General features: G+C 38.4%; 3 protein-coding genes across 5 annotated transcripts; 1 reads left to right on the top strand and 2 right to left on the bottom strand.

Annotated features, from left to right (window-relative positions):
* Positions 1-234854: 234854 nt before the first annotated feature.
* On the bottom strand, positions 234855-237249 carry LOC124153197. Its single transcript, XM_046526297.1, has 2 exons — positions 235773-237249; positions 234855-234955 (listed from the first exon to the last, which is right to left on the bottom strand). The coding sequence occupies exons 1-2, from the start codon at positions 237247-237249 to the stop codon at positions 234855-234857; spliced, it is 1578 nt and encodes a 525-aa protein (XP_046382253.1).
* A 184575-nt stretch (positions 237250-421824) lies between these two features.
* LOC124154081 (connectin) lies at positions 421825-1148448 on the top strand. 3 transcript variants are annotated; one of them, XM_046527590.1, is made up of 6 exons: positions 421825-421920; positions 660645-660686; positions 689352-689418; positions 937360-938464; positions 1140574-1141019; positions 1145137-1148448. In XM_046527590.1, exons 4-6 carry the CDS (start codon positions 937393-937395, stop codon positions 1145338-1145340), a joined length of 1722 nt encoding a protein of 573 aa, XP_046383546.1. In that variant the 5' UTR covers positions 421825-421920; positions 660645-660686; positions 689352-689418; positions 937360-937392; the 3' UTR covers positions 1145341-1148448. The 3 variants fall into 3 exon arrangements, with proteins under 3 accessions (XP_046383546.1, XP_046383545.1, XP_046383544.1); XM_046527589.1 differs by lacking the exon at positions 660645-660686; XM_046527588.1 differs by lacking the exons at positions 421825-421920; positions 660645-660686 and adding an exon at positions 470236-471517.
* On the bottom strand, positions 737850-738809 carry LOC124153196. The gene has a single exon (XM_046526296.1). It carries the CDS (start codon positions 738807-738809, stop codon positions 737850-737852), a length of 960 nt encoding a protein of 319 aa, XP_046382252.1.
* Positions 1148449-1153433: the final 4985 nt, after the last annotated feature.

Below are 1153433 nucleotides of genomic sequence, written 5' to 3'. Positions count from 1 at the left end.
GGGGTGCTGTGTACCATTGTTTTTGATAGATGTACAACCGGGATAAATTATCGGATTACCCTAGATAAGGCGAAGTATATGGCTAAAAGGCATCTAAATTGCTCTATTGGAGTTAGAATGGAGACAAGGAAACTGTATGTGAGGACATTCATATGGGTATTCTTGACTTGGAAAATCGGAAAAGAATTCGAGATCTCATGCTGGTGGCTATTGCTGAAGATTAAATGGACGGATAGGGTAAGAAACGGAGAAAAACGCAGGAAAAGAAAGGGGACTGTGAAGAGCCAGAGAAGAACCCCGTGGATAGGTATTGTCATAAGACAAAGAAATAAGGCGAGGAATTTAAGGAAATGTCCCAAGAGGAGGAACGAAAGGTACATAATATTGACGGACGAAGGAGGACACACGTACAAAAGAGCATTACGAAGAAATGAGGGCTGCAGTATGCCAATCTTAGATTTGTAGTATGTATGTCTAGTAGAGAGATAATCTCTGTACAATAAAATCCACTTCCAACCACTGATAGACTGACTTACTCATACATATGTTTGGGGCGAACCACACGAAATACGGCAAAAAAATAGAATAGACCCCCTTAAAAATCGTCTGAATCCCTGGGAATAATTGGCGATATGTTAAATTTTCTATCCACAATAATTCTGCCAATTGTCACTATACTTTTTGAAGGCATTTGGGGGGTTAAAACAAAAATGTCTTTTTTCAAAAATGTCTCTTTTTGAATCTAGAGCACGCGAGAAACCCCTCTTCAGACTTATCAGAGCAGAGTTAGCATTGATAAAATCGAGCTTTTTCGCTATTTTGTGAATTACTATCTCATCAATGGTTAAAGGTTCAACAAAAATTGTAGGACCTGGCAGAGTGATCAGAAAAGACCACGTGCCATTTCCGGGAAATAAAGCCCCATCAGAGAGAGAAAACGAGTTTGAGTAATAGCTGTAGTGCACTCCTTTTTGTAGTAATAGATGTAGTGCACCTCTTGCAGATTGAGACAGGGTTGTAGTACATCTCTTGCACTCCTTTTGAAATCCATTTCTTCGGCCCCTTTCGGCCGTCTTCGTGTTTCTGTCCCTCTTTCGGCAGTCCATCGCTCCTCTCCAGCCTCTCCACCCCCTCCTGCGTCCACTTAACTTACTCTCCCCACCCTCCCCCTAAATAATGCCTCATCCATGACCAACCCTCCTTCCCTCTCCAGCTGTAAATTCAGTGGGCTGACAAAAATTAAAAGTGGAAGATGAGGGCTGGAAGGAGGGTCATCTGAATCAACAATCAGCCACGCACGCGTAATGCAAATCAATCGAATTTCACACCACTTTAGCGCGGTCGCGGCTCCTGCCGAAATTATAAAAAAAATGCGGTGAAAAAAATTCGTCGCGGAGTTTCTCGCCCACTGATTGCTCCATATCCGATGGTTCCCGAACACAAGCGGTTTAATTCAATTTAAAAAATTCGAAAACCGATTTGCGTTGAATGTATCACATAATCGATGCACATAACGCCCATATCTTTTCATAATGGTATTTACGGGAATTGGATATTTGGGGGTTGTAATAATCGTAAATTACTACGGTATTGCGCCAAACGCTAGTGCAGAAAGAAGTTAACTTTCTCAATATAAGTTTATTGTCGAAATGTGTTGATGACTTTAAATAGCAAAATATATTTTGAAAGATTTTGAGTATAGACATTGCTTTCTTGGCTATTTTTCCCGGGAATTGCATAAAACAAGTATATGGTACATTGATTAAGTACTGACCTTATTTTTAACGCTTTTGATCTGGTTATTAACTTGTTTCTGTCTTTCTAAAACTGATATCTATTTCATCTGTCATCGATTTTTCCTTATTATTTAACAGTGTTCTTCCATAAAATGCGCCAAGACACACATAGCGCACACAATTTCTGAAAGGTAATACGATAAACGACTAATTTTAGGTGCTAGATAATGGCCTGGGTTGATACCCTAAAAAAAGACATTTTTGTTAAGCATTAGGAAATATTTTAATGACTGATATTTAATAGGCATCACAGGAAAGCTATAATCAAAGACCATTGTTTGACTTGGGCAGGGATTAAATCAAACGGCATATATTTTCTCTGAAAGTATATTTATCTTACTTGTTTTTATTGAAAACATAGGCACCAAATACAAACACCATTTTGTATAGTCCTTTTATATAAAGTTTATTAGCATAATAATGTAATGAATGAAAATTTCTAATAAATCATATATTACTTAGATAATCAAATGACTGGAAAAATAGGAAGAAACAACATTTTTATGCCTAAAAGTAAAAGAAGTACCTAACCCTTGAATTACATTGAAATTAGTTATAATATATTTGATATAATAAAACTGTCTTAGTAGCATATTTAGGATTATAGCTATTGTTTAATCATGAAAACCCAGAGATTTCTCAATTTTTTCCCTGCGTAAAAACTAAGGGAATACACTTTGAGCTATACGCACCCTGGTAATTTTACGATAAGCAGCTTGGAGTATATTAAATGATAACAGTTTCCCAGAAGGCCGATGCCACGTCCAAAGTGCTACAGCGAAGTGCTTAGCGTAACCCTCTGAATGAAAAGGCGGCACGAGTCCCCTCTGTCTGCATGAAGTCTCCACTCTTCAAGTGAGAGAGCAGCACCCCACGGCCCACCGTTGTCTCCCACCCGCCGCGAATAAGTCTATTCCTCTTCACTCGGTCTTATTTATCGCTTATATTGATTCATTGGTTCACTCTGTTGCACGTGCCAAGCCCATCTTCCCCTTCCATCCATCCTCTCAACCAACAACGAGCTCGCTCGTACGTTATAAAAACAGACGTCTTTGAAGGATGGCCGGATCTCCCTTCCATCATATTTTCTCGCCCTCTCTTCTCTGAATTTACTTACCTACCCCCACTTCCGTACCCTAATCCCTGTGCCTTACGGATCCTCGCTATATGGGACCAATATATCGAAATATAATATTTTAAATCGAAAGTTTTATTATCCCTTTGGCTGCTCAAAGCTTCACATTGAAGTGCTCAAACTATTTCTAAGTACTCAAAGTAACTCGGAGTAAAGAGTATTTCGGAGGCGTACCCAAGAGAATAAAACAGTAAGTGTTGAAATTGGTCGAGTGAAATGGACGTTGTGTGGAAAATTAGTGACAAGGGTTTTTATTTTAAATTTAAAAAATATTTCTAATGGCCGTAATGCTTTTCAATTACCGCTGTAGCAAGGGATAAGGTATGGAAAATGTTTAAATATTTTACCTTTTCAACGTAGGTACTTCATAACCTGTCCTTGGTACGTTCTCTCCGCCAAAGCATTGTGAGTCGTCATTACACTCACCAATAGTTACCAAAAGTTAATTAATTCCGCTTAGTCGAGTCGGCAACATTTGAATACATCTCGAAGGTTGGTTTGCATAATGTTTGAGCGCTGGTATTGAGGAATAAGTTTATGTGTTTGAATTCCGCACATTCTGCTCTGGGAGCAGGTTCCTGTTCCTAAAAGCAACCCAGCCACTGCGATATTTTTTTTAGGGTGTCAATGAGCTTCATCCAGGTTTGGACATGGGCCGTTTGGCACGTGGAAAAATTCTCTTCAAACTTTGCCACCAATCGCTTCATTTTCAGTTAGTAACTAGGCTTAAAAACTCTTCTCTCTAGAGTGGTGCCGTGTCTACAGGATTTTAAATGCTGGCTAAATGACTTGTGCACTCAGCAGCTAGCTAATGTATTTCGTTTTCGTCATTGGTATTATGTCCTCGAAATAGTTCATAAGTAAACTATTATACGTATATCTAGCAATAGGGTATTAATTTTTCTTTCAGTTGTTGCCTCTAATTATATATATTTGATGGTGTGTGAATATGTCCACGTGCCTAGAAATACCTTGCATATCATTTACGTAAACAGTGCTGTTTGTCTAAGTTTGGTTGAGATCATTCTCTTATTTTTCAACGGAAAGATATTAGAATTGAATTTGCTTGACGCTATTGAAAACGCTATTTTGTTCCGATTGCTGAATCGAATATAATATTATACCTCCTATTGTTTATCATATGTTTAGGTAAAGATAATTCAATTTGCTGTTTATTTTTTTCTTTTCGTTTATTAGATTTTTAGATATAATCGATCCTGTAATAGGTATTATTATTTATTAATCTTTTATTATATCAAATGCGTAATTTTAATGGGTATTTTTTTGGCATTATCAGGGCTAGAACATCCTTAATTTTGCTGTTTGGCTCCAAAATCGAGGAACTCTAGTTACTCTATGTGTTACAGCAGTCTCCCATCTCTTATTCAGGCGCCTGGTGACATTTTACCCTCTACCCTTGTGCGAGTAGACTCCAATTCTAACTCGTGGACGATCCGTCTCGAGGATTCGCTCCAGCGGAATGATCACTTCCATTTTTTTTTCGATTAAACGCGAGTCCATGGTGACGGGAGGATGAGAGTCGAAACCTCATAGGTGCGAGCAAAAGAGAGAAATGAATAGATAGGAGGAGAGGCGCGAAGGTGTAGGTGGGAGTGTGGTTATGATTTTAATTGGTGTCACTTTGCATTCTCATGATTTTTCCGCAGCTTATTTATTCGGTAAACATTTATTTTCGGCATTTTTCAATATCAGTCTGTTGTTTTATCATTTTTTCACTTTTGAATATGGCTTATGAAAGCTGCGTGAATTGGCACCTCTTTCTGGTATGATAATGTCCTCTGGGGGTGAAATTTTCCGGTTTAATGAGTACACCATTGCGTATTTGCATTGTTATTTTATAAATTAGCATATAACCACGGATTACTTTTTCTGAATTTTTGAAAAATATAAAGTTTTTTTTCTGATTCGCTTTGTTTATGCAAAACATAATTATTTTGATCATCACTTCCTAATTAAAATTCAGAGAAACAAAATTCACATAATAATCATTAATTTCTAATTAAATCTCACATTTTTTTAGTGTGCTGAAACAATTGTTACAAAAGTACCTTCAGCAGTACTACTCGATGAATTACACTAAAATGCTTCTGAGCCTTAAATTTTGTTGTGTGCTATCGGTATTGCTAACGTTTATCAGGCATCATTCATGATAGCTTTCTTAACCTTTTGCTTCACCTCAATCAAAAATTGGTTTGTTCTGACATAGTATTATATTTATTAAGCATGTACAAGGGTAGTTAGATGTTTATACCGTGTTCAGAATTTTGGATTAGAATAAATGCCTCACATGAATAACTGTCACACACACACACCATACTTAATATCTACACAAATGACCTTTAACATGCTGCTATTGTAATGGGGTATCGAAATCTGCTCTCCTTATTGAAGTCTATACATTTCTCTCCGTGAGGCCCAGAGAGCTGTTTTTCATGTTGTAGGAACAGAATGGCTTCTTCTTCCCTTAATTTCTTCTTTCCTAGTATGGCAACTTGAAAGGAGAGATAGTGCTGATTCGTGTTGGCGTCTGTTTCTGCTTTCTGAAAGGGAGAAGTTGAATTTCTATGAGACAGCGGAATACAAATTATAATTTCTTTGGCGTTGAAAGTAATAAATAAGTTAGGGCCTAGTAAAGTATCCAGGAGATCAACCATTTATCAAGTATTTATCCCGTCCTCAGTTGTGACATCAAATGACTTGAGGAATTTGGTTTTCATCAATGTGAATTAAGGGGTTTACTTATAACTTCGGTTCGATGTGCGGCTTACATTTTGGGTTGTGTCATCACCTGTATATCTTCCCGAAGCCAAAAACTTATTTATTTCATTCTTAACTGTGGTGATAGTGGTAGAAATTAAAGTTTGGGAAAATATCAGCTAGGCAAACGTAAATTTTGATGATAAAATTTTAATATCTAGCACTCATTTAATTGCTCTCCGCATTTAAACGGAGGAGAAGCACTGTGCAGAAAAAGTTTCTCAAGTATCAAAAAATGATTGCTTCCCCTCATTGCATAAATTCAGACGCACTGATGTAATTAAAAATAAAAACCTTTGTAATTCAAAATTATTTCATTAATATATTACCTAGATGCTGACGTGGCAGGTCATCATGCGGTGACGTAGAAAACTAGGTCGTACATTAATGTTATGTGGAATTACAATTTTTTTTACTTTTCATTAAGTTGGGGCGATTCCATTGAGTCACAACCCAGACGAAGAATTATGCTGCACTGATATACATATAATATGTTGTGAAGAACTGATAAATATATGTATTTCTTTTAAGGTACTTGGGAGAAGAAGAACAATAAAAATGAAAAATATTGAGAATTATAATTTTTCACTTTCCGAAATGTATTCACCTTATGACGGCTATTTACACTTTCTCACTGATGTTATAGATAGTATATTTTTTACCTGCATCTTGATCATTCTTCACGTTCTCATATTTTTGTCTTATCAAATTTTAGTCACTCCTCCCGCTAATCCTCTCCAACATGTCCCCATCGAGCTTTTCCTTTTCCCCAAAAATCCCTTTATATTCACACGTAGGCGTTGCCTGAATTCCACACTGCAGCTCGTGTGGTGCTGCGTCTGCCCGTTTAAAATGGTCCATTCGCCGCGCCCTCTCATGCGAGCCGCTCCCACCCCATTCAGACACCCTCTGCACCCCGCCCCTTCATTTTCACCCGATGAACCGTCAATGGTGCGAAATTGATTACTTTCAGTTCCCTCTCCCCTCCCACCTTTCCATTTAACTTAACTAACAGTACGTACTTGGAGATACATTTTACTACCGCCCATACTCCCTTTCATTACACTCTTTTTGCTCTCACAAGTCCTCTTCACAAAGTGTCGGCTTTAGTGTGCAGTAAGTACATTCATGAAAACGATTGTTCTCTCTTGACTGGGTTTTGTCGTCATGGCAGCCTTTGTCCTTATTCGTGATTTTGGAGCTTAGCTGTGTTATTAAATTTAACACAAGTTGAGTTATTTTTTCACTTGGCTATACTTTTATGCCTTTCATGTTTTCTTTTTAACATTTTAGCTTCAAGGTAGTTGAATGAAGTGTTGGAATGAGTATGCTCATGAACTGCATATTACGTTTGATTATTAGCTCTAAACGATCGATATGTTGTCATGCTTTGTTTTTTCAAAAGAGTAAGGATTAAAATAATAAGGAGAAAGGTAAAAAACCTAAAAGTCTGAAAGGATGAAATAGTTGAAAAGTTTAAAAAACTTGAAGATAAGCTGATTGCATTGCTATTCTTGAGATTGGGATCGAGGTGAAAGCTTTAGGATGTGGTATCAGGAGGCTATGTAAATATGTTTATCAGCATATATTTTATATATTTCTTTCCAACCTTTCCCATTTACCATAATTATATTGGTGTTGAGGGTTTCAATGCTGGCCTCGGTTCACGGTTACTGTACCTACGGGTCCCATTGGGATTCCATTTTTATATTTACTCTGAGATCTGAAGATATTCCCATTTGGCTATACCGAAATGCCTATGGAGCTCACCATCTTATACGTATTGACCCCCAGCCTCAAATTCTGCGCAGGTATTCCACCAGCCATTCCACGAGGGTCCATCATACTCAGTTGACGGGCATCTCAGCATCCATATCCCAATGGCACCTTCTTAGCACGAGGGGCGGACAGGCTAGGGCTAAATTTTGGGAGTCCCTGCCGAAGCCCCCCAGCCCTCTGAGGACCCAGGCCCTGCACTTGTGTAATACGTTTGTGCTGACCATCCGATGCACCCAATTATCTTGTAACCGAGTGTTTTATAAGGTCATAATACACAATTCTGTTTTTAACAGGCCTCAGTTTCAAGAAAATTTTGAGATTTTTTAAAGTACTAAGTAAGACTAAGCTTTCAATACGCAAAATTAAAAAAAAAATTCTCATTAAAACCTAACATTCAGTATAGTAATTTAAAACATTTCTAAACAAAAATAAAATTTTGCCCATTGTACATGTACAGGGATTAGGAGAATTTTGAATCTGCCTCTTTTGATAAAATCTTGATGAGCATAATGGAGTTTCTCATCAAAGCGTTCACAATAAACAGCCTTACCTGGTGCCAAATTCAAGAAGATTTTATCAATAAAATTTTTGCTGGGAAAGCCTACGATCTTTTTTTGCTGCCTATTTTGTTCAATACATTCAAAAAATGCCAATGTTAATGTTTCATCTCGCTTTCTTTAAGGGAGGGTTTTCCTTTTGGAGGCATACATCGCCGCTGGGACCCTTGGATAACCATTTTGCCCCTGCTTAGCGCTTCAAATCAATATTTGTGGACAATTCGTGTTCCCAGGACGGTCACATTTTTAGTCAAAATGTCCACTTCCTCGTGCCAACCCATCCGGTAGCAGCGCACACCACCGAGCATGAACTGACTCCCTGAAAGACTCGCCTCGCACAGACCATACACGTGCGAGTCATTTTGGAGGTGGGGTAGAAGAGAGAGAGAGCTTTCAGAGGACAACTATTGTGGGGGGACGCTGTGTACCAGCCGCAGAATATACAAATGGGGGAAGGGGTCCAGAGTTTGGACCCCTTTCTAGCCTCCCATTGTACGATTCGACTGGGCGGGTCGGAGTGGGGTGAATGCTAGGATCTTAGGGAGCTCTCCTCTCGAAGGGCTTGCGTAACCCTCAAACCATCGACCCTGAAAAACCAAGTATTGAACTCCCTAACACGGTGCTGAAACCGCATTTCCATTCTCTTCGAATTTTAAAGGAAGCGAAAGAGAAAGATTAACATGAACTCTAGGTGCTTTATTGATTCATGCGACCCTTGGCCTTGCTAAAATGCAATGAATCCCAGTAATCCGCCCGTAATTCATTACATGCAGTACTTTATTGTATTTCTTTGTTGCTATTCTGGGTTTCATTCCTGCTCCCAATAAGACCTAGTAATCGTCGACCAATCAAGGCCTCTCGCCCTAAAGTTTGCGTTTACATCGTAAATTTTTAATATCTAGGAAGTGAAATAAATATTTTTCGGGGCCTACTGCTTGTTTACATGCCATTTCCGAGCAATCTTGGTGACATGAGCTTTGTATTTCGTTTTTGCGAAAAATGAAGCAATCCATGGTACAATAGCAATATCCTGAAAAGATCCTGAAAATACGTAACTCACTATCAGCCTATGATATTCCCATGGCCAAGGATCGTATGATTTAGGATTGACGCCAGAGGAAATATAATAAAGATGGCTGGAGGCTGCGTAGTAATTAAAAGCCGGGGACAGCATATAATTTCCAACTAGCCTATTATCAAAGGGCATGGAAATAGTTGGATAGTGGAATTTAGACAAAATTATGACTGACCTATCATGGTCTTCGGGGTAAAAACGCTTCGAGTTATAAATATTCAAAATATTTTCGGAGGCGATGCAGCACTCTACCTTCTGGGCACATCAAACGATCAATTGAGGAGAGGTGATTTTCACTCCTATAATCAGGTGCTCTTCAGTAAACCGCTTGATGTGCCCAGAATATGGAATGCTACTTTGCCTCCAAAACGTCGGCCAGGTTTGTGAAAATTGATAACTCTAAAGTGGTTTCACCCCGAAGACCAGAATGGGGCAGTGATAAACTTCAACCGCGGAAGCCTCCCTGTTAGATATATACAAAATATTAATATTTTATTCCTAATTCCTTCCCTTCTCCGTACGTTTTAAATTGAGAGGAACTAACCTCTACAGATCTAAGAATGTGTTTTCCGAAGAAAACTAATTTTACTCATTTTTTGTCAGAAATAGAACTGAAAAATATGAATCCGCAAATTGCTGAGAATGTTCAAGCGCAGAATTTATGGGATACCTACCATTCAAGCGCCGCTCAGCGCTAGCTAGAATTGGAGTTTAGAAATAAACAACATGAAAATATTGCAACGTTAGTTCCTCTCGCGATTATTGGTTCTCGCCTTTTCAATTATAACCAAGCGGCAGAAGCCGTTGTGTATATAGGTATTTCCTCTGATGGCTCAACCCTAAAAACCACCGGTGCCAAAAACCCAGCTACAAACCCCCAAACAAGACGCTCGGACCACATTTCTCGTCCCTTTGAATGGGAGCCGAAGATGAGGTGCCCACGTGGAGCGGTGGTGTAAGTAAATACCACTCGGCGTCGTCGTTGTCGACTGCGGGGTTTGATTCGGCCGACGTCCCCGAGGGTGCCGGGGGAGCTCGGGGGGGCGTAATGGGCTGAGGGGAGTCATCATGCAGGGCGAAATCCCCGGCCGCCCGCCGCGAAATCCGTTCCCACAATAAATTTGGCCATTGAGTCAAACGTGTCCAGTTGGATGACGAAGTGGTGAATATTGCTCAACGACCTCACCCTCGCTCTTATACTCGTCCTGAAGCAAAAAGCGTTCGTTTCCCGGTTCTCCCTCACGCCGTATTTTTTGTTGTTGTTGACTGAAAATTCTTTTAGATTAAGAGGGAAGTTACTTTTGATTTCAATTAGGAATTTATAGTAGATAGAAAACTCTTGGGGAAAACTGTATAGTGGTTAAAAATTTGACGAGGACAAGTTTTGAAGCACTCGTCAATGAAAACGCTGGATATCACATGAAATTGTGGCAGCCAAATTTCATGCAATCTAATTTAGCAATTGCATATATCACCAAAGAGGCCACTGAAGCAAGAAATTAACATTTAAGATGTATTACTGGAAATTTTCAACTTATTTGAGGATATACGTCTAACGACAAGTTTGGAAAAAAACTTTGTATTGATAGAAGGAGAAATTCAATATTGAAGTGGACTAGGAGACGATTTTTAAGGTTATCCAATTACTAGTTTTAATTGAACACTTTGATTGTTTCCGTTACATCGCGAAGAATTGGATGGTTGTCATTAATTATTGGAAGATAAAATTTCAAACTCGCGCAAAATATAAGTAAACAAAATTTCGAAACGGTCATTGACCAAAATGTAAAATATTAAGTTTATTTTCAAGTAAATTGAGTGGAATGAAATCAATATACCTTGTAGGCACCTCTTTTATTCGTATGTTAATATGTAAATGTAAAATGTAATGAAATCATTCATAAAGACGAGTCGAGGGTTGGCGTAGGCTAAAGAAAAATATGTAAAATGCCTTTTCTCTCCAAATTTTCAACAAGCAGTCATTCACAGAACTGAGCGTGGTGAAACCGTGAAAATAGAGGGTAAGGTTCTCAAAAAATCACGCAAATCAACCATGAAACATGAAGCTTTTTTGTTGCTGCGATTGTGTTATTTTCCAATTTTGTTCATCTGAAAAACAATATTTGAGGACGTCACGACTATTTTCGAACCTCATATCAGTCAGTTTCCCTGGGTTTCAAATATTTTTCGCCATGATTCGGGGTCCAATACTCCATTGTAAATAAATTCGAAAATTTGAATGTAAATTCCCACAGTAAATATGGCCATTGAGTCAAAGCGCTCAGCCGGGCAATGGAGTGGTCAACATTGCTCAGCGACCTCAACACCATGGTCTTCGCCGGGCAAAAACTATTCGAAGCCCCATCCTCCCACACGCCATGCTTTTCGCTTTTGTTGGTATATATTTTTTCCTTACCAAACACATTCGGATTGGAGGCCTTGAGGGCATCGGCGTCAAAGAGAGTGAGGGATTATGGACCGGATTCGGACCTGAATAGGCGGCGGCAGTTAATCTTCGGCGACTCCCTTTCCGTATCAATCGCTCGAATTCCAAATCTGCTTTATCGCTCCCGCTTTTGTCAACGCTAAAAGCAAAGGGATGTATCAATAATTGAATATCCCTAATATCCGCGCCAAAATGTCAGGTTTTCAGCTTTAATCATCATAAATGATTTTCAGCATTCAAAAGTATATGTGAAATAGGACTAAAAAACAAAATGTTTTTACCGATTAAGTGGAAAGTTAATAATCCTATTCTTCTATGAGTTAATGCAGGGTTGAGTTTGTTCAGGATAATTAATAATGATAATAATTATTAAAAATGTGGTTAGATAAATTTCTTATAGGTTTTCAAAAAATGTTGTATCGTAAGGAATATCACACGCGGAGGAAAAAAATGTCAATGCCTCCGCCACGCACAGGAAACCATATCGATGAATAAAACAATGATCATTACGGAGTAAATCAAAGGAGAGAATGAAAAAAGCTACGAAATTACTACCCACCAAATAGGTAACCACTTTAAGCGGCCACTTCGTTAGACCAATTTTTTACGCTTGGGCAGAACTATATACGTGTACGAAAAGACAAACCGCCAGAAGGATTACGATTTATAGGAAAATAGGGCTCTTTTTAATTTGGCTCACTCATAGTATCATAGGCCCTTTACGCAAAATTAGTGATGGTGTAGGGTTGGATTTTTTCAGTCATTTATCTATTGGTGTTTTTCTTTTATCATTAAGTATTTCTTATCACATTACTATTCCAAGTAACGTCAAAAATGCGCATATTTTCATCTCTATTCAGAAAAAATTTAAACGACGTGATATTTTGTGTTGTAAATTAATGGCGAAATTCGTAGCTGCCACAATAATAATGATTGTGTAGAAATTTTTTTCACATTTTTAAAATGATAAGTTTTGAAATATAATATCTCCTAGAAGCAGCTGTGGGCTAGAAAGGGTTGAAATTCTGTTAAAATGCTCTAGAGTAGAAATAATGCATGCTATCCCACACAAACAATTCTAATTTGAAGGTTCATTTAATCAGCCCTTGAATTCGCCATTCAAATTCATACACGCCCACGATTGCGTGTCCCTTCTAACTTACTCAAACCGAAATTTATTAGATTGGCTTCGTGCAAAGAATGAAATTTATGGACAAAATCGTCTCCCGGGAATCTGTGCTCTTTTCTTCTCTCCTCTTCTGAAACCCTGGGGCATTGCGCAGCGGCCACGTGTCTTTAACCAAACCATTCATGTGGCGACAATATAAACGGTGAGAAACTAAGAAAGCTTATGTACTGCTTCCTTGGGCCCTGTATACTTGATCAACAGCCACTTCTTCATGAAACGTAAACTCCCGTTATTCAATCCGTTCCAAAAAATGGGGGTGGGTATCACTTTCCCACGCGGGGATAGCTTAAAGAAGTTTGGGGGGGCGTGCGCAAACAGCGGAAGATGTGATTAAAGCGTTAATATTAAATGATGCCCCGCTCCAGCGGAATGGGCCACGTGTCGTTGGGCCAACTCGACGCTACGCGACTGCTCTCCTCGAGCAATCTCCCCCCGTGAAGTGGGCCCAAAACAAACAAAGCGAGAAAGAAATATGTATTCAGCTATCGGCGAAACGTAATGAACTGCCGGAGATGACTAACCTCGGTGAAATTTATCGAGCAATCTTTTTGCTTCCTTCTCGTCCGAAGCGATCCTCTTCGTTGGCCGGGGTCCGGATCTGTGGTCGCCTTCGCGACCTACCCCCGCTAACACTTTGGGGGAGAGGAGTCGTTCCGATAACTTGCTCGTATCACACGATTTTTTTTTCGAGGTCAGGGCCTTCCATGGGAGACCAACCCTCCGCCTCCGTTGCGACGAGCGATCGTCTTTTGTCCACTAGGGGGGGGGGGGTCGCTGCACGCGCTACCTCACCCCAGCCAACCCTGCTTAACCCCGCGGGATGATGAAAAGGGTTTCTATTACGAGGGTAGGGTAGGCGACCGCGGGTCGGCTGTGGTTTTTGCTACTTATGTGTGCTCCGCAGCCGTTTGCCGGATTCGGAAATGTCAATGGAGGTGCGTGCTTATGCTGCAGGAAGTTGGCAGCCAGGAGGGAAAAAAATAAACGAGCACTTTCCGTTTCCTCCCTAACTTCACCCCTCTGTCCCCTGAATCTACTAGTGAGGTTTGTTCGACGCTTCCGCTTGCTTCAAACCGACGTTGGTGGTTTCGTCTTTCGATGAAAGAAGCAGTGGATGCGTTGATAAGGTTAAATATCGGTCTCCGCATCACAGAGTTTCCATCATCCTTTCCCTGGACCAGCCTCGTCTTTAACAGTCAAGATTTCTCTGGTCTCAGACCGAGTACGATCCTCTTCATCTCCTTCCCACGTTTTTATCTGTAACTAGCCCATCGCCCTCAGGGTTTCAGGAATCCAATGGATTAGGATTCCTGATCCCTGAATACTTTAGATTCCTGAATCCCTGAAGACGATGGCCGAGTTGCACATCGAAACGTCGGAAGTAGATATGGAGGACCCTACCCGATTTGAGACACGAGAAATCTTCACTGTCATTGTTCTTCGGGAAAAAAAATCATCAATGCCCTTCCTTTTTTTACGCTCCCAGTTAAGTCTGGAGCAATTTTCATCCTTCCGTTTCCGTTGACGCTTATTAATATCTCAACGTGGCTCCCAAGTTGGGATACCAGCTCCACCCCAACCCAACTCATTTGCCCGCACTACCCTCACTATCTAATCTCAGAATATATTAAAGCGTAACTTCGGATGGATTTGATTTTGTTGTAGAGAAAGAAAAGCAATCTAAATCCATATGAAAAGACAATGTAAGATCTGAAACTATATTCATTCAATATTGTTTTGCATTTATCACATTTTTTATTATTTCTAACCACTTTTTCAGCACAATATCATTACCTTGATGTATCTTATAATGAAAGAAGCTTGGACGTACTAGATAACATTAATTTCCCCCATAGTCGATTCTGTGAAGTAATTAAGGATAGTTTAAATTCTCCGTCTTTTATTTAGAAAATGTCTGAGGGACGGCAGGAAACTAATTACTCCAAAGTCATATAAAATGGAGTTTTAACCAGGTTTCGCATACTTCCAAAAGACTTTTCGTCGACATCAGCTGTAAATAATTTAATAACTTAACTCCAAAATCAGGACAGCCTCCCATCATCTAGTATCCTCTTGCGACTATACTAGACCTTGAGTAACGCGGTAGGTCAGCTTTTAAGACGAAAAAACACAATATGGAGAAACGTAAGGCAGAGGAAAATTATAAAGTGGTTTGGACGTTCGAGATAACATTTCCACGATGTAATGCCGGGAAATTTAAATTCTGGCTCGGTAACTGAAAATTCGTCAGGGGACAGCAAGACACTGATCATTTTCATGTCATGTGACATGGGGTTTCACAAAATTCCCCCTGCTTCCATCAAGGCTAATCGTAGACATCTGTTAGAAATCAGCCGTGGCTGACCAAAACTTTAACAACAATGTAGTGTTTATGATCTTGGAGTATAGGTCATGATTTAAATTAAATACACATTTGGCCAACGTTTCTGAGATTTATTCTCCTTCCTCAGGGCTCTGTGATAGAAAATTTTCGTTACTTACTTGTTGTAATAATAAGGAAGGTCAGGAGAAGAAACTGTATTCAAAACTTTAACTCCAAAATTAACGTACACATTCCTCAATTCATATCCTATCCCTCTACTATTCCTCGCAAAGATGTCACTCCACCACCCTCTTTACTTCCTGATTCATTGCCGGATAATATTGATCCGTTTTTTTCTGCCCTTAAACTCAATTGTCAATTTCGCCATGTTGTATTCCCTGGCGAATCAAAACACCTCTTTCTCTACCTCCACGTGTCCTGTATTTGTACTCTTTACCATTTTTAGCCTGTAGTCTTTTTTTGATTGCTTACTTTTATATTTCATTTAAATATCTGATACTACGTCACTGTAAATGAAATGGTTAAACGGGAGAAATGCTTCATTTGATCAAACACAAAAATGATTAAAGAAAGATTTAGTGCTTTCTCGGCGAATAGACTTCGTAAAATGCTCTCGGGATCATCACTTGGTCCGGAACTGCATAATTGCCGACGTTTCAGTGTCCAACTCGGCCATCGTCCTCAGGGCTGTTAGTGATTCACAGCCCATACTCAGACTCACTCACAGCCCTCAGGATGATGGCAGAGCCGGCCATCGAAACGTCGGTTATGTTGTCGTCAGTTATCGGTCGTCAGTCATGCAATTCTTGACCCGGAGGCGATCCCGAGATTTTAGATTTCACGAAAACTAAAATAATTAAATAAAAGTCAGGAAATTCAGGCTGGCTTTTTTTCTTGCGGCAGATACAGGAACAGGAGAACTTTATCATGACGGATATAAGATTGAAACAAACTAGGGCAGTGCTGCAATATCGCTGCTCCAGAAAAAAGTAGACCGAGCACCCGACTCATACGCGCATTATTCCGCGTTTACCATCTTCATAGCTGGGTGCTTGCAGGGCTGAACGCGTCATTGACGCATCGCTGTCGCTTATCCGAGGCAGAAAATAATTAAACCCTAGTGCTCGTATCAACAGGGAGTCAAGGAAGGGGGCGGAGGGGGTTGTAGTCTTGGGTGGGGTTGATGTTTCTTGTTTACCCTTTTCCGAAAGCAAGGGGAGTGGTTGTTTTCCCGTTGGATTGGCGGGTGGTTAGGATCCTTGGGAGGGCGTGGGAGGAACGAGATGGGGTTCGTGTTAGGGCACAAAGCGAGGCAAGATCGGGGTTCAAGGAGTCAAGGTTAGGGATGTAGGAAGGGTATTTTCAGGGGATAAGGGTCTGCAGGTCTCCCTGGGGCATTTAGTCATCTTGGGAATACAATCTGGTGAAGAGGGTATCCTAAGAGTTGAGCTCCTTTCCCTCACAAAAATTTTTACGGCAAATTTCTCTCAAGAGTTTGCGAATGGGAGGCTTGAGTGTATGCTGTTACCGTTAAAATTACTCCCATGTTTGCCTAGAGGTTATTATTCGTTGGTATAATATTTAGATAAAATATGGAGAAAGGCTATGAACGGGATAACGCTGGCATTTTATTTTGTGTGTTCCTCTGGTTATGTTTCATGATTTTTACTTGGTCAGAAAAAATATGGAAGAACTGCAATTAAAAAGAAAAAAATAATTTTATGCATATTCTTGTTTTTAACATTTCATATTTTATTATCAGAATATTTTTTTCAATGTGCACCCAACATTCTCCAATTTTCATTAATGGTTTTATTTGACGTAAAGCGTCATGTTTTTAGCGTTGACTGTTAACTCTAGTTTCTGTGTTCTTTGGAAAATCTCTAAAAGTTTACTAACAACCTTATCAAGTAAAGGTTCAGGAAATCTGTGCTTAATATTTTTTCATAAGACTCACAAGACGGCTTTATTTTCTGTTGCTATCTCTGAGTAGATTATTAAGTTAAAAAGATACTGAATTATTAGAATTTATAAAGTTGATTTGTAAATTTAAAATGCTTTTCGATATGTCAATTATATTTTTTCAATTTTTCTTGAAGTATTTTCCTCACAAAATTATCGAAATTCATGGTTTTAGCTTTGATAATTTTTTTTTCTGTGAACCTCATTAGATCAAATATACGTCCGGACAATCTGTATTACTCGTTGCGGTTAGAGTTATTAAGATTGCATTCCATGTGTGTGAAACATCGTTGAATTGTAAAAAGTATCAACTGAGGTAACCTTGTCCATATTTAAGGATAGTGATTAATAAAATAAGTTGTTACATAAAATAATAAATAAATAACTCTACTATAGCAGGTAAAAATATATATTGTTTCCTTGGAGTAGAGTTTTAGTAAGAGTATTATGTTTATAATCTTCTTACTATTAAAATTTACTCAAATTTACGCTGCAGAGATATCAGTGGTAAATAAAGTAAACTTATCAATCAATGTTAGAGAGCTATTACAAACTGTCTAAAAATATATTAAAATTAATGTTGTATGCTCACACGAAGTAAAGCTTGAAGTTGTTAGATACACCCATTTTTCCTAGTATGCCATTCCCGTTCATAATTTTTCGAATATGCCTCTCTGAGCTGAGCGGTATGGGTGCTCAAACCAATCTTCTGCCTCGAGCTGCCATTTCCCGAAATTTCGCGTTAAACTTAAATCGAGCAGTTAAAGTACGTGCGAAAGGAATGCCAAAATGGCCCATGAAGGGACGAATACGAGCTTTTCCCGCATTCGCAGGCTTTCTAATGCATGAAAGTCATGAATGACTCCATCTCGTGCCCTCGAGAGCGTGTCAAGGATGTATTTTAGAGCTGCGCCGTCGCAATATGGACCCTTTTAAGGACGTTCTTCAACTGGGCCATATTACCCTTCGATATAAACGAAGAACTCGAATAAATTAGCCACTCCATTCTGCGGCTCCTTCAAAATAGCTCGTTTATTCACGTAATGGCTGAAAATGGACAGTGAAGTGACAAAATGTTTACGAGTTACCTCTCGCTTTAAGTGCCTCTGCGTTAACGTGAGTTCAAATTGTTTTTTGCCGTAGATGCAGCACAGTTGCTACTGTAGAGGTAACGGCTGGATTTTAATACTTATTTGATAATTTTATGGGCATAGGATACTCTAGACATGTATACACAACATTTTTTTCTTTTGCAGTAGCTTAATTTCATTGGATAAAATTATATACTATGCGAGAATAATAATTTGTACTGAGGAATTGCATCTAAGTTCAAACTGAGAATTAATCAATAGATATTGCGCAAAAAATATGATGGACTTGCGTCTCAGGTCCACATCACTTGCATGTTTTATACTCTTCTATATCATCGAGGGAGAAGCCATATTTGGTCCAGATCGTGGTCGTCTATTCAGATTAAGAATCTTATTCTCCCGATAACTTTATTGGGAAATTCTTTGTTGAACTGCGATACATAAGTTCAACTTGATGCCTATTTTTTTAATAATGGCTCAGAGAATGGATTGTGAATACGGTGAGAAAATTACTTTCTTATAATATGCATGCGTAACGGTGTTATCCTCCATAGAAAGTGTAAATAAAATTGCTCATAATATGAACCATGCAGTATTGAAGCATCTTCTTGTTTTTAGATCAACGGATTTGTCGATTTATTCCTCCAAGTACCAGGATTCTCTCAAACCTGGTAACGACGACGACGATCCTCAATTTTCACGGGCTTTTATACCCTTGATTCGTCCAACCTCCGGTGCGTATATATACCACCTCTCCGGCTGTGGTGAATTTACGCAAGTGCGTAAAAAGGGAATTTTGACTCAACAAGTGTATAGGGACCAGTGTAACCTTTCCAGTGTAAGTGAAGGAGAATTAGAAAGACAGGCTTCTAGTGAGCGCGTGCAAAAGCACTCTAAAAATTAAAAAGACTACAAACTAACGGCATCGGAAGCCGGGAACGGCCCTTAATGGCCCCAAAATGACATTACAATTTTTACAATAATTATTTTTGAGCTTTTGTTATTTTTACCATTTTTTTTGTCGCATACAATGCGTGTTTGCTCATTTTATATTTTTTTTTGGTTCATTTTATCAGTTTTAATATTTTTTTTGTCTGATTTTTAGCATTTTTATATTTTTTTTTGTTTAAGTTTTCCATTTTCTTTTCAAACCACAATATAATTATTACCATAACAATGATTAAATTTTTGAAAGAAAAGACATAGGATAGAATTCGTTATCAGCGAAATAATATTTCTTTTGGAAGTCTGTAGCTTTTGAAGCGTTTTGAATGTACAGGGTAATCCCATAGTGTTTTTGTAAGCGTGTTACGTGGAAGGGAGTTCTGTAGTCTCACAGCTTGTGACTTGATGAACTCGTGTATTTTGGGTACTTTGTGAGCGCGTCTTATTTCAGTCATTGGCATGAGTCTACGTTGGTTTGTGATGTAGCGCAGAGTACGATTCTGGAATGTTTCTAAGTGTTTGATATTCGTGAGGGAAGTGTTGCCGAACACTTCGCACCCGTAAAGCAGCCGAGGACGAATATAAGATTTGTACAGCGTCACCTTGTCCTGTCTAGAGATCCTAGATCTGTTGTTAAGCATGCAGCTAAGAGAGATTTTAGCTGCAATGGCAGATTTCAAGGCTTGCTTTACGTGCGCGGACCAGAGCAATTTGTTATCAAAATGTAACCCTAAGAATTTGTGTGATGAAACCATTGGTACTTTACAGGAATTGAAGGTAAGGGATTGGGAGATAGGTTTTTTTCGCCGTTGAAAGACGACAAGGCTGCTTTTGGCAGCGTTGATTGTCATCTTCGACGAAACAGTCCACTTTTCAAGAAGAGAAAGATGGGTTTGGATTTTACGCAAAGCGTAAATGCCGCTCCAGGATTGAGCCGCTATTGCGGTATCATCGGCAAACATGAAAGTTTGAGTTTGTGGAGAAGAAGGAAGGTCATTGACATATAGGTTGAAAATGGTAGGTGACAAAATGGCGCCCTGGGGAACGCCACAGTTCGTTTCTCTCGCTTGCGACAATTCACCGCCTTCGGCAATCTGGAATTTCCTCTTGTATAGGAAGCTCTGAATGAGTTTCGAAAGAGAGGGCGGAATGTTTGCCCTGCAAAGCTTGAGGATTAGGCCCTTGTGCCACACTTGGTCGAATGCCTTGGCGACGTCGAGGAAAACCGCTGCCGTATACCTACGGCGTTGAAAACCTTGGGCAACAAATTCGGCTAGTCTTAGGACTTGGTGCAAAGTTGAGATTCCTTGGCGGAATCCCATTTGCTCCGGGCGGAGTACGTCATTTGTCCGTAAGTAAATGTCGAGACGTTTTTTGATGACTTTTTCGAACATTTTTGAGATGTTCGAAAGCAAGGAAATAGGACGGCGGTTGAGGGGAATGGTAGGATCTTTGCCAGGTTTAGGAATTAGGACTATTCGCGCTGCTTTCCATGCAGATGGAAAATAACTGGCGGCCATGCAGTTATTAAACAGCGCTAGGAGGTGGAGAATGACAGGTCTAGGTGCATTCATCAATTGTCTGTTCGACACCTCGTCGAGTCCAGACGCTTTTCTAGGATTGAGATACTTGACGAGTAATCTCAATTCCGTCTCAGTCACAGGAATAAATGGAGGAGTTGGAGTATTCGCAAGTGCGGTATACTCTATTTCTGCTTCTTGGTCGTCGTCAGTCACCGACCAATCAGCTTTCATCGTCATTGTGGCCTGAAAGGCGTCAGCTAATATCTCTGCTTTGTCTTTAGCGTCATGGATGAACATGTCGTTTTGTCGTAAGGGAACCTGAGAAGGCCCTTTCTTTGATAGGTAACGCGCCAACTTCCAAATGGAGTTGTCGCTAACGGAAAGAGAATTAATTTTGTTCATCCATAATTCCCTACGATGTCGTCCAATTTCTTGCTTCACACGAGCGGCAAGAAAATTGTAAAGTCTTCTGTCAGTGACGTCATGTCTCCGAATCCAACGTCTACGCACTCGGTTTCGTTCCTTCATGAGTTCTAGGATATGATCGGGAAGGATATTTGGATCGGCCGGTGGCCGGAAATATGGAAGGGAAGAAAGGGCATGGGCGTCAAGGAGTTTTGATGTTATTAACTCGACATGCGCGTCAATTGCATCAGGAGTGGCTGAGTTTGGGATAGGAATTTGGGAAAAGGAATCGTTGGAATGATTGACAAAGAATTGCCAATTCGTTTTCGCTGAAGGCGAAGGAATGAACTCTTCCGGCGAACACCAAATATGCATTTGGATTGGAAAGTGGTCGCTTGAAAGATCGTCAATTACTTTGGGAGTGGAAAGTCGGTGGATATTTTTAGTCACACAGAGATCGAGAATATCCATGTTGCCGAAGGTATCAACATGCGTCGCCGAGAGCGGCACTTCGACATTACACTCGCCATCAGAGACAAAACTCTTAAGAATCATCCCACGCGAGTTAGTGCGTTGACAGCCCCAATCAACATGCTTTGCATTCCAGTCGCCGGCAGCGATGATTATATGGTCGGCGGATAATAAAAAACGAACTTCGTCACTCAGGAGAGGTTTGGCCGCGGATTGGTACACAGAATACATATATAAATCGCCCGTTGGAGTAGGAATACAAATACCAATGGTTTCTAGTGTGCTAAAGGCATTCGAAGGCAGTGCTTTATGTTTGATGGAAGATTTTACTGCGATCAGCACTCCACCTCCACGGATGGAGCGATCACGCCGATAGAGTTTGAAATTAGGAATGTGGATATGCTGTGAGGGAATTAGATGCGTCTCCTGAAGGGCGATCACATCAAAAGTGCCAGAGTTAATAAAATTTAAGAATTCCTGTTGTCGGCGTCGGATACCGTTGCAATTCCAACAGAAAAAGTTAATACCGCTGAGACGATTAATTGTCATTCTCGAGCAGAGCGCACATCTGCCTGAGAAGAAACAATTTCTTCTCATTGGTTGTCTTAAGGAGACTCAATTCAGAACTGATGGTCAAGAAGAAGGTGAAAAGGTTGTCGGAGGAAGTATTTTCGGGTTGCTGGGTCGGGCAAGATTGAGTGCCGGCGGATGTCGGCTGAGGTACAGTGGGAGTGGGTCTTGGGCGAGGCTGGGCTAGAGAAGGAAAGCCACTTTGGTCCGTTGCGGGACCTCGTGACCAAGCATTGAAGGAAGGAGCAGGAGCAGGAGTAAAAGATTTCCCTTGGGCTGATCCTTGGGCTTTATCGCGAGCCAATTTCTGCTGTTGCGCAAACTTTAACGCCTTGCAACCGCGGTAATTGGCAGTATGGTCACCTCCGCAATTAACACACTTCGGTGGTGTGGAGCGGCCAACTCTCAAACATTCGGCTGTTTCATGCGACCCGGCGCACTTAACACAACGTGGCCGAATATTACAGTAATTTTTAGAATGCCCGAAACCCTGGCACTTGTGGCACTGTAAAATACCTTTAGGCTTTTGATAGTGAGTGACCTTGACGCGCATGCCAAGCAAATAAAAAGGTTGATCTAAATTGATTTTGGTAGATTCTTTAGTAAAGATTACGTGGTACACGGGCGTGAGGCGCTTCGCGACCGAGTTATGTCCTAGTTCTCTGTCTCTCTGAGTGGGCCTTGTGGTTGTCAGTTGGACAACTGACTTCGGGAGAAAGCCTTTTTTCTCCAAGGCCTCCTTCACTGCTTCAGCCGGGGTGTTCCGCTGGATGTCACGGAAACAGTACTCGGTCAGCTTATCCTCTGCAGCTTGGTAAGAGTGAAATTCCAGCTTCCTTCCCGTCAGCACGTTCCTGGCCTCGTGGTAGTCTCGCGGGGATGACGTAGAGATGACCACCGTGTTAGGGCCCCTCAAAGAGCACCTTGGCGGCACCACTAGTTTTGCCTCCAGTTCAGCATACAACGGGACCCACTCAGAGACTCCGTACACAGTGATATTAGGCATCTTAGGGGACCTAGTTTGCTCAGTAGTCCCAATTGGGGACTCAACAACATTATTGTAATTTAACACTTCAAATGAATTGGCCGTGGGGACGGGCGCAACCGGATCTACTCGGTTACGCTTTCTAGCGGCATTTTTCCCTTGGACGACAGTGAAGCCGTCGTCCCCTTGGACATGCGCGGTTTGCGTAGTGTCGTGCGGCATTGGTTGTGCAATAGGGGGGGCAGTACTCACCGCCGAAGAGATGGCTTTGGCCCGTCTTGGATCATTGGCTGCCTGCCTGGCGTATTTTGCGGCTGCAGCGGCAGCTGGCGATGGCGGCATCAGGGGAGTGGTGACCGGCGTTGCCGTAGTGGTTGTCCCAGCATCAGGAAGGCCAGGGGATGCATCAGGGGCGGCAGCAGGCGCTGCTTGCTCGTCCGGCAGGACTGGTGCGTTGGCCAGTTGGCATGGAAGAGGACCAATCAGCGTTGTGATGGAGGCAGCTGCAGGTGATTGTGCAGTAATTGCCAGTTGGCACTGTTGTCTCGCCTTGTCCATGATCCACAACACCTCAGGAGTCACCGGTGGCTGGCTAGGCATGATTTCGGCGCCAAAGGCGCATAGTCCGGGAGGTGGACCGCAGTCCGTATATAATAAAATGAATTTCCGTCGGAAATTTTACGTAACGGTCTCCGAAACGGTACGATACCGCAGAGTGCCTTGGAATCGCTATTCGTGAGGTGGTGTCCCCCAAGGCTCCATTCTTTCGCCGCTGCTATTCAACATCTTCACGGCTGACTTTCCGAGCGATTTCGGCCCGAACGTGACGGCGGCGCTGTATGCGGACGACGCTGCTCTACTCGCCAGATCGTCGCAGCAATACAAAGCTGTGGAGTATCTTCAAAGGGCGACCGACGATCTGGTGGAGTGGTATGAGCGTTGGCGTATGGCAGTGAACGAGGCAAAGACTCAGGCGATCGTCTTTTCCAGAGCGCGTAAAGAGCCCGGCGAACTCCTCGTCGGCGCTTCTGAAGTGCTGTGGAAAGACGTCGTCGAATATCTCGGCGTCTTTCTCGATAGACGCCTCACCATGCTGCCACACGCTCGCCGCAAAGCCGCCGTCATGCTCTCGCGAAGAAATCAAATCTCTTCGCTGCTCGGAAATGTCAGCCTGCCGATTCAACGCCGGATTATGCTGCACAAGACAATTCTTCGGCCGATTATCTCCTACGCCGCCCCAGCGTGGATTGGACTTGCCTCGAAGACTGCTCAGCGGATGCTTCAAGTCGCGGACCGGAAGTGCCTCAGAACAGCTTTGCGCCTTGGATGGATGCCGCCAAACGAAGCGCTTTGGGAGATCGCGAAGATGCCGCCGCTCGAAGAACTTTTCCAGTCTCGCGCGCAAGCCTTCTTCGAACAACTGAAAGATTCATCCCACGGCGAAATTCGTCATATTGATGAATTTCTCGTCATGCCGTGGGATAAATTTCGCCGGGAATGGGAACGGGGAAAGAAAATTCGTTGAGAAATTCTTTTCATCGACAAAGCGCAACTTCCAAAGTTGGCGCTCGAACGCGTCATGCGTTTCGCAAAGCTGTTTTGAGGCATCAGCGACTGAAGAGCCCGCGTGAGCTGAGCAGTCAAGGAAGGCGGCAAGAAAATTTATTCTTGCCGTCAGTAACAGAGCGTCGGTGGTCTCCAAAATGGTACGATATCAAAAATACACTCGGACCGCTCTCCGTGAGCGGTCTCCGAAATGGTCCGATACCCTAGATAGGGTCTCGGAAGAAAATTTTTGAAAATTTTTGCAGGTTTACGGAAACGGATTAAGCGTTTAGATCCTTTCAAACCTGGTAATATCCATTTGCGATGGAAAGAAAAAGGTAATCGAATGATTTGGGTACAAATGTAAACGGAATCAAAATAATCAATGATCATAAAAATTAAATGTTTACTGTTAATATTCTTCTTTATGGAAAAAATATGGGACTCAAATTCTTTTAAGGTTTTTTTTTATGATTCACTGAATAATTTGACTCATATGAGCAAGGAGACTAATTGAGCATACGAAGCCATTAAAAAATATTTTTTTTATTCAGACTGGTTAGCTAAGTTTGATAAACTGTTTACAGCTCAAACAGAGATATTGGATCTAGACTAGAGACCAATTTTCTGTTAACGATGTCTGGCATACATGCACTTTTTAATATCTTACAAAAGACCGAGAAGGGTTGACCGGCGGTGAAGTTTTTCATTTAATACCATTATTATTTATAGCGCTGGATTGAATGCACGTGGAAACTTTTAAACCGATACGAATATTTTTAGCGAGTGCAGCTTCATCGGGAAAAAAATTACGAGGACCTGTGTAATCCTCCGTTAATATTCCTTTAGTATAGGTCGGATTGGAATCACGCATTATTACTTTTCATCGGGGTGGCCTTTTTGATCGAATATTGGGATGAACTTTTCGTGAATTTGAATGTTCAGTCATTATTCATGATGCACGCAATTGCGTGCATAAAGAGCGGGAGCTCCAATTAGGGTCACCGAAACGATATGAATGCTTTCATCTTTGCGGAGCATTGGTGGAACTAATTTAAAAGCAGCATGCACCATGTAACTGCACATATTTTTTATTCAATTTTTTTTTTCGTTTGTCGCAAGTTTGAATCCAAATTGCAGAAGCTCCCTCGCTAATATGATGAAATCTCCCTCGCTTAAATTTTGGATGACTATTAAATGAAGATTGGGAGTCACGTTATGGTATTATACTAGCGTTATTACACCAAAAAGGATGATCGCTCTACGAAAGTTGTTAGACTGTTTAGGGGAGATAGCTTATAATCATTGAAATTATAGGAGCATGTAAAATTACATTTCGATTGATTTTTAGTTTAAAAACATCCTGATTACGAATTTTATACGTAATAATTGTATATTTGCTCTCGATCAATTGATGCTGACGGATAGGTATGCATTTCTTTGGGAACTTCGCATCAAAATTTGTTCTCAAATGTTGCTTCGTGAATGGAAATGTAATATTGGACTAGTATGCTCTAATTATCTAACTGTATTCACTATTTACCTCTCATTTCCCTTTGATTCTCTCATTTCAACCATTATATGGTTTCTCAGTTGAAAGAAAACGAAGTAAAGCCGTGAATATATTAAAAAATTTATATTTTAATGTAAGGATGTAATGTGATGAAATGTTTGGTTAAAAATAGTCTAATTTATTAATTACTGTAATAATTAGTATGAAATGGTTTGCTATCACGTTTCTTTTATGTCAAAAGGAAGAGTGTACTGGTCTCCATAGTACGAAATACTGATGAGTGAAATCCATTTTAAAAAATGTCCTCGATGCAAAATTCGCTATTATTTTTCACATTTTGTTTAATGAACCGTTGAAAATGTTTCGAACAATGCGTAGAGTTTGAATGGTGAGTAACCATAGCTTTGTATGACTACGTAATGAATAGTTTCACCAATCAGAAGAAAATAAATTCATGAATATGCATTCAAAAAGTTGTTCCTTTCATTAGGTAATATTTCTACATTTCGTCTTTTATTCTTGCTCAAATGGTGTAGACCATCTGCTCACTAAATGTTTCCGGTTGGTTGTTACATAATTTTATATTGTATTGCACGTCTCATGCCTAGTTCAGGCATACGTGCTAAAAGGTCGCATTCTCCGGTCCTCCATTTACCTATGCCTAATCTTCATCAATCGGATAAACCTTTTTGGTAACGCCAAAGAAATGAAATGGTGCAAAGAAGCAAACATTTGACTGGTTTTTACAGCAATAGCTTGATGAGAAATTGCTGGAAAAAATAATGATAAAAAACTATATATTTTAAAACTGTAGACTCTTATTGTTAGTATGCATTTTGATTGGAGAATGAAGTGAATTAAAAATATTTTCCTCCGTTTTATTTCCATCTCTATGAATTTCAACCATCGCATCCGAAGGTGATAAATGTAGCGATTCATAGCGTTCGGGGAGAGACCGAGAAACCGATTATTTCTTGTGAATCCTGTGCCTAATTGAAAACCGTGAGAAGGTTCTTTTCCGGGATAGGTTTATTTTTTTGTTGTTCATCTTTTCCATTGCATGGAGTCGATGACGGAAGGAATATGTGAAGGAGCAGAGATAAACGAGGAGGTGGAGGCGAAAATGAATTCGCGAGTTGTAGTTATGGAAGGTCGAGTTAGAGGGAGGGAAGGTCGGAGGACGCGAGTGGGTGGGGAAGATGAGAGAGGGAGGGGGCGGGGTTGAAAATGAAAGGACCGCTTTTGATTGATTCTCTTCGGGCCCTTTTGTCACCGAAATCCGCGCCAGCATGAAAACTAATTGCGCCCGCGCGAAAGCAAAAACCGGATGATAAATGAATCCCGAGTTTTCCTCCTCCTTCCCTTTTCGAGGGATCCAATATTTTGGTGGTGGAGAAATGAGATTCATTGATCTCGTCTCCTTTTTTTTTAGGTTCAGCGCTTTCTTTTTATATCCAATGTTTGGAGGATTACGATGTTTTCAGGATATAGAGCAAAACAATCGTGCGAAAGATCCACAGAGAAAAAAATCATTCGCTTTGACCGGGATCCGGGTTCGAATCCCGGTCAAGGCGAATGATTTTTTCTCTGTGGATCTTTCGCACAATTGTGCATTGCGGGTGACTCCCGTAAAAAGTTATCACCGCGGCTAGTCCCGGTATACTTTAAACTAGCAAAACAATCGTAAAATCTTGGTGAACTATATTGAAATTTTTATTTTTTAATTGTCGAGCGGACCCGTTTTGAGTGCACTGCCGAGCTCGGTGGTGGCAGGATAAAGTCCTCGCCTGCTAATCCAAGGGTCACGGGTTTGAATCCCGTCTGGGTGGATTTTCCCCTATCCAGGGCCTAGATCTACGTGCGCGTCTATCAACTAAGTTGCAAGACAGGACTGCATAGTCCTAAATTCAGCATATAAAAAAGACATTATAATTATTACCATTTTCAATTCCGTATCTGGAGAGGGGGCGGATTAATCGAATGATTTAAAAGATAAGCATATTGAAGGTTGCTCTCCAGTGGAAGTTTTTACTTATTTCAGCAGCTTCAAATAAACAGAAAAGTAATCGATTAATATTTGAAAACCTTATGGATATACATATCAGACCTCAGACGAATTATCGCTCAGAGATATTGCATAACACCTAGTCACCGTGGATAGAGATAAAATTTCCCATCCCCCAATTTAATCACCCCCCCCAAAAAATCATCTGCCCTTGACCATTATCTTTGAGTCTATGTGATTTCAGTGGATTAGAAGCAAGACGGGTCAATAAATAATGAATATATATTTTAAATATAGTATACATTCTTCACCTGCAGATGATGGAGCTCTACCATTTCATCGACGTTATTCATCATCATCATCATCACTGGTCAACAATCCTAGGATTGGTTTGACGCAGCTTTCCACTCAGTTCTCCTATAAGTTAATATTTGCACACCTAAGTATTTCTTCTCTTTCACATCCTTCTTTACTTGTTCCCTGTATTTTGTTCGAGGTCTTCCTTTTCCGTTCTTGCCTTCCACTTGTCCCTCGACGATTGCCCTCATCAGGCCATTATGTCTCAATATGTGGCCTATAAGGTTGTTCCGTCTTCTTGTTAAAGTATTCATGAGGCTTCTCTTCTCTCTTACCCTTCTTAGGACTTCCTCGTTACTAACTCGGTCGATCCATTTCATCTTCATCATTCTTCTGTAGCAACACATTTCGAAGGCCTCTATCCTTACTTTCTCCGCTGCGGTCATTGTCCATGCCTCACTTCCGGAAAGGAACATACTCCAAGTGTAGGTTCTTATAGTTTATTTACTTCCATAATGAAAATAAAACAACCGTGGTGGCTCAATCGTATTTCTCGGTTATTTTCGCATTCGTCATATGATAGTGGTATAAATTAGCGGATAACTTATAGACATATATTTGAGCCGGGAGTGTTTAAATAGGATCTGGCTTACAACTTCCTCGGGTTACCTTCCTTACTAAATGATGTAACTTCGAGGTAACTTCCTCGTTTGCCAACCGAAAAGGTCAAGGATTCGAATATAACCTAAATGGAATTTTCAACCACCCAGGGTGTGGGCGTGTGAATTATTTTCAATTTTAGAAATTAATTGTTTGAGAGGATCTGATTGGTGTAAATGCACTAACGAAATTAAGACGACTCTATTGTTAACATTATTTTTTATTATTCTATCTCTTGTGTTAACAAGGTATTTCAATAACGATACGGGCGAAGTCTGGTTTATCTGTATTCGTATATCATTTTTATATGGAAAGAAACCCTGTTATGTAAGGTGTTTAGGATTATGAATATTTGTAATTTTGTCCGAGCCCTTTCACGACTGGCATTATTGTTGTTTTGCAAATATATTCCAGCAATTTTTGCTTTTGTAAGGAATATTTTCACACTCTGAGTCCTACCGCACAAGCGGCTCGTCTAATGACCAAAGGGCCTGAGAAAATATTTTCCTGGACTTTTTTTTTCTAATTTCGGGAAAACACAAGCTTAACAGCTACATTCCATTTCCAATTGGCGAGACAAACAACGCCTTTTGCGCGTTTTACAGCGGAGAAGTCGACTTGCCCGGCTATTAACACCTTTCTAGGCTCGAAACAAGGGATCTCTCAACGGTTTTATTTTTCCCGCGGCGGTGGCTCTCAAACATCGGGACATCCCCGTGTCAAGTTCCGAGTGGCCATCCCGTATGTCCTCCCCTTCTTTTTACGCGCGCGCTGTCAAAACACGGAAACGCCATTCTGGCCTCGACGGTGTTCCGAGGAATTCGGGCCCAAGGGAACGGACGAATTCCCGCGTCACACCTGCGAGTCCCTCGCGTCATAAAAGGACCGAATGGTAATGATGTTCCCCCCAGAGAAACTATTTTCACGGCGAATTGTTTTTCTTTACGAACCCCCGTGGCGGGTCCGTATGTATTTTATGCGAATATTTTCCCACGTCGCTCAGATGGCACCACTTTCCTTGTGGACGCTGCTTGGCGTTGGGAGATCTATTGTTTCGAAAAGTGGAATATTTGACTGGACTTTGTGCTGTTCCAATCGAATTAACTCTGGTATTTAAGCATACGATTTGCAATATAAGCAGCATTTATTATTATTATAATCAGTCTTGCCTAAAATCTGTATTTTTCTTTGTACCACAAGTCAGTCTACTCCAGTCAAAGTAGCTCTGATGTTTAACCCTACGATGTATATAATATGCAGCTAGTAGCGCTGGTATTTCTATAGGCAATTCTTGGTACTTGTTTATTTTCCGGCTATTGTCTTATTATTGTTATAATTATAATTATATCCAGTGGCATTGGCGCATCGAGAGGGGTTTTGGGGGATAAAACACCCGCCCCCCCCCCCCGAGCTCATAGAATTTTTTAAGTTAAATAAATGCATTATAATAAATTGGATTAAAATTACTTATAGGATAATGAAAGGATTGATAATACATCCCTCAGAAAGCCGTTAAACTCATCATTTTCAACCATTTGTCTTAAAAATATTCTAGGGGAGGGCGGCCGCTCCTCCCTCATACCCTGGCGGGTATTCCATACCCCATAGACCCCCAGTATTAGGTGCACTGAAAACCCACCCTAGCCTTAATTCCTAGCTGTGTCCAGTGGTGGGTCAAGAGAGGGGGCGGATTTATGGAACAATTGAAAAGATGACCATCTTTCAATTAAGAGATGATCTTCAGGGGAAGTTTTTATTTCAGAAACTTTAAAAGCATAGTAATAATAATTGATAAATGCATAAAAGCCTCTAGCCTACGCATATCAGACTTCACATTTGAGATCAGACATGGTGGCACTGCTACATGATATGCATCAAATATTAATACTACAATAAGCCTTGCTATTAAGCTGTTTTTTTTCTGTACCACCAGTCAGTCTACTCCAGTCAAAGTAGCGCTGGTATTTAACCTTACTATTTGTGTAATATACAGCAAATATTATCACTGTAATCAACCTTGCTAAAATTATATTTTTTCTTTGAACTATTGCCTATCATTAAATAGTTGCTCTTACCTTTTATTCTCCCCTTAGCAATGTCCCCCAGAGAAACTATTTTCGTTGCAAATTGTTTTTCTTTACGCACCCCAAGGTCTGCATGAATTTTATGCGAATATTTCCCCACGTCTTTCGAAAGGGACCCCTTCCCTAACCGTTTCTCCCTGTGGGCTCTGTTCGACGTCGAGAGATCTATTGTTTTTGAAAAGGGGAATTTATGGCTGGAATTTGTGCTAATCCAGTCAAAATATCTGTGGTATTTACCCCTGGGATTTGTATAATACGCAACATGTATTATTACTAAAATCAGGTTTGCTCAAAATCTGATTTTTACCTTGTACTACAAGTCATTCTTCTCCAGCCTAAGTAGCGCCGTTATTTCCCCCAGCGATTTGCATAATACGCACAAAATATTATTACTGTAATCAAACTAACTAAAAAAACTTTTTTCAGTACTAAATGTCAGTGTACTCCAGTGAAAGTAGCTCTGGTATTTATCCCTACGATTTCTATATTATTGATTTTATCTACTCTCGCGTATTTATGCTAGAATTTTCCAGCATTTGAATAAAAATTGTTGTGAAGTAATTTGTGTGGAATGGAATTATGCTTGTGACAGTTTTTCACAAAAGCAGTTCCCACAGAAAATGGGATGGGGACTTTCTCTGACTTGATGCATTGAGGTCTTTTTTTGTCAGGCTTGCAAGGATCTATTTTGCTTATAAAAGGGAAAGGAAAAATATCACTTCCTTTAATTAGAACCCCTCGTATGGCTTAGTTTGAGGAAGTGTTCAGGAAATCAATATGTCACTCCTTTTCCTTGTTTCGAATTGGATACTCTCATTTAATAATATGCTAATTGGTTACAATTTTATTTTTATTAGCACATTATTTTTATGACAAGATAAAATTTTATCTCACTCTCTGCTTGCATGAATATTGGTCTTCCGTTATTATTGCGATCATATTTACATTTTGATTTAAAACATTTCTTAGTCTTGCAAACTCAACGAAATCACCATATTTAATGGAACTTGTGTGCATTGAAATTGTGGTTAAAACATCATTTCATGATGGAGAAAACACTGATTTGTACTCATTTGAGATTACCTAGCTCATTCACCAAAATTAATTTGCAACTTGTATCATCGAGCCTACAGTATTCAGTGTTTTACATATATGTACAAGCACGGATAATACTGTCACTTCTCCGCCAGATAATTATTGGTAACGTGCGACTCATACTCAGTAGCCTTTACTGTACCAATTTTATTTACGGTACAACATTCCATTAATTTTTCAATGCAGTTGAGGTTTGAGGACAAAAAGCTAAGCTAACGAAGTACGTTTACTCGTGTTCCAAGAATAACATGAGTAATAGAAGGAAGTTGGGTTTTGGTTGAGAGGAAGCCTCTGATCGTTGAGGTCAGAGGTCAGGCATGAGAGAAAAAGTGAGTTGGAATCTGTTATAATGCCACGCCAGGGTGGAGCCGTGAGAATTCCTGGGCAGAGAGAAGAAAATAGAAAAAAAACAATTTATGCGTGGAAGAAAGTGCTGGAGCGGACAGCTTAGAAACGCCGCCGGACATTTCAGAAGCCTTGCTCGAGGGAATAGGAGGGACAGAATATGACCGGCGAATGGAATTAAGTGAGAATTTCTGAGCGAAGTGAGTGGGTAGAAGGGCGAGTGAAAAATTTAACGGGCGAAAAGGACTCGAAAGAAGGAAGAGAAATAGAGATAAAGAAGGAGAATTTTGTATAAATAGTACGAGTATTATTTTACCTGAAACATTTTCAGTCTATATGGTTAAAACAGTTACTTCAAGCAAGCTAAATGGAACCACAGGAGAACGAAAACCTGGACTATGAGAGTGAAGATTTGTTTCCTAAGCTATCTAGAATCCCCGAAAACACACTCATATTTTGTTATAAATATAATACTTTGCGTTAAAATAAATGTATTTAAGGGAAATGCGTGAAAATAATAGTATTAGTTGAAAATTAGGTTGTTTCCATAAAAAAAATTTTATTGCAATATTTGCTGCGCACTATTTCAATCTGGATACTGACAATGAATGTAGAAGCGTAATACAATTGCTTGGCCTAGCAATTGATACCATTGTAGCATATTTTCACCATGATATGAAAGATTCACTCATTACACTAGGCATTATAACTCATACTTTATCTGAAACATTCGAAAATGGTTGTATGTAATTTAAATAGAATTGGAAACGTTATCATAAAAATTACGACATTCTCAAGATAACGTAAACAACGATTTCGTAAGGATATTATTCTGAATTATTTTCAAAAGCCTCTTTCGGCATACCTACAAATGTCATTTATAAAATTAAGCCTTTATAGATCATTATTCCGAGGTAAAAGAACTTTCTTCGTGTAGGAATAGGACCTCTTTAACATCGTGGGAGGAATCCCTTGCCAGAGAAAGAGAAAAAGGGATAATTTCTAAGGGAATCTAAAAAAGGAGCAGAATTCTGACAGAGATATGCGGGATGACATTGCTTACGGTCGTATTGAAATTCTCGTGGCTCTAGGCATGATGACTATGACGGTGGACCCACCTTTTCCTTAAAACTTTAGATCTCCGCCGGAAGACAGTTTCTAGCTTCCACGGCTATTGGAGGACACACGCATGCATGAGGATAGGGTTATTTAAGGGTAAAAACCATTTTGCCAATGCGAAGTAATAAGAAAGCAGTACGTTAGGTAGTAGGTACACAAGCGCATGGGCGGATCCAGGATTTTTTTCTGGTGGGGACAAAGGCCTGAGAGGCAAACGATCATCTCAGGCTTGAGATTAAAAACAAGATATCACAATTACTGTGCGAAATATTCTCTTTATTTCATTATTAAGGTTGTTAATATGAAATTAAATGATTGAGGCTCCGTAATACACAAAACAAAACGAACCAAATGATAACCGCATAACAAATTTCTTCGGGGGGATGGGCACGTGCCCCCGGCTCCTCCTAAATTACCCTATGCATAAGAGCAAATGTAATTGGATATTAAGGTAAGCTATTATGGTTTTCTTCTTCTTGATGGTACTTTGATCTCTTGTTAAAACTTCGGAACTCGAATACAAAATTTGTTGTTCTGAGAAATACTCTCTTTTGTGACCTCAATTTCATCCTATTTGGAAGAAATTTCGCAAAAAAAATAAAAACAACTATTGTAGTTAGATCGTTAAAATTGGTCTGACGAGGGATACGGAATGGAAGAAAGAGAATATATGCCCAGAGAAGTACCTCTTCAGGTACAAAACATGACACCTCTGATTATTTTTTTGCCACCCACATAAACGACTCTAATCCGAGCTTTGTTTTGTTGAAGTTAATCTAATACACACCACACTACAGGTGAGGTATTGACGACGACAGTGTAAGAGGGAAGACAACGAGGTCATGGATGACGATGGGAGAAAAGAAAGATGAAAAGCCTGAAAGCTGAAAAGCTCGACCAGCGGCAGCGGAGAAAAGGTTGCTTGCCATGAGTGTTGGTTTTTGAAATCCCCGGGAATCTTTGTTGTTATTTTTTTTCTCTCCCTTCCGCGAGGGGATGAAGGGATAAGAAGGAATAAGGAGGGTTTTTCTGTCGTTGGAGAGTGGAGGGTGAGTGTTTCTATGCTTCTAAGGAGCAAGGCACTCCCTGGAGGCAAGGGAGGGAATTCGCGGCATAGCCCGCGCGACTTCGGCATCCAGGGGTGGAGTAGGGACGAGGAGGGATCGGCCCGCGGCGATGGAACAACCAACAGAGCGCGTCTTGTTCTTTCCGGTGTGCTTCGGAATCCGCGGCGCTGCAGTCGGCGGCTTAACGTGGATCTGGTGAGACGGTGGGAACCTTGAAGGGGGAAAACGTAGGAAAGTGGTGTTCGCACGTATTTTGGTTGGTGTCTTTGAGTTTCGAGGCCGGCGAATAGAAAATATCAGCAATATTTATGAATTAGGATTCATCACATCATCACTAGTAAATAATCGTAAACAGGGATGGCAATAGAGACTAAACGAAAGTCAAAAGGAGTGAAATTTCAATAGTTTCATTTCCAGGAGCAAATTATAGAAGACAAAAAAAATTAAACCCGAATTTAAACCCGAGGAGCTGAACTCAGGGTAAAAACAAAATCGGGGTCAAAACTACTCCTGGTTGAAACTAAAGCCAAACTCTGGGACGAAACGAAACGCAAGTAATGTTTCGCACCGGATGGACCACGTCCTTCACCTTCAAACGGATTAGTTTCGACCTGTAAAACGAGTGCGAAGTATGGATGAATGTGGTAGAGGCTCGGCCTATCGCCATTGGATGCTTGGGAAATTCAAACCGCCATTAGAAACTTGGGAAAATTTTTTTTTACCACTAACCGGGGAACGGTGAGCGCAAACTGGCCATTCAAATTTTAAGCTCAATACTTTAACCTCTCTGCACGAATGCCAAACGTAATGGGTCGAAACTATTCCCTCTTATCCCCCTCTACTCAAATTTTGGGATCAAAACCTAACTATGAGCAGCAGAGTTTCGATTAATTTAGTTTCGTTCCCGGGAGTTAAGTTTCGTCCCGGGTCGATACTTAACTTCTTGGTGAGATTAATTTCGTGCGGGAACGAAACAAAACCTAGGCCTCGTACTTTCGTTTCCCTCCGGATCGAAACGAAACATTTTCTTTTCGTTTCAATTGCTATTCCTGATCCTAAAGGCCGTTTTACATGGGGCACGGAATTGCGCTTGGTTAGAACTGCATTCATATCTCTTTAATGCCGTGGAACTGCGCGAATGTCCGCAATAAATTAAAACAGGGGCTACTTTTTCAACTCATTCCCGCGCATTCCCGCATGTGTTCTTGAAACTCAACGGTGTACACGACGCAATAATGACTGCGCCTTCGTACACACGTCATAGTGCGTAAGTACGTACCCAGTGTAAAACAGCCTGAAGATTGGTTTGGTACTCCATTCCTCTCTCCTATCCGCTAGCCTTTAAATATCGACGTATTTCTTCTCTTGTATATCCTTTATAACATGTCTTATATAATTCATTCGGGGCCGTCACTTTGCCCTTTTTCCCTTCCACCTATCGTCCTATAGAATTTTTTTTACCAGGCAACGAAGAAAATTATCTTAACAGCTTCGGGGCCCTTATAGAAAAAAATTGCGCGGATTAGACGTCATCTAACTGTATTCTGCCAAACTACGATGACTGTCGAAAAAGTAACAGAAGTTTTGAACTAAAAAAAAGTGAAAATATAAATATTTTTATTGCATAAACTTTGAATTTTTAATCTTTGGCTATTTTTATCCATAATTGCCATTGAAATTTAGGCATTTATCACGACGTGGTGCAAGCTTTGCAATACCCTCTCTGAAGACGTCGGCCACCAGCGAGTTCAGCGGGTTTAGGTAAACCGCCATGCAGTTCATTGTCAGTGTCAAATCGTTGCACAGCGAGCCACGTCTTCATAGGTGGAAACAGGTGGTGCGATCATCCCTCATCGCTAAATCCGGGATGTACGTTGGGTTTATTTATTTATTTCATCACCAAAAATGGCACAAAGGCTTTTACATTGGCTGTTCCTTAAATGAATAATACCTAAAAGATAACAAAAAATAGCACAATAAATAAAAACTAACAGAAAACAAAATTTTAAACATAAGAAGGGGTACTATTGATTACACAATGGTGAATTCTTCAGATGGCATTTTTAGGTGGCTTTGTAGCTAGTGGCTGAGGAAAATAGGTCCAGAGAAGGGATTTTTGATTTGGAGTTAAACAAGGAGGGGATTCGGTGGAACAGAGAGGATTCGGTAGATTATTGAAAACTTCCCATCCCAAACCATCCAAGAGCTCTCGGGTTCGAATTGCCATGTGTGTATGAGCGTTGCCGTGGAAAAACAAATACTTTCTTCCTGCGTTTTCCCCGATGCTTGTTTTCTGTACCGCACAATAACGGTAAATTATTGCATAAAAGGTGTTGAAGTTGAGTTATTCTACTGTCGAAACGATGCCTTTTTTGGAGTTTACCTCTCAATTCCATATCATATCCGCGTGATTTTAATTTCCAAGGTGTCTTCTTCTACGATCCACAGTTAGAACAAACAAAAAATCGAATGCAAAGCGCATGAAAAATACGACGACACAATGCACTCGAAAAGTTTTCCCTTTTAACACATGATAACCCAATGTTGCTTCTATGCAACATCAAAAATGTGTAAATTTTCTTCTCCATGTGTTTTTTAGTGCTGTGAAGTTTAATGGCGAGATGTATAGCTGCCACTATAACTACGATCGAGTACAAAATTTTCACTTATTAAAATGATAAATAATCTTTCGATTTAGGCAATTAAAAAAATAGGAAACCACCCTATTGCGTGATATTACGCGCCTATTTTTTCTATGATTTTTTGCGCTATTGACGTATTGGTACTGTTATCTCACACTAATAGGGTGGTTTCCTATTATTTTTTTATTGCCTTAATCGAAAGATTATTACTCCTGGAGTACGTATTTCACGCTTTTAGATTTTTAATGACGATGTCTAGTTTTCGCGATTAAATGAAACGCGAAAATCTTCAAGCGCGCGAAAACGCGACGGCTAAGTATGAATGCTGGGAAAACACCGTGTGACGTCATTCTGGTTCCCGCTGCCGCAAGTGAGGTGACCTTGGGGCGAGGCTTTGAGAGCTGATACGACACAGGATGCTTGCAGGTAGCGCTTGGCTTAAATGAGGATTATTAATGCCTTATCAAGCGCAGGAAACTTTCCGACCACAGGCAGTGTTAATAGGTGATTATTAAGAGACGTTTCCCTGAGCTCTGTGCCGCATGAATGCATTGGTAATCTCGGACGATGTAAAACTCCTATCTACTCGTAGAGAAACTAGGTCCCTGTGATGTCACGTAGAGTGGCATCGCATGGGCGTCAGTCTGGCCTTTTTCAAATGCAGTTAAAATTGACCATTGCCATTCGTCTAAACAGGGATTTGTAAAACCAAATAATTTGTATATTATGAATACACTAATGGCGGGTAAGGAATCGCAATCAATGACTTTCGTCTTCTTTGATGAAGGAAACTACCCTATTGCTCCGTATGGACAATTTATCGTTGATAAATTCTATAAGCCGGATCGTGGAGTGGGGTTTACGTTATCGTGCGATGGGAAGCAAGTACAGCGGACAAACATTTTACTTCGTAAAAGATCCTCCATCCGTTCTCCCACTCGTAAAATCTCATAAATTATCTAACTAAACGCATTATTTTTTGACGAAACACATTTTTAACATAGCAGCATTTACATACGCTGACATTCTTCAAATTTATTCCTTATCCGAGAATAATGCCGATTCAAGATACGTTGGAGTACGTTTTTAGATCCGTCCTATGGTACTGATAAACAACTTGAGGCGAGGGAGGTTCGTTTGTGTATTATTTCATTATTTTGCGAGTATATTTTGACATAAATCCCTGTTCCGAACTTGGATTTCGATGGAATTGACGTCCTAAGGTAATATTTTCCGCTGGAGTTAACGATTCTGCGTCCACATCGGTGGTATCCAAGGCAAGAATCGTTATTTTTACTTGAATTTTGAACATAAGGAGTTAATTAGAGCAATAGCAATATTAATAATTGAGTTAAAATCTTGTTGCAAAATAAATTTTTGAAGAAACATGGCCTTATTTTCTCCTATGAATGCTACGGTGCTGATTCGTAAAGGAGGACGGATCTTAAGGCGTATTTGAAAGTATCTTGATTCGGCATTATTTCCGGTCGAGGAATAAATATGCAGATTTTCAGCGCATATAAGTGCTGCTATGTTAAAAATGCATTTCGTTGATGAAAAAGGCGCATAAATACTTAATTTATGGTATATGGCACCGACGCCGCGTCGGTGGACAGGTCTAGTTTCAGATCACAAGATGTGGTCATTCCGGGTCATTGAGATTTAGAACACGTAAGAAAAGGGGGTAAACTATGATTTGAATGGTACAATTCGAGATCTCTTAATGGCCCCGATTGGCTGGCTACGACGATAGCGTTTGTTTTTTTTTGTGTTTGCACGCTTATTTTTATACTGTTTATTGTAATTCCATAAAGTTATGTGAAATATATAAAATTATATCACACAAAAAATTCATAGGGTAGAAAAAAAGGGATAGGAACATATGGTTGAAAAAGGATGTGAACAACGGTGCTGTTGTAGATGGAAAAAGCCAGAAATCAGGGGGGTAAAAAAGCTGCCTGACTAAATATATATGAAGAATCAATTCATTTTCCCTTTATAATGTATAGAAGGACAATATTATAGGTAACATCTTGAGACTTTATTTCCTAATTAAGACAATCGGTGAGGAACAAGTAAATTGCAGGAACGGAAAAGGAAGACTTCGAACAAAATATATAGAATATGTAAAGAAGGATATCAAAGACAAGAAGTACGTTGGTGTGAAAAGATAAGCTGATAGGAGAGTTGAGTGGAGAGCTACGTCAAACCAATCTTAGGATTTTTTTAACCAGTGATGATGAATATAGAGTCGAGTAGGACTTATCTACATTCTTTGAGACCGCTTCATTGAAATTTCAAGCGGAAAAGTTAAAATTCCTCCTCTGTAGATGCCACTCCATTATCCTTCCTGCAACATAATTCTGTAGCCTGACCCAACGTGGGGGGGAGGGGAGGATTAGGGAAAGGCAAAGAACGGTTAAAAACCTCTGTGTAAGCCCTGAATCTGGATGAATAAATCATCCTCGATAGGCAGCCGTGTGCTGGAAAAATAATCGCAAATAACAAAGACGGGATAAGCGTTAGGGGTAAGTCCATCTTCAAATTCTGATTTCCGAGGAAATCTCCCGTGTAAAAGAATGAGGCCCAGGCTGCGAACATACCTTTGGTGGGCGTGGGTGGATATGTGGGTTATTGTGTATTCATTTCGAGTGGCGCGGTACATAAGGGTGTGTTGGTGGGTGGCTGAGGCAGGAGTTCTTTGAGGGGGTGGTGGCGGCCCACTTGTTTCGTGGCCAAAGACCCCCTTTCGACACGACTGGAGAGAGAGGCACGGGCGTTTTGTTCGGCGCTGACTTTGCATAACACGAGAGATGAGGCAGGTAATGATTCGGAAAGCGCTGAGTTGGGAGAGTGCGGGGGGAGGGGTATATATTCGCATGGGTAATGGTGTGGGGGTGGTAGGTGTACGTGGGTTTGGATTCTCACGGGAGGAATTGTGCGCTGCTCTTTCCAGTAACAAGGTTCTTCATCTGAGGTCATGAATCTTATTTTTATTTAGATGATTTTCTTGGTCATTGATTTTATAGCGGGAGGAGAAATATACAACATTTTAGGTTACCATTTCTTAGGTGTGGATATTTTTACTGTTTTTATATTTTGCTTACGGCGCTTGAATCAAAGTTTCACTAACATAAATTGTTAAATATGACAAATATGTACTTAGGACTCATTTTTTGTGCGTAATAATTCCAATTTTTCACAATACCGTACGTCATGAGATATTTTAATTTTTTATTGCCCCTCTCCTCATAAAGTATTATTATTTTCAATGAAATATAATTTCTCAATATGTTATCAGTGTGTGTAAGATATTTATCAAACACAATTTATGATGTTATCTTGCCTAAATTTTTTTTACTTATAAATATTGAATATTTCGATTGTAGGTTGGGGATGTTCGAACTCACAAAGTTGGGTGGTTCCCTAAAGGGCGAATGCCACCCTTTAAGATACATAAGACCCTTATATTCACAAGAAGCGGCAAGGTTTGTCGTTTTAGCCTTTTCATTTGTCCAAATATTTTTTGACATTTCCTTTTTAATGGAGAATGTTATCATTTCCTCTAATGAGGATGATTTTTTGTGCGCAGTCTTGACTTTCCCAAGATAAGGAAACCATGTCTTCAAGATTTACTATATCTTGATCTTAAATCTATATCTTAAAATCCTGTAATCATGAACTCATGATGTTTTGCAAAGCTCCGTAGTCAATGTGCAATTTCATGTGAGTATGTATATAAATTTGCGATTCATTTCAATTTAGAAATTTGACTTAGTTTTGCTTTTTTTAAATAATTATGAACAAGAAACGTTTTTAAATTGTTAAACCTCTAATTATTTCAAAAGAAATACTTCCGGTAAAAATGCCTGTCTGTGATCTTTCCTGGGGAAAATTTGGCGCATGAATAGGTAAAGTAGAAGTATGTCAATGGTTTTTACGATTAAATAGACGGATAGATGTCCCTTTATCCATGTCAAAGCAAGAAATATGTCCATCACTCAATAATTATATGAGAATAATTTAGAATAATTTTTGTATTCACTGCATAAATCGTGGTAGTCTGAATATTTTCATGTGCCAACCACGCTAGTATAAATCGCGCACCTTTTCTTTCATTAAAACGGAATTATTAAAGTAATAATATCTAAAAGATATCGACTCAAGGAAACGTGTATTATGAGCGTGGCGGCAACCTTGAGGCAACACCACCGTAGGGAAATATTAAAGGTACGAAGTAATTTCTCGGCCGGGACTTGCTTAAATCAATGGTTGGCGAGATTACTTGGTGGAATCTGGACATGATAGATAAAAATAAACTTTTTTAAAAAGTTTGTCTTAAAAAGTTTAATTTTTGTCTATTGGAACTTTTTGATTGCAGTACCATTGTGTTTATTATCGGTATCATTTCAAATGAAAAAACTCGGGTTACCCGCACATTCTCGTATATACAACGCGCATCCCATTTGTGACGCCGTAAAAAAGGAACAGCAAGTGCGCTTGTTACATGAGTAAATTTGGAAACATATTAAAAATTGGTATAATAACAGTAATACCGTAGTCAGTGATTTTCGTGTTGTCGGCAGCATATCCTCTATAGGGACCGTGGGTATTGGACAGAGAAAGGGAAGTCGGTAGTATGTGTGTCACAATCGATTCATGTGGTCGACCTCACTCGAGCTCTCTGCACGGAGGGGGTTTTCAGAAGTTTTTTGATCACCCAGGTGGAACTATCGACTTGTTTACCAGTTCTCCCTTTTTCCCTCCTTCCATTGCTCCATTCATTCTGTCTGACGTCACTATTATGGTCGTTTTACCCTTATCCGATCACTTCGAAACCAATTCATTTGTCAATTACTCCGTATTTTTCACTTCTCCACCCTTGCCATTTGCACTTCATAGTCTCATTTCAATGATACAGCAAGTTTAAGAAATTTCATCCAAAATATTGCATATAAACCAAATAATCATCAGCACCTGGAAATATTATTTGTATTTAATATTGCTGTTGGGTAGATCTGGCAGAGGCCTGGGGCGGCAGTTTTTTTCGGTTGTCGTAGCCCTTAGGTTAGAATAGATAGGTATTTTATTACTCTAAGCTTTACAGTTATATAGGAATCCCTTAGGAATAACTTAACGTAGCCATGAATGAAGTCGTCTGTTGAGTCGGTACGAACTGCCAGTCGCTTATAAAAGGTATTACTTAATTGCATTATTTACTATAAAATATTTGGTGAACACATGACATTATTTTAATTTTAACCAATGCCAGTGTTAAAGAAACTCAAGGCGATATAATGTGTGGCATATTACTTTCTTAAACTGTATTTTTAACAATGGATAATTGTTGGTCAAAACTCCATTTTAAATTTTGTTTCAATGAAATTGATGCAGTAACCAATTGCCTTTAATTTCACTGAAATGATCGTTTAAAATTAGTGCTATCACATTGAAAATTTCATGCTAGATAGAATTTCCTAAAATCTATTTTTTAATTGTAATTGAATATAGAAAAATTATTAACGCAACCACTTAGCAAAACATTGAAAACGAAAATCGGCTGTCTGCGATTTGTAGCAATAATATGTTATGAATAATATAGTAATCAATCGCATTAAACTTAAACAGATTTAATCATAGGAAAGTTGACGTCCTCGGGACTTTTTCTTGAGATGAATGAATTCATTTCTAAATCAAAAATAAATCATTAAAAATCCTAGCCTAAAATTCGTCCTATCCTAAGAATATTTTAAAACATGCATTGAGGAAAATGCTTGGGTAAAATATTAAAATGTGAAATAAATATGTTAAAAGGCGTGTTCTGTGCTCTTTTGTAAGCTAATATTTGATTACATTCGTTTTTAAGGAGCTATGCGTCACCAAAATGTCACCTGCGAGGATCAGTCGGTTCACCGGCGTTCCGATCACTCTAGTCACGATTCCCACTTCCCCCTCTTTGCCTCCAACCCCTTGTTTTCGCCACCTGGTGCATTGCGGGACGGATAGGGCGTCACAGCACTGTGCGGCTACGGGGCGCGTGCCTGGGCAGACGAACAACTCGCGCCGCCCCGCTTTGCATTCTCGCGGTGGACAGAATCTCTGCCCGCGGCGCGCCGATAGATTCAAGAGACCCGTCATTCTGCTTGTGTTTGCGAAGTAATTCGAGGTCGAAGCGCGGCAATTTCGGACAAAGGCCGCTTGAATCGCTTTTCGTTCCTTTATTTTTCTTCTCTCCGTCGGATTGAAAGGGCGGCGTTTTGCAGATACGATCGCGAGGAGTGTGCGCAACCCATTCACGTTTTGTTTAAGTCGTTGTAAAGGCCGCGCCCGTCACGGGCTAAGCCTAAAATTTTCGGAATATAAATCAGGTTACCTACCTTTAATGCCCTTAGTTTGCCTGATTATTAAGCAGAAAAGTTTTCCTGATCTTTAGATGGAAGAGCCAACATTTTACTGTAAGTGATACAAGTTGATTTATGCATGAAAAAAGTAATCACAACTGTCTCTATATGCTCTGTCATTCATGACATTGCCAATTCAATCCACACTGCATTGTTTAACTTGCCTAATAATTTCTCTAATCCGAGTTTTAAAAACTTTTCATAAACCTAAAACCTTTTTTTACATTTTTTGACAGATCTCTTCTGATTTATTTTTAATTTTGAAATTCATTTATTGAGCTCAATAAAAATATCCCTAAGTCATACAATTTCCTACGATTAAAGCAGTTAATTTTTAATGCTATTTAAGCCTATATGATTAATAATATATTAACGCTAATAATTTTAGATAGTCGGTTTTGATTTTCAATATTTCGCTAAGTGGTTGCGCAAATAATTTTTATCTCTTCACTCTAAATTAAAAGGTAATATTTGATGCATTTAAAGTTGATTGTGCCTTTTAGGGGTGTCAACGTGAAGGGACTAATTTTTGTGAGAATAAATTTTCCAGTACGTTTTAACTGCTCATGAACTTTTCCATATCCGTGCAAATTATGCAGGGATTTGGTAGTATTTGGGTCACAGAATAAAAAAAATCAAATGTGTCAAAAAATGCCGACAAAGGTGTTTCATAAATTCTAAAAATTATTGACGGATTACTTACTGGGTAACTTACTGCCGTTGTGAGATAAAAAGTTTTACTTTTTACTTAAAATCCATCACATTTAGGATTTTGATTGGCCATAGTCCTATATTCTATTCAATATAATTATAAATGAGAGAAATTAAAACTTTACGCATCGCAATGTTCCGTCAGTCATTAGGATCAGTGGGAGATCTGATGACCAGAATTCTGCAGCATTATGCTCAAGTCTGCATCGCCTTTGGCATCTTCAGTGCGAGAATAGTTAATCCCAGATTCCGGGAAATACTGAATCAGAAGAAAACCATAGCAATAAAGTAGCCGTGTGTTGCAGAAACTATTGGCTTCTGTGTGTATGAGAAATAATGAAGTCCGGATTTATAATTATTTTACCACTCTTAACAGTGAAGGTTTTTGTGTTCTCATGACAAAGAACATATTTAATCTTTCTATTTTTTGACCAGATTAATTTTTTTTGTAATTGTAAATACATAATAATTTGGATATACATTTTAAATATTTTCTATCGCACTGCACCTATTTTAACTGCAATTAGCACAAAGTTTTTACCAAAATATTCATTTTGGATGCATATCCCAAAAAAGTAATTTTCATTAAGAATTTTCACAATTTTTAGAATTGGAATGCTGAAACAAGACTCATGAATAGCCTTTAGTTCACAGTAAAACAATATGCACTATGAATTACTTCCACGTAAATTCTAGGATTTATTGTAATTAATTGTCATTATTTAAATAAATAAATAATAAACAATTCGTTAATTCTGAGAGTCGAGCAAAAATTGTAGGAGAAAAATTTGTAGGTAAGTAGTTCCAATACCATGTGTGAGAAGCAACTCGCAGAAAATTTTCTTGAGCACGCAAATGGCACCGAAGTTAAATTGGTGCGTATGGCCCTTGTCTCTTCTTCGAGAGGGAATATATTGCTGGGATTAAGGCTGGAACAGAAGGAATGATGAGAAAGGGAGAAAAACCCTGGCGAAAAAAGGATGCATCGGAGCGTAAAAGCCGCGAAGAGGGGAAGGGGTGCCACATGAAGAGAGGTGGGGGACAGGTGAAAGAAGGGCCTGAGGGAGGGGGGGGGGAGTTTGGGGAGAAAAAAAGGAGATAGTGGGAGAATGACGTGGAGAGGGAAAGTCAGATAAGGTTGACATAAAGCGCGGAAGGCGTAAAAATGAATTCAAGAATGGTGCAGTGGAAGTGGCGGGTAGAATTTGGCTCCACTAGTGAAGAGAGAGAAAGGGGGAAAGAAAAATATTGGTGAAGGGACGCTGAAATATAGAAATAGAAGTACGAGTTTGAATATTTTTAGAAAAATAAAATTTTAATGATTTAAAAAGAATTTAGTCGCCACCATTCTTTACATAATCCATTATAACTACAGACATTGTCATGAATTATTGATGGATCTTAAACAATAATTCGTTTATTAATGTAACGTTGGTTATTAAGTTTTTTAAAAGATTCCCTTTGTATTATTAATTTAAAAAATGAGAAACAAAAGAATGACGGATTTATTAAAATAGATAACGATGGGCATTAAATGAAATGAGATAGGATAACCCGGTGATGGTTTTAAGTTTTTTTTAACTTTTATGAAAAGAATGGTTTAGTTCGGAGCTAAATGTAATCAATACCTATAGTATGTGTAACTTAAATTTTAAACGTTGAATTCAAAATTATGCTAATTGAGCCATACGTTTTAGTAATGAGTGGTAATTTTTTCTGGTACTGACTACGGTTTCTCATTGCTCATAGTTAGAAAAAATGTTTTTCCTCTCAAATTTTACGGCTTCTTGAAATAGTAGCTAGTAAATTATTTGAAAATATTCACGACTTTATTTATCCATTCCATCCAATTTTGTCTCTCAGTCAATATCTTAAGGCCAAAGAAAAACCCTTACAAAGAATATTAGTCAAAAGATAGTAAATTCATGAAGAGGAAATATATAATTAATGAAAACTAGCATCGTCCAAGTTTAATAAACATCGATTCACGCATCCATCCCTTGATTGCTCTTATTTCTTCGTCTTTTTCTATTTAAATATACTCATCAGCCTTTTATTTCTCATGTTTTATACATGAATAAATAACAAAAGGATTTTCTATCACATACTTACTGTCGCCAATCTCAAGAAGACCAAGGTCATGCTAGCCTCAAGATAAAAGTACGTGGCGAAAGCCTTGAGTTGTTGAGCAATTCAACTACTTAAGCAGCACATTAGAGGAAAAAGGATACAGTAGCAACGATATCAGGAAGAGAATTGCTTTACCAGAGGCTTTCATGAACAGGCAGAAGCTTACGAGAGGATCGTTATGTGAGAGTTTAAATAAAAGATAAGTGATGAGTCTGATCTGGAGTGTAGCTCTTTACGGTGTGGAAACGTGGACACTTAGGAAGGAGGACGAGAGAAGACTGGAGGCATTCGAGATGTGGGTGTGGCGAAGAATGGAGATGGTGAAGTGGACGGAGAGGAGGAGGAATGGCGAAGTGCTGGGCATGGTGAGTGAGGTGGGGCAGCTTTTAGACAAGATACGGAGGAGACAGAAGGTATGGATGGAGCGAGTACTTAGTGGGGTGGGGATGTTGAAAACAGTGTTAGAGGGTAGAATGTTAGGTAAACGAGGGAGGGGAAGGAAAATAATAGGTTTTTTTGGTTAGAATGAAAGGGGATAGGCCTTATTGTGAACCAAAGCCTTATAGTGAAATAGGAAGGAAAGTCGGCCAGAATGCTTCTAAAGTACCAACTCCATGGAAACCTACCTTGATCGGAAAAATACTCTTAAATAATAACTGCCGCCGCAATTCCACCAAGAAAAGTGTTAAAGGTTTTAAAAAAGTATTAACATATTTTATCACCTAATTTCAACATTTTTAAAAATATTTAATAGCTTAAAATTTTTTTATCTCCTCAAAAAGTGTTCATAATTCACGCTTAAATTTTTTAGATTTTATTTTTTGACTGCAAAATCAGTTCATCTTTGCACGATATGAGAAAAATTGTGAAACAATACGCTGAGATCAGGCTATATCGATATATTATTGTGAGGCATTTTTCTGAGGAATTACCTCTCGCGTATCTTGGGAAAAATTTCGGCGTCACTCTGGCGGGAATGTTATTTTTTCGTTTGAACGGGGGAATAGGTCATATTTGTACTGCTGTTGGTCTCAGGTGGGAACGGCAAGAATGCTTTGGCGGAGAAATGCCAAGGGATTCAGACGCGATGCTCTAGTGCGGAACTAGATATTTCGCTGTATATCTTCTTAGGCCATCATAGCGTGTCGGAATGGGGGCCTTAGGAAAGGTGACAGTGAGCTGTACAGGTATTTTCGATGATCTGATACATATAGAAAAATATTTGCGGCTGTTACTTGTCACCTAAAAACGCTATGCACATATATGACAGCAAAAGTTATTGCTAGGAAATGTTTCGGTGGCCCGTGGTGCAATAAATCTTCTCATGTCGATCTCACTGGTTCAAATTCTTTCCCTTAATTATTGAATTTCCTTTGTGTAACTAGTTTACTTCTTTATGTTACTAGTTGAACATACCAAGTCATTTTTGGAATCGAAATTTTTTTCTACCGAGGTTACTCGCCTAATATAAAATGGATAGTTATATTTTAATGTAATCACCTAGAGAATATAGAATTTAATTGAGCAGAAAATTCTAACTACTGTTGTTTCGTAAGTTTAGCACCATACCTTTTCATTAGATGACCCTTAACCCTGACTTTAGTGAAAAAATAACCAATTTCTTTCTGTAAGATGACTGTTAAATAAATAAGTATCATTCGATTTATCAACTCGGTGATACTATATTGGTCTTGTACATTTTCCCTATCACTCATTATCATTACCATCAGAAAATTCAATTTAAAAAAAGGTGGCACCATTGTGTATTTATGGGTCAGTTGAATGTTATCTCCATTTCTTCAGCTCTCGATTGAAATAGGTCATATGATAAATATATGCGCCTAACCTTAAGATAAATTGAAAGGGGATGACGCCATTCAATAAGAAAAAAATATGCAAACATGAATATAATCATAGCTAGAATGCACTGTCCTACAAACTGCATCTCATTCTTCCACTGTGTCAGTCTATCGATTGATAAACCTTTCTTTTATGCAAAATATCGATCAGGATGTGAACCCTTTCACGCTGTTTTTTTTCCTTTTCGAGCCCAATTTCCTCTCCAGTCCTATTGCCTATTCCGTCACTCGAATTCCTCCCGATGAATAATAGCATTTTTAAATTTATTTGGCCGATCCATTGCGTCGAAGCGTCCCCACGGATGGAGCCGCTGCAGTTTTTATATTTCCAACATCCGTCTCCCCACCTTCCATTGTTTCCCGGTTGATGCTAGATTTTCCAAGCGCTCCGCATGCATTCTGCTCCGTTTAACATTGACAGATCATTTTCATCCCCCGTCCCTTGAGCTGTGAATCGTTTACTTTTCGGTGAAGGGTTCATTTGACTCTTACTCTTGCGCGAAGTCAATATTCTCGGTGGATTTGCCACGAGCAAAGAAGCCGACCTAGAGTACAAATGTTCCGTAGGATGGCGATACGAATGGCGATGACGTCTTGTGCCTTTCTTTGGAAGTTTGCCAACGTCTGTGCGTTCTCGCAGAGGAGCATCGATTATTACGTTCCGATCATGCATTTATCGTGCTCGGTGAAATTGCGTTTCTTGCGGGTGAAATTTAACTTCGTTTTAGAAGGATATCATTCGATTCGATTGTGATGCCCCGAGAAATGTTTAAGTGGTCGCGTCGATCCACGTCAACTTTTCAAATTTTGGAGTCACATGTCACCTAAGGCTGCGAATGTTCCGACTTTATGTCGCCATCATTAAATTCTCGGAGGCTACTGAAAATAAACTTGATCAGCATAGGAAAAGCCGTTAAGTGTTTCCAGCGTAACACCTTTACAATGTTACGCTGTAATGAAACCATGGTCGATCTCAATAAATTATCATCTGGAAATAGCAAAGTTATTATTCCTCCTTTTCCTACGAATATGGATTTACACCAAGTTACGCACGCTACCATTAATAATAATTTTATTCTTTTTATTTATAATAGTTTGTACTTTTTAAAGCTGCAGATTTTAAGTATTATATGTAAAGGCCATTTCGACTAATTTTAAATAATTAAATGAATGAAAAACATAAATAAAAATAATCGTTATAAGTAAATAAAATATGGTCTTATTCAATATCTTATAAAAAATAAGAAAATTTTATCTTTCATCTTCCCTTTCTCGCTAAATTCGCACGTTGATAACAATATTTCATCCATGTTATATAGACAGATAAAGTTGTTACTCTTTAATCAGTGATTTTGAATACGAATTCCACATTCTATTCGCGTCGAATATTTAATGGAAAATTCAGTGGAACTGAGGCGCGTGCATAAGCTGGTGTAATTTGAATTCTCACCGAAAGAAGCAGGCTGTGGAATTGACTATTCATCCCTGTCGAAGCAATTTGGTCGCTTGTTACACATGTATGTGGATTGCTGCTAACTAAGGCCAAGCGATAAGAGGCACGATGTCGGATGACATTTGGCGATGTTTTAAACCCCAGAATGAAGAGCACTGATTCATTATTCCGTCTATGGTCCTCATTTCTCCTGTGTGCACTCATTAGCGTATTTTGAATGAGGCTATCGTTTTGAAATTCTGAAACTCTCTCCTATCTGCTCGTTATTGTCTCATATCTAACAAACTGATGAATGCTGTGCTCAATATGAAAATAACGAGTTCGTGTAGCCTTACGGTTTTACTTCCATGAATTCCTTTTGTATGATTTGTACCATAAACTAATTTTTAGTTGTATTGATGAGCTGCCAGAGAAGTCGTTTTCGTATTTGTAGGTTTTCCCTTGAATCAATATGCGGAAAAAATACTTCATTTTATCTCAGTTTGCTTCCAAAAGTTTTTTCAAAACTGTGTATCCACATTAAATAAGGTTTTCGGTATTTCATATCTTGAATGAATATTTCATATGAATTGATGTAAGTGATGATGACAAGTCAGTGGTGGCAGATCTCGTTGCCGTTATTATTTTCTCTATAATAAAGTTAGTGGTATCATTTAATTTTTTAGGCGACCAAGTTGATCTTCTGTTTCCACTAATAATCAATCGAAGAAAGTGACGGCACCATTCCGATATCAATAAGGTGGATGCCTTAAATATAGATTCAATTCTATTTATAATCTATGAATATAGTCTGTAAGAGATGGTTTTGACGATGCCGCATGGGATAACTTGGTAATTTTCCATCATAGGATGTTATCATGATATCTGACCTGGGGCCGTATTCTGTATTTCGTCGGTGCCGCACCGGTCGGTTTCCCTTTCAAGCCCACCGACTGGACATCAAACCGTACCGACAACGGATTCCGCACCGACGACGACACTTTCAGCGATTCTGTAAGGTCGTCGGTTTCAAACCAGTCGGTACGGTTCCCCTTCCTTCCCAAACAGGGAAAATCCGAATATATCCGAAGTTTCACGTGTCTCCACCAATGAAAGAAGGGTAAAAACAAGTGAAGACTCATTGGCACAGTTTGTTGTCGTCATTCTCAATCTTTTTATTTGCGGAAATTACGACTTATTGCTAGATTAAGATAAACGATATTGGATAAGTTGTTGACAATGCTTATATAATGTGTGGTAGTAATGCTGTACCTACAGAATCGAAGGAAACAATATTACAGCATCACAATAAAGTTTGTATGTGATGGAGATTGTTGTTGCTGGAATGAATTATTGAAACTATCCTTGAGATCGTAGTTTCTTTTTTTAAATATTGGTTCCGTATAATGCTATTTATTCATGATTTGGTAATATAGTTGTCATTAAGTAAGTTCCGTATAAATGTTATCAACGGAAGGTTATGCCATTGGCACCGTAGCAGACGAAAATAGCATACCATGGAACGTGAACGTAGGATTCAAATGCAAATGTAATATTAGAGGAACAAGTTAGGAAATTGTTATAAAAATATGGAGCTGGGTGCAATTAAAAGAAGTGTAATGACGAGGAAGTAAATAAATTGTGATTGGGTGAAATACATATGTATAAGTTGCGCATTCCAAGTGAGAGAAAATGATAATATTGCGGCAAACCTCATACTTATTAACAAATATCTTCTTTTATCGTCAAGGGAATCAATGGCTGATGATGAAATGAAATATAGTTGCCCGTTACAAATGAAAGAAACTGATACCGTTGTGGCAAACTTCATACTTAAATAAAAAGATCTTATTTCTATGCCGAGAGAAACGCCAAATTGATGATTGAGTGAAATAACAGTCGCCTATTCAGAGTGATATAAAGTGATAACATTGCGGCAAAACTCATATATAATCAAAAATATCTTTTTTATGTCAAAGGAGCAAAGAAATGATGATAGAGAGAAATAAAGCCTATTACAAGCGAGTGAAAGTGCGGTAACATAAATGAGAGAAAGTCATTATATGTTAGCAAACCTCATTTTTATTAACCATTATCTTATATTTCTGTCAAGGTAATTAATATAGATGATGACAGTGAATTATAGAGGCGTATTTGAAGGGGCAGAAAAAGATAACATTGGAGAAAACCTCATTATTTACTCGGTGATGAGGTAAAAACAAAATAAAACGTACAATGCGCACCGGGGAATTCATGAAACCCACTAGTCGGTGGCCGTACCGACACCTCTTTGCTGTCGGTACGGCTACCGACGATCTCCCGTCCTCTCGTCGGTGCCGCACCGACCGGGTTCGTACAGAATCGCACGACTTCTTACCGGGAGTCGGTGTGACGTCGCACCCGACGAATCGGTGCCGCACCGATCGGTTTGGAGTTACAGAATACGGCCCCTGGGCACGAATTCATTTCTTTTTATAATTTCATTTAATGATAGAGCTAATTATGAAGAATATAGATTTTTTGGGACTGCTTATGAACAGATAATTCGCAAAAGATTATGAATGTTATCGAAGGCAGTGGTCGAATTAGATAGTATTTGGCTGATGTGCATGACTGAACCGTTTATTAATGAGGTAAAGGTTTGGAAGAGGTCTCGATTGGTAATAAGTTTGCTGGTTTGATGTGACTGGTGTTACTTACCTACTCCAGATTAGCAATTTTGAGGTACAGGAGACAAATACATGTAAATGCTTCAAAGGTAATTTTCATTTGATATGACCTGGATTGGGACGCTGATTTGTCAAATTTCCGTCTTGATTCCTTCTTTCTTGTTCCGTGATACTAGCTACACCACCTCTCCCCACTCATTTATGACGGAAAATCAAATAAAATGGGAATGTTTCTCCTGCTAATTACTTTGAAAATTTAAAGTGAACGGAGGTGGACTAAGTTTTTGTAGGTAATGAATAATAATAGAGTTAAACAACTATTTATATTGGTAAGAATTCAAAACTCGACTGGATTCTTACATATTTATAATATTTTACGTTAGCAATTAGTTGAAAAGAAATCGGTCATCTTAGCTAAATAAAAGAAAGAGAATATAAGAAAAGTGAAAGATTGGTTAATAAGTGATATTGTAAACTTGAAATTTATTTATTTTAATCTGAAATGTGCAAATATATTAAACTATCATAGTTTTGTTTAAAAGCCCCTAAAGTTGTAGTTGAAACTTGTAATATAAATGCTATGCTCTCAATGTACCACATGTTGTATCAAATAACTGGAACCTTCTGACAAGCCATATGGCTTAGATGGACCAAGTTTGTATAAGCAAATAAAGGCAATTATTATTATAAATAAAACATAATGAAACACTGACTTGCAATTTTCCTCAGTCAGTCCAATTTTTGTGGAAAATTGCAAGTTAGTGTTTCATTATGAATCAATTCCACTCCATCTCGCTTGATTCCTCGAATTTTATATATAAAGAAATCCCTCTCTTGTATCGTTACCGGGTTACTGCCCAGATATTATGCAATTTTTTTAACTTGTCTCTACACTTGATTTATTGAGAGCATTTCATGGTATGGTATGGTGTTGTATTTGAATGAGGCAACCTACAGGTAAGGTCATTTTCGCTATGTAGGTCGAAAAGTAGGTAAGGAAGGGTGGAGAGAGACTTGGCGTCGGCATTGGACTACTCTTGTCGAAAGACCCCAAGGAGACCTCAGCCTAAAGTCCTATCTGTCCCACGGAGGCTTGAAGTGTCACTCTTGAAGTCATGTAACGCTTTAAGTATCCTCCACTCAACATTCAAGCATGGATCGGCAAACCACTGAGAATTCTCAAACTTTCATCATCTAACTTATGCTGACAGTCGCTGATGTTCAGAAATGAGTGGTGTTTACTATTAGAGCGTACCATGAGGAAATTGTTTCATAAATTACTACATAACGACATGTACGTAATGAGGTCATGCCAAGGAAGAAACCCATGCCAAATTAGTTCACTTTATGGGTAGGTATTCATGCCCACATGGTTACTCATAAGGTATCCCAGATATTGATGTTAAAAAACAAATAACTTTTTTTAAGACCTCTTTAGTTTTTCATGTAAGTCACGCTTTAAAAAGCTACTTTATTTTGTGTTATAAATAGTCTCCATTAAAAACAAAGAAATTGAGAAAAAAGAAAATGTAATGTTGATTTTTTAACGAGACATCCGAACACTCTTAGAGCTGAAAAAAATTATGCTGGTGAAGCGCACGTAAAAACGTGCAGGGCCTCCATAGGTGCCAGTGCGGACAATGGCATCCTTCCTTGCGCAGAGGGCTCCCTCTTTTATTTGGAGAGAGAGAGAGAGCAGAGAGAAAATGTAATTGAGGGCACGGCGCACTGGTAGTGGTGAGAACCGCAGAAACTAGAGTTGCCCTGGGACGACACGCGCGGAGGGAGTGTTCTTTTTTTTAATGCCGTTTTTCGATGAATATGCACCGCTGTATGAGGTGATTACGTCGTCCGTCCACATTTGCATCCAGAAGTCCGAGCGAGAGCAGTCTTTTTCTACGTCATCATGGGGAAGTTCAGATGCACCCCCTCATCCACTCTTGGCCCCAGGGTTGGGGGTCGAAGGGGGATTTAATGAGTGGCGGACGGCAGAGTGACTCCAGGGTGGCTTCAGATACAACGTGTGCGCCTCTCTCAAAAGAGATGTGACGTGTTAATTGCACGGCGCACCGTAGCGCAAAGGATGAGTGCGGTGCGGTGCTAAAGCGTGATCTCGGTGATGCGGGCGTGTTCGCGGTGAGTAGGAATCGTGATGAGCATGGTCTGGTGGCAAAAAGGCATAAGGTATCCTCACGAGTCACTTTTGCGCCAACTTCTACCGGATCGTGCCCTTCTTCTACGCCAGCGAATATTGGTATTGTTATTTGGAGGAGGTGACTGACATACTTTGCCATTTATATCTTAGGACTTTCATGTTAATGCAGAGTTCACGAAGTTCAGTAATTCGGGTGATTTATTAAAAATTGCGGATACCAGAGACAAATTTAGGTCCGATATAGTCAGGGTCTAATAATATGGTATGGGAATGTCAAATATGATTTTTATTAACTGCCAAACGATTTCATTTGGCGACAAGATTAACTTAACAACGCTAAAATCCTAATTAAATAGATTAATTTGTGAAATTTTCACTGTCTGGCTGTAATTTACTCTGTAAAGTTGACGAGACTAAAAAGAAAATGCATGGAGTTATGAAATGAAATAACAATATTTCCAATTTGCTATTCATTTAGAATTACAATTTTAATTGAATCACAGAATATAAATAAGGGTGAACGTGAAAGTATTCCTGTTTTTGTAAATTTATTTTGCTGGCGTAATTAATTAAAATAGATTTTACATGAAATTCTATGAAAACATTGTGTTTTAGAGAGGGCATTAATTAGGGAGAATGTTGGATCTTTACTTGTTGACAACGTGTGAATACCTTAATTGAATCAATACTCCATGCGCGTAAGTAATTTTGCGTCGGAGTTTGACTGAGGAGGAAAGTTAATTGGATCAGCCAGCGGGAATGTTGGTAGGAACATTTCATCGTGTGGTTCCCTTCCAAGGTCGAGTCCTATCAGTGCCCAATGCTCTTGTGTATTTTTAACAACTGCTCTTCCCTACTTCATCTGTGAATCCCTCAGATGCTCCCGTTATAACTCCGGAAATAGATATGCGTTATCCCAATCGCGTATCCCGAGAAAACACGGGGGCAATATATATCCACGTCATGTTTTCGGAATAGGAAAAAAAAGTATCGAGTATCGCGTGCTCTCCATTCGCACCCTCCGCCGTTCCTTCATCTCCTCCCGCCGAAAATTCTCATATCGCTCCCACTCTGAAAAACAAAAAAAATCGGCGTATGTTTTGGCGGCTTATCAAAAATTTCTTCCTTCCCCGTGTAGAGGTAGGCAGGTATATATGCTCACCTGCGGACACAATCCTGTGCCTATAACCTCAGGGTGTGCACGTAAGCAGGAGAAGTTTGAAAGAGGCGAGTTGAAGGTTTTGGCGGGAGAAAAAACAAGTGGGATGCGAACGGCAGGAGAGGATAGTTTCTGTGAAATGGGAAAGAGTGTCATCAGTATAATGGGGCCGCCTCCGCCAGCACCACTAGCGCCGCCACACGTACACCGTACGTAGGTATACCCGCTTTCCTGTATCGCAAAGACCGAAATTGTTTTCCTATTCATCCGCTTTCGCGTTTCTCCCTTCCCGTTCCACCATTCCTCATTTTCTCTTCCTCTACATCCCTTATTTTTTTTTGAATTGTCTCTTTCCCTCATCCTCGCACGCGCCGATACGCACACACACGGGCAAAATAAACTCTCTTTCGGAAAACCGTCGCCGGATTGTTTTTGCGTTGGTGGTTTTTTTCGATGGAAGTCGGGGAAGTTCTTTTTTTTCTCCTAAAGTTCCTGTCATGAAAAATCAATATGCCTCCCTCTCTCTTTTTCCTTTCTCTCTGTCTGTCTCACTTTCATCCAACCCTTTCTCATGCGCACATCCTCTGATGTATTGTATACGTTCCCAGGCGACTTGATGTTTGCATTATTCCCCCGACAGAAAGAGGAGCATCTACCTACATCCAATCGGAAATGGCGTTGCCATTTCGTTTAAAATATGATACGCATCGTCCGAGCTCAAAGGAGAAGAATTGCTTCCATGGTTCAGATATTTTTGGGGGCTCTCTTTGTATTCCCCCAGTTTAAAGGTTTGAATGTTACATTACTTGAGTTTAGGGAGAAAATTTTGCCATCGAATAAAATCAATTTTAAAGGGACGTCATACGTTGTTTGCATGCTGCCAGATTAGCCCTGTTTATGCTTATGTCGTTGGGCTCGTAATTTTTTTTTTTTAATTAATTAACTTTTCCTTGGATGGTAAAATACACATTATATTCTTTCGCTGGCCAATGCTAGAAAATGAGATTTTATCTCTTCTGAAAAGGTGTTGACGTACTGGATCGAGCCCAGATAAAGATTTTTGACATTTGCTCAAGTGAGAATTCGCTCTTTAGTATACTTAATGGAAATTTCAGCTGCTGAGATCAGTAATTTGTTTTTTTTAAGAGATTCCTTTTATTAATTTCCTATTCCCTTAATACCATATCTCCATAAACAGCACTTAATTGGCCTTTAAATTGGGATGCAAAATATTCTAACACTTAAACGTGAACGTATATTCGAGCTCTGGATAAATGAAACCGACATCGGCGGGACCAGAACCCGTGGTTTTTGGTGAAGCCCACCTTAACATCGTGGAGGATTTTGCAGTGTACCTTCCGAAATTCAGCATTAGTTAAGTGAATATTCTATCTATGACCTTAGGAAAACCGGTATAGCCATCGTTTCACTGATGTGGTATTAGAAAAAACCTAACTATGGGAAACTTATCTTGCTTTATCAAACTCCAGTGCAGAAAACTTTTCATAATGGAAATTTTGTTTCTTTTACCTCCTAAGCCCAATTGTCTTCAGGTATTCGTTGATAGTTGAGTTATTGCATGCCGATTGGCAATCGGTTAAAAATCTTTAGGCTTTTATGTCCCTTCCAAACTTTGAATTTACCGAATTTCTGCGTCTAAAGTCATTGTTTACTAGAGATACTATTCTTAACCATTTAGGATGAGCTGTAAAAGCTGAATATCAAATGAACTTCCGTCTATATTTAGAATAATCGATTTATAGCATGTAGTCCACCCTTTTTCCCTAATTTTGTTTTTACGGGATAATAAAATTCTTAGTAATTCTTAATGGAATAGTTATGCAGAGCGCTTGTAAAAGGACAAAGATGATGAACTGCTGAGAATTTGATTATCTTTTAGATCCAAATGTTACTAGTATCATGAATGTCTATGTGTGAAGAGATCACTAATATAATCGACAATATCATTATTATTAGACCTGAACCTAAATAATATAAAAAGCTGCTTTTTTGGTGAAACGTTGCCGTAAAATTTCTCTGCGAGATTGCTTTCCGGAAAAGGTGTAGTGTGACCAGCGTGGATATGTATTCTTAACTATTTTTTTCTTTTCGTTTCCGGCACGAATTCGCTCTCACTCTCTCATCTTGGAGGATGAATCTCTTTCTACCTCTATTAGTTAACCTGAGAAAGACGTCTTTGTGTAGTTCCTTTCAGCTCATCACTTGCTATGAGCTTTGAAGTCAACTTTGCCCCTTAGGCGTACACAATGTACAAATACACTGTCTAAAATCTGCTGAATGTACGATTTAAGCACTAATATAATTACTAATTTAATTTAATGGTGAAGAAACTGCTAACTTACTTAAGAGATGTTATAATTCAGTGACGTTAAAATTTTTATACTAACATGTTGATTGAAAAACGACTTGAGATATTAGTGGTTTTTTTTCGAGACGGTGATATTTTATTCATTCATCGGTTAGCGAAAATTTGGCACACCTTGACGGAATCTTAGCGCAGTTGTCCGGGTTCCACCCATTCTCGACTGCCTTTACGGAAGTCATAGCATGATTTCCTGTCATTCCCGCTCAAAAAAATTAGTTCATCGTCGTCTCTACGTGCAGCAACCTCTCTCTTTAAAGCCTGCGAGGGGGTTAGATCATTTCCTGTCCCTCCTGTGTGAGAGGTAAGCTGCAAAAGCTTTTGTGATTGTCAAATTCCTTTAGCTCTCCCTCTCTTACACCCCCAACGCCTTTGCTCCGCTGCTGAAATTCGACTTTGTCTCGCGTGCGTGCGCAACAGCTCCAAAGTTCGTTCTGTCGACCGGTTCATTCCGAGTGGAGCAGTGTCGCGTTGGTTGTCAACCCCCCTACGTATCCTCCTCCCCTCCCAAGCCCCTGGTTCTTCTTCCTTTTATCACCTTCACCCCTTCTCCTTCGATTCTTTGAGCCTTTCACGCGTCTTTCGCCATTGTTCGCTCATCGAGGGGAGGAATCTTTCTGGACGGTTTCCTCCACCGAAGGCGTCACTCTCGCTTTTCACCCCGCAACTTCCTCACCCATCCCCCTCGCCACCCTCCCCACCATACCATACCCCCTTTAAGTTCCAGCACTCCATCGTCTCTTGTCCTCTTTCCCGAAAACCCTTTTCTCTTCCCTATACTTCAGTGATCGTAGCTGTGCCTTTCATATAACTATAATGGCTAAGGGAAAATGAAAGTCGTTTTGTTTGTTCCATTCTGTTTATATATATTGTCGACGCTTTCGTCATTATGGAGGTACAATTAAAAACTATTCACCTTGACCATTACGTATGTGTGGAAAAAATGATTGGTAATAAGTTTCCCGTGTAATGTAATGTATGAATTTTATTTTCCCATGTCGTGGATCCACAAAGTTGAGCTGGAGACTTTAAGCAGTGTAAAAGAGCAGACCAATTTTCGTCAAAACTCATTTTCGTGCCGAGAGGTCATTGAACGGTAACCATTCCTGCATGGTGCATCAGGGCCTTTTCTGGATTGCTTCATTGATAATCAAGTAATTAGGGGAGGCGGGTGAAGTATATAAATAGGAGACCTATCAAATATATACGTTTGACCGAATAAAATTGTTCGTTTACAGAACTTTTTTCACTTTTCCATTCTTGCTCACTTGTTTATAAGTGAAGTTATGCCAATTGTTCTACGTTCACTCAGTAATGTTTCTTTATTACTGAAAGCTGTGTCTTAAAAAATGGTCCTGTTGCCTATGGGATGGCAAACTTTCATAATATTAAAGTTTTCCAATGAATTGTGTTTTACTGGGGCTGATCTGAAATAATAATTCGTCACTCACTTTTCATTATATGATATTATATTTTAGCCAAGAATTACCGTGGTTTTAAGTGCTCCATGCAAAACACCCTAGATGTGGCTCGCATATGTAAATCGTAGCAAATTTTAGAAAAATATAATTACTTCCAATATTTGATGATTACTTATGAAATGCAATTAGTTTTTGTGGGCATCGGTTAACGGTAATGAGAATAAAAATATGCGAACATTTGTTGTTTAATTTATTAATTACTCAATGCATATGTAATTACTATAAAATTTCATTTGTACATAGGTCATGCATAATGTATTTTTTCGCGCTGATTAATGGTAATGAGCATAAATGTATGCCAACGACGATGTTTTTTATTCATAAACTTCTAAATAATGATAAAATTTCATCCACCTAATCAGCTTGGTTTCCTGCTCGTGTCTTTAAGCTTGTCAGGACTACATTTCTGACTTGTAGCTAAGAATAAAATATGTTCGCTTACAGAACGTTTTTCACTTAATCAGTGTCCTTTTCTAGCTCACTTGTTTATCATTATACAAGAAAATTATGCCAATTGTTCCATGTTCACTCTGTCATGCGCGTTGATTACTGAAATCTGTGCCTTAAAAATGGTCTTGTTGCAGATGGGAATGCAAACTTTCATAATATAAAAGTTTTCCAATGAAATGTGTTTTACTAGTGTAGGTTCTAAAATAATAACATAATTACTTGCTTTTTATTGCATGGTGTTATATTTTAGCGAAGAATCGCTGTGGCGTTGAGTACTCCCTACCAAACACCCTAGAGGTGCCTCGCAAGGTGCTATTTAGTTGTTAATGCTCTCCCTATCCCGCCCATCCCACTATCACCTTTAATGTTACAGCACCTTCACGCCGCGTATTTTATCGTACCGAGCTTTTCCTTCCCTAATTTCTCCATCCACTCTCTCTCTCTCTGGTTTACCCCTTTCACAGTATAGAGCTATCTCAGCTGTATAGATGCATCTCAGCTTGAAGATCTAGAGCTTTCTGGAGTATACTGTCGGTGAAGGCTGCTTTGTTAAAATACTTAGACTGTTTCTACCGTGACAATTTTTCCATGTTGACAATGTTTTAATGACCATATCTTAAAAATAAATAAGGGTTTTTTTCTATTTTTAACTTGTGCTCAGAAGAGGTGCACAGTCAGTCATAAACCGTTAGCATCGTAGAATTTTTATTAAGTTCTTGCTCTAAGGCGTAGGTAAATCGTAGAAAATTTGAGAATAATACAATTACTTCCAATTTTTGATGATTTTTCATGAAAAAAAATTAGTTTTTGCTTCTTTTCTAATTTATACCGTGTTTACAGAAGAGATCCAGAGTCATAAACCATTTCCGTTGCGCAATTTCCAGTAAATTCTAGCTCTGAGGCATAGGAAAATAATTGGAGTAAATAATAAGTTTTGAGGAATTTATAATTAAGCCTATCGATTAAAAGATTGTACCTTAGGTATTATCTTTTAATGAGCATAATATCTTTAAATTAAATTTGGTATCATACTATCGTCACAGGTTATGCAGAATATATTTATGTAGGCGTTGGTTTACGGTAATGAGAATAGAAAAATGAGAACATATGATGTTTTACTAAAAGCATATTTCACCCAAAGCACATTTAATGACTATAAAAATTTCATTTGTAAATAGTTCCTACATAATATATTTTTTCGCGCTAAATAATGGTAATTAGCATGGCTATACGCTAAAAACAATGTTTTTTTATTTATAAACATCCACCTAAACAGATTGGCTTCCTACTCGTATCTTGTTTAACAAGATTACATTTCTGGCTTTTTAGTTTCACTACTAAGACCTTTTGCCCTTCGCTACCAAGATAATAATTCCAATTAATCGAAGAAGAATTTTTGGGAAAACATTTTTCCGAAAGGTTAATTCTTGCGTTAGTCAAGAGGTGTTGACGCATCAGTCAATAAATTAAGGGTTATCACTCGCTGAAGTGTGGGAATGGCTAATAAAGCCTCGCGCCCATCAAACACACTCTTAATTAGCGGAGATGGAGATGGCATTCGGAGAGGGGTACCCTTGCGGAAAGTTTTGCATTCGCCGAAACTCGGAAATCGCTATTATCCATCATCCATCTTCTCCACCGAAACCGCAGATGTGCCACTCTTTGATCAACCGGTGTTTCTTTTTCACTCGTATTTCGCTATACCTCATACGTAAGTTATAAACTTTTTCCTTCACTCTGATCGTTATTCTTTCCCCCTGAATTTAGTGAAATATACAATATCATATCAATAATATTGACAATTTTCAGGATAGGGTCTTGGAAAACCCTACATAATCAGCGTTTTTTAATACAGCTGCAAGATAATTAATGGAAAAAAAATCAAAGGAATATTTCGCTTACGGTTTTGAATTATCTTCGTGGTAATGATGTGTTATTTAAGTTTGTTATAACTGTTCAAGCAACATCCCCCGAAAAATATCTCTCCAACATATGAACCCAATGAAATTTTGAAAATAAGTGATTTATAAACTCATTGGAGATATAATTGATAGCTTGACTTAATCATTTTAATTTATTATTTATAAATATTTGTGAAATATTTTGTGGAATTGAGAATAAAATGGACCAAGATGTATCTTATGAGAAAAATGTCCATGAAGCATTCTATTTTAAATAACGTAGAGAAGAATCTCACTTTGAAAATGCCACATATGGAGGACTTAATGCTCAATTCCTTTGATATTTACTTCAAATGCAATCAAGTTGGCTCCCGCCTCCAGGTTTATTAATTGTTCGTAATTATGAGTCATAAATACCTACTTAGATATTTATGAAAAACCTGGTATTAATCAGCATATATGATTGAACTTGGCATTTATTTGTGTAAATATTCGCGCTATTCATTTTCCATGTTCTATAAATATCCTGGTATTTAAGATCACTGCCAGAGAATACTGGTTTATTTTTGATATGCCTCTCCTCGAGGTTCTGTGCGTGGGTCATCCGAAAATAAGAGGCTTATTTGACGAGACGAATAAGGGATGGAGATAGTATGGCAAACGACATGGGCGTGTAGCCGGGGGAGGGAAGTAGGGTGGAAGAGGGAAGGTACGAGGAGGAGAAGGTGACCTCTAAGGGAGAAGGAAACGTGTCAGATGAAGCGTGCGAATCGTTTCCAATTTCCGAACGGTCCGATGGGCGATAGCATCTGCTTCTCCTCATTACACCAACCTCAAGGATGCCGCCCTATCTATACTCATCCCTCCCTTAGATCCTTTGACACTCTCCGCCAACTCTTCCTCTCATCCCCCGCTTGTACCCTACCCAGTCGAGCCTTCCTTCGTCCAAAACTCCTTGTCTTCAGTCTCCACGCGTCACCACCTGACACGCTTTCTGGCCTTACACTGCCCCTCTTATCACTTCTTTGACTTTTTTTTAACCCATCACTTTGCGTCTTTTGATCTTCCACTCATTTCCTCCAGGGGATGAAAAGGGAATCTTTGGTATCAAAGTCAGTAGTAAGTAATAATTGATTTTTCCTCTCATGCTGTGCTTACTATTATTAGCATTTTGTGTTATCATCAGAAACTTATGTTCCCTAATTAACATGCAGTGTGGGTATATCTTCTGATCTTAATTCTTCGGGGAATGTGTTAGAGGAAAACGATAATATTAGCAAAGTTATTTGGAAAAAGAGAAAACGCGTGCAAAGGAATTACTGGATGAGATGACAATCTTGTAAAGCAGGGATTGCTAACCAAAGTGATCTTGCGACCACTTTGGAAATGCATCATAAATCCGCGAGCTGTATATATAAACATCTGTTTACATATAATATTTAGACAACACTTATGAAAGAATGCACAAATTATCCATTTAAAAATATATTTTCTACTTTGGCCATTATAAAATAATTTTATATTGCGTCAAATAATGACATTCGAGAGTGATGAATCTCGTGGACCGGAAAAATATTCAACGCGGGCTGCTAGTTGGCCACCCCTGGTGGAAAAGCATTAAGAAGAGAGAGTTATTGAGAGGGAACGTTACCTGGAATATGAAGGAAGCGGAAGGCATTAAGGATGAGTGTTTGAAATGAGAAATTCAATTCTCCAAATCTAAATAGTGATAATTTTTAAATGTACAGGGTGCTTCAGGAGGAATTAGCAATACTTCAGGGTATGGTAGAGGATGCATATATTTGTCATAAACATGGGGTCACAACTCCTCAGTTCTTGGACTATGGCATGAGCAGAAACATTTTATTTGAACGCTTTTTGCAGTTACCATGAAAACAGTTTTTCTTGTGCATCCCGCCTTTTTTACATTTTATTCAATGTTCTGTTTTGTAGGATATTAAATAATTTAGGTTGGAAGAAAATGTAAGATTAGAATTTTCTGAAACAATGAATCTTTGGGATCAATGAAACAAGATCTTTAAGAGAGTATCAAAAATACGTTCAAATGAAAGACGGTTACACTATTCCACAATGATTTAACTTATGCGAAGCGTTTCGGCTCACAGGGAACTGACACTCCGCCTTACTTCAATTCTCCAATCTCTCAAACAAACATAAGACTAGTTGTCTTGTGTCGTGCGCACGCGACATGAATTGACGGATCACTTCATGACGCCGCACAGTTAAGGGATCTTGCCAGGTTGTCAGCTGACCAAAGATTAAGAATATCTCAATCAAGTTTTAAAATAAGTTTTATTGCACACCCAAGTAGTGGAATAAGGCGGGGAGTGCAAATATTCTCGAAACAGAGAGAGAGCCGACTGTCTTTAAGTGGGGCTTCCTATGGATTACGGCTTACCGTGAGTTTCTTCTCAGGGTGGCGAAACTAACCAGCAATAACTAACACCGAAACTTCATGAGGATGAACTACCTCAGCGATAACCAGCAATGAATCCCTATGATGATGAACTACTGATGACGAACTCTCGTGACGTATTCCCGTGACGAACTCCCCTTGTCCTTCTGTGCACTTCCCTTTTATTCTACATCGGCCCAAGCTGGAAGGAGAGGGTTTCCGTTAGGCGTCCACGCCTCTAAGATTAGAACCGAAAGTAGAACAAATATGAAATTGCACATCATGACTGAAGGTAATGGAATCCCACGGGACTGCGGGGAAAAGCAAAATAGAAATAGTTTTACTACGAATTTGGAAACGAGGTTAAGGTGTGAAAATAGGTAATGCTCTCTCTCTGTCTCTTTCCGGTAAACGGTATTCATATATACCGTACCTTGTGCTCACAACAATTGTACCAGATAAATGGGGTAGCCAGGAATTTTGTTCGGGGGGGGGGGGGGAGCTCCAAATTGATGGCGGAGAATGTTTGAAAACAGGGTACTGAGTAGATGATTTTTAACTAATTTCACCACTTTTCATAATCGAAAAAACTTCATTTTTCAAATTAATCTTTTTTTAGATTCATAAATTTTTTTATTATTTTGTTTTCTTTTACTAAGCAAAGTAATTTATATTTAGAGGGGTCGAAAATTTATTTAATATATAAAATAATTTTTTTATATTTCGAGGTCCGGGGGGTCCGGCCCGAAAAGCGTCGTACGAATTAAATCATTGTGGAAAAATGCAGCCGCCTTTCAGTTGAACATGTCGAACTTCCACTATGTAACGCCCGAATCAGTTGAACTTATCAGCAATACTATTAGGCAATTTCACTCATTCCTCCTGAAAAACCCTGTGCGATAATTTAAAGAAAGATTGTAATTTAGAGGAGGTTTGTTTCAAACACGATTTTTACACGTTTTTCACAGCATCAGCTCCTCCGATAAAAAAGTCTCCGAAATCGGTGGAGCAATCTCTAAGAAGTGGTCTATCGAAGAGCGTCACCGTCGGGTCCAGTCCTCTCCAGGCCCTTCACAATTTAAGCAGCACTGCTCATGATATTCCTTCTCAAGTCATTCCATTTCACCAAATATTTGCACTTCCCCATTCTTTTTCTCTCGAAAATTCCTAGAAGACGCCAGTAAGGAAGTTGCCCAATACGAGCCTGAAGAGGGGTACTTGTCCCAACTCATCGAGCGACAGCTGCAGTCTTCCTCTTGCCATGGGAGACCGCCCGAGTAGAACGGGACTTCTTTCTCCCTTCTTTTTACTCACGAGGAAGAGGAAGACATAGGTCATCTCACCATACAATAAATTCTCACAAGACTTAAAAGAAGAATGTTTCTCACTTTGTTCGAAAAAGCTATCATTTAGATTTTTTAAACCAAGTATAATATTTAATCTAAACTAAATCCAGATCCAGACCGTTTTTTAAATCGGTTTTATGATTAATTTTCCTTCTATGATGCCGAAATATTGCTGTTGTTTTTACTTTTCAAATTGATACCACGAATAGTTTGTATATTTGTCTTGATATTTGTTAGGAACAGCATGATTTGTAATATTTTCGGGATTTGCACACGGTTTTAAATGATTAATAAATACGCTCACACTCACATCACTCTACATAGAGCTTATGCACTCGAGTAAGTTTTTTGTAAAATTAAGAGGGATTTATAATACATTCATGTTATAAGCTTTTCTATTTTCCTTAAAATTTGTTAAATGTAAATTTCTGCTCTATAGCATCTGTTATTGTCATGAAACTTCAGTGGATGTCCCCACCAAATCAATAGAGATCCTTTTGTCTCATTAAAAAAATTTAATCAATTATCTTCCTCAAATCCACATACATGGTACATTAAAGATGCATCCTTTAGTATATAAATGCTCCATCCACACCCTCTTTCTCCTCTTTATGTAATTCAGCTGCGTTCTCTCCTCACCTACCATGTTTAGCATTATTATCACTTTTGCCTCTTGAGTCTTGAAATATGCCAGGGGCATAGCTATTCACAGCCTCATTATTATGTGTTGGTATCAATAAAGGCTTAAAATATTATTTGAAATTACGTAAAATAAGGAGAAATAATTTTCAATTGCTTTTAGCTATATCCCCTTACTTTTCATCGCCACGTTATTATTTACGTAGCTGATTTTTGACATTAAACTAAGAATTTTATTTCTCTTTGCTAGTAATTCGTCATCAATTTTATTGATGCAAATTATTTGGATTTTTTTTCCATGAGAAAATTCAGTGTTGATACTTAGTAGGCAGCCCACGTCGACTGAGGATGGATCAACGCCCCACGCATTCCCCCAAGTATGGATCTGTAGTACCTACTTATCAAGAGAATGAGGCTTAATTGAGAATCTCGTGGAAGGGGTAAAGGATGAAGCCTGCAAGGGTTAGTTCATGGCCATGAGGAGATGAAAATGAGAATAGGAGCTTTCGAGATGGCTGTCGACAGTTAATTGAGATATCCTTGGAGCAGCTATACATAGAGGAGTAAGATTTCGCGCATTTTCGGCGAATTGCAGAAGTAAAGACTCCTTGGGAGAGTGGTTTTAATGTTTATAATGTTTCGTGAAGTGGCTTGTTACCCATCCTTGTATTTGCCTTTAGGATGGGTAAAAAGTTGCAACCTGAAACGTCGGTAGCATTGAAGTCATTCACCCCGTGTAGAGCCCGAGATTGGTTAATAACCACATGACCTTCCGAATTCTCCTAATGCTGTAAAGTTGCATTGACTTGCAAACTACAACTTCAATTGAACTTATGCGCAAGTAGATAAGAAGGACAACTCTATCCTTTATAATTTATCAAGTATCTGAAGTAGCTTACATTAACGCAATTAAACCTACGGTGTTACCACGGAAAAAGTAATCGTTGTATACCTTCTTCTTCGACTTTCAAAACTATTATCTTTCTACCCTCTTGTGACTTTTGAATGTGAAAAAAAACTTAGTTTCTCTTTCTTGAGGATTAGTGCAAAGGTTCCCGTAGCGAATAAGCCGCACACCATAGCCAATGAAGGGGTATACGACAATTCTGTCCAAAATTGTCAAAGTTCGTTGAAATTACTCGTACATTCGGAAAGTTATGAGTATCGGATGCTTTATAACTTTGACTCAAAATGCCAATTTATTTCAATAATATGTTAAAAATTGGCGTATTTAATTTTTTACACATGGAAGACTTTAAGAATGCCTCCAGTAATCGATATATTTTCCTAGATATAGGAGATTACGTTTCTATGTCAAATTTTATTTGATAAAAACCACGCTACAAAGCTATCTTAATTACGGACGGTTACATTTTTTGAGAAACAATAGTTTTTGTTCCGATGAGAAAAAAAGATGACACCCTATTATTGTGGCTAGGAAGAAGATTGAATATGCTATGTACAGCATATATCGGTAATTACTTAATTTGATTCTTGAATTTTACCGTTTATCAACGTAGGTTGGGTCACAGATTCGAGTATTTAATTTTTTGGGTCATGCTAATACTGAAGGTGCAATCTTGAGGTTGTGCAATTAAAATCTCACAAGTCATCTTTTATAATAATCGAAGAAGTAAATATGAAATTTGAAAGACGAATGCCTATCAAAATCTCAGTGAAAATAGCTTCGTTTCTCCAATGTAGGCTACGCAAATATGTTGGATAACGGTGACGGGTTGAATTGTAATGTCAACCTTAGCTATTTGCCATTCTTATAATTAATGCTACTTGCCTAACTTCTCTAGAACTTGAAGCAGTAGGCTTGCAGAGATGAGGCCTCGTGAAAGTTTAATTCTTCCCACTCGTGGCGGGAAGGATTGAAGGCAGATTGAGGTCGTTATTTCGGGGAGCGGGAATTAGGGATAAGGAGAGATGGTCGAAGAGAGGCATAAGCACCGAGGAGCGGTGGATGAGAGAGAGAGTCTTGGAGGCAATGCAAAACTCTTGAGGAAAGCGTTGTTTTTATTATATAACTCGGCGGAGGCGAAGTTCCTCCACAAGAGGCTTTCTGAGTTACGAGTTAATTCCGTTGCGGCTTTTGAAAAGGGTCGAGGGTGGGATCCTCCGTGAATGTGTGCAGGGGGTAGGTCACGGTGGGGATTGCAATTTCGGGATTTCACGTTCCGGAATCTCTTCGCGAAAATGTCTGTCCCGCATTAGACGTAAGTCCCGAGGTTTCGGGAGAGATTCGTCAGTTTTAATCAAGTACCTCATGAAGTGTCAAGCACATTGGATAAATTGTCTCAAAATTAGGTAAATGATTTCTCACTTTTTATCGGCAGTTCAGTCGCGGTCGATATTACCCATTCACAAATTATGCAAATAAAATGGCGACTTAAAGGAAAAACTAATGTTTTTATCTGAATTATTGTGATTTAGTTGAAGCTTTAATATTCCTTGGTGACATTTCTTATTGTTTATGAGTTACCCGAAATCAAAAGAATTAGCGTGGAATTCTTACGTAAACTGTGATGCCTACAAGCAACGGTTGTGAATTGTGATTTCGGGATTTCCTATTTCGGAAGCCTGGCCAGATATGTTTATTTTATTTGATAATAGAACCGAAATTTTAGGAGAGAAATTTCAATTTCCTTAGTAACGGAGTGCTTGTTGTTTTGATGGGCCATTTTTGAATCCTGGATTTAAGTGTTCCTATTTTCCGAAGTGTTTTCTGTATTTTATTCTTAGTGGCTGGTTAGAAAAAGTTTAGGATAAGAAGCAGTGCATTAGAAATTTAAATTCCTATGCGAATAAAAATTAAGTTAAAAAGAGATACAAAAAAAGAAATGCCTAAGTATATGCATCTTTAATGATTAATTGTTCAGCGGAGTATTTGATTTATCAAAATGTAAGTAGACGAAACATTACATATGATCCAAAATCCCTCGATGAGTGTTCAGCAAAATTCACCATCTCAATCGTGATCATAAACACCATGACCCTTTCAAATCTTATAATTTATTGAAACGTATGTTTATGATGCATTTACAAACGACTTTGGGTAGCAATTCTTTAATTCAAATCTGTAAAAGTCTTCACCTGGGATATCATATGTTGTTCAGCTAATACGGAGGTTATTATTAAAAATTTTGTACATCAGACATTTCGGAAAATTTCCTCACTTTCGGCATAATGCCGATCAACCATTTGATGAAGGTCTTAGTCTAAGTATTGTTCGGAGGAATGATAAGTCGGTTGTACTGTAGCCAGCAATACAAGCTCTGCGCTTCCATTGGGGACAGCTAAACGTTTCAGAAGAAAAGAGAATATACCAATCCACAACATCGAGCAATTGGGGATTGTTATAAATACATGGGAGTTGTGGACCTACACGGTAATGCAAATGCAAATTACCTCATTAGAATTAGGGGAGAAAATGGTAGTGGCTCTTGTTTTTCACCTAACTTGACAGCATTTGACAACGAATATCAAAAATATATTCCGCGACATAAATCTAGTCCCTGTTAAGTTTTTTTTATGATACACTGTCCATCTTCCCGGAATCGTGGGATCTTACCATCCCAATTTCTCGGGATCGAATAATTCTGTCGGGTCTAAGGTTGGTGGGTGAGGCTGGTGAAAGAGCATGCCCTCCTGTCTCCAACTCTAAGATTTTTTATTTCGACGTACTATCCTCATGAGTGGTTTTGCGGGTGGCTTTGGGATGAATAGGAAGACAGTGAGACAAAAGGGAAGGAGTGGTGTGGGAAGAATTGCGAGGAGACATACTTCATGGGGGGAAAGATCTCCTTTTCGAGAACTTTGCGAGGTTTATATACATTTATTTTTTTGTAGAATTCCCCACCCTACTCTAAATCCTCCCCCACACCTCATGCCTTCATGCATAAATTCGTTTTTGTATTGAGTAATTGTATTAGGTGCTTATATGCCGGGGAAGAGGGAAAAAATATCTCGCGTCTTTGCGAGAGGGAGCCGTAAGGAATACAAAACTAAGCAATATTCATCCTTAGCTCGCTTCGCCGGAGCCCTTGTCTTATATGAGTGGGCGACCTGGATAGCACAAGGGGAGGCAATTTGGGCCTATGGTCTCCCTTCCCTGAATGAGCTTCAGATATACCCTTCCGGGCTTTAATCTCCCGCGCGAGAAGCTCTCCGGGTTTTAAGAAGAAAGAGTGGGGATGATAATTCGTATCCCTGCATTTCCCCAGCGTGAGATTAACAATGGATGCCACAATTTCATATTCGGGTCCAATTCTTTCATTCAGCTCAGCGTTTCAGGCATCAAATTATTCCAGGAAACAATCAGCTTCAGTTTTTCAACCATAATTATTCCTGATTTGCTCAAATGTCTGCATTTTGTCCCATTATTAAATTTCGATTCGGAAGAAATGTTGACATTCCCTCATACGTTCAGGCATCAAAATAGCGAGGAAAAAAACAATCAGTTTCTGTATGATTCCAGTTTTTTATCTATAATCATTCCTAACTCACTGGTATCTTTCAATTGTATCCCATTATAAAATTGTGCTGCGTGCCTTTTTTTCTCATCCCGAGGGGAAACGTAATGTAAACAAGCCGATTAAAATTCAAGGAGTGAAGCTTATTTGATTGCCTGCTTCGCTGGTGCTTTTCGAGAGAGGAATATTGAAAACGGCTCCAAATTGTCTTCGAGACGAAAATGTAAATTAATCTTTCGGCATCTTATCCCGCATTTTGCGTTAGATCTTAGTATCCCCTTGGCTAAACTTCTGTCAACATTTGGCGCCATGGAGAATATTATCGGGTGATTTATGGGTGCTCAAGTTTCTGTGATTAATGGCACGAGAGATCCGAGGGGGCATGAACCAAACAGTTATCTACTCTGCAAATCGCCGGCAAGAAATAGCGGCGGTGGCCCGAGTGTGGAATTAGCGATCTGATTAACCACGCGATATAGGTCAGGGTAATAGTGTGCGCACGGTCGAATGAATCCGTTGCCGTTCGTTCTGATGTTCTGGCCCGCGAGGATGCGTCGAATGGGGCCGTGGAAGCAGCGACGGAACGCGAGCTGCATTCGTTTGCGCGGGGAAAAAAATCCTCATTATCCACAGTTTTCCTCGTCCATGGTTCAATTTTTCAGGGCACGCAGTGGGGAAGACACAATTTTCTTTACCAATTCTCGAATTCTCGACTTTATGGATGAGCCACCGTTTTAATGCTTTTGGATATTGTGGTGTGCTGCATAGTGTTTATGAATTCAGAAAAGCTTGTTAGCAGTTGTGGAAAAATTGGCCGTAGAAATGTAAAATAAATCAACAGGCAGGATAAATATAAATATTGAAAAATCTGAGTAACTGCAGGAATAGGGAACCAATTCCAACGATTGATAATGGACACCATCATGAAGTATGGCTCTTGAGGTATGTTGGGATATATTTCATACTGCTACTATTTGTTGTTTTGATGAGTGAATCGTTTTCAGCTACAACATTCTTTATAACGAACCTTTATCAACATTGCATTGCAATTTTCCTATTTCCAGGTGATAAAGGCCCTCATTACTCTTCCTTAGAAATGGATGGAAGCGTATTATTTATGGAAATATAAATTCATTCGAAGTATTTTTAGCGCAGGAAATAAAATGATTACTACTCATTGGGGTGAAAACTGGTAGGAATATTCTTCGAAATGGAAACTTTCATATTCCAAATGACAGCCATTGTTAGAGTTTATTTATATTTTGCCAATGGTGATAAATGAAAGACTGTGCCAGTGAATGCAAAATTGCCTCCTTTGTTCCGCAAACTACTAGTAGGATTTACTACTTATTTCAGATTGTTTGCCTCCACATTAGCTCATAGCAAGTTTTTCCATAAAGATTGATTGTACTGTACTGAAGCTGAAAAAAAATCAAAAGGCTTTCGATAGATGGAGAATACGTTAATCATATCGGTAACTAAAGGGTGAATATGATAAAAAAATAAAGAAATACAATCCAAGAAGAAAATGTATACTTTTTGTTCAACTTGCCTGTTGTGGCATAAAATTGGTCACCTACGTATTAATGCCTGGCTTTTCATCACTTATTACCTTGCGTAATTTTACTCCAAAATCTGATCAATATAAGAATGTTGAATGCATTTAAGGACTGATGGAAAATTCCTTGATTCAGATACAAACATCGTCATGCCTTCTGTTGTCTCACAGGTAAGCGCATTAACTTTTCGACACGGCGTATTAAACTGGAAAATTACATACGAAGCACTGAAACAATTGTCCTCCATGTCCATTATAGCGTAAAACTGACCAGTGTAGTAATTGACCTCATTAATTTGCAGGCTTGTTATTACTTATTAATTGGCTTTATTTTACTTCAAAATCTGATAAGTTTTCATATTCATAAATCTAAATACCTTTATTGATCAAACCTGGTCAAAAATATGACAACTCTTTATTGCGATGCTGAAACAGTTTCATTTCAATAAGTCTGAGTATTTTTTTTGAAAATTACAATGCAGCCATTTTTCCTTCCAATTAAGATCGTTTCATAATAGATTTTCCACCAATTATATGTTAAATCTAGGTAGTTCGATGGTGGGATTTAAGCTGGCACTAGATAATGGCTTGGGGAAAATCCTCTAAGGCTGAAATCGTTAGGTAGGTACTACTGAAAAAAAGAGAGGTTTCCGATGGGTGGGTGGTTAAAGCCAGTGGAAACCTAATGACGGATGATGGAGATGTAGAAAATGCTGCTCACCGTTAGCTTCAGTGGCTGAGTTTCCATGTTGGACAAAGGATGCTGGAAGACAATGGGATTATAGAAGTGCGATTGGAAATTAATGCATCTGAGTGCATTTTACGACTGTTCAAACTTCAGCTGAATTGCAATTTGAGTAAACGGAGAGTGTGGTGGGGATTTTTCCTACCTAAACGTGATGGTGATAATTCGTTCAATCAATTACTTTCACATGAAAATGGGAGCAAATTGCTTCGTAAAAAGTAGTAATAGATTTATTTTTCTCAATTGAAAGTAAGTTGGACACACAAACTGCATATGAAATTAGTGTTCAAAAGATTATTCATCTAAGAAATGAGTTTAGCACGCTGGAAATCGCAAGCATACTGATATAATACATACTATGGATGCAGTGATACAATTTACAATGATGTAATGCACACAATGATATGAGCACCGACGAATGTTACCGATTATTCCCAAAACGATAATTTCCTTGATCAATGAAAACGATTGCTCATGAGTTATGGCTACCCATTCAGTAAATTAGGAAATGTTGCCTTGTAACTCTGATTGATGCAAGGTCAATAAACTATGCTCATCTTTTGATGAAAATGTTCTCAAAATATTGAAAAATATTATTATTGAAAATAATTTTTTACGCATTCAAAGAGGCTTTGCTGGCCACCGTTTGGTACCGTTTATGATGCTTGCGACATAGCTTTCTGCCAATCCTCACAACGAGGGTAGTCCTCGACTTAGATTAAAATTAAACCTAGCTTTCATGCAACACTTTTTTTTAGGCTATTGGCTTTTAAAGTACTAGTTGATTCAGTGTTTTTCATGCTATTTTCCACTTTGATATGACATATTGAAAAGTTAATGCGCACAACTTGGAGGAAAGAGAGCGTGTTTACTTGAACATTTACTTACAAATGCCTCATCTCTATGCTTGCATCGTAAAATTGGTGCTAAAAAAATCCTCGGTTGCGTGACTACGAATTTCAATTTGTTTTCACGTTAATACCCTCATTGAGTTGTTGGAAAACGCTTGGTATTATTCACAGGCTTGGGTTTCCAATACAATTCGCGTTTCAAAACATCACCAGCGCAGAGATAATAAGCTTGTAGTGGATGATATAACGTTTCTTCACCTTTCCGTGTTAAAAGCGAAGTGAAAACCTCAATCCCAGTTTCAATAAGTCTTTTGATCTCACCATGGCTTCATATATGTACCTACATCATGTATTTTTTCTCTAGGGTTATGCTTGTATGTATACTCTCTATCTTGTAAACTTAATTTTAATATTGTTTCATAAAAAAGTTGTAGACAAATTTTGTTGCCAATTTGTAAATGTATGAAGGCTGGAAATTTCATTTTTCATTTTAATTTTGAGATTGCATGAACATTGATGCTGCACTTCCTTTTGAATTTCTGCATTATCTGTCTTACCTTTATCAAGTTGAGAGTATGGGTAGTCACCCAAGGACTAAAATATGTTTTAAATGTTTGAGACTCTGGACTGTTTTGCACACGGCGACTTCTCGTGTCCCATTAAAAGCTTCTTAATTTCATATTTGGCATCGGATATTAATAACATAGTCCATTTAATTGATTGATTGATATTTGGAGTGATTCCTACAATTTTTTTACCTGGTCAAAAATTGCAGGCTTACCGAAGTTAAGGTGGCCAAATGGTAATCCGTCTTAATTAAGGGTGCTTATTTATTTGTTATCAAAAGTGATCCTTTTCACGGTTAGCCTTAGGGATGATGCGCCTGTCATGTTTCATAAATCATAAACTTGCCCACTATTAGGACTTAACCTTGTGGAAAACCGAAGAGGAATCTCTTTACATTGTTCCGAAGGAAACCACCAGATCATACGTGATTTCAAAATTATTTCAGAGTTGAATTTTTGATGAAATGAATTTAAAATAGTATGATACGAGCGTGATGCGCCCGCTCCCAGCGGGCTTCCCCCGCTCTTTTCAATGCAGGTCCACAGAGGGATAGGCGCGTTTCCAATTTTAAAATGTAGAAAAAAAAGGCAGGGTCTTATGTACAAATTCAATTGGAATGTTCATGTACAAATTGAGGTCAGAGGACCTTTTTAAAAACAACATTGGAAGTAATTACACTGTCCTCTGTTAAACGCACATGATGACTCATACTTACGTATCAACAGGAGACTTGAATGTGGAATCAGCCGCATTTTGATAAAAGTTACTTAAAGAGTGCGAGATATTGTTGCAAATGAACAAATGGATCAGTTTGTGCGCCGTTAACGTCAGGAATATTTACCATTGTGTTTTTTTTTGTTTTTTTTTAAATTATTTAATAACCAATTTTTGGAAACAATAGTTGTATTTAGGAAGTAATTTAAACCGTCGCATGTTCTCTGATAAATTCTGTGCATTTTTGCACCTCATTTGTAGAGTTTGGTTGCGTATAAGTTGAGAAAAAGGTATCTATACAGTAGAAATAATATAGAAGGTTGCTTTCAGTATGCACGTTTATTATTTGCACTTTGTTATTCAGCTGCCTTACTTTCTATTGATATTCTATGAATCACGTGTTTAGGAAATTTTGTGCCATACATCCCTAGATTCTGTTGAAGATCCATGTCACAAATACCATGCACTCAGATTTGATATTTTTCTTCTAGGTACGCAAATATGTGTAATCATCTGGTGTTTGAACGCTGTGGATAAGTAATTAGAATTCCATCACTTGGTAAGTCATATAATCTGTTGTGAAGTCAACAATCACAGCTACAATACTTACCGGATTTGGGGAATTTTTGTAACTAGGTATTAAGTCATCACCCCTTAGATAACTCAAATCATTGATTTTTATCGAGGGCTGTTTTAATACGGTTGTACATATGTAAAATGAATTTTGTTTCACAAGAAATTTTACTGGTGACAATACCGATGTATTCATAGGAACTACTAATTGTGTTCCAAAAACAAATTTTTGGTTCATCTGTCACGTTGATTTTCCCACGTAGTGAAATAAATGTATTCTCAATTATTTGCAAATTAATAGAGTTACCTTCTTTGGCGCTATTAGAAAGCTTCGAATTGGCTACTTTTTGCATAAAAATAGGAAGTATTGAGTAAAGTAATGTGATCAGTGGCTAAGGGGGGTAAAGCCCCCCTTTGGTAATTCTATTTACGCTAGATATAATGGGAATTTTATTCGGACCCCCACTACTGCTGGAAGGTTACCCCCTTGTAGCCCTTTTCCCTATCTTGGATCCGCCACAGGATGTGTTCATAGTTTATCGGAATTCTGTTTAAGCTATTGAGGAAAGGCTGTAAGCAAATGGTATTGGCGGGTAAGGAATTAAACTACAATAGCGAAATATTGGAGGAATTGCCCCCACCTTAATTTTACCCTGTGTATTTTGCAAGCAGTATTCATTAATTTTTAACAGGGCGAGGAAACCTCTCACTTGGTACACGATCCTCGAAATGGGAGGTGATGAAATTTATTTGAATGCATATCAATGCTAAACGAAGAGCGTGCGCAATTACTTTACATTGTCTGTTTTTCTGAAGAGTTTTACGTTAAATTAACATACACTCTCGCGTATCTTCATCGATTTAACAGGAAGGCGTCGGAGATGGTGATTACGGAGAGGGAAAATCGGCATGGGATTTTAGGAATTCTCTTCAGAAAACAAAGCAAGACTTTGTGTAAACTCACGAGTCTTAAGCTAAGTAATGAGAAAAAAATAAGGCTCTCACTAGAACATGGAACACAATGAGGGCTCAGATTTCTCGGAATTTTTATAGTTATAAATTTGCATGCCATATTTTTGGTGTACCGATAAAGGAATACTGTTGTGTATTCTTTATCTCAAATCAATCTTGAATGTTCGGGATGGAACTACCATTTACTGCTTCTTCGGTACAATATTCCAATCTAAGGATACCTGTACCTAAGTTATACCCATACTACTAGTATGATTTATAGCTACTATAAGTTATACCTAACCTCATTGTAAGATTGGCAAGCGTGACCTTTTCACGAATTCCGTGTAAGGAGAGAATATTTGTTGTGAGTGCCCTAAATGGTCCCCAGTGATTTGAATCTGAGATTTTTGGCATTAGTTGACGTAACGAGTAAAGGGACCATGATCTTTATCATTGAAAAAGTATTCTTGGATTTTTGCGTGTGATGCAGGCTAGGTCCGATCACTAATCAAGCAGTTTTATTTTGTCTTGATACCCCGAAACATTGTCGTGGAGCCCTGGGGCATCACTTTTTAAGACCAACGTGCGTCCTCTTGGAACTTTTAGAATGTAAGTAGAAGTTACACTTGATAGTATTAAAGAAACTTTTTTACCACAGTGCTATAATGATGTATTATTCGGGCGCGTTTCCCCTCCCAACTTTGAATACCCTCTTAATCGAACAATAAGGCAAACTCCCTTTCATTGCATCAATAAATTCCTTTGTCTTCCTTCCTCTCCCACGCTTACCTAGAACTATCCCCTCAAAAAATGTTTTTAGCATCCTTTCCCTACTAAGCAATCGCTCCATTCAAACTTCTGCCTCCTCCGTATCTCATATGGAAGCTTTCTTCCCTCACCCACATTGGTTGCATTTGTTCGTTCCTACTCCAATCTTTCCACTTCAACCTCTCAATTATTCTCATATACTCACATCTCAATTGTCTACAGTCTCTTTTCTGGCCCTCATTCCCAAGTGTATATGTTTCCGTACCGTAACGTGCAACAATCTAGATCAGGCTCATCGGAAGCCTTTTTTTGAAACTATTACAAAACGATCTTCTCATCAGCTCTTACCTATTCAAGAATGCCTTTTTTTACAGTGATTTCCCGCTTTTAAACTTTTTTCAATAAAGTAAATTATATGATTAATTTAACAATACCGGGACTAGACACGGTGATATCTTAACGGAGTCACCCGCAATGCACAAAGTAAATTGGTGCTGTCAATTGAACCCTCTTGCCTTGCTTGCCTGCTCTGGAAACTTAAAAATTTAAAGACGTTTGCGTAAAGTTTGAACAGGTGCCACTCCAGAAGATCAAGACAAAATACGACCGCAGTCTCTAAATATCAGAAAACTCATCTTTTCCCCTCCTTGAAAGTCATCCGTATCTTCGATTGGTAGGGAGATGAATGAGGACATCTCTCTTTATGGGGCTTCGCATCTTCCCCTCCCTGACCGTTGCTCTGTAGACAGGGCGAGTGATTCTTCTCCTCCCCTGCCTGCGTGCTGACGCTACGGGTAACCCAAGTGCAGGGGTTGGAGGAGTCGGTTGAGGCATGGGATAAATCCACATCGCCAGCCGGAGCGGAAAATTTTGCACATCGAGGCGCGGAATTTATGGCCCTCTGGTCCTCTCCTCCTTAATCACCTCCCTCCCTTTACAATTTTCTCCTCCCTCTCCAAATAACCTCGCCCTCTCTTCTGGGAATCACGCTATTGCGGTGGAACGTGTAACGCTTGTAACAGCGATAGTTCTACCATTTTTGTGTGAAAAACTAATACATCTATGCACTAAAAACTTAATCATATAAATGTAATGATGTCCATGATAAAATGTAAACTACAAATGGTCATTTCCACACTTTAATGTGAAACTCCGCGATTAACCATGGTTTCGACGTTCTATGTCATTTCCTTTACCCTCTTAGTGCTACCGAAATTTGGTGGTATTAGCAAAAAGTGCCAACCAAAATTTAAGAATTTTGTAGCACTTTATGAAAAAACAGAATATGAAGTTACTTTTTTAGATATCACTGTAATGTTTTTTATTTTACTTAAAAGGAATTATTTGTTGATTATAATATGCTAATACATTGGATAAAAGATAAATTTAATTATTACAACAATATTTGTTTGAATACGGTCTACGCTCGGTCTGATATATCGGCTCGTGGCAGCTTTCGCCCGTGGAGCAAAAGCCGATTCTTATATCGGCCCTTGGCATTAAGAGGGTTCAATATAAATTTATTGAAAATGGTCGCGAGTGGAATCTTCTATTAAAATGTGGAATTTACCATTTTTACATAGATATATCACATTTCCACGAAGTCAAGCCTGAAACGATTTCATATGAAATATAATCATCTTTCATACCTAATATAATATAAAATGTGCAAAAAACAAATATCCGGAGGCATTTTGAACAGCACAGCTTTTTACCCATAAGTGAATTAATGTATGCCATTTATATCAGAGGATATAGGACCAACATTTGTAATTATTACCTGATATCGTCACTTTTGAGGGGAAGAACTTATGAATATGTGTCACGTGGATTTGAGGAAAAAGACTAGTTTTATGTCTACTCTTTCCTCAACTTCAAAGGTAAAATTAATTATCACAAATCACAAATTCTTCATTACCTTACAATATTTTCTGAAACCATCAATTGCTTCGGCTAAGGTTAAGTAGCGAAATGGGAAATTCTGGCGGTCCACAGTGACACTTTTCGCCGAGGTACGTGGTGAGCCCCCGTAATTTTGTCCTCGTCATCTTCCTTCTTCTTGTCTTCCTGCCGTCTCACTCTATTCTTCCATCGTGCTGGTGAAGGGCTCGGATGTCAGGAGTGTCCTTCAGGAAGGGAGTTTTTCTTTCTCCAAATGGATGACGGGAAGATTTTGCCGTCAAAGGGGATTTCGTCTCTTTCGTCTGGGCACCGGGGAGAAATGAGTGAGTGCATGAGGGAAGAGATTTTTAGGAGAATGGATTTGACGGTCCATATTTTTGCAAATTTTGTTAGAAAATGGGGAACCTTGAGCTTTCATTTTGAAGGATAAAATTTTGGATCAAAAATTTACAATTTAAAGCTTCCGAGCTGGATTATAATTATCTTCCATGTAGGCACATAATAATTAAGGTTTCTTGGTTTGTTAGCTATCACTTAAACCACTACGTTGGCTATCACTTAAACCTATAAATTTTTAGGTATATATCTTGCTATTGTCACCTAACCAAGAAACCTAATAATAGAATACCACATAGTGAATAATGAGTAAGTGAATTTTGTACATGATAATTATTTTGTGTTGCGATATTGAGGTTGGTATATGAATAGATATTCTATAATGAAAAAGTGGGATATCATATCTTCAAACTTATTAATATAATGTACTGTCACTTGCAGCTGATATCTAGGTGCAGCTACGAAATATTTTGACTGATAATAAACATTCCAACGCTCAAAGGAGAACTCCATTCTGTCATATTTTTTCTTTTAACTGTGTAAATTTAATTAGAGACGTATGGAAAAGATAACGCAAATTGTCACATTTGAGCATAAAGATTAATTTAACCATCTAAGCTTATCGGTTTATTCAAGTTAAGACGGATATGTGGATATGGAAACATTGACGTACGGCAGAACTCTGTAGTTCATTCTGAAGAATAAGGACAATTTTACCGCACAATATTACCCTACATAGTATGTAATACCTCATTCAATCCATGATATTCATGTGAAAAGCATTTTAATGCTGATTCCTGCTTTTAATCTAAGCTTCGAATGTTAGGATTCTTCTCTAATTGGGCTGGATTAGACTCTCTGCATATTCCGGTGAATGCGAAATCAGATTCAGTATGTTTGTCCTATTTTGCGTTGGTTTGCCAATTATTAAGCATTAAAATATTAAAGCCTTATAGATTGTGTTGTTGTTATAGTTGCTGTGAATTTTGAAGAACTTACAAGAAATGAATTCGTAAATGCCATGCAAATAAATAAGCATAAAAGAATCCCCGACCAGGATTTTATGCTTCTCCGATGAATATTATTGAAAGTAGAGAATGCTTGATTTTCCAGTTTATCCATCTTTGCTCATTCTCTGTTATCGACGGTTTAAGTGTTCCGTGCCGAGTCCAGCTTAGAATCTCGGATCACTTCAATCCTCACGTATGCCGTTTCCTTCGAGGTCCATATTGTTCCCGTATCAGCGCCATTTCCACTGCCTCTCGCTAAGTCGCGATTAAGGCGATGTCTGTTGAATCGATACGCACAACGAACTTCCATGAACTATCAGTAGAGAATATACCTCTTACCTGTCCTTATATTCGTCCCCATTGACCTCCCGGCTGTTTATGGAGTCAGAGGCAGGTGTTTTCTCTATCAATCTATTAATGTACGGTTCCACTTTAGACACAGTTGTGATTGATCATCATAGCTCTTAATTTAGAAGTTATGGTCGAAAAATCAAGTTACTTACAAAAGGGAGCCAACCCAGTAGCCATTCATTAAAATGTGGAGGCAATGCCTATTTCAGAAACTATTTTAAAGGAATGACTTAGTATAATTCACGCAAAACAATCGACTCACTTTTCCTATTCACGTGAGCATGTTTTTTTTGTTATTGAAAACAATATAACACATACGTTAAATTTGAAGGCTCGTACAGTTATTGCTCACAAATGTTTACATATTAATCATAATATCACTTTATTATAATGGATATGCATTCTTAGCAAGCTTACATGAATGTAAAATTTAATATAAAATTAAATGGTGTTGATTCAATGGTGCAAGTGGGTTCTTGTATTTTCTAATAAATCTTTCATGCAGTTACTTTTCCTTCTTAAACAATTTTAGCTTCTGGATAAGTTATTTATATCCCTTATAGATCTATCCTATCCATTTTTATAAGGTAAAGAGCATTGAAATTGTACTATACATATATGTGTAAAATATTCCCTTCGTAAATATATACGGGTTTTTATGGAGCTCTGTATCATGTTTCCTGTTGTCACCTTGATTATATTCCGGAGTGAAAGACTCCTTAAATATTTTATTTGCTACTACAATTGTGCATCTTTTGGAGAAGAGTATCTCATTTCATGTTTCATTTCATTATGTTTCCAATTGCCACATTGATTATATTCCTAAGTGAAAGATTCCTCAAGTACTTGCTGCGCTGCGACATCTGCCCATCTTTTGGAGAGGAGTATCTCGTTTTCACTTCAACGTCGGCTCCGCGCGGTCCTCGTGATTTTGTTTTCGTTAAAGCACCGCGTAAATCTCTTCGGGCCGAGAAATAAGACTACAGGACACGGAGAGCCGATATGCGGCTCCCGGAATGCCTTTTGTGTGCACGGGATTGGGTCTATTCCGCAGGCGTCTCTTCCGAGCCATAAACACCGAATAAATACGGGTGTGTTAGGTCTGGGCGATCTGGGAAAACGATGTGTTTATAGGTTAAAGGGGGTTTTGCGGACGGAGTTGAGAAATTAGGAGTCGCGTTAGAGCCACCGCTGCGCTGGTGTGACCTTCCTTCCAGGGAGGATGTTGGCTCTCGCCTGTGATTACCTTGCTCCTTTACCAGTATTATCTTCCCTATTGTCCTCCGGATACACATCATCATGGTAACCCGTATAGCATCATTGAGATGCATGACGACATGTTTTATAAAAATTTATTATTTACCAACTACTTCTTCACAACTAAATGTTGACCTTTTTTGAGTGTTGGAAAATCGTTATTTAATTGGTAAATCTTTAAATATTGTTGAATAGGAATTGATTTTTGCCGTAAAAGGAAACTACGCTACACGGAGTGAAGCAGTCATTTGTGGAATGGCTATTGGTGAACAGTAAACGGTGTGGGACACAAATGTAATATACATTATAATTCGATGATAGAAATATTATTCACCTTGTCTAGTTTTCGAAACAAAATCCTCTGAATCTACGCCTTGTGCTTTAACCAAAAGTCGAAGATCTGGTAAAAAAATATTATATTACTGCGACGTAAAGATGAGAAGAAAAGCTCGTATCATCTATAGCACCTTAAATATTTTCAAAATTCACTTCCGCATTCCGCATTTTTCCGCATTTTTTAGCCCCAGCTAATAAAAAGAGGACTTAGTCTAAATTAAAAACTGCATCGATCTGTTATTTATTGCCATTCAAACGAATATTAAAAATTAGGATCCTCAAGTCGACCTCTAAATGTGCTGTCATCCACCCCGCAATGAAATGGGCTTATAAAAGTCACCATTCGCGTCGCTGATGGACAAAGTGATCCGAATTTCACGCGGAAAATAGGTTTCGCTAGGGGTGTTACCGAATTTATATACACGATGATGTGCTTTATGAATTTCGTAACTCTTCAATGCCATTCCTCGCCAAGGGCGCAGCCAGAAATTAAGGCTGGGGGGGTTAAGGTGCAACTAATACTGGGGTGTGTGGGAGTATGGAATACCCACCAGGATAAGAGGTAAAATGAATTAAACTTAAGCATTTCTCTGAGCTCTGGGGGGGGGGGGTTTAACCCCCAAAACCCCCCCTTGCTGCGTCACTGTTCCTCGCAATTACAAACATTTTACTGCGAAATATTGGAAAAACTTGGATCGCATTGCACTCATCACCGCGCCGTGGACATTTTTGCAAACTGATTAAATTTCGGCCTCCTCTATGCAGTCCCCTTGGCCATCCTCGTAGTATAGTTTTCTCCTTCCTTTCCCTCTCAACATTTCCCTTCCTCAAAGTGTCCGTGTCATAGTAGTGGATTCTCCCACTTCCTCGTCTATTCCGAAATAGATGGGGGATTAATGCTCCTGGACTGTTTCCAGATGCAGGAGCGGTTTCTCGGCGTCGGGTTACGACCACCCTCGACTCCTTTGCTCCTTCATTTGTTAGGGATCGGACAGCGACCACGATTTATCGTGTTTTCCCGCCTTAATTGAAAACGCGGATGTGTGTCGTCGGCCCCATCCAAGGACTCTAATCCCCGCTGCGGGAAGGTGGTCGCCGGCTGGCTCATCGCCGCCGATGCGGAAGCCATTTACATGCGCTGTGTTGATAACTCTCTCGCAATATTTTTGAATGATTGTCTTCTATGAAAATGTCTCATCCGCTGTACCAGTAGAGAAAATAATATGCAATACTGCAAGAGCTCTTGTGGCCTTCTGTTTATGGGGCCAAGATTGAAATAGCAAGATACGATATCACGTGATGGATATGATGAGTCAAATTGGCCAGCTAAAACAATTTTGTTGGTTTTCGCATCGTTGTTTACATCCATTTGTTTTTTTCCATCCAACTTATACACGCACAGGAGCGAGCATTATAGCTACATGATAATCATAAGACGAGGCTGACGCTGAAACTGCATACTTCCAAATCGCTATGGGAAATGACATTAAAAAAAACTTATTAAATGTAAGATGTTCCTCCACATTCGTGGATATTAAACATAGTGGAAATAAATTTTTAATCCAAATTACCTATGGTATTACTTTGTGTATGCATTTGCATTGGAATGAAAATTTATTTAAATTATATTTTATGCCCACGAAAAAGGAGTATTATCAGAAATTTAATGATTTATGTGCACGTATACTTGGTTTTTTAAAAATAGCTTCCGTTTCCCATAGTAGCTTGTGATTATCACGCAGCTATCCCTCTCGCTCATGTGTGCGTATGTAAATATGTGACTTCTCAGACTGAACCTACTCGCATAAATATAATGAGAAAATGAGACTCTCGTCTCGGTTACAATTTTGGGCTTAATTGGCTTTCTCCATTTACTTTCTCCATAATCAACTAAGATTAAATGTGCTAAATATTTTTGCGTTACATGGTAATTGATTGAAATCGTGATACGCTGGAAGGTAGAATAACTTTTTTCAGCAATTTTAATTGTTAATACCTGGTAAATAATGAGAAACTCTCAAATAGCAATAATGACATCAAAGGTATCCTACCGGAAAATATGGTCTTTATGTAAAATTTCAGGAGTGACTCAGTCGTGTCCCCCTTCCCCATTGAAACTCCGTTTTAAAATTCGAATTGAGACATGCTACCTTTCATTCTATCCATGAGCCCATTACTTTGCCCTTTCACTCTATATTAGCGTCTTACCCGTTAAAACGTTTTTCAGTAGATATCCGCGATCCGCTTCCATCCAAAAATGTGGAGGTAAAACGGACGATAGTGAGTCATGGTCACTCAGGCTGCTACGAATTACCTATATGCGCACGAAACGAGACAATCTGGTCCCTTTTAAAAATTTCGGCGTGGAAAAATTTTATAATGAGAGTGAAAAATTCTCAGAATTGTTCACTATTCCAAATCGATACTTTTAGTAATACTTTGATGCTATTCAATTCGCATTAAAATATTAGATTCAAAATATGATATTAAAAGAATACTTAAATAATTGGCCTAAAATGAAGTCATGTTTGCGGAATTGTCGTGAGTTTTGCTGATAGTATATAGTAAATTCTTTCGGGGACCCGAAAATACAGTCTTTTTTTACCACAATTTTCTTTCATGGCAATGGACGAAATGATGGTTAGTTCTCATTTGAATACTCTTCCTTTAGTTTTGTACAGCCTTTATGACGTAAACGTATTGGAAAAATTACAAGGCCAAAACCTAAATCGTTTAGCTATCTTTTCAGGCAATGAAAACTTATGTAGAGATATGTTTTCTGCGAGATGATTTTCTCGACTGTTATTCACCCTTACGTGATGTTTGGGGGAAGGGCGAATGAGTGCGGCAGATGGCGGTTGAAGCCTTTAAAAATGGTTGTATTACTATCGTACTAAGAAGAAATTGAATTTTAGCTTCAGGTGAAAAACAAATTTTCCCAAATTTCCAGCTCTGTTCGGGACTAAATTTTTATAGAAAAATTCAGTGTGTCGAAGAAAAGCATGCTCTTTTGCCATACTTTTAATAGGTCCATGTCTCCATTTTGTCTTAAGATGGCCCGCAGATATTCTGGTTCTAAACCAGGCGAACGTCTTATCTTCTGGTAATTTTTAGATATCAGCGTATGAGGTTCACTCTTCTCTACCATGAAAACTTACATCCATAGGGTAGTGCTAAAGTTCTGCATTCTTGGCCAGCTTAGTTAATAGTATTCGATAACCCTTCAAATTTCATATTATCCTACATGCCCTTCTCTAAAAGTCCCTAATGTGTATGATGCTGCCTGAAAATATGCTGAAAACGAAATTTACAAAAGGAAAATGCTTTATTTGAAGTATTAAGTGGAGATAATGCCAGAAAGAAAATCCAATATGGCTAAACAGTGAGGACGTGAAGTGCAGGCGATCTACTGTTTTTAGTACCTTTTAACATGCCCCAAAATAGCGCCTGTATCTATAGTAACTTTGGAAATTAATACCTGCATGTATATTTAGACCATAGTCCTAAGATCTTGAAACTAATTTTACTTGTCATTTTCTTCTTTTACCGTTTTTTTAAATCTGTCACATTTATAGGCTATTTATTCCGGTTTAATTCGCATGGACCATTTTCAGTTCAGGCTTTTGAATTTAATTTTCTCCGTATGGTGCATAATCTTCCACCCTCATAAATGTTTCGGACTCATCATCAAACTGCAATGACGCTGCAGGTAAATAAGAGGCTTTTGGCGAACAAAAATAGCTCACTGTCGCCGTCCGATTTCGTCCTTTTTGGCCGCGAATGGAGTGCCATTTTCGTCGGATTTATCTGCTCCTTTGAGGGATAATCCTTTGTGAATCCAAACACCCTTCCCCTCTCTCCACCGACGCTCCCTTTGAGCTCTCTCTGTGGGAGGGCGGGGAGACTCGTTTTGGTCTGTACGATGGGGCGGGGAACACAGAGGGGACTTGGACCGGCGACCGACCGTCCTCCACCCGCCGGACCATCACTGACCGGGCGGAGCCGAAGAGAGGGAGAGAGAGGGTCGAAATGAAACAATTTCCCAACTTGGCCTTTATATCGCGGGGGTGCTGTCCCGCAGGACGGGGTCCAGGTGGCGAAACAAAAGCCGCCGACGACGTCTCCTCTGCCACGCCCCCGTTCCCTTTTTGAATCTTCCCATCCTCCTCGCCTCTCACAACCCCTTCTTCTAAATAATGGAGAGTGGACGATAGCACGGGCTATCGTGGGCGCACCCCCTCGAAGCACCGGAGACTGGAGCCGTTTGTGTTTCTGCTCATCGCGCGGGCAAGGAAGGATGTGAAGAAAGTGATTTCATTCCCCCTTTTTATTGTCGTTATAGAAGGGCTACCTCTCCTCCTCTTTCCCGATCGTTTTCATCAAAATTTACGCCGTTTCTCATCTGTTTTCTTAGCGTTCTCTTCATAGGGAAAATTTTGGAGACCGAATCCACTCGTCCTTAAGTTTTAAAGAGAGATTTTCGGTCCTTAAGATAAAAAATACAGGAAATTAAAAAAATAGCTGGATTTCCAACTCATTGTAGTGCCGAGTATGTGCCGAGTCGGAGGTACCCCCCTTCCAGGACCGGATACTCGATGCTTTTGCTCGTGGCGTGGGCAAGGAAGTATGTGAAGAAAGTGATTTCATTCCGTTTTCATTGTATTTATTGAATAGCTCTACTCCTTTCCCGATCGTTTTCTTCATATTTTACGCTATTATCTCGTGTGAGACTAAGTTCACTCGTCTTTAAATTTTAAAGTGAGGTAAACGGTCTGTAAGCGCGCGTTTGTGGTAAAAAAAGCTGTATTGTCTACTTCTAGGATCCCGTATTATTTTTAATTTGTAAACAAGCTACATATTTTCTCTTATTTTCCGATCGTTTCCTTAAAACATTATGCTGTTTTCCATGTGTTTCATTAGTATTTTCTCCAATCTATATGTTTGATCTGTTAGCTAAAGCGCGTTCATAGTAAAAAAAAAAACTAGCTTTATTTCCAACTCGGCATATCACGGACTATTCCGAATCGAGGGAGCCTCTTCCTTTTGCTTGTTACGCGGACAAAGAAGGATACGAAGAAAGTGATTTCATTCCCCTGTTTTGTGGCCGCTAAGGAAGAGCAACCCCTACTCTTCTTTCCCGACCGTTTTATTCATCATTTACGCTGTTATCTCCCATTGTGATTTCGTGAACCCTAGCTTTCCCTTCATCGTGAAAACTTTTAAGACGGAGTTCACTCATCTTTTAATTTGTAAGTGAGATTATTGGTCTCTAAGCTAAAACGCGTTTATGATAGAAATAATTGCCGTGACTATTTCTAGGACCCCGTTTTATGGTTGTAATAGAAATGCTACAGCTTCCTTTCTTTTCAGATCGTTTGCTTCAATCGTTACGCTATTTTCCATCTGTTTTCTTTATCCTGGCTTTCTCTCCATCGAGAAAATTTTGGAGATCGAGTCCACTTGTCCTTAAATTTTAAAGGGAGATGTTCGGTCTATATGCCGAAGCGCGTTTATGGTAAAATAGCTGCCTCAATAACTTTTAGGATATTTATTTCTATTTCGAGATCTAAATTTCCAAAGAATATGACTTAACATGCGTGCGGGAATATTATGTTTCCCTTTGTTTTCCACGAATCTGTTCTGACTGTCTTTCGACTATGCTATTTGTAGGACGTTGTCTAAGCTACTAAACTGTGCAGTAGTTATTTGTGCAGATTTCAGTAAGGTAGCTAAAATTACGTCGTCAAAGGTTATTTTTATTATTTTGTTGCATATTTAACTTTTGCGTTTATGAAAAGAATTACTCAAAGGACATATAAACATTTTTGGTGAAAAAAGAATTAAAACTTCTAACTAAAAAAATTTCCAGCTGTTGATTATAAATTTTGACAAAACATTTAACGCTCAGTTGGCTAATTCGTGAGAAAAAGATATTTCTGTGTTCCCAAAGAATGGATAACAGGACAAAATAGGGTTTTCATGATTCTGAGGTGCATAATAAATTGTACTCCCAGCTTTCCGCTAGACAACCGCGTATACCAAACGGTCGGAGAGAATTGACTACCTATTACTGCTCTTCGAACGTTCAGAATTAGTGGATTAGAACAAATATAATTTGCTTGAAAATAGTCAGACCAGAAAAATAAACTGAAAATGGTAAAAACGCGAGAGAAATTCTATCGTTAAAGGTGGAGGAAGTAAAGTATGGGGCTAAGTTTAAATTCTGTGCAGTTGGAAAGGGATAATTGAACCTGCGGGGAACGTGGAACGAGACTTGGGTGCAGGATGTTTCATGGTTTTTGCCGGATATTTCACTTTCACCTAAAAGTGGGGTAGAATTGAAAGAAGAGTTACAATACGTTTGGACGTAGTGGACTACGGATGGTGAGGAGCAGTCGAGAAAAAAAGGAAACAGGAGGACTGAAAAAATGTGAGAATTCGCAGGACACGCTGGGTGTCGGGTGGACAGCGCGGCTGGGTTGGAGACTTGCAGGTCGGGAAATGGTGGGAAGGGTATGTGTAGCGGGGAAGGCATTGACGCCGTCGCTGGGGGCGCCACAATCTCACTCTCTTTGGATCCATGTGGTCGCGCGGAAACGTATGCTTCCGAGAGTGATATTGGTGCGAAATACTTTACCAGTGAATAGGGTAGTTTCCTTGATCAAAGAAAACGAAAGGCATTGATTGCGATTCCTTACCCACCATCAGTTTATTCATAATATGCAAATTATTTGGTTTTAGAAATCACACCTTAGACGAATGGCAATGGTCAATCTTAACCGCATTTGAAAAAGTCCAGATTGGCGCCCATGCGATGCCACTCCACGTGACGTCACAGGGACCTATTTTCTATACCAGTAGATAGGAGTTTTACATCGTCCGAGATTACCAATGCATGCCTGAGTCACGGAGCTCAGGGAAACATGTCTTAATAATCACCTATTACAACTGCCTATTGTCCTAAAGTTTTCTTCGTTTGATAGGGTAATAATAATACTTATTTAAGCCAAGCGCTACCTGCTAGCAGCCTGCATCGTATCAGCGCTCAAAGCCTCGCCCCAAGGTCACCCACAATGCGGCAGCGGGAACCAGAATGACGTCACACGGTTTTTTTCCCAGCATTCATGCTTAACCATCGCGTTTTCGCGCGCTTGAAAATTTTCACTTTTCATTTAATCACGAAAAGTAGATATCGTCATTAAAAAATCTAATAGCGTGAAATGCGTACTTCAGGAGTAATAATCTTTCGATTTAGGCAATAAAAAATAATAGGACACCACCCTATTCGTGAAAGTGTTTTTCTATCATGTTGCCGCGAGCCTATGCAATGGCATGATCTAATTTCGCGGTATATACGTACCAAGTATCGGCTAAAGCGCAAAGTGATTATAAAACAGCATATCAAAAGAATTTGCCATCGCCGAAAGATGAAAGGATAGTAAACTGTAATTTTAACACGATGATATGTGTTATTTTTACATTTATTTCTTTTCGAAAAGATAATTTTAATTTCAAGTACCATATTCGTTGCTGAATAAAATCGTCGAAACGTGTCTTAAAAGTTTCGAAATTAACATTCGAGAAAGAAATATTTACAATGAAAAGCAGAGAGTTGAATTACAAAGGTGCCCAAGGAGAAATATATTTTATGTATAGAATGAGGATGGATGCAATTGGCACAGAAACGATTGAGAAACTTTTTTATTATCCACTTATTGAAATCCTTTAAGAATTTGACAAAACTAAAAATTTTTCACTATAATAAAATCATCACCAACCGTCACTGCCAGTCTTTAAAAATCAAAATTACTATAGTTCTCCGTCTTCATGTAATTTTGATGAAATAAAACCACCCTTCTAAGAGGGAAAAAATATTTTGAGTTCTTATAAAGCTAGCTGATTATTCATTGATAAAGTTTATTTATTACAACAGCAAATCATTATCTAAAAATTAGACTACATTTAGTTACCTAATTTAGCTAAGAAATGTCAATAAAAAGTATTTATTTACCTTACGATACAATATTTCACTCATTGGTAACATAAATACGAGATAAATTTCTTTTGTAATGTGTTCTTACAAATCACCATCGTAGATTTGAACGCATATGCCAGCGCTTATAAGTTGTTCGAGGCTAAAGAAATGCTTAAGCAAATGTGGAAGGAAGGGACAGGAGAAAATTGTTACGAACATCGATATACGAGTAATTTTCGTTCCGAGTCATGTTTGCAAGGAGGATTCATAGCTTTTATATAAGTATGACGAAATGTAATAATGTCTAAGTATGTGTAATGTGTCTCGTAGTATGCCAATGTACAGACATTATTATATTTCGCTTTGCAACTTCACAAGTTTAAAGGTCAAAGATCAAATCACTCTGTGAAGACATAATTCAGCATTTCTAGTTCTAGTGGACTGCACCGCCTGCCTAATATGTGGCGTTGGAGAGGAAACATTGTTTTCTTAATTCCCGGTAAAATCACAGTGAGGCAGCAAAAAACTCGTTGCAAACACATTGACTCTGCATTTATAGCAAATGAGGCATGAATAATCAAGATGAAATAGGGCATTTTAGTAATTGAATTAATATTTAAAATAAATACCTATGAGCTTTGTACAAACAGAGGAAACCTTGAAATATTGATTATTATAAATATATAATTTTAAATAAAAATACTTAAAGATGTTCCTCGATGAGGTTATAACAGGAAAATATCCCAGGTTGGTTACATGCGTTACAAGACTCACGTGACTAAATTTTCGGTGGCACCTTCACCCTTCCTCGGAGTTAGGAATAAGACTCATACTAATAACATATAATAATGCAAATCTTAATATCACCATCCAAAATATTATCAGATGTGTCACCATTATTTAACGACGATAACGATCAAATTTCCACTTCATAAACAGCATATCAAGTGAAAGTTCTTAACAAAAATGAAAACTACCATATCAAAAGGATATCACAAAAAGAATTTAAAACTAGAAGCCAATAGCATATTCTTCAATAGAAGCAATTCTTACAATCCTTTCTTTTCTTACAATTCTTACAAATACACCTTCTCATTTAATTTTGGGAGAAGTTAAAAAAATTCGGACGTTTATGTCTCTTGGACCTTAAAATGGTTAAGAATGAGGATAGGAAAGTATATACGGATGGATTGCACTGCACCGCGTGGTTTGGAACCTTCCAGGATAAATTTCAATGCGAGTCGTGGAGTATATAGAAATAAGGCGTAAAGATGGAATGCCAGGAACCCCCTAGGGTATCTCCAAGCATACCTACGCTTTTGACGGCGAGGAGTGTGAAGTGGTCGAGGGAAATAATGGAGAAGAGGTGAAATGAACCGGAAGAAAGGGATTCAGGAGGATGATGCATGGGAGACTCTCATATAGAAGAAAATGTGCGAACGAGTGTAGGCTTTTAAAGGGGTATTTCTCGAAAAGAGTGGACTTAAAGGGATATAGTGAAGAACTGCTGTATATGAAACCAAAACGATGGTAGACAGTTGCGGGAAAAAGGTTATTGATGACTCTTGGCTTAACTAAAAAAAAACGAAATAATATTAAAGGCGAAAATATCATTCAACGTTATACGTTAAATCATAGCTGATAAGGACTTAACTATATAGATTAGACTTCACCAGTCAGTGAAATAGAATGAACTTAATAAAAGTAAAGATCTATGCTATTTATCTCCGAAATTCCGTAACTTGTGAATAAGATAAAATACTAATGGTAAATAAGTTCGGTCATTCTTCACGACCTTCCACATTTTTCAACACATTGGCTTGCCTGTTTTCGAGACTTATCTTAGATGTATTAAAAATATTATAGTATTTCATAAATAATGGTACCGATTTGAAAAGAATCCTCATTTTTCATTCTTACTAATGCTCCTATAAGAGCTCCTATTATCTAATTCCTGTTTAAAGTAATATTTTTCTACATGACGCATAATGTATGAGTTCGTTATCGCCTTAGCTTGGCTTGTGATGGAATTAGTTTCATACGAGACTATCCGAAATGAACAATTGATGCTCGTATCCTTTTATTTCAAATATTTTTGTAGTTTATCTGATATATATTTAATTATCTTTCATAATTCGTTGTACTATGCTGGCTTTAGAATCATATGCCTAGCTTTTATATGGAATAGCTCTCTTTCCCTGTGTTGAGGTTTACTCGTGATGGGCTCTCGATTTATTTTGTACCATCATTACTTTCCCTGATGGCACTTCCAAAATTTATGGTGTGATTGTGCGCTATGAGTAGGTGGAAGAACTTCTTGAAAGTTGAGGGACGGATCGGTGAGGTGGCTAGAGTGTCGCCTACACATCCATGGGCCCGGGTTCATGTCCTGGAAGAGGTAAATTTTTTTCAGAAGTCAATCGACCCTTGTTGGAGTGTAATCGGTTGCTATATCAAAATACCTAACCCACTATTATTTTTCTTCGTTTTGCAATACAACACCAATGCTTGTAATTACAATAATAATCAGGGGCGGACCTCGTAATACCTCGTAATACAAAACAAATGCAATGATAATGGGCCCGTATTAAAAAAATCCCGCATATCTTTCAAGGGACGTGCTTCCTCGCCCCCCCTAGATTCCCCATGATAATAATATTAATTTTTTTATAATAATAATAATATTAATAAAACATTTATTACTCTAAATTTCTTGAACGTACAGCTTTAGAAACGGAAAAAGAAATAGCTTTGAGTAGCTTTAGTGGTACTAAGCACTAGTTTTTTAAGTATGATATTATGTATGTTTACCATTTAAGTATGCTATGATACTTTTTTCAGCATGTGTGCTAAGTCAGTATGGCAAAACGAAATTACGCTAAATCATTATGTTTGAAAAAAGACTAAGATCTTTCATTCTCAGCATTTCGCTCCTCAATTTCTCTGCGGTGGTTTTCCTCAATATTGTAGAGTCATATCACATTTGTAATAGATTTTTCTAATTCCAAGCTAAATTTTTTTTGGAGCGGGAATGTAAGCAAAAGTGCTAGGAGTAATGACGCTGGAAGAATCATTTTCGGAATTTTCTGCAGCTCTACCATGATCAACCCAGTATTCGATCACGGTCATCGGTCAACCGACATTCTTCTGCATGAAAAATCTGAATTATTCCCAAATACAGCGTAGATCAGATGAAAAATCAGCGAAAATATTTCTTCCCCTTTGGGATTCATGGGCTGGGCTACCTCGCGGAAGCCAATCCAAACAGTTGCTTGTTGACAAGCATCGTACATCAGCTCATTATCCTCCCTTATGCCCTGTGTTGATGTCCGTCCCCTTTCCTACATTAATGACCGCTGCTTTTGAAGTCGAACTCCATATTTGCGCATCATCAATGCTGGAGTAGGACGAGCCCGTAGATTTGCACACTTTCAAATCTCGGACTGGATGCAAAAGCCAGATGGAATGAAAACTTACTGTACCCTCTTGATTTTAGAATCTTTTTAAAACTATCAAGAGAAATAGAAGATATAGAAGAGCCTTATTTTTAATAGATGTGAAATCATTGTTTAATATTTAAATTGAGGTGAGAGAAGTACATTTTGATCATTGCCGGAATTGTATTTTCTGTTATTTTTTTGCTTTATTCCCACCCGTAAAATGCTAAGAATCGTACATTTCCCAAATCTTACCACATTATGTTTCATATATGACCTAAGTCTGGTTCTCCGTCAAATAAATATACAAATTTCTTTGGACATGTGTTTTATTTATAAATTTCGTTATGTTGGTACTCTCGTATTGGTGCCTATTAACCCATGTACATTTATGCATTACCATCTACAATAACCACATCAAGTTACAACGGTAGTAAATATTTTTGGGACAACCAAAAAAACCTCAGACAGCATGGTTTACATTATGGCAAAATATTTCCCTCGGATTTTCATTAGAAAATCATTTAGTGAGTTTATTTATTTCTGCTATGGTGTAATTTTATGGTGATAAACATTTTTGCGACGACCAAAATAACCTCAAACCGCGTGGATCACATATTGATCAAAGTTTTCTCTTGGATTTCAATTAGGAAATAATTTTGTGAGTCTCTTCATGTTCTGCTACGGTATATTTGGGTGGATAGCTTCGAACGAATTATTTCGACGTTCTCTAGATGATGATGACGGTCGTAATCGTTAGGTGTCGGCTCGCAATTATCTTCGTAAATGAAGTTGAAGGGGAAACCGATCCCGATGTTATATTGCCCATCCATGTTCCCAACATTTCTCGGAATCAGAACTTGGGCTTTGCGCTTCCGGCCCAGAGATTCCCTGTTGGCCTTAATATCAGCGGCAAAAATTGACTCTCTCTCTCTCATCGAGTCGATTCTCAACTTTTTCGGCTCCTCTCCTTTTCTCTCCCGGCCTAATCATGCCTCTCGCATAACGCGGTGCCCTCCCTTTCGTTATTTTTCCCTCAGCCCGCTCCTCTTTCTGTTCGGTTCCGCCGCCGGGGATCTTGTTCTCATTACCGAGTCTGTATGCTCGGCGGAAAGCTACCTTCCGTTTCGCGCATCCGAAAAAGGGGGCGTGGTGGGTGGGATGGAAGTGGGTGGAAGGGGGGAGGGAGGAGTAGAAAGGGAAGGAACCCCTTGATCCCTCACTCTTCTATCTATAGTCGCATCTTTCTCTGCCTCAGGCCCCTGGCTTGTTCTACTACAAATCCAGGGAAGAAAAAAATGGAAACGCCTAACTCCGAATTCGATGTGAAAAAATATTTATCTATTTATTTATTTTTTAAAATTTTTAATCCTCAAACCATCGAATACAGCTCCTTGGCCATTTTACATCGGGGTATTCAACAAATTTTAACAAGTAAACGTACACGAACAACCATGCCCTGGACAAGGGAAAACTACTCAGGCGGGACTCGATCCCGCGACCTCTTGTTTGGCAGGTGAGGAAGTTACCCCGCCGCCACCGATCACTTAAAGACACACTGTAAATAGGTAAAGAGCCAGGTGGCAAGTAGTTAGCTGCTAAAAAGTAAAACCTATACTATGATTACGTTATCAGGCAAACGAAAATAAATACGAAAAATAAAACGAGCTGTTTATGCAAATCAGCAAGTGAAGGAACTACTTCATCGCTCACTCGTCTCTCTTTGATCGTGTGTTTCTCTGCCCCTGAGCCGCTTGACTTGTTTTCCAACGAATATAGGAAAGAGAATCGAACACGCCCAACTCTGTATTCGATGTAAAAAATATGTATTTACTTTTAATCGAGGTAATCGCAGTCCTTGGTTGGTAAAAATAGTAAAGTTCATGGTGAAACAAAAACCAAGTACTATTCCTCAAACTTTTTTTAAAATTTTTTTATTTGCTTTCAACTAGTAACTAGTTTCAACGTCTATACCGTTATTATCAAGACAAACAGAACCATTTTCTGTCTCGATAATGACGGTGTAGGCGTTGAAACTAGTTACCAGTTGACAGCAAATAAATAAAAGTTCGTGGAATAGTGCTTGTTTTTTGTTTCACCATGAACATTTCATCGTTCCACCAGGTTGCGCCCAAATCAGTTGATTTTATTAAAAATAGTAAAATTTTTCGGGTCTTACCGCGTGGTTCAGGTTTTATCCTGACGTTTATCGTCGTCGACGTGACGTCGTTATCGCGACCCCTACTGGTCGCTTCTTCATTGTTGATTGCGCTTCCTTCGGTGTGGGTTGAACTATACTGCCCGAAGTTCAACTCTATGACCTTTGACCCCCATTGTGACCCTCGGAGATCAAAAAACCAACAACACGGATCTATGAACTGCCTAACCGACTTTGGCACCCTTCAAAACCTATGGTTTGACACGTTGGTTGTCATGAAGGCCCGACGTTTAACTCTATGACCTTTGACCCCCATTGTGACCCTCGTAGGTCAAAAAACTAACAATACTGATCTATGAACTGCCTAACCGACTTTGGGACCCTTCAAAACCTATGGTTTGACACGTTAGTTGCCACGATGGCCCGACGTTTAACGCTATGACCTTTGACCCCCATTGTGACCCTCGTAGGTCAATTAGTGAATAATACGGGTATTTGGACAATACCAATGACTTGGGCACCCTATTAAACCCATAGATCGACACCTTTGTCGGTATGCTATTCTTTTTGCCACCCTTATGACCTTGACGGTGACCTTACTGGGTCAACGGTTGAATTTTCGTAAATAAAATTGTTATTTTCAGGTTTCTCGGGTCCGAAACCATAAGAATTGACACCTTGGTCAATGAAATTCAGACATTTTTCTATCTCGATTTTTTTAACATTGAAACCCCATAAGGCAAAATCAAATTTTTGGTTTGGACCCAAATTGTGAGGTCAAATGGTCAAAATTTTAAAATTTTGCTTACACTCAACAAAACTTACGACCTTTTCCCATACGTGTGCCAATTTTCATGAACATAGCTCTACGGAAAGTTACTAAAATTACAGGTCAAAAATGACACACGACACTTGGGACAGTCTGTATATTCCTCAAGTTGATGGGTTGAGTGTGGTGGGGGGAATGCGGCAGGAAGGAGAGGATGAGTAGGATACTATGTTCAAAACAGGCATCCAGGAGTTGCTCAATTGGAGGCCGCCATCCCTGTTGAATTCGTGAATTCTTAATGATTCCTAAACAGAAATTTAATGGTTGCGGAACAGAAATTTAATGGTGGCGAAACAGAAATACATTGGTCGCGTAACGTCGATATAAAACCGGAAACACGCGGAAAGAACCAAAAAGTTTTTATTTTTTTTCAAATATTAATTTATTTATTTTACGGAAAAATCCAAGTAGGCCAATGGCCGGGTGGCAAGTAGTTAGCAACTAAAATATAAAACCTGATCTATTATTTCATTACCGGGCAAACAAAAAGAGAAAATAATATAAAATATTATTAAGAAATTCATTGCAAACTGCGGAAATCTTCGTTCTCACGAGGATGAAATTAACTATGAAAAAATCCACCTCAGTCCAAGCAATGGAAAAATCAGTTTCCCTTCAAGTTCATTTTCACTCATAACTGTAAGCAGACTTCTAGGAAATACATCTATCATCATCATCCCCTAAAATTCTGAGCGTGTCATAATAATTGGAAGCTATCGATCCATATAATCTGGGTGCAATTTTAAGCCTTAGAAAAAGAGGAAGAATTCAGTAAATTCTTTCCTAATAAATTTCCGCAATAAAACCGTGTTTTTCACTGATCGAAATTCATGAATACGTAAGTATGGTTGCCTTGAATTTGAGAGGAATTCTGACATGACGTAATTTATCTCTAAAACGCACGTCCAAAGCAATTTTGATAATGTTTCTTACCCACCATTCAAAAATGGGATCTGCTCTTTGACGGACGTGTTACAGAATAATCTTCCCCTAAGGAGACTTGAAGCCCGGATAAGTCAAATTATTTGTTCGCGGTGAATATCAATTTTGCAGTAAATAACTATCTTCGCGGGACTGGGTGAATGAAGTACTTGTTACAAGCTGTAATAAGCTGCAAACCCTGGATATATTTCTTTGGAGTAGGCATTGTACGCGTCGATTCAAATCTCTATGCGTTTGCACGCATATTATGCGTTCATATATTCCGAGAGTTTTCATTTCGAGGGTTATAATTTAGGATTGATTTTTATCACTAAATGCATCATAAAAGGTCGTATATACTACTTATTTAATCCTTCCCTGGACGATTTAAATGATGCAATACGCTGGTATTTGAGTGTCAGTCCTTTTGCTGGAATGAAAACTTTCCGTATTTACTGGAGGAAGATGACTTTTAAAACACTGACTTGGTCATTATGGGCTATGAACTGATTAAATAAAGATCTGAGTGCATCTCCATTCTACAATGGAGGGAAAATAACGGAAGGATGAATGTATTAAAGTGTGATCAAATCTATTCTCGGCTATCATCTCAAGCTTTCATAGCTTAAACAATGAGACAGATAGGTGAAAATTATCGTACTTATTGAAGCCTAATGAAGGATATTCCCTGTGAAAGTAAACATCAGAATATGTGGCAAAGATGAAAATATTTTCTTGTGTCATCATTAAAAACAACGAGAAAATGGTAGTTTAAGAATATAATGCAGGCGTCGAATTGTGACAGATACCGTTCCCTTTTCAGATGAAATAGCGTTGCTACTTCCTTGTTACATGTCTATCATTCAATAAGCGATGATTTTGCAACATATGCACCCAATACGCACAAATTTTGGTCTTTTCTCACGAATAGTGATTCAATATTGGTACGTTTGCAGATGTATATCCTTGAACTTCTCGCAAATTTCATCAATTATATTTGGCCCGACCGATAAAGACTGAAGCCTCGCTGTAGACATGAACGTGGATATCATGGCTTTTTCTCCTGGCCACTCGTGGATCGGCAACCAGGCCGATCTAATCATCCAAAATCGTCAGACTCGTGCTCCGAACGTTACAATGGGAAAGGGCGCAGTGCACCGCACATCCAGCCGTGTTCCCATAATTGCCATTCCGGGAAATGTAATTTTCCTTTCCGGTACGGGGAGAGTCAAATTAAATTGAGCTAATGTTTTCATTGCATGTAATTCCCTGCTAAGTAAACACGTGATCATTCCAATCGGAACGCATGGATGGATAAATGGTATTTATTTACTTAAAAAAATAAGCGTGCGCCAAGGTGAGGTCAGAAAAGTTAAGGTCTATTTTTTCTTTCTTATTTAGCTAATAATGGTAGGATTTCGTGGCTAAGTAATTTTTTTTCAATAGTATAAATCATCTGAAGCAGTGGTAGTTTTATTTTATTACTAGCGCCTAATCTTGGATTAGTCCGCAGGGCCAAATATAAGGCTTTCAATTTTGCTTAAAGAAAAATCGGCACAATGTGCACTTTAAAATATTAAGTCTTTCTTTGTTGCCGATGGTTCTCCTGTCCTGTAGTTCTGACCATATTTCACTCTTAAAACCATAAAAATGAAGAAGAGACTTTCAACAATCTATTATGATTGTACGTCTTCATTTCTGTGAAAAACTAAAAGTCTCTTAACTGTAGCAACTATAAAAATTTTCCTCTGTTTCTAAAAAATAACCCTATGTCATAAACCAAAAGTTCGAGTATTATTTATCGGAATGGTGTGCTATTCCATCTAATCAAAATCAGCGCTCCCCTCCCCCACAGCCAAGTCGCAGACACGTCACTGTTTTAATCAATAGAATTCTATGAGGTGTTTATTATTTGTTCCGCACCACTCTACAGGCTCTCAATCCCTCACACAATCACGGGAGAACGCAGCTTCGATGACGTGCGTCACCCGTTCAATTAAAATCTCTCCTCTTCTCGCATCTGTCGCCGTGGAGCGTGTGCCCTCCCGCCACAGCTCCACCGGCTGCTGCGCCGAAATATAGGCGAGCCTTTAGAGAACTTAAGGCCTTTGTCGTAGCTCACACGTTTGTCTGCCACTCCGTGCCAGTAGATCGTGATTAGAATCGCCCAGCACCGTCGCGTCACGCGAATTACTGCGGCTTAGTACTAAATCCGTGAGTTAGGACAAGAATCCTCGCTCGAAATGACGCTGTTATTACATGAATTTAATTGATGTGCGTATTTTTGATGATTTTAAGCATTACCAATATTTCTAATTACAGGTAGTTCTAAGGGGAGTGGTTTAAGAAAATAGGCTTAACAAAAAATAGAATACCAAATTTAACACTATTTGTAGATGAGGAACATTGTTTGTGGAAAAGACCTAGCGCGAACTACAAAATATATGATGCAACGCACGTCTTTCAAAAGAATGGGCGATATTACAATATTACGGGAGAGGAAGTGCGCAGAAAGTTGAAAAATCTCAAAACAATATTTTCAAATAAAACGAGAAAGTGATGAGAAAATTGGGTTTGGGTGACAAGTAAAAATATATGGACTTGCATTTCAGCTCTTACCTTTGTTTTTAAGATGAACAGCTATCCCGAAGCCTTGGAAAGTCTATCAAGTTTGAGTGAGATAAAGTTTAGTGCAAAATACACTGTAATTTTAAATATAATTGATGTAAATTAGTTTAGACTAGAATTCAACAAATATACTTGTTCCTCCTCTTGCCTTTGATTAGTTACATATACATAGGATTGATTGACCTTACATAGTATTTACTACATATCTTAATTCCTTCAAGTTCTTCTTTAGTATTTTAATATAATGAGTCTACGAGATTTACGTGTTTGAAACCACAGTCAATAAGAGTTGACTTGCGATTTTATAGACGTCATATTTCTCACTACACGCAATTATGTACCTAGATGTATCAACATTTTATTTAAAAAAATTATCCTCGGAAAAATTTGTAAATCAGTTTATTGTTCTAAGAAGTATTGTAAACGTGTAAAATTGAATAACAAGCGTTTAACTCTCTGTTGTTCGCGTGGCTTCTACCAGACGCCTAGCCGTTTTCTTTTCCTTAACCACATCGTGTTTTCAAGGTTAGGAAACTGTCCTTCCTTGAATCTTATTATTTAATGCTTCTGAATTAGTCACCAAAATTATTTTATGTTTCGTCGTATTTCTGGAATTAATACGAATATTTTGTTGTTACGTTTTGGTAGACGCCACGCGATAACTTGAGGCAAAATAATTTATATGCTAATTCCTTTGCGATATTCATCGCAAAGTTTTTAAATGATTTTAATAATAAAAAAAACATTATTAACAACTATTCTAAGCATTGAATTTGGAGTTAGCGACTCTTTGCTACACATTTATGATTTTAATCAATATATCACATGAATGAAACTATTATTGCAGAAAAAAATATGTATTAAGCATTTTATTTAATATGAATATCTCCATCATTATTATACATATATTTGATGCCCTCACGTGAAATTAAATATCATATGAATGACTTTTTGGCATTTAAAAGGGTCATTCCTACTTTCAATTTCTATGTCATTTTTTTTAACCATTACTGAATGGCGTCTGTGGGACGCAGCTTGACAAATTGTGTTTCAAAATGTAACGCAACTGACGGAGGGTTAAGCAGTATTCCCTTTGGTGCCGTCGTGTTATGGAGATGGCTAATGCCGAAGCCGGGTTTCTCTCCACCCTTCCTTACAGAACCTTTTCAAATGGAATAAATGATCTTACTTGTCTATTGCCTCCTCGAAATACATTATTATCAGCATATATATAAGAAGTACATGGTTTGTGTTTTCGTGGCACGAGGAAAGCTTGCCTGAAACGAAATTGAAAATAATTCGCAACCCCTCATTTCCTACTATTTCGATTGCACTTCGAGTTGGAATGGTATATTCTGCGTGGGATAAATAGTCGCCTGGGATTCCGCTGGTCGCACAGATGTCAGCACACAGCACGTGTCCATTACGCGACAAAATGAATATGTTGCGTCGTATGTGCGGGATTCGATGCGTTTGTGGTTGGTGGGGTGGAAAAAAACTGCCCAATGTCCCCAATAATAATCACCATCCGTTCCCATTATCGTCCACACCCACAACCCCTCCGATAACCACTGGATTTCCCCATTTTCGCCCGCTACGACCCCACAGTACCTCGCCCAATTCGGAGTAAAGGCACATTTGCGGAAACCATTGCCAGCACAAAGCATCAGCGCGCGGGGATGGCTGTCGTGAGAACCCAGGAGGGGAAACGTATGGAGAAAGTTGTGCCATTTGGTGCTTATTTGGTTGACATAAATAAAATACATTAATATACATATATATATTATATTATTAATTTTATTTTAAAATTTTTTCCCGCTCAAATTAGTTTCATTCGTTCCGGAGGACTGTTGTGCTAATGCATGTCATTATTTTCTCCCCTTTATGATTTCTCGTGGATAAAATCATCCTTTTTAATCTACGCATGAAAGATCGGAATTTTCGCAACCGGTTGCTTAGAAGAGTGATATTGGATGGCACGGAAAATATTTTCAGGAAAAATAATCACATTTTGTCAAGTTGACTTTTTTTAGTGTCCTTTAGTTATTTTTTATTTCAAAATTTGGAGAGGTTTTACACACTTGAGGTAGACATTATCAGCCTTAATTTATAAGCGTTTTCAGACCAGTTTATACCCTGGCAGCTAGAGGTAGACAGCCGATAGGAAGACGGGAAGGGGGGAGGAAGTTTAAGTATCTTACTTTTGGCAAAGTCAATAGTTTATGTACTCTAATGTTAACAGTTCTTAAAAAGAATAAATGAAGAATTTAAGGATCAGGGAATAAATGGATATTCGCGTTACAACAGTGCGGTGAAATAAAATAAAGACGTAACCAATGAAGTGTGCGGGCACTTGCAGCGATTCGGAAATGGACTCCCGTAATTAATGCTGCAGTGGAAAATATTGCGAAGACGAAGGAGAGGCAGGCCAAAGGGTGGCTAACATGATGGGAAAAAGAAATAAATGGCTGAAAGGGGGATTAGGCGTGGATCTGTTGAAGGATTTGGAAGCATAGAGACTGTGAATCGGAAGAAATCGAAGTCATAAAGCTATAGACATATTTATGCACATTATCAGCGTAATTCTGTTAGTTTCCTATACATATAATTTAGACTGTAAGTTCGCGGCATTTATAACAGCGTAAATCCGTAAAATTCATTATTTTCATCTGTAGCGGTGAATGAATCTCAATCTACAAGCAATCTACAGCGAACGAGATCATATCAAGCTTTATTCTTGAGTGAGTAGCTTTTAGGACGAGGTTAGGAGGTAGGCTTTGGGGAAGAATGCACCATCATTATTTAGGGTGGTGACTCCTGGTCCCCTGGCAGCCATTGCAGCGTGGCTGCATAGTGTGTGCATAGTGGTCTGAGGGGTCCACACGAGGGGTTGATGGAGGTGGGCGTGGCGCGGGTAGTTTTCGTCGGGGTGGAATGCGAAGGAGGGGTGGTTGGTTGTCATTAGGGGTCCAAAAAAGGAAGAGACGCACACGCTTCGGTCGAGCAGTCACACGCACAGTCGCCGGCCGCGTTGATAACGCCCATATCGCTTAGCCTGCACGCCGCCCGTCGTATGCCCCTCATCATAGCGCCCGTCAAAAGCCGACTTCCTGGTGCACGCGAGCCTCGGCGGGAGTCACGTCACGTCATGTGCACCGCGTGGCGTTTTGGTGACAGTATTTTGGGCGGGTGGGGAGGGAAGGCCTGAATTTTAGTCTCTAGGGCGCTTGGAATTTAATGCGTGGATATGGAGATGAGGCATTCCTGATGATCACCGGTCTTATAAACTAGTCAAGTCTCGTATAGGTGATCACTGATTGCGAATAATACAGATGGTAATTCGTTTTGGCATTGATAGAAAATTGTTGCTTTTTTGTGGTTTCTAATTTCAAGTACAATGCATCTTGGTAATTAATGACATGATCATAATCAGGCGCTTCATTTCCAGTAGAAACCTTGAGAGTAAAGGAATAAAAGAGCACTCGATTTTTTAGCTACTAAAGAATAAGGGCGATAAGGAAACTTAAACTTCATTGTATGACTGGGAAATGGAATAAGTAAGCATGTTGAATTCTTAAACAAACATTATATTGAAATGGCAATCATTAGATCATTAATTTTGTCAATCGACATAAATAGCATGGAAACGAGCTTTATCGTCGCGTATGTCGGCTAAACTCTTCTTTTACACCAGTCACGTGACCTCGGATTTTCCAAATATAATCTTGGTCATTGCGGAATAGACTATTGTCCCTCTTGTTCATGTATAATGTGAGGTAGAAACTTGTTGCGGAGGAGCCTATTTGTACTGGAATTTGTAGTTTTGGAACGGATGTATTTTATAAGATGAAGGTTTGATGATGTTTCTACTAAGGGCTGAAATTCATCATCTTCAAATGGTGAGAAACAATCGTTTCCGCAAGGTTACTGCCAAGTTTTAAAATTCAGAAATTTAAAGCTAAGTTAAATATCGTAGCTGCTGGAAAACTCATTCAATTCTACTGGAGTATTAGGCTGATTTAGAATATTAACCCCTCAACATACTTTTAATTTCAGACGGGGAAGAAAATATTAACGAATGACGTGAGGTGGTGACGGGATTGAAGGGATTGGATAAAAGTGACAAAGCATCATTCCAAAAGTAAGGGTTTATCTGTGAATCACGATTAGCTTTATCGGCTACATTAATATTTATTTTACTTTAGTTTAGAAACATCAAATAACATAATGAAGCCATTAGTTACTGATAGGATCAGATACATGTCTTTGTTTCACCCTCACTTTCTTTATTTAATTGATTACTTTAAAAGTCTCAATTTTATGTTGAGGGGTTTCCTTAAAAGAAAAAAGGCTGATAATCCCGTCCCGGAAGGGAGATAATTCAAGCGTCGTCAAGTGTCACGAAGAGGAGGATGGATTTATGAGCTGCACTGAAAATTAATGTACTCTATTTGGAGGCAGGAGTTCCTTAGACGTTTGTATGAAGTCGGTTGTCATCAAATTTCGGTTCATGGGCGAAGTTGTAAATTGTGAAAGAAAATTTAATGGTTTAATCAAAATTTTAATGTAGAAAACAAGCCATTTTTCTGTATTGAACTTAAATCCGGAAAAGTTATTCCGCTTGAATTTATTCAGAAGAACGTAGATATAACATGCATTGGAGGGAAAAAATCATGTTGTATTTTAGAGGAGGTAATGTGAGACTGGTTGAAAACGAGTCGAAATAGTACTGCCTCAAATACTGGTTATAAATATATTTTATCTGGAGAAATGTAGGAAACACTCACTGGGAAATAATACAGATTAAATTTGGAGAACTGATAAAAGTGGTTGGTGAGAGAAATTAAGGAGGCTATCAAGCTGGAGATTTGGATTTATTTTATTGATTCAGTATCGTACTTTTCCAAATAAATGGTTTCCTTATTATCATTACAATTTATTCCTTCAGGAGTTACGATCTAAAAATTTGGTTTGTGTTCTTAAAATAGGCATTTAGCTCTACGGAGCTATATTTTGAGTTATTCGGTGGTATCATTTGAGTATGGGGTGCTGTTAGATGCTAAATTTATGTTCACCGGTCCGATGTTTTTAGAATAGAAATTACCTAACACTTTTAGCGAATATTCGCTCACCATCCTAGACCAAAATCACATATATGGAGATTTAGAGGAGGCAATGTGAGACTGGTTGAAAACGAGTCGAAATAGCATTGCCTCAAGTACTGGTTATAAATATATTTTATCTGGAGAAATGTAGGAAACACTAACTGGGAAATAATACAGATTAAATGGGAGAACTGAGAAATGTTGTTGGTGATAATTAAGAGATGAATATAAAAGAACAAATATGGAAATATTGTTTAAAAATTCAATTTCATTCTTTTACTGTTTTATTCTTTAATTTCTTATTACATTTTGGTTCGGGTTTATTATTCGCGGTTTATGGAGAGGAGGCGATGTTCATTCTTTTTCTTTTAGCACTTGCAACCGCTGCATCGAAGGTGCGCGGGAAGGCTCGCGACGAGTGTGAAGGGTTTTGGGCGGCATGGTTGAACGCGCTGCAATATATATCCGCTCTCACGCGCACGAATCCGAGCTCACGCCTCCACGTGCGGTGAAAGGGGTCGGTCTGTCTGCTGCCCCGAGAGAGGAATGGGTGGCACGCAGGGCCCGGAAGAAAAAAAAGGCCCTCGAATCCGCGTTGGAGGGACATTAGGGCGCGCAAAATTACACACGGCTGGGCTCGAAAAAAATGATTTATCCCCCCCGCCCTCCAAACGTATAATGCGCGAGGGTGGTCGGAAGAACGGGAGTGATAGAATGAATTACGGAAGTCTGGAGCAAGTGGGCGTGATTGAGGGGGTTTTGCGCCTCTTTTTCCTAGATTTTCGTGAAAATATCTGACCTCGAGAACAATTGCCCAACGTTTTCGAGAAAAATATACGGTAGGTGAGGGAAATTTAGGGGGGGCTTAAGCTTGAGGTTTGGATTGTGTTTTTTTATCGATTCAATAACGTGAACTTCATAAGTAAAATGTCTCATTTTTATCATTACATTGTATTCAGTTTTGATCGACGATGTTAAAATTCGAGTTTTCCTCTTAAAATTGAAATGTAGCCATTCGGAGCTATAATTTAAGTTTATTTCAGTTGCCTTTCTGAATTTACCAAGAATCACCCTGCTAAAAGCGAAACTTTGTAGTATGATTTTGCTTTGACAAGGATAATCGCATCATATACATCAACGTCATTTCCATTATTAAAATGAGCAATTTTACGTTTTAAATTAGAAACAAGAAGATAAATGGATAAATTCATGTAATATAAATTTATGATCAACTGGGTTTTAAATTATTAAATATTATTTTGTTAAATATTATTTTCGAAATCTAATCTTGTAATAGGCGCACTATTCATATTCCAATTATATTTTTGACGTCATTTTCAGGTGATAATTAATATCAAACATAAGTGACTTTTTACATTTTTAAACAAGAGTACCATAGTTTGAAATTTCAAAATGATCAAGACAGTCGGACTGAGTTGAGAAGTTGAACACGTTCAGGCATTGCTAGAATTTACTTTTTCAAATTTCGGGAAATAAACCCCTAGCCTCTAATTTGAGTCCTTCAGCTCGTGACTCGCGCAAGTCTACTTTTTCGTGCTTTGGCCGTGAACAGACGGGTGGCCGAATGTTTGCGCAAGCTAGAGTGTCCCTAGGTCCTGCTGAAAAAAAACAACTCAGACCTTCAGACCCGCGATCTACGGAGTTTTTTTTCGTCGTTAATATCGCTATTGCAGTTGGGTTTTGCTCGCACCCTTTCCAACTCAGGCATGAGTAAGTGAAAGAGGAGAGAGAGGCAGATTTATCCCTCAATGACCGGTCGGCCTGCATTTTTTCTTCCTCTTCCACCTTATTCATTTTCTTTTCCCTTCCACGCCCCATTTTTAAGTTCACGAGCGCGGCAGCTGTTTTTATTTTCCCCTTTTCCTCATAATGTGAGCTTGCCAGCGACCATCACGGCTTTTATTGCCTCCCGACCCTTCTTCAGGCCCTGCCTGTTGAGAGCCATGGGTTCACATTCATTCTGGAAGCCATATGCCTTCTTTGGGGTGAGGAATTCTACTGGTAAATAAAAGAGAAAGATGTGGAAAGATGAGAATGGGTGAGGAGAGAGTCTTGCTGATAAGATTTTACTGATGGCGGTTCAACTAAAACCGTTCATAAGCCAGATTTACAAGTAGAAGTTGACTGTTATTGAGGTGGCTGAAGAACGACTTCTCTCCACTTTTAGCTACACAGAGACTAAACTACAACCATGATGAACTACAACTACAAAACTACCTCTAAGTTCGACTTAAACCGTGATTAACTAGGTTTACAAGCCGAAGTAAACTGATATAGCACTTGATCAAGAAATACCTCAATGTACTATTTGTTACAAAGAGGTGTTCAAAGAGGTCGAATACGCCTCGTGATTCCCCAGGCGTAAAAACAAGGGAAGAGGCAATGTAGGCTCTTAGTTATCCGTGAGGTTCTGGACTTTTTGATTTTTCCATCTATCCGGTTTTCGCCGCGTTGGTTGTAGGGGGTTGACGAAAGTTTCACCGGAATCCCACCAAGCGTCTTCACGGTGAACGGCCGATACCGGCATTTTGGCTGCGTTTATATTATTATTATTATAGTATTCTACCGAATAAGGTAGGTTTTTCATGGAGTATTCAAGAAGTGATCTGGGAGCCTCCCTTTCCTTCCAGCACTGCCTTCTTTAAATCTCTGTAAGGCCTACTCCCCTTCAATCTATCTAAAAATCCTATTCTATTCCTTTCCCTCCCTCGTTTCCCTAACATTATACCCTCTAACACCATTTTCAACATCCCCTCCCCGCTAAGCAGTAACTCCATCCATACCTTCTGTCTCCTCCGTATCTCATCTAAAAGCTGCCTCTCCTCACCCACCATGTCCAGCACTTCATCGTTCCTTTTCCTCTCCGCCAATTTCACCCTCTCCATTCTTCTCCATACCCACATCTCGATATTAGATAGGCTAATAATTGAGTCAATATAAATCACCAAAACCCCAAGGTACTTCAACAGTGAAGACGGATACCATCTGAATTACGTTTGGAAGAGAATGCTCCAGAAACCGGCCATTCACAGGTTAGCAGCGAGAGAGCGAGGGCTATGCAATACAGCAATGCCATAGCATAGTATTCCTTTCATAGATAGCCTTAGCTTCCGACATAAAAGGTATGTTTTCAATTGTGTACGAGTTTTTTTGACTTCTGTTTTCACTTTGTCATTTGATATCACCATTCTTTTTAAAAATTCCATTGGCACAAAGAAACTGAGAATCATGTAAGTATTTCACGGTGAATAGTGTCATCGGCGAGGTATGGTGCAAAGCATAGTTATTGCGTAGTTCAGTGCTTACGCTGAAAGAGCCAAATGGTATCACTTTTTATGTAGTTGGAATGCGTTTTCCTTTTATGGATATCGGGAATCTGCAGTTTGGAACACGACATCGCACAGAATAACACTTCAAAAAGACGAAAAAAATTATCGTCTTAACGTCTGTAAGCGTACAAGTTTTTAGACTTAATTTTCTAGTTTGTGATTGATCCGTTGAATCCGTAATTATTTGCTTAAATATCATTGTTTAGAAATAATTAATTTTAACGGAAAACTGGGATAGCTAAATTTGAGGGTCTTTAATATTTTTATCCTTTATATTCCAATTAAAGTTATTTTGACTAATGACCGACTTTTATTGAATTTATAATGGACAGGAAAAAATAGGGTTGAGTATTAGAATAAGAAAAATAAAGGTAGAATAAGCATGGAGTATGAAAATGAGCTAAAAACGTTAGCTTTAATCATTAATAGAAAGAAATGTAAATTTAGAACATGAATCAAGAGAAAACATAAATTTTAAGTATGAATAAACAGAATATACCAAAGTCAAGGCTCATATTCTCTTATACTATTCACCATCATACTTTTGTCGCGTCAAACAGCCCTTTTCTACATTCCAACGCTTTTACGTTAAACTCTTCCAATTATACATGGTTGAAGTACGTGTTGCTGGTTCAACGTTTGGGGAACTGCCATTAAATGCACAATCTCACATAACTGCTGAGTGCGTGAGATTTTGTCATTTTTTTAAATAAATCCTTCCATGTTTACATGAGGCGCGGGTGTTTCTGCATGGAAGGTGAGTCGCGGTTTATCACTGCAGGATAAGGGGAAGTTGCAGGTAGCCGGGCGGCAATGGTCGTGTTGGGTGGGTACGGGTTTTCTTAAGCGATTATTCAGCGGCAACGAGTTGAGATGAGCGGTGAGAGCTGAAATCGCTCGTTAACAGCGGAGGAAGCAGGCAAGCGCACACGTTCCCCGGACAGTTAGGCGACCCTCTTGGAAGCTTTCGGTGTTCGCCCTTCTCATGAAGCATCTCCATCCGCGGGAGAAGGAGATGTTGTGGTGGTAGTGAGGTTTGCAGTGGTCGTGGGGTTCGTGGTGGTAGTGGTTTCTGTAGTGCGCGGACGGTAGTGCCAATGGCTTGACTTCTCTCTACGCGGAAGAATTGAAAAATTTACACAAACTGCTCTCGTAATTGTTTTGTAAGTGTTTTCGCTCATTTGGACGTACTTAAATGGGTCGAAAAAAATGTTAGAGGGTAGAATTTTGGTAAACGAGAGAGAGGAAGGAAAAGAACAGGGTTTTTGGATAGAATGAAAGGGGGTAGGCCTTATTTTGAATCGAAGAGGGAAGTCCTTGATGGAAAGGGAGGTTCCCAGAATTCTTCTCAAGTACTCCATGGAAACTTACCTTAAATCCAAAAATCCATTTAAAAACCTGTGAGGACAATGACGAGGGCGAGTAAACTAGGAAATATTAAAAGGAGAATGGAGAAAGGAAGGAATCATAGGATTATGGGAGGTGAGGTGAAAGGGCGGTGGTGACTATTGAAGTGATGGGTACAGAGTTATATACAGATAAGATGGGTAAGGGTATGGTAAGTATAGATCAGGTAAGGGATGGAATTGTGGTAAAAATTGAGGCACGACCCATCAACCGTGTGGTGGCTCAAGTTTATATGCCCACTAACAATCATAAGGAAGAAGAAGTAAACGAGTTGTACCTATGAACAGCTCGAGGAAATGGAAGTAAAAGTGGGAGAAATGATGTCCAAATTAGTGAAGTTCGCGGATGATCAGGCGTTGATAAGCAGCCAGCGAGGGGTTTCCGGCTCTAGTGGATGTATTTGCAGTGCATGCAATGGACGAGTGAGAGGAGGGAAAAGAATAGGGTTTTTGGATAGAATGAAAGGGTTTAGGCCATATTGCGAATTGAAGAGGGAAGTGCTTGATGAAAAGGAAGGTTCCCAGAATTCTTCTTAAGCACTTCATGGAAACCTACCTTATTCGGTAAAATACTTTAATAATAATAACAGACAAATGATAAGTGACGTCTGGCTTCCAGAAATTTCTAGAATAAAAAATCGTCTGGAATATTCAAAATCCATATCCGTGAAATATATCGTCCGCCAAACACCATCATCACTGGTCAACAATCCTAGGATTGGTTTGACGCAGCTCTCCACTCAGTTCTCCTATCAGATAATCTCTTCACACCTACGTATTTCTTCTCTTTCACATCCCTCTTTATTTGTTCCATATGTTTTGTTCTAGGTCTTCCTTTTCCGTTCTTGCCTTCCACTTGTCCCTCGACGATTGTCTTCATCAGGCCATCATGTCTCAAGATGTGGCCTATAAGGTTGTTCCGTCTTCTTGTTAAGGTTTTCACGAGGCTTCTCTTCTCTCCCACTCTTCTTAGGACTTCCTCGTTACTAACTTGGTCGATCCATTTCATCATCATGCATCAAAAATAATTGAGATCATTAGCCCTGACGAGGTCTCCATCTGTGAAAAGAAACGTTTGCCATTTTTTACCATTTACGAGGGGAAACCAGAAAATAACTCTTATAAACGTAGAATTATCTTCTCCTCTATCGATCATAGTTAAAGTGGCCTTCATTTATCTGTTGTTTGATGGAAAAAATATTGTTCGCGTCCACTCTCCACCGGAGTTGCACCGAAATCCGTGACATCAAATTTTACTGCACTTCCGCTTTCATGGATTTAGCTTCACGACGCTCTCCCTCGATTTTATTTCGATTTAATTATTTATCATAACACGGGAGAAGGGTATATTTAAGCTTTCACGTTTGCGGTTAGTGGTTTCGGATAAACACGTAGGTATACAGATGTTGTAACATGGATTACTCACTTAATGTACAACTTTTAAGATCACGATTAAGAAATGCACCATTTTTTGTCTATTGTTTATCTACACCTTTTTGAATATAAGATTTATTTCTAATATTTAATATTTTAATGATAAGTTTAAAAATATTGATGGTGTATTTAGTATATTACTTTTCTACCATGTTTAAAAGTCATTTTCTACGTACTGATGAATTTGAATAATTTTTTTGCTGCAAATTTTAAGTTATGCTGTGCATTACTTTGCTTCTTTGAGAACCACTCCCTCTAATGTTTTGGACTGAAATAACTTGTTTAGCTCTTTAAGATTGGCCTGTTGAGTTCTGTATCACAGGAAAACTTGAAATTCTATTGCACTAATTTTGAGGAAATAGGTGTGCATTCAATATTTTCGAACCTTACAGATTTTCTATAAGTTTTCAATATGAGCTGTCTCAAAAAACCCTGAGAAATGCCTGACAGCTATTTACCTAGTGAATAAAAATGAAATGATTTCACGAGTTTATTTTTGGTAATATACATTAAGTCTAATTTTTGTTTGAAGAAATTCGCAGCTTCTTTTGTCTATCTTGTGATTTCCTTTCGGGAAATGCTGAGCGAAAAATTTTTTCAACGCAGCATTTCTCGAAAGGAACTCACAACACGTATCAATCCTATTAGTAGTACAGATAAACTAGAGAATATTAGCATATATTTGGTACAGTAATTTATTGAGAAGTAGGGTGAATAAATAAGTCACTTGAGTCAAACACGAATGGAGTACCTCAAAGTATTATAGTAATTATTTCGCAAGTTATTTGAAACTAAGCCTCTGGAGACATTTATTTAATTTAATACAAGAAATATTCTCAATTTATTCGTGTTTATCATACTCCCTGATGATATAACTTTATACATATTGCTTCGGGCAATTAAGAGGAAGTGCGCCATTCAATTCGCATCATTTGATGGAATTTGTTTTACATTTGATTCTTGCCTGCTATTATTTTGAGCATTATCAGGATTAAAATGATTTCAGTGATGAACCGTCCACCTTTATGATATTTATTAGCAAAAGTCTGTCAATTATGATAGTGCGATGTGTAAAAATAATTCATCCTCTCCATCTTCAGTGAATGAGGGAAATAACGAATTTGCCTTGATGACGGATTGGTAGGTACGAGTTGACGCCTTTTACCCCTTTGAAAAACAGGCTTGGTGAATGAATATGCCCACGGCATTACGCAACTGGGTGGGATTAATTACACAAATGGAAACGAATGAGGTCGACTGCGCGATGTGCATGCCTTTCCCCTTTGAAAATTTTGAATATTTTATTCTTTGAAAGGCGGCGTTTTTTTCCGTCGCATGATTAAGCGAAATATTGCGGACCTAAGTAGCTTAATGGGTCCAACGCTGGTAAAAATGACGCTTGGAATAATTCATGACGCTTCATAGAACCTTCATGACCGACTGTTAAAAAAAATTACCTCCCCATTAGCGACCACATTTATCCACTGCAAATTCTACGTTTTTACAAAGCTTGAAATTTTTTCGCTCATTCATTTAAGTACTGGAGTCAAATTTCCTCTATATAATTCGCAGTAGAAAATCTCGAATGATTAATCTAAAATTATGGAGCACATTTTTTTGAGCAGAGAATGTATAAATATCAATTCCATACCTGTATGAAGTGACAGATATTCATGGTAAATGATTTGAACGCAAATATATATACGTTGAAGACACACACATTTCTCGCATTACACACTAACCACAGGAAAAATTATCCATAAATTGGCTAAAATGCATAAAAAATGCTTCCCTCCTGGCCTAAGATATAGGTTTATCTAGCTTGATGATATCATTTCGATCAACATCCAATTATGAGCCCTTCGTGTATTTTTTTAGCTCTAGTTATAAAAAATATTTAAGAGTATCAAAAAAATGATCGATTGATTGATTTTAAAATTATTAAATGATATGCAGATGAATAATCTAGCCGTTCAAGTGTATTCTTCAATTTATTTGAGTCATCGGAACTAATAGAGCTCAATAATAGGACGGTAATTTACCCGTCATCGTTCATGTCTTTCCTCGTCATGTGCACATGTGAGCTGAGTCATTTCCTCAATGGCATTTGCCGCTCTTCGTAAACAGACCTCTCTTCTGCATTATGAGGATCCGTCGGCTGCTGCTCCTAGGAATTCATCCTTCTATTCACAAGGAGAACCACTTCAAGATTGAGGAAGGAAAGTGGGAAATAGAGAATGCATGATGAGCCACAGCAAATGGGAAGGGAGGTCCCGCCATAAATCAATTAATTAACTGTGATGCCCGCAGCCACCGTGCATGTTATTAACCGCCCGGAGGCGATGAGGCTAACCCCCTTGGCCCACGGACATACTCAATTGCATTCCATTCATGGACGCTCTCACGGGCTCTCTGACATTCTACAGGCTATTGTCGTAAATACGTCACGCATCAGAAATGAAGAACACTTTCTATTGTGCAAAAGTATACGAGCTGTGTTCATTCAAATAGATTCTATGAATGATAGTGGTGGATCTAGGCATAAATAGGTCGACCCTTTACTCAATTCTCGTCCTTTTCTACTTGTGGGTAGTATATGCATGAAATGAGGGGCAAATTCACAAGCCATATAATTTAGAAATTTCGACATTTACTGACCAAATGGCTTTTAACATAATGCTGGTATCCAAGTAGTAATTTATGTTGAATGTGTTAGGGAAAAGTTTTTTCGTGTCCTCAGTCTCAGATAGTGTTAGCTGAAATGTTTATCGTTTCACCGTATTCCCATGAAGTATCGGTCGAAGTGTTAGTTGCAACAGTTAAAAGGGATATGTAAAACACCTTTTTGAGTCCAATGACAAGAAAACTCGCATTGTACGGTACGTGGAGTACTAGAAGGTGGCAACCTGATCCCCCTATTTGATAAATGATATGATATTTTGTTATGGGGTATTATAGGGGTAACTAAATGAGTGCCAACGTCAGATGGACTTTTATATTTACTTTTTACCTGAGGGTTACGTCCATACTTAAGTCCCGCAATAGAGTTTAAAATTATTAACCAGTCACTTGGAATATTTAGAAGGAAGCGAGACTTTAAAGTCATACTACCTCGTTGTAAGACCATATTTACTCTTCTTTTCCTTCCAAAAACTATTGTTGTGATCCTCCTAAAAATGTATGAATTGTTTACCAATCAGTGGTTGTTACCACTTGGGCAAAGGATATTAGAGCTATTTCCAGCAAATAACTGGACCTGCTTCATTTTTAAATCTAAAACTTTCCGAATTTTTAAGCACGTACTACCGACAAGAAATGATATGTATCGGTTTAAAATTTTTGATGCTTCGAAAATATACCTTCAAATTTATACTTATTGTTAGTAGTAGCAATTTTGATCTGTTACAAGCTTTTTAATTCTAAATATGTTCTTCTTATGAATTTAAATAATACATTTTAGAAATCTACTAAAGAGAAGTAATTTCCTTATCTCATATCCAGCAGAATTTTTCTTCCTGCTGGTTCTACTCGCTAAGATGATTTTAAAAGAATAATTATTGTATCAGATTATCAATATAACTCCAACGCTCGTTTTTCATTTAAAAAAATGAGGAAAATATAACATTAATCTCCTCACTTTCTGGTTATACAATGAATTATTTTTAGAATTAGCCCCAGAGGTGTTATCAAATCTCTGAAATAGCATTGCAAGGTGGGTACTAAGGTTAAAATTGTTGCCCAAAAAATATCACGCCAAGTCAAAATATTTCTGTAATTTTATAGTCACTAGTCCCAGTCATATGACTGTCCCCAACGAGTGTTAGTCATCTTCATTCAAGGAAAAAAAATCACGCTTTGGCAAATTGATGGCAGGATAGTGAAGTTAGGAGAGTAAATGTGGTTTGGAAGGAGTGTATGCATGATTTTAGGCTTTATGCTTACCTGCTAGGTTTGGTACACAGTCCTGTGCTTTGATAAGGGTTTGTTTTCTGGTATTTGTGGAGGATTTATGAAATTCGAAACGCATCACCTGAGTTTGCTGAACAATTGCTGTGAAAGAATCTTCTAAAAGGAATGTCGATTGTATTTTCCCTATCTTTTTTTTCCTACAAAATCACAGGTAGCGTTGCGACTCGAACTTGCTCCTCGTTCGTTGGATTAGGCCATGCATCGGATTGCGTCGCATTACAGACTAATCTGACCTGATCCCTTTGTCACACGCGGCCAGTTGTTTATGGCCATCGCACGGGAGAGCATAATGAACTCCCACGAGTATAAATCCCGAGTCAGTCCTCTGTTATAGTAAAGTGGTTTTTGAGAAGGGACGGGAGGGGGTGATGGAGCAAGCGGGTTGCACTGCGTGAGAAAGGAGGATTATGCGCTACGCGACCAAGCGGGTGGAAAAGAACACGCTACACAGAGACCGCGACGTGGATAATAGGCAGTGGGGGAGGCTAGTGCCATTGCCAGAGCAGTTGCCGAGGTCCTATGGTGCTATGGTGAGAGTGATATTGATTTCCACGAAATCAGTGTCACTGGAAAAGCAGTGACAGCCGTGTCAACTTCGATAATAGGGCACGAAATGATCTTTAGAGAAAACTATGCTATAGGGTATTTCGATACAATTGTAAAATACAAATAAATGTTTAACTTCTAACTAAGCATGATCAAAAAACATTTATGAAAGTGATTTTCATATGCAGAAAAAAAATAATTTTCGAAATACCTTCTAAGAGTGCCCAAAGTTAACATGTGACGGAATTACTGCCTGTTCAACGACCTAAGTGTAATGATAACAAACATCTTCCAAAATCTGAGAATCAAAGTATATAATTTGAAAACATTTAATAAGGCTCTGAATAATGTTTCAAATACTCATTTCATAAAATGAAGTCATTTAGCTTTAGCTTTATCAAGATAAAGTATTTCCAGCCTAATTTTTAATTTGAGGGAAAAAGTTGACATTTTCTTGGAAATGTTTAATAGTTTTAAAATATTTCTGGTTAAAAATATTTTTTTCATTATTTTTTGATTTTTTAAAACTTTACTATAATTTTTATTCCTTTTATGAAATCAAAGGCGTAACTACAGTAATATGCCTGCATAAGCCAAACTATGTAATATGCGTGGCAAGTTTTATTTCCAATACAACAGTTATTTTAAAACTGAAATAATAGGGAAACTGCAAACATTTTTTTAATAAACATGTAAATAAATGTATCTGAATATGGGCGGGAAATTTATCCGAAGAATACCAAAATGTAATTCTGCTACGGAAGACTAGTGGCGAAGACCGACCTGACGCTACGAAACAATGTTGTTGAGTAGGTAGAGTTCTGCAGCTTAGGTAGCCGAGTGATCATCATTGAACGAAGCAAAAAGAAAATTGTAGAAGAACCCAACCATAAAAAGTTCTTTTCAGATAGAGCAATATAATCATTGCTGAGAATGGAAAAGATAAAGTAATGATGCAATTTACCGAGAGTGAATTTGAAGCATGCATCTTCATGGTAGTGAGACGTGGAATAAGAATATGTTCGCCTGAGTATGATGATCTACCGTAAAAACCGATATTTTTCTCGTAAATAAGTGTTGAACGGTATAAGTCACTTTCAACTCATCAATGTAGAAATGAAAATATATAGGCGACATCGATATCTGTACAAATATTAGTCGATTAACGTTATTTTGTTTCATAATAACTATGAATACTTTACAGTGATAATTTGATAATTCCGCCGTATATTTTTTCAGACACTCGATATCTTTGGGCGCCCAACTCCTTTTTATTGAAAGAAAACAAGAAAGTGCGAAATATGGAAGAAGTTCATAATTGGGAACTCATAGCCTTCTAAAGCTTTAACTTTTCTGTTGAAAATATATCACTAGGAGTGTCAAGCCAGTCGAAAACCCGGAGGTTAAAAATGATTTTTTTCCAATGAATTGGTTGGAGACACCCAGTCTTTTAAACCGTATGGACCCACCCATTAAGGGTTAACCACATAGACACAGCCAGCAGGGCGTGAAGTAAAATATTTATCGATATATTCGGCCTTTGAAAATTTTGCACCCCCCTAAATTTACCTCAGTGTCCGAATGGACTGCATGCGAAACAAATCCATGGGAATCACCATCAGTTGTGTTTTGTTTTTAAAATACGAGTTGTACTCTCGTGTTCTTTGAACAGAACCCCTCTTTTTAATTGTTTCCACGCATGACGCTTCGGCAAAAGCTATATCGCCCCCTATACGTTTCATTAGCTCTCCAAACGGGGGTCCAGCAAAAACCGTGCCCCACGGTGCATCACGGGATATGCGAAATTGGGAAGAGGGCGGGGTTGTACGCTGTGTGTGTGTGTTAAATTTATTGGGATCCGCCGCCGCCAAATTGGCCTCCCCGCGCAGTCCAGCCGGACCACTGCAAAAGCAAACGTGTTCATCGCGACGTCATATACGGGAGGCATATGAGTCCCCGTACTGACACCCCTACCTCGCGGTTGACGCGGTATGCTAAAGGAGGTAGTTTGAGTGGGTATGAGTAACAAGCAACAGCCGTTGGAGCGAATCAATCACTCCACCCGTGTCGTATTCACCAATGCCACTATGCTATTATCAGCGTCTGGGAATGGTGGCCGAACATGTATTAGAGGAAGGCAAACAATCACGCTTTGAGGTAGTCAGGAGATTAGTTCGGAGTGAGATGGTGGATTTGGTTGGGATTTGGAAAGGGCATTGTGTTTGATGTCCTGTTTGCGACAACAGCATTTCGCAATTGTTTTTCTAGCTTTAGAATCAAAGGAAAATTGTATAATATCTAGTACGATGCTTTCATCTCCACTGATACGCGGTTTTTCATACAGCAGTCGATTTATTTCAGATATTCCATTTGACCTGCACACCTGCACTCTATTAAGTTCCTCGAAGAGTTAATGCATTAAAAACGGCCCGAATAAATTACAGCTGAAAAAAAATCCCAAATATTTTTTCAGCTGTAGCTTAAATTGTTTCAAATCCGTCTGAAAAATTGTAATAACTAGCGACTACTTCTGTACTAACTAGCTAGTACTGTAATTTAACAACATTAATTTCCTTGGGAATTGATTTTTTTTAACTTTTCGTTGAAAACTTCGTGATCATATTTACATTGAGGACCGTATCGTTTTCATTATTTTCACATATCCTCTGCAATTTACAAGAATTTTCAGGGGTCACAAAAGTTATTTTTTGTTAGCGACCTTAATTTTGATTACAGCCTGAAATTAGCCCTGCGTTATCCTCTTCATGCATTGAAGCGTGCAAGTCACTGCTTTATTTTCAGATTTTTAAGTATATATTGTTCCCATGGTTCATTTAGTCCAGGAAATGAAGCTCATAAAAGTGAAAAACCTTGCAATTTTTTCAAACTGAATCGATTTGCACCAAAATTTGGGATTAGACTAATTTTACCCCCTACTTCAAAATCTATATTATGCCGAAGGGCGCTTTTTATTTTTTAGGGGTGAAAACTACCCCTAAAACCTGGAAGTTAAAAAATTATTTTTTAAAGCTAAATACGTGTAAAATTTAGTTTAAATTATATGTACAATTATTTTTTTGTTTGGAAAATAATTTTAAGGTGTTTCAACCCATAATAATTAACCCTTATTGGGGGATTATGTAAAAAAGAATTTTCAAACTGAATCGATTTGCATAAAAATTTGTGTTTATACTAATCATACCTCCTTCAAAAATTTTTTCAAACCGAATCGATTTGCATAAATATTTGGGATTAGACTAATCATACCCTCTTCTTCAAAATCTATATTATTCGGAAGGGCGCCTTTTATTTTTTAGGGGTGAAAACTACCCCTTAAAGCTGAAACTTAAAAAATTATTTTTTAAAGCTAAATACGAGTAAAATTTAGTTTAAATTATTTGTATAATTATTTTTTTGTTTGGAAAATAATTTTAAGGCGTTTCAACCCATAATAATCAACCCTTATTGGGGGTTAATGCAAAAAAAATTATTTACCCTAAAAATAAATATTATTTATCACATTGTATCTTCTTATTCACTTTCTTACTCCTTTTATTATGCATTCACTTTTTTCTCTCATGATTTTAATTACAGCACAGAAAAGATATAACAATTGGATAAACAGAACAAACTTCGCCATGGTGACATAAAAAAATAAATGCACATTTATGTAGACATTACATGAAACACAATCAAACGGAGACTGTATGGCTTCCAGTCTTCCCCCCACATGCATGCTCACAGGTCACTGTGAGCGAGAGCACACATACTCACATATGTGTATCTATACATACATCTTATGGGTATGTGTGTTTATTTTGTAGCAAATTTGAGTGTATCGTTAGCTTCTAACGTAAAGTACACAAAGTATATGCTGATTATGAGGAATATTATGCTCTGAATTGTGGATTTCGAATTTTTCGAAAATAAATTTGATTGGTATTTCAAACATAGCTCCTTTATTTTTTATGATAGAAAGTTCATTTAAATTGTATTTTGTAGAGTTTTTACTGACTACAAGTTCATGTGAATTAATTTTTTTTTGAGTCATTAATTTTGAAAGGGGAGGGATTTAAGGGTTTAAATAAGGTGGAGCTCCCTTGGAAATAGAGGTTTTAACTATCAATATCTCACCAAATATTTATTGTATAGAAAATTAAAACACACCAAAATATTTAAAAATAAAAAAGCTACAATTTATTACTCTTGCATTTTTTTCATATCTCTAGTTTTTTTGGAGTTATTTTGAAAAAAAGAGCATTTTTAACGAAATTGTAGAAAATGACTTTTCACTTTTTCCTCCATTTTTTCAAAATTTAGCGTTGTAAATTAAAATAACTTCTAGGATCAATTAAAAATACTTAAATAAAGAGAAATACTGAAGGGCATTGATCAATTTTGTCTAGTGTGGTAATACGGTGTTGTTTTCAGTGATTTTTTCGTACAAAAAAGTAGGGACTGATCTTATTTTTAATCATAACTTGCTCAAATTTCATGATAAAAAATATTTTTTCTCATTATAAGAAAGTTTTTTAAAAACACTTTTAAACAGATTACATAATTTTTCCCCGAAAATTACATTTTTTCCGCTATTTGGTATTGAATGTTTCAAATTTAGCGTATGAAAACAATAGATAACCATCAACAAGTTGTAGCTCGGTCGGAATTGGCCAAAAAGGAAATATAAAACAAGATTTGTATTTAATTTTGTACAAGCTACAGTTTTGTAATTCACAATTTCCTAATAAAATTAATACTTTTCAAGTTATTTGCCTATAATCGATTAAAATCGTTGATTTTTCCGTCAAAAAACTGTTACTTTCATTCGCAAATAACTCGAAAAATATTAATTTTACGCAAAAAATGGTAGGAACATTTTATTCTTAGAATTTATTTTTCTATCGATTCCTGTGGTCAAAATATAATTAAAATTTTCCACCCCCGAGATGGGGTGGAAACCACCCCCAGGGTAAAAGCGCCCGTCGGCATGATATAGATTTTGATTCTTGGTACATGCCCTACTTATTGTGAAAATTTCAAGAAAATCGATTCAGTTTGAAAAAATTGCAAGCCAAAACGCTTCATTTCCTGGACTAATTGTTAATTTTTATTTTGTTAAATATTTTTGTAGGTTTTGAGTTTCAACAGGGACGTGAAGATGAGTTTTCTATCGAGCCAAAAAAACTTTCGTGGTATTTATGCTTTTTATGGATTGCATCATATTTCCCTGATTTGCTCTTTTTCAATGCATTTGTTTAGTTTAGCGTGGTTCCATTTCATTGTGAATAAGCCAATGAATGCTACTTTAGCCAATGAATAGTAAGTATAAAACAACTTAATTATCTATGAGCTTTTTAAGTAATTATTAAGAAACTGTTGTTCAAGTTAGCATGCCATTAGTAAATGTCTAGAAAATAATAGATAATATGTCCTTATTCTACAGCTGCGTGTAAAGTATTGTGGTAATCCACTTTACTTGGGAAAGTCACTGAAAAATAAATGAATTCTTCATTTGCCCATACCCGAAACGCAAATGGGATAGCATAACGGAAACAGGCATTCTTCATGTATCGATTCCCACATAAATCCTTCTAAACTGAGATCATAGTCTCGCCTGAGCTATTATCCTGGTCCATCATGGTAGGGCTCATAATGCTGGCTCGCTACGGGGGCATATGATGAAGGTCCAGTCTTGTCCTTGCATAAGTGACCCAAGTGCATAAATTGTCGATTCCCTAGGATCAAAGTAAATGGCACGTTTGCCCCGGTTCGTATCACGCGATTAACAGTAGCTATTCATCGCATCAACAAAGCGGCTGACAGCCAGCCGTCCGGCAAGGCGCAACATGCGGGTCGGCCTAAACCCCTTCAACATCCAAATCTCGAAACATTCTCAGCGGTGGCTGTTTACGCGGAAGGGGAAGGAGGTATTCCAACCATGAGATGCCCGCATGGTAAAAATATATATAATGAAATTCCCCAAACGAGGAGGTATCCTCCCTCTTTTTTGTGTACATATCAGGCTGCGAAAGGCGAATAAATAAGGAGAAAGGGGAGAAAAAGTACGGTCTCTTTCATTCCTGCCACTCTTGGAAGTCTTTCTCATTCTTTTTCCATTCCGGACAAAGGGGACGGTTCTTTTTAGTTCGGCCTTAACTTTTTCTATTCCCCTCATTTTTGGACGTTTCCGTCCCGTCGCAGGACATCCAGATTATCTCCTTTCTTTTGGGAGACTGAAAAATGCGATTGAAATTCGTTTCTTCTTTTGAGGGGAAATTGCACCCGCATGGTTGCCGGCGTGTCGCGACTGGTTTGAGGAAGTTGATGTATAAGGGAAGGGAAAAATGCGTATCTTTTGCGCGTGGTGGGAGAATATCATTATTATTATACATTGCTGCAAGTAAGCTATTGCCTGGTGGCAGCATTAGATGTACATGAATAACAATGGTGTACATACCAAGTTTCTATCTATCTAATACAAAGTTTAGAGTCAAAATTGATATCAATGGTAAAAATAATACACTTATTCTAATCTCATACAACTAAGAATTTAACATTGTCCCAATAAAAGAATTTCAAACAATCCATTAAATACATTAATTCTATTATAACTACAACTAAAAAATGAACATTGACCCAACTTCACACTCTCCCTTTTAAACCACTATGTAATTAATCGATAAGTGATGCACACTTCTTTCTAAAATTTTGGCATTTGCAGGGAAGATTTTAAAAATCACTTCAGGTAGGTCATTCCACTCCGTTATTCCTCGATGTAGGAAGTATTTACTCAGAATGTCTGTTTTCTGTTTTTTTTAAGTTAATTTTAAATTTATGGTCTTTCCTTCCTATGTAGCAGGGTGAGTCCAGCTTCAGACCTAATTCTTACCAACCTTGCTCATTTGTAAATGCTTTGTATACCCCGCATAGCCTATTTATGGTTCTTCTCACTTTTAGAGGTTTCCATCCTAAGCTCCCTAGCATAGCTGATACACTTTCCCCGTATACGTAATATGACGTTCGCTATTTGGGCTAGAATGATATTTGTCACTTGCCCCTAAAACTCATGCCACGCAGTGATGGGAAAACTTTCATAAGAAAGGGCCAAAGGAAAGAAAAAAAACTTGGCATGAGTCAAAAAAATTTACCAAAAGCCAAAAATGTTATATTTCATATCACAAAATTCTTGTGTCATCTGTGATACCGAATCGTATCGAGAACTGAAAAATTGTAAAAGAATCTGATGAATGAAACGGTGGGTGCATTCTTAAAAGTTTCTCATGATTTGGATGCAATTAGGGTCCACTTACTTTTAGAATAGTGGTTCAATCCTCATCATTAAACTGGTTTCTTAGGCAACTCTTTCAAAGTTTCCGGTTTTAATTATTGTCACAAAGTTGCCAGAGACCAGTGGATCTCACTATCGACACAATGTGGCAATAATTAGTTCAAAGCATGTGTATGCCCTTCCTTGTATAAAACAAAAGAATAATAATAGGAATTTATTTATTTTGATGATATCCTGTTTTCATTTTTATTTGTCTGAATAGCAATAGTGATGTTTTGGCCGAATAGAACATTTCAGGGGGTCATATCGGGACCGAGAGTCTTAGTTTGCTCATTACTAGTAAAATGAATATCGACTAAAAGCCGTAGAGGCAGTAGAGAACTTAAGGCGTGTTATTAATTGAGGAATCTCATGGGCGTGGTACATGAGATTTCTTTAATTACTGATTTATTAAGTGTGTTATCCGTAAATAAAAATAGTAGTATACGTACCTAGATAATTAGATAAAAATAGTCATCGCCAATCTTATATCAAAACCTCATCCCTTTCAATAGTGTCTCTTTGAAAAAGGTCGCATGTTTTTTTTTTCTTTTTCAACTCGTCGTCATTATAAACTCTCTTTGAAACCGTTTCTTCAACCCGTCACTCATTACCTACGAATGCCCTTCACCCTTATTTCGTACCTCCCCTTTCTTGGTTGACCTTGTCCTTCTATAAGGTGACGAGAGGTGCTGTTTAATGAATACCGTACTCCGGGCACCTTCTCTCTCAATTATCCACTGAACATGAATGAGAACCACCTGTTAAAAGAGTGAGAGGCACTAATGTTATTCTTGGATTGTTTCCCATCCGTCGCTATCCCATCTTTTGTCATCGTCTCCTTCTGTCGCTGGGGAGGGGGGAAATATGCTTCGCGGAGCATGAGTAAACTCGTGACTCACCGAGCCGAGCCTTTTTGTCATCCCCATGAGTCACCGGGGCAGATTTGCATCATTCTGATAACTACCACCTTTAATTTAAAAATTTCCCGTCATTCCCTCTTAGCAGTTTTCAAAACCAAAGGAAGTCTTAAAGTATGCTCATTGTCTTTGATTTATGGGCCATTGCGATGAAACAAAAATGCATTCAAACGAAGTTTTCTTTTATTGTTGTTATTTTCAAAGAACACTTGTGTAATATTTCGAATCCTGCCGCGTGAACGGCGGTGAAATATACAAGAATTGCCATGAGAAAATATTCCCCTGGACCGGGAATCGATCCACGGGCCTTTGGTTTTCCGGGCCACTGTGCAGACTACTACTCTATCCAAGTTCTTTAATTTACATAGCAATTATGCTGAGGCTCATGGTACTGGGTGTTTGTACTATATTTAGCGTTACAGTAATTCGGAGTTCAACACTCGAATCCTGGTCAAGATTAAATTATATATCCGCAGGAAGTTTCATCTCGTAATCTTTATATATTTACAACCGAGCACGTACTTGCTTAAAACCACTTGTTTGTGCATTATCTCAAGCTGGTGTGTTTCTCCACTGCTTTGTATTTTGCCGAGAAATTACCTACGCCTGGTGGAAGAGGAGTCATAAACTGGTAGCTCTCTGTACTCAGCCATGTGATTATATACCCTCGCCCGCCAAGTAGGGTAAACTCTCAAGTTCCAAGGGAAAACAGAAATCTCTCCATTATCCACAGAGTATGATGTTACGCCCGTATTTATTTTGATGAGCTCATAAATCATCTTCCTCCTTAGCTTTTGCGGGTGGGTGTCCCTTCAATTTGAAGAATAAACTTTATGGCTCGAAAAGTAAACGTTTTGGGAATGAAGTTATTGTGTTTGCATTCAGTCCATCCTACCGATTCTTTTTTTATATAACTTCCACTCCCCTTTCCATTCTTGTTTGCCATTTGACGGCGTTATTCTGTCTCCCTTCTCCATCTTCTTGTGTGCTCACGGCAATCCCACGTGGCCTTATTCTACCCCTCCTTCTCACAGGGCATCCGTGTATTCAAACCAGCACCCATCGGTACACAAAACGCATCGCCTCTCCACTCTTTGGATTCAGCATCCCAGCATTGCGCTGTGACTAAACGTACACACATTTCCACAAGTTTTACACCTTCTTCACGCGTTTTTTTTACTTTATCTTTCTTTTACTTGGTCGAAGGAAAATCCACCTTTTTTTAAAAAATGCAACGGTTTAAAGTTATGAAGACGAATCACTTCCGCTAGATCGGTCTCATTTCGTGACGTATCAGTTACTTGTTTACAATATCTATCATCTTGAAATGTTTAGGGTATTTATTTATCCCTGTACCAACGAAAGCAGCACCATTGGCCTTTACGCATTTTAATGTTAAAAAAATTGTACTTCATTGAGTTGGGACTCTTGAAATGTTCTTGACGGTGACTGACAGTATTTCACGATACCTATATCTAATTTTTTTTCGAGGCAGATACGCAATGTCATTTGTGCTATCTCTCTGCAATATCACCTTAATTCTACATACTGTTATTTATCCATTTCGCTTGACCCAGTTTTTATAATTCCTATAATTTATTTTTTTTAAATTTCCTCATCAGTCTAAAGTCTTATCATGTCACGTAAATTTTTTTCGTGCTTCTGGTAACTTACGTTTGCTTACTGGCACACTTTGAAAGATTAATGCCCTGGCGGCGAGTGGTTGCACATATGCACATCAATATTCATCTAATATGATAATATTAAATTTCATTTTCATGCGTGTTTGTCCGCTATAAATAACTTTACTTTGTATCTGATTATGCTTAATTTCCTTAATAGGAAAAATGTCCGTGCCATGAGGGAAATTGAAAATCCCTCTAGTATTGCCAAAACTTCCATGAAACTCCGAAGGGTTGAATGTATTTATCTATTTTTAGAATAATACGGATCGATATAGTGGCCTCGTTACGCTTTTTATTTTAATTTCTTTCGTATTCCGCACCAGGTCAGAATTGTAAGGCCACTATATCTTATGCTTGCTGTCCTTCAATATATAATGTGCTTACCGTCAAGGGAAAAATTGATGTAGTGAGGCATGCACTATGAGAATAGCGGAGAAACTGAGGGTAAAGGCCTTCAAAATGTGGTACTGCCGAAGAATGATGAGGATGAAATGGATTGATCGAGATTGTAATGAAGAAGTCTTGAGAAGGGTAGGAGAGAAGAGAAGCCTCATGAAAACCTTAATAAGAAGGCGGAACAACCTTATAGGCCACATCTACATCTACATAATACCCTGCGAGCCACCTCTAGGGTGTTTGGCAGGGGGTGATCAATCACCAGCATGCAGCATGCATTTGGACTCCCACATGCATGCTGCCATCATGCCACATCTTGTGACATGATGTTCTGATGAAGACAATCGTCGAGGGACAAGAAGACGGCTAAATGGAAAAGGAAGACCTAGAACAAAATATATGGAACAGGTGAAGAAAGATGTGAAAGAGAAGAAATACGTAGGTGTGAAGAGATTATCTGATAGGAGAACTGAGTGGAGAGCTGCGTCAAACCAATCCTAGGATTGTTGACCAGTGATGACGAAGGGATAAATGGTCATAATATCTTCCTAACTCTTTTCATCCCTCGCTTTATCATGTACGAGATAGTCAGGTTTAATAATCCCAGTAAATGAAACCAGGCAGAGTCTCAATTTTGGATTCATTTCATCCGAGTAGGATCATGGAAAATATCATAATCAAAAGCATAAATTGATTCATCACATGCCACCGCGAAGTATTCATCCCATTTTATTGTTGTCGCTCAATGATTTTAAATATTGAATAAACTTTTCATGCCCTTTGCGAACACTACATCAGTTTATCCCATTGATACTCTCATAAATAGGAATTGTTTGAAATAAATGAGGTGATCCTCCCAGACCTCATCATTATCTCGAAAATAATTGAGCAAATGTTTTGATTTTTTGCCACTCTAATTGGATTTGGATTACGCCAACGTGTGCTCTTTATGTCATGCGCATTATATTTTGTTTTACCATTTATCTGCTATTGTGGATATGTTCACGTCTGTCCACCTGCCACTATTTTTGTTTCAAAATCCTGATTGAAAAATTTGATGAGGAACAAAGAACGCGAGCCTCTTTTTCCGTTGCAGTTAATACTCAGTAAGCAATGAACTTTAATCCGTGAATGTAATGCCTCGTGACACATTTATTGTTTTCCGGACTCATTAGTTACTTAGCAATCATAAAAATAAAGTTTAATATCATACAATGTTGGTGAAATAAAATTAAATTTGTTTCAGCTGAATAATTATTTGAACGTATGACATCGAGGGTTTTCACGTCCGAAACGAAAGAATTTGAAATCATTAAATCCCGTTAGAGCCGGGATTCATTTAAGCCCTCATTTTGAACTTCATTTCATCTTCTTAAAGCATTTTATAGGGATGAAAATGCTGATTTTTTGGGAGCTTGACTGTCTCCTTTATTTTTTTAAATTTATATAGTACCCATATTTAAAATGAAATTTCTTAATACCTTGTAGGTATAATTAATTACTGCATAATTTTTTGGAAAGATATAAAAAATAAATTACTTTGATGGAAAAAATGTGAATCTCGCGTTGGCACAGTTCTTGGATTCATTTTATTTAGTATTCGCCACCTTAGGTTGACTTTATCCCTTTGTTGTTCGAGAATTATATTCTCTGGAGTTGATTGGTGAAGGTTATCCTTAAGAAAGTTGATTCATGCTAATGACAGATATAAGTTTTCCTTGGCTTTACGTCCTGAGTAAGAAATATCTCTAGACGTCACCTATAATGATCTCTGCAAATATTGAATTCATAGTATCATGTATGGAGAGCGTGGTAGCTTAGAGAGTAGAGCATTTGGCTATTAATTCAAGAGTTATGTGTGCCAAACTCGATTAAAGTCTTTGGATAGCCCAAATCAAAATCTTCAAAAAGTGGTGGGGCCCTAGAGGAAGAACCAGCCATTAATTCTCATACCTATGGCGCGTATCAGCTATGCCCTTACGTATCCCACCCTGCCTTCAGGTTTAATTTGATGAGATAGAGAGAATGCCTGCCTCTCTTTCTGCTGCGGTTAATACCATGTAAGTAACGAAATTTAGCCCGTAAATATAACGCTTCTCTAAACATTTATCGTTGTCTGGACTCATTAGTTATTTAGCATTCATTAGATAAGGTTTTATGCCATGATATTGAGACGAAAAAATTTTAAAAAATTTTCAGCTAAAAAAATTAGTTGAATGCATGAAAGTGAAGGATTTTACCTCCTTAGCGGGGAAGCTTGTAACCAATTAAAACCAAGCAGAGCCTGGATTCATAAAATCTCTTATGCTGAACTCATTTCACCTTCTTTAAGCATTTTATATCATTTTTGTGCTGATTTTTGTGCTTACTTCCTCACATTTGCGTTTTTGGTTTCAGTGATAATTCAGCAAGATTTTGTTTTGTTTTTGTGGTGAATACTTATAAGCATAAAATGTACAAACCTTTTCCTAACGTCTTCTAGTTTTAGTTTCCGTTGATTCAACGAAGTACGTCGGAGCTTTCAAGTTCCATCAAATGAGCGTCGTGAATCGTACGCAAAGTTGGTTTGTTCACACTTTCGTCATTAAATTTAATTCACTTTTAACCAGCCAACGCAACAAACTTCGAACTACCTTCGAGCTGATTTCTTGTATCTTCTCGAGGAAACGTGCCATTATTTAAACCAACCCGTTTCTAATTGTCCCAAATCTGGCAAATTTGAGGAAGTCTTCGGTTAATTTCTCTTGTTCTCGGTTCTACTTTAATCCTCTCCGGGAATTTGCATTTCCGCCGGCCTGCTACGAGGTAGCACACTCAGCGAAAGCCGGAGGAAAGCGTGGAAGAAAGCGGATGGAGAGAAGAGGGTGGAAGAGGAAAGGAAAACAGAGGAAGGTAAACACGACGACTTGCTGAGTCGGCAACGCGCTCTGCTGTGCCGCAGGCTGAATCGCCGTCGACGGTTGATAACGTGGGTGCTAACGAGTGAGTGAGGGATCATGGGAAGGGAGGAAGCGAGGGGTGGGGGAAGGAGGAAGGAGAGAGGGAGGGAAAGAAGATGTGACCCCCAGGTGGCGTCTCCCCGGACAATGGGAGTAACTCTTTGGAGTTGGCCACGGAGGGATAAGGCTTGAAGCGAGATAGGGGTTGTTTGAGGGGAAGGAGTATCAGTCCACTGAAGGGTCCACTGAGGCAACTGAAGGGAGGTATTTTTTAAAATTTTTTTGCACTTACTCTAGCGCACCATGCCCCAAGCACCACGCACATAGTTAAAAATATCTAAATAATTCAATTAATAATAGTAATACTTTTATTGTAGCCTATAGCACATCACAGTGTGTGAACACAATTCCGCTTCAAAGTTTTTATTCCAATTTAATCACGATTATTTCAGTTTTTGCGGAGATGATTCTTTTCATAGTTGTGTACAATGCTTGCCAGGATATTTACTAGCCATTGACCCCGTGGATCGTGTTCCAAAATCGTAAATTAAGTATACTTTTGATAGACAATAAAAAATTAAGTCAAATCGTCATTTTTTTAAACCTGGGATTGATGGCTTCTAATTTCTAAACTGGTACGGGCAGGAGGTGTACCAATGAAGGTAAGGAATTCTACTAATTAACACCAATGACATGTTTGCATTAAAACTTCTTTGCAGTATGCTTAGACAGCTGTAAAAATTACGTAGTTTATCTTAAAGTTGTCCAAATTACGATTTGAATTATAAAATGTAATTGCAGTGTGCGCCCGCTTGTCCCATATTTCTGGCTCATCCTCCATCCCAGAAAGTCAGAAAATGATCGTGGCAATTTATACAACATATTTCTAATTCATAAGTTCTTATTTTTGGTAACGCTTTCTCAAAATGTCCTCTGCTTTATCCAGCATCATCATCTCTGGTCAACTATCCTAATTGTGGCTGATATTTAAATAAGCAAGACCCGGGTTTCATAACTTAGTTACATCGCCAGGTGACTGCTCATGCTTACATCCACGTATATAGCAAAATCAGGCGCTGATAGTGGAGGTTGAAAGTAGTGTGCTGGGTTGGAAATGGGTAAGTAAGATCGTTAGGCCACTTGCACACTCACCGATTTTGTACTGCATGTATAATACCAGCCGATATTTTACCAGCGATGCGCGGCTTGCACACACGCCGAATTTTTAACCGGTCAAACGATAAGTTGCTCTTCTGTTATGCTGGCGCGGTTGATCCACAGTGTCAATAGCCGGCAGCTAACCGGTATTTTACCGGTGCCGGTGCGTGGTCGGTCTACGTGCAAACTCCAATACCCTCCCATTTTTCACCCTTGGAATGTGGACGGCCGATATTTGTCCAAAATCGGTGTATGTGCAAGGGGCCTTAGGCTGAGGATTTTCGTGGGTTTTTGGGTTTCCTCCACCCTCATCTGATTTTGTTATATTTTTCCAAGTAGGCTTCCGCGAAGATTATGACGGTAGGCAGCGATTCTCCGGGTTTCCTTCCGCGTTCACCCATTTTACTGGACAATGTTTCGCCAACGTTCCTGTTGGCTTCACTGAAGTGTCGATGCAGAAATTTGGTCCTCTTTATATGCATCCTGTTTGGCACCTATTAAGTCTAACAGGCGTCTAAGACGATCAGGGTACAGGTCCATAAAATAGGCGCCAAGCAGAGTGTTTATAAAGACGAACAAATTTCTGCATTGACTCTTCAGTGGACCTGATGAAGCTAACTGGAACGTTGGCGAAATATTGTCCAGTAAAATTGATAAACAATGCAGGAAACCCGGAAGATTCGCTGACTGCCGATTTTGGTATATATTTGGATGTAACCATGATCAGTCACCAGCAGACGAAACTAATTGGATTAGCGAAAAATGAGTATAGGTCGCAACGTCCCGAACATGGCTGACCTCACTTCTGAGGTCACGCTAAGCCCCATCATCTTTGAATGGCTGTAAAAACTGTGATATAGGCGTGAAGGGATGGTAGGGGCGTGTGAGGAAGGAGATTCATTCACGTTTCGACGCCCCAAAATGTCAATAAACACACGCCCCAAGAGATTTTTCTTGATGCACGTGCACGCGTGGGCGACTCCCGAGCAAGAATTGCTTACTCTCTTACCTCGAAGGGAGTTGTCGGCCGTTGTCGTGGAGATGAAACTTCCTGGAAGCAGTCCCGGTCGAATATAACATTTCCTTCCGTAGTCATCCCAGTAATGCTGGAAAATATTGTCGAATTTGTATCTCCTGTCAATTCACGTGAGTATTACAGGAAAGACTCGAGTTTGAATGCTTATGAAAACCATACCCTTTAAGCTATTTTTTTGATAATGTTACCATAATTTTTTTGCGTTGATTAATAGGGTTGAAATTTTTTACCTTAATAGGTAAGTGTAGATATTAGTGCATGAACTAAAAAAGTGCCGGTTTTAAGCCTTTGTAAGTAGTCTTCAATTTTACACATTGGCCAAAGTTGAACGCGCATTATTAACTTTATTAGTTTTAAGTATGTCATGTAGTAAGGCTCTTTTGATATTAATATTAAGTTTCATACGTCTTCCGCAAGTGGAAAAACTTTTATTGTATTTTTTAAGAGCCAATGTTTTTTAATCACCAGTTGCCCTTAAGAAGTTAATTTTGACACTGCAATTGGCTAACCTTTGGTATCTGTGCACATGCGTTATCAATTGTTTACATGTATGCGTTGGTTTTGTAATGGAGAGTAAATGTGTTGTCATATATCGCACTTTTGTATCGGTTCACAAACCTCACCACTCCTATCGCTGACGTCACAGCGATCCGAATTAAAAGGGGAATTTGCAAATATAATGGGGCTGATAACTCATATCTATATTCAATACGATTTGAAAACTATAAGTCTTCGGATCTATTCCGCACGATTATCAATACTAAATGGAAAATATTTAGAACAAATGGATCGGTCTAACTCCATCGCTCTGCAGCGATATATTTAAAAAAAAATTTATAGCGCAACAGAAAAGGCAGCAAGCTTATACGGAAAGGGCTTGTGGATCACCTATTCTTTGGAATTCAAGATTAGCTATCATATTTATTTCCCGTCATTCCAATTTATTTTGAGTTGGGGACATGGGTGTGATTCCTCCTGTTAGAATTATTTTTTCTCATTTCCTTCAGCCTGTTGCTGTGCTCAGTTATTCATTTCATGCCTCTTCATTTTATCACCACGTTTCCTTAGTTTTGCATTGATAACTATTTGTATTTTTATATTTATATTTGTTGGGTAATTTCTTTGCGTGATGTATCCGGTGTGGCAGAGCTTTTTAATTTGGCTTGATATACCTTTGTTTCGGCCATTCTTCCACAAACTATATTTTATTCATTACTCACATAAAATAATTTCCACTATATGAAATATTGCGGTGATAGGCAAGTGGGGTAATTTCCAACATTTAGGGATTTGCAACCTGTTGCAAAAGCTGCAAGTGTTCCTGATGCCGTTGATGGCCACAATTCCCTGAAATTTACTCTACCGTTTAATAATCCGCGCGTTTCCATTCAAGTAAAGCGTGGTGTTGTTTGAATGGGCGTGAGTTTTTCTTGCACGAATTGTACCACCTTAATACATTGAGTGGTATTTCGTTTTTACTTTATAAAGGACTGTTAGATACAGCACAACATTTTCTTCTCAACTGTCTTTCGATTACACTTTTTTTTTTCAATTTTTCCACTCTTCCGAATTCATCTTTTTCTCCCTCCATGCCCTGAAATTTACTCTGCCATACCAATGCTCTGTTATCTACTAGCATCCTTTTAAGTAAAGCGTAATGTTGTGCGACCAGGCATGAGTTGTTACTTGTGAAAATATTACCCCCTTACCACATTATTGCAAGGTGGTACTTGCTTTTTCCTTTTTATGTGATTGCCATAGAGTTCACGCCCAAGTACCTATTTGGAACTGTGTACTTAGTGAAAGCATTGGTGACACTTTGAAGTGCCCGTCATGTGCTTAGTCGTCTTGCTCACTGAGGCTTGAGACGAGGTATATTGCCATTTTATTCTCAACTACCTTTCGTTTACACTCTTTCTTACTTATCTCCACTCCACGTAACTCATCTCTTTCTCCCACCATTCCCTGAGATTTACTCTACCATGCCATAATCCGCCTGTAACCTACTAGAATCCATTTTAAAAGATCGTAGTGCTGTTTACTTGTACGATTGTGCCGCCTTTCTATATTCCTTTCAAGATGGTATATGCTATTTAAATTATATGGAAGTACTAAAGGGCGCACTCCCAAGTACCTACATGCGACTGTGTACTTACTGAAAGTATTGGTGGAACTTTAAAATGCCCGTCACGTACCCACTCGTCTTGGTCACAGAGGCTTGAGGCGAGGTATATTGCCATTTTATTCTCAACTGTCTTTCGATTACACCTTTTTTTAATTTCTCGACTCCTCTGAACTCATCTCTGTCTCTGTGTACCACGAATATGCAGAAGGACTTTCACGAGGCACCGACGCGACGGCGAGTGTCGCCGCACAGAAATGCGAACCAATGAGGGACGGAAACCGCGGAATCGTGACCCTTTCCGTTTTTCCTAGAAGTCTAGAGCAATTCCGGCGGATTTCCTCTGGCGCCGCAGGCTGCCTATACTACTCATCGTCGTCTTTCTTTATTATCGTATTTTTTTTAACGTGAATTGGATATATAAGACACTGTCTCCGGCATAACTTAGTGGAACTGCTTAATCATAAAATAAAAATAATTTGTTCTATTCTACAATTTATTTTTAAATAGTACGACCCGGGTTTCTACATATCATGCTATCATCAGACCTGGAATTTTACACTATAGGACTATACACTATATTTACCTCGAATAGAACAAAGTTTTTTATTTTATGGTGAATTGGATAGCTTGTAGTTCACATGTAGGGGCTGTGTTTAGTAAATAACGGATATTTTTAAAGTTGAAGGATTTGGAGAGTCCGACTATCAAAATTGTCGAGATCCCGTTTTTCCGCTTTTGTATTATGCTGGTATACATGCCCCTGAAGTGTGATAAAGTTTTCTGCTGTATTCATTGTTTAATTTGTTTGTGGCAGCCGCTAAGATAAGACGTGAGAAAGAAGAAATACGTTTATATGAGCCTAGCGATTTTCGTTTGTTTAATGAAATGGTTTAAGAATGATCGCAAAGGAAATAATGATCAGAAAACGAAGTTAAGCAAAGTTTTTGATATGTTAACAAAGGTCTTTGGTGAGTCTGCTATGAGTTAAACAAGAATTTAAATGTGTTATAAGCAGTAACGGATACAGAAAAATCTCAAGGTTGGCGCAAAAGATATTTAGAGCTAACTATACTTAACGTAATGAAAAATAATCAAGTTGCATGCAAAGTTTAAGAAAGTTTTATTAAAACTGATCATAAGCATATACAATACAATGCTATCATATGATATTAAAAAGTTAAAATTGTGGTTCTGCAATGCTCGGACATGCGGACAGCGCCGCAAGGGGGGTGCGCGCGCCCTCAGCACCCCCCATATACATATATCCGCCACTGGCTATAAAGCGTTTCCAGGATGACTGTGAAGGAGTAGAAGATGGCGGAAGTCTCAGTACATCAACAACTTACGATAACGAGGAAAAAGTGAAAGAAATGGTTACGAACGTATACTAATATAATAGAAATCTAAATGAGACTATTTTAAAAGAGACAGTATTAATACTGAGGATCAAATAAACCATGCATGTTAAAAAATTAAAATCGCCTCGTCATTATTTTAAGAGATTTAGGTGATAGCGTTGAGGCCCAGTGGGTAAAGCATTGGCCTACTTGCGAAGGGGTCCCGGGATCAAAGCCCGGAGTAAACCTTCAAATGAATAGTGCAAGTGCGAGATGGTCCATGGAATGGAACTGACCGTCCTAACTTGAATATGTGAAAATATAACTCGCCTAAGTAGGAGATAAGATATACCCTCACATAACAAACTAACCTTCGGCTTAAACCATTGAATGAATGAACGAGGGTGATCTTTAGTTATAAGCAGTTGTTTTCAAAAGAGTCAACTGGAACCATGCGCAAAAAACGGCGTTTAAATACCCTAGATTATTTTCCTAGATTCCTACTATACTTACGCCATGAAAACTGTCTCATAGAAAAAAGTATCATATTATTTCTAATTTCTCCACCTTTCTGTGGAACATTTTAGAGAGTAGTCCTTAAATGATTATCTTGTAAGCCGTTGACGCGGTGGATATTATTATGAATTTTGAGTAATATGTACCTGGGAAAATATCCATGGTATCCTGATTTATAAAAGCGCGTTATTCTACGTCACTTATCTTACTTCTCCCTTATTCACTGGCCATTTTTTCTCTCTCAAACTCTTAGATTTTCCATCTTGAGAGCACGTGCAGAACATCTCAAGACTTTAAAACCCAATCGTCCGCGAGTAATCGAAAGAATGAAATTGCATGGCGGAGCCTTCGCTGTGGAAAAAGGAAGACTTCTCTCTCCTATTTCCTTCGGACATCCTACCGTTGAAGATCCAGCATTGCGAAATCATAAATCATGAATAAGGGTCGCAAATCATAGGATCATAAATCTTTTTTTTTTCTCGATCCCACTTTCGGATCCCGCTATTTCTTGCTTCTTTTTAATAAAGAAGACGGATCGCGATACGAAAGGGTTCGTGAAAGTTTCATTACAAGATTGATACCGTCTGCTATTCGATAAAAGTTCAAGTTGAGAATTTATTTCCTTCAGTTTTACCTCCTCTTGAAAGATGGTAGATCATTTCAATAAGCACAGTTTAGCTCCTCAGATGGAAAGATCATCTCTCACTGTGAGTGTTATCGCGCCTTTCTTTCTCAGGGGAATAAATTTCACCTTTATCGTGCAGTTTTTGTAAAAATTCAAGTAATCAGATAAATTTGTTTAACTTCACTAAATATACTATGATTTAACCGATCGTGATTTCGACTAATAATAGTCAAATTAAGGTGCTAATACTACTCATGCGAGTACCATATACATGACTGTCATCAGTCAAAACCATTTTATGGTACGCAATAAATATTCAAGTGGAGTGAAATGTTTCATTTTTATTTATGACGCAATGGAATTCACCAAAACAAGGCTGTATCCTTTTTTATTCTTTTTAAAATTCATTTCCTAACAATGGAAATTTTTATGCCATTTTATAGCATTTTTACCGTATAGTATAGACGGTTTCTTCCGTTTTCAGTAATTCACTTGCGTCAGTTGAATATTACAGTGTCCACCTTAATCAGTTTGGCATCGAGATTTTTTTTAATTATATAGTTGGACCCATTAAAAATAACGGTGAGGGTGAAATAAGCTGAAGATCAGTGGGCAAAGTTGTTATTGATTCCACTAAGTCTATTTTCCGGTCAAGCTACATTTTCACCACTGATTTCTCTAATGCAAGTAACTATCGCGGATTTGCCAGTGGTGCATTTAAAGTTTGAAAATATAATAGAGGAAAATCAACTTGAAATCAAATGATATTTCCTCTCTGGACTTTTCGCCATTTACCTGTTATTTATCTTATTCTATCTCCACCGTTATCCTAAACTACGCGTCGTATGATCTAGGCAGTTCTTTCCTTTCTTCTCCTTTATTTTATAGTGTGGTGTGGATGGGAGGATGATTCAAAGTTTATTTTTTTTAGCTTGAAACGAAGATTTGATTATATGCCCAGTGATATTTGCAAAAATTCTCCATGAAATCAATTTTTTCCGTCATATACGAACCCATAAATTTGAATACCAAGAATGTGCCTCTATCCATTTGAATTTTAGTTCTATATGGATGGGAAGCATCGCGTTACGCTCATTAGATTCGCGGGAACGGTGGCTGCCATTCACGACTTCATCCCGTGCATTCAAATTTCTCCGCGCGGGCGAAAGAAGGAGAAGTCTCACTATTTCTCGCCGAGCACATCCCTCTCGGAAGGTACGAGAAAAAGCCTCCGCTTTAAAAGGATAGCATTAAGGTGTGCGACGCGTCTTACAGCACGTCGAGTACGCCGACCACATCCGCGGCACCATTACGCTTAAGCACGTTTGCGCATGCGCCACGGCGGGGCCAGAATCCCCGGGCATTAAGGTTTCCGTAATCCGAGGAAAAAGGGCGGTTGATGCGTCCGCGTCACAGTTCTTTTTAGCACAAATCTTCGGCAGCGGGTCTCCTCTTACTGCCGTGGAAGCGTCTCCCGCGCTCAGGCCCGGAACTGAAGGCACTGTGATGGGGTACGTGCCCAGGGCGACACTGTTCATGGGAAGGAAATGTTTGACAAGTTAATTTTTTAAGTATTTTAATTTTTATAATTAAAATATTTAACGATATTTATTAAGTTATAAATTAATAATCAATAATAATAGGGCAATTCCATTTGTGACGGAATCACCTTTAGGTACAACTATGCAATAGGATATTTCGATAATTCTGTAAAATACAAAATAATTGAAAAACTTCTATCTGTGCATGATCAAAAAACATTTATGAATTTGATGTTCATGTACAGGCACAGAAGTACCGAAATACCTTCTAAATGTGCCCAAAATTAACATTTGACGGAATTACTGCGAGGTCAACCTCGTAAGTGTGATGATTATGAGTATCTTAAAAACTCTGTGAATCGAAGTATATGATTTGAAAACTTTTAATAAGGCTCTGAATAATATGACTTCATAAAATTAAATCATTTACCTGTTGATTTATCGAGATGAAATATTTACAGCCTGCACTTTAATTTTAGAGAAAAGGTTGACATTTTCATGGAAATGCCCAATAGTAAAACTTCTTAATAGCAAACATACGGTACGTAATTTCAAATACCGCATTAAAAAAATAGTTTACGGATGTATTATATTTTAGTGGTGGGGGGAGGGAGCGAGGAAGGAATATGAGAGGAGGGGCGATGAATTTATCTTTGTCCCCTTGACCAAACTCCTAGTTCCGGCCCTGCCCATGCAATTTGGCGTGCGGAGTTAGTCTCGCGAATCCTCATTAAACCTTATTCCTAACGCCATATTTGAATTATCTTACTAACAAGGGGAGACCACGAAAGTTGCTCCGCCTTTTTCAATGCCGCATTTTTTATGGCCTTCGGAATGGTGAACACATCCCTGAACTAGTAGTGGTTCCGTTGCATGGGCCTTAGTTTGGCTGTAATTAATTAATTTTCATGCGGTACTTTTCACAAGCCACGTATAGTTTCATGATATCGCTCCTATTATCAGGAGGGTCAGGTGGGGTAGTGGTTAGCGTTTACGGCTACCATCCGGGGGACCAGGGTTCAAGGATCCGTCATGGTTTAATATTTCCTAGTCTCCATTGTGATCATTCGGCGTCAACTTTTTTATTAATTTTAATTGCGACAAGCATAGATGTGAGACTATTTTTTTTTATCACCATAATGACGTTTAGGTATTTAAGCAGTGTCATTTTCAACGCGGAGAAGTGAAGGCTCCACTTTCTACTCGAAAACATAACGAAAGATTAACGGGGGGCTAAAACAGTGGCTTTTTTTTTTGGAAGAAATGACATTTGTTGGTGCATATCTTGTTATTATATTGGAAGGGCTACGGAAGATTTTGGGAAGCGGCGAGCACAAGACACATTTGGTGTAATTGTTGCTTTTAACCCTCTAGCGGGCGCGACTGTTATTTCCTCACAACCGGGCGAATGGCTTACTTTGCCCATGTTATGTGCATATATGATAACACTCGATTTTTGTTAAAATTAATCTTTATTTGTAGAAATTAGTAAAATCTTGTACATTAATAGGTGATACAGATATAAAGGTACAGAGGTGGTATACGGCCGGTCGCCCGGCGTAATTTATACGCCACGTGTGACGGGTTCCTCTTGCTGATCTAAAAAAAATTAGCTACAATACCTCGAACTTTGAAAATTCGCAATATAGACTGTCAAAGTACATTGTAGGAATACACGAGACCATTCTAGCCCAGAATGTACGTACGATGTTGAAATCCTTGGCTTTCGAAGGTTGACGTATTTTATACGCCACCACGTCCGGTCCAGGGTCATAAACTTTTATTTCATCCTATTTATTAATGGAAAATATATTTCGGAATGGTTCTTTTAGCACATAGGTACTGTGTAAGTAAACTCCCTTTGGAGTAAAGTGAATTACAAGTGTTCGAGAAATATGGCATTTTATAATCGTTTTTTGTTCTTATTAATTATGTCTGTACGCATGTTGTTGGTCGCCGCGAGCCTGTAATGGCATGTGCTCTAGCAAGAGTGGTTTCCATTTTAAATGTGCAAGTTGATCAGTATAAGCAATGAAAAAATTAACAATTTGGTGCACACCAACCCTTGCTAGTGTAGTCGTCGTATCTCCGTGTTTGAAATGACACTGCTTAAATACCTAACGCCATTATGGTGATAAAAAATAGTCTCATGTCTATGCTTGTCGCAATTAAAATTAATAAAAAAGTTGACGCCGTATGGTCACAATGGAGACTAGAAAATATAAAACCAAAAAACTCTGAAAAATCTCTGCCAACGCAGGGATTTGAACACAAGCCCACTGAGTGAGAGACCTCAACGCTAATCGCCACACCGATCCGAACTCCTGAGTAGGTATGCAGGGTGGAGAAAATGAGAATCACTGAGAAAATGCGTAAAAGCAACTTTAAAGAGTAAAAAAATATCGGGAAAAATGACACAAAACGACCAGAGTAGAGAGGAAGTGATGTGCCCCCTTAAGATTTCCGGCATCCGTGGTAAAGGATAGCTGATTGGTCCCATCACACTTCCTTTCAGCACAGATCTTCGACAGCATTTCTCTGGAAGCATTTTCAATGCATTTCGGCGCGCAGAGGTGGTCTTAAGGGCCATAAGTAGGTCAGTGGGTACCTTCAGAGGCAACGGGAGGAATCAAGCCATCTCTGCGGACGTGCATTTGAAAAGATTTTCATTCGACGCCGCGGAAAGAGAGAATTGCGGATTCGTTTTTGAAGCCCGTTGACGGCAATGGAATCATTCCTTTTCGGCGCGCCTTTACGTCAGTTCTATGAATGCTCAAAATATCTCATTTACGCCGCGTTGCGTTCGCTGTTAGTTTGGCGTTCTCCTCGCGGCTTAATGTCGTCGCAGTCGGATGCCGTCCGCTTACAAGGATCAAGGCTTAAAAAGCACGTAATGGAACAGAGGGCAAAGATTGTATTGCCTATATAGAACGAAGAATGTTGAATTTATCTCCATTCCATCTTAGTTACTGCAGATAGTTCTTAGAATACTAGAACAAAGAATAGCATGCCTTCCACGCGTCAAAGGACAAGCTAACATTTACAGAAACGATAAAATGAGAGAGGTATTTGCCGAATGAATAAGTATATGAAATTCATTTTCCCCGAGCTATAAAGGACTTGCGTAAAGGTCAGATCGAACTGCGTATTTATATATGAGGGTGGTTTTAAAAGTTCTCGGAATGGAATAGAAAAAATGTTCTTACATCACTGAAACTTATTTTATTTTTCAGTATAGTCTCCTTGTAGATTACTACATTTGGTCCAACGATATTCTAGTGCCTTGATCCCATCTAGAAAATGAGATTTCTCTAGGCCTGCAAAATAGTTGTTAAATCCGGCTATCAGTGCTTTATTTGAAGTAAATCATTTTATCCACCAGGTTCACCCTCAAGAAATTTCAATTTTAGGAAGAGATGGAAGTCTGACGGAGGCATATCAGGTAAATAAAGCGGAGGTGGCAACAGTTAATACTCTAGTTCGTGCTATTTTGCCATGGTGACAGCACATGTGTACAGGCGCGCATTGTATTGATGAAAGATGACATTCTCGTATCTCCAATGGACATTTCTTTTCCTTGTTTACGGCAGGTGTGAAATCCCCTCCGTCAGACTCTTACTGGGACTCCTATTGATCAAATCATATTCCTACGTAGACAGCTTGCGAGGTAGTATAAAAATGTAGAAACCCCAGATATTACGGAAGTACGACATGAATTCCTCAAACCTGGAAAGTAAATGCGAGACATCGTTATGTAAAACAAAGATTGAAATCGGGAGGCATGTTCTCACCTCCATGCCGGGCATAAAAGGAGATGTACGTGGGTGAAGCTGGCCGAACAATAAAAACGAGAGATAAAGAGCATAGATCCGCTAGACGTTTAGGTCACTATGACAACACCTGCAAACCTAAATACGAGAGTGCTTCAGACCTCCTCCGAAACTAGTTACTCAGGGCTATCTGGGCTATCTCCTAGGTGAGTGAGCGTGTGCGTGTTTTTGCAGCGTTAATTTAGGACTGCTGTTTCATAGTATGAGGTTCTTTAGATTCTTTACCCCTCATTGTCTGAGTAGGAGATCTGATTGAAAGACACTTTTTTTGGAAAAATATTAGTAATTATCAAACAAATTCTCAAAACATTTTCTTCCGTACATTGCTGGAATATCATTCATTATAAAATATGGGTTATATGGTCTTCGATCGTAATACATACCTACCCATTGAACGTAGTGTTTGTAAAATTACCGGAGCCGTTCAACCACTTCCTTGCGTTTTCTTTGAATATTTTTAAAACAATTGATAAACTATATTTAGTGCCTACTTAAGTAATGATAGCTGATGCCTCCTCCCAATTAAATTAAATTAAAATGCCATAAATGTATTCTATGAAGTTAATCGCCATTTTTCTTCCCATAGTCTGAAGATCTGAAAAATACGCCAGGACTGAGAGCAGGAGTATTACAAATCTTTTTCTGGCCTTGTATTGTGTTTGTGAATAATATTGATAGCGAAAAAATTATATTTATTTAATCATAGCACGATTTAAATGCAGTAGGTATCTTTTATATAAGAATGGTATCCTTTTAGATGATGACTCGATAGGTTCATGAAGGTATTGCACGAGTATTTATCCCTTTTTCTGATGGAGTATTATATTTTTTAACATTTTTTAATGTCGCAAAACCCTTACTGAGGCAAGATAAGATAATCTAATCAATGACGGGTTATAGGTAGAGAGGCTTTTACTCCCGATAATATCCTTTCTTTTGATGCAGATGACCTCAAAGCTGAAGCTTTTACTGTGAGACGAAGTAGCTGTCACGCCAAAGTACATACAACGCTGCGCCGTTCAAAACCCAGGTGAAGACAAAGCCGCTCGCGTAATTGCGTAAAAGGCTTTTAGTTGACTCGTGAGTCAGTACGACGGAGTATGCAGTTTGAAAGGAACAGGTAGAAATCCCAGTAACGAGCAAGAACAACCTCTTCCAGAGTACATTTTTCACATATCGGATGAAGGCCTTTCATTCATTGTTTGACATTTTGTTCGAAAATGAAATATCTTAATTCTTGAGAGTACCTCGACGTCAAGTCTCGGAGAAATTTTTATTCCTTCCTCAGATGAATACGCGCCGTGCCGAGGTATTACATAGGGTGCACGAAAATGTGTTTCAATTCGGTTATTTTTAACCCTCCGTCAGTCATGTCACATTTTGGAACGCTATTTGTCGCTTGGCGTCTCACAGACACCATTTTGGAGTGGTTAAAAAATGCATGAAAGTAGAAATAACTGTTTAACAACAATAAATAGTCGTTGAATACTTAATTTCATGAATGGACAACAAATTTAAGCATGAGATATGAAGTGAAACACTTTGCACTTTCCACATAAAAAATTTATTACACTAGAGTCGACATGTTTCGCTGCACTGCAGCATTATCAAGACTAACTCAAGAAATTAACCATACCAATATATATACACAAATTGCACACTCGCAACATTTGAGAAATGGGGGTGGAAGGTGGGGTGTAAAGGAGGGTCGGGAATTTTAAACTGACCGTTGGTCTGGGGTGAGGTAGGGGAGGGGAGGAAGGGGACTGTTTTCAGGTGCTCGGAGGGTTTTTTCCCCGATTAGCTGAAGGAGGTCAAGGATCGGAGAATGGAAGGGAAAAACATGGTCAAATTTTTTATGTGGAAAGTGCAAAGTGTTTCACTTCATATCTCATAATGGATCTCCACAAAGTATCTGCCTCATCCATCCAATTCATCAAATTTAAGCATAATAATGATGGGATATTTGTATTAATTAAAGATTAAATAATACTTATTTTGACGTTTGTAACAGTTTACCTTTCATCGAAATTATATCAACCTGCTTAATTTGAACAGTAAATGCAAACATATTTTTCACAGTTTCACTGTACGGATTTTGCTAATAACCTAACAAATATTTTGACTACATTTGAGGTATAATTGGTTTTGGAGACAATTTATATTGATGCCCAAAATGCAATGGTTTAAATAGTTGTTGGTTTAAATTATAAACGTATTTAAAAACTTTGCGATGAATATCGAGAAGCTATTAGCGTGTAACTTATTGTAACTCAAGTTGTCGCGTGACGTCTACAATAATCCAAAAATATCAAAATTAATTCAATAAACGTGACAACATATGTAATCACATTGGTGATTATTTTAGAATCATAAAATAATAAGATACAAGGAATATGAGTTAACTAACTACGAAAACACGATTTGGGCAAAGAAAAAAATGGCCTGGCGTCTGATAGACGCCACGCGGCCAACTATACTTGGATTCCATCGGTGGTTGACGGCGACTTATGTTGAATCTTAGTATCTCATTGGGTATAATATACTGCTCATCAGTAGGAGCACAAAGTTTATTTTTATTTAGAAAAATTGGGATTTGCGTGTAGTGCTTTTTGATCTCGAGTCGAGTATCGAGTTGAGTTGAAAATTACTCGCGAGTATCGAGTCGAGTCGAGTTTGGACATTTCTGGATCTGGCAATATGATAGTGTATGCACCAACTTATTCCCAATTTTCCAATGCCCTTGAGGATTTTCTATCCGGAATGCTTAGTTTGATTTAAATAGGAAAAGATACTGAGGAATGTTGATGATAATTAAGTCAGAATTAAGAGATGAATGAAAGTTAATGTGTCTTAAACAGTTCCATTAATACAATTGCAATGAACTTACCTCTTTTAATACATTGTCAATTTAATTTATACATGTATCCAAACTGCTTGAAACAGCCCTGAATAAAAGCAGTTGCACCATTGATATAAATAATAAATACGTAAATGAATCATGTAATATTTGATTATTTCAAATTCTCATGCATAAAAGTCAATTGTTCTACGTGATTAGGGAGCACGTTTTTATGTCTCCATGTTATAGTATTACTGCCTGCAGAAAATTGAAGAAATTAAGCTTGAAAAGATTTATGTTTAAGTTTTGGAAAGTATACGTAATTGAATACTCAACAAATGCTTTAGTACTTATTATAATTTTTATTTTTAATCTATTTTATTCAAAAACCATCAATTACAGCTCATATTGGCCATTTTATATCGGGATTTTCAACATATTTAACAATTAAACGTACACGCACAACCATTTCCTGGATAGGGGAAACCTATCTAGGCGGAACTCGAACCCACGACCTCTTGTTTAGCAGGCGAGAACTTCACCCCGCCGCCACCGATGCCAACTAATAACGCTCCATCTAATGGCGAATACGACTAGTTTGCATATGAATACTTACCACCCTTTTATATCCCATTTGTCTGAGTATCACTCTTTCTTCTAACATGTCAATTTTGACGATATGAAATGGCCTTAGTAGAGAGCTTTGAAATGCATTAAATTAAATGCAACGCTAATTCCTTTAAATGCTTATTAACTGAATAAATAGGAATATTTGTCTAGTTTCTTAAATATAAAGACACGATTTTGCGCAAGATTATGACATCACCAATAATTAAAGTATAAGAACTATTTACCGCCACCTTATATTTCTCTGGGTTGACTAAAGGTTGCTTCACAGGCTTACTTGGCAATCCTCTCACTTATGATTCAAAGACCTTGCCACCATAATTAAATTTAGGTAATGATATTTACATATTTTATCGGAATATTTTCCATATGATGAGTGTGTTAAACTATAAAAATTCTCAATGATCCATTTAAACCATCAAATATGCATGAGAATTGTTCAATACCTCTGTTTTACTTATTAATTACTTACTATTAGCGTTTGTTAACCACAAATACACTTCAGCACGAAAATTTCGCAATTAATATTTTGAAATTAGGTATTTGTTGAACAATTAGGTACCAATTACGACAGATTAGAACGAGTGGATTAGATATTTACGAATTTTTACAATAAGGAAGCCTGTAACTCAGTGATAGAATTAATAGCCCACCTCATTACAAGTCCGAGGGCTCTCTTCAATATAGTAATGAGTGGCGTAAGCGGAAACATGAGACCACTCTATTCCCTTCGCCATAAAACGGATAAAATGTTTTTCTTTGCCCTCACTAATTGGATTATTGCTGGGAATTTTGTATGGAATGCAAATGATGAGGATTTCTGCAATTGCTGTATAATTGCTTTGTTTTTATCTTTCGAATTCCATCTGCCGGATTTATCAAAGTGACCCTTCTGAATGCCCGAATTCCTCGTTTCAAACCAGTTTGTATATCACCCTGCTTACTAAAAACTCTATAATATAATTAACAGCATTCCTAATAAATGTGAATTTATTCAATATTTTTTATTCTGTTGCTGATACGTTAATCAGTCCTTCAGTTTTCAAGGGGATTCTTAAAATAAATCTTTGGCGAATTGCGTTTACAAATTGCATACGTTGTTGCTGGAACGCGGTTTTAACGAAGCCTAATTAATATTTATTTAAATTAAATAACCCTATACCTTTCTGATCATTTGAACATTTTTTTATAATTTAATTTACTCAGCATTTTAAATGCGGTTTTAGGAATTCATTATCGATTCTGCCGATTATTGAATTTCATATTGGCTTTTCCTACTTCCATTTTCATTATGCAAAACTTCAATCTTCCTGGCAGTCTTGTTCCCCAAATTTTTGTTCCAAGTACTTTTGGAGCTAAGTTTATTTTTCCATTCCCACATTTCATCCCGTATAACAATACTCTTTTGCATAAAATGTTTTCTATCACGTTAGAAATCGCCGTCACTCTGTTAATGTTTTAGCAACTGTTAATATTAATTTTTGTCTATAGGTGTCAGCTTAAGGGAATGATGAAATTTTTAATATTTTGTTTTGATAAATCTTCTATCTTCTCGTTTGATAGGTATATCAGAGCTATGGATGATTAATGAACTTTTAAATGGATTTATTATTGGATTTTCTTTAATAACTTTTGTGCAACCAGCAACCCTTAACTATCAGTTGCTATCTTTAACGAGATTCCGCCTTGCCTTACCATTAGAGTTTGAAGACAATGCAAAAAAAGCCACATTTCTTTGGCTGTTAGTGCCTTTTTCAGCCTCAGACCATCTATACTTTACTCTGATTCCCTTTCATCCATTACATCCCACATGTGTCTTTATCCTTGAGACTCTTCTTACGTATCTATTACCACCATTCGTTTCGAAGTTTGAAAAACTGGCACTTACATGCCACTGGCAGCTGCATGTTAATGGTGCGTTTATGCCTTTACTTTCATGATGATAAGATATCATTTTTCCGATTCTTCCGTCTACGTTCATCAGGGACCTCGACGTTACTTTTTATTGTTCTTCTCGATGAATGGATCATTTCCATCATCAGTGGATAGATCAATCTTTCTTTCAGAGAAAGTGACTAAAAAAGGTCGCAATAAGCCAGATTTATCTTGATAAAAGAATAAATACCTGACCCAATATAAAATAACCCTATCACGTATGGGATATCACCTTTTTCTCCCCTTACCGTCTCGCGGCCGCATGCGTAAAATCAGAGCAACGGAAACGAAGAGAAAAATGAAAGTATATGGATTGATTTTTGTTTAGGAAGCAAATGGAAAGCAGCGACTGTCTATATTGAATCATTAAGTTATTGACAAGTGCCGGCAATACAAAGAAACGAGAGAACAGTGACGGCATCCCGGACTAATAACCGCAGCATAGGGTACTACTCATAAGGATCCCGGATATCATTGTTGTCCCCTCAGTGGTCTGATAATACAGAATTCCTTGGTTTAAATCCCCAGCTGAGGTTAAACAATGCAATGCAGACTCAATGCAGCCAATCCTCAATGCAAACAATCCTCAATGCAGCCAATCATGCATAAATACTGCCTGTAGGATCATAATAAGGCCTCTCCTATTAACTTGCCTGTTGCCGATACTTAAGATGCAAGGGATTGGTACGGTGCGAAGTACGGAGAGGTGTTGTCTTTTTCTTCGAGGGTTTGAAAGGGAGCAGATGGGGTTGGTGAGAGGAGTGAGAATGGACTGCGGAGTTGCCTAGAAAAATGCTTGACTCGCGGCGCGGCATTTCACCTTTTTTCCTTTGAAGTTTTGCTGAAATTGCTGGCGTCGCCGCTTCAATGGAGCGAGAATCGGGTATCTCGATGCTTCGAGTGAAGGCGAAAGAGAGGGACCGGAAAGGAAGGTGTTCAAGAGAGAAGAAGGTGGATGTGTCGAGGAGAAAGGGTTCAGCATTCTCAGAATCATTATGGGTGAAAAACTAGGTTGAGCTCCTATTCTATCCCCTCCTCAGTGATATGACGTCCAATCCACATCTGTAATGCGTGAGGAGTTGAAAGGAATTATCATTTCTCCATCGGTCGTATTTTATCTATTTTTTCTAAGTACTATTTTTTAAATTTACGGCATCATTTCGAAATTATCACGGTAAAAATTTCTTTTGACAAATTTTATCTGTACCTCAAGCGAGGACCCTAGAGACCAAGAAGTACAAGTGTTATATTTACAATGTTGGACGTAGGTGGAGACAGTGGTTGGTGGGGTTCACAATATTATTGTAACAAAGGATACTAGTTAATAACTAAATCTGTATGCAGCTTATCAGTGATTCACTTCTATCGCTTTGCCACAACAACACAGTGGTTGGTGGGGTATACGATTTTGATGTGAGAGAGGATAATAGTGAATCACTAAATCTGTATGCAGTTTATCATTGATTCACTTTTATCCCTTTGCCACAACAATGTTGCGTACCCCTCCAACCATTATCTGCATTCATCGCAAAAATAATAAAATTTTCACTTACACCCCTTCACTTCTAGGGTCCTTAAATCTGAAGATTTTACCATATTCCGCTGCATTTTGTCGCTGTTCACTCATTCTTACATTGTTAGATACACTCCTAGGCGCCGCGCCGGTACCAAAATTTTCTGAGACATGCATTCAATGCCGCCTCTGGGGCGTAATATAGCCAGTAGTGGCGATAAAGCTTTTGTTTAAACAATAGAGCAATTATAGTTATTTTTAAAAGAACTTTTTTAGTTATTCTATTTGCAATGTTTTCATTTTCTGAATAAAAATATCCTATTCAAACTACAAATTAGGGGTTGAGAAGCCAAGGGGGAAAAGTGATTTCTTCTAAACAGAGTTATGTAAGATAATTAATTGTTAGAAGAAATATACAAAAACTTGGTTGCCAAGGGATACGAGTGAGTCTCTGTTCTGTGCTGACATTGAGTGGAGAATCAAATGCACAACTAAATATGTAGTCGATCTCGTTTGTCTTCTTTACCTAATTTCTCTACCTAACACACTTCATAGAAAAAAGAAATCACTCGCACCCTTTGGTTTCTGACCCACTCAAATGTAATCGGTAAAATCATTACTCAAAAAGTTTTTTTCGAGAACCAAGAGGATGGAAGTGCACCTCTCTTGCATTATTTTCTCGGCGCCCACCGTATCATTTTCTATTGGACTCAGGAGCTGGAAATAGCAATTTTATACCAGTAGACAATGCAACAGTATCACCACGTCGGGACAATCACCTAAAGAGAAGGCACCACTGCGTTTTCACCGATCTTTTTTTGTACTATCTTTATCTTATCTAAAACGTGTGCCTTCATCTTGAGTTTTCAGCGTTCTTGAACAAAAAAAACCTGAATGAACCTTTTTTTCCCATTTGGAATTGAAATACTTTCTTAAGTTTAAAAAAATTATTCGAGATTCAGGTAAATGGTGAAAATAGTCTGGCATTGTACTCTGCAAATTTCAAGATGATTTATATCAGTTTTTACTGCTGTGGAATCACCCTGTGCCCAACACCCTGGTGGTAGCTTGTACGGTACATCGTTGATGTTTTAATCGAGTAATTGGTTGCAAACAATTGTAAAAATACGTTCGGTGGAAAGACAACGTTGCGCACGCTTAAGAAAATGTTTTTAAAAAATGGAGAGCCTGAATCACTATTCTATCTCCCTATAGGCTTCGTAGGATGTGGGTCTTCTTTGTTTTAAATGAGTACCATTTTCCATGGGTTTAATCGCAAGATCGAAGGGAGTCTATTAATGCAGCGACGAGATATTAGATGACTATGCGGTATAATCGGTGTGATTGAAGTGCATGTGATGGAGTTGGATTTTCCTGGGTGATCCCCTACGGTGAGTGTCTCTACAATGATCGGGCACATGAGGAAAACGTGATTCCATTGGGAAAACAGCCTGGCGAGAGCCTCCGACAGACTAATTAACGCAATGGAGCAATTACTCAATTAAAGCCTTTGTAATAATGAAACAGGGGATTCTGTTTGTTGTGGTGGCTATATTGATAGCCTCCCACCCCGTGGGTCCTGGTTCAAATCCCAGCGATGGCGGAGATTTTTCAGAGACTGTCTGATCCCTACTTGAGTGCATTTTGGAGGGCACTGCAAGTACAGTACAACATCCGTCGGATGGGACGTTAAGCTGCGGTTCCCTTGGCAGTTTTCGTAAAGAAAGGGCTACTGCCGACGCCAGGTTTCCCTCCACCCATCCGTTCCTACCCGTCCTTATGGCAAAAATGACCTTTGCTGTCGGTCGCCTCCTCTATGTACTACCTTACTACAATGAAATTCAGTGATAATACCAATGAATATGATGTTGTTTACCAATAAAATGCTTATAATTTTACTTTTTTAAGGTATGCCGATTAAGGTTGGCTTGCATGAAGCATTTAACGAACTACGCGCCAGTCCCCTCTACGTTAAAGGGGACTACTCAATTTAATTTACTCTCTCACCCTTTTGCATGTATTCTGACCATAAATTCTACGCTCTTCATCGCCTTTTCCCTCATATCTATTGCTCCTCCATCTCACATGGTTTTTAACACCTAATCCCTGCTATTCACTCGCTTCATCCAAACCTTCAGTCTCCAGTGCATACCACCTAGAAAATTCCTCTCCACCATATCCAGCATTTCTTTCTGTCCAATTGAATTTCTCCATTCTCTCCTTACCCAAATATATAAAGTCTCCAGTATTTCCTCGTCCAATTTTACAAAACGATCTTCTCATTAGCTCCTTTCTATTCAGAATGCCTCCTTTGCTGATGCAATTCATTTCCTAATATCCATATTTCTAAGTGCGTTTCCCTCTAATTTGCTAATCAAAGAGTTGATCTGCTCCACCTGCTCTAGTGGACGTCTACTTTTATGGATAGATATCTTTATTGGTGCTAAAACACATTGCTTGTAAATGAATAGCCTAGATACACTGATTACTGATTTGATTGATCGACGATTAAAATGCTTGGAGTGGGGAAACTGGCCTCATCGTCATATTCGAGAATAAGAAAAAAAACAGTGCGGCAATTCCTGTATTTTTTAGCTATGGCCATCAAATACCCGTAAAGATTTGCTTTGAAAAGCTTTCACCCACCATATTTTCATACGGTATTTTACATGATTAAAGCAACCTTCCATGTAATCTAGTTGAAGTTCACTGCCGTTTTTTCTCTCGCAACTTTATATGTGGAGTATTAGGTGACCTATATCTGGGTGGTAGCAAACGGTGTCAGAGCATTGATAGCTACCCTCTCAAAGTCTCCGTTTTGTTTGCAGGTCAAAAAAGTATGATGGATGTCGCCTCCATTGTGGATGACCGGTTGGTGATTAATTGTAATTAATCGCCTATGTTTACCCAAACTGAAGTTTTACTTCGTTTTTTTAGACATTGATTCATGAAGTGGACGAGCTAGGCCTCGGTACCGGTGAGGATTTACTCCAAAATATCTGGAGTTTTTAAAGCGAGCACCGAGCCGGATTTACTTTGAATTGGATGACCAAATATTTGTCTCGCATCTTGAGCAGGCGTTAATTTTTCACCCGTGACGTTTTGTGTGCTCCTCCGATGTTTCGAAAGGTGTTTGGCGCAGGGAATCGGACTTCAGAGCCTTTCGCTCGAGTCCAAATATTAGTTCAGTCAAGCAAACGCACCGGATTCAGAGCTCGAGGGAGTTCGTTCCGCGCTCATAAACCGCGCCGCCCTAGCCATACTTCTTTTGTTTTTTTTGTTGTTGTTGTACATCGTCGAGAGCAGGTGCACGTGAATGGTCCTGATATTTGCCCGTTGAATCGTTGATTTTCCTTCAATACCAGGCTCTTTGGCGCCAATGGGTCGTGAAAAATAATTGAAAAATGTTTTTTTTTTTTTAACTTTCCCATTGGGGAAACCTCCAAACGAACCAAAAACGGTAGCCGTACGGAATGAATGTATGCATGCTTGTTTCACACGCGCAAATATTCGAGCTCTTTTGCTCCGAGTAGCGATTCCAAAAATAAGGATTTGCTAGCTGAGGTCTTATTTACGCTTCCCGGCTTTCAGAATCCGCCTCTATGGATTTATGTTCGGTCGGCTAAGAATGTGAGAAGAAGCTTATTAATTTAACGTTTCCATGGATAAGCGGAGTGTTTACCCTGGTGGTGAATAGATTTAAGTTGGTGCATATATCCCCCAGCGGTTCTACTGGTTTAAATTAAACGCGACTCAATTTTGCGGAAAGTAGTTTGCTTTTCTTGTGCATTAGGCACTAGCTCGATGGGATAAAAATCGTTCAAAAAGTAACAGCAGTGATTGGTGCTGAATTTGCTATTGATAATGCATAATAAAATTTGTATCTAAATACAATATGCAGTATATCGCATAAGTTTTTCCGATAACGCCGTCGGAATAAAAGTAAAAATTTTCAAAATATCCGATGGGGCTTTGAATAGCATATAGGTTATTATTCATAAATGAAATGACGCATAGTGTTTGCATTCAATATAAAAAGAGAAATATATTAAGCTACTATGAGGCACTTTTATTGTTAGAATTATGTAATCTGTTGAATAACTAGGCATAAATTTTGATTTGAGTTTATATTTCTTCAATGACAAAACAAAGATTGTACAATATGCATGTCTTGGAACGATGGCAAAAATTCATCCATGACTTAGAATGGGCTGTAATACTAAGTTGCATCATTACCTAAATGAATCCATCAAATATCAGGTAAAATAAGGTCGTTATTATAGATATTTTAAATCTTGAAAAAGCGACCAGCATTGGCCGGGAAATTTTGGGGCCACTCGAGCATTGACGCGACGAAATAGTACAATATGATTTTTAATTTTCATGACGGGTATCCGCGAAAGTTTAAACGAAGAATTAAGATTATTTTCCTCTTATTTTTATGCAGAAGGAGGTAAACGAATTGAAAACCATCATAATAATTGGGAAGCAATATGAAAATATGCTCCTGAGAACTTGAAAAATTGGTCCTGGAACCAAGAGGCAATATCCTGCCATATCCTTTCCTTTCGTATTCCCTGGGACAGCCTAACTCCTGCCATGCGTCACGGAACGTCCGATTCCACACCACAACCTGCTCCGGGCACAAACCCTCCTCACTATCCCCTAACCATCCATTCTACGCCCGTTCCTTCATACCGGAGCCATCCCCTGCAGCCCACACCAGACATCCATCCCTCCATCACCTCCTCCTCCGTTTTATAAAAAAAATAAGAACCTCACCCTCTTCTATATCGCGCAAACTGATTTCCGTCGAGGGACCCTGGGAGTTTCAGGGGTCCACTGCGACCCATTAATTTGGGATCAAGGGGGGGAGACCAGGGGTACGCGCGATGTCCAGGGAGCACACGTGTGGGTCCGGGGGGGGGGGGGGGGTACAAGGGGTGAGAGTTTTATCACGTGGGGTTGGAGACGGGGAGGAAGCGTTGGGCGTGGCCGTATCCTAGCACCCTTACGCTATTGCGTGCGTGTAAGGGGAAGAGTGAGGGGCTGAGATGGACAGTGTCCGGCTCTCAGGGTGGACAGAAGGGTAGCTAGGGATGGCCGTAGGGGAGGTTTGACTTTTGGATTAGGCTCGGATGTGCAGTGGGGTTAGATTGGTGAATAATGGGTGGGAGTGAAAAGCCACCCTAAGGGAAGGAGGCCCAAAGGTTTTTAACGGGGAATTTTCTTGACAAGAGGGTGGTCGGAGAGAATGAGGGGTTGGTCGCTATGTGTGCTGGGAAAAGAATCAATTGCGACTCCAACGACTTCATGAGTGAATGAAAACCTAATGAGTGTGAATCAAAAGGAAATTAATGGCTAACGTGTCGGAGACGGGATAAAATTTTATTGAAAAGACCTCTTTCATCATCTCTGGTCAATTATACTAAGATTGGTATGACGCAGATAATCTTTTCACACCTAGGTATTTCTTCTCTTTCACGTCTTTATTTTTCTGTACCAAACATTTTATTCCAGGTCTTACTTTTCATCTACTTGTCAATCGACGATTGTCTTCATTGTCAGGCCATTATAATAGAGCCGAATATTTTTTCCCTCTTCTGAAATACTTCTCCATCCAATGATAATTATGAGTTGAGGTATTAAAAGGAATAAGGAACATACTGATGTGTATCTACAAACACGTTTTCAATACGCAAATGGCTAGGGATAGCCGTGGGGGAGGGTAAGTTTTGGATTGGGACTGCCGGATAATATTTTACCTCTTGCAAAATTATTAGGCCATATACTTATTAATAGTTATTAAACCAGCTTGGTGAGTTAATTTAAGCATTTGGAAAGTCTACGGCTATCGATAAATGCTAATGCTAATGAGGTAGAAAAAAAGGGCTTACTAAGCTCGTTAAATTGCTTCCTCCGTTTAGATTAGCATGCGATTGTGCGTTGGATATACGTCTGTAACGAGAGGGATCGTTTATGGCTATCCGCGATGAATTAAAACGCTTGCTTGCTTTTATTGTTATCAACTGAGACATGAGAGTAATCAATTGTCTCTCATCTTGTTCAAGCAAAAGCTTTAATCTTATATTTTGCCGTAAGTTATTTTGGCAGACGCAAGTGTGTTTCCAATTTTCAAGCCTTTCTGAATTTATAAAGACTACTACAAGTAGTGTCGTGAAGGGATATTGACTTGGAGAAAAAAATGTCCGTCGCCGGATCCATCGAATTTAACATTCGTTGCATCCCTCATTTCTTGATTTACTGTAGATTCCTTTCCAATGCGAATTTAGTTTCGGACAAATTTGTTTAAAACCTCTCGTAACAGTGAATAGAGTGATCTCGGAAGTACTTAATGAGACTTTTAAGTTTGACAGTGGTGGAAATTTGGACTGTGATGCTCTACGCAAATAATCTCCGCCGTTGGAAGCAATTGATGAAAAATAAATTGGAAATAAATATTTGCGTTAGTTTTATCAATTTAATGAACCCGAAATCAACAGCTCTACCTGATGCCAAAGTCGAGAACGTGTTAAAAAAATACGTGCCGTAACAAGCGGCTTTGATAGGCTCTCCAGAATTTCCCTGCAAATGCTGTGCGTTTTTCATCAAAACCAATGGACATGATGCCACTGCGATTTGCAGAATTGAGTATTGATTTATGCTCATTAATTTTCATGTGAAATTAGTTATATTTCGGGGATTAGGTAGGTGTGGTGGATAGAGTGTTGGCTTCACACCCAGTGGGCTCGGGTTCAAATTCCGGCGGTGGCAGAGATTTTTCAGAGACTGCCCGATCCCTGATCTTGAATGCTATGTGGAGAACATTTCAGGCGCAACACTCCGTCCGTCGGATGGGACGTTAAGCCGTGATCCCCAGGGCGCCTTTCGTCAAGAGCAGGTTAATGCCGATGCCGGATTTCTCTCCACCCTTTCTTACCTACCCTTCCCTCATGGCGTAAATGAGTTAAGCTGATGGTCGCCTCCTCCAAATACCATACCATTGATACTTCCTTTTATAATGCTAATTTAGGAAGAACTTGTATTGGAATTCATGATAAAAATAAATATTCTGGCTAAATCTGAGATAACAGAAATTGTACCTCGTACTTGGCACCTCGTCAATTTCAATGGTGATACTATGTGAAACAATAGTTTGCACTTTCGTGACATCATATTTACATTTAATAAATTCTTTTTTCGAAACCATCCTTGCATTATTACCTAATTAGAATGTTTACCTTTATACCTCTCAATCAGATCTGATCCCACCCCTTCTTTCGGAGTTATTTCTGGGGTCACCTCACTATTGTTCGTAATGCGAAAATGACGTGGTTTTTTCTCAAGGGTGTGGTATCTTTTTGTACCCAAAATTTTTGGAATAAGGGAGCCATCTTATTATGCTTGGAACTCGAGGAGTTCCTGTTTAAAGAGTGTTTTGATGCATGAGGAGGAAGTGAGTATACGGGAAGAAATGGGGTCAGGGTGGGATGGGGTGATCTTAAGAAGGGGGAGAGAAAGCCTTGGATACGATAAAAGAGAAGACGGGTATGCACGAGCGTTGGGCTGGGGCAAGGGACCAGGGGGGCAGCGGAGGGTTGGTAAGGAATTCCGGCCGAGGAACTCCTCCCTCTAATTCTCCGTCAGGTAGAGAAGTTGAGATTATCTCGTTACGGAAGCCTCCCTTTTCTCGACTTCCTCCTCTCCTTCCCTCGAACGGAAATCCAATTAGTGAATGTCCACGGCTGTGCCTGTGTACGAACATATGTTACCTTAGAATATCTATTTAAAATGTGCTCACTAAGTTGGCCAAAGATAGATTGATGTGTATCCGTTTCCTAGCTATATACAACACTGTATATTATGATCCTGCGTCTCAAGCTTGGAGAAGGTAAATTTTATCCTGCCTTTTTATCAACCCAATTTTTCTTGCTATTTTGAGTTAGTAGAATGAGCCCTGGGGTAAAATGTTTTCATCGTAAGTTTATATAGAAGTTACGTACACTTTGAGAGAGTAAGACTTTATCTGACGTTTGCCATGGAAACGAGCACCAGGTAGAATTTTACAGATATGAACTCAAGGAAATTTAAACGCTACATTATCATTCTCAAGGAAAAACTTGCTCTTCCACTGACGCCAGTAATTAACCGAAGAGATGCGAATTTAATGCCTAATATCGTGCTATATTATCGTTATTTTTTCGTGATTTATTATCACTCCAGTTGATTCTACGGAAGTGTGAAATGTTACTAAACATTTTGCGATTTTTTGTTTTTTTTTCATCAACACTGTAATGAGTTATAAGTGCCGAGTTTCTAGTTCAAACTCCTATGAAAAACGCGAGATAACTCGAGTCTATCTATATTTGATGTTTTTACATCAATTTGTATGACGACTTAGAAATATGTTTCGTTGGTTGTAAATTTTCATTCAGTTAACTTTTCTCCATGAAGTGTGGTTGAGTTTGTTCTTATCATGGAATGTATATTTTTCTCAACCCCATGTCCCTTCATTTTAATTCAGAGACTTTGGCTTCTTAAAAGTTCGTACAAATTAACTTATTTTTAACTTACCCATTCAGGTGTGATAAAGTGGAAGTTCGACACATTACATCTGAGATATAGGTATATGTTGATAAAAAAATCAATATGCTAATTGTGGAAAAGTGCAATTTCCTTTCATTTCAATAATTTATTTTTAATAATACACATTTAATGGATCGTTGAAAAATAGATAATGGCCATCATTTTGCATACTTTGGAAGAAACGGCGTTTATAGCCTTCCCGGTTATTTACACTTGAGTGCGTTGATCGATGAGGTATCAGTTGGTTCAAGGGCTTCCAGGGATTCCAGGTTTGCTATATTGGAGTTGCGGAATGATTCGGTGAATACGATACCGTAAACCTCAGACCAAGTTGGCTCCCTGAAACATATCCATGTAATCGGCCGTGGCAAGGGAATGAGAGCCAGTTTGCCATTAGGAAGGAATTTTCAGTGCTGGCATGCGTTGGGCTAATTCACTTGACATAGAAAGCAACTGTACAGTTATTGCTTCGTTCCTTAGTGCGTTTGTCTCCGAGTCAGAGTTATCCTAATCACATTTCTGAAATGTCGTGGCTCTCAGTGGTATTCTTTCATAAATGTCGTGTTGCCTCACATCTTTGAATTTCATGTTACTTCCTGTTGAAATAGGATGGATAGTTGTCGTATTGTGATGGCAAAAACTGAATCTATTTTCAATTAGTCTACATAAATAACACGTAAAATACGAAATATTTTAAACCGTTGGTATTCACAGAGGAAAGTAATTTTTGTGATTAAAATGAAGAATATTTAACCTAGAAAATGCATCGTTGATATCGACTCTGGTAGTATATTAACGGATATTGTATTAAATTTCGCACTGGAAAACACATATAGTAGTTGGACTTATATTTTTAATGAATATTATGGATATGTGGAGCAAAATGTGGTTATAAAATCCAATAGAGCATATTGCATCTTAATGTGCAAAGATACTTAGCTGTACATAAAATTATCAATTTCGTAAGTTACTAACGCATTCAAATGCAAACCTTATTGTGGTTTGATGCATCCCTTTAAGGAGACAAATTACTTCCTCTCAGCCAATATATTTCATGTCCATTTACTCATTTCAAACATTCGTAATAATTTTAAATTTTCAGAGTTTATAGAGTACACCCTTTTTAATATTTTCCTGTGCCTAAAAGTTGAATATTTCTCTTGACCATTTCAAACAAATGCAAAATATTTATTACTGCAAAGTTGGCTGATTTTAATAACAGTCCACTCTTTATTCCCTGTAACTTTAAAAAAAGACAGACCACGATCGGTCGAGAGGTAGTGACACAATTCTGACAACACGTCCACTGCAAATTGCACGTGACACTCGAAGGTTTGTGAAAAGAAAGGAACGAACCTGATTCCGTTTTTGTGCCGCATGAAATGCTTAAGGCCCTGCCTGCGAATACCTTGGGGCTATCTCCTCACGCGGAATCCCTCTTATGCAACCCTTGCACTTACGGTCGTTCCCTTCAAAGTGAGCGAATCCATCGTCTCCAGTTTCCCGGAGGCGTGGACCGACTCTATATGTATACCGCCCTCGGAGAGACGGATGCACCGGCTCCGTCTTTCGCTAGTCCCTTCTCATCTCATGCTTGCTCGGCGGAACGCGGAGATATACGTTGGAAAATCACGTTCGCCTCTTGAGCGCTGACGGAACACTGCAAGTGATTCGCGAGCAAGGGCTTCGCTGGGTGATCGTCTTGCATCACTGGGCAGCGGCTTGGATTGCCTTTTGAGCCCACAGGGTGTTTCTCATTCCGGTCGTGTGCCTACGATCTTTCTCCACGGCGGCAGAATTGCATGACGTAGTCCATTGAAGCGGGATATTTTCTGGATATAACCTTGTCCCATTTCAAGATGAATATGTTAATGCTAGCATATATTTTTTGCGTGATTATTCTTAAGGAGACGCGCGATCTTTTCCCTTTGTGTATTATATTTTTGTTTGGTAGTCGAAAGTCTTAAAAGATTAACGGCGTTCAGAATGGAGATTCTCCTACATTTGACGGAATCTCAAGTATGAAAAAGGAATGACTATTACGTTGCAGCACTGGGCAGCGGCTTAGTTTTCCTTTTGACCCCAGAAGGTGTTTCTCATTCCGTTTGTGAGCCTATTATCTTTCTCCTCGGCATAATTGCATGACATAGTTCGTTGAAACGGGATTTATGATAGCTCGGGACGAAATCTTGTGCCATTTCACGATGAATATATTAATGTTAATATCTTTTTCCAGCGTGATTTTTCTTGTGAAGACAATTCGACATTTTCATTGCGCCATTTTGTTCCATTGTTTTTGCCTTTTTAAGGATGACACGCTCTTTTTAAATTAATTCTTTACCTTGAAATATTAAGGTTAATATAATTGATATTTGTCAACATTTTACCAAATCTCAAGTATGAAAAAGGAATGATTTTAAATTTGAATCAAATTTTTCGACGCTTTATGTAACCTGAAAACAACGATAGAATATAAGTTTAAACGTTTAATTGTTCGTGAAAAAAGAAGTTCAAGCGGGAGAGATACGTCCTTTTAAAGAAATCCAGGCAGTGACTGTTGTGGATTCCCATAATTTTTAATCGAAAGAGTTTCCTTTCATAATGTCCTCAAAGGCAGGTTATTTATAGCGACATATATAGGATATGGTATCGATAAAATAAAAAAAACAATGCTCAGCAATTACTTAGGTACATAATGATTTTTAGGTAATGATTCCTTCACCATTTCTCATCTTTTCGCTGAGTGACCTATGAATTGCAACAAAAACATTATTTACAACCCGTTAAGGTAATGAGAGAGCCATTATTTGTTATTGAAACACGTCAAGTATTTGTTTTCACGTAACATTCTATCCTTTTATTATTTAACACCGAAACAGTTCATTGAAACAATAATATCTGTTCTGATTCAATGTGTGGTGAATAAGCCAACAAAAATTAATATTTGCAGCTCATGGAATTACGTTTAATCGCTGATAGTTTTTTTGTTGCTATAAATATTTGACTAAATACCTGTAAAATATTTTCCTTCGCCGTATTAATTCATTTATTTATCTCAGAATTAATTTAATAACTAATTTGTTTATCATTATTGATGGTATCTATTTCTTTAGAATTTTAATTTACTTGAAATACCAGCTTTATTCCCTTCATTTTTTTACGCAAGTATTCGAAATATTTTGACGAAAGTTTTCGGAGTATTTAAGCATCGCAAAGGGATATATTTTGGCGGCGCTAAAAACTTTTATGCATTTATTTAATATAATCAAGTTATCGGAGGATTGCGTTTATAAAAAAACGCCCGTTACCTCGGATACGGATCCATTGAATTTATTATTTTTTTTACAGAAATATTTGGCTTTCGCTGTGTTACATTCTGAACATAAGTATGTTTAAGGTCATCATTGCGATTTATATATGATGCTTTCAAAAGAGTAGGGCTGATAAAGTAAGTGGTCTGAGCTTTCTTTTCTCCCTACACAGGTGATTATCTCAGTTGGGTCCCTGTTTTCAAAGCAACAGTCTCCACTTCATATATTTTGCAGAGCGAGAGAAAAACAAACTTCCGTTCACTTTTTCATCTCTCGTGCGTCTCGCAATTAACCCACTTTGTCCCTTCTTTGAAACAAAGATGACCTGATTCTTATTTATCTAGGAAAGTCCGTGCTTTGATTACGTCAAACTTTTTCGTGTCCTTCCTGCTATGCGGGGAATCGGGTTGGTGTGGTGGCTTCCTACCCCGTAGGCTCGGGTTCAAATCCCGGCTCAATCCAGAGAATTTTCAGAGAATGCTCGATCCCTGCTTGAATCTTGTGTGGAGGTCATTTCAATCGCAATATTATGTCCGTCGAATGAGACCCTAAGCTGTGGTCCCCTTGGCGCATTTCGTTGTAAGCAGGCTAAGGCCGACTCCTGGTGTCTCTCCATCTTTTCTTCCATACTCTTCCCTCATAGCGCAAATGGTCTTACTTGTCGGTCGCCACCTCCAAATGCCATACCGTCACTGCTAAGCGAGGGGAGGCGTACTCATTGTTACAACCCAAATGTAAGTGTCATGTGTAAGGATAGCTATCGTCCCGCGCTATGTCATTGGCATTTAAATACCACACGAGATCGGTAGAGATGGGCTATCGCATCAATCACGCTCCATCGCACTTTTTTTTCGTGATATTTACAAATCATCGAATGTATTGAAATTTTATCGGCGCATAAAGTACACCCTTATATATGTACATTTTCCTTCCTCGAATTTGAAAATTTTGTGACACGAATTTTCTCAAATGCAAAAACTTTGAGGCATCGACACGCATTTGAGATACAGGATAGTGTAGGGAATATTCTACAGTAAGCATATGTCTCTGGTACATGACACAAACATTTTAAGATGATAGTCGAGATTTCAAACTAGTGATTCGTCGCATAAATTGCAAAAAAGGACTGGTTGAGGGAGGAGTGATTAGTCCTCTTAGTGTAGAGGTATGGGTGGATTAACCATTTTATTTATTACTCAGTCATCGGAAATTTCTCACCAAATCCTTAATCGAAAAGTTTCCGAGTGATGATTTTAGCTGGTATTTATTCGCACTACTACCCAGGTTGTGGCCAAAGCATTTGCCCACTAGGCCATAGCACCAATAATAATTATGTCTCCTTAACCCCTCCGTGATTGTGCCTAGAAAACTTACGCGAACGAATGCGAGGGGTAATTTTGGTACCCCATTTATAATTCATAATTATGTGTTGTATTTTAAGGCCGTTTCACACTAGCGGCGCTGCGGCCGTGACCGCGACTGCGACTGGCCCGTCGACCAATCAGAGCGAGGCAGTCGACGCTGCGACTGCGACTCCGAAGAATAGCCGATCGGCTATTCTTCTGAGTCGCAGTCGCAGTCGCAGCCAATCAGAGAGCTCCATTTCAATCTCTCGCGCTTGCGGCAGACGTGTTTGTTTGTTTTGGTTACCGTAGCGAGGGAAGTTCATGAAGGTTATAAGATAACGCTGAGATAATTTCGGATTTTTAAAGTGAAGATGGAAGCCCAGTATATTGGATATTGCACCCGCGTACACAGGTGAATGAAAATGAAGTACGTTATAACATATTTTAGGAACAATTTTAACAATTGCTGCTCTATATCCATTCTTTGGGCTTTCGTAAACAAACATGCCACAAGCAGAAACGTTCATACGTGCGCATGCGCGATCGTGGCGTCGGGCGCAATGTGTAGGCCGTATCACACTAGCGACTGCGACCGCCGCTGCGACCGCGACTGCGGCTGCGGCTGCGACTACACCCCATCACACATTGCGGCCGACGCCACGATCGCGCATGCGCACGTATGAACGTTTCTGCTTGTGGCTTGTTTGTTTACGAAAGCCCAAAGAATAGATAGAGAGCAGCAATTGTTGAAAATGTGCCTAAAATATGTTAAAACGTACTTCATTTTCATTCACCTGTGTACTCGGGTGCAATATCCAATATACTGGGCTTCCATCTTCACTTTAAAAATCCGAAATTATCTCAGCGTTATCTTATAACCTTCTTGAACTTCCCTCGCTACGGTAACCAAAACAAACAAACACGTCTGCCGCCAGCGCGCGAGATTGAAATGGAGCTCTCTGATTGGCTGCGACTGCGACTGCGACTCTGAAGAATAGCCGGTCGGCTATTCTTCGGAGTCGCAGTCGCAGCGTCGACTGCCTCGCTCTGATTGGTCGACGGGCCAGTCGCAGCCGCGGTCGCAGCCGCAGCGCCGGCCGCAGTCGCTAGTGTGATACGGCCTACAGATGGGGTGCAGTCGCAGCCGCAGCCGAAATCGCGGTCGCAGCGGCGGCCGCAGTCGCTAGTGTGATACGGCCTTTAGTCTTACCTGTAATTCAATGCCATGGTTCTTTTTCTAATCATATGATATCTTGTTTTGTATAATTTATTAATACATTGTAGGCTAGATTTAGGTTTTTACATTGATTTTGTACGAAATGGCAGGAATCTTTCATATTTTGCTATTGTTACTGCACCTCGACTAACATACTATGATAAAACAAGCACAAAAGTTGCTATTATGTAGAGTATTGGCGATATTGAAGATATAATATGATAAAATTTATTGCATTCAACTTTTATCCCTGCATTCATATGAAAGTTTTTTTTCTTCCCGCCAAGAGCTGAGCGGGGTAACTCAGTTAACCCACCGATAAAAAATGAAGTTTTAAAATAAAATTTAAATGTAAAAAAATCGTTCTTAGCCTAAATAACGAGATATTGGTTGAGCTCAAACTCAAAAGGACAAAATAAAAAAATAAAACAAATATACAAAATTAACATAATTTGGGGTAACTGAGTTACTCCGCACAGTCACGGTAGGGTTTAAAAAGGGAAGACCATAATCTTGTTCCTAATCGATAACTGTCCAGGTTCGTAATGTTTTCATAAAACTAGTAAGAGTTAGCACTGAATAAAACTAAATCGGGTTGAAAATAAGAAAATGGATTACCGACAGAGTATTATGTTGGTGAGTTTGGAGCTGGGAAAAATATTTAGTAAATGTGATGCAAAAATTTAGGATAAACTATATCGGATTAAAAAAAGAGAAACGGTTGGTAACTGACAGTGGATAACGCAGTTGATTTTGGGACTGGGCTATTAAGATAGCCTTAAATTAAGTTGATTCAAATTCAAAAGGATGCGCTAGGACCTAACCATGTTTGTGATTGAGTTTCTCAGGAAATGTATTCTGTGCACTGTCACCGTATTTCAACATTGGGTAGAGAGAGAGAAAAAAAACACTGCGATCCCACGCATACAATTTTCAATGGACCCAGATTTAGAGAAAAAAAACTTATTTCAATGGAATCGCAGATTTGTCATTTATACCTCTATGATGGATAAATTCTGCCGAGTAACATCGAGAACTGTTACCATTATTCAAATTCACCCTATTCATGAGATCGGGGTTTTAGTCAAAGCATTTTATTTTCAATGCCACCTTCTGGTTTTCCTAATAAATTGATCCCTGGAATTTTTACAGCGTTCGAGTGCATCTTTATTCTAGTGATACATATGCGTGCATATTCGATGAGGCAACTGGTGATGGCGATTGGTTCGTTTTTTTTTTTCGTTACCTCCTTTAACCCTTCGCCGAGTTAATTGAGACCCATGAATTACGAGCGCCCTCCGGTGTTCACGGCATGATGGATTCTCCGCTCAAGCAAACGGAATTGGGGAGCCAATTGAATCGCCACGGGATAGCTGCGTGCAATCGGGAGCGTACAGGGAAATGGAACGATGAGGAATTGAACGTAATTCAGGGTATCCAGTGAAATATTTAGATTAAAAGTAAATGGAGGGCAGTCACCTGTAGGGGAATGGGGTGGAAAAGTATGGGCCCAAGCCTTGTACGTAAAGAATCGGTTTAGGTCCAGGTCCTCTGCCATTAATGTAAAATTTATGGATAAAAGTTGTAGTGTGACCATCGAGGGTGGGTGAGTTGTGTATTTAGGAGAACGTATCTTTTCTTTTCGACGGGTATTTTTTCACGCCGAATCGCTCGTTTAATATTTACACTCTTATATTGAACATTTCAGAGTATGTAGAGTAAACCCTTGACTGCATCTGATTGTATCTCAAATTAAAAACATTCCCTCAGTATTATATTACGTATAAAATTATAATATTTTATACAGAGGAAAAATTTTACTGAGTAATGTACCTTGAAAATTTCAAGAATAAGCTAAGTTTGAAACTAGTAGTGCATCGTAGAAAATGACAAAATCCGACAAAGGCACGAGAGGAAGACATGTGTCATCGCGCATCATATTGTCAAAATAGTTTTTCGATTGAGTGTTTTGTGATACTGTAATAATTGTGATAATGTAATTAACTATTCATCTGATGCAACATTGTCCCACTTACAATGATATTGTTTTTGTTAATAATCTTTCATTTCGAGGGCAGCGGTCATTTTAAAGGCAATTTTTCTGCCTACCTCCCCCCCCCTCCATAGTAGATTTGTTTTCTAGTTGCGTCATTGGGGAAAGGGACGCTGATTTTGCTTCATATAGTTCAAATCCGTATTGGTCGTATTAGTGATAGAATAAAACACTTCAGGTACGCTAGAGTTATGGTATATTTTGGTGAATGGAGGCATTAAGTTGCAGAAGGCTTGTGTTTCACGTAGGCCCGCGCTATTAGAATTTCTATTGACATAGTTTATGGAGGCGGAAAGGAGCAGGACAGAGAAAGGCGGAGGTTGGAGAGATTAAAAAGAAGATATCTCAATGGGCGTGAGAAAGGAATGGGTTGGTATTGGTATAGGGGGATTACCTGCATGTTGTATGTTTTAAAGGGGTAGGGCTGAACTGACGAGGGTTCACACTGAACGTCTAAAAGGAGGAAAACAGGCTTGAAAAAGCCTGATGAGCAGGTGGTCGGGTGCTGGGTGGCAATCTCAGAATCTATCGTCGGTCAGGGCAGGTCTCCTTTTTATTTGCTGCGGAGTCAGAGGTGGATTGCTTTGCTAAGGTAATTTTAATCAAGTGTGGGTCCTATAGTGGTTCAATAGAGTAGATATTTATGCTTTCATTACGTAATGAACTTCGGTATGTACCACTTCGAGTTTAAAAGTGTCTAGCTATTGGAGTCAAATTTGAATACTGATTTAAACAACCGGCCACTAAATTCAGGTTCTACGTCTTAAATTTTTTTAATGTTACATCTATTGGAAACTTCTATCCACACAAGTTAATTTACAACCAATCATAGTTTTAATGCCGTGTGATATCATTAATGAGAAAATCATATTTCATTGAATTTGAATATATATGTACGATATTAACATTATGTGGCCGCGGCCATGAGTGAGAATAGAGCGATAGTTGTGGTGTTACAATGGTATTTCGTTAACGCCAGTCAGAAAATTTTTTTTTCATTCTTACGAAGCGTGGATGAAAATCGATATAGATAACGGGAGGTTATTTGTGACAGGCTTCTCCTAATTACCACCAAATAACGAGTTACGCTGTATTTCTATTTTATCCCAAGTGTAGCCCCAGGCCTTCAATATCCTTTGTAGAATATTTTTGGTAAAGAGCCTTACATATTTTTTAATAGCTGGTCCTTCGTTTGACATATCTAGGGTATGGATAATCCTAAAGCCAATTAAACTGCTATGGTATCATTTCCTTTATCGAGTCCCGTTCGAGGGAAGTTTATTTTTTTGGTTCAAGCTCTCTATTCCGCGGGCGTATCACAAAAATATAGGAGGGGATATTGTTAGCCTTTTCCGATGAGTCTTTCGTTAACGGCGGAGAATATTTAAGGCTTAGTTGTTATGCTAAAATAACTCGAACCTATTTTAAGTTATGTCTGGTGAAGTTCAAAGGTCTGTTTACTTGGCCGTGATGCCTGGGTGGTGGTAGATATGTGGGGGATATGCACTTGAAAATAAAAGGGGAAAAAAGAAACATCAGCTAGTAAGGCTGACATAAGGGATCAATGGGATGGAGGTGGAAATTCTCGTGAATATTAAATATTGTGTGCTATATTAGAGGCTGTCTGATCATTTTGTTCTATGATAAACAATAGGGTAGTTTCCTTTATTAAAGAAAACAAAAGGCATTGATTGTGATTCATTACCCACAATTTGTGTATTCATAATACACAAATTATTTGGCTTGGAAATCCCAGTTTAGACGTTTAGTAATAGCAATGGTCAATTTTATCCTCATTTGAAAAAGGCAAGATATGCGCCTATGCGATGCCACTCCACGTGACGTCACAGGGACCTAGTTTCTATACGAGTAGATAGGAGTTTTACATCGTCTGAGGTTACCAATGCATGCATGAGGCACAGAGCTCAGGGAAACATGTCTTAATAATCACCAATTTAAACTGCCTAAGGTCGGAAAGTTTCCTTCGTTTGATTAGGTAGTAACAATCCACATTTAAGCCAAGCGCTACGTGCTAGCAGGGTACTCAGCTACCTTCTAGCATCCTGCGTCGTATCAGCGCTCAAGCCTCGCCTCAAGGTCACCTAACTTGCGTCAGCGGGAACCAGAACGACGTCACACGGAGTTTTCCCAGCATTCATACTTAGCCGTCGCGTTTTCGCGCGTTTGAAAATTTTCACCTTTCAGTTGACCGCGAAAAATAGATATCGTCATTTAAAAATCTAAAAGCGTGAAATACGTACTCCAGGAGTAATAACCTTTCGATTTAGGCAATAAAAAAATAAAAGGAAACCACCCTATTTATTACAAGGCTTGGGGAAAAGTTAATTCACCTACCTCTGAACGTTGACTCATAAACATGGTCTAAGATAGTTGCGCATGATATAGATTTGATTAGGGAACAAAATGAGAATTTACTCTTGTTTTTTTAAATTCAGTAGGCCATGTGTAGTTATTATGAAATCAGTAAATAGGCTTAAGGAAGATCTTGGCTAGCATGTATTCGTATAGTGATCAACGAAGATATCGTATTACCCACAAATGGTTTTAAAACAGCTTACTAAACGTGCTTCCATTGTAACACAATCATAATCTGGTACTTGCCAATCATCATCAGGTAATAGATAAAGTAGGTGACTATCCGTATTCTCCCTGATAACTGTATGAAAATAGAAATACATGAAATAAGTAGTTATAATAAAATGTTTGCCCAATATATATCGTTGATTTTTAGACATGTAGTTCCACGACATCTATTCGCAAAACCTGACTTCATGTGTTCGTATATTTGTCATCATCACTGGTCAATAATCCTAGGATTGGTTTAACGCAGCTCTTCACTCAATTATCCTATAAGGTTATCTTTTCATACCTATGTATTTATTCTTTTTCACATCCTTCTTCATCTGTTCCACGTATTTTATTCGAGCTTCTCCTTTTCATTTCTTTCCTTCCACTTATCCCTCGTCTGTATATGGGTATAATACCATCTTTAAATTCATTTTACCCCCTTCCATGTAAATCTATTTATACTCTTTCAATTCACATTGGGACACGGTCAAAATTGATGGTCCAGGGGTAGATGGAGGGAAATTTTGGCCTCAATTTATGCTGTGGGAAAAGTACGTGACTATCCTTATTATTCTGATTTGTAAACGAAAGACTGCGAATGTTATTTATGACAGGATTGTTAGTTATTTCTTGTGAGATATTTTAGGTGACATTGTTCATGACTATTTTTATCCGTAGTATTCCGAAGGAGTTTTGTACGATTGCTCTACTTTTCGTGAAAAAGTCTCTTGTACCTGCTTTTAAGTTGATTAAGTTTTAGAAAGCTCTAACTCTTTCAAAAGAAAATAAGTCTGCTTTTAGGCGTAGTTTAATGTGCTTGCCCTACGCACCCAAAAATCGAGATTTACTTATTAAGACTCTTATGAATGCTCATCAAGTTTATTCGTTTGGGTGAATATAAACCTCATCGTCCGATGTGGCTTACGATCAATCAGAATATTTGGCTTGAATTAAAGTCACGTGATTTATTAAATAATAATCAAATGTGAATTGGGGATAGGAAGCTATCGAAAAAATAATTGTTATCCTCCTTTGTCTTTTTCTTGAGAGTCTCAAATTTAGCAGTAAAATTATAATTTTCAACTGTGCAAAAAACTTTCTGCTACGAATCAGTGCTCTGTGTTTTTCCCTTTAACAGAAATTTGCGAAGATTGGGTATGTCACGTGACCAAGAGGCTCTAAATCTGAGTCTTACGATAAGGAAGATCACATCCACTACTCCTATATATTCTTAATGGTCAATGCATCTCGCTGTACCTACTGAAGTAAAATCAACCAACGTCAAAGTTAATTAAACTTTTAATAAGTTGTCTCTATTAATAAATTCAATAGACTAAAGGAAGAACTTGGAGATCATGTATTTGTATATTCATCATCATCACTGGTGAACAATCATAAGATTGGATCGACGCAGCTCTCCACTCAATTCGCTTATAGTATAATATTTTTACACCTGCATTTACTTTTACACTGTTTAGAGTATTTTCGGTTTTGTTTGGCTCTATAGGTAGATAAATATTTATTTAAAATCGATACATAGATGGTTTCCAAAGTCAATAGGCCGTTGTTTTGGGCAGAGTAAAAAGGTTGGGGTATAGTGCAGATGGGACGGAGGTAAATCGTTCAATAGATTTAATTCCTATCTGGACTGGAGGGGAAGTCGATGAGAAGGAGAGATTTGTCTTTTTCGCCTCGAAGGACACGAAAGGTATACGTAGGAAGAGAGTGGAGATAACTCCTCGTTTCTGTTCCTCTCCTTATATCATTCCACCTGTCTCTCCCTTTCTCACGCTTCTATGCTCAGTATCTCATTGTATTTTCTTCCACATCTCAATTTATCTTTTCCTTTCCCGAAAATTTATCTACCGTGGTTCTGGCATTGACACTCTGAATGATATTTTCCTCCACTACCTTGACGCACACTTGGTTTATAGATTTTTTTCGTGTATTCCAACTTCGGACCTCACTGTTTTAATTTTGCCGGGTTATGATATTTCTTCCTCTCTTGTTTATTTATTCCTGTCAATGTGGGAGGTTAAGATCGTGTGAAATGTTTATATGAAATATTTGTGCGTGGTGACTAAAGTAATGGTCTTCCACCCCGTGGGCCTTGGTTCAAATCATGGCGGTACCGGACACCGACAGTTATGAGATACTATAAAAATAATTGAGGCTTTCTTGGCGTATTGTGTCAAGAAATACTTCTCATGTTTGTGATTTGGCAACATTTTCCATCTCTGCCGACGTATCCATCGTCATCAGGATATGTTTGCCGATACCATCCTCAGTACTGTATTATGGGTACTTCAAGTCCAGCGTCCGTCGGATGGAACGTTACACTGTGGTCCCCTTGGTATCTTTCGTAAAGAACAAGCCGAAGTTTTCTCTACCCTTTCCTGATGCAACAAATGACATAAGCTGGTGGTTTTCTATTAAAAATCATTCCTCGAAAGCATTCTTTCTTTAGGGCTTCTTACACGAATTGATGGATTGTTGCCATTTCAATGATGCATATTTAGTTTTTCCTCTATAGCATTCAGCATACTCTGACGATGATGTCATCTGTGCATAAACTTATTGCCCAAATTTCTTCTTCTCAGATGATTTTGGCGTGAATCGTTAAATTACTATCTCATTTTTGTAATTTTTTCTCAAGCAACCGATATTTTTAAATGCCTTAAACACGTGTATATAAAATAAGGAGAGCGTTAGATCTCTTATCTGATTTTTGAAAACTACGAAGAGAATAATTTTATTCACAAAGTTTTTTTCAATACCCTCTTTTTGCAGCTGAAACTGTGAATTGATAAATATATTTTAACTATCTGGGAAAAAGATCTCACTATCCATATTCACCTTTTCAGAGACCTTTTCTTTTATGCAAGGTTTTATGAGTATCAAATTAATTTTGCCTTTTCTGGGCCAGAGAGATAAGCTATTGTCAGAGATTTTATACTTTGAATCGTCCTTCTTAGGAAAGCTCTGAATATTCATCTAGAAACATTTCAAAAAGGCTTTTCGTTCCGCTTTTTATGTTTTCCTTAGGCATAGGAGAAATTTTATAAGAGATAGGAAATGTACTTTCTCTTCCGGAAAATAAGTTTTTGTCAATAACCCCCCTGGTCCTTGTCTTTTCTTAATCTTTAAACGTAATAGCTTCAAAGCGCATTTCATTGGGCCGTGGAATTATCTTTCTCTGATCAAGAATTTGATTTCATGTCCATGGATTTGCTCGTTGTGAAGTGTTTTATTTAATTGAGTCTTTCATTTCAGTTTCGTGGTAAATGGTCTTTTGGCTGTTAAAAATGGGAAACGTAATTAGAAAATGATTTTAAATTCTAATTTTAAAGTAACATGCATCTTGCAGTTGATTTTTTTTGTTTAGCATGACTCATTTTTTTTTACAGATACTGAATAAAGGCTGAAATAAAAAAAAGGTTTAGCATCCGCAGCCTCGCATGGAATTCGCTCCAAATCGGTTTCACCATTTGTTAGGCGATGCAAATGTATGGAGATCTCTGTCGATTCCTTCACAAGAAAGCATTATTCAATAAACACAAAAGTATAAGAACGACTTTGACTAGATATAAATTATCCTTTAGTCGATAACGTCTATTAAAAAAAGTTATTTTGCATAGCTAAAGTGTATGCCATATTTTTTTCAAATGTCCGTCGTGACATTTAATCCGTGCATGTTGTTTGAGACCCTCTTGGGCCTTCGAGCAATATTTCTATCAAATTATAGAAGCTTTTTCGTCAGTATCACTATTCAAAAGCCACTTGCCAACCATTATGAGTTGATGATGTAACTACCTTTGAAGACTAGGAGTTCAATATTTATGGCTTGACTGAAATCTGTGGGGAGCTTGGATTGCCTTTTGATGGAAATTTATGGGAATCAATTTGGTATTTTTTTTATCAATGAGATGCTGAATGGTATGGTCTAACAGAAAATACGATTTTAAACTTGAATGTATATTGATTAACTATTTTTTATCCACAGGTGAGTGCCAGTGTGTCATCTGTGGTGAATGCATGTGAGCGTGAGTTTCAGCACTGGGCGAGACCTATGAGATTCCAATTGCATCAAACGGTAGGATAACGTTTTAGGTTTTCACTCTCTTTTTAATCCTTCATCAGTCGCGGTACATTTAGAAACGCTATTTGTCGCGAGGCGTCTCACAGACACCGTTTTGGAATGGTTACACAATATCCACGCAAGTAGAAATAACTGTTTTAACTACAATAAATCATTCATTGAATACTTAATTTCCTGAATGAATAACAAATGTATGCATACTAACGATGGAGATATTAATACTAATAAAATACTGCATACTACTTATTGTGACGTTTCTTACAGTGTTCCTTTCATCGAAATTATATCAACATGTTTAATAGACAGAAATGGACAGTAAATGCGATCATTTTATTCAAAGTTTCACAGTACTGATTTTGCTAACAACCTAAAAAATAATTTTGAGTGCAGGGGGAATTATTGATTTGGGAGACATTATATATTAATAGCGCGTTCAGTTGAACTTTAACCAAAATTTCTCCTATGAGATTGGAAAGTTATTATTCAATGTAACCACAAAATTGTTTTGTGCGTGCTACGGTTCATGTTATGCATCAACATCAATGCAATAAGCCACCATGAACGTATGTAGCAGAGGAGAAAACGGTGTATTATACGCCAAAGTTCACTCAAATAATGTGAGAACCATAGTAAATTCTTCGCATTCATAGTTTTATTCAGAATTCGGAGCGATAAGACGCACATCAAAAATTTAATGCTTTGAATATTTGTTAGTTTAAATCATAAAAGTATTTAAAAAACTTTTCGATGAATATAACGAAGCTATTAGCATGTAAAATATTGTAACACAAGTTGTCACGTAGCGTCTACCAGACTCCAAAAACAGAAAAATATAAAAATTTATCCCATAAATGTGAAAAAACATAAAACCATAATGGTGATTATTTTAAAATCATGTAATAATAAGATACAAGGAATATGAATTTCCTAACTATGAAAATACAATGTGGATAAATAAATGAAGGCCTGGCGTCTGGTAGGCGCCACGCGACCAACGGACAGTTAAGCTGCTGCACGACTTAGAAAAATCAACGACAGGAGAAAACATAGGGTCAACATTTCTTATAAATGCACTCTTTCCACGCAGACAACCTTACCATTTTCTTTATTATAAGTACATTGTAATCCACTCGAAGTTTATGTGCGTTCAAGCAATTGAGTTCATATCAAACTTTTTCTTTTCATATTTTGGGTGGTGGAGAAATGTACCTGCAACATCAATTCCCTTTAATTATTGCAAATAACGGTGAGTTCCTCGTAGCAATAGGACTTTAAAAAATCGCCAAAATTTTCATAGGATTAATTTTTTTTCCAGCAAGATATTCCAGTAGAGTTTTGTTATTAAATTTAATATGCAAAGTGTCTAAGTGATTGATATTCATAAAATTCTGACGACTATTTAATTGATCGTCAATTGGAAAGATTTGTCATCGCAGCACCGCTATCTAAAATAGATCTTAGCCCATGCGGTGAAATTTACTATGAGGAATTAAATTGATGATAAAATGTTTGCGAGTGCATAATTGCCAGCGCTAACGTATTTTACTTTAGTGAGATGGAAATATTTATATATACTTGAACCGTTTATCACGTTTAGGAGTGAGTAGTATCAATCATGAATAAGTCTGAAATTTGGGATTCAGTCGTCGCTAGAAAATGCTGACCGTGGAATCCAGCATGGAAGTCAGTTGGCTGATTGGTCTGGGAATATATCACGTACTTCCTGCGCATTAGTGCGTAAAATAAACACAAGAGGGCACCCAAAACCGTATACATCCTCGCCGTACCCGCGTTTACCATTAGATTCCTTGCATTCCGGTGGCAATGCATCTTGGGCGTAGCGCTCAATTACCTCTAGAAATCAATCACGCATGAGCCTCGGAACATTTTCCTCACGGGCGGTGGTGCCTGCACTTTCAATTAAACAGGACCAAACCGATTAGGTACCCGAAACCCAAGCCGTTCCATATTCAATGGATATAACATCAAAATGATGTAGCGGCGCGGGGTAATTACTGATGTCTGCCATTAAATTACAAGCGATGCGAGCTGCAGTGGTCTCAGCTGTATAGCCGTGTCGTGATTTGCATGCTAACTTTTTAAAAACGTGTGAGGTGAGGTAAGCACCTTTATCCATTGAAATATTCTCAAGGTGTACATATTTTTCCTCTGCGCCCGTGTTTTACTAAAGGGTGTAATCCATATTATTATGCATGCAATTCGCAGAACGGCTTAAAACGGTAGAAAGTACAAAGGAGACTCGTGTTTCCAAGTCGTTTTGTTATGAGGGGTGACGACTGTTTCGCAAATGATCCATTTGTAGTCCTTGCATTAATAATCGGGTAGCATTTATTTTCTTTCAGCGGAGGCCTTAAAAAGTTTTACCTCCTCCTATAATTTATAATACACGCGGGCGATGACCGTCATTTCGACGCCAACGGAAACATTACGAGATAACTTTTTTATTCATACCCTTCATTTTTCAACTTGCATACAAGAATAACAGAACGTGACGAGGATTGTTTTGTTTTCATTTTTTTAACGATGCAAAGCTAGCGGCGCGCGGAGATAATGTATGCACGCAGAGAAAGCAGCAGAAGTGAAGCTTAAAAAAAAGCAGGAATGGAAAAATTTATAACAGATAAAAAAGGAGGGATTTACAGATGTATGAATGTCATGTGAGTTTTTGAGCGTGGGTTCGGGCGATAGGACTTCAAGATAAGGAGTTTTTCCTTTATTTCACCACTTAATTTTCATCACTGAAATCCCTTCAAGAGGGCGCGAATCAGTAAGGACAGGAGGGACTGACTGACCAGAAAAAAAGCCAATCCTCCTAGAATGCCTGTGATATTTGATCAAAATCTCACGTGCGTGTTTTGAACGATACTTTCGTGACAATAGAGTGAGCTGCAGAATGTGTCTTCTATTTGCCTGGAATTTTATCCTGGGCATGAATGTGGATATGACATGATGTTTAAAGAAGGCTAAAATTCATAAAGCATGACAAAACTAGGTGGTGCTAACGTAAAACTTTAAGTAAAAGGAAGCAAAATCGTAGTTACTCCACGTGAACTACGTTTTTGATCGGTTTCGATTCATTAGCTCATTCTAAGGTACGGCTCACGAAGAATTCTCTCAAATAATAAGATATTGCCACAAAAAGTGGGAAGCTATCGGTTTTCTCGCCCCACTTTTTTACCTGTATATTTATGATAATTCTTCTGAGTTGTGACTGTGTATGACCTAATAAGTCACCCCGTTGCAAATAAGCTTTATAGGGAAATTTTACTTATCACCACTAATGTGATAAAAAAGCATATTGGTACGGTAGTATTACCATATTCATCAGATGCTACATATGGAGTATGTTTCTCTATGGACGCGAAGCTGGGAAGCTGACAGCAGCAGAGAGGTCAAGGGTGGAAGCATTAGAAATGTGGTGCTACCGAAGACTGATGAAGATAAAATTGATCGACCGTGTAAGTAACGAGGAAGTGCTAAGAAGAGTTGGAGGAAAGAGAAGTATCCTAAAAGCGGAAGACGGTACAAATTAGTTGGCCACATTATGAGACATAATGACCAGATGAAAATAATCGTTGAAGGACAGGTGGAAGGAAAGAAGGGCAAGGGACGTCCCCGTATGAGTTACACGGGACACGTTATAAAGGATGTAAAAGGGGAGAAATTCGTAGCTATGAAAAGGCTAAAGTATAGGAGATAGGAATTAAGAGCTGCGTGAAACCAATCTAAGGATTGCTGACTTATGATGATGAGTTTTGCGGTATGCAGAGGAGGAATATGGAAATAAATCCAATTAAATATATGTATGCTGTGCACTAAATGCATACTTTATTAAAACAAATGTACTTCTTAAGATCATTAGGGATATTTTAAATCTACAAGTGCTGGGTAAAGTGGGTGAGGAAAGGTATTATGGGATACGTAGGAAACATAGTAAGTAGATTTTGTTTGGAGTATAGAGAGGGGCGGGGATATTAAAAACAGAGTTGGAGGGGAGAATGGTAAGAGGCGAGGAAGTGGAAGCAAAAGTAAAATATTTTTTAGATAGAATGAAAGGAAGTGAACATTTTTATGAATTGAAGAGCGAATTTTAAGTTTTTATGGGAGATATTCCGGGGTTATCCGAAAAAATTTCATGTAAACCTACTCTGTAGAATATTTGGATAATAACTACGATTAGAGAGGTTCGGGCTATTATACCTTAATTGAATTTTTTTACTCTGAACTTAGTAAGAAGAACCTACGACTACATAAATATATGCTCATGTTTTTTTCTTGGCGTTAAAATGACCTCGAGAAAGATATTTTGTGTAATATTTCACTATGGTTCGGTTTTTAAATGCCTCGCTGGTGTTAAAATGAACATAATAAAGCCATAAGATTTTTTTAGCGAAAATGTGAAAGTTTTTGTAAAGCCAAGTGGTTTACTTAAACGATTAGGTAAACTGGTGACCTTGAATGGAATAATTCATTGATTCCGATTGATATGTTTGCCAAAATTTCAACATGGAAACATAGCAGCGGCACTAGATGTCGCCTTGGATTTTCGTTTCGATCCTACATATGCCGTTGCAAAAAAATCTAGGGGATCGAGCGATCTCTAGTCAAAAGGGTTTGGGTTTAGGATCAAATGGGAAAGGAGTGCGTGAGGGTGCAGGAAGGAAGGCTTTTAAAGGGGCGTGTTGAGTTGGAGAACACGAAACATTGAAAGGGAGGGCAGATGAGGCGGGTAGGGAACGAAAAAGAGACGTTTTGTGCAGTGAAAAAAAGAAACAGACAGGGAAGAGGGATTGATGATATGGGGTGAGTGGGAGGTAGCCATAGGAAATCAAGGTGTGTCAGTCGAGGGTCGAGTCAGGAGTCGGAAGCAAGGGTAAGGGGTTTGATTTCAAAGGGGACGACAGGTGGGAAAAAAAGGGTGGTAGTAAAAGTGCTCTGGTGGAAGCGGCGAAGGCTTGTGATTTTTCTTTTTCACAAATTACACCTCAGGGTTGAATGTGAATGCTTGAGAATTCTGGGATTAGATCGATGGTTAGAGTTGAAGCTCTTGGAAGACGATTGGCGTAAGGTAATTGTGAAGTGACTTCTTACGATGGAAATCATTGCCGGTGACTCTTATGGTCATAATGGAAATAGTAAATAAAAAACAAATGACCTGAACTATGAACCTGTGATGATTTCTTACTATAGGGTGAGTTATACTTCGTGTTGAATGCTATTAATTGAATGATTGCTCCAAAGTTGTGTGGTAAATTTAGCTTGGGCCAAGAAAGATTTGGCGTTTTCCAAGCAAATGGGCTGCGTGAAGAGTTCTCGGAATGGCCACGGGATCAGGAACTGCATTACTGCCGGCGTTTCGATGTCCGTCTCGCAAATGCATCGAAGGAGATAAGTCGAAATGAAGTAAGGAATTAAAAACGACCTGATCTAGTACAGATCTATAGATATATACATAGTCTAGATCTATGATCAGTACACCCATGCTAGTGATATTCAAGTGCCTTGTAATTAATTATGGGGTTGCCGCGTTTCTAGCAATCCAAACTTTTTCAATTCTAGGTGTTTCTAGTCTAGGTATTTTTTAGATCTCGGTGATTCTTTCACTGTTATAGTAGTAAAAATGGTTAACGAAAGAATCCTGATTTCTTAAATAGACGAATTATTTCCTTCGGTATTATTTTATTCGAGCCACAACTTCTTCAGATCTGATGCGTGCTGTCCTGAACAAAAAAATCTTATCACACAGGTCAGAGCGTCGAGTATGTATTTGTCAGGGTGAGGCAGTGGAAAGGAAATAACTCCTTATAGAATTGAGGATTAAAAAGGTCGACTCCTCTAGTGTGTGGAAAACTTTTTTCTCAATAGTTTTTCTGTAGTTTTAAGATGTAATATCCGAGATGCATCTGGGAATACTTCCGTCAACCTTACGATTTTATATCTCTGTCGATCCAAAATGATTTCATCTGGAAGAAAAAATTTATTTTTGTCAGAAGCATTTGGTGTATTTTTTCTCTTTTCCATGAATTGAAACGAGTTCACGTTCTAATTGAAATTCCTTATTCATGACATTATTTATAGACTTCCATGAATCTTCGTGGCATTTGAGTTTTCTTTTCCAAATATATGAATGACGAATTACTTTTTCATTTCATTGCTGAGAATCTTGCGTTTATCTCATATTTTTTTCTGCATTGGGATCAAAATTTTAATATAAAGAAATAGACTGCTCTCTTCTCCCAAGAAAAAATAGTAATTTATTTATTTTTTAAGGTACAGTTTTCTATGGTCTCAAATAAAAATACTTCCTTTCTAACGGAAATGAAATTTTGATTAATATGGTATGGTTTCACAGAAGGCATTTCTAAGAAATAACGTATTTCTTATTTCCTCTTTCTGGTTACACTATAAATTATGGGGATACTATCGGTTTTGAGCGCTCGCCTTGGCAGTTGCGAAAGTTGTAATCCATGGTTGAATGTCACTATAATCAGACGTCATAGCGACACGTTATTTATTTCTCCGTTCGTGGCAAAAAGAAGGTTAGGAATATACAGCTTTGTGAGCATTTGGAACGCTATGATGGCGTTATGATGAAAAACTTACCAAAAAAAAACGGGGCAGTCGTGTGACTGGCCGACAGAAGTGAAAACTGAAATAATTATTATCCATTTATTTTTTATATAGATTTAATATTATTAAAGAACTAATAATTCCAGTAATATTCATTTTTCACCAAAAATTGAAATTATTTTTTTCAGCAAACTGTTTATTATTAAATATATATATTAAAAATACGATGTGTATGAATAGAAAGTAGCATAATTTATATATAAAAATATAATAAGCTTTTATCTCTTTTATTTAATATGCTTTAAACCTATAATTTTTCACTATGGACATAAAATAAACTGCCTTAAATTGTACTGACCTGTATTTTTATAGCGTGTACACTAGGGCGGATCGCAAAAATCGATTTTTTCAAATCCATCTGGCCCAATGAAAAAAAGTTGTGGGACCGATCAAAAATAAGGCCTGAAAAATTTGAGACCTGTACGTGAACCCCTGACCCTCGCTCAAATGCAATTTAGGGGGGGAGGGTCAAAATTCGAAAAATACAATATTTTATGGCCATTCCCTATAGATTTTGCCGAGTTACTGCCCTATTAGGACAAAAATTTCGTGCATTTTGACGTATCTGCCACCGTTTAGCCACAAAATGCCTAATTTGAGTCCGCGTCCGCGAAGAAAATATTCCAACGCCCACGCAGCGTCGCGGATACCAGTGCCGCAGGCCGATCCCTTCCCCTCCACGCTCGCTTCTCCCCCTCCCACGCCTCTAATACAGCAAAATTCATCCCGCGCATGCTGCTAGGAGGTCGTTTATCTTTGATAATATAAATAAGAAGATGGTAGAAGGTAAAAAGCGATGCGTAGTGAGACGACTTGTCCCTTATTTGGCGCCTCTTCGGCGTTAAACAAATCGATGTTACCAACTTTTAGAGAAGCTATGAAATAATTTTAGACCTGCGCACGCAGTAAAGGAGACTACGGTCTTGAAGACGTCTCTCGAGTGGCTATGAAGGTTTGGGAACTTAGGTTATGCATTTCTATTCCGGTATTGTCCGACAGCTGTGACTAAATTGATGAATAAGGGTGAAGGCCGCCGGCGTACCCTCCCCGCTCTAGAAGTAAAAAGCGATGCGTAGTGAGACGACTTGTCCCTTATTTGGCGCCTCGTCGGCGTTAAACAAATCGATGTTACCAACTTTTAGACATGTGATGAAATAATTTTAGACCTGCGCACGCAGGAAAGGAGACTACGGTCTATGAAGAAGCCTCTCGAGTGGCTATGAAGGTGTGCGAACTACGGTGACGCGCTTCTCTTCCATTATGAATGTGACTAAATGGATTTAGCGGTACCACAGGAAGTACTAAAACTTACGGAAAATCGTAATAGGCCAAAAGTGGGTTTTATTGAAGTATAAGACTCAAACAATTTTAAAGGAACATTTTAAATTATGCGATATTTTTGCGTGTAATTGCATGGAGGAGCATAAGGTTCCCCCAATGAGAAGTATTTTGAGAGACAATCTGACGAAAAGAAAGATGATGGCTGCTGGATTGAACCCTAAAGAAACTCGGTAACTGAGGAAATAAGGGAATCAAAGGAGAGTGTTGAGTCGACATCGTCAATTCTTGTTCGGGAAAATAGTATCAAAAATTTTCTTCATCAATTCATCCGAAGAAAATTAAACTGGCGAGAAATTAGCCGATTTGTATCTCTACTTTCCTCATGAAATAAACATTAAGGACAATAACCTCAAATTGGAACTTCTTCGGGGAAAATGCGTCTGCCAACTGAGATAGAGGTATATGCAAGAACCAAGCAACAGCAATGCTCGTTCCCGCAACTTCAGCTAACGCAAAAGTCATAACTTCGTAAGATACATCAAAGCCAGTGTACCAGAATTACTTACGTATACAGAAAAAGATGCTAATTCCTGTAAATAAGAAAAGAGGGGCGTCATCGAAGGGCTCCATTTAATTGGAATGAAAGACTATACTCTTGTCTGATGAAAAAAGGAAAGATGACTTATCAATACAAGTTTAGAGGGGAATGTGTGGTGTTAGTTGAAGAAACAGGGTCCCACTTTTGGAGGTTTGCCTCCCCCGTCGGAGGATTAGCAAAAGTTATAAAATCTGCGATTATCGATTCCTTTCCGAGTGAAAATCAGATACACAGAATTAAAAAGGATTTGATTATGATGGTACCAAGCGAATACCGCCCAAAAAGGAGGCATCATCCCTTTGCTATAAGCATAATTCCAGCATCTCTTGCAGTGTGGGTAAACTCTTCTCGGGATTCCCACCGGGTTAATTTTTCCATAATGGCCAACATTTCAAGCTCCGACTGGGGGCTCATCCTAAGGGATAAATTTTGTTGAACCCCGAAAAGAGTTTACCCACATCATTCGCCGGGAAAGCATCAAATCGTATTTCATCCCTTACAGTGGTCTTTTTGCTAATTGCACTATGTTGACTTGGATTTGCGACATGAACGTTGGGAGGGTAATCTAGGGACCGAATTTGCGTTTCTGCAAGGATGCGTTTGGCGACCAATCCGAGATTTTTTTAATTGCTGGATTTTAATATCGACATAAAGGCTGATGATATATTGGAGAGAGACTCCGGTTCCTTCAGCTATATCTGAGCTTAGCGCTGTGGAATTTAAAAATCTATTGATGAAAGTTCAAATTTAAATTTCAATATTCCTTTTATTATACATACGGACGAGAGATTCGCGAAAGAATTTACCAAAACTTTGTTGACAGCAGCAAAAGACGAGGAATGACACTAACATAAGAAATACAGACTGGAAAGCAGGTAATTGAGTAATTCCTTCGTGATTGTTCCTCACTGGACGATGCTGATACATCAAATATTAGTAAGACTAACGAAGAAAGACGCACTTGGTCTGAATTTTGTTGCATCTGGGGCGTTCGAGAGGAGCGGAGAGGGTACGCCGGCGGCCTTCACCCATATTCATCAATTTAGTCACAGCTGTCGGACAATACCGGAATAAAAATGCATAACCTAAGTTCCCAAACCTTCATAGCCACTCGAGAGGCGTCTTCAAGACCGTAGTCTCCTTTCCTGCGTGCGCAGGTCTAAAATTATTTCATAACTTCTCTAAAAGTTGGTAACATCGATTTGTTTAACGCTAACGTCCTAGCAGCATGCGCGGGATGAATTTTGCTGTATTAGAGGCGTGGGAGGGGGAGAAGCGAGCGTGGAGGGGAAGGGATCGGCCTGCGGCACTGGTATCCGCGACGCTGCGTGGGCGTTGGAATATTTTCTTCGCGGACGCGGACTCAAATTAGGCATTTTGTGGCTAAACGGTGGCAGATACGTCAAAATGCACGAAATGTTTGCCCTAATAGGGCAGTAACTCGGCAAAATCTATAGGGAATGGCCATAAAATATTGTATTTTTCGAATTTTGACCCTCCCCCCCTAAATTGCATTTGAGCGAGGGTCAGGGGTTCACGTACAGGTCTCAAATTTTTCAGGCCTTATTTTTGATCGGTCCCACAAATTTTTTTCATTGGGCCAGATGGATTTGAAAAAAATCGATTTTTGCGATCCGCCCTAGTGTACACTCTTCTGCACGTTCATGCACGAGCTCTTTATATTTAATGAACTTATACAATATACACTATAGATTTTTATTTTCAATTTTAATATTTTTAAAACAAAAAGACTTTAACAGTCTATACATTAACAATATATTCATCATCACCACTGTTCAACAATCCTAGGATTGGTTTGACGCAGCTCTCCACTCAGTTCTCCTATCAGCTAATCTTTTCACACCTACGTATTTCTTCTCTTTCACATCTCTCTTTACTTGTTCCATATATTTTGTTCGAGGTCTTACTTTTCCATTCTTGCCTTCCACTTGTCCTTCAACGATTGTCTTCATCAGGCCATCATGTCTCAAGATGTGGCCTATAAGGCTGTTCCGTCTTCTTATTAAGGTTTTCATGAGGCTTCTCTTCTCTCCTACCCTTCTTAGGACTTCCTCGTTACTAACTCGGTCGATCCATTTGATTTTCATCATTCTTCTGTAGCACCACATTTCAAAGGCCTCTATCCTTGCTTTCTCCGCTGCGGTCATTGTCCATGCTTCACTTCCGTAAAGGAGCATACTCCAGATGTAAGTTCTTATAAATTGTTTCTTTACTTCCATATTTAAGTTTCCCGCTGTAAGCAGGTCTCTCTTTTGGTGGAATGCTTTGGTCAATGTACAGTTACGATAGCAAAATATGAAATATTCCTACCATTTCGCACAAAATCAATGTAAAAACCTAAATTTAGCCTACAATTTATTTATAAATTATACAATATAAGGTTGTATATAATTAAAAAAGAGCCATGTTGTTGAACTTCATGAAAGACTGAAATGCAGCATAATTTATCCATTACAAAATGGGTACCTAAGATGCCCTACACAGTCGTTCGCGTACGTTTTTTAGGCACAGTCACGAAAGGGTAAAAATCACTGTTTCTTTTAGTGCCTATCTCCGGGCCCACAGGTTGAGGGACAAGCTTTGGAGGAGGCGGCAAACAGCTAAGATATAATTTGGGCCATAGGGAAGGAGGATTGAACAGAAATCCTAAGTCATTATCAGCCTATTTTAACGAAAGGCACCAAGGTGAACACGTGTACCTAAAATGCCCTCTTCAGAGCTCTCCAGTAGAGTTCTGGATAGGATAAGTCTCAGTCACCGCTGGGAATTGAACCAGACCCGCGGGGTGGAAAGCTAGCTTACCAGTCACCATATCAATCCGTGCCCCTCCGTACTACCACTTTATGTTAAATCACTGAGTGAGTGCCATGGAAATCCGACGCTTGTTTATTACCAAAAAAAGTTGTTGTTGTATAAGAAATTAGCTCGTCATTCAGTTAATTCTGTATGCACCTTATACTCCAAATCACCATGCTATTCACCAATCTATGTACCAATTTTTTCAGCAAAAATATGTCTTACCAATCATGTCCACTACTGTGTGATGATACATTATATCCGTATACTTCCTGAAAATGAGATAAATATAAGGTTAAATTCTCACTAAAGAATTTTTCTCCCACCGCTATACATGCCAACTCCTTGTCTAGTAGCGTGGGAATGACAAAATAAAAATGGCGCATGACTTCTGATTCAGGGAACCGGGGAAATGAATAGTTAAGTGAGATAATAAGTGCCATTGTAATGAGGCGTTTTGTTAATAGCTAGAAAAGCATGGTTCTTCTATGAGGAATTAACTCGAATTCAGTTCCTCCTCCAAACTCTCCAGATATATATCCCGACTCCTTGTCTAGTAGCCTTGGAATGACAAAATAAAAATGGCGCAAGACTTCTGATTCAGGGGAGCGGTGAAATGAATAGATGAGTGTAATGGGAGATCAGGAATGCTCACCTGATGCTCCCCACCGCGGAGACAAACGGGCTGTCCTCCTCTTCATCCCATGCTTTTTATTCGCTTTCACTTTCCTGAGTCTCTTCTTCCTTCCCCGTTGGAGTGGACGTTGACGCGGCGTCGGCAGCAGTGGGTCTGGGAAATGAGGAAAGGTGTGCGCGCTAGCGTGGAAGGAGAGAGACATATGGCCTCCGGGGATGCGGCCGTGTTTTATTCTCTCCCGCGGCGCAGTGAGCGGCAATGCCCGTAGGAGAATGAAGGGAGGGAGAGGGGGTCGGGGTGACCCTGGGGAGATGGGAAGCTGGAGTGGAAAATGAGTGTAACGAATTGTCGAGTCGAAGGAGCTGTGCCTCCCTCACTCAACATGAGAGGTGAAAAAAACTTCTGTTATTTGGAGGATATTTCCGTCGAAAAGGATTCGCCCAATGCATATATTATGGTATAATACATATATATGGTTACATATATTGAAATATATTTTTTTATGACTATTAGTTTTATTTTTATTTCCTAAAACCATACTAGTTTAGCTTATCAAAAAATGCATGGGCCAACGTGCCCCAGCCGCTGGGCCAACTTACCCCGATGTAGGGGCAGATTGGCCCACCTGTCGTATGCCCAGTATTTATTTATTTTTTAAAATTTATAACTCCTATATTCAAGTTTAATTATTGCCATCCAGATTCAGAAAGACTGTTCTACAATTTGGAAATAATTTCAATAAGTTGAATATGCATAAATAAATAATATTTAAAAGTTATAAAATCGGGTTAACGTTGCCCGGTCTCCCTACTATGGTATTCTTTATTGAGGCTTTCGCGGTTCATGTTTGATAAAAATAATTATTATTTTCGGGTCTTAACGCGTGGTTCAGGTTTTACCCCGACGTTTCGCGACTCCTGCTGGTCGCTTCTTCAGAGGTGATTGGGCTGCTCTCAGTGTGGGCTGAAATACGTAGTCTTCCAGTTGGTGGGTTGGGTATGGTGTGGGGAATGGGGGAAGGGGGAGAGGTTGAGGAGGAAAGTCCGTTCAAAACTGGCATCCAGGCGTTGCTAAATTAGATATTCAATGAGATATGAATGATCGCATGCCAAATTTTATTACGAATATGATATATAGCTTGAAAAATAGAGCCTTAAAGAATTATTTATTCGTGTGAATGAAGATGTCAAAATTCCTCAATATGATGCCGCCATTCCTTTCTGGGACTCACTTATCTAAGGTTATTGACGTCGTTAGCGTTCTGGTTCATCTCTACGTTCAGAGAGACCCGCTTGTTACATAGCTTGAAAAATAGAGACTTTCATAATTTTTCGTTTTTCGAGCTGTCGCCTACTTCTCGAACTCTTCGTGGCGAAAATTCGAAGAGCATAACCCTTCCGCAAGTAATTGTTGACGTCACTGACTCTTGGCTAGAGGCTCACCGCTTCTTCGCTACTCCTCATATCTATGCATCGGTCACATGTAGTTCGTTGTTGTTTATAGTCTTGTGAGCCATTTTTTTCCTCAAGCTAGTCTCCGTGAACGAATAGATGGACCAAAAATCTGATGACGTCACCAACTTTAGGGGAGTGATTATGGGAAAGGATTGAGAACATCATCCGTGGATTAAAAAAAAATCTTTATTCTCACAAAATTGATACCTTTAGTCACTTTCACAGTTGTTTATTTTCCAACCTAGGTTTCGATAAATTTAGATTGCAGTTGTCAAGTTTAATAATATCTGACAAAGCTAACTTTTTCGAAATATGCGTCCAAAATATATGAGAAATACACAAGGGAATGACTAAACGAGGAGATCGTTTCTGTGTTGTGGCTTAACTTTTCCTCCCACCCCGAGTGACCCACCCCGTTGAACTGTTATTATGACCCTGGGGTAAAAATTTCCAATTATCTATAGGAATAATGGAATTTTTTCGATTATCTTTATAGTAATGGAATTATTCATGCCGTTAATGACCATTCCGTATTTATTAGCCTTGAAGAAAGTTTTATTTCCATTATTTTTATTCAAAATGATCGCCAAAGCTTTTCTGCAAACACATGTACGATTGATCATGTTTATTACTATGCTATGAGATATATTTATCCCAGAAAATGAGGTAAAAGTAAGGTTTAATTATCATGAAATAAATTTCTCCCACCGCTACAAAAATTAGAGTAATGTAGTTTTCGTTTCACAATTCAAAATATTCTTGGAGATACACGCTTTTTAATTAACACAAGAACATTTAATTAATACGCCCAAGACCCTTTTGCTCGATGCCCCTATTTGTAAATCCATGGCATGAATGTCATAGCCATGGTCCTTATGTACATTCGCATGCATTCGATATTAAAATAAGAAAATCCTCATGTTAAACTGAATGAGCATTGTAAATTGTGCCTCTAATTTTGTACTGTGGTTTCTCTATTTTACCAACAATGGGTTTAGTGGATTTCCTGTAGGAGGAAGTAGTGGGGAAGGTTGAGGGTTGAATTCAAATTGAAAGCTATCGTCAAATATGGTTTATTCATAAAATCATCTTCATCAAATTTTTAAAGATAAATACATACTTAACATATAATGTGAGATCCAATTTAACAGAACGGTAAAGCATTCGCTATGGATTACTATGTATTGAAGGACCATGGTCATAGATTTAGAATTGGACTTCTCAGCTTATCAAAATCTGTCAAGCTTAAGCTGTTCATCGCAATGCCTTATTTTACTTACAGTTGGTAGTGGTAAAAATACATTGTTGATAAGTGAAACAAAAAACCGCGAAGGAAATTTAAGTAATTTAGCTTGACTCCAACCGTAGACGGAAACTGTTTTCCTTCAGAAGTGAAACGAATGCATTGTAGAAAAGGATTAAGAAGCATTATAATCACTATGTTTTTGGCAACCAAGCCACCTTCATATCCTTTGAAGTTTGTTTCTCCGGGGAAACACAGCTGTGGCCATCCGGCCTGTCGAGTTCCCGGGTTGGTAGGTCGACCCAAGTGCGAGCTCAGCTTTAATTGAGTTGGGGCGTAATCTTAAGTGTGCCAGTGTGTGAGTGGCTTAACCGAGTACCGGTCTCCATTTCCCGGACATGCGGTTTCTCTCCCACTCTGGGGGATCGCCTCTGAATCAGCAGGACATTATTAAGGACTGAGTAACGCGTAAACTGATGACATGGAATATTAATGGATGAATTACTGGATAAAGATTATTAACATTTCCAAATGGCGACTTTAAATAAATAAAAGTAAAATTCTTCCAATGGTGTCAAAGAATACAATAATTAAGATATCCACAATTTGGTTTCAGTGAACACTTCCGAAGATAAGAAAATCCTGATGTCTATAAAAGTTGGGAAAACTTAATATGCCCGAAATCGAGTTTCCCCTTGAAATTGAGCTACTGAGAGAAGCATTCATATAAACCAACCATAGGCTAATAGCACTACTACCCTAGCAATTGGCGGGTGAATATCTTCTTTCCCATCAGAAAATTATTGCCGAGTCAACAGAGAAACCGGTGTTTTTATTAAAGTATTTAAACGATTGAAGTAGGTTCATGAAGTAGAAGTACTACTTAAGAAGTATTCATTTTGATCATAGGGATAAAACCTTGCCCAGGGTATACGCTACGAGCAAATTGAAAATTTTCTGGATAACCTCTTTGTTTTGGCTGGAACAGCTGTGAATTCCTCTTAGGTAATGGTAAATTATGATTTCATCATTTAACCTATTAATTATGAAATCATAATTTACCATTACCTATTAATCTTTTGTGTGTAGACGGCAATTTAGGAACAGAGATAGGTATATTCCAAGAAGATATTTATCTCGTATAATTTTAATTATGGCAAATTAAGGGTTGAATCACTAATCGCATGTTTTTTTGCTTGGCCTAATGAGAATTCATAGAAGATGATTGATTTTTATTGTCTCTTACGGCGCTCTGTAATTGGTTTTCAAAAATGCCCTTAGCGGGGCAGCAGTGCAAGGTGATCAATTTATTTTCAATTTTTGCAGCAACATGCATGCATTCGCGAGAAGCAGCATAAAAAATTACAAATTTGTTATATTTTACCCTTATTAATATTAATTTAGGTTGACAACCCTAATTATAGTTTATTTCTCCGTGAAATTCGGATCGCTCTCCCGTCAGCGACGCGAGAGGCTATTTTGATAAACTCATTTAAACGTGAAGAGGGTGACGATTCATCTAGCGGTAGACTAGAGGATTCTCTATTTATATTTTTTTGGCTTGACCCTTTGGAGATAACAGTGTGCGCAGTTCTCGGAAATGACAAATACTCTTTAGTATCCATGCCATATCCCTTGACTGCCTCCACATTTTGGGCCAGGTAGAGAGTAAGAAAATTCACAAGTTGAGATTAACAGAGCAAAACGTCGCAGCAAAATAACTCACGTTAATGGACTGAAGTAAATTCCCAGACGGGGACCATTGTCCTGGAGTTCTCTAATGTGTTAAGGCTGAATGTTGGAGTTTTGGGGAAGCGGAGAAAGCCTTTTTCCCGTCTTCATTGCGTAATGGACTTGAGGTCAGTGAATATAAGTTAGGTGATGAGCAGTAATTAGTGCGATACATTTTCATGAAAATGAAAAGTTTTTCAAGGAGTTAAGGACTCCAGGAGCTCAAGATTTAAACGTACCCAGCGTGGATTCAAGCAGGAAAGGGTATGTTATGCAGCGTGTGGGTCGTGAACATATTACCTCTTCACTCTCAAAATTGTTCTTATTACATCAAGCTTTTTTAATATTTTCATAATAATAACTATTATTTATAAATATGCGTAATAATAGTTGGAAATATCTTCTCTGTGTATTATAACTAGTTATTCGCCTGTAGTAGTACGTGCTGGCTACTGACTGACTCTTATTTTTACGGTGAAATATTATTTTGCCTTCGAAACGTAGTCGCAATCAAAGTGACTGAAAAATTTTACTCCCCAGCAAAATTGAACTTTTATCATTGAAAATGTGGAAATCAGAGAGAAGTAACAGTGATTACCATGTGAAAATGTAAGAATTGGAATCTAATTTTGAAGTGACTTTAAAAGTATTTGCTAGCTTGAATTGTTGAGTTCTCCCTAGTAAATAGAACTCTTAGTAACTAGTATTCGAGTTTGTATTTATTCATCACTCGGCAATGCTAAAAAGCTTACGTGCGGCTAAACTCATTTTTTTTTTGCTTGATTTAAACACTCTGTAGCTAGAATAAATTTTGATATCCTTAAATAATTTTGATGAAGGTATATCAATTGAGCTCATGTAATTTAGCATAGAAAGATAAAATACCAATTAAAGCGAAGAAATTGAAAGAATTCCCCCCTCGCAAATATTTTATCTCTAACCTGCCTGACTCTATTTAATATTTTAACTAGTTTATTCTATTATGTGCATTCAGTAAAGTAAAAAAAATTATAAATAGTTGTCGTTTATTTATTGAAATGAAAAACACTACTTTTTGATGAGGGCAACGAGTTATTTGAGTGTGAGAATAGTAGAATTTCAAATTAATTTAAATTAAATATATGATTATTTAATTCCAAAGAATGCTGACTTGATCAAGGTATAATCTAGCAAGTAATTTAGAGAAGTGGGAAAAACTCGATACTTTTCGTACTCAAATCCTATTCTCGATATGAACTTTCCTCCAACCTCAGCTCAGATTGGCAAGTAAGTTCGTCTTGCATTATGCTTTCCAGAGAATTTTGAAGTATTTGTTTTTTTTACCCATTTTCTCAGAGCATTGGATCCAGGCTTAACAGAAAAGGTAAGAAGTCTTCCTCGGATTTTGAACTTGAGTTTAAGACTTCTCCTTGCTTGTGATTTGTTGCTCACAAAAGTTTCTAGAAATCTGCAATTGAAATACTGCCCTCACTAGCATCGTAAAGTCTTGCTGCCTTCGACTGAGGAAAGGACCGAAAGACGAATGACGAAACGATCCACTTCACTTTTATTCTTGCCGGAGATACTCAGTAACATCTTGAGGGATCGACATTTTAACTTCCCAGATTAGTCGAGCCACCCCAATGCGTTTTAGGTGTCTCTTTGCATCTTTTTCATTACTCTGGAGCGAAGTAGTTCGTGAAAACGGATGTTGAGGGGCAAAGAAAGTTTGCAGAGGAATTTGCAATTGCGAGTAGACATTTAAATGAAAATAACTTGGATGGATGACTGCATGGATTCGACATAATTTATCATGCTGGTGGCGTAAAATAAATTGTTGATCATTTATTCATTATGTGATTTCTACGCATTTATTTCTTTTGTATCTTATTAATATTGAAATTTGTATCTTATGAATTTTAAAAAGAAAATTATTTCTCTATCCAGGTCAGTGTTCTAGCGACGGATGCTCACGTCTTTCGTACGTGTAACTAGAATTGGACTGTGGACTGTAAACTTTTGAAAATTGAAACGTTTTTAGAGTCTCTCCTGATAATGTATCTAAAATCCTTATCTACTTAAATGTGATATAAGCTCTGTGCTTACTATCTCGTGATTTCGTTTAGTTGGATTAATATTGTCTGAAATAATTCTATCCTGTTTTCATCTGGAAATCAATGCATTATTGGAGTAATTAACGTACATAATACTGATGTAGATATTATTTGTCACGTTAACCATGCTATAGCTATAAAGATTAAAATGAAGTGAAATATCCTGTCATTCTGATGTGGATGAAGGTGTTACTTGACATACTTACTATGTGTAGACATTATCACTAGTAACGAAATTGACGAAACATATGATTTTATTCCATCCACAATGGCGGGAGCCGCATTAGTTGAGTAATAACGAGGTATATTAAAATAAATCTGTGAAGTAGATGGAAAAAATGTCTTCATTCTGACCTAATTTTCCTCTATTAGCCTAATAAACGGCATTCACAATCCCTCCATGAGCAGAAATTGTAAATACATAATCTGTAATGGAGAAATCATTTTGCTGTGCTGCGCTATTATCGTGATATGGCTATTTCTCGTCTCCTAATTCATTTCTCCCCCTTTGGCAGTTAAGCGCACGGACCAATTTTGACATTTATGAGGCGATATATTTTTCTCGGAATAACCAAGCATCTTTTAGTGCCGCCTTCAGTTAAAAGCATCGCAGACGGGTGAAAATTTCACCTCCCGCCGTTCTGGGAAAGGCAGCAGGTTGCTTACTCCGTGTTGGAAGCGTGATCGTTTTCAAAATGTCCCATATCGATTACGGCCCACCTGTTTTTAAAGCGATTTTAATAGCTGCTCAGTTCCTCAGAGGGTTATAAAATGGGCGCCATTTTTTTAATGGATTATTTTTAGGTGCAGGAACCCGTATACTCGTCGTTAACCGTGAGTATATCCCCTCATCTGTTATTGGTCGGATACGAGCGTAATCTTTAATCCGATGTCATTATGCTCCAGTTTTTTTTTTGCGTCATATTTTCTCACTCACGTTGATTCATTGAGGGCCCAGACATTATAAATGTATGACAGTCTCTGGTAAGCATGGTACAAGGAGCACAAAGGGTCTACGTGACAATCAATCACTGCCCTTAAAATAAGATGTTTGTCTTCCCTGCAAGTAACAATGGGGAGACGTTGATACCCATAAAATGTTCAAAATAGTGCGTAAAATATTTATGTCACTCAAACTTCTATAGTTAAGTATTTTTATTACTCTCTGACTTGGGTTTTTGTCCAATTTAGCTCAATTTTTGGATTTTTATTAAAATTTCTTGCAAAATCTGCAAATTGCATTCTAAATTTTTGAAAATAATAATTTTTGGCATCATTCTCTTTCGATGGAAACGCATTATAAATAAATATAATTTTAGCTTTCTATGATGTGCTACTCTTTTGGTATACTATTATATTATATTTTACGATAAAATTGAAAACGTTGGCAAATTCATAATAAATAAACATATTTAAAACAAAGCCCTGCAGGAGCAGTAACTTCGTCGTCGCAGACCAGCGATAAAATAAGGATTTTTCCCTCCGACAGTGGCTTAGTAAGCACGACCCTCGCCACATGTGACACAGTGAGGACTTGTGACGTCAACATCTTGTTCGGTAAACCTATCCCGAAGTTCGCTTAGAGAAAATGGCTTGGTGGTGTAATTGGCTAACACACCTGACCGACCATCGGGAGATCCGGGCTCGAATCCCGGCTAAACCAAATATTTTTTCATGGCGAACTTCATCCGTTGGTGTATTTAATATTGAAAACAATTTTTATCACACTCTGTACACTATATACTAGGTCGTGAAAAGGTCGTCGATGATTTGGATGAAAATATTTACAAACATTTCATTGTTGTTAGCCGATTGTTTACGTATGTATACTAACTTTTCATTTCGTATCGCCTCATATAATAATGCCTGTATTTTCTGAGTACCTATTTTACGTTCTTACACTGTATTCTTTGAACATTGACTTCACTTTTCCCACAAGGGTTAAGATCGACACCCGAGACGCTTGTAACACTTCCGTGATTCAGTGGCGGATGACCTATGGGGGGAGGGGTAGGCCAAAGGGATCTATTGCCCCCCTTGGGCATCCAATTTACACTAAATAGAATTCTAATTTTGTTCGGACCCCCACTACTGCTGGGAGGGCACCACCCACTATGCCTCCTTGTCCCTATCTTGCATCCGCCACTCCATGACTGTGCCTAGAAAACTTACTCGAACGACTGTGTGGGGTATCTCAGGTATCCCATTTATAATTCATAAATATGCGTTGTATTTCCACCTTTCCTGTAATTCAACACCATGGCTCTTTGATGTAATGGCTGCAATGCCGTTACCAGGGCGGCCCTCACTTTGTGGGTCTACCTTTGGTATGAAAACAATTTACATACCGTATTTTTGCACGAAAGGGGTGAGGATATGAAAAAATTACTCTGTCAACTGAGTCAACAATGTATCTGCTTTGGTGACCCAAATAATTACTTATTATACTCAAAAAGTTCAAAATACCAGGGAAAATACGGAGCTAAAAAAAAAAAAACAATATTCCTGGCCAGCTAAATCATTTTTAATAAACTATTTTCATGCTTACCCCAGTCTTCTGCACTAGAAATACGCAGTAGTAAAGGTTTTTTCCAGCTTCATTGTTCACTGTTAGTGACCTGAGGGTATCTTCGACAAACCTATTGAATTCCTGTCACTTAGAGTGTTAACCCTTCCGTGACTGTGCCTAGAAAACTTACGCAAACCACTGTGTGGGGTATATCAGGAACTGCATCTATAATTCATTAAATGTATGTAATATTTTAGTCTTTCCTGTAATGCAACACTATGGCTTTTAATTCAATGATATTATATCTTGTGTTGTATAATTTATAAATGTATTGTGGGCTGCATTTCGGTTTTTGCATTGATTTTGTGCGAAATGGAAGGAATCTGTCATATATTGCTGTTGTTAGTGTAAATAGATAACATGCTATCAAATAACACGTACAAAAGGTGCTATCATGTAGATTATTGGAGTAATTGAAGTTATAACATAAAAAAGTTATCGCATTAAACTTTTCTCCCTACACTCATATAATCAAATTTTTTTTTCTTCCCGCCAACAGCTTTTCGGGGTAACTCAGTAACCCCTCAATAAAAACTGAAGTTTTCAAAAACAATTTAAATGTAAAAAGAAATCGTTCATTACCTGAATAACGACAAAGTGGTTGAGCTCAAATACAAAAATTATCAAAGGGACAAAAAGAAAATATACAAAATTAGCATAATTTGGGGTGACTGAGTTGCCCCGCAGAGCCCCAGAAAGGTTAAGGAAGTGCGATCTTTGGATATGGCTGTGGAAAGGGGGCGGGGTTTGTCGTTTTCCTCGCCGCCTGCGGGGAAAGAATTTCCTCGGATGATTCCGTATTTTTCTCCACACGTGCCTTTTCTGCCGAACGCGCGTCAGTCATTCCCCCTCAGGTCTCCTAGGAGAAGTTTCCATCACCATGGCGCCTCCGGTGTCTTCATTTTTTTCCTCTCGGGATGCGTATGATATCTTCTATTCATCGTTTTATTTTCCCTAAGTGTATCCCATCGGGAAGAGAAATTACATTACTTTCCCGAAAATTTCAAAATAAACCTTCACATTTTGCCCCATATTCTTTTATTCACAAATGATGGTCTTTCTAGGTAATATTTCCCGCGAATTACAAATAAGTTTAGGAAATTTTTTATGTTTCTCAGCCTTAAGTTCCGCATTCCTTGCCAGTGAATTGAAGAGATGGGGATTAAAATCAGGATTTAAGTAAATGTTTAACGGAAAACTCGAATGTGGTGCACCAAAGCGTGGCAGGCATTGTGAAAATTAAGTGTAGGCAGATAATATCCCTTCTTTTTGAGTTATTAGCGAATTAATTCTTTACTTCTATTCAAAATATTCAATTAAGAGAGAATGGTGCTGCAGTGGGCTAATGCTGCCATCAATATTTCATTTGAAACTATGTAAATCGTAATGTATTCACTTTACTCTCAAATCTTCTACAAATGCTAAACATTTTATTTAAAAATATATGCGGAAAATTTACAAAAAGTCCTATATTTGAATCTTGAGGCTTGGTCTGATCATACTTGAATGACGACCTCAGATAACGAAGATTTAAGCTATGTTTGAGTTCCTTAAAAAAACTATAGTTCGTATGCATTCGATACTAAAATTAGAAGAATACTCATGTTTAACTAAGTGGGCATTGTAAATTGTGCCTCCAATTTTGTACTGTGGTTTCTCTAATTTGCCAACAATGGACTTATTGTTAGCGGATTTCCTGTAGGAGGAAGAAGTGAGGAAGGTTGTGGGTTGAATTCAAATTGAAAGTTATCGTCAAAATGGTTTATTCATAAAATCATCTTCATCAAATTTTTAACGTTAAATGCATACTTAACATATAATAAGAGATCCGATTTAATAGAACGGGAATTCATTTGCTGTTTATTACTACGCATGTAAAGCACCCATGAAGAAATTCTCGTAAGGCAACATGCTGGGGAAATAAGCGGTTGCTTATACTATGTGTGAAATTACGCGTTCTTAAGAATGGTCTACTTCTCTATTTTTAACCGTTACAGAGTTTACACCTGTTAATATTGCTGTGGAACTAAAAAGTTTAAATTTAAAATAAACGTTCCAAGTTTAGATTATGCCTATTTTTACGATTTTTTGTGGAAATATTTTATGCCTCATGATCAGCTCTTGATTGAAATATTCTTGAGGTAGTTAATTGATATCGCGGCAGCGGGTAATCGTAATGAAATAATAGGTAATTAAGTATCGTACGTTCAACGTGACTGATATTGAATGTCCATTTTTATTGTGAATCAATTATTATCTTGAAAAGCCATTGGATACTATTTTTCTCCGCAAGTGATTTTTAGTTCATTAATTAACCGAGGCCAAATTTTGACCCAATTAATTCGTAGCCAATCTGTGTTGTGCACTAATAATTGAAATCTAATTTCAAAAATCGATAATTTTGGATCGGATTGAATTGCGTAAAAATTTGAACGAACGCCCGATACATTCACGCTGTTCTGCCCAACAAGCCGTTTTATTAACTGTAGAAGAAGAAATCAACAAATCGTTAAATAATTAATCAAAAATATATCACTCTATGTCGCGGAAATTGGAATTCCATTAAGCCTTCCAAACTGCCTGCTCAACTGGTTTTCAATATGCATAACCACGATGCTCCTTGTTCTTATTTAAGCTAAACTTCCTCTTGATTGATATTAAATGCCTCATGTCTTTCAATAAAGTTTCTGCTCAGTCTGACGATGAAGTCAAAGTTTTTTGATTTACATACCTCTCTGAGCGTCACTTGTTGGTATAACATAAATATCTGAACTAATAGCCCTACATTTTGAACATGTCGCTCCAAGGGTTGGCAGGAAGTGATTAATGATCTGCCGGTAAGTAGAGCACGCCGCTTTGGGCAATTATCTAGGGTGGGAAGATAATTACAGTGGCTCAACGCGGAAGAGGATTAGGCTGTAATTTCTAATCATTACTCACATTTTTTACGTCGTGCTTCATTACCGCAGATAAATTTGGTGGTGGAATTATTCAAATAAAAAAACGCCGATCGAATAATGAAGCATCATTATATTGTATAGAATTTTCTTGCTTACGAGTAAGATATTTCCCTGGTATCACGTTTTTTTCGTCGTTGAAATTACCTAATTTAAATTTTATAAGCTAAAAATTATTTAATTCATTGCCTATGAATTTTCTAATATCTTGAGTTATAGTGGAAACGTAAGTCTGTTAATAAAAAAAATACAAGCAGTCTTCGGATTTTTATCTGTTAAGGTTTATTACCTTGCAAATGATAGTTGAGTGAGTGTTTTCTTTTACCTTATGCTGGAATTCCGCGTTAGGCAGCAAGAAGTTTTGGCTGTCAGCCATATTGAATTATCCATATTTTTCATTTAAATAATCTGAAATGAATGCTTGATTTTACATTCTAATGAATTTGAGATATCATGTAATGCTTCTGAAATTCTCGATTTAAACGTTTTCTTCATCTTGTAATTACGTATGTAGACACCTTAAGTGTAATTTCGCCTAACTATGCATATTGCTTATTAATCATGTCAGTTACATGGTTAACATTAAGAAGGAAACACTTGTTGACCACCATATACAGGGTGTTTCAAGAGGATTATGCATTAAAAATAATTTCTCTTTGAGATTAATTAAACGAGAGCTTGGAGCGAGTATCAACAATGCGATTTCGAAATTTCACCCATTTTGAGATTAATTGTTTCAGACAGCTATAATCGCTCATTTTTGTTCAATCCAAAACTATTTGATTTCTTTAAAAATCCAGAGTATTAAATAAAATATCGAAAATGCTGAATGCCCAAGAAAAATTGTTTTTATGGTAACTGCAATGTGCATCCAAAAAATGACTGCGTTGCCATAGCTCTCTACGTAAGGAATTGCGATCCCACGTTCATGGGAAAATATGCTGAAAATGGCCTAATACCACGTCCTGAAGTGTTGCAGATTCCTCATAAAGTAACCTTTATTTAAACTAATTTACAACACCTTCTTGTGTCAAGTTGGTTAGGCAGCATCAAGGTGCATTTCCTACTTTTTCGCTACGAAGTTAATTCTGTGGTCTTGGGGCTGCGGTGAAATCGCCAAGCCCGCGGTATTAAAGCGCATCGCCAGCAAGCGGTAGACCCGAAGGGAAGGCAACCCTCACGTATTGGCGCTCCGTACCTTTTAAATGGGTTCCACTCTCCGCCGCCGGATGCTTATCACCGTGCGTATTACCTCCTGAAGGGGATAAGGGTGGAATGGGGGGTATCTAGGCGGCTGGAGTCACGGGGATACTGCCATCAGAGCGGACGTGATTCCCTCGATGGAATTGGGTCGGCGTCGCGACAACGGTTTCCTTCACCCCGCCTTCCTCCACCCCCCCGGGGAATTTTTCCAGGTGTGGGGGTTGATTAAAAAAATCACCAAATGTTACGAAAACTGAAATATGTCGGTAACGAGAACGTGTTGTGAACATTTGCGGAGCAGATTTGTCTAGCAAAAATCGCCATATGAAGGCTATTCGGGTACTCCACCGGGTAATCTCCTTCATAGCTGCCGACGTTTCGGGGTACGAGTCGTACTCCATACTCAGGGCTAAATGTCGTTTCTCAGAAAGTGTTCGTCTTATATAGCGGTTCCGGGATCTCAGGTTTCCTCTGATTGGTCCTTATTAGCCATATTAGGTATTAGCCAATCGGATTCTATGCAATACGGGTTTCCAGACGTAACTGAGGTAGTAACCGCCATCTCTATAAGTTCTTGTCCGTTAGTCGGATCTCTATGGCCTCCTTTTTAATCCTTTCCCAATATTTCTTCTCTCGAGAGATGATATTCACATCTTCTCAATCATTGGAATGAAAAGCATCAGATCTTTTTTCAAAAATCGTCCAAAAGCGAAATTCAAAATATTGATTCCGAGAAAAATATTACCATAAAAGTTCGTGAACCTATGCATTCTCCGATACAACATCACCTTTTGGATAAATATCGCGATAAATAATCCAATATGCATCGGTTATTGCAACGTTAATGGAATGAAAAACTTTGTTGTGTTCCACCAATTTATTTTAAGGTGCGACTAGTTTCATCATAGTGCATCGGCGTCATCCTGAGGTACAAAGAGTCAAACCAAAGGCATTGTTCCACCCGGATCGCCCGCACTCATCACCAAATTACATCCTTCCAAATTCCACCCCTTCCACCAACCTTATTTCTCCCCCCTAACCTGGATGAAATGTAAGAACCATATGTTTTTTTGTCTCTTAGTATCTGTGGATGATGCAGCTGCGTCCGTCGTACCTAAAAATAATTGGTGGAATACAATAAGGTTTTTTATCATATTAATATTTATTATTAATTATTATCAAAAATAAACAAAATTAACTATCGAAATACCTTCTAAATGTGCCCAAAAGTAACATGAGGACGGAAGTACTACATCTTACCTGTAATGATTTCAAACGCCTTCAAAACTCTTTTAGTCTAAGCATAATTTGAAAACTTTTAAAAAGGCTCTGAATAATGTTTCAAATACTGATTTCATAAAATTCAATCATTAACTGTTCAAACAGTTGATTTGTCAAGATAAAATATTGCCAGCCAAAATTTTAATTTGGGAAAAAAGTTGACATTTTCTTGGAAACACCCATGTACAGCCGTGAGGAAATTTTGTTATTAGGTGATAAATTGCGATTTTCAATAAGGCAATAGCCATCATTTCAATGTTAGCAATCGCAATCGCCAATTATCGAAAATTATAGTATTCCGAAGTTAAATTTTCAATATCCCTTAGGTCCAAGACGATATGAGACGATAGGAATCGTTTCAATAGTAGTTATCGTGATCGCCAATTTACGAAAATAATGCCATTCCAAAGTTGAGTTTTCAGTATCCATGAAGCCTAAATCCGGGTCCAATTGTCGTCGACATAGCCCTCTCGTACCCTGCCTGCGGGCGACTCCGCTCTTGCTGTATCCGACATTTTCGCCCCACCAGCGCTCACACAAACCGGCCGAATTCACAAATGCTATCACGCGGAAACTCTCTTGTTTCTAGGGCGACCGTACCGCGATGCGTTTACCCCCACCGAAACGTCCTAAATGAAATCCGCTGGTGCAATGGCACGGTGCAACCCGATATTGCGAAGGTGTTGCGCGCTAAAGTGCGGAAGTCGGCAGTTGAGTTGAGATTCCCCGCTCGCGAACCTCGGAAGGCAGTCGCGTTTGGGATATTTCCTGCTATAGGAAGGCATTGGATTGGATTATAGGGAACAACTACTCCAGAGACGATTTTTGTATTTCGCTTTTGTCTATCAACATTTTATCATGCACGTGCAGGCACGTTGCCTCTCAAAACTTAAGCCTCTCAAAACGTAAGCCTCTCAGTCTAGCTTGGTGAGCCGGATAATTAGCAAAACTTTTGTTAAATATTAATTTTCGGTGAGTGATTTAGTGAATTATATGTACTTATTCTTACAAGAATTGTCTTATCGGGACATTCACCGAGGAAGGTATAGTCACGGCCTTGTTCACTCACAATCAGACCTGATATCGCAGTTCGTTACTATAATTCGATACCTGGAAGATAAGTTGGACGAAAAACGTTTTCCCATACCAGCCATTATCCAGCAATTTTGAAACAAAAGAGCGCAAACACTGCAACGTATTTCGGAAGAGTTGGTGACGTCATTAGAGGTCCGGTTCATTGAGTTGCTCAGGGCGAAACTTTAATTGAGGAAAATATGGCACACAGGGGTTAAAACAACAATGAACCACCCGAGGCCGTAGAGTAGAGGAGAAGCGGTGTCGGGCATGAGTTCTCGGCATGAGTTCGTGACGTCAACAACTAATTTTCGAGAGTGTCAATGGCTACGATTGTTGTCGAAATTTTCTCGAGAAGTAGGCGACGGGTCAAGAAACGGAAAAAGTCTCTTTAATTTTCAATCTCTGTTGCAAATGCCAAAGAAAAAAAAGGTGCCCATGGAGAGATGGATAAAGAAGCCCATTCCGATGTGGGAATCCCAGAAAGTAAAATTCATCCATCTCGTACCAAGTGCTGTCATTAATAGGTACCTACTTGTTCAAGTGCTGCAAAAGGAAAGTGATATTTCCCTTCGGTTTTTATGTAACATAGAATATTTGCAACATAAATGGATTGCGTCTTTCTATGTAGAAGTTCACTATAGGAAAGCTCTTTAGGATATATTGATATTTGTAGGTTCTCAGTTTTTTTTAATGCACCAATTCTCTTAAATAAATCTTAAATTAGCTGCTGCACCGTAATTATGATGTCAAAATATGAATTTATGGCTTACTAATTCAACGATTCCTATTTATGATGTTTTATCTTAAATATACCTGAATCAATTCCAAACGCAGTTGGTCTAGAAATAATTTCTTTCGAGTCCTTCCAAAAAGGATTTATTTTATTGCCATTGATTTCAGTGAAACACGCTTGTTTACTGCCAGTGAATATTCATTTGGGCTCGTTCAGATGGCACCCAAATAATATATTGCTGCCAAAACTAACCACAAAATGTCATGGTTTATGGTAAATCAAATGGGTCAACTTGACACTTTTTTTCAGTTATCTATCTTATTATACAATACATAAATGTTCCTGAGTTATAAAGCCATTCAGTTTGCCACCATGAATAGCTAAAGAAAATAGAGATGATTAATATATATCTTGGATTCACAGTTTTGAAATTCCATATTTTATGGTACAAACTGATCCATACGCCGAAAACGCTTTAGATGATCTAGTGAGGAACTTGATACCATATCGATTATAACTGTATTGTGCTTGTTTACCTTAGAGTTCTCTTTCTGTCCCTTAAGGTACTTGTTTTTCTTAATAATTAAATTCTCTAACTTTAAATTGACTAAAATACCTGCTGAGTCAAGTTGATCAGGAGTGGCTGTGTGATTAAAATTTATTTATTTTGTGCCGCTTATGCATAAAATTATCTTGAGGGAATTTATTTCATTGCTTACTATTGTCAAATTGATGAGAATTTAAGAGGGGAATTATAAAGCTTATACAGTCAAAAAATATTCCACATTTATGAATGAAGATATATGCGAGCGAAAACATATATAATTTTTCCCTTCACTAATCTTATCACTTTTCTGGATCGAATTTTTTGTGAAAGGTAATAAACTTCCCCAAGTCCCTTGCGGAGGTGTCACGCAATTGTTTCCGTTAGAATTATTCTATCGCTCCATCTTAAAAATGAATTCTTTACCTTAAGTAATGGCGGTGAAATGTTTCTAATGCATTGTAATCGAGGATTGTTGGCTTCCGATTGTGTCTTTTTTGTTAAACTTGTTTCTATTTTTGCGATCCTGTGTGTATTATTTCGGCTTTTCTTTCCGAAAACTATACGTTCTCTATATTCAAGATGAAATAGGTGTTAGATTTCCGTCATCAAACCGTTGTACTCCACGCTTTTATTTCAAATCCACTCCCAAACTGCCATATATTTTCTGTTTCTAAAATCGTGGTAGAAAAAAACTCTTTCTGGGATTAGGGGATTGTGGATGCAAATTTCAGTCCAGCCTACAAATAATTTCAATTTTAACTATTCAGGATTCAAACATAGCATCAAACATAGAATTCAAACATAACGTCTTCCTTCAAAATACATTTCACTATGGGTCTCCTGAATGAGTTTCAGTCTGAAGCCAACGTGATGGATGAACACCAGAATATTGCTTGAGGAGCCATTTCAAGGAAATTAATCTAACCTTTTCGTTTATGAAGGACGTTATTTCATGATTTAGCATATGATTCGATTAAATGGCTCCGATTAAAAACATGTGAACAAGTGAAAAGATACCCCTACGCTTGAAATTCGCGTTAAAGTAACCATTTTAATTGGTTGGAATTCGTTACCGTGCCTCCATTTTTCCATACAAGTAGTATATTAATAGCCGTATTGTAAAATTAAAAGTACACAGGAATAGTATTTGAGAGACTAGGACTCGGAATGTCTTTCATGTAACATAAATTTGGGCGACAAAGTTCGTAATTTGGTGCATGTATGTTCTCTTGCAACAATACGCTCGGAAGCGTTCATATACACGCATACTTGGGAGCAATTGCGAGTGGAAATTTTATTCCCTCAGATACGGTTTTAATTTCGGGAGAAACGTGATATGCAGTGTCTTGCGTCTGCCTGGGGGCCACGCGTCATTCACAGTATGCTCCCTCCCTCTTTGCAGCAGTCATAACCGGCTTTTCTCGTCGCCATCAAGTCGGCGGACAGCCGCTCGGAAGGTAGACCTCGCGTGACACAATACCACACGGCTGCCTCGCCACATGCTATATAATTCTCGTTATGTAATATAACCGCTCATAAGTAATTGTGCGTGCGGATGTGCAATAAAATAATATTCGGAAACCCTCACCAACGCAACGCGTTTGAACTCGGCTACTCACGTAAATGAGGGTGGGTTGGGAAAGGGATATGGGAGCGATGGTGCTGATGGATAAGACTTGAAGTCTAAATGTCTGCGTCGAGGAAGGAATGCTTGGTGACGGGTGGGGAGGGGAGGGGTTGACGTACAGGGTAGGTGCCCTGCAGACGATTAAAATATGAAATAATGAAAGTGGGCACAGCGCCGCTGGGGCCAGCTCAGTCGGTGTGGCAGCTTTCGAGGTGTTTACTGTGGAGTAGAGCTGCTGTCCAACTGGTCCGTCGTGCACGAACGATCTTGACTATGTTCACCTTCTCAGAAAGCCGTAAAAATACCGCATTTTCGATATTAGTTCCTCTATTTATTTCTCATTTCCTCGTCAATGCGAAATAATAAGGGATCCGTGGACAGTTGAAAGGCGAGTTTGGTAACAATGAAAACAAAAACTCACTCTTAGCTTTAGTGTTCAGAAGGTAAACACCCATAACCAAGGTCCTCATCTCAGAAGTCGTAAAATCCAGCATTTTGATGGAAAGTCTCAATACTTTCCGTATTTTCGCACAAACAAGAACTTATGCGGGATCCAGGAAATTAATCAGAAATGAAGAATTATGAAAGCACGTAATTTTACGTTTTTATTTATGGGAAATCTGAGAAAGTGATAGCGATCGAGACTTTTGATCAAATCGAAGAAAATGATTGCACCGCTTTCAAAAGGTGGAAAATGGTACAAAATAATGAATTTTGTGTAACTTTTGAATGTCGTGTGGTGCTCAATGAAATCAGTTATGCTCGTGTAAAATATTTTTATTTGATTTTTGGTATTCATGTTTTGTTGAGTTTTTTTTTACAAGGAAGGACATTTTTTGTTTCTTTGTACGGATTAAAATGAAATAAATGATTTAAAGGAATGAAGACTGACGTAGGATTGCTTTACGGAAAATAGTTATTTTAATGCAGCGCTTATGGATGAAAATTTCCGAAAAATCATCATATCATTACGTGCTAAAAGCTGGAAGGGGGGAGAAAAAGACTAAGATTTATGCATGCTATGCAAATTAATAGACCTTATCATGAATTGCAGAAGTTCACAGAGGAATGGGATGTAGGCATGAGGGATTTGTTAAAGTTCCCTTTACTAACCTGCTACGGATTACTAGTAGTTTTTTTTATTTTTGTAGACTCGTTCAAAAATCTAATTGGTATATCAATGGAAAATATACGTTACTTTTTCACCGTGAATACGTGCATCCACCTACGTATTTGTATGCATTTACGATGCCCAGATCGCACTATAAAGTCTACTTAGGTCCTCTGTAATTATTTCTACTTATATGTAGAATTTTCTCTCTCAAAGAAGTAGCTTTATTTTTGATCAGATATCGGAAAACAATAAAAATTTTTATCAGGAGACGAATTCATTTTACTGTTGCGGATTAGAGGAATCGATGAATTTGATTACAGGAATCAATGTTACCACCATCATTGGTGTGACCTTAGAGGTAGCACTTTTAAAAAGAGAGAGCCATTCACATAACCATATCTCACTCATGTGACTCATTCTGCGTGCGCATGACAACGGCAGTTGATGAATTCACATCTCCCGAGGGCGGGCGAGCGAGAAATCCGAGCGTAAAGATTAGTGGAAGACGGTTTGAAATGTAAATTGGTGCGAGGCGGTCGTCATTTTTTTCTATTCTCACGTGATCAGTCCAAGGGACTCGTGTGCTTTTTTTGGGGGGCGTTCGGTCAGAGGAAACCCGTCAGTCAGACAGAAAAACCCTTGGTCACATTCGTCCAGATTTCTTATCGAGATACCGAAAACGTGACGCGATAAGGAATTTTATTTTATTCCCTCGAGGTCGGATATGGATATGAAACGTCTTTTTAAAAAATAATAATTTTCGGAGCGATATGGAGAGAGAGGTGAGGATAAAGCATTTGAAGAGCCCAACCATCGAGATATGGCCCACTCTGAGGTCGAAATAAGGGGGTAGAGTGAGGTTAGAAGCATAACAATGACAAACATAACTACGTATAAATAATGGTGTTTTGGTGGAGTGTGTATAACTAAGGGTAGGGTGACGAAGCGGTAGTTGTGAGGTTATCTTTTCACCCTCCTTTAACCACTCACCGGCCGAGCTTAATTAAGAGGCGGAATATATCGTTGGATGTTGTGCTTATATTCTTTTTTGGAGATCAACGGGAAACCGTTGATATTGCAATATTTAATCTAAATCTTTGCCGCCCTTTTTTTATGAAAGAAGAGGCCCTGAATATTCAAAGCACGCTGAAAGAAAAATATCAATATTTGCTGGAAAGGCAGCCAAAAAACGAGTGCCTCTTCGATCGTCCGTGCTGACCTTCTGTAGAAAAAAAGAAGATATACCTCGCAGAGGTGATTTTTTTATCCCTGGATATTAAGCGTGCCTTATTACGCCATTTATTATTTTGGTTAAACAACTTTGCCAGAGACAATATTTATTTCGGCCTTATTTTTTTGTTAAAGACTTCGACACTGTCCGGTGTATTTTTTCCTCGACAAAAGTTTGTGATCAAAAAGATTTTAGTCTGCGATAGTGGTCTGATATTTCTGCATGTTCATAGAAATGAGCCTTAGAGACTTTCTTTGTAGTGAAGTCTCTCTTTTATGACTTTGTATTTGATGTATTCTAGGAAGAGAGCATAAAATAAGACCGCTAAACTAAAAATGTATTTCATGAAGTCCGTGAACATGAAATTCTTTATCTTTCATTGTAAAATGACGCACTCCAGGTTTTTTAGTTTGATAGGCCACATATTTCCTATTAATGATAGTGAATAATTCCAAGGTGACGAAATGCAACTGTAATTTATGTGACGGAATAGTTGAGGAAAAAGTGCATATTAATTACATACTCGAATGTTGAATTTAAAGTTATATGCAGCATAAGGAATCGCTTATTATGCTAAAATTTTCCACTGATAGATTATTTTAGAATCAAAATTTGCCCGTCTTGGTTAAGAATACATTTTATTATAACCCTTCGTTATGCCAAGAATTCTTTTTTACAAAAGTGTATACGGTAATAACCGAATAATAGTGAAATACTTATACCACTTGTTTCCTAAGAATTTTCGGTTGAAACTTTACTGTTGCTCGTAACTTTGACAAATGCTTACCCACGCCAAGATAAACTTTCGTTGTATATTAATTTTAAGTGTAATTGGAAATTAGCTGAAAACCTAAAAATTACCGTGAAAGTATTGTGCTTTGTAAATGAACTTCTGTCATGTAATTCTAAAGGAGTAAATCCATATCGTCCTAAGTAGTGCTGAGATATGCATTTACGTGAATTACTTCAAATATTTCACTTAGATATGATGTGTGTGGTGAATACAATGTTATAATGATTGCAAGGCGTTTGCATAACTTCTGTTGCATTTTTCAACGAAATTGAAGCTGTTGATAATAAAAAAATTATTAGGTTCCTAAGCTCCAGTAAGTAAGATTTGGTCCCTAAAAATTAAAACTCGCATTCAGAGTCAACTTTGGAGAAATTTTTTCGCGGAAAGGTGCCAGCTCAGTTTCAAAATAAGCTTATTACCGCAGCCTAGTAACTAGAAACTCTTTGCTAGAGCTAGTTTTCACCACCAGGGTTTGTTATCTTTGTAGGGGGTAAGTGTGACAGGCTGTATTGGACCTCTCTCGGCACTATGTCGTACGTCAACCTCGTTTCCGAAAGCCACCTGTGGTTATCCCGATTAATCTGGTGCCTATAAAATCACGCAGCTTGTGCTTAGCTGAGCTAACCAGTGACACCGCTTGCATTTGAAGTGGAGACCAAAGGCGGAGTTCGGTAGCCAAATGTTTCCGTCTCGTATCCGCTTAAGCTGGAAAATACACATGGCATGTTCAGGGTCTGTTGGCCGTAGATCAAGCGACTCTTGCGTGATGATGTTGCAACCCAAATTTTCGTAGCAATGGAATGAAAATTGCAAGTGAATGTCATCGTCAAAATATTTGAATAGTTTAAAATGTAAAAATACTATGTTCAAATAGAATTGTCACTTTGTTATGTTAGATAATGGTATACTCTATGCTATATTTTTGAAAATCTTAATTTAATTTTGCATTAAATAATGGATAGATGTAAAATTTTCTTATTCAAACATTTTTCTTGTGCGTTCATTAGTGTTTTCATTACCTTATTATTGAAGTTAAAACATGCAAAATATAATGTGTCTTTTTCTGAACCTTGCACCAATTGCTGAATTTGTGAATCTCGTCAGGAAAATCTTTCCATTTCATGCTTTTCTCATGGGCTGATTGAATGAAAATACAATGTTTCGTTGGGTGAAAATTGTTCTTTAATTTTGCAGTTCCATTTTAATTCGAGATCGATGCCCAAGATCGGCCTCAGATTACTGAATTCAAAAATAAAGATTGTTTAAGAAATTATTCGTACCATTTTGAATGCTCTAATTTTATGAGTGAAATTTGTTGGAAGTTGCGCTTCTCCTCTTTTACTTATAAGAATTAATTAATTATTTTTTGACTCCATCTAACTTTTAATATGTGCTAATAATATGTATAATTTCGAGTAGAATTTCATCCCACCAAGTCACTGGTGACAGAGAAATACTCATTTTAAACTGTGATCCCTGACAACTGCTGCTATTTCTACGCAAGAAGTTTAAATTATCTAAATCTTTACCAAAGGTTTTGCGCAAGACCATGGAAATATTTGGCCAACGCTCTAGTCAGAAAATAACGTATTTTCACATTTCTTTGGGCATAAGTTTTATTATATTGCTTCGTCACATCGCAGGAAATGTAAAGCTCCTAGCAACCCTTCAGAACTCTAGTGAATTCCGCCGAAAAAAATGTATGCTATTATTAATTATTATTATATAATATTGAACGTAGTTGTTGATGATTTGCGCATTAAAGAGAAAAAATTTTCCAAAGATAGCAGTGCTTTTTTCTTGATACCCCAGAAAAATTACATATTTATAAATAACGTGATACCTTGAAATTTTAAGAGCGAGTTCATGATTAAATGTTTAATTTAATATTGCTATATTATACCTGATTAAAGTGCATGAGTTTTTGAACCTTTTTAATATCAACATGTTCCTCAAATATGAAAACTACACCTCTGTACAAGGACGGATTCTGTTCCTCTTAAGAAAGAAATTATGAAATAATTTGCCTGAAACCGACGGATTGCTCTTCAGGGAAGTAGAGTGATTTTTTAAATTATTTATAGACCATTATCTTTTGCTTGGAGTTCATTCTCATATTTTAATCACATCAAAATGCGGTAAACCTATGGCAAACAGCTTATTAACAATCAGGACCTTCAAAGTTATAACTCATTCCAACCAGTCCTGCTCGTCATCTCCACGTGCGTTTCTCTAGCGTCATGGTTTCTTGCGCTAAACTAGGCCAAACCATAAGCTGCAAAACATCTGGAGAGCATGGGAAGTTGCACTGGAAAAGACGCTCCCCGCTTTGTAGAGGGATCGCGAGTGGGACGATAGATTTTCGCTCCTCTGGCTAATTAACTCCGCGGCACTCCCGGGTGGCGACCACGACGCGTCACAGCTTCCGATCTGTTGCGATCTGTCTCTTGACAACGTCTTCCACCTGCTTCCTTCTTGATGAACTTCCTCGAATGTTCCGCGGCGAGGAGAGGTTGGCAAAGGCATCGGACTCACATTAGTATTAGTATGCCTGCGAGCGACGGTGCGACACTTTGGTGTATGCACCTCACTTTTGTAGGAAACATGGTAGAAAGTTCAATTTCAGTAACATTTTCATTGTTTATTTTGATTGATATATCAGGAGCCTTGAGCAGCAAAAATTGGAAACGATCACCAAAAAGATTCATATATCCGTAGGACTTCCAACTACGATGTGTTACATTTGTGGTAAAAACAGATACTTATGCAATTAGGTACCTACGTACTTACCTACTAGGAAAAATCATAGCATCCCAACAGCTGCGGTATGATGTATATTGTCCTTCACATGCATTGCATATAGACATCTAGAAGAGATGGCTTTTCCTAATGGTACTATACTTTTGGTAAACGGCCCTAATTCCAGCACATTTTCCGGTGAAATTCAGATCGCTCCGCCGTCAGTGTGTGTTAGTTTTGTGTTTTTTCCTTCTTTTTCGGCGTGAAATTATGTTCCATAAAGACACTGGTTATAGGTGTAAATGAATAACAAGACTTCTACGGGGATGGAATAAAACTTCATTTTTAAAAGGATTTAATACCTTCAAGAACATCTCATAAGGAAGTACTGTCGCCGAGTATATAAATAAAACTATTGGTCATCAACTAAAATATCAGCGATAAAGAAATAAACATGTGAGAACACAACTGAAATCACAAATGTCAACAACGGTTGGTGACGTTAGTATACACATTTAAATGCGCGGTGAGTGATAATAGCATGCATGAGGGCTAGAGGACAAGGGGTACAGGTGATTTTTTTTTCTTACCAGAATTAAATTCAGATATTTATAGAAGAAATATGCAAAAACTTGGTGGCCAAGGGAGAAGAGTAAGTCTCTGTTCTGTGCTGACATCGACATGAAAATCAAATGCACTACTAAATATCTAGTTGGTCTCGTTGGTTTTCTTTACCTAATTATTTTACCTATTCTGTTTGGAAAAAATCACTTGAACCCCTTTCCTTCTCACCCACTCATATAGTGGTCGACTGGATAATTTTACATTGTCGTGTTCTTGAGTGTGAGACTGAGAATAAATTTGGAAGGCTTTTCAAGGGGTCTGAAGGAATAGGAGGGGGACTGTTAGGGGGTGGAGTGAATTTTTTTAGGATCGGGGATTATGGTGGGAGATCGTTTGAGAGGAAGAAAACTGGAGTGGATGTGAAGGGGAGTTTACTCGAAAAAAGTAAAAGTCTTCTTTCCCGTCTTCAATTCTCGAACAAGTTCGGAGAGGCAACGGTCGCACTATCAGTTTAAGATGGGACTTTTTGGAAAGGGGGACCTTTTTTGGCAACTGGGTGCCCAATGGTCTCCATCCCCTTCTAAACGGGTGGTGTCTCCTGGTGATGTTGGAGCCATTCGTTTGCAGCGCAGTCAACAATCTAAGGAAGGGTCCCTTCGGAAAGAGGGTAGGGAATAGATTTTATCAAATTGATGTCTTATTTTATTGTAATAGACGCGGGATCTTCCAGTAAGTATCACAATACTCTCCAGGCTCATTTTATGTTGTTTCCTTCCGATTGTCTTCTCAGATGACTTCAAATAAGTTTCTTTTTATCGTAGATTTTTGCCATTTCGTGTCATTTGTATATTCCTAAGGCTTGTTTTAGCACTCGGTGACTAATTATGGGTGTTGACTTTCTCTTAGCGCGTTGAGACTTTCGAATTTACGTTCAGGTCATTACGTTCAGGCTGCTGGGAAGGAGTATATCCAAATCTGAAACAATAATTAAAAAGATAAAGGAATATCATAAGAATTTAAAAAGCTGACCTTTTTAGGGATTACTTATATGAGAATATGGCAATATAACTAATATTATTAGTTTTGGCTGCACGTTTTCAAAGAATTAATTATTTAGAACGCAGTGGTAACCATACACGTTTATAGTTTTAAGAGTATTATTATAAGTCTTTATTTTTAAAGTGAAGTATTTGTTGCCTTTGTGGCTTTAACACCTCACTCAAGGTTTAAATGTTAAGGGTGAATTTTGAGGTTAGCTCACGGGTCAAACTTACCTTGACGTAGCCTCTCGCGTGAAGACTACCAGTGCCACCTAGAGTTTTGCATGGGGATGTACTTCACCTAGTATTCCTCCAGTAAGGAGTCCATCGTTCTACTCTGTTGTAGTGGTGCTTCCGCGGCAAGAATAGTCGTCTCTTTTAAAGATTCATCATTTATAGGAAAATATGATATTAATAATGATGGAAACAAGAAAACATGCAATTATAATCATTGGAAAAATTTCTCCTCAGAAGCTGCCGTAATATCCAAAGCATTTATTTTGCCATAAAAGTATATTTTTCCATAGAATCAAAAAGCATTATTTGCGGTTTTACGGCTATGGGTAAATGTTGTCGAGAAGTGAAAGTGAAAGAATACCATGTCCAACTTTCTATGTTTATGAAACGTCTTTATTACGCATTCATTATTAAACGTTTTCGGAATAGAGCTCAGCCATTGGCGACTTAAATGTCATGCTTATATTCCTAAGGCATGTTTTTGCACTCAATGACTAATTATGGATGTCAACTCTACCTTAGCACGTTGAAAGTTTCGCTTTTTCAGTTCAGGTCGTCACCGGGGGAAGGAGTGTATCCAAATGTCAGCCGGTGATTGAAAGGGTAAATGAAATAATTTGAACAGCTGACCTTTTTAGTGAGTAATTAAATCATAATGTGTGGATATGAAACAAATATTACGAGTTTTGTCTGCAGGTTTTCAAAGAATAAACTATTCAGAAGGTAGTGGAAATCGTACACTGTTATAGTGCCAGGAGGAGTATTGGATATCTTCATTCTTAAAGTGCTTGTTACCTTCGTACTTTTGAAAACTCACTCAAGACTTGAATTTTAAAGTTGGGTTGAATTTTGAGGTTGCTAAAGGGTCGAGCTCACCCCAATCTAAGCCACTAGCGTCAGCACATCCCGAGTAATGGGACCAGTTCCTTTTCCTGTACCATCTGGAGTTTTGTATGGGGATGTACTTAGGCGTCATACAGGGTTCCTATGATCTGAAGCCCATCGTTATATCCTCTTGTCTACCGCTCTCTTCATTTAGCTTGGTAATATTCCCACGCTGAGAATATTTGCTGCTGCTGTGGATTCATCAGGTAGTGAAAAATATTGTTTAATTAACATCATAGGGAATATTCCTATTTAGATGGTGTTTATTTTGGCATAATATGCATAGTATTACTTGTTGTTACACTGCTCAGGCTCTATCTTTTGAGAGGTGGGATAAAAAGGATGTAATGTACACCCTTTTAAGTTGATGAAGCTTTCGCTTCCATTATCAAACGTTTCCGGAATAGAGCACACCATTTGATGATTTAAATGTCATGTTTATATTCCTCTGGCATGTTCTTGCTCTAGGTAACTAATTATTTGTGTAAACTTTACCTTAAAGCGTTGGAACTTTCGCTTTTACGTTCGCCGTGGGGAAGGAATTTATCTAAATGTGTAGGCGAGGGAGTAGGGTGTATGAAGAGGAAGTAAGATTGACTACTTGACTATGTATTCAAAGGAAACCAACTAAAAGACACTTAAGACACAAATAGGCTAGGAATAAATGCAAGACGATTTGAATCCATTCATTCGAAAGTTTTGGAACTCCAGTAAATATATATTTATGAGAAAATATGGAGGATATGAGTACCCCGTCAAATATTTGAGGGCTTTTTATCAATTACCGCAGTGTCGATTGATTGAGAAATTTAGACCGGTTTATTTAGCTTGGAAATTATTAGGGGTTTAGTTTGAGTTAATAAATTCAGCATTTAATCAATTGGAGCAGAAGGGATTGAAGTGGCTGGTAAAACTCACTTAAAAGGCGTAACAGAAACTTTTAAACCCCTTTCAGAGCAAAACCTGCAGTTTAAAGTGAATGGAGATATTGAGTTTCTGGGGGTTCATTGATGTGAATTTAGAGAAAAAGGGGGGGTTTAATATATTTCCAAGAAAATATTATAATTGCAGCCGGGGTAGGTTTCTTCAGTGTTGATTGAAAAATATTTTGCAAATCAAAGCAATGTGTAACAAAATTTAAAATAGTGAGATATAGATTTCTATCTGAGAAATATTTGGAGAAAAATTTAACTTAAACCTAGGTCTCATGTCCTCCAGTGTACACGATTCTTCTTCATCAAAGTAACAGTGGTTGTTGAGTGTGATGTCCTTGCAGACATTGCGATCTTCAAATAATATATTAAATTATCTTATTCCATATTAACTTAATGCAACTAACCCCTATTAGTGTATCAAAAGAAATTTTAACTTTGTGGGATATCTCAGGTTACTATGGTGAATCAACAAGACAACTTCATGTAAGTTATGGTATCCTGGTTCATCAGTAAAATTTTGGTCTCACTTTTGAAAACTTCTAGGAAAATTATTATTTATTTTTTGGTCCTAATTCTTCGTCCTAGTTATTATGGTGGGCTAAAAAGACAAATTCATGCAAGTTATGGTAGCCCGGTTCATCGGTAACACTTAATTCCATTTTTGAGAACTTGGAAGAAAATTCTTTTTCCGATTGTTTCGTCCTAATTCCTCCTTTTAGGTTATTATGATGAGTCAACAAGACAATGTCATGCAAGTTATGGTAGCCTGGTTCATTAGTAACATTTGGAACCATATTCGAGAGCTTCGAGGAAAATAATTTTTTTCGTCCTAATTCAGCCATTTGCCCCTCTATTCGGAAGGGGAGAGGTGACGAGGCGGTGGGTGCGAAATGGGGATGAGCAAAAATTACGTAGGAGGAAGAAAAACAAGTGAAGGGGAGTGGTCGCATCATGAAGAAAAAAAAGAGGGAGAGGGGAGCGTGACGTCATCGTATGGGGGCCGTGGTGGCGTCATGTGGGGAAGGGCTGCGGGCACTTTTAAAAATCATCCCTCTTACCACCTCATCCCATTCGACCGTCCATCGGAGCCGGCGTCCCCAACCCCTCGGAACACGCAGAGCATGCATATAAACTCGCGCACACTCCGTTTTGCAAAATTCGTCCGTCGACAAAGACGCGGGTGAAAAAACAAACGGGCCGCGAAAGACCCTTTGTTGCCCTTCGCTTTTTCCCTTCGGGCGCTTACACACCCTCTCCCCGTTCCCTTTTGACGTAAAAAAAATATATATATATATAAATAAATCGATCTCTGAGTGTACAATTCTTTTGAAGTTTTCCCGGCCATAAATATTCGATTATCCTCACCCCAAGAGTTATTTTATTTTCTCCCCCTACGTGGTGAATATGTCCAAGCACTCCACAAAGGTGGTTGATTAGAACAGGATCGACAATAATGTATGAGAAGTCTTTATTTAAAAATAACCCTTTAGATTGATTTGAAACGAGCTCCGACTGAAATTAAATATACACCCCTTTGCGTGCCCAATCAAGGGGTTTTGATGCGTTTCAGTTCACTATTTTAAAAACAAACATGAAAAAAATGTGTACCTGTATCCGAAGGTATCAAAGGCTGATATACCTAAGAGACATGTTATCCTCAGAGTCGTGAAAAAATTTCGGAGCTTGATAGAAGCTGTTAATCTATTATACAGGGTTTCCCAGGAGGTATCTACAATGCTTCAAGAGGTGGTCAGGGATACCATTTTAAGCATTTTTTGCCCATAAAGGCCTGGTTACACGATACATCAACACGTCCAAGTTAATGTCTAAATGTATGACCGCGTGAATGAACACGAAAATGCACCGTGTAACCACCCAACTTGTGCAAACGCATGAACGGAAAATAGAACCTGTTTTCATTTGGTTCATACATTCGTACATGTTCCCTTCCGGTCCACAAAAGTCATTCATGCAAGCAGACATTAACTAGTGCATGTTAATGTACCGTCTAACCAAGCCTTAAGAATTACCACCCTTAAGTAGTTACTGAGCTATAATAGCGTAAGAATTTTTTCGGTTGCAATTTGCAATTGCCATAAAATCGGTTTTTCTTGGTTATCCAGCCTTCCCGACATTTTATTTTATGCTCTGAATATTTAAGGACATTAAATAATTTACACTGAACGAAAATATAGGATCATAATTGTATGATTGTCTGGAATAATCAATCCCAAAAATGTGTGAGGCTGCGCGATCGTATTGAAATACTTGATCAAAGCTCTTGTTTAAATAAACTCAAAGATCATTCTATTTTAGACTTTGAGATTATTTTTTATTTTAATTAGTGCTTTTCGAGTAAATTAAGTATTGGAAACGTCACATTTGTCTCATATAGAATTTTAGTGGGCAATATAAAATACTTGAGATTTCAGCTGTACGGTATCTAAGTCACTCTTCAAATTTATAGCGTGAATTTAAAATTTAAATATAATTACATACCATACAGCTACGGCGGTAAAATTTTATCAATTTTTGATGCTAATGTACGAAGTTTACAGGATATATTTCATTATTTCATTCATTCTAGTTCACAAAGATTTCTTAGCCTCTGAGAGTATCCTATTAGTGTGATGATGGTGCAAAATGGGATAAGTCGATCGCCAGAATCTTTCGGAACGAAGCTAACCAACTGCTATCTCTCTCAATGAATGTTAGAATCAGTGCAGCTTTAAAATAAATTATCAAGACTTGGTACAAAAAATGAAGTTGTAGAGTAACACAGCTGTCGATCTTCGTTATTTTCAGACGCTGAGCCATCCAATTTTCGGATCAATTAATTTATAAATCTAGTTGTAGGAATACAAGGAATAATAAATTTGCTACTTCCACATGGTAGCCACATACCACATTCCCACATTTCCACATACCATGTGAAAATAGCAAAGTTATTATTCCTTCTATTCCCACGGTTATGGATTTCCACCAAGTACATCTGCTACTATTAATTATATTAATCGACTATTTGATATCGTATTAGATTCAATCTAGAAGTTTAAAAGACCTATTGGAACCGAAATAGAGACATTTTTAACACATAATTTTGACAAAAATGGTATCCACTGAAATTAATGTCCTTGTACAAAAAATATGTAACTTATTTCTAAAATAAGTGCTATTAAGTACGTAACACAGATTTTACGACGCGCTTCAGGTCCATCCAAATCTGATATTTTTTAATTTTGAGCCAAAAAGAATGTTTATCTATTATATGCATAAAATCATGTCACTAAATCAATGAGTGCCCTACTTATTTTGGTCCAGGTTTAGTTAGGGCATCTTGTTAAAGTTGGGGTGGCAAGTAACGGCTTGAGGGGATAGGTCAGTAGAAAAGAGGTTGAAACTCCGAAGGCGTCCTCTTCCCTTTTGAGAAAATTTGTCGTTTGTCCCTTTGAAAAATGCAATGGGATCGGACGTGTTGAAGGAACTTCAGGCCTATCCAAATCTGATAAAGTTTTAATTTTGAGCCAAATAGATTGTATGTTTATCATATATTTAATATCATGTCACTATATCAATGAGTATGCCCTACTTATCCCGGTCCAAGATTAGTTTGGGCAATCCTGTTAACTTTAGGGTGGCAAGTAACTGCTTCAGGGGATAGGTCAGTAGATAAGAGGTTGAAACTCCGTAGGCGTCCTCTTCCCTTTTGAGCTAATGCGTCGTATGTCCTCCCTATTGAAAAATGCAGTTTGATCGGACGTGTTTAAGGAACATCCCGGAGCAAGTTCGTCATTCAAAGCGAGTGAGTGAATGCATCGATGGGTTTATCCTCGATGCGGTAGGAGGACGCGACGCTCCTGAGGTCGACTTCCTTCCTTTCTTGTTTACGACCACCGCGGAAAAACCCTCATGTTTTTAGGGGATGCACGTTAGTCCACTAAGAGGGTCACTCCTCCTGGGGACGCCATATGGGTCAGCTTCGATCAAGGAGAAAAAAATAAACGTGAATGAAATAATAGTGCGATCAGGGAGGGGTCGATTGGGCCGGGGTTATATATACATATATAGAGGTAGGTATATAGGTAAAGAGGTTTTGGTAGAGTAATAGATCAGGCATAGGTGGAGAGTAAGTGGCTGAGGGCATCAGGTCAGTTAAGAGGGATGGTCAGAGGCAACTAAGTAGGTCGGAAGGGTGGTCGTCGGGTATTGGAGCTACCGTATCGTTGGGTGGAGGAGGAATAAAGAAGAAAATTTAAGTGGACGCATACCTCCTGTTCGGTATTTTTGGCGACCTATTTTTGCTTAAAAAATGTGCTATGATTTTGAAATTTTCATGGTGTTCGATACTACGCAAGACGCTCTTTTTTTGTCTTGGTTGTGGGAGCATGCGGTGAGTGGAGCAACTATCGCCCTCCCCTCCATCCCCTCTCACCACGAAGCGAAGCAGCGACCGGTCGAGCCAAGGGGCTCCTGTCGCCGTCAACGGAGCACCTCTCTCTCACTGCCTCTGTCTCTCCTGCCGATCAACTCGGAGGAGCCACTCCAACGCTTCTTGCTGCGGTGACAGGAATGGACAACGGCTGCTCTCGTCTATCATCGCGGGTACTTCGACGCCGCATTAACTACTGTAGTATTATTATTTTAATTGTAATAAATGTTCACCTTTCTTTTCTTTCTTACTTTTTGATTACTGAAACTTTCGGCAGAAGTAGCGACAGAATTCAACCTTTTATGGGCTGGAATGAGCTTTATCCTGTCCCCTTCGTTGTTGCTTCGGATACGTGAGCGTAGAGATCATCCCGAACTAAGCCGCAGGAAATTTCGACGCCGCATTAACTACTGTATTATTATTATTTTCATTGCATTAAATTCAATTATTTTATTTTATTCTCAAACCACCGAATATAACTCTTATAGGCGATTTAATACGGGGGTATTCAACAAATGTAACAAGTAAATGAACACGAACAACCATGCCCTGGACCGTTCGAATCCTACCCAGGCGGGACACGAACCCGCAACCACTTGTTTGGCAGGGGAGAACGTTACCCCGCCGCCACCGAGGCCGGCTTGTGGCTTATGTTTGAAAATGTGGTGTATTTCCGCCACACATGGTTTACAATAAAGTAGACAGCTGTCAATATTTTCCTGTATCCAAATTTTGCTTATGTTTTATTTTACCTTTTTATTACATCCTCATAATTATTTTTTTGGGTACGGGCAAGTGTTGATCCGAATCTATTTTACAAATCCTAAAAATTTCAAGGAGTTTGCATAATGATTCAGTCGTCTCTGGCAGTGGTGCTTGTTCCAATCTTGCTCCAATCTCCAATCACCAATGCTTTTTGAAACTTTCCACGGAGTGAGGTTTCACGGGAGATGTGTGTTACATTCCCGATGACGTGATCTATCAATGTCAAACTTTTCAATGCTCTTCCTCGCCATTGCAAATACTATACTGCAAAATATTGGGAAAAGATGGAACGGGCACCACCTATCGTCGCCCTGCGGACATTTTTGAAACCGATTGAAAAGCGGCCGAAGTAGCGACATTTTTGAACCTTTAATGGGCTGGAATGTGCTTTATCCTGTCCCCTTAGTTGTTGCTTCGGATAAGTGAGCGTAGAGCTCACCCCGGACTAAGCCGCGGGCAACTGAATGCCACATACTCTGGGTAAGTGTTCCTTCCCATGTGCCACGTCACACTTCGATATTTTTGATTCGGGGTGCCCGAGGACTTCAAGGAAATTGAAACCCTCGATCGGCGCTCTAGCCACTGGACCACCACGTTCCCTCACAATCCCTCCCTGAACGCACGCTGACAAAATATCATTTTTGAGAATGCCAAAATATCAAAAAGAATATAAAAACCTATATTTATCAACTTGCCATCATATTTTCCTGCCACGACTCAAATGATTATAGCGTGCTAAGGATTTCCTATATGTTTTTAATTATTTCCCTTGAAGATGCTTCGCTGAACTCAGTCAAATTTATTTCAACGAGTATGTTATTCATTTTCATTGCTTTTTTAATTCAAACTTTATACTTCACGACCACCTAATTATATGTATATATTTTTTATATCAAGAGATGTGGGTCAAAAACATCTCGTGATATAAAAAATATATATATTGCTTTTTAACTCACGGTGTCCTAATAACTACAATCAAGTGATTGGAGTTGCGAGGTGGGGTAAAATAAGGATGTTACCCCATTTAATTCCAACAGAATACATTTCGGATGTAACCAGGGAGATCGAAATTGATACATCGGAGTTTGGTTTTCATAGCTATTATTGAATGGTAAAAGTTTTAAATTTACAATGGACTCGTTCATGAATTTAAAGCTGTTGATTGTGTTGACGCTTGAAAGCAAACCAAGGGAGACGTATTACGGGTACTCCTCAGTTATTTCCGATGGCTTTACTTGGGCTTTGAACCCAGAATCCTTCAGTCAGTAGCCATTATCTGGACCTATATCCTTCCATTATCTCAATAAATGGACGTTCTGGGTCTTTATTTGAATTATTTTATCTTTAAACCGCCAGGGTGAGGTATGCCATCGATAGTAACGTAATTATGTCGCCGACGATCTTATTATAGTTGAAACCACAAAAAAATCCTCTTGACTTCTTTTCAGTCTATCGAAACCTGATAAATGTTTATTTTTGAGATAGAACTTGATTTTAATTTCTATAGAAAACCATATCGATAAATCAATGACTGGCCTACATATCTACGGCTTGGATCAGTGACGGCTATGGCGACCGGACACACGCAGAGCATAAATTTCCAAACTTCCATGATTGCCCTATATTTGGAGATCAATCAATTCTGAGTCATTTTTTCCACACATTTCTTAGATCTTGTAGTCTGGGAAAGGGTAAAGGTTGGTTATACCTTGATATACTGTTGTAAGGATCATCTTTGCGTGTTATGGCTTTCCAATTACCAAGAAAACTCATTTACTAGGCAATTTAAAAAAATAATCGAAGCCCTTGGTAAATTGGTGATTGTTTTCTATCATAAAATGGTCCAAAGCTAGATTTATTACACATTAGTAATAAAAAAAATGAGGTGGTCGATTCAAATCCGTCACGGTGAAACAAACTGAAAATTTAAAAAATGCGAAACTGGAAGGAAATAAACTTGACTTTCTGAAAAATCAATTTACGTCGCTATTCCCGGAATTGCTAACAGCGCAGCGTTTGCTTTGTTGAAATGTTAAGTCTTCACGTAGTCTCAACTCCAGTTTTATTTATTTCTGGGTTCGGATTTTCTGCCAATTTTACCCATATCCGTATTGATTTTTAAGAATAACAACATGAACAGATTGAGAAAATTATATTTTTTATAGTTTGTGGGAAAAAAAATGTTGCGTTTAATTAAAAGCTATATCTGACGTGGTTAGGGGTCCATTCATCTTTTGCTCTTCCATTGGAAACAGTTTTTATTTTTAGCACTTCACTAGCATGTTTTTTTTATACTTAACAGAAAAAGATGTGATGGGGTTATCGTAATTTCTATCATTGATACAGTGTTGGACGACATCCAGATAAACTGCATCAAAAATATTTTCTTCAATAAGTTCATCAAAGTATTACACTTTGCAGATCCTCTCTTCCGATAAACTGAATCAAAGAGAGTCGTTTATCATTCTAAACTGGATACAAAATTCATTGAAATAGACGTAAATGTGGGAAATTGGAAATAATTGTTATTTCAAGAGGATTTTGTCCGTGTGTTAACCGTAGTAGGTGCTCACATATACCCTGTCTAAATTGATCCGTTCCCTGCCGCTGATCAAATTTCAAGCGGAAACTTAAATCCAATTTTTGGACCTGTTCGAAATAAACCATCAGAGTGCAACTCCTACTCTCCCATTTGATGCCTCGTGAAACTCTAGTATTTCCGAGGGCTTTCTGTCGGACTGAATTAGAAATAAATGCCCACAGGGACATATCCTGTTCTGTCCTACTTATAATCCACCAAAAAAACTCACTGAGACTCTTCTTGGAAATGGATCAGCAACAAGACTTCACCCTAAGTTAAAAATGAACTTCCACTGCGGAATATGCTCCACATTAGGGACTGGAGACCGTTAAACCGTAATTTTCCCGGGCACTTTGATATTATCACTCCCTAAAACCCAGCCTGTGCCCTCCACCGGCGCGGAGGAAATAAAAATAAGACGAGAAAAAAAGGATCAGGATGAGAAGAGAGGGTGAACATTGGTAGTGTGACCACTGGGGAGTGAAAGTTGCGACTAAAACGGGAAAAAATTCTAGAATATGGAACGGCGAGGGAGACGGAGAGGGTGTTGCGAAGACTCCGAGGGTGTATATGTGCGAATGCCCTGGGGTGGTTTCAAGCCATCCGACACCCTATGTGGTGTCGAGAGAGGGAGGCATTCTCGTCTCATGTCGTGAAAATCTCGAAAACCGTCATTCCTTTATCTACTCACATGAAACATGAATCATATCGATTGCATACGAGTTCATTTAGAGGAAATCCATTGTAATAAGCTACAAACAGTTTTAGTACTAAGGTAACACTCTAGCACATTGGGTCAAGATTAGGACTAAAGGCATTTCTCAAGGCAGGATTCTAATGTACGAAATACCTCGGTATTGTCGCTGTTGTTGTGGATATCCTAGTGGAGAAACGGTTTCTTTTTCGCTTACTGTGTTTTTAGAAAATGGACAAAGTTGAATAGTTTTTGTAATGCTTACACCAGTGGCGTGTCTATGGGGGGATGAGGGGATAGATCCCCCCCACAGCCTCAGAGAAGTAAAAAAAAATATTCAAAACTATTTTCTAGTTGTAGCATATAATAGTAGCAGTTGCCTTAAGTTAAATATTTAGCGCCAAAATGATGTAAAATGTATTTCAGGGATGTCATTTTTCAAAAATTTTCCCAGACCTTCAGTTGCCTGGTGGGGTCGCTGACCCAGGCCATCCCATCCCCCCAAAGGATATTCCTAGTTACACCACTGGTTTACACTAACTCCGGATATTTACTAGCAAAATGCTTTGAATATATAAATATTAGGTATCCATTAAAGCATCCCGCGATTCTGTTTGTGATTGTTGATACGAAACGGCTAGGTGTTGTTTTTGCTATCGTGGACACGCTCGTGGAGCAAAGTTCTCTCTCGCCACACATCACAACATTCGGTGTAAAGCAGCCTGGGGTCGTGTAGGGTAAGGATCGCATGTGCGGGGGTGGGTGGGGTTGGCGATGAGGGTGATCAGTGCCCCTCTTCACATCACGAGTGGAGCGACCAGCCGGTCCCTCAATTCTTTATTTATCTCCTCCCCCACACACAGTGCGCGCTCCTCTTTATCTCGCTCAAGGGAATTCCTCGGACGCGGACTCCGAAAACCCCACTGGCGTTTTCCAAGCCATTCTCTCTCTGTGTGTCCCTCCCAAAAATCCCCGAACCCTCCTCCCCCCCCTGGATCTCTTTGCTGTCCCCGTCGCGTCGTGGCCTTAACATTCCCTTCCGGAATCATTCGTCCCTCCCGGAGAGAGAGAGAAAAAAAATAATTCGAGGACGCCGAGTCCCTTGCACAAGTCGTTAGAAGTGGGTGTATATGCTCTCACGGTCAATTTGTTTCCTTTTTCTCTCACAAGCAGGGGTTGAAGCGAGGAGTTGGACGGGGTTGATGCCGTCGGAGAGGGCCCCTCAGGGTGTCTCAACGGGGGTGGGAAAGGAGAGCGAAAGGAAGAGGGAGACACATTAGGGTTGGTAAAGGGGGTTGGGTCGAGCAGAGTTAGGGTATAAAGCCCCGCTCACAATGGCGTTACTTGGCTTTACTAGGCTTATTATGACCCTGACCATAGAAGCGAAATATTTTGCCAATTACAGCTCACAATGTACTCCAGTAATGAAAGTAGACCTGGATGATTTTCATTGGGTCACACAGTACATCAGTTGTGAAATAAAATTTTCAGGATTTTCGATAGTTTCTAGAGCTTTCAATAGTGATTCCTATCTCCTAAGCTATCCCTAGAATTATGAGTTTAGGTCACCTTAACTCTTGATTGCATGAAGTCAAGAGCTAAGTCGATTCACTACGTGGATAATAGAATATAGAGGATTTTTTTAGTTTACAGACTTTCAATAGTGTCCGTCATCTACCTAGCAATCCTAAGAATTATGAGAAGTTTTAGGCCATCTAAAAACTCGATCACATAAAGTCAAGGGCTACGCATATTTGATTTGTGAAATAGCACATAATTTTCTGAAATTCTCATTCGTAAGTTACGCCAAGTTAAGTTGCCATTTTCAAAGCTAAGACGTGAGGAAACTCCTCGGTGTCAAAGGAGGAGATGGGGAGAGAGAGAGAGAGAGATAGAGAGTTGTTCGCTCTTTTTCAACAAAGGAAAAAATTCTTGAGATCACAATGCGCGATCAAATATTGGTATTTGGCATTCCTTAAAACTTCGGACATAATTTTACAGTTGAGCTGATGCACTATAAATTTTTCACCCAATAAAACCAGGGTTTCTCATCATTATTTTCCATTCAATACTAATCCATTACTACTACTTATATTGCTACGTTAAAGATGCCTCATACTTTGAAGCAGCAAACTGAAGTTCTAAATCAGAATGACCTCAACTGTAAATATCGTTCTCTTTAATGAAATTGCAAGAAAAACCATTTCTTACTCTTGTCATTTCTGCCTTTACTGAATAGGACCTTAAATAATTATAAGCCTTTTTCTAAGTAGGATTTTATTGCTTTCCAAAGTCGGTAAATTGGCATGTGAGAACGGAATAGTTGATGACGAGATTTTTTTTTATTCAATCATTCCGAATGGCAACATATTTATAATTATTAGCTGTAATTCAAATTTATGTGTCACTGATTAATTTCTCTGAGGATGTTATGCATTTTACGAGAAAATCAATTGATTTATTCTTTTTGGTATTAATGTAACCATATCTAGTTTCCAATTTCAGTTTTTAAAGAAGCAAGAATTATAAATGAAATTGTAAAGCAATAAAATTATTACAGTGATGTCTAGTTAGCATTGTTGTGAGTAATATTTTTTATTAAAATATATTTTGTTTGTCGACAAGTTGGCTTCGGCCTTGTTACACCGCAGAGTTTTAATTATATGCCGTATTCTCTGTAGGCATTTCGGCGGAAGTTTAATGATGCAAATTGAATTTTTTAAATCATCAAAAACGCAGAGGAAAAGGAAAAATCTAACTGGGAATAGCAGTGTCAACTATGGAAACTCTATGCAATTATCGTCCAGTAATTGGCCGATGGAAATATAACCTGATGGGTTAAATACCAATATATTCGAGACATTTCATTCCGAAATGCTTTTAGCATGCATCATATGAAAACATTAATCTTTCGTCTACTAATTTTTTTTTTTAGGTAGTTAACTACTTATATACATTCAGCAAATACATTTATTCACCATACTATCACTTACTATAACGTGTTTTTGTACCAATTTCAACTGCATTCATATGTAGATGATTCATGTTTTGTTTCATCGAGTAAATTTGGGATTTTACATATTTTACCGGAACATCATATTTTCCGAATATCACTCTATATTCCTAACTTCTTAAGCATTCATATTTTCTCCTTGATGTAAGCCTATAACAATAAATTAAAGTTAAGGAAATGTTTTCAGTTTTTGAAATGTAGGTTATTTCCTTTCTTTTATTATTACTTTCCAAATTAATCCGGTGCGAACAGTAGGTTTTTATATAAAAATAATAGATAAAATTGGGTAATTGGTTTAAAATACATTTCTATCGTTAATGTTAAATTTGTTGTTGTAATGTTTGAACTCTTTCAAATTAGAGAATGGCTATATTATGAGTTAATCCCAAATGAATATCGTGCGGTACAAGTGATATTGAATTCCTGCTCCAAAGAAGTTTCTTCTCCTTTTGGAGGCAGTATCTTTTGTTGGTAGAAATACGTGCTCAAAGTAATTAAAGAAATTGCATGTGAGAAAAGTTTAATGGCATCAATGGACTAAGAATAGGTATTATGTACTACGTATAATTTTTACAGCTCATACCATATACCAAATAACTGAGAATCTAATGGATTTTTCATGCTGGTGAAATCTCGTAAATATTTCTCAGAGTTTTCGGTTTCCACGGAGAAGAATTAGGTGGGACCGTAAAACGGAGTGAAAGGACTCTGTCCCACTCACGGGTATCTGGTCCTCTTGGTTTACGGCATCCAATTTCTATCCACTGAAGTACGGCTATCAATACACGGCGAATCGCTGATGTCCATCCCCTCCGGGACAACAACGATGACCCAAACGCTAACCTCCTTGACTAGGCGCCAAACTCTTGAACGTCTACCCTCACTGGTACATCCCTCGACCTCCAGTACCCCACCAACTCTAGCAGGCGGCCCTTTACGGATCTTGGTTTAATATTCCGGTCCAATAATAGTTTACGGAGTCGGCCAGGTCAAGGAGGGAGATGGAGGTCCGGGCAAGGGTCATTTTGTCGCTGCAGAGTGGGGTCAGTGTTGCGAGGGAGGTCGGGCAGGTAGCAGGTGACCCTGGAGCTGAAAACGATGGAGCCATTAATGGGAGAGTGGGAACCCTTCTCCGAATGGGTTCATCGCTCACGAGTCTAGGCTAGTGGACCCATCTCTCTCTCTCTAGGCCGCTTTCTATTCCCTAGCACCCACTCTCTAGAGCAAAATAGATGCCCCCGACGGAACTAGGGAGCTCTATCCACAGGTTACTTCAATATCTCTCCCACACAGAGAGGATACCTGCGTTTAGTATTTTAATGCGAAGGCATTAATGATCATTTTTTTTTGCGAAATCCTTCACGATGTTGTGTAAGAAGATCATCCCTTGAGTATTTCTCGGACAGCTTGAATCGTGTAATGAACCCTGAGTACTAATAGCCGGGGTTATACATGTAATTGATGCTATTCCGGAAAATCAATTAACTTGGCTGAAATTGGATCGTGTGCGCTGCACCTGGTGGCCTGGCTAGGGGTACTCTAGTACTGAGACGTAATGGACGCTTTTAATGAACTTGGGATTAAGATACTCAAGCGCTTTACTATTTAAAGTTTTTCTTTTCTTAAACTCTTTGCGATTCCTTCTGACTAGGGGTGATATTTCTTAGAATGAAAATTTTCTGCTAAGGAGATATGGAATATAATTTGACTGAGTTATTTTGTTTTATTGACGTAAGAAGAGTGACTACTTAAATTGTAGCAGTGTTTACCAATGAAATTGGATGATGAGTAAATCCTATGTGGCCAAGATATATTTTAACTCGATATCATTTTCCACAAATACATCATATTCAGGGGCATTGCGTAAATTGACTTGCGTATTTATTATGTACAAAATTTTTACCTATTTATTACATTTTCTGTTGTAAAAGTGTTAGATATTAGTTAAAATGTGCCCAAAAGTAATCATGTAGTATTGTTGATTAAAGATGACATTCCTATTTGTCATTTTAAATAACTCTTGTAATTAATTTATTCGAAAAATATTCCTTAGGAGCATTTGACAGAAAACCAAAAACAAATGTACACTGTCGTTGATAGAATAGGGAAATTAATTAACTCTTTAAATATTCAACTGTAACTTACATATCTATTAACAACATCTGTGGTTACTTATCGCCTCTTGGCGACCAGTGTATGATATTTTCCAGTATGAAACGAATAATAAACGTGAAAATTTCCGCGCTCTGATAATTCATCGAATAATTATGGAGGAAATATGCAATACTTGCGTTTATGTTTTAATAATTACCCTACACATCGTCAATAGTCAATAATCTCATAGGCATCGTCTAACAGTTTTTGAGAGAATAAATCTTCGGCATAGCTGGTGAAGGTTTTTGAAGTTTAATCGATACATAATTTCAATAAATCATACAACTTTTCGCTGAAGAAAGATTTGATGCTTTCCCGGCGAATGATGTGAGTAAACTTCTCTCGGGTTTCCCACCGGGTTAAAGGCTTCATAATGGCCGACGTTTCGAGCTCCGACTCGGCGCTCATCATCAGGGCTACTGGATGCTGTGATGCAAGTTCAAGTTCAAGTTCAAAAATCGTTTATTCCACGAGAAAACAATAATAACAAATACATAAACTGTAACAACAAAAACAACATCTCGTGGAGCTGGTTTAGGCTTGCGCCTCTTCAGCATTACTGGGTATTTGTCACTGGTACGGGAGTGGTGTCGGCCCGGCATTCGCCCTAAGGAGGTGGGAAACCCGTAAAACCACCGTCAGACCACCACGGTTCACAATAAAATATATAATAATAAATTCAACAAGATTGTCACCCACGATCCAAGTAGATTACGTTGGTGACATAACAATACATATACTCTGAATAAATAAAATAAATAAATGGACAACACACAATAAATAAATAAATTAACATATATATCACTGGATTGGGTCTGATACCCTTCACTGGAGATCACTGGCACTTAAACTGGAGTCTGTGCTGTCTTTTAGTTCTATTCTCTATCTGCCGCCCTTAAGGGACGCACTTGGGGACACATGGGGGGGTCACTGGTATCTTCGGTGATTGTTGGCGTCCTCTTCCTTTTCCTTGTCTTCCTCTTCCGCACGAGTGGGAGTCCAGGGGTGATGGTCAGAGTCTCTGGAGCTGGTATGGCCGGTCGATTCGTCGGGGTGTGCGGTATTACGACGTCGCGGTGGTAGAGGTGCATGTGGTCGTTGATGAACCTGGGGGCAGAGTAGAGCTTCTTCCTTTTCCTTTTGATGATGACCCCCTTAGATGTAAGCATGATGTCCTCGAAGAGCCTTGGGTTGTGTACGGAGATCCGCTGGGCCGCGTTGGTCCTTAGTCTGCATAGTCTGTGGAGGAGAGGTTCAGTATTAGTGGATTCGTATACCCTTCGAGCCTTCGTTCGAGGGTGCAACAGGAAAATCTGACGTAAAACTCGTCTTTCAAGTGTGGCGTATTTTCTTAGGGCATTACTAGTCGGGAGGACAGCCAGTGCGGCGTACTCCATGACAGGTCTAATGAAAGCCTTGTATAGGAGCAGGCCGCACTGTTCTGAGACCCCGCGCCCTCTGGCTCTTACTGCGCGGATTAGGTTACTTCGTCTGTTGCACCTCGACCATACGTTGTGGACATGCTTCCTGAAATTAAGGTTTTGGTCGATTAAGGTCCCCAGATACGTTGCGGTGTCGGCCCGATGAATTTCTTGTCCCCAGAGGGTGACACTGTGGTTGTCAAAGTGCCTCTTCGTCGCGGGTTTGGTGACTATCAGTTGCGTCTTCTTCGGGTTGGGCCGGATTCTCCAGTCCTTGAACCACCTCTCTAGCCGGAAGAGCATGGTTTGGACTTTCTTCACTGCCTTGTCGGCCTGCGGGGATATACTCCATAGGGCAGTGTCGTCAGCATATTGGATAACTTCCACTCTTGCGGTCCTGCGTTGGCAGTTGTGAGTGGGAATGTCGTGGCAGTACAGCGAGAAGAGTAGGGGGGATAGCACAGTGCCCTGAGGGACACCTGCTCGTAGTGGGAATGCGGTAGAGAGCTGCGATGCGACTCGTACCTTCGCATTTCTGTTTCTCAGGAAACAGTTAATGAGCCTCAGGATGTCCGGCTCCATCCCGGGCAGCTTCTCTAGCTTGTACATGAGTCCGTCGTGCCACACGCTGTCGAATGCCCTCTCTATGTCTAGGAATAGTGCGGCCGTGTATTGGTTCCTGTTGCTGGCTTCTGCGGCGGTGCTGGTCAGGAGTGTCAGCGGGTCTGTGGTGCATCTGTGAGGACGGAACCCATACTGGAGCTGTGGTAGTCCTCCATTACTCTCCAGGAGATCCGTCAGTCTCCGGACTACGATCCTCTCGAACCATTTTCCCACGGTGCTGGTCAGACTGATGGGCCGGTAGTTTTCTGCCTTGGCTTTGTCCTTTCCGGGCTTGGGGATCATCACCATCGTCATTTTCTTCCAAGCCCGGGGGTAGTATCCGAGGGCGAGGGAGGCGTTGAAGATTTTGTTCAGGAGTGGAAGGCACGCTGGGGCTTTCTGTAGGTGGAGTGTCCGGATGCCATCGTCGCCCGGTGCTTTGTTCTTCCTGGGCCTAGTGTCTTCCATTTCCTCTTCTGATATGTGCTTGAGTAGTCCTGTGTCCGGCTGGACTGCATCCATCGTCTGCTTGGGTTGCAGGTAGCCCCTTTTCCTTACTGCGTGCCTGGTGCAGATCGCAAACTTCTTTTCACTGAAGAGGGGGTCGCGCATCGGTGAGTATACATCCTTAAGTACTCGCCGGAATTCCTCTGCTTTTCCTGCCGCGTCTGCTATTGGTTTGTCATCGGGACCTTTTAGGGAGACAGGCGTGTTCGTCATCTGGCCTGTGAGTATTTTAAATTTCCGCCAAAATGCCCCTCCGTCCCGGTAGTCCAGTTTCTTGCAGGCGGCGGCCCATGCCTTCTCTTTCGTCTGGATGACGTTCTGCCTGATGATGGCGTTTTGCCGGTTCCACTCCTGTTTCACAGCTGGGTCTTTGGTTTTAATCCATTCCCTGTAGAGCGCCCGTTTTTCTTTTATCCTGCGGACGATATGCGGAGCCAGGGGAGGGCATGCGGTGTCGATCTTCCTCATTGGTATGGCTGCGACTGCTTCGTGGAAGGCTGCTTCCATTGTTGCTATTGCCTCGTCCACTTCTGCAACTGTGTGGATTTCTTCTGCAGGTGTAGTTTTTTGTCGTACCGTCCCGTTGAAGGCTTGCCAGTCCACTTTCTTCCAGTCCGGGGTTTCAAAGACGTAGTTCCCACGATGCTTGACCCACCTGAAAGGGAAAGAAAAAGGGAGGTGATCAGATGTCAGGCAGTCGTCGACGGTGACGTCTCCCACGTAGGGCGAGAGGTCACTCGTTATGAGGGCGTGGTCCGGGTAAGTTGCCCCTTTCCCGATACAGGTAGGAGAGGGGATGTCCATCCGCACTACGGGACTACGGAGGAGGAAGGATAGAAGTTGTCGTCCTTTTGCGGTTGTGGTATGGTCCCTGAAGGCGTGATGGCGGGCGTTGAAGTCTCCAAGGATGATGGTGGGCTTCTTGCTATCCACGATGAAGTCCAGGAGCTTCATCGGGAGCGGCGCTTTCGGTCTGCAGTAGAGGACGCAGATCTGTATATCTCTACGTCCCAGTCGCACGCTGGCCATCACTGCGTCGTTCCCCTCTGGTATGCAATCCTCCGGGATGTCTGTTGATGATGCCGCAAGGTCTGAACGGATCAGAAGGGCGACCCCGCCGGATCGTGGTCGGGCCCTCGGCACGGAGAATTCCTGGAAGCCAGAGATCTTTACTTTAGCGGAGGGTTTGAGGAAGGTCTCCACCAGTCCCATGATGGCGACCTTCCTGCTCCGTAGGTGTTCTCGGAGCAGTGCCCGTTTCTGAGTCACTGCCCCGTTGATGTTCAGGAACGACACTCTTGGTTCGGACTTATCCATTGCGGGTTAAAACGTTGGCGTAGCTTGCGGCGTCGTTGCCCCATCCGAAGACCTCTCTGGCTGCCGTGCGGATGATGGCTGCCAGGGCTCCCCCGTCTCTTGATGGCGACGTCTCCTTGACCACCCTGGTGAAGAACCGTACTACGTCGTTCGTCGTTGCCGGTCTGGACGTGTCGGTTTCTGGAACCTGTAAAAGGTCATAGAAAGGGTCGGGGAGATTAGGTGTTACTTCACGCTCCGCCGTCGGACGCTGGGGGCACGTCGGCGTCGGGGCGTGTGAAGGGGCGGCCATTGGCGACGGGGGCCGCCGTTGGTCGCGGTAGGGGCGTCTCTCCTCTCCGTTGAACTCCCTGGAGACTGGGCGGGGTGGCTCGCACCGATACCAGCGATTGCCCAGCCAAAGCCCAGTCCTGCACATTTTGTCGCAGACGTCCTGTGCCGACTGCGTATCTCTGAAGAGGACCCGGACGTATCTGGTCCTCCGGTACCGGTAGTCAGTGATCCTCCATGCCTCTACGAACCGGATGCCCATCCTCTCCAGCTTCCGGCCGATCGCTTCCACCCTGGTGGAGAAGGGAACTCCGCACACAACAAAGCATGTGCGGGCAGAATCATTAGTAGTCGAATCGGGGTCACGTTGTTTCCTGCTGTCGGGGGGGAAATGCCATCGGAGCGGCTCCCCCAGGCGGTGGTCTAGGAGGCGGTATCCGCGCCTGAGGAATTCCATCTCCTTGGCCGTTACATGTACCACAGCCGTGCCCCTGTCAGTATCTACTACTCCGGAGACTTGGCTGAGTCCCGGGAAAACCGCGCGCCAGGCTTGGGAAAACCCGCGCTGACTGCAGTTCCTAGGGAGGCCCGAAATTTGGAGGGGAGAGGTCCGTTGTGGTTGCTGGGTAGGTTGGGGTGAGTTGAGGGTTGGTCTCTCGGGGGGGCAGGTGGTAGCAGGTGGGGGGCGTGCTGGGTCCCCGGATGGAGGCCTTGTCGCATTAAGGCGGGCGGTATTGCTCGGGTTTATGGAAGAGGGTTTAGCTGGAGTGGCGCGTACCAGAGTAAGCACCGAGGATGGGGTTGAGGTAGCCGCAGGTTGGATCGGGACAAAGGCGGACTTAGGGGAGGTGAGCAACCTCATGGATGTGTCCTTAAATGGCGAAAGGGAGGACATTGCAGCGCGGGGGGGAGTGTTGTCCTGCGCAGAGGGCGAGGCAGCATCATCTAGGGGTGCATCCCGACTCACTCGTGCTGACGGCACGCTTGAGCCCGGGGAGTCTGGTGAATCCTGCAGTGGCGAGGCAGACGGCTCCGCCACCTTGGAAGCACCTTTGCCATCCGGGGGCACGCTGGGCGACTTAACTGTCGAGAGGAATGGCGGTGGTCCGAGAGATCTTAGGGCGTAACTCCGCAGGGAGCATAGGGAGCTTGGGCGGCGGATGCGGGAGTTTGGGCGCGGGAGCCGGTCCATCCCTAGGCTTGCCCAGGCCCGTTGTCGGTGCCTGGTCCCCGGGAGGCGGGGCAGTCCAAGGAAAGTGGCCGATAGGCGGTTCTTTAGATAGCGGTTGTCGTGACGCGGCTAGTAGATACAGTTGCTACTTTAAAAGAGGTCACGATATGAACAAGCTAAGTTACATGCTAGTTGCTGTGGTACGGAGACAAGTTGGTTTTCTTAAGCAATAAGTCGCGAAGTGCGTTGCTAAGTGAGAGTTAAGTAAAAGCAATGATGGAACGGTTCGAGTATAACAGTAAGACTTAGGCTGTATAAGCTGGGTACTGAAGCTAATGCACTAAGAGTGAGTGAGCAGGTGAAATGAAGGTCGAATAAGATGGGGTTGAAAACAAGTAGGGGACTGAAGCTAATGCACTAAGATTGAGTTACTTGTGAGGTGAGAGGTGAGGCTAAGTTGTGGTGATAGGAAAAGGGCTCTTATACCCCTTTCGCCCTAACCAGTTTGGGGAACGCTGCGGGCTCTTATGCCCGGTACACTTAACCTTGAAAGGCTCTTATACCTTTCGGTGTTAACCTTGCGGTATACTCAGTTCGCTAGTAGAGTGTAGAAGTTAAAAATTGACTAAGTCCGGAGATAAGAAGATAAACTAAGTCCAAGTGAAGTTAGAAATTGACTAAGTCCGGGGAGAAGAAAATAAACTGAGTCCAAGTGAAGTTAAAAATTGACTAAGTCCGGGGAGAAGAAATTAAACTAAGTCCAAGTGAAGTTAGAAATTGACTAAGTCCGGGGAGAAGAAAATAAACTGAGTCCAAGTGAAGTTAAAATTGACTAAGTCCGGGGAGAAGAAAATAAACTAAGTCCAAGTGATGTTAAAATTGACTAAGTCCGGGGAGAGGAAAATAGACTAAGTCCAAGTGAAGTTAAAATTGACTAAGTCCGGAGAGAAGAGAATAAACTAAGTCCAAGTGAAGTTAAAATTGACTAAGTCCGGGGAGAAGAAAATAAGCTAAGTCCAAGTGAAGTTAAAATTGACTAAGTTGTGGTGAAAGGAAAGGGGCTCTTATACCTTGCGGTATACTCAGTTCGCTAGTAGAGTGTAGAAGTTAAAAATTGACTAAGTCCGGAGATAAGAAGATAAACTAAGTCCAAGTGAAGTTAGAAATTGACTAAGTCCGGGGAGAAGAAAATAAACTGAGTCCAAGTGAAGTTAAAATTGACCAAGTCCGGGGAGAAGCAAATAAACTAAGTCCAAGTGATGTTAAAATTGACTAAGTTCGGAGAGAAGAAAATAAACTAAGTCCAAGTGGAGTTAAAAATTGACTAAGTCCGGGGAGAGGAAAATAGACTAAGTCCGGAGAGAAGAAAATAAACTAAGTCCAAGTGAAGTTAAGAAATTGACTAAGTCCGGAGATAAGAAAGTAAACTAAGGCCAAGTGAGGTTGGAAATTGACTAAGTACGGAGGGGAAAAGATGGGCTAAGTGCCCAAGCTCGAAATTGACTAAGTCCGGAGATAGGAAAATAAACTAAGTCCAAGTGAAGTTAAAAATTGACTAAGTCCGGAGAGAAGAAAGAAACTAAGTCCAAGTGAAGTTAAAAATTGACGAAGTCCGGAGATAAGAAAATAAACTAAGTCCAAGTGAAGTTAAAAATTGACTAAGTCCGGGGAGAAGAAAATAAACTAAGTCCAGGTGAAGTTAAAATTGACTAAGTCCGGGGAGAAGGAATAGACTAAGTCCAAGCGAAGTTAAAATTTACTAAGTCCGAAGATAAGAAAATAAACTAAGTCCAAGTGAAGTTAAGAAATTGACTAAGTCCGGAGATAAGAAAATAAACTAAGTCCAAGTGAAGTTAAGAAATTGACTAAGTCCGGAGATAAGAAAATAAACTAAGTCCAAGTGAAGTTAAGAAATTGACTAAGTCCGGAGATAAGAAAATAAACTAAGTCCAAGGGAAGTGAAAATTGACTAAGTCCGGGGAGAAGAAAATAAACTAAGTCCAAGTGAAGTGAAAAATTTGACTAAGTCCGGGGAGAGGAAATAAACTAAGTCCAAGTGAAGTTAAAAATTGACTAAGTCCGGAGATAAGAAAATAAACTAAGTCCAAGTGAAGTTAAGAAATTGACTAAGTCCGGAGATAAGAAAATAAACTAAGTCCAAGTGAAGTTAAGAAATTGACTAAGTCCGGAGATAAGAAAATAAACTAAGTCCAAGGGAAGTGAAAATTGACTAAGTCCGGGGAGAAGAAAATAAACTAAGTCCAAGTGAAGTGAAAAATTTGACTAAGTCCGGGGAGAGGAAATAAACTAAGTCCAAGTGAAGTTAAAAATTGACTAAGTCCGGAGGTGAAAAATGGGCTAAGTGCCCAAGCTCGAAACTGACTAAGTCCGGAGATAAGAAGATAAACTAAGTCCAAGTGAAGTTAAGAAATTGACTAAGTCCGGAGATAAGGAAATAAACTAAGTCCAAGTGAAGTTAAGAAATTGACTAAGTCCCGAGATAAGAAAATAAACTAAGTCCAAGGGAAGTGAAAATTGACTAAGTCCGGGGAGAAGAAAATAAACTAAGTCCAAGTGAAGTGAAAAATTGACTAAGTCCGGGGAGAGGAAATAAACTAAGTCCAAGTGAAGTGAAAAATTTGACTAAGTCCGGAGAGAGGAAATAAACTAAGTCCAAGTGAAGTTAAAAATTGACTAAGTCCGGAGGTGAAAAAAATGGGCTAAGTGCCCAAGCTCGAAACTGACTGAGTCCGGAGAGAGGAAATAAACTAAGTCCAAGTGAAGTTAAAAATTGACTAAGTCCGGAGAGAAAATAAAGTAGGTCCAAGTGAAGTTAAAATTGACTAAGTCCGGAGGTGAAAAATGGGCTAAGTGCCCAAGCTCGAAACTGACTAAGTCCGGAGAGAGGAAAATAAACTAAGTCCGAGTGAAGTTAAAATTGACTAAGTCCGGAAGAAAAAGAAACTAAGTGCGAACCAACCGCGGACTTACTGCTGGAGAGAGGCTCTTATGCCAACTCCCACACGATGGTCCTCTTCTGAGAGCGCGCTTAGATTCGAAGAGTGTAAGCCCGTAAAAGGCCCTCTTTGGGTCCTTTTTCGGTTTGGGTGGCTGAAGGCCCTGGTGTCAGGTCCCCCCCTGACGGGGGAGGGCCGCCTAGCGCTGTGTTGTCCCCCCTACCCCAGTGTGCCTATTGGACTACTTGCCCGCAGACAAGCAGAGAAGCCCCGACGATGAGCTGCCCCACGGCTGGAGAACCCACTGCACGTTACGTGGGCGCCGTATGTGTTTGTGATGGGGAGTTTCCTTCGGCTGCCAACGAGTGCGTTAGCGTGCAATGCCTCGGGAGTCAGGGACTCTCACTCTATGGCCGACGAGTGCGTCGGGGTAGATCGGATGAGAGGTTTTGCGTGTACCAGCCGGCGATTGGAGGACCGAACCCTCTCCACTAGCAGACTTCACTTGGGCAGATACTTGTTCCCCCGGGCGGGGGAATGCCCCTACTGTCGCAAGGGTGCTAACTTTGGGTTACCCGTAGGGCCCGCAGAGAGTTCCTTACACAGGCCTAGAGGAGAAGGGAAAAGAAAAATATGCCGCGGCCCTCCGGTCCCTCTTCCTGGGTCCTGGTCAGTCGGGGTGGCGGCGCCGGTGACTGCTCGGCAGCGCGGGCGCTGCCCACGGAAGTCCTGGCGGCGTTGTCTCCCCGGCGGCGGCGGCTGCTGGTATGCCTGTAAGAGAAACGGCCCTTAAAAGGGCTAATGTGCTAAGCAATGGATATAACCAAGAGGCAAGTCCTGGGTAGGACTGCCTTCGCGGCTGCCTTCTTCTCCTGTAAAAGAAACGGCCCTTAAAAGGGCTAATACGCTAAGCAATGGAGATAACCAAAAGGCAAGTCCTGGGTAGGACTGTGCCTTCGCGGCTGCCTACAGCAGCGCAAGCGCTGCTCGCGGATGTCCTCGCGGTGCTGTCCCCTCACTCGGCGTCGGCGGCTTCTACGTTGTCCTTAGAAGGACACGGGCGAAGCCCGGAGAGATCCCTGGCGGTGCCTAGGCGGGTGCCTCGGTAGCGCAAGCGCTTCCTCTGGTGTCCTCCTTGGCGTGTCGGTGTCCTCTCGGCGTCGGCGTCTGCTCCTAGTCGGCTGCTCCTCGCTGTCCTCGAAGTCCCTCGATGAGCTCAATCACTCACTCTGAACTTCTTGCTGTGATGCGGGAATGGGCCTGCTTATATGCTGCCCTCCTCCGGTCAGGTTCCTCGGGATTGGCTGGTAGTTTCCCGCCTGGTGGGGTTGACTCCGGATTGGTCTGTCCGTCGTATCGTCCTTTCCCTGTATTCGGTCAGTTTTTTTCAGAACGGGTTTCCAAGTGCTGCTAAGGGAATACCCTGAATCGCGATTAAAGTTCTTCCTCTCCAGTTTAATTTCGATGGCTTCTTTGGTGAGACGGTCCCAAAAACTTTTGGCATGACAAAGTATCTCTGTTTTTTCAAATTGAATTTTATGGGCGTGTTCGACGCTATGCTCAGCAATGGCAGATTTTTCTAGCTGACCAAGCCTCAGATGCCGCTTATGTTCTTTAAGCCTGGTTTCAATGGTGCGGCCAGTTTCTCCAATGTATGCCTCACCGCACTCGCAGGGGACACGGTAGACACCAGGAATCTTGAGACCGGCTGGGTCCTTCGCTCGTACCAGCTGTTCCTTCAATTTCATGGGAGGCTTGTGGATGGTCTCGATGTTGTGCCTCCTGAGTATCCTCGAAATCTTCCCCGAAACTGATGAGACATAAGGCAGGCACGCTCTTGCAACCGGCTTTTCCTTGTCCTCTTTATGGCACTTATCCCGTGGTTCGGAGGTCCTTTTAAGGGCCGTGGAAATTTGGTGTCCATTGTAACCATTTTGTGCAAAGGTTTTCTTCAGATGTGCCAACTCCGAGGGTAAACTGTTTTGGTCAGAGATGGACATGGCTCTATGAAACAGGGTTGTCAGTACAGCTGAGCGCTGCGAAGGATGATGGTGACTGCCTCCATTCAAGTACAAGTTGGTGCTTGTCGGTTTCCGATAAACGCTGTGGCCAAGAGTTCCATCGCTCTTCCGTTGGATGAGAATATCCAGGAACGGTAGCCGGCCATCCTTCTCTAGTTCCATGGTGAAGGTGATGTTGGGATGCCGGCTGTTCATGTGCTCCAAGAACTGGTCAAGGTTGTCCCTCCCGTGTGGCCACACTATGAAGGTATCGTCAACGTACCGGTAGAAATACTTCGGGCGTAGCGGAGCTGAGTTTAAGGCCTTCTCTTCGAAATCCTCCATGAAGAAATTGGCGACGGCGGGGGATAGAGGGGACCCCATGGCAACTCCCTCAGCCTGCTCAAAGAACTCACCGTTGAATTGGAAGTAGGTGGAAGTTAAAACGTGGTGAAATAATTTCACTGTGTCGGGTTCAAACTTGCGTTCCAAGAGACATAGAGTGTCAGTCAAAGGAACACGGGTAAAAAGTGACACTACGTCTAGGCTAACTAGTAGGTCTGTTTTTTCCACATGGATTTCACTTAGTGTTTGCACAAACTCCGCGGAGTTCTTGATATGATGTTCACATAGTCCCACGTATGGAGAGAGGATGCCGACGAGATGTCTCGCTAGGTCATAGGTGGGTGATACAATGGCACTTACAATAGGCCTCAAAGGTGCTCCGTGTTTATGGATTTTCGGCAATCCATAGAGCCTCGGAGGAGCCGGTGCTTGTGGCCTCAGGTTCTTGACGGTTTCGATCGGCAGAGCCGATCCTTTGAGGAGCGTAATTGTCTTCCTCGTTATGCTGTCAGTGGGGTCCCGGGGAAGCTTCACGTAGGCCTTGTCCTGAAGTAATTCCGCTATCTTCTGTTGGTATAAGGTGGTCTCCATGAGGACAGTGGCATTGCCCTTGTCCGCTGGCAAGATAGTGATCGTTTTATTTTGTTTTAAGGCGCGGAGTGCGTCACGTTCTTCCTTTGAGATGTTGGGTTTCGGCGGAACGGCCCTTTTCAGGACCATGGAGACCTCACTTCTCACCTCCTCCGGACCTCTCACCTTCTCGCCATTATGAAGCCTTTAACCCGGTGGGAAACCCGAGAGAAGTTTACTCACAACTTTTCGCTGATTAATTTGTGGAAACGAACTCATTTCCATAATGCCGCATTACCACGTATTATCTTCTTTATGCAAGTAATAACCGACTGGGTAGCCAAATAATATACATTTGTTTAAAGATTAATCACCCGTTGCTGATATTTACGAGAGGTTCTATTTGTGCGAACCAAAATGATGAATAAAATACAAATATAAATTGCCTTGAGGTACGCTAATTCATTAGTTTTTTATTATTACTTGAAAATCATATGCTTAAATAGTTTATGAAACCCTTATCTTATGGACTGAAAGAAATATTTTCCGGATTTATATAATCTGGCAACTCATTGAAAAAGAACTCTTACTTGCTTACTGGCCTGTATCTCAGTTTGAAAATTTTATCCCAGCATTTTCTCAGGTATATTTTTTTTATCACTTGAAAGACAGGCAAATTCTAAGCAAGTACCATTCTATGCAATCAAGTTGATGGACCAGACTTGAGCGAGTATTATGTCACCAAAAGTTTAAAAAAATACTCCCGGTCGAACAGGAATGATACGTTTTCTTAACCTCTTAACCCACAGAACTGCTCTGACTATATCACTGTAGACGTTAAGAATTCTCACAGATAGTTTATTAACGCTGCCGGTCCAAGAAAAAAATACCAAATTAAGTGCTGCGATTAAACGCAAACAGTTGGGTGTAAAGAGAGAGAGAGAGAGAAATAAAGAATGGGTCACGTTCCGACCTTTACGGAGCGTAAGAGGTGGACGGCGTCATCCAGTCCTTATGCGACGCTCTAGGAAGTCTTCAATACATTATGAGCACTAAGCGAGCGCTCCTTGGCGGGGCTTAGGGGTTGGTTGGACGCCGTTGGGAGGGGGCGGGGGCGAGGGTCTCCGCGAACAATGGACAGTCGAGAAGAGGGGTCAAGTAGACGGAGATGGCCTAGTCGAAAGAATCAGTTAATGGCGCTCTTTCGTGGATCCAGGTGAGCGGACTAGGAGTGGGTTAAAAAAAAATGACTCCCCTGTGATACGATACGTCCAGAAGTTTATACCTTCCTTCGTGCTAAGTGAAAAGGAACGGAAAAAATTAGCTGTAGAAACTATCGCAAGTCGGAAAGTATTCTCTGCCCGATGCAACCTTGGGTATTTATGTTTATCTTCAATTAACACTGTTATTGATTTGAGTTTTATGTTGAAATTGAAGTTTTGTGTTGTGAAGAGGGATTGAAAGTTGCCAAGGAGTTATTGTGGAATGATAGGGGTATTTTTGTGAGAGGAGCCGTTTAGAGAAGAACTTGAAGGAAGGAAAGGAGAGAAATTGTATTTTTTATAGATGAATAAAAAGGTTTTCGAAGGAGAAATTGTCCGATGTTACATAGTCTGACGCAAGAGGGCTGCATTCAGGCGGCCCAATTCCATCTCATAGAAGGCTGATTTCTTTTGCCACTTCGGTCGCATTTTAATCAGTTTTCAAAAATGTCCGCGGCGCAGTGATGAGTACAATTCGATCCACTTTCTCCAATATTTTACTTACAATATTTGTAATTTGGAGTGATGGTACAGAAAAGTTATGGATTTGTCACGATCATCATGTGTATACATTTCGGTTAACACCTCTAATTATACCTCATATCGCCGTGAAAATCGGATTAGTTTGTCCGTCAGCGACGTGAGCGGCGACTTTCATAAACCCATTTAAATGCTTGGTGTTTGAAACCACATTTAAAGGCCGACTTGAAGGTCCTCTTTTGTTATATTCGTGGGACGAGGATTGGGTAAAATAAGATGACTGTCTCTTGCGTCATGCGTCTGAAAGTATATATCTCCCATCGTGCAAGGTGGAAATGAAAGGTAAAAAAAGTAGTCCCAACTGTCGCAAGTAGGAATGTATTCATTGCCAGACAGCCCAGAGTTGAGCTTCGTATTGCGACTTTTCCAACGGCTTTACACCTGCATTACCCTTTTAAGTAATGGTCTTTCCTTGAGTTAGGCACGTCATATCTACTTCAGTTTGTCGTTTCGTGGGTCACCATGTGGTTGATAATAGTTTATTATGGATTTAAAATGTAGATGATGTGGGTTAAATCACGTGCACTGTAATTATAAAATGTGATGTTACTCTTTCCGCCTTTATAATAGTCTTCGATGGAATCATATTGTTAGAATTTGGGACTTTATTGAACTCAAAGTAATTCCCTTATTCGCAATCCGTTGTATAAAAAATAGAAAACACCGCAATCGTTTAAGACTCTAATATTGCTTTATATGGTCAATCTATTTAATCCTTCATGGAAATTCATTCATAATTTAAAAGTTGTTCGACAATTTTTGTTACATGTTGTTGGTAAAATATGGTCTTTGATTTTAAGAGCCCGTAAGAGTATATGGGAACTACAATTCCTACCCTTTCCAATAAACAAAAACTGAAACGAACATTAAATACATAAACAAATAAAGCACTTCAAGTAAGACAGCAGCGCTAGTGACTTAATCTAAGTACATTCACTTCTGCCGAGTTATAAGATGGGATACCGAAATTTTTGAAATTTGTTCTTTGGTTATGGCTTATGATTTTTTTACTTCAGACACATGAATGTTTTGCTACATTTGATTGTTATGTTGATAGGAAGCTACATAAAGACATTATTTTATTTTATTTGTCCAACTCCTGTTTGAATTTCCATGATGGATATTTCTTTGACCCATATTACTCGTCAATCAAATATCCCTAATCGTCTAAAATTCTAATTGAGCTATAATTGATTAGTGGCTAATTAACCTTAAATACATCACCTTGTTCTTCCTTTTCAGTACCAAACTTCATTTGTGATTCAAAGCTTGGTATTACTTCCTAGACCAAAATGGGTGATCGCTAAGCTAGTTTTAAAGGGAATAAAATGACGTGACATGAGCTTAGTTCGCCAGTTTTCCGAGAAAAAAAGGTTCAGGATTGGAAGCGTCTGGCAATAACGGAATCTATCAATATCCATTGGAATCCCTTGCGGGCTAATTAAAGCTCGGTCTACATCTCTTAATTTCCCGTGAATTCCCTTCAATTGGCTTTAAATCAGAAGGATCATGATCCCCAAAAGGTAATAAATCCATTTGTATATGCCAATATCGTCCATAAGCCGCCAACTGGACTTTTATTCCAGTTTCCGTGTGCGGATATATTTTTTTTATCCCTCAGTCGAAAGCCTTGAATGCGAGGAATTTGAAAACCGGTCTTGATTGCAGTAATCAATCTTTGAAGTTCACGAGATATGAGAATTGCTCCGAAAAGCGACTTAAATGAATATTCATTGCACGGATTAAAAGGGAATTTTCCTTTTATGTTAATCCTTCTGCCAGGTTTCGTATAGTATGACGCAGAGAGAGAGAGAGAGAGAATAAAAAAAGGAAAGACTTCCATTCTCATCGTTTTTGTGGTTTATATTCATGCTTCTCTCCCGTGGAAATATCTCTCTCCGTACCACGATGCCGTTCCCTTTTTTCCTTGCTTTCTTTATCCTTCTACCCGCAAAGTACCGTCACAAATGCACGAAATTCTCATCGTCATGCGTGTGAGTTATAGTAACATATACAGCTCTCGACAATTCACTACAGGCAAATCATTCAAACCTCCTCTCCAATTTCCCGTCCGTATTATTGCGCCTGTGGATATTGTTTCGGCCCGAAAAAACAAACCGTACGGAAAAAAATGAAGACAGGGCTCGGATCTCATTTGATTATATCCGGCCGGATCCTCGAACAATATTATTCCCCTTTTTCTTCCTCCTATTGTTGTCACTTGAAATTAATTTTTTTATTATTTCCAGAATTAAAAATGGCATCGTGATCGCTTTTTTTTTAAAAAAGGGCAGTGAATGCTATTCTAGTATTTGATATCGATTCAATTTCGTAATTTTAATTGTACCTTTATTCCCCAAGGTGCCACTAAATCATTTTTATATGTATGAATTTTCTGAGTTTATTTTCATGGTCAGGAGATTTTCAGTTTTTTTCTTTATTAAACCATTTTGATTTGGGCACGTTTTTCTCCATTCTAGAAGCATCAACTTATTTCTAAAAACTTGGAATCGTGTTTTTTAATGCATCATTCCTGAGATTTTTGTTCTAAATCAACAATTACCCACCATGTATATACCTACAATAAGAAAATATTCCTCCTTATTCAGGTCCCAAAATTTAATATCTGAGTTAATATCAAAGGTATTTATCCTTGCATTGGTAACATTAACAAGGTATTTATCCTTGCATTGGTTGGTCTCCTTTCGAGTGTTTCTTTGGAAAGGTTTCTTCACCTTTAGCATTGGTAACCCAATAAACTGCTTTCTATAGCCAAATGTATCTCATCACGGCTCATAAAATCTTGATCGAGGAATAATTTTCTTTGAGAATCGTCATTTGGTGATGGCGAAGTTAGATCCTTGCCTGCGAAACCAAATTTCAAAGGGCCTAGTCCCACTTTTTAGGTTACTCTTTTAAAGGGCATGAGGGCTTGTTGTTGTACATAGTTAATTGGTAAAAATCTTACAATATAATGATTATGATATCCTCTTTCCGATAATGTAGGAAATAAATAAATCGCTTTTCATTAACTTTTCATCTCTTCTGTGCTTCGTATTACTTACTCCTGCTGCTTCATATTTTTTCCTATTCAGCTACTGCGTGAAGTTTTACTGTACTTGTATACATCCAAGTTTACATTAGCTTTTTATGAGTAGACGTGGGTTTTTCCCGACCCCCTTTTTGTAAGGGCGTTTACCGGGAGTGGTTTTTTTTCAATAAGGACGAAAGTCAATACCCTTAGGTTTTCCTTACGTTAGTTCACACATTTTTATGGTTGCTTAATACAACATTGTCCACTTTGCATTTCTTGTTGTTGTTTTTAAGCATAATTATACGTATCTATTGTTACAATGTGACCGCATCCAATTTCAAGAGTAACTTGATAATGTTTTCCTCTGCAAATAATCAATGTATGACGTGGGTTAGATGGCGTATGGGACTTTCCAATCCTAATCTCGCCCAATATGGACGAATTATTATTGTATTACGTAGAAAAAACTATGTTTAATATTCATATCAAGTTGTGATTGTCGCCCACCCAACTCCGATATGAATTGCGCAAATAAAAAAATGGGGTATATCTGCGTATGTTTTGTAGATACAATCGAGTGTAAGATTCCAGGTATTGGGGAGACTGTTTCCACCCCTTCACTTTCTATTCCTTGTAACGTCAGCTCGTCCATTTATCACCACTCGTCATGATTTCTCTCTCTCACTCCAGGGTCCTCCAGATTGTCGTTAGACTTGGTGAGGGGGTAGTGTTGGTAATGGCCACCTAGTGGACTCTTGCCTCCATTCTTGTCTGACACTCCATCAAATTGGAAGGGACATAAGTGGTGTCAAGGTATAACTCATCCTCTTCATTTCAGAAAGCTTTTTGCACATTTATCCTATCTACTCTTTCCGTGACTTCCATTGCTGCGGGATTATTGTCCTGCGTAATTTTTTATCGAAGTTTCCTCCCTCATCATATCAAAGCCATGATGTTTTCGGAAACGTGGTGCGAATGCCGAGTATGCATCTGTTTTTCTGATGGCCAATTGGGGAAGTCATCAAGCATGCAGTTGTTTCACGAGATTATAGCCGTTAGTGAAATGATATTTTTCTCTGGAAAAAGGTTGAGTAAGTAGATAGGTTATTAGCATTGCTAATTACGTAAGCTATTGTAGCGAAATTTGTTTTTATTATGTGCCCAGATTTTGATTCAGATATTGAAGGCAACGTTTACCATTGCTGCTTTGCTTGAATATTTGTTGGAGCGTAATTACATAATCCATATCCGGTTTTCCCTGAATAAATATGCCTAGTGTAAAATCTGAAAACATAAAAGGATTCGTAAAACTTGGCCCAGCTTGAAGATGTGGTGAAATATTCGGAAAAGATATTCCACCAGCATTCATCTAGACGCATATCATTGTATCCGTTTGGATGTGACTTTTTACCCCGATTTGAGTGTTTGACAGTCAATTTCAGTTGTTAAAGGCGTCACCGTGCAGCCGACAGAGACGCCTCGTCAATTCACATCCTCTTCATCCTGTTTTCACCCTCTCCCCATCATTATTTTCTCGTCTGACATTACGCATTCCCGGAGGAAATCACATTTCTGCCAACCCTTTCTGCTCCCTTACGTCACGTAGTTTGCGGCGTGCCAAAACACTGAATGGCGGCAAATATGCCAATGGCGAAAATGGACCGCCATGTGCGGGAAAGCAAATTTTCGCATTAAATACATCATTATCTACCTTCAATAATAACTTAGTGCTCTAACCAGCCAATATATGGATGGGTTAGGATAAAGCTCATCTCTCACTAGAGAGACCAAGGTCGGTCAATTTACCGTTCGCGTTTTTCTTTCGGACACCATTTAGTTATTTTCCGATCAATGACGCTCAGATTTTCTGACTATTAATATTTTGGAAAAATTATGTGATAATGAAGTTTGTTTGGGGGGGAAAAATTCATATCAAGAGAAATGATAGCTTTTATCTACAATGACCGCGAGCGGTAAATTGGACGTTTTTTGTATTTAATACCGTAATTTAGCTCTCTTTGTCGAATTTTGGTAAAATGTTCATCAAATATCATAGCGTGCACTTTACCACACATAAATACTACTCAAGTTTGACTCTCTTGTCTTAAAAACAGTTTTTAAGTACGATTTTACTGTTTATGTGAAGGACAGACACATATGCAAAATTAAGGTTTTTTGCGTCGTAAAGAGTCGCTACTAAGCCTCCAAAGTTTTCTATGGGCAGTGATGAACATTCATTTAGCTGGAATAATTCATTGTTGCGTTTGTGCGTCGCTCCTGCCAGCCAAGCGAGCGGCCGCCGCACCCCCGCTTCTCCTGCGCGCCGTATAGCCTGCGGGGCTGCCCGTGAGCGCCAGGGGAATAACCTTTGCGGGAAGTGTTATAACTTGCATGCCGGTCACTGTCTCTTCATAGACGCTGCAGTCACCCATTCCCTTAGTTCGGTCAACACTGTGGTCATCCGGTTCACCAAAACTGGTGATGTTCTCCTATATCCTCCAATGTAAACAAATTGGAACAAATCTTTTGAGCAAATTTGGTAAAAACTTTTTTGTGTTCAGGTCATTCGAGGAATGAATTATTTTTCGAATGCAGCAAAGCATAAAATTTTTTCTAGATTATTACGGTTGAAATTTTCACCGGCTTAGGCACAAAGGTACGTGTTGTTTTTTCTATCCCGAAATTGATGCGGTCTGTCGCACAGAGGCATATCTGGCGATCGCTACAAGTATCATGTAAACGATCATGGACGTTTCCAACCACCTCCCCGTCAACTTGTTTGCTTACTCGCAGTCTCGCTTTCCTGTGATCGTCGCTTCATCCGAGTGTCCTTCAATATTCCTTTCTGTGTGTTCCAGAGATCGCTTATTGAACGTGTTTGAACATATCTGTGGATTGATCGGCACCCTCTGTCAGTCTCACTGTCGCTCTTGATCTCTAGAAGACTACTTACTAAGACGCTCAATTTCAAGTCCAGACTCAGAGGATTGATAGAATCGCATACTCAACGACAGATTCCGAAAGCGTACTTTTCTATCTCCTTGAGATTTAAATACGCGTCTCATTCCAAAATTTCGGTCGCTTTATCAAAGCGCTGTCTCTTTTGTTGTCTACCGTGGCGTTCTTGATTCGTTGATTTCTCCATCTTCCGGATTTTCACCACGTTGTTTATCATGAAGTGACGACAGTCTTCAGGTCGAAGTTCCGATTGCAGCTTTTACATCTCCTTTGCATCACGGTTTCTGTCCCAGAAAATTAATCATTTGCTTTTTTTATTTAAATGGGCAAAAACTAATGTTTTTCGATGTTCCAGGAAAATTATTTCATTTTTACACTGATGTGTTAACATAATCAGAAAATTTGCAAAACGTGCTCAAGAAAGTAAAGAACAAAAATATACTGAGTCCGAGATTGTAGTGCTTCTTAGTAATGCTGTCTTCTCTGGTTCTTTTTTTCTGATATATGTTTTTAACCAATAAAAAAATAAAAAAAGTAACGTTTCAAATGCTACTTGTGTGTTAAAACACATGACGCATTTTTTATTATTATATGCAAGTGTGACACATTTTTATTTTACAATACTTTTTTTGGTATAATTAAAATTTTTTGTAGTGTTTAACTTTTTCCTAGTACTACGCCTAACCGTAACACATAATCAGAACACTTCTACACTAGTTAAGTAAAAATGTAGAGGAAAAACGAACGAAAGAACGCAAGAAAAGGGCGACAGGTCAATTGACCGCTGGCGGTCATTATTGGAATGCGGCTTACCTCGGTCATTCTAGTGTTAAAGAGAATGGCTCCTTTCCTAATAATGAACCAATTTCAATGGATTGCTAACCGATGCCATAATTCTCTTACCCGCTAATTTTTCGATAGGTTAGGACACAGCTCATCTCTTAGCAAAGAGGCTAGCTCTAATTATAATCTTTTGGTAATTTCTATAAATATTTGAAAACTCTATGAGTAAAACATATTAGATGTAATAGACAAAAGCTCTTTTTCTACCATTTACCTAATTTTTATCTACCAATTACGTTGAAGTAATAAAACACGGTGAGTTGTGGATTTTTACGATAGAGCTCATCTAAACGCATAGAAGCTAGCTATTTTCCTGAGTGCACATACGATTTCGTTATAACAGTTAGAAAACTCACAACAAGAATACTTATATAATGATAGAATATGAAAATTTAATTAATTAAAAAATCATCTTTAAAATCGGGTTTAATTACGTATAATTTTCAATATTCTAAAATGTATTGATTGATTGTGGTTCTCAAAAATTTTCCCCATATTTCGATGAGGGCTTAAGAATAATGAAGTATGTAGGACTTATTCTTGCTTATTACTCATGAAAGAGAGATTTAATGAATAAATCGGTGCAATTTTTCGATAGCCTCCGCTAGACGCTATTAATTAATAGACGTGTGTAATTACAGTTTTGCATTCACACAGAGTGTAATTATACCAAATAAAGGAATTTCTTAATAAATTGTAAATATTTTATTTTAGAACTAAATATAAGACTGCTTGTACTTAGCATATTTGATATGTAGTTGTGTCTGAGCAAGATGTAATTTTCTTTTATCTAAAATTCTTGCATCCAGTTGAATTTGGTGAAAAAGAAAAGGGATTAAATCTGCATACTATTAATTAGCACTTCGCACAATGCTTCAAGAATTAGCATACTGATATAATCAAATTTTCATGCGGTAATGAAGGCTAACCTAGAACTCCCAGGTCAGGTTTTTGTTGATTAAAATAAGCCAATGCAAAATAGAGGCAGAAAACAAGAATGAAAAAGTTCATTGAAATGTTTGATACTACAGTAAAGAACGTTTTTCATATTTATCGACAAAATGTTAAGGCTATTTTTTAAGAGCCGAGATGAAGTGTGTAATCAGAGCGTAAACACTGTTATTTACAAATTTAATTTCGCTATTTGCTGTTTATCACTAGCTTTTTCAAAGAAAAGTTGATGAGGAAATTATGAAGATACGTCTCTTTCGGGTAATACACCGCGTGGGTCCATTGTTCTCGGACGACAGTTTCGCCGGCGTTCACTGCAGAAGAGCTCTGTAATCAGGACCCTATTCCACCGAGCCCTAACTATTTGTGACGACAATTCCCTAGATAAGGAGAAAAAACACCTGAGGAAAGTAATGGAGAAAAATGGATACCACCGAAACATCATCCGGAGGGAAGAAAGGAAAGCGAATATGGCCCTTTTAAAGACCGGTGACCAACCTGCAGAAGAAAAATCGAAACCTGCCGCTTTCGCAATGATCCCCTATGTTGCAGGAACCACAGAGAGGATTTCACGCTTTCTCGGCAAACGCAATGTAATCACAAGGTTCAATTGCGTCTCCAAGACCAGAAGCCTTCTCGTCAAAGTAAAAGACCGAGTTCCTACGCAGTCGAAGAGCGGAGTGTATGAAGTCAAGTGCAGCTGTGGGAGTAGCTACATAGGCCAGACCTCCAGAACCCTCAAGTGCCGCCTAATGGAGCATCAAAGGGCAACTAAAAACAGACAATTTCGACTTTCTGCCATAGCAGAGCACATATGGACAGGCCCTACCCATAACATCAATTTTGACGAAGCGAAGCTTATTTCCGAAGAAAGGAGATATTTTCCACGCCTGATACGGGAAGCCATCGAAATAAGCAAGACTCAAGATAATTTCAATAGGGAAGACGGCTATCCCCTTCCGCATGCCTGGAAACGAGTTTTGCGTGGAAAAAGACACAGCAGCGACAGCCAATCACAGATGACCTAGCCTCTACGGACAGATATATAAGGCGGCCAATTCACTGCATCATTACTTCACTGACCTGAAGAAGCCGACTGTAACGCCGGCGAAACTGTCGTCCGAGAACAATGGACCCACGCGGTGTATTACCCGAAAGAGACGTATCTTCATGCTCATCGACCCGCGGAAGCCTGCATAAGGATGAGGAAATTAATTTGCTGGCATATAATATTGCAGCTTCCAAATATTGATAAAGCCAAGTGATGTATTTACATTGTGACTATTTAAATAATAACGCTAATTTTTCTGACTAACTTTGTAGAGCACTTTACTTTGTGACAGTTATTAATATGACATTAACTTTATGCACGGAATAACGGGGATTTTTAAGTTTTTTAACCAACTTCGTAGAGCACATTACAGTTTAAAAATGAAATTAATTTTATTATGGAACAATGGGGCATTTTAATTAAAGCATTATGGCAGATAAATGAGTGGTTTTTGAATTTTTTTCGAAGACAGAGTGAATGAAACACCCACATACATTCTTTGGCGTATCTCCCTCATGTTTATTACTTACAATATAATCAGTGGGATAGACGGAATGTATTAAAAATCGTGTGTAATATCCATTAAATTGAAAGTCACGTGTAATAATTATAAATACTCAAGTAATTCAAGAGAATATTGCATGAAATTATATCTAAAACACATTTACGCATGTGAACTACGCTTTCCGATATTCTCTTATCTTTCCCTATTAGAGGTATTCTGGTCATCATTATGACTGTACTGAAAATTTTATTTTGGTTTCCTCGGCAACCTAGGATAACTTTAACCCCCGTCTCCTTTTCATCATCCCCATCTCCTTTACAGAATCCCCGGCAAGAAGAATGATTTTTATTCTCAGTTAAATTTTTGCATACGCTATATGCATGTCTAAAAACTAAAAAATACTATTTAAATATCCATTGTACACAGTGCCAATTTAAGTAGTAATCAAAGTACGCGGCCGAGTAGGGCGCCAAGCTATAAGGGGGCGCCTGAGTGCTCAGTCCAATGTTCAGTATCAATCAAACAAGGAGATTAAAGGTTGAGGGTGGATGTGCTCCACAAAATTAGTGTAGAAGTAAGGACTTGTATTTTAAAGAGGATGGCCATACCCCCAGTACTCAGGTTATCATAGTTTCCAAATGAACTCGTCAAGTCGTCCGTCGCTTCGTCACCTACTGGCTCATTCGTAACAGTACTCTGAATTTTTTACATAATTGGTTTCTAAGCTCTAAAAATATTGCATGAAAAATATAAGGGCAAGCCTGCTATAAGTCCACACTGATATTTTATTCTTCACCCTTATTCCTAAAGTATTGTATTTATTTTTAAATGTATCTAGAGGAAACTCCTACTCTCAGATTATTCTATTAAGGGGGAAGGGCAGAATTTTGTTCGCTTACGCTACAAAAATGTCTAGACCTGGCCCTAATTGTTCACCGGCAGCATTGGAAGTAAACCTTTTTGATGAGAACTGAACATCCCGGCATCAACGCCCTGTGGACGATTGCGAAGCCATAGCCATTGGAACGCTGGGGGGAGAAGAGCATACCCGGTTGGAAACCCGAGAAGAATTAATCTCATGTTACATTTGACGGCTATTTACATAGAAGTATTTCGCCTGCGAATTAATGGAGGAAAGTGTTGCTGGGTGCAGGGGCGGATCCAGGATTTCTTTCTGGGGGGATACCTCGTAATGGAACGTAATGATAATGGGACGATATTAAAAATGTTGCATATTTTTAAGGGCCTGGAGGAGCACGTGCCTCCGTACACCCCCTCCCTAGATCTGCCTATGGTTGGGTGAATGCAATACGACCCGGAAAAATGTTAGCTTCATTTCTTCTCCAGAAGGGGTCAAGAGAAAGGCACAGATGTCCCATGAAAAAAGAGCATTTGTAATGCATTTCATTGTAAATCTGATAAACAGGTCTAGTTGAAAAGATGGCTTCGTCCACGTTTACGATGATAATGCTTAGCCATGCCTACTTTTGCTGGCACGGCTCGCTAATAGGAGGTAGTTACGAACTGGAGTTAAGTTCTGTATCTATAGAAAGTACTGCTGAAGTTTGTTGGGCTTCGTGGTGAAAATTCTTATTTTAAATGATTAAATTTTTCCAGTACCTATAAATCTGGATATTGGAATGCTAATTTCCACTATCCTGCTTTGCGGTTGAATTAATTCCTCTCGCTCTCACATTGAGGCCAATGTTTCTTTTTTCTCCTCAAAGAATGTTTAATTACTTACCTGGAATCTGTACGTATGTCATTAGCATGAATATACGTTCCATGCCATTAGATCTCAGTTAGAATCGGAAATGAATGGAGGGACTAGTTTTGGTCTTTTGTGTCGAATTAAGAGAGCTGCAGAGGAGCAAGCGCTCGTGACCCAGTTGCCTCAGTAGTACCCACTGTAGCCGTAAAGACGCATTAGCGGTGTGGTTAAAAATTCTCCTTAATTGCCGAACTTTGGGTGAGTCGAGGGAATGGAACTCAACCAAGCTGCCCGTGTGGAACAAGCGTCGCTCGGTTGCTCTGGTCAAAGTCTGGAATTCCTCGCTCGAGTCGCCAGTTATGCGATATAATAGCTCGCATTTCGGTGAATGCAAAAGTTTCTTTCTGCGAATTCCAGATTCATGGATTACGCGATTAGCATTTTACTTATTTGCATATCATATTCTTCTTCTATCCCCCACTAGTTAGTTGTCTCTAACAATGCAGTGCGTTAAGGCAATCGTAAAAGTTGGACTCACGGACTTCATTGTAATCCCTATTCGGAGTATTGAATTATTTTTGGGCATAACTTTTCAGATTCAAGTGTTGCTTGTTGTTGATTTTTATTTTATCGATACATAAGCTGTGAAATAAACGCACTGATTCAGAGTATCTCGTAGCTTAGAGAAGGTAAATTTGAAAAGTTATTAAAATAATCTTTTTATGATTTCCGTGGCTATTGTTGTTTGTTGTCTGTGTTTCTACCCTTATGTCGACTTTTCTCCTTTTTGGTTGGCTGTACTTTCCTCATTCAGATGACTTATTTTTTCAATGAACTTTCCGCATTGCATGGAAGTGGTTATTTTTAGCTTACGTAAAAAATTATTAAAATTTTATACTTCGACAGCCGATTCAGCCATAGAGATCGAATGCAATTTAATTTTCAATAAACTTTGTTGGGTTGAAGTGAAGGCGCCTGATTTAGAAATATTTTAAGCACTGGTCTCTTTCAACAGAAGAAGAACCAGTAAATGTGCAATCAGATACGTTTTAAACCTCAAAGTTATTATTTTTTCGTAAGTAAAATAAGAAAGGAAACGAAGGAAACATCAGAATAATCTTGTAATTTTGAGAAATTCACTAGTCTAGGAGATAATCGTTGTTTTTCTATAAATGTTCTATCATTAAATTTTAATTGCCGTGTGAAATATTTACTTCGTCGATAGATCTCAATTTACAGCGTATTAAAGTTTATCATATTACATAAGTACCATATTCAGAATATAGTATAAGACACGGTGGTGTAACTTGCACTGGAATTGAAATGTATCGTAGATTAATGGATAAAGATGTATACGATACTTACGTCATCACAGCGGAAGAGGATATGCTCTTATTTTGATTTTTATTTCCTGTTCAATATGGGAAAGGTGGTCAGAGGAACTAATCCCTTGTCTAACATACTAGAATAAGCCTGTTCCAAATCATATTTGAAGCATAAAATTCTAATAATTTAGCTCCAAACTACCTAAAACTACCTGTATTTACAATATATCACTGGGGACTTCATACATTATCTTATTTCACTTTCTCTACCAAGGATGCTCAACCAAGCTTGAGTTGCGTGGGGTTAAGGAAGCTGGGTGACTCTTGACCATTGGATTGATTCAGTGCTGAAGCCAATCTTATTTGATGCCATCAATAGTCCATAAAATTGCAATTGTGCGGATTTTTGAATAATCGCCGTCATAATAATTCCTCTTTTATGGTATCTTGGCCCTAATCTTGTATCGGATCGGTCGAAAGGGGATGGATGATATCTCCGGCTAAGCGGAATTGCAAAGGGATGGATGCTATTGGATAGAAATAAAAGCAATGTATCCTAGCAACCCAGAGATCTCCTTTATTTCACCTTTGCCTCCTCCCCCTCGTCAATTTCAGGCTCCAAAAGAACCCAAAGCAATATCCACGGCTATCGAGAGGGGAGAAGGCATGGATATATTTATCCTCTTTTCCAACCAAGTATCGACCCATTTGATTGTTTTTGTCTTAAATAATCCCAGGGCTGGATCTTTTTTCCCCGGTGCGTTGTACGGTTTCAGTGGAAATGGCTGTTTCGTATCCACCCAAGGGAAATTTTTACCTGCTTCCTTACCCGAGTACGTAATATATGAAAGAGCACTATTTTCTCTTTATCCTACGCTGTTGTATTTACCAATCCAAGGATTTTTTCGCAGACATTTTTGTTTTTATTTACCTCATTAATTATCAACTACTTCTTTTACTAGAATCAGAATTTTATTATTTATGTTGAAATATTGAGTTTTCAATGCATAGTTTATTTCTAGGATACGTCCCGATATTGGCATGTCAAATTCATGAGTAAAGGTTCAATGCTTAGAAGGAAAATAGTAATGAATACAATAGCAAGAGGTGAGTTTTTATTTTCGTCTGAATGCGAAAGTCACGCATAAAAACTTTTCACTTTCGCATCTATCAAAAGCACGTTTAAAGCTAAGAACTTAAATTACAGAAGCATCGTTTAATACCTGCATTGTGTTTTTATGAGCAAAGCGTTCAGTGAAGTGTGTTCGTTTGCGTCTCTCGCCCACGTTAGAGATTTATTCCTTCCGCTTATGGATGCATCAGCCAATTGCATTCATTCAGGAGTATGCAGGGATAAATAAAAAAACTTTCTTGTTTTTTGTTCGATTTACATCCCTTCTCATTCCAAGCAGCACTTTCACAGCAATTTTTTTCTCAGAAGTTTTGCATTTCCTTGATTTTTTCTTGCGGCTTGTGTACATATTATCATGCAAATTGAGAGAGATAAGATGGTGGATGATAGACTAATGGATATTTGGAAAATAATCGAATAAATTGAATAGGTGAAAACTATTGGGGTGTATCATTTATCATTATCAAATTAAATGACTCGCTAACGATTTCTTAAGCTATATTGTTCGTTTAAACGATTTTAGATTTAGATAGAAATACTGCATTCATTCAGGAGTATGCAGGGATAAATAAAAAAACTTTCTTGTTTTTTGTTCGATTTACATCCCTTCTCATTCCAAGCAGCACTTTCACAGCAATTTTTTTCTCAGAAGTTTTGCATTTCCTTGATTTTTTCTTGCGGCTTGTGTATATATTATCATACAAATTGAGAGAGATAAGATGGTGGATGATAGACTAATGGATATTTGGAAAATAATCGAATAAATTGAATAGGTGAAAACTATTGGGGTGTATCATTTATCATTATCAAATTAAATGACTCGCTAACGATTTCTTAAGCTATATTGTTCGTTTAAACGATTTAATACGTATATTTCCATGCTATGGCTTATTGAAAATTAATTAAAGCGCCAAAACTGTCTTTCAAGGTAACTTTTTATTAGATTTAAAAAAAATTAGAATTATTCATTTCTTCTGAGGTGGAAAAATTTTCTATCATATAATATTGATGAATACAATCGCAAGAGTTTTTATATTCGTCGGTATGTGAAAGACGCGCATGAAAACTTTTCACTCTCGCATCTATCATAAGCACGTTTAAAGCTAGGAGCTTAAATTACAGCAGCATCGTTTAATACCTGCGTTGTTTTTTTGTGTGTGACAGTTTGACTCTTAAGTTTCATTTTAAAGCCATCATTACAGGTCAATATCGACTTTTGAAAATAAGATACCAAATGCAAAGGCAAGAAATCAAGAAGTGCTTCTTTGTTGATAAACTTTGTGTGGCAATAAAAGAGGAAAGCAAACCTACTTACTTTAGCGTAGAAAAAATAGATAGGGAGCCTCAAAGTTTAGTGTTGTAATTCCATGAGTAAATGTTTCTCGAAAGAGAACGCAAGTAATTTAACAGACAAAGAAAAGAATTACGTGTGTGAATGACAGGTTTTTTAAATCTTTTAATCCACCAGTGGCCTCATAGATAATGCGATATTAATGCCATAAGGATTCGATGATAATATTTTGTCAATAAATATGAATCAAAATGAATTTTATCATTATGTAGAAATATTTATGTAATTAATAAAAGGGTAACGCGACCAACTATATTGAGATCATCATTTAATGATCATTTGGTTTTTATATCACATTATATGTCTGAACATAACTTAAATAAAATTTGCGTTACCTTCGGGATATGATGAGGGTTTTATTTTTACATGTTTACGCAACTGCATTCTTTTACAGGCTCCAACCTCTTTCCTAATTTCCGAATCAGTTGCAATGGAAAAAATAAAATGTATCATTATAGGCTTTCTGGATCATGTTACTTTAACTTTAGGCGTAGTCATGGTGATTACTTCATCAGTGTTTCCTCATCAAACAATGTGTATAGCGTATATTTCCTAACTTCATCCTCAGGCAAACAACGGAAATGATTTGGTTAATGAATTTATGGCCGTTATTATCGTCAAAATTTCAATGGCTCCGTTCCTTAATCCCTAGATAGAAATAATTCATGGATTTTTAATTAATATGCAATCGATAACTGGTTTGCATTCAGCTCCTCCATCCGCGCGATCCCTCCTCCGGGGCATGGCGTGTTCGTGCGCTTCGGTGGCCGGGAAGAAATCGGGGCCGCAGCTGCGCAAGCAAGACCCCAGTCAATCCAGTGCAGACGGCCAGATTGATTATATAAGGAATAATTAGGGGCCGTTATTGCTCATGAGGCTGCACCCGCTTTATTCTCAAATCACAGGCTGGTGAGCACGGCTGACGATGCGTAAGGGAATGTAAATTACGCTCGGGTTAATGTAATCGTGAATCCGTAGGGGAACGCAAAAATATAAAATTAGGAGATTCAATGTATAGTTTCATTATTTATCGATTATATTTTGGTGCTGTTTTTGTTGGTACGTTTATTTTTTAGGCGTTACCATTCGGAGTTGTTGAGTAAAGGAAGAAAAAATGGGCCAATTTATGTAAATTCTCTCGAGTTCGAATATTGATATTTATTTATTTTTATTTTTCCTGTGTTTTCAGTGGATCGTGGGCTATTTTTCTTCCAATCAGTCTGCCTAGTTTTTCTATGAGTTGATAAAAATGTATTAAGCACCCCATTTTTTCAAAATGAAGGTACTTCACGTTCGCGCTCGCTTATCATCTATATTTTCAGGATTACAACGTTTAAACATCCTTTATATTTCCTGTAGGATTCCATAAAAAAGTTCTTATCACCAAAATATGCCGGATTTAATCACGTATTTACGATTATTCTAGCATATTATTCGTATTTTTATCCACAATACGTTGAAAGTTTTTTATGCTTCCTACAGATTCCCATTTTTATGCTTCCTTCCGTTTTTAAATGCTTTAAGCTGACTATATAAGGGATAAAAGTATATTGTTTTCCCTTATGTTCTTAGTTCAATTAGTATAACTACAATAATCACGAGATGTATCAATCAATATTTGTGTTACAAACTCGATTCACTGCTGCATTTGTGATTGTTTAATATGTGTTAATATTTTGCTTTCAGTTAATACCTTCCGTGTATTTACTATCCATTATCAAAATTTTATTTAGAATTTTCTTAATTCTAGTAAAAATAACATATCCTCAGCATAGAAATCCAATCTAACAGAAATTTAGATGCAGCAAAATGGTATCCTCCATGATACCATTACAATTATTTTTCCCTATCATTTCTTCAACACCAAGAACTCGTTGTGGTGGAATTGGTAAGCGTTACTTTTTGTCTGCTCTGTGACTTAGTAAACGTTCCGCCAACGTTTGACTGAGTATCGCGATTACATCAACTCATTTCAAAGAAGTTTCTTGCATACATTTCTTTGCTTTGCTCCGTGAGAGGGTCTTCTGCGCAGTATCTCCTTCTACCATGTGTTTCGATCGATCCCTTTTTCCTAAAAACTCTTTAAATGACGCGTTACTTCCTTTTAACCGGTCATATTCTGTCCTTTTCTCGAAGGATTACTCGCTTAAATAGTAGGTTATATTTTTAAATTCCCAAGTTGCATAGATTATACCATGGCTAATATTGACCTTTATGAAAAATTCAATTTAAGGAAAAACTGAGGTAAAATTTCGTATTTGAGATATCGACGACGGCTAAAAATGGTCTACGGTTTACCTTATGTATAATGAATATTATTTCACAGTCTTAGCATAACTTATTTGAGAGTAACATTTCACGGAAAAGATGTTGAAGCTGCAGTGATGACTGTTACTCTAAAAAAGGCTTACTATTGTGTCATATACCCTCACATCAGGCCATCGTAAAAACCTATTTCCAAGCCTTTAAGTAGTTATTTTATTTTTCAACATAGTATTTTAAGCCTGAAACACCATTGACATAGGATTGATTGAAGTATCTTATGATCAAGTGTTTGCATGAAAAAAAACCTGAATCATTGATTTCATACTAAGTGGCCCAGCAGCCGTTGACTTGTGTAGGATTAAGGATCATGGGATTCTGGCCTAAGAACAAACCTGTCTGATTAGACCGAGACAGTTTTCATTTTAATACTGATGGTATACTTTCAACTAACACATATTTTGAGTTTTCCATCATGCTCTTTGGCTCCCACTGACCTCAATAAGGAATATACCACGCGATAGCTACAAAGATTGGTCCTTAGTCTTGGTACAAAAACACTGATCATTTCGGGATGTACATTGGAGAGATAGAGGGTGACATGTTTCGTGTATACAATCGCATCTCGGTGTCAGTAGGGTAAAGTCCTATCCGACAAATCCGAAGATCGCAGGTCCGAGTCCCGCCTAGCGAGGCTGCTTTTATCCAGGGCATGAGTTTACGGGTACGTATAATTTTTAAATGTCATGAAAAACCCCGATATAAAGGTAAAGCGCTGTTTTTGGTTTCGTAGCAATAAATAAATAAATACCTGGGATAGTATTGATAATTTGCATTAGCGTGAGTGACCGAAGCATGCGTTCCCTTGCTCGTAGTAAATTCCTCATGATTGTGGTATTTCATTCTTCGCTTTTGTATTTTTCATACATTTATTTTAGCTGCCATTACTTTTGGAGCAATAATTTTTCCGCCAAAATAGGAGTCACCCTTTAAAGAGCGAGCGTCCTTTTTCCTCTCTGAATCCGATCTCTTTTCTTTCTCTCGGTCTCCTTCGCAGCAAACTCTCCTGGCTCTCCCTTCCACCCTTATCTGAGCAAGCAAAGGCCGTCCCTTTTGCGATAAGCCTCATCCCTCCCTCCATTTCTCCCCATTCCTTTCTCAAGTAGTGGAACCTGCTGCCCATGAGGGCGTGAAGGGAGGATTTGAAAACTTCTCTCAACCATGACGAATTTTATTTTCCTGCGAAGACCTTTTCCTCTTCGGCCTCATGCATTGTGGCATGGAACAATTCCAATCGCGATCGGGGAGCACTTAAATAGATCGCTTGCAACTACCTGCAGTTGTCTTAATTTTTGTATTTCATTACTCATATGAGAAAATACTGAAGTACAATTGCCGTATTTGAGGTTCAGGCAAATTTTGACTGGTGTCTACATTATATGTCCTGAATATTTTCCGGTTATATAAATTTCATCGTTTGTAAATCTGTATTATTTATAATTTTCACAGTTATCTAGGTTATATCTTTAAATTCTAAAGTTATTTAATTAAAAACGTTAAGTGTAATTTAGTTCCCCTAGGTCGTATTTAAATTGAAAGGAGTTGATCCCTTTTCTTCCCATTCACAAAGGACACAACAATAATATACACTTAAGTACAAGTACCTCTGTTAAAAAATTGAACATTCACCTACCTTTAGTTCAAGTTAGCCAAGATTTAGTATATTTTATTCTTTCCTCACTCCTACGCTGGTTCTTTCATTTCCGAATAGGGAGCTTTGTCAGTTGTAGCGTAGGACTATATGAATTGCAACCGAATATAATCTAAAATATGGATGGATCACAAGCAATGGATCGCATTATTACCTGAAAATAACTATCTTTAATATCAACCATATGTCCTAACTCTTGAAAACACCATTTTTTAAAAGTTATATTATCAGAGGTATTCAGTGCAATATCAAGTCCCCAAAACAATTTTTAACCATTTAAATGCTGATTTGCAAAAAAATCCGCTATTTTCATGGCAATTAACACATATTTTCATTTTATCGACATTATATATAATTTTTATTATAAAATAAGAATTATACACAAAATGTAATAATATGAAGCGATATTAAAAGTTCAACATGAATCGTTACATGTATTTAAAATACCTCTAAATATTATCCATAGCTCTTGTAACACCAGAATAGATCCACGGTTCATTGATGGGAAATATTACTCCGAGAATATATCAAGGTTTTTTGTAAATTGTAATTGAAATAACTCATTTATTTCTCTTTTCAATGTAAATAATAATAACATACGTACCTCAAAAAATCGTAATTATATCCAGAAATATGAACCTTCTCGATATCGATTAGATAGGCCTATGTCGCAATTCCAGTTATTTCATCTGCTGCTCTGAATTAATAATGAGATTGGCATTGGATCCTATTAGAGCCGTAAATTAGACTTCCTATCTCCCAAGGGAATAATTATTCGAACTCTCTCCTAAACAAGAGACTATCATTTCATCTTTCTACTAATACCTCATACCTCTGATTATAAATATTATTACGAAAATTATTACTATCAATACACTTGCCATCTATAGTAAACTATTTGAAAAAAATAGCTAATTGTCATAGATACGTGTGACAAGCGCTGGTAAAAATTGCTGAAAGACCGCATGCGGATTCTTAAATGCCACCACATGCAATTTAGTATTCATAATCGGTTTAATTCTAGCATGATGATCACCTGAACGAATGCTTTATTTGATTTTTTCGGCATTATAATTCGTATTTATGTGAATATTGCCTTACATAGCTGTCACTTATGAAACACATTTTGAACAGTAGAAGAGTGATCTTTAGTTCAAATTCATTCTCCATAGATGCATAATATTCTTATGAAGATTGCCACGGATTGATGAAAATTATTTTTTGAAAAGCTCTGAGACGAAGTAATAGAATGAAGAAGTAGCATGAGTAAAGCATCTGCCTGCATTAGCTTACCCTTAATGAATTAAGATGGTTGAAAAGTCATTCTAAGGGAAATAAAGTATGAATAGGTACATAATCATTAGCATACACCTAATTCGATTATTTAAAGCCAAAATCCTTATCCTTCTCCCTTGACTGAAACTGAAAACAGTAAACGCATTATAAAAATGTAGCTACCTAATGGAAAATAACGTTGGTTAAATGGAAAATGGTTGGTGATTCGATGTGCACATTTGACACATGTAAATACTAATTTTTATTGTTTTATTTCCAGTTCAGAGGTGATTCTCCGACGATTTATCGCCATTTGAGAGCATGCAAAATGAATATTGCCGAGCCTTCTTCCCTGTATTTGGTCATAATTCTATCCCTTCCTGCTCATCATTTTCATTGCTCAAAGCTATTATACCCTAAAATTTACTTTTACCATATTTCCCATTCTTGGATTGTTTTTTTTTTGCCATTGAAATTGGCCTAATGTTAACTAATATCATGAAAGTGAGCATGAGCCAATAAAGTCAGCATTTTGATGGAAAAAAATTCTATGCAACATAAACACATTCACATTTTTCACTGTGAAAGAATCATCTTTAGTTCAAAATCGTTCAACTTGGATGCATGATATTCTTACAATGCTCTTAGTAATGTGATGCATCATTATATTCTCCGGACCGATACGGATGGGTATGTTAATTGGAAAATTAGGTGTGGGTTAAGTTAAATATTTTACTCTTAGAATTGTAACCAAAGCGCACTCAAACACTTTTTCACTCATACTTCTTTAGTTAAGTTTCATTATCCCGTTCATTTTATAAAAAAAACAGTATATTCCTTCAGCATCATTTAAAACAGCAGCGCTGCAGTAAACTAGTACAGTAGACACCAGTTGTTCTAGCGGGGATAAAATATGAAATTGCAGGCAAAAAACAGAAAAGGAGAATTTAAAATGAATACATTCCTGCATCTGCCTATCGTTAGGCAGTTGATTACTTAAGATAATATCACATTATAATTGCTTCGAAACTAAGATAAGATTTTTCTTAATGATAATGATTTAGACGAAGGGGTGGTACAAAGTTAAAAAGGTATCCAATAAATCTAAATAGTTCCAGTTCTACTTTAATGGCAATGGTTGCAATGAACGCAGTAGACTGTGAATCGTTTATTGATTGAAAAATGACTTTCTTTAGTTACGCAAGGCGTGGCATTTTGAAAGTATAATGGGTATAAACAAGCCACAAATAGTAGTATTATTTTTTTCGACATGACTTGGAGGACTTCCATTAAAATTAAGATTCCAGATAAAATCTAGAAATCCTTCCATTGAAAATGATTGAAATAAGTTTTGTGGTTTCTGTGGAACTCCTAGGGATCATGTGATAACATTTTCATCAAATTTAGTATTTGAAAATCAATGCCCTACTCGATTATTCGCTCATAATATCGGATACTCTCGTATGTGAACAAAAGAATGACATCCGAGAAGGAACTGTGCATCGCTCTTAATGTGTTGCTCAAATTAACGACAGCAGGTGCATAAATAGATCGGCAAGCTTTTGCCAAGATAATCTTCTTCAGTCGCAGCTGGAAACATCGTCGGCGGCGTAGGCGGGTTGCCTGCAACCTCCAGTCACAATATCATCCCATCTTACCATCGCTTGTCACTCCCCTTGCTCCCTCCCCGTAATTCTCTTCTTCCTCCCAACCACTACCCGTCCTTTGAGCATCCCCCGAATATTAAAGAGTCATTCCCCTGCCGCTTCGACCTCCAACCGAATAACCTCCTCCCGATTTCCAACGCAAATTGTATTTGCATATCCATTCCGGCACCCACTCCCTCCGCTCGGAAACCACGTTTTTATTTTTTCGATCTCGCCCTAGATATTCTAACCAGCTCGAACCGGGTGGTGATTTAAAAGCTATTTCTATCTTAATAAAATTTTCGAGGGAAAGATGTGAAAAAAATGGAACTCAATTATATTAAATCTTGTTATCTTACTCAGCCATTACTCTCCCACTCTGTTCCTCTCGTATCTGTGCGAGTGCGCATTTCGTACAGCCGGTATAATATTTTGTTCGTGAATCAAGCATGCAATTAAACAAAGAGATGAGCCTGTTTGCGAAGCCTTACACTCTTCATTATTTCTACAGTTACCGTATTTTTTTTTGGGAGGTCGTAGTGACGTAGCAATTATGATGCCTAGATGTTATTGTTGCCGAATCACTGGGAAAAGAATGCAGCGCGCTGAATTGTATTTCAAGATCCGGGGGGACAAGGAAGTAACTATGAAATTGCGTTTACGTTTCGGGTATTCTGAATTTACTCAATAGCTCTCTATAAAAGTTTTACATTTATTCGCAGCCACTTAAAGTTTTCCCAGCCAAGCTATTTTTCAAGTTTTTCTGCGAACGACTTTCTTTAACTACTAAGAAACCTCGTTGGTGGCTGCCACATTTTCCTCAATTTTAGGGGGAAATTTTACTGGAAAGTGGAAAAAAATCGGTCATTCTATCCTTTTTTACTTTTTTGTATTAAGGAAATCTCGCAAGCTAAACGAATATAAGCTTTCTATGTGACTTAACACAAAAATCTAAAACATGTGATGGTTTAGGAGGTGCAAATTTTCTGCGTCGGAAAGCAAATTTCTCCCCTTAATTACGCACAATATAAGTGTGGTGACTCATATCCCCATAGTATGAAGGCGTGAGTTTTATTTCATTATTATTCCCTATTTCTTTTTTCGATTCCGTTGTATGGCTCCATAAAACTGTAAAAACCTGATGAAAACTTTTTCTCCCTACAAACTGTTTACAGTTCTGCAAGCATTGCCATCAAAGAAGTACTGAATTAGTAGTACATAAAAGTAGATTAGTTAAAGTAGTACTGGACTGGACAGTCCATTAAAAATTATTGGATACCTTTTCAATTTTGTACCAGAGAAGGATTTGAAGAAGACGTTGACAAACATGGAAAGGACAATGGCCAGATATCAGCTGAAAATCAACAAAAAGAAGACTAAGATATTAGTTTGCAGCAAAAGAGAGGAGGCTAAAACAAACATCAACCTAGGACAGCATAAGCTTGAAGAGGTGAACGAGTTCTCTTACCTGGGAAGCCGAATTACCAGCGATGGACGGAGCAAGAAAGAAATACACAGTAGAATAGCGCAGGCGAAGAGGGCTTTCTACAAAAAGAAGAATCTTCTTACAGCTGAAAATACCAGCATAGAAGTAAGGAAACAATTCATCAGATGCTACATATGGAGTATGTTTCTCTATGGAAGCGAGGCTTGGACGTTGACAGCAGCAGAGAAGTCAAGAGTGGAAGCATTCGAAATGTGGTGCTACCGAAGAATGATGAAGATAAAATGGATTGACCGTGTGAGTAACCAGGAAGTGCTAAGGAGAGTGGGAGAAAAGAGAAGCCTCCTAAAAACATTAAGCAGAAGAAGGGACACCTTAGTTGGCCACATTTTGAGGCACGATGGTCTGATGAAGACAATCGTTGAAGGACAAGTGGAAGGGAAAAAGGGCAAGGGACGGCCCCGAATGAGTTATATAGGACAGCGGATAGGAGAGAGAAATGGAGAGCTGCGTCAAACCAATCTTAGCATTGTTGACTAATGATGATGACTTCGTCAAAATCATCATCATTAAGAAAAATCTTTTCTTAGTTTCGAAGCAATTATAATATAATATCATCTTCAGTAATCAGCTACCTAACGATAGGCAAGTGCAGGAATGAATTCATTTTCAATTCTCTTTGTCTGTTTTTTGCCTGCAATTTTATATTTTATCCCCGTTGGAACAACTTATGTTACTTGCTTTATTTCTATTTTGATGAATCAAATTTTGAAGTGTGATAGTGCTGAAAATAATTTGGTAAAAGGAGAAATGCAAGGCTGCGGTACACTGATCGCAGGATTACAGAACAATGAAGAAGTACATAATGTCACGATAATAAAAGATTCTTTTCGGTGCACAATCTTATATTTATTTCTAAAAGGCCAGTAGAGAATTACAGCAAGTTTTGATTCATGGAGCTCAATTAGATCGCTCCCAATCTTGTGATAACTGTAAATACGTTTCCTAGTGTTCAATTCCCTTTTCGAAGCCTGTTTCTCTTGGATTAGATGGAGGTGCGACTTCATATCGACTCCTCCCCAGTAGCGTCTCTCTTGACGACACACAGTTTCCCCCAACCAGTCAGTATGTTTTCCCTTCTGCGCTTGGTTCTCTTTCATGTATTCTCTTGCCATCTTCTTCATCCCCTTATGTCTTACACCACCCACATCCCCCGCATTAGCGCTGCCCTGCTGAATATTTTAACCATGCACATCATGCAGTCATCCTCTTATCCAGCTTTCGCTCTCGATTTGCTTTTCCGTCTTCTCTCTTAAACGCTTTTGGAGCAAAATCGTCGGATATTTGGCGTTAGTGGGTCTCGACTTGGCTTGTGATACATGAAATCCATTTTATGGATGACAGTTTATTGTGTCACTGCATGGTGTATGAATATTTTACGTTTTACGATGGTTTAAGAGATTATAGTCTGGTGTAATCTTTCTTCGTGGTGCCAATTATCTCAGGTAAAATATTTATATAAAATATGTGACTTATAATATGGGTTGTAATTCGCGGAATGCTCTTCAGCTAGCTTGTTCATAAAGTGCGAAAACCCCGCAGATAATAAAATTTACCTTGAAGGTGATCCCGGTTAAGATAAAACATTTTTCCCTTTATATTTAATGAACTACACTACCAATTCTGCATGTTATTACCTTTTTGACGCATACATATTGTTTCCTGCAATTTTATTATTTATGCATTAGCATAACTGGTGTACCTTGGATTATTTTCTCTCGACTCTGAAATTTTTGTGAACTAAAGTATTTTTGTCCAAATAAACGCTGTTGGGGGTAGTATACAGATGTTGATGAAAAAAAATGTGTGAGGTCAAATGCAGGTAAAGATGAGAATTACGACTGTTGGAGACCATATAGAACTCAGCAAAGCTTTTAAATATTGCAAATCAATAAATAAAGTGGATTCGGTATCAAATTAAATACGGTCCGGATTGCACTAAAGAATGTATTTTAGATATCAAACATATTTCCTTACCAGCATCCGCCGGCTCCACGCGGATCAATTTCTCATTCTATTTTTTTTAACTCGTCCTTTCCTTTCTATTTTTCCCAATGCAGGTTAACCCTTCGCATTCCCCTCTTCTAGGCGCTCTCTTCGCTCGACAATGCTTCCGAATTGCTGAAACGGGAGGAAGCGAGAAGCGGAACGGGACAATAGCATTCCATACATCTCTCGGTCCCTCCTGGATTCACTCGCTATAACTCCATATTTTCGGGTCAAAAGGACTCGATTTCTGCCTCATATTTTCACCAGTCCAAATAGTTAACTTACACCTATGTTTATTCACCTTCGGTTTGAGTAATTCGTTGTTTCGGGAATGACTTCATGGAATCGTCATAATCTGGAACTGATCGATGCAAACGTACCAGATTATGTGATTATGTGCAACGTCGAAACCAAGGTGTTACAGCACTGAATATATGTGGAACGATAACCGGTTATGCATTTCATCATGCTCCGTTAACGTGATTTAAATTAAAAGATACAGTGTCCGGCGTGATACGGTGGAAATCTTTGGTATTCAGCTTATTAAAACCACTTGTCTGTTTCCACACACTTTTATTTACCCCGACCATGGTTTCGGCAACTTGTGCCATTACCATGGTCGGTGTAAATAAAAGTGTGTGGAAACAGACAAGTGGTTTTAATAAGCTGATTTAAATTCAACGAAACCACCTTCATTCAATCACCTTTCATTTTTTGCTAAACTTTTTGAGCTTTGCTATGAACCAATATTTGTGTAAAAACCAATGTTTACGGAGAAACCTTATCGCTTAGACCTTTACCGATAAAATGCGCTTAATATTGGTGGCGATAATTATCAGAGCGAACAGAGAGCATTGCATGGATTTTACGCGAATCAGAGTGAGAGCCACTGGTGACCTGTATGATAGGTGCGAGGCTTACATTACTCGAGCTAATAAGAACAGATATCTGTCAGAGCGATAAGGAGATCATCATCTTGGAAGGTCAACATATTTCTAGGTCTGGCAGAAAAGTTAAAATAAGAGAGATTTTTTTCCCGAGCGGGTACGTATAGGAATTCGTTTTTCCCCCTATCAATAAAGGATATATATTAGTTATTTTACAGTGCTCTACCTTATTAATTTATCACTTTCCGGGTTCATCTTTCACCTGAGTATTTCTATATCATCTATATATGCTATCTGGAGCTCATTAGTGAAATATCTCCAATTGACCCTGTTTTAAATTTAAAAACATTTTTTTAAATTTTGTTTTTGTAATGGATGGTGCTCCAACCACCTCCATCTCAAGCCTGTTGAAGCAGCTTTAGGGTTAGTATGTAGATGTAGATGAGGAAAATATTTGCAAAGTTATATATAGATCAGGGTAAGGATTACAATTGACGGTTCGAGTCCAGGGTACTGGGGACCATATGGAACTATTTTAAACATTTTAATGTCTCAGCAAACCAAATTTAATATAAAGTGGATCAAGTATCAAATTATATTGGGCGCAAAAACCAATCATTTTTCCCATTCAATTGTTTGAAAAAATTCAAATAAATTCATTCCACAATTATTATTTCCTCTCGGAACGCGTTTCAATAATAATCTGCTGACCGCAATTGCCCAAATGCGTTTAAATCGGCAAAAAAGTATCTCTAAAATACCGCAGGCGATAATTGATTATGCGCTTTGGAAAACAAAAACAATCAAGGGGCATAGAATATGAACTCCTAATTGAATCTCTGGGGCATTTGCCTTCTTTCGGAAGAGATTGAGGTAATGCAGTGCATATAGTTTGCTTTGTTGGCATATAAATAAGTGATATGAAACGCTCAACGTAGAAAAAAATCACTTGATTATTCAACATTTTTATTTTAATAACTTGAATTAACCAAAATAATTCGAAAAAGATATCTGATTTCACTTCCGGCAATTTTTTCACGCAAATTAGGTATGTGCGCATTGGGAAAAATGAGTGATAAGAAAGAATGCGATTTTTTCCAGAAATTACAAAGAACTTTGCAACTGAATAATTCTTGCCCAAAGAGGGTTCACAGAGGCAAATTCATGGAGTTAATCGGTGCAAATGTAGATTAAACGAAGAATAAAATATATATATATATATATATATAAAGGAATTACTCCAATAGATATCTCACGGCCATGATCAAATTTCGCTGATTTTTCGGTTCACTTATCTGTAAATGTAATTCATACTAGCAGTGACTATAGCAATCCAAGGAATTAATTCATCTTGATGATTGACTGGACTCAAGAAGAGGTATTTATGTATTTATCGAGGTACGACTATCTGAGGGCTATCCGTTTTTTATCAATCCTGGAAATGAAAGCCCAGTAAGGAGACCATGCACGCTGAATTGAAAACCGACACAACACGAAAAAAAAACACACATGCTAGCTACGGATAATTTGGTAGTCGAACGTTAAGCTTTGTAGAAATGTCATAATATATCGTTTCAATTATGTCTAAAAAGCGCTTTAATCCTATTTCAATAAAAAGTAAGAGCAAGCATGGGGACGAATAAAATAGGTATATATTTATACAGCACTGTTCGGCCTTCACATCGGGGTTGATAACATTTAACAATCGAGCGTTCACAAACATCCATGCTCCCGACAAGGGTAACTAACTCAGGCGGGACTCGAACCCGCGACCTTCGGTTTGTCAGGCGAGGACATTTTATACTGCGAATAGCACCATGCTAATTCGACACAATTCATTTTTCAGTACTCAATTTTCAATGATAGGCTATCTGTTATATTTGTAATCATATCAAATAAACGCATTTTTAAAGTTGTCAAACATATGTTTTCAGGGGAAAAGAATTGGCTCAAAATGAAAGAATTTTGACCGAAGAACGATGGATATAAAATGGGCAGATCGCGTGAGTAATGCGTACGTTCTAAGAAGAGTAGGAGAGAAGCCTTTTAAAAACCTTTGGTAGGAAACGGTAAATTTTTATTAATTTATTTATTTCACACACCACCGAAAACAGCACTTTTCGGCCTTTACATTGGGGTTGATAACATTTAGCAATCAAGCGTTCACTAACATCCATGCCCCGGACAAGGTTAACTTACCCAGGCGGACTCGAACTCAAGACTTTTGGTTTGGCAGGCGAGAGCTTTACCTCGTCGCCAATCGGTGCAAATATAGATAAAAAAGAATTAATATAGGTATAACAGAAATACTGCAATAGATATCTCACGGTGTTGCGGATTTTTCGAATCATTTGTTTGTTAATGTAGTTCATACTATCAGTGACTGCAACAAGGAATAAATTCATCTCGATGATTGACTGGATACAAGGAGAAGTTTTTCTGTATTTATCGAGATACGAATATCTAAAGCTATCCGTTTTTAGCAATCATAGACATGGGAACCCAATAAAGAGACCGTGGTAAATTTTGTTTGGCCCCATCATGAGACTCGAGAGAATTATGAAATTATCGTTGAAGGAGAGGTGGAAGTGAAGATTGGCAGAGCTAACCCACGGATCAGATGCATAGAGCAGGTGAGGAAAGATATGAAGCGGAATTATTATCTAGGTATTAAAAGCGGGGATGGCAAGTGAAACGGAATGAAAATGTTTCGTTTCGACCCGGAGGGGAACGAAAATACGAGGCCCAGGTTTAGTTTCGTTCCTACACGAAATTAAAATCACCAAGGAGTTCAGTTTTGACCCGGGACGAAACTTTACTCCCAGGAACGAAACTAAATTAATCGAAACTCCGCTGCTCATAGATTGGTTTCGATCCCAATTGTTGAGTGGAGGGGGATTAGGGGGAATAGTTTCGACCAATTATGTGTGATACACGAGTAGAGAGGTTAAAAAATTGAGCTTAAAAATCGAATGGCCAGTTAGTGTTCACCGTTCTCCTGTTGGTGGTAAAAATGTGATTGGTCCATGCATCCGATGGCGGTAGGCCGAACCTCTACTTCATTCAACCATACTTCGTACTCGGTGTGTGGGTCGAAACTAAACTGTTCGAAGGTGAAGCACGTGGTTCCTTCGGTGCGAATATTATCTGCGTTTCGCTTCGTCCCAGAGTTTGAATTTAGTTTCGACCGGAAGTAGTTATGACTGCGATTTCGTTTCGACGTTGAGTTTAGCTCCCCGTGTTTAAATCCGTTTCGTTTGTAAATTTTGCTCCTGGGAACGAAAGTATTGAAATTTTACTGGTTTTGACTTTTGTTTATTTTCTATTGCCATCCCTGATTGAAAGATTAGCCGATAGAAAAATTGAGTGAAGGACGGCGAAAAACAAATTTAAGGATTGAAGGACATAGACAATTTTTGTGGTGGGGGGTGCACAGGGGAACGTCCCCTCCTCAGACGCTTAAATACAGACAAAACTTTTTAACACGTTAATCATTAAGTTCTTTCTGTTTTGTGTAGCACGGAGAATTTGTCATTTAATTTCATATTCATAACTTTCATATTGAAATGAAGAAAGTATTTCGTTCAGTGATTGCTGTATCTTTTTTTTAATCTATTGTAGGAGTAGATCGTTTTCCTGCCGGACTCTTGCACCCCCTTTCAGAAAAAAATTCTGGATTCACCTTTGGTGAAGACTATAGATAATGATGAGTCCATTGGTTATGTTTTCTTAAAAAAACTGGAGTTAACCGATTTTTCACATTCGTTGTAAAGCAGAAAGAATAAAGAAAGGAAATTTTTAAAGGAACAAATGCAGTTTGAATTTTTCCTTTGTAAATACAGTGCATAATTAAATGAATACTCAATTAATAACTGGGATCATTCAAGTGAATAGCTTTGGTATTCTTCTGAGTTAACTTAAAATCTTCCACTATCATGTGGTCAACAGGTCACAAACTCAAAGGTGTGTCCTCGTAACCGTATTGTCGTACCAGTTGCCTGTGGCTTTGATTCAAAGGAAAATACTCTGTTATCGACATTTGGACCGAACCATTCTAGGCTAATACGTAAGGTCTTGCATAACAGCAGTAAAATTATTTCATACCTAAAATTCAAAGATTTTTGGGCCTCATTAATTTAAGCCGTGATGCTAGTTTACTTTATTGAAATATTTAGTGCTTTCCCTGCGAATAGACTTCGTGAAATGCATAACTTCGCGTCAGGAACTGCTTAACTGTCGACATTTCAATGTCCGACTCGGCCATCAAAACGTCGGCAGTTGTACAGTTTCTGACCCCGTGATGTTCCGTAGAACATTTAACGAAGTTTACTTACTGATTGAAAATTCCGGAATCCAAAATTTTTTTGCATAATTGAAGTACCTACCACATTTTGGCCCATATTTGCATTCCATATTATCAAATTTTGTTTACTTTTAGATTGAAATCTTTCTCATAAACATGATAACTGTTCTTCCTCTTTCCCTTTTCCTGTTTCTTTATCACCTCCTCTTTACATTATGTTCTTCAAAATTTTCCGTTGGAATGAGAAGGAAGCTGACCGATGATAGTGTTTTGTAATATGTGTCTTGTGTATAGTATCATATTAATCTTCCCTGACAGAGACACCTTTGAACAGAATTTCACTACTTATCCATCGAATGTTAGAGCAAAGCTAAGTCGAAAACGTATGCCCCAAAAACAAAAAAAAATTACAAAGCGCTGTTAATACTGTAGACGGTTGTTTTTAATCAATATATTTAAATTACTTTTCATCATAACCAATGTGGTACGTACTACACATACATTTTATATTACACTTATATTCGCACATGTTTTATCATATTATTATCTCTTAATACATTTAAACAATTCACACATGCATAAAATGTTGGTCGCATCTACTTTAAACACAAATATCTATATCCACCAATTTTAAAAAATCTGAAAAAATTAGGAATATACTTTGATGCATGGGGTAACAGCGTTTATTTTTTCGGCGAGTCTATTGTTTCCTAATGTTTTTAATTTTGAAAATTTCAAACCTACGTAGAATTATAGCTAGCAATAGTAAAAAATCAGGTTGGTAGAGCGTAATAGCATATACTATTTAAAATCAAGAAAAAGTTTTTTCAAAAAAAAAATACTGGAAATATGGTTACAAACTAAAAACCATGCTTCAATTTTCTTTGGTTGATTGCGCTTGTTGATGTCTGAAACTTTGGGAAAACACATAATTTTGTTGCGGTTTAAGTGCAGTTCAACGATCCATTTTGATAGTTGAAAGGAGCATGCTGTCTCCATGTTCCTGGGTTTCACCGCGTGGATTTTCTTTGTGACGACAGTTGAAAGGAGCAGTATAGTCGGATTGCATTGATTGTATTCGATGGGAATTTTCCTTCGCAATAAGTTAACAGTCTTTTCTCTAAACGTCAGCATAACGATTAAAAAGTCTATAGGGTAGTAAGCTTGAGAAATTGCCTTAACTGTCGGTGGCCTTCCCTAAATATCATGCCATATTATACCAAAACTTCCGTGTGATTCGCCGAGGAAGCGTGAAATGAAACTCGAGGCTTTGTGATATTCGTAGCCTTTCATTATTATTCCCTCCCAAATATCTGTCCCTATTGAGATATTTCTTTTGCACTCCCAATATCGTTTAATTCTTCTGGAGTGCATCTTCTCCTTTCTTCCGGTTACATTTCACGAACCTTTAGCTGCAGAAATCTGCTTGTACGCTAAGCGTAGCCAGCTCCCCCCGTTTCTATGCATTCAGCGAGGGATATCCCTGACATTGGCGTAAATTTCTCGCTGTTTCGCTATCAGAATAAAAGCAGCAATAGACCTTTTCCCATTGCTGCGTTTGGAATACCCTCCCGAGCGTAGTCTTTGTGTATTTTGAACTTAAAAAGCCAAGGAACGACGTTGGAGGAGTACAAACCAAATTCAAAGAGATAAACATGGAGTGAGTGGAATAGGTTCAACATGGTTAGGAATCAGAATGGGTCATCTAATGTGATTGATAAGATGCCTTAGAAGTATATGCAAATGTTTAATCAATAATAAAACCGACCTTTTGTTAATGGCATTGATTCAAGATATGTAAAGATGCTATGAAAAGAGAAATAAAGGAATAAAATTGAGTATGTTTTTTAATTTTTTTTTGGCATCGTAATGAATTAATATGGGCACGGGGAAGACTATTTAGTAAGTAGGATAGTCCTTAGTCTTTAGAGTTGGTCTAATTTGAATAGCTGTATTTTGGGAAATACTTTTCATTTACTCTCGTTTGAGTGGTCGTGAGTTCAAATCGTGAGTGAAGCTTTGGATTATAGATCATAATCATCGTAGTGCGAGCCAGGGAAAGGAACTGATATCCCTACCCTGTGTGTGAAATGCACACGCCAGTGGTTAAGACCGTGTTGAGCTCTATTTTCACCCATCCGAACCAACTTTGGGGTTGTATTAACGTGTGAGTTAGTGATGCATTAATATTTATTCGATGATAAATTAAATTTTGCATGGACAAGAATTAAAATACGCGTTTTTGGCTTTTTCGTCGTATACGTCAACTCTAGTTGATATGTGCAGAGGCAAAAATTAGTTTTCAATATCGCTCAGTTGTTAATTTAAAATTTTTATGCAAGCTTTGGCATAGTAACGTCTTTAGCTTCCCCTTTTCAAAATATTTTATTAAGTTTGTAACCTTTTTTTACATTTATTATAATCACATAAATATTATATATATTTTGTGCTGTTCGGTCACCGAATCATTGAATATAACATAATATAATCTGTAACAGTTTTCCATCAATGCTCGCTACTTTTCACGTCTACACTATAGGTATTGTCTTGGTCTTCAACTTTTATCGAAATTAGTTTCATTCTCCTCTGCCTCACTCCTTTCTTTCTTCTTCTCCCAAGATTGCTGACGCCAACGATACCAGTAACCCTCATCTATCTCTTCATTATCTTGGGCATCCAGAATTTTTGCTGAGCTATCCTGCATCGAGATTATGCATTTGATTTCTCTCGAATTCTGAGTGGAGGAACGTAAACGTGAGCTCAGTTATTCAGGATGAAGCATCATCTTCTCGCAATGGGTATTCATTATAGGACGAAATTTGCAGCAGCGATGGATGATACGGATTCCTTTCGCGCGCTCATTATCCTGACTCCAGAATGTTCTAAACTCAGGCAAACGTTCATCCGCAAATTATTTAGATATTTCAGGTAGTTAAGACACGGAGATACAGCCCCATTTTCCTCAGCAGGCGCTAAGTTTTGCCAAGCCTTTGTTCGATTCTTGATATCGTCGGGCTTTCACGAAGTGTAAGAATGCGTAGAATTTAATCACAACGAAACAAGCAAAATAGTACTCAGCGTTCGGACTATTCCAATTTTGAATAGCTGTGTTTTGGAGAATTTACCCTCCCATTGTCCATCATTAAAGTCCCAAATAATGCTGTAGTAAAGAAAAAGGAAGTATGTATTGTACATACATACCTTTCTCCCCTGCTTCCGGAAAGAGTTAATTCCCATTGATAGAAATTCGTAAATGGACAAATCATCCTCTTCTCCGTAATACAAAGAGAAGACAAATGAGGTTCTATCATTGTTGAATTCTTGAAAATTATGCGCAAATAAAATCGTATACGCATGCTACAGATAAACCTTAGTCTTGAAAAGTTTCGGAAATTACATCTGCCTCTTATTTCCCAGAAGACTAACAAGCATTGCTCTCTGCAGCTTAAGCGGCTACGCAGCATTTTAGCGTCACTTGATAAAACTCATATCAACGTTCTCATTAAATCAGTTTCTTTTATTAAAGACCGCCATTGTAGTAGAAATGTTAATCAACCTGAATTCTCCCTTCCTGCTGAGCCAAGATTTCTACATCGCCTCTAATTTGGAGATCTTATTTGTGATTTTTTACGGGCGCACATGGAGTGGGAAACGCATTTCCCATTTGCTATTAAATACTGAGATGAAAGAGTACTCGGAGAGCTTCTACCAGCCAGAATTGTGCTCTCAGTAAATTAGCAGGGCTGTTTTTGATAAATATTGGCTGACAAAATAAATTTAATTTGAATGACCTAAGGTAACCTCATCATGTGACACGAGTTCTCTACAAAATTTCCTTGATTGACGTAAATGTTAACCGTAGAGCTAAGTAATTCACAATAGTTTAGATGAATTTTTTCTACGTTCTTAAAGATATGAAAGGATAAAGTAACAGCACAGCTCAACTATTACGCACTGCAGATATTCAGTCATGTTTGTGAAAATAATACTTTCGTTCTTAGTCATTCACGCCCTTTTTCAACCTGAATTTATCCTCCTGTATAGGTGATATATCTGTAGGTACCTAATCCTATATTTGATCTTTTCTTAGACCGCTACAGACTATGGTATTTTACCGTTCAGGATGGAATATTGGGGTCATTTTCCTTATGCTTGTGTTATCGTAGCGGAAAATTGCACATCGAGGATTTTGATCTGTAGTGTTTAAAGGTTTTTTCCGGTATTCATTCACTATGGACCTTTAGATCACCAGCCATGCGTTCCTAACGCTTCATTATCCAAGTTAATATGCATGCAAGTGAAGGGAAACTCGAAATGTGCCCGTAATTTATTCTAAATACACACCTATTACCTCCTACTTCCTCATACAGTATAATCGATTATGAGCTAATTACAATTTCTCGGTAATTTTATAAAACTGTAAAAATCATTGCCTACTCAAGGACTTTTTAAATTCTAGGGTCATGTTGCGAAAGTTTATATTATGATGCTTGCCTAAAAAGACTATTATACATAAAGTCATGACCAACATTTAATATATTCGCCTAATTTATAAACATGATTGCCCTCTATAGGATAGGTACTTTAAATTCTAGGGTCACATTATGGAAATTCATATTATGATGCTTGGCTAAAAAACTATTATAAAAAAACATGATCAATATCCAAGAATGCGCCTAATTTATTAATATCATTTACTTAATTTTCCATTCTCAACTGAATTTTAAACATTTGTTCGTATTGTTTATTACTATCCTTATAAAGGCATTAGAAGTAGGTATATACGATGCGTATGCCTACAAATTTATTTCTGAATCAATCTGAAGATTTGTATGGGAATAAGATTCCTTGACTGCAGCCTAAGTGAGGATTATTCGCACTATTCATTCATTAAAAATCGCATTATTCAGCGAAATGCTCATCAGCCATAACGCTTTTGAAAATTTTATTTCGCTGAGATATCCACGCTTCACACGGCCGGTTACTTTGGAAATAAGATCTCGGAGACCCCTTCAAGATGATTCGTGAAAAATGTATTAAGGATTGCTTCTTTGACCGGGATTGCTTCATGGATTTTCATCTTCCTTTTGTTTTCCTTTCCTGTTTGCCCCTCCCACCACTGCATTGGATATATAGAAGTGGGAAATAATAAAGCCTTCGCCGATTGAACGTCCAACAATTCGAGCCGAAAGTTGGCTAATTAGTCGAGGGAGAAACTGGAGAGGAAGTTAATGAATATGGAAGATTGGCCGAAATGAGATGGGCCCCGGATGGAGGTGGAGAGAAATGAGCCGGGCCAATGAAGGGAAGGCAACCGTAGACTTTAGGGTTGAAGGGAAACGAGTGGGAAGGGTTACTGTGGCGTACATGGAGAATAATAACGCTTGAATTTTGCTTACAGCACTCATACAGTGTCTCCAAATCAGTGAAATGTAAGAATTAAGTGCGCTGGTATTAAACCATGCAGGGTTGAAACTTTACCGTGGTACAGTAACGTGTGTAAATTACCAAATCACTCCTAATAAGCCTTTACTAAAGAACGGGGTTGGAAAGAAATCGGTCTGAAGCTGTGATCACCCTGCTACATAGTAAGGAAAGATCATAATTTCAAAATTAAGTTTAAAAAAAACAGAAAAAAGTCATTTGAAAAAATCCTTCCAACATAAAGGAATAAAGGAGTGGAACGACCTACCTGAAGTTATTTCAAGACCTTCTCCGCAAATACGAAAGTTTTTAGGAATAAGTGTTCATTATTTATATGTTAATTACATAGCGGTATATTAGGGAGAGTTTGAAATTGGGTTAATTGGGTCAATTTTCAATTGTTAGTAGTATGGTATTAGAATTAATGATTTATTTATTTACTATAGGTGTCTTTTCTATTTCCTACTTGGTTATTAGATATGTACATTATTTATTCATGTGTGTGAATTTAATGCTGCCACCAGACAATAGGCTACTTGCAGCAATATGTAATAATAATATTAGTAATGATAAAATTCTAACAGTCATGACTTAGTAATGCAAAGATTCCGCATACGAAGTAGCTACTTATAAACACTGGCACTTCAATGTTTGACCCTGCTCTTGTGTGGAAGAGGATGCTCTATGTAGGATGGAAAATATTAACATATTGCTTTTACTTTATCACACTTAATATTTAAAATAGACCAATCCGCGAAATGTGAAGTACGTAGTCGTTGAATAAAGTCATCAATACCTGGTGATTTTTCCGGGTATTCTTCCGCGTTTATCCATTTTGTAGGACAATATTTCGCCAACGTTCCAGTTGGCTTCTTCAGGTCCATCGCGGAGATTATGATGATATCACTAGATATCATCATAATCTCCGCGGAAGCCTACCGTGGTACTACTGGTTACTACTGAGTGTGTAAATTACCAAATCATACTTGATACTGCGATAACATAGTTATGGAAGATATAGTTATTTATACAGAGCACTACACTGTTGGATTCAAGTCTAGTTCTTTCGGAGTCCGTCAAGAAAAGAAACTTAGTTTTTCTAAGAGTGGTAAAAGTAGTAGTACTAGCAGTTTTTCTACGGGTAGTGCTTCGTTCCAGGAATTAGTCATTTGACATATTTCATAGTTCAAAAATATAGTTATGGAAGTCAATGTTTATTGTGCTAGATTATCGTTTCCATCTTTCAATATTATAATGGTATGAATTTCCTGTAACTCCTTTACTAGTTTAAATAGAAAGATTTCGCTTAATTAAAGGAATTATTTACTAGTATTTGAGGTACTCAATTATTATCAATCAAAGGTAGTTGGTATTCTGGAATTTACAACAGTTACAACTAACAATAAGTAACGGGAATGTATGAAATGGCTTCGTTGAGTTTACTCCTATGATTATGATCAAACGAGCGTGTTATTACCAAGAACTCCTATTGCAGTCATGTTTTAAGTCCTTTTCTACAATCATTCTTGCTAACTGTAGTATGTTGTCAAACTCCTTAATATTACCTCATATTAAATCCACACAGGAGCGCTCCATGCGGCTGCGCAGAAACCAAAAGCTTTGGCTTAAATTGAAATCTCAGCTTCAGCATGATTATGGCAATGATTATCGCATGATCATGGCAACTGAAAAATAAGATAAAAATATACTTATTACTAGATTTCATAGAAACCGTAATTTTAAGCCTTATTGGGAACATTTAACTTAATAGAGATAAAATTTCAATAAAAAGTTATGATAAAAAGCGCCGACGCCGTAGTCAGCCGATTAGGCGCATCACTTGATGTTGCATTTTAGTATTTTAGACCAAATTCTATTTTCACTCGCAAAACTTCGCGATTGTGTTTGTTTTCTCTGAGGATACAACATGACTCGACGAAAAATATTCAAATATCGGCAACAAAAATAAAATTCAGTAAAGGAGTTAATACCAACACTTGGCAGTCACATTGTGGAGGTGTGAGGTGGGAAGGAACTGGGGTGAGATTCATTGTCGCAAGGAGTAAGCCAGTAAGTAAACGAAAGGATGTTTGCAGTGCGGTGGGCCGTGAAAGAATGGGAAAGTCAAAATGAAAGTCAAAGAAAACGTGTTGAGGGGTCACGTTAGTCGTGCTAAGAAATGGGGCGAAAGGGTTGATCAAGGTGTGAAAATGGGGAAGAGAGACTTCAAAGAGAAAGAGAAAGAGCTCAAGGAGACGGAAAGTCAAAGCGGAAAATGAGTGCGAAGGAAGTGAGTCGTGTTAAAGGCGGAGGAGGAAGCGCGTGCGAAGAGAGGATGATGGGGAAAGGGAGGGAGGGACGACTTCTCACGAGTTGCCCGGCCCAATGATCAAAGTCTGTGTCGCTCACCACACCGATGCTTTCGCTCGCTCATCGCACAGGGGTGATTTTCCTCCATCTACAATAATCATTTAAAGTGAAACGATAACTCCGTTCAAGCGAAATTATTGGTGATTTCAGATCGGAAGGGTGCGTGCTCATTTCATCTACATTTACATCTACAAACTGTCCCGCAAGCACCAGTTAGGACACCAGCCGTCTACATATAAAAAGCATATACTCAAACAAAATTACGACTAGCATTTATTAAAGTCCTTTATGTGACGGGGGAAAACGAGTTCCTATATCCGTCCGTTCCGCAAAATATCTCTCTTAATTTATCGCTTCTGTCGGACGTGGAAATATAGTGGCGCTCTAAGATCATGTTCTCCGTGTCGCATCTAAAGATATCTATTCTCAATTGTACAAACAATCTAAGCCTTGAGAGCAGCCTCCGAGTCTCCAGCGGCTCCTAGCTTAATTCGCTCTATACCTGGGTAACGCTGTCTGTACGCCCGTAGCATTTTTTCACCTCACACAGATGGCTGAAATGTCAAAAAGTTGGCGAAAAATTGAAATTGAATTCCGGCAAGTTATACTATCAAATATTGGAAAGGATTCCTTCTTTCATCAATTATTCAACTAATGCAGATAAAATAAAACATCGATGCCCAAAAACCCGTGGGTAAACTTCAAAGATTTACAATGACCCTGTTAAATGAAACGTAAATAATCCTGTTCTGCGAAATTGCTCATCATATAATAATGATGATAGAGTGGGTGGTTTTAAGGTCTTCAGCATCTTTATTGTCTAAAATTTTGTTTACAAAATACCTAATGGCCCTAATGAAAAGCAATTAGCACATGAAGTAGATAATTTTATTTGCTGTCAGATAGCCTGTCATCCTCTTGGGAATATTGGGTCGTGCCCTTTTTTTTAGGCAGTATTAGGTTTCTATTGGCTTTTGAGAGAAGATACCCTTTTAGCTGCGAATAGGGGAGCAAAACGAAGCGAATAATGATATAAAATGGAGGACCTACAATGATTGATGCATTAAATAATGATTTAAAATAATGCTAAGTGCTAGATAGGCCAGTGAGTTAGGGGGATAGACAAAAATTTAAAGGAAATTTGAAATGAGTGAGTAAGCGAATAAATAGGTGATTAATTAGGAAACCAAATAGAAACAGTCGTAGTAATTTTCCACATTTATTTATTTCAACCAGGCATAGGTCATTTTCAAGACCTATCTCTTATTATTGGCAAACGATGCGTGGTATAACAGCAATATTCTAAATAACTTCAATGAGTAGGAAAAATATTGCGAGACAGTGACAAAAATGAGGGACAGACGAGTGTGTAAACAATGAAACCGGAGTGGAGATTAATAAATAAGTGTGGAAAAATTTCTACTACTGTTTCTATATTTTATCCATGAATTATCACGAAACAAAATCGTCGAAAATCCATCGATGATTAATTAGGGTCTACGAAAATTAATAACTTTTGTGCCTTTGCGTAATGTAAGAATAAGGAATGTTTAGATATGAGTATTTATGATCAAAACGCGATTAATTCAGGGCTGTAAAAGTTGAATGTCGTATTGTACTAATTTTCGTAACTGTTTTATTAATACACACATTTATTCTGTCCACTGAAGTTTCTTTTTTAACGCATTGATGTTATCCATTGTAACGTTTGCCAGTCACCAGGTTTTTTTGTTTTTCTTTCGTATTTCACCCTGCGTAATACCACCCTGCTGATGCAATATGCCCTCTTTGCGTCTACCTCCGTGGCCTCGCGCGCTTCGTGAGCGGAAAGATAAGCCAACGCCTTTCCTCTAATGAACCCTCGCATCGTTTTTCTTCAAAAGGCTAAAAAGATAGGAAGCAGGCTCATTAAGGCCTACGTCCCGGGCCGTTGAGCTCAGCTATTTTCGTAAAAGGCGGTTGGAGAGGAACTAGCTTTCTTTGCAATTTTCTAATTTCCATGAATATGAAGTACAACGTGATTAAAAGGTGGTCATCACCGTCGGTACGTTTCTAATATTCTTTCCTTACTTCAAGTTAATTTATTCATAGTTTACATAAGCTGTGCTATGGAAATGATATGAATTCACATTGTTCCTCTTTTATCACATATTTCAATGTTTCAATAACTCTCGAGTTATTTTATCTGAACTAACTTGATTCATGTCCTCTCTCATTGAAAAATTATCTGTAGTTACCTACAAGGTTTAAGAACAAGGCATCGTTTGCTCAGGAATTATTTTTCATTATCTTGGCCAAAAATATGGATTTTCATTGGCTCGTAAAATAACTACTGACTATTTTTATTCCAGCATCTTGCGTTATTTCAATTTAAATTAAGTATAAGAGATTAAAAATTGCATTGCCGTTTGCTTTAACGACATTTAAGAATGTTTGCTGCCTTTCATTCAATTGAGAATATGATTGTATTTTTTTTTATTTTCAGGTAAGTCTACCTTGTGCTCAGGAGTATCTAGAAATCACCTGCCCTTGGAAGAGTCTACTTCGGTAAGCATTGAAATTAGTTATTCCTTCAATTTGCAGATTGAGGTGTGTTTTGCTGCGATAAACAAGTTTGTATTCAATAATAATTAAAATAAATAGAAAATGCTGATACATTAAGAGTGAAAACATTCGTTTATGGTAATTGAATGACACAATTTAGCACACCGAGTAAGTGATGTGTTATGATTTTCTCGACTATGCCTGTGAACAGGCAACCAATGTTGTAAAAAAATATGTGTAAAACAGCGATCAATACTTTGCTCTACTTATAGTCCAACTTTTAGGATCTGAGCGAACATCAGTGCCATTAATGAATCTCTAACTGCAGAAATGCATCATGTCGAAGTTGGACGATTTTTCTTTTTTCTTCATTGCGTTGTTGCTAGGTGCAAGAGTCAACGTTTCCCACTAATAGGAAATATGTCCGCTCAGTTTTATTAACATGACATGTGCCATTTTAGTAGGAAACATTTAGTCTTGCACCTAGCAACAATTCAAAGAAAAAAAGAAAAATCGTCCAATTTGGACGCGATGACTTTCTGCATTTAGCGATTCATATTATTACTCGCGAGCGTATCTTTGAAGTCTTGAGAATATTTTCGGATGAATCGTTCACAGTCGTACTTAAAAGTTAATACCATGTATTCATAGTCTAATTATCCAAAATAAAACCTCGAATATCATCAAATCGTCAGGGAATTATGCTCAATGCGTCCATTGTACTTAACATGGGAGTATTGAACCTGGGGGGTAGTGGAAAAACATCAAGAGCGAGCAAGAGTAAAGCTCTTTTTGAATTTAAACTTGAAACCTTTGAATAGGATTTCGTCAAGCACTTTGGTAAGCTCTGGCGAAGATTTTACTCTCCCATTGCGATGTGATTTTTCATTTTAGCTTAATTGTCCCTATTTAGTCTTTATTCTGGCGGCGCCCGATAGAAGAGCGCTGATAAATAAATCAACTTTAAGTAGGTATTGACCGAATTCTATGATCTCCGTATTCCACCAGTGCTTTGCTTTATTCACTTCTCGAGAGGTGATCCGAGTTAAATGTAGGTGAGAACATTTACGCATGTATTTAGGCAAGGTATTAGTGCCACATTTTATAAGTTTTCTTTTGATAAATAGCGAATGGCATGCCAAATCTCTTGATCCTTTTCAATGCAACTACGTGATGAGAATAATCCCTTTACTTAACGATATATTTCTCCTCTCGGAGCTGTTGGTAGTTCTATTTTCCACACTTAACCTTTATAAGGCTAGACGTAAAATTCAATATTGATTTGTCTAACCCATACAGAGACTTCGCCTACTGTATTTTTTTCCGAGTGCTTTTCAGCGATATTAATTGGTGGAGAGTTCCAGCTATCAATCAGGTTTTTAATCAGTTTTATGCAATTAGACGCCTTTAAGTTTCAATTCCCTCTCATAATTATCAAAGCAATCGTTACTTTGAATACTTCCTATGAATAACTTCGATCGTGATCCAAAGGTGCTTCATTAGTATTGGTAAATTTACAATGTAAGTGGCCACAATTTGAAGAAAACTAATACTTATTGTTACTTGATGAACGCATTCATTGAAAATCTAGTTCCTGAAAATTTCGAGACATTTTTCAAATAAAATGGTTAGCACAGCCAGAAAAAGGCCCTGTTCAGCTGTCTCAATAATATTTACTCAAGAAACTTTCATGTCCAGGTCATCTCACATTAAGCTTTGCTATTTTTTTTTACATCTCTGTTTTTTCCTAAAATTTCATGATGCTGAGTAAGTAACGTAAAATTCCATCGCAATTAATTGATAAATAGATAAATAGCTTGGTTTACTTTTTAATTTGAAGATGTATTTTACATACAAAATATCTATTTAATATTCCGCTGCTTTAAAAGATGCATCCTTCAATGGTCAAATCATGTTTGCTGTTGATCATACTTTCTGAAGCATTTGAAGTTTTCCGAAAGAAAATATTCTCACTTTTTTAAATCTTCATCCTCCCTGCCGACTGGGCACAACACCTCTCCACCTGTTTCCTTCTGCACACGTAACATCACTCCGGTGGGAAGATGATTCTTACTCTTTCATGCTATTGATGGAAGTCCTCGCGTTCCCGACCGTACGTGTGGAAGCGCCGCTGTGCTTCATGAAAGTTGACATCCTCCTTCATCCGCGAGCCGTCGCTACAGTATGGGGGAGATGTGCCAGCCTGGTCAGCTCCGGACCGACCACCACCTAGACTCGCTAGCTGGACACTTCACTCACTCCGCGGATTGGGGCCAGACGTGTTTACTCTCCTCTCCCAATCCGCCCAATCTCAATCCCCGTTGGCCGTACTTTGGCGGGAAATAGGAAGGATACAAAAAGTCTAGCGAGAAAAATCCGCCGCGAAAAAAAAGTACTAAACTTTTTCGCGCACACGTCGAACGTCGCATAGAAGAGGAGGGAAAAAGAGATTTTTCTACGGCCACCTCCGCGCTGCTTCAACAGAGAATGATTTCCACGGAAATTCCTCATTTCCCAGGAGGATGGAGTACTTTCTTTTGCAGTTTCCCTAGTTTTTTCTTTCTCTCTGTCTTCAGCGATTCCTTCCTTTCCCTCTGCAAATGTCTATCGAGTTATTTGGAAAGTGTCCAAACTCAGTGAGCCGAAGTAATGCCTCGATCACAGGCTCTTCGGAAAGTGTCCATTGGTTTCCAAACCTGTTTTTTTATTTCTTGTGTATCCTGGGAAATTCTCGTCCAGGTTTCATTTCAACTTCTCCTGCTACTTTTTTTCACGGGCAAAACACTGAGAAATAAATTGCTGGAATTGATGATAGCCTTTCCAGCTTATTTACCTGATCGAATGGAATTAATCTAGGATATTTTTTGGGGCAAAAACTTACCATTTGGAAGTTAAAAAAGTGCAATGGATTCGATTTTTCACAGTTTTATTTCAATGAATCCAATTTTAATCTCAAATCGAAGTTTTCGATGCTGCATAAACCGCTTTAAGGAGCTGCCGCTCGTCCAACGTGAATTCACAACGCTCCCCGTCCATGTCCGTCCAATTTTCTCTTTTAATGTTGCTTATTGGGTCGAGTGTAGCGGAGGTACACAAGGGATATTCAACCGAGGTAATCAACACGGGTTAATTAGCAGAGACAGTGGAAATAGACCGTCATTTGCGGCAGCTTAAATCTTTGACTGCTTATTTTTCGCGGCATAAATTTGCGTCCTTACTTCGGTTCTAACCTCATTTCTCTCATTTATCTCTGCTATCTCAGGTTCAACTTTGTGAAAGTTCATTTCATCGTTAATGAAATGTAAAAACTTTGTCGTATTCCACCTATTTATTTTTAGGGTTAAACTAGTTTCGACGCAACGGCGTTATCCTCAGGTAACTTGGGGTCCAGGGCATCCAGAGGATGACGCCGCTGCGTCGAAACTAGTCGTACCTAGATTTGACGCAGCAATAGAATAAGACAAATGTTTTCATTTTATTGAATCGTTTCTCTTCTTATGCGGTACTTTTTGTTTTTAAATCTCGATATATCATTAAAATCCGATGTATTTACGTCATAAATTATTGCTGTATAACACAACAATGAGTTTTTACATGGTGCATTTGAGGAGCTTCCTGGATGAAATAAAAAGACTCCTTGATATTCCTATAGTTACCATATTTATGGTTTCTCACGTAATATCTTCAATTCGCCCCAGGCTTATAGCTGAAAACAACGTTATGAACTTGGCTGCATCGCATAGTAGTGGGACGATCATTCAACCAGAGGACCCATTGAAGAGGACCCAAAGGTAACAGCTTTGATTTTCCGAAAGTGCTTCCATCATTTAGACAATAAATACATCAATTGTGATAACAAAAAAGGAAAACAAATTAGTTATTAATGGCGCGTATGTGGTCCTAAATTAAAAAGGATGTGATGCATTCATATGATGCTTTCAAAGCTGCATTAATGAAATAGATATAATGGTAATAATATATAATAGTTATCGCTTCATATATCGTGCCTCAGCAGAACGATGGCTAATGATAATTGTAAATGCATAAAATATCAACTTACTCCGATTTAAATAATTTATTTCACTCACCTAAGTCTTTTATGAAAGGAAGGCAGGATTTTGAGTCACCGTCACTGTTGGCAGAAATCACAATTAAGATGAAGTGTCAATTTATATTTTTAACATATTTATATTTTATAGATAGTAAATATATTTGGTTAGTTCAAAGGTTTGACCAAATGACTCTAAAGAGACGTTCAATTTTCAGCAGCGTAATTTACCCCATATCCTAACTTAATATAAGTGTGTTGCTAACGTAACCATTATGTATTGATTTATTACACTTCTTCCGGATAAATTGAGGTAATATGAACTACGTGTAGGATAGATAAAACAACACGTCATGGTTAAAAAAGCAGTTCATTGAAGGAACAGTGTGCTTTAAGAGACAAAGGAAGATGACCCTATCATCATCTCACTTTTTGAGAGTGAGAGTTGGAAGACTTTTTCAAGAGGGTACAATTGCGTCAAGAATCGGTAAGCTTCCCATTTTGCTCACTTGGAACTCGCCCAGGTCGGTTAGCGGGCGCTTATCTGTCGGGCCATGGGAAAGATTACACCCACATGTTGCACTAATATACCTGCTTGCCTTTTCCCTTTTTAGGATTTTTTTCTTGTATGTATTTTCACGAAATTGTGGCATTTGAGGGATAAAGATGAATGTGGCTATCGAAAAACCTTTAATCAGCCTGAAGCATGGATTTTGACCTTTACAAAATTTTATTACCGAAGTAATGATGAAAGCTACAAGATATATCAATGCAAAAACTGTGTTCAAAAATTATTTTGAAATGTAAGCACAGTTTTTGGGACCTTTCTTTAACTTACTAAGTTGACTTTCGTTCATATGCAACTAACAGTAAGCCTTAAGAGCTGAACCTAAGAGAAAAAATGTTGGAAATAGAGAATCTGTGTTCCGCTAGTATTCTATGGAATAATTTGAATCTGTTGGAAATTTAGTGAAACGGTAAGGATATCTAAATAGATATTTTTTAAAAATTTATTACTGCTCGAAAATAAGGCGCCATGATTTGGAAGCTGGGTTCCAAGTATCAAAAAACGGCTTCTTAAAGCAGGAAAATATTTTCGTATCCGTCATTATTCATTACTGCACTTAACTTTTTGCGGAATTCGCTATGGTCTGGGAATTTTTAGCTTATGGAGAATTGGTTCAGTGATGTGAAAATTAATCAATGCAATAATTAGTTACCCTTATCCCAGGCGGATATGCCTACCTTAGATTAAATGCCGACTCTTAGGGGAAAACCTCGCCTTCACTAGAAATTATCATAAAATCCTAGAAATTATCGGTGTACATATAGTTGGTTATTTTCTTTCATCGTGGATTTCTCCTTTTAGAAAGAACAATTTTCTTAGTCATCGAATACTTCACTCTGTAATGTCTTCACTCTCTCTGAACATTCATGTTGGGCGTTCAATTTTTGCTTCCCAATGTGCATGAATATTATATATTTGAGTATCCTATAGTATGCCATGAGACTGCGAGGGACACCTGATCATGATGAAATGTTTCAGATTCGTCCTTCGATGTCATTTATTTCGTTGAAGTTTTTTTGCAATATCGTGTATATATACATTTCAAATTGCGGGTCAGTAACTTTTGAAAGCTAAGTTTAAAGCTCATAATACCTTACTTCTGTTGAACGTAATGCTAAATGCACGAAAAAGATATTTAAGCGAATAAGGCACAATGGAATCTGAAGTCTTTGCAGATTTTCCGCCTTGATTAGGCCCAACATTTAACCTGAATTGAGTGAGCATTTTACTTCTCACAGGGAAAAACATCTGATTTTTTTCCCGCTATTAGCTGCTTTCCTCTTGCGTGCTTAATTCATGCACGGCAAGGTGTGGAGACGGTTGGGGCTTTGGTGCAGCAAGGAGGGGTAATCATAAGCTGTGGAGAGAAACTTGGGGAATCCATAGGTGCTCTACATGCATAGGTAGGTATTCGTTTTTCATGCTATAATCAGCCACGTATTTCCGTGCTTTTTGCTTGGGCACGACTTTTGGTACCGTTTTGAACCAGTTTCAAAAGTCGCTGAACACAAAAAGCATGCAACTTTAGTACTTTTGAAATGGAGACACGAACGCGTGTCCAACGAAAATCTAGGTAACTTTTCGGACGAGCACTGAATGGAATTTCAGCGATTTATCGGAAATACCTATCTACCTTTTCGCAAATAACCCTAAAATTACCGTCGCGGAAGATTACTCGCTGCATACCTCTGATACGGTGGTAGAACAATTTAACCTTAATCTAAAGAGTGGGTTCGAACTAGGCCAAAGCGTATCACCACGGTGTTGTAGGCAAAATGAGGATGTAAGTAGCTGCACTAAAAGTGTATAATTTTCTTCAGGAGCAAAGGAGGGAATGTTCAGTATTTCCAAGTCAAAGGAGGTTTTTTCTGACAATTGGAATTTTGTACTTTATCTCCACCATTGACTAAATTATATTTTTACTTTTTTAAAGGGTGATGCAAAAAAATTCATCCTAAAGAAGAGAAGAAATGAAAAATCTTTTGAGCCTTCAATAATATGGATTTTACTTTATGTTAGCTGTGTTCTTAGCTTTTACGGTCGTCAGCGCGGTGTATTAATATGATTCAACAGTAATTAAATTCGCACAGTACATCTTTAATTCATTAATGAAGAAATATAATTTTTGACGGGAGGTATGCTATATAATCCTAAAAGAGAGAAGGAATAAAATATTATTTTAGCGTTAACAATCTCGATTTTACTTTATGTTGGCTGTGTACATAGCTTTTACGGTCATTAGCTCGGTCTGCTAAAAGGATTCACCAGTAATTCCACGCTTCATTAAATAAGTCTATCAAGTGAACCAAGCTCAATTCTATTTCATTGCTGAAACTAGATCAAAGCTAGTAAACTCTAAAACTTGATGAAAGATTTTGTATCCCCTACAGCTCTTTTTTGTCGATTTTTATTGTCTTTAATCTCACATCTACCCATCGTCTACTTATTGAGATTAATTGTTTGACAGCGCAATAAATATTTACTTCTAGTAATACCCATACTCCGTATAATTTACCTCCTTTCACGCTATACTAAGGTGAAGTGGATGTGTTGGCTTCTGACCCTTGGGGTTCATATCTCGTCAGTGGCGGGGATTTTTCAGACACTTCCCGATCCCCAATCGAGTTCTTTATGGAGGCCATTTCAAGGACAGCACTCCTTCCGTCGGATGGGAAGTTAAGCCGTGGTCCCCTTGGCGCTTTGAGTTTAAATCGAGCTGAATCCGACGCAGGTACTCCCACCACTCTTCCTCCCTTACCCTTTCCTCATGGCACATACATCCTCTGCAGTCGGTCGCCTCCTTCAAATACCATACCAAATGTCACCTTCACATTACGCTGCTTCGTTCTTTGGTTTAAGCATTTTATGCACCGATGATTTACATTCCTTGAAGTCATTTGCTCTCCTCACCCTATCAGGCGCTTTCCCTTCGGCCGGAAGGTAGGTTATTTGCTCCGTTGCCTCGATGAATGAATTGATGAATAAGAGAGAGAAGTGAAAAATTCCTCCATCTCTCCCTCATAATCCCTTCTTCCTTGTTCACCCACGTTCTCATCCTCGCTCCTTGGTCCGCCCTCTCTCTCTCACTCTCTCTCTCTCTCTCCCTCTCTCTCTCTCCCTCTCTCTCTCTCCTCCCCTCATTGAATTGTCGTCGACGTTCCTCTCATCCCTCTTGGAAACTTTTCCTTTCAAACGTTTTACTCTCCTGGCTCTATCTCTTAACCCATTTTGTGCCGATTTTCTCATCTGGAGGAGCGATATTAATTCGGGTACAGCTAAATAGGGGTGGGATTTCTATTGAACTCCATGCAGCACTCTGTGATTTAGCTAAAGCTTTACGCGTTTATCAATATAAATTTCGCTCGCATTAGAGTATCGTTACAAACCTGCCGCTTAAAATGCTTATTATTTGGAGATCATTCCCATGTTTTTTTTTTACTCGCATTAAAGATAGGCGTGACTAAGTGGGAGTTGTTTATCTTCATGAATTAATACAGTAGTAAACTGCACACCTAATTATGTTCTGTGTTACTGTAGTTATCTGCACCTAATTATGAAAGTCTTTCTTGCTTTTCTCTCTTATGCTTTAAACTTAAGAAAAACCTCAATTATTCTGTGGAGAATTGAGTATTGGTCCTGGAATAAGGTAGTTGTCGGGACCAACCAACTTTTTAGTAAACCAGTCCATTGTTTTTATGAAAATAATTTGTTAATTATTCATATTTAAACGATTTCAAGTCGCAATAATTTTATGATTGGATTGTGGAAATAGTAAGTCCTGATGATGGCGAATGAATTTGTCAAAGCGTTGGTGTCGCTCACAAATAATTCTTATTCCTGGGCCAAAATTCTGTGAGATACCAAAGCATTATCAAAGAAAGTTGTTGATATTAATTTTATAACTACTTTAACGAAAATTCTAAGTTTTCAGTTACATTTCACCTATTTTACAGCATTCTTCTACAACTCATTTTTGCATGGCAATCATTCGAACGCGTGAAACAAATAAATTTTCTTTTCGAATTTTGGAATTTGTGGAATAACAATATAAGTTATTTTATTATTTTGTATTTATACCTACGTTTATATGAAAACTTGGAAGGGAGAAGAGTTTCGCCCAAAACCCTTATAGCTATGACACTATTGCCCATAGTTAATGTGTCGTACTTATGGAGAGGAAAGATGAGGGTAGAGACCTTCACCCCCCAGAACCCTCTCGGAAATCTTGTCTCTTCTATTCATTATGATATTTTGCCTTCATTTTAGTCATGAAGAAAACTAAAAGTATTCATGAAAAAATATTAAATTTGGCCATATTTTTATAAAATATAATCAAAATATTAGTTAATAAGCGAAATTTCGCGCATGAGTACCCTGTTTATTTTTCAATTTAATCTGATCCATCCCCCTAAGCCAAGTCAGTTTAACGCTATTTAACATGGCCATGTCTTTCTAAAAAATATTCATATTATTGAGCATAATTTTGTATATTACTACCTGGTGTGTATTTACATTTAATTTGATCCAACCACCTCACAGCTAAGTCATCGTTATGCCACTGAACCGATGCACAGCTTCTAATAGCCGTTTTCAACCTCTTTTGCCTAATCCAACTTCCTTTACCTATCTTGAAAGCATCACTTGCGTACTGTTATCTCACCTTTCTACTCCTGAGATCAACCGAAATTTCCAGCAGCTCGGGTTACGCACCGCTTTCCTCCACACGCACCCCTTGCCTTTTCAATTCCACCCCTTTGCACCCCTACCTCCTCTCCCGTATCACACTTAAGCCCACCCCTGCCCTCTCAATTTGACTCGTCTCTAACCTCAGTTTGCTCGCGAGGAGAAGCGCTAAATTTTGGCGGGGCGTAATGTTACCTCGGCCGGGTGTAAGGCAGGGAGAGATCATTCTGGGGAGGGAAATTCTTGTTATGAGAAAACAAAGTGAAATGTAACCCTTTACCGTTCACCACTTGTGGCAATATGAGGCTTGAGCCAAACCTCATAAATTCTATCTTATTGAATGTACTTGATAACTGAATCCGGTACGACATAGCTCTGCATGTTAGTGATGAACTATATTATTAGTATTAAATTACGCATAGCAATCTCATTATGGGATAATTGGTTTTAGATGTGAGTTTTATTAGAACCTTTTATATAAATTTGGTACTACTACTGGTGTGGGATATTTACGAATGTAAATGGTACGGTAAAAAAAACGTAAGTTATTCCAACTCCCAAATACACGTTGGCTACTAAGTATTGCCGCCAATTTTACACTGTTTATTAATGCCTAAAAATATGTGAATATTAATCATGAATGGTAAATTGGAAATTCAATATTTTCTCTAATAAGTTGCTTTGTAGGAACTTATTCCACATCTTTTTCTTAATTTTACTTACAATTCGTTTTATCCCGTAATACTATAATCCGGTAATAACATTGGACGGCAAAAAATAATTTTTTCTCGAGCCCTGATACCATTCCTACTGATTCATATGTAAAATGACCTCCTGAATCCGAATTGGACATCCGTTTTCCTTTATCACCCACCATTGTCTGGGGGAAGCCCCCCTCTAATTTTCATCACTTTTGCAATAATTTGGAGGAATGAAAAAAATTATATTAACATTTATATTTCTTATTAGGTTTTTGAGAGGTGAAAATTTCTAAAACATGATAATTAATGGTAAGGATGCAGATTTGGGGGGATTAGTTTCCGTTACTGATTAAAAAAACACATTAAAAATTAGCAACCTTTTCTTTTTTCGCTATTTTTTCACTTATTTTCTCCATATTTCAGCTCCCATTTCATCTTTCCCTACCCGAAATATCCCAGAATAATGGAAAAATATATCAACACTTTATATAGGCAATAATAAAAATATTTAAGAACGCGGCATAGAAAAAATAATGAAAATGTGTGTCAACAGTTCAGAAGGTACGCTACCACGCTGGCGCTCTCAATACCACCCGCGCATCAAGAAAGAGAAAAATAACTACTGTGAAGAACGATGAATAACATAAATAATTTGGTATTTGATTTCCCTTTATACATTAAGGTAGAAATTTCTCATATAGAAACCAGCAGCAGGCCTAATATACACACCAATTTGCCCGCATTCAACTTACCTGAAAATCTCCTCTCAAATTTGGTGTTATCTTCATGGAACCGACCCCAATGTTAAGAGAGAAATTTTTATGACCATGAGTGAAGCTTTCGCGCAGAGGCCAGTTCCGTAAGATGAAATGTTTTTCTCGGGCGCGGCTGCTGAATTCACAAAGGAAGCAGCAGTATTTCGTGAAGCCATATTGCAGTCCCGTGAGTAGAGCGACAACGTTCGGATCAGCGCAAACTTACCAATTATAATCACGGTAATTAATATTTTCAAGGATTCGGCTGATATTTCCGTACGTATCCTTCATATCGGCAGAGTTTGTAGATAGGACAGAAGGTAACTCATTGCCATTAGCCAACAGGACACCGAAAGAGTTGACTCTGGGATCGCTAGAGGTAAACCGAGGGTAGATGACGACAACTTCAGTATTTCATTTGAGACGCTGATACTTTGTGGAACTTCATGATTAAGGAGAAAGAATACTTTTTAACTCCAATGACAATATAAGAACCTCAATCTTATATTTTTCATGGAATTAGAAAGTATTACTTTTCCTTTTTTAACTGCGAAAGCAAGAGAATTGCCGTCCAAGCCTGAGCGGGAGAGGTACTGCGAGGGCCATCGTAGTAAAGTGAATCTTCCGAGCTATTAATTATTGTTGCTATGCTTTGCAACAAAATATTTTTATTGTTACTGCTGTTTCCTGTTGTCGTATATTTTAATCATTCGGGGGAGGATGATGTGAAATGAAAGCTGGAAGTTTTTAAAAATACGTGAAAATTCGCGAATAAATGACGAAATTGATCATTTTAAATGCGTTTTTACACAACTTACGGAGACCAATTCCCCACAAAACTACCTCTTTACCATAAATATTAATTTTTTAGAATTTTGCACCCCTCAAAACCCCTAGAAAATTTTTAAATGATAAAATAATCCTTTTAATTCCTCCAAATGACCGAAAAGACATAAAAAGTTGGAGGGGGGAGCTCCCCCGAAAATGGTGGGTGATGGGGAATAACGGAGTTCATATTTGGATTTAGGAGGTCATTTTACGAAAGAATCAGCAGGAATGGTGCCAGGGCCGATTTTCATGCCGTCCAGTGCTATCCAAACACGTCAATTCATTACATTAACTTTTTCGATTGCAGTAGTGTGAGCTGACACCACAATTTCTGTCGGCGTACAAATATTTAATTTATTATTCATGCAGAGCATATCCAAATATTTAACTGTGATCATGAAAATACACAGTAAATGAAAATAAAATTTTATCCATGATAATAATTGATTCATTGAATACTCAGAGGTGTCAGAATTGACTTTAACTGTATACACATTTTTGACAAAATGAACTTCACTACAATTGACCTTGTAGTCATACTTATTTTGCAGAAAAATTGCGTTAACTCACAGTAATTGCTTTCAAAAGCGCTGCAGTGCACATGCAATATTTCCCAGTGCTTTATTTCTTGTAAATTCTTACTATGAGAACATTACATTCACCATTTTCATGGCTGAAGAAGTTGGGTATGATGTGTATTAATGCGAGTTCATTAAAATTTCTCAAAGACATTTGAGATGTTCTACAGGTTTGAAAGTAATGGTTACCTTGATCAAATCCTTACTTTACATCGCATGCGCATCTCGTGTTTAGTCTCCCACATCATTGAAAATCACTATCCTGGAATGAAGCGGCTGGTATCCGATATTTCCTCATTAATCCTGTCATTATACTTTGAAAATTTCTCAACTTTGCAAAGTTTCCTTATTTGCCTTTCCTCGGCAGTAGAGAGAGGCCCGTTGTGGATAGAATTTGGGTAGAAAAATTTCAATTGATTTAACTTTTTTAAGGTATCAGAAAAAGGAGAGTTCCAGGATAAAATATATTTAGGGAAAAAGAGGAACAGTTAATGAACGTACGAAATTCAATTAATTCATCCGTTCATTAATTTTCCTTTTTTGCCCTAAGTATATTTTCTAATAGGACTTTTCCTTCCAACCATGGTAGACCGTAGTCATATGGCTGCAAGCTACCAAGCTTGGCAAATAAGTCTCTTGATGAAAATCTGTGCCATAATTTGTTTTCAACTTGTAAAAATATGCTGCTTAATCTTATGTTAACCTAATCCGTCAATAATTTAATTTTGAATCTGGTTTAAAGAATCCCACTTGCTGAACGAGACAGGTGCATTCAGAATTTCAATATGGATTTCTACTGTCTGTAAATAAGATAAAAAGTAAAATAGAAGTAAAAGTATAAGGTAATGGAAAAGACGATTTTAAACTTCTTTCGTCCATCTGGTTTATCTGGTTTCGTCAATCTGGTTTAAAGAATCCCACTTGCTGAACGAGACAGGTGCATTCAGAATTTCAATATGGATTTCTACTGTCTGTAAATAAGATAAAAAGTAAAATAGAAGTAAAAGTATAAGGTAATGGAAAAGACGATTTTAACCTTCTTTCGTCCATCACTTTGCTTTCCCTTAAGATTCAATCCTTTTTATGCTGGTAGATAATATATTACATTAGCATTTTACACGTTACCACCTATTGTAGCCGTGTGCCCAAGGTAATTATGAGAAAACTGTTTATTGAATACATCAGCAAAATATATAAAAGGTATAATTATGACTATAATAGGAGTAAAATACTTAAATATCTTCAGAATCGCAGGCAGAAAGTTTTCTGTACGGAAATGGGTCAAGATTTGTTTCCATGGAGTACTTAAGAAACGTTCTGGGCCTCTCCTTTCATGCACATCCCTTTTTTATTCACAGTATGGCCTACCACCTTCAAATTCATTTAAAAATCCTATTCTCTGTCTTCCTCTCCCTCGTTTACCTAAAATTCTACCCTCTAAAGTAACACTGCATATTACATCCCCTCCCCGCAAAGTACTCCCTCCATCCATTCTTTCTGTCTTCTTGATAAGCTTAAAAAAATGGATGAATTGAAATTTTTCTACTTCTATCCACATCAGGCCTCTTCAGTGCTGTGGAGATGCAAATACGGACATGCATTACCTCCGCTCATCCTCTCAGGGAAACTTCTCGCGTGAAAAAATCGGGGACGGGTGGTAGTTATTTCTTTTACCGCGGACGGCACACTCGAGGCCGTAGGCGGAGCTGCGCCGTATGCGCTGGCTCTCAGCAGATGTTGCATCGGCGAGTTGTGTGTTTCCGTATTGCTCCGGGAAGTTTTGGCACGGAAAATTTGCGACCCATAAGGCCACCGGCGCGCAGGCTGGGCTTATCTCCCATTTTCTGCAGCTTAAAAAAAGTGAAAGCTGTAGAGAATATGTGTATTTTTCATTAATTTAGCAGGTTCTTGAGAACCTACAATATTGAATCGTGCCTTATTTTACTGCAATTGATGGTAGCTGGATGATGGGCTTTCAATTTCTATTCTGCATTAATACCGATTTTTTATTCAATACTAGAAAGGGATTAAGGTTTTACCTGAAAACCTTATAACTATGCCACTGTTGGCTGTAATTCATTGTGCCGTAATTATAGGGGGAAGAATGGTAGCTGGATTGCATATCTCGATTTCGCTTAAATTATCCATGCAGAATAGCATGCTTATCCCCTATCTTAAATATACACTAGGGTGGTGCGAAAAAACTCAAGTTCCAAATTTCGTGTCGTAATAGTGCGGAAAAGTTGCGATACGTTAGTACAAGAAAAACAAAAAAAGAATTATTAAAATCGGACGTCATCTTCCGATCCCGCAAAGCACCTGAAAAAATGACAAAAATGAAAAATATTGGTTTTTTTTTCGTTGTAAAAAAATAAATTAAATTAATATCTTTTAACGATGTAGCAAAAAATGATTACAAATAGCACAGGTTATTATTTATATATGCATATTTATGGTTTTTAACTGTTATTACCGATCGCACAAGATCATTAAATATGTATAAATTTTGCAATTTAGCCGGTTTTTCAGAGTTTTGTAATAATTACTTGAGGATAATTTTTGAGAAGTTTTAATTAGCTCTTTAGATCAAAAATGACAATAAAACTGACCACTATAATTGAAAGGCAAAAATGCACTTTAAAAAGGCAGCATGTTAACCCTATTGAAACCGAAAGTGAAGATGTTGAGGTTTTAAATGACGCAACGCAAAGTTCAACAATCAAGGAGAAATTTGTTGACTAGGAAGATTACATGCCTAGTACATCCAAAAAAATATAAATTGCCATGGCAAATGAGGGTAAAATTCCAAAGTACAGCTTTTCATTGTGATCAATACGGGGTCTCTCACCGTACAGCTGCTGCTATAGCATCAAGTGTACTAGTAGACATTGGGGTTATAACTGAAGAATATACTTCTAAGTTCATTGACCGATGTAGAATTAAAAGGGAAAAGAAAAATATTATAAGCGATTTACAGCAAATCCATCTTGATTTAGGTGAGCTACACGGTTATACTTTGACGGAAGGGTAGACAAAACCATAGTAATAGAAATTATTGAATATTATACACTAACCTAGTGCTTAACTTCTTGGTAATCCAAAATTTCACGATTTTCGCCTTGCCATTTTATAGAAATAGGTACCGCCTGTGAAATAATACTTACCTATATTTATGTTTTGCATATAAATAAATGGTGGTGGAATATTAGGGTTATGTACCAATTTTCGGCATCCCACCTTAGTGGCGATAATTTTGAAAAAGCCAATAAATACCCTTTCAAAATATTACAAATGATCAAAATATTTTTATTAATAAAGTAAATGAATCAATAACTATTTAAATTTAAAAATTCTTTGAAAATTTTCAATGGTGGCTTAAATACTTTTTGTACATTTGTTGTCCATAAGTTTAAGGAATGCATTGGACAGTATTAAGTTTTCAGTTGATCGCCTACTAATACAAAATTATCAATGGCTATAGCTTTTAAGGGAATTAGATTCTTGAGTTTTTGAGAATTTAAGGCCGCATGGGCGTTGCTATTTGTAAATTTCTCTTCTGAGCAAATATTTCCTTAGCTGCCTCTTGATCCGATAATGTGGATTAAAATGCTGAGGCGTGTATTACGAAGGCCAACGGCCTCCATAGATACAATCTTTTATTTCTCTGTTCACGATAATAACAAAGGTTGTGAAAATATCAATCTCCTTCATCAAACTAGACAGCACAAATATGTTCAGAAGCTGCCGTAAATTACTATTGCCGTTATCTTCAGAGTCACCTTTTATTATCGAATAAAATACCGTTCACTCTAGTAGTACACTTGACTGATTCTTTTTTAACAATGCATCAATAATCAATTCACATTTTTCATGCAATAGGAGTTATCGATATTCCTCCATTCTTGCTATCACTTCAAAGTATCCATATCCAAGTTTCGGAAAAGCTTTCTTCAAAGGAAAGTATTAATAATTAGTTCAACTACTCATGAGATATGGATTTTCCAACAAGTTGTTATTGAGGTTGTCCAAAAACCAGCAGCAGTATTTTTTTAATGCTTAAAATAATGTTAATTAACTCAAATGCATGCTATAGTTTTGAATTAGAAAGTTTCATTCAGTTTTGCTGTCAATATTATCACTGTCAATATTATCACATTATTTTGCAAACAAAAATATAAAAAGCGTGCTGAAAATACAGTGTGCATTTTATGAGTTGCAGGACATATTAGATTTAGGTTTCACTACTTTGTATGCACTTTTAGCGGCAAATTATAAACGAGTTTAGTTAATACATTTGAATGGATATGAATCACAATTTTTCACCTCATGGTATTGATACTGATTGAGAATTAAATGGCATACTGTTGTAAGTAACTAAAGACGATACTAAGAATATGAGTGGAACATTATAGTTTCATTCTAATGAAACTGGTGTTGTGTAATTTTTTCAGAGCATTTTTTGGTTGATGCTAGGCACAAAGTACAAAACAGAGTGAAAAGGAAAAATGGATGGCTCGAGAAAATATCGTGTGTCAGGTTGTGTTCTAAAAAAAAACTCGCACTTCAAGTAGTCTAACAAGAACAGACACAGGAGCTATTAGTGGATTAAGGGAAGCTTTTACCCACGGATGCAATTTCGCGGGATGCATGCTTCTTTTTCTCCGAGATATGTGCGAGGTGCTGTCAAGGACGGGACGAGTTGCAAGAAATCCTGCCCCAATTGCTAGGCCGCTGGAAGCCAAAAAAACAGCATTCCGGACGTAGATCTTTCCCATTCTCATCCCGACTCAAAAGCGCCTTGGTTGATGTCGAGGGTGTTTGTGTGATTCTCAGAGCGACATTTGTGACAGTGGTATGAGTACTTAGGTACAATGGCAGTGTAGTACAATGGTAGTTCAAATTTGTGTGAAGACAATTCTACAAGAATGATTCTTCCAAAATTATTTATTCACAAGCGTTGGTATCGAAAAAAAATGAATCACATTAACGTCCATAATTTCTCAAAGGAAACAATTTCTTCCATTATTACAGTAATACTTGGTCGTTCTCGGTTATTATTTTCTTTGGAAAATGCTAATTAAATTTATAGATATTTTTTAATCTAAATAGGCACCATTTAGTGTTTACGTTAAAGCAATTCTACCTATTCCTAAGCTGAAATTATATTAGTGGGGCATTGAAAGGCCAAATTATATCCTTAGTTGGTTACAACCCGCAGTTATGTTGGAAATGTTATGGAAAACTAGTTAAGGAAATGCTTTTTCTTTGCAGTTTTAAAACGGAATGTATTAAAGCTTAGCCTTTTTCGTAATTGGATGTATAATAATTGGTATTTCATATTATATTTTTCGCATTTTGTTTATCTAGATACCATGTATTTCCTATGCGTAAAGTTCGTTTTTCCCTTAGACTATGTGTGCAGGCTTTGATGCATCCAGTTTTCGTTTTTAACGCGCATTATGACGTCTTATAACCATTTCATCGTTGCAAACTATTTGAAGATAGTATATGAGTTCCACCATCCATGAGAACCGTTCTCCTTGATTTTTCAGCCTATGATATCTAAATAGCTGTTTTAAAATTGTTACGTTCTCAACTACCCTTTGTCGTAGTGTATATCATAATTTATATAAGTAACTCGGCGCTATTTCATCCCTTCTGTATTATAGAGGTATAGGCTAGTTTTGGATATCTATCCATTATTTTTATGGAAAATCAGGGCTATAGCTGGACGTTCCGTGCTCTCTGCGATTTCAGCTCGTATGCATTGGGAATTCCTCTGACATTAATTGAAGATACTGAATGAAACTGGTCCCAACGGAATTTCTCTATGAAAGCCGATTATCAGCTTGAAAGGAATTTAGCCCATAAACTGTTGTATATTCGTGGGTGTTGCAATCAAAGCTGCTGTTTTGTCCCAATTTCTAAGATTAGTCCATTTCAAAAGTTATTGCATTCCGTTCCTTCTGAAACTCTTCAGTTATCAAAGATTCCATTGATGCATTGCATTAATCTCTGCAAGTCATAATAAAGGTTTTTTATTTATCAGAATGCTTTCCTGGTAGTTAGCCAATGTATTTATGTGTTGAAAAACACTTTCAAATGATGTCAGTTTTAGATAATCTTACATACATATTTTCGTTCATAACATCAAGTTGCTGCTCCAAATGAAGCATTTATGATGTCATTTTTTCATGGATTTAGCATGATTTTATTGGAAATTATATTTTGGCGTCCTTTCCAGCAAAACTAGTTACCATGCTAACACCTGCCTGTTTTCATGGGTGATACGCTGATTTCATACGAAACATCACAAAATATTTGTAGAGATTGATGTTAGTGAATTAATTATCTCCATGAAACTCCAGAACAACGCAACATCTACCCGAATATTATCGATATTATAATCAATGGTGGATATACGCCCTCGTCATTTCACTTTGTATCATTTTATTATTGGGGCTCAACGGAAGAAGTAATAGTTTTCACATTAATAAAAGTCAACCTATTATTCACGTTTTTGTCATGTGCATTTTCTGAGTAATATGATTGATAATTTAGGTGAATATGCACAAATAGCATGCTTTCATGAGAATAAGTGAGAGAGCACAAAAGGTGATTTCGTCGCCGTGCTCTTAGTGTGGCAACCAATATTTTCTAAGGATCCACACGTTTCTCGAGAGGTTTATATTCTTTCTTACATCCCGTACCCATTACGTAATTCCGAGGTAATACTCCTCCCTGGCAATTCTTCGAAATGACAACTATCCAAATAGGAGTGGACAAATCTTACACATCTCTTCCCTTACACTTCTCTTCCTTACACATCGTAAGTTTCTGATATTTTAGGCACACTAATCCTCAAATTTGAACGCGCAATAGCGGCACACGTTTTGTGTTGCACACTATAGGGAGAAGGAAGGCTTTACCTTTGCCCCGCGCTCTCGTTCGAGGATGTGGCATAGCTAAAAAAAAAAAACACGAAGGGCTTCGTGTGCAAAAAAAAAGATGGGCGGTCATCTAAACAGCCTCAAATAGAGATGTCGGAACATGTTAGACCCTTATCCTCCCCTCTCCTCACCAACGCTTCCAACCCTTTTTTTTTGCCCATATGCCACAGGGTATTCCTTCGCTCCTAAAGGGTATGTTCTTTGTTGAGGATGTTAATGGTACAAAAAAACACGGTCCTGTGATGGATAGTAGCGCGTGAATAACTAGGAGAAGTGTATAGGAGAGGGTTTAACTGTGAGCGGTGCCTTAGTATACCCTATAATCAGTCTTCTTTCGTAAGGAAGCAAAAAAAATATGGGCGTTGATTGTATTCTGCTCCCTTCCAAGTTTTCAAACGTCATTGCAATGGGAGATTGTTTGTCATTTTCACAAATTACCGATCAAATGATGACATGCACTATTATTTTCATCGATGCTCCTTGTTAACCCAATTTTAGCTGATTGGTATTGTTGATTTCTTTTTTTATAGCTCCTAGCACCGTATCCTTTAGATTTCCAACTAGTTTTATAGTGCTAGTTTTTTCCTACTTGATTAACACTTAAATTATGGAGCGTTGTAGGTAATAATAAGCTGTATGAATCTTGTAGACGAAAGGTTGATGCACACCTGTCGGCGGGAATTTAAAATTGCATTGTATTTTATGCATGTTTGCTGACGGGCGGCTCCAGATCTAGAGAGGTAGGAATTTTCCGTTAAATCTTTATAATGTGTGTACTACGGCGATATATATTTTGTTGAAATTTTACATTTGGAACCGAGCTACGAAGCTATGATGGGCATCGGGTGATGGAATGAAAAAGAATTCTTGGATGAAAGCTTCTCGGGTTTCCAACCGGGTCAGGGTCTGCCGACGGCCGACTGTAGGCCGACGTTTCGTTAGGAGACTTTCCCAACATCCTCAGGGCTGATGATGCGGATGTTGCTGTGTTTTGATATATATACCCTCCTCCTTCACCTAGGTGGTCTCTGATTGGTCCAGGACATTTCCTCCTTTCTCGTCCTATTTATTGCCAGGTTCCAAGAAAAAGAATTCGTCTGAAGTCCTACTTTGAAAAAAGCTAGGGAAAAGGCATTCGCTTATAAACTACGTTTTTATTTCCAACTCATCATCCATAGAAATACGTTTTAGATTACATAAATTTGCACTGTTATTTTCTTTATTGTATTCATATTCTTCAATTATAATGGCAATCTTAACTTAATGGTATTAAAAACCATTGAGGTATAATCAAGGCCAAGGACTATTTTCCTCGGGTAAATGTTATATTTCAAAATAAACTTATAGCAATAATACCTAGCGATGAAGCACAGCATAAAAGCATTAAAAACAATATTTCGTACTTAAGAAACAGAGTATCGTTTTATTTCAGAAAAGCTACTTTCATGAGAATTCCATAAAAAATAATTAGTCCGTGCTTCAAGTAATTGATCGATTTAATGAACATTACTAGACATCACCACCGCGGAATCACACTCATAACCTTAATTATGTATATTTTTCACCATGCTATGCTGGTAATCAAGCAAGTATACTTTTGTTTTTGCCTCCTCTCTTGATAGGCCGTATTTTGAAGGACGGTCTATACAGTTCTTATCGGCACATCCTCATATCGACTTATCTGCTATGGTATTCGAAGGAATGCAAACTTCATTGCTAGGAATTTTCGTTGAATCTACCCATAAAACGTCACTTATGCACATTTATCGTATGGAAAGCGCTGACGGTCAACCTCTTTATGGGACCAAATGCCGCCTAAGGCTGCGATAATGGGAATTTGGCGTGAATAGGACGAGAGGAATGGGTGTGAGGGCCTTAGCGGCTGGGATCGACACGAGGCTGGAGGCGGCTACTGATGCCTACGAAAGGCCCCCGGGGGCATTGGTGCAGTAACGGGGGGGGGGACTGGGAGGAAGAGGGCTAGGAGGCCTGCTGCATTCAATGGCGAGGTTAAGTAGGGTTACTGTCGGAGTGGGATGTGTATAAGGGGTATTTTCCTAGTGTGCGTGAGGGAAGTGGATGCTGGATGAAAAGGTGGGTGGCAGGGGGTGAATTGGATGTTGCTGCGGTGGCGGAATGGCAGATGGAAGGATTTTGGATGATGGCTCCACGAGAGGTGGGGGTGCATGGAGCGCTTCACTGCCGGAGGGTTTTTTTCAAGAGGAAGGTTGAAAAGATCATGCAGGGAGTGGACGGACGGCAAATACTTAAGAGCGATGCGAAGCTGCAGAATGAGAAACTAGGAGAGAGTGTAGGCCATAACTCGTGAAAGTAGGCCACTCTTATGTATAGTGCCTAATGGCAGTACCTTGGTAGCCTTGTGGACATTTCATTTTGCAAAGTATCTTTAATTGTAGACCTAAATGATCTTTATTCTTAAAGTGAGGTAGTTCGTTTCTCGTCGCTAATGATTTGAAATCCGCCATTACTTTATGTTTACGGTATTTCATCTTTTTTTTGTGTTTTAAAATTTTCTAATGCGGCGGTTCCCAATCTTTTTTTCATCATGTACCCCTCTTTATGTATATAATTAATATTGTAACCCCAAAAATTTTACGTGCACATTTTATTACATACTATTCCACGGAATTATATGAATGATTGAATGTATCAACTGTTCAGGCTTCACTTGGTGGAACCACATATCTGTAGTGCGAAGTAATTTACTTTGCAGTGTCTCGCCAAACTTTATTATTCTGGCCCTAGGATTCAAGTATTGTAGATAGGTATTATCTAGTTAATCACTATCAATGTAATCAAGACTATCTAGGAGTTGAAACGCAGGGTCAGAATAATAAAGTTATGTGGAAGGTGAGTTATTTCGCACTATAAATATATAATATCAAGGAAATAGATGCTACTACAATCTGAAGGTTAGTGTTCTACCGAATTCAACAAATAACACGATTTCCCTGCTCTGTAAGATAAATGCGAAATGACACTCCTGAAATGAATTTTATTGCTTGAAACACTATTTCCGTGCTTTGTAAGAAAAATGCGAAATGACACTCCGAAAGTGAATTTTATTGCTAGAAACACGATTACCGTGCAAAGTAAGAAAAATGCGATCAGGCGTTCTGAAGATCGAGTAAATAGATAAGTCGTACTTGAGAGCGATGCGAAGCTGCAGGAGGAGAATGCAGGTGATATTTAGTAGCCTAAAACGAGAAAGTAGGTCACTATTATGTACCACACTGTTCCTCCGTACTCTTATGTACAGTAGGGTGGGCCGAAAAAAGGTTTTTTTTCCTGATCAAATTTGCCCTATGCGGGAAAGTTGCGAAATGATATAAGGATCTCGCACACAAATTTTTTTTCAAATCGAATAATATTAACCACTGCCGCCCGAGCTCTAAAGTTTAAAATTTTGCGAAAAATCAGGCTGATTTCTGAATCAAACGGCTATGAAGACGAATTTTATGAAAATATGGGATAATGGATAACATCAAAGAGTGGATACATGTTTATAAATTATGAAAATGAAATTTGAAGTTTTTTTGACAAAATCTATGGTTGAAAAAATGTCTATGAATTAACAACAAAATTGGAGTATAGACCACCCGCACAACACAACTCATTTTTGCCTACATTTCTAAAATTCCATTTTGGGGACTAAATTGCAGGTAAAATAATATTTATTTCGATTGAATTTCATTTCTTATCAAATAAGTCATCATATGGTAGTAAATAATCCCACAAAAAGTAATAATGAGGTAAATTATTTGAAATTAACATCAATCATAATGACGAATAACGTACCTGTGGAGCTATTTTCAACAAGAAATTCAGCCAAGGCTGAGAAAAAACATAACCTGAACACCAAGCATTTCACTAAGAAGCTCTCTGCTAGTTTCGTAAAGAAACTACCCAGAACTCACCACGAGGAAGAGGCTACCATCGAGTTCCACCCGTGTCCCCCCAGCCAACCTTCCGAAGGACACGGTTGTGAAAGCACATCAATTACTCTGACAAAATTATTTTGTGATTTTTTTCGAATTTCGGCTGAATTTCTCTGTCTCTTATGCACGATAATGCCCATCCATTCCTGCGTTCTATACTGCACACGGATTTTGATGCTAACATTATCATTTGTACCATCCTTTCAACTGCTTGTGTATGGCAAGGAAAAGGTACTTCTAATACAGATCTTTCCGTAGCAAGGTCTTCAAAGTTTTTGTTTGTCATCCCAGCTACTATTGGTGGTTGATTTACCTCAATTGGTTCCCAGTCAACCGAGTCAATATAATTTTGAGCATCGAAGGTTAGAAAGATTTTGTGCTTTCCCGGCGAATGGGCTGAGTGAAGATTTCTCGGGATCGCCACGGGGTCAGGAACTCCATATCTGCCGTCGTTTCGATGACCGAGTCGGGCTTCGAAACGTCGGCAGGTATGGAGTTCCTGACCCGGTGGCGATCCCTAGAACTCTTCACTCCATCGAAGGCTAGCTTTGGAAAATTCGAATTTCCTCAATTCCTCCTGCTGAGTTTCTCTTGATTTCATTGTATTTGTGATCACCATTGCACGGGTTTGTCTGCGTTCATCGGCTAACATTGCAAGCAGAATATTCTCTGCGTGAGCAAAATTACATTTCCCTGAATCATAGGGTAGCGGCGTTATTTGATGTCTCTATCTATATGTTTCATTAGAAGAATCATGTTCATAATATGCTTCGGGCCTTCTGTTCAATATTGTCTCAATTTTATTGAAAACCGCATTGGAGCGCAAACTTCGATAAAAAATTTTGCAGGGTCATCAGTTCTGTTGACGGTGCTGAACGATAGTTCATTGCAATGAAGCAGGCAAACAAACCAATGCAAAGGTCTTCTTATGGCCATTTCCATTCTCCTGATTACTCCGGCATGGCTTCCGGTGTTAACCTCAGTTCCATCGCACACAATTGCTTGGAGTCCATCGATAATGATCATTTCCTCCCCTAGAAAATTCGTTATGGAATCTTAGAGGCCAAAGCTTTGCTGACACATGGGATGACATACCATAAGTAGCGTAAACCGGGCTCTTGAACGAGAGTTACATGCTCCTCACCTATTGTTTTTCACTTTGATTGACTATAAACGAAAGCAGAGTCTATCCTCTCGTCGAAGTAAAGCGCTTGCAGTTTAACAGTTTCCACATTCCTCCGAAGAGACGTGCGCAATCTTTCTCTTTTCCTTCTAACTTTGTTCTTGTCAACAAAAAGTACATTGACTCCTTGAGTAACCAACCCGATATCTATTAGGTGCGCAGATGCAAGTGCTGCAGAGGAATGGTTTGATATGCAGAATTATTCACAGGATGATGCAAATCTTGGCACTTTCAAATTACTTACACTAACCTTTTTCCATGAAATCCTCTCCTTCACTTGCATTACATAACACTCCGTTCAATGTCATTCATCACCTGAGTCTTCCGAACAGAAGTGTTATGACAAAAAATAGGGTGGAATATTCGGGTGTTCCTTTTTTCCTTCCAACCTGCAAAGCCTCGTCTTCCTATTATTAGTCTCCTGCACATCGATGGCACCTATTATCTTTTCCCTACCACTCCTCTGTCCTTAGGGAATTCCCATTCTAAACTAGGCATTTTCGAAAGAATGTCACAAGCAAAATCAGTCTCACTAAAGCAATTTACATGCCGTTACATCAAAAAGCTGACGTGCGTGACGAAGAAAGTCTTGCTTCAGATCAATGAAAGCATTCTTTTTGACAGAACGAATAATATTGCGATTATTTCCATGATATTGAATAATTTGTCAAACAATTTGCCTATATCCAACAACTGGGATAGAGGATCTATGCCAAATGCCTTCAATGGCTTAAGTCACTGTCTCCGCGATTCCCGGTAGAGAAATAATGGTATTTTAACTTTCTTCTTCAATGTACCGAGAGTACAAAAACATTTTCATCATCTCTTCATAGGTGGGCAAATCATTACCCATGAAATTATCGGGTGCAACAAATATCACGCACTCCACTCCACGGTATGCTTTCCCCCTATTCTAACTATTGCGTCAATCCTCCCGTAATCCTTCGGAAGGTTGGCTGGGGGGACACGGGTGGAACTCGATGGTAGCCTCTTCCTCGTGGTGAGTTCTGGGTAGTTTCTTTACGAAACTAGCAGAGAGCTTCTTAGTGAAATGCTTGGTGTTCAGGTTATGTTTTTTCTCAGCCTTGGCTGAATTTCTTGTTGAAAATAGCTCCACAGGTACGTTATTCGTCATTATGATTGATGTTAATTTCAAATAATTTACCTCATTATTACTTTTTGTGGGATTATTTACTACCATATGATGACTTATTTGATAAGAAATGAAATTCAATCGAAATAAATATTATTTTACCTGCAATTTAGTCCCCAAAATGGAATTTTAGAAATGTAGGCAAAAATGAGTTGTGTTGTGCGGGTGGTCTATACTCCAATTTTGTTGTTAATTCATAGACATTTTTTCAACCATAGATTTTGTCAAAAAAACTTCAAATTTCATTTTCATAATTTATAAACATGTATCCACTCTTTGATGTTATCCATTATCCCATATTTTCATAAAATTCGTCTTCATAGCCGTTTGATTCAGAAATCAGCCTGATTTTTCGCAAAATTTTAAACTTTAGAGCTCGGGCGGCAGTGGTTAATATTATTCGATTTGAAAAAAAATTTGTGTGCGAGATCCTTATATCATTTCGCAACTTTCCCGCATAGGGCAAATTTGATCAGGAAAAAAAACCTTTTTTCGACCCACCCTAATGTACAGTGCCACCCCATTCCTCCGAATTTAGGAATGTTTGACGATAATTAATTCATTAAATTCACGACTGGCCTAAGAAATCCAGTTGGGATTTGTTTGATTTTATTTAAAAGTTTTAGCGTAAACTTTAATGCATTTCAAAAGTTCAGCCAATTCTTCCCGCATGGGTCAATTAACCAATGAAGATAAAGATGAATGTTTGGCATGGAACCCGAAGCCTTGAGGATCCTAAGCATTTGCCCTTTATCTTTCATTGAATTCTTCATTTTTCAATTATCAGTTAATATTTATTGGAAAATATACGTTTCTATTCTTCATTTTTTTGCTGGAAAATAACATTTAGCAGGATTTTACATGAAAAAAAGCACGAAGCGAAAGATTTAATTGGTGTAAATCCTTTTGAGTGGTATCGTCGATAAATTAATGGCATTTATCGCAATAATTGTTTCAAAAGCCTTCAATTGACTCGCGTGGACGATGTATTTTTCCCTAAGTATCGATTCAATTCCGCAAATTAACTGTCCCGTGTTGGTTGAAACATTTTTTTCTGAATAACTTTGAGGGTCTTAGATATTCCGATAAGACTCAGTTTTCAAGGCAGAAGTAAACACTTTGAGTACCGTGACTGGTGAAGACTATTCTCTGGGCGAAGCATCGGTGCTAGATGGAAGATTAGCGCGGCAAGTAGGCATGGCTTCCCTTGGCAATTTCCCAGATCGAGGTAACCCCCGGCTTGCTCGATCTCTCGCATTCAGTGAGTGGGAAGGGAATAATAATGGAGGAGTAATAATGATATTGGGTCAGTGAAAGAATCGCTACAATACCATTTTGCGATGGCTTTTTAGTTTAAGCCTAAATGCTCTTTAGATTTGAAAGGAGGTAATTCGCTGGTCGTTACTAATGATTAGGAATCCTTTTTGGCTTGATTTTATCACATTTTACCTCTTATTTCGAGTATTGCATTTTTTTAATAGAACAACTTAATATTTAACGTTTCCTCTCTAACACTATCATTGCATAAATAATTTCATCTTCCTTTTACAAGCCCTAGTTCCGCATACCAAAGATACCACCGACCGCATAGTAGCACTTGTTCGCCACTTAGCAATCCACCCATATTACTAGGATCAAATATTGACTGTTTATGACAACAATGGACTAATAAGATCGAATAGGAACTTGCTTCCGTATTTGGTAGCCGTCGATAATTGGCAAAACTTTGAAGAAGCAAAAGAAATATTGATATTAATCTGAAACCACTAATATTACAAAGCCTTCATTTCAGAGCCAGAATTTTTAATAACGACCTCTATAGCTAAGAAATAAAAAAACATGGTAATTCCACAAAATAAAAAAATTAAATGTATTAATCACGATATGAAGATGCTGTAATGAGCTGCACTCGGATCGTATCAAACTTTGTAATATTGGCAAGGTTTTCATTTATAAGTAATTTTGATGCTACTTTTCCAAACGACAACGCATGAACCTTCTGAATTTGGCAGCACACCAATCTTATTATTGCATAGCTATGAATGGAATAGATAAGTAGCGGGTAAAATAGGGAATGGAGATGTTCGGAGATGAAGTAAGATGCCATTCCAGGGATGAGCTTGAGTAGCGGACAATCTGGAGATCGGGGGTACTGGGGAAGCAATCTGGGTTTCCAGAGGGAACAGAAAAGTGCAAGTGCATAAAGAAAAGAGGGTTAGTTTTATGGGCGCCCGTCATGGGGATTGAGCGTGGGGCGTTCCTCGTGGGGGTGGAGTCGTATCCTTTTGAGGCTGGGCGCATGTGATGTGGCTGTGGGAAAGCTTGTGATAATGGCCGAAGGCTGAATTCTCGTATTGCATCTTTTTGTTGTACTGCAAAAAAGGCTTATTAGAGTACTTTTAAAAAAGAGCCGTCTTGAAAGTTCCTTTCCTTTATTTTGTAGTATAGGTGTGCTTCCGTGGGGACATTTTTTTATTTACAAGGTTATACGTCGATTTTTCATGAGAAGTGGAAATAAGTGCCTTCCTTTACCCTACGCATATCACGTTTTACTTTTCCAAGACCTAACCTTACGCTGTACAAACGTTGTTTCTTGTTTATAGGCTCAAAAGTGTATAACTTATTACCTGATTCATGTCTGAAAGCAAAAAAATAACGCAATTATGAAAAATATACAGTCTTGGTTGTTTATAATGAAAAGTATGGAGGATATTTTTCTTTGATGTAATACCATGTACGTAATTACTTCAATTCAAATTCTGTGCCTAAAATGTTTCTATGTCATCATGACCCTATGTAAATGATGGTAGCCATAAAACAGGTTGTCCTTAATGGCTACCCAAAGTTACTCCTTTTTATGTAATTAATTCTATTCTGTACTTTTTATTTTTTTTAGTAATGAAACAATTTATTTATTATATTTATTATTTACTTATAATTATTTCGACTGAATAGTCGCTTATAAGTGTGGCCTGGGTTGCAATTTATTTTTTCAATGTTTTGAAAGTTTTTGATTCCCTCGTGATGCTAATATTAAGTTCCAGTATGATAACGTCTGATTTTTTGATTCGGCAATATATCAATATTTGGCTCTCTGTGCTATCAAGGAAACAGATAGTAACGCGATCCTAAGGTTAGTTTACTACTAACTAAAAAAATAGGTCTTTTGGAGGTCGAGGAAATAGTTGAGGCGTTCGGTGATGCTGCGTTTGCTAAATATCTCCATATTAAGTAGGCTGTAATAAATGAGACCTGGGTCGTAATTGTGTTTGTCTTAGTTTGTTGTATTACCAAGTTTTATTTATGATTCTCAGTGATAGTGATGTTACATTTCTATACGATATCTACTGGATATTTTTATCTTGGCAGTATACAGATATTAGGTTCGCAGTCATACCATGGAAATTGATACCGCAGTTCATATATTTAAAAAAGTTTTTGGAATTGTCAAGTTTTTTTTAATTTTCTTGTTATGCTGATATGACGTTTATGCACGATTAGACCTGAATACTGCCTTTTAGCCCTGCTTACCTAGGATGTCCAACCGAATCTAATAAATTCAGGCGATTTTTGGAATATCTATGCAATAGATAAGTGGTAGATACCAATTGAAGGGCAATGTATATCGAAGGGATAAGCTAGAGCAGCGAACGATCTGGGGATTGAGTATGGGCGTCACCGCAGCGAGAACAGGAAAGTGCAAGTGGAGGGTGTTGCTGGGATTGAGTGGAGTATTACGGTCACTCCAGGGGGGTGGAGAGGCGCACAAGGAGTTCAGTGGAGTGGGCTCGATTGGCGTCTCTTTTGAGTCGAACGTAAAGTGGTCGTGGGAAGACATTGGATGACGGCCGATGGCTGCATTCACATAAACGTCTTCAATGAGTATTGGCTGTAGTACGCGAGATCTGCAGTCCAGTTTTCTCGGGTTTCGCACCGGGTCAAAAATCGAGAAAACTTGCTGCAATTGTTCGTTGGGGGAAAAAAAGCAAAAATTATATCACCGAGATCTGGGTCGTAATATATTTTTTAGTTGTGATACTTCCAGTTTTTTAATTTCCTGGTGATGGTGATGTCACGTTTCAACAAGAATTCAACTGAATATTTTTAATTCGGCAACATGAAGCTATTAGGCTCGTAGTCCTACCCTACGAAACAGATATCGCAATTGAAATTATATTTTTTGAAATTATTAAGTTTTTTTAATTTTCTTGTGATACTGACACGACGTTTAAGCACGATAACAACTGAAACGGCAAAAACGGTATTTTTAGCCCTGCGATCCAATGAATTTTTCCCATCGAATACAATAAATTCAGGTGTTTTTGGATATCTAGTCAATAGATAAGTCTTATGTAGAAATAGGACAATGTAAATCGGAGGGAAAAGTTAGAGTGGCGGACAGTCTGTGGGCGTCACACGGAGAACAGGAAAGTGCAAGTGGAGGGCGTTGCTAGGATTGAGTGGGGTTTTATGGTCGCCCTGGAGGGGTGGAGATGCGCCCAAGGAGCTCAGTGGAGTGGGCTCGATTGGAGTCTCCTTTTGAGTCGAACTTGAAGTGGTCGTGGGAAGGTATTGGATGATGGCCGATGGCTGCTCTCGAGGTGCTCCCGCAATGGTTTTTTCCCACTCTCTCCATCATATGCGAGCACTTCCAGTGAATGGACTGCATTTCATTTGTACCCCTTGCGATGATACGTCCACTTCACTCCCGATCTCCCCTGTGGCGTCCGACCGCCACAGTCAAAAAGGGGTCATTTTTATACTCCCTTCGTGAGCCCAGGGGAAGCAGGCTAGATGATTCACCCTTAGTCTGACATCGCTCTCCTTTCTGCTAGAATTTTGATTAAGGTTGATCAACCCGCATGTGCCTTGAATATTTCCCAGCTAACCAGATACTTCACACTTTTACTTTTCATTTTATAGTTTCTAAAGTTGTGATTAATAACGCATAGCAATGCGTTTCTATAAGACACGGTCTCTGGCGTTACTTTGTGGAACTGCTTCATCATAAAATAAAATAAAAATGCTTTGCTCTATTTCACACTTTATTTTAAATAGGCTAGGATGATAGCATGATATGCAGAAACCCGGGTCGTACTTTTTAAAATAAAGTGTGGAATAGGACAAAGTATTTTTATTTTATTTTATAATACATTTTCTGTTCATTCCTATATTAAAAAATAAACTTTAAATTTGGGACACAGGTATAATTTCAAATAAGACTCGCGGAGTAATGAAGTAATTCCAGAGTGGCCCTCAGGACCATTTTCGGTGGCCATCCCTATTCTAGACCAGAGGATCCCAGTTGCTATTGACTTATCACTCGTGATCTATTGTGGTGGTTCATGGCCCGATGTTCAGCAGAAAAATTTTACATATAGGTTAGTTTATTATACAATCTGATTCCATTGTCGCAGCTAGAAGTCAAATGCAGTTATACCTAAGCCCGAAAACAGGAAAATCCTGATGCAATTTAAAGTCGAATACTTTCATTTAAGGTGGCAATTATTACTTGGATTAGAATGTATTGTAAAATGTTTATTTTGATCTTTAAAAATAGTCCAATCTTCATTTTTTGTTTTATTTTTGTGAGTAAAGTTTAACTAAGGCAACAAGCCGGTTAATTAAAGAAACAATATTTTGTTGCTCTAGCTGTATCGATTATTATCCTGGATACATTCTCAGGTATCAGGTGGCAACGCTTTGATCTCAACCCTACAATGTCGATTCCCTCCAAGATATAAGATTTCCTCTCAGCTCGCTAACGATGCCTGTTTGGTTTTACGAATCGTATTGTTAACCACAAGTCCCTGATATAACTAGACTAGGGAACTATGTAGAGAAGGCCAGAAGTTCCTACCATAATAGCTTGATTAATGTTGCTATTTTGGGTGCATCTTAATCGGGTTTCAAAAATATCCTCAGCATGGTGATGAGCGATCCATTGGTTACCAATAATTTTAATGAAAGAGGATATTAATTAACAACGAATAACATTGAACAGGAATCTATTTGATTGTTTATGTCATCAAAAAAGTATATATTTTGGTTAAAATCCCTAATTATAGCTTATTTCCCTTTGAAATTCGTTTTGATTGACTGTCAGCGACGCAAGTTGCGACTTCTCTAAACCCGTTTTAATACACTGTGGATGACAGTACATTTGGTGACCGACTGGGGAATCCTCTATTGTAATACTTGTTCCTCTGGTATTCAATAATTCTTGCCGCTAGCATTGCTTCATGAAGTGGGACAACAAAGATAGTACGTGTGTTTGCTATTGGGTTCCGTATTGGTGTATTCGCTTCCGCATCTTTGTCCAAATGCACCCCTCTCACGCACTACCTACCCCATGTCTCCCTTCACCCTCCCCTTCCTATACATCGTCTACCCTCTCTCGTATACGAAACTCCTCATATGGGATCCAATCCAGAACCTTGACACTCTTATTATCTACCACACATTCTGGGACTTTGTGCCTCAGAGACTGATGCAGTGTATTGATCGACTCTTGGACATGGGAAATGGCACTGAGTGCTTCGCTTGCATACAAATGTACGAAAGTCTCCTTGAACTGTTCCAATACCTGGTGGTGCAAATGGAGTCAATGTATTTAAGTAGGTATATCTAGCTGTTTAACATGCTTAATCGTTAAGGAATCGGCGTTGAATAAGACTCATAATGATGACGATAATAAGCCTGGTAGCTTAATGGGCAGAAAGCTTGGCTGCTAATTGAAGAATTTTTGATAAAAATTCCGGATATGAGTCTCGGTTACCGGCCGTTCCTCCGCGTTGAGTTGATCATAGGTGACGAAAGTTTCTCCAGCCATTCTGCTGGTTTCTTCAGGTCAGAAGTAGCGATGCATGAATTTGGCCGTCTTATACATGTGTACTTTGGGGATCGGAGGTCGGTTCCCATTTTGTCATGATTTATTCATCGTCACTTCTCCCTGAAGACGCCATCAAATGGCTGCAAAAACTGTTGCGCGACAACATGACGCGGAGGAACGCCCGAAAGCCCTGGCTCATACGGATATATGTAGTGAAAACCTTGGATCAAACTTGAAAATTCCGGATGCAATCGTCAGAAATTCCCAAACAAAACAAAATCTCGAAGTACGAGGCAGTCTAGAGAAGGGCACCAGCCTCCCTACACTGATTGTGTTAATATTTTACGCCTGTAGCTCAATTATATTTTAGGACTACCCTCATCCATTTAAACTAACGCTCCGGTTGAATCGCTGAGTGAATGGAGGTGTAAAACTTCCTCCAAGTTGCAAAATTTCATTCATCTTATTTTGAAATGAGTAAAGTTAGGAACACGTGGGAGATGTAAAAATACGTGAAATCCACCTTGTTTGTCGTTTGAAGTTAAATCCTCAAATTTGAATCATCACAAACTTTTCTAAGTTTATTTTTAAGTTATCATTAAATATCCAAAATTTTTATGATACACATTAAATTTTTATGGTGTGTTTTAACCGTCAGCTATTCACTATTAAATCCACCGTAAGAACTGGAAAAGGGTACGGTAGCTTAATGAATCCACTGTCTTCATTTATAGCTTCAAATTTTATTGGAGTACTTCATGGAGAATTTAATTGTAGAACACGTTCCTTTCAAGTACGGTTAAATCTCGTAGCTGAGCCAGGCTCCTTTTTAAATATTTCATTAAAGTCTATTATCCTGGCTTTAGATTTGGCCATATCTCTTTTCATTTAGGGAATTATCCCCGCAGTTCAAAGATCGAGGGTAATTGTGGCTGCGGTCGGTGGCTTTCCTTAATCCAAATTAACTAGCTTTGCGCAGGTACTTTCGGTGTATCCTGAAGTCCAATAATGACTCCATGCATTAGAAGTGGAGTAAAAGTTTTTCTGCACGTAATTTTTGGGAGACTTGCGTTAAGCTTGCACCAAGTAAGTGAAGAATAATTATAATAAATAATTATTTACTGTAGACCACGGTGGCTACTTAATCTCACGTCTAAAGTGGCGGATTAATGCTCAGCAAACAGTTAGTTCAGTATTTGATGCATTAGTGGGAAATTCTCTCTCCGTGTCTTGAGTGGAAACGTAGAATGTCAAGAAGAAAACTTTGGATTTTCGAAATTTTATGTGTCCCCATGAGGAAATGTTTTCCTTCCGTTGTGTCTCTAATTCATCGTTTATAAATGATTTTCAACATTTTTCTCACGATTTTTCGCCGTTTAATGCGTTTAATGTTGGATACTTTCGGTTATACAATGCAACTATTATTTTCTGTGAGATATCACCAATCCTACTGCTAGCTTTTCCATCTTGGTCTGCTGGATAATGCTCCTTTTGACATTTGCAACAATGGAAATCGTTGACTTATTTGCTATTCAAATGTTTTATTTTACTCGCTATTCCTTTACACGAGTGTGGATGTATTTATTCACCATCTGTTCTAAGGCATCAAGTCCTTTAACGTATTTTATCTCTCCATTTGACAATCATTGTATGTATGTGCTGTATTTTAACCGTATGATCTGCGTCTTCTCTGAATATATGCGTGTACCATGGGCATTTTAGCATCCATCTCTATGTTTTAATGAGTTTGTAGAAGGGTGATTCCATGAAAATGTCAACTTTTTCTGTCGAATTAAAATTTAGGCTGGAAATATTTTAGCTTGATTAATCAACAGCTAAATGATTGAATTTTATGAAATAAGTATTTGAAACATTATTCAGAGTCTTATGAAAAGATTTCAACTTATTCTTCGATTCACAGACCTTTGAAGATGTTTGAAAACATTACGCTTAGGAGGTTGACCTGGAAGTAATTCCGTCACATGTTAATTTTGGGCATATTTAGAAGTTATTTCGATAATTAATTTTGTTTCTGTATACAAGCACCACCTTCATAAAAGTTTTTTTGATCATGTACAGTTAGAAGTTTTGCAATTGTTATGTATTTTAAAATTTTATCGAAATATCTTATTGTATAGTTTTCTCTAAAGGTAATTCCGTCACTAATGGAATTGCCCAGAATGTAACTGTTTAGCATAACCAAAATTGGCAAAGTCCGAGAACACTCTTTAGTTTTAATCCTTAGACTAGTGTAGATGCCTTTTGAAAGTCAAAAAAATGCATATCTTTTACCAGGAAACTCCCCTGTTTGGCTACGTGAAATGTCACAGCAGCAGGAAAAAGTGTCTCTGGGGCCAACATTGTCCGTTTTTCATCATTAAAAAAACGGACTGCCTAAGGGGTTAATTTAAATTAATTAATCCGGACTTATGGAAATTTTCTTCCATGATGATCGAAAGTGGAAATTCAAATTTGGGCAACATATTTTTCTTTTTTTTTTGTCGGCTGTATTCACACACGTGCCATGCTTACGTAAATACGTTACAGGCCTCTCAGCGGGAAAACAAAATTCACGAATTAATGTGACCCAAATGGAAGAGAAAATAAGCAAACTCGGTGCCACTTCGCAGAGAATCGATCTAAACTGGATATCGTAATTATGTAGTTTGGAATTCCATTAGGTCCTCTGCCTGCTCCGTTGATTTTGAGGCATTCGAATTTTCGCGCAGCCCATAAATGACGCCGAGTCCTCCCTGTTCGATTATTCAGGCATACCCCCCCTCCCCCTAAAGTTAAAAAAGAGTAAAAAATACCAATTCAATTGAAAAGCGTTCTCCGGAGTGTGTACTTGCATAGCAAAACAGATAGGTATTTGGAATTTCACGCGCGAGTTCTTATCGTGGATTGTCGCGAGGCTTGAGGGCTCGTACCTATATGCGTGTGGGGGACATTGTATTTTGCCGGAAGCATTCAAACAAGTGACGATGAGCTGTTGCTCAAAACTGAAGGAAATGCTGTTTTAAAGGATAAAGCGTTGTTTAGGATGGCGAAAAGATGGCAAGGCGTATATAGAAATAAATTATCAAATCGAAAAATAATACGTATTATATTCATTTATTGCTTGAGTAATTTACAACAAGTATGTTATTATTATTATTACATTTGTTTATTTATATGCATAATTAATAGATTATTTTAATATGTAACCTGTAGCTCTAATGCATCTCATGGTTCTCTTAATGAGTGAAGTCAAAGTAACTGCACTTACTTAGGCTTCACCCATAAAAACTGCACTTTTTCTTCACTAAGCACAAATTTTAGGGAAAATATTGGCCGTAAATAAGGTGTTCAAAAGGACGCATATCTTTCTCTCGACTGGTCGCATTTAGTATTTTTTGTAGGAAATGAGTTAATCAAACCTAAATGTTTTTTCCCTGAAAATTTGAAGATGACACCATATATGAAGACAGGACAACATTTGTGACGATAATTGAGCAATAAGTCAGCCACATTTTGAGGCATGATTACTTAATAATTTATAAAGTATTCGACCAATTAAGGTAAGTTTTCATGGAGCTTCACGAAGCCTTCCGGCAGTCTCCTCTCACCTCATGGAATTCCATCTGGAATTCAGATAAGGCTTCCTTTCATTCCATCTAGAAATCCTATTCTCTTCCATCGTCTCCCTCGTTTACCCAACATTCAACCCTCTAACACTGACTTCAACATCGCCACGCCCCTAGGTACTCGCTCCATCCATAGCTTCTGTCTCCTCCTGTAGTGATTTGGAAATGGGAGATTGCCATTTCTAGAATATGTATTAATATGTTGTTTGTGTGACGTCTCATAATAGCTATCGATGTCAAACTATGCCTCGGGATTTGTACCTTTCACTTTCAATAATAGCTAAACCTCCCTCTTTCTATTCCTTTTTGTCGAAAACATCCGTGTTTCACTTTCCTTATAATATGGCACGGTGGATATCCTATTGGCACTCACGTATCCATACTGAGTCAGTGGTCACTCGTCTCTTGTCAGTAGTCAGTCACAATGAAGCCAGGGGTGCCGAGTGATAAGAAATATGGGGGGGCTGGCCCCCGGTAAATTTGATAAATAGTGAGTTTTTAAGTTTTTAAAGCATTTAAGATGAGTCATATGATCATCATTACAACCCTGAAAACTCGGCTCTAGATAACTGGACATTTTGGGGAAAATCGACAAATCTGACACATGTTTTCTTTATCCCCATTACGAACTTTTGAGGGGGCTCGGGCCCCCTCAGGTTCCATGGAGTCGGCGCCGCTGAATGTAGCCGTCAGTTGGAGTCGAAGAGCGGGTCGTTTAGCCCGTGCGACCTAAGCGCCTCGCTATCCACCCGTGCCATCACCAGCAGCTTCTCTCCTTCCCGAAACATTGGTAATATCTTAACTTTTGGCTATTCTAGACGCAAAAGTTCATTATTAATTGATGTTTGTTCATTTAATGGTTAATTGGGTAGTTAAAGTGAAATAAAATTTGGTAAAAACTTCTTCCTTCCCGACACCAAGGGCAAGAACCTACACTTAAAAACGTGTGACCCACGACTTAGGTCCCGGGCGGGTTCGTTACACTCCTTTATCTCATCTAGAAGATACTTTTCCTCACCCACCATTCCAAGCACTCTGTCGTTCCTTCTCTTATCCGTTCATTTCCCCCTATCCACTCTTCTCCACCCCCACATCTCGAACGCCTCCAGCAACCAGGCATAACTGAAGAAGTATGCCGCTATGGTAAGGGTAGTAGAAGGGAGAGCGGAATGAAGGGCTGCGTCTAATCACTCTTAAGACTGTTAACTTAAGATTACAATGAACATGAGTTTTAGGGGAATAATATTACTTCACCAAAGAAATGTCAAGTGCGAGGGATGCTTATAGTAAAATGTCATGTCATCGAACGGCGGTTTCAGCTCATGCATTGCAAGATCCCGATGGCATGTGTTTTGTGATCAGGTGTGTGTGGTAGCTAGAGTGCTGGCTTCCCACCCTGTTGAATCGTGTTCAAATCCCGGCTATGGCAGAGATTTTTCTGAGGCTGCCCGATCCCTGATTGAATGCCGTGTGCAGGGCATTTCAAGCACAACACTCCGTCCGTCGGATGGCACGTTAAGCCGTGGTCCCCATGGCGCCTTTCGTTTAAAGTAGGCTTGTTCCGGCGCCTATTTTATCTACACCCTTCCTTAAATACCATTCTCTCATGGTACAAATGACCTTAGCTGTCGGTCATATCATCCAAATACCCCACCACAATGAAGTTCAGCGGTAATATCTTCAAGTGTACCTATTACTCCGTCCGTCGGATGGGACGTTAAGCCGTGGTCCCCTTGGTGCCTTTAGTGAAGAGTAGGCCAATGTCGGCGCTGGGTTTCTCTCCTACCCTTCTTCTTCACTCTTCCTTCATGACGCAAATTACTTCAGCTGTCGGTCACTTCCTCCAAACACAATACCATATAATATATATTGTCACTACATGTCGCGCAATAAAAATAACATCATCGTTCATGCTACGATAGGCGGTAAACGACGTGAACTTTTCCTGATGAACAATATTCAAGTTTTCCTCTGTGAAATCGTATTTTGAGACATTAACACACTTGAGAATGGAAAACAAGTCGTTTTCCGAAACGTCAGCCAATGCGACTGCATTAACCTTGTGTAGAGCCAGAGAGTAATACCAGAAAGGGTGGTACAGTGTAACCTCTGTTTACGGATAACTATGACTTAAGGACAGTATTCAATTTCGCGGCAGAAGGATACGCATTTGTATAAGGATAGAACGTCTAGTATACGTACCCTTCCACTTACGAAACGGACACTTTTTAGACGCAATTTTACCCTTCAACGGATACGATCGCCATGCTTTTTTTGACCGTTCCCTCACAAATTGAGAGTTTTTTAAACAAAAGGATGTTATTCAGCTAGCTTAAATTCCTACCCACTAAAGTACATGCGGGGAAGTATTAAGCGTAAAGATGACGTTTTCTTCGGGTCACCTTCGACTTACGGACACCTCTCCCTTACGGACATATTTTCGAGGGCCGTCAGTGTCCGTAAATGAGAGATTTCACCGTAATTTTTCACGGACCCGAGAGCGTCGTCGTCGAAATAATTCCGCGGTTCAATTTTTTCCCGTTTTTTCCGTCTAAATGTGTAATTGATGATTTATTTACCCTCAAGCGTGCGCTGAACTTCCTCCAGTTCCCCCTCCACAGTACCCACTCACTCCGTCTCTGTCTCTCTTTTCTGCCACGCGGGCGTGAATATTAACGATCGAATTTCCTACCTCGCACCCACGTATAGCCCAGCTCCATCCGCCTTTTGGTCCGTCCCTGTCTCATCTCGTTTGGAAATGCTACATCCGCTGAGATCACCTCCGAAAGCACACTCCCGTATTGTAAGTCGAGGGTCATAAAAAATTGACGCTACATGAACGCGAACAAAACCGATGACCACTGAATGCTGAATTTGAGGAAAACCACTCCATTCGTTCATTGTTAAATAAGATTTTTTTGGTGAACATTCCACGCGTTGAATAATTTATTTCCCACAGAAACCTGTGCTGTCAGGGAGCGTTCAAATAATGAATACGTTTCTCATTTTTGATAAAGATACAAGGTCAGTGAAATACTGAGGTGATAATTCCAATGTTCGAACATTCATTAAATTGTAGTGAATTTATATTATTGCTGACACATTACAATATTTGCATACTCATTTCAAAAATCCGTATGTTTTAGTAATGCATAATCATCTCTCGTCATTGAGTAAAATGCAAAGGCGTATCTCATTTACCGAATTCTCAACGTGCTTTCAATTCAAGTTTGGGTTATGCTATTATTAGATTACTGGTGACATTAATGTAACCTTTTTGGCTCTATTTTTGTTTATTCTTCTCTCTATCGCGATGCATGTGCTTCATTAGCCCTTAAACGAATTTACTTCCGGAATAGTCCCGTCCGCTACATTTCAGAATTGCAAATATTGATAGGTTATATGGGTAATAATTGCAGATATCTATTGGCTTAACGATATTGAAATCGGTAGAAAAACAAAGTCTTTCCTTGTACTGAAGGAGTTGACTGAGATGCGGAGGTTTTTAGGGTTATTATCCCCAAGAATATCATTGGTTAAGTCGACGCATCTCACCCACTCGGCCATTTTATTTTTCGCGTTGCACTTCTCGTTTACAACTTTAGCAATCAGCTCTAAATGTTGGGAATATGCAAAGAAAAACGTATTCAAATGTTGTGTGTTTCAGATTTAGAAATTTTATCCAGTACTTTCTCTGAAGTGCAATTATATACACAATTACGAATTGAAAACGATATCCTAATTTCTTTTGCGCGAAATTATTCCTAAATTATATTTTTCTGCAAAAAATGTGCGTTTTATTATTTTTTCACAAAAACCTCTGTCTTGTTAACGAGTAGTCAAATAATGAATACGTTTCTCATATTTTCATAGGTCAGTAAAAGAGAGAGCTGATAATTGAATTTCTTTCCAAGCAAGTTTATTAAATGGAAGTGAATTTATGTCATTGCTGTCAGATAACTATTTCTTCATAATCATTTCCAACATACCTTAGTCCAAGCCAGGTATCATCGGCTCTGTCCAGCGAGAGAAACAGAGTTGAGAGTGATGTGTTTTCTTACTTACAATTACTATTGGATCTTAAGCTCAGCAAACTCTGACTTAACCCTAATCAGGCCTCTGATACTTTTCACTGACGGTTTTATGCATTCGATAATGCTGCAAAATGGACGCGTTTATTCTGGATTAGGCATCAAGGGATTTTCTTTTTTTTCGCTCATCATTTTCACGGGGTGCTATCGGTGGACACGGTCCGTGACGGAAGTATCAGCTATTGGTTTTCGTTTCCTCGTCTCCCACCCTCTCCCTCAGCGGAAGACTCAATGCGGGTGCTTTGAATGACGGTCGGTAGCTTCCATTAAAGCACACAGAGCGCGAGCACATTATACACAGAGGAGAATGAACGCACTCGCTTGTGGCGGCTGGGGGCCTTAGCATATTGAAAACTGAAATACGAGCGCCGAGAGATATACGAGTGACCGCTGGAAAGTTCTCCTATCTTCTCCGCCTTGGCGCGTATTCTATAAAGCCTCAGAGGAAGAGAGGATGTGTGGGATGCAATGGTTAATGATTCATGAAGCCAGCGGAAGGAGGGTTTATTTTTCCGGATCAGTGCTACAGTTTCCCACTCCACCGCTTGGTGCGCCACCGTGAGGCTCCCTGCAGTGGCAAAAGGCTCTTTCATTGATGAATGCGTAAACGGTATCCTTTTGGAAGCGGAGATATTTGCCGACTAGACTTCTTCTCCCCATGACTGGATCCAATGCCCAGACTGCTAGACTGCTCAGCTAAAGACAGCGAGGGTCATACTATATCAGAAGGACTTCGAAACACAGCGATTAGTTCTTTGGGAAAGATGAGCTAAGAATGAGACCCCTACTTATCGAATTTACTACCATTTTGCTATATCATAATAAGTGCTGTTAAGTTTTGAATGAATTAATTTTATTTCAGGATAACTATTATTTTGATTCAAAATATTTTATCGAATAAGCACGTTTAAATGTTTAAAAAAAATATTTTTATCTTCTCGAGAAGCAGTAATAAACTTTAGTAGCAATAATCTGAATTAGACTACATAGGTAATGCTATATTTAGTGCATAAGATAAATGTGTATTTGAGGTGTAATACATTTGTACTGAGGGATGCATTCTTTAAGAAAACTCTAAATTTATTCTTTTTTGATCTTGAGTAAATGTGATCTTTTGAGTTCTGTCAATATCTTATTTTTTCGTAGGGGCTAATGGAAATCAATGATGTGAAAACTTTTCAGGTCTTCCAAGATTTTTTAAATGACTTTTTTATAAGCCCCGGCGACCTCAATAGGATAACTCTTACTTTAAAAGTATGCTGCACAAGATAACGCGGGATAAAGCTGAATCTGTAGAAATGTACACTTTTGTACAAATTAAGGTAACATATGTACGAGGACCGTTTTTTCAAACTCCGACAGCTCAGAAAAAAACATCAAACAAGCCACTGATGGGTAATGCGCGGAGAGGGAAACTGCACGTCCTCCGCACCACACGCTCAAGTCATTTCTGACCGTAAGTTGTTATTTTAAGGTTAGTGGCAATCTCATTAACTACACTGCCTCAAGTGATTCTCCCGCCAAGTGTGCACTGCGGAACGACAGCCAGAAAACTCGTCGAATGACTTCAGCATTGACATGTGCCTTCACCTTTATGCCAATAAAAGAGATTTTTTTTAATGCACTGTGGCTAGAGTGTGAAACAATACGTCTATTCCTATTCAAAGCAAAAGAAGAAGAAAAAAAGAGGAGAAATGCTAACTTCTGGAAGTGCTCTGACTCATGACAACGACCGTCATCTCAGTACTGATGCAGCCCAACTGCTCTTTGAGCAATTTCAACGGGACATTTTCAATCACCTACCGTGCAATACAGACCTAGTGCCGTGTGAATTCCACCTTTATGCTGATATGAAGATGTGGCTTGGAGGGAAGCGTTTTCAAACGGGCGATTAACTCAGGACAAAGGCAAAATTCATTGTCATAGGCGGCAGCATTCTATGAAGAAGGTATAGTAAAGCTTGTCCACAACCACGACCAATTCCTCGATCGCCGAGGCAATTATGTCAAAAGGACACCACCAGTGAACTTAAGATTTACCTATGAAATAATTTTTAATCAATCTTTTCGTCTTCTGTTCATGGCCCATCAGAGCTTGAAAAAAAACGGCCCTCGTAATTGGTGATTGCACCAGCACCAAAATAATTGTTTTCAGAAAACAGATAGCAAATGCTTTAAATAATTTTATTGTGATATTCAAAGACAGTATTTGACGAGTTCTCATCCGCCTTCATTAAGTGAATTTAGTATTTTAAAAAATGAGTTCATTATGAAAACAATTTGGGGCCAGAATGATCCAGGGAATCCTTAGTATAGTGAATATTATCTTAGAAGAGGTGTGGCAATTTTCTCAGTGTTAATTTATTAGACTTTATGCATGCAGTAATAGTTCGGAGAGTTGGAATCGTTGCATTGAATGAATTTGATGTAAATCGCTGCTTAGAAAAAAAAGTTCAACTCCTTTAAATTTTTTTAGAGGTGTAAATTCATGTATTTCCTTAAATGTATGCCTGAGCATGCGTGATTTGTTCACAATGGCGGTGCCAAAAGATGATTTCTTACTTTATAAAACGGAAAACGCCTCAGATAAATTTTGTAGCGATTATATTTGAATAATATTTTCTTTTCGTTCGTAATTTAATAGGAGTACCACGCGGAGGCGACATTTGACAATTTCCCCAGTGCAGCAGCGTTGATGCAAACTCATATTACATATTAGGCATAAGTTCACAAACAAGGTAAAATAAAGATATCTATTAGTCAACTAAACTACCTATTTTGTCCTATAATTTCCAGGACTAGTAAGTATTATAAGAATGGATTTTATTTCAAACGAATCATATGAGACTTTATATTTAACTTACTGACGCCGCACGTTTAATTATTCTTTTAAATTTTTTCTATCGGGCATCAATTAGAGAATACTTCAATAGCATTAATCGTTATAGTGAGTAGAGAAGTTCTTAGTATTCAAGCTAAATATTTTTTCAAGTGTTTTTCCTATAACAAAACATATTTATGCCCAGAGAAAAAAATGTGAAAAAAGAAACATTGAAAAAATACGTGGGTGTGATTGATTGGATATTTTCAAGTGCAGTTAAGATTAGCTTCACAAAAAGTAGCCGTTACTCAGAGAGCTGATCATAAAAAAAATGGTAAAATCATATAATCGGTGCAATCAGAAGAATATGTCTATTTGACAGTCTTGATGTTAAAATGAATGCTTCATGGAAACAATTGTCTGGGAAGTTTTAATGCGAAATAATATAACCAGCAATTTTATCTTTGCCGAGCAATTTTTTTTCAAACTATCTCATTAGTGTAACCAAAAATTTGATGAATTTTTCTCCACTATTTCACGAATGAGACACACTGATGATTTATTTTATTCAGCCTACACGGAAAAAATGAAGATAACTAAAGATGTAATTGAATAAACTATTACAGTATTTAGCAATATTTCTCATACAATCACTTCGCGAAGGGTACAAAACAGTATCCAACGGCTTACCAATTTTGCGAGATGGATAACCAGTCAATTCCATCTTTGCGAAGCAATTTTGCTTTACTAGCTCACGAGGACATTCGAGACACAGTGATGAATTTTGTTTATTTAGCCTACATGGACTCGAATCAACGACAAAGGATATGGGGAGGATGAAGGAGATAGTGGAGCAGTAGGTCGAGGTATTGTCGGGAAGGTATAGGGTGGATCCCGGTAGCAAATCAGTTTTCCCCAACCTCCCTTCTATGCTCCCCAGCGCGCTCCGGCAGCCAGCGGCTTAAATAAGAACCACACATGCATACATTCATCTCGGGCGAGCATTGCGGCATAGCTTTGCCTTCCAATATCCACCTCCACACAGTTTACACCGTTTACCCCCGTCTGTCTGTGTGTGCGAATGGAGTTATGTTACTCGCGTGCAGTATACATGCGCCACCCGAATAGTTATGCGACCATATCGGCCGTGGAAAATTCAATAAAATCAATTCGGGGTGGGAACGGAGGGATGGGGTGGAAGAGTAAAGGCTGCATTCTCCCCCTCAGGCGACGCCACATTTTATTCGCAGTCTCGCGAAACACACTGCTAAACCTCACCGTGCGATAACGCCGTGCCCTGGAAATTCGCCAGATTATATTCACTCACACCCCAGCCGATTTCGAACCCATAGAGAATTTTTAAAAATTTCTCGTCACGTCTTCCTCGCCTATGCATGAAATGCAGCGACACAGTTGTTTGTCCTTCTAGACGACTCTGAATTACGAATTCTTATTTTTACTCGTATTAGTTTTTGAATTTCCGGGATGCTTGCGTCGATATCAAAAACGCTTGTACATATTTTGCGAAAAAGTTGGAAAATTCATTTAAGTCCATAAATACCTCTCGTCGAGTAAAAATACGAACAAATTTTTTAAATGACGTCGTACATCTACGCCAGAAATCACGATTCATTATAAGTATCCGCTGGAATCCAGGGAAAGATGAGTTAATATAAAAATATATATTTCTCATTTAGCCTTTCTCTCATAATCCAAAAATAATAAATGAGCGATAGTTGCCGCCCGATTTGCATGAGTAGGTGACGTAATTAAGAGTTTCTGCTCATTAGCCTTTCAGAAATAATCACTTATCGAAGGAAGGAGTGCCTAACGAGAGAATTAGCAGCAATAGTAGTTGAGGTCCAGACCAGTGCGGCAGGTGTTGGTGGCGTCATCAACTTATCTACGAAAGGGTTACAGCCACCAATATTTCGGCGCAAATAGATGGAGAAATATACGACGGATCGCCACCTAAATATTTGTAGGCCTCTTTTTTTTATTCATACTCTATCGCAAAATGAAAATTAAAAAATGGTGAGCAAGCCCATAGTCAACTGAATTTATCATTTTATATCCTATCATCGAGATAGGGAGTAACTGAGAGAAAGAAGCTGAGTTACCGGTAACAATTACATTTCAGTCACTTCTTACTTTTAACCGCTATCTTTTTAAAATACTTTACAAGCAATGTGCTCATTGATTTCTGAAAGTAACCGTTACTTTCCCAATAAGGCTGTAGCAACTGGCGTATGCCAAGGACCTTGTTTGTACGCACGTATTTCTACGTGCGTAACTCTGCCACAGCACGAAAGTGAGCGCTCTATTTTCAGGTCAAACCCGTGATGGAAGTTAGAAACTCGAAGTCCCCAAGATATTTCAGATCCCAGCACGTTTCGTTCACTTCGACGAAGAGCTTTTCCGTTGTTGATCGGTGTGTTCATGTTTCGAAGTCTGCGGTGATCCGTACATCTTTCCGAATCCAACTGAATCGTAATCCTTGGGTAACCTAAAGTGGCTGGAAGCCTTCTTTCCGTTCCCTTTCGGGTATTAGGTACCACAATTTGATTACCATTTTTATGAAACCATATTATTTATAGAGCAATATTTTTCAATATTAATTAAAAACATATGATTACGTCTGAGGTAAACGTGGGGCAAAACATCCTCTGAATCTATGTTAAGTTACCCAGTCTCTAAAATAAATTTCATTTTTGGTTTTTATGAAATGGAATTTGTTGAAATAGTGTTTTTTAAGGAAATCTTTCATAGATCATTTAATATGAATTTCGTTGGCAGTTTTCAAATAGTTATGCGAAAGTAAACTGTGGCCATATTTGTAACTAGCTTTTTGGAATCATAACTAGTACTTGTAACTGATTATAATTTTTATAAATTAACAGCATCTAAGCTCAGTTACTTCTCTTTGGTGTTCCACCCATCTCTGTCTATCACTCAGTGGTGAGCTAAGACACGGCCACATTTGCTGAAGACGCTATTCTTAGCAGTGTCCACCTCGTCATGTTGTCGTAGGATGCAGCCAGATTTCGGCCGAAGTACTTTAGTGACTATTAATATTCTTTCCGCTCAATGTCCTCGTCACTCAGTCCCTATGATTCCAAACCATTCCGTAAATCATCCCTGCCGCGTTTATGCGGGCGCATAAGTGAATTCAATCCCACGAGCAATCAATTGCGTTAAGTGCATCCCTTTACTCCGTCCATTTCATTTTCGAGACACCCATTCCATAACTGCGCGTGGTTTACTGCCACGTTCCCCATTCTTGCAAGCCACCGTTCTCATGTGATCGTAGGCGTAGTTTATCTTACTTAGTTTAACGACAGGATCGCCGCCATTTCGTTGGACTCTCTGAAAAGATCCGCTTGCAAGTACACGATATGGTGAACCCATGCAAGAAGTTGGAATTATTTGTTGAAGACGTTCATCTCCAATAGTTGTCTGGGTCGAGTGTAAATACAATTCCGTGATATAACTTTTCACCTTTTCCAATATCTAACTATGGTTTGGGATGGTTAAGTTAATTTTGTTAATTAAAGTGATGAGATTAGCCCAATGGCTATAAATCAACCTTTCAGCCTCCAGCTGCCAAGCCTCTGCCGAATGAATGTTGTTGGGTACGTAGAAGATAAGAAAGCTCTATTTCAATATTTGGCAAAAAAATTCCTTAAAATGATTCTGATAAAATTTTCAATAGCAATTATTTAGCAATAAAAAACTTTTGGTGTATGCAGAGATAAATTAGTTTAATAAAAAATGAAATTGCTCATTTTATGTTTATCAATATTTGCGGCTTCGCTTTTTTCTCAATCCTTGATTTTAAATTCTTATATCCGTCTTCTCAATAGCTGTGAATAAATTATCTTATTGAGATGGTCAATGAAGGCTTGAAGAAAGAAGTAGATTCCAGATGGGTAAATGTTGGGGAATAAACTAATATGTAACAAATGTTTTCAATATTAGTAGGATGTACACTTTTTTGGTGCAATAGTAAATTAAATTAAACATAATAATACTATCGTTGAAATAGCTATGGTGGTTAAAATAGTCATTACCAGTCGGAAGACAATTCGTGATAGCAAGGCAGCTATGACAAAAAGGTGCATATTCAGTCCACTGAAAGATTACTAGTGTGTTTTTTTTGGATTCTATGCACATGAATATACATACTTCTATAAAATTAACTTTTCTTTTGTTTCAGGTAAGCCATTCATCGAGAAATCCACCTGGTCTCAGACAGCTGTGAGGTAAATTCAAGTTTCGCATCCTTTTCAGATAATTACGAGTATACGATTATTTTTATCGCATTATTTGTTTTGCTTTTAGGTACGCAGAAATCGTGGTATTGTAAACTTTTCTATGTTTTGATTGATATTATCCAAGAACATCATTAATAACGAAGAATTATGTCCATGCAAATTTCTTATTCCTTAACTCCGTCGGTTGTAATTCTACAATCCTTAGATAGATTTAGGGTAATGACTAGATTGTTGGCTTCACATCCCAGTGTCCTAGGGTCAATTCACTTTATTTACGGAGAGTGTCTTTGCTGGAGCAAGTAAAAGCCAAAGCCGAGTTCCCTTCTTTCTTCTTTCCCTACGACGCGACGCAAATGACCTGAGCTATTTGATGTCCACACCAAACACCATATTTCTTTATAATCACCGCTTTATTCCTTGCACCACCCTGTCGTTCCTATATCATTCGCTTCCCTTCCAGTCAACCTTTCGTACCTGAAAACCTTTGTTTTTCTTCTCACCGTCACGGAGATAGGGATTTAATCTCCAATGCCCTTTACTCTCGTATTTCAGCTCCTTTAGATAAGAATCACAAAACCTTCCCTTTCACTCTTGACCGAATTCGCCGCCAGCAGCAGCACCATCGCGGGCTTTTTTCTCTTCTTTCCACGTAATAATGCACACCATCGCCACGCACAACTGCACACGGCCTCGTTCAAACAACCGAATCGATAACGCTAGCTTTTTCAATACATATGATTGCGTACCGGAATAAATATGAGCGATAGTGCTTTTCGGCTTTTCCGCATGGAACCAAGATTCAAATGGCAAAATCAAAGATTACTTAATTTGAATGACAGGCTGACTACGGCGACATCGTTTGTTAAGATGCTTTTTTTATTTTTCGATTGGAACTTTTTGTTGTTTATTTCGATTTGAAATTTTTATTTCAAACAAACGTACTCATCATGAAGAAGGAGAAGTATCCGGCTTTCATGAAATATATTCATAAGCATTCCATTACAATTTTCCGGTACCAAAAAATAAATGTACTTAAGTAAAAGCTTAAGTATTGGTCTCCACTTTTGGTTAATGTGCATCCACTTTAAGCGATTTTTTATATTTTGTATTTTATCTGAGCTATCTCCCCGCTTCACCGCCATTGCTTTCCATTTATGCCCAGGGTTCCAACGTTGGCCTTCGCTCACTTTTCCTATTTTTCCAATTCGTCATGTTTTTATCCTTTATTCACTACTCCTAAGACAACTTTTTATTGAACCCTAGAAAACTTTCTTCGAAAATTCTCCGAGAAAACCTTTATTTCATTCGTTCAATTCGCCATATTTTATCCTTATTTTCTCTCAGCTTGGCCATTTGCCTTAGCTTACGGTTCGCAAGGAAATCGTCGTTTGTCATCTTTTTCTAACTTTGGCCACCCATCATCCGTCCATGGTTTTCCCTTTTCAATCTTATTTCTTCTTTTTTTCGATGTAGATGGCTTTCTTCGCTCATCCTACACATTTATCGGATTTATAGTTTTATATTAATCTCGGTTTGCCTTTTTAACGCTCAGGGCGGCCCTTTCCCACTCATTCGATGCTACAATTTTAGAAAAATCTGCATATTTGTTCGCTAGCAGCGTCGATATATGTGCACAAATGAACACAAAAATAGGAAGATGGCGGCATCATCAGGGCAAGACGGCAGTAGCAAAACATCTGGGAGAAATATGGTGGTTTCCGGTGATACTTTGTGGCGTTTGCTGAACATTTTGAATGAATAACGTTAACTTTGTTTTCCACAGAAGTTTTTATTAAATCACGACCATGGATCGACGGTTTTAGGACATCTTCTGGTCATGATTCAGTTGATAACGTAAGTCGACACTATAGTCGTGATGTAATAAAAATTCTGTGGACAGCAAAGTTAACCCGTCAGCGCCCAAAGTTTTATTTCAAAATCACATATCTTTCACTTTTATAAAATATGATGCATATGAGCTCAACACAATGAACTCAATTCAAACTGACTGAATGATAGAGGAAATCTTCTACTAAGTATGTGCACCGAAATGCACAGAAAAATTCACATATTAAATGCATTGCAGAAGAATTGGCTCTGCACTGCACAGGGTGTCATATGGCACCCGAAGGCGTTGACGGGTTAAATTATTCATTAAAAAAACCTGGGAGAAGTAGTGAAGGCGACTTATTGCTATGGCGAGTGAACTTTTCAGCTTGAAACTCTATGTTGCTCCCAGAGCGTAAGTTACGTAGCCAATATTGGCCCTTGTCACTATGCTTCTCCATTTGTATCGACATTCTGCCTCTATGTCCTAATATTTTCCATTACCTTCCGTATTTGAGCCATATGGGTCAGGAGCGGTATTCCTTAATTCTCCTCACCCTTTAATTCTCAGACAATTCCGCCTTCAGCAGGCATCCAAACTAATTTTTTAAGAATAATTTCCAACCATTGTATTATATTTCTTAGGGTTTGATGGTGAAGGAAATTGCGATGGTGGTTGGCGTAACATGGTGGAACTCCTTCATGATGCACAAAGGTTAAGAAAAAGACTTCGCTGTTCCACAAAATAAAATATATTTGCGACCGGTTTCGATACAGCGTATCATCATCTGGCAATTACAAGTATCAGTACATATAAACCATTACGGATGCCACTCACCACTCCATAACACCCCTCCCCGTATTTCGTCATCATACACCAACCCTCGGCTACCCCGTGCAGTGACCCGTCAGCGATGTACTTCCCAAACCTACCTTCCCTTCTCTTACCCCCTTCCCCCTCCCCCCCTTTCCCCATCTCCATTCCACCGCCCCTCTAACGCCTTCAAGGGTATAAATATATGTACTGGTACTTGTAATTGCCAGGTGATGATACGCTGTATCGAAACCGGTCGCAAATATATTTTATTTTGTGGAACAGCGAAGTCTTTTTCTTAACCTTTGTGCATCGCGAAGGAAATTGTTTAAGCGAAGAAATAAAAAATAAAAAACAGATACTATTTATGCAGTAATAATGAGGCTTGAGGCATGTATATTTCCTAGCTGTAAATATCATTGAGTCACTCTTTCAATTATATGGAACGCATATTATCTATAAGTAGATAATGATAAAAGAAGATATCGTATTGTACACAATTTCCTAACTGAGTACTACACGTGTTTCGATTGTTATACAATCATTCTCAGGTATTAATAGAAACTAACTGTTAATGTCAGTCTCTATGTTGTGTTTATATGTGCTTAAAAATTAGTAGTATCTATTAGTGTCTGAGGATGGTTGCATAACAACCGAAACACGTGTAGTACTCAGTTAATAAATTGTGGACAATACGATACCTTGGTTTGTCATTATCATAAGTTATGTTCCACGACACCTCTCCTAAGAAATTTGACTTATCTATAGAGATTTAGGCGCAACTGTATGTAATCTAATATTAAGGTTGATTTTAGATGCTGAATGATGAATAAAACCAAATAAACGATGTATTCATTGCTTGGAACGAAGTCCGGAGGAGGAACACAAACTATTTCTTTTAAATTACGCTGAACAAACTTATTTTTTTAGTATTTTTCTTACACGAACTTCGATATTTTAGGATTTTGAAAGTGGCTTGCAGAGTTTTATTCACCTGGCTGTGGCATCAAATACTCAAAACATTGCTGAGCCGGGATGGTGAGCAGATCGTTTTATTGATGAGCATTTAAGCAAAAAATCTTAGCTTGTGAAACTGAGGGCCTTGATTACGTTCCCTTTCAGTCATCGCTTAAAAGGCTGCATTCGTAAAAGTACGATTGGACACAAAGTAAACAGAGGGACATAGAACGATAGGGGTAAACAGCCACTTCCCATGACTAATTTGCGGACGACTTTCCTGAATAAATATTGGGATTTACTTACGCGCGCAGGTGGGCGTATGAGCGAAGAACCGACAGTATTTACCTGGGCACATCCACTCGTAATCGGTAAACCACGTCCGCTCGCAAAAGCCGGCAAGTCTTGTCCTTTATGTGTCCGCAGGGAGCTTCACGCCAGTGGTTTACGAGCCGAGGGACGTGGGCCGCGTCTTCTGTGATCTGAGGGTAGTAGCACTGCTCAGGAGGAAGATGGTGCCGCCAAATTTGAATGGCAGTATGGAGAGATTGGTGGAAAATTTATTTCCTGCGATGAAGGTGTGCTCTATGCGGAAATGATGATTTTTCCAAATAATATAACTAAATAGGATTCTTAGAATAAAAATTCTTAAAATGGTTTGAAATAGCCAGTCCATAGAGAACTACGCCTTGGTGTATGTACAGGGGCTAATTTCTTTACGCATACGTTTTTCTGTCAATCTCTAAATGCTATCGATGTCTACCATCCCAACTCAGTTCATTTAGTTTACTGAGGTTCATCATTCTCGTGTTTTTCCTCGAGGATAATGGTCGATGGTTTTTTTTAATGAAAAAATAGTCATTGATGAAAAACCTTACCTTATATAGACATTGGTCCGTGTACCTATATTGGTATAAATTGACTTTTTTCCTTATCCTTCTTCCTCCATTCCTTGCTAGCAGCCTTTTATAGACTATTGTTTCAATACTGCCTTTTGGCTTGATTCTTTTTCAAATTTTGCTTTAATACCTTGTTCTCTGTGATGATTGAAGGTTCAGCGCGGAAAAGTAACGTTGTGATCTCAATATTTTTATAACTCTTTCGATATGATTTACCATCATCGCAAGACTCCGTTTTAGAGCATGCATGAAATAATGTTCGAAAGAAACGCCTATGTTCCAATTAATTATTTATGTGACCGGTATTATACTCTCTAGAAAGGAACAAGACCCATCTATGTGAATTAATTAATGTTTAAATTAAGATGTATTTATAATCGCCGGCCTCAGTAGCGGAAGGGTAAAATCCTCGCCTGCCAAACTGAAGGTCTTGAGATCGAGTCCTGTGTGGGTAGGTGGTCCCTATGTAGGGGATGGGTGTTTGTGCTGCACCTTGTTAATGTGAGAATCCCCGTTATAAGGGCTGTTATATGCTGTTTACGGGAGAATGATATACACAGAAGAAGTAAATAAATTATTAATGCAATAAGAATCTTTCATCGCATTTTTCTTTGAATTAAGGCTTCAAGTATTGGTGCTTTTATTTCAGTTCTCTTCTCTCAATGCAGCAATTTCAGTTGTTCGTGGGAGAGGTGTCGGGCTGGGATGTTTGCGATAGCTTGTGGTCTGGAGCGCGTCACTCGGCGGTCGCCAAGGCGATAGGAATGTGGTGTCCGCCATATTGGGTGGAAGAGGGGGGATGAATTGGAAGGGGATGGGAGAGCAAACACTCGCAGGGTTCCGAACTGAGAACTCCTGCTGACTCAGGCCCCATTACGCCCTCAACGCTGCTCGCCCGCCTCACCTTCCAGCCTCTCCTTGTCCTTTCTCACCATTCCATCCAACACGGGGTGGTTCGCTCGCTCGCAATTACGGTTCAATAAAGAATTGGTAGCTGGAAGGGAACGGTAAACTGTTAGGAAAAATGAAGCCCCGTTCACAGCAAGTAACTGGACCAAACTTGACTTATTTTGAATGACAAAAAATAAACAATTAATTTCGTAATCCTTCAATCACAGCTAAAAACCCGCGTCAATCGTGCAATCGATAACGTAGTATCAACGATATTTTTTATGCCTCTCGATGTATTAAACTATAATTCTTGACACATGTTAATTGTAATACAATAAATTTGAACTTCAATGAAATTATCACCACTAAGATAGAAATAGTCGTAGTATTCTTCCACTCTTTTCAACTAAACCGGTTTAAACATTCAAACCATTTTGAAGAACTGACTTAGACAGACAGCTCTTGATAATAAACTATAAATGTTAAAACCGGTTGAGTTGATAAGTGTGGTAAATTACTACGGCTTTTTCAAGCTTAGTATCATGAATTTTCATAAAGTAAGCTCGTAGAAAATCGACCTAACTTATGACTAGCCTAAGTCGAGTTAGGCTATTTTAAATGTTGTGAACCAATGTCCTGATATTAAAGCTTTGTTATGCTTTTTTGCCTATTTTAAATTAAATAACATTTTTGGTTTATTTATTTCGTGTTTAAGGGGACCTGATAACATCTTAATGATTGAATGTGACTGAACCATCGACAGCGATTTTATTCGAGGTGATATTTTCCATGCTATTATATCATTTTCTTTACCTTTGATTTTCAATGCATACCAATATCTGAGTATTATTTTCTCCTATGAGAATGAAAAACTGATGCTTACCTACTACCGTTATTTTCTACCCAGAGATTTAATTCATTCCTCTGCATTTTCTCAAATTAAGAAAGTAACTGGTGAGCATTTTATTTCTGTATTGTTATTTGGAAATTTGTATTAAATTTTACTTGTAGCCTGGCAAGCACAAGCGCAAAAATATTTGTGTTATGAAGGCAAATCCTAAAAAATTCGTTTCACATTATTTTCTACCCAGTGCGAGCACCCAATGCCCTTGCATTCCTTTATTCTCCAAAGGAAAGGTCCATCTGTTTTCAGAAACTAATAATAACTGTCTTGCAATATGAGACATTCCTTTACTACGTTCTGAAAAATAGAATCGTATTCGTGGAATATTGTAGGATGCGGAACTTGCACGTTGTATATCATGCGCTTCTGCGTTTTTTCTACCTTTGGTCTTGCTACCAGACAGTGCGACCTGTTTACGTGATGCTGAAAAATTTAATTTTTCCGCCCAGCCATGGCAAAGAATTTGTGGAAAGAAGTGTAATTCTACGTGAAGTCCTCCGTTCATTACCCGCGTTAACGAAAAAATGCGACTTCCAGTAGGTTCTTAAGTCATATTCAATGTGGAGAGGGTTAAATCCCTTTTGTAAAGTTATATATTTCAGAGGAAATTTGGAAAACTATTTATCCTCTCATTTCCATGCATGGATTAGTGTCCTAAGGTTAAAAAGTAATACTTATACCTATCGTATGCATGGGTATTTAAAAATTAATATTGAATGCACGATTGAAAATCCACAATTAATCTTTTAATCTCCAATACCACTTATTTAGTGAAAATGTTGACATATAGGGCGAGAAAAGTCTGCAGATGTAGGAGATATAGGTGGAGAGAAAATGAAGACGGTGAAGTTGACGGATGGGAAGGAAATGACTAATTGATGGATATGAAATGTAAAGAGAACATACTTCTGCAGGAAAGAAACGGAGTGGGCAAAAAAGTTTGTATTGATCGCCTACTAAATGAAATTGGAATGCTGAAAATAGAGTAAGCGCTGTCGGAAGAGAATGGAATTTATAGATCGAATGAAAAGGAGTAGGCCTTTTTTACGAATTGAAGAAAGACAGTACGATTTGGCACGGTAGCCTGGACTTGGTAATTCTTTAAATTCTCTACGTAATCCTTCCGAAAAGCGATATTTATAGTTGGTAGTAATTTTATTTTCTGATCTATGCATTGAAACTAGAAAAATACAATATTTATATCAATAATATAAACAATGGTATAAAATTTATTCCATAATTATGTAACATAATACAACACATTACTCAGGATAGTATAAGGAATTAGGTACCCAAAAGTTTTATGTTTTGGGGTCATCACCCAACATCTCATCTCAACTCTGGTCAACAATCCCAAGATTGGTTTGATACAGCTCTCCAACAATTTTCCTATCAGCCAATCTTTTCACACCCACGTATTTCTTCTCTTTCACATATTTCTTTACCTGCTCCATATATTTTGCTCGAGGTCTTCCTTACCTGTTCTTGCCATCCACTTTTCTCTCGACGATTGCCTTCATCAGGCCATCATGTCACAAGATGTGGCCTATAAGGTTGTTCCGTCTTCCTTACTAAGGTTTTCATGAGGCTTCTCCTCTCTCCTACTCTTCTTAGGACCTCCTCATTGCTAACTCGGTCGACCCATTTGATCCTCATCATTCTTCCAAAGCACGTCATCATCTTAAAAGAGTAAAAATGTAGACGTTCATTACATGCAAACAAATTTTCACTTCCAAATCATTCTCGAAAAATTTACAATCGAGCTTAAATTAAGAATGAGAGATCGGGATTGAGTTAGAATTTTCATACTTTTACGGAGGTCTCACGTGCCCATTTAACTTATTTCCGAGATGGCCATCAGGCCAAATTTCCATCACGAGATTTTAATCGGATATTCTCATAATGCCCTCTCTGATGTCCTTACTGTGTGCCTCCGGTTTGAGTGAAAGACATTATTGCGTACGAGCATTATGAGATCAGTGGCAACGGTAACCAAGAGAGGGAAGGGCGCGGAGACCGATGGTGTGACGCGGAAAGAGAAGTGCTACTTCGAAGAGGGACGGACGGAAATCATAGTGATGTCATTCGTCGCACGGCGGGACCGCGGAAATAATTGGGCAGAGCCATCACGTGATGCGTGGCCGCGTGACGTGCGAGAGATAACGGGCTGCTGACGAGGATCGGAGGTGTTTTCGGGGATGAATGGATGCGCGAACGAGCGACCAGATGGCAGCACTGTCAAATTGAGGGGGTGAGGGTTTGGAGAGGATGGGTTATGATTAGGGGCAGGCCTCCCAGATCCAACGAGAGATACGTGGTGGCAGATTTGCAATCTTGACAGCCGCCCATTAAAGGATACATTGGGCCAATGAGTCCCCATTTGCATTCAGGAGACGGGGGTAAGGGTAGCGGCTTCTTGCTCTCACCCCCTATCTCTTTCTCTCTCTCAACCTTTAAATGATGCACTCTGACCCCGGACGAAACGTTCACCTGCGCTCACTCCACTCTCAGTTGCATTTCACGTTTGTTTTGATTGCTAATTACTCCTCGTTTTAAGTGACGATTCTGATTAAGATCCATCACTGATTCCGATGAGACATGATTCTGTTTGTGCATTTAGCCCCTCGTGTTTTTCTTGGCCACATTCTCGTTAACTGCTCTCGAAAGAGATTTTATTTTCCGTAAGTTTCAAGTGAAATTGACGCATTTTCCCACCTGTTCCCTAAAAAGTAATATTTCTAGGCAATGATTGAGACAGACGCTGAGATTGATAAAGAAATGGATGCTTTGATTTAATGAGCATCGATATTACCACATTCTGACCTAGCAGTCACTCATTATCACAAGAACGCTAACAAGTTAGTGTTAATATTTGCGTTAAAATTAAACCAAAAATCTACTTTTTTCAGCGCAAAATAATGAATGTAAATTGTGCGTCTATATAAAAATAGTCTATGCTATTTTGAAATTGCTTACGTGCTTCCGATATGTTATCTCACTAATAAATATTGTAGTTCTGCAGCGGTCAACCATTTGTGAGAGGATGGAATTTATACGGTGGCCCTCGCCCCCGCCTCCTCCCAACGGCGTCCAACCTACCCCTAAGCCCCGCCGAGGAGCGCTTGCTTAGGGCTCGTGTGGTATGGTGTGGTATTTGGAGGTGACGACCGACAGCTGAGGTCATTTGCCCATGAGGGAAGGGTATGGAAGGAAGGGTGGAGAGAAACCTGGCGTCGGCATTAGCCTGCTCTTTACGAAAGGCGCCAAGGGGACCACGGCTTAACGTCCCATCCGACGGACGGAGTGTTGCGCTTGAATCGTCTTCCACACAACATTCAAGCAGGGATCGGGCAGTCTCTGAAAATTCTCTGCCACTGCCGGGATTTAGGGCTCGTTATGTATTAATTATAGAAAAATCTATCTTCATCATTATATGTGCCTTTGCATTGCGCTCTAACGTTAGCCAGGAGGAGAATAGGAATCAGAGAAAGGGGTGCTAAAATGTTGATTTATCGATTGCTGTGAATATAGGGTAGGGAGAAATAAAGGAGTGAAGGTCACTGTTACGGTTGGAGAGGGAGGAAATGGGCAAAAAAGAAGGTGGAGAACTATGGGGATGAAAAGGCACTCTAGTTTCATTTTCATCGCTATATTCTGCCTCCTATCCTTGCAACCCAATTTTTTCCTACGAGTCATCCTAAGGCTCTATGCTGCGTAGAGCTGGGCTTCCGTTTTTTTTAGAAATGGCTCTAGACAGACTATACCCAAAAACCCTCCAGTCATCTAATTTAGTGCTCAAGTCTCCGTACTCGTGGACCAACTTTGAATTGTTATTATTTTTGTATGTCTTTGATGCATACAGGTCTGATCTTAATAAATGGTTTCCAAACAAATGATAAAAGCGGATTAATTGGAATATCATCAAAACCCATTTTGCTCCCAAGGATTACGGTAATCACCTGAGGGAATATTTCTAATACTACTCGAGATATCTAAACGGTTTTATAATATCAATTTGTAATACGGTTTCAGTAGCCTAACCAGAACCTAGAAAGTTAACCGTAAGTCCTTATGCAGGATTGAAATGACCGCCAAATATTATTTCATGTTTTTACTGAACCATTTTTATCCATATCCATTAGTTTGATTATTTTATAAAACATTATATTGTCACTCACATTCAATCTTTCTATGAATTTCACGGTGGAAGAGACGAAGCGTCGAGAGAATTCAAAGATATTCTCTGGAGAGAAAAAGACAAGAAAATGTATATTAGTGAAAAAAATTGAATGTTTGGCAAGCTTTGAAACAAAAACCTTTTTCACTTTTCCTACTATTTTCATTTTCTCTCCGCTTTTCCGATAACCTAGATCGCTAGCAACCTCGTTAATTTTTCAGCTCTCCCTCTTTTCTAGCCTCTGTAACCGTCCTCTCCATGTCCTTTTGGCCCTAATATTTATCCTCTGGAGAGCTCCACCCCGCCCTCTCCAGGCCCACTCTGATTGACGACAAAGGCCTCTTTCAGTCGTTTCGGCTCGGACGAGTGGCTTCCGACGAAGCTCTTTCCCGGAGCATAATGAACGTTCCGAATCGCTGCGAATTATTATCAACGTTTTTAATTCCTATTGTGCTGCGGATTGATCATTGAATGTCTATAAATTTTCAGCTCTCACACTCGCTCCTATGAAAATAAAAGTAAAACCAGGCATCTAATCGAAATTAGTTTTCCCCCCTTTCAATTTTCATGCATGAAATTCCTCTGAATGTTTTCCTAACTTTATATTTTCAACAGTGAGTTCATTGGAACTGAATAATTCCCATTTTAATCCCCAGTACCTACTTGACTTCTACGATTTTCATGCGTACAGATTGGTAATCCCTTGAGTGGTTAAGTGGGCATTAAATTGCGTAGGACTAAATATTATTGCAGAAGGATCTAATAAATTTCCGTGAAATGTTTCATCAAAATACGATTTGAAATATCGAGTACTTCATCCACTCACGCCGCTTATGATTTATATTTGTGGAATCTGGATTGATTCAATTATATTTTTGATATCGATAATAAATTTTTTTAACCGATATGAACTAGAATGAACATTTAAATATTTAAAAGCAGTAAGATATGGTTAAGAATCAAGGAACATTAAAATAGAAAATACTTGAAAATATAGTGTTTCAGTGTAGGTAAATAAAAATATTGCTATAACTGGAGAAGTTTTGCTCGCTGGAGTCTCTTGCAGTCGCCATATCAAGGGTAAAATATGCCGGTACCTAGGCTAATTAATGTTCTCATGCGTCTTACTACATGCTCATCCGGGAAGCCTACATCAATATGGAAACTAACAGCCTTATTACGCGCTGTTATTTATTACTTTTTGCATCATCGGCATGGTTCATACTCATGATTAGATCGTTAGCGTACTGAGTTTATTTTTGCTACTTACTCGTATTTTGTTTCCTTCTTTTGTCCCCGCTGATGAATAACTAGCATGAAATATCTAGTTTCGGCTGTTAGTTAGCTACATAGAAGTAACTTTGCCTTTGCGCATGACTTCTTCATCAGATTTTTCTGGTAGTTTCTTTGCGATCAACACAGGCATCAAGCTTTCATGACTGTTTCAGCTTGCTGTTTTTACCTCTTATGTCGGCTAAAATGACGCAAATTTTCCGAATAAATTGGGAGGAAAAGACGAATACAGTTATGGTTTTGAAGCCTGGCGCAGCGTGATGAGTAATACCTTGGCGGCTCTATCATTTTGTTCGTGTTGCATCATAAAAATCGAAAGTTTTAATAAATTCGCCGCGTATTTTTATCCTCCAATGAAGGATTGTGATGCATCAAAGTATATTAAGTTTAGAGTTCGTATTCATGTCATGAAGGTACAGTGTTTTGTATCTAAAGGCTGTGTTTGCTCTAACTCATATCGTCATTTGACATAATTGTACGCATTCATTCAACAACCATTGAAAAAAAATCATTAAGAAGCGTAAAAATTGGTGATTTTTTTGCAAGTTTCCTTCAACTCGCCTTTATGTTGTTATATTATTAGGTTTACCAAAGATTTCTCACTTGACTTAAATGATTATTTTGTCTTCGCTAATTTCCAAACTGATTACAATTAGCGAATGTTTATTCACGAAGAATATAAAAACTAAGAAAAACTTCGGTCGGCTTAAAATGTTGGTTATTAGTTATATTTTACTTTGATTGAAAATTCTGTCAAATTTCAGCATTATAAGCGTACACGGCCAATGGTCGGCATACAAGATATGTGAAGAAGATGAAGTTTTTATGTTCCGCTAGGCGTGCTTCCCAAGATAATAAGAAAAGTTGGCTTATTTATTCCGTCACAGTATATTTATAGAGTTAAAAAGAACTAGGGAGAAGTATTGCTTAGCTTTTATATTCTTTGCGAATAAACTTTCGCTAATTGCCAATAATTTGGAAACTAGCGAAGTCAAAATAATCATGTAAGTCAAGTGAATGATAAAAGTTCAAAGCCCTGTTCTTTGTCTGTGTACAGGAGTTTTCTATTCATTTACATGGTCCCAGAATCCATCTCTTAAATTGAATAGTCGAAAATAATTTATTTTATAACAAGTCGTATTTGTTCCATGGAGTTTGGTAGACCTTGTAGTCACATTGTCTTTTAAAGTACTCATGTGGTTTTCCCTTTATATCAATGGCTATTTATCTGATAGCGGAGGTGGTTTGAAAAACAGAGAAAGCTTTTGATGCCTTTGTGCGCAATATTGAAAACGGCACTTGTTATTTCGTAGCGATTGGGGACAAGGGTATTTGAGCAGGAAATGGCGAAGGGATTAAAGATGGCAGAAAAAGCTTTTCTACGTTTTATTTTCGGTCATTCACTCTAATAAAATTTTTAAAGCTATATTTGCATTTGCTTCCGTTAATATCCTGGGGGTACGAATTGTTTAGGACCTCGTTCGCCAAGAGAGGGCCATTCTCCTTTGAGATGAAAGAACCGATTTTTTCATATGAGCTGACTTTTAAGCAAAACTACGCCAGGTCTCAGGTAGAGATTAATGTTTTCAAAGGAATGAATCATCGTCCCTGAATTCAGCCCAGCTGTCATCTAGATGCCAACTCAAATGTTGCCAATCAAGCAAGTTGTAACTTTCCCAACAAGTTTCCCATGGGTTCGGGTAGTTACTGTTGGTTGGCTGGGTAGTGAAATTTTTTCCTCGCATGCTAAGATACATTTTCCTAGCCTCGAAAGGTAAACCTCCTAAAGAATTAAGGTTTCAACTTCCCTAATTTTGGGTAGATATATAATGATTGGCTGTTAACTTTTTAATGTATGAGGTATAAGGTATCATAAATAGCTTTAAAAGCTTATATTTATCAGTTAGCTCTATGTGATTAATTGAAAACTCATTTTTCTTTTCATTAATTCATAGCAGTACAAATATTCAAAGGAACGTACTTAAAAAATACGTTACCAAATATACAAAGGAATTTATCTCGCAAAAATTGGTGAAAAAACCCTTATGGATAGGATGATACTGTATTTTACCGTAGATAAATGCTATTAGCAATATTTTTACAAGTAAATAATATTGAGTGCCGAATAGCCAAACAACGACCTGGCACTGTTAAAACGTCAATACCATTACCAGTAGTTATTTTAAAATTTTAATTTATTTTGGAGTATGTTTATTCATGGAAGCGAGGCTTGGACGTTGACAGCAGCAAAGAAGTCAAGAGTGGAAGCATTAAGACCTGTTTTCACTATGCATTAACTCGTACGAATTAATGTCTGTTTGCATGAATGATTTTTGTGGCCCGAAACGGAACATGTACGAATGCATCAACCAAATTATAACAGGTTCTATTTTCTGTGAATGAATTCGCACAAGTTGGGCGGTTACACGGTGCATTTTGGCGTTCATTGTTGCGTTCATACATTTAGACATTAAGCCGTAAGTGTTAATGTACCGTGTAAACAGGCCTTTAGAAATGTGGTGCTACCGAAGAATGATGAAGTTAAATGGATTGACCGTGTAAGTAACGAGGAAGAGCTAAGAAGAGTGGGAGAAAAGAGAAGCCTCCTAAAAACTCTAAGCAAAAGACGGGACAACTCAGTTGGCCACATTATGAGGCATGATGGCCTGATGAAGACAATCGTTGAAGGACAAGTGGAAGGGAAGAAGGGCAAGGGACGGCCCCGAATGAGTTACAAGGGGCAGGTTATGAAGGATGTAAAAAGAGAAGAAATACGTCGCTATAAAAAGGTTAGCGGATAGGAGGGAGAAATGAAAAGCTGCGTCAAACCAATCTTAGGATTGTTGACTAATGATGATGATGATGAACTTATTTTGGTAGCAAACTATATAAATATTTTATTTTTTCCGTACAACAGAATTATTAAATTGGGAAAATATTCATTTTCAATATTGGAGCTACTTTCCTGCATACTGTTGATTATCTCTATATTGAAGCGTATTCTTTGTTTTTATGCAATAATGATGTTAATCACCGTGGGTATTTAGGTAAGGCCTAATTTTAGAAAGCAATTATTACTTTTAAAATGAAAGTTTCCGGTTAATTTTGGTGTAATTTTTATTTCCATTTTCTCCTATTTTGCAATGAAAAATTATTACAAGGTGATGTAGTGCTATTTCACTGCATGGATATTTTATCTCATTAATTCTTGCGTTGAACACATTTCTGTTTAATCATCTACAGTACACTGAAATAAAAATAGGGTTACAATAAGGCTTAAACTGCTTTTCCAAGCTCAAGGGGAATAAAAGTCATTACAAATCCCTATTCTATTAACCACCAAGCATGCGCAAATTGGTTTTGGCTGACTTAAATCGAATTGGACTCCCGTGCGACATCATGGAAGAAGATAGTGCACCACAGTGTGTCGACGTGTTTACGTTCCTATTTTCCCAGCATTGCTATTGGGAGCTATATAACTTCGAGGCTAAATCTAAGGAAATTCTGTATCATGCGTCATTTAAAACTCAATCCCCTGTTTATTTACGCTTATAAAATGATTTATATTTTTTTCGTTTGCGTCTCGCGTTTTCATTCTTCGATGTTTTTTTATACACGGGAATTGGATAATGAACTTCCAGCCGGTTTTTATTACGTGGAAGGCTGAAACGCGTGGATAAAATGAAGTGTGAGTGTGAATGAGTGGAATTGTTTTGGGACCGGGAGAGACAGGGAAAGAATATGGGCTGAAGACAATGAATTTTGCGAAATTGACTCTGGTCGTTGGAATTGTTAGGAGAGAAAATATGATGCCGGATGGGATTGGACATGGCTGAGTGAGGTGAGTACGTACTTTCAGTGTTATTCATCTCCGAACGAATGCCAGAGACGACCCTCCATAAAATCCAATGTTGTTTTTTTTGTCCGTTATCGAAAGTTGCGTGGATGAAGAAAATCTGTATAACTAACTACCAATCGGCCCTTTTCATAAAAAATAAATAGTATATATTAATCGAGCGCTCAAAGTTGATCCAATACATTTTTCTTTGGCGCAAAATTTTGTGTTGTGTACATTCAGATTTTTTGGTATTAGTTTGGAAATTAGTGCTAATAAGTACAGTTTCTCCTTCGCAGTTAATCACGATCTTTAATTTCATGTATAAATTCCTTTAACAGTAAAGTGGAGTTGTAAGTTAAAGTTTGGCTCTATATTTTCAACTTGTTGTAGAAAGTAATCGCATTTGCTAAACAAAGAATTCCATTAGAAGCAGAAGTTTTTTACTCAGTTATTTTTTCTAGTTTCGATATCCGTACTTTATGAAAGAAGAAAGGCTATACCTATTTATGAAGATGTTAATTTATTATCTTCATTTATATTAAATCATTGCTTGATTATCTTCATTTTTTATAAATCTCTGATACAGTTCCTCAAGCAGTTGATAACATATCGTGATCAATAGGAAGATGAAATTTATGTATTTATTTATAAAAAGACCGCACCATCATTTAATTTATTAGCTCTTTTGAATAGGAACGGTTCCAGATGACACAAATTCAAAAAGAAAGCTATCCTTTCCGTTTGAATTCAAATATTCTTTGCAGAGACCAATGGAGTGCCTACTTAAGTTTTATCTGGCAAAGTTTTGTGTATTCTTATCGAGTTGCAATTTGAATTTATTGCTTCTTAGATAAACTTGAAAGGCTGAAGATGATAGAGATCGAAGTATCCGGTAGTAAATCAAGGCGTACACTTCTCATCCCGAGCTAACAATCCACTGTCAGCTAGTCAAAGGACGGACTCCCTACTTATTGCCGTGCAGTATGCTGTCGCGTCTGATTCCGTGGTTTTCTCCCTCGCATTGAGGTGATAATATACTCCTCGGCGTGTCGGAGAGCCTCCAGGTGATAAACCCGTCAGCCTGAGGTCGGAAGCGCCCGGGGGGAAAGCACTAGGAAGGGTGATGTCTGCTGGAGGGTGTGGTCGGTGTGAAATAGACGATCCCTCTCGCGCCAAGGAACTGCACCTTAAAATACACCACCGCTTATGGATGTGATTACGTGTCAGTTGCGGTGGCAATGCTGAACGAATGCTAAGAAGGTGAGACTTGAACGGAAATTGTCTACATCTTCATGTGTTCTTTTCACTTAATTTGACGGACCTAAAGATATTTTTATGAGTGAATATTTCTATTGCTTATTGATATAAATTGGCTTGATCTGAGAAAATAATGATATAGACCTATATTTTATGTTAAAGAATTTTCAGTGCCTAAAATTGGTCGAAGTATCATATAAAATAACCGTAGAAAGAGGCTGTGCCGTGTAGAGAAACAGATGTTGTTTACTTTAATAATGTCGTAATTTTTATGGAAGTGCGTAGGTTATTACTATCACGGTATGAAGCTGATTATAACTAAATAATGAAATAATATTCCATACCACTCGGCACGACCCAGCTGACCTTTTGAAATCTAATTAAATACATTACCAACTTGTTATTCTAGGCCGAATCGTTATCTTATTGAAAACCTATCCGATGAATGGAGAGATCATGTTTAAAGTTATGACAACAGAAAACTAGAAAAGAATGTATGGCCCTCACAAGTCCTCATGATGCTTCAGTGCAGTGAACCATGTTGACGCACTTGTAAATAAACATGTATGTGGGGAAGTACACAGTATCTTTACTTCCTATCTTGCAACGACCTTCCTCAAAGTATCAGTCTCCACCATTCATTTCATCATAACATTAAGACCTAGTATTTGCATGAGGAGGGAAGACCCTCACGGAAGACGCAGGTATTAGCACTTAGAACCGAGATATAGGGACCAAAGGAAGATGAACATCGGAGATCTATGGAGACCACCTTGAGAATAGGGAAATAGTGGTCTTCAGAATACCAGGCCTTAGGATTCTACATCTACGAGGTACTGGTCAAGCCACCACCCCAGTGTGTGGCCGCGGTGATTCTACACCAAGCATGCAGCAACCATCCTAGCATTAATCATACATGGGCTCGCTTGCCGGGCACCGGCCAAGCACATAAGCTAAGCACGGCGAGATGCAGTCAAACCAGAAACGGGCAGAGTGTTAAGGACGCGAACACAATACCAATTTAAATAAAAATATTATTTAATTATTACAAATGATACGGTTGCACTAGTATGAATGAATATTGAGAAAAATTCTACGCAGGAACATTGTTTATTTTACGTTTAGGATGGCTGTGAGCATGTTAGAGAAGCAGATAGGATTGCTTAAGAGGGGGAAAGTAAGATTACGCCATCGCAATCTCTCAATATCCCCTGCGGCGTCACCTCTTTTCCCCCTCTCTCTCTCTCTCTCCACCCTTCCATTCTTACTCTTCCGTCATGGCGCAAATGACCTCGGCTATCATTCGCCTCCTCCAAATACCACTTAATAAAAGAATGAAGCTCTACACCAGCCCAATTTCCGTCTGGCAGTATCTCATGGATCCCTCTTTTTCCGCCTACCTTAAAGTTTCAATTCAATCTCAAATACTTCTTCCTCTCTTGACACCTTTGACTCCCGCTCCAATTTGAATAACCAAGTGAAAAGTCTATCTTATTGACACCGACCTTTTGTGTGTATTGTATACGTTGAAAATGGTTGTTATTCATAATATTATTTTTTACATGTTTATTAATTATATTTACATATTTTATTTTGCTTATAAACCCAATGTAAAGGCCTTAGTGTTGTTTTTGGTGTGATATAAATAAATAAATTCATAAAGAGAAATGTGTAACTCCATGTGCTGGTGAAGGATACAGTTGATAGGACATGTCATAAGGCCTAGCAATGGCATGAGGAAAGAAAGGATCTTTTTCCGAGGAGAGAATTAAAGGTTCTTCAAGGAAGTTCCGCGGATAGGTGCTTGGAGCAGAGATTGAGGGACCAAAGGAAGAAGAGCATAGGGGATTTATAGATTCTCATGACAAAGGGAGAATTGGTGGGCTGCAGACAGGGATTGCAATGGAAGCGAAACGAAAGCCAAAACCAGTAAAATTTCATTAGTTTCGTTCCCGGTAGCGAAATGTAGAACAAAACGAAATGGATCTAAACTCGGGGAGCTAAAGTCTGGTTCGAAACGAAATCGGAGTCAAAATTACTTCGGTTTGATACTAAACTAAAATCCTGGGACGAAACGAAACGCAGATAATGTTTCGCACTGGAGGGTCCACGTGCTTCACCCTCGAACAGTTTAGTTTTGACCCACACACCGAGTACGAGATATGGTTGAATGAAATAGACCTTCAGCCTTGCGCCATTAGACGCGTGGAGCACTCATATATTTACCACTAACAGGAGAGCGGTGAACGCAAACTGGCCACTCGATTTTTAAGCTCAATGTCTTAACCTCTCTACACGTATGTCATACGAAATGGGTCGAAACTATTCCCTCTTATCCCCCTCCACTCAACTTCTGGGACCGAAACTTAACTATGATCAGCAGTTTCGATTTATTCAGTTTCGTTCCCGGGAGTAAAGTTTCTTCCTGAGTCGAAACTAACCTCCTTGGTGATTTTTATTACCTGTGGAAAGGAAAATAAACCTATTCCTCGTATTTTCGTTTCCCTCCGGGTCGAAATGAAACATTTTCTTTTCGTTTCACTTGCCATCCCTGGCTGCAGAATACCAATCTTAGGATTGCAGTGGAATAAATGAACCCTGAGATAAAACCTGCGTATGTATTGGCGCCGACTCCATGGAGCCTGGGGGGGGGGGGGGGGGGGGGGGCGAGCCCCCTCAAAAATTCGTTATGGGTGTGAGGAAAAAATGTGTCAGGATTGTCGATTTTCTTCGACGGTGTGTCGAAGGTCCGACAGGTATGTCGAAAAAATGTGTCAGGATTGTGGAGTGTCCAGATATCGAGATTCGAGTTATCAGAGTTCTAATGTTGACCATATGACTCTTCTAAAATGCTTAAAAAACTTAAAACTCGCTGCTTATAAATACACCGACGGATAAAGTTCGCCATGAAAAAATATTTGACTTAGCCGGGACTCGAACCCGGATCTCCCGATTGCCGGTCAGGTGTGTCAGCCAGTTACACCACCAAGTCATTATCTTAGAGCGAACTTTCTCATAAGTTATAAAATGTCCGGGGGCATGATCCCCGGTTTGGAACCCCCAATATTTTTTGTATGTCGGCACCCCTGTCAGCGTATGAGTATTGTACATTCTATGTTTAGGATTGCTGTGGGCCCGCAAGGAAAGCAGGTACGATGCTTTAGAAGGTGAAAGTAAGATTACGCCATCGTAATTTCTCAATATCCCGAACTGCGTCACCCCTTTTACCACCACCTTGTCACTCCCTCCATCACATGCATGCCTTCTGTTTATCGTTTCCTTCGGGCGAGGGCCTCTTCGCCATCATCCAACACTCTCACCCGTTCCCAACGACACATCTCTTGCGCCCCACCACCACCAGTCCCGAAGCGTAATGCATGAATCGCGCCGCAAATTCCCTGCATTATGCATTTATGCTAATGAATCTCTCACGCACGTACGCGCATATATATGGGTCTATGCTGGAACACCTCTTTAGCGGCGCCTGCCTCAACCCTTCCGTTATTTCTTCTCTTTTTTTTTTAAAGCGACCCATTCCGGCCACTATTTCACCACCCTCGACTGCGTTTATCTCTCTCTCTGTGCGTCTCTCATCCCTCCTCCCCTATTTCGGCAAACGCGGTTTCGCTATCTGCCATTTTGAGGGCAGTGCGTCAACTACGCTGCTGATTTTGCCGTTTTTTGATGCATAGGTGATTTATATTCAGGGACAGCAGCGTAGTAAGAGAGACTTGGTTGGTAAATCCAACAGAGATATGGGTTTTTTTATTCATCTTATTCAAATTTAGCTTTTTGAGAAAAAGTTAATGTTCTCTTGAAGAATGTCTGCTTAAAATGATTAGATCAATATTAAATTCACGTTAAGAATTTGAAATAATATTTTATTATTTCAAAAATATTTCCGGGATGACTACGATCGCTCATGACTTTTTTTCTCTTTCATCGAACTCAGCGTTTTTTAAGCAGTTTAAACAAATTGAAGTATATTGTGTATTAGTTAATAGTATTAATTTTTATTACTTTTGTATTATTTATATAATGGTTTTAGTGTATATAATTTCAGTATAATGGGACAAAAAACTTACAATACGATGTGGGATACCATGATCTGATGGCTCTGATCTGATTGGTTGATAGCCCGGGCAGAGATTCTGAGTATTGTACAGTTTTGTTAAATACCTTCCAATTGAATTGAAGCGGACACTGCTTTATGATCATTCGTAAGGTCCCTTTCATTGATACATAACAAATACCCACCGCTGAGCATTATTTTAATTAAATTAAGGCGTAGGGATATGTCTGGGGTTAAAAAACTTTAAAGAAATCAGCTGGTGGTGCTTAACAAATCAGACTCTTGTTAATAAGGTTGTAAAATATTTGTTCCCATTTGAGATGTGACTTAGACCTACTATGACCGAATATGATTAGATTTCTCTTCAGAGTGTCAAGATCTACTGCTGTACATTTAATATTACTTCATTTTTATCGCGCAAAAGTTACTCAGCTCAGTTAATTCGTTATTCTCCAATGATTTGAACAACCTTAAATTTATAAGATTTGTTGTCACTTCCACTGTTCGTGTAAAAAGATGAACCTGTAAAGTGATTTGAAATAGTATTTCAATTGAAAAAAAGATCAACATAAAGCGCGACCTTAGTGAAAAATGAAGCCAAACAGACAAATCAACCTTTAATTTATTTAAAAACTGACAGCGACGGACTCCTGGTTAAAAATATGGGCTAGACAAGGACATGGAAAAATATTTCTATCTCCCGGGCTGTTGTCTACACGCTTGTTTCTAAGTTTTCTAGATCCCTAAATATCTGTAATTTGATATGTACTCGAGATAAAAACACCTAATAAATTGCCTACATTCGTATTGCACATGTCACTTTAACCAGTCACGTGACGTGTGCTTAGCCCTTAAGTACAGTAGCTAGACTGCGTAGGGAAAAATGAGTAAATTGGTGAGTGTGTAGGCGAGGAAGTGAGATTAACGCAAATTAGTGTGATGATGAAATTACGGAATTAGCTGATGAGGAATTTATGACTCAAGGGTTGAAGTGCGCAATCATTAGCGAGAGACGTGCACGGCACGATTTATACACTAGCCACTTAACCGATCGTAAGAGGTCTCAGATCTACGATTCCAGCTTCCAATCAGGTGATACATACGACAGACACACACTCGACTGAGGAAGCTGGTGATGGGAATAGGAAGGAAAATAGCTAATCAGCCGTCGATGGACTTAGATGGAGTTGGGTGCGCCGGGTTGAAGACCTGTGTACCCCCGGCGACACGCCAGGCGACTCCCAGACTCTTCCGCCTTCTTACTAGGAATGCATAATCATAGACTGTGAGCCAGGTTACGCATTACATGCGAGCGAGTTAATGTCTGAGTGTGTGAACGCGATAATGAATGCAAAAATGTACATTGCAATCATGAAATCGCACAAATGCATGAACTGAAAGTTGAATACGTTTTAATTTGGTTCATGCATCTGGGCATGTTCCGCTACGGTCCACTAAAATCGTTACTACTAAAACCACAGCAACTATTACGGGCTAATTTAACGTGTAACTAGATCTTAACTAGCATAAAGGAAGTCGCCATGAGGACCACGGATTAATGTCCTATCCTACGGACGTAGTGTTGCGCTTGTAATGTCCTCCACACAAAATTCAAGCAGGGATCGGGCAGTCTCTGAAAATTCTCTGCCACCACCGGGATTTGAACCTGAGCTCACTGGGTGGGAAGCCAAAACTCCCGCCACCACACCAATACGATCCCCGAATAGTCCTTAAGAGCCTGTCCGGGGGATTGAACGAGGATATACCCTTTTTATTTGTGTACCAAACTAACTATATATCGTTTTTTCTGCAACGCACACCGGCGTAATATATTTTGTCTGTATATATGGGATTTTCTATCAATATCACAGGTGTTTTGGCAGTATTGCTGCAACTTCACCACACCAGTCACTTCTTTTTTCACTAAACCACCTTTCTTACTTGTCCCTCTAATTACGGCCTACCGATACCGCTGTTTCCCCATTTTTGTGCATTAGTATTTATATACAATTATGAGAATTTATCTTCTGATTAACGTTGAAATTGACATTCAAAGATGACATAATGAGTAGAAAACGGTCCCAAATACATTTTATTGGGGACAAAAAAGTTATTTCTTTCATTCATCAAAAGATATGGTGGAGACGTTCTTCAAAATTTCCGAGATAATTCACTATAGCTGTATAAGATGCGTGTGTGGTTGTCGTTGCATGTAAGAGTCCCCGTAAAACCCTAAAGATCATACTCAATAGGCGTTCCAGCGACATTTTGTGAAGGAATCGGATGACTGTATTGCAAAAGTAAACTTTGATCTCATAAGGTTTCATATGCGTCCACTAAATTCTCGAGGCAGTGAGCCATATGACCTCGTTTTCCATTGTAAGGTCACTCCACTTCTCTCAATCGATACTGTCATTGCTTAAGATTTTATGTTTGAATACTCCTCGCCGATCCACAAAAAGTACTTTTTACAGTTATTCTTGTCACTGAGTAAGGTACGAGGGAAATTGTTTTAAGTCGCTTACTTCAATGTGCCCTATATACATACATAGGAATGAATGGCTAGATTCTTCTTCCCTTGCACCTATCTCTTTGTAATGCCCTAAAAGCCCCCTCTGACTAATCATATAGCCTGAATCACAGTATCACGTTTTCTATCCTTTCCCAGGAACAGCTCCAGCGATCGCTTCAATGATGGTGGAAAAAATGACCGTTTGACGTAATTATTTTCCACGATGGCTCGAGGGATGGAAATCGCATCCCTTTTTCCATCGCTGAAACAGTCGCTATTACCGTCCTTAAACCAATCAGAACGCACGGCCGGTAACAGCGATTGGAACGCCAGGCTTAGGTTTTAAGTTGAATGACAGTTGTAAAAACGGAAAGTGACGGAAAAAGCGATGGAAAAAGGGACGGTGGGAATGAGCGTGTGATCCATAAAATAATGGGTCGAGCGAGCATTCCTTTGGTCCTTAAAAAGCTATCACTTGAGCTATTGTTCTTAAGGACGGAAAAAATGATCGTGTTATTCAGGCTTAGGGCCGTATTCTTAGTCGACCCTGTAGGGCCAACCGACCCTGGATACGTCATCAGCCCCTACATAAACCGATCTCGCCCTACATACGCCACATCAAGCCCTACATATGGCCGTTTTTGTAACTAAACGGGCCCTACTTGATGTAGGGTAGCTGAACCAGTCCTACACCCTACCAAACAATATGCTCGGTCATAAATTTTCGGTCGTCTTTTCTTAGCTTCATAGTTAGTTCCATTACACCACCAGAGTGTAAAATTAGCACTGCGCCATCATCTACGTCATCTCAGAGAACTTGACGACGGAATTACCCCCCACCACTTATGTAGGGTCGACTGAGAAACGCATGTAGGGGCCTTTTGTTATGTAGGGACGGATATGTAGGGTCAACTAAGAATACGGCCCTCAAGCTTACAGTAGGGAATACGCTTCATACGCATTTCATGGTTTTCGACAAACACCGGCAATGCGTGTATAATAACATGCGTAGTGTGATAGCTCCCACCATGCATGTAACGCATTAATACAGCACGCACGTGGTTTTATAGAAAGCAAAAGTTCTTTAATCTTTTGTGTTCATCGATTCAAGGTTATCTTGTATGAAATGCTGTAAGATGTGGTTTATATTAGTTAAATAAAACATTGTAATATTTCCACAGATTTAATTGGAACACGACGGGCTTCGTTGTTACTAATACTGCTGTAACATCGAAAAGCATCGTCTTCGAATAAATGGTGCGGAAAAATTGCAATGTTTCATTTAACTAATATTGCAAGGTTAATATTACACTGAAGGATAAATAGAGGCTACGTGATTTTCCTGCAGAATGACGTCTCTCTCCGTTTCTTTGCTGACATTTTTACAAAATGCGTTTTCAAAATACAGCACGAATGCAATCGTAAGAAAGCTGAAATTATTTATGTGTTAGAAGTACAAATATGCTTCTCGTTACGAAGTTTGTGTATAAGAAAAGAATTGCTATAAATATCGACAGTTTCCTTCCGAATGACATCTCTTTCCGTTTTTTTTTTGGCGGTATTTTTACGAAACGCATTCACACAACGTATATGATATATGCATAAACCAATGCATAACATATATACACCGACATATAACGCTGAACACTAGTTAACGGCTAGTAATACATTATTTAACATTGCGAGGTTAGTATAAAAATGAGGAATTAGTGTAAGTTTCGTCATTTTCTTTCTTAATGACACCACTCCCTGTTTCTTTTGCGGTAGGTATTTTTACGAAATGCATTCACACAATATGTACGTTATAAACTTAAAGAAATACATAAACTTGCATGCATTGACAGAGAAAGCTGGCACTACTTAGCGGCTAGTAATACAAATATGTTTATAATTGCGAGGTTAGTATAAGAAAAAGGAATTGGTATAAGTAACGTCATTTTCTTTCTGAATGACGTCACTCCCTGTTTATTTTGCGGTAGGTATTTTTACGAAATGTATTCACACAGTATGTATGATATAAACAGAAAACAATACATAAACTTGCATGCATTGTCATATAAAGCTAGTACTAATTATCGGCTAGTATTACAAATATGTTTATCATTGCGAGGTTAGTATAAAAAGGGGAATTAGGATAAGTGACGTCATTTTCTTTCTGAATGACGTCACTCTCCGACTCTTTGGCGCCATTTTTTAAACGATGCTTTCAGCGCCTTCTATATTCCTCGTGCGTGCATCCTCACTTTTTACCGCAATGCTTTCGCATCCACGCCAAGGGATCCCCTACATCGCCTATCACCCGCACGTGCGGGGCAGTGCGTCCATCGTCTCCTCTCCTCTTTAGCATAAACCTCCCCCGAGCGTCCACTTTTATCGGCCGCGGAGATCCGGGAGTGGCATTAGTCACGACGCGACGCCCCGTGTGTGTTGGGAAACTGACTGGCCTTTTATCTGACTGCCGTTCCCCACCGCAGTTCTTTGGGACGAGGGATGGACGCCGGGCATAAATCGCCTTCTTTTCTCTACCCTTCGCCGGAGTTTTGCATCTCGCCCTCCTCACGGGTGTGTCGGCGCGAGTTGTGGCGATAGGCCGTCGCAAAGCGGCGTGACCTGCGGCCAACTCCTACGGGTTGAGACCGGTAAGCGCGGGACTGGACAAGAAATACGGACGCGACGTTCCTCGCCTAGAGAGTGTCGGGCCTAAATGCAGGGAAAAACAAACCCTCTCGCAACTCACAAATTTTCCCAAGTGTCCAGACTGACATCTTTCTATTGTATTCTAACGTGAACATTGAGGAAGGAGAGCGAGAGAAGATCGTCATCATAAGTTAATCAATACTAAGATTGATTTGAATCAGCCCTCCTTTCCGCTCCCCTAATCTGCTAGTCCTTGCATAGCTTCGTACTTTTCTATCATACATTCTTGCTTGAGGCGTTCGAGATGTGGGTGTGGCGAAGAATGGAGAAGGTGAAGTGGGCGTAGAGGAGCAGAAATGACAAAGTGCTGGACGTGTGGTGAAGAAAGGCAGATTTTAGATGATATACGGAAGAGACAAGGCATGGATGGAGCGAGTACTAAGTAGGGAGGGGGTGTTAGTGTTAGAAGGTAGAATGATAGGTGAACAAGGGAGAGGAAGAATAAATAATTGGTTATTGGTGTTTTAGTTTGATCGAAAGGGGGTAGGTCTAACTGAGAATTGAAGACAGAAGTACTTAAAGTAAGGAGAGGTTGCCAGAAAGGTTCTTATGTATTCTTTTACAATTCTAAGCTTTGTACTCTGCAGCCCTTCACTTCTCCCTTATTCTAGAGAGTTCCTTCAGTTCCCACATGTTCTTCTCTCATGTCATCATCATCATAAGTCAACAATCCTATGATTGGTTTGACGCAGTTCTCCATTCCGCTCTCCAGTTCGCTAGCCTTTTTATTGCGACGTATTTCTTCTCTTTTACATCCTTTATAACTTGTCCTATGTAACCCATTCGGGACCGTCCCTTGCCCTTCTCCCCTGTTCTTCTGTTCCTCTACGATTGCTTTCATCAAGCCATTATGCCTCATAATATGGCCATCTAAGTTGTCCCGTCTTCTGCTTAAAGTTTTAGGCGGCTTCTCTTTTCTTCCGCTCATATTAGCACTTCCTCGTTACTTACACGGTCAATCCATTTTATCATCATCATTCTTCAGTAGCACCAGAATTCGAATGCTTCCACTCCTGACTTCTCTGCTACTGTAAACGTCAAAGCCTCACTTCCTTGGAGAATCATACTCCATGTGTAGCATATGATTAATTGTTTCCTTACTCCTATGCTTGTATTCTCAGCCTTCTCCCTTTTATCCTTCTTTATCTGTCCAAAGTACTTTTCTCTTGGTCTTCTTTCGGGGACCTCTCCTTCATTCTCTACTCCATTATATTCATCATGTAACTGGGTCCCTCTCTGGCCTATAGTGTTCCACAAATCTCCATCTCCTCCTATCCATCGTATTAACCCCTCATATCTCATCATATCAGACCGTTTGGTCTTCAACACCCGTAGCCAGCCCCGGGTCTCGGAATCTTTAAGTTATTTCTAGTCAGTTTGCAGTCGTATTTCTATTAAATTTTCTGATGGAAAGAGTTTTATTGCCCACGGGTCTTCACACAAAGTTCCATTAATTCTATTCGCTTAATTTACAAACCAAAAGAATAATAACGTTGGAAATGCTGCGTTCTTAAAATCCGATGGAGTGACTGGGAAGCTAAAATTTAGCCTGCAATGAAAAAAAAGGAAGCAAACCATCAGCAAACCTTAGAAAGCCTCCAAAAAAGTGATGATTACTTATGATTGGTCACGGATATCATTCATGAGTGACACCGGCCTGAGTAAACGGGTTAAAGAATGTTAGAGAAAGTTGTGTAGTCGTTTGAACAAATTTAACTTAGAAATAAGGAGCGTGAGGAAATCAAAAAATGACGTCGTAGGGTGTTTTTTTTCTCATATTTTTTTTTAAATTTCGATTTGGCTGTTGGCAGCTTGTGTATTAGATTCAAGGGAATACATAATTTTGGAAAATAATGGGGGTTTTTGGAATGCGGAAAGCGATGCTCCACCACAGAATAATGAAACATTCCAATGTTACTAAGGTAAATACTGATATGACAGTGCGCTATAACCGATGCTGGGATGAAAAATATTAAATACCTTATCGAAATTACACTGCAAAGAGATTTAAGGACTGAAGGTTATATGAAAATATCTTAATAACTTGGGTGCATCGTTTGAAAATATAAAATTATTTTTTTGATCAAGGATCAACAAAGACTTCCCAACTTTAATGAATTTAATATGCTTCATTGAGAAAATATGATACCACAATTCATTCAAACATGCATGTTCTTTTTTTTGAAAGACTTGGAAGTAATTATATCCAAAATGCATGCAGTTTTCCATAACCTAAATTTGTGTCCTCAATATGCTGGGAATGAATTTTTGCCTAAAATCGATACCAAATTCCGGAGTTAGGCTTTTAATCAAATAGGCTCTTTTATAGATCATTTAAATGGCCGTATTTTATATATTCCTATTTCTTTAAAAAGCAAATGAGGTATACAGGTTAACGCTTTGTCTTCATATAGGTCTTCAAGGTAGATCTTTTTTGTGACAGTTGGTATTTCCACGATATTTCCATTGTTTTTGCCGTACATGGAGAGTGGTAAAAATTGAATGTATGTATCTTCGGAGGCAAGTGTTTCTGGTTTAAATTTTTTCTGTAAGATTACCAGAGTGACCGACTCCTATCATAACCTCAGAATCTCTTAACTTATTAAAACGTGTTCATTACTTTGCGGAAATCGAGGTCAATATGACAATTTTGTTATAATTGAGATATATAAAAATTAATTTAATAATTCAAGTTTAGTTTTCATATGCACTATCACTACAGGTATTTATGAGTACATTTTGAAATATATTTATCATTACATTTTGAGGAGCAGCAGGACATACATTTGTACACAACTATTGAAAGATTGGAAGGATATTGAACGCTTTTAAAGGATATGCATGCTTGTAGAAAATCTATCTGTTCGTACTTAATTTTAAATTTTGAATTAAATATACGGTTCCCAAAATCATCCCCTTCCTTCATTGCTATGAAAAAGTGTATGCTGCCTGAGCTGGATGTGACTGAATTATTGTATCACCAATCAATAATACTTTTCGGTTCTACGTGATTTTTTGCGAAAGGGTAGTACTTCAAAGAAGGTATTTTGGTAGAGATAAAAAGCAAGGTTTAAGTAAAAAGGTAATTATATCTTAGCTCTGGTTTGCCTCCAATGTTTCCACTTGTAAGCGGGAAAGTTGTCTCCGCCATTTACTTTGCTGATCCATTAAAAAATGATGAATCAGTATTTGGAACTTTCGTTTTTAGACAATTGTGCATTTAAAGGTATTTTATTGATTATTTAAATGCTTTATTAAACTTGTCTTGCTTGTGGATCTCTGTTGAGGCAAGATATTAGTAAGTAAAATATTGCATATCAATTAAATTTTTAGTTTTAGTGGTACACGATTAAATTTCCGAGGATTTTGATCCCTCCACACAAGAAATATTTCCACACGAGAACTTTCTTTCTCTATTGCTTTCAGTCGTACTATCCGAATATGGTGCGCTCTCGTTTCTTGCTCCTTTGTTCTCTGACTCTATGTGAGTAAAAATAATGATGTGCTGTGATCACGGTGGACGGTGGTACCTCTAAATATTGATCCATGAATCAGAAACCTAACTTTTACCTTGACACACATCTCGTGAAAAAAATACAGCGTTGGAAATAAAAGGTAAATTAAAATGGACGTTTTAATTTTTTTTTGAGAAACCGTCATGTTCTAGTTTAGTTATCCTGCAGAGATATTCAGTCATTTTTTGAGATGAATTCTTAAAAATTATATTTATTTTTGTCTTTCCAAGCACTCGCTGTGTTTATTTATATCGAACGTGTATAAAAGTGTATTTCAATTCGTAACCGTAAAGCCATCTGCAACGTGAAGGTAACCGGATAGAGTAGTTTCTACGTAGTTCATTTCAATCTGGCTATGTCATACCAAGGACGATATAGGTATTATTATAATTAAATGTAAATGTATATACCAAACATAAATGAAGAATATGGAGAATATATTGACCAAAAATAAGTATTCAGGTAGGGTTTTTTCTAGGATAAAAGAGATTGCAATTTTCTTGGAAATAACATTGTCCGTGCATACCGCTGACTGACACAAAAAATATTTTTTTCAGGAGATATATTAAAACTCGTAATCGCCCATGGTATCTAATACATAGTTTGGCATGCATAGAAAAATTTCAAACGCAATGCTAAATGAAAGGCTGGAAAAAGTGACGCATTGAACTAATGGAGGATACGCTTAAGCGCAACAGTTTGCGAAGACTTCAACATACCACATCCAGAATCATTACAAAATCTATAAATTTATCCAAACATTTTTCTGTTTTCAAAATTAATTTATTAAAACGTTGTTCAGCATTTGTATCTTCCTCGAAATTGAAAATTACACCATACTATTTTCCCAGATGTTATTATTTTTACATGCATACCAATATTAACGATATTATACTACATAGGCATGCCCAGAAAATTAGAAAATGTCTACCAAAGTTTTATTCAAGCCGTTCGTCGCGAAAAAAGACAAAATGTGACCAGTTGAGAAGGATAGATTCCTCACCTCTATACTTTCTTTCATGATTAGGTCCGATGTAAAAGCAGCAGTTTCCTAACAGCAGATGTGCGGTTGGATTTAAGTATTTATGTGGAATATTTCAGTCCTTGTAAAACTTTGATGGTCTAAAATGGTTATGGCCACGTTGGGCCTGGAACTTTCCGCTCTAAAAGAGTATTTCCTAGCTTGCCACCGCATGCTTTAGCCTTCTTTGTTTTCATTTTCTGTCTGCATTGAAGAACATAAGAAGATTTGACGATTGATTTCCTTTGCATTTAAATGTGATCTGAGTTTAAAATAATGGCTAAGTCTGCAAATACCCAAGACTTTTTAACCTTATGAGAAACAGTTAATACCGCCGCATGTCCCTAAAGTTCTAGTTACTTTAATATTTAAATGGCAAGGCAAAGATTTCCCTCGAAAACTTACCCGGGGAATTTAAAACCAAAGTAACTTCATGCAAAATGAGAAAAATTTGAATGAATGCATAAAATAATGGTGGCCTCGCATATGACCATGCTCGAAGCCATACATTGGAAAGAACGTTTTTGCAGTGCATGAGGCCAAAAGACGCTAGAAATGCTAAAAATTAAATCCAAAATTCGCTAAGTTACTTTTTTACATTAAAGTTCTACCACCCACATAACTAATGATAATCTTCCATTTGCAGGAAATAATGCACTCTTAGATAATCATAATCTTATCTTTGAGTAGAACTGTAAAACGAAGCTGAATAAAATTAAAATTGAATAATTTTAAAGTAAGTTCGAAATAATTAAAAGAAATTATGAATAAATTCATCTGCAAAGGGTCTTTTTCAGTGTAGGTAATCGATAATTTCCAATCCAGTTGAGAATAAAGCATACTATTTTGAATGTCTTAACCTGAAAATCAATATCGGAGTATCTGACGTGAACGAAATACCTTATTTTCTCCCATGACTCCTGCATAATATGGTCTTAATGCGCCCCAAAACGATAATCCATCAGGATGAGTTAAAAATCTTGGACTGAAGCATCCGTGAAACCTTAAAGTTAAGTTGCATGACGTAGGATCCACGTGCCGTTTCAAAGATTGATTCTATCCCATCTTCTTATCGATATATTTTTTCATGCTATCCTTTAAACTTTTCTTTTGACAAAAAAACTTAATACACTAGAGCGTTATATATACATTTTCCGTCGAATTCTCTATAAATTCTTGAAATGCATTGGCTACAGATTGTTTGCTGCAGCGCCAATTGCGGTAAGACGATCAAATTATGCGTCTTTTTATAACTTCCGTCTAGTTTCACGGCGATTAAGCCGTTACACTGAAATACTGCCAGTCTTTTTCCATCCTTTGGCGTGAACGATTCAAAGTCCTTTTTTTTCTTGGGTTCAATAGATTTCTTGAGGGAATAACGGAAGCTATACGCTTCTTCCTCCGCCTCTTGGCATCATTCCGCGAATAGTAATATTTTGGGTATTAAATCATTCGATCGCCATAGCAAAAGATTCGGTCCCGAAGTCACGTACGGCGAAGGAAAGTAATATCTGTTACAGACGCTGGAGAGTGGATTATTATTTGACCCCGCCCGAGGCAATTCCTTCTCTCATCTTACCCCACTGCTTCCCATCCTAGCGAGCGACGCATTCCCTGGGGGAATTCTTAGCGGGTGGAATACTGGTTGAGTGCGTGCCAGAACAGATGCACGGAGGCGGAAGGTGACCTCAGCGGCGGGGTAATGGGGGTTCGCGTGCACGGACGTGACGCCAGAAGTGTTTCGAGTTGAGGAGTTAAAAGGGGTTGCACTGCCTCGGTGGAAAACGTCGCTACAGTCCGTCGCATTTTCCCTTTCTATTGAATGACGTCGGTGTTGGTTCTCTTAAATTTTTCAGTAAAGTCGAAGTTAAGTATGGATCTGAGCTGTCGTCACCTTTTATTGTTCATTATAAGTTTTAATAAACTTTCTTTGTTGTTTGCCGTCTTGTCCGAGTCAAATCTTGCCACTCAATTCAAGGGCGTACCCAGGATCAAAACTAGAGGGGGGCAAGTCGTGGTCGTTCAAGTTGTAACGCAGAAAAGGTTATGAAACCTAAATGTAAAGAAAATTATATCCGCACTTTATTGTTTTTTTTGTTATTTTATCGGATAAAATATTATTTTAATTACATGTTTTATACTTCTATCACTTTTCTAGGCTTTAAAGACAATTTGTTCAAAAATTTCGTTTTGAAATAAATTTAATATTGCTTCTAGAGGAGGGCAGCTGCCCCCTCCTGCCCCCCGCTGAGTATGCCCATGGCTCAATTTAATCCTTAGGGTGCGGGAACATTTTTATACTTTTTGCACGATGATTGCGGCATTGACCCAAAATTTTCATTAATACCTGGATATCTTGCACTTGGGCGCTTTCCCTTAGCATAATGATCGCTAAGGGGCTTAACTCTACTAGACTAGCCATCGTGGCAGGGGGTGCCTCTTGCACAGGTCTCTTCTGCACTGGCTGGCAGCTGAAGTCTTGAGCTCCCGCAGCCCAAGGGTTAAACCAACTTTGCAATCAGCTATCAAGCTGAAATTTTCTGGACAACTCATAATTAGATGACAATGAAATATTCTAGCACTCTTATAGTAATCGGAACCGTATCTCGATTTTTATTCATAAACTAAAGTTAAATATCAAGATCAGTTTAAAAAATTGGCTGCCGGATTTTTACTCGCGCGGAAACCCGAGAACATTTTTTTCATGTTTGAGAGTCATTTTTTAAAATTTCTATTGTTATGATGGAGTGGAGTTGTTGCTTTTGAGTGCAAATGCGCACATTAGCATTGGGGGGGGGGGGGGTTTGTGTTGATTTTTTTAGGTTTATTATGACGACAGGACATTCAAGTTGCTCAATTTTAATAGTACTTAATCAGAAATAAAATAGAAAACGTCCTTCTTATAGGAAAACATCAATCAAAAACTTCAACAATACGTTAAAATAAAAGTTAAACACAACGGAATAACAAAAATAAATAAACAAAATACAAACGATTACATTGCACTTAATGTATGAGAAATTGCTCTGTACAACGGTTTGGCACCCTTGGTTACGTTCCTGATTTAATATTCGTATACATGCTCCTTAATTTAATATTTCTATTTCTCTTTTATCTAAATTAAATTTATCATAGTATTTTTATGTTTAGATAGGGGACTCATTTCTTTTATTACCTTTAGATCGCTTCGTTTTCAATTTTAGGGGACGGAAAAAGGGTTAGGGAGCCGCCTGCATCATCTGGGCCCCTGTTTGGTAGCCACCCCTCTTTCATGTTGAAAGGTGAAAAGGGAACGAAGTCCTCTCGGTGGTGTAGTGGGTGTTATATGTATTGCCTGAAAGCTAAAACGCCAGAGACCACGTATGGATGCATCATATAAAAGTAATGTAGTAAGCCCCTCTTTTTCGTCGTCTCACGTGCCGAGGTTAGAGAGCGAGCTGGTGGGGGGGATTCAGAGACAGTTATAGCCTAACCCATGACAAAAAAATGCAATGGAGATATTACGTAAGTGCATGCATTGCACCTTAATCTCACTGCTAATCCGAGACCAAAGATCCCTGGACGGGTAAATTATCCTGTTTTTCCCCACACTAACCCTGCAATTTCGGGTCGACGCTACAAATTACATTTCTTGGTAATTGCAATAATATCTCATAGAAATTTATCAAATATAACATACTAATTTATTCTTAACTACAGGATAATTTCGAATAGATTAAATTATTATAAATCACGTGTATGCACGCACATGGCGAGACATATGTTAAAGGGAGATGCCCCGATGTGTTTTTAATTTTTAGATCGATCAAGTTTAAAGACTACTCTCAGAAGCTATGTTAGTTGCCCGAATGAGAAAAAGAGAAAATCCTCGAAACGTCATATCAGAAACAGGGTTTCACTTTCATATAATCCATAAAACACTTTTTCAGTAACTTTAATTTTTTACGAACTGGCTGTTAAGTGATGGTATTTACGTCCAGTAAATGAAAACCTGATATCATTAATAATAATCTTTAGATTTCTGATATATATATATTTTTTTTATATCTCGTGATATAAAATATATATATATATATATATATATATATATATATATATACACACGTTTGAAAAAAACTCACACGAGCATTTTAAATAATGTAAAACTTCTTCTTGCCCTGGGGTGGGCACACAAAAAAACTTAGAAATTGACAGAAAAACGAAAAATAAAATAAAAGAGAGGAACTTACGGGGAAAGGTTGTTTTTACAAATTTTCGATGGGACGCAGCCCATCTTTCTCAAGTGAGAAGAGGAGGGAAAGTGAGGAAAGGGCATAAGGAAGGGTGCAAGGCAGAGGGCAAAGATGGAGGGAGGAAAAACGGTGGACGGGGATTGGTTGTTCTTTCTAATGGGCGCGGTTGATTCCTGGACCAGAAAACGCACGGAAAGCCCATATGCATGCCTGTTCCAAGTCCTTCAGCTCTAGGGGGGTGGTAGACGGGGGGAGGGAGGCTAATATTCCCACTTTGTAGCATTGGTCAAACAGAGCTTTGTGGGAGGAAGCATGAACGGCGACTGGAAGGGAAGCAGAAACAGAAGAAACGCTATTGCATGAAGAGCGATGCCCGTTCATTCGGATGCAAAGGGGAGTGGTGGATAAGCCGATATAAAAAGCGGGGCATTTCTGGCACAACAGTATATACACAATGTTTTTTGTTGTGCAAGAAATGTCCGACACAGAGGGGAGAGGGAAGGCAAGGAATTGATCGGGAAGGGGTTCGGTGATGAGGATGTGACAAGTTTTGCATCTTGCACGGTTGCAGGGCGAGGGCTGTGGTTTAATATAGATACTTTGTTTGGGCAGTGGTTTGGTTGTTTTTAAGATGCTGGCCAGATTTGGTGGTCTTCTAAAAACGAGTGAAGGGCATCGCGGGAAAAATCTGGAAGTGGTCGTGTTATCTGAGAGGATGGGGAAAAGGTCTTTTAGGGTCCTACGCAGTACGTCCACGCCCGGAAAAAAGGTCGTACAGAGAGAAAGAAACTGCGACGAATTGTCCCCGCCTAGTTTTTTCGGGACATATGATTTTTTTCGGATCTTATTCCGGAGGAGGGGTTCCGGGTAACCCCTTCTCCTGAGAGCATGGTGTAAATTTGAAAGGAATCTATTAAGGGAGTCTAGATTATTACATATTCTGTGACCACGGATGGAAAGAGAAAAAGGGAGGGAGCGTTTTGTATGTGTCGGATGACAGCTATTGTAGTGTAGATATTGCTGTTTGTTTGTGTTTTTAATGTGTACAGATGTGTGAAATTTATTTTTTGTGAGAAAGATGTCCACATCAAGGAATGTGACATGAGTGGAGGAGGAATATGAAGTAAAATTTACAGATGAAAATGAATTGAGGCAGGAGATGAAAGTGATTAGGGATTCCATGCCATGTGGCCACAAAAGAAAGATATCATCTATATATCGGACCCAAAGGGTGGGTGTGAGTGGGTATTGGGAGAGAAAAGACTGTTCTAGGCGGCCAAGAAAAAGGTTTGCATAGGACGGACTGAACCGGCTCCCCATAGCGCACCCCCTAGACTGCGTATATATATATATATATATATATATAATATATAGAGTTCTAAGATATAGATCAATAGGCTCACTTCTGTCGATGAAGTTTATTCCATACATAGATGCTGATCAGATATATTTCAAGGGCACCTTCCTTTATGCATGCATAATTTCTTCGATTCTAGAGCAAAAAATATGATAAATATTTCAATTTATATGTGAGAGTTGCGGAATGCATGAGCCGCGAATATATTTCATAGCTCCCTAACGAGCTCATCATGTGTTCTCTGTCATTTTTCATGAATTCCCCAGTAAAAGTCAGGCAGCAGGGGAACACAAATTATATAGGTCGTTGCATTTTCCATTAACGTCACCACATCCACACCGTTACAGCTAGCGGAGCATTAAATATTAGCGTATTACCCGTCCCATGACACCTCACCCTAGCAACGAATCGTAAGCCAATAACAAACATTGCGCACGAATACCTCCAGAATGGAATACGGCGAAGTTTTTTTTTTCATATCCCTTGCTCTCCCTCGCCTAGAAGACTAATTAGAATCTCTTGACGAATATCTGCGATTAATTTATCCGAGACTTGTTGTTTTCCCTTACCCGCACAGTGTTCCGCCGGCGTTAATTCTATACGAACCCCCGCTAAATGATTCATCTGGCACGCTCTCATATCCAGCAGGAAGAGAATTCCCTTCCTCTGCTACAGCACGTGGAGGGGTGCATAAGTAAGGTCGAAACACGCCGTAATTAGCCGCAAAATCATTACTCTTTCGGCAAATAATGGTTTCCAAATGAACACTGGGGAAACAGCTGCATTAGAACTCCGGGGTTATCGTGGGATAGCCGAGGCCCTCATACGCATATGCTGCGCTGTGTTTTTTTTTCATATTTATTCAGGTTACGAGATCGCTGGCATTTTGTGCGGAATTCGGGAGAAACTCAAAACGGATACTAATTTCGCTCCATAACTTCATTTTGCATGGCGGTAAGGTGAGGGAAAGGCTACCATACCAGAATAGAAAGTTTTGAAAGTCAGAAAATATAAAATATTTTGAATGAGAGGACATTTTCATGGAAAGAATGGTGTGAAATAAATTTTTTTTGGAAATAATCATGGAATAGTTAGTATTAGGTATTTAGAATGTCATCCGCAAGTGATCCTGATGAGTATAAGTCCAAAATTATCCACCTTAACCGAATTTTTCTCCGTTGAAACGAGCAGTTTTTTGCGTGGAGTCGTGAAATTGTTTCATAATGGTTTCAGTAAATTTTACAATTTTAGACGAAATGAAAACTTAAGTGCACCTTTTTTATGCCGACAGTATCAGCCATACCCTCATTTTCTTGGAATATTCGCCTACTTTCCCGATTTAACCCCTGAATGATTGACCACTACTGTGAGCTAATCAGGATTCATTTTTATACATTCCTGAGCGATGTACGTGGAGTAGTTTTCCGTGAACTGTTCGGGTTCTGCATTAGGAAGCTCAAAACTTGATCACCAGAATCAAGTATGCTTAGATGTACTGAACAGGTTTTCCTTGTATGCATAGGCACCGATTGAAATCTTAAGTAAATATGCTATTACTGTAAAGAGCATAGCATCCGTTTTAACTCCACCGCCCTCATAGTTCAAAGCCTGAATTTGCTCTGTAAAGACGAACGTACCTTGCCTAATTCCAATATCCAGCGATGTATTCAGATTGCCTATTTTTTTGCTCTTGGCCAGTATATTGCTTCTTTGGTAAATTTGGTGTTCATTAAAAGAATTGTTGCATCAACTCCGCCCAGAATATTTACATTAATTAGGATTTAGAAATTAGGGTGAACTTCTTTTGATTTTTAGAAGAGTTATTAATTATGTAGAGATCTTCTAGTAACCATGTTTCTTATGTAAATATAGTTTTTATGATATGAATGGAAAAAATACTTAAAATTTGTGGAAGAGGAGTGCTTTGTGAAACATAATTTTAGGTTAGCACTAAACGAAGCTGTTGTAATCCTTTCTATTGTTAGTTCCCTTCTTTGAATCCTTAGATTTAGGAATATCTGAGTAATAGTTTTGAATTTTCATGATTTTAGCTTTTGAGGGACTTGATGGATTAGAATGTGAGCGTATGGCAGCTGAACCATAGGCTCAAATACGCAAGTGAGGAATGGACCGCAGTGGAGTAGTGGGTAGAGGTTTTGGCTGCTAACTGGGGGATTCCGTGTTAAAATGCCCGGTGAAAACGTTGGACACCCTCATAGGCATTCCCATGATTATTGTGTATGTCTGGGGTGAGCACTACTCTGCTAGTCCAACTAACCCTCGGGTTGAATCACAGAGAAAATGACGGAAAATGAACTTCACCATAAATTCTTAACGTGTGTAAGTTTATTGCGCTGTGGTGAGGATAGAAAATAAAATCTTCTAGCAAAGACCAAAATATTTCATTAACAGAATTATTCGGCACGCCAACCAAGTAGGAGGGAAGCTAAGAGAGAGGAAGGGATTATAGCGTCAAAATACCTGGTGAGCAGCATATGTGACACTAACTTCACATATTCCAACCAATATTTTGATTTTAGGATCGAAGTGCTCAGCGAGTGATTTTGAACAGGCTACACTATTTTAGAATCCATTTCTCTTCATCGTAGGCTTTGTTTCGCTCTCGGTATTAGGATAAAAAATCTTTCTTCCATTAAATTTTTGGTCGGTGAGCGGTGCTTTTTTTTCGGAATGGCATCGGTGGTCATACATTTGCCCTTTGTCCACCCCTTTTCCTGACCTCTGCCTCTCCCCTCCCTTCCCCTGCTATATCCGGCGGCCATCTCGGAACAAGACACATCATTCGTATAATTCCATCTCATTTACTTTTATTACTTATGTGCGACGCTAACGAGAGTCTATAAAATCGCAGACACGGCTGGGGAGGGCGTGAGTATGACCATTGAGCCGTTATGCAAATGTGCCACCATTTCCCGGTTCGTTTTCTGATTTATTGTATTTTTTTCTTCCTCCATCCTCGAGATAGGGGGCTGAATTTCGAGAATGGTGTCGCGTCCCGTGCCACTGCAGACGGAGATGCTGTGGGAATCCGTACGCGTTGAAACTGGACTCACGCGACCATTATGATATTGAAACACAATGCTGTCGCTACATGCATCACCACCATACTTTCCGTGGAGTTTGTAACGTTCTGCTGTTTTCTAAAGCCATGAAATTGGATTTTGCTGAAAAATCTATACCAAAATTAAGTTACTGCGCAAACTTAAAATGTGGAGGTAGAGAGGACAAAAATTGAAAATATTACATTTTTCAACAGTTTCTATGCTTTTGAGGTACTAAGAGGCCGATCAGTTTTGGCAACACAAGTTCGGAGCCAGGATTTTATTCATTTTTAGTATTAAAAATTATTTTGTCTGTAGAGGACGCCGTTCGTAATTTTTTATTTCTTTATAGGATTAAGATACGATGTATAGCAGGTTTATTAGACTTAATAGAAGGTCTTCTTCAGAGTTTTTGACATTCTGTCTTTACCTTAATTTCAAGGCCGCATGACTGTGAGTGTTTACATTCTTGGTAAATTTTTAGTGTTAAAAAATAGCAATTTTTTAGAAACGAGATACAAAAGCAGTTGTAGGGTGTGGTAAAAACGATAAAAATTAGTTGCAATTGACAGTTTTTGTTACCAAAAAGGCGAGGGAAAGAAAGATGACCACACTCCAAGTCTGTATCCAGCGGCACCCCTGTGACTTAATTGACGGTGGAACACTCTAAGGCACCCAACTAGGTTAGAAATCGGGTCCTTTGCTCAATGCACACAGTCTCCGATAAGATAGCATAGTTAGCTGTCGAAACATCGGCTTGGTGCCATGTTTAGCCCTGTTGTAAGCCAAAGAAAATTTGACCCAACTTTCTCACCGAGAAAACCTGAAGTCTTTAATTAGCTCACTGGTGCTACCCTTTCAACTACGATGACCAGTTTTTTTAGGAAATCGACAGTTTGAGGCTAAAAATCATCCACTGCGCTCAACCATAAGCTTTTGCTTGGTCTCCACAGTCCTCTCATGACATTACTTTTTCTCTCCCTTTCCCAAATTTCACCGCCCCATAAAGGTTTCAGTACTTTTGGGCGCTGGGGCGAGAGGTGTTGGAGGTCGGGGTGGTCAGCACTCGTCCAATAGCAGTCGCCGCCGCCGCGGGGGAGAAGCGTTCAATTGCTCGTGGCGGGCATTTGTGTGCCGTGGGGTTCTTTGTGCGGGTTCCGGCGAGAGCTCTTATCTCTCCCCTTCCATCTCTTAACGCTGACACCCTCCTCTGGATGGATTGCCCAGGAAACTGCCCCAAGTTACGCTCTTAACCGACGCTGAAACCCCTCGGCCATCCAAAATCCCTTTGCTTCCCTCTCTCCGCCTCTTGACCATTTCACAAATCTCTCCCCCCCCCCTCAGAAAAATATCGACATTGGATCGGGAGGGGAGGGGGAAAAAAAAGACTATCGCCGCATCGCGTCTCTCGCGTGAATCTTTCGAAGGGGTTTAACGCCGGACGCAAATGGATTAAGACTGCTTTATGGGGTGCACGTTGTATTGGTCGCGATTTTATCGAAATTGAGGGCTACTTGTCTAAATGAAAGTGGAGAAGGATTCCCCCATTTTTCGTCCACCCATTCAGGCAAACGCTCTGAGTGTCAATAAACTAGCGCTCTACAAGAGAACAATTTTTCTTGAAATACATAAAGTGGGCGCTCCGCAATACATTTATTAGATGCACCACAATATAAGTAATTAAAGTAAATTGGTTATTCAAAGAAGATAGAGATCTCTGACGACATATGATATTAGCGATCAGCTAATGATAGGGGAACTAGAGGGTAAAATCTCGCTTTCATTACTGAAAGAAACTAATATTTTTCACATTTTTAAAATACGATATTTTCCTTTTTATTCCCCAGTATAGCATGGAAATCATCTCAACTTATGGAGATAATCACTGTTAGAGATGCCAAGTTTCATCTTATCACGGTATTTTACAGTCGTTTAGTTTTAAGTCGCAGAAATATTTCTCCTTGATGTCCAAAGCTACTAAATATTACTATACTAACTCTAAATCACACAAATCCTTGTAAATCGTATTAGAAGTAAATATAAATATTTTAATTCGGCCTTGATGATGATGTAGGTGTCGAAAGTCGAAACGTTGGCTGTGATAAAAGAAGTCACCGCGTGGAGAAATCGGAGAATTTTACTCCAATGGGTGGAATTTGACTAATCTACTCGTGAAAAAGGAGTACGAGATATATTGGATTTCACAGATTTCTTTAAGATCTCGCTCCTGTGCCCTACTTCTCCTCTTCTCCATTTGCATGTGCCAACGACCTCAGCCTCCGATTCCTTCCCACAATAATCGAGGTGTACTTCCTGTCACTGCATTTGTTCGTCGGCGTGATGCCAATTTAACGGAGTTGGTGAGCATGCCCTCCCCACCACCACGTCTTCAACGAGCATTCTCTCGTCTTCCTCCGGCCGATTCCCGAGATAGCTGGGTTGGCAATAACACCGAGTTAGAAAAGGGGATCTCATTCAGAGCTGCTTCAAAAATCGTGCCAATGGCGAGCTCAAGACCCTCTTTACGTACATCTTTCTAATTTCACCTCGTTTAAATACATATTACCTCGTAGGTAACTATAGTTTCATTGTGGATTTATTTTAGGTAGACTGAATTAAATAATTGATTAATACATTTTCATTGAGGTTTTTATAGAGGAAATGTTTATTTGAAAAAGCATCTAGTGCAAATAATACGTGGTATTTTATTATTTTATGAAACGTTCAATATATATCGAAACGTTTTATGTTAAATAATAGTTAAAGATTAAACAAGCCTTATATGTCTCTAATATTTTACAGTTAGACGATAGCAATATTGTAGAATAGTTTTATTACGAATACCTACTTTAAATAAGGGCATCGAATTTCCATTGAAACCATAAATATCTGATACTGAAATAAAAATTACTATAAAAATTTACAAAGCATCATAGCGCTAAGGTATGTCGGAAATTTTAATTTCATTTTGAATGAGATGGACTAAAATGCTTGAAAATCCGCAAGAGAGATTGAGGCTATAACCGATACTCAGGTTATTACTTTGTCATTATTTGAGGTAGTACATGCTGCCCGAGACTAGAATTCACAAATGTTGCGGGGAAAAGCAGATACTGAGCGTGTTTTTACGATTTTGTATCCGTAGTTTCATAATAAATGCTATAAAAGAGTTATCAATGGAATTTTATATTGTTAACCCGATATGAAATTATTTTAGATTCATTGGTAAATTCCTTAGCGCTTGCAGAAATGGGTAAATGTAACCTACTCACAACGGAACGTATGGAGAAGGAAAATTAATATCGAAAATATGTTTACTCTGCCGAAGAAATGTGTTACTCTGGCGTAATATGATTTGGTAATTTTATTGCATCCAGTTTCATTTTATTAGCCCTCGCCACTCTTTAGAAACTTTAGGATAATTTCATCAGAGAATTCAATTCTGTCGAATTCCATCAAGCGTTGACAATATTACTCAATGCCTGCGGTATTTCATTTTGAAATACCAATATTCCAGAGAGATCGTCATGTATAATTTCACTTTAACGGCGTCGAGAAAAAAATGGGGATAGACAAATTACACACGGTATTTTCAGTTTTAATGATATGGTGAATATGAAAGGTTTTTGTAATGCTTGATGGCATGTGTACCGTGAGTTGTGATGTGCGTTGGTCCTGGTGCTGCTATATTGCGGCGAGTCAGAATGCAGTTAGTTGTACTGTTTAAAATGTTACTAAAAGTTATCAGCTTGAATGCGCTAAAGCTTTCGAATCGTAATAATAAAAATGACAGACACATTAACATTTTGGTCCAACGCCGACATGAAATTTTGGAAAGAAAATCTTTCTTGAAAAGACACATCTTACGTATTAATATAGACGTCTTTTTTTCTTCTCCCTGCCAATTAAGGTTTATTAAAATTAAGCGTAGCAATAATAATGATTTTTCGTTCATGTTTATTTTTTACTTACCCCCATGACGAGGACCTTGGTGAAACACGCATGTTTGCATTTTTTATTTGGTACTTATCAAAATTCTTGCTAATACCCAGTTAAAACTGAGCAATCTACCTGCATGCCTACTAATTTTAAACAATGATCCATTGATTAATTAGATTTAACCTTTCAGGATATCGCTTAAATGTTTATCATGAAGTGTGAGGTTAGATTACAATACAATTTTCGGTAATTATGTCGTGATAATTTATTCTAATGAAAAAGTTTGAAGTTTTCGCAGAAATTGGTTCATTGCTCTTAGTTTCATTGCAGAATTGCACCTACCTGAGAATTTTTCACGACAAAGAAACTTTCTGCCGTAAACTAATGTGAAAGCTACGAAGTTTTTCATTCATAAATTAAATTAATTACGGTACGGCAATTACGGTATTCTCCCAGTATCACTTAGCGTGGATCCATCTATGAAGTTTTATGGCTATTATTTTAAGTTACTTCCATAAAAATGTTCATTGCGATTCCTTTTTTGACGTAGGAAGTAAGAGGTCAAACCAAATATAAGAAAATTGATGTCTTTAGAGTCCTCTGAAAGTACGATGATTAGAGCCCTGTTCTAGCTCGTATATCTTCTTCTTGCTTCATATTTTTTTTCTGCTGACATAATTAGGTCTTTTGTACGCAACTATGGCTAAGAGGTCATTTGGAAGTTAAAAGTACTGCTTCGTGGATCTCGAACTTCACACGCACTAAGCAAAAACTGTTATCACCAGAAGATATTAAGTAGCTTTTCCTTCGCTTGCATTGCCTTTAAATATTTCCCTAAGATCCAGAAATGTTGCTTCAAGTGGTTAATTTACCTTCTTCTTGAGCGTAAAATATTCAAGAATCCTTAAATAGATGATTATTATTCATGACGAAGGTATAATAGGGTGCTTCACTTTGAGATTATAATTATGGCCGTCTGGTGCACTTTGAGTGCTTGTAAGAGTCTATTTATAATGTTAGGTACTTAGTATTCAAACGCCTAATTTCTTGCTGGATGCTGAATTTAAACTGTAGTGACTGCATTGTCTTTCGATAAGCATTTCAAAAAGCCTCGTAGTTTTCATTGAATGTTGTTGAACCAGATCGGTGTAATCCCAGGCTCATCAAAGAATTGTGTTCAAAATTGGTTTTATTCGCCTCAATAACTCGTATTAAACTTACTCTCAATATTTATTACCTTCTAAAGTATGGTTTGATGGGACTTTATATTCATATTACAAGATGGTTCGTAAGTAGGATGAGTGAAATGATAATGGGAAGGGGTATCTTTTGGTTAAATCATTTGGACCAAAAACATCCTAATAAAATGTGAATGATTGATTTAGTTGCTTTATTTATATCTACTCCACCTAATTTAGAACTGATCATTTTTATTTGATATTTTATTCCTTTCTGGTATTAATTTATTAATATGTCTCGAATACAATGGTATCCATTTAACTTCATAGTCGTATAAAAAAAACGAAGTTAGGGCACTTCAATCCTGTGTCAGGGATGTGATTCAAGTATCGGGAAGCATGGTTGGGCAGTAAGGAGTCATTGAGTGACCTAAAATGCATCACGTGTTTATGGAACATTCCCTGTTGACTGAAGGAATATTTATTTAACCAAATACTATGCATAAACGGGAATCTTAACAGCTTCGTACACTCTTGCGAACAAGTTGCCTTTAGCAGCACCTGCATCATAGCGAGACGTGTTCCCTGCTGCTGGTCATGTGGTGAAATTTTCATGCCACCGACAAGGCTCTTCCATCTCCTTTGACTCTCGGCAGCATCTTCGCCAACTCTGAGTTAGCTGCGAGTGGAGTCCAGTCCAGGGAGTTTGAAAGGCTATTCGTAATGCATGAGGTAGGAAGGACTGGGCACCCTTCTTTTTGGCGACTTCTTTTTTATGAAATTTGACTGCAGGTTGTCAAACTTTTCCCAAAATATCGTGCGAAAATGTTTCTATGAATCAAAAACCAGATAAAAAGAAAGGATAAAAAAATTGGAAAACTTCAAAAAATTGTTTAATTCTTGCATTGAGAGTACATATTTAATATCCTACTGAGATCACAAAATACCTAGATAATATAATGTGGATAACATTATATTTGTCTAAATCGTATTTCATCTTTCTTACGCTTTTGATTTGCGACGTATCTGTAGACGCCAAGCTTGATATTCAGAGCTTTAACTTATTATTAGGCTTATACTTGTATCCAATTTCTCACTCTAAAAAGTACTCAAAGAGAGGATAAGTTTGCTAAAGTTTTGTGGCAAATAAATATGGAAAATAAATATCTCATTACTAATAATGACGAGAGAAATTACGAGATACATTACGAGCAATGAGATATTTATTTTCCATATTTATCAATCACAAAACTTAAGCAAACTTATTCTCTTTTAGAGTGGGAAATTGGATACAAGTATAAGCCTAATAATAAGTTAAAGCTCTGAATATCAAGCTTGGCGTCTACAGATACGATGCAAAGCAAAAGCGTAAGAAAGATGAACTACGATTCAGGCAAATATATTGTTATCCACATTATATTATGTAAGTTTTTTGTGCTCTCATTAGAATCTTAAATTTTATCCATCTGCTATCGATAAGAAATCGAAAATATGGACTAGTCAAAGAAAAATAAGAAAGGCATATGTTAATTTTAAAACTTGTAGAAATACTGTGTGAAGATAGCTGTCAAGGTAAATGATTTTTATACTTGTCGGTAAAGTTAATATTACATTCATTTGTCGTGAAAATAATAACATTGCATTGAAATTATAATCTCTTGATGTTGTTTAAATTCAAGCCGTTCCTCTTTTTTATTCAAATGACTCCTTTTAAAAAAATTTCATGTAACTTATTAAATCTTACCTTTTCGTTCTTAAGATGCAAACTCGATTTTAATGGATTTGTTTTGATAACCTCAAGGAATGCTCCGAAATTTAACGAATTCTTACATCAAGTTATCCACTGCATCAAATAGCATGCTGTGCTTCCGCAAAATATCATCCGCTGATAATGCTCATTGCATGGGAAGGAAAATTTGTAAACTTTCCTGAGAATCTTTCATTGCTGTCAACCCTCAACAGAACGGTAATGCGACGAGGCATGATAACTGTTATGATTGTTTTTCATTCAGAAGCTCTTCACTTTAAAAACGCTAGGTTCAAAATTCACACGAGAAACATTTATCGATGTATCCATTAGAATGGTCTAAAGTTAAATAAAAAACCAAAGCTCCATATAGTAATTGATTGAGTTTATAATTTTAAATGAAAATAAATGGAAAATTAGCGTATAGTGTAAGTGAAAAAAGACAATATTTTTGTAGCTCCTACATCGGTATCAATTTTTACGTGGCGACATGGTTTTCTTACCTTGTTTTCCTATGGATCTTAGTAATTTATCCGACAACTCAGGGGAAGCATTTTATTACAGGATTCTCATTTAGTAAGCACCTGGTCGACAAACTTTTCGTTAAACTTCTCCTTGTTGGCTCGTGATATTTTTAGTGCCTAGCCGTGAGCAATGCTCCCTCTGTTGTCCATGCGGCAGCATACCCACGAGAATAGAGTACGTTCTACAAACTTTAATGCCTTCTTTCTCTCCGTACTGGACTCAATCGCCTTGGGGATAGGTCTCCTTTGCTTCTACAGCAGAATCTCTGCCGCCTGCATTACCCGTGGCAACGGGAGAGAGACGAGGGGGATAACTTGATAAAATGCATATGAGGAATACTTAATAGTGAATGATACTCGGCCTGTTGAGATGTTTTTATTTTGTTTATTTTTTACGATTAATACCGTTACATAATAAGTGCGAACGCTCGTTAATTTATTACTGCTCGGCTCAGTGGCTAAAAATGGCGGCTCGATTTAGCCTTAAATTTTATAGGTAATAAGCAAAATATTGTATTTACCTTCTAATTAGGCATAAACTTTGCGTTAGGAATATATGAAGGAAAAAATTGGAAGAAAGTTTCTCGGGGAAAAACTAGAGCACATGGACGGATGGAGGACTCAAGGAAATAAAGTCAAAGAACTTAAGAAGCTAGGCTGGGAAAGGGAGAAATGGTGTGCTGCAATATACTAACCTTAGTATTGAAGTAATGTGAATGGATGAAGAAGCAAGAGCTTTCCATGAGCTAAGATTCAAAATAAAATCAAAATAATGAAATAATGATGAGGGAAATTCAGTATAGTTTGGGAAGGAGGCGGTAGAGAAGCATATAGCAGCTTGCCTAACGCGCACCCCATTCCACCCCTTGAGGCGGACATCCCGTCTCGCGCAAACTTATCCATCCCCTGCCCCCAGAACACGTAGTATACAGAGAGTGTGGGGTTTGCTTAACTTTGCAACCCCCTCCGGCTGCGTTGCTGTATCGCCCGGAAGTTGCCCGTGTCGCTGACGGACCTCGCCCCCGTTCTTCTCAGTCCACGCGCGGCCAAGTTGCAAACTTGTCTCTCTTTCTCGGGAAAACTCCTCGCCTCCCTTCCCGGCGTGCTCCACGGTCATATACAGGGGGTGGGGTGGGGAAAGATGGCGCTCCGGTTGCAGAAATTCGCAAACAATCTGCGGTATCCTCCCGAAGTCACTCGAGAGAAATCACTTTCCACGGGGTAGTGCTGATCGAAGGAAAGAAAGAGGTTCTTACGTCAACTTCGGAACCGTAGGATGAATATATCGAACAGCTCATGTAGAAAGAGGCCAGGATTTTATTTTACTTTGAAGGTATTGATGGTGCGAGTACTTAGCGGGGAGGGGACGTTGAATACAGTGTTATTGGGTAGAATTGTAGGTAATTGAGGGAGAGGAAGGAAGAGAATAGGACTTTTAGATTGGGTGAAAGAGAGCAGGCCTTATTGAGAGTTGAAGAATGAAGTACATCACGGAAGAAAGACTGCCAGAATGCTTATGAAGCACTAATTGGAAAACTACGTTAATCGGTAGAATACTTGAATAATATTAATAATTCCTAAAAAAATGTTTGCGACCGGTTTCAACATATTCGGTCATCTTCAGGCACAACTCGAGAATATTTCTCAAATGTACAGGCACGCAGAGAGAGGGTGGCTAAGGGTTGGGAAAGGGCATTCTGTCGGTGGGTCATAATGGGAGGAGTCAGTGGGTAACATGGTTAAGCGGGTGAGGGACTGGTGTGGTGAAGGTACTGACCGTGGAAGAGATTATCCAGCCCAGTGTTAAAGGTCCTGCGTTGAGATACTTTATGATGGAAGAGTGGAAGGTTTAGGAATGGGAGGAGTACATAAATTCGTGAACGCCATTTTCAAAAAAACCATTTAAAAATTCTAACTGATATAATCCACCAATCGATCCAGTTAGTAACGACCAAGTCCTAAGAAGAGCAGGAGAGAAGACAAGCCTCATGAAAACTTTGATAAGAAGACGGAACAACCTTATGGGCCACATCTTGAGATGAAGACAATCGCGGAGGGACAAATGAATGGAAAAGGAAGGCCTCAAAAATACATGGAACCGGTAAATAAAGATACGAAAGAGAAGAAATACATAGGTGTGAAAAGATTAACTGATGGAAGGATTGAGAAGAGAGCTGCGTCAAATCAATCTTGGGAATGAGGGTAAACTCTTTTCGGGTCTTCCTCCGGATTAATTTATCCGTGACCACCAAAGTTTCAAGCTCCGACTCGGGGGTCATTCTCAGGGCTAAATATTGTTTTATTTATTTGTTGTTGCTAAGTATCATTGTTACAATAAACTTAGCTAATTAAAATATATATGTATATATAAAAAATAAAAAGTATGATGCCAGTTATTTTTCGCAATTGGAATTAGAAAGGAATGTTGACCAGTGATGATAATGACGATGAGAATGTAGTCGAGGAAAGATACGTGAAAAAAGGCCATAATAAAGAAATTTTTGCGTCCTGGACGGATCGGAATGCGGTTTTTTGCATTCGCTTGCAAAAATTATTTGTAAAAAAGTTACCATACTTTCATTTGGGAGAAACCTTTAGTTGCATTGTTGCAGGCCAAAATGCACTCGGAAAATGCAATTTCTGAGACGCCCTTTGGAAAACGTAATAACTTTGTAGAAAAGAGTCAGAACTGGCCCGGAACGGGTACTCGGGGGTTTTTGAGGTCGCTGATCACGATTATGATGTTCAAATTGACACCCGGAGTATTTTTGCGTATCTTTCCTCGACTAATGGGAACTCTAGGAAAGTCGAAGCGGGAACTCTGATTGAAAGTCAAAATTGGTTGTTGATTGTTTTTAGGACATGATTGGCAAAAAGAAATGTAGGGTCTTTAATGCTACCGTACACCTTTCATTTTGCACCCTTATCTTGGAATTAAGAGTTACGTACTACACTGCACATCAATTACTCTGAACTTATATACCCCACCTATTTCATTTATGGGAATTATATCTTTGATACGCAATAGCATGTTACGGAGGTTATGTCCACTTCGGAAGGAAATTTTCATTATTTTTCTGGGAACTTCGTGCATTCTGGTTTGGGGTGCCGTTTGATTATGTGGGCCAACTGGAATAGCAAGTATTTTACAGTTGAGATCACGTTAAGAAAAATGTGAACCCAACAAAGTCAAAATGAAGAACAGCTTTTGATATTGCAGGCACGGGAAGTTGGGAAGAGTAGAATGTTCGCAATTCCTTATCATGTTACACCTCTCACTGCAAGTAATTTCTGGGGATTTCGTAAGACTTCACTATAGGTCAATAACATATGGTTCTACCCAAACGGCCAGCATTTTTCCCTTTTCCCCTCTAGCTAATTGTTATCTTAATGATTTGGCGCATTTTTTATTTTAATGGCCTTCATAGAGAGTATGTGTATGAATTTTTCATGTATGCATTGGTGTTTATCAATCCTCTTGATGACCAGTGCATTCACTAAATAGTGCGCATAGTAATGTAGCCCAGAAACCTCTCGTTATTTCATTATCTCAGACTTAAACTAATAATTAAATATGTAGAAGAAGGACTAATCGTGAGCTCCAGAGCTATTTCACGCGAAAATTCCCAAAACATGACGATGGTAAGCTCCCCTGTGCTCCCCAGAGCTCCTATGTTATGAATTGGGGAATAACGTTAATATAATAATTGCCGATGCTTCAAAAGATTGTCTGGCTTTATTTCTGAAAAAAATATATTTCAGCTATTATATCGTCTCTATCAACATCGAATCGTTAATCTTCATTAGATTTGCTCCAAAACCCTATCTTTCCTGCAAGCCATCCCTTGTAACTCTCAAATTATGGTTGTGCATCGGACCATCTGGTATCAAAATGTATTGTTAATAATTTGCCTGATGTCAATGATTTGAAGCAGGGATATGCTTTCAAGATTAAAGTTGAACCAAAATATTAAGTTAAAATGCCAAATTTTTATCAATTTCCGTTTGTTTTTACAGGTTAAAGTGAATGTGGCAAGTGTACGTGAAGCACAAAAACTTTAAAGGAGAAAATTAAATTGGATTTCTCTTGACTCGATCCATTATTCCACGAATTTGCGAGAATATTTTGGAAGCTAACTTGGTTAAACCAAATCAACGCGTAGTCCGGGATTCCGGTATCCGATTTTAGGGCTAGAAAAATGATTTTTCACGATGAACTATTCTTTCATACCGTAGCCAATGAATTAAATATCATCTTCTATCTGTTTTTACTTCAATTGAGTTAAATTTGATTAAAAGCAGGTCTGGATACGGGAAAATGAATTCTCACATATTCACTCTGCTCGTACACAGTGGTGTAGGTATAATCCGACGCTCCCTTGTTCTCTTCATCACCCTACGCTTAACAGCCCACGCGAGCGCTTGATTGACGTCCCCCGCGGATATTAGCGGAGTCGTTCAACTGGTGAGAGGAATCGCAGTGAAAGGGAGATTCGTTCTAAACATCCCTCAAGCGCCCTAGCGCGCTTTTCACTGAGTTTTATGTATCCCAAAGGCCTCATGAGACTAGTTATTCTTTTGCCTCCGTAGCCTGTTTACGGCATAACTGCAAATAGTTCAGGATAGCGTTTTGAAAAGAAGTCGTAATAGGAGTAAAAAGTACGCATTTTATTGAATTGACATGATTTAGGGGTAAATACAAGTAGATAAGCGTATTAAACCGCGATTTATTGTACCTGATAACCCATAATTAAAAAAATAGAAAACGATATCTTATGGAGGAAGGCGATTATATGTTCTTTAGAGTCAAGCTTCCTTCGTAAAAAAGCATTGTGCACAATTCGTCTTCAATTACATCGCTGCCAAAGTAACGTCCTAACATATTATTTATGTACTTATTCTTGTTATAATTAATTGACTTTGAAGTCAACCAGAGAATAGAGAAAATTAAAGTATATTTGCAAATATATTTATCACCTGATCATTATTGCAATATGAAAGTTAAAAGTGTGTAATTCCGCCATTTTTATCGTTGAAATGCAAATTTCAACTCTATCCTCATAGTGTACTCCTATAAAAAGTCTTTGAACAAGCATTTAGGCATTTCATATTTCAATGAAACCTAATGAGAATTAATGCCCTGCGTGGGAGATATCAAAGTTTTGGAATAGAATGGACCAACTCGGATCCACTCAAAAAGTTATGGTCTTTTCCACGGAGAGGCCACTTCTGCTCGTTTATTCCTTGTACCGCGTCGTCTTCCCTGGGGCGTTGGATGAGGTTTTGAGGAGTGAACGGAGCTTGCGCTAATTTACTTTGGAATACGGTTGACAAATGAAGTTACAGCGGCGCACCAGAAGACAGGATGCGAGCCATGCAAATTTGGGAAATACTTTACTTTTGCACTTATTTTAGGCTTATCCATCCCTCAAATTTAGGTGACATTAACTTCACAATCAAGTCAGTTGTGCGTGGCTGAAGTTGTATTTTCGGCTCAGGCTTTATAGTGTATTCCACTACGAAACAGAGAACGCTGCATTTGTTTCGCTTACCCGATGTATCCTTACCCACAGTCTAAGCTCTGAAGTCAGTGTGCGTAAACGCGAAGAAACGTAATTCTGTGCTATCTCTTACTCTTATTAATTACCAATGTGTTTTCTTCATTTACCAGATTTTAAAGCTTTTCTGTAAACATAATCCCGCACACGATTTGAAAGAAAACATTCACCCAATGTGTCTAAAATTGGCTGAAGTTTGAATGATTACTATGCATAACATCACATTTGAAGAATACTGCGTTTTTTGTGCTAATATCCACTAAGTTTCGCATAAAATAAGTGTTTAAATTAGTAAAATTTAATCAATTATTATATTACCCGTGATTTTGTACTTCATTCTAACCTCTGGTGAAAGATAACTACCTAATTTACTAAAACGTTTCATTAATCTGAAGAAAATAGTCATCTGTTGACTAACACTCCTAATAGTTCCAGATGGATAGAAAAGTGTTTGATGCTATATCATAATATTGTTTTTTCATATGTTTAATCACAAAATGGAGACAAAGAAGTGCTGGAAATGGCGGGTAGAAGTGGCAGCCACTAGATGAGATACGGAGGAGACAGAAGGTATCGATAGAGCGAGTGGATGTTGAAGAAGGGGAAGTTGAAAACAGAGTTTGAGGGTAGTGGGTAGAAGTAAACGAGGGAGAGTAAGGGAGTGTATAGGATATTTTTTTAGAAAAAATGAAAGGAAAATGACCATATTTTGAATGGAAGTTCATGGATAGAGGGGACTACCTGAATACTTCTTTTTAAAAATTCATACAAAACCACTTGAAGTGGTAGAATACTTTAATATTAGTAACTGAGGCAAGCGAGATATTGTAGAATGACATCCTGATTAAATGAGAAAGAGTGAAGTCAATTTTTCCTCTCTTTTATTCAATAATGTTCAACACGTTTTTACCGTCAATTCATTCCCAAGTACTATATTTTAAGTAGATACAATATCCTAAGAGCAATGTATTTGAGAATAACCTGATAGTCGAAACCCATCGTACAATATTAAATACATTTGTGGAAAGAGTTTTATCTTTTTCATTAAATTGCTTTAATTATTAATCATCTCTAAAAATAATTATAATGCGCCTAATATCTAGCTTCCCATTTGATCTGACCGATGTTTTTTTTGTATGTCATGGTACAGCTCCTTCTATCTACGAAATAAATTCCACTATCATGGTCCCTGAGGAAGGGCGAGTAGTAAAATGGCACCATTTTGGGTCACAATCGGGAAATATTTGGCGCCACATTCCCGCATATGAACAACCCAATATCTATAATCTCTAGAAGATCGCGAGCACGCCTACGGAACGTGACGCGGAGCCGGAAGGTTTGCGTGAAATTCATTTTCGTACACCCCGAATGCCAATGCCATTTCGAATGGAACCAGGTCGAAAAGCATTGCACACTGCACAATGGCGGGAAATAACGAAAATAACGAAATCGGAAGCCCTCATTCCCCCGACCACCGACCACCTCTGTGATATATCGATTGTTGTCCGTCGTGAGCACGTCGAAAACTCACTAATTGAATTCAATTAATTCCGTGGGCTGTAGTGTGGTCGGATAATTTCCTCGTTCATGCCCGTTAGGAAATCTACACTCCAGGAGTGAAAATAGCGGATCAGATTAATCATTAATAACCTCTTACCCCCCTTGCTTATCGTGATTACTCCATATCCTCTCGCTGCATTATGATGGAACCTGCGTCATCCCATCGCAAGCGATAAGAATTCCAGATTGAGGTTCCACGGTTAATGAAATGGCACCCAACTGTTTGGCAACTGTAATCGAACAGGAGTACCTACAGCCGAATTTTGAATCGAATGTGCTCGATGATTCTACATTTTTGAACGTGAATTCACGGTTTTTCTCAAATATACGCCTCTAAATTTGATTAAAACTTCATGAATTACATCTCCATTTTGAAAATTAAACTAAGCTATATATTGGTAGATGAAAGATAAAAAAAGAAATGGGATTACTAAATTTATACCTCTCATATTTTAGGTTAATCCATAAAATATTAAATTAAATTTTTACTAGACACGAGAGAATTTTTACTTAGTTAAATATATACTATTTAGTTTAATCTCTGATGTCTCTTCAAAATATATTTGGTACAAAATTTGCCTCTACATCCTTATAGATGAATACTGTAAGTGATTTAACTTTTCATACAAAACCAAGATTCACCTGGTATTAGAATCAGATAAATACGGAATTTTAATAACAGTGAATTTCTTGAAGTAAATATAAAATTTTTCAGGTATGAGAAGGGAAGATAAAAGGTTTAATAACATTTTTGGAAGGGTAAAATCTTAGTTAGCTGTACCCTTTGCACAGAAATTTGATAGAGAAATCAATGGCACATTCGTTTTTCTAACGAGTCTCTTAGGATAGGTTTTCATAGTAACACTGAGTTTTGTTTCATATTTATTGTGGAAGAGGTGGTGAGACGCCCCAATCTTCTATATAAGCGGTTCATGAAATTGCTCCTCGATATAAGTTGTTTTAATGATTATTACTGTCGTGATCACTACTTACCATTTTATTTGCATTCGTAAGGAATTCAGGCGATTAATATAAATCCTAGTATCAGCAAATAATTTCAAAATTAATTTCCTATTCCATCATTTATTTTCTACAAGTATTTAAAAATGCTAGCCGATTAGCCGATAATTCGTAGGTAATCATTTTTTTTCCTTTTTTTGCGTCGTGGATTGTTTAATTTTCCTTGGTGTAGTTAATTTCTTAAATAAAATTTGTGAAAATACCAGTTAACCAAATTAAATAGTAGCAGTTACGTATTTTATTGGCTAGATATATTATCATGAAACCGATTACTCTCTGATTATAATTGTAAATCACATTTAAATTTCCTTACCAAAACTTTTCAATGCATTCGAAGGCTGCGGTACTCTTTCTCTATGATAGCCAAATTGGTGGACATAAAAACACAGTTAGTATGCATTGATTGATTGTATCTATTTGCTTCCTATTCCATCGGCGGATTCCGATGTTTGCAATGGCGAGGCGCAATGAATTACGCTGAGGCTTGCGGAGTTCCGGGCAGTTGTTAAAATTATTCCAGAGTTAAACAATCGCCCCGATGAAACCGAGTATTTTGATGGCGTAAATAATTGAAGAGCGCGAGTTATGAGCGTTTGACCGATACCCCGGAGCCGTACCAGCGCCTGATAGAGCACGTCGGGTAATGTTATTCCTCTAGTTGCGCCCCGAAATGAGAGTGATTTATCTTGCCGCTATCGCCAAACGCACAAACACCAAGGTTTTCTCTTCCGGCGGTCGCAATCCAGGTTTCCTTCCCATTCTGCTTGAACAAATGGATGGGAATCAATTAGATCAAATTGGGTCCAACGTTTTGCGTACATAGCCCTCGCTAACGCGTGGGCAGTTGAGGGGAATTCGCTCTTGTTTTGTTGCTGATTATATTTTTTTTCAATTTTTTTCGTTTTCATTTCCAAGCTCCGCGGACTTCATGTAACTCCGTGCACATGCTGAAGTTGGGGAGAGGGTCGTCGACATACGAGGCTCTCTCATTCCGCGAGTGAGACCGAATTCACCCGCTTCCCTCCCTCTCTCTCTAGAGTTGTGCCTGTTAATTAAAGGGACGCGAACGTGCATGCTTTGTAAAACAGTGCGCTGGAAATAACCTTGTTTGCGTGCCGCGATGGGCCCCTCATCTTAACAGGGCTATCGCGACCAAGGAGTTCTGCAATAATATCTAGCCCTAATGGCCGCGAAGTGGAATCATGGGGCGGAGATAGTGTTATCCTACACTGACTGAACTGAGCGTTCAAATCTGGGCTCTAGTTTCGCCGAGGCTGCTTGAAAACCATCTTATTAATTATATAAATACCGTTAATTGATAATCGTTGATTACGATACAGACTTGCGAGACAAAATTTGCTGTTTAATCATCGTTTACAGCAAGGGTCTTCAACCAACCTGTGGTCCCCCAGGCCACATGCGGCCCGTCGGCTAATTGCTTGCGGCCCCTAGATGCTAAAGAAAATATTTACACCTACAAAAATAAAACCAAATATCGACACACTCGTCGAAAAGAAACAATGTCAAAAATCGTATTGATTGATTGAAATTTTTAACCAATAAAGATGGAACTTTGAAATTATATGTTTTTTTATTTATTTTATTGGTATGAAGGTAAAGTGACATGGAGCATTGAGGCCCTCCGGACGATGTGAAATTAATTTTTCGCCCTTGCATTGAACAAGGTTGAAGACCCATTGCATATAGCAACGTCAAACGAAATCTTTGTTTAAAGTTGCTTGGAAATGATAATTATAAAAATATGTTGTCAACGAGTAAATAGAATAGGAACGGTGGGGTGCCGATGGTATTTTCCTACTCTGAACTCCGAAAGTTTATATCGGAATTCGCCGATGTCATTTGAAAACCATTTTCCTAATTATACAAATGCCGTTAATAGAAAGTAATTGATTACGTTACGGACTTGCGATGCAAATTTGCAGATTGATCATCGTATTACTGCAATGTGCAATCAAAATTTTCTTAAAGCTGCTTGTAAATGATAACTATAAAAATGACAGAAACTAGTTAATATCCTTGTTAATTTATGGTTATATTTCTGCAATAATATCTAGCCCTATTAGGCACGGAGAGAAACCGTGGAGCGGCGATGGTGTTATCCTACCGTGAACTCGTTGTTCAAATCGGAACTCTAGATTCACCTGAACTGCTTGAAAACCATTTTAATACTTACAGAAATGCCGTCAATTAATAGCTGTACAATGCTCTATACAATGAACTATCGTGAAATGAATGTGGAATTCTTCATCATTAGATTTTCCAAACCGCAAATATATTTTATTTTTTAGCTCGAAAGTAGTTCTTTTAATACATCAGTGAATGGAATGTAATTAGATTGTGTCTAAATTATGATTTTTCCGAATAATACAGGACTGAAATTTAATTAATTACGGAAGTGTAACTCAACTAATGCACTTTGCTGAGTTTCCATGAACGATGCACATGGGAACACATGTGATGCATATGGGAAAATAATAATTAACGATGCATTCGCTAGGAAGAACGGGTTTTGGGGATGGAAATTGCTAAACATTTTATCAACATTGAAAAATAATGCTTTATTTTGATTGAGAAAATTTATTGAATTATATACGGCCTAGCATTTGATGCCATTTTTCATCAGACCTAATTGCGTCGCAAGTATATTGCCCCATGGCTTACGATCGTATCCAAAAGACTCCAAGACATAAATGCAGGAATTTTAGTGTGCATTGCACTATATTAGATATTATATGGAGTGGAGTGATTGTAAAATACTTTACGTAGTAAAATAACTGCACGTGACCGTACTTACCTAAAAATGTAAATGCATTAAATTTTTGATTATTGCACTGTATTATTTAATATATGGTAATTGCTTATGGTAATTAATAATATTAATGTAGTAATTGCGGAGTTGTGTAGGAAATGTGGAATGCGGAAATAATTTAATATTAAATTTTCCGTGTTGCAAAATTCTTTCAGTTTTCACTCTATCCTGATACGATATTCGACACGAGGAAAGATGCGATGACAGTCTGAAAATACGTACACTAGTACCGCATGACTGGCTCGAAGTGTTTAAATCACTCATACATTGAGAGATATCTCGTACAATTCAGGATTTTCCTTGTGCATTTGATTGCTCATCGTTTTACTCCTCGTTGAGTTCCGATTTCCTCCTCGGACTCTTTGTACGAGAGATATTCCCCCAGCATCTTCCACGCTGCCTCATCTCCTTCATCGCTTTCCTGACGATTCCTCCTCGTTGACTCCTCCCTTGACCTTTGGGGAATGAAAACACTTCAATTATCTCCCTCCCTCTCTCTGAACAGAACTCATTGAATGGATAGCGCACACGCATACACTTGGATCGACTCTTTCGCGGAACGTCCTGCTTGACCTTGGGTCCGACGCGGACTCGGATTGAGTGCTAGTTGCCACTCCCACTGCTTTCCAGTCGGGCACGTCGTCTTTCTGAATTGCTTCTGTGCATGACGCGAGATGAACGAGTATTATTTAATCCTCTAGTGATTGCAGAGTGGCCGGCAGATTAATGGAAGGCACTCGTAAAACGGTTCAATCCCGGAAGAAGTGGACAGTGTCAATGCCACATCTGTGAAATAATGCGGAATGAGGGGGATACAAACGTATAAGCATCCCAACTCGACCCGAAATGCCTTGGTGGTTGAGTCATGCATTCTTTTCAACGTCGATTTAAAGAATCGCGTGTACCAGCGCTATCGATTGGGTGCAAGCTAACCAAAAAAATCTCCGTTCTCAAATTGTCGGATTGAATGTGAGTCAAAGGATGTGTAAATATAACCAACTGCTTCTGCGGATGGGCGGGGCTCATCATCTTCGTGAATTACATCAGTGCATGAAATGAGAGGATTATTGCTTATTTAATCATCTGCTGACGGCCAATTGGTAGACTCTCGAAAAGGAGTTGATTCCCGGATGAAAAACGGTTAAATAAACTCGTAAAACGGTTCAACCTCGGAAGAAAAGGACAACGCCAATGCTACATACGTTAAATGACGTGACTAAAAACGTATAAGCATCCCAACGTGACCCTGAATGCCTCAATGGTTGAGTCATGCATTCTTTTCAACGCTGCTTTAAAGAATCGCGGGTACCAGGGACTATTTTCAATGGAATTGTTTAATATTCGACTCGAATAGGACTAAACTGACCAAAAATGTCTACGTAGTCAAATACAACGCGATCGAATATTTCAAGAATGAAATACTAACATTGAGAAAATGGTGCTCTAATGTTAATTGGATTTTTTTACTGATTACGATAGCTATTTTATAACTATGTGTCCAAACTTTAATCATGTGATTGTATTTATTATAAAATAGATAAATCAGCCATTTATAATCAAAAAACATTAATTTTTCCATCTTATAATTTAGAAATATTTCAACATGTTTCATTGCACTGCAACATCATCAGGGCTTACAAATAAAAATTTATGTGGAAAAGTGAAAACTATCTTTAATTCTTATCCTACAATGGACGTCTACAAAGTACCAGCCTCCACCATTCATTTCACACTTATAATTCCTTGAATGTAGGCTTCAAAACAAGGAACTTTTATATCAATGAACTAGCGTAGTATATCCTCTCAGACTAAGCTGATAAAATTTTGAATTTTGATGCTGGGTAACGTCATCATCTTGTACTTCTTTGAAATTACCATAGTGAGCAATGGTTTATTAAAATTGATCTCTCCCTATGCAAATTAGTTGGGACCGATTACTCAAATGTCTTGATCAGACATGACCTCGGATTGACTGTGAGTCAAAGGATGGGTGTGCAAATGTGACTAACCACTGCCTCAGCTGATGGGCGGGGCTCGTCGTCTTCGTGGATTGCTTCAGTGCATGACATGAGAAGAGCTCGGCTTATTTAATCACCTACTGTCGCCTGATTAGAAGGCTCTCGAAAAGGAGTTGATTCCCTATTGAAACAGGGAGCAACATTGCTCTCTTTTCTCAGAAAACTTTGGGAAAGAAAGTTCCATAGAAGAAGCATTTTTTCAATGCATTTCCGAAAGCCAGAGTCGAAAGCAAAAATGTTTTCTTGATAGGTATATAGATTCACATCCGTAAATGAGCGACCTATTTCTTTATGAAATCCTAATACTGAGTAGGCAATAGGTTAATTCACAAATATTATAGTCATAATCAAAAGTAAAGGAATAAATTTATGATAATTACATAATTAAAATGACAAAAAAGAATTTTTCTCATGTGTACCCATGTGCGGAATCTGTACGGGCTAAGACGATAACATTCCGATTGTAAATAATTTCCTGAATCCCGCCCGGTTTGAGAATGTGGATTTAACATATAAATTATTTAAAATACTTAGCTATAATTTCCCCTATATTCAACCTAAAAACCAGTGAATTCTGTTTCCGCAAAACATCGTCATCGGTCATTTTATTTAAACGAAATATTGGTGGCAATGTTTACAATAGATCGGATTTTAACCAGTCATTCTAATACACTGATCGGACACAAGGTAAGATTGGTAGGAAGGTGAAGGGTGAACCGATTGAACTAGCTACTCCCAACGCTTTTTAGTCGGGCACGTGAAATAAAAAGAGCACGGTTTATTTTATCTCGTGATGACGGCCGAGAGCTCGGCAGATAGATAGGCACTCGTAAAACGGCTGAATCCCGGAATAAATGAGCAACGTCAATGCTATCTCTGTACAGAAAGCCTTGAGGCGGAATACCACTGCGACTGAGTCATTCCATCTTTTCGATGGCGATTTAATGAATTGCGGGAAGTTATGGTATTTGGCCGTAAACTATACGAATCGATTAGGACCGTACTCGATCTGTATATACCACAATACCTTTTTAGGATTGGAATGTGCAGATTGGATAACTGGAATAAATTGGAAAAATGATATGTCTAGATTATTACACTATGTACAGTCACAATTATGTTTACATAGTATCATAATGTGTATAGTGTATGTGCAGATAATAGAACAATTACATCTCTACAATTTATAACTCCCAAAATCATGCATAGTGGTTTTGTTGTTGTCGCAGTAAGAACAGATAATTGTGCAAGATATATCTTTAAAAAAACGAAGTACAATTACTCCATTATGCAAGTCATGACTAGAATCAAAAAAAGTATGTAAGACATTAAAAATGTAAAGAAGTTACTGTTAACAATTAACAACTACAAGATGTAGCTAATGATAAATGCTCTTTTATGCACGCCTTAAAAGCATATCATATTGTAGTAAATTTATTTTGCACAAATTGCTTATTCTACATTTTATCTCCTTAAATTTTAACTTAAATGTATTCAACAAGAAAAACTATTTATAAATATATTTCCCTTGACCTTATGTCTCATTATATAGTATCATTAGCTGCTAAATATTCCTATTAATTTAGAAATATAAATTAGGAATTAAGCCATTCACGCTTCCCCAACTTCTCAGATCTTCCCTTTTTGCCAGGCAAAAGGCAAATTAAGAGGCCTTACGGTCTTAGGAAATTCAATTCTTTCCACTTGACTAAAACTTTCAGGTGTTTATAAATGAAACCTTTGTAAACGTATTTGATCATTAAAATTCCTCTGATATGGACTATCTCTAGCCTTGGTCCAGTGGTGTCATGGAGCTGGAACGCTGTTCCGGCAAAGGTTAAAAAAAAGACATAAATGTCAAATTGCACTTTAATGAATTTTGGTGCCCCAAAATTTCTATTCAATATATGCATTCTTAACCATGAAAAAAAATAAAATTTAAGTATGCAGACGTAACTCTTAGTAAAGAGCACAGCGATATTTCACTTGAAAAAAGTTAAGGAAAGTGCGTTCATATGACTGCAGTCAAAATAAAAATTCGACGGAAATATTCTTTGCGAATATGTGAGGGTGTGGCCAATATGAAGTTTATTCGTATGAGGCGTGTAAGCTTTTATGAAACTCCTCACGATTTTTACGCTATAACAGTCTTAGAATCGAACCTTATTGTGTAGTGTAGAAGTAATATACAGGTATAACCATCCTAAAAAGTGTTTATTAAGGCTCATTTCTTAGTTTTTCCTCAAGTGTTCTAGTTTTGGCTAAGTAGGTTGGGTACACTAGCTACCCTGTTTTATGTATCTGTTGAAGTACTTCGTGAATTTATAATAACTTAATTCTCGTACTTATCGATCGATAATTCTGTTGTGTTAAAAAATTTTGTCTTTTGCATTTCAGTGTTTTATAGTCCTTACAATTAGTCTTTGGCCATACCTCAAACGCTTATGGACACATGAAACAAATTCAGCCTGAATTTTAATCTTCTTTCGCCTATACATTTTGAATTTTATTTACATCTGGCTAAATAAATCTGTGATGAATATAATCTGTCCGACAGTTCTTTGGAAAAATTATGCATTTTAGGTGACATCAAATTACGACATGACACCACTTCCTTGGTCATATTCCATAATTCCACTACGATTCCTTTCTATCCATCTGCTCCCAGAAGTGTGTTTGACCGATCGTGATCAAAATCCACTGCACCGCGCCCCCGTTTCCTTGGCTCGAAGGAGGAAGGTAACAGATCATTTTTCAACCGATGTGTACCCGACTGAATTACCCCGAAATCAGGCCAATGCACGGCGGACCGAGGAACGTATAGACTCTCACGGAAATCCGTTTCGGCTCTCTCGACCCCCCCTACTTCTCCAACAAAGTTGCAACTGGCCCCGAAGGGTATTGAGGAGGAGGGAAAGACCCCCACAGCCCTTGTGTACTCCACCGTTAGCGCAATTGCAGAAATGCTAACCAGCCGTCCGCGGCCGGGGGTGAGGTATCCGCGCTTGCTAAAAAGGCCCCGGGAGCTCAAACACTTGGTCAGCGGTAGTGCTCATTGGATTTCGGCGTCCTCCTCTGTTCGTGATGGGCACCCGCGGCTGCCTCGCGCCGTTTGGGCCGATCCATTCTCTTGCCCCCGTTCCACACGATTGGAAGGAGAGGTGGAGCCGTGTGCAGTTGGATGGGTTGGAGTGCACCCATCTACTTGTGCAACTCTCGTTTGATGCCATGCGTGTGCTGTGCGGAGTTAGGAATTTGCCTTTGAATTAGGGATGTTGTCAGGATGAAGAATATGGAATATTTTTAGGGTATTTACCAACAAGGCAGTTGCTGGAAATATTTAGCAGATTTGTTTTGAGGTGCTCCACTGATAATGGCTCCCCAAAATCCTTCTGAGTAGGGGCATAGTGACTCTTTGCCCTACTTCTCAGGGCTTTCATTATAAATGAACTAAAATCATGTTGCTAATAAATAATTATTCATGATTTATAAGCTTCATCGCATACGTGTATGCATATTTTATGGTGTAGGTGATGCATCCATTGGAAATGACCATTAAGTACATTAGGTATCGCATTGGAAATGACTTCTATCCTATATTTTGGTTTTAAAAATCATTCCCCTTCTCCAATGTGACCCAAATTGATATGCCTCGTGCCCCTTGCCTCATTCAAAAGTGCTATCGAATACTAGTTTTATTTCTGTGTGCATTGATCTGGATTGATTCGTGACAGAAAATATTTTCAATGAAAAATCTTACTTTATATTTTATTAAGGATTGAGTGTGCGTTTTTGAAAGCAATGATATCAACCAGCTCGGCTCCTTAATGTATCGATTACAATTATTACATTTGTACGGTATTATTAGTCCGCCGCGAAACATGTTTAAATGTTGGGCGAACGTAAAATTCAATAAAAAGCTTATAATTTTATAATCCACGAACCCTCTGCTCTTAGAAATATGGGATTTATGATTAAATGCCATGGTACTTAACGTGGCTATTTGAATTCAAATTGAATCTTCTATCATATATTAGTTGAATTTTTTAATTCGAATTTTTCTAATATTGTCTCTTATGTTTTGCTGTTGTTTATACTTTAAACTCCTTACTTAAATCTTTTATTGTAATATTACTTATTCACTGTAAATTGGCAGAAATTCTGTATGTTGTCATTATAAAGTAATAAATGAATCGATTCTTCTAATTATTTTTTCGATTGTAAATGTGCATTGAATCCGTTCTATTCGATGGGAAAGTTTTGGCGTCATCAGCATCAGAACCTTCCTCGTATCTACGCATTGTTTCCGAGAACACGCGTGCATTCAGTCAAACATTGCTTCCAAAGCACGCCGTGCATTCCCATCGAGGGATGGCGCCCAATCCCGCCTCTCGCCGCCGCGGGCAAACACCCTCCCTCTCCATTCTTCATGCAGTCATCACTCCCGCTCTCCTCTGGCTGCCTTGCCTTTCCGCGATCAATTCCCCTGCGACGCCACTCACCGCAGACCACGGGGTGGCCGCTCTCCTGGAATACCTGGAAAACAGAGAATTTCATGGTTTCCGAAAATGAATATAATATTCGTGGGGAGAACAATCGTAGGGGGGGACTTTTAAAAATCGTTTTACAATTAGAGCAGCAGTGCATTAGCAGTCTTATGAGACTCTTAGACTTAGAATAAATTAGACGTAAGCTATCAGCGGTGGATTTGATGAGATGTATTATTAACACCTTTAATTGACCGCATAGACGCAATATTTATGTGCTTATTTTTCGTTTATTCAATGGAAATGAACAGCTTTCTTAGCCATCAACAGCTTAATTTGTTTGATAAAAGAAAGAATGCCATATTCGACAGAATTACATTCGCTTGAATAGATGACAGCTTTTTTGTTTTGCCATTATTTTCAGAATTATAACTGGCAAATAAGAATTCAAGATTAATCGGCTATTAAGTGCTTCGGTGGCTTGAGATAGAGGTATGGAACCTATTTTAGGCACGAACTAATGTTTCTGGAAGGCAGAATATCCAAAAGGTATAAGGTAAAGGTAAGCTAAATCACACCATAAATATGATTGTATTCTTTAAATAAAATAGCAGAGGAATGCGCATAATGGCATCAGGTAATCAAGACTTTCTGCTAAAAATGGTAATTTTATTGATATCTTTCGTTCCCCCAATTAATTTTTATTGGCACCAATTACTAGCAGCTCTCATTACTGTTGGTCATCTCATTCAGGTCGTATTAGATGTGAAGTACAAATTAAATTCAATCTAAATTGACTTGTCCGTAATTTTTAGCGAAGTTCCATTTAATGGCATAAGCTGCAGCTGAGCATCATATGTTTTTAGAGTTTAATTATGTTTATAATGACCGATTGGTAGATGTATCTGCCTCAATTATGAAATATTTGTCAAAAAAAAGAATGGTGTATGTAGGCATTCACTTTCAAAAATTGGCGAATGACAGGCATTAACCATTTAATGCAGTGATGTTTGTCTAGAAAATCATAACTACTTTCTCGAAATATCCGGAATGATTGATGTGTGATTTGCTCGACACATGTTTAATTCTTACGAAATTTTTTTTAATTATTATTTATTGACGTTGAGAAGGATCATTTATGGCATAGAGTATTCAATGGATACAATGAGTTGTAAGTTGTCATTGAATTTGAATTATGAATGAGCGCCAGAAACGGTGGGGCTGTAGTGAATTTAACATTCACGGTATGTTATCTGGAGGCGGCAGCTTTGCACCATAGGAAGGATTGGGAAGGAAGGAGAGAAACCCGGCGTAATCATTATCCTGCTTATGATGAAAGGTGCAAAGAGGACCACGGTTTAACGTCCAATACTAATTATAGACCTCAGGTTTTTAATTCGGCCTCGGTATGGCTGGGTAAAATCCGTGCCTGCTAATCAAGGGTCACGGATCCGCATCCCGCCGTGGTGGATTTTCACTCCCTTCTTCCGGGCCATGGATGTATTTGCGTGCCCATCAACTCAATTGTAAGGAAATTGTATAGTATTAAATTCGGTGAATAAATGAGCACGGTACTATTATTAATAATGACGAAGTGCTGTACTGGAAGTGTCCTCTAGAAAGCACTAAATAGAGATTGGGCAATCTGACAAATAAATGTCACCGCCGGGATTTAAACCAAGGCCTTCGGCGTGGAAAATATACAATGTAGCCACCAAACCAAAGTTGATCCCCATGGTTTGAATAAGGCTATACATTAAGTTTAAGTAGTAACTTTTTTGTTTTAAATAAGAGTCATTTGAGTGTTTCAAAATCTTTGTATTGGTGCTGGAATTCTCTGGTGTTTTTTCGACCGAAGCTCTCTGCGTCGCCATATTCTATCCCTTTAGGTCAGAGGTCTATCGCTTCTGGTTGTAACTCTTCGGTAGCTTCCCCGATGAGCATAACAACTTTACCCTAGGGGCGATGCAAAGCTATGACCTCCGGCTCCACATCCGAGGGCATTACCCTTCCGAGTGAGTCTCTGTCCGAAGACGTAGTTTATGCTTGCTTACTTGAAGTCCTGTGCTTGTGAATATATCGTATAGAATGCTATATATTCGGCGTAAATCTAGTGCGTCATGCATTCATCCTTTGTGCTTTGGGGAAGATCCCATCCGAAAGGAATGAAATGAAATTTATTTACGAAATAAGACATCATGCCATTTTACCTTATTCCAATAAGCACACATACATTTAGTACTCGTTTCCAGTCTCACATATTCCTGCAATAACCACTGGAAAATATTGTTCAAGAAAAGTATTTATCGACTCATCCCGGTCAAACAAAATGTTAGTGCCGCGTTGTGCTGTTTTCTCTGGCATAAATGTATCTACTATCTTCTAATGGAAAAATGTGGCTCCTGCCTGTTGTGATCTACAGTCTTTCATTCCACGTGAGATTTATGAATAGAACTTGAAAATTTGTGACTTCTAGCAATATGAGAAGAGAAAAAATTGGGGAAATAATTAATTTTATGGGCATTCGTCGTAAATGGATACAATGCTCATAGAAAGACTAAGAAGTGTAAATAAAGTGGTTTCCCCATGGATTCAAATTAATGAATGAAAGTATTAGGTATCTTCATATGTGAGTTTTCTTAAATGCATGTATTGTATAGGAGTATTATAATTAAACTGCAGGTTCATTAATTAAGCATAAACATTGCTGCAGTCCTATCGTATTCATGGAAAAGGTGTTCATTTAATATTATGAACAATGAATAAAATTTTAACCACAATGGTAATTCTTTAAAAGCGAAGGATTTTTTCAATGGAAGCGGTAGTTTTGAAATAATATGCTAGTAGTGATTTTCCTTCTTAGTGAAAAATCTACTTTTACTACTACTAAAACTTTTAAGGCTATAAAATCTCTTGAACTGATTGATAATGTTAAACAGTGAAATGTAATCGTCAATTTAAAAACATTGCAGAAACTTCTATAGTCATCATTCACTTTTTTATGAGAAGTAACAGTGTCTGGATTAACAATGCAAATAGCTCTGTATCAAGAAAATTAAGATTTTCTGAATTGCTGCATCGTTCTTACAGTGATGGATGTCTGTTCTACGATTTAAAATTGCTATTCATGTACATCACAATTTTTTACTCCCGTTATCAAAAATACATCATAAGTTGAATAGTTTATCTTTATTCTTGGATCTAGATGTTTTATATCATATCTAGGAAAGATTTATCGTCTTCGCATCAATTAAGGTGGAATAAAAATCTAACATTCCTAACATCGAGGCCACTTGTAAACTTAAATCTTCTTCCCTCTTATCATCAACGTATTTAGTCTGCTTTTTGCATGAATCACACGAGGATTGTCCCTGTGCCATTGGCCTGACCACGAGGGAGAGGTTGGCATTTGCACATTTTTAAGGATACATTTTTCGTATGATTTTGTCATATTTTCAGCAAGGTTTTCATCTTAGAGTTCATCATTTCATTGATGACCAGGATAGAAAAAAAGGTGGAGATTCACTTTTATTCAGCGTTTTAACTCCATATCGGCATGCCTGATCAAAGTATCTAATACTCATGGGCCGAATATTTATTTTTCATCTTCGCGTGAGCCGCTATAGAGTGTGCTAGTTCAATTCCTTGGTTTCCCTCCGTTGTCCTCTTTTTTACCAAGTATTTCCTATTTTTTCCTGTTTATCCTCTTTTATTTCATCGGTCCATTATGATAATTCTTTAGATAGAATTCTGGACAAGTTAATTATTTATAGCGTATTTGACATGATTCCATATGCATAGCATTGAACGCGCACGACTAATCATTCCTATTTCTCACATAAAAAAAACTCGCAATCGGGGCTGCAATTGAGCAGCACGGCCTTGTAGTGTTCCGAGTCCTTGGCATTGACCCTCACTGAAGCTAAAAATAATGTATATTTCCTTCCGCACTGGTCTGAAAGGCCAACGACGTAAATTCACCGCGAGCGGTTCTGAGAGGCCAATGAGGGTGATCTTTTTTTTATTCGCACTGTCATTGATCGTGTCGTCGCGGATATATATTCCGCCGTGGCCACATGCAGCTGTGGAGGGCGAGGCGCGGAGGACATTGGCCCGTCGGTCGTCGCTTTGCGGGAGCGGCGGAAGGCAATGGAGAGAGGAAGAGAGGCCTCTCACTGTCTCTCGCATGAGCATTCATTTCTCTTTTTTCTCTTTTTCCTAATTGACGTCCTCTGACGTGGCGGAGGATCATGTATGGGACTGCGGACGCCGCCGGCGAATAGAAGGAACGCGAAATCGAAAGTGCTGTCGAAGACTCTTGAGGAGTATTGATGGTGGTGGGAATGTGATGTAACTCGGAAGAGAAGCAATATCAAATCGATTATACTACCGTGGGAGTGGTGTATGTTTATGGATATGAAGGAATAATATACTGCTCAATTTGGTGAACTAAGTATTCCGATTATGTTCACAACAGAACAGTATCTAAAAGTAATTCTTGAGATATTGAAATAAACATTAGCAATTTTTACCATTATAAATTTATATTCCGACACAGGGTTCGATGTTACTACATCACCCTTCAAGGTACAAAATGTTCCTAAAGTGGGACTATTTTTACCTTGAAGATGATGGTGTGGCTTTGAAACCTAGTTCGGAATAAAAGTTTATAATTGTGGAGATTTTCAAGTTTTATTTCAATAAGGAAAAATTCAGCAATCACGCTTGATTCATCTGATTTAATTCTCGAGAGACCATCTGAGCATTAAATCTTCATTTTTTACACTATCTTTAGAGATAATTGGACGCCACATACAAGGGAAGCATTATCATACTACTTATCGCCACAGAGCTAAGTATCGTGGATGTGATATTGAAGGCTTAATGTCTTTTACAGCATAAAGTATGGTGAAAAAGGTATCCCAAAAAGTGTCATCGACCACTGTTGGCCAACGAGAACATCAGTTTCCTAATAGAAAGGGTCTATAATTATTAAGGACCTACTGGATAAATTCCTACGCGTCACTAGTGGTGCCTGCAATTCCTTTATCCCTTCCTCCTAATTTAGAAGCTTTGCTAAAAAGTTTTTCCTGCAAAGTTTCGAAAAAATAAGCCACAACTTGCAGTTGCTTGAAATACAACCAGAACTTTCATTTCGGTTACGTTTTGGTGTCAAAATGCCAAAGAATTAATTCGCAATTTTACTCAAGCCACTCGTAGATGAATATATTTTATATCTACTAAGGATAAACTTTACCAACCCTAAAAATTCTGCCTGCGTACATACTCGCGCCAATTAGGATTCATTTCTAATTACTACGACTACATTGAACTCCGTCTAAATTAGTAAGACCTTTTGTGGCGATGCAAGCATCCCTCTTGCTATTTTCCTGCCAGTGGTGCCTGCATTTCCTTTTTCCCTTCTTCATAATTGACGTCCTCGGACGTGGAGGTGGGATTATGTGACTGCAGTCGCCGCCGGCGGATGGAGTTGAAGCGAAAGGGAATGCCGCCTATGAGGGCAGGAAGAGGTAAGCTGGCGTGGTCGGGAAATTCCAGGGACAAGGCGAGGATGTCCGCCATTACCGGTAGGGAGGAACAATGGCTGCATATCATCTGCGCTCGCTCATTGTTGTACGCCAGCTCATATTTTGCGTGCACGCATGCTCTTGGCCAGTGAATGCTGAGTTTCATTCACTCCGATGCCACTGGCTAGAGTGTGTGTGTGCAATAACATAAGTGTATGCAAGGAATGTTTAAACTATACATTCGGATGTATCTATTCTTATATACATTTTATGGATTTAGTGGACACATTAGCGTCCTTCTGGCCGGCCTTATTTTTCCTTTCTCACGGAGAAGGACTCGTGTAAAACTTAAGTTTCTATATTGATAATTTAGGGTTTATATGGAAGAGAACTCTTTAGACATTTTCCTGCTTGTCAAATACAAAAATTGTACTTATGATAGAATACTGAGATACATTTATATGTTTTAGAAACGGGAAAATACTATTAGGAATCTACACTAAACACTCTTGGAATTTTATAGTGCCGCTATAAATTTGAAACGAATAATTCGTAGTATAAAAAGAATAGTCGAGAGATGGTGCGTCTTTTTGCACTGTGAACTAGGAGACTTGGAAATGGTGGGGAGTAATTCTAAGTTTAATTAATACGAACTCTTCTAACATGCCAATGGCATTTCAAACGAAAGGTATTCTCAAGAACTATAACATATAATGTAAAGATTGTTCGTGACCAACTTTCTTAAATGTCATATTTAGTCCAAAATTTATCTTTTAATACAGTCGTGAATTGAAATTGTTGCATCTCAAACTACAAGACTAGGCTGAATTATCTTTGTATTTAATGAGAATTTATTTTACACTTCAATCAAAGCATTACGCAACCACTCATATACGTGTAAGCCATAACTTCCTTTTTGACACGTAATTGATTCCATAGCCAGCCTTAATAAGTGACAAGTCTTACAGAATATGTCATTGCTCATCAATATTATATGATATCGGAAAGCTGGTATACACTAGGACATTATGTAAACTTCCATCTCATTTCTCTTTAAGCGATGCTGGCGGATCCGCATGAGTGTGACAAGATGTGAACAATTTGATATCGGTGTTCGTTTTGGTCGTGGCAACCCCTTTTATTGGCGTGGGCGCAAATTCAATCACGTCGTCGGAACCAATGCGCGGGGACGTCTCGTGAGCAAGAGAGTGAAAGGCATGGACTTTCTTGGCCATGGAAATGCTTTGTGATCGACCGACATGACTGCTCGTGAGCATCTTGTCCCACGGTCGAAGAGGAAAGGCGCTCTCATCTTTCATGTCCATCTGTGGCCGTCAGTGCCATCGTCGATAAACGTTGATTCGATACATCGATAGCGACAGGATTATCTTTTGACCCTCTCAGTTTTACAGTACTAGCCCACTTCATTGTTAGTGCAGACTGGGGCATTAATTCAAATATTTCGATCAATTCAGCATCATTCATGTGCTGAGAAAGTTGTAATAATTTCTTAAAAAAATATTTACACCTTGAATCTTGACCGAGAGGATGGAATAAGTGACTCGATGTAAAATTTTGAAATACCAAAACTCATCATTATAGTTTTCTTTAGAGATTGAACAACGTAGGACAGTTATCAATCTAGACAAATTATTGAGTGGTTAAATCACTCCCGCAAATTTTATCGCAGTAGTCCCAAGGCACGTTCTCAGATAACTAAAATAATTAGTGAGATATAAGTGGCAGAAAACCTCGTAAAAATTTATTTTTAAATCTGTTCTTTAAGGACTCTTTCATAAATTCGAGGGATAGATATGTTCTAAATTAAGATTGTGAAACCTTATTTTGGTGCAGTAGAGAGATTAATAACTGAAAGTTAATTTCAGCATAAGTGCTAACTTTTTCTGAGGATTTTACTGCAGTTATTTACCCTGAGAGCTAATCTAAAGTTAAGCCATCACTCGATGAAGTATCACGACTATATACAATCCATATGAGAGATTAAATGATGCAGGACAGATTGAAATCATCCCTATAAAATTTTATCGAAAAAGCCTCGCGGGACGTACTAAGAACTGTAAATAAATTACTCAGATATAAATGGCAATAATCCCTTGAAATTTCTTTGGATTACAACCAGTGCTTTGAGAAGTCTTTAATAAATTTGAGGGATAGATATCTTCTTAATTAATAATGTGAAACTTAATTTTAGTGGAGCAGAAAGTTACATAAATAATTGAAGATTGATTTGAGCGCGAGTGACCACTTTTTTTCTGAGGATCTTCTCCTGTTATTAAAGCTGATAGTTATGTTTGGCTAGGTTAGCACTCAATCAGGCATGACTCCTGTGAATCACCTAAACTGTAACACTTGCATTAGCCCTGGATATTTGTAGTGATCGTTTTTGTTAATTTGATCGAAATAGTCCCGAGGGTAATGGGCTCTTTATAAAGGGATGTTGACCTTTGCGTTTTATGAAGGAATCTTCAATTAAAATTTCATTTATCATCTAAAAGTCATTTGTGATATTTTAAACCGATTTTTAACGGGATTTTATATGGGATAAAACGACATCGCGTAGTATCCATAGTTTTATCATCCCATTGAGTTCGGCCTTGCGCTTCGGTTAGGCCTCAGAGATATTACCCCATCCAGATCACGTACCTACCTATGGACATATGGCACAGGTTTTCATTGCATATCGGTCAGCGCCATAGTTAACATTGGATGTGACTACTTACAGTCCGTCGGTAAGTATCGTCCCAGAGGTCGCCACGGGAGGATTCTGTTGAGTTTGGATAATCGAAGCTTTGAACAAGCTCCGTTGCCTCGGAAATGATATTAATGGAGGGCAAACAAATAATAGTCGAACTTTGGAGGAATGTTCTCCGCCGCGCGATGCGTTTGCCGTATTTGCGTCCATAACTGGGCGATAAACTCCGTCTCGGCGATATGTTTGGATGCCAGCCGTGACTCGTGTTTGCTCGCAGACTTTAGGAAGTCGGAGGTCGAGGTAAATAAGTGTCTCTCCTCTCTGTGCGACTAATCTGACTGAATAGGTGGCTGCGTGGGATCGCAATTCATTACCTGTCCGAAAGATGAAATGGTAGAACGAGAAGAATAAAGGATACATCCTCCTTTTGGAAGTGGACATTGCTACGTGCGATAGCACATTCTCTCTTCTTTGATACTATAAGCCTCCGGATAAATCTTTCGACAAATATTCTCAGAATTAATAATCCAGAGATAAAAAATTTTTAGAAATAAGGAAAATTTTTTGTTCTGAAAATGGAAATTAATCATTCGTATTGAAATAAAAAAATCCACTGAATCTCCAATGAAAATTGTATAGTCCGTTGAAAACGTCTACATTTTTTCCTGAATATCCTTATTTCTGCGTTTTCATCGTACTGTCATAATTATGTTTTTTATTTAATTTGCTCACAACATACAGCTTCATTAATTTTCTAAGCAAATGATACCGATTGTTGTGCAGAAAGTGTGGATATTTTGAGTGAATAATTTTTGATAAAGCTTCAGTATCTGATCATTATTATTTTAACGCGATGAGTAGAGTGATAATGGAAGAATCTGTACTTATTGTTTCCATTCACCCTTAAATTTCAGCAGGAAACTGGGATACTTGAATCTTGTGACCCATTACTTCGAGAAAAAAAATATCCTTTTTGAGCGAATCTGTCAGTTATACATGTGGGCAGATGTAAAAAGTCTGAAGAAAAGTGTAAAAGGCCGCGCTCACAGTACAGGCTTTCCTGGGTCACCACTCTTTCAATAAAACTGAAAAAAATGGAATTCCAACGCTTTGGAAGTCATGAGATGTCTGGAAAAATGACAAATAATAATTCTGGAACAAACATTTGTGCAAAAAATCAAATGGCATATCTCCTGTTCCTTTTGCCCTGGGTATTTATCTTCAATATTCGATCATACCATCTCCAACAAAAAATCAGTTCGTGGTCGCTGCTTAACTCCTTTTATCGTTTCAAAGTAATATTTTTGCTTTTATTCGATTTAAGAGTAAAATTTACCAGCACACACAATCGCATTTTCAGTTCTTGCAAAGGTGAACGTTCCGTAAAATACCCAGTATCAAAAAGTTTGGAAAACTTTAGAGAGTTAAAAAAATTTAGGGTAATTTAATATGATATGAGCGTCCGTCCTTTCATACCTTTTCCCCCTAAAAAAAACTCTCTGAATATGTTGGCCTAAGTTCACAAAATAAAAATATTGGTAATACTCCCTTTTCACAAAAAGACACGGTTTCCAACATAAATCGGTTGAAGGTTGATTCATTATTCAAGGTTGAAAATGGCATTATATGCCGAAACCTGATTCGGTTGGAATGAAAGAATAAGTATGGAAATTGGCAAATACTTTTCATTATGTTAAATACTCCCTTCTAAGTTGCCTGAAGTGCTGGTACATCATTTTTCCGGAAATTATTTCGTTTGAATTTTCAATTATCACTGCTTGGGAAAGCTATTGAAATAGTTACTTGAAAGGCGCCAATTGACACGCTGCCCGTTGTTGTGTGGAAAAACACCCGCTCTCTCTCTCTCTGTCTCTCTCTGCCTCCGGCCCCTGCTTTTGAAGGCATAGCCTTTCCCGTTCCTCTCATTCCCCATCGGCCGATGCCCTCTCCTCGTAATATCCTCGCCGCACTCTCCCCCCATTCTTATCCGCCAGCCGTGGACTCCACCCTCCCTCGCCGCGGGGGTCAATCGTCTGCCGGAGAGTACGCGCCTCCCATGCGCTTCACGCATCATCCCTCCCCTACACATTTCCTCTCTCTCCCTTGGTTTTAATACGTCGAGGGCTTCAAAAGCCATAGGAATTGTTGTTCTTACTTGTTAGTGATGGAAAATGACGATCAACATCGATTTTTAATCGAAATGAAAATCTCGACTAAAAAAAATCGCAATTTCATCCTAAAGGTCGATTAGTTGAAAAAAAATCAACGCCATTTTGTCAAAAAAATACAGTATGTCCTAAAAAATATTATGAATCTGCATAGAATGCATCCCTGAATATTTTTCAGTAAAAAAATTGGGGATGCACGGATTGGGGATCACCGCATAGAACCAACCAGCTTCACTAACATTTTCACGATATAATCAACAATAGGAGATATTTCCTTGATGATCGAGAGCGTTTCTTCGATTTTCGAATCGATTTTTAATCGAAATAAAAAGCTCGCGTTTTCAGCAAAAATTGAAATTTCAACCGAAAGATCGATTACTCGGCGATACATTTAATTTCATACACCCGCCCCAAAATTGGCAAGTTACCACATCACCTCACTTCCAACGCGTTATTTGGAAAAAAATACATAAAATCCACGCCTTTCATCCAGCAACGATCCAGTTTACTCTTCGTCAAACCGGCAGCAGCCGCTATCCCTTTTATGTGTGCTTAGAGTCTTAAAGGAGTCGTGCGGCCAAAAGAGGTATCTTCCAACGCCCTAACTCTTTCGACGTCCGTGCGTGGGTGACACGCCGCCGACTTCAATCCTTCCCTCCACCCACACGCCGGAGGGACCCTCACCGCGTCCCCAGCTAGGCTGGCTCACGCGGCCGTCCACTTCCGCCTCGCTGCGTTTTTGTGTCGAACGGAGCGAAGAAGACGAATGGCCGATCTGCCGACCGGTGATGACGTCTCTCGCTGCGAGTCTCTCCATTTGGGAGGCCTAGTGACTCCATCGCAGCCTCAGCCCTTAAATCTCTCTCTCTCTCTCCCTCCACTCTTCTCCATCTTCCTCGGCCGCCTTCCTCTTTTGACTCCGGGGAAATGAAGATGCTCTGCCCCCGTTGTGCGTGTGGTGGAATCACGAGCCATGACAGGACAGGAGAGGGGCGTGCTCCCATTATTTATTCCTCTCTCGACGTGATTCTCTATTCTCTCGCAACATTTATCAGGGTCACGGGCGGCGGTGGAAAAATTGTCTGAAAAATCCTTAATGCGCCGTAAAAATGAATACGACTTTTGTATCGAATCCAGTAGTAAATGGCAACGGAACAATAAAATCATGCTTTATATCACGTCAAACTAACAATATAAATACACTTACACTTCAAACAGTCAAAATTGTAAACAGTTCTGGTACCAGAAAATATTCCACATTCGAGTGTATTTCAATAGATAATTTAAATAGAATTTAATCGTATAACTTTGTCTTTGGTAAGAATACTGCCAAGCACATAATCATTAGCATACCATTAAATATTCTCCATCGTAGCTCACTGTAGAGTCATGAGATACACCTAATTTCATACATCAATTGCAAGCAATATTTAGTACTGTCCCAAGGGCGATTTGTTTCCAGCTGTGGCGATGAAGCTTTTGTACCATAAAATACTCGTGGAATTAAAAAAATACTTTTTTATATTTTTATTTTACCTCATTTGTATTTTTTTCTTTCCTACGCAAACAGTTCCCATTTAAATTTACTAATGTAGTCGGTAAAACTATTTCCCAAAAATTTACGCAAGAGATTAGGATTACCTGATTCTTTGCAAAGAGTAAGAGTAATTATTTTAAACACAGTGATTTCTGTGGATAAATTGGTGGTCTAATATTTTGAGCGCTTTGCTGTTGGCTGTAAAACCACGTGTTTACATCCCCAGTGGAGAAATTGGTCACACAAAAAATCCCTCAAAGGGTGTGGTAGGTAGCCGAGGGAAGTAAACTAGACCCTCTTTGGGCTGAATTTGTCAGTCCTGGGTGAGATACACCCGATTTTATTCGAGTCAACCTCATTGGTTTTTGCATTATTCTGAGGTTCTGCAAAACCTTCATGCCTAGCGGCATACCCGTGGACATTACAACTATTCTAAACCTGCAGAACGTAAAATAAAATATATATTTCAATGCGTAACCAATCTGTATAGGAGGGAAGTCGAATCGATAAAAGTCTAATTACTTTCAGTTTTAATTACGCTTTTGCTTATTAATGCTGTTTCATTTAGTTATATTTGTGTTATCACTCCGGTCTTTGAGACGATAAGTCTTTATTATAGAGTATTTTTGGGTCTTCCCGATGTTCTCATAAATCTTATTATGACTTCACCGAAGAGAGTATTACACGAGAGGTTGAAGGAGTAGTTAGAACTTCTTCTATTTGCATACAATTCAGATATTTACTGCTAACCCTTTGGCCACTACCCACGGACATACATTTCTTGATGACTTTTTTGTTAGCGGACTTATTGTACTCTTGGTGCTTTAATATTGAGCAACACTCTCAGAGTTCGTTTAAGTGCTAGTGAAGTTGAATAAGTGTACCAATTGCGGGTTTGAAAATCAGAAATTACATTTCGAATCGAACCGAATCCGGTCTCTTTTACTATGAATGGATTTCTTTTTGTAAAATTCCCGATATCTTTCAAGCAGAATTTCAGAAATTGCAGAGTCCCAGATGAGAGGAGGTTCAGTGTGATTGAAATGATTATCCTTAATTAGACTCCAATTTAAGTAACGATTAGAGCCTAAATAAATTCAAAACTCCAATGGGTTAAAAAGTCGTTGCTATAAGTATGTTTATGAATTAAAAATTTGATTGTTTGATGCTTACTCATTGCTTGGTTATAGATCCATTGGAAATAAATATCCCTTGTAGGATTATCTTAAACTTAAAGTGCGAGTGATTATCATTTGATTATTATATGCAGCGAATCTGCTGCTGATATGCCTGCAGCCATGTGATACGTATGAATATGTAGCTGTAGCTCGTAAAACTTAAAACTTAATAATATGGCATAATTTTTTTCCGGATATTTAAAAGTACCGTGGTACCTATTATTATTTGTTTTTATCATAACTTGAGAAGCATTGTCTTTACGCTATTTTACGGCAGACTGCGATGTGCATACCCTATTTATTACCTGCCTACCTTCTTCTGTACCCGCCTAACTTCCTCAAATGGATCTCTCTTTTCCATCTTTCCGAATAGCTCCACGGTCCATTTTCTCCATTCTCTCTCGTCCAATCTGGGACGTTGTTTCATCATACGTGATGTCACAGGGAAACCATTGGGGTCTGCGACTAGAGACCTTCCATTCAGGCACTGGTAACAAGCTAGTTATCCCATCTTCCTTCATTTCCGTCGACAGGGCTTTCCAAAATTCCATTAATCATTTCCTGTCGTATCTTCAATTCCCCACGGACCCTCCAAGTTTCGTGTTTCGGCTAAAATATTTTTATTTTTCTAATTAGCTTTCATTTTCCTTATAAGAGTCCAGGACAATGGCTTAGTAGTTATCTTTCTCAAAGCATTAGGGACCAATGCTGATCATGTAATATAGTCTATTATGCGTGCGCATTATAAATATGAAATGGTTAGCTCAAGTTTTATTTCACTTCATCCCAAAAAGAAGAAAGTGGGAACGAAATGGTAGTGAAGAATTAAGTTTTTCGAGATACCGACCGGTAAATTTTAGCAATGTAACGCTCTGTGTACTTACCCCAAAACTTTGTAAACGATTTCTTAAGTTTTCAAAAAGTAATAAGTCGCGAAAGGACATCGGTCAAACGAAAGTGGTGCTTTCTCTGATGGTGGTGCAATTACGGCCGGGAAATTTATGGCTAATACTTAATGTCAACTACTAGCGACTGTTCTGAAAAAAAGCAATGCCTCTACGTGTGACTTTTACGAAATGAAATTGCAAACTTAGGCTTCGTAAGCGTTTAAAAAAAATTTACTCCGATATCTAGAACTAAACTTTTATGCCTCAGTAAATAGTGTGGTTAAATTTTTATTTTGAGACCAGTTAAAATTTTGATGAGGTCAGCTCTAAACACCATGAAAATTTTAATGTAATCGCTTAAGTTTTAAACAAGTATATGTACACACGAAAATAGTTTAAATACAACCAGTTGTGCGGGATTGATACGTTTCCTCAAGAGAATTCATTCTTCCTGCTCGACCGGCCTCTTATGGTGGCATATTATTCGCTGAAAACATAAAATATTATTTTAAAATTTCAATGACATGTAAAGCAAAGAATTGTTTACATTTTCCTGTGTCTCAAATTGTTATATTTTGCGTAATTTTTTCTCAGATTTCAAGCAACTCGACCATCGTCTTCAGGGATAGGATTCCTGAATCCCTGAAGACGATGGGCTTGTTGCTTGACGGAACGTCGGAAGTAGATATGGAGGACCTTACCCGGTGCAAGACCCGAGAAATCTTCATTGATATTTCCTTTTTCATTAAATTTGGACCAGACTACTTAAAATTAAATCATAAAACGATTCAAAAATTGGGCCGTAAAAATTTAATCATAAAACATTAAACAAGCAAAAATACGACACAATAATTGATAGACAAAAATCCATATGAAAGAGACCAAATACGACCAGTCGAGAGTTAAGTGGTGCGTCCTCTTAAATGCTTGCAGACCTCCCCACCCATTTCACTTCTTGCGGTCAGACCATGTCCCCCGGCTCGCTGCTCCTAGACGCGCCGCGCCGTGATGTATCGCCCGAATCAAAGACGAGCATGACAACAACAACAGCAGCAGCAAGGAGGTTGGAGGAGGCGGTGTAGTGGCGCGGAGGTCATATACTGGGAGTGGGGGTAGGTTAGACCCCCCTTCGGTGTCCCTATGGAGTGGCCCAGTCTCCGGGATGACCGCGCATCATTACTCATAGAGGAGGAGAGCCCGCCCGCCTCCTTCAGACCCAGTCAAGGTCTTCGTCGGCCCATCTCGCACGCGGCTGGATGCTTAAAGATCGTACTGTTGCTCATGCTCCATGGAAATTCCTTCCTCCCGGTTGAAGTTAACAAGGAAGCGATCTCGGAGGACCGTTTCGAACTACAAAGTTAGCGGTCGTCTCGGGTGCATTTGTCTTCATTTGAAACGAAAGGGAAGTGAAGGTGAGGAGAAAAAAAAGAAGTCGAATTGAGCGTGTTGAACTTTTGGGGCTCTGCCCATAGTTCGTGAGAGTAGCATAGGATGCTCGTGAGGTCTATGTGGCACTTTAATGTAGCACCAACTTTATTATCTTCAGTGACGAGTCTACCAAATTTTAATTCTGTGAACATTTATAAAGGTTGTTAATCTTCATTCGGCATGATATTTTACTAAGTGTAAGCTGAATTGATCGATAAGATTCATCTTGAGTATCAAAAAAAATATTTTTCGCCATTTATATTTATTTTTAATTTTTTGATAGTAATCAAACTGAATGCAATGTAATTTTTTCTTGCATTAATTTTCATTAATTTATAATTAAAGATACAAGGGTTGAGTAAAAATGTAGCGGGTATTAAAAAAAGCGATGTAGTGGGTTCTACATGTCGTAGCTATAACGAGCTCAAATTATGGCCTGGCAAAATACTGAGGCCAAGTCATTTAAGGATATATCATCTATGTTCACGCTATAGATCTGTTGAACTGTGCGAATTGAAAACTAAAACGCATCACTTCTTAATATTCTACTTGTTATCTACCACATTATGTTTATTTTATTTGTGGATAGCAGTTCATTGGAGCCTTTGGCGACTTGTTGTATACGCATACGTACATACGTGAATTTAACGTGAATGTGATGTACTTCCTCCTCCTTTTATGGTGTTTATTATTTACTTCCTCCTTATTTACATATTTAAATCAAAAAAAGGTTAAGTAGAAGATGATTGCCCTATTTCTTCTGTGATTATGAGTGCCTCTCATCCAGTTGTTTGATGAAATGGGATAACCCAATGCCACCTATTTGCGGCTTGGATTGTATCCAGCTCTGTCTCAACTGTTTCACGTGTGTCCTTGTGCTTGCCCACTCCTCTGGAGTCTCCGGCATTAAAATGCCGCCGCCCTTGAAGTGTGGGATAGCTTCTGTAAGTAGCAAGACCGCGTATCCCACGCGCAACCTTTAGACGGGTCCGATGTTTTCGCTTGCCTCTTTAGGAGGGACTCCTGTGTATACTCGTCCTTTCCCTATCTCATCACCAGCATTCACGTCGCTATTTGCACGCGAAATCCACACCCTCCCGCCCCAAGATCTCTTTGGAATTTACCCTTGCTCCTTATCATCCCCTGTCACCCTAATATCCTGTAAAGGTCGGTCTAGGTGGCGGCGGATAAAGTCCTCGGTTATTAAAGCGAAGGTCGCGGGTTCGCGTCCCATCGGGGTAGGTTGCTCCTATCCAGGGCATGGACGTTCGAGTACGTTTGATTGTTATTTGTTGTGAAAACCCCGATGTAAAGGTCAAATTGCACTCTTTATAATAGTGTAGCAATCAATAAAACCTGTCACACACTCTCTGATGGATCCTTGGCTTGGATAGTTTGTAACTAATAATAGGAAACTGTTAAAATTCTTCGAATATTGGAAATAAACGGTGAAAAATGTGTAATTTCCTTAAACATTATACGATTTACATAAACGGTGAAGTAATAATAATAGATAATTATGTGAAAATTCATGTATTTCAAAAACTTATCATATAATGTGTCGGCAAATCAGGATACATAATCAAGGTGTCCTACATACCGAGAAATCTATCCATTGACATTAAACATAGCAGTGACCATTTGAAAACATTTACCACTTCATTTACTACAATATAGTTGCATTTTTCACGCAAGGCTGTACGCTACCATTGCAATAAATTCAATAGTTAGAGTACCAGCGTTAGGTTTATAACAATCGAGTATTTTGGGAAAAAATATTAAATAATAATATGTACGTATTTATTTTTAATAATATTATTAATATTTATATTCTCGTTGGGAAGTTAACATTGGTAAGTGTCTCCGTATAGTAAAACGTAGGCATAGAACGTTGAAAAAGATGAAAACCACGGATTATGATTTGTCTGTTCACATTTTTATCACCATTCTGAATTTTACACAGATATCTGGACATTTAATTCTCATCCAGACACCATCAGTTTTCGTCCTTTTTTGCCAATTTTTCACAAGGTCACACGTATCATATTTTAAGCACGTATTTTTACTGAAAAAAATATTTCTATTAATCCAATCCTATTGTGTATTTCCTGTCATTGCTGCTAACTTACTTCTCCTATCATCGACCTAAGGTTGCGTAAACTTTGAACTGGTGAACGGGACAGGGATTTATCCTCTTGATCCATCTATCCCTTCTAAATCTTTCACTCTCTCAGGGTAAACACGAGAGATTCAATTCCCGTCCACTTCGATGGAAGACGGAGATATCAGGAGATAGGTCGCTCGGACGTTTTTCAGTTCTTCATTTCCTGTGTCTTGCTATCTCATCATGAATGTACACATAGAAATCTGCCGCTAGTCCTTTCGTCCATGATATTGTAGGGTGTCAGCGGATAATAAAAATCAACCATGGAACGTGAAAAAAGAAGAAATCCACGACTTTTGGTTTTCCGGATGGCATTTTGTCGGCATCATGAATGTAGACGGGGTATCTGGTTTTTGTGGACAGCCATTCATCCATATTTCATGCCTAAATCTTTGTCATAGTTAGCATACTTTTTTATTATCTAGAGCCTGAATACATTAGGCATGTTGCTTTTCATCATCTGATTACTTATAATGCACAAAGGTTTTTATAGTATCTTATTTTGTGGAACAGCGAAGTCTTTTTCTTAACCTTTGTGCATCATGAAGGAGTTCCACCATGTTACGCCAACCACCATCGCATTTATTACTTATAAAAATCTTAATTCAACTGGTTGATATATTAGGCAGTTGCGCAATTTCTATGGGAAAACTAGGCAATGAAACTGCCGTAAATTCGGTGTATATGTGTTAGTACTGGAGTTATCGTTATTTATATGGTCAACTTTAAACGCAAATGGAACCGAAATTCAGCCACAAAGTTTTTTCTAAGGTTTTTAGGCACTATATTTTTGGAATATTTGATATTTCTAATAAAAAATAATTGCCTTAAGAAAATTACTTGGAACATAACAGCGTTTTGCAATAAGGTACGTCAATTCAAATATTTAGGGCTGATTTGTTATTTTTAACGATCCTTAAACTTTAAGAGAATATAATTCCAGTTATTTTCCTGATAAATATTCCACGCATTTCATTTTAGACTATCGGAATATATTTTCATTCTGAGAGTCTTAATTAAAACATTTGATATTTGGTTTTTATGGACGGCCATTCATCTTTTCCATATTTAGCTTTTTTAACATAAAGAGCCTGAATACACATAATTTGTTGCTTTCTATCATCTGATTATAAAAAAAATTGAATTAAACTGGTTGATGTATTGAGCAGTTGGGCAATTTCTATGTAAAAACTAGGCAATGAAACTGCCCTGAACGCGATATATATGTGTTAGTACCGGATTTATTATTACTACTATGGTCTGCTTTGAGCGCTAATTGGACCGAAATTCTGGCAAAAAGTTTGCATAAGGTTGTTAGGCAATAAATCATTGATAGAGATTTCAATATATCAAGAGATTAGATATTTCTGATGCAAAATAATAGCCTCCAGCTAAATACCAGGAACTAACAGTGTTTTGCAATATGGTAGTTCAATTATAGCATGTATTTTTGGTGACTCTTAAACTTTTCGTGAAAAGGGATGGAAATCCATAAATTTACATGATATATGCTCCGTGTAATTCATTTTAGGCTATCGGGATATTTTTTTCATTTTGAGATTATGAATTACTATTTACTGAATGAACATTTTTTCTATTTACCGTGCCTTTGTACATATTTAAAAAATTAAGTACTTGAACCAGCCAGAAAAATATTAATACGACTATTTGAAGCTAACATTCCAACTACATACTAAAGTTTTATTGCATATTTTCTCATTTGACGGATGTGATTTTTAATACATTTAAATCAACTTAAATGACCCCGCTGTGGTATGTGTGTGCAATTTGTACTAAATTCAGTATTGTCTGCAATGTTTTTGATGCCATTTGAAAGCGGAAAGAATTTCCCCGTTATATGACGATACGGTATGATAAATTTAAGCATTAATATCTACAAAAACGAGCTGAAATAGATAAACTTAAGATCAATTAAAATTAGAAAATAGAAAATATTTAAATGGGACCTGTCGTTATTGTATGCAAAGCTATACAGTGATTCATGTAACACATCAATGGTATTTTTTATTTGGTCGATACAAAGATGGCGATTAATATACTATGGAGGAATCAATTACGGATGAAAATGGCAACTTGCCGGAGCGATGTGGAAGCGATAGTGGAATGGAAACATAAGTTACTGGTATTCTGATATCCATAGAACGAGTTTTGATGCATATCTTTGGAATAATCTTTGGCGGTGTGTTTCCTCTAAAGTTGATGAGATTCAAATTACCTACGTCCACGCCGAGAAATCGGAAAACTTGTGTAAACACCTGTCATAAAACAACATCCCTTGGCTTGTTATGCAAAGGGATTTGTTGAGATCATATCTAATGGTTATCTCCCCACATTATACATTCATTTTCTGTAACTTTGTCTGGTTCTGATTACTCATGAGTATTCTTGCTTTGTCAGAATTTTTGGCTCCAGGGTAGGTATCTAACAAATCTATGGTATTTACTTAGCTAAGACAATTTTTCATGCAAATCGCTAAATTTTGCGACCGATTTAATGTTTTAAAATTTCGGGAGGCTGGGTAACTCTCTTTTCTTGACACCAAAATACTAGATATTATTCTCGCCGATACCTTATAATACGAGTGTTTCACCAGATAAATAGAATTTAGATCCCATTTATCAATGTATCTTTAAACCATGTTTACAGGAAGCACCTTTTCCCTTGAAGCGAGATTTTGAAACCTTCTGGCCACATACCAGTTTTGCAGATAAGATTTAATATCACAGATCTAAATCGTTTTGTAGTGGAATGATGAACAGGACACTCCTTTTCATCGGAATGGGTGTTGACTACTTCACCTGGACAAAGACGACTTTTTGGCATCACGTTAGACGGCTCATCCGCATCCATTTTCATTTTGGGAGGGAAGTTTCTTAGTCGCCATCTTCAAATTACATCCGTAGTTATGCCAATCTCCAGAAAGTAGTGCTGGGCCAGTACATCCGTCGCGTTTGAATAGAAATTTTATCTTGTTAGAAATCCATTAGGTAATTGCCGTATCCCTTTTGATGAAACATTCCCTTGACATGAGCACCATTCTAACTAGACATACTCTCACAAATAGGTTCGTCTTGCAACCGTGAAATATTGTATTCATTTCATTTGCCAAAAAAAATTGGGCCACATATATCCTTCTCTAATTTTTCCACGATTTATACTAAAAGTTAACATTATGTTTCCGTTTATTATTACCTATCCACTCTTTTCGTCAGAAATTCTTGAAATTATTACCTAAGTGAATAGTTGCAGTGTTCAATGCCTTAAATTCTAGTGGTTTTATCCTATTCAAAATGCATAAATGAGCTCAAATAATTTGTTAAATCGTAAATTATCGGTGGTGCCCTCATTTGAAGAAGAGATGTATGTGAGGTTAAGAAATATTTCTAAAATATGGCAGCGTAGAAAAATGGTAAAAATGTGAGCAATACCATCAATACCTTTGATAATATGTATCAGAGTCACATGATGTACTAGAGTATACCTGTAATGATAATATTCCATTATGCTTTAAGTATAAAATCACGGTAAATTTAACGGGATCCGTTCACGGAGTGACCCTCCAGTACACATTCGGTGTACTGGAGGGTTCAGGTTCGAAATTCTTCCCACGTTACCTTATTTTCTCCTCCATAGAATATTGTTGTCTCATATTATCGTTTCAAATATTAATTAGTTATTGCGTATTTACCCTGGGTCTAGAGGTAGATCCAAAGAGGGGAAGCTGTAGCCCCCCCCCCTACCCCCCGAGGTATTCAATTTACTCTAGATAAAACGATGAGTTTGTTCAGTTGTTGAATACATATATAAAAGACAGAAGAGACACCTAGCCCACACTTGTCCTAATCCAGGATCCGTCACTGCCTAGGTCTTAATTTGTTGTTTACATCACTTGTGCTTGCGTATAGCAGGACCTCTGGTCCTCAGCCAGCCTCCACTACCCTTTTTTTAGCCACCCACACATGTTCCTCTCTGGTGGAGAGCGACCTAAGGTTAATTCATCACGGGCTCGTGAGCAAATTGTGTAACACACTCATTCACCAAAGCCCACTCCCTTCCTTTTGGATGTCGCGTGTGTCTCGAAAGTAGTGGTGAGCTCAGTCACTGGCAGTCTTCCTGCTTCCCACTCAACGTCAATCCTTAGCTCGCGCCTCCTGGCACCCACACATTTCTTCCTTACGCACTCGTATTTCGGGACAGACACTTCGCAGCTATTCACGCGATGATTCAAGCGGTGCACAGCTAACCTCTTATTTACAAATTTCAACGCCTGGTGATAGTGCCCGAGAGTTAGTATGGATAGGTTAGGATGGAGCTCACCCTGGACTAACCCACAGAAATGCCAATATTAAATATCCAGGTTGGAAGGGCCTGTTAATTTCCATGGCCACTTTGCTTTTCGACGATTTTATTTGAGGGTGTGGGAAGGTTTCACCTGAGATTTAAACCCAATGCCCTTTGATCAGCGGTGAAGTTCTCCATCCAACGGAGCAGTTTCTCATTGCGGATACAAACTTGAGAGCTCGTATTAACCAAAAGCTGTGGCCAGTTTGAAAAGGCAGAGTCAGTATTATGATGGAAAAATGGAAGAGGTAGCGAATGAAACACTTATGGATTGATTTGATTTAAACTCTGTTGACCGCTCATTTTTGTATATTAAATTTAAAAGAACTGAAATATCCAATCGAAATAATTATTATGGAAAAAAATTCTATCGTCGTAGCCAGCCAGTTAGATTGTCTCGCGTTGCCATTCAGAAACCAAAAACTCGCACTTGTTCATGCTTACTCTACGTAGGAGACTTAAGCCTGAGTACCCTGTGCAGCTATTTTTGCAGTGCTTCTAACGGTACATACACAACTTCCTCTCTATCCATGCCGAGGTGGCGCGATGTGCCTGTTTTGAGCGAACTTTTCGACGGTCGTTGGAAAGTGGGTTGATGATCTCGAAAATACGTCTCAGTAAATACGTTCTAGAGCGTTCAAGGTGGCTGCGTAGTGACTAAATGGCCAACATGAGAATGCTTCGGTCTCCTGCGGGAGTGTTATTATTTATTCCATCGTAGAATCGATGATTGCATGAGATGGGAATTGATATTTGCATCTCATAATCGTTTCCCTCTTTATTCCCGGTTGCGTGTTGAGCGGAGTATTTGCTACTGGTTCCCAAGTCACCTACGCGCCAGTTGCATTATTCTTGCTCCTATTTTACTGCATTGATCCATTACGGATGACCGATCGTAAAGCGAATTCCATCATATGTTGAATCGGAATTATTCACGGAATTACGAAATTATTTACATTATTAGTTTAGCGTATATAATTTGTTATACGTCAATAGATATATTGCGTCAACAAATAAGACGTAGAGTTATGTAATTGATGACATGTTGAGCGAATGGAAACCAAATCGTCCAAATTTTAAGCGATAGACAACGTGCGCAGAATCAGCTAAGATTATATGCCGAATTTATCGTAAGTCGAACTTATCGCATAGTGAGGATCTTATGTATTTACTTGTTACTACCGGTATCCGGTATTTTTGTCCATCCCCACTCTCTCGGCCCCCTCTCCTCCCGGTCTCCCAAGGGTGACTCACTCCTTGGCTTCCCCCGTCGGGGGGCGCCACATGCAGTGGGCGACTGTCAGCGCCACGCCCACCTCACTCAAGATAATGCCTCCCTTCCCCTCTCTCCTTATTTTCTTCCCTGGCTATCTTTGGCCGCCCACTACGATCGCCTTAACTGCGTTCTGGTGTTGAAATTTAGCCGGTTAGATCGCGGAACAAGTCACTCGGAGCCAAGATTCGACCTCTCAGTGAACATAAGTGAGGTGTAATTTTCCGATTGTGCGCATGGGATCAAAGTTGGAATCGAAAAATCTGGGATTACATGAAGGATTAGAAGGACATGGCAAAATATTTTTTTCGCTATTTTATTGGGACTTTGAATATTAGTTAATTTTAGCCTCTCAAAGAACGAGAAGTATCAGAATGTTAATCAAATCAATTTATAAGTATTTCATATGCTTTCTTCTACTCTCTTCTGGGTGTCTACGTTGACTTCGTATTTTGGCTACTTCACGATGACCCTTAGAAATCTGGTGTACGTATATTTACTTTTAGCGATATTGCAGTGGTTCTATTTTTTTTTAATTTTACGTCGCATTTTAGGAAAATCTCCAAGCACATCAGCGAAGATGAAGAACCCTATATTTGCTGGCCAAGTTTCTCAAGTATAGTAAGATTTCTCTGAATTAGAATCAACCAGCTTCTGGGCGACCGACAGCTGAGGTCATTTGCGCCAAGAGGGAAGGGTAGGGATGGAAGAGTGGACCTAGCGTAGGCATTAGCTCTTGCCGAAAGCGCCAAGTAACACGACTCAACGCCAGATCCGGCGGACGAAGTGCTATGTGTCTTCTTGTGATTTTAAATTGCCCTTCACAAAGTGCTCAAGCAGGGATCGGGAATAGTGAAAAATCTCCTCCACTGCCGGGATATGAACCCTGACCCACAGGTTGGGGAACCATCACCTCCTGGACTTGCAACCCGAAGTGATGAATATTTTATAACATTGAAAATAGAGGTTTCATTTGTCGAAAGCCAATAGGCACCCAAGATAGACCAGATGGAAGATCAGTATATGGAATATTCCATGCCGTTGACACCGAAACAGCGGAATAGATGAAAAGGTTATTTACCTCCACCGAGCATTCCAGAGAGAGCATATCCAGAGATCTTATACTTAACTTTTGATACGTTTTCGCGCCTTATTTTCTTATATGCATTCATGCTATTTTGATAACCAACCGAGATGACAAAGATGACAATGATCGAGATGACAAACATATTGTATCTCACACAAAAAGACGGTTTATCTTAAGTTTCCATAATTATGATCGCCTTAAATCTTTCATCTTCGTAGATTCTTGAAGTACCCCAGCTGTAGAAAATGTAGCATACTTATTGCCTCTTCGTAACGCCATACTTGTTGAAGTAAAAATCAATAATCTACGCACTTTATACTGAGGCAAAAAGAATTACCTTGCTTCTTTCCACGTACCAATGTCAAATGGATGAAATAGGTTTACGGCAGAGAAAGACTATGAGTCTACAGGACTGGCGTTATTAACAACCTCACCATTTCTGTACATTGATTTTTGCCTATTCCGATTGAAAATCTTATTTTTTATGCGTAAGAATTGCTTCAAATGGCTATTTTATCTTGATAAGCACTATTAAAATTAAAAAGAAGAACTTTGTGCTTTCACATCACAGAATTCTTCTTTGTGAAAGCACAAAGTTCTTATTTTTAATTTTAATAATGAATCCCTTTCACCAAGTTACGCCTCAAGCATTCAATTTTATCAATAATCACCCCAATCAAATCAAATCAATAATAAAAAATGACCCCATGTGGAGTCGGAGGGTTAAGGAGAGAGTCTGCTACGTATTAGAATCGTAAGAAATCAGAAATAAACATTTTAGCACATTTTTATTTCTTTTACTCGTTATTCAAATTTACTTTCAGTAAGCAGCTACGGTAATAATTGATTTAAACCACTGAAAACTGTATTATTATATTTTTTAATCTCATGAACTGATATGGTTCTAAAATATATATTTAAGAAAAGTATTTTTGAACATGCCGATAGGATGAACGTAAGAGAGAAGGGACATAGAGATGAAAATGAAACGGAGTTTTGGAATTTGATTAGGTCGTATGGATGGAGGGCACATATAGTGCCCCGCTCGGAAACGCCTAATTGGCTCCGAATTAAAGGAACTCAGCCGCATAATAAGGGCAGGAGGGCATGGAAAGGGTTGGCAGGGAAGGGGGTCGGTCCAGAATGGGCGGGCGATATGGCTTATGTGATGGAAGGAGGGAGGGGGAAAATCGTGGATTGAACGCAGAAATGGAGACATCGTCGTAGAGCATCCTAAAAGGGTCTTTTGTGGAGGTGAATGTAGAGTGTCTCATTCCTCCGAAAAGATTCCAAACATAACGAATGTTATAGGTGATGTTTTTTCGGGTGTGTTCCGCGTACTTATTCGGTTTGTACCCGACGTTTTGTAGTCTTTTCTAGTCAATTTTTCTTACGGAATTCTTAATAAAAGATTTCTTGATTTCCTAAAAAAAGTGACCAGCAACGGCCATGATACGTCGAGCAACAAACCGTATAAGTACGCGCGACAACAGAAAAAGAACATCACTAACAGCTGTAATGACCCGCAAAAGCTTCAGCGAAGAAATATATGGAATACTAATTTCTCTAGTTGTACTGCGGATACAGATATGCTTCGATACGTATTCACGACGTCAATGTTGGCTTCGTAATTGTTAATACATGCTCTTATTTTATTAATAATTTGAATGCAGCAAGTATGCTGTACGTGTACAACTGAAAATGAGGAATAACTTATGAAGGCGTCGCTATCGAAGTGATACTGAAAGTGACGACCAATCGCTTTATCTTAGGGAAAAAATGGCAGAAGTATGTTTATGTTAGTGCATTCGTAATCGATCCAGCTTCTATTCTCAATGTAAACATTTCGGTGCCCCTCTCATGGCTATCTTAGTTGTAACCATCTTGATAAACCGGCATTAAGTGAATGGTATAGGCTCACTTTGCAAACATAAGTTAGCTATAAATGTTTTGAATGAATATTACAGAGTTAATGACCTGATTTATATGAATGATCTTATGACGATGGAACATATTCTTGGATATATTCATCAGATAAAACGAAATCAGGAAAGATAGGAGTTTCATGGAAATAGAATGAAGTTTTAAGTATGTCATGCATTAAATAGTCAGATAGAAATTTAAATTGCTAAAATAGAAAATAGAAAAAAAATTCTAAAAATCACCTTTTTTGCTAAAATATAAATATAAATTTTTTACATAACTAAAAATCAACAAAGTCTCAAATTGCAATGAAACTAAGGCTACTATTCTTTCCAAAGAGATGTTTTTGATTAAACTCTCCAGTTACAAATATACGAAGGAAGTAATACGTAGCTCCAAAGGTATTTTTACTTCAAACGCTCCCCAAGGTTCAACGGTTCAAGAGAAGGAAGAAGGCTTCAATTTCATGAAACAGCAAAAGAAAGAGTAAATGAAATACTTCTCCGTAAGTCTCGTGCTAATTTTGATAATTGAAGCAACTGAGGAAGTAAAATAGGGATAAGATAGGGATAAAAGGACGTGAGCGCAAGATTCAAGTAATTAAAGCTTTCAGGATAATTAAGCCTTGGTTTAGGGATGCTTGGAGTGTTGATAGTAAGTTGAGGAATCTAATATTATGTACATTGACTGAGCAAACTCGTGGACTCCCTTACTAGCCGGGGAACTGGAAAATATTTTTAAAAATTTTAATGAAATTCAACTTCAGGATTTTCATCCTATGCCCTAAATTTATTTTGTTCAGGTATAAAAAATGCAAAAACTACTAAATAAATAGATTTTATTGTGTATTTAGTTTGAAACTATTTATTCCATTATCATTCGCAATTTTGTGAACCTCAGATTCATACATGCACCTTGCCCTTTGTATCTTCCTTCACACAAATGTATCACTTATCTTTGTTTGTGTTTCCAAAAATGGACTTCTATGTATCTCGAAGGCGTGTGTATATTTATCGCCGAAACATCCATAAAATAGATCTGTGAACCATATTAGTAATGAGCCAAACCAAAGAAGATACTGCATCACACCCTGCGTTCAAACCACTTAGCTAAATGTCAGATCTTAGATTAGATTTTATACAAAATTTTGTATTAGATTAGCTTTTAGCTTACATTAAAGCTAAGAAGAGCAGAACGCGTCAGAGACAATCAGGCTACACCTGACAACCTGACCCAAAGGCCTATATACATATACACCACACTAATTTGAGAGATGGCATTCAGAATATCCCCTGAGGATGAAGAGCAAGTCGTTCTTCGAAACTTCGGGAGACATGGAGCCAATTACCCGGTGGAAAACCCGATAATTCTTTATGCGCTAGACGGTAGATATCTAATATACTAATGAAATCAATTCAAATATTGGCATGACTTGGTTGAATAATGAGATATTCATGGTGAAGCAAAAATCCAGTACTGTTCCTCTGACCTTATTTGTCTTGAGAATGACGTCATAGCCATCGAAACTAGTCGGCGGCAAATAAAAGTTTGTGGAGCTCTACTGTGTTTTTGCTTCACCATAAATGTAATAACCTCTTTTGAGTTCACCATTTCCTTAAGAAAATCGAATTATAGCATATCTGAAGCATCCTTTCTTTGCTGAATTTACATAAATAGAAGGCCTCAAAAATAATTTGGCATTCCTCTATTCCTTCCGTTAGTGCTTTCAGGAATCCATTACGTGTGTAGGTGAGGGATATTGTTACAAGCGTTGTGGGGCTATGGAAAATGATCATGGAATGGAAACATCTCACAAAATGGGAACCAAGGCTTTTCCTGCGCGAGTAAAAATGGAAACTGCATTTCTCGGTAAAGCAAAGCGCAACATGCCGCAAGAACGATAAAAATTCTTACCTGCAGTAATGTGATGCGTAGAGTGATGGGTTAAAATCACTTCATTCCGCCGTAGCAGCTGCTCAGTGCGTTATTTTTTTGTTTGCCCTGTGATAGGCACTGAAGCATGCTTGCGTTAAAAATTTATTACTCTGCGCTTTATGGAAGAAGATGTATCTCTTGAATTGCAGTTACTTGAACTTGCACCTCACCCATACATCTCTCAATTCAATCTGCCAATCTAAACAGTTGAAGCTTACGTCGCGTCGTAGTTAAAATGGTAGCCGTCAAAATGTTTTTGGGAAATCTCCCGAATCAGAAATTGGATCACTAAAACTTAGCCATTAAAAATCCCACTAGCCACACCAGCATCGTGACAAAGTATGCAGCATAATATTTTTCTATTATAAGTTTTTCTATCGCAGCATTTCTCTTTTAATTTTATTCATCTCTGTATTTGATAAAATAAGATGACACAATTCATTTTACCTTTGTATTTCATGTTATTTTCCGCGTTCTGAATTAACTTCCTCTCTAGGGTATTTAATTGATCGAATTAAGCGCCTTATTCCTACGTGTTTAAGTGGTATATTGTGGTTCCGCCATGGTTATATTTTATAATTCGGTAGCTCTGTATAGTCAACTGCCTATTAACCGGTGGTAGCAGATAGTTGCGGAAAAATTTGAAAACAAAAGACTAACCCTAATTACCTTGAGTTCGTACTTAGATAACATGCCGTATTATAATTACTTGCCGGTACAGACTTGTCGTTAGGTTTATAGTCTTTTGTAAAAATTATACTCCTCCGCCCTCGTATTGGTTTGGCGAATCATTCCTGTCCATCTGCATGTTAAATTATCATCAAAAACTTTTGTTTTCTTCCCTTTTACATGTTTCATTTGGTATTCCATAAATTTCACCAAATTTTGTCAACAAAGGTGGAAAAATGTCGTCATGACCGCAAAGACGGGAAGAAATTTTGATTTCGGTAGAGGTAACTGCTTTCTAATCGTCTTTAAGAGGTGTTTCACCACGAAATAGGGGGAATCCCAAAATAATCAAATATGACTAAAAATTCAACGTGACCACCAAGATCGAAAATCAGAAATTCGGAGGTTTGGTGGAGATAAGTGCCTCTCAATTGACGGTAAGGGACACTTTGGGGAGGAAAGAGAGGGAATCGCAGAAGAAAAACCCTCATAACGAGCTCTCACTCCGGAAAAGGACTTAAAGGTGTTATTTCCCGTCCTGGCTATCTTCTTCTCCTTTTTTTATTTAGCAGGAAACCGAGTCACAGCTCAAAGAGAGAGAGACAGGAGACCTTGGTGAGGATGCGTTGAGAACTCCAGAGTGGGACTTATTTTTTTTTTACTAAAGAGGATATCTGAGATCTCTCAGTCGCGCCTATGGGCCGAGCAAGAGAGAGAGAGTGAGTGAGTAGCTCTCGTATTGCGAACGAACAAATGATGAGTGGATTGCGCTCGTTCGTTTTTTCCTTCCTTCCGAAGTAGTGTGAGGCTTCGCGCGCGCGCGCCTCGAGTTAAAAAGGGTCAAAGAGAGCGACAAAGTGGAAGTACTCGTCCTTTTCAAAGGGGTAGAAAAAAAAAGGAAGAGAAAATTTTCATGGGTTTCGAATAACGACACTCGCCTTTGATACTACTCTTTGAGGCTTTCTCCCTTCTTTACTCTGCCGAGTGGTAGGTACGTACTTTCCTTTCGCGCACCTGAATATTTTTTTAGCGTCCACGAGGGGGTATGGAGGATTTATACTACTTTGCACGGAGCATCAACTGCATCGGCATTAGCTTCGTTATTGTTGCTTGCGATGTTGATAAGGGGATTAATTAGAATATTTTTTCTCCACAGCTAGTTTTGGAAAACAGTAAAGCGAAAAAATGAATATTCGATATAAGAAATATTCCCATTACAGGATTGGCATGCATACTTTTTCATTCGTCAACTGTTAATGACGGCTTCAAATAATTCAAATGCTAAGACTTTAGTTCATTCACCTTCATCTTATGACATTATGTCTCACAAAAAGTTTGAGGTGATACAAAATATTTAATCCAATGAATGCAATCTTCATTAAAACCCTTAGTAAGTTTTAAAGTAAAATTTAATGGAACACTTAAATAACGTTTCTATTATTTCATAAAACCTGGTCATTTTAGTTGAAAAAACATGCATTTTTCAAAAACTAGTACCTACATTTAAAGCTAAAAATTTTTTCATAAGTGAAATTTGGTGAATAATTAACTGAAATACTTCTCTAACTTTAACTTTAATCGTATTTCTCTTTCGAATGGAATTGAAGAAATAAAAACTTGGCTACTTCCACATGGTGATAATAAAAAAATGAATATTTGATATAAGAGCCATTCTCAGGAAGCGGGTGCCACGTGGAAAAATCAAAGTTTTTTTTTCAATTCTTGCGATAAAGGGTTTTCACAAAGTTACGACCGAACCATAAATTCTCTTTAGTAATGTTTTTGTAGGCCTAAGATTAAGGCTTTTTAAAATTATTCCACCCTTGCCTTTTTCAGCTTTACAGCATTAATCTTCTAAGTCTCTGCATAATATGTCATACCCCATTTTTGAAAAAACAACGTAAATGGCGTGATTTCAAATAAATTTATGATTTTGACCATTTATATTGAGAATTTTTAATTCTTACGGAATATTCGGTTAAATTCAGCAAGTGATGTTATAAACGAGTATCGTTTCGCACAATGACTCGATTAAAAATGTATTATTGTTTTATTTTGCAGGTGGAAGGATACTTTCACTCGGAAGTCTGGTGTGAGTCAATTTCATATCTGAGGGCGCACTTCCTTTCTCAGCCCAAGGAAACAGAAAACAATTGGTGAGTCAATACAAAGCTATATGATTTTTGCAGGCACGCAAAATGTGATCCCTAAAAACCATGATTGTTCCAATGAAATTCTCCTCTTTCCTCGATTATTAAAACTGTTAACATATTTGTCTATTTTTTAGGCCCTAACATGTCCAACAAATATAATTTTGTCAGTTAATTGAGGAACTGCTCAAAGGTATATCCAGTTTTTGCTTCCTCCATTTATAAACTACCTGTATAGTATTCCTAGATAATATATTCTCCTACGTATAATGATTTATTGTTTCAAATATGACACGTTATGCGATTCCTTTTGCAACATTTGAGAGAGAAAAACTGTACCGGAACCCGGAATTAAACTGCGGACCCTTCAGATCAACTGCGCGGATTAGCATGCTCTCTGGCTCCACAGCAAATTTCAAGGCCCAATTCCTGAATATTGTGTCACATAGCTGTGCTTTTTGGAGTTCATATATGCATTTGACGGTATTTTCAAAGTTATCATAATATTTGTTCCCTTATATTTTAAGTAAACTTTTGTAAATCTCTATTTTATTAATATTTCAATCAATGGAAGCACCTCTCTTTAAGTAGGTTGGCTGCATATCATTATTTATCATAGCTCCTAATGACTACTTTTTAAGCGTAATAATATGCGCACTCGCCAGGTATCAGCGTTTTATTTTGGTTTCCTTTAAAAGTTTTCGTAGAACAGATGTAGATTGTCCCCAAGATTCTCACTGATTAACTCTGAATGAACTCAGAGCAATATATGTGCGTCATATCTCATTGGAAATTGTCGAAATAAATGGTTGACGTAAAAAAACGGAATAGTATCATGGAATTGTTTTATTTTCTTACTTTGCATTTAGAAATATTTAGTGTTATTGCTTATTTGTAAGTTGTAGAGGACTGAGAGCAGTACTTATTATGCCAAACAATTTTTTTTCGACAGTCTTAACTTTTTTCATGAAATTTCTAAGATAAAAAATTAAATGTTTACAACATTCCTTTCGTTACTTCATCGCGCACACTAATAGGCAATTCAGTGAGACGTCTAATTATAAATTCTTTCATGCGTGAGTAATTGCTGTTACATCATATTTGACGAAATCACTCTGGATTGTACGAGGCTGTTTAATAAACGTTATCGCGGTAAGCCTTTGTCACATCGAACTGATTTAATTATAAAGTGGAATTTGCATGTTCAAAATTAATAAAAGGCGATAAGTTTGAAAACATGAGTGACAAGAAAATAAGCTGGTGATGACATGCCGGAAATGACGTTCTCCATTATCAATAAATTCCATCAATATGGGAGACTTGGGGGCAAATTGCCATTGCTCGGTACTTTTTGAGTGTCACCATTTAAGCTATCAGCGTCGCGCTGTAGGCTGCAGGCGTTTTTTTATTTTGGGATGATTCCCCTCAGTATTGAACGTTTATTCATTATTTTGAGGCAATCAACGCTCGTGACAAAATCAGGTCAAAGATTTTAAGTACTATAAAAAAATTAACCCATGATCAATTTATTCTTTTTAATTCCATCATTAAATTGGAGTTGATGGCGCCTGATAGTTTTAAACCGCGGCGTGTCAGTATGAATTAATGGAAGCTAGACCTTCGAAAAACAGGCTCCCAGTGTAAGTGACCGAGACGATTCTCTGCTTAACTCAATCTAGATAAAATTTAGGTTTCCTCTCATGCTTTCCGAAGCGTTCATTTTTCCTGTGGGTGTTCATGATTTTTTCAATGGATATTCCGTTTATTCTCTATCGTCTTAACTTTGTTTATCTATCGCCGCAAATTTTCTGCCAAGGGTAATTTCACGATACATTTAATCCTTTAAAATTTTAACATTACATTAATTTGAAGTCATAGACTGTACTCATATTATTGTACACAATGCAAGGTTGATGGTGGCTGTTATTTTCGCAAAATGGAAACCATGATACGAGAGTTCGCAAATACACTTTAGCTGAAAATAATATCTCTAAATAGTTTATTGTAATGCTCATATATTTACTTAAAATGACTTTTTATTGGAATATTTTTTGCTATATTTCGTCAGTTTTCTGGAGATTATTGAGAATTATCGCACTTATAAAATAGTTGTTGCGTAAATGGTCGATTATTTCGTCAGAAGCACTGCATATGATGCCTACAGACAGACGCGCAGCTAGGAATTAAGGCTAGGGGGGGGGGGGGGGGGGTTTAGGAGCAACTAATAGGGAAGTGCACTAATTTTTTTTTATTGCTGATTTTGAAAGTTTAGCCTAAAAAAGAAACATTGGTATAGTCACTTTTATTTTCTGCATCTGGGGTATGCACTTTAAAACGTTTTGAAAGTCGGAAAATTTCATGTTGCGCTGAAACACAGTGCCTCCATCTTGATTGAGATGTGACGTCACAAGGCAGTAGTCACCAGTGGAGTATCGCTGTATTCCGTCGCCTTCTTTAGCGCGGCGAAAGTTTCCGGGAATCGGTGGAGTTTGCTTCCTAAAAATGTCGTCTAGTACCGAAAACATGAATTCAAAATAGAATTATAAATGATTTTTTGTTCCAAATTTCATCTCGACGTCGAAACAAAAGCCTGGAGAAGATATTCATTCCCGTGCCTTAAGCACAAGCTATACGGAATAAATGGTTCAAGGCTGCTCCTGACTCTTACCTATCGATGATATTCTGTTTTGAAGATCATTTGAAGGTATTGTAAGATCAAATTGATATTTATATTATAATAATTTACTTAGTAGGTACCTCAGTCACATCAGAAAGTGTGTCGAGTCAAAATATAGCATCTTCCGCGTAGACCTATGTAATGTATAAACTGAAAGTAGTTTGGTTAAAGAATTATGGCGCGACCGTTATTTTACACGACCGGGCAAATTGCGTACTTTGCCCATGATATGTGCATATATGATAACAAACGATTTTTGTTAAACTTAATCTTTATTTGTTGAAACTAGTACATTTATAGGTGATACAGATATAAAAGTACACGGCAGGTCGCGCGGCGTAATTTGTACTCCACTGGTGACGGGTTCATCTTGCTGATCCAAAAAATTAGCTACAATACCTCGAACTTTGAAAACTCGCTATATAGGCAGTCAAAGTACATTGTAAGAATACACGAGACCATTATTGCCCAGAATGTACGTACAATCGAAATCCTTGGTTTTCAAAGATTGACGTATTTTATACGCCAGCGCGCCCGGTCCAGGGTTATCAACTTTTATTTCATCCTATTTGTTAATTGAAATTATATTTCAGAATGGTTCTTTTAGCACTGCTACTGAGGTAAACTGGTAGGTACTGAGTACTAGGCACTGAGGTATGTACTGAGTAAGTAAACTCCCTTTGGAGTAATGTGAATTACAAGTGTTCGAGATATATGGCATTTTATATTCGCTTTGTGTTCTTATTAATTATGACTGTACGCATATTGTTGCTTGCCGCGAGCCTTTAATGGTATGTGCTCTTGCAAGAGTGGTTTTCATTTTTAATGTGGAAGTTGGTCAGTATAAGCAAAGAAAAAATTAACATTTTAGCGCACACCAACCCTTGTAGTCATCGTATCTCTGCGTTTGTAATGACACTGCTAAAATACCTAAACGCCATAATGATGATAAAAAAATTGTCTCATGCCAATGATTGCTGCAATTATAATTAATGATAAACTTGATGCCGTATGATCACAATGAAGACAACAAAAAATTATGCCATGACGTAGTCTTGAACCATGGTCCTTTGGGTGAGATCTATCCTTAACGCTACCACTACCCTAAGCGACCAATTATGAAATTGCGGATATTTTGAATTTATATATATAACTTGTAAAAAGTAACGCATGAAAATTAATTAATTACAGCCTAACTAACGCCCTAATTGAAAAAGATGCAGCAAGGTACGCGGTCTCCCCTTGTTAGCCTTAACGTCTCGCATTTCTATGGAGCGTTGAACCTGTCCTCCTTATTCAAAAATTCAGTAACCATAAATGCATCAAAGTTTGGTATACCATTTATAAATCGTTGGGATTTTCCTTCTCCCAACCAAGATTATCTTTTCTTGAACCCATCCTGGACAGCGAACCATTGCAACAACCAGCCAGCTCGGAAATAAGGCTAACATCCCATGATTCTAGTTGCGAAGGACGAACGTTCCGGCCGGCGTGAATACATACGCAACGAATAAGTCTTGCAGCAAGCGTCTGAAATAGGTTTATTAGTTTGACTCGGTTCTTACAAAAACGTTTTGGCATGATAAACGGCATTGTGCCAAAATATACCCAGCGAAAAATAAATGCCATCATGCATTTATTAAAGATTCAATGTGCTATTCGTACTACTCTTTCCAAACTGAAGTTGACACGTAAATGAATATTAATATATTACGCAATGATGAAGTCGTTTACTCAAAACAGAAGCAGCCACATATATATTCTGAAGATATTTTATGACAGCAAAAAACGGATACCCTCAAATTCTGTAATTTTTCTATGCAATAATAGTGGTAGAACTTAACGGCATAGAAGCTGCCTTCTGCTACTGCCTTGTGACGTCACGGCCAATATTCAACATGGACACCCGTTTTAGCGGCCTTTGAATTTTTCCATATTTCAGACGGTCATCTCGAATCAAGTATTCACTATTAGGATTTAAACCGTGGTTTTACGACATAATGTTATTCTGAACTCTAATTTTAAAAATGTGTTTGGTGCATTTGAAACACTAGTGCACTTCCCTATTCAGGGGGTATGGAATACGGGAGGTGCGGGTATCCTCTCCCAGAAAACATTTAGAGAAATGCGTCAAAATGGTGAGTTTTACGGCTTTCTGGGAGGTATTTTATTAATCCTTACATTATTCTATAAGCAATATTTATCCAATTATATAAAATGGATTAAACTTTAGAATTTCTCTGAGTTCTGGGGGTGGGGGTTATCCCCCAAACCCTCCCCTCGCTGTGCCACTGCCTACAGATATGTATATCTAATGCTTTGCCCTGAATATTTTCTCCTTCTGCATGATATTTTCTCCATCACCGGCAGAAAAAATACCTTACGCCATAAAATGGTGCAAACATTTACAGAAATCAAAGATAGCAAAGAAGGATTGAGTATCGTGAGGTTTTGGGGTCAATATCGCAATAAAATTGACATAAAATAACGTTATGACATCTTTGCAAACACTTAATGTACTGAGAATTGCGATGCGATAAATTTTCCGCTCGTGACTTCTCATGATCATGCATTCCATGAGTTTTTTATTTTCCTGAGCGAGGTTTTGGAATTATTTTCGAGCCGTGAAAGGAATTTTTTCCCTAACGGATGTAGATTTCTTGGCAAAATAAATGATGCCCCTACTGCATTTTTCTTGTGAAGAAATTTTACGTGAATATTGTTCTAATTGGAAGAGATGTAGGAGTTATAACATACTAACGAGAAAAATACTGACGCAAATTGAAGATTCCACTGACAAGGGTTCCAATAGTTAAGATATATCTACCTAATTGCTTTTTAGGTTGCTCTGAACGATATATTTACTGCTATTTTAGTGATTAAAGTAACCGAATTCCAAACTTTTTTGGAAAATAGTAAATATTTAATTAACGCGGCATGCTTAATGAGGGATTTAATATATGCTTATCTTATTTAACCTGCATTACCTGCAATAAGAGCATCAATTCTTAAATTGCTCGTAATACTCATCATAGTTGTCGGGACTTTTGACGCAATGTTATCAAGGGAAACATAATGGATTTTTGACAACTATGTACCAGAGCATGGTTCTGAGATTTTATCATTTTTGAGGCATATGTATGCCGTCTGTGTACTTATTCATCAGAGTACCTATTCTGGAAAACTACCGTTTCGACAGGTAATTATATTATTATCTAATTGTAAGATAAAGATTAGGAACTTGGATCTAATTTGTATCACTTCTGCAAGGATAACAAATTACCATTCATTGTTTTCACCAACACGTACGAATAGAATTATACTAAACGCGGCTATCTTTCGCTGTCACCTTGAAAAAGAGTCAGAACTGATGCAATAATAATGGCTGAGGATAACAGCGGCCATTTGGCCGATTGTAACCTATCATTTCCGGTTCATGTTTTAAAATAATAACAAACGAAAACACTCGTGCCCTGACTTCACGCCCCTTAATTTGGGCTCTGCAAACCGCTGCAGGCAAGAATGATGAAGTGTTTCTGGTGGATCAGTGCGCTTGTGGGTTGTGTAGGCGATCTTCTCACGAATTGAGGCGTAGTAATCACACTCAAAAGTTCCTCTAAATGGAGCGAGTAGTGGGAAGTGCTGGTGGGAAAGTTATGTCGACATTCGAATTCGCTCGTCGAGAGGTGGAAATTTTTTCTCTTCACGGAAGAGTGAGCTTGCTGCCTCGTGGGTCGGTGGAATCGTTGCGATGGTCAGAGTTGGACGATGACCGATACTTAACTCTTCCGATTTCATGGCGATTCCCGTTTTATAAAACTGATCGAATGGAGAGACGACACCTGCGCTCTATTTTTAAAATAAGACAATGTTTGGATAATGGAGCGGTGTACACGATTAGTCAGGTAACAGCAGCCAAAGAGGTAGTGCGGAAAATAGCTAAGAAGTATTTTGATGAACTGGAAGAAAAAGTCAACGAAGCTATTCCAGATATACTATCATAAAGAGACACCTTGAGAGATAAATTTCGAAGACCTGAGCAAATCTTAAACATATAAACAATTAAATAAAAACAAATGACGAACGCAAGGGCGTTATACTAATACGTCAGGGATGAAAAGAAGGCAGAAGACTTCAGTATCCGTTGAAACGAAGACCAAACGCAATTTCCGTTTTCGCTCTTACAAAGCTCAAGTCCGAACAAGGAACGCGTCACGCGTTTGGAATAAGAGATAAATTCCTTTGAGTTTAACGATGGTGAGCGTGTACCTATATTTTTTTATAAATTAATTTACAAAAATTTGGTTTTACTTTTATATGAAATATAATAAACAATTAATTAGAATCATAACCATTTACATTGGCATGGCATTGAGATTTTTAAGGCGAGCCCGCGAGACCTCAAGATTTTTAATGCAAAAACCGAAAGTCGGTATATCATCATCTTGAGCGTCTAAAAGCCTGGTTACACGGTACATTAACGCGTACAAGTTAATGTACGTTTGCGTGAATGATTTTGGTGGACCGAAACGGAACATGTACAAATGCATGAACCAAATTACAACAGGTTCTATTTTCTGTGCATGCATTCACACAAGTTGGGTGGTTACACGGTGCATTTTGGTGTTAATTCTCGCGTTCATACATTAAGACATTAACCCGTACGTGTTAATGTATCGTGTAACCAGGCCTTAAGAGTTGGTACGATTGAGGAAGTACACCTGTGGCCTAATTGTCAAAATTCCCTTCATTATCTTTAAGCCCTGAGGATGGTACTTTTATGTCCGAATCGTAAGGTACGAACACTAACTTCATTAAAGGATTAAAACTCGCCATCCGGAATATTATACTAAATATGACGGTGTATGATTTGGATCAAATGGACCGATCGAGTAACTAACGAAGAAGTCCTAAGAAGAGTGATACTTCATGAAAAATTGGACAAAAAGACGGAACAACCTTTTGGACCATATCTTGAGACATGATGGAGGTACAAGAAAAATGCAATAACAGAAAAGGAAGACCTCGAATGAAATTTATGAAACAGGTAAAGAAGAATTTGAAAGAGAAGAAACACGTAGGTGTGAAAAGATTAGCTGATAGGAGAATTGAGTAGAGAGCTGTGTAAAACCTTAATCTTAAGATTGTTTACCAGTGGTGAAGATGAAACATAATCACTGATGCACATAATATTGTATGTTCCTAAAACATTTATTAATCTGACCCAAGTTTCGACACTGTACACAATGTCATTCTTAAAGGTTTGACAGTGACATCTTTTTGAATGACATAGTGTACAGTGTTAACATCTGGGTCAGACTAATAAAACATTTTTGTAACATACAATAGTAGTCTCTGCGATTAGATATGTTTCATGCTACACATTTCCACCAAATATCGCCATTCACCCTTAAGTTGGTCAGTGATGATGATGATGATGAAGAGGTTCATAACAAAACGGACTATCTTTATAGACAATAATTAAAAAATTAAGAGCGAGCCCGTTGTAAGTTAGGAATATGTTGAATTATCAAAGCTCCATTATCAATCCCCACTTCTCCAAACCAGGGGCGCAGCTAGGAATTGAGGCTGGGGGGGGGGGTTTGGTGCAACGAATACCAGGTTGTGTGGGGGTATGACATACCCACCAGGATAAGAGGTATGAGCGAGATTAATAAATTACGGAATTTTAAGATAAATGGTTCAAAATGGTGAGTTGTACGGATTTCTGATAGATATTTTATTAATTCTTAAACTATTATATTAGCGACATCAATCCAATTTAGTAAAATGGATTAATGTTAAAAAATTTCTGAGCTCCTGGGGGGGGTTTTATCCCCCCAAACCCCCCCTCGCTGCGCCACTGCTCCAAACCCTTTCAGCCTTTCCCCTTTGCTACCCATTGGGGGAGGGAAAGGGTTGGTTTTGGAGCGGGCCGGTGGAAATGGATCAACTGTCTCCGTTGAACTCTGACCTTTCTCTTCCCAACACCCTCTCCTACCTGCCCATGCTCTCTGCTTTCCCGCAGGAGGAGTTGCTGGGCAAGCCCCTCGGCCCGTGCCTACTCACGGCTCAGCGCCCGGCGAGAAAGCGCTTCAAGGAAGTGTACGGACGGTGTTGACTCTGCGTTCACGAATGCGTTAGCCACAGTCACAAGGGGCTAAGTGCTCTCCACAAATTCCCCCGGGTATTGTTCTCGTGTTGGGAGAGCACGAATAGAGGTCCCCACAGACCATACACCCTCCGGATTAGAGTGGAGTTATCGGTGTGCAAAGTACTCATCGCACGTTAGTGCCAACAAAACATAGGTCTGGCAGCCGACGCGACGGTCCAAGCAGGTAAAATTTATGTATAAATTTCGAGGATTCAGGAGTGATCGAGGGGAAGTTTTCCGTATTGAAATAAGCACTTGCAAAATCCCACGATTATGAAATTTATTCAAACCTAGGTTCCGATATTATTAAATACCTTTGAGGCACAAAACATTCCATTTTTGGTTCCAAAACCATTTTGTACCTTGAAGATGATATAGTAACATCGAGAACTAGGTCGGAATAGATTTTATAATCGTGAGAAATTGCGAGTGTTTATTTCAAAATGTATGTTTTTATATTAAAAAAAATAATCTCAGCCCTGTGATCTTATGATGTTAAAATGCTGAGTGTTTTTCTATATGGTGGGGAAGGACCACGAGTTTGGAGTCTTACGGCAAACATACCTTCTGGATTTGAAAGGAAATATATTGGTATGCGAGGTACACAACATTGCTGGTGTTAAATAGAGCCAGACGAGGACAAATTTTCTAATTGTTTTATATAATTTAAGAAAGGGGTGTGATAACATAGAGTTTATCGATTCAGTGTGGAGCATTGCTTATTTATAAACAAAAATATCTCGTGAAAATATGATTATGCGTGATACTGAGCGTGACCGATTTATAAATGTGGTCTGAAAGAAAAAAAAATCCAGCCTCTTATTTTTCAAAACGCGTCATTCTATGTTCGCAGTAGTTTGCAAGAAAACATCAAAAATATGTGAAGCAAAATTTCACATTTAAGATATAGGTATAAGTCAAATTAGGCCTGCCCAATATCTCCTGATAATTACGAGATGAAAGAGTAAATTTTAATCATCTACCTCTGCATGATATCCCGCAAGCCACCTCGATAGGCGACTGGCGTGGAAATTTAGAGCACTAGCTTTGTATTTCATTGTTATCTAGGTGATAATAGACTACTATATCCAGTCTAGAATTTAGTAATGCCCTTTATTGCTCTAGACAATAACGAATCCTTCACCTATCCATTCAGTTACGTTACTCATATTTTTGTTTCTATTGGACCAAGGAACGAAGAGAGTATACAAGATGAAATTTTGTATCAAGAAGATATAAAGCGTTCCGGTAGAAGATCGGTCGATAGGGATTTGCGTATCTTCGTTAAAAAAACGCTTGCATCGCTCTTGATCAGTCATTTTTGGTGATGTCCTACTCTCTTACAACACACATGCCACCACTTGAAATTTCAGGGTAAGAAGAGCAGACCCTGTTAAACAGTTTCCTGTGTTTTTTTCTATTCCACAGCCTCTATATTTATTATTTAATTTGAATGTTGGAGCGTAGATAAAAAAAATTGAAATGCAAGTTCTACCGAGGCTTGGGATTATTTTTAAACCATCATCAGGACATAAAATGTAAATGAGTGTATACTTTTGACATATAAAGGTAATAAAGGGCCATAGAAATATGTTTTACACTAGTTTAATATAAATAAACGCTGAGCAAGAAGCATGCGTCCTCTTTTAAGTTAAGTTGTCTAAAAAGTTATAATTCCTTACTTCCCTTCCTTCCTGTGTATGGAGTGTGTACCGAGAAGGGTATGGATGACGAAATCTGCTTTGGAGGGTTGAATGTTGGATGGGCGAGGGAGAGGATTGAGATTCAGGGAAGAGAGCAGGATTATTAGATAGAATAGAAGGGAGTATTATGAATTAAGAGGGTAGTCCATGAAGGTAGGGGAGACTGCCAGAATACTTCTTAAATACTTTTTATGAATTAATCATAATCGGTAGAATTATTTTATACTTTAATAATAATTTAATAATAATAATGACAGTAGGAATAATAATTTGCTGGTCGTCATGCTAAGGTGGTGCAAGCAACTGAATAATGAGCAATACATTCCCGAATATTTTACTTCTACGGCAAAGCATGTCTACATTGTTTAGGGTTAGGGTTTTAGATGGAACGAGTATTGGTCGGAGAAGCTTCTGATAGCTATGTTAAAGAGAAGAATTTTGGGTTGGCCCCGAAGGGGATATGGATAACAGGATTTATAAACTGAATAGAAGGGAGGAAACCGTATTGTGATTTGATAGGGTAAGTCTAAGATGAAGATGGATACAGCAAAAATAATTCTCAAATTCTCCGTGAGACCCTACTTAAAGTGGTAGAATACTTTCCAACCTTCCTTCTACTCTCATCTCCCAACCCAATTCGATCGATCCGTTGTTAACTATCTTGCTGCTCTCCATGGTGGTGGCCCCGAATCCCTGCCCCCTTGAACAGCACTTCCCCTCCCTGTGGGACACGCAGCCAACCACGTCCCTCCTATCCCCTTTATGACTCCCGCCTGTTGCTTCACTCGCTTCCTTCCCGGAGCCCTATTGCCACCCACCCCTCTGCTGAAGTGCGACGACGCGTTCTTTTTCAAAATATGCCCAGCAGAATGTCTTAACTTCAAATGCCTATTGCAGCCTTGTACAATATGCGTGACTTGGGTGATCATAATTGAAATGAAATACTATAAAATTAGTGTGATGGTAAATTTTCAACTCCGTTTTTGCTTTCCCTCTGTTCTCCGCCGAAGTTGGACGCGTGATGAACATTTTTCCATTTATAATTAATTTTTAAAATATAATACATTGTTTCATCGTTAATTACATGAATCGGTGTATCATCGTCATGTTATTGTCATCAGTACCGTCATCAGCATTGATGTATTGTCACAAAATCTAGCATAATGGTGTGATTAGTTGTTACGGAGAATTGGCATTCGCTTTAAAGAAAATCAATTGCCTTGATGGCTTCGAGCTACTTACTCACCCATATTAATGCGCAGTTCTTTCATAAAGTTTTTTCGCTCTCACTGTGACCCTTAAAATTTGGAAAGAGTGGGTAGGGTAGTTTCATCAATTCGAGTTAGATTTTCAGAATACGATATGAGTTCATTTTCCCGTTCTATACATTTGTTATATGAATATACATGCAGATTTATTTTTCATCTCACCAGATACTCGATCAAGAAGGTGTAGTGATGACGAAAATTCGGTATTTGGATTGAAGAAAAGATGATTGCAATGATATTTTCCATCCGGGTATTTACATACTAATTGTCGAGGTATCATTTACCTAGCTTTAATCAAATGAGATATTGAAATACTTCCAAGATTGAGCCCATATTGCACGAATTTAAATCAAGAACTAAACCTAGGATAATTAATTTTTACTATAACCGCTCATCATTACTGAATACGGTATATCTGGATTACAAGTATACCATGCTGTAACCGAAATAACCGCACAGAAAACTTGAATTTATTATAATAATATCTCCATAAGTATGCAAAAGCTTCATTTCTTAGAACATACTGCGAAATGATTTTATTTTCATATTATCACGGTTCTTTCTGGTTTAGGTCTACTACCAAAAAACTCTCAGCCATTTAATTCTTACGAAAAATTTTAATTAATTATTTTGCTTCTCTTACGTCAAATGCGTGTGATGAATTGGCTTCAATAACTTGACGAAATTGTTCTATCGATATCAAAAGCCTGCTAGGCTTTCTCCGATTGCATTTGCTGCCCAATTGATTTTGCGTGATTCGTAACCTCTTGGCAAGAGTTTAACTTCATTCTCGATGCCAGCATTTTGCGTAAGGATCTCTCACGCCTTAGTCAATCATGCATCGGAATACCCTATAATCATGCGCACGAAGGAAAGTGCGAATCTGGGAAAGCTTCTTTAGGTTTCCAATGAAGTGAAAATTACGTATTTTCCGTACAGGGAGATTTTATTTGGCGACGAAGAAATGTGGTAACGATCATTTGGCTTTAAAAAGATATTTATTTTGTCATTGACTTGAGCTTCAGGTAAAAACTGTTATGGTGGCAACACTTTCACCTTTCTTAACCTTTTGATTTCTAAAACCTATTTCCAAATTTCGAATCTGTCAAGCTATCATAATATAATCTGGTATTAAATCTGATTAGTTGTTAAGGATTTTTATCCAAGATTTGAGAGCAACAAATTCAAATACTGAACTGCCTTATCTTACTCTTTATCGATTGAATTCGTGGTTGATCGAAATATCATATTTTAATTAATACCTAAATACATATTTCTATCTTCTTAGAATCAATAATTAAAATTTCAAATTGAGCCTGGCACAAAATTTTACTTCAAAGACAATCCATGCCATTGATTTGAAGGAATTTAGCAAACGGAGGAGAAATTTAGTGGAGAAACAAGTATCCAAGAACACATAGTCACTGTATTGACATACACTGGCACGTGGATGGGAAATTTTTCCCTACCCGTATGCAAATAATAATTTTGCTATTCTCTAATTAGCGGAGAAATTTCTTTCGTGGGTTTTCTCTATTTATCTCTCTCGAACTCATAGATGATGAGGCGTCAACGCGAGAGAGATAACATTACTTTATAATATTAACAACAGGTATGAAAATAATTTATTTCATCAAAAGTCGCATCCTAGGTGCTTCAAATGGGAATATTTCTGTTTTTGACACCTTAGAGATGTTTTAAATTTCGAAATTGATAATTCTCTGACGAGAGGCGTTAAGGCGAGGATGCATAAAGCCAGTGTGCTCTTAATTAGCATTGGGGAAAATGGTGGGAACCAAATATGTAAGTCCAACCTCTCAGTTTGAACTCGATTGAGCCCAACGCGGAAGAAGATTCACAGAAGTTCGCGAAGATAAGAGCGTTAAAGCTGGTCGACGTTGAATCGTGGAACTGTGAAGAGAGGTCATTGCCGCGAGGAAGCTGTAATTGCTAATTGAGGCATTCATATCGTCAGCGCAATTGTTTCTTTTAACAAGGCGGCTTTTCGTGCGTCACTCTTCTAAAGTGCAGAAGTGTTTCTCAAATAAACTCAGAAATTATATCTTTCCGACTTGTACTTATGAAATTGGCGCCTTCAAGTCCTATAATTAACTTTTTGTAATCTATCCCGGCCGCTATGTGAATTGGGTTTTATCTCGAGGCCTTTGGGTTGGGAGGGTACGTCAATGGGGATGGATGCAAGAGAATTCCGTCAACAGCCGTTGCATTGCTTGCCTTCTTTTTTTTAACTTCTCAGTTGTTGCGACCTTGACCACCCAGGAAGTTATTTCGAGATTCTTGGAAAATCTTACTCTGTTATCTCGTCGGATGTAGACCTTGATAACATTTTTGACTCCATTTCGATCGGAAAAAGTCATCTCTTGAAAATCGTCATATTGTAGTATTGTTATAGTAAATCATGTTTCTAATAGATAGGTTACACCATGACAGAGAAGGTAATCGTTATGAACAAATCTTAGGTTAGCCTTGGTGTAATCACTTTCGAATAATCCAAATTACTTATAGTCAATAAGTATTTCCTGATGATATTCTTCTCTTCTCTTCATCCGTGACAAGTAATAGAATTATATCTTTAAAATCATAGCGTAGTAGACTAGTAATTAATCTATTACATAATATTATCAGCTATGAGTTCAAGTCTGGTTTAATCTGCTGGAGAATTTTCTCTATAATCCGCAATATTAAATCTCCCAATCTTCATGACTTCATGATTGAAATATGTAAAATTGTAATAGGGAAGGGATTGGCCTCTTGATCTTTGTACGAGACTCAAAAAAAATTATCTCAAATTAAATAATAACGACAATTGGCATTTTGTGAAATTATACAATAGCTGATGTATTATGTCAGTAATTAGATTACGGCAATTTTTTATCAGCTACTTTATCTTAATCCACATTAAATAAGATAAATATTTCTTATAAAATGTGGTTATATATATTTAAAACACTTGGAATTTCAATGACACTATTACTAATTGAAAAAATCTGCCTCCAGGTTGCTTTTAATGTTGGTTTGAATAGTTTTGACAGAATCATGCAATTTACTACTTATACTATACTACTTATTAAATATTTTCATATTTTTGGATATTTGACAATACTTTCTTGTTTCTTAACAAATCTTCTCTCTCAATCATATGAATACAACCATTCGTTGTTTGTAATGTTATTATGATGTTAAATATTGTTTTGTTCATCATTGTCTTTGTTTTTTTACTGTTTTTCAATTTTTTTAGCATACTGAGCCCTTGGTAATTGGCTTTTTGCTGTTTAGCATTACATAAAATAAATAAATGCATACTGAGCCCTTGGTAATTGGCTTTTTGCTGTTTAGCATTACATAAAATAAATAAATATATCATTGAAGAGCTAATGGTTGTCCATGTAGTATGGCTGTGTTGAAATTCAATAATTTCAAATCTGTATTTTCTAACTTCACACATTTTTTTTTTGATCTCCTAGGTCGGCCATCATTAGCATTACCAAATTCTGTTCAACCGCGAGTTGCATACCTTGGAAAATGGCGAAAAGTGTTGCTGAGTTCCGTTACATGAGCGAAATAAATTTATTTATTTTTTTGCGAAGTCGATGAATGCGTTGGAAAGATACTTTTTATGTCAAAATGTGGAATTGTAAACGAGAGGTAATTGAATTTTCGTGTGACATACGCTCAGGTGCATAAATGATGAATGCAATGGAAGGAAATATTGGAAAATACATGATAACTCACTCTTGTTAAAACTCCATTGAGCTCCGAATTTCGTTCCTCATTTGGGCAATTTTATAATTCGGTCTATTTTACAAAAAAAATAGTCTAGTCCTCATTTTTCCTTGTCTCTGCATTATTTAACGAACAGAAACCAGATTTATTTAATTAGCATCTACAATAATTCCTACTTGATCATATTTAGATCATCCTGACATCGGTACAGTGAATTGAAGGTTTTATGAAGTTGATGGCAGGTGAATTAACTTTGTGGAAGTTATTCATGATAAAATAATATAAAAACACTTTGTACTTTCCACACAATTATAATATTTAGCGACCGTTTTCGACGTGTTAAACGTCATTTTCAAGCTAAACTGCTAGTCAGTCTAGAGTGTAAAGGACGAAGAACACGTCGAAACCGGTCGCTATATATAAACATCGTGTTGAAAATACAAAGTGAAGGTTTTAGGATAGATTTAATTGGGTCACATTCATTTAAAGGTGAGTTTTCACTCCTTTGGCCTAAAGTGTGCTTGTTAGTTTTTAGGTTGTAGTCGTGGAAACATCAATTTCCGCCGATATTGTCCAAGAAATTTGAAGGAAATAAATTATTGAAGAATACCGTCATGCAGTGTTTTTACTTAGTTATTAGTGCCTTAATAGGTATATTTTGCGTCGAATGTACCTTTATATTTTGAAATAACTACTTTCTTTTGTGGCTAAAGTCTTTGGATTTTATACTATCGTTTATAATTCAAGTCCAGATTAAATTCATATGAATTAGCCACTACTCCTTTCCCTCTACTTCTTTGTCTTAATGTAACATCCAATAAATGCCACTGAGAACATAAATGGAGGTTATTGAGTTGATATACTATTCATTGTTAAGGAGCAATAATTTAACCAGCAAATAACTTTTTAAGTCAGTCTATAGTATGTTATAATCCTCATAAAGATGCAATTAAAATTCTATTTATTTTATCATTAATGCGTATAGTATGCGTAAGGTAAAAGTTTGTGTTTAAAGTTTTTTTCTTTCTGCTGATGGGAGCATTTGTAGGCGATGTAATATTTGAGTTGTATTTGCCCGCACAGAGAGACAAGGGCAAAATCTCATAAGTCATATGTAGAATAGTATTTTGTTTCCCATAATAATTAGGATAGGTAGTTAGTTCTACATATTACGTATGCTCTATTAAAATCTGTACGAGTTTACTCAGGTCTTAAGTAGTTTTAAAATACATCATCAACTGCCGGAGACTTCAACAGGTGTCACTGCTCTTAATGCATTCAAAACCTTAGGTGATTATTTTTACAGGCTGTTGCCCCAAAAGGAGGCATTGTCGGGTATTTTGAGTCTAATTTAAAAATTATGTTTTTCTAATATCATAAAAATTGATTGTTTGAGGCGTAACTTGGTGAAAGCGATTCATTATTAAAATTAAAAAGAAGCAAAATTTAAATTAAAAAGCACAAACTTCTTCTTTTTAATTTTACTAATATTATAAAGAAATTGAAACATACGTGCAAGAAAAATGGTTTCAACATCTGTTCTACTGAAATCATAATTGCACACATAAATGCAAAACTTATATTAATTTTGCTTGTGTTTTTAGTCCTAGAATTTATAGGCTCCCATTCCTTACTATTCGGTGTGATCCATTTATTGCCAAGGTGTAAAAAATGGTATTGTATTGAAAATCACAGGGAATAGCAGTGAAAGTTTTAAATACTTAGTTTCCAACTGAATAATTCTTTAATGTAATAATTATAATCCTGTAACATTCTTAGTTACTCCCATTGCTCTTGCTTGCTTTCGAATAGATAAAGATATTCCATTTTGGCTCTTTGTGCGTAATTTTCTTCGGTCAAAGCATATAGGGCGCGCACGGGCCTATGCGGTCAAGCTGAAGGGAAGGTACCCATTTGATTCACGGGAGACTAAATGCAATCGCTCATTCATATCCGAGGAACGAGAGATGACGAAGGCACGCAAATCGAATGCTCCCTGTATTCGAACTTCAGGTTTCATTGAAAATTCGTGGTGGTTTCCACAGCCGACAATTCTTTTCCACTCCAAGGGTTAAAAAGAATGCATGAGTGTTGCAGGACCGAGCCGGACGTATGGAAATTCTCCGGCCGCTTGCGGGCTGGCAGCTGGAATTTGTTTGCATCCTTTGCATTTAAAGAGCCCTTGTGTCTTTGAGTAGTTTGATACGTCCTGCAATTTCCATCGCATATATCTTTTGCTCTTCCAATCCATCATCCGATGGGATTGATATAAATTCCATCACAGGCCAGCTTTTTCTACGTAATGAGGTTGACGAAAATAGCACCGACAATAATTGGGTGGTTCTTTAAGACGAAAAATCGCAATTTATTTAAATAATTCGTAAGACAAAAGGGGAAGAGTAAGTTACGAGTAAAGATCAAGCCAAGGCGAAATAACAGCCTTCAACATTTAGCCATTTTTTCGTGAAATTAAAATGAAAAGGAAATCAAAGTTCCCGCCCCGTTTTTATGAGTTGGTGACGTCACTTGAATTTGGTTAATTTATTTGTTCAGAGAAAACCGCATATTGCGAGAAAGAGTCGGTGTTATAAACGCAGTCAAGAAGCTCTTTGCAGTGTTTATAAGACCGGACCACTTGAGACAACAAGGGATACACGAAGTCAACATTTTTGTATAAAGCACATCTACCTGTATTGCGTATACATTGTCTACCACTTCAGATCGGAGAAAACCCCTTATAGTACTACATTGTATTCAACGCAATCATCCAGTGCGTTACATGACTGCCTCTGCTTAGGTAATTTCAGAATGCAGTTAGACAGCTGAAGTTGAATAAATGGATTGTCACTACTAGTTGGCTCCATCCGACACTGGGTTCACTTTAAGTCCCCCGCTAGTGATAGATTTATCGGAAATTAACAGTTCCTATACCCGGCAGGGCAAGTTTGCGAGCGCCACATTCTTGAGACACTGTTCTGGGAAGGCCTTAAAATTATTGGCGTCTGGTGTCTTTCCCTTCTGCATAGTGCCACAGCGGTTTAATAAATGAAAATTATTAATTGTCTCAAGAACAAAACAAATATGCACATTTCTTTAGCTATACAAATAGAAAAATCAACAATTTGAAACTAACAAAGTGAAAAATAAATGAATATAAAGTGATATCATACTAACAATTTAAAAGGACGAATATGAAGTATTTAGGAACTCGTTGAACATGATTCATCTGCATACTTTTTTAAAGTCTACAATAAAATATGATATGATGGTAATATATGATATAATGAATAAAAGAACTGCCCAAATAAAACCATAAATAAATATGATGTAGAATATAATGGCAACTGGTACAAGCAAAATAAAAGCAACATTTGGTGGATAGAAAGTTGGTTGGTGCCCAAAATTCATCCGCTTCCCTTATCGTCGTTCCCATAAGTGGAAGGTCGACAAGCTTTACTCCATGTCTTATCAGTGGCAACTAGATGAGCCTAGGCGAGACACATCTCTGGGTCAAATCCAGAATAATAAAGAACACACGTCACTCACCCCAGTCTGAACGGGAAGAGAGATCACTACGCCTCGTAAAAAAAGTAATACCAATAAAAATAGTAACAATAACGATAGCTTTATCTTAAAATACATTTAATATTGATTTTCACCTAAATACAGATTTGGAACGTAATCAAAACAGAATGAATAATACTGAAGAGTCCGATATTAACAAGAAAACATGATAAAAACATTTCTGGTTATTACATGAAGAAAAAAGTCTATGGATTTGGCCCTGCCAAATTTCATTGGTTTTTCGGCAGGTTCCATCAAAACTGCTCCATCGGTAGAGGCTCCATATATTAGCGAATTTACTTTTTTATGTTACCGGATCATAAAAATACATATGTAAAAGTGCATAAAAATACGTATAAGAAATATAAAGGTATGGGTGAAATGATGTTACAATAAATAAATATCATAAATCTTAGAATAATAATAATATCGATGACTTGGTGTGACACACTCGACAGCTAGTCTACACGGCTTCCATCCATTCAGAGGTTTTTTACTTGAGTCACTCGAGATGGAATGCGAATCGTGGTGAACTAATAAAAATTGAATAAGCCAGTGCGAGGAAACGCGTTCGTTCACCTCTGTTCGCGAAAATTAATCCGAGAGTCGAGTCTCCCGGAGCGAGATACGAAAACCACTTGCGTGGTCCGCCGTCGAAAGAAAATAAAACTCGAGAAAGGAAAGGGCCTCGGACCACGGTGGAAGTTGGAAGAGGAAATCAATGTGCACGAAATGTATATTTTAAAATTTTCCATCATCTCGATGTGGGCTCGTAAGGCGACCTCATATGGATTGATTCCTTCATGCCATTTGGCTGACGTTCGCTTTCGAAAAAATATAAAGGTATTTGCAGACAACTCAAATTCATACGAACTTCTTGACAGCAGCCAATGCAATGAAGGGAAATTAGTGCAAAGCTTAAATATTGATATAGCTTGAAGATTGCCATTCATTCGTTCTAAATACTTATGAACAAAAAAGGAAAATGGTCGAGAGAGGACTGGGATAGTACTGAACGTGATGATAATATTCACGTTTAAATGCTATTGTGCATTACAAGATCTCATTTGACACTAAATCCGTAAAAAAAACTAAACAAATCTTGCCACAAGTAAAATACTATGATAAAATTAGTATTTGCAATCCCAGGCACACCCAAGGGCCGTGAAGTTAAACGTCATCTGGGTAAAATCCTTTGCATAAGCTACTTTATAACTCTGGAAGATCATTGTGATAATTTAGATCCCTACTTTCAGTTGGGTAAGGAGGTAAATATGGATAATCTTCATGGCCCATGCCATCATCAGGATATGGTTGATACTCTGATGGAAGAAGGCCATACTTTTTGGCAGCATCCTCACGTTCCTCTGCAGTTTTTGGTTGTGGACAACAGGCTTCCAATCTTTATTCCAGTGATTTCTCACGGACTGAGCAGCTTACATGGGACATAATCTTTTCAGTTGTTGAGATATTTGGGAATTCACTATGTACACCATATTTCCTCTTCCTCATAAGCATTCTAAACATTATTTATATCATTCATAAGGATGTATTTTAAGCATTTTATTTTTCAGTAGCCCACTTTTTTCCGATATCCTGATTTGAGGTTTTATTTTAACATTGTTGTTTTCAATATTTTAAGATAAAATATGAGATTATATGAACAAAAATCTCATACTTTAATTTTATGTGCCATGTTTGCAACACACGTACCTATTCAGGGTTAACTTATCCTTAAAAAATCAAACACTGAATCAAATTATGCGAAGATATTAATTTGGAAGCCTAATAGAATGTAATTGAATGTTTCTTTACGCACTGAGAATCACCCTTGGAGCAAAAAAAAACAATTACAAAGAAACAATTGGCTCAACAAAAAGAGCAATGTGTAAATGTAAATGGAAAGATAGTTACAGGCATAGTGATCAAATCAAATAATGCAATTATTCAAGCAAAAATAGGGTTACAAATTAACAAGATTTAATTTTTAAAATATTCGTTATTTTTAGGTTGTTATTTATTGAGCACAAACAATATTATTTTTCTCAATTAGCACTTAGGTATGTCACTTACATTTCAGAATTATTTGCCCTGAATTTTCTAGTATTAATATAAAGTTCGAAAGAAAACGTTGATGTCTATTGTGCGTTCTCTCGTTCATCCATATTCTTGCTCCCATTATTTGGTGTCCTTCGTCCAAATGGACTCGTTTGCGACCAGTTTTTTCCACCGTCACCTTTAACGATTTGCCCACTGAGAGAGAAAAAGAGAAAAAAAAATTGAAATTCGTCCCCAAAATGGGAGTTTATGGTAATGTTTATCGCTGTAACCTAATCTTGGCCTGATGCAGCGGAGATAAAAGGACTGAGACTGAAGGCCGCGCGTGATTCCAGAAACGCCCGATGCTAATCCCAGCGTCACCCGTCAACCGAGTGACATTCTTAACCCGAGGTATACGGTATTTGATTGCTTCTGAATTTTTCGCTGCGCAATATGCTTTGGTGCTGAAAAATATGACAGATTTTTTGTATACATTTTGTTTTCACCGTCACCATTTCGATCCGCCGAACAGATGTATTTATTATTTCCCTTTTTTATTATTATTATTATTAAATTATTTCAAGTAGGCCATTGGCCTGGTGGTAACGTGTACATATGATGCAAAAACAATAGAAAACATTATAAAAAGCCCTTGGTCCCTACTTCTTCGACCGCTTTTTAAAACTATGTAAATTTTTCGGGAAGGGCTCAGATAGTTTTGCTGGTAGGTCGTTCCAGTCCCTTATGGTCCCATTCACGAAGGAGAACTGCTTTGCATTTGTCTTTAGATTAGGTATAGAGCGTGGGGTAGCGAATCTTCCTGGAATATTTATTAAAATTATGTTCTAAATTTGCGTGCCAATTTATGTATTTAAATTAAACTTTCATTTTGCATGTATTAGTTTACGTCTTCTTAAATTAGAGATTCCATCATCGATTTTTCAAACTTTTCACGTTAGTTACGTCTGCAACCGATTATTTCGAATTTAGTGCAAATATTGGTTTAATCAGCCTCCAAGCATAAAGTGAGAAAGAACCTCATCGCTTTGGCTTGTATAAGAACCTTATACCGCATTCAGTTTATGTTACGTAAGTAGGCTGATTGTTGCTAATATTAATTCTACCATTTAAACAAATTTCATCTAATTTCTTATCTATTTACTAATTTTTATCCCCAGAACGTCGATTTGATCTTTACGCAAATTATTTCATTTATCCACCTCTACTTCTCATTTCTACCATAATATCACATTTAAAGCTAGGGTTGCACGATGGTATCTATAAATTCTTTCGTTTAAGAATTTTATGCAATGATTTATTAATTATTTACATGTTGTATTCAAATTTAAGACCCCTTCTGATTGGGATTGTCCAGATAGAAGACTTATCCCCCACTCTGAAAAAAGTATAATGCCGTCTAAAACTATTATTGAAATTTCTCTCTAGCTATGTCATTCTCGCCAAATTTTGCCATGGCATACTTTTTTCCCTGCCTTTAAACGATAAGGTCTTTAAATATCGATCCCATCTTGTAACGGACTAGTCCGATATATTTGATTTCTTGAGCGACAGATATTTCATTGATTTATGTTCTTTGGAATATCCCGGGGAGGCTCACAACAGGGGAATGTCGTAATAGATTACATAGACCTGTTTAATTTAGGTAGTAATCTGGGAGAATGAGGTGAGGTCCATGCCTACCTGAAATGGATTAATCCCTTCGGCATTAACTCATCGCATCTGTGTCATTTCGTGGGAAGAATAGATTAGGTGTGATGAACGCGGGTCTTTTGTGAATACGTCAAAATTCGGCCGAACTTTAGAGACAATTAAGGTGGATGAATGTAAGCATGGAGCAACAGACGCCAGCCTTTGGCATATCAAGCGTCATATATCGGGCAAAATTGGAGCTAATATCATTGGAGAAGCTTCGTTGAAAGGTCATACCGTGAATGTCTCTTCTGCTAACGTCGCAGATACAATTAAAAATACTCTTTAAAGCAAAAAAATCTTCTATTGGCGAAGTTAATTAATTAGTATTTATCAAGTGATTTTGGCTTAAATTATCAAAAAAGGCATTTACTATTAGCCTTTACACTTTTTAAAATATAGTTATATTCAAAACTTTGCCATGGTCTAGTTCGGCGTAAAGATGACGGAACCGTAGGAACTACTAAGTACCGGAAGCCAACACATATAGATCTCAACCTATATGGATGTGACCACCATCGCCAATCCCAGCGGTGAGCAGTGTTATCGACCCTTATTCATCGCACACGATTCATAGTGGGCGAAGAAAACTTGGCTATGGAACTTAAATAACTCTAGCAAAGCTTCCGTCAAAACGCATGCAACGAGAGAGACAATAACTCGATCTTATTAAGAACTTTCGAAAAGAATTATCAAGACAATGTCTTGGAGAAAACCATTTGCTCCCCGAAAATCTTAATCAGGAAAAGAAGAACCGGTTATAAGAGTTAACAGATTTTATCTCATATATTGCCATTATATCCGGAAAATTGTACAGAGAACTACGGAAATACAGGATAGATACTATTCACAAACGGCCACCGAAGCTAAGGAATCATCTTATTCGCGTGAAGGACAAGGTTGAGCTCAAAACTCCGTGAGTATATCCAAATACGTGTGAATACGGGAAATCTTACATAGGATAGACCGACCTAAGTCACTCTGTTTATATTTTTACATGCGGAGCCCATTGTTGGCATTGAATTGGACCAGCTGTTTTGAACTGAGCATAAGCAGAGCGACTTGTGAAGCGTGTGATGCTAGTGGTCAGGGGAACCTCATGAAACATTTTTGATGATTAAACCTATAATATTCCCTTTAAAAGTATCCACTGTTTCCAACGTCAGAGTTATTTTGTATATTCACCGAGCATTAAATTCAGATCAACGAAGTCACTGAATTAGTGAAGGAAGTGAATTTGTGACTTTCTTTTCGCTTATAAATGGAAACCTTCATTTTGACACTTTTGAACATCTTCTGGTTCCACCATTTAGGTGTGTAAAACTATTTTTTTCTCCTCTCCAGAATAACATAGTACTAACAAATATAGATGGGACTCCATTTTTTATTGTTTTTGCTGTGATCCCTTGAGATGCACTATCTCCGGCAAGGTATCTCTCTGTTCCGCTCACGGTGTCATAACGACGGAGACGCGCCGCGGAGTCTGGGGATTTTATTCCAAAGATTCAGCGTTGGCTTTAGGCTCAAGGGAATAGTACAGCACTGTAGTCATAAAGAGTGGGAAAGGTTTTGTTATAACCTCAAAATTTATTTTCTTTTTTGGAGAAAAAATATTTTAGGAATAGTCTTATTCTGGAATTGAATTAAATATGAAGTGGTCGTTTTCCGATGGAAACCATCAAATAATAATTCGTTGTCTCACGCGTGACTTCAAAGAATCGACTTAACGGAATGAATTGTAAAACAATTGTGATTACACATAAATTTAATACTGTACGACCCAGGGTTCAACGTGGCACGTCATCAACTGGTACATTTTCATCGTATAAAATGATTTTTTTTCGATAAGCTTTTTTGTTGTCTCATGCATTTATGTCGCCAATCTTGCGTGTGAACGACCTGACTCGGCCGTCGAAAAATACCACCGCAAATGTCGTTTCTACTTTGCCCATGGGAGTGACTGCGAGTTCCAGCTACCTCCATTCATCGTGGACAGGTACTCGAGTGAGGAATCGCTGAACAACCATTTTCCTCGCCTCGCCTTTCTCCTTATTATTTTTTCCTTATCCTTTTTCCGTCCTATTTATGCGATTTAAATTTTACCCTCCGATCTGGTGGCGCACGAGGGTGCTGCTTTTTATATTGGGGACCTGAGGAAGAACCCGTGGAGAGATGAAGGCGCGTATAGAGGGTTGAAAAATGAGAAGGGCGGAGGTTGGAGAATATGTGGGTGGGAAAGGAGAAGATGAAGGTGGTCGCGCTTGTTGAGATATTGCACGCAGGGAAAATTTAAGAGGTGAAAATGGTGTGGAAGGAACGAGTGGAAGTAAAGCATCGTTCTCAGCTGCTGTACCTTTACTTGGAGCAACTTGATTTAGTCTTGTTTTCACAAAAAAAAGATGATCCTCGCCTTCCTTGCATGTAGAATGGTAATTTATCTCATCGTGCGTCCTAACAAATAAATAAAATAATTTCGAAGCACAGATGAAAACTAAATGTTACATTTAGTTCCATAGACTCCGTTAGAAACTTAAATGGATATTTTGGTTCCATATGGTGCATTAAAATTCTATCGTACAGTTTTGTCTTACCAATATCGCTCTCGAGTCGAATTATTTTGAAAGACTGTACAAGCTTACATGTACTTTCACCCTCATCTCAGCCTAGATATGTCACAAAACCTACAATCCTTTTCAGAGGATTATGTTGGGGGATTTCTCATACAGACTCTTCCTCACATGCTTCCGGTTCGCGCGATTCTAAGTTGACATTTCTTCAACTAATAGCGACGCTCAATTATTTTTTTACGCTTTGAAACAACTTGTGTACCTTAAGTAAGTGTAAGCTTGTAAAGTTTTTTAAAATAGTTCAACCCGAGAGTGATATTATATTGGGCAAAACTTATCGAGAAATCTTTAATGCATCATGAGAAATTAAAATATTCATTTAAGTTTCTTTCAGAGCCTATTGAATTAAATGTAACATTTACCTTCCATCTGTGCTTTAAAATTGTGTTACTTCTCTCTTAGGACTCACATTGGGAGAAATTACTACTATTCAGTCAAAGAAACCGAGAATGTAGTGGGTTTCCCTTGGGTATCAGTTTTGCACGCTTTTTTTAACTTGCTTGGTCTGTTTGTTTGTTTCGCCGATGGATTCTTGCAATTTATAAAATTTCATTTTATAAACTTAAATAATATTAACACAGCATCAATATGCAGCACAAATTACGTATTTCTGTTATGATAAGTTGCTCTTATTTAAAATGCCGTTTAACATGGTCTGGGTGAAGCCTGTATTGTAAAGGAAGGAAAAGATGAACACTGTAATATGGAAAAATAATATGCTAGAGATGAAGGGGAAGGTAGAAAGCCGGAGTAGCTAATTTATGAAATGTAAGTGAATAGGCCTCAAGTTGATTTGAAGAGGCATTTTCAATTTCAAAAGGGCTTTAGGCAGAATTTATTTATAAAATGCTTCATTTAAATCTTCCTCAACCGGTATATTATCAAAGGTAATAATTTTTATACATATTAAATTATTCATTTTTTAAATTATTTTAATTTTATTCAATTTTAAGTGAGTTGTCTTTCGCTTGGATTTTGCACCGCAGTGTAGACCAGTATTGAGCGGGTTAACTTGAGTCACGCCATAGAATAAGTATATACTTACTCTATGGCAACGCCGAGACACCTTGTTGTACACAAGGCCGAAGGAAGCCGCAGATATATGCGTGAGACTAGAGAAAATATGGGGAAGAGGTAATTATTTAAATTCATATTAAATTATTAATATTTCAAATTTTTTTGAATTATTTACAATATTAAGTTAGCCGGCTATTTTTTTGGATCTGGTACCGTCCAGTATTCAATAAGTTAAGTTATATATATATGCCGATATACCGCGTTGTAAACAAGGCCGAAGGTTGAAGCCAGAGATGTAAGATTGAGGGTGGAAGAAATGTAGGTAGAAGGTGGGAGTGAGGAGTCGAAAGTTAAGGTGTATGGGGAGAGGGAAAGGGGCAGAGAAGGGTTTGGGAATAAGGGATTCGTTGAAAAGATCGAGAGAGAAAGAGGGAGAGTTGGGCTGAGTTTTATTATTTCTCCTTTTTCCCTTCTCCCGAGACGTGCTTCGCGAACTCGGGTAGAGGTTCCTGCAGAGGCGATAATTTAGTGTGAAGCTTGCTCAGGGTGCGGAAGGGTTAGAGGGGGGAGGGATGTTAGGGGGTGGGGGCATACTTCGGAAGGGGGGAGGGGGAGGGACAGGGGAAAGTATGGTGAGGGTGGGTGGTGCTACGTGTAAAGAGAGAAGTAAGGGTAGAGCATGTATGCAACCAACGGTGTGAGGCGAGGTTTTCATTGAAAATACGTCAAGGATGTGGTATATACGTAAATTAAAGTGGACATATTCTACATTCGTTTCGTTTTTATTGGGGCTTAGATGTTTAAGTGGAGGTTTTAGAGGGAATGTGAGTTATGAACTGCATTCAACATGCACGGGATGCGAGAATAGAGTTGGTTTCACTTGAGTATCATTTTTTAATTTCATTTTCCATAGTTAAAAAATGTGAACACAAGAATGTGAGTTGCTGTGAGTGAGTTTGTTGTAAGTGAGCAGAAATATAAAAGCATGACTAGTAAACCCTTGTAGAGAATAAAATGCCGGTGATATTTAATATATGATATTCATGTCCAAGGCAAAGTAATTGTTTGATAACTCATGAGGAAAAGTGAAAAGGTGGCAGTTTCACAAGTAAAAGAGAGGTTTGGGAGTTGAAAATTCAACTTAATATTGTATTTCCTCAAATACCATGTGCTTTATAAATACGTAATGATGGGAATATGTTCCCAACAATCGTTGCCTTGGATCTCATTTCTGGTAAATACATATTTTATATGAGGGTTTTATCTCGGGCTCGAATGAAGCTGAAGATAAATTTTTAACTATTATCTTTTTTGGGCTCAATTTTCTCTAAGATCAGTCATGAGCAAAGCTTAGCCACATTGATACCCCGGTTTCATGTAGAGCACTGATGTTAGTTGATGTCGGGTCAGGATTGAAGTTGGATGGGTGAACAGCCATGCCTAAACCTTAATTATCTTTTTACGCATGGGAAGCAGGTTGGGAAAGGGTTGGCCCATTTGATAAAGAAAGGTCCAATTATGTCCAGTACTGTTAGAACACCTGACATACACCCCGCAATCATGTTATCTATCCTTTACAATTTCAAGTTGAATGACATGTTTTACCTTTCCGTCGTGAAAAATATGGAAAAGGTAAGTAAGGATATCTGATAAGATAAAAATATGAGTGTATTTCTCTTATAGAGAATAAAACGCCGATGGTATTCAAACTATGGCATTCATTTTCAAGGTAAGACTTTTATCGGGCTCACTCCATAGATATGGCATGAAATGTGACACCTATACTTGAAAGACGGATAGAATTATGCGTTGAACATGAAAACCTTCTCCCGCCGTTAAGATCGCAATCAAAAAATTAAATGTCATCAATATTTATTATTCGCTGATTAATTGTTGAAATCAATACACTACTTTCACTGCTTCAGTGTACGGGAGAGAATGCATATGGATGCTTAGGCGATGAAAAAAAACATCAATTTTATGAAATATGGAACGGTGGCTGTTTGACGAACTGATTTAATGTTACCCTTCTTCTCTTGGCTCTTCTATTACTTACTTTTCGGTCTTACACTGGGTCAAATGACCTACACACCTCCTATCCACATCCACTAAAGGAAATATTAGTGGATGAAGGGTAAAGGTTAAAAAAAATTGATCACGTCTTTTCAACCGAGTATGAGAGTATTATGTTTACGTCTTACATTACGGGGAACGTCACGTTTCTCGTCTTCAAGGAATATCTGTTTTTCAAATGAGGCTTATTTAATGTACATACCGTTTCATATGGATACTATACCTCGTTTTATGAATGTTGATTGTTAAAAGACGATGCTGATTGATATGCCAGCTGAGGTCATTTGAGCCATGAGGGAAAGGTAGGTAAGGAAGGGTGAAGGAAAGGAAACCCGGATGGAGGAAGGAAACCCGGCGTCGGAATAAGCCTCCTCCCTACGAAAGACGCCAATGAGACCACGGTTTAACGTCCCATCCGACGGATGGAGTGTTGCGCTTTAAATGTCCTCCACACAACATTCAAGCAGGGATCGGGCGTCTCTGAAAACTCTCTGCCACCGCCGGGGTTTGAACCCGAGCCCACGGGGTGGGAAGCCAACACTCTAGCCACCACACCAACCCGATCCCCAATATGCCCATTAATTTGCAATTTTGCTATTATAACTCTCAGGTTACGCATTCCATGTAAAATTCAGCAGCAGGAGCAACTGAAATCAAAATGAAATCAGTTAGAAGCAGGCAGTGCATGCAAAGCTTTATTTTTTGGGGTTTCTGAGAATCAATGGGCATAATAGACTTTCTCACCCGGCTGAAAACCCGAAAGAACCTCTACCCATTAATTTTCCCATGGAAAGCACCATATTATTCGTTGAAACTAAGATTTGAGCTCAGAACTTTAAGATTTGTGAGTTGAATTAAAGTTCAAATTGTTTTTCCTCGCGTGCTTCGAGAGAAATGAGGGATAAAGAAAACCTCGAACATGGGAAATAGAACCCAGCGGTCATTTCCTAGGCATTTATTGCTGCGTAATTTTTCCTCCCGTGTTTTATTTTCTCCACCTTTTCCGCTCGCTCCTTTCTTTTTCGACGATCGCCAGCGGTCTGCGAGAAAAAAAATCCAATTCCGTATGCTGGGAACGGTTTCGGTTGTGGTGGACGGGGTCAGCATTCTTCGACCCCGGCAGTTGGAGCGTAATGAAGTCTGGCTCGTTGATTTGGAAATTAGCGGCTATTCGGCGTGGTGTTCTTGAGGCACCCGAGCCCTCCAAAGGCATGAGCGCGTATTCAGCGGGTAATGAAATCTTTCCTCAAACTTTGCGGTTGATTTTTGGTGGATTTAATGCTTGGCTAGCTGTTATTCAGATTATCCACTATCAATATATGGTGTTCGAGTAATGAGAAGGTGAATAAATTAAATGGACCGTAGTTTGGTTATTTATTTGATAATACATCTTCTAATATCTATTTTACCTCTCTCTTGCAACACTACTGAATGATGTGCTTCACTAAAATCCATTTCAATCTGGCAAATATTCGTGCACGTAATTTTTTATCCTACGATTTTACGATTTCTAAAATTGATATCTTTATAAATGTCTAGAGAAGAAACCTTTTCTGCCAAATTACAACTATGTACATGAATATTTACGCTCTTCTTTTCACAGCATCCATTAAAATTTGACATTTTGCGACAAAAAATGTGTCAAAACCTTCTCCAACAAACAAAGACAAAAAGTTTTCGTGCAATAACGACGACTATAAAAGGAATGATGTTATTCTAATGAGATTAATGATTTACATAATATTTAAAGCTTACAGCATTTTTTTCTTTGAAAGGGAGACTACATCACGTTTTTCAATTCCTCTGAGAGTCTTGATGCAGTATTCTGGAAGCTTAGATTCTGAATGATACTCTAAAAACAAGGTAATGTTGCTGATAATTCTACGGTTACGAATTTCATGTCAAATGTAATGTCAAGAGTATCTGAGATCAAAAAGAAAGCAGTTAGAAGGAGGTAAGTGCGTGGCTTTATTTTTCGTAATTCTGAGAAAATCATATCCAAAAGGTTTTCTAGAAATGAGGGAAAGAAATATCTCTGAGCGAATCTGCCCTCGTAACCTCAGCCGTCTTTGGACCCTACGTGTTGCCCAGACCCTTTCCAAGAATTTCCGGTGACTCTAGGGGTAGTCGTAAGTCGGATCAGAAAGTCTTCCCTCTGCCAAAAATGGAGAAGCCATTGAAGGTCAGCCAATCTCTAATCCTGATGAGGGGAAGAATTGAATCGATAAAGAATTGTAAACAACCCAGCCACCAATATTTCGCAGGACTGCCACTGAAATACCGATGAAAAATGAACCACCACAGAATATTTACAAGCATAATAGGGTAGTTTCCTTCATCAAAGAAAACGAATGGCATTGATGACGATTAGTTTCCCACCATTATTGTATTCATAATATATAAATTATTTGGTTTTAGAAGTATCATTTCTATCCGGCCGGCCTCGGTGGCGCCGAGGTAAAGTTCCCGACTGCTAACCTGGAGGTCGCGGGTTCGAATCCCGCCTGGGTGCTTTGACCACCATCCAGGGCATGGATGTATATGATAGTCAAACAAGTCCAAAGTAAGAGAGGACTAGTTAGTCCTAAATTCGCTTGTGAATTAAAGTCGACATTATTTTTATTATTATTATTATTATTATCAGTTTAGACGAATGTTAATGGCCAATTTTAACCTCATTTGAAAAAGGCCAGATTGGCGCCCATACGATGCCACTCCACGTGACGTCACAGGGATCTAGATTCTATACGAGTAGATAGGAGTTTTACATCATCTGAGATTTACAATGCATGCATGAGGCACAGAGCTCAGAGAAACATCTCTTAATAATCACCTATTAAAATTGCCTAAGGTCGGAAAGTTTCCTTCGTTTGATAGGGTATGAATAATCCTTATTTAAGCCAAGCGCTACCTGCTAGCAGGGTACTCTGCTACCTGCGAGCAGCTTGCATCGTAGCGGCGCCCATAGCCTCACACATCGGCATATGGAACCAGAATGACGTCACACGGGCTTTTCCCAGTATTCATACATAGCCTTCGCGTTTTCGCGCGCTTGAAGATTATCACGTTTCATTTAATGGCGAAAAATGTATATCGTCATTTAAAAATCTAATAGCGTGAAATACGTACTCCAGGAGTAATAATTTTTCGATTTGGGCAATAAAAAAATAGGAAACCACCCTATTGCAAATTCATACTTAAGGATCTTCTCTCTTTTGTTTTATCTGACGATTTAAGGGCAGTTATACGATGCTATGCTAGTGAATTATGAAGAAACCACTTGTGTGAATAATTATTGTGCATTATGTGATACTTTAAATGCTCCTGTAAGTAATCTAGGTACACTATAACGCTAAATCAACCATCTCCCAAAATACGTATTCTTTCTTTTGCATTTCATCCGTGTGCCATTCCCAGCGTAATAGTTATCATAAAACTATTATTAATTACTGTCCGTAGTATACCATTCAAATATTTGACTATACAGTAGCCAAATATCGCCTATTATTTGGGTTGATTTAAGATTAGGTTGAATTAATGAGGCATATGCAGCAGTTCACCTAGCATGTAATCGCACAAAACTAAATAAATATCATTCCCGAAAATTATTCTCTCGCCATTTGAACTCCTTGGTTTTGAGTCTGATAAGATAGATGTATGACTTTAAAACTCTTATAATCTGGTTGATGTGGCAGATTTCAATCAAATCTTTTCCACTAGCCGTCTCGATTAGTAAATTAATATTCTTTCCTCTGAAAATTTACCCTTAAATTAAAGTCCGTCTCTCCAACCTTATAAGGATTTCTAAGGAAGTTTGTTAATGTCCATCTGTTATGAATTGTATCCCATCCGTTCAGTCTCTCGAATGAGCAACCCATCTCATGCGGACTTACTGTTTGCGGCACGGTAAAATATCGGTGGCTGCGATTTCGGAACCGTGATACATTTTACCCCCGGGTTTATTTATCACCCCTTCTTTAAAGTGGCCTTCGGAGGCGTGTAAACCTCTTTTTCCCTTCTCCCCTGATATCGATCAACACTCCCTGCGCCCAGTTCTCTCCTCACCCGCACCACTTCCAACCTCTTTCTGGATCTCTCTCTCCTTGAAGCGAGAGGGTGGCTGGCTGGCTCCGACTGGCCGCTGCATCTCTTGCATTGACCGCAGGGGGACTACAAAAGGACCATTTTCAGTTCCTCTCGTGGGAGTCGTGACCGCAAAAAAGTTTCCTTCCTCCCCTCTGAACTCCCCTTCCCCACTCAAAAAGAAACCCTGTGAGGAAGGGCTTAGATCATGTACGACTTAAACAGATACGCCCTGTCGTATATTTTGCTTTAGTCGTATATTTTATCAAACAGTCGGTACATTTGAGGGGTTGCGCAGAAGACGATTTTGGGCTAGGAAGAGTCTAAAAATAAAAAATGTTTTCGTGCTTGGATCTCAGAGTATAGATAAACAATAAAGATTTCCGGCTCTTCCGATCGTGACCGAGGTTGAAAATACTTCATTTTTGGATTCCATTTCTGTCTCTGCATTACTGCTCCATTATTTTCAATTTATCTTCATCAGGTATGAAATACCCTTATTGTATCTATTTACACTGCTCAAATGAAACCTCCAGCAGTTCCTTGGAGACGATACCATCCCAGGTAAACCTTTGTCACTAATGTTCCGCGAAAAAAAATGTTCACAAATCGATGAAACATGAGAAACTCATGAATGTATCTGACTTTTTGAGAAAAACACACCGGAAGGACAAGAAAAAGATAAAGATGATCGCCGTGGGTGTGTTAATTGTGTATTTGCAGTTAGCCATTTGATCTCTTATTCTTCCTCCCATCGATCCTCGATTTTATTTCGATATATCTATTCATTCGACCCAATGCCTTATTATACGGTCTGACTACATGGGTCAGTTTTATTATCATTATTATTATTCGGAAGTAAGTTGCAATTGGGAACATTGTCCGCTGGTAATAGGCATAATTTTGTAGAAACATTAAAACAAGGCACCCGTCTCCGTCCTTAATATTCTCTAAGTCTCACACGGAACTTAACTAGCCTTACTCATCATCATCTTCTAATTACTGTAGAAACAAGCTGAGACCCAATAAGGAATAGGGTGGGGAAAAGGAGAAAAAGGCAGGGGTCGTCGAGGAGATGGAGGTAGAGAAAGAAACTGGTGTAAGGAGCTGTTAGAGTTCCTGTTTTTCCGCATACGGTGGCTGCGGAGGTGAACGGGTGGAGTGGAATGAAAGGAAATGGAAACAATGGAGGCGCTGGTGATGGCGTGCGTGGTGGATGGGGAATGGCAGGGGATGCGGTGAGCATTTTTTAAATTATTTTTTTGCGTTTTTTACTTTATTTGAGGTGAGTGGTGGTTTCACGGCGGAGTCAAGTTGTGGGATCAAGTCTGAAAGCTTAGTCACACAATACGAGCGAGTGAGGTTGAATCTGAGTTCTCAGAAGCCGCGAGCGATCAAGGGATGGTCATGCTATTTAGTTTCATAATTTGATTATGCTAATGATATCGAACTTTTCCATTGTCTACTGATTTATCAAATTTCCACTTTTTACATATTTTATTAGGTTTCAATGCCAATTCATAGTTTTCAACTCGGAAAGGGTAGATCCTATCTTCTCATCACTCAGTAAACAAAAGTGACACATTTAAATTGTATTCATCAGTAAAGATATCTAGGTAGAGTTTGATCAACCAACCTTTCTATTTATATTTTGCTAAAGCAGGAGCTGGAAAAAGAGAATGAAAAGGCGAAACGATTTCATGGATAAATTGAATTGCTTGATATCTTTCTGAAAATAAGAATATACTCACACTAAAGTTTACCGACAAATATTGGCGTTGTGAGATATTCTGACGGTTAATTCCCTGAATGTAATGTGAAAAGGAATGGAAAAAGTCTGTGTACTATAGCTGTGAAGAGGACTCATGACGGTGCAGGTACAGATAAAAATTAATATTATTGAGGATAGGGCAGGTATCGGCTCTAGTAAAATGTTGGAGTTTGAAGAGGGGTAAGATTGAAAAAAGAAAACTTATTCCTTTTAAATAAAACATGGTGATTATCAAAGATCTTTTCAATGGAGACTTAAAGCTTCTTTAAGTCAAGGGAAATTTTTCTGCGTTTAATAGCATTGTAATATTACCTTGTAAGCTCCGTAAACCTAAACAGAAATAGCGACTGAACTTCAATTTTACCATGACGATAACTCTCAAAGCATACGACCGATCATAAATGCAGAAAATCAGACCTTTTTATTTTTTTATCTATCAAAATTGGATGACAAAATATATGGTAAGCAATTATGCAATGTTTCATTTTTTTAAGGAAAAAAGGGTGATGTTACAAAAATATGCAGTTAAACTATCTACACTTTGTTCCTTCGTTTCCGATGCCCAACATCGTAGAAATATAAATTACTCAAAACTTTCCGTTCAAATAAATTTCCGTTTCAGCGATGATATATCACTCATGAAATCGATTATTTCGAGCTCCTCCGTGCATTTCTGGGGTGCTTCGCATGCAGCTCACGGCGAGATCACGAAATACATGGCATTCGGATGTAGAAAATCGCTTTCTCTCGCATCACCACGCAATGCATAGGGAGACATAGTGTAGATAAGACGAGAGCTATCGTCGAAATCGATGGAGCAAGTAAGTTCTCGCGTCCGAAGTCCGAAACACAGCAGCGGCCTTTCGCAAACACGCCTCTCAGAATACTGGGAGAGACTTCCTCCTGGACAGAATAAGGGATGCTTTCTTTTTCCTTTTTCCTCTCCTCGCAGGGAACACGGAGGGTTTGAAACAATGGGCGGAGTCAAGAGATACGGGCCTCAGGGCAGAAAGAGATAAGAAACCCAGGCTATATCGAGGTTTCCAACGCAATAGAGACAGAAGGGCTATGCGAATCAAGGGTTTCGTGTAAAGAAGGGAGCGGACAAAAAAAGCGCGGTTTCCTCTTTTAAGGGTGAGAGAGAAGGAATGATAGTATTGGGATAAGTAAGGGATAGTTGGAACGGTTTAGGAGTAACACTTAACTCTTTTTTACCTCCTTCTTAGCAAGCGAGAAAAATGAAGGTAAGGTGCATCCATGCACGTAGGTTCTTTTTTAAGGTGTTCAATCTATAAAGAATGCAACGATGGAAGCTTTTCCGAGTTCCTTCTATCCTCTTATCTTCACTGAAGTCATACGTACCCGTAACTCACCTGGGTTTCTATAGCTTCTCTGGTACAACCGTAGGAATTCTTATATTTGGGTGATGAAGATAAATATAAGAGAAAGCATGCAAAGGAATTCGCAGAAATTAGATGAGAAGTTTCTAGAAATTATTTTTAAAGACAGAAAAAGTTAATTTAATAATTACTCCCTAATACGGTCCAAATATTTCAAATCCCCATGAGAGAATTCTATTTTACTTGAAACTCACGTGAATTTCCTGCCTTCCTAAATGGATTTGGTGGATTTTTCAATTAATGGATGAGAGCTTTTTATATGCTCTCATTTTGAAGGAGTGTTCATAATTCGGCTTTGCATAATTTGTCTACACAAAGGTAAACACAGGTCTTGTCTTAATGAAAAACCCTAGCATTTGAAACCATAAACTGTGAAGTTGCTTTGATGCCTTTTGCGGATCAGCCTATCGGCTAGAGGTTATTATTGATGATCACAGTGTAGGGTGAAAATATGAAAAAAATTACCCATGAATCACAGCCTTCGTGATTTGATGATTAAGTGGTTGATAATCAGGGGCATGAAATACAATTTGCAGTCCGCTGTCAGAGATCGTGTACTTTAATATTTTGCCAAGCTTTTAGTAAACTGAAATAGGTACTGATGTCGATTTATCAAGTACCAAAACCAAATTTTGCTTGATCTTGCTCGTAATGGTTGAACATAGCAGGGATCGCATTTGATTTAAAAAGTATCTATAAATCATTACAGAGATTTAATACCTGATTCTTTCCCAGCGAACAATAGCAGTTGAAATTTCAAGAACATTGTACCGATTACGGTCCTCCATTCCTCCTTACTCGGAGCAAGACTCGAGAATTATTCATTGCTATTCATTACAGGGATTTTGCTTTGCTGAAAAGTCATCCTTAGGCGCAGCAACTATACACACATACAACCTTTTCACATGAATACTGCATTCTAATTACTATAACAGTGATCCTCCACGTATGACTCTGGAAATGATAGGATGGGATTGAATCAGAATACTTAATTTGCAATGTAGCCCATTTTGAAATGCAGCTAAGTAAAGTTTCATCCCCAAACCTTTCCGTTCTCCTCAATCTCTGGAGATTATATCTCCAATTAACTCCTCGAGGTTGATATGGAACCGAAAAGGGGGACCGCGAAGGACAGAATTAATGGCCTACGAGAGGATTCGAGCAGGTGAACCGGGGAAGGGTTTGCTAGGAGACTCCGGGAAGAGAGAGATTGATGACGTTTCTTTGGTCGCGACTTGGAACTCGGAAGATGGGATGCCATTACGCAACCGAGACAATCTAGCATTCGTGCCCAAACGGAGAAGTGCACCATTACTCCCCTAATATTTTCATGATTTTTTTAATGGATGGAAAATTACATTCGCCTTTTCATGCTATATATGCTACTAAGGTCATGTTAAATGAAGTTTGGTTGAGCTTTAGTGCAATCTGTAAATTTGACACACCAATCTGTACAAAATGATATAGCGAAGCCTTCTTTTTTTCCTCCAGTATGTGCTTTAACACCTTCCGAATTTTGGGACGCATTGTATGGAAACACTTTTGTGAGCAATTGATTAAAATCAATAAAGGTTTATTTTTATTTGTCCCTGGCCACCGGTTTCGATAGTGTTTGTAAGGAAAAAAAAGTGAAGTGAGTATTTATTCGTTGAAATGAGTCTGTAGAAGACTTTAATCAGTTTGTGGTCTTTAATCAGTTTTTCTTGTGCATAATTTATACTTCCATTAGACAACTGGTAACGAATATTTGAAAATATTGATTTGATATATTTAATCATTTTAAGGTTAGCTTTCTATTCCAATAAGCAAAGGTTTTCTCTTAGAATTTAAACAATGTTGTGTTTTAGTCTAGGAGGTTTCATTACTATTATTAATATGAAAATATTAGTGTCAAATAATAGTTTTTGACACCACGAAAAATCAATAACGACGGCTTACCTGGAACAGCAGTTGTCTTTATCTGGAGAAAAACTAAGTCTTCGCTTCTAAAAATTGTTATTCAAATGGAATTTTTCTTAAAACCCTAGTTGATGAGCTCAATTATTTCTTCTCAGTATAGCTATAGAATAGCTTAAATTCGTAAAGAATTGAATGTGAAAATAGATATCACCCTTTAAACAACGGTTGCCATGCTAAAAATAGAATACTCTTAAGATGGATCAGAGACGAAGAATTTTTCAATGCGCCAATTGTTTTTTGTAGAGAACATTTTAAACATAATATGAATGGTAAAATAGTGCATGAGAGAACTATGGACTATTTTTGAAGCGTCGATTACAAAATTACGGGCTTCCAAAATCTTGAGCGATGAATCTTTTTCCAGTTGAAATTGCGAGTCAAATCGAAATATAATTTAAAGGAGTCGGCTCTACTCGGATTTTGAATAATGCAAGGAGGTAATATTTGTTAAAATGATTTCCAACCTTAACAATGGGGGCATTACTTTGGACCAGAAATTGCAATTCATTAAAGAATATATAGAAGGGAAAGATTAGTTACTATGAAATGAGTTTATAAAAAATTCAGCCATTCTCTCTTAATTGATAAAAACTGCGAAAGTTGACGACCAATTTTCACGAATTGATGACATCATTAGTGTGCTGGTAAGCCGCTCATTGACGGAAGGAATTACTTACAATACTGTAAACAACAACAAACCACGAGACATCGACTTGCGAAGTCAGCGAGTATTGGGAATCAGATACCCGCACGGCATGATTCTGTGACATCATCAATTTATCTGCCACATGAGGCCTTTGATATTTTGTAAGCAACAGTTCGGTAAGTTGACGACGGGTCGAAAAAAGGCAACAGACTGTTTTCTTTATTTCAAAGCTCTGTCATACTCTACAGTAAAATAAAATTTAAACCATAGACGCGGGCGCGGCTTGGTGAAAATCCTTTATCGTAGGAATTTGAGGAATAAAAACTTTGCTTTATCCACATGGCAATTTATTTTTTCCGACCATAGTTTCGTAACGTTAGGTACGTTTTCGTTGAAAAGTTTTCATTCATTCAACTCCTAAATTAATATTGTTGAACTAACCCACAGTACCTGAAATGTGTATGCAATGCATATGATATCCGATACCTGAACATTTAAAAATGCTTCCAGCACCAGCACGAATCCGATTTTCCAACAAAACGGTTCTCATCCCACAGTGTTCTTATCCGTAATATTCTGCATTCTTCTGCGGTGACATATCGCGGTGGAAGTGCTTTCCTCCTTCCAAAAATGAAATCTAAAAACAACGGCTCCGGAGCTTCCATTCCTCCAGCTCTTCACTTAGGCGCCCAATTTTCTCACAATGCGCGGCATGCATTTCTTCTCTTTTTCAAAAAAATATATAATGGTCTGACGAGATGGAGCCCATGGAAGAAGAACTTCATCCCAACTTTCGCGACTACCATGATGCACTTTCAAGACATTCCTTGTTTCACGTTACACACTTTATTCCATTTTTTTATCAAACCAATAAAGTTCTCTCAGGTCCTCTTTTCCAGTGGTGGAATGTATTCCGGTTTAGGTATTGAAGTGCCAACTCTAAATAAAAATAACCATCATTTTAATGGATAAATATTTCTGTTTCATTTTCTGATCAACGTTTTATCAGAGAGGAGAATCTCGGTATTTTCTTCCAAGTAAGTGATTTAAAGTTAAAACTAAGCCGTGTGAACGTTTATTTTCCATAAAAAGTACAGTGTGATGTTTTGGATAGCTTTTGATTCGCTTAAACTTAAATTTTCAATTATTTCATCTTGGCGGGTACAGAGACTAAAATATAGCATGGAAGACACATCAAAGTTACCAATGGAAAAGGTAACTTAATAGTATCGTCTCCATAATGTATTTTGTTTTTGTGGCAAGGCATTTTTCATGAAAATAAGTGGCTAGAAAGAGAATAAAAGAGTTTTTCATTCCTAATTAGTCCATTAATAGCCAGTTCATTCATCACACATATTCCGCAGACTTTCGTTCTTACCTTCGTTTCTTTGATTAGCACATTGATAATTCAGATTATTTTACGTGATAGCATTTTGCTTATTTTGGAATTTCCTCAAGGGAGAAAAGTTGATAAAATTCAGGAATAAAAGTTATTTTAATAGTGATAAAATTATGATTTCTCGTTTCATATTTGTGTGCATGCAGCCCACCAATTCTTCATCTTCATACTTTTATATTGATAAGCCCACGCAGGTAGTAAGTTATATGCATTGAAATATCTGATACAAACTGTCCTTTTTTGTGAAGAAAATTCAAAGTTTTAGGTTCACTTAGAGTTGAAATTTCATTATAGAGATAGAGTTAAAAAATTATGTGCCTCGATTTTTTAACATATTTCTTGTAAGCAGGACTCCATCAGAGTAAAATATACTCTTTCAGATTTTGTTGGAGTAGGACACCTTTGTTTGGTACCGATACTGATTACGGCAAAATAAACCCTTATCCGTTTTTTTTTCTTTTATCCATTTTTAACTAATATACCTCGTACGTCATGATTATTTAGGCACATATCAAATACCTGACGTGGTTGGTAGTTAGAAACGAATACAGTTAGCTGATATGAAGCCTTTTTCTCCTTAATGTATTTAGACTCGTAAAAGAAGCGTTGAAAGTCATGTTTAGCTGAACAGAGCCTCTTTTGAATTCCTATAATTTCAGTATTTTCTAAATGAGGTGATTTGAATGCAATTATAAAATAAAAATACTAAAATTTTGTCTACTTAGTTATATGAACTGAAAAATTATCGGTGATTCAGCCTTTGATTTCGTTATATCCTTTTCCTTTGGAAAATGTTTAGTTTCATTATATCCTGCAAACTTCAACCCAGATTAACAAAGGGTCGCATCATTGGCGTAAATTCTACTGAAGCTCTCTCTTAAATCGGATAACTTTAAGAAATTTCATTTGAAGAACTGAGGTCCTTTTATAATGAATGAGAGAAAATTTATTACGGAAATTCTATATTTGAAGTGAGTCATTATTTAATGTATATCAACGGATTTAACGGATTACTTGTGCTCTATTAGAGGTTTTCATCCCTAAACCAGCTCCTATAATATTGTTAATTTTTCTTGAGTGCACGATTAGGCTCTTTATGTGAATTAATACTAACTCCATGCTTACGGTATGGAGGAACGCAGTATTATCGAGAGATTTTATCCATGGATAGGCGTTGGAAGGATGTTTTCATGGAATCTGCATTTGAGCTGACTGCAAAGACTCCAAAGAAGACGAGTCTGAAATGCGCAATTCCAATAATTAGGTATTTAAGCGGTTTCTCGGTCAGATTGTACGAATTTCATATCGAAAAAAATTTAACAAGGAGTGTCAATCATTGGCGGTATTTTTATGGGGGGCGCAGGGGGCGTGCGCCCCTTTGCCGGGCCGCCTTCATTGCCGAACATTGCAGAACCACAATTGTAACTTTTTTATATCATCAAATGGCATTGTCTTGTATATGTGTATAATTAGTTTGAATAAAACTTTTAAAACTTTGCATGTTACTTGATTATTTTTCATTACGATAAAAGTATAGGTGACTCAAAATATCTTTTTCGCCCCCCCCCCCTTGAGTGATTTCTGTATACGCTTCTGGTGTCAATCACCATTTGTGAATAATATAACATGATGAAAACCATGAATAATAAGCATATACTATATTTTGACTCTGAAGTAAACTCATCCCATGGGAACCTGGTGTACGTGGCCAAGTTGTATTGAGCATCGGTGGCTTTGGGGTAATATTTTTTGACGACTATCAAAAAAGAAAGAATTCGATGAAAGAGCACCACCACCAGTCATCAAGAATCAAGTCACGAGAATTCCACTCGACCGTCCGGGAAGGTACAGATAACGGCCGGTCTTCGGAACTTTGCGCTAGGAAAGGTTTGTGGTCTAGGGAGGAAAGGCACGATGACATGTTGGACAGACGGAACGGGGAAATATTAGACGGAAGGTATGATGGATGATGGGGCGATGAAAGTGGGAAAGTCCATAAGGGCTGAGAGTTGGAATTGGCAATGGTGGTTGTGGTGAACCCGGTGTGGGTGATAGGCCTAGAGCTCTTGAAATATACCGAATGAAGGGAGGCTGCAGCTCTTGGAAGACGAAGTGGAAAGCGTTCCCTGATTCTCTCTTATCTACTAGGTATACGGCTATCCGCCACGAATGCTGGAGGAATTTTCGTTTGCAGTCATGAGGAATGATTGATTAAAATGACGCTGACGCTGATTCGGAGGATTCGTGATCGAGTGAACTTTTTAGAGGTTTATTCTTTCTTCCCTCTGTATTTTCACATTACTTGTACTTCTGGATGACTCCATTAAGTTTTAGTGTCAATTGCTACTCCATATTTGTTGCGTAGATGCCTCAGAGAGCAAACACTTCATATGCTCACGTTTAATCTTGAAGTTTGGCTCTGTGATGACATTCACGTAAACTAATAAGTTTACGTATTAATACGCTTTGTGTTGTGGCATATTATGTTTTTCAGCTTGCTGAATGCCGTTCTCTAAGGATAATAAAATTCACCTAAGATTAATGAGCAACGTAAATTGATGCAAAACGGCATGACTTGATTTGAGACTATCATTATCCTCTGTGGCATCATTTTTCAAGACATTGAGAATTACTTTGTCCAACCTACAAAAGCTCATAAGATCAGATGTGCAGTTGGCGATGGTCGTTGTGGTGAGACCAGTGTACGTGATATGGCTAGAGCTCGCCAGCTAGATGACGGAAGACTGTAGGACTTCGAAGACGAAGTGGAGATCGTACCCTGGTTCGTCCTTACCTTTTCACTAGAATGCGATCTGCCACGAATAGTGGAGGAAAGTTTGCATTCAGCTATGAGGGATGATTGTCTAAAGCACTCAGCGCGAATTGAGATCGATTTCCTGCAGGTGAATGATTCTTCCTTCTCTGGAATTACGATATTTTTTGTATGTCCTTCCGGGTGGCTTCATTGGAAGAAGCTAATTTTTCCTCTACTTGCTAATCCATTGTTGTTTCCTCAACAGCACAAAGAGTGACACTTCATGTGTTCATTATTCTATTTTAGTCTTCGGATTATGATTAAAAGCAAACACGTGTAAGTTAATAACAATATTGGCTTTCACCACCCGCTGTCTAACGACGACACAAAGTTACGCGAAAGGAAGACGCCTTCGTAGCTTAATTTATACAGGAATTGGTGCAAATTTGCATATTTTGGTTAGAGTCTAAATCGATGATTTTTTAATCTTTGGAAAATTCATTATCTACCAATTTTTGTGTTTTATGAAGCTTCTCCGTAGGCTCATAATAGGCCGTTTCCTAAGTCACGATGAACGATAACTCGGTAAGTAGTGCACAGATTACTTGAGGGTATATACTGAACTTCGCTTTGATGGGACACATTATGTTGAAGCGCTACAGTAGAACATAGCATAATGTGGCTATACTTGGCGTGGGTTTGAAGCTGAAGGCTCTTAGAGAGCATGTTATAGTTCACAATAATCTAATGTGACGACATAGGTTTGAGTCATGTGCAAATCGACGCTCTACGTTCTTGCTTTCTATGAATACTGGGGGACAGCTGATTCTAGTAAAAGCTTCGGAAAAGTCAGATGTGGACCTTAACATAGTTACATGCAAGTGCGACAGAGTGCGAAATTCTGCGAAGGAAAAATATTTCTTTGATCTGTTCTCGAACGTGAGCACACACCCCAAATTTTTTTTGCCAAAAAGGTCAATACACAGAATGATTTGGTTGAAGAAAGTTAGTGTGAATTTGGCATGCTCTGTTTCCATCAAAGGCCAGGGAACATGATTTTTTTTCTTCTGTGATATACCGCCCAACAATAGGGCTGTTTCCGAAAGAAACGTTTCGCACAGGTATCACATATTACTCGAAAGTTCATGTCGTAAAGACGAGTACTGAAAATGGTTATTCTAATCTTTATTTTTTTAAGCTTTTCCTCAATTCTTAAGTTATTTCATGCGGAACTTTTAGTCTGTTCTCCCATTTTTATCGCTTTTATCAGTTCAGGAAAGGTGCGTGTGTATTTATGATATCCTCCTCACCACTGTGTGCATCACGCTATATTATTTTTTCCGTTAAATGCTAGCTGATAGCTTAGGAAAGTTCTAGTGAGTAAAGATAGTGAACCTGAACCCGTGCGATTTGATTTTATCAAGCGACTCGAGCTTAGCGTATAATCGTCGATTCTCTCCCCCCGTGGTTTTGTTGGTTTGGAGTAGGTAATGGAGGAAACCACTCCTTTCCTGAAACAGGAGAAGGTGGGAGATCTATCCGCCTCACTGGGCACGCTTTCGGCGCCGATCCGAGTCAAGCAGGGCACACGCTAGAAGCGGTGACGGCATAGTGGGCCACTAGAGAATAACTAGGGGGGAAACAGGGGTATGGCATGGGGTGGATGGGACGTCACTGCCTCTCGGTCGCGACACTAGAGGGAACCACTTTCCCGCCCAGCCCATTGCCCTATTGCGATATGTGACAGGGGAGAGACGGGTGTGAAATGGAGGATGTGAAGCTCGTAAGTGGGTTTATATGTGTGTTCAAGCTCTTAGCGGGAGTCGCCAGCGTGGATAGGAGGGACGTCAAGTGGTAGGGATGGCATATGCGCATATTGAATGGCGTAAAGAGGATTGGCTCAAAATATTTGCGCCCAATATTGAGAAATAGAATGGAAAGGTTGTGTTACATTGGATTCTAGATTACTCCATGAGGCCCGAATTCTGACTCAGATAGTTACAAGATATTTTATAGGCTATAAAATCGTTACTTGTGAGGTTTAGTGAGGGATTCGTAGGTAAAGTAACCTTTTTGCCCTCACTGGCTGACTGTGTGATTTTTCTCGAAGGTTGGTTTGGGTAGGTTAGGGAATTCCCACCCCAGACATAGCTGCATACATGTACATTTCACTTATTCATGGTAGGGTTCCTCTCCTTAGGTTACCTCGCATGCCAAGGATTTCTATTGGTTCTTGATTAGCAGTCAGGCGTTTTACCTTCTACGCTACTATTCTCCACCTATTTGTATGATGAGACGATAAAATTTGGCTCCTTTACTGTGAGTCAACAATTGCTGTCACTTTTTTTCTTTCCCTTCTATTCGGAGTAAATTCTTCCCGTTCTTAGGAACCTATTTGCGCAGGATCAGCTTGAAAATATAATTATGCAAGTGGATATTACGATAATACCGTCTTGAGCCGGCGGATATAGGATTAATTAGCCACGGAAGGCCGAACTAAGTCTTGTTCGTCGAAGAACATTTTTTCAGGGTTGATTCCTGGATTGAATTATTACAGTTGAACGCTTTGCTACTGAATGAATTCGCTGATAGTCATGATAAATTGAGGTTATCCTTACCTCATCACGGAATTAGCAAATTATTTTCTATGAGGTTATCCATTCAATTGCAGGAAGATGTTAATATTTAGTGTTTACCGAGAAAATCGAAGAAACGAAGATAAAAATTTGGATCGAGTCGAAGAAGAAAAATTAAGAAACCGAATGCAAATATTTTTTAAGCGTAGAGTAAACTTAAATGAGATGAAAATACGAAAAACACATGCAAAATTTGCGGTTACATTCAATAGCTGCTCTTCTTCAACTCTCAGAATACGTTGTGAAGGACTTTATTATGCCCGCATTACGATGGAATGCCTACTGGCATTTTATCGTATCAAGTTCAAGTATGTTGTAGCGCTCTTCATCTCTTCTTCAGAGGACGCAGTTCAGCTGGAATTATTTTTCAATGTATTATTTGTAACTTGCGAACTTAAGCCATCATCTTGCAAACTTGTGGATAAGTAAAGGATGGCAACAATTTTCTGCACCTCCAATTTTTTCCTCTATTTTTTCGTGCATAATTCTTTTAAAATTCAAACCACTACCGGTCTTTGTTGGTTTCAGTTTAAAAGCTATAGTCATTACACCGCACGTCGCGTTCCGACACTTTCACGCCATTTTCATATGAGCTCGAGTTCTTTTCTTTCCGTCCATTTATTTGTTTTTGGAGGGGGACCCTAGGATTAGGGTAGGTGGAGGATTTCTTGGCCGTGACGGTCCCTCCCCTGTTGCGCTTGCACATGAGGTCTCAGCAGTGGCGGTCTGGCCAGGTCGGCTGCTCGGCAATCGACGAGGGCCCCTAACTCAGGGGGCCCCCATAACCCTCGCGTCTCTCAGGAAGCGTACGTGAAAGGTGTAATAGAAAAGTCTTAGGTAGGTACACTTAAACCAAATATTTTTTTTTCAATTAGAAAATGTTGCGTTTTTAATTGGCTGTTTTATTTACAACATACTCTAAATGTAATATATAACACGAAAAATAAACGAAATACAGTTGTCAGACGGTAATAGAGAATCTGATGCATTTTGGGAAGGGTTATACGAAAAGGTTATTTTATAGGTTTTTTTAGATTGCATTGTAGTTTCAAGGAAAAAGTTCACTACATAGATAATAAAACCATAGTACGTTATTAAATTTTACATGTATAAGCTGTGAAATTCTCAGTCTTAGTAGTATTTTTTTCTTACCTTATTGATATTTTTAATTAACTTTTATTTAGTTTTTAAGAGCCAGAATAGCGGCAAAATACATTTCCGTACATGCAATTTCCTTAACTTTTCCGGAGGAGGACCCTCCAACCCCCGGTAAAGAAGGTCCCCATCATGATCCCCAGCCGAAGGCCCCAAACCGCCCCTGGGTCTCAGTATTTCTCTTATCTTGAAGCTCTAGTTCATTCTCCTGGTATCATCTGCCCTCCTTCTCCTTCTCTTCTTAGCACTTCCTCATTACTTACAAAATCGAGGAGAAAAAAATTAATTGCAGAGAGCAAACTATACAAACACATTGAGTATTAGCTCTACAACACCCAGTTGAGGTGACAAACAAGAAGCTGTTCTTTACCAAATTCCAATATCATTTACCATATAGTAAAAAAAGATTTTAATCAGTCATAAATGATAAGTTTACCTGAAATGGTCTAGCTCTAGAGCGTACTTGAACATGAGGCGATAAAATGCCAGTAGGCATTACATCATAATGCGGACATGATAGTCTTTAGCAACCTATTCTGAGAGCTCAAGAAAATTAGCTACTGAATATAATCGTAGATTTCGCACAAGTTTTTCGCATTTTCAGCTCATTTAACTTTACGCTCTACTTAAGGCACTCTAGTTCTAAAAAAAACTACCAGTAGCCTTTGTATTTATAATCAGAATTGTTCTTATTCTCACGTTTTGAGAAAGTATCAACAGTGGGATGAAATGTAAACCATGGCACTCTTGAATGATCTCCTTCGCCATTTTTTCCTAAGAATCATTTTTAAGTTTGAAAACTTGTGGCCAATATAATTTTCGTTTTTCAACCCCTTTCCTATCCGTTGGCGATGAAAAATCGGCGATCTTAAACCTTTCTCCGATAAGTTGATGACGTCATGAACTCATGTCGAGAGGGTTAACGCGCCTCAGCCACTCCTCGGTCTCATACAGGGGCCTTTTGTGGATCGCTGTCGTTAACACTCTGACGTGCGATTCTTTCCTTCGATGAAAGATTCCTCTGAAAAAGCGAATGAACTAGAACTTAAATGGCGTCACCTACTCATGAAGAATGAGCGGGAAAATTCACGCTTTGTTATTTTAAACTCTAAAGAAAATGGCTGAGAGGGAAGAAATTTATTTAATATTCGTGACTTGTTTTTCTATTCTATCAAACGAAATATTTTTATTAATTACGATTTAGGGTCTGACTGTACGAGCCCATTGTGACAGGTTGGTGGTGGATTGAGGGAAATTTTGACCTTGCCATCCGGATCTACCTTAGTGAGCAAATAAACGAGAACATCAATGACGTCACCAACTCATAGAAAATGGGCGGTAAATTTTTCGTTCCTGCATTTCCAACTTAACTGAGCGGGGAAGAATTTCATTTAATAGTCTTAACTTATCTTTCCCTCCTATGTCCCGGAATGTTTTAATAAATAAGGATTTAGGGCCTTAGATTTCGGTCATATTGCGACAGGTTGGTGGTACATTACCTCTATCATTAGTTTTCACCTCGCCATTCGATACTCCCTGAACGAGCAAATAAACCAGAGCTTAAATGACGTCATCAACTCATGAAAAATGGGCGGCAAATTACGTTTTTTATTATTTTCAACTTTAAAGGAAATGGCTTAGGGGGGAAGAATTCTATTTAATAGCCGTAACTTATCATTCCCTTCTATCTACTGAACTTTAATAACTTCTTAATTAATAACGATTTAGAACCTGACTGTTCGGTCCCATTGCGACAGGTTGGTGGTGGATTGAAGGAAATTTTGACCTCGCCATCCGAACCGGTGCGGCTGTTGGTTGAATGCTGCGCCGTCGAGGGGGCGTTGTGTTTGCCGGGAGAGGGGAGGGGTGGAGAGAGGCGGGGCCGGTTGGAGGGGCAGAGCGGGGAGCAGGCTGTAGGTTCGCTCTTGCCTTCCAGTCCAACGCCGGAGGCCTTGCCGATGAGAAGTGGTGTGCGCGCGAGGAGCCTGCTGTAGCCGCGGTGATACGCAACGGAGAGAATATTATCATTCGAGGGTGCGGAAGGCGAAGCTATTCGCGCGGTGTTGTGCTCAAGTCTGGGGGAAGGTGCCGGGATATTAAGAAAAATTAGATCGCCTAGGTCTTAGAAAAGCTGGCATAGGTTCGAGTTAATTTTTTTGTGGGATTCCTTACGAAAGGGTTTGCATTCCCGCGAATTCTCGCCTAATTTTCTGTGGGTATAAAAGTGAAAGGACAACTTAACCCACCAACCTATTCCAGGACCATTTTACCTGCCAACCTACTCCCGATTCGGGCCAAATTCTCACCTAGAATCGGTCACTCCGTTTGCTTTCTCTCTCGTTACCCTCAATAGTCACCTTCCCAGTGTCTCGCTGTTTTGTTTCTCGGGAAGATTCTGCGAAACTCCTCACCTTACCCGATCCAACTTCACTACCCCTCCTTCAACGGACCTTACCCCCCTCCCCCTCTTCGTCCCCTCCTCTTGTCTTCCCCCACCCCCTCCCTTCAAAATCCACCCACACACGACGCGACCGCAGCACCCCCTGTTGGTGAAGAGGTGCGGCAGGAGTTGGGAACGTTTGTTGAGGCGCGGGCACGAGAAATTGAATCCGTTGTCGCGACGCGTTTTGGAGCTTCGGTCGTCGTCTGATTCTTCGGTTCGGCGCGGAGTTACGAGTGAACTTGTTTTTGCGGTGAGCGGAGAGAACCAGATTGATACACCGAAATATAGAGGTGAAAAAAAATAAAAATCACCCTCAGAAGTGTGAAAAAATAAGTTCGGAGAGTGCTGTGTGAATTGTTTAAAGTAGGACAAAACGAGAGGATAATCACCCTAAGAGAGAAAATTCATTTTTTCGTCGTTTTCGCGCAATAATCAGTGGTGGATTCTATAAAGTGCTTGCAAGTACTTTGCATACCAACTGAGCCTTTTTGTTCTCGTCGTTGTCCTTTTTAAGGAACGCAGAGAACGTGGAATTGATTTGAGTGAGTGTTTCCCGTCTTCGTTGTGTGCGGTGATTGTGGTCCTCGCTTCGGCGTCCCGTCTCCGACCGCCTCCCCGCTCAACTCCCGGATATCTCGCCCCGCTCCTCCGCAGACGGTCGTAACACCAGAGTCCGTCAGTCTCTTTCTCTCACTTGGGAAATTTCGCGGGTGGCTGAAGACTTTTACGTCGACGATAAGTGGCGGGAAGTGACCAGCTCTCTCTCCCTCAAAGTAAAGGTATGTCCTCGAGTTATCATAATAGATACTTGTTTCGTTTAATTTCGTTAAAGTTACCAGTGCTCATGAAGGATATTACGAACCTTAGACGATCGCTCTTTGAGCAAGTACCCAAATCAGTGGTGGATAGAATTTACGAAACCGTGGATATGAAAAATTGTTTATTTTATCAAGTTGTACTTCCAGCGTATCAAAATAGCAGTGAATGATATTTTCGTGAAATAGTAAAAACTTTTTTCAACTTATAAATTCAGGTATCCGTTGTGCATTGAGTAGTAGTTTACTAGAAATAGAAGTGATACGGTGCTTTGAGTGTTATATTTTAGAAAAAAGTAAAGATTACTAGTACCCTAAGGAATATTAGATGCAAATTGGGTTTTTATCAATTCGTATGTATGATATTCAGCTGCTAAGGTTTAACATAATGTTTTCTGCGAAAAAAAGAAAAAGCTCTTTAATTATGAGGGAAAAAGTAATCTAGAATGGGGTATTGTAATCCATTAGGTTAAATCGAGGCGAAAAATCGTTATACTTTTCTTAAAAAAAAATTCGTCGATAATGGAAGTTGCGTTTTTACAAATTTCGACGAAATGATAAGACAAATTACTGCCTCTCAAATGATCGTATTTCGCCTTTCCCTGGTTTTCGCTACCCAACTCGCACTTGATACTACTATCTTGATACTTCAGGATATATAGAAAAGACTCCACTTTTTCTACATTTTCTTGTACTAGCAGTATTCCAATGCTGTTTGTAAGATATAAGTAGCGACATGAATTATACAATATAATTCAAAAATCTTATAGTGCCTTATTTCAGTTAGCTAGTTTGCGTTAGGCTGGTAATCCATCGATTCGGCAGCGGCATCGTCATCTTTTCATCCAGGAGGTTCGGGGTTCTATTCTCGGCGGATAGAAAGGTAAATCAGTGGTAAGGCGAACTCGGGTGCTGTGTGGAGTGCAATTCAGGTACACTCTCCGTCCGTTGGATGAGACGTTCCAGTCCTCGTCCTCTTGGTCTCATTGGCTGGGAGTAGGGTGATGCCGCCGCCGGGTTTGTGTTCAGTGTCCACCCTTCCTTGCCTACACTTCCGTATGGGCCTAAGATATTACCTCATCGCTTTCTCCAAATAATAATATAATAGTTCGTGTCGTGAACTTTGATTGTAAAAGTTCAATAAAATAAATTCTAGCTGTGCTAGGTTGCGACATTGTAGTACTTACCATGTTATGTCGTCCCGGTATATTCATCCTGGCCGAAGAACAGGGCTTTGATTGAGAAGGGTTCCGTGAATATTTAGACGACTTTCTCGATTTGATCTTTTTTGAATTTTTTTCTCTCCAAATTATTCTTTTTAAACTTAAGTTACCATCTCGAAGTTTTCAGGCTACGTATCTTAATGAAATATTTTAATGAAGAAAAGGCTATAGTTTACACTTCCTAGGTTCTCAGCTATTAAAAATTTACTTCTGAGGAAAATGCAGGGGCAAAGTTTCAAATTAGTTACGTGCTCTTAATCTATAATTTGCCCGTAAGTCGAACAAAATAATTACATCTGGGAAAACAAAGAGAATAAGTTGAGGTTTTCAAGTTTAAAATAATTATAGATAAATGTTTACTAGTGTTAGTTATCTAAATACTTGAAAATTTAAAGATGATACAGCTAGTTTTAAACTCACTGCGAAAAAAATGCTACATGAGGATGAGTGGTGGGTCCTTATATTCGGAGGTAACATACAGTGCGACACCCAACAGTGCAACTTCTACACTCTCTCTATTCGATGTGTTAAGTATCATATTTTTCCATGTTATTTTTATATTTCTATTTTTATTTAGACTTTATTAAACGCAATTTACCCCCGTTCTTGTCCAAGTGGGCATGTTTCATGTTTATTTGTATCAGTGACTCGATACCTCATCCATGGTATTTATTTTTTCTTTTTCGACCGTATCAAGAGAGACTTGACGCTGGCCGAGATACTATTGAGCACTCTTGTAAATGGTAGCAGCGCGTAGGCGGCTAAAAGCATCCTTTCTCAACGGGTGACTAGTTCTTTGCTATTGTTGCCTAAAGCTATTTTCTACGGAATCATCCGATGTTTGTTCACAGACTATTCTTGGAATATCGTCGGCTATTTGGTTTTCGTAAATGAAGAAAGTTAGTGACTTATTCTATCAAAAATTAGCCTAGACGTTTTATCTTGCTTTTTTAATTAACTCTCGTGCGTAGAGAGTAGTGTTTTCCTTTGCATTTTATCTAAGCGTTCATTTGCTAAGTTGATACCGAATTCAGCATATTATTTCATAGAACGATCAGTGAATTGTTGTTCCTGCCTCTGGCTCGGAGTGTGACTTTTTTATAGAAAAGCTGAAGTATTTATTGATTTTGAAATCTTACTCAGCATAATGCGATTCTCCTGCGTGAAAATCATTAACCTGGATTATTTTCGGAGTAGAGAATTTAATCTTTAGGTGTTTTGCTACGTACTTAACTTTTAAATTCGTCGTGGCTTGTTAGGTAAATTGTATTTGTCTATGGAACTAATGTTTTGGTAAGAGGAATTTCTAGTTTATAGTATCAGGATGTACTCTCAGGATTAAGTACTAAATATGGATTAGAGATCTAAGAGGCCTCTCTCCCATTCGACCGGACATTTTTCGTGTCGGATTACTTTTTTAAATAAAGATAGAGTATCGAAATTACATGATGCATAGTGTAGACCCTTCCCAAAATTTGCCTGTGTCCCAAATTCGAAATTTCAACCTCACCATTTTATAGGATGTAATGTATGTAAAAATATATGTAGAAGACTTTTAATCGAGAAAATAGCGAACTTACCGATTCTATTTTCCGTGAAATTTTCAAAATAATAGGTCATAGTTTTATAAGAGTGATCCATCGGGGAAAACAAGAAAATACGACGTGTGGAGCCAAAGCAATTCATTTTTTAAACTTCTACAATGAACGTTCCATTTTTTACCATTTTTTCTGAACATCATTTCAGACGTCAATGAAATCAGTCGAAGAAGCAAGTCAAAATTACGTAAGAACTGTGAAAAGTGTAGTCCTCCCGATGGAATATTCATAGTTAGATACACTATTTTCCCGTACTTTTTAGCGTTTTCAAAATTTTCTCTTGCGATTGTTTTAATGCATTATTCGAAGAAAAATATTTATTTTAGAAATGGTATTATTTTTCAGTGCAGTAATGGTGGCTACGCTTTCAGAAATTAAGTCTTCTCGGCAAAGTCAATACTTTGAAATCCTCCCTTCCGTAGAAAACTAACAACAAGATTTAGAGTCTTGCTCGAGAAGTGTCTTGAATTCATAGTGCGGTACTAGTTTATTTATCATTATTCCTTTATATTAAAACATCATCACTTTTTATTTAAATGCCTTACCTTTGTATTTATTTTGAATAATAGAAGAAACCATTGCCTAGGTGTAAGGAAAAAGACAAATGAGCGGTTTTTCATAGGCAAGTATTTGATTTCAAGCAATTCTAGCAAAAGTTATCACTGAAATACTACATATTTATTAATCAGTAAATATATGTGAGTATAGGCTGATTTTTTTCTACAAGTAAAATGGATTAATTAATAACTAACGAGCCTTCTTTTTTTAATTCTATCCTAATTTTTGTATAATGGATGTTGTTTTCTGATAAATTGCTGATTTTATTAGTGTTGTGAAAAATTCCGGCAATTTGTTTTGCATTAATTTACCATTAAGCAGAATTAAATATACATTTTATATTGATGCCAAATGTGATATTCTTCTTTTCGTAAATTTTGTGGTTTTTGAATTGATTAAAAAGTGGAAAAAATACTCAACCGCTCTAAAACTCAAATTAATGGGATATAAAAAAATACGTTCATATATTCATGAAATCAAAAGAACATTTAAATTTGTGATAGCGAATATTTATATATATAAAAGTTTAAGCGAAACCACAGCGTTGCCATGTGCCTTTATTTCCTAGTACTTATCGATTCCATTGAGTCACGATAGAAGCCATCAGCTTTCAATCACTCCCGATGACTCCTACCATCGGAGAAAGAATCTCTTTGGTTATCGCGCCGTATTGAATTAATGAGTGGAGGGAGGAAAAAAAGCATTATCTTTTCGAAAGAAAAAGGTTTCGGGCTCGATACGTTTTCGCCTTTTGTTTACCCAGCGAGAAAGAAGATCCCACCCGCTGAAAGTTTGTGTGCGCAACTTGGCCGTGCAGGCGCATAGGCGTGAGAGGGAGGGTAGGCTTAGCGTGGGGCGATGGCACGAGGGATTTCAATTCCTCTTCGGGAAGAGCCCTCTAGGCATCAGAGTCGTTTTCACCCCCTCGCTGCATGAGGAACAGCCGCATCCTCCCATCTCTTTTCTTTCCTATCGCTTCTTTCTCTTCGCCCTTCTTACTCGCACCCTCTCCCACGATTATAACAATAGAGCATTCGCAGTCGGCCACTTGGGTCATTACATTGTGTGTTAACATTCTAGGTTCTTTCATGTCTGTTTAATTAACAGCTCAATTTGTTTTTTCATTATATTATAAATTATAGCATAAAAATGGGCTAAAATAATGTACATATGTGGAATAATCCATTTTTTCTTTTTTTAAAATTTGCGATTCTTACACTGTAGGATTCTCCAGTCGGTCACTTGGGTCATAGCAATATATGCGTGTACATTCTAGTTTCTTTTTTGTTAGTTAACAACAGCATTTAGTTCTTTTTATTACACCATAAATAATAGTATAAAAGGGCTATGACAATATCCATATGGGGAAATCATAGTCTCTTCTTTTTTGTTAAAGTTCGATCATTACAATGGAGGAATCTCCAGTCGGTCACTAGGTATACTGTCGAACACCGAGCATTTATATGGGTCTCTAGAAGTCGCAGCTGGCGCCGCTCACGTCTGAAATTTCCGAATTACGCAGAAAAATAAGCTGTGATTAGGGATATTTATGGAAAATCACATTATTAAAAATGAAATGATTTGTGTTCTTTTCTTGACCTCTACATTTGACGTTATCTATATCAGTAAGTTGGATTGTACGTCTCGATAAAATCACATCCCAATAAATATAAATGATGAACTTTTGGCTGTCAAATCACTGCGCAGATCACTACGCTGACCGGGTATCTTGAATCTCATGGTAATATTTTTATTCCACGGAAATTATCTTGAATTTCTTCGCCGCTCACGCTTCAGGTTTGAAATATATATCATAATTACGACCATATTTTAATGTAGTGATGATATTTTTCTATCTCAAAATCCTTAATCTTATTCCCCCAATGGCTCCTAATAAGTTCAACCAATTCAGGCGTGATGTAGCGCAAGTTTGACGTCATCATTAGTCAACAATCCTAAGATAGGTTTGACGAAGATCTCCATTCCTCTCTCCTGTCCGCTAGCCTTTTTATTGCTACGTATTTCTTCTCTTTTATCTCCTTTACAACCTGTCCGATGTAACTCATTCTCAGCCGTCTCTTACCCTTCTTCCCTTACACCTGCCCTTCTACCATAGTTACGTTTGACACATTGAAATGAAAGGTAATTGCTCTTTTCTACAAATATTGATTGTCTGCGACGCGTTTCAGCACACTGCGCCATCATCTGGTACAAAATATTGGAGGAACATTGTAATTTTTCTCGTTTCAACTACCTTTCAGTTCAACATCGATGACTCCTACTGTTATTCCTCCCATGCCGGTGTTCCCCGTGATAATTCTAAGCGCCCGAGCCCTTCCATACCTCTAAGGCTGCCCCTGCCCGTAGCAGGCGGTGCCTTCTAGAGGTTTTGGCTCGCACTGGACGGGAGGAAGATGCGGAAGGGTTGTGAGCGCGAGGAATGCGATGAAGTTCTTAATGAAAAAAGTCTCATCTTCCCGGTAAACTCCGCTCACCCCGCTAAGATCGAAGTTTCCAGTTTGTACGATGGAAATTAATAGTCCTAAAGAGTGGGAAAAGAAAAAAAATATCGTTCCGAATACGAGCGCAAATTTATAGCTCCCGCTTATGAAGGTTGCAATATCTCCCGCCCTAATGGATGCGTTGGGAAGGAAGTTCTCGTATTTTTTTTCGTAATCACCGTGTTTTTCGAGTTGGGACCCATCGTTTGAAATGGTGATGTTTTTGCTTTTATATCACCCTCCGTACCTCGGAGGTTTAAGCGAAAGTCGTGGTGGAAAAAAGTACGTGGATATCCCTCCCTCTCTCTCTCTGTGGGTGGAATTGATGGTTTGATTCAAATGGGGCGCATAAGAGGTCAGTTTGCCGTGGCAAAAATTCGGCAACTCCCGAGCTCAAATTATAACTTTCCACTTTTAGCCCCATTCGATGACTCTCATGATTGAGGTCATCGGCGAATCAATACGAGTACAGGTGGGTGGTCAATCGAAGGCTGCACTATTATGCCCCGGCCCTCGCTCTCTCTTTTATTTTTTGATATTACATGTCACGGGAGAGGGGAGTTAATGCGACATTGGTCACGAGTCACGATTTCTCTCGAAATTTTGACAGCCTGGCCACTAATTACCGTTCGGACGCAGAGACTGGGAAAATATCGATCTTACGATGGCGAAAAAATGATTCATCCTCCGCAATAATAATAATATTATAAATGGTGATGAATAAAAATTCAAATATTTAAATATGATAGATACAAAACCAATTTCGGAGCTTTGGGTGACCCTAGAGGCTATCGCATGTTGGAGGGATCACCTTCCTAAATACAATCGTATTATTGAACATGTTGTTGCATAGCAAAAAATTCCTTCCAGATGAATTGTTTGTAATTAATATACAGAAAAAATGCACTAAAAAAGAAAAATGTAATTGAAATCAATTTAACAAAATTAAAAAGGAAAATAGAATGGTTTTGAAAATACTTCTGTGAGATATACTTTGTAATAGTTTTGTTGATATATTGGTAGTTTCACATGCTTCACATATGTTGTTACTTCCTTTGATTGTGTTTGGCAAACTGTTGTAAATTTTTGGTCCCAGTAAAAGAAAGCTGTTGCATTAACATCTCTTTCTCGTAACTTGTATAATAATGGTTGATTGGATAGTGGCATTGCCGGATAGAATACCTCGTCCGGCCTGGAAATTTGCTCACCCTTCGAGATAGGAGTTGACATCGGGTGACATGAAATAGAAAATGAATTGGAATTTCGAGTGCACAGGGTCGTAGATCATTCATTTTAATGAAAAAGGCGCATTGACATTCGCCGCTGCAGATTTGCTTCATTTTTTCCGTATGGCATTATCATGCACATTGCCCTTGTTCATGGCGGGGAATATATATAGGCGAGGTTTTCAGTGGACATGAGTTGCGAATATGTCCGTTGAGGTTAAAAATGCGTATCTAGTTAATTCATAATTAAGATAAGAAAATAAATGAAATTTACTTAAAAAATTATTGACTGCGATCTAGTTTATGCATCCGAACAATTTACAAATAATCGAATACAATGGTATGCCTTCCCGGTGTACTAATCCGTCCGACTCATCTACCCTAACCCTCGAACCAATCATCGAAATGGCGTCTGTGGAAATCCTGACCCGGTGTAGAACCCGAGAAGAATTCCTTCTTCCTACCAAATGATATCTTACATTTAAAACAAGTGGAAAGAATGGAGAAGTTGTATTTGACGGAGGAGAGGAGGAACGATGAAGTGCTGGACATCGTAGGTGAGGAGAGGTGACTTCTAGATGAGATACGGAGGAGACAAAAGGTATGGATTGAGTGAGTACTTCGCGCTGAGGGGATTTTGAACAGTGTCAGAGGGTATAATGTTGGTTAAATGAGGAAGGATGGGCTTCCAAATTGCTTCGTATGTACTCAATGAAAAACTACCTTAATGGGTGTAATACTTTGATAATTCTGTTTTTCTCCACGATGACCTGCCAGTCGAGTGAGAGTGGTACTTCCAAGATATTCGTTTACTTCTCAGTGCACCATCTAATACACCGAATGAGACAAACAACTGACAGGCGGTCATGGTACATATTTGCTGTGTGGTGCACGCTTGAGCTTATAGCATGGGAACGTCATCTCTTTGGGATTGTTCCGCCCTCGGAAGAGCCTTACCCAGTTTCGGTATTCAAACCGTAAAATTCTAATCTGTCCAGTATTTTTTCTCGTCCAAATCATTGTTTTATTACAAAAGCCACTCTTTTGAAATGATTGCGGCAGTGGTCTGGTCGAAATTCGTTTGAAAAATAAAAATCAGGCTTCGCTTCCTTTGTTTAATGTAAAAATGTATTCCTCCGCTCTTATGGTGAATATGAAACTCCTTTTAATTAGGGAATTTCCCGAATATTGAGAGCTTTATAAGGTCATTAAGTTTCGCATCGTCGTCAAAAGAGTCGCTAATTTTAATTAATTCGTCAGTTTTAATGAGTTAATTATAGCAAATCTTTTATCGTGATGTGAAAGGCATTTTTTTATTATTCGTGGGATAAATGGGAAATATTATAATTTTATTGAAAAACTGTTGGAATTGGAAGGCTACTTTGAGCCCATTCGTTTGTTCAGCGGTATTCCTTGGAATGAGGGCACATTTCATTGCATCCTTTTAAAGAGGATGCATTAGTTGTCACTAGCTCCCTCTTTTATTGTGAATACGAATCATACAGGAGATTTTGTTAATATTTTCTTGGAAAGGTGTTATTTTGATGATTTTCTTGTTTCAAAATTATTCTATTCCTGTATCCAGCGAGATATAGAATTTTAACTTCTATTGTTGAGGATGAAAATCAGTAATTATAAATTAGGCAATTTCTGACAACAGATATCAAACTGCTTCGGAAGCCATGCAAGTTTTTGTAACCAAATGCTTTAGGAAGCATCTATTTGGGTTGAGGAGCGTGAAAATTAATCTTCAGCTCTCTACACTAATTTAAAGAGAGAAAGCAGATCATATTTTTCTTTAATAATTGATTACTTAATGGAAGTAATGAAAAATATTTTCCCATCTGGGAGTCTTCTATAGTTGGAATGCAGATTCCTTTTGTACTTTATTTTATGGTGTAGCTAGAACATGATTTGAAATTAGTTACATTAAACATAGTTTTGAATTAAAGTATAATAACCTGAAATGTGTGCTTTCCATCTTTGTGATTATTCTTTATTTTTACCTGTAAACGCACGGAGAAGTATTGAAGTGTAACTTGGCACCAAACCAATTGGTATTCAAAGGTAAATGTACAGAAAACTACTTGCTTCGTCCCTCATGCTTTTTAACTCGTCGAAAATAAATTAGTGTTGAAATGGTGAAGACTGTGGTAAAATTGTAATGATTTGATCCACACAAATTAAATCTTTCAGAAGAGTCTGTGCCCAAATGTCACGATAAATAATTATTGTAAATATTTTATTATTTCAATAACTTCTCCTTCAAACTCTCTTACCAACATACTTACATTGTGTTGCGTGTGCTTTGGTTTTATAGAATAAACTAATAACCGGAACAAAAACCAGGCTTCAGGGACATGAAAGTGATTGCTACCATTCTCCTGGGGGCCAGAGAAAAATTCCAATTCGACGCAGGAATCTGTGGCTTTCGCCTTGCCAAAAATTCCGGCGGATTACATTCTTCTCGCGAGAAATTAATTCTCGCATATTCAAATGCGCGTCCGCTTCCGCGAATACCCAGTGTGTGCGCGCGGCCGAAAATGAGAGAGAGAGAGAGGGTTCTCTTTTTCGCGGCGTGATTTATTTCCCGGGGCGAGACAACGGAGCGATGACGGAACAAGGGCGACCGATGTCCGGCGAGGGTTAATGCGATCCGGGCGGCCTTGTCTCCCTCGGCCGCCCCTCGTCCACAAGGCGTATGGGTAAAGGGCCAGCGCGGCAATGATTTAAAGAAAAAAATAAAAGCATGCCGGCTCGCGGAAAAGCAAACAATCGCGGAAAAAAATAAATACATGCGAGAAGGAATTGTGGTCGATGCTGTGGACTTCAGTGTACGTTGCCTGCGTTGTTTTCGTTGTTGGAGCCGTAAGGGTTTGATAGGCCGAAAGTGGAATTGTTTAGTGTTCATCGATTTTGCGGTACGAGATGTGTATTATTTCTGATTTTCACTTCTTCTCACTACTATGTGATGCCAGCCATATGGTGGTTTGGATTTTTGAGGGTGGAGTTCACCCTGGACTAAGACGCAAGCTTTAGAAATTTATACTTATGTCCAATTCATGGGTCACCAATCACTTCGAGGATTTTTTAATGTAACTATGTAAATATATATTACTGCGTTGAAGGTGACAAATTGGTTGGTTGGTTGATCCACACCTTCCTAAGGAAATCCGGATCTGTAGTATTCGCCATTGCACGATACTTGGTGAATATGAAACTTCCTTACTCGAATTTCTGCCACCTATGTCCTACCCTTATATCTATTCCAGTGAAAAAGAAGGCTCTTGAGTGATCGAAAAAGCATATTTCCTTTTATAAACATGTAAAATTCAAGGCAATGGTAGCTATTATAATACCCATACGAAATATTCGTTGCATATTAATCACTGCCGGGATCCCGGTCAAGGCGAATGATTTTTTCTCTGTGAATCTTTCACACGATTGTGCATTGCGGGTGACTCCCGTAAAAGTTATCACCGCGGCTAGTCCCGGTATACTTAGAACTATGCTTAAGTTGTTTTATGGTGATGCCATAATAACCTTCTGTATTCCCACTGTATAATTGTATTTGTCCGTTACATCACTTCAAATATATTTCCTCGTATTTTTAGCGGACAATAAAATAACCAGACAAGATAAGAGAAGCCACAGAGCTGTGTGGAAGACCTCTAGTTCTATAGCACCGCATTTCAAATATCGGAATTTTGTGCATCTGATTTCTTTGAATGGAAAATATCCTCTTAGCTTTGTATTCATGTGGAAACGGAACACGAGTAATAACCATAGATACTACGCTTATCAGGACTTATGTACAATATATCATCAATATGATGCTTGTTTTCGCGCATAAATCGTCGCTATCAGCGGAAATAAGGGAGGGAGGGGAGAAATTGTGTCGGGCGTGAAGTTATCAATGGGAGGGCCGAAATAAAATCCCGCGGCTAGTATGAAAATTCTTGGACATTTTTGGGAACAATTTGGTGGAATACTCTTATGAATAGGGGGAAGAAGACTTGAAGTTATATTAATGCGTATTATCACAAGAAAAAACTGCCTTAGATCGGGAATCGAAGGAAGGATGTTTGGATATCCGGGCCACTTTGCAGACCGCTAAGCTGTCGAGGCTCCTTATTTTCACGAGCAATTTTAAGGAACCTGGATAGCCTAGTAATCTTCGCAGTGGTCCTGACAGTCAATTATTTGTTTGTGTTGTGTGAGTAATATATCATTTAAGTTAGCAGAAACTTATGCATTAACATTGAGAACTTTTATCATAAAAATATTCATGACAATATGTTGTTTTCCATTTAAATAAATATCATTTTTGTTCATTGCAAGTAGGATGTTAACTTGATAAGGCAGTATGTACGTTGTTGGAATTCAAATGCTACGGTCGCAGTCAGCCTATTAAATCCATCACGTGATCTCAGGCATTGTAAATATTGGTCACATGTGAAGAAGTTTGAACTCATTCTTGTTTTTATTTACTCCATGGAGTAGACGTCTCCGACACCATTCTTCGCGGGATAGCATCAGTTCATTCACCGTCCCAGCCCATTTACTCAAGTTTCAATTGTTCCACACGTCCCGCCGAAGAGTACAGCTCAGCACTCGCGTCAAATCTTGAATATCCCACGTCCGCGGGGTCGAAAAACACGGGCCCCAAGCGCGGCAGGACGTTTCACTGTCCTCCACGCCCTTGTGTTCGGTATTAAAGCGTGCAAGCGAGTCGAGGATGATCCTCGCTCTCCCTTATGTGTGTTGGCTGTTGGGAGGGTGGTGGCTGTGAGCGCGAGCAGAGGAGTGTAATGTAAGAGAGGAGGAGGAGGAGTGGTAGGAATGGAGGAAGTGAGGAATTATGTGCGCGTCGCGGGCGAGAATGTGTGTGCAGCGAGTGTGGTGGGAGAGGGACGAGTAATCGAGGGCGACTCCACGTTATAATCCTCGGCCGCCAGCCCGTCTCCCTCGCACACCCACTCGCGTCATCTTGCTCGCGTCGCTCTTCGGGAGATGTCATAGATAGGGTGAGACCAAGGGACTGCATGAAGGAGGCCCTATTCTATCCCATATAAGGCCGATTTCTGCTGCATTCGGTCGAATTTTTATCTGTTTTCAAAAATGTCCGCAGCACGGTGATGAGTGCAATGAGATCCATTTTTTCCCAATATTTTGCATTTTAATGTTTTTAACCGCGGGAAATAATATTGGATAGTTATGAATTTGATTTATCACGTTACCATGATCACCACGAATGTATATTACGGTGAACAGCCCTAATTATACATTATTTCCCCTGAAACTCAGATCAATTTGTCCGTCAGTGACGCGCTTCCTCAATGGTAACATGGGGTTCTCTTACAAAAAATCACTAAGGAATCATTATTATATCTTTTTTGGTTCTTAATTTTGGGAAGGCAATGATTTTTAGATCTCTAGCAACCGTGCGCTATATTCCCATTATTATTCCTGTGGCGCATAATTTACCGAATATTCTAAAGCAATAGCCTTTAATAATATAAACTTCGTTGAAACACAAGTAAATAGCCTTTGAGTTAGTTTTTAACATGAAAACTTGCTAGCGATGATCAGAACCTATCTCATTATTACAATGGTCCATGTAATTATACGTTTCTTTCAATTTTTGAGGCCTGAAGTCATATCTGAGGTGATATTTAATGAGTTACGGCCATATCTACCGATGCAATTTTTAGCTACAGTCGATTAAAGAATCATTGGTTATACCGCGCATGCGTAAGTCACAGGCTTACATGACAAGTGCACCATCAATGATTTAGCTTTAAAATTCAGTCCCTTCGCTATACCGAAACGCGTCAGCGGTAGAACTCAAATAGGTCATCCGTGAAGGCCAAAATGTTCGCTAAGCTGCTTCGTAATCGGTTACAACTCAGTGCGCAATGAAATGCTTCGCACAGTTGCAATTCAAACACCACTGAGCTACAGGTGTTAGGCAAATTGATTATAATTCTTTGCTTTTTTTATCTTGGTAATGCCTCATAATCAAGAAATACCTTTGAAGAATTGGATTTCCCATACATTCTTTCTCATAGGGTAATTCCTAATATATTTTATCTCATCAATATGTAATCAATCAGGCAGTGTAGAATCAGCAAACGCAATGATTGATTTTTTTGATTCATCATGCTTCTTGTATTTTACCTGCAAAGGTGGCTCTACCTTAGGAGGTTATCTGGAAGACTGGCTAAATTGAATAATTTCCTTCAAGGAAAGAAACCCGAAGATATTTATGGAACTTTGCCCTTGATCAATATTTATGGTCAAAGATGCTATCTGAATTTCGTTTATGGGTAAGTAAGGATACGAATAAATTTTTGGGGAAAATAAGTTATTCGGCACGGCACCATCCTGTGATGGCGTTGTGTCCATGGATATTATAGTTACTCGAACAGCAGTTGTTAAGAAGATGCATAGCTTCATGTTGATGAAAGGAAAATTTCACGTATGGTAGAATGTAGCGTGTTCATTATCATCGTCGTGAATAAGTAAGTTTTTTCCCGGTGCCAGAGTGAATCTTATATAATCTATACACTGTAAGTATATGATATATGTATGTAGGAGTTAATGGTTTGCGTCACGTGCGGTCACTTTTTCCTTAAATATAGTCCCAGAAATTTACGAATCTCATTGAAATTCAGAATTAACATCAAATATGTTTAACAGAACGGAATTTAATACCTTAAATATTTGTTTTACTTAACTCATTTCAACTTAAAGCAAAAATAAAACACGGATTCGTACTGTTTTGCGCACTAAATCGAGGGATTTATGAGGCACAAAATTTCAATTTTTGCAATCTTTTATCCTGAACTTCTAGTTATGGTTCAAATTCGGAGAATATTTGGGAGGGGTAAGTCTATTCCCTGCACGGCGATTTGACCCGAGTGCTGGCCGAAATCGCCAAGATAAAGAAGGGGTGGGCAACACCGAGGCCATAAAATGGAACGTTAAAACTGGAACGTGCCAAGTGAAAACGGAAAATTTGTTTTATGTGATGGGTTCCCAGAATTAGATATTTTTACTTTAAAGGTGCTCGAGAACAATCGTTCGACCTGGATGGAGAAAAAGGAAAAAGAGGGTAGGCGAGTGACGTGAAGGCATGCGTCATTGGTTTTTTTGGAGGTAAATCACTCCGACCCACACAGCGAAGCGTGGCAAACTCCTAGCGATCCTTCTGCCTTTTCTCAAGTGCGTCTGCTGGAAGAAAACCTTTACTTCAACTTAGATTGTGCCCCATCAGTTTTTTAGATTAATGACTGGCTTGGATAGGTGAAGTAGAGCATTATGAGCGCGGGAACTGCATTAAGGAGGCCCTCTTTCATCCCATAGAAGGCTGATTTCAATTGCCACTTCGGCCGCATTTAAATCGGTTTTCAAAAATGTCCGCGGCGCGGTGATGAGTGCAATGATATCCACTTTTTTCCAATATTTTGAATTTTAATGTTCGTAATTGAGAGAAATAGCATTGAAAAGCTATGAATTTGATAAAACATATCACTATAAATGTAAATTTCGGTTGACATCCCGAATTGTACCTTATTTCCCCGTGAAACTCGGATCAATTTGTCCGTCAGCGACGCGAGTGGCGATTTTTGTAAACCAATTTATATGCGCGTTGGATGGCAACACATTTAGAGGTAGACTTGAGGATCCTCTGGTAATATTCGTGATTACGAGCTTCAATTTTAAGATTAATCTTTTAGGCTTATTTTACTATCCAGGGTGATTGAGAGAGAATCTTCAATACTTCAGAAGGTGGCAGGGGAGAGAATTTTTAGCATTTTTTGTCCATAAAGATGAAATCGAAACTCCTTGATTACTGAGTGATGATAACGCAAACACTTTATTAGGTGCACTTAGCAGTTACCATGAAAACGGTTTTTCTTGAGTATCCAGCCTTTCCCATATTTTATTTAACACTCTGGATTATTAAATTCATATAATAATAAATAAGATTGGACGTAAGTGTGATATTATAATGATCTTAAGCAATCTTTTTCCCTTAATTAAAATAAAACTTTCAGCGAGTATCAACGAAGAGATTGCGCTATCTCACGCAGTTGTAGATGTTTTAGATAATTATAATTGCACATTTTCGTCCAAACTCAATAATTCAATGTTCTAAAATATCCTGTATACTGTACTGAGAGTGAATTTTCCATTAATCTCCTGCGTACTAAATTCTGACATCTTGTCGTTTTTGCTCGTAGATCATAAATTTTAAGAAGTTTTAGTCCGGCAAACCTTGTTATGTTATTATATTAGAAAAGTTCAATCTTATCTAATAGGATATTACTGCTTTGAAAAGAAAAATACGGAGTATGTGGATTTTGCAAAATAGTTTTCACCTGTCAATTTTTAAAATACTGCAAATTTTTTTCAGTCGATCTAATGGTATTGGAAATCTTGTATCTATTTCGAGAAATAGGCTATTATTGTAAAAAAAAACTTGAATTGAATGGCCTATTATTAAAGGGATCCTTTTCAGTATATTTCATTCATTGATAACTTGAGCTTATTTATAATAATATTTCTAATCTTTACAAACTAGAAAGCCTTTCGTATTTCCATCTTATTTAGCCACAATACTAGTATATCTCTCATTTTCCAGGCAGGCCTCTCTAGTCGATCAGAACCGAAGCTACTTTGGAAAATCTCTTCGCGTTTCTTTTCAAATTCTTGTTTACTCTTTATTTAGTATTTACTCCCGTAAAGTGACTTCATAGAAGTCCAGGTCAACTAAGAAGGCTGTAAAGACATGCGTTGAAAGAAGCCTGAATGCGACTTTGCCCTTACCTGGAACGTGCCATGAATATTTAATGAGTACATTCATTTCTTCGGAGCAAAGCTTATTTGGTTATGCGTGAGTGCAAAGACGTAATGCTTTCGTGGTTTTACAACTTGGCAAGTGCCCTTGAATGGATGTTTTTAGTTCCGCTAGAGTTCAGTGTGTGCATGTCTCTACTGAATGGAATTTCCACGCTCAAAATATGTTCTTCTGCACACCCGACTGCAGTTGAGTGTGTGCACGACCAAGATTTATCGCAATATCGCCGATTTTTTTCCTTTTCTTTCTAATCCTCTGATTCATGTGGGGAAATGCCGCTCGCACGAGAAATCGCCCTCATTCGTAATAATCGGACGCAACCTACCAACAATTATGGCCATAATTTATGACCCGTGTGATTTGTAGGATGATGAAAGAAAGCATTATTTTTTTTAAAGGCCATTTCCCTTCCAAATATATTGCTTCTATCAAAGATAGAAGAGGGAAGAACTAGGGAGAGAGAGAGAGAGAGAAAAAAAAAGAAATGTAGGAATGGTGGTCGGGTTAGAGTATGTGTGCGCGCTAGGAGTGGGATTATAGTTGCGTGAGGGTCCACGAGATGGTGTTGATGTAAGAGGAGGGTGAGGGAGTTTGCCGGTATCATTCGACCCATCTTTTCTCTCCCTCTCCCAGCTGCTTTGGATTTACGAGCCGAAAAAGAACTCACCACGCGCATCTCCTCTCCTCCCCCAAAAAAGGTGGGTGGGCGACTTCGGAAATTGGTGCGGGGGAGGCAATGGTTCATCTACAATGTAGCATGTAGATGTTGATACCACATTCTGCAAACCACCTCAGCAGGCATATGGCGGGGAGTGTGAAGACAAAAGTAGAAACCTGCCAAAAATGAGAGAGTATGGAGCGATTTGGAGATAATTGACTACTCTGTGTCCTCAGCATTTTTAACTGCGCGAAAAATGAACGCGTATACAAATACATTCGGAAAAATATCTATAGTTTCATCGTTTCTCTCGGACATGGAAATATTGAAAGGTTCCAAGATGTTGTTCAACCTCGCTACTCTGTAATATATTTATTCTCAAGCCCTGCGCAAGACACCCAAGTTTATTTCCTAGCCTCCTAGTCTCTAGCGGCTCCCAGCCTAATTTTTTTAAGACCTATGTAACGTCTTTTTTTTGCCCCCAGAAGGTTTTCGTGGGTAGCACAGATTTCCTTTACAGATCATTAATTTCACGGATTAAATCCTTCTGCTCCTAATCACGCATATTAGCCGCCTACACAAGTTGCGGTGCAGCGAGGAGTTTGCAAGTGCGAAATAGCACCTCTCTTTCATTTTTTCATCTGAAAACCTTCAAGTAACACACTTGACGAATCCTTCTTTAGGGTTTTGGCGCAAATATTTGTCACATACGTTCCTCACGATGGGTTTAAGGAGATGGATGTGTTTAAAACAGAGATGTGATTCCATACGAAGAAACACTTTAAATTATGAAATCCAAATAGACCGCATTCACTTTAAGGTACGAATCCGAAAAGAATAGAATAATAGAATTTTATTCCACTCATATTCAATATATTACAACGAGAAAAATAAACCCTGTAATAATTGTGGAATATATAGGTACCCCTTTGTGGAAAGGTTTTGGGGCTACCATCATACACTATTGAGAGCATGACTGGTGCTAACATACATACAAAATACAGTTATTTCGTTTAATTGAGTGATTTGTTTTCTCGACAATTGCATTCGATTGTGAATCTACGGTAATTTACACATGGATAACTTTTCTTAACACATGCTATCATAACACACTTTCTCTCATAACGCATAAGAAAAAGGTACAAAATGGGTGGGTACAATGCCAAACACGACTAAGAAATGGCACTTTAAGGGAAAAACTGCCGATACGAAAAAGGTAAGATAGTTTCGTGCAGTAATGTGAATATAGTTTCGGATCTTACATTCTTCTCGTATGTATATCGGCTGTTTTCTTAATGTGGGAATGAAATCAAATAATAAAAATGGGAATTATATCCAAAGATTTTTAAGAGTGGGGAGTGGAATATTTCAGTATTGAAATATTTGCAATTTTCCATGATTATCAAATTTATTGTGACCTAAGTTGCAATATTACAACATCATCTTCAAGGTATAAATGGATTTTGCACTTTGGCCCATTTGTGCCTTTGTCCAAGGTACAAATAGACCATTTTAACCATGAAGGTGTCACAATAACATCGAAACCCGGATCTAAAAGATATTATTTCAATATAATCAAACTTTGAACTCATAAGTCCCCGAGTCTCTAGCGGATCCTAGTCCCTTAGGTTGGGCCGGAGCACGAAAGGTGGGAGAAGTGAGCTGGGGATTTTTTGGGTGGGGGTGAGGCTTTAGAGTGTGCTTCTTGAGGGAGGCCCGAGATTTGGAGGAGAGGGGAACAATAGCATGGCGTGAGGAGAGGAGGGGCCAGCCGATGCTCATTTCATGGTCAGATGTGCACGACAAGTTTCGCTTGTCCTCCACTCACCTTTTCGTGGCATTTGGCGTTCGGAAGGGCTTACAACTCTTCCAAGGGCAGAGGTAGCATAGTCATAGGATTATGTAAGAGTTATAACAGATTCTTCTTTACTTATTCTCATAAATTGTAAATGTTGTATAGAATGTGTTTTGATTGATTCACTTAATGTCATAATAGCAGTACGTATATGTATTTAGCAGTACGATTGGGCAAAAGGTCAAGTGGCTTTGAAAGGCTACGTCCAAAAATACGTGTGGCGAAATTCAATAAAAATCAGAAGTAATCATAAACATCGCGGTGGTAAAAAGATAAAGGTAGATGTTAATATCACCCATAAAGTTTGTTCATCATTGTTTAAATGATGCCTATGTAGGTCTCAGTCTATTCTGAAAATGCTACAAGTTTCAATTCATCTTGGTTGAAATTGATAGGAAGCTCCTCGACATTCAGTAGCTTTCATTTTCAGTTGGATTACTTTTCGTTATTTTTGGTTAAATATTTTGCATTGATATGAAACTATATCGGGGAGCGTAGTTCGCACTTAGCCGGCATGTTTGTCTGTGACGAACTGACGATACGTGTTTAACTTCTGGTGACGTTTTCCTGTCGGAGATGGAGTACTTCTCTTTTATTTAAATTTTATGCTTTGATATGAAATTATCTAGGAGTCGTGCATGATCACCATTTCCAACAGTGCCAAACTGGCGATAAGTGCTCAACTTCTGGTGACGTATTCGGATAAAATTTGCGTATCACCCCTTGGCACATCTGTGACCACTCCGAGATTCCACTTGAGTTGGAGATTTCGGCACGACTCATGTCATCCCTCGTGTTGGAGTACCTTTTGGCCCATGAATTCCAGATAGATCCACGTAATTTCGTCCCAAATGACGGCGTCCGTAGCGGTCGCAGGCTGGACTATGCGCCGTGCCGGGCCCGTTTCCTGTTGCGATCCCCTCGAAGCGGGTTGGCTGGGTAGATAACCTAAATTATAGGTTGGTGAATGTCTTCATTTTGCCGAGCACGCGAGGGGTCGCGGATGACCCTCATATATCGCGCTTCCCCAAAAAATAGATGTGCCTCCCATGATGAAGTAATGCAGGAAACTTGAGCGTCACTTTAGATGGAAATACTTTAGCCAGAAATCTGGTAGTAAAGTTAAAAAGGCTGCAATACCTACTCTAAAGCTTTCAGAAATCCAGTGGTGAACTTAAAAAAATGCGTAATTGCTTACTTAAATTTGATTTGGCAACGAAAATAAGTGGACAAATTAGGAAAAAGGAAATACTTTTATTAATTACTGTAACCAGAAAAGAGGCGGCATCCTGGAAAGTTGCACGCATGGTATAAAAAATATTTTTAATTTCCCGTTAATGACGAGGATATGCATGATTCGAGATGATTTAGAGATATCTAGGCAAAATATCCGCGAAGCAAAGTAAATTTCAATATACACGCTATAAATGTGTGCATTAGTTTTCCGATGTTAGTGCAATACTAAAAACACATGAAGTAAAGTAACTATAGTATAAGGTAATAAACTTGAGAGACATTGTGCGAAAACGGTGCTGTGCACCGTGGCTAGTCCCGGTATTCTTAAATTGAGAGGCTTTATAAAAACATTAATTGTAAATACCTAGGTTTGTACGAATTCACAAATGAAGTTTCAAGAAATGCGCTCATCGTGTAGTTACCAGTGTTGAAAATAATTGAAATTTAGTGCGAAATACTTGTACTTAGTACTAGTATTAGTACTAGTAATAGTACTTGAATAAATTGAAATTTAACTTCGTTGATGGAAATCGCATCCTATTTCATATTCTATTAAATATTTCTGACGAAATCTCTGTCCGCCACTTTATTGTAGTATTTTTCATCAAAATTTTCCGAGTTTGTAGCAGCCTGATTAAGGCGGAGGGAATATTTCGAGAACGTAACTGAGTAATTTTTCCTCGGCCAACTTGAACTCCAAAACCAACGGAAAACTATGTTATATGGCTGGAAAAAAAGTATCATCGGCCATAAATTCAAACTTTCTTAACAGCTACCACTGGAAGCTCTATTCATTATCACCAGGACTAAGTCGTAGCAGATCTAGCGAAGTCTGTGCGAATCCTCCATGTGAACACTTAGCCTAGATTGGGTAAACTTCCTAAATCTGGATTTATACAACTTCTAGGACTACATCCCTAGTAGTTGTTTCCATGCATACAAGTTAAATCCGAAATTTCTTTCTTTTTCGTGCGGAACTCGAGGGTTGAAATGGAACAAAAACATTCGCTTCTTCATAGCTCTCTAGTGTCCAACAGCGTGCGTTTGTGATGTTATTCTTTTTGGATTAGGGCTTGACCTGCTCCTAAGCAATCATTGGAATGGCTCTGCATCGATTTAAACAATTTTCAGTTAGACGTATCAATACTATCTAGGATAAAAATGACATTCACTGTAAACATTTTTGTCTTGTCGCAATTTGTAATAAACGCAAACTAACTGCGTTCCAATTGCTCCAGCTAGTAGGATTATATAGAATCTATTTACTTTACGAGACGTGGAGGCTATTTCATTAAATTGATAGTACAACAGTATAATTCTCAATTTGGAGCAGCTGAAAAATTCATGGTTGGAATGCACTGCATAACCTCCATTTGGTTATCGTTGGAAAGTGTTGCGTGGACCCGTTCAGGTACGAAAAGTTTACTGTCCTCCATGAAAAGTAATCTGGTCCTTGGGAAAGCGGATTCTTTCCTTAAAGATTGACCGAGTTACATCATTATGGAAGATCGGAACTTTTTTTAAATATGTACATAATGAAGTATTGTTAAATAAGCCTTTTTAATTAGGCTCCCAATTTAAGAATTGGCCTAATAGTTATGAGAAAAAACGCTTCCAAAGATCCAATTACCAACTGATATTCCAACCATACATTTCCCGAACCACTAAAATTTATGTAATTTTCTGATTCCAAACAGAATGACATATTTCTAAATAAGCCCGTTCAATTATGCTTCCAATTTAAGAACTGGCGAAATATTTAGAAAACAAAATACGTCTCAAGCACCGATTACGAAATGATATTCCAACCAAAAATGTTTCGCCCACCAGTAAAATCGAGTACTCCACCCAACTATTTACTCGTTCACACCAGTATGAATTTTATGGAAGGACATAAAATGACGAGGGTTGAATGAATGTAATGTCTGAGACGGGGTTGGTGACCGTTGGCGGCAGTGGTGGGGGTGGAGGGTGACTCGACTGCACCAAGGAAGGGGGGTGGTCCCAACGCCACGAGCGTGTCACCCTCTCGGAGAAGGGAGGAGTGGTTGTCAAGGGTGTGGCCTCACGGAGATTATTTGCATGCGTCCGTGCCGACGCCTTGCTGCGTTTGCGGCCTCTGCCTCGCCGCCTACCTTGCGATGGCAGACGGCCAGTTGCCGATTAAACCACGTTCGGGAAACGATAAAGACTCCGATTAAAAAACTCTTCAGTGTTCGGAAAACAATGAATAGTTTTTTAATCGGAGATTTTTATGACCTCATCGAGTCGGCGGTCACGATTTTCTTCGTCTCGTTCGAGGGATATTCTCGTGAGAAATATTCTTCCCAGTGAATCACTTGCCAAGTATATAAAACGTTCGGCACGGCCAGGTGAAATCATGTGAATTTCGGATAAACAGAGCGGAATAAATATATTCATAGAATTAGGCAGTGTTCTGGTGGGAAGCCATGTGGAATTCGATAGAAAAGAAGAAAACTAGGCAATGGACTCATAGAGTCGTCTAAATATCGAAGCAGAGACTACCGATAGGAAAACCTGAAGATGAGAATCTCTCGGTTTCTCTATGAGTTGGTCCCATAAGCCGATGCGGAATTGTCCCCGAAAGGCGCCCATATAATTTTCTTAGCCCTTACCATTCTGCTAGCTGAAATTGTTTTGGAAGAACTTTATGATATTGCATTGGTGAAGCTTGTACTTGTAGCTTATTTTGTTGTGTTGAATGTAATTTGGGTACTCTTTTAATTGCTCTGGTTGTTCCATGAATCCACTAGGTTTTCTCTATAAGTGAAACCAATAGGTATAAAAGTTATGGTTTTAATAGTCTTTAAAAAACCATTTGCGGGACAGAGCCGTATTCTTAGTTTTGTTTAACGACATATGTAATTCAATTAATTCATTCCCTTTCCGACGAAAATAGCACAAAATTTGCCTTTACTTCGGGGTTTACTACCGTGTTAACAATGAAATGTACACAAAAATCCATGGCCTGTATTGGGACAATCTAGAGGGGACTTGAACCCGTGACCTGCGTTACAGCAGCTCAGAACTTAACCCCACCATCTACCAGGCTAGCACATTATTTCATAGCATTTCAAAATCATAATGCAGATATAACTTACGACCCTGGCCACTAGGGCAACGATGATATTTTTTAAAGCTTATTTCATGCGGCAAAATAAACCCAGCAGCGCTTCGTCATGAATAGGTAGAGAATTGACGTATTATTGTGTAAGAAACGATATTAAGTCATGATATTAGATTTTCATGAGATTACGTTGCTCTTAGCAGGGGAGTGCGAGGATTTTTTTTTAATCGGGGTGACTTCTAAAAAAAAATATGTTATTACCAGTGGTCACGCCAACATGCATAAAATGTTTTTATTTTGAAGCAGCATTTAGTTCCGCTTATTAAAATAAAACGGACGAAGAATAGTTGGTTTTGGTCATGAAGATGGAATGAGGTTTTTACTGCAGCGGTAACGAATGTTGATTGGTCTTTAGTACTGAAAGCAAAGCAAACTGTTGCACGTTTACCAAGATTAAAAAAAAGAACAGTGCATGTTTTCCGACCAGGTACGCCATTGTCTGTAAGTAATTTATCTTTACTGAAAGGCGTTTGGAATTTTTCTTTTGGATTGAACTAGTGGATTAATGGACTAGTGGATTAGTGGCATTTTATAAATTTGCTTCTCTCAGTGCTGCGTTTCTTGATCCAGGTAATAGAGCACATCACTTCTTTTACTGGTCAAATTTTGTCATTTATTTGTGACGAGCTACTTGTTTAAATCAGACGTTGCTACCTAGCAACTTTTCAAGGCATGTAGACTTGAAAATGTTTCTGAATCAACAGTTTAAAAATTATGCATAATAGAATATTTTGTGGTGCAATTTTCAAGTTTTTATATTCATGCAAATGCTAAGAATAGTCTTTTCAATTTTCGCTGAAAATTTTAAGATGATGGCCTAAGTTTCAAATGAATAATTTTTCGTGAAATAAGACCGGAAAAGCGGAAAAGATACGTTATCTTAGCAGTAAGCACAATATGGAGGATGTGGTCGAAAACACCTGAAATTTGAAGGAAAAATAAAGTTTTTCTTTTGTTTGTCAGCTCTCTCTTATACTTCTATTTCATAGGAGAGGCAATGTGTGAATTTTTTCACTTTCATTCTATGTGAGTTGGCCGCCAATATTTTTCTCTCATCTTCCGCTGCGCGTTACATTGCGCGTATCCGCTGGGCATCTAACCGCTGGCGCTGGTCCATCATCGGCCACTCACTGTCACGAGGTGACCGCCGACGGCGGGTCGCCGTCCGCTCAATTGACCCCTCCAAACCCCTCCTCCTCTCCCACGGCCAGTGTCCACGAAGCGCCGAGGAAGTGCTGCTATGTGTTCTCCCGATATGAGTCTCTCGTGTTGTTACACAAATATCCCATCCATAAAGATTTCTCGCATCGTAAATTTCTCCAAATCCCTTGATTTTTTTACTCAAATGAAGCCTGTTTTCCATGTTAACGCCATTAGCTTTCATGATATATTTTTCAAAACAGTAGTTGTTCTCTCCTCCATGAAATCAAAACCCAGTCGATAAATTCCTTGGATTATTGGCAAGTATTGATTTTCGGAGAACGACTATTCTAAATTTAGAGAACACCAGTCTCCCACTCGATAGTTCATATTTTGTGTTTTTTCTTATAACTTCAGAATCGTTTAAAACATTTCCTCTTATCATGGTAAATAGTCTAATCTTTTTTGGAGAAATTATATTTCTGGCTTTGAAAGGAGTTTCACTGGAATTCGATTTTTATAAAACTAAAGGGTATGCTGAATCGGCAAAATTCATAAATTAAACATAAAATTTCAGTGATTCGAGGCCAAGAATAGGAGGAGTTAAGTCCAATTTATTTAACGTAGCAAGATTATTTATGCATGAAATACTTATTGTTACTGTTATTGTTACTCAAAAAATATCAATGATCAATGATTAAATATAAAACACCATTATCAATTCCCACGCTTTTTTACACAATTCCACCATCAACCACGGTTTAGACACTTTTATGCCATTATCAAATATGAAAACTTCTTTGAGAATTACTCTAAAAGTGTCGATACCATGGTTGGTAGTGGAGTTGTGCATCAAAGTGTGGAAATTACCATATTCCGTATTTACACCATGTCAATCCTGAAAAGATTCCATAGAGACATATCAAATTATTTAAATATAAATGAGCTACCTCACTCTGTCTCTTTTCGAAATTTTTTTCGCGTTCCTACCCTTGGCGGGGTTAGAATTAGTTTGAAGTGCTTAGGGAAAATTATTCGTTGCAATTTTGGTTTTAGTTTTCTCAGCTTTAGGGTGCAATGTACACGCTCACTAGCAGCCTTTAATTCCACTTCTCCTTATCTTACAGTGGAAATTTGTACACTGGTTCCTTACACTCTTGCAAATTCAATTGTCCCCAATGCTTAAAAGAAAGAATTTCATTCTCCAATGCTGATTTCGTGCCATGATCACATTCATGCATGCTTAAGTTGTGGTATAGATACGCACTGAAGCAGCAACGCAAATTAAGGGCTAAAAATTCCAATCATAGACGGATCTTTCCGAGTTTTTACGCATGTGAGCTATTGGTCCTTGCCTTTGGCGACAGTTTACCAGCATTGAAACACTCTGCCATTTATTATATTCATTATTCTCTTACTCGAGTGGTTTCCAACGAATATCCACCAAGTGAAATCCATCGGGTAGATACTATTGAAGGGTACCAATTCTGAACAATCTATGGCCTCAGTCATTCAATTCCTCTTTGGATCTCGGGCGTCAATTGAGCATGAATGTCAATGTCAGCCCGACGAGCTAATCCCACGTCCATCATCGACGTTCGGAATTGTGGCTAAAGACTGTGAAGGTACGCACAATTGTGGGTCAGGGAGGGTAAAACGGCGAATGGAAATGAGTTCGTCGGTCAGGTAATATTTGGAGCCGCTTGTTGACCATGGGCAAAAAGTCATTGTTCCGAGTGCGGAGATGTCGAGGTTCATGAGATCGCTGGACAGTAGCATTCAATCACTGGTCCGAGAGAACACCACCTGCGGTTTGGTGAAGTCCGAATCAATCGCCATCAACAGTGGCTCTCTTCCTCTCTGCACATAACTGGCTCTTCCTTTGACTCGTTCTTTCACTCGCTGTCATAACAATCTGCATCCTAAATTTGATCCCCTCAGTTTGGTCGTACACTCCCTGGAACTCCATCCCTAATATTGGTACCTCACCTCCCTAATAATGGTACAAATGAAGGTTCATCCAATGATCATATTCGGGTATTAATTATGTAAGTTATTTTCTGCTTTGACTCGTTGGTACATTGATTACATTTAGCATCCCAAATTACCTCTCTCTTGAGACTTTATAAAACCTCCTCATTAAACGAACAATAAAAATATACAAAGAACTTCATCACCAATTATGATTATACATTATAAATATGAAATGCAGACTAATATAAGAAGATTAATATCATTTATGAATTATTTGAGTTTTTTATTGTTGAATGTGGCATTTTTATGAGCAACGTGTTGAACAAGTATATAATCCGATATAAGAATGATACTAAAACCACCAAGTACTGAAAAAGAATTCCTCAACAGATAAACAGAGCGAAAATATAAGATGAACTGCATAATAAACTAGATGTAGAGAAAACTATGGTGAAACAATACTATGAATCATATTAATTCACTTTTTTTGTCAACTGCCTAGATCTAATGATGAAGGGGAAAGATTGATGAAGCTATCATTATAAGGATTTAATGCGAATGTCACTCCATCTCCGTGGATTTATTATAAAACATTTATCCTTAGTTAAATTTATCATCCCGTATTTTCACTTTCTGCATTCTTGAAATGCAATTTTTGCATGAGATTTATGTTGAACGTTTCATTATTTCCGAATAATATTAATTTGACCGGATATAGAATGAACTTTAACCTAAAAATTGAACTTAAAGAATTCAAGCATGCGTCTTTAATTCGAAAAATAATATTTGAAACAATATCTGAATTATTTTAAAAACTATGGATGAGCGCTGTCGAAATTAGGGATTTGTATGTATTTTTAAGATTTGTTTATTTTTAAAGATAGAATTGTGATTAACATGGATGTAAAATTAGGCATAAAAGTACTGAAATCCTCACTCGATAAAGAAAATTCATCTTTAACTTTTTTTACGATGGAGATTAATTCCAAAGTCTTATCAGGTAAGTAGCCTCAAAAGTTTTGATGAAGAATTTATCGCAAAAATTTTCACCCAGATATTTTACGAGGCTGAAAGCGCTGATGAATTTTCGCACATCACTGGGCCAAGAGGCTTAACTCCATCCACTGGGACGTTGTGCTCGTTAGCATACTTATCAAAATGATATATTAAAACAGCGGTTATCAAACGGGGATTTCAAGAGCAAGGAAGTATTATTCAATTTGTCACGAAATTGTCGAGCTGTTGTCATAAATGTCAACAAAGTATCCTATAATTGCTCACGATGTTCAATCTGAACATAACGAATTGCGCAGTGTCTAAAATGTATCAATGCTTGTAACTTAGTGCACTGTATATATTTGTGGCTCGCATTTATCGTATGCCCCTAAACTGCTTAGATGCATGAGGCCTATGTGGGGGTAATAATAATAAAATTTGAGCATTTATCAAGACATATACTCAGCCTCATGCTTTTAATTATAAGGCATGTGACTGCCCGAGAGGTAAAAATTCTTCATGCCATAAGTGCTTACATACATGCCTCGCAAAGTAGTTTTGCATGAAACTTTCATCATTAAATCTTGTGATCATAAATCATGAAGAACGCTAAACTGGTAGATAGATTCATTAAAATCATAAGCATGACCTGCTGGTTGTGTTGTGTTTCACTTTTAATATAATTTAGGATCCAATAAAGTTTGATATGCTACGGGATAATTCTTCGCATTAATAATAATATTCCTGCCAAAATTGACATTATTATCAATATAAAAAGAATCGGTAATCTTGTATTTACCCTGAAATTCGATGAAGAAATATATTTTTAGGTTATACAGATGTTATAAGACGGAATAGGTTACACAAAAAAATATATGCAGTATAATAAGTTACAAGGATTGATTCATTTTTAATATAATAATAATAATAATAATATATTTATTAACTCCGTCGGGATACAATTATCCATGGGTTTCGTCAAGATACAGAGAGACATAAAAGAATCACAAAACACAGCTTACAAAATATCAAAAAATTCTTGAACACTAATAACATTTATAAAATATCATTAAAAAATTCTTGGACACTATAATAACCTTTGTTACATAGCAAGTTTCTCAATCTATTCTTAAAAACCTTTTTTGAGGAAAGGGATTTCATATCAGAGGGAAGCCTATTGTAGATTGCAGCAATAGAGTGATATGGTCCCTTCTGGCATTGTCTAAATGAATACAGATAACTGTGAATGTCACTTTTTGATCTAGTGTTGTGACTGTGAAAATCAGAGTTAACACGGAAGTAATACGGATAGCACTTCACAAACATGGCACATGAGAGAATGTAAACACATGGAAGTGTGAGGATCTTGAGGGACACAAACAGTGGCCGACCACTTGTTCGTATTGGAACTTTACAGATGGCCTTAATGGCTTGTTTCTGTAAAGAGAAGGCTTTAGCTGCAGTAGGGGAGTTACCCCAAAACATGATACCATATGACAATAGTGAGTGTACTTTGGCAAAGTACACAGCTTTTAGTACATATATAGAAACAAGAGGAGAGAGTTTCCTTATCATATAAATACCTACTGAAAGTTTCTTACTAATTTCAAAAACATGAGTTGACCAGTCAAGAGTGTCATCAAGCTGTAGACCTAATAATTTCACGGTGGACGAGGTGGAGAAATCCGAATGAGGAGGCAAAGTAGGAATCTCATGAGAGAACTTGTTGCGAAAGAGAATACAAGTGGTTTTAGCCTCATTCAGAACCATTCTGTTAAGGTGGCACCACTGCAACATCTCATCTTTTGTAGTCGAGGCCAAATGATCCAAGAGAGGTAAAGTACTAGCGGATAAGAGATTAGAAGTATCGTCAGCATACATAACAGTGGAGCAATATGAGAAGTGTTTAGGAAGATCATTAATGAAGAGGAGAAACAGTAGAGGACCAAGGATAGAACCTTGAGGTACTCCAACCGGTACTTTCAAGGGACTGGATTTAATTTCCACCACTCCTGCAAGTGATTGATGAGTGTAACTCACAAACTGCGATGGTCCACTAATTCTGCTATTTTCGAGTTCCTAAATAATGTTATTCTTGGACTGAACAATAAACATCACATTTTAGGCATCTCTTTTGACTTCAAAAACGCTTTTAACAGTGTGGATCATGAAGTTCTCAAGTCCAAACTTCAGTGCTTGGGAATCACTAATAACTCTTATAATTGGATATCATCATTCCTTAGTGACAGATTTTTAACACTGCGTAATGCATTAAATTCAGATTCAACGTCGTCTTCAATTTATGTATACTTTGTTGACATTAACAACAACAGCTTTTACCTTTAAAATGATAATTTTTTACGTGATTACAGTTTTTATGGCAAATATGAAAATAAGTGTTACCAGGAGAAACAAAATCAATTCGGTGGTAAACCATGTAATACTGTGGTAAAAACTGCGTGAAGTATATCTACCTCTGCCATGTATCTCTCAGATACAGTACTTTTTGGTAGTTGCTTATTTACCTGCCCAGAATATCGCTTATGATTACATTGCCATATTTTCACATGGATGGATACGGCTGATTATCATTCCCCAACTTAACTCGTAATTTACAAGCACAACGCTAACTTTTTCCTAGGAGATTGAATGGATATTCTCAACTTCTTTCTTGAAACATGAAGATTTAGTGTATGAGCTGAGAAAATTATAAATAGGAATACGAGGAAATTAGCTCTGTTCAAAGTTTTCGTTGTATACGCTCATCTTTTCCAAAAGATCAAGGTGTTAGCAAGGTGCTAAAACTCGGGAAAACATTCCTATCGTGAAAACAAGTTTTGACAGGTAAATGTTTCCATAAGTTATCTGTGTTATATCGTCCCAGTAAGGTGATAATTGTTTATGCAATCACCGTAAAAAATGGTGTGAAACATTGCAGGGAAATGAATAGCCTTGGAAACAGGAATGAAGACCATCGAAGTTCGGTAGACTGGAGCATCTTTTAAGCGCGCGTATTTCATTGACTAAATTTACATAAGCTTTTTTTTTAATAATACAAGAATTTATTTATACAAGAATACAATGTACATTAAAAATTTAAATACTTATACAAGAATACAATGTACATCAAAAAGTTAAATACTTATACAAGAATACAATGTACATTAAAAAGTTTAATATTACTTCATCCACCTAGGTCCCACTAAGCCACTTAGATTTGTCAGTGGGTTCCATACAAATTTTCGAGTGGTACTTACAAAAGTATTCATATTTAAAGGATATTAGCAAAGAATACATTGATATATAGTAATTTAGATTAACATATTCCAACCAAAATAGATCTTAGTTTTACATAGTTTGATATAGTATGCACAAGAGAGCTGCAAACAATCACTCTTACTTAATTTAGAAATGTTCGAAAATGTCACGGGTTCGAATACCGAATGAAGCCTTCGGACACCCCCAAACAAAATCGTCGAAGTGGAAGGTGACGCAATTATGGAATTGGCCCTCTGCTCTGAATGTGTGATATTCTCACGCCTGTGCCTTAGCCTGGAGTGAGCTCTAACCCCACCTATCCAAACTAACCTTCGGGCTGAATCACTGAGTGAGGGAATAATACCTCACATCTTCGACAGCGTATCACTAGCAAGAGGTCTTCTCTTACTACTTGACTTAATCTAACGACCATCTCCACGATATATGTTAACGAAGTGTTATATCATCGCTGTTTCCGGTGACAAAGAGGTGTCTCGTGACAACGCGTGACGTAATTCTCTGGGTGTGATGTGGTCACATTTCTTCTCAGCTAAATGTGACGCAGCGGCAGAGCTTAGAATTCATTGAAAAAAATAAACCTATGGTGGCGTCCACTGTATTTAAAGGTTTCCACTAACTATTAGCGAAATTTCAATGGGTGCTAGTATCATCAAGGGAGTCTAAAATTGCGTGCAATGTCTCATCTTATGTACTTCATTGTATTGGTAATGTTTCACTGCTTATAATTTACAATCTTATCTCAATTTAAGTCATGGTTACACTTTATCCACTGGTTATCACTTATTTGAGTTTTTTATATATAGGTAATCAAGTTGAATTACACACTTGTATAAATGTGGTAGATAAGCAATGGTAGAAATTGATTTTGTCTTTTTCTTCCCGTTATCAGGCCAGCGAGTGTAAAAAATAGAACCATTCATTTTCTCTAGCCCTTGCTCTGGTTCTCTTCGTGATCACAGAACTCTATTCAGGTGCCACAAGTACATTTCTATGAGACAGAATGCACGCAAATACCTATTTTGATGTTGAAGTTTTAGGTTCATAAGTCTCTGGAGATGGAATTTTGCCAGAAATATAGGTTTCTCTCTCGTCGGTAGAATTCACGTAGATATTCATCGTTACTTTTCCTGAAGTGTTTGTTTCCGTCCTGATGCACGCCATGAGCTCACCCACTACTTTTAGGTGTGAGCTAGGCCACGAGCTTTTGTGAGCATGTAATTTATATTTAGGCAGCAAACGGGGTTGTCTTTTATACGCTGATGCATAACGGAAAATTATTTCGCCTGGAGAAATAATCAAACCGTAATTTATGAATGAGCTTTATGCAGCATTCGCTCGCAGATTATGCCTCATCTTAAAACATATGTAATATTTGTATGCATAATGCATAGAATCTGTGTAAAAAAATAGTCAATGGTTCATTTGAATTTCATATACACGTAATCTAGTGACCTAAATTTTCTATAATCGTAATTTTATCATCTTAAATTCTACGGAAACTAATCGTGGAGGTAATTAGTTTGGTAATGATGTGAGAGAAATATTAATTTTTAATGGGAGGTATTTTACAACTGTGGATGTAACTTTAATGGATGTGAATTTTTTGTGCAAATGGCAAACAACGGGATCAGAGTTATTTCCAAAGTGGTTTTATATAATCCGTTCACAGCATGCTAGAGTTAGTAAAATCATTTAACCCAATGAAAGACTTTCAGGATACCGATATTTATATTCCACTGAGTAACATGTAGACTATCTTGCGGCTAGATATCTAAATTGGTGATCGATTTCTTGCAATGCAGCATTCACCCGCAGATTATGCCTCATCTTAAAACCTATGTGGTTTTTTTATGCATCATGCATAGAATCTGTGTAAAAAAATCCTGGGGTTATGGTTTTGTAAACTTTTTATTTATGCTGAGAATTTGGAAAAACATGCCAAGGGTAGAATTTGGTACTGTATGAAATACTTCCATTGACAGTTTATTTTTTTTTTAAGAATAAAAGCCATCAGCTACTTCATACGTCTCATCCCTATATATCCACGCGTCCATACATCCTTTGACGCGCGCGTCCCCTGAAGGCAGGTGTCATCACTGTGTAAACGTCTTTGTCTTCCGCCCCTTACTCAATGGATATTCTGTTGCACCTCGTCCTGCTTAGTTTTCTCAATCCAAACCCCATAGTTTCCAACTTTTGCGCACCTTCTTTCTCCCCGCACCCCCATCCATTGTTGGGAAGGGGAGGGAAAGGGGTTGGTGTTCCTTTGTAAGGGTTGGTTGGCTATATTCGCGCCCTCGCACGGAAGTGAACTCACGCCTCGTCCTTTCGCCAAAAGCTCAGTCGCATCACGAACCTACCTACCCTCCCTCCACTTCGTGCGAGCAAAAATACTCTTTTGTGATTGTGTGTGCCTCCGTTCCCTCGTTCAAACCTTTGGTGGGTGTGGGATGCCTTCAGTTTCTCGGCTCACCCGCATTCTGTTCGGAGGGCGCTGCGGTGCGGCGGCGGCGTAGGCGAAGAGTCTCTATGACTCTGCCAACTCCGGCGACCTTTCGGCTCCCTTTTCGAAACTTTTCGATTTCGCCCCCAGGCCTTGCCCTCCTTCGCTTTTGTGCTAGATTACCGTGCTAGTCTCACCAACCTCCCTTTTTCCCTTACTATCTTCGCAGGTTTTTCACACCCCATTTATTGAGTGGGGTTTTTCCTAAATTGATTTTTTTTCATAAAGGGATATTCTATACAAAATCCCTCGCTTTTTCCCACTGAAGTACGTATACTTTCACTATTAATATAGCTATGTTGTGCAGTTTCAGCTGATTTTTGTCTTTTATTGGTTCTCGTAATATTTCATTCAATTAATCTTTTTATAATAGTCTTTACTTCATATTTTTCGTGCATAATTTTAATTGACCATGAAATTCTTTGTGAATATTTATTGTTCGTTCAATGACGAGGTTTTAGAAAAGAGTTTAGTTTTCCAGTTTTTTTTTAATTTTCTGGCCTCAATTTTACCTCAATGAAGGCGTTTTATTATTTTTTACAACATATTTGATGCTATTGCCTTTTTTCTGCTGCCAGTAGGTGTATACTCTTGACCTATATACATCTCAACATTCCTATGCGTGAAATTCATGCTATTGCACCTGAAGACATCAGTGCAGGATGCAAAGATTATTTGTTATAATAAAAAGAATTAGCAATTACAAAGCTTCTCTAGTTGATAATTGTTTACCCTTGTGATTACGTTAGCAGTTGAATCAGGCGAATTGAAGAGATACCCTATTTTCGTGAAATAGGGATAACACACTACTTAACATAAAAATACTTATATAGGTAACTTTTAAATGGAATAAAAGGCATGTCTGCAGTTATTTATTTTTTTCTACCTTTACAGTATTAAAACTAGAAAGAAAAATGCTGAGCAGAACAATGTAGAAACTTTATTACACAGTCTTTATACATGCATCTAAGTTTTTATTACAACATTATGGAAATACTCATCGTCTGAACGGAACTGTGCGTTATTACAATTCACGAGAATTCGGTGCTTCTTGCCATTGGGGCATCACGGGGTACCTGAAAGCCGTCTTTGCGACGGGATGCAAAACCCCCCAGAGGTTGGCGGGCGAGCATCAGCGCACAAAGGCTGCATGCAAGGGAAAAGGCCCTTGAGCGCCCAAGACGCCCCTGAGATCAGGTTTGCCTTTTGGAGGCGGGATTAGACCGAAACTCAAAACAGCCAGAAGCCAAGCCTCCCTGACTCGGCCTCCCTCGAACCGGGATCTTCAGCCCAGCCTTTAGTGTGCTCGCTTTAAGCGAAAGATGAAATACTGGAGGTGTGGCGAATAGACTTTCTTTTGTCGAGGCAATGCATTCTCCCTTTGAGGTCGAGGTATGGAGATAGTTTAATCTGGTAAGTACTATTAATATGAAATATCTTCGAGCTACTTCGGTATAAGATAAAATCATTGGTATTTCCTGTGTTTTATTGTTAACGATACATGCAATACCATATGAACTAAAACACTTTGCACTTTCCACATAAAAATTTATTAAACTACAGTCGACATGTTTCGCTGCACTGCAGCATTATCAAGACTAAACCAAGAAATTAACCATACCAATATGTATAAAAAAAAATGCACACTCGCAAAAATTTGAGAAATTGGGGGTGGACGATAGGGTGAAGGAGGGTTGGGAAATTAAAACTGACCGTTGGTCTGGGATGAGGTAGGGGGATGGTGACTATTTTCAGTCATTCTCTCTTTTCTCATAATCGATCTCCACAAGGTATCTGAATCATACATCCAATTCATGCAATACCATGTTTCACTCTTTGATGTTCATGATATTCATGGATTCATCATACAATTTCATGTTTCGCTACTTGATGTTAATAAATTTCGTTCATTCAAAGTGAGGCAAGGAATTATATACATCGATAAATCATATTTATCGCATAAATATCATTAGTATTTCCTGTACTTTGTCGTTATCGATGCATTTAATTCCATGTTTCACTTTTTAATGTTTATGAAATTCATGAATTTTAGAATTCATCCTTGTTTTGCCATTTCACAGACTTCTCGTTGAAGAAGAAAAATAAATCAGGACGTAAATTGTATCGATCCCTGTTTAGGGATAAAAGTATATTTATTTTCATAAACTAGAATGAGATTAGTATATGCAAATTTGCAAACAGCTGAACTGATATTCTTATTGGAATCCAAATAGTCTTGGTATTTAATTGGTGTCATCTTAGGAGCATCATTAAATAGTAGTTATTTAATTTTTGGCGATAGTACGTACAATTTAAATTAGCGTTTTTAAAGGTTTTTGGCCACGAAGTGATATATCTTTTCTTGCATACATGTATAAGGTAACTGGAATACGCTACGAGTATTTTTTCCGTTGAGACAGTCATAAATTTGTTGCTACTTTGAACACCTGATCATATAATCGCTGAGCCAATACTTTTATAACGCATTATCATCTCGTAATTGAAATATTGAGGTGATATGACGGTACGCAAAGAGTGGTTCAGTTTTTCTAATGGGACCATGCGTGACCACACCGAAAATAAGCCGCCGAAATGAGGCAGAGATTGGTTGCAATAAAAAAAACTTCAGCTCTGCGTTGTCCCTTTTGGAGAACCAGAGGAAAGGCAAGCGTTCAAAGAGCATTCAGTGTTTGCACGCTCGTAGCGATCCAACCCCACTTGCGTCGCGTGATAACCAAAGTGTGGAGGAGAATAAAAAGGGCCATCTCCGTCGCGTCGGTCACCGCGCGACCGGGAACGAGGTTCTGTTTTCAAAGCGATTTCCACGTGTCAGCGGGTTAACCGGGTCTCGCTTTTTCTCCGTCATCCGCGCCGAGCGGAGGCGGTAACGTTGGAGGAGTAGCTGGGCGTGTTTTGTTGAAGGAAGAAGAGATGGTCGCCAGCCGCTGACCTCGTCGTATAGGCCACTGGTGGAGGGAGGAGGAACTGTGTAGTAGGACGAATATCTTCCTATCAACTGGTTACGTCTTTTGTCTTCTTTTTATGGAGGATTACACACTGAAAATTAACGTTTGAATTTTTTTAGATTGGGTATATTTATTCTCTTCTAAAATTTAAATTCGTCACCGCGTAAACAGCACAAACAGGTTCATACATCGGGAGGCGGAATAGTAAAGCTGTCATGTACAACTACATAATATTCCGCAAATAATCTTGAAAATTTAAGATTGGGTATATTTATCAAGTTTTTCAAATTTACATTCATCACTCCGAACACAGCTAAATTATGCCATTTCAAGGGGGCTGCAAACTTAGACTATCGTCTTGAAAATTTAGTATTGGTTAGGTTCATTAATTTTCTCAATTTTACATTCATTGCTCCCGAAACAGCGCGATTTCGCCTTTCTATCGGAAAAGTTGGCAAGAAATAATAATGGAAAATCATAAACATCCACACCCAAATTAGGGGCCATTTACCCAGACGGGACTCGAACCCGCGGCCTACGATTTGGCAGGTAGGTATGTAATAGACCTTCGACAACATTTACCTTTTTCTCAAGCATTCAAATTTTATTCATCTGAGATAATGTTGAGGTAAAATTTTTGAATATGTGATACGAGAAATGTTAACCTGGTTCTACTCTATAGGCCCTTAAATTATAAGGTGATAGCATTAGTCCGTACTGCATTAGGTAGCTGTCCGTTGCCAAAAACAATACGTTCGAGCGATTGGTACTTGTCACCTCGAGAGTAATCCTCGTCACGAGACGATCCCTTATCGATGATTTACGGCTTTGTAGCAACCAATCGCATCCACGACGACCGAGTTGATGCAGAGTGATAAATATCCAGATAGAACTGCGGCGTAATACTTACCTTAGCCCTTACGATGCTAGAAATTAACTCCAGCTAAACGTCGGCCAACATGGACCATCTGAATTCGAGTAATATCCGAGAAGAATTCATCCAAGTCATTCGCTGGGAACACCTGAAATCATTCATCGAAACGGGTTGGCTTGCAAAAATTTCACAAAAGATTCATGATGCCTCGTGTTATTCGCTCATTAGTATTTTAGTGATTGATGCAAGTACAAAATGTTTTCGTTTTCATTTTCCGATGCATAAGTAGGAATGGTTGTGTGAGGGAGTTGTCTCGTCTGGTGAGTGCAAGAGGAGGTCCTACACGCCTCCGCGCAAAGCCCCTGTCTTATTTTTCGGCGTGGGCACAACTAGTGAGGCCAGTGACCCGGCGCCGAATACGCGAAATTCTCGCGCACGTCATTTGTCACGCAGTAATGTTGGCAGCCTCCTCCTTGTTGATCTCAGTGACCCCTCGTAAGGGGGCGTCAACCCTCTAGGAAACACCCCAATAAGTTGCCATCCATCTAATCCAGCTCCTGGGTCAGTGGTCTGGTCCTTCAGTATAAAGGAGATTTGTATTCGTTTCTAAACTTTAAAGCTTTTGTAGCAGAGCGGATTTAGTCCACTGAATGGGTTGTGAAAGAATTGATATTTATAATCATAGGTAGGGTTTTCCTTTCTTCAGATTTAAAAAAATGCTGATTTTTAATGCATATTTTCGCAAAGGTGAAATAAACGATAAAATTTAAGCCTATGACATGAGTAATTTGCCGTGATTTTTTTCGTATTTTGCCTCTTATTTTCACTCTTTCCAACGTTTTATCGCTAGTTAGGGTAGCTAAGGTTATTTTTTACCGTTAATGTTTAAAATTATATACAAAAAATGCACACGGACTTCTAAAACACTTTCTCGATTCAAATATTTAAAATGAAACTAAGTAATATATAGCGTGCGTAATAGGCCTCTTATTTAAGAGATTAAGGATTTTTAACTTTTCTTATTATAAAAAGTTGAAACAGAAATGAAGCAACTGCATACTTTCCATATTCACTACACACGTCCTATACCTTTAGTCCATCCAACAGTCCAGAAGTATTTATTTATAAGCTATATTACCTGCTCAGTTGAATTTATCTCGCTTTCGCCACAGTTTTTTTTGGATGACCAAAAAACATCCCCTTGAGACTTGGAGAGCATTTCTTGGCTGAAAAATATTTTCTATTATACTTCTGTCCTCTCACTGGAAAAATACTGGGAGAACTTTGGCTGTCATGGTATCACACGGAAAGAAATATGGCGCTGTTTGAAATTCCCGTAAACGTTGTCACACGGAGGGCTCCGTACTTTTTTGAACGAAATGCGTTATTGCCCTTGGGATAAGAAGATTAAAAGACGCGACTCGAGTAGTTAAAAACTGGGTCGATGCCTTCTGTGTCGATTGTAATATATGACTGGAGGCTGGAATCCTGCCAAAACTTCACTTCAGTTTCTTATAGCGCTATAAATTGTGTGCCGTACCATTCAACATTTGCAAGTAAGCACATTGAAGAATGTTTTGTCTCTTGTGAGCAAGCACGCATTCAAAGTAAAGCCACCTGCGTAAATTCCTGGGCGTGATTTCTTTTTGTGCGACGAAGATGAAGTAGTCGTAATAATTCAACTACAGACGTGCATGAAACGTCTCATACTTCATTGCAGTTGACAAAGTTTCTGATTCATTGTTCGAGTATTAAACTGATGTAGTTTTTACGGTTTTATTTGTTTTGAGAAATCTGTTTAAAGAAATATATTTTGTGAATTGGTCATAGTGATAAATTGTCCCGATAGAGAAAAGTTACTTCAAATTTTTTTGTGTGGCTTCTTGGAATCCTCGGTAATCAAAACTTTTAGAATTCGTCCGTTTCATTCTCATTGCCTCGCCCATAATTTTTATGATGAATTTGCTTTAATCTCTTAAAATAACTTATTGCTTCATAGTTGGCAGTTTCAAACTTACTTCGCAAGTAAACATTCTTTTTTTCCCTATTTAAGTATTTATAATGAGTGTCTACTGTTCAAATTGCTATCAGATAGTTAAAAATATTATTTTTTAAGATTTACATAAGAGAATCGAAGGGGTACAAGTGATTTTTTTCTCAGCAGAGTTAGCTAAAGTTAATTGTTAGAAGAAATGCTACAAAACATGGTTGCCAAGGGATACGAATGAGTCTCTGTTATGTGCTGACATCGAGTGGAAAATCAAATACACCACTAAATATCTAATTGATCTAATTTGTTTACTATACCTAATCTCCGCACCTAACTCTGTGTATAAAAAAGAAACCATCTAATTTGTTTACTATAACTAATCTCTGCACCTAACTCTGGATATAAAAAAGATATTACTTATACCCCCTGGCTTCTCAGCCATTCATAAAACCATTTAAAGAATAAACAGTTTAATTCTATCAATAGATTTCACTTCACAAATCTCTGCATACGAGCCAACACCATTCGAAATTCAACTGATTCCTCCATTCCGACATTTGAACTGAGGACACTCACATTTACCGTGCTGCGCTCGTTGCTTTAAAGATTATGAATGGGCATTTAGAATCCGTAGCACTGGGCGTGAGCCTGTTTCATGGCGAGACCTTCGCGATACGAGAGCGCACGAATGACGTAAGGCGAGGGATCTGTTGTCGGTTTGTCACAACCGGCGTAACGAGCCGGGAAATTTCATCATATCCTCCCCTTCAGTGACGGTCGGTGAAGAGAGCTTTTAAAAATAAATCGAGCATTCTCAGTGCAGCTCTGGGGTTGCAAGCACCCAGAATATCCCCTTTAATATGCCCTTACATCAGCAAACAAAAATGCACCCTCTGCTTTTCCTATGAGAGTTGTTTGCAGATTTGACGAGAGGGATGCGCCTTAAGGCTCAGAGAATTGATGGTTCAAAAACATTTTTTATGATGTACTTTCTCTTAAAATTTTTTGTCAGCATTAAGTTACCTTGCAAGAATACGTTAAATCCTGGTAAACGTACATTTACCTTTTCTGCTTTGTGTTTTGAGCATTAACTATAAATTTTGGAGACTAAACTAACCGGATGTTGAGAGAGTTTGTACTCAAGTCACTCTTCAGTGTTTGCTAATTTTTCTTTAAATCATTTTACTTTTTCAAACTGCTATTATACATATAATTTAATCTATCCATGTAGTAGACAACGTATCTACTCTCTTAAGGTATTCAATTATCTTAGTATGCCGCTGAAAAAATAGTGTTCTTATTACATGAACATAATCTCTCAATGATTCCACCCGAAGGAGTACATCAACGTGTGTATCACCGAAACGTGTATTTCATTTTCTTTCCGCAATCTTTATTATGTCGGACAATTGATCTTTCAAATACCTTTTTCTAGCTAAGGCCAGCGTTACACCGTTAGTCATTTGAACGCTTTATATTAATTATCGTTATTAAGTTCGCCGAACCTTCTCATTCAGTTTCTGTGTGTCATCAAATGGAATATTTTTTCATTAAATATTCTCTGATGCCCAGTTTGTGTCATGATTTTTTCCAAGGTCAGTCGTTTGCATTCTATTAAAACTTTGAAAAGCCGAAAAAATTGACTATGCGCTGACTCTTGTCTTTGGAATAACGTCGATAACGAGCAAAGTTGGCCGAAAGACAAGTTTGAGAACTGCGGTGAAAATGAAGGAATATCATTGACGGAAACAAAAGAGTATGAAAAGTGAAAGTGGGATTCCTTTGTTTGCTTATAAATGATTGGTTAAACGGTTCATCGTTAGTTAGAGTTAATTTTTTGTATGACTGAAGGATTTTAGTGAACCAAAACGCAACACGTACGAAAGCATGAATCAAATTAGAACAGGCTATATTTTCTGTTCATGCATTCGTAAAATTTGGTGGTTAAACTGTGCATATGTTATCCGTTCACGTGCCAATACATTTAACATTAACACCTACGAATTAATGATCCTTGTAAACGGGCCCTAAATGGTGATGTCTTGAAATTTGTGCCAAATTGCTCCTTTCTTTTGTAGAAAACATGCAAGTACAATAAAATTGTTTCAGTGATCCAAAGAATACTCTGTATAAGCCTTGTTTTATTCGATTCTGAATAACTATTCACCTAATGCTAATATTTTATTCTTTTAATGACATATTTCATCACAGTAAGTTTCCAAATCCGTTTGAGAATCCAGAGGTTCGTTGAAACAATTTAATCATTCCAAGCAAGTGTTTTTTATTTAATTTAAGAAATTGATTATATTCTAGTTTTCTGCGAAAATTAATACTTTTTTCCTTGGCAAGATCTATGGAAGCCTATCGATTACGTCAGTGACTGCAGAGCGGTGGAAAGAAACATTTTTGAGGAAATAAATGCGGGGGATTTTAGGCATGGTCGTAGGTAAGAAAGAGAGGGGAAAGAATGAAACAGGGAAGTTTTAGGGTGGAGACAGGGAGTTTGTGCGCTGGGACTCTGGTTCAAGTCAACATCGGGACTTTCCGGGAGTCGAGGTAGGCGGGTTAAAAGGAACCTAATTAGCAGTGGAAACCTTGTAATTTTCGACCAAGGTTTTTCTCTCCAGTGAGGGCAGTTGGTGGAGAAGGGCAAGGGTGGTGAAATAAAGGTACAGGCACGTAGCCAGGGGGGCGGCGTCAGGGGCTTCGGCCATTCCCCTTTTCCCTTGTGGCGACTACCCGCGATACCTTATCAAGGAGACCACTGACCCAAGGAAACCCGTCCTCGGAAACTATTTTTTTATTAAAAAGTTGCATTTAATAATAGCCACCTCTAAAATATAGGGTGTATATAAATGAATATCGCTGTTTTAACGCTTTATAATAATTATTACATTAGACTTACGGTTATAAATTATATATCAAATGAAAGAGCAGCTCAAAAAGTTTTTTTTATTTAGCAGCATTGCACATGTGCGTGAAATGATTCCGCCGCGATCCGCTAGAAAGCGGTAGTTGCAAAGATGGCGACTAGTGAACAGAAAGCGTTTTGTGTTTTACAATTTGCAAAGACTGAATCTGTAGTTACTGTGCAGCTAACCCCGGATACGAAAATCATGAGTGTTTACATGTCCACTGAGGTGACAGGTCGATTCATCACTGGAGACAACATGATCCAGAAAATCATCATCGTCATGAAACAACATTTCCATGGTGAAGTTGGCAGGTAATCCGTGGTCGCTACTACCGCTTTCTAGCGGATCGCATCAGAAACATTTCACGTACACGCGCATTGGTGCTAAATTACAAAACTTTTTGAGTTGCTCTTTCATTTGACGTATAATTAATAACTGTAAGTATGATGTAATTAATATTAAAAAGCGTTAAAACCCCGATATTCATTTATAAACACCCGGTATAATGAATTTGAACGTAAGCATTATATAATTGTAACATATAGCTGAAATAAAATTATGGTTTTCCAATGCGTGCGAATTAAAAACACAATATCAGTGTAGGCAAACCGCATACCAAATATCTCTCCCCGATAGAAATTTCAGGCTACGTACGTGTAAAGTTAGCGTTGATGGAGATGGAAATTGCCGAGATGAATAACTTGCAGTGGAAGCTGAAATCGAAATGGGTTGAATACCATCCCATATGGTGGATCCATTTCAATCCCGGTCTTCCCTTTAAACCATTGTTCCATATGCTTTCCATAATTTAAATTTAGTATATACTAAATCAGCTAATGAACCATTTATTGAGGATTTTTGCGTTTGGAACTGGAAAACCTGTTGTAAGTTTGCTTTTCTCACATCTGTATTTCTAAGGGGAAATTTGGTGCTGGGAAATATATTATTGACTAAGCGTTATGAAAGACTTAAGGTTATCCCAGTGAGGAGGTTGAATTGCAATTTCTGTTTGTAAATGTGTACGTACACATAGTGATATATTTTCACGCATAGGACAAAGTTATTGGATATGGTTTTTTTTATTTTCTGTTATGCTAATCATAAATTGCCTGTTAATTTGAGCACCTGATACGTTGAGGCACCGATGTCAGGTAGGAATGGAAACTAATAAGATGATACGCGAGTCAGTAAGAAGTGTTTTATTTTCATGTACGCATTTGCACAATATCCATGGATCACGGTTTTAAATTATCGGATGAAACACCCTCCGGGTTCCAACGGTGTTAGACTTGGCTCCATGCCTGACCCGGTTGGAAGTCGTCAAGAAATCGTAAAAATAATGAATTTTTATGTGAAAAAAATAACCAATCAGGTGGTACCTCCTTCGCAAACCTGAGTAAAATTTCTCCGGGAAAAGTTCTTTCAAGCACTCATTGGCAGTCCCAGAAAACGACTGCGGAGTGAGCCGTTGAAGCGCGTATTGGCTTAGCGTTTGGGCATTTCAATGCGGAAGTATTCATGGTAAAATCGATGACTACACCTCTGATTTAAAATTGCTGTGATATCAGTGCGGAGCAATACACGTACATAATCACCAGGGATGATAAAAGAGAAATGGAGACGGAGAGCGCGGAAGCTGCGCATGCCATTGTGAGGATTCGCGGAAGGCAGTCGGTGAACGAGCGGATACCGCTGCTCCTTTGTCTTCGGATCCGGGTGACGTCAACGAGCCGCGAAAACAGTGTGTGTTGCGATGATCCCTCCCCCGTAACTCCTCCCACCCACTCTCAATCCTCCCCCCACTCCACCTCCCTATCCTCACTACCCTTTCCCCCAACTCTTTTGGTCGGAATAACTTTCCGAGAGTATATAAAGTTGGTGACTGCGGGGACAGCTGTCCGTGGATAAGGGGGATTTAGTCGACTCTGAGCGTGCATGTCACCGTGGTGGTGAAGCAAACGAGGATGACAAATCAATTATTAGCGGTTCAATTTACGGTCGCTTACGGGGAGGATTATAAAAATTATGGGAGAAAATTTTGAGGCCACGTCGCCTGGTTGAATTTATTAGGTGACGTATCGGACCGTAATGGAGAATGCCGGTGGAAATGTAAGGGAATGATTCGCTTTGTTGGAAGGAAGGAAAAAGTATTATTTCCAAATTTTTTCTATTTCCAGGATAATAAATAAATAAATATGATTGATTTAATGCCTTTGTTTCGTTCAAATATACCATTTTAATTCTATAATCTATATTTTCTTTTTAGTAATCATGCATATTAGTTCAATAAAGTTTGCAATTTGTATGGTATAGTTTTGGAGGTGAATCACGGTAAATATTTTTTAACTGTGGTTTTATTTGGATTTGAAATAAATATTCATATAAATTTCTTTTTTCACCAAATTCCCCCATGTTGATTGTAACTGCTATGCATTCTTTCTAGTTTTTTTAAAATATTCCTTAAATATAGTTTAGATATTATATGACATTGTTTGGGAATAAAATCTCCATGAATATTTTAAATCATTTTGAAACATTAATTTTATTTGGAATTGAAGTAATTATTCACACAATTTATTTTACAAAATGAACGAAGAGAAATTATTACGATAAATAACCATATTAATGAACTCTAGTTACAGTAGCTTTGTGAAATTTTAATGTATTAAAATTCATAATTAAATAATGAGTTGCTCCGCTGCATTACACTTGAATTTATTCTACTACAGAAAAAATGCTAAGTACTTAGTTGTGAATGAGTCGTTAATACGTTTAATGTAAGGCTACGTGAAGTTCCGGCGAAAAATATTACAATTTGATAGAAATATTCCTATTGAGGTATATGATGGATTTTATAAGGGAGACAGGTGATCAACTGATCTATACCTTTAAATGAATGGTTTGGAATTGGAATCTGTAAAATCTGTGACAGGGGATTAATTTTATAATATCAGCCCTTTCCTACCATTTAATAATTAGTACATAATTTAGTTGCTCATGCACGGTTCTCTGTGAAACGCCAAAAAGCTCGTTTTAATGGGGTTTTCGCCACCTGGTCAAAAATTGAAATGCATACGATTTCGGAATAGAGAAAGAAGTAATTTCAACATTTTTCTTTAGAATTAGAGTTTCATTTATTTAAAGGTTAGCTTTAATGATAAAAAATTATTTTATAATGAAGCCTGATTCCTATCATATAAGAAGAATACTTACATCACCTATCTGCTCATGCATGCTTCTCTGTAAAACTCCAAACGTCTCCTAGCAGTTGCTTTTAGACAAGTAGCCATGTTATGAATGGGATACCTATAAAAGATATCGCGCTAGGCAGGGGAATAAATTAGAACGTGCTTCACTAAGAGTACCTTGTTTTTCTCCATTCTTTTCTACATCCTTCTACACTATTTATTTCCATTAGATAATTATTTCACTTTTTTTAAAATTCCCATCTCGAATAGTACTTTCCTTTTCACCCAAAATACCTGCTCGACGGGAGACTAAAGACTCCATTCTGGTGGCAGAGGAAAGGAAGATCAAATGTGGCGTAAGCGTGGGTGTATTCCCTCGAGTAGTCTCGGGCGATGATTAGAGCCTCTGTCCGCAAAAGAGTCGAGTGTCGCCACGACCGGCCACGGGGCGAGTGAAATAATGCGACAAAAGAGTTAGCCGGAGGACTTTGGACCCTCGGTGCGACGGAGCGGAAAGTTCACTTTCGTTTGCGAACGCTGCCTGCCCTTCGTCCCTTCTTTGTGTTTTTCACCGACACTGTTCTTCCTTCCTTCTCTTTCATCCTCTTCGTCCTTCGTCCCTCAGCCGTCACCCCCGCGCGGCGCTGCCGTCGCGCTGTCACTGTTGACAAACGTGATTTCCAGGGTAAACCCGTCTGTGTCTCATGATATTTCCTGGTGAATGGAGATCCCCTTGTCTGTCTCTCTCTTATGCGTTTACCTCCCTGATTTCATGGAAACTGAGGAGGATTGAAAATGTTTGGAGATTCGACTCGGGTATTATTTGATTCGTAAGTGTATAGGTGTAACAGATGTACATACTCCGTAACTATTCGCCACTAAGATCTAATAGAAGATATAATATACTAATTGCTGCTCAGTCCTAATGACAGATCTTCATATTTTTACCCCTTACTAGTCTGCATGCAATGAATACTTGTGGCAATTTTCTTTCCAAATTTTTAGTCATACGAAAAGGAATGATTAGGCTAACATTTCGTGACTACGGGTGTAAAAGGTGATCACCGATAGTTCATAAATATTAGCGTCATTTTTCTTTTGCATATGACTGGAAATTCGGAAAAGAATTTTCACAAGTAAATATTCATTACACGCAGACAAATGAGAGGCATAAAAGTAAAGATCTGCCATTAGGTTTATGTTAGAGGAATTACTTAGGCACAATAGCATTGGAAATTCGGTACTTCTACATTCAGTATGTGATTCATCCCAAAAATTGGTTTGGCTAGCCCACTGCATCCAATGCGAGGTAAATTATGATAAAAAACTTTGATTAATATAAATGAAAATGAAATATCCGTTTTTCATCTTTTGTTTATGAATTCGAATATTGTAACCAAAAAATGAAATTAAAAATGATTTGATACACTCATAAATAAACGTATCATTTGATAGAATTTGAAGATAATTCGCCACTTGAAAGAGTTATAAAATTATATACTTTTTTGATTGATAATTAACGTCAGTTAATTAAATGAATTTATTCACCTCAATATCAGCAGAATTGATGCCGGCTAAAATTTATTTTTTAAATATAAAAAATATTTTTTCGCAAAACTGTTTTCGAATTATCATTTTGCAATACCATATTTGAAATGGTAATTTATTTCACAGTTGAACATAATATATCGTAGCAGTCAGTCATTTAAATTATGTCGATGGATGAATTTTTCATTGTAAAGGTATACTATTGACAGCAAAAGAACGAATATTTTAGTCCCCGTTTTGGTTTTTAAGTGTCGGCATAAAAAAATGTAACCTTTTAGGTTCCCTGACCTTCTATATCTCAGTGTCATATTGCGAAGGGATAAGGCCCGTCAAATAGTATTTTATTTTATGGTCTAGTCCGTGGACAATGAAATATATCAGTCCTTTCCATCTTCTTCATGTCCCCGTCAAATCCCTTTCCAAGCTCTCCGGAACCTGAAAACCGTGACTTTAGGATCAGAGCTGCAACACGCAAAGCTGTGGCAGTCATAACACAATAAAAATACAAAGAATTCGAATCTCTTCGACGAATAGGAGCTATTAAAAAAATGGCATAATAAACGCCGTCAAAATTCTGATTTATCGCAGACATTCGCCAGCATTTTCATTCTCAGAAGCAGAAAGACATGCTAAAATGCGTGTAGGATTCGGGTGTTCGTTCGTTGCAAAGTCGAGCAAAATAAAAACTTCAAGTCTCCGAAGGGAGTGCTTACGGTCGTAAAACTTTCTTTCCATTTGCTAGAGACTCGTAGCTGTAGCCTAGGGGTATGAAAAAAGTGTGAATTATGTTAATGCTGAATAATCATAGATCTCCCAGCTCTGAATTTTACCTCCTAATAATGGTGATGGAATCGTTGAGTTCTCCTAAGAAGACAAACTATTCATGAAACATAAAAGAAGAAAAGAAATAATTTGATGAATGGCCTCAGTTGTATATTTTTTTCAATTTTTTCACTGGTTAAATAAAATTTCGTATTTAGATACAATTATTGGTAATTGGAACCGGTATACGAACTCTTTTCTAGTCCTTAAACAATAATCCAAAATGTCCCAAATTTTGTCTAATGGTTACGTGTTGGATTTCATCTAGCCAACATTTGTGAAAATGGTATCACATATTTTCATCGATTCACCTTGGTTATAATAAAAAATATTTATTTCCTCGAGAAATAATATTTTTTTATTGGTAGCTCGCTAATATATATCCCAAAGAAAAGTTATTTACTTCGGCGTCATTTTAATCTTTCACAACATTATAATAACCTGGGAAATACTTTTTGAAAATGAAATACAAGGGAGAAAAATTTATAATTTATCAGAAAAAATTGTTGCTTGATTTTTGTCGATCTCTTCAGGGAGATGGAATAAGATCGTAAGCTTTCCCATCGACCATGTTGAAGGAATTCTTTCAGGTTTCTCCACCAGTTGAGATTCCCCATGGCCGACGTTTCAATTATCGACTCGGTTATCTTACTCAGGGCAAATGAGTGTCAAGGTAAGTCTACAATCTTATACAAGCTATAGCCATAGAAATCCGATTGGATGATAGATTTTTTTCTCACGGCTGCGCTTTAAGCCACCGAGTGCGTTCACCAGTTTGCAGATGATTGGTCGACCTCTAGATATAGAGGCAAGCTGCAGCACAGGCGTGTTTACCAGTTGACGCACTCGGACACACTCGGTGGCTTAAAGCTCAACAGCGAAAAACATTTCCAAGGAGACTGCAAAGAGGAGACCAAATTTCAGCCCATAGAATGTCTGTTGTCACTTCGGCCGTATTTTAATAGGTTTTCAAAAATGTCCTCGGCGCAGTATTGAGAGCAATGCGACCCTTTTATTAATATTGTGCAGTATTTTTGTAATTTCGAGAAATAACACTGAAAGGTTATGAATTTGATCTTTTATCATCATGCATATAAATTTCGGTTAAATCCCCTGATAATTTCTTATTTCACCGTGAAATTCGGATCACTATGTCCGTCAGCGAGGCGGGTGTCGACTTTGGTAAACCTATAAAAAATACGCAGTGGATGATTTGATGATCCTCCTTTATAAAATTTTGCAAATTTCTATGGCTATAGATGGTATTGGGTAGTGGCCGCGGGTCGACACTCTTGAATTAAATACAAAGGAAGGCTGCGCGGTTCGTCAAAAACTGCTACGGGCGTACAGACAGCGTTACCCAGGTGTTAAACGTATTAGGCTGGGAGCCGCTGGAGACTCGGAGGCTGCGCGCTAGGCTTAGATTGCTTGAACAATTGAGAATGGATAACTTTAAGAGCGACAAAGAGAACATAATATTAGAGCCCCACTGTATTTACAGGTCCGAAAGAAGCGATAAATTAAGAGAGGTGTTTTGCCGTACGGATAGATATTGGGAATTCGTTTTTCCCCCGAATCATAAAGGACTCTAATAAGAGCTAGCCCTAACTTCTTTAGAGCACTTCATTTTTATGTGTAAACGGCTGGTGTCCTAAAGCCCCCTGCCACACGCCTTTTAAGCGGCTTGCAGGGTACTATGTAGATCAGTGGCGCAGCGAGGAGGGGGGTTTAGGGGTTAAAACCCCCCCCAGATCCCAGAGAAATTTTTAAGTTTAAGCCATTTTACTTAATTGCATTGATATTACTAATTGAATAGAAGAGGGTAAGGATTAATAAAACATCCCTCAGAAAGCCGTAAAACTCACCATTTTGAACCGTTTATCTTAAAATTCCGCAATTTATTAATCTCGCACCTATCGCTTATCCTGGTGGGTATTCCACACCACCACACACCACGGTATTAGTTCACCTAAACCCCCCCTAGCCTTAATTCCTGGCTGCGCCCCTGATGTAGATGTAGATGCCCCGTGGAAGATCCCAGAGCCGAGCATTGAGACGTCGGCCGTGGATAATCTCAACCGTTGGAGTAGCAGGGGTGAATTCGGTCATCTTTACGGAGGTGATGACGCTTGAAAATTTTAAACCACTTCTCATTATGGTATGCAGGCATAATATTTGCCACCCGCCGTCGAGCGTACGAAAGGAATTAAAAGCACTTCAGGGACCCAAGGCCAATGCGCTACGTTTCAGCCATTATCTGTCTCGATTCTCTTTTTTTCCCTCGTGTCTGCGCTAGGCAGTCGTGTTTTTTTTTTCGCGAGCCAAGCCGCGCCTAGAGAGATTTTGTTTTCGCGGCTTTCAAGGAAAGTTTCAAGTTGGACGGAAAAGAAACGAGCGAGCGCTTAATCTCTCTTCTCTTTTTTCTCTCTACAGTCCCTTTTTTCGTACGCCTCCGGGCACTGAAGGCGCAGTTTCCCTAATTTCCCAGTGGCGGCGCGGCGGTCGGGCCGCCGAAGCATGGGAGTCCCCCTTGTGCGGGAAAAAAATTTCATTCTCTCTCCTTTCTCCTTTCGTCCGTTTCGTGTCAGAGACCATTAAAAAAGGGGAAATAAGGAGAATTATTTCTCCTAGCCAGGAACCCTCGAGAGATTAAGTCGTTTAGAAAATGTATAATTAAGATACTCACGTGTTATTGAAATTTATGCGAGAAAGCACTTTGTTTTTGACGTGTGGCTGTGCTTATGCTCGGAGAAAGTCTCATTAGCTTGTGGCCATAAGTGGTTACCTCGGGAATACGGACATTTTTTTCGGAATTATGCTGAAAATAGGTGCGAGCAGCGGATATTCTAAAATAAGGCATGACGGAGCAGGCTTTTGCAGCGAAATAATCATACTATCGGAACGATTGTTTGATAACTAATGCATCGAATGTGAATTCATTGAATTGATAGGTATATATTTCAATGAGAAGAAATGCATTTTACGTAAACTTATGGTAACTCTCAGCCTCCAAAGTTAGTTCCATCCAACGTATTCCATTGTGCAGGGAAGAATTCAACATTATACATTCCATTACTCTGTGGAATAAAATTTAAACGTTTTCTATTTAGGAAATTCCTTATTTTGTCTGGTTTAAAAACAGCTGCATTCCATGAATTTAAAAATGTATCATTTATTTTTATCGTTTCCGGAATCTAAAAACTTTTTAGTTGTTAATTAATATGAATGGTTTGAAATAAAACTTAAATTTACGAGGATTTAATTCATAATTTATGATCAACCAGCTGAGCAATATTAAATTTTATCAAGGGTAATTCTAAAAATTAGCTCTGAATTTTTGTAGTGTTTATTTCAGCCCTTCAGTTTTTTAAATTATTTTTTGTGGTGGTGAAATTGTGTGATGATAATTTCCTCTCACACGATATTAGTTTTACAAACACCAAATGACAGGGTTATTTTAATGTTATTTAGGTGATTTTAATACATTAGATAAATAGAATCCTCATTAAACTTTTTTAAGTGCCTACGTATCAGTCTATTCTGTTACTACCACTCGCAGTAGAAATCGACGAATGAACTCATCAAATTTTACGAGCTGTAAGATGCATTAATTTTATCAAGTCAATATTTCTTTTTTTCCTTCGCCTTATGAAGAAGTTATTTCCTTTTTTTAGTATTAGAGAGAATCGGCTAAAATACTTCAAGTGCTTCCAGTTTGCATGGAATTCCTTCGAGCATGCTGAACAGTAACATTGCTCTCAATTCAACTCATTTGCTGCTCTTTTCCGCCTCCATAGTGTTTGGAGAGCAATCTGATCAAGTCCAATGTTCTTTCTTTGTCATCCAAATGGCCAATGGTCATAAAATTTACTAAGTTTAGGAGCATGTCAAGTGCAGCGGAAAATATTTTTGAGGTAGTATGTAAGGAAATTCCAATGCTACAGCAGCAACGACCATAGTTCAAAAATGGTTTTGAATAGTAGGTTTTTATTTAACTAATACTCATCATGTATCCACTTCGATAGTGAAAGATATAATAAGTAAATAATTTGGGTGGTGTCGATGCATCATTGGTATAAATCTAAGCCTAAAGCCGATATGCTCCAAAATTATTAGTGTATCTATTCATATAGTCTATGCAAAGAAGGTTTTGTTCGCTCCCATCCCGTTTTGAAATATGCTTTCTTATATTTGGAAAAATTGTCCACCGGCCTATAGTGATTTTGAGGCTCATAATGAAAATAATGTTGTCTCCAAAACTTACGAGAGGGCAGAGGAGTACAAACCTTTTCCAGCCACCGAGGGAAGTGGTCATTTTCGTTTTACTTTTACCCGTACAAGATAACGATGATTTATGGTGGAAAGACAGGGGTATTTTGGTAGAACGGGGGACCTGTGGGGGAATAATTTAACTCTCTCGGCGATGAAACGAATTATATTTTTTTTTCACTAAAAGAGCCGTAACAGTCCCATGTTAAGAACGTCCAGAATGAGGGCAGACGCAAAAAAAAGTTACATAACTACTTCCACCTCGTCATATTAGCAAAAAAAAATGAAAGCCTTAACGTTCAAAACTCTTAATTACTATTTCTCATGGTTAAAGACTTGGAAATCTAGATTCAGACTACAGTGCTTCGTAAATAAGGGGTTTCCGTAGGAGGCCAGTCAGTCTCTTACGAGCTTAATTCAAGCTGCCACTATTGTGATACCCACAATGCCGCGATGAGCGCAGGGTGTATGGTGAAATTATTCTATTCAATCCATGTATTCCTCGATTTTCGCCTAAAAGTGTTTGCAATCGCGAATAGTTGGCAACGAAAAGCAATGAAATCGGAATAGTGTATCTCTTCGAGTATTGATTATTTGTATCCGGCCTAATTATAACTAATTTTAGGTTGGCCATAAATGTTTTAGCGTAGACATGTAAATCTCAGTACCGGAGGTGGGTGATTCACAGTGATGTCAGAAAATCTTTAATCTTACTCGATGGAGATGGGTTTGTAAAATAAAAACTAAGATTATATTTTATTATTATCGTTTTATTTTTTATGCTTCTTTGACAAACTAAACCCTAAAAATAAACTCTAATTTCCGTATTTTGTATTACCTTCTGTTTTCAAATTATTGTGAGAAATAATTCCTATAATTTTTTCACGAAACTGGGACATTGTGGAGAATTATTTTTGGAAACCGACGCCGCACAGTGGTTCAAAATCGAAAAAAGGTGGTCGAAATTATTACCGCTCTTATTCGTAGTCACTGTTGTATTATGAAGAAGCTATTTTGAAGAATTTTGTCCGCTGAATACGAATTTGAAGTTATTTTTGTTGTATCTCTGATATTATTGTTTTTAAATGGCCTATTATTTAAACAATTAAATATTAAAAATAGATATTGTATTCAATTATTCATTCAAGGTGAAGATTGATACGCATCAAATAAATCGAGGTATTTTTTCATATCTGTGACTGTTATTTGTTAAATTTAATATTATTTATAAATTATATAAACAATTAAAGTTGACCGTTTTTAAAGCAACGGTAATTTGTGTTCGTATACAATTTTTATCTGTTCAACCTAAGTTAAATTTTTTATGCATAATCTACGATACTTTAATTTTTTTAATGAATTTGCTTAACAATTCAAAATAAATACAATATGGTCAATGCCCTCAAGGCAAGGCGTAGATGAAAGTCGCATCAGTGACCTTCAAGTTGTTTGGTGAGGTATGTACAAGGATTGAAAGCAAATATTTAGGCATTCTAACTTTTTCTCTTAATATTTTTTTTCCAGTTTAATTAAATTACTGAATATTGTGACTAAGGCTATGGGATATCACATAAATAAGGATATTTATGTTCGTCCCTTTTATCCCTTCCATCGATCACGTAGTTCGACTAATTTCCGACTGAACTCAATATTACTCAAAGCGAAAAATTCACGAAGGATATCTCTAAATAACTCGCACACACTCAAACTTTGTCCTCACTCATGAATTTGTGACTATAGCAAATGCGTTGTTAACGCCTTAGGCGTGACTTTAAATGCCCGTGGTCCTTCTCTCAGCGAATGCGATGCACCGTCTGAGTCCTCTGAATGCCATGCCTCGAGCGTGCGCGGGCGAGACATATCTGCCTGCTTTCTTTCTGTGCTTCTTAATTGCCCTCGTTTGTATGCTCGTATTTTTCGAATATTTTTCCAGCTGATGCCAGGATGCTTGCTCTGAGCAGCGTCTGACGGACGCTCATGGAAGATATTCTTCCACTCACGCCCCGATTTATGTACTTTCTTAGCGATTGTGCGTTCTGTGTGGGGGGCGCTGAATGCTTTTCTCTGTGCATCATTATCATCTGCTTTTCTGGCTCATCGTTTCCTTTCTCTTTCATCGTGGCAATGATAGAGAAAACATGGACCGTCCAGGCATTGCCACTCATTGGTTCTCGGAACCTCGAAGACCTGCCAGGATCTTATATCTTAATTACGAGGTTTGACTCTTAGGGTTAGGATTTTTTCACGCCTACGTTCCTTTGGTGGTTTTATTTTTTTCGGCCTTGGGTCCCTTCCGTATCTTAATTCCTCCTTAGTTGACCATTCCATATTGGTAGATGGCGTGCGGCGACATTGAGTAGTCTGAGAGAAAAATATTCCTAGCACACTTTAAACACTTTAGCTTCCACTTTAGCAAACTTAAAGGACAAAGATGAGATCAGGTAAACCTCGTTGAAGAGCAAGAAAACTGCGGCGCTACCCTTTTATTTTTGGCAATAATAATCATTATCGACCGTGCGGCGGCTTCCAGTGAATTAGCGTGCTATGAAATACGTTGAAGAGTCCCCTTCCCCAACGGGTGACGACGAAAGGGTATTCTGGATATTGTGAAAGTTAAAAATCCATAAATTCTTGAAACATATGTTGCACAGGCCATAAGTTCGATTATATTCGTCACTATTGCTGTTCTAAAGATTATTTCTGATGAATGTCGAGCCTCACTAAATATCATACGCTGGGGCTACTGGAAAGCCCTAAACGCACTAAAGGAATGAAAAATCTATTATAAATAGATCCCGTATTGCAAACCAAGTAGCACTATAACATGAAATAAACCTGGCACCTTTCCTCGGAAAACTTCTCGTGCTAGCAATATCGCCACCGGGCGGCGCGCCGCCCGGTCGGCCTGGCGGCTGTCGCCGAAGCGCATTGCACCGTTCAACATAAAACCATCTTGAGGCCAAAGTAGCAAATAGTAGCAAGATTTTTCTTTTGATATAGAATCTATAGACTATATACTTTCAATTCGCGTCAAAATTTCCGGGGGGCTCGGAGGTGCCCAAAACGATTTTGCTATTTATATTTAAAAATTCAAGTAAAAATAGCATAAAGTTTAAAAATTTTTATTTCCAACTATAAAACTATGGAAATATAAGAAATCACTAGTAGTTGTACACGAAGGTACCAATTTATGCTCTGTATTTTTTTTTAAGTTCATAAATTGTCTGAAACCTTCTTTATATGAAGGTGAACTTCTCTAAAAATGAGTGATTTTACGCGTCAGGCGTTTTTATCCCGGATGACTCATGTTTGACCATTTATACAAACTACAATGAGCCACAAAATAGTCGTAGTACTAGCCAGTATCATAGATCAGATAGTGTAGAATACGAATAGTACCTTCAAAAATTCCTCCAAAAAAGTTGAAAAAATGACTTTCGACCAGCTTTTTCCGATTTTGAACCACTGTGCGCCGCTCTCTCAAATCGAGACTGTCCCGGCCAAACCAAGACGTATGGCTACTTCAACTAATATCCATGTGAAACGCCAACAATTTAAAAATTTTCAAATGGTCTTCCTGGGAACAGGTATATTTCCAACATATACCGGTTCTTCAACTATACATAAATTGGATCGCAATAAATATTGAGGCAAAATTTTCTAATTTGAGGATCAAAATTATTAAATAAGTTCTACCCTATATGCCCTAAAAGTTTCATGCTAAGAATATAAATTTTAATTAAAAACATGTGAACAAAATAAGTCGTCAAGGAGGAAACGCGTCCTCTTAATTCATTATTCCGTCTGGCTCGGCACCTCAACGACTTAAGACTTGATAATATATAGTCTGACCGCAACTGGCCCCAGCATAAACGGAAAAGAAAGTTGGAACGAGGTAGGTAGGTGTAAATCGGTTTTTGTGGAGAAATGAGCACGCGTTCCTTTCGTAAAATTGTGCACGTTGGGAGGGAGTAGGCGGCGAGGATGTTGCATGGGTTGGGTTGAAGTGGAGGGTGGCACGTGAGTTAGCCAGGGTCGTGTGTCGGGACACGCAACCGCTTCCGTCCCCTTACTCAGCCGCAAGGTTTGTAAGTAGATGGTCAGTCCTGCCAACCCATCCGTCCTAGCCGGCTATCTGACTGCCTCATCGCGTCCTTCGCTGTCGCCAGAACGTTTAACTATTATTAAGCGCCGGCATCTGTGACACATCTGTCCCTGAAAAGCCCTGACAACTGCCGCTCTTGATTTGATTGGTTTCCTCCGGTAGCAGCTGACCTGATATTGTCTGTTTAGTGTGTCTAGTGTTTAATGATTGGTCGCATGTCGGTAATAATCGTCTTTCCTAGTAAAAATTGAGTTTAATTAGCATAGAGCAAGGAGAAACGTAAAAACTGTGCTATAGGATTGTGACGGAAGGGAGAGAAATAATGCCTATTGTTATAATCTAAAAGAATATTTTATTATGAATTTTTTTATTTTAATCGTTATAATTTGAAGCTCCCAATAATAATCATAAGAAAGAAAAAATGCTGTTATTATTCGTGAACTAATTGAATGAAAAATTAATTCACCGTGATCAGAATTCGAACCACAGAATTTGTCCATTCCCTGATGTACTAAACAAAGCCTGATTCCACCATGAACTTAAAATAATCCAGGCTATATTTTGGCAATCACAGATGCAATTTTCGATGCTGAGAGCATTTAAAATTGCTTGGAAACACCAAATATTCGGAAAATTTATTTCATATTTGGTGAAGAATCTTACTAAGTTTATTGCAATTGTGAAATACTTGTAAAACTTCAAGTTGACATGTAAGGTTTCTTAAATTAGTAGAATTGGCCGTTGGCCATTTATGTGTTCAGAAGGACAAATCGTAAAGCGAATTTCATCGTAGGTAGAATCGTCATTTCCGGACGAAGAATAAGTTTAAAGAGCATCATTGCATGTACCTATATGCGGCTATGTTAAAAACGTTTTTTGTTGACAAATAAGGAATAGAATTACACAACCAATGGCATATTGTGCGAGTTTAAGATATCCGAAAAAATTTTAAAATCTCGCGCAAAATCAGCTCAGATTATAAGTATTATCCTTCTTAAATCTTCTTGAATGTCAAAGGGAATAATTGGCGATGGGGAATAGGCAGATTCCACAAAGGCATCATCACCGTCTAGCGATGCCGAACCAAATGCGGGATCCCTTTCCCTTATTGTCATAGCCACCCCTTACCACCTCCTGCCACTCACCTCCTACTCCCTGTAGCGACACACCCAAGCCTCATTCCGGGCGTACGCACCCCCGCGGTTCCATTCTCCCTTCCGCCTTGGCTTCCGCAGGCCTGCGGCCGGCAAATGCCCGATAAGCGGCCATCACCTATTTATGCGACTCTCACCCAATCGTCAACCGTTCGCTTCGCACGCCCTCCTCCGACACCTCTGTCTCCCTAACACCTCCAACCAACAATTGTGCCAACACACATATATATACACATACATTGCCTCCGGGATTTTGATGGCGACCAATTGTTGGTCTTCCTCCATTTCCCTGTCCCTGAGTGGGGGTAACTCCGTCGTTCTCACGCCGAATGTCCCCCCTTTCTCCCCTTCTGAAAACGACTTGCACTCTACAGTAAAGCAGAAAATGCTCCCGAGTAGCATAGTGGGTTCTATCACCATTGTTATTTAATTTTAGAATGTAATGGGGTGGATAATATACTGGGGCAGGCATTTTTAGTTTTTCGATCCGCATCTCTCTTGTACGACAAAAAATTCATCAATTTGCAGGCAAGTTGATGACGTCACGAAATCAAACCGAGTAGGTCAACCTTTCGCCGCTACTCTTTGACCTTACGTATTGGCCATGTGTGGTTCGTTATTTTTATTTATATTTTACTTAGATAGAAATTTCTTCCGAAAATGTAAAGTTATCCGTGAACGAGTAAATGAACCAGAACTATGATGACATCACCGGCTCAGGAAACTTCAGCGTTTTCTTATAAAAAAAACTACGCGAGCATGGCTGAATTGGGAAGTTATTTTTTCGTCATTATTCATCTTTCCTTTCTATCTACCGAATTATTTTCTTGGATTGTTATTTCGCCTGATAGTTAACGACACCTTTTACGGCCGCAGGGTGTGGTTTTTCACGACACCTTAGCTGGCGCCTCCTTATAGTTATGCACTGTACGTATTGATGGGAAGAAAAATGAACTGACTAGATTGGATTTCATAACTTTCCTTCAAACCCAAATGAATGATTAAGTTTTAAATTTTTCTTTTGAATGATTTATATGCGTAAATTCTTTAACCCTATTCTCTACAAACTTGTATACTGTATACCATTCATAGAATTCAATTTATTTCTACCGTACAGAAAAGTATAATTCGATACATTTTCATGGTATATAAAGCCATTGAAAATGATGACCGTAAATTTAGGATGAATTTCACACTTTAAAGGTTGCCCCTTCTTAATTCCAAAACCTTTTAATAAGACTAGAAACACGAAGATTTCTTCATTGATAATTTGAATGTGCCTTATGTCTAGGTCATTTTTGCGATTAATATAGCTAGGGCTGCTGACTTGATACGTTTGCTATAGGTATGTAATTACTGAGAAACGATTTTTGGGTTTCATTTGCAGGAGTGTAATTTATTCCCGGATTATATTTATATGCCATCGCTGCATTGCCATAATTTATCAGTGCAATACTTATCTCAATACAATACATGCACATTAGTATAAACTTAATTAATTTATTAAAGTACTTATCGTTAAAGGCTGTAATTAGAGGATAAAAAGAGGAAAAATCTTTCTGTCTAAACACATAATCACAAGAATAATCAGCTTTCCCTTCAAAATGTAATGGAAAAATCTGCAAATATCTAACTTAAACTATCTTTATAAATATTAAAGATTATTCCTGCATAATATGGACCACATTTTACCATCAAGGTCTCCTGACTTGCATTTTTTGTTTTATTTTGAGGAAGATATTCATATATTAGTATTAATACTTTTAGTTTGTGTACCTTATTGTCCGAAAGGCATTTTCATCTCACATTTAGGGATCATGCGTAGAAGTTCTCCAGAAGTGCAATACCCTTTTGTTTTTGAGTAGATAACTGAATATTAATCTTGATTTCTCTCGTTAAATATGAAAAGAATCTTTCTCTACGAGAGGTGTTTAGATCTTGAGTTGAGTGAATTAATGCCTGAAATTTATTTATTATTATTAAATATTTTATTCAGTTAAAATCATTCCCATACTCCAGCTAAAATTCATATGTTTCATATTTTTGCGGGATAATTTTTATTCGTATACAAGCTACCCTTTTCTCTGGAAGCATATATCCTCTCTTTAGTTTATTCATACAAATTTATTTACTTCCACAGCAAATGAGGTTACGACCCTGAAATTAAATTTTTGTTGAAAATATTCTTCGGGTCATTGAAATAAAATAAATTTGCCTCGGAGGAGAGAGACTCGCTGAAATCAAGCAGAATCTGCATTCAACTCGACTGTGGCCACCTCACGTCCCAATACCTGTCCCGTGAAACCCCAACTAATTAAAATCCGCGCGGATGAGCGATGCGAGGATGGAAGATGCCTTGTTTGGAGTAGGCGCATGCATATTCGGCACAGGAAGCCGTGCTCAGCCGGCTTAATTAACGAGGGCATGAATTTAGAACTAAACGACGCCCTTTAGTTATTTACTTATCCATCCACGGCCCTGTCGTCCCGAAGCTATTTGTCACGGAATTGAGACGGGAGCCCAGCGAAGGCCTTTTACATCAGATAGATATACAACTACGCGGGCATTTCCCGCTCTAAGCCCCGCGATAACGCGTCCAAATATTTTATTTCCGAATCCCGGTTTTGCCCCACGCGGCGCCTCGAGGGTAGTGGTGGTGATCGGGGAATATGGCCGCCGCGCGCAGCGACGATATTTAAAATTTCACCGAATCCGCTGTGCCCGCGCTGATGAAGAAATGCATGCGGGAGTGGTCATATATCGTTTACCCTGGCTGCTGCAGTGTTTTCTCCGCGGTGATGCAAAATTAGCATATCCCTCCGCATGCCACATGCGCCTTTTCGGAATATGGGTCAACAATTACGGATGGTCGGCGATTTTTTATAAAAACGCTTTTCGAGGGGAATGAAACGGCCGCCATCTTTCTATGTCCGCCATAAGCAGTCGCAGGGTGATCCAATTTTTTTAATTTGAAAATTATTTAAGATAGGTGGCGAAGTGTAGAGGAGCGATGGCGGGTTGCGGTGTATCGTAGTTATTTTTGTGGTTTCATTAAAGAACGGAGTGGATAAAAAGATTTATGAAATGCAAATTCAGTTCGCAGCATGCTAACGTTTCATGGTCGTTTCGTCCTTATCCATATTGCTGTACGGCTTCGCAAGCATCAAATGCATGGCTGGGCTTCGAAAATACGTAATGGCATGGCGACTGCATTACGGGGAGTTATTGGGTGTATTAGCTATTTCATGCCTAAAGCCAAATTATCCACATCATTGCAAATTCTATCGGGAGGTTAAAAGCCATTAGGGCTATCGATAGCATATTGGTAATCCCATCATGTGTTAGCTACGAAGTTTAAATTAGGGAAAATCGATTTTTGTGGGTCATAGCGAAAATATCTTTCGTATACCCTAAAGATACATCATAGATGGCCTTGAAACCTTTTCGAGGAACCTAAATCGATAATAAACCATCCAAAATTGATATCTTGGAGAAAATTCATGTGTATATGATGAATAAATAATAACCCATTGCACAAGATTCGGCTGGCGGTTGGGCAAAATGAATGTATGGTGAAACGCACACTGCCCTGCAACTTAGCGTTAATAAATTACTGACCACCATGTGAAAGATACAGTTCATTATTTCTAACCTTAGGTTGTATATGCAGCTTACAGTATGGATCAACCGTATTTCAGCATGAAAAATTATAAATTTAAAGGCAGTGGCGGTTTGCCCATAAGGACTCTCGGACGCCGCCCCTCCCAAATATTTGAAAAAGTAAAAAAAATAAATATCCATTAATTTATAATTATACATCTGATTAATCAAAGCGTTTTTTCAGTCACATACATCGAAAGTGTTGGAAAAACACGAAAAGAAATAGCGCGAGAAGTTCGTATTTGTAGCCGTGGGGCGCTGGCCAGAACGTCCCAATCCATCCCCATGCAGTTATATGGAGAGTGGTAGTGGTGGGGGCCGCTGGTGCTATGACGCGTCTAACGTTGTGTCTTATGGAAGTCTTGGGACGTCGTCCGAAAATGCGCAGAGCGACGAGTGAGTTGACATCGCTGTGCAGGCCGGCGGGCGTATAATCTGGCGTCTACTTGGTGCTGCCACAGAAAAGGGACCTACGGAATCAGAATGGTCACTGTACTGGGTGTAGTTATACGATTTTAATTTTTAATTACTGGTAGGTATTGCTACAGTAAATAAATTATCCCATTATGCTTGCGTTTTTTGGTGTTTGAATTCCGGAACACATAAAATCCAACCAGTTAAAGGCCGTATTGACGAAGGAAAACTATTCTCGAGTATTTGACACAGTTCTGTTATGATTACGAATTTCAAGAACCTTGGGGAAACTAATATTATAATATTTAGGCCTTAACAATGTATTCATATCTTCCCGGTGATTAGAAATGCGGTACCTATTTTTCAGATAAATTTATCAAAAGACCTGCAGTATTAGGAAAAATCAGTTAACATTCCCCACTGATTTATAATTTAAGAAATAGTTGCGTGCGTGATAGGGTGAAGAATTAAATATGATTTAAATTGTTAAGCGCGACTTTAAACAGAGTCATTCAATTAATGTCATGAAGTGCCGCGTACAATGCACCTTTTGTGTGTAGGTTCATCATTTTTCTAGCCGTCCTTGTTGTATTAGTTCATGTTCACCTAATTCCTCAGCGGCAGAGTGGTAGCTGTCTGACGGAAAATGCCCACTTGGGTCTGATTTAAGTGGCCTTGAAGAGTTCATATCAGTGCGGAAATCCTTACAGCTCCCATCTGTGGCTCAGTCAAGTCGTGTTCTTTTACGATCTAGAACTTATTTTCTATTATATCATGGCAATGATTTCGAAGACACGGTTATTCCAAATGCGACCCGTTGGCGTCTCGTGAGTTTACCACATATGAATCTTAGACTCAAGGAGATGGTCCGTGACGTCCTTTGTTTGCTTGAATGCTTTTGCTGACCTTAAATTCGTCCCTCAGCTGAATCAGCATTAGTGGACCACGACTTCTATCTCAGTTGAGTCGTCCTTATAGTAACGGCAAGACTCTCGGAAAGAACGGAGTGAAATGAGTTCAGATATCATTTTCGAGGAGTTAATTGTGCGTAATTGCCGATTAAGAAGTTTCTTAGTGCTGTGTGTACATTCAAGAAGACAATTTTGAATTAATCAACAGTGCTCGTTTTTTTTAAGGGAAATATTGGGAAAAATTGTCCCAATTCTGTGTCCAGGCACCTTGTTCTTTTTGGTCGTATTTTTCGTCGGCCTATTTTGTGTCGTCCCTTGTTTATTTATAGACTAGTGCCCTTGCCATGTGTTCAGTCAGAAAGAAATTGTTGTCCAGCGCTGATTTCAACGAACGTGTAATTGATCACTTTGCTGGACAAAATGAAAGAAGGATGGACTTTTGCAATATAACTAAAGGCCTGTGAGTATTTCATATTTTGTTAAAAATGTGTGAGAAATGTTTAATTGTTGATTTTAAATCATACTGTATTCAAGAAGCAAGGCGAACACCGCCATCAAAGTTTACATCTGCAATAGCAAACCGCGCGCATTCTAGTAGTGTTTGTTGCCTAGTGGAAGTCAGATACACTCTCCTCCCTCCTCAGGTGTTACAAGTGTCATTGCTACCTAAATCATTGCCAATGTTGTATAGATTTGACAAATAACGCATTATGATTGCAAAACGAACAACAGAAGTGTATTGCGGGCATATCCGCACGAAGAATGTAGACGCTAAAACCTAAAGTAACGTATTTTCGTTTGTATTTGCAAAATATCGCAGCAAATATATTTTTATTCTTCAAGATCATTGATCAGTATCATCGAGAGTGCGGACTAAGCCGATCCGTATGACCGAGAGTCTACTGCATTTAGTATTTTTTAATCAAGCTTTATTAGGAAAACTAGGTATTTTTGTTGAAAAAAACGGAACGTATGGCATCACAGAATTTAATTCCTAGATTGCCGTAAAAACTTAATAAAATACACGAAATATTAAAAAATTATGACCCCCCGGTGGAGTGTGCCCCCCCTAGCATTTGACTCACGAGCCGCCACTGTTTAAAGGTGGTGATGTTAGTTATTTTTCCACTCCCAATTCAGATCTCTAACAAAGCTCTGACAGAAGTTACAGAGTGAATAATTAAAGAATTTTATGGCGGATAGATTTCTTAAGGCTTTGAACCTGTAACCATGCGAGCCTTGACCTAGTGCTCCAACAACCAGGGTACAATGCCAAATGTGAAAGACGAGTTATTCCATTAGGGTGATATATTCATTTGCTTTGCATGATAAGAATATCTCTTTCATGTTTCCTAGATGTGCATCACAAATGACCTTGAAACCTTTCTGAGAGCTATAAATCGATAACCAACCGGCGAAACTTGATATGTCTTGGAGAAAATTTTTGTGAAGATAGTGAATAAAGACAAATAAAAAGTAATTCATAGCGCAATAAATCAGCTTGCAGTTGGACAAAATAATTGAAATCGATTCATGTACTGCCCTGAGCGTTAATATATAACTGGCGGAAATTAGCAGTCATGAGTATGAGTCTGAGTTGTTGCTATAAACGTCGGCCAAAATCGAGTTTTTTGCCCGGTGGAAAATCAGAAAAATGTTTACCCACATAAGTCTCCGGGAAAGTATCAAATCTTATTTTTCAAGTTAACTTTCCATTTGTATTTTCAAATGTTCGATCATTGCTCAATATGGTCATCCGATATTGTGTCCTTCGTTCCCCCCGTCTCTTGCCACCTCCAGTTCGTCCTTCGCGCTCACGCTTTTCCCTCTCTTCAAGTCCCCGAATTTGCATGAAACTTAACTCTTCCACAGCCCCCAAATTCCCACACCTACGACGCCAATACCATCAGTTTATAACCGCCCACCGGGAGACCTTATGGGAAGCATCACCTGCCGCCGCGACCCAATTTGCTTTGATGGCCAATCATATGACGCGTTCCTCCCCCAACCCCACCCCCTCCGCCGTAACTCCGAAATACCTTCTTCCCATCCATAAGCCACGGCTTGAGTTCGAGAAATTTCACCCCCCATCCAACGAGGGCATTAATTTTTCATGGGCCGACTCTCTCCCACCTTCCTCTGCTTGCCTTCACTTTCGTATGCTTCGGTATGATAGGCGGCCGACGGCTGAGGTCGTTTTGCACCATGAGGAGGATATTATTATTAGGTATTATTTATTTTCTTTATTACTAATCAGCTATGGCTCATGGTTTCAAGGAATAGAGTGCTGCCGACAACCAGGTCGTTTGCACTATAAGGAGGGGGAGATATTATTTATTTTATTATTTTTTTATTAATTCAATTTGTATCAACCCACTTATGTAGTATCTAAATTTTAGATGTAATTTATGCTAATTAATTGATGCCACAAGGGATGAAATTCCGCATTTTAATTTGATTCTCAATTTTTTTGCAAACAACCTAAGTTTAAAAGCCGTTATTCCTAGTTCAAAAAAAAAACTTTAAATGGTGTAACTTTAGAATTGAAAACTGTAAGGCAAAGTTTATAGGTTCAAAAAAAATAAAAAAAGTATCTTAACTTAAGATAGCGATTTTCCAGACAATCAGAAATTTTTCTTCATGAAAATAACTGGAACCAAGGAAGATAGAATTGCCTATAAAGTGACTGAATATGAGACCTCTGATACTAATTTTCCGATTGAACCGCGGTCCATAATTGCTATGATTGAGGGAATATGTCTAGTTCATGACTAGCTAAGATAAACCAAGTTATGTTTGTAAACGAGGCTTTATTCCAACCCCTTGGAACTTTCAACTTTTTTCTATTCTTTTCATCCCCGTGCTGCTTTTGCCAATAGCCATCTTTCGGTAAACCTTGTAACCTCCAACCTTGAACCGCGAAACCTTCAACGGAAGGCACTTATCCCTTGTCCTATCCTCTTTTCATATTCCTTATGACCAGCCGCATCCCTTCATCCTTTCACTGTAATGCCCCCCGTAGCCTGCTGAAGGTTTCTGACCGGCTGTGATCGTCGGGTAGCTTCCATACAATCGCCATAACTTTTCTCTGCACCGGGTCCCTTCCATCCAATCACCTGCCTCAGAATCCCTTGCATAAGTGAGGAACAAAAGGTGCCAAAGGCCGACGAAAGCCACTATCTCGGAATTATACCCAATATTAGAACCACAAAGAAGCATGGACTTGGGCACGTATAGGATACATTGGTGATTACATCAGTTGGTAATATTAACAGTTAGAGCAGTGGTGAGTACATATAGGGGGCACTTCCTCCCCTTGCGGGGCCGCCTTCATTGCCGAACATTGCAGAACCACAACTGTAACTTTTTTATATCATCAGGTGGCATTATATTGTATATGCGTATAATATGTTTAAATAAAACTTTCTTAAATTTTCCATGTAACTAGATTATTTTCCATTACGACACAAGTATAGATACCTCAAAATATCTTTTGCAAACCCCCTTGAGCTTTTTCTGTATCCGTTACTGAGTTAGAGTAAAACTTGAAGGTAACGATCTATCTACTAAGTTATTTACGCAGCAAGGAATTGAATCGCGCAGAAAATTTTATTTTTTTGAAAAGAACGATGAATTTAAAAGTTTTGTTTATTTTATGTGAAATGGCCAAGTTTTTTCTCTGACATTATGTAAGAATTTCACCAAGCACGCCAAATAGGATTCGTTTTGAAGTGTTTTTAAATGCACAATGAAGCCGGATTTGTGAACGTTAAAGAGGAAATGGTTCACTATACACGTACCTACTCTTTTCGTTCACTTCTTCTTGGGCCAATCTCATCCAAAGGAAAAAATGCTTATTGTTTCTTCAAACACGAACGTTAGTAATTCCAATTTGGATCTCTCATTCGGATGTAATCTCAAAAGTTGTAATCCCTACCTTTTCGATGTCTGCAGATTGTTATCAATAACGCATGCTAAACTTTTAGAAGTTATTTACAAACATTTTGCGTGGATAACGCGTACCATACCTCAATGTTTTCTGATTTCGCACGTATGTTTTCATGCGAGAGAGGGCTCAAGTCCCTTAAGCATTCCGACGGCTGTTCTCAAACACACTCCAAAATTCCAGGTCCAACTCGTAACACTTGTCTCAGCTTTCCCTTTTCCCTCGAGAGCCAGGGTTTCTCTCGCACTTTACCCTTGCAAAACCTACATATTATTGTCAGTATAAACTCTTTCATTCACTAAATTCTTTACACTCGCCTTATTCTCGAGTTTTATATTAGTGAATTTTAGTCCTTATAATACTTGCTTACATTTAGCACAAATATCTCTAATTCACCAATTTGGAAGGTCTAAACTTAAAAACTGCAGAAGTGAAAATTTCTGCACAAAATATGGCGAATTTCAGTCATGAAGTTACTTTTGGGTGGTAGAATGCTAACTTTTTTGATGTAAAGATTTTTGGTGCTACAAACAGTTTCCAAAGACGTGATTTTTTTCACAAAGAATAGCAAGGTGGCTTTCTAATTTCGCATTTAAAAATATTTTTAACAAAGACGGCTTACCATACGTCAAAGTCTATTAGTTTACACAAAAACCCGCACGGGTTCATGAATCCACAATTTTCTTTAAAAATTGCTTATACTAAATATTATCAATTCCTATAAAAATAAAAAAAAGATGCTGTGAAATATGTGAAAAAATTCGTAAGTCCCCGTATTTAGCTGAAATGTTAATGCAACTATTCCCACCGAAAAAAATGCTAAGTTTAAAATAATTGGAGCAATATATTTCTGTTACTAAGGAAGGCAAGGATGTGGTGGTAGCCTAAAGTCTTCCCGGCAAACGACGCGTGTAAGTGCGAAGGCCTGCTCCTTGTAAGTGGAGCTGTGATATGCCCTCGTAATGGCGTGTGCGGTTTACGTTCATGCTTCTCGTCCGCTGACGGCTGGGAATGTAGATGCGTGTGGTGTGGTTGGAGGACGAATATGTGGAGGCAGGCGGATGGGAGGCGCGTGAGTCAAAACAACAGGAATTGCGGGGGCGTTTTAGCTCACGCTGGGAAGGAGAAGGTGAGGAAAGAGATGGTGATGAAGCGTAGGTGGTTGGTGTCTGAGAATGCGATGGAGAGTATAATGTGTGAAGAAGGGTATAGGCCAGTCGTCTGCAACCTAAGGCTCACAAGCCGCATGTGGCTCTTTCGATGTCAAGCTGCGGCTCTTGCGATATCAATTTGCGCCCTTTTAGCAAATTGCGCAAAATATATTAGTTATAATAATAATAATAGTAATTGCTGTGCAACTGTGGCGTAACATTGAAAAGACAATAGCCGGAAAAATAAATAAGTACCAAGAATTGGCAATAGAAATAAAAAGAATATGAAATATGGAACAGGTTTATATAGCTCCAATTGTCATCTCTGCTACCGGTATCATCCCAAAACATGTACAAAACAGTTTCAAGACACTCAACCTTCATCTAAATACATTCATCAAATTGCAAAAGGCTGTAATAATTTCAACATGTCACATCACGAGAAAATGTATCAACGCAATTCAACAGTAAAGAGTTACCTTGGAGAGGACCCGTGCTCTTTACACTACAACAACTCAGTGCAAACTGAAGAAAATTTAAAGAAAAAAATTAATTAATACCTAATAAGATTTTATTTCCAAAGTAAAAAACTATTGCAAGCGGGATATAAACCATGAATGTAGTATGGAAGGGGGATTATGCGTTCCCATAGTGAATAATTTGCTGGTAGTCAAATTAAAGCACTGTTGAAATGTAGCTCCGTAGCTCATTCAACGCTAGTTGCGTAACTATCGACTCTTGCGTCTCAAAAGGTTGCTGACCGCTGGTATTGGCCTATTTATTCATGCGTTATTAAATCACGTGATCCCTTTTGTCCGCCTCTTCTTTCACTTATTTCTCCCTCAGTTTCTTCTTATTTATATTTATTATTTCACCGTTTTATTTTCATTCTCTTCATTCATACTAATTACTTCAATATTAATATTTTAAGTCCTTTTGATCCATCCTAAAGTATACAGCTTTTTTTTCAATTTCACCGTTTACCTATCAACTTCCTTCTGTTTCCTGATGTTCTTCTCTCAAATTTTCTGCATTATATCCTCCAAGTACTTCTCTCTCGCTGTTCCTAGGGGTAATTATTCTTCTTTTAGAGGTTACTGATGTTATAAAAATAAATGGACAGCCTAATAACGGCACTGATATTTTGAAAGAAGAAAAACACGAGGAAGTTTAGAAGTTTTCTACTTTTTTCAACATTTTTGAGGACCAGAGGACCGTAGGGAGAGTTTTATTTGATATGGAATGCATTCCTGTGAACCTTTCAGAAAAAAATCCAAGTGATCCGTTAATCAAATACAAAATGCACTCGTCATCTTGTTTATGGAAATACACCGACTTACCAGCCTTTAGAATTCCAAATATTAGATTTGGTATATTATTAATTCAACCTACGTTCACTTATTAGCAAAACATATATTCAAATCAGCTTCAACTGGCTTCCCAAACATTTCCTCATGATTTTAAAAAACTGTTTTAGTCAGTGATATCCTACGAAATGCTTTTTCTTCCAAATCTTCCGCCCAAATTATGCTTTGGGGTACCTCAGGGCTTTAACGAGGCAAATAATGGCGGAGAAAGAGCGCTAATAATATCGGTGTACCTATAACTTAAAATTAAATAATTTGTATCATCTGTTGTTCTATTTGCTTGAATTGTCATCTTTCAGCTTCTCTGTGAAATAAATTTTTCCCTGTCATAGTTCTACTTCAGATTTATCCCACCTCTTTCCTTCAAGGGTTAAAATGTAATCTTTCAACGGAATATACCCCTCTCTCTGCCTCATCTCCCGACTTTCACTCTCATTTCCGTCGCTTGAGTGTGAAATTGTGACACCACGCAAACAGCTTCATTTTGCAACTCCCTTTCTCTTGAGGATTCCTCCCTTCCCGTATTTTACTGTTCGCGGCTTGAAGCCTTCTTTTCTCATCAACGACAGGTGTTGCGGAACTTTTAGTATATTCTTTTTTAGGAAATTCAACACTGTTGTATCTTGGCTAAAGAAATTATAGTTCACTTTTAAGTAACTTTCATGGAATATTCGCCAGGTTGAATTGGAAAACTCCACCTTAGCACCGCTGACCAGTCTTGCTGGTAGAGAGTACGTAAAGATATTTAGGATTATTTCATCTTCGAATGATTGTTGAGTTCGTGTTGAAACATCGTTTCGCATTTTTTCCTTCTGGTTAAATTATTCAGATTCCATTTCATTCCCAATATGGTTTTTCGCCAAGGATAGAAATATCCATGATAAAATATAAATAACAAATGGTAATTTTGGCACATTAATGTAAAACTCCATTACTTACCATGGTTTCAACACTCTATGCCATTTTCATTGTGAAAGCCTTGTCTATTATTTTTTTATTAGCCTTGATAATGGCATAGTGTCGAATGCATAGCTGGTAGTGGAGCTACATATTAAAGTGTGGAAATAAAAACTTTTGTTTATATTTCATCATAGAGTTATTATAATATTCAACACGTCAATACTGAAACGATTTTATAAAGGATCGTAAAAATGTTGGTATTTCTATTTATCAAAATATGACACAGCTAAAAAGTATTACAACACGTGAGCAAGCCCATTATTGTTAAAATTTAATAAAAAATGATCCCGCGATTCAGGCTTAATACTATACCAACCACTACATATGCCTTTGCCAGGTACAAAAAGTGTGCCTGCACCCCCTCCCACCCTCCTATCCCACCCTTTCCTACCCTCTCGTGATTCGTCGCCCGCACCACTTCTCTCTCCAAGAGCCACCTCCCCCGCTCATTCCCCCCCAACCCTCCCCCAGGGTCCACCCCCGCTTTATCCAGCTGCTATTCATGCCCCACTCTCCTCCTCTCGGTAAGTCCTTTTATTCCCTCCAGTGCCCGCTTCCGCCTCTCCTCACCTCTCTCTTCTCTCGCTCGGTCCTTGCCTGCTCCGGAGAGCACGTCTCTTGAATCCCCGGCAGGGCACCCAAGTAGGTACGACTCCACAGGGGCTTCGCCTCGGGTTGTTGGGGTTTTGTTTGTGCCCTTCCATCTTTTTTTCTTTCCTACACTTCCCCCGAAGAGAGGGCTGCTATTACAGAACTCAATCTAGAGAGTGTCTCTACCATCATTTCTACTAGCTAAACCTCCTAATCCCGCTCCTACCTTCCGATATACTGGTCTACCAACCTACAAAGTATGAATGACCCCATTTCTTTCCTAAACTTCCCTTAGAGCGTGGGCTGCTAGTAGAAAGTCCAATCTGAAGAGTGTCTCTACCATCCTTTCTACTCGCTTAACTCCCAAATTCTGCCCCTGCCTTCTTCCTACCTACTCGTCTACCTGCTCCCAAAGTCTCCTGTCCCCCTTTCCGTACCACTTCCAATTTTAGGCCCATAATGAGAAGAAGATCGGCTAAGTGCTGTGGGCAGGAGTACCTACTACTACGGCGTACGCAAGATGTGAAGGGCTTTGGTGCCAGACCCGGAAGTATAGGAGAGAGAGGTTTCATGGAAATGCTTTAAATCCTACTTGTGTTGCGGGCGGAGAGCACCTTCAACGATGCATTATTTCACCCGAGATGGGGTTTTAAACTGTTGTTTCCCTGGAGTCGATATTTAAGAGCGTATTTCAGAAATGATTCTCCGAACATTTTCCTATTGACAATACAAAGAGATTCGCTGGAGAGGATAATAATTAGGAAGCCATGTCTCAGATTATATCTTTTTCACCATTCCAAATTTAAATAGAAAATAGAAATTCTTCGCTAAAATCCCAGTTGCAAAGAGCGACGCACGTGACCTCATTGAAAGTACCCCAGGAATTGAGGAGAAAATACGTCTCTCAAAGTGCATCAGAACTTGATGAAACGTATTCATTTTTGATGCGATTTTTTAGCTTACTATTTTTCAGTAAAATTCATTTGTGTAATCCCGCTCGTTTTTCAAACATGTAAAACTTATGCATATATGTTTACCATTTGTACCACTCCATCAATGACACAATTCGAACAATGGTGGTGATAGCTGAAGTCAGAGTTCGGCCAAGACTTGAGCACATCTGTGTACTTTTTTACTATTGGATGAGAGCTCTCGCCTACGTCTAAATTATACCCTTCGAATCTTTGAGGGTGTTTGACTGGGGGTGACCACTGACCAGTCACCACCATAAAGCATGAAAGATGACCCCCACATGCGCACCAAAAGGTCATAGAAATATTATGGATAATAGTAAAAATATGTGCTCATTCATGCAAAGATAAAACATGGTAACGGTTAGTAATTCTTACAGTAAATACATGCAAGGTTAGAACAATGGAAATAGATAAACATTCAATGAGTCGTCAAATCAAGTAACGCCATTAATTGTATTAATCAAGACCCCGTTGTTTGCCCAGATAGTGCGAGGAGAGAATGGCATTTTATATCTTTCTGCTTTGCAGTTTATTTGCTTTATTCAATTTTATTTCGTTTCCTTTGCTTCAGTTATCTTTTCATCCGAATATATTATTTAATGTGCGTAAGGAGGCTTCACGGAATTTAATCCCAGGACTCAACGGTCGGACCCAAGTGCTCTACCCATTACGATAACACGCTCTCCCATCCATTCCATATACGTTTCTGCTTTCATGTAGCTATAAAAGGTTTCCGTACAAAATAACTACAACTCGGATGGTTTTGGCTACTACATGAGTTCATAGAGTCCAGGGGATGACCAATCACCACCATGCTGTATCGTGGTAATTGGTCACCCTCTGTCAAACACCCTTGAGAGGCTCGCAGGGTATTATGTATCTGTGATGAAAGCTCTCCCCCATTTATAAAAAAAATTACACACTTGTGGTCAAGTTTCGGCCGATCTCTACCCTCACATAATTCCACCATTGTTCGGGTCGTGTCACTGATTGAGTGTCACAAATGGTAAACGTAGATTCATAATTTTCACATATTTAAAAAACGAGCACAATTACGCAGTGAAATATGCAAATATTACAAATCTCACCAATCACTACAAAATAGGTATTGCCAAGGTCTAAAGCATTAAATTATATCTAGTTGAAAAATACTGGACTCTTAAAGTAAGTGTATTGTGTAATATGATTTGCTGTATGATAGATGGATTATCTGAGGAAATGGATCGAAAGAACTCTTTTAGAGAGAGAGCACACAATCAGGGTGCTGAGGGGAAAGGGAGGCTAATCAAGATAATTAATAATGCTCTTCGACGGAGAAGGGGGGGAGGGTGGAGGGGTCATTTATGGGGGGGAGCAGCTGGAAGCGGATAATGGGGTGATTTCCAGGAAATTGGAAATTGGGGGAAAAGGGATGGTTTAGATGAGACAAGGGGAAAAAGGGAAGCAATAGGAGAGAGTGTATGTATGTGCAGGCCGGAAATACGGGAAATTTCCAACGAGTCGGATATATTTTTAAGATAAAGGACTTAGCTTCCCGTAAATGTCTCACTCTTTTAGAGAGCAGTCATTCTATTTATACACCAAGCCGAAGGCCGCACACATTTTATCTTCCCCGAGGCTCAATATCCAGCACTCAGGAGTTCAGAAATAAAGGAAAGCTTTTTACTTTACGGATACTGGAGTGTATTTTTTATTCTCTAGGAAATATTTTATTGTACCTAAATACATAGCTACTATTCCAGTAATAATCAGGGATGCCGACTCGCAAAAAATGTTGTGGGGCCCAAACCGCTACGAGAAATTTTATAAGTAGTGAGTTTTAAGTTTTTTAAAGCATATAAGAGGAGTCATATGATGAACATTAGAACCCTGACAACTCGAATCTCGATATCTGGACACTCCGGGAAAATCGATAAGCCTGTCACATTTTTCCTCACACCCATGACGAATCTTTCTTCATTGTATCTTCCCGCATTTTATTCTAATCGAGTCTTCCTGTCTTCTGCCTATGAAAAATAACTCGGTAAACATTCAAAGTTTGTTTATTCAGTGACTACAAGGGTGTACGGTGTAAATTAATGGAACGTCTTTAGGATGCTCAGAAAAAAACTATTCTGCTCCGCAATAGATTTATTTCGGGCATTTCGAATACCTTCCATCATCGTGTTCAGTCATGATCTGATAGATGATGATGATAAGTATTAAAGCTGGTCGCAATGTCACCACATTATATTGAACGGCAGATTTTTTCCTTTTCTGTGCACATCATAGAGTCGCAGCTTGGGCCGCCAAAATTAGAATTTTACGAATATATTTTCTTGCTTCAGTTGTTATTAAGTTATGAAAGTAACTGCTGCTGATAGATTTTTGTATTAAAGGTTTAGAGATTAATATAGCTATTATTAAGTGAGAAATTTCAAATCTGCTATGTGAATAAAGGTAAAATTCATATTGATTGTTATAGTAAAAATCCCGCTGAAATGGAATCCAAACACGGAGCTTTGGCTTTCGGAACACATTGCCATAGGATATACAGAACCTTGATAGCGTAGTGGTGTACCTTGCTCGGAAAGTCATAGGTCCGTGGTTCGATTCCTTGTACGGGAATTTTTTTTATGGAGGTAATATTGTAAATTATTTATCTGAATAACATTATCAATTAAATTATGTGAGAATACATGTGTATATTCCCGTTCTCGTACCTCATCTCCATTACGCTTTGTCTTAGATTTCATAACCGTGGTTGATTCAACCCCTTTCTTTTATCATGGCCTACTTCTTACCCCTTTTCCGCAGTTCTCTTCCTTCGCACGTTCCCTAATCCAGTTTTGACTCACATAGCCTTTCTCTGCCATCCTCTCCTCGTTGGGGTGAACTCGAAAAAATTTCATTCCCTCACATTCCTCATTCTGCACGCGGGTGGTCTCCCTCCCCTTCCTTATCGCCCGCCTTCAGCCGACTTCAACCCCTTTCTCCAACTTCTCTATCCGAACGCCTTATCGCAGCAATCGGGATTAAGGTTCTTGATTCACGGCTTTTCCAAGTGCCTCGGGATCAATTCGCCCAAAATGGAAATAGTGGGTATTATTAAACCCGTTGCTTGGCCATTCGTCCCATGGATATGAGCTGTTCCTCGCAATAACTTTAGTTTGATCGTGCGATTATCGAACACCATTTTTCATGTGGTATATACTATAGAATATGTTATCCCAAAATTGAATTCGGAAATATTATTTTTGATTAGGTTTCATTTCCTGAATCTATCACCAATATTTAAACGCCTGCTCAATGCATATTTTCACAGCTGTAGATTTTTTTGTGGCTCCAGTATTATCCTTAATATTTCAAAGCCAACGTCGTGCATGAAATAACCATGAGGATTTCTGAGTGATTATCGTCTACCGTTATTTTGTTTTTTTTTATTATATAAATTATTACGTAAAACTCTACTGTATAATTAATTTAATTTTGCGTCTTTGCTACGGTACACCTCCAACGTAGGTAGCGATGAAATTTTAAGAGGACTAATCACACCCGCTCTATCGGTATTTTAAGAGAAACAACTGTTAGTTGAGGCCGCCGTTGTCAATGAGAAATATTCGCATTATATAATTTAGATCTTTGCCTGCATTAGACTTTTTGTAAAATAAAATAAGTTTTACTCAGTAAATTTTCATATGCATTTTTTTTCTGAAGTGTAGTGTGTAAAAAATACGTGTCCTCTCTATATCATCAATATTATAAATAAGAAAAATACCTAGGTAATACAACTGGTCGAGAAGAAGTTATTTTAATTTTCATAAATATCCGTGACGCAGACTGCAAGCATTCTGTTTAAAGACAGAATCTACTAACGGACTGCCTGGCCTTCGGTTTTATTTCGTATATTATTTATCAAATTGTAACTTATTTATTTAATAATCTTAAGTGAGAGATTGGACTTCGTTTTCAACCTATCGCGAACGCTTCCTCATTGTGTCTTCGGCGCAGTCATCCAATTGCGTGGGTATATGTATATGCTACCAGAATGAGGTATTCCTACGGGACTCCGAAAGTGATGAAGCTTTAAGCTCCATAAATATCCGTGATGTAGACTGTAAGCAGGTCGTATACAGGCAGGAACTACAAGGCAGCCACATTAATGCGAGGCAGCGCACCTCCATCACGGGCGGAGCTTCCGTCAAACATGGTGCAATCTCTCTCTCTCTCTCCCCACTGTGACGTAACAGGCTCCGCATAGTCTGCTCATCCCCCTCTTCCCCCAGGCACGTTTCAAGAGCAAGAGAGACGACGATGGCGCCTAATGGCGTCCCGTCCGACCCGATTAAAACCGTTTACGTGTCCGCTTGTCCCGCCAACGCCCTGCTCTAGTAGTACTCTCCCATTCTCTCTCTCTCTTCATCCGCCTACCTTCCTTTCTTCTCCGAAGTGCCGCCGCTCATCGCCGGCTCCTTGATCATCAACCAGTATTCCTATCACCTCGCTATCTCTCTATGAGAGGCCGCTCTTGTAGGTGGCTCTTCTCCCTTGTTTCGCCTCCTGATCGTTTATTTTTCTTTCCTTGAGGAAGTTCGAGATGAAACGGGTAAAATTTCGATGGGAAAATGTCGGGTGACGATTGAGAAGTGTTCGGAAACTAAAAAGAACATTTTGGGAATTCCGGATTTCCAAGTCGTTGGTAGCACGAAGCACCCGCGCCGGTCTCTAAATTCTTATTTATAATGGTACATGCATTTTATTGCGGCATGTACACAATGTTTGGCATTGAGACCCAATGAAGAGTATTACAGAAATCAACGCACTCGGAATTTCTCTCTTTCAGATGTAATTTGTTATGATTGAAATATAGTCTACAGTAAATAAGTCTATATGCTCTCAAAATGAAAATATGATAGCGCAAGCTTTAAATAAGAAATGCGACATAAGAGGAGAGTAGGTAATACAACTTATTGAGGGAAAGTGATGGGTCCTCTTAATTTTCAAAAACATCCAGAAGCAGGAAGGACTTTCGTCGGTGGTATTGAGGATCAGCGCTGGTGTTTCAATTTCCCATTTTTATTGGAGCATAAATATATTTTGGTATGATTTGGAGACCTACAGTAGACGTCCGATGCCAATGCGTCTTTAGTTTGAGGCTAGAAATTTTGCTAGTTACCTCTTCCTCCCCGTCTACCCTACTTATTTCAAATTCCTGCCCATCGTCTGCATAAAGGGACGATAAAAGAAAGAATAGCTACGGCCTTGAAGGGAATAAGGTCCTTGAGAAATCCTCGAAACTTCTAATATGCCTCGAAATTTTTCTTTAATCTTATGGACCCGCGTTTCAATTTTTTTCCTAGACTCATCGATAGTACGTACATTTTGGCCAGATGGAACTTAAAATTGATTGCTTTAACCATCAGTTTTGGCCGTTTCTTCATATCTAATCATCACCGTAATGTCACTTAATGTCACTACGACAGCTCTATGCAGAGGGCAACGTGCAGCTAAAACGCAAACATTCTCTTCGTTTCGTGGCAGGCCCACGTTCCCTAGCCCTCCTAATACTCGCCTCTTCTCCACATGTATTCTCCTGCGTTCCTCTTTAATTCTCATAAAATGTTTTAAAAACGTGCGTATCTTTATGAGCCGACTTACCCTATATTCCTCACCTCCACGGTTCCTCGGTATCCGTCAACTTTCGTCATCAAGAGTGGTCATTATCCATCGAGCTTGGAACCTTAGTGGAGGGTCCTTCCCTCTTCATCTCGCCTTCCTCTCAAGCTGCCCAACCTGCAACCACCTTCTGTCTTGCAACGAGACCTCGACCCCACCACCACCCTCCCTCTCCCCGTCGTATATATCTCCTCACAGCACTCATTATGTCCCCTCGCTTCCTCCTCCCCTACCTACCTTTAGGGTGTCTCCTGCCCACTGTCCAACGGCCTCAACCCCCCCTCACACCTCCATTCCACCCCCTCATCCATCACTTCAATAGGGTGACAGAGGGTGGCTACTCCTGCTGCCCATCTGCCCAACCAACCCAGCCCACCCTGACGAAATAACGCGGCCAGGAGCCCAAAATCCCTCCCTGCATCACCGCTCCCTGCCTTACTTACCTGTCCTCCTTCCCGGCCGTCTACTTCCATGGCTATAATTCCACCCTCGCTTGACGCGATACACCACACAGAGCCCTTGCGTTGCGTCCCGGAGATTTCGCACATGAACGGGACCGCTGATCTTATATCCCACCCCTCCCTGTAACCTCTGGTCAAAAATTCATCCTTCAATCGGTGGTCTTGTTGTTCCTTTATCTTTCGACTTAATTTTTCCCAATTACCTCGCTTGTTTACCTTATTTTACTCTATTGGATTTTGGATCCATTATCGCCGTATATACTTAGCAGTCATTCTTTTACTTTGTTGATATGTTGAATGTTCATTTTATGCTTTTTTAATTTCATTATTTTAAAATTTAGTTGAACTTGTAATTAATAAAAATTTTTTTCACGGTGATTAATTTTGCTTCGCTACTAGGATTTTATTTGAATTATTCACTAACATACGTGAGCAAATCATAATCTTCATAAGTATTAAAGAGTGGGATTTATTGACTATATTTCGAACAAAATAAAGTTGTAACTTAAATATTTAATTGAAAGTAATTATCAATATTTTTTTCCATTTCAGGTAAGCCTGTTTGTAATCCGCCTGTTGCGGAGTATTTTCACATCTGGTGCTGTCCTTGATCTACACCTAAGAGCTGGGTTTGTTATGAATGCATGATTATTTTTTACGATGATTAAATTTAATTTATTTTGGATATCATTTAAAACAATTGTGTGTGTAATTTTTTAATTATGAATTATTTCGTGCAAAGCGTATCGTAGAAGTGCAGTAAATTTAAATGGCCTCTCAGGTATTTTAATCGCACTTTTGATTCGATAATCACAACGATCCTAAAAGGTAATCCATTTCCCAACAGTTGGGGACGTACCTACTTCATTGGTTTCGCAGAATTTCAATGGCCACTTGGGTATTTTGGTCGCTCTTTTGATTCGGTAATCTCAACGTTCTTATAAGCTAATCAACTTCCCGGCAGTTTAAATTACATTTTATTTTGAATGGCATTTTATTTTGGCTTCTTTTTCTCTTGGCACATTTAGGATGTACCCACTGTGTGGATCAGAAATTCCGTTATACACTTTTCCTTATTTCCTTCGAGAACAGCTCTCGTCACTTCGAACCCGGGTGTTGTTTCATGGCCCGAGGATACATCCCTTGTATTTCAGGAAATCTTCATCATGTCCCAGCCTCGCCCTTTGTTTTTCTCCCTTCACCCTTTCTTTTCTCCGAGTAGACAAGGGTTTAATAAAAAACTGTCCTAATGATCTCAATTTCGACCGAGAAAGATCCCTTTTCCTTCGCCTTCCCCTCATCAAATCCAACACCTCCTTTCACTTTCGCCGTACCGTCTTGTATACACACACGACTTCCGTCCCTTCTACCTAACTGCCCTCGCCTTTCGGTCTGAAGTCCCCGGCTATTTTCATTCAACTCCGTCCAAGTTTGTTCTTCGCCTCGTCGCTATGAGCCCGACACGGAGACTGTGCCCGAATGATCCAATTAGCCTCCTCCAAACTCGGCCTGAATGAACCAATCCGTTTTCTTCTTTTCGGCGCCTTTGTCGTGGTCGTGACTAACTTTGGGATAGATTTATGTCAGAATATTGCGGAATGAGTGTCCTTTTTTCGTGTTAAAACTATGCTTATTGTCTTTTGTTTTTGTTAAGTTTCCAGAATATCCAAATGAGATTAAATTGCCTGGTTTCAAAGGGCGTTATGTCCTGCTTTCTCCTCAACTTGTTTCAAGCACAATGTATTTTCGTAATCATTATTGTGCATTTCTTACGAATAAGCACGCGGCTCCATCTTATGGAAAATTTTTAAGTGTTGTCACCCTGTTGTTATACTTTTTGTGTGCTGCCGCGGTTTATTTTTCGTGTATCGATTGTGAATTTAGATGCATGTGAATTTAAAAAAATCTGTACTTAACTGTTGTTGTTACTCATTATATTTTAGAGCACAATCATCTGCAGATAGCACTTACTGGGTAGTTTATTTCCTAAGCCAGCAGAGTAAGGTTTAATGGTTCTTGATTTTAAAAAGCTTTCTCCTTACAGAGATCTACACGGTGACTGTGACCGAAAGATCCAATTAGCTTCCTCCAAACTTGGCCTGGCTGAACCAACTCGTTGCTTTCTTTCCAGTACTGCTTTTGTCGTAGGCTCTCGTTTAGACCAAATAGGTTCGCCGTGTCCCGTGATAGATGTTCCCAAGTTTATTTCCGAGGTTCCTCCTGCGCTTGAGTCCACTGGGATACCCTATTACCTCCTTTTATTGGCTCAATATTGAATGGGCACCTCTCAGAGTTACCACAGAGCCAGACATAGAGGTTAGCTTAGCTAAGTACTTAAGTTACGAAAAGTTGATAGAGTTTAATTAAAGCTATTTTATTCCTTTTATTTTCAGCATTTTGCTACCGTATAAAAGAAAGTTAAAATCACTAAATATATCAAATGCTATTCCTTATCACATTTCAATATAAATCGTTTTTCATTATCTATTAAATGTAAATATTATTATTAACATCTTGAGCAAGTATATCTCTTCTCTTTTATTGTGCATCATATAACATTTTTGCTAAAAGGATTATTGAATAGAATAGTATTTTAGGACATGCCTAAAATATTTGTTGAAAATTCCTTTGTAATTGAAAATATGCTGGAATGTCCAACCATGTTCCCAGAGAAAAAAGTTATCTTTTCATAATTTTTAAGTGCAATTCCATATCTGGGGCTAACTTACCTCTTTGGCGTACTAAGGTTATAATGTATCTTGTCGTACAAGATTATGGCCATCAAACACTTAAGTTGATGATGCTTCGATTGCGGCTCCAAAAATAATTACTCCCTTATCAGGCATAATTATATTTGCGGTAAGTTTTTCACCTTCTTAGCCATTGGTTAGGCTAAAAAAATCTGATTCAGTTCCTCTACATTCTTACACGATTTTTGTCTCCTCTCTATACATTTCATCGCCTTTGTATCACCACCGTTTCAAAGTGTACAGTGACGTCGATTCGTCGTCCAGGAAAGCTGGAAAAGTCCCTTTAGTCCGCTGCATCGTGGATAGTTGATTATCCACGATCGTTCGGTGCTATCGGGTATTAACGGGAACGGAAAAATCTCTTTCTTTTCCGTGCCATCCGTTCCGTTCCGTCCTCTAATCCTCTTACGACATGAGTGGAGCAGAAAAAGATTTTTTTCATATGTCACCGTTCAGCGATCCAGTTAATCCTCAATCCCACGATTCGAACTCAATTCTGAATTCAATATGCTTTTGTGAGAATGTAGCAGGTGAGAAAACCAGTAGTATCTATTTTGTTGAAAATTCAAGAGATACCGCGTCACCGATATTTTTCTTGTTAGTATTATTGGAAATATGTGCACACCCTCAGATCAAATTTATGAGAGGTCCATATCCTAAGGAAAAGTTTTTTAGTTATTGGAGGATAGTGGGCAATTATTGTTGAAATATTTCAATTCTCATTTGTTCTGTCACCTATTTTTCTGCAATATTTAAGGGTACCCTAAAAACATAGTGTTCTCACATGTTAATTTTGCGTTTTCAGCCTTTAAATTCATGAAATTAATGAACAGCATCACTTTTTATCAATTGCAAGCACTTGAATTTAAGTTCTTCCTTCAATAATAGTTACCCTTACGCCTTCAATTAGTAGTCATAGCCGTATTCTATCCACAGGTCCACGTACCTGCCCTATTTCAAGTTCAGTTATAATGGTTAAAAATAGAGCTATAAGAATGCCCGAAAAACCAGTCTATTTTCCCAAACAGAAACGACCTCTCTTCTACCTTGACCACTCTTAGGCCGCCTCATAAACCCGGTGGACTCACTCTTTTAAGGCCAACCTTCGTCCCACTCCCTACACAAGTTTATACTGGGTGAAGAAAGAGTTCGAAGGTCTGGAATTGAAGTCCCCACGTCCGGGATCTCGAGTGGTTTGCGTGCCCACAACAGTCCGCCGGAAACTCACTCAATGCTTCGCAGGTCTTTATACGTGTAGGTATATATATATAAAGGAGAGGATTCCAAAGCTTTCTTTTCTGAAGGCCTGGCTGTCCATTTCCTTTTTGTATCTGGCCACCGCGAACTGCTCCTACCTTTTTTCTGTCCCCTTTCACCGGCCAATTCCACCACGCTCGTAGCCTTTTTTCTCCCCAGACCTACCCCCTTTTCCCAGCTACCCATCCCCTATTTCTTCCACCTCCTCCTCTTCAACCCTTTTCTTTCTCCACTTTGGTGCTCCTCATCCCATATGGGGCTCACTTAACCCAGGCCAACATGTCCTTCTCACATCCGCCGCTGTCCCACCCTCCCTTCTTTCGATAAACTGATTGGACTGCTTTACGACCCAAGTGGCGAAGGGCGATCCTCACTTTTTTTCCCTCCGACCTCGGGATTACGACGAAGGTAAAAGGTCTGAAGAGTTGCGGGAGTGGGTACCGTGTAGACGAGTCGATTCCGTGAGAAGGCTAGAAGTTGAGATCACCCGCTATTCTCAAGTGCCTCCTCTTCTTCACGACGAAAGTGTTTAGCAGATGCTCATTTTTGATGTTTCTCCGATGGTGACGATATTCTAGCCTTACCCTGGTGGATGTAAATACTGAAGTAATTGTTACAATAGCATCTCAGTGTACTCGAATGCCAATTAATGGAATCGCATAGGCTGTTTCAGTTGTTCCAGTCACACATCTGATTTCGTGTTGTTGTTACATTAGTTTTCTTCCTAGGACTGAAGATATGTGATGCAATTCTGATGCAAAAGTAGCATCAAGAAGTAGTGGACAGTGCACTAAATTTATCGAAGCAACTTATGCTGAAATATTTTGTACCTTAAATTTCGAAGTGTGGCTCGTTCTCATGAAATTCATTTTTGATTTCACTAGGGGTGTTATGGATATTTTTCACCACATCATGGCTGAATTGGTTCAAAATCCAGGTTGATTCATGATTTTCCCGATCGATTACTATCACGAGAATAATATTAACGCAGTAGTGATGCAGATACCGAAACTTGACGAGAGCAATGCAGATCCATGTCATTGAGTTGACCTTCACATTCATTTTTTATCGTATATTTTTTATTTTCTCGAGCCAGTTTCAATGTTTTTTATCATTAAAAAAAATCCACCTCATCTTTAAAATTCAGCATTTCTACCGTTTCATTCGGATTTGATTAGTCGACCACCCTATCGAAGTTATGCACCAGCATTTCTCCAGCTCCACGTCCCTCTCTCGTATTCCAAGAAAATCTTTTCGAGTGGAGCAGTGATACGACCGCCGGGATTGTATGTCCTTGAATTCCCCTAGCAGCGAGTAATAGGCCTTCGGAGTTTGTCGGGAGGATCTGTAATGGCATTGCTCACGAAGGAAGTCCCCTTTGAATTGGACTTGCAAGGGGACGAACGATGGGTAAGAACAAGTGGGTAATTTTTTCTGTGTCCTTTGAAACAAGGAGGGAAGGGAAATCTCCGCCAGGGAGAACATGAACGGAGCCAGATCTTTTTACCCTACCCCTTCCTCTTCCGGTTTCCGTTTCAATTTAATTCTCTCGGGATGTTGGGATGGGGAGTAGTCCTGGATTTTGCCTTGCTGTGCTAACGATGATTCTTGTCTTCTTTGCCTTACCACCTCCTCCTGGGAAGCAGCACCAATTAAACATCGGGTCTCCCTTTGATTACCGGAAGCATAACTTCCGCCGAACCTCTCCGTCAGTAATGGGTAGCATATTTTCTTCTGATGCACAATTGTTTGGCTTCCGGATATTTAATTCATCTTTTATGGATCTCGAATTAATTGAGCCTTGTTAGAAGATCAATGCTATCTAGATGCTCTTTTTTGTACATTTTTCGTACAATGTATCTTAATGAGAAGGAACGAATGCTGGGTCGATACGTGGCCGATCTTGATATTAGTCGACTCGTGGTGGGTGCGTCTGGTGATCAGGTAGTCAATTTAGGTGTTTCTAATATGACGTTCTAAATCGATGCCTAAACTGCTGCTGTGGTTGGTAAATCCCCAGATCTATTTGACCACCCATATTAGCATGTAATTTACTTCCATAATTCTAAAAATATGTGTTTTTGGTTCTTTAAGGTAGATGAAAATTATTTTGTTTAGGTGCTTAATTTAAACTATCCTCTAATATCATCCAGATGAATTGGCAGTGATGTATTTTTTAGCGTTGAATGCGAAATAGTGTCCAAAAACCCTTGAAATTCCTAAAAGTTTGAACTTGATTAAAATCTAGCAGTAGATGTAGTTGCTCAGTTGATGTTTGTAGGTGATATGGGATTGCTTTATGATGTCTCTAAAACAATATCTTACAATGTTCTGTTAATATAAAGCCTCATCGCAAGATTTTCCTGGTATTGTTAGCACGTCATAATTGGCTCGCGAAACTCAAAACCATATAATGGTATGACCATAAATCCAACACCTCGTTCGTGTAACTGAATGAATCCAGCCAAATATAAACCCAAATGGGAAAATATGAAGACTTACCATTGTAATGGCAATTTGCATGAACCAAAAACACCACATTTACGGAGGACCAAACAAACAAAACATTTACAAAGGACCAAAAACACCATTGTGGCCTTAGTAAATTCTTCTTCCTCGTAATAGAAGCGTCGGAATAATAATGAGTAAAATATTTAAAAAAAAAAAGATTAATCGTGTGAATAAGGTGGTACAGTACGAAAGTCTGTGAAATTTTTGTGGCATAACTTTTTTTTTGGGAAGCAGTAAGGGAATTTGGCTGTTCATTGTAGGATCCCGTGACCGAATCACAGGGGAAGCTTTCGGGCTACCTAAATAAATCCTCTCGGTGATGTGGCTCAGGGAAAGAAACTTAACACCTACCCTGAACGTACAAAATGCGCACGCTTACGGCTTAGTACAAGTTGGCCTGTACCCTCACTTATTTGATCCTACCTGCGGGTTGAATCACTGATTGAGTGAGTGACCTTTTGTTTGGAGTAAGAGAATAATTATTTTAATTAGTGAATAGAAGGTTCACATCGCTTACAAAGGGAGCAGCCTGTGGTAATTCACGAAAACCCGACTCAAACAATGGCATCGCAAATTACAAAACGGTGCAGTGAAGGGTGAAGCGACTCTCTTCCTTCCCCTTCTCACTCCTTTCCTTTGGATAAACGAGAAGGCTCACCTTTGCTCGTCTTATTATTATTTCCCGCCCTGGCGGCGGCGCGTGAGGGGCGTGATCTGGGTTTTAGGTGGGCGGGGTCCCATTTGACCGTAATGCTCAGCTCTCGAGGGCGGAGGGAAGCGAGGCGAAGGCTAAGGTTATGTCGAGGCGGCGGAGGCAGTCACGGAGAGGGTTACCACTGATGAGTGGAGGTTGTGAGTAGCCGAGAGAAACTGCTGTTTCAATCCTTTCATTTGGACTCCCCGAGAAGCGAATAAAATAGTGGTTGGTAAGCGTGCATTTTTGTAGAATTTGACCTGTAGCTTTGGTAAACGAGAAAAATTTCTGGCTGGACTGCCTTAATACTTCAACGTAGGCGCTGACAATGTTATAAACCATGTAATATACATCCATTAGTAATTAATGGTACAGCTCAAACTGTGCCTGCTCTGTTAGTATTTATCCTAAAAACATTTAGGTAACACAACAGCCTCCTATTTATAATTATCAATCGATTATTATCACTGTGGAAGAAGGTAGTTATTTCAATTTTTCCTTGCCTCAACTATACAAAAATCTATACAAAAGACAATATTGAGGGAGAGTAGATATTTTAATTTTTCTCGTTATTATTACAATAAAAATACGAAAACAACTTTTTTCGAAGTTAATGATGGGAGAGTTTCGTAGAAGTCAATTTTTCTCTCTCCTCCTATCGCTCGTTAGTTCAAAAGGGACGACGCCATAATGTCTCCCGCTTCCTTTTTGAATTGATACTCGGAGATCCTTCTCGTATCGTCAATTCTTCTTCACCCTTGACTGCTCTTAGCCAAACACCTTTGATTAGGGCCTATTACTCCAGCTCGACTGGTCTTTTTGTGTAAAATAATTTTTGCTTATGACCTATGTTTATCTTTTTAAATTGTCATGGTACACCCTTGCAAACGTTTACTGCATGTTAATTTGAAAAAATTACCTCATTTTCTTCTTGGAGGTGATATTTTTATATTTACGATACATTCAATATTTATCAGAGCCTCACCTCTACTCCCAGCAAATTTTAGGTGTTAATACAAGTTTCAAATCAGAAATAATTGATTAAACAAGAAACTATCACTGGTCTAGAATGTATGTCTTATCACTCATCGGTCGTTTCATCAGGCTAAATTGTTTTTTTTCACATGAAAACGGTAAGAGTAGTCGTCAGGGATTGCCCCACTTTGCGGGTGATGAGAGAAGAGTTGGAAGAATGTGAGTCAATTCATGGGTGTACCCATCTGGGGCCGTTGCCCCCCCCCCCCCCCCCCCGCCCCCCCAGATGCAAAAGTAAATGAAGTTCAAAAAGAGAGTTTTGAACAAATTTTCTTCGTATAAGTATAAAACATGTAATTAAAATAAACATTTTTGAGCAAAAGTTTTAAAAAACTAATAAAGCGCTGTTATAATTTTCTTGAAATTTTAGTTTCCTTAAGGTTTTCTGTGTTACAATTTGGACAACCACGGCTTGGCCCCCTCTAGTTGTGATCCTGGGTACGTTGCCTGAGTCGATTTCGCCCTCCATCTTTGTCGTGAGAGTGGAAAAGAGAGAAAAGGAAGTTGTACTTCCTTCTCCCTTTAATTTAACTCCTACGGATTCTTTCCTTCTACCTATCCTAATCCTCTGATCTTTTCCTCCCTTCACTGCCCTCACAACTTTTATCAATCAACGGTCGATTTGTAAGTTGCTGCAATTGATAATGGCACATGGAGGTGGCGACCAACAACTAAGAACATTTGTGGCATTGGGATGGGTAGAGAGAAACTCGGCGTCGGAATCAACCTGCTGTTAACGGAATGCACCAAGGTGACCGCGGCTTGACCTCTCATCGGGCGGCAAGGAGTGTTTGTACTTGAATTGACCTCCACAAAGAGCTCAAACAGGGATCGGGAAGTCTCTGAAAAATCACCGCTGCGCCGGAACTTGAACCCGGACTCCTTAGGTGGGAAGCCAGCTGTAGATAGAATCAAAAATCAACTTTGTTGTTTTTCACATAGTATTTACTAAAATCTCTAGCGGTTTCAACCTTCGATAGAATCTGTTACCTCTTGATAGTGACCTGAAGTGGTCGAAAGTGTTTTATTAATTACTGCTTGGAATATAACAAAGTTTATTTATGGTTCTATCGTGTCACCATTCCACGAAGTGAACTCGCAAACCATCGATTTTAGCCAACACTAGCTATAACATCAACCAGAACCCTGGCTGTAACATTTTCTCCCATGAAATCAACAAGTAAAGTTAACGAAGACAACTTTTTATTATCTGATACCTAATGATTTGAGCAAAAAAAATTCAGCCAAATTTAGCCACTTATTAGTCGTGCGTGTACGTGTGGAGAACGGTAAAAGGAATTAGAGCTTTAAGGCTCTTTTCTCCTCTTACTTTTATTCCCAGGGACGACCCTTGTCTTCTCCTCCTCCTCCTCTTCCATTCTTCTCCACCCTTCTTCGTATACTGCCCTGCCTCTTTTCTCTCCGTTCTAATTGCCTCCCTCGCCTCAGCCCACCCATATGCAACCCTCCCTCTCTCCCTTCCACCCACCAACTGCATGACACACGCCCACTCCAGAGAGAGGGAACCCTCCCAAGTCATTCCAACAGAGGGAGACGCGACTTTCTATCCCCACCTTTTTACCCTCCCCTTGCGTCTTTCCCCTGTCATCCGCTCAACCCCACGGCGCATTCCCACCCCCGCATTCTCCTTTATCTCTTCCTCGGCTTCAACTTATTTATTTTCCACTCTACCTTCCTCTCCGTCTCTCTCACACTGTTCCATTTCTTTTTTCTCCTTTTAATCACTCGTCTCCTTCCTCCCCCACCTCGAGTTCTTTTCTTTCCTCACCATTCTTTTCTGTCCGGAACAAAACCCATTACCCGTGTTAGTGCGGGACTCAATCTATCAGTGGCCTTTGCCAAAATACTCTCTCTAATTGCGGGCAGAGTATTCTGACGTGGGGTCGTGCGAATTCAGCTCTAAATAATTGGGTGACAGTGAGAGTATTAATGAATTGGTTGTAATTAAAGCTGTAAAAATTTTTTATAATGTATGGTTTCGGTATTTCGACATGTTGACAGGCAATCCACGGGGAAGGCAGCCGTTGAGGGGACAGTTAATGAGTTTGGAGATATGGAAATGGATGGGAGTAAATGGAAGCGATTGAAATGTAAATGTTCACTAAGTATTATTTTCACGTCTTTTTGACTTAGCTAGCCTAACTTTATCAATGAAAATTACCATAAAACTTCATTATGTCACATAATGCAATGTAGACCCGGACTCGTGCAAATTCTACTCCTTCCAATAAGGTACCTAGGACTTCCATGGCCGAAGGATAATTAGTGTCAGTGTTCAATTTTTTTAACATTTACTTTACTAGTACTTCGGCTTAAAACGACATTAATTCATGGGGAGGAGATTCGTGAGGAGTTGTGTGAAACGTTTGGAAAAGAATAAGAAACCAGAGCTAAATTTTTACATTTCTCAATTTATTTTTACCGATTGTGGTTACGAAGCAATTTTTCTCAATCAAGGTACCTTGTTGAGACTACTGGTTACCTTCGTAATGGAATATTATGGAAGTAATATGTCATTATTACCAATAGGTATGGAGTAATTTTAATTTAACCAAAATATTAGAGGCTAATTTTTTCAATCAAAGATTGTATTTATTGCGATTTTCTTGTATGAATGATTTATTGTAGTTTTTCCACGGCTATCATGAAATATTTTTAAACCGAGGTACTCCTTGGAGTAGTATCTCGTAGTTTTTCCAGGTATGCAAGAATACCTCAGTTCATCGAAATAGCTGTAGGTACCTACTGTGGATTATTTTTCCATTTCATCGGCTTAAGGAATGACATTCCATTTAGAAAAATACATCACGCATGGATTAATTTAGCGTTTAATTTAACTTTTCATGAAACTATAATGTTAATGAGGAAAGTGTTTCATTAAAACGGAAATTAATAGATACACTGGTGAATTTATTATTTTGGGTATTAATATTCGTAATCTTATTTCCTTTTATAATCATTTAAAAAATTACATTTTGAGGAAGTTGTGAAGAATCCATCTCCGGCTGTCCGTCTGTTCCCTGTCTTCAGTTCACCTTCGTCCTGATTACCGCTCTTCCTGACACCGCTGCCGCACTACCCCTCCTTTACCCCTCCTCCCCCACCCCCCGAATCCTCTGTCAATCACCTCCGTTTCGTCAGGCACGCACCTCAATCCCTGCATTGTATCCCGTTCCTCTCACTCTTTCCCTTAATCCTCCTCCCAGGCCTATTTCTCACCGCACCCCTGCGCTAAGTATGGTCTTTCCATGCCCTGTCACCCAATCTTTCGCCTCCGCCTCGTAACTGATGAGCGCCTGCCGTATTGCGTGAATTTCATAAGGGTGGTTATGTAAGTCCGGTGAGAGTGAGCCGTTGGTTGGTGCAGCAGTAACCTTAGCATGAAAATAGTTTTGATTTTGAGTTTTTCCAGTTTATCAGATTAATTCAAAATAATGGTCAGTGCCATATTCGGAAGTATTGGTTTCAATATTCGGTAAGTTTTTAACTTGAAATTATGAAAATGTCCCGGGTGGTAGAATACTGATAAATTGACATAAACGATCTAAATTATATATTTATATCAAAGTATACCGGGACTATCCACGGTGATAACTTGTTACGGAGTCACCCGCAATGCACAAATAGTGCGAAAAATCCACAGAGGAAAAATCATTCGCCTTGACCGGGATTCGAACCCGGATCCATCGATTTCCGGCCGAGTGATTTAGCCAGTTAAGCTACCGAGGCGTCATTCTCCCCGGAAATCGAGGGATCCGGGTTCGAATCCCGGTCAAGGTGAATGATTTTTCCTCTGTGGATTTTTCGCACTATATATTTATACAAATTTATTAGGTATTTAATAATACCTTTAATGAGATTAATTATATGTACCTTTCATGGGTTTGAATAAAAAACCCTAAATTCAGTTAATTATAATTAATGATCTACCCACCAATTATAATCAGTATTTTTTTTATATTTGGTAATAGTTTAATATCAATTGAAACATTTAGCCGCAGCGTATTCGTCGAGGTAAATGTATTCTATCTACTAATCTCTGCTGAATACGAATGAAGTGTTCTGGGGAGAAAAGGTCAGCGGATTAGGAATAGATCGATAAAAGTAAGTCCCTGCATTAAAGTTAAGTGTCTTTTAATCACTGTCTGTAAACGATATATTAGTGAACCATTTTTCAATGATGTGCCATTACAGGAACTTCTCAAGTTCCCCAGGGTTGACAATTTGCCGATTTTGAGTCTTAATTGCATTTCTCTGCGAGAGCATTTCTATTTTAACGAATCACAAAAAAGTATTGTTTCCCACCTCGGAAAGAATGTTGGTCGTTTCCACATGGCATTTATTTAAATTTTGGACGCAGAAGAAATATTTAACGCGTCGTTCTTTGAATATCGTTAAAGTTAAATAAAATAAAAGTCTGGACATAATTTATCGAAGCGTTATATATTCGTGATATTCGGCCCCATTCATCTTTGAGGGAAGAAGGTATTTCCATTGCTGATACTGTAATTGCGGTCATGATTATTGGCCTCCACTGAGCATGGTAATCCTCCAAATCTGAGACTCGTCTCACCCTGTGGTGGCTCCCAATTCAGCGACCGGTAGCGTTCTCCAAACTCCGCTTGAGTGGGCCATTTCCTTCCTGAGCTCCACCTCTATCACTCACCGCTACCCACTCCGCGATCGATCAGAAGCCGAGCCACGGCACTTCCTCCTTTCGGCCTATTTTTGGAAATATTCTTTGATTTAAGCATCCGCAAGGGATTTTTACGTCCCCATTCGATCCTTCTCCGGTCGCATGTAATTTGCAAATTCCGATTGCGTTCTATTCCCCACTTCGAGAAGAAGATGGCTCTTTACTTAAGGAATAATGCTTACTTCGGGGCACAGTTTTGGCCCTTTTTTCAGTTAGTTCCCTAGAATCACTGGTTCACTTGTGATGGTGTTCAGTACTTCTGCAATAGGCTCTACTGTCTGCGTTGCCTAGCGAAAGACTATAGTTGAAAATATTATTCCTTTAAATGGCAAAGTCGGGAGATTCTATTTGAAAACTCTTTCCATATGTGTATTCGTATGTGAAATACTGGCTGTCTCGATAAAACCGAGACTAGATAGAAACAAACGAGCAATACATCTTACAAAAAACTATTTCTACATATTTTTGGTATATTCTGTTATTTCAATCGCAGGCTTTTTCAGATATTCGTGTTCACAGATTATCGGTTTCTGCTTCGGCTTCAGATTTATGGCTCGATATTTCGACAAAGTTGCCGCCATTTATTTTTTACTTTACTATACTTTCTACTATCTTACTCGTGGATTAGAAATTTATTCTCGAGAGTAACCGATTTTTTTATCCCATTCACGCATGGGTTGAATTGCGGAGGAAAAACGCAGTTACACAAAAAGGGATAAAATGAGACAACAACGACTACTAGAACATTGATGGCATTATCTTATCTTCATAGAAAGAATTGAAGGGGAGGCTTTCAATTTTTACCGTTTTGTCAAGGTATTTATTCTTCTGATGATGCCACTTGCTATTGGGGGAAAAACTCTTGCTCATAACTTAAATTTTTGGAACCCTAATCTCTTCGAATAAATACATAAAGGTCCTGTTTAGGTCATATATCTGGAGAAATTTCGTATATTATCCTGTTAATTTACATCACGCAAGGGGCGACCTCATAAAAAAGTTCTCATTACCCAAGCCGGAATAGGAACTTAACGGCAGGTGTATTTAAACCCAGAATTGGTCTGAAATAGAAAATTAAAAGTGGAATCAAAGCTGTGATTTCAGACATGCTGCTGCTTTGCTTTTAATAATTTTCTTTTTAATCGATGAATAGAGTGAATTTAAAGACTCTTTCTTTCACATACGGAGGAGTTATTCAGCCAGATACAGTGATGAAATTGTTCATCGCCTATTTTAGGCTGATATTTCCTCAGCATGCCCAGTATATGGTTTTGAAGAGAAACGATTAAGGTGTATGACATGTGTCACAAACGCAGTGGGCTGAGGTCTCACAGGGACGTGTGACACGCGGGACGGTGTCCGGGCCGTCCACCGTGAAGTTGAGGCAGCTCATCCGTTCGGATACCTTTGTGATGCGGAGTCAGTCAAATGGGATAGTTGGAGCACGGAGGCATTCGACCGGCGTCGCGGGAAACGACCGAGCGCGCACACCTACGTTGCGTTGGTGCAGTTCACAGTTCAATGAGGGCAGATTTTTCGCCCGCGTAAACATCTTTTGCTTTTCGCGCCCAAAATAACCGCAGCTCGTCGAAATTAAAATCGGGAGCCCGTATTGATGCGTGATTCTGTGCCAGTGGCAACGGTGAGGTGCATTGTGGGTCTACCGAGGCACATCGCCGTGGCTGGAGGCAGGTCTATAAACTGCGATCCGATACAGGGACGGAGGCTTGCAAATCGGAGCTTCGGCATGGACATTTCATCTGGTTCTAATAATACTGAGTCTGTTTTATCTTTGCTTTAAATTTTGCAACGAGGTGATCTATCGATTAAGAAAAACAACATGCTGATCAGATGTATTTATCTATAAAATATAATGATGATCACAAAAAAATGGAAATGCACTTAATTTTTTCCCCTGACGAAATAGTTCCTTGCATTAGAAGTTTTAATCCTAAAAGATATATTTTGTGAATTACATATTTTAAAAATATTAATATTGAAATAATTCCTATTTTATTTTTTCTCTGCTGCTACACTTACATTCATATTTCATTCAGTGGAGGATAACTATTTTGTGAACATTGTCATTAAAAGCCCGTCATTCACAATTTTACGCAGGGAGATGAATTATCCAATGAAGTTTTGTACTAAGCCACTAAATATATTTTTCCAGCTGTTTTGGAGACTAAAAAAATGCTTATTTCCAAACATCTCTTCGATGGAAAAGGCTAAGAAAGATTTTTTAATTAAAGTTAATCAAGCGCACATATAAAAATTCAAAATACTAATTTAATCATGATTTTTCGTCATAAATTTCAACAGCCCATTGGCATTTTAGGAAAATTGTCGTCTTTTAATAGTGATCGATCTCATTACCGTTCTAATATCTTTATTTTGCTTGATGAATATTGAAATAATTAAGGCTAGCTATAAATGTTATGAGTTACTTTTAACGTCAAAGAATGACCTGTATGTATACCGCTAACCATATATCATTGAGTAGGTATATATTGAATAACCATATATATTGAATTACTTCCTGCATTTACTTTGATCTCTTGTGACTTTACTATAGTAATGTTTATCAGTGATGCTTACTTATTATTAAGCTTTTCTTGGTCGGCATTATATTCTAGGATAGTCGGGATTCTATTCCATTCGAGGGATTATATTCTATTTCAGTTCTCTCTCACTTTTAGTATTTACGCATCTCATTTGTACCGTCGTCAAATTTCTCATTGAATAATCTAAAATTAAATACCGACGCCCCAGAGGGTCTGTTTATGATGTGGTGTGAAATGGTAACCTTAAAAATTACTTATATATATCTCTTGCTGGCTCTTAACAATAGTTGAGCTATGCATAACATCCGCAAAAATACTATATTCTGTAAATAGTAATTAAGCACGAAAATATGAAAACCATTCTTTCTTGTAGGTACTTTCGAGTTTCATTTGGTTTAAATGGTATATATTCTTGAAAAACTGCGGATCACCACGTGACTAAATTCTTTTTACACCTATTATTTGTGAGCTACTGAGGAAAGGTAATGTAATAAAAAATCTTTATTTTGTCTAAGAATTATCGTACAACTTCCACAGTCTGTTCTGTGCGAAGAAGATGACTGAGGGCATCTATGGGAAAATTAGGGAAAGTTTATATTGTGATGCTTGCAGTTTCAAAATGTAGAAAAATTACTATTTTTCCCCATGTTAGTTTTGCAAATGGTATAAACGGAGCGGAACAATTTTTACCGACTACAAAGTATGGTTGACGGAAGTGTTAACAGGTGATTATATGTATTTTAAGCCATTTTTTTATTTCCCACATGCGTGTTGGAATTAACTCACCGAGCAACAATTTTCTCACTCTCCTCACGGCTCGCGGCACTCCCTGGAGGTAAAATTAGTCCTAATTTTCACGCCTGCGTTCCCCTATGTGCGGGAGATTATGCAAAAAGAATCCTCGCCGCCTGACTGCGGAGCTCATGCATACATTAACCTTGACATTCAATCCCGAGGCTGGGACTTATCCTTTCGTGGAACCACTCCCGTCGCCATGAGAATGCCTTGACAAGCTAATTACACTAGCACGGAGGGAAAAAGGTGCTGCGAGCCATCCGGCCAAAAAGCGAGAAAACCGTTTGGATGTCCACGTTTGGATATCTCTCTACTGTCCCTAGTACGCCTTGCCGGGGTGTATGCACGTAAAAACCTTGCCATTTACGCATCGCCTCGCTTCTCCTAGCTTGAAATTGGTAGATATTTATGAATTGTACAAAAAATCCGCGGAGAAAATATCATTCGCCTTGACTCTGTGTTACCGTGGCTACTCCCCGCATACTTAAATGATATATTTATGAAGTTATAATTCGATTTTTGGTGAAAAACTTTCAGCTACTCAATCTAAAATCACGCACCTTTCCTTGGGATCAATTTTCTTCAGGTTTCCCTTTTAATTCTACTATTTTACCTTCCCTCTGTCCACCATTACCACTTTCGTTCCTTCTTTTTTCTGTCATTTTATCTTCAGTGCTTTCTTTAACGTAGGTATCACCGTCACAGTATCGAGTTTTTCAAAGGTATTTTGTTGAAGATGTTGATCCGTGCTTAATTTTCTTATGCTTATAAGGCTAACAAAGCCTATATATCCTATATTATAACATGAATAGAAGGCAACAGTCCAAACAGGTAAAAAAATGCATATTATATTCTTTTGGTACAATTTCCGTTAAAAAAACCGGCGATAGAGTCCATTTACCCTTACTAACCCGGAGCTGCTTCTGGGAGGATTTAAGTTTCAAGACATCTCATTTTAAAAAAGTGAAATTTTTCTGCTCAATCAAAATTATTGTGCCAGCTATATATTTCACCATTAAACGTCACGGCACAAATTAATAGGTAGCTTAAATCTTTCCTTAATAGAGCTGAAAATGTAAACATTTTTGATGTTACTTAGAAGCAAAATTGGGTTATAATGGGTTAAAATATATAATCTTTGCAACTTGTTATATGAAGTCGTATTTCCTCTCCATCCGGCTTTTAGTCGTCGTGCGATACCTCGTGGCGGCGATTTTACCTCCACCCCCCAGCATTTGCGCGTCCCTTTGTCCCCAAGCACCTATCTATTCACCCCGTGGATTTTGTGAAGCAAACGGATCCTCTTTCCATCATCCGTGAAGGGCCCTCGGATATGCTATACCCATCTCCCGTATGCCCCCGTTGCTGCTTTCAAACTCTTTGACGAGAATGTCCACCAAACAGATTCCCATTCTCCTCTTTCCGCATTGTCCAACGTGCTCTCTCGACTTACCCCCGATTTGACCTTGCCCCCACGGCTCCAATCCGTTTCCATCCCTCCCGTCAAAGCTGTCCTAATCCCGTCACCAGTTTGACACCCAGATGTCCCGTTCCTCGCCACCTTTGCTCCCTACTGCCTGTCTACGCTGTCCTGCACACGCCCCCTTTCCCCATTCAGTCATTCTCTCGCCTGATACCCTGTCACACTTACCCTCGGCTAATCCGGGACCAAAGGATTTTCGGCGTCAAAAGGATACCTTGCCAATGATGGCCGTTTATCTGGGCAATTAACAATTCGGATAATGTTATAGGGAATTTGAATGATACCCTTATTCACCACATTTAAGACTACGTCCCCCGCTATTTCCTTTTAGGGATGACATGCTGTAGAGGTTCCGAATGCAATGCCAGGGGAAAAGTGCTATCCTCCTATCCTGCCTGTCATGAAAGCTTCATACGGATAAACACCCAAAATCCCTTCCTCTGGAAAATTTATTGAATGTGATGGGTTTCTTTTCCTCATTAATATTTATTAATTGAAAATTTATTGATATTCAAATTTCAGAATGCAGGAATGAATTTACAATTCATCCAGAACCTTTGAAGACAGGTAATTAATTCTAGAGCGGGGATAGAGACCTTGGCTACATAATTTTGAGCAAAGATTGAGGTCTCATAATTCGTGTTTGGGGGCCTATGGGTATTTAGACATAACTTTAACCTATGTGTCGGTCATATAGGCGTCTAAAAATACGGTTGAGGTTGCTAAATTGGTAGGGTAACGTTTTACAGTAAAGTAGTTGAACCGCATCATCAAAATTACTGCGCATCTGAAATCGGTGAAAGATATATGTTTGTAAGGATAGCCTCTACAGAAATATATAAGAATTTTTGTCTTTATTTGTACCATTGTTAACTATTTTAGTATTCAATATTTTTATCGCCAGGTATTTAGAAAAGAAGAACACTTTTTAAGGACCTCTAGAAATCTTTCACGCTTCTTGCGAGACATTTAGCTACTATTCTGTTTCAAGTTAGAAGCAATTGATCGTAGCTAGTAATTATGGATTGCAGGACGCAACTTTAAGAAAAAAACAATCTACTGCACTAACCCATTGTGACCGTCCAACATTGCCATTGATACTGGGATGAATTGTTATTTGTCGGAATCCGATCCCAACATACCTGAAAGGAATACGTCTGAGAGCATGTGCTTGTAACTCCGGTAACATCGAATGTATTTTCGCGGGGGATGTATCTGTATTTGGGCGATAGCTTTGCGACGACCTGTAATGAAGCCTGCAAAGGAGAGCAGACGTATTTGTGGGTGGGAAGGGAAGGGGGTCGGTCGGACGCTCAGGGGGGGCGGAAATGGTCTGACGGTGGAGAGGGAAGGAAGATATCAATTACGATACTCTCCGGTCCGGAGGTTGAATGTAGGAGAACGCAGGGATAGATGGGGGGGTTAGTGGACGAATGGATGCGGGGGTTGGTCTGCTTTAGCGCCGGCGGCAGCGCTGTTGACGGAGTGGGTGCCGTTAGTCCCTCGACATCCCCTTTCCGGGATGACGTGCTTTAAGGCCTTCGCACGCCGAATGCAATGCCAAAGGAGGGCTTTCAGGATAGGTAGGGAGGCATATCCTCCCAACCTATCCTGAAAGCTCCAGACGTATATCCTGCCAAAACTTCCTAATAAAAAGTGTGAGATATGCGAATCAAAGCGATGTTTCCGAGGTATATGACGCCGAATTGGTTTTGCTTGACCAAACTATTTCCGGCTTCACCTTTCACACTCCTTTCCCTTCTGAATGTCTTACGATCTCCGTGGAAATAGCAGAAAAACAAACTCACCGAAGTGAGCTAAATATTTATATCAGTGAGTGATGATATTTAGCGTTATTTTCCTTTGCTGAATTTATATTGACAACCAACTCCCTTAACCTAGCCATGCTACACGTAGTAATGTTAAAAGCTCCATATTTCTTTTCCAAAATTATAAGTAAACACACCGGTATACTATTACAAAATATGACAAGCAAACTTAGGGAGGGTGCCGGAATTCCACTTATTGAGAGGAGTGGTAAATCACGTCCTCGTGATATGTGATCCTGGTGAGATGCTGGGTAAAGCCGAGAGTATGAGAAAGTATTGTGACTGCCTCTGCATTCTACGCAAAATGCTCTACAAATAATATTGTAAATGTCTTCAAGTTTCCACTATGAAACAATAAAAATGTTTATCACACGGTTTAAATTTCAACTTCAAAACAATTAAAACGTTTATCTCTGGGGTTTGTAGCAGTTACATTTTAATAAGTTATCGATACTTATAACTGCGCCGAGAAAATCGAGAATAAGCACACCAGAAACAGCTGCACCTACATCTATTAGATTGAACACAGGGTGACTCCAGCGAAGGTATTCACGAGGTGTATCCGTTGCTATGAAAATTCTCACGCTCAGCTTAGCATCGCAATTCGTGTGGCGTGTGGGTTTCATGCTTCCCGCTATGCAGTCCCCTGCTCATTTTGGGTCCGTCGCACGGACGCATTTGACCGGCAAGTAAGCGCATCTTCCACCTGTGCGGGAGGATGAAAGATGAGGCATTTGACCCCGGTCTCCATCGCCTCCACTCGCAGGCACATACCTATCGCTCTCTCTCTCTCCCTCTCTCTATCTCCCCCTCTCTCTCTCTCCCTCCCACACACGCTGCCCTGCAATGAAGGAAATGAGGTGAAATCGGATGAGAAATGCAAGTGACCCTTGTCTTAAGGGGGTAATGGATTTCTTGGCCTCCCGAATTGCTTTGGCGAGCGTAGGAATCGCTCAGGGAAATCATGAATTTCGCCGCAGGAATTGAATTCAAGCTTCGCTTTTGCTTGGAGGTAAATGAAATACCACTTGTCTCTTTGTGGCACTCCTGAGATAGATTGGCAATCCTTCCTTGCTGCTCATTTCTGCCGGCGAGACTGTTCAAAGGGTTTCTCATAACTCCGATTCAGTGGCATCTTTTACACAAACTAAATGCTGAGACTTTCTGTTTTTTTCTTGATTGTAAATTTTCAAAAGCATAATGATTAAAAAAACAACGGCAAACTTCTTCAAATAGCAAATACATTTTCTTAAGGTCAGAATATCATGTAAAATTGTAACATATTTTATGCGCATACCAGGGCACTGCAACGATGTATAACCTCCTCAACCAGCCTGAAGGTCATAATATTCCATGTGTAAGGTTCATACCCATATTCACACTAGGAATATTAAAATACGCGGTTGCATTGTAGCTGAACATATATTCAGTGGAGTTCCGCAAATCCAAACTAATTGGGACCAAACGCTATTCAGATTTGCCGAAGTAATAGTAAAAAACAGGTTTGAAACGGCAACGAAACTCCCCATTAATTTATCATATATTGTAACAATGCGCATATCGTTTCATTTTTTCTCTGCTCGCGGATGTTCGGATAAGCGGGACTTCACTTTATTATGAAGTTGAAGATACATATATGTTGGATATTCACACGTGCGCTCAGTTTTTATCATTTATTCAATGTTTTTAGCCATAGCTTTTTCAAGAATTGTTATGAAAAAGAGAGCTCACTGTGAATCTTTAACTTTCATTGGGAAAAGATGCGATATTGAGGTACTCGTATCTATTACCATCGATGTTTGGAACGGCTACTTTCCCGCACTTGGCACAGGGCTTTGGAAATTATTTCTTCAAAATTCCATTGACTGATGTAACCTTCACCCGCGGTATTTCCACTGTTACCTCCCTCAAATTACTCCGCGAAAATATGCATTTTCATTAAAATGAATCTAAGGTAATATTTTTGCATGGAATGAATGGTTGCATGAAAATAATAATATTTTTTTTCCTTTTTCTTGACCTTATTTAATATATAATATGGTTTTTCCTGGAGTATAGGTCATTTATACAAAAGTTAGCAGCCAACGTTTCGATTTATTTTCTTAAATCATCTTCAGGGCTATGTTAGAAAAATTGTGAAACAATATAAAATACAGAGAATAAGACGAAACACAATATTTATACATACAAAAGGAACAATTGGGTTTTTTTAATACAATATAATTTAAAGAAATATGTATATATAAACATATAAAAGAACAAAATGGAATATACAAAAAATTTTGACATACCTCTAAACTTTGAACATAGTATTTATTTATGTTTTGTTTCTAAGGTATTGCCACAACCTAGGTTACCATTAATTTTGATGTATTAAATAAAAATAAATTTTGCCGAGGTTATCGATGTCTGTTTTTTTACTACAACAATTTTTTGTTTTTGAAATATAAACCATTTCCTTGAAAAGTCTTTTTTTCAATATAACTTCATGATCTAAAATTTTACGTTTTCAAAATCAAAACTATGGCCATTGCTTATGCTATGGCTAGCAAGAGCACACAGAGTTATACCACCTTTTACTGTTGATTTGTGTTGAGATATTCTATTTTTTAAATATTGTGACGTTTGTCCTATATAACAAGTGTCACAATCGAGGCAAGAAATTTTATATATTATATTACTGTTCAGATTTTTAGGGGTTTCAGATTTTATTTTTGTGTATAGGAGCTTGTTTATAGTGTTATGATTTTTGTGTGCAATTTTATAATTTATTTTTTTGAATACCTTCGCAATTTGTTCAGATAATTTACCAATATAGATGATTCCACGGTACGTTGGCTGCTAACTTTTGTATAAATGACCTATACTCCAGGAAAAACCATATTATATAATAATAATATCTTCCTAACAAGATTCCACCTTGAAATTTCAATTGACTTTATTCTTTATATGTAATATTCCAATAGTTGACCTCCGGATGAGTTCAATTGTAAACGGATAGGATGGCTACTTCATGAGATACGTAGCTATAATTTTATTCTCGTTTTTAGTCTAGTCATTGCTTGTAGAGTCACATTTTTGCTCCATCTCTGTCCATTCTTAAACTTCCTGAGAATGTACGTTGAGCGCTCAATTTTAAGCGAGCACTTTAAGGGAAAGCACAGCGGGAAAAGGCCTCCCCACAATATCCATTTTAAGACCGAGTGAATTAGAACGAAGTGAAAGCATTTCTCTGTCCCCGTCAGTCCCCCCCCCCACCCACCGATTCCCGCCGCCCATTCTTCACGTTGAAGTGACCCCGCACGCACGGATCCCGGCGGCGGTGGCGCTGTGCGGCGCCTAGTCAACACGAAGCTACGCCACCTCGTGCCCGTAGGCGCCGCCACAACTCATTTTGGGCGTGGGCGCCTGACCGTCTTTTTTTTCTGGTTAATGCCTCGGGATCACGAGATGCCCGTGTCGCCACTGTCGCGGGACTAGACCCAGGCCCTCCTTCCATTCCCTCTCTTTTACTACACACCATTCCCCTTTATATTATGTTTGCCATCCTTTATTATATAGATAAAGGAATCGTTATTTTTACAATGGCATTTTTAGTAGTGTAAACGCTTTGTTTTCATTTTTTAAGAAATCTATTTTAAATCCTGATGCTGCCACTGCTAATAAATACTGCATATCTGCACTGTTCTTGGTGTGATTATTATATCGTTTCAGCCTATAGCTTATATTTTGCGTCACCGCATTGCAACTTCATTATTCCTAATTCAATACCCAAGCTATACTTCATCCTTTAATGATAAAATTTATGTGAAAAAGTAGTCTTATTTTAAGATTATGAATATACTTCTACTCAACATTGAATTATGATTTTTAATGATAAATTTTATAGGGACTAGCCATTTAAGAAGGGGAAATTTTTTCCCAAGACGATTGAAAACAGACTGGTACACCATGTCACCATCTGAAATCTGTCATTTTTCCGTTCTGGTTGCCACCGTACAGACAGCGTTACCCAGATGTTGAGCGAATTAGGCTGGGAGCCGCTGGATATTCGGAGGCTGCGCGCTAGGCTTAGATTGCTTGATCAATTGAGAATGGATATCTTTAAGAGCGACACACAGAACATAATATTAGAGCCCCACTATATGTCCAGGTCCGATAGAAGTGATAAACTAAGAGGGATGTTTTGCCGAACGGATAGATATAGGAATACGTTTTTTCTCCGAACCATAAAAGATTTCAATAAATGCTAATCGTAATTTCCTTAGAGCACTTCCTTTTTATTTATAAACGGTTGGTGTCCTAACACCCCCTGCCACACTCCTTTTAGGCGGCTTGCGGGGTATTATGTAGATGTAGGGAATAGAAAAAATGCTTTCCCACCAATTGGTTACGTGGCCATTCCAATTGAAGGGTTTGAATGCAATTTCTTCATAATCATTTCATTTGCTGGGTTTTTCCGTTTTCCATAATAATGCTGAAGCTGCGACTTGTATTGCGCAGCCACCGCAAGTGAGTATGTATTTACTCTAAGGCTCGGCCACGAGCCTTTCACTCTTCCGCCCTCGGCTTCCGGAGTATGGCATCTTTCCTTCCTTCCACCGTCTCCTGTGTCGCCTCTGCCTCTCCAACCTTCTATCCTGCGCTGAAACACTCTGGCCACGTGCGGGAAAACTCACGCAAAAGCTCTCAACTTTTTTTCATTACCTTAGCTGTCCCAGCTGGAACTGGGATGTCTCTGGAGGGATGTTACTTGACCCATGGGGTCGACAGAATGTTAAACAAGCGCACATGCCTTGTAATGAAAACGAATGGTGAGCGATAGACTGTTTTGGAAGGAAGTGTTCATAGGATGAAGTAAAATGTAGATAGTGTGTGCATAGACCGCTTATTATATAGATGACTAAGTTCTAACAACACGTATCTCAAAAATAGCAGCTTTTCAGGGGAGCAAAAAAAACGATTTGTTTTTTTTATTTGTATATAATTTTAATTGAAATTGATAATCAAATATAACTGATAACTCCACTTGCTTCACTTTGTGAAACCTCTCCATATTGGAAATGAAGGAGTAAAACTTTGTCAGGTTCACTATTATATTAAAATGGGAACGACCTGGGTTTCGCAACGTAGTCACATCTTCAGGTGCCTTTTGGTGAGCCTTCAGGTGATCTTGAGACCTGAAGATGTTACTAAGTTACGAAACCCGGGTCGTGCCCATATTAATGTAATAGTGAACCTGACAAAGTTTGACTCCTTTATTTCCAATAAAAACCAAATACATATAAAACTGAAAAAGAAGCATGCATTTGTAAGCAAATATTTATTTTGCTTGAATTTTATTTTTTCTTAACATTAGCAATGTTAACTCAGACCGGCCAAATTTTGAGTTACGTGTTGTTAGAACTTAGCCATCGATATGTAGCATATGAATAGACCGCTTGATTTCCCCGTGAATCCCTTTTCAGGGTGATCAATTTCTTTGATGAACTAAATACAGGAAATTTAATTTCTCGGATGAATTTTGCGGACTAAGAATAAACTAGAATACCTCACCTACCTTCGGATACACTGCAAGGAATACGGTTTCTCCCATTTTCCAATTCGTAATATGCAGTTTATGACTCAATGAAGGCATATTTTTTTCAATTTCGAATAAATCATGCCTGAAATGTTTGAGGAAAGCTGCTCAAATGGGGACTTCTCTTGATAATGCAATTATTGACTCACAAATTTCCTCTGAATGCTGACAAGTGTCAATTCCGTAGATGTAGGATTGAAATTTTAAGCGAGAGTTTAAACGAGTACCGCTTGACAAAGACATACCGGACAAGTGAGATTAATACGCCCTTTCGTGCCTAGTATTTTTATTCCTCACTCGAAGAAAACGAAAAAAACAAATGCCATAAATGAAAGAGCAATGGTGAACTTTATGCCCGCGATCACACCCCAGATTGGTTCATTGATTTAACCATTAGTATGCATGGGTTTGATGGGTGCCCTATCCAATCAATAAGCTGTATTCGGGGCTTTTTCAGCATTATGACGCCTAGCATGCATCTCTGCCACCAGGATCAAAATAGACCCCGCTAATATTTCTTCGCACACTCTCCCCACCCCAATCTAACCCGGTATATTCTCCCTTCCCTATTGCTTCCGGAATTAAGCCTCTCCCCAACCCCATCCTCCTTCAACCAACCCATCGCTAATATTCCACGATTCCGTACATCCCACGCGCCCCGGACTTAAGGCGGAAGGGAACGGAGGAAGGAGGGGGGGGGGGACGACCGCCTGTGTTTACGTATTTGTTCCAATTTTTTTTTCCTCTTGCCATTGCCCATAATGAGAGTTGGGGGACGATGAATATCGGGTAATTTAATAAGGGAAGATAGGGAGGGAATCCGCCTGACAGGAGATTGAGTGAACACGGTAGGGGGTGGAAGGAAGGAGGAGTGGTGAGGAAGTAAAAGAGTGGATGGGGAGATGGGTGGGGCTGAGCGGTAGCGTAGCGTGGGTCGGAGGGAGCACTTTGCTAGTCGCGGAAAAATCCCTCTATCGAAATCCGCTAAATTACTAATTTGTTTCACTGCTCTTTACTTATTAAGGGTCACTGTTGCTGGTCTTGTAAATAGTCATTTGGAAGTATCGGCATGCGTTTGATTCTTTAATTCTACTGCATAAGATTTGAATAAGTTGTAAAGTGTACCTAACGTTTTGAGACACAGAAAACTCTTTAAAATTATTTTTATGAAGGGATTTCCATTATAATATACACTTTACAAGGAAATAAATACAACATGCTGGTACTCTATTTAATAAAGACGTTCAAACCTTGAGTGCATGGTTTTTATGCTATTTTTTCCTTGTATCACATGACATTTGAGTGATCCATTCTTAATTGAATTCCCCTAAGCTATATTTGAACTGATTTTTTTAGTCACATTTGTTCCGAAAACACTGACTTTTAAGAAGATTGTGAGTGATCAGATGTATCAGATTTCGTCTTACTAGGTCCTAGGTAAATTAAATTTTCTTAAGTATCTAATAGCATTAAGTCTATTAAAAACATCTTACCAGGCCTCAATAATGACTTATGCATTTTTAATAATTGATATTAAAATTTAAAGCACGTTTTTCTAATGCATTATATTTAGCCTTAAGAATGTTGTAATTAAATATCTTGTGAAGAATTTCTTGTTGAAGTTCAATATTTTCCTACCTTTAGGTAAAATTTATCGTTGTCACTCGATTAAATATTGATAATTGTTGGCACATTTGTGGTATTTAATGTATCAGGGCTGAATTTTACGCCTCGGTGTTGAATTTGAGTTAGTTCATGTCTTCTCTCCGTTCCTGACGAAAGGGCGGTATTGGGTGGGGGAGGGAATTTGAGGGAAGTGGTTTCTGGAAGTAAGAGAAGAGTAAGAGATTGGCGGGTGAGTTGCGCTGTGGGGTGGGGGGATTGAAGTCCCGGAGAGATATTGAGAAAGTTAAGCGAAAGTTTTGCCGGATATTGTCCTCTAACGTGCCCTCCACTTCCATAAGACTCAGCAAACCTGCCATTACATCTTAAGTGGTGTTAGGACACCTGCCAATGGGAAAAGTTTGCCCGTTAAAATTAAAGGATGGCTTCTTTCAAAGGGGAAAGGAAAGAGAAATTATCTACTTGTTATCACCTCTTGAACGACGGATTCCTCTCATTGGATAAATTGTAGTAATTGATCAGTTGGTTGTTTACGTACTTAGTGGTTGGATGTATAAAATTAGGCTTAAAAGTTTTTATTCTTTTTTATGACCTCAATTTATATAATAATTAATATAGTTTTGGAGTATATGTCAGGGAAATGAAATGCAAAAATGTTTGCCGACATTTCGATATTTTCTTATACGTTGTTCAGAGCTATGGTCAATGGTTACAATAAATAAACACATGAAGACATGAACGACTTTTACAATTTTTTACTGTAATAAAATACAAAATATGAAAATAAATCGATTGTACACAAATGTAAAAGAATAAATTCAAAATCACTAAAATTAAATTTTCGTATTAAATCTTTGGGGTTTGAATTCCATGCATATTTACAGTTTATAGTTAGCTATGTTTTGTTAATTTATGGTATCTCAGGCATATTTGCAGTAGGAAATTCAAGATTTTCATTCCCTGGAATGCCTTTCACGTACACTATCAGTATAAGTATTCAATCGTGATGCATAATTTCAGCTGTTCGCACCCACCATTTGCGAAACATACTAATTATAAATTGATTATTTGAAATTTGGCTATAAAATCAGGTTATCTGTTGAAATAGGGGCTGCTGGTTGAGTATGAGCATATTGTTATTGAAGAGACCCGAGCAGGAAAAATTACACGCGACGTGACCAATCCGTTTCTTATGCCCCTGAATGGTTGAGGTCGTATAATGTCAGCCTGAGGTTATATGTTTTATGCCAAGTGAACGAGGAGTTTTTTTCCTGTAAGCGAGCAGTATAACTAATTTTCCTTAGTTTATGACTGAATATCGTCCTCTACTACTAAATATCTTTTATTTACTCAAATTCACGAGTTAAGCCGTCAAGGCACAAAATCGAATACCGTATTACGCAAAGAGTCATCGAATCGGTAAAAGTATTTGCTGAAAAAAAATAAAAATAAAAGTGTAATATTAAGCTGTAAACTAACTATCTGTTCAACCATGATAGTAACGCTAACTATAGAATAAGAAACCTGAAGATAACAGCCAACAAAACAATCCATAAAACTAACTACATTAAAATAAGAGATTAAGAAAGCTGGGTTGCCTCAAAGGAGAACCTGTGCCGAAGCAAACTTATGATTGTATATTCTTCCCTAACGTTTATATTGTTTCATACTAAAATGATGCAAAAAGTGAAATTTTCATAAAAGAATAACAAAAAGCAAAAAATACCATTTACAACTGAATCGTTACTGATATCACTACACTACTATGAGCATTACTGAACTACAAGAGAACGCATAATTTTTTTACAAGGAGAAAAAATACAAAGTTATCAATACATTTATTTAATAAATAATTCCCACCCTTTTTCCTTCATAGAATACCAACGTTACGACCGGCAGTTTTTGTGCTTGTGACGCTCTAGTTAAAGAGAATATCGAAAAAATTCGTTTTTTTTACGTCCTGACGGAATGTGAGGACTCGAGGAGTCGGGAGAGGAGCGCTCGAATGGAAGGAAGTAGTCTCCCCAAGTCCTCTACATCTTACTCTGTATATATTTGCATCTCTCTATCACTTCCTCCTTTTTTTCACGAGTGAAATAAATGAGAGGGCCGCTATCGGAGTCGGATGAGGAGTAGAATGAAAGGGAAAGTCGAGCTCCTCTCCCATTTCTCCTCCAAAAGAGATGGCGAAGTTCCCCGCCCCTCCGATCGTGTCTTTTTCCCTTTCTTACTTCCAATCCCTCTCGCTATCATCCTTTATTCTTTTCCTCCAAGAACCCCTCCGCCGTGCGCCGCAAAGCTCCCAAGACGCTGCTGCTGCTGCCTCGACTTTTTTATTCTTGAAATTCACCTTCCGGAGTCGAGCTGGAGAAAGTAACGAATGGGATGAGGGAGGCTATGGGGTTCACCATGGCAAAGGATTGAGAGTGGCTCAGGAGGGGTAAATACTCGGTTTTCAGGGTATGCTTGAATGAGATTTTACTCGAGCAATCATCCATGATCTTTTTGAATATCGAAATGAAGTTATTTATGGTTTTGTGACCTTTAGATCTAGGCGTATTTTTCCAGTTTGTGGTGAAATACTGGCCTTGATAGTGAGCGCTAAATTATACATTCTTGGTCATCATGTGGCAGTGTTTTCTGTAAATAAACCGCCTGTATAAAACTCAATCTGCAATGCGAAAATATCGCAATACAGTGGAAATAGAGCTCCGTTCACATTCAAAAGCCAATTTATATATTAAAGGGATATATTGCCAGTTTTATTCGGCATTGTTGCATCGAGGGTTGCATAAATTTGTAATTTTACATCTACTTTCTATCCATAATAGATAGGTCACATAATAGAGCCTATTGGACGCTTGGATAAAAATACTTCCTTCTTAAAATTTTATATTCTATAACGTTGTGATTTTTGAACGCGATATGGTGGTGAGATCCTTCATATGTACTAAATACCCTGGAGATTTAACTTCACATTGTTTCTCTGTGAGTCTTCTTCTTATCTCTCCTCCTTACGATCCCCTCACTCTTTTAGCCTGTATCCGTCTTCTACCGCCGTATCTTCTCCGAAGACGTTTCCATGACTTTTTCATACTTGAAATTTGCCTTTTTGAGTCGAGCAGGAGGTAATAATGGGATGTGGGAGGTAAGGGTTTACCAAAGGGGATGATGGGACGAGCAAGGATAAGGTTTCAGACTTGAGATGGAAAGATGTGATATTTATTTACTGGGAACTTGAATTCATCTCTCATTCTTTCTACTCACTCACTCTCTGCCTGCCGTCAAAAACTGCCTTGGATCTATTTCCTTTAAGAAAGCTCCCTTCGAATGATAATACAGGTACATAAAATTGTAACTGGTCTCGTGCCTTGATAAGGATAAAAACTTGGGAGTGGCCATGAACGACATCTTGTTATTAGCCATTAACACATAATAAGAAAAAGCTGAAGATATTTTTACGCCCTTGTTTTCTTTTAATCCGAAGTACCATACCACAGGAGCCAAATGTTTGAGGAGACGTATAAACGTGTGAAGTTTCATGCATAATGATTTGCGTTGATAGCATCAGATCCTTTAAATTTCATCGTCAGTGTATTTCATGCTTCTCAGTGAAATTGATGTCATGCCCAAAATTTATGGGAAAATCGTCTTTGAATTTAAGATGGCCAATATTAATGGCGTATAAAATTTTTATGAAGGAAATGAACCTAAATTTCCCTGAGATTGTGTTTTCTACGAACATTTACATTCAATTACCTGGTGAGTCAATAATATGCATAATAATAGATACATTGAGTACTATTCTACGAAAATTGAAGAAATTTAACAAATAAATGTTACCGCTCTCAAAATTAGTGTTCATTAATTTTATAAATTCATAAAATTTTATATAATTGGCTTGCTTAGTTATTCTGTTATCTGTTTTGCTTTCACTTCTCTTCATAACGGTTTTGTTCTTTCAATTGTAGTTTTAAAATATTTCATAGAACGGGTGGTACATATTAATTGCATTTATTTTTCAATTTATTGTTTTTTTTAACTCTTCCTAGCAATACCTTTAACAAATAGGAAATTTTTATGCCAGCATTGAATTTCTATTGAGAAATAGGAAAAGTTTTTCTTTGAGCCCTCACTTGCAAATAAAAATATAATAAATGATATGACATCATATACGTTCATTTGTGTAATCAAAAAATTAAATAAATGTACGTAAATCTCGAAGAACGACATGCATTTTAAATTTGCGTTCTATACTAAGGACTAAATCCAATAAAATACCTTTGAGTAGTATTTTTCTACATTTTTGCAACGAAATTAGCGTACATTGAAAGTATTTATCAACTATGAATTATTGTCTGTGGACATGACCATAAGAATTTCATGATACCTTAAATAACGAACGTGGCCATTTAAGAATTATTATTCATAAAAAGCCAATTTTTAGAACTCGATATCATGCTGGATTTTTTTCCGAGCTATATTTATGGAATTTTATGCATTGGACGCTGAAATCGTGTTTTAATTGATATCAATTGATCGTCGAATTAAATATTCAATTATCCGTGAGTAATAATTGCTTGTGTGAGAAATAATTGTGAGTAAATAAATTATTGTGAGAAATAAATGTGAGTAAAAAAAAGTCTTCCTCATCCTTCAGTCTCCTCATCCCTCAGTATCGGATTGAAATTCACAATCAGTTAATTTAAAAAAAATCAGTTAGCCAAACGCTTTTAATAAAAACTTCTATACTTCTAGGTATATTGCTTCTTCGTAACCAACTACTGATTCAAACTCATTAGTCGAAAACCTTCCTTCTGTCTCTGTATTATCGAAAATATTAACCGAAAATTATGTCCTCGGATCGCCTTTGTTCCTTTCCTCAGCTACTCCTTTCATTGACTCCACAGCCGGTGAAAAATCCATCGATCCCCCCATCAGACCTCTCAATTGATTACGTCACCGAGGTGAGCAGCAGTTGCCAATACATCAACTTTCCTCCGTGGCGGCACGTTCCGAGTCCCTATTAATCTTGTAGTCCTGGCGACCGTGTACGGGGGTGAGTGGCTAATCGCGGTTATTTACCATTCATGAGCGAGCGATGGGCCCGCCGTAATTTTTGTGTGCTCTTCCTTCGACATTATGAAATACTGGGACGGATTTGCTGGATGTGGGAAGGTAGGGTTAGGTAGAGGGTTACCGGGGGTTGAGTCTCAATGGGGTGGGAAGTGTAATTATCTGGCTCTACCCGGGCCTTGCGAATCTATCGGGTCACCCCTACCTTCCCACAATCCCCCTCAATCATGCACCCACACCTCGTCCGGGTGTGGCACCCCTCCCGCCCCACCATGAGCCCTAGTGTCCGTATACACATCCTCCCCACCCGAGCGGGGAACCAAGTAGTTCATCTCCCGTGGAGAGCGGAGCAATTTCCACCCCCTTCCCCTGCCCCCGCCGTACGACAAACACAGCTAAGCTCCTCTTCCTTCCTACCCCTCCTCCCACTCGCACCCATCACGCTGTTTCCCTCTCCAAACAGCGGCCCCATCCAAGCAGGCTGGTTTAGTGTGACTGGGAGTGGGATGATCAGTGGCGTAGCCGGGGGGGGGGGGGTACCGAGGTGTCCGGACCCCCCCACCCCCGAAATATTTTAACACAATCATTTTCTTTCTTAAAATAAAGTGCAATATTGAAAAATCATGAATTTTAAAGATTTTTATTTAAAAAATGATGTTTTTTCGATTAAGAAAGGATTTATATTAGTTTAAAACCCATTACTTAGTACCCTGTATAAAAAAAATTTCCCCCCTGCTTTTGGACCCTCCCGAACGAAATTCCTGGCTACACCACTGGGGATGATGTCAGTATTGAAATAAAAAAACACAACACGTCCAAGCATCATTCCTCCAAGTATCGATCCCGCTGTGCAAGGTAGTTAGAATCGATGGGATGGAAATAAATTAATAAATTGACAATAGGGTAGTTTCCTTCATCAAAGAAAACTAAAGGCATTGATTGCGATTCGTTACCCACCATTACTGTATTCATAATATACAAATTATTTGGTTTTAGAAATCCCAGTTTAGACGAATGGCAATGGTAAATTTTAACCGCATTTGAAAAAGGCCAGATTGGCGCCCATGCGATGCCACTCCACGTGACGTCACAGGGACCTAGTTTCTATCCGAGTAGATATGAGTTTTACATCATCTGAGATTACCAATGCATGCATGAGGCACAGAACTGAGGGAAGCATTACTTAACAATCACCAATTAAAACTGCCTATGGTCGGAAAGTTTCCTTCGATTGATAAGGTATAAATAATCCTTATTTAAGCCAAGCGTTACCTACTAGCAGGGTACTCTGCTACTTTCTTGCAGCCTGCATCGCAGCGGCGCACACATCCTCGCTCCAAGGTCACCTCACTTTGCGGCAGCGGGAACCAGAATGACGTCTCACGGGCTTCTCCCAGCATTCATACTTAGGCGTCGCGTTTTCACGCGCTTGAAATTTTTCACTTTTAATTTAATCGCAAAAAATAGATATCGTCATTTAAAAATCTAAAAGTGTGAAATTCGTACTCCAGGAGTAATAATCTTTCGATTTAGGCAATAGTAATAATATGAAACCACCCTATCCTCTAATATTTGATTAATTTCTCTCCAAAACGCCCGCTTCCTCATCTGTTCAAGATAGTGTATTTTGATTTATCTGGCGCAGTGTATCGTGTCAGCATTTAAATGAAACAATGCTGATGACTTGACGTAGCATATAGACCAAAGTAGGCAATCAATGGTGTTAATATTTATTCGGATCATTGTTGGGTATTCTTGACTCCATGGGTTTGACCCGTTTCATTTACTATCTCTCAGTTCCCGAATTCATTTAGAGTGCTCAATGGTTAATCTACGAGTTTTAGTTTTACTAGTAAAAGGCATATTTCTACCAGGATGGAGGAATATTAAGTACAGAAAGTCTTGTGAAAGAACATCATGCCGGTCAGCAAAAATAGACAGTGGGACAGCCTGGAATATTTCAATTACCTATGTCACTAAATGCCTGATTTTTCTTTGCATGGGTTGACCTCTGGTTAGGGACGTCTTCTACAACCACTATGCCCTGTTCATGGTTCAGTTCCCTGCCAGGATATTTTTGTTTCACTTTTCTGATTTCTTGTAGTTAGTTACAAATTTCTATTTACAAGGAGGAATTATTATTTATTTAGACTGAAAGACTATGGAATACTCATAAATTACTTTTTTTATTTAGGTATATGTATTTTTTATGTTTTTTTTAATTAAGTAATGGGAAATCATTAGATAATTCAAATATAATCAGAATTTTTGTTCTTATGGATATTTACAGAAAAGAGTAAATATTTTCTTATCCATCTGAATTAAAAAGAATTGGAATTCAGTGGAAATAAATATACTTTTCAAAAGGAAAGCCTGAAATTCTGGCAATGAACCCAAAAACCTTTCGGCCCACCCTCGTAGTTACCCAATTGACTGCGCTTCCAAAATTCCTCCCTCCTCTTATACCGCATGCCCTTCGCCCCTTCCGTGAAAAAGAATGGAAAATAATCTCCCAGCCTTCCCTCCACACTCTCCTGACAGTTCATCATTCAATCCCCCCGCCCAGGAATCATCCCCTCCAAATTCGCCTATTCCTCCTCTGAATCCGCCTCATGACATCACCCTGCCGCCTTTTTAATCCCCGGCGGCTTCCGCCCACGTTTCACCCCCTCGCTATCCCCTCCCTCTCCCCGCCGCACACCGGGTGTTTTTGCAACCCCTCGTGGGCGCAAGCTGCACCCCAAATGTTAAACCCAGCAATATTTCTCACCCTAACTCATCCCACCATGCCCGTGTTACATCTCAATCTATCCGTTCCCAAAAGTTTAGATAGAAAACCCCTATAGGGAGTTTGTTTAGGAAAAGATTTCCGTTTCGATCTTTTAGAAAAAATTGTACACACCTATAAGATTACGGTGCGAGAAATCAAGTAAATAAGGATAATATTTTATCAGCATAGTTTCAGGATCTGTAATGTGCATTTTAATGCAATAAAACAAGCTATGTGAATTTATTATGCCGATTATTTGAAGCCATTATTTCAAAAATGGTAGGGGGTTTTATATTAAAAATACAAGTTATGTGAATGTATCCGATTATTTGAAGCCATCATTTCCAATAAGGTTCGAGTTCGATCGGGAGAATTTAGAATTAAAAGTTTTGAAAGCAGAGAAAGAGGTTTATTTCAATTTCTTAGTTTTTAAATGGACTTGTGCTCCTTTGAAATTCTAGGAATCAATTGTTTATTCATTTACTGGGCTTGATCAATACATCACTTTTTGTGCGTGAAGATTTTTGAAACACTTTTTGAAATCGCACTCATGAGTTAGGTTATTAAATGAAATTGGCAACTTTTCGTATTTATTGAAATTATTTTGAATGTTATATATGAATATTTATGATTTATTCATTAATTTTCAACGACCTCTCCAATGTTTTCCACTTTTAAACCTCAATGAGACCTCGGGTAAAAACGTTTTGAACTGAGAAGGTAGTTTAAAGCACAAAATAACCCGTTGTTTACGCCACTAAATTCCCATTCTAGTCTTCTCTTTCATGAATATTTGCTGGACTAAAATGTTAAAGTAATGCCTTTAGCACAATACGAAACTAAAAACTCGTTCATCTACATGAAATCTTAATTTTAACGATAAACTATATTTATTCACATAAAGACATGTTTAATTTATCTTTGTTTAGTTTAATTTTTACATACAGTTCATGATGGTTTGATCCTTATTGTCCCTTATCTTATTTAGATTATGAGAAGAACTGTGTTGTACTTCTATTTACTTAACCATAATAGCTTTTTTGCCATTTTTGGCACTATTTTAATATAAAAATGGAATATATTTTATATGAATATATTTATGGCTAAGTGATACTATGAGTACAAGTAGTAGTAAGAAAAGATAAATATACATTGAATTGGGCGTATTAAATTCATTAGTGTCCATCAGCATCTACGCATCACGTTCTTCCTGTTTTCATTCAACGCTCACCTTGATACGTCCCCTTTTAAGTACAGAGCTGCTATCATTCCTCTCTCCTATTTTTTTGGAGTTTCCATTCCTCCTGCGTGTCAATTCAGGGGAACCCCTAATGGCAACGTTTCCAAAAGCCCATCTGAGCCTCCGAGACAGCGGAAGATTCATTAGAGTGCATCAAACTCGAATGTTTATTTATTTTCAACTTTTTAGGGAAACAACCTTTGAAAGAATGGAGAATAACAATATGGATCCCGGCAAAGAAAGGGGAATTATCGTGGATCCAAAATAAACCTTAAAGCAAAGTATGATAAAATAGATTAAAATATTCTTCAATATTTGAATTGTTTTTGCCTTTTTGGCCAATTTGGAACCACAGTTTCTCCAGGGGAGTTTATTGATAAAGCCTAAAGAGGATCCAGAAAGAGTACAGTAGATTCCGGTTAATTGGGACATATCGGGACTTGTGCACTTTTCCCCAATTAAGCGGCTGCCCCAATTAGGCGAACTATCCTGTAGATGGGCATAAAAACTTTTAAACTGTAGAAAGAAGACTAAATTATGTTTACACTGCAGCATAAGTTTAATAAACTATTAATTTGATTTAAAAATCAGCGATTTTAGTTATTTATTATCATTTTGAAGAATTATAACAATTTAGTTAAAATAATTTTTCACAGTCTCGGGCGACGCTGAATGAATGCCTTTTACTAAGCCCTATTAAAGAAAGGCCCTATCCTCTTGCGGACAATATAACAACAAGAGCTTTCAAAATAGGGCAAGAATAGGAACATTTGTGAAAAATAAGAGTAAATCAAAGGAGGAAAAAAAAAGTAGCATTCTGAAAGCAAAAAATTTTAATTTCGTCGCGAGTATAGAGTCTATGTCGCCGACTCATGGCCCAATAAAGCGGCATGCTGTCCCAATTAAGCGGAGAATACTCTGGGATATTCATCTATTGGGTTCTGTTCTTCAAGAAATGCCCCAATTAAGCGGCTGCTCCGAGTAACCGGTGGGCCAATTAAACGGAATCTACTGTATTTGTTTTTGGAGCGGTAGGCTACTTCCAAGTAATTATTGATAGTCGTCATGCTCGGACACAGAGTTAGTATTATATTCTTAGGAACGGCCAATGATTTTGTAGACAGGAGTAGAACATTATCTCCTTTTTTTAGAATTGAATTTTAAAGGATAATAACGAGAGAGACTTTAAAGAAAAAAATATTGAATACTATATTGGTGCAGTTAAGGGATTTCTTTCTTGCAGATTTGACCGAAAAACATAGCATTTAATAATTGCATATGAAGAAGAAGAAGTATAATTTTTAAATTATTTTGTAAAATAGACAAAAATAACGTGATTTAGATATTTAATTCATTTCTTGTCCGCTATTTTATAAAAATGCATTTGAAACTATTCCCGATTCTAGTTAATTTTATCAACTTTGTCGAGAGAAGTTTTTTTCTTTTCAGTTTCTCAATTGAATTTAGTACTAGCTTTAAACTATCAAGAGGGCTAAGTGACCGACATTCTGCCTCTGTAGCGTGAAATTTCCGGAAAATATGGTTCTTTATACTAATGCCATTCCACTAATTTTTTCCACTGGAAATACTCAGGATATTGGCCAAAAAAACTGGATTGTAATTAGAACTATTTCGGTTTGAATAGTGCTTCAGGAGGTAAAAAATAAGAGGTAAAGAAGAAAAATGGAGAAGCATGTGATATTTCCAATTCCTATTTTGTATTATTTTCTTAAATACTGATATCCTCGTGGAGCGGTAACCTTAAAGGTATCTTGGGAAGTTATTTATCCATCTGTGGATCTAATTAATTTCAATTTATTTTCGGCTTTTGTGGAGAATTCTAAGCACTCCAGGGGAAATTATAATTGACAGATCAGTAGTGCCTTCCGTTTTCAAAACTCGAATTTGAATTCCTCAATACGCCTCCATTTGTGCGTGAGTGAACTTAGCCAAGAGCATAGAAATTATCTGGCCCCATTTGATCCGGATGTATTGGTACAACGAGGGATAAGCCGAGCAGAAATTAATTTATATCCAATTAGTGGGGATATTAGAAGGTGCCTCTGTGCGTCTATTTAAAACCTGAGGTACTTTTCAGTCTGCTTCCGTCTCAGTTAATTTATTCTTTGAATGGAATTTCTTTATCAACTTATGAATGCACAAAGGTATATTTTAGGTTAATAATCATGGTTGATCATGATAAAAATAAGTTTTTTATGTATAGCCGTTTCTTGAAATGTATCTTTTAAAAGTTTATCTCCTGTCGGGCTCGTTCATTTCCATTTGACAACGCAGCCACTCTAACATTTTATGCGCTCTGTTCATTAATTCAAGGTGATACCCCAAAGACATCTATGTGTAAATTTATCGATTTTTTTTATATTTTAACCGAATGAAACAGGTTATTAGACTTCGTTATTAGTATGCACTCCTGGTGGTAAAATACGAGCTACAATATTGGAATGAAAGATTACATGTACATGGAAAGAAGTAAAAAATATACTTCTGAAACGTATGTAATCAAAGCAATTTATCTTCTTTTTTGCTAAAGCGCTGTTAATTCCAGAAATATTTTTAATTGTTTAATGCATCACTCTTGAAGCCAATAACAATTTCAATGGTTAAAAAGACTCGGAAAAATCCTATCAGCAATTAAGATCGTCCGAGCTAAATATTATAATTTTTAACTTTACTCTAAAGGTAAAAAAATTATTTAAGCAATTTTTAAACAATGCAGTGTAACAAAATTTCAAAATATATTATTGTTTTTTATTCGTGGTCATGTTTTTAATTTTTTAAGATTCGAAAGTTGATAAGTACATGACAAGGGAATGAGGGATGAAATGGAAATTTCAAACGACCTTGCATACTCGTCATTGAGCTTCTCACCCGTATAATGTTTGTGAGAGCAGTCACCACCAATAATGAAGATCATGGTAATAGTAGTTCCTTCTCTTGTTTAATCAAAACATGGTAAAAGATTTTCCTTGAAATAATGCTTTAAAAATGAGTAAATGCTTCAGTTTTCGCTGTCACTATCGTAAAAAAATATTTTTTAATAAAATTCCATAAAATGTTACTGCCATAAAAATATACGGAAAGCAACGAGTATTTTAATGCGGAAATCGTTGGTAAATTCTTAACGATGGTCCGGGAACAATTAATGCTTGAATTCTTCAAGCGGTTAATATTAGATACGGAGACAATTTTGAGTCACTTGCATTCATTTATTTTGTGTTCATAAGCAGTGAAAAATAGCGAAAAAATCACTCAATATGTCACGAGTAAAGGAAATGATTAGGCAAAGAGCGCGGTTTTTCGCCGTCAGCTATGCTGGAGGCTGTGGACGCAACCATTCTGAAAGTTATGATAAAAGCGTCATAAGTGATAATGGAAAATATGAGTTGAAGTTCTTGAGTGATATTGTTGCTTGATTTTTCCCGTGCAAATGAACTTAAAAACTGCCTGGCAGAGAATTTTTTTCTAGATAATTTTACCTTATCTTATCATCATAAAACTCATTACTCACTGCATAGTAAAAATTAATATCGGTATAGCTCGATATAGATTAAATGTGAACCATTTATTTACCATAGAAAGTGACAAAAATCGAGTGTGGCGTTTACCAAAGGGTTGACGACTTCTTCGCCAGCAATTAAGAGAATCATATTCGACATTGAATGATGCAGCAAAAACTGAGAAGAGCTTACTCGATAAGATGGATATCTGCCTCTGCCGGCCCTCATGCAACCCCTCCCTTCCACCTTTAATCGCTCTCTCCATCCCCATAATGTGATATAGCACACAAACCAAATGAAAAAAAATACGGCGTGGAAAGCGAAAGAATGGACCATCTCGGACGTTGAACTCCATTTCATTCTCTTTCTGGTGTGCTCCAATGATATCAGCAGTTTTTACCTCTTCTCCCTTAACTCTGCCACCCTACCAGTTTTCCCCCTCAGAAATGCCAATTCTCCATTTGAGAGTCATCTGGAACCGGAGAAAAAAATTGGCGTGTCTTCAAAAAAAAAAAGCTGAGTTTTTCATTTCGACATGGGAGCCAGGAGAAATAATCAAATACCCGCAGGTAGACTGTGTTGAAGGAAACTAACAGGAATCGGAAAAACTCAGGGTGATGAATAGCGCTTTTATTTACCCCTTAATTTGCTAAGCCGTGGTAGATATGAATTTTTCCCACATTCAGCGGATAACAATAATACTTTATGATGGAGTATGGAGATACCAGCATAAATAGGACTTGGGTTTTTCTTATGTGTGTTTGTATATAGCTATGGTAATGTTCAGTGGATACGACCATAGGGTTGAGTTTATCTCTGCATCACATTCTATTTCTTACGACTTTTTTCATGGCTATGAGGAAATTTTAATTTTTTAGGCCATATTATATAATCACAACATTTTTCTTTTAATTCTTCCGTCTCTGCTATTCAAAATTCTAGATTTCCGGCTATATTCCTCATCCCATTGCCTTTCCTTTCTGATTTAGTCTTATAGCTAATGGTTCATATTGCTTTCTCCTCATATGTTATGCTGTGGACTTCCTCATTTAATTTTCATCTCCAACGTACCCTTCTTTAAGTAATAAGAAATGAATACGGGGCCAAATCAAGGTGTACTGCTGGAAAAAACAGCCGTATTAGTGTCATTATTTCACATAAAATTTTGTGAAATCTCTTAACGTCTGCAAATCCGTTGAAATAGTAAACGATAAATGTGTGAAATATGAAGGAATAATGATACTTGTCTTCTAACGGTTCACTATCTACGGTCATTTTTATTTTAAACTCTTGTCATTTTTTTCCTTTATTGTTTTGGTGTAAAGGAAACGCTTTGCCGTAGGTTACACCCTGTTAAGATAATCTTTTGAATTTATTTTTCACCCGAAATGTCTTGAATATTTAAGTCATCATTGGCTTTAAAGGGGATCATAATGATAAATTATTTTATTATATAAACTCCACGTTAGGAATATGCCAGTTTTATATTCATCTTCCTATTTTTATCCTATTAGTCTGGTTACAAGGTACATTTACCCATTCGAGTCAATAACTAAATGTGTGAGAGCGTGAATGAGCGCAAAAATGTACCGTGTAACCATCCCGCTTTTGCACTCGTATGTTTAGGAAATAGATCTAGTTCGAATTATGTTCATAGACTTGTGCATTGTCCGCTCCTGTTCACGAAAATCGTTCTCGCCTTTTGACTTTATCTACCACGGTTTATGTACCGTGTATCCAGGCCTTGAAGGCTATATTTGTGCACATGCTCTCATGTTTTCCCCAATTTCATAGCCTTGAGGTAAATAAGTCTTCGGTTTCCTGAATATCACCAGCGAAAGCTCTGCTTATAAATCAAGATCCATTATTCTCTCACATCAATCGATTTAGAAATTCCGGAATTAGTTCCATCAAAAGCTATAAATGCGCTTGAGCACGAGGCTCAGGGGGCTACTCTCATCAATCGAAGCCAATTATCGAGTACGGACCTGCCAATAGGATTGTCCGATCCGATTCCATTTCGATGAAATTAGTGCTCTCCTCCACATCTTCAGCATTCCCGTCGATGGCGCTAGCATCGCTCCCGTCGAAGGGAAACGAAAAGGACCCGCTGACGCTCGGTTGTCGTATTGAATTGCCATTAGCGACTCTTTTTCGCAAAAAAGTGACTGACGGAAAGAAAACGCGGTCTTTGGGGTGGGGGGAAGGGCCTTTAGCTTGCCTGGGTGAGGCACCTAGTTTACGGGTGACGTGAGTGGGTGGGTGTCTGGTGTTACGAAGGCGAAGAGAGACGAGGAGGAACTCGGCTCGCCATAAAAGACCGCGAAATGTTTATTTTCTTTGCCAACGTCGTCGTTCGTCGTAGGAGAGAAAAATAAACGAAATTTTCCCCTTCACCGCCTCTATCCATCTTTTATTTTCTCTCCCATCTTCCTCCTCCGAGACTTTCCTCTTTATTTATTTCTTCCTCCTGCCTTTATCTTGCGCACCATTTCACTTTTGAATGTTTATTCCGTTCGACTTGACTCGGAGATGGCCTTCTTCTTGCCCGGGAGTCATGTGTAGGCCTTGAACCTTCTTGAGAGCTTTCACTTTTACGTGACTTACCCCAGAAACGGAGCGTAATTTTTTTTTCTATCCCGGAATCAGCAACGTACCAAATATTACGTACGTACGTACGTATTAGCAACGTACCAAAATTAGATACGCCATGTTAAAATATATGTAATTCTACCCGCCAATCAAAGCTCGCCTTTGTAAATTAAAACTCGCTCACTTTATTAGTCGGCTCCTATGTCGGTGGGGTGAGGTCGTCACCTGCCAAAGAAGAGGTCGGGGATTCGAGACCCGCCTGAGTAGTTCACTAAAACTTATGCTGCTAGTATTTTTTTAAGTACTCAACTCAGAAATAACATTTCATCAGTGAATTTCATTTCCTTCAGAAAAATTTATGGAGTTATAAAGTTAGTATTGACAATTTTTTCCCTAGTGTTTTCGGAAATATTTTGACTGCCTTTTATGATAGCAAATTTAAAAAATAATGGTTTCCAAAGATCTTTTTAGGCTGAACACATTGGTTTTTGAATTATTCTGATATATTTTAAAATAAATTTGATATTAAACTTTATGCAAACATCGTTTATCATCAAAGTTTGTCCGGCTGCCCTTTTAAAAATGGCTGCCATAAAAAGTATTGCTTGTAATGTCTTTTCAAATTGTGTTTTATGATTGTCTACTTGTAGAGAACTAAAGATAAAAAATCAATATATTTACAAATTTTGAGCAACATAGTCTAGGTGATTTAAAATAGATTGACCCTATTGCGTTACCGTAGAGAGACTCGAGGTATGATTGGACCAAAGTAGTGACATCACACACACCCCTGGTAATCCTTATTATTAGACGGAGACCCATGCACAAAGGCCGAAGAGTAGTGGAAAAGCGGCGACACGCTCAGTTTGTAACACCATGCTTTTACTGCGAATCAATTTTTTCGCCACAAATAGCCCGAGAAGCTTTATACGGATCCAAAAACGAAAAGAACGAGTGTATTTTTTTTTTAAACGCAAACACTATCTACGATAAAGAAAAATAGGCAAACGAGCCCGTTTTTCAAAGAAGTGGAACCCTGGGGCTAACCTTGTACTTCAATTCTATTTTTTCTCTCTCTCTATTGAGTCACAGCCTTCGCTAACTCACCAGTGACCTTGGAGAGCAAAATGAAAAAAAAGCAGAAACCCATGCGCAAAGTGCTCGTGGGTCGTATCATATTCGCTTTAAAGTCAATACTGAATCGAAAACTTGATCTTCCGTCCCCACCCTTTTTTTTACACATTCTCTCGATCGGTCCGATGCGTTTTTAGGGGTGGGATATAGCTTGGCGCTCTAGTCTCCTTCAGCATTTTACTTTAATTTTATTCCAGGTAAGAATTTTCCATGCTTATCCCGCGACTACCGATTATTCATTAGGGCAATGTTGAATTGAATTTGGTGAATTATTAAAAATTCAATTTCATTGTGGATTTCTCCATTTTCCGGGTTATCGCCGCGTTTCGTGGTCAGAGGTGACGGCAGTTTCCACCAGGCGTCTTCAGGTCGAAGTAGTGCTTTCGGTGTTTTTGCCGCGTAAATATAGCTCTCCCTCCTGGCGGCCGCGGTGTTGTTGGCCGGTTACCCTTGCTGCTGCGCCGTGATTGGTTGGATTTCTAAACACTCTCTTCCAGGCGTTAGTTCTGTTGTATCCGTCTTCTCTATTGACATTTTTGGGCGTTTTGATGATCTCTATTGTAAATCTACAAATTCTCTACGCCACGGAAAACTCCGAGACAACATTCAATTTCCTTTCCGTAACATATATTGGTTGATTGTAAGCCTATCTTTCGCTGAAAGCTGTGAAAACATTCCGTTTCAATTTTTACTATTGATAGAAGGATGCTTAACCGTTTCTCATTACAGTAAACTTGACCATTTTTCAACACGGACACATAGTATTCTCCCTCATGGCTGTGTTGGTTTATACGAATAAGGCATTGTATCTTCGGAAATGCAATTTTGCCGTATTTTTATTTTCTACGTCTTTTTTTTCAACCAGCCATTTATTTTATGATATTGTGGTCACGTATCATGATGTAAGTGAGTTAGTTAAGCTGAACCGAGCTCACAACGAGTAACTGACTTCCTTCAACCATAATTTCACAGGCTATTACCTATTGCGTATTTTTGTGCATCACTTAAGTATGCCTGTAATCATTGCTAGAGAATACCTCCATAATCATCCATGGGGTTGTAAAATAATTGATTCTGACGTTAATTACTCCAATTTTCTGGTCAAATGAAGTCCATTAGGGTTTAATTTGCTCATTTTGCTTGAATCTCTTATCGAACGCAAAGTGCTAGTGCTCGTTACCCTTCCATAACGACGATCTCAGTTCGAAGGATACATTGGTAAGGGGTTTATGATAGGAGCATGTACTTGCCGAGGATCATGGATTATCATTCATCCTCTCCCTCTCGTCTTGCTGCTAATCACCCGGCTTGGCGCCGTCATACATCTGTTGTCGTCCCATTGAACTTCTTATCCACCAACGCCCACTACATCTTCAAACATGTGAGCCTGCAATTTTGCCTCTCCTCATCCAAGCCGCTCTCCCCTGCCCCTGAATCCAATCCAATCGGAAAGCCCTAAGCTGATCCTCCTCATCCTTCTGCCTCCCTCAACGCCTCTCCCTCGAGTGTCGGCCCTCCCCTGTGCCTCAAGGGGTTTGTTAATGCCCCCTCTGGAATTGCATGTAATCATCCCGCTGTAAATCCACTACCCACTCCAACAGACAGGCTGATCGCACGGCAAGGCCCATGTATGGGTATGGAGTTATCCATCACCACGGAAAGGATGGAGCAAAAACATCCCCGAGCCCTCTTCCACTCGTTACGAAAGCGTGTATTGATAAAATACGCATTTGGGAGAGAGAGATAATAAGTGTTTTATGACATTTTCAGAGGCAATGAATAAGAAGGCAAGAAGGATGGGAAAAAAATCATCGGGAAGTTTTATTCATCATTGCTTGAGTGCTTATTGAATTTTTATCGGTGGGGTTATTTTCAGTGGTAACGTTAATGAATTAGTGAAATTCGAGACTTAGCATATGTTTTATGACATTTTCAGAGAAAATGCAAAAGAAGGTGAAAAGCATGGGAAATAATATAAATAGGAACTTTTCTTCATCATTGCTTAAGTGCTCATTGAATTGTTACGAATTCATGGGGCTTTTATCAACTGTCACGTATTTTAATACTTCATTTATTGGAAATTCAAGAAGATTTTTTTTGATAGCATGGCGAGGTTAATTCAAGTCAACGGTGTTTTCCACTTACGATGAACGCTCGTGTATTAATGGAATTTCAAGACTTAATGTAGTTTTTTTGATATTTTCAGAGGCAATGGATAAGAAGGTGAAAAGTATGGGAAAAAGCATCATTGAGAAATTTTCTCCATCATTGCTTGAGTACTCATTGAATTGTCATTCATGAGGTTTCTTATCGATAGTCACGTATTTTATAGAGTTGGTATGTATAATTAGATTTGCTGCATTAAATGTGTAAAACTTATAAATAAAAGATAATTGGTCATCGCTAGTCAGCGCTTCTAAGATTGGTTTGACCCAGCTCTCCAATAAATTATTCTATCAGCTATTCTTTTCACACCTACGTATTTCTTCACATCCCTCTTAACCGATTCCAATATTTCATTTGCGGTATTTCTTCTCCATTCTTGCCATCTACTTGTCCCTCAACGATTGTCTTTATCACATTCACGAAGAAATTTATGAGATTAAAAACTCAGATTTAAGATGCAGGAAAGTTTAGGCAAAGATCCACTATATGTATCCTGAAACTACAATTTGTCAGCGTATGTTCCAAACAAGTCCCACTGCGTTGCGGAAAACCCCGGCTGAACAGAAGTGACGCGTCCTCATAAGGATATAGGTCAATCTAAGCGGGATCTAGAGGTAAAATGGCCTCTTTTTGTGACAGCGGTGAGGCTATTTCAAATTAGCGGAGTTTCCCTCTGGAGACGTACGCTCAAGGGTACCGAGGCAAGTGTGGTCAAAGTATCTCGTTTAGCAATCCCATTCGCAACAAAGCCTCGGAGATTTCCAGTGTCCAGCACACAGTAACGCTCTCGTTCACAATATTGTCTCTTTTCTCGGTGCGAGGCTTGGGACTGTGACACGATTTGCCACTTCCTCACCTCCTGACCTAGCTCTGCTCCTAGCGCCATGCAGAGTTAAAGGGAAGGCTCTTTTACTTCAGCTGCCGCATGATTCAGCCTTGCTACAATCGTCTTTTGAATGAAAAACAAATAAATGCTCTTTGAGACATGCATTCAATGAAATTTGATAGTTTGAATTTGTTCGTTCATCTCTTTGATTTATCCTTGGATTTGGCAAATAATTTTATTGTATTACATTCGTTATTTTTAAATAAAATGAGCATCAACTTAGAGTAAATCTTTCAACATTGACAAAGATAGAAAAATTGAAAATGAACGTATTTTTCCGCTTTTTGATCCTTCGCATGCCTATCGAGCTATTCGTGACAAAATATCCACAATTTGATGAAGTCACGAACTAATGCTGAGCGAGTTGCCGCATCTGCTTCACTCTTAGGCTCTATGTAGGGCCCTCGTGTGTTTTCTTATTGTTTTTACTATTGTTTCGATTTTTATCTTCAATGAAGGGATTTTCTATCAATTTAATCAACCTGAGCTCTAATGACGTCACCAATTAATGAAAAGCCTGAGACAATTTTTGTATTGTATTATTTTTAACTTACGAAAGAATCGCTGTATGGAGACGACTTTTTTCCGCCTTTTACTTCCGACTACCTCTTTCTCTTCCATCTATTTCTTTTCATGAATTTCGATTTCTTGTCTTTAGATTTGATTTTAGATTTCCCGGTGCAAAATATTTCTCCAACTTACAGCACCTAAAGTTGGGGAAAAATTTCGCAAATGTAACAAACCTAGAGGAATAAGGAGCCATCCATTGTGCAGGTTTTGCATTTAATTCGTGGTCCTTATTGAATAACCCGATAAGAGGGGCACTTTGTGCGCCGAAATACGTATTCGTCTTGTGCCTCGTCCCCTTGCCGATCTCAGACCACGCCCTCTTCGGAGCTATTTTCTTCCGGAAGTGTGAAACCATCCGTGGGTGAGCGAATGTGTGTGTGACTGGTTATTGAGTACGGGTGTATCCACAAACCACTGGGAATCCTTAGCAGTCCTTTCCCTGTGAAGATTTCCGGTTTTGTGGACCAAGAAGCCTTACTTGAGGTCCCTACAACCGTCACAAAGGATATTGTTTTGATTGTTTGTGTGAGTGAATGTATGTGTGTGAATTTGGTTATTCCGGTCAAGAGGCTGGGGTTTGGTCCCTGCGATGAAACTCTCCCCTTCACGCACACCAACGCTATGAAAAGTTTTCTTGCGAGGTGGACGAGCTATAGGAGATTTTTATATGGCCATTTGAGTTTTTGTTTTCGCATTTTGGTAAACCCAAGATGAGTTAATTTTTTTCCAACCTTAAATGGAATTCGGATTTCCGTTTTCGGAAATTTTCAATTAAGCCAATTACTTGCTTATCTTCAAAATTCTTCGATGGAGAAGATCGGCTATCGTATTTCATCCCAGTATCAGTCACCAGTCGTTGGCTTTTCGTCCCGTCCGCGGTCACTTCATGGCCAACCTCGCCATCTGCACCCATCCCACGCTCTGTCATCTCCGCTATGACTCTGGAGCCTTTTTACGGCATTTGGCTCGCGATCTGCCGGACCAATCACTCATGCCGTTCACCCGCGCATTGTGCAGCTTGTCCCCATAACTGCCTCCCACGCTTTTGCTTCAAAAGACAACCAACGCGGCGTGGGTTGACGATAATTGCGTGTTTGAGCAGGAATGCCGTGGAATACTCTTTGGGCTTGTATCACGATTGAGCCTCCTTCATTTTAATTGGCTCATTAACTTTTACTTGTTTTAAGTATGGTACTTGGCTCTACTAACGATACTTCATGAAAAATTGACTTAGTTTTTAAACAATTGAGCCGTTGTTATCTCAGAGTAAGGATGGGGGAGAGTGCGCTTTGGCTACTGCGCATGTAGTCAAGATCCCGCATACACAGCATATACATCCCACACTTCCCACAAGGGATTCCCGCACTACTTCCCACGATCACGTGGTAACCATGTTGACTACAAGAATCTGCTACTGCGCAGCCTGAAAGCGCCCTCTACCCCAATCCTTACTCTGAGGTTGTTATAAGTAAACATACGAAATTTACTGAGAATTTCATTGTAAATTTTTAATAACATTTTTGTGGAAATTTCAAAAGGGCTTTTGGTTTTTCGTTTTCTTTATTTTATAAGGAAAGAGTTACTTTATTTTTACTTACTGCTACTGAAAGTTGAGTTTTTCGGTGCTCTCACTCACAGTTCGCTTAGAGTTTGAGAGAGTACGAACAAGTTTATTTTACACGTAAGTTAAAATCTTGCATGACCTCTCAGACGTGGAAAGCAAGTTTTTTTATAGAAATACGTGTGATTAATATATGACTCATCTTCTCCCTTAATTAAAAATCCAGCAATTTCATTTGTAAAATGGAATGACCGTGAGAAAAACTTTTTATTTTGCTTCCACAGAGCGAAAATTCGCTCCTTGGCTTTGAAGAAGTATCGACAAATTTGGGCAATTTGCGTCCTTTTCCTTACTGATTCCCATGCTTAAGTCTTGAAAGTGTTCTGGCAAATATATAATCGATTCTCCTCATGCGAATTTTCTCTCCGAACACAAGTATCTTTTTATGTCCGGTCAGATTTGTTTTCCCTTTAGAACTACTCTGTGTTTTTCATCTTCCTGGACGGCATTGAGAGTGACCTTCCTTCCTTCCTCCTCTTTCACGGACTTGCCCTGGAGCAATAAATTGCTCCCGGCCTGTCCATCAATCTTTCTTTGCATCCTTCACAGAGTCCTCCTGGACGTTTGCCATTCAGCCTCTCTTTCCTGCTCCAGCGATTTCTTCCTTGTCCCTCTTTCCTCTCTGATCTTTTATCTCTCCTTCTGCACTTGATCAAGGGGGTGCTTTTCACGTCCTCGCTGGAATCGCTATTGCTTTTCTTTCAGAAGTATGGAATAGAAAACGAAAATAATAGTATTATGCTGTTAAATTGAATATCGTAGGCGTTGCACTCCTCGTGCGCAAGAGGGATAATTTTATTCGCGCATTACTTGATTCTAGGATTATTCCTTTGTTCATCAAGCCTGCAAATACCTTCTAACTTTTATCCTATCAGTGTTTTAATTCTGTTTTATTTCATTTTTATGATAATACGCTCACTCTATCCGTTGTATTCCTTTTAAATTTGTCAATTAGATTTTGTTTTTGACTTGACCTCTATTATATAAAGATCTTAAGTTTAGGACAAATATTCCAAAAGTGATATGCCCACGTTTTGGTTTATTTTAACCATCCTCAGGGCTTTAAATGAAATGACTGTACAATAATGCTACATGAATAAAGGGTTACACGCAATATTTTTGCAATAATATAATTTTTTTAATAAAGTATGGAAGACGCAAGAATTTTGACGTACCTTATTTTCACAGGATTGTTTATTTATAGTAACTTAGTTATTACCCAACTAAGTTAAAATCAATTCCCGATAATTAGATATAAATAAATTTTACTTAGATTTTATTTAATCACTTTTGCATTATTTTGTCTAAACTCCAATAACTTAAGACTATTATTTAAAATTTGTTTTTTACAGTATGTTTGAATTTTTGATACTTTTATAGATTAACCATTATAGTAATTTTTGCTCAAGTATCCCCTCAATTTAGAATGCTGCTTTACATAGTTATTTGTTCACATCCTCGTTATATGCAATCAGGTTCTCTCCTTTGTATTTATGGTTGCCTACCATTTTAAACTCGCTATTTCATTTGAGTTTCTTTTGACACCTTAGAAAAGAAACTCATTGATTTTTATGTCTTTTTTGTATACATTGTTTCACTTTATCCTGTCCTCGTTCCCAATCTCTATCCTTATTCGGTAAGTTTTGATGAATAATTCTCTCTATCCCTTTATGAGCAGAGAAATTCAATTCTTTCTGGAATTCGATTTCCAAATACAGTCGGCTTTTTCACCCTTTTTAATATTCCATGTGAATTTGCAGTTATTAAAGTGACTATTTGCTTCTTAGTTTCAGTTTTTCTTGTCTCCTTGGAAGCTACGATTTCCTATAATTTTTACATTATAAATACCATATTAAGAAATTATGCTTAACTTTTATTTTTTTAGTGCACGTGTTAAACTATGCTGCACTTTATGTTTTTATAAATATCATAAATCTGTTTCCTCACAACGTTATTTTTCTTTTCAGGTGAGTGCATTAATCGCGTTTTTCGGCATTGCTCAAAGATGCCACCGATGGCCTAGAATGCGTGGCATCGCGGTGAGTAAACAATTTCAGAACGTTTCCCTTCATATTATGTGTATAATTTTGTAGATCGCGCAAGAAAAGACCTAAAAGATCAATAATTAGTAAAGAAGTTTTTCAAATAACAAAATTTGAAACAATAGGATTTTTTCTTTTTATAAATTCGACCCTCACACATGAATCTTTCTCAAATCTAACAATACTTTGCTGTTTATATTCCCACATGAACCGAAAAAATGTGATCGAATCTGATAAATAGTGATATTTTTTATTCGTCAATTGTTTGGATTGCATTGACCCTTTGTTAGCTTTAATGATAGTTAACATGAATTTCTTAATTGAAATTAATACTCTAGATGAACCCGTAGTAAGCATTTCAATTAATATGCATCTTTTTCAAAGCAATTATATGCAGATGTAATCAATTTCTATTTATTGTCTAAACTACTTCTCATTTCAGTTGGTTTGAGATCTATGGTTATCCACCTGTTCCATTCACTATAAAAACACTTAAGAATGCTTGGATGTGATCAAGACGTAATTTTTGCCTTTTTCATTTCCTCGAAGTACCTTCAAAAGTGCTACTACTGCGTATGCGTCTATCGTGCTTCAACGCTGCGATGAAATTGTATCCGAATTCTCACAGCTCTACAATCACCGATAAGTGCTCCTTATCCTTAAGATTTTGTGAGCCACTGAAATGAGCAAAATGCCCTGCATTCCGCCGTTTCCCGGTTGATCTTGCTGTTTTTTTTTATCCCGCGGCCTCTGGGAGCGAAAGAATTGTAATTGGTTTCCTCGGAGAAGGGATCATTTGGCGTGAGGTTGAGGAAGGAGCATTGCGAGTCGTCTATTGACGATGGGATGCAACCGCTGCCTTGGCCGACTCCTCGCCGCAACACGTTCTTTCCCATCAGCGAAGTGGGCTCGAGATAACGTGTTTAGCTTAGGATAGCGTCTTTTTTTTGTATTCGCAGAATGGCCTTTTTTACGTTGCCGTAGGTCCGTGCGGTCTGAAAATATTCCCTTGGGTTAAAAACAGCCTAAATGGAAACAATGGGGGACAGGTTTTTGTCACCATAATTTTCTTTTATATAATTTTTGTTGCTACTTATTTTTAAAATATTACTATGTGATACCTTCGGGCTTAATTTCGTGATAACTAACTTTCTACTTTATTAAATACATATAAGACTATTAGAATGGTTCACTATGTAGGTTTCGTGAAAATGATTCGGGTTTCGTAATGTAGTTACATCTGCAGATTAAGATGAACCTTATGCTGAAGAGTTAGTAAATAGTGAAGCTTACCAAGTGAACTATCGTCATTTTCCATTCTTAATTTTATTTTCTTTACACAGACTTAAGATTAGTCGCATAGTTTATAGTATTTTTTAACCCACGTGTTACTCCATAAAGGTAATTTGTGGGGCACTATGTTGAGTTCCTCCAAAAAAAGCGTAATTTACCATGCAATTTACGTGAATAAAAAGCATATCACATTAAAAATAGGGTTCATCATTATTTCTAATCAATAGTGAAAAACTTCACCTCCTAATAATAGCTGGGGACTTTTTCTGAAACAAAAACTAAAATATACCATGAACTATTCTTGACTAGAGGTATGACTGACTACCTTTTCATGATTTTAATTAAAAATTATAACATATATCCTCTATTAATAGCTGGGAATTCAAAGAGTTGCACGTAGACTGAATTGCGAGTGTAACTTTGATTCCAGACCCCAAGGCTCTAGACGTTAAGGGAGGATGATTCCTTAGACGACGACCATGAACGCAGCCCTTAACGTCCGTGCTAAGTACTAGATGATCGATCTCTCTCGCTAATGCGAAGTGCATCCCGGCGCTCTTGTAGGCAAAGCCATCCCCCCACGGTGTCGCCCATTGAGGCGGAGATTGTCTAATGATCATCCTGCTCGACTTTATCTCTTGCGCTGCATCTCTCGCCGGCTGTTGCGGCCGAGTCCCCATGAGAGAGGCCAGGCGAACGAGTTTATGCATGTGATATTTCCCGACGGCACGCACGCTAGAGCTTCGAGACGGAGCGGAGAAAGGAGATACAAGAGCTCTAGTCTCCCTCTGGAGAAGGCGGTTGCTTGGTTGTTTTGTGGCGACAAGAGAGCATCGATCCCCCCGACCACAAAAGACATTCCTTCTCTCTTCTCCATGTGTTCTGCCGGGACGCTCCTCTGCAGGGGGGTGCAACGTAGCATCCCCGCCAGACGCGCAATTCATTTATATCCTCGTGCAGCTTTCTCTCTCTACCAGGTTGGCTACATCACCTCTGGGTAACGCCTGAATCGCACTATATTTGACCTTGCGAAAGCCCGAGGACGCCTATGGGTATAATGTTTTTTTTTCAAGTTTTTTCCTCTGAAATAGATCCAATATGCTAGCCAATCCGTATGGAAGTTATTCTTCACGTTCGGCTCTTGATTTTTGCGATTGCTTCGGCATCAATTTGCTATGTGCTCCCAATACGAGAATGTTTTGCCAATAGTTAAATAATGCTATTAGGATTTATAGAGCTAATGAGAGTTCTTTCATATAGCTTCTATGAGGAGATAAGTAGTCCTATTGCGTTAGCTATATATGCGTCTAGTATGTGTGTAAACTCACTTTGCATCCTTCATTTTGTTTAATTCGGCTTTTTATTTATTTTTTCTCTTTTTTGGCAACTTCTCACTAACGGTAGGAAAATGAACCAATATTTTTGGCCTCTGCGGAGGAATGCCATGATATGCCATGTATATTCAAGTCAGAAAACACTTCAAATCTTAAAGTCATGGACTTGGTTGATTGGCATATGGAGCAGGGATGGTCAGGGTACAGATCTTAGCTTTGGTAGGATATTTTCAGATTAAATCTTGTCTATACTCGGCTATTTTGAGATGGACAAAATGAAGAAATGTTTTGAAACAGGCTCATTAAAATGGAATTTATCAATGAAGTGTTGATGTATTTACGTTTCCTGCTCTCTTTATTAAAGTCAAGTGGCCTCAGTTTCTTTTAAACAACTAATTTAGGCATCAGCGTATTTCCTTTGTAGCTGTGAAGTCCAAGCTATTTTAGCATAACCTGCACGCTCATGAAGAAATAAGGAAAAATCTGCTGGAAGAATCTCCACTCTGAAGATTTATGAGATATTGCCATAACTGAAGTTTTTACATTAATAGGTCACTGCACAACTTTTACACATTTTTTTACTCAAGTCTCAGTTACTTAAATAATTTAATTTAATAACAAATACTTCTTAAATTCAATTCAGCAGCTTGACCAAGAATTTATCTCGTCAAAAGCGTCTGAAAGAATCCGATCTTTCAACCAATCTTCTACGTATTTATTTTATGCTTCGCACTCTGTTGTGCATCTGTGCAACTCGAAGGTGTCTTCTAGAATCTTCGCCAGACGTTCCGTTCATTTCTCCCTTCTCCACGAGCGCACCGCAGTAGGGGAGCCAAGAAACGCATTAGTTGAGCTGCGGCACCCCGCGTTCCTGTCCTGTTTCCTCCTTTATCTCTTTCTCCCACCGTTTCTTCATGTAACGCCACTTGTGTTCTTCTTGCGAGATGACTTCTCTCGTTATTGCCGGCATTACTTCCACAGCAGAGCGTTGAGGTTGGGGCTCCGGTAAGAATAGTGGTGGGCTGGAGCCTTTAGGGAAGCAATCCTTCTAAGTCACTTCACTTGAGGAATGTGGATGGAACTAGCAATAGCCGATGACCACACCGTCTGACCCTCGCACATTCTTTGACAAAAACTCTCCGCCTAAACACGCGTCGGTGAAGTTTGCTTAAAATTTCCTAGCTCTGTGTTTGACCTCCGGTAATAACGAGGCTTGGGACCATTGCATAAGGTTATTTGAACTGACCAAGCCCTATAAAACCGCCTTCGACCCATGAAAATAACATTTCGAGAAAGCTAAATGTTTCATCGGCAAGGGAGATTGATACGAGCTCTAGGTACTTAACAATATATTAGATTTTTTAATAGTCTAGGTACTTAGCAATATCTAGATTTTTTAACAGTCTAGGTCTTTTCTACTCATATTTGAGTGTATTAAGCACTGCATTCTTTCATCACCTAGAATTCGTATGGTATTTAATTCACGGATGAAAACAATTTTATAAAAAAATGTATCCGGTTGTTTCCCTTAATTTTTGTTATAGATTTTGAGCAAATAGAGATTAAAATATTCTATATGGCTTTAGTTGTGTCATATATTCTTGACAATAACTTATGAACGCTTGCTGGCTGTCCTACAATTTCGTATTTTTTTCGAAATTTCTTTATATATTTAGCTTCTATTCAGATGGTATTTCAACGTACGTTGTGAGTGAAAATCGTGGAAACAGGGTGGTACCTTTTCCTATGCCAAGAAAATAAGTAGCTAGAGCCGTTACCTAACATTCATGTGAATCCTTGCCTTTTTCCTCGAGAGAGAGGCGTTATTTGGTTATTTTATTAGGTATTATATATATTTCTTTTAGTAATGTAAGCCGATGAATGGTTACAAAGCTTTGGTTTTCTGAGATCTGTCGAACTTTGTACTTGAAATGTGCCAATAAGTTTTTCGCTATTCTACTAAACTATTTGCTGTGTTGTCCTTACTGGTGCCCGGCTTTAATATCAACATGTACGTACAAATTCCCATACCTATCAGTTCGGCTAAATATCTCTCTTAATTTATCGTTTCTGTCGGACCTGGAAATAAAGTGGGGTTCTAATAAGATGTTCTCCATGTCTCTCTATCCTCAATGGCTCAAGGAATCTATTCCCAGCGCCACCATCGACCTATAACTTTCTCCCACTTCGTAATTTCTCGAATGTTACTGTTCTCATCGCTTTAACTCAATTTAAATATGGTTGTTTCCGTTTTAAAATATCTATGTTAAAACAATGTTCTCCGTTTCACTCTTAAAGATATCTATCCTCAATTACTCAAGCAATCTAAGCCCAGTGCCACCCTCGACCCGTAACTTTCTCCCAATTCGTAATGCCTCGAATGATACTGTTCTCTTCGGTGTTACCTTTTGGGTTTCACCTTGCCATCCACCCCTCTCCCACCCTCCAACTCCCTCCTCCGTCGTGAATTCCGGGCCACCGTTTTGCGGAAGCGACCGGGAAGAGAAAGAGGGGTGGAGGAAGTTACTTCTCCCTTTGCAGTCGAGGCACTCCTTGCCACACCCATCTGCATAATCGGCCCCCACTCCTAGGCCACCCTTATCCCCTTTCCGCCTGCCGTAAGAGGAAGAAGACCCGACCACTCCCCCCCCCCCGCTATCGGCCGTTTCCTTCGCATTTCCATCCCACACTCAGAATTCAGGACGAATCCTTTTTCGCCTCAACATCCCGACCCATTTTCTTTTCCCGAACCCCCTTAGACTCCCTTTTACCCTTTTCCGTCGTCCCATCTTTATACTTTCCCTTCTCGAAACCGTCGTTATTCCCAAATTTAAATTCCGTAACCCCTGAACCATAATGTGCTCGCATTCCGGGGATCTGAACTTGGGTTTTCTGCACCGGTTGACCCAGTGGTAAAATTTACGGTTGCGGCTGATGAGATTCCCGGTGCCTTACTGTTCAAGAGGAAATTTGGGTTTCTCTCTCTCTTTCCATGCATAGGTGAAATCTTTAATTCAAATCGCGTAGTGCCGCGTAATATAACACATCTGGGTGCTCAGTCATCGTATCTAATTTATTTTCCATGATGCTTACACATGAGCGATACTACCTAAAGTCTTAGTTTTTGCCTAGTCCATAGTTTTCAATGTATTTTGAGTACTAGTTATGGGTATCCAGTATGAAGATCTCTGCATATTTTTGGATATATCAACGTTAACTTTGAAAAAAATCTCTGAATGTTTTAGCTTCAGGACTCAATTATTGGTTAATTGAGTACCCAGGGAGTAACAGTTGTTTGAGGTTGATTTAACATATTTTAATTCTCAACAAAACTGCCTTCTTTATAAGAGGAAATTTCAGTCAAAACATTTTGTACAATACTCCTAAAACCGTTGCACCGTGGGGCATATTCATAAGGTCTAGTGGTTTATTTGAATTCCATAGTTGGAAATCTCTAAGCGCGTCACATTTAACTACGTCTGTGGGTACGCTGTATTTTGAGTTAAAGTTCCGATCTACATATTAATATCTTCAATTTTGACCTCGTTTCACCGTATTTTCCATCACATTTCCAATATACGTGGTCTCTAGAGTATCTTGTATAATTAGGTCAATATTACTTCCCCTGCTGCTTTTAAGAAAGATATAAACAAAATGGTCACACCTATAGCATTTTATATTTCATCTAGGAAAAAAGAAGCGTAACTACTTTTTCATTGCTTCAGAGTCATACCATGAGCTTTGTAAGTCTATCTTACCATAGACTTATTTTTACTTGTTTCAGCAGCGCCAAGATAGGAATGTTATAATCTCGCAGAAATACAGAGAACTTTGGTGACTGTTGATCATTGAACATGTTATAATGTGTCTAATATGAAGAAAAAATATCCCGACGCGGATCCTGAGGGGAAAACTTTTCAAGTTTATCAAAGGGAAAATATTCAGGGAAGGTACATGTTTAAGGTTAGTTGAGTTCCAGAGATAATCAGGATGCATTTGGATAATCATGCGATCAGAAGACTACAGCATTGGCTACTTTTCAGAAATGTATTTTTCCTCGCGCCATTCAAGTAATAAATCATATCTCCCTTCCATCGGTCACCTTACCACAGCGAGGTACACCATCAACAGTCTCTCTTCTCCTCTTTGCTCAGTCCACGCTTTCACCTCCAGCCACCAGATGTCTCCTCTTCTCCCGTGTTCCCACTCTGAAGGTGTGTCTAGTGGCTTCTCTCTGTCCTCCTTTATACCCTTCCTCTCCCGTACTTCTCATTGTGACGCTTCTCATCACCCCTCGAGCTACTCTCCGCCTCTACCCACTAATCCTCTTTGCTGTCATTATCCGCCACTCAACCATTCTTTCTTCGTGGACCCACCCTTTCGTCTCCACACGCCCTCCCAATCTTCCATCACGGCTGGAATTCCTCACGCCTTCCACGGGCGTAATCACGACTCTTTCCCTCACGCCTTAAAGTGAGAATAGGAAAGAGTGATTTTTAGCGTTCGCGCTTGCGGAAAATTCACAATCCAACACGCCCCCTTCTCTGGATGCAATTAAAAAAGTCTCTTAATTGATTTATTGCAGTTTGACCTCTAATATCACCTATAAAATGAATTTGCTTACTTAAGGTCGAAGCTTCGACCTTAAGGAAGCAAAAATTGTTGCGTGAGTGAAAGGTTTTAAACAGAGACTCGTAAGAGAAGCAATAGAAATATCTAAAGAGGAGAAAAACAACTTCAACAGAGACACTGGCCTTAAAATCAGCCGTACTTGGCAACCCGTAATCGGCAAAAATAATCGACAACCTACTCCTCCAACCTCTCACTCCCCTCCCCCACCACCTGACACGTATACCTATATATATATCTATTTTAAATCCCACCTCTTCAGATTCCCTGGAGAAAGCGACCAGCATCGGTCGGGAAACGTTGGGGCCACCCAAAATCTGACGCGGCGACATAGCCCAAAAGTTTTAATTCAACATGAATATTTGGGCCTTTTATTTACAAATTTCATGTAATGGTGTACAAAAGATATCGTTATGTCCACATAATTTTAATCTCAGGTACCTCGTGAGGATTAGATAGCAATCCAATGGAAACACGTGATGTAGAGTTTGTGATTTTAAAATTAAGTCGACGGTACGATATTTGTGTATGTTTTAACATGCTATTCCACGATATCTCTCCGGAAATGTTGACTCTCACAGATTGAGCTCTAACTTCACCTATCAAACAAGTTTTTGGGTTGAACCAATCGGAGAGCTATTGTAAATTTCTTTCCTTTATGGAGATATTTGCGAAAATTATCCTCTTTTCAACACTGTAAAAAATAAATATATACGTCAATTTTCTTTTCGATCCTCGAATTCTAGGTATTTATCATTTTATTGCAAAAATGTTCGAATAAATGACCAATATGTCGAATTTGAGTGCATTTTATTAAAAACTTCAAGTGGTAGAATCACAACAGAATTTGTTTCTTGTTCTTAAAGCGTGCCACTGAGTGTAAAAAAGATCAAAAGAAGGATGTGTGCAGGAATTGAGTTGGTAGAAGTTGTGACTTGACCGGGGGTAGAGTGCCAAGAGTTAACTTGTGGATTACAGGGCGTACACGATGGTAATTCACGCCCCAAGATGTTTCCTCGACGACGCGCGGCTCGTTTGTGTCAAGGTGTTTGCTCCTTTGTTCTCTGTATTCGTGGCACCAAGCTACTTTGGTCTCCGTCCGTTCCCCTCACATTACCTGCTTGTCCCTTACGTCCGTCCTTATCCACCTGCGGCTCCCTTTAGTTCGTGAGCATTACTCCTCGCGGAAACCATGTCATCTTGCACCTTTGCCTATTTCTACGATTCAGCCTTGTCACCTCGCTTTTCTGTCTTTTCTCGAGGTTCATTCACCTTATTATCAATATTTATCGAGCTTGCCATTTTAAAATTAGGAATTCGCTTCGGCGACCTTTGAGTTTTGAATTTCATTTTCCAACACGAAGATAGAATTTTATATGAGGTCCGTCCATCTCGTCAATCCATTCTCATCGATATGTTTTTACAGTATTAAATATGAAAATCATTATTAAATATGAAATTCGTCGTAATGAAATCAATTTCATCAAAATATTTTGCGTTCACCTCATATTGTATACATTTTTATACGTGCAGTTTTGTTCCAATTGTAAATTTATTCTTAAAAAAAGCAATATTTTGAGTTTCAAACTCGTATTTAGATGTTATGGGGTTATTTGTTTTAGCGCGTACAATGAAATTTCATTTAGAGATCTCTGACAGAAAAAATTAGTACAAATTTTTATCGTTAACCGTCTTGTTCCTTCACTTTGTTCTCCTTCCGTTAAAATTGTCTACAAAAAATTTAATTTTCATTGATCCGGATATTTGAAAATCAAATTAATAGAATTAAACGTTCACAGAGGAAGTGGATTCTCAGTCAGAAGCTATTTGTTTCCTTCCTGCCACTGTTCGGGGTAAACTCCATATTTCCGGGTGTATTCAAGATTGGTTCTCTCCCATATGGCAAACCCCTTATTTGAGCGAAATTGTCTCTTCAGGCTTCCCACTTGATGTTATTTTCGTTTGAATGGCTTCCTATACCCTTCTCATCTCTTTGTCTTTACCTACTACCTTATTTTCGAACTGAAACCCTACTGATCCTCCTTCATCTTGAAAATCTTCTTCTCCGAATTATATCCACCATGCTTCTTCGAAGAAATTTCTATCACTTCCCCCTCTTTCATTACTCTCCGCACCTAAATACGTCTTCCCACTGACGTGGAGTTAGACAAGATAGATGGAGATAATGGGATGTAAAAGAACCCAGGCAAAATCCCAAACAAAATTATTTAAAGAGGCTCTTGTGAATAAAATAACGAAAGTTTTTATCAAATAAGTAATCAATGAATATAGTCTCATATTTAAAGTAGATAGGAATCTAAGCTCTCGAGATAATACAGAAGATAAATCTGAAAAAAATATGTGGGTGATATTTTTCCTTGATTTAAATCATATCACCATAAATTATTATTTCAAATTGTTCTTTTACACTTCGATAATTCGTTTTTTTCCTCATTCTTTTGATTCTACAGCTTGCCGAAATACGCGTGAGTCTAATATCCCTACCGCGTGGCTCACAATTAAATAGCTGTTTGCCTTAGATGAAGTGGAAAAATTTCTCTCCCTGTATACAACGGTTCTTTCAAACGTCTTGCAATGGATCTCGTGAAATACTTTGCCGATTTCTATAACTTCGTTGTAGAGCATTGCATTTTTAATAGACAGTTATTTTCATATTAAACTCTTTTTCCTACTATACTCCTTAGAAAAAATGTAAGTTGGTTGTCGCATATTTATTAAAAAAGCTATCTAGAAATTTATGTCAAAGAATCTCAAAGATTGTGTCAAAAGTGGCAGACTCGCATACTAAATTAGCTCTTTCCCATCACTCTCCCTTTCCCATCCACATTGAAATCATATCGTCTGATCCTGAATTTTTTTTGCCTTTCCGATCTCCGTAGCCAGTGCGTAGCTTTCTAAATTTTTAAAAACTGCTCGGCGCGCGCAGTCTTTACCCGACGTTTAAAACGGGAACTCGAACCGCCAAGCCGACGAGCCGCGGCTGAATTCTCTGCCCCATGAGTGCATCTTCCGCATAGTTTGTGTAATCTGCGGAAAATCGAGTAAATACGTCTGCTGGCGGTGGAATGAGGATGGTTTGGCGGAGCGAGTTGCCGGGATCGACGGCGGTTGAAGTTAACCGAGGGCCATCAAAATTACATCGTAACCGCGTAGAATATTTCCACTTCGAAGTAGGGATTTGGGCTGCCAAGCGTTTCGTTATAAATCATGAACTTGACTCCTTCGGGACCCACACACTGTTTACTTTTTCCCAAAAGGTCAGCCCAGTCGGTCGGTTTAATTCATTAAATCCATGGGGAATTAAATAGACTACGAATAAAATCCTCGGTTTATTACCATGCAACTTCCATATGGTGCCTTTATGAGAAGTTAAAGGTTTCATTTAGTGTCTGAAAAATGCCTTAAAATTTCAGTAGTATGTTTCAATCTGAAATATTTAGGTAAATCCGTAAAACTTACCTGAAACATAACTATCTCGAAAATCGAAAAAAAATCCATGTTAGCAAGTGGTATTTATATACTCATACATGAAGCCAAGAAAATATTTTGTCTGGTATTTGAATTAACTAACCCATGGTTAGATTGAATCAGTGCGTATTTACCGAAGATGATTTTTCCGGGAAATGAGTTTATACCGATTACTACTCCAAAGCACTTCATGATCTAGCCTACCCGAGATCTGGCAAGGATAAACAGGATTTCTTTAAATTGATCTATAACCTACTATTTTATGCTTGGACATGTTTGTCAAAATGTGAGTTAAAACTGACTCTCAAATATGAAAAAAAACGTCTAGTATGAGAATTCATATTAAATATTGGGTGAACGACTTCCAGCTTGTAAGTATAAGGAATCATGGGGCGTTCCATCGTCAACTAATTTTAATTACACGTTATTTGTTGAAAATCAGTCATTCGATCATTTTTTTTCAATTTTATTTTATTCCTTTTGCTAATAATGTATGCTTACCAATTACGGCTTGCAATGGAAAACAATTTTCTTAAATATTGGTTAAGGCTTTACAAAATGAACATCTGCGATCATTAAATTTTAAACCAACGCTGGCTCTTAGCAATAACTTAAGGGTGGCTGATGAAAATAAGTTTTCTCGCACTTAATGGGCTCAAAATTTGAGTTTCATGCGTCAAATTCTGGGAATATGCTTGTTTGCCGCTAAAAACTCTTTGCCTCCGCTGCATATCCTCGTCCAACTCGTGTTTCTGAGGCCGTGGAAGCAACTCGTCACTTCTTCCAAACTCACCATCCCGTATAGAAGAGGGTTTATCGTGCAGAAAAGATCAGAAAAAATCAACATAGATGGGAGTTTTTGGGAGGGAGAAAAAATGCAAACTCCGAGGCCATTTCCTCAAACCATATATTATTAAACTAATGTCACCGAGGCGTGAGAACGAATGTGTGCACCCACAAATAAATCATGGAATCGACTCGCAGGTCGTACATACTACCGTGTCATCGGATGTCTTTCCATCCGCTATCGGTTGCTAGGGGAGAAATGATGGTGAGAACCGTAGATGCAATAATAATGGGTGTGAAAGGGTTTTGCGTTTTTATTTTTATTCTTTTTGCCTCGAGGCTTGAGATCCTGAGGGGGTACGTTGATGAGAGAGAATAGGGTAGAGTAGTATGGAGAGTGGATTTGGCTGACGTCGCCCATGGAGGCCGCCTCGGCGTTCATTCTCACGCGAGGGAGGCTACATATACGAAATAAAATTGATAGTTCGCGGCGTGACTTGGTGATATTGCTTCATGTTCAATCAAACAACGTTGTGATTTTCACATAAGTGATTTTAATATCGATCACTTTCGTCGCCGTGCCACATTTTCAGGCGCAAATCTGATTTTCTTCCTCGGATTTGCAGCTGACGATGTCACACAGTGAAGAAACTGGTCAATTCCATACTCATTTATGCGAAATTTGTAAGGTTTTATGATTCAACATCTACATAATACCATGGCAAGCCACCTATAGAATGTTTGGCAAGAGGTGATCAATCACCAACATGCAGCATGCAAGAGGATTATCACATCCACACCACTAGGACATAAAAATGTTATGCCTACAAAAAAATTAAAGTTCCACATTCATGAAAAGGCAAAACCTGCCAACTATACTCTCTAAGGCAATCTGCCAATAAGGTTAGAATAGATAAAACTCGCTGCTAGAAACACCAAGAAAAATCACAAATTTGCATTAAGGAATACATATGTTAATAGGTTAGTCCACAAGTCAACTAGCCTAATTGTAAGTTATATCGCTGCCTTTATAGCCTCTTATCCATCGCGAATAAAGCAACATTCTGAACCTATCTGTACTACTTCGTATTCCCCTTATTTTATTTATATTATATGCTCTACCGTAGTATGTTGGCGTTCGCAAGATATGGCTAACTTCGTTGGATAATACACTAGTCTTTGAACGTACAAACTAGTGAAGTCTATTTTTCAGTCTGTGGTCTGACAGAGATTCCCTTACGAGGTTATTGCGTGGGTTGGGTTGGGAGTCGCGAAGGATAGGGCAGGAAGAGGCGAGGAAATGAGGGAAGGGGATGAGATGGTTGGCTGCTGGCGTATGACGTTTTAGCACGACCATGCTCTGGGAGGCGGCCGTATGTCTGCGGGTGTGTGGGAGGATAAAAAGTGTTCTGTTCCCTGCGACGTCGTCGGAGCCATTAGCGCCCCTTTCCGGCCCAGCTCCGTCTGATGCCAGCTAGGTGAAATCGCAGTGGCTCCGCTCTGAAAATAAACGAAGATGTTTGGAAGCAATGGAAGGAAATCGATGGCGTGATTTCGCGGTGAGAAGTTTTTTTGTCTCCCTGATTAAAAATTCAAGACATATAGCAGCAACGTGTCTTTGTCACGTAAGAGGTATATGAGTGAATGTTTTAAAATTACATTATTTTCCTAGCTTTCCTCGTGGCCAAAATATTGAAAGCTCAAATATCCACAAATATTGTATATCTCTTAATTATATTATCAGCAGATATCGGGAGGTTTAGGATGACAAGGATGTTTATTACATGAACGAAAGAAAAATGCATATCAGCCTTTGTCTAGACAAGCAAACAGAAGCCTAGTTTAGTTACTTTCATCGTGGAAAATATTTAATATAATATCATGCAAGTTATTTTTGTTGATTATTTTCAGTCTGTATCGTAACTTAGCTCATTATAAGACGGAAACATGAACTTTTGAAATCGTCAGCGTTATAGCCAGTGTCATTAAATCCCCACCGAGTGTTTGAGTTTTGATTTTTCATTATTTACTTAGCACATTGAACGGAGAAAAATGGGAAATCAGATAAATTTTATGGATTCTCGCATTTCCTCACCATATTTCAATGTTTCGCCTATTTCTCGAAGACAGCATCCCCATTCAAACGCTTTTGTCTACTAGGCGACGCAATGTGAGCAGCTTCCACCTTATTACGAAACCAGAATTTATGTTTTTTCACGAGAGGGAAAAATTACATTCTCTTTCACCCCCTAACGTTTTTTTCTCCGCATGCTTTCGAGAAGCCCGTAAGAATGCTCCACCGTATAGAAAGAAGCAGAGGAACTAATAATAGTGGATAGATAAGGTTCGGAATGATCTCTCGCGCAGCGCAATGGCGCTGAAGTCTCGTAGTTCGCTCGAAGTCAAATTGGCTGCTGACGCCCGAGTTGAATGGGACTCAACAGCACTCCACAGGCCTTCTTCTTCCTTCACCTTCTCCCGCGACCTAAAACCCTTTCAATTCAGTGCGCAGCTTGCAGGTAAAGAAGAAGAAAAAAAAGATGGACGGATGAAAAAAAAAGAGTTGGGATAAAAGATGGGTGCTGCCTCGCGAGGAGTTCCGCGTGCATTTCTTGTATCGCTCCAAAAAGAGACCACTGACTCATAGAGTGCTCGCACTCCCTCATCTCACTCCTCTTACCCACGTGGACCAGTGGAAGAGGGAGATGCTTTATCACGCCTCTCGCATCGCCTTCTCTTCTTTTTCTCAGTTCGAACTATTTCTGCACGCTTTGTTGTGGTCCAAGTCCCTGGCTTATTTCACCACGGCAACCCCGAGGTGTTCAGAGGGGCATACTTCTTTCAACAGCTCATACGGAATCGCACAGAGACATATTTTGGTCAATCATTAGGATTATAAATTCCGATATTTACTTGATTCTTTTATTATTCAAGTTTACGTTGAAATCGGATGAGTGATCACGGTACTTTGAAAGAATTTTTCACGGGTGTTCCACCTAGTCAGGTCTTCTATAGCCGACGTTTCGTCCGATCCGCAAATTGTCTTCAAGGGTGATGATAGTCAGTTCACTCATTTTCCCTGATGACAATGCGTGGGTGGCGACTATTGAACATCTGATCCGGTGGAGAACCCTAGATGTCATTCAACATATACCTGCCTGAAATTTCGGTAGAAATGTCTTAAAACTCTTTATTCGTAATTCCTTTGATTACTGTGCAAATATTTTTTGAATTATTGAAACACTTTTTTCAGGAATTTTACGGATTTTTAGGGTAAGCTGCAATCTAATGAATTATATATTAAGGCAAAGACGGGACTGTGATGGAGGCTAGAGTCCATACTCATTCGACGGAAGTTATTTCTACAGATCATAACGGAATATTAGCCAATTTTCCTTTGGGTTTCTTAGGTTAGCTATACGTTCTACGGTACAAACTATGTTTTCCGTAGATTTCTTTACGCTCTTTAAAAAAATATACAGAAATTTCTAGTAGGGATGCGTTTCTTATTTTACTCATTGTTATCTGTAATTTTCTTTCTCTCCCTGAATTACACTTGTAGATTGCTTTCTTTCTGAAGGGATTGGCGGTACAAAATTAGGTTGATGAGAAATTTATAAAACATTTTGTGATGAAGGTTTTTCATTTAGCAATATTATTATATGTATTTATTTTTTTCAGTAAAATGAGTTTGCATCGTAAAAATATCAAACCAAAACCTAAATTGATATGAAATCGTTTCTCGATAATTTTCGTAACAATGTCATCTCAATTCGCTATGTTCTCACCTTCTTCTTGGCGTTTAATTATTACATAATACTATGATTACATCACAACACAATTACGTAAAATGTAAATTTAGAGTTGTTGATAAATTTAATACATAAATTTTAATTGCTAGTACCTTAACATAATATAACAATTACAGGCATTGATAATTTCATCGCGGTCTTTCGTTCTTCTATTCTGTGACTATCTCCTTTAGTTCATCTGACTTTCGTGCTTATTGTACTAGGGCGATGGAGGCTACTATTTTCACGTCAAATACAACGTTTATGCAAAAATGTACATGCTACAGATTTTTTATTCAATCAGCTCCATGTAGATGCAGAGGTGCTACATTCCTCCTTTCTGAAAGTCAAATGATTGTTTAAAAAAAAACTACTAATATTTCATTGAATAATTAAGCATTAATTTAATTACCCGTCATCACGTAGACCGTAGAGGGAGATAGGCCCAAATTATAGTAATTAGATCCCAATGTTGGTGTTTAATGTCACTGCATTTTCGATCGATATTTAAATGTGAGTTAATTATCTTGATTAATTGCTCTGTTTGTATTCCAAGTTCAATTGATTCCCGAAACTGAGCGAGTACCAAGGTTTTAGAGGAAATCATTATTTTCCTTTTAAAACGAGGGAATATTTCCAGCGCAAATAATTAATTTTTCATTTGGCTCACATTCTATATTCATAAAATTCCGCGATTTGATGTGACCATAACCACATAACTCACACTTGAGCGTGTGATGGATGCGGGATAAGTGACTTGTACCGCATCCACTTCAATTTACTCTAGGCAGGGGAGGCAATGAGATAATAATTACTGCCTTTCATAGGCCTTAAGCGCCTTTCAGCTTTCTGTCTGCATCACTGCCCCCTTAGAGAAGTTCTCGGTACGGCTGTTGATAACGCAAGGAGGAAAATCTCTCACGCTGATAGGCCTCTCAGTAGCCATGGAAACGGAGAAATTGGTAAGAGATGGCCACGTCAGCTCAGGGTTCATTTCCAAGTATTACCACGGAGAAATGAAATGCCGCAGATGTATCTGTCGGACTCACTGATTCACGCTGAGAATCAATTTTCCCCGGTCTTCGCCGTTCCGCATTGCCAGTCACTGAGGCGGGAGAATTTTTATCGTAATCCTCTCTTTCGGAACTCTCCTCAAACTCCATCGCCTTTAAGATGGCAGGAGCAATCTTTCCCTTTCCTAACTAGGCTTGCACGAAACTATCCTTCCACGTGCAATTTTAAATGTGGATCCAAAGGCAGAAATATTAAGGAGTTTCATAAGTTCGCAGAGCAGAAGTTTCATAAACAGGTAAATTCAAGTATTATATTAGCAGTAAGCATGGATTCTTAAATATTACGTAATGCATTGATATCACCATATTACCCGAAATATTAACGGCGGATATGTATCCGCAATCTTTCCTTGACTACGTTGGGTGATAGCAAAACAAGTTAGAAAATTTTCATCAAAGATTTTGTGAACGAAAGTTTAGGAAACGTTCTCAAAATAATCGAAAGTATATGAATTATTTGAGTGGTTCTCAAACGTTTTGATAAAGTCTCGAAACTATGAATGGTCTAACCTAAGTTGAATAATGCAAATATTTGTTTTCATTTTGCTAAAATGCATTTCGACGTACGTATTACAATACCCCATATTGTACAAGCTGGCGCCTTACGACGTTTTTCAAGTGTTATCTTAAGTTCGCAGAGCAGAAGTTTCATAAACAGGTAAATTCATTATTAGTTTTCATTCATTATTATTCATTAAATTAATTATTATTCAGTATTATATTAGCAGTAAGCGTGGATTCTTAAATATTACGTAATGCATTGATATCACCACATTACGGCGGATATTTATCCGCAATCTTTCCTTGACTACGTTGGGTGATAGCAAAACAAGATAGAAAATTGTCAATCAATTATTGTTTAAGATAATTATTTAAAATCAAATAGTGATTTATTTACTTCATGAGCATGCTGAACACTCTGCATCGGTATTACTTGTGTAAACACTTCCGAAAACCATGCTAGGGAGTAGAAGCATTAAAAAATTTAAATGAAGCTTGAGATATCTAGGTAAATAAATGAATGCCAGTCACAGAGGCGGGAGAATTTTTATCGTAATCCTCTCTTTCAGAACTCTCCTCAAACTCCATCGCCTTTAAGATGGCAGAAGCAATCTTTCCCTTTATGTAAAACTTTGTTTTGCAACAATAGAAAATTATTTTATACCCTATTTAATTTAATATTTAATTCCTTTTTTGAAGGACTCCACTTATTAGACTCGTGCTCATTGAGTAGCATTGCTGTGGAAAATAATATTTGATAAAAGTATTTGATCTATTATTCATATCCCTGATAAATTTCACGGAAGTCCCTGCGAAAATATTTACTCTTGTAAAAGTGATTCTCGTCTTTAAAAGCGTACTAAATGTAATTAAAATTGTTCGAATGCGTCCGTAATATCACGCGATCACCCCCCTTTAAGGCGCTCGGCCGATCACGCAAGGGAGGAGAAGTCGAGATGAAGAAGAAGGAGGCTAGGAATGGATACAAAAACATTTATGAGAAAAAATGACGGGCGTTGCGAGCGGAGGGGAGAATGAAAAACCTTCTTCCTGACCTCGGTGAGTTCGTCCCGTCTTTACGCCTCGGGTAGGCATGCACTACCCGCCGTATATTTCACACTAAGCCACCCCTCGATGGGGAGGAGTTTTGGGAGGATGAAATGAATAAAAAAAGTAATGCAAAGGGTGAGACGTTTTTTGAAGGTGCGGTGGCCTTTGGGAGGAAAGAAGTGTGAGATAGAACGCGTAGGGAGGAGGAGAATAATAAACTCCTATGTCACACTTCTTCTTCTCCTGCCGAAAATGTTAGCCCTCCCGAACGGTAGAATGTAGACTTCGAATCCTGATTAATTCGTGTCCTTACTCAGAATTGCTTTTGCAGAAAAATGCAATCATATACTGAATACCATGTCCCTATTTCATATCGTTTTTATTTTATCTTCTTTAAAACGCTTCCATTCGTGAATTATTTACAGTTTAGTGATACATATTTAATGTTCAATGTAAATATGGAGGGAATGTTTTAATTAAAAGTAATGTTTTGTCAGAATGCAAGACAGTATTGGAAATATTCAGTGAAATATTACGAAATTGAGAAGAAAATTGATCAATACGATGGAATTTTGACTGTTACAAAATATTTTTTCGGTTTTGAGGGTTATAATTTTGTGGATTCAAATTATATCAATTATTTTCAGAAATAAGTTAATGGAAATTAAATTAGGAAAATATTAACTAATTTATCTATTTGATTAAATAACTGACGAAATTAGGCGCAGAAGAATAATGGATCGTAAATATGGCTAACATGAAAAGAAACTAGGACTTTTATTTCACGCGATGTGTTGCAAGAAATTGGACTACTCGTGAGAAACGGCGTAGGTGTATTATATAAACACTACTTGCACAAAAACGGAGAGGCTAGGGCGTACGGCTTGGTCAAACCTACAAAATAATGTCCTCGTTAAAAAACAAGTGGTGGAAGATGCCAAATATCCTTCTATTGATATTAAGGTAAACGCTTAAGTTATCTCTTTATAAAATTGTTGATGCTCATTACTAGCATATAAACAGCGTTGTCGACAGTAAAATGTTCATTTCTGCTTCGTATTAGGGTCGTTTCCGGCTCATTAGATGATTCTATGTTCATATATTTTTATGAAATCGCCTCATATCATGCATCATCAAAGGAATTTTGAATTTGTCAAATGGTTCTAAAAAAGGAACGCGTTCAAAAGTTTCTAAATATAGTCAAACGTGAAATATGCGTCGCGTGATACATTAATGTACCCTTAGTTAAGTATTTTTATTTTCAAATGTATTACCTCCGGTTTGTATGAACATGTTTGTCTTCGGGAGCAAGTCACGAATCTTTCGGGGGTGGAAAAATGCCAGAGTAATTGGATATAAGTGATCAAAGTAGGCATGTTCGAAAAGTCATTGTTAAATGACGATTCATATTCATCGAATTAATTATCAGAATATTCGTCTCACGTTCATTAAATTCGTCTTTTCGTCTATAAATAGTATTCATTTATTAATATTCACATAATGTATGAAATATTCCCTCGTTTAGTATTTTTGACCAACAGATATTTCATACACGATAAATATTTAAAACATGTATTCCATCGCATTGATCCGTTTTTTTTCTCCAAACAAATCGACTCGGCCTGTTTCACCAATATCGATCCCTGTATCAGGTACTTTTTATCTTATTCCGCATTTGAACATCGGTTTTTTCCGACCCCAAGTAAGAGCCGGCCTTCTTTTGCTCCCATGATAGCAGCGCCGTGCACCATATGCAAATGATTAAGGGAACCGCGTGGGGAGAAACTTTTGTAGGTGGGGTGGGAAAATAAGGTGTGTCCGCTGTATACCGTGAGAAGAAGAGAGGAGTTTTTGGAGGTGGGGGAGACGCTCTGTTCCAGGCGGAGGGTGGAGGGGGGAGGCGAAGGCTGATCTGGGAAGAGGGTGGGGGGGGGGGGTGAAAGCCTGGGCGAGACTTGGTGAGACAATGGCTCGAGACGGAATAGGCGCCGGCAACATCCATAATATTTGAGTCAAAAAGGAACCAAATGATTGTTATCGCATGAATTTCCATGATTTAGCCAAATATGTGACCTGATGAAACTGGCGTTGAGGAAATGATTTGAAAGCCCAATCTCCATAATCCTTATAAGACTTATGTTGAAAAACGTGGAAGGTGGTTAAGAGGTACTGTTTATGGGAGTGATGGCCAATTCGAAGATTGTTTGGGCAAGAAGAGTTAGTAGGACGCGAAGGCGTTAGACCTAGATAGTTGAAAAGACCAGCAGCAGAATATTCTTTTGAAAGAAATCTGAAGGTGGTTTAAGAATTTTGCAAAATAAAGGACGAAATATATACGGTGTTGTACTTGGAAATAAATGGTATGTTCAAATTGTCTCCGGAAAGTATTTACGCATATATTTAGGTTCTTGTTGTTGTTGTGAGCTCCCAACGTTGAGATCAGCATTTGATGGTTGAGGCACATACCTGGTTAGATTCCATTTTAAGGAAGGGAAATAAAAACTTTGCTTCCTGCAAATTTACTTTTACTGTCGACTACTTTCGGAAATCATTGATATCTGCATTTAATGCGAGTTTATGCTAATTTTTGTCAACTAATTTCATACGCTGAATTTTTTTTTTGCTTTTATGCTTTTCAAATTATAATACTGCCATTAGATTTGGTGACCCAACTAAGACCGAATTCACGGTCCGAATTTTTTTTCTGTTAAGTTGTAACCAAGCCTTTATGAAACATTCTTTTGGTTTTATGCTGGAAGAAATTTACCTATGCAAGGATGGAGTTATTTATAGTTTGTGAAGTATCTATTTAAATGCGTTCAAGCCAGAAAATACGCTCTTTTGGCTTAACTTACCTCCAATTAGAGTTGTGCGTCGGGTACTATGTATTGGGAACCAAGTAAAAATAGGTTTTCAGAAAGAAAGTTTCTCAGAACAACTTTTCGGCGCTCGACTTACGCGACAGCGTGAGCCAAGTTTCGCCGCAGGATAAAAAAGGATCCAGTAAAAAGTTTCCAGGATGCAAAGAGGGTGAGCTGAAAAAGCTAAGAGTTGTTTTGGGTCATGTCAAAGGGAATACGAAATGCATTTTTGTTTAACGAATATCCATAGCCCTGCTGTGGAAGCACACGTATGCAACTCACTTCTTATAGCCTAAACATATTGCTCAAGTTTGGTTCTCCAGCATTAGTTGCAACGATGAAGTGTAATTAGATTAAGATGCAATTGAATTGAAAAGGCAAGAGCAGGCTTGCATTATTCCGGAAAAAGAATGGAAAGGCTAGTATTTCCTTTCGGTGTATTCAAATAAAAATAAACTTGACGTATTTTCAGAGGGTTTGATACCCAGCTTTGCTTTACCGGTACATGTAAGTGTTTTTCTCAGTGGTTCTGTTGACATTGAAATGCAGCTTATTTCACAGCCCCAAATTGGAACAGCAAATGGATGTACGCATTCGTCTTTAGCGGATTGTGACCCCTTTTGGGCATTTTCATGCCCATAATGCCGATTTCTTGCGTCGCGTCGAATGCTTATATCTTGCTGTACATGTAGTTAAATCAATTCATGATAGACGCATACCTAAGCTTGTAAATTGGAAGAGGATGACGATCTAGCCGTGCTTGTTTCGTGGAACCAATCTAGATACGAGTAGGCCATGATGAAGAGAGAGAGGCGAGGTGAGGAAAGGGTCCGCGTTGAAGGATTTGAAATGGAAATTGAAGTGGTGCGACAGGGTGTCTGCCTTTCGGAGGTATGCTGGGATTGGGAAAGGGAGGAATACCTCAAAAGGAGACGATTCTGACGGACAGGGGTTGTCCGTCGTCAAGGGGAAGTTTGCGAGGGATGAGGAAGAATAGGAAGGCCCTTCTGCAGGTTGACAGTCGTTTATCCCGGGCCGGCCGACCCTTGGAGCGCGACCAACCCCCGCTATCGTCACCCTCGTTCCAGGATCTCCGATGGGATGTGAAAAGTGGCGATGCGAAAACTCCTTCGGCGTGAAAAACGAAATGAGATGGCGCCATCCTTAAGGCAAATGTTAACGCTCGAAAATTTGGTTCATGCCTGCCCTGTAATCGAAATGTGTGCATAGGTTCTTCTCCCATACACGCTTTTTAGGATATCGCAAGACATAACGTCTTTTGGATTGCGCCAACTTTGCATCAAACGTACGAGGTCAGATGTTCTTTTACCAGAATGCGTTTGGGTGCACGAGTAAGGCGTAGAAAGTATGCTAAAATCAGTGTTATCAGAGTGTCGTTTATTTGCGTTTACTTTTTATGCAGATGTGATTAGCAATCATATTTTCATCCAGACATTATGACAATCATGCCACCGTATTGAAGATTTCATTTGCAATTTTTAAGCCATACTCTATGTTTACTTATGTCCATTAGGGTTTGAGATATAAAAATAAAGATGAACGAGATATATAGTTCTGCAAATAATACGTGAATTTCAGATATTTTTTAACGTGCCCAAGAATTTATTTGGCTACTCACCATCAAGAACGTGAACATCTAACATACCGCGATTCCTTGATGGTATTCACGACAGCGAATAAGAGGATATTTTTCACAGAAAGAATTTTCGAGGATTGAAAGGCTGTAGTGATAGAATTGGTGGATAATGAAGGGAAAGTGCGGTGCTTACGTTCAAGCGGAAATTGATTACTTTGGTAAACTTTTCACGCATTTCTGTTGAAGAAAACCATAATTTTGAGCATCATTATTTTCAAATGAAAATATTTTACTCATTATTGGCCACTGAAATATAATACCAGATCTGCATGATTATTTGACGTGGCTACTCATCTTTTAATGCGTGAACGTCGTATATATAGCGATCCCTTGATGATATTCGCTTCGGTAAAAAGAAGTGGATTTTTCGGGGGTCGAAAGGCCATAGCGAGAGAATGGAATGAGTGAACGATGAATGGGAATTGTGAAGATTACGATCGAACCGGAATTGATTACCAAGATAACATTTTTTGCACTATTTTTAGAGGAATTCGAAGTTTTGACTATCTCCATTTTTAAATGAAAATATTATACCTGTTCTCGGTCATTGAAATATAATCACGGATCTGAATGATTATTAAACGAGGTTACTCATCTTTGAGAGCGTGAACATCAGATATGTAACGCGACTCCTTGACTGTATTCGCGTCGGTAAAAAGGAATGGATTTTTTTCGGGCGTTGAAAGGCCGTACGGAGAGAATGGAATGAGTGAACGATGAATGGGAATGGTGAGGATTACGATCGCACCGGAATTGATTACCAAGATAAAATTTTGTGCACTATTTTTAGAGGAAATCGTAGTTTTGACCATCGCCATTTTTAAATGAAAATACTGTACCTGTTCTTGGTCATTGAAATATAAACACTGATCCGAATGATTATTTAACGTGGTTACTCATCATTGAGAGCGTGAACGTCATATGTATAACGCGACTCCTTGACGGTATTCGCGTCGGTGAAAAGAAGTGGATTTTTTTTCGGGCGTTGAAAGGCCGTAAGGAGAGAATGGAATGAGTGGATGATGAAGGGGGATGTGCGGGGATTACGGTCGTGCTGGAATTGCGAATGAGGTGTGGAGACGAAGGGGGAGGAATATTGCGGAAGAACAAAGTGGGGAAGTATGCGCGCGAGAGGGCCGCTGGGGAGTTTTTCGCCCGTCTCCTCTTTATTTCTCGCGTGCGTGGTGTTCCTGGAGTGATTGATGGTATACGCTTCCTCCATCGTCTTCCCTCCGCATGTATATGTGCCTTCAGCGGGGAGAAGGATGAGGCCCAGACCGCCAAAGAGGGCTTTTTCTCTCTCTATATATCTTCGCGCTGGAAGGGAGGCGCTATGCGGCGATGAGCTACGCGGCGAAGCTAAACCTCAAAGGATGTGGGGAGAGCCTCCAGGGGATGGACGTTAACAAGACGCATCGCTCCCGCTCTTTCTCGATCTATCTTCGTGACATATGTTACTCGCTTAAAAATTTCAATGTTATCGTGATATTTTAAGGTTATATAAAGCAGATCCTGAAAGCTGGATTCACATGTGCACGAATTTGACCTAAACTATCCTAAGCGTACACTGGAGCCAATCGGTTATAAATGTGAACTGCATAACGGTAAAATAAAAACTGCGACGTGTGGAGTGACGCCTCTTACTGCTATTGCTGTGAATGTTCGAGTTTTGGGTGGAGAAGGGAATGGAAGAGGTTAAGAGGAAGACAGAGGGGAAAGGAAGAATAATGTTTTGGTGGTTTGTGAGGAGACAGAGTCATTAACTTTATACAATGCGTCTAAGTGTATTATTGCCTGATTCACTCAATAACAAATCTTCTCATTTATTTATCGTTTAGAATATCTCAGTAATGAAAATGTTAATATATGATAAATGAATTCATCCACAGTCTATCCCGTAAAACGCCTCAGTAGTCGTCAGGCGAAGGGTGTGTGGCGTTAGATGTAGGGTCTGATTATGTCTGTACATAATTATACTGTTCAAGAAAAGATAATTAAAATTGACGGAAAAGCTTTGAACTGTGATGTTAAATTTTGGATGCAGATAGATGTAGTTGAAGAAAAATGAATTTTAAAAAATTCCTTACGGAAGACATATGATGAAAACAACGCATGATGCACTAAAAAAATAACAGATTTGAATGAAATGAACAGCATTGGTTTATAGTTTATCATTTTAAGGTCCCAATAGTGTTTCAAATAGTCAACTCTTATACTTCTCCTTAAATGCTAGATGGTGGTGGAGAAAAAATGTAAGCATAATACGAATTACCATACCTGCATTCGGACACTACAGAGTGAGGCGACTCCCTTTTCTGTGCATGTCTATATCCTTTCTTTCAGATGAAACAACGCACGGTGATTGATATATCGAGCCTATTTCCCAGCCACATTCAATCTCCCCAATTCGAATGCTCGTGGGAAGCCGTACCTCCCGCCGCGACTTCGTAGGGAAGGGTGGCGGCGGCAGCTCCCGTTTTAGCTCAGGTGCATTCCGCAGCAACTGGCTGTGTAGGATTCAATCTTTCCCCTCTGCCAACCACTTCTAGCGCTCAATTTCATTGTTTCTCGTCTTATCGAGAATAACCTAGGAAGGCGTTGGCAGCGGAGAGCAAGTTGTTTTTCCCCTCGAGCTTGTGAGCGATGATCGGCCGACAACTCGGCGTACAACATGACGGATACCATTAGGTGTTCCTCCCTCCCTCTTGACTTAAACACGAGATTACAGACACACCAGTTGCTTTGCTGTCATTTTTTCCCTTGCTTTTCCTCGCTATCTTGTTAGCCATGTGCTCTTATCCTAAAGCAGTGTTCCCTGAATAATTTTCTTGAGGAACCGTTATTGTTATTCATCGATGTCCAACCTTAACCTTGGAAAAGAATATTGGTTAAAATATTTTGAATAATAGAAACATTTTTTTTACAATGCTGCCATGTTTACTCTATTCATATGACTCACTTTTTAAATTAATCTATGTTCCTAATATATTATTCCATCTCGTACTTATAATTTTAGTCTTAGATTTAGCTTATTTTTCACTCATATTATTGTATTGGATCCGTAGAAATAAACGATACAAAGAATGATTTCGGTAATTTTCGTAGTTACCAAAAGTTCCTATTATTTTAAGAAAGACTGTACCAAGGGAGTTACATCCTATCTTAACTTTTAATTCGGCGTAGACATATATCATGTGAGTTAATTATCTGGAAAACCCCGGAGTTTTAAGCAATTTTGAAATTGAATTTACTTGTCGGTGAATAGACAGGGCTTTCTTGGAAAATGGGGGAAAATATAGTAAAATATGCCCGCTAATTACCATATATGGTGCGTGTGGGTTTCCGGGCGCTCCAGCCGCGTTCGTCGGTTTTGGGTGACGACGGTTTCGAGAGCCATCCTGCTCCCGTCTTCAGGTCGAAGGTTCAGAAAGAATTGCCACTTCGACCTGAAGACGGGAGCAGGATGGCTCTCGAAACCGTCGTCACCCAAAACCGAGAAACGCGGCTGGAGCGCCCGGAAACCCATACGCACCATGATCATCGCCGCGGAAACCTACGCAGGAATTTAATTACCATATATCTTTTTATCGAAGTTTCGGACATACTTATCAATTGATGATTCCTTTATAATTTGGATGGCATTCAACATATCGATTTCTACCATAATTAACCATCATATCAGTCAAATTTAGAGTACCTTTTAATCTTTAAATTTCAACTTCAGCAATTTCTTCACTCCCACGTTAGTTGTATCCATCACATATAATTGTTTCAACTATTACATGTGCCTTTGTTGACTCGTTTTTGAGGTATATATCAAATGAGGAAATAGTCATAGAATTCCATGTTTAGTCCGCGGTGGATTTTGTGAAGTACTTGCGAGTTCAAATGAAAAAATAACACATTAATAATTGAAAATCCTGACACATGAAGCCACCACCCTATTCCTTCTTGTTTTGAACACAAAAGCCCTATTCATGTGATACATCCTGTCATCATCTCACACTCATTGCATGCGCCATGTTTTTAGAAACACTGAGCCTTTTAACCGTAGACTCTCTCGTTTTTCAAAGAGCTTTCCTTTCACCCTGCAAGCCATTCATCACCTTTGACACGTTATCGACAAATGTGCCGATGAATTGTTAGCATTGGATTTCAAATGTAACTTATTCAGTCAGCCGAGTTTTTCGCACAGAATTCGGCACTTTCTCTCAGGTGTCACCCGTCAACTCTCTCAGGATGATATTTTCAAATGCCTCTTCAACGTCAGTGAAGAGGACAAGAATTGGAATGGAACTTGATATTATGCGTCCACGTTGTTTGATAGCCTGTTGACGTTTTTCACTGAGGAGTTATAGGCATTGTTGATTGTTTTGTTTATTTTTACCCATTTGTTTACCCTCGACGATAATTGGGCTTTCAGCTTTTGCCTTAAGGCACACTACATTCCTACCGATATATTGGCTCACAGGATTTCATCCCGTGAAAAACGCTGGTTGTAAATATATAAAAAATAAATTAGTATGTTTTTTTCACTTTAACAACAATATTTTGCAAAGAGTCAAGATTTTTGCGCCTTTTTTCAAGAAAAAGCTTTTACAAAAATCAATTTTAAAAACTGAATCTATTGAAAAAGGACTCGAGCTTTCTGAAATTTAAAAAATAAATAGAAGTGAGAGCGAAAAGGTAAATTCCCATGTATTGCTGTTGCTGTTCAACGAGACCAATTGAGTACTTAATGGTCAAAAAATTAGGATACTGCAAAAAAAAGTCTGTTTCACATGAAATATGATAGTAGTTAAGCGTTTCTACGGTGAATTACATACAAATTTCAAAATCAAAAAGGAGTTGGGAAAAAAAGTCGAGGAAGATATTCTTCAAATTTTTTTATGCGGACATTTTTATTAGAAAACAAGGACTCTGTTCATAATATTCATAAATCTGAGACGAGGACGGAAATTCGGAAAAAATAAACCTTAAAATAATTCGTTTTGTTTTTCTCAAGCGTAAAAATAAATAATTTAGAATTACGAAGAGATGACGTGAAATCCAACGGCCGCTTCAGTGGGGGAAATATGCCCCGCTTGCAGTGATACCATTCCCGCGAAAGAAATATCCATGAATTCCGTTTGATATTGCACCTTGTTTCTTTATTTATCTTATTAATATTTTATTCACCCTTGCTAAATAACTTTGAGAGAGGAATAAAATTGACGTGTTACCCATTTTACGATCATATTTCGTGAAACAGGGGGGCTGTTTTGGAACTTGAAATATCCACATATGTTATCACGATTTTTTCAAATTAGAATTCACCCCTTTTAATTTTTTTGCCATGCAATTTCGTCCTTGAAGCTTAAAAAAACTTACTTTCGGTCAAGACCCGAGTTGCGTACACCGCTTTGCCTTCCCCGTCACTCCGGGAATTCGCAACGTGATGCAAGTGGTTTCTTTTTTTTACATTCGGAGGGAAATATGGGAGCTGAGTTTGGGGCCTCTGGTCTCTGCTGATTTCTCTCAAAATTGCCTGACCCTTCCACCCTCTTCGCTTCCTGGGGGATATTTGAAAAGAACGGGAAATGGACCGTGTCTCGTGGGCGGAAAGGCCTGTCGGAGAAGCCCAGTGGCCACTCGGCCGCAATTTCGGAGGCAATAAAAATGCACATAAGTGGAAGGGGTGTACAAAAATGCACATATATCCATACTGGATAATAATAATATTAAAAAAAGTAATCTTGTGAATAAATTAAGCTATGGACCGGGACAGTTTTTTTTATCAATAGCCCTTGCGTTTATTTAGGAAAAGATTGAGGTTACTTCTTCATAATGTATGAACACATGTTACTGTGATGAGCCGTAGATGAAGTGCTTTTCTTTAAATATTATTTGTAAAATATACTACCGAGCATCGCCTTATTTTCATTGAATGAGAACCCTTACACAAGGTTGTACCTTCTGGGATGCCAAATTTCACTGATTTTCTATATGTTTTAGTGTCATTTTTGGGCATTGATATGAATATTATTTTAATTACTATTGATATTAGTCAAGTATAAAGAGTATGTTGATTGCATTATTTTTTTAAATTTATATTTATTACAATTAAGAAAAATTTAAAGAAGGAGTAGAGGCATTTATATGTAACATTGTTTCAATTTAAATGCTAAAATATTTATACAATACGTTTCCATAACTAAAAACTAATGTCTTCAAAATGTCCATTGTTTTCACTTTCTCGTACACATTATCTACATTTGATTCTTTTACAATGCTTCGAGGTCTTGGAGCAAAATCTATCTTGGTCTGAGGGCTTTAGCGTACGATTTTTATGTTTATGTACGGGCACGTAATTTTGATTTGGAGACCAAAAAGAAAAGGAGGTACTGACTTACATCCTAGTACTCTGCGTAATAAAATAATTTATTCGCACTATTTAGAAATTCCTGCCTGTTGATACCCGTTACCCAGCTTAGCAATTTGCATTGAATGTACTACCCACTCTGCAATTACTCGACCTACCTCATCGACCATCCTTCATACATATTTGAATTGTATAAGTGTACACAGGCACACATTTATGCTAGAATCAAAGACTAGTAGATCCCAAAAACTAACTCCCAACGTCACTCTTTCCCTAGTCCGGAATTCCTTCGGTCACTCCAATCATTTTCCCTGGGAAAAGAGGTTCATTTTATGTTTTTTTTTCGATCCCGATGGAGGAACTATGATGTTTTTTGCATGTATGAGAACCAAAAATAAATGCAAAAAATGCCGGTCTGCCGGAATTTTCATTTCCCGAGATGAAGAAAGCTTCCTCGGAGAACCTCCGGGTCAGTCCGGTGTGTATATTATACATTTATTGCCTTCCTGGAAACGATTTACTACTTTATCCATCGGAAGCAAAGTGCGACTTACGGGTTCCATACGAGATATTACCCCAAAAACTCGATAAATGTTTGATTTTTTTATTTTTTCGGTATGAAACTTTTTAGCCTTATTTATAATAAAATTGTTAGCAGACTTTTATTCAAAAGGCAAATAAAAATCACTGCTCTACACTCAGTAAGTGTGGCATTTATTTATTAACTAGATGAAATCTTCATTTTTTCGACAGCAAATTAATTTGTATGATGAATGAATATTTATGTAACTGTCACGTTTAAATTCGCTTAATTTTATATTTGTGGCCTCTTTTCTTCCTTCAGCTTAAGATGAATTTAGTCCTTCAATTTTTTTACTCTGTTGTTTGCCTTTGTCAATAGGAAAGCGAAGATAATATTTTATATGAGTTACAAAAGAAGGCTTGCTTGTTATTTATATTTATGTATTTTAAAAAATTCCATACATATCATATATTTTTATTTTCCACTCCATATTGCTGAGAAGAAATTAAAAAGTTAGTCCTCATAGGGAAGAACCTCATGTGTTCATATTTCACGTTTAAGGTTTCGCGTTGACGGCTTTTGAATGAAATGTTAAGTCGGGTACCCATCTGAATGTGGTATGCCGAGTGGGAATTGAAATAAAAATGCCAACTTCTTGGCCTCTTGCCCGCATGAAATAAATTCGAACGATACTCGCGGCTTTGAAAGAGTTGCAAATTGCATTTAAACGCATTGCATTTCGGAGAATGGTTCCCGTTTTCTGATGGATAAATTACCCCATTTTTCAAGTCGAAGGTGAAAATAAAATCAAAAATACATTTTTCCTTTAAGTTGCTCGCCGAGCTATTTCATGAAATGTGACCTCAAATTTTAGAAGCCCCAAAGACCTTTCATGAACTGTATTCTCGCCATATTTCTTTCCTTTTGAGCCAACGCACACAAACACAAGCAGGGAAATAGATTTTTCCGTTTGGCGTCGCCATGAGATAAAATCGGGAACCAATGACCTCATTCAGCTTCATGATAAATACGGGCCTTCATTATTTCAAAAGAAGGCAAGGATATATGTATATATCAGTAACTTCATTCATTGCATCAATTGACTGTCGTTTTAACGTCAGATTTTTTTATATTTACCTTGAAAGTACTGAAGACGTAATTTTGTCTTTTAAAATAATCTTTATCACGATTTTGGCGCACAAATAAAAAAATTCAATGTTGCACTTATCGGTAAGTTATATATTTAGAGGCTTGAACTTTCAAGATTTTTGCTTAACACTGACCGCCTAGCTGTTATATTCTCCGATAAATATGGAAAACTAAGGAGATATTTTACTACCTATCGACAAAAATATGAATCATGTGAATTGATTGTTATTTAAGGCAGATTTTAGAAATTACACGGAAAATGGATCCTTTAGAAAGTTAAAGACGTTATAACGAGGAGACTGACTAGTTAACGCTGATATTATTATTATTTTTACTTGTCATTGGTAAAAACTTCTGATGTTCATATGGCGCAGATTTGCGTTCACTTTGACTCTCTCACTTACTCAGAGATTCAGTGAAAAAGTTAGTTAGGATAGGTCAGGGTATAACTTAGCCCAAACTAAGCCACAGGCGTGTGGTTATCACGCATTTAGGGTAGAGAGGGAGTAATTCGTTCCTTTGGGTCTCCTTGCACGTAAAGACTTGTGCATGGGATTGTCCAAAGTCTTCGCATGATATTGAAACCGGGGACTAATCAGTACCTACAAGTATATTGGATGTTTTTGGTATCTGAATGCAATTTAATTTTTTGCGTCGGGAATGCCTTTGGAAAATTAGATGAATAGAAATGGGTGTGGCTGGAAATTATTCTTATCTTCTTCGATTTGGTGTATTTGAAAGTTTTTTTTACTAATTATTGCAATTTTACTTCCCTGCCAGCACGCTACATTGAGGGGTTGCAAATCTTTACTCAAAGTCTCAAAGTTATAATCAAGGGCTCAAGTGCACTACGTACCTATTCATCATGCTTTGGCTAGGGTAGTTCGACTGAATTCTTGCATTATCAGATTTACATATTTCATCCCTTATCATCGTCAAAATGAGTCATCAATGCAAGTATTGGCTAACGCTGCCAGCAACTATATCATTCTATCGGCTAATTTTATAGTACTAATAAAGAAAACATATTTTTGCACTTTTTCATTCCCCATTACTTACTCCTTATATTTATTCAATGGCCTCCCTTTGCTGTTCTTTCCTTCCACTTTCCTCCCCTCACTCATATTTCATTATTATGATTTTCATCGTAATGTTGTTAATCCAATCGTGATATCTTATTTCGAGCATCTTTCAATCTCCATGTTTCCTCTCGTTTTTGCAACTCACAAATGGGACGGTTTTTTTTTGGTGGGGTGGCTAGAGAGTTGGCTCCCCCTCCCGTGAGCTCGGCTTCAAATCGGCGGTGGTGGAGATTTTTCAGGGTCTGCCCGATCAATGCTAGATTACTTTGTGAAGGGCACTTAAAATACATCGTTAAGCAGTTTGTCCGTCGGATAGGTAGTTAAGCCGCGGTCTCCTTGGTGTCTTTCGTTCATTGCAGGCTAATACCGGTGATAGGTCTACTCTTCCTTCCCAGCATTCGAAACTCAAAACTCCAATGGTGGCGCTGAAAGCGCTGACGTACTTTTCCAATATGGCGGACGCATCGAGAATAGAGTTGTGATAAATTATAACTGAAATATCCACTACTACCTCACGGCGATTACTCAAAGTGTCCCTGTTGTCCATGAATGCGTAACTCTGATAAAAATATTATTCTTAGCAGGGTAGGAAAGAGAAATTATTATACTTTGGTTGCCTTGAACGCGTTAAACCTACAAATCACCATCACACAAATGATGAACTGTAGGAATAAATGGAAACTAAGAGACGTTGTACATAAATACATGCATTTGCGTCGCAAAATGCATTCAGACACCTCCTCCAAATACCGCGCCATCTGCCAAGCGAAAATTTCCCATTAATCGGCGCTGTATCTCTCCGAATGACTTGGTCGAAGTCTCTTACATCCTTCCCTTTAAGACAATCTCTTTCCTTCCCATACGAGATGGATTACGGCGAACATGGAGGGAGTGAAGAGCGAGCGTGCACCGCGCCAAACCTTTGTTTCATTCACTTTTTTTTCACCCGCCGCAAGATCGCTAAGTATTGACTCATCCCTTATCGCTTGACCTGTCACGTCGCGGAACTAGGGCACCACGGTAAGATCGAGTCGTGTCGGGCAAGAAGCTAAAAGGGTGGAACGTAAGAAGAGGCTAGGCGAGGGATTGATGGCTAAGAGTGGAAAAAATGTTAGCACGGACACTGAACGGAGGAATAAATTTGCATTTTTTAGGCTAGATTACGTATAAATGAGTACTCAGGGCGTACTTCAGCGTGGTGAATATCTTAATTATCCCAAAGTCTTAATTCTCGATCAATTTACCATGTAATGATTTCCTTGGCAGAGCTCGAGTCTTCCTTTCATTTTTTGTTACATAATAATCATCCTCTTGGTAATAATAATTCCAAAATATTTTATTCACTTTTAATGATATATTAAGTTTATAAGAAGACTTAAATATTTTTTCACGCGCAATAGGGTGACTTAAATTATTTTGATAGGTTCTTCCTAATGAAATCGTTCGACGCAATTTCATAGAATGGACCTGAAACTCTGTGGAATCCATGATATTCCATTATCTAATAGGTATTTGATGAATACATAGTTTTATGTACGTATGGCGCTATTTAAAGAGGTGGTAAATTGATCCTACCTTTAACATTTGCGGTAATTGTAGGTTTTTCATCGCACTACTTTCATGACTTTAAGTGCAGACAAACTCTTGAATACTTTGTGAATCAAACGTGAAGTCACAACTTTAATTGCCCTTACATCATAACTGTGCAACATCAATGTTTTTCGAATGGGCTTTATGGAACCTCGAATCCATGTCTGTTTAGATGCATTGAAAATGTAATTTTCACACCATTTTATATGGTGAACATCTGCTGGTTTCTCAATTTCCTCTTGAATATGACCCGTGAGTATTGAAACTGGTCGATGTTTACCAGGTAGAGTTGTTTGGATTTTCAAAAATTTATGTTTTTATGTTTGGCCATGGACTAAAAATATTTTTAATAGCCCTCTGTCGTCGGAAATCGACCTGACAAGTATAATCCCCTCTCAACGGATAAAAGTAGCCCCTTTCAAGTAAAGCTGGCTCTCACCGCTGTTGCTAATCCATTAACAAAGTGATCCCTTATTGATTCTTCACTGTCCCAACCATGGACTCTTTGTTAATATCGCGTTATTTATAAACCCGAAAGAGGAAAGGCTAAAAGAGCGTATTGCCGTTGGGATGAGACCACCCACTCCTCGCAAATGGGATACGGCGATGGTGTAAGGGCCTTCCTTGCAGTCTCCGGGAGAGGAAGAGCCCTTTTATCCAGGGAGGCAATGGATCACAAAGGAGGAAAACTGGTGACGAGGATTAAAGCTTAAAGCCTTAACAAAAACCTATAGAAACGGATGAGAGGTTAATGGATCGAAGGTCAAAAAGAGAGCGCGGGAAAAATTAACGACTATAGCAGAAAAAAGAGGATGAAAGATTAATAACCTCGTGGATTTGGGAGTCGAGAGGTAGGGAGTGGGAGGTGGGGGAAAGATGGGGTGGGGGATATAGGTAAAGAGAACGGAGTAGGGGGTGGGGATTTATGCCATGATGAAGGAAAAGCCTCTTATTCCCAGAAATAAGGCATAGGATATTCCTTTTACTTCGAGGAAATGAGGTTTTTAAAGATGATATTGATTGCGATTGGGGAAGCGATAACTTTGCTTGGAGCTTTCTCGGGAAATATATTATTTCGTATGCTCGAAGAAAAAAGTCAATGTTGATAAATAAAATATCAGTCTTCTATGGAAGCCACTGGAAGATTATTGTTTATTAATATGTTTTTAGGAGACCGGAAAATAGTAAACCATTTGGAATGCTTTGACTCCCGCTTTTCATAGATAGAAATCTAGGAAAAGGGAACATTTATTTAAGTGCTGAGGCATCCTAATCTAATTGGAAGGAGATACTTTATTTCATGTGGCCTGTTACATGGTTGATAATTATAAAGAAAGTTATTCTTTCCGTTGGAAAAGTTTTTGTTGCTTTCTACTTTCCTTTCACTATCTCCGACTTAAATTTGATCTTGGATTTATTGAATAGTCGTAGCGTTAGACAGAATAGAGAGAACAAGAAAATTTATGGTGAAATATTGCATAAAAACAATCAAATTATACGAAATTCTCACTAAAATTCAGTGGAAACAAATATGATTTATGGAAAATATCAGGTTGTTATCGTGATTAATTAAAATAAATCCGTTTCATGATTCGTCTATTTAGGATGATTATTATGTACACTTTATTCTTGTTGGTTAGTCATCGAAGAGGCTTGGATTGAAAGATAGATACAGAAAATTTCTTTAATTTAATGGTTATAGAAGGTTTATATATCGATGGCTAAGTTCTAACAACACATATCTCAAAAATAGCAACTTTTTAGGAGAGCATAAAAACGATTAATTTCTTTTACTTTCACACTAAAATTAAAAACCAAAAGTTCACAAAACTGAAAAATAAGCATTCATTTGCAAATGAAGAGTTTGCCTTTACTTGCATGTTATTTTTTTAAATGTTATTACACTTTGTTTAAAATATCCGTCTCAAACCGGCCGAATTTCAGATATGTGTGTTAGAACTTAGCCATCGATATGTTGAAAATGGTTAATTAATCAATTCAAAAATAGTATAGCCTCTTTCATCATATATATACCTACTTTATTTAAAAAGGAGTCGTATTCATGTGCTTTTTTAGCTCCGATGTGTTTCCGTGCGTTCGACGAGCTTTTGCTTCACGCGGGAGATGGATGGTTTTCCGATATAAGTGCCAGCAGGTTACCCAGTAACGTAAGCCCCGGCAGATTCCCGATCTATCGCTCCCTTGTTTCCCATCTGTGTACCAGTTTATCGTCCATGAAGCGATGGAAAAAGATCCACTCATCGTCATCCAAACTGGCCCAATATCTCAAGTCTGTTTTTACTCGAGTTTTTCCCCCTTGGCAGAAGATCAAGCAATCTTTTAATCTGCATCAAAGGTCTCATTTCCGATGACCTACCCGTGCCTCTTTACCGTCCTTAATGGTTACCTTGTGCTACAAGTACGCAATTTACCATGAAAAAAGTCACATGGAAATGTTTTCTTTAGGCGTGTTGGTATTCCAACCTTTACTTTTTGCCCATCTTTTTTCTCGCATCTTAATATTTTATTTTTTTAACAATTGGTGTTTTCCAGTAATCTTGACCCAGCTGTAGTCATCGTGGCCCTGTCAGTTGAACGCTGTAATCATCGAGTACGGATGGGAAAACGTATCTTAAATCAACAATGGGAGTTAGATCGGTCGTATCTGCGTTTTCAATCTGGGCTTCGTCACGTTCCGCGAAGTGAATAATGCATGAGAGACGAGCTGGTGCGGAATTCATCCTTCAGCTTGCTTCACCTCCACAAAATATTTTCTTTTCGGTAATTTCGCTTTTCATCGATCGTTCTCGTTTGCCAACAATGCATTTTTTCCCTTAAAATAATGTAGTTGAACTATTTATGTAAGTTCTGCGAGACCATGTTTGTAAAACTTTATGGAAGATTTTTTCGAGTACTGTGTCATTTATAAAATTTTCATTTTTGAAGCGTAAAACTCATTGCTAATAACTTCCAATATTTATGTATCTATTTTTCTAAACTCAGTTTTAAATTCCCTCGCTATACAGCTAATACTCTGCCTGGAATACTGTTACATTTTATATAGTTATGGAGAGAGACGATTACGGAATAATTATGCCGGCATGCTGGCTCTAAGCTAAGAAAAACTTCGATAGTTTATTTATTTTAATCTATTAAATCTACATTCATGTTTCATTAAACATTCTCATGTCTAATTCGATGTTTTTATAACATGAGAATTTAGATTAATCCATTTTTCTCTCAAGATATCATGCCATGCTATAGTTAACTGCTAAAGTATGCATTGGAATAATTTTAATGTATCTTTCAGTAAACAAGGTTTGATAAAAATACGCAAAATATTTCTCAAGCCTAAGGTAACCCTATACATCATTAAGCTTTACCTTAGGAATGTATTTTATTGCTCGAAAATTTCACTATCCCACTACTTCTGTAGAAATTAGAAACAAAGTTCTTTACTGGTATGAAATGACCATTTCCATTACCGATTACATTACATTATCTCTAGCACAGATCTGAGGAGGGAAATAGTGAATGCAATTGGAGCAGAGGAATCGTCTCTCTCAATGGAAATATTTGCGTAAGTGCAACGCGGACGTTTGGATACGTTCTGACCACGATTTTTTTCTCGTACCTACGTATGATATATGTGAACTTGGGATGAACGTTGTTTTAAGGCTTGGGAGGAACTTGAAGCAATTCGTGACCAGTGAAGAGATGGCATACCCTGTACTGCGTGTTTTTTCTCTTCGACACAGTTCCTCGCTCAGCTCCCCTCTATAGTTCAGAAAATGGAGACTTGCGCATTTGCGAACATCTGTAAGTTTTGATTAATCATCCACCGCTGCTCAAATTTTCCATGTCTACATTTTTAGAACAGAAAAGGTATTTTACCTCTCATGTCCATGCCATCGAGGGTACTCAGCAAAAAAGGTACTGTTTGGTAACAGCTGGCCGCATACCTTTTGTGCTAGCTTAAATTCAATTTAAAGTTTTTATGCATGTATACAACACTATGTTAATACTGTTACGAGAGTAAGTTTAGGATATAGACGATATCACAACTATCCATTGAACCGTTTTTTTAAAGGAATTTACCGCACAGCTATGACTTGCTCTAAGTAAGTAAAAGTGACTGCCTATAGTACTTAGCACAAATATTCATGCTTTTTTCAGCCACTTGCAAATTATTCCGCTTTCATTTTTAAACTTGGCATTTTAAAGATGCTTGAGTTATGTATTTCATCTCTATTTAACATCATTCCAAGTTTTCTAATCACGGGTGTTCGAACCACTTCCTGCGCTGCATTGAAATGAGTTAAAATTGCTGCCAGAGCATCGAGGGTACTCAGCAACTCAGATTTTTTCTGTCTCGTAGTTTCATTATGGCTGCAAAAATTTATGAATCATGAATGAATTGGATTTGAGATACTTAAAGTTTACTATAACAGCGCCCTCGGAAGAAAATTAATGTTTTATCATTAAAATATTTCACTGGTACTTTTGGAAACTCTTTACATTAGTCACCGTATCGGTAGTCCCTGAATTCGCTTTGGTAGAAAATATTCTGTGTCCATAGGGCTGGTATGAGATAACACCCCGCTACAGGAATTCGTAAGAAAATAACTTTCACCTTATTTCATTTTCATTTTCAAACTTTTCCCACCTCTTGGGTGTACGTAAAAAGCATAAAATATGATGAATCAATTAAGGATTGAGAATATATTGATGTTATTCCTAAAAATCACTTCCAAATTGACCCAAAAGTTTTCAGCTTTATATACAGACTTCTTCAACCGTACCATCATCAATTCAACGTTCTTACCAATTCAGTACCGCTCTAAAAGATAACTGTGAAATAGAAAGAACTGATATTTTCTCTAGAAAGATGTATCAAAGACATGTGGACCTGAGGAGCTCCAACTCCAAGTCAAGATTCGATAATCATGCATCCAGAGTTTGTTAGAAATTCCCACTACGAAATGTTTAGTAAATATTCCGTAGAGAGGCGTAAGGAAAGATAAACATGACTATTCGGCCCTTGCATCGATGAATGCTCATGTTCGAAGTGTTGGAACTCATGGGTCCACAATGGTTTAACCTCGCATAATCTTTCCCACTGCTTTCAGATCTATTGGTGCAATCGATGGGCGTTTAGATGTCCCTTACACGGCACGAGAGAACTCTGGGAAAAGAATGAATCCGTGATCGCTGCGACGGCGGCTCTAAAGAAGGCCGCTCGCTCGCCATTCGTCTTCATTGAACTGTCGGGAGATATATATCGCACACGGGTTATCGATGGACGGGCCCATGGCGTGACTCAGCCCTCTGCCGAGAGAGAGACGAGCGAAAAAAAAGAAGGCGCGTGAGCGAGTGGAAGGGCCTCTTTCAAACGCACCGAATCCGATGCTATGCGAGAAAGAACTTTTCTCCCGCAGGACGCTCGCTATGCGCACATTCCGGTACAGTTCTTTTAGTCACCAGTCACACGTTCCTTTTGCCCTTCCAGTCCTATCCCATGAACTTTCTGCGCACGCGCAAATGACCAGAATGCAGATAAAATAGGGAAATAATAAGATGGTATTCGTATCCGTTCGGAAAAACTGTGATTGGCTGAGCTTCATTGTTACGTCATCGACAAGCATTAGGAATGGAAATGAAATGGGAATGTATTAATACCCACTATAACTATGGGGAAATATTACCGGCTTCAAGTTTTAAATATTTTTCTTTTCACTTACAGGAACCGAAGCCCTAAAATCTATATTTGACTAGAAATCAAGAATTTCTCCCAAGTTACGTTTGCAAATATGCTTTGTTCTCTCATGGTTATGACGTACACCTGAAATCACATCATTTGGCAAAGTTATGAAAGTACAAGCATGCAAAGTATTTAAGTGTATGACCTGACTCGCCTTTGGCCTGAAATGTAAACCCATTGCCAACTTTCTTGTCTTGGCGCCTTGCGCCGGCAGGAACGTTTCTTAGTGAGGTCATCAAACGCCTTGTATTCAGGGCTCGTCTGTGTGACTACATCCAGGGGTTGCTCTATTTTTTCCCTTCCCTGAGGCCCGCCCCCTTCTCAATCAGAGTCTTCTGTATCAATCAGGAAACCTTTTTCCTACCTTTCTTTGATCTCCCCCTCCGAGAGTGCGAGCGTTTTATATGCATATCTATGGCTGCATCCTAATTCATCTCTTCTCTGGATGCTTCCCTTTTCTTGTTACTATTCCCCTTGGTTGGAAATTAAATTGCAGTCGTCGGATACCATGAACCGTTTTTTGTCTCTTACCAATGTGGTAACCTGCAGGTACATCAGAAATTTACAATTTCAGTTACAGGCCCTTAAATTACAGTACCTCTAGCACCATTAAAGACGTTTCTTGGACGGTGTGGTGTGCATGTGGGAGTCCAAATGCATGCTGCATGCTGGTGATTGATCACCCCCTGCCAAACACCCTAGAGGTGGCTCGCAGGGTAATTTGTAGATGTAGATGTAGATTACTTTCCTGTATTTTTATCTTGCGTCGGAGTTAGTGAGTACGTATTTCAATTTTTTCACTGTGGGAACAGCCATCGCTCGCAAAAACTTCAATCGAGTTCATTCATTTTAGAGGTTCTACGATTAGACTTCAAGTCACATTTAAAGTTATGGACCGCTTTCCTAATCGATATCTCTGTCTACTTTAACCTGGTTGAAAATGATAACGATTAAATTCAGGATTTATTTTGGACTTTCACTTTATCGTATTATTAAGTATTTTACCGTGATATTTATTCTCCTTTGTTACACAGGATTATTAGGAGTCGATCTTTTCTTCTATATTTTAATATATACACATTATTTTGGGAATAAGGTCGTTCGTGTAATACCATCGCTAGTTATGGACAAAGACTGTTCAAAAACTACATGTGAAGTTACGGTTTAAAGCTTTAGAGTGAAAATGCCATCTCTCAAAATCGAGGTAACTTTATTGAATGTCTGCATGGTGAATGGGAAAAACCCCAGATTCTCAAAGAAACCATTCTTTGAAGATAGAGGCTGCCGGCCACGCATAACCGATGAAGAGGGGAAGCCGAGGAGAGAATAGGGTTTTCGGGAGAGAACGGTGGAACGATTGCTGCGAAAAGTGCTCCTCCCGACTCAATCTCCGGCCTCCCTCCACTTCCAATGCCCGCTCTTCCCTTCCCCCTACGACTCTCCCCCTCCCTTCATCCTCCTCCATTATTCCGGTGTGCATAGATTGCTTTTACCTTCCACAAAAGAGGCAAATAATATGCATCCTGGGTAAAAGTAAAAGTTACCTTACGCTACGAAAACGTTTTCCTTGGAATTTTAAGTCATAGTATAAGTTCTGTAATTGAGGGGTGTAGTATAATATAATCATAGGATATTATAATCTATTTGGAAACTTGTCTACTATACCTCTGAGGGTATAATTTTTGTTTTTTTTTCCCGGATAACAATTGAAGCGAAGATTTCTCGGGTTTCGCGCCGGGTCAAGTCCTCCATGTCACCTTAGGAGATAGGATCCTTATCTCCTACATTATCCTCTCAATGAGCTATATTTCTTTATCGTAGTGACCATTCTTACTAAGTTCATGTTATTTTTCGAGGAAAAATTGTATGCTGACGCAGATTTTGGCCCGTAGTCAGCGAAGTTTTGGCAGCAGGCTTAAGGAGCAATTTAACCAACTCTACGCATACAAAATGGTCTATTTACATCGCATCAAAATCCATACTTGATGAGCAGTTAATTTTTGGAATGGTGGACGAAAATCAAGAAAATAAAACGTCCCTTGTGTCATTAGGAGAAAAATTTTCTGATATTTCCACACCAAGCACTGTAATCAAATAATTCACTACCTATTTCATTTCTCTATCTATTTCACTGTACCCCTAAGCTTCATTTATGATAGATATAAGTTGCAGTTAGGGTAGCTTTAAATAATCGATGAATCCCAATAGCAAATATGCATATTATGTTAACACTTAAGCTAAAATTTCTGGGGTATCATTTGTGGACGGCGTATATTTCGGGGGTTTAGCTGGAGGGAGTACTCATATGACCCTACCCACCGAACTTTTCTGTCTCCCTCGGCATAATTTGCGATCGATATTTACTTGCAGAGTGGATCAAAATATAGATCATGCATTGATAAAATCATCAATAGGTGTTAATACAATCATGCATATTTTATATTTTTTAAACGATCTTAGAAAGACCTTGGTCAGAAATAATTCGGGGGCTTCATATGCAAAGGGGTGCTAATGCGGTGGAGGGGTACTAAATGAAAAATTTGATAGTTTAAACCTTCACTCTGAGAAACTTTTATCTCATCTTTAATGACTTTTAAATTGTCATTTTCCCTATGAAATATTTCTCCTCGACCATTGTTTCGACATAAGGGTCCGATAGGTTTGAGGTTAGGACGACCTAATGATGGCCACCTACTGAAGATTTCTGGCGGGGGATTGAATCTATAGACGCCACCGATCGTAGAAACCATGGATTCTGCCTCGATCCTTGGAGAGGGAGAGAAGCGGTGAAGACCTTCGTTTCGACCGAAGAGTTTTTATCGTCCGCTTCCTCTTCCATTTCCTGTCGCCACCTCCTCCTCTTGTTTCGCCCATTCCTTTATCTCCGTATCTCTCTCTCTTCCCCTTTCGCAGTTCCCTCTTTTCCTATTTCCGATCTTCTATTCCGGGCGAGATCTCCACGCAACCACATCATTCAGGGTGGAGTGGGAAGGGTAAGGGTGGAAGATGGGGAGAGAGGGTTCTCAATGGAATCCTTGGCAACCACAGGAGGTTGTGGGAGAGAGTGTTTTTTGCCCTTGGAGAAAGAGGCTCGGTGGTGAACCTCTTATCCCTTGCAAACCTCGAAAGAATTCCCGCAGGCATCTTATCGCATTCGTTGCCCTGTCAGCGGCCGAAGAAAAAAACATGTCCGAAGATGTAGAGAACTCTGTGGAGAAAAACAAAGTTTATGTCTGATAGATGGCAATCAAATATGATCCGGGTGAAATGAAGTAAGCTGCCTTATTCAGTACCTCTTCGAAGCATCGAGAAACCAGAGATATATCTGCGGATATTCTCGATGGTAGAGAGAAAGGTTAACTCCAAAAGCAAAGGTTTTGAGACCTGAGGAATCTAACCGATGGAATGAGGATAAACCCTTGGAAATATTAATGCTGTTAGGAAGGGATAGTCTTTTATAATGGCACAGATTTGGGACTAGTCGGCTAAGAATGCATGACTTTACAACACAGGGGTTCATACCCGAGACCTATGGAGCATGAAGGAAACTTGACACTCGGGTTCGGTGAAGACCTTAATCAACTCTGATGGTTCCCACCATAGGGAACATGTAATTAAAATTCACTATTGAAGTTTATTTACCACTGGGAGCTGAACGATAGTTGTTAAGTTTCTGTGCCTAAAGTCGCGGTTGTTCTTTTTTCCATTGCATTTAGATTTACTCTCAATTATCTTATCAATTTCATTTCGATATTGGGTTACTTTGCGAAGGTGCAGGAGGTTAGGATGGAGATCAATTTCCCTTCGTAAATCGTATCAGATTACTTTCTGGATTGGTTTACATTCACAAGTTCTTTCATGGATTGGAGCTAAATTTTTCCATCGTAATTCGTATCAGATTACTTGTCCATATTGAGTTTCATTCCCGGGACCGGGGGAGCTGCATGCTTTCCTCTAAAATGGTTTTATATTACCTTTATTTTGAGAGAAGCAGGTGGACAGTTATCGTATAACTTAGGAGCGTTGTATTCGAAACGTCTTTGGTTCATTTTTCAACCAATGAGCGACAATGTTTGTCTACTTTGCCTCCATCTCAGAGGAAAAGTTGGAGCAACCTCACCACCCAAATCAAATAATTCTATTACCGTCTTATCCTTGATTGATATTGTCTGATGACCTGCACCTGTTGCGTTAGCTCGAACTCATCCTAATATGTGCTCGATTACTTGAGGACACCATCTATGTTGTGTTTACTGAGCGCCCATAATCCCATGGCGATCGGATCGAAATGGAAGAATTCAGAAGCTGTACTGGATTCCACTTCAATCGCCTAGAAATTTAGTATTTGTTGCAATTGATTGATTAAATACGTTGCGGAAGACAGGTAAGACTGATAGCACCCTTTTTAATGTTTCAAAATTAAAGCTTCGGTGGAGTGGGGAAGAAGCGGCAGTCGACATGTCCGTGGTGGAGGAGTGGAATAAAGATTTGCCTTCCTTGGTGGCTGGGTATTGACTGATTTTAACGCCGATGAGTCTGGCTTCTTTAATATTCTCCTTCCCAAGTCCACATTAGCTTCAGAGGTAGAACTTTGTTACGGGAGAAAGAGAAATAAAGAAATATTTACCGTCAAAAAATTGCAATGCAATTATGGAAATAACACAAAATGCATGGATGACGGCGATTTAATTTAGAGAATGCCTCGCAACACTTGGCGCAATCATGTGAGGTAAAAATATTTTAAAAATCCAAATCCTCCTTGACTGCTATACCGCTCACAAAACTTTGCATTTGAAACTGAGGAACGTGAAAGCCGTTCATGTTCCCACAAAGTGCACGAATAAGTGCAACCACTTCGTCAGGGAGTTATTTCCCAGACGGCACAGAATCCTCCGTATCTAATTCGTATGCAGATGGTATCCATTGACTACCGCTCCGTCGCTTTTTGTCAATGGATACTATCTGCATACGAATTAGATACAGAGGATTCTGTGCCGTCTGGGTTCCCTCATCAAGAGGGATATAGAAGGAAACTAATCGAATATATTCTAACTCGACAAGTGAACACGCTAAAGACTCCTCCAAAAACATCATTTATAATATTTCTAAAGGTAAGTATTCGCTTTTTTATCGCCGCATTCCATGAAATTGTTATTTCATAAATGCTTTTTTCATGGATGAAATCCGAAGAGTTGAACTAATAACTGTTTTATAATATGCATCCTAAGATGTGGGTGTGGCTGGGAAGGGAACTTTTTTTGACAGCTGTCGAATTGGAATTTATCGTATGCAATGATCTCTTGAAGATTTTTTAATGCTCCAAAAATACTAAATCGTGTAGATCCAGGAGCTCTACGCGAAATATCTCTGGAAACAAAAAAAAATCAAATTTCAACGATTCGTGTTTGTACACATGGTATTTTTTTAATTCGCCAATTGTACACTGTGTGCCCGACATGGACGGCTAGACGCATAAAATGCTTAGCAATCTGTACCATCTTCTCCGGTATAGTCCACGAATTTCCACTGAGGTGAAAGACGTCTCGGTAGCAGAGCTGAATAAAGCACTCGACCGCAAATTGGGGAATCTGGGTTCGAATTCCGGACAAGACTAATGGTTTTCTCTTAGTGGATTTTTTGCTCAATGTTACACTTGTGTTAAAAAAATATACGTACGAAAAGTATTTGTTTTGAATCTTACCATCACGAGCCGACCTTTTTAACTCCCTTTTCGCGAATGCCTTCGTCCGTTCCCTTCCTTGTCGTCTATCTTTCTCCTTTCTCCCTGTCCTTCTTATCCCCTCTACGACCTCTCAAGTCTGACTCCTACGCTTTCCTCCCATCAGCCCGGAATGTGTCCAGCGCCATTATCCCATTCACTTAAGGCGTCTCCCTCGGATGCCACAACTCTTACCCTCAAATTCCTTCCCTTTTACGCTGTTAGCTGCCTCTTTTGTGTCCGAGGCAAGATGTGCGGACCGATGAAAAATTCCATTGTGCCCCACTTGAGGAGGTAACATCCAATCCACTCCTATAGTCCATTTCAAATGAGTTGGCGGGCCCCGTCGAGAGGCTGAGCTGAAACCCTCCGGTCCCTGTGGTTTTTATAGGTAGGCAATAGGAGAGGAGCGCGTGAGAAAATTCGTTTTCCCCATAGTTTAGAGCCTTGCTCTGGTTTTTGTTGCGCGTAAACGGGCTACCTACCTGCTGTGATGCTGTGTTTACATCAAACGGTGAAGCGCATGCGTAAAATTTTTCGTTTTAGTTTACAAAGTAATTAAATGTGGTAACGCCGCGCTAGTGTATCCTTCCTTCCTTTCACATCTACGCTTCTCCACGAATCCTGGGAATGAGTCTCACCCTGGTTTTATTGTAGTTGTGAAACGACAAGTTTCCAGCTTGCTGTGTATTTGTATCAACCTGCTTTTGTCTATCGTGGAATATTTATTTATCATTGCGATCGCTGTGTGGTTGGCAACGCTGTGAAAACTTGTTTTCCTCCTCAATGTCTCCGATTCACATATGTACCCACCCTAATCCGCGAATTTGACCTTCCGCGCGAAACTTGATGGGGAATGGGAACAATGGTCCTAATTATACATAAAAGTGAAATGAAGTGCGCTAAAGGCTAAATTTTAAGCCCCTGTCAATGATATTTTCCCAATTCAAGTACATATTCGAAAAGTCTGAATGTTCAACACAATAGAAAAAAAATGCCATTTTATTATGCATTTTAGTATATACATATTTTTTTCACGCAACACGACGATCAGGAACCATTGATTCCCATTGTCTTCCATAGGGAAACTATTATCTCCATTTACTGTCCTAGTTACCCTATTACCATCCGTAAAAAATATCATTTATTTCCACAATGGCTCCTACTCTCCATTTACTTCCAAAAATGCAAAATTTCCTGCCTTATAATACCTTTGCAATCTTCCTCTTTAGGGTTACTCCATCTGCCCACTTCATATCTGCGGCGAAAGACATTAAACCACTCGTCGTGGCTATTGTCGACTCAGTTCGAGTCAGAAAGCCTCGCACGGCCCTCCCATATACCTACGCTATTATCCCCGTCTTATCTTCCGCGTCCAAGTTGCGCAGATCCCACTGATATAGTCCTTCCTTGGATCCTTTCCTAATCCTCTTCTGCTCTAATTCCTGTCATTTCATCGAATTTCAAGCAAAATAGGATTGAGTGTAGCTGAAAGCATCAGATTTGGGGTTGTAATGAGACATTAGATGAATTTATTTTTCTAATGCATGCAAATGTTTAGTGCTCTTATGAGCGATCAATTTTCAGTTTACGTAAGCAGTATGATCTTGGCTTACAGAACGTTACGGAAATATTTTCGAGTATCGGAATTTAAACATGAATTAATTTTTTTTTCAAAGTTACCGAGTGCTAAGACGATTTTACATTATGTTTTGCAATTTGTAATTAAAGCAATCAGAAATATTCCCCATGTAAATGCAGAATATAACCATTTTTACTGTATCATATCAAAATACTTAAATTATATTATGTCACGATATTGTGTGCAGTGAAATCAATCAACAGCAATGTGAATTTCATGATGTTCCTAAACATACAAAACCGACGACCTATCCTATTTTTTCGAAACCAATTATCTATATTCCGTACATAAATCTAGTAATTTCAAAGTAAAGTTGATTGATGTATCGATTGAATGAGATCCATTGATAGCAAAATGAATATCATTATGCACCAAAACCTGTACCGGTACCCATGTACTTAAACCTATGCTTATTTGCAGCCTTTGCTATTTTAGTCAGACCAATTGACTAATTTCCGTACTTAAATCTAGTTATTTTAAAGTATATTGTATCGATATTTTCGATTTTCAAGGGACAAAAAATGGGTTTTCATCATTTTTCATGATAACAAATGGTTTAATTTAAAACAAAAGAACTTCATAACTTGTATGAACTAACTTTAGAGTATGATCACTGCCCTTTTTGCCTACTTTCACGAGAAGAGGTTTCGAAAAACTTTTCTCCATATTTAATTCAGAAAACCCTTCGCTCAACTTTACCCTTTCTCTCTCTATCTCTCTCTCCGTCTGCTCTCCCCCACCCGAAGCCTTCGCTTTCTCTCTCACCCCTACGGCTACCCATACCCCTCCCCTCATTAACCCTTTTTTTTACACTTTTTCTTCATTTCCACTCCCCCGTTTCGAAGTTTTTGCTCTCCTCTCCTCCCCTCCCTCCGGGCACTTCCCGAACACGACTCTCACCTTTTCCCGTTCCTACGCTCTCCTTTCCTCCGCGTATCACTTCATTATTTTCCCTCTCCGCTGCCTTTCGCCGCTGTAAAATATCCCTCAGTATCCCTGGTGGCTACTCGTTTTGCAGTAGACTTACGAATTCCCGAGATTTTCACTCTTCCTACATCCATTACTCCCGGCTATCTTACTATTTCTATGCTCATCACTTTTTTGGGAGCTTCAAAAGCATCCGGATCAACGACGTGAAAATAAAATTTCACTACCTTTTCACGAAAAAAATATCCTTTCAGTCAATTCCACACTTTCAAACCCATATTTCGTCTAATTTCACTTGTCATTATCAGATCCGGAAAATATATAAATGAACTAGTGTAGAATTGGCCTAAGGTATTATTTATCGTGAGATAGAGGATAGATTTCTACGTGTATCAAAATCCTACCGCATAACCCCGTCTGTCTTTTCCAAAATTTCACTCATTAAACTGTAACGTGTTGGTTGTACAAAAAAATTAATTTGTGGAGGGAAAAAGGTCAATGTTTTGATTTGTTCCGTAAAGTTTGTTATGAGGGAATGTTAAGATTAGTGGAGTAAATTAGAACGATGATGAAAAACCTAAAAAGATTGGGAACAAGCTAATTCGCCGCTATGAGGCAAGATTTCCCGATGAAAACTACCATCGAAAAGGATACACAGAATGGCGATATGTCTACAAGTTTCCTCTTTAGCATAACATTTGAATGGAGAAATGTAAACTAAATAATGAGAAAAGATAAATATTGTGGTAACAAAAGTAGAAGGGGAACGTTTTAATCGTCCTCATATTGAGGTCTTATGATTGATTAGCTTGATGAAAACTATCTTCGAAGGATGTGTGTCAGGGATGAACAGCAGGCTTCCATAATATATGAAACCGATAAAGAAGAATGTGAAAGTGAAGGAATTGAGAATATTTAAGCTCATGAAAGAATTGAGAGGAGATCTGCGATAAACAAATTTTGAAATTTTAGATCCCTGATGATCGGGAAGGGATAAGATAAAGGTTATGACGTAATTTTGAGGTCATCAATCTATGTTTTATCTCAGCATCATTACTTTAAAATTCATGATTTTATTTGCAATTTATGTGTCCAGCAATGTGCATTTTACGCAGTATAACATCATTGGGTCTGGCAGTACAACCAGATTGTAAATAAATACGACAACATTAAGTTCTTATTATACGGCAGGCTTTGATAATGCATTGAATAGATAAGGAAACATGTTTAAGTGAAATACTGCGTAAGTGTGAAGATATAAGCTCATGATATAACTCAGGGGAGAGCTGCGGTAAACAAATTTTAGGATTGATTATTCCTGATTCCATTAATTCGATTGGGTTTTCCTGCTTTAAAAATTAAGAAATATTTTCCACTATTCGATTTAACTCTGGGATTTTTTTCCCGCTAGCCTCTTCCTCCAATTCCCTATTTTTCCCGAGTAGGTGGCAACCCTGCCGTTAGCTTTACCGTCATATTTAGCAACTTCCACGTGTAGCTCGTGCCATCACTCCCCCTTCCTCCTGCTTGCCTCGTGCTCCTCCCATCAAAACCCGCAACAACTTCGCTTTTACCTCCGTTCTCTTCCCGTCTGTAGTGGGCTAAGGTCTACTGGCTTTCGGAAGGAAGAAATAAATATTCCCTCAAGGCGGTGGGGACTGACCTTGAGGCCTTGATGGGGTTAATGAAGATGGGAGTTATGTATGAAAGGGAAGTGAGATATAGGACTTCGCTTACAGGAGAATTTGAGCTGAACTGAATAAATCTCATCCATCGCATCGCCAAACTTTGAGAGAAAAAAATTCCCGACCGTCGTTGCTTCGTGAGGTAACTTGCACGAGAAGTTTTTCTTTTTAATGATACAAATACTGTACTCGCGGATCTTTCCCCATCATAACTTTTCATACAAAGTTTTCCGGCTCGCCATTAAGGGAGTAATTTAAATTATATTTTTTTAAATAATTGATGAATCTTCTTTTGGGAAACGGTAACTTACTTGGTGAAGAATAAAGAGAGAGATACACAAATATGTAGATAGTGAAATGAAAGAGGGGTTATTTTATGGGAGAAAATAGTTATAAAAATGTAATTTGTCGATGAATACCAAGGAAACATCAATTGAAATCCAGCAATGAATGGAAAAGATGGATTGTTAAAACTGCGGACTATGGATCGGAACGATGTTTTCAACCACCCCGAACTAAAGGTGATCCTAAATTCCTACGTGGCGTGGCGTTTATTGGAAGACACGTAGAATTATTTTCTTTTCCTACTCTATAGTTTTATGATTAATGATTGATATGGGTAAATGACGTCAGTGAGACGCAACGTTGTCGATAACGTTCCAAATCATTTCTCGACTGAAGAAAGGTCGAAACATTTTAATGCCTTTAACAAAGGTTTAATGGATAGAACGTGGAGCACGCTTTATCTATGTTCACCTTAGCCAAATTTATTATTACTCCACAAACAAATAACATGACAATAGAAAAATTGAGTAATTTTAGGTAGCCTCGGAGGATAATTTTTTTGAGGCTACCATCCAAAATAATAATACATTATGCTTTACATATAGTGTATCTCACTTTGTGTTGCCTTGGTAATCTATGTTAACAAAGCTTAAGTGCGTACATGAAAAATAACCAGGCAAATGGCGTTTATAATTCATTTAAATCAATATTTTATAACAATATCTGTTCTACACTTTCTTTAGTGAGAAGCCAGGAATGTGCATTTTGCAAAACCTTTTTCAAAGACTTAAGCATTTCAAAGAAATAAAGCATGACTGGAGTAACAAATCAAAAACTTTTGGTCCTACATGCAAAAAACATCTTTTAAACAAATTCAAATTTTGTTGTGGTAAGGGCACATTTCTTTTACGCAGATGTACTCCTAGAGTTTTAATTGAAGATTCAGCACTTTATACATTTGAATGCACTTTTGAGCCGCTATTTCCAGCTCTTTTCATGAATTCAACTTAAATATTTAAAGTGGTTTAACATGTAGAATATCTTTTACATATAACCTATAATATCTTTAAAAAAACTCCATTCAATAGATGATGAGCCTATTGCATTACTCGTATTTATTTTTGTGCGTTTAGATTCTTATTCTTATTTTATGGTGCGTATTTTTGAAACAAAACCAGTTAACTTATTTTGTTTCGCCAATTATCCTCTTGGCGATATGTTTTTGACATTAATAATTCATCGGCAATATCAAGGTCCTGGTGAATTTTAATTTTGTCGATGCATTCATTAAATATTCTGCAGCCCATTTATCTGGTCCCATAGACCGTTAACAACTAAGATTGGCTTCCAAAATTTAATCAGAGTCAGTAATATGCCTCGAATAAAACGTATCGATGGGATATTGATGAGATGGAGAGTCCGGTAGTCATCTTTATTTTTTAATTAACAGTTGGGGGACTGTAATTATTATTTTTTCACTGCTTGTTTTATTTGTTTTTTCATGTCATTAGGTTTTAAATGGAAGTTATTAAATTTTCCTAAAATCCAATGAGTGTCGGAATTGCACTTGCTTGTTTCAGTTGAATTTTTCGAGGAGAGTCAAAACTGACGCAGTCAAAATGTGGATGATTGGCACAATTTAGAATCATTTTGTTACTCCCTGGCTTGGTTATTACCTAGACGAATTGGTTATTGGTAAAAACAGAGCCGGATGCATGATTCGGGCCAGCATAGTTTAACGGCTCATTCGAGCGTTAAAAATGCAAATTTTTGTTTTCGGAAATGCCTCGCTCAGTTCGCTAAATCAATAATCATTCATCATTCCTCGCGCATGTTCCCGCTAGAAGTTTTCTCTTTTCATTCCAGATTTTTCGGCATTCAAGAGCGGAAACCACCAAGGGAGAATGTGTGCGGAAAAATTATTATTCGCAAAATCATCCCCCTCCCCCTTCTCGTCCTTCGCTCCTCCCTCCCGCATCGGGACGCGGGCACGTTGCCGTTGAAATATTAAACACCCGACCTTCGACCTAGTTTGCCACGCCGCCGCCGCCGGTCCACATTTGCGCGGACATTGTCCCTTAAACCCCCTCGAGGGGGTGGGTCGGACGGGGTTGGGAGGTATGTCCACAGCACATGGTGCGGCGGGAATTCCTCTCTTCGGCACCACCCAACGTTCTAATCACCCCGTCTCCGCGCCCCAACCATCGCCGGCAAACCTCCTCTCCGTCGCCTGCCATCCACTTTAGCCTAATGGCGGTCTCGACCTGGTTCCATGCCCACGGCGCATATAGTACTGGTAGTAGTCGTAGTACATATAGTAGGTAGGTATATGGTGGAGTATCTATGAGAGTACATTTACAACGCCCCAGTTCGTCCTGTAGAAAGTTGAGTTATGTATGACAGAACCGTTTTCAATTTTCCAGAAAAGTTTCCAACCGTTTTCGGTGTTTATAGTCTTGTCAGTGTTGTAGCGCGATTCATTTGTTCTCACTATTCAATAAGAATTGGAATGCAAATTTATAATAATAATCACATACTCATACATTTTGTGCACGGTTAACATCTGTGAATTCAATGCATCTCATCCTGCAGAAAGTAAAGTGGGTTTAACAGCCGTCACTACTAACTATTATTGATAACACTGTAAATGACGAGCTCGGTTGGAAACTCCGGAAGGTGCCGCCATTCGTTACGCAACACCGTGGTGGCCTTCACACAAACTTGAGTGATGTTGCTCCCTTGGTTTTCAAAAATGTCCACAGCGCGACGATAAGTGCAGAGCTCGGTGAGAGCACAGTGCGAAATGATTTAATCCTTTGCGGTCCAATTTTTTTAATTAAAATTTTTGGCTTAAATAAGGATTATTTATACCTTATCAAACGAAGAAAACTTTCCGACCTTAGCCAGTTTTAACAGGTGATTATTAAGACATGTTTCCCTGAGCTCTATGCCTCATGCATGAATTGGTAATCTCAGACGATGTAAAACTCCTATCTAGTCGTATAGAAACTAGGTCCTTGGGACGTCACGTGGAGTGCCATCGCATGGGCGCCAATCTGGCCTTTTTCAAATGAGGTTAAAATTGACCATTGCCATTCGTTTAAACTGGGATTTCAAAAACCAAATAATTTGTACATCATGAATACACTAATGGTGGGTAATGAATCGCAATCAATGCCTTTCGTTTTCTTTGATGATGGAAACTACCCTATTGGAATGCATAGTTATAAATTCGATAGATCACATCCTCATAAATGTTGTGTGCAGCAATCATCCATAAATTCGATAGATCACATCATGAATGAAACGTACGGTTAACAACCATAATTAATACTCATGTATTCGTGGAATCCGGATTGGTCAGCCCGTCAGCTACGCAATTGGCGACTTTAATGAACCCATTTAATTGCGCGGAGGGTAAAATCAGGTTTAGTGGCCGACTCCGAACTTTGCGAATTCTACTTTAATATTTGTTCTTTAAGGATTACTGTTCGTTGACCCATGTAAATTTTCATTTCTCTCAATGATGCCATGAGTGATGAATTGGCGTAATGAATGATGATTCACAGATTATTACCCGGTATCACTAAACCCTCGTAATTTTTATACGCGCCTAAAATTCCAGAGTTTAGGAAAATGCATTTTACTCTAGAAATACGTATTTAATGGCATTTTAAACATTTTTCCCTAGCACCTTACATAAAAAATTTGTTATAAATAATATTAAAAAGAATTATTTAAAAAGTTGTCGATGAAGCACAAAACTTAAACTTCAAGATATGCATTTTCAATGATAAAACTTAAGGCTAATTAATTGGTTTGAAGCAAAAACATAATCTATTTGGAAGATAAAAAAATGGCGTCGTCAAAATTACGAAAGTTTTGTGACCACGTGACTCTGATCCAGTTTTAGTATTTTTTTATTATTAGGGTATGCCTCCGAGTAAGTACGGTAAGTTTTAGTAATCTAGGGTTAAGAATACAACGAACGTGCATCGAAATGATTTCAGTTCTCGGCGCAATGCGTCGCCCCTTGGAGTATCGTGCCGTGTTCTGCTAAGGGCTCGTGTGAAATGCTAGGACGGAGGGACATTACATACACATCACGGTATGGACTCCGGTGTGGGCTATCGGGGGTGGCTGGGACGGTCGCTGATGCCGAAGCGATGGATGGATAAACGAAGCGGGGAGAAGGGCAGTATTGTGCTGCGGCAGATGGAGTGACACGCTGCGCTGGCAGTCGGAGGCGTGTTGCATTCGCAGATCCATAGAATGCTCCTCAAACCTTGCCCGTATGGTAATGGGTTTCTTGCAGCCTTTTTTTATGCTGAGAGATTTAAATTTGAATTCCAGAATTGCAAGCAAGCGCATTGAATCCCACTGCTGTAACATTCTACAGTGTGTATTTCTATCGCTGAGATCCTTCTCGAATTCGTTAAATTCTTAAAATAATAAAATTTGCTTTAAGTAATGAAATTTCATGAAAAAAATAAATTATATTAATTTGGGATCTTCTTTAGATATTTCGTAGCAGTGGAATATTTATTATGAAAAATTTAATGGATGGTCTTTCCGTGAAAAAATTAAAAGGCAGTTCTGGGTATGAATCTCAACCACATTTCACTAATTGTGTGCCTTAAACTGAAGGCTGTTCAGGATAAATGAAGGAATAGATCGCCCCAGATATTTCATTTGCTACATTTCTATTTGTTATATATTTCTGTCTAAGTTGGCATATAAAGGCGTCGGAGCAACCCTCCCTACCCCCCGAAGTATGGGAATAAAGAAGAAATTTAATGCTATAATCTGATCTACTAATTAAAGTACTATTAGATACCATAACTGCAACATTTGCTAATTTATGTCATCCTATGATATTCTATGTATAAAATATCATGGCTATCCTTAGTTGAATTACTTAGCCCAACTTCATATTGGTCTTGCCTCCCATCCCCCAAAATCTATACTCGCCACCGCCTGTCTATCTTAACGGTGAAAGTTGTGCCCTTACCCTTTAGTCCGTGTTGACTTGCCTTCGCTTCCCACAATCCCTTGCGTGGCTTCTATGCCCCTTTCTTTTGTTTCGACCTTTCTCCGGTGAATGTGCTAAGATGTTTGAGCGCTCACCTTATGAGCTCCTAACCTGATCCTACCCTTCAGCTCCATCTATACATTACCTACATTCTCCAGACACAGACTTCGTACCTCCCTCCCCACTTGGAATCGGCCGAAAATCGCTGCAGGGAGGCGAGGGGAATAAAATACGAAATTTCATAGAGTTCGGCTGGCGTTCTTTTCCAATGGGTGGGCTAACATATTGTTCCTATCGTGCCAAAAAGAAAAGTCAGTCCTAAATTATTTCCACAATTGTGCATAGTGCTCTCTTTTCCATTGAAATCCGGCCTGAATTCTCTAAATTCCCGGATTTGCTGTGGGAAGGAGGACAATGGACCACCCAATTTACAGCATTTTATGGGGTGAATCTACAGTCCAACGTAATAAGTGGATGCAAACAATTTGGGAGATTTTATTCAATATCAGGAGATATAATTGGCAACTATTTGAAATTCGTTTCAAAAAACGGAAGTTAAGTTCTAAAGTTACGGTTCCAAACACAAGGGGATATTTTTTATCCATTTCGTAATTGTTTGATTCACAAAAATGTCTTATGGTCAACATGAAATATGAGCAAAACATTTTTCTCAAGTGCTTGACTCATATTTATGAGTTTACTTCAGCGTTTAGTATTTTTTTCTGTAACCAAATTATAGTTCCCTTACAATATAGTTGCCAGTTTATTTTTTCTTTCAGATTTATCTTATTTTCAGAAAATGTTGGGTTAAATTCCGAAAACAATTATTTTCAATCATTTGAAATTCAGTGATCTCATATTGAGAGTTATGTATTTGAATGGTTGTTGTTATACTCTTCAGTAAGAACCCGGAAAATATTTCCTTCAATTGGTTTTAGTGTTAATCGATTTCACCACTAACAGCTACTATTTCCCATGCTTCTAAAACAATGCTGTTTATGCGTATAACGTAAACTGTGTGAGTTTTGAATGAAAATATCTCATTGTTCATAGTTTTGTCATAACTTGCCCTCTCTTGCTCTTAAAGTTTTATGAAAATATGGCTTAATAACATCAAACACAGTTTTATTCGTCATTATGCGTAAAGTATTATTTTTCACTCTATTTTCACCTATTTACCTATATGCATTCATTTTATATTTTTGAATTTTGATAGTGTGAGGTAATATTTGGCAAATATGATACTTTTTAACTCATACAGTAACAGCTACAGTCATCGTTTGAGTCAAACATATTAAGCCGTGGTTGCAATGAGTTCGGCAAATGGCCAAATATATGGTAATTTCTCTCCACGTGGTTATAAGATAAAAAAAAGAGATCAATATATGTTTCCTTCAAAATGATTTACAGTAGCATTTATCTTAAGCCTTTTTTTATTCTTTTAAGTCGCCGAGATTTTCATTTGAAGCAGGCAATAATGTGAATAAACTTTTTTTCCATTTCAAATAATTGTCAGATTCTGGCCTTTTTTTAAAGTTAAATAAATACGTTTTAGTGATGGTTAGCTATAAGCATATTAGCAATATTATATAATGAATTGCCGTCGCAGGTTTGCCTGGCTTCTGACTCGTATATGTTATGCATTAAAGCAATATTGAGTGAGTCCGTGAATGGATGAATTTGCTTCGGTGATCAAAGTAGCCAGGGTCTTCTGTTTTGAGTCGAGTTTACTCTTCAATCGCATGTGCACGTCTATGTTCGTTTTTCACTTCATTATATTACTCTGACCTCGCTTTCTATGACCTACTGTTCCTCTCAATCAAATTGCCATTATAATCACAACAACACTGTCTCGCTGCCTCATTAGTATATTATAATTTGTCCCGTTCTACTCTGCCTGCCTCTTTCATTCTTAAATTGGACTCTGCCCTTAAGATTTTTTTTTCATTTGTTTTGAATCCAGAGTAGGTAGAGTGATATATAATTTCAAACATATAAAAGAAATGCGTGAGATAGTTTCAATCAATATGATCACTCATATGAGTAAGCTCAGCTCATAATAACTCTCCCTAATTGCCTGATATAGCCAAATTAGTTTGTAAAACATGCTTAGGTAATTGTTAAGGTTATTTTGCGGATTTTCTCCATTCTATAACGAAAATATGATAGCAAGATGAGCAGAATAATTGAACTGGGTTATCATAAGCTCGCGTTTGTAAGAAAACAACCTTCTAATGTTGATTATACGTAATAACTTACATGAATTTTGTTTGAAAATATGTGGAGTTTCTTCGTTTCCATTCTTCTCGTAAAAGTAGGCGGTTCTTGCTTCTTTTACGTAAATGGGAAATATTTTAATTACTATTCCTACTCCATGGACCCTGGAAGCCAAGGTATATTAGGGTAATTTTTATTATTTTGTCGATAAGAGCAGATAATGGTTGGTGGGGTACACAATTTTGATTTGGTAAATGGATGCAAGTGAATCACTGAATTCATATAAATACAGTATATACACTCATCAATGATTCACTTGTATCCCTTTCCCACAACAATTCTCTACCCCAACAACCATTATCTGCACTTATCTCCAAAATTATAAAACTTCTCTTTTACCCCTTGGCTTCAAGATCTTCAATTCGATTAATAAGCTTCTCTTTTACATTCCTTGCTGTATTTAAGCTAAGAATACTCGGAGATTAAGATATAACGCGAATCTAAGTCATTTTTTTCGTTCGGCATAAAATGTTCTCTCTTCATTTTATTTCTTTTCTCATTTTACCCGTCACCTACCTCTATCTTTCGCTGCTGTTCTTTTCTAGATCTGGAAAACTTTTGGATCAAGTGATCTCCTTTCACCGAACCATTTCACTCCCTTTTCTTATCTATAAGTGGGCCTTTCCCTTGGTTTAATGCTCTCCCCACCTGAAGTTCCCTAGCCACTCCAGTCGAAAGGGCGATATCGAATGAGAGCGATCGAAAGGAAAAGAGCATTGGGAGGGGTGTGTCTTCTCATGAACCCAAACATATAATATCCCCTCGACTACTGCCATCCCCAACTCTCCTATTTCTTTCACCCTTGCCGCTCTTCTCCTCGTGCAGCTAATCCTCCTTCCGCGCCCAATCCCCTTCCTCCTCTTTTCCTGCCTTCGGCACCAGACTCCATCGATTTCCTTTCTCCACCAACCTCTCTTCGTTCTGCACCCACTTCACACAACCTGTGCCGCCCTTCTTTAGGGTCTCTCCAGAATTTCACCAACTTAGCTCATGATACATAAATCAAAATAACTTAGAAACAGTGTGCAAAACAATTGGCAAAAATAAATATAGCTTGTAAACAAAAATTAGAATAATGATTCTAGGGCGGTTAAAAAAACAACGTGATATCAAGGTAAAGATAACACAGTTGTTTTAGATTTTATGACACAGTTTCCTTAGATTTTATTTTTTAGCCTATTTAGGTTTCAATAATACACTGTCACTATTAAGTAGTATATTTCCTAAACCCAGGTCGGTTGAGGAATAAAATCTGTGGAAATAAAACAAGTGTTTTATCTTTATCATAATATCGATTCCCAATTTCCACGAGGTATCGCCTAAGACTTTTAACTCAATTAAAAAACTGGAAGCTGCTTATCTTTCTTCAGAAGAACTAAGAGAAAACTGCCGCACACATTATATAGGGATCCGTTTCAGTCATTTCTTAGCTTCTTTGACGTAGTTTATGGAGTTATCATCTCCATTTATTTCTGAATTGTATCGATGTTTCACTGCTATTTTTAATGCCGAAGAGTCTTTTCCGTGGTCCACGATTTGAGTTATCCGAAAATTGAAGAAACGCGCAGAATTAATTGATTTTAGACTCTGTGGTTGAATAGTGACGCAAGCCCATATTTCGCTTCTTTCAAAATGATCAACAGCTTATGGTAAAAATTGCACTAAGTAGCGGTTCACCTATTTGATTTATTTCTGATCACCCGGGCCTCAATATGCAGCGAAATCATCAGATTTTATAATGAAAGCATCCACATAATTATTTTCGTATTTATTTTTCGTTTCTTGGATCAATTTTAACTTCAATTCATGTGCTATTAAATTCGTTAGCTACGGAGTATTCGCACTGCATTGTAAGGAATGAAATTGCGCGTGAGACATGCCAATCACTTCAATGACTTGTAGTGCAGCAATACCTACGTGCCAAGATTTGCCGAGGCGCACCTTGGAGCGTGAAGGCAATTTGAGATTGATTGGATATCAACTCGCTCAAATAGTAGCTTCCACCGGAGGTCGGCGTCATTAGACTGGATTCTGTCGGGGCGAACATCGCGAGCGCTCTCTCGGGGAAAGCAGTGGGGATTTGCGGTGGTCTGTGCAGACAGGCGGAGCCTTGCACGCGATCAGCTGACTATCCCACGACGCAAGGGCTCTGTTTGGACTCCCACAAGGAAGCTCACGTACGCTCGATGCGAGGCGAGGGAGTTGTGGCAGAGTCAGCAGCGCGGGCGACTTCACCTGTTACTCCATTTGCCCCGCCCTGCACAACAAAGGCGGTCATTTCCTCGATAGAGGTAGATCGCCAATCGTTCCTCCGACCGTGTGGTCATGGCGGAATATTAATTGCTAAAATAGCTGACGCTCGAATTGCGTAACCGCGCGGAGAATGCCTGTTTGCTGGCCGTGTTACCAAAATAAACCTTGGCAAATTGCTCACAAATAAATCTCTATGCTACCTATTGTGCTTGGATATAAACTACCTTCGAGTTATTTACCATATTGCGTTGTGTAAGCGGAAGCTCTCTAGGAACATGAATTGAGAACTTTCATCGAAATCGCTCTTTTAGGATGTAGCACACATTATATTTTACAAGGTCAAATTTTTGATGAATAGGTTAAATTTTATTTTTCTTATATCCTTATAAATCTTATTGCTCTTAATCTTACTACGCGGGTGTCCGTGGTGTGTACGAAGAAGCGAGTTACAACACATAAAATGTGGAAGATTGTTTATATCTCATCCTCCCAATATGTGTTTTAAGTCCATGGTAGAGCGTTGTATCAGTGGGATGTAACTTTTATACATAATTTTATGCAAAACCTTCAATTCACATTTAAGTAAAGCGATATTGTAAGTGTTAAATATTTGGGGATAACTTAAGGCAAAGGAGATGAGGAGCAGTCTTCATTATCACATGCTATCGCATTTTTTTCCGTTTAATTGAGTGCTAGAAGAAATACTCATGTTTATTATTTTGAACACTTGTCTTTTTTGGTGCGATTTTAATCTATCGGGAGAAAAATTTAAGGTCAGAATACGTGTCAATAATTAATTAATATAATATTTGAATGGTGAATGTCCAACTGCAAAATTCGTGTATTGGCTTTTCTAACGTATTTGATTTGTAAAAGGTGCTCGAGATCTTAGGATCCTCAGAGTCGTGGGTTGTCAGTCGAAACATTGATTTAAACTCGTGTTCGGCGGGAAGATGAGAGGAGGGAAGAGTGAGGCTAGTTGGATCCCCTCATTTGCGAAGCTCTGAAGTCGACTCTTCCCTTCCCTGCCTGCCGCCGCTACGTGACCACCAGTGGAGAAGTCCGTAAAACCCTTCACTTTCCTTCTCACCCCTATCTCTATCCACATGAGAATTATTTCTAGGGACCGTCCGCACGGAATCATGCGAGTGCACAAAGTGCTGAATTAGAAAATGGCCTTAAAACCTAAAAAAAAAGAATTTTTTGAGTTAGGAATTTGAAACTTCGCCTAAAAATTTTCAAATAAATTTTGCTCATTTTTCTTCATTGACTTTTACTGTGCTCGCACGCTATTAATATATATGAGTTCACAATTATACAAATTTCTCAAGAAAAATGACCACCCTTGATTTTACTGAAAATTACCACTTTCTGTAGTTTTTTGAGTCTCACTGAGTGGAAATAAAGTATCACCTAATTTTATAATGTACTAATTTTTAATTCTATGGGGTGGTTCTTTATTTTGATGTGTATTTTAATACGTCACGAAAGAAAAATGGTCAATGGAAATAGGGAATAATGCCTCCACTCAATTGGAGTTTTACTAGATGCAACTTTAGTCGAACTTACTCGGAGGTTACTCTGTATTTCTGAATTTTGACTGAATGACGTTACCGATTGAGGCAAGAACAGGCATTCTTTGGAATTCATTCATTAGTGATCGCTTACAGCGAGCGAGTAACGGCTCACTTTAATGACTCACTTCCACGGGAACGGTTGATTTCCGTCGTATCATCGCCGTTGCCTGTGGAAATGAACGGCTCATTGAACGATTCACTTGAAGATCCAGCACCTTTCCGAATATGGTCATTTTCATTGGAAAACTCAGAATAATCTCCTGAACTAGTACCACCACCCTCTTCCAGCCCCTATCTTTTAATTTACCCTCAGACTACTACCCTCTCCCCCTTCATCCTTAATCCTCACCATTCCCCCCCAATTCTAAGTCCCCCTATCTCACTCTCACTTCCTCTTCTCGTGCACCCCACCGCTTATTAATTTTCTCCCCATTATCTCCGACCCAACCCTCACTACCACAGCATGTGCGTGTGTGCCCTTGGAAATTTTTTCCCTTATCATTTTTAAGGGTTCTGCGCGTTGAAGGGCCCCTTGAAAGTGGGTGCGAATTAGCTTCAAGGGGTGGGGATGACAGAGAAGTATAAAAAGGACAGGGACTCCTTCTCTGATCTTTCGTCTGCCTCCCGCGCTGGGGAGGAATGGCAGGTTCGTATCAACTACGGGTGCGGATCAGACGGATGCGGTCGAGGGAGGAGATACGCTTCATTCAGACGACATAAAATATCTCGAATCTCTCCCGAAATAATTACGTCCGTGCTGTAGAACCCTGAGAACTGAGCTGATTTTACGCGCGCTTTTTTTATTTTAATTTCGCCATTTTGGTTGCAATTTCAATATAAATGTTAATGTAGGTCTCCGCGGAGTGGTGCAGTAGACCCATCAAGGTTTCTGGGTTTTCTCCGCGTCGATTCATCTATGTAAAGCCAGTTTTCCGGCGTTTTAGCCAGCGTCTTCAAGTTTGAAAAGAGATCAACGAAGATACTGTAATTATGACAGCTTACTATACGTTCTTCGATTGTTACACGATCATCATTAGGTACTGTACTACAATGAAGTACTGATGATGATTGTGTAACAACTGAAACACGTATAGTACGCTGTCATAATAAAATTTTTGGGCAATGCAATATCTTCGTTCATCATTAAGTCCGTTTCACATGGGGCACGTACTTGCACAATCTTACGTGTGTACGAAGGCGCAGTCAAAATTGGGTTGTGTAAAGCGGTGAATTGCTAGAGCACGTGAGAGAATGCGTGGACGTGAGAAGGCAAAATAGTCCCTTACATTGGTGTGATTTTTAAGATAACGTATGTGAATATATGAATTTACAAATAATTAATTGTCTACTTTGGAAATGCAATCATTGCATATTTCAATTCAATCAGCATATTCTTGATACCCAATATTTCCCAAAAAGTGAAATTTTCCATTTCGTTACTACGAAAATATTACTTGAATTGGACAACAGACCAGCTTGAAAAAAATAAGTTTATAGTATTTTTATATAGTATAGTGCAAATTACTGTAAAATATAAATTATTATGAATTTTTATTCAATAATTATTAATAACCTGTTTCACCACTTCTCATATCTCTGGACTGACAAAATGTCTTCTTTCATTTCAGGTGAGCTTGGACAACTCCTTTCTGGTTCCACCTTTTTTTGAAGTGAGTAATTTAGAAATGTACCTCTTCAGAATATGGGAGTATTGTTTAACTGAGAATAGACCATGCCATTAAGAAGGTCCCATTATGAGGTTGAGTCTTGTCTTCGCACATCATTGCATTGTGTTCGTTGCTCGCAATTTAATTACTTGTTACTTATTGAATGGTTTAGGTAATTATGATCAAAGTTCAAATTGCCTTAGCATCATTTTATTTTACGAAAAAAGCCATCCATATTTTTTTTTCTAAATCTTTCTCTCAATGTTCTATCGTCAAGTTGTCCTTAGTACATGTTCTTAACCACTTTGCTCGCAGGAATTCGCTTTACACGACCTAACGACCTTAGTTAGCGTGTTTCTCCTTGTTCCTGTCGCTATGTATAAGAGGTAGTAATTTTCTCCATATTTCTACATTTTCTTGTTTTTTTTACTTTCCATCTTCATTCATTGCGTGAAAAATCCTTTTCAGAAAAAATGTCATCCCTTGTCGCAATAACATTTTACCGCAATTTAAGCGAATGGAAATCATTCCACTTTATCCCGCTACAGATGATTACTCACAGACCTGGGATTGAGCGATTATATACTAACCCGGTTCTAACCCAAGGCATTTTCTGAGAAATATAAATTTTCAAGATTTTCCATTTTGAAAACGTGAAAATTTTGTACTCAATCATAACTATCGTGTCAGCTCAATATTTCGTCATTAACACCACACAAAATTAGACGTAGTATAGATCTTCCCTAAATAAAACAAAAAAATTATATATTTTTGATGTTCTTCAGAAGCAAAAATGGGTAATGACAGGTGGAAAAATTCATACGTAGAGAAGATCTTTTCTTAATAGAGATGAAAATTTATGCATTTCTGATGTTTATTAAAAGTAACATCGGGTTATAATGGATTTAAAAATTTTATGAATTGGGAGAATTTTTGGGAAATGGGAATATGGAGACACGGGAGGAGAGGGGGAGGGGAAGTGGAACATGGTTGAGAGGAAGAAGTGAGGGCCGGGAGAGACGTTGGGAGGTGACGCGCACGATATGTTCCATCCAGTCGGAAAAAAAGTTGTGGTAATTAAATGACTCAACGGAAAGGGAAAGGCGGGGAACGGAGTGAGTGGGTGGCACGTCATGTGTGAGAGAGAGAGAGCTATTGAATTTCGATCCATCAGCGGGGCCCAAGGATTTCCGCGAGGGTGAATAATTTGCTCTCCTTGGGCTCAGCAGCGAGAGGGAGGGAGAGCTAAAACCTTCCTCATTTCGCTCTCTACGAAGCGTACCCATTCCTTCCGTCCAAATGATGGACGTATATTCCCTCCCCCCATCTTCCCCTAAGCTTACAATTCTAACATCCCAATATACATTCTACTCACTCAGGACTGATATTTGATAATAGGTCCAACCCAGTAGGTACCTGGTTTGCCACTCAGCATTTCAGAAATCCTCAATCATCTTAGTAACCAGAGATTACCAGTATTAAATTGTATGAACTGGTATTTTTTCACTATTACCCTCCGCATTAATCTAAAGCCTTCAATTCCAACTCTACCAACTTATGTATCTACTCACTCAGGACTAATTTTTGATAGTAGGTCCAACCAAATAGCTATGTGGTGTGCTACTCAGCATTTCAGGAACCTTTAATCATTATAACAACCAGAGAATATATGTAAAAATGCTAAAATATAGTCTTTTTAGACTTATTGGATGCTTTAACTTTATCCATACCCCCGAAAATCGTAGGTCTCTTAGCCTTCAAGGTACAAATGTTGTACCCCGAAATGTGCGCATTACCTTTATATACCCGGCCAATTTCGAATTCTTTTGTAATTTCAGCTTTGATTCACGCTCAAGTGGCGAGTATTAGCAGGTAGAGGTGTCCTTATCATGACTGGCAGGCGCGACGAATCCATTTGGATCTGATTCAAGGTCCTCGGTCGTCTCTATCCTATCTTCCTCTCTCATAATGACGGAGATTCACCTAACAAGGTGGAAGCACGAAAAATTGCCGAATTTTAAATAAAAATAATTTAAATACTCCACACACAAATTACATGACAATAGCAACAATTTTCTCAAGAATCTCTGGCACTGCACCTGGATTTGAACATTGGCCCATGGAAAGCTAATGCACCACGATTATTTTCAAATATCGTATGTTTGCCACTGGCCCAGTTGAGCAAGCTCGGAATGCTTCTATAGGCGTCGCGGCAGGAGGTAGGGCCTGCGACACTAGTGATGTTGGATGGGGAGACAGAGAGGAGGGCGTTGCCATGCTTTCTCAAAACAATAAGTGAATAAATACGAAAGACTGTCTCAAAACCCTCGTCTCACTTGGCAACACAGCTAACTTGCGAAGCATAAACCACGGAGGTCTGCAGGCGATTGAATTTCCCGGAGGCTAAGCTCCGCCTATCGCGTTTAGATTGGTTTTCAGGAAGTCACGTGCCCTCACCCCCAAACAAACTCGAGCCTGCCTCTCAGTCGCAAAGCTATTTGAAATGAACTCTAGGCATGACTGAACAATCATTTAAGTTAATTTCATTGAAATATTTTTTCTATGATTCCACTTAGAATGGAATTGCAAATAATTGTTGTAAAAGAAGAAATATAATTTATTTGACTGCATCGGCTTAGTCTGGAGGCATTGAGAGTGGGAATTTACATTTAAAACCCTTCGAAGAATAAGTTTGACATTGACGTCTTTACATGATAGTATATTGTCATTCGTTCGTATTTGAAATGGACTCTACCCGCCACACAAAACATGGTCCCACTTATCATATGTTTCTTAAAAAATTTATCGCGAAAGTAACTTTCAATATGAAAACGCCAATGCAGCTCAACGCCGAGAGAACGTTGGCACATATGGGTGTTGATTTGAGAATGGGTACAGAAGAGGGGTTGGTAAATGGGTTTCGAGATCTCGAGTGCGGAGGGAAGGGTTTTTAGCGGGCTAGCGGAGAGGGTCTTCGTATTGAGAGAGAGAGAGGTCGCCACGGGGGGTTATAATGTGTGCATGGAGAGAGGAGATGGGAATAGGGTTGCGAGTTAATGAAATTGTTTCGATTGACTGCGAAAATATGAAGACGGAGCGAGATGGGAAGGTGGGGAGGAGTATGTTTTTTGTGTACACATGTGCTGAGGGATGTTAAGAGGGAGGAGAAGGAATGGGTGGGGAGGGGAGAATATGGAAGGGGGATGTATCCGTACATCGCACGCCCCAGGTCGAATTGTTTGCAGGGAATGCATTTCAGCCAATTTCCATTATTAAGTCTCGATGACGCGCGCAGCGAGGGAGGAAGAGATGTTTGATCTAGGCCTTCTAGCCGCCACAGAACGCTGTAGAATCATGAGACGATTACCTACAGGAGGCCTGTAATGTTTTCAGGGCGTGAGTGTTTGTGTTTTGCTCGAAATTGATGCTACTAGTTTATGTTTATTCTGCTATGACATCTAATAAAAAGCTTTAATTAAAAAAAAAATAGTCATCATTGTGATCACTGCGTTATAACAAGATTTTCGTTTAAGTAGAAATTAATAGATGGGTATCAGTGGTTGGACCGGAAATCAGTGAGTTAATATGTTGATTTCGTTTCTGCAAGCTAATGGCTCCACTTCCTTCTTTACTCTTAGATATAATTTACTACTTTAAAAAGTTAAAATACTTACTTGTTAGTAACAGTAACATCAATTTTATTAAGTGATATCTCTTTATAATTTGGTATTTAGATCGCAGAGATTTATAAGGAGTCGTTATACATAGCTACAACATTTTTTGTCAATAATAAAAATTAGTTTTAAAATTCAATTCCATCCCAAATTTTTTTATTACTATGTTTTTTTACGATACATGTTCTTCACCAAATATCCTTTGAATTGGAAGAGCGTTTTGTGAGCGAAGTAGCCCAATGGGTAGAATGTTTGGCTGCTGTCCTGCAGGGTCGCGGGTTCAGATCCCTGTTGAATCCTTTAGGCACCTCACTCCAAAACCCTCATTGTACCAGGTGGGTTAGGGAAAGGAGTTGGTCCTCATACTCTGAATGCACGATATCCACGTGCCTAATCGGTACGAGATCTATCCATACCCTTTTTAAGCAACCTACTGATCGTCTGAAAATGTTAGTTTTTTGTTTGAAGCAGTCGGAAGTGAGTTTTTCAACTCAGTATTTGAATCAATTTGCATAAATCCAGTAAAACCTGCTCGAAGTCCACCACTTTTATCTTTTTCTCTCATTTCCACCGGATGACCGTCCCCTACGGCCAATGCTTACACCCACGGAGCGTGACGCTGGGGAGCTGAGTCAGTCAGTGACTAGCTAGGGAGCGTGGCCCCGATGACGCTTCGTGACGGATTGGATTAGCTTCGCTCTCGCGCCCACCCCTCCCGCTGTCGTCGCCCTGGGCTAGAATTTGGTGCCATTAGAGAGCGATCGGTGGGCGGGTTTCGGCTTAAGAATGAGGTTCCGGACGTGGATGGTGCATCGCGTCGTCTACTTACCTGCAGCTGGAAACTAGGTGGGGCGGTGACGTTGTGAACCTAAACCTACGATTTTCTCGTATCATTATAGTTTATCTATGGCTGAGGTCCGTCTAAACGCTTATAGTTTGGTGGAATGGGTATTTATGGATGTATTCCATCAGCCATGATTGCGTGGTACATGCTTTAGCGGAGGTCAACGAGTGGACATAATCACCGCTTTGAATTTCTATCTTAACATGCTCAATGCGGATGCCTTGAATTAAAAGCATCCCGCGCTAGCCTAGGACGCGGATGCCTTGAATACAAGGTATCGGTCCCGCTAGGTTTCTCGGCCCGCCATCTGCCTCCGCGTCTTCTACTAGACCCTGCAATTGTGCCCAGCGTCTCAGTGTGTCTTCTCCTGGGACTGGATACAAGTCGTTTGCTTGCAGCAGATTTTTTGCCTCCTTTTTATTATAATATATTTATTACAATTTTATTTTAATATTTAATATTTTCTTTAATAATAGTGGAAATTTTAATAGTTTTGAAATATGCATGATTGTATACGATTAAGGAAGACATAATATCTGATATTATTGCAAAATATTTTTTCCGCGTGGCGGTGTGTTATGATAAATTTTCTCAGCATTGAGTGTGTTAAGAGGACGTATCGCTACTACTCTGCTTATCTTTTTTAGTTGCATATAATTTTTTGAGCTATTTCGTGAAATATTTTGGAGTATTTAGAGTTGAAAACATTGCCAACCTTTTCAACATTTTTCTCCACCTTATATTACCCCAATTTTTACTGAGTTAAAGCTTTCTTTTCCAAGATATTAGCATATTTTGTCAACGATCTACATTACATGGTGTGAAAATTCCAAGATAATAGCGAGATTTTTGAGCAATGAATGTGTCATGATAAATGTAACAGTTCTACCGGTTGAGTCAAAGTAATGCGTCCTTTTAAAAGATCCAACTTGCGCAAGATCCAAGAAGCACAAGTTTGTATCCAGATACGTTTTCAAAAATACGATCGTAGGCTTTCTCGGCGCACGAAATGAAGGAACTCTTCTCGGGGTTTTCACCGCATTATCCGTGGATAATAGCATTCCATCGCCCTAACATAATTCAACCAGGTGGAGAACCCGGCAAAAATTCCTTAAGATTATTCAGATATGTACAAACTGCAGTTTGTGACTTAAATTATAGCCAGCTACGCTTTGAGTTTGTGTAATACACAGGGTTACTTTTGCCTTCAGGAGGAGGAATCAGACAAATCTCAATGTCCGTGATTCCCCTTTTTTAGGTGAATTGCCGTCATTATGGGAGAGGAAGATTTGAAAGAAGAGATTAACGACGACAGAGTTCCTTGTATCGGATCCAAATGGATTTGTCGCGCCTGTCAGTCATGATAGGGACACCTTCTTTGCCTGTTAGTACCGACCACTTGGGCGTGAATCAAAGCTGAAAATTTTAAATTTCTAAAGCGACCGAGTATATAAAGGTAATGCGCACATTTGGAGGTAAAGCATGGGTACTTTTAAAGCGAAGTTACGTTCTAAGAGGTATAATAATTCTGATGCCATGTGGTTCTGAGAAAGATGGCTGGAGTTGATGTGGTGACTTGAGTGTTAGCTGTGGTTGAAATCTCGACGGAGGCAGAAAATTTGGAGAGGTTTTTCAATCCCTGCTTGACTACAGCGTGGAGAGTAGGTACTTCATTAAGTTCATCACTCCATCCGTCGCGTACGAAGTTAAGCCATGTTCACCCAGACACCTCCGTTAGGAGCATGCTAATGTCGACACAGGGTTTTTCTCCACCCACCCACAGCATCACAATCTGCTAGTCACCTCAAGGGTGTTTGGCAGGTGATGTCCAATCAGCAGCGTTCACCATGCATTATAATCCTTACATGCATACTATATGCTCAGTAAATACACGACAGTAAAAATAATTCTTACGATATCCCATCGTGCCTGAATCGCCCCATGCAACATAAAAATATAATATTACTCACTATTTTTTTTCCCAGATGTATTCCATCTTGTGAAATGAGTGTATAATAACGAGTTTACGATTCAAACTTTATTTAAAGGGCAGGTGTATAGTGCGCGACCGAAATGGCTACAACATATTTCGAGCGAAAATAATGGCCCTTATTGCGTCAGGAATCATGTAATAAGGAAATTATGTGCACTAAATCATTTAAGTAAATCATTTTAATTTTATTCCTCTGTTGCATGTTGGTAATGGTTTATCTCCTACCATACACCTCTATAGGAGGCTTGAACGGTATTATGTAGAAGTAATGATAAAGAAAGACAACGTACTGTCCACTAATTTTATTAAGCAGCTCACAACACGTGTATTGATCGCCATACAGTCATTAGCATGTACTGAGATGTTGTGGTTTTGAACTGTTAAATAAAAGTAGTGGGCAGTACGTTATCTTTATTTATCATTCGATATGTTGTTCCACAATATCTCTTCGCAAAAAGTTAATTTTATGAAGATAAAAATTAATTTGTTAGTTTCTCCTCCAGGTTCTTTAAACGAAAAGTTTTGAGAAGATGGTGCAAAATGATTTGATACTGGTCGTGAAATGAAATTGTAGCATTTGTGAAAAATTTATATCGTTACTTTTAATTAATGTACACCGTAAGCAGTTTCATCCTCGCAATTTCATTTTCTCTACACTCTTTTGCGAGTCAGTCCAGATGTCACCGAGACCGAGGGGGCGCGGAGTCTCTCTCGATTAATCACTGGAAGTCACCCAAACAGCATCATTCGCGATCGCTCGCGACTCCGATGCGGTGACGCGGTCCGGGCGGGCACCGACCTCATTGAGTCCACGTGGACTGTCGTCTGGCAAGGAGGGGACAACGGAAAGCATGGGAAGGCTCTCGGACGCCCCCTGAGGGATGCGAAGCGAAAATAGACTGCGTGAATCACTGCGGAGCGCTTGGCGTTTGATTCTGGGAGACAAATGCTGGTCGATTTATATGACATCACTTTGATCCATTTCAAATATCTTTGCGAGTGGCCCAGTCGTGTAAGCTTGGAATTATTTAAGCTACGAAATTTGACCATTTCGCCGAAGAATCTCTGCCACTGCCCCTGGATTTGAACCTAGGCCCTTGGAAAGCTATGCACTTTGATAATTTTCAAATATCGTATCATTGCGACTGGCTCATTTGAGCCAGCTCGGAATGTTTCGTGCGACGTCGCGTAAGAAAGTGGGACCTGCGACACCAGGGATATGGGTAGAGAGATGAGGGCATTGCCATGTTTTTTCAATAAACTTCATCTGTGGATGTAAACGACAAACATCAAAAACCCTCCCTCCACTTGGCAACACTGCTAACTAACTTGCGATGCGCACACAGCCCAAGTATGCCCATAGAAAATATGGGGAAAACATTGTTTTTCAAAATTATTCTGAACGCTGGTTATGCTCATAAATGTTTTACATATCTTCCATCGGACGAGGTGCCCAGTGAGTTATTGTTGTACTCACTGAACGTCGTTGATATAAAAGGTTTCAAACAATGGAATTTACAAGGTAAAATCGCATTTGTGATTCATACTTTTACGCCATGCCATCAATACGTTTGGAGTTTTTGCTTGATTAACATTATTACCTTTAAATTTGGTGAACAGTAATACATTATTATTTGGTTTACGTTATTATTTATTATGTGGATAAGTTTCATGCACGTGATAAGTTGTGAAGCATTCATTTCTGTAATTTAAACGCTTTCATTTTTACACTACTTTCTGTTATGTGTGGAGAACTGGATATGGTTCAAGTAGATCAAAATTTCGAGTATGAGAGTGGACTATGAACCAGTTAGTCTTCTTTTTATAGAATTAGCGAAGAGTTATTGGAATATTTATGTTATTAAACATTGATGGGTTGACAGTTCTGTACGTGAGTTAATATTCAATGCGCGCTACGATAAAGTAGTGCTCCAAATGAGCATTAACATAATTCAAACTTGATCACTAGTCAAGTAAAAAGTAAACTGAAGCTAAATATACTATGGACATTCATTTATCCCTTTATATCATAGGATTCAATCAAAACTTAGAGGCATTTGAGACAGTTATTTGAAAATATATTCTTTATTACGTTACCCAAAAAAATCGCCTCTGATTAGGTAGTTTATGCTGTTTTAATGAGTCAAAAACACTTACAATCTCTACTATAATAATATTTAAATTTCAAAGAAAACGGCGTAGTGCCAATATTCAGCGCAGTAAAAATCTGCCCCGATCTATTTGGCCGGGAGCGGTACTCAAAATGCATCCTTTATTTAGCGTATAATTAATCATAAACTAAGCCTTAGGTAGCATTTGCTTATTTATTAATTGGTAAATATATTATATTCCTTGATAAATTTATTATTTATCGTCTTTATTAATGATGAGGGCATTTGGAGATGGAATTTCATGTTCCAACACTGCGCCGTCCAATGATAAACTTACGCTGCGACCCGGTTCGATATTTTAAATTCTACTTCGTATTCCAAAGCATTCGGCAACGGAAAACTCGCGGCCAATTGGAGCGCGTAGCACAAAGTTTCTGTAGCATAAAAATGGCGAGTTTTTGACCAAAATATCATTAGTAATATGTGTTCCTTATCCAGGGTTAAATTTTCGTGACATAATTTTCCTACACTCTGCATATATCCACCATAAAGTCCGTTTTAGACGGGGCACGTCATTGCGCAGGTCGGCTCTGAGAACATGCTGAGATTGCGAGAATGTGTGCTTGGAATAAGAGCGGGGGCTATTTTACCGTCTCGCATCCACGCATTCTCTAACAATTTACCGCTTTACGCGACGCAATTTTGATTGAGCCTTGGTACACGCGGCAGATTGCGCAATGACGTGCCTCGCCTAAAACGGCCTTGTGACTGATTCGTCCGAGTGACTTCAGTGGTTCGGAAGCGTTCTGAAGAATAAGAGCCAAGTAAAAAGGATCCAGTGCTCAGGGGATCATCATTTTGCACGGAGGGGAGGTACAGATCCTTTCCGTTGGCCGACCCCTCCTGGCCTCCCGCGGAGCGAGGACATTTTCATCAAGGCCAGAGAAGGCATATGGGAAAAGTATGTGTATGGGGGCTGCTGCGAAGTTTTTTATGCCTGTGTGCCTGCGGAAAGGTGTGCTCATTGTTTGGGAACACACCTTCCGTGTGTATGCTTTTGGAGTGAAATGGGAGATGGTTGGATTCAACTCGAGTAGGAGGGGTGGATGGCATTGAAGTGAATTATGTGGATGATACGAAATGGGATAAATATTGACAATCGGCTTTTTCATCTGCCACGTGCCATAAACTCGAACTAATGCGACTCTCTCCCTTTAGCGCATTAGGCTAACTCCAGTCTTGCATTTATTCGCTTCCGTCAACCCTCTTCTCTGGAATAATAAACTCCTTTAGTGTGTTTATCATCCCCGAGTCGATATCCCCTATCGCCACGAAGTATTTTATTTTCTTTCGGATATTTTCTTTACTAATGAGCTTTTTAGTTCCATTTTGAAACGGAACAAATGCTCTTATCAGAAATACCAAACTCTGGCCATTGATCCTAAACCAATGAATGCTATTTCTGTGTACTAACTGATCTGATTACGGCTTTACGAATAATTTTGAGTGATTGAAGTTAATTAAATTTAATTTTTTTACAAAGAAATTTTATTATAAATGCTACGTGTGTACATTTTGTCTCGTGATACGCTAAAATATTGTAACTATTTTGTGACACTCATGGATGATATTATGCATTTCCATTCTGTTAGGGAGTTTAGTAATGACCTCTTTCCTTATATAATTACTCGCTCACATGATATGAAAATTCTAAGAGAGATTTGATTGATAAGTGCAGAATTTACACATTTCCCGGCAGTTTACTCACTCACAAACTAATGACTAATTATTTATGTAAAATTAGGAATATAATTAATCTTTTACTTATGTGTTTTTAATTATTTGCTCATAATTATTAATTTCAGTCAAGCTTGTGTTTACTTTGCATGCGCGCAAAGCGACCCTATTCGGCTATGAACGCTCCTGGGTCCCTAAAACGATCACTGATTTCACGTCGGAGCTAGGCATTGGATTCGAATTGAATACGTAAATGAGCATGATTTTTCCTCTACGAGAATTTACGTCAATTACTACAAATACTAATTGAGTATTTTTTTAAATTTTTTAGTACCGCATGTCATCTCCTATGATAGTACAGATAATATAACAAAATCGGTGCGTTGTGTCTCATCTCATTCACCAATCGACGATCATAACTGTAGGAATATGACCCAAATTAATAAGATCTGTTTATATTTTCCTTTGATGTGCATTACACACAATGGGAAACAAATATAATGCGCTAAGTTTCGATAAAAATTTTAATTGAAAAAATATAGCATGCTACAATATATTTATGGGGAAGGTCGAATGTATATCAATATTATCATATACGGGTACACTCGTTGTCAACTTCCAATGCATGATGGTGGCGAAAAACCGAGAAAGCCAGCTAATGAGTTATTTTACACATGATTTAAACAGTTGTAAGATATGTATTTTTACCGCATGTCTCCTCATCTGATGGTAGAAATTAAAGTAATTGCAGTAAAATATCTTGATAGAGGCAAAATCGATTAAAATACCCAATATTTCATATAACCCTTCTCTAATATTAAATGCTGATTGCCGAAATTCTATCGAACCACGTCGAAGTAAGTTGTGCACATTTTCATTGTGCAATTCATTTTATGTGATAGATAACCAATATAATCTTTAACGGGCCCGTCATTTTGACGAATAACCTCTACTTATTTAATAATATTTCCCATAAATATTTTTTGCAGTCTTAATTTTTTCTGGCTATTATTTATTTTTATGGTATGTATTCTGGTTTTTCGTTTTTATTTCGTTTCGTCTGGTCTAAGTTTTTCGTAAAGAAATGAAGTTAAACCTCCTGTCTACCTAAAAAGACCAACACCCGTCAAATTTACGGGTTAAGCGTTTCTTTTTTATTCATTTAACGCAAAAGAGGAATTTTTAAAATATTTACTACTCATCAAAGTGATAGGTAATGATTAGTGATAAGTTAAAATCGCATAAGTGATAAATGCGATATTGATGCGATACACGTGAATAAATGCGCTATAGGCGCGATGACAGGACTTTTATGATATTTAAACATTAAGTTTCCTTTTTCTATTGCAAATTTCGCAAATTTAGTGCCGGGCCCTCCCCTCGCTGCGCCACTGGACGTTGGGCCTTACTGCTTCATACTGTACATGTTACATGTACTTTCATCGGCAGCTACTAGATAGGTAGAGAGAGAACCCTGGTAGCTTCTGCTATACTAACCAAATATTTCTTGATATCTGTCTAGAAAAACCTTAGTTTGTTTATGTTGCACTCCACACAATCTGGACACCAGTTAGCCCCATGGATGAAGAGAGGTTTTCAGCCAGTACAATCTTAATGTTACTGAAAGACGCAACCGGTTGAAGAAAGAAAGTTTTGAAACTTGTTCATTGTTGATGTTCATCTAGTGTAAATGATATTCAGGCTACTAATATCATTTTTAATTATCAACTTTACGTCGTAATCCTAAATTTATTACTGTTATACCCCATAGTCATTTAAACTATTCCGTATTTTTTCAAATAAATAACTGTGTTTCATCACACTTTGTCGTCAACTACTAGTGCTACTTTATGAAAAAGAATTTAAAAAATAGATGCAACAAAATGCTATACAATGTAATTGAAAGTGCTATTTTCATGTATCTCTAGTGATGTGCCTTCCAGGTACGACTTCTAGTGTTAACTGTAGTCATACCTACTCCGAAGTGCTTATCGGAGACGAACCTTTTACCAACACCATGTATGCTTATAGGTGTCACTCCTATCTTCCCCAATCCCTAACACAAGGTACTCCTCTCAGCGTCACCCGTATCCCCATCACCTCGGGGCACTACACACGCCGCGCCGTGCCTTTTCAAACCCCTACTTACCGCTCTCCTCCCGTGATCCCCTCTTCAAAGGGTTGGGTACAATAACCCATTTCCCGCGCTGTTTTCTCGGAGGGGATGAATTGGAGGGGGAGGGTGGTAGAGGTATTGTTGTTGCGTTAAAGTCCGATGGAAATTCTTCTCTCCTACCAACACGTCTGCCTCGTTTCGTGTCCCCCTATACCAGCGCGACAATGCCGCACTTCCTAATGCTCCGCCAGGCCATTTACTTATTTTTTTACCCCTTCCACTTCAATTTATTTCCCGTATATCGTGCACATATCCTCCATTTATTTTTTCTGAGGTTCTTTTAAATGGAATTGTAGGCAATGAAATGGTATTTTTTAGTTTGTAATCAACGCAGAACACTGACATAAGGTGTGATTAATGTTTCACAAAGTATTTAGTTAAATATATCGAGAACACAGCTATCGCTACTATAGGTGGATCTATAGGGGGGCGAAGGCCCCCCTTGGATATCTAGTTTACACTAGATAGAATGGTAATTTTGTTCGAACCCCCACTACTACTGGTAAGATACCTCCTACTTAGCCCCTCCTTGGCCCTATCCTGGATCTAAGGCTGGTCGCTGCTCGTATAAATTCATATTATTACGTTCATATTAGAAATTATCCTGTTAAAAAATGCATGGAGAACACAGCTGTTGTTACTCGTATAAAATCATATTATTACTTCCGCATCATATTTCATGAAATATGAGTTCTCAATGTACATTATGGAATATTTTTAGCGTTTTTAATTTTTCAAAATATTTATATTGTTCCCCTAAACGGTGCTAAAATTATAAAAATCTGAATACTGCGTGATTTGGTATCGGAGGTTCACGACGAGCTAGACTCGTCATTTTAGCACAGGGGGATAAAATGGGGAAAGGATTTGAAGTGGGGATAGGGTTGTCGTCAGTGCGAGGGCGTAAGGGTTGTTATTTTTTCCCTCATCCGCAAGGTATGGAGCCCCGAAGGGATTGGGAGGCTTGGGCAGAAAAATTTGAAGGGTAGTAGGAAGGGGACAAGCTTCGTATCCGTAGCCGGCAACGTTGGAGTAACGACCCGCGAACGTCGCCTCACTGAGCAAGCAAAAAGGTTCACCCTCGCGTAAACGCACGGCTTCACACGTGTTTGTGCGTGCGTGCGTTTGTTTATCGTGACGTTCACGCACGTAGCCGTATGAATGACACGCAGATGTTTTCACACGCGCCTGCCCTCATATGTCCCGCGGATACACTTTGATGGATATTGGAGTCCCACCTCCGGCTTTCAAGGGGACACCACCCCATTACCTTCCTCCTCTCGCCATCCAATTTTTAACCAATATACATGTACGCTAAAACAAGCAAATGGAGCAAAATTTTGTCACACGGAAAATGAGAAAAAACAAGTTCTATACCTAATTTCAACGGGCTAGCAACTTCATTTTGTTTTTTTTTTATCTCAGTCTTAGACGATCACCTTTTCGAAATTATGACCTCTGATATACATGGGTTTTCTTCTCCAAATACTCTAACACAGTATTATAAGTATGGTCAGTGTCAGGATCGGATCCAGGAATTTTTTCTGGGGGGGGGGGGGGGCACAAAAGATCGTACCCAGGATTTTGTTCTGGGGGGGGGGATACCCCGTAATATAGAACGAAATCAATGATAACGGGACCGTATTAAAAATCATGCATTTTTTTAGCGGTCTGGGGGGCATGTGCCCCCGTCGTCCACCTAGATTCGTCTATGGTCAGTGTTTTTATTGCAGTTCAGTAAGGTCGTATAATGGGCTTGAAAACGTGTCGGCACGTCTAAGTGAGTCCCACGCGTAAACAGTAAACATTTCTAATTTTCATGGATCGATTTTTTTGTTGTTTGGCGCGTGTATTTAAATAGTGGCACGGACCCTTTCTGGCTTAGAACAGTGACGGGAAATTAGCTAGCTTTAACATCATTAATTGTTTATTACCCGAAGTGTATTGGTGAGATAACTAAACAATTGAATATGTGACTGAACAGTAACTTGCCTATGATACATTTTTTGCTGTTGGTGAATTAAGTCCATGAACGTTGACATTTTAGTTTCTGGATCTAATCCCAGGTACCAAGTTATAAACTGGTCTGCTCATGTCCACGAATGATAATGTCTTGCTAGACGCCAATGCCGTGAACACTCGAGTTAATGCCAAATATTTTTATGGATGGCCAGTCAATAAGTTAAAGCTATTTTATAATTTTTTTCAGTTCATTAAAATTCAAAGCCTTTCAAGGAGAATATCAGTTCTCAACTAATGCCTTTTTTGATTTAAAATTCACTATCCCTAACTAATTCATTCAAGAAACTAAATGGGTTCTTCTAAGAATGTGGAGTTCAGCATTTATCCTCAATTCTTCAAAAAAAAGTTTGTTTTTACATTTTATCTCCATTAAATTTTTATCTTGTACCTCAAACTCCAATTTCTGGAAGATCCTTTCACCATTGTTGACTTATTTACTCATGAACTGGGAGCAATGAAGCCATGTTTATTTGAGCCTTTGCGCAACATAACCTTGTTTTCTTGTTTCGCTGAAGGGAATGAGTAAACTTCGGAGGCGACGTTTTCTTTCCGAGGAAGCGCAAATATTCGCCTCTCTTCATTTCAGCATTGGTTCAGCTCAATGATTTCGTCGGAAAATTCAACGTTGCGAAGGAGGTGGTCGGTTACAAGTTTACAACCCGCTTCCATAAAGCAACAAAATGCAACCTCAAGAAACGAAACGTTTCTTTCAGCTCCCTCTTCTGTGGAATAAATTCAAAAATAATTTCGAAAAAGCATTTATGGGGTAAAAATGTGCGCGAAATACAAAACATAGCATATAAAGATGAAACAGCCGCACCGAAAATGAAAAAATTTCCAACCTCTAGAACTGTACACCAAATTCAACTTTTAAACACCGACCTCCTAACTCTGTATTCCTCCCAAATCATATCCCCTCCTCCTAAATAATCACACCGCCAGAAATACTAAAATGACGTAACGAAAAAACACACCAGAAACGAATTTTCCTGAAACACACTGGAGACAGCCAGTAGACTGGGACTAGTGAACACAATTAAAACCAGAAATTCCGGCGAGGCGACGTATAAAGATGACTTTTGTTGACAACTTCCAAAGAAATTAATCTATTATAGTACATATTATTAGAAAAATTATCACATAAAAGGGCTTGAAAGCAGTTTTTTTATTTTCCAAAATATCAAGTAAGCCTTCTGCCACTCCATTTAAGTCCATATGTTTTGAAAATTAGGCTAGTGTAATGTGGCGCGCGAGCAACGTAGGCGTGATCCCAATACAATGCAATATGAAGAGGTGCAATTTCATAATTCATTTTTGGCAAACATTACCATCACAAATAAATCCTAAAAGCTTAATTACCCTGGGACCTATATGCACACTCTGACGCATACAGTCTAACTTTATGAGAATAAATGTAATCAAGGCTATTTTTTCCGGCTCTCATTCATTTCTATCCATGCATTTGCAATCGCAATTTATCACATTTTTTCAAGATTTTCCATTGCATCCGCTTGAATGTGATTATATTCTGTGCCCTAGAGATCCTAATATAACGCTCTTAAAGTGAATTTTTTATTGAAAAGTCTATGGCGGCAAAAATCTTTTCCGAATAAATTGTTTAAAAATGAATATATATTTTTTAAATGCTTACACCATCATGCTGACATCTTTATGGTCACATTTTCATAACAGACTAATAGGTGTGTGTCGGTATGACTAAATTTAAATTACATCTTAAATTTTTTAGTGATACGAGAGTCGTTCATTTTATGTCTAAATTCATGTCGCGTTGCCCCATTTTCAAAGCGGTCGTTTCCCATGTTCATGGTACGTAATATATATCAATATGATAAATTTACTTCTTGGAGTATCAAAGTACTACTTTTCAGAAAATTGTCCTGTTCGTTCATTGGAACGGCATCAAAGCGGTATTTCTCGGTGCATACGTGGCCAGCGGAAGTTTTCTATTTTATTTTTCCTTAATTTTGCTATTTTTATCATTTAATTACACTCATTTGCTATCCACTTCTCTCAGCGAAATAGATTTCTTTGAGGAAATGCGAGCGAATGTTTGTGATCCCGGAGCTGTTTATCTTTTGGCAGAATTTCCTCGCCAAGAATTATCTCTTATTCTCGCAAGATAAGTTTTGAAAGACTTACAGCTAGTTATCGTTCCATTTGTTCCCTTTTTTTACACAAATTTTCAATTAGTTTAGGAAAATCAATTTTGCCTTACTACTCCTGGAGAGAGGTGGCTTAGCTTTTTTATAACCTTTTTACAGTCTGGTACGTGCATGGATGACCCATTTTGAGGTATTTGTGTTTCATATATTCATGGAAGTTATTGAACGCAATAATATTTTCTTATGGAGAGGTAGTCATTTAGTCTGACGAAATTTCAACAGACACTTGCCATTCTGCCAAGCAGAGAAGTTTTTCTTTTGTAATATACAATAAAAAATAATCTATAAGACATTTTACAGCTTGAACTTTACTTGATAATAATAAAACTACTGTCAATAGTAGGAATATTTTGTTTGAATGGTAATGGGTTAACTACCAGCGCTGACGATATTTCCAGTTACATTATATGCCATTTTAATGATTATCGAGAAAATGTTACCTTTCTGAAGAAAAATAAAACTGCTTTTTTACTGAGAAATTATAGGATTCAAGAGAAATATGGCTAATTAGTTTATCAAGCAAAGTAATAATGCACATGTCCTTTCGATGTTTAAGTTTGAACCCCAACTATTTCAGAGTCTATTTTTGTTCAGTAACTACATTATCAGGTATTGAGATTTTTTTATAGTGCGGGTTCTTCTGAAAATCAGTTTATAATAAAATTATTTATTCCTTTATATTATGAGAAAACAGTTGATCAAGGAGAGCGATTTGTTTAAAATTATTCGTGGTCAGGTCAATTTTTTTTTCTTTTTTTCAAGATTATAAAATCAACAAATTAAAATATACTGTTTTACTTCTCCCCCATCCAAAGAAATGGGCATGTAAATTCGGCTTCATTTTCTCTTGACCTGCATTTTTTAAACGCGTATTTTCTCCCAGGCTTCGAAAATATTATTCCCGTGAAAAATAATTTTTCTACTAACAATGCGTATTTGGCTATACTCTCTAAACTTGTATGCATTTAGCTTTTATTAAGTGTAGCATCCAAATTCAGGCATGGGCAGGATTTTTCGTAGCAAGTATTCAGGCATGTCATTAATAACTTTAAGCGGTGATACATTCTATTCCATTTCCATTTTTTCAGTTGAATTGGCTAGTGTTCATTGAATGTGTAATTAATTTAATATTTATTGTATATCAGAAATAATTAAGTACTTGTTCATTCACGGACCTTTTTTGACCAAAATTAGGGCCAAACACCGTTTCTTTCACATTAAATCCATGTTGAAACGAGAAGGCAGCGATTTTTCGTTTTTCTTTACATTATATCACCCATTTTATACATCAATGAGATAGATTCTTCTCAGTTCTACGAGGAAAAAGAATGAATGTCCATCATAGTAATGTGGCTAAACTCACTTTTAACCGCGAAACGAGTTTACTGAAAAAATTCGCACCCGTTTTGATAATTCAAATATTATTTATTATTGTGTTCATTAGGGTGAAAAGATGAAAATCTGAAGGTGCCACGTCAGGGGCCTCTATAAGTCAGTTAAAAATGTCCCAACCAAACCGATTCAAAAATTCCTTCCGCGACAATGAATCTTATGATAGCGCGCTTATGGCTGGATGTCTTATCGACGTATTTTACAGGATCGGCCACTACGACTTGATTTTCAGTCCTAAAGAAGGTCGCCGGTACCCGTTGTCCTTAGAGTCTACCCCCACAGTCAATAAGTGTTGCCAACTATTGAAAAAAACACGTGACACGAGATATCAACAGTACTCTTACTTTCTAGAAATGCCTCGTAGAGAAACTTTTATAATGCTTTGCATTTATTTTGCCACGATACTACTTTCCACTCATCCGATGGCGGGAACACGTTCTTAGAGAAGGGAATGGAAAAACTCCCACGCAGTTCTCGCGAAGCAGAGATGGGGTGTGTGCGGATTGAGGAGATATAGTCTGTGAGGAGGGCTCTTTTCATCCCATAGTTCCCCAACAGCGCTCTTCTTTTTAATTAATAATGCACCACCCCTTTCCAGATAGCACATCCCCCACTCTACTTCCCCCGCCCAAGTGCCCCTTGGTAGCCGCTGCATCCTCAGCCCCTCTCCCCGTTACTTCAGAGGCCGGAAGTCTTCTCCCGCTGAGGGGCAAGAGGGAGAGGTTTGGGGAGGAGTTAAAAAGTGGGGGAGAGTGAATTTGAAGAGAGGAAAGTGGTGTAAGTAAAGGTTTGTCTGATTAGGGGGGCGAGAAATTCGTGCGACACAAACAAGCTGCTTCCCCCATTTCCCAGTGGGACCAGCTGTACGTTGAGTGGGATATCATTTCCATTCATCGCGTTGTCGCTTCTCTAATCCAAGAGGATAGCTTTCATCTTATTTTTCTTCGTAAAATGTTAATTTCAAGAGTTTATAAACTTTAGAGATGGTTTTTTTCTTATCAATGAATAAATAGCACATTTAAAAAGGCATTTATCAGAAAACAACGGATTGAAATTTTAGTTACTGATGTATCTACAGATATCCTGCCGATATTGTAGGATATTGATTTTAAAAATGAAATTTAATTCGCCTCAAAAACATGAATACAATGAATGTAGTAAAACATGTTTTCATTGCTAATGCGGTACATTTTTCAAACATTTTCAGATTCAGCCTAGGTAATATTACTATTACCCCTAGTTTTATAATGCCCAATTGTTACAATTGTATTTTCAGGTAGCAAGCAGCTCTTTTTAAAATTATGACATACCCTGCGCAAATATTGCTGTATCAATATGTGTAGAGTGTCTTTTCGGGTTGTCAATTGGACGAGAGGTTCCATAACTGACGTTTAGGAATTTTTCTATATTATTATGGTTTGTCTGATGGAGAGGAAGGGTGAGGGAAAATTCTTAATGAGCAGGGTGTTCAAGGAAATAATCAGGACCTCTACCCTAAATGTGAGAAACTAGTACACCTGTGGCTATTACACCTTTTCTAACCAATTCTCGGACTTTATGGAGAAATCCTATGATCTACTATTTGCACATTTCTTCCTCCATTGTTGTAGTAATTGATCTACAGTAATGTAGAAACCTCTATTTCCGTTATTTTTTCTTCTTTGTCATTAGGTTTCAACAACTTGGTATATCTACTTCTTAAAAATGGAAAGAAAGCATTTTTGAATTAAATCTCCTTAAATTTTAAACAGTTGAGTTAAAATTAAAATGATTTCCTGACCCGATGTGAGATCGAAAAATTTGTGGAAACAGGCGTTAAATTTGGTAGTGGTTAGAGTAGTGCTGTGCTTTTAAATAAACTCGCCCTCTCTGTGTAGTTTACCCTGCGAGAATTTATTTTGGCTAAAAAGGCGTCGCGCCTTTAGCGTCAATTCACGGCAATTTTTGGAAAGCATCCGGTCACACCTTCCCTTCGCTCCTTCTCACATTTCCCAAAAACCTTTTTACTTTTGGCCGAAAGAGGAGAGTTCCAAAAAATGAGTATTTGAAGCAATGAAAGAAAGATATATGAAGGCTACAGCCAAAATGAGGCAAACAGTCCCGTGGTCAAAAGTCGGTAGGCTTTTCATGCTTAAAAGCTTAATGTTCAAAGCAGCTTGTTTATGTGTTGTCATCATTACCCGTAATGTTTGTTCGTAGTTTTCCATGGCGTTCTGGATTCGTGGATATCTACATTTCCCGGGTTTTCGCCGCGTTGATTGTCATAGGTGGAGGATAGATTCCAACAGGCGTCTTCAGGACGGAGTGCCGATATCGGCATTTTATCTGCGTTGATGTTTTTTTATTTTTTGATAACGGAGTCATTTGAGATCACCGAAACGCCATGAAACGTCAACAGGGAAGACGGATAGTACCATCTGACTGACACTTGAAAGAGAGTTTTCCAGGAACCGGCCAATCACAGTGCAGCCATATAAATTCCAAAATGCCGACGCCTGGAGGAATCCTCGCGAAACTGTCGTCAACCTCTGACAACCAACAAGGCGAAAACGGAGAAGATGGAGAGACGCATACTTTGCTACATATTTTATTTACAAATAATCGTGCATGATGTCATCATAAAATGGCTATATTTTACGTTATAACTTATAAATAAATACTCACTCATTTATTCTGCCCGAAGTTCACTTTTCAAAGGTTGGTGGGGGGGAGGAAGTTAGTTTCTCCACCCACACTATCCTTGTTTCTTGTTCGTTCGCACGAAAGAGATAGACCGGGATTATTCACGAAATGCTCCACGTAAACTCATCTTAACCGGTGTATTACTTTCATGATAATTTGATTCCCTAAATACCTTAAAATACAACTCTTTGTACTTCAAAGAAATACAATACATTGAAAATAAGATCGATAACATCGGTATTCATGGTAAGGTCTAACTCTGCTGAGGTTGTTTCTAGTTATTCTCCATAGGATTGCGTGTGATATCCTCTATGGCCGTCCTTTGGTGTGCCCAGCCGTACTTCCTCCGGAAAAACTTCACCACCCACCCAGCCTATCACCCTTGGTCGTCCAGCTGTCGCCTTCGCACATTTCACGCGGAAGAGATGTCTTTCTATTCGTCCACTCTCCTCTCGCCTTCAATGAATGGGTATGCGCACCAGATAGTGAGAGCGAAAGTGGTGGGTGTTTGGTTAGATTAAGATCTCCTCCACTCCACTCTCCCTATCGCCCTATCTGCCTGAGAGAAGCGGGAGATGTTTTGAAGGGACTCAGTCAGCAGTGGGGACACAATGGCCGGGGTGTCATGGCGTCGAAGCTTCCACGCACCAAAAAGGGTCCTTTGGAAGGTTTCAAAGGCTGAAAGGTGTGGTGGAGTTTCGGCGCCAAATGTTGGGGGTGTGGGCGCACATCCTCCTCCTCCTCGGAGGGGCTTATGCCGAGGAAGCACACCATTCGCCGCAGGGTAATTCCTTCCTCTTTCGTGCTAAGCCGGGCCTTGGATCTTTGCGGTGCTTATAAATCAGGCTAGGATTTTGGGTTGAAGTAAATAAAAATTTTGTAGGTTATATCCGCTATTTTGTGCTAAACTAAGAATGTTTTGATGTAGAAAATTAGTAACAAAGTGTTTCGACGCATAGTGGCATCATCATCATTAGTCAACAATCGTAAGATTGGTTTGACGTAGCTCTCCATACCTCTCTCTTTTCCGCTAAACTTTTCATGACGACATATTTTTTTGCATCCTCTAAAACCGGTTCGATATCACAGCTGCATCCTCAGATAATATCGGTAGATTTTTCATGGATAGTTTATTCATTCTACCTTATGATGGAGCTATTGCCGAAATGCGTTTTAACTAATTTTCCCCATGAAAAGAGGACAGTACAAATGGTTTTATTTACTGCAATTCATTATGTTTTCCACCATATCTTACCACATAAAATTGAACCTGGAAAGGATTGAGAAATATAATATGTGATAATACAACTGATCCGTACCAGAAAAACTAAATCACGATTGGTTGGTAGCTAGTAAAATCCACAGATCGAGGAATTAAAAACAAAATGAGTGTCGCCTAAAATTCCACCTCCTAGGTTCATAGTTTTTTTTTTAATCTGTTTCATATATTATTGCTGAATAGTTGAATACCTCGACTTGATTTACCCTGTGGTTTCATTCGGCATGTTAATGGACATATTACTCATGTGGAGAATATAAAATTTATTATGACTGCGGCTGGTTGGCGCGAAAATCTTGTGTGTATTAACCCCTCGCGCGAGGGAAGCTTATATTTCGGGACAGAGCGCCCCCTCTCTAAATATCAGAGTGGCGCCACCACTATTGGGTGAGAACCGTGGCGGGTATTACTCACTTTGGGAAGGAATGTGTGCGAAAGTTATGCATCCGAACTCATATTCACCTTCTCACACCCTCATCATATCATTCACGCGGCTTTCAACCATTCCCCATCCGTCTCGTCCTCAAACTCTCTCTTCCATACTAGAACACCCCCTGCCATTCACCCTTATCTCGATCGGTGGATGGGAAGTGGGCCTTTTGAGCAACTTCCTTCCGTCAACGCCCCCTTCGCCCTCGCGCGCTTAGAGGGCGCTGGCATGCGTGGCTGAATGTGTTGGAAATGGATGAATGGTTTGCGGTGCCTGAGTTTGAGTTCGGTGGGATTATTATTGCTTGAGTATGACGGAGGCTGGGATTCAAGGGTAAGTCTAATGGTGGGAAGACCGCATAATCTTGCTACTTAATGGAAATTTTCCGAAAACACCTTGATCTCACCACAGATTTCAATATATTTTTATTGCCTTCATTTATTCAGACCTCAAGGCATTACAAAACGAATTGAGTTCAATCGTGAGATTAAAATACTTGTGGAAAATTGCTCGTTAATTTTTAATTCATTTATATGCTTGAATTTCGAGACATCAAGTCTGAAAATATTCTCCATGAACTATAGACTCATTTTATTCATTTTAAAATTTAGGTACGTTTCCAATTTACATATCAGCCAAGTTACGATATCATATTAGTAAATATTACATTTATGACCATAAACAGCGCAAGTTTTGATATTATGTACTAATACTAATACGAATACTATTTTTAGTTTATTTTAACTACCTTAACAATTTTTACAAAATTAACTTCAAAATAAATTTTGGATTAATTTCAAAGCATATTTTTTCTCTCGTAGAAAAAGCATTGATGTGGAAAAAATGAAGTTGGTTTAATGTTATGAGATCCAGATGTGAAGTATTTCCACGAACTCATGACAGAAACTAATACTGAAAATATATAAGCCGAAATGAACACGCATCAGGTCATACGTAAACAAAACAAATTCAATGGCTAATTCAAAATAAATACTAAGTAAATAAAATTTTGATTTACTTCATAAGTTTCGACTCTTTCTGGTCCCGGTCTTTTTCCCATAAAATATTTTATTTTACTTTCAAGTTTACCTTCTAGCACTAAAAACATGCGAAAGACATGGTATGAACCAAATTTGGAAAATGTTCTTAATCTTTTAATAAATTCCTCAAATTTATCACGAAAAAAATATCTAAAGGACGGAAAATCAAGTTTATAGTGCCACCCTTGATGTTTCCCTTTAGAAATGAATTTTTAACACTCCCGAAATGGCTTAACTTGGTATTTTAATTAAGGGTGCATTCCATATCATTCCTCTTCTCTTCATAGTATGATGGTGGGTGACAACAAGATATTTCTCCTCTATTGCACATTAGCAGATCCGAGGGGTTGAGTGCCAGATGGGGCGATATGAAGCTTTGATGAAATGTGAGCGGGATGGTGGTAAGGGGAGCGAGGGAGGTAGAGGGAGGGGGTTGGGAACCAGTGTGTGGATCCAGAAAGTCACCCCTGGTGTCGCCAAGCGGAAAGGAGGCAGCAGCTCTGTCAATGCCTGTCCGGAAAAGGGAATGCCCCAGGGCCGCAGTTGGACGTTTTGACGACCACGCACTTAGGTATCGGAGTGACTTGATTGGCTGAATGGGCACTCCCTGGAGGAGGAAGGTGAAGGAAGGCGTAGGAGAAGTATTCTCTTGTGTTTCCCTGGTGTTCTGCGTCTTGGAATGGTATTCGGGTTTCTCACAGGTAATGCGTTGAAATAGCCGCCGACGCTACGTTTGGAAAGCCGAGTCGGTTCCCATGGAATGGTATAATTTTGGAGGAGTCGATCGAACTTTAAGGTCATTTGTGCCATGAGGGAAAGGTATGGAAGTTAGGGCAAAGAATAACCCGGCGTTGGCATTAACGTGCTTGTAACGAAAGGGGCCAATATGACTACGGTTTTGGTGATGGAAAAATCGATTTCGATTAAAATCGAAAATCTAGTTTCAACAGATAATGGTCGAGAGAATTGAGTTCGAGTCGCTATCTACGAGTATCGATCCAATTCTGTTTTTCAACTTCGATCTTGACCATAACGTTTTTCTCAGCACCGGCGTATGATAACGCCTTCCATCCCAACTAAAATTATTTTTTCTGAGGCCAGTAAAATTGAACATACACGCCCTCGATCATCAAGAAGGTATCCCATTTGATCTTTCGTAAAAAGTCTTGAATGCGAATAATTTCAAGCAATGATCTCAAAACCTCCATGTGCGTGGATTTGTAACTTTTAACTGCTAATTATTCAAGCATGTAATCTGAGTAGATTTTTTTCACTTTTAATGTTAATAAACGAGTAAAGAGCGAATAATAAACATATTTGTGTAAAAACTGTATGTTTATAGAATCTTCGATTTTTTTTCTTTTTCAAATTGCTTAAATTTCGATTTTTATTGCATAGTCGAGCTTTTCAATTTGACTCGAAATCAATTGCTCGAGAAATCGATTTCGGCCAACGTTTTTCCACCTTTGTGCGGTTCCACGACCCATCTTACGGACGTAGTGCAGTACTTGAAGAGCCCTCCATGTAGCACTCACGCAGGAATCGGGTAGTCTCTGGGAAATATCTACCACACTCAAGATTCGAACCCGGACCTACTGAGTGGGAAGCGAGCACTCGAGCTGCCACACGCGATTGTCCCGAGTCGTTTCCCATTATCAGGGTCTCAAGGATTCATCGGCCGTGAAAACTGGATCTCTCTCGGTTTCCGAAACTTTGGTGGCCATTCCAGCAATTACACTACAGGAAACCAGAGTAGCTTTCTGTAGAAATCAATGGCCAGAAGTCAGGTTCACCAAAAATGTTAAATCCGGATAACTTTCCAAATAGTGCAAATATGTTCATTATTTTTCAGTTTCTCACGTCTACTTCATGTTAAATAATACCATGTGGTAATTAATAAAAATGGGTAAATATGTGATAATTTTAATCATTCCGTACTTCAATACACTCTTCGCCAGAAATTTTTCGCATGTCAAGCTATGAAATTTCTGTACAGTAAGGAATCCATTATATTTAACTTAGGTTCACAGGCGTTGAAAAGTCGTTAAAATACCACGTTTGGTCAGCATCTCTATGTGTATATCATAGATATTGAGATGTTGATCAAACAATAAGCCTAAGAAGGAGAACAAAGTTTGTGAAAGCCCTATGTATATTTATTTAAAAGAGATCCATACATTTACTCTTCTGCAGACATTTGGAGTACTACCAGAGTCTCTTTGATCTTTTATCGTCAACTTTGGAATTTTATCAGCCAAGAAAGCTCCTTAAGGAAAGGCTCTCGTGGACACTTCAGTTTCCGTTACTTCCTTAAAAGTGAAAATGGTCATCTTAAGTATATATCTTCAAAAGAGTTCACACTCGCACCCTTTTGAAGACAATTGGAACACTATGTTAGCTTATGTGACCTTTTATCGCCAACCTCGGTATATTACTAGTAAAGAAAGCTTCTTTAAGGAAGGCTCTCATGGGCACTTTAGTATCCGTCCCTTTCTTACCCTTAAAAGTGAAAATGATCTTTCTTGCCTGTTCCCCCAAATACCAACATCTACCTGGTTAGTTTGCGATCTTCAGTGCTTCCAGTCCTCTGCAAGCATTATACGTTCCGTCGAGGTCCCGTATTGGACAGATAGATTGAAGGCCCCTTGCGACCCCCAGCTAGGATTCGCTAAACCCTCCCCTGGGAAGAACCCTGGGCGGGGTGAAGTGCAGTAGAGGAGGGTGGTGGTGGGGAACAGCTCAGGTATAACCCGGACCGCTTACGTTTCCATATTATAATGTATGCCTTTTGCCCCTTGACATCTTCATACCTATTTAATTTTTTTTCCAGCCTCGCCGTCTGGCGTGCAGGCTTGGGAATCTCTAAAAGGCGATGTTTCATGCGAAGTAGTCTCTATAATCTCCAAAAAGGGGCACATAATAAATTGTTCCACGTACTCGTGCACCCATTTATTCCCTGGGGACCGTTTTCAGGTAGTAAAGTAGGCCTTGTGATGGGGAAAAAATGGATGGGGACGCTCGGTTTAATATGAAAGAGGAGGATGGGAGTGGGGAAGGAAAAATCGAGGCGAGGCATTAAGATGTCCGCTGGCGGTGGCGTAGCTGACTGAGGAGATGGAGCCGGTCGCTCGAGAATTATGCCAAGGGTGGATGGGGAAGAGAAATGGTGTCAGGGGATGGATGGGAGTTTGAGGTGTCGGGTGGCCGCGACTCCCATCATTCTAGCATCCTCTGCTCCCCCAGCGCCCGCGGACTGGGCGTGGACAAATAGTACCTTTGCGTGATAACGTCGGGGCCGGCGTTGTTTGAGATTGTGGGCGAGTAAATTTTTTTTCATAAATCTGAGTTTATCTCAACTGACGCTGAAATTGAATGCAAGTTGTTAATGTTTTTTCGCAAGGTATAATCTCACATCCAATGTCCGCGCCGAATGCTCGTTAACAAATGCTCTACCGGTGAGGCCAAGACTAAGTCCATCAAGCCAGTATACAAAAGATACGATTAAATTGACGGCGTGCTTCGCGATTTTCCATAAGTAGAATTATTAAAATAAATCTGAGTTTCTCAGCTAACGCTGAAATTGATTCCAAATTCATAAGGTTTTGGAGCATTGTACAATCTCACAATCAATGTCTGCGCGAAGATCCGTTTACCGATGGTATACTGGTTAGTCCAACCAGCCAGTTTACCAAAGGTATCGTCAAATTGGCGCATATGTTTGCGTTGTCTGTTTAAAGTGATGCTTGTGTGAAAAGAAAGCTTATAAGTTTTATTTTTTCATAATTCAGGCAGTTGAACCAAATAATTATTGTAAGTTAATGCAATGAATTGATACTTCTCTCATTGTACTCATATTTAATGATTTTTTGTACCAATCTGGCAACTTTTTATTTTATTTTTCATTTTTTATGGGAACGGTGGAGGCAAGCAATAAAAATAAGTAGTTTTTGGCACCACACAACGCGGTGTGCTGCGATTGCTCACGGGCTGTCAACTGGATGAATGGCCAACGTTTCGGCAGCTCTCTCTAATACCACCTTCAAAAGTGAATAGTGAGTGAGTGACAAGAAGACTGCTCACCCCTGAAGACAGTAGCAGAGTGAGCTAGCAAAACGTTGAACGTGAAGCCCTATTGAGAACCCGAGATGAATCTGTTCATAATATCCACCGGAAATCGTCATATACATTTTGGCAACACGGTTTCTTTGTCTTTGCTAACTTGGTAATTATTTTCTTGTAATCCCTTGATGTAAGCGATGAGTCACTGAAACCGAAGGAGGGGAAATAAATTGCCATGCGGAATACTAATTGCATTATTTTTTACCTTTTTATGAAATTGATCCACAAAGTTCGCTCGTCGACGGTTTATTATATTTTCATGAAGTTTCTGAACTGCCTAATATTTTTGAAAATAGAGAATCGGTGTTCCTTAATGGTCGTTTATCATTTTCATAAATTAAGACAGGTCCCATTCTCATCTTTTAAGTATTTTTCGTCCACAATGAAATTGATTTAATGAGGTAAGCAGTCGGTCAAAACCTCACGTGCGTAATTTGAGATTCGATGGTCCTGAGTTTCAAAATATTTGACAATGTTATTCTGTGGAAGCTTCAAAGTTAACTCATCTGTGCATGACTTTATCTAAAACTATCTATTTGTTGGCACAGCTCGATAACTTTCATTGAAAAATTATTATGACCAACTATATTACAAATAACACCCTGCAGTGTGCATCTTTAATGTGAAATTATTCATTTCGGAATGCATCAAGCAGAAGCGTGACTATGGGGGGATGTGGGGATAGATAGCCAGAGCCTCAGAGATATAAAATAAATTTTTTACAACTATTGTCTAGTTGTGACGCATAATAACTGCATCTGCTTAAAGTTCAATTTTGAGTGCCAAAATGATGCAAAATGTATTGCCAGGCATGTTATTTTTCAAACATTTTACCAGATTTTGCCTGGGGGGGAGTAGTCGCCATCTTAGGCCATCCCATCCCCCCTAAGACTATTCCTAGTTACGCCACTGACGTCAAGAATATATAACTAATTTTCATCAATGTTTTCATGGCCGCCATATCTAATGTATTATTTTTATTTCAGGTTCTGAGGACTCTCGCATCATTCTACGATTTGGTATCCGCTTCTGATCTCGTCAAGGCAAATTAAGGTAAATTTTATTTTGTTCAGAGTTAGGCAATAAGTGTAGTTATTATCGAACCAGCCGGTGAAAGTGATGGTTTTCCGTTATATTCCGCAGCCCATTGACTGAATCCTATAATATTAAACTATTGCTTTTTGACGATAATTTTTGAGATTATTTGTTTTCTCTATGAAGTAAAATATAGGTGCGCAGAGAAAGGATTCTTACAGTAAAACTTGATGGTTTCTTTTCTCCATTTTTTTCATTTATACCTCTATAAAGGCCTGGTTACACGGTACATTAGAATATACAAGAATCTGTACATTTTTCTGAATGGTTTTCTGAACAGATTCTTGTACATTCTCATGGACAAGATCCACGAGTAGGTGGTTACACGGTACATTTTTTCGGACATTTTTTCGCACATTTTTTAATGCGCAACAAATTATTTCAACTTCAAATATAAACCAATGGGGAACATGCAAACTTTTTTAAAAGTACTAGAATAATAAGATCCTTACCTCAAATGTACTTGCCGAAAATTTCGCGGATGAATAATGTTTTATAGCTGAGATATGAGTCTTTAAAAATAATCTTCATCGACTGTTTGAAAACACGTGACGGAGCGTGCGCGCGTTACATCACGGCCTGGAATCCATTGATGACAGACTGAGGAAGTGGATAGAAAAACTGTCTATTTAGGGACTCAAACGCAAATTTGGCGAATATAATTGCTGCTTTAACGTCAAACTTCGGATTGTGAATATTTTGGGTTGCCAAGGCGTTGTTGAAATAAATAAAGGCGATTGTTTGGAGGGCTTTGGAAAGATCAAATTAAAATAAGTTGATTGCAGATTGTGATCTACGTTACACACCTACATCATTTGCTTAATGCAGTAAGTATATTGCATCATGGACCTTCAATAGAAAAACGTGTGAAAACCATATAAATAGTGTATCCCATAAAACCATATAAAGTGCCCCGACGTCTAGTACCTCTATTTACTCGCCGGAGAAGTTTTTTGCTTGTGTTCGAAGGGACAAAAATAAGAGTAATGAGTGGTTGATGATCCACAGAATGGAGTCAAATACATTATCTATATTGTCAACGGGATATCCTCAACGTAAGTACACTATTAAATCAGGGTTACCGCAGGATTTTATCAAGTTACTTATTTCACTTTGTAAACAACTCTATAAATGTACCTATCATTTTACCCATTTTAGGATCAAATTATAAGGAAAGTGGCTGTTTACGAGAATAAATACTGATTACGATTAAACCACGGTGAAAAATAAGGAATGTAATGGGCGGCCGGCCTCTCGTCACAAGGAGCCCCTAACAAGGAATATTCTCAAAGTGTCTTTCGCCGATATCGTTAAAATTTTGTTGGATAGTAGTGTTCCATAATAAAAGCACATTTTCAAAATTTCTCGTGCCCTTAAGCCTTGTGAAATAATAAACAGGACATAATAAAGGCAGTTGAATTTTAGATTTGAAAGCGAGTGTGTCGTGATTTCTCTCCATCCTTCTCCTGTGAATCGGCGCACGCTACAGGAATATACGAGAAATATGAGGCTTTTGGCAAGGTAAATTCAATATTTATTACTGCGATGCCCATAACGTTCGCTGCATGTCAACGCAACACCTAAAATTTCGACTCGCTTTGCAGTCGGTCTCGATTCAAAAACAGGAACTTGAGTAAATGCAGCGTAAATAGTACTTGAATCTTATTTCTTTGCCTATCACATGCTTTTTATGACCTTTTAACGATCATTTGGATCTCAATCTTGGACAATTCTCGCGGTTCATACATTCAGCGCCTTTCCATCTGATCCATCATTTTACCCATCCCCTTTTCTTGTGTTCCATTCTTTCGCTACCTATATCCAATCAGTGAGATATCCAAGTCAAGCAAGATCATATAAAATCGAAATAACTATCGAGGCCGTACGTAAACAAAGAAGTCGCCTATACCAGCCAGATGAAATGAATGTGTCGTTTTCGTATTCTGCCACCAGGTGACTCTGAGTTCAAATTGTATGATTGTCTGAATGAAATTAGAGCAGGCGTTCAGAAATTCATACATTCTTACATTTTGCGTGGTTACACGGTACATTTTCGCGTTCATTCTGAGATTCAGACATTCTCACATTTTCTTGTACATTCTCATGTACCGTGTAACCAGGCCTTTAGAAAATATTGGACTTCCGTTTACCCTATTGACCTTTTAAATAACTGTTCCCCCAAAATAGCGGATAAAAAAGTATACTTCTTGTAAGCGAATGAATAAGTAACCTTTTTTTTCTCACATCTTTTTAAAGTTCGTTTTTCAGAATTATTAATTAATTATTAGGGCTCTCAAATCATTTTTTTCTTTATTTGCAACAGTGTATTTTGAAACTTGTCGGGAGTGACAATCGAAATGTGATTTTTTTGTACTTTTATAAGGAATATATATTTCTTATAACGCGATGAACTGAGAATCAAATTAAACTGATATAATCAAAGATCCTCATTGTACCTACACCTTCTCCGTTGTACTTTCCATTTCTCTCGGCCAATCCTGTGAACCCAACATTTTTTCCTCCTCACAACGCAGGTTATTGGCCAAAGCGACCCGATTATATAGGATCTGAGAGCCTGCCATCTACGACAAAAATCCCTGAATAATTCATCGACAAGGGTTCGAAGGCTTGAGATGGATAGATGGATGGATGGATCATGACTTTGGGTTATGCCCACTCCTTTCCCGGCCCTCCCCGACACAAATGTACTCAAGTCGTTCGCCAAGATCAATGGCCGCTAACTGGATGGAATTGAATCGCCACCGCAAAAGGCCGGAACAATGGACATTAATGAATGAAAGTCGACCACGTTCTAGAGTGTGTGTGTGTGCCTACAGCCCCTTCGCTCGGCCATTCACTGCCGTTCCGTCCATGTGAGTCAATCGTTAAACCGACGAACATCAATCTCCCTTTCTTACGACCTCGCGAAGGTAACCACCTCTCTCTTTATGCTCCTCCTCCCTTAGTCCCTCTCGCATTCGTCCCGTTGGTCGATGGCAATCGCCTTTGTTCCCATCTCTTTGCCGTTTGCGTTTGTCGAGTTGGCTTCTCGTGAGCCAGTGCGTGAGCTAGGAATATTACTGTCAAGGGGGCCGCTTAGAGGAGGACCGTCCCGTTTATTCGTGGTGCGATTCAGAGGGCTTACTATTATTTGGTTTTTAAAATTTTCCGCAGCGCGGTGGTTAGTACGCTGCGATCCACTTGTTTCCAAAATTTATAGTAAAGTATTTTCATTCGTGGGAAATTTCATTGTAAGTATTATTAATTCGATAGATAATGTCATCTTGAGAAAACTTTTAAAAGCCCTAATTACAGCTTGTTTCCCTTTGGGAAGGCTTTTTGTCGTGAAGAATTTTCTTGTCCCTCTCTTACCATTTGTTTTTGTCATCTTGGCCTCTTGAGAGTTTTCAACACTTTGGTGTATCTCAAATTCTGCACCACTACTTCAGTATTTTTGCAAATTCGAAATGTCAGCATTTTATGTTCTTTTAAATGTTGAGAAGAGTATTTTTTATACGACCGAAAAAAATTAAGACGATACCATACGTTTTAAGCGAATAGTTATTCTCCAAAAGAAAAGGCAAAATGAAATAGGTAGATCGGAAATGATACATCCTCTAGATTCTCTCCCCAGGTAAAAAATGCTTGTGAATAAAACGCTTGCCAACTCCATATGTAAGTTCATTTCACAACCAACATGCGACAGTTGAATGGTTCTTTAACATACGACCCATGAATCATCCCATCGAAGGTCTGGATATCAATTCTCTCACCCTTGACCTTTTACGTCTATCCGACTTGTATGCACTTGAACGGGACTGCACTTCTTGTCCTCGTGAGTCCTTCACCATTGCACTCTTCATACATGCCCCAAACACTCGGAGAGAAGCCTTTTCTCAAAGCCCTTGTGGGGGGACATGCCGTCAATCCCTTCATCCTTTCCCAGAGAAAACGCCTTCAGTCGAGCGAACCAGAGACGATAAGTATACAACGAGTATAGTATAGTATAAGTATACAAGTACGATTGCGCATGGTGGCTACCTATTGCAGTACGCAATAACCTAAAGCTGAGGTCAACATTTAGACCACAGCTTCAGTATTATTACAGGATTGTGCGAAAAATCCACATGGAAAAAAATCATTCATTCGGTCCAGGCGTATGACTTTTTCTTTGTGAATTTTTCGATTTGTGCATGGTTTGCACTGCACTCCCGTAAAGTTATCACCGTGACTAGTCCCGGTATGCTCAAAAATATTACGGGAAATTAAACGGTCCGTTTAGCGAATTCTTAAACATAGATTTTATAGCAAAACTGGTACTTTTTCCTCTTAAAGAGCATTAAATTTTCAATAAAATGAATTTTTTAATGGAAATAATAACCAGAAAATAATTCTATCGTCCTTGTCAGTCAATAACACCCATTATATCCATCTCTTGTGATAAGGCTGTGCTCTTACTCAGTGCGTAAAATTCGAGAGGTTTTGGAAATACATCTGAGGCGATTTCTAACTGCCCAACCATCGTTCATATTTTCTCTATGTTAATGGTCCGAAGCAAACAAGCCTATGCGCTCTCATATTCAGTATTACACCGCTTTACAATGGATAGATTCGACATTTTAAGCTGATTTTGTGAGCGCATATTAAAATTTCAAATTTCGAGAATTTGACAATATTTTTATCTACATAAGCATTTTTATGATAACAATACACGATATATCATATGCATTTTGTATGTAGCTGGATTGGCGCTATCCTCTTTACACGGTCAGCAAATAATGGCGATTCAACATGCGATGGAATTCACTTTATGATCGGTCCTGCGGAACAGCTTAATATCGTAAAGCGGAATTCAGTTCTAAACATTCCTCTCTGAGAACCGAACTCGAAAGAAAGCAGCTTGCGTTTTGCACACCCAAGCGATCCATTCCATGACTAGCAGTGCAGGAAGCCAACTATACCTTCGATTCTCCACTCTTTACTCCAACCACCTTCTCATCCACCATCTTCCTTCCCAGCATGCATTGCACGTTTTATTTTTCCTCTCGCGGTGAGAGAGGAAGACGCTAGGCCAACGTATCAGCACACATCCCCTCGGGCAGGGAGCAGTTGCAGACGCGCCGGAAACAATGCTCGACGACTCCCTTTAATACTCGAGCTAATTAACTTCAGAGCGGCGGCGCTGCGCTCGAAGGCGGGGTGTCCTATCTGCTCCCCAGCCCGTTCTCTAAAGGACGCATTGTGCTGGCGTCGGGGCTCTGTTTCCGCGGAGGCCAATGAGTGAAAAGGAGACGGCGAGGAAGGGAAGACGGGAATGACAATAAGGAGTTGGGACGGGCAACACCTAACGAAGTGGAAAAGAAGTCTTCAACACCTCTACGACGTCGACGTCTGATATCGGCCAACTTGCGGAGTCGAGAGTAACCGGCGACGGTGTGGGAATAACGGATCGTCCTCGCTATCGGGCATGTGGATGCTGTGGGAGTGTGGGGAGTTCCTTTCGGGCAGTTTCTCAGGGTAGACGTTGGGATGGAAGAAAATTTTTGAAGGGGACGTATCACTCCTGCCCATAGGGTATTTTTATAGCGACATGTTCGTTAAAAACTCGAGCTACCAAGCTGTAATTTTCTGAGTATGCAGGGTGTTTCAGAAGGAATCTGCAATGCTTCAACAGGTGGTAATGGAGACAAATTTAAGCATTTATGTCCATAAACATGGGGTCGTAACTCTTCAGTTACTCAGCTATAACAGCATAAACATTTTTGTATGACTTCGCAGTAGCCATGAAAAATTTTTTCTTGAGCTACCAACCTTTTTCATATTTTACTTAATGCTCTCAATTTTTAAGGACAGTTAATAATTAAGGTTAGCCGAAAATGCGCTATCATAATTGCCAGAAACAATTTATCTCAAAATGGGTGAAATAGCGCAGTCATATTGTTGATACTCGCTCTAAGTTCGTGTTAAGGTCAGCTCAAAGATTTTGTATAATACATATTGTAACCCTATTATCTCTTTTATTGAGTAAACCCAGGTCAAAATTTGCTTACATCCTAAATTTGAAAATATAACTTCAGTATTTTGTCATGTAATTTTTTTCGATTTACACGCTGCCAAATGTAGGAAAAGGCCTACGTTATGTACAACGAACACTTCAAGATGAAAGTGCAGAAGAACAATTCGTCGCAATAGAAGATCAAATCCAATCCCTCAAAACGATGTGAAGTGCTTTCTCAGGGGCACTTCACACATATACATGATTTTTTAAGTCTCTTATACTGAATGAGTGAACTTACCTCCATTCTTTCATTTGAGCAGCCTTTCTCATCTCGTTAAAACGCTTCTTATACAAGCATCCTTTTCTTAGCTTTGGCCTTTTAATTTTTTTAAATTTTGTTTGAACAAAACTAAGAGGACTATCTGTAAATTGCATTTGACGTTTTACGTCTTAGCTACCTTTTTCGTTACGATCCTATGAGCGCGATTTTAAAATTCAAGTGCCAATACGATAACTTGAATGTAGATGGCCAAAGACCAGTTTTCCCGAGAATATTTTGTGATCTCTATTCATACCAATTTGAAATTCAGCTTTGTTAACCGGTATTTTCATTTTATATTGGATAACTGCTTGTATTTTATAGCCTATGTTTTCATATATATTTCCAAGTTCAATTGAAGCCTTCTTATTTGCCATTCATTCATCATGAAGATCCATCTTCCTTGTGGCAATTTCGTCTCACGCATTAATTTATGTTTTCATTAATTTCAAACGTGCTTTATCTGCTAATGCCTATCTTGCATCTATATCATTTCCAAGTCAAATGACCAATAATTATTATTCTAACCAAGCCTCCTCTACATGTTTGTGTACACATTTCCATTATATAGATGCCTTCAAATAGAATCTCTCAGTATCCAGTACTCGTCCTTATTACTGATCTTCCATCGCTTGTGACCTCTTTTCTACATGGTTGATATATGAGCATAGTTTCAATTGCGCTAATGAAGCTTAGTATGTAAGATACTGAGGGAAACTCCGTGTTTCCTCCGTAATGTAAATAGTGAGTGGGGTTCGCCGGACGACGCGTCGAATCTCTCCAGGGAATGCATGACTCCACGCTAACAAGCAGTTGTGAACTGGCTGAAAGGAGAATTTGCTCCCTTTTATCGCCGTCTGCTGCGGAAACAAATAATGGAGTAGGACTGCCGCTGTGCGCACACGACCCGGACACGTGACCACTCTCTCAAGCACCGTGTCGTTCGTGATTGATCTCCACGACGCTGCGGAACGAATCATTTTGATGCGCCAATCAGAAAGGATGACACTCGCCCATTTCCAGCCCTGGCGGGTGGCCTCCACGGGAAAAGCGAAACTTTGGGCAAAGTTTTCGTATCAAATTCGTTTCTGTAGGTGTTGACTCATAATTCTAATAGTGGAATAATTTTCAAAAATGCATGTTCGCTCACGTAGCTGTCAGTATAAGGTTGTCATAATTTCGTACAGCACAAATTGCGGAGTAACGTGCACCTAAGTATTCATTTACGTAGCAATGTGTTGATCTGGCTATAAATTTACTGCAAACATTGGCAGTTACGCAAGAGCGTAAAGATATAATTGACTTGATAAACTGACGTGAAAGTTAAGAAGTATGCAGTTGTAGGGTACATACTATTTCCCTGATGCGGCCATTACAATCTCTTGACTTTGATTTTTTATGCATTTATTTTATAAATATACTCGTTTGTAGACGAAAAGTAATTGCACTTTGTTGATGCGCCTTTTGATAAGATTGAGTTGATTTAAAGTCAATATTTGTTTTATGAATCACTTTAGAAATAAATGCTGATATAAAACAGAGCTGAATTTATTAGAAATTCATGTAAACTTTTTCTAAGTGAAAAAATATCTCTGATCTTTGAAATCGAGAAGTAAAGAAGAATGGTTGTGCAAAATTACGAATGAAAAATATATATTTGGTTATGGAATGTTCTGCTCACTGCCTTGACCTCCAAAACTCTCATTATTGGTTACGTGTGGACTTTTTGGAGAGACCATCACTTTGGTCCGGTAATTGCCGTCCGCTTCAAAACCCGAACAAAATACATCGTCAGCTTTCGATTACACTATAATCTAATCTCTTTATCAAATATTGTTGCTGAGCGACGGGAAGCTGAGCGATATGTTTTTATTTTGCAATAGCCATCGCATACCCACCCTAGAAATGGTGAGTGCATTGGAGAGAGACGGGCAGGATTTATGGGTGTGTAGAGTAGGAATGTGAGGGAGTTTGGCGGATGATAGCGGGTGGGTGGAATACATGGCAATTACCCAAAATGGGATGATGGTGGTGATGGAAGTGGCCGTGGTAATGGCGATGAAGGTGAGAGAGAGAGGGAGAGAGAGAGAGAGAGGACCCAAATGACGTATATCTATCAACTGCCACCCCACCGAGGGGCCCACCCTACCACCCGGGCCCCTCGCTAGGGATCTCCCGCCAAAATTCCCACCCGCCGTAGTTTCCCACTGTACGTTGGGTACGGGGGCAGTCGCGTGCAAACGAGTGAGTGAATGGACCAGTATGTGTGTGTCCTACCCTCCGTCGCTGCCGGGAAAGCATCCACCACCCTCTTCCTCCCTCACTAAATATGTTCCCCTCGCCATGACGATTCGTCACGGAGTGCAGGGATTTCAGGGTTCTCGGCAAGCACTCCCTCTCCATTCTGATATGCATTTCCGTCGTTTCAATTAAGAGTGTATTGTGCGTGACCGTATAAATTGATAGGCTTCCATCATTTTCCTGGAATTCCTTTTTCTTGTTTCCTATATGAGTAATTTGATGGTTTATTTGTGTTTCTTTTTCAAAAATGTTCCATTTTGCTCCTAAATGGCCTTTTTTTATGACTTTTTCCATCTATCGAAAATAGTTCGTTTAAATTTATATTCACATTATAATTTAATATTTTATTTGTTCATGGGAGGAGACAGAAATTAATGAAAGAATTTTCATGTTGAATTTGAAACGTTGATTAAGGTAACAGTTAATTCGTTTTATTTCTAATTATTTTTAAAGTCGCCTTGAATTTCTATAGAAATATTCATTTTTTATTATGTTGAAAAATGAGATCATCATAAGGAACGGGTGAATTTTTTGTAATAATTTAGGCGAAGTATTGTCCATTTTCGTCCAATATAGGACATCCATATTAAAAAAACAACCATAATTATTGGTGTCAGTTTGCAAAATTTACTGGTACAATCCGATTCGTGCGATAGAATATCCAAATATCTGCAATTATATTTTTGTGAGAGTTTACTTAACTCGAAATTGCTAGTCAATGGCTATACAATACTGACATATTTTTTACAATTCATTCGTGGATTGCATTTCCCAGAGTCAAGGGAGAGAAATTGACATCGAAAAAAGCTCATGCCCTATAACCAAGCAAAATTCTTCAACTTTTTTTATGCTCTACCTTATCCACTTTAGGTGGTTTCAAATATTCGTGAATTCTCTTAACCTAAATCACTCTAGGTCGTTTATCTCCTTTCCTCGTGACAGTTACGATTTGGCTCCATTAGCCGAAATAAATTGGACTGCCGAATGGTATTCCTAAATATTGCATGGTCGCCGAAGTATACCTTAAGCATTCAATTGAGGAAAGTACTTGGTGTTAAAAAATAAACTGCAGGTGAACTTTTGACAAATTCGGTTAATGGTCGCTTCTTTTCATCATGCTAGTAGTGATAAATGAGACCATGGATACTAAAACAAAAATGGCTCTATTTCTCAATTAGGTTGAGTTTATGTAGGTATTTCATCGTATTTCACCAGGTATAGTTATACTACAAATGTACTCAACTAATACGTGCACGACTTACTGTTTATGGAAATGATTGCGCACCATTTAATGAAATGCTCTAGTGAATCAAATAATCTACGCACATGTGACAGTGACATGTGACGTATGTCTGTAGTCGATAACCATCGATATTATGTTTTTATTTAGTTAAAAATTAAAATAATCCATATTCTCCCGAGAAGAAGCTTCATTTCATTTTCATCATCAAGTGCTTCAAACCATGATTTAATATTTATTTACCGAGATGTATGCAGCATAATAGTACATAATTGTTAAAGCATTATAAATATTAAACCTATAATTGTACAAAGTCTACCATTTTTGCGAAAAAAGAATACATCACCGCTCGGTGATATAAATGAAAGAGTGTGTCTCTGCTAAACAATTCATGTAGTGAATTCATTTTCTAGATGCAGTACTTAAATGATAACCCATTTCAGAAAGAGTTGCTCCAACCCCGTAAATGAATTTAATCTTACCATTGATAACAAGGCACAACTTCACCTCTCATTTTAATGAAGAAACGACTGATCATTGACGCGTCGAACAAATTAGACGCCCTATGAAAATAAAATATTTGCTACAAAGCTGTTTACGGGTAGCCTAACACCATTATTCTGGGTTCGACCTTTACACAGGCCGCATTTTCACCCTCAGATTTCTTGCTTTTACCATCTGCCACGGCGCCAATGTTCTCAGCCACTTCCTGCTATGCGATCCTACCCCTTTATTTCCCCCTCCCCTTCTATGGACTTACACAAATGTATATTTTAATAAAGATATTGATATTGATCGTGGGTAATGGTGGCAGCGTTCACTGGGAGACATCACGTGAGAGACCGAGACAAGGTTTTCTATACGTGTGTATTTCGCGAGGAGAAGGATGAAATGAGAAAAAAATGAGCGAGCTACACAGGGATGGGTCGGAAAAAGATAAATGGACACGCACGAGGAGATGGGAGTTTGCATTAATAAGAGCGGAAGCAAGAAGGGATTTGGATTACTACCTAGTTCCATCCCGTGGATTTACCTTCTCCCCCTCCCCCCCCCCCCAGGGCGACTGTACCCCGTTTCCCTTCCCCAATCACTCCGAAGCCCTTTCCTCTGCCGAAGGGACTTCCCCTTTCATCCGCCCGCGTCGAAGGAGGATTGTTGGATTTTGTCTTTTCTACTTTCGACAAAGGTATCGCACTAACATAGTCGTTCCCTATCCTCACATTAACTTCCTTCAATGCTTAATGATCCGACTTCTTGTCAATTTATTAGATTGAACTTCACGGGTTTTTCATCGAGTTAAATCTTCTGTCACCTCTGAGTAGATGTAAATACAAACGATTTTATGCATATTTTATGAGGCTGATACGTATATGGCTTATATTGAAATAGCAACATTCGAAGTACCTGTCATACTTGGTTGGCTGACAACGAAAAATGTCTTTTTGTCTTAGAACTTTTGTTTAGTGATTAAATAGAAAAGAAGTCTCGGTATTTTAATAAAATCTATTTTCAGTTACAATTTGGCCCAAGGATTTTCATTTTCATTGTAATATTGAGGTTAAAGTTTCAATGTTGGCCTCACCTTTTAGTACTACTATCACAACTTAAGCTCTGTTGTTTTCATTAACTGAATGTTCGCCCCGCCATTGTCTTTCAGGAACCATAATAGCTTGATTACCCTAACCTGGTGGTTAAGTTAGCCTTTTCAAACGTAAGTAGTAGAAAACGTGATTAGTTGGAGAGTGAAACTCTTTATTGTTTCATAATCTTAAGTGGTAAATTTTCTCGTAATGAGGCGTGAGTAAATGGTCATTTCTCATCATATCTTCCAAAATCCTCCTTTTAAAAAACATTTTTCCATTTTTTACTAAGGATGAGTAAATATCTTACGATTGGTATTTGGAAACTGCCGAAGATTCATACATTAGATAATATGCCACTGAAAAGTCAACACCTCAGCGCTGCCAGCTTACATGCAATAATTTCTTATCTTCTGACTTATCTCTTGCTCACTTAAGAGTGATTGACTATAGAAATAGAGTGGTTCAAATTTGACTAAATTTTTTATGTTGCTGAAATATCCAGATAGGCATGTTAGATTAGTAATTACTACTGCACGTGATATTTACTACTTTAAATTCAATAACCTATGGGCTTATTAAAAAAACTTCATCAATTCATTCTTTCCCCAAAACTCACGCATAGGTAGATACGTTCAGCCACTCTATGGTTCAAGCCAATATCTCGAACCTCCCTTTGTCCATCTTCATTCACCCTGACCTCCTCCTACGTTTTTCTTCTCCTGAGTGACAGCTGAATGGCGGAAGGCTGCCAGCGAAGAAAAAATAGTTGAAGCTCTCTCCATGGCCTAGTGCACACACCAGCGTCCTCATCCTTCGAGGTTAACGCACCTCCCTTTCTATTCCCGCCACCTACCCCCTTCCATCACCTTTAGGTACACGCACCCTGCCGTTTACATGTACATGGTACCAGTTCAGTTTTCTTCGTACCTTCAAGATCATGGCAGCAGCGAGCGGGCCTATTGAATTAATCAATTCTGTTTAATTGTTGTCTGATTGAATTTAGGCGGACATTTGGCCATTCGCCAAGATAAAATCATTGACTAACAAATGTCAAAATTACCAAGTACTGTATATGAGTATTGCCTAATTGATGAATTTTTTGAATGCCGGCTTCGGTTGCGGCGGGATGAAGTCCTCGCCTGCCAAACCGTGGGTCGCGGGTTCAATCTTGGAAGGAACAATATCACGCGCAGGACGCAAATTTTGTTGGAGTACACGTATATTTTACATATAATTGCACGCGAGAAGCCATTCATATTGTTTGAAATATGTGCAACTTTGTATCGACGGCATTTACAATTGGTAAAAATTATGTCATTCCCTCCCATCTCAGCTTACATGTTAAATGTGTTTAACTGAAAATTTTGCCAGATGTCCACGTCATAGTGTGAACGCGTAATTGGGGTAAGATAGGAAAGGAATCCCCGGCAATAAGCCGTACATAGAGGGGGGCAAGGGTAACCTGAATTGGTGACTGGAATAGCCCTTGTATGGATGGATGGATTGGAATAAGGTCTAACAAGGCGAAGTAAACGGATCCCCGGTAAAAAAAATATGGGAGCCGCCTGTTTCGCTTTTGTTATGGGCCAAGGCATGGACAGCCGTCGATCAATTCTCTTACCCTTTATGCTTGAACCCTTTACGCAATGGGATCACGGGGTTAGAATGAATTTTCAGAGAAAATAAAATTATACCGAAAGGTTCAAGGCCTAAATCCTATTATTTTTCTTTACGCTACTTCGTCGCACGATTTCTTTACCTGTCAATTTACCTTTTAGAATCTTAACCAGGATCCATCCTGTACTTGCATAATGTTTGTCTCTTTGATCGGAAGTAAATCATGAACTCTCTTCACATTATGAGGAGATAAATAGCTATAACTAAAAAAATTCTCAGTAAACCTAAATGACGCTGGATTTTGGATGTTCTACCTCTTGAATTGAAATGAAAAGACGGTATGCATCACATTGTTCGAGGATTGTTCTCCCTGTCTCGCATTAGTTGGATTGCGATAAAGACACGTACTTTTGTAAATGAAGGTGTCCCATTTTCTCATCAATGATTTTGACCTGAGCTCTTGTCTACTTTTAAAACCATATTTTATATATTTCTGAAGTATTTTGTTGTTCGCATAGAAAACATTTCATTTGCATAACTTGGTGAATATAGTATTTACATATAAAGCAATAACTCGCATCTATTCATTAGAACCGAATAAATCCTTCAATAGAGTTTAACCTTCGCACAGTATTGAATGAATTGTATGGATGAAGAAAAAGAATGAAAAAGACGAATAAAGAAGATAAAGAGAAAAATGAAACTGAATATGAATGGCTAATGCAAACTTTATATTTTCTACGGTTTGCTCGCGAATGTAAAGATAATAGAGCTTTGCTCTCCATAATGTGACTTCCAGGAGTGTGTGGTAAGTTGATGATAAAATGAGGTGTATTTTGGCCATTAAAACTTTGCTTATTTAAGACAATATTTATCGAGTGGTTTTGTGATTTTTTTCCTCTGGTAATGCGGAAGGAAATATACCATTTATTGACTTGAATTGTATGTTGCATGAATAGAAGAAATGAAGTGTTGGCAGCCAATAAAAATATCGAGAGGATGCAATTTTGGCACTCTTCGAAAAAAACTTATCTTTATAACTTCGGTACTTCCCTCTTGTATCGTGGAAGGAAATATGCCTTTGAATGGCATGAATTGTATATGTCACAGGAAAAGAAGACCTAAAGTGTTGGCAGCCAATAAAATATCGACAGTATGCAATTTTTGGCTCTCTTTGAAAAAAAGTGTCTCCGTGATTTCGGATCCGATGCATTGAGCTGATAGATAGGGAGGCGAGAAACAGGCGGTCTGTGAGATGACCTGCGCTGCGGTGGGAAGGGAAGAGAGGTACAGAGCACTATGGAGTCAATCCATCCTTTGACCCGTTCGGTGGGAATGTCAACGAAATGAGGACTACTGAAGGAGATGTGCTTGGAAGTAGGATTGAACGGCTGGCTGCCGGATTCCCAAACCGGGGCACAATAATATATCCCCTCTCCTCATGCGTGTATGGGCGATACCCATTCTTTCTGTTGTCCCAGGTCACGGGGACACCCCCGAAAACGGCCCCGCGATCATTGAGTGCAAGCAAGCGAGCCTTTGCAGTGGGACGGGAGGAGAATATGCCACGGAGCTATGGGGGGAGGAGGATAGGGTTCGGTGAGAAAGGGTACTGTGTGTATTGGGAGAGGAAAAATGGGAGAAAAAGGGACTCCATTGAGGGAGAGAATCATCCTGCGACACGCTCTTTGAATGACCCTGTTACAGCTCGTTTACTTTTTCTGGTGCGTTGCTCTTGCGCTCGCTGCTGGCGACTCCATTGCATCGGGATAGATTTTGGCAGCCCAGCTTGAAAGGGAGGGAGAGATGGAGGTTTTGGTATGGGGGCCCTAGCGCGAGCCTCTGTTGTGCCCGTGTCGTTTTTGTGCGCTTTGACGGAAAGGGATGGATGGAGTGGCAAGGCTGCAGTGGAGAATGCATTCAGGGAGTTGGAGGGATGGGTTTGTTGGGCTTTCGCGTTTGTGCGGATGGGCCTTTTTGGGGTCACCAGGGTGTCGCCTAGTTGTTCCTCTCCTTGTCTCCCGTTCCCATCGTCCTTTTGGTGCCTTATGGTGCTCCTGCAAGGAGGGGAAGGGAGGGAACCCAAGTGTCAAAGCCGGCGAGGAGAGAATGCGGTGGTGTTTCGGATACCAGAGTTCTGACGGGAAGGATGTCCCAGCTACCCTAAATAAACTTTTCCCTGCTCTTGACAGTGATTATTTGCTTATGACCCAAAGTGATTGTCCTTTCTCTGCATTGGGTTTCCCATTTTTGCTATTATTAAGAGTTGAAAATAATATAGCAAATTCTAATAGTATCAGATTTTCCTAGTGTTTGGTGAAAGTTGTATCACATGAAATAATTTTCATATACAATAAGTTTATATTTAGTTTTGCGTCAGGCTATTGTAAAGCGTTTTATAATGCGAGAACGCATTGATAGAACATAGTTTCAAAATAAGCTCATCTAATTGGTTAAAACAAGCTTTAGTTCGAATGGGCATGAACTACATCAAGAAGCCGGCATCTTTAAACGAAAACTCATCCAGTTGCCCCTTTTAATCGTCTCCAAGTCTCTCAGTTGAATCTAAAAAGTTTAAAAGAATCGTGATGGCATTTAATAAACTTTTAATCTTATGCTTACTAACAATCGATTATTGAATTCATTTACTCGTTGTACATTCAAATAACATAGCACATTAATTTTTAAGCGCAGGTATATACGTTGTGAGTTATAATATATTTTACTAGGTAAGCTGAACTAGGAGTATAGCTAAGGAGTAGTACAGATTCAATTAATTCACGTCACATCTCTTAGGGGAAAACTTATATAAATATGTATATATTTTCCCATTTTTGACTATTTTTATGCAAAAAATTAAGAGTTATGGGAGAAAACCATGTGAAAAACTACAATTTCTGGTGACATTGCCATACGATAAGAACTTGAACGATCTAAAACTAATTTATTTATACCCATGCTATGATATCGGAAAGAGCAGTAAATGAATTAAAAAAATGAATTATTACATAAATTCTTTCTTTTTTTAGTGCATGACGTGAGCAAAATTGATTAGGAGTCATATATCTATCTCCATGCATGCTGCCCCATTCCAGAATAAGTAGATACACAATTGATATACTATAGACTCGGAGGCTGCGCGCAAGGCTTAGATTACATGAACAGTTGAGAATATTTATCGTTAAGAGCGACACGACAAACATCATCTTAGTGCCCCACTATATTTCCAAGTCATACAGAAGTGATAAATTAAGATAGATATTTTTCCGAACGGATCGATATTCCCCCCCATCCCCCCAACCATAAAGGACTTTAATAAATGCTAGTCGTAATTTTGCTTGAGTATTTGCTTTTTATATGTAAACGGCTAGTGTCCCAACACCCCCTGCAACACGACTTTTTAGGCGTTTTGCGGGGTAGTATATAGATGCAGATATGGGTAATAGAAACCTCCTGAGATACGTACTTTTCCTCATGAAATACGTGATACTTACTAGCCCTTTAACGCCAACTACACTAGAAAGCAATCGCGAGAGGTGGTGATGGTTTGAAGATTTTCCGAAGAAATCCTTTCCCGGATCGGATATTCCTTTTGTAAAATCCGATCCGCGGATCCGTTTCCCACGCAATCCGGGACCTTCCCTTTCTCGCATCCCCGTCTCTTTCTTCCTTCTCGATCATCTCTCCATTCATTCTTCTGCTCCTTTGGGCTAATTCAAATTGGAAAACGCGAGGGCTGATTGTGAGCTCCGATTCCGAACGGCGCGCACCTCTTGGGGGTAGGAAAGGGATTGGATCCGAGGGTTGGTTGTCGGGGGTTGATGGCTTGACCCTTTCATTGGCTGGTTCGCATCCCTTCGTCGTAGAATCCTCTTTCCGTTCGATGAGAACCCGGAATTCGGAGAATTTAAATGCGAGAGAGGCATTAGGGGCGATGGGGAAAAATGGATCTTCTTCTAATGGAGGGCAGTGGTTCAAGTTTTCCTTTCAGACGCCTCGTGCTGGAAGGTAATGTGGCCAATTGAGTGCCGATCTATGAATTCGAATTCTCGTTCCACCGGTTTCATCCCGCGTGCACCCGGATTTGATATGCACCCTATAATTGTATGTTTATAAGATGCTTTACCCTTCCACTTCGATTTACTTTCCGAATATCGTGCTCCTATTCTTTACTTATTTTTTTCTGTGGTTCTCTTTTTAATGAAATAATATTTTGTAATTTGTAATCAACGTACAACCGTGAAATAAGATATTATTATTAAACATGGAGAACACAGCTATCGCTACTCGAATAGAATCATTTTAATCCTTCCAATGCCTCGTTTCATGAAATATGAATTATTTATGTATACTGTGTATGTTTTAACATTGCTAAGCTCTCAAAATAATTATATTGTTCCACTTAATAGTTATAAAATTATGAAAATCCGATGATTAGATTCACTCGTCATTGCGCGGTTTGATATCGAAAGTTCATGAGGACCTAGACTCGTCATTACAGCGCAAGGGGTTAATTGTGCGTATCCTTGTACTTTGGCTTTATTGTGTATAATTAAGGAATACTGATCAAAGTCTAGAAACTGTACAGTTCTACAGTTCTATTGTTTTCATTATTGAGAGTACGTATTCCTCCCGCTCGAGTGGTCTTATTTTCTCATGATTCCATTGATAAAATTTGTATAAAAAATTTTTTTTATCCTTTTTAAGGTTTTCTGGTGTATTTGAGCAGACCCCTATCTATATTTGCTTCTAATTGTCGTCATCTGTCATCATGATGCTGGTTGAACTAGCCCTGAGAATGATGAAAAAGTATATCATCGAAACGTCAGCAGAAATGGAGTGCTTAACCCGCTGGGAAGCGCGGGATTATTTTCTATTATTTGCTCAGTTGTTGTGAAATCTCCGTACCGTGACATGAGAATTCTTTCATCGCGCCTCTTTAGCTAAAATAATTCCCGATTATCAAGTAATTTTGGGAAAAAAGCGGTGAATTAGCCAGCAAGAAACCATTACTCTTTCGCAACTGCACTAGAGAGTGAATATTAAGCTGAGAAATTGTCATTCTATATCATAGGACTTGTCCTAGACCCCTCGTTTATGCGACTGGTATATTGATCAGTAGAGAGAAGGACATCTATACCCATGGGCTGTCTGAATGGCGGGATATCGGTTCAATCCCTATCAAGTTCAACAGTCTTTCCTCCCCAGGAATGCCATGCTGATAGAGATATGATTGCAGCACGATCCTGAGGTAGGGCGCCCTTACGACGATATTAGGGTCTGCATTTCCCACGAGAAGACATGGTCGTATGTGTGAAGCATTGATTTATTCAAGTCCTACCGTCGCACGTTGAATGTAAGGTAGATGCGTAGGAAAATCATGCTATTTTCAACAGTGTGACCAAGATTGATGACGGAATGGGAAGCTGTGGTGTGAGATTCCATCAAACAGACGAGGTGCTTATTTTTCACCCCACGCCAAGGTATTGGCAAGATAACCCAGGAACCTATGGATGCATCCTCGCCTATGGGGATTTGAACAGTAGCCCAAGGCAATCGAAGATAATACGGTATTACTTACACCAATCCGACCATATGCGTTATATGTAACACTAAGGGACTAGATAACCTCGTGATGAGGAATTGGGTAGGGATTTGAAGCAAAATCTCCTGGGATACCGAATATAAGAGTCATTTTCATGATCACGGACCGATGACCTACTCTGCATGTGAAATATATCTCCGATATCAGGAAATCAACGGGAGGGATGGTGTTGACAATGCTCATCTCCGGAGGGAATTGGTCATTGATTGGCCAATTCGCGTAACAACTTCGTCACTTCAACAAGGCAGATAAAACGAAAATTTTACATCTCACCCAGAATTTTGATTCCTTTTGCATTTTGACGAATTAACGTCATTTTCAAGAAAGTCACTGCCTCTGAGCTTCAATAACGCTTGGTCGTCGAAATCGATCGGGTAATTTAAAAAACTTTGTGACATATTCAAATTTTGTTTCATTTACCATGTTTATGTTCAGTGGCCTGTTTAATTTTTATGTTGTCACAAAGTATCGCACTCTTACATTTATTTTTCTGTGCTAGTTTGGCTCAGTGTTTTAATCCAAAGTTCGGTTTGGAAAGGTGTGATTTGATCTGACATCAGGCTAAGCTACAAGCATGAGATATCGCACATTCAGGTTAGCGTTGGAAGGTTCTTTCTCTGAGCCATCTCGAAGTACGAGGGATTTTTTTATTTGAAGGTGTCCGAAGGCTGAAGCAGTTGCGGAAACCGCACCTAGAAATTTTTATCCTCGAACCATATTCGAACTTGAATCCTCCAAATTTGCGCCCAATGCTCGCACTATATAAGCTACCAGTATTAATTTTCCTTATGTACAAATATGGAAAACAGCCCGTGTTTTCGGGAAAAGCAGAATATAAGAGGAAAGCGAGGAAGGAGGAAAAATAACTTAGCTAATAGAATGAAGAACAATAGGCCTAATGCCGAGCGAAGGATGAGAATTCTAAATGAGGTAATTAGGTAAAGTGTGGCAATTATGAATAGTTTATCTTTCATAATAACCTAACTTATCTTGTAGTTACGTTTACTATTATTTCTTAATATTAGGATAAATATGCTATGTACTTTGGAATGATCGATTTTTTAATCTTTCCCCCTATAAATGTATAAAATTTGAACAAAATTCAAATCTTCGATAAATAATTGAGTGGTTATCCCCCCACTTATGTATATATGTGACATCAGGATTACGCTCATTGCCAGTGTAACACTCATTCAGGTACACTAACAGAGCGCGTGGCCTGCAAACATATTTTAAGTCGGGCACCTTTCAGTAAAAAAAAACATACGATTCTATTATTCTCTCAAGTCCTCTCGAGGGGATGGAGTGAGATGGGAAGTCGCATCCTGCGCATTTAAAACGAAAAATATATAAAAAGTGAGTTGTGGAGGAGGGGGGGGGGGGTCAGGGGGAAGCGGGCGGTTTCTTCATCTGTGGACGTGACCTTTGCATTTTTGCCCGGAGGAGTCTGAAGTGACGAAGAGCGTTGTGGGGTTGGGCAGGAGTGTCGGGGGAAGAGAGAGAGAGAGAAACTTGGGAGATGTCCAATAAAAATACGTCCAAAAAAAAAGTGGACGCCAAGTGTCCTTTTTCCTTCTTTCGTTCCCTTTCTCGAGTCGTGTCTGGTCCTGTCTTGTGTACGAGTGTATTGCAGACAGGGACAGAGTAGTAAAAGCGCGCGAGCTTTGCAAAGGAAGAGAGATGTGCTCCCACTCATTCTTTTTTGCTTTTAATCTCCCGTTTTCTGTAGTGTCCGCGAGAGCGTTCGTTGCCCCTGCCTCTCTTACAACTGTGACTCGGCACTACTTTTGTGTGTTGGGCTTGACTTCTTCCAAATTTTGGTCTTTTACGATGAATTCATACGGTGACGCCGACTGCATGGGGGCTCAGGGGGTCCGAGCCCCCCCCCCCCCAAAAAGGTTGTTAGTGGGGGGAAGAAAAGATGTCAGGCTTGTCGATTTTACCGGAGTTTCGATTTATCGAGAGTCGAGTTTTCAGGGCTCCAATGTTGATTATATGACTCTTCAAAAATGCTTTTGAAAAACTTTAAAACTCACTATTTATCGAATTTCCCGGGGCAACACGCCCAGTATGGGGCCCCCAATATTTTTTTTAAAGTCGGCAGCCCTGATTATTCATATGAATTTGCTGCCATAAGAACTCTGATATTCACTCAGTTGTGCTATGGTGGATAAAATTATGTGGGTTACCCTTAAATCTAAGTGAGCATTGCCATAAGATTTACAAAGGGTTAGATATTTATTTTATTCAATAATTATAAAGTATAGAAAGATAATCACACGTTTTGACCTTCATTCCGAATATTAAATTAGGAGGGCTTCAATAAATACCTACTTGAAGATGAGAAAAGGTGAAAGCAAAGTAGGATTAGTGTGAAGAAAGATATAGTTCCGTACCGGCGAATTGACTGCCTGAAGAGAAGAGAGCGCCACCGGGTTCCTTACCCGGTGGCGGTCTCGAGAACTCTTCTATTAGAATTTGTGTGCTAATAATTTAATCTCCCTTCAGTTTACACTATGTTTGGAAACAATTAAAACAAAAATTGCATTGACTATCTACGTAAGCAGTTGATGATTTTTTTTCCTTTTTTCCAAAGTATCGCTTAATTAAGCTCCAGTGCTAAATTTCTCATACGCACCTACATTAAAAATAGAGCAATTCAGACACCTTAACTTCTTACTTTCGACCACTTTACTAGCTATCCTCTTTCTGCCGCGTCTGCTGCATAACATAAGAGTCCTGGCCCTGCGTCGTGAGCAGGAGCTCGAAAACTCGTGCGGAAGAAAACTCCACTGCCCCTCCTCTCTCTCTTACTGTTGGCCGACGGCAGCGAAAGTCCTTTCTTCCATGCAACCCCTCCCACCCACCACCCTCCCTCGTAGCACTCCCCTTATGTTGCACAAATGCCAAGAGTCACACGCGAACGCCCGGAGGCGGCGCCTGCCCGCGTTTCGCAGACCGAGGAGGCGAAAAGTGAATATTTTATGTGCCTTTAAGGGGGCCGCGAACGGGCACGAAAATCATTCTTGCCCTCTCCGCATGCAGTTGTCTCCATATCTTTCCCGACGCCCGAGACACCGCGAGAAGCAAGTGGTGGAGGAAGAGAAAATAAGGGACAGAATTTATTTAGCTATTTACCTATTTATTTATTTATCTATTTATCTATTATGAGATATGAAGTAAAACACTTTGCACTTTCCACATAAAAATTTATTTAACTACAGTCGACTTGTTTCGCTGCACTGCAGCATTATCAAGGCTCTATTTATGTGTTAATTTATTTATCTATTTATTTATTTAAAGACACATTGCAAGTAGGCCAATTTCCATGGGTAAGCACTGTAATATGATCACATTATTAAACAAAAAAATATACAAAAAACACGCAGCGAGAAGCGCAGATTCACAGAAAATAGTAAAAAAGAAGTAAATCACAATATAAATTAAAAATAAAAACCCAAGTCTCACTACCAAAGTTGCCAATCGCTGTGAAGAGAGGCTATCCTTGAGTCATTTGAGCTCCTTCATAAATTTATTCGCTGTTCTTAGGTAGAGAGAAAAGAGTTCTTTTTGTAGTGAGTTCCATTCCCAAATACACCTATAATGTATTTATATAATTTTTGGCTGCCGTGGTGTATGTTTGTGGTAGTGATCGTTTTTGCCCATTGAAGTGGCCGCTTTCCATTCTCTCCTCCCAATTCTCTCCACCCGTAGGGTTTTGTATAACAATAGGCCTTATAAATACCACATAGCCTAATTAAATACTTTCATCTCTTTGATGACTCCCACCCCAGGATGTTCCGCCTTCAAATTTGCACTCCTTCGCGAGCTAATACGGTTTCTCATACTCTTCCTCAGAACTTGTTTTACGTATAAGTTTTATTTTATTCAGTATTTATGAAGTTTAGAATGATAGCACTCGTTTTGATCTTCTTTCATACTGTGAAATCAAATTACTTAAAGAATTACTTGAGGATTTTCCGAACGAGCCATTGTCCTGCATACTTATTTTTAAGTTAAAATTCATTATTTCACCGTCCTTATAGTTCATAAGTATATTTTAGCTTAACCCGCGTATCTGAAAATCATACTTGACACTGGCATAGTTTATCTGGACTTGCAAAGAGCCTACATTTCTCTAACAGGTGAAGGCCTATTCAAGTTCCTATCCGGCTCTGCCCCAACCAATGCTATGCTAATAAGGTTTCTGGACGACGTATTTTACTGACGGATATTTTGAGTTTCCATGAATTATAGGGATTACGTAAGTGGACATAACTTAAGTTCGTTCTTCTTGCCTAAATATCAAACAATAGTATAAATAGTCCTCACAAAAATTTAAAATATGAACAAAAAAGGGATTATTCTATCAAAAGTGAGACTGACCATCAACCTTTTCATAACTACAACCAAAAAGTAGTACTTAAATTTTCCTAAATAATGGATAGTGATGATCTGTTGCCTGAAATTCAGTGAATAAATATTTATTAATGTTTTCCCAATCAAGATTAAGTTATGATTGCAATTTTTTGTTTCTCTTTACCTCCAAAACTAAATACAATCAAAATGAATACAATCAAAAAAATGTTAATGCTATCAGATTTATACCATGGGATCAAGTATTCTGTTAACAATTTCCTTTTAATAGCAAGTATAAATTCATCCCACAAACGCGAACGAAATACTTCTCTTTATTTGTGAATCATCTCGTACCATTTACTGCCGACAGTTTAAACGGATAGATCGAACGGAAGACTACAATAGGGGAATAATCCTATTAATTAGTAACGCGATTTGTTTTGGTGAGCTCGAACTAATAGCGTGGAACTTTGCCGAAGAATGCGCTGTTAGCGGGAAAAAATTGAATCCGGAAAGAATTCCTATGAGTGAAGGACTCCGCGCAGAATTTCAATCATTTTTGTTCTTTGCCTTTAAATACAATTAAAATTCCACCAACAAAGCTCGCGGTAGCGGAAATTGTGTTTTTTCGAACAGCAATCGGCTCGACTACAGCTTGAGTTTGCTCATTTTATTTTACCGCGATTGTCTCTCTCACAATCATCTTTTTTATTCTCAATTACTTTTGGATTTATTTCAACTCATTCAAAGAGCTTATATTAATTGAGACTGTTTTTCAATTTAAGTCCTTCCCAAGCTCTTTTTAAAGTGATATTTAGAATTGTTCACGAAAATTAACATCGTGAAAATTTTCAATTTATGTTTTTCTTAGACAGTTAATGTGTATTTTCACATGAGTTAATGCCTGTTTGAATATGCATAATACTAAATGTACGGTTTTTATTGGTTTATTACAATCTTATTTTTGCTAATTGCCCTTTGAAATCTTTTTAGAATATTGCCTTAATTTTGCGGATAGGTAGATTGACTATGACATATCAATGTGCGAGGAATTATTTTCCAAATCATCATAATCTCATTGTTGTTCCTCATTACGTCTTGTATGTATCAAGCTTTTATGAAGCATATTTGTCGGTATAAACCCCACTTCATTTTTTGAACTTTATTTACCAACTCATCCTACGATACTCCGATTCTGTATTTATCTATTTTTTCGACTTATCTGATGAATAAAGCATACATTCTTCCAATTTTACTTCCCCTATTGATGTATTACCTATTGATACCTCCACGGCAAATCCACTCAACTAGAATTACCAGGGCTACTAGGTGAGCGGGTTTGATTCAGTGGGCGATGGTTGAGTGTTTGCGCAGTGTAGGTATCGCTATGTTATTAATGATTTTTACTCTTTACGTAATGATTAAGGATAAAATTGTATTTTATTGAATTTTCACGTTTCTTACGGAAAATGTTGAAAATCAGACATCGATTTAAGCGTCATTTTTCGTGCAATGGCCTCCGCATTCGCTTAGCGCACCGCAGTTCCTTTTTCCAGGCATTTTTCCGCATTCGAAACTTAAAATCGACGCACGTTTGCCCTTTAGTCGTGGACCGCTGTTCCGATGACGTTTTGGTCAGAATTGCAGCCGCAGCTCGGGGCACGAAATCATTTTACCGTTTTGCTCGCATGTATGTCCCCGTTGCAATTCCTTCTCTCTTTTGTTTGAAATGCGCCGAAGGAATCTGTTTGCTTTGGGGCGCGGCTGCAACGCAATTTTTCATGGACGCGTCCAGAATCGAATTCTCTTTTACCGTCACCCGTCGTCACAGTGACACAAAAATATTTGCGTTCGGCCTTGTCCTTGTTTACCAAAACCCTTGATAGGGGTTGCACTGGAGAGTTGGAAAGGGATTAGTTGGATCAAAAGGGTTTTTTGGTTGGCGTGCTAAAAGAGGGATTGGCCGAGACGAATTCGGTTCGATTGAACATCGGAATGGGAGGCAAAGAATGGCTCAAAACATCTGACTGATGCCAAAAAGTAGTGCGAGATAAATACGTAAAATCTGGGCCCTCACTTGTTGCTAATACAATTCTACTCGTTAATGTTACAGAAAATATCGATTTCACCCTACATGCAATGTTATTCTGAACGAATATAGAACCACATACGCAGTAAATCGGTTTGTGAAATGTTATTAGATAAAAATTAGGTATCTAGTCCAATCTAAACTAGTGTATCAGTCATCCCCTCCAAAACTGGTTGCGTATACCCTCTTGATGACATTTTCCAAATGATATTGGAAACTAAATTGAATTATCCGTTGCCTAAGTGTGTCCAAAATAATATTTAAAGTCATGACTTCCAAAATGAAATAGACCGACTCATAATTCAGGCATTTAAACACAGCCCACACTGCGGTAAAATATGAGGCTCTTTGCATCTAGCGCATTTAGCATGCAATCTAATATTAATTTGTGGAGTACTGCAAAATTAAAACTAATTTTATTCTTGATTTGTTTAAAGCCTCTTCAAAATATAAAAGATTCTGTGGAAAATGCAGCAATCCAAAGTGTTGGAATATTCTACCGTGTTCATCCAACCGCTTGATAATTTATGAGTCGGTAAATGCTGGAAATGAAAGCGGTGAATAAAATATAGAAAACTTTTCTAGGAAATGAGATGCGTTGAAGAAGGAGATGTAGAGAAGGGTGTCCTGTTCTAAACGGCCAATAAAACCGTCTCGTCGCTAGAACTAAATAAGATGGGAGCGGATAGATAGCGCTGCGAGCTAAATAATCAAGGCCCGTCGGGGAAATGTAGCGCACAGATGATTTTCAACTTGAATGATAAACGTTGCAACGAGAGAGATTGAAACCTAACCCTCTTGTCTGTTTATTTGGCTGCATCTCTGGCTGTGGCCTCAATTCATGGCGTGAAAGACGATTCACTCAGACTATGTGTGAAGCTTTTGATATACTTTTGTTGCTTCTCTCTGCATGAGATACAATGGCAGACGAGCTACATAGAATATGCACTTCTAGAAAATCCTCGAGAAGTCAGGAATATTCCGTTAAAGCCCTCTTAGGAAATTAAAGCAGTTTTGTAGCCCTCGTCACTCACCGAGGTTCCTTATTTTCTGTATTCCATGTAACGCGAGAAGAACTGTGTATTTACAACGTAGTGTTTCCGCATAGCATTTGTAAAACATTTCTCGTAGAATTGTGAGAAAAGCTAATAACGGTTGGATTTTTTTTAGAGAGACAGCCTAGCTTAAATTTCAGGACGTAGTGAGAATTTCACTGTCTTAAGCAAGTATTCATGAAAGTAGACTAAACATTCATCTTAATTTATTGGCCTATTGGTGAGAGGATACAGTGGTTATCAGTTTCTATTTACTTTGATTTGACCAGGGTGTTCTTCCAAGAATTAAACAAATATTTATGCCCAAGGGTATAATAAACACTATTTTTATATCTTTACATCGTTAATAAATGAAAGATATGGAGAGTTAATATTCAGAAACTCGTGAATAAGAGGAGAAAAATTTATTCCTAATAATAGCATGATTTAAGATTTTAATATCTATTTTATTTATCGCGCTTTCTTTACTTTGCATGATTAAGAAAGACTGAATTTTGATGCATTTAATTTTCAGCGAAATGAATGCTCCTAATAGAAAATTTTAAGGTAACCTGAAATTATAATACCAATACTGCCATGATGACTGAATAGTTGTTAGTAAATTCATTTACAAAAGAGTGGAAGTTTATCATCCATCCAGGTACGATGTATTTCAACTTATAATTACACGCAAAATATATAGGCAAACGACCAATGTTAATTGTTTTCAGCCATTTTAATTCATAAATGAAGGAACTAAGAAAGAATTTCACAGTTGCGGGATAATTTGTGATAATTGATACCACTATGCTATGGATGTGTGGGTGTTAGATGGTATAATGAGTACCTACTCTTAGAGTACAGTATGTTTTCAGGCCGCATTTTTTCCACCTGCTTTTCCCCTGAAAAAGACCAGTCCATAAAATTATCCAAAAGTATTTTCTTCGGGGAAGGCTATCGCTGGTCTCCAGTGAGTACACGTTAGCCTCTGTTTCTTTTCATTCCGATTAATAGAACTTTCCTTCATTTAAGAGTTTCATTAAATCAAGGATATGCAATCGTCTTCTTATAGCCACTGATTTCTTCCGTTTAAAGCCAAGGCTGCTGCTTCTGAGGGTAGGAAATGAGACGACACTGAAGTATCTACATTCCACGGACGCAGGGATTGCCAACGGAATTTCCGTAAGGAAATGAGGACGACGCAGTTTCATCCTTCAATATCCGTTGGAAAAGTAGGAGGCTACTGTTTTCATCCATCTTTTTCTAAGGAAGTTGCAGCAGCCGTAGATAGATACGCAACTTTGATCATACTCTGTATCAGTAAACGTGCCTGTTTTTGGCAACGAGAAAAGAATTTTATCATCCTGTCTACTATCATAGTAAATTGGTATCTCTACTTTTTTAAATGCACCATCACTCAAACTCAAGCATATGTACTTATTTACGATAGCCCTACGACTGTTGATGGTAGGAACGCACCATTCTACTGAAATTTGTCAATTTAAAGAAATAAAATATTGGAGATGATGGATGGGTTATTTTATAGGGTTTTTCTTAAAGTTAAACTTTTGGACATTTTTAGCATTGAAAATTTTCAGTTGAAACGAATATACATACGTTATATTCAAGAGGCAGGGGGAGGAATGCTTTGTAAGTTTAAGTATTAAACAAGTAATGGCACCAATTACTAATAAGGAGCGTACAATCATTAATTTATCCTTGGTTACAAAAAAAATTCATTTACGCCTTAGGTACCTATCATTTAGGAAGCAAAATAATGGAAATATAATTTAACCTATTGTTTTCATGGATGCTTTTGTCAATGTTGCAATGTTACTAACATTATTGAAACTGAATACGGGTACTTCTGGTGAAAATTTTGCTTTTCATTGGCATGAATACCTAAAACTATAGACATTTCATGGAAATCTTCGCTTTATTTTTAGCTCTTTGTGTATCCGAATATGTAAATCGGCTGAGATTGTCTTCATGTGCGTAATATCAATACTCTTTATTTATTAGAGATTGATTCATAATGCTCACTTGGCTGCACACCATGACTATTGATAATTTTTCACCATTTTTTAGTACTTTCTCAAATCTAGCATTCAAAATTCAAAAGAAAGTTTACCTTCCCATTTGTAATACATTTCATTTTAATTTATGACCATTACGATTTCTATTGAGGTTACTTTATCATGTGGATACATGCATACAGAGTTTATTTTAGGTTTTACTTATATCTTTTGGAATTAGATGACTCTTTGTAATCTTATTTGTTTTTTGCCATGAAGATTATCCAGACTTCTTATTGAATTACTCGCTCTTGATCTTTTTTCCAATAACACATTCCTAAAATCCTACACTTACTTCGCTGCTGCAAATTGTGCATTTTTACTGCTCAAGGGAACTCGCCCCGAGTAAAACACACTTTATTTCGGTTCGGTTTGAAATATAAATGTCCTTCATGTCCTGCCCAGACATTATCACTTCTTCAGCATGGAATAAATACACGCCTTGCGAATGCAAGTAGAGTTTAAAAAAAAGGGAAGGGACGAAAGAATGGAGTGTCGGAGTGAGAGAGGCTTTTATGTCGAGAAAGGAATACCTAATTGTGAATCTCTCGCGTTCTCTAAGCAGCCGTTTTACGAGTCTCGGAGGTCGGAGGAAGGGAGGAGACGCGCCGTAAGAGATGAGGAGGGTGGGAGGGGGGGTGATGCAGGCTTTAGTGGCGATGGGTTGGACAAGATAAGGCGAGAAGGCGAGGACAGCTCCGGGAAGAAAGAGGAGGAAAGTGTGGAGGGGTTGAGTCAGGGCGGCGAAAGAAAGGAGAGCGCGAGTCTGGCTGCTTTTTAGACTTGTGGACTTGGATGTAGGCTCGGAGAGAGAGTACATATGCAACGTGGAGTGAGGGGAACTTGCGTTGTAGAAGCATAAGGTCAGTCTTCTGGGTACGAATAGTACGAAAGAGGATCCTCAAGTCGGCATCTAAATGTGTTGTCAGCGACCGCGAATTTAAATGGTTTTACAGAAGTCTCCACTCGCGTCAATGACGAATGATATGATCCGAATTTCACGGGGAAATAAGGAATTATTAGGGGTTTTAGCAGATATTTATATGCACAATGATGTTATCTATCAAAAACATAAAAGCTGAAATGTATTTTTCGCATTTAAAAACTTTGTGCAGCCAAATTTTGGAAAAAAGAGTATCTCGCATACCTCATCACCGCTCCGCGGACATTTATGAAAACCGATTAAAATGCGATCAAAGTGGCAACAGAAATCAGGCTTTCATGCAATGGAATGGGGCCTCCACTATGCAGTATGCAGTCCCCTGGCTTCTGGGTTAGCGAAGCACGGGGTATTTTCTCAACGCACCGGTCGACTAAAATCCTTTATCAGAGTCTGGTCTTAGACTAGAGTTTAAAGAAGAGAACTAAGTTAAGAATTTTCCCAGGCTCTAATCATTTTTTTATTTTTTCAAGATCAACGGGCTAACACCCTTTTAAGCACATTATAAACAAAATTCTGATAGTCAAATTACAACGAATCATTCAAATTTAAAGAAAATAATACTTACTGAAAAATTCGGGTTAAGATTTCATTAAGGTACGTTAACAGTAATGAAAGAGAAGAAATAAGTAGGAGTGAAAAGATTAGATGATAGGAGAATGAATGGAGAGTTGCGTCAAATCATTCCTAGGATTGTTGACCAGTGAATATTTTGAGGACGCAAAAGAATCTAGGGAGAGACATTGCAAAAATCTTGAAATAATCCGAGCACTGACGATATATGAATATCCGTGAATAGAAAGCTCTCTCTAACATTCCCTGGTAATAACTACAACTAATGGTATAATTTTTGAATTCCGCGTTGATTTTGCGATGAATAAAACTATTCAATTCTATTATATTTGTTATTACCTAATTAGTTATTCAATAAATAGATTAATCATGGTGTCATCGAAGTAATACTTGAGCATCATGCACTACTGGCATTTACACTATGAAGTGGTTTATTGGTGCATGCGCCTAGTCTCGAAGATAGCAGCACGGTTTCTTATTTAGTTGCAGAAATGGGATTGAAGTCAAGCGTGTCCTCTTATTTCAACGTACATCAATTTTAGCCACCTATAACGCATTGAAATTGCTTTCTTTCCAATTTGTACGTACCATTCCTATTTGATGAAAGGACAGATACATCTACTGCTATTTGAAACTCTGGATTAAAAAAACGATACATGCACACAATATCACGCTTGTCTTCACTATTATCTTTAAATATGTCAATTTTTATCATTAGCCAGAATCTAAATGAATGCACATTATCTTTACGTATCCTAAATATTTGTTTTAAAATAGTAGTACCTCAAAAACAGACTACAATTTGTAAGACCTGCAGATTGAGATTAATTTATTATTAATGTTTTAATGCATTTACAGCTTGAAAGGATTATTATTGGATGAAATTAAGGATCCGTATGTTAAAAGTGACAGTATTCATCTTCAAATTGATTTCCAATAGTATGCATAAAAATTTATGGCAACACTAAGAAAAGGAAACACACTATTGTATTATAAATTTAATGTAATTTATAGTTAATGTTCGGAAGCTTCGTTAGAACTTGGAAGGATTCTGGATACACTAAATTAAGGATCCGCATATGAAAATTGGCTGTATTCATCTTTAAATTGACTCCCATAATCATACCAAACCATTTCTTTCAGAAGAAATCTATGAAAACGATCATCTCCAGCTGTAGGCAAGGAGTGCATTGAGGCTTTTATTTTAGGGCCGCACGGTATTCTCGTTTTTTCGCTAGCGGAGATTGGGGTCGGAAGGAGTCAGGGAATGCGACGGGACAGGGAGGGCCAAGGTGAGAGTGGGGAGGGGGAGGAGAGAGAGGAATGGGGAGGGGTTGAGGGGTTGTGGAGGGTGAGGGTTCGTTGAAGGGAAGAGATGTTCATTACGATAGGAGAGGGAAAGATGCGGCGGACGCGATAAGTGCCTCCGGAGCACACACCACGCGAGATGACTGCGGCGTCGACTCGGAGAGGGAAGGGGGATGAAAACCCTTTCCTCCATCCAATTGGCTGCTTTCCCCACTCTTTTGTGTCCCTTTAGCCTCTAACCTTAAGAGTTAGCATATGTAGAGCGAGTGGGCTGGTTGCACTCTGGTATAAGTCTCAGCGAGCATCTGACTGCGTGGCTGATACCGTCACCGAAAAATGGCTAGTTGAAATTTGGAAGCAGGAAAAATATCCGTCATTAAACCTTTATGATAGTAATTATTAGCTCTCCCTACTCTCTCATACCCCTTTTCTTTCTAGTCTTGAATATGTAGAGTGAGTGGGCCGGTTGCACTGTGGTATGAAATGTAACATCTGACCACGTGGCCTATATCGTCACCTAAAAATGGCTAGTAGAAATTTGGATGGATAAACAGGAAAAATATCCTTCATTTCAACTTTATGATAAAAATTACCTTGAATTGAAGGAATCCCAGCATGCAAAATAGGGTCGCATAGCCCAAGCTTAGACGGTATCAAGGGCAAAAAAAAATCTGTTACTTAGCTCCCAAGCTATTAAAAAGACAGAACGAAAAATGGCAAGCAGAAATTTGCAAACAGGAAAAATATCCGTAATTATACCTATATGATAATAATTATTGGCTCTCCCCACTCTTTTACACCTCTTTTGCTTCTAACCTAAAGAGCTGCTGTATGCAGAGCGAGCGGACTGGTTGCACAGTGGTACGAAATCTCAGCCGGCATCAGTCCTCGTGGTCATCACCGAAAAATGGCAAGCAGAAATTCGGAAGCAGGAATAATATCCGAAATTTCTTTACCTTTATGTCATTAATTACCTGGATATGAGGAAGCCCAGTAAACAAGGAGTTCCTATTCTTTAATTGTGATCGTACCCTCCATCTAGGGCTAAAATGTTTGAGTTCATAATAAATTAACGTTCGATCGAAGAGAAAAACCCAAGGCTATATTCCAGTGATTACAGAAACTAATTTCAATGTAATTATTTATTGTGTTACGAATAAGTTGAAGCAATTACTTTTAATGGACTCCATTTGATTTTTCGTGATAATTATAGAATATGTCTATCAAATTCTCATCATTAAATCTTTTTTTTGCTAGTATGTACAATCTTGATTAGTGTCTAGGAGGGTAGATCTAGAATAATTGAAATGCAAATTTTTTCCGAGGCCTTTTTAACTTTTTTTTGCAATGAAATGGCTTTATAAAATAACAAACCTATTCAAATTTAGATCCGTCAAACTTGGAATCCTTCACATTTATCAGAGTAAAGTAGCAAAGCCAATTCTTTGATAAAGAACCCTGATAAAGATATGTAAAAGTACCGAAATGTTGGCAATAATTTATATTTAAATAATTTAATTCGTAAATTCCAAGACAGTAATCAACGTTAACACAGAGGCCGTGAGAATGGAAAAAATTCTATAGATAGTAAATATATTAAGGGAAGAGTACGAATTTTGGTCACCTGTAAAACCTGATGGAATTTGTGGAAGCAAAAGATATGGAAAACGAAAGGTCAAGATGGGATTAATTCAGCAAATTAAAGGAGGAGCCTGACTGAGGGAAAAGGGGAGTTTGCAATGAATATGGAAAGATGCCCGCTTAGCTAACATAGGAATTCAGTCGTTGTCGATTTTGAAGAAGTTGGAACGATGGATGGAAATTGGAGAGGTTGAAATATGGGGAAATGCAAATGTCAGGAGGAAATTCAGTTAAGGATCGAGGGAAAGAGGTGAGGTTTGGAGTGGAGATGCAAAAAGATTAAACCCTTGCGATAAACATTGAAGTTATTCCATGGAATTAATTACAAGAGGGTTCTTATGTAGTAGGCGGTTATGATGAGTGATTGAAAGCAATCAATTTCTGTTAATTAAAATTACTCTTTGAATACCGATTTCGATTTTTGGAGTAAAAAACTAGTTTTCATTGCCGATTCATAGCCTATGAGTCCTGTGTCCGTTGTTGCTAGTTTTTAACTCTCGCTTTGTCATTGTAGTCAACCATCGATCTTGGGTGGTTATTTTTGTTTATAGATACTTTTTTCAGGATCGCATAGATACTTTTTTCAGAATTTGTATTTTTGTTCGTAGATACTTTTTTCAGAAACAAAACTCAGCAGCCTTTTACAATCGATATTCATCGTTTGAGTATATGATCTTGCAATTGCATTAGTAGGTCTACAAGCATCTCTCAGTACCAAGTTAAGTTTTATCATCTTTTTCAGAATCCATAACTATCTTAAGTCGATGCAACAGCATTGAAACCATAGGATTTATGTGCAATTACCCCCCATTTTACCTTTTTCACCATAATAAAACTCCCGTTTGTTGCTTGCCAGCAAAATTTTAAAGCCATCCATTTATCTATTGTTAATGATCACAACTGTTCATTTTCATTATCATTTTATAGCTGAAATTTAATTTTAAAATTCCAAGAAATTAAAATTGTAATTTAAATCTACCATAAAAAATGAGCCATGGAGCAAATAATTTTTTATTAATCATCTATATATATAAAAGAAAGTCGAAAATCGTGTTAGTTAGAACACTTATAACTCGAGAACGGCTGCACCGATTTCAATGAGATTTGGTTCTTTGGATTCGTCTCAGGCGGGGTTAACATATAGGCCATTAAAAAAAGGATAATTTCACAAAAAAAATTCATCTCTTTCCTATGGACATGCTTTTAGGAGTTATAGTAACACAACAATTGATAAGTCGGTCAAAACTACAAATTAAATAATTTGTTTTGTTTTTACCACTTTAATAACTGAATTTGGTAACAATATAACATTTCAATTACTAAATATATTCAAAATATTAATTAAACTGAAATTACATTTTTAAAATTTAATTCGAGTTAATTGTAAGCCCAGCCGTGGCCCAGCTCGAGTTGACACTTCACTACCGTGTTTGTAAACAAATCTCCAAGCAATTGTTGACAAACGGTAATGTCCGTGTTCCTGTCGAGGAGTCGAGTAGTTTTAACTCATTTCCTTGGAATGATTGAGGTGAGCTCATCAACAAAGAGTTTCAGAATATGATTGATCGCCAAAAGAATCAAAGATGGTTGATTTAGCGAGCAAGTACGAAGATGTGGATGACTAAAACGAGGTAAATTCAAATAGTTCGTACTCTGCATGAATTCGAATCTTTTAAATGTGTAACAAACGAAGACGAAATCACCAACTATCTATCTGAATATTTTAATTCCTTGGACGTACCTGGCTTACCAACGCGCGATTTACAGCAAAGTGTAGTTTCTGTGTTCATGATCTTTCGAAGCCTAAACCAACCATAACTATCCAACGGAACGTGTTTGGTGATTAAAATAATTGGTAATGAATGCGATTCACGCAACTTTACTCAAAGGAAAATTCAAAGGTGAGGAAGTCCTTATTCCGTAGATTCCATGATCTCAACTCATATGCCCTTTTGAGCTTAAACATATTCAATTTCCAATTCGTGTTGCATTCGTGATAACGATTAAAAAATCGCATGGTCAGTCTTTCAGTTTTTGTGTTGTTTGTGCTCATGTACTAATGAAAACCCATGATTTTCTCATGGTCAATTTAACGTGCTATGTTCACGAGTCGATAAACCATCCTCTGTATTTCTTCCTTCGCTTCAAGTGCGTAGCTAGGATAGGGGGTTTTGGGCGCAGCTAATACCACGGGTCTGTAGGGTATAGAAAACTCGCTAAGGTAAGCGGGAAGTGTGGGGGCATTTCCCTCAGACATTTTTTAAGATAAATGGTTCAAAATAGTGGGTTTTGCGGCTGTGTGAATCGTTAAATCTGTTTTGTTTGTTAGTCATCCGTCCCCCTAATATTAATAACAAAATCTTTCATAAAAAATTCTCTAAGCTCTTGGGGGTGGGGAGGGTTTATCTCCCAAAACCTCCCCTCGCTGCGTCACTGCTTTGCTTCGCTATATTTATTTACCTTCATCCGTTTCATCTTGCGCCTGATAACAAAACAAAAATTGTTGTTTATCAGAAGGTGCTTGACGCAAGACATTAAACCCGAATGTGTAGGGCTCACCGTGGTGCGTTTACGCAGTGCATTTTTTCCAAACAGAGATACTAAAACTGGCGCGCCTTAAGTCATTTAATGCGAATGCTGCCTCATCGGGGCTTTTCTTGCACGATTTTGAGCATCAGTCAAGCGTCGGTCTGGGGTTGTGTCAACCTCCCCCCTGAATGGGCCAAGTGTATGCAACAGACTTGGACCTAAAAACATTTTTTTTACAGCTAATAACGCAAATAGCCAACAACTGAATGCGTATAATTTTTATTTCATGAACTGCTTTATTAAACCACAATGCCCAAAATTTCTTAAGCTAAAACGTACGAAAATTTGTTGAAAAAAATCCGCGTAAACGTGCTCCGATCCACCCTATGTAGATTCAATGAAGAAAATGTCTTTCTGACAAGCAATTTTGGTACTCAATTACGTAGTTTTATTGAATTTGTATCCTTATTTTATTATAATAAATTAAACATGATTAAAACGATACAGCCGCTCTTGATTTATAAATGGTGTAAGTAAACTGTAAGTTCATTGATTGTTAGGCAGTACGAAGTTCGCCGGGTCAGCTAGTGATGATATATTTCTAGAAAAAATATATTTCTAGCTATTATAAACTCTTGACTGAGGGAAAACAGTACATGTACTCAATTTTACTGTTGTCTTCACTAATATGCATTCTGTAATGAAATTTTTCTGCAGTGAAAAATGTTCTACAAAATTTTCTACAATGAAGTAAATGTCTGGCTATTTTAAACTCTGGACTGAGGGAAAAAAGTGCATGTGCACAATTTTACTCTTATCTTTACTGTTAAGTTCACTATTATGTGTCGGTGCCATTCATAACTGTGCTCGAACATTATTGCCATGTGCATAGGCGGATTTGGAGGGGTAGGGGGCACGTGCCCCCCTAAACACTTAAAAAAAAGACAAGATTTTTAATATGATTATATTTACGTTCATTTTATTTTGTATATTACAGAGCCTCAATCAGTTAATTTAATATAATTAACTTTCGTGTAAAAATAATGAGAATATTTTCTACAGAAATTGTTGTATTTTGCTTTTAATCTCAAATATGAGAAGACCTGTCAGACCCTTGTGCCCACCCCCCCAGAAAAAAATTCTGGATCCGCCTCTGGCCATGTGTTTCATGAGACACCTTTTCAAGACAAGCTCTAAACTTTAAGAATTGATATTGCTGAAAAATGCGCGCAAACACACTGTTTGATACCAATGATACCGCCTAAAATCCAGGCAAAGTAAGCCAACTTGAGTAGGACCGGAGAGTATGAGATGGTCGAGGAAGGGGGTTGACTTGAGGACTAGAGAATGTAAGGGGAGGTAAAACGGGAGACGCAGGACTGCCGAGGGCGTGGTGGGCTGAATGCATTTTGCTCTGATGAACAAAGTCTGCCCGAGTGCAGATACCAGCGCCGCGGCGCGGGAGGAGTCGGCGGCTCGACAGGGCGCCAACACCACCACCCCTACGGCATCCTCACACGTGGCACGAGGCGGGAGAAGTGAGATGAGGAAGCGAAAGGAAAACGATAAGGGAGGAGGAGACGGGAGAATTTCCTCGTCAGTCGTATATATCCAGGGTTGAGATTGCGTGAGCCGCTTTTCATATTTTTTTAAGTGTGGGGAGAGAGAGAAGGAGAGATCGGGATCTTTTTTCCGTCTCACTTCACTCCCTCTTTTCTCTCTCATTCTCTCTCTCCTGTTTACCCTGAGAAGGAAAGGAAAAAAATTATGAAAATAATCCGACAGCTCCCTGCCTCCCACTCGATGCTTTCAGGGGTTTATTTTTCCATCATCCTCCTCTCCTCTCCTATTCTCATCAGTGAAACGCAACTCGACACAACTTTCATTGGCGGAGTAGTTTTAATTTATAGAGAGTTGATAATTTTTTATCTTCATAACTACATTTCTTTAACCTCACTAAGTTATATCCACTACAATCACTTCAGCCTCTGCTCTTTAGCCTTGTTCACGACTAATTGTCTCTATATAACCTGGCTTGACTCTGCGGTTAGAAGTAGGGGTTAGAAACTTAGGTGTTAGAAATACGGCAATTCAACTTCATCTACCACTTTTATTGCTTTTTCATTTACCGTTTCAGCAGAGAATTCTTCCAAAGCAGGTCTGCGATTACCGTATAATTCAAACCAAGTTTCGACAATAAAGCTGCCAAGAGTGAGTCTTTCCTCTGCCCTCAAACCGTAACCTCAATTGTTTCCGGAGAAAGAGACCGAAATATAATTGATGTCGTAGGTAAAGTTTGCAACAGATCTACAGTGTATCTGTAGTCATGATGCAGCCACTTTTTGTTCTCGCTGTGAAACATTATTGGCATTGTGAATTATGGATACAGAGGCTGTTGCGAGTCCAATTTATCCTCACTCGTGGCGTATAAATTCACATTTTTATATAGTTTCCTCATTAACTATATTATTCTAATTAGGCTGCATATTTTATTTTAGGTTTTTATAATATGCTAGCATAACACTACCCCTAAATCCTAAATAAAAGAATCAGCAACACATTGTACAATACCATTTGTCAATCAGGTCATTTGATGAATTCGCTTTTCCGCATGTTCCATTTTAGTTCATCTATTTAGTATTTTCCTTGTTATCGATGTTCTTGTCTTATGCTAGTCGTCTTGTAGGTTTTTACTTTTTCCTAATCGTTACTACCTAAATTTACCAAATATCCAGTTTGTGCCAGGATGCGATTGCTCAAACAAGATCCTTAATGAAGATCTGGAAGATAAATTTCCCTTGTGTGATATTTTCTCTGCTGACCTTATTTTTTGTCACGTGAATAAACTTCTTAACTTTTAACTCCTAAAACTTAATTTATTTGGCCTCAAAGTAAAGGTAAAGAATCTTGTGTTCGTCCCTCAAATTTCTTTCAGTTTATTCAATAGCATATGTTTTCTAACGAAAGCGAAAGAGAAGTACACATTTATAGCTCATTTCCTTATTATGTATATTCTTTGAGTACCAGTTTATCCTCTATCTCTTCTTACCATACACCCTTTCTAATTAATGTTAGAGGTTTTTTTTGCTGGAATGTAGCGGAATTGGTTTGAGTAGCTGGTGCAAATTTGCGGCTTCATAGCTGGAGTCTAGGTCAAGGCAAATGATTTTCCGCTGAGAAGTATTAGCGCCCCGAGCCTCCCGATCTGCTTCCCTCATCTGCTACCCTCGGTGGTAGCGGAGTTAAATTCTCGGCTCCTAAACCATAAGGCCACCGGTTTGAACTCCACCTGAGTTAGTGCCCCTGCCGAAGGCCTGATTAATTGCGCACTTCCCTCAATTTAAACTTATTCACCGGTTATACATTGGGTATTTCGCTCAACAAGTACGCAATTATTTTTATTCACTGAACATCAGTATTTCAGTAGACGCAGCCATCCAATCAACTCTCCTACCAGCTTATATTTCTATATTTTTTCTCCTTTATATGCTTCATAAATTGTTGTTTGTGAATCATTCCCCGTCTTACTGTGCGTTCCTTCATGTGTGGCCGATTTCGTGTTTGCGTTACTATCTTCTCTTTAACACACTTAATAAAGCGTCCAACATAACCCATTCAAGGTCTTCCTTCGGTGATCGTCTACCTCCCACTTGTTTTTCAATTATTTTCTTCGTCAGACAATTATTTTATTAGAACTCTAGTATTGGCTTATCTTACCAAGTATTAGCTGTATCTTCGTCATCTTTTCGTTGCATTTACTGCCTCCACTATTTCCTCCATTATCGCGCCATCGCGTTACGTCCAGTTCAACTTCTCACCATGCCAAAAATTCTCCCATCATATCAGTTTTTGCAAAAAAACGATACATTTAGCGATTTTCGCGTGGAAACCCCATACTTTTCTATTTACGTCAATACGGATATGACATTTAGAATGCATGCAATAGATTGAACGTTTTGAGGTAAATTTCATATCGATGGTTTCGTCCACTTTACAGCACATTTGATAACCTGTGCCTGGGCAATCACTTTTGCCTTAATACGCTGATAGGGTCTGTTTAATCATTCTGCTTACTTTTTCTCCACCTTCATTCCGTTGCACCAACTGCTTCCACCATTTCACCCACTTTTGTTTCTTCGCGGCAGGTCCAGTTCGACTTCTCTTCTTTTCCCCCTCTCTTTGAAATGAGAAAATGTCAAATTCTCCCATCTTAATAGTTTTTGGGAAATTAAATGATGTATTTTGGGAATTCCAACGTGTTAATGAATTGTTTGCTTTTAGGTAGGTTTCATGTCAATATTTTCATACACTTTACTGCAGGTTTGTTACTGTCACTGAGCAATCACCTTTAGCCTTACTACGCCGATAGGATATGCTGGATCATTCTGCTTGCTTTTCTCCACCTTCGTTGCACCAACTGCTTCAACCATTTCACCCTCTTCGTGGCACGTCCGATCCTACTCTTATCGTCTCCGTCTCTTTACCACTTTTTAATAAACGTGCCTCCGCGAGTGAAAGAGGCTCTCTCTCCTATATGAACCTTACGAGACGCCCCAAATACTCGAGCACTGTGTTACCCGAGAACTCCGAAGATGAAAAGTCTGAAGATGAGCGTCGCCTACTTCCGGCGGCGCCCCCTCCCTCCCTCCTGCTCTCCTTCCGCTCCCCTGCACCACTTCGCCTCCTCCTTTCCGCTCCACGTCCCGCGCCTGCCGTGCTCCGTGGTGTCGGAGGGTGACAGTCAGGGGCCGAGGGAGAGAGGGAATGGGCCAAGGGGGTGGTGGTGGGTTGGTTTTTTAATTAATTAAATGCGTCCCATTCCCGCGTGTTCATTATTTTATTCTGCTGTGCACTCGAGTGATAACGCGGTGTGCAATATAGAAAAAAATGAAATGAGGGATTTTTTGGGAAGGAGAAGCTCGGGTTCATGGTGTTTAATTCTCCAGGGCCGACGTGTAGCCTGGGCTATCTAGCCTGGCTAAGTCCGTAATAGAGTGAAATTAACATGAAAATCAACTCTATACTACATACCGAGTTGGATATCAGCCATACTCAGCTAGTCAGGCAAAGAGATAAGACATACGATGGACAATGGTGTCAATAAATAATGGAGGGGACAATTGTATTTCATTTATCCGCCGCATTTATGCCATTCCTTGTTTCAGGATGTGTCAGTCCAAGTTTTTTTTTATTATTTCCGTAATTTTCATGCTGCCATCATCTTCAAATATTGCACTGTTTGACATAGTGTTAGCACATAATTGGCCATTACGGGATACAATAATACAACTTCGATATAAAAAACAAGGATTATAGCTTGACGAAGTGGAATTTGTCCGTATTGCATATTAGGATGGAATTTTCTATAAAAAGTAAATTTTTTTCGCTCTCAATCAAGTATCTTATTGTTATGGAAATTATTTCTTTGTAGAAAAGTGCACCTAATTTTTCCAACGTATACTTATGTTTTAAATCATCCCCTTAGGGAAGAGGAAGATTTAGACTGGTGAGAGTAACATAAGGGTGTGGAAGGTTTAAGTTTCCATTTAAAATAATCGACGTTGGAAGTAGAAATGCGATAATTGATTGATAAATTTGTGAAGAGCAATGAGGAATAGAGGCGTAGATTATATTAATCTATGTATTAGTCGGAGGACAAAGTAATTTAAAGAACGTATTGACAGAATGGACGATCACAAGATAGTCAAAGTTGCAAGAGACAATTTTTCAAAGGGGAAAAGAAGCGTGGATTGTCCTTGGAAAGGTTTAAATTATAACCCTCTGGTTATAATTTAAGCCTATTATATATAAGCCTATATAATTATAACCCTCTGGTTATAATTTAAGCATGATGGAATTGAGGGAAATACACCTGAGGAAATAAACGCGAGCCTAGGAAGAAAGGGGGATGAAGACAGCCACGACACCGTCATCTGCATAACGCCGTAAGCTTTCTCTAGAAATGCTGAAGAGGGTATTACGCTACCGAGTTGGTTATTAGACACGATAGGTTTGCTTCACGTCACCACCAACAATGAATTGAGTCATATGTTAGCTGGAGAGAGAGAGAGGTCTTTGGAGGTCGAGGCAATTTCACCCCGCACCGACACGACCGAAAAGCGCGGTTCCGCCTTCCCATTACACCCGCACTCGGATTCGCGAATGGTCGAGGCATTCATCTTTCTCGCGCGAATACGCCCTCGTGGTGCGGTAAGTGCGGTACATACATTTTCCCAGTCCTCGCTGGGCCTTCATCTTTTACGGACGGAGCTTCCGTGCTCGCAACTCAATGGTGACTTGAGCAGGAGGAGGGATAGAACCCCACACCGGCTTGTATAGGGACAATTCGCACAGTTGTTAATCTCAATCATCGTCCGCGGTCGCAGTTGTAAGTCATCTCCTGAGGAATGGGGAATAGGATGACGCTTGGACTCCGCTGGGGACGAAGAAATGAACGACTTCCGTCAATGGGTAAGGTCATAAGGGCGTTAAATAGTGACCTTCGGCGGGGTCAACTTCATAGTTCTCGGTCTAGATGTGAAACCTTCAAGTTGGGTGCATTTATTTCCTTCCAACCAGCGATTTGGGTCGAATTGATAATTTCTGAGAATGGCTCTTACAATCGCTGATAATTTATGAAACTAAATTTCTTTTATTCAATCCAAAATTGGGTGTAATTTAAATCGAAAATATATTTATCGGTCGAGTTAAGAGGGATAATAGGCTTATAAATGGTAGAAAGAAGTCAATATACATCAATAATAGATTTTTCTCTCTAGATAAGAAGTCTTCCACCTTTTCTAATGGAAGGGCCAAAATTCCATTTTTTTTCGTCCGGAGGGCCAAAATGCTCCACGTCACTTTACCACCACATCAACAAAATAAAAATACATATGCTTCTAAGTGCAATAATCTTTACCGGTTAAAAATTTCAATCAATCAATGCGATTTTTAGCATTGTTTACTTTTGATAAGTGTGTCGATATATATTTTATATTGTGTGGCGCGATGCATTGTTTTCTTTAGCCTCAAAGTGCCGCAAGAAATTACCCAGTGGGTCGCAGGTTGAAGACCCTTGCTCTAGAAAAGCAGTTATTTAAAAAGTTATTTTAACATTTCATGCCTTCTATTCGAAAATAGCTCTTAGAATGAAGATAGTCGTACTAAAAATATGGAATATTTTGAATAATTACCACATGTATTATTGATGGAATAATATGGGAATATAAGTCCTAGGATATACCATTAATTAGAAATTGAAATTTAATTTAATCGTCCACCTGCATGCGTAAATAACACAATTTTAGGAACGTGGATTGTGCGATAGAATTATGTAAAAAATATTTGCGTGAAATATTGAGTTTTTATTTATTAAAGTTTTTATTAAAAGATATAATAATTCTAATGTTACATTATTGCTAGTCTCATTATTTAATAAATAGAAAATTTATAAAGTGTTATTTATTAATACTGTATTTATGTGACTTACGTATGTGACAAGTTGAAAGTGTACATTAAGTTTTCTTTAGTAACACTTGATGAGTTAAACTCAATCCCCCACTTTTCTTTCACTTTATGATAGTATTTTTTAATTTATCTGCGACAGTTTTTATCTTTATTTATTTAAGATATAATTGCTTCCGGAATCCTTGTTTACTTTATTTTCTTTGACTTCCGTCAAACCTGAATTTTAAGAATAAATTATTCATTACCTCATTGTGACAAAAGAGGTCTGTAATTGCTAGTTACATTATATACTATTATTTCTACGTCGAAAATCCTCTAAGGCAGGATAAATTAAAATTTTCATTCAGCCAAAGTAGCCTTAAGAGGCATTCAAGTTCTTTTCCCGAGAAATACGAGGCTATTACTAATTAAAAGAGACATGTGTGACACGCACATTTTCCTAAAATTGCGAGGTATTTTGCAGGAAATGCACTCACTTCCTTTTACAGCCACCACTCACTAATGAGAGCTTAGATTAAGAAATCCTCCTATCCTAGCTATGGCCTTAGGAAAGTCTAAACGATTCTGATATTTTTTCTGTCCTGGAGTAATGATGTTGGAACTTCCTATGACCAATGATAATCGTTTTCTGCCTACAGGGGCTGATTTTCAAACAACACTAGATCCCATTACAGGTCACCAACCGTACACCGAAATTTAAATATGTTCGTAACATATCGAGAAAACATTTGGTTACTTGTATATGTAGCGTTCATTTTTGAAAATGCAATGCATCATGGAAATAATTTTAGAGATTTTAAAACTACGTTGCATCGATTTCCAGCAAAAATCTTCCGTGAATGGAAAATCTTATGTTTCTAATTTGTGAGATAAATTCTTGATTCAATTGAAAGAGACAGAGAAAGTCATTAATTAATTTGGTATAATAGTCTAATTATATTTTGTTTCAAAAAGAAAATGAATATGGGAATTCTGAAGTTTTACAATTCTGAAATTAAAAATCAAACCTCTGTGAAAAAACACCATACCTATATTATCATTGAGTTTGGTGTGTAGAGATAAAAAACTTCTTGTTAAAAACATGGCAATAAAATGGAGGTACTCCAGGACGTATAATTTTGTTTTTTACGGAATCATGAGCAAAGACATCAAAGCCGTGGAAGCCATCGTTAAAATTGGGAAAATGAGATTGAAGCTAAGAATTCCTACCATTATTTTTTTTAATTCTTGAATTGTAAATATTCATCCAAACCGTCAGGAGTGGAACGAGACTAATAGCTAGAACTATTGTAAACCAAAAATAATGCTTTATAAGCACTTTATGTTCCAGTAGCGGGACTATGGGGCATAGAGCGGTGGCATCTTCATTAATTTTAACCTCGAACATTTGGGAGTGGGCACTCAGTGGGAACCAGTTTCGGCTATAGAAATCTGCATTAATGCGGTAGGTAAATATTGATTTTCTGGTAATATTTCATATGACAGTTATTAAACTGTTGTTATGGAAATATTTTGATAATTGGCTAAATATCTCTTATAAAATTTGCAAACAAGAAAATTTTCAGTTTAATCCTATTCACCTTTAAAATACGGTGGACTACATGATGAATAAATGGTGCTCAAATTAATATATATTGTGTGATTTCTTATCAGTTTTGTTTTCGAGCCAACGGTTTTTCATATCAATACTTTTTCTATATCCATTAGTCATATTTACTTCAAAAATACATGCTAAGTCAAGCAATAATCAAATAAATCTTGGGTACTAATCCTAAAATTGCCATTCCGTACGGATTGATAAATTTCCAGTTTATTAGGCAACTTCAGTTTTAGCAAAGTGCTGAAAAACTAACGCTGCATGTAATCACACATAAATTTAATGCTGAGCGTCATAATAGCAATTATTATTTTAATCAATAGAAATAGCTCAGTTTTTTAAACTCTAGGTGGAAAACAATTGAAATATTTGAATTTATAGATGTCCCTTTTCAAAATTAACCTTTATCTCTAATTTGGAAATTTTAGACCAGACAAAATAATGAGGTAAAATATCTTGCTTGAAAAACAGCTGAAAGTAAAGTGATTTTACTCCACGTATCCTGAAAATTTTCACAGCATAGCTTTAATTTTAACAAATGATAGGTCAGGAAACCAGAGAAGTAATAATAATAATAATAATAATAAATTCGTTTATTTCGTGGGCCTGTGGCCCATGAGAAAACCATTGCACAACTTTCACATGTTAAGCATGATATTACATTCCCAAAAGAAAAGAAAAAAAAATAAAAAGAAACACATAAGATACACTTGTTGCGGACAGCCGCCAACTTACAAACAATTAGGCAAAAACAATACCAACGAAAGGAGAAACAGTTTCCAAAATGGAGATACTTTAGTTTCCCCTCCTTGGTGACATCATATTCATAAAGAAAAACAAAAAATGAAAAGAAATACATAACATTTACTCGTTGTAAACCGCCGTCAGCACACAGACAATACGGCAAAACAACAGCAACATAAGGGAAAACATCATACTGCGGAGTAACTGACCAACCATCGCAAGAAATCAAGGCGATAATTTAATATAATAATAGTGTCAGACAAACAGTATTAAAAAAAACAAAAAAAGTAAATAACAACTTAGTATGACATTCAAATTTAACATAATTTTACACTCAATTTTCTGCAACCATATGTTAGAGCCATTCGATTTAACACCGTTTTAATTTTACTTCAATCAGTTTTAGACAGACAGCATTTTAGGGTTATTTATTAAGATATCGTACACCTGGGTTTTGAAGGCATGTATGGATTTAGTATTTCTAATTTTGGATGGTAGGGAGTTCCATACTCTAGAGGCGATTATTGTGAAGGATTTAGTTACGTGAAGTGTGCTATGTTGAGGGATGTGAAGATCTACGGAGTGATTCCTAGTGGGTACTGCATGTAGATCTTTTTTCCAGGTAAATCTAGCAGCTAGGTAAACGGGATACGAGTGGATAAAATTTTATAGGCAAGCAGGATCACATGGTATAAACGACGCTGTTTTAGTTTCAACCAACGTAATCGAACGTAAGTATCAGATATCCTATCCCATTTTTTTAGGTCATAAATGTAGCGCATTGAAGAGTTCATTGTTACTTGCAATTTGTTGTTACTTTCTTCGCAGAGATTAGTAAACAGAGAGGAGCAGTAGTCAAGGTGAGGAAAAATTAGTGACTGAACCAAGGTGGTTCGAATTTTGGGCGGAACTATGTTCTTGGTTCTATACAATTGATGTAGTATGCTCAGACATTTCTGTTTTGTGACATGGACTTGTTTTTTCCACTTGAGTTCCTTATCAAATATTATACCAAGGTTTTTAACCGTTTCTTCGTACGGTATTACACGATTTTCTAATTGAATTTTTCCAAGAGCGGATTCATCAATTTGTGTAATAAGATGTCTAGGACCAAATATAATAGCTTTAGTTTTTTTTTCATTGAGTTGCAGTTGGTTTTTCCTCATCCAGGAAGCTATTCTTTGGATATCATTATTGATTAATGTTATGGTGGAAGATAGATCTGATACTGCCGTATGACAATAAATCTGGAAGTCATCCGCGTAGAGATGGTATTTACAATGCATTAGAACCTCAGGAAGGTCATTTATAAACAAGGAAAATAGCAGGGGGCTTAAGACTGAACCTTGGATTACCCCTCTGCGGTTATATGTCCAGTTGGATCTGGTGTTGTTTGTTCCGATGACTGATTGAGTACGGTTGCTTAAGTAAGACCGAAACCATTTTACAGTACTCGAAGAGAGATTGTACTTAATAAGCTTACAGAGTAGTATTTCGTGGTTTACCATGTCGAAGGCTTTAGATAGGTCAAATAGTACCAGTATTGTGACCTCGCGCCTGTCCATTGCTCCTCTGATATCCTCAGTGATATTTAACAAGGCAGTTAGAGTGCTGAATCCAGTTCGAAAGCCAGATTGGTAATTAATTAGTATATCATTTTCAATAATATATTTATTCAGTTGTTCGTAGACCACACGCTCACATATCTTGGCAAAAGTACATAGGATACCTATTGGTCTATAATCAGATGGATTAGAGGGTTCAGAGCACTTCGGGATTGGATGAATTAGAGAATGCTTCCAAATGCAGGGATATTGTGCGGTTTGGAGGGATGAATCAAAGATGTTTAAAAGAGCAGGAAGAATAGCCGGGAGGGCATTCTTTATTATTACAATATTTAGTTCATCGTAGCCTTTAGCATTAGTTGTGATAGCTGTACATGCTTTCATAACTGAGGAGATAGATACGTGAGAGAAATAGAACTGGTTTCTCTTAGGGCCATTCGGGGCGTTATTCTCTATGGGTGGAGTAACATAAGTAACGTTTTCGTGACGAATGTCTCCCGATGAGTAATAATTGTTGAGGATGTCTAAGTTTATATTTATAGGAGCTCTAGTTTTTGATGATATCACACCGAGATTGCGAACAGTTTTCCACATTGTTCTTGAATCTGCACGTTTTCTTATGGCGTTTTCACAGTAGTCCCTTTTGGCTTTACGAACCATGTCCTTGACTCTATTTCGAATTTCTTTATATTCAGCAAAAATAGTTGGACTCTTGGAACGTCTGTATAAAGCCCTTAATTCATTCCTTTTCTTTATTTTAGCCTTTATGTCGAGAGTAAACCATGGTGTAGGAGGGTGGGTGACACGAACTGTCCTCAGAGGAACATATGCATTGAAAGCAGTTAGAAGTAGTGAGTTAAGCGCCTCAACTTTTTCGTCGATTGTTTCAAGTTCCTCAATAATACACCAGTTAATGTTAGACAGTTCTTCAAAAAAAATTTCCTGATTAAATGATTTATAGTCTCTGAAGGTGACTAATTTTGGCTCAAATATAGGGGTTTTCATATTATAGTTAATGTATACCTGATCGTGACAAGAGAGAGGTGGGTCAGGTGATTGTCCGTAGGACGACACTTTTTTGAGATCGTCGACAAGAATTAGATCCAGGGTGGTACTTGTTGTTTTTGTGTGACAGGTGGGCGTCAGTGGGATAATACTAAGATTGCTGCTCTCGATAATATTTAAAAGGATGTCACTGCGTACATTTCTGGTCGACATGTCGATGTTAAAGTCTCCCATTATTACCACATTGTCATACATAGGGACCTTGCTGGCCAACATAATTTCAAAGTCAGACAAGTTATTGGACTTTGGTGGATTATAAACCACTCCAATCAGCATTTTTCTGTGGTTGTTGATTATTTCAACAAGGATATATTCTAGCATAACCTCACAGGAGTTGGTAGAGCGACCAACCCGTTTTGATTTCAATGATGAATGTATATACAGTCCAACTCCTCCCCCACGTTTCGTTTCTCTATCATTCCTGTATAACGTAAAGTCAGGAAGTGAAACCACATTTGATGTAACCGAAGGTTTTAGCCACGTCTCACTCACTCCGATTACATGAACAACATTAGTATGATAATACAGTTTAAATTCTTCGAAATGAGCGAGCAGTGACTGCGCGTTAACGTGCGACAATTTTAATAAACCTGAGGAAGTTGTTTTTGCTACCTGAGGGTGTGGATTTTTAGGTAATATAACAGGGGAATTGCGATCAAACACAAGTCTCCTGTGCTCACGACTGATCATGTGGATTTCACTTGCAGGAGGATCCGTGAGAGGAGGGAATAATCTGTTCTCTATAAAAAACGATCAAGGTCTTTTTGTGTGGATATGACTACTACGGGAGCTCCCTCCGACTGTCTAACCAGGATATTTCCATTTCTCACCCACACAAATTTCACTTTTCCCTTCTTTTTGAGGTCTCTAGCTATGGCGAAGAGTTTTCTATTGAATGGGGTGAGGGCCTCGTCGATATAGATTGTTTGTTGGAGAAGAGGAAGATTAGACGCTAGGCCAATATCATTAACATTAAGTTCTTTCCGAACCCGACGTTTGGTTATCAGTTCGTCCCTTTTATGCAGTCTGAGAAACCGAACAATGATTGGAGGTGGACGAGAGTTAATTGAGCTAGCTTGTCTTGGCCTTGGCCGAAACACGCCATCTATATCCTCAGCTGACATATTCACATTAAGGGCAGTGCTTATTTTTAGGACAATACTTTGGAGGACTTCGTCAGTGGTCAGCGGCACCCCTCTTATCTCTACCGAATTTTTGAGTCTCTCTTGTTCGTTTCTGTTCAACTTAACCTCAAGGTCAAACACTTTTTCTTGAAGTTCGTTTACTAAACCAGTGACATTTGATAATTCTTTCTCGATGGCATGTAGCTTCACTGTAAGACCACTTAGCATGTCACTGTTTTCACTTACTTTATGAGAGAGTGCAGTTTGGTCTGCAATCAGAGCATCCAGCTTCTCATTGATCACTGCGAACAGGGATCGGAGCTCCGAAGCTGACATCTCTGGTGTGTTAGGTGTTACAGTTGATAGGGTCCTAATTGGGGTATCATCACCACGTGTTGACCGGATCATATCCTGGCACTTCCGACAACTCCAAACCTTCTGGAGGTCCTCCAGAGTCCTCAGATCTTCTTGGTAGACTGATTGGCAGGCCGGATGATATAAGTCGGAGCATGTACCACAGGAAATACCTACGCCGCGCTTAACAGAGAGACCACACTTAGAGCAGTTGCTCGGCATTATACACTCTATGCCTGAGGAGAGCGGTAGACACGACCGTCCGTCTCGACTGCGAGCGACCGAAATGGTGCTGGGTTGGGAGCGACCGAAATGGGTGGGAAACGGTGGCGAGAGAAGTCGAGTAGGAGTGACGAGTATTCTAAAGTATTGAGGAAGGACAAATAAAATTAATGCATATTTCGTGAAAATAAACAATTTAATAAGTGAAAGTAAATGAAGTAGAAGGAAAAATTATATTTCATCAGCGGATGGTGCGCGTTGAAGTATATACATGGATGACATTTTACACACAAGGCCTCCTTGATGGCAACGGTTCTTGGAAATTGTTGTGGCAGGGGAAGCGAAGAAGGGAAAGGAACGAGGAAGGAACGGAGAAGGAATGGAGAAGTGAGAACGGTGGCGAGATAAGTCGAAGAGGAAATCTGGTGTGGAAGATGACAGTTTAAACGCGGCGTGAAACTGGAGTGATATGACTAAAGGTTTTGGCCAGCGGCTTATTTTTTTAATATCTGCTGGAAGAGTGTACGAACGCATGAGATGGGCGAATGAGAATGGTTTTAAGTCGTGTTGAGAATATGAGAGATACTTCAGAGACCCATTTTCATGAAGAAACGCTTTTTCCTTCCCCCACTACCATCTTCCCATATTCTCACCCCTTTACCGTCTCCAGCACCACCACACTACCTCCAAACTCCCCGCCCAGCCGAAAATTCGCCACTGCTTTAACGGCTTTAATCTTTACAGATGTTTTATGACCTTTTTCTAGCTTAGTAACCGAGTTATACCTCCCAGCGGGAATAGTTTCGGGTAGTTTATTTGACATTTATTCTTCTTGGAAGAAGCATAACGTTGGCTGTATCATGGCGAGAAGCATTTCTTTTGCGGTCGTCTCAAGGTTTTCTTCCTAATGTGGCGGCGTCCAGTCATGTTTGAACTCCTCCTCCATACTGTTTCTGGAGGAGCCTTGAGGTCACAGTGATGTGGTGAATGATCTTCGGGTATATTTTTTTATTCTCTCTTTGTGGTAAATTGCCGCAAGATACAACTCTAGCACACGGCGTTCGCCTATTTTCCACTACATGAGTGTATTCAACGTCTGGTGAACAATGAAATGTAATTAGGAACGAGGTTACGGTCGTGATTAGGAGCGCTTCACAGAATGACGTAGGGAAGAGTATAAGTACTAAAATTACTTCCTAGCATTGAGTGTTTTCAAGTTCTGCTTGAAAATCATTGGGCTTCAGTTCGTAAAATTATTTGAACGAATGAGAATTAAAATTCAGCTCCAAATAAATGTGTCATACTCTCTTTAATCATCTGTCAAACTACTGTTTGCCATTGCTATAAGAAATGTTTTGTGTTCATAATGCACGAGATATTCAAAGCGTAAATCAACTCAGCATGTATGAGGCATTTTTGGAATTAATGCAGAAATATTTTTAATATATCTCATAAATAAACGTATAAAGTATGCTGGCTGATTTATCACCTATAATTATACACATTTTGACCTGTAAAACGATTTTTACGTAGTAGTAATTGAGATTCATGATATTTGTAAATCATGCAAGCAATAATTTATCCTATCGCCGTATTCATTCTCAATCCCCGCGACGTGTTTGAAAATTTTGTATCGTATTAAGCTAATAATAATATATAATATGATTTGAGTTGCAATGGCATTGCGTACTTTTATCGCAAAATCATATTTTTTAATAATCGAATTGGCCGTTCCGTTTTCAATGAATTTGATTCATAATATTGGATTAGGCTGTATTTTTTCTTTGGTTGACGTAATAACTTTTAATATTTGCTGTATCACCAACTCTACATGATCTATGTTATAATAGTGTATTTTCTTTTATTCCATTAATACCCTTTAATTAATACCCTTTATATGACGTTTAATTAATGTTTTTTCTATATTTACAGGTAGTTACCTACTGGAACTCCCCATTTCAAGGATATCTGTTTATCCTTTTGCCAAAGGTATTGTTTTTGCGCAAGCTTTCCACTGTCAAATTATCTAGTTTTTAAGGAATAAAGTCCTTTATAATTTATGGATTTGTATAATTATAAATTATTGCTACATTTTTCATATCCCTCAAGCAAAAAATTTTAATTTTTCTGTATTAGAACTTTCTATATTCTCATGATTGCAGATTCATTGTTATTAGTGTTCATAGTTATCTCTCTCTCTCGTATTTTGATTGCAGTGGCATAAATCTTTTAAATGTGTAACTGTCTTCCAGCTTTTTTTGTGACGAATGAATCGGGAGCTTCGCGAAACACGTCGATGGTGAATTCTGCAACCAATTACTGAACCAGAAAGATACGCGAGTGAACTATATATTAGACTTCATTTCCAAAATGTGATTTATTTTAATAATACATCTATAGATAATCCCTTTAATACTTTAATTATCTTAATCCACATAATTCTCCGGCAGAAGATAATTATTAATCGTAAAGATAATTAAAGTAACCCATAACTACTATTTCAGGTCGTCAGAAACTCATTGTATCTACCAATTTCTATCAACACCTCACCAGTTCCCTTTACAGATTACACTCGCTTACTTTTCCCCCAGTTGTGCCTACTGACATAGTTTCTTGAAGTTTTATAATTATTCGGGGATTCAATCGTGGTAATGTAGTGTTTTAAAACGAATACTCATTATTTCTTTTAAGGGAGCTTTCTTGCCATGAATTTGTTATGAACTTATACCAAAAGTTTGCACATTTATATGATAACCATAAATGTTGCTTTAGCATTCAAAACTTAAATTTTATACTGATCTCTCTACAGTTTCTCAATCATACTACCCCATTTTCACCTTAACTATGTCATCTCCTTGAAAAACTTTAAATTTACCTGAATTAATATGCTATCAAATACCACCGTCGTAATCGCGGTATCTCAAACAATTATGTTTCTTTAAATATGCATTTCCATGCATTGCTTGCTATTTTATCGTAAGTGGATCTTTTTCTCTGCTTTACTCCTAGACCTTTACTCCTTACCATTTTTGCAGTTACCACCACTGTTTGCAAACGCCATTAGGTTACTTTTACCGTCATGGAGTGGCTCCCTTATAATTTAAGGTGATAGTAACGAATGATTTGATTATACATATGGCAACTATGGGTAACTAGTGTAAAAAAAAAGCTTGAGGTTGAGTCATGTACCTTATAATTCTTCTTCAAAATATCTTCTTCATCCCGCCTTCTCCAACAATTCTAAAGTCGTCTACAGAGTAAACATTTAAAATGATTAAATTATTTTAATTAGTCTCTCCAGTCACCAAGATTTTCATGTTGGCAACCGCGTAATTTCTCGTCTGCTCTCGCATGTTTCGCGGCCGCGCACTGCGGCGATGATCGAATGAAACATTAGCGCTAATGAATCTAATTCTGGTTTTGCTCGGCTCCGTGTGCAAGTTCCGCAGCCGGGCGACCCCCGGGGGAAATTGCGAGAACCAGACTCCGGGAATCACATCGCGAGAGTCCCCTCTCATTGACTTTTTAATGACGACGAGGCGATTAACCTGCGCACACCAATTTATCCCCCTCCGCGGCTTCTTTGTTCGGCGCGGTGCCTCACTGGCTGGTTTCACAGCACATGCCTCCTCCCTCCTCAAAGCATAATTTCTTTCCCTTACCATCAAATCTTCCTTACCGAATATCATTCTCTCTCTCTCTCCCTTCTCTCGCCAAAATTTTAATTTCTCCATTCTTTCACCATAATTTGAGATTTTTTTCGTCCACGGCAGTGGTGGATACAGAAAAAACTCGAGGGAGGGGCGCAAAATATATTTTGAGTCGCCTTTACTTTTATCCTGATAAAAAATAATGAAGTCGCATGCAGAGTTTGATACAATGTCAATAAAATTTATTGCACATATATATGTACAATACAATACCATCTTATGATATAAAAATTTATAATTGTGGTTCTGCAATGTTTGGCAATACGGGCGGTCCCGCAAATGGGGGGCTCATCCCCTGCGCCCCCCATCCGTATCCGCCACTGGCCCACGGTGATGGCGGGGTAAAACCCTCGCCTTCCAAAACGAAGGTTTTGGGTTCGAGTCCCACCAGGGTAAGCACATAGCCAACGCAAGGGCGTTTGTGAATGTCATCTTAGTTGATTGCTGATTCCGCGGTGAAGTTGCCGTTAATGTTCTTTAATGGGGACTGGAAAATATTTATATAAATAAGTAAATAAACTACTCATCTATCAAAAATTATAAATATTCATTGGCCCCTGCTTACAGTTTCTCTGGATTTCTTCTTTTATATTGGCAGTCCCAAGTTGTTCGTAAAGATTTGTTTTGGAATGCTGTTGCGAATTTTATATTAAATACCTTGTTCGTAATTTTATGTCCTTATTTTTGTGTTAGTTCACTTGTTGGATTTTTTTAAATGAAAAGTGGTAAAAACAACTGAGTGTCACTGCATTGGTCTTTATTTAAGTAAGTGATTTATACGATTAAATACTGTACATATATGGAAAAACAGAGTGTTTTATTGTCACTCTACCGATGAGACAACAACAACCCAGTTAGAAAATATCGTGAATGCTACTTGTCCAAATCTCAAATTTGAAAAATTTTTCTCGATGTTTTATGAGAAGTTAATATTTTCTCTCATAAATACAAGAAATTTTGAGTAATAAATGATAATATTTATTCTTCCGTACATGTGTTTAGACGGGTAATCATTTCCATCCAGGGAAGTAAGGTTGCCTGTGAGATAATATGACTAACTTCAAAATTCTTCAATGTGAATATGAAAATAAAACATGTAACCAAAAATGCTCATTACCTAAAGAAAAACATTGAAAGTACTTTTGTGCTAAAATAAGTCTGGTAACTGTGAAATGAATAACAACATACAATGTACAACACATCAAAACTTAGGCGTAAAATACGCACTACACGTACCTTTTACAATAACGTTTCAATATTATCCAATGTTATCAGCAATTCTTATCAACCTTATGTATTTAACCAAGCAATCAGTATCTTTAATTGTATTATATAGGATATAACTTAATGTAAGCAGACAATTATGAAAGAACAACATAGGTTATATCGATGGATAAGTTCTAACTACACGTATCTCAAATTCGGCCGGTTTGAGACAGGTAACTTAAACAAAGCGTAATAACATTAAAAAAATAAAATACAAGCGAAAAAAACTCTTTTTTTTTAATGAATGCTTCTTTTTCAATTTTATGAACTTTTGGTATTTAATTTCAGTGTGCAAGTAACAAATATTAATCGTTATTTTGCTATCCTGAAAATCTGCTATTTTTGAAATACTTGTTGTTAGAATTTAGCCATCGATATGCTCTCTTAGCGATGCTATTTCACTGATTCCTGGCGATGGTCATCCGTCTTCCCTTATTTTCTAAATTTTTCATTTGAAGCTCTTTGTTTTTATTTCCTTTTCCGGATCAGTCATAAGATCCTCTTCCTTCCCTACGCTGCTAAAGCACAGCTCTTCCCTGGCGCTCACAAGGCCTTATTACCGCATACATTTGGCCCACTTTTATCTGCGCCTTACTCTCCCATGTCACTCCTTCGTGATGGCAAGCTGTGTGTGGGAGGTCTCCCCGTCATTTTGATCCGAGGCCGCGCGCTTGCCAACTCTGGGCCCAGCTTTCGTTTATCTCGAGCAAACAGCGCACATGGCCGAGGAAGGAAGAGACTGCGCTTTGATTACCACCCTCCTCTCTCCCTTCCTTCGTCTCCACATTCCCGTTCATCCTTATCACTTTGCCTCTCCCCTTTATCTTCAATGCTCACCCATGTCTTGTCTATCATAGCTCTGTTCTATTATCCATGATGTTGGGACTATAGTTATGCTACAAAAATTTATGGCTGGGAAACAATTCCAGCGCCGGTGAATTTTGGACTACTTTTTCCATGATGATCACGATAATATTCATCAGTTAATAATTTGCTATAGTTATATTACCAATGCTTCCTTTATTTATTATAAAGGAAAGCTGTTAATTTTATTTTAATTTTCCATGTTTTTACAATCCAATCGGAATTTTGCGCTGAAAATATATATATATTGCTTGTTAAATTAAATAATATGCATTAAATATCCATTATATTTACCTTTAATCATGATAGAGAAATTCAAGTTCAATTGACATATTTAATGGACATTGGAGGTGAATTAGTTGGCGAAACGGTGGTTTTATGGTGATATAGGATGGAGGTAAATGCTCTAGAATGGTGTAGTTTATTTTTCGACCTACCAAGTTAAAACATTGTTTTAAGAAATCATTATTTTTGTATTTATCATTATTTTTACAACATAAAAATAATATCTACCACTAAAGTCTATGTGAACTCTTTTTCATGGTAAGAATAAGTTACCCATCTATATCCTTCAATTCTGATACCCAAGCTTCTTTAATAAGTTAGATTAGCTGTTTTTCTGTCATGTTCCCTTTCTTTTGATGGAATGCAAGCGTATTACACCATCTCTTGCTCCTTAGATCTTGCTCCAACTTCAGATGAAAAAAGTACATATTAAAAAATACTTAAGGCCTACATGCATATTTTTTATCTTTCCAATTTTCGTTAAAACTTCAATGCATGGATAGAAAACGGACGGTCTCCTGGATTATTCGTTTACTTCTTTTTTGCTGAAATTTCGGTTACGACGCACTCTCTTGCAAGCCTAGTCCTTGTCCCCATAGGGCCCATCCATCAAACGGGCTGACGGATATTTTCCCATTCACGGCCTTCCATCGTGTGCTGCGATGGCGCGGAGTTCCGCGGGCCAGCCTGCTGACAGCGTCCCGCGGCAGCCGAAGGGATGCTGCTGCTACGAGCATACATACCGACCTCTCTCCCGTTCCACCTTCTGCGATGAGGACTCGCGATGGATGGCATAGCGCTCGGCGCCTGCACGCGAGATATCCGCCAGAATAACCCTTCAGACGCATGACAAATTATCCCTGAAGCCCGCGTGAGAGGCGATACTCTGCCTAAGGGTTTTTCGTCCCGAAGGAGAATCATGAATGTATTGATGTCCACCTGTTTTCACTCAAATCTTTACCATTTCACTACGCGTTGTCATGCGATAGGATGGATGAGATGTTTCCCTCCCCCCACTAAAAGTTACATGTAAGTTTTCTATTTTTGCGCCCGCATGGACTTTTTCGTGATGGATACGTTTTTAGTATCTACGGAATTATTCCCGCGGAAACAGTTCGACATTAGAAGCTAGATTAAAACCTTTATTTACTTATGTACGTCCATGAAATTATCTAATTTTTAAATCCTTCGGGAAGTTTTCGTTGGCTTCACTTCATTGTTGTAAATGTGTAAAGAATTTCCGAACTGGTGGTATATTCACCAATTTTTTAAATCTTATTCTTAATTTTAAATAATTCAAGCGAGATTATTAGGAAAATTAAGGTGGCAAATTATAAAAGCGGCCTATCATCTAAATAAATACCAAACCATATTCGTAATTCATATTTATTCCTTGTAATGATTCATATATTCGCTTATTCTACTTATATATTCTACATATACTTATTCATCATATATCCTATACTCATACTTTTGCGAATTCAATTGCCGCGAAAATATCAATGTTCGTCCCATTTCAGCAATTAATTAGAGAATCTATTCATAAAGTATAGTTATAGCTGTTATTTTTCTTCTAATCGATAGGCTTTTAGTTTCACTCACAATACAACTATATGTTTAAGAAGCTCAAGCAAAATAGGAATTCTATTAAAAATTGACAAGATTAGGAATGTTATATGATATATCCATAAAGAGATTTAAGGGAGTAAAAGGGTGCAAGCGAGCATGAAATACCGTGGAACGGGTGCCGCGTCAAAAATAAACGCTTTCGGCGCCGTTGATGGCGGTTTAAGTGTAAGGAATTAGTACGAGGCTTTTTCCTCTGTCTCACGGCGAATGGTTCCTCTGAAGGGAAGTCAATAATGCATTTAGCAGGAGAGAGAGCGTCTCCGAGAACAGAGAATAGTGGGTGGGAAAGTATGAGACCGAAGTTTCGGGAAGAGGAAGGAATTAAGGAAGAGGAACTGTGGGAAGGAACGAATGGAGAAATGCGAAAATTGGAAAAATAAAAGGAGCGAGAAAGCGAGAGAAAGGGAGAGAAGAAGGGAATATTGTTCGTTCTCATTGACAGGAGAGTGGTTTCTCCCAAAAATAAAGAGACGGGAAAAGGCAATAATGGGGGAGAGAAGGAAACTCAGCCAGCAAATGGCCTTCCTGGAGGAGAAAGGAAAATGTATATATATATATATATGTATGACGGAAGAGTATTTGTCGGAGGAACTCGGTATAACGCCATCGTCCGTATATCGAAGTTTGCTCTGTTACTGCACGGCGATGAGAAAAATACGGGGAAAATAAATAAGGAAGGGAAAGGAAAAAAAAAACAAATGGAAGGGGTTCGAAATTATTTTCCTCCTTAGGGTAAGATTGAAGGAGGATTGATATGAATTTGTATATTTTCACGTGATTCACAAGCGAGGATGCATCAATCAGACCCGATCGTTTTTTTTCGTGACGTGTTAGTCGTTTAACAATACAATTATCAGCAGTTTAGATTTTCTCGAGACTTCCACCGGGTTAAACTCTCCGTATCTCCCTTCAACGTTTCTACAAGCAACTAACCTATTGTCTTTAAGGATTCAGGAATCCAATGGTTCCATCCGATTCCAATGATTCCATCAATCCATTGGATTCCTGAATCTCAGTAGACGATGGGTGAGTTGCTTGTCGAAATTTTGGAAGGAGAAATGGAGGACCTTACCCTGGAGAAATCTTCACTGCTTATATTCGCCCGGGAAAAAACAGATTATACATCATTTCAATTATCATCTTGAAATAATCTGGATGAATGGAGAACTCCTTGTTAATATTTGCCTTTATTTAAAATTTTATCTTAACATCTGCCAAAATGTAAAATTTTCGTAGTGACTCCCCTCTACACGTATTTTTTCATCTAAGTACGACGCGATTCGGCCATTAGGTTATTCTTTAGTTCATCTATCTTACGTAGCTGAATAAATTTGTGGAAAATTGCAATTTCTTCATTATTAAACCAAGACGCTCTTTCGCTACATCTCACCAACCTAATATTATATTTTAAAAGGAGTAATCTACTTTCTCGTAAATTTTCAAACTTCGGCGTATGCTCCCTTTCAATCGTTAGAGGATGGCCGAATGGGGAAGATATTTTTCCCATCGTAACTTAACTTCCCCTTCTATCGGCTGAATTTTTTTACTGAATTGCTTTTTTTCTGAGAGAACGTCTTCATCGTTTTCAAATCAAGTTAGCTTGATGAATATGACGCTACATTTGCCACAAATTGCAAGAAACAATTTTGAATTATCACATTGTCCACAATTTTTATAAGATTTTTGGCCTCAATGTAGGTCTTCTACGGTGGTGAAAACTTTTTCGAATAACGATGGCTAAAATTATTCGTTTTCAGTACATTCCGAAGATCCAAGTGTGATGGAGTGGAATTTTTTCCACATTGAAATAAACACTCGCAATTTTCCATGATTATAAAATCTATTTTAACTTTGGTTTTTAATGTTACTAAATCATCATCTAAGTACAAAATGGCTCTTACAAAGTACCTTTTGCACCTTGATGAAGTTTATGTAGTTGCATCGAAACCTTGGTCAGAATAAATTTAAATTTAAAACAGATCCTACCAAAGATCTTTTGTACCTTGGAGATGATGTAGTAGCATCGAAGCCTAGATCAGAAATAAATTTATAATCGTGGAAAATTGTAAGTGTCTTTTTTTTCAATATTCGTTTTGAATCACAAAGTATTATCTCCTTAAGGAATTAAAAAAAAAATACAATCGGAAACTTGCTCCTCGTCGTCCATTCGATCCTCATAATTATTTGATCCTTCCCTTCTTCCTCGCAATGGGTTTTTCAGCTGATTTCATTTTCGGGCGAGCGGCCCAAGACAGTCGGGAAGGTGGAGGGTGCGCTCTCCTTCCAAATTGGATTTTCATTAACCTCTTCCGATGCGGACCGAGGGAAGGAGGTGGTTCTCCGCTTTTCCGATCGTCGGCTGCGTTTGTCAAAGAGCGGATTTGCATTCAAGGGAGTCTGCTGCTGCGAACGAGAAAAAGAAAAGAATCGGAGAACTCATAAGTCATCCACTGCCAAAAAATTTTATTCGTTTATTCTTTCCCTGAAAAGATCTCTGTAAAATTGAGTTTTATTTTTTTGCAACTGGAAGATCCTATTAACCCTTCCTACTCAGTGAATTATCTTTGCTCATCACCATACATATATTTGTAATCCTGCAGGTTAACGACTCATGTAATTCGCAGTGTCAGTTGCGTAGCCAAGGTATGGGTCCAGGAGGTCCGCAACCCCCCCCCCCCAAATATAAAAATATAAAAACACAATTATTTTCCTTTATAAAAGAAATTAAAATATTGAAAAATCATGAATTTACATAATATTTCTTCAACAAATGACGTGTTTTCGACTATGAAAAAAGTTAAAATAGTTTAAAACCCTCTAGTTAGTACCATGTTTTTCAAAAAATTTACGCCCTAGTTTTGGACCCCCCTACTCGAACGAAATTCCTGGCTACGCCACTGCGCAGTGTTATTCTGAATCAAATTCTGGGTAGTTGGTCATTCCTTGTTTGAGAATTCACAATAAAAGTTTTAAGCCGAGTATGGTAAAGTGTTTCTCAAATTTGGAACATTTCCTCTGTGTGACTAGGGTTATTATCAGCCTCTTTTCTTCGTTTTTGAAGACATGGCCATAAGACATGTTACCTAACTAATGAGGTGATTTTATTTGATGCATAAATGAATGTTAAATTTAGTGACTTTTTTGTCGAGAGGATTTAAAGAATTAGTATCTCATCTCATTTGGAAATTACTGCTTTCCCTTGAAAGTCGTTAGTATGATTCCAATATTTAACAATTTTTCTAACTACTTAACTTTCCTCCATATCGAGAAAATCTTTTTCTGTGCGTTGATCTAAATTGCACTGAATGCTCAAGCAGTTGACTGTTGCGTTTATTTAAAGATTTTAATTGGTTTGGAGAAATTAATCGGGGAATCGATAGAATAAAGACAGGGATAGTGCATATGATACATAGAAGTAGATTATTTGAAGAAATGTAAGTATTTGTATAAAATGAAATAAAGAATAAGAAAGCATTCATCAGAGCCTACAGGTAATTAACATTTTAATATAGCGTATTAGCATCCTTTTGAGCGATCTTGTCATTCTAATTTCGGAATACTGTGAAGTACAGCTTATCATTATTCAGAGCGCTAAGCATTGCTTACATTTTTCTGGATGTTGAGTTTTCTCATTTCCAATGCAAAAATATTTTTTATCCCTCCTTTGAAGTTAAAAAAGAAAGCAGAATGCGTAATGCGCTCTAGTAAGAGTAATAGCTTGGCTTAATTTTGCGACAGCATTTTAACTTTTTATTCGTATCCAGACAACCGTTGGATATCGCAAGGCCCGTATCTAGTCGATTCTTATTCCTAAGAGGCTTTCGCGAGGCCTAGATCAGAGAAAGGAGCTTTGAATTTATTTTAAACAGCCCATTCAAAATTCCTTTTTCGACATATCTTGGTAACAAAGGGCTACAGAATGCCTGCCTTATTTCTAAAAGTGCATCTTGGGCTTTTAAGCTCGCGATAAAAACGTTTTCATCCTCTCTCAAAGTTTTCTAGAGGTTTTTTTTTATCGCAAGCCTTAAGTATCCCCGTGAGGTTTTCCGAAGACTCTAGTCAAATAGTAGAAAAAAAGGTGTTCATCTTCGTCTCAAGCCCCTCTGTATATATATGCACTGTCTAACCCTTCTCGCGAGCTGCCTTCAATTCGCAGAATGGAAATCGCTCTTCCGTGCCTTTGATGAGGAGGATATGTACAGCGTCCCAGCCAGCTTGCATGTGCAAACCACACGGATCGGCTCCCTTTCCCCATCTCGGGAAACTTGCAGCATTCTTAGGTAAATTAAAAAAAAAACAAGAGAATGGCGAAACGGGAAAGCAAAAAGAATAGGATGCGCGGGAATATGTTCCCGTTCTACCATCTGGAGGTGTCTGTCGTATCTGGTGTGGTCTCCCTGTTACTCAAGAAAGTAGGCGCGGCCCTGTAAGTACAAAGCACAGGAGGGATACGTCGCTGCAAGGTGGGAAGGGAAAGCTTACGTCTTTTATTTTTTTGGTAGAGTTTCGGCGAGATAGCAAAAGGAGGCGATGCTTTTCGTGGGGAACAATGGGAACAGGTCGGCGTGTGTGCGGGAGACGCCTGCCGGCTGTTCTCTTGCCTTGCCTCGGGAGGCGATAGGTACAGCGGCGTGAGGAGGTAGCGGGGTGGCCTTAGCGGAGGGTTTTATAAGTACGGTGACGACGGCAAAGTTTTTGGCCCTGGTGCCGTCTAAAACAAGCATCTTTCGGGGAGGAGAAAATGCGGCAGCGGTTGAGGTTAGTGGCGGAACGAGACATATTAACCCTCTCGCTCTCACGAAACCTCCTGCAGCTTAGAGGTGAACTTTTCTCCGTAGCATTTTGCCGGAGCAAATGATATTGCACGAGCTGCGCATCTAATGGGATATTGAGACGAAGTTTAAGTTGGAAATTAAAATTCTTTTGAGTTAACGAGAAAGAAAAATCGTCGCAATACTTTAAGAGATTATTATACATAAAAAAACAGAAAATGGCGAAATGCGAGAACAAAAGGAATAATATGCGCGGGAATTAGTTCCCATTTGGCCATCTAGAAGTGTCTGTCTGACCTAGTGTGGTCTACAGCTACTCAAGAAATTAGTGCGGTTATGTAAGTATCAAATAGAGGAGGGATACGTTGACGGTGGGAGGGAAAGAATCGTGCGTATTGAAGCTACGTATCTTTATATTACCACTGGTGGTATTATCTTTTTAGCGCAAATTATGGGCAGTTAACTTACGCTCTACGATATTAATCCTTTTCGGAGGACCTTTCGTGAAGCCTGCGTTGAATCGGCGTTGTTTTAGGAAGAGGAGTCAGTGTAAGGAGCATCAGTATATCCATCTGTTGCTATCGTAAAAAAATTTGTTTTGTTTTCAAATTGGGCGCAGGATAGCATAATTAAAAGCCACTGAAAGGAAAAAATCGATGAAAATTTAATTTTTTAAGTAAGAAAGATTGATTTAATTGGATTGCAATTTCTTTACTCTACTTATTCATTCTAAGTTATTTTTTATCCTTCATTTGTAGTTTTATCATACTATTAATTATTTTAAAAATAAGATTACGCTCACATCTTAAAAGTTGCACCCGTGGCAGCGTATCCTCACAATATATTTTTTGCATACATTTTATTCAGTTTTTAAGGGAATATATTGATGCAGAAGTGGAAAAGAATTATATAAGTCCAGGATCTTTCGGTGCAAGGGTGTAAGGGTTGAGTATGAATACCAATGATAGAAATTTTCGTAGTTAAAAAAACCTTATGCATATGATGTTAGCATGCGATGACCGCGGTGGGAGAGGTGGGGGAGAGAGCGGTCCATGGGACTAAGATGTTGATGAGGTTCGTTCCGGGAGATAATGGGAGCGAGAGATTGCGATGATGTCATGTGGTGTCCTCCTCTTCCTCCACACAGATGAGGTGACTGACACTCCTACTTCCCCTCCCCCCATGCCCCTGGAAAATAAAACGGTTGAATTAGTGGCCACGGACGGCGTGAGGGGGAGGGGGCGTCAATTTACTGGAAGCGGAGCGCGGGACAGTGGTACCAACCGAAGCGGTGACAGTGGCAGAGGTGCCACTCGGTCCCCAGCTCGTGAAGGGGTTTAATTTTTTTTGTAGTTGGAAGCACTGTTGCGGTCTTAAGAAGACGCATGCTTCCCTATCGACCTCTCATTTGTTTGTTTGGTAACGTATTACTCCATAACAACTTAATGTATTCACTGTCTCGGGCGTAGCCTCATGAAATCTACTGAATGAAAAGTAAAAGGAAAATATAATTTCACGCGAATAACACACATTTATTGAAGTACGGACTAGGTTTCGACGTAGCACTGGTATCATCTGGTATTATCATCTGGTACATTTGAATGGAAGACCATGGAAGAGACTGAGTTCCACATTTAACTGGTTCTCTAACATAAATAATTGTAATTCAGAATGTAATGAGATAAAATTTTCAAATATGAGAAATATGCATATGTTGGTACAAAATACAAATATATATAATTATAGTAATTGACACTGCATGAGCTGGAAAATATTTGGTATTAGCTGATGTTTTTTCGAAATGTTTTGCGTAACTTTATGTAAAATTACTCTTTCAAATGGACGAATAATTGATGCGGGATGTCTAAACTGAATGGAAAGCAATGAGTAAAGGCAGAAAAATGTAATTAGGGATTTATAACAATAAATAATAATAATAATAAATAATAAATATTTTATTGGTCCCGTTGATATGTAGTGACATATATAGGCCCCGTCAATAAAGTGACAGTACATATATAAAGAAATTTAAACAAAATACAACAATATTACATGTCTTTATACAAGTATTCTTTTACATTGTAAAAACAATTGTCAAGTAAATATTCTTTTAATTTATGTTTAAAACATTCTAGTCTTTGCACATTTTTTATTCCATCTGGTAAATTGTTAAACAATTTGCATCCCATATATGCAGGCCCTTTGCTGAACAGAGAAAGGTTGTGAGTACTAGTTATATAATTAGATTTTTTCTCGTATCATGATTATGAACATTTTCATTTGTCTTCAAGTTAAATTTACCTCCAAAATTTTTTACCAATAATATTGACTCATACATGTAAATACAAGATAGAGGCATAATCTTCAGTTTTTTAAATAGGTCTCTACAACTGTCTCTTCGTCTTGCATTAGAAAGTGATGTTGCTGCTTGCTAGTAACTTCGTATGCAGGAGTATATCATAAGCTAAATTAATACGATTTTTATTTCTTCAAGCCTAGGATGAGATTATGGAGGAAGTTATGAGGGATATATATTCAAGAAGACCATTCATCGATGTTTTTAAAGATTTTTCCGATTGGGCAATTGAATAGTGAGCTCCTCCGAAGCTATCATGGTATTCCTTACCCATGATGATGATATGCCATTATTACAATTTATTAGAACAATTTGATGTCGATACGCTGAAAAATTTCGTAGCGTCTTCATATCAAGTGTCGATTCGATAGATAATGTTCTCCTAGTATTCCCCTCCCGAGATTGTTCCCTTTAAGGGTGGCGTTATCATCAGATCTCGAAGTTCGCTTTCATCAGGAACCCACACATTTACTTCTTGGAAGAGGTGACCTCTTCACATCTGATGTCTTATTAACGGCGGAGTTCTTACAGTCTGTTCAGGGAAGGAATGCTGCCGAGTTCGGGGATAGGAGCGACGCGCCGCGGCGATGGCGATGAAGTTAGTTGTAAGTGGGGCGTGAGATACCGAGCATTCGGCATTAGCGAAGGAAAATATGAATCGCTGTAGCAGGATGGAAAAATAACAATGAATGAAGTGAATTTAGAACGGTATGCCATTAGAACGAGAAACAATATTCTCCTCGACACTTTCCAGTGGAATTCATGTCCTTTTCTCCTTTCAAGATTCTGTTGCGCCTTCGATTCAATTAAACTCAATTTAGAGGCGTGTGTTTACATCCGCATATCTCATCTAAAAAAAGTTAGAGCTCATCTAAAAAAATAGATGTCGTCTAAAAACATATACCTCATCTCAAACATATAGGAATGAAGTAAGGTATATTTATGAATAGATTTTAAGGAAAAATTGCCTCCTCATTCCAATGTATCCACGGGTTGGAAAATGGGTTCTTGTAGATTACCTTCTGTCTTGCTTAGTCCGGGATAGGGATCAAAGGCTTTCCACTTTTGCTAACGGAACTTGACTCAGTAGTTGCTTGACTCATTATAAATGTTAAATACTTATGATGGCAAAGAGCATGTTTACAGCAGCCGTTTATAGTTTAGGTATATGTATTAAAATTTGTGTAGCTACTTTAATGCATACGCATCTTTACCGCATATTTCAAGGAATTTTAACTCTGCGATTTAATATATGCTTACATAATTAGCAACTGTAATTTGCAGTTTAAAATTGGAATTTAATTATTCAAAATTATTTGCACCATAAAAATGAGACAGTATCGGGAGGTTCTCTTTAAAGTAATAATAAGTCAATACTTCAGTCTGCCAGCCGCACACATGATAATGACGGGCTTAAAAAAATATGGACAGACGTTGACACACCTCATAATTTTTTATCATTTGATGTAGACTTGGAGGAAAGGAGTAGGCGGTTAAATTGATGATCGTGTCGCATGCTTATTGAGAATTCACACACGGAGAGGTTAGTAGCTCTATCAAAAATGTCAACAGTCTATATACTTTCAATTCGTACTCTGGTTACTCTTCCGGAAGATTTTGGGGATACTTGACGACCCTGACGTAGTATAAAAATCTCAAAGTGGTAATCATGTTAAAGAGATGCGGAAAAGGCTCACTAAAGTGTGTTTGATTCCCGTTCAACTCATCCTCTATGGCTGTAAGTGACCATTATTTCAGCTAACCCATGCTGCGGATGTTCCTATATAGAAGACGTATCGTTTTATTTTTTCCTCTTGTCAGCGAAGCTTTGTCTTTTTTTGCTGGCATAACAGTGACTGTTATTAAAGGAATATTTCTCCTGGGCCCCCGTTACCTTCGACAGAAATCGAAACATATGAGAAAAATCTCGTTGTATATTGGGAGGCTGGAGCGGAGAATATGTTCTGCCAGATGATGGATACGCTTCGTGGTGCGGAAGCAAAAGACAAGAGATCTAAAATCGTGCTTGAAGGTATAATAAAGCTCGGGAAGAAACAAAAGAGGAAATATATGGGAAGGGAATGCAATTTGAACGTGCCAATGGTTCGCTCTGACGGTCGATCGGTCGGGGACATTAATAGACATCGTCGTCATGTGTGAGGAAGTGGTCGTCCCGGCGCCAACGACGTTTTAATATCCTGGTCCGAATTGAAAGTGTTTTCCCGCTTCACGGAAAAGGTTTTTGTCTCGAAAACTCTTTTACGAGGGGGCGTGCACCACCCAGCTTCTCCCTTAGGGTGACCTCACCCCTTTCCTTTTGAAAACATCTCTCGAGCAAAACTCCCTCTTTCTTTTAATGGCGTTATTATTCGTGGAATAGGAGGAAAAATGGGTCTCGTGATTAACTGATAGTGTTTGTTTCTCGGCATGCAATAGCGGGAGTCATCGCATTAAAATAAAAAAAGTGTTTTTCAGCCGTTTATACATTTGGTTTTCTGTTTGCTTTTGCTAAGGATTTATGGTTTAAACGCATGTTTTCAAGACATGAATGGAATGTGCAATCATTTTTTGGTCACCGTCGCTGAAAAGTTGCGTAAAATGTAGATAAATCAACGAGAATAATGGGAAATGTAGCCAATAAAAACACGTATTTTAGCAACTGCCGACGATGGATATTGTTTTTAAGTGACCTAGAAATATTACAACTCAAGAATTGAAAGGCTGTTGGGGAAATAGTTTTGCTATTTTATATCACGTGTTGTGATAATTGCCTTTTATAAGACCAGCAAGAGTCGGTAATCGTGTCATATAATATTTTTTATAAATTCTAGCATGCTTCTCTTTTTTCTGAAAAAAAATCTAAATTATCTGTGACTAATACTGATTTTATCTATTGTTCATGTTCCACGTTCAACATACGCGATTGATTATTCAATGAGGTACGGAATAATGTGAAGCAAGGATTAACGAGTGGAAAAGAAAGACCAATTCTGACAGAAATTATTCAAATTTCCACCAGTACCATATGACAACATCATTTTAATATCATGATTTAATTAAAAAATATTGATATCATTTTTGTGGTTATTTTAATTCTGTACTCGACGGTGGATAAAAAGAATCAACTATAGAGCTACTTCTTATTAGTTTACATCAGTTCAAGCGCACATGTTACATTTGACTATAGCTAGTCTCTGCAATGGCCCTATTTACCCAAGTATTCGCTAGTAACTCTTAGTTGCCTGTAAGCTTAGTTATAGCCTCTTGGCATTACTTAGTGGCGTACTAGCTTTTATTCAAGCTTCCATTTAAAAAACGTGCTATTTTCTAAAGAACATCTTTTTGTTGTAGATAGGTCTGTAGCTCCGAGTGTTGCATTCAAACTTCTGTTTGAGAGGAAAATGTGGTTCCATCGATGCTACGTGCTCCGCAGCCGCAACTACGGGTGAACTTCCAGCCCATATTCCTGAGGCAACACCTTTGCGGCTTGTTTATCCGTTGTAAACACCATGTACATGATCTAAACTCACTTTTGACGCCGTAATACTGCGGGAGAACGCTGATAGCGTGAGCAATGACCATAATCATTCATTCTCCTTTTTCTTCTCCGCCTGGGGGCTGGTGGAACTTTTTCAAGTGAGCGAATAACACCGCCTCGTAAAAGTATTGTATACTCTTTTTTGTTCACTGTAATTATGGATTCTTCATGTCTGCTTATCTTCCCTCAGTTTTAATAAAACCTTAACTTTGCATCTCAATCTTCTATATAGGTATCTCGTTTTCTTTGGAAACGGTATACATTTTATTCCAGGCATGAGAAATTAGGAATATGAAAGCATATAAAGCCTTTGATGTTGCGTGAATGCCATTGAAATGGAATAAAATCATAAAAAACAATTAAGTAGAATGAATTTTTTCAGCAATCTAGATCTACCTTTTTCAAGAAAGGTTCAACATTATTTTGTTACAAAAATTACGACTGAGTAAACACTTGAAAACTATCCCAACACCATGAGTTTTGAATATGAAATCATGCAATGTTCTGCAGTACGAGCATTATCCGCATTGGATGAATCTGTATGGACCTGCGTAATTTTTCGAAATTGGAAGCACATTCATGCATAGTATATTTTTAATTTATTTTCTGTGGACATTTATTTAAACTTTATTATATTCATTTAGTTTACTTATAATTTCACCTAATTTGAACTAGAATTCTAATACTTCCTAAATGCTGCTCACATTCTTTCACTGTCTATTACCTGAAGGCATTACACCTTAATGATTTTTTTTTATTATTTAAAAGTAAATTATTCGGGTATTATTGTGTGTATTACACAATTGCACATGTTACAAATTTGAAATTATTTATGAATCAATGTAATCGGGTGGAGACTTTTACTTACGCAAAAAAGCTGACGGAAGCAATATCTTTTTCATAATAGTACATACAGTCGATTCCGTTTAATGGGTCCACCGGTTACTTGGGGCAGTCGCTTAATCGGGGCAGATCTTGAAGAACAGAACACAATAGCGGAATATCCCAGAGTATTCTCCGCTTATTTTGGGACAGAATGTCGCTTTATGGGCCATGAGTAGGTGACATAGACTCTATACTCGCGACGAAATTAATTTTTTTTGTTTTTAGATTGCTATTTTTTTTTAATTTCCTCCTTTGATTTACTCTTATTTTTCACAAATGTTCCTATTCTTGCCCTATTTTAAAAGCTCTTGTTGTTATACTATCCGCAAGAAGATAGGACTTTTCTTTAATAGGACTTAGTGAAAGACCCGTCCGAGCGTCGCCCGAGTCTGTGAAAAATATTTTTCACTAAATTATTATTAATTCTTAAAAATGATAATAAATTAACTAAACTCACTGATTTATAAATCAAAATAATAGTTAGATAAACTTATGTTGCATTATAAACATTCTTTAGTCTTCTTTCTATCATTTTAACGTTTGTTTATGCCCATATATAGGATAGTTCGCCTAATTGGGGCAGCCGCTTAATTGGGGCAAAGTGCATAAGTCCCAATATGTCCCAATTAACCGGAATCTACTGTATTTAAATTTAAAGAAAAAAGATTTTTATTTCTTATTCCTAGTTACTCACGATTCAAATTATCATATCCCGAGAAATTCCACTGCTTTAAGTCGGAATTCCCAATTATTAATTACTTCATATATTAAAGCGATACTGTGTTCAATTTGCCCAAATTGTTAACGCATGGAGAGAAAGCCCAATGAGACGACGAAGTAAAAGGAGAACTTGGACCGCGCTCGAGCTCATTCCGCCCACAAGGGTTTGCTTCCATCTGGAGCCACTTGGCAACGCGCTGGATGACACGGTGGCCGCTCGCGAAATAAACATATCTGCTTGCGAATCTCTTCAGTGCGGTTGCGACGGAGAAAAAAAAGAACCGCGGATGATGGAGGAAGACGGAGCCTTTGTAGACTGATTGTTTTGGGAAGGGGTGGTCGGAGAGAGAACAGGCTTGGAGCGTGGGTGGACGGACGCCCATGGTTTACTTCCTCCCTTGATGGCGTAAAACTCCAAGGGGAGGAGTGAAACAAAACAGAAAGATCTTCTTGCCGAAAAAAATCATAAGTTAACCTACTGCGTTCTTTCATTAAGCTCGAAGGATGTTGGTCTGGATAGAGTAAACCCACTAAGAAGCTGAGTCCAAATATCTAAGAAGTAAATCGAATCCGCGCGCGTACATGTTAATACTAGGTCTACGATGGAATTTCTCAAGTAATACGTAAGCTTCCATCATTTTATTGTATTAATGATAGCCTTGTTTATAGCGCATTTCCTGTATCTTAAAATTTTCCAGAAACGAACAAAACATACGGACATGTTCCATACCCCGAGAAGGTAGATTCAGTAATTAATTTATTATTTCCTCTCACAATAAATTGTCATGAGTAACACAAACAGAACTCCAAGTAAACACCGTAAATGCAGGTATATATTGATCTGTGTATACCTGCATCAAGATTATAATAGAGTAATGATGCATCTATGCATATTTAATTTTTATACAGATGTAAAATTCCAAATGACGTATCAAACCTAGGTGAAAATACAGAGCTTCAAAGAGAGATTGGTTAATGTTTATTCCCATGATATGCCCATGGATTCTGAATTTGAGATCTCAAGGAATGAAAATAGGATGTTCCTGTTGATTTTACACGATAATCTACATCTACATACTACCATGCAAGCCGCCTCAGTAGGCGTGCGGTTGGGGGATAGAGTTGAGGAATAAATGTATTACCCTATTATGTGGCCGAAGAGATATTAATGGGAATCTTTGTTTGAGTGGGGGCTTGATGCATTGGCGAGCCTTTGGCAAGCACTCATGGTCGGAAATCATGCCTTTACTTCTATTTATGGGTTGCGAAAGGCAGAATTCCTGGAAACGGTGCAGTAATTCTGCAACGCTTATTCTTAGGGATGCACAAAAAATGTCTCATCCGGAATTCAGACGGATCGAAACAGTTGCGGTTTGCCTTTTCCTAGAAAGTACTGAATGAAATACCAGAGAAGCTGGCTTTCTATGCCTTCAGAGAAAATAAGGTCCTTGGAGATGCGTCTTCTTTGTATAACTAATATCTTCACTCATAAATAACGCATGAAGAGTAGCCTCATATCGGAAAACATTTACCAGTAAGGGAAATCTCACAGAAAACGACATCTCTTTTTGTGTATTATCAAATATGCAGATCTTTCTATGAAAACATAGTAATGATTTGTTTAAAAAAATTTCATCATTGTATTACTGAAATCAATTTAGTAGACTAAAACTAAAATTTGCAATATTTCTTTTAAGAGCAGTTTACTGAAATAAATAATCTCTCTAATTTACGAGCATATTTTAAAGTTAGAAATTCAATACTCCTTCTTTGGTAGTTAAATACCAGGACATCTAATGATACTAAGTAGGTTTTAGTCAGAATATAGACAAAGCTGTTTCGTTAGTGTCATTCAAACGAAAAAAATCATGAAAATCTTGCACAGATCTTCATCCATCCACAAAACTGCACATTTGGCGCTAAGCTTCTCTTCGTCGTGCACACATCCCAGGGTCCTCTATGAAATCTTGAAAATGCGAGAGTGAAGAAATAACTTTACACTTTCATAAGAATGTCTTACAAGGTAGCTCATTGGGGGAGAGAGGAGTATTTTTGCGGGTTGTAAAAAGGGATGGTGGGTGAGGGGATGAAACGTTGTGTTATATTACGATAGTATATCCTGGGTATGGGTGGCGAAAGAGGCAATGGGGGATAAGGAGGGCTCGAAATGAACAGCTTGGAGTGAAAAACGACTCTTCGAAAGTGCGTAAGGGAGGGAGTGCGAGATCTTCCGATGGATAACGGCATGAGATGGCGAAACTTTATAACGCAGTGGGCGAGTAAAAGAAGCGACAGATGGAGGGAGAACTTTGGCTGGTTCCATTTTACGTCAAAAATAATCTAGGTTGTGATTCCTCCCTCCTCCATCATGCACTGCCATAGCCAGTACACGACTATCGTTTAATTTTTATAATTCACCTTAATGTGCTTTTACATTGCAAACAAACTTATGTATGGAAAAGCGTGATACATGTCAGAATGAACAATATTTATTAATCATATGTAGAGCTATCACATTACTTTATAATTACCTTTTCTGGATACCTTGGTATTTGCCTCAAAACAGAGCTACGTTTAGCTCCGGGTACCTTTTTTCAATGATGGATAATTTCATGAATTATGTTGATGATTGATAAAATAGATTTTCGGGGATGAAATTTTACTGGGGATTAAAGGAGAACTAGCCAACTGTAAATATTTTGTGGATTTAAATTTCTTCAGTTTAATAAGACCTCGATTCAAAAACTCCTATTATCTCTTTTGGATGGTATAATACCTTAGCAAGTTATACCTATGCTCCTCACGCTACGCGTTTGGCAACGTTACTTTCATGTGATAGATTGATTTTAACATGTGCAATCGGTATAACAAGAGCATGAGTGACATTATGAAAGAAACCTTTCCAAGCATCATTTCGTGAAAAACTTTTCATGTTGTCTGTGATGATGCCTTGTATATTACACAGGTTAAAAGTTTTCATATCGAATTTAATAGTATGTACTCGGTATATCTCACAGATCAACACACTCAGTGGTTTGAACGACTGAGCGTCATACTCATGGACTGCATGGACTCGTTCGCATGGACTCATGGTTCATACTTATGGTTCATACTTACCGGAGAACATGTTTTTGGTTTTGATTGAATAACTTTAACTTTATTTTTCCACAGAATTTTTATTAAAACCATGGATTCGACGGTGAACATCATCTTCTGGCTTGGGATTAACTTTAATTCTGTGGAATAGCAAAGTTTAAGAGATTCATTCAAAATATTCAGCAGATTCCACAAGGTATCGCCGGAAACTTCAACTTCATGTTTTTCCGGTCGGTTGTTAGTACTTGTGAGCCGTTACTATGACGTTCAGTCGTTGAAACCGCACTCTGAATTGAATTAGTCTCTGTGGAATATACGAATATTATCGAATTCAAATCCTTTTATGCTTCGATTTCGTGAATGTTTAAAGGTAATGGATGGCGATAATGAATGAGAGGAGAGGAAGGTTGACTGATGGGAAGGATAGGGAGACAATGGTGTGCTTTTAGGAAGGCTTCTTTTCCGTGGAGGGCAAAGGGGGTCAAAGGGCGATAGAGTGTTTGCGGGACTGAGTGAAAGACAATGGAGGAAGGGAATAAATGATGCAAGTCGGAAACGGTTACAGGTCTGCGCTGGAGAGGGTTGAAAATGGGTAGTGCTCGTAACGGGATGGGATGGTCGAGGAATGAAAATGTACGTTTATTTCGTGTGGCGGAGGAGGCTAAAAACCTCTGCTTTGAGTGAATGCTACTGGAGGCGATAAATACACAATTTGTTACGTTTCCAGGTGTTTTGAAGTGCCTAGATGGTGAAAAATGCAACAATGCTACCAGCGAATTCATAATTCCACGTAGAAAAGAAATGAATGTTCTGGTCATATGAACCACTTCAAGTTTGAGTTAAGCTAGGGATGCTCTTTTGTATTTTTTATTCTATTTGTGTCTAGTGGGTTTACAAAAATATAGTAAATGCCCTAGCCTCTGCTGTCGTTGTTTCACAGCCTATAATCCGTAGTTTCGTGGGTTCCATGGGTGCTTATTATAGCTTCCCTGGCTTTCATTAATCGTTTTTAATGGATGATTAAATACGATTAAGGCACGTGCCACCTTTGGAAATTAAAATTAATTTTACGCAAAACCGAATTGTTACTATCAAAACAATTGTATAACTATTAAGAGAAATTATATAATCAATAATAAATACGTTTGCATTTGTTTCATTGAGATAAAGGTAAGCTTGGATGTCATATATGGAGATTGAGCACAAAATCCGCTTTTAAGGTGTCAAACAAGGCTGAAGGATGAGAATGAATTAGTGAAGCCAACATTAGCTTAAAGTGACCTAGTGGTGTCCATATTTTTTGGTCAATGTCAAGAAAATTAGTTTATCCTTATTCAGAGCAGAATATATTTTTAGGACCGAATGGGAGTTAGCTCAAAACATAGACCCTTAGAAGCAGACATTACAATTTTAGGAAAATCCCTTCCCTTTGCTAAAGATCGGAGGTATTTATATTTAATTGGCCCTATAGAAGCTTATTATTTTTGAATTACGTGCATTTTGTCGGTTAAACATTTAAGTTTGAAATTTAAAACAGGAAATAACGTTACAATTTATTTAGCTAGGACGAGAAAGGCAAATTTTCCTTTTCTTTATGGCAGTTGTCAGAGACCATGTTCCCCTCAGGTACTCTAACGTAATGGCCATAGAGGCATCGAATTTTCTCGAATAGCGAAAGTGCGTTGTTCAGTCCAACAAATTTTCCGTGCATTTAGTAATATCGACTGCATTCATATGATGTACGTACTCTGTAGACATGACATTCAGATTTTATGACAACTGAGATGTGAGTGTGGAGATGAATGGAGAAGGTGAAGTGGACGGAGAGGAGGAACGACGAAGTGCTGGACATGGTGGGTGAGGAGAGGCAGCTTCTTGATGAGATAAGGAGGAGACAGAAGGTATTGATGGAGCGAGTACTTAGCGGGGCGGGGAGGTTGAAAACAGTGCTAGAGGGTGGAATAATAGGTAAACGAGGGAGAAGAGGGAAGATAATAGGATTTTTAGAGAGAATGAGAGGGAGTTGGCCTTATTATGAATTGAAGAGGGAAGTAAATGAAGAAAACGGAGGTTGCTTCTTAAGTACTCCATGGAAAACAACCTTCTTAATCGGTAGAATACTTAATAATAGCGACGTGAGTATTATTCGGATAAACTTAACACGCTATTAGCAAAAATTCGAAGCCTCTCCTAATGGGTTTACCAGATGAAATGGAGGAAACCCGAGGGGCTAAAAAAACTGAGGGTTTCGGAAGTGAAAATGGGTTTGTGTGGCAAGGCGAGAGGCAGAATGACCTAGAGCATTGTGAAGGAGAGACCAAACCGGCGTGGAGGCATTGGGAATATTTTAGGAGCAGAAGCAGTGTGGGAGGGCGAGAATGGGATATGGAAGGGTGGGGATATGGAAAGATGTGGGTTTACGGGGGAGGGGTTTTAAAGGGCGTGGATCCCCCATCGTGTACATAAGAGCCCATACCCCACCCATCTCACTCCTTCCCATTCTCCGCGCAGGAGTCACGCAACGGTCATAATTCTCAATTTAGGAGGAGGTGAGAGGGGGGGGCGTTAGGCAAACGAAACCCCTTTCCACCGCCCAGGGTGTGTGAGAGAGGTGGAGGGGGGGGTCTGCGTTCCACTCGGTGCGTATCCTGCCGATAAATTCATTCCTCAGCACTTCGACCTCCTCCATCGGCTTCCTTCCTCTCAGCCACTCTCTCTGCTTCCCCTCTTTGTCGTGCGTGGAGCGGCGAACGAGTTTTCCGGAATCGCGAAATTGAAAATAAAAAAATGATAAGTTATCTTTTTTCATATTAGCGAAGGGCATGTCGGAGGAGATATTTGTGGGGAGAATTTCTGTCAGTTCCGAGGGGAATAGAGGAATCTTGGGTGCTCTGAATAGAGGTGTGTTCATGTAAAGAGGACGCATGCCTCCATCTCTCGATCGGCTTTTGTCTTTTCGATGACGTCTTCCCACTTCTTAGCTTTGCCATTATCTTGAAAATTTCGCTTTAATAATTAATGAATTTATTTATTTTGATTTAAAAACACTTAAAGCAAGTTACATCGGAAATTCTCAGGTAACAATGACATCTCGGCTCCATATACACTCAAATAAACGATGTGGAAACTAAACGTCGTCTGAATACACTCCCTCGATGGCGGGAAAATGCTTTATGAGTGAAAGGGGACGGTTTATGCGAAATGTGATGGTTTATGTCAGCAGTGTCCGAGATTATATGGTGCAATTGTTTCGGTTTAATATGTGCTCATGTACATTTCCTCCCATTTATTTTTTATTCTTGCTTCAAGCAATTTCCGAAGAATATCTGCTATACAGAGTTTAATTTAAATAAAAATAAGTATTGCAATGTACTATAAGTTTTTGAAGTTGTTTATTAAAGTTTTTTAAAGTTTATTAGTTTTTATTAGTTGTTTATATAAGTTTATTAAAACGGAAACCTATCTTTAACTTAAATAGAAATCAAATTTAATGAAATCTGCATTCATTGCATTAGGATAAACCATAAAGATCGATGTTTCCGAGCATAGAAAGGTACTTTAACCTTACGAGCTACAATGCATTGAAACTCCTCTTTGAGGAATGGAATGACTGATAATTGAATTTTACTCATTGTGAAATGCGGAGAGAAAATTAAAAAGGTAATGAAACAGGTCGACGAATGAGAGGTGAGGTCTTGGAAAGAACTCACCGGCCAACCAACAGGAATCCAGTCAACACATATCTCAACACGTGATATTGGGGACCAGTGGTATGAGAAATTCATTGGCCAAAGGCGCAAGTTGAGCGCAGGTGGAAGAGATAGGTTCCGTTGGGAGCGGCACCACTGCGGAGAAGGAAAACGGAAATATATATCCCCGCATAAACCCCGATGGAATTATGAAAACAACTCGGTATCAAAGTGAATGCGTGTAGCCATATACACGCATGTCCAGGGATGTTTTCCTATAAGAGGCAAACAAGGATCCTCCCGAAAAGAGATAGACTTTTGGGCGAACGAGCATGAGAATTCTCAGTGAAGAGGATAAGGCAAGAGGATTTTTTTCTGACTGGGGCATTTGTATTTTTTCAGAGATTTCATAAACCCCTCACGGAATAACATTATCTTCCCCTGTTTCGGGTAAAGCTCCCATGTTTCATTGTTTTGCCTTTCAAGACAATTTTTTTTTCTTTTCGTAATAACCATTTTCTCCTACCATTTTTTTCTTATATCTCCCGTTATCTTTCTTTTTGCTGCGGTACGGAAAATAACACGATTTCCCTTTTTGCTAGATAACTTGGCATAAAAATGCGGTCGAGTAAGAGAGGTTTATATATATATTCGAAGTAATGGGTGCTCTATATTCTCCCACTCTCGGGCAGAGCTTTTCGAGAGGAAAAAGATGAGTTGAGCTGCGGTCTGGATGGTATGGGTGGGAGGAAGGCTTCAAGAATTGGTCCAGTAGTCCGGGCGATAGGAGTTGAGGAGGAGGTACCATTGAGAGGGTTCCTTCACGAAATGAGATCCGTTGAGGAAGTTTCAGGGCGTCGCCGGGCAGCGCGGGTACCGCTACGCTTTTTTTTTCTTTTTCGAGGAAAAGCAAACGACAGGGAGCGTGCAGGGAGTCCCACCAACATCCGTCTCCCTTCCGAACCGCAATCTCTCAAGATAAGTCTTCCCTTTTCTTTCTCCATCCGTTTTATTTCAAGCACACACGCCGTTACGTGATTTAAAATCCGTTGAGCTCTCTCCGGTACAGCACCGAGTCCGTTATTCAATGGAGGAAACTATGATGCCGGGCTTTCTTTTTTCATGTGCCCCATCTATTCGGCTCCTTTGTTTCGAACGCAGAGTTATCTCTTCAGAATGGCTCCCCATTCACGTTCTCCGTTTCGAGATTTAACAATCGTTACTTCAACGGACCGTCGGCTACTAACATTTACCTACTCTTTGATCTGTCGATTGGTTGACTGTCCCTATATTGGGATTTTTCTTCCTCATAGAAAAATCTCCCCGGGATGGTGGCAGAGAAATAGCATCGCTTGGTTTCGCTAGGTAGGGCTCCCTTTGCTTCCATAGCACTGGGGTGTTTTATCCCTATTTCCCTCCCTTCCAACCCTTTCCTTTCCCTGGAGGCGTCGGCGGGCTCCGATCGCGACGGCGTCTCCATCCTTTTTCCTTCCTTTCTTCCCCCTCCCCGGGTGCACGGGCGTATAAGCTTCGTGCTTGGTTCCCGGCCCCGGTGCGTTGTAACCCTGGTGAGGGTTCGCCCGAGGTGTTTCAGAATAAAAAATTGGCTGCGATTCTTCATAATTAGGTATAGAATTCAAGATATAATAATTGAACGTGCACTTATTTGGAAAGCGAAGGGTGAAATGCTTTCTGATACTTATTTCATATGTTTTCCGGCTTCCAATATAAATTTTGCTTATTTAGATCTACAACTTGGTCTCAAGTTTTGAGTGGTTTATTAACATAGTGATATCCTGTAAATTTTGTCTAAGTGATTGATTCCAGCTGATGCGTCTTTAAAATTCTTACTTAAAAAAAAGATTACAAAATTATGGTAACTAGAGATTGTAAATTAACATAGTCCACAAACATTCATTTCATTCACTATGATTATATGAGAACAAAGATTTCCGCGGAGTCAGATTCTTCATTTTCGGTTACACCACATTGGTCACTGTGGCGAAGACTACAGTTGTAGTTTAACTATCAAACTCATCACATTTAAACTGTTTGTTTGTGAGCATAGAGTAGGACTAGGTTTAGGTAAGCTGGAATCGACCCCGAAGTACCATATAATAACTTATTTTTTCGTACAAAATCACAGGTCCAAATGAGATCTATATTGAGCTTTCAGCTAATATATGAGTATATTATAAACTAATTCTCGGCATTTATGTGCATATTTATTTTTCAGATAATAATTTCTCAGTTATTTCGATTTTTGATCGCAGTGCACAAGAATTATTATCGTATTACGTGAGTACGATTTCAGGGTTTTTGCAAGAATATCGGTGAAAATCGTCACTCGAGTGGGCGCGTTCAGTTTACTCGAGCGCATTGTTGCCATCCAAGAAATTGATCAGTAAGTTAGGGTCCGTCCGCACGTTGACGGTGGAAAAGCACTCCCAACTCGTCAGGAGCTCAGCAGGCGGAGAGAAACTTCGGCAAGCCCTCTCTCCGTGTCCCGTGCCCTGCCACTTGGTCCAGAAACAAAAGTGGAGCGTCGTGCTGCAATCCTATATCCCCGTGTCGTGCACCGCATGCATAAGCAGTAGAAGCAATAGTTCTTATATGTGTATATAACTTATATATAAGATGAGGATACTTGCTGGCACAAACGTTGGCGGAGGGTCGGCAGAGAAGCGGCTGTAATTGAGCGAGGAGGACTCGGTGATGTGTGTCCCGCTCCTTGTTCGCTCGCTCCAGCCGAAAGACATGACGTCCACACGTGCAGCCAATGAATGATCGCCACGTCCCCCAACTGTCCCCCCCGCTCCTCTAGATGTGTGGCTCGTAATTATTCCAATGGCTCAAGCTCATGATCCCTCCTCTTCGATTTGATCCCTCTGAAACGTCAGTCAGTAAGTTATCAGCATGTCCGTCAAGCAACACAAGCCTTTATGTTTCCCGGGAAACGACAAGATAACTTAAGGTGTAGATCTGATTTTTTCTAAAATTTAGGTCCGGATGTGAGGTGAATAAACGCTTGATCAGGTTGTCTGATCAGACTGTATAATATTTTAGATGAGTCCTTATTATATTTTGTAGCAATCCATAATAAGGTTTAAATCAGCTTATGTCTTTATCTAATTCAAGGTCAAAGGTGATCTTAATGGATCAGTCTTCATTTAACTACTTATTTACCGGATTAAGTAGGATCAAACCTGTTACAATTAGGTCTAACTTGATTTATTTTCCGATGAGCTCTAGCTAAGATATATCAGATCTAGTAAATAATTAGATGAGAGTCGTTAACATTGTTTTAATACTTCTTAAGATGATATAGTTTCATAACCTTTTCTGCTGGCATCTTAAAGTGACACTAAATATGTAGCTTTGCCAATTTATTCTAGTGGTCTGTCATTTCCGATAAGCCTTCGGAAGAACGAGCATTTGTTTGATCGTTATCTGTCGAAAATTCTGGAATTGCTTCGACAGAGTTTTACACGCAACCCCCAATCTTTACAAATTCATATTTTTTCTCTCTTGAACTTCCAATAACGATTCGATAAATTGACTTCCAGGCATTCACGTAACAAAATATCCATTCTATGGGTATACAATTGGCGTCAAGACCAGAAATGACTATTCAGGTAGGCATAAACGACCATGTTGCGAGAGGAAGAAAAGAAAATACTTCCACTATTTCCTTCGCAGTCTCAGTAAGTGTATCCGTTTGCTCACCCTCTTGGTCTTTGACCTTTAGATGGCTAGTTAGCTGTCCGGTGACCTCTTGGTCCAGCCACTGTCGCATGATTCTATCATCTCTACCTCCGCATTGGCCTTCCACAGCCCCCAACCCTCCATCCGGTTCGGAGAGTGCTTGACACTTGAGCAGACATCAATCGCAAGCTACGCATTAAGCCCAACGAAGGGATCTGCGTCCGAATTGAGTCTGAATTCCCAATGCAATATGCGTAGCTCCAAAGGTATCGGAGGATGGAGGTCTGCTAATGCGGTCGAGTTGAGAGCAGGAAGAAGGAAGTGTGGAGACCCCATGCCGTATCCCGTCTAAACACTTCACCTCATGCGAGGGTGCGAGCGGCCACTTTAAATGGTCGCAAAGCGCTTTGGATAGAAGGCGGGAAAATGTACGTCAGAGGCCGCTCTGCGCGCAAGATTCAAATGCATTTCAATAAGCCTCCGCCCCGCTTCCAAATGTGTTTGCCTTGGAGCGTGCAATGGCTTTTCTCTGGCCACCTTCACGGCATTTACTGAACCGTGTCGATAGTAGGTCCACTCCGACCCTCTATCCTTTGAAGATGTGTGTTCAATAATTGAGTGGCATAAGGGGGTCACCCGCATTTGGGCTCTTTGTAGCCCATTAGGTTTCTCTATATGGAATCATGTTATTGTGCTCCGTTTCAATATAAACTATACTTAATACTCCCCAGTAAATTACTGTATATCTATTCATATGCATCTTTTCATTCACCTATAGATCTAATGATATCCTTAGCAGACCAACAGATTGCGTATTTATTTGGGATATCTTCCCTTTGATCAAAGCCGTCAAATAATGTACATATTTCAATCCTCCGAAAAGTTGAAGGTAGAATCCACCACAAACAAACCCCTTGGCCGGTAAATATCATATTTTGACGGTAATTGAGCCAATTATTTCCCCTAAGCTTCATGTGACGTAGCAGAGAGTACTGTTGAATAGAATAACACATTTTCAGTTTTTTTTATAGCGGTTATGTCCCAAGATATTTCTTAAATTTGAGCTCTGGGACATCTAGCCCATAGAATAAACTCCAACAAATAGACTAACTAATCTCGCTTGGTTTTCCAAATTATTTCGTGAATAGAGTTTTCTAGCCAGATTAAGTATTTCTAATCATTTTTAAATTTAACCTGAGTCTGAATATGTATGCTTACTGATATTTTTAAACCATTAAATCAAGTAAAAAATTCCTTTTTTAGAAGCGGAATAAATTCTTTAACAGAAGGATCTGCACTCCCCAGCAATAAAATTTGATTACTAAAGTTTTGATGAAAGCGTAGGGGTTGTTTGAATGACATTCTACTTTCGAGTCGAGTTTTTTTACCCCTCCCACTGTCGTATTTCCTTCTGTAAATTACAGTTCATTTATTTTGAGGCTCTTCAATTTCGTGGCGTTGCATCGAGAAGCTGCACTCACATAGGGTAACAGTTCAGGATTCCTCCGTTTTAAAGGGGCGCTGAGATGTTGAGAAATGCACGAGCTGTTTAGAAGGGCCTCCTCACCAGTCACCCTTTCAACTCTTAAGGGCCTCACGGTCGCCTCAGACTTTTAATATTCCTTCTCCCTTCCTGCTAGCACACTCTTCCACGTTGGGCTGCTATCTTCGTTCACTCGTCCAAAATTGACGATGATGCCATAAACACGCCCATACCACGTCTCACTTGACTTTGAAATAATATTTCCCTCCACCGTTTGTTTATTCGTTGCTTCCATTTATTTTCTGAAGGAATTGAGTGGGAAGGCGCGATCTCATTATTATCTCCGGGAAGTAAAAAATTGTTTGACCAATATTTTTAACACTCATGGTGCTTGAAATTCGTCTTCAGACCAAACGTTAGAGCCTGAATTACGCCACACACTGAGGAAAAGTCTTAAAGTATCAAGAGAAACAAACATTGAGTCATAATCTCCTATCTGTTTGAATCTTAAATAGTCATATTACGCCCTGGTATGTAATATGTTTGAGTTACTTCCATTTTTAGTTTTTAAAGCGTCTGTTAGGTATAGAACAATGATTTTTTTACATTTTAAAAATAGGAGAGATTAGCAATACGTGTGTCGGACTAAAAAAGTAAATTTAATTTTGTATACCATTTAGATTGATACTCGAGGAAATTTTAATATTTATTTGCTTTTATCACGTGTTTATGACTTGCATTACTCAGACTGGCAATGTATTTTTTATGGACCAACACTCAGCGTCACTTTGGACGCTGCGAAAGCCATAGTTTTTACATTGTTTTTCGCGAAAAGGACTTATGAATTGTGGGAGGGTATCAATTTATTTCCTGTACTAGTAAAAGCAAGGAAATTTACACATAATCACATACATTCGATATCGAGTAACGCGGCATGAGAACCATGCATACTATAAAAGTAGGGGAGAAAGTATGCAGGACGGTTAAGAAGAAGAACGAGGAAGCAGCTATAAGGAGAGGATATATCGCCTGTGGAGATACGGATAAAGTATTAGGTTTAAATAGAGCGTGTTTTAAGAGCAAACTCAATAATGAAGACTGCGATAGAGAGAAAATTGCAGTTAATTAATCGTTTGTTTATCGCAGTCAGTTTATCAAAGAATTGGGAGAAAGGAGGTTTTGACTGTTATGCTGTGATAAATATAGCTAAATCAATAAAGAAATTTATCGGGGTGAGAGGCGTGCGGATATCTATTTGCTGGTTTTTATACCACTTTTACATAACCGGTAAATCTTTTTTAATTTTAATATCCTTTGTTTCATTCCCTCATTTTATCCTAAGACCATTCGTGCCTTATTTTGGTCCACTTCGCCTGTCCATAGCGTGCTTTTTGCCCTATCTAATCCAATAATTATCAAGGGGAGCATCTTTGTGGTAGTTTCCTGGCCATTTTTCCTCCCATCCCGTGGCCTGCTATATAATTCATGAATTGACGGCGATGGGTTCCATTAAGGAGCTCATTTATCCTGCGGTCCAACTAATGGGAAATGTAGACGTGATTTGGAAGTAGGTTGAAGAATGGAATCTTGGGAAGGAAACAGCTGAGCCTCGTGAGCAAACCACGAGACGTGAAGTACTGGGTGAGAGGAAAAAAAATTGAAGGGTTGAATGCGTAATGAGCGGGTAATTTAACAGCGAGGGGTCTAAGAACGAAGCTCAATCGACACTAAGGAAAAAATAAAAGGAGGAAAACTGGGCTGAATACTGCAGAGCAGTACTCAGGGAGTATAAACGGAACGTATTGGGAGGGGGCAGGTAGGTAGTCGAGACTAAAATCACCGATGGCAGCGCTGAAGGCCATGCCTTGATCTGTATTCTTTTCAGGTGTTAGGCTGTAATATAGCTCTTTAATGTTGCATGAAATAAATTTATTTTTAATTCAGCAGCTTTTACAGTCAGAAATGAATGATACAATCCATCATTAGCTGAATTCAACTTCCAAACATCCACCAGCGCTATTCAATCATGTTGTTATACAATCAAGTTTTTATTCAATCATGTTGTTATCTCTTATCCAGTCTATGCTGTTTATTTCCGGCTTTTAATTTATTTTAAAACTTTAAGGTGAACTGAATTTGCCATTTTGTAGTAAATAGGAATTTTTTATTTATCATAGATTCTTTCAGTATTCAGAGCATAATGCAGATATTTATTGGATTTGAACCAGCAAATCAATGATTTATTATCTGTACTGCGTATTTGGGAAAATGCTCGAGATTTTCTTTCCTCGAAACTGAAGAGGTCTAAAAGTGAGGGAGATATGGTTGTACCTGATTGCAGTGATATATTTCTCATAAATCACGTCATAGCTTCTGTTGTTCATCTCTGTCTTTTTCTCATATAATCAGGTATATTCTTTTCAAATGTGGCTTTTACATTAGTTTTATGCTTGTCATTTCATAAAAATATTATGGAATAGGTTTTTCGCATTGATAACCCTTTTAAACGTAAAGGATGGACTGAAAATTTCTCATGAAATTCAACATCTCGAGCATGTAAAAGTTCCCTATTGTTTGCTTCCATCTCTCATAAATATTTAAATTGTTAAGCTACTATTGTTCATTCAAAAAAAGTAGATATTTAAATTCATTCGGTAGTACTTACTTTCCAAAAATTTACGAGTGTTTTCGTTCTAAATGTATTAATTCGCCGATACAAATAAAACGTTGTTTCGATTTTGATTAATCTTTAATAATATTCAAGCAATAAAATTCTTTAGGGTGGATAACGGGCGTTATCACTCGGTAGCAGTTGTTCTGAATCTCGGGAAAATGTTCCAATTTGAAAATTTTTAATGCCTATATCCCAGATTCCTTTATTAGTCTATAATTCTTTCAATGTGTCCCAATTTTTTTCCTCTCTCGATTTAGCATTGCGCTTACTCTCATGAGCTTAATCGAATGAAACGTTTTTGTGCGAATCCATCTCGGAATACCTGATAATTTGAGAAAACCCTGTTTGCCATGGCAATGTTTACCTTTCATTTTGAAGAATAAATGTCCTAATAAAATCTCTCCGACGAGATTAAATCCAGCAGCGAAGCGACGGACTAGGTACTTGGGCATGCGAACGACGTTCTCCGTAGTACTCCGGGAGGAAATCCGTTTCTCCGAATTGAAGCTAGGAACGTCGCGCGGATGCTGTTTTGGCCGTGGTTTTAGAAGATGGTAGGAGATGAAACGGGGGATGGGCTGGAATCCGGGAAAAATAGGATATGTGGCGCACCGAATAAACATAGAGATAAATGGGACGAAACGTCGTCGGTCTAAAAAAAGAAGCTCGAGCGTTTTGTCATGGCGAGAGACTGGGAGGGGAATGGAAAAACAGGAGAAAAAAAATACGCTCTCGAGAAGGTCCAAGTAGAATAACAGCCCTTTCGGCGGAAAGAAAGGGTGCAGGATGGGGAGGAGAGGCTGTCTACGAAGAAGGGGGATTTTTCATAAAAGAAGGGGAATAATTAAGGGAGGAATGACTTGAGGAGAGAGGGAAGAGAGAGTACAAGGACATCCAAGACCAGTGGCGGATGCAGGATAGGGACAAGGGGGGCTAAGAGGGGAGTAAACTCCCATCAGTAGTGGGAGTTCGAACAAAATTACCATTCCATCTAGGTTTAATTGGATACCCAAGGGGGGGCCATAGCCTCCTCAGCCCATATCTGAATTTTGACGTGCCAAAATTGTGTAAAATAGGCCCAAAGTTTAGAGATAATTTGTATTTTTATTCGTTTAAGTAGGTAAGTATATTAGAAAATATAAATAAATATTTTTAATACAGTATTTCTTGGAGTTTAGGTCATTTATAAAATAAGTTTCAGCCAACGTTTCGATTAATTTTTTAAATCATCTTCAGGGCTATGTAAGAAAAAGTGTGAACAATATAAAATACAGAGAATGAAAAGATACACAATATTTATACATAAAAAAGGTACAATCGGGTTTTTTATACAACATAATTTAAAGAATATACAAAAAATTTTGACATACCTCTAAACTTAGAACATATTTATTGATGTTTTGTTTCTAAGGTATTGCCACAACCTAGGTTACCATTAATTTTTATGTATTAAGCGTGAGCCTGCAAATCCAGCCTAAAGAATTTTATTGCTTGAATATTATTTAAGATTGATCAAAATCGAAATAACTTTTTATTTGCATAAGAAATACTATATTATATATTAAACAAGGTCAAGAAAAGGAAAGAAAAAAAATAATAAATATTTTTGTACGAAGGCGAAACACCAGAACTTTCGATTTTGTTAAGTGTGTGTGTTTTGACCCAAAAGGGGGGGGGGAAACTTATCCCCCATACCCTCCCTACACCCCCCTGCCCCCACTCCACCCCTGTCCCAGACTGAATGCGATACTACGCTGGAGAGCTACTCTCGCCACCGATCCTAATTCTTTATATATTATTATGTACAAATTTAATTAGGATCTTTAAATTGAATTTGGTATTATTTTTAATGTATTTGTTGATTATATTTATTCATTTTTTGGTTGTTCATTAATCAATATCTAAAGGACCAGTGAGCTAACTACGATTTAATTTTATTCTTATAGTTAATTCTCCCAAAAGGATATCCCGTTATGCGAATGAGCTACTCTCGCTACATGCCGTGATTATAGGAAATGCATATCTTGCTTTTCGGCAGGGCTACTCTCACTGCACGTTCTTCAGTCTCCAAAGAATTTAGAGCATACCAAGGTCTGCGGGAAATGAAAATCATTCAAAAGCAACGAAATTTTCCAAAACTCACTCTCCTCACCAAAAATTGTTTGCACTCAAGAGCCAACAACTTTAAAACGAAGTTTACATATACCCAGCTCTTGGTGTGTTTGCTAAGCCAGACTAGCCGTTAACTAGAATAAATAAGAGCAAAAAAAGGCGTTCGTAAGAGGTGGTTCACTGCTGAATCCCTTTTATCATTCATTAAAGTCCTTTATAATTTGGGGTAAATATGTACTCCTATACCCATCACCTCTTTCTCCGGTTTTCCTAGGCAACATCTTCCCCTCATTTACTCTCCTCTCCTATCCGTTCAGTTTCTTCTTCAGGTTTTCCCATCTCCTCCCCCTCATGTCTCCCATAAGTACCCTCACTCCAGTTATAAAGTGTGTAAATTAAATGCAATACACACCATTTGTTCCTTGAAGATGATGTAATAGCATTGAAACCGGTCGTTAAGTCGTTGCCGGCCTCGTTGGCGGAGGGGTTAAGTCCTCGCTTGTCACACAAGAGATTCGAGCCCTGCCTGGGTAGGTTGCGCTTATCCAGGGCGTGGTTGTTCGTGCACAGGGCCGGATTTACCCAAAGTTACGCTATAGGCACCTCTTCATTGGCGCCCTCCTCACTTGAGCCCCTCCCCTCCTCGATTTTTATGATAAGCATAGCCACTCACATGAGGTAAGGTTTGGAAAAAAAGAATAAACAGATATATGGCTGACAGCATAGGTTTAAAGTAAAATTTTTACGCAAGGAAAACATAGACAATTCAATTAAAGAAAAACAGCTAGGAGTAAAACTATACGAAACAGTTTAACTTTTATGCAACCAAAACACTTTATGAATACCCCTTCCAAAAATAATGTCTAGCCTTAATTCTTACAACAAAAAAGAAGAGTATCTTCAAAAATAAAAGCACATTACGTACCTACTGCTGTAACTGAATGAACTGCCGCCCTTGAAGGCACCCCTTGGACTGCGACGCCCCTCGGCATGTGCCTATGTTGCCTTACGGTAAATCCGGCCCTGTTCGTGCACGTATCATTGTTAAATATGTTGAAAACCCCGATGTAAAAGGCCAAATGAGCTGTATTCGGTGGTATGGCGATGTATGAATTAATTAATATTTTTTTAATCATAGAAAATTGCAACTATTGAATCGATTTGGAAAAATTCCAATCGATCACGCTTACATCTTCGTATTTTAGTTGGTTGAAGACGTTAAATATTTGTACATGATCATTCACTTTTCTACACCAAGTAGCCGAGTTAAATATGACACGCAACTTCGGCAGCCGGGGCGTCACATAAGCTCGCATCCTCCGAGTTTCTAGCCTCTCTCGTCCCCCAATTAGTGTTTTCTCGCATAGCATCGCGTTCGGAACGAAGGCGGGACGAAATTATGATGAGGGAGGAGCTGGAGGGAGAAGGGCCAGGGTGAAAAAAACGGTGGAAAAAGTGGAGACTGGAATGAGGAGAAGACAAATATGCGTAATAGGATGGGAGCGGTTTGATGGGTGGGCCCAAGGATGCGAAAAAAGTGGCCCAGAGTGGAGGGATGCCCAAAGTTTTTGAATGGAGTGTGGAAGAAGAGAGAGGACGGAGCATAAAAGTGGAAGATTTCGGGTTGGAAAAAAAATATTCCGGAGAACCAACTGTTCCGGGTTAAAGATGCGTGGAGAGAGAGAAGTGGAGAGAGGAGGGTGAGGATCTTCGGGATTTAAAGAATGAAGTGGGAGGGGGTGTGAAGTTACGATGTCGTTGCCCGCATGATTGTTGCCTGGACTCGGTGCCGCTGCTTTAATCAGCAATCAAGACTCGTTTCCCATTTGAAATATCTCCCATTAGCAATTTGCTCATTAGATTGATTTGACTGTTCTGATATCGTTATAGGAAGCTTGGTAGATGAGTGGGTTGAGGGCTGGACAATCAATAGAACACGTTTTCAAATCTCGGTACCCTCACCCATCCATGCGAACTTTCGGGTTCAGGCACTGCTTAAGAGTTACATAGAAAAAAGTCAATCATAATAAAACTTAAGCTATCCTAAATAATGTATATTATTCAAGATATGTTTTCATAAAGTCTTTCTCAGTTCAATAAATTTTACTCACTTTCGTGGATTCAGAGAAATAGAAATGGAGAAATTGCTCAAATCAGAAGCATACTTAAGGTGACGTATGTGGTATAAATTAAAAAGAAAATAGGTACGTTTTCCATTTGAATCCCTAATAAGTATTTAGCCCAATGGATGGATTTTATTGTTCAAAGATTGATGCCAAGCAAGTAAATAATAATTCATCCAAGGAAAAAGGTACCAATTAAGGTTAATTTTTCATGAAAGTTACTAAATTTTATATTCATTAATGATTTGTATGAATTCTGGTGAGGAGTATTGTTAAATATGTCTTCATTCAGTTTCGCATGCATTATGCTAAATTTAGGATGGAATAAAAAATTAAATCGAGCAATTTTGACTTCATTGCACCAATATATCCTTCACAAGAATACGAAACAACCTCAAAGACCATAATTTGAGACATAATGGCCAAATGAAGACAATCGTCGAGGGACAAGTGTGTGGCAAGAACGGAAAAGGAAGACCTCGAAAAAAATGTATAGAACAGGTAAAGAAGTATGTGAAAGAGATGAAATACGTATGTATGAGAAGATTAGATGATTGGAGAATTGAATTTACAGCTACGTCAAACTAATCTTACGATTGTTGATGAGTGATGATCATGATGTTACAGTGTTTAATATTAAAGAATGTCCTCTTTCTTAAAAATTACCTTCTACGGGTATAATTTCCGTACATGTGAACAAAGCTGCGATATTAATTGGAAAAGAAAAGTCTTGAGAGGAGAAGAAGCATCTACAGAATTAAGATGTAGAGACTGAGAGAAAAAATCAGTAAAACTCAGGGAGTGAAGTTCGTTTGACTAAACGAGCGTTGGCACCCCGTTGGCTGTCTTTTTCGACTTCTTTTTTCCTACGACATGGGGAAGACGTGACAGCGGGATGAGATTATGGGCGAAAGAAGGTCATAGGAAGTTAAGGGAAATAAAGTTTAGTAGAACGAGGGAAGAGTGGGACGCATTTGTCGGGGCTGAGATGGGCCCTGGCGCCCTCAGGGGCGTGGCCCAAAGCGAACGGACGGCCCCCGCCCCAGTGCCGCTGACGAACCCTCCTCTGACTCACTCACCACTAAGCCCGAAAGAATCCGTGGAATATTTTGACACCCAGAAGATACATCTTCCAGTCTCTTAGGGCAGTCTGCTTCCGGAGATAAAATATTGCCTGCTCTCCATTTGAGATTCATGCTAATTCCATGCTCTTTTAAGAAGCACGTAGTCAGCCAAAGTCGATAGTTCTTGTCCATAAATATATCTTTGTTAGCATATCATTTTATAAATTGGTGACGAAAATGAGTGAAAATAAAATGTAGTTGAGCTTTTATTTTAGCTCATACTATTTTAACTTTCAATACATTTAACTACCACTATGTCACGCCTGAATGGGTTGAACTTGGGCGGAAATGAGGGCAAAAAAATTTATATTTTCAACGATGTTGCATTAGAGACGCTAGTTTTATGGCCAAGTTCCTTCTGCAGTCAACTTTTTGGCGTGAATTTGGTGAGTAATCATATCTGCAAGATAAAGCAGTGTATTTCAAACAGCAGCCAATTGCTGCTAATTTCTGAGGTATTCTCTATCAACTGAAATCATTCTGCAATTTTTTGCTGTGTTAGCTTCAGCTAAATACTTTTCTAGATAAATCCTGCTCAACGAGAGAATAGTCGTTAAATTCCCAAGAAAAAAAGATTGTTCGATCCAGAAGAAAACTAGCAAATGTTAATCAGAGTAAATTCTCCTCAGCAAAGGTCAAAGATACATGATCTAGCCATGCGGGTGGTCTGCCTCCAGAGAAAAACATTCCTTTCTATTTACGATCCATGCTAATTCCCTTTGAGATGAACGCATTCTGCCAAAGTTTACGACTTTTCTCCATAAATATCCCTTCGTTTACATATCGTTTCAAAAAAAGGTTGCCTAAACATGAGAAAAGATATGCATATTAATTTCGCGGCGAGAGGGAAAATCAGTAAAAAAAATCTAAAATGCGCTCATGGTGTTAACAAGAAATTGATGAGGAGATCAGTAGCATTATTAATGAAAAATTCAATACTGTGCGCAATCGACATATATATTTTAAGTCACATGGTCATTTTGCTGGAGAAAAATTGCCGGCCACGGTGGCGGCGGGGTAAAGTCCTCGCCTGCCATACTTGAGGTCGCGGGTTCGAGTCCCGCCTGACTTTTCTCCATAAATATCCCTTCGTTTACATATCGCCTGGGTAGGTTTTCCCCGGTCCAGGGTGTGGTTGTTCGTGTACGTTTTATTGTTACATTTGTTGAATACCCCGGTATAAAATGGCCCATTAGAGCTGTATCCGGTGGTGTGAGAATAAAGTAAAATAAAAATATTCCATGCACTTAAAAAAAAAACGTAGTTAGAATCCGAAAATGGCCTCCACGAAAAAGGTAATTCTCACGCTTTACGATTGGTGCTATTCTCCTCAAAAAGTTCTATTTAGCCGAAAATGATGACTTTCCGCCAGAAGTGTCTCGTTTTCAGAGATTCTCCTCAAACAAATGTAGAGAAGACAAGGAGGACAAAAAAATCCATCATACTTGTTATGAAATTTGTTTGACGTTTGCTTATTGTGGGTAAGTAAAGTAAAGTAATTAAGTAAACCGGATGAAAAATTCGTCTCTGTGCGTAAACCATGGAATTACATATGAACAATATGAACTTAATTTTAATGGTCATAAATGAAAATCAATGCTGGAACTTAGGGAAAAAAGTGATTTGGTCGGCACATGGGTATCGTGATTTCGATTCCATTAGCGAAGTAACATGTATGTTTTCTGTATTTTTAAAATATTTTTGAATTTTCGCCGGCACCGTTTGCGTGGTACTAGAGATTTTCATGACTTCCTACTTGAAGTCTTGCGGAAGAAAAGCGATATCAATGATTTATTTTACTTTAAAAGAAATGGATTTTCTGCTACAATTGTGGTGATTTCTATAGCTATGACGTATTATTCTCGTCTTACCTAATTTTTTTCTTAGTAAGAAGAAAATGTTTTAGCGACATTATGTACTCTTTTAGAATTGAAGACAGCAGTGCGCAAATGAAGACGGTTTCGTGAATGATGTGAGCAGTTGAAGATGGTGCCAAGGATGTAGCCATGTGAAGGGAAATTTTTATGAGGGACGCAGTCAGCGGACTTTTGCTGGCAATGGCTGCTAGGGCGTATAACGGGCATGAAATGGGAAGCTGTAAAGGCTTGGAGAGCGAGTGAGAGATGCTATTTTCAACTTTGCGGAAGGAAGGAATGGGCACGTAGATGGAGGCGAGCATTACGCTAGGCCCTATATTTATGCACGCCGAAGCATATGTTTCTGTGCGCGGAGAATTCCATTCTTGCCCCGGCATTACGTCATGAGGAAAGGGGAGAGTCAAATGGGGGAGTGTTAGATGGAGGATGTTAAAATGGGAGGACAGAGGCGGAGATGACGGGGGAATTGGGTAATATGGGAGGAGACAAATCGTTAAAATATTGGTTCTAAAGAAGTTACGGTACGCTCGAGAATATGAAAAACAGGGGAATAATAATCCACTTACCCGCGCCATCAAAGCGGTTGGCTTCTCTTTTATTCATCAGGCGTTACCAGGATCTTCTCTACTCATCGCAAGATATTGATAGAAAGTGGTCCAATAAAAACAACACGTATTTTTGCTAACGTTTAGCATTTGAAGCTGTTTAAAGCTAACTCACTTTCTCAAAAATTCGACTATCTTAAATTCTTTATACGTACATTGTTGAAGTTAAATTTGCGCCAATATAGTTGTGGATAAATTGAGTGAAAGCCCCTATGACCTAGATATTCAAATATAGAGCCAAATAAAAATAATTAGTATTTTAGTAAACGTTTAACATTTGAAGTTGTTTAAAGTTAACTTTCTCTCCAAGTTGACTCTCCTAAATACTAAATCGTTGCTCTAGTTGAATTTCCGCCTAATTAGCTGTGGATTCTTCGAGTGACAGCCCCTTTGTCTTAGATATTCAAAGAAAGGATTATAATAAAAATTACACGTATTTTTGCTAACGTTTAGCATTTAAATAAATTTAAAATTAATTCACTTTCTCAACAAATTGAGTCTCCTAAATACTTAATGCATTGCTCTAGTTGAATTTACGCCCAAGGAGCTGTAGATAAATCGATTGGTACCCCTTCAGTATCTCCAAAGTAGGAAATATTTTCGGATTATACAAGCTTTCTGGCAAATTATTGCAAAAAAGTGTAGTTGTTCATATTCATTGTCAGTTGCGATCTTGAGTGCTTTGAACATCCATTTAACTGTGGAAAATATTTTTTTTTGCATTTATTTTCGCTGTAGTCATTCAATTTTAGCCCTTTTTTATGTAAACCATTATTTTTTGGCAAAGAAATTCACCTATGCTGCTTTGATGTTTGAATAAGAACATTTACTTCCTGTGTTTTGAAGGCAAGATCAGAAACCGAGCAATCGTTACTGCAACTGGCTTTCCTCAACGATCCATTTTTGTGTGCCCCCATTTGATCTCCAGTAATTTATTTCAATTTAAGGATGTGAAGTGAACCGATTTCTCATCCGCAGCCAAATTCCAATCTAAATGAAAAAATACAACTAATATTTTATCTCATAACCGAAACGACTTCTCTGGTTTTTATTCGTCTAAAATGTTCTTTTTGTCCCTGTTTGTTAGCTCTTAATCACTCCAAATTCTGCCTAGCTCGTATAAAATCAACCTTTACGTTTACATTGAGAGTATTCAAACTGTGAAGAGCGAAAACATTGGGCTCGTTTTGTGACATCAGATAAGCATTGACTGAAATACTTTGAATATTTTCCTTGAATTTGGTGGTTTAAGGCTCAAATTAGTATATGGAAATGAATATGGATCTCTCATTAAGGTGATAAACATGAGAGAATTCATGAACTTGGGTTCTCCTGCCCCAAAACCATAATTGATATTTTCTGTTTGTCATTATTCATAAGATATAAAAATTTAGTACAGTATTACAACTAGAAAAAGAATCCTTAACGTCGTATACGGAAGGTACCCTCAAAATTAATTGCTTGATATTATTTGATTTTTATTTACTGTATTCTTAAATCTCAGTTAAGATGCTGATTTATATTGTGGACCAATTGCGTGAAAAAACTCGAATTAGTTAAAGGTTCGACGCCGAGTTCAGTTTTGGAAGTTGTAGAAAGTTTTAAATTATTAGGGTCGTATGAATATGGTGAACTTATCCGCTCATCTGGCTAGTCTCCAGAAAATTGTCATTAACTCAATGAATTTCTCCCCAGAATCACTCCTAGTATACGTTCTTCACCTTTATCAAAGTCATATATTTATTGACCCTTGATCTTCTATTACTCTTTATTAAATCCTGGTACACATTTTGCTGCTTACAACTACCTCCTCTAGTAAGTGAATCCGTGGCAAGAAGGTTCAACTTCTTCCTTTCACACATATCCTTCACCTATTTTTAATTAATTCTATCTTCTTCATTGATGCAAAACATTAAGCCCGTGCTAATGCTTCCATCGCCACATGCGGCCATCGTGTCACATTCCTGTATTATCCATTTGATCCCACTTGAATTTCATATGTTAGTTAGTCGAATAGTCGACAGCAGTTGTCTCAGGCGTGACCTCGTGGACTTCTCTTTTTTTTTTTAATAAAAAGCAAGGACGTCTTAATTCCATATAGCCGTCACTCCACCCCTTGCAATCGTTAAGTTGAAATGTACAAAATTTAGCCTAACGTAAAAAATAACGTAGCTTTAATGGTGGAAGACCTGGGGAACACTCAGGTTAAAGAAAAGATTTTTCGTTAATTTATTTTTTGGAAAGGGTTTTTTTTCAATTTTGATGAAAAGGTCTGAGGAGAGAAGAAAATGATCAACATTGACAGGCTTGCAATTGAATAGGGAGGAGAGGCGGCAGTTGAATGAACGCTTGACAAGCTATAATCTCGGAATTCCACTACGAATGTAATAATTATGTAAAAGAACTGGTTACAACGATCGAGTAAGGATGTAACCGGCTAGATCGAAGGTGTACACGGAAATTTATATATCGATTGATTTGGTGATTGATTACCGCATTATTTATTTTAACCTGGCATAATTTGGTTAATTATGCCAATTGTGATGTCTGTCTAAACCATGGAATCATTTCCAAAAGCGATGAAAATACCCATTATAAATGGGAGGACGGAGGTATGCGGGTTTTAAGGTCCGAAAATAAAGGGAAGTGGAGAATGGGGGAGAGAAATATGGCCAGAGTGTGTTAAGGGTCACCGAGGAGAAAATGGCGCGGGCAGCGAAGCACACGACTGGGCCACATTCGGAGAGTCATTGACCGCCCTTTAACGGCCATTCGAAACGGATGTGGGAATGAGTTCCTGGTGGGAAAATCATTCCATCGTTAATCCGTTTTCGGTTCCCCTACGGCCAGCCTGTTGCCTTCCTCCTCGTTTGTACCACCCTTTTTATATCCCCACGATACGACTGCGATCTCCGCTTGACCCCCTGACTAACACCGAAAATTTGCGGTTGCGGATGCAATCGCTGTCATGGGGTAATGAATTGGGGATTATTGCTGCGGACTCCGCCGTCAGTGATCTGTCAGCTTTTCTACACTGTAGCGAGTCAAGTCGTCATTTCGCCATTGAAAGAGAGAGGGACGAAAAACGCTATTCATGATGTTTGTATCTGCTGTTGCGTTATCCAATGGAAAATGGTCATTCATTCCTGTTTTTAGAAACGTTTTCATGGCGTTATCTCAAACCCCGTACCCATCAAAATGAGAAACGAATCCATTGCAATGACTAGTTTATGAATCGGTTTCCTACTGGCGCGTGGAAGTTATTCTTTTGTCATTGGAATATAATAATTTAGTAACGGCGCGCTGAGGGTGCGCGGGAGTGTTTTAAAATATTTGCTTAAAATTTTAGTCAGGATTGGGGGATGTGATGGCCAGAAAACTGAGAATGAAAGACTCTATGGAAATATAACATCATTTACATTGTTTTCTTCGCCACGATGATGAGTATAATATGAAAAAGGATAATATATTTCTTTTTGTACCATTTTTATTGGTTTTTCTCGGTCTTGCCACTTCTACATTTAACGAGAAATGGATATATTTTAAAAACTACAATTTGAGTTACTAAATAGTGACGCAAGGGTTAAAAAAACAATACCAGACCCTAAGAAAATGACCCGATTACAATGATAATGGCATCTTTTTCGTTTAATTACCACGCGTGTCCTCTAGAGATCAATGTACTATTAAAGTTGAAACCTTAACTTACGTATTCGTCAAGTTTTTAGCATAAATTAGTTATACTTTGGTATAATTCCAAACGCATAAAAGTTTTTTTGCACAGAAAATACTAAGTTCATGTATTTTTTTATATTTAAAATTGTGAAGTGAAGTAGCAACGTTTGGATGTTCTTCGGCTAAGTCTAACGGGTACGTAATTTGTAAAAGTAGGCCGTGGAAATACACCCTAGGAGATCTAACTCTTTGAAGCTAATGCAAGGTGTATAGCTAGATATATATTTCAAAGCGAATGGAGTAATGACTTTATTTTGCTACGAAACAGAAGATATGACAGTGGACTGAATTCGGTCTATAAATAGTTGTTTTCAGACTAGTTTTTAGATGATGTCAGACTAGGGGTTGCACATGAAAAATCTGAGAAGGATCGTGCGTGTGTGCTGTGGTTATCGGTACCATTCCCGGATCAGATGTCACAGCGATGCGGCGGCGTGTACTTCGATGAGCAGGATCGTTTAAATCGTATCCTGTGCACAATGTTTTGATCATATCCTCCCCTTTCATGAAACTGGACCGTGTACAATATGGTTTTCCCTCGCTTCATCACCAACATTTTTCGTGTCCGGCCCGGTTTGGGGATTATTTAGCGTTGCTTTGGACGCGAAAATTTTATGCTACCGGCAGAAAAGAGTTGGAGATGGATGGAAAAAAAAGAGTGCATGAAATGAATATGGATTACGCGTGATTTTCATCAGGATAGCCCATGACTTTTTTATGAGGCTTACGCTAATCAGCTAATTGGGGATTTCTGTTTTTTTTTTCGTGTACATGTGCGTGACACTACCATAAAAAGCTTCGAAACAGCACTTTGCTTTCACAGTAGATTTGTGCCCCGCGGAGAGAATTACGAAAAAAATATGACAGAGATCGGAAAATAAAAATGGCTTTTTCTCTGTCACCTTCGATTTTTTTAATGGATCTTTTTGACTCGTATTTTTAGCGATATAATACGTTCAGATGCAAAGATGAAAATTAAATGAGTTTCATCAATAGCAATATGGCTTCTCTGTACCTGTACGCTCGTTTTCCTCATGCCGATGAGTTTTCCTGTTTTCTCTGAAAGCGGGTCAATATGCTTTGATACATCATGAAAGCAAACGTTGAAGGATATTGAATGTTTTGGTCTTTTATTTTGCGAAATTGTTTTGATCCGTTGAATCTATTTTTTTCATATATCAAATCATTGTTTGTTTTCCATCATCGATATGTTTCTTTCATTCTGTTTTCTCGACGGGAGATGATTTGGCAGGCTCACGTAATCCGCGTTCGAAATATTCTAATAATATCATACAAATGATGAGAAATGTTGGAAAAGACGGGTTGCCTCTCTCATGCAATACTACTTTGAGTTTACTATTACGCTTACGTTGTTGGACCTGAGATTTTATTCACTCAAATGCTTTAAATACGCTGAAATTAACCTAAAATTTAAATTTGCACGTGCACTGTATTCTTTGTGTTGTAACAGGAAAAAGAGTATAATATATAAAAATGTCTTGTAATTTCTTTTGTTGAAAATTTTAAATGCAAGTTTTTATATCAGTAAGGTGTAGTGAAATTTCGCAGTGAAGCCCATTATATCAAACCCTCTGATCATTTTTTCGTCCAAGGAAGGCACACTTATTTTTATTTTATTCCGTTATGATGCTTATATATATTGTGTAAAAATGCATGCCGGTAATCATTTTCGTTTTCTCAAATTATGAATCATAATGGCAGTCTGAGCTTAAACTTTAGGTAAATATGTAAAAAAATTTCTATAAATTACGACCGATTACCTGTGTGAGACGGTCGTGCCTAAATTGTTTTCTGAGGTCGTAAGCTTAGTGGGAAATACAAGAAATGGCCTTGTATGACATGCTACTGCCATATCTACGTTAATTGCTTTGCTGCATTTTGTATCTAGCTGTACTTTCATGATGTGTTACTGAGGCATTGGGTGATGCATTCCCATTGCAGGTGATTCAATACATACGTTGCATCTATGGCAAGTCTTGCGTTAGATTAGTACAGCTAATTATAACAGGCGCGAGCAATACCATGAGTTTAGCTTTCGGCCGATGGCGGAGTTATCAAGGCCAGCGAATTCCATTATCAAGTTTCCTCCAGAGGTGGTGGTGAGGATAACGAGGTGATGATTGTTTCAACAGCAGGATGACACATGGGGAGGATGTTAATCATTGGCCCGTGCAGGTGCTGTCCAATTCATTTTGTAGACGTCGTTTTTGGTCCACGGGAGCAAATTAACAGGTTACCATCGCCACATGTTTGTCGAAGTACACATCCCATGATACGTTTTCGCATTTCTTCGATTGGTTTAACAGCTGTCATTCAAATGCATAGCTAACAGGCGGTACATTATCTCGTCTAAAGTCGTGTGTCATTTATTCGTGTCTTATACCTTTATCATATGAGATGGCGAGAATACAAGGGGTACAAGTGATTTTTTTCTCGACAGCGTTAGGTAAAGTTAATTGTGAGAAGAAATACACAAAAATTTGTTGCCAAGGGATGCGTGTGAGTCTCTTTTCTGTGCTGACATCGAGTGAAAGTTCAAATACACTATTGAGAATCTAATTGATCTCGGTTGTTTTCTATAGCTAATTTCTGTACCTAACTCTGTATTAAAAAATAAATCACTTGTACCCCTTGGCTTCCAACCCACTCATATCTAATCATTTATGCATCGGATCTGTTGTCAATTTTTCTTTCAATCGTAAAAAGTTTTATTTTACCACATGAATTGAATCTAGGTACTACTTTCAAGGGTGCGGTATGCATGGCATGGATCAGCGACGTCATGGAAAAATTAGCAGTGCCGGGACTCATGTACGTTAACTTTTTTAAGATGTGAATTATTATTTTGTGGGTTTTTTATTACTTACAAGTTATTATTTACATATCATTAGAAAAATTTTTGTTTTGGTAACGAATGCATATATTAGCAGTTTTTAGGCAACGAAATTGTTGGAAGTGTTATTTGACTGTTGTGTTTTTTGGTAATCAGTGCCGGAACGGCGTTCCGGCGCGTTCGGGCACCATGACACCACTGGCATGGATACTACAAATTGTACTCTATTAACCGTGGACAGGTTGTAGGTATATGGGCATTCGTTTTTCCACCTTCCCATAAAGGACTTAAATAAACATTAGTTGTAATGTTTTAAGCATTTTCTCTTTACTTGTAAGCAGTTGGTATCCTGACACTCCCTGCCAAACGCCTTTTTAGTCAACTTGCTGGTCATTATGCAAATGTAGTTGTCTTCACTTGTACTTCTTATAACCATAAGCCTGATTATCAAAGCGTGAGACATGGAATGCGATCCCGTTCACTCTGTGCTGGCCTTAACCCTCTCCATTCACATCCTGTGAGTGACAAAGCGTAACAGGAGCGAGATACGGAAGATATTGTCGACAAGATGAAAATTTTGGAAGAGCGAATCCGCAACAAATAGAGGGGGCGAAGAACAAATGAAAAACACAAAATTTCGTATCACGACAGGAAAAAATAGCACATCCATGCCAGCGTAAACTTGCTGACACATTTTCCTTTTTTTCGGCCCGCCTGCGGGACTGTTCGCATCTGCCTCCAACCTTACGACGCGCCGTCTTGGACGCTCGGAAGTTTTTGCAAGGACGTATGAATACAAAAATAAAATATCTTCCCCTAGGAGAAGAATGAAGATGTTGTGGGCGTGAAAAAAAGAAGGTAAAGAGGGTCCTGATAGCACTAGGAATATGGACGGAAATCCCAAAAAAAAAGAAAGCATGACGGCTTTAATCACAGGAAAAGTTTTCGCGCGAAAGCGGGTGTTGTAAGAGGGACCGACGCGACGTTTGGGATTTTTCATCCGAACCCTTTTTTGTTGCGCGGCTGTTTTTCTTATCTTTTCATTTTTGCGCATCCAGAGCCCCTTCCGTTGCTTCCTTGCTGCTTCTAGGTCGGATGAAATAGCGCCGCAAACGCGATCCCATCGAAGAGGTGAGTAGGTAATCCGGGAAAGAATTTGCTCTTCCCCAAAAACGGGTCCCGTCACCCGTATGTTTCGGTTTTTAGTACGGTATTACTTTTCATGCCTTAAGGGGCGGCAATTTTAAAGTTTTCTGGGTTGCGGAGAGGATTTTTTGCCTCGAAAAAATTATTCCGTAATCATTAAGTTCTGAAGTTTCTTTAATTCAGTTACCCATGAGTTCTCAAGTTGGGGTATATATTTCTCAGCCACCTGTTCAATTTTACGATTCAATATTATTAAATGTTCTAATAATCGTAAATCTCAAAACAGAAAAGGAACTTGTGTAAAAATAAATTTTGAGAATTTTTCCCAGGGTGATAAATTTGACCATTCGTTTGAATATATTTACCGAATTTCTTGCTATACTGTTCCATTCCATTTCTTCTCTAGTGTTCTATTATCATTAAGTTCTGAAGTTTATTTATTATTTATTTCAGTTACCCATTCAATTTCACAATTTAATATTATTAAAATGTTTAAAGCATGGGAAATCTCAAAACAAAAAAGAAACATGTGTATGTATAATTTTGAGAATTTTTTCCCAGTGTGGTAAACCTTGCCATTCGTTTGAATATATTTTCTGCATTTTTTGCTCTAGTGTCCCATTCAAACATAATCAAAAAATTCCAGCTTCCACCAACGGCTGCATTTGCGTGAGTTCCTCTTCTGTCAATTGATTTTCTGCATCGTTTACTTTAACTACAGCGAATAGACCGATTAGCTTTGAGTCATGTACCTATGAGAATTTTGGTTTACGTTGGATTGCTGAAAGCAATTAAAATTCTCAAAATTTTAAGGACCTTGGGAATTACTTAATCCTTCATGCTGTTCGTGTTTTCAAAGACCATCAGGTGTATGATTGCGTTTTCTCTTGGAGTTCGAAAACAAATCTACTTTTCTGATCGAAATCTATGTGATTGATAAACCGATAAACCTTGCCAAAATGACTAGCAAGTGAAATATCATCGCATATTTTCAATTGAAGTGCACGAATACTTTTATAATGATTTATTTATTTCTTTTTCCGTTTTGTCTATCCTGTCACTACCCCTATTTAATACCCTTATCATATTTCCATTCACGAAAACATCATGGACAGCAACTAAGTTTTCAGCATGACTCTCGAATGCATCAAATTTCAAAAAAAAAATTTTTTTGTAATTTGCGTACAAAAATTTATGATTGAAAAATCAATTCACCTGGACCTGAATTCGAATCAAACCCCGCCAAAATTGCATCAGTACTTAAGCTGACGGAAAATTTGGTAAACTTCCCGTTGAAAAGATTTCAATTTGGTTGGATTATTAGACGTGCGATAGATCTTTTACTTTATTTGTTGCCTCGTCATCACAAACAGCTATTTTTGGCCTCTACATCGGGTTTTTCATCATATTTAGTTAATTACCAGTAAAAGTACACATATATCCAATCCCAGGCTTGGGGAAACCTACTTAGGCGAAATTCGAACCCGCAACCTTCGGCTTTGCAAGCTAGGACTTTATACCGCCGCCACCGAGGCTGGTATTCTGCATTTGAGTCCACGTGCTGGTACATAATCTTCTCTCTATTGAAATAATTGATGTTAGGTCGGCTAAAAAAATCACTATGGTTGGTCCTGGAGGTATTTAATTTCCAAAGCAACCTCTGTTGATGTTTCTTCCTCGGTACGTTTTCACTCACTCTTTTTTTCTCCTTGCGCACCATCTACTCCCGCCTATCTCGCAACGTGAAATTCCCTCACGCCCCGCCGCACTTGTCCGTCCCATCGACGCCCTTGTCATCCTCCTGTTTCTCGAGGCTGATGCAGATAGATATCCAAGGCTTCTCGTCAACTAGGACGCATCAAAGCAAGTTGTATTTCCCCTCGGCGGCGGCGTCGGCGGCGTTTGACACTGTGAGAGCGGGGATAGCCTTTGTCGCTCGATTGAACAGCTCCGGGGGAAGAAACCGTGTTCTGGGATCGTCTCTTGCAGCCTAATGCATGTCCTTCTCATCCGATAAGGCTTTGTTTTGGTCGTGGTGTATTGAGGGCGAGAACCTCCGCTTTTCAACCTTTTTTTTTTTAGGGAGACATTACTGATCCACGTAAGATGTTGCCTTTACCATGGAAACGGGAAGTTTTGTTCCTTCCAAGTTCTCTGCCTCAGAGAAGCATATCGATGGCTAAGTTCTAAACACACGTATCTCACTAATTTGGCCGGTTTAAGATAATACTGCTAATACTGTTAATAAAGAATAAAATTTAAGCAAAAAAACAACTCCTTGTTTGCAGATGTATGCTTCTTTTTCAGTTCTGTGTATTTTTGGTTTTTAATTTCAATTACAATTATATGCAATTAAAAAAATAAATCGTTTTTTTTGCTTTCTTGAAATGTTGCCATTTTTGAGATACGTGTTGTTAGAACTAAGCCATCGATATGCATATAATTGTTTGTTTTATCTTCGGAATAATCGAATTTACAATTAATATTTATTGCTTTATTCCTTTTTTGATAAGGTTTTCTGGATTTGATGACGAGCTAAGAGCAATGTCTTAAATATTAAATAGATATTAGAGATAATGTAATTTAGCTTGGTTATTTTGGATAGTAAATGTTACGTAAATTTTAACAAAATAATAAATTTTTACAGGAACGGTAAAAGTGTGCAGTCATATGATTGTCAAACACTGAATTTTCTCACCAAAATTTTAAAATACCTAATTAAGATTTTCAATCCACCTTGTCCAAGATAATAATCTTTTTTTGAATACTTTCAATCAATTACTGAGATAAAAAAGGGAGTTTTCTTATTTGTAATTTAACCTTTTCTCCATACGATGCGATATGATTCTACTCGCGCTTTTGATAATCTTTAAATTTCATGTATATAGTTCTGAATCTACATGATATGGGGGTTCTCGGATTCTCCAAAATGTATTAATAACGTGAAGTGAGACTCCGATGATGACGCGTATTGGCTGAATAAAATTTAAAGCTTTCCAGGCGAAATACGGGTGTACATTTTTCTCCAGATTCCCACCGTGTTAAAAATTACATTTTTGCCGACGTTTCGAGCTTCGACTCGGGGCTCATCCTCAGGAATATTGGATGTCGTTTTATTTGTTTTGTCGTTACATGTCCACAAATAATATGGTATTCAGCATAATGCATTCCATGGGAGCGGAAAGTTTTATCCCTTCCAAGTTCTCTGCCTCGGAGAATCAAATAGCGACATTCTTTGTTTTATCTTCAGAAAAATCGAATTTATCATTAACATATATTGATTTATTCCTTCCTTGAAAAATTACCTTCTTTTAATGGCTTCTTACGTAGTCAAAGTTTACTTGAATCTTCGCGAAAACTTTAAGGACCAGTCTTAGGTGTTAGTCCCACTGATAAGTATCGAGGGAACATTATTGGAGGTCCTTTCCATTTGCTTGCTTTCCTTGGCGCCTATTCAGGAGGCCAGTGGAGAGATGAGAGCTCCGATATGTTTCCTTCAGGATCCTACGGCAGATTGCTGCCGTGGCTTCACCCAGAAAAAAATCGCTTCGGCCGAAAAGGATGAATGCAAAGGGAAGGCCCCAGGGCGCGTTATCTGGCTCTCGGAGCCTTATTCCCATCGCAGCGGAGACCAACAGTTTCCGTTTGACCCCACAGGGCATCTCTCGCTGCGCGCGGAATTGTTTGTGGGACGTTATTCAACCGCAGGCGCGTTTTCTCACCCTTCACGTCGAAGAGTGGGGGTGAAACCGTTTATGTCGGAAGTTTAGACCGAGAATGGGTTGGATATAGAAATAGCCATTTCCTTACCCTCTCTTGGGATAGTATCAAAGATTCAAACCGCAGAGGGAATGTATAGGTACCATGGTGAAAGCTTGAATCAAGGTGACTAACAAAAGGCATTATCGTACGAACATTTGTCGCAATATGACTTCTTTTTATTTTGAAGTACCTAGGATTTATGGGATTACTGCTTGAATATTTATTTCCTTTTGTAACCGTAGCAACTTCAGTATTATATTTAGTGGTAATTACAGAGATATTACTGAACGAAAATAATTTTTAAAGAGCCGTTTTACATAGTTGATCCCCGATTTACGATGGGTTCGCGCATTGATTGTACGGAAGTTTATCACGATACGATTTATTGAATTTTTTCTCCTCTGTGCAGCTATTACGTATCGTTTACACTGCAAAGGTATTTTGTGCTTAAATATTCTTCAAGGGTGTTCAAATTGTTACCAAATAAATTAGGATCACCGTTTTAATTCCCATCTTTTTCAAAGGAAATATTTTGGATCAGTGCCTTATTCATGCTATAATTCCAGAGTAATGTAAATATTAGTAAAGAAACGATTTATCAGATGCTGCACATGGAGTATGTTTCTCTATGGAAGCGAGGCTTGGACGTTGACAGTAGTGGAGAAGTCAGGAGTGGAAGCATTCGAAATGTGGTGCTACCATAGGATGATGCATATAAAATAAATCGACCGTGTAAGTAACGAGGAAGTGCCAGGAAGAGTGGGGGAAAAGAGAAGTCTCCCAAAAACCTAAGCAGAAGACGGGACAACTTAATTGGCAACATTATGAGTCATAATGACAAAATGAAAATAATCGTAGAAGGAGAGGTGGAAGGGAAGAAGGCAAGGGACGGCCCCGAATGAGTTACATAGGATATGTTATAAGGGATGAAAAGGAGAAGAAATAAGTCGCCACAAGTAGGCTAGCGGATAGAAGAGAGGGATGAAGAGCTGCGTCAAACCAATCTTAGGTTTTTTAACTAATAAAGATGATGAATAATGTAAACATTAAATTCAATCAACATGAAGTTGCGTTTAAAACAATGTTTTCGCTCTCATTATGACGACCTGAATTATCGATATCATTTCTTTACATGATGCGTTCCAAATCGAATAATAAGAGGAGCGATTTTCTGGCCAAATCAGCCCGTGCCGGCTTTAGTGAGTTGTGGTAAAATATGGTTTCATTTAGTAATAATGATTTTTTGTCGCTATTTTTGATACATGATTTGATTAAAGTTAACATTTTTCTTCTATGTTACCGAGATCGGTATACTTGCCTTTTTCACTAATTACTAGTGATATCTCCCTTGCCTCAGTGTATTTTCTATTCATTATCGGTGATCTGTCTTGCAAAGGATATATTTTAATCAAACAAACCGTCTGATATTAGTAAGTCTAAACCTATTACTAATCTAAGACTTCTTTTTTTTCAGGTAAGCAGTATATTCGTGCATCTGCATAGCCTTATATGGGATCAAACATAGTAAGTAATGAATATCTAGCCTCAAAAAATTGGCTTGATTTTGTCGCTGGTAGATTTCTTTCAAAATACTTGGCTTTGGAACATACTCTGAATTAACCATGATCTGTTACTTTGCCATTTGACAATTGTATTTCTATGCCCATATCATGAAGACTTGATATTTTAAATACTCGTGGAGTGAAGCCATTTTGAACGGTATTTTCCACCAAAACAATTTCGATCACTATCTTAATGGGTAATTTAGAGAATTTCTATTTTTTGCCAGTACTTTCTTCGATTTTCCGTGCAGTTTTTCGCAGCCTTAGGGACACCCACCTACCTTTTTGCGTTGAAGCAATGACATGAGGTTCGAGAACATACTATAGAGTCTTCTCAAGCAGTTTACTTCCAACTGTATCGTCATCACCTCCTGTCACCAGTTATTTAGTCATCATAAATAGGCTAAAGAAATTTTAAAGAGACGAATGCAGAGTGGTGGGACCACGTGCAAGCCCTTAACTGGAATTTTTGAGGTTTTTTCCTGCGAAGGGTGCAAAGTGTTTGAGGCCACCAGTTTTGAACACCTCATGAGCTAGTCGTTTGATGAGGTCGTTCGAAGCGATGAAAAGAGAAAATTTTATTCTGCTGAAGTGGGAAATTTTTTCGTCACCTTGCACCCGAAGAGTGAAAAAGGCTCTTTCCTGGGCCAAGGAAATTTTTTCTTTGACGTTTCTTCTATCAATGTGTCCTTTCCATTGGGTGAAAACGTATATTTCACGCTCTCTGATTTCTTTTCAGTATTCCGAAGCTGCTCTTTTTCGAGACGACCATTCATACAATCATTAAGTGCTTTAAAAGCATTTGCAAATCAATTTACGATATTTTTTATTAAATTTTCAACATAATTACTGCTAAACTTGAAAGACGTTCTCATAACTTTTATTTTACGTTGACACGTGTCATTCATGACTTTTATTGTAATTTATATTAAGAACTTAATTCGAATTCTTACCAAGCCACTTATAGTTGCTATTTACGAATTGTCGGGAAATTTATTCGTGAGTATTCTAGATTTAGTAGATTTGAGACAGAATTAGCGTTCTTTATATTTGGTAGTGATAGCAATTTTCAGTAATAAGTAGCTAGCACTTGCCTTTTTTAATTGCATCGTGGAGAGAGAATAAACATTTAGCTGCAAGCATAGGCTCCCATTACATAACATTGACTGTGATTTAAAGGTAATATAGGAAATAAAAAGGCCTTTAAGGCCCCTTTCAGACGCAACGGCTTTTCGCCGGCCGCCGTCCACGGCACCGCGCCGTGAAATTCAGGCAGCTTTCAGACGAGACGACTTTCCGCCGGTCGCCGTTCACGGCGCGGCGCTCCGTGAAATACAGAGAACAGTACGGCAAGCAATCGGCACGGCCATCAGCGACATTTATTCAATAGTTCTTGAGTCGTTATCATGAATAGGTGCGAATTTTAAAATAATAATTTAAATTATTATTTTAAATGTTTATCTATAGTGCTGATATAAATTTTATTTATGATGCTTATATATAAAATTTAAATTAGGGAACCTCGATACAAATATGAAATCTGTAACTAGCCAATGAGTAACTCATTTGATAGGTTATTATTATTTAATTTCTTTTTAAAATCATTTATTCAAGCATTAATTTTTTAGACAAAGGAAACATAAAATTTCATTACTAAAGAAAGATAATGTAATAGATCTTAACACTTTCATGTGAGCTGGGGAGTGCATCATAATGATTTTTCATTCAGTCCGATTTTAGAATGTTTTATTGTTCACTTCTGAAAACATTATCTATCAGAAATTCTTTCCAGTACTTTCAAATAATTAAAAAAATCAAACAGGAAGAAAAAATACAAAGAATTTTTATAAGATACAAAAAAAATATTGATAAAGTTGAAACCTTTCGCTGCATCCCAAATCCCAAAACACTATACCACTTCTCTCACTGAATAAGTTGACTGGTTTGAAGGTGTAGAATTAAGTGATGCTGGAAAACGAATTGATCCTGCGAGAGGAGAAGAAACTGCTCGCAACTGCTGTATCCTCTCCAGAATGTTCAATACCTCGATTTGGGAGTTAACTGTTTCCACATCATTGAGGTTATGCATGCTTGGTAGAGTTCCTTTAAAAAGTTTAAATGACTAGGCTCCTCTTTTCCTCAGGCTCCACTTTTATGTCCATGTAGGATTATAAAAAAAGGATCACCGAGTTACCTCGAGATATTTACACCACATATGCAACAAAACCTATAGAGAGTGATACCAAAAGTCCACCATGCCATAGCGACCACCCGCGACGCCGAAGTAATGATCGATTTTTCGAACGTGCGGCACAGTTCGGAGCTTTCAGCTGGCCACGGGGAATACAGTGCTCGACGGATGTTGGAAAGTGAATTTTTTAGCAAGTTAATTACGTATAAGATATAATTTATTTAGTGCCACATTCAATTTACATTTCACATAACCTAATTCCTTCGTTATATTTATCGATATTTATCGTCGATAAGATACAAATTGTATGACTCGTCTTCGACTGTATTTTTCGTCGAAATTTTGTGTTTACTTGGGATTACAAGAAAAGGATCACCGTGCTATCTCAAGATATTTACATTAAATTACCTCAAACGTATTAGAGTGTCCATCAAAAGAAATCAAATACGACCATGAGAATCAACTAAAACTTAAAATCGATGTTTTTGCCGCGCGCGCAGTCCGCGGCAGCTCCCCGATGGCATGGAATGTCTTGACTCGGGGTAATTTACGATTTATATGTACATCAAGTCATATAGACTATTTTTGCGCACATCGTTGGTCTTATTATTTACTTAATAGCATACACATATTTTAGCCTCTTTTCTCTATTTCTCCGTTTAAATAAATGATTAACTCTAGATAGGTTGATAGCTGTTGGACATATCGCACACGTAATTGCATGACTTGGAATCGATAGAAAAGCGTCAGCGTCCACTATTAAATCTCCCATATCGTTCAAAAAAACAATTTAAAATATGGGAACGATGAAATATTATTCATGTCCGCATTTCTTCGCTGATCTCGCTACTATGAATTCTATAGAACTGCACGGCGGACGGCATAAATCGACGCGTCTGAACAGTCCAATACACCACAGTGTTTATTTCACGCCGTGGACGGCGTACGCCGGGCCGGATTGAAATGGGAGCCGTGGATACCACGGCGGCCGTCCACGGCGTCGTGTCGTCCACGGCGTGATTCGACTCGTCTGAAGACACCCATTGCTACGGCAGCAATAGAACGCGTAAATAGATTGCATGACTTGTAGTGTAGCCTACTAACCTATGTAAAACTTACTGCATGTTTCTGAATTTCTATTCTATATTCTATTTCTAACAGCATATAGTAGTATAGTTTGTTATTATACGGGACGTTTCTTGGACGGTGTGGTGTGCATGTGGGAGTCCAAATGCATGCTGCATGCTGGTGATTGATCACCCCCTGCCAAACACCCTAGAGGTGGCTCGCAGGGTAATTTGTAGATGTTGTAGATGTAGATTGCTACCTGTGGTTATTTAAAGGCATTGCGCCGTGCCGTGGACGGCGACCGGCGAAAAGCCGTCACGTCTGAAAGGGGCCTAAGGATCTCTGATATATATGAGTGCGAGTTTTGGATATAAAGACAAAAGTTCAATTTAACATTGAATGAAACATTAATTGAAGCTGAGATATTGGTGATTTTTTCCTACAGACGTAAATTTATTACTGGAAAATTACATTTAAAGTTTTTTGGCAGACTTCGAGAATATTTTCCATTTTAGAACAATCTATCCAAATGCATCTTTATTTATTTACTTGTTTTACTTATTTATTTTAATTACTTATTTTCTTTATTTTTGTTTAAATAGATATATTATATTAAATTTCTTCATCAATGACAGTTAGTTTAATTTTTTCAGCCTTATTGCTGTGTATGCGGTGAAATTTGCTTGCATCTGAATTCATATCTTGCATCATGTTTTCATTTTTGCTTGGAAACCACCTTTTATTCATTGAAAATTGTGGTATAAATATAAAAAGTATTCTTCAATAAAAATATTTCTTATTTTCTTTTATATCACTTTTCATAAAAGTACTTCTTGCGCAGTTGTACGCGCAACACACATGAAGAATACGTGGAGCAAGGTCGTCAATCTATCTTTCGTAGAAATTAACGTATAAAGTCTTATCTCCTTTTTAATTCGACCTGATTTCTGTTAAGTAATCCATTCTTTCTGACTATATCGTATTCCCTTATCTTCTTAGCAAATTAGTCACCGTAACAAATTAACTGGGCCAAATTTCCAAATCACAAGCGTGCATCTGTTAAAGAAGGTATGGTATCTCCTTGAAGATCATGAATTTACTGGTTAGATCGTGATTCTTTAGGTTTGATCATTCTTCACGACCTTTTGCGATCCTACTCTCTTCCACCGGTAGGAATATATTGGGGCAGAAGGCGAAAGGTGCTGGCTATCGCCCTGACCTCACCATTGGCCAAAAATTGGTCATAGTAATGTGACAGCGGCCAGACATAATTCGTAACTCGAGCCGAGGGAATGGATACTGATTTAGCGTGCAAGAAAGGTTGGAGTAGCAATCCCCAATCTCCATTGTGGACGTCTAGTAATGTTCCCGAAATTACACCCTTCGGAGGCCTCGGTGGAGCGTATGTGGTGATGTAAAATACGTGGCTATTATTGAATTTTGGTATGAAGCCTGGGTATATAACAGGTACAGCACCCAAAAGTAATTTCTTCCCCATTATTTAATGTACTAAAATATAGAAAAAAACTTCTGGAAAAAAAAGACTCTGGTAAATGTTCACAGGGATTTACTGTACATAACCCGAAAATTTCAATGCTACAGAAAAAAATGTAAGGTCACGAAAAAGTGTAAAAATGTAAGTCACGAAAAAAGATGAAGTGCTACAGTTGAAATCTGTGCAAAAAATTAGTCAAAAGTCAAAAATGCCATGTACAAAGCCAAAAAGGTTTTGAAAAAAGCATCAATGAGGGTGAAATTTTTTTATTGCTTCAAATGAGCGCCGGAGTGCGGCCCCAAAATTTTGGAAACGCGGCTGGAAATTGAGAGAATAAGTCAGCTGCGACGTTTTCAACCGAGTATAGCGTCAGTTGCTTTCCTCCCTCCCTATCCTCAGCTCACACACCTCTCCGCTATAATGGGGGCGTGCGGGTGGCTACCGAGCAACGGTCAAACGCTTATCTCAACTTCCATTTTCCACCGCAGAGGCGGCAGCAATTACGAGACACGTACGCTTGGCACTACAAGTGGGGGTTGGCAAAAAAAAATAAGGGAGGCATAAGTCACCCGGCGTGAAAGGGCGAAAAAACCCTTCCCTTCCTCACACACCCTCGCCTCCGCTTCCTTCCCAGAATGCTCTTTGGTTCCACCGCCGCACCCACACAGTATACGCGCTTACTTCCTAAAATCCAACTGAGATAAAACACTCCCTCGAGAGGAGATCCAAATTTTTCATACCTACCAGATGAATTATTGAAATTGGCGGAATAATTTGCAGTAATGCAATTTAATACAATATACATTTTGGAACGACCATGTTAAAAACACATCTTGAGTCTTTTGAGCATAGTCTCAAGAAAATTTTGGACGAAGTCTTGGTCTCAAATTTCCTTAAGACTACGGTTGGAGTCAAGGAAATTTGAGCCTTAGTCTCAACCTTAGTCTTTTGAGCTAAGTATTAAAGTAATCCCGAGTCTTTTGAGCTTAGTCTCCTGTGTTATTTAAATCGGTGGATTGGAGGATTGAGGTTAATATTAAATTGAGTTTATTTTTTTTATCCTGCCCTCTACGTTTAGCATTGATTACTTTCTTGGTTATTCGAAAACCTATACACTAGGGCGCATGATCCAAGGTAATAATTATAATCAACGGTAACTATTAAAATAAATGCAAATCCATCTACCGCAGGATGATTCTATTGATTGAAGAGCCTCTAGATATAATACCAAGAAAGGTTTTGCCGGTATAGAGAGGTTTTTTGGAGTGGAATTTCAAATAGATAGAATAATTGGGAGCGATGAATATTAAATAAAATTTTATAATTTATCAGAGTCTTAATGAGTTGAGCCTCATAAAAATTATAATTAAAAATTCCTCGAATATATCCCAAATGCGGTTGACTAAAACTTATGGTAAACTACTTGTGGTAAAAATTCCGCGTTTTTTGCCTTGTTTTTATACACTCCGTAGTATAGGTTGACATTATTCTACCTTGAATGAATAGGTAGTGTAGGTAACCCTAATATTATAACTCCCTTTTATGCATAGACGTTGCATATTTTTCCTGTGCATATCACATTTCAATTTCTATTTCAATATAGTTCCTACTTGGCTCGCTTCGGTAAAGATTTAATAGTCATGTGCCTAATGGATATCAGATAATATCACAATTTATATTAGGTATAGAAGAATACCAGAGCAATTTATTACATCATAGTTCTATTTTAGGAAAAAATAGTATAAAACCTCATTGAAATATAAATGAAGAAATACACATTAACTCGGAAAAAATGAAACCATGTATTTTGAGTATATCAGGAATTATGTCAATTTCAATGTGGTATAGAAAAATATCTTAGCAATTCAAACTGTCATAGTATTTTAGTATAATTTGCTGGCCTCGGTGGCGGCGGGGTAAAGTCCTCACCTGTCAAACATGAGGTCGCGGGTTCAAGTCCCGCCTGGGTAAGTCTCCCCTATCCAGGGCATGGTTGTTCGTGTACGTTCAATCCTTTAATATGTTAAATACCCCGAAAAAATGGCCTATGAGAGCTGTATTCGATTATTTGGGAATAAATTTTTAAAAATACCGTTTAAAATATCAATTCAATGTAACCGATCATCAACTCAAAAAAACCGAGAAAAGCTAGATAATTTTCTTTCTCGGAGAGCCCTCTGTAGTCTCTACTCCTTTCTTTCCACCCCTAAATGCCGCCCCTTGCTGCAGCAACAAGCGAGATCGCTACACCCCTTAAGCACCCCATGCACGCCGCACTCTTCTCCAGACTTATCAGATTTGCCCGAGTTCGTGTGCTCTCCGTCGTACATATGTACATTTTTTTCGCCCACCTCCACAAACGAATTTTTTTGTCACTGCGCCTATCGCCGTTCGAGAATGAGGTCAAAGAGAGTCCCAATTTTTCGGGCGATTTCCGCGGTCTCGGAATAAAATTGCGAGTTTTCGGAAGCGCACCGTCGCGTCGGAACAAATATCTCTCGGGTCTCTTGCACCACTTCCAGATAGTCTCGGAAACAAATTCTTCCACATGCATTGCGATCTGAGCTCCATGGTGGGCCCTCATTTCGTATCAGACACGCCGGAAAATACCTCTTACAGTATTTATTCCGTTAAAGCGAAAATAAATAGCTTTCATTCTTCGGTTTTTTTCACTCTCCTAATTCCGAAGTACAACACCCTCTTGATGTCATTCTCTGAATTGGCATAAAAATCCTTTTACTCAACTGAATATGCTCTTATGTAAAACTTGTCGCTGATAAAAAAGCAAATTAAAAGCATCTTTTGAAAAAGGAAAGCTATCTAGCCTCAATATATCTTGTGAGTCGAAAATGGTTTTGTAGCTGTGCTATATTATAACCCTGTAGTATAAATTAGTTAGCATTTTCTGAGAAGAATACTTCGCCAAGTTGAAGAAGGTTCCCTGATGAAGGGTAAAATACTGACTTCTGCTACCGTAAACAGTTCTGTCAATATTTAGTTGCAAATGCGGAATAATGTGTTTCTAATTTTTCCTAATACAGAATATTTATTGTTACTTGTTGAATATGTAATGTCTTTTAAAATAAGAAACGTTGAAGAAAACTTCAAAAACATCGACGATGGTACCATACAACAAATAACCTCGTAAAACTAGAACCTAAATTGTTTGCCTTTCTTTAGGAGATATTTCTAATAAAAATATAAATCCAGGATATAAATTTCCTTGTGAAAATTGACAGCATAAATCAAGGGCAGTCTCCCTAATGTATCGGAAGAGAGATCCTTGGCTGTGTAAGTAATTTTGAATTTCTAAAAATATAAATGATTCAGTATTTTACTACATGATTGCCAAAGAGATAACTGTTTTAATTGCTGTGCATAGGTTGAGATCCACTCTCTTTCCTATGTATGACTGTTTCTGTCGATGATTACGAAATATTACCTGCTAAACGGAATAAATTTTGATTCTTTAAATACCTGAAAGGATTATTGACAGCAGAATGAACACTATTCTACGAAAGCCACTTATTGAAGCACTTTAAAGATGGTGACTTAGGATATAAAATGATAAGTAGACGTAATTGCCTGACCCTAATCCAAACGGAGTTTCAAATTGCCGAGTGGACGCTCAGTCTGCCTGGAGGAAAATATTCCTCCAGCACCTGGAAAATAGCGCAGAGGACTAAACTAAACGTTTTTAACGAAAGAGAAGAAAGGGTTGCAGGTCTATCTCAGGTACGTGAGTGCAGTCGCGAGTTTAAATACTTGCCCCGATCTAGGACACTGATCCACTTAGGCAAATTTCCCGCGGAGCCATTCTCTAAGTAAAGCATGCAGGGAAGCGAAGAAAAACAAGTCGGAGTAAATATCGGAACCCGATTTCATTTTCCTCTCACGTAAGGTAAGGCCCTCTAGGGGGAACGACAAAGTATAATTGGAAAGGCGGACTGCACCCTTCATTGTCGTGCTCCGTCGCCTTCGCATTGACGGCGATGCAACCTCCTGCTTGAAGCAAACACACTGCCGCGCGCGCGCTTCTCTCGGTGACGTCACGGACGCTCTCTAGACAAACGAAACTCGCGTTCCGGGGGACTAAAATTCGCCCTTCCCCTCCCTCACCGCCGCGCCCGATTAGACTCGTGGAGAGTTCGGCGGAAGTGGTAGGAAACAACCTCCTTTCCTCCCTTCCTCAACGAAACTCGTGCAGCACATACTACCCCGGCAGAACACTCTGTAAACTACTTGCCGCTCACGTATCCTGCAGCCTGCCTACCTTTTGGTCCAATATATATTCAAAGGTCCCGCTAAACCTTGGAGCCACCCTCCTCATTAACATAGAACAGTATTTCTTGCATTCGGGAAATTGAGAACCGTCCTTTTAAGTCTCACATTCTTTTAATCTTGTCTACAAAACGTTCCTCCTATTAATCCCCATGTCTTTTCAATTTGAATCCAGGGATTACGGTTAAATGTCAAACCAAGAAACGGGAAAACACCAATTCCTACATTTTGAAGTACCAATGTGCTGAATAAACACAGAAATAATTCTAATTTTCTACTGAGGGTATTTACTGTGATACGATTTAAAATTTTATGTTATAACAGCATAGGCATTTTTGTACTGCAACGTTTATGCTGTGTGGTTTGGAGCTAGTCAGCATATAGAATAAAAACAATGAAGCATTAAGTACTTTTGTGTTCTACTTTCAATAGTTAGTAATTTTTCTAGTGCCCGTCCTTAAAATTTAATTGCTGTGTTAATTTTGATTAATTTTGAGCAACGTTGTAAAAACTTATTTCAATTACATCCCTTCATTTTTTATCTTCCCCAGTGGAATCGTAAAGGGTGGGGACGAATGGATGTTAAACACCTCAACCAGTGGCTGAATAAATTTTCATTGAGATGTTCATAGTTGGAATTTGGCAGAGAATGAATGAAAATTACCCGCTTAGAATTTTAAAACGATTCATTTTGTATCTATTACATTTTAAAATAATCCTAATTTTGAGTGCAGTTACCACGGTTTAAACCTGAGTACCAAATACCTTCACGAAAGTCGTAACGATGTCTCTGCAAAGTAAAACCATTCAACTTTCCTACCCATCATTTAAAGATTAATTTGTCTCAGGCAACTTATTGATAGATAATTTTAATTGCGATAACAGAGGGGCAAAGGAGCCATAAAATTTAGTTTATTTTTTTTCCTTAATGTAGATGCTAATGAAGCAAGAAAAAAGTGAAAGGCAAAGAAATTTACTCGAGTCTGGGAACTGAAATGGAAAGTGGGGGTGTAATGGAGACGGAGGGAGAGGGTTGCAAAGTCTGGGAAAGCATGCGGGAGATATGGGAGAGAGGGCAGCGGCGAGTAAGGTGGATAGAGGGCGGGGGAAAGAAAAAAACCCTCGACCCCTCTTCACCCTTGGCTGATGGCGCGCACGGCATAACACATGGGGACCCAAACGACTCCCGTCGCGAGTGAAAAAGGGTGGAAAGAAGTTTATTCCGTGTTTTTCCTTCTCTCTCGGATGGGGAACAGGAGAGTAGGGAGTAGGATGCTTAAATGAATGCGAACGGCAAGTGATCGCGGGTGGTTGGGAAGTCGACTGCCCGTGCAAAGTGTTTGTGGGAGAGGAAGTTCTGAGCTTGGGACTGTATGGGATCAGGGGGTGCTGTACATGGGGAGTGGGGGCGGATACAATGTAAATATATGGTAGCCTAACGTCTCGGTTTCTCTGCTTATGTAAATGTTCATAACAGTCCCTGCATTCTCTCTTTTTTTTAATCCCTAACAGAAAACAAGATGTAGTCTAATTTGGAATGCACTGCACTAAATTTTATTTCTTAACTTGAGTTTCAAGTTGTGCCTATATCTTGAAAATAGTTCGGTTTTTTCCTCACTCCAGTCATTTCTCCTCAATTTATTGCCTTAAATACATTTAGATCAACAGGATTCCGTGGTTTGATTGGCCAAGAAACGTAAAATGTGCATATTATATATGTAGGGACACCTTTCTTGGGAAGATGTGCATATCAATAAGATATATCATACAAGGCAATAAATGATTCTTGCTTTCTGGAAAATTGACGTTTTAACAATACCGATCAATGAATGCCGCGCTGTTTGAGGTTATGGAATGCTATACAGGGAAAAGAGTGAGTGGATGCAATAGTGCTGTATTTTTGTTTACCATGTTTGGATAGCTTTTCGTTTAAATATTTTCTTTGTGTGTGAATTTTAGTTTTCGCGATTTCTTAAAAAGGTGTTCATTGCCATAGTATTGTCTATTTCACTACCATATCTTATGTTTCTATTTCACCGTAGTATCTTAAGGACTACGTAAATTTTATTATCTAGTTCAAGTTGGAAAATTAATATGTTTTTAAATATTTTTTCAGTTCCTTTTTTTATGGTCAAAAATTTTATTTTTTACGAGCCAAAAAAATTCTTGTTGAACGACATGATTCCTTGCTTTGAATCCCCAAGTGCCCTAATAGTTAGTATATTTTCTACGACTACAATCACTGTAAAATGTGCATTTACGCTGCACGTTATCAGGTCTCTTTTTACGGAATCGGATGGTCATACGTAGAAAATGATTTTCATTTAGCAAAATCACATACCTTGTAAATATTTGGAGCCCAGATCAGTGTAAAAATTAAAGTCATTAGAAAATTATTTTATGAAATTATTTCCAAATGTGCATTTGTTTGTTATACATCAAACAGCACCATAAAGCATGTAGTGCAAGACTTTTTGAATATGTCAACCCCTAGTGATACGCCATCGAAACGGTTAGAGTGTATGTATATGTGGATGAGGGTGGTGGAAGGAGGATAAAGAGGCGTTTTTAGGGACGCTCCACTGGGGGTTAGCTTGAGGAGGAAGACACGAAATTGGTGGGCAAAGTGTTTTCATTCTTTTATACGACCTACCCGTAAGTCGTCTGGACTCGCTTTTCCCTCCCCCACACTCGCGCACAAGGCGTGGGAAACGATTTCGATCTCCATGGTGAGGTACCGAACATTCTCCTGCGAGCGTTGAATATTTTAAAGCAGTCGTCGTGTTTTTACTATCCCTTTCGCCAGCCCCTTCTCCTCGCAAAACTCTTCCCCCCGCGCCGCTGGTGCGCACGTACATACAAAACACAACGCACACCCCCATAACTCGATCACTTTTTTCCCTTTTTATTTATATTTTCACTCGGTGCGCCCGTTGCGGCCGGAGAAGGGAGACCCTTCTCTCTCCTCCCCTGGTTCACTTACAATAATATCGATTATATTTCTTCTGGGTTGCGAGGCGGCATTCTCAAGGAGAGGGAATGGTACCTCTACCACTCTCTATGGAAAACAGGTCCATATTCATGCCACGTACTGGTATCGATCTTATTGTTTTGGAGCCTCGGTGGATATCACGACGTCGCCGTGAGGTTTTAATAAAAATAAATTTGGTTCTTAGCTGTGGCGCAGGGTGGTAGCATAGTGGATAGATCGTTTTGCTAATGATCGAAAGATCTCGGGTTCTTTTCTCGAGTGAAGCCAAAAATGAAATCCTCAATTGGCCTGAAATGAAATGCTCGATGTGCCCTGGGAAAAGACTTGACCCCAGCACCCTACATACGTGATATTCATGCACTTGTGGCTAAGTCTGGGGTGAGATCAACCCTCACCTATCCAAACCATCTTCGGGTTGAATCACGTAGAGAGTGCGATTAAGTTGCCTCAGAAAATACCACTCTGCTCGCATAGGATGCAATTTCAGGTGCGAAGAGGATAGATTTACATAATTTCATATCGATGTAGTTTTTTTTACCCTCAACAGATTTCTCGACATGTCCGCTAGATTTTAATAGAAATAAATTTGGTGCCACTCCGCTCGGATAGTTTACAATTTCAGAGTCAAACAAAGAAAATGTATGAAATTTCATATCGATCTTCTTGTTTTTCAGCCACAATAGCAGTAAAAATATCGCCAAGAGAGTTTACTAAAAAATAAATTTGGTGTCTAGCAGTACAGATGTGCCAATGGAAGTACAACCTTAAACTTAAGGATCATTCTGAATTTTGAAGTATTTTTCAGACATTTTTGTCTGTCAAAGAAGTATAACTTATTCGAGTTCTATTAAATAATGTATGAGATAATGGATAGCATAAACTCGAACTCAGGGCCCCCGGAATATCTCCAATGAATCTTCCCCTTTAAGTATCATTTTTATTTTTTCACGTTTCGCACTAGTTCATGACGGTGGAGTTTCTAGCCTGTTCTCTTGGGAATCTCTTCTTTTCTTGTTATTGGTATAGTAATGCCAAAATTATTCTCCGAATGCATTATTTTTCTTCGAGTATTTGAAAGTCAATAAAAAAGGATATTTATTCTCTTTCATAGCAATAAAGAGTCGTAATTTATTTGCAGTAATTTACACCGCACTATTTTCCTCAGCAATTATTTATTTGCTACAATTTTTCAGAGAAGCTCCCATTTTCTTACTGCTAGTTCTACATTATTTCGAAATGTTATCATAATTGAATCAAGACTTTACCTCTAAGGTATCGTGCCCAGCGACTCTGGCTGCCAATAAGCCGCGTCATAAATTTCAGTGGCATCGGATTCCGATTAGTGGATCACCCGTTGAACTTGGCTGCTTGATGCCTTCATCAGTCGCATCTCATCACGAGTCAGCCCGCGATGGGAGGGACTCGAGTCGACCGCAGAAGCCGCGCGAGGGAGGCGAGCAATATCGTATGAGCGGGTCGCCGCACCAGATTCCGCACTCGCCGGCCGCGCCCCAACTCCCCGCACCTTCTCACCGCACCCACCCACCCTCGTGTGGCCAGAGAGTTCAGAGTTCAGGATGCTACCGCGGCGGCGGCAGAATTATAGCCGCGGATCTCGTCCCTCATTCCGGGCATCGGTCCGCACCAACGCGGGTCGCCAATTATGAGAAGTTATTATTGCCGCCCGGGCCAAGGAGTCACCGTCAAATGACGTCGTGGCCATGTGATACCGGGGATTATCCCGTAATTGGCTCATTTGATGAATATATTAAAAGCAACGAGGTGTTCGAAAACCAGGTATGGGGTAAAATCAGTGAGAAGAGTTATACCGATTACAAACTACGAATACCGATCAATTAACTTATATTAAATTATACACTTCGTATTTATACTTTGAAGTCCGTAATTTTTTATAAAGTTAAATAGAACTAAATGTATCTCTTTGAACCAGTCGTTTGAGGTAAAAATGGTTGAGAAAGGTCAGATTATGACCACCATCTTAGAATTAAAAGTGGACCAGAGGCTACAGATGAATTTATGGATAGCATGCATTTTAATATTTATTCGACGTGTTCACTTTGAAACTCATTTTACAGTTGGATCATGCTTATTATGACCGAAGACAACAGGACTGTGGGAGTCAAAACCAATGGTGCAAATAACTCCCTTAGTTTCTCCGCAGAGGAGATCCTCGTGATGATGTTTGTAGCGAGCCTAACATTCCTCAAAGCCGAGTATAGGCCACTTTCAGGAGAAAATTTTCAAGAAATGCAACCTTCCCAAACCCCATTCAATTATTTAGGATGCAAATATCTGTAGAATATCACGTATTAGTTTTCTTACCTTTGAATCGATTGCATATTCTTTCCTAGTAGTCACCCTTAATATTCGTCTTTCGTGTTCATGTTTTTATCTTTCGCTTATTTCACTGACAACACCGCAAGCTATTTCCATAGATAGTTTATTTTAGAATCATAAGAGTATCTAAACTCAACGCCGCAATATTTACTCCCTTAGTGCACTATTTTGCCATTCCTGATTTTAAAGTGAGGTGATGTGGTAGTTCAAAAACAAGATATGCCATAGGATTGTAATTTTAAGATGCCGAAAAAGTGAGGAATCCGTGTATATCAGCAGTCCCTATTGTGTGCTTACAGTAAATCAAACGATCACGAGTTTAGCCTTCCAATTGAGCAATTGGAGCTAACCATAATGTCGGGGAATTTTATTATTCGCAGAAATCAATTTCTCATCATATACCAAAAGCACTTCCAAGTTGCGGACCCCCATTATAATCTCAGCACCACAATGCTAACGACTACCCCTTCTCCATCTATCCTGTATTGAATTGTGTTGCATTCAACCTCTTACATCTCGCAAGTACGAGAATAAGTGAAGCGCCTCAAATGTGCTGGGAACGCCGGCCCGTCCTTGAATGACGGACTCGGCGAGGAAACGAGAAACAAGGGGTTGATATCTGCCCTCCACCAGACGCATCCTCGCTCGCCCATCATCTAGCGCGCACAAAGCGCGGTAATCCACCCCTTTATTGCCAACCACTGTTCCCAGGGTCGGACACCAATCTCTCGTCCGCGAACAACTTATCCCGTGGCCACGTCACGCATGGACACGTATTCGGCCACAGCCATCACAACAACGCCACTTGACGGGGTCGCTCGTTATCTCAATTAGGGGCGTCCAGCGACAGCAACGCACGGGACAATGGGCCGCCCGACCTCCGAGGCCGAGACCCAGTGTTTGCCGCGGGCGAGCTAATACACGCGGCGGAGCTGCTTGAGCAGGCGACTTCTTCAATTTTCCACCTCCCCTCTTCCATCACCAGCCATCCTTCACATCGGGGGACCTCCCATAGATCCAAGGCCCGGTACTTCTACTGCAAGAACTATTAACTCCGTGACCAGCGCTATGATGCCAAGCTGATTGCCTCCTACAAAACCAGGAAACAGGAGTTAATCACGCGCACATATGTGGAAGAGAAAAGGGCTTTACTCTTCCAACCCTTACAACCTTTGTCAATTGAATGAGATGTAATGGTCAAATTCACTGCGCTATTACGCCTTGGAGAGTCGGACCCAAATAATTTCTGGAGATCCTTTATTGATCAACAGCCAAGTTAAAATGAAAAATAAAAAAACCTATGTAACTTTTCACTGGAGATTTTTATTCGTGCGACGCATTTCAACGCTGAGGAGTCATTTTCAAATACTTGACCACCAAATACTTTTCAATACTTGAAAATGACACCTCAGCGTTGAAACGCGTTGCACCTATTAAATTTACCACTGAAAAGTTTTTTATTTTTCATTTCAACATGGTTCTTTACAAAGTTTAAGCCGAATCGATTGATTTCGACAGCCAAGTTGTTGAAATGCTGAAAATGACAAGGAGTATAAATATTTAGACGCATATTCTCATATATTTTCTTTGAAAACCCCTTGAAAATTGAAGGCCTGAAAAACTTAATTCATTCTCTTAGACAAAGATAAAAAATTTAGGATGATAACTAAGGATATTATTCTATGGAACAAGGTTGTAGAGCATATCATTATGCTGCGAGATCAACCAAATCTTCAATTTTACTTTTACCGCACTTTCAAGCCCAGCCATTCTTTACATCGGGGAGTGATGTCTGACTGGTTAACTGGTTTCTACGTAACCAGGGAGCACGAGTAGAATACGAGCGAACGTTTGGATGAGAAAAGGACTTTAAATTTCCAGCCCTTACTAGCTTTTTGAATTGAATGACAATGAATATAACCCGGAAAATACACCGACACTCACTGTGATATTATGCTGAGTGGACGACTAAAATAAAAGTAAATATGCTTTGGGATCAAGCACTTCTTCAATTTTACTTCTCTGGCTCTTTCTAGCCAAGCCATCCTACACGCCGGGAGATGATGTTGCATTGACTGGTTCCTCCAAAACCAGGAAATACGAATATAACATGCTTACACGTGTTCAAGAGGGAAGAACTTTAAACTTCCAACTCTTTGAAGCTTTGTGGATTGGATGATATGTAATCTAGGGAAATTCACCGACTACTGCCATTTTTCACCATGAGGATTTCGATGGAATGTCCTAAATTAGTTGTTGAAGTTCTAATAATAGTAAATGAGTGAACAAATGTGGTCGAATATTTCTATAATATATGCTTTCCCAAAGGAAACCCTTAGTTTTATAAATAAAACAAAGCGTAGTTTATTTTCCGACATAAATAATAAAAATGTAGGTGGTTCACTTAAAAGGTTCACTTAAAAATGTTGTTGCACTGGTTTTCACAGAATATATCATGCTGGTGGATGATGATGCACTTTGATATAGTTCGTCATATGTGCTACATAAATTTTAATTTAATTGGAAAAAATTATTATACTTTTGTTATTTCTCTTAAGACATGAATTTTATCAATAAATATTTAATCTTTCTAACTGATTATAAGCACGCATGGATTTCTAGGAAGTGTTTCAAGCTTTTCAATGACTTGATTGATACGAGACTTGTAGTTAAATTAAGTTGACATCAAGGGATCCAATTCTTACTCTGAACTCTCTAACTTCCACAGTCGAAAGCAGCAGGCAATTGCGGATTAAAACTTGTCGATCGACGCTAGGGCTCCTGGTACTATTCTATAAAGATTCGACAAAAACTCTTCTAGTACGAACTGACTTTCCAAAAATCTTCAAACTTAGTTTTTGGCCCTTGCTAATCGAATGATTTCGAATCAATTACCCCCACCTCTTCTCATAGTCCTCTATCCTACTGGAGCTGAGGAATATCGGAGGAAGGCGGGCCAGTATCGGCACATTTCGTGGAGTTTCGAGATGTTGATGCTTAAATGGGTTTGAAATCCCCCGGACAAGGATAATGAGATGGTTAGCCAGGAAGGCGCGGGGATCGGTAAGACGGGGAGATAAAGAGAGTCTCATCAAAGGATAGGAAAATAACTCCCTTTGGGGTCGGAAGATGGAAGAGGAGGGGCGAGGAGTAGAGGACTGGCCAATCAGCGCGGTCGAACCTTGTAATTACGTCGCAGAGGGAGTGAGAGAGCCCCATGGCACAGATTGCAGCGCCAAGCGGGGGTTGGAAATCGGTTGGAAAACGGTGTTCCTTGGGCCAATCACGGGGAGTTGGGGGTTTGGAGGTATTAGAGGCCGTTTAGGTTGGGAGAAAGGGGGGAAACTGACAGTGGGGCATCATCGATTTTATCGACAGCGTTTCTCTCCGGCATTTTTTTTTCTTAAAACTCCCCATCCTAGCAGTTAAAACGGAATTTCGAAAGGAAAAATTTTATGTAGAATGAGCGCTTCCATCTCACTCGAGCGGTCCAGTTTTGTGACTTATTTCAAATCTAGTATGGGATCTTTCATCTTTATATTTCCTTAGTATTTACAACGGGTCATACAGCCGGTCTCATAAAAATCTAAATATTTTCTCAAGTATTTTCTCGGGTTAAAATTTTTATATTTGAGACACCGGAAATAGTTATAAGTCTCTACTCCATCAATTCAAAATACCAATATTTACTTGTTATTGAGGCAGTATAAATTGGCAATATTGGTGTATCTGGGCTTTTTATTTTATTTTTAAGATAAAGAACCACATACGGCATACAATTGCCATTTTAAAGTGGCCAGGGAACAATACGTAAATTAGAGGACTAACAACCAATGTAACAAGTGGAAATAAGAATTAGATTGACAGAAAAACGCGACAAGAATCTGCAGGTACAACCTGCTTCAGTGACTGATAGGATAGGGAAAGCCTTATAATATTTATTTATTTATATCATTTATTCTAAATAAATAAATATGCTTTAAGCAAGTAACACGTCGTAAAAAAAAAGAAATAAACATGATTGGAAGACAGAGAGTGATGAGTCCCCGTTTAGAAGGAAAGTTTTTCGTTCAAGAAGTATTTTTTTGTAGCAACATGATCCACCATAGAGCCATATAATTGTTTCTTTCCACCATATCGTTATAGAAAACTGTTTTTCGGATTTTCAGCCGATTGAAATATGCAATGTGTCCATCGTTTTGACTCCCAAATCGGAATCTGACAACAGTTAATTTTCTGATAACGGAGCCTAAGTCGGAATCAATTAAAATGGTCACCCTGAATACATTTAATGATGAAGGGCCATCTCGTTACCGAAGATAGCGTAGGGATTTATTTGTAAGCTATTAGAAGTGTATAGTCGTAGTGCCCAGCTTGACTTAATACTATTACCTCTTCTTTAGACAGTACCCGAAATTTAAATTAATTTTAACCAACGGGTGCCGTTATCGCTGTGGCCAGTTATCTCCTAGCGCGAAATCATATGGAAAGAGGGCCAATTTGATTCTCTATGCGTGTTAAAGGAGAAAACTTTCAATCAAACGCGTATGGATGACAATTGCATGAAACTACCGCTGAATGTGAAGTGAAAATACTATGAACGCTGCCCCATTGTTGACACGAGTTGCACATTTTTGTCTGAGTGTCCCCCACTGTTTGCTTGCGAGACAAATCGAACGAGCAAGGCATTGATAACACGTGAGACCGCGCTCCGCTGCACCAAAGTCTAGCCTCAGTGAAATGGAATAGGGAGACTATTCATACCGCGCAAGCATATGTTTCCCTTCAAGGAAGAAGGAACTTTCGTGTGGAGAAACATGTTTTCAAAGGGGAGGAGGAAAGGCCGTATACACCCTCCCCATACAATTTACCCCCCGTTGCGACTCGAGTCCAACTGTGAAGTAGGACAGCTCAATGCGTGAAGTTTTAAGCAGCTGCCGTTTCTCTGTTGCACTCGAAGGGATTGTTACAGCGGGAGGGCTGACTTGGATAATCAAAGGATGGCAGAGGTTTGCCAGGTGGGGGGCGTGTAGGAGAAATGTAACTTGGAGATGGGGTTGGTAAGAGCAGGAGGATATTCCAAAGGGATTGTTTGGTAATTGGTACTTGAAGTTCGGTGCATTTGATTACGTCGAATGTCATTCTTGACGTCCAGGGGTGTCATAAAGCAATGAGCGTAGGCAATAATGAGAATGCAATGGTATGGGTTTAATGTGGACGAACGCTTTTCTGTGCCCTAGTGTGTCGGTACTAATTTAATCCAGTAGAGGACCTCTTTCTGTATTGAAAGTGGCCCAATTCAATGAAATACACGATGATTGAAGTAATATTCGGCTATTAGGGTCAGAATAATAAGGTAATGCTGACAATTTGTGATATGTTACGACTATTTTCCGAGTAATTTGTCAATTTATGTTACAAGGGATGAATATTTTGCAATGAAGGAAATTGGTCAGAGACAGTTAAGACTGCATATCTTGACAACATATACTAAGTTAAGACATTACCTGGTTCAGTGGCGTAGCCAGGAATTTCGTTCATTGGGGTCCAAAACCAGGGGGAACATTTCTGAATAACAGGGTACTAAGTAGAGGGTTTTAAACCAATTTTTACTCTTTTCATAATCGAAAAAACGTTGTTTTTCAAAGAAATCTCTTGTAAATCCATCATTTTTCAATATTTGGTTTTGTTTTGTGATGCAAAGTAAGTGTGCTTTCCCCTCCCTCGTTACGCCTATGACATGGTTATTCATAATTTATTTTAAACTTCTTAAAGAAAATACTTTTCATTTTCTTTTTTCCTTGTTCAAAAAAATACTCTTCTGGAAAAAGTCGGTTGTATTATACCAGAAATGAGTCCGTATTACTAATCGGTTGCTTCTCAGAGGAAATTATGAGATATTATGCATTTTATAGGCGATGCGTAATAAAAATAAAAATCCCAGTCGCTTGAATTGATGTGTGTGAACCAATTTCAACGTATACTTTACTAATTATATTCCGAGACTTTTGACGAATAGTAAGTACTTACGTACTCCTTTACAGCAGTTTTCTTTATATTCTCACTGCATTGAAAAGTTGGCAGTTTTTTGCTACTTATACCTTTATTATGTTTGTTAGCGATTAGTGCGGGCTTCGAACCTTTCATTAGACGGAAACGAATGAGTGAAACTTATGTGCAACCACATCTTCAACAGATGAGACGATGACAGAATTAAAATATTCCTCCAATAATACCTGAAGTCAAAATAATAATTTTGATAATTGCAAAATGAAGAAGGATTTTAATCTATTTGCTGATTCCATAGTAAGTAGAATACAAATAACCAAATTTCACCGCTATTTTTTCCTACATGCGCAACTCTTGGTCATAAAACAAACCGGCGTGAAACGAAATGAAATTGCTTTCAATTTTTTCTTCACTTACTTTTTATCTTGATTAGAATTACAGCAATTTCGTGAGGTATCTACAAAATAATTAGGTTTATTAATTCTTACACACAACTGAAAAAACATACGATATCACTGCCGAGTTACAACTTAAGTTCAATCTCCCAAAAACCTCACCATTACAAAATTATTTCACAGCCACAGCTATCGAACAAGACGCCATTTTTTATCCACAGTAAGCTGCAGTTATATACATATAAGTATATGTATCAGCATCGTATGACTAGCGATGCAGTTATGTATAACTAGGTGTTCTATGACCAGCGTTCAAGAGTGGTTGCTTGCTTAAAAGGTAATAGGAGACGGATATATACGTTGCGGATGAAAGACTGCGTTGAAATCAGGGGAGTATGCAGAGTGAGGGAAGGGAAGAGTGCATTCAGAAGTGTCTACCTCCCCCGTTTCCCTTTAAACGTGCACGCGTCGGGATGGTGTACACACGAGGCCACTCATCGACTTCCGGGAGTACTTGAGTTTGGAAAACTACGCGGTACCCTTCCGCCCCTCTCCACCCCCACTGTCCGCCACTTCATTTAGGACTTCCCTCTCACGTGCGACACCACTTCTCGAAACTTACCCCTTCTGCACCACCCTCCCCTCACCACGTAATACCATTCCCTCGTGCCTCATAACCCTTTGTCTCAACATCCACACCACTAACAGCTAGGGCGGATCCAGGATTTTTTCCTGAGGGAGGGGAGCACGAGGGTCTGACAGGTCTTCTCATATTTGTGTTTAAAAACAAAATACAACTATTGCTGTAGAAAATATTCTCTTTATTTTAATATGAGAGTTATTGATATGAATTTAAATGATTGAGACTTCGTAATTCACAAAAAAACGAACTTAATGATAACCCTATTGAAAATCTTGCCTGTTCTTTAAGTGTCTGGGGGGTGCACCATAGCGAGTGGCGCCCCAAGTCCGTCTATGACCGAGGATTTATGGCATTCCCGACGCATTATTTTTACACGTTTTCTTCTGTACTTGTTTCGTCTTTTTCATCGATGGAATCTTGTTATTGATTTTTACATCACTTTTCACTGTCGGATCGGTTTGAAATTTTGCATTCTTGCTTTCTTTTGATCGCTGCATAATATTCAGAGATCATTCATTTGAAATTTTCTTTCGTTGTACTCAAATTTATTAACAAAATTTCCAAGTGGAAAATAGTTTTACATTTTGTCAATAATAGTATAATCACTAACACTAGTGCTGCAGAAAAAAACCGCCCAAATAAGACTACGATAAACACCTTCGGCATGGAAATCGTGAACAAAACTGCTTAAAGGGCTTTAACCTTTACGAGTTGGAGAATAAAATACTATGTATAGCAATTTTGACATTTATCCTGGTGATTATTTTGAGTTTTCACAAAGTTAGTGCCTATAGAATACCATGTCTCTTTATTTAATAAAATATTTGCCCGCTGACTGAAGATATTCGGGTTTAAACTGCCGGTGAAGCCTTTGAATACCTTCAGTAGAAACTCTTCACCCTGCGACGTTTTGCGAGGAATGAAACTAACCCCCTTTCTTATCCCTTACGTGCGAAATATGCACGCTGTATGCTTACCATGGAGCGAGCTCTAACCTCACCTGTCCAAACGAACCTTGCATTCGCTGTATTTCATGCGTGTCATACCCTTATGCGTAGCACTTATATGTAGCTCAATGTGAGAAAAACTTTCCAATAAAACATATGCCAACGTAACCGTAACGTACGGAGAAACCTGATGAAGGGCTATAGAAATTTTCGGCATATTGTGCTTTCTCTTCTGATGGGCTCCCTGCAGTCGTCCTATCACCTGCTCTTTGCCGCGCGACTGGGTTTTCCTTTCTCCATTCGCGCACACTGTATCCCCTCAAGGCTTCATCCCATTATTATTGTTTAAATAGTCAAAATACAAAGCCAGGTCCAGTGTATCTTTTCCGCCAGAACTCACAAAAATTTATTGAGCAATTACAAATAAATAGGGAAAAACTATCCCAGCGGTACTCTAATGTGCAACTTTATTCTTGGCAGGCAAGTGCCCAAGCCTGTTGCGTCGCCGCTGAAACTAGCATAATGTGCTGAATACTTGGTGGGTGGGAGTGTAAAACAGCCTGGAAAGTACAAGTGTAACTATTTTATCCAAAATATCCATCAATTTCAGTAACTTACTCCCTCTTCATGGTCATGATCTGAGCAGTAATTATTATTTATTAAAGAAACAAACAATAGTATGCCCACATTTAGACCATAACTTACGGAGAAACATGAGGGTGGGCTCCCAATCTCACAATACATCTCGCTCATGGTCTTTTCCCTCTGTATACCTCCTTTCACTCGATATCTGCCATGCGAAGGGGCTTTGCTTCTCCACTTGGGCGTACCATGACCCCTCAAGGCCTCAAACCCTTGATAAGTACACAAATGGCTATTTATACACTTTTTATTTCCCATACTCATCAATCAACCCAGGTTTCAACTCATTGTGTTAATTTCAAATTTCACAATGTGTTGAATCCTGGGTCGGTTGTTGAGTTTTGGAATTAAAAATTGTGGAAATGACCATTGGTGTTCTTTCATCATGGATATATCGAACTTCCAACAAATCAAACCAGAAACGATTTTATAGGCTCCAACCCTTATTATTGTAATAATCATCAAAATTCAAAAATCGGTCTCAGTGGGCGTTTTATGTTACAATTTGCGACATTTGTGAGATAAGGGAAAAATGTATCCTTGTGTTTCTCGTATCCAGTACCTTTTGCTCTGCAAACGAATGCGTAAACTAATCTTACCATCACTGAAGCTAGCATAATGTGATGAATGCTCGTGGATGGGAGAAAAAAATAGCCGAAAAAGTACATACTATTGGCACAGATTCATTTTAAAAATCCATTATCTTATCTAATTTAAAGCTTCTAATGTAGTGACATAACTTTAATTATTTAGAAAAGCCTAAAAACAAAAGCTATTCCAACTTTTAGGCCAAAACATTGCGGAGAAATATGAGGAGAGATTCCCAAACCAAGCTCACGCTGTTTTCCCTTCCCTCGTGTAGACCTCCTTTCACCCTTCGCTCCTTGCTGTGAGGAGGAGTTTTGCTTTCTCCACTCTTCCGCACCGTTCTATTTATGTCTATAATAATAATATGAACAATATAAATCAATACTCGGTACTATTGGGCCTTTCATGTCAGAGCTCGCCAGATAAGGAGGAACTTTACTCCGGTGATACTCGTATCCGATACCTTCTGCTCCGCAGACGGAAGCTTAATTTGGTCCCATCGCAATTGAAACTAACATAATGCGCTGAGAGCCCGTGGGTGGGTGAAAAAATAGGCGAGAAAGTGAGTTGATTGTGAAATTTTATCTTAAAAATTCATTCATTTCTCTAATTTTTTGCTCCGAATGTTGCAACATAGCTCTCATTATTCATAAAAATGCTTAAAATAAAAACTATACCAACATTAAAATTTTCTAATTTCGGTATATAACTTGAATTATTTCTAAAATCCTTTAAACAAAACTACACATAAATTCAGGCCATAAATTTCGGATAAATATGAGGAGAGACTCCCAAACTCACAATACCTCACTGTGCTTTCCCTTCTCTCGCGTGGTAGACTTCCTTCCACCCTTCTCTCCTTGCCGTGTGAAGACGTTTTCCTTCCTCTAAACGTGTACACCCTGTCAACCTCATGGCCTTATAATGATAAAAATCATCATAATTCATAATCAGTCTCAGCAGGACTTTCATGCTAGAAATCGTGACAATTGTCAGCAAAGAGAAAAATCTATCCTAGTGGTACTCGTATCTGGTACCTTCTGCTCGGCAGACAAGAGCATAAATCTGTCGCATCGTCACTGAAATAAGTATAATGTGCTGAACGCTAGGGGTGGGAGAAAAAAAATCTCCGGGAAAGTACATACAATTGTGATAATTTCATTTAAAAAATCTATTATCTTGTGCGAAAGATCCACCGAGAAAAAAAGGTCCATTAACAACCAATATTTCCTCTAATTTAAAGCTTCGACTATCGCAATATTGCACTGATTATTTCTATTGCTCTGATTATTTTATTTATAAAGCCTTAAAACGAACACTATGCTAACATTCAGACCACAAAATTGCGTAGAAACATGAGGAGAGGCTCCCAAACTCCTACATTACCTCACGGTGCTTTCCCTTCCCTCATGTAGTAAACCTCCTTTCACCCTTCGCTCCTTGCCGTGTGAAGGGGTTTTGCTTTCTCCACTCGTGAGCACCCTGTCGCCTCAAGGCCTCAAGCCTCCCGCGGCGAAAGCCCTCTCGGGCGAGAGGAGGCGCGGGCGGCGGTGCTGACGGTGGGGTCGGAGAGAGGGACCCCATCCGGTCGTGTCGCTGACGGCGAGTGGGAAACCCTTTTCCTCGACCTCCTTCTTTTCCCTCCTCTCTGCTGCTGCTCGGCCGAGAGTGTCTTCTTCATGTCTCTCCTCTGCTCCAGTTTCAAAGGGAGCTGAGGCTGGAGTGGTGTGCCACTGGGCGGGGATGTCACCCGATGAACGCGAAACTTCTTCTTCTTCTCCATCCCCGTGGGCGTTGGTCTGGTTTTGTGTGTGGGTATGGTGAGATCCCAGGACTCTTGATTCCGTCCACAATTTAACGGACGATTTTCCGTCAGTCTATCTTGTTTTTTTCCTCCTTTTATTTCCATCTTCTCAACCTCAAGTTCGTGTAGTTGCGTGAGTTGGGGTGCTGGTTATTCTTCTCTCTCTCTCTCTCTCTCTCTCTCTTTACGTCTGATGGCCGCAATAGAGTCGCTGGTCTCTCTCTCTGTCTGATCTGGACTTTTCTTGGCATTTGAGCCAAAATTTCGTGCGGCGATGTTGCCTCGGGAACAATACCGACAAACGCATGTTACGGAAGTGGAGAAGAGCATCAAAAGAGCTAAAGTGGACAAGGAAGAATACTTCCTCAAGACTTAAATGAAACCGAGAGATGGCAATTTTTTTACAAATTAATTTCATGATGTACGACGCGCTTTGACCATAAGGTCATTTTCAATGTATAACTTCTGAACTCCGAATGTGTATTCATACAGTTCGGATAAATTTAAGTTTAATTTTCTTTTTTAATTAATTAATTTAAAAAGTTTAAATTAAATTTTGGAAAAATTGCCATCTTTATTTTTCATCAAATCAAGATGACATTCCACTAAATTTCGCCTGCTTAATTACATTTTTCACTGTCTTTTCTGAGAAAATATAAAGCACATTTAAAATATAATGACCCATGTCGCATACTACGAGTAGCATTTAAGTTAATTTCTAACTATAACGTGAGACTTAGATATATTTCATCAACCCAATCCGTATTAATATACTCGTACGATTTTTAACTCTTTCTGCTTGCGGTTTTCACATTCGCATCACTTCAGTATAAAAAAATATCGAATATATTTGCTGAAACTGGTATCTCTCCTCCAAATACGGAGGGATAGACAACTAGGTGGACAATACCAGGTATTTGAGGCTCAACTTCTATGATTGTCGCTGAAAGTCTCCCACTCAGTCACTACAGAACAGAGGACCAACTGTTAATGTGATGGAGAGAATTGTAAATCTCAGGAGAGTGAATAGGAATAAGATTTTCCCCCCTCCTCTCCTGTTGTACGTGAGTGGGAAGGGTCTTGGACTCCAAAATCTGCTCAAAATTCAACGAACGATTTTCTGTCCGTCTTTTTTCATGTTTTATTTCTCTTATCGGCCGCAAGTTAGTAGTAGTGCAAGTAAGGGTGATGGCTTTTCTTCCTCTTTGTCTGACGGCTACAGCAGTGTCTCTGATCTCTGATCCGGAGTTCCCTTACTTGGTCCAAAATGTCGGGGAGGAAGGCAAGTTGCCTCGGGGGAGGAAAGATGGAAGCAAACGTGGACTTCTATATCTTTTGTGTTTTGATGGTAAAGAGTCCGGAAGCGAAGGAGGGTATCAAAAACGTAAAGATAACACAGAAAGAATACTTTTTTCGAGTATGAACAACCATGCTCAGCCTTTTCATACGACGGAAAAGGAAAATAACTTGGTGGACAATGGAAACTTGCAGGCTGCTACGTCTAACATTTCCTTAGTCGAGTTTCTCGGATGGTGGAGTCCTCGATGCCGATAGAAGTATTTCTTTATATAGCCTACGTTTGGCATTATCTTCCCTTATCTTATGCATATTTTATTATAATTGTATTGCCCTTTAATTTTTTTGGACATTAACCACGTATACCTCATTTCCAGCCAAGGAAGAATGGGCTGGTCATGAAAAGACCGTCTTTGTCAATTATTTCCTCAAAATTATTCCTCCCTTGTAATCAAAGAATATTTCAAAGGATTTAGTATTACCTTTTCCGAACCTTTTTATTTAGTATGGAGTAAAATCGAAAATATCTTTTTTATCCTCTTACTTCTTTATTTCACTACATTCACCTCCTGCCGTCCACCCACACGCCTCTTACTCTGCGCTTATGCCGAGTCCATCAATTACGTAAGAGATAGTTCCCTCGGCGGTATTCAATAATATTGATGAGTAACGTGGCTGATGAGAAGGGAAAAAAATATTCCGTGAACACAGATAGGTTGTACATCAACCCTCTTGGTACCACTTACATGGAGTGGCACTAGCGAGAAATGCCGAAGATATGTACTTAAATAAAATGAATCGTCTTCTTCATCTTCGAGGAAAAAATTCTGATATGCAAGTTTTTGGTACATTGACACTCTTGTTTTTTAAATTTATTCTTACTGTATTAGCTTTTAGCTATATACGTAATCCTCTCTTTTATTCAAGAGTTTTGTTGCTGCAAAAATACTAGCTACAAACATTAACGACATCGGATAATATATTTCGGATCGTGGCACTATTCGACTGTGAAGCGAGGGCCTATATATCGGCCCGTGGCGCTAAGAGGGTTATTTATTTTGTTAATGTGAAGTGCTAAAAAAAGGGAAAACTATTCTAAACATGAGTGCTCAATTCCTCAAGCATATGAGATCTGAGAATATTTCATAAGAATAATTGAATTGACCCCAGGAGTCAGAAAGGGACGGTATCACGGTTCCTGCCCTGCCCATTGACCCTCGCTCCCCACGTCAGCGGCCCCCTCTCTACGAATCCTTAGAGAATACGATCGGTCCATCGCCTCACGGAGAGTATTTTTTATTGCGCTATCCCCACCGGGCTTATCTCCTTGCGTAGAGAATTTCTTTTTGCGAACGGTTATATCTACTTTAGATTTCGGTCTTCCAAGAGAGATATCGTAACTACGTTCCAAGTCCATAACGGGATGGACCCATCCTTCGGTTGAGGTGATGGAGTTTTATGGATCCTTGCTACTCCATTCCTTTTATGAGAGTAATTTGCTGACCAGTCTTTAGGCTGACGCAGGTTCTCCTATCTTCGTAAAGTCCCCGAATTTATGGGAGTTGAGTGATCAGGCGGGTGGAGCGGTAGTGATTATTACTTGGGGATGAGGGACTACGGAGAAGAGGACCCAAAAGTATGGTGGTGAAAAATAAGAGTCCTCTTAAATAATGTGGAAGAAAATTGCTTGAACATTTGACCGTTCATGTCAAATTATTATTAAATCTGCGTAATGTAAGAACAAAGCGCTACATCCTACCTGAGATCACATGGAAGAACAGGACAAATAAACCAAGTTTTGTTAGCTCCTTGTGAAACACAATTTTGAACTTGAAGCTCATCAAAAATTTATGGTCCGGAAGTGCTATTACTTATGCTATTTAAAATTCTCCATGATGAGATGTTAATTTTTATAAAATATAGGAACCCCTCCTTAGTGTTTTATATTGACATATTTAGGGCCTACTACTCGTATATTTATTGTGCTCATATTTTTTTTAATAAAATAAAGTAAGCAGACAAAAACTTATCGCATGCCACATTGCCTAACAAGGTGATCAGAAAAACTTACCGTCTTTTCGCACCATCCTTCGCGCACCAAGACCAGATTTTATGTAACGTTTTTATAACCTAGCTTTGTTGCTTGTCTTCTTGTCCGGGTCAAATCATGCAATTAAATTTTAACCCACTTTCTGATTAGCTATCAAGTTTAAGTTTTGAGAATTACTCAAAACCAGATGACATTGCAATATCTAACACTTTCGTTGTTATTTTAACTGTATCTCAATTGTTATTCAGAATTGAAAATTTAATATGTTGATTAGTTAAAAAAAAAATCCACCAAAATCCGATGGCACCGCTGCGATCCTTTAAAGAAACGAGAATGATAGAATAAATATTTAAAATGTACCTTCTACGTCCTGATTTCCTGCAGTTCACTAAATTTCGTTGTTTCATTATGCCATGATGTTAAGTATAAATTGAATGTTACAGTGAAACATGCGCCCGACTTTTTTCGCTGTATATGAAGCAATTTATTTAGAGACTGCCTGGCTCATAGAAATTTTATTCTAACCTTTTTTCTTTATGTTTTTGGTAAAGAGTTCTCGGGATCGCCACCGGGTCAGGAACTCCATATCTGCCAACGTTTTGATGTCTGATTTTTCCTTTATGTTTTTTGTACGATTTCTATTTCAACCAAATGTACGCCATTGTACCACCGGAGCTACCATCTGAAACGATAAGCCCATCTGATAAGGAATGCCGTAAGAAATGAGGATAGGATGAAATTCTGATACATGTTGGGTGTGCGAGTATAAGGGGTATGGTGGGCGTTGAGTCGGGACGCACATCATGCCAAAGAACGATGGGAAGCGCGTCGGAGAGGCCTCTCGAGTGGATGTAGTGGGGGCGGATGCAGTGTCAGTGGAGGGCCCTCGAGCGAGGCCTCTGCAAGGATATAGGTGGGGGGGGGGGGTCTAAGCTCCCTGCGATGAATGCAGATGGGGGAAAAGGATCGATCGAATTCCAACCTGTACTGCTCTCCTTTCGCTTCCAGCTCTATCCTTTGTACCCTACCAGTCAGCCATGCCTAGTTTGGTAGAGTATAATTTCGGCCATTGCTGCAAAACCTACCAGCCAGCCAGGCACTAAGTTTTCTTCGGGGGGAGCTTAGTTGGTACTGCGGCTGGCTATACTGATATTTTTCCCGATTATTATGCACCAAAAAGCAAATATTTCACTTACATATTTTTTTCATAACGCTGAAAGTTTAACTTATCTTTGTCTATTGGCAGGTATTATAAAATGTTGCTTCATCGGAAAATGGAGTGTCCGACTCTGAGGATTGTTGCACCTGTGCAGGTAGTCTCCTCATCAGATGTATCGCGGGTAGTCATCGACTTATTTCAAGTAAAGTGATGGGAATAAGGAACGAAAATGAGGAAAAAAGATCTCCAAAACCGGTTTCTTCTATTTACTTAGGAACCATCCTTTCGGAGGTGAATATATATTCATTATCATCTTCATACGTAAGCAATCCAAACAATGGTTTGAAACAGACCTCCACTCCTCTCTTTCTTCAGCTAACCTTTTCATATTTAGAGGAATGGTTAACCCATCTAAATTCCAACACAATTATGCGTCACTTTGACCTTGACTTTTGACAAGTTTGCTTAAACTCACCACCCGGTTTCGGAAAATTTTGTCCTACTTTAATTTACATTTGGACATTCATGTCATACAGCACACCTGCAGTACATTGCGTGTTATGTTAGATTGCTTCCAATGCCCTTCAAATAGAGTAAATATTTGTTTGCAAACAATACAATGGTACTGGTTAGGTAATCAACGAGCAAAGAGAAATCTAAATCGCATTACTTAAATATATGAAAGAAAACGTGAAGGTTTTACTCGGTGGAGGAATCTTTCGATATCCTCTCAAGTTTGTAGTAAACTTTGCAAAAATTTGTTTCTGAAACGATTCCTTTAATTCAGCATTATCATTTTTATACAATTTCATCGATTCCTTGATACTGCTGGCTTTTATTTTAATGCCTTTATTTTTCTTAGTTTGCATTGTAACATAAACACATAATGGATTTTCATATTATAGGCTGGATGAACAAATGTTTTTAAAAGCTTAAAGAGTACTTTTTGCTCTTAAAACGAAGTCATTATTCGAAAAGTATGCTTGCATTTCAATAATTTCGTGAGATAATCATAAATATATAAATTATCTTCGTTAATCACAGCATTATCTATTTTTTTGCACCCCAAAAAATGTTATAAATATAATCGCGTCAGTATCTTCAAAATAATTGAAAACATTATAATAAACCGAAGTTCTTGAATGTCTGAATTGTGCGGGTGGAGTATGCCTGGCAAATTATTAAATCAATTTTCCGCTACATTAAAACATTTTCTTATTTATCCATATTTCCAGACGTTTCAACGAAAGATTGCTTTTCATCACCCTGAAACCTCACCTCCTTGGATCTTCCCTTAATGTAATATAATATTATAAGTTTTATCTATTATTTTCAACAACCTTTTGTACTCTTTTGGCTTAATTTCTTCCTTTAATTATTTTAACTCCTTTATTTTCTGGTATAATTTATTTCCTGATACGTCTTACGTGCATCTCATCGGAAGATGGTTTTTTGAAATCAATCCGGCATTTCATAACTTCGATTGGTCGATGCCCTCAAATCCCCTGTCGCCCGACCCAACCACATATCCGGCTCATGTAGCGCCACCAGACACGTCTCGGTCGCCGGCTATGCGTCTTCCGGTCCCGACAGAGTTATCTGCCCAGTGGAAGAGAGATCCCTAGAGGGTAAGGGTCTGATCCCTGTCCCCCATCACCATTCCCATTTTTATTTCCAACCTTAACCTTCAAGACCCTCTCCTTGGCTACCGACGTCTCCTATAGTGTCGCCCCCAGCCGGAGTCGGAGCCAAACTCTTTCGCCTCGCGTGCGTGTTTTTTTTTCCTTTCCCGGAAAGGAAAACAAGAACCCCGAAAGCCCCATCTTCTCCGATCGCCTTATCGTTTTACCACGTTCTTCTAGTCAAACCTTCACTCCCTCCTTTGTCCCTTCAGAAAACACGATTCCCCAGGCAAGGAATGTCTCTGTTTAGCGTGTTGCGATTCTTCCGGCAAGGGTGCCATGGAAGTCAACATCCGTTTCATTATTTTGATGTGCTTCCTGTAGATGTCGCTCAGGGAACGCCTAAGGAGGGGTTGCCTACAGTGCTGAACCTGCGAGGATATGGAGTGAAGGTTGGAAATTGGTTTTTTGAGAGCTCGAAGAGTTGCGTGCGTCATGTATGAGGTCAGTGAAATTTAATTTTTTGGAAATTAACAAAGCGTTGGGAACTTGCATCGTATGACACGCAAGCGTTACAGGTCTCCAATTATTATCTAGTTAATAATTTAATCAATAAATTAATCTATTTTCCACTGTATTCCGATATATCTTATCATATTTCCAGGCCTTTCAAATAAAGATTGTTTTTAGTGACCATTAACCCCCCTCCTCGCCTCACATCTTTCTTTAACGTAAAATAATAGCAAAAATGTGTTTTTACGAACTTCTGTATACATAGGTCACCATTAGTTTTCGAAGATTGTTGAATGTATTTATTCACCCTCTTCTTTTTGATGAAGTTTGTTTGAAAAGATCAGCCTGGGTTCAGTAGAGATGTTTTATCGCCGAAAATTAAAATAGTAATGTTAGGGGGAATTTTAAAACCGCGCTGTCGCTTGATTTTCGACTACGTCGCTGTAGTATTCGGAAAATTCAGTCGCCTGTATGCTGTTTTAAAGGCATCATATTAATTATTTTTCTTATCCCATCGCATCCATCTCAGTTATGATTTTATAGCTGAAGCATAAGCATAAACATTGGTATAAATCGCATTCATTGCCAGCGATTATTGTATTTAACTTTTGTGTACTAATTCTTCATTTTGAGTTGATGGAAAGAAGGAAATATGCTGTTATTCGCTTTTGCATAAAAATCAATACTTACAGTGATAGCCTTTAAAATTTACTCTTATACTGATATATACTTTGATATTGTCCAAAGTTTTATTTAAGTTTTATTTTAGTCCAGAAAATATATCTGATCGCTTCTCAATAAGTCTGAAATAATTGATAATAAAACAACAGTGGTTTTGAGAAGGTCTAAATATTTAGTTTTAAAAATAAAAAAATGTCTATTCATATATTTTCCTCGTTCTGTAAGTTTAGTAGTGTGCCATACAGCTGGCCAATGGTACTCGTACCCTCTGTGCCCATTGAGTAAATGTGGTAATTTAATGGCATTACACAGCTCTTTGTGTGCGACGATGTTAAAGCGAGATAAACTAATTTTAATCGAGATGAAACTCCCTCTTCGGGTTCTTAACCAGTATTAATTCAATTATATCTATTGGATTTAAGTGCTTCGTGAAGGTTAATTGAAGAGACTGCTAGAATGCGAAGGAGAGCGCCAAATTAGTACAAATAAAGCTATTTCCCTGTCTCTGGTACTCAAAGATGCCAGATATGTATTTTAATGCTTATTTTACGGCAGATGCAACCTTTAGACTCTTGAGATATGTCATTCATTAGGTTGAGAAGTGCTGATTAAGGCTAATAGAAGCATCAAATAAAATTTTTATGTCATCCCTATTTTTCTAATGGATATGATAATCAGAGTCTAGTTACATTTGGTCACGTTCTACCTGTCATTTTTCGAATGCATATATGGAAGTCCCTTGGTGATTTTCTCAACGAAGTGTTTAATGGCACGCCATAAAGTTCTCTTTGCAGTGTTTTATTGCTCTCTGTTTATTCAATTATCCATTCGTATTATTAATAGGCCTAATTTTTATTTAGGTATTTCAATTTTGAATGTTGGTGGTACTACAATCTGACCTTCTTTAGTGCTGAGCATTACGGTATTGAGCACTACCAACTATGAAATATTTGAATGAATATTGAAGAAACATCACGTTAACTTATTCGCATTTTCGTCTTTGCATTTTTGGCCAACATTCTATCAGCAAACCTCTCAAGTGTTTCATGCTGCATTTTGTATGATGTTCCTTGTTTCACCTATCGTTTGAATCTCTGCGTGCACTGAATCATATTGCCGCCTTGTGCAAATGATTCATTATATAATATGTCTTATTTTTTTATGGTGTTGTGGTTGATAATGAGATTTGGGTAGTTTCCATCGCTGGAAAATCTAAAAATTTCAAATCGTAAGTAACATTTATACAGCATTATAAAAAGCGTAACCGGGTCGTGATTATTTTTTTCCAGGTGATTGTATGGTTTCCAAATAATGGTGATGATGCATGGCTCCTCACATTGTAACAGTCAGAAAGCCTGAAAGCCGTTTTGGTAGCGTGGATTGCCGCGGAGTTTATTTCGTTTTTGTGGTATATATGAAGTAAGAGGAACAAAATATAAAAATTTCCTCACATGAAAAGTTTGGAAATATTTTTTTCATAGCATACGTAACGTCGATATTCATTGACTTTTATACACCTTGGATATTGAAATCTACCTTTCGACATTAAAAAAATCAAAGAATGGGTAAAATTGAATTTTTTATATATTTTTAATGCGAAGATTTCGTATTGAAATGCATTATTAAATATTTTCCCGTGACGCGATGAAGAAGACCGATTCGCCGTTTCCATAGTTTTTGTTGTGCTTTTCTTCACTCTTTCGACTGTAGAAGCAAGTGTTGTAAATGTTTACGCATGAAAAATGTTTAATGATTCATTGTTGTAGTCAAATAAACAATAAGTAAAACTATATTGACATGACATTATGGAGCTTTGGCAGAATTTCATTAAAATGCTTAAAGTTCAACGTGCTACCTTTTTTGCACCAATAGTAGGTTTCGAAGTTACTGCATCACCTTCAAGGTGATGACCACTTTGAAGATGACCTAGTAACATTGAAACATGTCATAATAAATTTTATAATCGTGGAAAAGTGCAAGTATTTTTACAATATGGAAAAATTCCTCAATATCACGCCTGAACCTTTTATTACGTTTTACTGGTGGCGCCGGGGATAAGTGCAGCGCAAATGCCACGCTTCGTCGTGCCCAAATATAATGGCTTCCTCGCCCGCCTGCCTGTCGCGACTCCCACTGCTCGACGTCGCCGGGACCCGAGCAGCGGGGCTGGCGCGATGGTCGACTCGCCCTTGGCCGTGCAAAAGGCAGCGCGACCTTCGGATTCTTCTTCATCGCACTCCCCAACACTCTCACACATGTATTCACGCTCAACCCCCAGTCGTCCTTGGAAGTTCTTAAACTGCATAATTGGTCTCCGAGGCGGAATAATAGCAGTTAAAAAAAAATGTTGTGAGGAGGCAACGATGAAAGAACTAGCAGTCTGTCTTTCTCGCCAAGGAAAATGTGGGCGGTGTGGAGAAGATAAATATTTTTGGGAGCAATAAAAAAGGGAAATATCGTGTGTCGTCAACAACACGAAGCTTTCCTTTCTTAGAGTGGGTGTCGGCACTAATGAACGTGACCACTCGTGTGTTTCTAGAAGCGCGGGCAAGAGCATGCCCGTGCTGGAACCATTCTTAGGGCGGTGGATGGTCAGAGGGCGCCAGCGTCAGAGGGCGCCAGCGTCAGAGGGCGCCAGCGTCAGAGGGCGCCAGGGTTGGCAAGTAAAACGAAACGAAAGTCAAAAACAGTAAAATTTCAATAGTTTCGTTCCCGGGAGTGGAATGTAGAAACGAAACGAAATGGATGGGGGGATCGGGTTGGTCTGGTGGCTAGAGTGTTGGCTTCACACCCGGCGGGCTCGGGTTCAAATCCCGGCAGTGGCAGAGAATTTTCAGAGATTGCCCGATCCCTGCTTGAATGTTGTTTGGAGGACATTTCAAGCGCAACACTCCGTCCGTCGGATGGGACGTTAAGCCGTGGTCCTCTTGGCGCCTTTCGTTAAGAGCAGGCTAATGCCGACGCCGGGTTTCTCTCCACCCTTCCTTCCATACCCTTCCCTCATGGCGCAAATGACCTCAGCTGTCGGTCGCCTCCTCCAAATATCATGCCATACGATATGGATGTAAACCCGGGGAGCTAAACTCAGGGTCGAAACGAAATCGGAGTAAAAGCTACGCAGAAACGCAGATAACGTTTCGCACCAGAGGGATCACGTGCTTCACTTCGAACAGTTTAGTTTCGACCCACACACCAAGTACTAAGTATGGTTGAATGAAGTAGAGGTTCGGCCTACCGCCGTTAGATGCTTGGGAAACTCATATTTTTACCACTAACAGGAGAACAGTGAACGCAAACTGGCCTTCCGATTTTTAAGCTCTATGTTTTAAGCCAAATGAGTTTCGTTCCTGGGAATAAAGTTTCGTCCGTGGTCGAAACTAATCTCCGTGGTCATTTTAAGTTCGTCTTTTAACAAAACTTAGGCCTCTTATTTCCGTTTCCCTCAATAAAATTGGCTTCTTCCATCTATTACCACGGTGTGTTTTGAGTTGGGCGTTGCCCCTTACATGAGAAAGCTAGAGTAAGAGCAGCGGGGAAGTGTTGCTGCAATATTAAAGCTACACCACGAGACGAATTATTAAGTACGGGTTGACATTCCATTGCAACACTATAACGGCGGAAAGAGAGGAAATTTCAGGTGTACACAAATTGCATATCTGTTCATAAAACATGTTCAAGATTTATTTCCCTTAGTGAAGAAAAAAATTAGTAAATACATCACAGTGATACGTATAGCATGTAGTTATCTCTTTTAAGTACTCACCCAAGCATACATATTAGGGAATTTTACGAGCACTATAACTTACATTCTAAGCTCAGTTGTGGCATGTTATATTTTGCAGTAAAGTTTTCTCAGGTTTCGCACCGAGTCAGGTCCTCCATATCTCCTTCCTATCTGCTATATTTTAATCTTGGCTGTTGCTTCAAGTTTTTTAATACTCAGTTTCACTTTTTTTAGTCTTCATCGATATCCCTACTTTACGTAACAAATTAGATTTAATCAAGTGCAGAACGTACTCCGCGGGTTTAAAAACACCTATGAATTAAAATTCACGGCAGTTTTTTTTGCGTGTTTATCTTGATTTATAATTAAAATGCTACGAATTAAAAACGAGACACAAGTTTCGAAATGTCGTGAACGCGACAGTGGTATTCGTCTTCATTACATTCGGGGCAAGATTTTTTAGGACACGTTGACATAATTTGCAGCATCATTCACGTGACTGAACTACATTTGCGGGAACACGAGCGTCGTTCTCATTAGTTTCCATTGCCCTCTCGGGTGGCTGTTTTGCGATCACTCCAATTGCAATTTTGCGCCGTAAACGGCGATGGTGCGCTGGGAATGGATGACGATTGCATGTGAGCGCGGGTTTTAAAAGCCACTTCGCGTAATTTTCTCATATTCAACCGCAGCAATTGTTTTTTTTTTCTTTCCTGACCATTTCGCACGCATTTGCATCTTCTGTGCGGCTATTCAGTGAAGCCGTACAAGCTCAGTCCACATGCGGCTTGGTAATTTCTATCGAGGAAATTCTTGCGGAAAATAGCATTGCTCTAAATTGAGTCTTGGTCTCATGAAACCTTTTTGCTCTTAAGGTCTGGGAAGAGTTGGAGGATATGGGTCGGCTGAGGATGCTTTCTCTATTTTTTTTTCTTCTCTTATTGGTGCTAATAGGCTCTCCTCTTGCTTAGACCGAAGGAGCTGCAAGAGCCATTTCAAAGCACTGAATCCGCATTCTGTCGTAGCCTTTTGCCATCCAATAATATTTCCCAGGGAAAAATACTTGAAAATTTTTTATTGTGAAGCTCTATGTTTCTTTTGCGTATTTATGATGAAAATAAATTTCACCATGCCGATGCCAATAATTTTCTTTGTGGTCTTAATAAGTGGCACAGCAAGGGGGGGTTTTGGAGGATAAAACACCCCAGAGCTCAGAGGAATTTTTAATATTGATCTATTTTACGTAATTTTATGAACAACACTTATATAAAAGTGTCAGTATTAAGAACATATCCTTCAGAAAGCCGTAAAAAATCACCATTTTGAACAATTTATCTTAAATTTTTCTCTGGGGGAAGGGCCCCCATACCTCTCGCTCACCCTGGCGGGTATCCCATACCCTCCAAACCCCCCGGTATTAGTTATGCCTAGGACACCCCCTCACCTTAATTCCTAGCTGCGCCCCTAGTCTAGATTACCCTCGTATGTCTCATATGCTCTTATATTTGTTACAATCCATATGTAACTGGTTTGTAGATTTCATCTTTCAGGGTGCTTATTATAAAAAATTATACGAATGATGGCCAACTTGGCAGTTTTTCCTATCGATATATATGCAACTAGAGCAACGAATAATAAATCAACTTATCCTGAATCCGGAAATGATGAATGATGACAAAATCAACTTATTTCTTTGAAACTTAAAAGTGAAGAAGTCCTTATGGCTTTTTTTATTCCTGAATTGTACTTTATTTGCTGCAATTCGCATATTTCACTCTGTTTACCAGTTAGTATCGTATTTATGAAATTTTCAAAGCGGTAAAATATTGTTCAGTAATTCATAAGCTATATAAATATATTAATTTTGAATGGCATGTTTTTGTTGAATACTATTATTCGCATTGAATTATTATAGGTATATTTGGCTACCGTGATAAATATGATAGTACTTTTCTTTCCATTTTTAGTAATTCTCAATCATTTGAAAGCTTTTTCTAAAATCCACTGCTAATTCCTCCTTTATTATCTTTCAATTCCTTTCCATGTTTCCCCCACAAAGATTTAACATAGCAATTAACAGTTAGGATTTTAATTAATTTTTATTTCTATTCATCGTCGCATTTTATTCTGAATGAGTAACCCAAATGTATGTGTTAGTATTTTAAACCAAAGTTTATCAATCTAAAACTTCGTTATAGTCATCTTTGTCGTGTATGTTTCCTAGTAATAAACTCCAATTGCAACATCTAATGTCAAAATATATCGCTGTCCCTTATCTAAAACATTTGAAGCACCTTATTTGGACAGGAAGTTTACATCACGTCTAACTTAATCCTGGTACATTTATTATAAGTGGAGCGATTATTATCTGTGAAATGTTTTTTCTCATCTTTGCCCCTCTTGTATGTTCTCTGTTTATTATTTATCATTAATTACTGAGTGACACGAAAAATAACATCACTATGTTATGGCGCCAGCCATTGATCAAACAGATTTACTAGCTCTAGTTTGGCTCCTATTGTGTTAAGCTGCACCCCGCGGGAACACGAATGAATTATTTAGACCCCGTGTTTTCGTGGAATATTATTTTAAACCTGCGCTTTTCTCGTACTTGCAAATTTACTGTGATCCTATTTAGGTAGGGTCATTTACCCCGTGGCTAAACCTTCCTCATGTTTCATAAATGAGATTTGCACCTTTCTCGCGCGGTTTATATATCATTCTCTGGTCGCGCCTTTGTGAGGAATGTTTATCCTCGTGGCAGCGAACCACCCTTTTAGTACTCCTAACGCCGCCCCTTGCCCCCAGGGGTGTTTTCTTGTCTTCCGTTGACATTAGCTGGCCTGCGTGGCGCACAGCTGACCCTTGACCACTTGTTCCTTCTGCCGCCACGCGCACCTTGGTCCACGTTTGCACACCACCCGTCCGCTTATATATTTCAGGGGGACGCTTCTGTCTCGCACACAAAACATGCTCGCTGTGTGCCACGCCCCTTTCCACGATGCATACCCTCTTTGCTCGCATGTATATCCATCTCCTGCCCAGGTCCTGCTCTCTGAGTGTGTGCCTGCTACACGTTACGTACTACTCTTTGCCCCGTTTTGGGATTTTAATGAATGCTTTAACGCCCCTACGGGTCGGGGTGACGGAGTGTCCCGTCTCCTTCCTGCGGTAGTACCTACCATCAAACGTTCGTGCCCCATATTATGGTCCCCTAACGCGGCGTCCGCCCCGTGCAACATTGATGGCCAAATGGCTCCCGGACTCCTGCGGCCTAGTCTTTCTCTCTCCCAACCCCCTTTTCCACCTCTTGGCGTCACCTTCTCCCAGTGACCACCTGGAGGCGTCACTGCGCCTTCCTTTGCAACTTTCGTTGCCTAGAGAAGTGTTAGTATGTTTGCAACTCAGAGTAAATGCACACAGGTGTGCTCAAAGAGGCCATCAAGTTTAACCACAGCTTTAGTAGCCTAAAGCTGTGGTTAAGCTTGATACTCCGCAATATGTGGAATCAAAAAGGTTATCAAATGAATAATTTTGAAATAATTAGATTTAATTGAAATCCTGATACATCTCCTTTTACGAGAAAATTCAAATGCTTCGATAAAAGATAATCGATCTAAATAACGGAATGGAGACACAGGCTATCATATTAGTCTGTCTGTCATGCCAGGCACATGGGATTTTTCAATATCAATATTGATCGTATAACAATGTAATGTTTATGCTCTTGGAGTATAGGTCATGATAACCTAATAATGATATCATGACCTATACTCCAAGAGCATAAACATTACATTGTTGTTATAATAAGGAAGGTCAGGAGAAGAAACTTTATTCATTGATCGTATACGAAGTAACCGAGAATAATTGCTCAAGAATGCATTTACGCTGAGTTATGGAAGGGCTCCAGGTTATAGTTATTTTTACTGACTCAAACTCGGCCAAACCTGGGTCAGTGAACCACTAGAATTCTAAAATTTTAATGATTTCAATTATTTTCACAGTAATATATTACAATTTAGTTACTCCTACCACTTTCAACGGTATTTCAAAAAAGGAAAAGTACAAAACGAATTGCAATAACTTCATAAATGCTTGATATGGTTGATGCAATAATGAATAACGGAATGAGAATGGATATTTTACCATACTGCCATAACTTTTAGATCGTTAAAGAGGGGATTACAATAGTTTTATTTGTTTAAATTTGCTGAAAAATATCTGTACATTCGATGTTTTATGTCATTGGTTTTTCTAATAAATTTTTCAAAAAAATCGATTTATTTCCATTCCTAGCGTGAAGAGCTCTTGAATTTTTTATTAAATAAAAAATAGAATATAACTTATGGCATGTTAAAAAAACTTGCAGTGATTTCAGCACCACTATACTTTTCAAAAATATTTCAGTGTTATGTTTTCAGAAAAAAAAGTTTTTGGAGAACATTTGATTCTGTGAAAGCTCATTTTTCCTCGTTAAGAATAGGTGAAGCGATTACCGTCAGCGAATTCTATAGTTTCTGTAACTAGCCTCTATATTTTGCTAGGGAAAACGGATTTGTATTTTTTAAATAATTAGGAGCACAGGTTATCGCACTTTAATGAGTTTTAATTTACGAAAACAGCGCTCACCTTTGCAATGGCAGCAAAAACTGCAAATTCATGTCGGCATGAAATGACACCATTGTGCTCCCAACGATTTGGATGCTGATATTACGTTTGTTGGTTCAAACTCGATAAATGATCAATTCCCCCGCTTCACACACCTGTTCGGTGGCGCGGAAAATCCTACTTCGGATTCGTGAAAAATTGCGTTTTAATTCACGCAGATTACTGAAAGGTCGCCAGGCTTCGTCCGAAAATGAGGGCTTTCCTCCTTTCCGTGCAATTACGTGTCGCCTATCGCAGTGGGGCGGCTCGTTTTATATATGTTCCTCCGCTGACCTTTTTCCTTCCTCCAAAAGGGTCCCTAAACAATATGGCGCCGACCCGAACTCTCAATCTCTTGGGAACTGCCGATCCCCGACGTGTGTCAACTCCACTTACACTTTAGGAAGGGGGTGTATTTCTTTTATTTCCCTTTTTCGGCCGATAAACTGGGTTGGGTCGTTCTATTCTATCTTTTTATTTACGGGCGCCCCATTTTATCAGTCATCATCACCGCATGGAAGATAAGAATATACCGCATATACGCATTAACCAAAAGCCGAGGCCAGGCCACCATTGAAACTCTTCGGTATTATTAAAGAAATAGAAATATTTGTACTTCCTTTTAAATATGGTTTATTTAAGTTCTGGTAATTATCCTTCTTCGTGATCATTAAATTTAACGGTGATAAAATGTAAAATCGAGGTTAACAACAAGAAACAAAAGTTTTTGTCGCAAGCAACCAATCAGATCCATCATATCTATCATTTGATCTCGGATTATGCTACACTATGCTCGGACAATAAAATGTCCAGTCACCCAATGGGAATTTAAATGGGTCATCAAAAGTCGCCAATAGCGATGATGACGTAGATCTTCCCGAATTTTCCTGGAAAAAAACATAATTAGGGCTGCTTAGTGTAACTTACATCCGAGATGACATAGTCTATTGAATTCTTTTATGATTCCATATTGTCAATTATATTGTCCCTATCCAGGGAATGGATGATCTTGTACCTGTCATTTTTAACCCTTCCGTGACTGTAAGGGGTAACTCAGTTACCTCAAATTATGTTAATGTTGTATAGTTTTTTTTATTTTGCCCTTTTCATATTTTTTGTATTTGAGCTTAACCAATTTGTCTTTATTTAGATGACGAATGATTTTTAACATTTGTATTGCTTTTGAAAATTTCAATTCTTTATTTTTATTCTATTTTTTATTAGTTACACCGCACAGCTGTTGGCGGGAGAAAAAAACTCGTATGTTATATGAGTGCAGGGAGAAGAGTCGAATGAAATAAATTTTATTATATTATATTATAACTTCAATAACGTCAATATTCTACATGATGGCACCTTTTATGCTTGTTTTTTTCATAGCATGTTAGTCAATGCACAGTTAAAATAGCAAAATATGAAAGATTCCTGCAACTTCGCACAAAAACAATTTAAAAACCTAAATGTAGTCAACATCGTATTCATAAATTATGCAAAGCAAGATCATTAGAAAAAGAGCCGTGGTGTTGAAATACATGAAAAACTAAAATACAACGCATAATTCATAAATTATAAATGGGGTACCTGAGGTACCCCACTCTGTCGTTTGCCACTCATTTAGGTGGCCAATATCTGAGAAAAATGCATTCACTCACATGAATTAAATTATTTTAAAAATCCACTAGTACCCAAAGGACTAATAATGAATAAAACAAATCTTTGGTTGCTAGTTTTGTGATAACGATAGCCCTCGTTTTAAGACACAATGACCTTCTTTGGACTCAGGCGAGGCAGCTAGCTGGTCTAAGTTTTCTAGGCACAGTCATGGAAGGCTTAAATGCTATGAAAACCCCGAAGTAAAGGCCAAATGGCACTGTTTACGGTGATTTGTCTGTAAATAAATAAAATAGTTAAATCGACCTCTTTGCCTTCATTGCCGTGCTGCAATTTTGAAAACCGATTTAAAAGGGAGCATAGTGGCAGCATAAATTAAGCCTCTACGGGACCGACTGTGCCCCTCCTTAATGTAGTATACTTTTTTTTACATATTTCCTGTAAGATCACCCCTACCTTGCTCGCTTCTTCCAACCAACCTTCCTCACTTTTCCGAACCCAGTATAACCCTCCCAAACCCTTCCTTCTGCCCGACCCACCCTGCCGTGAGCCCATGCTTAGCGTTAATGGGCTTCCCTTTTCGACCTACTAAACTGTGGAGCCGTAAAGTGGTGCCGAAAAAAAATGAAAGTCGCCAATCCAACGTTTTTTTTTCTTTTGTCCCTCAAATCGATGTCATATTGTTTAGTGGCGCATCAACGGCTTGGTTCCTTGGGGTCGTGAACATGATGGCTCTGGAGAAAAAAGAGTGATAATGTGAAATAGGCGAAGGAAGGGAGAGGAAGATTCGGGTAATAGCGAGAAACCCATTGGAACACCTAAGCTGAGACGCTTCCATTTTATTGAATATCCTCCCCCGAAACCTTTTGTCCTGGCTGTCCTTTAAAAGCCCTATTTGAGTTACGGATGATGTCAGCCCGAAACGGAGAGTCACTGAGTAATGATTAAGAGCTCACTTATTCCTTTTCACTTTGGTAACTTATAATTGTGTGCGTTCCTTTTCCTGGGAGAGACTAGTGGCTGACTCTATATTTATCACGCTTTTTGCTCAGGTTTTTTGCATGGCAACAATTGCAGTGGGGAAAAATACATCGCTCCATTTTTGGCCTATTTTTTAAGCTATATTTACAGTGTATCGAAATTTACCGAGTTAAGACTGTAAAAAGAACAGTGCTTCTTAAAATTTATACACCTCGTTCATGCTTGTTTTCAGTTTTCATGGATTCTAAGTGTAAGGTCAGAAAGGAAAACTTAAAAGTAATGTGTCAACTCTTAATGAAAGACCTGGTAAATGGCACACGAGTGACTAGGACCAACTAGCTGCATCGCCTCAGCCCAAAGAAGGTCATTGTGTCTTGAAACAAGGGCTATCGTTATCACAAAACTAGCAACCAAATATTTGGTTTATTCCTTATTAGTCCTCTGGGTACTTGTGGATTTTTCAAATAATTTAATTAATTTGAGTGAATGTATTTTTCTAAGATTGTGACTACCTAAATGAGTGTAATGCTTGATATCATTCCTTTATTTTTATTCCTGTGATCAGAATTTTGGATTTAAGTGATAATACCTCTTCTCATTTGGAACAATAATAGTATTATGTTATGTTTATGTTTGGAATTATAATAATACTAAGATGGAAGGGGAATGAACCAAAATTCAAAATTGTTGATAATTAATGACATTTGGTTAGCTGCCTTTTAGTTTTAGTTTGGACGTCTGCCATAATTTTTTTGGAGCTTAGAGATTGTTAAGTTTTTAGTTAGTGTTCCACTAGTGATTCTTGAATTACGTTGTGATTGCATGTTGCATGATTGATGGTTGCGTGGTGTATATTGTAGAAATTCACGTCTCCTACGTGAGTCTCTGGTGGGGGAAGGACATCGCCGTCGGCCAATGAAACGAGAGGGACTACTTTTCACGCGTTTTTTATGCTTTGGCTGAAGATAGCTCGGAAAGGGGATGAATGGGACGGGGAAATGGAGAGTATCCTCCACGAGAATTGTTTTTTTCCCGATCGTTCCTCCGAATTCCCCCTTTATACCACTCTCCGGTACTCATCGCCTCCCCGATGTTCTTTTTTTTATTTCCACCGCTATATTACTTCCTAAGTTTTCGCGTATCCACACCTCGCGAATGGTCGTACCTCGGCATCTGCTGCAAATGGAACAATGGATACGAACTCCTTGGGCGGGCTCGCGGGGTTACTCTCCTGGGCCGAGGTCTGAAGCGTTAGCTTATCACCTCTGCACCGCAGAAGGGGGAGGACTGGAAGGAGCAAGGAAGGAGGCGCCGCCGCGATAGGAGCCCGACGACGCCTCCAAGGAAAGGACGGGGAAGGAAGGACGGGACGAGGAATCCTGCACCGTCACAAAGGCGGGCAGGTCCTACCACTAACGAAACCAAGCTATACGCAATTAATATGCTACCAATTTTAGTAGATTTTCCTATGAGGAAGAAAAATCTATCGATCAAATCGGTAGATTGCAAATGGAACAGTCGAAAACGGAATGGGACTCGATTCGCCGCGTGTAAGGGGGGGTGAATGGCCTTCCGTACGTACCTGCAAATGGGGAATGAGCGGCCGGATAAAATGAAGACTTGTTGAATTGAATGTGCGGTAGTTATTGTTGCCGGGAAACGCCCGTAAGTAATAGCTTTATTACACTTTCCTCCCTCTCACGGCTTTTAAAACAATGGTGGAAAACGAAGGGGGCCTGAAATAATCATTGATTATCATCCAAGAAGACGACTACCAATGATTTTGTCGTTTGTCGAAGAATATCTCTGTTAGGCACTGGCATAACTATGGGGGAGGGATGATGGGATACATCCCTTCCGCAAAGCCTCAGAGAAATCAAAAAAATATTTAAAAATCTTGTCTGGATTTGATATATAATAACTGCATCTGCTTAAAGTTGAATTTTAAGTGTCAAAATGATGTAATATGCATATCCAGGCATGTAATTTTTTATTTTTCCTAAACTCCCCGTTTCCTGGGGGGGGTAGCCCCCACTAACCCCTCTCATCCTCTACAAAATCCCCCTCACCCCCTCAAAGCCCCCCCAAATATTCCTAGTTACGCCACTGGTGTGAAGAAAGGTGAAAAAAGGCCTTAGTGTCTTATTTCCAGTAAGTCGTTATTTTTGCTGGGAATCGACCTTATGTAATAGCTTTACTACAGTTTCCTCTCTCACAATTTTTAAAACAGTGGTGAAAAACGGAGGGAATTGAAATTATTGTTGATTATCTTCCAAAAAGACTACTATCAACTATGAAGGTAGTTCGTAGAGTAATATTTGCTTGAGGAAGGAGTGAAAACGGTACCAGGAGTCTCTTACAGTTTCTCGGCATAAATGTGAAAGATAAAGATTTATCACTTTTTAACTATCCCAATGCTAATAAAATCACATTGTAGGGTATGGCTACTTCCCTCTATGTTTATTCATGTTATTTTATCTTCGATGAGATGGTCGATTCACGATTACAGTTCATTGTTTTTACACGCTTAATTCTTGCCTACGTAAATAACTTGGGAATATTTTCTAAATTATTTTGTTCCCTATAGAGCAATATTTAACCGAAAACAAATCTTTAGGTTCATTCTATGTACTGATAAAGATAGTTGCATAAGTGAACCTGTTTAAGAGTTAAAAACCAAAGTTAACATCGTTCATTTTGGCAACGACGTTTGAATATTATAATTTTTGGGATGAATACTTTAAATATTAAAGGTGAAGTACTAAAATAGAATAATAAATTCTTTTTTTAATCACTCAGTATACTTACTCAACCTATTTTAATCTCCGGTAAATTTGTCGCTTTGGTGACTCATTTAATCGCACGAAAGGAAAAAGGAAAGGCTTTTCTTTTTAGGGGCTCATCGTCAGTCTTTTCTGGATGATCCAGTACTTTCACCTGACAACCACGACCTTAGGTCCCGCTCCAATTTGCGAACAACGGGGGAGGTGCCGGAAGCTGCTAACGAGAAGAACAGGGCTTGATGAAGAGGAAGATAGTAATCCGGAAGGGGATAAGAAGGACGAAATGGCAAAGGGCAAGGAGAGAAAATAAAGAGGCATTGGAGAAGGGTAGAATGGGAAAGGGAGAATTGAGTAGACTAGAACGCATTTTGCAGGTACAATTTTTGAAGAAAAAAATCAGAAGGAACAAGAAAGAAACCAGAGGATAACGAAGTAGTCGCGGATATGCTTTAAGGGGGTAATGCTCCTGATTGTGTGATCCAAAATAATTAACTTTCAGGGTATTCATTCGAAAAAAAAAGTTTTTTACGCCATAAACGTCGAGATTAAGGTAACATTATGGTAAGGGTGTGGTGGAATTTGGAATCTTCAGTCCTTATATTTTTAAGGAAGCACTTTTTCCACCTATTTGAGCCGAGTGTGGTACCATATTAATGCGGCGATTTGTCATTTTGAAGATTAATCTTCAGTCACTGCATTTATTCGCTAATAAATGAAGGTTTACTTGGTTTTTTGTCTATATTCTGTTTTTAATACGCTTATTTTTGACGAATGAAATATTTTATCTGTTAATATTTAAAGTGACATTTATTTCGTAGCAGTAAACATCGCCTATATTTGTAAAATTATTTTCTTAATGGTGTGTGTAAAATGCGGATGTTAAAATTAGATTCCAGAAATTATATCGTGGTTAGCCAATTTTTGTGCCTGTAAGTTGTTGAAATACCCAGACAATATTGTTTTTTCAAATATCCTTTTCAAAAATGTTTATTGTAATTTCATTTTCACATTTTCCTCATTTCTGTAATCAAACCTTAGGCGGTAGTGGAAGAGTAATTATGAAAGTCACAAGGATTAATTAGTAATAAAAACAAAGTGGACCGAAGTTCTATTTAGGAACCCTCTTTAGGGTTATTTATTATTTTATTACTGACAAAGGTATAAGAGAGAGGCTGTGCGTTCGGATATATCAAAAGGGAGGATAATAAAGGAAGGCTGGAAGATGATTAAGGAAGGAAAGGCAGGAAAACGCAGTAATTACTTCTATGAAAGAGAGCGGAGATGGATGGGCTGTAAAGAAGGTGCCAGAGGAAAAAGTTAGGCATTGTAGAGAACGGTGTAACCTCGGAAACAAACCAGCTCACAGTTTTATATTCTGAGGGTCAAATTTGTCTAGTTAGCATCCCTCTGCCCTCAGTTAAGTTATCCCAATGTTACCATCTCGATACGTCAATGTCGCGTGTTTAATAAGTTACACGTTCTTTCTTGTATTTTTTAGTGATTAAATATTTCACGATCTTCCATATCGATTCATCTATGCTTTGGCGAACTAAAAATCACCTAATTAATTTTTTTCCCCTTAATTTATTCTCTAATTGATTCCAGCGTAGTTTTTAATCTGTCAACCATTGACTTCAATCTTGAAAACATTAAAATGTGTTATATAATAATTTCAGATTGATTAAGTATTAATGAAATAAGTAGACAGTAAGCGCAGCCTCGATACATTGTAGTTATTTTTTTCGTGTAAACAATTCAAAAGGAGAGATATGGAAGATTATTGTGCTGTTTTCATTAAAAATTGAAGGAGTTAAAGGGTCATCAATTGTATTATGCAAGTATTCAAAGCTTGTTTTCTCTAGCACAATTTTATGCCATTGTTGTCACTACAGGATTAAATATTATTCCTTATCCTTTTGGCTTTATGGTCAGTGTTTTCCACGTAAAAAAGAAGAGTAGCTACATCGATTAAATATAGCCTTTTTAAACGCAGGTTTTCTGGTTAATTTAAAAGTAAAGATTTTACGATCTTCCAGTCCGGTTCGTGAATGCGGTGGCGAGTTTAAAAGCACCTTTATTATTTCTTCCATCTTTAAGCAGTCTCCCATTGATTTCAGCGCAATTTCAAATCTGGAACTAAGGTTAAATTCATATCCTACCACGTTTGGATACTAACATGTAGCGAGAACATAGAGTGAGAGGTAGGTTGGGTTGATTCTATGGGAGAGGTTTTCCGGGGGAAGAAGTCAGCGAGGCAGATAAGGAGGGGAGGAGTTAATGGTCCGCTAAAGGTTATAGAATGAAGTGTTGGAATGGGACGGAAGGGAGTTTAAAGGCATTCCAAAGGGTTTCTTTTTAGTCAGGGAGGAACTGCGAGGAGACATGAAAGTGAAGGGAACAGAAGAAAGGGACTGGAAAAGGGCCTCTGGGGGTCAGCGGAGGAGGGGTACAACGTCGTCTTTACCCCACCAAACAAAGATTAATCATTGCGAACGTGACTCCTGGCGCATTATAGTTTAAATCCTTCCCTAGTTCATTTCTCCACTCTCTTGAACAGTTTTGTATATATATATATTTTACATCAATTGCGCATTACAAGTTACGCATCCTGTTTTGCGCGTGCTACTTTTCGTAAGAGAGTTTTTTATGTAAATAATTTGTTTTATATGGCTTTTCAAGCATGCTGCATATTTCATAAAACTATTTCGCTTTGTGCAGTCGTTGCAGCCGTCTAATTGAAGTAAACGGAAAAGAGGCGAAGAAGAATTTGATTCTTTCCCGGCCAATGGCGGCAGTGAATTTCTCTCGTAATTCCCACCGGGTTAGACATTCCTTTTCTTCCAACGTTTCGATGAAATACTTTTTTATCGTCCTTAGGGCTGGTTGATGGACTTAATTTCTGTTTTACTTTGTCAACTCCCAGTTGATGTACAATCCCTGTGGACGATGAAAGAGTATTTCAGCGAAACGTCGGCGGAGATAGAGCGCCTAATCTGGTGTATAAGCCCGGGAGACATTCACGGAAAACCCCTCACGACTTAAGCATCGCATCTGAGGCTTCCTCTTAGCTGCCCGCACAAACTTTTAATATGTATGGGAATTGACAGAGTACGTAAAGATGCAGATACTAGACGAGTAGAAATTAGTTTTTAATGGTGTGTGTTCATATTTCCTCTGCTGTTTACTTTTGTGGAAGTAAAAAAAGCTATGCATGCTAAAAACCGGGAATGACGAGGGAATAGTGCTGATAACTTATGTTCAAAAGGTAAAAGAGACGTTAGTACAACTAAACTTAAACTACAATAAGCATTGAATGCAGGTCTCTGAGATACAGCTTCTTGGTATTTGAGTAATCTACATGCATTTACCACGTAATTTTTCCTTTGATATGGTATTTTAGAGCCCAGATTTTTCCCTTATTAAGGTAGAAACAGCCTTTAGTATTCCTCATCAACCTCTTTTTTTAAATCTTTTTAGGCAAGAAACTTATTTTCGGTTATTTGGGTAGTCATGAGAAAGAAAAAAAGCTTAGAAGAAGAGAAAGGGTTCAGGAGCATAAGGGTAAGGCCGAGAGACGGACGCGACTTGGAAAATACGGGATCGGAAGGCCGTAAAAGGCCTCGGCTTTTCAAGAACAGAAAGGGTTTTGCGAGATAAAGAGAAAGAGCGTCTGGGTTAGATAAGGGTAAGACAGTAACGAGCGTGGGGAATGGGGGATTGTTACCGGTGTAAAGGCCACCCTGTGAGGTGGGGGGACGGTAGGTAAGACGGTAGTTAAAGGACAGTTAAGGCCAAGAAGTGAGTGGAACAAGGTTGCTAAAAATATATAAAGGGGGGAGGAGGAGGGAGGTTGGAAAATGAGGGCGGCCAGTGTGATTAGGGGTACGACACTGGTTGGGGGGAACCCTGGAAGTCACAGGAAGAAGGGGGAGTATAAGAAGGACAAGGCAGATGGAGGGGACTAATGCTCACTGCTTGCTTCCGTATATTTTCGATGTAATACTATATTATACGGATGATACTTGCTGAAAACGTGGAATACTTGAGTTTATCTCCTAATTGGCCTTAATGAAAATAAACGAAGACAGGAAAATGCGGAGGGTCAGGTTGGTGAGGTGGCTAGAGTGCTGGCTTTCCACCCAATCGAACAGGGTTCATATCCCGACGGTGACAGAGATTTTTCAGAGGCTGCCCGATCCCTACTTGAGTGCCATATGGAGGGCACCTCGAGTGTAGCACTCCGTCTGTCGGATGGTACGTTAAGGCGTGGTCCCCTTGGCGCCTTTCGTTAAGAGGAGGCTAACGCCGAAGCCTGGTTTCTATTTACCCTTCCCTCATGGCGCAAGTGATCTTAGCTGTCGGTCGACCCCTCAGATACCAGTACCAGTACAGGAATATGCTAGTGCCATTTGATGTAAAAACATTATTTTTCGGTTGACTTTTCAATCATCTCAGGGGAGGAGAATAGCTTTATATCTACCCATGGGCAGACGCCTTGTTAACTCCGTAAATGATCAATAGAAAGTCAATCGAAAAATCACGTTTAAATCACAAGCAGTATCAAGCCGAATTTCCCTGCGTTTAGATGTTTTTGTTAATAACCTATTCCTTTTCTCTATCTTTTCTCTTGTTTTTGTCTCTGATACAACCACCCACAAAGCCGCATGAGCGAGAAGGTAAATTGCCTTTTATGTGACGTTTTGCGAGCTCGCAAAGAAATAATCTTATCTGTATTCCTATAGGTAATTGACGCTTTAAAAACTGTTTATTCCTCGTTTACTTGAATTCAGATACACTTCGAGATGTAGATGTAGAAACATGTTCAATTCAAACATGTTCAGAAACAATTCGATGTTCAATCGATAAAGATTTCCTGTGTGGGGATGGACACATTCAAAACAATGATGGTTGCTTTATATGATTTTATTTTAATTGAAATTGCTCCATGATGACAAAAGTTTAGTAAAATCATATTTGGCGCATGTAAATGTTAGCAAGAAAGCTTGTTTTTGGCTGATAATTTATTTATATTGCTTTTGATTTGAACTTTTTTTCCGTGAAAAGCATGTTTCCAAGCATGCTACAGATTTTGTGAAACCATTTCGTGAAAATTTTCCCTGTTGCAACAGTCATGGTATACAATGTTTCCCTTTTTTCATGTAGTTTTTCTCTGAATAAGATTTTGTATGAGATTATAAGCATTATAGATACGATTAATATGCATTTAATACCCTGGATTTATTAATAAAAATCAATTTTTTTTCTTTTCAGGTGAGTTCCTGCTTTTTTGGGCATTTTGAATTTTTCGCTGCAACAAGAAAATAGTGCGTAAGTTTGATCATTTCTTACCTTAAGGTTAGGGACCGTTATTTTTCTCTACCATTTACGTCAACTAATCTTTCTCTTTCTCTTTTGCAATTGGTAATTTAAAAAATTATAGTTCTAGTGATATATCTATATTAGGGCGTTCAGGTGCCAAAAATGTGCTACTTTAAGATAATTCATTCCTTGCCAGAGAAGTTACGTAAATCTTCTTCGTGATCATTCCACTTATTGTACTTGTCAATACATTTTCCTCTCCACTTCTGAAAAGCGTTCTGCTAAATTCATTCCGGAGTTATCATATTATATTATATTATATCATATCATATTATATTATATCATATTATATTATATTATATTATATTATATTATATTATATTATATTATATTATATTATATTATATTATATTATATTATATTATATTATATTATATTATATTATATTATATTATATTATATTATATTATATTATATTATATTATATTATATTATATTATATTATATTATATTATATTATATTATATTATATTATATTATATTATATTATATTATATTATATCATATCATATCATATCATATCATATCATATTATATTATATTATATCATATCATATTATAACATATCATATATTATATTATATCATTATATTATAATTACTTTTACACACTTCAGGTATCCTTGGAATATATCGTTTCTCATGCATATTAGTTGTATATTTCTTTCACGATTTGCGTTCTGTGATCCTTAGCATCCTAAATGTTGAAAGACTGCAAAGTTTGTAGCATGCGTGAACTCCTAGCCAGAATTCTAGCCATAACCTTGGGCTCTCCTAATTGGTTGAACGAGGTCGTTTTAAATTCCACTCTCAAGGTAGTGGGTACATGAATTAAATAAAATAAATATCTATTTTACCGGATGATAAGTGGCAGGATTTTTAGTATACATATTATCCGTAAGATTTATGATCTACAGCTTTTATGATGGACTGCAATTAAGGTGTATAAAACAATTATACGACGGTATATGTCAACTTTATCCACTTTTCAGCCTTGAAATACACTTTTTATGTTACCATTAACACGTATTCATTTCAGTGATCACCATTCATTTCATGTTGCACCAGCTGCAAGTAATTTAATCTGAAGTGGCTTTTTCTCCGCACTGTATCGTAAATTGCTTTTGCGAGATACTTTTCTGTGTCTGTAATAAAAAATATAAATAATTGCCCCTTCGTTGAGTTTACAGTCACTTTATTTCCGTGAGTACTTATTACCTTGTTCTATAAATATTAGATTCTTCTATATTTGCATGCAGTTATCTGCGTAGTTAAATTATTACGTTTTGCTCGTTTCAACACGTAGGTACCCAGTGTTTACGGTGTTAACTTGAGAAGTACATTCCATATCTGCTCAAAAATGATACTTTTCATCTATTAGCAGGAACAGCAATGACTCATTTGATTTTTCATTATGTTCATGAGTGTACGGTAGCAAAGATCCCTCGAAAATCGACAAAATGTTTTGTAATACGAATAGTTCCTCCGTGTTCATCAGTTATTTTCAACTTTAACCCAAGTCAAGCTTATCATTTGTCACGGCGCTTATATCTTCCAGATTTATTGAAATGCGTTTCAAAAGGCACGACACTCAAACGGACTAACACTAACGTTGAAATCTGAACCCAACCAAATAGGGATGCTTTTTCACAAGCCATATCTCAGGATGATGTGAACCAAGCAGAAAAGTCGTGACAAAAGTCCCAAATCGGGGGAGGAGCAAATATTTTCCTTTCAAACTCACAAAGCAAGTGCAGTCCTTGGGTAAAAAAAAGATGCAATCGCTAAACCAGCCTCGTGCAGAGAGGCATCGTGAAACATGAGCTGGCCGTGAATCTGTTACAATGGTACAGGCGTAAGAATTGCAGCTCCCCCTCTTAAACAGAGAGAGAGAGAGAACACTTGACTCTTGAAACTTTAAACGACGCAGGTAACGTGAAAGGAAGTCATTTGAGAATAAGAGGCAATTGTGTCGCTGGATTCCGAATACGGATAAATGTACGGAGAAATACTGTGCGAATGAAAAGGTTTGAATTTGTTGCGGAGAGGGGATATATTCGGGGTGTCAAAAGAGTGAGTTATGAACGTTGGTTCAAGGAACACAGTATCTGTCGTCTTCTTAAAAATTTCCGTATTTTCTCTTGTTATACGCTTGTTCACCAATTGAAGATATCCGAGCGCAAGAGCCATGTTAATACCAATTTTTGCAAAAACAAGATTTCCATAGACACATGAAGCCCCTCCTCCTGTTTACCAGCAAACATTGTTTCTTTTCAGCAATAACTTCCAAATAAGTTCAGCCGAAATTTTTTGAAAGCTTATACTTTCGTGAATAGTTAGAAAAAATATAAAAATAATTTTTCACGAAATTTCACTTTTGGCTGCTATCTATTTATGGCCTAAAACCTTTCGTGCATTAGTTGTTGGCGTCACGAACTCATGCAGAGCGTGGCACCGCTTCTACGTTGCTCCACCACGTTGCAAATGGACCTCACGGGGTTTGCTGATGTTTATATTAATCTGAGCAATTCATTCACTCGAGAAAAGATAGTCCCTGAGCGAGTAAACTAACTGGAATTTTAATCGAATCACTAAGTCACGTATAGTGGGCGGGAACTTAAGTGCTTTCTTTTAATTTAAAATTACAAGAGAAAGGCTGAGCGGGAAAGAATTTTTTCTTTCCTCATTGCTTATTTTTACATTACATCCATCCATATTTTGTCTAAAATTGCCACTTCTTATGTAATTGAATGACCCAAATATTTCCCATCGACTAATAGCCGATAAAATAATTTTTGTAATAATGTAAAAAATCGTATTTTTCCGAATTAGATGTTTATGGCGGCATTTATCAAAAGCAACGAAGAAAAAAATTTATCGATGCTAGCATATAAACGTGTCGTTTTGCACATAATGAATTTTATACCGCTAGGGTAGTGATAAAAATGAAACTTAACTCGTCACGAAGCTACTTCGTTAGAAGTTAGGAGTTATAATTGAAGTTAAACAATGCTTGTTGGATGTAAATGACACCATTGAAATGGTCGATTTATATACCTATAAAAAATGTTAACTTCGAGAAAGGCATGAATTTAATTATTTACCCACTATCTTTGGACCCTTATAACTAGTCAGTTAAAATGCAGCGCCTAAGGTATCTTCTTTGCTCCTTTCAGTATCCCCCGTGTACTTTGAAGGAGCTAATATAATACCCAGCTATTGGTACAATTATATTAGAAATATTAACGGGTCGTTCGAGCTTCTTCTCTTTATATTCATGACTTCCTACTGATTGAAAACGCGATTTTCTCTTCGAAAAGCTATCAAGAAACCTTATGCACTCTTTTGCGATGCACTTATTGTTATATCGAAATAGTCGTGTTGCAAGCTGTAGTTCAAAAAGAGATAGAAACTTCGATGCTTCGGCAAAAGTTGTATTGACAAAATGTGATTATTTTTTATTGGATAGGTAGCATGTAATTCGACAAACGGAGAGAGCACATGAGCCGTCACAATGATGTTTGGATAAATTTCAAAAATAAACATTTTGGGAAATTACATGAATAACCCTGGAAGGGTGGTGTCAATAATTTAATTAAAAGCAGAATCCATCATAAATATTTATTACTACATTACCATTGAGGAAATCATCAATTCTTTTTGTCTTGTTATTATCTCGTTATAATTAAGTGGAAATTAAGTTATACTCTGATGAATGCAATTGGATAAATTTCCTTCTTCTTTTTTTTAAATGAATATTTTTTTCGAGGGGTGCACTCCATTTTTTCAAAATTTCTCTCTAAAATCACTCCAAAGAAATTTTTTATTTATACGAGTGTGTGTTAGAGTATAAACTTTCTCTTTTTTAATCTTTTTCCTTTTCGGGACGTCATCACAAGAATTATCTTCATTATTATGAGAAAAGACCCATCCTTTGATGAAATGCCAGTTCCAACACATATCGCTTTGGTTCCACTGTCAGTCTGAAGCAATTAATATGCCTGGATACTAGTGAGCATTCCGTCATAAAATCATGAGCTTTAAGGAAAATTTTTCCTCTTTCCTCTGATACTCACTATGACTTATCGTATAAACCTGCTTTAATAATTTTGCATGCTTATTTGCCTTAAAAGAAGTGGCAGATATTGTATAAGGTAGATACTATTCATTCTCTTCTATTAAAAACGACCGAGTCCTGGGATTTTTAGTGAAGAAGAACCCAATATTATTACTATTGTTCGTAATTCTTTTACATTAAGTCTTCTCGGGTTGTAAACCGGGTCTGCGACATTCAAGTTGGTCTACGTTCTGCTGGATTACCTTTCCAACATCCTTAAAGCTGACGTTAGATCTAACGCCAGCCCTGATCCAGCCTAACCTCTGAGAAGATTGTAATAAGCATTACACTGAAATGTTAGCCGGAATGAAGACAGTGAATTAATGCAAAGCCTGGAAAGAATCCACCAAATCTTTTCGCCTGTAAGGATTGGTGTGTTGATTATTTTTGTTTTCTCCCCTTCGAAGCCGAAGGCTTAATTTATTCATGATTCGAGAAATATAAATTTTTATTTGTAAATTTTACTCCTATTAGATTGCTCATTCATTAGTACAAGCAACCTACTTTCTCTTATAAGGGCCCATGCTCTGAATATTCACATTTATTGATGAGCAAGACATGGTACGTAGAATATTATTCCCTTGCTCGGAAGACGAGTGAATCGGACCAAGGATCGAGACAGCTTGGAAAGGACCGCTGGGATTAGCTATGTCCGTCTCTCCATTCTCAAGTAATGGAGATCTCTTCACCGGGAAGCGAGCCGCATTGTAATGGAAGGCATTTGGATGGGATCGCGTTTGAATTGCATCCCGGCTTAATTTCAAGTGAACACCACGGGGCAGTGCCGGGCGAGAATTACTCTCCCAAGAGGAATATTCTTCCTTGCGCGGTGACTATTGTTCTGGGCGTGGGGGTGCACAGAAGATGATGCTATATTGAATTCCTTAACGAATGAGATACCTCATGAAACTAATTTTCTTCAACACTTTCTAATAGGAGGAAATATAATTAGTTCTTTTTGTTTCAGGGAACTTGAAAATTTTCCGTATCGCCTTAATTAAAAACCGTCTACTCCTAGCCGCCTTGTTTTTTATTTGACAATTTTTTTCATTATTTGTGCTTGATAGTTTTTCATCTTCTTTGATGAGGTATTTCAGTAAAAAAAAGTCGTCGATATTTCAATTATTGATATTAATCTGAGAACTTATTATTCTCGAGATTGCAACGAAGTCAATATAGTCATAATTTACAGCGACCATTTATCAACTACATAGGAGTCAAAAACAAATCAAAAATTCGTCGGAGGTGGGCAAAACATTTTTTATGAGGACTTCTTTGCATTTTTTATGAGGAGAGAAATGTTTTCCTTGTGTGGAAGTTATTATTGAGAGAAATATCTTCTATCCTTTTATGTGCACATTCAATCTAATGCTATAAAATGCTCTAGAATTTTGAGCCAATAATGCTTCTATTTTGCCATTGTATGAAATCAACATTTTACACGATTAAATTAGCTAAACTCTGGCATCCTTTTTCGGCTTACCATTTCTACCTCTGATAATAACGGATATATTTTGAAGCCGAGATCTTTGCATTGCAAGGGTTTCAAGAATAATGACTCTGGAATAATTTCTCGGTGGTAAATGGCATTAAAAGCATGAATTTATTGAAGTAACATTCATTGATGATTTATTATACATTAATGCGTTTACTTCGAAATGATTTGTTACGCATAAAATAAATAAAATAGAAAGTACTCTGAAAATGGAGGATGCCAGTAATCGGTGGCTAGTTTTGTAATTAATGTGTAATATTCTTTGGCAAAAGTCATGAGGAACAAATATTGGAAGTTGTCTCACAGTACTTTATTGAATCACATTGTGCTCATTTCAGTTTTCCCTCGAGTTTTCTTTCCGAATGAGTAATAAAAAAAACAACATAATCAACTGTCCCATGTTTGTTCAAGCGTTATATAGCGAGCGTTATAGGTATGCATATTTTTTCACGCGTATTTGATTAAAAAAAATAAATGTGTGAAATTTTTCATTTAAATTTCTCATTTCATGTCAGATTCTAATATTGGTTTTTTCCGCATTTATTCGGAATGAGATCCTTTTTTCACCTTGACAAATGTTGAGTTATATCCCGCGGCGTGCGAGGAAGTGGCTCTGCAAACATATGACCGTTCGTTTAATTAATTAATTTAAACAAAACACTTCAAATAAGTTATTTTACAATGCCTCATCTTTAATATGTTCAATTGGATTTTGGTAATAGTCAGCTGTGAGGTAAGTAGAAATATGCTGTTCAGAGTTATGTATAGCAACATATGGTCCCACGTTATTTTTATTTTCTAGTTATCCTGAATTTCTTCCTTTTTAAGACTTCCATGTCGCTTTAAATATAAAATCCTCATTTTTATAGCCTTTGTTAACATTACATATTCATTTTCATCATAAAAAATATTTTAGTATACCAGGGCCAGCCATGGAATCACCCGCAATGAGCAAATTGTGCGAAAAATCTACAGAGAATAAATTCATTCGCCTTGACCAGAATTCGAACCCGGATCCCCCGATTTCCGGTCGAGAGCTTTAGCCAATTATGCTATCGAGGGAGGACAATACTGGACAAGATACATTAAACAATATACTTTTAGCGTTTTAAGTTCATTTATGGACATCACTTTTATAATCATGCACCGTACAGTACGGAAAATCATGAATAAAGGTGTGGTGACGTGCGACAAATCTTTGTTACAAATTGAGGAGCTGACGTCCATGTTAGTTTTAATTCATTTTCACTTTTTCATTTGAGGAAAAAAAAGAAAACGACGTCCCGGACACGAAAATCCACTCAGCGAGTCATTACAGTGGGAAATAAAAAACGCGGAAACTCGTGACGTTGCTGGAGAGAAAGGGACAGTATTTAAGTAGAAAGATTTAGTTGGTATCCTGGGTGAAACTCTGCTTTTCACTGGTTGAGAGTTGAGAGCAGTTGCCAGAAGTTGAGTGATAAATATACCCTCGAAATAGGGAGCCATGTTTTTGTACCCTAAACACCGAACAATGATTAGCAGAGAGGAAAGAAGACATGGAATGTGTGGAATCATCTGGATACCCGAATGATGTGCTCTTAGTATTTATTAAACCTTAGTTTAAAGTCCGAAGATTCGACCACGATGGTGTGGAGTATTTCCATGTTGAAATAATACTTGTAATTTTCCAAATAATATCAGACTACAGTGGAAATAATCGTGGAAAATCGTGAAAAGAATTTATTCCGATATAAATTTTAGTTGATTGGCGGTTTTGAAGCAGGGAAAACATACATTTTTGTGCATTGAGTCGAATGTTTTAGAATTTTTTCCTTTTAAAGAGCCATATTTAGACTTTGTATGGTCGTGCATATTCAGGGTGTAAGATAAAATCAAGGAAATCAAGTCATTCATATCAAGGACATAGCATAACATCAACATATGAGGATAAGAATTCGTAATTCGACTAAAAATTATTGTTACAATTAATGTCAGGCATTTTTTTACGTTATCATAATAGATATATCACTAGAATAATACAAAGTCGATCCTTGGAAGCAAGAAACATCCTGAAATTCATTGGAATAATCTTTCGTCAAATATAGAAGGCCTATTCAATATGAAAGCGTTCCAAGCGTATTAACTTTCATTATATAAGCTCAAACATGCTGAGATGTCAAAAATAAACTGATAAAAAATCCTGGTTCTCTAGATTCCCGCATCTTTGTTACATTTTTCTTGGCAATACTTCGCCTTACCATCCTGCAGGGTCCCTCAAAGCAGTCACTGAAATGACTACAAAGTTATATCATATTTACTGATATTATACATTCACTGTTTTAATCATGAATAATTAGCGTAAACCTGCCGCACATTCTAAGCCTTATACCCTAAAATCTTTCAGGTTGAATGCATATTCAATTTATTCAAATAATTTCATGATAAATTGTTTTTCTGTCTTCTTCGGGAGTCCCGCGCGCCATTCATTGAGTTACGAAAGAAATCTAAATACTGAATACTATACGTTTATTGACATGGTCAGCAGATATGCAAGGATATTATGCGAATCGACTTATTACTTTACCGAGCATGATAAAATCGTAAATACTTAAGGGATAGACTAAATATCCAAGTGATTTTGCTTAATACTCTGCTCTGAAATAGCGAAACCTTTGCACATTATACTTTTATTATTTTTTTAATACTCTCCCAATGTCTGTATTCCCATTGAAAACTTACAAATCATGTGCGTTAGGATTCTCTTGATACAAAGTCGAGAACACAAATCCGATATTCCACCCGCTCCTGCATAGGCACCCCAAGTCTTCCTCCCCTGGTTGTCTTTCGCTTACCCTCGGAGAGAGGGTGTGCACTTCAGCACGCCACCATTTCGGCAGCTTGACCAATTAGAGACGCGGCCCCCGTCGCCGTGCGTCGTCGCCTGTCAAGCCCTCCCGGGAGGACGCCGTCATCCGATTGACGTAACTGTCACCGCGGCAGCGTTGACGCGTATCGGGGGTTGGATGATGTGTCGGTACAGAGGGCGTTCTCGTGACGTCCCATTCCCCTCGATGATGTTACCTCTCGCTGCAATCATAGATGTCCAGCAATATGCCATATTTGTTCAAGCATCCACGTTTCCCGGGTGGTTGAGTGCCCAAGCGACTTCATGAACACCATGCGGATAGGCGAATGACTTTTCTTTTTAAGTTACCAAAACAAGATTTATTTTGAATAGTTGCGGGGTATAACTACTCCGTGATATAGTATGAAAATAGCAAATTATTCAATGCGTAACGAAAAAATGCGTTGTGAATTTATGTCCCACCAATAAGCGCTATTCATTGAGGTATTAAAGAGATCAAACTTCCATACTGAAGATAAATTTATTTGAATTTGCCATAGATATTGCAGTAAAATTAACTTCATCGTCCTGTTGCTGAGGGTAAGTATGCAATAAATAGAGAAGGAATTCATTATGTAGCAATAAGGTTTAGCTAAACACGAGCTCTAAAATACAGTAGCATTTAATCAGTTTGCTGATTTAATTTTCCTCTACTCTCATTATTTATAATTCCATTGCTAAATAATTGATAAAAAATACTACCTTGGTGATATAATAGACTATGGATACCATTTTAAGTGCTAAGAAATACTCAGGGTGACACGTGAAGGCATGCATGAACTTCAGGAGCGTGGAAGGTGGCCAGATATATTGATAACGATAGAACAGTATCGACCCCTAGGTCGGTGATGTTAATATTTAGCGCAGAATGTAGGAAGTTAAATTCATTTCCCTGTATCGTGCCTCCACAAAGTTAATCCGGAAACCATAAGTAGTAATTTTTTTAAATGAGGAAGTACATGATACTTTTCCCGGTTGCATAGAATACTAGCTATGATGAGCTAAATGATAAATGTCAATTTCCAGGCGCCACACCAATTTAACTGATCACCAAAAGAGCGAGGAATGCCTTATCATTCGTAAATCCAATCTCTGTCTGAAAGTAAATTTATGAGCGCAACCCTCTCCTCCTTCAAATTGCGCAGCGATGAGAGGACGTCAAAAAAATACAAAACTCTTTAGCGTCCACACTGAGCGGTGTGCATCATCTCGTCGGAATCTGCCGGCGCCGCATTCTGGGCGCCAATCGAGATGATCATGAGTTGGACGAGAATACTGCAAGTGAGAGGAGGTAATCATGCATGCAGCCGAGGATAAAAATCAGCTCGCAGCGACGAGAAAAACGCATGTCTCATCCGCGATAGTGGTTCCCTCTACCCCGGGGTTTTCCGTATCTCTCTAGCTGTCAGTAGAGATTTCTAGTGTTCTGCTCGGGGTTCGGTCATCCATAACTCCTTCCAACGTTTCGATAAGCAACCCATGTAATATGCAGCCAATTTAATTGGATTCCCGAATCCTTGAAGACGATGAGCGAGTTGCTTGTCGAAATGTTTGAAGGAAATATGGAGGACCTGACCCGGTGCAGAACCAGAGAAATCTTTACTTCTATTGTTCACCGGGAAAGAACCAGACATTACATCTTTAGCTGTCTGTTTTCCGCTGCTTTTCTCAGACTTGTCCAATCCTCTCCCACCTCTCTTCCTCAAATGTATAAATGTGATGTTCTCATACACTGTGATGTCTTGTACCAGATGATGGTTCTGTGAGCCAAAACGAGTGGTGAACATAAAATTGGTCTGGAAAAGTGGACCTATTTTTTATTTGAATGTAGTGAGAGTGACCATTCGAGGCCTAAATGAAATAGATGATAAAAGGCTGTATTGTGGAAAACATAAGCAAAACATTCTGTAAATCAGTCAGCAAAAAATAATCTTAATGCATCAGGGATGTTAAAGTAATAATAATAATAATGTCAGTACTGATAAAAGGTACCCCCATTACGATCATTTTCATGTATTTGGACAACACATTTTTTTTAAACGCATACTCAGGCGGTACTCGTCGTACCCGCGATCATCCGTTTGGTAGGCGATGACTTAACCCCGCCGCCACCGACCATTATTTTTGACCTTCAATGATGTCCACCAATGAGAGCTATATGTGAAGGGTTGTAATTCTGAAGGGTGTATCATTTTACTTATTTACTTTATTAGAATCTTCATCTAATTGTTATCCAGATATTCACTCTGGAGTTGGTTCCTACAGCAATTAATGGTGAATGAAGGAGTTATTAGGATGTAAATATGCACATACACCCTTTTTATTGACAATAGGTTTTGCTTATACGTCTCTCTCTAGACACATAAAAAAAGAAATGGCACTCACAACATTCTAAATTGTAAGTCTTCATTTATTAAATTCTATGTACTTACTATTATGTGACATGCATCATTGTTTTGAAATGAAAGAGGGGATAAATAGATAGAAAGCATCAAAATTTTCACTCTCAGTATTCACCCAAAACATTTTTAAAGGGGATTCATTTGGAGTTAGTGCACCTAAACTCCCATCTCCTTCACTTCTAGGGGGTGTTTCAAACCCCACCACTCCCACACTACAGCCTTGGTAAGAAGTTAGTCATCGGGATGGATTGGGCGAAATTTTTTCACTCTTTTTTTTTAAAGAGAACACGTGAGTTCGTCCAAGCGTGCCTTGGGAAAGGGGAGTGGTCCCCGAAGCCGAGGAATGGAAGGGTGGCAGGGGCTGTAGTTTTTCTCATGGGGGTGATATGCGAAAAGAGGCGCGTGCAGTGGCAGGGAAAATGCATTAGGATGCAAGATAGGGGAGGGCGGGTGTGGAAGGGGGTAAGTGGGAGGGGGTAGCTTACGACGAGGGAAAGGGGGAGGGTCAGGGGTGGCAAAGTGGGCGGAAAGGAAAAGAAGGATGGATGATGAGACGCTCCCCTCGCTCATCCCAATTTCCTTATCTACCCCCGACGAATTCACCCCTAGCGCCCACTTCTGATGTGGAGTGTAAGGGGGTTGAATTGAGTGAAGCAATCTCTTTCCCTTATGCCCTTCGGTAGAAACTGATCAGTGGGGATGGGAGTTCAATTGTTCTCTAAATGCTGTCTAAAAAATGGGTGCCAATACGTATGCAAACTTCTATTACAATCGATAACATCAATGTCAGCTTTTCTAGAGAGGTAGTAATCCGGGAGTCGGTGAATTTATGAAGTGGATGCTACCTGTAGTTTCTCTTACATCCGCTTCTTATAAACAACTGAAACGCAATTTTTTCGCTACTCGATAGTGACAAAGTAACCCCGAAACATATTGTAGCCCGATTAATTAGATTAGCCCGAGAGCGATTCCGCCTAAATATTTCACAAGCAAAAATCAGACTTTCCATAGACCAGAGAAGTGTAGGAGCATTTACAAGCTATTCCCAGGGCTGAAATTGGTAACATATACATAATTTTACTTTTAATATAAAATATTGTATCAATTTTCTATCATTTAAAAATATTTATTATTCGACTGATTTCTATAATTTTCACGCGCATACTATTAGCATTTTTTGCTGATTTACCGGATAGAAAATGAGATAATACCAAAGAAATATCAGTCGTGATACCGTATGTCATTAAGGAAACATAATTTCGACGCGAAAAATTGTTAAATTACCCCTACGTTTTCCATATAATATCTATCAATAGCACAACAATGGTATCTATTTGGGTCAGCCTTTAGTTTTCCACTGCTGTGTATACGATGTTAAGCTGGGTGATCCTTTGATTCTTTTTGGCGGCATCTAACTCGTGATAGCAAAGACAATAGCAACTCTTGCTACGATTTTTATTCCATCCTCCTATCACTAGCCATGTTATCTGCAGCTAATCCTTAGTGACAAAAGTACCGTAAAAGTGGCTCGTAAGGGTGGGATTTATTTTATGTTGACACATTTCTCGGAAAATGTATTCCCATGTCAATTTTTGTGGATAATTTGGGTGTTATAGGGTCTCAGTTCAGATTTTAGGAACAATAAGCGAGGGGCTCTGGAAAGAGTTCGGCATGAGATTTTTGTCCGAGGGGGGTGGGAGGAGGGAAGTGCGGCTTCCGGAGGACGGCGAGGGGTCTGCCGATTGACGTGAGGGGGTCTTTGCCGAAAGGTGTCCGGGGCGTCACGTGATCCGGAGACCGGAAGGCCCAACCAGTGTGTGGAGAGGGAAACGAAGTGTCTCACTCTCCTCTCCGCGTGATGTGCCGGCTGCCGGAGGATTGAAGGTGAAGGTGGGGGTTTTCCAAGGCGGAAGTCTCGTAGGTTTGGACTTCTTCTACGGAGGGACTGTTCCTCTATTGAATGAGAGTGAACCACTATCAAAACCCTCTGACACCAAGTGTTTTTAAATTAAATAATATGACTTTAACGCGCATAGAAATCCTTAGTCCTAAGCCACATGGCTTTTCAGCAGGTTCTTGCGTCTTGGTACCAGAAATTCTCAAAATTCAACTTATTTTATATCAGTCATTAAGAAGGTTTATCTCGAAGACCTCATTCTGTCTGGGGTCATCGGTAGTCGCACGATTATGTGCCCCTTAAATTCACATTGTTGAATCTGTACGTTGAAATATTTCTGATACTAACTGTCCACCAAACCTATTAATTTAGCCTTACACTGTATCATGTAGACTCTGTTCCCTTAGTCATGTTAACGGAGTATTAATAGCTCAAAAATGCTTTACCCCATAGACCTCAGCTGGCTCCTATGTCGGAGGCGCCTTATTCTTTTTCCCTTTCGTCTCCCCTCTCATGAGGTCTGGAAGTAAAAGACAAGTAAGAGGGTATCGTTTTATTGTTTCCTTTGCGAAACTCATGATTTAAATCAGGTATATGTATTATGAGTCTAAAAATTGTGGGTGATTGACCTCTCTCCTCAAATTTCTGCCGTCCAACCCCATAGTCATTTAAGTATACCAGGGCTAGCAACGGCCATAACTTCACGGAGTAACCCGCAATGCAAAATTTGTGCGCTAATTCCACAGAGAAAAAATGTATATCCTACAAATATCCTCAGGGGAGAATGACGCCTTCAAGGGGACTGCAAAGAGGAGGCCCAATTCCATCCCACAGAAGGATTATTTCTGATGTCACTTCGGTCGCATTTAAATCGGTTTTCAGAAAATGTCCGCGGCGTGGATATGAATGAAATGCGATCCGCTTTTTTCCCCAATATTTTGTATTATTATGCTTTTAATTGCGAGGAATAGCAATGAAAATTTATAAATTTGAATGATACCACCATCATGTATATAAATTTTGGTTAACCCACCCTAACTATACCTATTTTTCCAGTGAAAATCGGGTCACATTGTCCGTCAGCGACACGTGTGGCGACTTCGGTAAACGCATTTAAATGCGCGGTGGGTGACAACACATTAGCAGGCCAGCTTGAGGATCCTCATTTGTAGTATTCGTGGACGCCTCGGTTGCTGAACTGGCTAAGACACTCCACCGGAAACCGAGTTCGAATCGATCCGGGTTCGAATACCGGTCAAGGCAAATGATATTTTTCCCTGTGGAATTTTCGCGCCCTTAGCCATTCTTTTCCCTTCGACATGACCAGCCCACGCGCGGAGAAAAACCTCCTCCGTCTCTCCTTCCTGAAGCACCGCCTCTTTCCCCCAAAAACTTCCTCCCCCGCCGCTGCACTCTGAGGGCCCTCGTTCCGTCCCCCTGCACTGACGCCCCTTGGGCATCTCCGCCCGCCTCGTCAGCTCTATTCCCGCTCTCTCCGTCGAATGTCGCGCCACGCGGCGGGGGTGGCCGATGAGGGAAGTATTCTCGAGAGATAGGGATGCTGCGAAGGGGGATTTACAGTTTACGCCCACGACGGAGTCCTCTTGATTTTCTGTCCCCCTCCCCTTCCCCCACCACTCCCGCGCTATCTACCGCTCTGCATGTGTGAGTTCACCCTCTCTTTTTGACACAATATCTCACACATCTCCTTCCTGGAAGGTAATGCACATGGAAAATGTCCCGGAAGAGATTGAAATATATGATAATGTAAAATATTTTAGAGGTTTGAAGACCCCAAAGGTTAAATAAATTAAGCCAATGATCTTTTCCCTCAAGATTTAGTTACCTACTCTTCACATCGCTTTGCTATTATTAAAATAGCATAGTTCCATTAAAATGCATTACTAGTGGCTCTCTATGTGTATGCATTCCACGTTGACGTATTTTCCAAACATCGGGTTGGTGTGGTGGCTTCCCAATCAGTCGATCCGGGTTCAAATCCCGGCGATGGCAGATATTTTGCTGAGACTGCCTGATCCATATTTGCGTAATTTGTGGAGGATCGTCCTCGGTCTAGTGGGAGGGTAAGCTGTGATCCCCTTGAAGGCTTTTGTTAAGAGCAAGCTAATACTGACGATGGGTTTTTCTCCGATCTTCCTACCGTATTACCTCAGCCGTTGGACTGCGTCTCCAGATAACGTACCCTACGATTTCACCAACATGATGATGCTAATTGGTGATTGACCACCCCCTGCCAAATGCCCTAGAGGTGGCACGTAGGATTTTATTTAAATTTATTTTCCCGGTCACAACCCTGTCTTTCCAAGCATCTCTCCCAAACTTCTTGGACAAGGTATTCTTTCAAACTTCAACTGTGCCAGCGAAAATAACTGTCTTCAAACTCATTAACTTCACGGCGGGAACAACGTGCCCGTGCGAAGGCGTTGGCCAGGTCTCGTCATCTCAGCCCGCAGCCTCACGTCCAATCGCCACCTCCCCCGCACAATCCTTTGTGAACGTGGCTTCGAGACGGAGCGGACAGATTAGATCCTTCGCGGGACACCTCTTCTATTGCGCGCCAGTCACCGGCAGCGGCAGACCTTTGACCTCAGCGGCCTATCGCCTCCTTTCTCTCACAAGACGTCAGAAAACTTGTATCTCTTTGAGCGCCTCGCTTTCCTCATCTTCGCCTCCAGTATGTTGCGATTTATTTTGTGGTAAAGTTGAGGTGGGATTAGTAATAGAGGGTTAAAGAGCGGGTGACCATGGAACTCTCGCCAGAGAGTTGAAAGCCAGCTGTCTGTAAGCCGGAGCTATCTATGCCTCTTCACTCATTTAATTATTTATTCCTATTCACCAAAATATTCCTGTATTTATTTAGATTTTATAGGCATTTGTTTAATTTACAATTCATGCCAAACTTTTTCTTCATTATATTCTAGTTACTAATAATAAATAATGAAAACTTATTTTATCATGCAGGTGAAGTGCGACCAAATTTTATGAGGTGGTTGGTGGAAAGGGTTTTATGTTGTTAATCCTATAATGTACCAGCATATCTCACATTAAAGTTTTAGTTTTAACTAAAGGTACTGCGTTTATTTGAACCTTAAAGTTATGAAAGCAGCTCTTCAATATTGTTTTCATATATGCGTAATCGATTGGAAAGCAACCGCATCGCATTATATTTTGCTTGCAATGCACTTTTTACTTTTCATAATAGGTATCGTGTGACAAAATAAGCTGCATTTAGTGCATTTTTATAAAATCATAGGTGACGCCAACGTTAAAAATTGAATGTAAAACTTGATTTATTGAAAAAGAGCCGGCCAATTTAACTGTGTCGGAAACAACTTTGCTAAACACGCCGTAAAGTAAGAGCTGTTTCATTTTAACCTCTTTCTCTCAATTTGTTCAACGTGTTTAGTTTTTTTATAGAAGCTGTTTTGGATGTTTTTGCCAACATATTAATCTCACAACTCAAGAAAAAGTTACGTTTTACCAGGAAAAGGAGCTCTTGTTCACATGAAAGCTCACAGCCAGAAAAAAATTACTCGCATAAAAAATATTCATCCGTTTTATTGGACCTGTCCACCACAAAACGAGTGGTCTACATTTTTGCCTTATTTTCAATTTCCTGATGGAATTATACCTATAGGCTTGCAAATCGCAGTATAATTCAGTGAAAAAGAAGACAACTTCCTTTTTAAAGACTAGTTTAATGCTTAGACTTTGGATAGCTATAAAACAAAAGGAAAATGAAATAAATCATAAATTAATTACGACAAAAACAAGAAAAGATTTAATTATAAGGATGAAGCATGTGGAATGTAAAAAATTGAACCCGTTACAGATTATTCTAATGCGCCGTTGAATAAAAATCGAGTTCTCCCCGTGATGTCGGCAGGTTTCGGCATGTATAGAAATGAACCAGAACGCCTGCAGACTATTGACCGATATGGGAGGGAATGAATGCGATGGCATTCTTTGTATCAAAAAACCCTCTTTCTCGTGGTACCTCGAAATTCGTGACTCATGTTTTGTTATTCGTTATCATTATATTAGAAAAGTGTTTGTGAAACTTGATTTTTCACCGAAATTGATGCAGAACACGCAATATTCAACGATTCCGACCTGAACATTGCTTGTTTCATCATAGGTGAATTCGTAAATTAGTCCCTTTCAAAGGTGAGTTGGAATTTTCAGCTGAAGATAAGAGAAATATCGTCATTGAACGTAGCAATTTTCTATGACGATTACTTTATTCCTGGAAAAATAGCGTGAAATTGAGTGAGTAGTTCTCTTTTATCGGAATTCTCGATGATTGCAGAAATAAATTCAGTGGAAATTGACAATGTGTGCTTAGATTCATTGGACACGAATTTTCACAAAGTTGAAGCCGAATCAATTGATCGCCTGTATAAATATTAATTCTTTAAACCCTTTTCTTGTTTAGCTCAAAGGTATGATGCTGTAGAAAGAACAAGGCTCTTCACTCAGCCATGTCAAGTTAAAATCTTAGACCGCATCTCAGTTAACAGTTTTCTGACTTCAAATAATCTAATTTTGGACCGAAAATTGAAATATTTTTATGCATTATCCAAATAAATCCAATCAGGTTATCAATCACATTAATGCAGACAATGAGTATGTTGCCACGGATAGAATTTAGCTATTAGGTATTCTAAGGTTTTAAATGGAATAGTTAAGAAATATAACAAATATTTTGCATATTTACTAACAATATTTGGCTGCCTTATTCCTTGAATAAGAATGTACCTCGGTTCTCAGTTAGAAGACGAAGAAAACTATGAGATAATTCAAGGAATAAAAAATGGGTTTCTTTTCGCGTTTTCTCAATCGATCTTTAATGAATATCAGTGCATTTGGAAAAATAAACGAATTTGATGATCTTTCCTCCTAATTACATAATACCCGAGTACACTGGAATGTTTAGCATATTTCTGTCTTCGATCAAAGACATTAGTGATCAGTTCCCCATGGGTTCATTAGCAGTCTTAAGCATATTTTAATTGGAGTACTATCATTTCAAACGTATTCAACAAATAGCATGATAAATAACTCAAATACGCCTTAATTACTTGGATGCCATGAGCTATGAAGGCTTACAATGGTCCAGCTGCACCTAAAATGATGCGGTTAAAACAGGAATATAACGCAATAAATATACTTTTTCTTTTTTTTTTTCAAAATTTTTCAATTATTGTGAGTTTGCATATTTTTCCTCGTGCTTCATATTCGATAAAAATATATTGAAATTTCGAATTGAATTGCGTGAAATGATGAGAGACATTTGTTTTTTTAAATATTCGGATTAACCAACGGCAATAACGTATGCACGGTGGCTTTCTAAGCCTTCGATATTTGGATCTTATTGCTCCACTCCGAATTTCCTCCTTTCTTTGCATCTCGAAAAAGAGCATTATTATATTATAAGAGATTAAAGAACATTATTTAGGCTGCATAATGCCAAATACTATGAGGAGAGGAAGGGATTTAGTACCAGCTACAAAAGTGGCGTGTGGAAAAAGACCTCATATCTAGGAAATTCATATTCTCGTGAAATATTTATGAAGTCACATTCTTTGAATATTCACAGGCCAGAGCTGGAATGCCTCGGATATCTGTTGGCTTGACATATATTACTATGTCTCCTTATGAAACCGTAGGTTGTAATTTAATCCTGGATACAACTTTTTGCGGCATACTTTCGTGAATGGTGAAACGACGCCAGACAGGTGGCCACAGAGGATTATTTTTCGGTAATAGTGTTGGAGTGACAAGATGTTTTTTTTCTGTTTTAATACGCACTTATATGAAAGTAATATAACCTTAAAAATGAACTATGGAGTTTTCTCATCGTATTTTTTCCATAATTTTAAGCTTTAATTCCTTTTATAATAATGGAATAATGCATTTGTTTTAATGACTATTTTATTGAAGAGCGATCATTATATCGCATTAGGTAGCCACGTTCCTACTGGATACTCTTAAAATTATTATATACTATTCCATAACTGATTGCTATAGCTTTTTCGTTTCATTTGTATTTATACACCTGTCGATGCAAATTTATTATCTATTCCATCTCACCAATCACTCATAATGTAGAAATAAAATTATCGGTTGTTGCATTAAAAGTAATGTCTCGATATAATTGCCATCTATTAGCTCGATATAATTGCTATCATATATTAGTAATCTCGTAGCAATTACCGCTGTATTTGAAAAAAATTAAATATCATCTTGGCAAAGTCTTTTAAGTATGCAATATAAAGTCATACGGTAACTCTAAGGCTTATTCCTGACATTCTTCATTGCTCAATTACACTTAGTCTCTTTGAAAAATCTCTCTGCTTTTTTTTAAGTGTTAGTTTCTCGAGTATTATACTATTCCAATTCCTCACAGTAGACATCGTGTTTAGATATTTTTGAATGGGACAGAAGTTAAACATTCACCAAAGGCTTGGATTATTTCTAAGTTGATATTAAGTGAATTTTTATTATCAAAATGATACATTTATAATGTCTTCAAAGGGAAAAAAGGGTCTTACAAAGGACATTGTTTTACTTTTTATAGGAAAGAAAGTTTTACTTTTAAAGAACTCCTGTCTTTGCGAAATTCCGCAGCGCATTCCTTCTTACTGCTGCATTCAAGCGGTCGGTCAATTACATGGGTATTATTTTCGTACGTACTTTAATGCTCGAGTCCTTAAACTACCCTAATCATCTCTCAGCGTATTAAATTTGAAAAAAAATCCAAGTAAATTTATGCCGTAAACTGTAAGGATTAATTAAATACCAAAGTTAAAAATGCCCCAATTTATTTGCAGAAATTGCATTAATGACTAATTTAAATTAAAATTCTCACTCCTCAAAGGTTATTTATCGAGAATTTCTGCTTAGCCTCTCATTTTCTCCAGTTTCTAGTTGTTCCTCAATAATCTACATAATTTATAGCAGATTTCATATCTTTGCAATGATTGCGTCGTTGATCAACTAAATATAGATATTTACATTTCGAAATTTTTTCTCGTTTGAGAAATCCTTTTTAGCCTTTTTTATAATTCATTTCTTAACTATCTTCCTGCAACAAAAATGCTTTATCGTATAATCCTAGCTGCAGTCAAGGTAATTTTGCTTGATGCTTTAGCTTTAGTATTTAGCTTTAAAAAACATGCTTAGATTTTTACTATGAGGGAAAAACCTATGCAACCCACCTAAGTGTGAAGCATATTTAAAGGAAGTTATAATTTTCTTTCTTGCCTTTTTAAAGAGAAATAATAAAATATATAAATTTTATGAGTCCTCTTCTCTTCAAAAAAATTGCGTCGTTAGTAAACGAAAAGTAAAATCCAGAACTCCCCCAAAACGGTTGCTGTTTGAAAAATCCTTCTTAGCCTTTTTTATCATTCGTTCCTAAACCATCTTCTCCTTTTGCTTTAACACACGTGTACATACGCAAACATGTGAGTGTAGGTGTTCCTTCTCCTCCGAGTCGCCTTCGTCTAAGGATCCTCTTTAAGCACACCGCCCAGCGCCCTCTGCGAAGGATTCCCCGAGCCACCCACCCGGTCCTCCAGCTACAAAGACATTCCTTCCGTGGCACCGCACCGCCTGCCTTGAGATCCCTTTATCCTCACAAGGAGTGCGCGGAAGGTCCTCGATCTTTTATGCGCGCCCGCTCCCACAGCGGAGAAGAAAAAAAGCCTATGAAAATCACATTTAGGTCCGTGCTCTTCCTCCTTCGCCTATCACGCTCCACGCGCCAGGCTTTGTTCTTCGATGGTAGGACTTGACTTTCTTAATGCTTTAAACTTGGTCGAAGTAGATTTTTATATTTTACTACGCAGTTTGGATAGTATAATGTTGGGCTTCCTAGAAATACTTCGTATATCCTCTGCTTTCCTATATTTTCATCATGGGATTGAGGCATATTCATTTCGTCTCTCTTCCTGGCTCATATCTATTATGGCTGGATATCATATTTTTTTAAATTTAGATCACTTTTGAATTCTTTGTCAACGAAATATAATTTAAAATAATAATTTCATCAATTTAGTTAGTTATTCAATAACATAAGAAGATGCCAACATACCTACAAAGATGAAAACTATGAGCTAAAATCCTATGCAAACCACCATACAGTATGAAGCCTATGTAAAGGAAGTAGTTTTGCTTTTATTTGCATTTCGAAAGAGAAATAGAATGAGTGTGCTCTAAATTGTCAATTAAAGGACAAAAATAAACTGGACCCATATCAGCCATTAATTTTTCTGCATTTTTGACGTTTCGCTGTTTTAAATGTAATTGTAAGTAAACCGATGGGATAGCCAACATGACAGCCAATTACATGTTTACATATGTCTAGCAAATTTGATAGCCACTGTGAGATTCCCAATATGTAAAATGAAAAAGCATCGCTATAAATATTGAATAGCTTAAATCACATGAAAACATTTTCACTGTATAAGTATTAATATAAATAAAGATCCATTCTTATTTGCACAATTGCGGTCGGTTGTCGTTTTTTTTTACTTTTGAATCGTTCACTGACATGCGCAGTTACTTCAAAGACATAATAGAGGACAGAAATCGGGGTGAAGAAGGAAAACATACCAATAAGACTAGTGCAGGGAGGTGAGTGGGAGGGAAGAGCATGGGATTGTGAGGCTTGCCTTCGGGATAAGATTTTACCCCTGTCCATCAATCCCCTCCGCTACGAAGAGATAAGACAACTTCCCTTCCATCTTTTTCCTCCTTTCTCATAATAAAAGAACGTTTCCCTTTTCGACCTCAATGCTTTCCTCGTTCACTTGAAGGGGAATTGATATGCCGAGACGCTCCAGAGGGATGTTTATTCAAGGTTTTCTTAATCGAGAGTGCTCACAGTGGTGAAACTCAATGGAAAGAGGGAAGTATAAGGAATAATGCGTGCGAGTGCCTGAGGCAACGTTGTAGAAACCCTTGGAGTTCTAATCGAGCATTTTTTTCGCATCGAGACGGATGGATGCCACCCGTTGAGTGATAGTGGGTATATATGGCATCCCTTCAGAATTCCAACATCTGACTTGACGCTGCCGTGAGGAAATATGCCATGTCTTAACCCACGCAGTGGAATCATCTCTTTCGTATATTTATTTGTATTTTTATTCTGGATTCGTATCAATGTGGGTTTGTTCTTATCCGCCAAATCAAATCACTCACTCCTTTCCTTGCGAAAAGGTTAGCTAACCCACTGGACCCAAGGTAGCTATTTTTTACCTTTTATTTTCCCTTCTCCGTAGTAAAATACTTTTCACCTACCATATACTGTCTTTCTTCCATGCGACTACGTTCGTGATAGATTCAATAAACCTATGTAAACATTTACTGTTGACTTTATGACTCGGAGGAGGCTTATGTCGATGATCAAGTGATGGAAAATCGCTATCAAATATGCATAACCTAAATAACAAACGATTGTTGTTGGCTCTGAATGTCACAGTGGCTTTATTGCGGAGAAAATTTGAAAAAACATCACTAAGGTAAATATCTTAATTATAACAGAATAGCGATAGTTCATACAGTCGTATCAACACAGGGCACAAGTATCAAATTTGCCATTCGCTGATTGAAATTTGACAATATGTCAATGGCCATGATTGAATTTTTTTCAATAACCTTAATAGCTAATATTGTTTGATTCAGCGGGAAATCTATTATTAAGTTTCAAGCATAATTAACTATCTACTCTTTTAAAGTATCAACGGTGTAATTCTGAAGCACAAATTTCTCTTAACATATATTAATATTAATTGGTTCCCTTTAATCATTGATAACGAAAGACATCAAACGAAGGGCTTTAAAATTTAAGTGAAAAATACTTATATTGGTTTAAAAATATATATCGGTTTGAGAGACATAAAGTTAAAATCAAGCGATTGGCTTTTTGTTTAAGGATCGAATAATTGTCTGTGGTGAAGGCTGAATAAAAGCCTCGCGGATAAAGCCTCCCATTCACTACTTTTAGCGATGTAAAATTCACGAGGATCTGCGACCCAGCCAAAATATCGTATTAATCCAGGTAAAAGCAAAATATTATGATTACCCACTACTAATTTCCTCTTTTAATAACTCTGATAGTCTGAAATGGGTGAGACCATGAACGGTATTAAAAGTGTATTTAAGCAATGGTAATAATAAATTTATTGTCCTAGGATAATATCATCTGGAACATATAAATTACGTAAACATTTACGCAATTGGACTCCGTAGTATGACAATATGGGGTAATGTAAATAATAAAATGAGAAAAAATGCCTAATATTATAATTTCAACAACAAAAAAATACGTACACAAAAATACCTACGTACATACAGTATTAAACCAAAGTCATCAATATGATACAAACCTTGGGTTGTATAAATGGGAGTGTTTTAGAGATAGGTGAATAGGATTCTTGAAACAAAAATATATTTGACAATAATGGTTAAAGCTGTTTCTTATTGCGAAATAAAATGATCGATACCCATTCAAGTATTCACTCCGAGTATGGCTAACTGCACATCCATAAAAACCCTACTAACTGCGTGTTTACCCGACCCACATTTCTTGTCACTATAGAAGTACGGAGACCCATATATCTGCGCCACCACTGCGGTGAGACCCGCGTAAAAGGAATGGGAATACACGCGGCCAGTATGTGATGGATGCCAGCAGATATGAATGTAAGGATCGCCAACTAAACGTGCTAACGTGACGGACAGTCCTTGTGGGTGTCCTCTGGGCTTAGTATGACGAGGGCCATTCGTGTACGGCCGACTCTCCAACGAACCAGAGCAAGAATGACCTTCGCTCTGCTTACTGCCGCATTTTATGTGCAGCAGTGATGGGATTTTATAACCTGGAGGCCGTGTCCGTTTCAAAGCGTTTCGCGACTTGCTGGACTAATAGCATCAAAGTGTGTTTCGGAACATGGACCGGATGAAAAAATGAAGGTAAACGCAGCTGCTAAAGAATTTATTTTTATATATTTTTATATCCCATAGATCCTTTTGGTTGTTTTGCGGGAAAGTATTTTGATAATAAATCAAGTATTTGTTGTGAAAACGAGAGACGATATTATGAAATAGACTTAATTTTAAAAGCTCAAAGAAATTTCATTTTTACATATTTTTTACTTATGTAAATGACAAGTAAACATATCCATCTATAAACTCTCTACATAAATCTTTCCTCTAGTTCTCTAAATCGCTCACTAAATAAATCCATAAACTCAGTATAAATCCGGTCATGATAAAACTAAATAAATTTGTTTCTTTTTCCTACCTAAACAGATTTTGTTTTTTCATCTTCGAAAAGGAACAGCAAGGTACTAGACATTGCAGGCGAGAAGAGGAATCTTTTAGGGTAATACAGAATAGATTGAGGGTTTGGATAGAACGAGTACAGAGCGGAATGGAATTCTACACTGCATAAGAGAGAAAGCTCTTAGACTAGAGGGTAAATAGGCGAAAAGGATTTACAGGTTAAATGAAATTCAGTTAGCCTTATAGTGAATTGAAAAGGGAGATCCAACATGGGAGAGGATACCGCACCGGATGATTCGCAAAATACTCGATAAAACTTACCTAAACGAGCAGAATACTTTAGTAATAGCAGTAATAATAACAATAATATTGCTACAAATTGTAAGAAACTTTTGCAATCCACCTTGCTCATTAGCTTATAAGAAAATTGCCTTGTTTATATGCAAGATATTTGTTCTTGATTTTCATAATTAATTTGCTTTGCTGTTTTTATCTTTCTCCGTAAGGCGTATTTTCATTCATATCGTCCCCACAATTGCTATTGTGGACTCTTGCGTCAAAAAAAATAATTTTTTCCTATAGGTAATTTGGAGGATTTTTTTTTTTCAATTTGACAAAGTTAGAGCTTTTTTCAATTTGACAAAGTTAGAGCAAAGTTAGGGCTTGATTTTCTGTATTGTTATATGTCTCTTCATATTTTATGGTCTTCAATAGTTATGCTTTCAAATCAGAGACTGATAAAATATGACGCAATATTTCACTAAAAGAATGCTTTTACCGAAATTTGAGAGAAATTCAATCTCCTCGAAATAATTTTAGTTTAACGTTCCGCGTAGACCATAACCTAATTATTAGTAAATACCCCTCCGTAATCCTTCGCAAATGGATTCAGAAGTTATTTAGTGGCTTCCGAGCCAGAATTAATGGGATAGAATCTATTTAGTCACAAGAGAAAAATCCTGGGGAAAGGGTAGACGTTAACCGCGCTAACAGGAGCCGTGTATTTTTTGCGCTCGCAAAAAAAAAACAAAAGAAACCGACGGACGTAAATCAACACGTCCCTACGCCGCCATGCGGGCGTTATACTTTATAATCTTTATGTATTAAAAGGGAATTTATTAAGCGGGAGTTCATAAATTCCATTGGAGGACTAGTAGGGAAGGCTACAGGGAGTGGAGTAGAGAGGGGGAGGAATTAGGAAAAAGTGGGTGGGGGAATTTGGAGTAAGGGGAGAGGAGTTTGAACCTCAGGTGGGGAGGGGAGGGGAAAGGGAAACAATGTGCAGCAAGGGACATTAATCATTGCGATATAAATCTACTTTGGAAAAGTATAAAAAAAAAAGGCGTGAGGGGGCGTCATTGACAAGGGTTTTCATTATGGGAGGGGGGAATACGGCCGGCTGAGTGGGTAGGGATGGAAAAGGGATTGTTGGGAACGTATCCGTGAGGGTACGAAAATTGAGGTTGCTATTTTTATTTTCTTTATCGAAAGAAAAAGAGCAAAAAGGGTAAGGGTGAAGAGAGTGGAGGAAAAGAATGGCCAAAGAATGAAGGGGAATAAGAATATCCAAAAGGTAAAGAACGAAAGAATCGAATTAGATGCGAATTTTTTTATCGTTGGATTAGCCCTTTTTGTTATTTTCCTTCGATATGTATATTTTTTTATTTCTCAAATCGTGTTTTGTGCCTTTAAAGCGCCCACGGAATTTTATTGAAATCGTCGGTCTGTATCAATACCTGCTGATTAATTTGATAAAAAAGCTGAAACATTTATTTGCGATAACTCAATGAAGAATATGAATGAGTTATAGGCCAGTGTAAATCTGATACGAATGAAAATGTGTCTTGAAAACGTGCGATAATTTAATTTATACATTTGAGTTGATTTTTGCACGTTAAAGAAGATAGGGTCACATTTTTTTTTATCAGATGAATGAAAATTTATGCCAGTTAGATTCTATAAAGATGAATTCTCTAATTTTGACTGAGTCAATTTCCTGAATGGATTAAGTTTCTACCAAGATTATTTGTGAGATTAAAAGAGTTATTATGCAGTTCATTATCAATGTTCCGATTTCAAACTCATGCGTTTTTAAAGGGATATGGTTTGTACTAATATTATCATGCATAGTAAGTTATTTCGAAGTAAAATAATCAGTATTAAAAAGGAAATTAATTTCGAAATTAAATATCTAGGGTCCTAGCAAAAATATATATTTAAATATCCCGTTTACTTCCTTGTACTAGGTTAGCCTTTCAAGAGTCTTGTTTTGAAAGGGAAGATTTTCCCTCTATGCTTGTGTAGCAACGTTCGTATTTTCGAGAGACAATCTGTTTATATTGAGAACCCCAATCTTCAAATAATTCTTGGGAGAAATGTCGTTCATTTCTTGACATGAAATTAAGATCAAACTCCTTCCCTTTCAAGCCTTAAGGGTAGAAATATTCATAGCAAGGTGATCAAATGAAATGAGAGAGATCAATGAAATGGCAGGCTATGATTCCGGCAAACGCTTTCCTCACGGCTTCACTAGTGAAGCCACGAAGATTTTCAAACTTGAATTGTAACGTCGATAATAGACATCGCGACGTCGGTAAATGATCAATGTGTCTGTTCTTTTGATATGTCAGAGTTCCTAGCAAATTTTTCCAGTATCTGTTGTATTTAATGACACTTCTATTATAGGACTATATTCACTGTGTGTTGGAGTTGGGATTTTTGGACGATTTCTGCTCACGATCCCAAGAAATAGGGAAAAGGTGATTCAAAAATTATTGTATTTTGCCGGAAGTAGTGGTTACTAATGAATTCACCACCTCTATTGATTTAGACGGTAAACCAAATTAATTATCGTTCAATTTGTGTAGATTGAGCATCATATATGTTTCCTAAATATATCTTCTGGGTCATTGCTGAAACCAGTATAGATTTTTACATAATGTTATGTTCCATCATTTAATTCTTCACTTCTTTTTTATTTGCAACTGAACTTATTTCAGCTTATTATTATGAAGCTTCAATTATAAACTGATTACTTTTGACTTCATATTAAATTAAGTGTCGCGCTCACAGTTTCTGATTTTACTGTTCATTTTCAACAAAAAGAAACTCTCTCACTTCTTCGCTCTAAAAAGGTTACGAAAAATGGTCCTCTGAAGAGAAATTTATGTTATTCACTAAAATTTGAAAGTAAGGGATGAAATAGGGATTGTAATCTTGGAAGATATAACAAGTCTTATTCAGAGAAAATCCCCACTTAAGTTATCTCTGCTTTGGAAGCATTCTTTGGGGTAAACGAATTATTCCTGGCTTCCAGGACTAGAGGCTGTAATAAGTTGTTAACAAGAGTCAGTTTGCTCCCGATAAAGTTGATTTCCGCTCGTTATGTCAGAAACTTTTCAAGTTAATTGAATCGTGTGAACCGCTGAGTTTACAAAAATGAATTCTACCAAGTGGTGGTCTTAAGGGCATAAACCAAGCGCTTGAAGGTATTAAAAAAAACTTTTCCTTTCCTTAGTATTGAGCAGTAGAGTTCTGATGAAACAATGCTGGAACTAGTTACAATAAACTTTGTTGGGTCTTAAAGCTTTCCACGAAAATTTCAAATTTGAGTTTTCTTCCTTTCTGTAACTGGAGAACGTCAAATCCTTCTTTAAAGGAGTTGAAGCGGCGAGGGGAACTGTAGGTTTTTCATAGTGGGTGCACTTATAATTGCTACCCATATTATATTCATTTGTGATTACTCAACCTTAAAAATTTAATTTACCATGAAGTCAAGGGAACTTCTTCCCTATCACGTCACGAAATATTTATATCATAAGTATGGTTCCTCTGTATTTCATCTTACTTTAAAAACAATATATTTTCAATAAATTCAGTTATTTTTATCCAATATTATAACCATTGAGGTCATAGCTTGTAACATGTCATCATCGAATACAAACTAATTTAATCACATTCTGTATGCAAAAATACTTCTTACGATTTATTTATGCCTATTGTATTCAACGTTATCTTTGCGTCAGAGACATATTTTACTAAAAAGATTAATTCCCCTTTTTACTCTCATCTAACGTGGTATTAGGAATTCTAGCCAATAACAAGTACAAGGTTCAGTGTAAAATTTATACACCGGTGAATTACTGCAACGGTTCCATTGAAAATGGAAATTGATGCTTTCCAGAAATGTAGTCGGGAGTACGGTGAAGTGTATTAAGATGCATACTATTTTCGTCATTTACCACTTAAACCACTATTTAGTGTAACTCCCATTGGAAAGTAATTGATTTTTTCACTATAAATTCTGAGGAGAATGGCTTAAGCGTTTTTTTATTATCCTCATTGGCGTGCTACTGCATCGGGCTAAAATCATTCCTACAATTTTAGTACGGTTGCTGTTTGGGTCGCGGGGATATGAAGATATGTGAGGGAAAAGAAGGATTATGCTGTAAAATCTGTACAGAGCCATTATCGCCCGGGTGGCGTACTCTAAAGTGCTCACCACACGTTTGGACCCTTTGCGATAACCGCGCGGCGCAATGGCTCGTGAAGGCACAACCCTCGGGCTAGTGTTCCAAATTTCATGAGGGCAGTATTCCGAGTAGTACGACCGTGGCCGACGAATGGCATTTTACTCCATTGGGAAATACTGCTTATTGTATCCATTCATCCCTCTTTCTCTCTCTCTCGCCAGTAACTTTTTCATGGATCATTTCATGTTGTCATGTGCTATTTTTCGCTTCGCGTTGAATTTTGATTGGCCTCTTTTTCATAGTTTTTGAAATTATTTAACGTCATGGATCTAATTAAGTGGCTTTTAATAACCTAAATATCCCCTACAGCGTGGAGAAAGTATTAGAGGCCATAAGCACGAAATAGTATCCTTATTTAGCTCCCCTGTTACCATCTATGCACCTCGCTTTGTTTGACAGCTGTGCACCTCGGTTCTCAAGTTTGAGTATGATGATAATATGGCCTTTTATGTTTCAGTTCCTAATCTATGGTAGTATATTAAATCACCATAAAGTATTAAGGACTATGGCCATTTTATAGAATAGTGCGAAGTGAATATTTTAAAAAAATACGTAAGTGAAAATTGTTTTGAATCAAATTCTGTAACAAATAAAGCATGATTTCGTGCTAAGGGAGTGGTGACAATTTTAGCAACGCTTCAGTTGGAAAAAACATGGTTTTTAAATGTGCCAGTTTCAAAAATTAACAATTCATGTATAAAAAACTTTTTTCTTATTCTGGCATTTGCCAAATATGATGCTGGTTAGGCTGTTAACAATCTTTCAACAATGAAGTTTTCCAATTTTCTGGTAAACGTAATCAAATTACGATTGATCAGTTTCGTTTCAACATCTAAGCATTTCGTCCGCCTCTAATCATAGGTATCTCAATTAATCATTCTCTCTGTCTCCCAGTGTCATAATTGCTTGCTTAACCTCCACTTCATGCAATTATTCCGTCTATTTAATCCACATCGGCAAAAAAGCTTCCTCTCGGATTAAAACTAGTAAACCGGAGTGATTCCTACGATTCACTGAAATCTGATTAATATTTTTTTCGCGAATAATTTGCATTCCAAGCGATGCTTAATTTCCTATCCTTTTGCTGCCCGATGCCAATTTTATCCCCGAAAACGTGAACCTGGTTCCTTTTTAAGTTCTCGTCCGACTGATCTCCCGCAAACGATCCGAAAATGGATCCTTAATCAAAATTCAATTTCTGTCGGATTAAGCATAACGGCATACGATCAAAATTTGTGAAATTCCATTTCCGTGACTATATATTTTTTTCGTTCATTTTCCTACGGAGCGGCGGGTATATTGCGGACATATTTCGTTTCGAGTGAACTTCAGCGGAGAGGCGGAGTGAGTTTGAAATTAATCCCCCTGGCGCCCTCAGAACGAACCGAGGATTTTTCCACCCTCAATCCCTCCAACCCCCTCTCATTTCCGTTTGTTTCTCATTTATATTTTTTCCTCTCCCAGTCCTTTATTTCTCTCGTCATCCAGCTTTCTTCTCCTCATCCCTGCGGCAGCTGGGTTTAGACTCGTCCCTATGAACCTAGACTGGGGAGACCTTTTTTTTCTACGGTGTGGGATGTTTAGGGAGGGGACCAGTGACGGATCCGGGATACCGGGTAGCCCCCCCTCCCCCCGTAGATCCGCCACTGGTGGTGACATATTCCTTTTCTGATGGCCCGTGGGTTGGCATAATTCGAAATTTTCCTCCCTTTGCCCTTGAAGTTTACTCCCCAGCCCTTTCCTTAGGTATCATTTTCTCGCTATTCCTGACCTCTGCAAAACGCAACCTATCTTTTGTCTGGGCACGGGATAAGCATATTATTTCCCAAATATTTTTTTTACAAACGCTTGCCTGATTACAGTTTTCTTCAAGTTACCCACATTATATAATAAGTTAGGTCAGAATGTAAGCTTTGTTATCGCGTTAAGCCACTGACAATATTTCGATACCTCCACTGCAAAAACGCTCAACAATCGCCCACCGAATCAAATCCGCACAGCAATTCCAATCCGCTCAGCTGGCAGTGTCCGGATCATAAACGCTTATCTCCTATTCTCCAAGCTAGGAAGTGAGCGTTTATGCTCTGGATTCTGGCAGCTGAGCGGATTCGTATTTTTGGGTTGCTAGATGAGCGGATTTGATTTGGTGGGCGATTGTTGAGCTTTTGTCCAGTGGAGGAACCTTTTTATGCATTCGTTTCTAAAGCCCGAAAAGTAAGACAGTTACTAAATTTAAGATGTTAATATATTTTTTATTCATAATAATTTAAGATTAAAGTTAGAAGCATGCTTTACATGCAAGATAAGCGTGAAGAAGAGAAATTTTATGCCATGAACACATATCATTTCATCTCTAATCTACGTTTATTTAAAGTAGGCATTCATAGAGTCAAATTCTTTCTATTTAACCCCTATGGTTTGGTAGCAATTGGTCTATATTTTTATAGTGAAAGACCAAAAGCGTGGTGAAGGGAATTTTTGAAGAGGGAAAAGATGAGGAGTTGGGAGATGTGGCAGAGGAGTGAGTAAGTGGGAGGGGGGAGTGGGAACAAAAGGGTCTTTCTACAGGGTGTGTGTGCGTGCGCCGGGAAGGGGACACATTAAGAACTCGACGCGTCCGCTCCACGCTTCCGCGCGAAATTAAAGTACGCAGAACGGCATTTAAGGCGTCTCTCGCCCTCCTACGCTCTCCTCCTTTACACACTTTCCGCACTCTCAGCTTATCGCGCTCCACGTCCCCAAACCTACCCCCCTTTCACCCCCGTTTTAGAAGACTCGAACCCTTTCTCCACAATCTTCTTGCCCCCAGGCTCAACTGCACCGAATCTTTAGCGACTCTTCATCTCCCTCTGCTCGCAATATTACCTCGTACCTCGTTCTCACCCTTCACGCACTCTTTGTTGTTTTGTGCTATCTAAAAACAATATCCAATCCTTTTTTCAGCTGGTTGCGATTAAAAATAATTCCTACGAATGATGTTTCACAAGTTTTCATTGTTTTCTCAAGATGACTTCACCCCATTTTTTTGGGTCCTGATTAATAATTTTCATTAAATCGTATTTCAATGCTCGCTTCTTTCTTGTGTGAACAGCGATTGAAAATAATATAAACATGTATACTATTCCACCAGTTTTAGTCATTCCCGAGCAATAATGGGTTGAGCACGATTTTAAAGTTGTTACGTTCTCTAAAAGTGTCATTTCTTAAATAGTTATTGATGACAAGATTGGCTGCTAATATTTAACGATAGATATAGAAGGAAGAGGTTACAATATTATGGCAAGGAAATACCGGAGATTACAAAAAAAGTCAACCAAGTTTCTTTACTTCGTGATGTGGAATTGAAATTATGAATTGCTAAAAATGCTTGTCCGATGGCTATGTTTACTTTTTTTCGGTTATAAAAATAAGAAATCCATAAACTCAGCTAATTTTCATGTATAAAGTTTTTATTCAAATATACTTTGTGATCCAATAATGAAAGCTATTATCTCCTCGTATTTTTCCCTATAGTCTCACAACTACCCATTTCTTTCTTCAAGTACCTATATATCTTCACATAAGATGACGAGATATTTTTACCAACCTTGGGCGACGAATGCGGAAACTGCCATTTCTACGCGGCCCATATGTCGGGGAAGGGAAACCTTTCTCCGAGTTTGGCGGTTATAAACAAAAAGATAACTCCTAACATTCTTATAAAGAGGGAAAACAAAAATAATGGGGGGATCGTTGAAGGGGTTAAACTTTTGCAATTAGCGCGGGGGACGTCATTCGAGGAAGGAGGGAATGTGAGAACGGGGTGGCCTTTTTTTTTATAAAAAAAAAAGAAGGAAGCATTCATCATCTGTGCCCCCAGCGTGTGTACGCTTCGGAGAGGAAGAATAAGAAAGAAGTCAGAAAAGGACCTTCTTTTTTTCCTACTCCTTATTTCCACTCCTTATTCTTCTCCGTGGGACTGAGGCATGAAAGGGGAGGCAGTCGCCGTGATAACAGACGGACTCAAATGGGCTAATGCGTTTTAAATGCGGCGAGGCGTAGAAGAAGGGGAATGGAGGCGACAGCAAGATGGTATCAAGCGGTGTTTCTCGGGATTTTTAGGTCCAATTTCCTCTTCTCCTTTTGTCTAAGGCACGAGTTCGCATTCTTTCAAACTGCATCCGCGGGTGGTTGCTCTATCAGATCGTCGTGCGAGGATAACATCGCATTCCGACGTCAGGTTTACCTCAATCATGGTAACTGCAGGTTTGCCAAATATATTTCTTGACGGTACACAACTCGTGCTCGGCACTCGAATCATAAAATTAAAAAGAAAGAGTATTGCCTTAGGATATTTTGTATTTGATAATGGTGTCATAGCCGAAACCTGTCATGAAATATAATTTTTTATAAACTTTTGGAAGAAACAAAGTGTATTTCATTATCAATATGGAGTCCTTACACCACGTACGGGCTTCAAGTTTCGATTTAATTAGGATACTTCATTGAAGTTTACTTTACCGGATGAGTAATTTGTTATAAAATAAAACATAGAAATAGTAAAGATAGGAATAACTTTATTAAATATTAAAAAGGTATTATTGATATACATAAACTTCAATCTCTTCATTCAATATCTAAGTGGAAGTATTGATAGAAATGAAAGTCTAATACAACGGTGGACACGTAAAGAAAATATAACAGATACCTCAACTACTCTAAATGCAATGAAGATATAAGAAAACCGAAAATACTTTGTGATAAAATTTGGCGAAGGAATAATGATTCCTGAAAGTTTGATGCTTACCATGATTCTTATGCATGATGTTTATTTTTTAGTTACCAAGATTCTCAATAGTCTTACCATCACCAGGGATTAGTTTATTTTATCAGTATTCTACTTTAAAGGGAATCCCTTCTGTCTCTCATGGTTTTTTTTATATCAAGGCAAATTTTATGTCAAGGCAAATATTGCAGTAGTAGCTTTGCTTTTAGCTTTTCTCACCTACAGAGTAAAATACTTATATTACATTAAAAAACAGTATCTAAAGTTTTTTTATTTGTTTATTTTTTGTTCTCAACCATCAGAAATTTGACCACAGCAATTTTTTTTTTAATCTTTGCCTTTTTCAATAACAAATTCGCCACATTTGCGGTTTTGATTTTGGTTCTCAGTTTTATTGTTAGTATAAACTGTAATTATTGATAGTTGTGCATTTTCGACATATTTATCCACTGTTACATTTAAAATAATCATGTTAAGCTAAGTTCATCTTAAATTTTTGGTGTTTGGTCGTAAATTTATGCATCAAAATATCCTGAACCATTATTCCTGCGCCAAATTTTATCAAAACATTATTTGCATTTTCCTATATCTTCATGACATTTAGAGTAGCATCATCAATGTAATTTTCAAGAGATATGTTATTAATTATTCTCTATGCTTCTATTTTCGATAGAAATCCAAATTTAGAACGAACCGCTAGTTATGATATTTCTTATTGCTAAAGGAAAACATTACTCAGTGAGGAATTATTTTCCTTTCCGTGTTCGCAATTTTTATCTCTTTGATAAAAGAGTTTATGCAAAATATATCTCGTTATGATGAATTGAAACTTAAATGGAAATTTTATTCTATTTCTTCCATATTCAAACATGCCTTTGCCTTCGCGTCAAAGAATAATTTTTGAGTTAACACAAATTAAATGCTGTTTTCTTAAACAATTTGACTGTTTTATCTACCAAATCAAAACACTTTCAAGGGATTTAATTAAAGTTCAGCCATCCCTAAAGAATTCCCGTCATTCTTAGATCAGAATGGACAATAGATATTAGATGATTTCAACATCTAGTTCGATGCCATATTCAAGATATTTCGGTAGCCAATAAGTAACTATTCATAGGCTCAGGAATCTGCAACAAGAGTCAATGACCAAGATTGATTATACATTGCCACTAATATGGAGTGAATACATGTCGAGTCGAGTTATAACCACCAACGAGGAAGAAGCATTAAGAGAATTTCTTGCTTGCGACGAATAGAGCGGTGACCGAGCACACAGCGCGCCTCTGCGCACTGTGAACATCTCCCCTGAATTAACCGCCCGCAAGGCAATAAGATCGCAACGGTTGCCTAAATATCGGGGGTCGACTTAAATTATTTGCTTTTATTTCTTATCTTTCTTAACGCGCAAAGCAAAAGATAAGGCTGCAGTCCTGATTTTCAAGGCACGACTATTGAATCTGTTACTATGATGTTCAGATGGTTATTAATTTCAGTAATTTTTTGTTCAGCCTTCAGTCAGGTCGGAAGTTAAGATAGGCTGATTCAATTATGCATTCTAGGAAAACTTCCCACAGAACGCTTCCTTCCAAATTCCAATCTGCTCCTAATATTAATGTCTACATACTGTAATATTCGTAAATTATTTGAACTAATTTTCAGAATACTGTTTTGTTATAATACGTTTAAATTATTTCTATGATACTGAATAGGATTCATGAATCACAAACGAGCTATCCGGATGCCTGTCTCACTAACTTATTTATTCATTCCCATTGGGAAACCTACCCATGCGGGAATCGAACCCGCGATCACTTGTTTCGCAACCGAGGACTTAACCCCTCCGCCAATTTTTACACGCACAACCTGTAATTCAAGTCTAGATACGGTAAAGTCATAAGAATGGAGCTGTGCTGAGAAACTACTTGGGTTGATTACTCACTTTCCCTTTAGTTTTGAGGGGGTTTCCCCGTTCGACGCGTGCAAACTAGACGTGAGCGTCATTATCTTCTCATTTCCTCGCCTCCCCTTTGGTATATCCTTCCTCGCACCTTTTAGCCTTTCACTTACTCCGCCTCTGCCTCCTCGCCTTTTCCATCGCCACTTATTTAATTAAGTTGGGAACAAGGCCTCCTCCTTCGGGAGCTCAGTTGATTCTCTCCCACTCCTTCTATCTTTCGCTTCTACAGCCTCGTTCTTCCTGTATCTTTGGAAAGAATGCTCCCCTTAGCCCTTCACCTCTCACCGCCCGGAAACTTCAGGCACCGGATTTTCCCGTCGACTGAAGATCCGCCTAAAAATGAGCTCTTAGAGAGCAAGAGGTAGGAAGGGAAATATGGTTCCTTGTTATTTATATACTTACACATTTTTTCTTCTTTTTCCGAAAGTTTTCCTCCTAATTAAGTGGCCCGACATCGTCTTCCGCTCTATACGCCTCTTCCTAAGACTTATATTGTTGGTGACAGTGGGCTATTTGGTGAATTTTCTTTCACTTGACTTGTCCCTGATATATTGTCATATAGCTCATTTTACTTCTTTCTGTCAGTACTAACTCAATAGTGAACTAGCAACGTTGCCTATTTCGTAGGTGCGTAATTGCACGATAAGATTACGGCTTCTGAGAGTGAGTTATTTCTTAATAAGTTGCTTATGGGAGTTTAAGAGTCATTTAGCTGCCGATTTGTATTTAATTGGATCTCAAACCTAAGGAAACCTTGATTTATGTTTTTAAATATTGTAAATTAAATATGTAAAAATAAAAATATTGAATTGTCCTGATGAGTCTGATAAACCTTTTGGGAGTAGGAAAATATTTCTTTTGACAGCAAATATCTAAGGGAGAGTAAACGTTCTGTGGTCAAACCAAATATACTTCGAGAACATTTTAGGGATTTCCGGACTCACAGAAGAAAAAAAATCATCGTATAGCCAATGGCGAGATTTTATATAAAACTTAAATTGCATATCAATGTATAAAGTATTCATGTGAAGGATACTAGAGTTTATGACATGGTAGGATGGTGGAAAATGTGACGATATCTTTGCAATTGAAGTAAGAAAAGTTCCCATGTGCTAAAGTGGTATCATCCCTGTAACTATCATAGGCACGAAGACAAGTTATATCAAGTGCAGTAAATTTGGGAGGTGGAAACAACAAAGCAAAGGAGATGCGATCGATAGGAATGAAGAATGGTTTGCGTCGAGTAGGAGGGGAAGAAGGAGTCGTAGGGAAAGGAATCGAGATCCAGGGATAACCTTCCCATGAGATGACAGGGATTTGAGCGGCCCTTAGCGCTACATTCTGCATTCAAAAATATTTCTGTGGCAGAACAAAGACGAATGGTTTCGAAGGAGGCTTACAGTATATTACGAGGAAGGGAATGATAAATACAATACAATTCTTCAATTCATGACGTAAATTTCTTGGTAATAAATTTTTTGCAAAAGTAATACGGAAGTGCCGAAATGGTTTGCTTTGTACATTCATATTTTTATTCAGTTTAACGCACACATGATGCAGTAAAAGCATTATCGTTATTAATTCAGGTGCTAATGGAATAGATTGAGAATAGTGAAAAATAGTATTTACATAAATCCATTGAGTTTTTCTGCTCATTGATGAAGCTTACAAGACAAAATTCCACGCACAATTCGATAGGAATATCAACTATCCATTTTGTAGCCACTAATAGCTGTTAAAAAAAATAATAGGTTTTTGGTAAAATTCCTGAGTGAAACTTAAAGTAAGGTCTATGCTGCGGTGAAAATGGTCTGTTGTGATATTGATGATGTGTCTTATTTATCTGTGTAAGGGGAAAAATAATATTTCATCCCATAAAAACCTATTTATTTCTTAATTCATATAATTTTGAGTTTTATTCCATAATCTAATGCAAAACTTCGTAGTTCTTGTCACTTGCAAACTTCATTATTAAATGTCCAAACAATAATAAAATAAAATATGCTTCATTTTTCGGTTAATCATCATCTTTCTACACATCCTATCGTCGCGCTGAGCCTTTAGTTGAATGTATTTACTGAGAATATATATGGAAAGGGAGTTCATCTCGAACATTTTAAGTAACCACTCTGGGCGAAATCATGTTTTGAGTCAAGTTAATGAAGGGTGCACGTTTTCCTTTGCGGTTTTTTCGCGTTTTAGTCCACTTTTGCGTTCACGTCATCGAAAATACTTCCCTCGTCATCCCTCATATCCTAAATATTAATGTACCTAAAATCTTGGATATATTCCCCCATGTCTTTGTTTTCGGTGCGTCTCGCTCCCTTTTAGTTCGTGCCGCGCGAAAGACGCCCACGAAGGGTGTTGTAGGATAAGACGCAACGCGGGTTAGCACGGAGAAAAGTGTCTCCCCAGGGAGAGCGGGTGGAGCGAAGGCAGGGAGGGTGAGGCATTCAAAAGGCATTCATCATTTGCGATAACGCCCCCGCCACAAGAAGGAAGGGGAAAAGAAGCGGAGAGGGGAGGGGGAAATAGGGAGGAGAAGGGAGGGGTGACTTGAACGGGATATGGAGTAAAAGTGAATGCAATGTCTTTGGTATCATACAAAACAAATATCTGCGTATTTATATTTTGCATCACTTCTATGAGTGATTATACTTCGTGCATTATGTATGCATATCATCACTTATGTCAGGAAAAACCAAATGAATGAAACCGATGAAAACCTATAAATATATTGATAGAAAAAATATATATTTTTATTCCGCAGACATGCATTATCAAATATTCATTTCTTTAATTTTTGTATCATTTCCGAGAGTAGTAATACTTCGTACAAAATTCATGCATATCATGATTAATATTAATAATAGCCAAAAAATGAAATGCATCCATAAAAAAGGTATATTAGCCATCGACGTAAATTAATTGATGCGAAAAAGCATTTATATTTTTCAGTTGCAACTGTTGATTTATCTACTGCTAATTTTTTTTATCTTTTCCTGTTTTTTTATTTGTAAAATTGATACTGAAAAAAAACTAATATTAACGATTTTATTTCTGTGATATTTCCCAATTTTTCATTATTTTCTTTATGCACGAGTTGATTCATGTTCCATTTAATAGTAAATTTTATTCATACTGGAATATGGAAACTATATATTTTCGGAATCTAAAGATACAATGATACTCAAATTTGTTACGCGATTTGTTCTTGCATAAAAGGTTCATAATTTAATGTATTAGTTTCAAATTTGAATTCCTTGCAGCTTTTTTTTGTCTCAATAGTATTTCAGTGTTATTTCTCTAGATGATAATGTGCTATGCCAGAAAAATTTGAGATCTTTATTCTTCCAAAAATTGAAGTTTTAATTTAATCTCTGTCTTCGGGTAAGAAGTTTAGCTAATATCGTATGCGTCGTGGGAGGGGAAAGATATATTGAGGTGGATGGTGAAATGGGGGAAGGCTCACCACGGAATAATGGTGAGGTCTAGAAGGAAACACTGTCCCGACGGAATTGAGGATTGAGATTGTGGACGGCATTTTATTGGCGCTGTCGGAAAATTTGTCTCGCAGAACGTGGGCATATTACATTGGAGCCAGGGTCGTTCTGTTTGCGGACGGGAAATAAGTTTCTTCGAGTAAATCTAACAATCTGACGGAGAACGAAATCTTCATCTTGCTCGACTACGAGAAAATATTTTATGGCAAATGAGATATTGATGCTTCAAAGCTAGAGGGAAGCGATGCTATCCATCTCAATCCAGTCATTCTCCGAAAGCAGTTTCCGTGTATCTCAGCTTTAAAATACTTTTCTTGAATTTTTAAACTGCCGCAAAAGATGATTAAGTAAATCCATCTTTTTTGTTTTGTGTTGGATTATATTGATGAACAAGGAAGTATTTCGAATATAATTTTGTAGTGAGGTAGCGGAAATGAGTATCTGATGTTTTCCATATTTTAATTAATCCCTCGTATGTGCACAAAATCATTTCTGAAAAAGATACCATTTTGTTTTTATATTTTAATAGTTAGATCAAACGAATCTGTTATGCTTTTCAAAGAAGCATGCTACAATTTCATTAGTGGCTACGGATAGAGAGCTAGATGCATGTCTTTCGAAATATTTCAATAATTAAATGAAATAACGCAATTATTTACGCGAAACTTATTAACTTTCCTCAACCAACTCCAAATTTCAAGAAAATATGTACATATAGTATATTTTTTGTTTTAAATTAAGTATGCCCAATGTTTTACTGAAGAATTATTCAAATTCTTATGGCTCCTGCGCATTTTTTAATGTATGAGAGGAGTTCAAGGAGTAGGTAATGCAACAGTTTTTTTTCGGAAACAGGGGTTATTTCATTCAGCATTCAAATATACAATGCTATTTCCCAACCTTCTAGCTACACAACACTATTTTTCAACGTAATATCCGTTCAATACTACGGCTAGACGACACCTTGAAAGGAGGGCCTGCTTCCATTTTTAAATCAATGAAAAATGAAAAACCACACTAATGAAAAAAATTCAAAATTTCATTTTTTTATAGATTTGAAATTCTTCTAATATTTTTGAAATTTTCCCAAAATACTCCTCCTTGATCTTGCTAGTTTTTTTGTTGCCAATTTTAACCATCACCCGACCGCCTCACATGCATAGGCTTAGTGCGTGAGGGAGACAGTGAGAGGGAGCAAGCAACAAGAGGTGGAATGGTGGAATTGGAGGGGAACGGTGAGTGATGGGGTTGCGTGGGACGGCCAGAGTGAGGCGATATGAGGCGGGGAAGGCGGAGTGCTGGGGCACGGATTCCGAGGGAATATGTCCCCAGAGTGTCATCAAACACACGGCCTCTCTCTCTCCCTCTCTCGTCCCCTCACTCCGCATCGAACCACGCCTGAATCCGGAATGGCTCTCCGATGGACTTGCGTGCCTACACCATCCATTGATGTCAAACATTGGGCCAATCTCTTTTCAATAATCCTCAACTGCCATCCACTGTAGAACGCGGATAATTCCAATCGAAATGAATAAAATTTATAACACGAACCAACCAAAATATTCTGTTATTATTTTTCCAGCTTTATTTAAATTCTGAATAACATATGCATTGGCAGCATGGTATTTAAAAAATATCATATGTTATTACTAATAAACATAACTAGGACACTTAAATCAAATATTCATTGAACAAAAATGAAACTTATCAGTAATTAGGTGATTCAAAAGGGCTCTTCATTCTTATAACTTAAATTAAATAATCTGAAGGGGCCAAGTAATAATTCGAACTTAAAAAAAACTCCATATAGTTTTTTTGAATTTTAGTTCAATTCTGAATAAAATATGCAATGGCAAACAAAAAGTTTAAATATTTCATGAATTACCACTTATAATTTATTTATTGTATTACATTATTTATTATGGTAAAATTTTCAAGTGACTTTGAAAAACATTATAAAAATTTCAAATCCATAACAAAATTCAATTTATATTTTTTCCATTAATGTATTTTTTTCATTTCGTTCCGATTTCAAACTAGTATATACAAAGATTTCATGCTGAATTAAATTATACTTTCATGATAAATGAAGTTGGAGCCATGACTTCTTAACAAGGAAACCCGTCGTGTTCAAGTAAATTCAGTTTAAATATTGCAATTTTGCATTTAACTAATATTAATTACTTTCAACACATCGTGCAACATTTGATACAAGAAATTTATAAGGGTTCTTAGCATCTTACTTTTTATCAGTAAAGAATATGCGCTGGTCTCACCTTTCGTCATGCGTTGTATTTGTCTGGCTGGTTTTATTTTTGTTTGTTCTTGATGAGATTAATGTTTTTATAGAAATAACAGGGAGCCTCTTATTCTTATAATTATTTTATTCATTTTATTTCTCTTTATCTTTTTCAATATGTGCACTTCATTCTGGTCATGGGACTCTTATCTTCAATTTCTTATACGTCTCTATCATATATCATCTAATTGTGATCTTGGTCATATATATCAAGATAAATTTTTGCATCGGAAAAGATGTCCATGCAGTGAACGCAAAGAGAAACTGAATTTAAACTCGTTATTACAGTCACGTGGCCTATTTCATTTTCCAATGCAGATTAATTCGCTGTTGTAAACCTTCGGTGGTGAAATCCTTTGCCTTTAAACAGTGCTGAAGTATATTTAATGTCGTGTATAAAATATCCATGTTTGATAATGGGGAACTTGCATGAATTTTTTTTATTTCATAGGCGGACAGAAAATTAGTTTCTGAATACAACAAAGAAAACCGCATGTAAATCTGAGTTTTCCTTCGCGAGATATTTAATGATAAATATAACGAATTTTAAAGCGCGGGAAAAACTCCCTCACTCCCCAAGCCACTGCCGACGAAGCCTCGATGACGTCAAAGGTGCCTAAACATCACGCGAAGCTATTGTTGTGATTGTTTGTAATAGTTGCCAGCAGTTGTGAGAGCTTCGTTTGTTAGACGTGTTGATTATATTACATATTTAATTATATTTAAAGATAAATATCCGACGATAGAGGCTTGGAAGCCCTCGTATTTTGCATTATTTATAATATTAATATCTGAGTAAGGGCATAAAATATAAAACTGGAGCAGTTAAACCAAAATTTTGATAATACCTAAATAACATCGTTGTAGGAGTCTGAGCCACGGCCATTGGAAGGGGGATACGTTAATTGTAAGTTGATGTTATCGACGGCATATCATTCATTTAAGTATGTAACTAGAACGATTTTGATGTTTACTAATGTCCGCTTAGCTTTTATATACAATAACTTCATCCGTTTATTCGTAGGTACCGGAGAATTCGTCGTTTAGGACTGTCTGTGCTTGTATTATGGGGTGAATTCCAGTCAATGCAACTTTTGCTCGCTGATTGGAGACATCTAGGAACATTTTTGTGCCAAAATAGTGTTATTTTCAACGTGACATCTCCCGTTAAGCTACTGCTAATAATCACAGTGCCAGTGGTTGTAATGCACAAAGTTTGACAAGGTTGAAAAATATCGGCCAAGAGTTATCAGTGTTCCATCGTGATTGAATTGTAAAAAGTTCTATTACGCTATCGATAAATGTCTAACAGTGGTGTAAAAATTGTCAGTGGCGTGCTAATCTCCGTTGTTCACCGTAGATATGACATTTCACGATCACGCTATTGAATTAAAAACTGTGCGTGTAGTTTGTTATTCCATTATTTCAACGAATAGTAGTGAGAAATGTCACCTGTGTGGGCTAATTTGAGGGTTTAAATCAGTGAATAAATAGTTGTATTCATCATAACGAGTTCTGTTATTGTAAGTTGTACGTGATGAATATAAGAATGTGATAGTGGCATCCAGTTTTTGATAACAGTATTTGCCTATTTCCCACTATATTTTTATGGTATATGCTAGTATATTGTTTATGGATTTACCTATATTATTGAAATAGGTTGTAGCTTTAGTGTGTGTTGGCAGCGGAACCGATTCGCGGTCTCACATGTGGATTGTGTGCAGACTGTTTTGCTGTGAATTCGTACCGTAGGACGGATAGGACTACCTTCTCCGTTAATCCGGCGTTGCCAAATTCAACAGCACAGCTTACTCTAATGTCAACAGCACAGCTTACGATCGTTATCCTCCAGTATTACAAGGTTCTTTTACAACTCGATTTGCCGCCGACGTATAGCAATAATTTGTCTTAACAAATTCCATGAGGGTCGCGGCATCAATTTTTGGTGTCCTAAAAAAAGGCTGGTGTCCTAACACCCCATGCCACACGCCTTTTAGGCGGCTTGCGGAGTATTATGTAGACGTAGATGAATTTCAGGTGTACTATTCGAACGAGTGGCAACGTTATCATCCATTTTTCTGATAACCAAAACACACGAAGTGAAACGCTTGTACTTCATCATCCCGATGCCACATTATTAATATCCCAAGTAATAATCTAGGCACAATAGCAATAGGAAAACTTGCCCAAGAATAACAGAACAAAATAAAGTTACGATGAGCGGCTAAATACTCCCGCAAAACAAATTTTACACCATGCGCTCAGCGTATTTCCCTACTCCCTACGGTTGTTTAGGCACCTATGACGTCACGCCTGGCCTCGGCAACGCTCGGGTGTCTTCGCGCAGTGGTCGGCTCAGAGAAATTTTTCTCGATTTTAAATGCAATTTTTTTTATTTCTTTTGATGTTTAATGGAGAAACTGAAGGTATTTTTGCGAGCTAAAGTATCCATTTGACTTATTCAAAATAGTTTTTAGAGCAATCTACGACCCATGCAAGTTCCTCATTTGGTTTAATTACGAATGTATGAACGTGTGACGTACCAACTGGTCCACAAATTGGCTATTTACTCGTTCCTTCGCATTTTTTTCATTGCTTTGGCAAAAAAAGAAATCCCCGCAACCCAAATAGTAGGTCCAATTTTTTAGATGAAAACGATAATCATATACTTGCTCTCTCTCAGTTTATTTTTACGCCCATGGGTGAATTCATGGTGATCACCACTGACTTCCCGGGTGTCCGAAGCTAGTACGGCTGGAGACATCAGAAGGGAGAGGACCAGGGTGCAAGGGAGGTGCCTGACCCCCTCCCTCCCCCCCCCCCCCCCGAATCCCTTGGGAGTAGGACTTGTGACTTCGTGCACGACCCTTCCCTCCTGGAACCCTAGCGTCTCATCCGTAGCTCTCCGAAATTGACTTCATTTGGCGTCGTCGCAGCAACGAAGCACTTCCGCGGACGAGCGTCCCAATTTCGCCCCCAGAGGATCTTCCCTCTCGCGGCCGCGTCCTCACGTCAACTCCCTTGCTCTGCCGACCCCAACTGCGAAGACTTGAGACCCCCGAGAACTCAGCCATCTCGTCTCGGAGCTGGGTGTAGGGACGAGGAAATTGAGTAATAAGGGTTATCCTCCCGCCCCGCTGTCGTAGCTGCCTTGAAAAGGCTACGTGGCCTCTATCGCCCTTCCAGGGAAGTGGTAAGGATTGTAATTCCGGGTTCTTGGATGGAAACGCCTTCCCGAAGTCCTCGTACGTAGTATGCGTGAACTCCAAGATTCCGGTATCGAAATTCACATTTTTTTCTAACGGGTATCGCTGAAGAAGGAACTTGATTTCGGTCAACAGTCAATGGGAGTGGCCACTAGTCTTGCAAACCCAACGAGTTATGCAATACTGACGTAAATAAATTTGGAAAGTACATATATTCTTTAAGGTTCTAATGGTGGATTCTCCATCCCTCAAATTAATTTATTGCTTATATATTTTAGCATCCTACTTTCAACTTGCCATTAAATTAACTGTTTGTTTACATTTTATATGATAATTTTCCTTAATTATTTCAATTTTAAATAGAACGGCACTTAATCACTTAAATTTATCACTTGCAAAGCTGAAATTTCAATACCTGTCTACTCTGTTTAGTTAGGAGTTCGAAAGTGACTCTGTTGTCAGCTGATGTGCGATAAAGTACTTGATTATAGCCTGGATTTCAATACGTCGGGGTCTAAAATTGAAAGAACAATCAGAGGAACAATCCAATTTACTACTGCTACTTTGCAATTGAATAATATCATTACTTACTCCTTTAAAGCATGCATTTATTTTTATACTAACTCACACAGAGGATAATATGTATGTATTTATCTACTTGTCATATATGACTCATATCATAGCGCTGCTTTATAATGATGAAGATGAAAATAATCCACCGTGTTTTTTCTGAGGAAATGCTCAGAAGAGCTGTAGATAAAATTAGTCATCTGCCCATTAAAAAGTCGACGGGAAAACTTAATCGGTTGCACTATGAGGTATGATGTCCTGATGAAGATTACTGTCTAAGAACAAGCTGACGGGAAAGAAGGCCACGAATGAGTTTTGCAGAAGTATATAGAGACAACTAAGATGAATAAGAGAAGATTGGCCGGCAGAAGATTTGATTTCAAAGATGATCTAACCCAGAGGTGGCTAACCAAAGTGATGATGCGAGCAATGTTTTTGATGCATCATAATCCCACCGGTTGCATATAAGTTATGCATTCACGTCTAACATTTTAGATCAACTACAGGCATTTTTATTGAAAAATTGAAAATCAATCGGTAATTACAAGATGATTTCTTTTATTATTTTTGGCTGTGAAGAATCTCCTAGGCCGGAAATGTTTAAAGGCATTCGGGCTGGTCTTTTCTGATCTAAATTGCTGATGTGTTATGTTATATTACTCTTACTTATTCCCAAGGGTTTCAGGAACATAACCCCAACCCCGTAATCTTGAGAGGAGTACAATTTCCGAGATTACAGTCCGTATGAGGTGGAGGCATTCTTCTCGCATCCAGGCAATCTTGGGCCCCCACGAATGTGTTTGTGCGAGTGCACAGAAGTTCCGCGTCTCTCTGAGAGAGGGCACTACCCAACTCAACAGTTTTCCGTCTTCAAGTTTAGCCAACTACCAGGAAAGTGGGTTTGGTGGGCGAGTGTAGCAGGTTAGTTAGTAGTTCTGTTCGTAATCGTGGACGACCGGAAAGGATAAAGGGATGAGCTTGGTCAGGAAGCTACACAGATACGTATCATGGAAGAGGGTTCATTGCCGTGTTTGGTAAAGACTAGGCTTCCGTCACTGACTTTTACTAAAATTTATTTAACATAATAGATGGAATTAGAAATATTCAACATGGTAAATATCATGTGATATTATCTAATTATATTATTTACAGGAATCAATTTATGTGCGCATATTTTTATGTTAGAATTCTTATGATTTTCGCCAATCTTTTGTGTTGGTGTGCTACAGGATTCGATTTAGTTTTTTTTTTAATACTCACGAGTTAAGATCATTTGAACATCGCAAATACAATTATCAGATGACTGATACTGACCGTGTACGTCTTTCACTCACGAGTTTTTACATGATATCTACATGTTTTGTACTAGTGTTCTCAGTGGGAAAACAGATTTAATGCTCCCAAAAAACTTTTTTATATACTCCATATAAGTTTCAGTTCAATATTTCACGAGCCATTTGATATGTGTACGGACAGTTAAAAATTTAATGAAGATGGTGTCCGGTGGAAATTTTTGCAATGCACGCAGCGCGTCGGCGATCAGGGTGATGGTCTCTAAGGTACAAAATTGTTCTTGAACGTTTTAAAATTGAGTCCAGAGAGTTTAAAAGAGAAAAAATAATATCGAGAATTTTTCTTATTGCTGAGCAGATTTTGGGTGATATACAACGGACCATTTTTATTCGTTCCATTCACTGCTTTTAGAGCATTTTTTTTTTTGTTCAGTATTTTTGATTGGCAATGTATGAGAAGATGAACACTTCGCAGGAGGATTTTGGTTGAAGAACATGGATGTATATGACCATATACACCACATATATCCCATGCTCTCTTCGAATTTTGCTTTTAAAGGTCTAAAGTTTTATCAGTCCGTGGAGTAACGGAACTCTGTTTTGAGGTAGTGGTGGTGAGATATCGAATACTGTGACGCAGCGTTGGGAGAGCGCGAAGTGAAATTTAATCATTCGTTTGGCTATAGAACGCACAACTTCCCACCGCAAGCGAGTTCAGTGAAATTAATGGAATCTGGGATCGTGGCTGCTATCCAAATCCAATTCCTCTTTTTTATTCCATCCCAACCGAAGTCCAACCGGAGTTGTTAACAGAAAAATTTTTTTTTCGAATAATTTGAGCTAATTTCATTTTTGGTTGAAATTAATCTAAAAAGCGCAAATTTTTTAATGAAATTTATTACATTTTTCACCGCCCCTTTAAATTCTGCTACTCGTCATGATTATTTTCTCTCGGATTTAACGTAAGCCACCGCAGACACCGTAATCAGATGAATGAAACCGCACACTCTTCGCTGAAAAAAGTTTTCTTTCGAAATTTCGATATTAGTACACAGATATGCGTGGAAAACTACAGTCTTACTATCCTATGAAATGGCTTATTTACATTTAAATGCCTATGAAGTCCAAGTATGTATAGACTGTGCAATCCCATGGGAAAAAAAGTTAATTCACGTGCCCAATAAAAGCCCAGTCAGGATACCAATTTTTATCTCGAAGAAAATTTTTAAATAATTTCAATTACTGCGTTTATTTTTTATAATTTGAATTATTTACAGTAATATTTCACCAAAGTTAATTCCTTTTTTTATCCACTAAGTCAGTATTCTTTCAAATATTATTCACCCATCATTAACATTTTTCAGCTAACAAACATAAAAGTCTGCCTTATCATAACTTAAATATATATTGGTCGAGACATAACAATGAATAATTTGAACTTGTAACAATTGAGTACTTCTTTCATTTCATTTCTATATCATAGACTCTCTATGAGTTAGGAATCATTGCCATCGGAGGAATTAATTACAAATTTCTTAGTGCTTAAGTTCAAAAAAATATTGTATTTCCCATATTTTTGCCAATGGGACTCATTGAATACACTATATTAAAGACGTTGCTGTTTATAATATTTTGGAAAGCTTAAAGCAACTAATTTAAGGAAAGAGATATTACCTAAAGAATTGTTTTGAAGCATCAACTTATTATTTCAATAGATAATTGAAATAATAAGTTAATTCTTCTAAAATAAACGACGTGTTATTTAACTTCTGCGTAATGAAATTTTATATTCGTCCGGCACTATTGAAGGAAATTATTTTCTTGTCGGTACATAATTTTGTAGATTTGGGGTGGTTTTCTAGGTGATTAATTACGTTACTTCAGGTACTTTACAAATATTCGTCAACATCTATGGTTTTTCATTTACCTTTGCGCTTAAACACCCAGTTTTCCTCCTCAAGGTGCGGTCTTTAGAGGAGGCGACGCACAGCTAAAGTCATTTGCACCATTACGTATAGGCAGAAAAGGAGGCTGTAGAGAAACCCGGCTTCGACATTAGCCTACTCTTAACGAAAGGCGCCAGTGGGATCACTGCTTAACGTCCCATTCGACGGAAGGAGTGGTGCACTTGAGTCCCCTATACAAAACACTAAGGTTCGGGCAGCCTCTGAAAAATGTCTGCTACCACCTGAATTTGAACCGGGGCCATCTGGATTGGTAAGCCACCAATCTAGCCACCATAACAGTCCGGTCCCCTTTTCCCTCCTATATACGCTTAATTTACGTATTTTTCCTTTATTTCATCCGATATTGATCAATCGAATATCATCTTACATTGGGCTTGTTTTTCGCCGAATATACCGTTACAAATAAATAAAGATAATTGAGTGAAAACATAGGATATATTTATATATTTTATTTGAAGACGTCACGATGTGAGGAGCCACCTGCTCGTGACGCTAGTTTGATTCGGGTCATGGGAAACTCTGGAAGACGTCGCGGTGGGTCGCTGCCGTTCCTTGTGACAACCGGCGACAGATCCTGGGGGATGAAGGGACCAGAACAAAGTAGGGATACGTGGAGGCGCCCTTAGCTTGTGGGCGGACGTCTTGTCTCGCCCCCGAACGTGCTTGGTCACCACCAGGAGGCGTCATTGATCCAATCTATTCTTCTATTTCTTCCTCCCAAATCCTAGACGGACACACACGACCGCTTCGACTTTATGGGTGAGACGTCCAACCGATGTCCAAGATGTGTCAAGGCCGGTGGGTGGACATGAGAGCAAACACACGGTGCCCGCTCGTCGTTTCTGGAGATGAGGAGAATATCGGATGATGATGGGAGGGGAGGTTTCAGCGGCTATGCCACGTCTCGCCATCGTCCAGACCCCTCAACATGAGGCTAGATCTTATGAACTCGGTGTTCATTTTGTCCTCCATCCTCGATGATTTGTCTACCCTCGATGATATCGTAGCTAACGGTACTCTATTACGTACGAGCATAAAACCTGGAGTAAAAATTTATCAGCTGCTACAGACTTAGGTCACCAGATGGCTGTTTTCATTTTAACTGTTATTGTGTTGTACGTATGGTATTCATATGAAAACATCCGCCAGGGTGACGATATTTTCCCTTAAAAAACTTTTAATCTTTTGCGATTGGTTCTTTATTTACTGTTAAAAATCTTAGTTAGTATTTTATCTTTTTTTGTGGCGTGTTTCTCGGATTTAGTATTTCTAAAAAGTATTATATTGAGAAGGGTTAAATTGAAATTGTATGTGTGATTATTTAACTACATATAAACTTATTGATTTGAAGAATTAAGAACATAATCTCTTTTTTATAGTTAAATGATCTCCTCAGATTAGAATTGTGAACCTACTTGGACTAAAAAAGAGGAGATATGGTTAATTTCTTTTCCTGTTTCAGTTTTTCATAAAGTAAAATTTATTTGCTTTTTACGTTTTTCAGGTGAGTCGGACCTACTTTTCCAATCGGTTTTCATTGAATCTACAAAAGCAAGGTCCTGAGTCCACTAGGCAAGAGAAGAGCTGTCACTAGGTGGTGAGAATACATAAATAAATAGAATAAATTAATTATTACTTTTCTCTAATGTTATAACCCCTGCCTTTCATTTGTGATGCCATGTTATTTATTTGTTTTACTTTGAGCGACTAGAGAAGAGGTATGAAGTCTTCTTTTAGAAAAAAATTCAATTTTCTTGCGTCTTTTGCCTGGAAAGAATACGATATTCCATATTATTCTAATATAGTTAAATCCTCTTCGATATAGAATCAAAAATATGTGTGGAAATATCGATAGATTGGTCCCACTAATTATACTCATTCGTAGTATATTACATTATTGACGCAAGAGGCCTTAATATGATTCGAAAAGGGAAGTCCAAGTTGGGAAGGGAGAGAAGCCGGATTAATCTGCAGAATACTCCATGTAATCTTATCTCGACTGGTAAAAATATTTTCATAATAATAAGGGTAATTGGGACCAACAATACAGGCGGGACTCGAACTCACGGCCCTCGGTTTGACAGGCTTGACTTTATTGTTTTAAATTAAGACTTTACCCCACCGCCGTTGAGAAAATTAACTAAAAGAGTCGTTCAATGAGCTAGTATTTTAACTTCAGGCAAAGTTTGATAAAGGTCTACGCAATGCACTCTTAAAATATCAAGTTTAGAGAGTTAATTAACCGTGTCGTTTAATAAAATAGTATTTTAATTACCGGCCCTTATCAAGCATATTACAAATAACATATTAAGTGAAATAATTATGAATAAATAGTTTCATAAAGGTCTATGCTTTGAAAATGTAATTAAGTGAATCGTTTTTTAAAATAAACAGAGTGCGGGGAGTCTAGAGGTACTGATGCGTCATCTTAATGTGCCCCGCTCCTGCGCCCAATGCTTTCCCGCCAACTGTTGGTTTTTAGGGCTCCCCCATTCCTCCACCGCTGGCTTTCCTGGATTCCTCGACAGCGGCATTCACTCCCGTCGCCTCTTGCGTGCCACGCCCAAAAAAGGCCCGCGTCAACGCACCCCGCCGCTCCTTTGTCTCTCCTCCATCTGGAATTCTTCCTCACCCACCGCCAGCCTCGGAAAACTTCGCTTCTCTCTCATTGTCCCATGATCCCCCGCGCGCGCTCTCCCGCGCCTCGAAGCACCCGTCTCCGTTTTCGGGCAAGAATGCGTGAGCGACACACGAAGGCTTCGCGCAGCGTAAAGCGTGCGTTTGTGAGCAGCCCTCACGCGTGTGTATTTTACGTGTGTTTTGCGGTGCCGAGGAGAAATTCCACGGCGGGAGTGTGCCCGGGGTAAAGGGTGGTGTGTGGAGTGTGTGCCGTTCTGGAGGCGCCTACGCGGAATACGCTCTCTGTCAGTCTTTTATTTTTTTGCTTTCGCGTAAAAATTCCTTAGTTTTTGCTCTTATAGAAGAAATAAAGGAGAGGAAGAAGGGTGGAAGAAGGAATTCCTTGCACGGCTGGGTTTAAGTCCGGCTTGCCCAGTGTGACTGTCTCCACTGCGTTTTCCTGCAAACATTTCTGCCTGTTCTTAAGGATTTTTTCCGTGAATTCGGAACTAAATATGAGCCCAAAAATTTCCATTCATTATCATGTATTTTACGAAAAATTATGTTTCTCTCTTGACTGAAAAAAAATGATAACGAAATTGGGACCATGTCTAAGAATTTATTTTCTCCTTTCAGCATTTTTTCAGCGTCTAGGCCTAGTAGTGAACATTATTTTAGTCTCTTACTTACAAATGCGTTTATCAGTAAATATAGTTGGTTTAATTATAATAAAACTCGATTCGGATTTTTTTTACAGCATTCCCTGACTCTCCTGATTCATACATTTTTTTAGTTAATGCAACCTTTTTGACAATTTGGTCTCAATTTGTTTATTATTTTTTAATTATAAGTAAATAAACTAGTGTAAATGTGATGTTCTTCGATCCGGAATCTCTGCTCTCTGCTTGGATTTCGATTTAGCATAGTAGTCCTTACATTTCTCTATCTTCTAAGACGATTTTAATTTCAAACCCCATAGAAAAAAAGATTTCCTTCGTCAAACTTCATTTAAACCGTGACTACTTTCGAATTCTCGTAATATTGAAAATATATTTCTAGATTTTAGTGCCGATCCGAGCAGAAACGCGAAAATATTTCCGCGAGGATTATCAAAAAAATAATACGCGAGCCTAAGACCGTATCCTATCCGATGAGTTATCTGCCAAATAACCATGCGGAACTTAAATATTTTTTCGACCAAGCACCCGCTTGGAACAGTCGACTTAATCCCTAAACTGCACTCCGCAACTTGGGAGAAGTGGGAATTCTATTTTCCTGCCCGGAGTTTTAAATCGCTCCGTCGGCTCAGCAGGAAACCGGCCGCACCACAGTTCTTGATTCGATCGAATCCCCATCCCAGCCTTCATCACCGCTTAGCCGCCACCAACTCCAGCGCCCCTTCCCCAGAGATTTTTTCCGCAACTTCGAACTCTGGATATTCCCATTCGCCCCCCAATGAGCGAAAAAGCGTCGGATCGTTCAATCGTAGAGATTTTAATGCCTTGAGGCGCTTGGGTTTCAGGCATCATTACTGACGTGAATTCGCAGTGCGTAGTCCTTCTCACGGATTCCGTCTGAGTTTCGCATCCTGTATTAAACTAAGACTCGAAGGATTATATGAGGCTCAATGTAGTGGAGCCTCTCCGTATTGGAAAATATAATATTGACTTACACTACACTGCACAAGTACACTTTGTGCAATCACTTAAATGATATTTTGAGAGCGAGTAGGTATTCACTACGCACTATTACGTGAGGAGACAATACTATTACCTGTATAAAATTTTATTCATGCATTGCTCAAAGAAAGTAGTTGGTGCAACATAAAGTTTAACAACTTTTTTCATTTCCCAAAACTAAAATATCCTGGAGACTTCCAGTTTTTGTGCGTCATAATTGAAATATTTTGGCTTTCCGACTATGATTCCGCTCTTGATTTACTCGTAGGGTTAGTTAAGGTAACAGTTACTTATAATATTCCAGTTTGATCAGCTTCACCTAAAACGATCTTACCCATACATAAAATTTTGAAAAAAATAATTTAAAAGTAAAAACAAATAAACACAAGGAATTTTTATCACTCGGTGAAAAAGTAGACCAATAGGAATAAGGCGGCAAAATTGTGTTTTTGCTCCAAGAAACCAAATAATTTTAAAATAAAGTGCCAAAATGGTGCTATACAGGAATATCTTCAAGTCTGGCCCTCAATAAAATGGATTGAATGATAAACTAGAATTACCTCAAGAAAAAAATTGTTATTAAAAAAAGCGATAATTTTTGGCGTAAAAGCGATATTTTTATAATTTTATTATAGATTTTAGGCCTACTTCATATGAAAATACTATAGTTATTCACCACATGCAGTATCTGCCGTGATCTTGTTATATCTTGAGGTGAATTCGAGAGCTAGAAACAATATTCAAAGATGCACTTGTACAGTCTGCAATTCAACTTTCTTCGGGATATTTTATTGAAATAATACCACATTCAGCATATATCTACACCTTTTTCGAAGGCTTATCGGAATTCCTAACCTCGGTGTCACTGAATTTATATTCCTTTGCACCAGAAGCAAGGAATTCTATTTTCTAGAATACCTTGGAATTCATAGAATCCTGAGGTATCTAGTAAACAGCATGGTGGCGTGTACCTTGAAATATTATCCATACGTTTTATTCTGTCGTGTCATATATAGTTTTTTTCCTGGTGGATGACAAGTGTCCTAAAAGGAGAAAAATATGCCGTAAACCAAGTTTCCATGTATGAAATAGGGTACTCATGAAGTAAACATTTTTTATATTAAGCAAAAACACTTTTGAGTCATTTATATTCCATTAATTTCAATATATTTAAATATTTTCCATAGTATATATATAAAGCTATTGTATATTTTTCTGTTGGGCATTTGTAACTTTTATTCCTAAGGATTTTAATCCTTACGTCACCCACTAAATTATAATTTCTCAGCAACCATATTCCATTTTATCAACCCAAATCTTTTTTTAATAAATTTATTCTTATTTAAACAGCTTTTTAAAAAAATAACTGTACTCTCGATATTGCCTTGGGCAGATTGACACCGGTAGAAGGTCCGATATATATTTAGGGAGTACAAACACGTGTTTTCATTATCATACTGAGAATTAAACTCGATTACTCCCCTTACTTCCTCTTGTAGCTCCTCTGTTTCCATTATTGTTATTATGTATTTATGAACGTTATTATTATTATTTTAATAACAAAATATAAAGGCCTTAGGGCTATTTTTGGAATAATTCAACCGATTCAGGCGTGATGTTGTCGAAGTTCGACATGTTGAAATAAAAGGTAGTTGCACTCTTTCACAATTATTTAATACGTACGACGTGTTTCGGCTCACAGAGCTATAATCTGATACAATACTCACGGTTCCATAATCTGGTGTTGGCCTTGTACCAGAAACGCACCGAACGCATTAAATAATTGTGTAAATGAGCAACTAAATTTTATTTCAATCTGTTTTGTGAGTTGAGATAATAAATATATTTCATAGACCAACATTCTGCAATATCAGTGAGAAGCAATTATGTCCGCCACTTCCAAACTCCAATTCACGGTTCTTGCCCTAAGCCTAAGGCCATCGGTAAATATCCCATTAATCTCATATTAATTCGTACCAGCCAAACTGACGCAACAATTCGTTCTTCGAATTTCCTTTCACGCTTTCACGAACGCTTTGATCCAATTCCTACCCGCACTCTTAACAGTACGCATTATTTCCATGTGTTCATTTCCCATACCATCACTCCCGGACCACCCAAAAAGCACACGCACGATAAGTTCTCAACCTACCCTCTAAGCCCTCGCTCTCTCTCTCTCTCTCTCTCTCTAAAAAGTCTTTGGATTGAAATAAAATAAACAACAGGAGCATCCCCAAAGCTCTCTTCCGATTCAAAGAGTCTTCCAACACGCTGGCTGTGTATTATTTTTTCTTTAATTTCGCCGCCTTATCCGATCCGACTTCACTCATTCTCTTTCCTTTATTTATCTTTTTTAATGCGGTAGGTTCACGACTGACTGATTCGAAGCAAGATATGTTGCGTATTAAAAAAAAAAGTTTTTTGTCATTTACGACAGTTGCCGAGTCCGAAATGCTTAGTGTCAAAATAATGTGAATAATTGAGTATTTTTATTTTTAACTCCGAATTTTTAATACTAATTTGAGGCCTTGAACTTATTCTGAAATATGAGCTTTGATAATTCGCCTTCTAATTTTATTCAATGAAGAACAATCTTTTTTTTCTTGAACTGATAACTTTAAATCCATTTCATCTCTTCCCATAACGTAGTGCTACATCGGTAGTATGTGCTTTGTTTAGCTTGAGTTTTCAGGCCTCCTGCCCATCGAGGCCTTCTTTTATGCAGTGGTCTATATATTAAAAGTTTTTTTTTTAAATCCAGGCATGCATCTCTTCTTTGCGCTTTGTTTTGTTTATTTGTGTGCTCAACTGCACGAAGTGCTTCCGGGACCACGTCATGAAAAACTTCTTTCTTCCCTGGTCAACTTTTCCACGGTCGGCGTCTTTCATCCGCTGAGCTCCGTACGACCCATTTCACGTACCCACATCCTTTGGAAGTCGATAGTCTATAAGTATCTCAGTCTTGCTTTCAAACGTGGTTTGTCCTCTCGCCTCCGTTTCCTTAGAAAAAATCTTGTTTTTCGACCATTCCCTGCATCTCGCGCTCTCCCGATTTCCTGACTTCACCCTGCCAACGATGCTTCCGTCAACGAGAGAAATTTGCAAAGGCGGCTTCCCTCCCAACCTCCGCTTTCCACCGAAATGGACGATAGACTTCAAAAGAAGTGACGCTCAGACGCGCGCGAGTGGTTCGAGGAGACAAGCTGAGAAGGAAACCTGCGCTAGTACATCAGCCTCTGGCGTAGAAAAGACAATGTGTATACTCTCTTTCGTTCTGTTCCAAGCACGTTTCTCCGGCACCATCACTCCAACTCATACTTCTCTGGTATTTTAGCCAATTTTGATGTAAAAGAGGTTTTTCAATTGAAATTATCAAGTTTGATCAAAATTTCAGAACGTTATTTTTACAGAGTGATGAATACGAACAGGTTGTGTAAAGACAAATAAGTCAGAAATGTTCTATTACGAAGTATGATGATTCTCTTACTTCGCTTACTGACATATTTGGTTCCCACAGTTATTTATTTTTTCTTAAATTTTGGGCCATTTATTTCATCCAACTAAATTTTTTGTAGTGGAAGCTATTAATATATTCCACAACAACTGCGGCATATTTAATTATTTATTTACCCTATCAGGACGTGTATCGATCATTTAAGTTGCGTTCATATCCAACGTAGTAATCCATGAAGCATTGTAATCTAATCCGTTGTATACGTAGTGTCCATTCAAAGAAAATAATTTGAATTGGTACAAATAGCTTGGACATTCAGTTATACAACCTAAGGATTAGTTTGGAAATAGGTGAATGTATAGTTCATTAAATAGGCATTTTATGCAACGCGTTCAAGGGGAGATTTCCTTTCCAAGGGGGTTTAAATGATTTCTGCGTGGAGGACTCCGAAGGCTTCACTACGCATTTGAACTCGCAAGCCTTTGGCAGGTATCTAGTATGGGAGTATCTAGGTGAAGGGAAATCTATCTTGCCTTGTTTTTCGTGTTAAATGGAGACGGAATAGATTAAAAACTGCTATTTCACTCATTGGTTATCGCATTGTTTGTGGAATTGCAGTGTTTAATTTATTCTGTCTCCATTGATAGAAAAATTCCAAAGAGTTAAAAAATGAAATAAGAAAGAATGAAACAGTTCCGCGGGGTGTTGCAATGATTATCTTTGTTGGATATCAATGTATCACCTAGTAAAATAAAATATTCGTCTCATATATATTGCAATTCTCACGAAAAAAATATTAAGCTGGAGGGATATACAGATTTTTAAGTGATTCTTACGAAAAAAATTGTCAAACTTCATACTTCCGAGCAACATAATTAAAGTGAATAACTGTGGCAAAGTGTTTAATATTTAAGAATGTTAGAGCAATGTAGACCATGTAGATAATTGCATTCTTTTAGATGTGGTATCTTTGGAAAGATTATCGATACTATCGAGTGAATAAATCATTTCCCTATCGGAAATGACGCGATGGCTTTCTTTTATTGAAATTTGATAGTTTTGATTTAAACCTTTATTTGGTCCCGCACGTGTTCCACTGTTCATCGAATTTTTCACGCAAGCTTATTTTTTTCGTTATCCCTTCTCCTCCCACGGGACGAATCTCGTATTACACGGGTTGGACCGCCGTGTCATTGATAAAATTCAGGCAGGACTTCATAAACGTACTTTTCGAGCACCCACGAGTGGCAACACTTTCGCTCGAGTTGGATATCGCTGAATCCAATTTCATTTCAATCCCTTGTGGCCGAGCGTCAAGTCGTTAAAACCACGAGACTTGGTCCAATTAAAACTGTCGAAAAATTCCGACTTTACGCTTTTTGGACTCTCGCCCTGTCCTTTCCTTTTCTGGAGGGTTCAGCGATATTTCTCTCTCCACCTTACTTTCGATCTCTTCACTCCGAGATGATAAGCAAAAATCAGAAAGATAATGGGAGGCTCAATGGAATAGATGTTGGAAGGTTAAGAACGTAAATTTGCTGAAGTGTGGAACGCCATTTTAAGAATAGGGAGATGCATCAATATAATTTATCTAGAGAATGAAATTCGCAATAAAATTATCATTTGCCCTTGACGGGATTCGATCCCGGATCTCCTGATTTTTTTCATGGTGAATATCATATTTGCTGAATAAAAACTGAACGCCCGCACGCGCGTCTCCGTACAAAGTCACTTCTTCTATGCAATGAATTAATATAAGTTTTAGAAGTCATAGCGTGTGTCAATAAGTTTATGCATGTGATGCTTTGGCATTAAGTATTCTTGTTATATTCTTGTAAATTCTTTCAACTGCAATTGTTAGGCCATCTCCATTGCAAAGACACTATATTTAAAATAAACGTTTACAAATAATTTTCCTTCACATTAATCCTGTTGTCTTTAACCTCGCCAACATACTTATTTTCAACCTCTTTCTTCTCTTAACGCACGCTCAGTTATTTTCTCTTGACCAATCTAAAATCGATTGTGTGGGGCGAAGTTTTGTGGAGCATTCTGTTTTAAATGAAACACCTACATGATTTAGTGTATATCCTCTTTTATGTTTTCAAGTACAACTAGTTTCGTCGTAGTCTCACAGTCAGAGTATCCGAAGATGACACATGACTGCATCGAAACTTGTTGTGCGTGAAAGAATTAAAGTGGACATATATTATAACCTTTAAGTATTTCATCGTATCAGTATCATCATTGTAATTCATCATTCGTCATCGTACGACAGTCGTATTACCCAAAGATGACGCCTGACTACGTGGAAATCAGTTCTACGTGAAAATATTAAATTGGACATATATTGCATCCTTTAAGAATTTTATAGTATTTGTATCATCATCGTCATTCATCATCATTCATCATAGAGTTACAGTCCTAATACCCGAAGACGACGCCTGACTGCGTCGAAATCAGTTGTACGTGAAAATATTGAAGTGGACATATAACCCATTACGTATTTTATCGTATCAGTATCATCATCGTCATTCACCATGGTACCTATTACAGTCGTAGTACTCGAAGATAACGTATGACAGCGTCGGGACTAGTTGCACGTGAAAACATTAAAGTGGATTGTTTGAGGCGTAACTTTGTGAAAGCGATTCATTATTAAAATTAAAAAGAAGAACTTTGTGCTTTCAAACGAATATTTATTCACAAATTTACGACCATGGTATCAACGGTAGACGTCTTCATCACCTGAAAAAAAAGTTCTTCTGTTTAATTTTAACATTAAAGTAGACAAATGCTGCATCCTTTAGGTATATAATTTATTTATCCTATCTCCTACTCTACTCTCCATGTGTTTCATTCTCTTCGACCTTCTTTCCTACCCTTTCTCAAACTTCTTTCCCTGCCTACCCTTGGTTTCCAACTGCGCGCGCTGTTACCTTCCACCACTTCAAGGCTCCCTCTTCGAAAAACCCTAATTGCAACACGAAGTACTCACGTTGCCAACGAACCCTCTCCTTGGTCGACCATTGGTGAAGTGTTATGAAAAAATTTCCAACTTGTTTGAATACCCTCTCGGCTTACAGCAGCGAGAAGTTTTATACTCCCCTCCTCCCCTCAAATTTAATTTTTGAGCATGCATCGCAAAAAAAATCTGCAGCGATAATTGAATTACCATTTGAAATGAGTAGACGCATAACTGCTGCAAGGAAATAACGAAACGAGGGTATTTTCACTGACAAGGAAAAATTTGTTCCGCAGCGAGCAACCCATTCGAGGGTTTTAAAAATGTTTCAGTCCCCTCTTCCCCCAGGGGAAAGTTGGATAAAGTCTTACGGAAAAGTTGGTTTGAGCGAAAGAAAGATTTTTCGATTTCTATAAAACTTAGTGGAGTAATATGTAAATTGATTAAGCGGGCTTAGTCTCTCTTGATTTATTCCGTGATAGGAATGTGGATCGAGTAGATAGATTCAGCAGGCAAGGTTCATATCCATTTTCATTCATGTTCTCAGTAATAATTCGATACTGTGATGTGTATCATTTGATGAGATTGAGCACTTAGCATCATTTGTTTAAGATATAGGTAGAGGAAACATAGATTGAAAAAGGGCTCTCAATAGTTTAAAAATAATCTGCAAATTGAGTTTTTATTTGACTTCTAGAAAAAGGTAACATTAATGTCATTTCAATCGTTACGATGTACACTAAAAATCAGTACATCATCTAAATCATTGAAAGGCTCTGTGAATTCCTCATCATAGAATCTGCATTAATATGCGTCTCGTCAATTCTTTAAAAAGCGTATTGTATCAGTTTTGATAGCCAGTATTCCGTTGAATTAAATTAAGTAATGCATTAAAAGTTACTTAGGGGAAAAAGACCCACTTAACTTGAGCTACTTGGGCTACAACGGCGTGAGCATTTAGGATCAGAGTATTATGATAGCTTTTTAAGTATTAATTTACTTTCAAAATTTCTGAATATTTTTTCAAGCCACGTACAAACCATTATCATAACCATTTTCTTTCGTTCTTTTATCCTTCCAAATGTTTACTTTATCATTCATTTAGCTCTTCTAACTATTCCTCTATTCTTTGGCCGTGAAACTTCTACAGCACATTTTTTATTCCTTATTTTCTTCCCAAATCCATAGGCGGCGGCTAATATGACAGTGCTTTACGAGTGAATGTAATCGAGTAGGCCACGGAAGTTTCAACTTTAATTCCCTCGTCTATAATACGGACACCGCTCCAATGCTTAAGAATACCTTTAAATCGGAGGGGGAGAAGTGATCATTTGGACGAGAAATCGATGTTATTCAGACGTTCCGAAGAAGTAGGACTAGGGATAAATTTTGACTCAATGTAGTACTGGCAATGTCGTAACGGTGCTGGATAAGGAAATCGACCTAATATTTTCCCTTAAGCACGAGGATAATAGCTATATCCTCTGAGAGCAAGGGAGAGTTTTAATGGGAAAGAGGCTTATTCGTCTCAAGCCATTGGTAGTATTCGAAATCCATGTTTAACCAGAATTTTAGATAAGGATTGTAATTGGATTTTCATTATTCATTCTCGGGAAAATATGGGAGGAGATTTCAAGTCTAGGCGAATTCTCCTGTAGCGATTCTGGCCAGACTTAGTCTAATGCTTCTTACAAGATTCGTTGCGGGAATGAAATTGAAGGGGGGTAATTTTAAATTTTATTTCTGGAAGTTTTCAGCTGCTTTTCCCAATTTTTTCGCAATTCCTCACCCTGTTCTACATCTTAGTTAATTACTTATGATTACACATTATAACGATTATAATCCTTCTATGATGCTCGGCTAAACTTTTCAACAATTAGCATTTCATACACCTGTTGCCTTTTCGCAAACGTTTTTAAACTTTCAAACCTTTGCATTTCATTTAAGGAAGCCAACGATTAAATACAGGTACCTGTACAGTACCCCTTTTGAAGACAATGTTTTCAAAATGGAATTAATAATTTTTCCCCGAGAATATTTTCTCATTACAACCTTTAAGGCTTATTACATTTCCAAGACTTATTTTCTCCAATAACTGTTTATGTGAGGCGCAGGAATGCGTCAGGATAAGTAATAGAGGCTTTCTTAATTAATAATCAGGTAGACTTCATACAGGAGTAGTGATGCTTAAGTAGCGGTAATAACCTCATTTCTTCCGTTTTAAAAAATGGAATCAATGGATAATCACTGTATTTTATAATTCCTTGGTAGAATTTCGATGAGAATCAGGTAAAACTACCAAAATTTAATTACTACCCACCTTAGCACGTTGCAAGACTCCGACTATATTATTAGCATTCACAAAACATTGCTGTTTACTCATTTCGCGAATGCTGCCTGAAGCAATCTTTTTACTCTCTGAATATTCTGCTATACAGTTATGTGAATTTAAAATATAATCCCCACCAAATCTTGACGTTCCCATCAGTTTGTGTGGTTTAAAGGGAGTCAGAGTGGAATACTGGAGGGTAGACCTCATTCTTCGTCGAGGTTGAGAGTTTTGGTGCTATTATACCTAATTAATCCCTGTCTCTTTTTCTATTTATGTTTCTGTCGCTTTCCGTTTTTAGCCTTTTAATCAGCGTTTTAGGAGCGTTTTGGGTTCTCTTTTTTTGTTTTTCGCTCCCAGATAGATCAGAATTTGCTCGAGGAAACCAAAAGAGGAGATGGTCGTGAGGAAAGTTCGTTTATTGGTACATTTTATTTCTTACAAAAGCACATTTTCCCAACGTTATATCATGCAAGTCGTTCTAGGAGCATATTTTATAAAGGCATAGGTATTCCAAAGGGGAAACTCCGTTCACATCCCCCTGATGAAGCAACAATGATATAAAATTTAAAAAAATAATTGCTAATCTCCATATTATAATTATTCTAATTATAAATGTTGTGTTTGCAATTTCTTTACCTAAGATCATTGACAAAATTCAGCCTTAAACATCATTTGCGGCAGTGTAAAAATCATCTAGAACAAAGATTATATTATAACTCCCCGAATAAGACACAAAGCAATGAATGGCTTCTTTATAAAGTGCAATTTAGCTACCGCAGAACGAGTATTGCAATTTAAAAATGTTCCAGGTGAGAAATGGCGATACCGTTCGATTATGACGGTCATTACCAACTCGAAAGTTGAAACTTGCTGGGTAATAACTGTTTTAGTGGTTGACTGTGTTCAAATATCTTTCATAAACAGTTAACTTAAGATTATCTTTACTTTATTTTCTATTATGAATTTCAGTAATGCTACAAAGCGGAGGACAGAGAGTGGAGTAAACGATATCGAGTCAACTGAAAATACTGCTTTTTAATGTTCGCATTGCGGACAATAACTACTTTTTTAACCATGATTTGGCCAATTTCAAATGTTTATGTTAAATTTTGATAGCCCTTTTCTATAAATCGTGAGGCGTAGATACTGGAAAGGTAAAAAAAACGCTCTTTTTTCTAAAAGATAATTTTTATTCCTCGGGGATTCAAATTAAATTGGCCTCTGTTTTTTGTCTCGCCCACTTGATTTAGTAGTGAGATGGAAAAGGAAATCTTTTTCGATTTTATCTCCAAGGAAGCCAGAAGTCACTCATCGCAGCCACATCAGGCAGCATTGGTGTGGGAAAGAGGGCAAATCCTCAGATTTGATTAAAACCGTAATCCTATTAAAGCCGTATTAATGCCCCTTTTATCTACAGTTGTTGATATTTATAGATAAAATAGAATGAGAATGTGAGAAGGAATCCGATACCTTATAAAAATGAATAAATTTTGATGAAAAATAGGCGGAGAATGAGTAGCCTACAGCTTTTTATGGACAATTACAATAAGTCCCTTTTTATCCTTAGCACCATGGCTCTAAAATTAAAAGCATTTTGCTATTATATAACTCGATAAAATTTCTTCATCCATTAATTTGTGGGATGAGATATCGAAGACAGACTCCTCATTCATAATACCTGGGCTTTCATCAATGCACTCGCAGGTACTAGCTCATCCACAACCCGTTCCAAAATTTTTATCTTGTTTATCATGCCTTTTCTATTTTTTTCCTCTTCCATACACAATCCATTTTCCGCAATTACTAAGTATGAATATTGAATGAGGTGATAAGAGCCTTCATGACTCAATTTAAAAGAAAATTACTGGTTAGTTTATGGGAAAATATAATTTTTTCATTCATATTTCTAATATCCTCTCCCTGACTCCCTGACAAATCTTCTGGGCTAAAAATTGTAAAAAAGTTACATTTTATTAGTAAAATAATTTATTCAGCTGGCTAAAAGAAGTAAGTGCAAAATATTGACTGGTATAGGGGTAAAATCTTTAACAATTGATATTTTACTTTAAATATAATGTATACTTAAGAACTCAGCATAATTCTCAATTCTGCTGATGAGGCATGCTACAAATCTCTTCGTTCCGTAAAATTGAATTCAAACGCTGCTTTCACTTAGGAGGGCAAATATTTATGTGCCACCATTGAACGCAACGCGCCATTAAAAGCATGAGCTTGTTAAGCATCGAATTAAGCAGAAATAAATGACCATCTCTCATTTGCCGAATGAAAAATTTTCGATTGATGCTGCGACGGCAGATTAATCGGTACATTTGGCAGCAAGCTATTTGCAAGCTCATATCTGGAATATTTGACGTGATTTTCCCAGGACAACAAATTGTCTGTTTAGTCCTTAATCTGTTCAACTCGATTAATTACAGTTTCCAAAAAAGTCATCGTGGTCAAATTGAAAAAAAAATCGTATTTTTATTTGGGTTCATGATTATTTTGTATTCTGTGCAATTTATCGCAGCAAATAAATATTTCCCTAAAATTGCATATGCTCGAAAATAGCAGTCTCAGATGACCGTTTTCCTCTATCCCTTTCAATTAGGATGCGCAAGAATTTGCCGTACAGGTACATTGAATCGCTGTTTAGCTGAACTCATTTGCAATAGTACTCTGTTCGCCAACTACTGATCTAATTGCTGATTCTCATAAATTGGGATTCATTGAAAAATATGGCCACCATTGTTTAATAAGATTCTTAAATGTGGAAATGACGGTCTAAAGAGAGAAACGGCGTCGTATAAAATCCCTTAATTTCATCCTTCGGTATGATGAAAGAGCATCGTCGCAGAACATGAGATGAATGCGTCGTTTGCCGTTGTAAACGTGATGGCCGGCACATATGCGCCAAAGACTTCGGTTAGGCACATGATAGTCAAGCCAAAACTCAGAGGGTATTATAGATATTGACAAAATGAGGTACCTCACGGTACCAATTCTTCATTTGCAAAGGATGCAGAATATAATTAATCGGTTATGGAAATACTCTAGCAATTTTTTTTCATACGGGGACAGGAGAGGCTTGAATTATTTTTGGGACAAGAGTTTTGATGACGCTGAAAAAACTCTCGTCACCTCATCCGACCCTGTGTTCCCTATGGCATACACTAAACAAATTAGTTTGTGTTGTTCTGTAGGCAAGTTTTAATAAAATAGAGTAGGTATTAATAGAAATATAAGTGTAGGAAAACTACTTGAAAGCGCATTTTGGCGGAAAAACTCAATTATTACATAAGCAAAAGTCAAAGTCAGCATGGTTGATATCTACTAGATTCATTTTTCTCGCAATATTATCAGAAAATATCAAATATCATTCTTATTCCAGTTTTGATGCTTCTTACATTAATCCCATTCCATCATTCTATTATGAAAACATTTTGAGTGAATTGTGGTCGAAAAAAGTCCATTTGACCTCAATGTATTTTAAACATTTGTTCTAAAATAGATGTAAATTCTAGAAACGTTTTAGATACCAATGAGTTCCGGTGTCCCCTTCGGAGGCCACGACTACCTGATGAAGTCATTAGTTAATTAGAAAATGTAATAGGAAACTAGCCCATTTAAAGTTTTTTTTAACACTGAATCCATAAAAATTTTAACTTACACCCGGAATTTCAACTAATATCCGCTGTTTTTCCTCTTGAGTTCAAGGAGGTTAATTAATAGTTCTTTGGAACGTAAAAAAATACGCGTTGCATGCAATTCAGATAAATAATGTTGAAAGAGGACATTGTGCGCCCTCCGACACGCCCTATATCGCAAACGCTCTCCAAAAATTTCATTCAATTTTTTTTCTCGCGATTTTCTCCCTCCATCGCCTCCGAATCCGAGTCCTTTTGATCGAATCGTTTCCGCTCGATGGATCGTGATGAATCATGGATGCATTGCTTGGTGTGCCCTTGTCCACGTCCGTCATCCAGGGGTCAACCAGAGTGAAGGTACACTTCCTCACATGTCCGCTCTTGAATAATGGAAACCGAGGCGGTCGCGAACCTCGCTCAAATCCCGTTTTGTTGTTTGCCGTTGCTAAACCCCGGTCAGGAACGATTTTGCGGCCGCCATTTTCCAGATGCACCGAGCCAATTCGCTTTCGGTGTAAACTCGGGAAATAAAATTTCGCTCCCCCGCAGAATCGAAGCGATATTCGAGTGTCCTAATTGCTTTCTGTTTTTCATTATTCGGGGGTTTGCCTTTTTCGAGCAACTATCTTACCCCTGCTAAAGGAAATTTAGTTTCAGTGCACAATAAAGCAATAAACAGCGGCTGACTTCCTTTGATTTTCATCTTATGAACATGTCCTTCGACGATTGTTTCCATTAAGTCATCATAAACAATTATGTGAGCGATTGTTATGTCTTCTTCTTTATGTTTTTCGGTGACTTCGCTTCTCCAACTATTCTTAGCACTTTCTCATTACTCACGAAGTTGACCTATTTGGTCTTCCTCATATCCCATTGCAAAACATTTTGAATGCTTTCATTCTTGATATTTTTCACTGTTTGCATTTTAGCATTAGATTCGCATATCCCAATTTAAATATTCAATATTAATGGTCAATATATATTCATTCTTCTCAACTGATCATACCATCATTTTGGTACTGACTTGTTTAATCTCTGTACAGGCGAACAGGCTCATCCGGATTTGCTCTTTATTATTAATATTAAAATATACTCCCCTCGCCAAGCATTATTCAAATCTATTTCATTATCAAAAGGTATCAATTATTGAAATAGGTTTCATAAAATATTTAAAGATAATTATATCTTTGCTTAAAACTGTAATTTGTAATACTCATTTTCTTCTGTCACATATTAAAAATTTTCTCTTCCACGCTCCATGTAATGACTACGTTCTTGTATTAAAAAAACAAAATAGTTTAGGAAAATGAAAAAATAAACTTAGTTTAGGTTCACTAATATATTTAAAGAGGTATAACCCAGGTATCAATGCATAGTTACATCGTTAGTTGCTACACTACATGTTTACGTCAGGTGTAACATTGTCGTATGTTATGTCGTATATTATGTCTGGGTCGGGCTTTTTCAAATATATTAGTGAACCTAACAAAGTTTATTCGTTCATTTTCCGTAATAGAAAGGTTTCTCACAGTTAATCCTGAAGTCATCAGTTATGAAAGTAGTTATTTTTCCTTATTTTCTACGTTCGTTATTGATATCTCGCGCAATAATTATTATTTAGATACGGTGGCATACTTGGGCATATACTTTTTCTAATATATTTGTGAACACATCAAAGTTTCTCTTTCCATCTTTTATAATGGAAAAATTCTCACACAGTTAAGCCTGAAGTCATCAGCAATAAAAGTAATATAAGTCTTTCTCTTTTTTGTTCTTTCATTATTGTGATCTCGCATTACCATTGTATCTGCTTATTTAGATACGCTGGCATACTTGGGCGTTTGCCCTCTAAGGTTATACTTTATCGATGCTCCTTTGAATGAACCCTGGGGGAAAATCTCCGCCGGGCCCATGCTATGCCTCTGCTGCGTTCCTCTTTCATAATAGATACGTACGCGCTCTCTCACGCATTAACTCCATCCTTCCCTTCCTTATTTGCCTTTATAATCCTCTCGGACACGGGAAGAGGATGAAAAATACATATATCCCTGCATCTTTTCATCTTTCTATTTTTGTGCCCAACCGCGAGGGCTCAAGGTTTTTTTCCTTCGTTCTCACTCCCTATCTTTAACTTCTCTTTCTCCCACTTTTTCGCTCCGACCGAATCAACATTCAACATGTGTTTCTCCCACCCTTCTACATCAAGGTTCCCCTTATTTAGTCGTAGCCACGTGTCTTTTATCCCAACCGTTCCTTTTCTGAGTCCCCAACCGGAACTAATGCGATGCAGGAGAACGAAGAAGTGGGTGTAGGCATTGAATCTGAAGATCATAGTAGGTGACGACTTCAGCTAAAGATTTGGGGGAATTAAGGAATGCAAAGAATGGACTCCGTGAAATTATCTCCCACTTCCTTTCATTCCTGACCGTGAAGCTGGGATTATGTATCGTTATCGTCATGCCCCAAATACACGACACGATTAAGTAGTCGGTTATGGAAAATAAAAATTTAGAAGGATGAGTGTCATACATCGGAGCGGTTTCAATTTGAATTACAATAATTATATTTGTGAACGTTTAAGTTAAATATACCTAGTTCGTGCATCAGTTATTCTGTATTTACTATGCCTGCATCCAGATAAATTTCTACAAGCTCAATTTTGAGCAACAAATACATTTTTGAAGCATCAATATAGCCTATATGAAAGATTATTTTGTCCTTTGAAAATAGACTGAAGTATTAAATCTGTTTTGGTAGAAAGTCCATTGTGAATAACAATGAAGTACATTTTTAGATGCAATGGACGACCACAAAGTGACGGCCGAAGTCCTCTTCATAATTTTCAAGTTTTGCTGGTGAAATCTAACGGCGTTGAGTAATAAGCGACTCTTGGGCTGGAGTAGTTCATTTCTTTAAGCTAGAACGATTGCCGTTTCCATCTTAGAAATTTGTGGTGTGCCTTCATAATAAACCTGAATTTCTGGAGCTTACTTTCCCCCCTGTTCCTTTCCTCATATATTTCCATTCCCTCTTCTTCTCTGATGAAGGCGCAAGCTTTCGTGAGTATTGTCATTAAAATCTGTTATAAGTTTCAAATATACCTAACCGAGCCATCAAATTTTCATTACGATTACAAAGGTACCAAAAATATACTGTCATAAATTTTTCAGCTTAATTGCTTTCTATTCTAGTATCAAAAACTCTTAATGCTCTGTGTCATTACTGCATCACGATTAACTCATGGTAATTAGTGGTATACATTATCGTAACACAACGATAAGCGCGTCCTTCCCTACTTTGCCTGGAATAATGCATGGTCCAAACTTTTAATGACTGGATTAAAACAAATTTTAGTCCTAAAAACCTAATTTATGACAAGAGTCTCTTATATTTTAACTTGAATCCATGTAACTTTCATGCTCCTTATTTTCTTTCATACTCTTACATCCATAAATTATCGCAGTGTCTTTTTTTAAAGGGCATAATAAACTTAGAAATTCAGCCGTTTAATCAAAATTACCTCCCATCTTACGCTTCTTCTTTAGGTGAGAAATTAAACTTTCAAATACATGAAAAAATAGGCTAAATTTGTCCTATATTACATTAGTTTAATTTTTGGAGTACATGCCGCTTTTTTATGTTGGTTACCACATTGCTCCTAGCATCACTTTAACTTTTGAAATCACTCGTTTTTAAATGCAAAACTATGACTTATGTAGATTCATTATCCCATCAATTCATTGGAGAATTTGCAGGTGACTCGATATTGGGATTATTAGATCGGGGGGATAAAAAAAATCACCGTGATCCCCCTAAATCAGTCCCGGTAAAACTCCCATCGGTGTACTCCTGTTCCAGGTAATAAAAAGAGGCTTCTACAATAAGGGAAAGATAGGCAAAGTAGTATGGGGCTCTCTCAGGAGCACTGAAACAGCGACTGTGTATCATTCGGTGCTCGTCTTCCGGATTTATTTTTCCTTTCTTCTCTCGCTGGAAAAAGAATAGCTCTTTTCCGCCGCGACTCCCGAATCGACGTCAGTACTTCTTTTTATTGCAGCTACCATCACGCAATCTGCGAGCGCAATCCTTGCGCCGAAGATTTTTCCTCCGTCTCTGATAGAGGGCGTGGAATATATCCTCCCTACTACGCCATCAATCCCCCTCTTTTCCCATATACACTTCCCTCTCACGCCGTGACTTTGAACATCAGTGGAGTGGAGCTGAAAGATGGAAGCGAACAGAGCAACGTCCTTCAACGACTCCCTCTCCATAGAAATTTAGTAGACTCTGTCGTTTGATGCCATGAGAGTGAACCTCTTTAAACGCCGCTATAACCCTACTGTGTCTCATAGTCTGCGTACTAAGCACTATCTTTGTATTCTGCGCGCGGTTGTATTCTTTTCTCCAGTTCTAATACGGCCAATTGCTTTTTTAGGCATTGCATTCGGAGAATTATAGTCGACAAAGGAAGAGTAAATTTTAAAGGTCTATAAAAAAATGTTAAAATTACATGGATTTCATTCTTTGACAGCATAAAATTTATTGTTACATTAACATAGTTACCTCAATTATAATTCCTTCCGATACTTTCCCAAAATAAGAAAGGTAAGTGCCGTTTAGTTAAGGTTGATGCCAAATTGCCCATGTCAGCCGTGTTATTTCATTTACTAATATTACGAGCTATTTGCCGGGATAAGTATTTGATTTTTTGTTTTTTCCCTCAGTTTTGTAGTGAAGTATTTCTTTGAGAGTGTCAGGAACGTGAAAATAATTTTTTTATGATAAAATAGGATCTTTTTAGCAATTTTTCATCATAATGATTGCAGTTATTTTAATATCAATTACGTTAAAAAATTCATGCTTTTTAATTTTTTAATGATAAAAAAATCTTACAACGCATAATAAAAAGTGCCATTGAAATAAAGTAATGTCTTCTATAGTTAATTTTTATATACCATCACACCTACAGTAATAGAATTCTAAGAGGTCGGTTCAGTACTATGGCAAATTGCATTTAATGTTTTTGTGTATCTTCTTTGCCCAAAATAAGAGGAAGAAGCGCTGGAGAGTTCCATTTAGTTATCATTTATGTTAAATTATTCATTTTCGCCAATCTCTTTCGTCAAATCATTTCGTATGTGTCTTTGAAATATTTAATTTTTGTTTTTTTTTTCCTCGATTTTTTAATCGAAATGAGTCTTAGAGAGTTTTGCTTCAGCGAAAGTTCATGTCAAACTATGATCTTCAAACAAATAATTTGGTCTAATCATAACTCGTAACCTTTTCCTCATAATTTTGTAAATGCCCTGTCTGCAACGTTGCTAAATTTTCCTCGCCCATTGTGTCCTCTTGTGTGTTGAGTTTCACCAAGCCCCTACTCTTTCTCCCTTACTCTCTGCCCCTGAACTCAAACTAAGTTTGTGCCCCAGCAATCCGCCATCTTGTTCTCAATCTGTCTTTTCCACTCCCCCTTCCCCCGCGTTCCACAGTAATGACTCTCTACCTTCCAACCCCCTCCAATATCTCTCCCGCCACCCCCAACCCTTTTCACCACCTATCCCTTCGCGTCCCCCCACCCTTCAAATTCAACCCACTACTTCGCATCGCGTTTCTGCCACTCTGCAACGGCCAACTCCTATTAATCCAATCATTTTCGGAGTCCCCTCCCCTCCCATCTCCACTTTTCCCATCAGTGACGCCAGAGGCGAGAGGGAGAGAGGCTGGTTGCCTCCTTCCCCTTCTTTGCCTCCCCTCCAGTGTTATCCGTATCGCACTCTATCCCTCTTTCTCTCCACTCCTGTGCCATGTCCAATTTGAACCCGCTCTCTCCCCTGCCAGATTGTTTATGCGGATAATTAGCTTTCTCTCAGCTCCGCCGGGGGTTTCAACTCGGAGATCCCGGGTGTGAATCCCATTCGCCCCGAGGGACGAGATCAGACTCATTGGGTGGGCATTCTGTGGACTGAGATATGTCGGAAAGGCTGCCACATTGAATAGTGTCAGTCTTAATATATGGTTATTTTTGGAGCGCGTGTTCTTTTATGAATAATGGTGAATTCGGTCATATATAATGCCTTATTTTTAAGGAGCGTGGTAGACTACTGGGAAGAGTGCTTGGCTGCTGACCCAGGGGTCCCAAGTTAGATTCCCGGATGAAGCCTTCAAACATTTCTAAGTAAAATCATTGGAGGGTTCTTCACTGATTCTGAGTTCTTTCTTTTTAAATACGAAAATGTAATTTGTGTCGATTAATGTCCCCCAATTCATTGGGGAATTTGCAGATGACTCGATCATGGGATTACTAAATCGCAGGTCACCGTGATCCTCCTAAATCAGTCCGGGTAAAACTCCCATTGGTGTGCTCCCTTTCCACTAAGTAAATAAGCTCTTATAAAAAAAAATTTTTTTTAAACCAGCCTTTATATTTAGATTACAGGGGATGAGCAACGTTTATATATGACACAAAGCAAAAAAACTCAGTGACCCCGAAAAACCAAAAGTGACGTATTAAAAAAGTCACTATATTTATTAAATTTTCAGTGAATGGTAAGCCCCCTATGTTTCAAAATGCCACCCCTATGCTTTTAAATGCCTACTATGTGGATATGCCTAAAGTGGATAACTTTTACTGTGGTCGCAAAACACGAAAATCGACCATTTGGAACTTCTTAGATCAAAAACATGTTTTGGGGGGCTATAGGTTGACTGGGGGGTGGTTAAAGGGGGGTTGGAGAGAAAAAGTTATATTTTCATGTATTGTCATCGGAAATGAAGAAGTGTGCAAAATTTCAGCGTTTTTGCTTCACAGGAAGTGAGTCAAATTTGAGTTACAAGATTTGTACCAGACAAACAAACAGACAGGTTGGTGAGTTGATATAAAGGCTGGAAAAAAAGGCTTCCACTCTGAGGAAAATGTGTGACCCAGAGAAAGGAACTGGCCCCATACCCTTAATGTGTAAAATTCACCAGCCTGTAGCTAAGTCCGAGGTGAAGTCTATTCTCACTAATCCAAACCTGTCTTCAGGTTGAGTCACGGAGTGAGAGTATGAGCCTTATAGCCTTATCAATGTAATGGTAATATTTGCTCTATTTTTCCTTTTTCACGTCATGGTCTCTATGTTAATGGAGAGAATTTTCCCTCATGTGTATTGTAAAATTAATATTATGAAATGCCATATCATATAAAATTTGATGATCAGGATTAGTTATAGCGGTTTTGTTTTTAAAATCGACACTCAATAGCTCATCCACATTATTTATAAAAGAACAAATTAGTCAAGTGCTGCAACATAGATATTAATATAAATATAAAATAGATATATAAAAATTAATGTATTTTTATACCAAATTATCCATTGTGATTTTTAAGGCTATTAGCATTCAGTAGGATGATGCATTCGTACAGTTAGGGGATTAATTCAGCTTGTGTGATATTGAAAGCATTTTAATGCACTATTTGACCCCCAAATTGCAGAAATAATTTCTGTACTTCCAATTTTGTGTGCTATAAATAAGTAATAACCTACGCATAAAAGATTGGCTCCTTAACGCAGCTGATCTTTTCAAAGTCATTCCACATATGCCAGCGTACTAGTTAACAGTATTTTTTTTATTTGGACTGAGTTTTTAGTTAAGATAATCCCCCTCACTTAGAATCGAGTTCTTCCTATTAGAAAAGTTGTTTCTCAAAATTGAACCTATCATTTTCAATTTCATCAAAAACAACTCATGTCAAATTCGATCTGATTTGAACAGCATATGACTTTTGGTGGAAAAGAACCATTAAGTGCGCATAGAACCACTATTTATTGAATAAATGGCAGGTAGAAGTATGTGATACTTTATGTGGTATATGACAAAATCTATTTTAAATGGTTATGCCGACACGAAACTTATTAAAAATAAAATTATTACGCGGATTCGATGGGAATGATTCAATTCTTGTTTCCCATCACAGAGGTACTTGGGGCTTATACGCCTTCCTAAATTGTCCTTCTCTTCTCATTCATCATTCACGCCAACTCTTCGATTCCTTTTATTTCTCATCGAACACCTTCTTTTTACCTGACCCCTTATTCTTGGCAACACTTCCTGGGTTGCCATAGACGACCGTCATGGACCGCTTAACCCCTAGAGGGTAGCTGCGGAAGGCGACCGCAAAGGGACCGTCTTGAGGCAGACGGTGGAGAAGTCGGGCATCGCGATAGGAAAACAGATAAAAGTAAGTTGCCCATCATCGTAAAAACCGATGGCAGTCGGAATTTTATTCACGGACCGTCGACTCCTTGTTCTCCGCCTCGAGAAGTCGATAGGCGCGATGTGTTTTTCAATTCGCGCGGAAGTCAAGTCGGCCGCGATCACCTCGCCCACGTCCGGGCCGTAAAAATAATAAAATGTCTTGTTTCTCGTCTTCTCAGACACAGTTTGAAATTCATGGCGGGGGGGGGGAGGTGGAGTGGCTGCAACCGGGAGAGATCGCGCGTTCGCGTTTCCCTCAGTCTTATTGCCGGGCGTAAAAACAAAAACAATTTCCAATTCCTTGTTCCTAGGGTCTTTTTCTCGGTGGTGGTCCCTTTAGAGCTTTGAAGGCTTTTAAGTGTTTCGCTGATGACTGCGAAGAGTGAATTGCTGCGGAACGGAGAAGTGGTCTTTCATTTCCAAGGAACAAACAATGAAGTGTCTTCGATGAATCAGCTGCCGTAAGCTGTAATTAGGTCATTCTGTTTGTTGAAAATTATCTGTGTGTCCTCTTTGCCTTTCATATCTAATTGCATTGATTAATATGTCCTCTATTTACCACAAATTTTTTCACATGTCTTTAAAGATGTGAGTGCATTTTTCCTACTGTTGAAAAAAATAGCATGATTAAGTGAAGAAATATGATATCTAAAATTTATTCAAAATTCTGAACATAAATAAGTTGGCATCCTAAATCTCTGACTGGCGTGAAATTAAAATACAATATCCAAATCCTTGGGTCTATTCCTTGGTGGTGGTCCCTTTAGGGTTTGAAGCCTTATACGTATATTGCTGATGACCGCGAAGAGTGAATTGCTGCGGAATGGAGACGTACTCTTTCATTTCCAAGGGACAAACAATGAAGTATCATTGATGAATCAGCTGCCCTAAGCTCTAATTTGGTATTTCTGTTTGTTGAAAAGCATCTGCGTTTCCTGTTCGCACTTGGTTTCCATTTGATTTGATGAATATGTCCTCCATATATTACCCATGTTTTTAAAGATGTGAGTTCATTTTTCACAGTGTTGGAAAATAATAGCATGATAAGATAAAAAATTATGTACCTTTTTTTCTTTTGGGGTCTTCACGGCTTCTTTATTCGGATGCAGAATTGTCCGAAATGAAAAAAAATTAATTGGTTTCCTTATGTAGCCAAAATTAATTAGAAATGCTGAGCATAAATAAGATGGCATCCTAAATCTCTGACTGGCGTAAAAACAAAGACCATATCCAATTCCTTGTTCCTCGGGTCTGTGGTTCCTTAAGGGCTTTTAAGCCTTTTACGTGTATCGCTGATGACAGTGAAGAGTCAATTGCCACGGAATCGAGAAGTGCTCTTTCATTTTTCAAGGGACAAACAATGAAGTACCTTCGATGAATCAGCTGCCGAAAGCTCTTATTCGTTACTTCTGTTTGCTGAAAAATGTCTGCGTGTCCTCTTTGCCTTTGATATCCAATTTCATTGGTTAATTTATCCTCCATCTGCCACAAATGTTTTCACATATTTTTAAAGATGTGAGTTCATTTTTCACACTATTGGAAAAAAATAGCTGGAGTTGGATAAGATAATTATTGAGATACCTCTTTTCTTTGGGGGTTTTCGCAGGCTCTTTTTCGGACGCAGCATTTTGCGAAATGAACAAAAATAATTAGATGCCTTATCTAGCTATGATTATAATTCAGAATGGTATGGCATTAGTTGGCATCCTAAATTTCTGACTTATTTCGAGGTGCAATTGGTATATATTGAGAGTTTTCACTTTTATATCTTTTATCGATACGGTTCAAAGAGTATTGTAGCGCATTCTACGATGCTAGATTTGTTTAAAAAAAACTCTAACTCTCTTACCGTGAATTGTTACATGTTCATTTTTTTAGAGAAATCCTTTTCAAAATGGAAAAAAAACCTAGGTAATCCTGCTGTCTCTTCATGAATGTCGATTCACGGATATCATTACAAGGTATAAATATTTCCTTTGTTACCATGTAGACTGAAAGCCTCAACACTTTTCAAGAATTAAATTGGCAATCGAGCTCAATATTAAAGAATGGCTGATGCTTCTATTGAAAATATATCGTATACAATAAATTGAAGGTAAAGTATGTCTTTATCGGTGAATCGTATATATTTCATTTGCTAGTGGTGCGACTTTGTTTGCTGTCTTTGTTCCTCATGACTGAGAAAATGGAGAAAATTTGCGGATTATGTGTGGCAGTATCTGTCTCTGCAGGACGTATTAAACCTTTTGGCTTCGGATAAAGGGGCATTCCGTAGGCTCTATGGGACTCGCCTCGTCTTCTTTAGTAATTTTACCCGTTATTTATGGAACTTGATCACGTTTCTCCCGACACTTTTACGACGTCACGTTCCTTGCCCACCTCGTAATCTCCCGCAGCTTCTATACTGCCGGGATGCAATCGTCTAGAAAGCAGGAAGCTAGGTCTACCTCTCGACTAGCGTCACCTCCTAAAATCCTTAGGTTTTCTTCAGCATGACCATTCAGAGAAGGATGTTTTGAAACCAGGTGCTGAATATTTGATTTTGATTCGAGCTGACAACTCTTAAATAAACCCATATCGATGGCAAAGTTCCAGCAACACGTATCTCAAAAATAGTAACTTTTCAGTAGAGCAAAAAAAACGATTATTTTTTTACTTGTACGATGAAATTAAAAACCAAAAGTTCATCAAACTGAAAAAGAAGCATTTATTTGCTAGCAAAGAGTTGTTTTTTGCTTGTATTTTATTTTTTAAATGTTATTACACTTTGTTTAAGATACCTGTCTCAAACCGGCAGAATTTGAGATACGCGGTATTAGAACTTAGCCATCAATACAAGACTCAGAGCCCCAAAATCTTATTATCGCAGTGTGTTTATTCTGTGCCAAAAGTAATGGTATTTCCTTTTAATTTTTAATTCTGCCATTGCCAGCTGAATTGAGGGGGTGAGAATCAAACGGGTGCAACTGATTTTTTCCCGACAGAGTTTGGCACAGAAATTCGGTAAAGAAAACAAACGAGATCAACTAAATATTTATAGCCCGGTCAAAATAGATATTGGCACTTGCATAAATTCCTAACGAGCTGAAATTTTACAGGAACGCTAGGAATACCGGTCTTATGAAATACTGAAAAGTCCCCAAAATTTACTCAAGGTCAAAGGTCACAAAATTTTTTGTTGCATTTTTTGGCCAAACGGTAGTTTGGCCACACGGAATCGATGGGGACTTTTCAGAATTTCATTATAGTGGTATTCTCAACGTTCCTGTAAATTTTCAGCTTGCTGGGAATTTATTTAAGGGTACCCCTATTGTTTGGACTTATTTGACCGGGCTATTAGTAGTGCATTTGATTTTCCTCGCGATGTCAGCACAGAACAAAGTCTCTCTCGTATCCCTTAGCCACCAAGGTTTTGTGTGTTTTTTCTATTAATTTCTGTATCCGACTCTGTTTAGAAAAGAATCACTTGTACCCTTTGGCATCTCACCGCCTTAATTGATAAGATCCCGCTCATAAAATTTCAGCTCATTTCATCCTCACCTCAATCCGTTATATCTTCTCCGTACCTACTCTAAATCCATGACTTGATTCAACTTCTTGTGCCATTTTCCTTGTAAAAAGCTATGATTTTCTCAATATGTGAGCAATTCTTCCGGAAAGCTCACCTTTTCAGGAATTTAAATTATTAATTCGTAGATATAAAGGGGAAAATATGATCTCATGAGAAAGTGTCGTCATAATGATACGATAACTGGCAGCCGTGACGGCTTATGAAGCAAAAATTGATGATTTAAAATTTTATTGGATGAGTGTATTATTAGGAGGAAATGTATTTTATAACTTCGCAATATCCCTAATTGTCAATGTGGACGTATGGCATTAAAAAATACAAGCTTAAATTAGTTAAGGGCACAAAGGAGAGTGGCGCTATTTTCAGTTTGATATTTTATTGCTCGTTCAACAATATATCCACTTCATTTTTGTGTCAGCGAAATACATATACAGTAGAACTCCAATTTTCTGAATCAGTTTGGACCGTAACGTATTCGGGTAATCAATAATTCGAGCGATTGAATTTTTTCACGAAAATTGGGGTATTTTAAAGAAACGATTTGATTTTCGTTACTGCATGCATTTTTAATTAATTGTAAATGAACGTACTCACAAACTCAACAAGGCAGTGAAACTTAAGTGTGTCACAGTAGCAGGTCAAAGACACACCCACTGATTCAGTCAGAACTAACAGGGGATGTTTGGCAAGGGGGAAGGAAGACAGAAGCCAATAATAGAACAGCATTAGGAGACGGAGACAGTGACAGCCCAGCGCCTTTACTGTCTTCGTGGAGGGAAGAAGAGTATTGTGCAAAGGCAGAACCGTTAATTTGCTAATATTATTTGTTTTCGGTTTCAAATTTGTTTTCTTTAAGTGACTCGGATAATCGGCGATTTGAATGGTTGGAATTCGGGTAATTGGAGTTCTACTGCATGATATATAAGTCCATACTTGCCTTCCTCATGAAGAAAACCATGAAACGGTCGAAATTTTTAATCTACAAGTGTGAGTGTTTATTTGTGTCTTCGAATTTATGGCCATTTACTTATATTTATCACCTGTGCGATCCTTCCTAAGTTATATATTGCCGAAGCAATTCAAGCCAGGCACGTAATTCTCCAGTCTCCTCCGAGTACTTCATCTTACCTGGGAGCGAAATACAAACTCTTGCTTTAAACAAGATGTGATTCTGTGAGAACTATATTGCATCACTCACCATCAACGTAGGCATGTGTGACAACTTTCCAAACACAGCTGAATGTAAGCATGACGTAAAGTCTGTGTGAAGTGCGCTCAACTGAAATCTTACGATAAAGTTGCATGGGGAGCGATCATAAGTTTCGCGAAACGGCATCAGTTTCCCTTCGCGAAAAGCAGGCAGGATTTGCCGGCGTCCATGACCGCAGGAAGACGGGAAAAGTGGGTGGGCCAAAGGAGTTTCGGCGGGGAAGAACGTAGAGCTACAGCCCCTTCGAATGAATGAATCCATTTCGCTCCGTGCGAACTATTTTAAAACGTCGGAGATGTGGCGCCCTTAGGGTGGCGCGTAATGAAACACACCCTTCGCTCAACCTTCTCGTTCCTACTTCAACTCCTTTTGGCTCAGATCCCTTATAATAGTCGCCGAGAGAGAGAGAAACTTGGAGAAGAAGAGAGGACCATTCCGTGAGAAATTCGGTGAGAATACGAGTTTAAAACCCGCTACGGCTTTCAGAAATCCAAAAGTTTTCGCCAATCCACTCCCGAACCATTTTCTCACCCCCTATATGATTGTCTCCCTCAACGCCCTTTTCTAGGAATCGAGAACCGAGACGTAGCTGCTCCTCCCCATTCACACGTCTGGATAGGAATGGAGTGTCAGAGCTAGGGCGCCTCTATAGACGAGGAAATGAAACCGGTCGTCGTCTAGGCACATGGCTCTTCCACTATCCCATCCGCCAATCTCCCCCGAGATCATATCCTAAGGTTCATCTTCTTCCTCCCCTTTACCCTAGCGACTCCCCGTCTGGATAGAATGATCAGAAGTCGTATCTAGGGAACTGTGGATTCCTGGACGGGTCTTACTGGGCGTTTTCTTCCAGAACTCAGCGCACTCCGCTCCGGCACCTCATCATTTCCGCTCTAATACTTCCGAAAGCGCATCGGAGTGCAAAGGCGAAAGATTTCGCCAATAAGGAGCTCATTCTCTCGGAAGGTCAATTATTATATGTACGTTTGACAACACGTCTAGGAAAAGGAGTGTTATACCTGTTAGGATCTTTACCATTACGTTTATGCTATCCCTTTTTTTTAATCTTGCATAAAGCCAAGTTTAAAATGCCTTTATTTATAGTACCATGCTATCAGGCGTCTCTAATTTAGCATTCTAGAAACCATTTATATTTAAGGTCACCGATTGCATGTTATTTCAATATTACATGACTTAGGGTGAGTGGGATTAGATTGTCTAAATATTTCAGATGGTTGCACAAGAAAATAAAGTTAAAATGATACCAAATAATGTTTCCAATAAGTTATTTAGCAAGTAAGAGTATGCAAAAATTTACTTGATTACAATTATAGTGTTATAGGTTATGAGCATGTGAACTGAATACGCAACTTAGCATGAAGCCTGTGGCAAATTTAAGCCACGTAACTCTTGCATTTCCTTAGAATATACATTAAACTTTTTTCAGCATAAGCGAGACCGAAGTGATAATCAGTAAGAATTTGGAAAAAAATCTTGTAATCATCAATGGCAAAATTATGAAATAAACGAATTGGTTTCATTTTTTTGTACTATTTAAATTATTTTCAATGAATTATGAGTTAAAGATAGATTTTTATCAACTATTTTTTACTAGCAATCCCGGATGTCCGTGGTGGAAAGCGTTCGAAGTTAATGAAAGCCCCTAAACCAATTACTACTCTGTGGGTTCATTGAATAATAGAAATCGTTCGACAATAATGAACCCTTTAGCTCGTGAAGTTAGCCATATCTACAGTTGCATCGGCATCAGTTGATCATGTTTTTATTCATTGATGCCTACTACTGAGATCTTTTTTCGGAGAAATAATTATTCTTCATTTGAGTGGAACGCTTTGCAGGTTACAGTGAAAATTCAGAATGTTTTTAAAGAATCTTCATAAAGCAATTCCGTGACTGGATACATATGTGTGCAATATTAATAAATTACGACCACTATATAGGCAGCTTGGTAATCTATACTCCGCTAGACTGGCCAGCCCTTACGAGACATCTCTCCCTATGACGACAAAAAGTATTCTTTACAGTACCTAATGGACTTTTGAAGTTGCACATTTTTGTGTGATAAATTCCACTGGTTGGTGCCTTTATCATACCCTTTAAAAGTATTATGAAGCGCAAAAAGAGAGCATGATTGCTTTACAAAAATATGTAACTCCCACAACCCATTCGCGCGCCTGCAAGCGTCGGCCCGGCCCGAGGTAAAGTAAAGGTCGGAGTAGTTTGCGTTTTTGAATGTGCACTGCAGAGATGGAAGGGGTGAGGGGGTGGTACGTGAAGCGGGAGTGCGTGACACGGTGGGATTCACGGCACCTCGCCGTATATATTCTCGGAGTCCTCTCTCTCGACTTGGAAACAGTGCAATGTTGGGAGGAGCCCGTTGATGAGAAGTTTAATGAGGAAACGGGAGCGCAGGAGACTGGTTCGCGCTCTGCCGAGCTCTATCCCGCCTGCCCCGAGGGAAGATATCCCTTTGTGACCTATCCAACCACCCGACAAGAGGCTTTCAAAGTTTTCATCCTCATGAAATGATAGAAATTTTTTTACCATCGTACAGGAATATTATTAATCGGTAATTTCATGTTTTCCCTACCGTGCCAATGGTTTTAACTGCTGATCCGCGGATTGACAGACGTTTGTAGCCATGTTTTACATTATATGGCGCAGCTGTTCTTTTGATTTTCTTTCGATAAGTTTAATTCTATAATCTGTTATTTTTACAATTATTCTTAAGGTTTTATGTTCCTATTAATCTGTTTTTGCGGCAATGTCAAATTTTATATCCAGATAGAATGATAGATAGATGATTTTATTAATCGGTAATTTCGTGTTTTCCTTGCCGTTTCAATGGTTTTAACTGCTCATACGCGGATTGACTAACGTTTGTTAGCCATGTTTTAAATAATATGATATAGATTTACTTCCGATTTTGTTTCAATAAGTATATTTCTATGATCGATTATTTTTAATAAAGCGTGTTATTATGCGTAATTACATTTAAATGTCGATCATTGTTGAAGCTGTCATTCAGATAGAATGATACAAAATTTTGTCTGACCATCGTAGTGAAATTTAATTAATCGGCAATTTTATTTTTTCCATTCGATTTCAACGGTTTTATCTGCTGATTTTTCTGGATTTAAGAACGTTCGTAACTATGTTTTAAATAATATGACACATGTTTCATTTCGATTTTCTTTCAATGAGTTAATTCTATTATCAATTATATTTTACTAATTGTGTTGCTAAACATAATTATTTTTAAGTATCGATCATTATCAAAGTTTTCATTCAGATATCATGATAGATAATATTGTCCGTCGTAATGGAATTTTATTAATTGGTAATTTTATGTTAATCGTTTCAACTGACTATCTGCGGATTTGTATCTATGCCTCAAATAATATGACACAGCTTTCTCTCGATTGTCCTTTTATCAAGTTTATTTCTATGATCGATTTTTCAATTAAGTGTCAGACTTCTCATCGCGTATGTTTTTTTACAAATTTGCCTACCGATACAGGGATTATAATTCTTTCAACAGATTTTATGCTCCTATTGACATTTTTTTGTGATAGAAATCTGCTAAAAAATTAATAACTGAGAGATGATTTCATAGCTCTACCAGATGAAGATGGACTCTAAAATGAATATGATGGATAGTGAATGGAAAAACTTTTAAATTACCATATTCTCAATAAATTCTGATCCGTTTTGATATAGGTATTAATTATATCAGCAATGGCTAACGAAGCAAAAATATAGAAACCACTCCATGATAGTAGAGCAGTGAGATCATTACGTATTACTTTCTTGCTTTAACATGAATGGAGAGTTTACGATGTGTGAATCGCGAAGGACCAAGTTCACTCTTGAGAGTATGATTAATAATAATATTAATTAAAAAATTTAACCACGACGCTAAATAAATGCCTTTCTAACAAGCCTTACCACGCCAAAGTGATGTTCAGGATCTGAATACGGATGCTATTTTCTGAAACTATATAGATAAGGTAGAAATATTTGTCACTACTTTCTTCCACATAGGCCCGGGTTCGAGAGATATATTCGCTTGTAAAGACTTCGCGCAACATGACATCCCTTGAGTAATCGCCGTGGTAAGGCACAATTCAGAGTTTCGTTTAAAATCCATAAATTGAGATTAAATTTAAAAAATCGCGAAGTAACTAAATAAAACGAATGGGAATAAAATGTAACAGTGATTTCAAAAAGTAGAAGAGATAAAAACACGGCCGCAGTTAAGAGGTAGCGATTACTCAAGGGATGTCATGCTGCGCGAAATCTTTACAAGCGAATATCTCTCGAACCCGGGCCTATGTGGAAGAAAGCCGTGACGATTTTTCTACCCCACTTATATAGTTTCAGTTAATAACATCCGCATGCAGATCCCGAGCATCACTTTGGCGATTTCTCCTTGTAAGGCAGAGCGATCAATCCAGTAAAATTGGAGGCGCGCGATCAAAGTCTTCCCGATCAAAGTCATCCCACATAGCTGCACTCGACTAGTCTTAGTTTGCGAGCGTCACTTTCGGAGCGTTTATGACTTCCCTCGTGCGACGCAGGTTCATCGACGCGGGCGGAATCACCCGTCGGCGTCGCCTTCAATCGCCTGCACCTTGCTTCTCTCACCCCGCAGGAATAGTTCCCCGCGAAAGGGCTGCAGACGAGGCGCCCGAGACCTAAGCGACTCCGGCCTTCATATGGCATGCTCGATTGCATTCCTTTAGAGAACCTAAAGAGGATGCATCCTTCCAATTCGACCGTTATTTTTTGGTGACGGATTATACGCGTCAAACTGATTTTATTATATTTAGATGTTCAGAATAAGCAATAGATCCTATCCAGCATTGTGCCTAAAATATTATTAAATTTAATTTTTGAGACCAATTAAAAGGTATAAGGTCACATTTCTTCCATCTTGACAGATCCATGTTGGTGACCGATTATGCGCGTAAAACTGATATTATGATCCTAAATTGTTCAGGATAAGCAGAGTAGACTCTGTCCAACATTTTCTTGTATCTAAAATATTAATAAATTCAATTTTAGAAAATAGTGAAAAGGTATACTTAAGTTTACATTTTCAAATTTTATCTACTGGAAAAAGGTTCCACTTCTTCAAATTTCGAATATTTCAAGATGGTGATGTAACTTTTAAGCGAATTTAAAAGTCAGCAGAAAAGTCGTGTAGAAAGTTGTAGAAGGTGCTATAACCTTTGGTAGCATGAATGAGTGAGAGTCGAGTTATATTCCTTCCATTTCTTATTTTTTCCTGCAATTACTTTCTCTGCAACACGCCACCGTTGCGCCGAAATCAAGGCCTTCCTTCGATTTTTTCCACCTGAAAGTCGGCTTGAGTTCTTCATTTCCCGGTTTTCGAATGACCGCGTTAATGTGCCTTCGAACAACCTAGTCTGCTGGCCGTTGGAGCAATGGCTGTAAGCGCCTTATCGCAATGGGAAGGAGAAACCATTTTTCAGGCGTTAAAAAAAAAGAGAACGGGGAATAAAAAAATCTATAGTTCATGAGAGCGGTGGAGTACTTATATACGAAGTATCGTCGGGAATGAAGTTAATGTCTAGTAACCTGTAACGGCCCATTTCAAGGGCCATCGCGTAACGTCCTTTATTGCCACCATTTCGACCGACGCTGGACGATGCTAACAGCGGACGGCGGCAGGCTAGCGCAATCTTCCACTGTATAGGCGTGTAAAAAAACGAGGACTCCCGTCAGTTTCGTTTGCAGCTTTTGGCCTGCTAAATCGAGTGCAAGAGAAGGCCTTGGGTAATATTCGGAGGTCATTTCGCTCTCTTCCCTTCAGTAAATCTTTCCACTTCACGACCCGTCAATACTTTCGTCTACTCTCGGTAGCGACTGTAATACTTACGAGGAATTCCAATGTACTGAGATATACATCATTTTGTACCGTCAATAATTCACTGAGCTATATTTACCCGCTGGATTGAGACCAGGTGATTCCTTCCGTTTCATTCCACATTCAGATTTCTTAGAAAATGAAATAACTAAATAACTTCATCCTTCTTCCTCCACTCAGTACTGATTTTAGTTTAATAATGCTTACAATACGAGAAAATCATGTATCTCCCTCAGTTACCTCAATTTCGCTGATAATTTGCTTCTCGTATTGGCACCAACATACGCTAACAGGACGATTTTCTTTTTGTGAAGAGATACTTCGAGACTCTTACAACGACACCATTTTTATATAGCATATGTATTTTGATAACGGTTTTTGTGGTTCGTATTTTTTTATATTTCCCAAACTAATGTTGTAAAATCCCCAATGTTTGTTGCAACTATAGCCAGTCTTTTCCGCCACTAAGTACTGATTTTAGTCCAATAATCATCTCATTACCAACGAAACATGAATCTTCTTCAGTTATTTCATTTTTTCCGATAATAATCCTCTCATATTGGCTTCAAAAGACGCTAACTATGTCGATTATCTTTTTGTGTAAAGATATTTCGAGATACTTAAAACGGTGAAATTATTTTACAAAGCATTTATATTTTGATAGCTGTGTTTAATTATATTATAACGTAATTAATGTATGTTACCTAATACTCAAGAAAAAATGTCGCTTACATGCTCATAGAATGAGAAACACGGAGATTACACGGAGAAAGAGGTGTAGTTAAAATTAACGCAATAATGCTAGTGGAAACCCATTTGGATAAAATAACGGGAATCATGAAATAAGATCTGATGCTTTCCCGGCAAATTATGTAGTTAAACTCTTCACGGGATTCCCACCGGGTTAAAAACTCCATTTCTGCCGACGGACGTTTCGAGCTTCGACTTAGGGCTCATCATCAGTGCTGCTAAATGAAATGGGGAAATTTTATAATTTAACTTTCAGCAGCCTTGAATCAAAGCTAAAAATGTGGGCAGATATGATAATTTCTAATCCGGAGGAAATTCCGAGGAAATTTAACCCTTATAATTCTCCGGGAAAGAATCAAATCCTATTTAAGTATTATTTGCAGTACCTAGTACATTTATATGAAGATTTTCCAAGTAAACTTAATGTGAAACTAGGTAGGCACTGTATGACATTGTGTAGAATCTTTAAAAATATGCCTTATTTGCCACAGTTATTCTCAAATGGTCTAAATGCTCTGCCGTGATATATACCTAGGAAAAATTTCCGATTACATGAGCGTAGAATGTAGTTTTTAACCTGGTGGGAATTTCGAGGAAATTATACCCACATAACGGGAATCATAGTTTAAATACCAGAATCCTTGCGCTTGTTGCGAGAGATAGTCCATTATTATGAGCCAGAAGTTGTGTAGCATCTACGTAAGTAGATAATTTTACCAGACTACGACTTAGGGAAATTCAAGTATTACGTTAGGCCAGTTTCCCACGGCCAATTTTTCCGTAAAGTCATTTTAAAAATATCGATTACCTGAAAGTATAGTGAATCTAACCTTATGACTTTCTACTATACGATGTATTAGAGATAGCTATTAATATGGTGGCTTCATATTTTGCTACTCTGTGTAGAGAAATGCTAGCAAGATCCAAGTTTTCCTGACTAGAATTTTTACGTGATAGTGATATGAAATTTATGTTCGAAATCCCATCTCTTTACGACAAGTACGCCAAGAAAAAAAGACAATATCGAGGAAATTCAAAGAGTATTTTACCAATTTAATCAGAACTATATATATCAGCTTTATCGTTAAACTTTTTGTTGAAATTACCAATAGCTTCGACATTAAAATTAATTCATTTTGGCTTGTTTTTGTACCGAAAAATAAAGGCTGTAACAAATCCACCCGTAAATTTATTCGAAAATGAGAGAGGAATTTTTACTGCACATGCCGATTTGGTTGTTAAAATTATGTTTCCATCGCTTTGTGCCAAAAAAAAATACCCATAAATTGAGCTCTGTGTGCCGAGGTGCTGTAAAACTGGATTATTCAATGGGCAAACGAAGCGGATCCGGTTTGCACTTTATCTGCATCTGTATTCTGCATGCGAGGGAATTATATGGTGAATATCATAGTGCATCATAACAAATGTAATGTTCTAATCGCATTTTATTAATGTCAGCAAAAATGTGTATTTTTTTTAATAGTCTGCAGTCATTAATTTCCAGCTCTATTTTTCATTGCGGCTCATATACCTTTATAAAAGCCATACTGCAGTGGGCAGTAATGTCTGTGAAGTAATGCCGTGAGTTTTAAAATAACATTTTGTCCGCATTACAGTAATATATCGCGCGCTCACCTAATAACCCATGTAATTTCTTTCCTAGTGGCCGTTTCGTTCATTTTGACTGAGGGAATTGATACGGTGTCTACCGCGGGAATATAATTTTTAATTGCCCATTTCGTCATCATTATTATTTGACCTCGCGATACTTTTTCTGTTTCCGTTTTCCCGGTACTTTTTTACTACCTCAGAAACTCTTTATGACGTGATTTAGAAATGTAAGGGCATCCGCTTTATAGCTGTGGGTAAATTACTCTTCTATTTAGAAGCAGTGCAGAAGATTGTTATCGTGTGTTGGCTATGGCAATGGCTTCGCGGAGGACCCTTGTTTGATTACCTGTTCGGCGTGGATACGTATTCGCAATGCATTCCAATCCCCTATTGTGGATTGCATGGATGTCAATTCGATTGCACTAATCCTTCCTTCAAATTTTAGCACGCGACCCATCCCATATCCCTCTCCACATTTATAGCATATGTAAGAATGTTGATAGTATAATCCGTATTATGCCTATGAAAGGAAATGATCGCAGCTATTGCTGGAAAATTAATGAAAACTGTCATTGAAAATTTGCATCCTTAAAGCTGGCACATGCCTTTAAACACAAACCTCCTATCTTATATTTTTATCAGAAGTAACTTTTCAATATTTTTCCAATCTAGCCAATAACGCACGGAAACAATTGCTTTTTTATCGTCAATTTTCCTCACTGCGCAACCTACTGTTTCCATTATTCATTGTCAATACCAGTACTTTTCCCTGTTACCGGCAATTTATCTGTCCTTCGTTCTTAAAATACTATACATTTAGTACTTAATTTAAATAGTCAAGCCAGCATCGGCATTCATTACTTAATTTTAGAATTTTACTTCTCTGCGATGTTTGGTAGTGCGCTAATGCTTTGTAAGTCGACGTACAGATTATTCTACCATTGACATTGGCATTAGTAGCGATGGGTATTTGCCGATTGGATGTATGATTAATATAATCGTGAAGAAAAAATATTTAACACATTGTGAGCATTCATATATATTCTGCAAATTAAGTGAATGCATGTCGGTATAATTATCCTGAGTACATATAACCAATAGCGTGGCCCTCAATAAGGCGTCCCATTCCGTGGGTTTCTGCTGCTTGATCTCCACTTAGCACACATGTAAGGAGATAATAATCTCATATTGCTCTCTTGTCGTTGGTCGTCCGACCCCTGACCTCTGCCCACCTTGTTAATCCAATCACCGATTTCACATCAAGGGTAGTGAGCTCTGGCATTTCCCTCAGTAATAACGCGGGCCTTTGTGTATATGATGGGGGGGGGAGGGTTTCCGCGGCTTTATTTCTTTGACATTTCCTAAGGATATGGGCTTGCGTTTACGATCATCAGTTTGAATGGGTTAACTCGTAATTACGTGAGCCTAATTTTTTAGCAATGGAAAATGGCATTTTTTCTTTTCGTAGTGCAAAGCTTTATGATTTTTCTATTACTTCTCGTCACTCAAAACGGTGCTGACGCATGCTCACAAGTGTTAGCGTAGAATTAGCAAATACACGCAGTGTTTTCTCTTATCCTTTATGCAAGGGAGATTATTTTAATGGTAGCAAAAGTGGCTCACCTTATTTATTTGCTTTTAATGTAAAATTTACTATAGTTCATAAAAGTGAAATTTTTAATTTTCATTTTTTTAGGAAACTTTTAAAAGTAATTGCAATATTTTTGAAACAAAAGTTTAATTTTATCCTCCTTAATATGTGAAACTGAATATTTATTTTGAGGAGGATTTATTGAAGGTCGCAGTAGTAGCATGGGCATACCCAGCGAGGGGCAGGGAAGGGCAACTGCCCCCCCTAAAAGCGAAAATAAGTTTAGTGCAAAACAAAATTTATTAAAAAATTTTCCATTTGAATAAAAATTATATTAGTACACATAAGACTTGAAACTAAAATAAAAATCATTATTTTTTCAAGTTTTATAATTATAAAAACTAATAAATTACTGTCATAACTTCCCTAAAATTTTTGTTTTATTAACCTTCAATCATGACATGAACCTTTGTGCAAAACAGTTACAACTTGAACGACCACGGCTAGTTCCCCCCCCCCATCCCTCCCGCCAGTTTTGATTCTGTGTACGCCCATGAGTAGTAGGCATAGAACGTATACAATACACTGAGAGATTTACTTTGCAGAGGATTGTGTTTCAGCAGTGCAACGTCATCTCATTCGAGGAATTCAGCATCGTATATGAATCGCTAACTGCAGAAAGGCATCATGTCCAAGTTGGATGATTTTTTATTTAACTTGTTGCTAGGTGCGAGACTAAACTTTTCCAACTAAATGGAAACATTTCATGCAAATAACACCGAACATATGTTTCTAAAACACGTTTTCTTTTCGTAGTAAGGATTCGTTCCTTGTAAAAGGAAAGTATTCTTTCCTTTCACGAGGAAGGGATTAAAAAATGAAAGGTTTTTACATGTGTTCCCCTTTTTAATCGTAGAAATTATATAAGTTTCAGTATGAATGTTTTTGTTCTAATATTTTGAAACACCTCCCACGGTTGTTGCATTGTACTTATTTATTTCCAAGCGTTTAAATCCTTTACCTTAGGAGGCATATATGATTACGTGAGGCGTTTAAGGGGAAGGGGGGCAAGCCATTTTTTACCCAATCTCATGAGAGGGTTCCTGGTGAGTATCGCGTTATTTTTCCGCAATAAACAGTGGAAAAAATCGATCTTAGTACTCTTAAATAGTAGTCTAAACTAATCTTAAATTAAAATAATTATATAAATGATCTTTTTTTGTAAACCCAACGCATTGAAGCATATATTAACATTGTATATACACTGATAATACGCATTTTGTACAATCTAGCGTGAGATTAGAGGGAGGAGGTTGAGCTAAATCTCACGTTATTTCACAGAGAGGGGGAAGGGGGGCCCAAAAATCGCCAAAACCACCTTGCACATTTAATGGACGCCACCTTAACTCATCGCGGGCTCTTTTAGGTTCTCAACCAGTCGCCCGGCAGAATCCGGAAGAATGGCTTTGCTGCAGGCGTTGGCTTCGATAAATGCCGAGCTTAGGAAAAGCTGAGTGTGGCTCGCTGTCCATCTCTCTTTCTCTCTCTCTCATCTCCACAGCTCCGTGATTCATTCTCCGCTGGATCTCCGCAAGCGTGCATAATCGCATCATCCTCATCGCTGCTCCGCTCGTTGTGATGATGCGACCGTTGCGCAAGCCTTTTCCATTTGATGCAGCCGCCGCCTCCTCCTCCTCCTATTCACTCATACCGATGTCGCTCAGAGCCCATTACGATTTCCTTCCGTGAAATAGTGAGCACTCCTGCCAACTGCTCCCTTGTCGACACCTGGAGCTGAACCGGCTCGACTGTCTTCAACTTTCATTTGCATCTACATACTGCACCGAAAGCCGACTAAAAAGACGTGTGGCAGGCGGTGTTAGGACAACGGCCGTCTACACATAAAAAGCAAATGCTCAATCGATATTTATAGCATTTATTAAAGTCCTCCATGGCTCGGGGGAAAAACGAATTCTCATATCTGTTTATTCGGTAAAATATCTCTTTTAATTTATCGCTTCTGCCGCACCTGGAAATAGAGTGAGTGTTAACCCTTTCTAACCCAGAGCTGTTTCTGAGAGAAATCAAATTTCAAGATTTTTCATTTTGAAAATTTTACACTCAATAATAATTATCCTGGCAGCTAAGTATTTCGTCATTAAAATTTACACTACAAAATAAATTTTAGTTTAGATATTTTCTAAATGGAGCTCAAAGTTTAAACATTTTTGATGTTGCTTAGAAGCAACATTGGGTTATAAAGGGTTAAGATGATTTTCACCGTATCGCTCCAAAATTTATCTATTCTTAATTGTTTGAGCAATCTAAGCCTTGTGCGCAGCCTCCGAGTCTCTTCAGTAATAAGAAGGAAAAATATAATAACAATAATTTTAATGCTCCCAAAAATGTACAGTTATTTGAAAAACCCTTAAAATCAAAATCGGTGTTAGTTACCGAATACCGTGCAAATATCTATAAGAGAAAGAATGAAATATTATACGGTGAAGATTTTTACAGCAGTAAGCATACAGGAGACCTATTTTACAGAATTGTTTTACATATTTACATGACACATTCAGACTTGATATTATGACTTCTTATCGTGATATTGAAGTACTATTTGCTGCCTTTTTCTCATGTACATGACTGTGTATCATTGATTGTATTCTGCAGATGATATTCTCAAATTTTCAGTGAGATATTCTATCTACTTCGGGTAGCCATTCCTCGCTTCTTTATCTAGTGTTGTGCATCTAACTAAAGAAATGTTTACGGTGACGGTTTCAATCCTTCAACCAATCTTAAATATCAAAAAATACGTTTAGGCATCAAATCATATTTGATCATCTCATCCATTTTCTAATCTAAATCTAAATATGTTGGATAATTTACATGGTGTTACAGCGCTGTAATGGTCAAATAATTCATGCATATATTTTTTTAAATACCTCCGGGACACAATGTTCCGAAAAATCCACTGTTCTTCATGTATTTTTAGCGTTAAAAATCTGAAGAGAAATAAAGGAAGGTCAACTACGCGGTCGCTATTCTTTGTATATTATGTATGATCAATGTGCTTCCGCCCATAGATATATCTCTTTGGAAGATATCTATCCGAAGTCGCATGAGAAACCTATACCTATCGCGCTGCCCTGAGTTTCTGGTGGCTTCCAGCTTAATCCATTCGAAATCTTTAAAACAATTTCTGCTCAGTCACAGCAGTTTTTCACGAATCTCCAACCTTTCCTTCGTATTTACGTGGTTCCCGGATTAAGTGTTTTTTTTACCGGATCCTATGTGATTGCCACATTGACTTATACTTTCTTCCTCTTTTCAGAACTTGATTCATCGTTGGATTCCCACCACAGCCATGGCAACCAAGTCGACCCGCAACTGGGCCATAGCGATCCTTTGCTTGAGCCTGATGTTGACCCTGGACGCGTCTGAGGCCGCCAAAGGCAAGCACCATAAGGGACGGCACAAGCAGAAGGACGATGAAGAGAGCGGCGAGCTCAAGTGGCCACGCAACATCTGTGACTCACAGCACCAGCAGATCCTCTGCTGCTACTGCGACAAGAGTGACTTTGGCGAGGCTACTGACGCCAACTGCTGGGTCTGCTACGAAAGCTCTCCCGGCAACGCCATCTGGGACTCGTTCTCCTCGCAGGCCAACCTGACCCGGCTTACGTTCGTGGTCCGACCCGGCTCCTCCCTGTCCACCGTGCCAACTAGGGCCCTGTCTCGCCTGCCCAACCTAACCTACCTCAAAGTCCAGTACGCCACTATCGCCGAGGTCCCGTCCTACGCCCTGGCCAATGCTTCTTTCATCCACGAGGCTCAGTTGTCCCGCAATCAGATCATGTCCTTGAGGCCTTCTGCTTTCGCTCACCTCGCTTCTTTAGCTACTCTTGATCTTTCGGAGAACAGGCTGTCGATCATACCACGCGACGCCTTCGGTCCGGACCTTCCAGACCTCCGCCGCCTCTTTGTCGATAGAAACAACATCAGCCACATCGAAGACATGGCGTTCAAGCACCTTTCTAGACTGGAAGAGCTGGAGATGCAGAGTAACCAACTTAGCGACATTCACAGAAGCACTTTCATCGGCTTGGACTCGCTCAGACGACTAGATCTGAGAGCAAACAGGCTGACTGTGATCCGAGATGGCACCTTCATGGAAATTCCGTCCCTGCACGAGTTGGATATCGACGAGAACAAGCTAGAGTCGATCGAACCCAAAGCTTTCAAGGGACTGCACCACCTGATGAGATTGAGGCTGAGGGAGAACAAGCTCAAGTCTCTGAGCGACACTGTCTTCGTTGGAGTCACAAACGTGCACTTCTTAGACTTGAGGGACAACAACCTCTCCACACTGACGGCCAATGCAGTGGAACCCCTTAGGCGTAACCTCAAGAACGTCACAATGAGCTTTTTCCTGGAAGGTGAGTACGCAAGCATGTTTGCCGTACAAATTTTCTCTATTTTGAGTGTGTTCGCACTTTAAACTTTGCGTTCGGGACTTGCTACGGTGATAACTTTAAGGAGTCACCCGCGTAATATGCTAGAAGTTCTCAAATGTCCAAAGAGTGTATTGACGCCTCGGTAGCGTACCTGGCTATCACGAATTCGAGGAGTTCGGGTTTGGATCTCGGTCATGATTTTACTCTGTAGAATTTTGCACATAGGATACTTAACTGACGAAAGGCCTATTATTTTATTTCCTTCTGCAGGCTTGTCGACTACTTGGGCATGTGAGTGATTTAAAAGTGCGCTGAGTGAGATCAAATTTATGGATTGCAGATTAAGTTCTCCTCCAATTATCAATGCTAAAATTAATCGAGCTTATAATTTCAACGAACTCAAATCTGAGAAGATTTTATTAATTGCTATAATTACTCTTCGAGAAAGGTTGCGATCCGATTTTGATAGTAGAATTACGGATTCAGTGATTTAATTTCCAGGGAAGTTTTGAGTTTTACACTTATTTTTCATTCGACCTTTTAAAACTATTATTAAATCTCTCTTCAATTTATCATCGAATAAATTTGAGTTTCCTTTCTAAATAATTGTTTAATAATGTTTTTTCCGCAAATTATTGTTTTTAGTGGTCTTATACCGCCATTAAATCAAGGAGGAGGTTTAGTGATTGAATACGTATACTGAATATGAAAATTGAATGTACCCTGAGAGAATTAATGTTTTAATGACGGATAATAATTGTTAGTCCTCTCGGATTTGATCGGACAAATTTGGCAGGGATTTGGGAAAGGAAAGTCCAGAGATGTTAGAAAAGTAAAGTTCATTACTTATTACTTTGCTTTTCGCATAGCGACCGCCCACCCGAGTCCAGCTCTGCTCCTCCTTCACCTTGCTTTTATCCCCAGTCAGCCGTTTGTCGTAATTCGGCAAACGGCGTTGCATTCACATTCCTCCGGGAAAGGTGGATGGCACGAAGGGTGGGGAGGAGGCGTCTCTGCGAGGGAGGGGGAGCCGTTGCTGCAATTCGGCAATCGGTCTTTGGTGCACATTCCTCCAGTGTGAGGAAAGGAAAAAGGTAGATGGGACAAGAAGGGGGGGAGGTGACGAGGCATGAATGCTGACGTAGGTACTTACATAATATAATTAATTTGAAATGTATTGATACCATTCATAATTTAACATTAATCTTCAATGGAGAATCAAATTTTAGAGCGCTATTTGTGATCTTTTTGACTTTATCTTTGATGTTTTAGCAGATTAAGTTGTTGTGGAAGTATAGAAAACTTATCGTTGGCATTTATAAATTCCATAGCTTATGAGCAGCATTACCTCGCTCAATTATTAAAGGGAGTTCTCATTTCGATGAGTAAAAAACAAGATTTATCTTCAGAAATAAAGCCATCCTTGCGTGGTATCCATTGTTTATAACTTACGCGCTGGCATTTTATCATTGAAGAGGAGTAGCAGTCGAATATATTTATGGAATGTAGAAATTGCGAGATTTCATCAACCATTTAAATTTTTATTTATTGCATTGGTCCGATTGACTCGTATGCTTAACATTTTCCGAATTTAATCGGCTAATCTAAAATGAAATATCATGACGATAATGTCCAGAGCAATGGATCCTGTCCTTCAAATCCACACTGTTGGATTGATCACTGAGAATTAATTTATCCTCCCCAGTTATTTTGCGAAATAACTCACCAAACTGTTTTCCTTTCAAGGCACAACATCATATATATCTGCCCCTTTTCTTTAATCTTCATAGGAAAGGAAGGGAAATGTGTATTTTTCACGGAGGAATTAGGTATGAGTGGGCCCAAACACTTGCTCCGAGTGATCGTCGGAGAATTGAATCCAGCGACGGGGAAGAGCGTAAATGCCTGAGGAGGAGAGGGAATACCGTAATTAAAACATCAGAGATGTGCTTATTGCGCTCACTGATGCTTTCATTCCGAATCACTCGTTTTGTTAGCCGAGTTTTGGCTCATCCAATCCGCTCGCTAGCATCCGAAGACATCTCTGCGTCTGCCAGTTCATGCGAGAAGTTTAGGAAATTATCTTTTTAAATAACGCGGGATAACAATCCATCTCATTGAAATTTTTCTCGAATCCTGAGGCTACCTGTCATGCCAAAGGATAATTTAGAGACACCATAGACCCCATCATACTCATTTCTTATTATTTTCTTCACTTCTGCTCTTCTTCGCAAGAGAATGTTAATAAATTGTATGATAGAAAGAGTAGACTGCAATGTATTTACAAATTTAGCGCTATAATTTGAGGCAGTTTTTCGAAATATTTCTTTTAAGAGAAAATCTCTTTAAAATGTTTCTATTTTGTCAATTATGACGAAAATGCAAATTGGAAATTATTGGTCTACTTCAAAGAATACGTAATGTATGTGAAAATAATGGTTTCAAGTATATGCAGGCGCTATCGGAAATAATGCATTATAAATACTACATTTTATATTTACATCGTTGACCGACGCATTTGCTCATCATATCATTATGTTCCTCTCTTCGCAAGCCGCCTCCTTGGTCTCTCTTCGACGATGGCGATGAATGATATCTTAGGAGAGCATAATATTGCAATACCAATGGAATATGCGACGTTTATTCTAATCATTGATTGTATACTTTTCCAATATAATTTATACTTTTACTTGAAATACTTCGTTTTCATTACCAAGAAGGAAAAATATAGTTATTTGCATATTTTCATTGTGTACTCTTAGTTTTGTTACCCCGTTTGCTCCTAATAAAAAAATAATTCTGTCACAGTAGTTAAAAAGACGATGACATAGCCACCTACGCACATGCTGCAATAAATAATTGCATCTGGATTTTTTTTGTTTTCATGAGAGGAGAAATCAAAGCTGACATCTTGTCGGTAAACTTTATCTAATTAAACAAAAAAACCTTAAACTAGAAGATGGTTGAAAATAAAAATAATACCTTCATAAAAATTCATCTATTAAATACCAATCCAATCCAGTTCATATCTTGATGGAATTTCTCTAAACGCAAGTCTAAATTCTATTATCAATTTACCCAAGATAATAACATTTATAAACTGTCCTCTAAATTTATAAACACAGGCGTTGAAATGCTCGGTGTAGCTTAATTATATGGCCGCGGGTAAAAGAAGATAGTGAGCATTACGTAGGAATAATAAAAGACGATTCATAAGGAATTGATTGAAATTAGTTATGTTTAATCTCTTTAGTTATATACACGCAGGCCACCCGGAATTGCTCGGTATGGATAGAACCCAGAGATAAGGGAAACTTGGAACTGGTATTTCATGGTCATATAGGATCATTGTTCTGTCTTTGAGCGTGTCAGGAGGTATGCCTACCTGGCAGGATGTCCAACCTCTGAAGTTGCATTACGTGGCGTAACAAACGGTGGTAATAAATGACGCAAAAGCCGCTTGGACGCTATTGACATTAGCACTAAGGCATTTGGGAGCATAGGATTCGCATATTTACCAACTTTGGATGCAATCCGTGCAGCCGTATGGAAACGCATAGCGGACAGATAAACATATATCTATGTCCATATATATCATTTATAAGGGTATATATTGTAATTTTCATTGGCGACTTCAACCTATAAGTCAAGAGTGTTATTTTATAATAATTTTCAATTTCCTTAGAGTCTTTTTATTCTTAATGGATTCGTTATTGTTACATACTGATGTAATTTTGAGTTTGCCATATTATTTTATGCGGCTCGTTTATCACTCCAAAGCAGTTTGTTTGAGACAGAATTTTCAATATTGAACGGAGTTACATGCTCCACATTGTATTACCCGAAAAAAAATCGGCCGTCACTAATGGAGTACGCGGTTATTGCAACACGATACCTACGTAGAGGCGGCGATGGGCTAAAACGGGAGCAGCGGTACGAGCGGAGGTTTGTGGTAAGGAGAGGAAGATGGATGGTGAAGTGGCGGCTGCCGGGTTCACGGGGGCGGCAAGGTCATCGTCACATCGCGGGGTGGCCTGTGACGCCAGGTCGGGTAATGAGGAAGTCCTCTGTAGCACGGAGGGGAGACTTTATACACGGAGTGGAATAGAGAAGGATGGGTGAGGGGCAAAGAATTTAAAGTATCCGAGGGTTTGAGGATGAAAGACCCATAGAGCATTATCTATTTGTTTGTTTGTTTATTTATTTAAAGACACATTGCAAATAGGACAATGGCCAGGTGGAAAGTAATTAGCAGCTAAAATGCAAAGCCTGTATTATAATTGCATTAATAGGCAAAGAAAAAGAAACTATGTGAAAATTACACAAAAAAGCATTTAAAGTATCGTAAGGTTTGAGGGAGATAAACCCATGGAAAATTATTTATTTATTCACTTATTTAGTTATTTAAAGATACAATTCAGATAGGTCAATGGCAAGATGGCAAGTAATTAGCAGCTAAAATGTAAAGTCCATACTATTTACATTATTGGGCTAACAAACCGAAACAATATGAAAAAGGGCAAAAGCGAAAATCCACAAATGGTAATAATAATTTTAAAAATCCGAGTTCTATAATAATCATTTTTAATATTATAATAATAATCTTCAATAATACTTTGACTGATTATAATAATTTTTATCTTAGGGATTGAAAGCAAAAGACCTATCAAACATTATTTACCAACTAATTTAAAGACACACTGCAAATAGGACAGTGGTCAGGAGGCAAGTAATTAGCAGCTAATACTAGGAGCATGTACTATGATTACATTTTTGGACTAACAAAAAGAGACAATATTGAAATATCGCTCGAATGTTTACCCAGCGAGAAGCGCAAATTCACAAAAAATGTAATCATAAAAATAAGCAGAAAATCAAATGGAAATTAAAAAGAAAAGCTCATATCTCCTAACAAAAGAAGTCAATCCCTGTAATGAGAGGCTATCCATGCATTCAATTTGGAACGGCATCAAGTCCTTTGAGCTCCTCCTTAAATCTATTTGTTATTTGAGTGTAAGGATTTAAAGAGTTCCTTTGGTAGTGGGTTTCATTCCTGAATATCTCTATTAACCAATGAAAATGTATTTGAACTTGATTTTTGCTGCCATACTCTAATTTTGTGAACATATTTTTAATAACGATTAAAATAAAAAACAAACTAAAAACCAATTATAAATTATTATTGACCTTAATTTCAATGCTGCGAATTCTGGTAATTAACTAATTCTATGCTAAAAAATAAAATAAATAGCCTTGAAATCATATTTTAAGAGAGATATTTCAATCAAGATAATGTTCGTTTAAAGGCCGCATAATTATATTAAGCAGAATAAAAACTATATTGGATGATTAGTGGAGGAATTTATTTACGAGTGAGTTTTAAGAGGTGAGGAACAAATATATATTTCGTTTTCAAAATTATGTTAACTAAATGAATACATTTCTAAAATATTACAAGTAGGAATGCGCAGTTGTAAGTGTTATTATCAGTGGCAGAATCATGAATGAAACTAAATTCTTTAGCAATGTTTTGGGAATTGATAACATTATTAATCAGCTTAATTTAATTAGCAAAGCATTAAAAAAACAATGAAAATGCCTTTCACCATTTCTACTTCGGGGTAAATGATGTATTTAAAAGGGAACTAATTACGTTAAAACTCTATATTCACGGGGTATCAATAAGGAAAAATTTAAATTAACGGCGGTAAAAATTTAGAATTTTTAATTACTCTACTAATTTTTATCTCTGTGAATGACAGATCTAGATGTTGAATACGCCGTGAAGTACACGGTATCATCGTATCTAATTGAGATTTAATCGTTATCTTCGTGTACCAAAATCGAGAGAATTTGAATGCAACTTCCAACTGCGATAAATCAGCTCTGATTTGAGTCAGATGAGTGAGCACTTAATGATCGGTGGCAGAGACGAAGTTGGCGGTCCGATGCAGACTTGCTATCGGAGTTTCCTGTTTTGGGAGCAACCGTTCTCAGACCTTGAACTCTTTGATCCGCCCATATCTTTGGAATTAAATATCAAAATACAGGCTCGAAACGCCCTCGGAATGTCCTTGGCACGCTAACTCATCCAAACTTTCGTGCGATCAGCAAATCTCGAAAAATGTTGCCCAATTCGGCTTTTCGCCTTCTACTTTGGCGTTATATATTTCCACAGATACCACCGCGTTAATTACTTCTATGACCAACAATGGAGACTTCGGGTCACATCGTTATTTTTTCCATAGATGGTTTTGATACTATAGGTATGAATGCTCACTGAAATTCACACTATTTTTCAATTTTTGGTTCTCGTAAACGATGTTTTACATTTAAAGCTTGGAGCGATAAATATGAGCAGTTTATTTCTCTTCTAGGCCATGTGATTCCACCATTTTTCAAAAACACGTTACTGCTAATCAATATTTTGATTAATCATGTGTCTATTTCTAAGGAGACATTTTCAGCCACAAGGTCATAAATTTACTTCTCAAGGACTAAAGCCTAGTACTATGTCATTATCTGAAATCATCTTCTTTTTGGAACTCGTAAATAAAGAAACTATTTGCATTACATTTTAACGTTTGAAATTCACTCATAATTTATTCAAGTTAATTAGACCACTTTTGAACAATATAACACTAGCGTCACCTAATTTTTTTAATGCAATGTTTTTTTTAAATAGGTGTGATATTTAATATTTATGTGTCAGTAATGTTTCCAAATGCAATCTCTGAACAGCATATAAGAGTTTTTATGGATACTTTTAATAAATTTGAAAAACCTTCATCACATCTCTAGTCCCCTCAGCGTCCACGGGACTAACCTTGACTTAAGGTTATACTACGATATTAGATGCAAATCACAAGGATCATTATTGTTGGCTGCAGCATCCTTTCCCGAATTCACACAGCCGTTTGGCATTTCGGGAGTAGCGCATCCTCTCTAGTATTGATTTCCACGATTCCGCCAGAGGGGACCCCTGAGAGGAACTCCGGAGATCGAGATAACCTAATGAAAGGGAAGGATTTCCTTACCCACCCACACAAGGCCCCTACTCCTTGACCCTTTGTCCCTCCTCCCCTCCCCCAATCGCCCTTCATTCAACCCCAACTCCTTACACTCATACATACCAACCCTTTTCCGTATGTTCCCACTATTCCTTCCACCTCACATCAACTGGTACGCTTGGTCTGTCGAGGGCTGATGCCCTAATCAGATTCTCCCTACCTTACTTTGCTCTCTCTGACTATGACGTCCCCTGGAGAGGTCTTCCGATCGATCGGGTATGCGGCCAAGAATTAGTTAATGCGAGGTCTGAGTCTAAAGCGTGTTGTAAACAATCTGCCTACGTAAGTTTTTGTTAAAAATTAGCCGTTAAATTAGCAAGTAACACAGGCCAACAATGAAAAAATGTTTTTACTGAAAATACCTTATTCTTATGTTTTTAAAGTTGCTGAATCCAAATATGATGGTTTTAAAGTTGTATCACCCACCATTTATTATATATATTTTTTAAATCACGAGATGTGGGTCAATTGTAAATATTATTTAATTTTTTCCAAACTTTGCCAACGTTTCGGACATTTATTTGTCCATCCTCAGGGCTATAAAAATGATAATTTATGATACAAAATTAGTTACATACAGGCAATTTTACAGTTGTTATACATTAAAAAACATGGAAATACATATTCAAAATTTACCTTTAAGTCTGATGTTGTTTTTATTTATTTACAATTTGGTTGCTTGGATTTCTTTCTTTGTTGGTTATGTCATTTATTAAATTATGATAAATTTTGCTAAGGTAAGTAATGTCTGTTCTTTTATTGCAGCTTTTTTTATTTCTGGATATGTGGTACATTTCTTTGAATAATCTTTTTGATAAAACTGGTTCTGTATCTAAAATTTTGGCCTCTTCGAAACGAAATGAGTGACTCAAAAAGATAATTCAAAGAAATGTACCACATATCCAGAAATAAAAAAAGCTGCAATAAAAGAACAGACATTACTTACCTTAGCAAAATTTATCATAATTTAATAAATGACATAACCAACAAAGAAAGAAATCCAAGCAACCAAATTGTAAATAAATAAAAACAACATCAGACTTAAAGGTAAATTTTGAATATGTATTTCCATGTTTTTTAATGTATAACAACTGTAAAATTGCCTGTATGTAACTAATTTTGTATCATAAATTATCATTTTTATAGCCCTGAGGATGGACAAATAAATGTCCGAAACGTTGGCAAAGTTTGGAAAAAATTAAATAATATTTACAATTGACCCACATCTCGTGATTTAAAAAATATATATATATAATAAGGGGTCGTGAAGCATAAAGTTTGAACCACCATTTATTCACATTTTACAGTTAAATTTATGAAGTCAAGAAATATTTTTAGGATTTAACAGCTTTTTTATAGTTATAATAAAATTGAAAAAGTAGGTCTAATGAACGAAGATAATGGGGGATTACTGTTGGTACTTCACCGAGAAGTTCAGCAAGCGATTCATCGCAGAATAAGCTACACAAGAAGATTCGATGTGACACAGTGTTTCATTGATTTCCCTATATGCTGTAAAGGGGTATTAGACTAAGTATTAAATACATATTGCTTGGAAACTATGGGTGATACAAAATAACTAAGGCCAGGTTTGGATTCGGCACATAAAAATCTATAAAGATCAGCTATTAAAATAAAAAAAAGTTTTCAAACAAAATTTTTTTGTTGGCCTGTATAATCCAATGCATACTGCGCTTCATTTTAGCCACGAAAATATGATTTACTGATCGTAACTTTGGATGGAATATGCCTGAAGCCAGGAGTTTGTTTTCTCTGCTCATGTTTTGCACACATTACGGTCTGCCCTGCAAGCCAAAAACTCACTTATTCAAATTGGCTCCTAGATACTTATATCGTGTGCTTTATTATAATTTTATGATTACATGAACTTCCTGCCGTAAGCCTGAACCAGATATTTGATTTTATAATAATTTTGTCCGTAATTTTCACGTTTGTAAACAATATTCCTACCCATTTTGATACGGAAAATTAAATATTCATATCGCCATACCCATGTGTAATGCGATTACCGTAATATAAACCTGCTGACCGTAACTCTGGACCGAATATCAACAAAAGTTTTTTTGCCGTCTGCAAGCATAGAGCAATATGCCTTCCAATGAAGATACTCAAAATTAAAATCATAGTATATATTATCGTGAGCTTCAGTGTTTTTAATAAAAACTAATAATATAATTAACATAATGGAAGTACTTCTCTATTTCCACACTTCCTTACTTCTACCGACCCAGGTACCAAGTTATTCCGAACATTTTTATCTAAATGTTTAACATAGAATCATTTACCCTCTGTTTTCCGGCTTTTTCCATCCATCACACCACCGTTGTCCTCGTCCTTTTTCTATTATATGTTTCTATCCCTTTCTTTCCTTACCTCTTATTTTTATTGAATTTATTTGTATTTATCTCAGGAAACTTTATTGTTAATAATTTACCTACTGTAAATCCATCGAAATAGACCAGGCATGTGCCAGAAACTCTAATTTTCCACTACTTGGAGTGACGCCAATTTTCCCAACTGTTAAAGGTGTGAGTCAAGGTAGATAACCAATTTAATAATAACGATCATGGTCGATTTAGGCAGAATAAAGCCTGGAACATACACACACACACATGTCTTTCCCTTGAAAATCGTTTCATTCGTTAGGTTAGCCGCACGTAATGTTTCGGGACACTTGAAAGAAATCAAAGGGTTCAAAGGCCCCTGTGAGTCCCTCCTCTCCCTGGACTAGTCCCCAGATCGATCGTGGCCTAACCCTAGGGTTAAAAGTGACCCCTACGTCACCCCCACTCCCAACCCTTTCGCAGTGTCCGCACCCCTTCCGATCCTGATCCACCTTTGTTACCAAGAGACCTCTCCACTCCCTTCCCCACCTCCCTTGAGTGGCCCATCGGCATCACCTTCCTCCTTTCCCGATAGACTATTATCGCCCCGCTCCCTGTGCCCCTTGGGGGTGACGCGTCATCCAGAGAAGCGGGCACTTCCCGTCGGCTACGGCCGTTTCATGGTCCGGAGAGTTGGAGAGACCCTCCGCCTCCCTTCGTGTCCTCTTCTGCCGGCCTCTCGTTGCCTCACAGACGGACCTCGAGTGGCCCTCTTGATCTAGCCGGCAGCCACCTCACGTTTCTAGCCTAGAGCATATACCGGGGGCCTGTAAAGCTTTGAACTTATTGGAAGTGCCGGGAGAAACTTGGGCGTGCGGTATTGAATTCTGTGTCAGGCTAGCGTATTGGTACTATTCTACGACGATGAATGGGTTCATAAAAGACAATGGCGGCATACTTTTTTTGCTTCTTTGGCGTTTATTAGGTGCAAGGGAAGGTTTTGGCATGAATAATACGACAATTCTGTTGTATGTCGTGCTTTGCTGGCGAACAACTTCTGTGGAGTTCGGGTCCTTCCCGCCAAGTAAGACTGGAGATATTTTTGTGATTCTCACTGCATCCAGAACAAAGGATTTTGCTGGGACTCATTAAAATTTAGGGTGATGGAGCTATCCTATCCAAAAACTTGAAGATTTTCCATTAAACCAGTCTCTTGTTATATTTGGCGCAAAAAGTAAATTCTCCTGCACTTTTTTTCTTGCTATTTTATGATGAATGAAAATCATTTTCCCAAGAACATAAAGTCAGAATATTGCACCTTTTGAAGAGTGAATTCACATTTTTTTAAATATTGATTCATTTGTATCAGGTGAGGTCTCCTGCTTTATTTTCATGCATCTATCGGCTGGTTAACTCTGTAAATTTAAGAGGCGCTTTAGTCATCGGTTTATTTAAACGCTCTTGCTATTTATTTCCTAAGCTACTTGCTAGATTTTCGTCAAGTTTTAGCGATTGAAAAAAAAAAATTATTTGATGCCAGTTGGATTTTCGGTTTATTTGATTGCTCTTGCTATTTTTTTCTTAAGTTATATTCTTGATTTTCGTAAGTTTTACTAGCGATTGAAAAAAAAAACTATTATTTGATGCTAGTTGAAAACAGCGCCATTTTACGCATGCCTCTTTGAATTTTCTGGAAAATAATCTTCCAAAAGCATTCCCCTGTTATACATCCAAGGGAAAATGTCACGCGTAAAGAAGAGAAGCAGAGAAACCTATGAATGAAGTTGAAGCCTTATTATATTTGACCGGCAGTATGATTAGTGCTTGGCAAATACTCAGAGGACTCTAAAATGCGTATACGTAGGAGCGAAGTTTATTTTTTAATATACATTAAATTATTTTGTAAGGGTAATGATTAAGCGTTGGATTAAATAAGCATTCAACTCAACGATAATAAACAAAGCCTAATTTCTGGTGAAGGTAAGGTTAACCCCAACGAACGTGGAAACACCCTCATTATAGAGCAATAAAAATATAGCCCTCTTGCTTGAAAAGTTGAAAAAACCTTGTTAATGGCATAATTATAGGGTGAAAATTACTATTCGTTGTACAAATTTTATCAATAATATATCGCATTTCCACCGCGTCAAGCCTGAAATGATTTCCTCTTTTTAGCTTTCTGTTACAGTAATGAAATCGAATTTCATCAGAAGCAATCAACCGAATCATAGATTGAAAACTTTACCAGTCTTACTTTCCCACGTAGTAAATCGCATACCCCGCGGACCTTTCACCATCATCCAGCACGGAAAGGTGAAAAAAACAGTTTGAAACTCTGCTAGATAAAACAATTCGGGGAAACGTAATCACCCGGAAACCGAAGATTGAAGGTTGGATAAAAACGTGGTTCTACGATTCGGTCGAGAAAAAAAAATAATTTGTTCTCCACGACCCCGATCCATCTTGATTCTCTTTATCAGTCGCTTCGATCGTGGCCCCAAAAAAGCACGCCCCTGATGCCCGTGGGTCCTGATCGTTCCGAGAGAGACGGTATGAATGTAAATTAGCTTCTTCTACTCCCACCCACCTCCCGTTTCCCTTCTCCTGCCTAATTTCCCAACCACTTTCCTCTCCCACCCATACACGGCGAACGCGTGAATATCAATTTTCTTTCAAGGAATCTACCATCTCAAAATTTAATTACTTTGCAATTTCAAACGAAACAATTTTCTCCTCATTATATTACTTTTTTCAATTTCTAAAGCTGCAAATTAGAAGGAATTGGATATTTATTGCATAATTAAACTGTGCCGGTTTTATCAGCCTAAAAATCTCCAATTTCAAGTGTTTTCCTAAGGTTAGAAAATAGACTCTCAAACGTTTCCACCAGTGGATTGAGAAATTTCCTTCAAATCAATTATTTGGGTGTATTGAGTGGCCAATGGAGAAGATCAAACACCAGGCATTACAATCCAAAAGAGTACTGGGCGAAAAATAAGCAGATGCAGATCTGTTATATTTCAGGTCCTCCGAAAAACTTTTTCTAGCTATGTTCCTTTGGATACAAAACCTTATTCAAACCTTTTCAGAAAGTCATTCATCTTCACTTTCGTTGAGTGTGAGAATTTTACGCGGGGAAAGAGAAATTGTTCAGGAATAGGAAAATTTCCATTGAGGGAATAAATAATAATAAACGTTTCTTCTTTCTCCTCATTTCCAAGGATGGCAAGTGATATGAAACGAAACGAAAATGTTTCGTTTCGATCCGAAGGGAAACAATAATAAGAGGTTTTAGTTTAGTTTCGTTTCCGCACGAAATTAAAATCACCAAGGAGTTTAGTTTCGACCTGGGACGAAACTTTACTCCCGGGAACGAAACTAAATTAATCAAAACTCCGCTGCTCATAGTTTAGTTTCGATCTGGGACGAAACTTTACTCCCGGGAACGAAACTAAATTAATCAAAACTCCGCTGCTCATAGTTTAGTTTCGATCTGGGACGAAACTTTACTCCCGGGAACGAAACTAAATTAATCAAAACTCCGCTGCTCATAGTTTAGTTTCGATCTGGGACGAAACTTTACTCCCGGGAACGAAACTAAATTAGTCAAAACTCCGCTGCTCATAGTTTAGTTTCGATCTGGGACGAAACTTTACTCCCGGGAACGAAACTAAATTAATCAAAACTCCGCTGCTCATAGTTTAGTTTCGATCTGGACAAGAAAAAAATGATTCAGGAATAAGAAAACATGCAATGATAGATTAAATAATAAATATGAACCTTATTTAAAGTAGAAAAAGGAGAGTAAATTTGGGAGGTAAACAGGCCTGTGTTATAGTCTTCATCTCAGACTTCTCCCTTTACGATTGAAAAATTATCTGTTGGTTTTCTATATGAAAATAATGAGCCGCGTTTGCCGGGGGGAGAATACTTAGAAACGGCCCGAGCAGCACAAACGTGTCCCTCACAACTTCCTCTTCCCTCTCCTCAAATTTGCTAATTCCATTCCCCAATCCACAGCGATCCTCTAAATAGCTCGGAGACTGCAATGCTCCCCACATTCCCATTTACGATACCTCGACTCTACCAGCAATAGGGTGGTTTCCTATTATTTTTTATTGCTTTAATCGAAAGATTATTACTCCTGGAGTACGTATTTCACGCTTTTAGATTTTTAAATGACAACATCTATTTTTTGCGATTAAATGAAAAGTGAAAATTTTCAAGCGCGCGAAAACGCGACGCTTAAGTATGAATGCCGGGAAATATCTCCGTACGTCGTATTTCTGGTTCCCCCTCCCGCCCGGTGAGGTGACCTTGAGGCGAAGCTTAGCGCTGATACGTCGCAGGATGCTAGCGGATAGCTGAGTACCTTGCTGGACGGTAGCGCTTGGCTTAAAAAGGGTTTATTAATACCTTATCAAACGAAGAAAACTTTCCGAACTTAGCCAGTTTTAATAGGTGATTATTAAGACATGTTTCCCTGAGCTCTGTGCCTCATGCATGCATTGGTAACCTCAGACGATGTATAACTCCTATCCTCTCGTGTAGAAACTAGGTCCCTGTGACGTCATGCGGAGTGGAATCGCATGGGCGCCAATCTGGCCTTTTTCAAATGAGGATAAAATTTGACCCTTGCCATTCGTCTAAACCGGTATTTCAAAAACCAAATAATTTGTATAATATGAATACACTAATGGTGGGTAACGAATCGCAATCAATGCCTTTCGTTTTCTTTGATGAAGGAAACTACCCTATTAGTCGGTCTGAGTCCTTAGGGTGAAAAGAAAAGCGAAACGAAGTAATCTCACAATTGGAGCGTTTGAACTCCTCCTTCCTCCATCTTACCTGCAATGCTGAGGTATTTCATCCTCAAATGTTTTCTTTCGCAATCAATTCCGGCGGTTTTGCTGTTACTAAACTATCAACCCAATTATCATAATCTGAAAAAAGTCCTCAAGCCGATAGTAACGTTAGAAAAGATCATGTTCACTGTGATAAAAAGCACAACGTACGTTTCCAGTGAGTAAGGAACCAATAGCGAAAAAAATGTGTAATTGGTCTCTTAGAGGTTTTCGGCTAGAGTTATTTTTTTTTAATCAGGACCAGGTTATTTTTTCTATTCTTTGCGGTTTGATTGGCTTCCTTAATTAGACCTGGGGAGTAAGGAACTCCGACGGATACCGGAGTTCCTTATTCCCCATGGCTATCTGCCTAGTTTAGATTTAATTAGACAGATTTTCGAAGACTTCTTCTTTCCTTTGTTGTTCCTCAACGCATTGTTGAATATGTCTCACTTACTCGCCTATTCCTCTGTACTCTTATTCAGCCAATTAAAAGTAGCGCCCTCTTATAGATATATGATTCAAATTTAATGGCGACAATAACGGAACGACTTTCTCAACTCAAACCTGAGGAATGGTTCGTGCAGCTGAAAATTTTTAAATTAAGATTTCATCTTATGTGCATTTCTGAATGGATAATAATATTTTATAGTAATTTTTGGCCTATGCAATATTATGATGAAAAGTAAGTACAGTAGTAGAAAGGATACAAGGAGCTAAACATGATACGTGATAAAACCTCATGACGCGTTTAATACTTTGTGGAATCTTTTCATGATAGAAAAATAACACAGCTTTGCGTTTTACAATGGTTTATCATGAAATTTTACGACAGGTTTCGGTATTGACACCATCATCAGGACTTACATATCATAAATGAGGGATAGGGAAACTTTTATTTATGGTTTCATCTTCAGCCCACAAATGTTTTACCCTCTCAGACTACACGTGTAGCATGCGCTTTGTTATTCAGCTTATTAGTGTTGAATTTTTTGAAATCGTAGGAATAGAGGTAATAAAAACTTGTCTATTTCCACATGGTAATTTATTGTGACCGACCATGGTTTCGCTACTGCGTAACATTATCGAGGTGAGGAGTTACAGGTAAATTGACCAATATGTATGGCAAGAAAAAATAGAGGATGGGTTGGGAAAATTCCGGATACTGTTGGTTTCCCTCCTTCCTCCTTCCTTATCACCTTGATAATGTTACGCTGTAACGAAACCATAGTCGGTCACAATAAATTACCATGTGGAAATGGCTAAGTTTTTATTTCTCCTATTTGTACGATAAAGGGTTTCCACGTGACGCCCCGTACTATTAATTATATTTTTTAGAAATTCTTTTGGACATTAGTAATAAGAAAATTAATTATCCGTTGACCTGAGTCGCAATGCCGAAAGCATTTTCCGCACCAATATGCCGTAGACCAGCGTGATTACGGTTATTCTTTTTTATCTCGATGGGGATGATTGGACAGCAATAAGGAAATGCTATAAATATGCGCAGTGGTTTTATAATTGGCGGTGTCTGCCCTGACGACGACGATGAAGTGTTATTTCAAAACCCGGGTCGTTAATATCAAGTTTTTTAAGTCAGTATTGCCATCTACATTCCTTACATTAATTGGATTTTGAATCAATACGATCTTTCGGAGGGAAAGGTTTGTATTAGTTTCAATAGATGTATCGAGAATATATTTCATCCTTCATTCTATAGCTCTTGCTTAAATAAAGTTTTTTTCACCCGTGCCTCAATTTTTTGCCTCCCTATAAGATTTGGAACATCGAAAAAAATACTTCCTCACCCATATGTCACTCGGTCACATCCTTCTTTGACAGCTTTGCCTTCAATCCCCTCGGAGTTGATCCCACTGGAATGGTAATACCCATGTCCTCAATATTCCATACTCCTCTTATTCCCTAATTCATCCCAACCCCATTCCTTTACGCTCACCCTCCGTGCCAAAATTCAATTTGTGCCCAACTTAGTCAGCTTGTCTTAGGCCCCTGCCAATTTTTTGTTAAACATTGTCCCAGCTGCGCAGAGATGATGATATTCGATGGAAGGAATCAATCCTTGTCCCGCGGATATTTCCTTTTTTACTTCGCTGGGATGATTCTCGCGTCTTCAATGTCCCAGCCGGCTTATCCTCGTCGGATTACGGATTAAAGTGCCTTCTTATGCCCCCTCGCGACCTTGTTGGGATGGATTGGCCTGTTAGATGGAGTCATGGTGTGGTACTATGAAGGCCTGGACTCAAATCCAGGTGGAAAGATGAAATCCATCTCTAAAATTGTTGCTCTGATAGAAGGGGATTAATGCATAGATTCCTTTTCAATTAAAAGCCATTCATAAGTCGAAAAGTCGTTGGTAAACCAAAGTAAAAAAAGTCATCCTAGGGTCGTTTGATAAATAAACTATTTGACTAAGGTCACCACGCCCCCTTTTTGAAGGACGTTAACGCTTTCGGTTTAGGCCTTCCATTGCTAAAATCCGAATGGTTTTCAAATAGCTCCAATACTTTATGTTGTGTAGATATTTTGGCTTTTGTATGATATGCCACAGATATTTTCTGCTCAGCTTCCCAAAGTTGTGTTGGGTATTCTCTTCTCACATTTTTGCGTCCTCAGATTATTTCATAAAATGCCCAATTTCCCTCTAGAAGTTTTCTCATTGCTTCACATTGTAATTGAGTGAGTGTGTTATCCTTTGATCATCTGATGTATGAGCCCTGATATTTATCTTTTTCGCTTCGTAAGTAGATATGGAGATTCAGTGATACCACACACATTTGTTTTTACCACACACATTTTGTTTTTCGCCAGGGACACCCATTCACGATCGTGTTTTGACAAACCTCCAGCTTACATTGCAAGATAAGCATCGTTACGAAACCATCTTTTTTTACTTTTCCTGGAATCATTGACAGTTTGATGGGACGAATATTTTTTTAGGTTTACTGACGATGAATTTTCGCTGGACTGAAAGAAAGAACATTTTCTTTTTCCAGAGAATTCTTCAAAGTAAAATTTGCCAATGAAAGGATTCCGTGGCTTATAAATTTTCAAGGACGCAATCTGGAAGTAATTTAGTTTTTCTTTCGTCGTGCTAATCAAGGGCATGCTTACAAATTTTTACCGGTTTATGATGTTCCCTTACTGTAAAATCCGGACGCGGTATTCCATTGGGATTCTCCCTTTAACGTTCCCCATGGGCACGTCGACGGAAGTCATTGATTAACGCGGTCGTTTTCCGAACGCAGCCGTCGAGGACGCATCTGACCCGCCTAGCTCTCATAGAATCTTTAAAGGGGACATCCGTCCTTCAGGCAATGCCATGCCTTTCATATCACCGGGATTTTTCTCTGCGAGTTTCCCATATCCAGCATTGGATTGGCCAAACGCCAAATATAACCCATCTCCTTGTTCAGAATATCAATGTTTTAGCAAGAGCCAACATCACAAACCCACCTTATTTTTCGAAATGATTCAGCGAAATAATCTTTTATAACTAGATATTTGTTGAAACCCTGATACCCTACCTCTGAGAGGGTGTTAAATGTAGCGAAAATCAAATGTCTAATCAAAATTAATAGCATGAAAACATACCTCCATGTTGTAGTCAGTGACGGATCTATGGGGGGCTATAACTACCCCATAAGGAATCCAATTTACACTAGATGGAATTGTGATGTTTTCGGACCCCCACTTATCCCCTCTTGTTCCTATTCTGGACCCGCCACTGTGTAGTTAGCCATTGGGAACCATAAGACAATATCAGATATTTTTGGATTTTTTAATTCGATCATGGTTACGTGCACTTGGCGATTTTGTATTAATTGTACTTTTATTCTGTACACCAATGGAAAGAGTGATGATATCCTGTAGCTTAATAATGTGACTCACTTGAAAGAATTTTGGGGTCATTTTTGGATGCAGAAGGCTTAACTCAGTCATAACCCAGATTCAAATCTAATTTCAAGTCAAGAAAAATAGTTCTCCCCAGTGTTTATGGGTTTGTAATAAGATTGTTTATATTGATATTTTCTATTAAATTTTTATTTCAATTCCCCAAGTAAGTCAGCGTTTTATGTCACTGTGAATTATTAGGCAATCGCATGCAACAGGAAGAGACAGACCAATTCTGGAACTGCGAGCTTTGAGAGGGCTGAATTACCTGATGTCACGGATTGCATGGCTTAAGGCAATGTAATATTACGGTTTAGGGTTGGTAATTTAAGACGTAGATAGCGGAAGAAATAATAGGGAGGGAATAATGTGAAGGTTCGGCACTCCTTCTCCCTTACAGTCTCTTTGGTCCCTGAGGAACGATTTTCCCGGTTTCCGGTGCAGGTAGCTGCGGGTGTTCCTACTTCTGGTGACATCTGACCATTTCCTATTTCGATCGTGATCATTTCCAGTTTCAGCTCTCGTTGGATTTTATATGGAATTCATTTGTGGGATAGAGCTATCTGTATTTTCTCCTTGGAATACTAATTGACCTGTTGCAGTTAGGCAGGCAGACACATGTGTTTCAGCAGTACGAGCTAAGTTCCCTTGAATTTGAATGTAAGAAAATCATGATTCCGCGTAGTTGTAACAATACTTTCCTTATTTCATCGATCAAGTGCACCCGTTTAATGAAAATATTAATTAGTAAATATTTATGAGATGTGGAAAGCACAATACGATGAGTTACTGAATGTCTCTGCGAACGGGTGATATGCTAGGACGTGTAGAAAAAAATATTTTTTACATTTTCATTAACTCCAAATTATTTACTCGCGGCTCCTCTTGTGGTAATTAGTTTAAAATATACTGCCTTAGGTAAATAATATTTACTTTGAACGTGGTAGTGATAAATGTATAAATTGTATTGTATTATGTAACATAATTGACAAGACTTTATTTTTTGCTGCCAAATATTGCATAAACTCCCCAGTAATAAAATCCCTATTTACTAAATAACTATTCAATATCACATCTTGCGCCATATTTACACCTTTCAAATGGATAGGCAGCTGTTATAAAATTGATATGGTCACGTAACCTTGTGTGTGGAGTGATTGGCCACTAGCCTTAGGTTCACGGGTTATAGTCCTGAGTAAAACCTTGTTGCACCACCGAATAAAATGCTTCAAGGGTGAGGTGGCCCAGAGACAAAAACTGGATGTGGGAAATTAGCCCGCCCGCGCCAAAGTCCCTCTTTGGGGGTGAGGTGTACGCTAACCTATCCAAACCAAAGTTCGGGTCGAATTACTGAGTTGATGGCGACACCGGAATAGTTTTTTCGCAAATTTGTCTGCCGTAAGAGTAAGACCCGGAGTAATTGATCGGCACGTCAGTGTTTTTCCTCTTCTCTCTCGCATTTTTACACTTTTCTTATCCTCGCTGTGCAGGCGAATGTGAACATCCATCTTCCGTGTGAAAATATTCGCGTCGCCAGAAGTTCTCCCATTCCCTCGTGAGCTCCGCGCTTGGATTTACTCTTTTTTCTCCTCTTTGAATTTTCCTACGCCACGCAATACTTCCCTAGCCTTCTCGTCCATCCATTCGGAGGACGTCATTGCCCACGGACACGGTGAAAAAAAAAATGGAAGGAAAACCTTTCGTGGAAAAGGTGCAAGAAAGTGTTAACACCTGGGTCTAGTGATTCAAAATACCCACCAATTTGTAAATCAAGGTTAATTACCTAAAATATTTGTGACTCCCCAAAATAGATGGGTAAACATATTATTTGTTATAAAAATTATTGCGTATTATAAACCCACCTTTACGTAACACAAGTGTATTTACTATCGACACTTACCGATGCAACTACCCAAAATACATGGGTAATATATACTTCTTTTTGTCGTGCCTTAAATAATTGAGAAAATACGCGATGGTATTTCAATTTATAATAGTCTAATCCTATTTGTAAAGCTGCAATTATTGTAACAATGGGGTTGGTGAAGTGCTGGTTTTCTAAGAGGAGATTGGCATATCTGAATTATATTTTTCTTTCAGAAGTAAGAACAGTCAGAGCATTTTTCATACTAGCGATTCTATAATTAAGTATCTTTAGTGGTCAATTTATGACATGAACTTTAGAAAGACATTTCTTAGGGCTCATAGTTCATAAAATCGTGACACCTCACTCTCGGTAATTTTCTTTCATCTAGTAGTCTCCATAGGTTGAATTCTTTATAAATACCCAAATTAAGTACTAAATAACCCCATTCGGTTAAATACTCTAATTTAATAATCCTCATTAGGCAATCCTCTTGTTTATACTACATAAATTAATAAATATCCTTATCCACTTAAACATCCTACTCCTGCGATCTCCATTGGTCTACTCTCACCTTAACACCCGCTTTTAAATAAAATATTTTATTCCTATTACATTTTGAAAGGCCCGCATAGGAAGTCCCCCTCCCACTTGCCTGCTTCTCAAATTTCTCATCTCGAATTTTTCGACGCAATGTAACGCCTCCTTCGCCTCAGAGTCCATCCACGAGGAGGACGTCATTGTCCACGGCCGCGAAGGCGAAAAAAGAAGGACGAAAAAACTTTTGAGGAAGAAGGAAAGGGGAGAGACCGCTGCATCTCGTGCCCATCCCCCTTCTTCCGCAAACAAAGCCCTTTTCGGAGGAAGAGGAGGGATACGACGGGGAGAGTTTGCATAATGCAATTCACACGCCCAGTTGAGCGGAAAGAGGGAATAAAAAAATTACGACGGAGCCCTCTCTCTCTCTCTCTCTACTTATATCTCTCTCCCTCCTATTTTTCCTTGGAGTGAATATGACGTCACCGAGCGTGCCCCTGGATCCCGTCAGCAGCCGCCTGGGAAGGCTTCATGCTTCACCTACCCCCCCATCCCTCTCATTCTCTCGTCCTCCCTCCCCCTCGTTATTCAAAGGAAGGGGTGGCATATATGTAGTAGGTCTGGCATACAGGGGTGCCTCATTCCCTAGCTCATGCAACGAACGAGGAGCTCTACCAACGTTAGCGTATGCAAAAGCAATTTGAAATTATTGAAATATCTTTGGCTGGTAAATTTTTAATCTAATTGATTCATTATTTTCAAATGAGATGCCTTGATATATTTTCATGCGTCTATCTGCTGTCTAACTCGGGAAATTTAAAAGACCCTTTTCACTATCCGTGGAACTTGAAGAGACGATTCCATTATCGACTTATTTATGTGTTCATGCTAAATTTTCTAACCATTTTCTTGATTATATTTTTCGTAAGCCATTTATTTGATTTTTATCAACCTCTACTCGCAATTCTAAAACATCTCAGTCGTTTAATGAGAGTTAACAATAGTGCTATTACCCTACCCTCCTCTCTTTCTCGTCTTCCTTCCCCTTGTTATTCGAAGGTCGTGGTTCGAGTATTTAGTACGGTACAGAGGGGATCCACATCCTAGCTCATGCAACGGACGAGGCGCTCTGTCTACATCAGCAAATGCAAAAGCATTCATCATTATTTAATTATCAAAACTATGCGCCAGTAAATCTAGGTTAATTATGGCGAAAGAGAGAGCACTGGCCATATATAACTAGACTAATTCCTACTAACGCATTATTTTTTTAATTAATACCTAGGTTGCATTATTTATCTTGTGATTAATTAATTAAATTACCTGTTCTCTCCGCCAGTGTTATGCAATGAAAACATTATGTGGTCATGGGTGAGTTTTCGTTGTGCAAGCATAATTTTAACAATTAAATCCAGAATATTTTTCACATGTTGCGTTATTTCATGTCAACTGGGGACTTATTTAGTGTAACGAGATTTGTGCATATTATATGGATGTATAATATAATTAGAAAGAGCGAATACCTGCTCATTAGATCCCGTGCTTGAATATTAGCAAAATAACTGTTTTTTATACTATAAACATACTTTCGAGCAATCTTATTCCGTTACTATGCTACTTGATCACTAATACTGAACTTACGAATAATTAAAGCCCCCCCATTAAATGAGAAATTGGTGATAATAACAACACTATTGGAGCAAGTCAAACATAACAAGGTGTGTGCTTACATTACCAAAATAATCTTTTTTGGAAAGGGAACACCTCTTCGCATTGGATCCTGAAATTTAATATTTGCTCAAGACCTGTCCTCTAACTTGTAAAGAAGCTCTCTCATAACCCGTATATCATTAGTGCGTTATTATAATAAACACTTTGAAGGAATCATCTTCTCAGCCCTGAATGATATTCTGAAAATAATACTACTTATTTCAATCATATTCCTGTTGCCTCGGGTGTAGCTTCGAGACCCTTGCTTATAATTTTTTTAATAAAAATAAATATGATTTTACCGCATACTTTTAATGAAACACTTAACGACGACCCAAGTTTCGACGTCACCATCTGACACATCAGTAGCCGATGATGCCCAATTTTTATGAATATTTGATGCCTTTTGATAGTAAAATACCTGATGACGACGTTCCAGGAACTTGAAGAAACGATTCCATTATCGACTTATTTATACGTTCGTCTGTATAAAGTTATAGTCTAGGTTGCGGTGAAGTCCTGAAATAAATCCATCTGGAACCATAGTAATTTATTCATATAATTTTAATAATAAACTATGGTATCTTACTGCCCTCTAATTTTATCCTAACAGCTTACTACACGTGTTTCGATTGTTACACAATCATCATCTGGTACGGATGATGAATGTCATTGCTCATCAATCGATATGTTGTTCCAAGATATCTCTCCGCAAAAAGTTGACTTTACTTATATTTAATTTAAGAATGTTATAAAAATACTTAATCTGTCAAAATACTTATATCACCATAGTGAAATTGCTCAAATGCTGATAAACCTTCAGTCATACAGATAAACCCTCCCCTCCTCCTGATTGCTGCGTCCCCTTTCCCGTCAACCACTCCCCTATTCATGGATATCCAGTTTCACCGCCGCTGTGCCTGCTCCCTGAGCCGCGACGTCGTAATACCCTCATCCACTTTCCCCTTCCAAATCCTCCTGTCATTCGGATGCTCACTCATATCTCTCCAAAAGGTTGACGTTTTAATTTACATTTAATTTTTCCTGCGCTGTCGCACTGCGCAAGCGGAGGAAGTCAGATAGGGGAGCAGTTGAATAAGGAAAACAAGTAGAGGCCGCATGTATACTTGTTTTTCTTTCCGAAGTGGGAATTTCACTAGGGAACCGGTTCCATTAATGTTTCAGGGATACAAACACGCAAACTTGACACTCGACGCGCGTAATTTTTTTATGCGAAAAACAAAGCTATTGTCAATTTCAGTATAGTTTTTAGTTCCTTCTGGAATTTTTAAGTTGCATTTTCTACCGTTATCTTCTCTTGGCATACTCACAAGGAAGCAATAAATCGGGAATTATATCTCATGTGTGCTCATACTTAATATTCAATGATTAAAAATTTTTATGGCTCTAGAGAATATGTAATGTCAAAATGCCTACTCCTTTTCACCTAAATTTCATATTTGTGATTCTCTTAATACACGTCACGCAATTTTTGTAGTAGACTTTCACGAATTTGTCGCCGAAATGGAGTATTAATTCTTTGATGTTACTGTTATTTGCATTCATTAAGAACATAAATGATTCTTTATAATGGATATGAAGGATATTGAACTTCTATTTTACTTAAATTCTCGGTAACTTGGCAATAATATAGCCCTATGGCTATCCGTCGCGAGGAATGTAACGCTTACTAATGGCTCTTCAATCCTCAAGGCTTGCCAGGCTGCTGTTGCGGTGGAGATTGCTAGTTATTTTTTCAACTCCAGGGGATTTACATATTTACGGACCATTTCTCTTGTAAAAAATTCAAGCTAAGATAAATATAATCAACAACAGTAGTCCGTATTGCAGTGGTCGTGCATCCGATCCAGTGCCCTATCACCAATACATGGTGAGCGAACTTTCTGTATGCAATAAAAGTTCGTCGAAACCTTATCATATTTTGTTTTCTAAATTGAGAGTAATACATGAGCAATTTTCATGTAGGTATATCTACTGAAGCTGTGTCACCATGAAATATAGCATATATAATATTTTTATTCATCCATTCACTCAAATTAAACGAATCTTTCAGACAGTAATTGTTTTATAATCTCATACAAAAACCTTTTGCCAATTTTTCTACAGAAAGAAGAATACATCCCTCCAAGCTCTAGCAAAATGTTTCATTTGCGAGATAAACTAAGAGAAGAGATAACTTTCTCCCCTTGTCAGGAAATTGATGCGTGACATTCGCAATTATAAATTGTCCAATGTCCATAGTGAAACTCGATCGGGCTCTCGTTACAGAATAGAAAATCAGCATCGTTTTCCTCACTAGTAGCCTTTCCTTCCTAAATTAAACTGTGTTCATAAATTTAATGGATTGGTAAAAAGGAAAAAAATTGGTGAACGTAAACAAGTGTGCACGAGCGCAATGACGTTGGTCGGCGTGGGCGTTTTGCGTCGGCTAGACTCGAATTACTAGCCGTCGTCTATTTCATCCCCACCACCACACGTCGCCTCGGGCGGGCGCCTGTGAACAAATTCCGATCGCCCGTGGAGACTCGTCTATCTGCCGATGGACACGGGCGATTTGCTTCCGAAAGGTGGAACGGAGGAGACCCCTTCTCTCACGTGCTATTCCCTCCGCCATTCCCCGCGACCCAGTATTCGCTATTCCGTTTCAGACCCAGGCGATATCTGTTTGAATTGTCCGCATGAGTGCCCCTCAGCTCGCTCTAGTGGGAGTTCCTGGAACTATTGGCGCGGGCGCTCGTACTCACCACGTTGAGGTGCAAGGGGATAGGTCATAGTAGTGTGTGCATACGTTTGTGTGTGTATTTCACTGTTTAGCCAATGGCGCGTGTAAGCGTTTGTGTTATTTCGAGTGCGTCACCGTGCGAGAGGTCCTCATGTGTTTGTGTCCTCGTGTTGATACAGGCTTGTTTATGTTCTCCCGGGGCACATAGAGATGGTCTCTCCCCCTTCTCCCTAACGCACTCGCTGTCGAAATACGGGAAAAAACACACCGGTGTCGTAGTCCTCAGTTGTTTTATGTGCGTTGCGGGTCAGAGTCCTTTCTAAACTCCTTGAAATATTGCCTTGCTCTCTTTCCTTGTATCTCTCGAATAATATGGCTTCCTCGCGCCTTTCGTTTCCGCAGTATGTAGACTTATTATGATCGCGGTGGCAAAATTGCTACCCTTTACCGACGCGCGTAGGTGATATTTCGGTTTTGCGAGGCACCCAATTGCTTATTGGAAACTGCGGCCAGGGTTTGTGAGTCTCCTCTATGTGCTTCTACTTTCAAGTTGTATTGTGGGTGAGTGTGAAGTTTCCCCAATTGGGCTGACTTGGGAGTAATTCAAATATTTTTACGCCACGGTCCCTCAGTATCGAAGTTCCTCTGGTGCATCCAACTTTATTTTATGGTTTCAAATAAACTTCTCTCCTCGCACACAGTACTCGATAAGCGTATGCAACGATCACTGATGAATTCTCCGATGATTATGGAGCGATTCCTTGTTCAAGTCTTATTCCTATATTTCTATTTTTAATTGTGAATAAGCATTTATACGTCAATTATTGCCTGCGAATGTTTTCCACCACTAAAATTCTTGCCAAAAATGCTGAAAATTGTTTTCAAAAAATGGCTAGACCAGTAGGGCATGTGCTAAGGTTATGGGGCTTTTCCTGAGTCTGAGCTGCATAGGTTCATTTATGGTTTTTGAAAATGTTTCGAAATAACCATTATGTCCGTCTGGATGTTTTCCACGTGAAAAATCTCTGTAGGAAATTTCAGCAGTAACTGTTGACGTCCATACCTCTCTGACAACTCAAATTGAGTGTTTTATTTCCGTCGATGTATTGGAAACCGGGGGGCGGGGGGGGGGAGAAATTCAACCAATGCAGCGGCCCATTGAGAATTAGCGGCACACCACTGAACGAAGATATATGGGGCCGAACATTTAAAAATTTATCTTCTTTGAAGAGGTGGCAGTATTTTTTCGTTCACTCCACAAAACGAGGTCTGTTGGGGAAAGTGGATCTCGTAAATTTTGGGTGCGTAATTTTTGCATAATAAATGTCACAGTGCTGGAATGAGGGACATTTGTCATAAGGGACAACATTCATTAGCTTTCCCTGGGGTTCTGTACTCATTGAACGCACGTTCTCGTTTTGAGTGTAATAAGTTGGGTAACAATGTCAATGTCAACAGATTTATTGAAGGAAAAAGTTGGGATACTTATTTGGGAAAAAGCATGTTATTTCCAGGAATACTTTTTTTTCTACTTTTGCTATTCGATATTTTTCCTAGATTTTTTAATCATTTAATTATCGTGTTTTTATTAAGTTTTGAATAATGATAACAGAGTTTTTCGATACCTCTTTAGTGGGTAACATCATTATTTTCAGCTTTTTGGACGGTGATATTCAATGCAATACTTTGATTGGCCGAGCAAGATTTCGTATCAACGTGTCAAAGTATATAAGTTTTTAAACGCACAGAAAAGTGACTTTGACTGCTCAACAGGCCTCATTGAAATTCTAGTTTACATCTTCATGGTCAAACAATTACCTACATGTTTTATTCGTGCCTTATAAGTGCTTCATTTTTGTATTGAATTATTCCAAAAACCTTAATTTTAAAAGATATATCACTCTGTATATCACCAGCAATTATATCCACAGATCCTACGGACAGATACATTTTCATCATAGATATCGGTATCTGGGCGATTACTTTTTCAACGACGTAGTAAGATCAATTGTAATTGCTGCTTGTTTTTCAACCTCGTAATATAGCATTGTTAAGAAAGGTAGAAGCTTTCTGGACGGTTTTATGAAGATTAAGAGCTGTGTTCTGAGCCGCGGGCTATTCCGTATCTTCCTACCCCACGAAAGGCTCTGAGCCCCATCTCTTTGGCCCTATGGCTGATGGCGGGATTATGAAAATTCTTGCCTCCTCGCCTTCGCTCTCTGCTCTCACGTGGAGAATATCCTCCGCATGAGAGATGATGAAGTCGCAAGAGGTGAGAAAGGAGACTGGCGTTGGTATTACGGAAGTCTCACCCTAGGGAGAGAAGTCCCACCCCAGAGTAAGGAAAGTCGGACTAGGTTCGGCTGTGAAAAATACACAGTGTGCTTTGAAGTAGACTGAGTCACTCCGTCATCTAGGCGGGATGACTGGTTGTTCATGGAAGTCACTCTAAACCTGAGTGGCAGAAAGGTTAAAGGATTTGTCAGATTTTTCTAGAGTACTAACCCTTTTGAAAAACTTGTTAAAAGTTGTTGAATGAAATAAAATAACTTTGTTTTATTCCACACTTTACCACACTTGAATGAAATAAAATAACTTTGTTTTATTCCGCACTTTATTGTGAATTATAATTTAATTTATAATGAATAATGAAGCAATTCCACAAAATTACGCCTGAGACCGTGTCTTATATTGTTAAAAGTTGCTTATTTACGTTAGTGCAGTTCTTGTCAAAGTTCATTCAATAATAAGCAGATATAATTAGGATTAGGAGCTATTTTTAACTTCGTTACAGAGAATAGTCAGGATCAGTGACGTCATGGCAAAATTAGCAGTGCCGGAAAGAGCTTTCCTTAACTGTTTTTAGAAGTGAAATATTATCTGCTCTGTGTGTTTTTTAATACAAGTCATTATTTACATTTGATTATATTTTTTGTTTTGGTTACTTATGTATGTATTAGAAAATTTGAGGCACCAATATTGATAGAAGTGTTATTTGACTATTTTGTCTTTGGTTAATCAGTTCCAGAACGGCGTTCCGGTACCATGACACCACTGGTCAGGATATACCTCGCTCGCACCAGTTCTCGAAATTCACATCGAAAACTCTCAATTGTTACTTTACTGTTTGAGTCATGGAAATTGTGTAACAGATATTAAGCCATTTTCTTCTGACGTGTAATTAATTCTACTTTTCCCTGCATCACCAGTAGGATTCGATTTCTACGATGAGTTGAAGAAAAAATATCTTAATCCATACAGAGTCCCAAATAAATATTACTCTACTTTAAGAAATTAAAATCGAGTACCCTTACCTTAGGTTGATTTTAATCAATTGGTGGTAAAATTGATTATTAAATAGTTTATAGTGATTAGATGCATAAATGCAACATAAGATCATGCAAGTATACATTTTTTAACTTATTACTTCCATGTAAATGAAGTAGTTTTAATTTACTGAATGATAAAATAAAAAATTAAGACATTTTATTATAAATATGAGTATAGTAGTGATTGGGATAGGGGAAGAAGGTCACGATTGACAGTTAAGCGTTGCACATTCAACCAGGGTTTGGGAGTCCTCCTTGGAGGAAAGTCAGGAGGGATTCCTCCCAACTCCTTACCTCCGAAACTCTTGGGAGGAGAACTCTGTTCAGAGGAAATACAAAAACTCTGAGAGTTTTTTTCTCCTCCAACATATGTGAAGAGGAACAGCTAAAAAATAGATCCAACAGATAAAAAAATTCACGTCATTTCATCTGAATTTCAAGTGCGCAAATTATTTAGTTGGTAGGGCAATATTTGCCAAATTTAGTTGACTTTTGGATGTTTTAATTGTTAGAAGAAAATATTTTCTTTCAATTTATTATATTTAAATCAATTATGATTCTGAATTCTGAATATCTGAATTACCCAAAGTGATTGACAAGTAGAGGTCATGTTAATTACTGATGTTGAACATTTAATTATAAAAGATAAAATAAATTACCCAAAAAGTGATCGTTAAAGGCAAATCGATTACTTTACACCAAGCCATATATTGCTTTGATTAGAAAACGTGTCGCGGTAATTTTCACTTTTTGGGAATATATTGCAAATATGGGGAAACCCCTAAGCTAAGCAGTGCGGTTTAACTCAGTCTGCCCTCATGTACCTCACCACCAGACCTCGGCTTTGTTTGAAGAAACGGGAAGCCAGAGGACGACACGTCTCGGATTAGGATCAGCCATTGGGGAAAGGATAAATACCGCCGCGGTATTTCCTAACTTGGTTCCCTTGACACTTTCTCTCAGCAAACATTGGTGTCCCTGGCGAATTACTGCAGTGATGGTGAGGAGAAAGTTTACCCATAGTGCCTCCGATGGTGTATCTTCATGCTGGCTCCCTCTGAATTTTTTTCGTCTCACAGATCATGTTCACATAAAACTGCACCTATACCATCTGAATCACCTCTATTCTTCCTTGAGATAACGTATCCTTCTTCAAAGAAATAAGAGTTAAGTATACAATCATTTCATGTCACCATCTTTCCTCTAGCTGCCTAAAAAATATGCAATATGCACAAAGTATTGCCATATCTTTATTTTAATCCTTGTGAAAACGTCGTTATAATGGAACTAAAGGCTGGTTTCTCTGGCTATCGCTTTCTACGGGTAGCATGTGATTAGTCTTGTCGTTCATATAAGGTTAAATATATCTTACTCCGCGAATTATTTCTTAATTAACCTTTTGTGCCCTTGAAACCTCTGTGAAAGCCTAAAATAGAAGGTAGCTAGTCAGCCTCGCGTGACAGAAATCATTGATTTCCCTGTTTCCTGGCATAACATTTTCTTTATTATTGATTGAATTGGAATTTTTTGGTTCTGCCGTTTATCTTGATTGATATTGAGTTGAGTTGATATTGACGCCATTCCTTTGATATACCCCTGAGTTGCAATGTACGAATGAGTAGGAGCTTAATCGTTAACAAAAAATTGAAAATATCCGGGCAAATACTTGTGTTATTTACGTGGATTTATCTTTTATTTGCTTAGATTTATAAAAACTAAAAATTTCCTGCTTTTTATTCCATGTGATGTCGGTAATTTAAATGCGAAATTTTCATGAGGCCTAATGAACTTACCCCCTCAATATATCAGCGAAAGATTAAGCAAACGGGGCTATAAATATCTGAGTTTTCAAGTATGGGGATATCATGAAGGGTATTTTATTCAACTAAATTATTGTGGGAGAGCATTTTTAATTAAAATATATGGTCGGATCAATGTCCTTGCAATACATCGTGAGCATTAAATATAACCACTGCTAACCAGTGCTAAATGCTTACAGCTCTTTAAATAATACCCACGCCATTGATACGCAGATATTTATATGCTTAGAAGACTCCACCCATTAAATATTTTATCCTGCTCGTAACTGTAAAATAAGGGATAAATTAACTCGTCGGTGATCCAACATTCTCCTCAGGAAAGTTTATCCCTCGGCTACTTGTCACCAATCGGCATATCGTGGATCCGAATTGAGATGTTTCTCCCGCTACGCTTATCAGTCCCTAAACATCTGAACTCTATTCTTGCCATACGCTCTGTGCGTGAACTTGCCACGCACCTCTCTCCGTTTGGGTCTTTTCAAAGAGCTCCGGATTAGAGCGCCTACATCTTCACAACGGCTTCCTTCTTTAAATCTTCTTGCCGTTTGCTATTCTCCTCTTTTAATGCCCCTAAAACCTGCTGGAGGGCATCCATTGTCGCCGAGGCGGAGGACCACCAGCAACGTCTTGAGGCTCTCGCCGGTTCCCAGAGAGTGAGGGATCATGGGATTACGGCACACCCTCCCGCTCTTTGTCATTCCCTAAACCACCCCAGGGATGCCCACACCCCCATGTCTTATCCTCCGCTCCCTTTCCTTAATTCCTAAACAGTGTACGCAGCCTCTTCACATGGTCACTATGCTTTTCGGGACGTTTTGCCTAAGTAATAACTCATTTGGGCCATTTCATTAACGATGGGGTCATTCACTCAGGTCCCAAAGCGCAATTCATCGAAAGAATTTGGTAGTTGGAAAGTAAATATACGAAGAAGAAAAAACGTCAGTGCCGGCAATGCTTGCGATCGAAAAAAGTAGAATTATTTCATATTTCTGAGTTTTTCCCTCTGATATAACTGATAACTTCAGGCTTAACTGCGTGAAACCTTTCCACAAAGTAAAATAGAAGAATGAACTTCTATTAGATTCACTAATATATTTTTTTTAAACACGGACCGGGTTTCTTCACATAGTTACACCTTCAGAGGAGATGCATGCATGACACAAAGTTTATTCATTTATTGCCTAATTTCTCTCAAAGTTGGCAGTGAAGTTGGAGCGAGATATTTCAAATGGGGTCTTTCACTTATACCCGAAGTCTATTTATATGATTCGGTAGATAGCAGGGAACATTACTTGCGACGGCAAATAAAAACCCCCATCCATCCATTCTCTCGTGACATTAAAATAAAGAATTAAGAAAACTGAAATGTTACTGGTCACTCTTCATTATCGGCAGGTACGGTAGATACTTTCAATGATCATACTAGGGGAATATTTAATCGCTTTTACGCTAATGTTTTGGTACTTGTTTTTTTCATGCTCTATCTTCATATAATTTGTGGTTTAATTAATGGATTTCGCATTTTCAATTTTTAACGTTAATTATAATGTACGTCACTAGTTATCAATGTAATCGAGAGATAGTATTCACTTTGTGTAGGAGTTTCATTCGCTGTTTTTTTCACCTGAAGTTCAATCAAATGGGAGTCTTATATTTTCTCCATGTGTCTGCTAACACTGGGTCGTCGGTTTTTTTTTTTTTTTTTTTTTTTTTGAGTGAAATCAAAATTCATGAAAAATATTTTGACTCTTTAAATCGAAATTATCACTTAATTTTCCGATTGGAATAACTCGTGCTTCTTACATATGTATGACAGAGAGAGCAATAATTTTAGGTTTAGGAATATGAATCTGAGAAGACAGTTTTTTGGTTCAAATGGGTCAATTGCTTAAGTTGAACACGAATATGAAAGTGCCTCTTCCGAGATAAATTACAATTCGAACCTAACCTTATTGATTCCAGTATTTACTGAATTTATATTTATCCATGCATCTCGGTGCGTTGATTAATGTGGTAAAATAATGCCTAAAACAGTCGATTAGATTGTTGTCTAATTATCTCTAATACAAAAGTTATCAATTCAATTTCGGCTGAATGATTTTGTATGCCTCACGCTCGTATCAGCCAGATGGTAGATCTTACGTCGAAATATAATGGAATCGGTTCTAATCAAGTTCAAAGCTATTGAAAATCCCTAGGATATGTCTGCAAAGCGATGATTGTTAGTGCAATTTCAATGTATCTGTAGATTTGTCCCACATCGGTCTTAGCAGATGAATGAACTTCTATTTAATGCATAAAATTCGCAAGTGCAATATCCATCTACGTACGAGCACTTTGTCCATGTCACCAGCATATTGGATCGCCCTCGAAAAGCTCAAAACAACAAAGAGAGGGAATGGAGTTGGATGAGGACGGTGGTGGAGAGTAAGGGTGGGAAAAGTGATCCTCACCGTTGCTGTGTGTACATCCCCACGGTGTATAGTGGACCGGCCTCAGAGATAGCAGTCCTCTCTCTACCCATTGTGCGCCTTTGCGGAAATCCTTTATTGCCCGCTTAAGTTTAATGAACGCAACACCGGAGGCAGGCGGAATTGGGTGTCGAGAGTAGGTAGTGGGTTTTGGGAGACAGTGCGGAAGGTTCCACCGGAGGATTTTACCCTTCTGAATTTTTCCCTCTCGGTCGCTTGAATTCTGCTTGTTCCAGTGGACATTTAAGTGGCTCTGTAAAGCGATTTACGGGCAATGTTAAATCGGTCTTCTGTGCGGTGTGATACCCATACTTAGGATAGTTGATGAGACACACATTGGCACCGTCTACTTACATTATTGGATTACGTGATAAATGTCCATCTGCGAAGGAAAATGGGCGTTTATCTTTCCGGAAAAAGGTCCCTGATAATTCTGTCTCATATTTCTCCACCGATTTTACGTCAGTTTGATTTTTGACGAATATAATTTAGTAGCAATAAAAATAATATGAGAACCATAAAAAAGTATTTTGTGAGGTAAGTGTAATGTAGGCCTCGTTTGATAAATACTATTAAACGGGGAATTAAACGGGAATATTATATGAACTATGAAACGGGGAAGGTTAATTTGGAGCTTGTTCTCTCGGAAACTTTTCGAAATATATTTGATTTAATTAGACACTAAAATGGGAGAAGGTTCATGTAATTTATGAGAATTGTCTCTTATAATAAAGCTATCTAATGCCCTTCTACACGATAAATGCCAGGATTTTTTCCTTTGCCATATACCTTTCTATTTAAAATATCATCTACGTTTACAATGCTATGGCCATAAATGTGATAACTGTCGTCTCCTCCGCATGTACCATATCAGTCTTGGACCAGCTTCCTATATTATGCTAGTTGCTGATACATGTACCCACTTATATAGGTAATTCATTACTTATTAGTTTGTTGATAATACTTTAATAAATGCTAGGCGTAATTTCGATATTGTATTTCCTTTTTATATGTAAACAGCTGGTGTTTTAAGACCCCCGCCTCACGCCGGCGACTTGCGGGGTAGTATGAAGATGTAGATCACATTTTCGGAGGTTGAAATCAGAAATGCGAAAAAGATTTTTGAAATCAGTCCTTCCCTACTGTACTCTTCAACCTTGTCGTTTCCTCGTCACCTCCCTCTGTTCGAGCGGACGAAACAGAGCACGTTGGAATGAGAGTGAATGGATAAGGTGAGCCATTGTATTCCCTTTACTTTCCTCGACGCACATTACTTTCCCCCGCACCCAACCTATCCCCCTTTCCCAAAGTCCCCTACCTTCTCCCCGTTCCCTCTGCTGGAGTCAGCTTTCCCGGCTGGAAAATGAATTCCCCACGCCGAAATGATTGCAAGAGCCACTTCCTCGGGTGGCTCAAAGGATTAACGTCCTCCCAAAGTTATTACGTCCTCACATACGCGTCCTAGGGCTCAAACAACCACCCACCTATAACGTTTGCGTTGTGCCACGTCCCGTGCTATACAAGAGAGCAATTTCGAGTGTATGTGTACGTATTACTGACTCACACGCACACACTTTGAGTACCGGCCCCTTTTTTCTATGCCCTACTGAAAAATCCAGTCATTTTTGCTAAATTCGCAATTTTTTTTAAAACATTAGCATCAAAAGTATATTTATATTGATGTGTATTTCAATAAAAATGCTCTTCTTTATGAATTAGTTGAATAACATTATTGCTAATTTTTAAATATATAATTTAATAATGAAAACCTACTATTTTTGAAAAATAAAAAAGTTGCAACATATGATGTACAACCATAAAATGCAAAATAATTTTTATTACGCTCAATTTGAACTTTTTAAAGCATGAAAATCATAAAAAAGCATTGTTCCAAGCAAAGCATTATAAATCCTGGATGAAAAAAAGGGTCACTAAACCCTCAACAAACGGTTCATTGGCCCAAAGAATTTTCACACAAAATGGCCTAAGATAAGGATGGCGCTAGCTACAGAGGAATTTTCGTCCTCAAGACATAAAGTGACCTCTTTTTCCATCGAGAGTTCATTTTTGAAATAATAGAACCACTAAGCAATAAACTGGAAAAGTACGACGGGTAAATATTACGGCTTCACGCATACAAAGCCAATTAAATAGAAAGACGTAATATTACGTCCATGGCATTCTTCAGAAAAACAGGACGTAATATTACGTCCATGGCACGCAAAGTGTTAAAGATCGGATCTCTTAACCCTTTGCGAAGCTGAAATGACGAGACTAGCTCGTCATGAACTTCGGATGCCAAATCGCGCAATGAAGTGTGTGGATCGTCGTCAGATTTTCGCAGTTTTAGTGCTATTATTTAGGAGACCATTGTAAATATTTTGAAAGTTTAACAATTTCAAAACATCCATAATGTACGTAAAGGATTCATATTTCGCGAAATTCAATGAAAGGAATAAATTAATTTTATACGAGTGACGATAACTTTGCTCTCGATGTTCTTATAGGAAGAGGGTTCAATTTCGTGAACAGTATGAAATAATAATGACTTTTTAATTCACTGTTCTAGATTGATTACAAACTAAAAAATATCATTTCATTACCTACCATTCCATATAAAAAGAACAACAGAAATGATAAGTAGAGTATATGAGCGCGATATATTCAGAAAATAAATTTAAGTGGAAGGGGTAAATTAATAAGGCCTGGAGGCGAGGGAAACCCAAGCGGCAATGGTGGAGACATTTCTCTTTGATTTACATCACGTATATGCATATTATAGCGGGTTTCCAATGCGGCCGCGACGAACGTATTGTTCCGAGAGGTTATTAAACCACGCGGATGATGTGATAATAACCTCAAATGCATTCCGCGTATTAATGTGGATGTGTTAACCTTAACTACGAGTGAGTTACCTACTCAACTCCTTTTGTTTGCCGGCGTCGTCATGATCTTTGATCATATATCTTCGGAAGTGATGTAGTGTGCGCGTGTGTAATAACTTCGAGATCCGCTTCAGCTGCTATTACGTTCCATGAATAACTTCTCGGGAGCGCGTGAGGAACAGGTGGCGATTAACGTCTGAGATGGTGCCATAAACGCACCGAAAGACGCGTTTCCTCAATTATGCCACGCGCTTCGCTCAGATTTGTCGCCGGTGACGCATTTCAATCTATATTTATCAGGATTGTTATTCACGAGGTTTCCGAGTCGGCTTTGATTCCCTTGGGCTGATGAAGAAACGGCAAATAATAATCCAAGTGTTGACGAAAGGGGGCAATACATGTGAGTATTCAATTCATCCGTTTCTTGTTTATGAGCGCAAAATAATCTATTACTTCGTGCAATTTTTCCAAAAATTAATGACTCACGCAGTGGTGCGGATAGGAGAGGATGGGAATAATTTAAATGGCGTTAGTTATATCATGCATTTCAATATTTCCATTGAATTAAATTCAATGAAAATATTAACGACTCTCACCTCATCGTGCCACTTATCATACCAGATTTTACCGGTGGCTGTGTTTGACGTGAATTTTTGGGTTAAACCCATAACAGGGGTCCCTTATCAATATCTACTTGCATTTCATGTGCCAAAATGTTATATTTAAAAATGCTGAAGTTAAATTTAAAAAAAATTAAGAATAGGCAAATAATAAACACGGTCTACTTCATATACTCTGGAAAATTAAAAATTTTAACCGCGCATTAATCAAGCGATACCTCACGGGAAAAGACCTGTCTAGCTGTAGTTATGCGTTCCTTAATCTCGTTAAATCCGCTTCATACCAGAACAAAACAGAATTCATCACCAGAGAATACCGATATTTTCCGAGGATCATCCGAGAGGCGATTGAAATATCTAAACATCCTCATGATTTCAATCGAGAGGATAGCTACCAACTCCACAGTACGCGGAAGAGATTCTTCGCCCCATAACCCTATGCTATTGGCCGCAAGTCGACCAATCAGGGAGAACATACAACACTGGGCTGCCCATATAAAGGCGGCCAAAACACGGCATAAGCACTTCGAACTGAAGACGCCTGCTGGAATGCAGGAGAAACTGTTGTCTCCAACACAACCACGACGCGTTGAAACCCGGAAAATGGAGCCTACATTACTTATGTAAGTTTTTATATTTTTAGTTAGGTTACAAAATCTCCTGGTAGTAATTCACTCTTGTAATTATTCGTAAAAAGAGGAATTTTCCCTTCAGGACCAGTTCTGAATGAAGCCACTTATATAATCCGTCGAATGAGTTGAGAGGCCAAACAGGGAGGTGGTTTGCGTTTCCTTTTAATCATAACACTCCAATGCTTTTATTAAATACCAACCATGATGCATTAGCATGCCTGTTATCCCTTATTCCAATGGAATACTGCTATATGCAATGGAAAAACATTTCCCCCCCCCCCCCCCCGTACTAATAGTTTTGAATCATTCAGTTGTTACAGCGTTTCACTGGAATTCTCTGTTTTACCGTCATTAAGGAAATCCATTGTAATACACCTAATATACCGGCCCATGTACTTCTTAATTTTAAGAGGAAAATGAAATAACAATGATAAGCCACTTTATTGTAGGGGTACGCTATGATCAACGTAAGAACAGGTATTCCTTTCCGCTTCGTGGAATTTCAATCTCAACGAAAAATGCACCATATGTATACTTAACTGATAAAAAAATTAATAACATAAAAAAATAATTCACGAGGTAATCACTATTTACTCATTTAAATTACAATATTTTTAGCATTAACTCTTTGAATATCAGAATATTAATTACCTTGTTCCCTTGAATTACCTTGGAAAACCAACCAAAAATTTTTAAGGAAACAACAGTTGGAAATAACTGAGGTCGTACTAGCTTTTATTGCCACTATAATATGAGAAAACTTTCCCAAGCTGAGCTGAGAGAATGTAAATGGCGTCATTTCCCATAAAATGACACATTTGGATATCTTTTCGACACAGCTTGCAATATTTAAGAGAGTTTGCGGAGGAAATTGGCAATGAAGAACACAAGGCATTCCACTCTACGATGCAAACACCATCTTGTTCGCTCCTGGGCGTCTTGCATGAGGATTGATGACTCTTCTCATGTATCTGATGGCTACCGTGACATCATATTGGTATCATAATGACACCCGTAACAATTTACAATTATTCACGCCTAAGTAACATGAAAACGAAGATGTAAAGAAATACGCTTTAAATTTTTACCTAGTTAAAGTTTATATCTGATACTTTTTTAAGATATGGTGGTTCATACTTAAATACATTAATATTAATATTTTTTTTTCTTTCCTTTTCTTGACCTTGTTTAATATATAATATAGTATTTCTTAGAGTTTAGGTCATTTATAAAATAAGTTTCAGCCAACGTTTCGATTTATTTTTTAAATCATCTTCAGGGCTATGTAAGAAAAAGTGTGAACAATTCATGCATAAATTTCTTCTTGTAATATAGAGTAGATTTGTAAATACACTGACATTGTGCTTTTGAATTTAATTTCCCACGAAAATCGCCGTAATGAGCTATTTAATCTAACATTTCTACGCACAGTTTACTTTTTCGACTCGTTAATTAAATTTCCTAATTATTTAAAATGAATAAATCTTGCTTAATTGCTCAGCGAAAACTAATTGCAAAACAGACGCGTAGCAATAGAATTTCTAGGTTTTTCGTAGTATTTTTAAGGGTCAATTTACTGGTTAACCTTTTGGTAATGTTGCAATAGATTAAATTACCTTTTTAAACGTTCATAGCAAAATTTCCCTCGGATAATGATAAAGTAACAATGTATTACTATGGCATACAATTTTAATAGCCCAGAAGGCCTCCAGATTATGGGTCATTAATTTAGGATCTGTCTGGGAAAATAAATATCCTTTCCTCGTAATTACGTTAATTTTTGTAAACTTTGAAGAAATAACTACCTTTAATGTAGATAATTACGTTTTATTTTTGTGTGCACATAATTAGTACTGAACAAATAGCTATTTGCATAAGGCTCTTCATTCTTAAAAGTTCACGATACACGTTCAGTTTATAAATTAGATTTGTTAATCATGACGGTGAAATTATATGCCGCTACACGAAGACATGAAGGATTCCATATATATGGCATTCTGGTTAGATTATACGCATAATTAGGATATATATAATGTATATGTGATTAAATCTATATAATTATTGTGAATTTTAATGGAGAACTAGGTGTTTTTCTCGACCGAATTACTTAAATTTATAGAACTTTGTCCGTGACCCACGTTTAAGCAATAGGTTTTTACATTTTAGAGACATACATTTTTGTAGGCTATTTCTTTCCTCTTATGTCAAAAGATTTCCATCATGAAGGGTAAGGAAGTTTTAATTCCCTACATGGATATGATTATCAACCATATGACGGATACATTTTTTACCCCTATTTAAAATTTTAAATCATCACATCTAGGATTTTTTCATTAAGTTGGGGATCCTGATTGATTGTTACAAATTCTATTAATTGTAATTCCCGTAACAAGCTTCATTTGCTATTTGTTGAGACCATACTGGGTTGGTCTCCATTAGTTTTCTTAATCTAGGTCAAACTATTTAGCAGAAAAATACCTCATCTCAGGAGAAGAAAGATACGTCAGCCAAATTAAGACTGTTTGATGTCTCATTGGACATGGGTGCCGTTTCCTCGAACGTAGACGTCTTATCTTATCTAGTGAAATTGAGTTTCGTCTTCGGAGGGCCAAGCATTATTCAATTTAAGTCTCCTCTAGTTCATTTTAACTATCTATACCCGTGGATTCAATTTCATGGTAAAAGAACGTTATGTAAGATCGCTTAAATCCAGGTGACTGCGGCACGAGTATGAAGCACCGTGAGATAGAGGTGCCTGCTTGATTCCGCTTGTATCTTTAAAAAAAAAAACTCGTTCCTCATGACCTATTTACCAAAGTATTAGACATAAAAGGTTTCAAATAGCATGATTGCTCGCTGGAGTCGATAACTAATGGCAACTACTTTAACGATAAAAAAAGGTAAATCCGTTTTTCAGAAGTTTCACCAAGTTGATCAGCGTAGCTGTTAATTTATGGCGTGCTCAATGGTTTGGTATTTGATCTTTGAAATGTGTTAGAATTGTAATTTCGAGTAGGTCACCTTCCTGGATTAATGAACTTATATTGTAAGTAAGCCCTTCATTCCGTAGCCTTACGAGGCACATAAAATTTTTTCGTTGATTATTTCATGAAAAGACAAGAAATACGTACCTTATATTAATCACATTGAAAAAATAAATGATTCCCGTATTCAGTAAAAAGGATTTCCATTAATATCGTAATTGCTATAACTACATGAAACAAAATCATGAATAGATTATAATTTCTGTATTTAACAATTGTGAATGCTCTGAACTTTAACTATATTTCAAGTAATCGTTTCAGGTTTAGTTTAGTGGAAGTTCGATATATCCATGATAAAAGGTTACTATTTGAAGTTTTTATCATGGACAGTAAGAAAACTGTTTTCGCAGGTGATATTTGAATTCTTTCAAATATTTGCACCTCTTCCTCCTTTTGCTAATAATGTATTGGTAAAACAGAATCCATAGTAGATATTCTTGATGTTATGGCAAGTTCCCATTTTATCTATAGCTGCTGTACAATTTTTCGCATTCATTACGAGTAGTGAATATATATATTCATAAATTAGGGACAAAATTAGGTCATTTTAACTCGGAGGCGAGTGTTTGATTGCAGTGGTGAGGTTTGCGAATATTGGATGAGTGGTTACGGGGGAGGGGACCAAGGCCGAACAGACCTGATGGCGGAGATATTGGATGCGAAATGGATGAGGAAGCTGGGACAATGACATCACGTGATGATGGAGAGGAGGCTTTTCGGGTTGGAAGGGTTCGAGGGTGGGAGGAAGGATAATGGGGGATGTGCCTAAGGCTGATACGAAGAGGTGGAGGGGGAAACCCCTTCTCGCCATCGGGTGTCACGGTTAACAGCTCCGAATCCATCAACGGTGCCCTCCGACAGAAGGGGTGAAAAAAAATATAAATATGCATGACGAGTAAGCGAAAAATGCAGCATTGAGAGGCAATGGATGATTGATCCGTCGGCATTAGGATGTCACTCCACTTTCCAGTCCAAACACTTTTATTTGGGAAATAAAATCGAAACACTAATTTCACTCCATGGGGATGAAATAATAGTGGAAGCACGAGACAATGTAAAAAAAATCTTTGTCATCAAAGTAATGGTGTACGAAGTCGATTCACTTGTCCGTCCTAAATTTCAATTACCTGCCATGTAATGATGAGCGTTCAATTACAGCCGAATAGATAGTCGCAGTTTCCGTGCCGACCGTGACCCAAGTTTCAGTTCACCCTTGCATTTATGAGCGTTTCATTTACCGAGCCATCGATGCTTCTGCGGCTATCGAGCTGAACCCAAATGAATGCCAGTTCTTCTCAAGACCAAAATTTCCAATTTTTCCTTCAAGTCTATAAAGAGAAGCGGAATCAATGTGAGAATAGAGATAATGAATATATGTTTAATGTTAAATGTAAACTTTTGGACTATGTGCTTTTCTTTTACATTGCGAGTACCCGCGTAAGTTTTCACGAGGGTAATTGCAGGATTTTGCAGGTAATCATTGAAAGGATTCATGGGTTATTGCATGTCCTAATTACGTAATTTCTTTCCAGATAAGCGATACCTTTATTTTTAGCTTTCCACACTTAAAGCAACTTGTAGGTACGCGGTTGAAATATAAAAATAATGCCCAATATCCCCTCTTCTTTAAATTGATCTCTTTGTTTTTACGGTCGTAATATTATAAAACATAAAATACTAGAGTTTTCCTGCTATAGATGCTCATTTGGGTTACGCATACTACCCACTTGTGTTTTTTAGAAGATTAGTACCATATACTGTCTATATAGCAACGGGAGTGGAATCTTTTCCATCCAACCAAGTCATTATTGCATCGGCTTTAACTAAATCATTTTCAGCGGGAAACCTAATGTCATCAAAAAAATCTTTCCTGCAACCAGGCTTATTGCGGTTCAACAAGCTCTTTTCGGCAAATAGGCTCACAATGATACCGTCACATCCGATTCCTTTGATAGAAGCTTCAGATGAAGTCGAGCAGAGGCAAAATAACATTCTCGGAGCTGCCCAGCCGGACAATCCCCTCGGCCCAACTTCACTATCTGTGATACCCTTGTCGGATTTCATCGACTAGATATCAGAAAATATATGACTGAAAGACGGAATTTCTTTCTCGTATGGCTGGACTCTCCGCTCGTATATATATCTCCTTTATTGGAAGGAGTGGAGACGAGGAAGAAGGTCAAGTTGGTAGGTAAGACAGGGTGGCCACCCACTCAGAAAAAAGGGATATAGGTACCTGCTAACGGGAAAAACAATTCTTTCGTGAATCGGAGGGAATATTTTTTCTAACACCGAGTGTTTCAGATATTACCAACACCTATCCAATTCTAAGAGCCAAGAATACCTGGATACATTTAAAATAAATTGGAGGTTTTCGTGAAAGAAGATTGTTTAAACTGAAATTTGGAAAGAAAGTACGTGAGCAAGTGAACCACTTCATCGCTCTATGGCGTGAGATCTCTCGAGATGAAAGAAGTTAAGTAGAGGTAAAATGCAGGATCGCTTACGAAAAGAAGGCTCTCCTAAAAAAGAGTTCAATTTGACACCTAATAACCGCCTTGAACTAGATAGAGGTTATCAAAATCACGTGTATGGCTGTGAAAAATGGAATATATTTAGCCTGAGCAAAAGAAGACACTATGCTCATTCGAGATATGGCTCTAATGGACGTATGCTGAAAATTTTAGCACGACAGATTTACCGGCGTTTTAGTCTTCTCCTAAAGGTGAAAGAAGTTATCATGCTGCATTTTTGGCGAGTTCATACTCCTCATTCCTTGGGGTCACGTTTTTCTTGATTTGATTTTAAGTATATTAATTACTGCGCAAAACTTATTTTTATGTTTGTCCGAGTCCGTACTTATTCACAGATATTTTCAAACTGGTATATTTTTGGGATGAATACGACGAATAATACCACTTTTCTATTTTCCGGCAATACTATTTGATGAACAAAAATGCCTGTGTATTTCATGTTGAAATTATTTCCATTTTCCCTAACTTTGTTCACCTCTCTTGTGAAGTAGATTCTGAAACTAACGATCCGGATCAAAGAAGATTGGAATTAGCCCTCTATTTATACTTATCGTAAGTAAGTTCTTTCAGTAGCTACTTCCAATTAGTTACCAATCAAGATGTCCAAATCTTCATTGCTAAAATATTTTTTCTCCATTATAAAAGCATATTTTTCTTAATACTACGATTTCACCATCTTTCTTCTTCCCTGAAAATTATTTACTGAACAGGAAACGCAAAGGAAATGAAATCAGATTAACTAAGCCTGATGGAGTGAAATTTTTCCATATTGTAAGAAACAATTGCAATTTTCCTCGATTATAAACTTTTATTCCCACCAAGGTTTTGATGTCACTACATCATCTGCAAGGTGCAAAATGGTATCCTCTCCAAGGTACAAAAACTATTTTGTATCTTGAACATGATGTAGTAACATCGACATCTAGGTCAGAATAAAATTTATAATCGTGAAAATTTTCAAGTATTTCTTTCGGTATACAAAATAAACAGCTGCGTAGAAACCGGGAATTTTTTTTTGGCCTAAGTGGGAAGAGCTCAAGAATTTTTTTTTAATCGAGTGGCATCCCTGATAAGAGAAGAGGTTGGGCGGCCAAAAACTTATAGTTTCTCCCGTCTTCGGCCCCGGGGTCTCGCCCACATCTCTCGAACTGGAAATCCTCGGCCTCTTGCCCTTCGACCCCGACAGTCATCCCTAATCCGCCTCGTCAGTCTCAGCATCTCTTTCTCCGCTACATTTCCTCTTTCCTTCTCCTTTTATCCCCTTAACTTCCTCCCTCTTCCCTCCCAGATTTCTTTTCCGCCTTCGCCTCAGAAAAACATTCCTCTTTTATCTCTTCATTTTCCCCTTCTTTTACTTTTGTATAATTTCACTGGTAAGTTGGTGGTTTATACTTTTCTGGCGGAGCTATCTGTACTCACATACCATATACAGCACTTTATTGATCGCCATACAATCTTCATGCTCTGTTTCTCTAAGGAATAATTTTAAAATAATTTCCAAGTGAAACTATTCTGTGAAATTCAGCTGCGGGCAAATGGAGGAACTGATGAACAGATGACAAACGTCATTCATACCCGCGTGGAATATGACCGTTAATTGAAATTATCATTATACTTAATCTACTATAACTAGGGAGACAGTATCAAAAATACATTGTTAGGTCTATGGATTACTTTTTGGCAATCATCAAAAAATATTTTCGGGTTTTCTTTTTTTCCTTTTTTTTCTAAATTTTACGGATCAAGTCAACATCAAGCTCTAATGAAGCTTATCTGTTATAGCTCATGAGTCATATGACTTTTTCTTAAATCTATCAACATGATACCGTTGATTTGATCCCGTTTCCTATTCAACGTGGAGGTGGATCTAGCCGTGGAAGGAGAAAGCAGGAAACATGGGCCGAGGTAAAAGGAAAATTCTTTTGACGGATCCCAACAGATAGAGTGAGGAGATTGGGAGCTGGTCCAATATCCTCGGGCTTAGAGGAAAAAGAATGAAGAGAGGTAGGCCAGGAGTTTGATAGGGAGAGGGAGCTGCTACTCGATTTGTGTCTTTGATTTGGGGAGAAGAAAGCCGGATGGTGTCGTGAGGGAAATAATTGACGAAAAAGAAGCGTTCCTATGAGATAAACCTCAACTAGTAAGTGTTATCTGTATATCACGATCTGGTTGCGTGGATTAGTGATCAGGAATAAATACCTTCGTTATTTTCACTCTAATTTAATAATCTCATTGCTAGTGATGAGACGATTATGGGAGTGTTAACTGAAATATGCTTTATCCCGGTAGCAGAAACGTCGTAATTGAAACAAGTTTTCATTAATTCTTCAAAACCCTAACTAATCTAGTTTTGTCTGCTGGACTCGATACAAAATGGCTATTTCGAATTGAGATCAAAGTAAAACATGTGCAAATTAGGATTCAAAGTTAGTGATACAGTTTATTGCTTTGAAAAGGTGTGCCAACCTTTCTCTTCACGAGTACGCTTTATTGGAAAATTTCCAAAATATCACCCTCCACTTCCCAGCGTAACATTTTTACTAGAGATTTTTACTTAAAATTACAGAAAAGATTTTGAGCTGCATTGTAAAATGAATATAAATACTGATCAAACCAATTAAAACTATTATTCGAGCAGTCTCACAGAAAAAAATCATTTATTTTCGGGTTTTGAGATGAATTTGAACTTTGTTTCTGCTTTGATAACAAATTGATCACCCCTTTAAATGTTTCTCTAACAGGTGCTTTATTTCAGAAAAGTTATCCACACAATATCGTCAATAACCCAGCTGGCGTGTCCAACATTCGAGTTACATTTTTTTTTAATGAGCTGATGTATTTTGATATTTACTTTCAGCATAAAAAAAAATTAATGAGCAACGCATGGAGTTAAGAGAATTTTACTAACAAAAAAATATAATTTTCTTTTTTATTTTGATTAAAAATAAAAAAAAATATTCCAATTATTCTAAATTCCATTATTGATAATTTTTCTAACTAAATAAGATCCAAATACTAATTTTCTATTCCAAATGTTTTCCAATTTTATGTGCCGGTGTTGATTTTAGGCTTTACCAATTCCAGTGCTCGAATCACGCCAAAAAATATTGTTACAAGAAATGTAGTTGTTGTTCTACTTTATAATTATGCCCCACGTTAGGCGCCAAAAATGTAACAAGAAATTTTTTGTGGTGTTTTTCTACTTCGCATTATGCCCCACGTTGTGGATAAACATGTAACACGAAAAACTATTGATTCTTTTACCTGGAAAGAAAACACGATTGCGATAACTTCTCTTACCTTATATTTTAATTATTATGCCCCAGCTTGCTCGTCGGAAAAGAAAATACATGAAACATTGCAGGTTTAGACGTTTGCAATTTGCTTGACAAAATGAAATAATAAATTTACAGACAATTTAAATAATCAAAATAATTCCTTATACTCTTAGGTCATGACCAACTGCATATTCTAATTTAGACACGAATTTGGTGTATGAATAATTATTCCTTCTTTAAGTATATTATCTAATTATTAGCCACACTTCATCAGTTAAACTTATCATAAAATCTAATTACTTCATACAGAGCCACAAACTTGATACCAGTCACAAACTTAATTCTTGGCCAATTAAAACCCCTTGCCTATTGGCTTCCTGTATCTTATACGAAAATAAAGTTTATATTTACAACCCAATTATTCGACGACACAGGTTGGTTTGTCCCTCTGTGGTCTGGGAAATCCTCTCAGCCTGCGTGGCGTTCGTCCTTGACGGGACCTCAGCTTTTTGGGTCTCGTCCTGTTAAAAAATCTCCCGTTCCCTTCCTTAATTCCAGTTACTTTTACAATTCTCCTTTTCTTCGTGGGTATGTCTCGCACGATGCCACACTCTGGAACTTCCCTCTACCAAAAACTTGCGTGCTCTCTCTCTGCACGATCGTACACTCTGACGGTTTGGTCTACAATGCCCCTCGCGCTCGCCTTCCACTCCTTAGGTCTAATGTTTATTATCAAAATTCACACTATGGTGGCTCCCTTGTTGTTATTATAAGCCATGAGGTGGTTGAAGAAAAAATGGAGAGGCCAGCGTTATGTTACAATATTTCACCTGGAAATCTCGGTTACTTGAAACCATTGAAACCGTTTGCTAATTACCGCCTCTCGGACGCGAAATGCTGAAATTTAATTACTTTTAGACCCGCCTATTTTGCTAATTATCGTTTCTAGGAAGAAAAATCTTGAAGTCCAATTAGCCCCGAATGTTTTCTTTCCTTAAACAATTAGTAACCTAGTATTTTTCTTTTCTGTATCCTCCCTTTCATTTTTCCGCAAGAGTCGTTTTCTTTTATTCCCATCTCGCCCTAGTCGTCATGGTATCAAATATCCCCGTGCAAAAACGTATTTCTACGCCCTCTAGCATTCAAGAACGGTAGAGAGGCACTTCACGCCGTCATCATCTGCCCCACACCCTTGCTTTGAATTGAGGCATGGTTTCAATTTACGTTTCGAATTTCCTACGGCTCCATCCCGAGAGCGAAAACAAGAGAATTCCCCTTTATGTTCACATCGCTGCTCTCTCTCTCTCGGATGGAGTGAGAGAGGCTTAAAAAGTATTCCTTAACCAAGCTGTGCCACGTGAGATCTCGGATTCCGTGAGATTCTACTCGGTTGCTCATCGAGGCTAAATCTCTTCTGTCTGTCTCTCTCTCTCTCTCACTATGTTACCGAATGCTGAAACTTTGAGCGGAGGGGAAGAACATCCTTACGGATGTACATAGTTATCCGTCCCTGCCTCACACCCAACCCCGCTTCCTATACTTCTCCATTTGGACCCCTGCCCTTTCGAAGGGTGGAGGTTGGGTGTTTAATTGCAACTTGAGGACGATTCTCGTCTCATCCTCCAATCCCAAGCCCCTCGACGATACAGCCGTCTTACGAGCCGATCCGTACGGATAACTTGAGTTACTTTTCTCTCAAACTGAATATCTCTCGCTACCCATTTATGCATCGACTTTATTTTCATCTTGCCCAAAATTGACCTTGCCGGCCTCGGTGGCGTCGGGGTAAAGTCCTCGCCTGCCACACAAGAGGTCGTGGGTTCGAGTCCCGCCTGGGTAGGTTGCCTTTAGGGGATGGTTGGTCGGGTGCTTGTAATTGTTAAATTTGTTGAATACCCCGATGTAAAATGGCCAATATGTGTAGCATTCGGTGTTATGGGGATAACGTGAAATTATTTAATGTTGATTAATGTCTCGGAGTATAGGTCTAAGAATGATATGCAAAATTGTTCGCCAACATTTCGATATATTCCTTCATGTATTCTTCAATGCATAAAATGAGTATGAGTACATTAAGTTGATACATGAAGGCATGAACCATCATTACAATGTTTTTTTTTGCTATTAATAAAATAAAATTTGGAGTTCTTTTCCCTTCTTTTTAGTGTATGTACAGTTGAATTCTTTTTTATTTGTACTTATTGTAAAAACATTGCAATAATATTTCAAGCCTTCATGCATCAATTTTATGTAGGTAATAATACTTATTCATAGCCCTAAAAAAGATATAAAAAATATGTATCGAACCGTTAGCAAACGATTTTGCATTTGTTTCTTAAATACGTATTTATATCTACATCGGGGAAGGAGGAAAGCTGTTGCTTTTGATTTGATTCGCCCGACGGGAGTCGTTTCAATCGAGAGCAATACGAATAAATTCAAATTAAACCGGAGTTCAACGGGAAGGGAAAGAAGAAGTAGGTGGGGTGGTTCTCTGTATGGGAAGGGGTGGCGTATCCTGAGAATGCCCCCCGTCGCCCTGCCCTTAAAATAAGGCGCGGCGGAAAGGGTTGCCCTGGGACCTATATTGGGGGAAGGGACAATGGCATGGGGTGGGGATAGATGGGGCAATCGAGAGGAATACTCCTGGAAGGAAGGGATCAAACCGTGGAGAGGGAAAGATAAAGCAATATATATAGTTACGGAATGAAAGGGTTTTATTTCTCATCCTCCTCTTTATTTTTTTTATAAACGCTTTATAAGGAAAACTGAAGGAACAGGAAGAGAAAGTGGAATCGCTTGGGGATGGATGTTTCTTTTTATGCTTTTTGGAGGCTTCGTATTTTAGCATCGAAATGAGTTCGGTGGATCTCGGGGTCGAAAAAAATTAAAAACAAATATATAAATATCTACAGCAAAATGGGGGAGGCGGGTGTTGTATTATTTTTATTGCACGGGATGAAGGGCTTGGTGTGTAAAGGTTGGAGGTGGACGAGAGTAATCGGGGGAGAAAGAGATTTGTTTCGGAGAATGATAGTGTAGGGTGGGATCTTGGCTAAAAACTTTTGCCCGAATCTCCGAAGATTACCATTCCGAGACGAGTTCGACGAAGCATGTTATTATTTCACCCCCCACCATCCCTCCTACAGTTATTTGTTCTCGTTTTCCTTGTTCCCTCCCACGTTTTATCAGGGCCGGCCCGAGAACATTTTTCCACGCAAGCATCACGTAAAATCGCGCCTCAAAACGTTTTTTTTTTACCCCTTTGGCTAATGTTAGTGTTTTCTGTTTTTTTCATCGATCTTTAATAGGGCCTCATGATCTTAACTGTGAACGCTATCACTTTCATATAATGGCAATGGATTCTTAGTTTCTTTTTGTAAATAGCGGAGAACAAACTTCTTTCCTATCCTTGATATTTATTTCTTCGATGAACTTCTATGTGTATTTTTCTAGAGATTCCTGCAAAAGTTACGATATAATGGAATTGAATGATGAATACTTTATGTACTCGATGAGTCCTAATATAAGTGAATTAATTGGCCACTCAATTTTGGTATATTTTCGCTAACTGAGTTTTGGAAAAAAATTATTTTGAGACATAACTACACTATAAAAACCATGGTTAATGTTTCATATTTAATCGCTATTTTTGCTTCTTTTTTTTGGCATGAAATAAATCATTATTATTGCTCATCATTGTTCATCTCAGTATTTATTTTATTGTTGCTGGTTCATCTTAAGGAGCAATACTGTTAAAATTTGTGGGCTAAAAAAGGTATCCATTAGAAGTTGAGAACTGTTGAAACTTCTCCTGTTTCACTGAATTTGTTGTAAAAGAAATAACTTTTACATTTCTCCCACCATGGCGGTACCTCTCAGATTTGCACATGACAGGATTTGTAGTGTAACTTTTGCCCATAACTTACCACCTTACCTGTTTTTTGCAGAAATTCCAGAGAGCGTATTTATTTACATAGATCACAATTATTTTATTACAAACATACTCATATTTCCCCACTCTTTGGTAATGTGGGATAGAACTACCCCTTACCCCGAGCGGGAAATTGGATAACGAGTATCACCCATGGCTACTCCACGGTAGACAAAAGGGTAACTCTCGCGCGGGATGTTGCTCCCTTATGCTACAACGGATGGGGAGCCATCGGATGTTGAAAGCTTCGGCATTAGCAGGCAGTGCTACATACCCACAGAAGAGGTCGTCATCCGATCCCACACCGTTTGGCTGTTCGATGCCCTTTAGAACCCTCCCTCTCTCCATATCTGTCTATCGCGGTTATTGTACGTGTTTGTGTCGACGAGAGCCTTTTAGAGTCACGTATCCTATCACCATTCAGTCTCCCTACTTCCTCCATGCGCATGCGCATTACGCCTTTTGGTCCGCTAATCCGCTCAGCCAGGATGGAAATCCCCGAGGCTAATCTCTGACGCCGCTATTGTTATCTCTCAGCAGCTCTCCCCGCGTTTACGTGTTTATCCCGGCGGCAGATTAGTCGAGACATTTTAGGCGATTGTTATCCGCACTACTATCGAAACTACTGTCCGACTCACGGGAGAGGGCAGTCTCGTCGTAGCTCACTCACCACGTAACCTTTTCGTTTCGTTTTAGATTTCCTTCCATCTCAACCGCTTTTATCCCCGCTGCATACAGGAGTTCTCTCTGTTCTCGATGTAGGTCATGTTGCGTCGAGAGGAGCATCCATAGCTCTTCTTTGGGAAGTGCTGCACAAGCCCGTTTCCCCCCAGAGATGTCGCGTAGTATCCGAATGTCACTTTGGTGGTGGTGAATGAAGGGATGGGTTTCCAACGGGCATAATCACTAGGGACCCGAGTTTACCGTACGGAAAGATTTACGGATGAAGCGCCGTGGATCGGGCATCAATGTATTCGTTGTGAAACAAAAGAGAGAGCATGGACGAGGCAGGAAAAGGTAACAATAGCGGCCATGAATAAAGAAATTATGATTTATAAAACCGTATAAGTTGGGGAAAATAGGGTTTTAAAAATGGTTTTTTTATCACTATTTGCCGCTCTGACAGTAGGACGATCCCATATTAACACAGAAATAAGTTCTGATTAGTGATGTAAACTCAATTAAAATTACACAATACTTGTGTTTATACTTTGCTGTGTAGGAACCAAAGATGGGGTCCGTTGTAATGTGTCAGCAATGTATTTTATCAATATATTTAATTTACTTTGACCAGCACATTTTGATATTGTATTTTTATATATGTTTTTGTTTCAAATATTTCTTTTTCAAATTCATTGTGTAAAAAGAGCTAAAAGAGCGAGAAATAGTAATAAAATTACGTTTTATATCACAGTAATTGCTTTTTAATCATTTATCGCCAGATTTGGCACCACATAAAACAACCACTTACACACTGCCAATTCATTTTTTAGTGGATAAAAATGTCCATAAGTATGATTTTCTCTTTGAACTCTTTTTATTTATTTTGTATTTATATATTTCCTCAAATTATAAACATATTTCAAACATTTATCGGGAAAAAATAGGTATTAGCATTCTAATACTAAAATATTCAATGTTACTACGTTCACTTCTGCAATACTAGCTGAGATACGCTCATTTGTTTGACTGATTTCGCTATCTCCATGGCAGTCCTCTAGCGAGACACCCTTTGAAATAAGGCCACTTAACATGGAATGACACAATCGACATTAACAAAAAAGATACTGACCATTCTATAAGCCCACCGATTCCCCGAAAATAACTTGTAAATATCGATTAGGGAGACATATTCTCTATCGGAAGCAGAGCATGCTTATTCCGCAGTGCGGAAGTATGTGGAAAAAACGTACCGTATTTTCCGAAATTTTTTTCCGTTCACGGGCTTTTTCGAGCAGGAAATTCGCTTCGCGCCTCTACTCTTAACGCCGCGGAAATTCGAATAGGGTATGAAGGTGATGGTGGCTTTTTTTAAGTTGCTCGCGATGATGGGCTTTCCCGCGCTTCCCAACCCCTGCTGTAAGGCACCTTGCGCGGCGGCATCGTGTTCACGGGCTGGTTGATAAACTTCGTCGACGACTTAATAGACTTACAACGTATTTCTCTCTTGGGAAGCTATTAAAAAATAAATTAAAAACTTAATAGAAAGATAATGGTATGAAGAAAGTTTTTTGGAGCGGTCTGAAAACGGCGAACGAATTTTAGCGAGTGCAACAGGAGACCGAGTCTCCAGGAATTGTCAGCAGCGGTGTTGAATTCGAAGCTCCTGTAGGAAGAATTGTCACGACATAAAAAGCTCACTACTAATGTCATTTTTCAGCCCTGGGTTTCAGCTAATCGCGTTATAAACCGAGATATTTTAGGTACGATATGATGGAAACTTTCCTACATAAGTGAACGATCCTTTGAGGATTTCTCGTAACAACTTCATTTTACTCACGACGCATTTTGACACGAAAAAGACGTATAGCTCTATGCTATTGTCTTTTTTCACACCTAGGTTGCAGTATATTGGGATACAAACCGAGATATTTCAGGAACGATGTGATGGAAACTTTCCAACATACCTAAGTGAACCATCTTTTGCAAATTCCTCATAAAAACTTCATTTTACGGACGATTCATTTTGACTCGCGTAAAATGAAGTTTCTGAGTTCTTCTGCTTGGGATCATTCGTTATTAAAATTATATCATCCTTTAGGTTACGCTAGTGTAATTGGTTTAACTTGCTGTTAATTCAGACTGCGAATTTAGTTCTAGAAAGTAATAAGCGTAAAAGGAATTTACAACTCTTATAACTTGTAATTTCATGGGGAACCTAGGTTACTGCAAATTGCGCTGTCATCAGGGTGTGCCTTAATTAAGCATGCCTTTTGTAAGTCTATGTTAAGAAATGAACAAGCGTGAAAAGTTAAGGGAGTTGAAACGAGTGTAAAAAATGGAATTTTTCGTTTTCTTGATAAATTTCAATTAAGAGGCATGGTTTACCTTAACATTGATCAATCTATAGACGTTGGTTGAAAATCAGACATAATACTATAGACTTCTAGCAATATTCTATAGACACTTGAGTGAGATTATTATTATTCATTGAACAAAGGTAGTTTTAATCGGACGTGCTCTTAAATACTACAATATTTGAACTACACTGACGTATAAAAATTTAAATGATTTCGATACAACGTTAAGGCAAAATATTTCGAATTCGTCTCCTTTTAGGACAAGATTTCTAATGATTATCATGACTCGTGAGTTTTCTAATTTTCGTTTCGAGTTTCCGAAAGCAATTCCCCTATGCATCCGCAAATGTAAACCATTCCGGGTTACCATTAACTAGGATCTGAAACCTGGTTGGAAACCCGAGAAGAATTCATTAAATGAAGAAACGGTCCGTGAATCTAAAACATTTAAATCAAATTTAGGGCAGAGCAATGCTAAAAGGCTTTGCTTATCTGTCCAACTTGCTATCCCAACAAATCTCGCGTGACAGGGTTAAGTTCGATCACCAGCAAGGAATGAGAAGGAAGTCGCCCCTGTGGGCTGATCCGAGGTGTCGTCGGTCGAAGGAGGAGAGAGACTTGAGGAGGCTGAGGAGCAGGATGACAAGTTAATGGGACGAGCGGACCGTGAAGGAAGGATTCGAAGGTCACGTGATCCAGGGGATCAGAGGGGTGGAGAATGAATGGACGGATCTTTGCTGCGAGGACGGAGGAGACGGGCGATCGAGGAGTGGAAATAAGATGCGGGCGTAATGCTCTTAAAGGCTTAATCGGACTATTCAGGCGTCGCAGGATTTCTCGAGCATCAAGGTATGGTGCATTCGATCGGCAGGCTTTTCTTACATCTCCTTCGGAATTGTATATCACTCCTATAACAAGCAATACCTCTTGGCTACTATTCCAAGATTGCTTTTCATCAATCTTCCATTCCTTCAGGTTCTGAACCAGTCCGTCATCTGTACGCGAAACGAATTAGGCTGGGAGCCGCTAGAGACTCGGAGGCTGCGCTATAGTCTTAGATTGCTTGAGCAATTTATAACTGATATCTTTAAGAGTGACACGGAGAGGATCATATTAGAGTCTCACTTTATTTCCAGATCCGACAGAAGCGATGAATAAAGAAAGATATTTTGCTGAACGGATAGATGTGGGAATTCGTTTTTCCTCGAGCCAAAAATGACTTAAATAAATGTTTGTCATATATTTTGCTATTGTCATTTGCCGTTTATGTATAAATGGCTGGTTTCCTTACACCCCCTGCCTCACGCTTTTTAGCTTTTGAGGCGGCTTTCGGGGTAGTGTGTAGATGTATACGCAGGAATGGCAGAGGAGTTTCTTCAATAAGTACTTGGAAGATTTAGTTTCAGTTTTCACCCTGCCCTCTCTTTAAGCCAATAAATAAGTCTTCTGGGACGAAAAACATTTCTTCTTTCTGTAAGGTTATTCAACGATAGGGTGTGTGAGGGGAGGGCTCCATTTCAACGTTGGTAAAACCGAAGTCATGAATTGTCTGAAATCAAATATTTTTTCGGTTTACTTCATTTCTTGCATTTAGCATTTTACTTTTATACCGATCATGTAAGAATGTTAAAAAAATTCTCATTTGAAATATAAACAAGCGAAAGATAGAAATATAAATAATTTCAGTTCCTCACTTGAAAAACTTCATGTGGAGATACAGCCGTATTGCTTCCATCGTATCGATGAAAAGCGGTAAAGAAATTGGTAATCGCTAAGGAACCAATGAGCTGTATTACGTACGTCAACTTTATCATCTATTTCCACAGTGTGTAATACCGCGCGAGGGAAGTGCATTATACCTATATTTAATCATAACACCACTTTAATTTTCATTCAATCATCAACGAATTATTTTATATTGGATAAAAAAGAATCCCATGAAATGGTTACCATCAAGATTTTGAGTGCTGCTTTAACTTACGTTTAACTGCTTTCGTTCGTTACTCTCTGCCCGATTCATTGCCCAGAATACATTCAGCGTTCCTCTTCTCATTTTGCTGACGGGTGTTAAAATCAAATTGACAGTTCCGAACCGTTCCACACGTTTACGATACGCGTGTATGGGTTCGTTTATCGCTTGATGTCGGTACGGAGAGGCGGGCCATTAGGCCAGCTTGTGCAGTTGTCATGTTAACCCATCTGCGACACGTACCCTTCACATCGACTGAAAGGATACCAAGGGCGGCACATGTGATATTGAGAGAATGAGAGATTTAATGCAAACACTATTCTATCTGCATTACTGAAGCCAGAAAAAAGCCTTTAGAAGGACGAAATGCGTAGTTCGATTTAGGAAAAGAGTATTCTTTTAATCGCGGCAGAGTAAGCTTATTTTTAATATGAAACACATTAAAGAAAGGTGTAAACATTATTTCGTAATAATTTCCAATATGACCCAACATTTTTCCCAAAGAACTTCATTTGAATAATATTTTAATTAAAAACGTCAATTTTCATAGAAGTATCCCTGGAAACAAGAGGATAGATTTCCTTAAACTAATTATCCCATAAAATTTATTAAAGTTAGATAATAATTATTTATTTTTAATAATTATTAATAAATTATGTTTAAAATGCCTCTTCGTACGCGTTTTATCTGGCTAAAAAACAATTATGAAAAAACGAAACGGGCTGCAAACTTGTTATAATTTAAAACATCTTAGTAGGAGCAGAATATTGGTAACATAAGGTAGAGCGATTGAATGATTACTTCCAAACTGTGATTACACAATCTTTCGATGCACATTGTTCATATGTATGTAAGTGTAATAGTCCGCCTACCAGCGTACCTGCGCTGTGATCTTATGCATTTTCATATCACTAACCTCAAAATAATCTTCTAAAGGAAATTAATTTCGCTTTATTTTTGTTCTCTTTATTTAGTGTTATAAGATAAAGGTGGATTACTTACGTTTTATTCCTCGCCGTGATAATACAAATATTGTTTTATCCTATTTTTCTCTTTGTTTCCGTCATTATTGCGTGATAAATTTGAAAAACTCCACAGTGTGGGAAACGGGTCCAAGGTCGCATAACCAATCTCATTGCTATCTTTTTTTCTCATCAAAATTTTGAAAACCCATTGAAGATTATGGGAGTACCACGGTGCCTCAGGTGTATGGCTTCCTCTGCCGCGAGCCTCAGAATATTCTGTGTGATGTGCCTTACGCTCACAGCCTACGCGGGGGCGTTCGCGAGAAGTATTATCAAAGTTTAAAGGCGCGGAAAATAAATGGAAATGAGAAAAATCTTGGTGAGGAATATTTTGGGATGGCGAGCGGATGTTGTGGTTATGGGAGACGTGGAAAAGACGGGAAAGGAAGGTTTCGGAGTTTATGGGGAGATGGGAACGGGGTGGGTTGGTTCATTTTGTGCTGTAGAGATCGGAGTAGGTAGGTGGGAAAAGCGCGAAGAAGGGGAGGAAATGGGTTTTATCCTGTTGAATGTTTCTCTTCCCTTCTACCCACATCCTCCCTTCGTGTCCCTTATGAAATTGGTAGGTGCAGATACATGCCTGGTTCGGAAGGAGGAAAGACGTAAAGGATTTTCCGAATCATTTGCGGTAAGTAGGTACGAGGGGCATTTATTCTATCTCCGATTGAATCATGAACAAAAGACGAAGTTAATGTTTAAAAATTATTTCAACGCTAAATGTTGAGCTGTGGTATCCTTTCGACATAATCGCCTCGTCAATTGAGGTATTTGTCGTGCCTGTGGACAAATTATAATATACCCTCCTCAGAAGATGTTGCCGCTAGTGACCTCCAATGAATTTTGCCTTAGTTCTGAAGCTCAAAGCCTATTTGAAAACCCTTCCCTCCTAACCACTTCTTCACTTCAGTGTTAAGATGGAAGTCACGCGGCACTATATCGGCATTGCACGGCGGTTGATCGAAAATTCGAATCCATTGAGGCAGTGTAGTTAATGAGATTGCTACTAACCTTAAACTAAAAACTTAAGATCAGAAATGACTTGAGCGTGTGGTGAGGAGAATGCGCAGTTGCCCTATGCGTGCAGTACCCTCCTGTCGCTTGTACGGTGTTTTTGCTGAGTTATCACTATTCTATCAATATACTTTAAGAAAGAAAGGTTTGCAAGGGAGGATTGTTGCCCAATGCATCCTTACTAATTTCGTGAAGATAAGCCAGCTTTATGATGAAATTAGATGCTGATCCTAAATCGTGAAGTATATCGTATTGTCTATTCTACTATTATCTTACGCAGTGACGTGCATTTGTAATGGGCATTTCAAACTGAGATAAAATAAAGAGAAGTACAAATATCCTGGCAAACACGTAAAATTCATGAATTTCCAGGCATGTGTGACGTACACAATAATCGCAATACTTAATGCACTAGCTAAGTCAATATTTCGGCAAAAATAAAGCAAATCCGCTTGCATAAACGAGATACTTCGCAGGAGGTTCTCCAATTCATTCTCATACGAAATTCATGATTTTAACACAAAAACGTTTACACCATTGACATAGAAAGGAACAAGCCGCAAGTTGCACATTGTGTTTGAAAATCTTTCGGTGGATAAATCTCCTTGACCGTTTCTTCTTTAAATCGAGTGCATTAGCCAAAATCCGTAATTTCCTCCATGGTGGTTACATTTTTAATATCACTCGGCTCGTAATCTTGGACTCCTAGTTCGAGACCAAATCAAGGAGAATAATATTACTTCTGTGGAATTTTTGTACGTGAATCTTGTTTGATAATGGTGGAGGAGATGCGATATGGAGAAAAGCCATGAGAAAAATATCCTTTGCTGGTGAAGAAGAACTAAAGAGTAACCGAAAATGGGAAAATTTATAAAGAAATCCAACCAAGGAGGAGAGTTATCTTTCAGTCTAAGAACTTACATCCTCAAAATGGATTTACCCATGAAGGCAATTATTTGCCATTTATTCTCTTAGAACTCATTTCTCCTCAAATTCGAAGAAGCGAAAAAAAAACTCTTTCCATTGAAACATTTTCAGATCTCAATTCCAGCCATCTATCCACTAAGCCATCGGTTGATGAGATTTTTTTACGACAATAAGTGAAACTCTTTGTGGAATGTCTTCCAATTTCGAAATAAGTTGAAACTGTTTCAACTGTCCCCATTTCCTCTCCCTTGTCCTTACCAAATCTACTGTCCCGACAAGGTATAAAAGAGATTAAGTCAATGCAGACGCTTGGGTGGTTTTATGCGGGGAGGGGACGCGCGTTTATGTTGGGGAACGCAGCCGTAAAGGGACGATGATGACGAAGGTGATGCGAAGTAATGGCGGAACGAACCCTCCAAAGGAAGGAAGGAAGTTGCAGGGGACGAGAGAGGGTTGTCGCACTGTAGTGGTAGCGGCGGTCGGGAGGGTTTCTTCATACTTCACTTAGTACACCCCTCCCTGGCGCACCCTATGCAGAAAACCCCTTCCGTCCCCCTGGCGGCCATTATACACACCACTGCGCTCATTCCCAAATGCCCCCCCACTGTCTACCCCGTCCGCATATCCCGTATTCTCCGCCTCCTTCAACCCCTACGACCTACCGCCCTTCTCCTTACCGCAGGGATTTTTAAATGATTCCCAATTCCCAAGCATTCTTGCTCCACCCCGTAGTCTCTTCCCACAGCGGCTGTAAAGATGCGTGTAATCCAAAAGCACTGTGAAACTGATGTAATCGGGTTTGAAAAAACTCCATTTTCCTAATCATGGTAGCGGCGCAAGAATTCACGGCGTTAAGGGCTAGAACTCACATTTTGCGATGGGCGGAGCCTGTTCACAACAGTCATATCCATGAACGAGTCGTCCATCGAAACCTTCCTCGATACAATACTCCCGGAGAGCCTGCGACTATTCTTCGCTATGTTATTATGTTAGTCTACTGGAATCCTTATCTACAACGTTTTTCTACTCTTCATTCCTGAAAAAGCCAAGATAGTGACATTCGAAGGGTTTGAAATATTTCATTCATCTTGATTGTTTCATGGAAACATAATAAAGATACACTTATGTATGTTCCACAGAAGTTTTAATGACCGACCCAGGTTTCGAAATTACACTATGTCATTATTACCTTGATAATGAATTAGTGTACTGTCGAAACCTGGGTCGGTTATTATAACTTCTGTGGAACATACAAAAGTGTATCTTTATTATGTTTCCTGTCACCAAGTTCCACCAAGTATCGCCTTCCAGCCTTAAGTTGATAACTTCATGATGAACACCACAAATGGTGATTCCCACACTTTTCAATTCAACTCTCAACAACCAACCATGGTTTCAACACATTTTGAAACGACACATGCTCAAACCATGATCGGTTGTTAAGTGTTGAATTAAAAAGTGTGGAAATTGCCATTCGTGGAGTTCATCATGGATATAGCGAACTTCCACAATATCAACCCTGAAACGATTTTATACGTTGATTACTCCACTCCAAATTACTTGTATAGAAAAGGCTACCACCCTCTGACTTCATCACTGTCTAGACATTCTCTCCTCAATTCTTGTGAGGAAGGAAATGCTTGATTTTGGCTTCAAATTTATGGCCACGTATCTGGCCCCGAGCAGCATTCCTGTTCCTCCTAAAAATCATCGCAGCCGCCGCACTTTGCATCCCAACTCTAACCCCTCCCTTCTTCTCTTCCCCCTCCCCTCTCCCCGCTCTCCTCCCTCCAATCCCCGTGGAGCAACTCAATTGGAAAAGAGATGAGGCAGGGCAATATATATACAGGAGAGGGACGGGTAGCGTGGGTATGGTTGTCTGTAGGAACGTTGGAGGGTGGTTGCAGAGGTTGGAAAGGTTGCGAGGGAGACGAAGAAAGAGGAAGAGCTACATCTACATACTACCCTATAAGCTGCCTCAATAAACGTGTGGAAGGAGGTGTTCGGACACCAACTGTTTAATAGGGGCATACCTCCGAATCGATGGGCTCTTTCTGATGACGGTCTAGGCTTCTTGTACACACACCGATTTTGCACGGTGGGTAAAAAAATCGGCCGTCCACATTCCAATAGTGAACCATCTACATCTATGGTTAAATAGAGACCTACGGGTGTATGCCACGTGATGAATCGGAATTGCCCCGACGTTTTGTGACCGACTGCTGGTCACTATTTCAAGGGAATATTTCCCAGGAAGAAGTCACCAGCTGTCGGTGACGAAACGTCAGGGCAATTCCGATTCATCTCGCGGCATACACCCGTATGTCTCGCTTTAATCACCATGACCCGCGAAAGCTTCAATCAAGATCTACATCTCCGTACCACCCCGCAAGCTGCCTAAAAAGCGTGTGGCAGGGGATGTTAGGACACCAGTCATTTGCACATTTGCACCATTTGAGGGCATGGGAGCTTGCACATCGACCGACCCTGACCGATACCGATAAAAATTCGGTTGATCACAAGAACCAATCAAGTTATCGTTTGATTGGTTAAAATCCGTCGTATGTGCAAGCAATGATCCACCGATAAAATATCGGCCGGTTTTTTTTACCGGCTATCCAAAATCGGTGTGTGAGCGAGGTGCCTTACTTTTTAGAAACTTATGTTCTCATTGTTGACTCGTAGTTTTCCGAGGCGTTGAATCGCAGGTATCTCCTTGGCTTCTGGGTGTCACCGTGAAAGATTCGTTGGTCGACTTTACTCGATCCGAGGGCGCCGCCAGTTGGAATACTAGGGAAAGTATCGTCAACAACAAATCCCACGCGGTGAAAAAAAGAGACTAATGCTATCATCTTGTAATTTTCTGGCTATTTTTATTCAACCGTGGTCAACATTTACCTGCTTCTCGAATTGTAATATTTTATCCTAATATTTTCTCAGGTGCAAATTAGAGTGCCGAACGCTGGCAAAGTAGTAAATTATAATTTACCGCCAGTTCTTCACGAATAGTTAAATTTTGGTCTGCACTTTTTACTGAAATTTTTTATGAGTAAACCAAAACAAAACTGACTACGCCAAAAAGATAAAACGAGAGTGTTGGAAAGGAAAGGATGCTTCTTTTAAGGCATTACTTGAAAGCCAAATAATGACTCCTACAAATTCTGAAAAATTTTACATAACTACGCCAAAAAGATAAAAAGCGAATGGTGGAAAGGGAAGGATCCTTCTTCTACGCCAGTTAAATATACCATTTTGAGGGGGAAAGTTATTTGCTTTTGCGTGAATCAGCATAAAAATACTCTGCCTATGAGTCGAAGTCTAAATCAGCCATTATAATAAATATTTTTAGGTTATGCTTATTTACTCTCCTTCTTAGCTGTTCACTCTGAGTAGGGAAACTCTTTAGGGTTTATGGGCTTTGTATTAGTGGGCATTCAGGTTTAATTGAGAGATACCTAGGATACAAGGAGAATTTCATTGGAGGAGAGAGGATTTATTTTTCTTAGAAGGGTAAATGGAGGGGCTGAGAATGTCGATCAGAGGGCTTGCTAGGGGTTGGAGCTCGTATGAAGTATGGAGGTCGTGCACTTTAAAGGTTGGGTGCAAGTGGTGTGACGTCGACGAGAAATTGGATGTTGGGCATGGTTGGGGGGGAAAAGGACTATAAAAAATTCCCTCTGCATTGAATTGTTTTCCTACGTTCTCACGTCAATTCAGGGTGTCTTCGCCCAAATAGCCACCATTACAAAATGCATCTCCAATGAAATACTTCATGAAGTATGAAGCACGATGGCCGATTTGGCCGATTTCGTAATACTAACTTTGGTAATAATTCCCATTATGTTAATTGTAATTCACTCAGTGATTCAACGAAGAGTTAATCGATTTCGTCAGTGCTGGAATCTTATATTTAGCCACAGGTGATTGATTTCACTAACGTATTTATTATAGGGGACCAATTTCCTGTTGCTGAACCACCTGGCGTTTCGAGGTATTTTAATTCTTGTAATGTCCTATGGCTTCGTTATATCGCAACCGTTAGATCAGTAGCCTAGCATCTACCCAGTGGGTGCCTAGCTCCAAATTATTTGAAAATGAGATGATAATTTCCACTCTGTGTTTGGTGTATTGATGGCTTTGCTGACACTGTGCTTCATTATAAAACACTGAAAAAAGGTACACACGGTTGGAAGTAGTCGTTAGTCAACCAGTGCCAAAGTACAGTAAATGCTCTATTTACCAAACAAAAAATCTTCATCAATTTTATTAATTTTCCTGTTGGTTACACATTTTGTGCCTTCAATTCCACATGCCACACCCTTTCTTGATACAAAGGAACTGCATTAACTTCAAGGAGAAAATTCATTTTTTTATTAACAGCCGTAATATGTTGCGTAATACTCACAGCAGAAATATATTCTTAAAATGGTTTAATGGTTTTTGTGCTTGGAATGCATTATGAAATTATTCCACCGTTGAAAAATAAAATATAATGCCCTTATCATCATTAAAAAGCACAAATACTTAAGGACGTAGTGGATACGGATCGAGATGGAAACGGGGTCAAGACAGCTTTTGCGATGAATATGGTTGGGTGTAGAGAGTACTGCAATTGGAATACAATTACGTGCCTGAATGAAAATGGCCATGTGTTTCTCAGCTTCATTGTTTCCCTTAAAGCCTTGTGGGAAATTTTATTTTATTTTCATCGTTTTACACAGTACAAGAGTTCTGAGCGTTGAAATACACCTCCTCGGTTATATCATTTAAAGTTTTCCACATTGCACTGAAATTATTTGTCCCAAAAGGCAAAAATTATTAAATTTTCGAATTGAATGAAAACAGGCTTTAACATTCCTTTTTTGGTACATTTAAATCCATGTACCAAGCAATCAAAGTTTGAATGATATGTCTAGGAACCTATCTGAAAAGAATAACTATTTAGTCTAGTCCGATAGTCGCTTAGGTTTGTTTCGAACATAGAAAACTAAGTTACGTTATGAGTTCCGACTATAAAAACAAAAACTATCTCCCCAAACTTTTTTTGGTATTTTATATTTTGAATGAAACCCAGTTCTCATGAAAAATATTTTGAGCTTATATTCAGAAATAATTTCAAAATATTTCTCCTTTTTCTTGTGCTCGTATCCCGGCGGTGGCCAAGAATTTTCAGAGGCTGCCCGATCCCTGCTTGAATGTTGTGAGGAGGACATTTCAAGCACAATACTCCGTCCGTCGGATAAGACGCTAAGTCGTGGTCCTCCAGGCGCCTTTTGTTAAGAGCAGGCTAATTCCGACGCCGGGTTTCTCTCCACTTTTTCGCCCATACTCTTCCCTCAAGGCGCAAATGAACTCAGCTATCGGTCACCTCCTCCAAATGCCACCTCCATCCTTGTGCTCGCTAACTCTATGTTCAACTAGATCGGCCAACGAGCCAAAATTGGAAGGGAAGAAAAGTGCATGAGCGAGGGGCTAATTGAACACAAGCAGAAGAAAGTAGGAAGATGGTGCCATGAAAGCGTCGAGATGAATACCCATCCGGCAGACGGCCCTGCTCGCACGCCCCTCTTTAATTGCCCGCACGTTTTTTTCCGGGCGCGACGCGGAAGCGAAATCTGGTCCTGCCCTAACTGGGCCACGCACGCGTGTGCAGGATATGGCGGCGGCCAGCGGAGCGAAGGCCCCTCATCCCCGATCGTCCTGCACTGCGCTTCCATTAGTGGAGAGCAGGCTGCCTCGTCCGACGTCAGACGACCCTTTTGAGAGGCGACCACGTTCCGCAAAATAAGATCAGGGCTGCTGCCAATTTTCCCGAGACTAATGAGTGCCTGCCTGACTTCCTCCCCGATAAAACATATCGATGGCTAAGTTCGAATAACACGTATCTCAAAAATTGCAACTTTTAAGGGGAACAAAAAAAACGATTATTTTTTTCTAATTGTACGCAAAAATTAAAAACTAAAAATTCATAAAACTGAAAAAGAAGCATACACTTGCCAACAAAGAGTTGTTTTTGCTTAATTCTATTTTTTAATGTTATTACTTGTTATTACTCTCTTTGTTTGAGATACCCGTGTCAAACCGGCCAAATTTTGAGATACGTGTTGTTGGAACTTAGCCATCGATATGCTTCATTGCGTTGGTTATTTTTATAATATTTTTTTTATAATAATACGTAATTTGTTTATTTGTTTTTTTTTAGATTAGTTAAGACTAGTATGAAAGAGAACCAAGATCGTAATTTTTCCCTGTTTATTATGGAAAAGAATTACGTGATACTTAAGAGGAATCCTTTCATGAGATTGGGTGAGAATTGACTTTCCCCCTAAACGCCTCACGTAATCAATGGATGCGATATGCGAAAGGGATGGATTTATGAGAGGAACTGAGATGATCTTGGCGGATATGGGAGATAAACACGTCTGAGCATACTATCTGGACGTGAGGAATGGCTGTTGGGGTCTCAAATAAATAATATAAAGCGATAAATTTTTCTCGGGCTTTCGAGAGGGTTACGCTCTCCGTTTCTGCCAACCTTTCGAATAAATACTTTTCCATCTTTCTCATGGCTGATGTTGAGTGGTCAGGTGACGGGCTGTCGTATCGTGACGGTACTGTCGTGGGTGGGTGGAGCCGGTTGAAAATGGAGTAGCCAGGTGACACTTTTCCCGCCATTTTTTTAATCAACCAGCCCTTCGGACGTTGGAAAAAAATTCCATCTAAACGCCGGCAAAAATGCAAAGCAAACATCGGTCGGAATCCCAACATAAATACATCGCAGTGACTCACCGGGGTGACATCAAATCTTTCTTAATAAGGTAAAGCCTTTTTGAGTGATGATTCCGATGTTTTTAGAAAGAAAATAACTTCCGTCTCTCAAAATCTTTAACCATTTGAGCAAAGATTAAAGGACAGAAAAAAGATACGACTGCAACTCTTCGTTTGAAATCAAAATGTCGAAAAAGGGGCCATTGATTACACAATTTGATTCGTAAGGAAAAAATACTTCATCTAGTAGCTGACTGATGACGTCCAATCAGGTTGTAATTTAACAAAAGCATGGCGATAATCACATTTTCTTCATTTATCTCGAACAGAGGATGTTCCAATGACGCCAATTTCCTCGCATTCATAATTTAAAATTTGGATGATATCTGCCAAACTAAATTCTGTCTTAAATATCAAATGCACTACACACAACCTAGTTCTTGTGCTGGATCAAGTAATTTGAGATATGATAGTGAGTTTCTCTTACCCTTTCCTGCTTCTAGGGACTCTTATCCTTTCTTGGTCCGCTCATTATCTGCTTTTACTGTTCCTCTTCCTATATTTCTCGTTTCATTGCGTCCCCCTTTCACATACTTCTCACTCCCCAGCTCATTCGTCTCATTGCACCCTCCTCATCATCACCCGATTCATTACCATAACTCTCTCGCCCCCTCGTCCCCCTTCCAACAACCCCGTCTTCCCTCCCCTCGTGAACGTTTTAAAACCCTTGCTCCCTCCTCAAGCCCTTAACCCCTGGGCCTCTCCCTCGTAACTACATTGCCAGCACCCCCGCTTTCCCAATCTTGTTCCACCTGCCGACTCGATTCTTGGCATCTGCAACCTAAGCTCCATTATTATGTACCCCTTCGTCCCTTGATATCATATCTGTCCCCGAATTACTCCTTGCTTTCGCATTAAGGGTTTCTACAGGGGTGGGTGTAGCGCGGTAGCTGTAGTACTAGTTTATTACAAGCAGACCGTGGTTTCTAATGAATGGCGGAACAAGTTTCATCTTTTCACCTGTAAAACGTCTTAAAAATGTCGCCTTTTTGAATCAACAATAAGCAATGACAGTTATTTCTTTCTGAACTCTCTCAAACGCGATGTTGTGTACGTGGCTACCAAAGAGTGAAATTCTGTCATATATTTTCAATAGTTTTTTTGTAAACGCTGATGGCTTCTTTATCACTAAAATGTTTTCTCCGCTAGATTACTGGTGACAAAGCACTTCGCCCATTTTTTCACTGCTGTCAAGAACTAACTCATTGTGACGGTGCGTTTCTCTCCATCGTTCACTTTAATGTTTGCATCTTTTCTCCAAAGGTGTTGAATAGACTTGGTGTGCGTCGATAATAGCCAAATAAAATTACATTCTCCGGCAATCTTCTTTCACCATTTTGCTCCTCTTCTCGACAGAAGTCTTTCTATTTGAAACTCATACCAGCCTATCTAACAGACTTCGGTTTTTCATAGTTAGGAAAATACTTGTAGTACTTCTATTGTTCACCGACTCCTTTGTTCTTTCCTTAATTACCTCACACCACGATTTCTCTTCTGAGCGAGGTGTTATAATCTACTTTTCCTTAATTTTAAGCTAAATGAATTTTTTCTGTGTTGTAATTGATTGATGAATTGATGATTTATTATGCATTTTTACTTTAGGATTCTATAATGATAAACTTCATAAAATTTAATAAAAACAATTTCTTTATTGTCGAGGAGTGGGATGAAATTGGGTATTTCTTATCTAGAGCTCTACGTTCTATATACGAGCCAATACTATTATCATTCTCTGCTTGAAATTCCGTCCTTGTCCCATTTCCTGGTTCTCTGTTCTCGTTCTGTTTTCACATTTTTCTAACTTCTTCGCTCAGCACAAAATTTTCTCGCCTTCCTTATATTCATCCCTTCTGATTAAGGCGCAGCCAATATTCTTGGTCACCAACACAGCCGTCTCGCCCCTTCCTTACACACAAATCCTTTCCAGAGCCTCATGATCCCTTCCTGATCGTCTGGTCCCATTATCCAATTCCCTACGCCATATTTGACACCAAAATGGCGTTCTCCAACCTTCTGTCAGTTCTCTTTACATATCTCTCCTACTACCGTCTTGTTAATTTTACCGCCTAATTACGGAAATAGGAGGTCATACATGGAATCATAGCCATAAAATTGAACATCTCCTAACGTCTTTATCATTATAGAGTGGTAGTTCCAGGAGCCTATTTTTTGCATAGTGAAGAAATCATTGCTTAAAAAATGAGGATTTATATTTTTGCAAAATAGGAATGGTATGTCGCTTCGAATTGGGTCGACTGAATTAATGCATTCAATTTATTCTTCCAAATTAACTTCATTATGCATTGATTAGAGAAAATTTTTCATTTTCTCTCTCGAGGAATTGTAACTTTAGGGCAACAGAGTCACAAAATAACTCCTACCATAGGTATGTGCTTTCGCTATTACGGCAATTTGGGATCCATCATCCAAATCATGAATTAATTATCTAATGATGCGTCATTGTTCGTGGAACAGAAATGGATAAGGATAAATCATTATTTTAAGGCAATTATCAACTTACTCCTTATACATACAAACAATAAGCCCTTGGAAACACTACGCTACTATTGTGTAACGTTAGGGGATGTTCAATTACATGGCTATGAGTCCATGACTTCCTGTTTCCCAAATCTCAAATCCCAAGATCCCAAATTGTCGCAATAGCGAAAGCACATAGGTTGGAATAATTAAGTGACCCTATTGCCCCAAGGTTACTTTTAGTTACAATTCCTAGAGAGAAAAATGAAAAATTTACTCTAATCAATGCATAATGAAGTTACATTGGTAGAACAATTTGAATGCATTAATTCAGTCGGCCCGATTCGAAGCGACATCCAAAAATTCGTTCTCATGTTGAATATACAGGTAGTAATTCAATGCGACCACTTCACTAATGCCATTCCTATTTTGCAAAAATATAAATCCTCATTTTCAGTCAATGATTTACTCCTTATACAAACAATAAGCCCTTGGAACTACTACGCGACAATTGTATAAACGTTTGGGGATGTTCAATAGCTATGAGTTCATGATTTCCTGTTTCCGTAATTATTAGTGAATGAAAATCAATAAAAAGTTGAAAAGCTATCAAATAATAATAAGGGATATGTAAAATCCCCCCAGTTGTCATGCATGAAATTTTTAAAAATTATCGTCAAAAGCGCCCGAAGGTTTTATTTGTTTGTACTGGGAAGTAGATGAAAAAGGAATGCGTGAGAGTGAGTATCAATATTAAATTGATTCCTTTTACTCTACAATTACATGATGCATTGATAAGCTTTTAATCCTATTGACCAGATGGCTTCACATAAATTTCTGGCGTCAGCTTGCGGATTCATAAATTTCATAATGCAGCCAATTAGCGAAATTGTGTTTTCAGCATCTCAAACAAGCTTAGCTGCATTTTCCATCGGGTAAATTATCGACAACATCAGTACTGCATTGAAACATTACATTCAGTCGGACTGAGTGTGTTACAACCAGGGTGAAAAAAACCGATCAAATTTCCCTAAAATAATTATTGAGGCGTGTCGGTATTGATTCACATGAAATCCATTACCGTGAGCGATTCTCGGAAAAGCGTCTAAATAGGTAGGTAGGAGAACCAAATTTAGACCGATGCAGTTGATTCATCTCCGATATTCCATGCGGCAATTCCTTTTTGTTGAATTTATTTCACGCTCACGTTCTAGATCTCTCTATTTCCCTCGCTTATCGCGATCGCTCGTACTTGGGCGTAAAAAATCGCTGGTGCATCGCTCCTCACTAATTTCATTCATTCTTCCGCCATTCGTATTCATTCGTCGGTGCAAACCTAGTCTTTTTTATTATTATCATTCGAGTGGTTTTTTCCCTCACCGCATTCACACTCTGGACGGCGAGCCTGGATCCATGGCTCCACGATCAGATGACGCGGGTGTATCCTCCCGCTTCAAGTTCGAAAATCCTGCTCTCAATGCATACGGATGGGGAAGCACGTATTTCTAATGATAAGACTCGATCTCCGAGAGAAACGCCTCTAGTTTTTTTTGCTGGCTTTTAGGTCGTGATGAAGGAATCCGATTTATTTCCGCGAGGAGAGATCCCGGTAAGGCAACCCTATCCCTAACCCTCATTCTAATTTCCCCTTGCTCCCGCGAGCTTTTCTTCTTCACCGCGACTTCATCCTCACCGTTCTGACTGCAGGCATTCTCCCTCCATTTGTACATTCATCTCGAAGGAATTGACCCTATTGCTGTTTTCATGAGGCGGAAGTGAGTGTCTCCCGGATGTTCTATCGACGAAATATCAGTGCAAACTTAAGCAAAAAAAATCCGAAATACAATTAAATTTTTCTCACTTTTATGCGAAATAAATATTTTTTGCCTCGTTTTTTTTTTTAAAATCCATATGCTAATGAAATAATAATTTTAAAATGGGCGTCTAATCGGCCATTAGACATGACGGCCTGATATAGGCAATTACGCAAGGGCAAGTGAACTTGCAGAAAGGCAAAGTGCGGCCCAGTAGGTGTCATGCACAATAGATTATCGAGCATTTAAAAGGGAATAAATACGCAAATGTAAGAATCGTTAAATGAAAGGAGAGAAAAGTGTAGATATGCGTCAAACCCATCCTCGCATTGTTGACGTGTGACGATGATGAATTTTAAAATGGATGTGGTCTATACATATATGACTATTAATAGTCTATACACATAATGGTATCTCTCGCTCAGGCTTTAATTTAAAAACGCGTTTAGCGGTTTCAACGGTGGACGTCACAACAGAAAAGGGGTAAACATTGCATGAAAATTAACATAAGTATGAAATTCTTGAAATTAATATTTTATTCTTCTGAACTTCCCGTGCCTACTAGGCTTAATTAACTATATTCAAGTTGCCAATTATCAGCTATAGTGCATAAAGTCAAGCCCTTGAAAATTTTTCATGCTATTAATGCTAATACTTTCGCTGAAGGTCTAACTTTTTAATTCCATTCGTGTTTAAGTCTTGAGGTAGTTATTTGCCTGCTCTTTCTTCTATGGTTCCGCCTTCCAAGGGATTAAGCTCGGAAGTAATTTTCATCGCAGATAATAGGGTAGGCAGCGACAGGAGCTATTGTAGGAGGGGGGTTGGGTTGAGAGGCACTTAAACAGGGATTACTTGAATATGGATGGAAGGATTAAAGAAACGCAACGTCAGCCATGGTATACTCGTGTCGGAAGCCGACGAATAGTCGGTAATTTCATATCGATAAAATGTCTTAAAAACAGTTAATGAAATAATTTTTAAGCGGCGTAGAGTAAAAGTGCATACTTAAAGGAATGAATGCGCAGGTAAGCTTAAGTAATAAAGCTTCTGACAATGATAATGTTAACCGGGAGGAAAATTAAAATGCTAGCCATAGTTTAGAAAGAAGGCATTGAGAAGATATGGCTAATAACTGGTAATTATTCTAAAAAGAAGTAGAAGTAAGATGATCGATTACATAACCGCGTACTAATAACTTCTTCACTATCATTTTAAATAGATCTGAGGTCGATAAAAAACAAGAACGGCGAACTTGGTTCATTAGATGGGTCTTAATGATACGCTAACCTGAATGATGTAGCAAACCCGAGGATCTTGAGTTGAAGAAATGCCTTTAAAGTTTCCTGATTATGGCATTATGTGCGTTCCCTTAAATTCTCACAATGCAAAATCAGGAGTTTAGATCCCATCATAGTATTTTATAGAATCGGCTGAATCCCAGGAAAATATCAATCAATTCGGGTTGGATATTACGGACTTGGGGGGTTAATCTCCGCTATCTTTTACTTCGCAACAACATTTAAAATATTGAATTAAATTTCTTACATTTGAAATTCATCATTCTTCCGGATTCTGAATAAACCGATTGAACAAAGAAGTAGCTGCAATAGAGCAGGAGAAAAGATAAATCTTCCGAATATCCTGAGAAGAAGGCGTGGTTACAAAATCGGTGGGACTCCTTGATTTTCGTGAATGAGAATAATCGCGATTTAATTATTGTTTGCAGTTTTTTCTTGGGAAAAAGAAGCCTTGACAACTTTCCAAGTGTTAGAAAAAATAATAAACAATGTCACAAATGCTGACAACTGCAAAAAAATGCTGAAATACTACTGAAAACTTCCAAAAAAATATGAGTCCTCCAAAATTCGTATTCACCAAAAATCATGAAGTCCATCTAATCGGTCTTAGCATGTTGAAAACGATCGAAGGGCGAGTAAATGGAGAGAACCACGAAACAATGGTAAAGTAGGACCTCATATATAACATATATCAGCTGCCAAGTGATGTAAGGGAAGCGAATATCGTTAAAATTAAAATATTTTTTTGTGATTCAGAAAAAATTAAAATATTATGTGATCGAAGGGTAATTCCCAACTAATTCTTGGATTGCTGACCATTGATCATGATTATGAAGATGACTCTACGTACTCGGGGGTTAAATACTCCACGCACATTCCTCCGATCCTAGCTTCGCCTCCCTTTTGAGAACTTTAATCTCCAAATCTTCTACCCAACCTCTGAAAAGTACCCCACGCCTCTTCACTCTCGACTAATCAAAACCCACTTCCGGGTCCCTATGAGAAGGGAGCAGGCACATCCGCATATTCCTTATTTCTAAGTTCCTCCTTCCCTTGCCACTTTGAGAAAAGTGCTCCGCCGTCCAAACTCAACTCCCCTTACATACTATTCCACCGCGTATTACCGTGGGCTGGGGGTATTAAAAGTTGGAGAGACGGGCCGAGGGGTAGGGCAGGAGTATACTTCAGCCGCGAGGGAGAGTAAAGGAACGGTTCCACTCCAACAACCCTTTCCTGCATTCCTTGCATTCGGGAATCAAGGGTACGAACCCACCCCTTCTTTACTATCATCCGCACTTAACTACCGCCTCGAAACTTGGGGGCGGCAGAGGAGGCACGTGCCCCGGGAGGAAGATTTCAGGGGGCGGCAAAATTTGGAAAGTTGATTTTTAGAAGTTATATAATTTTTATCAATATATATAAAATTGGATGTATGTTTGTTTGTCCACCATGCATTTCCATACGGCTGGACGGATTGCAACCAAAGTTAGTACGTAGTCGCATCTCATACTCCCAACGTTTTTAATGCTACTTTTGGTTGCGTCCGACGCGTCCTTTGCGTTGTTTTCTCATTAACGTTTGTTACGTCACGTCATTCAACTTCTGCGGATGGACATCATGCCGAGCAGGGACACCTATTGTCACCCTCAAAGGGAAAACATAACTCAAAGGGTTCTACGCGTAACTATCAATCCTCTTGGTGCAAACCTTTTTGCTGGGGTATGCGATTAGACGAGTTTTTGGTCAACGCACGCGACGGGCGCATGCAATGGTCAATGTTGTGGAGCGCGGTATAAGCTGATCCCATGCCCAGTATACTAAGGAAATCGTTTTTTCTTATTTCGTTTCTTGCTATTACATGTGCATACCATCATCATACCTGCTTTATCCCTTTCCCTTAAAAATCCTGCCAATTGACCATGAAATCCAAGTTTCAAGTTTCCCACTTCTCTGGTTTCTATCCGAGCAACGCCGGGTGTCTTTCTAGTTATTGAATAAATGAAAAATAACTATAAATTTATAAATTATTTAATGATAATATTAATCAAATTTCTCAAAAGCACACATTCGGTGTGTAATATCGATTAGCGAGTCTTAAAACAATATATGGTCGTACTCATAAGTGTAATTTTTAATCTCTAAGTAGAAACTAGGTTTTGTATTTAGAACAAATTGCACATCCGTAATAGCCTGTTCGTAACAAAAGAGGTAGAGAAACGTGGTTCTAGAAATTATTCCATACAAAAACTTTTAGAATAGTTCTTATGTATTTGAGAAGAGATAAGTTAATGGCACAAATACTTTTTTTCTCATTCTAAAGCGACACAAATTTTCCAAAAAATTTGGACTGTGTTCACGTGACCCTACTCCCTTTTTTCAATCCCGTTGCGAATCTCGTCAAATATTATCTGCGCATGCGCATAGCCTTAACTTTTTTATTCGCTCCGTAACCCTCTCAACCGTCGGGCGGCCTAATTTCTGGAAAACCTCCGGGAAATCCTCTTCCTCTTAATTTTCGTCGAATTGAGCGAATGAAAGCGGAATGTATAGTGTGGTTCCCACTCATATTCGAGAGGAAGTTGGCTGGGAATAAAAAAAAACAAATCTCAGCCGGCCGACCGTTCGAGAGAGAGTATGTGCACGAATCGGAATGGAGGCTAATAGTTTTTCCTTCTCTTCCTAGCGATGCTCTGCGCTGGAAAGGCATGGTAATTTCAGGAAAAAAAATTTCACCGGAGCAGGCCGCTAAGGAGTGCAGCAATTTATTTTACAGAATAACTCATTGGAATGTACAGGTACGGATGGAATGCTTTCCAAAGATTTGGTCACAGGTCTGATTGTTCGTGAGGCGGAAATAACTTATGCTTCTATTAAATCATCTACTGGCCAACATCTAGCCTATAACTTTGCTGCGCCGACTGACGTAGATACGTTCTGTTTAGTACACCTGCATTATACGCTCCATCCTTCAATGTAAATATTATAGGAACCGTATCTAACTCAGTGGAATATACAGGTACTTTTCGAATTATGAACACCATACTTTCCGAAGACTTGATCGTAGGTCTGATTGGTCGTAAGGTTGGAATGTTATATATTTATATTAAATTGAATATCTAAGTCAAAATTTAGCAATTACGTTGTTGCAATTTAGCAAACGCGTTGCTCTTCCGACTGCCCTAAATTTGTTCTGTTAAGTACACATATTTTTTGCGCTCGTTCCTTTTATGTAAAAGTTACAGATGTAGTATCTTTAATTCATTAAAACAAAATTTTATATCATAAAAGTCATGAAATGAACAAGAAAATCAAAAAAAAAATACTCCCCTCTCCAAGAAAAAGCCACTGCTGAGAATAATAGTGTGATAGAAATACGTTTCCGCAATATTTATGCGATTCAATAAGAATTTTTTGGGTTTTTAAGAACTTATGTTTCCAAATAATCTTAGTCATAGCTATCTATTGGATGGTCTAAGTCAGACAGTCGTACCTGTATTAACTTCTTCGCCTCCTATTCAATTAAATCATATTCAGTGAATTAAGAAGTTTTATTTAAAATGCTTGTGAATCATTTTTTTAAAACAAGCGAAATTTGTTCAGACATTAATGTAGGGCTAAGAATCATGACTAAGACATGGTATGATTGCACCTACTGAAGTACTTGAGTAGAGAGAAATGAATGGCAAATACATTTTCCTTATTCTCAATCGACACTAAATTACCAGAATATTTTGATTGTGTTCCCATTCTATGTCGTGCTCATGAGTTTAGTTTTTTTGTATCTCTAGAAACAATATTTTGTGTTTAGAACAAATTGCACATCTCTGATTGTCCATTCGTACCGAAAGAGCTAGTTATATATATTATTCCCTTCGCGCCTTTCCGCGAACCCAATTGGTTTTCCGCGCTTAAGAATTCAGCCAGCATCCCGTAATTAATCAGTCTACAGTCTCCACTCTCACGTGTCCCCCATTTTTATTCCTCGCCTCTTACCCTGGAAACGTCCTCGGGAGAATTACGTAATTAAAATCCACCAGCGAGAGATCCACGGCAAACTTTCCTCGGGTACCGTCTCTCTTATACTTCAGAGCAGGTAAGTACTCGTGCGGTGAAGTGGATCTTTAGTACTTCAATACGTCCACCTACATTTGACCACAAGACTTGAACAGATAATCCCTTTTAAACGTCAATAAATATTGTGTAGACAATTTTTGTGCGCGCCACTGTGGTAATCAGCGATAATTTTTGGGCAAAAATAAATAGTTGGGGCGATATAGTGTGGCCTGTACCAAGGGCGTATTCCGGATCAAAACTGGAGGAGCGCAAGCCGTGGGCGTTCAATTTATAACACAGAAAAGGTTATGAGGCCAAAATTTCAAGAGAATTTTAAAAGGGCATTATTAGTTTTTAAATTTTTTTTTCTCAGAAAAAATGTTTTCATTTTAATTATTTGCTTAATGCTAATATCACTTTTCTCGGATTTAAAGAAAATTTGTTCAAAAATTTCGTTAAGAATGAAATTTACTTTTGCTTCTTGGGGGGCAGCTGCCCCCTCCTGCCCCCCGCTGGGAACGCCCATGGCCTATACTTTTCCAAAATGTTTCCAAACTAATTGTAATCACTTGAACGGTCACAAAAAATAAGTATCTTGTGCATATCTCACTTGTGAAATATGAGTTCAAACTTTAATTTTAATTGTTCTCACATCCACGAACATCCATACTACGGATAGGGGCAACCTACCCAGGCGAGGCTCGAACCCGCGACCTCTTGTTTGACAGGACTTTGCCGATTCCGACTCCGAGACCGGAAATTAAAGAAGGCTGTAATATAATAAATATCTGTTATTAAATAACCCTGGTCTTAACGGAAGACACTTGAGAAATATTCTTGGACATATACTGTTTAATTTGTCTGTTTTAATGTCTCACCTTTCCTCTTTTATCTAAATCACCTTTTTTCGTCGAAAAATAGAGGATATTTTAAGGAATATCAGCAAAAAACACCCTGATGGGGTGTTCGTAGTAGCAATATTAGGAGAATGATAGGTTTTTCATTTTATGTGTTACCATAATCTATTGTACTTATTTGGAATAATAATCCCAATTTCAATGATTACTGCCATGTTTCCCCATTGGATGGTCAGTGACTGCTCGTTAGGAGCTCTAGCAAAACAAAAATTGAGAATAACTAATATCAGCATCGAAGCATCGAAGATATTTTGAGTAGTGTCATCAAACCAATACTGTAGGGTTGTTCGTAGTAAGAACACTACGAAAATTATGAGTTTTCTATTTTAAGTATTACCATAAGCTATTGTATTTATTTTATTTAACATATTGTATTTATTCATCTAATTCTCATTGGAAGACCATTGCCAGTGACTACTCACAAGGAGTTGTAGCCAAACAAAAAAATTACGATACTCGAAAGTTCAGCCGAGTAATCCGGGCTCTTGGGAAAACACAAATAGGCGAAAGCCGGGGATGGATTCAACACTGAGAGCTTCTCGCGTGGGTGATTCAGAAAAGTCTAAAAAAAGGGGAAAGAAGAAACTCCTCTTTACACTGCCGTTTGGTGTTCCTACCCTTCACGCTTCCCTGGGCACCTGACAAAGAAAGTAATACATAGTTCTCCATTTCCTCCAGAGATTGCACTCGTGCGAGCGCGGGAAAATTTTTCAGGCCACGTATGTATGTATCTCCGCGCACATATGTAGTTACGTATGTGAGTACGAAAGGAATGTTGGGTTGAAAGGTTGAGAAGCGGGGAGATTTGGTGTTCTGGCGGCTGTTGGGTAAGGGTTTAGCGTTGGAAGGGGGTGGACCGACTCGGTTCCTTAAGAGACAAAACGCGGACTGGAGTCAATGGACCGCGAAAATCCACTTTCCTCTCTTTACCCCTCCATCTTCCCCTTCCATCTCACCCCCTCCTACTCCCCCTCCACACCCCACCCCCTCCCACGCAAGAATTCCACCCCTTCTCTTGACTCCCTTCATCCCTTTTTTCACTTGGTCCACAAACCCCTCCCCTAAAAGTCGGGATCGAAGGTGAGCTTCCGATTTTTATTCGCGAGCGATGGACTGGAAAGGGCAATGAAAGGAATTTTTCCAGGAAATAATATAATAGATTTACGGAAAGGGTTTCATTTATTATTTTATTTATTTGTGACTTTGAAGAGGAGTGATCTGAGAAGAGGATGAAAATATGAATTAACTCACTTCCTCCTCTGCGATCTACCTGCAGTGTTGTACGGTGAGTTTTCTGATCTCTCTCACTTTGAAGTTACACCTCTTACTGTCTGCCACCAAAAGTTGAGACCTACTGACAATTAGCCCACTTCAATTGGGTCACCCGTTCTTTAATGGTTCGCTATTTTCAGTGATGAATTAAAAGGATGCCTAATTAGTTGTGTTGCTGATGGAAATAGCAATCTTCCGTACCATAACAAATACCTGAGAGTTATTTGAACTGTATACTCTTAACCCTTTCTAACCCAGAGCTGTTACTGGGAGAAATTAATTTTCAAGACACCTCATTTTAAAATAGAGAAAATCTTCAACTCATTCATAATTATTGCGGTAGCCACATATTTCGCCAATAAACTTTACTGCACAAAAGAACGTACAGCTTAAATATTTCCTGAATAGAAGCGATAATGCATACATTTTTGATGTTACTTTGAAGCAATATTGGGTTACAATGTGTTAAGGACATGAAGTAAACATATTTAGCACTTTTCCACATCTTCGTATATATTAAGTTTGTAGCGTGTCTGTCTGTCTAATTTTTTCTCGATCACACTTTAGGGTCTATCTCAGTTGTACTAGGTGCTATAGAAATGAAATTTGGTGTGTTCGGCGCAGAATTTCTGCACGCACATTATAGATTTGGTTCCAGCGCTCGAAATTGCGTAAAGTTGCGGGAAAAAAACGTTCAATAAGGGCCCGTGAACAGCCTTCCCACAAAACAGGAGACAAACAGTGGCATGCCACTACAATGCAACGTATGTTAGCGCAGCAGAGTCAACCTGGCTGTGGAACAGGCTAGAGAATATTTATTTAAACATTATATTTGTTTTACTGTACGACAGAACATCAGGACTTACGTATCATACCACGCAAATAACTCCCGACGATGCTCAACTGCAGCTAAACGTATTGACTGCTTTTCAAATAAATATTTATGTGGAAAAGTATCTTTACCTCAGATTCTACAATGGATTTTCACAAAGTATCTGCCTCCACCACTCATTTCATGTACAGTCCAAGCCAGAGGCACGCTTTTCGATATGAATATGGTCACTCGTGTTGTAGTCCCGTCGAAAAGGCCTTCGCGTCACCAGATATCGGAGGGGACTTGAGCAAAGAAGAATGTTGGTCGATTCTCATTATAAGAGGACGAGTGTAAGTTTGACGTCAACAACTTCTCGCTCGCTGTTCTGTGAAAAGGTTGAGTTATTTATGTTTCATCTCGTATTAATAGTTATCCACTTAAAACTCCTTATCGGTCATACAGAATGAGTTTGAAAAACTTATATGTTTTTTATCCTTATTATTTAGGAGCAAATAGATAACTACTCTTCTTGTCCTCGGTGTATATCATGTAATCTCCATTCACTTATTAATTGTGGATTTATTCACTTGACAATGGTTTTTTAAATAAATTTTCCATGAATTTCCCCTTACTTATAGAAAATTGTTTAAAAATTTTGCTCAATATTATACTGTTCTTCTTTTTCTTAAAGCTTTTTATGAGATATTTTTCTCCACTCTTATCTTTCGAAATTGGGATTCAAAGATTTATTCCAGCAAAGGAAAAGAGTCGTTTAAAAAATCAGGAGGATTTAAAAAACTAATCGATCGTTTTCGTGCCTTTTTTTAAGTACTTGTCATCGTATTTAATTAAGCGCTCCAATATGGTCCCTATTTCTCACGCGAAGAAGCTTTTTGCTTCACCTTAGATATCGCTCCTGATACTTCTTCCACGAAATCTTCGCTCCTATATCAATCCGACCGCCTTGCTTTCCCATCTGGCGTTTCACGTATTCTATTGTTTTTTTTATAGTATGAGTTCAATCACTTGTTAAAAGTCTCTCCGTTCGGAGAATTCCGTCGAGAAGAAAAGGTTTAAAGTAGGTTTCATGTGCCAATATTGGAACAGCTGACACCATAAGAGAGCGATATTTTGTGATACTTTTTCTCGCTTCCATAACTGGTATTTCCCCTAGGCTTAAAAGCCAATATAACTGAGCTATGAAAGTTTTTCTGACTTTGCTGGTAAGGTGCAGAGAAAAAAGCGATATTTCGTCCAGATTGGAAAATGGGTTTCTGTTTCTCTTTTATTTTCAGTAGGAAAATGTCTTTTAAGCCTTGTTTAAGCCTTGACATGCAGATTTCTCAATAACCATTTATTTCTGTGACTCGTGTATAACCCTGTCGCAATCATTTTGTCACAGATATTCTGCATTTCTTAGGTAATATTTTTGGGGAACGTATCATAAAAAAGATGATTTGCACTTCAATAAAATTTCTATATTTAATTTCTCATTTTTAAGTGAAAATATTTGCTCCTGGTGATCATTTTCTTGGCATCGTTTGCAGCCTAAATAGCTGCGAACCTTATACAATGGAATACGTAATTCATATTTTAAAAAACGATGCAGAATGTTTTCGCCGTTTTCCCCATAGCACTAGAGGTGAAATCGGCTTCAAAATTTAATGAATACGTCGTTGCGCTAATATTTAAGTGCGAAGAAAGCAAACTAAATAGTAATGCCTAGAAATCTACCTTCTATTTCGGAGACATCCAGCCAATTGTGGATTCCCAACTCGTTTCGACGAGGTACGCGAAGCAGAGCATGAAAATAATACGGATGCTCCTTTCAACCCGCCTTAATTTGCGCGAATCCCTCCTCCCACGAAATGACTTTTCATTTCTGCCCGATCTTTAGAGACCCTCGAGCGCGGAAAAGATTCCTTTTCAGCCTATCCTGGGACCGTTCGTTTCCATAGCGACACTCGTGTGTCAACTCGCGCATGCGCAACGCACTTGTGCCCTCCAAAACTTATCCGAGCTCGACGCAATCTCATCGGCGGCGCTGCAACAGTCATTTGTTTTATTTTTTTATCCCCATATAGAATGAACATCGTAGGCCGTGAGGGAGTATGTTACCTCTCCCGCCTTTTTTCTCGCCTTGCTCTAAAAAAAAAGACAAACGCAATTTCTTCAACGCCTCTCCGCCCTCTTCTTGGTGGAAACCCTTCATTGCGCCGCGGGCGTGAAAATCCTCCGGCGCGTTTTTAAACGCTCGAGCAAACTTAATGAGACGGCATTTAGCGAGCGCGCGGCGCTGCTGTCGTTCCGCCTCGCGCGCCCTCTTGTGCTGTCTTTTTTAATCACGTCCCCTTCAACCATCGCGGGAAGAACGAAAAGGGGAGGGAGGAATTAAGGAGGGAGCACCAACGGGAGAGAAAACACTCGGGACCCCTAGCATGCGAAAGATTCGCTCAGCAGCGGCGCTAATTTAATGCTTTAATAATAACTAATAAATCATTACATGCGTTTCGAAGTATATAGTTGGTATTCCCCTTACGATTAATAGCAACCATTCTTCCTTGTAGAGAACTCGTCGTAAATGCTATTCATCATATAAGGAAGATTTGTAACTACTTTTCTCTCGTAAATCTCATAGTATATGTAACTAATAAATCATTTCATGCGTTCCGTAGTACATAGTTATTTTCCTCGTGTAGGTAATTAATAAGCAACTTCTCTTCCTTGTAGGGACCTCGTTGTAAAAGTTATTTGTCATGTAAGGAAGAATTGTAACTATTTTCTCTCGTTCATTTCATAGTATAAAAGGGTAGATGTAATTCTTCATTTTAGAAAAAAATAGCAGCCTTTCAGTTCCTCCTAATTCTCTTCGTAGCACTTTTCCTAGGTGAGACGCTTTATGCTAATTATTACAAATACAAGAACTGTGACTACTTTCCTCTCTTAAATCTCATATTAGAAATAGTAAATTTTATTCCTCATTTTAGAGTAAATAGCAAAAAGTAATTGTGGAAAAAAGGAATAGCAAATATTCTATTTTCCTAAGGCTTCAAGGTCGATTTTATCGTTCTTGTATGGAGTATTAGTAATACCCTCTCTTACTGGAAGTCCTGTAGAAGGCACTGTCCATCGCCGAAAATTGATATCAATTACTCCTTTCCACGTCCCAGTATTAATTGCTGTGCATTATATAAGCAAGAGTAGCAGGTGAAAATAGAAGAATATCAATCCAGGGATGTATGTAGTTCATAGAGAGTTTACCTTTTTCTGCAAATATTGTAGTATATTCAACGCATTAACAAAACAAGTTGCCTCATGATTCCTGGATTATTGTTTGTTTAAAAGACGAGTGGAAACGCATTACTGCTGCCATCAAGAATGGTTAAACTTCGGGTGTAGTTATATTTTTAGGTGAATCAAATTCATGGTTATATAATTCCGCCCTACAAGACCTGTCTTTTTAATATACAGATCTTTCCTCTTCACATTTTATAATTATATTCTATGTTCCTTGTAATTTTTTATTAAATCCAACAAGGGAATTCATCATTGAATCTCCTTATTCGTGTTTAAATTATTATTACTTGTGTCAACTGCTGAGATTCTTCCAAATTAGTCGTCCCTTTCCTTAGAGTTTATCTATCACCCTTGAGATTTCAAGTGGTACCCGCCGAAAACTAAAATTGGCTTTCTTGAATTTGGGCAGTATTCCAGTTGAAGTCATACTTTAATTTAATCTTAAACGGAGTGAATCTTAGCCTATAAATTCCTCTCGTTAAATCAGTGTGGAATCTTTTGGATAGTTCCCTTTAGCAAACATAGCTGAAAACATCATTTCCTTTTGTTTCAATTAGCAATGTAATGAATGCTTGCTCTGGTGAGGCAAATATAATGTTTCTTGTCAACATCCTCAGAAGTTGATGCTTATAAATCATGCATGGTCGAAATTTTCTCTCTTTTCTTCTTAATTGTTACTTCAGGATTATAAAATGCGTTTCGCCGGTTGAGTTGTATTTTAATATATTTATTTCCAAATAATAATAATAATTGGTTGAGAGAGTGAATTAACGGTTGCTTAGTCAACATTTTATTTCACATATTAATTCGCGTGAGGCTAAAGGTACATACTTCTTCTCGAATACAATAGTGAATAAACATGGATCCACGTGCAGATAATTATCCATCTAATTATTAACGTCTTTGTGGATTTAGAATTAAAATGAAATTGGGATCGAGCTCGTTAAGTAAGAATTAAAGAATAACTTTTTTGTCATTCATGTATTCTCATTAATCATCTGCACGTGTTCTGGCATTTTTTAGTCGGATGATAATTCATGGCTATCCAAACTCTCGGGCGTAGAAAATATTTCCCTAGAATGCGAGAATTTAAAAACTTCCTCGTTACTGATTTTCCTTGCAACATTTCCAAATTAGCTTGAATTAATCCGCAATGCTAATTTAATTCATTTTGCTTTAGGGAATTAGTTTCTTTGGAGCAGGAACTTACAACCCCTTAAGGTTTTGCTCGTTTAGGAAAAACACACGACCTTGTAGTTCTTCTTTAATTCCCTTGGTATTCCTCTTCATCCACGTAGAGTTTTAGAGCTCAAAATGAGATTAATGTACTCATTTTTTTAAATTTAATTAACTGCTAAATGATGAACCTACTTTTGTGCAACAGAAAACTTTTAAATAGGATTTGTTCAATAGAATCGGTCTTTCTGGAAGATGTACAATGAAGTAACTGAAGCTTCTCACAATATAAAATTTTACATTTGGCGTTTTAATCGGGGTTTTAATATCATAAGAAGATTTGAATCGATTTAGTTTCTTTTCGCTCGAAATAATCAAAATTTAAATACTGATTAAATAATATTTAAGTTCGGTTAAGTGCAACGGGATTGCGAGAATGTGGCACACATAGAAAATATTTCCCTCGGATTTATGCAGTCGGTGGCGTAGCAGCTTCATAATATTTCATCAACTATCAACCTTAACTAACATCGTGTCTTTCTCAAGTTTTTAAAATGCGGATGCGGTCGAAAACTCTATTATTTCTATTAATTTTCTTCGTAGGCGCGCGTTGCGAATAATGATATGGCTAATCAATACAGTAATTCGTCCACCATATTTTTTTAATCATCCAGGTAGTAGCGAGTGGTGACTCCTCACAAAGTCAACCTAAAAAGTATTTTGATTTGATCCTAGTGATTCACTGCATGTAAGTCCACGTACTTACATGCAGTGAATCACTAGGAATAATTATCAACCCATGCGCCAAAATATGTTGAATTCGTGTAGCAGTTTAAGTCAACGTTATAGAGTTTTCCAGTGTAAACTTTTTTACAAATCCTGATCTCCAGCAATTTTAACTAAGACAGTTTACTATTAAAAATATAAAAATGTATCTTATATCTCTCCTAGTTAAACATTATCTATTCCGCTTTCAATATTGGGCATGGTCACCAGATTGAATTTTATGGATCTGGTCGTGACACCAAGGCTGTTCAACTGAGATGCTTTTACCCATTAAAGATTGGTTGGGTATTAAATTTCTACATGGATTTGGATAATATATATTATAAGATATGAAGAGTGATTATTTTTTAGATAATGTGTTATTTATATTTATGACTTCAATTATATTCAAATTATTAGTCAAAACTCTGGAACTTGCGGGATCATGAGCGTTTGGTCTTTAGTTAGTTATTATGTAGTCTTTCGCGAGCCTTTTTATCACAGAATATGTAAATATGGCCTTTACTGCACAAAAATATGCCATATTTATAGAAATAAAACCGTTGGAAATATTTTTCTTGATAAGTTAAATAAGAATGTATATTTCATCACCCTTCTTCGAATTTCTGAAAACTTCAAATATATTATTCTAAACCTGTCTTTTCTCCTTTTCAGGTAAGAACATAACTTCCTGTAGATTTGGCATTGTGATTTTTTGGAAATTATGGTGGTAAGTGAATCAATTTGAACTTTTCTTCCGCTTGAACTAATTTAAAGTGCCTTCCACTTGTAGCATAAGAATTGCAGTGAAAAAGAATATATCCCTAATACCAAACATATATACCTTGTTGAATACCGAGTACTTTTGCGGTCTATTAATATTTATTGGATCCAATCAATAAACTGGTTGGTAAGTAACAGCAAATTGGCTTCGTATATTTTGTCAAAAATATTCATTTCGAAGACGCGAGTGCCTTAGTATCACATTTTTCCCTCGTCTGGTATAACCTTGAAATTGATTGATGGAATGACATTAATGTGAGTTAGATTGCAGTGCGATATTGGGTTATAAATGAATATCAGCATATATTTCTGGGGCTCTATAGCTTTAATATGACATCACATTCAATTTAATATTCGTTTAGAAATTTTGAGAATTAAATGAAAGAGCAAATTGAAAAATTAAGGAGTCGTGCAGTAAATTTAGCGAGTCCATTATTCTTTCTGTCATTAGCAACAAATTACACTTTTGTTTTAATGCTTGCTAAATTACTTGTTGCTCATTTATTTCGTTAACTGTTGAATGGCTCGGGATCTATGATTTCAATGTTTCACTGCTGTGAGCATTCGCGAGTAGATTAAATTTCTCTCAAGCCGTGAATCAAAGAGTAATTAAAACCTATTTATCCGCGCGCTGACTTTTTCGCGCCCAATGAATCACCGACGATTGGAGAGCATGATATTCCATGAAACTAAATAGTCATTTTTTTCAAATTGGTCACGAACCCCTGCAGAACGCAATAAATAAACCGAATTTCTAACTCGTAACGTGCATTTCTGCAAATCGGAAAACCAATCCCATATCATTCCGTTTTAATATCCGACCTAATTTTCGCGATTGCGGAATGTATTCCTGCGTGCAGGTTTCATCGCATCGCCCGCTTATATCATCTTTTTTTTTAATTCCTCCCATTGAACATTGGGTTCATTATATTTTGATGGTTGCATAAAGGAATCGGAAAACATATTTTATAAACGCTCGTCGCGGTTAACCTCGGTATCACCGCTCGCGGCCGCAACTTCGGCCATAAATCCCTCCCGGCCCCCGTTTCCCGCTTTCCGCCGATTTGTCCCGACACGCCCTACCACGCCCTCTTTTTCCAACCTCTCTTCCCGTACTCCAGCGTTGAAATCCTTCCTCCATTGGCTTACACTCTGCAGTCTTTTCAGGTGCATTCACCGTGTCTTGAATTGCCTGGAGACGTAGTATACATATTTGCTTTTGGTTAGAATCGGGTTAGTGAATATTGCAATAAATCAAGGGGACTGCATAGAGGAAGCCCAAATCCATCCCACATAAGGTTGATTTCTGTGGCCACTTCGGTCGCCTTTGAATTAATTAGAATTAATATCTGTTCAGCAGGCTACGAGTAAAGTAGCGGCTGCACCCTCAAATCAATATAAAGTTTTTACATTTTTTGTTAAATGTTTAAAGTTTTCCACCAAATTGGGTACTGAAGCCTCTAGTACTTTTCCTGTGATTGTAGGGAATTCCTTTCTTTGTTTTTGTTTAATTTTTCTTATCGTTCTCTCTGAAAGTATTACCTAAAAACCCTATAAACATACTGGCGGAAAGAAATTTTCACAGTTGTGAGTAGGATCGATGTATTCTTCCTAGCAAATGGACCGGGGATGAAGCAATTTGATGTTTTGCGGCTGAATGTAAAAGGATGGAAAGGCCGCGACGAGAGGTTGACTTAGTGGGATTGAAGAAATTATGTAAAAAGTGTTGACTACTATTGCTGCACTCAGTCCATCTCTGCTGGATTGAATAACATGTCGCTCTCTTTCCGTTTGCGTACGTAGCCAGGTGACAAGTATTACCGCTATATGAGCATTTAGATGGGAACCAAAATGTTAGGATTGTCATCGAAAATGGGACCGCACTTTGGCTCTTCATAGGTATGTTTATATTTGCTTGGTAACACGGTGATATTTTACGTCCAGGCCCGTATCCTTTGTCCTCGACCCACTTCCACTGGGCGTTTTGAGGTAATAGGAATAAAAACACGGTTTTGTGAACACTGCGTTTTACTATACTTCTTCCGTTACTTAAATGTGGATGGCAAAAATTTAATCATTCCATGAGTGCAGGGGAAAAAACCCACTATTTCTTTCAATTTCCAATGCCATTAGGGTTTTTCAGCGCAATTGTTAAGTGAAAACATATGGGTTAAAACCATAGGAGTTTAGAAAATGCCTCATTGAAAATTCAATGTGAAAATGTGAGTAAGAAGATTATCTTTTATGGGAAAATACGAATATATAATTCCAAAGCAATTTTTCAAATCTTATCCTCGATTAAATTTTTAAGTAAAAAGGTTTTTGCTCTATGACAGGCGGTATCAATTATAGTATCAACAGGGGTAAGGTACAATGCCCAAAATAGAATGACATTTTTTTCCTCTTCCTGCCCTTTGATGAGTCGTGAGTTGCAGCTGTGATTACATTGCAATTCAAAATAAAAATTGCAGTTTTCGTTAATTGAAGTAAATGATCTCTCTTTCCAAGCCATGCTCATTTTTTTGCCTTTTTGAGACGCACGTATTCAGATGAAGTCAAATCGCGCCGGCAGTCCTCATTCAATGTTCCTCAAAGTAACGCTGTGCGATTTGGTCGGCATTAGGAGAAATCTTTCATCTCCTTTCCAACAGTGTCTGCTTTCCAATTTTGCCCCTGGCGTTCTTATTCAAATTGCTGCCTTCTGATTCCGAAATAGATTAGATGTCCATTCTTGGAGGCCAACGCGCCTCTCCATCAAAACTTCCAGAAGCAGAACTCTAATTCGCATGCATGGAATTCACATTCCACGTCTCCCCAATTTCCCCTGCCAACCCAAATCTCCCGAACTCATTATCAACGATAAGCCGAAATTCATCACATTTCTAAGCATATTTAGGTGGCCAAAAAATCAATCATTCGTGTTATTTCTCCTGCTTAGCGACGCTTGGGGAGTTCGGAAAAATAATATTATCCTCCCGCATCAAACACCAAGCCAAAGAGTTACAATGGGTAGAGAAATTTACTGCTACAACTCACTACCTATAACGAGCGATTGTTATGTTGTTCATAATAAATATCATCCTCTTCAGGACATAATCTGGTATCGATTTTTTTTAATTGCAAACCGAGTTTAAAAAGCTAAAGATATTGGTTGTTTCTTGATTATAATTTTTGTTTGTTTTTGCTGTGCCCTAGCTAGGCATACTTTATTTTGGTTAACTGTCACGCTAACAAGCAGCTTCTCCGTACAACCATCATTTTCAAACTGAAATTTAGAAGCACTCACTGATTCAAGTGGCAATTGAATCAGCTATTGATATTGAGATGTTGAGGTATTTAAGCATCACAAGAAGTTCCTGGTTAAAAATAACACAAAACAAATGCAGATGAAATGATTGGGTTTTCAGTTAATTTTTAATGTAAATCATTATTTTTTGCAGATTTTACGGTGAGTTTTCATATATTTCCTTTTTGGTGATTTTTTTACATCAACAAATTCCTCTGCTCGGCTGAGAAATCTTCATAGCATTACGAAAAAATTCCCCATAGTTGCTGGAACTTTTATATTATGGGTTGAAAGTTTATATTCGTGGAAAAAGCAAGGAAGTTTTATTGCACACGGCGGGTATGGCTACCGCTCGCTCAAGTATGTTCCACTAGCATTTTGAAATAAAAATCTGCATCCTACTGCTGTCGCAAAATATTCAGAAAAATCGTAACACTAGTCACAAAGATGTTTTTTACACCCAGGAGCACATCCCATAAGACCGAATCAAATTTTCGCAAAAGTCGGAAAGAGTCAAATTGTGAATACTTCTCCGAAAAACTCGAGACTTCTCTGAATGTAGCCTAGCAGTTTTTTTCATTCACAAAATCTCCCTCTGCGTTTAAATTCACCTGCATTTTCGCAAAAAAATCCTTGTTGTTGATCAACTCACACAAAAAGAGTAAATGGTTTTGATGTGAAGCTAACATCAAAAACTCCTCCAGATCCACAGTAAAGTATTTTTATTTATTTAAAAGTTTTTCTCAATCTGTAAACGTATTTCCAAAGTCTAGACTGCTATAGTCTGTTCTATAATGTTATCTGAAATTATAAATTATTATTCATGATAAATAAATGTAATTTTATTAATTACGGTACAGTATAGCTGTATCCAAATTTGTGCTGTTGCTACTTCTTTTCGTTGATTCATGACTGTTTACTGTAATAAGCCTAAGTTTGTGGGTGCTACGTGAATTTTTACTCTTTTGGCTGCTTAAAATTACAAATATTTTATGATGTTTAATTTTTCATTTAGTTTGAATTAGGTGGCCGCAACCATTATGAACGTAATTTTGATTTACTATATATTAATATAACAGATTCAATTTGTAGGAGACATTTTGTGGAGTATACTTTGAGGTCTAATACTGCGTTTAATACTGAAGAAAACTTGTAAAATTAATTATTTTCAACAATTGATTGCGGAATCACAATAACTTTCAATGCGAACGAATTTCTTTTCTCTAATGTAATTTTATTCTTGGGAAAGGTGTGGAATGTTATATGGAATACATGTGATAAATCTGTAAAATTACGCCGTAAATATTGAGGTTGAACGTCAAATATTTTTCATAATTTTGCGTCTAACTTGCGTTATAGCTATTATTCGTCGCAAGTTTTTTTCCACAAACAAGAAAAGGTGGAGCTAAGAGTGGGTTACGTAAACAGTGAGAAGTGAGTGGGAGGGTAAACAAAAAATGAATGTGAACTAAAGGCGCCCCAAGGAGCGCCGCGCGTGCATTCTAATTCGATTCAGGGCTCAAGATAAGGCGTCATTTACGAAGCGATCGGAAAAGGCAGAAAGATAGGAGTGCCCATAAATCCCCGCTACCATCCAGGGCACCCATCCAATGGCGGCATTTGGGTGGGAATAATAAAAGAGGTGAAAAAAGATAATAAAAAAAAGAACAAGGGCAAACGTTAAGGGTGAGAATGAGAGCTTCCGTGACTCCCCGTCCCACTGTAGCGGCGCTGGCATCGAACTTCTCACGGAAACTCCCTGCGGCTTGTAAGTAAGGCGGGAATACAATTTCGCGTCATCGATTTCTTCTTTTATTTTCTTTAATGGCAGCGTGTGCGGGGGTTTCGAGGAAGGAATTTGCGTTACTGAAAAGAAATCTCTATGGTTACTTTTTATTCTCTTCTTTCCCCATCCATCCAGTCGAGAAGTGAACGTTTTTCGAGGAGTTGAAAAGTTCAGGGAGAGATACCTCGCGCAGCCATGACGGGAAGTCACGTGCATTTTCAATCAATCCTTTACTCTGCGTGAAGTTTTGAACGTGGCACATCAAAGTTTCCAGGACGTGCTCGTCACATTCACGTCTCTCGGCTCGTGCACATCTCGTGCTTGATACTATAGGATGTACGACCTCTTGTGCTATTTTGCCTCTGGGCAATACTGCATTTATTTCCACGCGGATCAGCCCTCTGCCGGAAAATGTCAGAGGCATTCCGTCATCGTTGAAAATGGAACGTGTACCTATTTCCAGGGATCGTCCCAATTTCGACCGTTTGAGGGCGCACCGGTAAGTTGCGTTCTTCGAATTCTATTGGTTTGTTTGAACTGGGGCCAAATGCACATATCCCAATAAATTCAGGAACTAAACGTTGTGTTCTATATTCTGCTATGTAGTCAAATTACATCAATGGAGGTAGCAACATTAGAGCAAAAGTTTAGCTCTTTTGAGTACTCATCTGAAGTATTTTAGAGTTTTTTTCCACCAATACCGCAATAGTTCATGATATACAGCTGAAAACAAAGAACTATCAAATGTCTCTTTTCGTCCAGTGAATTCTACTCAGTAGCAGCACCGATAAAAGTATTTAATCTTAATTGAATTTACAGGAAAATGGTAGCATACCTTAAAGGATATGAAAACAATATTTAAAGCAAAAGAAAGGGACCCAGGTTTCGATTAATAATTCTGTCATCATTATCAGACGTAAATTATTATCTATTTACCTTATGATTGTTAATTACGTAACGGAATAAGAGATGAATTTTGAAACGGACGCCAGAGTAGGGGAAAAGATAGGCAAATGCATTCATTTATGAGAGCATTGTCCTGGTTATTAATTTTTTTCAAATTTCTAACTGCACTCTAAAATATAATTCGCGAGGGTTGTTGCGTAATGCTAATGTATTTATTTTATAATCACTCCTATGGAATTTATAAATGAAATGCTTAACAAAATCACTTTTATCATCTTAGACTGCATAGTTTTTTTCCCTCACTAAATCACTTTTTGGGACAAAGGCTTTTTGTCGAATAGGAATTAGGGCAATCACCGCCAATATCCGCTGTCATTACTTGATCGCAGTCAATGTAAGCGTCAGGAAGGTCTCGAGGCGGCTAATTTCGTCCGCTGGTCCTTGCTGGATTGGAGGGAAGGGCCTTCACCGTCCTTTTACACTCTCTTTACAGCGGGGAAGGCGCCCTTAAAGCGGCCATGGGGAGTGGTGGCACGTTCAATCCATTTCAATTGCCTTCCCACGTCCTACCCCGCAGGACTCTTTGATCCACAGTCCACGGGACCAGCGGAAACTTTATCTTCTTCAATTCCTCGCCGTGAGACCACAAATTGGATCCTCCCAACTTCTGGGAGTGCTCCCGCCACCGTGTCAAAGAGTTTTCTCGTTCGTTCCTCTGTTACGACGGAGTGGGAGGCTGCCCGATGTGCCTGATAACCTGCAAAACCCTCTTTGAGCTCAACTTGAAGCCTTGGGGGCATTGAGACTAGGACTTGTGGGTGTGTGTGTGTGTTACTAAGACTCGGGCGTAGTTCACCTGTCATACTTAATTGCCAGACCCTTAAAGAAGCGAAGTACTGAAATGAAAGTTATTACTTTGCTGATTGAATTTTGTTTAGTTGAATTGCCTTCCGATAAACAACTTCCTTTGATTGATGCTTTCTTTTTTCCGTATATTTCGTGTGTTTATTTGCCATTTCCTCTCCTTGGTACTTAGAATTCCTCTCCTCATAGTTCACATTTGATCGCCTCATTTTCGCTGTTACTTTTATTGTGATTTTTATTTCGCCCGCATGATTGGCATAAGTACATTTTGGTCCCAACCCAGCGTAAGTGGTCAAAATAAGATGATTTTCGAAAATCACGTTTTTCGAACTTGGTTCTTCAATGAAATAATCTCTCAATAGATAGTTTACTTCGACATTCACACGGTATTTTAAAAATTGCTTTAGAAAATTTGTGAATTGTTACATTTCCTAAACCCATAACTGTCTGGTGAAAATAAAAATTATCAAATAAAAATCATGATTTTACTATTCACATTGTATAACATTAGTGCTAAGAATATAGTCACTACTAGATTTTTTATGGAGACGAAACCGTCATATTCGAATACTCAAGAAAGCCAAATCTGGAGAATGAACCTATAAATCGATATTCGATATGCTCAATTCAGATGAATATTTTTGCATTCGATCGAATATGTATGACTCATTCGTGAATTTTATCTATTATTATTCAATTTGACTCAAATTAATGCAAGAATTTATTTGCAGCTTTCTTCATGGAAAAGAAAAGTTCCAAGAAAAGTTTACCTCGCCTCAATTGCTTTCAACTCACAAAGAATCACTCGAAAAAAAAACTTTACGCTTTTTAAGGTGCTAATAGTGGGCGAACAGAAATTCTGAATGTAAAATGGAAATAGGACTGCAGATAGGGAACGTGCGTAAGTTGGGGAGGGGAAAAAAGAATACCAGGTACGAACGTTAGACTTACCACGACTGTATCGCCATGGACTCTTCCCGTTGATTTTATTATAATAGAAAAGCTACTTTGTGTAAAAAAATAATGTAAATGCTTTTAAAGTGGTAAGAATGGGCAACCGGAAAATCGGAATGTGAAAGGAAAAAAGAACTCCAATTAAGGAACGTTCAAAAAAATAGTTCCATTACACTTATCACGTCTATATAGCTCTAGACTCTACATCTCTCTTCATTTCAACCTATTATAAAGGCTTACTTGCAAAGACAATGATGTAAATGCTTCATAAGCGGGTAAGAATGGGATGCCGGAAAGTCGGAATGTGAAAGGGAAAAATAATGCCAGGTATGGAACGTCGACACGTTTATATAGCCCTAGACTCTCCATCCCTGTTGATTTTAACCTATTAGAAAGGTCCACTTGCAAAAAATAATATAAATGCTTTAAAGGCAGTAAAACTGGGCAGACAGAAAGTCGGAATGTGAAAGTGAGAAAGAACTCGAGGTAAGGAACGCGCGTAAGTCGGGAAGAGAGGATGGTGGTTTGTTTCGTGTAATGTTCCCGCTCCCCGTACGACCGCGTGTCGTCTGTATTTGTGTACCTGTTCTGAATGGGCGGCATATTCTCCGCAGTGCTGAACGCGTAAGAGCGACACGGGTCGGTCGTGTATCCCCCGCCCCCCAAAACCCTTTGTTCCCCGCCGAGGCAACCCTTGTTTATCGCCGGCGCCATTCTCCACCCGCACTCGCTAGATGGCGCCGTGTGGAAAGGGGTGGGATTGTTGTGTGGAGAGAGAGAGAGAGGGCGAAGAAGGCCAACAATGGTGAGCTCCGCGAATGGATTTTGTGTGTGTACCCTCCCCTTGTTCTCTCATCCCACATCAAATCACATTCACAACGCCTGATGGCAGAGTGCGTGAGGGTGTGGTGAATGTGTCCGGATAGTGGGTGCGTGCATTATGATGCTCTTGACGTGCAGAAGTTCGCATACTTGGGAAGTACGCATAGTTCCAAGAGGAGCTCATGGGGACGAACGACTCATGCTCATCTGGTCGTTTATCGTTACCTGTTGTTCTCTCAAAACCAAGATGGCATCGTGAAACATGCTTAAAGACCGTTTTTACACGAAGGACGTAATAGGGTAGTTTCCTTCATCAAAGTAAACGAAAGGCATTGATTGCGGTCCGATCGTTAAATCCAAATAATTGGCATGATATGCAAATTATTTGGTTTTAGAAATACCGGTTTAGACGAATGGCAAGGGTCAATTTTAACCTCATTTGAAAGAGGCCAGATTGGCGCCCATGCGATGCCACTCCACGTGACGTCACAGGGACCTAGATGCTTTAGGAGTAGCCAGGAGTTTTACATAGCCTGACATTATCAATGTATACATGTGGCACAGAGCTCAGGGAAACACCTCTTAATAATCACCTATTAAAATTGCCTATGATCTGAAAGTTTCCTTCGTTTTGTAGGGTATTAATATTCCTTATTGAAGCCAAGCGCTACCTGCTAGCAGCCTCCATCGTAGCGGCGCTCATAGCCTCGCACCAAGGTGGCCGCATACGGCGACAGCTGGAACCAGAATTACGTCACTTGGGCTTTTCCCAGCATTCATACATAGCCGCCGCGTTTTTGCGCGCTTGAAAATTTTCATTTAATCGCGAAAAATAGATATCGTCATTTAAAAATCTAAAAGCGTGAAATACATACTCCAGGAGTGATAACCTTTCGATTTAGACTATAAAAAAGAGGAAACCACCGTATTGCGCAGATTGGAACTGGGCAATTCCATTTTTTGGCGGAAATACTTTTAGAGAAAACTATACATAGGATATTTCGATAATATTGTAAAATACAAAATCATTTTTAAAAACTTCTGTATGTTAGTGATAAAAAAACATTTATGAAGGTGATGTTCATGCACAGAAACAAAATTAATTATCGAAATACCCTCTATATATGCCCAAAATTAACATTTGACGGAATTACTGCGAGGTAAACCTCCTGAGTGTGAAGATTTCAAACATCTTCAAAACTCTGTGAATCGAAGTATAATTTGAAAACTTTAAAAAAGCCTATGAATAATGCTTCAAATACAGATTTCATAAAATTCAATCATTTATCTGTTGATTTAACAAGATAAAATATTTCCCGCCTAAATTCTAATTAGGGGGAAAAAGTCGAAATTTTCATGGAAATGCCGAACTGCATTTCTTTCTCAATATAGCGAGGTATTGCGATAATGAACGAACACAATTTGAACAGGGGAAATTTTACTGTCTCTTGTCCACGCATTCTCGCACTCACCAATTTACTTCAGTAATTCACCGCTTTACACGACGCAATTTTGACTGCACATTCGTATGCACGTCATATTTTGCAATTACGTACCTCGTCTAAAAGGGCCTCGTGTATTGGGTCTGCGGAAATTATTCTCGGGTTTCCCACCGGGTATGTTTTGGTTTTATGATGCCAATGTTTCAAACGTCTTCAGGGGTAGAATGGGGTGGAGCCAAATTCTTGTCAGTATTTATGCCCTCGTGTGCCGTTAAAAGTGAGCCCTGATTGGTTGGTTCTCGATTAGAGTTGTTTCCGCATGTTTTGGTTACATTATCAAAATCTTTATTTAACAGATATGGTTGTAGAGCAGGCCCACATGAATATTTCCCTGTCTCAAATATAAAAGTTTTCCCTCAGCTTTTCCTCGAATTTAAATTATTTTCACATGCAGGAAAATAAAGGAAGGAGATAGCAATTTATTATTTGCAAATTTCAATTTTATGATGACTTTATTACTTGAGGAGTACGAGTGTTATATCCAGTGGAAAAAAAACTATTTAAATCAACAGAAAACTCTTTCTCGAAATTTTTCGTTGACAGTGAGAGCTAATCTGATGGATTGGCAAATACCGATAAAAACTGAGATTTTTATTCAATGAATTTGGAGCAACCTACTATTAGCCCAACAATCAGCATCCAATTTTTGATAAATGTGTTTGATTTTACCGCTTAAAATATTCGATGGTTGATATTTACATTCTAAATATTACGTAATCTAGAACAAAAAGTTTTGAAGTTTCAAAACGTTCTCTATATTTGTGCACTACCAAAGTTGAGTGAAAAATTCTTCGACGGTCGAATATTTGCTCAATAAAGATTAAAGATAATAGAGTTATGTATTAGCCGTCTATCCATTACGTGAATTTTTGCGAGATGAAGTTCAGTTCAAAGCTTTTCTGGGAATCGAGGAATTTGATACCAAATGTTATGTGACGCACTTGGTTGTTTCCATTTTATTCTGAATGAACGCGTAAATTTGCAAAATAAAAAACCGTAATATTTTCAGAGGCGACTGCGAGCGAAGATTACAGTTTTATGGGTTGGCTAGCCCAATACCCTTTGACGGCCACTATCAAATGTGGTGCGAAATGAATTTATGTAAAACAAGTTTAATACCCACGAATGGAACAAGTTGTGGAGCAGAGCCGAGGGTCACGGAACTTGGGAAGGCAATGGGACGTCTTTGGGAACGGTGGACCCCGCGCGTAAACTCGCCCAAATACTCACACGCTGGCATGTGTACGTTCGTTTTGGTAGCACACGACCCCATCGCCTAGAAGCACGGACGAGGAATTTGTAGGGCGCACGGAAGGAAATAGCGGAGCAAGTATCTTCATGTGGTGGTTGTTGCGTGGATGGGTAGGATGGCCGCCGAGGAGATGACGTTTCTACCCCCCTACGCCCCGTTTGTTCTCTTTCGCCTTTTATGTGCCGGCGTTCGAGTCTATCCGCCATTTTACCATCCCTGTGTTGCAAATAAAAACTTTTTTTTCCTTGCCTAGCAATTTTGCGAAAAAGCTACGCAGCAAATTCGGCCTCTTTCAACGTTAAAACTCAAATGCGGTCTGGTGCCGTTCCCATCTAGTTCACCAATGTAGTAGTTTCAATTTATAATGACGCGTACTTTGTGTACTTTTATATTTGGAAATCGTTACCAATAAAAGGTTCGCCAGGGTTGTGATGAGACCGTTTTCCTTTGAAATATGTCTTGCTGATCATGAAATGCTTTATTTCTCTCATCATGTCACATTTTCCAAAAGTGCTCTCACCTTTTTCGAAGGTGTATTTACCTCTCGCTCTAGTTCTTACAGTTGGAGCATGCGTAAACAAGTCTGAACAATACACGATTATTTTACATAAAATTATTCATCAACGCACACAAAAAATACCCAAACTAACATGCTTTCGTTCATTTTGTAAATCAGTAGCAAATAGTGTAACACAAAAACTCACAATGATTTTATGAGCTACTACTGAAGTTTACAACCGAAGTCTAACAAATACTTTTGCTCATATTGCGAGAACCAAACATACAGAAGAGGCATCACCGCATAACCCTGACCACCGTTCTTATCTCCTAACCTTGTTTAAACTTGTACCTTAGCCTTCAAACAATAAGGGCTTGTAGAATATGTCCTTGTCATAATTTATCCGCCCCTCGAGGATGAAAATTTTCAAGCTCAATATTTTCTCTGTAAGAATTTTATGCACTGTTCCAAAACATTGAAGTAGTTGGCTAAGTTTTGAACGAGAATTCATCAGATAAATAAATGCCTGAAGAATAATACAACAGGGAATTGCAAACCTTGACCATTGGTCATCGACCAGTCGAGTGGAAATAATGCTTACAATTAAGTATTTTTCATCCATTCATCTTTCTATTTTTTGTTTTTTCTAATTTAAGGCTTATTCGTGATAAGGAATACGTAATTTTTACCATATTTGGCTAATAATACGCGAGTTTTTCGTAAAATGAAACAATTTTACAACCACCTTCATTAATGTGTTAGAAAACATGAGGTATAACGTACCACTCCACACACGGAATTCCCTTTGAATTTCAGGCTTTGAGGATTACCTCAAGAGGCCAGTCTCCTTATTGTTCCGGATATGTTGTATCTTTATTTTCCCATTTTTAATGCCTTAGCAGCCTTCGCCTAATATGGGTCGTCCTTTCCGCGATATCTATCATTCAATGTTTTCCTCTAACTCACCAGCACACCCTTTGTTCGGTATTTCAATTCTTCCGCTATTAGCAGTAAATTGCTGCGCAGCATGCTAAGCATGGAGTCGCTACAAAGCACAAAGGAAGAACAGATTCACATGCGAGCAATTACTGCGTTCCTTCGGTATGTTTCGGGTTTTATTCGTCAAAATTCCTCAACGGTAAGTAACAGGAGCCATAGAAACCATGCGCTTTTAATGAAGTGTACCAAAAACCACATCCATTTTGGATTTCGATGTATTCTGTTTTGTTCTAAAATACCAGTAGTTGACATTTTTTTATTCCCACTTATTATGAGTTATGATCTGGCGATATTTTATGTAAAGCAGTATAACGCTAAAGTTAAACGCCCATACATGTTCATGCTTCAGACACCGTTTTTTAAATAATTTCATATGATGAAGGCTTCACTTTTTGAGAACTTTGAGGCCTTTGAGAATCGTCATCGAAACTTATTTTAAACGCAACTGGTCTCATCATTATGCTAACACATTATTCTCATGCATGGGAGTTTTTTATTTCCTAGGAGTTTTTATTTAAATATGTTTTCTATTTCCTGGTGCGAGCAAAATGTGTACATTTTATAAGTATACACATAATATGCGGATGTAGAATTCACACCAGCAATAAAAAATAAATTAGTATGGACAAAAATAATTTAACCCTCAAAGAAAAATATCTCAATAATATCTAAGTGTATATTATATATTAGGTAATAAATCGATGAGTATTGCACGCTATCGTTGAACCATTTTGACGTAAAATAAATTACGTGGAATATTACCATTTTTTATTTCTTCCCTGGTCTTTTGAATGTTCAGCCCAATTGAATGTTTTATTGGAGTTTTATATTTTCTTCAGACAAGAGCAATCATCTCCACCTTTTAGTAGAATATCTAAATTTTTCCCGTCGTCCGGCCACATTCTACTGGTATTGAATATCTCTGGGCAGAAAATGGGGCTCACCAGACCTCCTAAAGGTCCGATGCTGTCTTTCCTGCCGTTTTACAACTTTTACATTTTCCGTTCTTCCTGAAGTATTCGTATTTGATTCGATACCTCTTTCCTCCCCGGCTTCTCTTTAAAAGTGTAAAAAAATTCGTATTTCCCGTTTCGGAACGGAATCAATCCCCTTGCATCCTTCATCCTCCGGCCGTCCTCAAATCAAACAAGCCTCATTTACTCCAAATCACTCCGGCTCTTCGGATTTTCGATGATGAATTCCGAGGGAGGTCAATTCTTCCACCGAGAAGGGATGATCGTTCGTAATTCCTGTCAATTTGCGTACCTGGCGTAATACTCTATTCCTCCTGAATTGGTGAAACAATTTTATCTGATGACCATGGATGGAAATAATGATTAGTCAACCTATTTTTCAGAGCGAAATTAAAGTCAACTCAGCGAATCTACTTAGTTGGATAACTCGCTATCTCCCTTTTACCAAAAAGCTTCTTTGTCTTGGAAGCCGCAAATGAAGGATTGATGGTTATAGAAGGGCGTGTGCTTGCATGTGCATATTGAAATTGAGGAATTTAAAAGTTTTTGTCTATATCAAATTTTAGCAATCTTTTACTTAGTGGGTGGAAGTCTGAGATTAGCGATTTAGCCGTTAAACTTTTAGCAAATTAAGTGATCATTATTTTTTCACATCTTCACTTTAATGAAGCGGCTAGATTTTCGTACCGCATGTAAGTCTTTTGATCATACATAGATCGGTGATGTTTCAATCAGAACGTGTGAGAGAAAAAAATCTGAAAGAGGATCCCAAGCATACGTTCGACCTAACATCAAGGCATGATTGGGGCTGTTGTTTCTTGTTCATTTTTTGTTCACTAACAATATAAAAATATGATCATATTCACAAACTAATAATTAATTTAATTATTTGACTGAGCATAAAAATTAAACGAATTGAATGCAAAAATATTTTATTTGTCCAGAAAGTGATGTTGTATGACGTTATACCAGAGATATGAAATTTTCATCGCAAGTTTCATCGCTCGAAGTTTACTGGTGATGGAATAGCTATTAGTTATTATTATTTTAACTTCTGATGCTGTAGTCATATTAAAAATTAAATATTTTACGTTGATCTCAACCTTTTTTTAACTCATTATGCATATTTCTGTGGCTGTTAAGATCAGAAGTGAGACTATGAAATAGACCTTATCGTACATGGATCTCATTTTCCATTTAAATGCCCGAATGCTTTTATTGAAGGCTAATGCCTCTATAATAGTACTCATAGACACTGCGATGGTCCTTTAAAGTCCTTAACTGGCGTGGAAATATTCTTCATTGCTCCTGGTTCAAGCAAAAGTCTCCAGACAATTTGGCTGACGTTTCAATTTACATCGTAAGGAATGGGGGCAGTTAGCCTATTTCACCGCATTTCAGGGGAATAAGATCCGAGTTTGATATCATAGAAACGAGAGATGAGCAATCTAGGACTCTCGAGAGATGTGGAATATTCGCTTCGCTGCTTTGAAAGCGTGAAGATTTATTGGGAAAAAAGAATCTCGAGAAAGTATCCCGTTGCACAGACGCTTTTGTCCCCGTGGATAAGAGAACCTCATTGAGAGACCATGCGCTTGTTTCACGTTCCAATTTTTTCTTATCCCTTCATCAAGCAATACAAGTAGAAGGGGAAAAAACTCGCTCCTTCTTCGCGCAAATCCCATTATAACCCAAGCATTGCAATACCCCTCTATCGAATCAGGACAAACCAAACGCCGCCATCGCATATTTTTTAACTTGCCTTCCGTAGATGTTGCGGAGCACTTCGGAGAAAATCGGACTTTATGTATATTTTTTCCCATCTAGGACTCCTTCAGATTCCCTATCTCCTGCCCTTTGAGAGAGGCTATGGAAATGTTATACTTTTTCCACTCGATAAAGCAACAGCAGTTATAAAACCGCAGGCGGTATAATCCGTGATGCTGGCCAGAACCCAAAAATTACGCCCTTGAGCCAATGAATGTCATTCCTCACCGATAATCGCCTTGGAAGGGTCATTTATAAATCTACCCTTATAGATTTAAATCCACGGCTTTGGAATTCACTCTTATCTCGGTTATGTCACAGGGCGCACTGTTAGAGAAATTATTTTCCCAGTGTAAGCCGCGGAAAAAAGTATTTTTCGGGTATCGTCAATCTTCTGTTATAGTTGCGCGGATGCTCTTTTTATGGCATTGTTTAGAAACGAACAGATATTAGGGTAAGTCTACTTAGCAATCATAGTACACGATCAGAAAAATTCATGGACCAGTCTGCCGACCGAAAATTGTGAGTTTTGGGTTACGTTACAATTAGCTTTATTTGTCTTCCATTATTTTTTCTCTTCTCTCTCTAAGTACCCATCAGATATTTGATTGGCTATCAAATAGCAAGATTATCAGAGAGCTAAATACAATTGGAGTCCGTTAGGACATGTGTGTCACGGAATTGAGGCCTTTTGCATTTTCCTGAATGGCATAAAAATCATTTTTCAACAAGGCAGGAAACGTGAAGTTAGGAATTTCCTGAAAATCTTATCTCCGGCTTGTGGTGGAGAAAAAAGGTGGGATAGAAAACTTTCTTCTTAAATTAGGCTTGCTTTTGCAGAAAGTGTTTCACCTTAATGTCATTAGTTGTTTCAGTTTCATTTTTTTCTACTCTAACCGTGGGAATATAAGTATATTTTTCGAAATGTGTAATTAAAGAGCCAGCAATATACTAATTATATTTAATATAATTATATAAAATTTATTTTCAGTTTATGCATACATACATTTTCAGTGTCTTAATCTAAGCCTAAATTAAATATTTTATAATTAATATCAATTACTCTCCTTATAGGCTTTGTATTCAATTTGCTTCCCTCATGCAAACGGATCGCTATTTTATTACTGTCGCATGTTAAATTTTTGTATAAATCGTTTTGGTGCCTGGTACAACTTGAGTTAGCGCCACCGTATGCTGTGGCTTGGACTCCGAAATTACGCCACACGGAACTCCTACAAGGGGTCTTTCGCCAATTTATGTATTGCCAATTGTATGTTATGTGTTTATGTATTTGTCCATTTTTCCATCCTACCTCTCGAGCCACGGTGAATAATCGACGGCTCTGACCTCTCCACAGATTATTTGATGACACAGCAAGCTTATGCCGAGGGCAGTGGCGGCTTGCCCATAAGGACTCTCGGACGCCGCCCCTTACAAAGATTTGAAAAAGGAAAACATAAATAAATACCTATTCAATTATGATTATACATCTAATTAACCAAAGTGTTTTTTTTCAATCGCATACATCGAAAATGTAGGAAAAACACGCAAAAACAGCACGAGAAGTTCGCATTTGTAGCCACGGGGCGCTGGCCAGAACGTCCTAATCCATTAACATGCACTTATGATTGAAGAGTGCTAGTGGTGGGGGCTGCTGGTGCTATGACGCGTCTAAGCTTGTGCCTTATGGAAGTCTCGGGACGCCGCCCGAGCATGCGCAGAGCGACGTATCTAGTGAGATGACATCGCCGCTACGGCTGACGGCATTATAATCTGGCGTCAACTTGGTGCTGCAGCGTTGCAGAATACCTTGTTTTGATTTAAATTTTATTATTATAAATATTTAAGTTATATTATTTTAAATTAAACAAATTTAATGCCTAGATAGGCTTAAACACTCACTAAAATGCACAAATGTTAAAAAATTCTGACCCCCCGGTGAAGTGTGACCCCCCCAGCATTTGACTCACGAGCCGCCACTGGCCGAGGGGTTCACTGCTTCTCGACTATCCCTCGTCCTCGCACATTGGACTCGCTTGGTTCGCCATTGTTAACACTGTCATGAGCCATTTAATCCCTCAATGAGTGGTTCCGCCTTAACGAGTTAATGAACCGCAACTCTAATGGCGTCAACAAATTATGAAAGGAGTTTTTTTTTCATTTTAAACTTATGAGAAATATGCTGAATGGGTATGGTTTTTTCGGCATGATCTTGTTTCCTTTCCGTCATCCTAAATCTTTTAATTAATTGCGATCTGAGCCAAAGACACAATTTTGCTCCTCTTCTTTTTCTTCCCGCGCGGGGCGGAGTTTTCAAGTTTTTTCCGCTTCCATGAATGTCGTTGCCCTGTGTGGGTGCTATTCGATTTCGTTGCCTCCCGCGTGGACACCAAATGGGCCACGGGTTGAGGCTGTTTTTGCTACCGTCGTGAGGAGGATCGTGCTTCCGTCTGTGAGAGCGAAGGGATGACTCCGCGCATTTTCGGGAGCGAAGATTCGGTGGAAAAAGTGCGCGACCATTGTCAGCCTTCCACATGCCTCCCTCACATTTCATTCCCCCTTCGCCTCTTGCCCCCAAACGCTGCTTCCAAGAAGACCGCAGAGAGGATGCGCCATTCCGTCCGGTTGAAGCTTGAGTTTTGACAATGCTTTGGGCTCATTTTTTAAGAATATAATTTCGGAAATTTCCGCTGCACGGCAATGATAGAGTCATTTATTCCCTATATGCAATATGAAATATTAAGATGTGAATTTAATTAAAAAATAGCCTGAGGAAGGTAAGATGTAGTGGAAAGTATTAATAAAGATAAGGATTTAGGGGGGTCAGGAGGGCACTTTCCCCGCGCCTTCCACCCCAGACGATGGAAATAGCTATTCGCAAAAAGCTCTGAGCTCTGCGATCTTTCTCCACCTTACGCCGATTTAAAAAAATCTTCGCCGCAGAATGATATAAGGTCGTTTGAATGGACTGGCTTCAATGCATATCCATTAAGACATTTTGTTAAAAATATTCATTGATGAAATCCCTGACACCTTGAGAAGAAAACGTAAAAGAAAGCTGTCATTATTATACATTTATCTTATTAATATTTTCTTATTTATAACCTTTAAATTAAAATAAAGAGTATATTTCGTGCATTACTTTCTGTATGCTGTTTTAATCCCACATATCAGGAGACCGTTTGCCTGTCTAACCCTTACATTCCCCAGAAAAATATCCTGGATCCGCCCTTGGTAATGATTAAAGGAAAGAAGATAGTACTTGGAAATAAAAGAATACAACTTTGTAAAGTTACATAATTTTATTCTTTTATTTCCAATAGGGAGAGGGTTCACATACTCAAGCTTGAAGTTATCATTTATATTAATATAGTACTTTTTCCAAAATTTTTACTTTGGTACAACGCGTTTTAACCACCAATGTTCCACCATTCTAATTTAACCAACATGTGTTCCTAATGATGATCTTGTGATTAATCGCGTAGTGCCAAAGTAAAGCTTGTAGAAAAAGTTTTTTCTTGTCTTCTTTAAAAAATCTTGTTTTCTTCAAAAAATTAATTAAAACTTGCCAAAAATTAGGCTCATACCTTTTTCATTGATAATATTTGGGCCCAGTATATTAATATTGGTTAATATTAAAATTGAATCTATGGGGTCTTGATAGTCCCTGAGACCGAGTTCTACTCTAAAAATTTTAACATTTTTAATTGGCCACCTCGAAGCAGACACAGGTCATTTTAATCCCATAATGAGTATCGCTCTTTTCCCGCCTTTCCTAGAGTTAAAATTGTTTTAGTTTTTGGCGTATTTTGCTTTTTATACATTTAATTCAGCTCATTTTAAGCATACGAAACTTTTTGATTTTAATATCCATTAGCATCTGCCTTGCTCATACCTATGCTTCTGAGTTCCCATCAACTCTGCAATTACTTATTCAGTGTCCACCTAAACGAAAGACGCAGTTTTTGAGTTTTAGTTTTGACTGAGAGCTTAAATGTGAGAATATTTTTCCGTTGCCCTGAGAATTTTGGAGATTCTTAAAATTCAGCGGTAACTACTCGTATCGCGCTTATATAGGTGTACCCTTACGAATACTAATGTGGAAGAAACTCGCATAAGTTTAAATCACCATCCCGGTAATTCACTTCTGTTGAGCTCCACCTCCCTGAAGGTAACTCAGCTGCTGGGTGAAATTCCTGCCTTCCTGCTTTTGTGTTAACGGTTGCTTATTCTGCATTGAGTGAAATCGTGGCCTTGCTTACCGAGTTTTTCTGGACTGAGCTAGAGATCTTGGTTGTTTGGGAAATTTGCATATAAAGATTTAGGGACGCTAATTAATTGAACACGTTTGCAATCTGCAGCCCTCTAACAGTTTTCAAAGGTTCAATTACCTCATACCGCAGCTTAGCGTAAGTAATAAAAACTTTTCATAATGTACCAACATTTTTGTTTGTAGCAGAAAATCTTTTTGAGCTGAAATGGTAAACTTTTATTTCGAGCGTCTGGCATTTTTATCAACTGATAGTATATATTTTTTAACTTTAAATAACGTAATTAATTAAAACCTTATCCTTAAATAACGTATGTCAAACCTCCCACCAATTAGATCAATTCTACCAATGATCAAATAATTTCACCAGAGTTTTTTCGACGGGGATTGAAGTTTCGCGTTGAAAAGTTAAAAATGCCTCACTCATTTTTAATCTTTAATGTCTCCATTATTTTATTAAAACAGTTTATACATGTTGTCGCAGGCGATACCACGTTATCTATGAACTCGGGTCTTTAATTTATAACATTCTATCCACGAATTGAATCGTAGATTTTATAGGCATCGGATCTTTTTTTCTAAAATACAGCTATCAGGTAAGCCTTAGGTTTGTCTGTGAAATTTTGCAAACCATCAGCTGTGAATATGAAAAAACATACAATCGCATTATATGTTCATGAAAATGATCTTTGGGGAAAACCCTCCAAAATAGTCTTTGCAGTCATATTGACCTGTATTTTAATTCAGCGATAAAATAAAATATCTATTGTAATATGGTCTTTTTCGGTTTTTACATATCAGTTTTAGAAGAAAAACGCATTACATCCATGTGCAATTACTCATGGTATTGTATGAAGTGATATTTATGCTACTGTTATATTTTTGTATTACTTTGTTATATTATATTTTATGAAATGGTGTCTATCCGTCCCTAATTGTTTTGAATTAAGCACTACTTTTTTTATAATTCTGGCATTTTTTCTCGTAAATGTAGACGTTTAATGCCTCCTAGTTATTTAACGCCTCGATCCAACAAGTTCCTCAAATTAGTCATTAAGGAATTCTCCCTTCTTTCATTTCCCTGAGGTACCTCTACTCCTTCATCACTTTTTCATCGGTCGAATCGACTTGAAAGGATTGTTGCTGAAATCTCGAAAGGAAGCAAAGTGAGGAGGACCACGTCCGCCGAGTCTCTTTTGTTCCGTAATTTTTTTTGTGAGAACCCAACCATTTTATTTTTTTCTCATCTCGCGCTAAATATCATCTCGAGGGATAAAAAAAACATTTTCCTTCCTGAGTTTGTCAGTTGTGTGTAGCGGGAGAGGAAGAAGGTTGGCTGCCCTCTGCGGAAATGCAAATTGAATGTTTATCTTTCTCCACTTTTTAGCCTGCTTAAATATAAACCTTGGGACGCCAAGGAAAAAAAAGCCTAAACGATGAATTCTTCACGACGGTGGAAAATTCCCTTAATCCTCGCGTAAAGCTTTGGAGGTTTTTGACGGCGGAAAAAACCAGGACTCCGTCGCGACAAAAACCGAAACATTATGGCGGCAACCGAAGAATCGGTGAATTAATTCTCGGAGCGTCTGTTTTCCTTTCTGGGGGCATTAAATTCGGAGAGAAAAGGTATTATCTTAAATCCACTTCGCTGGAGGTAGACTTAAAAGAACTTTTTTTTTGCCACTAATCATGTTTGTTCCGCACTAAAATCCTAATTTGACTAATTGCCGCTTTTAAATTTTTTTCTCGATTTTTTTTAGGTTGAAAAATTATTCAGAAGAGGCTAATCTCGAGTACTCCTCTTTTCTCATGCCTCTTCCGGCCGTTAATGTGTGCAAAGTTCTTCTGGAAGTCAAGGCATAAAAATGTAGCAAAGTAACTTCTCTGGGAACACTTCAGTTCTAATTAGGACCAGTTCAAGCCCTTAGGCATTTGCTAAATGCAAGGTCATCTTCACGGAGAAAAAGAGGCAGAGGTTCCTGCCCAGCTCAACTAAGTCCATTTAATATTTATTCTAACAAGCCTGCTCTACGCACCTTTACTTAATGCTTCAAAATAGAGAACCAAAGAATTTTAGTTAGCGAATTGATTTAGAGTAACTTTTTTCAGAGATTATCCTACAAATATTTGTGTATCTCATCGAGATGTTAGCTTACAGCGTAAGAAAATGCAATCACGTATTTCGGGTTGACTTATATAATTTTCGATATCTCATTTCTAGAACTTTAGACAAGCCATCTCTCAAATATTTGGGTCACAACTTTTACTTCAGCAATCTTAAGTGAATATTATTTTAAATAATTTTTCCTCATTATTGGATATATTGCTCATTTTTTCCTGTTCGGAGTAAAATATGAAGAGTTGTTTCCATATGTTTCCTTAGCTATTTAAATTATTTTTACTATCCGTAACGTATCTATAAGATTATACGTAAGCCCTCTAATGAAAGAATACGAATAAAGTTTTATCCACTCACTAAGTATCATAATTATCATATAACTTCTATGTATCATTTATTTAACCATGCTTTTATCATTTTTGGAGTAAGCTAATGCATTCTCATATGAGTTTAATATCCAAGAAAAAATTAGTTTTGATTTTTTTATGACTCCTATCGTATGAAGGCGTAATAGGTGCATTCGGCTAAATATATATTTTTTTACTTGAGTCCATAAATTTTCGCTAGCGTTTCAATGCTCACTTTTATTACCCATATAAAATAATGAATGAATTTTCCGTTCATGCGATAGAGATATCCTTATTTATTCCCCGCAACAAGGCGAAATACCATCCGATTTTATATTTCAATATATGTGGGGAGATATTTCCTTGTGTAATTTTTTAATTTTGTAATTTTTGTAATTTTTTTTTGTGATATTTCCTTTTAATCCACAAAAACAACAAAAGTAACGTTTTTTGCGTTCCATATTTTTTCTTTGAGCATAAAAAGCGTTTCCTGACAATGAAACCATTTTGGAATTGTAATGTTTATGTTTTTTATTTTCAGCATAATCCTTTTTTATCGTCTTGGAATATCCTAATCATTAGAGGCCACTGTTTTCCCTTCAATATTTTTTTCATTTCATAAAAAGTACCAATAACTTTGGATTATACTCGGGTAGAATAATGTACACGTGCACTCCAATTAGGGAAATTTTCATTTCAATCAATTTATTTAAATTAATTGGTGGTTAAATTTATTTTCCTTAAATTTAAGTTCCAAATGTGTATTTATATTCTTCTTTAAGGAATCTCAATTTTTATGTAATGATTTCTGGCTGTCACCATCAAGTCTGTTAATAGTGATCTTGTTAATGACAGGCATGTATTATTTGAATTTTCTCGGATGCGTTTGATGTATTCTTGATATTTTTCCTCCCAGATAAATTGTATTTATTCCATAATCATGATGCAATAAAATCAATATTGTGGTCGATTAAATACTTTTATTGGGTATTAAATTTATATCTCTCACATTTCCGTGCCATGCAGTTTGGAAGTGTAAACTATACAGGTTACAGGCATTCTCCAACTTTCGACCGTCCAACTCACGATCATCCAAAGTTACGACTGATTTTTGTAAATATAGCTTTTAAATAATCTCATAAACGTCTTGACATCATTAGGTTTGCCATTTCCTACTACCGTGTGTTACTCCTATTCTCCAGTGTGTTACTCCTATTACTCCTATTATGTGTAACCATTAATTCACGCCGTATCCAATTTTTGTTTTTTGTGTAGTAGTTTTTGCAATTTTATTTTATTCTTTTAGAATTAATGTTCCCAATATATTTAGATTAATCTAGAGTGTGTATAAAGGGTGTGTACGTCACAGCGAATCGACAGCCGGCACAGAATCGTTTAAGGTAGCAATTTAGCCTGTAGATCATTTGATGCATATACGTATGTGTCTTTTCCAAATTAAGAAATATCCGATTTACAAGAAAATCATCGGAAAGTATGCTGTTCGTTTGTCTGTGAGTATCTGTATATTTTACAATTACAAAAATCATCTAAGAATATCTCTATCCGAAAAGTACGTTGTTGCCACTGTCTTTTCCCATGGCCAATAGGAATATTTAACCCTATCCACCATCAATTTATTTCTGCTCCTATCTGTAATCTTATCATGTTCTCCCGGGCTGGTATTTGTCTTCGATTGTGTGCACTTGATCCGTGAGTCTCGGCAGCGATTAAAATTCTTTCGGCGCCCGTCTATCTGCCTGACTGAGACCGCACCCGGCAAAGCTACAAAAGCGCACCTGGCCGATGAAGTCCTTCCAAGGCGAGCTTCCTTCCGGCTATACCACCCCCACATCCCCCCGGCTGCCTCCCTTTGGAAGCGCGACTGCCGGCGATCCCTTTCTGACCATGTCTGCATCTATCCCTGCGCCCACTTCCGATCCACCGCAGACGACAGTGGCGTTGGTGTGTTTCCTCGCCTCGCAGGGCGTCAATCCACCTCACCTCGGGGCACGTGACCGACATAGGGCGGGCGGACAGTGGTGGAGCTTAGAGTGGAGGAAAGACGGCTGTAGCCTCTAGCCCCTTGCTTCGGAACTTGGGACGTTGGATAAAATCGAAAAATTTGGAAGGTTGAATATAAATATTGAAATATAAAATCAGCTGGTAATTTGCCTTGCTGCGGGGCATTAATAAAGAAATCTCTATCGCATGAACGGGAAATTCATTCATTACATTACATGGGTAAAATTCTTTGAAAAATGGAAAAACATGCCATAAAAATAATGTCATTTAGGAGCGTGGTAGGTAGAGTACTGAACGGAGAGTCCGGGTATAAACCCCGGAAAATCCTGGAAGTGTATGGGACCCCAGAGAAAAGTCTGTCAAGAGACAATATACCATAAAAATAATGTCATTTAGGAGCGTGGTAGGTAGAGTACTTAACGGAGGGTCCGGGTATAAACCCCAGCAAATCCTGGCAGCTTACGGGACTCTTGAGGAGAGTCCATCTACTCTCAATGTGGGAAAATTCAATCGTCTCTGACTAAGCGTGGATTGCGGTCTATCATCATCTGATTAAACGCATTTCCAGATTAAACTATGTGTGGTTATCGTACTTTCAATCTAGGTCCTCAAATGACCACTCTTAACCTTTTGATAACACAACTGCCAAATTCAGTGCAAAGTAGATCATTTACATCAAAGAGTTTGCCTCAAACCACCTTTTTGGGTGTTGAACCTCCCCCCAACGCTCCTTCGGCTGGAGGCTATTGCCTCAAGACTTTCCAGTATATCCCCCTAGGTTGAAACCTATGTCCGTCCACGTGAGTGGGTACACTTCTAGTGTAGGGTAAAGTATTCTACGCAGAATATGCAAAGTGAAAGAAATAGGTGACAGAAAGGAACTCAGGGTCAGAGAAACTCGGAAAATTAGGCACATTGCCGACAGAATGACCAATATAGCGCGTAATTGTAGCAGTAGAAATCAAAGTCGTTAAGGTCATTTGGACTCATAACGGAGCATGAAGCATGTATCAGACACTTCACGACCGTCGCTACACTAGTTTCTTCAAGGGAAAACGATATTAAAGACATGAAAGTATTCAATGATTGTTAATATGATGAGCATCACTTAAATAGTCTGTTTGAAACGAGTAAAAATAGATCATTTTTGAGTGTATAAATTTATAAAAATGTTTTATATCGCTGCAAAATAATTATGCTTTTATTTCATACTGTAAAGCCTGATATTTAGATTTTATCTACTAATTGTTGCTCTCAGCGATTTAAAACATATGGCCTCCATTAACCTATACTAATATACAGAGATACTAATAATCTCACATGCACTCATACAATAACATGCACATTTGCATGCAAATTAGAGTTTAGTTAGAAAATTAATGTTGAAATTAATTTTCGCTTACAAATAATTGAGCTTCTGTTTTCGCTAGCGATTTCTATTGTAATTTAAACCAAAATTTCATTTTAGAGTCTCCAATTCGATAGCATAAACGAAGTATTTCATACATTGCTGGTAAAACTGAATTCCGGTTAAGTGCCCCCAATAACAAAGGTTAACATAAAAGTGGAAATTATGTAAAATGGAATTCAACTAAATTACTCAACGCATGAGTTTTATAGCCGTGATTCATTCTTTGTTTGCATTGCTCCAAAACATTATTATTACATGAGGTATTTGAAAATTATTTTCCCAGATTGTACCACATATTTGGATTTATGATTTCCACATATTTCAGTTTATTTTACCTCTGTTACGATCGTGATGAATTCATGGGAATGCAATTGAATGCCAATCTCCTAAGCTAACCTATTTTTTTAACTTAAATCGGAAAATCAATTAATTGCTGGCTGAAATAAGATATAGGCATGGCTTGTTTTATGAGATCTATAGTGAACAATAGCCGACTCATCTTTTCTTCTTGATGTGTTGAACCTTAAAGTCGTGCAAAATCATCGTGAAATTTTCAGTGCGTATGAAATGGACGCTTGTCAGCATGTGCCTTTCTCTCAAATTTGAAAATTTCACCACTAATTTCTAAAAGACGTGACATTTTTACGTTTCTAATGCAAACGAAAATTGGCAAAGGCTGATTTTATAAAAGCTAATCGTTCTAAGAAAGGGTAAGTTTTTGGAAAGTTATTCGTTGCGATAAAATATAAAATATGTCCGGTTGTGAGCGAATGATTCATCATCTTTAAATTCTTTTCCCACCGTTCACCGATCTCTTATATATTTTAGGTTTTCTGGAGTCACTGCGGCCGTAATTCAGTTTTTCTTTCAAATATTCCAATCGTCAATAATGTCATAAGTTTTCATTCTCGTACCTTTTTACGTTAAACGCGTTCCGTGGTCGTGCTAATTGGCGATTTATTAATAACAATTCGACTCAAACTTTTGACAATATGCGGGCTATTATTTTAACTCCGGTGATCCATCTTACTGCGGCCTTCGTCACAAATAAAATGACCATTCCAAAATTTATTTCCGCTTTGCGTCCGAGAGTCGTGACGCAAAAATCAATCCGTTTTTCCTCCCAGTCTTGCTTTGCATCCAATCGAGTCGCAATAGATTGGTGTCCAACAAAATTTTAAAAAAAGCCTCCCTTAACAAGAGCAATTCACGTTTCCCGTTGTAATTAAACCAGTGCGCATGCGTCACACTGAGCAAGCTGCTTCGTCACTCTGCCCTCTATAGATTTTACTGCGAACTTCAATATTATGCCTTTCGTTCAATCGAGCCACATTGGTATTCCTAGATACAAACGGAATCAATAAAAATACAATCTGGTATCAACGCATATATTTTAGTACTCTTTCACCAAGATTTCAATGTACATTTTGTAATATAATTCCATTGTGCAGTACATCGTGTAAAATCTCATAGTGAAGTCCTTCACGGATTACTTTATGAAATAAGATGCATAGAATTGTGTGCTATGCATTCATTTCGTTTTATACCGAGTATCCCTTGATAAATAATCGTAATTAGTGTACAATTTAACATTATGTGCACAGTGGGAAACTAACTGGAACTCACTCCCTACCCTGAATTTGAGATACCACACACCCGTAGGTTATTTTTGGGTGAACTCTATGTTAAATATTGATATTATACTTGATTTCACGAACAAATCTCGAGGAATGGTTACGTCGTACGCGTTTGAACTGCTATCGGTAAAATTTAATATGGTAAATCAATAAAATGTCACGTAGGCACTGAAGAATCGACAATTTTGATTTAACGATGTGATTCAAGTGATAAGTAGGATATGTAGGAAAATTAATGGCTTTAAATTCAACTTAACAATAGCAATAATATTCACACAAAAGCTTTAACTGTGCTAATTGAGTAAAAATAATAACCTTATTATTTCATTCGGCACAAGTCGCTCTGTTTCCCGTAATCCGAGTTCGAATCCCGGTTAATGCAAATGATTTTCCCCTAACGAATATTTTTTATTATTTAAAAAAAATATTGCGTTCATTGATGTTGATATTCATTAATCCTTGACGATGGTTCAAAAATATACGAAAAAATATACGTTGTCTATTCCAATAACGTAGAATTTCTTTATTTTTTCGGTCAAAAATTCTACGGCGAAAGGTAACGTTGAATGGATTCAGTTGATATGATGAATGCAGCTATGAAATATGTGTTTTAATAGGAACATAAGTATTACCGTTTCTAATAAAAATCCAATGGTGGCATGCATGCCCTGAAATCGAACATTGTCCTCTCCATTATAACTGTCCCACGAGGAGAGGGAATAACAAGGGAAGTGGTGTGTAGGTGTGTTGATGGGGAATGAGTTTTGGCGAGACAGCGTGGCCCCACCTCCTTTCGAATATTAAATTGTGCCCCCACCAAATATATCCACCCTCGCCGACTCCTCCTCCCCATTGCATTTCCCTTCCTCTCTCGCGCTGGGAACGCAAGGCGGCCCTCCATCTACTTTTACGACTCCTATTGTGAAAATGTGAGGAGAGAGGAAAAAGGATGGTGTAGACGCGGATGCCATCCATGATACGACCGACGTTGTTGCGCCGCTGTTGTGCTCTGTATTTTTCCGTTTCTCGATTCGTCGCCTACTTTTCGAATTGTTCCGGGTGAATAATCGACGGCTTTTCGTACATCATTTGATGACGTCACATACTCATGTCGTGCGGGTCACGTTTTTCTTTATAATTGTCGATTGAGGTGCTGTTGGAAAAATAATGAGGCCTTAATGTTTCCGTTTCTCGATCCGCCCCCTACTTTTCGAACTATTCCCTACGACGACTTTTCGCACATTAGTTGATGATGTCACAAACTCATGCCGTGCGGGTCATTATTTTTTCTATCTAAACTTTAAAATTAATGACAGCATCACCAAAATCTTTTACTTATGGTGGTAGTCAGATATCATTTTCTTGGATACTGGGCTGCATGGTGCATAGTGAGTGGTAGTAGCGAAATGCTTTTTTTTACATCCATGATATAAAGTGAAATAGCATTATTATATAGCAGAATTATAGGAAACTAATTTCAAAAGTGACAAAGATAGGGTTGTCTTTGCCAGTCCTCAGTGGCTTTGATAGTTTCCCCGCTGCTTTATTTGTTAACAGCGTGACTTACACGTTTCGCATCATCAATATCTGCTCAATTTTTTCTTCTGTTGTGGAAAAAAATTACCGTCAATAAGAAAAAAATATTTAAATCTTGCTCAAGATATAATTTCCCTATTCTTCCTTCTCTACGCAGCAACCAAATATTTCCGTTAATTTTCCTCCGTTAGTTCCATAGATTCATGCAAATGACGCTGAACAAGAAGTACATTGTAACTCAAGTTGATCTGATTGCCGAAAATCAAAAAACCAATGGAAGCCATTAAGATTCAGATTTTACTTACTCCCTAACATAATTTCAGCGGCTTTTTTATGATTGCACGTGCAATTTTAAAATGCACTATCGAAAGAAACTCGACCTCTTTTATGTCCACACTGTCCCTTTTTCTTTTTAACGAAATCGTCGTTTTTTTATTGACACAACTTTTCCTGCTTGCATTCAGAAAAGGAATGCATTCTTATGAGCTCAGGCTAAATGTCCCTGGTTGGGATAAATATTTATCCCTCTCCAACCCCCCTCAAAGCCTCCCCTATTTCCATTCTGCGTTTTTTCTCCCCCTCCACGTTGTCCATTTGCGGGGGAACCTCCAGTATTCCCGCCATCATCCCCGCACCAGCTCCTCTTTATGCATAGCATCGCCCCCCGTTGCATCATCTCACCGCTGCCTCCGTTGATGGCCACTGTTTCATCTCCTCCCCTCTTCCCTCGCCCAAATATTCACTTCCTTCCCTCCGACCGCATTTCGCCATATTTCACGTTTCCTCCCGCGAGTACTTCACCTGTCCTTCTCGGCGGTTCCTCTCCCCACATCATAAAGGAACTGCTCCCTCTTTCCTCCCCCTATCCTCATATACATTCTTCCCTTCTCTTTCTTTTCCACCGTTTTATATATATTCCTCCGCCAACGTCTCAGATGATCGCGGTCCAAGTTAGTGCATCCCCTCACCCCACTACCCCACGCCGAAAATATACGTTCAGGAGTTCTTTTTTTTTTCTTTTTCCCCCTTGCGCTTTTTCGCCGGCTTTTAAATGAAAATGTTAAAGGACGCTCCGTCGTTGGGATAACGGTTCCCTCGGCTTTGCGTTCATGATTTAGGCCGGGTGAAAAATTAAACTTTTTTTACGAAAATACGAGCCATTTCTGTGCATTTCCGGTTTGGAAGAGAGTTGTGGATGTTTTACAAACTTTATCTGCCTTTCTGTTCAAAGAGTTTATCATTATATTTACGAGATGACTTTTCAATCATATTTTTTTCCTATTTAGACATTTTGAGATGTTTTCCATCATTAATAATGTCAATTCTAAACCATTTTCCACCCTTCCGTCCCGATTTTCCAAATCTTTCTTTGAAGACGCAAAAAAGCTTCTTTGAAATTGATTGATTGAGGTGAAACTTGTTGAAAGCGATTCATTATTGAAATGTTAGATTCATATGTTTATATAATAATTTCATTAATAGATTCATAATGACTAGATGTAATTTTCTATCATAATATCCACCTATCAGTAATTCTTATCTTCTCTTCTGTTTATTTGCTCCTTTTAAAATGAAAATTTGAGGTACGATTCTTTCTTGGGACCACGGATGCTTCAACTTCTCTTTCATAATTCAGACATGATGATAAATTTTACTTTTTTACTTCCATCAAGCGATTTAATTTTCATTAGTGAAGAAGCTAGTTTGCTCATCAAAAATAAATTATCAGCCATCCAAGTGGGACCCTACTGCCATCTTATTGAGTCTTCTTTGTAAGTTCTTTGAAAGGGAGTCATATAACTATGCAAGTTGTGCTCATGGTACCCCCCCCCCATATCCCCAGTTCCTCTCAGGAATTCTTTTTCTCCTTGGCACTTATTCACTGTCTTCAAAATGAAAATTTTTAAAGACTTCGTGTTTTTGGGACCATAGGTTCTTTCACCTAGCGTTCATAATTCAGGTTGGGCGAAATATGAAACTTTTTATTACTATCATAGGAGCTAGGTTTTTTTGCAGTAGGTATTGTGCTGCTAGTTTTGGACTTCCTCTTAAACTGAGCGTTCCGTAAACATGGAAGCTTTCCACCAACTTATCGATTCTTCTTTGTTAGTCGTTTGAAGGAGATTCTTTGGAATGTCTTCCCAGAATTCATGTTGACCCAGGGCTTTATTTCTAAGTTATACAAAACATCAAAGTTCTTTGAATAGCATAATAGCTGATAGTGGGATAATTTAAAGTCTACATATTCCCTGCAAGTGGAAACTTATAATTCATTCCGCGCCCTTGTATTGTCAGCTCTGTTATTCCTTCAAAGGGTGAATCTCAGCTATTTTCATTAATGGATCAGGCTTAGGAAAATGGGGATATTTCTATAATAAACCTTTCGTTCTCATGGTAATTTCCATTTTCACCCCTACAAAGCTCAAGCCCGATTCAACAACGCGTCAGGTGTCATATAAAATAATCTTCTTCATATAAAGAACATAAAATACTGTAGAAGAAATATCATTTATTAAGAGTGATAATCATGTGCACAATCTTCGGTACAAAAGTAAAACTAATTTAAATATTAAAAATACGTGTTCACGTGGGCTCCAACTCGGAGCCGATATATTGGCACCTTATTCGTTTTCAGGTGAAAATCGAAAGCCAATATAACGTTACCATGAGCAATAAAGGGTAAAGACATCAATGAATAGTATGCGTAAATGTATAACAACCATTTCCTAAGCTAGTAGCATACGTGAAAAACTAGTCTAAAACTAGATAATAGCAAATATACAATGATAAAATTCACTACTTTTTCTAATACTAGAACTAGTCTAATACTAGAAAAATTTGTGACTTTTATTACAAAAGCAAGCAATCTACTTAGCCAAACGTGAGGTTTCCGAAATAATTTTACGAGAATAATAGCGATGCTTGTTGGGATCTGAGTTAGCCGCTTTTTGGTGGAATCATTCTGTAATCGCTGTATCAAAAATAGGAAGTGTAAAATAAATGAAAAATGTATAGTTGAGATTTAATCGTTTTTAGAGAAGGAAAGAGGTTCCTTTTCAACTATTTACGGAATTTAAACCCAATAGTACGCTTATGAACGAATTAAAAAAATCCAAGTGGATTTTCAGGTATTAACTGCCATATTTACTACTGCGTAATTACTCAGGCCATTGTTTGGTACCTAACCACTTACTCAATGGCTCTCATCGACTTATAGATGAGATTGAGTGAAATTTTATTCCATCGACTGCTGTTTTGTATCCTTTCATACCATCCAACGATCCCAAAATACCAATCAATCTATTCCGCGATTTTTTTTAACGAATGCACTTTCATTTGAGGGGCTACGGTTTATTTCCACTCGAAAACCGTGCCCGGATTGAAAAAAAATGCGTCTTTATTCCTCTTCACCAGGAAATCACTATGGCGAATCGTACTTACTGGTTTTTATCCTGGAATAATTCGTGCGGCTGATCGACGAGCGCCCTCATGGAGTCTATACCCGGTCGTGCGATCAAGATGCACCATCAAATTGGCCTATTTATAGCCACGCTCACGGACGATAGGCAGATAGGTAGGTAGGTAGGTACCCGGAGCTTTTCGTCTTTTCGACTGCTGCCGATATGAATAGAGCTCTCTTTCCATGCAATCATTTTTCCACCTTTTCCATGCACGCCGAACCACGCTCCGTTGAAACACTTTATTCTCTCGTGAAAGAACGGCGTCATCCTACCACCCCCAGCCCCCGCGCTGCAATGATCCGTCGAAATAAATAGGTGGGTGCTCCCTCTGGAATATCGCCATTCAATTTTTTTTTTCATCCCTCGAAAGGCTGATGCCGGATGCGTCCGGTGGAGAGGGCGTGCAAATACCTCGGAGCGCCAAAAGAGGGTTCAACTGTTTTTTTTTTGTTTTTTTTTCGTTCGCAACTCTCCCACGTTTTTGCCTTTGTGCATTCTCGCCGGATCGAGCGCTGTGATTTCAGCAGGAATCTGATAGATAGATAGATAGGTAGATACTGGAGAGGAGAGGGAAAAAAATCCCGAGTGATAGTGCGACCCGGTATCGCATGGTATTCGCGACAGAAAAGGAAAAAACTCTTCCGAAAACCAATAAATATATTTGCGATGGAACCCCATGCTCAGAAATGGAACGAGAGGAGTTTGCCTTTTTCGGGGATTTGGAAAAGTGGCTCGATCGTAGCGCACAAGGAAAGAGAGGGAAAAAAATAAATGTTCTACCTCTTGACACGATAACATCCGATATGAAATCTCTTTCGATGGGATATTGACGGCACGGTTGCTACCCCATGAGTGGAAGGGAGCGCGTGCTAGTACGATTGAATTCTGTTCAAAGTTTCAGAAATTGCCATTTTGCCACTTAAGGGTTCGTGCGTACGAAACAAGGCTTTAGGAATTATGATTTTAACACCTGCACTTGGTGAATCAGTTTGTTTTTAATCTCAGGTGATCCTCTGAGATTGTTTCATCCGAGGATTTCAAAAATTAACGATTTGCGTAGGTAATTTAAGGGATTAAACTGATGGTATATGGAAAAATTACAACAGAGAAGTGGCATTAAGCTTCACAAATAGCGCTCAAACGAGAAATTGCACTGTCATATTAACGACTAATGGTCAAATTCATTCCTGCTTAGTTGATTTTCTCCGGTATGCCATGTAATCTATTCTGATTGTTGTCTCCATGGCAATTCATATTACATTATACCGAGAGATGCTGACGGATTACACCCTGAATTAGAGTTGAATATGTGCAGATGATTTCACCAAGATATACAAACGCGAATTTGAGGGATGATTGATAACTTAGGATAATTGCCTTTTTTTCCAATGTTTTTCAACTCCATGCACATGATACGAATAGGTCATCAGAATTTCATCAAGGGAGGTATGGAAATGAGTGATTACCATAATTCTATCAATGGAAGCATGGAAGTGATTACTTTTATGTTGGATTCATAAGTGCAATCCTTTCATCTCTTTGGGAGTTCTCCCCATCGGAAAATATTTCTAAAGGATTCCACATTTTTATATGTAGTAATAGATTCAAAGCAAGCAGGTAAAACAGTGGCCACATTTCTTGCATTTTTAATGATTTATTCACCGTAATATAAACGCAATCTCAATCTCGCAAGAGGGAAAAAGTTTCCTTTCATAGCAAAAAATATTTTAATATTTTGCCTTACTGGGTAAAATTTCTATAATACATGAAGTTTTTTCCAAGTCGTGTTTAATAGTATATTTTATGAGTAACTAGGTATTTAATTATAAACTTGAAATTTATAATTTTTATTTATTTAAAATCATTCACATACAGCATTTCTGCCAATTTAAAGTGAAACAGTAACATTATAATAATAGACATACGTAAGAAGTTAAATATATATGAACAAAAATTAAAACATAATGGCTTTGTTTGCTATTCCTAGATTCACGTTACGCTATTAATACCGAATTTTTCATTTTTATCTTTTGAACCCTCTCATTCATTGTTTTCGCTACCTATTTAAAATCTTTATTTGGCTTGGAATGATATCGAGAATCCCATTATCATATCGACGACTGATTGGAGTGAGTTTCAATTGAATCCGCAGACATCATTATCGCCCACTCTGCATAAACAAGCTTGGTTGACTATTTTAATCCCACATTTTCCCTTTTAAGCCTCTCCGCTGATTCTTTTGAAATTGGAATGGTATTTTTTTATACGCTACGTTACCTTCCCTCTTAATTCACGGATGACGAAAATAATATTTGCATCCAATAAGTGAGCAATGGAGAGTCTGTGCTTTCAGTATTATTCAACTACGGACTCTGCTTTGGATTCTTACTGCCGTTACCATCTCAAAATAGGAATTGGAGTAAGAAATATGTTTTTTCGAGCCTCATATTAAATTTGTCTGTGAAGGAAAGGGGATCGTCCTTTAAGTAAAAAGCATAAAATACGAAAAGCCTCGTTTTATTCCAGCTCCGTAATATTTAATGCTACATTTGATGAGATGGATTACAAAGATTAAAAGTTAATGGAAAAACAGCGTATGAATACATTCGTTGCTCTCCTGTTTGGATGCTTTTCGAATCACGGGCTGATACTTCCACTTCTAAATTTAATTTTTCCCGATGCGGAAGTGTTAAGGCAGATAACCCGCCTCCTCGTTAGCAATTCCAGGTAAGTGTACCGTGAGTTTCATTCTTGCGTAAACCACTCAATTCGCCCACCGTGATGAGATGCGTGTTTCTTTTTTTTCAGCGGGATATTTGCGAGATTGATGACAAAAAAAGAACGAAAAGATGCTTCAGCGTTCTCCGAAACCAATGCAAACGGCCTCACCACAGAAATGGAATACATGCCGAGTAATTTCCTTCTACTTCAGAGATATCGGTTCTTCACGGTTTTCCGGAGGACTGAAAAGAGGACAGAATATGAAAATGCATCGCTCCAAAGTCGTCTCATAGCGGTATTAGAAGTGTTCACCGGGACCCTGAAAGGCAGTGGATTGAAAATGAAATATCTTTTTCATTCTCAGTTTTTTTTCCATCACTTCGATTCCGGTACCTTATCTCATATGACCTACAGGTCACTCGCTCACCGCGGAAAAGTTTGATATCCGTCGCTGGACTAATCTCATTCAGTCTATCTGTATGTCTCTTCCCCAATCTTACTGGTCTTTCGTAGAGTTCGACTTTTCTTGGTCCCTTCCGCATCATTTGATGTAATTTTTCTAATATTCATCCGTACTACATATTATCCAAAATAGTATAATAAATTTAAAATTCATGATGGAGCTATCATATGCTTAAACTGTTTCATTTCTCTTAAATATCTTTATTTAATATCTCAATGCTACAAGTGCATTTTGAAGTAAGTTGTTGTATGTGTACCATGTTGCCTATCTAACAAAATCAAAGTCATTAAATCAGTTAACTTTTATGGCGCTGCAATAAATATATGTTCCTCTCATAATTCATTTTTCTGACGAAGTAAAACTGTTTTTAACATTATAAACTACTTTCACTCAAGTAAATTATTCGCAATCAATGACCGTAAAAAATATAGGACGGTGATAAAACTAAAATATTGAAGTTGGGTGCAGAAATATATGCAACCGCAAATGTACGTAAAAATATTCATTTTTTATTTTTATTAATATATTATTATTAGTATATTTTCATATTTTTTTCTTTCACTTAGTAAATTTCCCTCTGAATTTCTTGCTGGTACCCAAGGAATATGTGCGGCACTAAAATATTAAAATACCGGGTGATTCAAAAATGTATGGCTGGGTTTTAAGGCTTTATAATATTTGTTTCACTTAACTTACAGCTATACATCATACATAAAATTAAGGAGAAAGCAAGTGTTAATATCATCCTTGCCTCCACTACCAGCTGACCTTTCCGAATAAAGATAAATGATTGAAGCAGCTGTTGCGACAATTACTCGGGAGTCACTAATCAAGGTTTGGTATGAACTAGCATGTCGTCTTGACTTGTACCGTGTGTCCAATAGTGCTCAATCTGAACACTTATGGGCTTTTATATAAAACCGTTGGAGATGCTTATTGATTTGATGATTTTTAGATGTAATTTTGTGTAATAAATATTATAAATCGTTAAAAACCCGCTATTCATTTAATGCACCAGGTAGTAGGAATACCGTGATAGGAGTCAGATATTTCTATATCTGATTTACGTATTTTTATTGTATTTTCTTTAGCCCGTCCTTCATATATTTTGACGTGCCACTTGATTGCAAAAAAAAATATTTTTACATTTGCGTGTGGAGATTTTATCTTGGTGGATATGCCATGGCCCAAACCCCAGGTCAAGTCCCATGAGTGCTCCCTTACCCGCACATAGGCTTGTGGGTCGACCTCCCGAATTTTCGAGGACGCACTTTGCAATCCCAATCCGTTTCCTCTGCACCGATATGTTTTTACGGTCTTTCTCCCTCTCTCTCCCTCCCTCTCTTGAGTCAAGCGCACGTTTTGCATTCCGGAAGATTCACAACCGACGTCGACGACAACCCGACGGCATCAATCTACTCAGAGTCGGAACCGCGGCAGTGATTTTTTTCTTCGTTCGAACACATTTGTCTTCGCGTCTGCTGGGCAATTTTCTTTTATTTCTGCGGGCCAAAATCCATTTTCCAGTTCGTGAAAGGAAGCTAGATGGATCCTCTTTTCTCTTGTTGCTTGGTGTGGATGGAAGTTCTTTCTCGAGCACGTCGAGAGAAGACTGTTATTCCCCTAGAATTGTGACATTTCACCGTTTACGGTGACGTGAACTGGCTAAAAATAATTTTGTATTGTAACAGGAATAACTTTTTTAGCTCTAGACTAAGCTATCATGCATCATAAATACGTTATGCGTCCAGCAATTTATCAGTTTTTTCAAAGTGGTCAATTGCCAGTAAATTGACTGACCGCCGTAACTGTTGTTTTCAAGAATTCAGTATCTTATTACTTAACTTTTAATGGCTATTAGAACTTAACATCCATATAAATTAGTAAAGAAATTATAATTTAAGATTTTTTTATAATTTATGATGAGGCATTACTTTTCAGTTTGGTCTTTTCGTTTCCTTATAACCAGAAACCAATTTCTTACCTACATAGAGAAGAGAAATTTATGTCTACCTAAAAAAATAAAAATTATTTAATTTGATTATTCACTTTAACATCCATATTCCTTCAGCTAATTGAGTGATGAAATTTCACTACCGAGGGGTTTATTTTTCGTTTCATAAAGCTGTGATACGGATTATTTATTTCTGGGTCTGATTTCTTATTTTTAAATTTTATCTCTCCGTCCTTCAAATGCTTTTGACGTATAGGTCAGTGATGGCGAAACATTCGTATTTAGATTGCGTGAGGGAATGGATAAGGGAAGTTATCACGATGAAATATGTTCCTTGTGGCAATCATAAAAACAAATTTATTCCGATACTCTCTCGAAATAAACTTTGATTGCTCAATTTTCGAGAAAGTATTTCAAATTATTCCGGACGAAATTGGATGAAATATTTCTTTTTCTGGAAAATTAGTGTGGCAAATTGATTCCCGTGGTGTTTTGACTTGATGAACACCACTTTATTTGCGTGATACTAAAAGGACAAAGGTCAGTATATTGTCCTTTTGAAGACCAATCAAGCTTGTGATAGGCATCGTATTTTTGTATAGGCCTTAACATCAACAGCAGCATTCATATCTTGTAAATCCCATATCTTTACTATAGTTTTTCGCTGAGTCTTGAGGATCAGGTATCAGCAATATCTTAAGGTTTTCATGGATTTATTTCAAAATCTAACGAAGAGTTTAAGTTTCTCAGTTCAGGAAATATTTCATGAAACCCAATTTTATTTGTTGACTTTATTTTTGCTATCAAATGACTGCAAGCCAATTGATATTTTGGCATTTTTTTCTTCTTCAATAATAACAATTTCTCGAAATACTGCCTATAATGAGTAGTCAGCGATATAAAGAATTATGCTTCACACGAATGCCATGAGGGGCATGATAGTCTATGGATGTATAAGTTCTGGTGCCCTTGTATTAATTTATTTTTTCATTTTAAATTGAAATTTTTAGCTAAATTGTTATTGAGAAAAATTATATTATTTCGGGTTTAGTTTAACAATTTTGTCTTTCATAAACTTGGATGAAAATTTTTCGATTTTTTTTAATGATATATAATTTTTCACTGTGAAAGGATCTGGTTTAGTATTTGTGGGAGGGGACCAACAGCTGAAGTTATCTGCGACATGCGGGAAGACTGTGGAAGGAAAGACTAAGATTCAAACAGGAGAGAAACTGCGTCCGCATTAGCATACTCTTAACGAAATGCGCCAAGGGGACTACGGGTTTACGTCCCTTTTGACGGACCGAGTGTTGCTCTTGAAATACCCTCGGCACTACATTCACGCAAAGATCGGGCAGTCTCTGAAAATTTTCTGCCTATGTGAACCAGGGATGGCAATCGAAACTAAACGAAAGTCAAAATGAGTAAAATTTCAATAGTTTCGTTCCCAGGAGCAAAATATAGAAACAAAATGGATTTTTAACCTGGGGAGCTAAACTCAGGGTCGAAACGAAATCGGAGTTCAAACTACTTCGGGTTGAGACTAAAATAAAACTCTGGGACGAAACGAAACGCAGATAATAAAACGTTGGCCGTTATAAAAACATTAACCCGGTGGGAATCCCGAGAAAATTTTACCCGAACGCAGATGATGTTTCGCACTGAAGGAACCACGTGTTTCATCTCCGAACAGTTTAGTTTCGACCCACACACCGAGTACGACGTTTGGTTGAATGAAGTAGAGGTTCGGCCTACCGTCGTTAGATGCTATTAACAAAAAAACGGTGAACGCACTGGCCATTAGATTTTTAAGGTCATTGTTTTAACCTTTCTACACGTGAGTCAAACGTAAGGGGTCGAAACTATTCCATCTTAATCCCCTCCACTCAACTTCTGGAATCAAAACATAACCATGAGATGCTGAGTGTTGATTTGTTTAGTTTCGTTCCCGGGAGTAAAGTTTCGTCCCGGGTCGAAACTAAGCTCCTTGGTGATTTTAATTTCGTGCGGGTGCGAAACTACACCTAGGTTTCATATTTTCATTTCCCTCCGAGTCGAAACGAAACATTTTCCTTTTACTTGCTATTCCTCCTTTGAACCCGAGCACTGGGAGTGGGAATTCAACCAATATTCTGAAAGTAGAAACTCTGACTGAATTCTGTCATTTCGATTAACGTTCACTGTAATTTATACATTTTTGCATCTTTAATTTATACATATTACCTGTATGTTTGCCTTTTTTCTCATATTATTCTCCTCTTTAACCTGGGAATAAAACTCAATTAATTTTTTTTGCTTAGTTGTATATATGTGATTTTGTGTTTGTGTTTGTAAAAAACCCCGGCTTGGAAAACAGCTTAATTTGCCTTTTTTTACTATATTTCATGCATTTGCTATGATCGGTTATGTCATGAAATGGAATATCATTGTAATCATTTTATTGCTTTTAATGTTATGTGCTTGCAAAGTGTAACTTATTCATGTAATTTAATATTATTTTTGTTCTTACGTAATATTTCCTGAACAATAAATATTTTTTCTATCTTTTACATCTATCAAATAAACCATTGGTCACATTCGGACTACATAGAATCGGTTTGGACAATTATTCTTTGCCCTAGCTTCCGTGATCCCCAGGGATGAGGTTAATACGTTGCTTTCCTCGCCTTTCACCTCTGTTCTCCTCCCTGTCTTGGTGGCAGTAGCTGTCACTCCCCTTTCCGCTCTCCCATGACAGCGGCCCCCTTCTCGTCCCATCCACAAATCGTCCTCCAATCCCTGCACGCGCGAATCACTCCGATTTGATTTACTCCGCCGCCACGCCCACTCAGATCGCCCCCAAAGCGTCGCGAAAGAGGTTCCGCGAAGGTGTGCGACGGGAGGGTTGGTGGAAAGCGAGTAGGGTGGGGAAGGGTGTAAACGCGTCGCTTGGACCACAGAGGATGGGGTGAAAACGTACGCTCTACTACGGGAAATCAACTTGGTTTTGCTATTGCGTGTCCTAAAAAATTTTTTTTTAATTGTAATGAAAAAGGTGGCCTAGTTAAATTTTATCCATATCGAGAGAGTTGATTCAGCTCTTTAAACATGTTAGCAAATTAAAATTTACGCGCAAGTTTCCACTTATATTTTAATTTCACTGCACAAACGGTGAATATTTTGTGGAAATTTTTATTTCCATATGGAGAGTTGATTCAGCCCTTTTAACATATTAGCAAATTAAAATTTACGCGCAAATTTTCCCCAATATTTTAATGTCACTGCACGAACGGTGAACATTTTGCGAAAATGGCTAGTAATGCTTCATTTACTTATTGTACATAAACAAAATTTCTTTTTGAACGCTGCTGGCCTTTAAGTGCAAAAGTAAACTTCGAGTAAGATTTGTAGAAGTAAGAAGTTAGATTTGGAAATTTCGCTGCTGGAGATATAAATAAATTAGGACAAATACCCTTGAAACGGACGAATTCCATTTACATTCATGGGGAATATTTTATCACAAAATGAAAATTCATAATCATTTACATTCAAGTAATCATTTGAATGTTTGGGAAGAGATTTGAATAGGTACCTATATGACTGTGTGAGTGCTTGATTCATCATTAGTGTGTTTATGAAAGCGTTTGGGTGCATTTAAAAATTTCACTTAATTTGCACGTATAATCATTTCAATTCTCTGCCCCAGCATATTTTTAAAAACTCAATTTTGCCAAGATTTCTCATAAATTTCTGCCTCGGTAATTAACTATTCTGGTGCTCGAGTACTCATGCGAGTACTAGATGAATCATTTTAGTATCTAAGTGCATATTCAGGCACTCGAGTACCGGTAAGTGATTACTTTTGCCACACCCCTCGTGGCCGTGAAGGAGGGTCAAAGAGTTGACCAGCGTCCAGTACAGCCGCCACCCCTTTGCAGCCGTCGTGCCCCGCCCTTCTCACCAAGCACCCCTTGCTTCCTCTTTTAAGTCCCCACCCCCAACTGCCCCCCCCCCCCCCCCCCCCCCGACACACGTAAGGGGGGCCAGACGGAGCCCTCGGGGCAATTTCCGCGCCGCGATGAAATTCATTTCCGAATTTGGGGCCGCGCGTGTTTTGATGTGTACCCGCCCGCCTCGTGAGAGATTGTGCGGGAGTGTGAGAGTCGGTGTTCTGCGTGCGCGGTCGAAACTTGAATCCTCTTATCATCCGACTCCTCTCGCCTCCCTACTCCTCTTACGTATGTTCTACCCATCTGCTCCTTACCCTCCAGGAATTAAAGCACTCTTCCACGGGTGTAGTAGTTTTCGTCTCCCTTTCGCCAGCATCCCCGAAAAACATGGAGCAGAGAACGAGGGAGACGAAAACCCTTTCATTTTTTATTTTGTTCACTGTACTTTCATGAGGGTAGACTCTGGTAATTTTAAGCCCCCCGAGGTACAGATTTTTAAATGCGAAGATTAAAACTGTTCCCTGTCTATATGACTAGGGGAAAATGTTACTTATCACAGGGGAGGGACTTGTCTGGAGATTTCTCTCATCATGTGCAATTTAGTAATGCGAAATAAAAATGATCCTGAAAAAAAATTGTTGTCAGAAGAACGTGAGGAAGTTACACGCTATGCCCTTCATCTCGAATAAAAATTTTAGTTGCATTAAAATACATTATTTTTCCACTCAATAATTTTGATGATCGTTTGCTTTAGTGTTGGTTTTTGTCGGGTCCCTTCCGAGCGCAGTTACTTTTCCAGTCCCGTCAAACTTTTATGCATTGCAAACCTTTTCACTTCTATGCTCGTTTATTTATAAACATACAATATTGCCGTACATAAACTTAAATTTCTCCTTCGGTAATTACCTATTTGAACTATTATTTACTAGAGAAATGTAATGAGAGCTATTAATAATTAATTAATTAACGAGAGCAAGGGAAATAAGACTTGGTGTTTTTACACGTGTGGAAGTCGTTGTCAAGTTCTTGAAAGCTCCTGGCACTACGCATTTTCTACACCATCATCTTTGAGCTAGAGGAGAAAATTACGAAAAGGCTTTTTTTTAAGATACTCCATTAAAAAGACATTACGAGTAACTATTCATGAATTAAAATAAGGCTCTTACAACTTTTCAATATATCTATAACATTTTATGGCCAGCTACGTAATGTTTTCTGAAATTTTACCTGGATTTACGAGGCAAAAATCCATAGAACATCCATAAAACTAGCCGTCATATTTTTTATAAGCCCGAATTTACGTGAAAATCTGACTTGGAAAAGAAAACTTTCTCATCAACATTATTTCTTTGGTATAACTCGTTTCCGCTTACTAAAACCAAAGTTCAATTATCAAGCAGATTTATTTTCAAGCACATAATTATGTCATACATTGAATTCAACTTCTGCTTCGGTAATTATCTATTTGAGATATTCATTACGAGGAAAATGTAATGAGAGCTATTCATAATTGCTTAGGCACGGGGATTTTACGTTGTTACGCGTTAGACTAGACATAGCATAGGTTAGATAGGACCAAGTAGATCAATGGATGACCTACCATCTCCATTCTACGTTCTACCACCATTGCTACCCTTCTTGCCACACCCTGACCATTATGCATCGTTGATCACCATCGGAAACTTCATGAAAATAAAAAGGATTCCGACCAGAGGAACGGAAAAGGTCGGTGTTCCTCGCCGACCGTACGTTTCGCCTGGCCTCGGGCGACTTTTCATTTGCCCAAACCCCTGACCAAACCCGCCCACCCCTGCGCCAAACCCCCGCCCTCTCCCGCCGCCTTCTCCTTGACCCTTCGGCTACACATTATCCCCTCGTTGACCCCTCTATATATGGAGATTTTTCCTTCAGTGGAAGGTTCCTCCTACCCTACCCGATTCATCAAATCTTTGACGTCCGAATCTCTCGCTCTTAGCATTCATGGAATGGCAGGAATTTCCTTAGTGCCTTTCATTACCTTCGTTGCACCGGGGCACTGTGTTATTTTACGATGCGATGATAGCTGAAGGTTTCTAGTACGAAATCAGGGAAAATTTCTGCTTTGAGCGGCAAATGGAAACGGTCTTCAATGTGTATCGCCAACATACTTCAATAGCATTCCTTAATATAGTACGCGTGAGATAGTACAGTGGAATAGGTAATTCGAAAAATGAGTGACGACTCTAGAATTCACGAAGCTTCCTTTCCTAAGGAATTTTCCTCACTAGATTTCACTTGGTCTGCATTATCGTGGGATTGCCTGTCGGGACATAAAAGTGGGTTTCAAGCATAAATCGAGAAGAATAATTTCTGCTCTTGAGCAACGAGTCTTCTAGGCTCTATCGCAACTCTTCACACTATCACTATTTGGCGTGCAATTGAAAGTTCACGGTACTTCAACAGTCTTCCGAATAAATTAAAGGCATGCATGTCAGGGTAGAGTCATCATTCTTTATGAAGGTAATTTATGAGATAAGTATTCTGATTCTGAAGATAATACTGAAATACAATTGCAAATCAGACCTGGGCCAGGCCGATACACTGGCCTGCAGGACTATCATATCTGTGGTGTGCCTAAAACTCCTGAAAACGTCACCTCTAACCTTGATTCATTGGAGGCAAGTGATGAAAAGTATTGCTTCTGGAGGAGTATTTGTATATACCGTATAAATAAGTATACCGGCGGAGAATTTTGATGTTCATCATTGATTTAACTGATGTTTCCCTCGTTAAGACGATGGCATTAACATACAGACAAACAAACCATGTTTTATATTTAATCATCCTTTCTTTATGATGTTTGTTTTTTCTTTTGGCTATCTCGGGGTTTTTCAATAAAATATTTTTGAAAATATGTCACTTTTACTTATTTTATTTATTGTCAACTTCCCCGTAACAGCACATTACCGCCTTCTACAACGAGGGTCTCCAACATTAACGAAGTACAACACAAACATCTATGCCCTGGATAAGGATCACCTAACCAGGCGGGATTCGAACCCACGACCTACGGTTTGGCAGGCGAGGACTTTATCCCACCGCCACCGTGGCCGAGTAATATTATTACATATTATTTATGCTGATAATAGTGCTTATTCTATATAGCTAATGAAATTTTGGAGAAGGCTAATGATTCCACTTGTCTAATGTGGGTCTATTAACTGCCGTAAGTTTTTTTAAGAAATTTGAAATCATTAGCTATTTATTCGAAATAAATTTTTGCTGGGTTATGAAGTTTTTAGTGGATAGCGAAGTGAAAAAAACACTGGCGAAAATGCCAACTTGTATTTTGCGGAATTGATTGCGAACGAGAGTAATTTTAGGCACCTTCTGGAGAAAAGTGGTTCCCTCTCCTCAAAAGGGCAATTGTAAGCTATTTCATCCTCAGGAAGAGCTTCATATTGCTTTTCCGTGACTCGGCAGTTGATGGCTGGAGAGTAATGCCAGAGGGAAATCCCGGAACATCACGCGAAATTTCAATTTCGGCCGCTCAAGTTTGTTATTACTTTTAAACGAAGGTGCTGTTGCAGTCATGGGGGAGGGAGAAAATATTCGGATTTTCCGCAATAATCTTCCGCAAAATTCAAAAGTAGACACGCGGGCGTGAATCAGAGGGCTATTATTCATTTGTTCGCCCACCCATTTTTTGATAAATATTTTCCAAAAATTTCGAAAAGTTGAAGAACGCGGCTTGATAGTGCTCTAGCATTCATGATTTCACTCGTAAATTCTAAAAATATAATTTCAAGAATAAATTTATCTTTAATTTTCTCGTGCGATGATATCAAACGATATTCTCTCTTCCCGTTCAATTTATAATATTCGCAGATGGGAATGGAGACGCCGTGGTGCAGTAAAATGCACACTGTTGGTACGAAATTTGAAAAAAAGATTCCATTTTCCAGCAGAGTATCTGCTTACAAGCTATAGTCGACGGAATATGAGAACGTGAATGCTATGGGCCTGGAATTGAAGTTCCAAGCTTATTACTTCCAGTAATGGGACGAGTGATATCAGGTGAGGCTGTAGCGTAGGTGTTCTGTTTATCTCCGTAAATTTAGTTGCTCGTTTCAGCTCCCAACTGAGATGAGCGTGAATGTTTTGTTATCATAGTGCTGGAGGCAAGGGGAAAATAGGTGAGCAAGCGTTGTGCTAGGGAAAATGAGCGTTTAAGTCTTCTGTAATTGGTTTCCCCTGAAACTCGAAGTCGCCGATATGGGCGGGATTCAATGTGAATTTATCAGAGTGAAGGCATAAGTAATCACAGATGTATCCATTTTTCTTCTCCATCAATCTTAGCATCAATCGAGGGATATTTTGGGACATTTATCGAAATCGTTTCAATTTTTTCCAAGGAGAGGCATATCCTAAATTTTTAATCTCACTAAAAACTTATGGATAATTTTCTGATTGGTGTGGGCAGTGGTTTTCTCACGCAGAACATTCACGGTTCACTTGAAAATATTCCGCGTAGTTCGCATAATATATATAATTTGCTTCCTAATTTATCTTCAAGATTAGATGCTTTATTGATATTAATTCATGGTTACAGAGTGGAACACGATACGACGATCTGGATCAAATTTCAACCAAATGTTAAAATCCGTTTAATTAAATCATAAACTAAAAAGTCCATTTCAGTTAGTGGAAAATTTACGCTTCTGCAAGGAGAAATAAGGAAATAATGTATCTTATTTTAAGTTCATTTCAAATAAAGTCTGCCTAGATACTAAGCTACGTAAATATAGGACCCTGGTTTATTATTAACACACTGTTATCGTGGGCTACGTTCATTTTAGGAATTACTTAAAATTTCGTCTATTCAATAAAGCTCCCACTTTGCACTCCCATGATTCCTAGATTATGTTTCCCTCTAAGTTTGGTTTTTCCCCGCTAGAGCTGAGCAATGTCATGTCTGCTTCATTAATTTATTCTACGTTCCAATTGTTCTGTAATTTCTATTTTCAGCCTATGCCGCAAATTATCAACAATGATACCAATATCCCTAGATGGAAAGGATTGGAAGAGATTATTCGTAAAGATCTACCTTCATAACTGAAATAATACTTCTAATGCTGTGCATTTCAGATTTGTAATTGGCAGTAACTCATTTTCACTACCTAATACGAAGATAATTATTAAGTTAAATATAATATCAATATCATCGTATATTTACAATTTAGGATGATAATGTGTAAAGAAGATGTCAAACGAGAGGTAACACAGTCCTTTGATGAAATTGGAAAAATATAGTTTTTGGTGCTGTCAGTTACCGTCATTAAAAACGAAAAACGATTTTCATCGTAATTAGGTTTCAAAAAACTGACTATTTTTCGATAAACACTTTCATGATTCTCTCCTGTTGAACTAAAGTTGAGACTCCCCAATCGTTCAGTGCTTAGTACGATCCTTACATATATTTCTTTATTCTTTGTATTTTGCTTAACCAGCATAAGCAAAGGCCTAAATTCTCGGCATATTATCTTCAACATCCATGTATTACTCCCAACATCAGAACTCGTTAATGAAGGCATCCCCATAATTCTGGACCCAAGAGGAGGCTCTCAGTGATGCAGTCCATGAAGTATCCACATTGATGCAAGGATCTGCGAAAGCCCTTGGCTTCCGTGTGAGTGACCTCGAAAGGCCTCTATGATATCGCAATTTGCAAGAGGAGGACAAATGGAATACCCTTCCGTCGGATAACAAGCTCACAGCTCTTGCGAGCCCTTCTCTGGGTCCTCGAAGGTTTCAAATACCAACAATGAAGCCAAAGGCTTTAACGAGAACTGACCTGACTGAATTAGTATTTTTACCCGATCAATTTATTGCACCCAAATTATTCTCAGGTGAATTTTCTTATATTCTACATTAACTTTCGTTTACTACTTTTTTGAAGAAAAAATAAACGGCAAAACTTATTGCTCGAAAACATTATTAAATTATTTCTAATGCATATATGGCGTAACAAATACTGGAAATATTATTTTGTTAAATACTAATAGGTCAGAGAAAATAGTTACTATGATGAGAACTTTACCGTTTCCTACCTTTTGTACTCACTATTTACGAATTTATTCGCAAATTTAGGGTTGATTTTCCTTGCCTTATTCAGCATTTTCTAGATTTTTTAATGCTAAATACATTTTGCTCTTCTTCTAAGGACACGTATCTCTGTTTACTCGCATTCAGGCAATTGCAGATGTAGTACTAGTTCCTGTACATGCGTATTTTTTATGTATCCATTGGTACACTCTCATTTAATCGCTCCACTCTGCATTTCATGCTGCCTTCCGTTTTTTTCAACTGAAGTAACAGTCACAACGTTTTCCAAAAACAGCGGGATATCTGACTTCCGAGTATCAAAATCGCAAGCTTATGGAACAAAAATTCCCATAATGCCGCTAAAAATTGGGTAACTCTATATAATGCGCAAAAAATGTTTGTTTTCTATAAAATACGTAATAATTGCTGGAAAAACTTAGGGCTGTAGGGTATTTTAAGATTACCGTCCGACACAAAATAACCACTTTTTTATTAATATTCTGTTTTTTATTTGGTTTTCTCATTCACACGGCAGACTATCTTTAGCTCTGTCCTCCAGGATACCCTGCTTTAGCTGATTATTTGTAATTATACATGTATTTATTTATTTTAATTATATATTTAATTTAATTAATAGGAAATGAATTATTGATCCTATTTACTGTTCTTCCTTCATCAATTTCACACCGCGTAAAGTAATCGTAGGACTCCAGTTTTTCAGGAGAAGTCTTTCTCTTCAGGTAAGATGGCCAAATTACTGGGTAGCAGGTAGTAGTAGAACAACGGTCTGCATAGAGTTTGGTTAGACAAGTGCACTGGACACTTAGGAATATATAGGGAAGTAGGTATTTGGAGGAGGCGACCGACAGCTCGGTCATTTGCGCCGTAGGGAAAGGAACTGTATGGAAGGGTGGAGAGAAATCGTCAAGCGTGAAGTCTGCTCTTAAAACGAGCCCCCAAGTGGACAACGGCATAGCATCCTATCGGACGACATGAGACAAAATACTCTCCATAAAGCACCCAATCTTGGATAGTGCAGCCTCTGAAAAATATCCACCACATAAGGGATTTGAATCGGCGGCAACGAGGTGGAGGGCCAGACCGTATGAAATCGTTCATGCTTGACGTGGTAGAAATACGATATATCCGTGATAAATATAAATACCAATAGTAAATCCCACACTTTAATATATAACTCAACTACCAGCAATGGTTTGGACACTCTTTCACATTGAAAATGGTGAAGTGTGTCGAAATCATGGGCGACAGTGGAGTTATATATTATTAGTGGAATTTAAATTTACTATTGGTTTTTATATTTTACTCGGCGTTGCTCCGGAAGGATAGTATCCAGAGAAGAGGAGAAACTTGGATTTCATGATCATATAGGAGTTTTGTGTTATATCTGTGAGCGTGTCAAGATGTGTGCCTATCCGACAGGATGTCCAACCGCAGAAGATATATGACTTAACGTAACAAACTGTAATGAGAAAATTACTCATAACACTACGCAACCAAAAGTATGACTAAGGGGTTCTTGAGCATGAGTTGCACCTATTTACAAACTTCGGTTGCAATCCCTAGAGCCGTATGGAAACGTAAAGCGGGCAAACAAACAGTTATCCTTATTGTATACATTTAGAAGAAGAGTGGAATTTACTATTGGTGTTTATATTTTATCATGGAAGGCCAGAACTATAGCTACCCACACCCACCCGATCCTCCAGGTAGATACGGTTTAATTTCTCGTGCGTCGAGGGGTGTTGAGGTGCGGAGGTTATAGTGCGTGGCAGGGGTTGACAGTTGATAGTGAGGAGGAGGGGAGGATTGGTGATGAAGCTGGTGGACGAATCGGCAACGGGGCGTGGTGGATGAGAGGCCCCAAATTCAATTTCTCCGGTGACGTCATTAGCGGAGGGCCACGCCCATCTCCTGAGGGTGGCAGCGGGGGTTTTGGTTTCTGCTTCGAAGGGTCCGGGTGTTTTGTCAGGGGGAAGGGGACAGATGGGAAAAAGATTGCGGCGTCGCTCTCCGCTTCACTCTCTTTCCCAGATTTAGAAAAAGAAGGGGTTCAGAGATTAATAGGGGTGAACTTGACGTAGTTAACCTTCAGCGTCGGAAAAGGCTCGAAAATCCTAAAATAGAGAGAACTCTACCTGTGCTTTGTCAGCATGCAGCATTCTGTAAAACCAAAGGTTTTTCGAAGGAGTCATAAGTAACTTTTTTTCAATCTTTGGTGTTTTCTTTGATCGTGCACCCAGCTTACATAATGATTTCCATGCATAGAAAAAGCCCAAAACTCCTAAACTGATCGTCAATAGCCTGATTATGTTCTAAAAGAATTAGAGATTTATGGATATAGCTCGAGACTTCACCAATACGCATGATTTTTCGAAAGAGAGACAAGTAGCTTCTTTTCTAACTTTTATTCAAATTTTTTCATTAATTATTGACTTTGATATAACGCTAATGAAAATAACAATTTTGTTGTATTGCACCAATTTATTTTTAGGTACGACTAGTGTCAACACAGCGGCATCATCCTCAGCCGCCTAAGGTTATGAATGAGGTTGAGGTAATAATGTATAAAATGTCATACAACGAACATAATGCACAGCAATAAAAAAACAATAGCTCCCTATAGTGTAGTGTGTGGTAGCCCGTGGGTAGAGAATCTGGTTACGTGCTGGCCGAAGGCTCTTTGGTTCAAATCCCGAGTGGAGTTTTCGAACACACCCAAAAATAATTCTCAAGCACATAGTGACCCAGGGAAAGGAATTGGACCTCATTCCCTGAATGAATGATATCACACGCATATGACTTAGTGTGGAGTAAGCTCTACCTGCACCTACCCAAACCAATCTTGAGGGGTTGAAGCTTTCGGACACCACCAAACAAAAATCATTAACTGTAAGATGTTTCAGGGAAAGGAACTGGTCCTTCTATCTTGACTATGGGGCTGTGGCTTTGAATGGTATTCCCGTACTTGGCTCAATCTTGAATCCTCATGCTACACTAACACTCAAACTCAAGGAGAGTTTGCATTGGTACTTGTAGAGTTCGTACTTTAGAAATTAAACTCATCTCGGCTCAGAGTAATTGTGTTAAAGTATTCAAAATTATCAATTTACCTTAACTACTCTCATTTCTGGTTTCCTGCTCGTAAAAAACTATCGTGACGGTTTCCTCCAAACCTGTGGACATCTTGGAACTTTGCGACTCTACTTGAGTCGGTACTCTAGTGAGGCCTCTTAATGTCATCGTGGCAACCGAGTATAGTTTGATTGAGGATCAATACTTGAGCATAGTTCTAGAATACTGCCCTTAGTCTGGGGTGAGTTATATCCTCACCTATTCGAATCAACGTTCAGGTTGAATTCTATGTGTAATCAGTCGGATCGAGTTATTCAGAGAGCTCTCTCAGGTCTTAATTATTTAATGAGGTTGAAAATCAGTTACTCTAACATTAATTACTACACGTATACCCTTCTTATATTTACTCAGCTTCCTTCTTCAATCTTCTTCCGTCGTCACCATTTTCTAATGACCGAGTCTCCTTTCCTTCCCCGCACTCCCCCTTTTAACCGATTTAACCCTCGCCCAACCCCCTTCCGCCCCTCCCACCATCTGCCATACACCCTCGCTCCTCTTCGGCCCGCCCTCCATCAAAATCTAATGGCTAATTTTCAGGCCGTTAACTTTTGGAGGGAAAGTGGTGAGCATGGGAGGGTGGAGAGGAAATTGCAAGGATTTCAGTTGAATCAACCCCCGCAACCCGACGTATCTTAGTACTTCCTTGCCGTTTTACTCAGCTTAGAGGAGTCGCTTCTGTAACGTCAAACGATTTTTTTATCCAAAAAAACTCTTTATTTTCTTCAAATTACAGTTTTTTATCTCAACTCTTCAAGCGACTTTCTGTCTTCCCTTTCTCCCCAACAATCACCCTCTCCTTTTCATCAACAGCTCTCATCAGACAACAGTATATAACACTATTTAAGTATCAAACTTTGTACTTTTCAAGTGCGCTTTGACCATGTTTAGTATAGGAATCCCAAAGAGTTATTATTTCCATTTGACTAATTAATCTATGATGAAGCTGTAGAATACATATGCATGTACTATTAGGATTATAACCTTCGGATCAAATCTACAGTGTTCTACGCATACAAATCCTATGTAGACATTTATGTAGATTCTGCCTCTAAACTGCGTCATCTTTAAGTTGTTTTTCAAGTCTTGAATTACTTTTACTGCTCCGGAAAGCCAAAAACTCAGCAAAAAGTGATTAAACGAATAGCAATTACGTGCATCTTGTGTCTTATAACATTTAATATATTATATAATATTTATTATATTGCGGAATATATTTTGGAGGGTAGTGGGCGGCTCGCTCAAATATTGCATTGTCTTCTTAGATACAATCCAGAATGAATGAACAGAAAACGTGTCATTTGTCCTCAGAAGCATAAACAACTCCACAGTAGATATATTTGTCCCTGATTAAATAATGTTTGTACAAGATACATGTGAACATATCACAGTTCAATACCGACATATTACACTAGATCATGTGCAACAATGGCAGAAATAGGAAAAAAAGAATAATTATGAGACAGTTACTTTTTCCCACAGTTTTCATGTACTATTTACGGTCATATTTGCACACTTCTCAGTGAAATTTCTTGCCAAATCCTGGCGAATACCTTTTCTATAGTTAGGAGAGCTCATACAGAGACTTTCCAAGAACAGTGGATTGAGTCTTTCAGCATGAAGAACGTGATTGTGGCAAAGCACCGTTGCCATAGTTGTTATCACTCTATAGTCGTGAGTTTATCATTTCACATGACCACCGCGATCTGCTGCGTTATTCCTTTCCCGCAACAGATTTCCCTTCATCTCTTCAGCTTGACTCAAATCCCTTTCTCCACCTGGCAACAGATAAACGCTCCTCAGGCGCCATAACATCGTCGTCGCAGCGCCTAACAACCATTTCCATCCACTTCCAACCCTTTTCATGGATTCTTATGCGTGCTCTAACACCTCCCTCCCACGTGGCGATGTTTGGGGTGGAGGCTTTCTGTGCGGGTGGATGATGTCCCTCCAATGCGAGGCTCATTTTCGCCCGACCCCCGCGGTTAAAGGGTGCGAGCGTGGATTGGTCGGTTTTCGATTGGTTTCCCCCCCCCCCTCTGATTTCCCATACCCCTCCCTCTCCTCAACACCTTTCCCTACCTTCCATTCCTTCCGAGATGTTCCGAATCCAACACGTGGGGCCTTGTTGTAACCTCATGTCCCTCATCAGTTACGTGCATTCGGCGGTTACATTCTTGAATGGTCACCGATCTGCGATTCCTTATACAAGCCTATACGTGAATATGATAAATAATATTGATAATAACTTTATTGCCCCAAATGCCTAAAAGTTACAACTTTGAAACAAAAAATGAAGGAGTTTTAGGTAGCTTCAGTGGTTAAAACCAGTGTGGAAGCTACCATCCTTAATCGTTCTATATATCTAAGGTATATAACCTATGCAAATAAAGATCGCATTATTGAAATTTCTGAATGTGTTTTAATATCGGGTATCGAAAATAATTTATTGAGTGGTTGTCTAACCTGTACTAGCATGAGGACACAAACGATTTAAGCGAGTAGCGAATGTTACTTAGAGCTTTGAACCCTAGTATCACGTATCTTAGTACCACGTATCTGCTAGCCTCTTGAGTTGAAAACTTTTAAAAATTGTTTGGGTGACCGCAAACGGTTTCACGACCGATGCTGATCGTTTTTTCAAGTGAAGCAGATAATTATTCGCTAGAATAAATTATTATTGAATGGTTTGGAAATCAGGAAAAAAGAACTGGATATTGTGGAAGAGCCTGATAATTTAACTTGATACTTATTAGAGCTAATTCAGACGTTGTATGGCATTGCGTATATGGCATCCAACACACGGACCTCCATCTGGCCCGATTACATATTGTTATTGATATTTCTGGTTATATATATAATTTTACCTGAAGAAGTCATTCGGTGGTAAAATTAGTACTAGTACCAATTTATGTGTAAATTAAAGTTTTTTATGCTGTTACAAAGAAGTTTTATGTTGCACGCGATTCATTTTGAATGTTACACATTTACGGAAATTGGTTTGGTGTGAAACTTTTTTATCCTTCTTTTGGCCAACGCATTGGCCAATCAATTTGTGAAAGCATTGTAATTTTTGATCCCGATTTTTCGATTTAATTGTGATTATTATTTTTTCGGTATAATAATATCTTTAGTTTCAGATAGCATAATTAGTCGATGAGGTCCCTTGAGCCAATTTCGCCCACGCAATAATTATTTTTTCCTCGATAGGATTGCATGAAGCACTAAATAGAAATAATTGAATACCGCGAATGGAATTCCAGGATAAATTTTATGAATTGTTCCTTCGGTTAACAGTAATTTCATCAGATCCATGGAAATTTGTTTTGAACGTGAAATATGAAAATTGAATATGAAATCATTCCGTTAGTTAGGATGAAAAAATTAGGACCTAATTTTATGATAACCTTTCTTAATTGGATGAATGATTCAATTATCTTCCATAAAACACAGAAAGCTCGTTTGAAACTGGTTCCTCTCGAGTGACTTCAAAAGTGCCAAAAATGTGCGTGCCACAACTCGCTAAATAAGTTTCTGACAGATAAAAACAACCATTTTATCCAATATTTTCAACACATAATATTTAACAGAGTACTTTTGCAATCATTAAAATGTTCTTTACTCGTTCTGGAATGGCGAAGTCCTTTGCGATCCATATATTTATTCTCGAAATAAATATCCTTCGACGGTGGAATACGAGCGAACAGTCGAAATTCGGTAATTCCTTTTCATTAGCAAAATTGGTAATTTGCACATTAACGTTTAGGTTGTTGATCTTCGGCAATAAAATTCCTAGAAAAGTACCTACTCCACATCAGTCTGATAGAAATCAAATTTTCTTGTGGATATCCTCATTAATTTGAAATGAAAATCTTAACGCTGTATTGGGTCCCTTTGATTGGTATTTTTTCCTCATACTTTACATGAATGCTGAAATAATTGATTTTGCAACATGAGTTCAAATTCAATTGGGCTTGGATAAGGATTTACTCGCTTCTACTTTGCGTGTATTTCAGTTAAACGTAAAACAAAAAAAAACTTGGCGCGGTATTCGATGATAATGAAATGCCGAATACAGCTACATAATTGTTTTTACAAATTACTTCTTCCTCTCACTAATATCTCCCATGAGAAATCGTCTCACGGGTGGCTTAAATTCAAGTTTCACTCTTACGCAGTCATATTTACCGTGAATGCTTACGAAATTTCACAGAGGAAAATTTTGAGACTGGGGAAAGGGCTTATTTTCCTCAAATAAAAACGTATCCCCCGGGTGGTTAGGTATCATCATTGGGGTAATTTCTACGGTTCTTACCAGGTTCTCTAACGCTTAAAGTACCATGTTTTTTCTTTCTCAATCTCGACTCTCATACAAACTTTTCTCACATCGTATGGCTGCATATTAAGTCGGAATGATTCACTTGAGACGACCGTCAACGATTACAATACAATCCCTTGATTTATTTTGCGACTTAGCTTGCTTAAAAATCTTTTATTTTTCTTAGTGGTGATGGGCGAAGAGCGATTTTTTGTTCTCAAAATTCCTGTTAATATTCTCCATACTTGTCCTTCTCTGTATTCCTGATAACATTTCCCGTATTGGTTATGGATTATTTGCAAGAACGATAAATAGCATTGAAAAGCTGTAAATTTGATAGTTTCTATTATCTCGAATAGAGAATTTTGTTAAGATCCCTAGTTATAACCGAGGAATCCGGATGCCTATACCATCACCGATGCAAATGACGACTTTCATAAAACCATTTAAATTTGTGATGGGTGACGGCATATTTATTAGCAGAATGGAGAATCCTCTATGGTACCTAATATTCTAACTAAAAACATTTAATCAGGATATTATGCATAGGAGGACCTGCTCTCGTTAATTGTATTCCTTCGCTCATCAACAGGCTAATATTCCTCATTGAGTTCTCTCCATCCTCAGCACGTGGGCGTCCTATGCGCATCGCTGCCTCGTGTCCTCGAGGTCTCGTCCGCCGAGCTCGGATTTTCTTGACCTCGGGCTGCGTTAAGCATCTTCCCCAATTAGGCGAGCGGTTTAGTGCGAGCAAGTATGCACGCGCTCGCAGGGATGGAACGGGCCATGTTTGCGGAGCTGAGGCAGGAGAGGAGGAGTGCGTGGGACGCCTTTCATGGAGTTATAATACTCTGTGTTTGGGGTTTTAACGGGGTTGTGTGTTGAGGCTGGGGTCGTTGGGGAAAGAGAAGCAACTCTTGGATGGGAGGAAACGCAGCTCGGTACGCAGTGAGGCCAAAACCCCCTCGAGGGCCCACAATTTTCCAAACTAATAAAATCCGCGGATCCAAACGTGATAGAGTGGATTTTTTCCAAATTGAAATAAACGCTTGGAATTTTTCCACGATTGTAAAATGTTAAACCTGCCTGCACTACACACTATTTTTACGTTGAAGATGACGTAGTAACATGGAATACTAAATAGGAATAAATTTTACAATCGTTGAAAATTGCAAATGTTTATTTCAATGTCGAAAATTGTAAGTTATCTATGCTATGGAAAGTTGAATGCTATTTTTGGTCACAGTTATTCACACCCTTTCTCAAGAAAAAACCGGGAATCGAACCGCGGAACCTTGACTTTCTCGGCCACTCTGCATACCACTACGCTATCACGAAGCAACTTTACAGAGTTTCACTGTGCTAGATTTTGGGCCCTTATGGTCAGCGGTAAGGTGGAACACGCCAAAACGCCGTTCCGGCACTAGTTAATAAAAGACACAATAGTCAAATAGCACTTTTATCAATTTTGCTGCCTCAAAATTTCTAATTTATACATTCTTAACCAAAAACATTATTTATAAAATTTAAATAACAGCTTGTAAAAAAACACAGTAATTTTTTACTTCTAAAGAAAGTGAAAGACATTGCGTTCGAGCATTGCTCATTTTGCCATGACGTCACTGCTTGTGTTCCATCTAAGATGGCAACGAAAGGGAATATGGACTTCCAAGATGCCGCCACCAAACGAGAACCCCAAACCAACCTCTGATCCATGAATATGATCAACCATGAATCTAGGGAAAATTTCCATTAGAAATTTGGAACCTTGATAACGTAGATCTGCGTAGTAGTACGGGAAGTCAAAGGTCCATTGCTCGATTCCCGGTCCAGGGGGACTATGTTCAAAGGCAATAATGTGAATTTGGCTGTAGCAGATTTGAAATTCGCCTCATTGTCACAGTTTTTTTTATATTCTTAGGTGCGTGGCAGCTTCGTGAGTAGAGCGCTTGGCTTCTGACCTAAAGGTCGTGGGTTCAAATCTCGAATGAGGCCTTTGAATGCCTTTAAGTAATAATTCCCTAAGTCTGAGGTGTCCTTGGAAAAGAAAATGCCCTCCCTACCCTGAGTTTTTTACATTCACGCGTCTATTGCCAAGTCTGGGGTAGACTCTATCCTAACCTAACCAAGCCAACCTCCGGGTTGAATCCCTGACCAGCAGTACATTATGAGTCCTGCTGCAGGAGAAGCCAGTCATTTGTTTACCCTCACCAGCCAGTTGATTTCCATTTGGTGCAATCACATGGCCTCCTCCATCCAATTATCGGAGGTAATCATTTAATTTTACCCTTTGCATCCATTAACTAACTGGACGATTTAAAAATTAAGCGTTCAAAAATTTTTTCCAGAGTTAATTGAAAACTTTGAATCCCGGAAAATGTTCCATTAAAATTTCTCGTGGAATCCAAATCGCGATCTTTATTTCCATACATTACTTTTCGTCGTCAATTTTATATGGAAAATAATAATCATTTAGAAAATTAAGCGACAGGGACTTCAACTATTAATTATCATCGCTTCTATTAAAGATAAAATTATTATAAATAATCAGAAAAACAAAATATAAACAAAACAGCATCTGGTCGCGAAACCAGAATCGTTAATTGCAATGTCCTTCAACTAATAGAGTATTCATTCATTCTCAAATGAAGTGAAAACTTCGGATTGAATTTAAAATTTACGTTTTCCGATAGAGTATGAAACATGTCACTCGAAGTGTGATATTTCTGAACATTGATCTTAAATAAATCCTCAATTTTCCTATGCTGGAAAATTTTCGCACTTTATACGCAGAAATCAACCAAAAAACAGGTCCAAAAGGGTTGCTGCTATCACGTAATTGGTGGGATGAATAATGGGTAGAAGAATCAATCGGTCTCATTCAGCAACGTGTAAACATCAATAGCGAATTTAAATTTCATATGTGAAATTTATTCATTAGAATAATATTTTTTTTTTCAAATTTGGTATCGATTTTTATTTTGCCGACTTGTTGAACGAGCGTATGCATTTGTAGGAGTTAATTAGGAGATTGATCAACTTTTTTTCGCGTAAAGAGGGACTTGGCCCCACTCTGCGGTTAATGCTACAATATGGAAGCAAGAGAGGGGAAGGAGAGGAACAGGGAATTTGTGGCCGGAGAGGAAGTAGGCAGCGCAGGGTACGTTGAAGTTCGTGCACCACAGGGAAAAAATTCAACATCCCGCGACCAGGTCTCGCTCTAATGAGCAGAGAACGCACCATTCCATGTTGCCAGCGATGGGAACAGCTTTTTCACTGGAAGACGAGCTTATTCGGGAAAATTAACCACCAGGTATATTCAAATCACGATACGAAAGCATCGTGGCTAATGAATGATTCATTCAGTGCATGGAACATTTCAAGAAGGAATACCTCTCATGTTTGCGATCGTTAAATTTCGATGTTTTCCGACGTCAAATTAAAATTCGGGAGCATTATTAGAGTGTAGGGTTTTTTTAGCAAAAAGCACGTTTTGAAGTTGTCATTTTCGCGTTAGTAAAAATTGTTTCACAAAACTTTCTCTTCTGCAACGGTCATTTTTGGCAGGACTTGAATAAATTAGAGTTGCTTTCATTGCATTTTAAAACTTTCATGCATGTTGGAGGCAATGGGAATAGGATGTTTAATTTTTATATGGGGACAGTGTTTGCCTGTGTGTTTGATGTGTGCTTCCATAATGAAGAACATGCACTTTACTTTCGAAAAGTTTACTGTGCTGGTTCAATTTACCATCACACAAACGTAGTGCCTAACATCTTCTTTAGTGAAGTGCGTAGCATAGAAATTGATTTTTCCGATTTATTTTAAAGGGTACATATTATTGTGATGTATTTCCACTTAGATGTTTACCCCAATTAGTATCGTTAATAATAATAATCGAGAAAAATGTAATATGTAACCCTACGAAACAGACAAAACTGTACCAGCAAAAATACATCGGCAGGAGAATGAATGCAATTAATTGAATCCCTTCGTGCTAGTTTTATCGATACGTTAGCCGTTAAAAGTGGTTTTATACATATTATGGATATTTGTAATAAAGAAAGGCCTTAGTGAAACGTTTTGAATGCCACTCATTGATAGATTTAGGTCATAGTGTGTGTTGAGATCTCGTTTGAAATTTCTTCAGCTCCATGCATATATTTCTCTTTCACTCGTTTTTTTTTATTTCCGGCGTTAAAAAACATTGTGAATAATCAATATAAGTACCTATCTACTACTTCTTTAACTTATGAAATGGTTTTTTAATTCTTCTCATCGGTTAATTATTTAGCAAATAATGATCTTATATCTCATTTGCATAAAAATATATTCATTGAAATTTGATGCTAAACGATTACTCCATATAAGTAAACTTCGATTTCCGAATAATAGATTTTTGTCACTAAAAGCTTGAATAATACGTGAAAAATCATATCGACCAATTTTAATTTCGATTTTTTTCCTTTTTTTGTCCGAAAAATTGAATTACATCCGATGCATACTTTTTGAAGAGGACTATTTGCAGTTATGATAGAAAAATCGTGTAATATTTCCTTAAAAGACTCAATACTTAGGTCCATGTTTTTCGTAGCTTCTTGAAGAGGTCTCACTCTTCCTTCTCTACATTTCTTTATTTGGAGACGGATAAGTCGCGTAAAATCATATCATCATCCTGAAATTTTCAGAGTAAGAAGATAATGCCATATTCAACATTTGCCTGAATCTCAATTATTTAAAAAACACATTAGAAAATAATGGAAAGGTAATTTGTAGAAATTACAAATTTGAGATAGAGAAAATATTTTTCCTAGTTCCACTTTACATGCATTGAAAATATTAAGATAATACCTTAAATTATAAGTTAGTAATTCGTTGCCAAAAAAGTCTGGTCTAGCAGGAGGTATTCGTCCTTTTAATACGTGTCACCGGGAATGATGATTTTTGTCGTCACCAGATCGAGGTACTCAATGACTAAGATGATATCGCATTGAAATTTTGGGTAATGAGATGAATAAAAAATAACTTTGCATTAGCAGGTAGCTCAGTTGGAATCGTCATATTGGTCTTTGAAATTGAGAGGGGTCTAAATTTAAGATTTAATCAAACAAGAGTCCTCCTTAAATTCAACCTCCATCTTCCCACGATCCGTCGTTATTTCGCCGCTCGAAATGACAAAAAAAAACTTCCCACTTACTTCAGCGTCTTTCGTTTCTCCCCCTCCCCCTCACTCTTTCACCATTACGTTTCCATCCGTCCCAGTGCGTTGGGTAAACGATGTAATCTGCACCCCCTACCCTCACCCCTTCCCGAAATACGGTCCTCAAATCCTATTATTGCGACCGATTACATGGGGTGAGTGAAGCAAGACGATGGAAAAAGGGTTTTCAGGATCCTTTTGAATGAAGCGGGAGTGTCAAGGGTGGAGTTACTGCGAGAAAATTCCTTGCTCGATAGGTATGCGGTATAAAAGGGACTCTGTGTTCCTCGCTCACAGAGCACAGCAGTAATCGCGGGTTAACTTTAATGCTTAGAGAAATTTATTTGTTATATGCTTTGGAAAAATTGATTTGTCATTAAATCGAAACTTATTGTTCGTACGTGATAGAAGGGTTCCATATTAGCAAGGAAAAACAATTCGTTATTTCCATTATCAAGTACATAAATACCCCCGATATACCTGGTATTTATGTATTTGACCTCACAGCCAGAACCGGTAGTCATTTTTAAATAAGTTTTGGAATAAACGAAGTTTTTTTCATTCCACATTTCTCATTCATTTGCTTTTATTTTCATTTTCGTTCGCAAGGTAGTGTGCTGGCCGCGCTAATTATGGATTTGCACCTTTGATATCCCCAAGGAAAATGATAATGCATTACCGAGTCCAATTACCTATGTGACCTTAGGTAGCACGACCACGGATAACCATGAATTAGAATAGCTATTGGATAGTCTCCCTCATAGTGAAAATATAGGTCGATCCCGTTTCATTTACCATTATCTCTTTCTAAATTGCTTTTTGGGAGCTTCAATTTCATGTTGTTAGAGTTTGTGAATGAATAGCCCCGCTTTTACTCTCTCCTTTTCTGGGTAATAATTTATTCAATTTTTTTAAAGCGCACTTTTTACTCAAAACACCAAAATGAACTCAACAAAATTGTCTGACACCTATTTGCCTAATCACGAGTTCGCAATAGCGCTCGTTCCACCGTATTCAGACATTGTTAACTCTTATTAAACGTTCTTCCTCATCTTTCTAATTACATATTTTTGCCAATGCGTTATTGATAATTATTTGGCAACGTGTCAGACTAGGAAACCTCACGCCGTGATGAAAAACTGAAGCTTTCATCAAATGTTATTGATGTAAATGATTTTTCAAGTAAGATAAGTATACATAAACCTATTTTTATATCGCCTATTTCAATTATGCGGCGGTTTTATAATTTCATACTACGGCTTCTGCTTCCTTCGACATTCTCTGGAGTGCATTTTTTATTCACATTGTTAGTGAACATTTTTATCCTTCAGGAAAAGATATACAGTACCGCGGTGTCTTTCAAACATTGTCTAATTAAAGCGTCCTTCTTCTTGACATAAATACCAAGTGAGCGCTCTATATCTTAATATCCGTACTACTTCTGCATTCAAAGTCAGAGGTTTACCCGAAGCGGAATTGCACTCCGAAGAATGTGGATGAACGTTTAATATGATTAAGCAATTACTTGTCTCCGCGCTAAAAAAAAATTTAAACCACTGCATAGGTACCGTTTAGTGAGAGATTCTTCTTATACGACGTATATACTTTAAAATTTAAGTTTTTTTTTCAATTCTATGCACAGAGGCTATTGGTTCCCCTTTCGCTAAATTTTTGATGGTGAGTGAAAAATCTTTTCCTGATGTAAAGTTGTGATTACGAGCACGAATTATCTAATTTAGTAACCATAGATATCCTTTATCTTGAAAAATATTTTTCAAAATACCGAGTATCGTAATATTATTCACTTAAGTCAGAGGGGAATAAATATTAATAATATCTTATGCGTCGGTCATGATTAAATTATTGTATTTAACTTGGATAATTTTATTTATGCTAATTCATTTTTCTCTTTTCTAGGTGAGTGGTGTTAATGGCCATCAACAGGTGGTATTTTCCCATAAATTCTAGATATCGTGAGTAAAAATATTTTTACAAATCTTCATTCTTTCCCCATCGGCAGGATATTGAGTCTTTGTTTTATAAAACTTGTTTACAGATCATGCCATGACTGTTCACACCTTTTGCAAATCCCTCGGCTACTGCAGGAACGAAATTTTGGTGAATTAATTTTCACCGCCAAATGTGTTATCAACAGCTATTTACATGCATTGATGTTGCAGTTCGCCTATATCAATTTCATTTCTCCAGGATGGTTGACCAAAAATTCCTCTTTCTATTTGGCATAATTTTCCAATTTCCTCAACAAGCACTTGTAAAACATAATCACAATAACGGAAAACAACGCAAGTGAGAAAATTATTAAGTAGATGGGCTCCCTGGTTTTAGAGTTTCTACAAATAGTTTTTCTTCGGGGAAACACGTGAAGAAAATATCTTGAAAATGTTTAAAATAAAAACAAATTTTACCGTATTTTGAGCCTGCCTTTCTATTTATTGCTCATTAATGTGTTTCGTCAAAATAATATATGAATATTAAGAAATCTCCACGAACGTCTTTTCTTCTCCAAAATGTTTTTCTGCTAGAAAAAACGAGTAAAATATGTTTTAAACAATTAAAATAAAATATTTGAGCTCGCATTTCTAGTGATGTGTTTCGTCCAGATGGTGTATGAACATTCAAGAGCTCCACGGGCGTCTTTCCTCCGGTAAGATTTCAAATGCACGAACGAAGTGATGTGATTTTTCCCGAATTTTTCAAATGCGCTGCATTTTGCGTAGTTATCATATTTTCAACGGCTGAATCACCAGCCATGAAATTCGTGTCTCATTTGTGTCCTCCGTTTGGTGAGTAAAACCCGCGCGTTTCCTCATTTACGCCCTCTGACGGCAGCACGGTCGCGCGGCGGCATCCCGCCATGCCTCCGCCGTTAGACGCCTCCGTAGCGGCGGCACGGACCCATTAAACCCTCTCTCCGTCGCTGATAATGCCAATTACCAAGTGCTCAGCTCTGCCGCCTCTCGATGCGAAGGCGCTGCTGCAGCCGCCGCCTCTTCCTCTGATAGATTTTCCGCTATTCATCGCCACGTAACGTCTCCTCGTTAAGCGCGTTCCTACCTTCTTTTGTTTCCACTTTTACCCTACGATCATGCAAAATTATTTATTTTTATAGAGTAGAATATTTCTTCTACCGTCAAAGTTTACCATGAGGATTCATGAGGAGTGTAACCTGAACTGATAGCGCCCCACTATTCATGAGCTGTGCTGTGCATTCGCAACCCCAACTAACCAGTTAAAAAATATCATGAATGGGCTCCTCTAGTATAAATATGAACAATGGGCCGGGATAATGTTAAGTCATTAATGCCAAAAATATATAAAGGTTTATCTGTTAAATCATATAATTTGAATATTTCACCTCTTTCTCCGCCCATTATCCCCCAAACCCTGAACCACGATATATGTTTTAGCATATTTTTTCGGTTAAAAAAATAGCAAAAAGTGTAGCTTGAAAGTCAATTTGGATCTTTTCGTCGAGAAATATAGCCCATAGATACTCTTTCTTGTGTTAATATTTATTTCTCGCCACTTATTTTGTCCCAAAGAGTTTGATTTGACGGGTAAAATTAAAGTAAATTCATCATTGATTGGTATTTATTTGGATACAAAATGCAAAATTCCAAGTCTTAGGAAGACTTTTGGTGGAATTTATCCCTTTAAAATAATAGGTCTTCCCTCATTTTTAAATAAATTATTTTAAAATTTAGTCAATTTATAATCAGTGTATTTCAAAGTGTAATTTTATATTGTTCGCGAATGTGAATTGTGGTTAATCCTAAAGTTGTATTTTTTTCAAAACCCTTGACTTCGTCATAAGTATGATTTTTAACGTCCATACCTAAACACCGCTCGTTTTGGTCGCAAAGGGAGCTTAAATGAGTATTTACAGCTCTTTATAAAAGGCATTAAATCTCAAGGGGGAGCGATCCTTAGCGGATACCCTTTTCGCTTTCGGCACCAGGCCAGGGGGTAATGGGATCGGTGGAGTGGTGAGGGAAGAGAGTTACCTTGTCCAGGCAGCATCCTAGGAAGCTGGGAGCAAGATTAAAGTTGACGCTCAGGGGAGGTGGGGTGGGGTTGGGAAGAAGATTTGCTCCTTGCGGAGGAACGAAGACGCCGATTTCAAAGAAAGAGAAAGCCTGTTTCCCTCTTCCCCTGTGAATTTTAATGCTCCCCTCCGGCTGAAACCCTGAGACTTACTTATTCCCATCCGGCCTCCTTGTGACGAGACGGGAGGGAGGGAGAGAGAGGAGGGTTCTTGACACACCTTCTCAATTAGTCCGCGAAACAGAGAGATAGGGAGAGTTCCGCGCTGGGACCTTCATAAACCCTCCCACTCTTCTATCTAGCCCCATCTCACATCGCACTCCCACACTCCCGCTCACTGGAGACCCATAAAGTAATCTATCTATTGTATATGCATAAAAGAGAATGTCAGTTTGTTTGTCCGCTATGCCTTTCCATACGGCTTCACGGATTGCCGCCAAAGTTGGTACATTGGCGAATCTCATGATTCAAAAGCCTGTAGTGCTATTTTTTGTTGTTTTCGGTGCGTTCATTGCGTCGGTTTCTCATTACCGATCGTAACTACATGTCATACAATTTCTGTGGTTGAATATCCTGCCGGGTAGGCACACCTCTTTACACGCTCAAAGGGAAAACAACTCTACAACTAGGATTCTACACTAAACTAGTTATCCTCTTGGTGCAAACCTTTTTGATGGGGTATGTGTTCACACGATGTTATTCGCCTGCGCACGTACGGACGCACATAATGGTCAATGCTGTGCTGCTGGGTATATGACCCCATCGTTTTTTTTCCATTGCTTTCTGTTATACGTATATACCATCATCAAGCCTGCTTTGTTCCTTTGCCAAAAACTCCAGCCATGTGACGATGAATTTCAACTTCCAAGCTACCCACTTCACTGGGGACTATCCATCCCGAGCAACACTGGGTAAACAGGTGGTAATAAAACGCATTTATTGCACTCTAACCAATTTAAACATTTTAAAACGTCATAGATCCGGTTTTTTTTCACAAATACCAATTTTGAAGCTCTAGTTGACCTCAGAGGCTTTTGCCTGTTCGTGGTGTTTTATCACATTTTAAACGTAGGCTTTCGCAGTTAGAATCAGTTCGGAGGCTTTGGGGTGTAGCTGCGATTTGTCAAGCGAGCTTTCGCGGCCATGGCAGGTCGCATCTTCAGGCGATGAAAGCACCCGAAAGCCTGCGATTGTTAATAATAATATCATTAATCAGTAGAACGATAACAAGTAAAAATTTCTTGAAAAGTAATCGTTACTGGTGAAGCAGTTACTTTCACTCCGTTACTCTCCACCTCCGCTACTTGCGCTCCCTCTGCCAGCCTCCCTTGTCCCACCCTCTGATCGTGGCCAGCCTTCTCCCTTTCTCTTATCCCTTGACAGATTCGCGACCCTGTCATTACCCACCCCTATCTCCGTCGCTCTCCCTCTCTCTCTACGTAACCCTCACCCTTCCCTCTTTCTCCCAGTCCAAGACCCTAATTAATGGCCCCCTTCATTCCATTAAGGGCCCCTCATTCTCTTATAACCGCCTCTCTCTCTCTCTCTCTTTAGTATCTCCCTCCTTGGCCATTCCTCTTCCCAGGCTCTCTGTCCCATTCTCTCCGTGAGAATAAATAAATATAAATTAAGGCGTACCATCTCCTGAAGGCTCCTCACAAATCACTCCTAACGGATGGAAATTCAATATTATTGTTATTTTCTCCTCCTGATCATATCATTATCAGCGTAAATTTAGATTTTTTCCTTCTCTTGACCTCTATGTTTAATGTTGATTCAGTTTCTAGGTTTATAGGTCTTGAAGAATATGCAAAATGTTTGCCAATGTTTTGGTAACAACATTCATCACGGATTTTTCGCAATAGTTATAAAACTAATATATTATGAATTTATTTTACAAAAACTGGTAACTCCCATTGCAAGCGTTATAATAATTGCAAGTACAGAGTACATAGAGTAGTGGTATAATTAAATGAATAAACAAAATAACTAAACAAAGACACTAATAAGAAGTCAGTGTAATTAAGTAGTCTACACTTAGGACTTCCTAATGACTCACTGGTGATATCGCTTCATGGACTATTCTCTAAATGTCTCAACTAATAATTTAATTATACTTTTGTCTTTAGCAGTAATTAGGATCCTTATCACAGTGCTAAAAAAATGTGTGTTCTACATCAGGTATTCGAGTTTTTCATCGTCGTGGAATATGAGAATTATATGATAAATTTCCTCGTTATAAATTTAGAATATGTCCACAAGGCTCCGGAGTCATTTGTTAAGCCTGCAGTTTTTTAATTTATTTTTGAAAATTTTATATTACCAACGATATGTTGGAAAAAATTAATTAAATTTAGAGATAATTAGCATTTTTGACAGTGCGGAATCTTGTTATGAGTGAAAGAAATACTGCTAATTAACTTGATGTTGTACTTTTGATTCACTTTAAAAATTTAATTGCTCAATTGAATTTTTTCGCACAAGTAAATCATTTTTGTTTTTATGTAATTAAATAATGTTAAAATTATCAAACGAACGCTAAAATGGAACGAAGCAGAAACGATGATTTAGTGAAACGAAAATGTAATTATGAACAATCCAATCCGTTCTTCGTCCAATTAAAATATCTGTCGAAAGTTTCCCGTGACATTTAATATGTTCGAATTCCAAAAATCATTCCTGGATCTCCCTATTTAGCCTCCTTGAAACATGGAAGTTGTTCCATGAATTGTCTAACGGCTTGGCGCACGGTACAAGGAAGAGAAAAGGTGAAGACGATGGCGGACTTAGTCATCGAAACGTTGGGACCTGTGACCCAATTCTACACCTGGTGGGAAACCCGAGAACTATTCCTGAAGAGAAAGGTGTTTGCGACCTCGGAGAACCCTTTCCTGGAATTGAATCGGAAAATGAATTCGGTTCCCTTTTATCATTGCGGAAATGAAAAGAAAGATTTCAATACGTTTCATTTTTTTCTTCGTATCAAGGAAATGTAGTGAAACTGGTCGTACATTAAGTATCTGTGTAAAGTTCTGCCCGAGAATTTTAATATGCTAGAATTCCACAAATTATTCCTGAAACTCTCAATTTAGCCTCCTCGAAACTTGGACATTTTTTTCACGAATTATCTAACGGCTTAGCGCACGGCACAAAGAAGAAAAAAATAGGTGTTTACGGCAGCAGAAAACCCTTTCCTGGAATTGAATTGGAAAATGAGTTCGGTTCTCCTATATCATTGCGGAGTAGCGTAAGTATCGTTGCAGTGGTGCATGTCATGGCCTTCCAGCACGCTCACTTTGCGTTTGCCGTTCCTCTTTTATTTTCCCACTCCTCTCCCCTCGAGGGCGCTTCAAAACCGTTTGAGGTCTCAAGGGTTCCCGGCCTTGACCTCAGAACCAACCGCCATCGCAACCAGCGCCATCCGTCTGCGAAGCGGAAAGGCGGGGAAGCACTAATTGCGGCTGAAGACGATAGTAGCGCGGAGAGACAAGCCGCGGCGAGGTGGATTTGCTTTGGCACACCACCGCAAGGGTTCCTTCGGCAGGGGGAGGGCACAATTTATGGCGTCTCTATCCAAGTTCAGGCGCCACCCGCCTTTCTTTGTGCTTCGCGCCCAGAAAGCGAGACGCTTCGGGGTTCTTCCTTCATATATTTTTTTTTCAAACAACCCGTCAACGTCTCTCGAGCATGGAGTCCTTATTTTTTTCGTCTCCATAAGCTCCTCGAACATTAAGGGTCTTCCTCATCGGAAGAATGTGCGTATCTCGTCCTTTCTCGCGGTAGAAGTGACTAAAGGACTCTTCTCATTCAGCCACCTGCCTTCATTTCTTCAATATTTTTCCTTCAACCGCGAAACTATATCCCACGCCTCGTTCCCTCTTCCTCGACTCTTCGTAATTCAAAATGCTGACTTTCTCCGTCGCTGTCCCTCTGACTTAACCGTCTTTCGAGACGTATGTAAGACCGCATCAGGCTTTACTGACTGACAAGGGGAGACCACGAAACTTGCTCCGCCTTTTTCAATGCCGTATTTTTTATGGCCTTCGGAATGGTGAACACATCCCTGAACTAGTAGTGGTTCCGTTGAATGGGCCTTAGTTTGGGTGTAATTAATTAATAATCATGCGGTACTTTGCACAAGCCGCGTATAGTTCCATGATACGTGAGTGGAAATTTCCTATATTAATGTGAGAGTTAAAACCAATGGTTACTTTTCACGGTAAGCTTAATTGCTAAATCCGCTAAGACTTCGGCACTTAGTGCCAGCAGCTTGTTTTACCTTTAAATGAGTACATTTTGTTTAAAATTATCAAGGAATTTTTTATTATTTGTTTTTATATAATATTTATAGTTACCAGTAGGCTTTCGTCTGTAGATAACATGTGAGTAAAATCTACCTACCCAAGATCAAATTAAAGAAACAGGATATACCTATGTGATGAAAATAGTACACTAATACGAATACCATACCACGAGAAAATGACATTTGAGCCAAATTAACCAAATTCCACCATAAATCCACGATGGCATCAACCAAGAATCGAGGAACACTTAAAAAAATTAACATTTGAGGGGAATCTTCAAAACATTTCTTCGAGGAGGTCATTCTACTACTTTATTCCTCTATGATGGAAGAATTCTTTCAAAATTTCCGTTTTCTACTTTTGTAAATTATTTTTTAATTTATGGTTATCTCTTACTATTTATCAAAATGAGCTCAGCTTCCGAGCCCGCTCTCTCATAAACGCTTTGTAAGCTCCACATAGCCCACATACAGTTCTCACCAATTTCTATGTTTCACATCCCAAACACCCTAGGATAGCTGTGATAATGTCTCCTTTTTATGCCTTTCTAGAGTACCCCTGGCTGCCTCTCCTTGATTTTTTTCTAGCTATGCTAGATATATCTGTTTTTCTAGTAATATACCACACTGAAGTAGCATATTCTAGCAAAGAACGATCCATAGTCATATAATCTATTTATTTGAATTCTTTTTGACTATTATTTCTCGTGACTGAATGTAGCGTTTTAAATTATTTTCCCATCACCTGATCGATGTGCTTTTCCCATTCCAGTTTGCCAGTGAAATTAACCTCCAAATATTTCCGTTGTTATAGTTGGAAATTTTCTCCCCGAACAAAATATGCGACCTTTTATCCGTATCTCTCCTTCTATCGAGCGTTATTTTTTTGCATATCTCTTATTGACATTCATATAATTGAGGATAATTTATAGAGGTCATTTTGAAAAAAAACACCAGTCTTCACGATTTTTGATCCTTTGGTAGTTAATGCAATCATCCGCAACAAAGCCAATTTTGAAGTCAACTCCACATTTACGTCATTAATGAACATTGAAAAAAAATTTCGGACCCAATGCGTGTTGCAATTTTTAGATGTACCCGCTGCGAATAACTCCAGGCATAGTAGGCGACGCGTAGTGACGGATCGAAAAACGGATAAATAGGGGTCCATTTATTATATTCACTGAATCGACTATAAAAGTGAATTGGCTAGCGAGCCTATTTCAACGAAACCATGCCTAACGGGGCTGAGTGATGGCACTGTGTCCGATTCCTTCCTTTACCCTGCCCGTCTTCAACCCCATAAATCTCTTGACTGGGGAAAATCTCGCGGCTTTGGGGGTTGTCACGTTCACCCCCGTATCCCCTTTCAACCCCCCGCTTCTTGGCACACCACGATTTGAGAGATCCATGATGCTTGGCTTCGCCGGAGGGGCTGTCTCAACGCCGTCTTGCCAGAAAGAATGGAGGGTTGGGTTGCGGTGAAACGGCGGGGGTTTGAGGCAACAATGAATCGTAGGGGTGGGGTTGAGTCGTTATCTCCCCATCTCATCTCTCTCCCCACTCTCAACGACTCGTGAAGTGCCACTTCTCCGCCTGCTCAACCTTTGTTCTTTTAACGAGCTCATTAATTACTCTTAAACGTTACCCTCTTTATCCTTCCCTTCCTTAAAAACCTCATCCTCCTAACTCGATCCTCATGGAGATGTAGGTTGCATGATTCGGCACGACTTCCGAGTTCCGCATCGTTCACGGCAACATAACATGGCGTATTATGGCCAATAGCCGGCTTTAATCGTCCGAGTTGACTGCTATAATATTTCATTAATAAAAAAATATTTCGATCGAATTGTTCGTGCTGAAAACCATTGATAATAGAGAACGAATCCATCATCGTGTACATTTTGACATTTCAAAAAATAATTTTCCCCTTGAATTTTAGGTTAATTATTTCATTTCAGTTGTAAGTAAAAATTGAAGCATGATTTATCTCTTTAAACTATTTTTTTTGCCGTTTTCAGACTATCAGTGACTTTCTAGCAATTCAACTTTAACGGAGTAGGAATCGATGATTGTGGATACATTGCAAACGGCAACGTTGATTTAACTACGCTTGCAAATGATGTAGCTACAGATAGATGCAATTATTTAATTTCCCATTCATTAGAAAGCAAACCTATACAAAACTTCAAGTATATTTTCTTGCCAGCCAGACGGAATGAAATTATTTCTCTTCAGCATCCGGCATTCCTTTCTTGCGATAGCGGAAATGGAGGTTGCATTCTACAGTACGACTTTGAATTACAGCGCAACTTTGAACAACAAAACAGCTCCAAGAAGGATCAAATTTTACAACTCAAGGTAAACTTAACAAGGTCCCTACAGGCTTGCAAATGTTTCCAGTCGGTTGGTTCGTATGGTAGTCCCTGACGAGGAAGTTATATTCCCGTAAACTACAGCTGGAAGGTTTCCAGGTTTTTGGTTTGACAAGTGGTACCAAAAATTTAACAGTAATTGGATACCCTTTCTTCTACTGATACCATATAGAGGCCGTACAGCTTAGTTTCCTTTATTTAATTAGGGATGCATAGAGTCAAGTTAGTCCAATTCGAGTCGCTTGTAGCAGTGGAAATATTCAAATCCGTATTCACGCCGAGATAAGCCAGGTTAAGTTGTTAAAAATACGAGATTTAGATAAGCATTCCCCACATTAGTGTATTTGCTTTATGTGTCTTTGCTTCTAGAGAGTTAAGCCGCAGTGTAATTGCTACTACGTGCGTGCCCTCTCCAACTTGGCTGGCATCTGCAATGTATCGTTTACCCTCAGACCACGGGATAGTAAGGAGATAAGCAGCGCTGCGATATCTGAGTGTGCATTCTATTGGCCCACGCCGCGTAATTAGGAGTGCTTCGAGAACTCATATAGGTTCGGCTCGTTGGGAACGCGGAAACTTCGCCTCTTGTCCTCTGTTGGGCGCAGTCAAACGGATTGATTGAAATTCCCAAAGGAATAGGAAACGGCGGAATTGCTTCTAATCTTTGGCAGCAGCATTTTCATCAGCCGTGATGAACTGCGTATTGGGTGGAAATGCGGGCTAATATTAGAATCTGGTAAATTCACACGGTTCGGAGAGTCCCATGTGAAATTATTCATAGCCTTGGAATGTAATGAATGAAATATAATGTAACATTTCTAAGTATTTAATGCTTAATTCACATGCTTTTATAATCTGGACTTATTAATTTTGCGAATCATTGCGGTGCATGATATTTTTTGTGGAACATAGTAAGGTATTTACGCCATTTTCACCTGAAAGGAATCAGCCATTTTCAAAGTAATATTAACAGTAATATCGCCTGTGAGCATTGGGTTTTTGAACCCTTTTAATTGGGAATCTATTTATGTGGTGAAATACTTTTTCCTGATTTTGTTTATTTAAAAATTTTCAATTTACTTTTTCAAGTTTGCATTAGTGTGATCGCCATTAGTGATATTTTTGCGACCGAAATTTGCAAATTAATCAAATCAATATTCAAATGCGTAAAGCTAGTTAACATGCTGTAAAACTTCGTTGATTGAGCGCCTAACTTTGTTAAATTCCCGAAATCCTATGTTGATCTTTTTTTAACATTTTCCTCTCTCTGAATCAGCGATTGCAATACTATAATACAGCAAATAAAATACTGGCTATCAGCCAGTACAAAGTACTGGTGATCAAATCAATGCATTATTCAATCAAAATTCTGAATTGTTTGCACGCGTAGAAGAGGAGTATGAATTGTTCACCTTTCAAAGAAACCTTCCTCAACCAAGGGATTGCTATCTTCAATTCATTTTTTCTGCGGCAAAAAAAGCAGTTTCAATCAAAAATGAATTCAATCAAATTAGCATGCTTAAATATACATTTAAGAGGGGAACATTTAAATAAATTATCTAATTATTATTATGAAAGAATCTGTCGGAAAAATAGTTTTAAGGGACTGCACTGGATATATGTAGCACTCATATATTGCGTGATATTGGTGCCTTATGAAAAGTTACATCTTTTCCTGAATTATCCATCTTATCAATGGTGAAGGTGGCAATGAAACTACTTTAAATTATGAAGAGAATTTAATAAAATACAAAGGAAATCAGCGTGATTCGTTAAAAAAATGTTATGAGCGAGAGCGTTACGCAGCTTTGACGCGATTTGGGCTGGGAGCGACCAGCCTTAGATCGCGCGAGCAATTAAGAGCGGATATCTTTCAAATCAACGTAAAAATAATCATCTTGGAACCTAACTACATTTCTAGATCCGACGGAAATTATTGAATAAGAGAGATATTTTGCCAAACGGATAGCTATGGGGATTCATTTCTCCCTCCGAATAATATAGAGCTTAAATAAATATTAGCCGGCGGGCTCGGGTTCAAATACCGGCAGTGGCAGAGAATTTTCAGAGACTGTCCGATCCCTACTTGAGTGTTGTCTGGAGGATATTTCAAGCGTAACATTCCGTCCGTCGGATGGGACGTTAAGCCGTGGTCCCCTTGGCGCCTTTGGTTAAGAGCAGGCTAATGCCGACGCCGGGTTTCTCTCCAACCTTCCTTCCATACCCTTCCCTCATGGCGCAAATGGCCTCAGCTGTCGGTCGCCTCCTCCAAATACCATGCCAATAAATATTAGGTGAGATTTAGTCATCATTTATATTCAGCATGTATTTTTCTAATGTCAATTTCATTTAATTTTTTTTTATTGACGCCTAGTGTCCTAACACTACTTGCCTGTTGAGACGGTTTGCGGAAGAGTATGTGAATGTAGATTCTATCAACCAAATAGTACGATGAATCCCTCATAGCTGCTTGATTAATAGCGTCAATTCGTAATGGCGTGGTATTGGACCTCGGGAATCCTCCATGTGGGACATTCACCTCTGCGGGCGATCCATCCTCGTCGATATCTATCGACTCGGCTAAACTTTCGGACGGCGAAACCTAATTCCATTTGGAAGAATCGCATGTCCCGTCCGCGGGGCGCTGTTATCGCGTAGTTTAGCCGCTTCCACTCGGCCATCCATCCAGCCATTATCTGTCAAGGGGGCCTTCCTCGCTTTTCCCATCCGAGGCTATCAATTGATGCGCTCCTCTGCTCACTCAAAGGAGCGTTCGACTCCGGGCGACTCATTTCTCTTCGCCCGCTTTGTCCTGCTCTCTCTCTATCGGTCTTGCTAGCATTCCATCCAGCACATAATCTTACCCGCCCCGAGCTGAAACAATGATCGCCGATTTGATTGAATGTTCGATTGTCTCATCGGAGGGAGCCTTCTATGCAAGGGGTTAGTGGTAATCTGCCAATTCTGTACCTACACACATATACGTGTAGTTGTACGAGCCGAGTGAATACTCGAGTTTCTTGCCTCGTTTACCTGCTTCCTCCAGCTTCCTCACCACCCTAATGAATACTCCAACAAGGAACAGGGGGATTTGCATACTTTGTTAGAGGTTTCATTTTTTAATGGTATAACCCTGTCTTAATAAATTTATATCTGTTCCCATTTCTGATCAGGTTACGAAAACTAAGAGTCGTTAACGATATAAAAATGGAAATATAAATTGGGAGTGTTGTTAAATGCGATGGTGGGTGGCGTAACATGGTGGAACTCCTTCATGATGCACAAAGGGTATAAAAATACTTTGCTGTTCCACAAAATAAAATATATTTGCGACCGGTTTCGATACGGCATACCATCATTTGGCGTGGTGGGTACCCAACAAGTCTCGTCAACTGATCTTCCAGGTACCCATGGTCTACCCGAGTGTTGTATTGTGTTTATGGTGACTTCCATTGTATTCAGTTTCTCACTCATCCGATTTGTCACTAATTCCAGAACTTCAATATTTCCTCATTCGTTTTACTGATTGAGTTTCTATATCTTTTGAATAGTATTGACGTTTGAGATTTTTCCAACATATTCCTCGTGCATTAACTAATTTTTTTTCTCATTAATGTTTGATTTCTGTGCATATAATCACATTAAAAATATTATCTAATGCAGGTAGACAATAAATAATCACGATTTTACTCCTGAGTATTCGTAATTTCCTTAGACTATAAAATGACATTCGCGCGGGTATGATATCCTCTTGTATAAGAATTGTAAAGTCACCGAAATATTGAAATTCATACTTGTTGGCTCCTAATCCATCGCACACGATAATAAAGACGAGCATTATTATCTAATGGAGGGAGCCAATAAATAACCACGATGTTCCTAATTTCAACAGATAATAAAATGAAATTTTCGTAGGTATGATATTGTCAGATAGCATTTTAAAGCCACTGAATTGTATAAATTCCTAAATATATATTCCTATATCTATAAAACACGATAATAGAAATAAGTGCAACGATTAAAAAGATAGACTAAGTGGCAAAATGAGAAAAATACATTTTCTCTAATTTGTGATTAATCGCTCCTGGACTTCCGCATGGCACGTTTTAAATTAGGCTAAGAAACTGTATTCACCCCTTTATCGGCACGAAAGTCTGCGTGGCCTGAGAGTTCTTTCGATGAGATAAGGGTGCGAGACGTGAACTGGTTCACGGCAATCACGCCTGAAAAAGCATCTGTCATTCACTAACCACGCCATGCCACGCGTCCCCTGACACCTGATCCCCTCGTGTGCCTGTCGATCACATTTCAGGACGTGACACCCGTGCATTCCGTCGGTGAGGAACTCCTTTGAATAGCAAGGAGGCTGGGCGCAGGGAGGGGAATCAGAAGTCATGCTCGTTGCGTTCCTCGCCAACTAGGGAGACAAAACGAGACTTGTTGGGTACCCACCAAGACGCAAAACCGATTACGACCTGTCTGCTTCCAATACCTTCCACTATCGACCCAATTTTTTCAATTGATTATTTTCCACCACCAAACCATACTTCAAAGGAAAATAAACTAATCCAGACACTTCTGCGAAACCAAATTCAAATTCGCTCTCGATTCTTTCTTCGAAACATATCAAGCGGGCAGGAATGTTGCGAAAAATGTGGCCAGATTACGAACTTTCTAAGCGACTGCTTGTGTTTTTATTTCCTTGAATCGCTTGCCATGAATGTCAAAGCTACCGAAATGGAATCAGGAATGCGGTGGTTGGGAATCAAATTTAGTGACAAGGTTGGATTTAAGTGGATTCAGAGTAGAGCGTTAAAGAAATCGATGAACGGGGACGGATTGTCAAGAAAGTAGGTTACCAGAATGTTATCTCAATCAATAACCACTCTTCTAAAAATACTAAATAGACTAGATGTCCTTAACTCTCCCCTAGAGTTTTCTCTAATCAAACAAAAGATAGACAATTTTTCCCATGCTGAGGTCTTAGAATTATTTTTGACAATTAAAAACTAAATCATTTATGGAGAATATGTGGTGAATTTGTTACTTGGTTTACAAATTTTAATGAGACTCTAAAACCCCTTCAAACCTTAGAGATATTTTGTGTTCTTTAAAAGCATGGGTGTTGCATACAACATTTTTCCAAGTAAATAATGTTTTGGGTAATTCCATTAATTTTACGTACTGAAATAATGGTATGTACCCGTTAATATTTATGTAACCATAATGGAAAGCTTAATTGAAATTGACCATTAAAATAATGACCAGCAAAGTAAAAGAATTAGCCCAAAACCTATACTTACCTGTGTTAGATTTAAGTTGATCTCGTTTGTCTTCTCTAACTAATTTCTGTGTTCTGTTTCAAAAAAAAATTCTCTGTTACCCCTTGTATTCCTACCCCCTCAATTAAAAGGAGTTAAAACCCAACGTCTACTGGTGAACTGTCCTACGGTGATCACTTTGAAAATACCATTCCAATTCGTAGTATTTGTTTGACGATCAATCAATAAGGGTAATTAATTGCAGTCGATCCTTTGGAGTGAGTATCGGCGATTTATGCTCACTAATGCAATTCCACCTTTCCCCTCATTCAATTATGAGGGCATTCCCCCCACGCCTGTCCATAAAACCCCTCCAATTGCGCCCTCCCCTAAGACCACCCATTGCAGCCATGGACGGAGAGGGAATGTCTTTGTCGTTTAATCATCCCAAATGAACGGCACCCTAATCATACTAACCTGCCCCCACTCCTCCAGCCATCTTGTTCACTGCGCTCGCCCCGTTTTGTCATTTGTTTTTTCTTCCACATTCTTTTCCCTGCTAATCCTGGCCTGATTAATGGCGGTCACAAGCATATACGCGCTCCGATGCCGTTAAATAGCATTTATTTTTATTTTTCTCCTCATTTATTCCATATATCACCATATTTTTTCCCCCTCTGGCGTATTTTTTTCCTTCCTTCTATCCATTCTTGCCTTCTCCTATCCTTTATACTGGCGGCCTCCGCTGTCTGCTTAACCTCTCCTACTTTCCCCACTCCACTCATTACTTCCCCTCCCGCGCCCGACACTCATAATGGAGCGAAATGAATAATTTCGCATTCTCCTTTCTGTTTTTCTTCAGTTGAAAAAATTAATTTTCTCTTCATCTGTTTTTGTTTTTGTTTGTACCTCTCTCCCTACCTTTCTCTCCGCGTTTACTTAACTTTCTCTGTATTTCTCTCTCCCCTTCATCTAATTGCGTTCTCCTGCTGCGATTGGTAAAACTTATCTTCATCCATTTAAGGTTGCCCCTACCTGCCGAGTATCTCCGACGTCTTGTGGAGAAGTACCTTTCTATTTGATGCCGACTCCATTTGTCCCTGCGGTCTCGTGGGACGGCCCCACGTGGTGATAAAGCGGTCGTGCATTTAGATAAAATGTCACCGTATTCTTTTCATCCAGTCTCATTGCGAGAGCTCTCGTCGGAGCCGGCCTCATTCTGCTCATTTTTCTTTGAGCGCAAGGGCTCCGTGGCACGGGAAAGCTCGGTAATTTCGTGGGCTGCGACCCATATATTAAGTTCTTTCTGGGTAAATTACCTTTTTAAATCCATTTTTATGCTTCACATGAATAATGAAAACAGTATTCTTAATTATGGTTCTAATTAATCCTGTAGTATTATATATTTTGATGCAATAATTGATCAGTGAGAATAGTGGTGAATTACACATTACCACTATGCCCCCAATATTTTTATTCGTAAAATTTAGTGTATCCTACTTATGTTGATGAGTTTAATGAAAAAAACTGGATATGCACTAGTAAATATTTACCATTTTATAGCTTTTTCAGACTGTTATTTATTTTCTTAACAAGAAATGAAATGATACCACTTTACATCCTAAAGTTGCGTTTAGATATCTAAATCCTAACTGTTGTACTGTAAAACGCATTTCGTGTTCATCTCCTTTCGTATTGCTTTATTCGTGAAATTTTTGCCACTGAGAGATATTTCAGCTGGTAGTAAAAAATACTGTCTCTACCACTGAGTTCAACGTTAAATGGCGCTAAATTAATCAACGAAAAAATAATCATGCGTAAAAATTTCATTGAAAACTGCCAGCGGTGTTGAAAATAAAGACATTTTTCCGCAGCGAACACTAACTCTATGACGGAGACGTCACATCCTTTCAGATTCAAAAGATTCGAGTGTTTTTGCGATGCAATCTCGGTAATTGCGCGAAAATGCTCAGAGTGACCTCAAGTCACGGATCTTTTGCGTTATTCGGGTCGGCCTCAAGGGCAGAACGATTTCATTTGCTTTCCTCTTATCGATGTCAGATCATTCCGCTCCCTTACTTCTTAAACCCTGAACGTGCGCACATTAAATACCACACGCACCGGTACTTAAGATGTATATCTTCCTCGTATAACCGTGGAGCAGGAACGAATTCGCTTACGATGTTAGTGGAAGGGTTATGAAGACTTTTTAAAGCCTTGAGATGCTTAGTTATCCAAATATGTAGATAGGCCTCTCGGTTACTTATCCAGAACTTTATTTTCATGTCCGGCGTTTCGGTATTTTTATCTGATATCTTCTTCATTGATGAAAAAATATTCTTTTCCAATTCTGATAGCGGGGTTGGCTGCCAAATTTTGCACGTAAACCAATCACTAGAATGAAAGCCTGAAACGACTGCATTTGTGGCATTCCCCCAATGCCATTGGACATATTTTATTCTAATGTTCTTCACTTTGTACCCTTATATGATCAACCAAAAAAAAGTTTCGCGCCCAATAATTGAGTGGCAATTAATATTTTCCACCATGCACTTAAATATCTTTGTCAATCTTAGAAAAAAGTCGCCAATACGCATTATTCGGTATCCAAAAATTTTAAATAATGCCTAGAAATTATTTTTCTATCCATTCCCCTATTAACGATAATATTTGCGTGGCGCAAAAAAATGTTATGAAATTCTTGCTGTCTCAAAAACGTTTATATTTTACTAAAATCGAATTGTGGGTCAATTGTGGGAATCGATTTTTTATTCTCATAATCTCTCCGTATCAAAAACAATACAAAATCCGCTTTTTTCTAATAGGAACGCAATAATATTTGCATAGTGGTATGGTATGGTATTTGATGGAGGCGATCGACAGCTTAGATCATTTGCGCCAATAGAATATTTGGGTGTGGAAGAAAGGGTGGAGAGAAACCCGGCGTCGGCGTTAGCTTGCTCTAAACGAAAGGCACCAAGGAGACCACGGCTTAACGTCCCATCCGACGGACGGAGTGTTGCGCTTGAAATGTCCTCCACACAACATTCAAGCAGGGATCGGGCAGTCTCTGAAAATTCTCTGCCACAGCCGGGATTTGAACCCGAGCCCGCCGGGTGGGAAGCCAACATTCTAGCCACCACACCAACCCGATCCCCGATTCTCTTCTCTCGAAAATTGAGATTTGTTTTGATTTGATTGATTTCTTTTAGCTGGTTCAGATGAGGCCACAATCCGGCCCCCTCTTCCTCTGGACCAGGGCTCTCTTTAAAAGGTTATAAATACGGAAATAAAGGAATACAGGCATCAGTAAAAAATTATTATGATGGTAGATAATTTATATTATAATTAGGGACGGTCAGATCGGATACCTCGGATCCAAATGTCCGCGGATATTGCCCTTCATCGTATACATCGGATCCAAAGTCGCGGAAGACGTCGGATCTGGATCCGAAATTTTAAATAATAGCTTCAATGAATGCAACGCCCCATAAGGATGGAAAGAGTTCCGATTCTATCGTCGAATGCGCTGTCGCATGCGATTCTTGCCCTACTCATGAACCGTTTTGTTTGAAAGCTCTCGCAGAGGTTACGTAGAGAGAATTTAAGCCGTGGAAAATAAAAATAGCAAAATACGACTGGCACATAGTGTGACTCTTCCCAAGAGATTGAACAATCGTCGGGGAATCTCAGCGTCAGGAATTTGAAAATGCATTTTGATCCGAAAATATCCGATCCGAAAGATCCGGCTCCGAAAATCAAGGATCCGATCCGAATCCGGATCCGAAAAAAATCCTGCATCCGTCCATCCCTAATTAATAATGTAGCTAGGCCACATGAGAAGCAATGTTTATTTCCTCAGGCTCTTCAAGGGATTCATTTTTAAGATAATGGAGGGATAATATAACAACAATTCGTGGACAAACGTACAACGAGGCATTTCTTTTCCAGCCTTTCCAAAGGTGTAGCATTTTAACGCCTATGACAAAATAAGTAATTCACCCTCCCCTAATCCTTGCTCACTCCGATCATTTAGGAGGAAATTCTTTCTGTCTCGAAAACCAAAATTTTTGGAATACATCTTACCTTGGATTTTAAGAAATAAAGTTAACTTTTATCAATAAAATTTTTCTCCATTAAGAAGATGATAGAGCTGTCTTCGCTTTCCTGTGATAACTTTATTCAAATCACCACGAAATTGAATGTTAATTAGGCACCCACAAATTGGGTGACAATGAATATTTTCCGCCACATTCTCCAGTGGATCTGTTTCCAAGAAATCGTCGACAAATGTTCAACGAGATATTTTTCATCCACCCTTTCCACTTTTATAGCGTAATAGCGTCTTTAACATGACAATTTATGGCTTCATCTTACTCCTAATCCTTTGCTCATTCCGAGTCTCAGTCTGCCCAACGATCATCCTTTTCCTCCGCTGAAGTCATATACTTGACGGCTTGCAAAGGAGAAAAGGCCTTTCAATTACCTTCCAACGCCGCCCTCTTAACAACCTTCAAGCTTGCCTTTCTGGTGTAACTTTACCTTCCTTCTGTTTCCCGAGAAGGCGATATTCTAATGCCAGAGGTACTTGAGGGTGTAATGCGCCGTTAACAATGACGCATTGTAGTAGGAGTTTTCCTCTTACCGAGCGTGTGCCGTCAGATCCGCGGTAAGGTCGTAAGGAAGTGCTTGAAGCCCTTGAGGTAGCAATTAAGGGCAATGCCTCGATAAACCGTGCTGCATGTTTCGCCTGAATGAAACTGTCTGAGTACTCGTGCTCATTGCGAGTAAAATTGGGTGAATAGTGGCCCATCGAATGGAACAACAGTCAGTGGATATTATGAATGGATCGTTTTGCCTTTGGCCAAATTTATGGCGTTTTGCTCGTGCTTTATTGATTTCCGTAATTGGTAACCTTGTAAATATTTACTCTATTACTAGCCTGTATTTCTGATATCGTCTTGAATCTAAATAACTTTGCTTCGTCATTGCAGCACAAATATGTGGTCATGTTTTTTTTAATATGATATAAATTTGATGAGGAATAGCTTTTTTGGTGATGTGGGCTTGGAAAAAAGAGTCCATGAAATTTCAAATGTAATTAAGCTGTAGGATCTGATGCCAATTCAGTAGTTATAATAATGACTCAGTACCGATAGATAGTCGTTCGGCAGTTTAATTTTGAGAAATAAGTAAGTAGTCATACTTAATATTGAATTCTGACCTTAAAACTCCAATACTTCGTGAAATTCAGTTTATTAATAAGTCTAAATGGGATGCGAATGTTTTACTAAAGAAACCTATTTAATTCACCTGCATCTTAATTATAACAACAAAGGTGCATCTGATAAAATACTGAGGTAATATTTTAATTTTTGAAATGCGGTAAAATGTTACCCAAGGTCTACCCTGTACTTTATATAACCTGATATTTTTTTAAGATACTGGCGTAATTTTTAAGCAGGTGATCCCAAAAATCGTGAAAAACAAGCGCGTATTTCTGTTTATCATGCGAATTTTTTTTATAAAAGAAGAAATGGTGCTTCTCTACTCCGCCGATGCCGGCCCCATAAAATCGGGTGCTTCTTATAGCGGAGTCATCCTCGGGGTATATTCGGTATATCGGTCAATTGGACCGAGGGTCTTACGGTCGAGACCCGCTGACGTCGCGTCGCCGTTATTGTTGCGAGCTGGAAATCTTCACCCCCATTCGAAAACAGACGATTACCACCACTCGGACCTCAAGTCCCCAAACTGCCACATATACCCCCGCGTCCACTCGCACACAGATAGCCCCTTTTATAATCCTTTTTATTCGCGACTCTTTTGTTCTCCGCCATCCCCACTCCGCAATGGTCTCTGTTGTGACCTCAAAGTGACAAAGGCAGGCGACTTAGCTGTTTCGAGCCGAGCGCCTGAGACCCCCGAGACATAACACCAAGGAACCACGTCTTTCTTCTCCACATTTCTCTCAACTCCTCCTTCTTTACGGCCAACTTCCCGGCCTGCGGAGCACGTTGGAAAGCAATAAGTAAGATTAGAAACGACCATTCAAGCACAAAAGCCCTTTCTCCAGGCCATTCAGCCATGCACTACCGCCTTTCTACGAGGTTAAAAGCGGAGCTGAGGCAACGTTCTTATTAACCTCCGTCTCATCAACTCCAGGCTCATCTCTTCCCATTTTGGGAGAGATTTCAAATGAGACCGTGCTTTGCAGAAATTATGGAGCATTTTTTTCGATGTCACGTCACGAGAGAGGAGTACCTATTGTGCGAATCACACATGTTGATCATCATGGTTAGGAATTATATGAACCTGACGTTTAAAATTTTTTGACATTAAACTAATAATAGGAAAGGGGTGTTTCATTTAAATTGAACATGAAATTTTTAAATGTGACTTAATCTTTCTAAAAATAGTTCTTGAAGCATGTAAATAATATAAGAATATCGGGATATGGAAGCATTCTCCTCTTTGCAGGCGAATACCTATAATTGTAGGAAATTCAGGTATCAGGAATTTTAGTTTATTTAATGGGAAGTTCATTGGCCCAATATAATCTATGCCTCGCCCATATCCACCATATACAACACTGTTTACATTTTTTTCTTTACATATTTCGCTTTATTCGAAAACACCAACTTGCACACAATTATTTCTCATCTGAAATACATAGTTAAAATTGTTCGTGTCTGAACTTAATCGGCGGAGCAGTGACCTTTTCAGAAGCCTTTGCTCTCGCACGTACAAAGTGCTAGGAGGCTGCATCTAACCGCTCAGCCGTATCCCTTCCTTTGAATACATCAACCGGCGACCCTTGTGGCACCCCAGAGCCCTCTGTATTGCCAGTCTTAAACCAGTATGGGTGCCACGCTCGGATCCGACGGAGTAGTGTTAAGTGTACTATACAGAAAGCTCGTGCTTTCGCAGTCCACAGAGTGATAGGATACGACAGGTACGGCTTTTGCAACCCTTCTTGGCGTTAAAGAGGTGATTCGTACTGATCCACAGCTATTTGAGCCCAACGGTGACCTCCTAACCTGGGAGAACTCTCCTCAGTCGTAAGCCGTTCTCCCTTTGATTTTCTTCCCATAGTTTCATTCTTTCTTCTCTTTAGTTCACGCATCATTCCTCTGTTGGGCTTTCAGGAATACCTTCCACCGTTAAAGAAAAATGCATAGAGCGAAGAGTGCTGCACAAAAATATGAATGATCACGACAAAACTAGTACGGCATGTGCGAAACTGAATCCTTATTAGAAATATCTCGCAAAAAAGCAAAGCTTCTTAATATTAATGTGAACCGGTTGTATATTCAAATTATTTATCCATTGCCAAATTTAAGTCGACAATTGCCACCAATATTGAGTTGGTAGTATTCTGTGAATACAAGGAAGGAAATGGAACGAAGACAAAATCAAAGTTTTGGTATTTTCTAATATATGTGAGTACAACATATCGGTGGTGTAACTAGGAATACGCTTTGGTTGGGATGGGATGGCCTGGGGTGGCGACCCCCCCCCCCCCCCCCAGGCAACGGGGGCTCCAGGAAAAGTTTTGAAAAATGAAATGCTTGGAAACACATTTTGCTACATTTTGACTCTAAAATTTAACTTTAAGCAGATGCATTTATTAAATGTCAAAACTGAACAATAGTTTTAAATATTTATTTTAACTTCTCCGAGGTTTTGGGGGCGAATCTATCCCCTTATCTTCCCCGTAGTTATGCCACTGCGACACATATCCTTCCAAGAATGATCAATTTCCATATTCTAACGGAGGTAAGTTTCTTTTTGCCTAATACAATGCTGGTGCAATTTGGGAGACGATGAAATTAGGATCCAATTGATATTTCCATGAAAATCGAAGGATGGTTAGGTATTTGTTCCCGAAGCAAGAGCGTTGCTTTTCTCATTGTGAAAACCACGCGAGACAATCTCAGAGCAAATATAAACAAGAAGGATTTCCGCTTTTGCACCTGCGACCAGGATTGAAAAGGCAAAATCCGAGGCCACGTGATGGTTCCGATACGTGTGACTGCTTCAATGAAACGATTGCGTTTTTTTCATATAGTTCATTTTGATTGCAATTTTTATTTCAATTAAATTTAACACCCACGAAGAAGAAGTACCAAGGTTTTGTTGTATCAAGGAGAATTATCAATCGTTTAGATTGCAATTTTTATTTCAATTAAATTTATGACCCACGAAGAAGTAGTATCAAGGTTTTTAATAAGATATTTTTTAAGCATTTCTTTCGCTAACTTTTTCCAGTTTCCACGATAATGTTCAACATGGAGAATAAAAGGTAACCTCATTTATTGTCTGCTACTCAGCTAACTTTAAGTTGAATCCTATGATGCAACACCGTATCATCCTCGTTGAAATAAGAATTCTCGAAATAGTGAAATTGCACGATTTGGATAATATTAAATGTGCTCGGAATGGTCTAAAAATTGGTTTCTCTACGCATCTCGTGGTCTAGGTTCGAAATATGAGATTTTTTTAAATAGATTTTTCGACCCCAATATGCCCACATGAGGCAAAGACAAAAAGGCAGTTGACAACACTGTTTCAAATAAAAAATAGAAAATTTAGTGTTTCGTCAACTTTTCTTCGGGTTTCGAACGATTTTAATTTAATTGATGCCATGATTTTTTGTCGTATCTCGTCTCGTTCACCCCGAATATTTCTATGCATTAGTCAGCCAGAGGTCGGAAGTGGATTTTATAGTACATTGATTCTAAGGTAAGGATGCTACGTGAAGAAAGAAACTTAGAATGGAGTCGGAACATTACGGGGCGCTGCGCCGCGATGACTCGTATTCCCATTGCGTGGTGACCAGCGCGAGGGACGAACCACGGAAAATTCAGGTCGGACGTGACGTCAGGGAGCGTTGGAAAGGGTGGGGAGGAAGGGAGGAAGAGGAAGCACGCTTTTCATCCTTCTTATTTTATGGCGTAGGTCAGTGCAGATGCCAAAGCTATATGCGGGCCCCTTCTACGCCCGCCGACCTGTCCGTGAATGCCGTGTAAAACTTCACGTTACCACCGCCTCGACTCTTAATTACTGTTTACCATTCCCTCGGCGGATGAAATTAAATGTGGGGCTCGTTATTTCAGGTGTGTGCGATGCACCTATGCGACGCAGCCACCACGCTTAGTTCCCGCGCGAATCAAAGTGAATAACAATAGGCGTCCGTTTTTCTCTTCTATCGCTATCTAGGGTACGGGGAGGTAAATTAATCAGCACTTGAAGAATCGATTTAAGTATATTTTATTCAATTTATATGCAAACTTAATCCGTTTGAATCCTTTTTGTGTGAGAATCCATATTTTTACCTACTTCTTCCAAAGGAAAATAATTTATATGGTTAAATTTTATTTCCTCGCTACAGAATTGGACGTAGTTTAATATAATCCCGTGATGCGGATGAAAAAATGGTGGTATTTATCATGTCCCCTATCATATATTGCACTATATCCATTAGAGGCGCATGTAGTAAAATGACTCCGGTAAGAAATACCATAAACCATTGCACTTCTGGGTGTTGAAAATATATAGGTTTTTCATCATAAGCTGAATCATCAATAATATCATTTTAAAGCAGATATACTTTAAAATGGTTTTAGGTTAAGTAAAGTTTTTAGGTAATTAATTGATCTTAATCAAATTAATTTCAACCTGATATCCTAATTTACACTTATTCAAAATTTTACAGTCAGTTTTGTTCGGAACGCAGACTATGTTTTTCATGAGGCAAAAATTATGCAGGGAATAAAGTTTGTACGCATTGTACCTGTTAAGTATTCATCTTTGATTGGTGATATGAATGGAGAATAACCATGGATTTTTGCATTTTTAATACGGAAAACACAATTTCGGGACACATGATAGTCTCTTGTTACTGGATAATGTTTTCATTTTCTTCAATGCGTGTCCTGAGTATAAAAAATTATCTCACCCTACACATTTTTAGTATAACATTGGATAAAATTAGTTTCTATTCAAATGCACACTTTTACCATAATCATAAACAAAGAAATTCATTGCAGAGAACAAAACGGAGGCCCATTTTATTTCGTGACTCATTTTTTCCTCTGTAGGTACTCGATAAACATATATACTCTTCGATACTACTGATATATCATGTTTCCATGTAATAAAAGGCATTTTCACGTTTTCGATGAGCGAATTTCTGTTATGCAGCTATCATATGTTAACTTTATTGTCCCAAATATGTAAGAGATGAATTCAAAAGTTTAATTTGACGTTATCGCTTAAATGAGATGTAAACGATAGTTTTTATTGGTCTGTATTAAGCTTCAAACATCGTTCTATTCTTTGTGAAAAACGCTCATTCCGTCATATTTCTCAATTTCAGTATGTTATTGCAATGAATTTGCGTAGCATAACTAGTGGAGTAATTTGTAGTGATGCGGGATGAATGTGTTTCTACTTATTTGGATATAGTAACAAAGTAACAACGGCGTGTTCAATTACTGTTCATTTTTTCCCGGATTGCAAATAAAAAAACGAATTATACATAATCCTACATTCCACATTCCGCATTCCACAAAAATTCAAATTTCGATTCGAACCTTCTTTTTTGACTCTGGGGTGGAAATAGACTTGGAAAAAAATTGGCTAAAAGGCCCCAGTGACTTTAAAAGTATTTTTGTCTTATTAATTCCAATTAAATTCCTCGAAGTTTATTTTGAAAGGTGTTATTTGTGTTTTGGTGTTAATCCCTCTAATATTAGCGGCAGATTACGCCGGTTACCGTGAAAAAATTATTCACACCAGTTGAGAGCGTCAGCCGAATTTGGAATCCATGACCCTTACTCCTGGCTTGAGCAGCCGTTCTGAATCGTCTCTATCGACTGTTTCGGACCTTGAGAATTCCAAGCAACACCTTCTACTCCTCAATGCACTCGTCTCTCTACCCATCCGAATGTATCCTAGCTATTCCCTCGAACGTCTCCTGCCACCTCCACGAAACAAAAAAAATAAAAAAGGCGTCAGTGAAAAACAAGAAAGCCCTAGTACGTATATCGCCCCTTTTCTTCCACCAGCAAACACTAAGCCGGCCATTCTTACCCCACCTCCACAGATCCATTCTCCCTCTACTGGCATCTTCTCCTCACGTTCAATTTTTTTCCCACACTGCTCGACACCGCACTTCGGCAGGACGAGGTGATGACACCCGAGCTGACGCCGCGTCAAACCGTGGTAGGAAAAAAAAAGAATGAATGATAGAGAAAAAAATATTCGGAGAGAAGAAGGAGACTTGGTCGAACAGCTGCTGCAAATCCTCTTCTCCCGTGCTCACTGAAGAACGGGGTGGACCTAGTCCCCCCTAACCCCCGGTACTACCCCCTGTCCCCCGAGAGTTGAGAAGAGTGTGTTTTTTATCCTTCCCGTGAGCCCTTGGTGCACCCGCCGCGACTCATCACACCGCACTCCTTCGACGAAAAGTGCTCGCTGTCTCGGGGTTAAAAGATGGATCGCTATGCGCTTGCGGGGGCATCTCTCGGTTTTCTTTGGTCCGCACACTTGGTTATGGCATCGCAGTGGTGGCTTTGAATGGAATCAGGGTGAAAAGTAGGGCGCGCGCATTGGTATTTAAAGGTGTTGTAATAAGTATGCCAATAAGTAATTCTAAAATACGTATTTTTTTACCCGTTGTAAATAAATTAAAAACTGCTGCTGACAATTCAATTCTCCCTTATATCAGGGTAGTGGACTTTATTTATTTTGTTTAAATGATTTTATAATTCAGTGGTAGTAGTAGTTATTCTTAAAAAATGTTAAAGAATTCATACCACTTTTTTTTCAATAAGTACTTGAATACTTATTTATATCTCTAACTGCAAGGCTGAAAGGATATCATATTGTCACTCCTAAATCAACGGAAGCTAAATCCAGTCGGTTTCCCTCGGATTTATTATTAGTATCCTTTAGAAGTATTATTTTTACTTGCGGTTGATAATAAACTACTGATTATAATTATCCCTCAAACGCCCCCAGCTATTAAGTACTGAATAGTTGAGTATCAAACGCATGACGTTAATTTGCAGGGCGTCACATTCGCTGACCCTTGTAAGTTGAAATAGGATTTAATCTTCATCGAATATATATAATATATACAAAAGCTACGGCAGATTCCATGAATACCCCCTATTGTTTTTTCCCCTTTTAAGGTGCATGGCATACTTGTCCTTTTTTGTGTGCAGAAATAGCTACAGTAGTTCTTTCTCCCAAGGTTTTCGTTCATTTTCCCCCCACCTCCTTATGTGGAGGATACCCTGAAGATGGTTAATTTTTCGGAAAGTATACGTCAATCAAGTTGTCTATTTTTTTCACAAATTAACATATTTTACATATTTTGCCACTTTTTTGCGCTATATCAGTAGATTTTCATATATAATTTGTGTGTTATTCTCTTTGTTACTGTGTTCTTTGATGAAATTAATCTTACTTTTTATCTTTGACTTTACTTAATATATTTCATGCACAATTTTAATTTAAATTAAAATTAATCTATGCAAATATTTAGCCCTCCTTCAATAACGTGGGGATGGATGAAATCAGAGACTTCATCGACGAAAACTCACTCCAATGTGGGCGTTTTATTACTACCCTTGTTATTTCACATTCGTGCACACCGAATACGCAATGCATTCCGAGCGTATCGATGTACTCGGCAAATCCGCTGTTGAGAATTGTGTGGGTGGTGAGTTTCTTTGTGGATGGCACCCGGGACTTGAATGGGATCGTGATGTGCGGAAAAGCGTCCTCCCAGGAGTGAGTGAGACGCCACCGCTGTCCACCCTCGACGTTTTCCCGAAGCGGAGAGAAAGAAATTCCGAGAACCGTGAAGTAGGCCACAGAGTGACGGAAATCGCTGTGGAGCATTAAAAACGCCTCCTTCCACGAAACGTAATAATAACACCTCCGGCCCTTATCCTGATTGTCACGTGCATCATCGTAGGTTAAAAATGTATCCAGGTCCGCGTATTGGTTTGTGTGATCTCTAGGCTGCATATCGATGGCTACGTTCTAACAACACGTATCTCAAAAATAGCAGATTTTCAGGAGAGCAAAAAAACGATAAATATTTGTTACTTGTACACTGAAATTAAAAACCAAGAGTTCATAAAATTGAAAAAGAAGCATTCATTTGCAAATAAAGAGTTGTTTTTTTTTCTTGTGTTTAATTTTTTTAATGTTATTACGCTTTGTCAAAGATACCTGTCTTGAACCGGCCGAATTTGAGATACGTGTTGTTAAAACTTAGCCATCAATGTGCATTTTGAATGTCATTTCCAAACGAACGACGTCATTATTAATACTTCATATTCAAATGAATGAATAGTATTTTAGTTAGTATTTTGATAGGCTATCTGAGGAAGTTGAAGTAAACTTACTCAAATATTTAATTTTGATTTACCTCTTTCTCCTTCCCTTCCTCAGGCCCTTATCCTGTTTTTCACTTGCATCATCATAGGTTAAATTTGTATCCAGGGTCGCATGTTTGTTTTTTTAATCTCCAGGCTGGATAGATATGGATTTTAACGTCATTTCAAAACGAACTGTGTCATTATTAATACTTTAAATTCATGGGAAAAGTAATTATAGTTACTTTATTGATAGGTTATCAGAGGTTATTTGAACTGGATTTACGCAAAAATTTTATTTTGATTTATCTCTTACTATATTAAATAACCGCTTTTTAGGAGTTTATCTCAATACAATAAAATCAAAACCTATGCTAATTTTTTAATGGAGAGAACAGTAGTCTTTCGGTAATTTCGCAGATATCGGTCGGATGTCGCTGCCGGATTGCTGGAAACGCCGGAAACACTAGTCAACAGTCATTTTGCATCTGGGATGTGATACATCAATTTTTATGTAATTTGGTGTGTAGAATCCGAATATGCCTTTCAAAATGTTCTAGCACGTACCATTTTTGAGTTTTTAATTTTTTTTATTATTCGTATTTAGTATTTCGCTTTTTTCTGGTCTTCTGTTTTAATGTTTAATTGTTTGTTGTTAATTGTTTTTATTTGCCGAGGAAAGCTAGAATATCTACAAATTGTCAGTAAATGGTTGGTTTGGTAATCCAGTGGAGTGAAAGAGATCCTCAGTGAGTGTTTCGTGTAAAAGATAGTAGAAATATTTGTGTGTAAAGCTTACACTAAGAAAAATGGCAACTGGTAAATCCCGTTGCTATGTAAACCACCCCGACAACTTTTGTTTTGTGTGTGGGAAATTCACTCCAAAAACCCAAAGAAAACCAATCACTGATTTGGTTAAGAAGGCGTATAAAACTTATTTTGATTGCCATCTTGGCGATCAAGATAAATATTTTGCACCTCATATTACCTGCATAACCTGTACTACAACCTTAACCGGGTGGTTGAAAGGAAAACGCCGAGGCATGCAATTCGCTGTCCCGATGGTGTGGTGTGAGCCTAAAGACCATTATTCAGACTGTTACTTCTGCCTTACAAATATTTCGGGACATTCAAGCAAAACTAGACATAAAATAAAGTATCCAAATGTATCTTCAGTGCATTTGCCTGTGCCCCATGATGGGGTCTTGTTAGGGAGAGTGATGAAAAGGCAAACAAATGAATCCGTCGTCGCATTTTTCAAAAAATAAAGACGATTAAAGGTGAAAATATCTTCTGAACTATTTTGGTTCTTTTACTGGCATCATACCCATATATCATACAAAAGTGTATTGTTTTCAAACTTTCTGAATGTCTGTTTTTGTTTTTCTTAATAGTGTCCATTTTCGCTATTGCCATTTTTATTCTGCTGTGTATCTAGGAAACGTGACGTCCTAGAGATAAAGTGATTTTACCATTGTATTCAGCACCCCAAAATTAGGTAAATCCACCCATTTACAAACCAGATGCAAAAAAAAAAGTTTAAATTTGTTAACTAGTGAAATTACCGGAAATCGCCAATAATGACGCAGTTAAACGGCAGAGGCTATGTTTTACTATACATACTTCTACGTAATATATTGTATTATACACTACATTGGCACATACACGCAATTGAAATGTTGGCGTAAAATAAAATTACAATAAAGAAAAATTAAACTTTTATTACTATTCGTGCCTGTCTCCCCCCACACTAATCACCAAATTCACTATTTTCTGAGTTGAACTAGTCTCCCTTGAAAAGTAGACAACTCAAAATTACCTAGCAAACCTCATGTTTGCTGCCTGGATAAAAACGACTGATTACTAGCGGGGCCGGAGAAGTGAAGTGCCGGATTATGGGGGGGGGGACTGTATTATAATTTAAAAACATTGATTTTACTTTCTATGGTAGAATATATGACATCATTCAATCATTCATACAAGATTTCGCAATTCGCAGAATACGTTCATCCCATTGTTTTTTTGTAGATATACTTAACCTGTTTCTTCTCCTACCTTGCTTACCTAACGTCCTTTTTATACCTAAAATCTCATCGTACTTTCTATCGTCAATAAATCTGCCTCTCTCTTCTTCTAATAGTTTAAAAAAAGAGAAAACTCGTTGATACAAGAATTAAATCCAATAGCCTAGTGAAGTAAAATGAGCAGAACTCTAACTGGGTCAACATGATACCTAAAGTTTCAATATTATACCAATTCCTTAACTAATTCCTCCTGCCCAATGAATTTTCTAAGCATTAGTTATTCTCAATAAATAGAGAAATCAAAACGACTTTACTTAACAGATTATAGCCGTCGTAGAGGGGATGGCGTTAACAGCGCATATTATAGTCTGTAATGGTTCGTCACATTTGAGACTTGAATTTTACAAAGTTGATACTTTGTAACGTACATTACACACGTTTGATGGTATTTTGCTACATATATAGCTGTTTTACTCCATTCATCCAATTTTTTAATACGATGCTTCAAGAAAAACTTTTAAAATAACAACGAGGACAACCTTCCTGCGGATACCTATAGGTTAGTCCTATACATCTAAATGATTTCCAATTTCGCATGAGACCTGCTGCTTACTTGAGAAATATTTTCGTGAAACACTATACAAAGTTTATTTTTAAATCAGCCATCAATTTTAAACAAGTCGAGGCCGAAAGTATTCAATATACTGGAAGTTAGGCACCATCCCAAGGTGAATAACTCAATGGAGGGTGAGTGGTTGAGGGTCAGGGTCGCCACATTTTCGGTAATGGACTTTGAAATATTTATTAATGGAGTTCATGGGAAGGAAAAGAGCGTCGGGTTTTTTTTTTCTCTCTCTCTCTCTTAGTTCCCAAATGGGAAAGGACCCTCCTCCGTCGCTGCTTTATTTATTCCACTCAACTTCCCTCCCTGTCCCCACTGGTGTAGTCTTCTTCGGGAGGAAGAGGCCGCTATATAGGGGGACCCAGGAGTGGTGCGAAGTACCCTTTGGGGGTACCGGTAAGAGGGTAGCGTGTCACAGGAGGCCCCCCTGAGCTGGCTGATCTTCCTTCATTGGACCCCGCGATGACGGGTGGGGGGATATACTCCCTTTATGTGTGACTCCGGAGAGAGTATGGCGGGGTAAACCGCGGTGCCCACCCTCCCACCCCCAGGGGGTTGAAGTGGCGTGGGCAGCAAAAGGGTGTGTGGAAGGGGTTTTTAAGGGTAGGATCGGGAGCACCTCCATCATCGTACCCCCATGGCCCTTTGGTCCCTAAAATGCTTTCCGTGTCGCCCTTGTCGCCCTATTATCCTCCCTTGTGCATATGTGAGGAGCTGGCACCATCTTCTTCTCCCATCCCACGAACCTATAGTCCTTCTATAGTCGCCGGGACGACGAATCTGCATCCCCTCTCCCCCTCCCTTGCATATTTTCCTATCCGTACCTCTCTCTAACGCCTCGCGGTCCCGCTATCATGTCCCCTGCACTTGAATGATCCAATCCTAATCCAATATACATGCGTGCTTGTACGAAGTGTACTTCCCAAACTCTTTTATGGGGATCTACTGAGGTATTCCGCCCCGTTTCCCTTTTAATCTCGTAGTTTTCAGTGTCAGAATTTTCTATGTGATTTCAATATCTAGATAGTACCCCGCAAGCCGCCTAAATGGCGTGTGGAAGGGGTTGTTAGGACACCAGCCATTTCCACATAAAAGGAAATACTCAAACGAAATCGCGATTGGCATTTATTAACCCCCTTTATGGTTTGGGGGAAAAAGGAACTCACATATCTATCTGTTCGGCTAAATACCTCTCTTAATTTATCGCTTCTATCGGACATAGAAATATAGTGGGGCTCTGATATTATGTTCTCCGTGTCGCTCTTAAAGATATCCATTCTCAGTAGTTCTAACAATCTAAGCCTGACGCGCAGCCTCCGAGTCTCCAGCGGCTCCCAGCCTAATTCGCTTACATCTAGGTAACGCTGTCTGTATGCCCGGTGAATATCAAAACAGTTTTTTCGACATTTTTTTCTTAGAGATTTAAACTAATGGGATTGGCAGTACAGTTTTTCATTGAAAGTAATATTGCATTTTTACTACATAAGCATCTTTATGCTGCAATTTTAACAGTTACTTTATGCCTGGCATTTCCCCTCAACCTGCAGTACCTCACCATCACTCCTCCACGATATTCTTTCGGGGACATTCAACTGCTTTATTCCCTAAATCTTGTAGTTATCGCTTGTAAACCTCATTGATTGATTTACGAAAATAGGAACATCCAAGAACGCTGTTTCAGCTGATTTTAGTTGTGCATTGATTACTGCATCATCTTCGCCCTACAATTGTAATTTTAGTGGTGTAATATTCGTTTAATATTTCTGTCAATTTTTCTATGAAATATAAATTAACATTTTTGGACCACTGTTTTAACTAAACTTTTCTTGCACGATGTAAGAAGTCACCGTCGTATTCGGTCAATAATACTACATTTTTGTGACCCAACTTTTCTTCCTAGTCTTCCGTCGTCTGTCTTGTAAACTTGGAAATTTCCACAAAGTTCCGCCACAATTTTACGGTTATACAGTTTGAAAATATAGCCGTAACTTAAGAAGTATTATTCTTTTCGAATAAATTAAGGGAGCTACTACTTATTTTGGTCTTAGAATAGTTCTATTCCCTCGTGATTGATATGTATTTTAATCAAATTACTCGGTAAAGCCGTTTTAAGGAATTTTCTGAGATATGCGCTACTTCAAATTCGAGGGCATTAACCTTCAGCGCTAAAAATAAATCGGAAATGAACATTAGACCACATTTTGCTTAAATTCAACCAATAGATTTTATTGAATGATGCTCAGGTAACAGTAACTTGATTCACTAATCAGTTTCGATCGTGAAAGATCATTCTCAGATTAAAACCAACAGTATATCCTCTGTCCACCAAGTTAGTGTTTTTGCTAATACTCCCTTACATGGGCGCAAGGCAGTTAAATATTATGATACGATCTTAAAAATTCTCAAAGAACTCGTCTTTTGTAGAGGATTTGGAGAAATCTTTAATATCTCGACGCACGGCGAAGACCACTGAAAATTCAAAAAACCTGTGCATTGATGGGTACGTCCAATGACGTCTGTTTAAAGGGAGAAGATCTGACACAAAAATAGTTACATTCTCCGGGCTACATTCCAAGGCTCCTCACCACCCACCACCCTCCTACGCAATCTTCTTTTGAAACTCAGTCAGAGAAGACGGGAGGATTATTCGCCCACTCCAGATAGCACTAAGGATCAGCCTGGTAAGAGGAGTGGTGTCGACGAACAAATTTCCTGGAAGAAATTGCGGCACAAAGACATACCGATTTGCCATGATTCGATATTTTTAAAACAAGATCGATCCGCTGCAATTCAAAGCGCCTTGGGAAGTAAGTAAGTTTGCTGAGATGCAGAAAATTTTAGTCATAAGAAATATTTATTTAGCATTTGTCATATTTGAGATATTACTTCGCTTTGTCAAATCTGCGAATCATTCGTTTTCATGGAATTTATATTCGACAGAATACCCATTTATCTGCGAATGAAACGTTAAAAAATATCGAAGCACATTGCCTTCGGGATTTCCATGTATTATGACTCATTTTTGCCTTTACATTGGTCGTTACTACATGCTAGATTATTGTGCAACGGTAACTGATAACTTTCAGCTTCTTCCTGTTATTTATTTTAAACTCTACGAGAAATTATTGTGAAATTTTTCTAAATACCCTCAAGCTTGACATTATTTTTCTATCTTTTTTATTTTTATGTCTGTCTTTTTTACTATCCATTGTCTTTGGAAGTAATCTGATTGAAATAATTAATGTGTCAAGTACTCAAGCTTTGTGAGTAACACCATTTATACCCGTCTGGGAAATGTGCCCGTGTATATCACTTAATAGGGAAAATAATCCAGATTTATAGCAATAAATCGATACAGCACTCCGCGTTGGAAAGCGTTCAAATCTTCATTTTTCTCCCGTAAGCATTAAGCATTTGACCCGGACGAAAAATCCCTCTATAAAGGTGCTCCATAAGAAGGAGCCTCAGTGAAGTCGCAGCTTTGAGATGGAAGCGTGGACCCAGCGAGTAAATCCCACTTTAATGAAGTAAAGCGGATAACAATGTGAACAAAGACTGAATCAAGGAGAGAAAGAAATCCATGTACCTTTTCTGAAGAGATAGCGTAAATTCTTCGAAAGCTTTCTCAAAGAACTCGTCTATTGTAGAGGATTTGGAGAACGATCCCACTGAATCTCAAATATATAATTACGAAGCTAATTTCAGAAATATCGAGGAATTCCTGGTAGAAAAAAGTAAAACAAAAACGTCCCCTTAATAAATTCTCTGCAGGGAACGTATTCACTGAAGAAAATATGCCCTAAATGGTTTCTTGGAAAATATCGTGAAAGTTTCGATGAATATATACATTTTCCGAAAGAAAGCATTATAGAAATATTTAAGATTAATTAAGAACCTTATTTTTTCAGCCGTTGAGTAAAACAACCTTCATATTTTCTTTAAAGTGAATGTATATTAATATTATATTTTTAAAGCTGTTAAACGGTATCTAACCATTTTTTTTTAGAAAATTACGTGGTAAAATTCCCACCTCGTGGAATATTTTATTTTTATGGGCACATCTACATTGAATACCTAATTCCATCATCTTGTTTTATTTGTGGATAGCTCAACTAAGTTTTAAAATAAACATTGATGGCTGTTGATTTTTGTCGCAGAAGTTTAATCCAAGTAAATACCTGATCTGTTATTATATGCAGAATTACCGCTAGTAAAAACGCGTGTATTTCAAAGAGACGTAAGTGTTCCATTGCTAGATTTAATTTAAATCAAACTAGGTTAAATATTTAGTTCGATGTCATTTGTCGTGAATTAATGGTTGAATCAGATTTTTCCGATGACATAATTCCGTGCAATATCTGATATTTTATGGTCACCTGCACTCTCAACTTCCTTCATAAAATACCTGAAAATGTAATCATTTAGTTTGGATTTGAAATTCCCCTTCACCGTGATGGAAATGAAACACATTTATTTGTAACCACTTCGAGTAAATAAGAACAAGTTTTATTTTACGGCTGAGTTTCAAAATTGATCCGTTATTTTACGGTCCCATTCGGTTTGTGCAATGAAACCTTAAATTCTCAACATTCCGTGGCGGATGGAACGCGGGTAGAATGAGGTGGTAACATAACGAATTCATGGTCGAAAGGGTTGACTTCGGGTTGCATAGCTGGCGGCAGGTCAAGTATAGCAGCATTCACTGCTCGCTGTACCGCACCGAGGGGACAGCTATCCTGGACGAATTCAGGTCCGACTGCTTGTCGCAGCGACCGCACCGCCTCTAGCGGGGACCAAAGCAGTCACTCGGACGACCATTAAATGCTTGTCTGATCCTCGATTGTTTTCTCGGCCTCTGGCGGTTCGGACCGTAAATGTGGCCCGAATGGTGGCCCCGCACATTCGATATACAAATATCGGAGGGAATTATTGGCCTCAAATGAAGTGGTCGCAGCCCGTAAACAATTTGCAGGATACCTAACAGCGCCGCGGTGGCCGCGTCGGGAAGCTTGTGAAAACAAGAGGTGGGCAATATTTGCTCGTGGATTTCGATGTGGGAGGAGGGACGGAAAATTAACTGAGCACGGTGGAGGAAGTGGCAGAAAGTGATACTCAGAGCATCGATCGAAACGGGAAACGAATTAATATCGTCCCGCGAGCTATTCGCGCGACTGCGCCACACTTGGAACTAGCTCTGCGTACTTTCTATAGCTTTTTTTATACTTTTGCAGACCCAGATTATATTCATCGGCTAAAATTCTTCACATAGAAGTTTGCAATAGGTTGTGGATTCAATCGCGAAAACTGCAATAGGGTAAACGATGGGTCTAAATGCTTGTTATGTTCTGAAAATTAGCACCTATCTATTTTCAGTTTTTAATACGTAAGGAAATTCGCAATATGATGCAAACTTTTACTTTTTTGTGCGATTGGCAGCATATTTTTATGCTAGTTAAAGGTTTCGAACAACCACAAACCTATGACAAACTAGGAGCATTGAAATGCTGATACAGATAATTACTGATTTTTTGTGTACATGTTAATTTGGTATTCAAATGGACTAGTCTCAAAATGCATGGCTCTTTTAAAGGGGTCATGGGTGTTTAAACTATCTGAATTATTTCATACATCATTTTATTAAACTATATTTTGTGCTAATATATGTAAATTTCGCATGGCTGTGGTGAAAATGTTAGAACCATGAACTGCATTTCTGATTAAGCGCTATTTAATGAACTTCCACATCAGAAAAGTTTCTCGGGTTTTCCACCGGTTGATGTCGTCCATGTCTCCCGACGTTTCGATCCGCGACTTGCTGATCATCCTCAGGGGATCTTCCGAATGATCGGAAGGAATTGATTCGCAAGATCCCCTGAGGATGATCAGCAAGTCGCGGATCGAAACGTCGGGAGACATGGACGACATCAACCGGTGGAAAACCCGAGAAACTTTTCTGCAACTGATACGCCGGGAAAGCCTAAGATCATACACAACTTCCACATCAGTTCATGATCCAGTTCATGGAATTCATGGTTTTTAGCTCAGTATTTCGTTTAATTATCAAACTGAGGAAGTTGTTCCCGTGATTTCCCACACAGAACAGCTTTTATTTTCCATAGTCAACCATTGTTGGGTCATTTTCATTGATAAGGTTGTAGATGTATGTTACTGGAAAGCTGATAAATTTCAAGATATTTCAATACTTTTATTCTCCTAAATGAGGCTCCTTCCTATATGGAAGCCTTGTTCTCTGATTGGAAGGATTGTTTTCCTCTTTCCGCATTCCGCAACATATTTGAGCGCACTTGAATACTCTTTTATGACAATAGCACCCTTCACCCTTGCATTGATGGTGTAGTATCCATTTGAACTTCGATTTTTCAGTATGTACTTTCCAGCTTCTTAGATTATATCGGAGTGCCTGAATACTTTTTTTCTTCATGGCGATCATTTGATTGCTATGGAACAGGGTCCACGAGCGCTCAGATATGTTGCGGAATGAGGAAATAAGGAAAATCATCCACCCAATCACAGAATAAGGTTTCCATGTAGTATTTACTCTTGATAATGACTCGAGGGTGTTGAAAACAGCTGAGCCGCTAGCAAATAAAGCTGTGTGAAATTTAAAAAGTTTTCTATGTATACTTTGAAATGTTCCTCGACGAGGTAAATAACGTAAAAAACCCTAGATTGGGCAGAATCAAAGAACACACTAAAAAAAAAGGATAAAAAACACTCACAGTAAGAACTAAATTTTCGGTGGTGTATTACCACCTACCTCAAAGTTAGGTAGGATGTATTTTATTTTTATTTATTTTTATTTTATTCTCAAACCACCGGATACAGCTCTTATTGGCCATTTTACACCGGGGTGTTCAACAAACGTATCAAGTAAACGTACACAAAAGACCATGCCCTGGACCAGAGAAACCTACCCAGGCGGGACTCGAACCCGCGACCTCTTGTTTGGCAGGCGAGAACGTTACCCCGCCGCCACCGACGACGGCAAACGCCATACGGCCATTTCTAATGCTAATTGAATGATTTATTATATTAAAATCCAATGGTACAATGCAATTTATATAGCATTGTATTACATTAATAATTTTTACGCTATATAAATAATTAGTAATATTACATAAAGGAATAATACATTGTACTATTCGATTAAAAAACAATAAACAAATGATGTAAGTAATATATATATTCATCCAAGAACCCTGATACATAAAATACTATTTTTGTAAAGCGCTCAAAAAAGGTTGTTTTATCATTTAAATTGCCTTATAGCTTAAAAAATCAGACTTTCAATCTAAAATTACTGCAACTACTGCAATACAAAAATTGAATTTCGCTCCATGCTGTACTAAAGTGAATAGTTTGGTAAAACTTTATGGGAAACTTGAAAGTAGTGTGCCTACATTATTTCAATTTTCAAATTGTATTAAAACCTCGCGTGAGAGATTTTTAATATTTATCTTTTGTTTTAAGATCACCTCGTTTGCTATGGCTTAAATGGATGATAAAATCTGTTTGTGTGATTGTCATATTAAGGTTGCTTATCCTGTCAGCTTGCTACTTTTGTGCCTGAATCCAGTGTTGATTGGTTTTATTTTTAGAAAAAAAAGCGCCCAGTGCGTAACTATGCTGCGGGAGATAACGTTTATGACTGTGGGATAATTTTTTTGTCATTCAGTAAGCCGTAGGACGGTGATGGCTGGCGGTAGCAGGCAAGTGAATGTGAGATAAGGGAGCTGCAATATTTTTATTCAAAAACGAAATGGCCCACAGAGATAGGGCTGGAGGCTTATACAACTATCTAGGATTTATAATTTTTTCTCCATTTGTATATCTAATTTCATCCGCATGTGGCCTCGTGTTGAATTCAAAATTAGCTTTATTTCCGTATCTGCGTGATTTAGAGCTGTTTCCTTTCACGAATATATGACATCCCCGAAACCCTGTATGGTGCGTTTTTTTATTTCAATTTTTTATCCCTCAATTACAGTCCATTCCACTGAAAACAGTTGTAGTTGGCGCTTTGTAGCAATTAACCGACGCTAATCACTAGCTTACCATTGATAGGAACAAACTAGAAACGACCTATTTATTTTTGCCGGTGTGGGCTCATTTGTACCACGACTGGGGGTGAAAGCTTTTCTATAGTCGTTCCGTAGAAATCAGCGCCTGATGATGGCGATGAATGGATCTCACAGGAACAGTATTTTCGCAATGCACCCATCTCTGTTAATGAAGGAAGCAGACTGTGTAATTCAGATTTTCTCAAGAACTAAAGGCACCGAAAGTGTCAATAAAAAAAAACATTCTCTTTAATTTTCAATTCGATTTACCTTTCATAGAATTTGCTGATTTCAAAGGCAATCCTTATCTCAGGTTGGGCTCTTTTGTAGGTGTATTTAATCTCTCTGATTTATTTTTTCTCTTCATAATTTCTGAAATATTCTCCCAATCACTCAGTGATTCCACCCAAAGCTAGGTGTGAATTTGAGACGGAGAGAACCCGCCGTAGAAAATTTTCCATGGATTGTTAATAGGTCTAGAAAGAAGAAATTCAGAAGAAAGATCTTAGGCTTTCCCGGCGTATGATAATGGTAAAGTAGTTTCGGGTATCCCACCGGGTGAGGCTCTCCATCCCTGCCGATGGACAGAGATGGAGAGCCTCACCCGTTGGGAAACCCGAAACAACTTCAACATCAACAGAGCCAGAATTTTATTGGAGAAAAATGCAGGGATTGTTTTGGGTTAACACGTAAGATAAGAAGATCGGTGTACATTAATGAGAGATAAATATGGAGAAAGTGAGAGGGAGGAGGTATAGGATGGGTGCAGAGACATTTTATCGAGATAAGGTGGTGGCAGCCAGCCCACCGGCATGGAGAGAGTGGAGATAAGCCAGAGCTCCGCCCTGAGGCAGGGAAGGCCTTAAAAGGAGGGAAATTCGGATGACAACACGGGCGAAATTTCGAGTGGTAGTCTGTACACAATCTGACTCGAGAGCGACATGCATAGCATCTGGGGTTCCAATAAATCCCGCTGTGAGTATTCATTTCATAATCCACGGAATCCAATTTTGTGATTCTCTAATTTCAGTAATTTAATCCCGCGCTGGTTTATATAGTGCTGATATTCAAGGATTTTTTATATTCTTGGACATTGTGCGTTTTTTAATCGCGTCCATTTTTGCCAATAAGAAACTAAGGAGCAGTTGAATATGCCCTGAAGACGATAGGATTGTTATGATGCTTCTGCTCTTAAGCCATAATGTTTTTTTTTGTAATAAAAGGTCATCGGCAACGTTCAAATAAATTTTTATAATTTGAATACTGCTTACATTAACAATAAGTTTTTATAAGAAAAATGGTTTCTTATTGGTATTGTGAAAAAAAACTCGAAATGCACCGTAAAAAATCTCAAACTCTAAGTCTTCTTGATCTCCCAATTAATTATAAAGTGCATTGTAGAATTTCTCTCAGGAAATAGTAGCAAAAACGCTGGAAAATTCGTCATGAGTGTGAACCATGTGTTTCATTTTGAGAAAGTACCAACGGGTTGCAAAAGTAAATATAAAGGGATGACGGGTAATGCCTGCTGTTGCTTTCGCTAAATATTTCTTTCCTTCATGAAAAAGCTGGAAGATTTTCGTTCAAATGTAGGGCATACGTAATGTATTCCTTTAATTTTAGACGATCCTCTGACCAACTTCGTTCCGAGGCAAATATCTCTAGTTGCTCCGGTAATAATCCACTCTATTCAAACCCAACGATTGACGTTTTAATGAGACTTTGATGAATGGAGTACGAATGATTATGAGGAACAGGCCTTTTTCAATTTCAATGTCCACACTGAGCACTTTTCCAGCGAAATTGCTAAATGAGAACGACTCGAGCAATACTGTACCAAGTATTCTACGCAGAATTTTGCAATCTCAAGAAAAGACGATGTACAACCATCTGGAATGCAGTAAATCCCAGTAAACTTATAGTAGTTTTCCCTCGTTAACGGCAGAGTTGGGCTATCCATGTAAGCGGATATTTCATGGAAAACATTTTTGTAATACCAAAGGCAATGCAACGGCCGGTATCGAAGAAGAAACCGTTCGAGGAACTGAGGGTCAATTAAAAGGCAATCAACGACTAGTAAAGTAGAGTCCAACATCCAACCTGGTCCTCTTTTACTGAAGGGAATGAATTAGGAATGTTACCTGAATGTTTGACTGAACTGTTGATGACTGTCCAATATTTGATCTCGTTCATGTCCAGCCTTTAGAGTAAATTCATGGCCAATCTTGGTTTAATTTCTCTCTGATTAAAGTCTATCCCCAAAGTAAATTGATAAAGCTTCCGATGTAGACCTTGGATGCATATGTTATGAAGAGGAACTCCAATAGCTCAGATTTCTTTTGCCCAACAACTGAATATGCATGCTCAAGAGCGGAGGGGAAAACGTCCCAAGAGAATTATTTGCATAAACTATTCTATATCAAGGGAAAGTTGAGATAAATATCGATAGTTTTTCTTTTGGAGCGGAAGAACTCCTCAAATCCTTCAAATGAGTATTTTTAACTTTCATGATAATATTTGGTCATTCTTAATTCGGCCAAAGTAATTTTTTAACGGTGACGCTCAAAATTGAACTATTGATTTAACATTTTCATTATTTTCGATTTGTTTAAAATTATAGATATAGCAATGGAAAAAATCTTTAATTTTCAATGCCTCTTAAAAATCCATTATTAGACACCTTCCCAAATTTAACTTATTAGAATCATCCTTTAGTTCAATTTTATATGAATGACACCATCTCATATTAATTTACTGTAATATTATTTTGGTTCTTCAATTAATATTGTGATATATTCTAATGAGATTAATATATCGGGTGCATGTATTTCTTATAAATATTATGTTGTTTTATTTTGTTAATGCATTATTTTATGTTAATGTGAAACATCTTACCATCCTCAGCCATGAATGTAGAGTAGTATACACGAATAATTACTCTGGTACGTTTTTTCCCCCTTCGCTGTTGAGCATGAAGATTTACGTTTTTTTGCGTATTGATTACAACCGCTGCACTCTCTTCTCGAGGTTGATATTTTTTTCCCTCACTGTTTTGTGTACAACATACCCCGCTGTCCCGGCGGTATCAGCGCACGACTTTCCACGTGAGAGTGAAAGGAAATCACATCGCCGCGAGTGTTTTCTTTTTTTGTCCGCTCCGACGGAGGAGAGCGCTTGTCTCGCGTCGTAATTAATTACATCCAATCTAAATCCTCCCATGAGCCCCCTTCCCATCCCACTCTGCGGTCCCTCTCTTTCTCTTTTCCCTACTCTCTCAAAACATCCTCAACCCCATTCCCTCTCTTCCTTCATTTCTCCTCGCTACATTTGTCCTCACAAGAGAGGCCGATCTTCTACGATATCCGCTTCCCGTAAAAAGACTTCCATAACACAGTATCGAGCGGTATCATCGACCAATGCATTTGGAATAATCATACCGACGCATTTATTTACTCCGGTGCATTTTTTAAGGGATTTGCATCGATTAAATCAATATTATTTTCCTATGCCACCGACTCAGGAAATCGGTCACGATTCCTTGAGAATTTACGTTTGGTTCTGGTATTATTATTGTCATAGGTAGTCTACAAATTATGTTGGATATAAAAGGAGCATTTTTAAGATTATCCCGGCCTGTCTCTCTTCCCAACATCTTCAACATTTTTTTCTTTTGTCTTGGACATCTTTCTTTAATTCATGAACTACCTTTCATTCTATCTCTGAATCCTATTCTCATCCTTCCCATCCCTCACTTGCCTAACATTTTTAACCTTAAACGCGATTTTCAACATCCTCTTCTCGCTTACCGTTTGCTCCATCTGTGTTCTTCGTATCTCATTCAGAAGTGTCCTCTCCTCTTTCACCAAGTCAAGCACCTCCACTCTCCCGTTCTTCTTCGTCCTTCATACCTTTTCCATTCTCCTCCATATTTATTGCCTTCCATACTGTTTCAAGGCATTCGGACTATTCTACTACCAGAGAGCGTTATAACTCCCCCGAGAGGTTGAAATTGAGGCCCCAGCAGTGCATCCGATCATAAAACTCTCCCAAAAACACTAGTAGTTGACATAGCAATGAGGGTGACATACGATATTAAGTGGTAAAATTCTTAAAAGTTTAAACTTATAAGCATTATACCGCTCATATATAACTTCGACGCAACAATTGTTTTCTAATTCTAACAGTCTAATATGTATATATGTTACGGTACAATTACGATCATCCGATTGTGTTGTAATAGAATTTCTACGAACTCATTACATCCGATAAGCTAAATCTGTTTCCCACTGGCGCACTCCCTGGAGCTATTCTAACTTAAACTTTTTGAACTCCGCAAAGGTTTGACAATTCCCAAGGAATTTCGGAACGACTGATTATTGGAGTATGTATTTCTTCTTTTCGGCCATTACATAGTCGCGCATTTTCTACAGTGGGAACAATACATGCAAAGACTTAAAATATCACGTAGAATAATTGGCAGATTTTTTTCGCATTAACGAGCCACAGTCGACATATTGGAGCAAACAATATCTAGTGACCATCGTCCTAGACCCGTGCCCAGCTTAGTCTGCTCGTTCAGACCTTATTATCTTGTCAGTTTCAATGATTGTGTTTTTTGCCTTAAGGCTAATTTTATTCGGAATTTCATACCTCAAAACTTCACTTTTATGATAATTCACTTAGTTCACTATTATGATAATTGTTTTTCATTAATTATATGTTTAACTACTTTAATTAATTCAAAATATTGTGTATTGCCGGTTATCTCAGTAAACAGTGATCCTTGCTTCCCCTTGGTTGTATGTGATTCATGAATATGAGCACATTTTCACTCCGCCTTTCAGCCTCAATCTTCTGCCCTCCCTCTAACGATTTTGTCATTATGTTTGAGATACATCCTTTCCCGAATTATGTATATAAATCAGTGTATTTTTAGCAAGTCCAGTGGCAAATATACGCGACCGCGATTGCCGACAAATGCTCTGGACAGAGTGTCCTGTTCCTCTTCTTTAGTTTTCCACTTCGGCCGAAGAGGAAGTATGCGTGAGTCTTCTTCTTTTCCTCCCTCGGCCCGTCACGGCGGAGGCCAGGCGTCCTTTCACTTTGCCGCCACCCCGCATCCCCCTGAGGGAGTCCCCACTCCGAAACGGACGCCATCTCCTCACTTTCCTTCTTTCCACGGTCATTAATCACTCGGATGTATAATTCCCTCCTCGCCAGTAAGCGGCCAAAAACTCCTCCAAATTAGAAGGTCCCGACGATTTCAATCAACAGTTCCAAGTTGTTACGTTTGTTCGCCGCGGAGTGAGTGGTGATACGCCCTCGTCAACAACCTATCACCACACCCCCACGCCACCTTGTTTGTGTCGCCAAAGTTTTTTAAGTGAAATGACATACCTCTCCCTCCCTTTTAGACGCCTGTTTCAGTCAGGGTTTGAGAGATGGGTGTTTTGTGCGATATTTTGTTGGATTCCTTTTTTTTATTCATAAAACTCTGTTAGCAATTTTTTCAACTTGGCCGGAAAAATAGATTCACCAATCTGCTCATTATAAAGTGCTTTCATGATCAATTGAGATGAATATCGTTATATCGTTGTGTACATAAAGCCTGAAATATTGCTCATACGCCAATATTTATACTCAGTCTTGATCAAATTCAAGGCTCACTTACTTATCGTGATATTCGCTGTGAAAAATAGACTGAGTCTAACCTTTTCATATATCAGTTGATGACGTCACGAAATCATGTCAAGCGTGTTTCCACCTGAATGCCTCTCTCAATCAGGGGTTGTGTGTGTTGATGAACTTGAAATCTAATGACGTCATCCACTCATGAAAAGTGGGTGGCAACTTTCGCGTTTTTCTTATTTTGAATGTCTGAGGAAATGTCTGAATGAGGCTTTTTTCTTTCGTTGCCACTAATCTTTCCCCTCGATCTTCGGAATTCTTTTAATGAATTGCGATTTCGGATCTGAGTGTACTACACCATTGGAGCCATGGGTAATCATTTATTTACTTATCTTCAAATACCCAATTCCAATTAGTGGTAGATATTTCCACCTCTTCAGCTCGCAGGTAGCGCTTTTGGATTGGTTCCAATTCTCATAACTACACCTTTGCCCACAATTCAGACTCCATCTCCATTCATCTGAGAGCGTTCCCCCTCTCCTCTCGCACTACCTACAACCCTCCCAAGTCACCCTTTCTCTCTCTCCACTTATCTAGGCCTTCATTATTATTTCAACACCGTATCAATGTTTCCGCCCTCCCAATCGTTTGTTAGCCCCCAATAGCGCGTATCTTGGAAACAAAAGCGAGCGATATCGGTCGCCTCGCCGCTTCACACGAGGGTCATATTTGGAGCCGCCGCGCCGGTCGGGAAGAGGAAAACAATGGGCGTTCCAGCGGGAGAGTCAGTCGTAAGAACCCTCATCCTCGTCCCATTGCCTTATCTTTCCATCCCCCAGCGCCATTCAACCTGCGATCCTCCGACGCGACGCCCGCCTATCGCGCCAGGGTCGGAAAACACCTCCACCTCGCACGAGCCCTTTTAACACGGGGTTGATCGAGTCAAGTGGGGCGATAACCTTCACAGCGGTGTTCGAGTGCTGAGAAACTCTCGACTCTACGTCGCCATCTTGTTCCCCGCGTCGAATAAACATTCAATCGTCCAGAAGTCGGTCTTGACCTCACGCCATTTCCTTTGCCGTTTAGACTTCGTTCGAATTTTAAGGGATACCCTAGGACCACGAATATTTCATAAGAGAATCACCTTATCGATCATCAAAATTAAAAATTAAAATATCGTGTGATAATAATGTAAATTTTGGAGTACTACAATTATTAAAGAAACGAATCACGTGCATCTGTAATCATTTAATACGATTTTTTGGCCGTGGCCTGTTATTTTGCCGTGCTTTGCATAGTGCCGTGATGCAGTCTTTGATTTTCCCAGTAGATATTATATTGTATTTGTAGTTATGTGAATAATACTCAAATGAAATTTCTTAATTTAATTTTTCTGTATACTTCCTTTCATGTTCGCAGACAGTTCCTAAATAAATACTGATGTGGAAATAAATGAATGAATAAATTAATTTAAAAAACAATGCATATCACTTCACTTACCCAAGCTGAGCCGACATTACTGATTAAGAAATTCAAATGGTCCTTTGGAAAAATTTTCTATTTTCCCTCCTAAACACTTCGTGATGTTCTCTAAGTTTTAAAAAATTGAAATAAAAATGTTGGAAAAATTTTTATAGGCCTATAGGACCAGCGGATTTTTGTATTTTTTTTCAAAAAAGGTATACCAGCTTGACAGCGTTTTGTCGATAACGGATCAACGGAACATGATAGATAGCAGCCTACTGGGGATAAATATTGGCATGGCGGAGATGAATGATAATAACGTAATCAATGATGCAGTGGGTCGATATTTTCCACAGCTGACCTAAAATACTATTAACCTTTCCTTTTGTTTTTTCAATACATGCGGTGATTTTAGACGCCAACTATTTTAGCCTGTTTGGTTTTCTCAGAATGAAAATTTGGATAAAAACGAAGAGAAACCCATATTTTAAGAAAAGAGCGAGGTATGACAATTTTTTCTTCTCGATCAGCTATCGCTCAAAATATTTAGGCACTTATTGGCTATTTTAAGATGAATTATATCGATTGTAAGTGAAAATTAATATTTTATTCACAAGAACACTTAAAGGGTTCACCATTGGATGAGATTCGAAATAATTTATTCAAACTAGGATATCCTAAGAGTTATTACAAATAATAGGGTGGTTTCCTATTATTTTTTTATTGCCTAAATCGAAAGATTATTACTCCTGGAGTACGTATTTCACCCTTTTAGATTTTTAAATGACGATATCTATTTTTCGCGATTAAATGAAAAGTGAAAATTTTCAAGCGCGCGAAAACGCGACGCTTAAGTATGAATGTCGGGAAGTCTCTCCGCGTGGCGTATTTCTGGTTCCCACTCCCGCCCTGCGAGGTGACCTTGAGGCGAGGCTTAGCGGTGATACGACGCAGGCTGCTAGCGGCTAGCCTAGTACCCTGCTGGCTGGTAGCTCTTGGCTTAAATAAGGATTATTAATAACTTATCAAACGAGGAAAACTTTCCGACCTTAGCCAGTTTTAATAAGTGATTGTTAAGACATGTTTCCCTGAGCTCTGCGCCTCATGCATGCAATGGTAACCTCAGACGACGTATAACTCCTATCTTCTCGTATAGAAACTAGGTCCCTGTGACGTCACGTGGAGTGGCATCGCATGGGCGCCAATCTGGCCCTTTTCAAATGAGGATAAAAATGGACCATTGCCATTCGTCTAACCCGGTATTTCTAAAACAAAATAATTTGTATATTATGAATACACTAATGGTGGGTAACGAATCGCAATCAATGCCTTTCGTTTTCTTTGATGAAGGAAACCACCCTATTCACCAGGTTCTTCATTGAATTTGGATAAAAAATCACTCAGAGCATAGTTTATAATAAATCACTAGGCACCTTGCGGTGCCATTGTTTGTAGTTATGCTAATGATTGAAGTTTTTTACATCAAAAACCGTAGTTTAATAGCGTTAGATTACACTCACCTGAAATGACTTAAATTATTGTTGATTTAATGATGAATTCATGTAGGTAAAATATAATACAATAATACTCAAATTTTGGTATTTATATCATAAAATGTTACCCATGATATCAGGATATTTTAAGCAACATGTACTTCAGTTTTACATTAAATATTTGTTTTGCTCTGCAACTTCGTGTCTATAAAAAAGGAAATAAACAATAATTATGTAAATTTGTTTATTCTAAATAATTTGTATCTATCACTTAAAATGTTATTTTAAAATAACATAAAAATAGCTTTTTGAACTAACATAAAAGTTTTAATTTTAAATATGTTTAGTTACCAAGCGGTTGTCAATTATTGAAATTGAGTAGTTTTTTTAGTTTTAAATTAATTATATTTTTAGTAGGAAATGAGGAAAACGAATGAGCGCGCTCTGAAAATCCGAATTTTTTCAAAATTTTCACAGTTACTGGAATTCTTTTAGGTTAGAAAACTTAATGGTAAATATGTTCAGTTTCGTAGCGGTTATCCATTGAAAAAAAGGAGTATTCACTATATTTTTTAGCTGGAAATGAAAAGTTGTTTTTAAAAGTTATCACAATGATAAATTTAAAAAGAAATGATATCACGAAATCACCGGAACGAGTAGTCTTGGCAGAACCTACTTAACAGCCCACTTCCCTACACCTCTTCCTTTGGCGCCTGACGGAGGGGGTGAAGGAAGACGAGTGTCTCGATACCCACTCAATCCACCTGAATCTCCCATCGCCCATCGTGGAACACGTGCTACGAAAAATCAGATCGACGTGACTGTTGGCAAGAGAGGAGGTCGCGTCTTCTTTGTTTTTTCTCCACCACATTCATTCCTCGTGCTGACTTATTATTCTCCTTTTGTTTTCGAGCCACCCGGACGATAATAATCAATATCCGTATATTTCCCGAAGCCTTTTCCCACCTTGCTAGCACGCTGCCTCTTTCCGATATTTTTTCACCACCGCAGGCGTTGAGGTTTTAAAAAAGAAAATATTTTATCGCATTCTACCACTCTATCAAAGAAGTTCCGCCATGACTACGTTGTACATGTTAAGTAATTAATTACCTCGAAATGAAGTAGCAAAATTATTATGGAGGGCATGCTGGTAAATCAACGATTTTTTATGTCAATAATACTTTCTTCGGCTCTAATGGCGGTTGTAACTTTTTTTATTCAAGCGTTTGACATTTGTAACTGATACTATTCACATTACTATTTACCGATAATACTAAATGTAGCATGGGGACGTCCAAGTTTTTAAAAGAGTTCCATGGAAAAAAGTTTCATGAAATACAATGTCTCTACAAAAACAAGCATATATGCGTATAACCACTGCTGACGTAGGTACTCTTGTTAACATAACATTTTTCCAAAGTAAGAGTTTTTATGTTTCTCAAATGGTCTAGTTTTCCACATATTCTGTGTAGTTAATAATGGATAAAATATATCATTGATGCAATAGTAACAATATTGTAGAAATAACAAGGATTGGAGAACAAGATATGTGTAAACATATAAACATATAACTTATTATACTTTTACAACCAGATTCCTATGGTTGGAATGAAGAGAAGAAGGGTATCTGGAGACCTGAAGAAATGAATAAATGGGAAATATGTTCAGTCAATGAGAGATTACATGGACTAATTAATTAGTGATGATAGGACACAATGTTCTCAAATAAATTTGGATTCCGCAACGGAAGTCCAGGCATGTTTTGGAGATAGCAAAAATAGATGAGTTATTTGATAGCAAGTTTACAGTGCTTCGTATTTGGGCAAACAGACCGCGATTTCATGGTCTAGTAATTACTCCTTCGTTATCTCTCTGGATGACGTGGGGAATTATCGCCACCGCATTCATCAAAAACTACCCTCCTTTATTTGTCCACTTTAACTCATGCACGGGTTTTGAAACTGATGATCATTTTCCGATCACCGCAAACAAATATTTTTCACTCCAAAAGCGTATCTCACCTTGATTCCTATTCCGATCTGATGAAGGGAAAAAATATGGATTGGAAAATTATTCATTTTCCAAAGTTTTAAGTGATCGGAATCCACGAAATTGTGCAGGCAGTTAGGTAGGCCTATCGTTTCGGGGCCGACCTTTTGTCGAATTAAATGTACTCATGAAATGCCTTTATTGGCCCATAAAAATTAATGAGATTATTGCAATCCAGCCTGCAGGCTGTGGAATGTCCGTCCCGTATATAATAACGTGCTCTCGGTTTCACAAATAATGCGGTCCGAGAGTGGAAAACAATCCATTCATCAAATATTTATCCTCGTGGGAACAGCTTTACGAATGCGTTGGAAACATAAATAACAGTCCAATCCGTTGTCCTTTCCTCTTACACATATTTGCTTCTGCCGTATTTTGTAGTGGGCCATTTTTGTTACCATACATTTTCGGTGCATGAATACATCTGCTTACGCGACTTTCAACGACACTTCAAAGCGTCTATTTGCCATCATTTGAGTCGACATCGGCGAACGCGTCGCTACATTTCACTCTTTTTCCTTCAATATTGGTTTACATTTTCGTTTTGACCTAATTTTTCCGCAGTCTAGTGGAATCGCACTACACTTTGGTGCGCAGAAAATGGTAATAACTTTGTGCAGCGTCAGGTTTCCACTCCAACAGAAGCTTTATGACTAGCTAAAAAGTGTTTTTATTACTATTCTATCTGTATGTGCGTTCCCACATGTGACTCGTAGCGATTATGAGCAGTATCTGCCGTTTAAGAGCGAAATCATCAAGCATTATCTCGCAAAGTGCTTTTCCCACAAACGTCAAATATATCATCTCAAATTTTACCCGACTGCAAAATACTTTCATCGTCTGCATGACTAATTTCGGATTGTTTCAAATGGTTACAGAAATACAATTTTACGTTTACTTTGTAAAGTTATCAAAAAAAAACTTTATAAATACTATATTTTTATAATTTCAGTGCATGCGCTCCGGTCTCCAAAGACCTTGAACAATAAACAAGCCTTAAACGTCCTTTATAAAATACATGCATCAGTTTTTCTAAATATTTTGTATTTTCATTGTGGTGATGCATTTTATCCTAATTAAATAATTATCGCACATTAAAAGAGCTCCAAACGTATATGTGATGCTACTGGCTAAAGAAAAATTGGCTTACATTAATGATTGAAGTATCATTTATTTGCTTTATTTATTTCATAGTCGGATAGAAAAATTAAATTTACATTGATCATCATAAGCTTTCTTAATGTCTGATTTCATTTCATTCGCTGCTTGTGTACACACACAGAATTTCTTCTTCAACTCTTCCACATGGCCTTTGGCGGAATTAGGCATGGACAATTTGTATCCTATCATCAAAATAAGGTACCATATCTAATGTGTTTATTTATTTTTTGACTGTGAAGGGTTTTTCCATGTAGAGATAGTAGTTTATCTGGAAAGAGCGAATACCGTTATGCTAATATTAGTATTGAACCACAATGAAGATTCGTTTTCGGGTGTTTATTGTTTCAAATACCTTTTCGTTTTCTTTGAAGTTGCACGTAATTGACAAGGAAACAAGGAGGCCTTAATTCTATGGAAGAAAAGGCTCGAATCTGCGGAGAAGAAATAACTGGCGAGGGAAGGGATGCACATTTTTCGATTACCTCATTTACTTTTCCAATTATTTTTTTAGAATTTGTACTTAAATTTATTATTCCCTGTACCTACAGCAGTGCGAAGTTCTCTGTGTACTAGCTATTTTAGTGGAAACGTTGGTCATAGACACCCTGCCCGATAACTAGGCAAACTTCCTCCATTCAACCCACCGTACTGACATAAAAGCATTTATAATTGGTCTCCACAACCGCGCGAGTTTTGACACGTGACGTATCCACGAGTGTGCCCTGCTATGAGTTTCTCTGACTCCATCCCTTAGTGGAGAGTGGGAAGTGATGTCCACTCTCGCTGCACCCTCGGTTCGGTCCCTGGGAGGATATCAGGGGGTGGATATAACGAGTTGGGGGGTTGGAGATTAAAAGGAGGGGCGGGAGTCAACCGCCCCTTACATTTACCCTAATGGACGAAGATGCCCTTGCCCTTCTGGTGACCCGGGGACGTATTAGTGGGCACACAGACCCCAGCCTATCTAGAGCGATGTTGTCCCCTCTTGCATTCATGCACACAGTGGAGAAAAGAACTAGTCGGCTCAATATTTGCTCAAGTTTCACATCTTAGAGGAAAGTTTCAGCTCGTGGAGTTTATGAAACTGGCTTCGGATAGGTAAAAATGGACGGCCGCAGTGTGCCTATCATAGAATGAAAGACTATGAATGCTGGCATAAAAAACTTCCACCTTATCTCATTTATCCTGCCACAGAGAATATTCCAGTACTGTGTGTAAACTTTGGGAATCCTGTGAAAAGTTTTCATCTTCAGGACTGCTGAATGTCGTTTAACTGAAATTTTTATTTTATTCAATATCAAAATAAAACGACACTCAGGATGAGTCCCGAGTCGGAGCCCGCAACGTCGGCAGAAATGTAGTTTTTAACTCGTTGGGAATGCCGATAAATTTTACCCACATAATTCGCCAGTAAAGCATCTAATCCTACTCAATAATTATTTTCAGAATCTTTTATAATTATATAAAGATATCCGAAGTTAACTTTATGTGAAACTAGGTAGGCACTGTACGAGATCGTGTTCAACGCATACAAATATACCATATAATTCAGCACTTCGGTGAAAACCATTTTAGATTTAAACATAGGTATTTAGTTGAGGACATAGTTATACGCACATCCCTGATGTTAGTCATGCCATGAAATATTTAAATTTGTTTTACCTAAAAATAACATTTATGGAAAAGTTCTTAATAATTATGAAATTATGCCGATTTTTCTCTATTCTGAGCCAGCTGTTTAGTTCATCCTTCGGTTGGTCTTTCTTGTGTTCATCCTTATCAATACAAAAAATATTTCGGTATGTACCGAGTATGTTTTAGTGTTTAATAGAACTGGTTTCAGACTTGACCCTTTAATGAAAAACGTTGATTGATGGTTACTAATTACGTAAACGAAGAGATTAAAAAAATATCAAATGAGTTCAAGAATCTTACCTAATATCTATGAATAAATATCAAATCAATTTTAGGCGTGGTGTAGATGGTGAAAACATTTTATATCTGTGGCCCATATGTGCCAAATGAAACGGCAAAGGAGGAAGTGAATTCGATCGCTTCCACGTCACTTGCCCTCCGCCAATCCCGACCAATGGGAGCCGAAAGGAGAGGAGTTGTTTCCGGGACATTAGTTGACGGAGAAAATTGCGTCCTCACCCAAAAAAAAAAACCTTTCCCTATTCTCTTCCCATTCAGAGTCTCACTTCCCTACCTCCTTCAGCCTTTCTCCCTAAGCAAAAAAAAAACTTTTTTTATTCCATTTATATTCGTTATGTTTTTTTCATCATCCTAGCTTCATTTCCCCGTTTTCCAAGTCTCGGGGGCACTTCATTTCAACCTCCCACCCTTTTCCCGCTTGCCAACTCATTTCCTCCATCATCTCTAATGAGCGGGCATCAAGTTTCCGACGCTGAAAACCGAAAAAAGGACCGCAACTCGGAAGAAGTATATGCTTGTATGTATACACGCGCGCGATGATGAAAAAAAAATTCATTCGTCGTATTGAAGCTTTCCAATTTTCCGCTTCGTTTTCCACCCTTTCGGCATGTAGCGGGTGGTTTACGAAGGGGTATCCGTACGTGGTTTGTTGGTTGGTTCGGGACGTCGCCCCGATGTCGGCTAGCGGTGTCATCGTCACAAGGGGATTATTATTTACAGAGTACACTCACAAACGTTTGTGTTGGCACGGGGGGAGATGGTTGGGGAACGTGGTTGAAGTGATTTTTTTTCTCCTTCGCTCAACCACCTCGACAAACACGATGAGGACAACTTTCCCTTTGATATGTCCGGCGAAGATTAAAGTGTATAAGTGAGGGTGGTCTGACTTTACGGAACAGCTCGTTGTGTGGGCAAAGATTTTTTGAGACCGAAAAGGGTGGAGCAATCTAGGTCCATCTTATCTGAATGATGAGTAAATGCCAACAAACGTACTGAGATTGGTGACTATGCCTTAGTCATAAGGCTGAAGTTTATCTTTCTTTTCTATTAAAGTTAAGAGTGTACAGTTTGCCCTTAAGGAAATTGGTGGAGTCAACCGCTAAATTTTTGGATTTTCTCAGACCAGAACTGGTGGGCAACGTATGAAACTTACGTGCAAATCATTTCACCACGACTCCTGAAATGTGTTCTCCATACGTTGAAACAAGAAGACTTCAAGTTTCCCTTTAATATGGACGACACGGATTGAATATGACTACCGGTGTAACATTCAGATGCTGCTCGTTATTTAAGATTTTTGAAAGCGTATTAATTACGTATCTTCAACGTTCTATTTAGGCCTAATGTAGCCTTTCGTGGGGAAAGGAACAAAAAATGCATCATGAAAACAGCAAAGAAAAGTATTTTCAAAGCAATTTTTCAAATATTTAGCATCGAACCATCAATTTTTTTCAAACAAAAATTGTTGGAAAATTAAAGAATTGTTTTTAGTTCACGCGAGAAAAATATCGCTTTTCCTGTCGAAGTTCTTAATACGCCTCTTATTGTCGAGTACGAATCTATGTGCGCTAATGTTAGAAGTTCAATCAAAAATATACCAATGGTTGTATCAAATGCTCATATGCATTTAGAGCTTTTATTTTAAATTCATGCACCGATATCAGGTAAATGTTTTGAACTTATGTGATATTTTTTTCTTTTCTATAACGTAATGAGTAGCCGTGAAGCAACGCTTTTCATGAAAGGGTCAAGTATGAAATCAGTTCTCTTAAACACACTCGGTAATCAACATGGTTCTTTCATAGGTTAATCATAATTTTTAATGAGTATAACGTTTTCCAATATCAAAGTTATAAGAATTCAAATGTTAAATTATTATCCGATATTCAAATTAGTTAAGCTCGTTCAAGCAATTATCTGATGGCGATAAACCCAAAATGAGCACAAGAAAATTCTTATAAATTTGGCGTTACATTTGCATTTAATTCCAGCGTAATGTCTTAAAAAATAAGTGAAGTTGTTGTCTCTTTTAAAACATTTTTAGTTCTTTCTATCAAAAAATTCCTTTAATTTTCATCTTCAGACTTGGGAAACAGTAAAATAAAAATTGTTAATATTTCACTGGCTAAGCTTTATTTAATAAATCTAGTGAAGGCTAATTAGAGTATTAGTGGAGTTTTAAAGAAACTGGGGGAGTTCTGGAAAGTAAAATAAGACAATGATCGGCTTCAGGAAAGAATTTTGCTTCTCAGGATGTAGCAGAAATCGAAGAAATAATATCACGATACATACAGCGGTCCAGTCAACTATTATTGTGTTATTGAGGTGCGCACGAGTGCACTGAGTAGTTCAGCTCAGGAACGCATATCATAAGACGGTGGAATTTTCATGGGAAAATCCTGAGCAAAGGGCGTTGAATGTATTTCCTCCAGACATTTCATACTCCGCCACCCGCTCACACCCTCCCTTCCGGCTATAACTAGGATCATCCCTTCGCATTTGTCATCCCGGAGACCCGGTTCCAGGTTTCAAACCGGATTTAAACAGACATTAAGCGGTCCAGGCTCAACGCGTATAATGCGACGGTCCCTTTTGTTCTGGAGGGGTGCGGTACCTACGCTATTCATCACAGGAGCCGCCACCCTGTCAAGTAATCGCATTCATATTTTTTCTCGCCCCCTCCCCCTCCCTTCGTACTTTCCCCTCATAAATATGGTGATTAAGTTGTTTGCAGTGAAAAATTCAAAACCTCTCTCCCCCCACCTTGCGACCGACGTGAAGAGGAGGCGGGTCGCTACGACAAAACCCTGCCCTTCTCTCTCTCTCGGGAGTCTTGGAAACATTAACGTCATCAAAGACGAGGTAATTCGATTCCAGTTGCTCTTCCCAGTTTCTGGACCACCTTCTTCCCCTTTCCCCCCATCACGAGAAGGTGGGTGGGCAGAAGGGATTGGACCGGAAGGGTATGGGACCGGGACAAGCCCCCGGCCAATGGAGGAGGAGGAAAAAAATGACATCCGACGGGCGCTGCACAAAAGAGGTGGAAGTGATTTAAATTCCCAAGTTAATATTTTTTTCATTTACGTGGATTGAAGCAGACAGAATCCCTGGTTCTGTGTCGTGCCTGCATGGAGAGGCCCCTTGAATTAATTTATCCTTTGCCGATGGCCTCGAGAGGTACTGTGGAAAATAGCTGGGGTCAACAGTAAGATTAGCTATTAGCTCTTGACTCACCTTTTGCATACGAGCACGCGGGCCGGTAGTGTCGTATTAGAAGTAAGGGCATTACCAGGACCATAACTAGGGATGGGGGTAAGCTATGGGCTAGGAAGCGGGGCAAGCCAAGTTGTGACATTAGTTTATGAGATTATTATATATATTTCCGTGGAAATATAGTTTTGTTTTAGTTATATATCTTATACTTATACATATAATTTATCGTGGGTTTAAAGAAAATTTGTTGAATACTTTCGTTTCAATTCAGTACTGATTTCTGCTAAAGACTTTTGCAATTTTTGCTTCTAAGGGGGGGGGGGGTGCCGGAACCAAGTGAACCAAAAACCGGGGGTGCGTGATTAGAAGGTAGTTCTTTTTGCGCGTATCTAGTAGTTCTTTACGATGCAGCATTGCACTGTTTCGCACTGCACAGTCGCCCTCATAGCTAGAAAAGAGTAATTCTTCAGGAGAATGTCAGCGAGAACTAATTCTGCAAAACTGTTTTGAATAAATTTTATGCATGTAAAGTAAACTTGCTGCCATTGATTTTTCAGTGAGCCCCATTGGTGTCATGGTGCCAGAATGCACCGGAACACCGTTCCGGCACTGGTTAACAAACGACATAATACTCAAATAACAATGATCAAATAAAGTTTTTGACATATTATACCATTAATAATTATTCCAATGTGTTTCCTTTAGTAACCTTTATGGCGCATGAAATGTAGGACTCACTCGAAATATACCGTATTCAAGATCTTGATGCTTCTTTTTAAGTGATCACATAAATATTGTGAGAAATATTTTGAAAGACTTCCATTGAAGTGAGATACAAATACTGAGTTGGAAATCAATCGATTGAAACAAAAATTTTATTTTAAAAATTCGCTTCATTGCTCAGATGTGTCAGATCCAGTATTGCAGTGGATTCTGTGGGAAAATTGTCGCGATTATTCTGAAAGTTATATTGGAAAGAATTTTTCTTTCCGATGGGATTTATTTCTCCTTAACGATGTTGTGAATGCAACTTGAGATGTGTTAATGCTGGTTCTGCATCTTTTTGGTGATAGGAAGATGAGGAGTTCAAATCTTCCCCAAGTTTTTGGTTGTCAAGTCCTACGTGAACATTGTTACACAAGTCTTTTAAAACTCCTACGGGACTCAACCACTGATTTTATTTAGAAATTACTAATAATTACAGATGTTTTATTTCTGCAAGGTGGGGGTAAGGCCTTAGCGAGCGGGAGGTTTTAAGACTTCGTACTTACCCCCGCCCCCGAACCAATCCAACTGAAACCCCCCCAAAACGAATCTCCACTCGAAGTGAACGTCTAAAAACATTTTCCTGTTACGGCCTTGATGAGAGGCATAAGCCAGCCTCATGAACGTAGATTTCCTTTCCAAAATCTTTCAAAATCAACCCAAACCCAACTCAATGGCTGATTTAGGGGATGTTTAGAGGTGCGGCCGAACCCTCCATTATTTCTGGAAAAATTGTAAATTCAGATATCCCTAAGGAGGCCCTATAATGATTTTTTTATTTCACCATCCATACAAACAATGCTAAAAATAATTGAAGAATATATGTAAGCCACTCATCTACGCCAATCAGATCTCATTGTCAGGTACAATGTCGTTGAGAGGTACTATGTCTATGTCCCGCATATCACCAAGGGGCTGCGGGAAGTAATGAAAACCTCCCCCGTCCTGGCTGCGACTGTGAAATGTGTTGTCATGCCCTCACCACTGCCCTCTCTCATTGCAGGCAACAATTTCGTCTGCGACTGCCGGCTGGCGTGGATGCACGACGTGCACAACGAGACTTCGAACGAGCGCGTGCGCCGCACCCTGGAAGAACTTAAGTGCATCCTGCACCCACAGATGGGCGAGAGCGCGTCTGCCGCAGCTGCCGCTGCCGGCGTTTCCTTCGACTTCGGCGCTGAGGACGGCGACCCGTACTCTCCAGACGGTGGCGCCTCCGACGAGCACGGCGTGAACCGCTACGACCGCCACGGCAGCGGCAGCGGCCACCACCACCAGCAGGGTGACGAGCCCGGCCGACACCACTTCGGCGGAGACAGCGCCTCTTTCGACGAGTACCAGGACCACGAGGAGGGCGGACACCACGACTTGGGCGGCGGCATGGGCGGTTCGCGGCACCACAATCCCGACGGCAGCGTGGCCATACACCTTCTGCAGATACCCCTTCAGGTAGGATTGCCTGACGCAATGGTTGATATATGCGGGGATCGAGGGCCCTCGGCTGGGACTCATGGTGGGTTCCCATTACCGGTACATCCGGGGCCCTACACCGGAAAATTTTAGGATATTGCATGCCCGGAAATGGATTTTGACGCTATTCTGGTTTTTTAAAAACCGTATCAAATTTTAAAACTGCAATTTCATTTTAAAAATACTATGAAAGTGATAAATCCGTAACTTATAAAATTTAATTATACATTATGGTTCTATTATCTATTTAGTGGATTTTTTTCCTTAAAACCGCAGTGAAATCTGAAAAAACTTCTAAAATAACCTTTTCGAATATAAAGCATCATGTTCTCTTTTGTCTTCTGACACCTTTAATTTTTATTTTCATGTAATGTTTTTACACCGAGTATGTTGTAAATAAATAAACTAATGAAAACGTTGAATTTTATGTGTGCAAAAAACCTTGGTTCAAGTAATCTGAGTCTTTTTTATTGAGAGTAAAGGTGTTAACTATTACTAAAGCACATTTTTGGACTAGATAAAGGCTTTCGGTGGTTACCAATTAACTATATCTAATTTATGTTTATTTAATCATAAGCACGGAGCTTTCATCCACATTAGTCGATAATTTTTTTAATAGTGTAGATTGTAATAACTTGTGCAAAAATTGAGGCATAATTCAGGGGCGGATCCAGGATTTCTTTCTGGGAGGGGCACAAGCAAGGCCGTATCCAGGATTTTGATCAGGGGGGGGGGGGGCACAAGGATACCTCGTCATACAAAACGAACGAAATGATAATGGGACCGTATTAAAAATCTAGCATATTTTTAGGGGTCTGGATCCGCCTATGCATTAATTTAAAAGAGATGTTTAAGCCTGAATTAATGAACATATCTCAACCAATTTTTTTTAAAGGATTGTGCTAACAATTTGTTTGACCCATATAAAACAGCTGACCAATTAAAACTGTCCAGCAGATAAAAAAGGAACGTAAAATATTTGGATAGGGTTTTATTTTTTTATTATGATTTTGATCTATATATTAGGGAAGCTGAGGTTAAAAAAGTGTTTTCATCAGTAGCTGACAAACATTTATGGACCCATTCAATTATATTTGTGCTGTCTTTCTAAGTGATTTTGTCTTCAGGGATTCTTAAGAAATACATTGTAAATAATCACATTTTTATATTACCTCCTACTTCTACACAATTAAGGTAACAAATATAAAATAAGCTTAACTCTAAGCTATTGAAGTTCTATTAATATTGCTGATACTAACTCCGGACTGAAGTGATATGAGTTTGTTATGAGTCATCTTAACTTTTAATAACAATAATATTCAGTTGTAAATTATCTATTTAAGAGAAAAATGCTCTTGAGCTTGAGTCGAGGTTGCGGAAGTAAACGATGTTATTTCGGCAGTTTTTTTACTCATTTCTGTATTACTTGTTTTAGCCAGGGGCTATTTGCCCAGGTCGGCTGGTCGGCCATCGCCAAGGGCCCCGAACTTAGGGGGGGCCCCACAACGCTCGCGTATGTCGTGAAACTTATATGAGATGTGTAATAAAAAAACTCTTTTTGAACAAATGGTTTTTTTGCAATTGTAAAATTCTAGGTTTGCCATAGTTGATTTATTTACTAAATACTCGGTGTAAAATGATTAATAAAAAATAAATTAAATAAAGTTGTAAGAATATAAAAGAGAACCTGATGCGTTTTAGAAAGGGTTATTCGAAAAGATTATTTTAGAGGCTTTTTAGATTTTAGTACAGTTTCAAAGAACAAATTCACTAAATAGAGAATTGATCCATAATACGTACAATAATAAATTGTAAAAGCTGTGAAATTTTCACTTTTCTTGGTACTTATGTTTTCTTACGAATTTTCTATATTTTATTTACTTTTATCTAGTTTTTAAGAGCTAAAATAGCGTCATAATCCATTTCCGGACTTGAAATTTCTTCATATTTTATGGGGTAGGACCCCCTTTTCCCCGGTAAGGGGAGAGTATTATGAGCCCCAGCCGAGGTCCCCCAATCACCCCAGACCGCCCCAGGTTTTAGCTACTTCATTACCTCACAACAAAATTTAATACAAATTGCCGTCATTAGGGGTAAAGTAGATAAAGTAGTAAACTGAGCACGCGACTTTCTGAATGACCGTTAGCAAAAAGTAGCCCTTGGTGGTATTAGCTCGGATGTAGTTTTAAAAAAAGACACCAGGTGTCTCACAAGGAAGAATAATCGTTCCCTTTTCTTCATTATATGCAAAAATGACCTATGCTTACGAATTTGCGGTGATATACGTTTATTTGCTGACCTTTAAAATTCCATCATCGGATTTAAACAACGTTCAAGCGTGGAGCCAAGAGTAGGGACTGGAACTTAATCCGAGAAAATTCACGGCGGTACATTTCTTGTGGATGTCGTCCATTATTGTCCATTCATATGCAGTGAATTTTGTAAACATAAAGGAGACAGATGAACTGTCTTGGAATTACAGTAACTTCGAACCTATCGTGGAGCACATGTCAGAAATATTTGTGGAATAGTCCTGAAGAATCTAGGACACCTTGAATATGAAGCGAGAATTTGGAATCCGGAGCAGGAAGACTTAATACTTACATGAACGTAATAGAATACAAAGGAAATTACGCGATTCGTCAAAAACTGCTTCAGGTCTAAATATAGCGCTACATAAATACTTCACGATTTGGATTTAGAGCCGCTAGAGACATAAAGGCTGCGCGCTGGGCTTAGCATTTCTTGAGTAATTTAGAATGGATTTCTTTTAGAGCGACGCGGAGAACATCGTATAAGAACCTCACTACATTTTAAGGTCCGATAGAAACGATAAATTAAGAGAGATATTTTTTCCGATAAGTGCGGGAATTCGTTTTCCCCCGCACGATAAATGACTATTATTAACATCTAAGAGTTTATTCCTCTTCTCATTTCTTTTCTGCGGACCGTTTTTGTGTACACCTCCCATATTAACACTTTAAAGATTATAAACTCTCTTACTAACCTAACCAGCAATCACTGAAATATGTAGGATTTTGCGACCTGCGTGAGGAAAAATACGGAATAATTGTGCCGCGCGCGCACATATTCCCCGTCCAACACCACTTCCCTCCCTACTTCTCGCGCGTGGCACCGAGTTCAAAGGTGTAAGATAACCTTTCGTCAGAGAATCAGGGGAATCAGGCAAGTGATATGTGTAACGGTACCCAAAAATTGTAATCTGATATTTATTTTCGGTGAACTAATTGGGGTCTCAATTACCTAGAAACACAGCTGCGTGGATATCGGGTTTCGCTAGGGAACCGGATATTTTGGGAAGCTGAGCAGGGAAAAAAATGGCAAAGCACAGGACAGGAGATAGAGAGAAGACACGCGATGAGCGCATGCCGGCCGCTTTAATCAAGGCCATGGCTATATAAGGGCCATGGCTTTAATATATATGGCTATATAAGGGCCATGGCAATATAAGGGCCATGGCTTTAATATATACTGGACCGTTTTGGGGGCCCCATACTCGGGGCCCTCGGCGATCGCCGACCAGGCGACCTGGCCAGACCGCCCCTGATTGTTCATACCCCCTTTCCCCCACATATCGAAAGTTTAGATTGGAAGCAACTTAGATTGGGCTTGAACTTTTATTAAATATAAAATGTCATTACAATTTTTTTAAGTGTGCCAATATCGGTATATCATTCTTTATCCCAGGTGGCCTCCATAACCTTTTTTCTTGTAAAACCATGAGCAAATAGTAATCTTTTCAAATTTGATCTTGGTGGTTTTAAGCCTCCCTCCCCTTTACACAGATCGAAAGTTTTGAGTAGAAGCAACTTAAATTAATTATAAAGTAGATAAAATCTAAACATTTATAACAAGTTTTTTATATTGATAATACTGGTATTTCATTCTTGGTTCAAAATTATCTTTATAACCTTTTTTCTAATAAAAAAATGAACACATAAACATGGTAATCTTTTCTTATTCGATCTTTCCCAATAAAAATATTCATTAACATTTCTCAGAACTCAAAATCACCAGAGCATTTTTCCGCATCATCCGCAATTAATCACTGCCATTTCTCCCCCTCTACCTGCAGGCCCTGCCTTGCCCGGAGGAGAGGAGGCAGGAGGAGGGAAACCTGGCGATGAACGGACTGGACGGTGACGACGAGAACTCGCTATACGGAGCGGAGGCGTCGGCGGACGTGGGTGCCGGCTCCAGGCTCGGAGCGTCGGGTTTCCTCCGCGTGGCCGCAGCCCTGCACCTCCTGCTTGCAACGATTGCACCTTTCCTCACGTGAACGCGAAACCACATCGGGGTCAAGGAGGAATAGGGGCAGAGGAATGAGGAATGATGCGTTCTGCGTGCGAAGACCTGCGGAGGGAAAGATGAAAATAATCGAGTGGAAATATGTAAAAGAGGGGGAAAAGGTCTGGAAGGGGTTGGGTTACAAGAGACTATAAACGGGAAGGGGAAACGATATTTAAAACAAAGGAAGGCCGTGGCGACAGCAGGAAAGAGGAACAACAGCCGGCAGCTAAAGCGTGGCGGCCATGTCGCAAATTCCGCGAGGGATATAAATATAAATAATTAAATATATATATATGGATAAAAAATTGAAAAGGACTGCAAAAAAACGTGTTGACTCACCGTTGGCTCTCCCTTCACGGAGAGAATTCGTCCGGGAATCTGTTTTTTTTTTCCTTTATTTCGGGGGTGGCGAGCGGCCGAAATCCATGGAAACCAAACAAAATTTTCAAATGTTTATTTCTTCAGTTAACCACCGCCGCCTTGCTGAGCGATAATAAATTAAGGAAATGGCTTTAAATTAAGGAAATTAAGGATTAATGGAAAAAAAAGAATTTTCCTTTCAAGATGAGAATACCGGCATAGATAATAACCTCATCTGGATAAAGAAATTTGTTTAACTGAGGGGTTTCATCGAGGGTCTTTTTGTGAGGCCCCATGGAGGCCATTTATTTGTGAGATCGGGATTGAAAAAAAACTGCCACGAATAATATAATTGGCGAATTTAAATGAATTTTAACGGCTGAGAAGTGGAAACTATGCTTGGCGGGGGACATAATTAGAATCAATTTTTTTAACCTTCCTTTTTATTTCCGTTTAGTTTTTACTTATTTTTATAATCTGTGGTCGTTCAATTCGAATCGGAAAAAATCATTTGGAAGATGATTTCGATAAAGTGTCTACATTTTTTTCTCCTGGAGAAGTGCTTCTTTAACTACCGTGTCACTTGAATTTTTTGTGGTTATCATCGTCAGTGGACTTTGAAATATATATGTATTATTCCGGTCATCCTCTTCGAAGGGTCGCCGTTGTTTCATGTGTGTAAATAATGTGTTTTAGCAATTCTAAGTCTTGCGAACATTTTTGCCTCTCCTAAGAGTTAGGAGGCAGAACAGAAATGAACTCTGATTTAAATACATTTGTCGTATTTAGTGTTTCTTTTGTAGTGATTAAGAATTCCTAATTAATTTTGCGAATTGTCATCTGGATAAAGTATATACCCTATCTATCTATGTGGTACTTTCATAAGTGTGTTACCCAATTAAGCAGTAATTTTGCTGTCTGTCCCGTGGTGGCATCGTAATTTTTCTATTTTGAACGCTTTTTTACAGGATGCTAAAAAAACGCAATTTTCTTACCAGTGATCACATGAGTAAAGTTAAGACGTTTGTCAGAAAAAATACATTAGGTTGACAAGTAATGGCTTTTGATTTTCTTGCAGGAAAAAAAGAAGCTAAAAGTGAAGAAAGCATTCATATAAAACTGCCATCAATAGCAAAAAAAAAACATTTAATAGCATTCGCCCCAACAATGGCTGGCGTAGATAATAAACAGCCAAAACTCTTTCGGCTTTCTTCAAGCGAAGCCAGTCGTATTCAACTAATAAAACTATTCATATTCATTCAAAATGTTACGTCGTCTTTTCCCTCCATGTCTAAAAGTGTGTGTTGGCTCGACATGGTAAGGGTATTGTAAACGCTCTCTTTTGTTGATAAAGAGTTACAAAAAAAATACGAGTGAGAGAAAGGTGTGCTAGTGTGTGCGAATGCTTTGTGTCTTGTAAATGAGTACCGTTTGTGAGTGAGAAAAGTTGGCTATTACTGCGCCCGACTGTTGTACATTATCACCGTGGACGACGCGCGACTATTAGCTACAAATAAGGCATTATCAAGTATTCTTAACTTTAAAAAAAGAAAAAGTGAGCTGTCGAGACGCGAAATGATGTTTCCGCTGCTGATTTTGAAAGAAGCAAACTAAATTAGTATTTTTCTCTTGGAATTCGGGAAATAAAACGTTGAGATTTTCCAGGGAATGTTAATCCCACATCTTTGAAAGTATCATTTCAGCCGTGGAATATTTGGAACGGGTAGTAATAACACAATCTGAAAACAGAATTTCTCGGAAATCGGGGCATGGTAGGATTCCGCTGATTGTATCTTCGACTAGGGGCAGCATAAAAAAACTCATGTCTTAAGCGTGTTAAGTCGCGAGATGTCCTGTTTGCCACGCGAAAGGTCAAGAGAGGAAAAATATTTTTTTCAGCGTGTAGGTATTTATAAAAGCAAGTTGCGAATGAGAGAGATTTTAAGGTAGGAAATATTCTCACTATGGCGTGCATGATGAATATTAATGACAAATATGAGGAAATCAAGGGTGGGAATCACCGAGTTGTTCGAAAGAGACGTGGGTACACAGGGCTGCTGATGAATAGCGCTTAATTTGGCGCTTTGAGAATGTGGTGAAATGAAAAAAATAAATAAACTACAAAAAAAATTACAGTTTAGACTTAAGTATTTGTAGAATTAGAGATTGAAATTAATTTACGAGTTTGAAGAAATTTCAAATATGATCACTTCAATTGACTAAGAAATTGAAAAGACTATATGGATTTGCATTCAAAACTGTGGAAATTGTCCCGGCTTAAATTTCAAGCCGATTAATCCGATCAAAGATGAGATGATGGTGGCTTTCTTTCGGTTATAATTCTTTCGAAGGAGAGATTTTGCTATTCTTTTGGAACACCATTATCCGCGCTACGTAACCTATTAAAATCTGGGTATTTTGACTCGTTTTGCATTATTTAAAAAGTGCATTATGGTTGTTAATTTGTCGACGTCTCAAAAATCTAAACGGTGAATAATTTCTTTGAAAAAATTGATTAGAATAGAGTGATTCATTGAAAAACAATCCTTTAATGCAGTGGAATTTCATCTTGAAGTCGGTGAAAACTATCTTGATTGAGTTTTCACTTATTTCACGAATTAGCTATATTTATTTTATTGGATGTCTCTCAATTCTAGTATTTGTTATTTTATGCATTTCAGCCATTGCTGGATGTTTTCACGCTGTGGAAGTAATAAAGAATTGGACAGCACCATTATCAGAATTTTCATTTATGGAAACCGCTGTTGCATGCTGAAGTCTTGGTACCATTCCCCATACTTTTCATCGAAGCGAAATTTCAGCTTTCCTCTTGATAGTGATTCCTCAAAAATAGGAAAAAATAATGGTAAGCTGTTGTGTTATGACACTAAGTGATTATCTCATTTGTGGTTCTTACTCATACTTTTACTTTTTCATACTGTGACTGAATTTCCAAATGGTCGCTCTAAAAATGCCTAGTTTTAAAGTCATTTCTTTTATAATGTTTTTCATTCAATGTTAGCTGGCATTCTCCACTTATCTGCATTTATTTTTCAGTATGAAGGCTTTCATTCCAATATTTTCCCGAATTTGTGCCTACTAACGGTATTTCATTTGGGAGTTTGAAATGAGAGCAAGCTTTTTAAAAGTGGTGGAAGATAATTGAAACATTTCCTTTACTTCACGGCTTTATTGCGGGTTATCTATTTTTTTATATTTTAAACTTTCATTTTGGAATTTCATTGGCAGAATAAATTACTAATTTGTGAGGCAGCTCAAACGAGATGAAGAATGAATACTCGTGAAAATTTTGGCGTTAATTGTTATTTTGATAATAATAGTTTTTTATAAGGTGGGTATATTTTATCTCTCTATTGTGTTCTACGGCCCCCATATTTTCATTTACGCGGGCCAGTTATTTTTTGACGTCACATACATAGCCTCCCGCCTATTCATTCCAATTTTTTTAAAGTTCATTCATGTTTCAAGCGGATGTAATTACACATTGTTACATGCTGAATAGCATTTTATTTTTATTTTACCAGTATCATTAAACTCCATGCACTCGTCAATGAAAAGGTTCCAGTGCTCATTACTAGAGTTTGGACGAAAAACTCGGAAAAGTATTCTTTGAGCGAATTTCGCTCGTCATTTGATGAGTTTTCCGGGGCCAACTGCGATTGTAGGCTTTCTCTCCCTTGTTCTCCGAAAATGCACCGTATTATTTGCACAAAGGAGGGAAAGCCTTTATCCTCCAAATTTGGGGCCCCGAACTACACCACAAGGTCTCTTTGCCCTCAACCCTGACCTCATCCTTCCCCCCCCCCCCCCCACCGCCTCGCTAAACCTCTGATCTGGCCGTTATTTTGTGAGAGAGCAAGTGAACCCCTTTGTTCCCTGCAAAACCACGGCTCGACTTCCATTTCTCCCCTGCCTCTCAAATGTCCATTTCATTCAATCCTTATCTCCTTTCTGCCGTGGCCGACCCGAAGTATTTCTCCGTATGGACCTTAAAAGAGAGTTAATTAAGAGGAATATTTAATAACACTTTCATGATCTGGCCTTAAAATAAAACCATTTCCTTTTCCCAGAAGTAGCGATCAAGATTTGCTGTAGTACTTAAAATTAATATTATCTGCTTCATTGGTTTGCAAAAAAATATGAACGCTACCAGCGCGAGCATTGAACATGCTTTTTACCCTTAACATACCTTTTTTATTGCATTCCGTGTGTGCAATCTTGCAATCTCATTTATTATTAACCTTTTATTTCAATTTATAATGAAATATTTCAATTTTCGTAGATAGTGGCTATTTAGTAAGTTGTTTGTGATGCGTGATTATAAAATCAATCAAAATAAAAGTAAATTCACTAATAAAAAAAAAGAAGTTACTTCAAATTCAGCAAAACATTCTTGGCATCGATGGGAATGCATAGATTTTATACTGGAGCGACCAAATAAGGCAAAAAAATTAGTTAAGCTTTTTTCATTTGAGCTTGAAACATACATATCAAAATTAAGGGCTTAAAATGAAGAATAAGAACTGAAAACCAAAGTAAAGTCACGACAATGTTGAACATAGGAAATAAATGTACCATATTCAGAAGCAAAGGTACCCATTCCCCTAAAGGCGATAGCGCATGCCTCCTTCCCCAATCTACATCTATATAATACCCCACAAAGGCGTGTGGCAGGGGGTGTTAGGACACCAGCCGTTTACAGCTTTAAAAAAAAATGAAGTACTCTAACGAGGTTGGTACTAGCGTTTATTAAAGTCCTTTATGGTTAGAGAGAATAATTCAGAAGTAAGTATAACAAGACATTTATCAATCATCAATATTTCAATAATATCCATGGAATGAACGATGAGTGATTGGTTACTGCTCTTTTATCAAAAAACTGAGTGTTGCAATTAATGGATTTAAAAAATCAATATTTAAATAAAATTTTCCAAGTGCAACTGGCATTTCTTCAAGTTCTATAAACAGTCATTTGGGAAACCTGTGGTTCAAATAATTCCGGTGAGGCATATATCCATGATTATCGTGGCTTCCTTATTCTGCAGAAAAGATTCGAGAAGAGGGAGAAAGGTAAGCCTGACTGAGCACCCTCTCACTTAGTTCCTATTCCGCAAAATTGAGATGACCTAAAATTCCACCAGGCGCAAAATAACGGCCATATCTTGAGTCGTAGTCTAGGGGTTACACTCTGTCTCTAATGGGCTGCGTAAGAAAGAAATGTAGTTGCTACGAAACCGCGGTGGGACCCTTACCCTCTCTACACCAGTCAGAGGCAAAATCCATTTTGCTTTGTTAAAATTATGGAGTGTTTAACTACTTTAACGAAAAGGATCCATGTAGAGGTGGGTTAAACTGTTCATTTTTATGAACTGTTCACTTTGATCCTGTTCAGTAAAAAGAACAGTTCAAAATATCGGTTCATAGTGAACAGGTAGTGTCATTCGGTAGAAAATATTGTTTATCATGCGTTTAGAGTACATGAAAGCTTAGTGTGGTATCGTAAGGTTTGTGGAGAGTGTTATGGTAATTTCGAGCAAGAATCGCGTTTTAAACAATATTTTTGGAGATGCATCCACATTAAAAAATTTCATCGTAGGCGCCAAAAACTAAGTCCAAAGATCATCTTGGTAAAGGGGCCGAAAAAAATGTTCCACAATCATGAGTTCAATCGTTTCCTAAGTTCATGAATCGCGTTTTAAACAATATTTTTGGAGATGCATCCACATTAAAAAATTTCATCGTAGGCGCCAAAAACTAAGTCCAAAGATCATCTTGGTAAAGGGGCCGAAAAAAATGTTCCACAATCATGAGTTCAATCGTTTTCTAAGTTCATGAATCGCGTTTTAAACAATATTTTTGGAGATGCATCCACAAATCCACAAATGTTCAAAAAACGAAATCAAAATGAACGCGATATCCCAACTGAACGCCCCGAGGAAACTAATATTTAATCTAATATTTCGAACGGTTCGAATGAACTGATATTTTAAATATCAGTTCAAATATTAGTTAGAACGAACGGTTCGAATGAACTGATATTTTAAATATCAGTTCAAATATTAGTTAGAACGAACGGTTCGAATGAACTGATATTTTAAATATCAGTTCAAATATTAGTTAGAACGAACTGTTCAGTGGCGAACTGTTCGTTTTCGTCGACGGAGGGGAATAGTAGAGAAAGAAGGGGAGGGGCTCGGTCGTCTACGACGCACTTCGGCGGCCTTGGATGGCCTCCGTCGTAACCGCCATCTGTTGTACCCACAACGCACTTGCTCGAGTAAGCTGCAGTTCAAAATGCCTCTTGATGATCATACCTACTGTACCGAGTATGCCGCAATTGTGCAGTGCCGACATGAACAGTGAACAGGGTGTTTTAGAGAACGGTTCATTTTCGAACCGGTTCATTTCAGTGAACAGTTCGTTTTGGCAGTTCGGTTCTTTTTGACCCATCTCTAGATCCATGGCTATGTCATTACTGTGAATATTTAGCCCCGGGGTCCCTAAACTTTGGCCCGCGGGCATAATTGGCCCGTCAAATAAATCACTGTATGCTTTATTACAGTGTTTACAATTGGCTCATCTAATCTGGAACCTGATTTTTATGAAATTTTGATGTATAAACGTCAGTCGTCGCAATAATTTGGTTGAATAAAACTGAAGGCAGGAATCTATTTAGTATGCCCTTATTTTATCCAACAAGATATTTTTGTTATTTTCTCATATTCATAACATAATTTTTGAGGGTATTAAATCACTGGCACTACTTTGTTTTATTTATTTATTATTCCTTCGGCCTGCATAAATGTTACCCCTTACATTGAAAAGTTTGGAGACCCCTGATCAAGCCCAAGAAACGTATTACACGTCTTTTGGTTTGGAATTTAGAGGAGACGAGTGACAGCTGTCATCTGCGTCATGGTGGAGAGGCGAAAGCAGTAGTCTGCTGCTAACGAAAGACGCCAAGGGGGCCACGGCATAACGTCCCATCCGACGGACGGAGTAATACACTTGAAGTGCTCTCCACAAGACACTCAAGCAGGGATCGGGGAGCTTCAGATAAATCTTAGCCATAGCCGGGACATGAACCCAGACCGAATGGGTGGGAAGCCAACACTCTAGCGGCCTTACTAGCCCGATCCCCTCTGGCCCAAGAATGTCGTGCAACGACGATTTCATGGGAAACATTATCTGATGAACATATTGGGAAGTATGCCGCGAGTAAGAAGCAATCAAGGCTCTAAAGGTGGCTCTAATGTGACTAAAACATTTATTTCCAACAATGCTTGCTTGGAGTGGGAAACTCCTTCCCAATGGCAATGGTGAATGCGGCATTACCAGGGGCGCGGGCGTTGCCAGGACGATGCGAGGAGGGTGTGACCCGGGGGGTTAGAGGGGTGGAACGCCCTTCTGGATAAGGTGTGAACATTTTTATCTCTTGAAATCACATTTTATGCTATTTTCGCATTTAAATTAACGCCATGCATGGGTCGTCGGTTGCATTAACACCTGTTTTGCTGAAACATGTTTGTGGATTAAAATAAATTTGTTCTATAGGTTAATATTTTTCGGTTAAAATTAATTGGTTTGGAAGGGACTCGTGCCCCCTGCGCACCCCCTACGCTACGCCACTGGGCTATACATTCTCACTCTATAGGCATTTATAATCGCACCGGTGGTGTTACGGACGTGAAGAGTCCGTCA

Source organism: Ischnura elegans, chromosome 2, assembly GCF_921293095.1.
Source record: "Ischnura elegans chromosome 2, ioIscEleg1.1, whole genome shotgun sequence".
Taxonomy (NCBI): domain Eukaryota; kingdom Metazoa; phylum Arthropoda; class Insecta; order Odonata; family Coenagrionidae; genus Ischnura; species Ischnura elegans.
The sequence above is the reverse complement of the archived record's forward strand: the minus strand, read 5'-3'. Positions and strand labels throughout refer to the sequence as shown.

What these genes read in the sequence shown, in the direction of transcription:
- LOC124153197 (XM_046526297.1), bottom strand. Translation starts at nt 237,249, where the DNA reads ATGGTCCTGAAAAGGGCCGTTCCGCCGAAACCCAACATCTCAAAGGAA. An exon ending in TAAGCGGCATCTGAGGCTTG is followed by an intron (nt 234,956 to 235,772) that starts GTCAGCTAGAAA and finishes TTTCTCTTACAG; the next exon opens with GCATACCAGCAGCCGCCGCC.
- LOC124153196 (XM_046526296.1), bottom strand. Translation starts at nt 738,809, where the DNA reads ATGCCGAGCAACTGCTCTAAGTGTGGTCTCTCTGTTAAGCGCGGCGTA.
- LOC124154081 (XM_046527589.1), top strand. Translation starts at nt 937,393, where the DNA reads ATGGCAACCAAGTCGACCCGCAACTGGGCCATAGCGATCCTTTGCTTG. An exon ending in AATGAGCTTTTTCCTGGAAG is followed by an intron (nt 938,465 to 1,140,573) that starts GTGAGTACGCAA and finishes CTCTCATTGCAG; the next exon opens with GCAACAATTTCGTCTGCGAC. An exon ending in TTCTGCAGATACCCCTTCAG is followed by an intron (nt 1,141,020 to 1,145,136) that starts GTAGGATTGCCT and finishes CTCTACCTGCAG; the next exon opens with GCCCTGCCTTGCCCGGAGGA.